The sequence below is a fragment of the Mauremys mutica genome, chromosome 1 (assembly GCF_020497125.1).
Source record: "Mauremys mutica isolate MM-2020 ecotype Southern chromosome 1, ASM2049712v1, whole genome shotgun sequence".
Lineage (NCBI taxonomy): Eukaryota > Metazoa > Chordata > Testudines > Geoemydidae > Mauremys > Mauremys mutica.
In genome coordinates, this window is record NC_059072.1 from 25,162,599 (window position 1) to 26,060,675 (window position 898,077).

At 43.2% G+C, this 898,077-nt stretch overlaps 13 protein-coding genes and 3 long non-coding RNA genes across 31 annotated transcripts; 7 read left to right on the forward strand and 9 right to left on the reverse strand.

Moving 5' to 3' along the window:
- Positions 1–361: 361 nt before the first annotated feature.
- On the reverse strand, positions 362–164,645 carry PTPN12 (protein tyrosine phosphatase non-receptor type 12). Of its 2 annotated transcripts, XM_044995073.1 has the most exons (18): positions 164,536–164,645; positions 97,747–97,855; positions 77,656–77,732; positions 75,512–75,607; positions 74,186–74,224; positions 73,173–73,244; positions 71,782–71,841; positions 62,394–62,536; positions 58,202–58,268; positions 56,308–56,385; positions 56,113–56,211; positions 40,778–40,863; positions 22,405–23,363; positions 14,971–15,048; positions 10,134–10,225; positions 5,735–5,765; positions 4,601–4,717; positions 362–1,672 (listed from the first exon to the last, which is right to left on the reverse strand). In XM_044995073.1, exons 1-18 carry the CDS (start codon positions 164,632–164,634, stop codon positions 1,611–1,613), a joined length of 2,364 nt encoding a protein of 787 aa, XP_044851008.1. In that variant the 5' UTR covers positions 164,635–164,645; the 3' UTR covers positions 362–1,610. The 2 variants fall into 2 exon arrangements, with proteins under 2 accessions (XP_044851008.1, XP_044851017.1); XM_044995082.1 differs by lacking the exons at positions 362–1,672; positions 4,601–4,717; positions 5,735–5,765; positions 10,134–10,225; positions 14,971–15,048 and adding an exon at positions 17,118–17,689.
- A 493-nt stretch (positions 164,646–165,138) lies between these two features.
- Positions 165,139–183,654, reverse strand: LOC123362213. Its single transcript, XR_006576370.1, has 3 exons — positions 183,518–183,654; positions 170,975–171,306; positions 165,139–165,561 (listed from the first exon to the last, which is right to left on the reverse strand). It is a non-coding gene; the product is annotated as an uncharacterized LOC123362213 (long non-coding RNA).
- A 26,559-nt stretch (positions 183,655–210,213) lies between these two features.
- On the reverse strand, positions 210,214–217,478 carry LOC123346109. The gene is made up of 3 exons (XR_006572928.1): positions 217,188–217,478; positions 211,266–211,342; positions 210,214–211,032 (listed from the first exon to the last, which is right to left on the reverse strand). It is a non-coding gene; the product is annotated as an uncharacterized LOC123346109 (long non-coding RNA).
- Positions 217,479–217,650: 172 nt separating this feature from the next.
- On the forward strand, positions 217,651–286,446 carry LOC123377155 (gamma-secretase activating protein). The gene is made up of 31 exons (XM_045029678.1): positions 217,651–217,894; positions 227,082–227,158; positions 232,976–233,029; positions 234,066–234,135; positions 234,502–234,558; positions 234,710–234,798; positions 235,186–235,255; positions 236,006–236,055; positions 237,978–238,082; positions 239,034–239,093; positions 240,138–240,181; positions 241,613–241,698; positions 247,611–247,688; positions 249,123–249,200; positions 249,694–249,786; positions 251,674–251,891; positions 252,247–252,316; positions 253,089–253,171; positions 254,577–254,630; positions 265,983–266,111; positions 266,526–266,584; positions 267,025–267,056; positions 269,003–269,064; positions 270,629–270,724; positions 273,946–274,016; positions 274,589–274,683; positions 277,487–277,606; positions 279,317–279,378; positions 282,390–282,494; positions 282,661–282,754; positions 286,312–286,446. Exons 1-31 carry the CDS (start codon positions 217,810–217,812, stop codon positions 286,401–286,403), a joined length of 2,538 nt encoding a protein of 845 aa, XP_044885613.1. The 5' UTR covers positions 217,651–217,809; the 3' UTR covers positions 286,404–286,446.
- A 66-nt stretch (positions 286,447–286,512) lies between these two features.
- CCDC146 (coiled-coil domain containing 146) lies at positions 286,513–407,020 on the reverse strand. The gene is made up of 19 exons (XM_045029664.1): positions 406,863–407,020; positions 391,905–392,073; positions 342,406–342,488; positions 337,230–337,439; positions 325,562–325,619; positions 322,927–323,103; positions 321,774–321,847; positions 320,060–320,287; positions 318,159–318,345; positions 314,643–314,738; positions 313,079–313,249; positions 310,484–310,572; positions 310,198–310,362; positions 307,443–307,667; positions 305,447–305,675; positions 293,003–293,131; positions 292,037–292,174; positions 289,500–289,748; positions 286,513–288,409 (listed from the first exon to the last, which is right to left on the reverse strand). The coding sequence occupies exons 2-19, from the start codon at positions 392,058–392,060 to the stop codon at positions 288,206–288,208; spliced, it is 2,868 nt and encodes a 955-aa protein (XP_044885599.1). The 5' UTR covers positions 392,061–392,073; positions 406,863–407,020; the 3' UTR covers positions 286,513–288,205.
- FGL2 (fibrinogen like 2) lies at positions 360,119–371,622 on the forward strand. Its single transcript, XM_045029687.1, has 2 exons — positions 360,119–360,765; positions 368,052–371,622. The coding sequence occupies exons 1-2, from the start codon at positions 360,147–360,149 to the stop codon at positions 368,756–368,758; spliced, it is 1,326 nt and encodes a 441-aa protein (XP_044885622.1). The 5' UTR covers positions 360,119–360,146; the 3' UTR covers positions 368,759–371,622.
- Positions 407,021–407,171: 151 nt separating the features above from the next.
- FAM185A (family with sequence similarity 185 member A) lies at positions 407,172–483,565 on the forward strand. Of its 2 annotated transcripts, XM_045029701.1 has the most exons (8): positions 407,181–408,009; positions 409,978–410,087; positions 422,421–422,513; positions 433,752–433,890; positions 441,201–441,242; positions 466,758–466,853; positions 469,558–469,692; positions 481,868–483,565. In XM_045029701.1, exons 1-8 carry the CDS (start codon positions 407,538–407,540, stop codon positions 481,981–481,983), a joined length of 1,203 nt encoding a protein of 400 aa, XP_044885636.1. In that variant the 5' UTR covers positions 407,181–407,537; the 3' UTR covers positions 481,984–483,565. The 2 variants fall into 2 exon arrangements, with proteins under 2 accessions (XP_044885645.1, XP_044885636.1); XM_045029710.1 differs by lacking the exon at positions 422,421–422,513 and having other exon boundaries at positions 407,172–408,009.
- Positions 483,566–493,594: 10,029 nt separating this feature from the next.
- On the reverse strand, positions 493,595–658,238 carry FBXL13 (F-box and leucine rich repeat protein 13). Of its 4 annotated transcripts, none has more exons than XM_045029732.1 (21): positions 658,051–658,197; positions 649,083–649,186; positions 643,441–643,534; positions 642,269–642,336; positions 633,224–633,378; positions 631,375–631,484; positions 629,046–629,165; positions 606,519–606,614; positions 594,807–594,942; positions 565,324–565,376; positions 560,137–560,237; positions 552,048–552,177; positions 537,299–537,355; positions 536,348–536,465; positions 536,018–536,180; positions 530,804–530,923; positions 528,716–528,842; positions 512,717–512,800; positions 505,740–505,874; positions 498,943–499,106; positions 493,595–493,868 (listed from the first exon to the last, which is right to left on the reverse strand). In XM_045029732.1, exons 1-21 carry the CDS (start codon positions 658,123–658,125, stop codon positions 493,691–493,693), a joined length of 2,388 nt encoding a protein of 795 aa, XP_044885667.1. In that variant the 5' UTR covers positions 658,126–658,197; the 3' UTR covers positions 493,595–493,690. The 4 variants fall into 4 exon arrangements, 3 of the variants coding, with proteins under 3 accessions (XP_044885667.1, XP_044885659.1, XP_044885676.1); XM_045029724.1 differs by having other exon boundaries at positions 537,257–537,355; XM_045029741.1 differs by lacking the exon at positions 512,717–512,800 and having other exon boundaries at positions 537,257–537,355.
- Positions 514,371–582,115, forward strand: LRRC17 (leucine rich repeat containing 17). 4 transcript variants are annotated; one of them, XM_045029756.1, is made up of 5 exons: positions 514,371–514,506; positions 520,740–520,826; positions 572,280–573,170; positions 577,290–577,445; positions 579,287–582,115. In XM_045029756.1, the coding sequence occupies exons 3-5, from the start codon at positions 572,405–572,407 to the stop codon at positions 579,688–579,690; spliced, it is 1,326 nt and encodes a 441-aa protein (XP_044885691.1). In that variant the 5' UTR covers positions 514,371–514,506; positions 520,740–520,826; positions 572,280–572,404; the 3' UTR covers positions 579,691–582,115. The 4 variants fall into 4 exon arrangements, 3 of the variants coding, with proteins under 3 accessions (XP_044885691.1, XP_044885698.1, XP_044885708.1); XR_006582130.1 differs by lacking the exons at positions 572,280–573,170; positions 577,290–577,445; positions 579,287–582,115 and adding exons at positions 534,443–534,508; positions 565,794–569,465; XM_045029763.1 differs by lacking the exons at positions 514,371–514,506; positions 520,740–520,826 and adding an exon at positions 551,902–552,107.
- Positions 658,239–662,082: 3,844 nt separating the features above from the next.
- ARMC10 (armadillo repeat containing 10) lies at positions 662,083–682,139 on the forward strand. Its single transcript, XM_044988880.1, has 6 exons — positions 662,083–662,281; positions 664,763–664,908; positions 666,415–666,549; positions 669,998–670,174; positions 675,871–675,942; positions 679,671–682,139. Exons 1-6 carry the CDS (start codon positions 662,083–662,085, stop codon positions 679,965–679,967), a joined length of 1,026 nt encoding a protein of 341 aa, XP_044844815.1. The 3' UTR covers positions 679,968–682,139.
- Positions 682,140–683,432: 1,293 nt separating this feature from the next.
- On the reverse strand, positions 683,433–736,749 carry NAPEPLD (N-acyl phosphatidylethanolamine phospholipase D). Of its 6 annotated transcripts, none has more exons than XM_045029820.1 (5): positions 736,654–736,749; positions 696,323–696,635; positions 690,773–691,419; positions 687,408–687,522; positions 683,433–684,418 (listed from the first exon to the last, which is right to left on the reverse strand). In XM_045029820.1, exons 2-5 carry the CDS (start codon positions 696,617–696,619, stop codon positions 684,290–684,292), a joined length of 1,188 nt encoding a protein of 395 aa, XP_044885755.1. In that variant the 5' UTR covers positions 696,620–696,635; positions 736,654–736,749; the 3' UTR covers positions 683,433–684,289. The 6 variants fall into 6 exon arrangements, with proteins under 6 accessions (XP_044885755.1, XP_044885747.1, XP_044885726.1 ...); XM_045029812.1 differs by lacking the exon at positions 736,654–736,749 and adding an exon at positions 715,500–715,647; XM_045029791.1 differs by lacking the exon at positions 736,654–736,749 and adding an exon at positions 711,294–711,544.
- Positions 736,750–750,759: 14,010 nt separating this feature from the next.
- On the forward strand, positions 750,760–784,140 carry PMPCB (peptidase, mitochondrial processing subunit beta). Of its 3 annotated transcripts, XM_045029862.1 has the most exons (15): positions 750,760–750,897; positions 765,027–765,136; positions 772,016–772,100; positions 774,026–774,166; positions 774,664–774,750; positions 775,586–775,715; positions 777,333–777,531; positions 777,843–777,922; positions 778,747–778,859; positions 779,388–779,531; positions 780,155–780,315; positions 782,733–782,818; positions 782,892–782,980; positions 783,610–783,685; positions 783,771–784,140. In XM_045029862.1, exons 2-15 carry the CDS (start codon positions 765,072–765,074, stop codon positions 783,833–783,835), a joined length of 1,521 nt encoding a protein of 506 aa, XP_044885797.1. In that variant the 5' UTR covers positions 750,760–750,897; positions 765,027–765,071; the 3' UTR covers positions 783,836–784,140. The 3 variants fall into 3 exon arrangements, with proteins under 3 accessions (XP_044885797.1, XP_044885807.1, XP_044885815.1); XM_045029872.1 differs by lacking the exons at positions 750,760–750,897; positions 765,027–765,136; positions 772,016–772,100 and adding an exon at positions 772,210–772,361; XM_045029880.1 differs by lacking the exons at positions 750,760–750,897; positions 765,027–765,136; positions 772,016–772,100 and having other exon boundaries at positions 774,043–774,170.
- Positions 766,404–771,600, reverse strand: LOC123377241. The gene is made up of 3 exons (XR_006582142.1): positions 771,439–771,600; positions 769,534–769,576; positions 766,404–766,882 (listed from the first exon to the last, which is right to left on the reverse strand). It is a non-coding gene; the product is annotated as an uncharacterized LOC123377241 (long non-coding RNA).
- On the reverse strand, positions 784,099–807,326 carry DNAJC2 (DnaJ heat shock protein family (Hsp40) member C2). Its single transcript, XM_045029851.1, has 17 exons — positions 807,206–807,326; positions 805,333–805,523; positions 804,001–804,076; positions 801,454–801,552; positions 798,887–799,028; positions 797,081–797,161; positions 795,709–795,774; positions 791,568–791,659; positions 791,343–791,464; positions 789,747–789,896; positions 789,179–789,267; positions 789,024–789,093; positions 788,073–788,257; positions 787,553–787,653; positions 786,536–786,643; positions 785,568–785,722; positions 784,099–784,234 (listed from the first exon to the last, which is right to left on the reverse strand). The coding sequence occupies exons 1-17, from the start codon at positions 807,261–807,263 to the stop codon at positions 784,160–784,162; spliced, it is 1,860 nt and encodes a 619-aa protein (XP_044885786.1). The 5' UTR covers positions 807,264–807,326; the 3' UTR covers positions 784,099–784,159.
- A 12,000-nt stretch (positions 807,327–819,326) lies between these two features.
- Positions 819,327–832,445, forward strand: PSMC2 (proteasome 26S subunit, ATPase 2). The gene is made up of 12 exons (XM_044983796.1): positions 819,327–819,529; positions 821,967–822,004; positions 822,650–822,731; positions 826,234–826,333; positions 827,146–827,277; positions 828,048–828,120; positions 828,230–828,325; positions 828,549–828,713; positions 829,998–830,085; positions 831,221–831,423; positions 831,970–832,066; positions 832,159–832,445. Exons 1-12 carry the CDS (start codon positions 819,460–819,462, stop codon positions 832,314–832,316), a joined length of 1,302 nt encoding a protein of 433 aa, XP_044839731.1. The 5' UTR covers positions 819,327–819,459; the 3' UTR covers positions 832,317–832,445.
- A 6,369-nt stretch (positions 832,446–838,814) lies between these two features.
- SLC26A5 (solute carrier family 26 member 5) lies at positions 838,815–875,879 on the reverse strand. The gene is made up of 19 exons (XM_044980248.1): positions 875,753–875,879; positions 864,265–864,476; positions 863,918–864,057; positions 861,318–861,428; positions 860,315–860,499; positions 859,555–859,719; positions 858,078–858,230; positions 853,935–854,017; positions 853,686–853,833; positions 853,489–853,602; positions 853,066–853,143; positions 852,248–852,343; positions 850,344–850,450; positions 848,573–848,642; positions 844,188–844,280; positions 843,353–843,463; positions 841,000–841,206; positions 840,548–840,602; positions 838,815–839,829 (listed from the first exon to the last, which is right to left on the reverse strand). The coding sequence occupies exons 2-19, from the start codon at positions 864,417–864,419 to the stop codon at positions 839,654–839,656; spliced, it is 2,247 nt and encodes a 748-aa protein (XP_044836183.1). The 5' UTR covers positions 864,420–864,476; positions 875,753–875,879; the 3' UTR covers positions 838,815–839,653.
- Between the last annotated feature and the right edge of the window lie 22,198 nt (positions 875,880–898,077).

An 898,077-nucleotide genomic window follows, 5' to 3' on the forward strand; every position in this document is an offset into this window, starting at 1 on the left:
GACTAAACTGCCCCCCACTGTGGTAGAAAAGACACTGTCAAATCCATGACTAGTGTCCAGAACAGCAGATACTCATGTATGAAGGTTTCAGTAATAAAAACAGGTTATAAAAAAATCTTCATATGTTTTACTACTAAGCTCATTTCTACTGTTTTTTTGCATTGTAATTAGGCAGAATCTCTAAGAAAGTTGACAGAAAATATATATATTTTAGCATCCATTAGGTTCAGTTTCATTTTTACAGTAATGAGCACTGAAGAACTACTAACTTAAACAGCTGAATATGACCTGGCCCACCCCAATGTACTCTAGTTCACTTTTGAATAATATACATGTTCCTTATAAGTAAAAACACTCAATGAAATTTTGAGGTACTTTCTTTAATTTAAAGAGTCTATCATTATTACAGAAACAAAGTTTATAAGTAGAGAATCCTTATAAGGATTAATCCTTGGCATGGTATGCTGCCAAGATACAGTGTAGCTGCAAGGGCTCTATGTGAATCTTCGTATGATAAGTTGCTTTCACACATACACACACTTGCTGAATGATCAAAATACTATTTTTACCAGCACAATGGAAAATAATGGCTCTCAAATAGTCCCTTTACCAGTGTGTCCTGAAATGTTTGTACAAAAGTAGAAATACACACCATATTATACTGTAGCATTAAACCAGTTATGTAGGAAGTTTAGGAAATTCATCTCTATAAATTGAAACTTATGAAATATTAAAATGAAAACTAACGAATGTTGGTTACTTAGAATGAGTTCTATTTTACTGGCAGGTCAGATACATTTTTTTTGTTTTTATAAATTTCTAAACCCAGATGAACTCAAACACTGAAGCAACATACATAGGCTAAGAGAATTCAATATTGTTCCAAGGCACTTACTGAATCTCCATGACTAGATGAAAACCAGAACAAATTAGGTCTGACCAACAGTATATAATATAAAAATAACCTTTTGCTTACAATTTACAAAACGTATTACAATCTTTATCTCTGCAAACCTGCAATTCTGGCTGTATGTCCAGAATTTTTTTGTTTTTAAATCAGAAACTGTTTTCTAAAATTTCAGGGCAAATAATTTACAAATAAGATACACACAAATTTAGAACATGCAGAGATTTCTTACATCTTCTGTTAATATTTTATGATTGCAACTTTATCAAATTATATTCCTACTTGCCCTGTACATATACAAAATAATGCATACATGGTAATCAAAAGTTAGCAAAAAGTAGTCCATAAACTCAATTTGTCAAAAGTATCACTATATTAACAAATGTCTACAAGCAGCGTGTAACAGGGTTAAAAGACATTAAGGCAATAATACTTGGAAGTCAAAAATAAACCATATGTAATACTTTCTTCTAGGTGTAATAAGGCAGGTAGATGGCCCCAGCAAAAAGTTAGGTTGTAATACTGGAATCCACTGTTGTGAATAATATTTAAGGTTTTATGTGGGATGTAAAGTAAAAAGTGTACCATTCTGTAGTTATAACTACACTGTTGTGTGTTAGTCCCCAAAAAGAAAAGAGTGGAATACTATTTATTTAGTTTTCAGTGGCACTTGACTTTTCCAGAGTGACCATTTTCTTTTTCATCATGTCCATTCTGAGGGTGGCTCTCTTGGTCCTCTTGGCTTTCCACAACGGTTACCAAAACCTAAAAACAGAAAACATTTAAATTCTGTCAACTTTGAAAAAAGCAAATTCAGAAATATTAGCATTGAGAAGAATTGCTATTGTTAAAGCTGTTTCAGCATCTCCCACTTAAGATATTCCTATTTTCAGGGACTTACAAAACTTCATGTAGTCTCAATACAAGAGTTATAAACACAAGATGCTTGTAATAACGACAAACATGAACCAGATACTTTTATATTTCACTATTTAAACTCAAATTTGGAAGGTACTTAATCCACAACGCCAAATTACAGTCTTTTATAATTTGCTTATTTTATTCCCCCAAATACAATGATTTTGGAAAATTGTTTATTTCCTCAGGTTTTCATAACTATACAGTGAAAATGTGTTGTAATCATTAAAGCATAATTTTGCAGACTCTATAAACATGCAAGTGAGGATCGATTACGTAATTCGAAACCCAAATTGTATGAGTAAAATATGACAATACATGGACAGTTTCAAAAAGGAAATTCAAATAAAAGTACATTACAGTATGCTCAATTTCTGAAAGGAATATACTAAGAAATTCATATTTACAGTAGCTACTCTACTTTATTGCAACTAGGAGATTAAAATTTACAGCACTAATTGTCAAAATCTTTAAGCGAGGTCTAGTGCCTAGTATAGCTAGGCTGGCAAACCCTTCTGTTGCAGATGTAGCTAATACTGTTAAAGTGCGTTTGCATTTTAGTAATATTTGGAAAGTAACCCATAATAGCTTAATACCAAATCTGTTTGTGTGTGTACTTTTAGAGTTTTATGCTCCTAAAGAATATAAGAACAGCCGTACTGGGTTAGACCATAGGTCCATATAGACCAGTATCCTGTTTTCCAACAGTGGCCAATGCCAGGTGCTTCAGAGGGAATTAACAGAACAGGTAATTATCAAGTGATCGATTCCCTGTCGCCCAGCTTCCGGCAAACAAATGCTAGGGACACCGTCTCTGCCCATCCTGGCTAATAGCCATTGATGGACCTATCCTCCATTAATTTATCTAGTTCTTTTTTGAACCCTATTATAGTCTTGGCCTTCACAACATCCTCTGGCTAATTGTTCCACAGGTTTACTGTGCGTTGTGTGAAGAAATACTTTCTCATGTTTGTGTTAAACTTGCTGCCTATTAATTTCATTTGGCGATGCCTAGTTCTTGTGTTATGTGAAGGAATAAATAACACTTCCTTATTTATTTTCTCCATACCTATTATGATTTTATAGATCTCTTCAATATCCCCTCTTAGTGCCTCTTTTCTAAGCTGAAAAGTTCCAGTCCCAGTCTTATTAATCTCTCCTCATATGGAAGCTATTCCATACCCTGAACCTTTTCCAATTCCAATTTTTTTTTTTTTGAGATGGGGCGACCATATCTGCACGTAGTATTGAAGATGTGGGTGTACCATGGATTTATATAGAGGCAATATAGTATTTTCTGTCTTATTATCTATCCCTTTCTTAATTATTCCCAATATTCTGTTAGCTGTTTTGACTGTCGCTGCACACTGAGTGGATGTTTTTTAAGAGAACTATCCACAATAACTCCAAGATCTCTTTCTTGAGTGGTAAGAGCTAATTTAGACCCCAACATTTTATATGTATAGTTGGTATTATGTTTTCCAATGTGCATTACTTTGCATTTATCAACATTGAATTTCATCTGCCATTTTGTTGCCCAGTCACTCAGTTTGGTGAGATCCCTTTGTAACTCTTCTCAGTCTGCTTTGGACTTAACTATTTAAGTAATTTTGTATCACCTGCAAGTTTTGCCACCTCACTGTTCAACCCTTTTCCCAGATCATTTATGAATGTGTTGAACAGCACAAGTCCCATTACATATCCTTGGCGGGACTCCTCTATTTACATCTCTCCATTATGAAAACTGACCATTTATTCCTACCCTTTGTTTCGTATCTTTTAACCAGTTACCAGTCCATGAGAGAACCTTCCCTCTTATCCCATGACAGCTTACTTTGCTTAAGAGCCTTTGGTGAGGGACCTTGTCAAAGGCTTTCTGAAAAGTTTAAGTACATTATGTCCACTGGATCCCTCTTGTCCACATGCTTGTTGACTCCCTCCGAATTCTAGTAGATCGGTGAGGCATGATTTTCTTTACAAAAGCAATGTTGACTCCTCCCCAACAAATCATGTTCTTCTATGTGTCTGATAATTCTGTTCTTTATTATAGTTTCAACCAATTTGCCCGGTGCTGAAGTAAGGCTATAATTGCTGGGATCGCCTCTGGCGCCCTTTTTAAAAATTGGTGTCACATTAGCTATCCTCCAGTCATCTACTACAGAAGCTGATTTATGACAGTTTACATACCACAGTTGTTAGTTCTGCAATTTCACATTTGAGTTTCTTCAGAACTTTTGGGTAAATACCATCTGGCCCTGGTGACTTATTATGGTTTAGTTTATCAATTTGTTCCAAAGCCTCCTCTACTGACACCCCAATCTGGGGCAGTTCCTCAGATTTGTCACCTAAAGAGAATAGCCCTCACATCATCAGCCGTGAAGACTGATGCAAAGAATTCATTTAGTTTCTCCGCAATGGCGTTATCTTTGAGTGCTCCTTTAGCATCTTAATTATCCATTGGCCGCACTGGTTATTTAGCAGGCTTCCTGCTTCTGATGCACTTAAAACACTTCTTGCAATTACTTTGAGTCTTTGGCTAGCTGTTCTTCAAATTCTCTTTTGGCTTCCTAATTATATTTTTACACTTGATTTTCCAGAGTTTATGCTTCTTTCTATTTTCCTCAATAGAATTTAACTTCCATGTTTTAAAGGATGCTACTTTTTAAAAGTGCTACTAAATGGAATGTATACACTGAATGAGTAAACATTTATATATTTATGTACTAAATTTAAACAAATACATAAAAGGGTCAGTTTTGAATGAACGGCAATTACCAATATCTGTGATTTCTACTGGAATTTCTGTAATTTGACCTCTTATATCAGAGGAACTGGAAAGAGGAATCTGAGGTATAGGATCAGCTGGTGTTTTGTTGTCCATTTCAAGATTATCTGGAAAACAAGAGATTTTAATATAAATATGTTAGGCAAGCACTTTTTGTGGTATTCTTAATTTCAAAATGATGCTTTCAAGTCGAACTTGATTCAAATTTTACCCTCTGTAGAAAACAGCCTTTATAAAATCCATGACTAACAGAAATGTTTTTATTCCAGTAGAAACAGTTTTTTCTTTCAACACTTCCCTGAAGTGCTTGTAACCCAGGCACTGCAGCACTGAGAACTGAAAGTATTTATAGTAAAGTTTCAGCAGCTGAACTAATACCATTGGTCTTCACTGGCCAAACTTAGAGAAATCCACATATTAAAGTTTCACTTATTTCAATATGAAGTAAAGAAGATTTAAAAATTCCTTTCCGTTTTTATCTCCTAACCAACTAGTGTCAAAGGTAACTATGTAAAATATTATTTAAATTCACAGTATCTGTAATATATTCATATAAGTAGCTGTATTCATGCTTTCCTTTCAGCTTGTATTTGGTGCTTCTGAGCAACAGAACAGAATTCATTGTAAATACTTCAGGCTTACACCAATTTATTTTGGAGCTTCATTAATGAGGTTAGAGTGTTTGTGAAAATTAGCTCATACTGTAAAATAAAATGAAAATTAACTCAATATTTATATAGTACATATAGAAGTAAAAGAGTAGTTTGGAAATGAAGGTGAAAAGATAAGACTTCGTTTGTACATTAGTATAACAGCTACAATTGGGTAGGAATAATTTTTAAGTCAGGTTGTTGTAAACCAAACTATTATTGTGATGAAGTGCAACAGGCTATAGGCTACAAAAACTATGGTAGTTTTAAAAAAGGATAAAGAATTTAAGATGTTTGGTGACTATGCAATGCACATCCCCTGCAGCTAGATCAATTCAGTAGCTAGTGCAAACAGGGTAACTAACTCCTTTTGGCCTCCCACCATTACTTCAAGGTAATTCACAGACTAGTAACAAGGCAAGTTGTTAGTTTGAAAGTTTCATTTATATTCAAGAACTAAAATCAATCACTTACCAAGCTTTACACATCCAGCTGTTTTCAAGCCCTGTTAATATGAAATATTGTATTTTAAATGTCTGTAGGATACCTCAAAATAATTTGTTAAAGAATGTCTGAGATTCAAGATAAAAGCAAACATTTTTGGAAGGAGATACCATAAGCAGAATTGGAAAATTTTACACTTCCTACCAGTGGTGTAGTCAGGATGGGACACTTGGGTGGGCGGGCAATGACAGGAGGGTGGGGGGCCCACCTCCCCCTATCCCTTCCAGCAGGCCTTGCGTAGGGTGATGGAGGTTCTGGCCAGGGTCCCCCTGGGGCCCTGGATGCGCACCCAGCTCCGGGAGGAGATGCAGCTCTCCAGCATGCATGAGTCCCAGCACCTGTTCTCGTCCCACAGCCCCACGCCAGGCCTGGCTCCCTGAGGAGGCAGGCCTACCTTTTTTGAGGAGCTCCTCTGCCGCCAAGCCGCACACTCGCTTGCCTGCCCCTCCCAGTGGTGGATTACCACTGGGTCATGCCTAGGGGGCCCAGCCAATTGGGGTGCCACCATCCCCCAATCCGCTCCGCCCGGGGCTTCTGCCAGAGAGCAGGGTTAGGTGTGGGGGCTTGCCCCGCTTCGCTCACCTAGGGCTTCTGTTGGGGAATGAGGCCAGGGCATGGGGGCTTGTGGGCACCAGAGCAGGGGCAAGCCCTGGTGCCTTGACCCCACTCCCTGGCTGGAGCACCAGGCAAGCAGGCGGAGCCGGGCAAGCGCTGGGGCCGGAGGCTACAGAAGACTCAATGTAAAAGTATGATAGACTCATGGTAACAAGAGCTGATAGTTAATACATGAATTACTGTTAAAATCATTGTTTCCATTCTGGAATGCTGGCAAAATAATGCAAGTTCTGATGCATTAAAGATGACCTGGAAAGCTTTTAAAGTTTGTTCACTTTTTCATTTAGTGGTTAGGGCCCTACTAAATTCATGGTCCATTTTGGTCAATTTCACAGTCACAGGATTTTAAAAATTGTCATTTCATGATTTCCGATATGTAAATCTGAAATTTCACAATGGTAAAACTGTAGGGGTCCTTACCCAAAAGGTGATTGTGTGCATGTGTGGGTGGTGTCACAAGGTTATTGTAGGGGGCTCGCGGTACTGCCTGCCTTACTTCTGCGCTGCTGCTCATGGTGGCGCTCCCTTCAGAGTTGAGTGGACAAAGAGCGGCAGCTGCTGACCTGGAGCCCAGCTCTGATGCCAGCACTGCTGCCAGGAGCAGCTCAGAAGGAAGGATGACAGGGTATAGTATTGCCACCCTTACTTCTGTGCTGCTGCTTGTGGGGCACTGCCCTTAGAGCTGGATGTCTGGCCAGCAGCCTCTGCTCTCTGGCCACCCAACTCTGAAGGCAGCACAGAAGTAAGGATGGCACTACTGCGATCCCCTACAATAACCTTGCGACCCCCCCCCACAACCTCCTTTTGGGTTGGGACCCCCAGTCTGAGAAATGGTGGTCTCCCCCCGTAAAGTCTGTACAGTATAGGGTTCTCAATCTTTCCAGACTCCTGTACCCCTCTCAGGACTCTGATCTGTCTTGTGTACCCCAAGTTTCACCTCACTTAAAAACTATTTGTTTACAAAAATCAGACAAAATACAAAAAAAAGTGTCACAGGACACTATTACTGAAAAATTGCTGACTCATTTTTACCATACAATTAGAAAATAAATCAATTGGAATATAAATATTGTACTTACATTTCAGTATATACTATGTAGAGCAATATAAACAAGCCATTGTGTGTATGAAATTTTAGTCTATACTGACTTCCTAGTGCTTTTTATGTAGCCTCTTGCAAAACTAGGCAAATATCTAGATGAGTTGATGTACCCCTTGGAAGACCTCTGCATATTCCCAGGGGTACGTGTACTCCTGGTTGAGAACCACTGGTATAAGGTAAAAGTACACAGAAGACCACATTTCACAGGGGAGACCAGGTTTCATGGTCCGTGATGTGTTTTTCACGGTCATGGATTTGGTAGGGCCCTATTCATTGTCCATGAAGATACATTTCTACTTTATTTTTGTCAAAATCCACAATTTCTTGCTTTTTATAAAAGTAAAAAATAGCTATTCTGATCTTTCCAAGAGTAGTTCGGGGGACTTCAGGTTTGCCTCCAGCTGACACTTCTATTGCATATCTAACAGAGGCAAGCATACCACTTTCTATACCCTCTGTACTTGTACAGTGCTAAATTGATTTAAAGTTATAGTATTTTTATTGAAGATGCTACATTGTTGCTTCCCAGCAGAGTATGGGAAGCGGGAAACAGTCAGTAGCAGGAGCTCAGATGACAGCTCAATGATTAATGTGATCATGGGGTTTGTGAGCTGCTGAGGGCAAATGAGTGTCCCCAAAATGGCAACATTCAAGGAGGAAAGAGAGGGAAGTTGTATTTAAAACATTAGGACTTCAAACATACATATTAATATGAGGCCTGTTACAAAAATGTTACCGACAAAATTAATTCATGTCACTATTAAATTTGCATTCAGGTTGTTCCTTTCCCTTATCATCTTTCATATTCCGCTATCTCAGCACAGCAGCCATCTAACACAGAGGAGGGCAAACTACGACCCTCGGGCCACATCCATCCCACAGGACCATCCTGCTTGGCCCCCGAGCTCCTGACCCCTCCCCCACTGTCCCCCTCCCCTGGAGCCTCAACTCGCCGTGCCACCAGTGCTCTGGGCTGCGCGGCTAGCTACAGCTGGGCTGTGCAGCTGCAAGCTCCTGCCACTCTGAGTGGCATTGGGGGGGGGGGTGTTGGATAAGGGGCAGGAGGTTCTGGGGTGCAGTCAGGGGACAGGGAGCGGAGGGGCTGGATAGAGGGTGGGGTCCCGGGGCAGTCAGGGGACAAAGAGCGGGGGGGGGGGAGGAGAGGGGGGCTGGAGGTTCTGAAGGGGGCAGTTGGGGTGCATAGGGGGCGGGGGCCAGGCTGTTTGGGGAGGCACAGCTTTCCCGACCCGGCCCGCCATACAGTTTCACAACCCTGATGTGGCCCTCAGTCCAAGAAGTTTGCCACCCCTGATATAGCATATTAGTAATGACTGCAATAATGAATAGAATTAAAGTGGAATTGACTAACCAGTTAAGTAGCTGCATGATTTGGTCACCACTAGCACAAGATCATTCTAAATCTCTAGCATAGTTAGGACAGTTTATTACATAGGCTGAGAATTTAGTCTTCCATCCTACAGGTTTGGAAGTTTTTTTGGACATTTTAATACTCTCACAAGTTTTCAATTTATTTAATCAACTTTCTATCTTGTGGTTGAAGTCAAGGCCACTTCTATTATAATGTGGAGGAGCTCTTAATGGGGACCTGCAAAGAAATACACTGGGCTGTGCGCCATGTTTCTTGCCTTCTCTTTTTTTGAGCTTCTTAATGATATGAAGAAAGCCTGTAAGGCTGAGTTTTTTGGTTTGTTTTATTTTTTTCCACATTAAAAATACAAGCCTTGGGCAAAAGCTTCCAAAGTGCTTAAGTATCTTGGGAGCCTATGTCCCATTTTCAAAAGACTTCTAAGTGCCTAAATCACTAAATCATTTTGAAAATGTGAGTTAGGTGTTCTTGGAAATTTTACCCATAGTCTACCCTGACAGACAATGGACAACTGGAAATTTGTCATCATATTTCACTTAGCGTATTTGAGACATTAAAAAATGATTTTTATTTTACCTGTTTTTGTTAACCCCTTTAACTAAAATCACTTGGATGGCAAAAAGCTCCCAACCCACATTTCTCAATCATGTAAGACCTCCTCTAACAGTAAAACCTTCATATTCTTTGTATTTTTAAGAAAAACACCTTTTGGAAAATATCTTCTCAAGATCCTTATACATCAAAGGATAGTCATAATCCTAATTTACACAGTAATAATTTTTTTCTTCATTGCAGGTCACCTTTAACATGTCTACAATTTTGTATGGGGCAAGGATTGGTGAAATGTAATTGGTTGCAATGGAAAGGAAAGAGGGATTGTTCCTAGCAATGTAGCTTCAGAAGGCAAAGGAGAGTCGTTTGAGTGTAGGTAGCATTTAACTCATTTCATAGAACGTTCAGTTTCTGATTTTAATTTTCACGCCTGTTTAAAGTTAGAAGATCTCTGTGCTACCACTTCATGTGAAGTACTGGTGACAAAAAATGCAGAATGTTAACACTCAAAAATCAGAACAACAGCGTAGAAAAGCAGCTCAGGTTTAATTTTAAAAATTAAATTGATATAGGTCACCAGTTAAAGCAAAGGGGGGAGTTAACTTGGTCAGTTGAAGTTTATCAACAATTATAACATTATTCTTTTGGCTGTATATTCAAAAAGGTTAGTTCCAGAAGCTAAAAATTAACCTGTACTTGTCACTCATACTTACTGTAGATTCTGTTTGTTCAGGAAGATTCTGATCTTGCAGTATACGCCTTTCAGCAGATTGTGAAAATGTAACAGGCTTGGTCAAAGGTGCATCTAATAAAAACGAAATTTTAAAATCAAAATATATTTCAGAAATGTATACACTGTGGTCTCCTGAGTTTCAATACCACACCAAGGACCTTCTTAACAAAACTTTAGAGATAAGTTACATTAACAAACTTTTCTAAGAGGTCTTTAAAACAAACAGTATTCACAATATTTCTAAGCAACATTTTGTTCAAGACACTTAATGAAGAACTTCCAAAATTACAAAGTGCCACCAATCAAAATGCAAAATCACAAAATTCCCTTTTTTGCTTAAAATTGGATAGAATTTCCTACAATCAGGGAATTCCAGTTGGTAGGCAACTGGGTTAGTTTTTAGGTAAAATTTAAAAAATGCAATACACCAACTGCAAAAAAATTTATACCCTGAATATATACAACATGCAAAACTTGGATATGCATTGATAGAGTCCACTAAATTCTATTTTGACATCTCAGGCTAGAATACAACATTATATGCAAAAGAAATATCTTAGAGGGAGATTAATAGATATTTATAAAGTCACAGTTACAGACGGTACAAAGCCAAGAATTACAAACCCAAAAATTCAGAGCTAGGATTAGATCTGAAATATCAAAACATGTCAAGCTAAGGAAATGCACAAATAACCATAATTCTTCCCTGTAGTGACACCATACAAAAATATGATTCAGATTATGGCATTTTAGCACTTTTTGTCTGAATTAAATGTTTAAAGACAGAATTTTCTTCTCACGTCTCTACAGGACAGAAATAAGATTGTTTAGGTACTGCAACTGTACATTTTTATATCTTAAGGTGCCTTGATTTCTTTCAGGTTTAACCTTCAGTCCGAATTTCCTGGGTAACACTTTCTTTTGAGATAATTACAGCATCCCTGATTTTTTTTTTTTTAAAAAGCTTTAGTACTCAACCTTAATTCCATTTTAAACAATTTGTCTGCAAATTTCCTTTTAAAAATGGTTCTTACATGGGCACTAGACAAATTCCAACAATGTTACGATGTGATAATTTTAATGATTTGAAAATATGAAGCAAAAACCTTATTTTTTATTTTAAATGTTAACTTTTATGACCAGATTCACCAGTATGCTTAGACGTGCCAAGCAGTAAGAATGTACACACACCTCCTCCTTTATTAAGTTTTTCCTGTCCTCCAAACTCTGTGTACAAACATGCCACCTAGTTCTCTCAACTGCCTGGATCCTGCATATTTCCTTGTGCACCCCGTTTTCTCCTCCCTTTCTGCTCTCTCTTGAATAGATCTGGTTCAACAGGTAGCTTTTGTGGAGACATATTTAGGATTAATGGTAATTTTTTGCCATTATTTTTCATAACAAAAATTTGCCAGGGTTTAGTGCATTAAATCTTCAGAGAAATAGAAGAATTCACCCTCATTCAAAATGGCCTTCATCTCCCATTGTCCTCAATGAGAGATACCAAGTCGCACTCAAAATGGTGGCCTCCTATGCTGCCAGGAGGTAGAAGAGAACACTCCAGGAGAGATGCTCCTCTCAAGATGGTCACCAAGTGGTTTCAGTCTGTGTCATGTTTCATTGTTCTCCATCATTTTGAAAGAGGGCTGTTCTTTGTGGATTTTCTGTGGACCATTATTTACTATTTGCTGAATGAGAAACTTTTAGTTACAAAAAGTAATTGGGGAATTTTTAATTTTTTTTTTTATTCTTTAAATGTAGCCTGGACAAGATTTCAGTGAGTTTTAACTATGTGAGAAGCGTGAAGGGTCTGCATTATTCCATTACAGAGATCATTCAGGACAAAAAAATTGTTTGAATAGGATGCTAACTTGCTTAAGGAGCCCATTTTAATTAATTTTGATTTAGACAAAACTGATTTATTTATGAATTCTCAGAAAATAAATACTATGCTCCAGGAGTAAGTGCTCTAAAAGATGTGTGGAAAATCCAGTTCATCCTTAACTATGGATTCACAAATGGCACTTTCACAACTCAGGTAATTTCTATAAGAATTTTTAATGAATCAGTAAAATCAGGGGTTGTACTGTACGACTGGAGAATTGCTAACATAGTTCCTATTTTTAAGAAAGGGAAAAAAAGTGATCTGAGTAACTATAGGCCTGTAGTTTGACATCTGTACTATGTAAGGTCTTGGAAAAAAATTTGAAGGAGAAAGTAGTTAAGGACATTGAGGTCAATGGTAATTGGGACAAAATACAACATGGTTTTACAAAAGGTAGATCATGCCAAAGCAACCTGATCTCCTTCTTTGAGAAGGAAACAGATTTTTTTGACAAAGGAAACACAGTGGATCTAATTTACCTCGATTTCATTAAGGCATTTGATATGGTTCCACATGGGGAATTATTAGTTAAATTGGAAAAGATGGGGATAAATATGAAAATTGAAAGGTGGATAAGGAACTGGTTAAAGGGGAGACTACAACGGGTTGTACTGAAAGGTGACCTGTCAGGCTGGAAGGAGGTTACTAGTGGAGTTCCTCAGGGATCAGTTTTGGGACCAATCTTATTTAACCTTTTTATTACTGACCTTGGCACAAAAAGCGGGAATGGTGCTAATAAAGTTTGCGGATGACACAAAGCTGGGAGGTATTGCTAACACAGAGAAGGACCGGGATATTATACAGGAAGATCTGGATGACCTTGTAAACTGGAGTAATAGTAATAGGATGAAATTTAATAGTGAAAAGTGCAAAGTCATGCATTTAGGGATTAACAACAAGAATTTTTGTTATAAGCTGGGGACTCATGAGTTGGAAGTAACAGTGGACGAGAAGCACCTAGGAGTATTGGTTAACCACAGGATGACTATGAGCCGCCAATGTGATATGGCCGTTAAAAAAGCTAATGCGGTTTTAGGATGCATCAGGCGAGGTATTTCCAGCAAAGATAAGGAGGTGTTAGTACCGTTATATAAGGCACTGGTGAGACCTCATCTGGAATACTGTGTGCAGTTCTGTCTCCCATGTTTAAGAAGGATGAATTCAAACTGGAACAGGTACAGAGAAGGGCTACTAGGATGATCCGAGGAATGGAAAACCTATCTTATGAAAGGAGACTCAAAGAGCTTGGCTTTTTTAGCCTAACCAAAAGAAGGTTGAGGGGGGATATGATTGCTCTTTATAAATTTATCCGAGGGATAAATATTAGGGAGGGAGAGGAATTATTTAAGCTTAGTACCAATGTGGACACAAGAACAAATGGATATAAACTGGACACTAGGAAGTTTAGACTTGAAATTAGACGAAGGTTTCTAAGCATTAGAGGAGTGAAATTATGGAACAGCCTTCCAAGTGGAGTAGCGGGGGCAAAAGGCATATCTGGCTTTAAGACTAAGCTTGATAAGTTTATGGAGGGGATGGTATGATGGGATAGTCTAATTTTGGCAATTAATTTGGCAACTGATCTTTGATTACCAGCAGGTAAGTATGCCCAGTGGTCTGTGATGAGATGTTAGATGGGGTGGGATCTGAGTTACTACAGAGAATTCTTTCCTGGGTGCTGGCTGGTGAGCCTTGCCCACATGTTCAGGGTTTAACTGATCGCCATATTTGGGGTTGGGAAAGAATTTTCCTCCAGGGCAGATTGGCAGAGGCCCTGGAGGTTTTTCACCTTCCTCTGCAGCATGGGGCACGGGTCACTTGCTGGAGGATTCTCTGCAGCTTGAGGTCTTCAAACCACAATTTGAGGACTTCAATAAGTCAGACATAGGTTAGGGGTTTGTTACAGGAGTGGGTGGATGAGATTCTGTGGCCCGCATTGTGCAGGAGATCAGACTAGATGATCGTGGTGGTCCCTTCTGACCTTGAAGGGTATGAGTCTTATCAAAATTCTCTAGAGCATTACCAATCTGCTCAGACCTGATTTACATTAATTCCTTTTATTTATTTACTAATTAAAGCCATTGCTGGTTTTATAAGTGAAGTATACTGATACAGACCCAGTGACTGATTTATTAGAGTTGGAAGTGTTATCTGTTTCAATATGTTACAGTAGCACTGTGCTAAATAAACAGCTCCCTTATTCTCTGCACAACCCTAGACATTGCTTAGAGCAGCCTAATGCTATTCTATGATAGGGACTGTTGCCAGCTGATTTGAAGGACCATCTATCAGCTAAGGAGAGAGTACTACAGCATACACCAGCCACACTCCCACCCCAACCCCTGCGTTGGAGGTTACAAGTATACTGAAGAAGCAGACAAGTAAATCTTTAGTGGAGAGGGGGAAATAGAGCCACACTTCTATCCCTGCACCATTCTCTTCAAACTATCCTTAACACAGTGTTACAAGCTTTTAGAATACTGTATTTTAAGAACATATCCTTTTTTCAGGAAATGTTGACAAGCCATAAACTCAATTTTTATCAGCACTCCCACCAGCTGTATCCAGGTGCATGTATTAATGTATTACTATGCTAAATGGATGTAGGTATAGAGAGCATACCGATCGAGTTTGCAGATGACACAAAGCTGGAGAGGGGGTGCCCATACTTTGGAGAATAGAGCTAAAATTCAGAGGGATCTTGATAAATTGGAGAACTGGGCTATAGACAACCAAATGAAATTCAACAGAAACAAATGTAAGGTGCTACACTTAGGGGGGAAAAAGGCCTGGGTGGGGAAACTGGCTTGATACCTTTTTAATTCTTTAAAACAAACAAAAAGCAGCAGCACTCAGAACTACTGTATTGGATTGGTATTATTCAGAATTATTTTATTCCCCAAACCTGTAAAACATAACAGAAGAGACTCACTCTGTTCACTTGCTAATACAAATGATTCTGGTGTTCTTTCTGGTAGTGGGGGAGAGGAGTCTTCACTCACATCAGCATCTAAAATCAAATATATTACTGTAGTTAGACAAACTGAGAATGATGTAGCTTTGTTTAAACAAACAGAATTTTTAACAACGCTTAATAGGTCAATTTTTACAAGTCCACAGTATAAGGCATTGTATAAAGAAAAGTTTAAAACCAAATACAGATGCAACAACAGGTTTATACAGCAAATGAAACCATTTCCTCTATCATTCTCATATTTTAGTGTGCAAACTCTTTGGGGAAAGGGCAGTGTCTCTGTATTGTTCAGTAATTAGTTCACTGACAGTGTTCAGCAAATCAAATATCAGATGAAAAACTACTTTCTGTTCAGATGCCTAATGTTCTTCAATTTGTGCTTGGAGGGGGAAGAGTATCTCCTTAGTGGTGTTTGAGAAGTTTTTAGTAATAAGCTCAAAACAGTAATACAAATAAAGAAAAAACTTACTGTGCCTGTTTAGAGCAATGAAGCAAAAACAATGTTTTGTGCTACCCACTCTGAATTTAAAGAGAATTAGGATGTCTCTGTACTGGAGAGCTCTGCTATTGCTTCTTGAACCTTGAGGGTTGTGTCAGTGCCAAAAGCAATAGTCCAGTGTATCCCCAGTAGCCATTTCGTTTTACTTACAGTTCTGCCCTGTGATAAATGAAGGGGAGGGGGGCAGCTCCCTTTTATGGACACCCAGCCAGCCAGTTAGCTACAAAATCCCTGTTAGTAGCTGTTCTCTACTTGCTTTACCTGTAAAGGGTTAAAAATCCCATAGGTAAAAGGGAGGGAGTGGGCACCTGACCAAAGAGCCAATGGGAGGGCTAGAACTTTTTAAAATTGGGAAAAAAAAATCCCTTTGTGTCTGTCTGTTCTCTGGAGAGAGGAGACACAGAGCAGCAATGCTGTAAGAAGCTTTAAACCAGTTATGAAAAATCATCAAATCATACCTAGGAATTACTTATCTGAACCCCAGATAAGCAAGTACATCAGGGAATGTCTAGGAAGATGTGATTAGGTTTAGCTCTTATTTCTTTATGGCTTGTGGACGACTCTGTGCTAACCCCAAAATGCTTTTGTTTTGCTTGTAACCATTAAGCTGGACCTCAAGAAAACTATCTTGATGCTTAATTATTATATTTGCTCTTTTAAAATCTAGCAATAGCCTAAGTTCCAAATGTATTTTCTTTTTGTTTTTAATAAAATTTACCTTTAAGAACAGGATTGGGTTTGTGTGTCCTAAGGTTTGTGCATGTTTAATTAGCTGGTTTCCTTTGTTATCTTTCTCAGCTCTTCCCCAGGGATGGGGGAGGGAGTGTAAGGGCTCGCGGGTACCCACAGGGAGGAATTCTCATGTGCGCCTTGCCTTCCTGGGTCCGAAGGTTTTTTTTTGTTTTGTTTTTTTTTGGGCGCACTTGGGTGGTGGCAGCATCTACCCATCCAAGGTCAGAGAGAAGCTGTAATCTTGGGAGTTTAATACAAGCCTGGAGTGGCCAGTATTAATTTTTAGAATCCTTGCGAGCCCCTACCTTCTGCATTCAAAGTGCCAGAGTGGGGAATCAGCCTTGACATGTCTCATGTCTATACACAGCACACTAATCAACCTTTGTAGGCACACTCCCTCGCAAGTTTTTAAGCCCACAATTTCAGGTTTCCTGAAACAATGGCTTGCTAGAGATTTGAAAAATGTTTCTGCAAGCCCATGGAAATTATGAGAGAAGAGGGGTCAAAATCCCAACTCCTTTAGAAACATAACCATTCATATCCATGGCCTGTTTGCAAAACGGAAACAAAACAAGACAATTTTCTACTGGAGGTAAGAGAAGACTACTATTTGTTATTAAATATTGTTTTCTTTGCTGGTGATGGGTTTAACTTTATGCGACAGCTGTTGCTGATCCCATTTTGTAAATGTGTATGATTTTGATTAAAGATATTATAGAAAATGAGGTAGTCTGGTGTCCAGTGAGATTTAATGATACTATGAAGGATAAAATTTCATTAAGCAGAATAATTTAACAGATATACTGAAAACCATCTTTATTTAACACCACATACAGGCCAGCTGAAGTAAGCAATGCAAAAACGCATAATAGAACAAACAGCTTGTAACTAGATACTATAGGGACAGGAATTGCATCTTCTGTGGATTCTCATTGTCTTTTTGTTAGTTCTGATGAGGGGCAGAGTTGCACAGGAATGCCCAGGAAGAAGCAGGTAAGAATGGACAGTCCAATATGTAGTGCTCATGTCTAATGGCATGGTACTGAAGAGCTGGAACAGAATGCACGTGCAGGGAGCCAGAGGGGAACAAACTGCAATTTGCCTCTTGCTCTGCATTTATTTCCCGTGAAGAGCTCCCTGTGGTACTCTTTTCCCAGTAGGCTCATTTCCCTGTCACAACAGATGTATTCCATCATGGCTTCTCTGTCCTCTTCCCTGAATGTACACAAAAAAGGTTGACTGTCCTCAAAACTTCTATTTCTTGTCCTCCACCTCAAATTCTATTGCTGTATATTTTCACACCCCTATGATGGTCACCATTTCATCTCTTGCTCTGCCTTAGCAGAAGACAGGTCAAGCATCTGCTCCTTGTGGTGCTGCCTGTTCACTATCTTGGTGTAACTAACATTTCCAAATTGTGGCCTTGATGCAGTAGTGGTTTCTAAACTGAGAAATAAGGAGAGAGTCAACAGGCATATTAATGTATTGACCACCCTTGAAGTATCAAGGAATGTCATAAAAGTAGCATTCATTTCCCTTTTAAATTCAAAGTCTAAAGATAATCTGTAAAAGATTTATTTTAGAAAACTGAATATGAGCCCTTTTTGCTTCATTATGATTTAGAAAACTTTTGGGTTCGTATTTTTACCTGTTGCCTTTGAAATATCAGGAATACGAATTTATGTCTTTCCCAGTTTTGATGGAAGACTTACTGGATATTTCCAGAGAACATATAGTCAGCTCTCACATCTTAACAGAAAGTTAGGGTATGTTGAATTTTTAACAAAGGTTTCCTTTTTCCAAAATGTTAGTGACAGAACAAAAAGTGGCTACAAATACCTTCCTCTTTCCATTGTTAAGCTTTTACTCTAAGCTCTTATGACATTAATTTCAGAGGAGTAAACTAACAGCAATATATCTTGTTTAGAGGACCTTTCATCTCCCAAGTCCTCATTCGAAACTTGCTTATCAGCTTATGTCCAGAAAGAGACACTGCAAAGAGATCTTTCAGCACCCAGAACAGTTCTGGATAAGCCTTTATCCACATCAGTTCTGGATTTGGACCCATATGTCCTTTCCACCTTTCCTTGTTCCTCAACAGCACATTGACAGCTTTTTTGATGCTGTCCAAAATGAACTCAGACTAGGATAATATTCTCAGCACATCATCATCTAATGTGTCATAAATAGATGTCTTCCACGCTGCTGTGGAGCAACTGTCAACATTCCAGGCCTTGTTGCACTGGACCTTCAGACCCTCTATCTTCTCCCAGAATTAATGATACTTTGGTTGGCGAGACATTTGGAACCCAGCTGTAAAACATGGTATTATGAATCAGTTCAGCTGGGAATAATCTGCTGGTTGCTCCAGGTTCTCATGAACACCCAAACACTTCCAAGCCAGCTGGACGCACATTTAAATGATGGTTTCTTCTGACATACTACAAAAGTGGCCTGGTAACTCAAGAGATTGTGAAAACACATGTACTGACATCCCAAGCATGTGCAATCCAATTTGAATGGGTGAAAGGCTTCTAGCAAATTTGACCCTTGTACAATACAGAAGCACCTAAACAACGATCACTGCACTGTAATGCACACTAATCGCACTTTTGCAGCTGTTATGCCAGTACTGTTCTCTACCCTGGTGATGCAATGGCGGAGATGAACAGATGTCACAATTAACTCAAACGACATCGACAAAGTCCATGAGCACTGGTGCACTGTTGAAAGTCTGGCATGTGGACTTGCTGGCATGCCTGTAACAGTGGTTAGCATGCCAAATTTTTCTAGTATAGACAAGAAAAGTTCACACACATGTATACGGTCTCTTCTTTAGGGCTTTTAACTAATTATTAGCACTTTCATCTCAAAGTACTTTACAACCAAGCATCACAAATAGCCTTCATGCGGTTTACACAGGGTGGCTGGCCTCTTAAATGAAGTGGGTCCAGCTTCTCTGGAGCACCCAGTTGGGAGTCTAATGAAGGGGCAGCTGGCACCTGATTGGGAGTATAATTAGAGAGAAGACAAGACAGGAGAGCTTGAAAAGGATTGGGGAAGGACTCTATGAAAGGAAAAACTGCATGATAGCTCCTTAGAATCTAGGCTCAGGGAGGGCAGGAATAAACTATCTAGCTATGAAGAACAGCAAATCCCATCAGAAAGAAGACAGGCCCAAGATGTGAGGAGTAGCAGAAAGACTTCAGGAAGCGGTATGTCTGGGGAGGGAATAAACCGGGACGAACTGCAAGCAGCAGCATAAAACCTTAAGAGGAAGGTGCAAAGTCTGAAGAATCTGGTATAATAGGCTGAGACTGAGAAAAATAAAACCCCAATGAAAAAGCTGTTTGAAAAATAAGTGTCTGCATGGTAATCTTTAAAAGACAACATGGTGCATAGTCCTAGTGTGACATTGTGGATGATGACTCCTGTTCACCTGTACATGGTTGTGTTTAATGGAGAGTCCCACGAAATACAAAGAAACCCATCCGTTTAGGGGTGGTGCTCCGCTGAGGCCTGCTCCATTTGAATCTTTTGTCAGAAAGGCCGAACTGCTACTGCAGCACTGAAAATCTTTATCATATAACCAAAGTATAAAGCCTAAACAGCCGTTCAAGGGCATTAAACACAATTTATAATCCTCATTTTAAGACCAGCCCTTGAATGTTTTTGCACCAGCATATTCTCTAATACAACACAACTGGTTACCTGGAAGAACTGCATTGGACCATTAGTTGGGGATTGGTCCTGGTTTGAGCAGGGGGTTGGACTAGATGACCTCCTGAGGTCCCTTCCAACCCTGATATTCTATGATTAAACATGGTTCAATCAGCATAATACAAGGGAGACAGGTGAACCCACAATGACCAGGCAGCACATATATGACAAACTAGAATCTACCACAATTTAAAACCTTAAAGGGGAGAGTCCTCTGCCTAAAATGTTTTATCAAGTCTTCTAGAAACCACAGTTCAGACTTCATTTTTAAGTTCTCTCACACACACTTCTGATGCAGCATTTCCATTGATCAAGCCTCTGGGTGCTGTGTTCTTCTTAGTCTATCATCCCCTTTATACCACACCTTGCATTCCCACCTTATTTACTTTTATGTCCTCACAGTATCCATGCCAGGAGAACATGGCTAACATGTTCAGACATGAGGAGATAGACTTGATCATCATCATCATCATCATATCTTGGGACTGACAGTAGCAAAATAGACAAAGCAACAGCCATGGGTGAGAGCACCAAAAGTCTGAGTAGAAATATATTGAAATTGTTGATTTTCAATAATATGAATTTACCTGTTTTTTACTAGTCTCAAGAAAGACCTTTTTGGCAGATATGCTAAACAGGGGATGGAAACAAAGGGTATTTGCTTTTTGGTACGTGTCTGATGATTTTAAAAAACCTTAAAATAGGAATTAGCTACTTTTAACCCTTAGACTATGTGCAAGCTATACTTCTGCTTGTAAAAAGAATTTAATTCTGAAGTACCTGTAAAAATAGTGGTTTTTTAGATTTGTCAAAAGGTAATATTCTTTTGAATATGTGTCGTATTTTTGACAGAAGCATAGCCTAGGAAAAAATATGAAAACTTTCAAAACGCTTCTCTGAAGCAGCAGCAAGGCATCATCTTTGTTTAAGAAAGTTGACTTCAACATCTCATATCACTGATAACCTTCCCCTCATTTTGGGACATTCAACACACACACACACACACTCTCTCTCTCCCTCCCTCTCCCTCTCCCCCTCTCTCTCTCTCTCCCCCCTCCCCCCAACAGTGGCTGGGGCAGATGCTTCAGAGGGAATGACCAGAACAGGGCAATTATTGAGTGAGCCATCCCTGTCATCAATTCCCATCTTCTGGCAGTCAGAGGTGTAGATACACCCAGAGCTTGAGGACAGCTCTCTGACTATCTTGGTAATAGCTATTCATGGACCTATCCTCTGAACATTTCTAATTCTTTTTTTAACCCAGTTATGCTTTTGGTCTTCACAACACTTTCTGGCAAGAGTTCCATAGGTTGACTGTGTTGTGTGAGAAAGTACTTCCTTTGTTTTAAACCTACTGCATATTAATTTCATTGAGTTATGTGAAGGGATAAATAACACTCCCTTTTCCACTTTCTTCACACCATTCATGATTTTATAAACTGTATTACATCACCACTTAGTTGTTTCTTTTCTAAAATGAACAGTCCTCTCTTTTTAATCTCTCCTCATATAGAAGCTGTTCCTTACTCCTTATCATTTTTGTTTCCCGTCTCTGTAGTTTCCCCCCCAATATACATATATATTTTTTGAGATGGGGCAACCAGAACTGCATGCAGTACTCAAGTTGTGAGTGTACCATTGATTTATATAGTGGCATGATGATTTTCTGTCTGATCTATCGCTTCCCTAATGATTCCTAACATTCTGTTAGCTTTTGGACTGTTGCTGCACATTAGTGTTTGATGTCACCTGCTCAATTATGTTTAACGTCTTTCTTTTGAATGGAGCTGGGGTGTAAGCCTGTCTTCCTCACCCCATTCTGATGCAGCGAACTGCAAAAACCATAGAGCCCAACAGTAGTATTAGAAATGCATCATCTGTTCACAGTGTAACACATTTCTCAAAGAGCGATAAAGCAAAGATTACTGTTTTTCACAAATATACTTTAACCAATGGTGACAGCAGCCAGATAAATTACTCAGAAAGGTGTATTGCTGCTATGTTTTCTACTGTGAATGTAGTTATGCAAACTAACTGTATATCCAACATTTAACAGGCTGTGATATTTGTTAAGTACACAAAAAATTTACACTAATTTCCAAGTAGCCAAAGTGGTGGAACGAAGGGGCAACCTAACTTCAGATGAGACGAATGAGACTGTTGAAAAGGTAGAAACAGGCTATTCATGGAGTAAATGTTTCTCAATACAGCACTTGAGGCAGTTTATCAAGGTTTCTAGTAATAATACAACAGGGTTAACTCACAGGAGAAAAGAAGATTGGGAAACTAAATTAGATTGTTGCAGAAGCAGCCATACTGTCAATTTAAAGTTTAAGATTTATAATTAAATATTTCTTTGCAATACTGTCTTAAAATTATGAAGTATTTTCCCACTCTACAGCTTAAATGTGACAAATATAGCTGAAATACAAAAAACCTACCTTTTTCCTCTTCAAAATGTCTTACGCTTGGAACATCTTGTCTAGCAATGGACATTGATAATACTTTTCTAGAAGAAATGTTTTCAGTACTAGTGGAAGCAGAAACTGTGGCACTTGCGGTTGAAATATTAGACATACTTTTGGTCATGGCTCCATCAACGTTCCTCTCATCTGTGTCAGAATCATCGGAATGAAGAGGATTAGTAAAACAGAGGGGTGCTCTAACTAAAAGCATACTGCTCTGATGATCAATTGTTTCACTGGAAGAGCATTCCACTTGAGATGTGGGGTTTGGTACCAGAGAGGCAGTTTTAATACCATGACTTAAGACATCTGAAGACATATCCTCAGACGCGGATGTAGGCAGTGCATTTTCAGGCCCGTGTAGTGACCACATGGCATGCCCCTTCTCTTTGAGAAGCAGACGGTCTGGTCTTGGTGGAGCATCAGAATCCTTCTGGCTCTGCAGCCCTTCCAGTGAAGCTACTAAGGCTTTGTTTTCCATACTAGAGTTTTGAAAAGAGTCTACAAGTGAATCCTCTGAACTATGATCCAGTGGCTTAGAGTTCTTATCCATTACACAAGATGAAACAGACTTCATTTTAATTGCATGTCCTCGGTTCAAAAGAGTATTCCCATCAAAGCTTCGTGGACCCTCCTGAAGAGGTACTTTCTTAATTTCAAAACTTAAGTTACGCTCAAGCTTTTTCTCCACACGTTCATTGGGTTCATTTTTCCCTGAATGTTCTGTTGATTTATTATAGTTTTCATTGAGGTCTGTTGAATGGTCTGATGAAACCATGTGCAAAACTGGCTTTGGATGGTATCTATCATTGTCCTGCCACACAGTAGTGACTGTCGGATAAGCTGAAGGAGGAGATGGTGTTAAGATGGGTGGTACTGGGTGAGGCTCTGGAGGCTGCAAGATTTCTTCCTTAACATCTCCTTCTACAAGACAACTGCAAAAAAATAATTATGTAAATTCTCTGTATTTCAGCAATATCACATCTGATATAGTTCAAAAAAATTCTGAAACATCCAACATACATTAATCTTAAAGTCTGGGCAACACTTCTACTGCTTGCCAAAAATGGTTGTATAATATGGCTGACAGAGCAGATATGAACCAAGCACAACAGTATAAATGGCAAGGAAATAGTTAATAAGTCTTCCAAAGTATAACTTGGAAAGGATTCTTGATAATGCCACAAATATAACTTTTAAGGCCAGATCTTACAAACCTTAACCCATAAAAATAACTTCAAAGCAGATTTTCCCTCACTTTCCTCCCCACAGCTGACTCTACAGAGAATTTGTAGGACGGTCAGACCTTAAGAACATAAGAATGGCCATACTGGGTCAGACCAAAGGCCTATCTAGCCCAGTATTCTGTCTTCCAACAATGGCCAATGCCAGGTGCTTCAGAGAGGATGAACAGAACAGGGAATCATCAAGTGATCCATTCCCAGCTTCTGGCAAACAGAGGCTAGGGGACACCATACCTGCCCATCCTGGCTAATAGCCATTGTGGCGATACTCCCTGAAAGATTTTGAGGAAAAAAAAACAATTGATTCATAGGAGCATAAGCACCCTCTAAAAGCATTGCTTTTAGTCAAGCTAGGAAAAATTCCCTATATTTAAACAAAAATAGAAATCTTTGGAAAGATATCTTAAGATACAGACTCTTTTTGGTACTCAATCCCTCTCAACTTCTAGCTCAGTTTGTTGCCCTCCTCCTCCCCAAATAAAAGTCTATTAGCTATTTAGAGACATTTTAAACAAAACACATTTTCTCCATAGATTTAATGATGGCAGTATTGTGAATATAGATTCAATTTTTGTTACTCTGAAGGTTAGTTTATACACCAACATGTTGATGGCATAGCTTCAGTGAGTTACATACAGTATATAAGAACAGATTCATCTATTGGAGTATCTGATTTGTTGACAAGGAATTTCAATATTACTTTTTTTGGGAGAGAAAAGCGACAGGGGTAAGGTCAAAGACACCTCTGCAAATTTGTTTTAGTGAAATTTGTAGAGTGGATTTTGACACGAGTTTACAATTTATACTATTTATACTAAGTTTTGGTAGAAAGTTTGCAGTTTTTGAGAAAGGGAGAAATATTTTAGGTAGGAGTGTATAAGATATACAAAATAGGTATCTAATAAATTTTACTGTAAGGTGAAACTGAAGTAACAGGTCTTCTTGATAAAATAATTAAAATGACTCAAGATTTGTTTAAAAAGTCTACACACAGGAATTGCTTGTTATATAGAGGTAGTTTTTCTTCAGAGCCATTAAAATTGGTGGTAGGGGTTGGGGTGGGGGGTCTTTTCCACTATGAGAAAAAGAATCAATTTTCCCTACAGTAAAATTAAGAAAAATGCATTAAGACACTTTCATTCAGCAGATGGTATTACTACAAGGGGAAAATGGCTCAAGCACAGGATTATATGCAAGAACAATTATGTGGTTTATACAATTAATTGCCCTTGTGATGTCATACCTATATGAAAGAGGGGAGGAGGGGGGCAATTTTACCCAGAAGGATGAACTCAAACCTGTGGGTAAGGCTTTTAAAGAGTATGGAACATCTGTTATCTAGGCTTCATGCCAAATTCCATAAGAAACATATGAGGACATTTTGATGCAAGAAAAAATATTGGAATTTTGACAGACTTTGAATACTGTTTTTCTACATAAGTGAATCCAAATAATGGAATTTCAATGTTTTTTGGCCTAACAGCTGGGTTCACTATACATGAATTTAACTTATGATATCTAATAATATCCCTTCTAGCTGGTTAAAAATAGCTTGGCAAAAAATCTCTTGCAGACATCTTATTGTGATTCAGAGAAGTGTGGTTAACTGGAGCCATTCTCTAGAAAAATGTTGTTCAGTTCTCAGAGTGTAAACCCGAGATGTGCTGAGCACCTGCAACATCCATTGATTCTGCAAAATGGATGATCAACACCTCTCAGGAACAGGTTCCTATTGTCTTCTTAAGTAATATGCCATTGCTTTAAGATGTTATAGTTTGTCAAACAGTAGTAACATAGCTATGTGAATTCCAATATTGGAGATGTAATATATTTGAATAATTTCTTTGTTTTCATCCTCAGGAAGACTTTGCCTAAAATGTCAATGTGATATGCCTGTCACTTTTACAGGAAGGCTGCACCACTCTTGAATATTATGTAAATGAATTTCTGAAACATTCAACAAGCCACTAAAGAACAAGGTTTTAAAATATGCTATTTCGTGTTCTGAAGACTGTCTACTTGTCCCTGGATTTATAGATGAAGTTTATCTAAAAAACAATGAAATACTATTTCAGATTATGACACCTTTCAAAAACAAAACAGAGGTGAGACAGTGAACCAAAAGAGCACAAGAAAAACTCCTTATGACTTAGGTCTGCTCCTTCCAGCAGAGTAGGTGAGACATTTCCAGGATACTAAAAACTGCTTAGTTATCTTCATAACTTGAATAAAGGTTCAGAATAGTTTTATGTAGCAACATAGATTTCACAGAAAAAAATACTTGTCACAGTAAGCCCTGGAGAGAAAAGCTTTTAGATCTTCATCACCTTATTACTCCTCATAGCATTTAAATGAAATTCAATGTAAAGATGTACTACATTTTCATAATCATTACACAGCTTTCATTATAAAATCTGAATATGCCCTGATTTGGAAGTTAACAGTTTGTTACTTTTTAAAAATAATTTTAACGCAAGCTAATTTATTTTATAGTGTCCTAAAGCATACTGGGTGTTTCAGAGAAGGAAGATAATCTACATCCAACAAAGTTTACAATCTAAAATGTATAAACACAATAAGTGAGATGACAAACAATAGGAAGAGGATGGGTAATGCAAATAGGGACAAGTATTTCTATAGTACACCCATCCTCCAACCATGCGCCAAAGGATTAATAAAATAGACAATTTAAATTTTAAATCACTCTGTGCTTAGTGGAAAATTGCAACTGTATTAAAAAGGGGCAAAATGCAGTTTGGATTTAAATGAGAACTGGCTAGTGTCCAAATGAAAAATCCTCAATCCATGGTTACTCTGTTTAACACACTGTGGAGTTTTAGCATCAAATAAAAGAGAGTGATGTCAAGGTCATGGAATGCAGCTGCTATGATCAACCAAAAATAGATACTGAGCTCTGCATTCTTCTGGATAATTAAAATAGGAACATTAAACCCTACGTAAGTGGGCTGAAGCCAGACACCATATTATTCTACTTTATTTAAGCATCAGATCTTATTCAGTCATAAGGGAGAAACGCTACAATTTGCTCAACTTGTCAGAAACTGAATTATAGGTTATAACATATACCCATGCATCAGGAATGATCAAAAATAGCCCTTTGGTGATTTTCTAGTAAAAAAATAGTTAAATGAAAAACATTTTTAAAATCATCACTAACAAATTTAAACCAATGGCTGCTAACAGGGCTATTAGCAGCCAACAGATTATTGAACTGTTTTTAATTTTAGCCTAACTGAATATGCATTAAAAGGTTCTTCAGAGTTTGAAATGTGGCAGAGGAATTACTTGCCATTACAGCATGCAGCCTCATTCACAGTAAGTGGCAATTTGACTTGTATCATCAACATTCTAATCTCTTCTCTCTCAAAGAACTATAGAAATAGAAACGAAATCAGGATGACGTAGAAACATTGTCTCATGTTTCCTTTACCACCAATTTCCTTCTCTCACGCCTTCTATTTTCCCACTTTCAGCATTGCCTTACCTTTGTATGTTTGTGAAGTATTTTGGCTGTAATCAGTTTCATCATTTAAATGTTGGGTCTAAAGGATACTTTCAGTTTGAAAAAAAAAAAGTTACCATTTTTCCCTACTGAACACCAATTCCCATTATCCTTTTCCTTTACAGGTGTCTTACTTATTCTCTAGCGAACAAAGCTATCAAGTAATTAGATAAGAGAGCTTCAAGGACTTGGCTCACTGAAAAGTACTTGTGTAATCAAAACACCCCCTCCGGATCCTAAAGAACCAGCACATTATTGCTGGAGTTGAAGTAATTGAGTTCTACTGTACGGAAATAAGTCTAAATTGCAAATTAATCAAAGCTCTGGCTTTGCATCTAACACTAGGAATAGTCTAATGTACTCAGATAAAAAAATCAGATGTGGCAATTGTATCAACAGGCACTAATATTGTAATACTAGAGTCTGAGATTTACTGAGGCAGTTAGCATGAGCACTAGTTACAGAACTTCCAGACTCAATGGCTCCCAGAATTAACTATACTGTGTTGTTGCCAGATGAAATCGGGCCAGCATGAAATGTTCATATACACAAGTTAGTGGCAGTACTCAGAATTTTTTTTTTAAAATATTTAACATTTTGCTAATATCAAGTTCAAACACAATCTACCCAAAGATGATTACGTTCAATAAGGAATTACTATTTGCTCATATTATAGAAAAATTTTAAATGTTTTGTACTGTGTTATCATAAATTGTTATAATTCCAAAACCATTAAGGAATGTTACTGGAAGATTCTTTTGGGAAGTAAAACAAGCCAAAAAGTGTACTTAAGACATCCTTTTCATGTGATTAAAAATTAAAAATGTCAAGAAACAAGAATCTACTAGAATTCTTTGAGGGGGTCAACAAACGTGGACAAGGGATCAAGTGGATATAGTGTATTTAGATTTTCAGAAAGCCTTCAGACAAGGTCCCTCACCAAAGGCTCTTACGCAAAGTAAGCTGTCATGTGATAAGAGGGAAGGTTCTCTCATGGACTGGTAACTGGTTAAAAAGATACAAAACAAAGTGTAGGAATAAATGGTCAGTTTTCAGACTGGAGAGAGGTAAATAGTAGTGTCCCCCAGGGGTCTGTACTGGGTCCAGTCCTATTCAACATATTCATAAATGATCTGGAAAAAGGAGTAAACAGTGAGGTGGCAAAATTTGCAGACGATACAAAACTACTCAAGATAGTTAAGTCCCAGGCAGACTGCGAAGAGCTACAAAAGGATCTCTCAAAATGAGGTGACTGGGCAACAAAATGGCAGATGAAATTCAATGTTGATAAATGCAAAGTAATGCACATTGGAAAACATAATCCCAACTATACACATAAAATGATGGGGTCTAAATTGACTGTTACCACTCAAGAAAGCTGTTGGAGTCATTGTGGACAGTTCTCTGAAAACATCCACTCAATGTGCAGCGGCAGTCAAAAAAGTGAACAGAACGTTGGTAATCATTAAGAAAGGGATAGATAATAAGACAGAAAATATATTTCCTCTATATAAATCCATCTTGAATACTGTGTGGAGATGTGGTCGTCCCTTCTCAAAGAACATACATTGGACTTGAAAAAGGTTCAAAAAAGGGCAACAAATATGATTAGAGGTATGGAATGGCTGCTGTATGAGGAGACATAAGACTGGGACTTTTCAACTTGGAAAAGAGACGACTAAGGGGGGCTACGATAGAGATCTATAAAATCATGACTGGTGTGCCAAAATTAAATAAGGATATGTTATTTACTCCGTCTCATAACACAAGAACTAGGGGCCACCAAATGAAATTAATAGGCAGTAGGTTTAAAACAAACTCAAGGAATTATTTGTGAAGGCCAAGATTATAACAGGGTTCAAAAAAGAACTAGATAAATTCATGGAGGATAGGTCCATCAATGGCTATTAGCCAGGATGGGCAGGTATGGTGTCCCCTAGCCTCCGTTTGCCAGAAGCTGGGAATGGATCACTTGATTACCTGTTCTGCTCATTCCCCCTGGGGCACCTGGCATTGGCCACTGTTGGAAGATCAGATACTGGGCTAGATGGACCTTTGGTCTGACCCAGTATGGCCATTCTTATGTAAGCATCTGAAACCTGTGAAAACCTTTATTTGCAGGCAGACACACAAGCAGCAAATTAAAGTTCAGCTGGAAAGCTACACATCTGTAAGATACCTTCGTCTCTAATGGTATGTCTATACTGCAAGGTAAGCCCAGGGTTAGCAAGACTCATGTCAGGGGACCCTGGGTTTGAGAATCCATGATTGCCAACGCTAGGTTAAAATTTTGGACCTGGACCCGAACCCGGGGCTCTGGCGTCCACGGACCCAAGTCCAACCAACTGTATCCCAGACTTCCTAGTGCCCTCTCAAAATGTGGCGACTCTAGCTCTTCGTTCGTGGTGTAGTGTAGGAAAACTTGATTGTCCATGCTACACATTACATGAAGTTTGAACACTCCCCCCAACAAACCCTGCTGAGCAGTCATTTTGGTCTGCAGGCTTCCACCAACTGGAGTCAACAAAATGGAGGCGTTGCCATTTCCAGAACTTCTATTTGAGCTTTTGCTCCTGTTTCAAGATGCAGGCAGAGCTTCCATGAGATGCTGGTGGGCAGTTTGGTGGCTTTTTATGACCCACAGAAGGCACCTGACAGAGCTAATGACCAAGCAGGACGACGACGACGACGACAACAACAACTGACATGGCAGACTCAAATCAGCTGATGCTGCTCATGACATTCTGTATAGCCACTGATACCTGCTACATACACTGGTGCTTCTGGAGCAGGGCCACAAGCACAGACTCGTGGGATCATATCACCATGCAGATGGGACAACCAGCACTGAGTCCATAACTTTTGCAGGGCACAGAACTTTTGCTATATTTCTGAAGCTTTGGGAGCAGTTTGCCCCGAACCCTCCTGCGTAAGATCATATGCGTGAGGGTGGGCTTGTAAGTCCAGAAGCAGATTGCTATAACTGTTTAGAAGCTGGCTGTCCCAGACTGTTACAGGACCATTGCCATCCATTTGGTGCTGGAAAGTCGACTATGGGTAAAATGGTGACAGATTTCTGAGACAAGCAGCTGTGTGGTTTAACCCAAGATGACAGGCATTAAAGAATATTCCTTAAGTAACCGCTGGCTTTGGGAGAATGGCGTGATGCCAGTAAACCAAGTGCCAGCTCTAGTCAAGGCCATAGGTGTTATAACTGGACTGGAAACCAAACCAGCTCACCTTTATGTTAGGTTTGTTCAGAATAGGTATTCTTTTTATAAGAATATATTTAGTGTTTAGACTATGAAATGCTTGTAAATTGCTGCATGCATTAATCTCACTTGTAATGTCTGTATTCCATGTTGCAAGATAAGATACAAGTTTGTTTTATAAAACTGTAAAAATGCCTGCTCTGAACTTGTGAACAGAGACAGGAAGAGTGGTTCTCACCACCCATCAAGACAAACTATCAAGACTTGATGGGCCCTCTAGGACAAAGCCTTCTTGATTGCCCCATCCACCCATGAAGAATTTACATGCAGGAGCACTCATCCCATTGGTTTGTGCTCTGGTGAAAGGCCTTATAAAGGTGCTCACAAGAAGAAATAGTTCTCTCTTTGCTGTTTGAACTCTCACAGGGTCAGAAACACTAAACCAAAGCACAGATCCCCAGAGTCAACCTGGGTCCACCCTGTAAGACATTTTGAACAGCAAAATGTGACAAAGTGGGTATTCTCCCACGAAAGCTCATGCTCCAATACGTCTGTTAGCCTATAAGGTGCCACAGGACTCTCTGTTGCATTTTGAACAGAGATTACATTTCTGTCACCTTTAGAAACCATAGATGGTAACTCGTTTGTGTATATATGTTTGCTTGCTTTAACCGGTAAATAACTCATTTTTCCCCCTAGTTAATAAACTTTAGGTAGTTTATTACAGGAGTAGCTATAGGTGTTGTCTTTGGCGTAAGTTCTATGGTACCAACTGATCTGGGGTAAGTGACTGGTCTCTCGGGACTAGAAACAACCTGAATATTTTGTGATTTCTGGTGACAAGATAGTCCCCTTGGGCTCTCCAATCTGTCTGTGACACCATGCAAGACTACTACAGTGAACCAGGAGTTCATATTTGTTACTAGGCTGGTGAAATCGAATTATAGAACATACATCAGTTTGTATCTGCCCTGTTTTTGACTGACTGTCCTGAGGTACACACTCACAGTTATGAGCCACTCCAAACAGTGTGACAAATGGGGTTTCCAAACTGCAGTTGACTCATGCTCATCATGTGCCCACCTCAAGGAGCACATAAATTCATAAGCCACAAAGAGTCTTACTCCCTAGTTATGAAGGACCTTGTGGACAACAGAGGCCAAATTATGAACCTCAAAAGTTCATGATACCAGGGTTTTCCACCAACTGGGAGTCTACATTTTTGGACAGGCTGGGACACGATTCCCACCACATGACTGTCATAAACAGAGTTACTATCCTCACTGTTATTCTCAGGGACCCAGCATATCCCTTTTTGCTTCGTGAAACCATACCCTGATCTTAGAGGCCCTGGCAAAAGAAGGTTTAATTACAGTCTCAGCAGGTGCAGAGTGGTGATGGAATGTGCGTTTGGCCTACTGAAATCCTGCTGGCAATATTTACAGACCTGTTTGGATTCCAGTGTCACCAATGCTGTCCACATTACTGTGGCTTGCTGTGCTCTTCATAATCTTTGTGAAGCCAAAGGTGAGCCATTTCTCCAAATGGAAATATGACAGAGGTGCACTTTGTGGCTAAGTGTCTAACACAGCTGCAGCTGGATATACCCAGGCAATAGAAATTAGGAATGCTTTGTGTTCTCACATTATGGACTGGCATGGGCCAGTGGCAGAGGGAGAATAGTATGTTTATGAATGTGCTTGTTGCGGGGCGGTGGGAGGGATTTGATCACCATGTACTGTACTTTTGAATGACATGACTGCTTATTATGAAATGCGGGAGGGGGGAAAAACAGATGGATTGATGTTTATAGCTGTATTGAGACATGGGTTTTGCATGCAACAGGAGTGGGGAACCTACCTCTTGCTCATTTTCATCCGGCCCACAGACCAGACACATTCAACTCACCCGCTGGGGATGGGGAGACTTGGGGCTCCCCCCCAACCCCACGGTGGGGTGAGCCGGCACTCGTGGGGGGTGGGGGGAGAAGGGCTGGAGCCTTGAGCGCCGGCTCACCCTGCTGTGGGTGGAAGCCCCAAACCTCCATGCAAGTGAGCTGAACTTGTGTGGCCCACCACTGATTTTTTTGGTGGGTCAACATCCCGACACAGAAAAGGTTCCCCACTTCTGGCATACAATCTCACAGTTGTCTCTGATCATGCGTTTACTTTTAGTATATGATGTGTTGCCATGACAATAAAATTTCTTTACAAAATGAAAACCTTTATTTTCAGACATGTATTGGAAAAGTAAAATATTAAACCGTTGCCTGGCAGGCCAGCTGCCTTTAGCACACCAAATCAGCAGCAACACCAAAAGCTTTAAAAATAACCAAGAGCAAAGTGGATAAACAAGTGCACATAGCTGAACTATATACACAGGACACTCTCCAGGTTTTCCACACACTTGCAGCCAGGACAGGGGTGTCCACGGGGGAAGAGGTTCAGCACTGAGGACCGCATGAGACACATTTGCCCTGTCCTGTCACTCATAGGGCCCCACTGAATGGGCCACCCTGTTCCTGGAATGCAGGCCAAGGTACCATGGATGGGGACACAGGCCATGGTGCAGGTGCAGCAGGAGCCTGCACTTTTGCAGCCATTAGAGGTAGCAGCCACTCAAACAATTCTCTCTGTTGTGCTCTCTCCTCCTCCCTTAGCTGCCATTCCTGTTCCAGGAACTGTGAGGAGTGCCTGCTTCCATGCTGCTACCCTGTCAAGCTGCAAAGCCAGCCTGAGCCTGTCCGCTTGCCTCTCAGCATGTCTTTCTTCTTGCCGCAAGTCCCTTTGCCTTTGGTACTCACGCTACCTATTGGCCCAGTCCAGAACTTCAATCAAATTCATCATGCTTCCTCCTGGAACCGTCTGTGAGGGTACGAGGAGTCAGGCTTCTGCAATGTGGGCAAGCTAAGAAGGTATTGCAACATGTAGAGTTCGAGAGGTCTGGAACAGGACAAGACACAGAAGGTTACTGTCTTGAATATCACTCAATGTCAATATATTGGCAGAGGGCTGCTCCAGACTACAGAAGCTCCTTGGACACAGCCAGGTTAAATTGCAGTGAGAGAAAAAGTGTATGCCACCAAAGTATTCATACATATGGTGACTGAACAACACATCCATAAATGGAGTGGGCTGGTGAACTATTGAGGTGGCCCTGAAAACATGCACCTTTCCTCAAAATGTGACTAACTATCTGGAGTTCTTGTTATGTGTTTGGGTCAGAATTCATGGGGGAAAAAAAATCAACAGGATGCTGCATTTGGGCTTCCACATTGCTTCAGACTTCCCTTATGACTTCTGACACAGTCTTTTAGGACTGCATGAAAAGAGACAACTAGTCCCTCCCTCCCCTGGCAAATTTATGGACTGAATTCAACCTTCCCAGTCATATTTGGAACTAGCGGTTTCATCACCAATGGAATCACCTCTTCCCCCACCATAGAGTTCAGTCCTTTCAGGCATGTTGTTACCAGCTCAATAGTGTATTGAGCTACATACAGACAGGGAAAGTAATACTAGTGTATTATTTTAACAAACTGGAATTTATTAGAAAAAATGTGCACCCTCCCAGTAAAAATTCTCTTTTTATATGCTTGTTTTACTGTTTGTGGTTCCTGGCCTCTACTTTGAATTTCCTGTGGTGGGGAGGGTGGCATTGTGATGCCATGGCACTGGTATACAATCCGCCATTAATGGATACACGCTTCTATCTAGGGCTTCTCCTCTTTTATATTGGTTCTTACAGTAGAAATTGCTCCGATTCTTATATTAACAAACATGAAAATAGATCCAGAAACTTACTCGGCTCTGGGGCAGCTTCTCCCTCTTCTGCTTCGGCAGCCAGTTCTGCAGTGGGGTGTTCCTCCAAGGGGACATAAAAAAAGCTCTTCTGAGTACATCCTCAAGATGTGCTGCAGCTGCTCCTGCAGCAAAGCCTCCTCCTAGGACCAGTTTCACCAACAGAGTTACTTCATTTCATATTTGCCTCATTTGGCACCTGCTACTGGCTACTATTTATTTCGTTGCTGGCTTCTGGATGCCATCCCAGCTTACCAGGTCATCGTACACAGTTGATGGCTCAAGTGCAGTCACCAGCACCCGGTCAGACTCATCATAAAATGGGCATGATGTTGGTGAGCAGCCAGAGATGCGTTTGTGGTCCCTGGTTTTCTGGTAGTCTTGAGCTGCTTAATCTGTTTTCTGCACTGATCGCTGGTCTGATAAGTTTCCAGTGCCACCATCTTCTTTCCTAGTAGCTGGTATTCATGGTCACTCCTAGAACTCTTACTAAAATCCAGTTTTTCTGGCCTTGCACCAGAGATTAGCCAAAATCTGGCTATGCTCACATGACCATGAAGGAGCACACTTTGTAAAGGGACATCTGGTCAGTATCCATTGCAAACACTGAAGAGTTTCCTAGGGTGTGTTTGCAGCTTGGCAATCAGAATAAAATGAAGGGGTTAAACACAAAGCTGCTGCACTGGAACAAGGAGAGTGCTTCCATTTCCATGGAGTCGACTGCTGATTCTTGGGAGATAGAGGACAAAGGAAGTTGTCCCATAGCATTGTGGGAGATTATTGGTGGACTCCAAGGACCAGAGTCCAGGAAAGCAGGGGTGCTGCAGAACACCCCTACACTATAGTACAAAACAATAAGGCTTGAACCCTGGGTCCCATCTTGACTTGGGTTCAGACAGACCCTCCATGCTCACAGGGTCCTGGGACCCTGGGTCAGAGCACAAGTTCAAGAGATTTGCATGTAGACTGAAGGGGAAGGGTTAAGGCTTTAGCTTGAGTCCGAGCCCAGGCTTATATTACAGTGTAGACATATCCCAAGATCACCCAATCCAATGAAGCATTAAAGGATTTTCTTTTCATTTCCTATATAAGCCTGTTTTCTTTTACAAAAAAAATCCTCTTGGCAGCATCTCACCCCTATTAATATGTACATGAAAGTTTATGATAATTTTATCAATATACACCAATGGTTGCTGTGGCAAAATACGTAATGCGCAATTATACTTTTATGCTTTGCAGATAAAACTCAGGCTAACAGTTATATGAAGTTAAAATAACGTGCCCTCTTCAATTTATCTTCTGAGAAGCCATATTCACAAATCCCTCCCAAGTGGATCAAACCTCTTCACCTTCAAGAGAAGAACTGTCAGTCAGGAAGAGCTAAGATAAAAAGGACCCAATCCAGGAACTTTATTCAAACTTTTTCCATAGCTACTGTAACTGTTAACATTAATAAAAACTATGTATGTGAGGGGAAATTCAGGAACAGTAACAGTTGGATACAGTGAACAGAAGAAAATATATACATAAGCCAACTGAATTAAAGAATAAAAAACTGTTTAAACATATTCCTGCAATAATGGAAAGAAAAAGGTTAGAATCAGAAACCGGTAAGTAGTATTACCACTGACCACACGTAAGTGGGGAGTGAAGTGCAGAGAAAAGGAATGATTGGGGGTCATATGGGAATATGAGCCAAGATCAAGAAAAGAGCATTTGAGTGGGATGCCATAGTAAGAAAACCTCTTGAAAAAAATGCATCTGCAGATTTTTGGGACATGAAATCCAGGTAATTTGTGGTCGAAGGAGGAGTTCTATAGCTCTAGAGCAGAAGCAAAAACTGATAGGGATTTGATGTGCTGGCCCAGTTCCTTACTCCACTCTGACATCTCTATCTTTCTCCATGCCACTACTCTTGCGGGGGGGGGGGGGGGGGGGGGGGGGGGGGGGGGGGAAGAAGAGAAGGAAAAGGAGAGGCAGTTTTAGGACCAGATTTTTGAAGAGTAATCTTGTTTCTTTGCGTCAATAAAGCTGGCATGGAGTTTACTTTTTATCATAGTATTTAACACAGAAAGATAAGAATTTTTTAAAAAGATAAATAGATTTATAAAAAAAGATTCTCTGGAACCTGGACTGATGGACCATTCAGGAATTTTTGGGGGTTTCTGAAATCGCTCAAGCTTTGTGCTTCATAACATGTGAAATATATTCCATGGCCTATTCATTCATGCGCTAACAAATTTTGTTGCTTAATTGAGTATATCATACATGTAGACAACAGTTACTTAGGTGCATGCACACAGTTAGTGAAGTTTTCCATTCAGTTTGTTTAAAAGCAAAGCTATAAATAATTTATAAAACCTACAGCTTGCAGATTAGTGTTAAAGACATGAGCAATTTTTGATTGCTTGTTTTCTAAAGTCATCTCAAAGAGCATTATGTAAAGAAAATAAAAGGTCGTATTGTTTTTCCCCTTTTAAGTTACTACCTTGGGTAAGAACGATTGCTTGCTTTTAACTCCTTTAGAAACTGAACATATATTCTCTTAAGTACCCATTTGACTGGAAGTCTTAAAAACATTAATCTAAAGAAGATTAAATATTTTCCACTAATATTTCTGAAGGAAGTTAAATACTTTAACAAGCAATTTGTTCAGATAGACTAGGAACATGGAACACCCTCCCTGAACTGGTCAGTAAAGCCACTGTACCCTATTTAAATCCCACCTAAAAACCATTTCTACAAGGAGATATCCAAGAAACAAGATGTCTGTAACCCACTTAGCTATTCTGTTTATATTATTAATATATTTAGTCTCGCCCATAAGGAGGAAGGAAACAGAGTATTGAAAAGAAGGGGCATAGTGGCACTGGAATTAGAATTTGGAATTGTTGTGGGAGAAAGACAGGGAGGATAGCAGTGTGCAAGAGAACAGTGTGTTTAACAAGACAGGCATGAGGCTGTCATCAATAGGACTGTTACAAACAAGTAAAGTTTACTAATTTGTGTTTTTAAATTCTAGGTTCTCCAGGGCAGGGACTATATCTTCATCTATGTTTGGGATGCATCTTGCACACCATGAGCATTATTACAATAACTGTCTCCACCATAAGAAACTACGAAGTGGCAGAAGTTAGTCCCACCTCCAAAAGTGATGGTACAGTAGTTGTGGTCAGAAAAGACCACACAGATTATTAGCTGAATGCCACACCTTTTTCAGGACTATTTTACCCACTAAATATCTTGCATAATATTCTCCCAAACATAACCACCACTTCTGAGAACAGTTCCAATGCCCAAACTACTGATGGGGAGAGGGGGGTAAGAGAAGGGGAATAGGAGAGAAGTAGGGTAGCTTTAGGGAAAAGGGCCTTAAAATTATTGCCCCTTTCCATGTCATCTTGCAATAATGTGAACATTTTTTCCCACTTCTATTTTCTTGAAGGTATTTGTTTAGACTGATCACATTCCTGTAAGACATCCTTTCCAGACTCTAAATTTAGCTTACTCAGGATCTCATTTTATTCTCTAATCCTGATGAGATTTCCTTGCCACTCATGTGATTTCCTCTGCTTTTTTTTGGTACCCTCAAGTAGACCCCAAAACTGCATGCAATGTTCTACTCCTGGAACAATCATTTATAAACAGAGTCAAAGTGGACCACCACATCTCTAGTTTTAAATTAAATCACTATTTCTGAGAACAGCATTAACTTCTCTCTAACAATACTGCAATGTGATCTCAGATGCATTTTACATGTTCTCTCCACTCATTCTGACTCACTAGTTTCTAGACAGCTTTTATCTCCAGTTTGTACACATGCTATTTTTCTCTCCAACCAAAATGACTTCAGTCTTAAATCTCATTTTACTGTATACAATTCACAGTTCTAATCGCCCCAAGCCACTTAGTGTGGATACAGCATCCTGTATGTTTAATGTTCCTCCAATTCAGAGGCTGGCAAGTATGATTAATGCTGATCTTCAGCCTTCTTCTAGATCATTAAAGTATATGCCCCCAATACTAACTTGACCCTGTGGTACTCCATTTGGAAGAGATTAATTTTTAATGGTAAAAACTGTAACATCTGTCATACAACTTTTAATCTGTGCTATGGTATTTAATCAACTGAAAACATTTTTATACTGTACTATATAAAATATGTTATAAAGGCCAAATGTATGCTGCAACTACCAAAATAGCAAATGTTTCAAAAAATTCTATCAATATTACTTTATAAATGAGTTGGTTGATTGAAAAGCTTTATTTCCTCACAAGTGCAGTCACTAATTCCATTATATGTCTAAATATTTTGCAAAGAAAATATTAATTGACTGGCTATTTCCTGTATCTTCCTTTATGCCCTTACTAAATTTGCTGGTCCATCATCAGGTACCTCTGTTTTTTCACTTTAAAAAAAAAACCCACAAGAAACTGCATATTATGTCACAAAAATGTTTATGACCTTAAGAAAACAAACAAACAAAAAAAATCTCAGAACCCTTCAATTTAAACTAGTTTAAAAGAAACAAGTATGAGATAAATAAAAAGCAAAACAAGGGGGTTTAAGCAATTCAACATGCAGATAATTGAGAGATGGAGATTGATTATATTGTTTATATATTGTTGAAAATAAGGAAACATTAAAAGAAGCACTAGAGAAAGTTACCTGGTATCTTACATTATATATAACAAGGGACATATCTAACATGTGCACCAAAAATTAGGCTATTCAGAAGTCTTAGCTGCTCCCACACTCCCCGCCTCACCAAAAAAGAGAGGGGGGGGAGTGGTGCCTCTCATGTAGATCTGATTCTCTCCTTCCCCCCGACAAAAAATAAGGTATTCCTTCACCATCTTTTCTTCATGCTGTCTCCTAACTATTATCTGCTTTAACGTTCCAATTGCTTGTGTTTATCTTTCTAGAAAGGGAGCAAAACTAACCATTTAGAGTCACTCCATATTTCATATTTTCCTTTCACTCTCTTTTTTCTGGAGGTATCTTTAGACCCTTGTGTGCCTGTCTCTGCAAGCTATTTTACATCTGTACATCCAGTCCCCAACTTCTCAGTTTTAAGTTTTTTCTCTTTGAATAAATAAAAGGTCAGTTGGTAAAACTATTGCTCTTAATTATTAAAGCATTCTTCCTTTTTACCTTTAAAAATATAAGCTTTAAATATCAATGTACGTTTGTATAACAGATAACATTATATGTAAGTTTGTGCATATACTGTACACACAACCAAAAATAGCATTATAATAGCTTTTGTGTGCATTAGATATTACAGGATCAGGGGGAAATATGACAAGGTAAATGTCTGTGTTAGTTTTGTAAACAAACAATTTAGGGGAAGCTCTTAAACATCCTCCCTTCAACATGCTTCTATTGCTACGACTATGCAGTCATAACATTAGCTGCAGCCTGAAAGTCTTCATAATATTGAAGATTTAGGGCTTGTCTACGTTACCCTCTGGATCGACAGGCAGTGATCGATCCAGCAGGGGTCGATTTATCGCTTCTACCGCGAGTGCTCTCCCGTTGACTCTGGTACTCCACCGGAGCGAGAGGCGCAGGTGGAGCTGACAGGAGAGCATCAGCCATCTATTTACTGCAGTGAAGACACCGCGATAAGCAGATCTAAGTTTGTTGACTTCAGTTGCGTAACTTAGATCGATTCCCCCCACCCACCCCCAGTGTAGACCAGACCTTAGACTCCTAAGTGCCTAAATCCCACATGATGCATAGGCTCCTAAGTCAGTTAGGTGTTGTGACACTGAGTGCAACAACACTTAAATAGCTTTAAAAATCTGAGCCATGGTGATTTTAAAAAGTTTACTATTAGCTGTCTGAAGGCTTTCCTTACTTTTTCTGGGACATCTTTAAAAGGTTTGGCTTCCATATTCCAAAGTTATTTTGTTTTGCCAAAAAGGCTTTGCTGAGAAGTTTATTTTGGTTATGTGGTTGTTTTTTTGAGGGGGTGGAAAAACAAATATATAATCTGAAGAGCTTCTAATACGCCATACTAAAGGAAGCATGGAAGAAGTTAACTATATGCTCACTATAAAAACACTATGAAAAGGTGGCACACTCTTCACAGCCCAAACAGGAAAGAAGCAGCACTTGATTTACAACACTCAAACCACAAATTCACCCCCTAAAGTTTGCAAAAATACATTCAAAGGTCAAAATAGACCCCATTAAAACATACTTTCAACATTAAGTTAATTATGTGTGTGTCTGTGAATCTCCGAAGTGTATTATCTTGAGATCATGCAACAGTTGACTAGGTTAGGATTTCTATTAAATACCACATGTGGTGTTGCTGTGATGCAAGACTTTTATTCAGTGTCCTAAGACAAATTGCTAGAACGAGGCGAAACAATTGCTGCATAAATTACATTTTAACTTGCCTTTGGAATTATGTAAATTAATACTGGTTACACTTTCACAAAATCCATTTGTTCGTACAAAATATGGGCTATTAGCAATATCAAATGAGACAGGATTGGTCATTTAAGTATAAACTTTGTAACTCTCTTTAAGCTCAAAACTGAGAAGATGAACAGTACCTGCGGGTCCGTGGAGGCTTTGGTGGAGGAGAGTCTTGTTTCTCAAGATCTACAGAATTGAGAGTTTTCTCTGTAATAGTTTCATTCTGCCAAAAAAAATAAATCAAACTATATTTTATTCAAAGTTGAAAGAATCATGATCACTAGAATTTAATACATTTCTACATGTCCCTGAAACAGAATGAGGACCCAAACCAAACTTTAAAAAAGCATGGGGTGACAACAGCAAGTCACTAAGCCACCATACACTTGCTTCAGCTTCCAATTTAAGCACAGATTACGTTCTATACATATATTTATAAAGCACCTCTCCCAAAAAAAGCACCGAGGGAATTGAGACAAGGATCGTAAAAGGACACTAACTTTAGAACCCACTTCTGAACAATTTTTTTTTTACTTACCGTTATTCAGTGTTGCGTATAACAAATCTCAGATTCATCTGTCACTTTAGTAACAAAGTATTTTTATATTGTTTACTTTAAGTATTTGACAGCACTGTGTGTACAATGAGTCTCACTGTTTCCTTTGTACAATCAGTTTCCCATCTTGGGGGAAATGTATCTTTCAAACCACAAAAGGAAAACACAAATTGGAAAAGGGATTCAATAGGAGGGAGTAGTATACAAGATAATGCATTTTCCCTAAAATGACTAGTTTTCAAGTTGACAGTACCCCTTTGTATTTAAAAATAAAGTTGAAGAGAGATTCTCCTGCCTTACACAGCAAGCCACTGCAGAAGGAAAATGTCCATCCATGTCTGGCCCCCCCACCACCCTGACACTTTTTTTTTTTTTTAAAAGAAATTTCATATTCAGGTTAACTAACTAGAACTGCACCAGGTACAGACAAAGCCAATATTAGTTTTCATGCACACAGTTACCTTAAACGTGTATAACAATTCTGAAGGCAAGTTCAGAAGATAGTACTATTAAAAATGGAATACACAATATTTTTGAAAAAGATATCTTCTTGGAGCTAACTTTGAAATATCTTTAAAAAGACAATTTGCAAAACAGGCATTGCCAGGATCTCAGAAACAAGTAATTTATTCCCAGAAACATGGCATTAATTTCAACTGACATGCCTATCACTCCTAGCTTATCAGTCAGATGTGATCCAGGGCACATGTGACTTACTGTTGCCTTCTGACAGCGTTTGGCCTATTTACACTAAGTAGTTGACAGTCTTTTATAATGTGGTTGCCTGTCAACTAGAATACCTGACTTCTAAGCAGTACCTTTGGTATCAACCCCAGAAGAGAGCACAAGGACTGACACCTGATTGAGCCCCTACCTCCACCCCCAGCAAGAGACAGCCCTACTGGTGAGAATGTTGGGAAGCTTGCATTTCCAAATTAAAGCTAAATCTAAATTAAACCTAGTTCCATTAACTTCATCCTCCAAAGAGCAGCACAGATGGAGGTATTAAGAGAAAACCCTAGCCTTCCTAATCACAGATTATTGGCCTCAACCAACCACTTGCCTGCTTCCCTAGACAGATGTTATTGCACTGTCCAGCAGCAGACAAGTTTAAAGAAGAGAATCTGCCTCAAAACAAGAAGGACAAAGAATATTAGCCCACCAGCCTCTAGTCTAGCAATTGATTTAAAAACCAATAATATATTCATGAACCAGTATGCTGGTTATTGAATGAGACAAAGATCTCAAAGATTAACAGGTGTGTCTTCCGCTCTACTCTGCGCTGGTCAGGCCTCACCTGAAGTATTGTGTCCAGTTCTGGGCACCGCATTTCAAGAAATATGTGGAGAAATTGGAGAGGGTCCAGAGAAGAGCAACAAGAATGATTAAAGGTCTAGAGAACATGATCTATGAAGGAAGGCTGAAAGAATTGGGTTTGTTTAGTTTGGAAAAGAGAAGACTGAGAGGGGACACGATAGCAGTTTTCAGGTATCTAAAAGGGTGTCATAAGGAGGTGGGAGAAAACTTGTTCATCTTAGCCTCTAAGGATAGAACAAGAAGCAAAGGATTTAAACTGCAGCAAGGGAGGTTTAGGTTGGACATTAGGAAAAAGTTCCTACCAGTCAGGGTGGTTAAACATTGGAATAAACTGCCTAGAGAGGTTGTGGAATCTCCATCTCTGGAGATATTTAAGAGTAGGTTAGATAAATGTCTATCAGGGATGGTCTAGACAGTATTTGGTCCTGCCATGAGGGCAGGGGACTGGACTCAATGACCTCTCAAGGTCCCGTCCAGTCCTAGAGTCTATGAATCTATGAATCTGGCCCAATGGCAACCCACTGCTATTTTGAAGATACTCCTCACTCTCTCCTATTGTGGTAGGGCTCTTGCCTACCAGAAGATAGTTATCAGCACTGCAGTGGTAAAACACCAGGTGGTTTTCACATGAGATGTGTGCCCCATTCTGGATCTAAGGAACAGCCTAAATCGGAATTCTGAAGGGAATGCAGAATCTACCGTCCTGATCAAAGAGATTTGCTACAGCAACAAGTATTCAGATTAAATCTAAATGGTGATAATTCAGAATTATTGGATGCTTTGTTAAAGTATTTTCATACTGACGTTCAGGGAACAGATCTTTTCAGATCTCAGCCTAGGAACTGTAGTCAAGACACAAACCGTATAAATTTCCTTTGGGAAATGTATCCAAACACCAGTGTTTTATCTAGAGAAAATGAGCACTAAATGTAAACAAACCATTATTTAATGGGTAACTTATTTAGCTAAACATCTAACAGAAGTCAGCTAGGATGAAGATTTGAGACTGACAGTGAAGACATGTTATATGATCTTTGCTCTAGTCTAAGTAGACTGTAGCCATGTATTTGTTGCTATATTTTAACTACATACAAAAAGCTATGTTAAAAATGTTAAGGCTGCAAACTCAAGCACACAAAAAGGTTAGGAAATGCAAGAACTAAGATTGCCTGTGCAAACTTAATTCAGATCCCTTTTACAGACGCAGGATATATGTCTAATTACATGATGACATACTATTTCCACAGGACCTCTACCTTATTTTGCAAGACCTCTTCATAATTCAGCTGTAACCCACACTTACAGTGTGGTTCTCTGCTCCTCCCCAGTGTCTGTACCACAGAGGTCTATGAATGTGCGCGTGGCTTTGAGCTAGCAAACTTGTGTCTTTTAGCTCAAGCAGCAGAGTTTCACGATTTTACAGCAAGAATTCCTAGGAGCACTGCATTACAAGTAAACAATTTAAAGCTTCCTGACCAGGAATATAAAACACAAGTTTCTTTTGAACCCAACAGTTCAAATATATAGTTTGAGTCAGAAGCTGCATGTGTTTGTTAAGGATTACTGAGTTTATTCAGTCTTCCCCAGTAGTCACTCTTTCATGGACCCTGTTGTAAGTAACAGATATTTCTTTTGTACTCATCATAAAGCACAACAGGAGCCACAGAACATCCTACAAGTTTGACATGCTTCCCTTAAGTAGCAATTTATCTTTTAAACCAAAAGGTTAAAAAAGAAACAAAAAGATACCAATATAACCAATAAGGTAAAGCCTCTGAAGAGCAATAAGCTTTACACAGTGCCCCACATGTCAAAAAATTATATCTGTCCAAACAGAAGAAAATTCCAGAGGTGAGGCCTCTTACTGAGAATTGCCAAACATTAAAGAGGTGCAGTATCAGGTACCCAGGACTCAACAACACATAGTTTAAGTTTCTGTAGCACTTTGAACATGTAAGTTATTACATAATTGTATTATATAATTTTCACAGGAAGACATGCAAGAGAAACCTGAAGAGGAAATGGTAGGATCATGTTATGCAACAGGAACCAATCTACTTAGTAGAACAGACCTTGCATTAGTGGCTAATGTTGATAAAACATGACAAAGGATTAAGTCCCATGAAATATGGGAGACTTTATAATATTGCTGATACCAATATTCTAAAATTGCAAGAAATCTGACCAGATATGCCATGTGAAAATGTTATAAATTGCCAAGTATGATAATCTTGTTTATAGGTTTGTATCATACCTTTGTGTTATGAGTTATTGATATGTATGGTATATCTGTATTTCAAAACTTCTGCTGTGTTTCTGGGTGACACTCCCATGCAGACTGGCATCAGCACTGCCTAGCCTGTTTGATGGCCCATCAAGGTCACCATTGAAAGGAGTCAGGGGACATACCTTATGACTCAACAGGATTTGCAGGGGCATGCTTGTGGACAGAACTTTAAGGCTTTTCCATGCCCATGTACTGTGAAGCTTGTGTTTGGGACACAGGAAGTACAAGCCACATGGCAAAAGGAACATAAAGGGCTGCTGCATCATCTCCATTTTGTCTTCAGTCCTGCTTCTTACCTCAGTTTTCTACAAACTGAAGCTCTGAACAGAAGGACTGAATGAATGACCCATCGAAGCAATGGATGTGTTTCAGAAGGACTTTCAAGCCAAGCCAACAAACTCACCAATACCGCTAAGCACCTGAAATATGGACTTTGAAGTCTGTATGTACTTGATTGCTTTACCATTTAACAAATCTCTTATTTTTTCTTTTATTATAAACCTTTAGTTCTAGACACTAAAGGACTGGCTGGCAGCATGATATTTTGGGTAATATCTAACCTAATACCCACCTGGCAACGTGGCGGGACCTTTGGGGTGCAGAAGAACATTTTGTATATGTGAGCAGAGCTTTTTAAATAACTTCTCACTGCACTGGACCTATATGCTGATTGGGAGCCAGAGAACTGGAATGCAATAAAGGGGGCTGTGTGATTTCCTTTTTAGCTTCTTGATAACCAGTGTGGGGGATCAGGAGCACAGTTTGTGACTGGTTGAAGAGTTTAACTTCAGTGTTAACCACCAGTTTTGGGAGTGTCTGCTCTCCCTTTCGCATCCTGCCCTGCCCTTTGCATTTCCAGTGAGGGCTGCCCTAGGGACACTGGATCACATTGAGTTATACCTTTAAACATTTTTAATGCACAGTACTTAAAAAAAAAAGAAAGTAAAAGGACACTGTCAAATGGATTTTTAAAAATTGATTACATTTAAAATAAATCAAGTTTCTAACTGAACATTAAAAGGCACATGCATATATATTAAAAAATGTATTCACCTTCTGTTTATCATAAAATCATAGGACTGGAAGGGACCTCGAGAGATCATCTAGTCCAGTGGTTTTCCAACTTTTTTTCTGGCGACCCAGTTGAAGAAAATTGTTGATGCCCGTGACCCAACAGAGCTGGGGATGAGAGGTTTGGGGTGTGGGAGGGGCTCAGGGCTGGGGCAGAGGATTGAGGCGTGGGGGTGAGGGCTGCAGGGTGGAGGTCGGGAATGAGGGGTTCAGGGTGTGGGAGGGGGCTCTGGGCTGGGGTGCAGGAGGGGGTCAGGGCTCTGGGTTGGGGGGTGCAGGCTCTGGGCTGGGGCCGGGGATGAGGAGTTTGGGGTGCAGGAAGGGGTTCTGGGTTTGGAGGGCTAAGAGCTGGGGCAGGGGATTGGGGCACAGGCTTACCTCGGGCGGCTCCCGGTGAGCAGTGCAGCAGGAGTGTTAAGGTAGGCTTCCTGCCTATCCCAGCACCGTGGACCACACTGTACCCTGGAAGTCGCCAGCAGCAGGTCCGGCTTCTAGGTGGAGGCGTGCAAGTGGCTCCACATGGCTCTTGCCCACAGGCACCGTCCCACTTGGCTTCCATTGGCCAGGAACCAGCCAATGGGAGTGTGGAGCCAGTACTCAAGGCAGGGGCAGTGTGCAGAGCCCCATAGCTCTCCCGCCTGCTGGCAGCTTCTGGGGCGCAGCGCGGTGTCAGAATAGGTAGGGACTAGCCTCTTTAGCTGGGCAGCACCACCGCCACGATCCAATGCCTTACATTCCACGACCCAGTACTGGGTCACAACCTGCAGTTTGAAAACCACTGATCTAGTCCAGTCCCCTGCACTCATGGCAGGACTAATGAAGGATTTATGAAGAGTCTTTCCAGCAGAGTGGCGTTGGTAGGTCCCAAGGAACACCAAACACATTTAGGTCTACCCCCCAACCCTTTTTTCTCACCTCCCTGCTGCAGGGAGCTGCTGAATGAGAGCTGTAGGAGATCTCTGAAGAAGCTGGCCAGCCAGGCTGATTCTGTTGAACAGATCGACGACACTATATTGACGTGATATTTAAGATCCCAAAGAAAAGAAAACACTGAACCAACGGCTGCAACAGGATTTCAACTCAAAAAACAAATGTTTTCATTTTTGAAAATATATTAATTCTGATGGGGGCTTATGAAAAAGACTCCCAGAGAGTATTTTAATATAAAAAAAATATATACCAGCACACCTCAAACCTCCCTGCTGCCATTTCCAGTTTAATTTTTACTGCTCATGTTTCTGGTTAACACTTTTCCATAGCCTAGGAAGGACATGCACACATGCTACTGTCCAATAAAACAGTCTTGTCTAATGAAAAAGTGAACTATGGGGGGAAAAAAATGTCCTCTTAGTAACAGTAATCTTAGATGTTAAAAGTAGGTACAATTTTATTCAGATAAATGTAATTTCTATTGAACAGCTCTTAATTAGGAAGACTTAGACCCTATCTATGTGTGCAGTACCCCGAATGTGTTACAGATGCAACTGTAATATAAATCAATCTAGGAGTCTTCAGTTTAATCAGATCCTTTAAGTACTGGTATTCAAAATGAATGGAATGCCATTGTCGGAACAATACGACAATTGTCTCCTTAGCAGGTGAAAGAAAGTGACACTTGACTGGCACAAAAGTTTTTGTAATACAATTAGAGCTTTTCTTCTATACTGTATGTTTATCTGGTTATCTTCCCTAAAATCTCATTTAAATATTCTCTCTAGGATGACTATTCATTTCCCTGGCTGAACTGGTAGATTCAGAATTATCCACAGACACAAATTTCTTATTGCTATGTCAGCATGATTCTCAGACAGTAACTCATCTCACAATCCGAATGTAATGAATCAAGGAATTTAGCCCAATTGACTAAACATCAGAACATTCACCCACCCCTTTGCTTACGTCTCCTGCTTCTATGCACATTCACACAACATGCAAATACTACAGTGACCCCTGTGTATGAGAAGGCAAGAAACGTCTACGGCTGCCTTGCATTTCTATACTCCAGCTGCTGGGACTACAAGAGGTAGAATTTCCATCAGATGCTGAGAATATTGTTTCCACGACACTGCTAGGTATCCTCTCAGTTTCATCTGAAGCATCTCAAATCTGCACAGGAATATACTGACACACCAGAAGTACCTATCCTTGACTGTAGGTACTTTTATATTAAGAGACAATTTAGGTACAATTAAGAACAATGAACCCTAACCAAAACAGCTCAAAGCCCATATTGCAAGACAATAAACTAGTAAAAACATTTTAAAAAAAGGAACAAATTTCTATTACCTGCCAATTTTCCTTAGACATAGCCAGAGCAGACCGGGTTGTTTCTCCTTAAGATGTCACTCCAGCAGTAGACACCCATAACACCCCAAACCCATCCTTGCTAGGGCACTGGATCCCCAAGTAATGCATTCTAAAAAATGGTCATCTTATCCTACCCTTTTTCCTACACTATAACAGGTGGTACCTGATTGGATGGATGTACTGTGCTGGAAAATAAGTATAAGATATGAAATTTATTTTTCAAGATTGTTCCCACAAACAGTGCAGATCCAAGATCGTCCCAAGAGGGGCCAGCTATGATCAGGTAGATATGACAAAAAGTAGACTGGGAAAGAAGGTGGGGAAGATTTACAGAACTATGCAGTACAAACATTCAAATTAACATCAAGTTGACTGAGTCTCCTGTTGAAAAAAAGAATCCAACTACATAATATTTTCTTATTTACCTTCTTATCTTTAAGGCTTTAGGGTTCACATGGGGAGGGGTGAGACACACCCCCTTACCTCCTCACACACTCACACTCGGCAGGGGGTGACCAACCTACCTGACCCTCCCTGCCCAGCACTCTCTGCCCTTCATGCCTGGCTGGGCACCCAGGACTGACCTGCCTCTCCTGGCACCATCTCTTCCGGAGGCAACACGTGGAGGGCACGCAGGGTCACATTCCCCCCCTCCCCAGATTTCTGCCAGGGTTCACACCAGAATGTGGCCAGCAGCAGCCTTTTGGCAGTGTGTGGGAGGAAAGGGATGGGAGCTGCTTCCGGCTGCAGGGGAGCAGGGCGGGGGAAGGGATGACCTGGCCCCCCGTGTTTGCAGAGCTCATCTCTTCCCCCCTCCACACCCCAAGCCGTGTGGCTGGAAGTAGCTTGCTCCTTCCTGGCCGCTGTTGGCCAACTACATAACCTAGCCACATCCAGGTACAGTGCAGGCAGGAAGGGGCAGGGCCACCAAAGGCGGGTTCGGGCCCCGTGAAAAAAAAAATTCAGGCCCCCCAGTAAGGGCGGACTAGCTAAACAGGGCCGACGGAGCTGGGCCCCTTTCCAGACCACCAGGCCCCGGTAATTTGTACCAGCTTCCCCCCCAAATTGGCCTTGGGAAGGGGTTAAACCCTAAGGCTGCACTGTGCATCGAAGCCCAGGGAACCTGACTGCAGGAGCTTTAGCAAACCCGACCAGAGCGGTGGCTCAGCAGAGAAGGGTGCCTAGGAGATAGAGCAGCCCCGCACTCCCTGGGGGCAGGATCCAGGGTGAGGTAGGTGGGGCACAGGGGAAGAGGGTGCTAAGCCCCTGCTCCAGGGCTGCTGTGGAGCCTACAGGTTTGGGGCGGAACTGGCTGGAAATCCTTCCCTCCCCCTGCCTCCAGAGCTTAACCGAGGGGTGCAGAGGCTTCCCCATGCCAGCGCTGTGTGGGGCTTTGGCACATGCAGGGCTTGGCTCCTCCTGGCCAGCGCCCAGCCTGGAGGGTCTTGGGCTTTCCCAGGGAACCAGCCCAGCCAGAGACAGTGAGGAAGGAAGAAGCCTGCCAGCCAGGCTGTTGGTGAGCTGAGCACTCTGACCAGGGGCTGGTTCTCCCCATAGCACAGGGAGTGGAATGCACCCCACCGGAGGGGCAGGGGGAGGTACGGAGGAGCAGTGGGGCTCGGTGGGCGAAGGGGCAAAGCAGAGAGAGGACAGTGAAAGAGGGAGCATGTAAAGGGCCGATGGGTGGGCAGCAGAGGTAACACCTAACTGGCTGCTGCCTGTTACCTGCCCGCACTCACTAGCCACCACAACGTGCAGCCAGTGCCAGCTGGAAATGGGACGGGGCCCTGCTGGCCAAGAGCCGGCATGCAGCGGGGGCTGCACTGATGCAGCAGCAGAGGGAGCAGCCAGTCCCGCACATTGCATCTTTGCCCCACCACCAGCCTTGCACACTCTCCCCCATTGTCAGCCACTGTATGCCCTCCCCCCTCACTGCTGGTGGATGGGTGGCAAGCAGGGATCCAGCCAGCAGCAGGACCCACCAGTACTGGTGCGGGGGAGACAGAAAATACGGGACAATTTGCCCATTTTAAAGAAAAAGTCAGGACACCTGCGGGAGGGCTAAAATACGGGACTGTCCCTTTAGAAACGGGACAGCTGGTCACCCTACATCAGTGGTTCCCAAACTTTAACAACCTGTGAACCTCTTTCACTAAAATGTCAAGTCTCGCGAACCCCCTCCTAAGAATTAGTAGTTCCAGGGATTTTCTCCTTTACCCGAGTATAAATTATAAAAGCATTCATCTTGGAAATATAAAATTTGTTTTTGACATGCTTATTACACACTATTATTAATTTTTATCATTACAGTATTTTTATTACATTATGAAAACGGCAACACTCTTCCAAGATCTTACTTTCGTAGCTTGTATCACTTTGAATAAGCCTGTTATAAGACAAGGCTCCTATGTTTCATCAAGGAGTATCAGATGTGAAACAGCATGAAGGTATTTAAGAAGCCAACTCAAATCGTTCCTACTACACAAGCATTCAGGTCTTGAGCAGTCCAGGCAAACAATGTATGTTACAATAAAGCTTAAATTTTTTATAATAATTTAAAAAACAAATACTAGCTGCCTATTTAATTTTAAAAACAGCAAAAAATATCCACCTGCCTTTTCACTTCTTATAAGGAGTCCTGAAGTTTAAAATCTCCTCAGTATGATAGATATGCTTGCTTTGATCTGCTTATTCTTGGAAGTCCAGGGGCTCCGGGCTGCTGGTCCTGAGCTGCTTGGGGTCCCTAGGGACAGCTCTGTCCGCCATTAGGGAATTCCCCCCTGAGAACCCCCTGTAACATTTCACGAATCCCAGTTTGGAAACCACTTTCCTGGGAAATACTGCAGGATGTCAATCTGCCCCATGTTAGGACAGAGGTTAGGGAGGGAGAGCTCCTGGTTAAGGTAAAAAAAGTGACCAACTTTGGGAGAAAACCAAGACAATTACTATATCCTTGTGGAAAATGAATAGCAGTTCTAATCTGACTCCCTAACGGCCATGGGAAAAGAAACTTCAAAAAACAAGATGTAAAGAAGAATGAATTTTAGTGACTCAAGGGAGTCAGAGGGTTATAGACTAGGTACAGGCTACAGGGAGAGACTGTTGATTTAAGTGGATGAGGCAGAAGACTGCCTTAAAGAAACTTATCAGCAAAGGCTGAGCCCATACTGGCTACTCGTTGAGCACACTAAGAGCAAATGCCTGAACCCAAAGGGCATTAAATTATAAGAACCTTCTCAAAACCCTCCTGAAGAAACTCGAACTGCAGTATGCTTTGAGACCTGTTTGGTTCTGCACCAGCAAGAAAACACTGACCTAGACAGATGGGACTGCAGAGGTGTACTTTGTTTTTTTCATGATTAACAACTTTATGTGATTCAGAACTGGATTGTACATAGCTTATGTAACCATATATTCCCACCACTATTATCCTCATCCCTCACTATTCCATCCTATTTATTATGACAACTTTATTGAATCTTATCCAATTAGACCAAGCTCTAAGGTCAGAAACCATAACTTCTGATTAATTTGTACAGCACCTAACAGACACGCACACACTCTCTGATAAATAGGTGCTACTAAGTTTTATAATATACAAGTATATGTATATAAATAGTAAGTTAACAACAGAATGACACAAGTCCTTTTTCCAGGAAGGAAGAACGTTGGGGAGACTTTCAAGAAGGCCCAACCTTAAAAAGCCAGATCCTTAAGCCTGAACATGGCTGGGATACTGTCGTGCAACAGGTCCAAACTCTGAGATAATTTCATGTTGATACCTGAGAACCAAGTCCTCTGGAGTAATAAGGATCAAATACAACCTTTGCTCTCTACACCTTCTACTCATTGGGAATTTATTGAAGAGATGGGAACACATAAGCCTCAGTTTTTTCCATCTGAATGAGAAGTCATCTAAGGTCTGGTATCTGATGTGTACCCCATCACTGTGCAGCAATCCACTCTCCAGTATGGATTTAAGTTCTTCTCAATTAGTCTGTGTGCTAATCCAGCTCAGAACATGTACAGGATTTGATGCACTCCCCTCAACAAGGCTTAAATGGATGACCCTCTGGTGCTTTGTACTATAGTTGTTTTACTTGACTTTATGATTATTTGTGAAAGTACACATGCAGCAAGCTAAGTAAGACCAGGAAGACTGCCTGAGCTCCAAAATACTTTTGTGCAATCCTCTTTCTGGCTGGCCAGCTCTGCTGGACCTATTTCCTGAAAATGTGGGCTCCCCAGCTTATAAGGCTGGCATCCATGTGTATGTATTTATAGGGTGAGTGTATAAATTCTGAGTGTGGTGTTCCTGTTCATTCACCAGAGGAGGATTTGACTGATAAGTGGCTCAAGGGACTTTTTCAAGTCCTCCCTTGTAGACAGTATGAACTGTAAGAGTTGCTACTTTAAGTTTCAGGAACGAAAACTGCACACACTACCAGGTCTTGGCATAACATTGGCATGCTCAGAAATGACATACACAGCCAGCTGGGGAAGACTCACCAACTCAGGAAGAGAGCAAATGTTTCCAGTTTCTGAATCCTTTCCTGAGATGGGGAGTCTCTGCCATTTCAAGTGTCTATGTCAGTCCCCAAGTTGGCAATTTTCTGAGATGGGAATCAGGGAACTATGAACTCCAAGTGAGCCAAATATTTTCAGGCATATTTCCATCAGAGCAGAGGTTTTCAAAATGTGGCGAAGAGGTTATCAGGGAGGTGTGAGAACCTGAATGGTACTAGGAAGAAACTGGTGTTAAACAAACAAACAAAAAAAATCTGGTGTGTAGGGTCGCAGCACCATTCGGGTTTGGCCCATTTGCTCCTCTGTCATCACGGCCCAGCCCTGCGGGATACAGGAGCTGCTGCTGCCTGAGGTGAGCTCACTCTCCAGTCCCGCCCATCCTGACTTCCCCTCCTCACTGGGCCAGGGCTTGTTCTCCAGGCCCACACCTGGATGATACAAGCATATCCAAACAAAAATGTCTGACACTGGTGAGAATTGCTAAGATACGTAGAAAATACTATAATCTAACTCAGCACTCTGATCTCCACATTTAACTGGTTTAAACAATAAACTCTTAACATTGCCATATTTTAAGATAAGATAAGATAGATAGATAGATACAGGGGCTCGGGGGAAATGGAAAGTTGGTTTGTCCATTCAAGAGTTTTGAAAATTACTGAAGTGTTACTCCATTCCCACCTTTATTTGTAATTATTAAACTAGTCAGAGGACAAATTATTGCACTTTAAGTTTTTCCTTGGACAGAGCTTTGATTTAAAATTTAATTTGCTCCTTAACTGTTTTATTCACCACATCATTTTACTGTTCATTTCTAGTAGGCCAGGCCTTGTTTCCTACTGATGTTACCACCAGTAGCAGCCAAAGAAAGAATTAAGCCTGGTCTACACTACGCGTTTAAACCGGTTTTAGGAGCGTAAAACCGATTTAACGCCACACCCGTCCACACTAAGAGGCCCTTTATATCGGTATAAAGGGCTCTTTAAACCGGTTTCTGTACTCCTCCCTAACGAGAGGAGTAGCGCTAATATCGGTATTACCATATCGGATTGGGGTTAGTGTGGCCGCAGATCGACGGTATTGGCCTCCGGGCGGTATCCCACAGTGCACCACTGACCGCTCTGGACAGCAATCTGAACTCGGATGCAGTGGCCAGGTAGACAGGAAAAGCCCCGCAAACTTTTGAATATTTCCTGTTTGCCCAGCGTGGAGCTCCGATCAGCACGGGTGGTGATGCAGTTAAAAATCAAAAGAAAGAAAGAGCTCCCGCATGGACGATGCGGACGTGATCGCTGTAAGGGCAGGCAAAGGGCAGTTCTATCAGTACTCCGTTACAGAAGACGAAATTCAAAATCATTTTTTAAATATCTCCCGACAGATGCCATAGCAGGGACTCAGCGCACTGCTGCGTGACAAGCGTAACGGAAAGCCAAAGAATCAAATGGACGCTCATGGAGGACTCAAGCTATCCCACAGTTCCTGCAGTCGCTGAAAAGCATTTGCATTCTTGGCTGAGCTCCAAATGCTTCTAGGGTCAAAAACAGTGTCCGCGGTGGGTCAGGGCATAGCTAGGCAATTTACGCACCCCCCCACCCACCCCCAGAAGTGAAAGGGAAAACAATCCTCTCTTGACTCTTTTACATGTCACCCTATCTTTACTGAATGCTGCAGATAGACGCGATGGTGCAGCACTCAACACCAACATCCTTGCTCCCCCCACGCTATGGATGGCTGATGGTACAAAATGACTGGTATCCGTCCTCATCATCAGCCTATTGGCACATGGGGCAGTGCAAAAGGACTGGTAACCATGCTGACTAGCATCTGTTAGGTCGATCAAGGGCGCCTGGTCCTAATTTTTCCTGGTAGATGGTACAGTATGGCTGATAACCATCGTCATCATAGCAACAGGGGGCTGAGCTCCATCAGCCCCCACCCTTCATGTGTAAAGAAAAGATTCAATTGCCCCTGAACTAGCAGAGGGATGCTGGGCTCCTCTCCTACACACTCCTTACTGTCCTGTCTGGACTATCATAGCAGCTGGAGGCTGCCTTCCACTCATATCTCACTAACAAGTCACTGTGTCTTATTCCTGCATTCTTTATTACTTCATCACACAAGTGGGGGGACAATGCTACGGTAGCCCAGGAAGGCTGAGGGAAGAATGGAATCAACAGGTGGGGTTGTTGCAGGAGCACCCCCTGTGAATAGAATACAGCTCATAATTTCTGCAGGATCTGACACAGAGCAGCTGTGCTCTCTGGTTCTCTGATACAGTGGTTCTCTAGTACACTTGCCCATATTCTAGGCAGGACTGATTCTATTTTTAGATACCAAAAAGGAGGGATTGACTCAGGGAGTCATTCCCAATTTTGGCTTTTGCGCCCCTGGCTAAGAGCAGCCAGGGGCACTTATGACAGCAGCAAATGGAACAGTGCAAAAGGACTGGTAGCCATGATCATCTTATTACCAATTTATGGTATGGTAGATGGTACAATATGGCTGATAACCATCTCTGCTATCATGCAAAAGCAAAAGCATGCTGCTGTGTAGCGCTGCTGAATCGCCTCTGTGAGCGGCATCTAGTACACATACGGTGACAGTCACAAAAGGCGAAACAGGCTCCATGATTGCCATGCTATGGCATCTTCCAGGGCAATCCAGGGAAAAAAGGCATGAAATGCTTGTCTGCCGTTGCTTTCCCAGCGGAAGGAGTGACTGACGACATTTACCCAGAACCACCCGCGACAATGATTTTTGCCGCATCAGGCACTAGGATCTCAACCCGGAAATTCAAAGGGGCGGGGGAGGCTGCGGGAACTATGGGATAGCTACGGAATAGCTACCCACAGTGCAATGCTCCAGAAATCGACGCTAGCCTCGGACCGTGGACGCACACCACCGATTTAATGTGTTTAGTGTGGCCGCGCACACTCGATTTTATACAATCTGTTTTGTTAAACCGGTTTATGTAAATTCGGAATAATCCCGTAGTGTAGACGTACCCTTAGTGTAAACTGGCCACTGGAGTTTTACCCACTTAACTAACCATGCTAAGAGCAAGTTTCTCAGACTGGCTGTTTAAAATGCCAAGAGTTCCCTGTCTACACTAGAGCTCCTACCTTTGCTAGTAATGCTGAAGTTGCACTGGTGGTAAGCAGTAAAAAAAAATTCCTTTTAAATGTCTAGCATAGATAAGTGGCTTTTTGCTTCCAAAATCAATTTGCCATAGCAGGCAGAGCACAAGTTAACTGCTGAGAGACATATACATAGCCCAACTGTCCACAATCACCACAAAAATATTTAAAAGACAAACAAGATCAAGGACTGAATGCACAGTAAAACTTAAAACTGCAGGTAAAAGCTATAACTTTAATTGAAAACCCATATCTCTAAGAAAAACATACCACTCCATCAGCAATCTTCCAGTCTTTGCAACTTTCATATTTCTGTAGTTGCTTTTCAAACAGTTGTGCTATGGCTCGATGGACAAGTTCATACTGCTCCTGTTGTATGCATGTTAGAGATTATGATTAATGTACAAGATCCTTTTAAAAGAGGACATACCATAAAGTCCAAGTCTACACTACAGAAGAATATACCTTGGTCTGAACTGCGGAATGCCTTTGTGTCCTCATATCTTGTATTAAATTAAATACATTGAACTCTTCTGGTATTTTCTGAAATACAGGGCAAAGTAGTGTTATTTTTCTATAAAAATCAATACAGTATATTGTCAGCATAGTGATTTAAAATGTGTCAGACCAATTTTTAAAGTTACCACTACAGGATGCCTTACTGCTTTTTATAGAAAGCTGACCCATTCCCTCCATGTAAGTGAATCTTATGAAAGTAATTTAGAGCAACAGTTCTCTCAGAACTGGTATTTATAACGGTTTCACTGGTAGTGCAGATCACACAAATATTTTTAAGATTAATTCCGAAAGTGAGACAGACTTGGTAGAAGCAATAATGTCTGACACACTGACATTATGGCAACCCATCAGCATGTCTCTTTGCTTCATGATGAATCTAAAAACCACAAAGTGAAATATAAGAGCAGATTGCATTTGAAATTTCAAATGCAGAAAGTCTAAGATGCTATAAGAAATCCTCTCAGAAGAAACAATGAGTTTGCAGTATATTTATAGATGTTGAAAAATTGACCTTTGGAAATCATTTGAAAATCAGCACTTCAGATCAGCATTCAGGTCAATATACTCAGAACTATGTACTACTTAAATTTACAGTTTGATGTTTTACCTTGAGATGCTTCCATTCTGAGACTGGGTAGGTTTTGTTTTGTTTTGTTGATATAGGAAAGTGCTTCCGTAAGTAACTTAAAGCCAATTTTTAGTATACAGTAACTCCTAGCTTAACATTGTAGTTATGTTCCTGAAAAATGCTACTTTAAGCAAAACGATGCTAAGTGAATCCAATTTCCCCATAAGAATTAATTGGGGGGGGGGGGAGGAGGAGGAGAGAGAGAAGAGGTTAGGTTCCAGGGACATTTTTTGTCACCAGACAAAAGACAATCGATCAATAGAATAAGTTTTAAACAAACAATTTAATACTGTACACAGCAATGACAATTGTGAAGCTTGCTTGAGGTGGTGAAGCCAGAGGGTGGAAGAGGGTGGGGTATTTCCCAGGGAATGCCTTACTGCTAAATGATGAACTAGCACTGGCTGAGCCCTCAAGGATTAACACATTGTGCGGCTACGTTGACAACACTCTACAAGGCAGCATGAATGGAGGGAGGGAAGACAGCATGGCAGAAAGAGAAAGAGACACACGTATGTGAGAGAGAAAGAAACACACATTGCCCCTTTAAGTACGCTGACCCCACTCTAAGTACACTGCCTTTTAAAGTAGATCAGCAAGTTGAGACAGAAGCTGCTGTGAGCAAGCTCCCTCCATCTTAAGCCCAGTCATGTCCCCTCCCAGCTCTATGGAGATGGGGTAAAGGAGCGGGGGGCAAGAAGGACATGCTGACATTATCACTCTTCCCCCTCCGGCACAGCAAGCAGGAGGTTCCCAGGAGCAGCTCCAAGGCATAGGGCAGGAGCAGCACACAGCAGTGGGGGGAGGGAACTGCCCAGCAAATGATAGCCTGCTGGGAGGCTGCCGCACAGGGAACTTAGGGAAGCTGAGAGGGGGCTGCCACCTGTCCACCCGAGTTCCAAACCCTCACCAGCTAGCTCTAATGGGCTGCTGTTTCTGCAAGCAGTGGACAAAGCAGGTGGCTGCCAAACAACATTATAAAGGGAGCATTGCGCAACTTTAAACGAGCATGTTCTCTAATTGATCAGCAACGTAACAACGCAACAACGTTAATCAGGACAACTTTAAGTGAGGAGTTACTGTACTTTAAAAATTTTAACATTTAATATTTCTGAATTTGTTACTCCTCAGCAAGTTAGAAGCTTAATTTTAATCACTGGTATAAAGTGACTTAATTCTACAATAAGTTATATTCCTATAAATCTTCCTTACCCCAGCTTTTAGCAAATTCCATGTATAATCTATGGCACAGATGGCTCCCGTTCTTCCACACCCTGCACTAGGGACATAAGCAACAGTTACTCGATAGTTCTTTTGACAATGATTTAAATTAACTCGTGTAAGTTCTAGAGACGTAATATTTTCATATTTACAGAATCAAGATAAAAATATCACTACCTACTTAAAAATATATCAGTCCTCAAATACCTTTTGTCAGCCAGCTCTTAATGTATTTAATGTAAAGTATATGTGTTTTCATAGCCAACAGGCATCAGCATTTCAGAGGTGAAGAAATGCTTTATTAAAGTGTGTTGAAGCATTTTTGCCTATTCTATATACTACAGAGGAAGAGACAATAGAAGTGTAAAATGTAAAGTTTTCATTTTCTTGACAACCTGGTAAAACACAATATGGGTTGCTCCTCAATTTATATAAATGACCATCTTTAAAGTGTAGTTCTCCTTTTAAAAGTGATGAAAAATGGAATCAGATTTCCACATTTATTCTGTCTCAAATGATTTCTGAAGCAAATGTGTCCAGTTTACAAGTAAAGAGACTTACTTTACACTATCAGCTCAAAACCTAATCTTTGATAACTTTCTTCCCATAACTAATAAGTTTCTGCAGGATAACCTATCCCTCAGTGCCTGTGAATCTCCATTATCTTCTATAAGTGTACATAGGTGCAACTGGTTGAAACTAAGGGCAGGTGTTCACTACCCGCCGGATTGGCAGGTAGTGATCGATCTATCGAGGACTGATTTATCGCGTCTAGTGTAGATGCGATAAATCGATCCCCAATCGCTGTGCCGTCGACTCTAGAACTCCACCACTGCCGAGAGGCAGAAGCAGAGTCGACGGGGGGAGCAGCGGCAGTTGACCCTGCACCGTGAGAACGCGAGGTAAGTCAATCTAAGATACGTCGACTTCAGCTACACTATTCTCGTAACTGAAGTTGCTTATATTAGATCGATTCCTCTCCCCTTCCCCCCCCCCCAAGGTAGGCCCGGGCTTAGTTAACAATTCTGTTGATGCTCAAGTAGTAAAATCCATTTAACTTTTCTTAGCACTAAATAGGACTAAAAAACAGTAAAAACTCTGTCACTAATGTCAGCTGATACGACTGAATACACAAAAATAGCACATCTGTTGAGTAAAAGGATATGTTCTTTCCATAGTCAACTTTTCAGAGTAGAACCACACTTTAAAACCACAAAGCATCCCTAAAAGATTTACAGACTTAACCTTTCCTATATAATTTTTGATGTATAATCACTCATTAACACTGATCACAACCAAAGGCATGTTCAAATAGTTACTTGCAGAAATAGTTACATTTATAGTGAAGTTATTAGTGTTGACTAATCAAAGGTCATATCTATATTCAGGGTCAATTCTCTTCCAACCTATGAAAAAGGTGATTGGAATTCATATTTGAGAGAGAAAAAAAAGCATACACAAATTTATTATAGGGTAATGACCACTGACAGAAGTTTTAAAGTAAAAAAGTAGTAGAGCTTGTTACTGTGGCTTTTAGTAGCTTTTTCATTAAAATGAATACAGTATTAAAAGGGAAATCCAAATCGTATAGGTTTAATATAATCATAACTTGGTAGCTATTTAAACACACGTTGCAAGAATAGTTTAAATTTTGTGGGTCAACAAAATAGATGCTCAAGTCCCCCTGGAGGTTCTGCAACAGCAGCTAGAGTGCTGCTCTGGGCTATGATGAAAGGCTACAGTTTTGTTCTGGGTTTTTTTTTTTCCAGGGGAAAGGAAATTTCCACACCCTTTTGGGACGTTCAAATGTTTGGAAAGTTGATTTTATCTTTGCTTTTTCTAGTATAGTCATTGCTACTTTGGCATTAAGGCTTTTAAGGAAAAAAGAGACAATTGCATAAGCCTCAATTTTTTATTATACTTAATCCTGCTATAGATTCAGACATCATTCGTCAGAGCAGCCTAGAAATATTAGAATTAATAGATGTTCTAAATGGAGAATACAGTAGGCTCATCAACAAGGAAAGAAACCCTCTGGAATTTAAGAACAGTAAATCTTATTTAATATACAAACAGATTTGACATTTGCATTGGGTGTTTATTTTATATATTAATGCAGTGGCTAAGCAAATAAATAATTTGAGAATTAACGGCACAGCAGTGTTTGTTGGTCCTAATCTATAGCGTGTTATGAAAATACACCGCTACCTCAATATAACACCGTCGTGGGGAGCCAAAAATCCCTACCGTGTTATAAGTGAAACGCCGTTATATCAGGGTACCGGTGGCAGGGCTGCAGCGGTGATTTAAAGAGCCTGGGGCACTGGCCACGGGGAGACTCAGGCCCTTTAAATCGCCGGCGGAGCCCCGCTGCTACTGTGCTATATGTGAAGCTGTGTTATATCGGGTCGCGTTATAGCAGGGTAGCAGTGTGTATAGGCACATTCTAAATATGGTTTTTGTACTCAGCTAATATTTCTATCATTTTCATGACTATACTGCTATATATTTCTCTCTTTGGCTGTATTTTTGTTTTTGCAATGCTATCATGAAGCAAAATTCAGTCTATAACAAGTTCTGTGGTTTAGTCTAAATTGGAAATGTAGTTTTAGCCCTTATTTCATTAAAACAATTGCCAAGGTGCGTGCTTTTGTGAGACTTTTGATGTCTGCACTAGTAGCTTGCCAGAAATCCAATGACTGCACTTGATTTGCATATGGATGTATATAAGTTAACAAATGCATACAGGCCTGTTATTTCTTAGCACTTTCATCTTCCTTGATATAGGAACAGAAGTTGTATATTTGTTAAGTATACCGGTAATGAAAACCTGCAGATCAATTTCCCATATTTATAGAATTTAGTGATGAAAGACCCATTAGGCATCTTGTGCATAAGACAATCTAATACTTCACCCTTCTAGCTCTGAAATGTCCTTAGAAACAGATTCCTCTGCTTTGTCCTCAGTCCTTCACCTGAAGAGGAGAGGGCAGCCCTGGGCTGCATTTTAAGACATTACAAGTGTACAGTTAGCCTTTGGGCCACATGTTAAAGTACACATAATCCATGAAGCTGTGTAGAAAAAAAAAACGGTTACCTACCTTTCGTAACTATTGTTCAAGATGCATTGCTTGTGTCCATTCCGTTCTAGGTGTGCGCGCACCCATATGCGCGGCCGAAGATTTTTGCTTTAGCGGTATCCGTAGGGTAGGCTACGGCGCCCTCTTGAGTGCTGTGCCTATGGGTCAGTATATTAGGCGCCGCTTGCCCAACGCCCTCTCAGTTCCTTCTTGCTGGCAACTCCAACAGAGGCAGGAGGGTGGGTAATGGAATGGACATGAGCAACACATCTCAAACAACAAGAGTTATGAAAGATAGGTAACCGTTTTTTCTTCTTCGAGTGCTTGCTCGTGTCTATTTAATTCTAGGCGACTCACAAGCAGTATCCCTGGTGGCGGGCTCAGAGTTCACGATCATACGTCTTGCAACACTGCTCTGCCAAAGCCAACATTGTCTCAGGTTTGCTCAGTGAACGCATAATGAGACAAAAGTGTATGGATAGATGACCAGGTAGCGGCCCTACAGATATCCTGAATTGGCACCTGGGCCAGGAAGGCTGCCGATGAAGCCTGAGCTCTAGTCGAATGTGCAGTCATGGTCGCCAGTGGAGCCACCTTTGCCAGGTCATAGCAGTAATGGATGCAGGCCGTGATCTAGGACGAAATCCTCTGTGCTGACACTGGGCAACCTTTCATCCTGTCTGCCACCGCAACGAACAATTGTGTTGACTTACGAAACGGCTTTAAGGCTCAAAGACTGAAGTAGAAGAATCATTGGCTCTTGAGAGGCAAGGGATAGGCACTCTGACTAACCACTATGGGCGGTAAGAAGGAACCAAGAAGGCGTAGGGCCGGCGGCACCTAATATACCAACGCATGGGCACGACACTCAAGATGGCGCTATAGCTGACCCTACGGATAACACCAAGGCAAAAATCTCCAACGGCCATGCACATGGGCACATGTGCGCACTTAGAATGGAATCAACGTGAGCAAGCACTTCAAGAAGAAAGGTTCTTTCTGACAATGAGCTAGAAAAGTAACTTTTCAAAATTAAATTAATACATGTAAGTCTTGTACTGAACATACTACTTTAAAAAAATATTAAGAAATATATTTGGTACCTGCAGTGTATACAAATAGGCACATCTTCATGCTCCTGGTATTCTCTCATTAAGCTGATCATGTCCAGAATAGAATCAAAAGATGAAGGTACATCGTGGTCAGGCCAGTTCACGTAATGAAACTGATATACCCTACGAGTTTCCTACGAAAATTTTTTTAAATGAAACACACATTGAAGAATTTTGTATAAATGTATGATCATTGTCTGCATGATTTATTTTCCAGATCAAAAGACTTCCACTGCAAAGACAACAGATTCTGCATTTAGCCAAAGTGAAGTAAGATTGAGCAAGGACAGCACAAGTGGGTGAAACAGATTTTGCATTGGGGTTGATATGGAAATCAAGATATTCAATTTTATTACAACCACCATGGACCCCAGTATTTTTTGTATAAAGTAAAACTTGTAATCTTAAATTATATTAAGTAAAAAGTAAGTGTTCACTAACAAGCTTGTTTAAGCCAGTGGTTTTCAACCTTTTTTTTCATTTGAAACCCCCTAAAAAATTATGAAGGGAGGTGCAGTCTGCAGTATCCCAGGGGTCTGTGGACTTCAGGTTGAAAACCACTGATTTAAGCCCATAGAGGAGGTTGAAAAAGGGGGGCTTCAGGAAAAGACAGACAACTCAGATGTGCAGACTTCATATTTTTACTTTGGTTGGACCTACAAAAGGAACATAGCTGAGAGAGAGAGAGAGAGATTCTGTCTTGTACATCATTAACTGAACATATTAAATTCTAATTGTTTACACCTGTGTAACCCCACTGAAGACAACATGCTTGCATATATGTCAATAAGGACCTAATTCGGTCTGCAAAACCTTTATGAACTGTGTAGATGTGCAAAGAACGCTAGATCCAGAGTGACATTCAGATCCCAGGAAGAGTTTGCAGGACTGGCAGAAAAATAACTTGTAAACGTATGCTTTTGATAAGAACTTTTTAGAACAGAACCAAACTAGTGGACTTCAGGAAAAATTGCAAAAAGGTAGTGCATAGGATGTTCCAATGAGCATTTCACAGAAGTAGATGAGAAAGAAGTTTTCATATCATTTGTTCAAGCTCATCTACAGACTGCAGATACCAATTTTCATCCTTTGCTGAACTGTATGTACCATCATGAGATAAAAAGGAAAGTTTATATCTAATAATGAAGAGTGCTTAATTAGTGTAACTAATTGATTTTTTGAAAAAGAGGAATTAGATGCTCATGACTAGGAAAAAAACCCTTTATTGACAGAGCAGGTTAAGTACAGCTATCAAGCTTCCTCAAAATAACCTGTCAATGTGTCTCAATTATTTTGTTCTAGAGGGACCAACTCTATGGATGAGGAGTCGATTCAATTTTTAAACCTATTATCTTTGGCTTTACTGCCCAGATGGTAAACAAAGTGCAAATTGTGACTGTTTTTGTTACTAGTGTTGTTTTTGTTATTGTAATATAGTGGAGAGTTGTCCTATAGGAACTTAACTGGGATTTTGACCTATGAAGTCTGCACGGTTGGATGCTAACCTGGACACAAGCTAAAAATTATCAGCAATAAACCTGAATTATCCAGTCCCCATAAGATTTAATTGTTAACGATAGCCTGCTCTTCGTTTCTTTAAAAATTCCTCAAATGTAGCAATGCACTGTGTGCACCCAAAACAATCGTAAGGAACAATTCATCACACATATAACACAATAGGTTCAGAGGGACTCTGAATATATTTAGTGCAGGTAGTCAAAAGATATCACTAAAATCAGAGAATTTAGGATGTTTTGTAGATTGTCATGGCTTCCTGTAGCTTGAAGAACAAAATTAATTGATACAACTGTACACTATTCTGTGTAAGTTGTTATTCAGAAAAAAAAAACCTATCTGAAATGGTTGAGATCTGAGTTATTTTTAGGGACAGGAAATGCCTCTTCAAGTGAGAAAATCTGACCAAACACAAGACGGTAGCTTGTAACAGTCATTTAGTAACTGTGGTGGCCACTACAAACCCCAGGCTGGAATTACCTACCTTAACAACATTGTTTTAGGCTAGTTATCATTATGTTTATGAAATTTGCATTGTTGCCAGTCACCTGACAGGACTATAAATGGCCCTCCCCCAACTCTTTATTCTGAGCTACAAATTAGCCCTCTTTTTAAGAGGTATAACTCTGCAGAAAGGATCAACTCCTGCATTTTTTTAAACAGTTACTTTGGAAGTGAGCTGGATTTCCTTTAGCAAAAAAAGACAAACAACTTCCAATACTTGTTACCATGACGAGTTCTGAATTCTGAACATTATTTAATCCTTTGTTTTTCATAGAATTACTGTGAGTGTGTACAAGAATTCTCAAACTATTTCTGGAAATTTAACATTTTACAATAATTAAATTCTCTTCCTGTCAGACATTTTGTTCAAGAGAAGGTTACTCACCCTGTGCATTAACGGAGTTTCTTTGAAATGTTTGTTCCTATGGGTGCTCCACTTGTTAGGTGCAGCATCGCCTCCTGCACCTGGGATTGGATATCTTCATCAGCAGTGACAGTGAGACCACACATGCGTATCTGCCCCCTCTCCCAGGGCTATGTGTGGGACATATATATAGTGTGTTGCAGTCCAACCACCCCCAGGTTCCTTCTCTGCCACAGAGCTGGTGGATTTTTCTTGGGGGGGGGGGGTCCCTGAAGCCAAGGGGAGGAGGGTGGATAGTGAAGCACCCATAGGGACGCACATCTTGAAGAGCCTCACTTACTGCACATTGTGAGTAACTGTCTCTTCTTCGAGTGATGTCCATACGAGTGTGCCACTTGTAGGTGACTAGAAAGCAATGCCCCTAATTGGAAGGCTGGGGCTATGGAGTGACGTTTACTGTCGATGATAGGATGGTATGTCCTAGGAGAGCATTTGCTGCGGCATCATGAATAATAGTGTAGTGACAGACAAAAGTGTCTGTTGGTGCCCACATGGCTGCTCTGCAAATTTCAGCAACAGGGAGATTATTGAGAAATGGTATTGAGGTGGATAATAAACGTTTGGAACATTCTCTGATTGTAGTAGGAGGTTGTCTATTGTGGAGTTCATATGAAAATGTATACACTTCAACATCCACTTTGAAAGATGTTCATATAAGGCTGTGCCTCTAGATCTTTTGGTGGTGGAGAGGAATAATTGTGGTGATTTTCAGAAAGGTTTAGTCCTGTACAAGTAAAACGCCAATGCTCATCTCACATCCAGGGTGTGGAAAGCGGCTTCCTGTTGGTTACTGTGAGGCTGTGCAAAGAAGTAAGGAAGGTGCATATATTGGTTGACATAGAAAGATGTTGGAACCTAAGGTAGAAATGGGTGTGAGCATAGTGTAACTTTGTTCTTGTGGAAAAAGAATGTATGGTAGATATGCCATAAGGGCTGCAATTTTGCCGACTCATCGGGTTGAAGTGATGGCTGCAAGGAAGGCAGTTTTCATTCACAGATGCACGTAAGAATATGTTGCCATTGGTTCAAATAGGGGTCTAGCCAGAGAACATAGGATGAGGACGAGGTCCCAGGTCTCATGGGGATAAAGATTTTGGTGATCAGTCAGAAAATATTTTGTGAGCAGATGTGTGAAGACAGAGTGATCGTCTATGTGGCAGTGAAAAATAGTGACTGCTGCCAAGGATACTCAGATGGAACTGGTGGATAACTCTGTTTAAGGTGTAGCATGTAATCCACGATAAGTTGAAGCACAGCATATGCTGCGTCGACTTGGTGCGAGGCACACCAGTATTGAAATCTTGTCCATTTGTAAATGTAAGTGCATTTAGTTGTGTCATGCCTGCTATTTAAACATATCAGTTTGACTGTGTCTGAACCATGGAGGAGCCAGGCTTTGAGATGGAGCATCTGTGTTTGGGATGGAGGATGTGTCCTGTGTCCTGCAAAAGGAGCCGTGGCATTGGATGGAGAAAGAGATCAATTGGCACACCATCATGTAGAAGAGCTAAGTATACCAGACCTGTTGTGGCCATGTTGGAGCTATAAGTATGACATGAGCATGATCCTCCCATATCTTGCAAAATACTCCGAATAGGAGGGGAAAGGAGGGAAAGGCATAAAAGGAGCAGTATGTCCTATATTATGAGGAATGCACATCCTATAGATCCATTTCCCAGTCCTCCTCTGGAACAGAATTGAGGGAAGCAGGCATGGTGCTGTGTGGCAAAGAGGTCTATGATGGGGTTTCCCCATCGATTGAAGATGGGCTGAAGTGCTTGCATATTCAGTTTCCGCTTGTGAGCATGGGAGAACCTACTGCTCAGTGCATCCATGCTGGTGTTTTGGTGTCCAGGGAAGTACGCTGCTGAAATGGTGATGCGTTGGATACACCAGTTCCACAGTTTGAGTGCCTCTGATCAAAAAGAGTGGAACCTCACTCCACCCTGCCGGTTGATGTAATATACACAGGTGAGATTGTCAGTCATCACTTACAGTATGATGTTTGAGAAGAAGAGGTAGGAAATGTTGGCAGGCATTGCAGAATGCTCATAGTTCTAGGAGATTGATGTGTAGGGTGTTTTCGGTTAATGACCCTCTGCCCTGCGCTGTGTGATTAGGGAGGCATCGGTTGTTAGGATCATGGTTGGTGGTGATTGGAGGAAAGGAACTCTGACACAAACATTGTTGGGCTGTGTCCACCAAAATAGTGAGCCCTCTACTCTCATTGGCATGGATAAGAGGATGTGGAGGCTGTGTTTGTGGGGGAGATACACTGTACAGAGCCAAGGCTGAAGACATCACATGTGTAGATTTGCATGCCTGACCACGAAAGTGGAATTGCCATGTGGCCTAGAAGTTGGAGGCAGAGAACGGGGAGCAGACTCGTACGTTCGATACCAGATCTACTACGCTTGAGAATCCGTGAGAAGGTAGAAAGGCTCTGGCTTGTATGGCATCCAACTGTGTGCCAATGAATCCCACTTGTGTACCAGCATTAAAGTGGACTTTTCTAGGTTCACAAGGAGACCTAACTTCGTGAACAGGTCCATTGTTATGTGGAGGCTCAGAGAGCATCAGTCTCAGATGTGGCCTTGGAGACAATCATCCAAGTATGGAAAGATGACGACACCTTGCTTCCTCAGATAGGCAGCGGTTACCGCAAGGACCTTGGAGAACACCCGAGGTGTTGAGTACAGTCTGAAAGGCAGTACTTTGTGTTAGTAGTGGCTGTCTCCCAAGACAAATTGGAGAAATTGCCTGTGGGCAGGGTGTATTGTAATATGAAAGTATGTGTCTTTGTGGATAAGGGCCAAGAACCAGTTCCCCTGTACCAGTGCTGTGATAATATTGGAGAGAGTAACCATTTTGAAGCATTGCAGTTTGATGAACTTGTTTAGATTGCGATGGTCCACGATGGCTCGCCAGTCTCCAGATTTCTTCTGGATCAGGAAATGGTGGGAGTAGAAATCCTGTCCCATGTGCCAGGAAGGGACGAGTTCTATGGCTCCCAATTGCAGAACATGATTTATTTCTCCCCATATAATGGAATTGTGAGACGGGTCCCTGAAGGACAAGGAGGGAGTGGGTGGCGTATCCTTCTTTGATTATCTCTAGAACCCACTTGTGTGAGGTGATGATTCTTCAAGAGGGGGAAAAATAGAGCTAGTTGTTCACCAAACTAGTGGAACATCAAAGACAGTGGGGATGACTGGAATAGTGGGAGGCTTCTTGGGGCCTTGACCACACCTTCAAAATTGTTGCTGTTGGTGGGGGCACGTGAGAGATAGCCCCTTGATGAGCAGGCTGTCTACTTTTGGTAGGAGGCCTTTGTCTTTGGCGCTGGGTGTCAAAGTGCTGTTGAGGGGTGTACTGCTGTGGTTGGGATTGCAGGGGGCGATGATATTTCCCTGGCTGTCTCTTTGGTGCTGATGTGTAAATGCCAAGATCAGAGTGTAGCTTGGGAGTCTAATAGGGAATGAGGAGAATTGTCCGCGCATTCCAAAAATAGTTTCTGGCCCTCAAAAGGTAAGTCCTCTACCGTGGTATGTACCTCCTTAGGAAAACCTGAGAGGTAGAGCCATGGATGCATGCCTCATCCATCACGACTGCTGTGGTCGTCAGGCAGTGGTGTCGGCACAGTCTAACATGGCTTGCAAGGCTATACGAGCTAGGTGGTGTCCTTCCAATATTAAGGACTGGAACTGCTCTTTCTTGGCCTCTGACAGGTCATGGCAGAGTTCCTCCAATTTAGAGGAATTTAGGTGATTATACTTAGCCACAAGAGCTTCGTAGCTGGAGATTCTAAATTGGAGCATGGATTATTAATACACTTTGTGCCCAAATAAGTCCGGGCATTTCCAATCTGTCTGGATTGGATTGGTATTGACGGCCCTCTCATTCTACATCCTTCTCTGGAACTTTTTTTGGCATGTTTGCAGGTCAGAGGGATAGAAGCCAGGGTCTGCCAGATCAGCTTTGCATGGTTGAGAGCCTCATGGATCGTAAGTGCAACCTTGGAGGAGGAGGGGAAGGAGGAGGTGTGGAGGGTATCAAGCAGCTTATGCTGCTGGTACTTGACCTTCTCCAAAGGAATCTGCCAGGAGTCTTCAAGTCTGCAGAATAAGTCCTGAAAACGTCTGAAGTCGTCGGCAGATGTAGGAGGTGGAGGCATGATTGCCTTGTCAGGGGAGGAGGAGGAGGATCAGGAGGAGGAAAATGATGGCGCCCCCTCCTCCTGTTCCTCCTTTTCAATTGGTACTGGCGGGGGTTCAACCTCCAGAGGAGTGATGGAGAAGGAAGAGGTGTAGGTCTCCAGCTTTGCTCCCTGGGAGAGTTCCTGACTGTTCCCTGTACATGGCCCAAGTGTCCCAATATGGCCAGTGTGGAGCAAGTGAAATGTGGCTGTATCCACAGTGGTCCATGCCAAGACTGTTGACCAGATGTGGATTGTGGATAGTGAGGATGAAGAGGTATGATTTGCCTGGTAAATGAGGGAGTAATGGAACACTCCTCTTCTTCCTCCTCCTCATTGCTGGGGGAGGTAGGTGCCATCCTCAGAGGAGAAAGGAAGGAGTGACGTTGAGTCCAGAGAGGGTAGGTCACATCAAAAGAGCAGAGACCCAGGAGTGTCAGATACCAGCAGGTCTTTAGGGAATCTAAATTGTGGAGGGTGGAAAAGCATCATCAGTGCCAGTGTATAACTTGATGTCGAAGTAAGGGTGTATTCCCCTGAAGTGTCCGTAGATTGCTCAAGAGACTTGGCCAGTGCCAACGATTTTGATGGTGCCGATGATTTTGATGGTGCGATGGGCTTGCTCAGGGCCAACGGTTTAATCACTGTTGGAAAGAGCACTGGTGACGAAATTCCTTAAGTTGGCCTGTTTCATTCCCCAGAGCTGTGAAATGGTGCTGTAGGTCTGGCCTGGTTAGGATCCTAAGACTGTTTCTTCAAGTTGGTACCAGAGGTACTTGGATGGGCCCTGGAGCTGTGTCCCATCAGATGTGCTGAGGCAACAGACCTCGCAGGCGACGATATTCTGGTGGGCTATGCCTCAAAGTGTGAGAAGGGAGCCCAATTCTTTTCATCCAAGAGAGAAAGAGAAGGCTCTCTCTTCAGGGGATGTGGGGACCGAGGATTGGCAAACAACCTGGAAGAACGTGAGGGCCTCTCTGGGGAAGAGTCCAGGCCAGAGTCCGATGCTGGTCACAGAGAAGTTTTAATCTAATGTCCGGTCTTTTCTGGCTCTGGGTTTCAGGCCAAGGCAGTGGGAACACTTCTGTGGGATGTGTCCCTCTCCCAGACAGCGAATGCACTATGGGTGGCTGTCTGTTACTGGGAAGAAATGTACCTTTTAAACCTGGAGTATCTGGGCATAAGGGTGAAGGAAAAAGCTTCCCAGTTGGGAAGGGTGGGAAGAAGTGGGGAAACGGAAACCTAAGCTATGAAATAACTGAAGGTAAAATTAAAACACAAAAAAATTAAGAAAGAAGAAAGTAACTACACTAATGGGTAAGGCACTATCTAGTAAGGGAATAGGAAAAGCAGACTCTGCTGAGGATTCCGTCACAGATCGAAGGCAGTACAGAAGGAACTGTGGGCAGTAGAACTGCACAGCACTACATATACACATCCTGTGCAGAGTGCAAGGGGGGCCAGGTACACGTGTGGTCTGAAGGGCACTGCTGATGAAGATCTCTGATCCTAGGCCCAAGGTGCGCAGCTGCACCTACACGTGGAGCATTCAGAGGGACATCACTGAAAGAAGAACTTAGTTTTATTTCAGAAAAAAGTGACCGCAATTCTTAAGGATTAACATTCATAACTTCCAAATTAACATGAAAAATCAGTATTAATTGGTATTATCACAGATCATTCATCATAAGTAAATATCAGAGAATGTTACTCGTAAGGTTCTTATTCTAACCAATGAACTATATCTTGAAAGTGCAATTTTAGTAACACCACCTTTGTTAGTAATTTTGATGGCAGAAAAAGTGTGTTTCAAGCACAGATTGTTTGTTTGTTTTGTTTCTAACATTTATTTCCATTTTGAGCCTTGACTGCATCCTCCAAATCCCTATGGACTTCAACTGACAAAAACAAAGTGACAAGCAGAATCAGGAAGGTCAGCACCCATTAACCTAAAGCTAAAAGCATCTATTAGATGAAGCAAAAAAACCCAAACATTCAGAGGCCATGTCAGCAAGATATTGAAGCCTAGATGAAAATTTTATGTATCAAAGCTAGACTGAAAAACATCATTTTTACATTAAAACAGAGATAGTAAGGCAAGTGGGTATAACTGGGCATTAAAAGAAAATTTCAAACAAAAACCAGGAAGCACTTTCTCAGGCTAATAAGTAATAATCTGTAGAGTGGGCAGTCAGACACGTCTGTCAGACACAAAGTTATAGTCAAGGAAACAGTCAGATCGCATACTAAGAGGCATTAAAAAGATTGGCTGGATCAAAAAAGCTTCTTTGGCCCTTCAGATTAAAATTTGTGGATCAGATATTCAGCTGGTGTAAATAGTAGCGCTTCATGGACCTCAACAAATTATACCAGCTGAAGATCTGGCCCTGTATTGTTAATAAACGCTACAGAAAAACGTAACACAGATTTGGTTAACCACAAAAGCACTACCATAAAAACAGATAGTATATTAAGACATTTCATGAGCCTTTTGTTTCTTGTAACTGAACTATTTATATCCCTTACAAAATCTTGGTAATGTACATACGCAGAGAACCAAGCTTTCGCTCCTTTAATATTAGCGACTTGATTTTTTTTGCAAGTTTCCTTGATTATATACCATCTGAGATCTTTGAACAGATGTTGAATCATATCAGATTAAGACCAAAAATGTAAAACACCAATAGTCTATTTGAGCAACTGTCCTGAGTGGGGAAACCTTTCATGTTTTAACTACTTACATTTTGAAATTCAAGTAATAGCGTTCTAATATAGTAGTCTGTTCTTGCTTGTTCAGCTTCCTAAATAAGAGGAAACATCTGTGAATGGATAGGAATTTAATATACAACAAATTAGATATAAACCCCAACTTTATTCTCTATAGTGTCATGTGAACAAAAATAATTCACTTTTTGGCAATTTAAGACTTACCTGAAGAGTCAGTGTAAAAGCTATTCATCTGTCATGAAGCTAGACAGGTAAACATGTTTTACCATGTTTTTTAAAAAATGAAAAGATTTTGGGTTTAAAAAAAATCAGTTAAGATCTTGGCCAGAGGCTACCCTATTTAGAAATGAAATTTCCCCATAAAACTAAACTGTCACCAAATTCTGTCACTTCTTTCTCTAGGATATTTCAAAATGCTTCCTTGTACCTCTAATGCTTCTCCATGCCTTAGTTAACTTTCTCTGGCCTTCTTATTTTCTAACTTGCTTCCTTCAATTTATCCTTCCTTGCCATGCACTCAGATCATGTTTCTCCCCCATCTGAATCTCTCTATTAATCGCCATCATTTACTGAATGAAATTTAAGGTTATTTTCCTTTCCAAGATGGGGGACAATTCAGTCCCTGCTTATATTGTTGCGTCTCTCCTTACCCTTTTCACTCCCTCTGTGATGGCAGCCTCACCTCCTTTTATTTTCTTCCTTTTCCTGATGCCTTATACGGCAGCCAACCCATGCCACAAATGCCACCTTTATCCCAGTATGCACTCTGATTTCCCTATAAAAAGGTATTTCAAGCGAGTTTGCAGTTGAAGGGCCCTTGAACATACTACTATGCCCACACCTTTTTTAGTAAACAAAAAGTGTTACCATTTTCTGGTCTCCCAGTATACGAATATCCATTTTTTAATTTTAAATGACAAGCTCAGGCCAGGGACCATTTGTGCCTTGTGCAGTGTCAAACAAACAATGCTGGCACTCAAACAAATATTTTAATGTTAAGGTGGACAGCTATAAAAGTTATTCACCTCTCTGCAGTGATTTGCTAAATATGAAAGATGAGTTTTCCACGACATACAATAAGTAAGTATACATTTTACTAAATAGAATAGAATAAAGTGAGACACTAAAGTCCTCCAGGCAAGACAGTGTCTTATGTCACTAAGGATGCTCAATAAAGAACTGAGAATTAGTAGCCACAGTGAAACCACCTAGAGCCTGTTCTGCCCACAACGAGAAAGGTGCATTTTTAAAACATGTTACATGTTTAGAATTAAAATTTACACATGATTACAAAAAAGCATTCAGAGTCTGTACTACTGAGTACATCTGATAATAGGAAGAGCTCTTTAAAATGTACAGCAATAAGTCCATTAAAAATATTAGTTCACAAAAACTTTATACTTACACAAGAAATCTGAAATGGTCCAAAAGTTACACTTTCTTCTCCATGCAAAGGCCAGTACCGCTCACATTTTTTCTATTAAAAAAAAAAAGTGTAGCCCTAATTTAATCCAGAGTTGGTACTTTAAGAAAGTCACTGACAGTAAAAGTGTTGCCAATTTTTGCAATTTTATCGCATGTCTCATATTTGATGTTTCTTAAAACTCCAGCTTCTGGAGTCCTGTGATTGAGAAAGAATCTCAGCTTTCATTTAAAACAAAAAAAAAATAAGTTTAGTCTTCATGATTGTAGAGAAAAGTTTGAAAACAAACCTTAAGGGCTTGAAAAAACAGAAGACCAACAAATGTAAGCAAGAGATTTGTAAAAGTGAGATTTATTTATTTAAAGCCTCATGAACTTTTGGAGCCGGATTCAAATTTTTTGTGAATGCACAGGGTTAGCAATAGTGGTTGCACAGAGTTTCCCTGTGGCACTGGAAAATACTCACTAAGCTAGGGAGCATGACAGAGCAAAATCAGCCCTTCCTGTTTCCTCATCTGACAAGGGATTCTTATGGACTCAAAATCAAGATTCCTTATTTGATGAATGGGCCTTTTTATGCCTAAAACTGCACTAGGCAGTAATCTCCACAGTGAGAAGACCAGCAGTACAGCTACCATTAGTTTATTTTAATTCATAGGGATCCTTTTATAACTGAAAATAAATATTAGCTTGGAGTCTATTCAGGTTGTACCTGGCTAGCACTGTGGTATAGTTACCAGAAAACAGCTGCTTTCTAGAATGATAAAGTGGCCAAATTCACTGATTTTCTCTGCATATTGACACAACTCAGCTCATTGAAGTAGGTTTGTGAACTCTCTCCATAAAAAATGACAAGAATAAACGGCTCTTTTACTCAGTGCAATTGAGCTATATTTGTAGTTACTGACTTTACGTAAAAAGTCTCAATAATTAAAATATTGTCCTAGCAAGTGGGGCTGCAATATTTATTCATATTTCTCTTTTTAGCATACATACCCGTCCCATTTCAAACTCTCGACAGGCCATTACAATTATCTGAAAAAGGAAGAAATATAACTACAGGAAGTTAACATTTTAACATCTTTCACAAAAGTTCAGAACTTTGCCATCTGAGAAAGTGCTCAGACTCTGACTGCCTATTACTGGAGTGTTTAAACCTCTGTTAAAATCTAAAATACAAGTTATGCATATTAAGAATTGCACACATGCAGATGTACTTTTAATATTAACAATTTAAATACTAAACAGTGTCTGAATTTTTATCACTTACAGCTAATCTACTCAAATAGCAATAGTAATTTCTTACGTCCATCAGTTATTTGTATTCATTGCCATCACAATGTTTTTAAATTAACGAGAGAAGTCAGTCTATAAAAGTTATATACTTAAGTTCTTACATAGATTGACAAGTTGTGATTGACCTTGCCATTTATACACAATGTATGTGGTTATATGCTTTGCAAGCAACCACAGCCATAGTTGGCTTAATTAAATTGCCTGGAAAGAACCAGGACAGATTTTTACACTGATCATACATAATTAAAGAAATATTCAAAATTTTAAAATGTAACTTACTGCTATTTTTCATGGAGTTGTGTGTATTACCTTAAACCTCTAGATAGGAAATCTTTAAATGTTAAACTATTCATTGTACTATGGAGTAATATCAAGTTTCCCCAGTCACTAAATCACTGTTTTAATTGGTAAACATTAAAATAGAATATTTTAAATTTCCTTGTGTTATGAAAATTTATGAATGATAAAGTTGTACCCTTCTGAAAGACTCGTGAATTAGTAGAAAATAGATGAGTTTCATAGTACTAAAACTTCCACTTAATTCATTACAACAGTGCAAAACTATATCACTACATGAACTCTAAGAGAAAGACTACTTCTAAGCACACTCTCTCTCTCTGTCTCTCTCTCTCTCTCTCTCTTTAAATGTTTGAACTATTATTTCTGAAACCGATTAGTTAGTCTAGTATGGACTGACAAGTGGTAAACCCTATTCCAGGAAAATGATTAATGATGCATTTGAGCTATTTGTATACAATAATATAATTTTATTGGCAATATTTAAATGTAATGTTTTCCCACAATTTTCATTCATACTATAAAAAACAAGTTCTGTTTTAACACTGTAGGACATTACGATTTTAGCCAGTCTGTAGAATTTTTGGCAGAAGTCCAAGTTGCTCAATTTTTGTAAATATTCCTTTGTGCCAACAGCTTCAATAGACTCTGAAAATGCATTCACAGTTGCTCAATATTTATCACCATGTATGTATGTAACAAGTTTAAAAAGAGAAGTAGGGTACTTACTGCAACATTGTACTCCCATATCATTCTCCAGAAATCTATTACTGTATTTGCTAATGGTCCCTGGGTAGCAACATATGCTTGTGGCCCATGTACTCCCTAAAATTGCAAAAAAGAGAGAAACAGCTGAATGTTCACAAGGAAGTCTGGTTGTATTGGATAAAAAAAAATCTCTTTCATAATTTAAATGTAAATCTAGAATCTCTTTTCTGTGTCCTCCTTTCGCAAACTCATTTTGTTCCATATCCAAAAGATGGCAAAAATAGCCTCCACCACACTTCCAAACTGCTAACTTGATGTAAAAGAAGAGAGTAAGACAATGGGAATTTTACAAGGGTATGTCTACACTGCAGCTGGGAGCTGCCTTCCGGCCAGAGTAGATGGATATGCGCTCATGCCACAGACACACAAACTAGCAGAGTGGATACTCCAGCACAGGCTAGCCACCCAATAACAAGCCCACCTAACTCAACACGTCTGAGTTCAGGTGGCTCTCTTGTGCTGCAACATCCACCCTGCTATTTTTAATGTGCTAGCTCAAGGAGGAGAGCTAGAACATGTCCATCTACTCAGGCTGGGTGAGATGCTCCCAGCTACAGTGTAGATGGACCCCTATTGGCTTCAAATGGACCAGGATTTCACAGTTGTTAAGTTCTTATATTATTATCCCAGCATAAAAAAAATTAAGACCAAGGAGTCTATTTTTTTTTTAAAAAGGAAAGTTTGTATGGAAATTCCAATTCTGCAATATTTCCCTTGCTTTATAAGATTTGTTAAAAAATGAAGGAAAAAAACCTTTATATTTAAATCTGTAAGTATGCTTCATATTAAATTTGCCACCAAAAAAAGTTCTAGGAAAACATGCACAATTATTTACATAAGAATGGCCATGCTGAGTCAGACCAAAGGTCGATTTAGCCTAATATCCTCACTTCCAATAGCAGCCAACGCCAGATACTTCAGAATCAATTAAAAGAAAAGGGCAATTTTCAAGTGATCTAGCATCCTCTGTGGTCCAGTCCCAGCATCTGGCACTGAGTCTTAGGGACACCCAGAGAATGGGGTTGCATGCCTGACCGTCTCGGCTAGTAACCATTGATGGATCTATCTCCATGAATTTATCCAATTCATTTTGCAACCCAATTATAATTTTTTGATTGCTACTACTAGTGTTTACATTTCTTCTTTTAACTAGTGTTACATTTCAAAGCTCAATTTTTCAATTTAGAAGTTATACAAGACGGTTTTAGTCAGAATATTTTTATTTTTAAGTCAAAAGCAAATATTCCCAGACAATGAACATAAAAATTTGACTGAACTTTGAAATATGTTAAAAATTTCTCAAATCAAATTTATGTCTAAGTGGTGAAACTTTTTTTTTTTATTTTAAAAGGAAGAATTAGAGATTAAAAGCATGCCCACTGAAGAAAAGTGGATCAGAGTTCCAGGAAAACTTAAGAATTGTCACTTCAGATCATACAGGCAAAAGGCAAAGCGTAACAGCATCCTACCATGACTCTACTACCTGAAAAGTAGGTCTTCAAAAAGAATGCTACTTTTATAGTATTAAAATAAGCCCCCTTCCTCCAATAGTGATCAAATATTTGCTAAACATCAGAAGATCCGTATATAAATATTCTATACCTACCATCTCCATGCAGCGGTGAGTCTTTGCAAAGGCTCACCACTGGATGGAGATGTAGAGATATGTTGATATGTGCTTGGATATTCTATAATAAATACGCAAATTAAAAAATAAGATGTATATACATAATCTTAAAATATCCTATCATTTTCCTGTGAGAAGTTTTTCTTATAAATGTTACCTGGAACTATATCTCAACAGAATGACAGATCTGCAGTTTTACTGCACTGAAATAGTGATAGGTTAGCCAATTCCGAACTAAATTTACTTTTTAAAATAAAAGTACAATGTATAGTATAAAGTAACATTAGACATTAACTCATTTAAAGTACACACCAACATGTTCGAAAATTAAATAAAATTATGCCAACTGGAAATGTTCTATAGTAAGATTTGAGTTCTTATTTCATAAGGTTTGTAAAATATTAGAGAGATTAAAATTGCATTTCTATGAAATCAAAGCTCCAAAGGTATTTTAATGTAGTCAGATGTTAATACATACCTTAATAAAATTTGCATTGATATAGTCTGAATCTTGCGGGAGTGTTTTTAAAGTCAGTTTAACTCGGCTGTGGTCAACTAAAAGAAGATAGTTTTTTAGTGAAAAACAGCATGTGTTAAGATATATCTATTACATAAATAAAAGTGTTGCTTGATGCAGCAAATTAACCATTAAACAAAACGTTTCTTCAGATGCATAATAGTTTCTAGCAGATACTAGTCAGTCAATGAAATTAGCAATATCTGAATAAGCTAATTTAGGTGGGAAAGGGCAGGAAGGACCTACTGCCTAATACACCTCTAGAACGTGGTTTCACATACAACACGGTAAAGCTCTGACACGCTGCTCTGCTTTGATAAGGGGCAGAGAGTCTCAGGGGCAGTCAGGGGCCCCCCACACAGGGTCTGGGGGGCAGGAGCTGTGGGAGGGCACTTTTGGGGGCCCTGCAGTGCCAGAGTGGCCTGGGGGATTAGCGAGGGGCTGGGAGCAGCCCACTCTGATTCCCTCGCCCCGGCCCCGGCTGTGTCGCTCCGAGGAGGGGGCTTGGGGGAAGGGATTCCCTCCGTACTCACCAGCAGCAGCGGAAGTGGAGCAGCCCAGCCCCAGCCCATTCCACTCTGCCAGCTCCCAGCCACAGCGCTCTGCTTCCCATCACATGTGAGTACGGGGGGGCATCCTTTCCCCAACCTCCCTGCACTCACCTGTGGCAGGAAGCAGAGTGCCGCGGCTGGGAGGTAGCAGAGTGGAGCAGGCTGGGGCCGCGTCGCTCCGCTTCCCGCCGCTGGTGAGTGTGGAGGGCGTCCTTTCCCCAACCTCCCTGCACTCACCAGCAGTGGGAAGCGGAGCAGCCCAGCCCCAGCCAGCTCTACTCTGCCAGCTCCCAGCCGAGGCGCTCCGCTTCCCACTGCAGGTGAGTGCAGGACCTTTCCCCAGCCGCTCTTCAGCAACACGGGGCTGGAGCAAGGAAAGCGGAGCAGGCTGGGGCTGCGTCGCTCCGCTTCCCGCCGCAGGTGAGTGCGGGGGGCATCCTTTCCCCAACCTCTCCGCACTCACCGACAGTGGGAAGCGGAGCACCGTCGCTGGGAGCTGGTAGGGTGGAGCAGACTGGGGCCAGGCTGCTCCGCTTCCCGCCGCTGCTGGTGAGTGCCTGTCAGGGGGCGGGGAAGGGTGGATAGGGGTCAGAGCAGTCAAGGGACAGGGGGGTTGGGTAGGGGGTCTCTGGAGGGGGTGGTCAGGGAACAAGGAATGGGGACGGGGGCAAAGCAAGTTTGATATAACGCAGTCTCATCTATAACGCAGTGAGATTTTTGGTCTCCCGAGGACCGCGTTATATCGGAATAGAGGTGTAACTCCAATTTGTCAACATTAAGCAAAAATGTACTACAATATTAAATATAACAATACTTATATCTATACAAGCTTTTATATAGAACTTTTCCTCTGTAGATCTCAAAGCATCATTAACCCAGTTTTACAGATGGGAAACTGAGGAAGAAATAGCTAGAGTGACCAAGGTCATCCAGTAGATCAATGGCACAGCTGGGAATAGAACCCATGTCTCCTGAGTCCTGTCCAATACTCTATTCTTAAAGTCTCACATAGTCTAGGTTAGATTTAAAGGACTTTTGCAGTCACAGTTAAGGGCAACTATATTTACATTCCCCCTCTATATTCCACCAAGGGCACCTACTCTAGGTTCCCAGCTAATTAGCCATCACGTTTCTTGGGAAGGTTTCAGAGTAGCAGCCGTGTTAGTCTGTATCCGCAAAAAGAAGGGGAGTACTTGTGGCACCTTAGAGACTAACACATTTATTTGAGCACATCTCCCTCCTGACTAGGGTTTTTCCCTGCCTCATACAGTGATATTCCCAGCAAGCCAGACTGCCTAAATAGGCCAGCATTTTCACTTTGCTTTCTCGTCAAAGGCTACAAGCAACTGTAATTGCCAGCAGTTATAAGTTACCACACAGCCCTTTATAAGCAAGCACATTTATTTTTAAGGTGAAAACATTACACAGAAAATGTATTAAAAACAATGGAAGAACCACATACATCCTAATAAGCTTACCAGAGATCACGCCCCAGCTACAGCAGGGGCTCTGGTAGGAGTCAGTCCTTCAAACCCCACAAAAAGTGTTTTCTTCTGTGATTACAAGTTAATAACAGCTTTAGTTCAGAACTATCCCACCCTCCTCCAAAATAAATTACCATATGTACTCGTCATAAGCCGAATATTTTTTGGTAATAAATAACGCAACAAAGAGCGGGGGTTGGCTTATAAACAGGTCTACACCAAAATTTGATGATTTTAAACTCTGTGGAATCATTGAATATTTAATACATTGTCATTTTGTTTACCTGGAGCATCTGCAGGCACGGAGCGCCTCAGCTCCCTGTGGCCACAGTTTGCTGTTCCCAGCCAATGGGAGCTGCGGGAAGTGGTGCCACTTCCCGCAGCTCCCATTGGCTGGGAACGGTGAACCGCGGCCACAGGGAGCTGAGGGGCTCCATGCCTGTCAATGCTCCAGGTCAGGGGTCGGCAACTTTTCAGAAGCGGTGTGCCGAGTCTTCATTTATTCACTTTAATTTAAGGTTTCGCGTGCCGGTAATACATTTTAATGTTTTTTACAAGGTCTCTCTCTATAAGTCTATATATTATATAACTAAACTAGTGTTGTATTGTAAAATAAACAAGGTTTTCAAAATGTTTAAAAAGCTTCTTTTAAAATTAAATTAAAATGTTTATCTTACACTGCCGGCCTGCTCAGCCCGCTGCTGGTCTGGGGTTATGTTCACCTGGGCCGGCAGTGGGCTGAGTGGGGCCTGCGGCCGGGATCCCGGCTGGCAAGGGTCCGGCAGCCAGAACCCCAGACTGGCAGTGGGCTGTGCAGGGCCGGCGGCTGGGACCCCAGACTGGCAGTGGGCTGAGCGGCTCAGCCCACTGCCACTCAGGGGTTCCATCCGCCGGCTCCTGCCAGCCGGGATCCTGGCTGCCGGACCCGCTCACCCCGCTGCCGGTCTGGGGTCCTGGCCCTGCCCACATTCAGTGGGTACCTACCTTCTCCCTGGTTCTGGCCCATTCTCTTCCTCTCTCTGCAGTGAGCTAAGGGTGGGAGTGGACCGAGCACAGGGCTGGGGGAGAAGGGTCTGGCCAGGAGCTAGAATGAGAGAGGGGGCTCAGGGTTGAGGCAGGAGGTTTGGGTGTGGGGCACTTACCTGGGCAGCTCCCATCTGTTGTGAGGGGTGCAGGTGGGAATGGGGAGAGGGGTGCAGGAGCTCCCATTTGGTGCTCAGGGTGGGGATGTGGGGGGTGCAAGAGTCAGGATGTGGGAGGTGCATGGGGGTGGGGAGGCTGGGTATGTGAGGGGGGGTGCAAGAGTCAGGGCGGGGGGCTAAGGGCATGTGTGGGGGTGCCAGAGTCAGGAGTGTGTGTGTGTGTGTGTGTGTAGTGGGCCCCTCCCCCCACTCCTGTGGCCCCCAGCCCGCTCACCCACTCGGGGCCCTGCGGCGCACCGCACAAGCACAACTAGCGCTCCCCAGCAAGAGAGTCTCCTCTGGCTGTGCCTGGAAGAGCCACCCCAGGCGGCGCATAACCCCACGGTATGTGAGCTCCTTGCCCCAGGGCTCCCTGGCCACCACCGATTCCTGCTCACCCGCACCTGCTACGCACTCAGCGCCGCGGGGCTCTCCACTCCTCCCAGCTCAAGAACAGCAGGTACCGATCCATGGCTGTGGCCGGGTGCCTCCTCCCGGGAACGCTCAGCAGCCGGCGCTGCTGCCGCCACCAGCCTCTCCCGCCTCCGCCTCCACCACCCCTGCTTGCTGCTGCTGGAAGTCGGGACTGGGTCCTGCAGCGAACCCGCTCCCGCGGCGCGCCACCAATCCACCATGGCCAGCTATACCAAGGCAGCCCAGGTGAGCGGCCCCTCCACGCCCCTGGGCAGGGCTCCTCACCGGGTGAGGGGACGCGGGAGCCCACGGGGCGGTCGCTGAGGTGGCTTCTCTCTCGGGGGGCATGGGCTCTGCCCCTCACTGGCTGTGTGTCCTCGAGACTCTGTCAGGCAGCAGTGTGTCATTAAAAATTGGCTCGCATGTCATCTTTAGCACATGTGCCATAAATTGCCGACCCCTGCTCCAGGTAAACAAAACGTCCCAACCTGCCAGTGGCTTACTCTGATACCGGGAGCCAAAAGTTTTCCAAGCCCTGAAATATAGGTTCGGCTTATGAAAGGGTCATACCGTTTTTGCTATTTTTACCTATCCATTTTGGGGGGGTTGACATAAAAAAATGGGCTAATGAATGAGTATATACGGTCATTTTTCCTTTATACAGCTTGGGCCTTTGATTTTGAGACTCCAATAACAGGTAATCAGTAGACAACGGCTCACTCCTCAGGACATAGCTTCAAAAGGCTGGGTTTTTGCATTACTGGACGTGGGGAATTTACATTCATCTTGAGATTTCTCCAAATCAAACCTCTTGACACTTGTTCCAGACAACAACTTCTGGGACAAACATGGTTCACTACAGTCCTTTGAATTTCTTAATACTTCCAAGGGTTCACCTCACATTTCTCCCCTAGAGAGATTACATAGAATCCTGGCCCACAATAACCTTTGCATGTAATACAATGGACTCCAAAGATACTTAAACTTAATTCAAAAAGGGTTTTCGTGGATATAGCAGGAAATTGCCATATCTGTCACAACTGACATTGGCTGTTAGGAAACTAGGAGTAACAAAGTTATTATTTGCCTCTTAAAGGAATATATGGCAACACATTCCCAACACAGAGTGCTAAACACGGACAAGGAAATGCAGCTGGTTGAGAAGACCAGATGCTGATCATGTGAACTATAGTAGGAGGTACTGAGTGTGGCCTGGGAGAACAGTATGCAACAGAAACTAGATGAGACAGCATTTAGGCAGTTTCTTAGCATATTTTGTCTTCAGAAAAAGCATATACTAAGAGGTAGGAGGAAAAAGTCTTTGCAAGCAAACTCTGGGATAAATACCCAAGGGCTCAGGTTCCCTCTTCCTACCCAGTTTCCAATAGAGCATTCCAACTGACTTCCAGATTGCTACAACCTATTTAAAAATTGCTAGCCGTGGGCATTTCAACCAGAAACACCAATAATATAGTAGATGCTCGGTGGAGTACCAAACTAGCATGCAATATATCAGAAGTAGAATTCCCACATAAGCTTTTAAAGCAAAAAATTCAACCAACGTTGTTTCTATCCAAAACAAAAAATTGGCAAAGGGAAACAATGGAAACATTTTAATTAACACTAAATCTCTGGCTTACACCTAAAACAGAATATTTTTTCAGCTTGTCTTGCCTTTTATATTTAGCAGGCATCTACTCAGATGTTCCTGTATTTGAACGGTTTAGTATTTGTTGTATGAACCATAAGCAACTGAGCCTTCAGCATAAAGTAATTCAGTCACAAAGCTTTGGTGGCCAGAAAGTGCTGTGAATGAACAATTGTGCAAGATTAGTATAACAGCCAGGTATTTTGTTTTAAGTACTCTAGGTTACTGAACAATTTTAAAGCACACATTCGGCTCTGCTTAGGGACTGAGGATATGCTGATATTGCTCCATAAGAACCATCATATTCAAGTGGTTTATTTATAAGTACACAACTATAAATGCTTACATTTTAAGCTAAGAATTTCAACTGTGAAGCTTCTTTCTCTAGAGACAGATACACTAATGAAAGTTTGCCCAGGGATGTAGCAGCTCTCTCCATCTACTGAGAAACCGTAGTAATCTTTCTAGTTTGTTGCTTGGATATTTTATGATTCAGGAAAGCTATAGGTCTTGAAGTACAGTCGAAGTTAGTGAATTCTATTGCAGTGTCATTACTGTGATTATTAAGGGGATACCAGGAAGTTAATTCTTTTTAGGTGCTATGGAAAAAAATAAGCTAATCCTGCTCAGTAACAGTTAGTACACTTCGTTGACACTTTCAATATAACACAAGTAAAGAGACAAACATATTAACATTCTTCAACTGAATGTAGCAAATACATCTGTAGGTAACCCATGTTATTTGCCAATTGTTCATTCCATTTGATTGTGATGCTTCATTATTATTTGGCATTCCCACTAATACAATATTGAATAATAAATCCTGTTTTAGGTTGTTTCAAACTTACTCTAAATCAAAAACCATGTTCTAGAGTGGAGATTGTCCTTGGAGTCTAAACTCAGGCAACATTGTTACTGACTTTCAGTTTGGCTGCGGCCTGAGATTAGCATTAGGTCATTTGCAAATTAAAAAAAAATAAATAGGCTTGTGCCTTCCCCCCACCCCTCCTTCAGAATATAGAAAGGAGACTTGAAACTTTTAAAACAAGCCTTTTTTAAAAATACACATTAGAAATTCATATCTTTTCTACCCTATTTTCCCCAAAGACACCATGGATGGCTGGAGATTTAGGAGGTTTTTTTTGTATCTTCTAGGGTATTTTTAAATTAGAGGACTTGCATGAAAAGTGGATCTTGGTTTCTGCTCTTGTGGCTCACTCCCCAGCAAAAAAGGGGAGATTGTGCTCTCCATAGCAATTAACTGTGAGGTCAAAAGAAAGTATTAAGTCTTCAGGTGGAGAATAAGCATCAGTAGCAAGACAACCCCTAAGGAAGGAAGGCGCTGTTTTCAGCCAAATGTTGTTAAACAGGAATGGAAATATAGGAAGTAGGCCATAAGAATTACTTCTGAACAGCATGCTTCCCAAAGTGTTTAATTAGATATCAGCAACAAAGTAGCACTTTTATGTGTTGCTACAATAATTTACTTCAAGCAAACATATTTGGCAGGTTAATATGTAAAGCTCCTCATAAAGCACCAGATTTACTCCTGGACAAATTCTGCACCATTGTGCATGCGCAGAATTCACTCCCTTCACAGATTTCTTTGCTTCCCCGCAGAAAAATGACTTTCTGACAGAGAAGCAAAGAGAAGCTACAAGAGCACTCATGCACCACTCCCTAGCAGTGCAGGCACATCGTTTCAGGAGCAGCTGGCAGAGAGGCAAATCACCGCAGGGCTGAGGACACCCCAACCAGTGGCTCCTACTCTGAGGTGAGATCAAGTGCTAGTCCCAGCTGGACTGGAGGCAGGAGAAAACGGGACTTCTTTTTCCCTTGCAAGGAGTTCCTGGGGCTGTGTCAGACGCACCCCCAGCTTCTGGAAACTCAGCATCCTCCCCTGCTTCCTGCCCCCATCGCTCCTCAGCTGTGGAAGGAGGGGTCACTGTATGGGGAGCTGATCCCCCATCTCCCCATAGCTGCTCCCCTATGCATCTGGACCTCCCATACCCAGACAACCCTGCAAAGCCTCACTTGATACATCCAGAACACCCCTAGCCCTCCATACCCAAACCAACCCCACTGAACCTCAACCCCTTTATTTGGAGCCCCCCTGCATCCAGACCACCCCCACTGAGCTCAAGCCCCCACCCTGATGCCCCCACATCCAGACCCCCATGCAATTGACCCCTAACTAGCTGCACCCAGACCCCCACCCCACCAAGCCCCACTTCCCCAAACACTCCTCCCACCCACTGAGACCCCAACACCCAGACTACTCCGCTGAGCCCCACCCATCTTTACCTGGAAGCTCCTGCAGAGTCTCATTGCCCCTGCACCTGGAACCCCCACAATAAACCTCAGTGCATCCAGAGCCTCCCACACCTAGACTTCCCACTCAGGAGCTTGCACCGAGATTGTCCCATACAAAATCCTCTCACCCCACCCCTGGATCCCCCCACACTGAGCCCCTTCACACTTGGATCCTGCCTGGTTGAGTTTGCCTGCTCCACGCCTGGCGCAGAAGGGCAGGGTCCCAGGGTGTTTCTGGGACCCAGGCCTTGTACTATGTCAGGGTCAGCTGCAGCCTCACAGCTGAGCGTGTCCCGGGGGTAGGAGGGCTGTGGTGTGATCTCCCACCTTCGTGCAACCAGCGCCCTGTACTCCCCACTGCTATGCTGGAGCCTCTGCATTTATTTATTAACAAATAAAGCTTGCAGAATTTTAAAATATTGTGCGCAAAATTTTAAATCTTTTGGCACAGAATGCCCTCAAGAGTACAGTTTATAGAACTACAAGAAGAGCTGCAACCCTCACTAGTTTTAAGAGACAGGACACTTAAAAAAAATAAAGATATGGAGAATCCCTTTGAGTGTATGTTATATTGCTATTATAGTAACATAATTATTGCCATGTTATACTCTTTAATCCTATTCCACCCAAACACAGTTCAGCTGCAAAAATTCATTTATGAAAATTGTTGAAAATATTCAGAGATGGGCTTATCATGCAGCCTGGCTCCACTCCCTGGGTCTCAACTAAATCACCTACCTACACTTCTGGTTCCCCACTTTTCAAGCTGAACTCAAATCCTGGTTCACCAGCGCCCTGCTGCCAAGCTCCATAGAACATTACAGAAAGTATGCACGGTTATCAAATTAACCCCACCTTGTTGGGAAAGTTGGAGAGCACGAAGCAGCGGCAGACAGGTCCACTACGGCAGGGAGACAAACCAAGATGTCAGGTATCTGGCTACAGCAAAATAGCTTCACAGTCCATTATGCTGCGGGGGCCGTTGTCTGGTGTGTAGAAAAAGGTGCATGGCCCCTTTAGGGGGTAGATAGCCAGAGAGTGACTTGCTGTAGCAGCCTCAGACATGGTCAGCATAGGGATGCTGACTCATTCCCTCCCACACCAGATGACTAGAAGAGAGGGGAGACTATTTAGGTCCACAATGGTGCAGGAAAAGCCCTCTCTCACCTGGACTAGGCAGAGCAGCAGGAACTAAAGCACTTTGTTCTCTCATGATGCCATGTACACATACAAAAACGGGAAACGACTGCCTAGGAAGGAGTACCATGGAAAAGGATCTGAGGGTCATAGTGGACCACAAGCTAAATATGAGTCAGTGTAACACTGTTGGGGGGGGGGGGGGAGCTAACCGTTCTGGGATGTATTAGCAGGAGTGTTGTAAGCAAGACACGAGAAGTAGTTCTTCCGCTCTACTCCGCACTGATTAGGTCTCAGTATTGTGTCCAGTTCTGGGTGCCACATTTCCAGGAAAGATGTGGACAAATTGGAGAAAGTCCAGAGAAGAGCAACAAAAATGATTAAAAGGTCTAGAAAATATTACTAGGAAAAAAACTGGATTTGTTTGGTCTGGAAAAAAGAAGACTGAGAGGGGATATAACAGTTTTCAAGTACATAAAAGGTTGTTACAAGGAGGAGGGAGAAGAATTGTTGTTCTTCACCTCTGAGGATAGGACAAGATGCAATGGGCATAAATTGTGGCAAGAGAGGTTTAGGTTGGACATTAGGAAAAACTTCCTAACTGTCAGGGTGGTTAAGCACTGGAATAAATTGCCTAGGGAGGCTGTGGAATTTCCATCACTGGAGATTTTTAAGAGCAGGTTAGACAAACACCTGTCAGGAATGGTCTAGATAGTACTTAGTCCTGCCTTCAGTGCGTGACTGGACTAGATGACCTCTCAAGGTCCCTTCCAGTCCTATGATTCTATGAAGTAGCAGATTGGTGAGAACAGCAAAAGGGGGGGAAAAAGAGACCCCCCTCCTGAGCAGCAGAAGCAGAAAAGGAGAGTTTCAGCTCATTGGTGCAGGGCTGTAACAAACAGGAAGGGGGGTGTCCCCCCCAACCTTCCTGCTGGTCATAGCAGGCATGTTAGAGTCTATGAGGTAGGGAGTTCCACACCCAGCTCATGGGGGACCAAGAGGCGCTCGAGGGGCCACAGAAAACCAGGGGGTACGATCCTTGCCACATGGGCAAGGGATTGGACACAGGACCACAGCTGGCAGATCCCAGGGTGGTCTGCATCTACCAAATGGATACCCCTTTACTGGGAAGTACAGATCTGAAAGGAAGCAAACACATCCTGTGGTGAACTAGCTGGGTATGTGGGCAGGGATGCCAACAGAGAATTGATTCAAGTTGTCTGGGCGGTTGCTTCCAAAGTTGTTTCTGCAGTACTACAAGGCTTACAAGGTGTAATGGGTTGCTCAGAGCCAGGACACTTGAACAAACAGATGGCAAGAGGAGAGCGACATGACTGGTTGTGGTGAGTCTTATCAGCACCAAATACAGGTTGCAGGGTCAGGGTGTTAAAGTGAGTCCCTTCCATCCAATGATGCAATAGGTGTCTGTAAAGGGGACTTCAGTGCGGTTCAAGGAACTTGCTCCCACCTAGGCCACCTGAGAGGAAAAGTGAGCAAGATGCGAGGGTGGTCTCTTACCCCTCCCTCCAAGAGGGCAGGAGACACTGAACTTAGTGGATAGCAGAACAAGCAAACAGACTATGTGGGGGATCTGGTCTCCTATGAGCTGTGTTGGAGATGTCTGGGGTACACACACCTTCTACAGAAGTTATGGCATTACACAGCCTTCAGTAGTTGCAGCAGCTGGGAGCTTCCACAGGTGAGGGAGGTCTGGAAATGGTTTTAATGGAAACCCAAGCTCCAGCTTGGGAGACAGGTGATCATCACATGAGGCAGACTGCTTACCAGGGGGCAGAAACCCTTACCGGGGGGTGGGGGAGTGTTGATTGATGAGAACCCTACAACTCATCCACTGATTGGGAATGTGAATTCCCAGGATGGAATTGCTTTCCCAGGGGCAACTGGTGAGGAACAGGGCACTGAGGGTGCCAGTCACAAGAATGGTTATGCTGGGGTGGCTGACTCAATGGGAGTTCACTTTCTCAGCACAACTAAAGATAAAATGTTGAGAGGTGACTTTGTAGACATCTCACTGTTGCACAGGGAGGTGCTGACGGAGAGTAAGTTGGGGCAAAGCAAGTAGGGCAATGAAATGACCAAGCAGCCAAAGGTGACTAGAACATGGAAAAACTGGGAAGCTGCCTTCCTGATCTATGTGGGCTTTATCGCAGAGGGTTACCTAAATAGCACTGTTCAAATATATGGCTATAATCAGGTGCGCATATCATATGTTATGGGGCATGTCTTGGTTTATCTATGAGGAACAGTTTAGATTGTGAGCAGCAACACAAACCAGTGGCACACACCACATCATACACTGTGGTTATAGTAGATGACACCACAGGCCGGTTTCCATACTGACAGTTCATTCTGTAGCAAGTCCACCAGAGGCCTGAGGCTCATAATGACATTTGCTGGGCATTTAATGAAAGTAGTTTTCGTAGCATCTGAAAATGTAGGCATGCTTGCAAAATGTGCTTTAGAGCCGCAAAGCCTGCAATTACCACAGCAGCCGTGAAAGGCTGCAGTAGTGAAACAGAATGGATGGGTAAGTCAGGTGCTGCCCACAGACCCCTGGGGGCCAGAGTAAGGTATGGGGGCCAAGGCATAGGAAGGGTGGGGTGAGCTGAAAATGTGGGGCTGGACAAAAAGTGTCATCTCCAATTAAGCTGGAGGAGTTAAAGGTGTCCCTTTGGATTATGCTAACAAGATAGATGGGACATATTTGTTGGATAGGTTTACTGAGGGGTTTAGGATCCCCTTTACAGGGGAAAGAAGTCATTATGTCCAATATGTCCAAAAATTTGAAATCCTTAGTGATAATGGGTCATATTGTAGAGAAAAAGATTACAGAAGAATTAAAGAATAGGGTAACAGGGCCATGCAATCATCTACCGATACAGAACATGTGGGTTTCTCCCCTGAACTTGGTCCCTAAGGAAGTTCCAAGTGAATATCATTTAATTCACCACCTGAGATACTCATGGGGTAGCTCTGATAACAATGGTATAGACCCAGACTTGTGGTCTGTGCACACGGTTAGGTCTTATGGCCCCAGGTCACTGATGGCCAAGTGTGATATCAAGTCTGCTTGTGGACCGCTACCCAGTGCATCCTTCCAACTTTGAAACAGAAACCCAAAATGTTATAGGATAATATTGTTTTGATAAAGTTATGTCCATGGGATGGGCAATATCCTGTTTGGCATTTGAGAAATTTAGTACAATGCCACACAGGGCTATGATGCTGGTTTATGGCAGGTAGTGCACAACTTAGGTGATTTTATACATGGGCAGGGTAAATTTGGATGAGTGTGTTAGCCTGATGGACAACTTTCAGGCACTAGCTAAAAAAGTAGGGGTACCCCTAGCGGAGAAAAAAAAAAAAGAGGGCCTTCCACAACACTGACCTATGTAGGTATAAAACAGTGGGTATATAAAGTCCCTTAGGATAAGCTTCTGGAGCTATTGGGCTTGATCAGGAAAGATAGGAGGCCATAAAAGTTACACTCCACCAGCTACAATCTCTTAATTGGGCATCTTAACTTTGCCTGCCAGGTGGCAGTCCTGGGTCTGGATGCTGCAAGCAAGGCACAGAATGCCTCTGCAAGCACAGACAGACCTCACCATTTTCTAAGCGTTACTAGAGAGATGGAGGAGGATTTGGGGGTTTGGGAACAGTTTCCAAGCCATTTTAATGGAGTGTCATTGTAGAGGGAGGAATGCTAGCAGATGGTTTAAAGATACCCCAAAACCTGTACCTCCCAAATCATCTGAGTGTGTTTCACCAAGACAGGTCATGTACCCCAAAATGACCCTTCATATGAATACAAAAAGGGATACCACAGAATAAAACATTTTTGGAACATTTTCTCATTTGGTTGCAGTGGTCATTTGGGGACCAGAGTTTGCTAATAAAACCATCTATTTCTGGTGTGACAACATGGTGGTGATACATGTTATCAGTTACTAGTCCTCCAGATCACAGAGTTATGAGGTATGTAAAGGCATTTGTACTACATTTACGTTTTAATATTGGTTTCTTGTCCAGTCAAGTGCCCAGGGTTGATAACGTCATATCAGATGCATTGTCTCATTTTCAGATGGACAGATTCTGGTTGCCAGCAAGGAGCCAGAATGGATGCTGCTAGCACTACGGAACCTTGGTGTATGACAACTATCATTGTAGTGCAGAGATAGGTGGCTCTGTGAACATTGCAGAGCTACAAAAGAAGTCTTAATGATTTTGTTCAATTTCAGGAGCGAGAGGGCATGTCACTCATATGGCCATAATGGAAGAATGAGTGCTGCAGTACATGGTGTAATTAGCAACCCGGCAACCGGCATCATCAACCTTCTTCACTCACCTACTGGTCCTTATGTTGGTCAATAGGCTGATGCAATAGGTTACTCAGATGCTTGTAGTGTGTTTTTAGTTTTGAGACCATCCTGCTAGAAACTTCCAGGCACTAGCCCTAAGGAAGATACATGCCGTCCCATCACTGTTACTGTGCTTAAGGATCTGGTGTGAAACGTAAACCCCACACATCATTGTGGACAAGAGGTAGGTTTATTAAGGGTGGCATTTCTGTTAGCACATTTTGGAACTTTTAGGATCAATGAACTAGTACCTGGGTTCTATAGGGACTCTTCTGGAAGGGCTATGGAATTGAGGAATATACACTGGGAGGGACGATTGACTCCCTCAAAGTTAATTTGACCAAAGATAGTTTCAGTAGGTGAAAGATAGATCAAGGAGGTGGGTTGAATCCATTATTCTACAGGAGGGTGATGAGCTGGGAACTGCCCTTTGGAGACTGAGGGCATATGTGGCAATAAAGCCAGGGAGGGATGGGGCCACTCATAATGCATGGTGATGGGAGTCCCCTCACAACATACCAGTTTTAAGGTGGGGGTCTGATGAAGTTGGGGCTTCCAGCACTCATTCAGGATTGGGGCAGCAACAGCAGGAGCCCAGCTGGGTCTGAGAGCTAATGCAACTCAGGCAATTAGGTGTTGACACTCTGAGCATACAGAATATACGTGAGACCCCAGGTGGGAAATCAGTGTTAATTTTCCTTTGTGTTTGTATTCCAGATGTTGGCAAATGAGCCACACAGACATTGGTGTGGATCTGCGGGCACAATATTGTTTACTGGGCGCATAGACAGGCTTCCAAGTTGCCTGGAGGTTGCAGCTAGGCCTCAGTGGTGAAGCAGCCCTAAGCTGGCATGGGAGGAGGGGGCATAAGAACATAATAGCCATACTGGGTCAGACCAATGGTCCATCTAGCCCCGTATCCTGTCTTCTGACAGTGGCCAATTCCAGGTGCTTTATTCGGACCAGCTGTTATCCCTTCTGTACACTGTGGTGGCCCATGAGCAGGCATCAGATATGATTTTTCCCTAAAGTGAACCACAATGATTTGGGAATGTGTAAAGGGGTTGACTTAATGATCAGAGAAAAGAGGGACTTGGGGCAGATCCTGGAACTTTTCCAGGAGTAAAAATTATTTGGTCAGACATGTTGCAATACAGGGTGTGGCAGGAAACTGTGAAGCCCCCTTGGGCTGACAAGGCTAGGAGCTATGTGAATAGGGAGGGGGTCAAATTCACAGATGGCATGGGGGATTGGTAATTTCTCATCCAGACAGTCTAAGAGGCACCAGAATTATTCAGGGAGACTAGGGTCCACTTGTCAGCCTTAAGGTATATGTAATTGATTATGGAATTACCCGCACTGTACACTTGTCTGTCAGGTTCTACCTGACATTTAGTAATGAGGTTGTAGTCTAGTCAAACCCCATCCAGTTTCATCATAGCCAGACAATGGCAAAGTCTCTGGGAGAAATGCTGAAATGTAGCATTTTGGGGAAAATGGCAAACATCACAGCTGCAGAATTGCTGAATTAATGGAGCATCGCTCAAATGAGTGGGGCAATTCACACCTCTTTGAGCTACTGTTTCAGGCTGTCTGGAACTCCAGAAGGAACACACTGCACTGGTTTATTTATTTATTCCCTTCCCCCCCCCCCCCGATTCTCTGTAACCCTTACACTTCCACAAGGATTTTTTTTTTTTTAAATGAGAGCTGAGATTCTGGAGTACAATTCTGTAGGAAAGGGTGAATTCTGTGGCAAATTCTATGATTACAGAATACACCAAACCCTGGATATATTAATACACATTTATGGTTCCAGTTTAGAGTTTAAAAATTGGTCCCTCTGGATAATTCATGTTCAACATTTTAAATTAAAACAGAATTTAAGGTAGAGTATTAAAAGCTGTGTAAGCAGCCTAAAATAAAACATGCACTGATTTGTTTAGGTTGGAACTAGAATGGAATATAGTAACAAGTATGTCATACATATACTTCTCTCTGGTGGCAAAAGCAGTTTCTGCAGAATTTAAAGACTGGCAAATGCTTTATAAAAATCTATTGTGTCTTTTATTCTCCTTTATGACAAAAAGGATCCATAAGAGTTTTTCCCAAAAAAGTTTTCTGGTTTTCACTTTGATACCAACATAAAATCTTTTTTTCCCTAGTTCACTGGAGGACCTCCTGAATATCTGAAAATATTCTCAGACCTCAACTGAGCACGAATTGTACTTCTAGACTTCTGATTTTCCTGGATGCCACCAAATTCACCTGAGGTCTGCCGCGCTTTTCATACAGCTGTTGAACACTTAATTCAGTTCTCAACTCCCCTGCATACAGCTGTGTTCCGCAGAACTAATATGGGTATTTTTTCTAGTACATTTATATTTAAATAACTAAAAAGACAAACAAAGGCTCTAAGTGCCCAAGCACACCATTACCACCAAAATTAAATCTAAGCGATGTTAAAATGATCATTCAACGGTGCACCAACTGACCAACCAGACATCTAACAAGACTTCTTTCCACCCCTTTATTGTTATGGGAAGCATATGTTTAGCCTTCTCCCTAAGTTCCTATCAAAGATGTCTTTTCAGCCATGTCTGGAAGTTCATCAAATTTTGGACTATGTCAGACCCAGGTGGGGAGCTGCAGACTCTTGGAGCCCTCACTATCTGCCAGCCACTGACAGACTGGTATGATTTCTTTCTGCCCATGACATCAAGAGGTCAGGGTCTCAGAAACTTCTTGTGCCTCCCTGGTGGTTAATCTATGTCATCATCTATCAATCATGGCACTACTCCAACTGAAACTCTTCTAGACAACTGTTGCTTGTTCTGAAAATTCAATACAAAGAACCTCACTGCATTGGTCTCTGGCCTGTTTATAAATCACTTTCATTCATTCTCTATTCATTAGCCCTGGACTATTGCTTTCCCTAAATGAGCATCCTAACCCTGTAGTTTGGCATCTGTGTTCAACACCTTCCACTCCAGAAGTGGTCAGAGAGTTGCTATCCTCAAAGGAATGACTGTTTCAGATAATGCCACACCTTCTTAGATATCTTCAGATATAAAATCATCTGTGGTATCCCAACTTTCTACTGCACCAGAAAGATTTCAAATGGACTACTGGGGAAGTAGGCTAAGGGCACTACAGCTCGACTTTCCACCACTGACCCTAGTGCCTGCAGCAACTCCACACTGTTCTTCTGATGAAGAATCAAAGCTTTGCCCTAGCTCTGAAGTTTGTCATTTTATCTTGTAGAGGCTACCAGGGGTGGCTCCAGGCCCCAGCACGCCAGGCGCGTGCTTGGGGCGGCACGCCGCGGGGGGCGCTCTGCCGGTCGCCGGGAGGGCGGCAGGCCGCTCGGGTGGACCTCCCGCAGGCGTGCCTGCGGAGGGTCCGTTGGTCCTACGGCTCCGGTGGACCAGCAGACCCTCCGCAGGCACGCCTGCGGGAGGTCCACCGGAGCTGCGGGACCGGCGACCGGCAGAGCGCCCCCCGCGGCGTGCTGCCGTGCTTGGGGCGGTGAAATTGCTAGAGCTGCCCCTGGAGGCTGCTTATTAGGGCTTTTAATCTTGCTCCATGACCTACCAGCTCCTGCTAGACACTGACAGAACTCTTCTGGTTTATTACCTACTCGCTGCTTATTGGGAAACTGCAAGCCTCTGACACTGCCGGCCTAGCTGTTGTTTACAAATTAGCTCCAACCAGTCAGTCATCCAGGTAAGGCTGGACACCTGCCTTTTCTTTCAGTGCTGCAGCCAACACTATCATAATCTTGGTAATTGTACTTGTGGATGTAGCCAGTTCAAAAGGCAGGGCTTGTTGCTGACAGTTCTGCCCCAGGATGGCAAACTGTAGGGATGAAGCATGAAAGTATACAACAGGGGTCGGCAACCTATGGGACGCGTGCCAAAGACGGCATGCAAGCGGATTTTTAATGGCACGCTGGAGCCTGCCGGGACTCCAGCATGCCATTAAAATCCTGCCCAGCCCGGCCTGCTCTCCTCTGCCCTCCGCTCGGGCAGGGAGCAGAAGCATAGCCATGCGCATGGGGTGGGCAAATGGCCCCACTCCCAGGCCAGAGTGCTGGGCTTAGCACAGCAAGCTGCCCTCCCCCACCTTCTCCCCTCCCCTGGAGCCCTGCTGCTGCGTGCGCAGCGCTCTGGGGGTTGGGGCTGCATGCTCCCGCAGGGCAGTGTTTGGCTCTGTGGGGAGGCAGAAACGCTCCCCTCTCCCCTGGAGCCATGCTGCCCTGCACGCAGCGCTCTGAGGGGCAGGGCTGTGTGCTCCTGCGGGGCAGCGTGGAGCCTCATGGTAAGGGGTCCAGGGCTGTGGGGGTTGGGGGCAGTCAGGGGATAGGGAGCAGGGTGGGTTGGATGGGGGGTAGGATCCCGGGGTGGGGGTCTCTGGAGGGAGGGGTGTTGGATAGGGGGCAGGGCAGTCAGGGGACAGGGAGCAAGGAGAGTCCTAGGGGGGAGTTAGGGTGTGTGGGTGTGGGTGTGGTCAGGGAACAAGGAGCTGGGAGGGGTTGGATGGGTCGGGAGTTCTGGGGGTCCTGTCAAGGGGCGGGGAGTGGTTGGATAGGCATGGGAGTCCCGGGGGTCTGGCTAGGGGCAGGATGTGGTTAAGGGGTAGGGCAGTCAGGGGACAAGGAACAGGAAGGCTTAGATATGGGGTGGGGTCCTGGGGGACAGGGGTCCCAGGAGGGGGTAGTCAGGGGACAAGGAGCAGGGGGGTTGGGAGTTGTTAGGGGGGCAGTCACCCAGCCCTCTCCCCAGAGCCCTGACCCACCCACACACACACCCCGCCCTCTGCCCTGAGCCCTGCACCCCCCCACACACACACACCGCCCTCTGCCCTAAGCCCTGCACCCCCCCACACACACACCCCGCCCTCTGCCCTGAGCCCTGCACCCCCACACCCCCCAGACCCCTGCCCTGAGTCCTGTACCTCCCTCATACACACCCAGCCCTCTGCTTGACTCCTTCATCCCCGCCCCCCCCCCCACAATCCTAGCCCTGACTCTGGCATCCACACACATACCCAGCCCCCCCTCTGCCCTGACACCTGCACCCCCCCCACATACCCAGCCCCCAGCCCTGACTCCAGCCCTCTGCCCCCAGCCCCCCCCCGACTCTTGCACCCCCACACATCCTCAGCCCCTCCCCATGCACCCACCCACATCCCCACCCCCACCCGGAGCACCAAACGGGAGCTCCTGCAAACCCCCCCCCCCACATTTCCACCTGCACCCCTCGCATCAAATGGGAGCTGCCCAGGTAAGTGCCCCACACCCCTCCCTCATTTTAGCTTCCGGCCCAACCCTTCACCCCCAGCCCTGTGCTCAGTGCACGCCCACCCTCAGCTCAGTGCAGAGAGAGGAAGAGAATGGCCAGAACCAGGGAGAAGGTAGGTACCCACTGTATGTGGGCAGGGCTGGGACCCCAGACTGGCAGCAGGCTGAGCGGATCCAGCAGCTGGGATCCCGGCTGCCAGGAGCCGGCAGATGGAACCCCTGAGCAGCAGTGAGCTGAGCCACTCAGTTCACTGCTGGTCTGGGGTCCTGGCCACTGGCCCCGCACAGCTCGCTGCTGGTCTGGGGTCCTGGCTGCCGGACCCTTGCCAGCCGGGGTCCCGGCCGCAGGCCTCGCTCAGCCCGCTGCCGGCCTAGGTGAACAGAACCCCAGACCAGCAGCGGGCTGGCGGCGTAAGATCAACATTTTAATTTAATTTTAAATAAAGCTTAAACGTTTTGAACACCTGGTTTATTTTACAATAAAACACTAGTTTAGTTATATAATATATAGACTTATAGAGAGACCTTCTAAAAAACATTAAAATGTATTACTGGCATGCAAAATCTTAAATTAGAGTGAATAAATGAAGACTCGGCACACCGCTTCTGAAAGGTTGCCGACCCCTGGTATACAAGATTCAGAGAACATAAAATGTACTCAGGTGCACTGATTGAATAATGGACTTTAACGATTCCATGCTTAAAGCTGAGACTGAAGATGACAACTTTTTTTAAATTCAGAACTGGTTGCAGACCTAGCATCATTTCTGGAACAGCAAAGTATGAAATAAATCCCTGCACTTCTCTAACCTCCTGAGACTGGATTAATGGCCACTCTGTTCTCAAAATATGGTTTTTGTATCTGAGCTCTTTGCCACTTGCTTATGTTAGAGCAACAAATGAATGAATTGCTGAAAGCGTTTACACTGAACCTATGTAAAAGTATGATTTTATGATACCTTTGTCATTCCATCCCATAAGCTCTTCTGCCAGGAACCAGGTCTTCCTATATGTTTATATAGTGTCCAATACAATGGGTTACCAATCCTAACTGGGCGCTACCAATATACAAAAGACTCACCAGGGATTGAAAATTTCCCCCAAAATCTTTGTCAAGGGTTTAAATTTAGCCTGTGTATAAGTAGTATGTGTCATACCACAAACAAAGCCATATCCACAGTTTACATTGGTATGCCTTCACTTCCCACCCCAAATAAGTAATTTCTGATCCCCTTAAAGGAAGGGAGGGGGAATCAATATTAGACTCCCAAAACTTGAATTAAATTTCAAGACTGAATTAATTTTGAGTAATTGAATGAATTTGGTGCTTGTGATGTGAAACGTGTTGGTTTGACAGGCCTAGAGACCAAAGTCCACTATTCACCGCAAGTTTGTTTTGCAAAGTAAAGTAATTTTAAAATAGAAACTAGGAGGCTGAAATAACCATATACACCAGGGCAACATTTCACTTTAAAGGCCGATTAAGAGAGTCTCGACAGCAAACCTTTATGCAGAGAATAATTTCCATTTAATTTAACTGTTCAACAGAATGCGAATAGTAAAACTGGGAAGGTACATTAACAAGGATAATTAACATTTTTCTTTGTTCTGTAGTAGAAGAATAAAAAAAAAAAAAAACTTACATGGCAATATGTCCTTATATCTGTTCTTTTTAACATTTTCTTCTCTCTCTCCAGTGACTGTTGGATAGATTTTTTCAGTTCTATATTTGGTTGATAATCTTCTTAACCTCTGAAATAAAGATGTTAAAATTTAAGCAACATTAACATCTCAACATAATGAAAGCTTTGAGCAAATGAAGCACATCACTATTGTACTTGCATCACATTGTACTTCAAAAACAAATCTATTCATAATTAAGGCTGCAAGTGTGTCACGGAAGTCATGGATTCTGTAACTTTCTGGGACCTCCAGGACTTCTGCAGTGGCTGGCCTGGAGCTTGGGCAGCCCTGGGCCAGCCGCACCAACTGCGGGTGGGACAGTCTCAGACCACGACCCCTCCCCCCACCCCCAGCAGCAGCAGCAGGAGTTCAGGTGTGGGAGGGAGATCAGGGCTGGGGCGCAGAAGGGGGTGAGGGCTCTAGGCGGTGCTTACCTTGGAAGGCTCCCTGGAAGCGGTGACATGTCCCTCCCTCTCAGCTCCTAGCTCTGCGCACTGCCTCCAGCCACAGGCACCGCTCCTGCAGCTCCCAGCCAGTGGGAGCTGCGGAGCCGGCACTTGGGGCGGGGGCAGCACGCAGAGCTAGGAGCTAAGAGAGGGACATGTCACCACTTCCGGGGAGTCTGCCAGGCCCACCAACCCCATCCAGCACCAGCAGGAGTCCTGGACCACATGTTGCTTGCCCCCCCGCGAGCACCCGTGGCAAAATTTAGTCAGGGTTATATAGTACAAGTCATGGACCGGTCATGGGCTGTGAATTTCTGTTTACTGCTTGTGACCTGTCCATGACTGACTAAAATTACCCGTGACTAAAATGTAGTCTTATTCATAACTCACCCTTCCTCTTTCAATCTCTCCTGAGTAACAACTGTACTCAAACAATTAAAATATCTGGAACATTAAATGCTGCAAACAAAGTTCTACTTTACACCCCTTAAAAATGAGATGCTAGGGCAAGGAAGAAAAGGCAATGGACTACAGTTTCTCTTAAGAGGAAAAAACCCTACAACAATATTGCTTCACAAGGGATTGATCAGAGATCAAGATTTAAAAAGCACTTTAAGTAGAATAGAGGAAAGCTAACAAAAATAAATCAGTTAAGATTTCCAGGTAAGAGCATGGTGGCAAATACAACCAAGTCAGTGTTAACCCAGGGAAACAAAGAGATTACATACATATATCCAGAGGAAAATCTAGTTGAGAGAAAGTTGAACCATTAATGCAAGGAGATTAATTGGCCCGAAACCAGATATTTAACTTATCCCCCCTAAACGTAACCTGCAAAGGATAAGAGTTGAACACGTGCTGGGATTTTGTGCTTCTCTATGATGTGTAAAGAAGACCTGAAGTATTAGAGGGTTTTCTGTGTTTTTTTTTTTTTTTTAAAAACCCTTGGAAATTCAAGTCTCCAGAAAGAACAGGAGTACTTGTGGCACCTTAGAGACGAAGATTATCAACTGCAAAACTGGTAGAATGACTTCACAAGTACCAAGCAAGTAGAACCTGACTAAAGGGCAAGCAATTTTTATTCAGACTGCTTAAAACTCAATAGTTTTTATTAATATTTGATTAAGAAATGACTAAAACACAAAGAGTTAGTTTAGATTCAATGATCTGCCCCTTCAATTATAAGTCTGAGAAAGACTACAAACAGCATTTGAGAACTACAAGTCTTCCAGCAAAACCCTGGAAAACCTGACTTGATATTCCTGCTATTTCAAAGACCAAAAAATGGAGAAAATGTTTTGACAAACTTTTTATGTCTTCTTTATACATCATGAAGTAGTAAAATGAAGCAATGATCTATCAGCTGGTTTTGATCAAACACTCTATGGCAGGAATACTTAGACTGAGGCTCAGAAGCCGAAAGTGGCTCTTTAAATGTGTCTCCTGCGACTCTTTGCAGCACATATTAAAAACATCATGTGATTTAATTATTAATCTAAGTTATTAACCAATCAGGATGCTTTTACGACATTATTAAACAACTGTAGAATACTTGGCCAGTTATTACTATGAGAAAATTACAAAGTTAATGGATGAAGAGAAAGCAAAAGATAACATAAATGGACTTTAATAGATAAGTTTTGCCCTAGAGTGAAGGAAAAGGAGACTTAAGTTTAAGTTAACCTTGTGTCCCATCTACATACAGTTTTCACTACTGGTAAACACAAGTTTTCCTCATGTAAATGAACCTTCAGACAGCTAGGTAGACATGAGTTTGCAATCATTTCAGATAAAGTAATAATCCCTTCAGTACAGCTATAGTGAAGTTGCAACTAGAATACTGTGTTTGGTTCTGAACACTAGAAGTAGAAGGACCAACATATAAAAGGAAAGCTTAAAAGAGCAAGATAGATACACATACAACTTGACTACTACTAATCAACTTATAATGGCTAGGTTAAGGGTTAGTTGGAGATATGCTTAGGCTCTGTAGACTAAAAACTACACAAAAGCAGAGTAGTTAAACATGAAAATTTTCAAACTGTGGCCAACACTTGCATCTTTGTGATTTTTGGAGGGCAGGGACCATGCCTTTTTATATTTGCACCTAAAACATTAAAAGATCTTCCAGAAAGAATAGTTAATATTAATAAAAAGTGCCAAATAAAGGACAATATAAATATGTAAATATTTAAATTATTTAAACACTTAAGCAAAAACTTACTTGGCATAAGGAAGTCATATACTTTAGGAATAATACCATTAAGAGAGATGTATTAGACTAGGGAACAGTTTCCCAAAGAAAGTGGGGGAATCATCTTTGTTTTGCTTATATAAAGCTAGACAAGATAAAACCACTAGTATATGTACAACATGGAATAATCTTGGATTGGCAAAGTGGACTGCATGGTTTAGTATAGTGGTTTTCAACCTTTTTTCATCTGTGGACCCCTACAAGTTTTTGAATGAAGGTGCAGACCTGTTTGGAAATCTTTGACAGTCTGTGGACACACAGGGATCTGCGGCCACAGATTAGTACAGTGGTTTTCATAGTTTCATTTTCCAGAAACTGATACTATGGGGGAAAAAAAAATCAACCGCCCCCTTCCTCCAATGGCAAAATTGTTGCATAACCAACTATAAAACTAGGGAGAAAATAAGCTCTCTGTCAGTATAGCCCAATGACAGAAGCAGTAAACTGAACCCTATGAACCATTGGCCTTGCTTAACAATACCTGTGTTCCTAACAACCTCCATTCCTCAGTAAGTTTTCAAATACTGTTTTTTGGTGATAAGTCAAATGTGTTATGCATCTATTCTTAATACAATCTGCAGAAAAACCACATATTTAAATTGCCAGCTGATGGAAAAGTACTAGTACTACGCAGCAGGTCAGTGCACACCCCTTTAGCAACTTGGATTCACGGATATGATTTAATTAATTCAAAAGTGGAATTAATTTGTATAGTAACACAGACAATGTACTAGGCACTGTCCAAATGTATGAAGACTGTCCCTGCCCCAAAGAACTCTCAGTCTAAGACACGCAAGGGTAAGGATGGTACAAATAAAAAAGAGTCAAAAATATATACTTGTTACATTTCAAAAATAGTCCCAAATGCTGTCCCACTTCTGAAGTGATCAAGTTAGCTAGTGATGAAGTGAGTCTGAGGAAGTATTTGAGGGAGGAAAGGATATTGAAAAAATGGTTACTCACCTTCTCGTAACTGTTGTTCTTCGAAATGTGTTGCTCATACCCATCCAATTAGGTGTGTGCAGGCCTCCTGCACAGTCATCAGAAAGTTTTCCCCCCAAGTAGCACCCGTCAGGTCAGCTGTGAAGCGCCCTGGAGTGAAGCCTTCACGGCGCTCAATATATGACCCTGCCGCCCCGGCGCCTCCTCAGTTCCTTCTTGCCAGTTACTCTGACGGGGGGGAAGGCGGGTTTGGAATGGATATAAACATCTCAAAGAACAACAGTTACGAGAAGGTGAGTAACCGTTTTATCATCATCCTTTCCTCCCTCAAACTTACTTCATCACTAGCTAACTTGATCACTTCAGAAGTGGGACAAATGATTGCTCCTATTGATTCCAATTAGGTGACACCCAAGCCTTACCTAGGCGGTGGGGTCAGAGTTATGGAATCGCTGATTGGAGCACCCCTCTGCCGAAAGCTGCATCATCTCTGGCATGCCGGATGATGATGTAATGAGAGGTGAACATATATACCGAGGACCAAGTTGCTGCTCTGCACATTTCTTGTATCAGGACCTGGGCCGGGAATGCCGCTGATGAGGCCTGAGCCTCGTGGAGTTCATAAAAAGATCCAGGGCTGGTATTCTGACCAGCTCGTAGCACGTGTGGATGCATGACGGGATCCAGGAAGATATTCTTTGAGATGAGACCGGGAGACCTTTCATCCAGTCTGCCACCACTATGAATAACTGGTTCGACTTCCTGAATGGCTTAGTGTGCTCGATGTAAAAGGCTAGTGCTTGCTGAACATACAGGGAGTGCAGCCTCTGCTCACGGCTACTGGCATGAAGCTTAGGATAAAAAACAGACAGGAAAGTGTCCTTAGTGTGGAAGTGTGACACAATCTTAGGAAGAAAGGCCAGGTGAGGTCTGAGTTGCACTTGATCCCTGTGGAAAACCATATAAGGTGGGTCTGAAGTAAGGGCCTTTACCTCAGACACCCTCCCTGCTGATGTAATGGCGACCAGAAAGGCTACCTTCCACGACAGAGAAGGGAGCAAGTTGCCAGCCGTTCAAATGGGGGCCCCCCATTAGCCTGGAGAGGACCAGGTTACAGTCCCACATGGGGACAGGCTGTCTGATCTGGGAATGCAGGCGTTCGACCCTTGAGGAACCGACCAGCCATAGAGTTGGCGAAGATGGAGCATCCAGACGCTCCTGGGTGGAAGGCCGAAATAGCAGCAAGGTGTACCTTTATGGAGGACATGGCCAGGCCTTGCTGTTTCAGGTGCAGAAGGTACTCTAAGATGAGAGGTACAGGTGTCTGAAGAGGGGGTGTATGATGCTAGTCACATGAACACGTAAATCTTTTCCACTTTGCCAGACGTGTGGCTTTAGTGGAGGGGTTCCTGCTGCTGAGTAGGACCACCCTTACTTGTTCTGAGCACAGAAGCTCCTTGGGGTTCAACCATGAAGCTTCCAAGCCATGAGGTGGAGGGACTGCAGGTCAGGGGATGAGGACGATCGTGATCCTGAGTGATCAGGTCAGGGAGGAGAGGCAACATGACCGGGGCGTCCAATGATAGTTCTAGGAGTGTGGTGAACCAATGTTGTTGAGGCCACGCTGGTGCTACCAGAGACTTCTCTGCCCTATCCCTGCAGACCGTGAGTAGGACCTTGTGCATGAGAGGGAACAGGGGAAAGCCGTAGAGCAGGCAGCCTCCCCAGGGTAGCAGGAATGCGTCCATGATTGAGTCCGGGCTGAGTCTCTGGAAGGAGCAGAACACTGGAAACTTTCTGCTGCTCTGAGTGGCGAACAGATCGACCTGGGGAAACTGCCACCTTTGGAAGATGAGGTGTATGACATCTGTCTGGATGGACCACTTGTGATTGCGGAAGGACCTGCTGAGGTGGTCCATCAGTGCATTCAGAACTCCTGGTAGATGGGATGCCTCCAGGTGAATGGAGTGGGCTATGCAGAACTCCCACAGAGGGAGGGCTTCCCGACATAGGGGAGAGGACTGGGCTCCATCCTGCTTGTTGATGTACACCATGGCAGTGGTGTTAGCAGTTCTAACTGATACACACTGACATTGTAGTTGGGACTGAAAGGTCTGGCATGCTAGTCGCACAGCCCTCAGCTCCTTGATGTTGATATGGAGAGAGAGAGCTCATCCTGCAACCAAAGAACCTTTGTTTGGAGGTCTCCCAACTGCGCACCCACTCCCAGAGCTGATGCATCCATTACTAGGGACAAGGAAGGCTGAGGGCTGTTGTAGGGGACTCCTTTGCACACTGTCCCAGGTTCGAGTCACCACTGAAGGGACTTGAGCACCTTCCCTGGCACAGTGACCACTAAATTCAGGCTGTTGCATCCTGGGAGATAGGCCAAAGTGAGCCATGCCTGTAGAGGCCGGAGCCTCAGTCTGGCATACCGGGTCATGTAAGTGCAGGCTGCCATGTGGCCGAGGAGACTCAGGCATTCCTTTGCTGTAGTGGTCGGGTATTGCCTGAGGCCCTGAATGATGTCCGTCATGGCTTGGAATCGGGACTCTGGCAAAAGTGCTCTTGCCTGAACAGAGTCTAACACCACCCCAATGAATTTTATGCTTTGGGTTGGTGCCAAGGTTGACTTCAAGTTGAGGAGCCCCAGTCTCTTGAATATGGATCTGACCAATCGGACTTGAGACTCTACCTGCCCCTGGTGTGGCCTCTGAGCAGCCAGTGGTCGAAACAGGGGTATACTTGCACCAGCCTCCAACGGAGGAAAGAAGCCACGACCGACATACACTTGGTGAATGCTTGGGGGCAGTTGAGATGCTGAATGGAAAGACCATGAATTGATAATGTTTGTGGTCGACCACGAAGCGCAGGAATTGCCTTTGTGCAGGCCGAATAGCTATATGGAAGTATGAGTCTTTCATGTTGAGGGCGGTGTACCAGTCTCCCAGATCTACAGAGGGAATAATGGTTCCCAGGGAGACCATGCGGAACTTCAACTTTACCATGAACTTGTTGAGTCCTCGTAGATCTAGAATGGGTCTGAGATCCCCCTTGGCTTTGGGTTTAGGAAGTATCGGGAATAGAATCCCTTTCCCCCTTAGCTCTTGAGGAACCTCCTCCACCACTCCCATGGCGAGGAGTGCCTGCACCTCCTGGATAAGGAGATACTTGTGAGAAGGGCCCCTGAAGACGGACGGGGAAATGGGGGTGGGAGGGAGGGTAGGAGCAGAATTGGAGAGAATATCCCACTTCTACTGTATGAAGAACCCAGCGGTCCGAAGTAATTTGGGACCAAGCACAGTAGAAGTGGGGCAGACGATTCATGAAAGATGGGGAAGGATCCGGAATTGAGGCTGGTGCGCCATCCTCAGGCGCACCTTCAAAAGGTCTGCTTTGAACCCAACGATGGCTTAGTCGGGCCCTGGCCCTGCCCAGGAGCGTTTTTTAAAGTCTTTAATCTGCCATTGCTGCTCCTTCTCCTATAAAAATCCTGCCTCAGTCCAGGAGGATAGGAGTGCTGCTGCTGCGGCTTGAAATGTTTACGTTGGGTTGCCGGGGTGTACATACTCAAGGATTTCATGGCAGTCCTGGAGTTCTTTAGGCTATGCAGCCTAGAGTCAGTCTGCTCTGCAAACAGAACTGCCCCATTAAAGGCAAGTCCTGCATGGTCTGCTGAACCTCGGGCAGGAGTCCAGAGGCCTGCAGCCATGAACTACACCTCATGGCAATACTGGAGGACAAAGTGCGTGCTGCTGAGTCTGCAGTGTACAGTGACGCCTGTAAAGAAGTCCATGCCACCACCTTGCCCTCCTCCGCTATCGCTCCAAACTCCTCCCTGGACTCTGTTGGCACTAGCTCCTTAAACTTGAGCATCAAGTTCCAGGTGTTGAAGTTGTCTCCACTCAGAATTGCCTGCTGGTTGGCAATCCTGAGTTGCACTCTCCCCGTAGAATATACTTTGCGCCCAAATAAATCTAGGCGCTTGGCATCTTGGACTTAGGCTCTGGGGCCTGTTGTCCCCGCTGCTCCTTTTAGTTTACAGCAGCCACCACCAATGAGCAAGGCTGCAGGTGTGTGAAGAGGTATTCATACCCCTTAGATGGGACGCAATACTTCCTCTCCACACCCTTCATGGTGGGAAGGATGGAGGCTGGGGTCTGCCAAATGGTCTTAGCATTGGCCTGTATGGTCTTGATGACAAGTAAAGCCACGCTCAGTGGGCCTTCCGGGGCCAGGATGTCGATCATCTGGTCCTCCGATTCTACCACCTCCTTGGCCTGCAAGCCCATATTTCGTGCCAACCTGTGAAGGAGGTCCTGGGGGGCACAGCTGTCTATGGGGGGGCGGTCCAGAGACTGAGGTGCCTGCAACCACCGTGATCGGGGAGGATGACAAGGAGGCTAATCGGGGAACAGAGTCCTCCTGACCTCTTCGTCTCCAGGGGCCTCTTGTCCTGCCTCCCAGTAGGGGCCAAGCTCACCTGGGTCAGGCTCAGGAACTGAGGTTGGTTCCAGGGGAGGTAGAGGGACCAGCACCGCCTCAGCACCCCTAGAGCTGGGGCTACTGGCTGGTGCCTCCCGCACCCGCAATTCAGAGGTTGCCGAACGGGAACCCTTGGAGTGGGTGCCCTGGGCCTGGTGGTACGCCCACAGGGTCAAAAATGGCCACTGCCCTGGTCCCTACCACTGTGCAGGCCTTGGCCCTGCCCCCGCCTCAGGCTTTCCATGGCCCAACCAGTGCCAGACCTGCTCTTGAGTATCTAGACCCTGTCTGCACGAGGCTGGGGAGCGGCGCTGCGATTAGGATCTGTGGGGGAATGCTGACCGGTGCCAGGATGACCGGTGCCGGGAGCAGCACTTGCTGCGCAACAGGGATCAGCGTGAGGATCAGCGCCGCGATTGCAAGTGGCATCGCTGAGGTATGGTGCATCACCAGTTTGCCTCGAGACAGTACCACATGTTGTGGTACCGCAGTCTTGGCTCAAAGGACTGGGGACCGCAGTGTCGTCACGCCAATGAGGTCCCTCATGGCCTCAAAAGGTGTCCGGTGTGGATGGCAATTCCATGTCCTCGATGACCTGGCCTGGGGAGTCCAATGGCACCGGACTAAACAGTCCCCCTTGTGGGGCCAAAGTTGACGGTGCTGGCTCCGAAGTATCCAGCCCTGAGTGCTCCTCTCTGGGATGTGGCCGGCTCCAAAGGGGTGGGTCTCTGAGTTGGAGATCCACTCCTCCCCTGCTGCCGGTGTTGCTTCTGTGCTGGTGCTGCGGGTCTCTCCCAGAGTTCTTCTGCAGTGCTGCTTTTACCACTGCCACTGGGGCGCTGTGCACCAATGAGCTTGGTGCTGGGTCTTGCTGTGCCGATGTAGATTGCAGTTTAAGTGCTGCCTCCATAAGGAGCTGCTTGAGGCGAAAGGCTCGCTCTTTTTTGTTCTGGGGCGAAACCCTTTACAAATCCTGCACTTGTCTGCTTGGTGTGCTTCCCCAGACACTAAGTAACATTGGCATAGGCTTGTTGTAGGACTTTCAGGGCTTGAACCCCTGAGACGTAAGCATGTATGTCCCCCAAGGAGAACGCAGTTGGTGTGGAGGGTAAACCCTTCAGCCCAACAGTTAACTAACTACTATAACTAAGAACTAACTAAAAACTAATCAACTACAAAATACAAACAGTCCGAATCAGAAGCTAGGGGAATGTGGAGAGCTTGCAAAGCAAGATGCCACAGTTCCAATCACCGTCACTGGTGGTAAGAAGGACCTGAAGAGTCACTGGGTTGGCAGAGTCGTATATTGAGTGCCATGAAGACACCACTCCAGGAAGCTCCACAGCCGACCTGACAGATGCTGCTAGGGGAAAAACTTTCCGATGACTGTGCATGCGGCGCACGCACACTTAATTGGAAACAATATGAGCAATCACTTGAAGAAGAAAGGCCTTCAGTGTGTATGGGGCAGCCTGGTAGAGAGTGCAAAGACATGAGAAGTGAACTAATGGAGTAGTCCCAAGATGGACTTCTGTGATGTGGATGAATACACATAAGAACCAACAACAGATAAACAAGGAGGGGCAGAGTTATGAAAGCCTTTGAAGGCAAAAAAAGAAACTTCTATTTAATGCTTTGGAAAAGAAGGATCCAGTGGAGGGACTCAAATATGGGGTAACAGTCAGAAAAGCAGGGTTAGAAGAGGATCTTAGCTGCTGAGTTTTGAATGGACTATAAAGGGGAAGATTAAGGTGTCTGAGACCAAAGAGGAGGATGTTGCAGTAGTCAAGATAGGAGATAGAACCTGCACTAAAGATTTAGCTGTAGAGCCAGAAAGAAAACGTAACATCTTGGAAAAGCTTTGTCAGAACATAAAAAAATTAGGATATAGCCTGAACGTGTTATGTAAGGGAGGTGGGAGTTGGATGATTTCCAGATTACAGGCCAGAGGAAACAAAGAGGAGGATGTGGGCAGTGAGAGGAAAGAGAATTCAGTTTGGACCAAGTTTAAGTTGATGGCAAGACATTCAGGAAGAGCTATCAGAGGAATAGGCTTTATGCTAATTAAAACAACTGTTCACAACACACAGCAGCATGTATTTTTGGGACAAATTAGTGAAACTGCCAAATTACTTCCCTGAAAATTTCAGAGATGTTAGAGCTCAAAAGTCTGTGCTTTCACAGACAGCATGCACCTTGCACAGCACTCACGTGCACTCTACTGGCAGTTCTGGTGTTACAAGCCCTTCATTTATATGCATTATACAACTCACAATTTTTGACAAGTATATTTTTAAAAGGCAGTTGGAAGTTAGCATGCAGTTCTTTAAAATTAAGACAAATCATTCTAAAGGGTCTGTAAAACTAAATTCCATTCTAGTTAGAAATGCTGCATAGACTAATTTTGCTTATTCACTGTATCACAGAAGTGGTTTGCGGGATAGTGACAAACCCTTACCACATATGGCAGTGGGGGGGATGTTCTTTTGACTGGAACAATTGAGTGTTAGAAATACACTTCCTGCTTTCATAATGGCTGAAACTCAGCATTGTGAATTGTTGAAATTCTACTCAACTGCATCCTTCAAAGCTGCTTCAGAAAAACCTTGAGGTCTGTGTTTGGCTTTTTTTATTATTATTATTAAAGTCTTAAGTTAATATATGGACTGCCACTACAGTAAGTCAACAATTCAGTCAGTTTGAGAGAGCAGATTCTGTCACTTTTGCAGCCATCTTATTTTATTTATTGGTTATCCAATTCACACTAAAAACCTGCAATAGAGGCACATTGCTCAATACCACACAAGATACATATTCATACAAACTTCTCTTTTGCAGTGTATGTGCAGAAATATTTTAGCATGTTTTCCATATGCTGCCTATCTAGGCTTAAAGAACATCATTTAAAAAACTGAATATTTACTTAGAATCAACTGACCCCTCCTTCCTGACCCTCCATCATAAGGGCAAGTATTCAGCAGATGCTTACATAAGCAATAGTAACATGTCACTAGGGCCTTGTCTACACTAGCAGTTTGCAGCAAGTATTCCCCTGTTGCTTAACCACCTGTGAAGTTCTAGGGGTGACCAAAATGCTGGGAGAGTTAATAGACAGGGTTCAAGCATTTACCATTGTTTTGACTAGACTTGCTTTGAGCAGCATTTGATAACATGGTGGTAAAATACCAGCTCTTAGTCTATGCTATGGATCCCACCATTTTGTCACACACAGATATATACTGTTGTAGTGCAACAAAAGGAGATTTTAAGAAGTTCGGTGTAGATGCACAGTGCAAGATAATGTGACTTTTCTAACAACCATGCAGAAAAACCAATATGGAAATCAAAGTTTGCTTCCATCTATCAGGTTGCCTTCATCAAGAATCTAAAACTATGTCAGTGTCCTACCTTTGCAAAAGTTATTTCTTTACAATCTACCCAAAGCATCAGAACACACATACTTTTTTAGGTATCGCTGTGTGTATCTCTCTACCAGCATAAGCTTCATAAGACTGCTTTTCCCACCATAAGCTTTACTTTGTACTGCTATTTCAAATATGCAAAAAGGACCCAGTGTACTGTATTCAACTACCCCTTTACCGCCAGTATTTAAAAAAAACCCACAAAATCTCACTCTGCCTTCAGGCAGCATGTTTACCACTTTTTCAAAGATGGAGGAAACAAACTTTAAAGCACAGTATCAACCAAAATCTAGCAGGGGTGAGCTGGAGCCGGTTCACACTGGTTCGCAGGAACCGGTTTTTAAATTTAGAAGCGGTTTTAGAACTGCTTGTTAACTGGCTTCCCTGCAAGGGAAGCTTTGATGGGCTCTGGCTGGGAAGGGTGTAATTCCTCCTCCCGGCCACCAGGGGGCGCCGTGCTGCGCTGCGGGAGGCATGTGAGCTGCCTCCTGGCCCTGTTGCTGCTGCTGCTCCTCGGACCTCTGGCCCTGGGGCTCCTGCTGCCTGGTGGGTCCCCGGCTGCCTCCTGCTGCTCGGGCTGCTCCCAGCCACTATCCCCGTATCTGCACCCCTCCCCCGCACCCTCTGCCTGCAACCCCCGCCGCAGCCAGCCCGTCACCCTGCCCGCAGCCGTCCGCCCTGCCACCCACCCCTGCCTGCAGCCAGCCCATCTGCACCCCCTGCCCTGCCACCCCCCACTGCACCCCCTGCCTGCAGCCAGCCCCTGCCACACCTCCTGCCCACAGCCACCCCCCATTGCACCCCCTGCCCCCAGCCCCTGCCTGCAGCCACCTCCTGCTCCCAGCCCCTCTCCCTGTGTGAGTGTCTGCACCCCCCCCGCTCCCTCCCTGCCCACAGCTGCCCCCTGACACCCTCCCCCACCCACAGCCTCTGCCCCCCCTGCCCCCAGCCAGCCCCTGTCTGCACCCCGTGGCCAGAGCCAGCCCCTGCCATCCGTCCTGCCACAGCCCCTGCCAGCCCCTGCCACCCTCCCCCGCCCGCAGCCAGCCCTTGCCACCCCCCTGCCCACAGCCAGCCCCTCCCTGTCCTCCCCCGCCAGAGCCAGCCCCTGCCCAGAGCCAGCCCCTGCCCAGAGCCAGCCCCTGCCCAGAGGGCAGGGGGTGCAATGGGGGGTAGCTGTGGGCAGGGGGGTGGCAGGGCAGGAGGTGCAGCAGGGGCTGGCTGCAGGCAGGGGGTGCAATGGGGGGTGGCAGGGCAGGGGGTGCAGACAGAGCCCATCAATGCTTCTCTCGCAGGGAAGCCAGTTAACAAGCTGTTCTAAAACCACTTCTAAAATTTAACAACCGATTCATGCGAACCAGCTCCAGCTCACCCCTGCTCCTGCCCCCTGCCACAGCCCCTGCCACCCCTCCCTTGCCCCCTGCCACATTCCCTGCCTGCAGCCAGCCCCTGCCCTCCGCCCCTGCCACCCCCCGACCCCTGCCACGGCCCCTTTCCCCGCCACTGCCCGTCTGCACCACCTGCCCACAGCCAGCTCCTGTCACAGCCAGCCCGTGTCACACTCCCTGCCTCCAGCTAACCCTGCCCCACGCCCCTGTCTGCAGCCAGCCCCATGTCCACTGGTGCCCTGCAGTTCTCAGGGCACTAACCCTGCACACCTGCTTCAATGAGGGGGGGGCAGGGAGCAGCTGGGACCCACACATGTGCACACCCTAGGGTGACCAGACAGCAAGTGTGAAAAATCGGGACAGGAGTGAGGGGTAATAGGAGCCTATATAAGACCCAAAAATTGAGACTGTCCCTATAAAATTGGGACATCTGGTCACCCTAGCACACCAAGGGAGTGGCGGGGACCCACACGTGAAAAGGAGCTCATTTCTAGTTCAGGCCCATCTTTTTAAAAAAGAACTTTAGGTAGGGTTAACATACATCAGTATTTTCCCAGAGATGTCAGGCTTTTCGGTTCTTAAATCGCTGTCTGGGTGGTAAATTTTAAAAATTCCTCCCGGGAAAATACGGACGTATGGTAACCCTATTGGTACAAAAAATCCATACTGTGGCACATCCAATCAGAACTTTTTATAGGGATCCGGTTGTTAAGATTTTAGCAGCTCATCACTGAAATCTAGTCAATTAAAAAAAAATTCAAGGTAGTTTCAGGCATCATATTTGAACCTAAATGCCCTATCAATTTTTATGGTTTCCAAAGTTATATTTTCTTATGAAGCACTTTTCATCTTTTGCTTTGGGAAAATACTAGAAGTCTTGTCAAAATTCGTGGCACAGGTAAAGAGATATAGACAAAACTGTAATTTTGAAATTGGCTGTGTCATATTAACACTAGCTCCTGGCAGTGCTTGAAAATGCTCCTACTTGGGGCAAACAGGAATCTTTCCCAGCTAGGGCTATTAGCCGCTGAATAATTCAAGCTTTCATTGCAAAACAATACTTCTAGCCTTCATGGCTAAAGGAAATGCAAAGCCCAATACAACCAATGCAGTGACATCTCCCTAAATCAGCAAAAGAAACAGCTCCAATGTTACTGCAGCCCCTGGCGGTAATGTGGTGACTTCTGTTGTTGGGAGTAGACTGGCTGGGGAAGAGTCTGTACACATGGCGACTGTCATTTCCCTACTGGAATTGAGGGGACCCCCTCCCAGGGGCGGCTCTAGGAATTGCGCCGCCCCAAGCAGGGCGGCATGCCGCGGGGCGCGCTCTGGCGGTCGCCGGTCCCGTGGCCCTCTTGCAGACGTTCCTGCGGAGGGTCCGCTGGTCCTGCGGCTCCGGTGGACCTCCCGCAGGCAGGCCTGCGGATGCTCCACCGAAGCCGCGGGACCAACGGACCCTCCGCAGGAACGTCTGCAAGAGGTCCACCGGAGCCGTAGGACCAACGGACCCTCCGCAGGCACGCCTGTGGGAGGTCCACTGGAGCCGCCTGCCGCCCTCCCGCGGCACGCCGCCCCAAGTGCACGCTTGGCGCGCTGGGGTCTGGAGCCAGCCCTGCCCCCTCCACATAAGCAGAGGTGGTGTATGTGTGTATTGGGGCCTTCTGTCACTCAGCAAAAGATTCAGGAGGGAGGGGCTGTTGCTGTCACAACTCCAGCAGTGAGTCATTGCTAGGGTGGCGGTACCCATAATCCACACACCAGAGTCCCCTGCTAGAGTGACAGATGGGTGTGAACACCACTCTTAGTCTTCAAATTAGTCAGGTCCTCCCTGCTCCTCAGCCTGCTGCTCCTTATTGTGAGGAGGCCAGAGTCCAGTCCAGGAAAGCAGAGCTTTAGCCTCCACCACCACAGTAGACAGCATAGTGTGAGGACCAGCATAAATGATTTTAGGGGCTGTCCATCATTAATATATTGGAGGCAATGTCATTTCACTAGGGCAGCCTAATATTAGAGGATTTAATCTGTGCTATGGCTAATCAGCATAAACTGATTTGGCGTTTTGGGGGAAGCAGGATTAATGAGGGACTCAGAATTCAAACAGCAGTAGACTATGGGTTTTTGCATCCAAACAGTGGTATCACACAACCAGCAGGTGTTCAGGCAAGGGTGCAGGCAGGACATGGAACACCACTTTAATTCAGGTTGGCATGTAGGCCTGATTCTTGGACAAATTCTTCAAGTCCTGCCCCCAAAACAGAAAATAAATGGGGCATATCTGATTGACGAGCACACTGTTGCTTTTTACTATTTATATAGGCAAAGAGTCCTGTGGCACCTTATAGACCAGGGGGAGGCAACCTACGGCACGCGTGCCAAAGGTGGCACGCAAGCCGATTTTGCCGGCCGGGTCCCGGAGGCCTGCCTCACTCAGCGTCCTGCCAGCCTGGGGTTCCGTTCAATCAGCCGGCAGGAGGCTGAGTGGGGCCGGCGGCCGGAACCTCAGACTAGCAGCAGGCGCGTCCCCCGGCTCCCACCTCACCATGCTCAGGTTCTGCGGCTCCCGGGAGTGTGAGCCTCCAGGGCGCAGGGCCCTGAGCCTGCTGTGGGAGGGGCGGCAGCAGCAGCTCACACTCCTGGGAGCTGCAGAGCCTGAGTGCAGCGAAGGGAGGGAGCTGAGGGGTGCACGGGGATCGCCGCTTGCATGCATCCACTGCAGGAGCCCCCCCCCACCCCAGGGGGAGGGCACCGGGCCGCAGCCCAGGAAGGCGCGCCCCCCGGATCCCTTCTCACCACGCTCGGGTTCTGCGGTTCCCGGAAGTGAGAGCCACCGCCGTTACCCCTCCAGCAGTTCCCCCCCTCCCTCTGCCTCAGCACTCCACATGGAGTTTTGCCTCCACATGGAGCCAGCATCTGACCGGCATGGGCATGGTAAGTGGAGTCCCGAGGGGCAGTCAGGGAGCAGGGGGAGGATTGGCTGGGTTGGGAGTTCTGGGGGGGTCCTGTCAGGGGGCGGGGAGTGGTTGGATAGGGCGTGAGAGTCCCGGGGGGGTCTGTCTGAGGGCAGGGGTGTGGATAAGGGTTGGGGCAGTTAGGGTGGGGTGGGGGGTTCAGGAGGGGGCAGTCAGGGGACAAGGAGCAGGAGGTTGGGGGTTCTGACAAGGGCAGTTGGGGTGGGAAGTGGGAGGAAGTGGATGGAGGGCTAGGGCAGGGCTCTCCCCTGTTTTTGATTGTTGAAATATGGTAACCCTAGGCAAGGGAGGGAGCCGGGGGGGGGGGCGCATGGGGGCTGGCACCCACATACATCCACTGCAGCAGCCCCCTTGGGGGTGCCGGGCTGCAGCCTGGGCAGGAGGGGCAGGGGGGGGTCATGGCTGCCCCCCTGCACCGCACCGGCTCCTCCATGGCTGGGGCTCGCTGCTGCTGCAAGCGGGATGCTCTGGCTCTCCGGAAGGCGGATCCTCCTTGCTGAGCTGCTGCCAGGCTTGGACTGCTGCAAAGCCAGTAAGTGGACTTGGGGCGGGGGCCGGTGGGGTGGGGTGGGGTGGGGAAGGCTCGCAGGGGGGCTGTGCACCATCCAGCGGTGTTCAGGGGGCGGGGAGGGGCCTAGGGCGCAAAACATCCTTGCACCGGCCCTGCCCCAGGGGGTGCATGCACGCCAGGTTAAGAATCACTGCACTCAACTGATAAGATCAGCATTTTAAATGAAGCTTCTTGAACATTTTAAAAAACTTGTTTACTTTACATACAACAATAGTTTTAGAAGGTCTCTCTCTATAAGTCTATAAAATGTTAAATTATATTACCGGCACGCGAAACCTTAAATTAGAGTGAATAAATGAAGACTCGGCACACCACTTCTGAAAGGTTGCCGACCCCTGTTATAGGCTAACAAACGTACTGGAGCATAAGCTTCTGTGGGTGAATACCCACTTTGTCAAACAGTAAAAGTACTATGTAATCTCCTCATTTCCAACCTAAGTAGCATAAGGCATGGCTAACTCAAAAACAAAGAAAATCCACCTCATATTGGTTATGGTCCTGAAGTTGCCTAGCACTATTCCTTTCTGAAAAGGTGTGCCACCTCTTACTATGAAGAGTTACAATTACAGCACAGGCTATTTTTTTTTTAAAAATAAAGTAGGAGCCTACTTTGTGGTACTGTGGGAAAAGCATTGAGGGAAGCCAATTAAGAGGTAAACCCCTTGCTTTGTTGGGTCCCAAGTTCATTTTTCCAAACCTTCTCAAACTTTTTTTTCCGCAGACCATTTGAAAATTGCTGAGGGTCTCAGCAAACCACTTAATGATCTTTCCAAATGTTGTTTGTACTGTTAGCTAACTATTGTAAAGCACTTTGGATAAAAACGCTATATAAAAATAACTTAATTTTTTTTGTTCTACAAATAAAAAAGCACACAACTCATATTTTAATATCAATAGCTTTACCTTTCTAATATGATGGATATGCCTTCTCTCCCCCACTGCGGCAGCCCCCGAGCTGGGACTGGGAAGGAGGGAGTCTCTCCAGGTGCCACCCAAGCGTGCACCTTAGAAGGAACTATCCGCGGACCACCTGAATGGAACTCGCAAACCACTGGTGATCCACGGACCACAGTCTGAGAACCTCTGTTCTAGGAGGAACAGGTAAAATATAGGTGCTTGCCAGGACAGCAGAGAAAGTATTAAATGAAAAACACATTGGAGACAATTATTTCCCACTGCTCATAGCCTGACCCTTCTCTCCAAAAGAAACAATTCACTAGATAACGAAAGTTTAACAGATCTGCGTAGCTCTAACAGGACAGGATTCAGTCATACCAAAGGGCAGTTTTACATATGGTAGTGCTATCAAGAACTGGACTACTTAAGTCACCCTTCTTTATGTGTTCTGCAGCCCTTTTTCCTGTGACTATTTCTCTAGGCTACTTGCATATGGTCCTGTAAACAGAAGCATCATTTTTCCAACAGCAGCATCACTCAACTGACAAATGCAATGCCAGTGAAAACCTGTATAAAAAAAAAGGCTAATGTAGATGAACATAGTCAGGATATGGTATTCCAGTAGAATCCCGCTGACCAGCATTTTTGCCAGGAAGACATACTAGCATATCTACAGCTAGCAACATTGCCATGATTTCTGAAGCACTGCTGAACATGGTTTGACCTCACTACAACTGTAGTTAAATCAAGTTCAGCACTGCTTCAAATTTACCCTTTGCAGACACCCAATACCAACAACGAATAATTATACTGGTGTAGACAAGGCCACGGTAGGTTACAGAATTCTGTGAATTAGCAAATAAGTTTTAAGAATAAAGCAACATCACAAAAATCAGTTTGCTGAATTTGACAACTGTAGTTTAGTTTTAATCCTGAAAATATGTGGCATTATACAAGTAATGAAGCCTCAGCTATATATAAATGTATGCATGTATAACACAGGGGGGGAGTGGGGGAAATCACACTTGTATAATCTGATTTCAACTTCCTGACCACAGCTCATACTATTATTGCAGCAAGGTAATTTTTATTGCATTGTAATAAATACAGCCGACACTATGATATAAGTCAATTAGCACAGTAATTTCAGTTAAGTCACTTGAGAGTACTCTAGCACAGTTACACAGTGTACTAGGTAAGGATAACAGCATTTCCATTATGTCAACTATTTTCAAACCGTTTACACTATGTTGCTCTGGGTTAAAGGACGGCAAAGAAGGTCTCAGGGCAACAGCAAAAAAAGCATTTTAAAATTAACAAACCAAATTATAGGTTCCCCAACAGACTAGCTGCTTTGAAGGAATTTTGCAATAGTTTGTTTAAAATTTAGTTACAGAAATAAGCCTGAAAAGGTATGCTTTGTTGCTGTGCAAATTAAAGAAAGATCACATTTTCAGATCCCTACAATACATTAGCACCCAAAGCAAGGCAAGAATGAGGCAAGCTTCAACCTACATCTTTGCTTGGACCATAAACTTAAAATTTACTACATATGTTCTTTCCCTCCCATGGCACGATCCATTAGCAGCACCGAAAACTGCTTTTGCACATATGTTTGAAGACAATTTGCTGTCTAATGCTTTGTAAAATAACTAATATTTAGAGACTTGAAATGTAGTTACTTTCCTCTGAAGCATGCATGGTAAAGGCAAAGGTCTTATTAGTCACACCTTTACTAAAGTAGTGTGGTTATCAAAAGAGGGTAACCCTTTAACAAAAAAAAGTCTTAAAGCCTTTTGCAACAGCCTCTAATTTTTGACATATTATATTTACTATTCTGAAAATGAATGCTTTTTATTTTAAAAGTAGCAGGTGCCTTATGGAAAAGTATTCAAGTGCACTTGTTGATTCAGGTTTTATGTATCTCCATTTTTATCAAAGAGGAATTGTGTAGAAACAGGACCTTTGTTTTTATATATTTGTTTCAAGTACTAACAATTTAATTTATTCTCTTCATATACAACTTTATCAATACAAAATGTTAAATAATTACTGATACATATTACTCACCTGAGTAATCCAAACAATTGGATACTTTGGAAACATAAGGTATGTTACAACTTAATTTCCCATTATATACCCTTAATAATAAATAATAAATAATAATAGGAGATATACCTATCTCCTAGAACTGGAAGGGACCTCGAAAGGTCATCAAGTCCACCCCCCTGCCTTCACTAGCAGGACCAAGTACTGATTTTTGCCCCAGATCCTTAAGTGCCCCCCTCAAGGATTGAACTCAAAACCCTGGGTTTAGTAGGCCAATGCTCAAACCACTGAGCTATACTTTGCCAATTTTCCTGAGTAATAATGAAAGATACTGTAGTATTATACTTAAAACGGTTTTAAAAGTTTGCTATTAACTTATTTATAAATTGCTTAGGCATTTAAAAAAAGCCAAGGGGCTGAAATGCTCAACAAACAGGAACGTATGGAGTCTCACTTCTATCTGGCTTCAAATTCACTGCAAATTCAGCTCCAGTCAGTAATTTAAGTTCTTTCCATGTGATGGCTGTTGGTAGCTCGTGAAAGGGGTTGGTGACCTAGTCCAGTTCTCAGCGGACAAGCATTAACATCAAGTGCACACAACTGCATACTTTGTTAGCAGTCTTCAGTAGGGGTACAAAGGACTGAATGGCCATGAAAACGGATCAACTTTCTCAGCCCTTTTCTGCAGGGTTGATGCGTGCTAGCAAGACAGTATGGGAAAGGTGTATAGCCACTACAGAACAGGTATAGTTCAGACAAATAGATGCCCTCAGTCTCCAAGGCTATCAATCCAGCATCTTTCAATCATGTCACCTTTGGTGAGTAATTGCACATTTTATTACTGTGACCGCTGTCTTTCCCCTTCCCAATCTCCGTCACTCTTTTGCTCTTCATTTCATCATATATGAAATTAGGCAGTAAAGTTCTTTCAGAAAAAAAACTTGTGTCATTAATATGTACTCTCAGGCACCTATTACCATTTTGTTTAATGCAAGATAAATCCTGTGTCTTAAATTCTCTCTTATCAATAGAAATTCCAAATGCTCTTCCTGCTTTCTTATGCCCTGGAACAGGCTGTTTCACGCTTTTAACCCCATTTATACTGAAAAGCTTCGTAACAAATGAAAAGGCTTAACAAATTGTTAGAATGCCTCTGGATGCTCAGTAGTGACATGGTAATATGACTGACTGCATGTTAGATATAATTATGCTCATATTAGACACTAAAGGGATTTTATTAAAGAATGGCTCATTTGATTTCACAGCGCATGTCAGAGGATACATATTTGTTATTCCAAAAGTGGGCTTGAATGCTCTATAAAATGCTTTACCAATTCTATTTTAGAGCTCGGATTTACTAACCACTCCTGAAATAGTGTAAACAACCAATACTAGCACTGCCCCATTCCCAGCTGATTTTATGAACATTCTGTGGTGTCTGAATAATGCTCAGTTACCCCTTACAAAATTCCAACAGTGTCACACTTTGACCTCTCCAGACTTCAGTGCAGCAAGAATAATTTTGATACTGTCAAATGAATTTCAGTAAAAGTACTTCTATGCAACACCACACACACACACGAGTCATATAGAAATTAGACTTATACAGTAGGGAATATAATCTGAAAAACAATGAAGGGGTAAGAGACGGTCTCACATAGAAAATATAGCTTTTTATCTTAACTGGACAAAACATGCTTAAAATTATTTTTACCCCTTCCTTGAAACTCTGCCTGGAAGCCAAGGAATGTGCTTGTTATAAATGGCCCTTTATAACTGAGCTCAATAGCATTTTAGATCCAGAGAGAAGTAGCCTCATTAAAACGAGAAACTTGTACCGAGACTTCAACTGTAATAACCCCAACAAATATTGTGCTGATTATTAAGGGACTGGCAGAGGAAATTTTCATGTTGTAATTCTTCACATTTAGAATATTTGTCAATTCTTGGCCAACAACTGTATTCTTGTCAGTCCAACTGTGCCTGCATTTCAACTAGATGCCAATTCTGTTTTCAGAAGAGACAGAAAGAAAGAGCAGAACAGGAAACAAAGCTTTCTGAACTATTTCAGGAAGAGAGGAGTTACACAGCAGACATTCAAATATAATTACAGCAGCTGTTGCTCACATAGAAACAGCCAACCTAGAACCATGTTTTCAGTTGGTCACCTATACAAAAGTGTGAAGGTAATATAGACAAATGTATTAAATTAAGAGTTCATTATGTTTCCACAGTTGAGCACTCAAGGTCACAAAACGTCAAAGTTGAATACACAAAGCAACTTTAATTCTGCCCTTCTGTGCACACATAATACTAAATACAGGGCAATACACTTTTTCGAATACACAACTTTTTTTTCCCTACAACTTAGATACATGAAGCATCTTTTACTACTCTGTACACCCAAAACAAGAGTCCATGAAAGATCTCACCACATTCACTGTGCTCCTTTCCACGTTGCAAATTGTATACGTTTTGTCTGAGAAACAGGATCTAATCATGTAGTTAGTGAGGTACTGAGCAAATACTTAAAGTTGCAACTGCATCCTTACTATGGACATTTTCATACCTGAATGCTTAACTATACAACCTTAAAGATGACTAAAAAGATTGGGCCATGTGTTCTATTTTGCTTTTTTATGATGCATAAAAAAAGGTCTGAAAGATTATTTCTTTTGAATCCTCTCCTCACCCCACATCCCACCCTCCTATTTGCATTAGGAACTCAAGTTCTGTCCAAGCTGAAATATTGATGACAGGAGAACTAGCGAAATGGTGATATTACAAGAGTTAAGTGCGAAAGTTGAGCGACTAAGGCCATGTCTACACTACAAACTTTGGTAAATGCAAGACACATCAGCATAAAACTGCTGCAATTAGTGTATCACTTGTGTGCATGCATACATGGCTCTTTGCATTAGTGCTGCATACTCTCACCAGGACTGTATGTGTCGATGCCCAGTGCATCATCAGTAGTACCCCAATGTGCAACTCATCATCCAGCAGACTGTCTTGGGAAATTTTGGCAGTGCATAGTGGGACAGAAAGAAGACCCATAATTTTCTCACCTTTTTTAAAAAATCCCACAAAAACCATGCGAGACTTCTTACGGTCTGCCATCTTTGACAGAAGCATGGAGTCCTTCAGCTCTGCACTATGGTCATGAATGTTGCAAACACAAGACGAATGATCCACCAGCATGTGCAGAGGCACAGGACGAACTGCAACAATGGGGACGTGATGGTTTAATGGGAGGATAGACTACTGGTGGACACGACAAAAACAATTCAAGATGCTGGTAGCATTCATGGAGCAGCTTAGTACAATGCCACTTCTGGGCCAGAGAAATGAGCACTGACTGGTGGGATTGCATCGTAACATATTTGGGATGATGAGTAGTGGTCGCAGAACTTTCTGATGTGAAAGGCCACATTCTTGGGTATGTGCGCTGAGCTTTCCCTAGCCCTCCAGTGCAGGGACACCAGAATTAGAGCTGCACTGACAGTTGAGAAGTGAGTGATGATGACCCTGTGAAAGCTTGCAATGCCAGATCACTACCCATAAGCGGAAAATTGTTTTGCAGTTGGAAAATCCATAGTGGGGGATGCAAATGGGCAGAGCCATTGTCTCTTGCTATGCAGGACTGCGACTCTCAGTAGTGCGCAGGACATAGTGGGTGGATTTGCATCAACTGGCTTCCCAAACTGTGGTGGGACAATAGACTGCATGCATGCATGCATGCATGCATATCCCTTTTTGGCAGTAGCCCACTTTGCCACAGAGTATATCAACTGAAAGGGCTATTCGTCTATGATTATGCAACCACTGGTGAATTACCAGGGATGCTTCATTGACAGTGTTGGCTGATCAGGGAAGTTGCATGATGCATTTTTAAGAACATAAGGTTGTTCAAAAAGTTGCAAGCAGGGACATTCTTTCTTGACCAGCAGATTAACACTGACGATATTGAAATGCCAATAGTGATCTTGGGGAAGCCAACCTACCCCTTCCTACTCTGGCTCATGAAGCCGTATACTGCTCACCTTGACATCACCAAGGAAAGATTCAACTAAGTCTCAGTAGGTGATCGTGATCTGCGGCAGCTCTACCGCCGCCACTTAAGTCTTCGGCGGCTGGTCCTTCCCTCACTGAGGGACCCGCCACCGAAGAGCCGGACGTGTCCCCCTCTCCGTTGGCCGCTCCATTTGCCTGCAGATGCAGTGCCCCCACACAGCTGGCCCACAGCTCCCTTGGCAGAAATAGGAACAGCGTGGGGCAGGGACCCATCCACCATCCAGATTTACGGTTGGCCTCCCTGGCCTTCAGGTATGCCTGCCACAGTTCCTTCACTTTCACATGGCACTACTGATCCTTATATCCCATTGACTGTATTTGCCTCTTGCTTGTAGATGTTCCTGGTTCTTCGACTGCTCTGTAGCTGTGCCTGCTCAGCCTCTTCTCTCAACAGGCACAAGAGATCCAATATACCTCCTGTCTACTCCAGGCAGGAAAGCCTCTGAGGCATGTAGCCAGCATGGTCAGTTGAGCAGTTTCACACAAAGGAGAGCTGCAAAGAGTGCTCACCAAGCTGAACAAACAGGAAAAGGTATTTAAAAAATACATGGGGCATGGCTCAGACTCCATGATCCCTGGGCTGTGATGTTCACATCTTTGATCAGACCAGTGTCAGGCATTGCAGTACAGCTGCTAGAAGACTGTTGGGGTTGACAGAGGTCATGTAGCATCTATAATTGCACTGTGTCAACCACAGTAGATCAAGCATGAGTTGATGCCGTTCAGGGAGGTTGTGTTACTGCATCACTGTAACAGGGTGCTTACATCGGCAGGAGATAAATTTAAGTAGACACAGGCACAACTAGGTCGATGGGATAGCTCAGTGGTTTGAGCATTGGCCTGCTAAACCCAGGATTGTGAATTCAATCCTTCAGGGGGCCATTAAGGGATTGGTCCTGCTTCGAGCAGGGGTTGGACTAGATGATCTCTTGAGGTCCCTTCCAACCCTAATAATCTATGAAGGCAATTTATGTTAATCTAACTTTGCAGTGTAGACAAGGCATAGGACAGGAAAGGATTTTAGTCAGACTGCTGAAAAACTAAAATTTATCAGTGACTAACACTGTAAGAGGCAGAAACAAATACCATTATCCTTTCAATTCTGGTGTTGACAGACAAAATAACTTCCATTTCCCAGAAGTCCTCTTACAAAACCAGACCTGACATTCCTGGTATTTCCAAAGGTAAAAATCAAAGCTCTTTAAATCTGACTTTTATACATCATAAAGCAGCAAAATGGGCTCAAGTCTGATTTTTTAAAGATATCCTTTGCAGGATATCTTTAATGTTCTCTTAATGTAGACTTTTTAAAGCGGAGCATCTTAAAAAAAAAAAGAGAGCTTGGAATTTTTCTGTGTGGGTAGACATCACAGGAATACCCTGTCCCATGTAAGGACCATACTCAACCAAGTAAGGATCTTGTATTGGCCTGCCTCCATCACTGTTCGCCTAGCAGAATCCACACGTATTATGCAGAGAAGTTACCACACCACCCTCTCTTACAGACACTGCTTTAGAACCATTAAACATTTAATAATAATTTAACAATTATGTGATTTTCATAAATCTAAACCAGGGGTTGGCAACCTTTCAGAAGCGGTGTGCCGAGTTTTCATTTATTCACTCTAATTTAAGGTTTCGCGTGCCGGCAATACATTTTAATGTTTTTAGAAGGTCTCTCTCTATAAGTCTATATTATCTAAATAAATTATTGTATATAAAGTAAATAAGGTTTTTAAAATATTTAAGAAGCTTCATTTAAAATAAAATTAAAATGCCAATCTGTTTAGTGTGATCCTTTTCCTTGCTGAGTTTTCTAATGTGCGCCACAGCAGGGAGTGGCTGAGGCCAGGAGCAGAGCCCTGGGCTGGCTGCCGGTACCCCAGGCCAGCAGTGGGCTGAGCGGGGCTGGAAGTCTGGATACCGGCTGGCAGGGGGGCTGGTGGCCGGAACCCCAGACCGGCAGCGGGCTGAGCCTCTCAGCCTGCCACTGGCCCCGCTCAGTCCACTGCTGGTCTGGGGTTCCAGCAGAGGTAAAAGTAACTTAAATTTCTTACAGGTACTGTTGTATTACAACCCCCCTCGGGGGGGAGGAGCTCAGGGGCTGGGATGTGTGTGGGGGAGCACTCAGAGCAAGGGGTTGGGGTGCGGGGGGGGAATCAGGGCAGGGGGTGGCGATGTGGATGGTGCAAGAGCCAGGGCTGGGAGCATGGGGGTGTAGGAGTCAGGGTTGGGTGGCATGAGGGGTTCAGGGCAGGAGGTTGGGGGGGTGTAGGGGGAAGTTCCAGGGGGACGGGGACTTGGGGCTGGCCTGGGACAGTCCCGGTTGCGGCCAGGTTTCCTGGATGGTGGATGGGTCCCTGCCCCACGCTGTTCCTATTTCTGCCAAGGGAGCTGTGGGCCAGCTGTGTGGGGGCACTGCATCTGCAGACAAATGGAGCGGCCAACGGAGTGGGGGACATGTCCGGCTTTTTGGTGGCGGGTCCCTCACTGAGGGAAGGACCAGCCGCCGCAGATCACGATTGCGGCTTTTTTTTTTCACCCCCCCCTCTGCGCTCTGGGCGGCAAAAACGCCGGAGCCGGCCGTGCAGAAGACCCTCTGGCCTGCCACTCCCTTCCCCCAGGGGCCACAGGGACGGCACATGCCTGCAGTGCCCTGGTGTCCAGCCACAGTGGCAAGAGAGGGGCAGCAGGACAGGCTAGGACGCAAGCACCTCCATCACACCTCCCGCCGGCCCTTTCACTTGCCTGACTGCCTGCTGCTTCGGCCACCAGCGCCAGCATGCAAGAGAGTTCCGGCAGCCAGCAGCTCCCCCACCCCGCCCCCACCTGGGAGTGCGCTGCGCCCCAGCATCGGCCGGTTCTGGGTTCCAGCTGGGTTTCGGTTCTGGCGGCTGGCCCCTTGCCAGCCAGGTTCTCACCCGCCGGCCTGCTCAGCCCACTACCAGCCTGTGGTTCCGTTCTCCCAGGCTGGTGGCGGGCTGAGTGGGGCCAGCGGCTGGGACCTCGGCGTGCCATTAAAAAAAAAAAAAAAAAAAAAAAAAAAAAAAATCGGCTTGCGTGCCACCGTCGGCATGCGTGCCGTAGGTTGCTGACCCCTGATCTAAACTATTGGCAGATCAAAGTCAATTTTTCACTAGAACATTTAACACAATTATCAGAGACTAGCTCCCTGTTCAATTTAGTCTGTTCAAGCTGCCACTCTGGCTTGTAGTAAGGCCTTTTAAGATTTTGCAACAGGTTCTTCTTTTATTAAATTTAATTAAGAGGGTAAAAAACTTTCATTTTTGTCTGAACTTTCCAAAGAAGTTCATTCTTATGTATCCTTAACTATGACAGTCATTCACACTGCAGCTATAACAAACACACAGTTAAGCACGATCATTGCTGACACAGATGTCAACAACCCACAATACCAGGGATACAAACCAAGCAGTAACCAAGCACAAGTCTTCTTAACCTCTTAGTTTTCTATAAAATGAGGCATATGCAAACTATTAAGGCCATCTCGCTTCTGATCAGTCAGTGCCTATTCAATTAGAGTTCTTCAAAGTAAAAGAAAAAGGCACTAGTCATCATTCAGTTGTAAAATATTAAAACTAAAGCAAAGCATTTGAGTTATTGAAGAACAAAATACTTCTGAAAACAAGTAGTCTTTGCCTCTACATTTTGTAAAAACATCCACCCATTTCTGCAAAAACACACTCCTGGAAGGCGGCCATGCATAGGAAGTTCCAGTCCTCAAAAGGTAACTAAAAACTAACTTAAAAATAGGAGTTTAGAGCAAAGGTGGAGATTATATTTACTAAGTGCCACAAAAGCAATGCTATGAACTTAAGTATAAACTTCTAAAGTATAATGCAGTGATTCCTAAACAAAATATATATTTGTGTTATTGCCACTTTAAGGAAATTCGACTCTGGGGTTTGTAGTATAGTGTGTGCAGGTTTGTCATCTTGAGACTACAAAGATGAGACAGACAACATTAGAGGGCTTGATTGTTCAGCAGCTGAAGAGGTGCATTAAACCATAGACCAATCAGAACACTGAGATTGTTAAATTATAAATTACTTTTTTTTTTTTTTTGCCTGTCAGAAACACAGGTAGGGGCGGTGCTGGAAGAGGCTTGAGGGGGCTATAGCCACCCCAAAATTTGCTTTAGCCCCCATGTAGCCTTCCCTCCCAGCACAAAGGTCAAACATTACACCGAAGTAAGGGTGGCATGGTATGGCATTGCCACCTTTACTTCTGCAGTTCTGAGCTGCTGCTGGTGGCAGCATTGCCTTCAGAGCTAGGAGGCTGTGAAAAGTGATATTAACAAACATACAACTATCACTTTTCACAGCAGACTTAGCCCCCCATGCCACCCTTACTTCTGTATTGCTGCTGGCAGGGACACTGCTTTCCGAGCCTCTCCCTCTGAAGGCAGTGTCACTGCCAGCAACAGTGCAGAAGTAAGGGTGGCAAAGAGACAGTAAGTCTGCAGTGAAAAGTGGTATTCACAAAGTTTCTTCCTGGCCCTGCAATACTAAATAGTAACTATTTTTTAAAAAGTAACTTTTCTGCTTATAACAATTTGATAAATGTATTTTAATCTTAGTTTAAAAGCAGTGTGAAAAGGTAAATTCATTTTAATAGGGTTATAAATTTAGCATTTAAAATAGTGTTATACATAAAATGTGTTTAATTTAGATGGGGGGAAGTCATACTCAGAGGCTTGCTGTCTGAGGGGCTGCCAATACAAAAAGTTTGAGAACCACTGTTCCAGCCCTTTCTTTAGGCAGCAGAGACTCGTATTCCTCTGCCAAAAAAGTCTTACCAGTGCTTCACTGAAGAAAGACACTGGATCATTTTACACAAATACATACAAGGCTTGTCTACTTTGGAATATATATTCTTTTGCATTGTGTGGCTGCACCAGCATAAGAAGAGTGACTCTGTGGTGTCTTTCCTCAGTTTCAGACTGGAATAAGCTGCACCAGGGTAGCTAGTCTACTCCATAGGTAAGCACCAGTTCACATATGCATCATGTTAATTACACTGGTGCAAACAAACAAAACAGCATAGACAAGCTCCCAGCAAAGACCTTCCTCTAGTTCAGGGATAGGCAACCTATGGCATGTGTGCCGAAGGCAGCACACGAGCTGATTTTCAGTGGCACTCACACTGCCCAGGTCCTGGCCACTGCTCTGGGGCTCTGCATTTTAATTTAATTTTAAATGAAACTTCTTAAACATTTTGAAACCTTATTTACTTTACATACAACAATAGTTTAGTTATATATTATAGACTTATAGAAAGAGACCTTTTAAAAAGGTCTAAATGTATTACTTGCACACAAAACCATAAATTAGAGTGAATAAATGAAAACTTGGCACATCACTTTTGAAAGGCTGCCGACCCCTGCTCTAGGTCCTCTGAATTCAAGTGTGGTTATCAACAAGACCACTAAAGCATGTATCAATTATCCAGACAGCATGTAAAAGGGACAAAGGGGTCTGAGATAGCCAGAACTTAAGTCATTTACAGCTTTGTAGATCAAAATCAGAACTCTGAATCACACCTGAAACAAGTTAGCTAGTGCAATCTGTGGAACACACTGGATTGATCAAGCAATCCAGCAAACACATTCTGCTTTAGCTGACAGAGGAGTTTTCCACAAGAATAGTACTACATGAAGCATATTATATGCAGAAATCTATTTTAGATGTAAAGGAACTGCAAATGCAGACAACTGTAGTTGGCTACTACTGCTGCCTGGGAATTAAGCAACACTAAGGATCCACAATGAAACCCAGTGAGAGCCTTAACAAAACAAAAGACTCATTCCATAGAGGGAGCAACTTTGAGTCAATTTTCATTAGAATATCCCTGCAGTGTCAAATTATTTAAATTGGTAGATGGCCTGAAAAGCCATAGCTTGAGTATATATCAATACACATTTCCCCCCCTCTCCCCAGGCTGCAAAGCTAATTGCACCAGTGAAAATAGTAATGGTGCTGTGCATTCGTAGCAGCTACCCTGTTCCAACCACAGTGCTCTAGTTAAGTATTCCAGTCACTGTCCTCTGTGTATTTATAACAGTTCCAGGAACAGCCACCTGAACCAGTAGCTTACGGGATATTTGGAAAGTGTTTCTAAGGAAAGGAGTTATACTTCCATAACTCTCATCCTCAGTTATGCTGCTTGGAGTCCAGCTGAACTCCAAGATCCGGCCCAAGAATTCCAGGTTTCTACCTCAGTCAAATGTGTTAAGCTTCCTCATTGTGTCTGAACAGCACGAGGAAGCTGCAGCAGCAAACTTGGCTTTTTGTATGTTTTGTGCTGCTGGTGAAAAAGTTGTGACATAAAGGGGGTGGCAAAAGTAGTGTTCATCTACACATCAGCCTTTGTAAGATGAAGCTTTAAGATCTTCCTCATGTAATACCATGGAAGTTGAGATCAAATATGCTCTAGTTTGCACAGAGCCGGCTCTAGGTTTTTTGCCGCCCCAAGCAAAAAAAAAAAAAAAAAAAATTTGTCTGCCTCCCGTCCTAGCCCTGGGCTCCTCGCCGCACCCACCTGCTGCCCCAGCCCTGGGCTCCGCCCCCCCTCCACAGACACACCCTTCCGCCCCAGCTCTGGGCTCCACCCCCCCCCACCATTCCCCTCCACACACCCCTCCTGCCGCCCCAGCCCTGAGCTCTCTCCCCCCCCTCCCCCACACCCTCCTTCTGCCGCAGCCCTGGGTCACTGGTAACTTGCTCCCAGGGCAGGTCATTCAGCAGGAATTTTGGATGTGCACAGAACACAGACGGGATTGGTTCCCATATGGTTACAGAACTGCAGTAAAGTGGAACAATTTTCAGCTTGTGTGATTGGAGGATATCTGGATGCATATTATAAGACTGTCCTCCATAAATGAGGAAAAGTTGAGGTGCCTTTATTATTCTTTTGTTCCACTTTCTTTCTTTCTTTGGGGAATTTGCCAATGCAATATCACTGTCTTCCTTTTAAACAAACAAACAAACAAGGCAATGGCTGTTGAAAATAGCAATTCCAGTCTTAATAACCACTGGGAAGCATTTCTTGCTCAATTTTATCCTACTTTTTCTACAGCAAGTTACAGTGGATCAGTATATTTGATTTGGGAGAAATGAAGTAACAGCTGCCCAAACTGAGCTTGAGCACTCCTGAATTTTGAGGTGTTCAAATCTGGAAGGCAGGCACTGGGTGCGTGTGTGAGGGCTGTGGGCTCCACGGCGGAGCACGGCAGCATGTATGCAGCAGCGTGTCTGGCGCTGCGCGGAGCCAGATATGCTGGTCTGAGTAGCACGGTAAGGGGGCTGGGGAGTTGGAGAAGGGGTAGGGAGTTCCAGGGGGGGCAGTCAAGAGACAGGGAGCAGGGGGGGTTGGATGGGGTGGAGGTTTGGGGGAGCAGTCAGGGGCAGGGAGAAGGGCAGGGTTAGATGGGTCGGGGTTTGGGAGGGCAGTCAGGGGACAGGCAGCAGTTGGATAGGCATAGGAGTCCCAGGGGTTTGTCAGGGGATAAGTAGGGAGTGGAGTCCTATGGAGGCAGTTGGGGGGGGGTCTCAGGAGGGGGCAGTTGGGGACAAGGAGAAGAGAGGCTTAGATAGGGGGTAGGGTCCCAAAGGGCAGGAGGGGTTGGGGTTTCTGTTGGGGGCAGTCAGAGAGAGTGGATGGTGGCAGGCTGGGGCTACCCTCCCTCCCCATGGAGTGTCCTGTTTTTTGCATGTTAAAATATGGTATCCCTACCCTTCCCAGTGCAACTCTCCACTCACAGCACGCTGCAGCATGAGGTCCCCCTCCTTCCTTTCCAATTGGTAGTGGCCAAGGGAATGCTGGGAAATGTAGTTCTCTCTCTGCTCCAGGGCTGGCTCTGTAGGCAGGGAGCTAACCAAGGAACTACAGCTCCCAGGGCCCCCTGTTGGTTCTCAGCTCCCATGCTGGATCCCTGCCGCCCCTGCAAATGGGCTGCCCCAAGCAAGTGCTTGCTTTGCTGGTGCCTAGAGCCGCCCCTGAGTTTGCAGTCCACCAGTATAGCAGGCAAGGCTTTTTGAGTGAAGGGCCCAGATGCTGGAACACTTTCCCCTTGATCTGACAAAGCTAGAGCCTATTGAGTTTCTCAGCACACTGCTAAGGAAACTCTTCCAGGTTTCAATAGGGTAAAAGTAGGGAGGTGGGGAATTTGTTTTTGTTAACTATGACAGGTAGAAAAGGTATTAGAGTTCATTCCTTTAATCTATTTTATAGTTTACATACATGAACCTAGGGTGAAGGGACAAGTTCTCCTATATGACGCCAGATCTGTCACTAACTGGAACTTTGCCAATTATTTAAATGGACACAGAATCTGGACCTGGAAAAGTAACTTCCTTTAAATTTCTTAATTTCCTGTTTTGAGAGGAAAATAGGCAAAAACTACTCAAAGATATCGAAGTGATGGAGCTGCATGCCCCTGCTTATTGTGAAAGAAGGAATAAGCTGTTATAGGATAAGAGGGAAGGTTCTCTCGTGAATCGGTAACTGGTTAAAAGATAGGAAGCAAAGAGTAGAAATAAATGGTAAATTTTCAGAACAGAGAGAGGTAAATAGTGGTGTCCCCCAAGGGTCTGTACTGGAGGAATTACTATTCAACTGCTTCATAAATAAGGCTATGTTTTAGTCATGGGTATTTTTACTAAAAATTCATGGACAGGTCATGGGTAGTAAACAAAAATTCATGGCCCATGACCTGTCCATGACTTTTACTAAAAATACCTATGACTAAAACTTGGGCAGGGGTCCACTGGTGCTCTGGGGGGTAGGGGGGAGAAGACCATGGTCCGGGGGCCCCGGGGGAGATGGCCCAGGACCCCTGCTGGTGCTGTGGGTGGGGGAGGGTTGGCGGGGCTGGCAGGGCCTACCTACCCAGCTCTGCATCCCTGCTGCTCCTAGGCAGCAGAGGGGCACAAGTGCCAGCTGCTGTAGCTCCAACTGACTGGGAACTGCAGCCAATGCGGACATGGGTGGGGCACCCCCCACCTGGGAGCTACAGGGCCATGCCAGTGGGAGTCCCCCCACCTCCCAACCCCTAGCCCTGAGCCCCCTCCCACACACCCAAACTGCTGCTAGTGGTCCAGGGGCAGCCCCTGAGCCAGCACCAGCCGCTGCAGAAGTTACAGAAAGTCACAGAATCTGACACTTCTGTGACAGACTCGCAGCCTTATTGATAAATGATCTGCAAAAAAGGGTAGACAATGAGGTGGCAAAATTTATAGATGATACAAAACTACTCAAGATAGTTAAGTCCCAGGCAGATTCCGAAGAGCTACAAAGGGATCTCACAAAACTGGGTGACTGGGTAACAAAATGGCAGATGAAATTCAATGTTGATAAATGCAAAGTAATGCACACTGGAAAACATAATCCCAACTATATATACACTAAATGATGGAGTCTAAATGAGCTGTTATCACTCAAGAAAGAACTTTGAGTCATTGTGGATAGTTCTCTGAAATCATCCACTCAATATGCAGTGGCAGTCAAAACAAAAAACTAACAATGTTGGGAATTATTAAGAAAGGGACAGATAAGACAGAAAATATATTGCCTCTATATAAATCCATGATACACCCACATCTTGAATACTGCGTGCATAAGGGGTCGCCCCATCTCAAAAAAGAGATGTATTAGAATTGGAAAAGGTTCAGAAAAGTGTAACAAAAATAAGGGGTATGGAACGGCTTTTGTATGAGGAGAGATTAATAAGACTGGGACTATTCAGCTTGGAAAAGAGATGACTAAGGAGGGATAGGATAAAGGTCAATAAAATCATGACTGGTGTGGAGAAAGTAAATATGAGAAGGATTAAAGAACAGTTCCTTAACACAAGAACTAGAGGTCAACAAATGAAATAGGCAGCAGGTTTAAAACAAACAAAATAAAGTCTTTCTTCACCCAACGCACAATCAACCTGTGGAACTCTTTGCCAGAGGAGGTTGTGAAGGCCAAGACTAAAACAGGGTTAAAAAAGAACTAGATAAATTCATGGAGAATAGGTCCATCAGTGGCTATTTGCCAGGATGGGCAGGGATAGTGTCCCTAGCTTCTGTTTGCCAGAAGCTGGGAATGGGTGACAGGAGATAGATCACTTGATGATTACTTGTTCTGTTCATTCCCTCTGTGGCACCTGGCATTGGTCACTGTTGGAAGAGAGGATACTGGGCTAGATGAAGCTTTGGTCTGATCCATTATGGCCATTCTTATGTTCTTGTATTCTTATCAAACAGATGAACTTGTGCTTGCCAAGAGTCAATTCTTTTTCCTATTGATTGCTGTCAGTCAGGTAAGTGGTAATCAGCCTAATTTATGTAAAGGCTATCAATCTGCATTAGTGGCAACAAAATCAAAGGATACGTATTGGGATAATGGTGAATCTCGAGTTTTGAAACACCAATACAAATTCTCAAGCTTCAATCAAAATGTTCACAAAATGGATTTTCATTCTTTCCGTTTAGCAAATTGGCTGGATAGTTCAACTATTCATATGATCAGTTAGGAAATGAACTGATCATAAGCTTTTACTACTTATAAAAGGTGTGATTTTAAAAGTACAACAAACTCTTGAATAATTATCTTTCTTTTCTTGTTCTGCGGCAGCATGCTTTCTGCTTGCAACAAGGAAATCGGTCCTCGTTTTGAACATCTGTCACTAAAAGTTTAACTGCTAGAGCTGTTGCCAAGTCTAATTGTGCACACTTCCATTATGTGTCTGTCTTTGCTACCAATAGCTTAGGCAAGCAATAAAAATATTGCAACTTGCCCCAAAGGCTTCTTTTGATTAGCAATCAAAAACTGTAAATATTATCAAGTGGAATCTTATTTTAGCCTCAGTTTATAAGTTATTGTATTATTAACAACAAACCCTTAGACAATAAGTTATTGTCTAAATAAGTAATAGTGCAGAACTAATTACTTAGAGCCTTTGTGAGATCGAACAATAATCTGCATAAGTGTTGACTGCTTACTGACACATTGATCTAGGCAGCTCACTTCATAGGTCCCTAAAGTCTAGTAAGTAATAAGGGTCTCCTCAGGCTTAACTATCAAGTTTTATGCAATATTTTGCCAGTTTTCCTGACACTTCTACAAAATTCAGATACAGGATTTAAACTAAAAGATTAAAATTTCAGATTTTACATTTACAGGAACATTTGAATTTTGTATATTGATTGTTTTCAGAAAGTTTTCTGACTGAATTCCCTTTTCAATGGTATGTCCTGAGTTTAAAAAAAAACAAAAAAAAAATACAATTAAAGAAAGGTGTTTCTGTTCCCATTTACAGTTTAAGAAAAAAAAAGTCTTTGGACAAGCTCAATAGTCACACTACCAAATTGATTCAGGCTTGGAAATTTATTCAGACCACCCTGACATATTAATATGCTTTGTTATTGTTTCCAGCTAACTTACTTTAAAAAAATTCACTACTTTATACAGAAGTTACATTTGAAGTAGCAATTAGCCACTGGGCAAATGGGGCCAATTGGGGGGCCCTGGAAAAATGGGCACCCCCACACCCTGACCCACTCTGCCCACCCAGCACTCCTGCTGGGGAGCAGGGTGAAGGGCTTGCCCTACTCCACGCTCCTGCTGGGGAGCGACGTCAGGGCACCGGGGTATGTCCTGCTCTGCCCACCCGGTGCTCCTGCCGGGGAAATGGGGGAAGCTCCCGTGCCCCAACCCTGATCCTGGCAGGAGGGCAGGGCAAGAGCATGGGGGGCTGGGGGGGGGGGAACTGCAGACAGAAGGGGTAGGGAGGGCCCCACAAAGGTGAAAGCTAAATAGATAAATAAAGCTATTTAGCTTTCACCTTTCCATCTCATAGGCTTCTCTTTATGCTGTGGATACATAGGTGGTCTCAACAACATGGCTAGATTGAATCAATAACTGGTGAGACTTTCAGGAAGTGATGCTGATAATTCAGTAATAAATCAGTCAATAGTGTTTAATGACTTTACCTTGTCTGGATAACTCAAACTACCTTTTAAAAACCATCTTGGCATGTGGTAGCCCTGAATGAGGATTAGTGTCTTCTTGCATAGAAAATGTATTAAATCAGAAACAAGATTTTCAAGTACAGAAGTGATCAAAACAATAAGATAGTGATATAGCAATGGCCTAACTAAAGGAGATCTTGACATCAGGGCTCTTTTTTGAGATTCTCCCTTCTACGATATTAGTGATAAGGACACAGTTAAATTTTTTAAAAAATAAAAGAAAAGCTCGGGTTTTTGTCCTTCAACAGAACACAATTCAAAGCAACAATTTAAAGCTGAAGTTCAGCCTAAGTATTTCGTTTTCTCTTTCAAGTTTTTTATATTTTCAACTTATCTGCATCTAGGGAATCTGATCAGGATTCTAGTCAGATTTCCATCACCTCTCTCCATATTATCTTGCAAAAGCCTATTCGGAATGAATACGAGGGGCTCTAGCAGTTCTGGCTCTTTAATCATTGTGTAGATATGATCAGAAAGTTAAAAGCTACTGAAATAAGGTGTCTAGCCATTTAGAAGCTCACCACAAGTTCTGTACTGAGCAGTGAGCCAAGAACCCTCTCCTGGTCCTGCTGTTATTATCAGCACAACATCAGGAGTAGGATTGTGTGCCCTGCACCTATGACAAAGTAACCAGGCCCTTGTAATTCTGTAGTACATCCCATTCTAGAACAATTTGCATACTGAGCACTACAAAAGTTCTGCAGCAAATGTAAGTGCTTTTACACACTACAAATGTATAGTTTAAGGTTACAAACTGAACCGCAAAATTCTAGGATACATGTGTGTTCAAAATTCCACATCAATGAAATTTTTCACTGCCCATAAGACTCCTTTTAGTACAGAAGAGCTTATGCTGAGAAACAAAGCAACCAGGCTTTTAAATCTGGTATCATTAGGAAAACAAGTTGCGCATCAAACAATTATAACCCATACTTGATGGGGACAACATCCTGACAGATCTTTCCCAAACCCTCTTTTCTGATCTTCAAAAAAAAAAAAAAAACCCTCAACCTCACCAAGCACATGTGTTATAGGAGTGCTTATATGTTAGCAGCCATTCTAATATTCAATAAAAGTACTGATGCTAATGAACCCAGAAGAGACTATATGTATCTTGTCCTAAATAGATTAAAAGGACATGACATGCAATAAAAGAAGTGGAGCCCTTCAGTTTGAAACAAAATGTGCATTTTGTACTTTGCATTCCAACATCAGTCTATAGTCAGTCAAGTAAAATGAATCTATTCATAGGAGTGATCATAGTACCATAATAGTACATCAAAATGCAATTATTCAAATACAAAAAGACAACTTTTCTACCTTCTGTCACAGGACCTTCTAAACTAGTCAGAAGACTAGTCACTTACTAAAAGAAAGGGACACAGTTACAAGGCTAGCTGCAGCTCTGTCCCCTGAGCACAGACTCTCTCCCCCCCTAGTCCTCATGCCTTTACCTCTTCCAGGATGGAATTCTTCCACTCAGACTGGGCCTTGAGAAGCAATACCCTGTGTATCGACTACATTTACACAGCAGATCCGAGTGGGTTCAGCACCCATGGTTCTTCCCTTTGGGAGACTGAGAAGCAGTGAATGTAGAGACCAAATAGCCGTCTTAAACAAAATTATTGTTTGACCTTTATTGGAAGAAGGCATAACATAAGAGAAAAAGGATTTTAAAAAACAAACAGTCTCTGTGCATTGTTCTCTTGCCTAGAGGCTTACCATCCCCTGATGGAAGCCTAGGAAGGCCTAACTTCTTCAGACATGTCAGTGGGCAGCTAAATATCTCCCCAACAACTGCCTCCTCCCTTACAGTCTCTCTTTATACAGGCTAAGTTCCTTCACCTTTCCTGGCATTTTTGGCCCTGTTGTCCAAAAAAATCTGGTGGGCTCTGTCTCACCACCAGCCTGGGCTCCCTTTTACATTGTACTGATGTAACAAGCTGCAAAGCCCTTTCGCTAGCCTGCACTTTCACCGGCTTACCTACAGGTAAGGACACATTCAGCTCCAGTTACCAGCAGACAGGCTCTCTGACCAGCCTCTGCCTCGGAAGGCTTCAGCTAGGGTACCTCCCAGCACCTCAGGCACGCACCCCCTCTGGAGTGTAAACCCAAAATTATACCATCTTGCGCTGCATAGGAAACTACAGCATAAACTCATAAAATTCGCCCCCTCCCACAATGTGGAGAGGAATATACACAACAGCCTTTTGCCCCAAGTTATGATTCTCTCACACTGGTTTAGAATAAAGCAAAAATAAGTTTATTAACTACAAAAGATAGATTTTATATAATAAGGGAAAGCAAACAGATCAAAGCAGATTACCTAGCAAATATACAAAAAAACCACAAACTAAGCTTAATATACTAAATAGATTAGATATGAATAGCACAGTCTCACCCTAGGTGATGATACAAGCAGGCTGCAGATTCTTAAAGGGCAAGCTGCACTTGCTTACAGCTTGGAATCCCCAGGTATTCCTTTCACAGGCTAAAAATCCCTTTAGCCTAAGTCCAGCACTTCCCCCAATTCAGTCTTTGTTCCTCAGGTGTTTCCAGGAGTCTTCTTGGGCGGGGAATCAGTGAAGAACCTAGATACGTCACTCCCCGGCCTTATATAGCTTTTGCATATGTCGGGAACCCTTTGTTTCAAAGCTTGGTTCCCACACCAGTCACTGAAAAAATACTGACATCCCAAGATGGAGTACAGTACAGCACCAGGTGACCTTGTCACATGTCCCTGTAGAGTCACTGCAGCCATCCCCCACAGATTGATTGTAGCATTCATAGGAAGGCTCACCAGGTGGGAGATGCGTGTCTCCTAAGGCCTGTTTCTTCCTAATGGTTCATTAACCTGAATGGGCCCTTCCCAGCCAGCCATCTAGACTGAGAGCATTTTGCCTAGTGGGTGTTGCCCAGGAATAGCTATATGTGTAATAGATATAGTCAATATTCATAATTTTAATACACAAGTATAATTAATAAATACATGCATACCAACAGGATAATCATATTCAGCAAATTATAACCTTTCCAATGACATCTCACATGGCTTATTTTGCATAAAATACATAACTGTCATAATCATATCATAATATCACTGAAGAATATGGGGTGCAGTGTCACAGGCTCAATGGGGGAATCAAGCCTCTCCCCTCAGGGCCAAAGGCTCTCCCATTGTCCTGTAACAACCCCCAAGCATTTGCTAAAAGTGTCTTATTGAAAGTCGTTTCATCTTCCTATATTTCCCAACAGTCTGTTGATTTAACCATTATAGTTATACAGTAAATATCCCAATAACCACACCTACACAGTGTATTAATAAATTACTACGTAACAGCCCCATGTCCAACACAGAAAATTTAACTAGAATCTAGCCAAAATGCATCAACTATATAGGAAGACTGAAAATAACGTTCCAGCTTTACTAATGAGATCTACATTTCCAACATAAAAGTATTTCAAGCGCTGTTTTCCAAGTGTTCTCAGTTGAAATAAGTATCACAAAAACTTTATTTTCAAGTCTTAAGTCGTATGTTTGCCACATTTACTATGAAGTATTAGCAGAAACACTAAAGATAAAATTGCATTTGATTTCAGTTAAAGCCAAATTTAATTTTCTTAATTAGGTATGAAAGTTTATCAGATCCAAATTACACCACTTGGAGTAGATACTTACCTTTTTGTAAATATCTAACTCCTTTCTGAAGTTTTAGAGCTGGTATCTAATATTTCCTTCAATTCCTAATCTATATGGCTTCCTTAATACTTGAAGCTTTTAGATGTAGGTGTAAAAATAGAGTGACCAGACAGCAAGTGTGAAAAAAAATCAGGACAGGAGGTGGGGGGGAGGTAAAAGGAGCCTATATAAGAAAAAGACTCAAACATCAGGACTGTCCCTATAAAATCGGGACATCTGGTCACTCTATGTAAAAACCTCATGCACATATGGAGCAGGGTGGTCCCCTGCTCCTGCCTTGAAGGACTTAAAACTGCCCAGTAGAGGGCTGGGGCTGGAGCAAGAAGCCTGGGTTGATTGGGGAAAGTAGGCTCAGCTGTGGCCATGCTCCAATCAGGCCCAGCTGGCCCCTATAAGAGGCTGTGAGCCAGAAGCCTAAACGCTCCCCCTCTGCCTGTAGAGGGAGAAGGGCCTGGCTGCAGGGAGCTAAAGACAGTACCTGAGTGAAGCAGGGCTGAGGAGCTGGGGAGCTCTAGCCTAGAAAGCCCCAGGCTGCGGCCTAGCAGAAGGCCAAGGGGTACTAGGTGTTGCAGAGGGCAGCCCAGGGGTAGGCCAAGGCAGCAGGTCCTAACCCAACCTTGCCAGTGATGAGTAGACTGATACTGAAGTCTGCCCCAGGGCATGGGGGCTAGACGATGACTGGCAGTAGCCTTACTCTGAGGCGAGGTGGGGATAGTGGGTGGGGGTTCCCCAGGGAGGTAAGACCCTAAGACTGAGGGGTTACTGCCAGGGGGCAGCACCCCAGATAAAGGCACGGGATCCAGGGAGGGACATGGGGGGCCAGAGGACAGGCGGATCAACAGCCTGCAGAGGGCGCTCCGGAGTTGGAACAAGTTAATTCCCAGGAGTCACCATCAGGAGGCGCCGCAGGGGTGAGTCTGCTCATCTACAACATACTTTTGGTGTTAATCTCTGCCCTGAAGGACCAAAAGTTGGGACCCACCTCTATCCATCAAGTAACAAATCTTCTGGCCAACATGGAGAAAATGACTACATTTAGTTCCATTTCTATCAACAGAAATAATTGCTCAATCCTTCAGAATTTTGTTGCCAATAATTGAGAAGATGTTTTAAATTCCAAGTCTACATTAGCTATAACAGACTTTAGTCAATCATGAAGATGACATTAAGCATGCAACATAGTACCGCCTCCTGTTTGTGATATGTTTTGATGGCCAAACCCAAAATGAAAATACAAACTAGTGGCCATCAATTAGTAATTTATTCATTAAAACTGAATCCAACTCTAAACTGTGGTGAGGATAAAGCATTACAATGACATGTAAGACCTAAGGACAATGAGATAAAGTGCTAGAATAAGAGGATCTAGCCCATTTTAATATTACTTTGATCCAGTCCCAGGTGATCTACAAGAATCTTGCAGGATATATATAGGCAAAGTTTATCAGCCTGACAAATTCTGGTAGACGTATCTTGCAGCTAACCTGTTCGTCCATATGCAGCTCTACTTCTCCACAAATAAATTTTTTTATTGCCTCATCATACCTTGGAACAATCTCCTTTTCACCACTGATGGCTGTACTCTAACCTGCCCTCCTGGAACTATCCTCCAAAGACTTCGCACTGCATTGGTTTAACCCAGGGGTAGGCAACCTGCGGCACGCGTGCCGATTTTTCAGTGGCACTCTCACTGCCCTGGTCCTGGCCACTGGTCCGGGGCCTCTGCAATTTAATTTTAAATGAAGGTTCTTAAACATTTAAAACCTTATTTACTTTACATACAACAATAGTTTAGTTATATATTATAGACTTATAGAAAGACCTTCTAAAAATGTTAAAATGTATTACTGGCACGCGAAACCTTAAATTAGAGTGAATAAATGAAGACTCGGCACACCACTTCTGAAAGTTTGCCGACCCCTGGTTTAACCTTAGTTTGTGTTTGGAAAGTATCTTCACAATCCTAAGTACTAAAAAATATTTTTTTTAAATGAAAACTTACATTCTGCAAAGATAACTGCACTTGCCCAGGAATCTACTCACCTTGGGCAAGTGATTTTTTTTCCAGATCTGTCTATGTGATCTACTGTCAGTAGTCTACTGGATGTCAATGCTTTGCTGTGAACAGAACTGAAATTCTGCTGTGCATACTGAAAGACTATGCATACCTGAAGCCAGCAGTAGACATATGTCTGTATTACCAGAGTGTTAGAAAAATGAGTTTATCACTTGTTAAAATGCTAGGCTAGAACACATTACCAGAGGTCCAAGCTGTAGAGGTTGTTTGTTTTTTTGAGGTGGTGAGGGAGGGGGAAGGAGAGAGATGACAAAAAATGCTACAGTGCTTAGTATCATTTATATGGAGGTGAGTAAATGCAAGTCCTCCCTGAAGAGATTGTGTTATAGAATTAGCCACCAATGAGTTTGATTAATATTAATCTACAGCATCAGTGAAATATTCAGCCTGGCAAGATGATTTATAGGATTCAGGATACACTAATTTTGATGTAAGCATCACTGCCCATTTTAGTAACCCATTTCATTTACATTTACTGAAAACATCACTTTTCAATAATTATTCAAAAAATTCAACTAGCCTCCCTCCCTTACGATATCAATCAAGGTTTTAGGCTTTCCAGGAGAACTGGGGACTGCAGTTCCTAAGCTGCTTGTTTTGATACAGAAGAATTTACAGACTATCAATGTAAGTATATAAATCTGCATGGCTGGAGAGGAGCAGAGATGAAAGCTTTGAAGTACTTAGTTTCTTGGTTAACATGAATGATAATATGGAGAAGATATGAGGATTTCAATTACTCTCTAGGGCTCTAGTCTAAAGTTAAATATTCATCTTAACTTTAATATTCTGATTGCAATAAATCACATCTAACATTTTTTGTAAAATCACTTACTTATAACTATAGGTTGAAATACATTGGCTGTAACAAATGGTAACTATAACATTAAAGAGTTTCTCTTTCAGTTTTACTTTGTACATTTCACAGGACCTTGTATTTGGTTTTTCTAATCTGAATGGGTATTTCATAGAGGAACAAATAAAGTGAAAAACCATTAACATTAAAATACATGTCCATTAGACATCTACACACTGATTAAGTGTACGATGTTGATATTTTTCTCATACAGAAGTTTTATCATACCATGATCATGAGGAACATTGTGTGCATACTGAGTTGTTACATATGTTGGTGATGTGTGCGACTTAGAATGGAAGAGTCTTTAGTCAAAGAACATATTAAAATTAAAATGTATTAAAAAGATACTTTAACTGGGTATTTCCTTGCTTTAAATGGTTTGTGTGGAAGTGTTGTCCTTTAAAAAGTTGAACACTAAACTCCCTTCTCTGGGAATTTCCTTGTTTTTCCAAGTTGTGCATAGAGGTTAAGTGGAAACAATACAGTCCATTCCCTCCCCCATAGTAATATTTATGCACTTATCCATAGGGCACAAGACAACAAGAAGGACATAGATAGGGTCAAATTGAGGTTTTTATTTATTTACTGAAGAGAAGAAACTATTATTTTCTTGAGAAAAATGTAAAAATATTTAGTACCACAGATCAACCTCTAAAAGATTAACTGTGGCAGGAACCTCAAAGATGGGTAGCATGGGACTAACAGTAAATTTGTTTAATCACACATAGAATCAGACTTTTTAAGGTCAGAAGGGACCATTATGATCTAGTCTGACCTCCTGCACAATGCAGGCCACAGAATCTCACCCACCCACTCCTGTACCAAACCTGCAAGAATTAACTGTCCAAATGCTAAATTCTGTGTAAACTGTGATCCATTTAGTTGAAATGTTTAAAAAGCAAACTTTACTTTGCAAAACAAGATTACAAAGGACTATAAATCAGTGGTCAAATATGAAAGGTGTGGTTTAATTACTTGCTTATCATATTGGATGCTTGTGGCAGAAGCAGGGAGAGAACCCATTTCTCTTGGTTACCAGTCCATCATCATAACCACACCCTCAAATAGGTTATGTAGTTAAAGGTACTCTGATTCATCTGCATGTTTCATTGTTGTGAAGAGTTATGTATGCAAGAATGCTCCATTTTACAGAAGATTGCCAGTGACAGATTAGGCATAATGTATCTGAGAGGCACCATGGCTAAGGCTATGTCTACACTATGGGGCTTCAAGCAACACAGCTGTACTTCTGCAGCTGTGCCACTGGAAGGTCTCCCATGTTGCCACTCTATGTCAGCAGGAGAGAGCTCTCATGCCAATATAATTAAACCACAACTAATGAGCAACAGTATTTATGTCAGCAGGAGAGCGTCTCCCACTTCACAGTGCTTTTGTCAGGCAGGGGTGTGAAAAAAAGATACCTCCCTGACTAAGAAAAGTGCTAGTGTAGACATAGCCTTAGTAGATGACATTTGCTTTTGGCATACTAGCGACATAGGATAAAAATTTCAAAAGTGCCTAACTGATTTAAGAACCTACGTCCCATTGACTTGCAATTAAACTTATGCTACGTGTACACTATAGACTAGCATATGCTGGCAAAACCATGTCAGCATAGCACCCTAGTGTAGAAGCAGCAAACATCAACAGAAGGCATTATTCTGCCAGTGTCAGAACACCACCTCACTGAACATTAGCTATGCTAAAAGAATGCTTCTGTCAGTGTAACTGCATCTACATTGCGAGGTTGTGTCAGGATAGCCCTATGTCAGGGGTTTTTCCATACCCCTGACCAACATTGCTATGCAGGTGTAAGTTTTAAGTGTAGACCAAGCCCCCTCAATGTATAATTCATTTTTGAAATTGTGATTTGGGCTCCTATCTCAATAAGGCACATCTGAAATGTTTACCCAGAGTTCTACTCCCAGCTCTGCCAAAACTGACTTATTTTGCCCCTGTAGCTCTGTTACTTTACCTGTAAACAGGGAAGAGTGAAACCCCTAGAGCAGCTGCATGAGGCCTTGCTCAATAAGGGTTGTGAAGTGCGAATAATTAAAACTACATTTTAGTCATGGGTATCTTTAGTAAAAGTAACGGTCAGGAAAAAAAAAAAATTCACGGTCCGTGACCTGTCCATGACTTTTACTAAAAATACCAGAGACTATAACTTGGGGGGGGGGGGGGGGGGGGGGGGGGGGGGAGGGGGGGGGTGGGGGGGGGGGGGGGGGGGGGGGGGGGGGGGGGGGGGGGGGGGGGGGGGGGGGGGGGGGGGGGGGGTGGCAGCAGCTGCCCAGAGGCTCCACAGGTCCTGGGGATGGCGGGCTCCCTACCAGGCTCTGCACCTCCCCACCCTAGAAGCAGAATGAGTGTGGGAGGGAGCAGGGGATTGGGGCACAGGATGGGGTGAAGCAGACTCTGGGCAGCACTTACCTGTGGGGCTCCCTGGAAGCGGTGACATCCCCTTCACCTCAGCTGCTAGGCGGAGGCGTGGCCAGGCAGCAAGGCGGATAAAAATCAATGATTTTTTTAAAAATGGTTTAATTTAAATCAAATGTTTTTGATAAAGACAGTTATAATTAAGATACATTATAGCTCAAAGATATCATCATGGAATAGGAATTATAAATTCTAATTCTATAGTATGAGACAATATATTCATGTCATGTTTAAGAAAAGTTGTGTTAATGAGTTCCAATAGTTCATGGATTAGGGACCCAATCTTATGGGGTTCCAGGGGCTTCTGCTCCCTGTCCCCAGACTGCCCCAACCCCTATCCACACTCCTACCCGGGACTCCCACCCCCTATCCACCCGTCCTCTGCTCCTTGTCCCCTGACCACCCCCTCCCGGGACCACCTTCCCCTAACCCAACCCCCCCCCCCCCGCTCCCCGACTGCCCTCCTGACCCATATCCACATCCCCGCCCCCAACAGGCCCCCCGGGACTCCCACCCCTCCCTGTTCCCCATCCCCTGTCCTCTCCATTCAACCGCCCCCTCCTCCCTGACTGCCCCCCAGGACCCCCTGTTCCCTTACCCAACCACCTCCCCCCCGCTCCCTGCCCCCCCTTACTAGCAGCAGGAGCTCCCAGCCATGGCACCTGGCCAGAGCCAGCTGCGCTTGCCACGCTGCCCAGCGGGAGCATTGGCACACGGTGGCATGGCTGCGGGGGAGGGGGGACAGCAGGGGAGGGGCTGGGAACTAGGCTCCCCGCCCGGGCAGGACGGTCCCACAGGCCGGGTGTGGCCCATGGGCTGTAGTTTGCCCACGTCTGTTCTAGACTGAGCACGATCAGAGATGCTTAGTTTTGCAGTTCTCAAACTGTGGATTTGTGTCTCGAGATAACATGTTTAATAGCAAAAAAAAGTGTTTTAAAATAAATAAATATATAGAGGTGAGACCTCTATATATCAGACCTGAAAAAGCAGAAAAGCTTGTTTTTCTTTTCCAGATTATGAACAAACCAGAAAATGAAGGTGCAGATGACTGAGTTAGCTGCAGAAGCCAATATTTTAAGTTTCTCATGTTGACCTGGCAGACAGTGTCAATTTTTTTTGTAGTTTTTTTAATATTTAATTTAACTATTTTGATTAAAAACAATTTTAACAAAGACAAATCTGATTTTAAAAAACTTGAATGTTTAACTAAATTCATATGCTTGTTTTGTTAAAATATTATATGTTTGCTGCTGAAGAAAAAACTCCACAATACACAACGTTGTTGTTTTAGTTAAATAAAACAATTTAAATATCTGTCTGGTGATGTTCTCCTCCTAATACAGCATGGCAAGAAAATCCTCCAAATAGTAATGATTAACCTGTTGAATTGGAGATATTTATGAAGTCATTGGGAGGTGAACTATCTGCTTCAATTACCTTTGGTAAATGAAATAACCAATCATTCATTTTCTGATGTAGCTGTAAAACTAATCTGAAAAGTTTTCAAAATAAAGCACTTTAAAAATGTATTGTGTGTATCTTCTAAAAATGAAACCTACATCTATCTCTGAGTTGTGAAGAATATGTATTAAGGGTATAACCACCAATAAGAATGCACTTTTATGTAGAAATCCATGATTAAATCGAGTCTTGCTAACTAGTGATTTAAATCAATTTTGATTTAAATCAAATCAATGCTGCCCCCGCCCAAGGCACCGCCCCCACAGCTCCCATTGGCTGGGAGGAGTAGAATGGAAGGCTCCCAGTCCAGTGCACCTAGGTCAAATACTATTTTGAATGCAAATATAACACTGCTGGTATGTGTTGTGTTCCCTCCCAGCCCAGTGGCTGGTCCACATAGCAGGATAAGAGCCTATTACTGCTACCAACTAGGAGTTACTCCTTTAGCTCAAGCAGTAGAGGGCTGCTCTATGGCCCAAATCCTATTCCAACAAGCACCAATTTTTTACCTAAAAGCCATAGAGAGCTTGTACCTGAGATAAAACTGGCAGTTTTTCCTGGTCAGCCACTTTCCTAGCTAGGGAAACATGTCCAGACAGCTGAAAAATTGGCATCTTGGTTTTCACTGAGCAAAAGATAAAAAGTTGAAACTACCAAGTTTTGAAAAACTAGCTAAAAAGTTTTCTGAAATCCAAAGTCCTTTTCAGAGCAAGGGTATACAGACATCCATGCAATTTCTGAAGTTTTTTTTTTTTTTTTTTGCGGGGGGGGGGGGGTGAGAAGAGTACTATAATTTTTGTAGCAAATGGGTATGACATTTGGTGATTCTTTGCTGCTACAACCATACAAAGTTTCTGAAGTAGTATTTGGCAGCTTACTTCTTCCCACTCCTGAGAGGGCTTGCCAGTGATCAATACACGTTCAAAAAACTTTGCATACCTCTCCAAGTGTACTTTCTATAGCCCCTTTATTTAAGCAAACATACACATCAGCTCCAGAGAGGCTTTAAGGTCTTGTCAGAGGTTAAAAAAACCCACCTATGATACACCTTGACTATGGGTCACTATCCATGTCTCCATAACAGAGTAAAAACCAGTTTTGTCAGTTTTCTCTTCTGACTTTTGGGAAACCTACAAGCAACCGTAAAACAGGTTTACTTACCTTGCTGCAGCTTTGGGAAGCCTCTGAGCAACATCAGATGCAGGTAATGCTGGTATTCACTAGGGAGGATGGATTACCCAAAACACAGATCGAAGAAGTGCTAGGTTAGCAGGCACCCAAATACAACAACCCCCATATAGCAGCCAGGAGGGCTCCGGGTAGAAGGAAAGCAACAGGAGGAATAATATTCATTTCCTTTCTAGTAGCCAGAGAGCTTAGGAGACTTCAAATTTGGCACCTATGACACCTGCCAGAGGTTGTGAAACTTATTGCTCTGAGCAGGGTTCAGGGACAGCACTCTAGTACAAATCCCAGCAGTTTCACTTTCCCAGCATTTTGGGTTTAGTTCTGCCCCCCTTTTTGGGGGGGAGGGGGGGAAAGAGTCTCTCTTTGGAGCTCATTCCACTTTAGTCTTCCAGCTATTAGTTGCCTGGTAAAATTTTCAAGTCTTATATATGAAAGGGTGATAGAGATTAAATGGGATAGTGAGAAAAGAGAAGTAGAATATTCAGGTAGGAGAGACAACATTCAAATAATTACACAGAAAATAAGAAATAAAAACCTTTAACACCATATGTGAGACATAAAACACATCAAATGGACTTATATAAGCTATACATTATGAAGTTGCACACAAAGACAAATAGATAAAATAATGTTCCAGCACTATACATGGATCACTAATGTTTTTCTGCCACCAATTTCACTCAAAATATTAAACACACCAGGTCAAGTCAATCACAATGTGTCCAAATGATTTAGTCAACTTACAGAAAGTATGAAGCCGTGACCACAGTCACACAGAAAAACAAGCACAAACCCTTCACAACCTGCCAATTTCTCTCCCATTATGAGATTTCAGAACTGCTAATTTGCTCTACATATAAAAATAAAAATTTTAACTGGGTTAGAGCAAATATATCAAAATAAATAAAAGTTGGACAACAAAGGAACAGGCTATGTCCAAGCATTATACCTTGTTGCCCTGTTTGGGGGGGAGGGGGGAAGAGAAGGGGAGAACCATACCCCAAAACATGGAAAAGCCAGGGGAGTGGAAAAATTCAAATGAGGGCAAATTAAAAGTGAAACATATACAAAGCAGAAGACAGAAGGGGGTACTGCCCAGACAGACAATGTGGTTCCCAAAATGATTCGTCACTACAATGCCACACAAAAATCTACTATGGAAGTCACTTGAGTGCCTAGGGAGAAAAGGCTGTATAGTGTCCCCCAAGCCAGGAGCACACAGCCTTCAATGGATAAATGAGTCCTCCAGTAAGCATCAGGGAGATCTGTGATCGAAGGATTATGCAGCACTTTGACACAAACACCAGGAAATGGTCTGTACTCATGGTCAGAAAGGAATGTCTACTAAACGTCTCCAGTACAGCCACCTGCCTGTTTGCACAGTAATCGCACCCACAGAATAAAAATAAGGGGGGGGGTGGAATTCACTTCTGGCACAACAGTCCTCATGAAAGTACTCTGCAGATACCAAGTGGCATGCGGAGAAAGTGACTGCCAGAAATACGGAGGGGGCCTGTCCAACAACTGCAGAGAGAGGATGTCAGTTTCAGTAGCAAAAGCAGCTGCAGACTTCCAGTAGGACTGGGGGGGGAAAATCACTGAAGTGAAACAGCTTGGTCAACCTGATGTGAGTAAACAAACAAAACGACAGAAACTCCCTAAGAAGAGGACATCAGATTTGGGGGGCCAAGGGGGGAGGGAGAGAAAGATGAAAAACAATGGCTCCTCTAGAAGTCAGGGACTGGAGAGTGCTTTCTCTGGCCAAGCACACCTCAATGGTCACCAAGCATTAAAAAAAGACAGTTATGAAACCAAGGCAAGCCCTATCCTCTCCAATCTATCTTTTTAGCAAAACCCAGTGAGAATCAAGCCCCTTGCACCCATGACAAAGGCTCTTAAGCAAAGTAAACAGCCGTGGGCTAAAAGGGGAGGTCCCGGATCAATAACTGGTTAAAAAGATAGGAAACAAAGAGAAGGAATAAATGGTCAGTTTTCACAATGGGGAGACACTGCTGTTTACATCTTTCAAGGATCTGTACTAGGACCTGAGCTGCTCAACACATTCATAAATGATCTGGAAAAGCGGTGAATAACGAGGTGGCAAAGTTAACAGATGATACTAAGGGCTAGTCTACACTAGCAATGCTAAAGTGCTGCTGTGGCAGCGCTTTAACATGGCTTATGTGGTCACGGTACAGCTAGGGTGACCAGATATTCCAATTTTATAGGGACAGTCCCGATTTTTGGATCTTTTTCTTATATAGGCTCCTATTATCCCCCACCCTCTGTCCTGATTTTTCACATTTGCTGTCTGGTCACCCTAGGTACAGCACTGGGAGAGAGCTCTTCCAGTACTCTTTGAAGAAAAAAAGACAACAAAAAAAACGAAAACCACCACCTTCACAAGGGGCATAGCTACCAGCGCTAGTGCACCGTCTACACTGGTGCTTTACAGCGCTGAAACTTGCTGAGCTCAGGGGGGTGTTTTTTCATACCCGAGTGAGAAAGTTGCAGCACTGTAAATAGCCAGTGTAGACAAGCCCTAAGTCACTCAGGATAGTTAAATCCAAAGCTGACTGAGAAGAGTTAAAGAAGGGATTTCACAAAACTGGGTGACTGGGCAACAAAACAGCAGATGGAATTTAATGTTGATAAGTACAAAGTAACTATATATACAAAATGATGGGCTCTAAATTAGCTATTATCATTCAAGAATCTTGGAATCATCATGGATAGCTCTCCAAAAACATCTGGTCAACATGCAATGACAGTCAAAAAGGCTAACAGAATGCTAAGAACCAGTAGGAAAGGGATAATAAGAAGATGGAAAATATAATGCGACTATATAAATCAGGGGTTGGCAACCTATGGCATGCATGCCAAACATGGCATGCGAGCCGATTTTGTGCAGCACGCAGCTGCCTGCCGCAGTCTCGGCCCCCAGCCTAACTCAGCCCCGCTGCTCACCGCTCTCCCTTGCGGGGGCAGGAGGCAGAAGCTTGGTTCTGTGGCAGCCAAGCTTCCCCGTCCCCTGCTTCTTCCCCCAGTGTGGTGCTTTCCTGCCCCGCCCCCTCTCCTTCCCTGCGCCAATCAGCTGATGGCCCTAGCAAGGGGGAGGGGGAAGAGCGGCAGCATGTACACAGTTCCATAGAGGACTCAGAGAGAAGTAGGGACGGAGCCTTGAGGAAGGGGGTGGAACAGGGCATATCCCTTCCAGCCCCCTGCCTTGAGCCACTCAGGGCAGGGGGCTGGAAGCACCCCCACGAGCCGAGCACCCCAGCCCTCTGCCCTGACCCCCCACACACACACACTCAGTATTCTGCCCGGCACCCCCCATGCTCCCAGCCCTCTGCCCTGACCCTTGAACCCCCCCCTACACCCAGCCTTCTGCCCTGCACCTCCCCACAACCCCAGCCCTGACCCTTAACCCCCCCACACACACACCCAGCCTTCTGCCCTACACCCCCCCCCCCACACACACACACACCGCAGCCCTCTGCCCTGAAACCCCCCCCCCCCAGTCTGGGGTCCCGGCCGCAGGCCCTGCTCAGCCCGCTGCCGAGCTAGGTGAACAGAACCCCAGGCTGGCAGCAAGCTGAGCAGGCTGGCGGCATAAGATCAGCATTTTAATTTAATTTTAAATGACGCTTCTTAAACATTTTGGAAACCTTGTTTACTTTACATACAATAGTTTAGTTATATAATATAGACTTATAGAAAGAGACCTTCTAAAAACGTTAAAATGTATTACCAGCACGCGAAATCTTAAATTAGAGGAAATAAATGAAGACTCGGCACACCACTTCTGAAAGGTTGCCGACCCCTGATATAAATCCACCGTATACCCATACCTTGAACACCGCATGCAATTCTGGTTGTCCTGTCTCAAATAGGACATTAGAATTGTTAGAAGTACAGAGAAGAGCAACAAAAAATTATTAGGAGTATGGAACAGCTTCCAAATTAGGTGAGACTAAAGACTGGGACTGTTCAACTTAGAAAAGCAGCAAAGGAGGGATATGACTAAGGTCTATAAAATCACAAATCGGTGTGGAGAAAGTGAATATGGAAGTGTTATTTACCCCTTCACAAAACACCCAATAATATTAATAGGCAGCAGGTTTCAAACATACATAAGTAAACACTTCGTCACACAACACACAGTCAACTTGTGGAACTCATTGCTAGGGGATGTTCTGAAGGCCAGAAGTATAACTGGGTTCACAAAATCAATTAGATAAATTCATGGAGGATAGGTCCATCAATGGCTATTAACCAAGATGGTCAGGGACACAAACCAATGCTCTGCCCCTCTGACTGCCAGAAAATGAGACTGGACTACAAGGGATGGATCACTCGGTAATTGCCCTGTTCTTTTCACTTCCTCTGAAGCATCTGGCACTGGCCATTGTTGGAAGACAGAATACTGGACTAGATAGCTACTGGTCAGCAGTGCCATTCTTATGACTTCCAGGCCATAGAGAAGTCAGACTACAGCAGCAACTGAACAGACAGATGGCAATACCACCCTATTAACCAGGCCAATCAGCCCCAGATCCTACTCATCTAAATGCAAATATATCAGAGTAAAGCTAGTAACTCCAGAAAAAGTGACCAATGAGCCTCTGAATCTCACTTCAACTAGTGCCACAACATCAAGGCTATTCAATTATTGGCTAACAAAGTCCATCACCAATGGGAAAGCACATGAACAAGCAAATGCCATTTATGCAGGCAGCTCTTTGCTTTCTCCTCAGCCTATCAGTTCTTCTAAATGAATTATTCAGAACAACAACAGAAGTCCCTGCATCTTAATCCCAGAAGGTGCTCCATGGCAACTGAGGGGATGGAGGGGGGTACTGCACTGCCAAGAGGCAAGGTAAAAGAACTGCTCTTGGTCCAATCATCCCAAGCAGATGGGGTTTTCATATGTCTGCGGACAGACAAGTAAAGAGCAGCTACACATCACCCTCATGTGTGACAAATAGATGTCACTGCATGAAACAAACACTGAAAGCATCAGCACATGCAAGGAAAGACCTCTCACAACTGACTTAGGAGATGCAAAAATGGTTTGCAACTCAAAGCATACAATATATGAGATAAATGGTACCTCTAATAGATACCTTTTTTCACTTCATTCTTTTTCTGCCTTCTTTCCTGTGATAAACCATGGCCTGAGTGTGTGTATTCCCTTTCTCTCCCTCACATTTTATTCTTCCTTTTAGGAGGTAACAGATGAAGACCTACATCCGTTTTTAAATACAATTAAATATAAATCAACTTGTAACAGTACTTAAAGATCTGTACTGTTTTGTTCTTTCAAACTGGGTGTGGAAGCAGAGGTTATTTCCCCGATAGACAAGGTTTTAGTGTTAGGGATAGTAAGAGCTCGGTACATTTTTAGGCAGCCCAACTGCTTGTCAAGTTCTTTCCTGATAATCGTATCATAAGCATTTTTTTTTTTAATATATATATTTGTAAAAAGAATCAGTGCCTCACTGTGCTAGAAACTGAACAAAAATAAAAGAAAATAGCCCCTGCCTGAGAGGGCTTATAAATTACGTGGTCAAGTTCAATTTCTACCAACTGGTCTCCTCATTCTTCAGCTCATCCAGATCAAGCACTTTTCAGGATTATCAGAGCCACTGCTAATGAAGGCACTAAATTCAATTCCCTACACTGAACAAGAACATTTCAGAAGCCCGAGTTTAACAATGAGCTAGCCAGGGATGCAGCAACAGGCAGTATCTGCAACCTTCCCCCCACCCCTGCCCTTTTTTAAAAAAACACTATGTCCAATCTCTGCTTTTTCTGGCATCTTTTGAAATTTTAAATCAAATGAATACTGATTAGGATAGTGAACAAGAGGATGCAACAAAAAAAATGTCCTGTTTGATAAGGGTAAGATCATCTAGCATCCAGATTCTGTCCCACACTAGTAAAAAATACACATTAACAGTACATCCTTGTATCAGTTACAAGGGCCTTTCCACAAGTACCCCCAGGTTTCAGGTACAAATTTAAAAACTGAGCATTAAATTTGAATTAGATACCCTGTTTCAGTATTTTCTGGTGTATTTTATGTGATCTGGCATTTTATGTGAACAACATCCGTTGAGACTGAGGTCCTGCTTGTTCACAAAGACAGCACAGGAAGTAGCAATGCAAGCTTCCTACACTGTCTTCTTCCATGCCCCATTCCCAACATGGAAGAAACCCAGGGGCTGTTCCAGATCCCAGCATGTCAAGACCTCCTGTGGCATGCCTGCGGAGGGTCCGCTGGTCCCGCGGCTTTGGTGGAGCTCCGGGACCAGCGGACCCTCTGCAGGCACGCCTGCGGGAGGTCCACTGGAGCCGCAGGACCGGCGACCGGCAGAGCGCCTCCCGCAGCATGCCCTCCTGCTTGGGGCAGCGAAATGTCTGGAGCCGCCCCTGAAGAAACCCATCTAACCTGTTCTTCCTATTCTTGTGTTTGTTCTAGAAAAAACCAGTATCAATGCAGTTGATGTTTACTGTCTAATCCATGCAGCCCAAACAATCAGGGGAAATACAGCAAAGAAATTTTGAAAGAACTATAATATAACCTTCCTTCCCTAGAGGCAGTTCTGAATACCAGTAAAACCCCTTCGAAAATACTGACTCCTGATTTGGGGGGGGGTAAATCAGAAGCAGCAGAATTTGGCCCTACAACCAGCGAGTTTTGCCAATCACTCTTTTTTTTTCCCTTCCAAAAAGACATATGCCTACTAGCCCAGCATACCTAAAAGTTTCCTCTTGGATGAAAGAAGCACACATATTTCTGTGCCTTTCTGTCCCATTTGGCACTCCTCAGGGTGGATAAAAATCAAAGTAAAAGATTTTTGGATAAAATGCTTTTTAAGGAAAAAACCTATCTTAATTAAAACTATTCCATGATGAGATGTATTTGAGCTATGGGGATTATAAAATATAATTCTATAGTATGAGACAATATATTCCTGTAACGTTTAAGAAAAGTTTTGTAAATGAGTTCCAGTAGTTCATGGATTAGGCAACAATCTTATGGCATTCTAGGGTCTTATGTATAGATTATTTAGGTTAATCTTTCTATCTACCCAATGGGACTCAGTGCTCAGGCTAGAAGATACCATCAGAGATACTTAGTTTTGCAGTTCTCAAACTGTGGGTTTGTGTCTCCAGAGATGACATACTTGTTAATAGCAAAAATGTTTTCAAATAAATAATATTTCTCACCTCTATAATAAACTTCAACTCCATTGTCCCTCTGCAAATTTGTGTACACAGAGTCAATCCCTTACCCTTTGCTAAGGGTGCAAATTTTCAAAAAGTTCAATGTGTAGGAGATTGTTGGGGGCGGAATAGATCTGGACTAGGAGAAGTCTGGAGATAAATGTGAGAAGGGAGGGACAGGCAGTAGAAACAAAAATAAAACTGTTTGAGCAGCATATTCCATAAGTCTTGAGGTCTTTCCGAGTGTAGCCTTCATTGATTTGAGATCTACCATATCATTCTCTTACTAGTAGGGAAAACCTATAATGGCAGCAGGCATTAAAAGAAACCCAGTTTGGGAGTAAGAACCGTTCAAGAAATGTTTGCTGCTGATGTTTTAAAGAAAGTCAAACCAGTGAACTGGTGGAAGTCACTTAGCACTTGGATTCAGAGAAACTGAGAAATCGTTTGGGACCTGAAAAAGCAGGAAAGCTTGTTTTTCTTTTCCAGGTTATGAACAAACAGGAAAACGAAGGTGAAGATGACCGAGTTAGCTGCAAAGATGCCAATATTTTAAGTTTCTCATGCTGGCCTGGCTGACAGTCGATTTTTTTTATTTTTTTTTAATATTTCATTTAACTATTTTAGTTAATTTTAAGAAACCTGATTTTTTAAAAACTTGAATGTTTAACTAAATTCAAAAATTCATATGCTTGTTTTGTTAAATTATATGTTTGCTGCTGAAGAAAAAGCTCCACAATACGCAACGTTGTTGTTTTAGTTAACTAAAACAATTTAAATATCTGTCTGGTGATGTTCTCCTCCTAATACAGCATGGGAAGAAAATCCTCCAAATAGTAATGATTAACCAGTTGAACTGGAGATATTTATGAAGTCACTGGGAGGTGAACTATCTGCTTCATTTACCTTTGGCAAATGAAATAACCAAACAAACATACATTCATTTTCTTATATACCCCTCTACACCGCTATAACGCAACCCGATATAACACAGGTTCACATAAAGTGTGGTAGCAGCAGGGCTCTGGTGGTGCTTTAAAGGGTCCAGCGCTCCAGCTGCTACAGGGAGCCCAGGGCCTTTTAAATCACCGCCAGAGGCCTGCCGCCGCTACCCTGGGGCTCCGGCAGTGGGGCTGGGCTGGTGATTTAAAGGGCCCAGGCTCCCCACAGCGGCCGGAGCCCAGAGCTCTTTAAATCACCACTGGAGCCCTGCTGCTGCTACCCCGGGGCTGCGGAAGAAGGGCTCGCCGGCGATTTAAAGGGTCTGGGGCTCCCAGTGGCCGGAGCCCCAGGCTCTTTAAATCACCGCTGCAGCTCTGCCACCGCCACCCCGATATAACGGCGTTTCACTTATAACGCTGTAGGGATTTTTGGCTCCCCACAACCACGTTATATCGGGGCAAAGGTGTAGCTGTAAAACTAATCTGAAGTTTTCAAAATAACTCATTTAAAAAATGTATAGTGTATACCTTCTAAAAAATGAAGGTTACACCTATCTCTGAGTTGTGAAGAATATGTATTAAGGGTATAACAACCAACAAGAATGCAATTTTATGTAGAAATCCATGATTAAAATAGAGTCTTCCTCACTAGGGATTTAAATCAATTGATTTAAATCAAATCCACCCTGGCACTCCTACTCCTAGGTTATGTCATTTCATATTGTTCTCCACTCTTCTTATATATTCAGCTGTTGACCACATTGGGTCCCTTCATTTTATAACTGATGACTCAACTCATTTGGGGTTTACTTTCAGCGAGAGTTTTCCCCATCACAATAATTTGTCCTATAAGCCATGCCATACTTCCCTCCACCTCATAACTTGCTTACCACAAATAAAATTATCTTTAAGGAAGTAATGAGATCAATTCATAGCACAAACAGGGTAGAGAGTCGGGGCAACAAGTCTCCCAAGCCAGATCACCATCTGTCCCTTCCCCTGCTTAACAAAGCTTGTTGCTATTGAAAAGTTTGGTGGTTTAGTTTGTCTTTTTGCCTGTTTAAACATACTTTCTCTTTCTACTAACAGTACTGGCTAACTTCCAGCTCAAAAATTCCCTCAAAGACAAAAGTGGCAATTACCATACACAAATCCCAGAGACATTCAGCATGCCAGGCTACTTCAGGAGAAAACCAAGAAGAACATGAGTTGAAATCAAATTATAGTGGAGTTCTGCAAACATGTACTCAGGCTACTGCTGCCATTTTGCCTTTCCCTTACATTCACTTTTTCCTTATCTGAACAACCTAGAACAGGGGCTCTCAAACCGGGGGTCGGGAACCCTCAGGGGGTCACGAGGTTATTACATGGGGGGTCGTGAGCTGTCAGCCTCCACCCCAAACCCTGCTTTGCCTCCAGCATTTAAAAAATATATTCAACACTATTATAAAAGTGTTTTAAATGTATGGGGGCGGGGGTCGTCGCACTCAGAGGCTTGCTGTGTGAAAGGATTCATCAGTACAAAAGTCTGAGAACCCCGACCTAGAATGACTGCACCAAGTCAGGCATTACTACTATTTTTTCCTCAGTATCATGATTCCCCATCCACATAACATGTGAAGCACAAACTGAAGCAGTACAATCTCCACCGCTTTGCACCTCAGCACCCATCAATCCTAGATGAAAAGAAGATACCAAGAAGCGAAAAAATAAGTTCAACAAGAGTTCCGTTAGTGACATATTAATGGACCTATTACTTTTTTTTATTACTGTGTGCTTAGTTTGTCGCTTACCTTGTTAACTATGAGGTACATTTATTTCCCCCCCCCAACATTAGCACAGCTATAAGCACTACTCAAAAGTAGGTTAAATTGTACATATTTCACAAATTAATGTTCAGATTAAGTAATCCTCAATTATACAGTTTGCCAGGATTATGACTTGACATTTATTGCAAGAAAAATAAGGTCTACAAACTGATCCTGATAGTTTATTTCTGCGACAATGTGGTAAAGCTATATAAAAGTTGCTGAATTGTAGCCACTGACATTACTCACCATAGGCTGCAATCCAGCAAGACACTTAGCATGTGATTAAAATTAAGCATATGCTAAAGCACCTTGCTTGACTGGGGCCACAGGGAATATTGTATATTTCTCTTACATCTGAGATGATCTACTTAAATCTGCTGGTATGTCACTTACTGCCAGATCATTCTACATGTTGTCATTGATGCAGCAAAATTAGTAATATCACAAAACTTGTTCACCAAGAGCAAAACCTTAGTATGGGGGGTGTGTGTGTTAGACTTTCCCACTTTCTTTAAAGATTTAAAACACAGAGAATATATTCTTGTATCATTTGTGTAATAAAAACCTTTAAGTACCGTGAGATCTGCTGCTGTTTTTCTTCTTGCCTTAAATAGCTATTACACAGTTTTGACCAGCGATCACAAGATTTCACATGGTAACATCATGTTAAATTAAATCTTGCTTAATGATTTTATGCAGTATAAAACACAAAAGATAAGTGGGGTCCACCACAGCAGCTTTCTGGCTGCTTGTCACCCAGCCCCCCCTCAAAAGTCACATCTGCACACATTTGAAACAATAGTCACAGCAATGATTTCCTTCTAATTTGACTGAAACTGAAAGCTGTCCACTGATTATTATATTTTTATAGCCAACATTTAAAAAAATACCATTCCACAAAGCTTCTGATGCCCCTAACATAAGAGTTATTGAAGCTATTATTCAATCATATTGTTCCAGACAGAAGTAAAAGTTTATTAACATTTCTAATAAAGAGACCCTTACAACTGCTCATGTTATGACTGGCCTTTCCTATTAAAAAAATTTCATAATGGAACTTTAGCTGAATTACAACCAAAAGGCAGGTCAGACTGGAAAGAGTTTTGACAGAAATGTTATTTAAAAAAAAAATTAGTAACAGAAGTCATGTTTAAATACTAAAATGCAATTCATAGAAGTATCCAACCTATCTCAACAGGACACTTCTCTCTTTTATGAGACATACTAAGCCTAGTAAGATTACATGGGATGGCGTATTTACATAGTCTTAGGAAAGGCCCGAAATAGACACTTTGCCTAACCGCCAAACAGGAATATGTATGTGAGGAAATGTTGAAGGCAAGTCCTTCAATATGGGTCAAAGTAGGTCCATTTTTGGCCCTCCAAGTTTAGACACACTTGATGTACACTTACAAATAATAAAACTGCATGTGGCTTACTAGAAGAACTGTAAGAGTGAAGTTTTGTTAAAATGATCAGTTATGTATTATAATTATGGGTCAGTTCCTGCAAGGTAATGAATGCCTTCAATTTTCATTGAACTCAGAGGGAGATGAAAGTGCTCAGCACCTTACAAGTTTGAATCCTTTGTTAGTATCAAGACAGTTACAATGTTTGGTCACATCTGATTTTGACATATCACTAGATATAGAAAATGTGTTAACCATTCTTAGGTAAAGCACAAAGGATAAAAGTCATGAATCTGTTTTTTAGCATCTTCTCTCTGCTAAAGCCTTCTAAACAGGTTAAAGTTAATTCTGTTGAAAATTCAATATGTTGCTTATGCAAGTCCACTTGAGAAAAACAGAGAAGCAGCTTTGTGTATTTATATTTAACCCTAAGTGTTATTAATGTGAAACCTGCTCAGAAGGAATTGAATGAATCCTTGAATTTGTCATTTCTCATATTCTTAAGGAAAGAATTAAAAAAAAATAGTCAACTACTTCTTTGTTTAAACAGAACAGTTATGAGTAGTTTGTGTCCAAAAGATAAACTTCTAACTCTTTTCTGGTACGCTTCCAAACTACATAACTGCATGCTTAATTTGAAAAACACAGTTGAGAGGATCATCAGTTGTATCTGGTACCAAAAAGTTCACAATAGATGCAAATTAATATTGAGACAGTCTTTCCAGAAAAGTGTTGCCATACTGTTATTTATAGCAGATCACTTGCATTATTTTCTTCTGTTATGGAACTTACACAGTACAGTAGAACCTCAATTTCACAAACACCAATCTTACAGACAAACATTATATGAATCATTTCTCCCTGACAGGGTGGAAGTGGGATGGAGATCACATAACTAAAGTGATATTGATGAAGGACAAGTTAACATCCCTTCACATTCCAATGCCTTCAGTACACTGGAAATCAGTGTGCAATGGGTTGAAGGCCAAGAAGAAAGTGATGCAGTGCAACATGCTGAAACTTATAAATCATACCTTCTGCAATTATTTTCAGTTTTATAACTTCTTTATTTTATGAACTCCTTATTCCCCAGTTTGTAAAATAAGGATTCTACTATATTTAAACTGAATTAGTTTATCAATGCACATAATCTTTATTAATGTATTTGAGTATTCTTTCATTGTGACTTGTTAGGACATCAAAATATTACTTCTGTCTAACAATGTTTTGTCTACTTTTCTAAAGAGTAATATCTAAAGTTGGAAGAAAGTCTTTCAATTCTAGGTGGAGATCTGTATATAGCCTATTTCACTGTTACCCTAGATAGTCAGTAACTTTCTCCTTTTGTTTATATGGTATTTCACAAAGCAATAGGGAAGAAAAAGACATTTAAGAATAGGAACAGATGATTGTGAACACAGAAAATGGCAAGGCGACTAAGAGGCCGGTGTAGCACCAGAAGCTAAAAAATGTTTTATTGTCTTGATTTCAAATCAACAGTCCATTTAATACTTCTTTCTTAAGATAACATGCCAAATTTTTCATTAACTTGCAATCTGAGCAATCTCGTAATCAACTGGGTTGCACAAGCTGCTAGGAAGTCCTGAATTTGACCCTACATTGAAGATAAGCTATTTCTATTAGTTGTAGTATTGATCTAATTTCACAGTACAAAAAATATGAAACTGCATGGGATGTATAATTTATCTTGTAACTACATACAGATCCCTGTATTAAGGGAAAATTTTGTACAAGTTTGATTATTTAGACAGTCTGTTTCACTTGCGCTTATTTTCATAAATTCAGAGAATCAAAACTAGGGTGATTTTTCTACCGTGAATCTACAAACGAATGTTCACTGCAAGGAACTCTGTGCATATAAGTGGGCCTACCTGCGCAGAACTCATTGCCGAATCAGGGCCTAAAAGTAAAACATCTGTCATGTGTAAGTGCTGTTTTATCCAGATAATCATAACTGTTATTTTTGTACATCCGACACCTTTAACAATTCTGCTAGAGTACTGTAACAATAGATTAGCAAAAAGAACAGGCGTATTTGTGGCACCTTAGAGACTAACAAATGTATTTGAGCATAAGCTTTCGTGGGCTACAGCCCACTTCATCAGATGCATAGAATGGAACATACAGTAAGAAGAGAGATGTGTGTGTGTGTGTGTGTGTGTGTGTGTTCGTACACACACAAACATGAAAAGGTGGAAGTTGCCATACCAACTCTAAGAGGCTAATTAATTAAGATGAGCTATTATCAGCAGGAAAAAAAAAATATATGTTTGTAGTGATAATCAAGATGACCCATTTCAGACAGTTGACAAAAAGGTGAGGATACTTAACATGGGGAAATAGTTTCAATTTGTGTAATGACCCAGCCACTCCCAGTCTCTATTCAAGCCCAGATTAATGGTATCTAGTTTGCATATTAATTCAAGTTCAGCAGTTTCTCATTGGCATCTGTTTTTGAAGCTTTTCTGTTGCAAAATTGCCCACCTTTAAATCTGTTCCATTCTATGCATCTGATGAAGTGGGCTGTAGCCCACAAAACCTTATGCTCAAATAAGGGGGAGGGAGAGCTGAGTGGTTTGAGCATAGACCTGCTAAACCCAGGGTTGTGAGTTCAATCCTTGATGGGGCCATTTAGGTATCTGGGGCAAAAATCTGTCTGGGGATTGGTCCTGCTTTGAGCAGGGGGTTGGACTAGATGACCTCCTGAGGTCCCTTCCAACCCTGATATTCTATGATTCTACCAGAGATAAAAATTTGTTAGTCTCTAAGGTGCCACAAATACTCCTGTTCTTTTTGCAGATAGAGACTAACACGGCTGCTACTCTGAAATCTGTCAATAAATTAGCAAGAGACTTACTCAAATGCCTGAGTGCTAACTGCCACACATCATTCATATTTCATCCGTTATTTTGAGTCAGACTGAATGATCCTACAGTTATAGTAATCTAAGTTGATGGCATGAATGATACGCTAAACAAACGCACTCTTTGCCAAGTGCACTACATAAGGAATCAATAGAAAATCTGTTTACACTGCTGCCATAACTGAAAAAAAAAAAAAGTACAAAAACCAATCAAAATTCTTATTTCCTGAGGTCTTTCAATGTTAACCCACAAAATATTGTTCACACCACTGCCATAGAAAGCTTTGACCTTCAACCTTATATATATATATATATATATACACACACACTATACACACACACTTTGTAGAATCCATACTTTCTATGTTTGTACAGTAGCAAGCACACTTACTCTTTTCAACAAACAATGCTGAGTAACCTGTTCATTTACAGCTAGACTGTACACACGCAACACTTCACAAGCAATCTCCTAATAAAGTACTGGGACTTTTTGTACTTGGAAGTATGATTATCAAAATCAAATTTACTGCTGTTCAAGTGGATTTGGTTCTCTTTGTGGAAGACTAGCCAACGATGCCTGAATTATATCATACCTTGTAAGTATTCCTTGCATTCCTACACCTAGAAGATAATAAGGTGAAAAATAACAGTCAGCATGGATTTGTCAAGAACAAATCATGTCAAACCAAACTGATAGCTTTCTTTGACAGGGTAACAAGCCGGGGGGGAAGAGTGGTAGATGCAGTATATCTTGACTTTAATAAGGCTTTTGATACTGTTTTGCATGACTTTCTCATAAAACAGACTAAGGAACTACAACCTAGATGGAGCTAGATGGGCAGGGAGGGATAGCTCAGTGGTTTGAGCATTGGCCTGCTAAACCCAGGGTTGTGAGCTCAATCCTTGAGGGAGCCACTAGGGATCTGGGGCAAAAATCAGTACTTGGTCCTGTTAGTGAAGGCAGGGGGCTGGACTTGATGACCTTTCAAGGTCCCTTCCAGCTCTAGGAGATAGGATATCTCCATTAATTTATTTATAAATTTAATTTATACTATAAGGTGGTTGCATAACTGGTTGGAAAATCGTTCCCAGAGAGTAATCATCAGTGGTTCACAGTCATGCTGGAAGGGCATAACAAGTGGGGTCCTACCATGATCAGTTCTGGGTCCGGTTCTGTTCAATATCTTCACCAATGATTTAGATAATGGCATAGAGAATACACTTAGAAAGTTTGCAGACAATACCAAGCTGGGAGGGGTTGCACATGCTTTGGAGGATAGGATTAAAATTCAAAATGATCTGGACAAACTGGAGAAATGGTCTGAAGTAAATAGGATGAAATTCAATAAGGACAAATGCAAAGTACTCTACTTAGGAAGGAACAATCAGTTGCACACATACAAAATGGGAAATGACTGCCTAGGAAGGAGTACTGCGGAAAGGGATCTGAGGGTCTTAGTGGATCACAAGCTAAATATGAGTCAACAGTGTAACACTGTTGGAAAAAAAAAGCAAACATCATTCTGGGATGTATTAGTAGGAGTATTGTAAGCAAGACACGAGAACTAATTCTTCCGCACTACTCCACGCTGATTAGGCCTCAATTAGAGTATTGTGTCTAGTTCTGGGCGCCACATTTCAGGAAAGATGTGGACAAATTGGAGAAAGTCCAGAGAAAAGCAACAAAAATTATTAAAGATCTAGAAAACATGACCTATGAGGGAAGATTGAGAAAATTGGGTTTTAGTCTGGAGAGGAGAAGACAGAGGGGACATGATAACAGTTTTTAAGTACATAAAGGCTGTAACGAGGAGGGAGAAAAATTGTTCTTGTCCTATCCTTGGAGATTAAGAAGCAATGGGCTTAAATTGCAGCAAGGGCAGTTAAGGTTGGACATTAGGAAAAACTTCTTAACTGTCAGAGTGGTTAAACACTGGAATAAATTGCCTAGGAAGGTTGTGGAATCTCCGTCATTGGAGATTTTTAAGAGCAGGTTGGACAACACCTATCAGGGATGGTCTAGATAATACTTAGTCCTGCCTTGAGTGCAGGGGACTGGACTAGATGACCTCTTGAGGTCTCTTCCAGTTCTATATTGCACCTATCTGTTCCATTAGTCATACTACATTCTAGTTTCATCCTTCCAAAGTGGGATATGTTTTCAGTTGTATCAGCAGCAGCATTATTAGGCTGTCAAATTTATTAACATTTTTGCCTTTTAACGTCTATATACATGCAGGATGATTAGTAGGTTATTAGTTAAATCTACCATATATCCACATCATCTTCCTTAACTTCTCTTCCCAACAAATCCCAGACACCTATCTATAAAGTAGCGAGTCTTTTTAACCTTGATTGAATAAACTAATATAGGCCACTTTTATTTCTTCCCTTAGATTGTGATAGACATGAAAAGAACGAACTGTTTTCAATTGCATTCATCCACCACTCCACTTCTATTTTTAGACTCTGCTTTGGCTTGGAAGAGGAGTGATGAGTAACAGCAATTCCTTTTCCATCAACTTGCCACTGCTTAGCAGCAACAGTACTTCCTGTCCATAACTGTGAAGACACTGCCTTCCCCCCACCCCACCCCAAAAAAATAAATCACTCCTTCAGTTTTAAAGATAAGGAGAGAAGATGCAGAGGAGGAGAGACTATTTCTCCCGTTAGTTTCTCTTACCACCTCCTCTTCACCCTTCTCCATTCCCTCAAAATCTCAAAGACAGAAGCTTTAATATGGCTACATAAAATAGGTGTGGCAAAAAAACGCAGTTGCCATACAATGACAAACTATTTACAGAGAGAGAGTTTGCATTCTTGTGGTCAGACCCCTCTACATCTGCTTGTGTAACATACAGATAAACATTAAAGAAAAAAAGAACAGGAGTACTTGTGGCACCTTAGAGACTAACAAACAAGTACTCTAAGGTGCCACAAGTACTCCTGTTCTTTTTACAGATACAGACTAACACGGCTGCTACTCTGAAACCTGTCATTAAAGAAAAGTCCTTCCGTATAGTACTATAATACTTTAACCACAATATTCTGGCTCCCCAACTCTCCTTTAACACATTATTCAAAGTTCTTTTTTTCCTCAGAAATAGAAACATGCAGTTGAGTTATGAACAGAAAATGCTAAAAAGAACATCAAGGACTTTGAATCTAGCCTCTCCCACGCCCCACTCTCCTGAAGTCCTGAGAGTTCTTTCAGGTAGTACACCTGCCCTTCAGTTCTCAGCAAATTTGTGGTTTTACAATAATATTTTCCTGTTTTGTTGGTTTTTTTTTATAAATGTTTTCCATGCTTGCTGCTATGTGTAACTTCCATAAAAACAGAGGAAGATCACCAATTACACAGCTGAAAATAGCAACATTAATTATACAGAGTGCTGTCAAATGCACAACACAAAAGTTTTCAAATCTCTTATTATTACAAGTAACATTTAGGTTATTAAGTAAAAACATTACTACATATGTATTTTAAAGTTGGTATCTTAGTATACTGCAACTTTAATTCTGGGCTGCCAGATCAAATATAAAATACAGTAGTTCTTATATGGTCACATATTTGCTCTGTAAAAAGGCTAATTCCAATCTTGTTTACAGCATTCAGTTTACATATATTTTTTCATTTCTGTTATAGACATACATACATACACACACTCTTCCTTTACTTAGAACAATGGTCAGCCTTACCAGCATAATGTAACTGGATGTCAGTCTGTGTGTTAAACAGGAGTTCCTTTACTCACATTTTCAAGATTAAATTAAACAGATTAAAAGGACTGTAGTCCAACAGATTTAAGGCAACATCTTAATATAATTTTCAAGGAAAGAAAAGCAAATTAAGAATTTACACCTCTTAAATCAATGGCGATTTTACCATGTGGTTTCCTCCTTCCTTCCCTATTTGTATGGCTATTTCAGTGGCCCAGGATCAGTAAAATGGTATTCTTGTTTCCCACCCCAGCCCTGCCCACTCTGTATAAAATAGTTACTTCCCAGAGTCCACTTCCTCTTCCATTCCTCAGACCTGAAAGTGCTCCCAATGCCCCTGAGGCTTGCACAATATCCGCAGCCTCCTCCACACATTTCAGACAATTCTGATGTGACATTTACGTCAAGATTTTTTTGTTCCCAGACCATTATCGAAACGAGATCTAAAAAGACTAAGAATACATCTTTATTCTAAATCCCACCGGGTAATACAAGAGGCTACAGCAGCGTATTGTACATGTGGTCTGCTAACCCACCACCCCAAAAGCTGGTTAAAATTATATTTCTATATTAAATGTTTAAATAACATTTAAAGTCACACTGACATAGCCACCTAATCAGGACTACTGTTCCCAGCTCAGAGCACCCACTCAGTAGATCAAATCATTTCAAGCATTTTAATAGTCAGAATAAGGAAAACCAGATAAAAAAAACGAATAAACCTGGTTCTAGATTATATCCCCTCTCCCCCTGCATGCACACACCCAGAGGCTACAGGAAGGCTGTTGGTGAAGTGATCTCAAAGGGAGAGAGGATGAGGGATACAGCCTGGGGTTGCAGCGCGAGGGGGAGTTGAGGGAAAGATGCTAGCCTCCAAGAACACACCTACCATATTTTCTCAGAAAGGATCAAACGAGGGTTACAACGACAAATACCTGAGGGCAGAAGATGCCAGACTATCCAAAGTTGCCATTATGACCCCCACTATCGCCGACAGAAGAGGCCACAAAGACATATCATGGAACGGAACAAGACAGCACCCCCACCTAGAGTACGCAGGACCCTCCTTATCGCCTCAGGAAAGGGGCTGGGTTCGGGAGAGGAGGTCCTAGGCTGCAGCTACAATAGCAGACTGACGTGGTTAGCGAGAAGGCACTCAAGGGGATCCACTCTCCGATCTCCTCCCAAAGAAGGGCTCGGGCTGGGGATCGCCAGAGCAGCCCTTGCACGAGGGACATGCTCCTGCAGGCCAGCGCCCGCTCCCCCAAACCGGGGCCGGTGGAACGTCCCGGCTCCGGGTTACACAACAGGAGAGCTTAGGACACGGGCTGGGGGGCTACAATGGCAGCTCACGCAGGGGGATGTTACACCTTCCCCCCGCCCCATACACACCCCACCCGTCTCCTCTCCAGCCGCTTCTCCTGCCCAGCGCACACGGGACCCTCTCCCCTGCCCCCGGGCACAGACGGGAGCTGAGCGCTCCCACCCCCCTCACCATGAAGTCGCTGGCGAAGTTGTCGTCCCCATTGTGGTCTGTGTCCTTCATGGCCTGGACGCGCTGGATGAATTTCCTCAGGATCTCCTCTTGCTCCATCCTGCCTGCCTCCCTGCGGAGCCGGAGCCCGAGCCCCGGCCGCCCCCACACGATCCCCGCCGCCGCCTCGGCTCTCTCAGGCCGCCTGCCTCCCCCAATGCCGAAGCCTCCCCTCACACAACTTCCCTCCGGCTCAGCGCCGCCCGGCCGCCTTCTCCATCCTGGCCCCAGCCTCTCGCCCCTCCCCACGGCGGTCGCTGCAGCCACCGCCACCGACACGCTCAGGGAAGGGACACGACGATAGCGCCCACCCGCCTCTCCTCTCACGCAGGCGCAGTACCAGCCACTCAGCCTTTTCTAATCCCGCACAGCTAAGAGCCCAACCCCGCCCCCGCCTCCCTCCATTGGCTATTTTTTCAATAGCTTCTCTGTGGTTGGTTGTATAGAACATCAGTCACCGGCCTTCCCACCCCTTATTCTCCTCCCCCAGTTTCCCGTGGATGGGACCTTCCCGAAGCGCTCTGCATGGAACTTTGGGAGGGACCACTAAAGCTAGCAGGGGGAAGAACGTAGGGGAAGTCGGTGGAGAGAAGCCGAGCTCAGGGTGAAGAGGGGTGCGGCTCGCTGTGGTGACTACAGGTCCCAGGGTGTAATGCCTGATGAGCGGTGCACGCTGGGAGCTGTAGTCCGCCCGGGGCTACGTCCCAGGCTGATGAGAGCCCGTGAATGCGGGAGATTCTTTAAACGTCTCATTTGAAACGCACAAAGCAAAACCCTCCTGCCCCGAGGGTGCGTGAGACTGGGCAGCTGCGACCAGTCGTCTCAGACGCCACCGCTGAGGCTGCTCGTCCCCACTGCTGCACGATGACACTGGTCTAAACGTGTGAGGGGATCTCTGCCGCCCACGAGTGAGGCTTGGACTAGGTCTGAGTGACGGAGTCTTTCTTTTGCGTCCAGCGAAGCGGAGTTTGCCAGTCCACGACAACACTGTATATAATATTCGGAGACAGGAACTGCATTAAACTGAGAACATGTACCAGTAATTTAAGAATACAGCACTATTTAAAGCTGTTGTAATTATTCCCAAAGCAGGCGTTATAAACCCAAGAACTTCAGAGTCAAGGTTAAATTTAAAGAAACCCAGACTCGTTAAAGTATGGAAATAAACAGTTGAAGCACCAAAACATCCTTAATTCTGCTCTATATGGCCTTATCTTAAATTCTTAACTCCAGATCAACATACATTTTTGTCTGGGATTTTTTAAATTTAAAAATATAATGCATGAAGATAAAACCAGAAAGCCATTAAAAGCTACCCATCTAGTGAGCTGCAGATATGAAATATCAATCTGTTGCTGACTTTTAGGGCCACAGCCACTGACTAGCATGCTCTGGCTACTTTGCAGAACGCTAGAGCTATGCAAAACAGCTGGAGCATACTGACCAGTTAAATAAAGCTTGCAGGTGCAGCAGCTACTTTGCATCGCCAGAGGAGCACAAAGCACCCAGAGCATACTAGTGAATCTGGTCCTTAATTGATTACTATTATTTTCGGTATGAAAGGAAATGTAGATTGTAGGCAGAGCTTAGTGATAATATCAGGAGTATTGTGAGGAGTCTAGGGTTGAGCTGGCTGAAAAATTCCTGACAGAATAGTTTTCTGTTGAAAAATGCAGTTTAAACAAAATCAAAACATTTTATGGGGATGTGTCAATTTCAATTACATTTTTTATGTGAAAAAGTCAAAATGATTGGTTTTGACTTTCTAATTTTTTGATATCAAAATGTTTAATTATGATTTTATCATGTCATTTAAACTTTCATATTATATTGTTGCAGCATTATCAAAATGATTCTGCATTATCAAATATAATTTTTGACATTGTATAAATTAATTTATTCAACACTATCAAAATGAAATGTTTCAATGGTCCTGAAATGATTTTTTTTTAACTTTTTGTGCTGCAGGACATTTCATAAGTTTGGCTTTTTGTTCTAATTTGGAATGGAAAAAAATCAAAATGCAAGAATTTCTTCCAACATGGAAATTCCATTTTCTGAGCAGCTCTAGTCCAGGAATTCATAGATTTTAAGATCAGAAGGGACTGTTAACTGGTGTCATCATCAGATCTGACCTCCTGCATAACACAGGCCAGAGAATTTCACTCAATAATTCCTTCATCAAGTTCCATAACTTGGGGTTGAACAACAGCAAATATTTTAGAAAGACAACCAGTCTTGATTTAAAATTGTCAAGTGATCGAGACTCTACCATATTTCTTGGTAAATTGTTCCAATGGTTAATTACCCATTAAAAACAGGGCCGCCCAGAGTGGGGGGCAAGTGGGACAATTTGCCCCGAGCCCCGCAGGGGCCCTGCGAGCCGTTCCGGGTTTTCGGCGGGCCCTTCACTCGCTCCGGGTCTTCGGCAGCGGGTCCTTCAGTGCAGCGGAAGACTCAGAGCAAGTGAAGGACCCGCTGCTGAAGTGCTGCCAAAGCCTCAGAGAGCTGCCCAATGAGTACAAGCGGCGGGAGAAAGAAAAAAAAAAAGTCGCGATCGGCGGCAGTTAGGCTGCTCTACTGCCGCCTCTTCATTCTTCAGCAGCAATTCAGCGGTGGGTCCTTCCCCCCGAGCAGGGGCGGCTCTATGTTTTTTGCCACCCCAAACACGGCAGGCAGGTGGCTTTCGGTGGCATGCCTGGGGGAGGTCTGCCAGTGCTGCGCCATCAGTATCCCTGCCACCAAATTGCCGCCGAAGCCACGGGACCAGCGGACCTCCCGCAGGCGCACCACTGAAAGCCGCCTGCCTGCCACCCACACAGCGACAAGCAGGCCGCCCCCTGCAGCTTGCTGCCCCAGGTATGCCCCTGCTGCGCTGGTGCCTAGAACCGTCCCTGTCTCCAAGAGGGACCCGCCACTGAATTGCCGCCGAAGATCCGGCCCTGCCCCAGGCCCCCTGAATCCTCTGGGTGGCCCTGCCCATGGGTATGTCTGCATTGCAGCTGGGAGCAAGCCTCCCAATCTGGGTAGTCAGCTTTGTGCCAGCAGGGCTCAAGCTAGTGTGCTAAAAATAGCAGCATGGAAGTTGCTGCACTGGCAAAGGTGTGGTCTAACCACCTGAACTCAGTTCCAGGGGTTTGGTAGGTCCCAGTGTAACACACACACCTCCTGGGTGTGGTGCTCGGTCCCCTCTAGTGGCACCAAGACCACGTAGAGATTAATGAGTCTGCTCTACAGCCTTAGCTAAAGGCCAAATGGCTTTTAGCTCATGCAGTAGCAGCTCCAGAGGTCCCAGGTTCAATCCCGATGATGACTGGGGTTTGTCAGTGTTACATCCGCTCAGGTGGTTAGCTATAGCTTCTGGTGGTGCAGCAATTTCCATAGTGCTATTTTTATTTTAGCATGCTGACTCAAGCCCTGCTACGCGGTCTGTGAGGCTTGCTCACAATTGCAGTGTAGCTATACCTGTCATCTACTAGAATGAAGAGACTTTCAGATATCTTCTCGTATTGCAGGTTCTAAGATACTGTGAACAAGTCACCTTTTAACCTCTTTCTCTTTCCCAATCTCAATTGTTGAAGCCTATTAAGGCCTTGTCTATACTTAAAAGGTTTGCTTCTTTAATTATGCCCATAGCTTATTCGGGTTCACACATTTGCTATCTGGTCATCCTACCTCAGACCTTCTTTGTCCTAATCTAAGCCAGGACAGACAGACCCAGATAACATTGGGATACTGCCACAGCTGGTAGAGGTGGCAATTATCTCCTCAGATCAAATGGGATTGGGCTTCAACAGCAGGCACAACAACAACTCCAGCTCATTTCAACCTACTCTTCTTTTCCACAGAGCAACGGTTATTACCATCTTTAATACCATCTAACAGACTGTCAAACCAGAGGGACCTTCTAAAAGATCTCTCCAGACAAAGGGAAAGGGAACAAGAAGTATTGTTAAAATGAAAGCCTTACTTAATGGTTTACATTTCAGATGCTTTAACCATTTCCCCTTCTTTTTTGTATCTTTAATAAAAGGTTAAAAGGACTTTTAATTGTGTTTGCCATGGTACTAAGTGACTGCATTATCTACATACCAAGCCCCAAACCTTTGTTAACAATGTTTAAGGCTGGATGGTGACTGAGTTATGTTAACACAATTTATTCCATCTAAATTAATACAACAGTGAGGAGGGCATACAGTGGTGATGAAGAAGGAGGTGGGGGGCCCTGGAAGGGCCAATGGAGATGTAGTGAGCCGGGATATGGGAGGAGCAATCAGGGCCGCCCAGAGGATTCCGGGGGCCCGGGGTCTTCGGCGGCGGGGGGCCCCTTCCGTTCCGGGACCCGCCGCCAAAGTGCCCCGAAGACCCGCGGCGGGGACCCCCCCCCCGCGGGCCTGGGGGGCACTTCGGCGGCGGGTCCCGGAACAGAAGGGGCCCCCCGCTGCCGAAGACCGGGCTGCGCTTCCGCGGCGGCGGCGGCAGGTCCCGCTTCCCCCCCCCCCCGGCCTCGGCCTCGGCCCCTTACCCCCCTCCCCGCCCCGCCCCGGCCCGCTCTTCTCTTGGGGGCCCCTGCGGAGCCCGGGGCCCGGGGCAAATTGCCCCCTTTGCCCCCCCCTCTGGGCGGCCCTGGGAGCAATAGAGATAAGAGGAGATGAAGAGAGTGTGGGAGGGCTGTCTGTATCCCCCGTTCATGCCAGCTGCAATTGATTTTTTTCTGCTCCAGAAGAGGTCTTTACTTTGGTCAGGAGGAATCTTTTCATGGCAAACCTGATCCCAGGAGCTAGCATGCAGGTATGGGATCTTTAAAGAGCAGTGACAGTTGGGGCTAAGTAGTCTACCAATGAGAAATCTTGAAACCTGTGTACAGTCCCCCTCACACACATACACACCACACTGGCTCATTTCAAACAACAGAATTATAGCACCTGAATTAAGTGGGAAGGAAAGGTAATGCATTGATTATGATATTACAATGACATCACTTAAGAGGGCCCTAAGCTATTGATCTGGCCTTGTTCATAGTCAAAACAATTAGATACAATTGTTAATAATTTAGCTTAATTATAATGTAATCATGTAAAATGAAGCCTGCTCATGAGATTTTAAATGAGTTTTAAATATAATGACATTCTGAAAAGTATATGTAATTCTGTTAAGATAATTTAAGGGGAAAAAACTGGCCACACAGAGTCTCTACATTTCATAAAGGAGCCATTTTAAAAAGAGCTGACTGGGAATTTTTGTCAAAATGTTTTCTCAATGGAAAATGTGGTTTCAGTCAAACTGAAATTCCCCATGGGAATATTTTGATTTTGCGAAAATGTTTCTTATTTTCCATCAGGAAAATCAAAACAAAATATTTCATTTGCAGTCAGGTCGACCTCAATATAAATATTGCAATTTGTCAAACTGAATCAAAACATTTGGTGTAGAGTCAGTTCAACATTAATCAGGGACTGCATGAGCTGCCACAGTGCCTCATGCCCCCTTTCTCCTCTATGGGCTGGGGTCCCTGAGTGGACTACATTTCCCATTGTGCATCACAGTCTCTTTCCTCTGGTTGAACTACTATAGTTAGGGCTCCATGTCTGTCACAGAGGTTGTGGAAGTCATGGATTCCGTTACTTTCCGTGACCTCCATGACTTCTGCAGTGGCTAGTATGGCTGACCCTAGGGCCACCCAAGCAGCTGGCTCTAGGGTGGCCAGGGAGGATGGCCATGAATTTTTGTTTATTGTCCGTGACCTGTCCATGACTTTTACTAAAAATACCCATGACTAAATCATAGCCTTAACTGTAGTGCATCATAAGGTATGTAGTCAGGCCATGGAGCAGAGACCATAGATAGAATGGGAGCATGAGGCACCCAAACTACAACCTCCTTCAGGGACCACAGCAGGTCAGAGGGACGCACATTAATGTCGAACCAAGCCAAAACAAAATATTTAATTTGGTTCAACAAACGGAAACATTTCAATTCGGGAATCTCAAAATGTTTCATTTTGATCAAAAATAGCTAAAGAAATGTTTTGACAGTTCCACATAAACATTTTTGGAACTTTCTGATCCTCAACATTTTTTAGTATTTCAAAAATAAATCTCAGAATTTCCCACAGGACAGAAATTCAAGGCTTTGACCAGCTATACTCTACAATAAACTAATTAACAGATGTATTTCTACATTCTCATAGAATTCTTTCAGTACTCATAGACTAAGGCCATCTCGATATTACAAATTTATGTCAACCTAAATTATACCTATAAAACTGCTGCAGTTATTACATTGTTTATGCGTGTACGTATTTGGCTCTTTGTGTCGCTGGTGTATGTCCTCACCAGGAGCCTTTGTATCAATGCAGAGTGCAGTGTACCAGGGGTAGGTATCCCACTATGCAGCTCACCATCATCAAGTGCAGGGTCATTTGGGAAGTTTTTCCAGTGCCTGATGGGAACAAAATGAGTCACGCAAGGGTGAATGGGATCACCTTCCCGTAATGTAGAGTTCTCCATCCCATAATTTCATCTTCATCCCATCATTTTTGTGCCTTCTTTTCAAAATCTCACAAACCCATGCATTCTTCCTTGCTGTCCGCCATCTCTGACAAAGCATGGCACTTGCACAGCTTTGCAGTATTGTCATGAGCATTGAAAGTACTGACACATGATCCTGCAGTATTTTCAGAGCTGCAAGAGGAGCCGTGGGGAACATGATGATTCCTTGGAGGCTAAATTTCTGTGGGACATAAAAAGAAACAATTCAAGGTTGTTGGTGGCATTCATGAAACAGCTGGAGATGTTGTAGCACCGTTTCTGGGCCAAAGAAACAAGCACTGAATGGTGGGATCACATCGTCATGCAGGTTTGGGATGATGAGCAGTGGCTGCAGAACTTTTGGATACGCAAGGCCACATTTCTGGATCTGTGTACTGAACTTGCCACAGCCACCCAGCATAGGGACACCAAAATGAGAGCTGCACTGACAGCTGAGGAACAAGGGCAATTGTATTGTGGAAATTTGCAATGTTAGATTGCTACTGGTCAATCAGGAGTCAATTTGGAGTCAGGAAATCCACTGGAGGGGCCATTGTTGTCATAGATACCAACTCCATGGGTGCTCCAGGGCTGTGCAATGCCATTAATAGCCTCCTGCTATTAAGGACTGTGACTCTTGGCAATGTGCAGGACATAGTGGGTGGTTTTGCAGCAGTGGAGTTCCCCAAGTGTGGTGGAGTGATAGATGGCATGCATATCCTTTTTTGGCACCTTAGCACCAGACCACCAGAGTACACCAACAGAAAGGGCCACTTCTCTTTGGTAATGCAAGCACTGGTGGATCACTGGGGACACTTCACTGACATCAGTGTGGGCTGGTCAAGGAAGGTGCAAGACACGAGCTTCTATAAGAACACAGGACTGTTCAGAATGCTGCAAGTGGGGACTTTCTTTCCTGACCAGCGGATTACCATTGGGAACGTGGAAATGCCAATAGTGGTCCTGGGCAACCCAGCCTACCCCTTGCTTCCATGGCACAATATCCCCCTCAACAGCACCAAATAGTGTTTCAACTAAGCTCAGCAGGTGCAGGATGACAGTTAAATGTGCCTTTGGTCATCTGAAGGGTCACTGACATTGTTTATTTACAAGATTGGACCTCAGTGAGAAAAATATCCCAATGGATATAGCTGCTTGCTGTGTCCTGCATAATATCTGTGAAGGACTACAACAGGGACCAGCAGCAGTGCTGGGTGAAAGCCAGGGAGCTGCAGCAGGCATACCAGAAGACCAGGGAGGCCAGCAATCGATCAGGTGCTGAGCCGCAAATCTTCTGCTTTTACGAAGAGCTGCGTACCAACCTCAGCAGAGAACCTCCTGGCCCAGCAGCACTTTGCATCATGCATAAAGTTTATCTTTTACTTGTCATTCTCAAGAACAAGGTAATTAAACTGTTCATTGTGTGGTTCTTATCCATAACCACAATGCAGTTTGCTATTATGTTTAAATAACCCTCAGAGCTGCATTTTCTTCTATTTTTAAAGTAATGGAAATATTTCAGTTCATATCAGCTTCTGTAAAACGACTTTTTTCTAAAACTAAAAGCTAAACTTTGGGCCTAAATGATCTGATAGTGTCCCTTTAACTTGCACTGACACTCTTATTTGACACCATATAATTGAATTGCATTTGGAAGATTATACCATATATGGGCTTTAAATTTATAATAAAATCATGGTAAGAGGGACTAGAACTAGTAATATAATGCATAAGACATGTTGATGAGACTCAAGAAAGTTAAGCTATATCCTCTGAATTCCCCATGACCTCCTGATGTGAAAAGCCTGTTATTATGGCAGTTATAGTAACTCCTCGCTTAACTTTGTAGTTATGTTCTTGAAAAATGCTACTTAAGCAAATCCAGTTTCCCCATAAGAATTAATGTAAATAGGGGGGGTTAGGTTCCAGTGAAATTTTTTTCGCCAGTTTTGCCATTGACAGTGTAAGTTTTAAACAAAAAAATTAATTTGATACTGTACACAGCAATGATGATTGTGAAGCTTGGTTGAGGTGGTAGAGTCATAGGGTAGAAGAGGGTTGGATATTTCCCAGGTAATGCCTCACTGCTAAATGATGAACTGGCACTCAGCTGAGCCCTCAAGGGTTAACACGTTGTTAAACACATCAAAAACACACAGCACCATCTGAAGACCTGATATGTCTGGAGCAGCGGTCCCCAACCTTTTCGTGTGGTGGGCGCCGGACGACTAGCCGCCGAGTAGCGTGGTCACCAGACAAGCAGCCGCCAAAATGCTGCCAAAATGCTGCTAGAAGGCAGCACGAGTAGAGGGAGGGGAGACAGCATGGCAAAGAGAGACAGAGACACACACTGTGTGTGAGAGAGAGATGCGCATTGCCCCTTTAAGTATGCTGACTGCACTCTAAGTACATTGCTCTTTTAAGTAGATCAGCAAGTTGAGACAGCAGCTGCTGCCAGCAAGCTCCCTTCGTCCTGAGCCCTGTCGTGTCCCCCCACCCCCTGCTCTATGGAGATGGGGTAAGCAGAGCACAGTAGCAAGGATGGGGACACCCTCACATTAGCACCCTTCTTCCCCCCGACCCCCTGCACAGCAAGCAGCTCCAAGCAGGGGCGGCTCTAGCAATTTCGCCGCCCCAAGCACGGCGGCACGCCGCGGGGGGCGCTCTGGTGGTCGCCGGTCCCGCGGCTCCGGTGGACCTCCCGCAGACGTGCCTGTGGAGGGTCCGCTGGTCCCGTGGCTCCGGTGGAGCATCCGCAGGCACGTCTGCGGGAGGTCCACCGGAGCCGCCCGCCGCCCTCCTGGCGACCGGCAGACGTCCCCCCGTGGCATGCCGCCCCAAGCACGCGCTTGGCGTGCTGGGGCCTGGAGCCGGCCCTGGTTCCAACGCAGAGGGCAGGAGCAGCACATGGCAGTGGGAGGAGGGACAGCTGAACTGCCCGGCAACTGATAGCCTGCTGGGCAGCTGCCACACAGGGAACTTAGGGGAGTGGTGAACTGAGAGGGGGTCTGCCGGTCCACCATGGTTACAAGCCCCTATCACTAGCTCCAACAGGCTGCTCTTTCTGCAAGCAGTGGACAAAGCAGGTAGCTGCCAAACAATCTTATAACGGAGCATTGTGCAGCTTTAAACGAGCATGTTCTCTAATTGATCAGCAACGTAACAACGTTAACCCGGATGACTTTAAGTGAGGAGTTACTGTACTAATGAAAGCCACTTTATGGGCCAAATTCATTCTCTGTATCAGTGGGTGCAACTCCTTTGATTTTAATTGTTTCTTAAGGGAAGTGGTGGTGTTTGCCTCTCACTTGGCAAACAAAACTAGACATCACAAAACTCTGGAAAATGTATTACAGGGAGCAATTCTACATTAAAATAGGTCTTTTCTATCTAACTTCATACATTCCATGGGTAAAACCCTGGCTCCACTGAAGCCAGTGGAAGTTTTGCCATTGACATCAATGGACCAGGGTTTCACTTTATATCTGTATTAACACTCACTTCATTTAATATTACATAACAATAAGTTCATTAATATTCCTATCTGTTTATCTGAAAATACATCAATAGTTCTGTTGTGTAATGCTGCTCATTTCAGAAGTGGAAGGAAGGCTGCACACTGGCTTCCAGAGTGGTCCAAGAATATGATGGTGACACCAGGCTCGTTCATGTAAACAGGAAATAGAACCAGGATGTAAACTGGACTGCTTCCATGTTCAGTAACATTAGCTAAAAATAAGCTTGTGAATAATGGTAGGAAGGCCAATTCTGTTTGCAAACTGTTTTTCAGATTGAAGCTTGTAGCGTCTTATTAGTAACAACGCTGAAATAAAAAGATTCAAATAAACAGCACTGATTTGATAGTATCCCTTTAATGCCACAGTTAAGGTTGAGATTTTAACACAAAATTCATTAAATTTAATCAAGGTGAACTACATAAATAAACAAAATTGCATGAATATCCATATAAACGTAATGTCCCCAGTACTCATGCTCAGAACTATAGTCAGTACATTAACAACTCAAAACTAGCTTCTCTTTTTAGGTCTGAAATTCCACTAGCCAGCTCTGCTCTAGAGTGATGTTATAGAATGTGTTGTGACATCAACCTTATCAGAAAATTCCAGGGGAGCATGGAAAAGTCAATAGGGAACTCAGATAAAATCCCAAGTTTTAAAACGTATGCCCAGTTTCAATTTAAAAAACTCTAGAGAAAGAGGTATGGTACAGTCATTAAAATATCTTTTTCTAGAAATAAAAAATATTGCAAAAAATGAAACTGGAATCTGCTTAAACTGAAATTTTACACGAGTAAAGGCTGAATACAGAACTGGGAGCTAGGAACTCCTAGTTGAGAATTCTAATCCCAGCTCTGAACCTGACACTGTCTTTGATCTTGACAGTCACTTAAGGATACATTTTCAAAGTTATCTACTAATTATGTGTCTCTGTTTCTGGCTGCCCAACTTTAGGCATCAAGAGGCTAAAACTGCACATCCCAAACTAGTAATCAACATTTTCAAAAGTGTCCTTATCCTCCATGTTCCCCAATTCCCTCAGTTGTAAAATGGGTGTGACAGAATGCAGAAACAATACTTAATCACTGGGCCCTTCCCTCTGCATAGATGTTTTGGGGAAAATAATGGACAATTTAGCCCCTTGAGTCATATAGTGTGATAATAATCTGTGTGTAGGAGGTTTGAAGTCATGAGATCAAAATACACATGCTCTAAAATATTTCTTTAAAAATGCAGCCTGTCACAGTCCCTGGAAGAGTTTATGGTCAAGTGCTGCTTGTGATGCTGCAGTTATTATTAACTAAAGGGCAAACATTTTTCAGATTCAATGAATATGTAAAAAGTTGCCAAATGTGATGATTGTGGTTTTGGGGAGGACTTGTGGCAGTGGTCGTCATAACTGATATCTTTCCCTTCTGATCTGCGCATGTGGGACCTGAATATAAATAGATACTTGTTATAAACAGTGGAATCTTTCACTTGGACAGATATGATGAAACAAATTAAATGCAGATCATGCTGAAGATTGCAATGGAGCATGCCTCTGATATTTGACCAAGCTCAGCTCAAAAGGTAAGTCTTTCAAAGAGAAAATTATTGGCCAATAGAATTAATTCAATGTTGTGTGCAAAATTTGAATAAAGGTTTCCTCCATCTATAGAAATCCATTTGCAATACTCTTCCAACTGCTACATTTCAATGCATATAAAAGGCAAACAGTACCCATCTGAAATATGAGAAAGTCAGGTTCAAATCCCTTCTCCAATGAATATCTAAGTATTTTATGCAAAGTGGAAGAGCTTCAGCTGGCCCCAGATTCCATCTTATCAACACAACACACCATCAAACTCATTTCAGGCAAGCCATCTGACAGCCTAAGATACACTCACTAGGAACCTGAGTGTCTCCTGATCTTTCCTGATAAGCTTTGCCATTCAAACTCATCTTTTATAGTATATGGAAGTCACACAATACAAACAATATTAATAACTCTGAGGTTGTCAGACAGTCTGCCAAATGCAAAGAAATTAAGTTAATGATTAAGCATAATAGAATATTTTACATTTTAGTGGGGATGGAGTGAAGAGAGTGGAGCAGGGGAATTGGAATCTGTATGCCACCCAAACTCTTGCTGCAGCGGGGCACATTTCATAAGTGCAATATATTGTATGTACTTGCTGGAATAAACAGTGTACATGATGCACTGCCAGATGCGTAGGCAATGGGAAGCTGTCTGTCTACATGTGATTTTTTAAAAAATCCATCCGTCAGCCACCTCAAGGATCAAAATGCAAAATCCAACACTTAGTGCCATCTGGATATCTAGTACTCTCCAGGGGCCTTGGTGTCTATGAACTGATGAATAAACTATACTCATCTATAAATGTAGTTTGTCGATCTGTGACAGATATTAAATGAAATATCCTATATTCTAAGCAAGCAAAGTATAATTCAGCACAGAAGTACAGTAATATGTTCATTTTACTAGACTCTTTCAGTACACCATGTAAGAGAAATTATACAAAAAACGGAGAGAGAGAGTGCACTGCAGCACACTAATATCTGTCAGACCTCTCAAGGAAGCTAAAGGTACATTGCACACTGTTTTTGCAATGGAGGACAAACACCTAAGATAAGTTATATCTTTCACTCCACTGAGAGTCATGCCACATGTCAAGACATACTGCAGTGAGAATTGGTGAAGTGCATAGCAGTACTGGAGTACTGGTACTTTGTGACTGCAACAGTCACAAAAGGATATGAGAAATAAGAAGCAAATAGGTTTTACTTTTATTTCCTGTAGCACAGTACATATCCTATGTTAGATATGCTGTTTAGACAGTTAATTTCACACAAGCAACTATTATATTAGTGTATTGTATGGTAAATAGGCACTGAAGAAATGGTTAGGAAGCCTGTCAGAATAAGACAGTTAGTAGATAAAATGTCACAAGTAGAAACTCATATTTGGCTATAGGTAAGGACAGCCCTCCGGGAAATTCCAGCAGAATCTACTAGAATCCTTCTGCTGGATTTTTTTGGTTTTTTTTACTGAGCACCAAGGTCCCAGGAACCAGTAGCTCAATAACCCTGTTACTCTTTCACCTAAACCTAGTTGACAACAGGAATCAGTCAGGGCCGCCCAGAGGATTCAGGGGGCCTGGGGTCTTTGGCAGTGGGGGGCCGCCCACTTCGGCAGTAATTCGGTGGCGGGGGTTCCTTCCGCTCCGTGACCCGCCACCGAATTACCGCTGAAGACCTGGCACTTCGGCGGCGGGTCCTGCTTCGGCGGTAATTCGGCGGCGGGGGGTCCTTCCGCCCCAGAGCGGAAGGACCCCTCGCCACCAAAGACCCGGAGCGGAAGAAGCTCCGGGGGCCCGGGCCCCACGAGAGTTTTCCGGGGCCCCCAGAGCGAGTGAAGGACTCCGCTCCAGGGGCCCCGAAAAACTCTCATGGGGGCTCCTGCGGTGCCCAGGGCCTGGGGCAAATTGCCCCTCTTGCCCCCCCCCTCCCCGGGCGGCCCTGGAATCAGTAGGCGCTACTATAGACGAATATTTTGAACTACAATTTTTACCAGAGAACACTACATGTAATTGGTAGCAGAAATATGGAAAATGTGACTACGTCCAGATCCACACAAACAGATACTAAAACAAACAGAGCATTACTACAAAGTAATTGTCACCTCATCGTTTGATCTTGCTCCTATTGAAGTCAATGGTAATTTTGCCATTGATTCCAATGGGAGCAGGTTCAAGCCCTGAACATGTGCCAAGATATACTTACAGACTGTATTAAGTGAAGTCAACAAAGTTACACTGATGAAAAACTGGCATAATAGAGTAAAGAATCAGGTCTTCTGTCTCTTTAATCTACTGAGCCAAAATCCCAGATCCCAATTCCTTGAATGTTAAGGAGCTTAATCTAGGTGGGATCTAGGTTCAGGCCCATTTTAACTACAACCATATATGAAACTGAGAATTTCACATGACTGGGCTGAGCAAACCTGGCTCCAGGTTTGCTTGAAAGGGTTGCACTTCTTAATGAAGGTGTTTATATGTCTTAGAATATGGTTTGAGTTTTGAGTCTATAAAATTTTTAAAATCTGGTGGTTTTCACACAGTTTGAAGTTTTCCTTTGAGCATTTTGTCCAGTTCTGTTAAATTCAAAGTACTGTGCTCCAAATGTAAGATTCTAACAATTAATTGTAAAGAACATTAAAGTTTGACTTAACCACTTCCGAGTGCCATGGGTGGTTCATACGTAGCATAGCTATGGACAGAAGTCTTACATGCAACAAAAATGATTACAGGTCTAGAAAATGTAAAAAGCGACAGAGTCCTGTGGCACCTTATAGACTAACAGACATATGAGAGCATAAGCTTTCATGGGTGGCATCCACGAAAGCTTATGCTCCCAAACGTCTATTAGTCTATAAGGTGCCACAGGACTCTTTGTCACTTTTTACAGATCCAGACTAACATGCAGGTTTTCTGCCTCCCCAAGCGGCCAAAAAAATTGTTCTCCTTTACCTCTGAGGATTTTTAAGAGCAGGTTAGACAAATACCTGTCAAGGATGGTCTAGATCAGAGATTCTCAAACTGTGGGTCTGGACTCCAAAGTTGGGCACAACCCCATTTTAATGGGGTTGCCCGGGCTGGCTTAGACTTGCTGGGGCCCGGGGCTGAAGCCTGAGCCCCACTGCCCAGGGCCGAAACTGAAGCTTGAGAGCTTCAGCCCTGGGCGATGGGGCTCAGGTTACAGGCCCCCTCCCTGGGGCTGAAGCCCTTGGGTTTCAACTTTGGCCCCCCTGTCTGGAGTGGTACGGCTTGAGCTCTGGCCCCTACACCCAGGAGAGCAGGGCTCAGCTGGAGGTCAGGCTTCGGTCTCCTCTCCTGGGGTTGTGTAGTAATTTTTGTTGTCAGAGGTGGGTCCTGGTGCAATGAAGTTTGAGAAAGCCTGGTCTAGACAATACTTAGTCCTGTCATGAGTGCAGGGGATTGGACTAGATGACGTCTCAAGGTTGCTTCTAGTCCTACGATTCTATGATTCTATGATTTTGGTGTTCAATTGAAAGTAAGTGCAGGGCAATAAGGCTAATGTCCCATGAATACAAACAACACATCAGTGTTCAGCATGTCAATACTAAACTAACAAAAGCAGAGAAACTTGAAGTCTACCACTATATATTTTTAACATTTGTAAAGAGCAATTGTCATAATAATAATTGTAACTAATAGATGTGCCCAACCAGCAAAATCCCAATCCGGATCTAACTTTTCCAAAGTTTAGGTGCACCTGCGTCTTGGACTTGATTTTAGACCTATCTCCAACAATAATAAAGAAGTATAATAATTTGCATTTCTGGTTGCAGAATTTAGGTTGAGCTTGCTGTAGAAAACAGGGCCTTGCTTATATTGCACCTTCCATCTGAGAATCTCAAAACATTTTACATACATTAATTAATCTGAATATTCCTATGGGATGGGTATTATATCCAATTTACAGATGGGAATACTGAGCCACAAAGACATTTTTTTTACTTTGTCAAGGCACAAAGAGAATTAGAAGTAGAGCCAAGAACAGAACATAAGAATCAACATACTGCTCTTGCATACTGCTGCATGGACTGAAGTAGTGGTTGTCTTTTTCTTTGTAAAACTCCTCTTGACTTTATTTCAGTGGGAGCTTGCCTGGGTAAAGACTGCAGGATTTGTCCCAAGGAGAATACCATACAATGACACTATAGTTCAAAATGATTATAAGAGTATATTATCCATACCTATACAGAAATGAATGGTATATATTGTAACTTATAAAGCTGTTCCTGCATTAATATGTCAAGTCCTACTACTGTCACTTAATGCATTAATGCAAGGGCTCCAAAATACACAATAAATGCTAAAAAATTTTTTTTAAATGCATCATTATTAATGAAAGAATATTTTACTGACCATTTTTACAGATGAATATTTCATCTGTTTAAAAATTTGAGAGAAAAAACCTAGTTTACACACCTCTGTGTATCATTATCCTACCAAATTTAATTTTAAAAGTTAGGTTAAAGGAGTGCAAATTATTTGAAGCCAGTCAAAATACTATTTTTGGCCATTGCTATCTCAAAACACAACCCAGTTGCTTCACATTGTATAATGGAAATGCTTATATAAACAGTTACTACAGTTCAGCTGGATACCAGCAACTTTAAAATTACAGCCAGGGTATTCTGCTTTTTCCAACAGGAGATGCTCACATTGTTGTTTTTCAAACTCCCATAAGGCACCAAAAATAGATTCTTTATACAAAGAGGATGAATTAGAAGTGCTGCTATATAGAGGAGCTCATAGCAGTTACTGTCTAGAGATCACTTTGGTTAAATTATAGTCCAATACAGATTTCCAGTACATGTTCTAGAAATGCTTGCAGGCCAGTCGATGCATGACTGATAAATCCTGTGATACAGTGAGATTCTCACAGGGCAGCAAACCTCAGCTTTGCAATAGAAAAGGCAATTAAATTAGTTTTATTTGTTCCATTTCATACTGAACAGATATCCCGGCGGGGATGAGACTTAGGGCAAGTCTACAGTAGAAGCGCTACAGCAGCACATCTGGTGAATATGCTCTATGCCAACAGGAGAGAGCTCTCCCATCAGCATAATAAATCCACCTCTGGTAGTTGTGTCGGCAGGAGAAGCTCTCCCACTGACAGCGCTGTCCACACTGGCACTTAGATTGGTGTAACTTACATCACTCAGAGTATGTCTACACTACGAAATTAGGTCGAATTTATAGTTGTTGGTTTTTTAGAAATAGTTTTTATACAGTCGATTGTGTGTGTCCCCACACAAAATGCTCTAAGTGCATTAAGTCGGCGGACTGCGTCCACAGTACCGAGGCTAGCGTCGACTTCTGGAGCGTTGCACTATGGGTAGCTGTGAGTAGCTATCCCCCAGTTCCTGCAGTCTCCGCTGCCCATTGGGATTCTGGGTTGAGATCCCAATGCCTGATGGGGCAAAAACAGTGTCACGGGTGGTTCTGGTACATGTCATCAGCCGCCCCTCCCCCCCCCCCATGAAAGCAACGGCAGACAATCATTTTGAGCCTTTTTTCCTGGGTTACCTGAGCAGATGCCATACCACGGCAAGCATGGAGCCCGCTCAGCTCACTGTCACCATACGTCTCCTGGGTGCTGGCAGACATAGGACTGCATTGCTACACAGCAGCAGCTCATTGCCTTTTGGCAGCAGACGGTGCATTACGATTGGTAGCCATCGTCATCATATTCCTGGGTTCCTTGGTGAGATCGGTCAGGGGCACCTGAGCAGACATGGGAGTTACTCAGCCAGGTCATTCCCATCTTCTGCCGAGCACCCAGGAGATGACGATGGCTAGCAGTCCTACTGCACCGTCTTCTGGCGAGCAGCCAGGAGATGATGATGGCTAGCAATCGTAATGCAACATCTTCTGCTGAGCACCCAGGAAATGACGATGGCTTGCAGTCATACTGCACCGTCCGCTGCCAGCCTAAGATATAAAAGATAGATCGATCAAAACAAGAAATTGGCCCAATTTGTTTTGTGAAATCAACGGCCTGCTAAACCCAGGGTTTTGAGTTCAATCCTTGAAGGGGCCATTCTGTGTGACATTTGTTTTTCTCCTTGATGCAAAGCCACCCCTTTTGTTGATTTTAATTCCCTGTAAGCCATGTTGACAGTTGTGCCTCCCTCCGTCAGAGCAACGGCAGACAATTGTTTCACGCAAAACCAGACGAGGAGGCCACGGCAGCACGGTGACGAGAGGGACATGGTCATAGACTTCTCACAAAGTACAGGCCAGGCAATGTGCCCCGGCAATGTGCACATCATGCTGATGAGCTCTGCAAACACACTGGCCAAACAGGAAATGAAATTCAAAAGTTCACAGGCCTTTTCCTGTCTACCTGGCCAATGCATCTGAGTTGAGAGCGCTGTCCAGAGTGGTCACAACAGAGCACTCTGGGATAGCTCCCGGTGGCCAATACCGTCAAATTGTGTCCACGCTATCCCAAATTCGACCCGGCTAATCCCCTCATCGGAGGTGGAATAAAGAAATCGATTTAAAGAGTCCTTTAAGTCGAAAAAAAGGGCTTAGTTGTGTGAATGGGTCCAGGGTTAAATCGAGGTAATGCTGCTAAATTCGACCTAAAGTCGTAGTGTAGACCAGGCCTCAGGGGGTGGCTTATCCACACCCCTGAGCAACATAAGTTATACCTATATAAGGGGTAGTGTGTACAGGCACTTAGAGTTACTATTCATCCAGCAAGGATGGGCAGACAAAGAGGTTTACAAAAAACATTGTTCAAACATAAGCAGTGGTCTGTGGAGGAAGAATATCATAGAAGTGGTTGTCTAAGTTCCATTTGCACAAGCTTAGGTGTTGGACCTAACAGTTTTCTATGGAGGAGATGAGATCCTAAAGGCAATGGGGCCTGATTTTCAGAAGTGCTGAGCAGATACAGCTTCCATTGACTTCATTAGGAGTTCTGTGAACTCATCACTTCTGAAAATGAGGACTTTAGTAATCTAGCATAGGCACACTAATTCGCAACAGTGACCTGGCTCAATCTCTCATTTTTTTTATTGTGTTTGGTTTTTTCCCTGCATGCCCTGCCAAAGGGTTTTAGTGGATCTTGGGGTTCTCTGCGACCTTAAAGTTGCCCATTCCTGGGTTAAACAAACACCTGTCAGGATGGTCTAGGTATATTGGGTCATGGCTAATGGACTAGATGACTTCTCAAGTTCCCTCTATGTCCAGTTATAACTATAGGTACTGAAATTATAGATAGGGCCCAGAGTTCTCTATGTCAACTGCAAGCATATTTCTGTAAAAAAATTCTATCTAACCTACTGCCTACCATCACAATGAGGGAGCAGACATCTCTTGGTCCTAGAATCCACTGCTGCTTTCAGAAGAAGCAAGCAGGCCATGATCAGCCTTCTTTCTGGATCCACTACATGAGATAGCTGCTATTTGTACTCAGTCAGGCCCTACAAGAGAAGGGGAGTGGGACATCATTGATTGTTGCCTGGAGATTCTAGTCTGAACAAAAATTCTGTAAGCTGGATCCAGATTCTGTGATTGTTTCTATAGCTACCAAATGCTGCCAGTCCCGGTAGTAGTGCAGTCATGGGAAAATAAAGACTGAATGATCCTGGGTCCATCAAAACTTTGATATTCTAGATGTTGTTTTTGGCTAATTCATGGTGGTAGGATTGTGTTCAGTTTTCATTTATGAGGATGGTGCAAAATTCTGAAGCAATGATTTGCACAGGCAGAGACACAAACAATCTTGCAAAAATCCCACATCACCTTTGCAAATAATATGCATGGAAAATCCCAGTTTCAACATTGTGGAAACACTTGTAACTGCTGCATTCCAGGATGAGTCCTTCAGAAAGGATGAAAGTGCTGGGGGAAGAGCCTATATATACAGAAAATCAAATATGTAGCCAAAACAGATTGTAGAGGCTAACAAACTCCAAATTCATTTTCCCTTTTGAATTTGTTTTCTTTCTTTTGTTTGTTTAATCTCTGCAGGAAGAGAGTTCTAATCTGCCTACCTGCACTTTGTAGGCAGACAGGGGCGGCTCTAGGGATTTTGCTGCCCCAAGCACGGCAGGCAAGTTGCCTCCGGCGGTTTGCCTGCGGAGGGTCCACTGCTCCCGCGGCTTCGGCAGACCTCCGAAGCCGTGGGACCAGTGGACCCTCCACAGGCAAGCTGCCGGAGGCAGCCTGCCTGCTGCTCTCGCGGCACCGGCAGAGCGCCCCCGCCCCCCGCTCTTGGTGTGCTGGGGCCTGGAGCCACCCCTGTAGGCAGAACAGAAACTAGGGTTGCCAACTTTCTAATTGCAGAAAACCAAACACTCCTGCCCCGTCCCTTTCCCAAGGCCCTGCCCCTGCCCCGCCCCTTCTCCAAGGCCCTGGCCCCTGCTTACTCCATCCCCCCTCCCTCCATCGTTCACCCTCCCCAACCCTCGCTCATTCGCTCATTTTCACAGGTCTGGGGCAGGGGGTTGGAGTGTGGGAGAGGATGAGGGCTCCAGCTGGGGGTGCAGGCTCTGGGGTGGGACTGGGAATGAGGGGTTTGGGGTACAGGAGGGGGCTTTAGGCTGGGGCCAAGGGGTTTGGAGTGTGGGAGGGGGCTCAGAGATGGGGGAGGGAGTTGGCCTGTTGGAGGGGGTTTGGGGTGCAGATTCTGGGCAGTGCTGACCTCAGGTGACCCCATCATTTCCCAAGGATGGAGGAAGTCCACTTGACTCTCAGGAAGCAGCCAGCATGTCCCTCCGGCTCCTAGGTAGGCCGGAAGCCAATGGGAGCTGCGGGGGTGGCACCTGTGTGGGCAGGAGGGAAAGTGCACAGAGCTACCTAGTCGCCCCTCCACTTAGGAGCTGGAGGGACATGCCAGCCACTTCCCAGGAGCCACTTCCCAGGAGCCGTGTGGAGCCAGGCATGGACCTGCCTGCCCTGCTGGCGCCGTGGCCAAGCGTCCCCTTTCGTCTGGGTCCCTTTTCGACTGGGCGTTCCTGTCAAAAACTGGATGCCTGGCAACCCTAACAGAAACTGGAAGTCTATTTAAATAAGCTTGGTTAGCCTTACCCAGCCTTTGGTGGGCTGATGTTGGTCTGCCTCTCTTTGGATGTAGATCAGCTCTCAATGGGCATCTGCTCTATTCTCTTGTGTATTAAAAAGTTAGATATGTAAGAAGCCTCATCCTAGCTCTGAAAGGTTAGTGCCTCTCTAAACCTCTTACCTGATACATTTATAAACAACCAATTTTTGGACAGACAGCATAGCAGGATTGCTCCCTAAGTACCATCAAAGTCAATAAAAAACCGAGTTTTGCCATTGATGTCATTGTGAATAGGATCAGGCCCTAAGAAATTATTAGGAATTAAGTAAAAATTAGTTAGTTAAATTTCATAATGTGCATGACACCATATTAACACATACAAATCTCTTCACTCCATAGAACTCAATACAATGCCAGTACTACAGATAATGATCTCAGCATTTTCACAATAAATTATATTGTTTAGGATTTTTACAGTCTTCTGCCTTTTTCAATTTTGTTTTGTGCTAAAACATAGCATAGCTATATTTTGATCCGGGGTGACTTTTAACAACATTATATTAAACTGAATTTGAAGCAGTTAAACTGTCTTTTTAAAATGTCAACAAAGCAAAATTTTTCATTTGTTCACAAGGCTATTTTGATATGCTCACCCCTTTTTACTTTTAAAACATCAACATTTGGAAGGCTTAAGTTCCCTACCTTCTGGTAATTAGAAAAGTAAACAAGGAAATTATTAACTCTTAATTAGCTTCCAAGCACATATAGTTACTTTAACTTATTATCTTTTCATTTTGTATTGTATGCATAGTAACACTGTAATGGTCAACAGAACACAATAAATCAATCAATATATTTTCATAGCTCCTCCCCCTCCCCAAGAAGCACTTGTTATATGTAGAGAGAGGTCTAAAAACTATTAGGACTTAATCCAGGACTCATTGAAGTAAATGGGAGTCTTTCCTTCTATTTCAGTGGGCTTTATCAGGCACTTTCTCCATTCAGGACTCTTCAATACATACATGATTCATACAAAGAGATGTTTAAAATCTAGGGGTCTGACCCTGCAAACACTTATTACTGGACACCGTACTTATGATGGGTCTGCTCTTCTTCTATTAAAGTCAATAGGAGCCATGCCATTGACTTCAATGGTCATATCTCTGGCTGATTGCTGATGGGTTTATTCCATTTTCTTTTATGATCAAGTTGCACAACTCGGTGATGTGTTAGGACTTATGTTGTCGTGTGGATGGTTTCGGTTGAGATGGTTGTAACAACATCTTCCTTATAACTGTATATTCATTTTGATAACTCTTTTCTAACACAACTGTAGCTAGCTTGCCCTGATGTTCCAGCCATTCACAACTTGAATGTGACTTACACTCCAAATAGAATGATCATAAAAACCCCACAAACTATGGAAAACTTTAAGGGTTAATGACCTCTGTGTTAGAACTAGTCCTATGTAGGTCAGAAGATGAATAAAACAAAGATGAAAACGTCTGTCGTGACTAAACCCATTTTGAAACAGGGAATGTGGGGGAAAGAGAAATGGTTAGTGATGAGGTCTAGAACATTAAGGAAGTTCAGAAGTCTCTTCTGTGGGCCAAATAATTAAGTTCTTACTCAGGCAAAACTGTCTGAAATCAGTGGGTATTTTGCCCAAGATAGGACTGAGACTGACCTAAATAGAAGGTTTCAGAATTTGGTTTTATGGGGAAAAAAAAGTTGCCATTTCTCTGTTAGGGAATAATTTTCTAGTTAAGCCAATTTAAACTGCTGATTCAAAATAAGGTAATCCCAATCAATAGGCTGATCAGAAAAAAAAATCTGAATTTTCAGGCATTTTACTGAAATTATATTAGACTCCACCAGAAGAAATAATTTAAAGGGATGTTGACAAAACTGATAGGATCACAATTTCATCTCCCTTTCCTCCCGATCTTACATATGTTTTCAAATGCCACATAATTCTTTGTAGGTTAAATTTTTCTAAGAATTAATTTTAAATGCCTAATTTTGGATTGCATCCAATTTTATTCCCACAAACTTTAGTGCATGCCCTATAATTTGCATATACAAATAAAATTTTAATGCAAAATTTCATCCTACCCTTTGCATGCAATATTGGACCCACAAATTGCAAGAAAAATTGTGTGTATATTTAAAAAAAACTGAGGGCACACTTGACAATGTGACCCTAAGCATGCAATAACTTGCTATTGCATATTCAAAAGGAATAGTGAAACAATCTCACAAGTCACATCAAAGGTCATGCCAGTATTCTAAGCAACAATTTGTTAGTATGAAAGTTAGCAGGAACAGCACTGAAAAGTTGCACGTGCAGGGAAACAAAATAATGAAGATTTTTCTATTACAGCATTATCATAGAATCATAGAAAATTAGTGTTGGAAGAGACCTCAGGAGATCATCTAGTCCAAACCTATGCTCAAAGCAGGACCAACCCCAACTAAATCATCCTAGCCAGATCTTTGTCAAACTGGTCCTTAAAAACCTCTAAGACTGGAGATTCCAACATTTCAGTCTCTAGGTAACCCATTTCAGTGCTTCACCACTCTCCTAGTGAAATAGTTTTTCCTAATATCCAACCTATACCTCCCCCACTGCAACTTGAGACCATTGCTTCTTGTTCTGTCATCTGCCACCATTGAGAACAGCCTAGCTCCATCCTCTTTGGAATCCCTCTTCAGGTAGTTGAATGCTGCTATCAAATTCCTCCTCACTCTCCTCTTCTGAAGACTAAATAAGTACAGTTCTCTCAGCCTCTCCTCATAAGTCATGTGCCCCAGCCCCCTAATCATTTTTGTTGCCCTCCGCTAGACTCTCTCCTATTTGTCCACATCCTTTCTCTAGTGGGGCCCAAAACTGGACACAATACTCCAGATGTGGTCTCACCAGTGTTGAATAGAGGGGAATAATCACTTCCCTCGATCTGCTGGCAGTTCTTCTACTAATGCAGCCCAATATGCCGTTAGCCTTCTTGGCAACGAGGACACACTCATACCCAGCTTCTCATCCACTGTAATCCCCAGGTCCTTTTCTGCAGAACTGCCACTTAGCCAGTTGGTCCCCAGCCTGTAGCAGTGTATGAGATTCTTCTGTCCTAAGTACAGGACTCTGCACTTGTCCTTGTTGAACCTGAGATTTCATTTGGCCCAAACCTCCAATTTGTCTAGGTCACTCTGGACCCTATCCCTACCCTCCAGCGTATCTACCTCTCCCCCCAGTTTAGTGTCATCTGTGAAATTGCTGAGGGTGTAATCCATCCCATCATCCAGATCATTAATGAAGATGTTGAACAAAACCGGCCCAGAACAGACCCCTAGGGCACTCTGCTTGATACCAGCTGCCAGCTAGACATTGAGCCGTTGATCACTACCCGTTGAGCCAGGGCCGCCCAGAAGGGGGGGCAAGAGGGGCAATTTGCCCCAGGCCCCGAGCCCCACAGGGGCCCCCACGAGAGTTTTTCGGGGCCCCTGGAGCGGGGTCCCTCACTCGCTCCGGGGGGCCCGGAAAACTCTTGCGGGGCCGGGCGCAGGAGCTTCTTCGCTCCCGGTCTTCGCCGGCAGGAGGTCCTTCCGTTCCGGGGCGGAAGGACCCCCCGCCGGCGAATTACCGCCGAAGACGGAGCGGGACCCGCCGCCGAAGTTCAGCTCGGTCTTCGGCGGTAATTCGGCGGCGGGGGGCCCTTCCGTTCCGGGACCCGCCGCTGAAGTGCCCCGAAGACCCGCGGCGGGGACCCCCCCGCCGCCGAATTACCGCCGAAGACCGGGCTGCGCTTCGGCAGCAGGTCCTGCTCAGGCGGTAATTCTGCGGCGGGGGGGCCCCCGCCGCGGGTCTTCGGGCACTTCGGCGGCGGGTCCCGGAACGGAAGGGCCCCCCGCCGCCGAAGACCGCGGGCCCCCGGAATCCTCTGGGCGGCCCTGCATTGAGCCCAATAATCTGGCCAGCCCTCTATCCTCCTTATAGTCCATTCATCCAATCCATGCTTCTTTAACCTGCTGGCAAGAATACTGTGGGAGACGGTATCAACAGCTTTGCTAAAGTTAAGGTATATCACATCCACTGCTTTCCCTATATCCACAGAGCCAGTTATTTCATCATGAAGTCAGTAAAGTTGGTCAGGCATGACTTGCCCTTGGTGAATCCATGTTGACTGTTTCTGATCTCCTTCCTTTCCTCCAAGTGCTTCAAAATGGATTCCTTGAGGACCTGCTCCATGATTTTTCCAGGGACTGAGGTGAGGATGACTGGTTTGTAGTTCCCTGGATTCTCCTTCTTCCCTTTTTTAAAGATGGGCACTATATTTGCCTTTTTCCAATCATCCGGGACCACCCCAATCACCACGAATTTTCAAAGATAATGGGCAATGGCTCTGCAATCACATCAGCCAGCTCCCTCAGCACCCTTGGATGCATTGCATCTGGCCCCATGGACTTGTGCATGTCTAACTTTTCTAAATAGTCCTTAACCTATTACTTCATCACTGAGGGCTGGTCACCTCCTCCCCATACTATGCTGCCCGGTGCAACACTCTGGGAGTTTACCTTGTCTGTGAAGACTGAGGCAAAAAGAGCATTGAGTACTTCAGCTTTTCCCACATCATCTGTCACTAGGTTGCCTCCCCCATTCAGTAAGGGTCTCACACTTTCCCTGACCTTCTTCTTGTTGCTAACATACCTGTAGAAACCCTTCTTGTTACCCTTCACATCCCTTGCTAGCTGCAACTCCAATTGTGCTTTGGCCTTCCTGATTACACCCCTGCATGCTCAAGCAATATTTTTATTTACTGAATTAACTGCAAGACATGTACTTTGTTCTTCCTGCCATTCAGAAAGATTAAATTTACTTGGAAATTACCTTCTGGAAAAATCCCATGGAATTTAAGATGGAATGATAGCACTGATATAGAATTTTAAAACCAACCTATAGAATTCTATAGTAGGAATATTATTCTCTATTAAATTCTAGAAGGTTTATAAGTAACTTCTACAGAGGAAATTAAATTTTGTAAGGGTACATACATATCTTTGTATTTAAGATAATCTAACCATACTGTTGCTGAGAAAATGTTGTTAATTAAAAATTAGCTCTAAATCCAAATCTGACTCTTCAAAGATATAGTTTGTCACACCTATACTTCTCAAGGACCCGTTTCCTTTTTCCTCTGAAAAAGTTAAAGAGACTCCATTGGCTGCATATTCTATTATCACCATCAAAAATAGCTTCTAACTTCTCTCTCATTTTATCCAATATATTATTATTAAAATACAAGAAGACAATGGGATTTACATCATCAATGTTTGGAAATATTGCCATATTTACTTGGAATATAAGATTAGCATATTTTAATTTAGATCTCAAAGGAGAAAAAGCTATTTTGTCCAAATAGATACAAGACAGTAGATCAGAACTGGATACAGTGTGTTTATTTTAGTTGGAGTGACAGCAATTTCTATGGTCAAGGTTATATAAAAGTTTCCATTATAACCTTCATTTTCAATTATTCATAACTTTCTGAAACGTTTACCTTTAGGGCTGAAACATTCCATGCTTGGTTTCTCCATGAAAGTGAATTTTCCTTTGACATTTGGAAGTGTCTTTTGCTTGTTGCAGAGACAATTGGTTTTGATTTCAGAGTTATCAACCTTTGGAAGTTCTAGGCTGGATGTTCAGACTAGATTCTTTCTGCTAAGCTTGTAAGTTTACCTAAGAGACGACAGGATCTGCTGTGCATGCATGGGTGGCTAACTTCTCTGTGGAGTGAAAAGTGAGCAGTACATTGCTGCGTAGGGATACCTGGAGCTGGTGGAAGAGCTGAGGGAAGGTAGGAGTTTCAAACTTTTTCTATGTTAAAGGATTCATTCAATTTTTAATAATGATCAATGGTCAGGGGTATACATTTATGACTACATACTACCCTCCATCCACATCAGAACTCTTACAAATGTCAATGGGAGTGTGATGGTTGTCTCTCATTAGGAGTGTTGCCTAGTGGTCAGGGGGTTAGACCCTTCAACATGGGTGGGGTGTGAGGGCGACCAAAGGGTTTGACACCCAGAATCACCTTAAGGCTGCCCTCCCTGGGCCTCTTCCTACCACCCCTGTAGTGTCCAAAGTTCCTAGTTGTAACAGGACATGCAAAGGGGGGTCAGCTCACCATTTGGCACCTCTTTGTGGCCAGGTTGGCACGGCAGCTCTCTCTCACTTGAGGCAACAGCTGCTTCCTGTGGTTAGCCCTCCAGTCAGGTCAGTTCCAAGCCTCTCCCCTTTCAGGCTATCCATAAATAAAACACGGGGAATTGACACAAACAAACTGGGTTAGTATGTGAGAGTGGGAAATGTCTCCCTTTAAGGGTGTATCGGAAGCAGGCCCTCCCTTCCCTCAGGAAGGGACCTTCAGGACACTGAGAGAGAGAGAGAGAGAGAGAGCGCAAGACCCTGCCTTCCTTCAGACCTTTCCTCAGGAACTGTAAGTGAAAAGTCCTCTCCCTTCTCTGGCCTGCCCCCAAGTGAGCTGTCCTGCTTCCATTTAATGCCTCTTCCAGTCTGTGCACCTCTTGCAGGTGGTGTAGGGTGGGTCTGGCTTTGCCCAGAGCAGCTCCTTGACCTCTTATTGCCAAGTGTGGGGTTTGTATACCACATCACAGGAAGATTTGCACAAAGATTCAGGGGAGAATCTGGCCTTTATGTAGTAACTAAACTTTTTGTTATTTATTATTGTGTATTTGTTCAGTACCTTATCGTCACAATTAATATGGTTCAGTTGTGGGCTATACCTACTTCTATCTGTTCTTCCTTTACCATCTTCCTCTTCTTGCTTCTCTCCCTCTTTCCTCTCTTTGTAAGTCTCTTTTGTCCCTCTCACTGCATTTCCTTCCTTCAACAACTTCCAGTTCCCACTTTCTGTTGGACTTCACTGCTACCCACCTTCCCATTTCAGCCATTAAAATGTTCAGCAATAAAACAGTTAATGTTGACACTGAAGCACATAGGCTTTGACTCCGTGGGTTCTCAGCACCCACTGGTGGCCCCCGCCGATCATCTCCTCTCCTTCCCTCTCTGCCCGCCGGTGGTCCTGCCAATCAGCTCTTCCCCCTCCCTCCCTCCCAGTGCCTCCTGCCCACCGTGGATCAGCTATTCAGCAGCGTGCAGGAGGTGCTGGAGTGGAGGGGGCAGGAGTGGAGGTCAAGCACTCCGGGGAAATGAGGAAGCCAGAGCCTGTGCTGAAGCATCATCACTGGACTTCAAAGTTGACATTTTCATGAGACTGCTAAAGGACAGAATTGTTCACACATCTGAGACGTTTGAAGCTTTCTGCAGATTCAGTAAGACATCAATGCTTCAGTTACTCAGTTCACATCAGAAAGCTTTTTTTTTTTTTTTGGTGCTACCATGTGACTAAGAACTCACCTATTTTTAATGAACAGTGGGATTCTCGACCACATAAATGCAGATGCATCAAGCAAGCCAAACTCATTCTGCAGCCTGAATGTTTGACATCCCGTTCTAAATTATGCAGGGACTGAGGTAAGGGAACCTGCTGAATCACAGAATCATAGAAATATAGGACTAGAGAGGGCCTAAATAGGTTATCTACTCTAGTCCCCTGCACTGAGGCAGGACTAAATATTATTTAGAACATCCTTCACACGTGTTTGTCTAAGTTGTTCTTAAAAGCCTCTAATGATGGAAATTCCAACACCTCCCTAGGTAATTTGTTCCAGTACTTAACTACACTTAAAGTTAGGACATTTTTCTAATGTCTAACCTAAATCTCCCTTGCTGCAACTTAAGCCCATTACTTTTTGTCCTGTCATCAGTGGCTAAGGAGAACAATTTATCACCCTCCTCTTTATAGCAACCTTTTATGTACTTGAAGACTGTTATCATGTCCCCTCTCAGTCTCCTCTTCTCCAGACTAAACAAATCCTTTTTTTTCAATCTTTCCTCATAAGTCATGTTTTCTAGACCTTTAATTATTCTGGTTGCTCTCTTCTGGACTTTCTCCAATTTGTCCACATCTTTCCCAAATTTTGGTTCCCAGGAATGGACACACTACTCCAGCTGAGGCCTCATCTGTGCTGAGTAGTGAAAGAATTATTTCTCATATCTTGCTTACATCACTCCTGCAACAGGATTATACCTGTATTGACTCATATTTAGTTTGTGATCCACTATAATTCCTAGATCTTTTTCTTCAGTACTCCTTCCTAGGCAGTCATTTTCCATTTTGTATTTGTGAAATTGATTATTCCTTCCTAAGTGTGATACTCTGCATTTGTCCTTATTGAGTTTCATCCTATTTATTTCAGAACATTTATCAAGTTTGTTAACATCATTTTGAATTGTAATCTAGTCCTCCAAAGCGCTTGCAACCCCTCTCAGCTTGGTATCATCTGCAAACTTTATAAGTGTACTCTCTTTATGTCATTATACAAATCATATATGAAGATATCAAAATGACTTTGTTACTTACTACTGTTCTTATTTCTGCTGAGTCACTCCCACCAGCTAACACAGGTGTAGTACTTACTACCATGAACTGCACTGAGGTAAGACTTTCCATCCAGTATTTAGTGTTGCATGGTCAGATACATAGTGACCATACTCAATTTTCTATAGTTTACTACTTATGGTAAAATAAGAATGCTAGCAAATACTGGTGACTGTGAGGTAAATTTTGCAAGATTTTGGACATACCAGGTAGACCTAGTATGTATAATTCACTGCTCAGATTATGAGCATCTGGCTCTTATTGAACAATAATTATTACTTATACTGAATTTTATAACTCTGAGGGTAACTAGATAGGTCAAAGCTAACTCAGGTATGTCTATATAGGGTGACCAGATGTCCCGATTGTTGGGTCTTTTTCTTATATAGATTCCTATTAACCTTTCCATCCCCATCCCAATTTTTCATACTTGCTGTCTGGTCACCCTATGTCTATATGTGTTACAATCACACATCCCAATTGCTGTGTATACTTACCCTGAAGCACTGTAGAAATGCTAACCAATTAATCTTCACATCACTCCTAGCGCCAAATCATGCTCTGATTTACAGCAGCATTTATACAGACTAGCCCAGTTCCTCTGGATTTACACCAGTGTAAAAAAGGTGAGAATTTGGCCTTGAGAGTTAACAAAGGTTTTAGAAGGTTTAAAACTGTTTACCAAATTCTGCCCTGAGTTACACCAGTGCAATTCCACTGAATTCATTGGGGTTGCACAGTTTTAAATGAAGGCAGAATCCGGGACTGTTCCTCATCGTGATGTCTGTCCTGTAGAGTGTTTGAATATACTGGATTAAAGAATGTGTTTTTAAATTTGACTCATATTCACAAAAGCAGATACATCTTCAAACATTCAGCTCCGTAATTCACTCCACGTAAGGATTCCAGAAGTTCAGAACAGTGCATGATATTACATAGACTACGTGTTGCTATACCAACAAAATGGGATCAGCTAATTATAGTATCAGTTCTGAGTTTGAACTTTAATTTTGGATATTTTTGTAGGTTAAACAGACAAATAGAGCCAAATTCAGAGCTGGTGAAGTAGGCGCAACATTGACTTCAAAGGAATTACACCTACTTTTATTCTTTGTTATTTAATAACATTATGGACCCATTGTGCTACATGCTGTACAAACCTATAGTGAATGACAGTCCTAGCCGCAAAGAGCTAAAAGACAAGTTATGTCAGTGGGCAGGGGTTCATGAGATAGGCAAACAAAAGTAATAGAATTTGTTCAAATTTTTGTCTGCTTACACCATGTCAGAATTTAGCCTATGGTGTTCTTTAACACTGATATAAATGGTTTAGTATGCTTTGCTTTTTATGACAGTATTTACGACAGAGTAAAAAACCTCCTAATAGAAGCATGAGAGTTGACGTAACAAGCTGCATGTTATACAAATATATGTTGGAGCAATTTCTAAAACTGAGGTTAATTTAGGGTCTGATCCTGCACCTTTGAAGTCAATAGGAGGTATATCGCTGACTTCAGTGACTGCAGGAGCAGGCACATAAAGCTTTTGAAATAACTAATAATACTAACTAGATATGGACTTCAGATCACATTCTTCTTTCTGACTGAAATGCATGCGTGCGCACACACACACACACACACACACACACAAATGGTGGCATTTTTATGCTTTTATTCTGAGTGGCACCAAACTCCTGTACAGCTCATTCCTGCTCATATTGATGGCAGGAGGCTAAAACCTATAGCTAGATTGAGGGCATACATCAAAAATAGGTTGGCCATGGCCTCAGAACACCCTACTATAGTCCTGTCATGAAGTGTCTACAGTGTCTCATCTCCATTGGTTTTGAGAGAGAGAGAGAAATCAGAGTGACTTTTTTCCTCCCAAGGTTCCCCCCTTCTGCCCATGGGATTTCAGGCATGCAACTACATGTATCAGGCATCCAGAATTTGACTCAAGCACAGACTGATACTCTGTAAACTTTTTTCAAACAGCTCTGTTAATATATTCAGTTTTAATCTGCAGAACTTTTACTTTCAGAGCTCTCCTGAATAAAGACTGTTCACCATGCTGAGGTTTTGTGATGTGGATATTTCCCTAAGGAAGTCTACAATCAAGCCACCAAATTCATTTCCACTTACGTCATAAGCAAGATTTAAGTTTCTCTTCTAGATTAACAGTTTGTGCCACAACACCACTTAGCCCTCTTATAATATACAAACACCATTTTAAAAACACTTAGGGATGAATTCTCCACTCCTTTTAACCTGTGGATCACAGAAAGCAGAATCTGCATGTTGCAGAATTTAGCCTATACAGAATGAAATCTTGGTCCCATTGAACTCAATGAAAATTTTGCTATTGACTTTGATGGAGCCAAGATTTCACCGTAGGACTCAGAGCAGTACACTAAGTGGATGCCTAGTTGTATATTTTAACATTATACAATGGACAGACATATTACCCCACTTGTTTGTTTAACCCAGTGCGGGGGTGAGGAGGGGGGGGGGAATACTAAACTATAAATTAGCATGAAGTTTCACTATGTGCTCTGGCCACTATTGGAGGCAGGATGGCAGACTTCATGGACTGTCCAGTACAGCAAATTTTATCTGAGCAAAAGTCATTATAGTTTCTCATGCAAATATATATTTAAACAATTGTAAATACACCTCTACCTCGATATAACACGACTAGATATAACACAAATTCAAATATTACGCGGTAGAGCAGTGCTCTGGGGGGGTGCAGGGCTGCGCACTCCGGCGGATCAAAGCAAGTTCGCTATAACATGTTTTCACCTATAACGTGGTAAGATTTTTTGGCTCCTGAGGACAGCATTATATCGAGGTAGAGGTTTATTTATCTTGTACATTTTTAGTTCCTCCAAGTTGCTAGGCTCTGTTATATTAAATACTTTGAAAATTAAAAAAGCACATTATTTTCTACTTAGACTGTAATGACTAAGACATAGGTGTCTATTTCAAAAAGTAGCTGTCCTGGCTTGGGTTAAATCAGCAAGGTTTAGGATTCCTGTGGTAATGAAAACAGTGGGGGTATTAATACATTTATTTTAAATTGTTTTTTAAAAATAATTTGGAAAGAAATAAGGAAAGTATCTAAAGCTTAGATTTTGCTGTTTTCACCGTCAAGGGAATATTGATCTGCAATGTATTTTTCATTTGATAAAGAAATTCCATACACTGCAGAATTTTTGTCCAACTGCAACTGTTGCACAAAATAAGTGTATATTTCTTTTAAAAGTCTTTCATATACAGACTTTTATGGTGCAGTGTCTCCTTAGATGAACTGGCCACTTTAAAAAAAAAACATGATTTTTGCTGTCAGTTCAGAAATGAATGCAGGGCAAGCTTTGCTTGGCAGTCTTGTGCTGCCACAGTAAAGCATTCCTAAAAGTTAATGTCTAACTTGATACAATGGAGTTCAATAAACTTAAATGAAAGGAAATGTCTTTACTGTCTCTTTACTACTTTTTAGCCAAATGTGGCATATTATATTGGATCAGTGGAATAAGCAAATTCCATTCTAATTAAATCCAATCCTGTCTGTTACCCACCTCACTGTTTTCTCTCCCCCCCCCACCCCCACTTGATTACAGATCGGAGAAGTACAGGCTTAAGTTTGAAATTTCAGAAAGAGATCATTTGAATCATTATGATTATCACAAAGATTGCATGTCTTCAGATTAATTTCCAGGTACATTTCATTGTATCTTTGCCCTACCTAGCACTAAATTCAGATTAATCAAGCCTCTTGCTTCAGTTCCATGCTAATTTCATATTACCTTATATTTGCCAGAGTTTGGGATAGTTGAGCATGTATTACAAAAGCGTTTTGGATAGTTGACCTTTTTAAAGTATACATGAAGGAATTAAGATTAGTGTGGTGAAACCAGTACAGTTGTTTGCTGCCTGCTCTTCTGGGTATCTGGTTTTAGTTGCTGATACCAGGAATGTGGAGGAACAAGTTCAAATTAACTGCTAAATAAAACAAATACTCCAGATGCACTGCAATCATTTTGTCTCTGTTACACTAATTTATATAGGGTCAAATCTTCAAAGCAGGCTCAGTCCAGCCTCTGGGCCAGATTTTTTGCTGAGGGTAACTCCCTCTAACATTATAGGTCTAAAACTGTATAGCAAGGTTTTGTGCTCTTTTGCTTGGATAGACATGTAACTCCTCAGTTTGTACAAATTACATTTGCTTGTAAAAATCCAAAATCTGAACTGCATAAAATCTTGGCTACCTAAAGCTGCAAGCACAAAACTAGAGAGTGCATATTTAGAGGCCACTTTTATGATTCATTCAGTTTAGAAAACAATTTTTTTTTCAGTTTGCATAGAGGGGGAAAAGCAGAATTTGGCTACTTTTCTCCTCAGTGCCTTTGACCTTATTTGCACCAGTAAAATCAACATTCTAGCTAGTCTCTCGACCTTTAAGAGCAGATTTTCAAAAGTACATGTATACCTTTGCACAAGCCCAATTTGCAAATAGGTAAACCCCAATGAAAAATTTACAAATCATGAGGCCAGATCCTCAGCTAAACTCAATGGAACCATACCAATTTATACCAGCTGAGGGTCTGGCCTATAGTCCTTACACCAGCATAACCCCACTATAGTCCATGTGGAAAAAATTTGATCGCAACAAAGGCTCTGTTACACCAGCCACAGTACAGTCAACAATAAAAATACTAGCACAGACTAATAGCGGAAAGCAAGCTACACTTATTCTCTAAATAGCAGACAAAATAACTGTAGAGCAGTGGTTCTCAAACTTTTGTACTGATGACCCCTTTCACATAGTAAGCCTCCGAGTGTGATCCCCCTCCCCCAGTAAATTAAAAACACTTTTTTACATATTTAACACTATTATAAATGTGGAGGCAAAGCAGTGTTTGGGGTGGAAGATGACAGCTCGCAACCCTCCCATGTAATAACCCTGAGGGGTCCCGACTCCCATTTTGAGAACCCCTGCTGTAGAGTATATATGGTTTTCAAATACTTCAGAAGATTGCAGATTATTTAGTGGAAAGCTTTGAAAATTACCAACAAAATTGATGGACATCTTATTTATACTTGTTATACTGAAATTGGATCTTACTATATTTAAATGAGCCTTTGTTGCAGTTTTTCACAGTTTTAGTCTAAACCGAACAGACTTTATTGAAATCGTAACATTTTTCAGTCAGACTCATCTGCAATCAAACCTATAGTTATTATTATTCTGGAATTGTTTCAAATGAAAAATCAAGTACGAAGATGCTTCACTGATTGTGTTCATTGATTTTTATGTTGAGTGGAGTCAGTTTTAAAAAGTTTTCTCTACTAGTTTTATTTTTTTTCTAAGTCCAATACCTATCTGCCCCACACTTTTCTGTGGGCTTGTTCTAGCCGGGGTAGCAAAATATAAGTATACCCAGAGATCTGATTACAGTGTTTAAAAAGTACACCACAGGATTTAACTCATGGTAGTTTTGACCATGTTCTTGTGATATAGAAGTAGCTTAAATATGCATCTAGCATCTGGAACAATACAACAACTCTAAGCCAACTCTGTTACTAGGACATATGTGGTTTAATGCCAGTGCTGTCACTGGCATTGGACAAGTATAAATAGATGATATATCATCATGTGGTAAATTACAGGTCTAGCATAATTTTGTGTTTACATTTTTACTCTTCAAAGAAAACCTCTGTATTTCACTCTGTATTTACACATTTTCACTAATATGCAGCTTTATCTTCCATTCCTTGTAGCAATCCCTACACTGTTGTGCTTTATTGACACTTTTTCCCCATCAAGCCCAATCACGTCAATGGTTTCTCTTTCAAGAATAAGATGTCAATTTCCCCCTCCTTCATAATGGCCCAAGACAATACCACCTTGGCAGGCTATAACAACAAATTAATTACAGATAAACATGGCCATCTGTTTGTTGCAGTCACATTGCAAATTCAGTTATTTCTTAAGATTACACACAGGTATCCTGATCCTATTCTCAGGATATGTCCACAAGGCAAACATGTTAACACTCTAAGAGCATGTCTATAGTACGCGCTGGATCAACGGGCAGCAATCGATCCAGCGGGGGTCAATTTATCGTGTTTAGTCTAGATGCGATAAATTGACCACCGAGCACTCTCCTGTCGACTCTGGTACTCCACCGGGGCGAGAGGCATAGGCGAAGTCGACAGGAGAGCATCAGCCATCAACTTACCACAGTGAAGACAGCATGGTAAGTAGATCTAAGTACGTTATTCACATAGCTGAAGTTGTGTAACTTAGACACCCCCAGTGTAGACCAGGCCTCAATGACTTATCTCCCAGAAAAAAAGAAGAATAAAAGTGAAGGGGGACAGAGGGTGTGCACACATACCCTAGCATGGAGGAGAGCATGGGGAATCCTGATATGGGGGAAGGGTGAATGGGGTGAGGGGGATGGGGACACATAGAACTGTTTTGGGGGATGGGGAGCCTGGTATGGGCAGAGGGAGGAATGAGGGACACACAGAATACCTGGCAGGAGGGAGATTGGGGGACTCTGGCATGCGGCAGAGGAGGGAATTGAGTGGCACAGAGCTATGGCCATAGTCCCATGCATGGGTGTGGGGGGGTTGCAGGGAGTCCCTGAAATAGAGGAGAATTGGCAGGTGGCACCCATGGAGCTTGTGGGGTGGAATAGAGGGATGAACTGAGACCCAGGTGCGTACAATAAACTTGGCCTACACAAGCTATGAAGTGTGAACCGCCCCAACCCTTGTATCAATAGATGGAGCTGTACTCCACCAGTATGTTACTGCCTAAGGTGGACACTGGTGGTGCAATCATATGTATCGGCTACAGTAGAACCTCAGAGATATGAACACATCTGGAATAGAGGTTGTTTGTAACTCTGAACAAAACATTGTGGTTGTTTTCAAAAGTTTACAGTTGAACATTGACTTAATACAGCTTTGAAACTTTACTGTGCAGAAGAAAAATGCTGCTTTTAACCATCTTATTATAAATGAAACAAGCACAGAAACAGTTTCCTTACCTTGTCAAATCTTTTTTTTAAACTTTCCCTTTATTTTTTTAGTAGTTGACGTTTAACACTGTACTGTTTTTGCTTTTTTGTTTGTTTTTTATTTTTGGTCTCTTGCTGTCTGATTGCATACTTACAGTTCGCAGTGAGGTGTATGGTTGACCATCAATTTGTAACTCTGAGGTTCAACTGTACAAATTAAACCTGATAAAGCACACATAAGTGGTCTATTTGTGTATGCAACAATAATTGAGTATACAAAGATTTGCACAGAATTACAGATTTATCTTTCTGTAAATCAGTTATTAAAAAAGGATCTTCACAGCCAATCACTTTGTTTTCCTCTGCAGATCCTAACCCTAGATAGAAAGATCCAGTTGACAAGAATGTACTGCTCATGTTAAGAACCATAGCTGCTAAATCATCACAGTTAAAAAGGCTACAGTCTAAAATTATTTTGAGAGATGAGATGTTGCATGCTGTGCATTCCAACAGAACTCCTCAGATCATTTCTCAACAGTATGAACAATGCATGATTAGTGGGTTGGAACTGTGACTCTGCAGGCTGCTGCTAGCCTTTCTCTGGAATACGGTGACTCTGCCGATTGCATCAGCAAGTTGTTTGGTTGGAGACAAGGAACAACATTTTCTAAATTCAGCTGGATTATAAGAAATGTTACTGCTCTGCAAAATTCCCATTGGTTGAGCTGTTCTAAAACCTTTCCACAAATGTGCAATAGCACGTCGGTTGTGGGTTCTATAAATGTCTACCTTTTCCATTGACACAGACTTCATTTCACCACATTTCAGACAACTTGAGATATGTCTACATTTAAATGATTTAGCATGCTGACCTCCGGGCACCTTTGCATTAAGAACTAATTGTGTTATCTCAGGGTTTTAAGGAAAGGCAAATTTAAGACTATCAAACAAATTTGTACCTCAGCACGTGATTTATACTTTCCACCAAGTCTAAAATATCTAGCCCTCATGAAAGGGAAAGGAAGGCTTTTGCTTGAGCCACATCTATACTCTCAGCCAAAACCTGTAGCAGTACACATCAGTAATTTAAGAATAAAACTACAATACAGTGATGTTGTAATTTTTACAAAACTAAACATTATAAAATCCAGGAAATTCAGAATTCAGGTCAAACTCAACAGAAATCCAAACAAATTAAGGTCTGACAATGTATAGTTAGGGCATCCAGACAACCTTAACTCTACCTCATTGTGACATCATGCAATAACCATATTATTATAATTAAGACATTTTAGTGTGGGGGTGGCCAATCTGAGCCTGAGAAGGAGCCAGAATTTACCAATGTATGTTGCCAAAGAGCCACAGTAATAGGTCAGCAGCACCCTATAAGCTCTCGTCTCCCATGACCAGTGCCTCCTACCCACCGGCAGCTCCGCCAATCAGTGCCTCCCCACACCTCCCAATCAGCTGTTTCGTGCCATGCAGGAGGCTCGGAGTGGGAGTGGGAGGAGCGAGGGCATGATAGCTCAAAGGAGGGGGCAGGAAGGGGTGGAGTGGGGGGCAGGGCCTGTGGCATAGCCAGGGGTTGAGCAATGGACACTCCCCGGCACATTGGAAAGTTGGTGCCTGTAGCTCCAGCCCCGGAGTCAGTGCCTATACAAGGAGTTGCATATTAACTTCTGAAGAGCCACATGTGGTTCCGGAGCCACAGGCTGGCCACACCTGTTTTAGTGTTTTTAGTCCCAATGTAGGTGATAGTGATTTTTAAACACACATTTACTTTTTTTTTTTTTTTTTTTTGCTCCTCTCCACAGGATATTGCTATGGGCAATACTTCATGGAATTCTCTGAAACTGATTATGTGCCAAACTCTCATTGGTCAACCAATAATTGGTCAACCAATAATCAAGATTTCAACAAGATTTCAGCTTTAGCTATACAGAAAAGTTTTAGCTATACAGAAAAGTTGAAAAGTCTGTTATTGTTATTAAAATTCCTCAGGACAAATAACAGAGGTCTAACGCAGGGTGCTAAATTTCTTAAAGGATCCATTTTTCAATTAATTTTAACCCATAACTTATTTAATGGATTTACCCTTGGAATATCTGTAAATTTCCAAACGAATTATTCGGCACGTCCTATCAGAGGCACTGACTTTCTGAGTTCCCTGGGGGGGGGGTGCTTGACCCCCCCTTCTGCCACAGGCCCCACCCCCACTCTACCCTTTCCCCCAAGTCCCCACCCTGCCTCTTCCTACCCTGTTGTGCCCCCTCCTCCATCTCTTCCTGCCCCTGATCTCCCACCCAGTGCCTCCTGCACACCACTGAACAGCTAATCTGCTGATCTATTCATGATTCTATAGACCTCTATCATATCCTTTCTTAGTCATCTCTTTTCTAAAATGAGCAGTACCAGTCTTTTTAATCTCTCCTCATATGGAAGCTGTTCCATTCCTCTAATAATTTCTGTTGCCCTTCTTTGTACCTTCACCTATTCTAATATATCTTTTTTTAGATGACGCGGTATTTGAGGTGTAGGCATACCACAGATTTATATCGTGGCATTATGATATTTTCTGTCTTATTATCTATCCCTTTCTTAAGTGTTCCTAACATTCTGTTAGCTTCAACTGCCACTTCACATGAAGCAGATGTTTTCAGAAAACTATTCATGATGGCTCCAAGATCTTTCTTGAGTGGTAACAGATAATTCAGACCCCATAATTTTGTATGTATACTAGGGATTATGTTTTCCAATGTACATTACTTTGCACTTACCAACATTGAATTTCATCTGCCATTCTGTTGCTCAGTCACGCAGTTTAGTGAGATCCCTTTGTCACTCTTTGCAGTCAGCTTTGGACCCAACTATCTTGAGTAATTTTGTATTGTATGCCAGTTTTGCCACCTCACTGTTCACCCCATTTTCCAATCATTTCTGAATATGTTGAACAGCATGGGCCCAGTACAGGTCCTTGTGGGACCCTGCTATTTACCTCTTTCCATTGTGAAAACTGTGGGGGAGGGATAGCTCAGCAGGACCACCCAGAGGATTCAGGGGGCCTGGGGCAAAGCGGGGGAGCTGCGGCGCTTGTGCTCACCTGGCAGCAGTCTGGGTCTTCGGCGGCATTTCGGTGGTGGGGGCCCTTCAGTCACTCTGCGTCTTTGGCAGCATTGAAGGGCCCCCCACCGCCGAAATGCCGCCGAAGACCCGGAGTGACTGAAGGGCCCCCCCTCCGCTGAAATGCCGCCGAAGACCCGGAGCGACTGAAGGGCCCCCCGCTGCTGAAATGCCGCCGAAGACCCGGAGCGACTGAAGGGCCCCCCGCTGCTGAAATGCCGCTGAAGACCTGGACTGCCGCCGGGCTAGGGCTCGGGGGGCATTTCGGTGGCAGGGGGCCCTTCAGTCACTCCACGTCTTCGGCAGCACTGAAGGGCCCCCTGCCACCGAAATGCCGGTCGAAGACCTGGATTGCCACTGGGCCAGGGCTCATGGGGGCCCTGTGGGGCCCGGGACCTGGGGCAAATTGCCCCACTTGTGTCCCCCCTCTCCCCCCGCCCCAGGCGGCCCTGTAACTCAGTGGTTTGAGCATTGGCCTGCTAAACCCAGGGCTGAGTTCAATCCTTAAGGGGGCCATTTAGGAATCTGGGGAAAAAACAAACAAACAAAAAAAACCACAACAACAACTGTCAGGGACAGTGCTTGGTCCTGCTAGTGAAGACAGGGGACTGGACTCAATGACCTTTTAAGGTCCCTTCCAGTTCTATGAGATAAGTCCATTTATTCTTAACTTTTCTTTCCTATCTTTTATCCAGTTACTGATCCATGAGAAACCCTTCCCTCTTACCCCATGATTGCTTATTTTCCTTAGGAGGCTTTGGTGAGGGACCTTGTCAAAGGCTTTCTGAATGTCCAAGTACACTATATCCACTGGATCAACCTTGTCCACATGTTTGCTGACACCTTGAAAGAACTCTAATAGATTGGTGAGGCATGATTTCCCTTTACAATAGCTGTGTTGATTCTTCCCCAACAGACCTATCTATGTGTCTGATAATTCTGTTTTTTCTATGGTTTCAACCAATTTGCCTAATACTGAAGTTGGGCTTACCTGCCTGGAATTGTCAGGATCGTTTCTGGAGCTTTTTTTTAAAAATTAGCATTACATTAGCTATCCTCCAGTCATCTGGCACAGGGACTGATTTAAGTGCTAGGTTATATGCCACAGTTTGTAGTTCTCCAATTTAATATTTGAGTTCCTTCAGAACTCTTAGATGAATACCATCTGTTCTGGTGACTGATTACGCTTTAATTTATCAATTTGTTCCAAAACCTCCTCTATTGACACCTCAATCTGGTACAGTTTCTCAGATTTGTTACCTAAAGAGATCTCACAGTGAAGGGAGAAGCAAATAATTCATTTTCTGCAATGGCCATGTCCTCCTTAAGTGCTTCTTTAGCACCTCAATTGTCCAGTAGCCCCACTGCCTGTTTGCAGTCTTCTTGGATCTGATGTTCTTTAAAAAATGTTTTGTTATTAGCTTTTGTATCTTTAGCTAATTGTTCCTCAGTTTTTTTCTTGGGCTGCTTAATTATACTTTTACACTTGAATTGCTTCTTCCTATTTTCCTCAGTAGGATTTGACTTCCAGTCAGGGGCGGCTCCAGGCCCCAGCACGCCAAGCGCGTGCTTGGGGCGGCAAGCCATGAGGGGTGCTCCTCCGGTGCCACAAGGGCGGCAGGCAGGCTGCCTTCGGCGGCTTGCCTGTGGAGGGTCTGCTGGTCCCGCGGCTTCGGAGGACCTCCCTTGCTTGGGGTGGCAAAATCCCTAGAGCCGCTTCTGCTTCCAGTTTTTAAAGGATGCCTCTAACTGCCTCTTTTACTCTGCTGGTTAGCCATGGTGGCATTTTTTTAGTTCTCTTACTTTTTTATTATTATTATTTGGGGTATAAATTTAGTTTGAACGTTTATTATAGTTTTTAAATAGTATCCATGCAGTTTGTAGGCATTTTACCCTTGTGCCTGTTCATTTTAATTTCTGTTATGGAGCTCATTGCTACAAGATACCATTGAGGAAAATAGATGAGTAGGATTCTAAAACACATTAGACATATATACAGATAATAAAAAACATTCACAATTATAGATAGGATAAAAGACATCAACACTCACTAATGGATGGAAGTTAGGAAGAAATTTCCCCTACAGGCAGGTTATTCCAGTATGGATTTCTTGTGCCTTCCTCTGGAGCATCTGTTACTGTCTACTGTCAAGCTATTAAGCTAGATGGATAATTGATCTTCCCCTGTATGGCAATTCCTATGTTTCTACAGTAGCACTTACCTCATGGGGGTGTAGTAGTGGTTAATTGATTAATGATTGTACAGTGCTTTGAAGATGTTAAGTGCTATGTGCTATTATTTCAACCTGCCATACATAATGAAAAATTGTTTAACCTTTTTCAATAGGTTCTGTATAGTTAAGCTGCTAATAGGCTGAGATGATTCCACTAATTATCATATCAAACAATGTAATCATTTATTATTGCAATGGTATACTACTATTAAAAACATTAGAATAATAACTTATTAAAACACATTTAAATTTCTTTGCTAATATTTCTGTTATGTTTTAGAAACATTTTACATTTTACACCCAATCTCTTCCGTAATAAGGCAAATGCAAATGTAAAAACTTTGGTCTGAATTCTTCTCTCATTCTCAGCAATATAAACCTAATGGTGTTAGTCTTGATTTACAACAGTGCAACTGCATTTTGAACAGAATTTTGTTCTGTATCTGATCTTTCTTTGTACATTCATGGCACTGTACAGCACTGTATAAATAATACGTACATAACTAGGGCTTGATCCTACAGTGCTTACAAGTCCTCACTGACTTGGGGACCAATCCTACAAGCAAGTGGGCTCATTGAAGGCAGGTATCATAGAATCATAGAATCTCAGGGTTGGAAGGGACCTCAGGAGGTCATCTAGTCCAACCCCCTGCTCAAAGCAGGACCAAACCCAACTAAATCATCCTAGCCAGGGCTTTGTCAAGCCTGACCTTAAAAACCTCTAAGGAAGGAGATTCCTCTACCTCCCTAGGTAACCCATTCCAGTTCTTCACCACCCTACTAGTGAAAAAGTTTTTCCTAATATCCAACCTAAACCTCCCCCTCTGCAACTTGAGACCATTACTCCTTGTTCTGTCATCTTCTACCACTGAGAACAGTCTAGATCCATCCTCTTTGGAACCCCCTTTCAGGTAGTTGAAAGCAGCTATCAAATCCCCCCTCATTCTTCTCTTCTGCAGACTAAACAATCCCAGTTCCCTCAGCCTCTCCTCATAAGTCATGTGCTCCAGCCCCCTAATCATTTTTGTTGCCCTCCGCTGGACTCTCTCCAATTTATCCACATCCTTCTTGTAGTGTGGGGCCCAAAACTGGACACAGTACTCCAAATGAGGCCTCACCAGTGCTGAGTAGAGGGGAATGATCACATCCCTTGATCTGCTGGAAATGCCCCTACTTATACAACCCAAAATGCCATTAGCCTTCTTGGCAACAAGGGCACACTGTTGACTCATATTCAGCTTTTCGTCCACCGTAACCCCTAGGTCCTTTTCTGCAGAACTGCTGCCCAGCCATTCGGACCCTAGTCTGTAGCAGTGCATGGGATTCTTCCGTCCTAAGTGCAGGACTCTGCACTTGTCCTTGTTGAACCTCATCATATTTCTTTTGGCCCAATCCTCTAATTTGTCTAGGTCCCTCTGTATCCTATCCCTACCCTCCAGCGTATCAACCACTCCTCCCAGTTTAGTGTCATCTGCAAACTTGCTAAGGGTGCAGTCCACACCATCCTCCAGATCGTTAATGAAGATATTGAATAAAACCGGCCCCAGCACCGACCCTTGGGGCACTCCATTTGATACCGGCTGCCAACTAGACATGGAACCATTGATCACTACCCGTTGAGCCCGACCATCTAGCCAGTTTTTTATCCACCTTACTGTCCATTCATCCAGCCCATACTTCTTTAACTTGCTGGCAAGAATACTGTGGGAGACTGTATCAAAAGCTTTGCTAAAGTCCAGAAATAGCACATCCCCTGCTTTCCCCTCATCCACAGAGCCAGTTATCTCATCATATAAGGCAATTAGGTTAGTCAGGCATGACTTGCCCTTGGTGAAGCCATGCTGACTGTTCCTGATCACTTTCCCTTCCTTTAAGTGGTTCAGGATTGATTCCTTGAGGACCTGTTCCATGATTTTTCCAGGGACTGAGGTGAGACTGACTGGCCTGTAGTTCCCTGGATCTTCCTTCTTCCCTTTTTTAAAGATGGGCACTACATTAGCTTTTTTCCAGTCATCCGGGACCTCCCCCGATCGCCATGATTTTTCAAAGATAATGGCCAATGGCTCTGCAATCTCATCAGCCAACTCCTTTAGCACCCTCGGATGCAGCGCATCCGGCCCCATGGACTTGTGCTCGTCCAGTTTTCCTAAATAGCCTGAACTACTTCTTTCTCCACAGAGAGCTGGTCACCTCCTCCCCATACCGTGCTGCAGAGTGCAGCTGTCTGGGAGCTGACCTTGTCTGTGAAGACAGAGGCAAAAAAAGCATTGAGTACACTAGCTTTCTCCACATCCTCTGTCACTAGGTTCCCTCCCTCATTCAGCAAGGGGCCCACACTTTCCTTGACTTTCTTCCTGTTGCTAACATACCTAAAGAAACCCTTCTTGTTACTCCTAACATCTCCGGCTAGCTGCAACTCCAAGTGTGATTTGGCCTTCCTGATTTCACACCTGCATGCCTGAACAATACTTTTATACTCCTCCCTGGTTATTTGTCCAATCTTCCACTTCTTGTAAGCTATTCTTTTGTGTTTAAGACGAGCAAGGATTTCACTGTTAAGCCAAGCTGGTTGCCTGCCATATTTACTTTTCTTCCTACACATCGGGATGGTTTGTTCCTGCAACCTCAATAAGGTCTCTTTGAAAGCAAGTAAAGGCTCCTCATGTGAGTAAGAGTTTGCAGGATGAAGTCCCTAGAAGACAGTGTTAATGGGGAATTTTGGCTGAGTAAGGAAGGGCTGGAGGATAAGGCTTTTAGTTGAACCCTATAAATAGTTCATTGTTAAAAATAGTCAGACTGTATTCTGCAAGTATTTTGGAAAAAGAAACAGCTGCGTAGCAAATCAGCACACCTACACACTCCTCCCTGTTTATCAATGTGTCATTTGTTTGAAGCCAATGTGTATGACAAATAAAAGGTATTTTTAGGACCTATTAGGGAAATGTTTTCAAAGCTTTGGATGGAGAATTTGAATTTATTTAAAGTGCTGGGTTTTATCAAAAGGGCAAGTAGTGTAACGTACAGATGAGGTATTGTTAAAAATAAAACGGTAACTAGAAATCACCTTTTTGTTGGCCAATAATAAATACAACAGGAAGCTGGAGAGGGGAAAGATCAAACAATCATCTGAAGATGTGTGTATAAAGGGCCTGATGCAAAGGCCAAGTATGTCAATTGGAGGTTTTCTGTTGATTGCAGCGAGCACAGGATCCAACCCTATAGCACAGGGGTGGGCAAACTACGGCCTGGGGGCCTCATCCGGCCCTTCACATGTTTTAATCCAGCGCTCAAGCTCCTCTGGGGAGTGGGGTCCAGGGCTTGCCCTGCTCTGTGCTGTGGCTTTGTGCGGCTCCCGGAAGCAGCAGCGTGTCCCTCCTCTGGCTCCTATATGTAGGGGCAGCCAGAGGCCCTGCATGCTGCCCCAAGCACCACCCCCACAGTTCCTCTTGGCCAGGAACCACGGCCAATGGGAGCTGCAGGGGCAGCGCCTGCAGACGGGGCAGCGTGCGGAGCCCCCTGGCTGCCCCTACACATAGGGGCTGGAGGAGGGACATGCTATTGCTTTGGGGAGCTGCTTGAGGTAAATGCTGCCCGGAGCCTGCACCCCTGACCCCCTCCTGTGCCCCAACCCCCTGGCCTAGCCTTGATCCCCCTCCTGCCCTCTGAGCCCCTCAGTCCCAGCTCAGAGCACCCTCCTGCACCCCCAACCACTCATTCCCAGCCCCATCCCAGAGCCCACACCCCCAGCTGGAGCCCTAACCCCCCCCCCCATACCCCAACCCCCTACCCCAGTCCGGAGCCCCTTCCCACACTCTGAACTCCTAATTTCTGGCCCCACCCCAGGACCCGCACCCCATCCCGCATCCCAATCCCCAATTTCATGAGCATTCATGGCCCTCCATACAATTGCCATACCCAGATGTGGTCCTTGGGCCAAAAAGTTTGTCCACCCCTGCTATACCAGGAGGATAACAAAGTGTTAGTACTATGTGGTCACTGTCTGTAGTTTGCTGTAGTCCATGCTGAAGTCTTAAATTCCTGGTAGCAACATTTGAGTGAAACATTTTTTTTGTCTTTTAAATTGTTGTATTTTATTATTTTAAAATAAAACATAAAATTATAATGAAATCAACATTAATGTAAACAAAAATAAAAAAACATGGAGCAAACTAAAATTAACGTGCTAATCAAATGCAGTGTTGTATCAATCCATGTTATCAGTATTTACTAAACCTGCCACTGAGTATCAATAGCACCCTCTTGAATTAAAGTGAAAAACGAGATAAAAAATAACAGACCAGAAAGACAATAGCAAGTATCTAAGTTCTAAACTATACTGATGGTCTTAATGAGGCTCCCTCTGAGGGAACAAACCCAGAGCAAGTAGTTCCTTAAACAGCCATTGAGTCAGTGTGTATTCAGAGCTTTGATTAATGCTCACAGGGATTATTTTGTGAAAAGAACAAAGGAGCCTAAGAGATGGGACCTCGGAGAGAGAACTGAAGGAAGAGAACAGGCCACAGTCACAGATCTCTCTGGGCTCCATTCTGCTTCCCTCCCTCCCACTGTTGTACCTTATTTCATTAGCAGTCCCACTGACTTCAGTGAGCTTTGCATCAGGCCTGTGGTGTTGATATCAGTGAGCCTATTTGCAGAGTAAAGTACTACTCAACATATGAGTATCAAAACAGGGTCCTTCATTCGTAATTAAACGGAGAAATTAAATATTTCCAAGCATTGATTATAACAAAGCATGGGAACACATATCCACAAAGCAATGAAATCCGTATGAGAACGCTGATGTCTTGCAAGATCAGTACTCGGTTGATTTCCAGGGAACTATTCTGATTTTCGCCACTGTTTTTATAGTGTCTGAAAATGTGATACAAAAGTCTGTAAAAGAAAGGGAAGTTCTGTGTTTAAAGAGATTTTGTTATTTCCATAGTTTGCAGTAAAACTATCCTGATAAACTGCCCTTGAATTTTCACCTTTATGTTTACTACTGAAATGTTTATTGTAATTTGCATACAATTTGTATTTCCTAGGGACACTGACAAGAACACAATGACCAACCTTTGTGTATAGAGTAATTTATTTACATATTTTTTGTTTATTTAAGAACTTACTTTGGCTGACAAAGTTCTTCAAGGAATCCCCTCTGCAGGAGAGATCACAATTAATCCTGTGTTGCTAGAGTCACCATCTGGAAAAGAGCTTGGCTTCAGTAAGTGGTACTTTCAAAAGAAGCTATGAGATGTTTGCCACGCTGCTAAGATTTTACTGAATTGCTTCAGATACCCTTTTTTTGTGGTTTCCACTATGGTCAGAAGTCTTAAGTGGAGGTTCTTTATAAAGAACACATGGAAGTTTCATGGCCTAATGTTTCATACTCTTCTTTATTTATAGGTCTATTTAACTGTGTAAAATTTATTTTAAACAAGTGATTCTGTAATTCCAGCTACATGAATTATCTGTAAAGAAACAATGATGAGAATAAATAAGTGTGCAATAAGTATACCTCTACCCCGATATAACGCTGTCCTCGGGAGCCAAAAAATCTTACCACATTATAGATGAAACCGCGTTATATCAAACTTGCTTTGATCCGCCGGAGCGCGCAGCCCCACCACCCCTGGAGCGCTGCTTTACCACGTTATATCCGAATTCATGTTATATCAGGTCGTGTTATATCGCGGTAGAGGTGTATACGAATTTTTAAACTGTTGTGCAGAATCCTATTTCTGGTCATCACATGATCAAAAGCACTTTTGATGATATAGCCACCAACCTTGACTGGGTCAAGGTCCAATCCTGTGATATGTTGAAAACTTACTATGAGTTATTGTCCTTAATAAAGGACCCTTTTTAAAAAAACAAACAAAAAAGCAAGAAACAAATAACTAAATCTGCCTTTTTTTCACAACAGATTGTGATTTAGACTCCATTCTGCAAAGCTGCTCGATGAGGACAGACTCCCACGTCTGCATGGAGTTCCACTGACTTCAAAGGGGTTCTATAGAGCAGATACAGGGGTTCACCTGCATAGAGTAACTTGCAGGATTAGGGACACAGAGTGTATGTTTTATCACAAAGGATTTAACAAAAACTTATATGAGTAGAAGTATTATATTAAAACATATTGGTTTATTTTATTTTTAATTTTTACATTTAAATATTCCGTGCAGTGCTGGAAACCCAAACCAACACTAACAATGTGGTAGTGCATGCAGGGGTGGCTCTAGGCATATTGCTGCCCCAAGGACGCAGCGACCGGCAGAGCGCCCCCAGTGGCTTGCCGCCCCAAGCACGTGCTTGGCGTGCTGATGCCTGGAGCCGCCCCTGAGTGCATGAGAACCAGGAAGTGAATCTGACTAGAAACAGAAAGTGAAGCTCCCAGTTGGGTTCACTGTGCAAGCTGACAGAAATGCAAAAAGTAAACAAACAGCATAAATGATTAGCAGTAAATTGAATTTTAACTATAATTTTCCTTAACAAAAATTAGAACATGTAAATAAATATATAATTTTGTAAATTCAGAGTATTTCTTTAACCAGCTTATTTTCCACCATAAGGCACACCTGATATATCCTTATTTATAGAGCCCTGCAAATCTGCGGATATCTGCTTTATATCTACGGATATCCGTGGACCATATTTGTGGCTTGGATGTGTATACAACTTTTGTATCTATGCAGGCCTCTACTTATCTACCTAAAATAGCTTGGGGAGGTAGGGCTTGATTCAAAGCACACTGAAGTCAATGGAAGGTTTTCTATTGATATTACTGGATTCTGGATCAAGCCCCTAAGTTTTAAATACCTGTGTGCTGAACTTGTATTATATACCGTACAGAGTTTCTTATTCTTACTTAGAGAATGGTTTAAAAAATCTAAGTGCAAGTCAGTTTTGTGGTTTGTGAGGCACGCACTGTGCTGCTAAGAGTTAACCTGGCCTTGGGCCTATAGAGATCGCCATCAGTCTCCCAAAGGAGAGAATCACTTTGTGTAGTAATCGCCAATCTATCCAGACATATTTGCTTCAGTCTTGGAGGAAATGGGTCTCAGCATTGAACATTAAAAGGGGAAGTGAGAAAATAAAAACAGGACAAAACAATGGCAGAGCAGGAAGGGAGGGGCAGCAACCCCACCTCAGCTAAATATTAGTCACTGTTCAGGTGATAGCTGCTGTAGTAGACACCCAACCAATACTGTCAGGAGGAGACAGTAGGAATGAACTAGGTCTCTTTCGTGACACCACAAAGCAATAATACTGGTATGGGATAGCTTTCTGATTAACAGGGCTCCAAGCAAAACCCAGTACCCTCTCTTGGGGATCCTGCTTCTAAAGGAAGATCTCAGGCAGTGATTCCCCTTTTGCTCCCACTGATTGGAAGGTGTGAAAACGACTGGGTTGGCCATAAGCTGCAAGGGTCTGCATGCTAGATGGGGTCCCAAGCAGTTGCTGAGGTTGCTTATATCAGTAAATGGCCACTCTGAGTTTCATTTAAATTTGACAGTATATTCTGCTTCTCTCTCCTACTTTCATTCAAAAGAAGTCTGCCTCCAAATGCTAAGTTAAGAATCATTCATAAATTTCAATGGCTTTTAATATTTGTTTTCACTGACTTATTTCCTATTGGATCTAAGTTTTCCTTGTACTTTATATAGCTGTTTGCCTTCTCTCAAATGAATGCTGGGAAATGAGTGTCAGTGTGCTATACACCCACATACAGGCGCTGGCTTCCTCCTTTCCCTGGGGGTGCTCAAGCCCTGCTCAGCCCTAGGTCTCGCCCCTACTCCACACCTTCCCATCCAGTTCTGCCCCCTCCCCCCCAGCACCTCCTGCACACCACAGAACAGCTGATTGCGGCGGGCGGGAGGCCCTGGGAGGGAAGAGGAAGGAGTTGATCAGCAGGAGGCACTGGATGGTGGGGCAGCTGGCTGCCGGTGGGTGCTAAGCACCAACTAATTTTTTTCCTTGGGTGCTCCAGCCCTGGAGCATCCACAGAGTCAGCACCTATGCACACACACATATAACATGCATACAACTATGTTAAAAGAATAGTAAGGTTGCAACGTCAAGCACTAAAAAATTAGGAAATCCTAGAATTAAGGTTGTCTGTGCAACCTTCATTCACCCTCTTTGTGCACACACTTTATGATACAGTCTTTAATGACGTGTTCACATACTTTTTTTCCCCAAAGAACTCCTGTTTAAGTCAGTGCACACCATGGATCATGACCTGGATATGAAACAGGATGGATCGTGTCCTGAACATTTTACAATTTTGTGGGTAATTTCCTAGACCTTTTAAAAAAAATAACATTGACAAAACAAAACAAAAAAACAGAAATTCTATCTCTGAACCCATATTGACCTCCCACAAGGGTCATCATGCGGATGCAACCTTTAAATCCATAGCAGGAGGACAGCGGAGGAATAATATGAGACAGGAATCCTGGGTTCAGTTCCCTCTTCTGTAGACGAGTGTGCTGTAGTGGTTATAAACCCTTCTTCCTTTGTCTCTCCATTGGCCCGTTATTCCTGCTTCCTCTTTCCACTTGCTTCTCTTCACCTTCCCCACTCGGCCCCTGCCCTTGTGCTCCTTCCTGTTCTCCCCCTCCCCACAGCTCTGGCTCCTGACACTTGTCTTTCACGCCTCCCCATTCCCATTGTTGACTCACCCCTCTCTCTCTCCCTCTGCTCCTCAAATCTCTGCATTCATCAGTGCTATTCAGGTTTGGATTGGCCACCCTCGGTCATGGTGGAGGGGCAGCCAGGCAATATTTGAGTGAGTGGTGTTGCAACATGACACGTGGGGTCACACTACCATATGACTCCATGCACCAGGTCACAATGCCCAAAGTTGGAAGCTTGGCCCAGCCCGGCGGGACAGTAGTCGTATCTGCCAGATGAGTGCGGGGCCAGCTTACTCTCCAGCTCCTTGTGAAAATTCTTGTGCAATTTTGTCAATTGCATCATCTTCTTGAAAAGGCGCTGCCAATACACGGAAAGGCTGCCAGGGGGATAGTCACCTCTCACCCCAGATTAGCTCTGCCACTGACACAAAGATGAATTGTGCTGGCGAGCTCCACGTTAGCTCTGTATAGTTCTTACTTTGTGGAAGCTGGTTTCCTTTCTCGCATTGTGTAAGATATAGATCTTATCAAAAGACGGTATCATATGATTCTCATACTACACATGGTACATTCATTGTTCATTCACCATTCATGTTTTCTCTTTTTGATGCTTTGGCATTTCTGATCCTGGCCCAGACTGTGACCCCTGGATCTAGATGCTGGGAGTGTGCTCCTCCAAGTGTGGCTGTCCTGGGCCTGCACCTCTGTGGCACTGTCCCCCTACACACACACACTCACTCACTCTGTCTCTCTATCTCCCCTCCGCTGCAATCCGTGGAGCTAAACGTGAAGCTGTGCTGGTTTTTCAGTGGAACCTTCCTACCCCCATGGCTTGTGTGGGCTATGAGGGGCAAGGGAACCACTGGAGCCACACTGGAGCCAGCATTTGCAGTCAACATGGGGAAGGGAGGCAGTAAGACACTGGGCCTCTAGACACTTGGCTCTTACCTCCCCTTGGTCCAACCTCAGGGACAGCCAAGCTGGGGTGGGAGGCAGCCCCTCCAAACTGATTGTAAAAGGGGGTTCAATCTCCCTGATGGAACAGTTGGGGAAGGAGCTTTTGGGGGAGGAAGTGTCTTTCTGTTTTTTGGTCATTGCTTAGCACTTTCTGGATAGTAAATGACTCTAATGATAAACGACAACATAAGATCTGGGCTTTCCATGCCCCAGTGACTAAGGTGGCACAACAAAAGCAGATTTGACCTTTTTTTGATCTCACAAATGACTTCCTAATGCATTCACAAGCTAAATATGAGTCAACAGTGTAACGCTGTTGCAAAAAAAGCGAACATCATTCTGGGATGTATTAGCAGGAGTATTGTAGGGAAGACATGAGAACTAATTCTTCTGATCTACTCCGCGCTGATTAGGCCTCAACTGGAGTATTGTGTTCAGTTCTGGGTGCCACATTTCAAGAAAGATGTGGGCAATTGGAGAAAGTCCAGAGAAGAACAACAAAAATGATTAAAGGTCTAGAAAACATGACTTATGCGGGAAGATTGAAGAAACTGGGTTTGTTTAATCTGGAAAAGAGGAGACTGAGGCCTGGTCTGGGGGGCGGGAGGGAATCGATCTAATAACGTGAATAATGTAGCTGAAGTCAACGTACTTAGATCGACTTACCATGGTGTCTTCACCACGGTGAGTCGACTGCTGCCGCTCCCCCGTTGACTCCACCTGTGCCTCTAGCGGAGGTGGAGTACAGGAATCAATGGGAGAGCGCTCGGGGGTCGATTAATTGCATCTAGACTAGACACAATAAATCGAACCCTGCTGGATCAATCGCTGCTTACCGATCTGGTGGGTAGTGTAGACATACCCTGAGTGGGGACAAGATAACAGTTTTCAAGTACATAAAAGGTTGTTCAAGGAGGAGGGAAAAAATTGTTCTTAACCCTTGAGGATAGGACAAGAAGCAATGGGCTTAAATTGCAGCAAGGGTGGTTTAGGTTGGACATTAGGAAAAACTTCCTGTCAGGGTGGTTAAGCACTGGAATAAATTGCTTAGGGGGGTTGTGGAAGCTCCATCATTGGGGATCTTTAAGAGCAGGTTGGGATGATCTAGATCAGGGATGATCTAGATAATACTTAGTCCTGCCTTGAGTGCCGGGGACTGGACTAGATGACCTCTCGAGGTCCCTCCCAGTTCTATGATTCTATAAGTTATTACTGTACTGGGCGGCTCATCATTAGTGCTGGATTTCAGCTGCGCTTATCCAGTTACAAGACTGTGGCCTGAATCTGAAATCTCTCTTGTGTTGGCATGGGGAACTCTGTGCCTGTAAACTGCCCAGCACAAAGGGGCCATGATTCTGATCAGGGCCTCTGGGTGCTATTGTAATAATATAAGAATGAATAATAATACAATCCCCCCCACCACCTACTGCTGACACCATTATCTTGCGGTACCTTCATTACAGGCTCCTGGAGGGCTTTAGAGCCAGGAAGGGCAGCAGATCTGGACCAGAATCCGACATTCCCCTGAGTTTGGAGGTGTTGGATTTGGGGGTTGGTTTTGTGCCAACCTCTAGCGTTTGTCTTATCACCAATTACTTATCATCAGCAGGCTTGGCCCATTTCTCAGCACTCTGCGTAAGCACCACCACCAAAGACATCCCAGCCCGGGGAGGTGAAAGCTCAGGCCCACTGAAAATCACGCGCCGGCCTGCTGCAGAGCGTGCCACGGCGGGCGTTTGCTCAGCGCAGGCTTCCCTCCTGCTGCAGCCTGGGGGAGCCGCGCGCCCAGCCACTCCGAGCCGCCCGGCGCTGAATGACATCCCCGGCACCCAGTAGGCTGCCGCTTGCAGCGGCTCCCGGCCGGGCTGGGCTGGTCCCGGCGCCGCCGCTCTGGAGCAGAAGCGAAAGCCGCGGCCCGAATGAGGAGGGCGGCGGAAGCGCCGCGCAGCGCCCCCACCCCCGGCTGCACGGGAGCGGAGAGGCTGGTGCGCCGGCCCCTCCAGGACCCGGGCTCCTGCGAGTCTGCCCCGCGCCTCCCCCCGCAGACGGGGGCCAGGCGGGTGGCACCGGCGGGATGCTGCTCCAGCTGAGCGCCGAGTTTGATCTGCAGAGCGATGTGGTCCCGTGGCTCTTGGCGCAAGGTCCGGCAGCGGCTCTAGGTAACGCTGATGCTCGGGGAGGCGCTTTCCGTCCTGGCCAAGCAGGCTGGGTTTCTGTAGGGTCGCCCCCACCCCCGCTAGCCATGTCTGGCTTGTGCTCGGCTCACCTGTCAGGAAAGTGTCCTCGCCCTCCGCCTGCCCGGTCCCAGATGTGGCCCTGGCTTCTGAAGTGTGTGCACATATGTATGAACAGCAAAGAATCCTGTGGCACCTTATAGACTAACAGACGTTTTGTTATCTGGCCCTTTAAACATCCCCACAACTCCCTCTCCCCTCCGCTTCTTGAAATGGGACACAACACAAAGGGAGAGGGAAGAAGTTTGACATGATGTGATATTAATGCCCTCTTGCTGGGTCAAAAGGAAGCTGGCTGGAATCTAATGTTTTATGAATCCGCACCTTAGTTTAGTTTATGGCAGTAAAAACAACAACATACTATTTATGTGCTGAGTGGTTACAGTGTCAAAAGAGCCCAGGGAGGTGTGTTTGAACTTGGGCCTAAATGAGCTTATTTGGGCATGGTTTAGTCAGGTGCTGGGAGCATGATATGTGAACCATTGCCAAAACATATCTAGAAATACCTGTCTGCCTTGATGTGGTTATGGTTTTCCCATTTGTATGCTCCTCGGCTGCCAGTTACAAAGATTGCTGGGCCTAATATTCGACTGATTTACACCACGTTCAAATACCATTAAAGTCATGTGCAGAATCCAGTCCACTCATTATTTATGTAAGTACAATGTCCAAATGTTCACTTAAAAATTGCAAATTGCAAAATTATTCTGTATGGTATGAGTTTAAATTTTAGATGGTGACATTTTATTTATTTTTTTAAAATGGAGAATCAGGGAGTTTCATCTATTATGGCAGGGAAGTGAAAATAGTTTGGTTACACATGAGATGCAGACTGCACTTGCGGAGTTCACAGCTCTTGGCATGTCACCTTGAGTAAATATCAGAGAGTCTAAAAACTAATATAACATTAAACAGGTTAGTCTAAAGTATGTATATTTAAAAGTAACTTCCTTGAAATGTGAGCCAAATTCATCCTTGGTATAGCTCTCCACTCAATTCACTCATGCATCAGAGATGAATTTGGCAAAGAATGCTCAAAGTGAAACAATTGTTTATGACAACAGGAAATAACCTATGTAGATTTAACTTCCTACTAACAGACTACTATCATATATGCTAGATGTTATCCCTTTTTTTCACAAAACTTTTCTCTCTCACTCCCCGTTTTCCCAAAAATTTGGTTGGAATACTTTCCCCAAGTAACTTCCCCTTTAAAAAAAACAAAAATCTTGCATCCATTTTGTAAGTGAATGTTAATAAAAATTAAATTAACTGGTAGATGCCACAACAATATGTGATTGCTAAATTATTTTGTTGGGTAGCGTGGGAGTTGAGAAGCAATGAATAAACCCAGTGGACTTTTGGCACAATGGTTCCCCTCTGCCCCACCTGTGAAGTAACTGTTTCAGTTCTGTTTTTTAAAAACTGCAGAAGACTCAGTTTAGAAAAGCAGAGGGAAATAGCATAAAGATCATTATCTTTAGGGTCCTACCAAATTCACTGTCCATTTTGGTCAATTTCATGGTCATAGGATTTTTAAAATAGTAAATGTCGTGATTTCAGATATTTAAATCTGAAATGTCATGGTGTTATAATTGTAGGGGTCCTAACCCAAAAAGGACTTGTGGGGGCTTGCAAGGTTATGGGGGGGGGGGTTGCGGTACTGCTACCCTTACTTCTGCGCTGCCGCTGGTGCTTTCTTCAGAGCTGGGCAGCTGGAGACCGGGGGCTGCTGTCTGGGAGCCCAGCTCTGAAGGCAGAGCCATCACCACCAGCAGCACAGAAATAAGGATGGCATGGTATGGTATTGCCCCCTTACTTCTGCACTGCTGCCTGCAGAGCTGGGCCCTCAGTCAACAGCCGCCGCTCTCCAGCTGCCCAGCTCTGAAGGCAGCAGTGCAGAAGTAAGGATGGCATGGCATGGTATTGCCACTCTTACTTCTCTGCTACTGCTGGCAGGGCACTGCCTTCAGAGCTGGGTGCCCAACCAACAGCTTCCACTTTCCAGCTGCCCAGCTCTAAAATGACCCCCTCTCCCCCCGTACACATACACACAGTCAGGACTCCCAATTTGAGAAACACTGATCTCTCTTATGAAATCTGTATAGTATAGGGTAAAAGCACACAAAAGACCAGAATTCACAGGGGGAAGACCAGATTTCACAGTCTGTGATGGATTTTTCATGGCCGGGAATTCGTTAGGGCCCTAATCATGGTAGAGACAGATGCTAGTATCGGTACTAAATTCTGAATGTCTAATTGGAGACCTTTTGGCAAGATACATAATTTGAAAAAATCAACCATCTATGTATTGTTGCTCTATGAAAGGGTATGTCAGATTGCTTTATCCCCAAACAAGTTTATACAAAACCAAAGGTAAATAGGAAAGTTTCCATTATTTTAAAAATAAATTCCTTACCTTTCCTTCTACCCCAAAGTCTGTAGTTGAAAAGTATTCCATGTATGTTAGGTATTATTATTATCTACCATTATATACTGGAGTGATTTACTATGATATGAATATGTCCTATAGTGTGGACATGGCAGTGGCACTGACCATCTTGTTTAAGACTGATAAAGGCCGTGCACAGCCTTTTTAAAAACCAAAAGACCAGTCTTTTTTAGAATAAGCCCATCTGATGTTACTAGTGTTACTGTCTAGCATTTCAACTTCTGTTCATGTGGCGACTTTTCTACCTTTTAAAAATAAATGATTTTTGTGTCTAGGCACCCAGGGCGTTGTAGCCTATTAGTTAAACTACTATTAAACTACCATGGGTTCAGCTCCTGTTGCTACAGTTTCAGGCTCAACAGAATTATCTTGTAAAGTCTCACATGCATGTTTAACTTTATTCTCATTGGACAACTCATATGAACAACATTAAGCATCCACATAAATTTTGTCAGTATTGGGGCTCAAATCACTGGATTTTGGACAAAAATATCTTGTATGATGCTCAACTTAGCAATCACATATGTTGTACTCACAAACTGGCATATCTCCAATTATAGGGCCTACCTAGTAGAAGCATTATGTTTGTAAAACATTGGTCAGAACTGAAGAAATTAGACTTTTTAAAATAAACACATGAAAATATTTTTCAACTGTTCTTAAAGGAAATCTGGGCTTATTTTTGTTTAGCCCAATCATGTGAGTGTTCAGAAGACAAGCAGCACTTCTTGCTATGAATTAAAACTGTGCAATATTTGAACAAAGTCTTCCTGGCTATTTTGAATCTGGTGGTGGTGGTAACCTGCTGGAGAGTCACAAACGACCATCGGTATACAGGAGACTTCAAGCAAGTTTCAGAATTGCTTGAAAGCTGATTTAATTGTCTTTAAAAGGATTTTAATTTCTAGATGTTAAAGCATTTTTGCACCTAGCGCTAAATGTTACTAAGTATAACATTAAAAATGAATGTTTTCTCCCTTGAGGATTTGAGAGTGTTATGCAGCCTCTCTTGGAATTTCCAGTGATGTACTCACTGGGCATAGGTAGGATCAAGGAAGGAACTATAAACTGAGAGAAGATGGGTCTCGATAGGCCCTGATCTAAACACTTCCATTGAGTTCTGTGGATTCTGGATCAGGGGCCTACTCTGTGCTTGGAGGTCAAATTCAACCTTCCTTATACATAGTAGAAAGGGGGTTGATGGGACAGTATTCACCCTCGGCATGCAGGCAGGCCGTGTGGTTGCTCGCAGTCTGTCCCTACCTGCTATTCTAGCCTGTGGACTGGGATATTGGCTGTTGTTCTTTGTGCCCTTTACATTGGGTTTTTGGCCACTGGATCTTTCAAGTGCAGATTTAATTATCACGTCCCCAGTCCACTCCAAATGCTCAGTCTGCGCTGGCTTAGTAAGGATGGCAGGAAAATCACCTTTGTGACACCAGCGTGTCCTCCCTCCTCTCCATCCTGGACTGATGAGGAGGGCCTGTGGTACAGAGGGTATTGTGTGGGCCCTCTATATTGGAGTGAATTCTGCCTTGAGGGAGTTTACTATGTGGAAAAGGATTTGTTTGGAGACTGTTCCCTAAACTTTCAGGATTAGTATAAGTGGCTGAATCCAATGAAATTTCCATTAATATCAGTGTAGGGTGTAGTGTCATTCAAAGGGATAATGACCATAGGCGTGCGCAGCACATTTCATTAGGGTGTTCACCCAGGGAATGTTTTTTTTTAAAGGCGAACATTTATTGACTACTCAATCATAAAGGACATTATTTTTATTCATCAAACAAACTAGAGAAACTAAAACTTAACTAAACTTTTTTTTTTAAATTAACAACTAAACTTTACTTAAAAAATGAGACACAAAATACCAAATTTTTGCTGTAGTGATAACCAGGTGTATACAAAGATACAGTCAATTTTCATGATCTTTATCTTTAACCAGATAATGAGCTAACCAAAATTGACCAAAACAGATTAAAGTTTCTTCATCTTCCTGTCCTAGAGAATGAGATGTTGCTCACCAGGTGTTATGGACTTAAATTCCTCAATCGTGTCATTGTAATTAACTGATGAAGCCAATTCTTGTTCAATGTACAAATGATGAGTGAGTTGAGGCGCTGTTGGGACATTGTATTTTTTAGTTTATTTTTTACATATGTTAGTTTCGAAAAGGCTCTTTCACATGAACAGCTTGTCTGCTCCTTTTCTTATCTTATCAATGAACCGATCCATATTTTAAAATTTAAAGGGGGTATCATACGATTGAATTAAAATGTAAAGCCATGGGCTTGTTATGCTATTCCAGTAGAGTACACATGACAAAGATTACAAACACTGTAGACACTGCGCTGGGCACGCCTGACACGGCCGCTTATATAGGTCAAAGAATTTTCTAGAATAGTAGTCGGAGGGGAGGGCCAATGGTAATGTGGCACCGCAGTAATGGGGACGCATGCTGCGAGCGAACGCGGACTTTGTATATTGAGATTAAATTAAAACGCAAAGCCACTCTTTTTTTGAGACATTAGGGCAGGCATGAGTAAACTTTTTGGCCCAAGGGCTACGTTGAGGTTCCAAAACTGTATGAAGGGCCAGGTAGGGAAGGCTGTGCCTCCCCAAATAGCCTGGCCCTGCCCCCATCCGACCCCCACCCACTTCCTGCCCCCCCGACTACTCCCCTCAGAATCCCCAATCTATCCTGCTTCTTATCCCCTGACTGCCCCCCCAACCACCACCCCAGGACCCCACCCCCCCACTAACACCCCCCTGCTCCCTGTCCCCTGACTGCCCCGACCCCTATCCACCCCCTGCCTCCTGACAGACCCCCAGAACTCCCACGATCCAACCCCCCGTTCCCGGTCCCCTGACCACCACCCCCAGAACCTCTGCCCCATCCAACCCTCCCCGTTCCCTGACCATCCCCGGGACTCCCTGCCCCTTATCCAACCCCTCTGGCCCCTTTATCATGCCACTTAGCCCCACCTCCCCCCTCTCCCGGATCCTCAGCGTGCCGCGTCCAGAAGCGGTCCTGGACAGCGCTGCAGCAGGGTGGCTCCATCGTTCAAAAAGACAATGCACATTTTTATGTGTAACTGATTTGGGATGCATGGAATCCAGTGTGCAGTCAAGGTGGCATGTGTGCACCTAGATAATTAGTCGCTACCGGTGCTAAAACTTATATGCTATATGCTGTTGGGGTAACTTGTTTTTGTTTAGGACAGCAGGAATAGCAGTAAACCTTACTTAGCTAATAACAAATTCCACTAGAAGCAAAATGGGACAGTTGCAACTGCAGTTTTCTAGCATTCACATTCTGCAGAATTTAAGCTTTCACCTAAAAGGTGGTGGGGAGGGATAGCTCAGTGGTTTGAGCATTGGCCTGCTAAACCCAGGGTTGTGAGTTCAATCCTTGAGGGGGCCATTTAGGGATTTGGGAATTGGTCCTGCTTTGAGCAGGGGGTTGGACTAGATGATCTCCTGAGGTCCCTTCCAACCCTAATAATCTATGATTCTATGACCTAAGCTCCCGCCACTCGGCTGCAGCTCGCAGCCCCGCCCCCTTACCACACGGCTCTGAGCGAGAGGAGCTCATGCCCCACTGCAGCCACGCCGCTTTAGCTCTGTCCAGGGCTGCTCCTGGATGTGGCATGCTCAGGCGCTTGGGAATAGGGGAAGGCGGGGCCGGGGGGGGAGCCTCCCTGGCTGGGAGATCAGGCGGGCCGGGCAGGACGAGCTTGCCCACCCCTGCATTAGGGTGTGCCTGGGCCTATGATAATGACAGATCTTCTGGGCTATTATTGGGTGGTCATCTCTGGTGTAATGCTGTTGTAATGGACTTTGAGTGATCTGACAGCTGTGGAAAGTGGTGAATCTAGTAGTGTAAAGAAAGCCAGGATTTCCCCCTTGTTTCCCAACAACAAAATGCCAGTGTTCTGAATTTAATTGATCCTAACAGTAATAAATAAAACAAAGGAGGTGTTCTTTTTGTTACTAATTGTATTAGCGCAAGCCAGTTTATAGTATAAAAATACCTGACCATATGGAGGAAGCACACTCTCTACCAACTTTAGGTGATAACTGCGAAGTTATTAGTGTCAAACCCAGCTAATAACCTAACAGAAATCTTGAAGAATTTTTCCATTCACACTTTCTGAACACTATTGCTATTGCAAACTACCATACAGTGGTTAAAATGCAGCCATCAAATGTTCTTTTTATGGACTATATTTTCTCTCCCAGTCAAGATCCCATTTGTGAGGCAACAACCCTTTGGCGACCACAGCTGCTAGAAAAGTGACATAAAGAAAGCATATCATTTTATTGTCTTTAATGTGATATGAGATTTGTCCTTTCTGACATACACTAATCACTTTTGTTTTGGGCTTCCCTGCTGCCTGGTCCTTCTCTTTCCCCTTCATGTCCATCGTGGCTTTCTGATGATTCTCTCCCTCATCTACCCCCACTCTCTTATCTATGCTTCCCTGACACATGGGATCCTTGCACATGCCCCTGTGCTGCTTAGTTTCCAGGTACCTCAGTGCAGCAGTTCTTAAACTGGGATGTGTGGAATGTATTCTGGGTATGGGGACATTAAAAGATTTAGGAAAAAAACCACTTACTGCACTCGTTCAGAGCTGGGTGGCCAGACAGCAGCAGCACCACAGAAATAAGAGTGGCAGTACCAAATCACGCCACCCTTATTTCTTCGCTGCTGCTGACGGCAATGCTGCCTTCAAAGCTGGGTGGCTGGAGAGCAGTGGCTGCTAGCCACGTGCCCCAACTCGGGCAAAACTACTACAGACAGAAAGAAGGGGGTGTGATCAAATAAGTTTGAAAACCACTGCCCCAGTGAATACTGCTAGGCTGCATGGCTCCCTGGTGGCTCTGGTCATTAAGGGAAAATTCTGTTTTTTATTCTGCTCTTTATGCAGAAGTGGCTCTGGAGGAGGCACCTAGGCTCCTGCACTGCCTCATTTCCAGGTATTTCTCTGAGTTGCCTGGAGAGGCAGCTGGAAACAAGGTGACAGGTGTTGTGGTGCTGGTTCCACCTCTCCGTTGACCACCAGCCGGTGCTCTGAGGACTGCAGTTTCAGAACTTGCAATGCATAGCCATTACTTAACTTCTGAAGTCCTGTATGCATGTAATAGGATGGGTTGAAACTGATCTGCTGTAAACAGCATACAGCGATCTGGAGAAAGGGGTAAAAAGTGAGGTGGCAAAGTTTGCAGATGATACTAAACTGCTCAAGATAGTTAGGACCAAAGCAGACTGTGAAGAACTTCAAAAAGATCTCACAAAACTAAGTGATTGGGCAATAAAATGGCAAATGAAATTTAGTGTGGATAAATGTAAAGTAATGCACTTTGGGAAAAATAACCCCAACTATACATACAATATGATGGGGGCTAATTTAGCTACAATCAGGAAGCTAAATCAGGAAAAAGATCTTGGAGTCATCGCTTATAGTTCTATGAAGACGTCCACGCAGTATACAGAGGCGATCAAAAAAGCAAACAGGATGTTAGGAATCATTAAAAAGGAGATAGAGAATAAGACGGAGAATATATTATTGCCCTTATATAAATCGATGGTACGCCCATATCTTGAATACAGCATACAGATGTGGTCTCCTCATCTCAAAAAGATATACTGGCACTAGAAAAGGTTCAGAGAAGGGCAACTAAAATGATTAGGGGTTTGGAATGGGTCCCATATGGGGAGAGATTAAAGAGGCTAGGACTTTTCAGCTTGGAAAAGAGGAGACTAAGGGGAGATATGATAGAGGTATATAAAATCATGAGTGATGTGGAGAAAGTAGATAAGGAAAAGTTATTTACTTATTCCCATAATACAAGAACTAGGGGCCACCAAATGAAATTAATAGGCAGCAGGTTTAAAACAAATAAAAGGAAGTTCTTCACAGAGCGCACAGTCAACTTGTGGAACTCCTTGCCTGAGGAGGTTGTGAAGGCTAGGACTATAACAGGGTTTAAAAGAAAACTGGATAAATTCATGGAGGTTAAGTCCATTAATGGCTATTAGCCAGGACGGGTAAGAAATGGTGTCCCTAGCCTCTGTTTGTCAGAGGGTGGAGATGCATGGCAGGAGAGAGATCACTTGATCATTACCTGTTAGGTTCACTCCTTTTGGGGCACCTGGCATTGGCCACTGTCTGTAGGCAGGATACTGGGCTAGATGGACCTTTGGTCTGACCCATTATGGCCATTCTTATGTTCTTATGAATCCAAACCTCTTATTTAGAATTCTAACGGAAAATAGGAGTTGATCCTGAAATTTTGCAAGGAGATGGTTAATTCCATTACTATGGCAATTAGAATTGTTAATTTAAACATGGTTTCCATGTTATTGGGTGGGTGAGTGCGGAATGTTTAGAAGCTAAGCTCCTTTTCTATAAATTTTAAAACTCATTACATCTCATTTGAAGTTTCAGTCAGGATTAAATAGAAGCCTGCGTACTACACTATCTTCCTCAAGAAGAGAGGAATATTTTCATGCACACAATATGCTCTAGAAAGGCCTCCATTTAAGTGTTTTTGCAGATGTAAGACTAATGCTGATTTGTTTTAAACCTATGTAAGTTCTACAATGAATTAATCCAAATGCGTGTCTTATGCCTTTAATACTTCTCATTTCAGACACTTTTGAGAAGAGTGCAGCAACACCGTATGTAGTAAATGTTGAAAGAAATGGAAAAATTATTTATACCTGGAAGGTAAGTCTACAACATAGAAGTCTGTTCAGATATACTGGAAAGTAAGAATTTGTCTAATTTAATCTAATACTTGCATTTTACATTTCTTTTCATTGGGATTTAAAATCTGTAATTTGATGGATTACAAGTTTTGGATGCCTTTTAGGTTACTTACAAAACTGTTTTTTCCTTGGGGCAAGGCTGGAGGGACAGAGAGTGAAATCCTGGCTCCATTAAAGTCCGTTGGAGTTCTGCCATTGACTTCACTGTGGCCAGGATTTCATCCTGAACGAACAGCCATTACTTACACAAATTATTCATAAACAGCACATTCTTCCTCCCTGAGAGCTGAGTTGCTTAAAAAAGGCAGAATCTACTGAATTCAAGTGGAGCTATTTCACTTAAACTTGGTTCTGTATAAGTGACATCTTTAAACTTTTTTAATGGTAAAAAAACCCCTCCTCTTATGCTGTGCTTTGTGTAATTTTAAACCGTGCCTGTAGTTGTAGATGTCACAAACTTTGAAGTATCTCTAACTTGTTTAGTATCCTTCAGAGCTACATAGGGTGACCAGATGTCCTGATTTTATAGGGACAGTCCGGATTTTTGGGTCTTTTTCTTATATAGGCTCATGTTATCCCCCACCCCCTGTCCCGATTTTTCACATTTGCTATCTGGTCACCCTAGAGCTACAGTCACTTTTACTGCAAAAGCCTGCATTTAGGGCCCGGTTCTCCCTAAACATGTAGTGCATGTAAAGAAGTAACACTCAGTATTAAATCTTGTGGCAGTGCAAGAATTCTCCAATTGCTTTAGGGATGATTCCCCCTCTTTGGAAGAAGTTGGGGTTCAGGTAGCAAAATCTACTAGTACCCACCCAGATTCATGTGGATTTTAGGGGATCTGCTTGGGGCACAGGCTGCAGGGCAATGCACTTCCAATGGAACTGCGTTGCCAGGGATGCCTCTTATTCTTTGACCTGCCCCCGCCAAACAGCAGAGCATCCAGCAGGGCTTCCACAAGGATAAGGGAAGGAAGAGGCTGCAGCAGAGCAGAATTCCCTTTTCTTCTGGATGCAGGCTTTCCTTTGCATGAAGACAGCAAGGGGAGTTATGGGGCCTTTACACATCACCTGGCAGTATTAACAAACCTCCCTTTGTTTTTTGTTTGTTTGTTTTTAATATTTTAGTTTAATGAAATATCAGATTTTTGTATTACACAAAACTGTATTCATATTTTACTCTGATCCATGCAAAGTTCATCTGTGCAGCTGTTGACAGGAAATCCTCTGGGCACTACAGACTTGAGGAGGCCAATTTTTGTTCATAAGGGGAAAGTGCCTTCTTTCTAGCATGTATGGAATGTTGCATTAAGCATTCCAGGGCTGCAGACTGGCAAGTCCAATCACTTCATATGGCAGTCAGGCTCTTGGGAAAAACAGCAAGATTCACTGAGCTTGCTCAGCGTGTTTGCCTTCCCATCCCCAGCTAGTTACATTTCCTAGGGCTGAAGTAAACTCTGTGTGGTGCCAGGTGGTGGTAGCGGGGCACAAGGGAGATCCTGAAAACTGGGTGTAGCAGAGTGGAGAACACATTCGCATGAGGCTTCCACCTGCCAAACTGCTCTGAACTCTGTCCTGAAGAACATGTTTTTTGTTAATTCCCCAGTCTTCCTGTCTCGCCAAAGTAGGCTGACTTTTCCCTGGGTAGATCAGTCTACTACAGAACCAAACCAGCATCTGGAGCCTTGCTCCCTTGGGAAGGCCACAGATATGTTTTGTTTGGGTTTTAAGATTTAAAACCTGTTACTGGACTGGAGAGTACTCCTTGGAGTATTTTCACCACTGGGCAAATTTGAGGGCTGGTCATATGTTGTATGGTTTTTTTTTTTTTTTTTTTTTAAAAAGCGTGCATCCTTCTCCTAGAGAGAGGAGTGTTGTCTGTGTGAGACAGACAAATAAGGTGTCTAACCTGCTGTGGGATCCGTGCTGGCCTTAATGCCCAGATAGATTCCTACTGAAGTTAGTGAGACTCCATGCAGGATTGAGTTCATCCATGCTGATGCAGTTGCATGATGGGGGTCTGAATTATCCCAGACCTTTGGGTATGCTAACTTTTTTCTCTAGAAGTTGGAAGATTTACAAAAATTATAAATTTCATCCTGTACATACGATGCTTTTTGCATCAAATTGCCAAAGCTTGGAAAATGGACCATTTTTAAGCCGTAAGGGTGAAATGCTGGCTCCACTGATAGGCAACTGGAATTTTGCCATTAACCTTAATGGAGGCAGGATTCCACTTAAGGTGATTTTTGTTCTGTTTGGTTGACTGATAGCAAATGTACTGATTTATCTACTTTGTTCTCTTGTGTATGGCAAAACTTTTCCATCTGCTGATCTTTTTATGACTTTCTTCTTTTTGTGCAGGAATGGACAGGTCTTGAATTTATCTAGCTACTTATCAGTTCCCACACATACAGTAAAGTTTAAAGTCCCATTTTTGACCTACCTTAAAACTTGCAAACTGGTTTAGAACGTCTTCTGAATGATGAGTATTTTTTTCATGTTGCTACTCTGTTGTTAGTATACAGAAATTATATCGAAAAGCTTTCTCATTTTATTCAAGATCAATAGATATGGTTACCGTAGTACCTGCAGATTTCCTTGTTCTTCCCTATATTCACTATGGGGAAATAACTTCATTACTGCACATACTGGTGTTGGTTAACTGCAGATCTTATTGTGTTGTCCAACGCAATTTAGTCTTGAGATTTATTTTAAATAACCATTGTAAACTATATTAATCAATGAGCCACCATTTTTGTGAGAGACACTTCAACATGTGTCCTTCCTGCTGGTTCTCTAGCAGCAGTTAACTCTAACACTTGTCAGAGCACTTCATGTTCATACTGACATCATCAGCAAGGCTGGGGCACAGACAAGGGTGTAAACTAAACAGCTATTTTGGTTTCTGTCCCATTAAACACAATTGGAAAACAATCTGTATCTCAAGTGTATCTGAAAAAAGACCATATGTGTTGTGTGTAGGATCAGTGGAAGGAGGAGGATGGACGTTATTTCCAAGCTTTTAAAAAAATTACAAAATAATGTTGAGATTAGAAAAAACGTGGCCTTTGTCTTTCATGGCATATACAGTTGTCACATACCTGTTTAAAAAAAACAGCTTATTAGTCACAAGGTAAGCCCTTCTCCCCTGAAAAGCAATGTAGGAATCCTGTGTGTGCCCTTGGTAACAATATGCTAGCACATGCATAGTCTTGATGTGGAACTTTGATTGATTATTACAGCTTTGAGTCCAGTTTTTATGAAATACACTTGTCTTAGCAAAGTACAGAAAATGCCAGATTATAGGGGCCTGCTCCTGCTCCCACTGAAGTCAGTAAGGTCTCAATTTGGTCCTGTTCAGGAATGCACTTGATTAATTTTAAGTCAGTGGAACTTAAGCACATGCTTTTTTTTTTCTTTTTCTATTCTGAAATAGGAGCTTAGAAGAGTTTTGTTGTTGAGAGCTTAGCTACTGTGGTAGCAGGTATAAAAACCTAAGAGAATGCATGACCAGGCCCTTATATATACTTAAGCCCCTTCATTTTCAGTTTAGACCGTTCTTTACCAAAATATCCCTGAGTTTCACAACGGTTTCATTTTTCTTCTGATTTTCACCCTACTTTTGTATCATTCAAATATATAAAAATAACTTGTTTTATTAGGAAAATACAATACATTGCATAAGCTGTCTGTATTTGGATAATACGTTAGTCTGTGTGTATATGCAAAGCTGCCTGTTGAAGTAAGGCTATGTATTAGTCTAGAAGATACACACAATAAACAAATAGGCACGCACGCAAACTCTGAAGTGTATGCACATCTGAACTTACTGATGAATCTCACGCCCACCACATATACGTTTCAAGCTGTTAGCAGATAACTGTTTAAAGATTTTACACACTAAAATGGGAAATAAGCAAAAATCTGTATCAGAATACGTTTCAGAACACAAGGAAGTATTCAAAAGTTTAAAAAAAAAAAAGAGAAAAGGATGAAGTTAAGTGTATGCCCAGCAAATGGTGTGGCCCAATTATTTATAGGCTAATAGTTCTAGGTCTACAACAGTAAACTGTTTATTCAAATGAAAAGTTTTATTTGGGGATTAGAGAGATTGTTTTCTTAAACTCAGAGGTGGCACTGTATTTTGTGTTCTGTTTTTGTTCTGCAGCAAACCAAACCACGGAATTCAAAGCATTAATCTACTGAATACTTCCCCCCCCACCCGTCTTTCTGTTCACCAAAATAAACCTGTGTTTACCCAAAAAAATTATTAATAGTTTTTTGCACTGATTTTCACCTGTTTTTGTTGTTGTGGTAATAAACACTGATAAATTCCTGGGAAAAATTAAATGAAATAAAAGTTGAAAATGAAGGGCCCTATGTCTACTTCACAAAACAAGGTGCAGTAATTTTGCAAACCACTACAGGTCCATTTTTGCATGCTCTGTTGTTAAAAACAGTGGTGTTATTGTATCAAGCAGACTCAATGATTGTAGTCTGATGAGTGCAAGGTTACATAGCTGGATGTAGCCTCATTAACCTGGTATCTTTATGCACACTTTGAGAGTGGTAGTAGCTTCCAACTGAAAATGGTAATGCACCAATTTGCTGCCAGTCAGATGCCAAAAATGGAGATAGATCTGGAAAACCTAAAGCATGGAAAACCATAAAGAGTCTTGTCTATTAAAAAAAACCAGTTTAATCTGTTTGTCTTCAGAAGTATTGTAAACAATAACCAGCACATCATTATATAAATCAGCTGTAGATGGTGTTTGTTTTTTATAAGGCAGTAGACTGTCAATAATTGTGTTGACAATCTGGAGCTATAAACAGCTTGTGAAATCTATTTAGCGTTTGTCTTGATAGTTCCCAGGGTAGGGGCTACATTCTTCCTCCAACTGCAGGTAGGCCTCTGGCCTATGTGGCAGCCTCTCTGCACCCGGATGTGAAGTTTTTAGCCACTGGATCCATATAATCGCAGATCACCCAGATCTGGTGCATCCCACCCCAAAATATCCTACAGAGCGTCAGCACAGAATCCCCTTTCCATGGTGCACAAAGGGTGCCAAGATATTGCTTCATTGCCACCCTGCCCTTGTGTAGGTTGAGTGGGGAGCCTACATAGGGCTTCACTGAGGTAGAGAAGTGAATTTCAGCTTATATGGGGAGGCAGGTTCAGTTGTGGTGGTGGGTGGATCAGTTGTCACATGTAACTGTTCTAAAAACCAAAACAACAACAACAAAACACAAAACACAGCAACCCCTCATCCCCTATTTCAGGGGTTGGCAACCTTTCAGAAGTGCTGTGCCGAGTCTTCATTTATTCACTCTAATTTAAGGTTTCGCGTGCCAGTAATACATTTTAACGTTTTTAGAAGGTCTCTTTCTATAAGTCTATAATATCTAACTAAACTATTGTTGTATGTAAAGTAAATAAGGTTTTTAAAATGTTCAAGAAGGTTTATTTAAAATTAAATTAAAATGCAGAGCCCCCCAGACTGGTGGCCAGGACCTGGGCAGTGTGAGTGCCACTGAAAATCAACTTGTGTGCTGCCTTCTGCACGCGTGCTATAGGTTACCTACCCCTGCCCTATTTTCTCACTCCCCTCTTTTGGAATTAAAGTAATAGAGCAATACATATGAAACCAAAGGCCAGAAAATGGACAGGAGTGATAGGAGAGAAGAGGGGAGTAACACTGGAAAGGAGAAAACAATGTTTAACAAATGTCTATGTAAATCTAGATAAATTGACAGTTATTTCATTTAATTTACAGGGAAGTGGCAGTACCTGCATTGGATTATATGATCCTCTTAATAAACAAAATGAGGTAAGGCTAATGCCACATGTAGATCTAGAAAGGAGAATATCTCTGCTTTCTAGGTTTTGATGCCCTAAAAAATGACATTCTTGTGTCTGTCTGAAGTGTTTGTTTTGAAATAAAAGTTGCTGTTGTGACCTTTCCACACCCCAGCGTAAAGCATTCAAGTAAAGTTTTGTAGCAACCTGTCTGCATAGCAATCTGACTTATTTTATAGTGCTCCGGGCAAATACGAACACTAATGAGTCTTAAAAAACAGCCGAATTGAACATGTTTTCTAAAAAGTGGGGCTGTCAAGCAATTAAAAAATTAATTGCTATTAAAAAAAATAATTGTGATTAATCGCGCGATTAAACAATAATAGAATACCATTTATTTAAATATTTTTGGATGTTTTCTACGTTTTCAAACATGTTAATTTCTATTACAACACAGAATACAAAGTGTACAGTGCTCACTTTTTATTATGATTTTTTATTCCAAATATTTGCACTGTAAAAATGATAAACAAAAGAAATAGAATTTTCATACAAGTACCGTAGTGCAATCTCTTTATCATGGAAGTGGAACTTCCAAATGTAGATTTGTTTGTTTGTTTGTTTGTTTGTTTGTTACATACCGGCATGCAGAAATAAAACAATGTAAAACTGTGCTGTGCTGTGTGCTGCCACATGTATATGAAGACATGATCCTAGAAAAGAAGATTGTACAGTCCTGCATTTGGATCCATGTGGATGGCCTGTGCAGAGCTGTGTTGATATCATTGGGGTTTCATGCTGACTTAAGGGTTTGCCTATGTAGATCTAGTGGCAGATTGGGGGCCTAAGGAAAAAAGCAAGGCACAAAGGGTGGAGGAGAGTGCTAAAACATGGGGTCAGAATATAGTTCTTCTGCCCTTTGGAATGTTTGTTTAAAGAAACACTTTGAAGAAATACTGATCAGTGTTGTTTTCCTAAGGAGTAGAGATTTTAAAAATAGTTTGTATTAAGTGAGTGAAACAAACAAGCCGCGCTATGTATTTAACTCAAAATTTATTTCTCAATAGCATCTGTATACCTTTGAAAAAGATCTACACATAATCAGTTGTTCGATCAACAATGAAAAGACATTACTAGGTAAGTGTCGTCTTTATCTCATTAAAATTATACTGTGTCATGATATAGAAAAGTTTTTATTTTACTAATCTGGATAAATTTAAATATAGAAATAATAAGAAATATTTTACCCAGAAGCAGCTCTTGACAATCTCCTTCTCTGCATTTTTAATACATCTGTCACTAGAATATCTAGCTGACAATGTGATTACTGTGACTGCTTTTTTTCTTTTTAAACAAACTACTTAAGTTTCTGCATGTCTAGTACATCTGTAAAGTTTGGTTCAGTGATGAATTTTCTTACATTAGATTTTATGTGATTTGATATTTGGAAAAGTTCACTAAGATGAAATAGTGAATATACATATTTTGTTTTTTGTTACGTAGCAGTCAGTTTTCTTCAGTCAACAAAGGAAGAAAGAGTAAATCAACTACTGCAGCCAGGTACCAAAAGTGGCTTATTTTTAATTGTGAAGGTAAAACTAACACTGTTATAGGGATTTTGCAACACCACTTTTGCTTGTATCCCTTATTTTATAAAACAAAACTTTATAAAACAGATTAATATAGTTTGAAACTTGTGTTCTTTTTGCAGTATCTAAGTGTTTGACCTTGCTCATTGAAATTCACCCAGTTAATAATGTAAGAGTCCTAAAGGCTGTGGATACCTGTATCAGAGTACAGGTAAATGATTCAACTAATCTGACTGTAGCTTTTCATTTATTACTTTAAAGTGAAAAAGCAGGGGAATTTAAAAGTACCAATATTGCATTATGTAACTGAGATAGCTTATGCTTTTGTAATACTTAGTACAATATAAGTAGACTCTGCTTTTGATTTGAACTGTCTATTTTATCTATCTTGAATCTTTCTAAGATTATATTCATAGCAACTAATGATGATTTTCATCTGTAGTAATGCTGCTGTTGTTTATGGAGGATTATCAGTGTGGCAGTCTGTATACAAAAGTTATTCTGCTGTCAATAAATCTCTTAAAAATTATAAACAGCTTAGATTAGCTTTAGCAATAAAGTCTCTTGGCCATTATTTTTACATAATTTCCTTTTGCAGTTTCTCTATCCAGCTGCAAACAGAAATCCTTTTCCAGAAAGCCATCTCTTACTAATTTCAGAAGATAAATGTAAGTATTTGAGTTAATATTTTAAATATATATTGCTTTTCTGGTTAAATATGGACGTGCTATTATTTTGAAACACTGTAGACTACAGCTATATTGTTAATTTGGCTTCAATAGCTGTTTTTATTTACTTATTTCTCCCTTCCATAAAAGCCAATATAGAAATAAGAAAGATCTCAGCCAATAATAATATTACAAATGCTATTCCAACAAAGGTATACTTTAATAAGATTGGCCATTCCTCTAATATTGGAAACAATCTCGACTGTGTTCTTATTTTATTTTTGATTAGTTAATGCATTGCCCATAAGCAGCCTCCCCCCTTTTTTTTTAAAGAACTGAAGGTGAAATAATGCTTTCTCATGTATTGGTATAATTTCAGAGCAGTTCTGTTGACTTAAGTAGAGCTACTCTTATTTTACACCAGTATAAATAGGATAAGACTTTGGATATAAATTCCAGAAATTAAAACGGGTGCTATAAACTACAGCAATGCCCTTACAATATCCATTGGCCATATCTTGTAGTCCTTACTCAGGGAAAATCTCAATGATTTTGATGAGGGTTTTGCCTGAGTAAGGACTGTGTAAGATTTGGCTTATTATTCAGCTTAACTCTTATGCCCAGAGTTGATCTTTCTTGATACTAATATGGCAGCTCACAACTTTCCAGTGCTAGGTGGTTAAATTGTTTTGCTAACCATATTAACATATTTTTTAAAAAAATTGAATTTCAATATTTCTAATTTTAAAGATATTGAACAATTTCACATTCATGTTGTCACAGAAGATCACCACAAAGTGGTAAGAAACCAACTTTCTTTTGATGCTTTTATTGAAAAACTAGAGGAAGACTATTCTTATAACCAGTTTTCTACTGTTATTTTTCTGACCTTTCTAAATCATTGTTTTGGTAATGCTTTAAACTGTGGCAACAACTGTGAAAGCTATATTAATAAATGTACAGATAGTATAGTAGGTTATTCAACCAGATACTGTGTAACTTATGAGGAAAGTTAGTCATCTCATTGCCTTCTCCTTAAGTCTATGAACTTGACCTTATCAAAGGGTATGTTTAGACTGAGGTTCACAGCTTCCCCAAAACCTAAATATTTTGGGTGATAAGAATGGAGCTAAAGGGCTTTCACCCACCCTTGTGTTCTAGGACTCTGACATGGAGGAGAGTTTAGAAAGATGACCTGTATGGAGGATGCATGAAGTAGCAACAAAACTGAATGATGCATCTAAAATTCAGTTTGCAAGTGGCGATGTGAATGCTTTGAATGATTCATTCCCCTGTATTTATAACATATGATATGAATCCTTATTATAGTTGCTAGTAGTAACATTAATCAGTGGTGCCATTATTAGAAGACTATATACAAATCCACTAGTGTGTGTCCTATTTAAAATGAAATGCAATAATCAGTGTTAGTCTAATACAGCAAATACATGACAACTGCATCATGAAAACCACAATTCATTTAATTGTGGCAAACATAGGCGCCAACTTTCCCCGGCGCCGGTGGGTGCTCGCGCCGCCCCGCCCCAACTCCACCCTTTCCCTGCCCCTGTCCCGCCCCCATTCCAACCCCTTCCCCAGAGTCCCCACCCCAACTCCGCCCCCTCTCTGCCCCTACTGGACCCCTTCCCCAAATCCCCGTCCTGGCCCCGCCTCTTCCCCCGAGCGTGCTGCGTTCCCCCTCCTCCCCCTCCCTCCTAGCTGCGCAAAACAGCTGTTTCGCAGTGCAAGCGCTGGGAACTAGGGGGGGAAAGCGGGCACGTGGCGTGCTCAGGGGAGGAGGCGGAGGCGAGCTGGGCGGGGGCGGTAGGGAGCGGCTGGTGGGTGCTGAGCACCCACCAATTTTCCCCCGTGGGTGCTCCAGCCCCAGAGCACCCACGGAGTCGGCACCTATGGTGGCAAATAAACGTTTCCCCTCCAGACCTATGAGTCCTTATTCTCGGTTACTGTAAGGCCTTTCACACTGCTCTGGCGGTGAAAAGGTGTCTTAAGGTGGTTGCAATTTTTTAAAAAAACTGTAAGAGTAGGGAAAAGGGCTTTAGAGTAACTGAAAATCAGGCTCTTAGTCTACGCCAGTTTCTGTCAAATAAACTGTTTAACTGTTACTTGAAATGACGTCTTTCTGCATCTGCCAAGGGTAAACTTAGATGGTCCTAATCATTTCCCACTACTTTAGCCTCTTCCCTTCTCATTCATCATGTGTTTGGAAAGAGGGGACAAGACTCCCTTTGGAACTAACAACTTTCCTCCTTCATTGGCTAATAAAGATTGTTGCAGTCAGTTCAAAAGCATCTCGCATCCCATTTCTCTGCCTTTCCCTGGGGCTAAGCTTGCCATCTATTCTCCCTCCCCACCTTCAAGGGACTTGGGAGGGTAAGTTGTCCTTTGTGATTTCCCTTCCCCTCCCAACTCTGCCAAACTAGCCTTCCAATCTAGGAACTCCTAGATGCAACTTCCTTGGGAACTTGCAAATATTTCTCCTGAACTGAACATACTGCCTCTGCAATATGCCAGACCCGCTGGTTTACAGAGACTCCTGTGAAATGAGCAAATAGGACATTAAGCTACTTGGAAATATTAAAACGATCAGGCTGTTCTGTGTGCTGCTGGTTGTCTTTTGAAAGCCTGAGTTGTTCATCATCTTCATTACAGAAGAGTATTTGACCTATAGTGTTCAGCTCATTTTTTAAATCTTTCCCTTAAGGTGATTCAAAACTCAGGCCAGCTCCCAAGAGACAGAGTTGCAGAAGATCTCATTTGGGCACAATGGGATATGACAGAACAAAGACTCTTCTACATTGTTTCAAAGGTGGGAAAAAATTGAATCGGTGTGTGTTCTCATCTCTCTCTCATTTTTCCGATACGAAAGTTTGAGTTTAAAAGCCAGTAATAATGGTGTGAGTTGGATTATTTTGGGTAGTAAGAAGAGCAGGGTAATGAAAATTAGAGGCTTAAATTAGATTTTCCATGCTATTGTTTACATGTGAGTATTTGCAGTGAGATGTGGTGACAGTGCTTCCCAGGTAACAGAGGGATTTTTTTTAAAGGTAGTGCTGATGTATGTGATTATCTAAACCTATTATAGCTAGCACATGCGCCCTAGGAATATGGACGTGCCAATTTATGAGAGAATATCATTTGCAAACCAGGGCATATAGATATAAGAAAGCATAGCCCATGTGCACCAACTGAGGAAAGTTTCAAACTGCTTTTCATTCTGACTAATGGGAATAGCCAAACTTAGCCTAAGTTATGCATGAACAAAAATGGACTTTCAGAGCTAGTTCGTTTGGGTTCTTTTGATGCACTGAAATTAACTGGAGTATTTCAGAAAGGATGGGAAGTGTAATATATAACAAAGAGCTCATCTCTATTCTACTTTTTGCAAGAGGCCTTTTGGAGATGTGCAAAATAAGATACTGTTCTTAATAGCTTTAGTCTCTATGGAGCAAAAGGTTACTGAAAGCTGTTCTGTAACCTTCTAGTGGCTTTCGGTGTGTGAAAGAGGCGTATGATTGGGTATTGCACAACACCGTAACCAATTATAGACAGAAGATAGACAACTGATCTGGGACAGGAAGGAAGCATGTTTGCTGAGAAGTGCTATTTGAGGGTGTAGTGTGTGGTTTTGGCCTTTTTTCTCATCCACTCGTTGCCTTATGCATGTTAGCAAACGGGTGAATGATGGACTTTCCAGCCATCTCTCAGTCTGCGTGATGTGGCTCGATTATTATAATAAAAGTGTCTCTCTTAATTTTAGGAATCAAGGAATATCTTAAAATGTATCCAGTTTTACCCTGATGAAAACTTTAATTTAATAGTAAGTCATAGATATAAACTTGTCATATAGCTAGTCTGAGGGGGGGATTTAGTTATATATTTTGAGGGATGATAATTAAGTTTATAAACAAATATTTGCATTTGATATTTTTATTAGCATGAATTATTATATAAAACCAAAAACCTTGGAAATGTTCTTCAAAATGTAATGACCAGATTCTAATCTAAATACGTTAGAGTTACTCCACTGATTTTGGATCAATATAATCGTAGGACTGGAAGGGACCTTGAGAGGTCATCTAGTCCAGTCCCGTGCGCTCCTGGCAGGATTAAGTCCTATTTAAACCATCTAGAACATCTGTGCAATCCCACTGAAGTTCATGGAATTACTCTAATTTTAGACCAATGGAATTAACAGCACTTGCAAATCAATTTTGATGGAGAAATGAAGGCCTGCTCCTGCTCCCATTGACTTCAGTGGAAACAAAATTGAGTCTATATGTCATTGAGTGTTGAGGGCACTCTGTAGTTATCTGGACTGGATTCTTTGTGACAAAGTCTGAAATTCATGTTAGTGCTTGGGGCCTGCATGGATGCCCCTGACACAGGGAAGTGGATGCATCCCAGCTAAAGGTTTGGTTAAGTGGTCTCTAGGGGATCTTATCCGAGGCTTCTGTGTGGGAGTGAATTTTGCTTACAGTGCACTGTAAATTAAAAAGCAGACTGAGGGGTCCAGACCATGACTCTCTGCTCCTCCTGCCCCCCTGTACTTGAAATCCCTGTAGTATTGCTGCCTTGAAGCTCAGCTGTTTTGATATACTTCTCATATAAAGACAGTATGGCATTCCCAGTGACACAAATTTTAAGTTGTTTAAAATATGAAACTCGCCTTAGTTAGGTTTACAAAGGTTTATTTTCTGAGTTCTTGAATGCTTAAAAGGATCGAGTGGTGGTCGATGAATCCATGTTTTCTTTGTGAAATTGGTGAGTTGGAGTGAATGAGCCCGATATATCCTTTACTGGACTGCAAGACCAACCTTAAATACTGAATAATGTAGGTGTGTTCTGATTTTTGGGTTAACAGCTTGAAGCATCCCTGGACATCTCTTTAAGAGACATAGGATTAAAGTAAGTGGATCATAGAGTATTTTTTGTCTCATTTGTCAACATGTGTGTCTAAAATTTGGTTTATTAACACATTAACTTCATTTGGCATTGCATGCATCTTTGCACCGTATGACCTGAATCCATGTACTTGTTGTTGTGACCTGACTTATGTGGAGGTAAAGGGGAGGAAACAGTGTCACATATGACCTTCCCCTTCTTTGTCTCCTTCCATGGTATGGTGAAGCCAGATGAGAAGTTTAACATGGTCACAGGTCCCTTCCCATTGGGAGCAGTTTTGCTGGAGAAACAAATATAGACTAAACCACCCTTCCTGGGGGATACAGTGTCCTCATGGAAATAAAACCAACTTTCCTTAGTTTCCTTCTGAGGTCACAGCCTCTCTACAGCTGGCCTGTGGTAGTGTCACCAAAACTTCCATTCCATTTCTGGGATTCCTTTTCCAGCTACCGGGCTCAGCCCCAGGCTGGTAATTGGGCAGACCAACAGCTCATCTTTTGTCTCCATCTCTTCCTGTTATGAGGGATGATAGCTATTTATATACCCTTTCTCTTTCCCAGCATGCCTTGCAGTGGTATCTTACAGTTCCAAACTGTACCCCACAGTAGCACTTCCAGCATGCTTCAGTACTAAGCAGAAAGCTGGAGCTTGGTAGTGGTGGACATGGAGTCTACCTTAAAGAACCAGTACAGCCTGTTAGAGTTATGATATAGTACTGAAGAAAACCAACTTCACAATTGCTAAAGCTCATCCAAATCTTTGTGGAAAGATCGAGAAATATGTCTGGAGGAGGACCATTTTTTAAAAAACAATTTAGTGCCTAATTTACTATTGATAGATTGTAGCTAATAATTAACACTTATGCTATGTTAGATTTTTCCAAGATCTGTGAAAACTACAGACAACATTAGAATCTGAAAAAGAACCAAAATATAGAACTGGTAATACCATAGAAATTAGCCCAATTCTGCTGCCCCCTTCCCTTATTTTGTGACTATTCCCATTGAAATCAGTGTGACTACTCACAGAGTAAGGTGCTACTTGGCATGAGTAAGGGTGGTAGATTTGGGCTCCAAACCTTTTGACCACTCAGATATGGTTAGTGAATAAATTTGAGACCCTCCAGCATAATTTTCCTTCACCTTGATTCAGCTAGTGTGAGATTAAGCAGTATGGTGCAATGAAGAAATAACTTGCAGGCATATGGGATGTCTCCTTTTAAAATATGGTTATGAAGCAATTGTTGCATTTTGACTGCAATCCCAACCCTAAGAGAGTAAACTAACAGAAACATACCGATCAGTTGTTTCCTATGGAATGTTTAATAATAATCTAATTCTTATATTTCCCTTGTGACCTTTCATGGGTTCAGTGTACTCTTTAAAAATCATTGTGGACAAAGAAATGCATTTAATGGTCTCTATTTACTTCTAGATTTGTGAATTTTGGATATGATTACTCTCAAGACCAAGAGATGGAACCTAGATCTCCGAATCTGCAAGTTTTTACCAGTAAAACAGGTAATTGATAATGAAAAACTGTCTTGTGATGATCATATGTTACAGATTACTACACTGATATGTAGTTGTATAACTAATTACTAAGAAGTCTTAGGAGCTCATTGTTATGTTTATGGCTAAACTTTTCCTGATGTATAGTACTCATAGCAGATCTTGGGGGAAATTGAGCTGAGGAAAGTAGTGGATCGCCTTTTTTTTGTAGCTGTCATGATTTGTAATCTAAGGACTATGGAAGGTCTGGAGTAACTAAACTATCTTGAGCCAGGCACATAGTGCTCGATCCAAAGCTTATCAAGGTCAGTGGGAATCTTTCTATTTACTTCACTGGTCTTTGACTCAGACTTCCAGTGCAGATTTCTTCAGATCTGTCAGGCCTGAGAGTCTCTTGAGCCGAGCCTACCAATTATGCTGATCTGTGGAGTGCACAGCTGAGAACTAGGGTGAAGTCCTCATACTTATGTTCACTGCTGCTTTCAGTCATTATGTGAAACCTGTCTTCAAGGGTAAAAAAACCAAAAATAAGCGCACTAATACCTTGTGAGAGACTTACATTTCTTTAGATTTATAAAATCCTCTAGATGCCCATTGTATACTCTGGGCACATCCTATACATTTAAAAGGATTGGTCATAAGTATCCATTAAGTCCCTCAAAGTCTTAGCTTTCCCCATCAACCCCCAAAGCCTAAAAAAAGTGGTGGGTTTCTCAGTGTGCCTGGCCCTACCAGACTCCAAGTCAAGCTTCCTGCTATTCAATCTGAGGTGGTGCCCGCTCAGGAATCTCTGCCGATCTCACCTCCTGCTGTAGGATGCAGAGAGACAAGTTCTCTCTGAAGTAACCAAGTCCCAAACCATCTAGGTTTATATAATAGCACTGACACCTCTGACTGCCCACAGAAACTTAGTGGCAGCTAGAGCAGGTCCCCAGGCAGTGATGTAATGCACTTCCAAGGTGAAACTTCTCTTAATAAGCAGACGGGAGCATTCTGCACAACTTTCAGTCTCCAAGTGGTCTCAAGGTGTAGCCCCAGGTAAGTACATTACAGCAAGCTAATATGAAGCTGACAAAGGCCTCGTTGCAAAATCTGCATCAGAGAGAATGGTCATACCTTCTTCACCAGATGTGCACAGAAAAATGCTCTTGGCTGTAGATACTACCTGGGCATCCCCAGGAGCAGCCCAGGATCTAACAACACATCTGAAGTGTACACCTGTGCTACAACTGCCTGGTCTACACTATAGCGTTAGGTTGATGTGAGCTGCCTTACATCGACCTAATCATGTCAGTGTGCGCACTGCAGCCTTGCTCCCACCTATGTAAGTGCCCTGCTACACCAACATAATAACTCCACCTCCACGAGAGGCATAGGGCTTGTCAGTGTAGTTCGGGCGACGCAGCGTCCCTGTAGACACTGTCTTACCTACAGCTATTGGCTGTCATTCTTGTCCAGCGGAGCTGTGAAACTGACAAGAAAGCTGGCTCCCCAGATGGGCTGCTGCCTGGTCTCTGCTCCAACCCAGGTGCTACCCAGGCTCCCAGCTCAGGCTGCTGCCTGGGCTCCCCTTTGCCTGCAGGGAGCCTGAAGGGCCGTAATCCATTTAATGTGGATGTAAGATCTTAACTACAGTTTCTGTTCAAAACTTTTCATATAGGCCCAGAGTCCACAGCTTGGCCTGGGGCATGAGAGCTAATCAACTCCACACAGTGTCCATTTCTGTTCCTTCAGAGCCCTGCTCCCCCTGGGGTTCTGGCTCCCCACTCTGACCGATCTGGGCTGCCACCCAGGCTCTCGGCTCCCTACTGGGAGCACCGCAGCCGACCAGACTCCAGGCGCTGATCTCCCTACTGGGAGCCGGCTGCCCCCCCGGCTCCCCACTGCCCACCAGGAATGGGGCAGCTGCACTGGGCTTCTTGGCTTCCTGCTGGGAACAGGGCAGCTGACCGGACTCCAGGCGCAGAGCTCCCCACTGGGTGCAGCTGTGCTCCCAGTGCGGAGCCAAGAGCCTGTGGGGGAGGGCAGCGGGGCTCCGGGTGGGGTACTTCGCGTCTGAGGTCCGGTTGGCTGCCTCGCTCCCTGCAGCTGCCCTGTTCCTGGCGGGGAGTGGGGAGCCGAGATGGGGGGAGGCAGCCCAACTCCCAGAGGGGAGCCGGGCTCCTGGCGGGGAGCTGCACGCGGAGCTGGGAGTCCTGGCTCTCAGGCCCCCTCCACGCCCTTTTTAAGTCGGTGGAAGCGCTCTTGGTGAGGACACGCACCATCGACAGAAGAAAGGCTGTGCGGACGTGAACCACTGCAGTAATTACTGTGGTGGCTGTAAGTCGACCTAACGTAGGTTGACTTAAGCTTATAGTGTAGACATGTCCTACATGCACGTGCATAAACTGAGTACTGCAAGATCCTATTGCTGTAACCTCATTTTTTTATCACCCCACCTCCTCCCTGCTGTTTGTCTCTCATTCATCTAAAATTTATTTTGTAAACTCTTTGAGGAAGGGAATGTGTCTTCTGTGAAGTGCTTAGCATACTTCAGAGGCTACAAAACATTAATACTAGCGTTCTTATTCGTTCCGTTTTAAACTGTTTCCAGTAAAGAATTGGCACAATTTCAAATGGAATATTCTATGCAATTTCCAATTTAATAAAAACCTGTTAGTGACCATAGCCTGTCTCAACTCTGAATGAAGCCGCTTTTTCTCTCTCAAACTTCTGTAGCAGAAGAAAAGTAGCCCTGTTGCTCATAGCCAGCGCTAACAAGATAGCATGTCACTAGACCCCAAAAAGCCCTGCTCACAAATTAGCTGAGATCAAACAAGTCTGAGAATTAACTTTCTATTTTCTGAACAGCGTTAATGATTATTTAACCATTGGTATGGTCTCATGAACTTTGTGATTAGGGTTTTTTTTTAAACTTGGAGATTTTTATTTTAATTTTAGTTTATTGATCTTTCCGAAACATAGACAATAAGGTGGAATAAAAGACCCATCTCCTCCTCCTGTTTCACCATTTGTTAGCTAGCATATCGATGACTCTCCTTTTGGTTGTGTTGTGCATTGAGTCTGGACACAGGATATATGCAAGACATTTATGTACAGTGACACATTGTATTTGAATTAGATGTTCTGATGCTGCAGGAGGTATCTTAATGCAACATTATGGTTGAGATTCTACATGAACAAAAGGCAAAAAATTAAAGTTTGTTTCCTAGGGAAATGTAACTTTATGCATATATGGAATTGCATGATACCTTCTATTGTAATTTCAATGTCTCAATGTATAGTTGCCAAGTCACAGAATTTATAGTTGCTATTTCCTGACCCTTGTATGTCCTAAAATCTTATCATGGAGTTGCATGAGCAGAACTATATTTTTAAACTCTTCCTTTTTTTGTTTTTTGTTTTGTTTCTGGCTTTCCATCTTCCCTGCCCTCCACCCCGTTTTCTCCTCTTTTCCCTCTTTGTTTTTGAAGAAGAAAGAGGAGAGTTTATCAAATATCTGAATGTACAACCTGCTGATCACACTTCAAAAACAATTGGACCAAACTCTCCAGTGTAATGACTGCACTTCCACTGACTTCAGTGGAGCTGTGGTCATTTATGCCATTACTTTCTGCAGAGAATTTGGCCCAGTGTTTTGTGTGAGACTTACTGCTTGTGAACAGTGCTGGAGTGTAAACTCTGTGTTCTGTGGATAAACAGAAAAACTACAGTACCGTTTACAACTTGACCCCTAGCAACGTGTGTCAGTCGTGCAGGGACCACCAGCTGGGGCAAGAAAATAGTTCAGTTTATGTGGGCTGGTCTACACTAAGGGGGAAAATCGATATAAGATACGCAACTTCAGCTACGTGAATAACGTAGCTGAAGTCGAAGTATCTTATATCGATCACTTACCCGTCCTCACGGCGCGGGATCGATGTCCGGGGCTCTCCATGTCGACTCCGCCACCGCCGTTCGCGGTGGTGGAGTTCCGGAATCGATAGGAGCGCGTTCAGGGATCGATATATCGCGTCTAGATGAGACACGATATATCGATCCCTGAAAAATCGATCGCTACCCGCCGATACGGCGGGTAGTGAAGACGTAGCCTGTGTCACTTTATATTCTGTCTTTGGTCTCTCTACTGAGATTGCTAACATGGTGTCAGATGTGGTGGCTCTTGTGAAATGTGTACCTGTCTACTTGCAACTGGACTGAGACCAATCTCCCTTTAGCTAAGTCACTGAAAAGCATTGGATGGCAGCTCCTCTTGTTCACTACCAACCTCTGAGAGATGAAAGCACGTGTATCCCATTAGCAGTCTACTGAGCCATCCAGTTCTCTGATCACATTTGCATACATATGCACCAATGCATTAATCTGAATACAAGATCATTAGTTTGCACATTCAATTCAAATTGTGCAGTTTATAGGGCAGTGTACTCCACAGCACACTATGTCCTTCCCAGCATGTGAAAATGAAATTGGCGGTGTGGAAGGGGAGACTATGGCAAGAAAACAGCACTTGGAAGAGGCCCAGAAAAGCCACAACCGTCCTGCTGTGGCCTTATGCTGCTGCTTTAAAGATTCTGCATGTTCCTTAAGGCCCCAAATGATCAGGGACACCCCATCTATTTATGTTTCAGTACCTCAAATATCCAAGCAAAATTCTATCAAACTTACCAAAACTATTCAGCACTCTGGAAACAAACATGAATTTTAGTCAGAGGAAATTCTCTCTCTTGCCCCCTCCTGAAAGTTAAATGCCTCAGCCAAATATGGAGCATTACTAGTGCAATGCTATAGTACAGCTTTGTGCTCAGAAGTTCTAGGCACTTTTAATAAAGTGAAATCTCTTGAGGTTGGATACTTGTGCTTTTGATCAGTGTACTGTGCATCCATTTGCATTATAAAAGTGTGTGTCTATGTGTACATTTATCTGTGTCTTTTGACAGCAATATCTTTGTTAGCAATACATTTTTTTTAGGCACTAAATTATTGGCAAAGGTAACAGTTGTATATACGGTCTTAGTTCTCTCTTCTGCTCTCCCAACTGAATTGGGCCAGCATGGATTTGGGGCTGCTTGTAGCATAAATTTCAAAAGTAACTGGCTAAAGTAAGAGGACCAAGGTGTTTAATTTGTTTCCTATTTTATCCGATCTGGAGGGCAGGCTACTATTACATGGGGTCAAAATGGTCAATCATTCTGAATGGGGGTTGGGTGGGGGAATAAGGTTGAGACAAACAGTAATTTACCATGGCTGAACTGTGCTTATGATAAGGACAAATTTCTCTTCTAACAAGGAAATAACACTCTGCTTAAGGAAGAAAAGTCAGGATTTCTCTGAAGCATGAGAAGGTACTAGCAAATATCCTTTAGGCCAGGGTTAATTCTGCACTTGCAGCAGGATGGTGAGATAACTAGACCTTTACTTTGTGTTGTTCTGTTTTGCACACTGAATTACAGCTTTGCATCTTGGCAGCTTTTAATAGATAATCTCCAGAAATTTGGGCTTCCTGTAGGTACAGTGGTTCAGATGGTGTTTTCTACAGCAAAGAGCCGAAAAATGCAGTTTCTCTGAATTAGAAGGATTTGCTGAGCCTTCAGAATCCAGAATTGCATTACAGTGTATTTTCTCCTGCACTTCCCTATCTTATTATTCATACTCAACCTTTTTGCCTTCTTCCTCTTTAGCTAAGAGGAAGCTATTACCTTGATGTATGTATATTTCTATAGTCTTGAAAGTTGTTTAAGAATGTTTTAGACTAAAGATAACAAAGATGCTTTTTCTTAGTTTTTAGGATTAGGTTCTGCAGCCGATATCCATCTTTTGAAAATTAGAAAGTGGATCGGTGAAGGCAGACATAACTTATTGAATGAACAAGTATGATAACAAAACCAACCTCCGTTTCAATCGCTTTATTTTTATTTTTTTAGGAAGTTTTTGTCTGTGTTGTAGTCAGGCTCCTGATATTCTGAAGGAGGTCACGTACTCAGTTTCTTTTTTACATAAAGGTACAGTTAATCTGTTTTGTTCTATTGTTCTTTCTTACTTTATTTTAGTGTGTCATTTTGTACCAAGTGTCACAGAATAGCTTACAAAATAAACAGCTACGTAAAGCTGTAGACTGTAAAATACTCTGGCTAAAACTTGTAAGCCTGGGTACCTGCAGTTAGGCTGCTAAGTATATATCCCTGTCATAGACTTCCTATGGGATTCTGGGCAAAACACTTAAACCACAGTTTTCCATAGGTGGCCATAAGTTGCATGTTCCTCATTTCGGGGTGTCCACTTTGAAACATATGCAGCCAGACTCTGAGCAGTGCTGAGCACTTACAGCCGCAACTGAAGTCAGTGGGAGCTGCACAGAGCCCTGTGCAGATGCAAAATTTATATCCGTGGATGTGGATATCCGCAGATATAAATCAGTATCTGCAGAGCTGCAGGGCTCTACTGGGAACCGCAGCAGCGAAAGCAGCAGCCTGGCGGGCCGCTGCTCCCAAGAGCCAGCACCCCACACCAGCAGATCCTCTGGTGTGGTTGTACCGCTCCCCCTCTCGCACCCAACCGCGCCCACTAGGGCAGGCACCAGGCTCATCGGTAGCTGTCCCTGGTCCCGTGGTGCAGTGGGCAGAGCTGGGGGCGGTACACCCATGCTGGAGGAGCTGCATCCATGGATATAAATTTTGTATCTGCACAGGGCTCTGGAGCTGCAGATGCTCTGTACCTGTGACAATAAGGCACCGTGTGTGGGAAATGGAACTGGTAGTTCCTAGCTTGAGTGTCTAGGGGCGCAGGCCAGCCCTTATTTTCACAGGCATAGGTGCAGCTCTCACTGACTTCATTGAAAACTAGCTGTATAAGCGAAGCTAGCAAGAAGGTTAAGAGGTGACTTGATCACTGTCTGTGGGCAGCTACATGAACAAAAATTTGATAATGGACTTTAGTCACAGGTATAACAAAAGCCAATGGCTGGAAGTTGAAGCTACACAAATTTAGACTGGAAATAAGGCACAATTTTTTAACAGTAAAGGTAATTAACCATTGGAACAATTTACCAAGAGTTGTGATGGATTTTCTCTCACTGGGAATTAAATCTAGATTAGTTGTTTTGCTAAAAAGTTATTCTCCAGTTCAAACACGAATTACTTCAGGGAAGTCCTGTGATTTGTGTTATACAACAGGTCAGCCTAGATGATCACAGTGGCTCCTTCTGGCTTTATAATCTCTGAAAAATTAACCCATTAGTTCTAAGCCCTTCTTGGTAAGAATAGAGACTAGCGTTTCAGTCCAGGCAGAGGAAGATTTGTTATATCCCATGAGAAATATAACATGGTATAGACAAAGAATCTCAGAAGTTCTGTGGTTTGAATAGACTTGCACTGCTCCGATTCTCTCTCTATAGTTATAATTTGCATATAACAGATGTTTCATGTGTGTCTTTCCAGGTTACAGCAAAACCTTTACTGTTGCTCTACAAAGAACAGATTACCCACAAGTGAAGGAAGTAGCTTTTTTGAATCTTGGTAGGTTGCTAATGTAGCTTCTCTTGTTTCCTCTCCCCACTTTGAGAAGGGAGAGAAATTGTTAATCTCCAGCCTTTTGGTGGTCTCTCTCGTCTTCATAAGAGGGACATAAAGTCCCCCCCCCATCCCTTCATAAGTTATGTTATATGCTACATTTTGCAACTTAATTGACTTCCTTTTTTGGCAGTTGATATTGCAATACCTCGTATTGTCAGTGAGCAACTTCCTCTGAAGTTGACTGTACTTCTCTGGAGACCAACTAGTATAGCTCTCTTGAGTGGCTTGAGCCTCTCACATCCTCCCCTGGAAACCTGAATGTATAACTTGTATTTCCTGTGTTAACACTGCAACTGCTATTAACTAACCCTGTTCTATCTCCTAGACATAACCTGTTCCAATAAAGAGAGTTGAGCTGAGAATTCACAAGTCCCAGCCTCCCAAAGTAAATATTTTAACAGTTGCTCAAATTGATGGCTCTTTTTATTTTGAACAGACTATTACGTGGCTGTTTATTTGCCTGGCCACTTTCTACACCTCCTCAATACTCAACATCCTGACCTGATGTGCTATAATTTGTTTCTGACAGGTACAGTAAAACTTTAGTACTTTGAAGTCTTTAGCATCTCTTGTATTGTTGGCTTTGGTGGAGACTCTTGAAAATGTTCCGCTCCCTTTGGAGGAGAATTCAGTTCATTTTATTGGCCTCACATCTGCATTACTGTACATTGTTCTCTGAAAAGCCTAGAAGATAGGGATCAGGCAGAATAAGACATGCATTTCTGGCGCACTCAATTTTAAAAAGAAATGATGAACTTTCTTATTTCATCCATGACTCACTGTTAGCGTGTTATGAAATGAAAGAAGACCATTCAGTGAATTGCATTCTCTGCCTCAGTTTAATAATTTCCCATCCCCCTATGCGTGTTTATGGATGCTCCAGTATTCTCAAATTTCACATGGAGATGCAAATTTGATTTTACAAAAACTCAATTGGAGGAAGGAAATGTATGTATGTGCGAGTGGAGTGGGGAGAGGAAATCTGCATTTCCTTCACCTGATCAGAGTAATGTAATTTGTTTTGAAGTCTCATCTGAAAGGCACATTATTTCACTACCACATAACAGTACTTTATAGGAAATGGGTTATTTTTGGAAACAGAAGGCCTTTGTTTGAAAACAGAAGGCCATTTTTCTGATTGGGTGAAAGAAAGGTAGGCTGCTAGGACTGGTGCAGCTCCGACATATGCAGCAATGTCAAAAAGAAGCTAATAGCTGGGTGGAGGTGGCAATATAAATAAATATTTTCCTGCAGAAATACCTGAGGTAGGTAGGAAGCATTATTTTATTTTCTGCATGGTGGGTGTGATTTCTGATGCAGCGGGCCTGGAATTACACTGGAGAAAACTGGAGTAACTCAGTGGTGAATCAGTTCCAGTGTATGCAAAGTGGTTTTGGTTTTGGGTTATGTTTAAATTTAGTACTACAAAGCAGAATCTCCCTGTTGTTACAGTTTGGCGCATGCTGCTGTTTGGGTGGCTCAGTACAGTGTGAGCATGTTGTTCTGGGTGGCACAGACTTACTGCATCATAATTAGTACAGAGTAACTCACTCTACTCTGTTATTAAAATGGTGGCCATCTAAAGTAGTGATTCCAATTCAGGCAAGAGTTAGATACTTTGTCTCTCCCTCCCCCAAACAGAAGGGATTTGGTGTGCTACTGAGGTCCTGGGCAGTAGAGGTAGTTGCTTACACTACTAAATGGATGCTTCTACCGGCAGTTAAGGAATGTCATTAAATGACTCCCATCCAGTCATTTTAAGCTTCAAGAACAATGGCCAAGAAGCAGTGAAGACTGAGGGCAGATCTGCACTAGAAGCGCTATTTTGGCACAGATGCACCAGTGCAGCTACGCTGCTGTATCGCGTCTGGTGAAGACGCCGCATGCCGACGGGAGAGCGCTCTCCTGTCGGCTAATTACTTCACCTCCATGAGAGGTGGAAACTATGTTGACGGGAGAGCATCTCCTGCTGACATAGTACCAGTGTGGACAGTGCTTATGTTGCTGTAACTTGCGTCACTCAGGGGTGTGTGTCTTTTTCACACCTCTAAGCGACGTAAGTTACATTGGCGTAAGCGATAGTGTAGACCTGCCCTGAGTGCAAAGACACAATGGTGATCTGTGCTAGGGAAAAATCTAAGACAGGTAGGGTCTGATTTTCAGAAGTTTTGAGCACTTGCATCTCTCACGGTTTTCAAAGGGACCTGTGGGTGCTTAGCACTTGTGAAAACAGCAGGCCCATAGGGTGGGGTGGGAAGTTAAAGCATGTGAGGGGGGAGAAAATGAAGGAGGGGTGGATTATTTCTCACCATTGGAGACCATGAGATCATGGGACATGGCAGAGGGGAGAAATCTGTGGTAAATGGAGCTTATGCACACTCAAAGACTTTCTTCCTTTAAACCCGCCTCCCTTCAGGTGAGGATGCGAGAATCAGCATGCTGCACAAAAGTTCCATCCAGTCCCCGTTCAAGTCAGCCATCTGGGACTGCTGCTCAGGAAGAATGTTTACTGTAAGAATAAATGAGTGCTCCTTGATGCAGTTCCTCTGGAACAGCAAACTGGACAGTGATAGACTGGCAGCGCTGCACTGTGCTCTTCTACATGTCAGAAATACAACAGATTTGGAAATACAGGTAGGAATATAACTTAATTCCATAAGTTTCTTGGTATTTACTTATTCAGTGCTAAAAAGAGTGTGCTGGGTGCCTTACAGGACAAATATAAAGACATGGTCACCATTATCATCAAATGTTTGTATTGTGGTAGCACCTAGAAGCTGACCAGGTTGGCCCCAACATGCTTCCAGTCTGATGGGTATAATGGTTCTTTTTCTGAAAATATTGTTTGACTTAGCTCTGTGTCACTATTTTAGGCACTGAACTGCAGGCAAAAGGTGTTCATTGCTTTGGACTGTTCCAGAGTCTTTCATTTGAACACAAGCTTTAAATACGGAACTGTAACGAACTCTCCATCTTTTGACTTTCACAGATTATTCAGTGGATTTCTGAGAACCTGTCAGCATGTTCTACATTTGACCCCTTACAGGAATTTCTCATTGGTAGGTGGTTTTTTGCATTGCATGTTAAACTACACACTGCACATTTGTGCTTAAAGGGAGACCTCAGAAGATAAAGCCACACAACTGCAAACTGACTCTCCTGCTGCTGCCTCATCTTTTTAATTGTACTCACGGTTGGTTGATTCAGCTGTTGTACTGCTGTACTCGGTTGCTAATTGAGAAGACAAGTACATTGCAATTCTGGTTTTATCGCAATTTGTACAACTTTACAAATGTGATTAGCTACCTAGTTGTGCAGGAAGAGAGATCCATTACCATTTTGCCCTTTCATGCGCCAAATTCTCTGCCTAGCAGGTGGTTCGAATAGCTGGGATGTGTACCAGACAGATGAATAGAAGGGGAAGGAGTAATTCTCCTTTAGCCGCAGCCAGGTCACAGAGCCATTCCAGGAAGGTTGCTTCAGCATAATGGCTGGTGTATCCTGTGACATTTTCACATATCAGCAGACCCCCTGGCCCAGCCAATCTGAGTCCTGCCTCCTGTGTGTCTGTTCAGGGGACCCCGGCTAAGCAGCTGACACACCCCTGCATGGCTATCTGCAATTCCTTTCCTCCCTTTGTGCAGTGGAGTCATATCAGGTTCCACTGCTAAGGAAGCTGCTGCAGTGGCAACATCAGGATTTGTTCCTAAACAATTAATTGACAGATTAGTGAGGGAAAGGGCGAGTAAAAAGGAAGACTATAAAGCTTATAACTTTACACAGCCCTTGTCTCTGTAAATCTCTCTCTCTTTTTTTATTTAATGCTTTCAGCTTCCTTATACTGGGCAATGTGTCCAGAGACTAGCAAGCTGGATAAACTTTTGCCATATACGTCACTGCTGTACTGGAATGGGGTAAGGAATCTGTGGCTACGAGCACTAATAACTTTGGGAGAGGGTTTTTATTCTTTCTAACATTTGTCACAAGACTTGTTTGCTTTTGGAAGCAAATGTATTCTTTTTGGAAGATGATCTAGTGCGGGGGTGGGCAAACTTTTTGGCCTGAGGGCCACATTGGGGTTCCAAAACTGTATGGAGGGCCAGGTAGGGAAGGCTGTGCCTCCCCAAACAGCCTGCCCCTGCCCCCTATCTGCTTCCTGACTGTCCCCCTCAGAACCTCCCATCCATCCAACCCCCAGCCCTGTCCCCTAACCGCCCACCCCGAATCTCCGCCCCATCCAACCGCCCCCTGCCCCTTATCCAACCTGTCTGCCTCCTTACCATGCCACTCAGAGCAGCAGGACTGTCAGCCATGCCACCGCGCAATCTAGAGCACCGGGGCAGGCCGGCGGCTCTCCCAGCTGTGCTGCCCGAAAGGAGCTCACAGCCCCATCGCCCCGAGTGCTGGTGGCATGGCGAGCTGAGGCTGCGGGGGAGGGGCCGGGGGCTAGCCTCGCCGGCTGGGAGCTCAAGGACCGGACAGGACAGTCCCATGGGCTGGATGTGGGCCACGGGCCGTAGTTTGCCCACCTCTGATTTAGTGGCTTGTTTGTCTATTTTATACCCGTTTTATCTTACCTAGACTTAATGTGTCATGGTTTTCAGGAGTCTTTATTTTTGGTAAATGCATTTATGAAATGTCAATGACAACAGCTGCGATTGCATTTATGTAACTGTTATGAATGATTACACTGGTTATGTTTTTTATGTAATAATATACCAGTTATTGTGTGCCCGTGTGGTATTTATAATGGATGCAGAGTAACTTTAGTCACCAGGATCCTGCAGTTCTTTCCAATAAGTAAACAATCTGGAGAGTATTTATTACCATTATGAAAGTTTTATAGAGAAAACAGCATTGGGCAGGTCTACACATGGGTAACACAATCACCTGCCGATCAAAAGTTTTCCAGTCTTCAGCCTTCTTCAGTAAGGCCTACTGTCTGATTTTCCTCATTAACACTAATCATTACAAAAGTTCTGGTGAGCTGGCAGCTTATAAAATGGTAGTTACTTAAAACTTCAAACACCACACACACATTTACTCTACGCTGTGTCGGCTGGAGACTGTCTATGTTGTATACTGGATCTATCAAGCTACTTTAATCCTGACAGAGAAGACCACTTTTCATCCTAGCACAGAGAGAAAATAGTTTCCATACTTCTTTTGTGCAAAGATGAATGCGCTGTCTTGGGTAGCTAGATTACTGCCCCGAGGAAAGTGATCTGAAATCTTCACATTTTTATGTTATAATCTGTTATATCTGTTTGTATCTTTTAGACTCAATTAATGTTTTAATTTCCTACTATTTGTTTATAGATTATCCCTGGAGTAACATGCATAACAGACATTATTTCTTTACCTGAATTAAAGGTAAGTCCCTACATATGAAGGTGTTGCTATTGTGTGGGTTGTCACTTACCGTATAAACGTTACTGTAATCCACTTGTTACCTGAAAATAAGGATGAAGAAAGAATTGCTCTAGTTTAAGTAGCGTTTATGGTTGCTAGAAACATGAATTTTCCAGACAGATTTTGCTGGCTCAGAAATGCACTGTAGTTTCTCAGGTCTTTGCCGTTTTCTTTTGGAAGGACATTGGCTTCTGCCCTGGGTGCCTTCGTGTTTGTTTGAAGCCTCTTCATTCTGTGACCGAAGTTAACATGGGGGAAGTTTCTTTGCACTGGGGACATGGGCATGGGCGCTGACTTACATGGGGCTCTGGGGCTTTAGCCCCATGAATAAATCCCAAGCAGGGGCTCTGCCCCACCAATGTCCGCCGCCGCCGCCAGGGAGAGAGAGCTTAACTGCCTGAACGCAGGCAGCTGCGTCTGCCTGTCTCAGTCTCTTCCTTGCCGCTCAGCAGTCAGCAGTGAGTGCAAGCTGCTGCTGACTGTACCATCTCCGAGGGAGGGGGAGGGGGGCCCGCCGTGTTGGTGGCAGCCCTCTCCTCTGCCCCACCCTGGAGGCTGGAGGCTTAAACGCAGGCATGTCTCTCTCCCTTGCCTTGCCTGTTGCCTCTGCTGCTGTTGCTTGCTGGAGCACTGGCCGGGGGAGCGGAGGGGGCTGTGCCATGCTTGGCAGCCCTCCCCTCCCCCCCTACCTGCAGGAGATGCAAAGGGCACTTCCGGCCAGGACTCGGAGACTGACCTCACCCACCTGAGCAGGTCCTGGGCTTCCGTGAGTGTTTGACCCTATGATTCCCCCCCAGCCCCCACTCCTGCCCAACGCTGGGGAAGGGGCAGCCCCATGCCATCCCCTCCCACCGTTCGTCCCCCCCCCCCACTGAAGCTACGGTGAGGGGCTGCAGGCTGCAGCAGGGGTCAGGGAGGCAGGAAGCCATATGTGAAGGCAGTGCCCCTCCCCTCCAGCATCCACCCACCACAGGGCAGATGGGGGAGGGGGATTCATAGACCTACCTGAGCAGCTGGGGCTTAGGTGAATTTTATGACACCCTGCTCCCCTGCCCCATAGCCATCACCGTACAGACCCCACTTCTGCCCCATGCTGGGCAAGGGGCAGCCCCATCCACAGTGAAGTTATGGTGAGGGGCAGCAACATGGAAGGCTACCTGTGATGGCAACCCCCACCCCCTAGTACCCATCACAGGGGAGGTGAGTGGGCTTTCTGGACCTGAGGGGCCCTAGGAAGGAACATAAGCAGTGACTGTGGTGCAGAGTGAGTGTGCTGTGGGGGGCAGGGGGGAGAGGAGGGGTCCCTCCCCTGGAGCTTGCTGCTGCCAGTGGTGGTGATGGGGAGTCCTCTCTGGCCCTAGCCCTGGGGCAGCCTGTCTGCACCCCAAGTTCCTCATCCTCAGCCCTGCCTCACCCCAAAGCCTGCACCCCCAGCACCGAGCACGCTCCTGCACTGTGAACCCCTCATCCCCAGCCCCACCCCAGAACCCTCACCTGAGGGGAAAAACATGCAACTTAAATTTGGTGGTCAGTTTGGAGTATCATTGTATTTAGCACAATATTTGATTATTTTACACCCTTCAAAGTATGTAACTGGTCGTATACAGGTGTTTTCTCTGAATACTGTCTGTGTGCCTCAGTTTCCCCAATGTATTTCTTAAGGCTCTAGATGGTGGGATAAAGGGGTGTGATTGTTGTAAAGCCCTAGAGGGCCAGTGTGATGGTGTCTGCACAGAGAAGGGCTGCAACCCTGCCTCCAGGCAACTGATGGCCTGGGCCACTCTCCTGCAAGGTGCCAACTGAAGGTGTTGGAGAACAAAGAGATCAGGTGGCCTCCTAATGCCTGGAAAAAAGACAAAGGCCAGAGAGGAGGGAGAGTCAGTGCCCTGTGCAGACTTTCGGGAAGCGCATGGTGTAGAAGAGGATGCTGGGATGCTCTAGAACAGGGGTTGGCCGCAAGCTGATTTTTCATGGCATGTGGTGCAGGCTGAGCTGCTCAGCCCAACCTCGTTCTGGGGTTCCCTCTGCTGGCCCTTACTAGCCAGAGTTCCCGCAACCCCACTCACCTTGCTTCCAGTTGGAGTTTCAGCGCAGGCCCCCTGCCCTGCTCAGCCCTACCAGCCACCAACTCCACTCACCGCAGCTGCCAATCTGGGGTTCCAGCCTCTGACCTCCTGCCAGCCAGTTATCAAATTATAACTCAGAAGCCTGTGTGCAACTTAAAGTATCTAAATAGGTGCCACCAGACATTGGAAAACTCAACAAGGAAAAGCAAAGGCAAGGATCACAGTAAACTAATAAGATCTGCATTTTAATTTAATTTTAAATATAGCTTCTGAAACATTTTGAAAGCCTTGTTTACTTTACATACAACAGTAGTTGTTATATATTATAGACTTATAGAGATACCTTCTAAAAACAGTCAAATGTATTGGGGGGATGGTTGGGGTCGTAGTTTAGTGGTTTGATCATTAGCCTGCTAAACGGAGGGTTGTGAGTTCAATCCTTGAGGGGGCCATTGGGGGATTGGTCCTGCCATAAGCAGGGAATTGGACTAGATAACCTCCTGAGATCCCTTTGAACCCTAATAATCTATGATTACTGGCACATGAAACCTTAAATTAAAGCATATGCATGAAAACTCAGCACACCACTGCTGAAAGGTTGGTGACCCCTGCTCTAGAACTACTCCATACAAAGACAGTCAGGACTCTGGGGGAGCCTCCTCTCTCTGAGCATACTGTCTCCAGGGCAAGAAACTTACACCTTCCTGGGTCTGACCTCGGAGCATTCAGCATGCGCTGTCCGCACAGGTGGGGCTCCTAGGTAAGCTAGAGGGTCCTGCACCCCAACTCCACAGTCAGACGTGACTCTCAGTCAGTTGGTAATACAGGAGGCTTATTAGATGACAGGAACACAGTCTAAAACAGAGCTTGTAGGTACAGAAAACAGGACCCTTCAGTCAGATCCACTTCTGGGGCTGGGTTCCCCAGCCCCAAGTTCTGGGTGCCTCTCTCTTTCCCCAGCCAGCTCCAAACTGACAGTCCCTCTAGCCCCTCCTCTGGCCTTTGTGTCTCTTCCAGACCAGGAGGCCACCTGATTTCTTTATCCCAACACCTTCAGTTGGCACCTTGCAGGGGAAACTGAGGCACTCACACAGTATTCAGAGAAAACATTAAGAACATTCCCACTTCATCACAACAGGTACAACAAAGTATAATATATTGAAGCAGGCAAGTGCTGCTTCTGACTTTCCACTTTTAATTGACCCTTGTAATCTTGTGGCACCGACGTGTTGTAGCTTCATTTTATCCCAACAACAAATCCTTGATTTGTAGGACCATTAATGATCAACAATGGATAAATTCTTAATAAAGTTACCCAGAGAAAAAGAAGAAAAGGGTAATTCATCAAGTGATGGCCTGAGTTCAACACCCAGCTTTGAAACTGAAGTTATACAAAAGAAAGAAGTGGCAAATCCACAAGATGATAAGAAAAGGAGTTTTCAGCAATCTTGGCTATCAAGATTTAAGTGGTTGGAGTACAATATCAAATTAAACAGAGCTTTTTGCTCAGTCTGCAAAAACTGTTCTGAAAAGAAGATCTTAATATTTTCTACGAAGGCTGAACCAACATTTATTTCATCTGGATTTCAAAATTGGAAACATGCATTGCGTGGTTTTAAATCACACGAAAAATCCTCCTGTCACAAGGAAGCAGTAATGAAATATGCTGCTCTGCAATCACAGGTAAATGTTTCTGCACTAGTGTCAGCCAGTTACAGAAAAGAATCGCAGTCAGCTAGGATTGCACTGCACAACATTTTTACCAGTGTTCAGTACCTAGCTCAACAAGGAATAGCACTACGTGGACATAATGACAGTGATTCAAATTTGATGCAGCTCTTGTTGCTACGCAGTACAGATTCTGAGGAACTGAGACAGTGGCTCAATCGCACAAAATACAAGTGGATATCACATGAGGTTATTAATGAAATAATCGAAATGATGGCAATGACGGCGCTAAGAAAAATTGTGCAAAAGATAAAGGCTTCTAAGTTTTATGCCATTGTAATGGATGAGACTACCGATTTGTCAAGAAAAGAACAAGTAAGTTTTTCTTTAAGGTTCTTTTCTAGTGAAGACTGGGAGATTTATGAGGAGTTTATTGGGTTTTACCAAACTGACACAATGGATGCTGCTTCTCTTTTCAAAATTGTGGAAGATACACTTCTCAGGTGTGATTTGCCCTTTTCTGATTGCCGGGGGCAGTGTTACGACGGAGCCAGTAATGTGTCTGGCAAATTTACTGGGGTCCAAGCCAGAGTGAAGGAACGAGAGCCGAGAGCAGAATTTGTGCATTGTGCTGCACATTCTCTTAACCTTGCCATGCAGGATGCCCTGCATAATATTCAAGAGTGTCGTTATATGTTTTTTATGGTGAAAGATCTCATCAATGCCTTCAGGGAGTCACCAAAACGTATGGCAGCATTCAGAGAGTTTCAGAGTGAAGGAGAACCTTCTTTACGACCATTGTGCCCAACAAGATGGACACTAAGGATTAGTAGCATTAAATCACTGCTCCAAAACTACAAGGCCATGATGAACTGCCTAGATGAACTTAGTTACTCTTCTGATGAATTTGGCTTAAAATGTAGTGGATTCTCAAAGCAACTTCAATCTTTTTCAACATACTTTATACTAACAGTTCTTGTGAAAGCCATGGGTCCGGTAGAAGAAGCTAATGCACAAATTCAAAGCCCAAATGTATCATTGACAAGCGTTATGAAGAAAGTTGGCCTATTGCAAGAGGTGTTGAGTGGGATGCGTACTGACTCATCATACAATCGCTTTTGGGAAACAACGGTAGAGAAGGCAAGAAATCTTTATTTAGATGAGCCTACACTCCCAAGAAAACGCAAACCTCCAAGATGGCTCGACCATGGAAGCCTTCCTCACACCTTCAGTGACCCTAAAGATTATTTTCATAAAAAATATGTTGATCATTGATGCTTGCAAAGTTGCAATTGAACAGAGGTTTTCAACAGAAAGCTTTACATTCGCAGTAAAATTGGAGAAGCTTATAACTGAGGCAGCAAATGGCTCAAAACAGGACATTGTCCAAATAAGTGAAGCATTCCATGGTGACATCAACATGGAGAAACTATTTCTTCATTTAGAAATGTTGAGTGATATTTGCAGATTGAGAAATTGCCAGCTCACTTCAGTGAGTGAAGTGAAGCAATTTCTAAAACAAAATGAAGGCTTAAGTGACCTGTTGTCAGAAGTTACAATTCTCCTGAAATTATTCTACACAATTCCGACTACAACCTGCACCGCTGAGCGATCATTCAGTTGCTTGCGCCGACTGAAAAATTATTTGCGAACAACAATGAGCCAAGAACGTCTAAATCACTTGACATTTCTGCACGTTCATAAAAACTTTACCTCTGAATTGGACATTGCAAGTCTCCTGGATGACTTCATTTCAAGAACCAAACAACGACAAAAAGTGTTTGCTGCCTCCTAAAGCACATCACAAAAGAAGGGGCTATATTTGTTGCAATTTTAGAAAGTATTTGTTTTGAGGATTATTGAATAAACAGTGTATGGTCGTTTCCATATTCAAAAGAGTATTAATTACTGATATTCTTAGTTAAATAATTTTTTATTGTGATATTATGCAATAAAAAGAAACTTAAACGCTTATGGCTTCCAATCCATTTTTACACTATTTAATAAAATATATATATCATCTTACAGGGCGGGGGGGGGGGGAGAGGGAGATTACACCCATTCTGGGCCCCACCAAAAATTATACAAACCTGCCGCCTATGGACATGGGGAATTTCTAATGCCTCTCACTGGGGCCATTGGAGGTGTGACTATATTTTCATTAGGGATGTAAATACCATTTAAACTATTAAAAATATTTTGTTTAAACGGTTAACCAATTAAGTGGCTGGGTCTTCTCTGGCCAGGCAGCCAGCAGGCCGGGGTGTTAATGGTTAAAGCAGGTTAAATGGTAAGACTAATGTTTACTGGTTAACATTTTACATCCCTAATGTTCATCAGCACCAGCAGTTCAGGATTTTTCCTTTAATTTTGGCCATGGTGCCCTGTGCTTGCATTGTTGTGATCACTCGGGCCATGCTGATCAGAAGAAGTGTCTGTTTCACCTAAACAACCCAATTGTATGGGTACAGGTGGGTATGGAAAAGGAGCTGAACCTGGTGAACATAAGAATGGCTGTACTGGGTCAGACCAATGGTCCATCTAGGCCAGTATCCTATCTTCCAACAGTGGCCAATGCCAGGTGCCCCAAAGGGAATGAACAGAACAGGCAATTATCGAGTGATCCATTTCCTGTTGTCCAATACCAGCTTCTGGCAATCAGAGGCTAAAAACACCCAGCGATGGGGTTGCATCTCTGACCTTCTTGCTCAAGAGCCACTGATGGACTTATCCTCCATTAATTTATCTAATTCTTTTTTGAACCCCATTATAGTTTTGGCCTTCACATCACCCCCTGGCAATGAGTTCCACAGGTTGACTGTGTCTGTGAAGAAATACTTTGTTTGTTTTTAAACCTGCTGCCTATTAATTTCATTGGGTGACCCCTGGTTCTCACGTTATTTGAAGGGGTAAATAACACTTCCTTATTCACTTCCTTCTCCCCATCATTCATGATTTTACCATATCCCGTCTTAGTCATCTTTTTTCCAAGCTTAACAGTCCCAGTCTTTTTAATCTCTCCTCATACAGAAGCTGAACAGGGTATAGTCTTTGGCAGAGTGAAAGGGGGAAATCTGTCTGTAGTTCCTATATTTGCTATGAAAGCTGGATTGATGATTCCTTCATCTTCCCTGCCCCCCTACCCACAATTGCCTTCAACTGAAGTCTTCACTTTGTATGAAGGTTAAGAGCACTTGGCAGTTGGGAGAACATGGCTGTAAGGACACTGGCAAATAAAGTTGTAAGATCTGTGCTGAATGTTCGGAGAATCACTCTGACAAATAACATAGGAGTGATGTTCAGAGTGCTGGGAACCCAGCATGTGAGCAAAGGTCTCTTGTGGGAGTTGTATTCTGGACATAGCTTGCTCTGGAACTTGAGAATATTGTCAAATGGAATAACTTAAGTCAGACGTGCTCTTACTCCCCACATGCCCAGAACTAGTTTAAAATTTCAGTTTTAACTGGCTCTAAGGGCCCAATTTTCCTGGCATCAGTGGGATTGCTCCTGATTTACACCAGGGTGAGTGCAGAATTGGGCCTAGCTGCTTACCATTGATTTCACTGGGAGTTGATGACACTTGGGAGATCAGGTCTTGAGATGGATCTTTGGTCACCATATGCTGCATGTGCTCACTGAGGTCAAAATTAGCAGGCTGCTCAGTTTGTCTGAGATTTAACCTCAAGCCTCTGGGAGCAAAGGTCTTTAGCAGCTGCACTTCTCGAATGTGAAACTCCTTTCCTACTTGTGTCTAAAAACCTAAACAGACTGAGAAGGATAAAGTTAAACTAAAGACACTTATTTGCTGTTGCTTTTGACTGCGAAGTGCTCTGATTCTTATGTGACACTAAGATACAAATGCTCTGGGTCAAATTCAGTGCTCTGTTCTGGCTTGTTTACACTGCTTCAATGATACAAAACCACCATAAACCCAGTTTCACTGACCAGTTAATGGGGTTCTAGGTGGTTCTTGTTGCCCAAGAGTGAAAAAGCAACCAGAACATAGACTTGAATCTGGCCCTTTAGTTATTATTTCTGCAGTCTCTCAGGTGCATGAGGCATTTCACGGACACGATGACATCTCCCGACCCTGATGAACTTTCTATTTAAGGGCCCCATGCCCTTTGTGAACTTCTGAGTGCTCCCAGGGAATTCCTTCCCATTTGAGGGTGCGCCACATGTAGTAGGAAAATGGATCCTAAATTCAACAGCCTACTAAGGGATAACAAACACAAGGCTTGGGAACAAGGGGTTGTGAGAGAGGCCAGGCTCACCACTGTAAGCTCATGGAATATGTTTGTTTGTGTTGCATAGAAATCTGATCAGTTTCTTTGAACAAGTTAATATATTTATGCTCACTCATGTTTTAATTTGTCAGGAAGAGTGGGATAAAAGTCTGTGTTGGAAGGCTAACTCGAAGGAAGAGTCTTGAAGAATTTGAAAGAAAAGAGTGAGGCACACAGAATCGGCAAGGGGGTGGGCATCGGAAAAGGCCGTCTCATGGCACGGGGGAGCAGGCAGGGAGTAAGCATTGAGCTTTGTTGCATATTTACCTAGTGCCTCTCATCGCAGTTAGTTATACATCCACCACCACCAGTTAGATGGTAGCACAAAGATACGTACAATAGGCGGTGAAGAGGACCGTGGTAGCCATTCAAAACTGCAAGAGGAGTTCAGGCAAATAGTCCTCACTGTGTTGGATAAATATAGTCTGACACGACTGCTCTTGTGAAAAGGGCCATGGGTTTTTTAAACCCTCACAAGCGGAGAGAACCTTTGGCTTGACATCTCTGAAAAATGACGCCATCGGTAATACAGTTTCAGGCTGGGCCACTAATCCTGTACTGTCCGGTGGTACAGGGCAGCCTGCAGAATGAACGCCACTTCCACCTGCATTATGGAGATCTCTCCTCCAGTTCTTACCCAGCCTGACCCTGTTTCTTTCTTTGGACAGGCCAAAGAAAACCAAGACTCTAGGCAACAAACAATCCTTTATTTTAACCTGGTGACATCTTAAATGAAACCAAAAGATGCTGCGGGTTTTAGTTTTCAGTGGCATCAAATTTTAATCTTAAAACCTGCCACTTTGTTATGGACTCACTAGACAAAAGCAGCTTTTCATCATGTCAAACAAGGGTTTGTATGGCTTGAAAACAATGCAAGAGGGGACTGTCAGGAGATCCATAGGGTTGTGCAACTGCAACTATCTAAACTGGTCACTAGATGTCACCCTTGTTGTATATTCTGGCTGTTGTTAACCTAACAGTAACACAACGCCAAAAAAATACCATAGTAATATGTTGTAGAGTTAGTTATTTTGCTTATTTACTACCAAAAATCTCAGTCAATTGTGTTAACCTCAAGTGTTTAACCTAATTAAACTATGTTAAAACCCAGACTGACCCTTGTCAGCTAAGGCCACACAAAAGTTGGGGAGTGTAGTTAAACCATACTATACACTTTAAAAGTTAGCCTGGGTCTCCTCATAATTATGTGGGAGTGTGTCGTAATTCGCTGTGATGGATTATAGGTTGTCTTTCAAAGTCATGCCTGATCTCGAGTGCAACTGGAGAAATAGGAAATTAAGTGAATAGTCACATATGCCTGTACTTTTTAAAATTATTTTTGGTACTGGTTGCTCAGCACTTTCTGAAAATTAGTCTCCTTTAAAGTATCTCAGTTTGGCACCAAAATCACTAGTCCCTTTTTAAAAATCTTTAGACATTATATTTAAGGCTGTGATTGATGGAGAATAGGTTTGTGTCAGAGACTTCTGGGGGAGAAATAGCCAGTAGCTTCTAGAAAGATAGGACTGCTCAAGGGCAAGTGAACTTTGGGTGCTGTGCAAAGAAAGGGTCCACGTGATGGATTTTCCAATAGCCAGCTAGTCAGGTTCAAAAGCAGATGTGAAATAATGTTAAGGGGCAAAGGACAGAAAACAGCTTGTTTGCTCAGGGCAGCAGTTCCATGCAATATTGAATGAAGATGCAACATACAAGGGGAAATGGGCTATAATGTTTGTTTAAAAATTAGAGCAATTAAGGATGGTCACGCCTGCCCTTGGAGAAACCTGGAGGAATAACGGACTGGTCTCCAGGGAGGTAGGTCCCTGACTCTGAGGGCACATTAACTCAGGTGGGCCTCGTGGATGCTGCAGGGCTGAAAGGAGGAAAGCATCTGATGGTCTAACACAAACCCTGCAGTGCTAGGATAGATGAATTCTTGTTTGACCCACTGAAAGTGCAGGATTTTACTTTCACTGACTATGCAGCTATCCCAACCTAGACCAAATAGGACATTTAGAACATTTACTCTTGGTTTTTCTCTTCATCTTCCATTGAGTGCTGTTTTATTCAAAATATTTTGAGTCTTAGACCAGAGATTTGATACTGTGGGCAACGGGTGGTCTCCAGCTCAGGATGGGCAAGATGCTGGTTCCTCTCTTTGCTTTCCCACTGCTAAACTGCATTAAACTGCAGCTAAAAATACATCATTTCCCTGAAGTTATTTTCCTGATGTTCCTTTTCTGTGTAAGCCATCGCTGTAGTTGCCACAGGATTTTTGTGTGACTGACAGTGGAAGGGAAGTGGTCCATATGAGTATGAATTAAAGTGCAGGGAAGGAGGCCAGGTTTTCATGTGTCACTTTCTCCAGTAAGATGTGCTCCATGCTATGAAACAGTGTCAATTCACTGTGGCAATTATTAAAGGTAAGAAAACTGGCAAGGGGCAGAGGCAGCCAAAAGCCTGCTGGTGCCCCCAAAGTGTTGCTAAGATGATGGCAGTGGTTGGAAAGGTATGCCAGGAAAGGCAGATGAATAGAGGAGTAAAGCTTAAAAATGTGGGTTTTTTTCAACCATCTTCCAAAAATTAGTGTCTTAATCTTCTATATCCTGTCCAGTACAGTGCATGCTGCTGAGCCTTAATAATGGCTTCAAATTTCCATTTAAAATAAATAAATTAAAGTCAGACCCAGTGTGGAATTCTAGATGCAAAAACAGGCGCAGGAAACCAGAATTGTACGTGTTTGGTTTTTCCTGTTACCCTCCTAGGTTTTAAGTCAATTTCAATGTTAAAATCAAAGGTTTAAAAAATGCTGTAGAAAAGCGCTTTTTTTTTTTCTGGGCTGAGTTTGTTATATCAACTTCTCAAATAGGACTCTATAACAAAAGTGCTAATGCAATTCTGTAATGGTACAAACCTTGGCGTGCCAGTATGATGCAGTGCTATGGCTGAGGAGGAGAAAGCCACTGCCAAACAAAGGAAAGAAATATCAAATGGGAGAAGTTTTGAAAGAACAAAGTGTCTGCATTGTTCGGCTAACATTCCCTGGGTGCAAAACGGACAGGTTATTCACCCGCTATGCTGAAAGAGAACCTTTGTGTAAGAGGTTTCATAGCTTTCTTATATAGTAGTAATAATTTCTCAGTAGAAGAATGGCTTAAAAAACAATAACCCAAGACTGATTTCCAACCCTGCATTTATCATAGTTCTCTCATGTCGTCATTTGAGCGATAAACTCAATAGATAGTTTTACAACTGTGCAGTTTGTATTCATGCTTTTGTTTACATATTTGTAGGTTCAAAATTGTAAAGGCTTCTGGGAAAAGCTAAACTTAAACCTGGAGTGTGCGAAGTATGCCGAGCCACACTTGCATTACAACAACAATGTGCTCAGGAGAGAATGGTATAAGCTACTTTCGGAAGAGGTAAATGAACAGATCGGATAAGCATCCATCGTTATGTTTCCGTGATGTGAGCATTGTTTTAAAGCTGAATACAGAAGTAAAGAATTAATTTGTTGGAACTCATCTCATTAGACATTTGATGAGGAAATTGGGTAGCGCTTATGGGAGGGCAGTCAGTGATTGTAATTCTTACCTATAGGTTCGGATAGGATCTGAATTCCACAATTCCCCCACCAGGTTGGGGGCTTGGATTTCTGCTACACTAGCTTTCTGTGGGTTTCTTGAGTTCTACCAGCTGCAGGTTGTGCTTTTCAAAGTGATTGAGAGGCACTACTGTAGCATTATCCCCGTTAGAAGGGAAAGCTAGCACTGTTTCTCATCGGTCTTTTATGTGGCAGGATTCTAATAGTTCTGCAACTGTTTTTTTCAATGTAGAAAGCAGAGGAAAGAAGAACCACAACATATCTGAGGAATATTTTTGAGAATGCAAAAAAGTAGGTAAAATATTGGTGATTTTACCCTTCCTTATTCTGGTTAAATGAATGCTGTGTTTTAAGTGGACCATTCTGGACTTAAAAGTGCTGTGAAGCTGGGTGCATCTCACGGTTATTACATACCTGGCCAATTCACCTCACCTATGGGAGGTCACCCAGGTGTCAGTCAACCCAGGTCATCGGGGACTCCTGATGATGGTCACAAAACTGTCCAGGGAATCCAGCATTCTGGGCTTTAAGACTGAATATTAGAAATGAAGATTTCTTCCTTTAAAAACACGTTTAAGTTAATTTTATGCCACTATCCTTAATATACTGAGCTAGTTTAACATGGCCAATACATGCAATTTAAAATCTGATTAGCTGCGTGTAGATAAGTAACTTTTCAGTGTGTGTCTAGCCTTTTGAAGCAGTATTTAAATTCAGTTTTCCCTCCCTAGGGTGCTTTCCAATCTTGCTGCATGGAACTTGGGTAAGGAAAACATGCACTGATGCAGTCTGTGGCTAGGTGGGATGCTAAAATGGTTACAGTCTACATACCATGGCCTGAAACATTCATTTTCAAATATGTTTTGAACCTGTTTGCCATTGAAGGGTCTGAGGGATGAGGCAGGTAAAGTTGGGTAACTAAAATGCAGGAAAAGGGTCTCTCTGTGATGTATAGTTACAGCATCAGGAGACCTGGGTGAGATTGAAGAGCAGGTTTGAAAATGATCTAGACAAATACAGTCATCTAGGTTTTATCTACACAAGGAGTTTTCCTTAAGGAAGGGATAGATGATTGTTAAATCAGCTTTCTACAGTGCTACCGCTACAGAGCTGCAACCACTGGGAGATTATGGTAGAAAAATCGTAGAGGAGACAAGGCACTAGACTCAATCAGTTGCTGAGCAGAGCTGATGAGTAGCATCTTGGAATCATTTCAGAAATGCTAGAATGACCTTCAAGACCCCTACTTATTAGTTTAAAAATTAGTTAAAACTTAGTTTCCATAAATTCATTGACAAATCATAAGTTGCTATTCTTGTTTCCGTTGCTAGGCATTTGAGTCTTTCAGGACCTCTCTTATTCTTTGTGTCACTTCTATCATGTGATTCAGGTTTCCATTCACAAGCTGATCAAGATTTCCAGATTGCAGTCCCACCTCATTTACATCACTGTGCTAGTCGAAGTATTGGTCACTCAGTTAAAAGCTTTAAACAAGTCCAGACATGTCTAGAATATACAGGCAACATTAACTTCCAGTAGCCAACATTATGATCACCTCCCCTATTCAACCATGATCACCTCCCCACCTTCAACCATTGCTTTGGATTCTGACTTTTAGGACCCCATGTGGCCTTAGCTAAACTTCTGTAGCCTTACGCTGCAACCACTGCCCTGTCTTCTAAAGATGCTGGTTTAAAAACCATACACTTGTCTGAATAGTTCATTCATGTCAGACCCTCAACTGTGCCTACAGACTTTCTAGTTAGTAATAGTAATAGTGAGCATTTACCTAGTTCATTTTATCCATAGATCTCCAGGCATTTTAAAATGGGGCTAGCCAGACCCATCTTTGTACAGATAGGGAAAGTGAGGTAGAGGGGGGTAGGTGGCTTGCCCAAGGAGTAGCTAAATACATATACTTCAAGGCAGGCAAAAGATAGTTAAAGGGAAATGCTTAAAAAATTAGGGGCCCGTTTTTGCAAGATGTCAAGTGAAGCCCTCTAATCCCAGTCCGTGACAGTGGAGCTGCTCTGCATCTTGCAGGGTCAGGCTGTTAGTTTGATCTCATAGGACAGGAAGAACTCGTAAGGAGTCAGAAGATGCCAGGTTCTGTTGTGTTCTGTACCTGTTCTTTTATTTTGTAATCTCTTTCTTCCATGCAGTTAAAGGGAGTGCTGTCGGATATTTAGATTCACCGTACTCAGCAATTTGTAACTGAAATAGCCAGGCCAAAGAGTTCTGTTGTGAGAGTAGGAGGTGCATTCTGTGCAAAGGCTACTTTGCTCTAACCAGTTGTATAGCAAACCCGCCCAGATGTTTGCCCGTGGTGAGAGTTGTAAATGTCAAGATCAGAACAGTGTGCATTTTGTATTCTTGTTACCACTGGATTTTCTGGACCTGCCGGCTCTAAAGGGCTAATGGTGATGGCATCATTTCTCTTAGAGATTGAAAGAGCTATAGAAGCAAAGTGCGATGCTATTGTATAAGAGAACTGAGGGGAAGAGAATAAGTTTTTTTCACAAATGCCTCCATATTAGAGCAGCTGAGGAAGACTGCCTGGTGACAATTTTCTGTTCCGTCACTGTTCTCTGAATCTGTCTAGGAATGGGAACGCTCTGCCTCCTGTTTGTTTCTCCTCAGAGTCCCTGAAGTCTCTCACTAATTCTGCAGAATCACGTATTTGAATGATATTAATTCTGTTTATTTCAGAGGAAAGGCTAGTTCCTCTTTTTCAAGAGGAAGACTACCAGCAGCGATTATTAATCGGACTAGTAAGTGTTTTTTTTACATCCTGTGCAGTAGAAGACACGCAACCTTGATCAATGTAAAGAATAAGTTCGATAGTATTTACTTGTAGTTTTTCTTGCAAAGTCTTTTATTCAGTGGTTCACTAGAAGATCACGTAGGCCAGTGGTGGGCAGCCTGCGGCCCGCGGGATGCACACAGCCCCTCAGGGTGATCCGCTGGCAGGCCACGAGACAGTTTGTTTACATAGAATGTCGGCAGGCACGGACACCCGCAGCTCCCATTGGCTGGGAACAGTGAACCACGGCCACTGGGTGGCCCTGCCTGCGGATGGTCAATGTAAACAAACTGTCTCACGGCCCACCAGTGGATTACCCTCATGGGCCGCAGGTTGCCCACCACTGGCTTAGGCTAATCAGCGTTGGGACTAGAAATGGGACCGAACACACTGCCATGCAGGACTTGGTTTGGTTCCCTTCTCCCAGGTCAAGACACTAAACCCTAAAAATGAAAATTAGGAGGCAAATCATAGCTAAAAGCTAATTTGTCAAAACCTGACTTCCTCCAGTACAAGCTTGCTCTTTTTCTTATATGCTGCTGTACTCCTTGCCTAAACACTGACTTTCCATCCTCACCGGGCATCACCCCAAGCCCCTGTCACTTACTTTCAGTTTTTAACTCCCTTCTAATCCCTCTCCCATGTCCTCCTCCCTCTTTGCAAGAGCAGGCTAACTTTCAAAAAGAAGATCAACGAGATCCCGCATGATCCTTTTTCTGCTCCCCACTTAACACCCTTTCCACATTCTCCTTTGTTTCTCACCTGCCCTCTACTTCACTTGTAACCCCATTACATCTATGGGCCACCTCCTCCTTTACACCATTTTCCCTGGGTGATCTCACATGGCTTCATCTACTGACTGCATGTTGATGACTCTCAAATTTAGATCTCCACTCCTGAGCTGTCCCCCTCCATCCAGTCCCAAATCTTAGCCAATCTGTTGGACATCTACTCCTGCAGATTTCGTGACCTGTTCAAACTCAGCACGGCTAGAACTGAACTCCTCATCTTGCCTCTGAAACCCTCAGCACCTCTCCTGTTCTCTGCCACTCAAAATCTAGGGCTCATTATGGACTCCTCTCTCAGTCTGGTCCTCTCATCCAAATCCTAGTAATTCTTTCTCCATGACCTAAAGTTGAATGCTGAGAACTGGAATATTTAAGAATCTTCTTTTTTCAGGTGAAGGACTGCGTAGAAGTTGTAGCCGTGTGTTGTGATATATGCAGCCACTGTAACTTAGTAGCGTTTATAGAGATTTAGATTTGCAGGCTTTCTCCTGTTAGGCAGAGAAGCGTGGTCCAGGGATAACTGAAGGCCTCGTGTTATGTTAATTGGTCCATTGAGCTGGATCTATACTAAGTTATAATTTTGGCTGTTTAAAATCACTTTTTTCTTTGGCGAGAATGTGTGATAGGCTGTGATCTCAGTGCAAATCATGTTTGTTTGCCACAGACAGAAGATTGTTGTGCTAGTTCATGTGAATTGGCACTTGCACCTGCTTGAACACCTAAATGGCTGTTTTCCTTTTCCAGATGGTTGCTCAGTTGAAAGATCATCTTATGAGGCATCTACAATATGTTGGGAAAATGAAGATTGACCAGATAGTTCTGGAATATGTTTCAAAACTGGTTAGTTTGAAATTTCCCCCCTTATTTTCCAAATTTAAGTTACTGTTGGAACTTTGGTTTTTTAGATCATTTTCTCTGGGTAGGGACTGTCTTTCTCTGTGTCTTGTGCATGGCTCATTGCTCAGTAACCAGTATCTATTTTCTAGATCTGTGTGTCTGTAATAAGAAAGATTGGAGAAGAAAACTAGTCACTGATAAAATAAGAACTGTAAGATTCCTTGCAGCATGAATGCTTGATGTTTAAAGTAGAACTGGGATGCATTTTCTCTTTTGCTACGGTTTTCTCATTTTCATGTGTTCCCTCTTAATCTAAACAAAGACAAGAACTCCTTGGTGTCAGAATGCTTATTTAGCCCTGTTCTGCCAAAGTTTCTGGCAAAACAAATCAATTTAGATTGAGCCTTTAAAATAACCCCCACTATTTAATAACAAAACCTGTGATGAATTTTGCTCTTTAACATCACCTAAAGCAAGAATTCTCTTAATATGCAATTTATAGGCTTCCATTCCTGTAGGTGCCTTAACAGAAACTAAACAAAGTTGTTATAAACACAGGCAAAATGCCCATAAAAATTACTCCAGCCATTTGGCAGGCACACTTTGCAAGATTCTTTTAGAAGTCCATCACTAGACCTGGATCTCCCCTCATCCTGGTTGGGAGTTCTCACTGCATTCATAACATCTTTACATTTCCCATACCCCATTTATCGGTCAGGTGGCCTGAATGTGATTCTCTTTCCAGCATTCTTTAATGTAATCTCAGCAGTGTATGGCAGGGCAGGAACCAGCAAAGCAGGAAGTAACGAAAAATGGGTTTAGTTTTGTTCTTGGCATTCATAGATCATCACTAAGCTATGTTTTAGTAACGGGTATTTTTAGTAAAAGTCATGGATGGGTCATGGGCAGTGAACAAAAATTCACAGCCAGTGACCCATTCATTACTATAGACCCCTGACTAAAACTTGGTCCGGGGGTCTGCTGTGGGGGGGGCAGTCCAGGGATGCCGTGGGTGCTGGGGGGGTGGCCCGGGACCCCTGCTGTGCTTGGGGAGAGGCGAGCAGCAGCATGCAGTCCGGGACCCCAGCTGGCACTGGGGAGGGAGAGGGTGGGTGGTGGCGCGCAGCCCGGGATCTGTACTGAGGGGGCAGGCAGCGGCAGCGTGCGACCCAGGACCCCTGCTGGTGCTGGGGGGTAGGAGGGTTGGTGGGGCTGGCAGGTTCCCTACCTGGCTCCCACCAGCATGTCCCTGCAGTTCCTAGGGGGAGGGAAGGCCAGGGAGACTCCTCACACCTGCTCCCGTCACAAGTGCCACCTCAGCAGCTCCCATTGGCTGGGAACTGCAGCCAATGGGAGCTGCGGGGGCAGCACCTGCAGGCATGGGCAGTGTGCGAAGCCCCTGGCCCCCTCCGCCTAGGAGCTGCAGGGACATGCTGGTGGGAGCCGGGAAGCGCCACCCTAGATAAGTGCCACCCTGTACCCCAACTCCCTGCCCCAGCCCTAGCCCTGAGTCCCCTGCCACACACCCAAACTGCTGGCTGCTGCAGAAGTCACGGAAAGTCACAGAATCCGTGACTTCTGTGATGTCCGTGACAAACATGCAGCCTTAATCATCACAGAAGTACCTTAGAAAAGCCAGAGTGGCTGAACACTGCAGTGGAACCTCAGCATCTCAGAAAGTAAGGCATAAAAATTCAAACGTGGCATAGGCACTCTAGAAAATATTAACCCTGTCACTGCAGTATTGGCTGGTCTAGTCCATTTTGCTACTGATGTTTTTTTATCTGGATTTTCTCCAGTTCAGTTTTAAGTGTACCAAGAGGTGAGGCTTATACTGCTCTACCAGTTTCTACTCCATGTTCACTCTTACTGAGATGGAGGATGTTCTGGTGGTTAATGCACTGGATTAATGTTCATGTCCTGTTCTACCGCAGACTCACTAGGTGACCGTGGGCAAGTCACTTACTGTCCCCCATCTGGAAAGCAACAACAATGCTTCCTTTTCCCCACACTTTGTCTTGTGTATTTGATTGCAGGAACTGTGGGGCAGGGATTGTCTTTGTACAGCTAGCACAGTGGGGACTCTGAAGTGCTATCAGAATACAAACAACATAAAATGACTTGCATGCACTCAAAACTTGGTTACATCATTATAGCCGAACCAAATGACACCTGTAAGCTGCAATTTTCTGAACTGGGTAGAAGCTGGATCAGTATGTGCTTACTCAAACTCTACCAAGTCCCCGCAGACATCCAGTTTTGTCATGCAAGTAATAGCATAGCCAGTGACTGTGGCATAACTTTTGGGAACTCCTTTAGAAACTTCTACTATGTGCTGATCTTCACATATAGCTAAAACTCCAGATGTAGCCAGAGTGTAGTTAGACTAAGGGCTCTGTTGCTTGCGGGACCAGAAATGAACGCCTTTCCAGACAGGAGGTGTGGTTTTTCTGGCTTGTGCCTGAAAATTGGAAGTCATTGTCATTTCCTGGAAATGAAAGAGAAACTGCTGAACTCTAGAGTATTTCAACTGGAATTTCCCATCACGTCCAAAAAGTTTTGAACTTGGAAAATATGGGAATGTTAGTCAGAGTTGTCTGGCTTGTGCTAGGAGTTCATCACTGTACCGTGGGGAAGTAAACTTTAACCTCTCTGTGCCTTCGTATACCCCCAGGAATATGGGGATGATACTTACCTTAGGAGTGTTCAGTTAATCCCTCCAAACTAGTGTTTCTAAAGAATTTTGAGCCCCCAGATGAACGGTGTTAGAGACATGCCAGATGTTTGCGATGGTGTTGAGCTACAAAAACACTTCTCATTTAACATTAATGGGATTATTCCAAACAGCCCTATGTGGCAGTTGAGGTTTTGGGAATGAGGCTGGATCTGCACGCTGCACGGAGCATGGTTATGGAATCCTTTCAACATTCGCATACAAGGGCAGGTTCTCTGTTGGCTGCAGAAGCTTAGAGGGGCCAGAGGTGAGTGGGGCTAGGAGCTGGCACTGGCCAATAGTTCTGAACTGGAGGTCAGCCAGGGAGCACAAGAAAGAGACTGTGTGGGCTGAACACTTGTTTGTGGGTGTTGGAAATCAGCTAAGAAGAGATTGGAATAATCAGAGGAGAACTAAAATCCACACGATGTTATCACGTGAACTGGTGTTGGAAGTGCTAGCAGAGGCCAACGGCCACACAAGAACTCATCCACGTCCCTTTTTGTTCTAGCTGGATCTGATCTGTCGGATAATGGAAGCTGTTTGGAGGAAATACAGTCTTCAGTCCGGCGTTCTCTGCTTGTAAGCAAGAGTTTTCCATTAATCTACAGCAAGTTTTATAGAATGTGGCAAAATGGTTTTGCCAAGTCCACATTGCCATGAGTGGGTTTTGGTAATATTTATATTGCTAACACCTGACTGAAAACCGAGCACCAGGTAGGCGGCAGAGGACAGCTTCAACTAGTTGGGGGCAGAGGTACATAAAGAAAAGCCACACTGAACTCCCATTGGTTTGAGTCTGGGTTGTGGGTGCTGAAAAATCAGCCCACTTACATCCCTATGTAGATACCTATCGACAGGAAGTGTCTAACTTTAGGTACTCTACTTAGAAAGTTGTGGCTCCTTGTTTAATGGCAGACTTGTAGGTATGCTGTGAGCAGAAGGCTCCACGTAGATTATGTACAGCCACGTTTCAAATTGTTAACAAGAACTAGAATCCAGTAACTTTAACTCTTAAATAAACCAAGATGGTATCTTAGGACCGTGAATTCCTTCTGTTTAAAATGAGTTCATTTAACTGTGACACAAAGTGACTAAGCCATGAGGGGAGTTTGATGTCTTTGGCTGCTAACAGGCTGTTTTATTAAATGCAGGGACGAGCGAGGAAGTGCTGCAGAGTGTGCAGCTTTCCACATCATGAGTCGGATTCTAGAAGCTGCCAATGGAATGTGTATGCCCCTGCCTCCTGGTAAGCCCTGTGACACTGGATCTCTGCGTTTCATTGTTTTATTCCACCCTTGAGAATAAGAGCATCGCTTTGAATGTCTTCCAGACAAATAGCATTTGCAGTAAGTGCAAGCTGTATTAACTTTGGCAGGCCTGAAATGTACTCAGTACAGCTGTGTGGGGAAGAGCTCTCCATAAACACCTGCAGTGAAATAAAACAAATGTCAATAGTTACAACAAAGATGGCAAATCGTGTAGTTTTTGAAAAGTTTCACTTCCGAGCACCATTTCAATTCTGTGGGAAAGCATCACCCAGAGTTAGGGTTTTTTTCCTTCCCCTTTTTAATGAATTTTTAGTTCAGAAAGTAGCTGGGTTGGACTTTCAGTTTTAAGGGCTACCAACGTAAATGACATCCAGTGGTAAGACTTTTTTTCATGCTGCCCTGCTAATGTATTTCAGCCCTGAACTTCCAGCTGTGAGGATGGAGCAGGGGCCCTGATCCTGCAGCTGCCCCCAAGGGTGAGCCCTGTGCCCATGTAGATGTCCATTGACTGCAGCTTAAGAGTCTGCTCACGTGAAGCAGCTTGCGCTATCGACGCCTTCATTTCCGTGTCTGTGCAGTCTTTGGAGACTGGAGAGATTGAAAGGCTTCAGTTAGTGCCAGTTTTCAGAAGGGCCACCAACCAACTGTGACACAGTAACTGCTCTTGGACACAGACTTGAACCAGTAACATGAAGGCTCTGTATCTCATTACCAGAAAACAACCCCTGAATCTACAATTTTAGATGCTGGACTGTTCATTAGATGCTTCATGTCCCGCTTTTGGGAGTAGCCACCAATTCTTCAGTCTGAAATACTTTAACAGAAATCTACTTGAGTAGAATGACTCTCTTGTTTTGCTTAGTCAGAAACTTTGGCCTGGAAATATTGTGACTTTGGCTTTTTAGGCTACTGGAGTACAAACATCATGTTAATGTGGTCTTGATCTGTTGGGAAAGATGATCATAAGCAGGGGTGAAAGTAACTTAAAGGACTTACCGGTACGGAGTCCCGAGCGGGGGTGTGGCCTCAACCAGAAGAGGTGGGGCCTTTCAAAATTTCAAGGCTCCGGCCATGAGCTCCAGGGCCTTTAAATCACCCCAGAGCTACCAGCTGCAGAGGTGGCTGGGAGCACTGGGGCTCAGGGGCAAATTAAAGGGCCTGGGCCTCCGGCTGCCGCGGAGCTCTGGGCCCTTTAAATCCCACAGGAGCTCTGCTGCCACTAACCCGGGACAGCAGGGCTCCAGCGGGGATTTAAAGGGCCCGGTGCTCCTGCCACTGAGGGGAGCCCCGGGCCCTTTAAAGCACCGCCAGAGCTCTGGCATCGGGGCTTGGGTGGTGCTTTAAATGGCCCGGGGCTCCTCACAGCGACCGGATCCCTGGGCTCTTTAAATCACCGCTGAAGCCCTGCTGCTGCTCCCCTGGGGTAGCGGTGGAAGGGCTCTGGTGGTGATTTAAAGGGCCCGGGGCTCCCCGCAGGGGCTGGACAGCCGGAGAAGCCAGTCCAGTCCCGCACGGCTTACCGTACCGTACCAGCTTGCTTTCATCTCTGATCATAAGTGACCCTTACCCCCATCCAGATGAACTGATGTCTCAGTTGGGGACACAAGCAAGAAGGGAAAGAGAAGATGGAAAAATGTTGACTTAATTTAAAATGAAGAGTGAGAATGCTACAAGGCACTTTAAATTGCTATTCAATCTGTTACAGATACAGGGACTATATAAAGGGACCCACAGGGATAAATTAGAAAGGAGTTTGTCTCAAGAAATCCATGGGACAAAAGGTGTAATGAAAATGTACCAGTTTTTCTTTTGATGGTGCTAGACTACCATTACCAAGAGCTTCTGATAATCCCCATACAATTTTCAAAGCACTTTCTTTTTAAATTTTAGGAAGAATTTCTGAACACTAATGTTTCACATTTTTGTAAATCGCATGTTGTTGTTTAATTTGCCAAAGCAGTAAGGGGCTTACAGACACCTGATAGATTTTGTCTGGATTTTAATCCAGTTAAGAATGTTTTTGCAAAAGGATTTGGCTTATTATCATACTGTTAGTTATGGGACCAAAGTATGTGTGTAACCACATGCTGGGGGGATAGATCTGAGTCTATTAGATCAGAAACATGAATCTCAAAACTCCTTCAGCATTGATGCCATTTTTGTGCTGGTTCATGCTATACTGTAGCATGGATAGTAACCACATATAATGCATGTTGAGGTTTATTTCTTAATTAATTGAGTGGGAGGGACTAAAAGACACATGCATAAGAAATTTTAAATGCAGACAAACAATTTATAGATTATTTAGCACTCTTTTGTGAAGTAAAATATTTTAAAAAAAAGTAACTACTTTATGGCATGTCTCCAGACTCCTCCGTTTCATTTCCTGTGCCTTGCAGAGTGCGTTAAGATAACGGGAACTCAGCAGTTTCACATTATAAGTAGAAAATCTTTTGGGGAAGAAGGGTTTTTACCATATTGTAACAAAGTATTAGTTTGAACTGATTGCTCTAGCTTAATCTTCAAATTGACGTATTCAACTGTAACTTAATACTGTTGCAGAGAATGAAGGTGTTTAAATAACATGAAGACTAACATAGTTGTATGGCAAGTGTTGATAAACTTTTCCTCTCCTCCCACAAATGGAAGTATATGTGTTAGTAAAGAAAGTACTGTTCTCAACTAAGCTTTAATGCTGTGGATGGCACGGCTGTAATTTAGAGGCTTTGCACAAAACTGTTTGTATTTCTGTTGCACAGACAAGTGGTGCTTTCTTTGCAGGTTTTCATACTTTGCACATGGGGCTTGGAGTTAGATGTCTGCCTTTACATACCCTGCTGCATTACATCGATAATGGGGTGTTACAGCTGACTGAAACATGCGCTATAAAACTTTTGAAAGGTATGGTGGATTTAACAATAGACACTTAGATTACATTCCTTTGTAACAAGTCTGCTTTGGAAATGGATACCCTTTATATATTTCGAAGGGACACCCATGGCTCTTTGCACAACTGGCTGCTGCTTTTTAAAAATGTTGAGGTTTTTTTCTCTTACAGTACATAGAGGAAAAATACAAGGGCCGAAGGTTCAATTCTGCACTTAGAATTGAAAGTTATTGTTGAAAGTTATTCCTGTGGAGCTGCTTTGAAGTCAGTGTGATTGCACAGCTGTTCCAGAGGACAAAATTGGGCATGAGCCTACATAACGCTATCCCTGATGTGATAGAACATGAAATAACCGTTGTGATAGTTTCAGCAGATCACCACATGGATCCCAGTTTCGTTTTTAAACTAGGAAATTTATAGAAACATTAACCTTAATGATTTTCATAGGATTTATGTATAGCTTAAAAAAAGACCCCAGCCCTCAAAATAACTGGATTAGTTTGCCTCAGCAAATTTCCTCAGATTGATACAACACACAAAATGCTTTTGGTGCTGGCATTAGTGGAATGTCCAGAAATTCTGCACAAGGCAATAAAGTCTTTTTAAAAGAAAAAAACCCAGGAGTTTAAGACAGTCATGCTTTAAAGAACTTTTAAAATATGCTATTACGCCTCCAGAGTGGTTATTTTCATTAGGCTTTCTTGTAAGTAGACTAAGAAACTCACCCCTGTTCTTTCAGCTATGTTTTGTGAACATTTAAAAAGAAGAAATAGTGTACAAAGCAGCATATGAAAATCATGTTTTGCACAATCACTTCTCATATACGCCAATCACTATGTTCTTGAATTATTGCCCAAATTTACAGCCAGATTATCCTACTTTGTGTTTCTTGGCATAGGACCAACTTTATGCAGTCATCATAAAGCCAACATCTTCATAAAACCAGCTTGTGGCTTCATAAACCATAGAATGACCACAGCGATATTCATTGCCCGTTTAGCTCAAAGGGAGCAGTTAGCATAACTCAGTTGATTTGAATCAGTTATTGGAATACAGCAATACAGTAGAACTTCAGAGTTGCAGACACTTTGGGAATGGAGGCTGTTCATAATTCTGAAATGTTTGCAACTCTGAACAAAACGCTATGGTGGTTCTTTCAAAAATTTACAACTGAACATTGACTTAATACAGTTTTGAAACTTTACTATGCAGAAGAAAAATGCTGCGTTCTCTTTATTTTGTAATAGTTTACATTTAACGCAGTACTGTACTGTATTTGCTTTCTTTTTTTCTCTGCTGCTGCTGCCTGATTGTGTACGTCCAGTTCCAAATGAGGTGTGTGGTTGACTGGTCAGTTTGAAACTCTGCTGTACCATACTATAACCTAACTAAAGCAGTTATGCTACTGTAATCAAACCTGTAACACAATACTTACACAGTGGATAAAAGAAAATAGGTACAGATTTGTACAGTACACCATTTCTTGTTATTGCCAGGGTTGTGAAACAATTGTTATGCTTTTGGAAGGTGATGCTTCAAATTCTAATTGTTCCCAATAGGTCTGAATAATTACATTCAAATCTGTTATCTCAAAGGGTGAGGGGTGTTTGTGTGTGAGTGTGTGTGTGTAATATAAGTTAATGTGTATTTTGCTATTGAGTTCATTTAAGAAGTCATAGCCCTGAAGTCATGGTCAGTTATTTATTTCTCTCTCTAATTTGTAGATCTGGACAACACTGAGAAGAATGAAAAGCTAAAATTTAGTATCTTTACAAGGCTTCCTGAGGTAACTGCATGGGGTGCTTCTGAAGTTTTGGACCCAGTTGTTATGAAATTGATCTGAGCTCAAGACTTAAGTCCCATGTAAATTATCATAAGATGGCTTACCAGGGAATTAAATAGTGCATGCTGGTCCACTGAACAGGGATGAAGTTCACCTTGTGCATCTTCAAGGCCTTAGCTACATATACATTTTCTTTAAGTTTAACAGTGATTGGGAGGGGGTGATTATTACATTGAGGAAGGAGGGCTTTTTTAGCTCTCTTTATATTTCATATTGGTGATCCATGTTAAAACTGGGATTAATAAGCATTTCCGTTTAATTCATGAAGTTTCCTACTCCTGTCCAACTTCACTACTTGTTAAAAATATATATGGTGCAGGGCAGTACAAGCTATTCTGATGTCACGTTATAATGCATACTGTGGTTAGGTTTTGCATGTATAATTACCATTTCAATCTAAGTCCGTAGGTCTGGTTTTACCCAATTATTAATTGATGAGGTTTCTTACCACACTAGATTCTTGTTGTTACAGGAAGCAAAACGAACACTCATCTTTCTTAGTGTGGTGCCCAAAACTGGACACAGTACTCCATCTGAAGTCTCACCAGTATCTAGTAGAGTAGAACAGTTACCGCTAATCTCTTATCTATGACACTCCTGTTAATATGTCCCATAATGACGTTTGCCTTTTTTGCCACAGCATCACACTGTTGACATGTATTCAGTTTGTGATCCAATATAAACCTCACTATTTTCAGCAGTAATGCTGCTTACCCAGTTATTCCCCATTTTGTATTTGTGCACTGGTTTTTCCTTTCTAAGGGTAGTCCTTCGCACTTGTCCTAATTGATTTTCGTCTTTTGTTTCTGACCAATTATCCAGTTTATCAAGATCATTCTGAATTCAAATCCTGTCCTCAAAAGTGCTTGCACCTCTCCCTGCTTAGTGTTGTCCCCAAATTTATAAGTATATTCTTCACTCTATCATGCAAGTCATCAATGAAAATACTGAATAGTATCAGACCCCAGACAGACCCCTGCAGGACACTGCTTGATATATCCTCCCAGTTTGACAGTGAACCATAGATAACTACTTTTTGAGTATGATCTTTCAACCAGTTGTGCCCCCACCTTATAGTAATATGATCTAGACCATATTTTCCTAGTTTGCTCACAAGAATGTCATGTGGGACAGTGTCAAAAGCCTTACTAGAGTCCAGATATATGATGTCTACTGCCAGTGATGAGCTGCCAAAATATTAACAACCGGTTCCCTCCTCCTCACCCCACGAGGGGGTCATGCCCCCTCCCGCCCTGGGAATCCTCCCCTATCCAACCCCCCACGTTCCTTGACAGCCCCCCACTGGGACCCCTGCCCCATCCAACCCCCTTCCCTGTCCCCTGACTTCCCCCTGCCACCCATCCAACAACTCCTCTCATTCCTGATGGCACCCTGGGACCTCTGCCCCATCCAACCACCCCTTCTCTCTGTCCTCTGATTGGCCCTGGAATCCCTACCCCTGACTGCCCCCCCACCACCCCATCCAACCACTGCTTCTTCCTGACTGCCCCCCCGGGACCCTTGCCCCATTCAATCCCCCTGTTCCCTGCCCTCTGACTGCCCCGACACTAATCTACCCTCCCAACTACCCTGCCCTCTATCCAACACCCCTTCCCTGCCCCCTTACCACGCTACGTGGAGGTGAGGGCCGGGCTGGGCTGGCTCGACTGGGACTGGGACCGGAGCCGCTCAGCTGGAGCCAGGGCGCTTGACTGGGGCTGGGCCCAGGGGCGGGAGCCCGGGAGCCCGGAGCCGCGCCACCCGGCTGGCTGGGCCCAGGGGCCGGAGCCTGGGCCCCCAGAGCCGCGCCGGCTGGCTGAGGTCGGGGCTGGGGCCGGACACGCACTGGTCAGGGTCGGGGTTGGGGTCGGGGGCCAGGCCGGAGCCTTGCAGCACCTGGAGCCCTTCTCCACTCACGCCCCTGCCCCCCTGCCCCAGCTCACCTGCAGGAAGCCGCTGCTTCCTTCTCAGCCCTCCCAGGCTTCCTGCGCGAACAGCTGATTCGCGGGAAGCCAGGGAGGGGGAGGAGAAGCTGGGGGAGCGTTCAGGAGAGGAGGCAGAGGCGGAGTGAGGTGAGCTGGGGCCGGGGGAAGGGCAGGGAGCTGCTGGAGCTTTTGTTAAATTTAAAAGCCCTTTTCGAACCAGTTGTCCCTTGCAGGACGACCGGTTCTAAAAGGGCTTCTAAATTTAATAACCGGTTCCCGTGAACCGGTGGGAACCGGCTCCAGCTCACCACTGTCTACTGCTTCCTCCCTGTCCATTAGCCTGGTTACCGTGTCAAATTAGCTGGATTTGTCAAGAAAAAATCATGCCAAACCAATGTTAGCTATCACCTTGTTATCCTCCAGGTTTGAACAAATTGATTATTTTATAGTTTGTTCCAGTATCTTTCTGAGTATCAAAATGAGGCTGACTGGTCTGATTCTGTGGGACTTCCTTTCCCTCCCTTTTTGGAAATGATACTATGCTTATTCTTCTCCAGCTTCTGCGACCTCACTTGTCCTTGAGTTCTCGAAGATAATCGTTAATGATTCAGAGATTGCTTTGGCTAGTTCCTTACATCCTCTAGGGTGAACTTCATCTGTCCTACCGACTTGAATATGTGGACTGTTGTGTGTTTCCAATCACTGAAAGTACCAATAGAATTTTTCTGTAAAAAGAGTTTCTTTACTTGTCTGCATTTAAAAAAAAAGTGTCAAAGCTTTCTTTGTCTTCTGTATTTTGTTCTAGGAATGGTTTAGTCGGTTGAGGCACAGCTCTCAGTCTGAAATCTATAATGAGCTGTTAGCCATTGGGCACTGTTGGGAAGGAGAATGGAATGATTCTAAGTGTACTCTGACTCTGGTGCTGAGTCATTAAGTAGTGAGACCTATTGTGACAGAAACTGCCACGTAAAGGCAATAGATTCACTATTGCATTGCATCTATTTTATATTTGTTTGTTTTGCTTAATAGGCAATTGGTCACAAGGTCAGTCAGCTGTGGAATCATCCTGTCAACTCTAATTTTATTGCAAGGAACTCCGTTAAAGTTTTGCTTGATAAACTTAGGAACAGACAGGTAAGAGTTTGGTGGTGGCAATTGCTTGTTTTTTAATCTTTTAGCTTTGATGGTCTTGAGCCCAATGTATACTCTACCATTTGGACTGTTAGCCACTTTTAACTCAGTATTTAAGTAGCTACTTTACCACTTTTGTGAAGTAATATAAAGTGTTTTTCCTTTACAGCATAACAGACCAGTGGTGGACAGACTGTCCGTCCATGTAGAGTTTCTGCCACTTAACTACTTAGTTGATATGCTGGCAGAGGTAGAGGATCAAGGTAACATTATTATTATTAATTATTATTATTCAGCATGTTTATAACAGTAGTGCCTAAGGACCAAAGAGAAGTGGGTTCCTTCTGTATGTTGTTCCTTTAATGAGCTGTCTCCGTGCCTCTGGATGTGCACATAGGGTTTTATACTGTCCCTATGGAAGACTGCGGCCAAACACCATTGATTTCCATAGGTGCAGGATTGGGCCTGTAGCTCCCATTTCCACTAATGGAAGCCGTGTGCACGCAGTGAAATGGAGTTTGGGGTTTATGTGTAGAACAGGCTTACAAAAAGCAGTAGTGTAGAGCTGGGGTTCCCACCATGGCTGTGAACATCCTCAGCCCCTCAAAGTGTTCCTGCCCGAATTTCTCTCAAAAGGGCGCCAGTGGGTATAGTGGAAAGCCAGGGTGCTATGGCTGAAGTAAACCAAAAGAGTGAGGCTGGAATGACTTCTTCCTGTTTCAGGTATAACTGCAACCTCAGTTATTGTTCAAAGGCTAAGAGCTTTACATAAAAACAAAGTGACAAACCCAACTGGGGCATGTGGGTTAGCAATGCATTATTAAAAACCACACATGCAAGCTTTGGGTTTAGAAGGGATGTATACAGAATACTACTGAGAGACTGTCAGGCAGTTACCCATCTATGGGTATATTAACCTTTCCATAAGAATTACATGTGTGTGTAATGGGCTTCTTACCTTTCTGATATCACTACTCTGTTTCCCCTTATTCAGCCAGTGGTGGGTAGTTTCTCCCTAACAAATGGGCAATTTGGAGTTTAGCTCTCTGGCCAAACCTCAGTAAGAGTTCTCTCCTTTTGGGGGCAACCAAAACATTTTAAAAACCACATGGTCCTAAATGGCCGTCCATGGGCTAAATAGTTTATTCACCTCCCCAGGCTGCAGCTTTCTGTTTATCTTCTTGGCAAGCTAAAATGCAATAATTTGCCTTCTCCAGGCTCAATCAAGGGCCCTTTCTCCACAGGCATCAGCTATGGTGTTCCAGTTGATAGGGGACTTCCTCCAACTTAGTATTTTTTAAAGAGTGGTACCAACACTGAGCCTCCAGCCTACACCAATTCTGTATTGTCATAGCGTTTTTCCTTCTTTTCACTGTCTCTTCAGACCTTGAACCACTTCCCTCTTTCCAGAGTGCCTACCTGTCCGTTGGCCCCTCCTTGGCTCACTGCTTCCGTAGCTTTCTTGGTGAAAACCCTTCTCCACATCTCACCACCTACTCCCTTGAAGGTCTCTCCATTTCTGAGCCAGCTTCTTATATAGTTCTGGCATTTCTGTCTCATGGTTCCTGTCTGGAAATCATAACCATCCTAAATCCCTGGCCTTAAAGGGTTTAGGCCCAGATTTTTGAAGGTATTCAGGCATTGCTGCACTCAGTGTTGCAATGTCTAGCTGATTTAGGATCCTAAATATAATTTCAAAAAGAGATTTAGGCACTTAGGAGATTAAATCCCATTGACTGTTTAATCTATTTTAAGGTTTTTTACTGGTGCCCATCTGTATTGTCAACTGAGTGCCTCTAACATAAAATTAATAGAAAAGTCTTCAGTGCATCTTGTAGAGTCTGTGAGTCTCCTCCCTGTGGGATATGTTCTGTTTATGTCCCAGTAAAAAGCAGACTGGTGCTGACAGCTTTGAAAGGGGTCAGCACAGTCTGCTACAATCTGGAAAGCAGCCAAGGTTAAATGTTAATCAAATCCACAATTACTGTGACAGTTTCCCCCCTAAATTACATTGCTTGCGATTTCATGTAACAGTATTATCAAACTGACAATACCAGGGCCACTTTCTATAAATCCTTCTTCAATTTACACTGAAGCAAAACTTCCATTGATTTCAGAGTTTTGGTCTGTGTAAAATCTTCAGGATTTGACCCGGCGTCCTGAGATAAAAGTGGCTGACAGATTCAATCTTATAACCTGATACTATATTGATACAGACTTTAAAGGTTTTATGAGTCTGTTTAAAAAAAACAAACCCATAGAAGTCAATAGTAAGGCTCCCATTAGCTTCAGTGGACTCTGGATCAGACCTTATGGGCTAGATTCACAAAGGTACTTGGGCATCTAGAGAGGTAGTTAGTCACTTAAGCCCAACATTTTGGCTCCATTCACACGTGCAAAATCACGTCTCAGCTGTCACCTAACCCTGTCGGTGATTAAATCCCCATAGGTACCTAAATTCTATGCGTGGGCGTGCTCAAAGCCACCGAAGTTCTGATGCTGCCCAACAGCCAATGAGCTGCTTGAAGCCCATGCTCAAACCAAAGCCCCAGCAGGATTCTCAAACAAGGTGTTTTCCTGCCTACCTCTCCGGTGCAGCCCAATGCTCAGAGTGCACCTCTAGGGTCAGGCCCACACAAAAGACAGCCAGGGGCAAGCAGGTTGGGAATTTTTCAGGGGTGTTCCAGATTCAGATTCTTGCTCTGTTAGATTTAGAAGCTGGGATCTGAACCCAGTTTTCCTACATGCCAGGTAAGTCCCAACCACCAGGTTATAAGGGATTCTGGGATGGGTCTCTCTCAGTCTCTTATTTGGAGCTGTTTCATTTTCGTATAAATAAATATTATTGCAGCAGGGACTTTAACCTAACTCTCCCACATCCTAGGCAAGTGCCCTAATCACCAGGCTGTAGAGTCACTCTTTCTCTCTCTGCCCAGTGAATATTTAAATATTTATACCAAGTGGACTACCTCTCAGAGGAGAGAGGTCCACCCCAGAATGCCCAATAACCTAGTGATTGGGGCACTTATCTGGGATGTGGGGGACCCTGCTTTGCCTGCTTTGGAGCAGGAAGTTGAACCCAGGTCTCCTACATCCTAGGTGAATACCCTAAGCACTGGGTATAATGAGGCGGGTGGGTGTGTCTGTGTCTGCCTTTTTGCAAGAAAGGGCTGACCTGACTTAGGCACCTAATTCCAAGAAAGGGTTTGCAGCTGAGATACCTAAATGGAGGGAAACCTCTCCCTCCGGCTCATCAGTCAGGTGTGTACAGCCGAAATCAATGGGAGTCAGGTGCCAAAGTGCCTTTGTGGATTTGGGCCCTAAGCCCCCACCTCTTTTTCTCTGCATTTCTCTCCCTGCTTCCTTAGGTGGCTCCCTACTCCGCGTGCTGGATTCTGAGAATCTCTTTCTTTGGCATTGAACTCTTTCCATGTACTGAATGAGGAGCTGGGGCACCGAACCTGGAGCGGAGAATTCCAGTAGTCGGCAGCGTGCCTAATACTGAGGCATTATAACGCTTAAGAACCTTGGTGAATCTAGCCCGGGGTCCTTACAAGAAATATTTTTGTCTTTATAAAAAAAAAAAACTAGGGGCCAAAACTTTTAAAAACCGAGGGCTTGAATTTCAGAGATGCTGAGCATCCAAGTGAAAGCAATGAAAGCTGCAGGAGGAGGGCTCCACATCTGTGAAAATACATTTTAATCCTAACTTTGGGTACCCCAGATTGAAAACGTTGGTCATGGCGTCCTGGGGATTGAAGTATTGGTGCAGAAGAACATTCATTGTGTAAATGCTGATGTTCTCAATGTACTTTTCCAGGTCTGAATCCATTTGAGGAAGAAGACAATGTGAATGCAAAATTTGTAGAGGAAACAGCACTGAAACACACCATGATGCTTTTAGGCCTGTAGTACTGCTAAAATATATTGGGTTACTTCAAAAAGCATGTCAGTCTTGCTACATATATCACCATTTCAACAAGCATATTTGCAACTAAAATTCCAGGGTTTAATACTTCTCAAAAATTGTTAATGTTTATAAAACAAATGTCATATTAAAGGCTCCCAGTTTTCAGTTGCAACCATTAACTAGTAAAAGGCTGCCCAAAATAATATATGCTCCACTCTACTCATGCATGTACTGAGGAGGACTAGACTGAAATTGCAGACTTGCTAGTAAATACAAGGAAGATGAAGAAGGATTGGAGCTGATACAGACCCTGCTCTTCAGCTAAATGTTTTTATTATTCAGTTTTACACCGTGGAATGGCCGAACAGGAGTACGTGTAGAAAGTTTCAGAATATGGTGGGAAAAGTTTGTTTAGAATTTTATTTTTATTCTAATACTACTTTTACAGGCAAGAGACATTCTTAAAAAAGAACAGTCTAATTACATTGTGAAAAAATGAGAAATTGGCAGCTGTCATTGCACTGATGTATAAAAGATTTCTTTGAGATTACGTAGTATAGGCTAGAGGTAACAAATGCGGAGTAACTGTTTGTATATAATGTATTAATAAAGATGTATAAATTCCTCATACAGACGGTACATCTCTTTACAGTACTGCCCCTATGCCTTTGGAGTTGGGTTTTAATATATTTGCTCTCTGTAATGTGTATAAGAACCTTTCCTGATGTTGATGATGTACTGTACAATACAGCAGGAGAAGAAAGCTTCTTTGGAAGCTTATCTTTACAGTGGCTTTGATGAATTGTATTTAATTCTGCCCCTATGACTTTTAATGTTTTTTAGATCAAGTGTTAGATTTTTTTTAAATTGCTACAGATTTTTTTCCTTCAGTTCCCAGCTATATTTATACAGAACTGACCTAACCCATTTATTTTTTTAGCTATGAGCTATAAAAAGTAGTGCTTTGGTACCAAACAGGGAAAATTTGTGAACTTCAGACATGCTGAATTAGCATGGAACAGATGTACTTCCATTTACTGGGTAAGGAAGTGTGCCAATGTTTCAGAAGTAGTAAACTAGAATGAATTTGATGTTACTGGAATTAAAAAGAAAAAAAAAGTGTGTTCCTCAAGCTCTCTGTATAACTACCTCTGTTATCCTTTCTCAGCATAGTTTCAAAGAGGGGAGTATGGTCCCAAGCTTGTGTACCCATTTTGCGGTGTTGAATGAGAGCGATTCAGCTCCCAGAAACCGGGCCCTTCTTACACTTTACTTCTCAGTATGCAAGAGCATTCACCCTTTCTTCCCCTCTTGCTCCTTCTCAATAATGGGACTTGTTCCCTCTACTACGGTTGCCATCAGTGATAAAGGAGGATTAGCTTGCTGACTGGCTGGAGTGTGAGACATGCCTGGCAATTATCTTCAGTCCAAACTGCTCCCCATTTGTATAATGAATAAGGTCATAGTTCAATTATGTTAATATTAAAAAAAGCTACAAAATCTTCTCTTGTTTATTTTACCTGTTTGTACTTTAAGTATTTATTAACAAGTTAAAAACCAATTTTGATTATTGTTCACTCCTCTTAACATTTCAAAACACTGCTATGTTTTGCATACTGAACCCCCATTAGCTGCAGGGACTATTTAGCTATACTGTCTGCTTTAAAAATATTTTGTTTACAGTGTGAATATTTTGGCAAACTGCTAGCAAACATTTAAAAACATTTACAATATTGAGCTGTTGGCTTTGCATATTCAACTGCTACTACTGGACTTATGATTTAGATGGAACAGGATCACTTGTTCAGATTTCAATTGGCTTTACAATCGGTTTTCTTATGTGTCTCATATTTGAACCAGGTTCAGTTGGTTTGAAAGGAGCCAAAGCACCATAGGGACGTGGCAAAGGGAGAACATTTTCATCGTCTGGGATGTATGCATTGGGGCGCTGCTCCGCTGTTGTATAGATACTGTTTGGCGAGGCATACTGTTCCTCTTCTGCAGCACGCTGTGAAGAAACACATTTTTAATCTGCTAGAACACTGACAGACCGTTGCACAAGTCATGGTGAAGACAGTACTTAGAACTCCATTTACCACTTCTCAGCCATAGATCAAAGCACTTTACAAAGAATACTACTGTACTAATATCCCCATTTTTACAAACGAGGAAACTGAAGTACAGAATATTGAAGTGGCTGTCATAACATGGGGGAAACTGCTAACTCCCCAGAAGTGTCTAATTCCAAAGCAGTTTTGTTGGGGAAACCTTCCTTGGCCTCAAGGCAGCATATTCTTTAAATGGGTGCACTGTACACTCTCCTCCATGTTCAGGAAGCTTTTGCCAGAGAGAGGTGGAAAGCCCATGGCCTGCCTTCATCCAGCCCTTAGGGAGGCTAGTGCTGTCAGGAGTGCTGTAAATACTCTACTGAAATTGTACTCTAGCCCTGCCTGGTGAGCCAGAGGTTGAGGGAACCTCATACAAACAGGACATCTTTTTATAATACTGCCCCTACTTAGTGTAAACTCTTCCTCTACAGATCACTGGTTGTCCCAATTGGTTTTAAGGAGGCAAGCTGCCCATTAAGGAACTTGCAACATTTTCCCATGTGCTCTTCCGGCCCACTGCCATCTAGCAATCTAATCTCCCTTTCTCTCTGCCAGTCTAGCATCTACAAGCTCCTAAGAAAAAAGGCTGGGTTAGCTTCTTCCTTTGTGCTATTATCCTGAAACTGAATCCTCAGTATATTATCTGAAATGATCCGGGCTCCTCTATCTTGCCACCATCAAAATAATTAGTGTTTAATCTGACATGCACAGCTTCCTTTTAGCACTAGACACCAGCTAACCAATTGGTGAATCTTCATTATATACAGTATGTAGGACTTCTGTTGTGACTCTCCACAAAGCAGCTTGGCAATAAGCTCTTCTATGACCATAGGTCAGTCTTGCCCTATTCTTCAAGAAGACTCCCCTCCCCCAAATTATGGAGGGTGGAAGATGGCCAATCAGAAGCCACACAGCAAAGCCCTTTAAAAAAATAAACAAACTGGAACAATGTGAATTAATCTCAAATTGCACCATATGACAAAAGCCTACCTTTTCTCTGGCTTCAGCTGCCGCTTTATGCATCTCCTCATTGCGCAATACCTTCAGCCACTCAATCTCTGTTTCTTTAGGAGGAGGGAGACCTTTCTCTATCCTTGATGAGACAGTCAGCAAAAATTGTTCTTTGTCCCTCATTTCCTGTTGCAGTTTAATGGTAATTGCTTGCTTCATGGATAACTCTGCAATAAGAGCCATCATCTTTTGGGTTTTATCTTTTATTTTCTGCTGTAGTTCATTCATCTGGAATCAATAACATTAATTCAACTTTAACCAGGTCTTCTCTTTACATACACACTTGAGAACCAATCTTGCTTTCAGGATCTGTATTTTCAGAGAATTAATGGAAAACTTTTTCATCAAAGCAGCATATAGTAAGAAATACAGAAAATCTATTTGACTTTCTGGATGATGATATAGTGCTTTTATTTGTACAATACATATTAATCATTTCAAAAGCCAGTAAAGTAAGATAAATATAATACATGAGCTAATGCACATGTTGTTCATCCTCTTCCTTTCCAATTCAACAGAAAAAGAAATAAACTATCTCCATTAACCCTATTAGTTATCACTTTTAGTGTTAGTACTGCTAAGCCATACTGTTATTTTGGCCTAGTCTTTAAAAAACTAATGTTCACATTTGTGTGTGTACAAATAATGACCCACTTATTTGTGAATTTACATGCACATTGTGTTCAGTTACACATGCATTTAAAAGTCTAATATTTATTTGTTGTTTACACATTTGCAAATACAATATACAGAAGTGTGGGGGGCAGAAAAAGTCTCGGAAAAGTTTTCACATAAGGGGCCCATGGAATCCCCCCAAAAATTTGTGTGTCCAGCTGATGAGCCAAGAAGATAATGTAGAATTTTTGTGAAACTGTCATTGTCCCCAGGGAGCATAAAATATAGGCTAGGGGTTCGGTACTGGATGGAGAAAAAGTTCACCTTAACTGTCTATTTTTAAAAGCATGGTTCTACATTTAAAAATAAATGTCACATTCCTAGTCACCCAATCTGCTCCTTGTGTCCATTCAGAGCCATACCAACTGGCTTTCAGTAGAAAACATTGTACTCACTGTTTTACTCCTGCTGGCATGGCAGAACCAACCCAGCTATTAAAAAGGCAGGCCTGGGATGAAATCCTGGCCCCACTGAAGTCAATAGCAAAACCTTTAACGTCATAGTGCAGGATTTCATCCTGGAAGCTATTCCATATTGTGCAGAGTGAACAGCATTGTATACCAAATTGTATTCACTTATGCCTGCATGAGCCCAGTGAAGGAAACTGGAGGTATAATGTCAAGACAATGGGGTTGTACAAAGGTAACATTTCTGCAAGTCAGTTAGGCTCTTGCTGGTGATGATGCACAAGAACAAACCCCAACTTGACTCCCAGCAGGTATGGTGGTTAGAAACAGCATCTGTTCACTTTTAAGTGACCATATGTGACAGAGAATTACTGAAAGAGGAAAAAACTCGATGCCGTTTTTATCCACAATATCCTTTTCTACAATCACTTCTCAGAGTGGAACCACACTTTAAACAAACATAGGTTAGCAGCAGCCATGTTAAATGTCCCTGTAGAAAACAACTTAAACATGTTTGTTGCTGTAATGGTCTGTTCTTATTTATCTGGATCTGTTCAAGCTCCAACCCTAATACCTGGAAAGAAAACAAGACTGGGCCATATTTTCTTCATTCACTTCAGTTTTCTTCTGTCTTTGGTTGTGTCTTTTCACCTCACTTGTTATCAGTGTCTCTCTTCTGACAGTTCTTTTTCATTAACAAACCTCTTAACTTGGGTTTTCTTTTCTAAAAGCCTCCTTTATCTTTTCAAAATATTAGCTCGATGAGGCAGGCGGAAATAAATGTGATAAACATAAGAAGAAATGATTGATTTGAGAATTTTCTTTTATGCACAGGTGTGTGGTTATCTCAGCCTAAGTGTGTAAGAAAAACTTGGCTCAATGTACCGGTATCTCCTTTCAGATTGCAGAGTATGGAGCCTGCCTGTGTTTTTCCTGTTATTGAGCAGGTCCATATAGTTGTTTGAAATGATTGGTTGGAGCATTCATTCAAAAAGGAAACTACCTTCAACATTTTGCTTAGCTATTAAGCTCCTAACCTCAGAAAGAACAGGAGTACTTGTGGCACCTTAAGGTGCCACAAGTACTCCTGTTCTTTTTGCGGATACAGACTAACACGGCTGCTACTCTGAAACCTAACCTCAGAAATAATTCATTGTACACATAAATAAAAGGTAAAGAAAATGATCACAGCACAGCTTTCAGAGATTTCAAGTAAATACACAGTATTTCACTTATTTACAACTATAGCTGTCATCTGCAGACAGCTAGATGCAGCAACTGTAAATAGTTGCCTGTAATGTCCCATGAATCATTGTAAGTATAGTAAAAGTTTGTATAAAAGTCATCCTAGTTCTCACTTCCACAAATAAAATACATCAGCAGTTTAGTTACATAAGGGATTCCTGAACACAAAGAGTTTGATCTGATACTTACCCGTTTTGCTAATAGCAGCGTGTCTTCCTTCCCATTCTCTGTCTTGGTACAGAGTCTATCTGTTAGCCGGGAAACTTGCTCATAAATAAAGTCCTTCTCCAACAATTTCTCCTCCTTTTGTACCAGCTGTATTTCTAACTATAATGAGAACAAACCCATACACAATGGTGCTCACAATCACTTTGCAATAGATGCATTTTTACAGACTTGACAGCTTTTTCAAATTGTGTAAATAAATAGTAACAGCATAAATAACCACTTCAAAATGAATCTTTTCCTGAATGACCAAGACTACAGCTCAAGCTCTGCGCTGAGACTTGGAGTTAATTTAGTTTCTGTATTATTGCTTTTATTTAAAACAAAAGGAACTTTCTATCTCCTTGTGGTTGTACAGAGAAATCTGAAAAATGTAAGTTCTGAAGGCTCAAAAACCAGAAAGCAACTAAAAAGAATTCAAAATATACATTTTTATAAAAAAGTCTCATGCGTTTTAAGCCACTTTTTTTTTTTTTTTTTTTTTTTTTTTGTTTTTGGAGACCTGACTTAGGATTTAGAGTGTTTGGGGTTGGCCATACTGGACACATGTGGACTCACATTAATGCCACTGTGTTCTGCCCTGACTGTGCTCCTATGCAGAGCAGCTCCTCACAGCTTTCACATCTGTGTGCTGTACTGTGCTGCAGCGCCCACAAGCCCAGCTCAAAGATTTTTTTTAACTCTTCATGTAGAAGTTTTATAAGAAATGAAAGAAAAGATTGTTTGCATTGTCAAGGGCAATGGTTCTCAATTTATTCACCATTCTGGGCTGCATATCCAGCTCTCTCTGTTATATGTGGGCTGCATCTACACAATATATATACTATCTATATGGCCCAGATGATGTCACATGGGCTGCGGGTTGAGAACCACAGTTCTAGGGTAATCCAGCCATGTACTGTGATAAATTCTATCAGACATGTGTGGTACCTCTTCAATCTTTTTGAACAATTCAGGTAGTGATGGGTCCTTCCCTTCCAGGACTCGCTTTCTGTTCTTCCCCTCAGGATCAGCGAAGTGTTTCTCCAGACTTTTAATTCTGTCCTTGCACTGAGAATACTACCAAACAAGAAAATATAACTGCCAGGTTTGAGGTGGTTTAAAACAACCAGTTTGGTGAGTAGACAAGTAAGTCATTATTGATACATGATAAACGAAATAGCCAATCACAGATGAGAAAGATTAAATGGTCTCATCTCATGAATTACACTGAGTGATGCTTTGGTCCAATTTTGGCTGATTTATACACTAAGAACCCTACTGAAGTTAATGAGTGGGTATAGTATAGATCAGGGGTCTCAAACTCAAATGACCCCGAGGGCCGCATGAGGACTAGTGCATTGGCCCAAGGGCCGCATCACTGACACACCCCCTTGCTGCCCCTGGCCCCACCCCCAATCCACCCCTTCCATGAGGCCCCGCCCCTGCCCTGTCTCTTCTCCACCTCCTCACCTAAGCGCGCGGCTCCCCGCTCCTCCCCCCTCCCTCCTGGAAAGTGCTAAGCGCCACCAACAGCTGTTTGGCGGCGGGAAGCGCCTGGAGGTAGGCAGAAAAAAAAATGAAGAGTAATATAGTAGTATAGTATTAAAATATAGTATGCTATTAAAAGTCAATTTATTAACTTTTTTATTAACTTCTTTAACTGTAATGTGAAACGTCAGTGCTAATTTTGACAGTCATTTCATTTTTGGCCACTTAGCTGGCAGCATTTTGCATCAACCAGAGCATCAATATTAGGTTTGATATCCTGAGACGAAACCAATCTCAGTGTTGCTTGCAAATGTTCATCAGTGAGCCTTGACCTTAACACAGATTTGTTAATCTTCATGGAAGAGAAAAATTGTTCACATATATATGTACTTCCAAACATTGCCATTATCCTTGCAGAAGCAGAGAATAACATGGGAAATCTTTCTTGTGAAAGAAACCTGTAGAATTCTGGAATTCAAACATCTGTATACTTCTGCTTCAAAATCGTGTCACACTGAAGCTCCACTAACTCCATCTGCATTTCCTCTGCAACATTGTCAATTTCAACAGCAAATGGTGTGGAAAAAAGTTGAAAATGTGGTTCAAGTGCCTTGAAATCTTTAAACTGCACATCAAACTGTTTGTGTAAGTTGGAAATGATCTCTGCATATTCTTTCAAGGATTTGGGTTCAACTTTTCCTAAGGAATTCAGAGTTGAGAAATGGACCAAATTGCCAGCAATCAGCTGTTTCCCCCATAAAGTAAGCTTGACTTTGAATGATTTAATACTGTCATACATCTGTGTTATCACCTGTTTTCTACCCTGAAGTTTCAAGTTCAGTGCATTCAGGTGATCAGTTACATCTGTTAGAAAAGCAAGGTTGCAGATAAAAGTGGAATCAGCAAGCGGTGGAACCTCCTTGTTTTTCATTTTCATGAAGGAATCAATCTCCTCTTTAAGTGCAAAAAAAACGCTTCAAAACATTTCCACGACTCAGCCATCTAACTTGAGTGTGATACAGAAGTTCCCCATATTCACTCTCCATACTTGCTAGAAAAGAAGTGAACTGTCTGTGATTCAGCCCTTGTGCACGTATAAAATTAACAGTTTTAACAACTACATCCATAACTTCTTTCATTTGTAGACTTTTACTACACAGGGCTTCTTGGTGCAAAATACAATGTATACTGGTGAAGCTAATTCCTGGTATATTGAGGCTGTTCAGTTTGGTCTTCAATAATCCAACCACACCAATGTTTTCAGAGCACATTGATGGCGCACCGTCCATAGCCAAAGATACGAGTTTGTTCCATGGCAGCGCAGCTTTTTCAATGCACTCTTCCAATCCTTGAAATATGTCACGTCCCGTTGTGGTACCCTTCAGTGGCATTAAGTCTAGCAATTCTTCAGTTATATTCAAATTGCAGTCCACACCTCTAATGAACACTGCACACTGTGCGGTATCTGATACATCTGTACGCTCATCAAGAGCAATTGAAAATACTTCAAAGTCTTTTGCCATTTGAATCAATTATTTTTGCACATTATCAGCTAAATCCGTTATCCTGCAGGCAACTGTATTTGCAGACAAGCTTATGCCTTCAAAAACTTTCTTCCTATCAGGACATAAAATTTCACTGGCCTTCATAAGACATTCTTTTATGAATAAGCCTTCTGTAAAAGGTCGCGATGATTTAGCTATCATTTCGCTTATCACAAAACTTGCTCTTACTGAATCTTCGCTAGACTTGTTAATCCCTGAAAATAAATTTCTTTGCTTGGCAAATGCTGCTTTAAGTTGCTGAACTTTTTCCTCTCGGATTTTTCTGGTGAATGCATCATATTTTTCACGGTGCATCGTGTCATAGTGCCGACGCACGTTATACTCCTTGGGAACAGCAATCGTTTGCTGACAAATAAGGCATTGAATTTTATCTTTTACCTCTGTGAAAAAATATAAATTCTCCCATTTGTCTTGGAAAACTCTCTTTTCTTCCATGAGTGTTCTTTTTTTTGACAAAGTCATTTCCAAGCAGTTTTAATAAATATATACACTCAGTAATGCACCTCACTCAAAGGACAAAACACGCACTTAGATTTACTGCCTAAGGCTCTGGGAGGGAGTTTGGGTGGGGGAGGGGGTCTGGAGTACAGGCCCTGGGCTGGAGTTTGGGTGGGGGAGGGGGGCTGGAGTGCAGGCTCTGTGCTCGGTGCAGGCTCCAGGCTGCGGCAGGGGGTGGGGGTGCAGGCTTTGGGACGGAGTTTGGGGATAGGAGGGGGTGCAGGGGTGAGGGCTGTGGGGCTGAGGGTGAGGGGTTTGAGGCATTGGAGAGGCTCGGGGCATTGGAGAGTCTCAGGACTAGGGCAGAAGGGCAGGGGAAGGGCAGCCTGCCCTGGCCCTAGTGCAGGGGGGCGCTAGGACCCTGCGGCAGCAGGTGATGCCGGAAGCCGGCATAGCGGAGGAGTGGAGTCAGCCTGAGCTCCCGGGCAGGCTCCCGGGCGGTGAGGGGGCAGCAAGTGGGGGCCGGGAGACACTGGGGGGAGGCGCGTGGGGGCGGCAGGTGGGGCCAGGGGAGAGACCCGGCCCCAAACATTGGGGAGCAGCGCGCGGGGAGCTTAGGCACAGAAAATAACTCGGGGAGGGGGGCGGGGGTGAGGGGAGTTTGGCGGCGACAGGAAGTAACTGGGGGAGCTCCGCGGGCCGCAGGGAAGAGCTCCGAGGGCCGTATGCGGGCCGCGGGCCGCATGTTTGAGACCCCTGGTATAGATTGGTAGGGCACTATTAGCCTTATTTGTGTTTTATCACAGATTAACACAGGCCACCCCAACAGCTATTCCCATTTCAAACCCATCTTCAAACACTTGTTCATCTGAGGCCTTCCTCACACACAACAAAGTGACCTGGGATTTTTCTATTGGTAAAGCATGCCTCTGGAATGTCAGAGTGCCATTTGAGTGATGAGATACTCCTGCATCTCTAGTGTACTCATCGGGAGGGTTGGAAAAAGGCTGCCTCCTTTGACACCAAGTCCAGCTAGCTAGGGAGGTTGGAGGAAAGGCAAGTTTTCCTGCTTGGAGTGGCCGAGGGCTCGATAACACATCCCTTGAGAGCACAGAGGATGGAAAGAAGGTACAAGGGGAGGCTGCTGTGGGATTACTAGAGTGAGAATTTTCTTTAGGAGAGGACACTATGGCTCTCAGGCAAACCCTGGAAAGATGGAAACTCTCATCCCTCATCCCTAGAAAGTGGGGGTTTCATTTCCCTTTATATCCCCAGACCATTTTTCGAATCATGCGAATACACCGTATTTTCAGTGCATTAGTCACTCTGTACCCAGCAGATGAGGACTAGCTCAACATTCCTGTGTCTGAGACCAACTACCTTGTTCTCCATTGCCTATGCCAGGAGTGAGACTAGGGACTAGTCATAGACAATACAAAATATAACAAAGCAAGTATATGTGCCACTGCTGAGGCCAAGGATTCACAGCCATGTTGCTGAGACCAGCTTCTTCTTCTGGCCCCTGCTGCTTGTTGTCTGCTACTGGCACCTGCATTACTCAGAGCAGAGAGGGAAAATGCCTGAGAGGCTGTACTTGTGGAAACCCAGTAACAGAAATTACCCAGAAAGCAACGAGGCAAAAAAAAGTTGAAGGAGCAAAAATAAAAATGAGACACTGATGCTAGTGATGTTGTTATTAATGCTGACAAGTTGTACAGCAAGTCACATTTTTAGCTCCTTGAACATTGTCGGGCTCCTGGCCAAGAGGGACAACAGACTCCGACTTCTCATTTCTTCGGCTTAGCTTTCCCAGTCAATAAGTTACACACACACACGCACGCACGCACACAAAGAAACAAAACCCTGTAAACTCACCAAGCTAGTGCTTCTAAAGGCTGAACAGAGCCCCTGTGAGCTCAATTTTTGAATATTGGAAGGCATTCAGATTCTATGGTAATGGAAGGCAATAAAAGTAGCTAGCTGAAACACAGGCCAGGACAAGTGACACAGGCCGGGGCTGGGTGTTGACAGGGGACACAAGACAGTGACAAGGGACAAAGAGGGGACCCGGATGCAGGGACATATGATTAGGGAACAGGAGTAAAGTCCAGCAGAAGGTAGAGTTCAGTGTAGGGGAAAAGCTGAAAGAAATAGGAAGGGATCTGTGGGAGCTGAGGAGTCTGCCCAAAGAGATTTCTGTGGGATTATGAGAGGAGGCTGCTGGGGAGAACACATCCCTCATACAAATTCAGAGACAATAGGTAGATGGTAGCATGCCAATTTTTGTGTGCATTTTGTGTACACGTCAGGTTAACTTTTCCATCTGGCATGCACATGCATATGGGGGGAGGCGGGGGGGGGGGCTCCTGATGAGAGTTTTAAAAAAGCAGATCACAGACAAAAAAGACAGGTGATTAATTTTTGTAAATCTCATGATTTTTAAGCCAATCTCTTGATTCTTTTTAGTCTACCTCCTCATGTTTGAACTTGCAGGATTGGCAATACAGTCTTAGTCCATTTTTTGCAACATGACATATTTGGTATATCTACAGTAATCTATCACAGGTTAATCTGTTGGGCTATTAATCTTTCAGCACTAACATAAACATGATTCAAATAATTAGGTCTAAGGACGATCCACATACTCTCAGGTGAAAAATTACTAGGGAGATAGCTGTCTTTGGCTCTTTCAGCCACAATGGTTTACCATAAATGAAGAAATATTTAGGCCTAACCCACAGGGATAGGTTCACTGGAGGTTCAGTGTTGGCCATGTGTTTTTTGATGTGTAGAAATGTAAACTGTGAGAGCTGATAGATGTGATGCTATGATAATGATACCAAGTATCAGAGGGGTAGCTGTGTTAGTGTGTATCCACAAACACAACGAGGTGTATGGTGGCACCTTAAAGACTGACACATTTATTTGAGCATAAGCTTTCATGGGTAAAAAAACCCCACTTCTTCAGATGCATAAATGTGTAAAGTCTTTAAGGTGCCACCAGACTCCTCGTTGTTTTTTTGCTCTGATAATGGAAAGTCACCAGAACATTCAGTTTAAGCCCTTTTTTCTTGCAAAAAGTCAGCATCCATCTCTTCCTGTTCCAAGAAGTAGCATCACAGAAAAGAACCTTAAAAAGGCTTGAAAACTTTTAAAAAAGGGAACTAGCCATTAGACAAACAAGTCAAAATGTAAGATTGCTGTCCCTCCATTTGTCCAATCATGTTTTGGTTTCAAACATGTGTCACTTGGGTTGGACCACAGGGGGATTGAGAAATAGTTTTTGATGACAGTTAACTAGAAACATGAGCACAACAATACACTGAGTTTTGCAAAACAGAAGAATTTAAAAACAAGTCTATGATAAATAACAGGATGTAGGTACAGTTCCAGTTGTATTTCACATCTGGGTCTCAACCCTATAAACCTACTCTTCTACGCAATCCTTATTGATATTGATGAGACTAGTCATGTGAGTAGAGAGTGCCCACTCAAGAAAGAGTTTGCAGGATTGGGTCTCTACTTTATAAATTATGTTTTTGTCACAGGACACACCTACCAACTCAGAACAGACACATTTAGAAAGTTTCCCACTAAACTTAAATATAGACTTACAGGTGTTTTTGAAGTGCAAACATCCCAGATTCTTAAGTATGCATTTAAATGTAATGAGAAAAAGGTTTTATAATGTATTCAAAATAAAAATAATAAGCAGCTTAAACAGTATCAATGCAAAGTTTTAATTTTCACAGGTGAAAGAGAATACATATAGCTATATATGAAGGTACTCAACCCAAGGGTACAAAAAATAAATGGCATGCATGTAAATAACCATGCTAATGTATTTGCATAACTGTTTGACTATAATCTTTATTTATTTATTTTCTTCACTCGCCTTATACGTCAGTGTCAGCTGTGGGTAAAACTGTTTCTTGTTTCATAGATTTTACATTTTAAGACCAGAAAGGACCATTCTGATGATCTGTTCTGGCCTCCTGCATAAAACAGGCCATAGATTTTCACCCCATCAGGACACTGGATAAATTCTGAGGTTAACACCTTTACCTCTCACTGGTTAGTCCCTCTTTGCTGGCTTAGGAGTGAAGCTGTCTCCTTAAGCACTAAGTGACAGGTTTCAGAGTACATTGGCCAAACCGGACAGTCTCTACGCAAAAGAATAAATGGACACAAATCTGACATCAAGAATTATAACATTCAAAAGCCAGTAGAACAACACTTCAGTCTCCCTGGACACTCAGTAACAGGCTTAAAACTGGCAATTCTTCAATAAAAATCCTTCAAAAACAGACTTCAGTGAGAAACTGCAGAACTGGAATTAATTTGCAAACTGGACACCATCAAATTAGGCCTGAATAAAGACTAGGATTAAATGGGTCACTACAAAAACTAATTTCCCCCTGCTGATACTCACACCTTCTTATCAACTCTTTGAAATGGGCCACCTTGATTACATTGAACTCATTAGCACTACAAAAGTGATTTTTCCTCCCTTCTTGTCAACCGTTGAGAATAGCCCACTTCCACCTTAATTGAATTGGCTCATTAGCACTGACCCCCCCTCCAGTTGGTAAGGCAACTCCCATCTTTTCATATGCTGTGTACTGATACCTCTCTACTGTATTTTCCACTCCATGCATCTGATGAAGTGGGTTCTAGCCCACGAAAGCTTATTCCCAAATAAATTTGTTAGTCTCTAAGGCCTGGTCTACACTACGCGTTTAAACCGGTTTTAGGAGCATTAAACCGATTTAACGCCACACCCGTCCACACTAAGAGGCCCTTTATATCGATATAAAGGGCTCTTTAAACCGGTTTCTGTACTCCTCCCTAACGAGAGGAGTAGCGCTAGTATCGGTATTACCATATCGGATTAGGGTTAGTGTGGCCGCAGATCGACGGTATTGGCCTCCGGGCGGTATCCCACAGTGCACCACTGACCGCTCTGGACAGCAATCTGAACTCGGATGCAGTGGCCAGGTAGACAGGAAAAGCCCCGCGAACTTTTGAATATTTCCTGTTTGCCCAGCGTGGAGCTCCGATCAGCACGGGTGGCGAGGCAGTTAAAAATCAAAATAAAGAAAGAGCTCCCGCATGGACGATGCGGACGTGATCGCTGTAAGGGCAGGCAAATCTGTTCTATCAGCGCTCCGTTACAGAAGACGAAATTCAAAATCATTTTTTAAATATCTCCAGACAGATGCCATAGCAGGGACTCAGCTCACTGCTGCGTGACAAGCGTAACGGAAAGCCAAAGAATCAAATGGACGCTCATGGCCTGGAGGACTCAAGCTATCCCACAGTTCTTGCAGTCTCCGAAAAGTATTTGCATTCTTGGCTGAGCTCCAAATGCTTCTAGGGTCAAACACAGTGTCCGCGGTGGGTCAGGGCATAGCTCGGCAATTTACGCACCCCCCCACCCACCCCCAGAAGTGAAAGGGAAAACAATCCTCTCTTGACTCTTTTACATGTCACCCTATCTTTACTGAATGCTGCAGATAGACACGATGCTGCAGCACTCAACACCAACATCCTTGCTCCCCCCCTGCCATGGGTGGCTGATGGTACAATAAGATTGATACCCATCGTCATCATCAGCCTATTGGCACATGGGGCAGTGCAAAAGGACTGGTAACCATGCCGACTAGCATCAGTTAGGTTGATCAAGGGTGCCTGCCCCTAATTTTTCCTGGTAGATGGTGCAATATGGCTGGTAACCGTCTTCATCATAGCAACAGGGGGCTGAGCTCCATCAGCCCCCACCCTTCATGTGTAAAGAAAAGATTCAGTTGCCCCTAGACTAGCAGTGGGATGCTGGGCTCCTCTCCTACACACTGCTTAATGTCCTGTCTGGACTATCATAGCAGATGGAGGCTGCCTTCCACTCATTTCTCACTAACAAGTCACTGTGTCATCACACAAGTGGGGGGACAATGCTATGGTAGCCCAGGAAGGCTGGGGGAAGAACAGAATGAACAGGTGGGGTTGTTGCAGGAGCACCCCCTGTGAATAGCATACAGCTCATAATTTCTGCAGGATCTGACACAGAGCAGCTGTGCTCTCTGGTTATGATATACAGTGGTTCTCTAGTACACTTGCCCATATTCTAGGCAGGACTGATTCTATTTTTAGATACCAAAAAGGAGGGATTGACTCAGGGAGTCATTCCCAATTTTGGCTTTTGCGCCCCTGGCTAAGAGCAGCCAGGGGCACTTATGACAGCAACAGATGGTGCAGTGCAAAAGGACTGGTAGCCACGATCATCTTATTACCAATTTATGGTATGGTAGATGGTGCAATATGGCTGGTAACCATCTCTGCTGTCATGCAAAAGCAAAAGCATGCTGCTGTGTAGCGCTGCTGAATCGCCTCTGTGAGCGGCATCTAGTACACATACAGTGACAGTCACAAAAGGAAAAACAGGCTCCATGATTGCCATGCTATGGCATCTGCCAGGGCAATCCAGGGAAAAAAGGCACAAAATGCTTGTCTGCCGTTGCTTTCCCAGCGGAAGGAGTGACTGACGACATTTACCCAGAACCATCCGCGACAATGATTTTTGCCCCATCAGGCACTGGGATCTCAACCCGGAAATTCCAAGGGGCGGGGGAGGCTGCGGGAACTATGGGATAGCTACGGAATAGCTACCCACAGTGCAATGCTCCAGAAATTGACGCTAGCCTCGGACCATGGACGCACACCACCGATTTAATGTGTTTAGTGTGGCCGCGCACACTCGATTTTATACAATCTGTTTTGCTAAACCGGTTTATGTAAATTCGGAATAATCCCGTAGTGTAGACGTACCTAAGGTGCCACAAGGACGTCTCATTGTTTTTGTTTAAGCACTAAGTGGCTCAACAGGTCTGCACTTTGGACCAATTACCATTTAATGCCAAATATTTCTCATTGATGCATGAAGATGAATTAGTGCTCATGGCTCACTTCAGCCTGCAGAACCAGGCCCTGGATATGCAGTTCCAATATGCATATCCAGGGGCAGCCTGGGGTGGAGTTTCACTAGTACCAGAGTTTTTTGTGTCTGACACATGAACTTCTAAGCATTTCTAGCATTAGATGCCCAACACTTGACATGCTACTAGTTTCTGATCTCTATTGCTAGTAGCTCATCTGGCATTAGACATTAGAACCTACTGAATTCTAATGCTAGAGATCCATGTGGCAAGAGTGGCGGGGTGAGGTGAGCTGGGGCGGCTCTAGCAATTGCGCCACCCCAAGCAGGGCGGCACGCTGCGGGGGGCGCTCTGCCGGTCGCCGGTCCCGTGGCTCCGGTGGACCTCCTGCAGACGTGCCTGCGGAGGGTCCGCTGGTCCCGCGGCTCCGGTGGAGCATCCGCAGGCACACCTGCAGGAGGTCCACCCGAGCCGCGGGACCAGCAGACCCTCCGCAGGCATGCCTGCGGGAGGTCCACCGGAGCCGCCTGCCGCCCTCCCGGCGGCATGCCGCCCCAAGCACGCGCTTGGCGTGCTGGGGTCTAGAGCCGGCCCTGGAGGAGAGAAGGAAAAGATGGCAGTCAAGCCTAGGAGAATAGTAAAGAGTTGGAATAAAAAGTGGGTAGCAAAGGTTGAGAAGTAGAAAGAAGGGAAAAGAGGAAGTAGAAAGGGGGAAGAGAAGATCACAGGCAACAGAAGAAAGAAAAAACAGAGAAATGAACACAGAAAAGAGATACTTAATATTATTTGTATTATAGAAGCATTTAGCCCCCACCAGAAATCAGGGTCTTGTGCTTGTGAAAGATGGAGCCTATCTCGAAAAATTTACAGTTTAAACAGACAAGACAGACAAAGTCTGGGAGAAAGGACATGTTGCTATTCCTATCTTACAGATAGGGCAGTGAGGCACAGAGAGATTAAGGCTAAGATCTTCAATGGTATTTAGGCTCCTAACTTCCATTGAAATAAATAAATAAATACCTTGGAGGATCTGGGCCTAAGTGATTTGTCCAAAGTCACATAGGAAGTCTGTGGCAGAGCTCCTAAAGCCTAGTCCAGTGCTTTAACCATAAAACCATTTTTCCTAGAGACAAGGGACTGGCTCAGGGACTGAATTTGGTTTGGTGTCACTGATTGGATTCAAGGCTGAATCAGTATTAAGGGTCAGATTTGGATCCACTACATTGGGTCAATATCTTGTGCAAATGACTGTTCTTGAAAGACACTTGGTACATCTGAACTGGAAGCACATACTAGAACATTTATGAGTTTGAACCCAACCAGGGACCAAAGCCCCAGGAACAGATTCAAATCAAGTCCAGAGATTCAAATTCAGCAACCCACCCCAAAATTCTGAGTTTGGATTACAGGTTATAGTTTTCATCCATATCTAGGAGGTACAACAAAACAAACAGAATGTGTCTCACCAGAGACAGTGCCTGTTGTCCATCTCAGATGAGGAGTGTTGACTCCAGAAGAGCTAATTGGGACATCAGAAAGTGGCAGAAGTAATGAGAGAGTTGGATCAACTGCCCTACAGTAAGAACAAAATTGAGGCATGACCTCTTGCTTTTAAAATTCTGATGACTCATTATTTGCCATTGGTCACTGGAACAATCTCCCACTTGGGAAATTTTCTGAAATGTACCCTGTCATTAATATCATGCTCACTATGCTTCACGGCTTTCTGATTTTATTTTACACGAGAAACTAACACCCCCCCCCAAAATAGCAATAGTCTCCCTTTACATAAACCTTTATGCTTGATAAGAATCACCATGAAGGAGAAGCTACAGGATGTTTACAATTTCTGCTACAGTATCAACCCAAAGTTTCACAACTGACTTTGCTTCAGTTCAGGAAACAACACCTCTGTTTTGTCACTGCACATGCCTGACTGACTCACCATATCATTTCAAATCTCAGCTGAAAAATCTTTATTTCCTCTGGCTCATTTCCATAGTTTCTCACTCCCTTTATTCATTATGTAACTCTATAACTCAATTAATTACAGTACCCCTATAAAGTTCTTTGGGGTACAGTTTTATGAAAAACTCTGTACAAAACTGTATTCTCTTAGCTATACAAGCAATTTTCCTGAAAGAGCAGAGGTAATAGAATAGTGCAGTGCTATCTTACAATGAGTCACAATCTCTAGTCTATGCAACTACTAGCAGCACTGATGCACCATAAATTACAATTCTGTACAGAAGCAAACAGAATACGTATGGAAAAGATTACCATCTGGAGATAAGGTCAGAAGTAAATGAGCCATTTCAGAAAGCAAAGGAAGAATGTCCACAACAATGACGAACACTACAGCTTGTTAATTGTTCAATGTCATTTTGTAATGAGAGCTAAAACGCTCACTGTTTTTTATATGGAGGAACATGTACATGGATTATATCATAGTAGGCAGCATAGTCTCCAGAGTAGGTTTAAGGTCAAGTATTTTCAGTGAATTGAGCTACTATTTTGCAAAGTGGAAAGGCTGAAGAAAGACACAGCCAATACATTTTTGACTAATTTCAGATGGTGCCTGTTTTTACATGATGCCTTATGCCTATCCTACAGTATAACCATGCTGATGTTTAAAGCAACATTATTTTTATCTTAGGCCCCAACCACTTCAGCAAGTGTGTAAGTTTAATCATGTGAGTTGACTGAAGTCAATAGGACTACTCACTTTCTTAAAGTTACGCACATGCTTAAGTGCTTCACTGGATTGGTACCTTAATGTTTTGTCAGTTTGTGTCAATCATACTGTTCACATTGTAACTTTTTGTATGGAATACATTTAAATTCCCACAACTGTGATTTAATTTCTTTTATCAGAACACAGAGTAGCACAAACTGAAACAATGTATGTATTAAAAAAAATGAAAATAAAACCAACCTCTCCCAGAAATTAGTTCTCTAATTCTACCTACCTGAATCTGAAGTACCACCAGATCTGCATCCAAGGCATTCTTCATTGGCAGTATTTTCAGGGACAACTCAATCTGTCTCTTTTTCTCAGCTAGCTTCAGGTTCAGAAATCTGATCTTTTCATCCATGACTTGTATCTCGATATCGCCATTTCTACTCATCATTTCCTGAATGTTTATTTTTTCATAGAAAATACATACTTCTTCCTCTCGCTCTATGAGCAAAACACCACTGCAATAGACCCAAAATGAAAAGTTAAAGTCAGGTTGTAAAATTTTCCATTCACATTCAGTGTTAGTTCCATTCAAGAATGCAAGTGGCAGATTTTAGCACTAGCAATAATCTCTGGAAATGTGCACAGATTTCACAAAATCCTTATTTAATCCCTTGCGGTATTATTAACCAGTGACAAAAATGTTCATCTCTGTGAGAATTAGTGGACATAGAACTGCAAACATAAACTATGTGCTGGTCTCCCAGCATACTTTTTTTACAATTCTATTGCCTTCCATGGAAGTTATTTAAAGAACAGGTTATCTGGTCAGTGATATTCATCTCTTGTGCCTTCTCATACCATAGGGGTGGGAAAACTTTTTTGGCCCAAGGGCCGGATCTGGGTATGGAAATTGTATGGCAGGCCATGAATGCTCATGAAATTGGGGGTTGGGGTGAGGGCTCTAGGGTGGGGCCAGAAATTAGGAGTTCAGGGTGTGGGAAGGGGCAGTAGGTTGGGGTACGAGGGGGTGAGGACTCCAGCTGGGGGTGTGGGCTCTGGGGTGAGGCTGGGAATGAGGGGTTGGGGGTGCAGGAGGGTGCTCTGGGCTGGGACCAAGGGGCTCACAGGGCAGGAGGAGGATCAGGGCTAGGGCAGGGGGTTGGGGCACAGGAGGGAGTCAGGGGTGTGGGCTCCAGGCGGTGCTTACCTCAAGCAGCTTCCTGAAGCAGCAGCATGTCCCTCCTCCAGCTCCTACACGTAGAGGCAGCCAGGGGGTTCCGCACACTGCCCCGTCTGCAGAGGCTGCCCCTGCAGCTCCCATTGGCCACGGTTCCTGTCCAATGGGAGCTGCGGGGGCGGTGCTTGGGGCAGGGGCAGCGTGCTGAGCCCCTGGCTGCCCCTACACATAGGAGCTGGAGGGGAGACATGTTGCTGCTTCTGGGAGCCATGTGGAGCCACGGCATGGAGCAGGGCAAGCACTGGACCCAGCTCTCCAGCAGGAGCTTGAGGGCCAGATTAAAACATCTGAAAGGCCGGATGTGGCCCCCGGGCTGAAGTTTTACCACCCCTGTCATACCACATCTGTGCACTTATAAACAAACAGGGCAGGATGATATTAAGCTCTCAGGGGATTCAACAGCCAATGCAGTTGTTATTATAGATATTATTCTGTGGGTTGTACAATGTAACCAATGAAGAAATGCCAAAGAACTGTATAATGTAATGCACAGGTTTCTCACCCGCAATGCAGATATTGCCATTCTAGTGAGGCCAAATTCCGGGTATCTAGCATTCCTGGTTAGAAGGTTTCCTCCTTTTAAAAATATTATTGATACAAGGAAACAAACAAAAATAACTTTGGCTAATGGTAGGCCTATTCCAGGACTATTTTTCATTTCAAAATTTAATCATAAAACTATGGCCAGTTTATATTTATAGGCAAAATACAACAGTATCTTCAGCTGAAACACCTGGTCGAAAAGGGACCCTCCCCAACCCAGTGAAAATGAGTAAGTGAATGAGGGTGGGGGACAGTGAGTTACGGAGGGAGGGGGGATGGAGTGGGGTGGGGCCTTGGAGAAGGGGTGGGGCATGGGTGTTTGGTTTTGTGTGAGTAGAAAATCGGTAACCCTATCTATAACAATAAACTGCAGAGGGACACCAGAACTAGATCCTATGAATAAATGGTGTCTTTCATCAATTGCTGGTTACCATTTAAAATAAGTGAAATGTCGTGGAAGTGACGCAAGGTGTTTTAGGTGTCAAATTACCCTTTTTCTTACCTCTCATTTCGACGCAAAACAGCCCTTTCATATTTTTTGCGTAGCTGCACCATTTCCTCTTCAATGTGGGTGAGCATATTGGTGAGTCTGTCGACATCCAGTAACTGTTGCTCTCTCTTTTCCTTCATCTCTTGCAGAGTTGCAATAACTTTGCAGACATCATTTTGGATGCTGTCTTTAATTGCAATATTATTTGAATGCTTCAGAAGGTTTTTCTGCAGTTTTCTTTAATAAAAGTGACAGAGAAAAGGGAAAGATTTTTGTAATTTCAATTCACTTAATATAACAGAACTTGACCTTTATCCTCAGTTTTACTAAAGCCCTTTACACCTCTCTGGCAGTACACAGGAGCATTAAAAGGGGTGGAAACAACCCTCTGAGAATGGCCTTTATGCAGAGTGCCTCTCATCTCTGTATGGAACTGGATAAGGTCTCTACAATTCTTTCATCCCCAGCCCCTCAGACTAAGAGGTGTGTCAGGTACAGAGAAGGGCTATGCACTATGGCTATTGTGATAAACTCAGGACAGACAGCAGCAAGGGGGGGAGAGGTAGAAAATAGTCCCAGAAGCTTAAAAGGCCCTCCCCTCCCTATCAACTGAGGAGGGGTAACTACAGGTCAATCAGGTTCAGCTGGGAAGGGGTTACCACAGAATCAATTAGGATCAGCTGAGAGGGAATTACCTGAGGTCAATTAGGATCAGCTGATTCCAACTAAGGGCTGCCTAAGACCTTTTTAAACCCTCCCCTGTTGGGAGAAGGGGAGAGAGAGAAGGAATCCTGCTGCCAGTAGGTTAGGAGCAGTGAGCATCACCAGGAGGAGAGGCTGCATTCCCTCCCATAAGGGAGAAAAACAAGCTAAATAGACTGGTGGAAAGAAGGAATGGACTTCCACTGTGAAACCAAGAGGGACTGTTTTACCTCAGCCTGTCTCACCAAGGCTAAAAGCAGCAAAGGCTGGTGAGACTGAGAAGGTGCCTTGCCACACTATTCTCTGCCTCCTAGGGTGCCACAGGAGATAAAGTCATAGGAAATAACACTTAGCAAAATTTTCTAAATATACATAAAGTCTATCTCTATCTCTATTTAAATAATAATACTGAAATGATATCTTGCACTGTTCTAGTGCCTTTAATTCAAAGATCTCCACATGTTTTACAAACATTAATCATTCCTCACCTCACTCTCATGAGGGAGAAAAGTATTAACACCCCCATTTTATAGATGAATAAACTAATGTAAAGAGAGGTTAAGTGGCTAAAGTAAGATCAAATAGTGAATCAGAGGCAGAGTGAGAATAAAAACTAGAACTCATAATTCCTAGAGATCTGTATTCTCTAACCACTGGATGATGCTCCCTCACTGATAAGGTGGATTTCAGTTGCCACATGGTCCATTCTTCTAAATTGCTAATGAGATTTAGTTTACTCCATCTAGAGTGAGTATCACTGCTAGTTCAAATACCTATTTATCTCTGCTATAAAGAAATTAATCTTAACAGACACAAGAGGCTTTACAGGAGGAAGTGTGATCTCATGGTTAGGTCTCCTGGATTCTATTCTTCACTTTGCCATTGAGTAGCTCTGTGACATAGGATGTCACTAAGCCTCTCTGCCTTAGTTTCCCCTCATCGAAGTAGGGATAATAAGACTTCTCTGCTTCCAGGGGTGGCTCTAGCCATTTCGCCGCCCCAAGCACGGTGGCACGCTGCGGGGGGCGCTTTGCCGGTCGCCGGTCCCGCGGCTCCGGTGGACCTCCCACAGACATGCCTGCGGATGCTCCACCAGAGCCGCGGGACGAGCGGACCCTCCGCAGGCACGCCTGTGGGAGGTCCACCGGAGCCGCCTGCCGCCCTCCCGGCGACCAGCACAGCGCCCCCCGCAGCATGCCGCCCAAAGCACGCGCTTGGCGTGCTGTGGCCTGGAGCCGCCCCTGTCTGCTTCACAAGGTGCTATGAGATTTATTTAAATATTTGTGAAGAAAATTGAGGTAGATGCTGTTACAGAAGTACAAAGTATTAAATATTTTGTGGATGAACTATTTGCTTGGTGGACACATTCAATACATTCGTTCCCTAAACTACGTAGACTGCAGCAGGTCAATGACAGTATGGTGTTAAATCCTGTTTCCCATGCAAAGACCAAGTAAATAAGCCTGGCACCAGGCAGGTCCATATAAGAACGAATCTTGTTCCCAGGGGGTGGAACCCCTGTGCAGCTACTAAAGCATCAGTAGCTCTGGCTCTATGGAGTGCAAGGGCCATTGATTATGTACAGAGGCATATCCAATGTCCTTATTCCACTCCTCTCCTGACCTGCTTGGTTCTCAAACCCAGCTATATAGAGTTGCAAATACAATATCTCCTGTCTGTGTGTTCCATTCTATGCATCCGAAGAAGTGAGCTTTAGCTCACGAAAGCTCATGCCAAAATAAATTTGTTAGTCTTTAAGGTGCCACAAGTACTCCTGTTTTTTTTGCGGATACAGACTAACATGGCTGCTACTCTGAAAACAGTTCTCAGTGAGTGTAGACTCCCTGAATGGGCTCTTGAGATCCTGCCTCCTGCCCACACACAATGGAATCACACCAGCATCTGGGGATCCCTGTGACTGAGGAGAATGGGCCAAGTTTTGCCTCATAATGAACAAGTCCCACTTTACAACACCATCCATTGATAAATAATGATATCCTAAGCCTTCAGAGGTTGAAGAAATTCAGGACTGTTATTCAAAGGAATTATTTACTTTGCCACTCACCTTTCTTTAATTATAACATTGCTCCTTAAAATTTCCATCTCATTCTCTAGCATTTTTACTTTCTCTTTAATTTCAGTTGTTTTCTGGCGAGCAGTGTGCACCAGGTTTACACATTTGTTTCTCTCATTTCGAATAATGTCATACATTTTAGCAAATCCTTTGAGTCTGGAAAAATGCAAGTATTTAAGGAAATGGTTATTATAATGCTTATACATAAATCATTTAAATGAGTTATTGCTTTAGAAAAAGTGTTATTTCATCTAGTGTATTGTTATAATTCTCTTACTGTCTTTGGATTTCTTTCTTGTTCTTCTTATATTCCCTTATTTCAAGTTCCTTTGTTTTTATCTCTTTAATAATGTTGTGGAGCCTTATCTGAAACATAAATAGCATTAAACATTTTTGATAGTTCAGGGTTTGCAAAGAAATTCCAAATATGAAGTTGCATTGAAGAAACTTGTTTATGTCATCTTAAATGGCACAGGACTGTTACAAAAACTTAATTTTCATAGGTATGAAGGAAGCAGTGAGGAAAATTATTCTGAAGACTCATATTTTGTTCTAACTACAGTAAAATCAGAGATGTCTTTTAGTCGTTTGATTATTAGTGGAAGAGTAACCATGAAGGACAAAAATAACCTTCCTTTCAAAGATTGCTAACAATTTCAGGAAACACTGTTGACTTACATAAAGTCATTCAACAACATTAACTATTATTACTGTAGTTGAGATAATAGTTTGATGCTGCATCTTAAAATGTATCAGTCTTTCTTTGAGAAAGCTTACAGCTTGCAAAGTGTTGATTGACACCTCAGAGTTGCTGAATATCCTCTATTTCTACTAGCTTCAATGAGAGTTGATGGTACACAACACCTTTCAGGGGAAGCTGAATACCTTGCAGGATTGGTTAATAATGAGAATATGTAAATCACTGGACAAAATTAATCCTTTCATTGAGGTCAGTAGGGTTGTACTATAGGAATGAACATGCCCCATTTGATCTTATCCAAATTAGGTCTTTAACTCCCATTTCAGTAGGATTCCTGATACTGCATCATTACAGGTCTGCCTGTGAGGAAGCAAGGAGGCAAAAGAGCTCTGTATTCTTTAGCTATTTAGTGCCCTAAATCTCTCAATCTTTTTGCCTCTATTTGTCTGAGCATGAAGTTACTTCCATCTCTCAGCATTCTCTCTTTTCCTTGAAGTCATCTTGGGACACATTCTTAAAGGTAGTTAGCCACTCGAAGATGCAGATAGGCACCCATTGGGATTTTCTAAAGCACCTTGGCAACTAAATTTCCTTCATCGTCTTTTCAGAAAAAGGATGAGAAATAAGAGATAGCAAAGCAGCAATGAAGACAGCACAAGAAAGAACTAGAGGAAGGAGGTGGAGAAAGAAACTCTATTGCTCTCTCTTCCATTTCTCACAAGAATTGGCCAGGGCAACCAGTTCACAATTCTTCTGTCTTGAGGCCTGCTGCTTCCATTCCCCAGCCTATCATTTCCTTTATGATGTGATTGTCTGGTAAAGACATGTCTGAAGTTGAGTCCTGGACTCCTGGCAGGAAGTAAATTGCAGTTCTCTAGCTTCCCCCGACAGAAAAGCTTCTTTACTCTGGGTTTGTATCGGTCACTACTCTTTCCTGGCTTTCAAACAATCATGGACAATTGCTTGGAATGGTACATTTCTAGGTTCTTCATTAGAGCCCTGGGCCTTCTGAACTTAGTTACTTCCAGAACCATAATCGCCTGAGTTTATTAACCTTTAAGGTGCACTGCAAGGCCTTTCTTTTCTTCCTTGTCCATGATGAGATGGAAATTGGGTGGACTGGCTGGATGTAGTGTGGGACTTTGGGTATTGTTTGTGTGGTGCAGGCCCATTGACAGCAATTCCAGGCCCCAGGGCCATCCCTAGGGGGGTATGAGGCCCAAGGCATAAGTGATGAATCTGTCACTTCCAGGACCGACCCATCATTTCCAGGACCGACCGTGCTGGCCAATCGCGCCAGCCCGCAGGGCCTTGCAAAGCACGAGGCCTGGAGTGGTCCACCCCATGCACACTTAGGAGCCCTGAGACCCATCCGGGCGATTTAAAAGTGCCCTGGGCTCCCAACCGCTGCCACCACTACCACAGGGTTAAAAAAAGAACTAGATAAGTTCAAGGAGGATAGGTCCATCAATGGCTATGAGCCAGGATGGGCAGGGATTCAAAACCATGCTCTGAAGTGTCCGAAGCCTCACTTTGCCAGAAGCTGGGAATGGGCGATGTGGGATGGATCACTTGATGATTATCTGTACTGTTCATTCCTTCTGAAGCACCTGGCATTGACCACTATTGGAAGAAAGGATACTGGGCTAGATGGACCATTGGTCTGACCCAGTATGGCTGTTCTTATGCTCCGTTCTAGTTTGCTCTTTTATACCAGAAGTAACATCAGGAATTACATTCTAAAATATGTCAGGAAAAATTGGACTGTCCTCTGCATTTGGAATGAGGGACGATCCTAGTCTTCTTTGGATACTTATGTCTTTGTGGAATATGATATGCAACTTCTGTGATCTGATTTTCTAGACTGAGGTATCTAGATTCTGGCCCATTATTTTATAACTTGTTCTTGTTTTGAAGGCCATTTGTGACGCCTGAAATCAGGTGGCATCACATTGCATTGTGACATGATGACATTTTGATGTACTGTTATTACATTGTATCATAAAGTGACAATAAAACAACATAATGTCATGATATAAACCTCATGTTATGACAGAATTCTCAAGGGATGTGGAAGCAGGAGATTATGCTTGGTGATTATTTCATTGATAAGTAATATAATCTAATATACTCAAGAACAGTTTTCCAGTGAGATGAACCATGAGTTTTTACCTGTGCTTTTAAGAAGTCCTTAGATTTCTGTTCCCTCTCATCAGCCTTGACCTGAGTCAGGCGTGCAAGACGGGCTAACTCATCTCTGCAGCGTTCCTGCTCCTTAAAAAGCTGATCTTCTTCAGCAATACATTGTTCTAACATATGGGCCTCAACATCTGTTGTCATTTTCTAAAGTAAAACCAAACTTCACTTTAATATTAATTATTTATGAACTATAATATCAATGCTCATGGGCCCACAATCTGAGATGCTCTTTTTGCTTATATATTCAAAGTCCATGAAAGGGTTTTGGTCTACATGGGTGTTAAAAAAAATTACTACTAGCAGAACCTCAACATGAAGCCCTACAATAATACAGCAAAATGCTCTGCCACAGTGCAACATTACTGGCCTATCCACCCAGGGCCAGCTTTAGGAAGTGCAGGGCCCAATTCGAACAGTTTCGATGGGGCCCCGGCAGGGATGACTAAAAAAAACCAAAAAACCCACATGTAAAAAAACACGTGGGGCTTGTACTTACCGGGCGGTGCTCCGAGTCTTCGGTGGTACTTCGGCGGCGGATCCTTCACTCGCTCCAGGTCTTCGGTTGAACTGAAGGACCCGCCGCCAAAGTGCTGCTGAAGACCTGGAGCGAGCAAAGGACCTGCCGCCGAAGTGCCGCTGAAGACCCGGAGCGCAGCCAGGTGAGTAAAAATTAAAAAGGCGCCTCTAGCCAGGGAAGGGATTCTCACTGGGAGTGGGGCCCTCTTAGGCGTGGGGCCCAATTCGGGGGAATTGGTGGAATAGGCCTAAAGCCAGCCCTGTATCCACCATTAGATTACTGAGCATGAAAATAAGAAAGCCAGAACATGCAGCAGCTTGAACAACCAAGCTTGTCAACAGATCTTAAAATGCCCATAATAAGCAGTGATGCTAATGAATTTTGGGACTGGCATAAAAAGAAAGAATCCTATGTGGACAAGAGAAGGGCATTGTGAGATCTCTATCTGAAAAACACCATCTATCACTTCTAGTGAGCTCATCATCATAGTGCTTAGCACACCAATACTTTCAGACTGAACCAGCAACTGAGGTATTATAAAACAGCCACCTAGATTTTCCCAGAATGCACTAATACTGTTGACAGTGTGGCAGTTGGTGGCAAGCACACACAATTTACAAGACTGTGGAGGGAGAAAAATCTATATTGTGGACATGCTGAACTGTGTTTGCTTTAATAAGGTCACGCTGCCATATCCAAACCCAATTACACCCACCACAGTTCCAGCTGTAGTGTAGATGGGACCCTATAATGGAGAGAACATTTTAATTAGGAAGCATATTTCTCTCTCATACTTCCAATAGGTGACCAATTGTAGTGAAAGCAAAATATGTTTTAAAAAACCCAACAAATACCTTGACAGTCTTTTAAAATAAAACAGATTCCATTTCCATTGCACATTATCTCACCGGACACCTACAACTAGAAACAGTTGGCAAATTTTCTGCAAACAGTGCTTTTATCGTCTAGTTTGAAAGCTAGTTGCTGTAGTAAGAAATATAAGGAAGGAGAGCTGTTCACCTCCTGGGCCAGATTTCTCTTATTCATTTCCACTTCTTTTTGAAGTTCTCTTCTTCTTTCCACCAATGTCCCATCATCTTTAGGGATAGCATCTACCTACAAAGACAAATCAAGCAAGCAAAATGATGTGAGAGAAGGACATGAAAAGATGTAAACATAGATAATATCTTTCAAGCAGCTTGTTAGATTGTAAGCTCTTTGGGACAGGGACCATCTTTTAGTTCTGTCTTTGTACAATGCCTAGCACAATGGGGTCCTGATCCATCGCCATGGCTCCTCGACACTATGGTAATACAAATAATAAATAAATAATAGCATTAAAAGTAATTTTCTCAAATTTTCAAACTTCACAACAACATACCTGGGTCAGTACTGCCATTCCTGAGAGTCAGGGTTTTACTGCAGCATAAAGCATAGTTTTATTCTGATAAGTGACTGTAAAAATATCACCTTCTAGCTTCATAGATAGCTTTTTGAGTGAAATCCTGTCCCCACTGAAGACAATGGGAATTTTGCCATTGACTTAATGGGGTCAGTATTTAACCCTTGTGTATGATAAAAGGCATACCTGCTGCTTTTAGTGATTTTAATGCAATGTTAGGGCTTCTTACTCCTGTTAGCCTTGAAGAAGCCAAAACAAATAATAGAATGAGCTGTATATACTCCATCTTGTTCATCATCATCAGAATTGTTTAGTGAGTCAAATATTATAATAAAGCCTAGACTGATTAGATATAATTTAATTGGAACTTAATTTCTGTGTAATTCCATTAAAAACATTTGTATTGCAAAGTTTCACTGGGGTATAATTTGGAAACAATGGGATAACACTGGTGCAACAGAGGAACTAATGTGTCTTGAAGAACCTCTGCTAGTAGTAGTATGTGAGAGGGACAGTTTGTGTTGAGTTTGCAATGCTGGCAGTTAGAAATAGTATTTTTTTCACTTGCAAACTGAGAACACTGGATCTGGAAGTCACATAGCCAAAATAAATACTGAACTCCAAGATGTCATTTTCAAAGTACAACCAGATATTAAGATTGAAAATTCTATACACTAACATAGATAATAACAAATATTATTTTGCACTTACACAGCACTCTTCATTTGTGGTTCTTAAATAGTATTACAAAGGTGGATATTATCACCATTTTATGGACGGGAAAATTAAAACACAGTAAAATGAAGGCCAACATTTTCAAATGTGGCATCTGATTTTGGCATCCTTAGTTTTCGGATGCCCAATCTGAGACAACTTTGGTCTGACTGAGATTTGTTGAGCACCCACAATTCCAATTCAATTCAAAGGGAGCTGAAAAATCAGGCTCAAGGTGTCTCAAGTTGGATACCCCAAAACAGAGACACAATCAGATGCCACTTTTGAAAATTTGACCAAAGTGACTTGCCCAGAGTCACATGATTTGATGGTTTTGGGGAGTTGACATGATTTTTGAGCTGTTGAGAGGATCTTACTCATACTTTTTGATCTCTTGAGGTTAGCAATATTGTGCACTCCTGATCCTGGACTGTTCTGTGGGCTGTTCTGTGGGCTGGAGAAACTGAGACAGCTTTCAGGGCCTGTCAAAATTACAGCTGTCTCTTGGGACTGGCCTGCAGGCCAGGCTGTCCAGAATCTCAGCAACACTCTCTATGCTAGAGCTTGGAAGAGGGGCCTTGGGAGGCATCCTTATGGCTGACTTCCACTGCAACTGAACTTTCAGAGCACCTTTATGCTGCTTGAGCCTTGTTACCTGACACAAAGGGGAAGGAGCAGGAGTGAGGATCTCACTGGATATGGTGAATTTTAACTCTGAATGTCCCTGATTTTTGTCAGTTTGAGTTTGACATTGAACCATAGTGGCCAGTTATAGGTCTTTCTTCAGAAAAATTTGTCTACAGCAACACAGAAGAGGTCCCTTTCCTTGGACTTACTAAGAGGCAGCTGGTTAACGCCTTTATCATCACTGGAGGGAGACTCATCAGCCCATTAAGCAATATTTCAAATAAGCTGAGTCTGAAACTTGTTGTTTTCCAATCAAGGATTATGCAAGACACAACAACTTTTCTTGCATTTTTTTTCCCACTTGGATTGTGTCACGGGGTGAGTAATAAGCAGTGAGGTGAAATCAGCAGGAAATTCCTTTTAGTTTTTGCAATGGTGAGTGGGATAGAGGAAGTAAAATTACTTAGTTACAGCTTTATACATTTAAACAGCGCTTTATAAACATATAGTAAAAATTTTCTGCCCCAAAGAGCTTACAACAACCATGCAAAATTGTAATGAAATTGTACCAGGCCTGGCATATCTGCTCACTAGCCTTTTACTAAGATGATATTTTACTATCCTGTCAAAAATAATTACTTGCCAAGGGAGAATTAGAATTTTGAAAGACGAGTTTACAATCTTCAACAGACTAGAAAAACAAAGCCAACACAAGGCACAGAACAATAGTTCAGGAAATGGAGGGTTGGGGAACAATTAGTGAGGAGAGAATCAGGAGGATTCCTGGGAACAGTGGAATTCCTTAAGGAAGGATTTGGAGGAGGAGAAGGAGGTGCTTAGAAGACAAGGCTAATTAAACTGTTCTTATTATAAGGGGCAGAGTGACAGAAGGCATGAGTGTGAAAAGAAGACAAAGACAGACATATGGACAGTGGATTGGGGAAATGCAGAAAGAGGGCGGAAATAAACAAACATGTAATTGGAGTGGGAATGAAGGAAACAGAGGAAAGTACTTTATTTGTAATACCAAACATCAAATGGTATCAATTCCCTGGAATCAGGTTAAAACAAAGAAAGAAAGAATCTGATTTACATATAAGAAACCTGCACAATATAAAGGGAAGTGTGCTTTAGTGATTTAAGTAAAGAACTGGGAGCCATGTAATCCTGGGTTCTAGTCATGTCTGTCACTAATTTCTTCTGTGGTCTTGAGCAAACCACTGTTATTTTGCCCTCTCCTAAGTGGGGATAACAATACTATAGCACCTCACAGGTGGCATGCCTTTAAACCCCTGACTCAATTTGCTAGGCCTCCATCCTCCTAAAATCCACCTCTTCAAACAGCCTACAAATCCCATTTACTCCTCAGCGAAGATTACAATAAAATGGTGGAACTACCAGATGTGTGTAATAGTCTGTTGTTTGTTCACACTGCTTCATGTTGCTCCTTAACCTTTCCCTGTATTGTATTTGTATGTTGTCTATCTAGTTAGTAAGGTCCTCCAGGTAAAGGGACTATATTTGTTTCATGGCTATAAAGTGCCTTGCATGTTGTGGGTGCCTTGCAGATAAATACTCACATACACAGATACAGCCAAACAGATGTAGTACTTATGAGAGCCATAAAAGCAAGAACTCTGAATACAAATGTTAGCAACACCCTGTATTCTGTACATAGAAATTTAAAATGTTGCCTTATTTTTATTTCTGTGCAACCATTTAAAAAGTATTTCTTAATTTGATTTTCTATAGCAATATTTTTAATTCTTGTCATCAGTGTTTTGCATACAGACCTCTAATGTGAGCCTCTCATGCAGTAATTTAATTTGCTCCAAGGAATCATAAGCGATTTTCAATTGCATCTCCATCTTTTTTAAATTTCTCAAATCTCTATCTTTCTCTCTTTGTTTATAAATCAGATTATCATGCTGCTTTTGCTTCTCCAAGAGACAGTTACGTAAACCAATTTCCAGAACAGCCCTACATAGATATATAGAATATTTCAGAAAGAGAAAACCTATCCAATAGATGTATGCAAACAAACATGACCACTTTACATTGAGTTTGGAAAAGCATTATGGCAGCTGAGCAGCAAAATAAAACAGAAAAAACTGTCTTGTCACAAATTAATGGCCATTCTCTAAAACATAATGGGTGAAATCCTGACTCCATTGAAGCCAATGGCAACACTCTCATGCATTGTTTCATGCTTTGTTTCAACAATGCTAAAAAATTACTCATAGTATAAGAGAGAAATTATTTCCATTTCTTAAAGTGAGAATTAAAATGTATTTTTATTATCTAAGGAAGTCTAAATTTTGTTCATTTGTAAAGTTCCATTTATCAGTTCCTCCAACCTTCTTTAATGCGAGACACAAACAGAAAGGGCGGAAGGATTACTGCTAAAGGTAAGGCTATTATTACAGGTATACATCCTTCCCCACAAATAAAGGAGAAACTTGAAGCTGGGTAGAGTCAGGCATAATAACTCCAAGATCTGAGATTTGAAGCATTATAGCAGTTTATATTGGTTACCAGATGTGGAGAGGCTGGGATTTATAAGGGAGTCTAAAGGAGCTGGCTGCCCAAATCCAGTTGGATTTCAATGGGAGGTGGGTGTCTACCACCCTTATGTTCCTTTGAAAATCCCTAGGCTAGGTTCTCTGATCTGCAAAATTCACTTTGCATTGCTTACTCATTTAAATCACCCGAAGAAATCCCCTAGGGAATTCTCCCTGTGTAGGGGAAATCCATTGTTCCCATGATATTATTACAGTTCTCATGATTTTTGGTGTTCTTCTTCAAGTCACAGCTCTCAGAGCCCAGTGATTATATGAGAATCTCAGCATTCACTTAAAAACAGTAAGTAGGTTGCTAGCCCTCCTGGTTCCAGAGAAATGCTTGAAAGCATGATCAGCATGAGCCTTAATGGGTCAGAAAGCAAATTTAAAAAATCCCAAATGTACTATTTTTAAATAACATCATGATTAGGGGAGGCATGAATTGAACACTTCTCTTTGGTGATACTGGGAATCTCTGGCTGTTGTAAAGCTGGTAGAGGTGGCTCTGCCCCCCACTCCCGTGCCAGCTTTGCCAGCTGCTGTTGCCGCCTCTTCCACCAAAGCTGTGCTGCCCAGTATAAGTCGGGAGGGAGGATGTCAGGGGTCAGGAGGAGGTGAGTCAGGTGGTGATCATGTCAGCAGAGGTGAATTGAGGAGAGGAGGTGTGGCAGAGCAAGGCTTGGCTATACCCAATTCTTTGCTGGAGGACACAGAAGAATCAGGGAGCCACAAGCGGGCCTTTGTCAGCACCCCTCTCCTCCAAAACCAATCTTTGCTCAGGCACAGTGGAAGATTGAGTCATCAGCCTCAGTTTTGTGGATTCTCATTTAGGGCCTGATCCAATGTCCACTGAATCAATGAGCCGCCCCATGCAGTTCAGTGGGCTTTCGATCAGACCCTTACTGCATTTCTCTCTTGTATGGTAACATCAGGTTTTGATCACCAACGTAACTCAATAAACAGAAATTATATAAATCCATGATGAAATTAGGGTAATGTTAAATAGTGTGATTTTATGAAGTCAATAATAAAACTATTTAAAGCAATAACCAAGAAAAGAATAATTCATTTAGAATAGATGAGTGCTCACTCATACCATTTCTGAATACATGGCTCATGCCTTCTATTCTAACCTGTCTGCCAGGGCTGTTGCTTCATTCTCTTTGCTCATTTCTAGTAACTTTGTCAAATGGTTGAATTCTCGCTCTTTGCTTTCAAGCAAAGCTCGTTTTCCATCCAATTCCTTCATTACATCTTTCTTTTCTTCCAATACTTCTTCACTCTTTTTTTCCATTTTTTTAAGGGCATCATTTAACTCCTGAACATGGTCAACGAGAATTTTTTTCTTCTTCTCTGCATCTCTGAGAACACATTTTTAAACAGTATAATATCACATCTGTAAAAATGGATCCAGCTCTAGAAATAGAGACCAAAGCCCAAATGCTGTCATTCCTGCTATAGTGAGCAGAAGCAGAACTATTGCTCAGCATCAATTCTGCTACAACTGTTCTGTTGGCCTGGACAGGAGTCCTCATGGCTATGGAGATAGTATTCTGAAGTACATTTTGCTGCCCCTCTGAACTAGGGCATCATGTATTCTTAGCTAATGCTTGTTGGTGACAGCATGCCAAGTGACTGGAGGATTGATTTAGATCACATGCTCCTGATGACTTGTTACAGTGGGCAGTTCTCCCTTTTGGGCTCTATCCACTCTCTTCTTTCACCTGAGCACCAGTACAGCACAAGTTAGAGTTTAGGTTCAAATGTGTATTTTTGCAGTAAGCCATTCCCAAATCTATAGCTCTGCCACAGTACAGCTTGGCAATATGCATGTGAAATCAGCTTTTGTTCAAAGAAATTAGATAACTGGACACAGAAAAATAGGTAAAGAAGGAAGAAAAAGAAAAGGGATGTATAGTTTTTTTAAATTAAATTGAGCAGAGGCAAGGAATTATTTACAAAAATGTAACATCCAGAAAAATAATTCATGGTAGAGAATGCAGTCAGGAAATAGAATAAACTTCAGTGTAATATAATAAGGTTAATAAGGTACAAAGAAAGCTCACTTAAGACAGCAATTTTGCCACTAGGTGTTTTAAGAAAAGGTTGGCTGCATTTCACACAAGTATGCTTTTCCTTGACCAGTATATCTCATTATTTACTGTACCAATTAGCCAATGTAGAAACAGAGAAACCTGCCATTGGCTGCAAAAAGAAGTCTATAAGGAATCAGGAGGAAAATGTAACAGATGACGAGTGGATATTATCTAACCAATTTAAAGCATTAGACCAAATAATTTGTATAGGAAGACTAGGATCAGAGCACTGTAACTAAATACTTGCTCCCAGAAAATCTAGATGCTAGGATAATTTCACAACATGATCCTCAGCTGGTGAAAACTGATGTAGTTCTATTGTAGCCAATGGTCCTATGCTAATGTTCAGCAGCTGAGGACTGGCATGTGTTTAAAAGTGCTAGGTGCTAGATTACACCATCAACTTAGATCTTTAGTATTGTTCCACATTTGAAAAAAAAAATCTATGGGATATCAGGTAAGATCTGTGTAGTATCTGATATCAACCATCTTAATATGCAGTATCAATAGATGTTTTAATGGTTTGTTGTTTTCAAGTCTAAAATGTTTCCCTGCTGATGCTATATCTTTTAATTCAGTTTCATGAATATTGCTCATTAAGTACATTATGGATACACTGTATCTGTATTGATCAGAACTTTGTATCAAGAACTTAAACTTTGTTAATTGTCTATATACCGAGATATTACTGAGAAAACAAATAATAAAAATAAAATGAAAATATTGTAGTTAGGTACATTTAAAAACATACAATGTTTTGCGTTTTATCTTGTCCATTTCTTTTCCAAGCTGGACAGGAATAGCATGAAGGCGGACTAGCTCATCCTAGTAATAAAACAAGAATGTTAGACCAACAGGCTCTAAATTTCACGTAATTTCAGAGAACTAACATTTTCTTTGAACTACTAATATGACCCAGAACCGAAATGTGTGTTTTTCAATAACACAAGTTTGTCCCAAAAAAGAACACAGCTGCTATTACTGACTAGTGCAACGATATGCAAAATTATATTTGCAAAACTCACAAATAATGTACATATGCTATAAATATACAGGCCTAGATTTTCTGTGACAAGGAGCACCAGAAAATCTAGCTCCAATTCTTAGGGCAAAACTGTGCTAACAGGGTCCCAGCATAGCTGCAGAGCTCAGAGAAAGCCACAAAACACTCTAAAATGACCTAAAATACCTTTTCTATACATACAAATTTCATATTGTTAAGGTCCAATATTTCAAGATCTGACACGTCTGGAAGGAAGTGCTATGTATCCTTCTGAAAGACTGGAAGCCCTGCTTTTCCAATGCTATTAAGCTCGTATTTCCAGCCATCCTGGTTCATGAAATATCTGACCTCAAACCTTTCACCGATCCACGTCTTCTGAATTGTACCTATCTTAGGTCTCAAGCATGTGTGTGTGTGTGTGTGTGTGTGTGTGTGTGTGTTTATTGAAAGTTACTGATTTCATTTTCATATTTTCCTGATGGAAAAATCAAAAAGTTTCAGCAAAATTGAAAATGTCCTGTAGAAAATTTTGCAGAAACTACATTTTCAATCAAAAAAGACTGACTGAAAATTCCTGACCTGCTCTAATTATAATTCACAGAATACTGTGTTCTGTCTTTTCCATTAATATCTATATACCTGAAATTAGCCTAAGAGTTCTAACCATTATGAAAGCTACTTGTTGTCAGCCTTATGCCTATAATTTCCCAGATAGCTACTTGTGGGAATGGTATAGCAGCATGATACATGGTTATTGACTAATACTGTGTTTTGTGATGTCATGCCTATGTCATGACAGTACATATTCGAATGACAGCAGAAGTATTCAAAATATTCAATATGTTTCCCTGAGTGTGTGCATGCACACACACACACACTTATATTCGCATTCTCATGTTACTTTTAAGTCATTCTGCTGCTCAAGAAGTTCCTCTACTTCTTTCTGTTCTCTTAACATCAGCCTTTGCTTGGATGCCACATCTTCCTTCAATGCCTTAATTTCCATTCTCCTTTGGATTGTTTCTTTACGGAGCTCTTCACAGTTTTCTTTCACCACTTTCATTTTCTTTTCTGTCTCCTTTAAAAGTAAAGTCAAAGATCAGGTATCTCAAATTTGTATTGGTTTGGGGGGAAAGTGCATTTCTTGCTTACAATTGTTTAAAAATATTGTATTGTTTGTTTAATAATTTATGGATTGTCATTAGAGAAGTGCACCTTTTCTTTAAAAGACTGAGAAGCCTGAATGGACTGTGTATTACTTTGGTATTTTTGCATATTCACATGAGTTTAGTTTTCCTATTTCACGATTACAAAAACTCCTAAAATTCTTTGGTTCCATCATATTTCCACCAAATTTTCTTTTATATTTTGTTGTAAGTTAAATTTAAATTTTAAAATAAATATTACTCAAAGATATTTTCTCATATACATACATACCATCTTAGGTCTTCCTATTGTTCTGATAATTTACTTCTTTTATAAGGCTTGGCTTGATAGCCCATAAGACCTCTATTCACCCATAGAACAGATTCAAACAAGCAGCAGCAGTGCTAACTACCCTACATTGCTCCAGCATCATGTCTCAACTCTGACGTGGAAGGATAACCCTATTAGTGAGAGCAGAAGTTCAATTTCCATGTCTGTCCAGACTTTGGGCTTTGTGCCAATAGTCAATTTAACATCAACTGTAATTCTCATTTCAGAAGGCCACTGAATAGCCAGTAGATGCTAAATTTTGGCCACTACCAACCTGGGCTGGATTCAAAGTGGCAAACTAAAAGTAAAAGTCTAGAAAATTCCAGTAAAATTATTACAATCTTTCAGCTGGCTCTTGTTGCTTACTATATCATGCTCCCCATCAGTACCTGGCTTAGGCAGAGGAAGCTAATGATCCAGCCTGCCGACCAAATTCGGTGATGAAGCCTGGTTATGTGCCACCTGCATCACGTTGCACATACGCTAAGACTATCGGTTTTAACTGAAGAACCAGAAGCTCCAATAATCTGCAGTGCCAGGAACCTCTAAGTGAATAGATCCGCTGCTCTTAACCTGGTCAGCCAGCTGGAACCAGAAGGAACCATCGGCAATGTTCATCTGGATTTTTCACCAGAAAAAGCTGTACATCCCTCTATCCCAAATACTGATCTTGAATTTGTAGTCTGTCACATGCTGAATGTTATTTCCCTTTTGTTACAATTATTAACTATTGAGTGTTTTTTTACTCAAAATGTGCAAGAATTGCAGAATCAGGCTTTTAATGAGATGATGGGCAATTTCATGAAACAAACACCACTGGTCTTGTTTGAATGGAAGAAAAATAAATTCTGAGCACAGTGGGAGGATTAAGATGATCAGAAAAGCAAGTAGGATATATAGACCTCTTTTATATTTTTGGGAAAGGGAATAATATTGTAAGAAAAGATTAAGATTAGTTATTCTGAATGATATATGTATTATAGAATAGAATATGAACTATAATTTGTTACTACTTTACTCCTTGAAGAATTCTGCACCAAAAAAATTAAAATTATGTTCACAGTATTTTAAAATTCTGCAAAATTCTGGGAATTTATTTAACCTACAATACAATGGATGGAGAATGAGAGTGGGGAGCACTGGAGGATATTCTCAACCCCCCCCCCCCGCCCCTTTGTCTAATAATAATGTAGCTAAGTTTGATCTTTATTTCTAGTTATTAGTCAACAAATACATGCAGCCATATGCTCAGTATTACAATCATAGACAACTGAAGAGCAAATGAGGGTGGAGGTATCAAACTCACAATTTGTATTGGCTACTGACAGTCTCCAGAAAGGTCAGAAGTAAACAGTTCATGGGGCACATTTTGAAAGGAAAATTTTTCAGTCTGAAAATTTAAACCAGTTCTAATCACTAAAGCACTTAAGCATTTATAAGGCTGTAGTGTCATTTACAATAAGGCCCGTTTACACCACCCTCGTTTGCTCACCTGTACACATGCATTCATGCCCAGCCCTGCCCCCCAGCAGTGAGTGACGTCTCCCCTGCACATATGCACAATCCCTCCTTCCATGCACTGATTTATGTCTTCACCAGCTGCTCCAGGCTGCTGGGGAGAGGTGAGTGACTGCTCTTGCAGCTTCCTTTTGCTTCCTCTCAGAAGTCATTTTTCTGCGGGGAAGCAAAGCAATCTGTGGATGACATGAATTCTGTGACCACGCAGTGGCGTAGAATTCCTCCAGAAGTACTACTTCAGTATTTGCCCTATGAATTAGTAGAATTGTGATTTGTACAGTTTCTCTTGGGACATCTATCCATAAATGTCTTTATAAGTTAAATATTTAGTGTTTGTCCTAAGGTTCTCAAAAGTGAATGACACAACACAGCCTTTCCTTTGAATTCCATCTCTTGATTTTTCCACATATTCCAGATGTTACAAAAATCTACTATTTTAGCTTTTACAATAGTATCTTCAGCTGCATAGTTTTCTTATTTTACATGCTATCCAACAGGACACAAAACATGACTTTTTTTAGTGAGGTGTATTTCATACTTACTCCTTGCTTGGGGATTCTCTCATATTCTCTTTGCAGGAGTCTTTTGTCTTCTTGTAAACTACAGAAAAATCATCATAGAGATCAGCACACTGGCAATATGCAAAGCAATAAAAAGAGACCGTTAACAGTCCATGCTATCCAACATTAAAAAGTGAAGTGAAATAACATCTGTGACAATTTGGATACCATTTGAAAACTGAATTTAGGTCAGTCTTACCATAACATTGATCTAGATGTTACAAGTGTACAAAACCCAAATTTCATTATATAGGTATAAGTTTCACTGCAAAATCTGGTGCATAAAGAATAATTCAAATATCAACACAGAATTAGAGCACAGATACTTAAAAAGACCTCAGAGATGTTTTTCATATCTCAGGGCACTTTCTGAACTCTTTAATAAAACTGAAATAAAAACCGTGGTTTTAAAAAAACAGATATTGAAGGAGATAAACTGTAGAAGAGCATTTACTAACAAGTGCATGCAAAAAAACTGTACACTCTAGCATAAAGACTATCTTCACCATCAGCATGCTTATCATCATCTTTTTCCAACACCAAGGATGGGTAGGGCCAAGATTATAAACAGATTCCAACCACATCTATTTTGAGCCACCATTTAACCCAGTTGGGGTGTTGCCTGGATGGTTTTATATACTGTTATACGATTGCCTCCTTGAACATCCACGTCCTCTCTGTCCAGGCATACTTTTGATGATTGTACTCACACAATGTACTTTCAGTCTTCTACAGATATCATAATTTCTTAGTCTATTTAGTCTTGTCATGCCTCGGATATGGTGCAATCAGCTCCTTTCAAATGTTTGCAGCTTTTGCTCCAGATGCTTTTTGAGTACTCATGTTTCACAGCCATAAAGTAATGTGGGTACAATGAGTGTTGTATTTAATCTGGTCAGGGGTGAAAGCAGGCCGGTACAGGCCAATACAGCGTACCAGTAAGTGGTGGCCGCCAGTACCAGCCCGTACCAGCTGACGTTAAAGCGCTACCATGGCAGCGCTTAAAGGACCCTCCTTAAAGCACTGCTGTGGCAGCACTTTAATGTCGTTTCCCCTGTTGCCCCCCCCCCAGCCACCTACAGGGTGGGAGCAAAACGGGCAGTTGTCCTGGGGCCAGCAATTTAAAAGGGCCTGGAGCTCCCAGCCACTGCTGCTGCTACCATGGCAGCAGCCAGAGCCCCAAGCCCTTTAAATTGCTGCTGGAGCCCTGGGCGGCACGGGCCAGGCAACGCAGATGGGCTGGCTGGGGGAGGCCGACTCCTCAGCCCCATCCCTTCCACCTGAGGCCCCACCCCTTCCAGGGGCCTGAAGCCGGGCCCCCATACCGGTAAGTGCTTAATGTTACTTTCACCCTTGAATCTGGTTTTAGCTATCATGGACACTGATTTAAGGTTCCAGTCATTTTTATTCAGCCATGTGACTGTTCTACTGTTGAGGTCATCTTCATAATGGTTGTCCTATGTTATGATTGAAGGCTGCAGGTTTGTCACAGTGGAAAAAAATGTCACTGATACCATGATTTTTCTTTGTGTCCAAGGCTTTTTTAGTGTCTGGGATTTTTCTGTGTGTTCAGGATTTTAACAAAGTGCATTGAACTTGACTACTTGAAAAATGTGGTTTTAACAGTAGCATGCATTACATGAAATTATGTTACATAATTTATGTAACTATTAAAAACACATTATATATTTATGTTTGACGAGCTCGGATGCCTTCCTTAGCAACATTACAAACATGGTGCTATGTTGCAAACACAGAGGTCTACAGCTATGATGATGATGATGATGAGTAAAATATCAAGCATAAGTACAAGGGAGTGATCTGCACAATATCCCAAAAATATCTTCCACGAAAGTGGAGGTTTATTATTTTGTTCAACATGCAACATACCAAGAGATAACAGTCATAAGGTAAGTTGAGATAAAACATTTGGAGACAGCATCCCACAAACGTAAAGCAAAGGCTTGGAAATCTGAAAAGAGCAGCAAACAAAACGTGCAAAAACATGGTGTCTAGATGTTTGAGGTGAACACACTGTGTGGATGTCTTCAGAGAACTATCCACGATGACTCCAATGACTCCAAGATCTTTTTCCTGATTAGTTGTACCTAAATTAGCCCCCATCATATTGTATGTATAGTTGGGGTTATTTTTCCCCAGTGTGTATTACTTTACATTTATCCACATTAAATTTCATTTCAATATGGAAAACATTGGATAAACATGAGGTTTCCTTTGATTGGATCACTGTTCTTGTATCAGACAATGAAACATATATGAAAAAGGTGTGGGAGTGGAGCATTAAGTGCTTATTTCTGAATGCTGTCCATGTGACCTGTGTTACCTGTTAAATTTAGTTGGAGACATATGGCATAAAACCTTGAAAAAGGAAATGACCTGGTTGTCATTATGAAATGAACATTTAAAGCCTGCCCTGCATGTAAAGCTCTCTTTCATATGCACTTGGAGGATAAAAGAAAGTCTGTATATTACTCTTGTTCCAGTTATAATGCTCAGAAACAGCTGGTTTAATGCTGCTTTGTTTCACTAAGCCCACACAGAGGACTACGTGTAATTTTTCAAAAGTCTAGAAATCATGACCTACGAGGAAAGACTGAAATAAATGGGTTTGTTTAGTCTGGAGAAGAGAAGATTGAGCCGGGACATGATAAGTTTTCAAATACATAACAGGTTGTTATAAAGAAAAAGGTGGCAGCTTTAGCTGCTGGCTTTGTAAGAGAAAAAATAACTTTTATTGTAACTATTTTTCTTACCAATTAGTGCAGATACATACTCTGCAATTGCTCCCTAAGAGTGGTCAACAAGTACAGCAATGGTCTGTCAGCCAATGGCAGCTTGGCAATTGGCACGGCCAAGGGGTGGGGTTGGGGAGAGGTGGAGGTGATCTTGGAAGGAGAGTCACTCAGTGAGGCTGTTTAAGATCCACAAGTTCTGAGGAACAGATACCCATGATTCTCTAACATCTGTAGCATTTTTTGTCCCAGGACTTTGGGGACAGAATTCACAGGTGCTGTAGCTCTTGAACTTATTCCCCTCCATGCACTTTTGCAGAAGAGGGAATTTATGGGTCAGAGAGATCAAAATCAGGAATAACTTTCAGTCTAAACATGTAGAATTATGTGTTCCAGTTGGTGCCTGCTGAATTTCCACCATCTGCTTAATTTGCTCTATTTATAATGCATCTTATGTTACTTGAGAAGCTAGAATTCTTCTTGGTACTGCTGTCTGGACATGGAATCAGTTATGTATTCTTAAAGTTTCTTATGGGATATTCATATGCAGCAACTGATTGCTCTTCAGATATGGAAGTAATGGAAACATATGGTTATGGCTATAACATTCTATTGCACTAGTGAGTCAGAACATCCTGATGAATTAGCAGGACTGTGTTAGTATATACAAATCCAGATGTAAGATTATTTAATAAAAGAAAGGAAGAGAAATTGGGGCCAAAAGCACAAGATTTCAGATGGCATCTTTCATTGATTGCTTTGTAATAGAAAAAATTACAACTCTTACTATAATTATTTTCTTACCAGTTAGTACAGGATACAGACCTTAAGAAAATAAATTAATAATATGTATTTAAATCCTGAGTCTTCAGCCGTTGCTCCTGTTATTACGAGTGAAGCTTGAAGAACTAGGACCTAATTTAGTATTACTTTAACAAGTCATTATGGGTCAGACTATACTTGGCCCATGCACAGTGTGTGTGTAGTGAAAACAATGCAAAAAGCCTTTGCCACTACCCCTTGTGTGGCACAGGGACTTTTCCTTCTGTATTCCCCTGGAATGCACAGCACCCCAAAGGGGGGTAGGAAGAATGTAAGACTTGCCCCTTGTAGACAGGTGTAGCAGCCAGTGTGTTCCCCCCACGTTCTGTGGTGGGGCTCTGTACTGCTCCTCCTACTATGCAATGTGCCCAAATGCCACAACCGAACCCTATAATTTTCCCTTGGGGGTACTTTGCTATTTGAACACAAATGAATGAATATTTTCATGTACACAGCTAGGGAGTTATTGGAGTTGTCTAAATACGTAACTAATAAGGGGAATTTACAAACCTGAGGCACTTTAGGTGGATACCTACTAGAATTGCTTGGGCTTGCATAATCACACCAGCATTACTGAAATCCCCATTCTGAAAATGTACCCATACCTATATTTAGCTGCCACCAAAACTAATTAAATGGGTATTGCAGTGTTTGTAAGAAGTCTAGGCCAGGGAGTGTCTTCTTTAAAATCGCCCCAGGAGGATCACAAGGACAATCTTAAAACTGTAGGGGAGAAAGAAGTTGGCACCATTTCCCTTTCTCATCACAGTCTTCTCTCATGAGGACAGATTCCTGTGGTACCATTGCAAGTTCACAACAAAAACTTTGTCATCTTAAGGTTAAAGGATTTTAATGCCTCACATTCTGTGGCAACAGAGGGTTGCAAACACAAAAGTTATAATTCCCTTGAGTACACCCACTGCTTTCACAAAAAGCAAGTCCAGGGGCAAGAGAAAGAATAAGAGAAGAGATATTTAATTTAATTTAAAATATTAAATTAAAAAAATTAAAATCCAAAGATGAAGTGGAGTCAAACTTAAAATACTTCATTTACAATATTAATTTCATATACACATTACATGTGTACTCATGATTTAGCTGTTTATTTCAAGTTGCATAAATCTAAGATTTCTCTCTGGCTTCATTATTCTCAAACTATTGCTTTACTTTTCTAAAAGTTATTGTTTGGCCTTACCCTCTAGCCTTTGTAATGTTAGCCTTCTTATTTAGCATTAGCCTCTGTATATTGTAATTTGTTTGAGTCAGATCCTAATTTTCATAACTGTTTGTAAAACACGTAGCATACTGTTGGTGCTACACAAATTAATAATATACAAAGGAATTAGGCATCAGTCTCTCTAATTCTGTTTTCTATAATGTCCTTTGGTGAATCTGTTCTTCATTTTTACACACCATAACTCTTATCATTTTGGCAACTGGAACAACTCATACACAATCAAAAAAGAACAGAACCCTTAAGCCTAAGCACTTGTGTTTGAGAATGCAGACACTTGTTTTTCATGCTCCTTTATTCATTTTGATGCCAATGAATACAAATGCATGCAAAACTAATGTAGATATAGTTTGTTTAAACACACACACACACACACACACACACACACTTAACTGAAATAAGTTCCAGACTTTCCCCTGAGAGATGACTACAGCTGCAAACTGCCATAAAAATACAAAAATAAAGTCAAGAGTGGTTAGGAAATATAAATGGTAGTTGTCAACAGAGATCTGTTTTAGTTAATCAATAAACACAATAACCAGAACAAAACATTTTAAATCATTGAATTCAATCCTGCAAGGTGCTGAGCACTTCAATTGCCATTGACTTTAGCTGAGAGTGTTTAACAGTCCACAGAAGGTGTTCAGCATCTCCCTGGATCAGGCCCTATGTCCATAACTTGAATGTATTAGAGATGACAAGACACCAGCATGAGATTTCTGGAAGGCTTTCAAAATATGCTTAGCTTGCACATGCTGAAGAACGCAGTCAAGGGACTAGTTGTTCAGGCTTGCTTACTTGCTGTCTTTAACAACCTTACCTTGAACTCCACCAGATGAAAAGTTTGTAGTAGGAAAGTACAGAGAAAAGCTTACCTCTTTGCCTTTAAATCAGTTATACTAAACTGAATGGCTAATCCTTAAATAATTGCCAGAGGTTAAAGAATTTTCCAGACTTGTACAAAATGTCAGGTCTGATTCTGCATCCCTGTCTCACATGGAGTAGTACTTCTGTGAGTAGCCCTGCTGTCTCCAGTGGCACTGTTTGTGTGACTAAGAAGTTACTCAGTGTAAGAGTTGTAGAATTAGCCCCTATGCTTGAAATGGAAATTATTTTCAAAAGGAAATATAGTCACATAAATCTTGTATATTTCATACACTTCCCTTTTTCAATTCAATTACTATTTAAAATACAATTTGTATCATATGAGTTTCATTTCTTATTTCTGTCATGGTCTAGGAAAGAAGAGAGACTTTTTCTCATTTTTCACCCCAGAAAAGTGGAACTCTTAACCTCATACCAAGACGGAAAAGTTACATTAGATTAGGGCTGACCTTTGCTGAATGTTTCCCTGATCCTTTATTCATCTGGTATTTTTTCTGTACTGTTTATTGGGCCATATCAGCCCTGGCTGTAAACAGAAGCAACTCCATTGACTTGCATGGAATTGTGCCAAGACAGAAACCACACATGGTACCTAGGCATTCACACCCTGAGGAATGTGGTATAAGAAGTTAGGCAGACAGACAGAACAAAGAGCCTTTTCCACTCCTGCACCTCTGCTTAGAGGCTAGGCACAATCTCAGCCCTTGTGCTCTGGGAGAGGAACAGAGCTGGAGTACTGTGTTAGCGTGGGAAGCTCAGATTGCCCCCTAGAAAAAGGTTTAGCTGACACTGATGTGTATACTCCCTCACTGAGGTATGATGCCTCCAGGAGCTTGTATCAGTGCAGACTCTTCATTCCCATCCCATAATGCACTTTAGACCCCACTCTAGCCCCATATACTGAATAAACAAATAATAAGCTTCTGATTAACATTTACAGAGTACATTTCTCAGAGAGTAACTGATCCAGAAAAGTGTATTTCTAATCAAGCAAGATACTGTATATAATTCACACAAAAAGAAAGTGTGAAAGAGATAGCAGAAACAAAAAATACACAAGATCTGTTTCTGTAGGACATGGAAAAATGTTTTTCTGTAAAGGGGGAAGATATGTAGGAGAAAAATATCACCCAGAGACACAAATTTAAAATACACCATCATTGTAAAAGTGATATGAAATTGATGAAAAATACATAGAAGATATTGGGGAAAAGAGGTCAAAACCCAAATATTTTGAACAGCTCTGTTGTGAATTATTAGTGAGTTTTGATAAATATTGAATTTAACAATTATTTCTGGAAAATACAAGTGGTTTGGTTATCTCCTAACAAATATTTTTTCCAGATGCTTCCCAGGAGGTTCCCTCATTTCTCCCCACATCCATTTGCTTCTTTTCCCAGGTGTCTTTTCCTCTTAGCGCAAAACTGACTAAAAAGAAAGTAATTAAGATACAGAATCGGCAGAAAAATCTGTTCTATGCAATACATACAGTATCCCCTGCTATGCTTGTGGAAATGTACTTACTAGTGGGTGGCTTTCTATTATTCAGCAGAGCATTGTGAACTTCAGCTGAGCAGTTGAGTTCTAAGCCATCCAGCAGCCAGGCCTTGAAATATAGGTGAGAGAGGTTAAGGTGCTTCAGTTTTCTGGATTCCTGCATCAGGTTTCATGGTCTCTCCACCCAGTCGGTTGGTAGCAAGCAGACATCAGTCAACTGGGAACCCCAGGAATCCATGTTTGAGATCTGCAGGCTCATGACAAAAAGGGCTGCTTTGTAGAAAAGGTTGGTGGGGTGATAAGAGGGATTTTTCCTCTGGTACCTAAGCTTCTTCCTAGGTGATTTTTGCAGGTTTTTTTATATGTATGGTATTGAGCTGGACAAGATCTCTGGGCTGGCTGTGATTGGCTATATTTCATTTGGGTCAGGCGCATCAATGCCCAAGGAGCAGAGGGTTGCTCTCAAATCTTTCAGTGAGTGGGGGGGACTCATCAGTGATGTGAATGAAGAGCTTATGGCCAATAAAAGGAAGATGATCTTCAGCCATGTTCTGGATCACTCTGTGAAGCCCAGAGGATTGCAACCAAGAAGCATGGTGCATCTCTACAGCATCTGACACAGAGAAAGAGGCTGTATCATCTGGGTCCAACAAGGCCTGCACGGAGGCCTGAAGGTCACCAAGAAATAATGATTTGGAACTGTTCTTTCAGGTCCTCTAGCAAATAATAAATAAAATTAATGAAGTTCCAGTCATTATATTTATTCATTAATGCATGCTATATAATTATCTGAAGCTGAAATGCAGCAGAGGAGTAACTTTTGTAACCTAACAGGTACAGACTGTTGAGCTTCTTGTCATGAGGGGTAGACTTGGAGTGATATTGTCTGTGTTCTTTCATTTACTGCATCTCCCACCACAGAGTTTGATGTGGGATGGAAGATAAAGCAGTCTGAGTCTCTCAAGGGGACATAATAAATTTTGTCATCCCTCTTGCTGGTGAGGGAATGGTGGCAGATGTCTGCCAAATTGTTTTGGCCACTGTTACCAGGACATCGTTTATTAGCAAGGCAACCCTGCCTTCAGGAGAGGAGTGAAGGATACCCGCAAGGCTGTGTTGGGGTTCTTGCACTTCCTTTAAGGGGATTTGTAAGGACTCTGCTATCCTCTTCATAAGGTCCTAAAAGACCTTGAAGTCATCTGTGCAGAACAGGGAAGGAGGCATCACTGCCTCATCCAGAGGGAAGGAGGACTTATTATATGTTGGTACCTCTTCCTCAGCTCCCAGATCATGTTCCTCAGAGTGTTGTCATGTGAGGAGAGCAGGAGGATACTCCTCTGTACCAGAGGATACTCCTCTGAGTGGGGCCTCCTGCTGGAGGGAGCTCTATAATACAGGTCACCATATCTGGCCCCAGGGCCGCCCAGAGGATTCTGGGGGCCCGGGGTCTTCAGCGGCGGGGGGTCCTTCCGTTCTGGGACCCGCCGCCAAAGTGCCCCAAAGACCCGCGGCGGGGACCCCCCGCCGCCGAATTACCGCCGAAGCGGGACCCGCCGCCGAAGTGCAGCCCCCACCGCGGGTCTTTGGGGCACTTTGGCGGCGGGTCCCAGAACGGAAGGACTCCCCCCGCTGCCGAATTACCGCCGAAGACCCGGCTGCACTCCGGCGGCGGGTCCCGCTTCGGCGGTAATTCGGCGGCGGGGGGTCCTTCTGTTCCGGAGAGGAAGGACCCCCGGCCAGCGAAGACCAGAAGCGAAGAAGCTCCGGGGGCCCGGGCCCTGCGAGAGTTTTCCGGGGCCCCTGGAGCGAGTGAAGGACCCCGTTCCAGGGGCCCCGAAAAACTCTCGTGGGGGCCCCTGCTGGGCCCGGGGCAAATTGCCCCACTTGCCCCCCCCTCTGGGCAGCCCTGTCTGGCCCAAGGATTTAAAAAAGCCCACTGTGAGGGAGGATGGGGTATAGATTGTGGGCCATGGGTTCATCACTGCTAGTTTCTGGAAGCTCCTCTTCCAAGTAGATTTCAAGGGAGGGAGGTCTCAATGGGAGATTGGTGGTACACTAAACAGAAACCTCAGAATCTGAAGAAGTATCCTCCCCCATTTCTCGAGGTGGGGGAGCTGCAGTGGTACCAGAGGTCACGTCAGTACTGAAGGTGTCACTGGAACCAGAGGTTGGGTCCGTACAGGAGGACATGCATGTGCATGAGGCACGAAGGTATCGGCTGGGCTAATGGTACTGTCAGGAAATGCCTCTTGGTACCTGCTTGGAGAGGACAGTCAGGTTCTTGAAGGACTAGGAGGTCCTTTGAGAACAGGAATGTGCTCGGTACCTGTGAGGTGGGCTGTTGAACAGTCTGTTGTGATGTAGCTACCAGTCTTGGTGATTGTGTAGCTGGGTGATCCACAGGCTTTCTAAGCTCCTGGCCTGCTAGCATACAGAGTACTGGAGGAGCTGGTGCTTGCTTCTTCATGGAGTCCTTATGTCTAGAGGGATCCAAATTGGATACCAATGCTGGTATCAAGCAGCTCTTCTTGACATGGGAAGCAGGAGAAGCCTTTTTTTGAAGTAGGTGAGACTTGGTACTGGAAGGGGTTAGGAGCCTCTGCTGTATCCACATCTGGACATGAGATCTCTTTGCTGACCCACCTAACTTCCCTTCCCTCTTTGACTCTCTATCACAGGACTTGTGCCTTCTCTTCTTGGAATGCTTCAGGGGTATCAATGCTGACCCTTGGGACTTGGTCATCAGAGTTGGTGATGTGGAGGTTGACAGGGCATTTGGATCTAGGGTGACCAGACAGCAAATGTGAAAAAGCGGGATGGGGTGGTGGGTAATAGGAGCCTATATAAGAAAAAGACCCAAAAATCGGGACTGTCCCTATGAAATCAGGACATCTGGTCACCCTATTTGGATCTCCCATGGCTGATGTGGGAGGGAGGGGCAGGAGTAGTGCAAGAGGAGTTGGGCTGTGAAATGGTAGCAGGCCCCAAGAAATGCTTGAACCGGTCTTCCCTCAGCTTTCTAGATTTGCTCTTGAAGCCAGAGAAGACCTTACAGTTTGATGGAGTGTGTGCTCCCTGAGGCAGCAGAGGCAGCAAGAACATCCATTACTGAACGGAAAAGACCTTTTACAGGTCTGGTATGGTTTGAACCCTGTGGTTTGGGGCAGAGTGGAGGGCCCCAAACAAAGGGATCCAAGGTGGGCAAGAAACCCCTGCTACTGGGAAAAAAATACTAGAGGGGTATCCCCCCCAAATGCACAGAGTGCAAAGAAAACAAATGAAAAATAAAATAGATGAAATACAATTGAGTAAGGAAAAAAAGAGTTAGCAAGCTAACTAAGGGACACCACAAGGCTGTGTCTCAGGCCACAGGCAGTTGAGAAGGAACTTGAGCAGCAGGGGTCCACCCTGCCGTATATACCCTTGGACCAGAGCATGAGGATGTGCAGGGCACAGGTGTGGACCTACAGACACTGCAGCCAAAAATCTCCAATCAAAAGCGCATAGGCGGGCATGCACACCTGAAGTGAAGTGCCCATAGGGACAACTACTCAAAGAAGAAATATGGGTTGTATTCCATTAGCGCATATATATATATATATATATATATATATACACATACACACACACATATACACACACACACACACACACATACACACACACTTTTTTTTGGAATGAGATAGCATTCACTTGTAATTGTACTATAAAAGTTTCAGGTATACTACATGACAATTATACTTCATTTCTCTACGGCATGGAAGTGGAAAGATAATTTGAACACAGACAGTATTTTTTGCAGCCAAATCCAGCTATTTAAAATATCAAGCTGTACTTACAAGACTCAACCTTTCATGAGAATGTCAAGCATTTACTTTTTCCACAACAAAGGACTATATTTAGTCTCTTCTTTTGCAGAAAATATAGACACAGCTTACATTTTCTTTTTATTACTTTAATAGAGAAGGCTGAATATGTATCAACTTTGGGGTTTAAAAAAGTTAGTTCTGAAGGCAAACATATTTATGACATAATTTCAACACAAACCCAGTTGCTGAGTCTGAGACATTTTGCTTCATTTGTACTAAAAACAGCCCAAAAAATAGAAGGCTCCCAGTGAAACCTAATAATGGTGCCAGTTTGGTTAACAGAATGATGGGACAATACGCTCCACTAATAGTCTTTACCAAAGGCTGTAGAACACAGTGAAACCAATTATTATTTTAATCTCATATTTATACAGTACCTCAAAGGACTCCAAGTACCCTATACATTTAAAATGACATACAGGAGTCATTACATCCACCACTGGGGAAAATCATGGCAACTGTTTAATAGGCAACACTATAACTGTTTAGAGGGAAAATAATGCAGGGAGAAATGGGGTTATATTGCTTATTATCTCTTTAGTGTTGAGTTATTTAAAAATTGCACAGAAGTGAACCTGAACATCACCTACCTGTTCAATTTGTACTGAAGTTCATACTCTCTTTCTTTAATAGCAGTATATTCATTCTGATATTTAAGAAGTTGCTGTCTCATCCTGGAGACTTCACTGGTAAATCCTTCTGGGAACTGATCAGCTTTTTCCAGTGCCTGTTGCTGCTGTTCTATTTCTACAGTGAAACGTTTGGCATCCTGCAACAGCTGGATCTCTGACTCCTGTAAACTGTGTTAAATAAAAGCACTTAGGATCATACATTAAAAAGGCACCAGGAAGAGATTTTGTAATTATATTACTGTATCTTACATGCTGACCTATAACTTTAATATAAAATGGGACACCGCCCCTTCTCCCACCAGGAACATCAGGATCTCTGTGTCTAGGCTCAGTTACAGTGGGCTTGGTGTATATTCATGGTCCATGTGATAGACAACTCTAGGTGAATGGAATACTACAGGATGGGACTAGCGTTTTAAAATAGAATAGGCTGCCTTACTCTGTGGTGGAATAGTGGTGGAATAGGAGTGGGAGTGATTTTTGTGGGAGCATTTAAGCAACTAGTGGTTTGTTTCATAGAATCATAGAAGATTATGGTTGGAAGAGACCTCAGGAGGTCATCAAGTCCAACCTCCTGCTCAAAGCAGGACCAACACCAACTAAATCATCCCAGCCAGGGCTTTGTCAAGCCGGGCCTTTAAAACCTCTAAGGACGGAGATTCCACCACCTCCCTGAGTAACCCATTCTAGTGTCACACCACCCTACTAGTGAAATAGTGTTTCCTAATATCCAACCTAGACCTCCCCCACTGCAACTTGAGACCACTGCTCTTTGTTCTATCATCTGCCACCACTGAGAACAGCCAAGCTTCATCCTCTTTGAATCCCACTTCAGGTAGTTGAAGGCTGCTATCAAATCCCCCCTCACTCTTCTCTTCTGCAGACTAAACAAGCCCAGTTCCCTCAGCCTCTCCTTGTAAGTCATGTGCCCCAGCCCCCTGATAATTTTCATTGCGCTCTGCTTGACTCTCTCAAATTTGTCCACATCCTTTCTGTGTGTGTGAGGCCCAAAACTAGATGCAATACTCCAGATGTGGCCTCACCAATGCCAAATAGAGAGGAATAATCACTTCCATCAATCTGCTGGCAGTGCTTCTACTAATGCAGCCCAATATGCCGTTAGCCTTCTTGGCAACAAGAGCACACTGCTGACTCATATCCAGCTTCTCATTCACTGTAATCCCCAGGTCCTTTTCGGCGGAACTGCTGCTTAGCCAGTCAGCCCCCAGCCAATAGCGGGAACTCTGCACTTGTCCTTGTTGAGCCTCATCACAGTTCTTTTGGCCCAATCCTCCAATTTGTCTAGGTCACTCTGGACACTATCCCTACCCTCCAGCATATCTACCTCTCTCCCCATCTTAGTGTCATCTGTGAACTTGCTGAGGGTGCAATCCATCCCATCATCCAGGTCATTAATAAAAATGTTGACCAAAACCGTTCCCAGGATCAACCTCTGGGGCACTCCGCTTGATACCAGCTGCAAACTAGACATCAAGCCATTGATCACTACCCGCTGAGCCCAACAATCTAGCCAGCTTTCTATCCACCTTATAGTCCATTCATCCAATTCATATTTTTTTAACTTGCTGGCAAGAATATTATGGGAGACCATATCAAAAGCTTTGCTAAAGTCAAGATATATCACATCCACTGCTTTCCCCATACCCACAGAGCCAGTTACCTCATCACAGAAGGCAGTCAGGTTCATCAAGCATGACTTGCCCTTGGTGAATCCATGCTGACTGTTCCTGATCACCTTCCTCTCCTCCAAGTGCTTTAAAATTGTTTCCTTAAGGACCTGCTCTGTGATTTTTCCAGGGACTGAGGTGAGGCTGACTGGTCTGTAGTTCCCCGGGTTCTTCGTCTTCCCTTTCTTAAAGATAGGCACTATATTTGCCTTTTCCCAATCATCTGGGACCTCCCCCGAGTGCCACGAGTTTTCAAAGATAATGGCCAATGGCTATGCAATCACATCAGCCAATTCCCTCAGCACCCTTGGATGCATTAGATCTGGACCCATGGACTTGTGCATGTCCAGCTTTTCTAAATAGTTCTTAACCTATTCTTTCACCATTTTGGGCTACTCGCCTCCTCCCCATACTGCATTGCCCAGGACAGCAGTGTGGGAGCAGTGTGGGAGCTTGTTTGTGAAGACCGAGGCACAAAAAGCATTGAGTATTTCAGCTTTTTCCACATCATCTGTCACTATGTTGCCTCCCCCATTCAGTAAGGGTCCCACACTTTCCCTGACCTTTTTCTTGTTACTAACATACCTGTAGAAACCCTTCCTGCTACCCTTCACATCCCTTGCTAGCTGCAACTCCAGTTGTGTTTTGGCCTTTTGATTACACCCCTGCATGCTCGAGCAATATCTTTATACCCCTCCCTAGTCATCTGTCCAAGTTTCCATTTCTTGTAAGCTTCCTTTTTGTGTTTAAGCTCACCGAAGATTTCACTGTTAAGCCAAACTGGTTTCGTTACTTGAGGTCTCAACTTCAGCGGCTATGATCCTATGTGCAACCCACAGTTAAGTGAAGTGGCATAGAATCTCAGGGTTGGAAGGGACCTCATGTTACTGGAGCTTTTGCAAGCCAGGAAAGGGATTTGGCTCTTAGGAGAGAGATTCTTTCATTTATCCATTCCCTGTTAGAGAGGTGACAGGCATGAGGCAAAAAGATCACTAACAGAAAGATACAGGACAGATATCAGGGTGAAATCCTAGCCCATTATAGTCATCAGAAAAACTCCAATTTATCTAAGGTGAAATCCTGGCCCCACTATTTATTGCCTGTCCTTCAGCCTAATCTTCTTCTAGGAGGCCAGTGCAATGATGGACAGTGATCCTAATCTGCAGGTTTATTATGCTGTTCAGTGTGCACCACCCTCCCTGACTTCATTACTGATGAATTGCACAACTTTGCTTGTATTGCCAACGTCTGGCTGTATATAGTGACAAGGGGTCTTGTTATAAATCCAACAACTTTGCTTGTTGTAATAGTTTAATAGTTGATGTTTAAGAGTAAGACTATTATTAACATGCATTGCTTATTATGGAATAGTTACAATGATAAATGAATCATGAGACCTTCATGTTATGCAATTTACAGCACTGAAATCTTTGTTACATGAATTATTGTTCATGCTTTCTGAATATGATTAGATTTACCAAATTAATTTTACATTATACTAAAAGCAGTTCAGCCACATTTGACTAACAGCATAGAAAATTTCAAATTCAAAAGTCAAAGTTGGTTTTGAGGTTCACAAAAGATCTGAAACAATCAAAGCACTACTATTTGCCCATTGCTAATTAAAAAGAAGTTAATGCTGCCTCCTGCCTCCCCGCACCCGGCAAAAAAAAAACCCCAAAAGCAAAAAGAATTTGGAATCTCCCAGATGGAGAATTTATACACCAAATTTTAGCTCAGACAATTTTGATATACTAAAATGAAGCTTACCAAACAACTGGATACATAATAGAAATATTAAAACAACCAAAACATAGGAATTCAAATTACACACACAATAGTATAAAAGCAAAACATTAAACTGGCCATATAGCACAAACAGCTGAAATGGCACAGGGGAAAAATTCAATTTATTCACTGCACGGCAAGGTAGATAACCACTTCCTATTCTAAAAAGAAAATATGAAAACCACATACTTCAACAGGAACTAAGAATGTGCTCTGTAACAGGAACTAAATCCATAGTATGCGGATGAGATATATTTTAGCTTTTAAAAGGTGAAATTCAGTGTAGTGGAAAGGGCTTGTGCAAGGCCCTATATAGCAACCTGAATCCTATTTAACCTCTTCTAAGAAGATTTTTCTGTTTTGAGAAGAAATATTTTTGGTTCCTGGGGTAATCCCCATTTTAAGAACAGGGAGTCTCTCTCAAGTTAAGGGACTCTTTCAAAGAGAAACAACTTTTAAAATAGTAAGATAGGAATTGTAGTGTGGAATCAAAGGTGAATCTAGTGGAATATGTTGTTCCTAACAGCAGATTGTACCCTCTGCTTCAAGGGAAGCTGCAAGAAATCCCGTAGTGGACAATTATGGAATAACCTTGGCTTATACTTTGAAGCTCAATTTGTTTATAATCCTATCTAATGTAACTGAGAATGTTCCCACTGGGTAAAATTCACTCCTATGCAGAGGGTCAACACAAGGCCCAGACATCATTTAAGTCCTGCATAAGCCCTCAAATACGGTGAAAATAGGTGAAAACTGATACAAAGACACTATTTAGAGAAGTGGTCCCCAACCTTTTTGTCTGACCGCGTTGGGGATCCCTGATTTAGAGTCTCAATGTCCTTATCTTCCTTAATTGTGCCCTTTAAACCCTATTAGTTCAGGTTTCCTACTTCTGATAAACCAAAATAATTTCTTATTCTGTGTTTTTCATATATTTGGCTATTTGCTCTACACATTTGCTCTCAGTCCTTTTAATTTTTACCTTACATATTACCCACTGTAGCTTATGCTCTTCCATTGCCATCACTAGGTTTAGATTTCCATTTTCTGAAAGATATTTGCTTAGCTAAAAATTACCTCTTAAATCCTGCCATTTAACCATATTAGGTTTTTTCTTGCCTTCCTGCTTTCTTTTTTAAGTCCAGTCACTGTAAGCAGGTCTTGAACGATGTATATGACCTTGTGCAGAGCCTCTGCACTGGGGGATTTTTACTTTAAGCATGTAATGCAGGGGTAGGCAACCTATGGCACATGTGCCGAAGGCGGCACGCAATCTGATTTTCAGTGGCACTCACACTGCCTGGGTCCTGGCTACTGCCGAGAGGCTCTGCATTTTAATTTAATTTTAAATGAAGCTTCTTAAACATTTTAAAAACCTTATTTACTTTACATACAATAATAGTTTAGTTATATATTATAGACTTATAGAAAGAGACCTTCTAAAAATGTTAAAATGTATTACTGGCATGCAAAACCTGAAATTAAAGTGAAAAAATGAAGACTCGGCACACCACTTCTGAAAGGTTGCTGACCCCTGATGTAATGCTTTGGCTAATGAAACAATTCCAAAAAAGGAATTATGGCCATGGCTAATCTCTATAATCAAGTATTCACAATGAAACAAGAACTGATATACTGAAAATCTTCAAGTATTGTACCTTATCACAGTTTCATGCAGAGCGGTGTACTTCGCCTTCAGCTCAGCAACTCTGGTGCCTGGGAGCTTTCCAGCAGAAAATAACTAGAAAAGGGGAATAGACAATTATTAAATCCATGAGACATTAACATTTTTATGTATACTTAGACATTTATAATTAGTGTTGGTGGACTTTTCTTCAGTTCTTGGTAACATCAAATAAAGATATACACACAAAAGATGCTGGTTTATTTAATAGTTTGTAGTATAAATACAAGTATAAAGAACACATCACAATTACGGAGTTGATTAGACCTCTGTTCCCATTCTGCTCTCCCTGAGTGCGCCCCCTAAGCTGTTAGGTCTGCTGCCCTTACCTGTCTGGAGGTGGAAGTACACAATTCTCCCTCTCTTAGACCATGACCTGGAAATGCCACTCTGTACCTGCTCACTGCTTATTACTGTGCAGGTCTGACTGAACCTGTGTTTCAGGAGCCTCTCACTAATGCTATACAGTGGCAAACAGCCTTCTTAAAACAAGTAGGTTTATTTAGGAAATGGAGCAAAGCATTAGAGAAAGGGATTTAAAACAAGCAGCCTACACACATCTGAACTCATCTAACCTTACACTTCACGACGAGTTAAGGTAGATGGGCTCCCCTCTTGAGTTACAGGAACAGAACATGCCCTTTACATTCTTCTAGTAAGCCCAGAAAGTGTTTCTCTTAGGGCTTGTCTACACTTGCAAGTTTTGTCACCAAAAACTGCTTTTTGGCGACAAAACAGCAAGAGTGTACACACTACAATGAAATTTTTGTCACGAAAAACACCCAGTTTTGGCGACAAAACTTCCACCCCTATGAGAGACTTTTGTCTTTTCCCCTCCCTTTATTGTCGACAAAGAGCCTGTGTAGACACTGCTGATTGTTGTGTCAACAGAACTGGCTTCTGCCAGTATCCCACAATGCCTGCCCTGATCGCTCTGCTCAGTGTTTTGATCTCTGCTGCCCTGCAAGCATGCACCCCTCCCCTTTCAAAGCTCCGGGAAGTATCTCTGTGCTGCTCCATTTGGGGAACAAATGAAGAGCAAATCATTGGAATGTTCCTGTTCTGTGCTGCACTAGGAACACAGCTGCAGGCAGACTGCTGTGCTGCTTTGTCATTCCTCAACACGGAGAGCTCCCAGAGCTACTCATGATGCTGCTCTCCGCAGCTGAGGGGGCTGTGGGAGAACTCGGAGACAATCCCAAGATGTGCAGCAATCATCTCTTCCTTTCCACAATACTGAACTCTGGGGTACATACCCATGGTGCATTGCTCACCTGTCGATGATGGTGTCCCCAATGTGGACATGATCTGTCAGAGGGACCAAGTGTGAACACCCTTTGGCAATTTTTGTTTTGTCGACTTTTGGCTGCTGACATAAGTTTTGTCAACAAAACTTGGTAGTGTAGACAAGCCCTTAGACACTTCCCCCACCTCAGGGAAACTCTCTTTTTTCAAAGCCCTACTCTTCCTGTGAGAGCCTGAGCCCAGTTACTATATATCTTAATGGCTTTTGTTAGAGAGCCTAGGGATGGAGTCTTCGTTTTGCCAAAGTATGTCTACACTACAGAGACTATACTGGCATAGCTGCATCACAGTAGCAATGCTGGCATAAACCCATAATGTAGACACAACCTAAACTTATGGAAGGGTTTTTTCCATTGATGTAGGAACACCATCTCCCCAAGCAGTGGTAGCTAAGTTGAGGGAAGCATTCTTCTATCAACCTAGCTGTCTACACAGGTTATTAGGTTGGCATAACTACATCACTCAGGGGTTGTGGGTTTTTTACACCACTGATTGACAGCTCTGTCAAGCTAAATTTTAAGTACAGACCAGACCTCAGCCTGTTTTCTAATATTAAAGCAGGGTGTGAATTTAAAGTGCAACAGCAATTCTAGAATAGCTATTGCAGAATAACGATCCCACAATAGTAATTCTAGTTAATTTCCTAGTGTAGAAAAGCCGTATGTTTTCACTGCAGACAGGCTAGCCTTGCTGGGTGGGGTGTCCCCACAGCAAAGCCTTACCCATGCCAGACCCATGTAACTACATCCACAACAGGGCTGTACTAGCCCTCGAGCTGGAATGGATTTCTGGTGGGATATCCTGTGGTTCTTAGCAGTGCATTACATAGGGCCACTCTACAAATTCATTCACAGGGTGAAAACTCACCCACTCTCACCTAGAATGAAGCTGCTGTCTGTGGCCATGACATGAGAACACTATGTAAACAACTTCCAAGTGGAGTTATTCACTATTAATCCAGGCAGACCGCAGGTGAAAGCAAACAGCATTTGGCAAGAACTTTTAAAGAGAATGTTATTAAGGAATTCAGTCTACAAACTACAAAGTGATTCATAGCACACCCAACTGACTTCTTTGCCTCTCCATTTTCCATTTCTTTCCTGCCTAGTAAACATAAAAATCTCACGTTGGGTACATTTCTCCAAATTATGGTTCTTATTGATACTACCCCACAACTTTAGCAGGAGACAGGTGTCAGCTTCTGGCAAACTGCCAGAACAGGAGGATTTCTTGGATGGTGTCACAGATGCTAGCAAGTGCTCCCTCATGGCCACTGACTAGGACTGCTGTGAAGGGAATCCATGCTGTGACCCTTGCTCCCCCAGCTATTTTAAGCCTACAGAGCATGAATGCAGTCCAGCCACTGCCCCAATCTCAGGATCCTTAGGCACACTCTTGGAGTACAGACCTGCAGCCTAACACTCCCTCCTGAGAGTTGGAGCCCTGCACAGTTGCCTAGCCCCTCTGCATACAATGGTGACCTTAAGTCCAAGGGCATCCTAAAACACACTCTCTCCTGGAACTTAACCCCAAAGGTGTGAAACTTTTTGTTACAGTTTGACTATCTCAGGGCACACAGTAGTTAATACACACACTTTGCAGAGTCTAACACATTTATGTTCTTTACTTCATACAAAGCACAGGACAGTACAGATCATACAAAACAACAAACATTGCACATATTTCCCTTTCTAGCTCAGCCTTCCCTTGGGTGTCCTTAGGGACCACAGATGTCCAGGCAAGCTGTCCCATTCCTGAGGCTGTTCCATGATGGGTGGTCTCTCCCTTTTACCTAGCTTCTGTTGCTTTCTTCTGCCCCACGTGTCCTCTTCCTGTCTGGCTCCCTCTATTCCTGTGAGTTCCCTTATTTAAGCTCCTCTTGGTCACCTGGTTGCCTTTGTTCTGCTCCTGGTAAGTTTTCATTGCTTCTATCTCCCCCTCTCCTTTCAGAAGAGGAAGCTAAACTGGATTTCCAAGGCTTAAGCTCACCCGCTGTTGCCAGTTGTTTGCACCTGAATAGTATAATTGAATCCTAAGCACCACTAGCCCCTTGTATTTGTCAGCTGTGAACCTGCTACAGGACCTGGTAGATCTTTCATACATATAGACTCTCAGGATACAGCTGCTTTTCATAAACCATCTTCACAATATTAACCAAAATTCATAAACTGTATAAATATAGTCCCAGTTTGTCACAGATGACATCTCTGTTCAAATGCTGTGGAAGTGCAGCAGAAATGGAGCAGACAAACATGGGGTTAATATGCACAGCAGAAGAAGGGAGGCGTTCCACAAGAAAGTACAGCCCAGGTAGAATTGTGGGATGGGACTGGAGGACTAACAGCACCTGGAATTGAGTAGTCTGCATTCTCACTGCAAAGTAGGCAGTTTGCCTGTCTGGGCTGAAGCAAATTCCAATCTCAAGTCCATATCCTCAGCCATGCTAGCTAGCCGAGACTTAGAGCATACTCAAATCCATGTTAAAGGTTCTTCTGTGTGGTGGAAGGAGGATATGACGACTCCAGAGCACCCCCTTGCAACAGGGCATGATGCTGCAGACAATCTTCATCTCCAGCCCTTCCTGCAGTCCATCTGCACCTGTTCATACTTCAGCTGAAAGCGTCTAAGTCAGATCCCTTTCAGGGCAACAAAAGCTCAAACCAACATCCCAAAGTTTCTCAACAATCGGTCCTGCCTTTGGGCTCTGTCTTCAATCTCCTTTCTCAGCCACTCCAGAGTCATCTTCCACAGACTAGCATAGCTATTATAATTAGCATTCGGGGAGAGGGAATCATAAAAATTGTGGGTGACACTGTAGGTTCTGAACTTCTTAGCCAATGTATGTATGACTAAGAAATACAAGGTAGGCCAAATTAAGCTCTGTGATACCTATATAAATCCAGAATAATTGTATTGAAGCCAACAGACATTATGGCCTCAGTCTCCACTCTTTTGCACCCTGTGTATATATTTGCACCTGTGCCAACTGTGTGTAAAATGCTACCATTTTGACTTGTTAGCGCTTTACAGGTACTGTGCACAAGTGTTAATGACTATACAAGGTGCAAGACAACAGAAAAAAATCTCAGACATGTAAGTCAATGAGAGTTGTGCTTGAGTAAAGACTGCAGAATCAGGCCCTTAGTCAAGACATCTATCCGAACAATACGCATTGCAACACTTTGCAGCAAGGTTGCAATAGTTACTGGCAGGCCATTTTTTAATTAAATGAAAACATGTCTCAGACTATTTAGGTTTTGTAAAGTTTACCCAAAATGTTGCTGTGTGCTCTCCTCAGAAAGTATGCCTTGCAGTGCTGCAACCCTTCTCTCATTTTGTACAAACAGTTTCCATTCCACTACACTCCCAGGCTCAACGTATTCCGAAATCAGTAAAGTGAGTAATATTAACAATGTCTCCTTTTGTGTACAACAGTACTAACTTTTGAAATCAGTACAATAATACTGATTTAAAATTATTGATGTGAGATAAGAATCAGGCCCATTAAACATTTTAATAAAAGAAGACGTACAGGAATCAGCATCTTCCATTTATTGGGTTTCTGGACCCCAGATCCATCAGGAAGAGTCATAAATACACGACATCTCTAAACTGTAGCTTTTGCACTTAGCTCTCAGATTCAGCTGATAAATATATGCACCCTTTTAACCAGGCTTCTTATAAAATATTCATAAATCTTTATTCCTGAAGTATAGCATTAGATTTCTTTTTTTAAATACGGCAAGCTAAATTGGAATTATGATTTATAAATATTTGCATTTCACCTCTGTTTCTAAAAGTTTGTGAAAGATGAATCACACTGAAGTCATATTTTCCTATGAGATGCTGTGGAATTTTGTTTAGCTTCAGCTTTGTCTTCATTGTCAAATAAAGGTGTGTTTTAATGTGAGATTACTAACGTGAGTTTTTAAGCTCTCTCATTGTTAAATTCTAGTGGAGTCAAGGCACTGTAGCTTCACAGCTAGGTGATATGAACCACAGGCAAGGGTAGTGTTGACCTCCCCTATCTACCTAGTGGTAAAAATAACAGTACTTTGTCTCCACTAGGATTTTATAGTGAGATAGCTAATATGCGTTAGTCATTCCACTATCAAATATATTTATTTATTTGCAGGGAAGACATAGCCTTTATTTCCAGTACTCTGCATCTGGGACCAAATTCTGATATCTTTATTCCATCTTCCTTGAGTAAGAAATGAGGCCTGGATCTATAAAGAGACTTAGGTGTTGTGATGTTAAGCACTGCGGCACCTAAAAATTAGGCTCCTAAAAAAAAAAAAAATCACAAGACCATCACTGCAATCCACAAAGCTCAAGTTAAGTCCCTATGCTCCCTGTACAACGAATAGGGAGAGACAGGCACCTTAGAATGTGATTCTAAAAGCCAGCATGCTAGGTGGGAAGCCATGTAAGATAGCCAATGGGTCGATGCTGATCAGAGGGGTATGTCCTAAATCCAACCTCTCTTATGGAGACCTAAGTCTGGGGTGCCGGGAGTCACCTATATCTGCTAGCAATACAGAACAGGAACCCTTCTCCTGGAGTCAGGCAGCTTAAGCACCTAAGTCGTTTCTTGTAAGAATGAGTGAGGTGCCTGTCTCATTCCACACAAAATAGCTGAAAGAGGAGGTGGTTGCTGCTGCCATCTACCTTAAAATTTTAGTGCGGTGGTTAGTGCACTCATCCAGGATGTGGGAGACCCAGTTTCAATTGCCCCCTCTGCCTCAGGTGCAGAAAGAATCTGAACAGGGGTCTCTGACCTCTCAGGAGCACAGAGCAATGGGACAGTCTGACACAGGGCTCCCTCACTCTCCTGCCTAAACTGTTCCCATGTAGAAAAATAATTAAAAAGTCACTGCAGCAACAGGACTGTATCCTGCATCTCCTAGATGGATGCCATAACCACTGGACTACAGAGTCAGTCTCACACATATACTCTCTCTCTGGCCTAATGGCTCTTTATTATTTAATCAACTTTTACAGGAGAGATTAAAGGAGCTCCACATCAGAACAACCCATAGGTCACTGGTTACTGCCCACCTCCTGAGAGGTGGGAGACCCCCCCATGCAAAACCTTTCTCCCCCAGAGCGGTAGGGTCCTTAAAGTGCTGCTGTGGCAGTGCTTTAGCATCGCTGCCTCTTTTGCTCCCTCCCAGGGCCACCGGGGCGGGGAGGGGGGTGCAAAAGGGGCAGCTGCCCCAGGTCCTGGCAATTTAAAAAGGCCAGGACTCCCAACCGTCACTGCAGTAGCGGTCAAAGCCCCTGGCCCTTTAAATCGCCATCGGAGCCCCGGGTGGCACGGGCCAGGCAGCACTGAACCGCTGGCTGTGGGAGGCTGACTCCCCAGCCCTGCCCCTTCCACCCCAGGCCTGACCCCTTCTGCCTGAGGCCCCTGTACCGGTAAAACTTTTCAGTTACTTTCACCCCTGCCCACATGAGTGCTGTAACTACTGGGCTAAACGTTATAAGGTGGATGGCAGCAGCCCCACCACTATTTTGAATGGGCCAAGTCTGGTAGGCAGTCTCCGAGCATGCTGACCATCTTGGGTCCATATGTGAGTTAGGTGAACAAATACCTATCTTCCCCTGGCTCATGGATTCCTCTGGGGCTTAGGTTAGAGATAGGCATCCTGGCACCGAGAGGGAGGCCGCAGTGTGCATGCTCAGAGAAATAAACTTAGATGCAGATGGAACTTTTACCCTGAAAATTAAGTCACTGAGTGACCTGCAGGGTTTGGCAGTTTTGTGGATTGCAGTGGAGCCTAAAACCTGGAACTTCGGCACCTAAGTAGCTCTGTGGGTCTGAGCCTGAAAGCCAGATTCTGATCTTGATAACATCAGTGTAAATGTAGAGTAACTCCATCAATGGCATTTGAGTTTCTCCGGCTTTAAACCAGTGTAATTAAAATCAGGATCTGGCTCAGCATAAGAACTTCAAATATTGGCCCTGGATTTGTAAACTATGATTTCTGTTGTACAGAAAATATGTAGTGTTGTTTCTCCATCTAGACTGTGCCAGAGAGGAAGTAAAATCTGTACCATTTCCATAACGTCCATCACAGGTATGTACCGTACTATAGTGCTGTCATGCTTTAGAAATACATTGCGAATGCTGCACAACCCAAGACAATTACAGAAAGTCCCACTGAAATGGTTCAGAGTGGATACAATTTAGGTAAAATTATTTTAAAACATTAAAATGACAGATTACAATAGATAATTCTGATCTAATCAAGAAATGGTTCAATCAAGAATTAATTAGCACTTGGAGATAAACTTGGAGTATACAATATTAAACAAAATACAGAGCTCTTGGAACTCAGAGTGTCACCGCTAAAGAAGAGCTCTGTGTAGTTCAAAAGCTTGTCTCTTTCACCAACAGAAGTTGGTCCAATAAAAGATATTACCGTGCCCGCCTTGTCTCTCTAATTACACAATACTGTTTATTTTCTGGACTGAAATGTGTTCTAGCCCCATTGCAAGGCAAATGCAGTATCCATCAAGGAACTGCACTGTACAATAATATTTTTAGAAAGATCATACCATATGTAGTGAGGCCGAGTAGCCTCCCTCCAAGCGGGAGAGTGAGGGTCCACTACACTCCCCTTGGTAGGCGGAGCCTAGCCTGCCCTGCCCCCCTCACCGGAAGTGCCGGGGCGGGGCCGGAAGTATAAGAGGAAGGCCCTGCAGCTCAGTTGTGGTGGAATTCCCGGAAGAGAAGGATGCGCTGGACATATTGCCGGGCCCAGGAGGAGAACCTACTCCTGGCTGTCTGATAGCAGCAGAAGCGGGAGACCCTGACGAGGAGTGGCCCAGACTACCGGCTGCAGCGTACCCAAAGGAGCCTGACGATCCCTGGAAGTGAGAGGTACCAAACCCCAGGGAGGCACGAAGTAACCGTTCCAGGGGCAGCCACAGAGCAGCTGGCTGCAGAGCCAGGGATAGCTCAGTTGGCGTTTTGTGGCTGGATCCCCGCCGATGCAGGGGCAGCCAATCCTGCCCCTGCCAGGGCCCTGGGCTGGGAACGCAGTGGAGTAGGGTGGGCCTGCGTCCTCCTGCCACCCCATCCTGGGGTGGCTGACTCCCTACACTGTGCAGGGAAGCTTCCGCTCTGAAGAAGGAGCCTCCCTTACCAGCTCCCTTATAGACTGTTTGCTTGCTGGCAGCCTGAGCCTCCTCAAGCCCAGGCCCGAACCAGCTCCATAGATTGTGATATCCTTGCTGGCAGGCGGAAGCCCGCCCTGGCCGAAGCCAGCCCCCTGTAGCCAGTGTTTAATTGGTGGCAGCTTGAGCTTCCCCAAGCTCAGGATAAAGCCTGGCCATGACTGTCTGGCGCCCAGCCCTATTGTGGGGCTAGAAACTAGAGGACCTGGGGGGCCTTGCTCCACCTCGGGTGGAGGCAAGAGCCCTAGATTGTTATGCAGCTTTGTGCCTTGGCCAGACAAGCCCGAAGGCAACTGGAATGAGAGGCCTCCTTCCGAGCCAAAGAGCGAGCATCCAATACACTATGCTTAAGCTATTGTAGGCGCTGTAGCAACAATTTGCAATGTAGCTCTTTATTTCTGTTTCTGAACCCTAGATTCACTTTATAAATTATAATACCCACTTGACAGCAATTAGGAGCCACACTGCTAAAGGTATTTGCCTAAAGATACAGATAAATGCTTTTTGAAAATCCCACTAGGCACTAAAATACTTTTAAAAACTTTGCACCAAGGGCCAGAATCTCAGACATACTAGGACTCCTTTGCATTGCTCTGGCCCTCTGAGAATTCCCTTTTTGTAAAGGGAAATTTCTGGAGAACATAGAGCTAGCATTACAGCTCTACTCCTCCCTTCTGGCTGCAAGGGCAGGTGGTATGTCCATGGGACAGAACATGAGGGTGCAGTGTTCCTCTGATCCCCAGAAACTCTAATGGCCCTGTGGCATTGGGTAGTCTGACCAGGTAGTACTTTGTAATTCCTAACAATGGTAATGTGGAAAGTTAAGTTACTTTACATTTGGTAAGAATTCCAGTGTTTAAACAAAACATGTATGGCTAAATCCTGGCACTACATCAGAAAGCGGCAAGCCAGGACAGTTTGGGTAGCAGTGAGTGTAATGGAAGTTGTAGCGGCTTGGAACTTTATGTCAGAGCCTAGATACATATCCAGAGGACTGTTTTGGCATCCAGGTTTGAAAATATTGGCCTTCATTATATCAGTATGTTTTGAAAAAAATAGAAAAATAACCCGAATAAAGATACAATACTCTAGTTTACATATATTTAAAAATTCTAAAACAAGGGTGGGAGCTGTTTTAAACAATTTTTCATTAGGTTTCTCAGACTTGCTAGTGTCACATTCCTGTAAAATGGATGCCTCCAAGAAGAGGCTATCCGATAGAGCAAATGGCAGTTTCCTTCTAATTATTCTAGCAATCTGTAATTAACTGAGATCACTTCATTGTATTGGGCGTAGATGTCAGGTCTGGAGTGTGGAATATAGTCAGGTCACCTCTATTAAATTCTTGGGCCTTTCAAAACCTTTAAGTTTCAACTGTACTAATATACATTTTGCTTCTCTTCGTTTTGGTATATACACACACAACACTTTTCTTTGATTCCCATACTCATTAAACAACAAGACTCTGTCCCATAATTTTTAAAAAATAACCCAAAAATGATACCCCGGTTGGGCAAAATAAAATAAATTGTACTTATCCAAATCAAGAATTCTTAGAAAATTGGATTAAAGATTTGGCTGCTAATTCTGGTTGCTTGGCAGTTTCTTCTCTTTGCTTTCTATATTCCTACACTTCCATAAATGTAACTGACGTTGCAGTCTATATGATTTTATAAAAATATGCCAATGAGTGAATATAGTGTAACTGGAATATGCTTCATGCAAAAGGTGTCATTACAAAGCTTATAATCTACTGAGTGTGATCTTCCTATTTGTATAAATGTACCACTCTTGTATCTGAAACTAGAAATATGAACTATAACTGAGAGGGCCTATTGTAATTATGCAAAGTGTGGGCCATTAATGGTGGTTTGGAATCCTGATGACTCCCATTAACCAGAACAATTGACTGCAGATGGCTCTGTTTTACCTGTAAGTCTTCCTGTGTGCTGGCAAGAGGGTAATGAAGTCTTGCAGTGACATGTGATCATGTCACCTGAACTGGAAACCATCTTTAACCTGGTGTCTTTCCATTGAGAGGGAGGAGGTGGGAACCAAGAGAGGGACAAAGGATTCCTGCCTTATGCAAAAGATATATAAAGGGGTGGGACAGAACAAAGCAGGAGAGGAGCCATCATGAAGAACCCCCTAGCTACCACCTGAGCTGGAACAAGAACTGTACCAGGGGAAAGAATTGTGCCCAGGCCTGGAAGGTGTCCAGTCTGAAGAAAAAACTCACTGAAGCATCTCTGAGGGTGAGATTATCTGTATTCAGTTTGATTAGCCATAGATTTGTGTGTTTTATTTTATTTTGCTTGGTAACTTATTTTGTTCTGTCTGTTACTACTTGCAACCACTTAAATCTGGGGGGAGGGATAGCTCAGAGTTTGAGCATTGGCCTGCTAAACCCAGGGTTGTGAGTTCAATCCTTGAGGGGGCCACTTGGGGATCCGGGGCAAAAATTGGTCCTACTAGTGAAGGCAGGGGGCTGGATTCAATGACCTTTCAAGGTCCCTTCCAGTTCTAGGAGATGGGTATATCTCCTATTATATTATTATAAATCCTACTTTCTGTATTTAATAAAATCACTTTTTACTTATTAATTAACTCAGAGTACATATTAATACCTGGGGGAGCAAACAACTGTGCATCTCTCTCTGTCAGTGTTATAGAGGGCGAACAATTTGTGAATTTAACCTGTATAAGCTTTATACAGGGTAAAACAGCTTTATTTGGGTTTAGACCCCATTGGGAGTTGGGCATCTGAGTGTTAAAGATAAGAACACTTCTGTGAGCTGCTTTCAGGTAAACCTGCAGCTTTGGGGCAAGTAATTCAGACCATGGATCTGTGTTGGAGCAGATGGGAGTGTCTGGCTCAGCAAGACAGGGTGCTGAGGCCCCAAGCTGGCAGGGAAGGCAGGGGTAGAAGTAGTCTTGGAACATTGGGTGGCAGATCCCAGGGGGTTTCTGTGATCCAACCCGTCACAGTAACTACACAATAAAAGTATGTATCTTAGAACAACGCTTCCTCAGCTCTTGTCCCCTAACGCCCCTACTCTACTTGTGCTACATTGATGACATCATCATCTGGACCCATGGGAAGGAGGCCCTTGAGAAATTCCATCAGGATTTCAACAATTTCCACCCCACCATCAACCTCAGCCTGGACCAGTCCACACAAGAGATCCACTTCCTAGACACTACAGTGCAAATAAGTGATGGTCACATAAACACCACCCTATACCAGAAACCTACTGACCACTGTACTTACCTACATGCCTCCAGCTGTTATCCAGACCACATCACACGATCCATTGTCTACAGCCAAGCTCTAAGATACAACTGCATTTGCTCCAATCCCTCAGACAGAGACAAGTACCTACAGGATCTCTATCAAGTGTTCTTAACTACAATACCCACCTGGTGAAGTGAAGAAACAGATTGACAGAGCCAGAAGGGCACCCAGAAGTCACCTACTCCAGGACAGGCCCAACAAAGAAAGTAACAGAATACCACCAGCTGTCACCTACAGCCCCCAACTAAAACCTCTCCAGCGCATCATCAAGAATCTACAACCTATCCTGAAGGACGATCGCTCACTCTCACAGAACTTGGGAGACAGGCCAGTCCTCACTTACGGACAGCCCCCCCACCTGAAGCAAATACTCACCAGCAAGTACACACAACACAACAAAAACACTAACCCAGGAACCGAACCCTGCAACAAACCCCGGTGCCAACTCTGTCCACATATCTATTCAAAGGACACCATCATAGGACCTAATCACATCAATCACACCATCAGGGGCTCATTCCCCTGCACATCTACCAATGTGATATATGCCATCATGTGCTAGCAATGCCCTTCTGCCATGTACATTGGCCAAACCGGATAGTTTCTATGCAAAAGAATAAATGGACACAAATCTGACATCAAGAATTAAAACATGAAAAAACCAGTAAGAGAACACTTAAATCTCCCTGGACACTCAATAACAGACTTAAAAGTGGTAATTCTTCAACAAAAAACCTTCAAAAACAGACTCTAGCGAGAAACTGCAGAACTGGAATTAATTTGAAAACTAGACACCATCAAATTAGGCCTGAATAAAGACTGGGAGTGGATGGGTCACTACAAAAACTAATTTCCCCCTGCTGATACTCACACCTTCTTGTTAACTGTTTGAAATGGGCCCCCTTGATTACATTGGCTTCATTAGCACTTCAAAAGTGATTTCCACTCCTTCTTGTCAACTGTTGAGAATAGCCCACTTCCACCTTAATTGAATTGGCTCATTAGCACTGACCACTCCCACCCCTGCTTGGCAAGTCAACTCCCATCTTTTCATATGCTGTGTATTTATATCTCTCAACTGTATTTTCCAAAAGGTCTTCTTCGAACACGATGGACGAACATCCATCCATACTGTATTTTCCACTTCCATCTAATGAAGTGGGTTATATCCCATGAAAGCTTATACCCAAATAAATTTGTTAGTTTCTAAGGTGCCACAAGGACTCCTTGTCGTTCTTATCTTACTACTGTATTTACATGTATTTTTACTTTCCTATTTATTCTTACCCTATTTTACCTTCTTTTATTTAATTCTTATTTAATTGATTATTAACTTGTATTAACTTTTGTATGTAACTCTCATTTTGTTACATTTTTATATTATCTCACTTTCTCTCTGAAGTCTTGCTCTTCTACAAGAGAAGATGAACTCACCCAATAGAATTATTTACAGAGTGAAGTACACCTCTGCCCCGATATAACACTGTCCTCGGGAGCAAAAAAAAAATAAAAAAAATCTTACATTATAGGTGAAACTGCGTTATATCAAACTTGCTTTGATCTGCTGGAGTGTGCAGCCCCAACCCCCAGAGCACTCCTTTACCGCATTATATCCAAATTTGTGTTATATCGGCGTAGAGGTGTATTATTTCATGTGAACAAAAGTGGCAGAATCTGGTCCTCACTGCATCAGAAGTTAACAGACCCTAACATCTCCTCCAAAACTTTTAAAAGTTTTTCACATCTTCTGTTTTATTGGAAAGAGATTCACTCCTATGAATCACAGAATCATAGAATATCAGGGTTGGAAGAGACCTCAGGAGGTCATCTAGTCCAACCCCCTACTCAAAGCAGGACCAATTCCCAACTACATCATCCCAGCCAGGGCTTTGTCAAGCCTGACCTTAAAAACCTCTAAGGAAGGAGATTCCACCACCTCCTTAGGTAACCCATTCCAGTGCTTCACCACCCTCCTAGTGAAAAAGTTTTTCCTAATATCCAACCTAAACCTCCCCCACTGCAACTTGAGACCATTACTCCTTGTTCTGTCATCTGGTACCACTAAGAACAGTCTAGATCCATCCTCTTTCAGGTAGTTGAAAGCAGCTATCAAATCCCCCCTCATTCTTCTCTTCTGCAGACTACACAATCCCAGTTCCCTCAGCTCTCCTCATAAGTCATGTGCTCCAGCCCCCTAATAATTTTTCTTGCCCTCCATTGGACTCTTTCCAATTTTTCCACATCCTTCTTGTAGTATAGGGCCCACAACTGGACACAGTACTCCAGATAAGGCCTTACCAACGTTGAAAAGAAGGGAATGATCACATCCCTCGATCTGCTGGCAATGCTCCTACTTATACAGCCCAAAATGCTGTTAGCCTTCTTGGCAACAAGGGCACACTGACTCATAGACTTTAAGGTCAGAAGGGACCATTATGATCATCTAGTCTGACCTCCTGCACAACACAGGCCACAGAATCTCACCCACCCCCTCCTGTCACAAACCTGTGTCTGAGCCATTGAAGTCCTCAAATCGCGGTTTAAAGACCTCAAGCTGCAGAGAATCTTCCAGCAGGTGACCCGTGCCCCACACTGCAGAGGAAGGAGAAAAAACCCCAGGCCCTCTGCCAATCTGCCCTGGAGGAAAATTCCTTCCCGACCCCAAATATGGCGATCAGCTAAACCCTGAGCATGTGGGCAAGACTCACCCACCAGACACCCAGGAAAGAATTCTCTGTAGTAACTCAGATCCCACCCCATCTAACATCCCATCATAGACCACTGGGCATACTTACCTGCTGATAATCAAAGATCAATTGCCAAATTAATTGCCAAGATTAGGCTATCCCATCATACCATCCCCTCCATAAACTTATCAAGCTTAGTCTTGAAGCGAGATATGTCTTTTGCCCCCACTGCTCCCCTTGGAAGGCTGTTCCAGAACTTCACTCCTCTGATGGTTAGAAACCTTCATCTAATTTCAAGTCTAAACTTCCTGATGGCCAGTTTATATCCATTTGTTCTTGTGTCCACATTGGTACTAAGCTTAAATAATTTCTCTCCCTCCTTGGTATTTATTCTTCTGATATATTTATGAAGAGCAATCATATCTCCCCTTAGCCTTCTTTTGGTTAGGCTAAACAAGCCAAGCTCTTTGAGTCTGGCCAGCACAAGGCATAAAACCATAAGCAGGGACAGATGTAGCCTTGTGATTCAACGGATGCACTATATTAAATTGCTGAGAGGGCACCGACCACCTGCAGCAGCATCTTCCATCCTGGCACCAGAACCCTAATCCTGGCCTCATGTGGTGGGAAGACCCCAGGATGGAGGAGGAGTTAGAAACTTTGCCCACCCCACTCTTACCCTGCATTGGCGGCTCCTGTTCTGCAGGGCTGAACCCTGCTCCTGCCATTGTGACCCGGCATTTGGGGCTACAGCACCAAGCAGGTTTGGTGGATGGGCAGCCCTGGGGTGGCATGGACAAGGGCAAGGGGGGGGGAGTGCAAGGTAAAAAGTTTTGGGACCACTTCTCTAAGAAAATATTTTGGGGCTTCCCCCCGCCCCCAACCAGGGCCAGCTCCAGGCACCAGCGAAGGAAGCAGGTGCCTGGGGTGGCCAATACAAAGGGGCGGCACTCCGTTCGTTATTGGGGGGGCATGTCCGGGTCTTCAGCGGCAATTCAGTGGGGGTCCTTCACTACCTCTCTTCCTCTTCAGCAGCACCTTGGTGGCAGCTCAATTGTTTTTTTCTTTTTCTTTTTAATTTTTTCCCCCTTCGCTGCTTGGGGCAGCAAAAAAGCTGGAGCCAGCCCTGCCCACAACACACACTAATAATTAATAGGGGGCCTCCTTGAGCTGCTTAATCCTTCACAATAGGGCTTCTGTGACTCAATTATGGTATAACTGACAAGTCTAAGGACTTTGACTTACTCAGTTTTGAGTTTCAGTAGTTTTGACTAGCTTCCTCGTATTTTCTTTAGTTTCTTTTTTCTGAACTACCCAACCAGTATGGGCCGCTAGAAACCCTTAATTCAGCCCATCTTCAATTCCATTAACATCAAGTACCTTGAATACAGAGGGTCTAATCATCCTGTGCCATGTGCACCAGCATCCTGCATGCATGTGAAGCAAAAGATTGAAGTTAAATATAGTATCCGACATAGACAATGATAACAGATATTAACCATGATCATTATCAAAATAAAATATGTGAGGGCTTCCTAGGGAAGGTTCAAGTTGAACATTATAAAAATGCCAGTGTTCCAGCAAAATAGTGTAGCTAACACATTTCTACTTACTAAGGCAATTAGGGCAGGGGACTGGACTCGATGACCTCTCTAGGTCCCTTCCAGTCCTAGAATCTATGAATTATAAAATATTTGACGTAAGTTCTGCAACCTCAACAGAAATAATCAGTTTCTATCTTTCATTTCTATGCTGCATTTCCTGTAATTCATATTTTAATAACCAACGTTTTGACCATTTTTGTAGTTATTTTAAAACATAAAGTGATAGTCATAATTTTAACTTGAAGTTAACCTTGTTTATTCTTCCATTTCAAACACCTAAAAAGTCACTTCCAACTACAGTCCTTTGTCTCAATATAGGGCACAAGGGCAAAATCCCAAATTATTAACATATTTTACAATTTTTCTGTGCTTGGGATTTCAATATATTATTTTTTGAGTAGTAAGTAACTCCCCCTGTCAATCAGCTGCGTGAAGTTTAGACTAAATCGCATTCATTGTTCTTAGCTAATAAGCATATAGTTAGTTTACTATAGAATTGGCTGCAAACATTGTCTTTGGTGTAAGATCATAGGATCATAGAACTGGAAGGGAGCTCAAGGGATCATCTGGTCCGCTCCCCTGCATTCAAGGCAGGACTAAGAATTATCTAGATCATCCCTGATAGGTGTTTGTCCAACCTGCTCTTAAAAATCCCCAATTATGGAGATTCTACAACCTCCGTAGGCAATTTATTCCAGTGCTTAACCACTCTGACAGGTTTTTCCTAATGTCCAACCTAAACCGCCCTTGTTGTAATTTAAGCCCATTGCTTCTTGTCCTATCCTCAAAGGTTAAGAACAATTTTTCTCCCTCCTCCTTGTAACAACCTTTTATGTACTTGACAACTGTTATTATTTCCCCTCTCAGTCTTCTCTTCTCCAGATCTGGAGTACCAATTGATCTGGGGTAAGTGGCTGGTCTCTTGGGACTGGGAGCAACCTGATATGGTGTGATTTTTGGTTTAGTGACCATTTTTATCACAAAGTTCAGTTTGTCTGAGTGGCAAGATAGACTGGAGAGTCTGAGGGGACTGTCTGTCACTTCATGATAAGACTGGTATAGTGATCCAGGAGTTCACATTTGTTACTGGCTTGGTGAAATCTAATTATAGAATACACCACCAGTTTGGGGTATCTGCCCTGTTTTCTGTCAGTCTGTCCTGAGGTAGGCATTCACATTTGTGAACCACTCCAGACAGTATGACATTCTCCACCTTTCAAGGTAGAGGAGATGACATGGTCCACAATGTCCATTTTTAAGTATAATTTTATGATATTCAAATGTTGTGAATCAGGAATTTTATAGAATATCATAAAATATTTTCTTGCTTTAGATCTGTTGTTTTCAAAAGAAAAATCAAAGTAAAATAAATAAGACCTCAAAATAAACTTCATACTCTATCTGTGCACATGAATATTATCATTTTGCTTGTGGTACTATGCATAAGCTACTTTTGCCAAGGACTACCTACTTTGCTCTGCTATTAATATCACTAAAACTTGTTGTGATGCAAGAACTCCCACCCATTTCTGAGAACAGTGAAGGCAGTTTATCTGTTAACACACAGGCTGCTGCCTGCCTTTATAAAAAGTTCTTCCAGTTTTACATACTTCCTCATTGAGCTAGTTTCACTGCAAAGATGAAGAGGCTCATTTACTTAGTCTTGTTTAAGACAGCTCTGCTTGCTTTTACAAATGTTTCTGCACTTGCAGATGAACATACAGAAGGTTTTAAAGAAGGAAAAGCTATTGATGCTTGTCCTATAAAGCTCAAAACCAATGGGAAATGTGAAGAAGGAGAGGAATGTCCATATCAGATAAACCTGCCTCCGATGACCATCCAGCTACCTAAGCAGTTCAGATTGATTGAGAAGACTCTCAAAGAAGTACAAAATCTTAAAGATGAAGTAAACAAATTGAAGAAATCTTGCCAAGATTGCAAGTTGCAGGCAGACGACAACCAAGAAAGAGACAGTACTGAATTCCTGGCACCTAATAGAGAAGTCCCCACAGAGAACAGTAAGATACAAGACAACAGAGTAACGGAATTACAGAGCAAAGTTAAGAAAATGTCAGCCAGTTTGAAGAATGCAAAGAATCAGATCCAGTCACTGCAGGGTAATGTGGAAGAAAGAAGCCTCATAAACATGGACAACGTACAAAATTACGTCGACAGCAAAGTAGCAAATCTGACATCTTTTTTGAAAAATTTGGATGACAGATGTTCTTCTAAGTGTCCAGTCATACAATCAAGTCCTGGTATGTAAAGCTATATTTATAAATTTTCTGTAGAATTATTTAATAGAACAATTTAAACATTTTACCACAAATACCTTTGCTTTCATCTTCACAAATTAAAAAGTATTATAAAATTCACTCTTATTGTGGCCAGGAAGGACTTGCTGGAAGATACTAAGTGCTTTCAACTTCCATGGGAGTTGCAAGTACTCAGTACTTCTCAGGATTTGGCTCTAACATAGTACTTAAAATGTAGCCCTCCAAAGGGAACATTTATTTTAACATTTGTTCAGCAAATATGCATACTGTATTTACTCATTCGCATACTGCTGTCATAGCAATTCAGAGCCCAAACATTAAGATGGAAATGAAATTCCTATATTTAAATTTTATTTTACACTGTACTCAAAAGGAAAATATCCACTTTAATTCTACATTACATTGAAAACTGAACAACTGTTTTTGGCTTGAATGTTTTTTCACATTTTTGAGGGATTAGGGGAAGGGAATGAGAAAGATCTGGCCCTAAAAGATTTCAATAGTTTTACTATCTGACTTTGATAATGAAAGACTGAAAAAATAAACATCTCAAAATATCCTGGAATTGTTTTTAAATGGTCTGGAAAGTGTTAGCTAACAACAAAGGAATCTAATGAAAGGTGTAAGTTGTATAGATGGATAACAAAATCATTATTTACCATAGCTACACATACATGTAAGGCTTGGCTAAAAATCTAATCGGTATTAATGCTTCTCAAATGGAAGGCACACACAGCATTCTTTTAGCAATAGTGGAATATTGGCAAGAATCTAATATATAAACAATGTAAAATGAGACACTAATGTGGGAGCTTGGGGATTTATTTCCTTTTAAATACCATGTTGTGAGGGACTTGTTACTTTTTAAAAAATCCTGTTATGATTATTAAAAGAAAAAATAAATGGAATTGGTAGATTATATCATGTTAATCTTTACTTTTGCCAAATTAATGATTAACATTTTAATATTTACGTTGTCTGTATGTAACTAAAATTTTGATATTACATTGAAGGATCTTTAGAAGTAAGAGGCATTAACAAAAAGTTGCCAGTGTATTCTGCCATCCAGATACCATACATAATAAAAGAGTTCTCTAGTGATTAAAACAATGACAGGTCACTGCACTAAATTTTTGAGCACCAAACTGCTTGCCAATCCTCCAAGCTAAAAAAAAGTATGACGTATTAAATTAGACAGCTCTTTTGTCTACCAGAAGTCATGCCTGCAGGACCTGCCCTCCTTGACTCCCATCTGCAATACTAGTCTATTTAAAGAATATCAGAGAAAACTGCAGATAGTACAATGAATGCACTGCTATGTTTTGAAATTCTGAAACACAAGATCAGCAAAAACACAAACAGGACACATGAACAACTTTATGTTATAGCAATGTCTTCATTAGATACCAGTAATCAAATGTCATGCTTCAGGTATAAGATAGTCAGAGGTCAGGAAGGAATTTTTCCTACCCATCATGTACAACTCTCCATGATTGGGTAGGTGCATTCTAAATTCTCCTCATCACCATCTTTTTCTGAAATATCAGTTTTTGGTCACTAGCACAAGCCAGTCTAGTCTTGATAGATCTATATTCTTGTGTTACTATAACACATGCAGAAAGGGTAACTGATGCTAAGTAATGTTCAACCTACAGTCTTAATCCAGGCAGGTAAAAATACTACTACAGTAACTCCTCGCTTCATGTTGTAGTTATGTTCCTGGAAAATGCTACTTTAAGCTAAACGATGTTAAGTGAATCCAATTTCCCCATAAAAATTAATGTAAATGGGAAGGGGTAGGTTCCAGGGGAAAAAAAATTTCACCAGACAAAAGACTATACATATACAGTTGAACCCTGTTATCTCGCCGGCCTAGGGGTTTGCCAAAAATAGTCCAGATAACCGATGATCGAGATAAACCCCTATCCACCCCCCCCACCCCTGAACTCCCCTGCCCTCTCTCCAACACCCCCTCCCTGCCCCCTTACCGCGGTGCCTGCACGTGGCTGGATCCGGCGAAGCGGGACGGGGACCCGGAGCCGGGCAGCCAAAGAAGCGGGACCCGGTAAGCGGGCCGGGCGGCAGGCGAAGCGGGGACCGGGTAAGCGGGGCCGGGCAGGGACCGGGTATGCGGGGCCGGGCGGGCGGGGACAGGCAGGGACCGGGTATGCGGGGCCGGGCGGGCGGGCGGCGAAGCGAAGCCGGGCGGAGGGGCGGGCGGCAAAGCGGGGACCGGCGAAGCGGAGCCGGGCGGGCAGGTGGGGACGGGCAGGGACCGGGTATGCGGGGACGGGCTGGCGGGGACGGGCAGGGACCGGGTATGCGGGGACGGGCTGGCGGGCGGCGAAGCGAAGCCGGGCGGAGGGGCGGGCGGCAAAGCGGGGACCGGCGAAGCGGAGCCGGGCGGGCAGGCGGCAGGCAAAGCGGGGACCAGGTATGCGGGGCCGGGCAGGCGGGGACGGGCAGGGACCGGGTATGCGGGGACGGGCTGGCGGGGACGGGCAGGGACCGGGTATGCGGGGACGGGCTGGCGGCGAAGCGAAGCCGGGCGGAGGGGCGGGCGGCAAAGCGGGGACCGGGTATGCGGGGCCGGGCTGGCGGGGACGGGCAGGGACCGGGTATGCGGGGCCGGGCTGGCGGGCGGCGAAGCGAAGCCGGGCGGAGGGGCGGGTGGCAAAGCGGGGACCGGCGAAGCGGAGCCGGGCGGGCAGGCGGCAGGCAAAGCGGGGACCAGGTATGCGGGGCCGGGCTGGCGGGGACGGGCAGGGACCGGGTATGCGGGGCCGGGCTGGCGACGCGGGGAGCGGGCGGCTGGGGAACCGCGCGGCTGTAGAGCCAGGGAGCGGGCGGCTGGGGACGCGGGGAGCCGGGCTTGAGATATTAGGGTTGGGCAAATCGACATAACGGATGAGAAGCCCATAAGATAAAGAGGGAGTTTGGCGGTTCCACTTGTAAAACCTCGAGTTAATAGGATTGGCAAGTTAACTGAGGTCGACATAAATGGGTTCGACTGTATATATATATATATATATATATATATATATATATATATATATATATATATATACACACATACACACACACACACACACACACCGTATATGTTTTTTTAAAACAAACAATTTAATATTGTACACAGCAATGATGATTGTGAAGTTTGGTTGAGGTGGTGAAGTCAGAGGGTGCAAGAGGATGGGATATTTCCCAGGGAATGCCTTACTGCTAAATGATGAACTAGCACTTGGCTGAGCCCTCAATGGTTACCACATTGTTGTTAATGTAGCCTCACACTCTACAAGGCAGCACGAATGGAGGAAGGGGAGACAGCATGGCAGAGAGAAATAGAGACACACAGTGTGTGTGTGTGTGTGTGTGAGAGAGAGACAGACAGACATGCATTGCCCCTTTAAGTATGCTGATCCCCACTCTAAGTACATTGCCTTTTTAAGTAGATCAGCAAGTTGAGACAGCATCTGCTGCCAGCAAGCTCCCTCCGTCCTGAGCCCTGTTGTGTCCCTCCCCTTCCCCTCCCCCATGGAAATGGAGTAAAGGAATGGGGGGGAGGGGGACACCCTGACATTAGCACCCCTCTTCCGCCCACCCTCTTGCACTGCAACCAGAAGGCTCCTGGGAGCAGCTCCAAGGCAGAGGGCAGGAGCAGCACATTGCAGTGGTGGTGGTGGGGAAGGACAGCTGAACTGCCCGGCAGGGCTGTGCTGCTGCACAGGGAACTTAGGGGAGCGGGATGCTGATGGGGTGCTGCTGGACCACCCTGGTTCCAAACCCCCACCAGCTAGCTCCAACGGGCTGCTCTTTCTGCAAGCAGTGGACAAAGCAGGCACAACTTTAAACGAGCATGTTCTATAATTGATCAGCAACATAACGAACAATGTTAACCGGGATTACTAAGTGAGGAGTTACTGTACATAGCATTTATATATAACAAACAGTCCAACAGTGATAGTGAAAATGTAATGGTAATACGTGCATTATGAAACTAGAAAGGATGACAATAATTAGTTTTCGCTCATAGGAACAAATCCTGATTTCAGTGAAGTCAATGGCAAAACTATTATTGACTTAAATAGGAGTAGGGTTGGATCCATAGAAGGTGTCTAATCAGGAGCGGCACCAGAGTTTCTGGCGCCCTAGGCAGAATTCGGGAGGCGGCATTTTGTGCGCTCCCCACGGGGCGCGTGGGAGCTTCTGGCTCCGCTCCTGTCGCGCCGCCGAAGAAGGACCCTCAGCCGAAATGCCGTAGGCGAAAGCGGCAGTCATTGAGCTGCTCAATTGCCTGCTGCTGTTTTCTGCGGCACGTCGGCAGAAGGTCCTTCTTCGGCGGCGCAACGGGAGCGGAACCGGAAGCTCCCATGCGCCCCGTGGGGAGTGCACAAAATGCCGCCCCCCAAATCCTGGCGCCCTAGGCCACCGCCTAGGGTCGCCTAATGGAAGCGCCGGCCCTGTGTCTAATTGAGACAGGCCTTCTTTGTTCACATCTATTCTGAAACTTAGGCTACTTAACATCTTATCCACGGAAATAAACGGGAGTCTTCCCATTGGCTTCAACAGGCCTTGGATGAGGCCCTAGTTCAGGGCCTACATATGGCTTTAGATGCTTAACTTTAGGTACCCAAGTTTGAAATTGTTGTCTCTAGTCTCTGGATGTTAACAAGACAGTTTTATCTATCAAATCTTCTTCCACAACTCCAGTTTATATGTGGATGAAAGTAAAACAAAGAAAACAATTTATTATTATTTTCATGAGTTAGGGTTGACCACAAAACTCAAGAGTGGAGGAGAATAAATAAGTCACTTATGTAATCCAAGACTATCCTTGAGTAACATATTTTGTATCCCTATTCTATGTAATTAACTCCATGTTACATTCTCTCTCATATACAAAATATGTGCATTCCATGGCAGAATTAGTATCAACCACAAAGTTAAGGTTACACTGAGATTTGAACATAATGAAAGAATAAGATTTCTCTTTCACACTTTAAAGATGGAATATACTCTCTTAATTTGACAAAATAACTCTTCAAAATAACCTATTGAGTATTGTGTCCAGTCCTAGGTGCCACCATTTCAGGAAAGATGTGGACAAATTAGAGAAAGTCCAGAGAAGAGCAACAAAAATGATTAAAGGTGTAGAAAATATGACTTATAAGGAAAAATTGGGTTTGTTTAGTCTGGAGAAGACTGAAGGGGGACATGATAATTTTCAAGTACATCAAAGATTGTTACAAGGGGGAGGGTGAAAAATTATTCTCTTTAACTTCTGAGGATAGGACAAGAAGCAATGGGCTTAAAACTGCAGCAAGGGAGATTTAGGTTGGATATTAGGAAAGACTTCCTAACTGTCAGGGTGGTTAAGCACTGCAACAAATTGCCTAGGGAGGTTGTGGAATCTCTGTCATCACAGATTTTTAAGAACAGGTTAGATGAACCCATGAGGGATGGTCTAGTTATCACTTAGTCCTACCTTGAGTGCAGGGGACTGAACTAGATGACCCTTCCAGTCCTATGGTTCTATGATTCTATAGGACAATTTATTCTTTATGTAATTTCTTAAATAAAATATTTACTAACTTGCAGAGAAAATAATTTTAAAATGCTCCCTTTCTGAAGTTTTTCCTCACATTTCTTAAATAACCCAGGAATCCTAACTCCCAGTCCCCTACTGTAGCCTGAGAACAGCACTTCCTCTTAACAAGCAGTTCTTTTATTAATATTTGTATTTTTCCAGTGGTGATATACAATTAAAACATGTAATCAAACACTCCCATACATTTAAATTATTTTGTAGTAGGAATATACATTCTCAAAATAGTTTCCAACACTTAAAACACTTCCTCTGAAAGACATAAATGAAATATTGTTGTGTTAATGAACATATTGTGTTGTAAAAGCAGCAAAGAATCCTGTGGCATCTTTGCTGCTTTTACAGAACCAGACTAACACGGCTACCTCTCTGATATTGTGTTGTGGAACATGAAGTTCTAAGAATGTGTCATTTGCAGCATATCCTGTAAAAACTCTTGAGCACACCATCAGTACTAGTAAGTGGTTATAGATGGATTTATAATCCTCAGGAAACATCTGGAAAATATGTTTGTATAAAATAAATTGATAGGAAGATGAGTTACGTAAATGGATCAACATACTGACTATTTCTTTATTACGAAGCCAGCAATTCTACATGCACAGGAAAGCACTGTCACTTTTCTAGCTACATCTTTTTAGGAATCATAGAATCGGCATAAGACAACATTACTAGTTTCCTCCTATTTCCTAAAGTATTGTAAATAACTGACCACTGACATATGAAAAATTCCCATTGTCTAGACTAACAGCCAATAATGAGCCATCTTTAAGTCATCCTGATATGAAATAAACTTCTCATATGACATACTATAGCATGAAAGGTACTGAAGTATAGACATTAATATGACAAAGTACAATGAATCCATTCCACAAGAGGAGCAAATTCTATAATACATAAGAGAAAATTAAGGTATCATTGAATACATGAGTTAAAAAGCATTTGAAATAATAGAATGGAAATAGTAGGCCAAGTTCACTACTGAAATATGCCAGCATTAGCTCATGGAAAAGAGTTCCAATAATGGAAAGTGTACAGAGGGGGCCAGATTTTGGCTGTAAATAGCCAACAACTTCACTGGGTGAAAAGGGAAGAGGGGAAGAGGCCAGCCCAGTGAAAAGTGGGCAATTTTAGCCAAAAATGCAGTGTCACCAGGGTGGCTGCATAGCCATCAGATGCATCAGGCTCCTGGTGGTGGACACCTATGGAGTAGCCCTGATGGGAATAAAAAATGCCCATACTTACCAGAACTCTGACTGCAGAAACACTTCTTGACCTCTGGAGAGATAAGTCACCCCCACAAGATGCAACCCTCAGGGTATGTGTTTTGCACCTCCTTGAACCAGCTTTGTGGAATTTAACTCATTATTCTTTATGGATATACATGCAAGAAATAAGCAGCAAGGCAATTTTATGGAGCTATGTAGCATTTTTTAGAGTAACGTTAATCATTTGTATTGTTTTTGCATTTATTAATAAATAATAAAAATAGGAGAGAGAACCTCCAGGCAAGATACCGCTAAAAGTGCTGAAGAGTATACACTGTGGGTTTAAAATGTAATTTTTTACATTAACATAGTCTGGAATGCTTGATGTGGTTTACTAGATACTAAAAAAAATTAAATAAGACTGTCCATACTAATACTATCTATTTTCCCCCTAGTTATACAACTAATGCAGAGAGACTGTGCTGATCATTACACAGCAGGTAGAAGGCGTAATGGAATCTACAGAGTTATTCCAGATCCAAAAAATAGCAGCTTTGAGGTTTACTGTGACATGGAATCAATGGGAGGTGGCTGGACAGTGCTACAGATGCGTCAAGATGGTAGCATTAACTTCAACAGAACATGGAATGACTACAAAAATGGCTTTGGAAATCTCAGCAGGGAGTTTTGGCTGGGGAATGATAAAATTCATCTCCTGACCAAAAGCAAGGATATGCAGCTGAGAATTGAGCTTGAAGATTTCAATGGTATTCGAGAATATGCTAAATATGAACAGTTCTATGTAGCCAATGAATATCTCAAGTACCGTCTAAGTGTCAGTGGCTATAGTGGTACAGCCGGAGATGCCCTGCACTTCAGTAAACATTACAACCATGATCAAAAATTCTTCACTACTCCGGACAAAGACAATGATAAGTATCTATCAGGAAATTGTGGGGCTTACTACAGTTCTGGCTGGTGGTTTGATAAATGTTTGTCTGCCAACCTAAATGGCAAATACTATCACCAAAAATACAAAGGTGTTCGCAATGGGATTTTCTGGGGCACCTGGCATGATGTTTCTAATGGTATTCCAGATGGTTATAGGCAAGCTTTTAAACAGGTAAAAATGATGATCAGACCCAAAGTCTTTGTGCCATAAATCAGCACCCTCTGCTGTAACCAGTTTATATTAGGTCATACTAAAAACATCATGCTTACTCAGTATCATATTCAAAATACAAATATTGGAATATTTTAATATTCAGTCCTAATATAATCCTTCCAAGATGAAAGAAAGTGTCTCAACATAAAATGTTTATTGATTCCTTCCTCATGCCTTATAAAGACAGTTTTAATGCTTCAGAGTAGCTGTTGCTAAAACTTCAGCATTGCTAAATTCTGAATTTGAAGGCATTGATTTTAATGTTTCAGTTGTACTTTTACTATCTGCAGCATACCAGGTTTCTGCAATCTACAACTTTTTAAGGCTTCTACAAAGGTAGCTGAATGAAAATCCATATTTTTGCCTGAAAATATCTCAAACATTTCTGATTACATATAACCACTTTAGATACTGAGTTTCATCCTCTTATATGGATCTCATTATATCATCTGTGTCTTCATAAACATTAAAGATAGATCATCCCAACACCACCACGAACTAAGAAAGTGGTATCCCATTTTTAAATGACTGAGGCAGAGATCACCTAATTTGCTCAAAGTCACAAAGCAACATTTGACAGAGTCTCTGTCCAGCCCCTTGACCAAGGGATCATCCAACCAAGTATTGTGGCAGAGTTGAACAAAAGCAAATGGAAAGGGTGTGTAGACTAAGTATGGAGTGAAACAGCACCTCCACAGCATGTTTTCCCCCACAAGCTGTTTGCTTTGAAACCATGCTTTTTGCTTCTTTGATGAAGGAAAGTCAACAGCTACACAGCTTGTCAGAGAGCTATGCTAGCAGGGCTGGAGCAGGAAGCATCAGAAAGGATTGAGTTCTTGTACTACTGCCTCCAGATCCAAAGAGAGAGAGTGTGGTTCCCTTAGAGCCTAAAACCCTGTGGTTTCACACCCAAATCTCCCTTCTTCTGCATCCTCTATTCGAGGTGAACTTTATGAGGTTGCAGGGATTCAAACAATTTTTTTAACTTGTCAGAACTTTTTGGGTATCATCAGGAAAAAGATTATGTAGAAAAACACACATACATATATAAAATCAAAGTAGGGTTTCCCCCCCCCCAATTTGATGTGTTTGCCTTTTTCCCCTTAAAAGCAAAGAAAAACTAACATCCAATGAATGACTTTTATACAATGAACATAAGGGAAGCAGAGATTTTCTTGTTGTTGTTGCTCTGAAGTGTAAAATAAAATGCAACAGACGTTCAGACATTTCATGAATTACAAACCAAAGAGACATTCCAGATCATAATGAATACTGTACATAGTGAATTTAAATTTGATAAGATTAAGGCCTTGTCTGTACTTAGACTGTGTTTGCCAGAATAGCTATACTGACAAACCCTCCTTGTGCAGACACAGGTTATACTAGCTCTCAGAATGAAATAAGTTATAGCGGGACAAAGACTTTTTGCTGGTGTAACTGCATCTACAGTAGGGCTTTTCCTGGCATAGCTATATCAGTCATGGGTATGATTTTTTCCACACCTAACCGACATAGCTATTCCAGCAAAACTTTTAAGTGTAGTCTGGTCCAATACTTACAAACATGACATTTACTACTTTTCGATATACCAAATTGAAGTGTGCATTAGTGATTTATGTACAATGATCTATAGTGACAATGACCAAATTATAAGATATTAATATATTTTAAAGGAATTATAAATATTTTGAAGGATATTTTGATGTGAAATGTCATTTGCTTTATTATGTTTTCATTTTAAAAGATGGATGGAAGATTTTAATACTATCAGATGTATACTCTTTACTCGAACACATTTTGAAGTTCCTTTTTATCCTGAAATAGAATGTAATTGTTTAAACAAAAAAAAGTTTTTGATGCACTGGCTAGAAGAGCGATTTTTAGTAGAGTATTATTATATTTAATCATTTGGTATAAAGTGAACTAACTGTTCCTAAACAATAATAAGTTTCCAAATAAATTTCTTCTTCACTCAGCTAATTTGTTACAAGTGAAACTGACCTTTGTTTCTTGTTTAAAGATCTTTTCTTTTTAAAATATAGACATTTTAAACTCAGAATACACAACTGTAATGTATATTATTTACATGTTAAAGGGGAAAAAATCAGTCTAATGTTGATATTTTCAAAGCTGGATACTCCCTTTCTACTATTGGGCTGGATTCTCCAATTATTCAGATTAATGAAGTTACACTTGTATAAAACTAATTTCAGTGGCGTTACTCTCAATTTACACTGGTGTGAATAAAGTCTAATTCACACCCATTATGTCCACATGGCAGTTATAGTACTTGTTTTAAAGGTTCCTTGATCTGAATCCTCAAAAACAGTATCTCACCAATTATTCCTTTGATGTTCTATAACAATTCAATCACTGATGAAACAGACTACAGTAAGCCAACTCAGAATGGCCAACTGTTGACAAAAGGGCTGTGGAATTTTACGCAGCTGACTATGGGTACCTTCCAGCTATAGAGGCGCAGTCCATGGACACTACCGGTGAGCACACGATACCAGTGGCTGAATTCTCAGACATCAATGACTGGTTACTCATCTACTACTACAGAACAATTGGATCCCTGTAGTTTTCATAGGCTGCATCTCCATATTAAAGATAAGGCAGCTGTTAACTTATCTATTTTTAAATTATGTGAAACTTTTGGGCTCATGTACAGCTGTCAATATGATCCTTGATGGGACAAAGTTTAGCATCCCTGAACTAAAAAAAAAAACAACCAAAAAAACAAACAAACCCACCTTACACAACCTAAACACACTCTCTCTCTATACATGGGCTTAATAATGCAAAGTATGTCTTTCAATTTACAAAAAACACATGTGATAATAAAATTTTTAACCTAATAAATGAACTTGTCTTTTTTTACCTGGATACAGTTAAACGTTGGATTCTTAGTAATGAGGATTATTAGTATCAGGTTTTCAAGCAAAGGGCCTATGGGACACTTTTTCCACAGAATATGAAACAAAACTCATCTGTTCAAAATGATCAGCCAAGCATGCTATAATTTCCTGGCATTCCATGGGGTTGTTTAAACAAAGAAAACTACCAAGAAGGAAAAACAAAGAATATCTTTAGAACTGAAAGCCATGTTAAACAGCACTGATTTGCTATTTTTCATGCAATTAACAGTAGGGATAACTCTATTCATCTCAGTTAAAATGCCATGTTCAATGGTCTTTTGACAGACACAGGGGTCTCTCAAAACTTCACATAGAAGATCGAGCACTCACCGTTGCAGCGCCTCCTGCTAGTGATCCAGGAATTAGCTCTTTTCCATCCTTGGAGCGCCTCCTGCTGGCCAGGATCTCACCTGCTTCAGGCCCCCTGTGTTCCTCCCAGATCCCAGTGCCCTTTATCTTGTGGTTCTGCCCTATGGCAGTCCCCACTCTCTGGGTCTCCCCTCCCAGGGGAACCCCCAACCCTCTATACGCACCTTGCATCAGTGGCTACTGCCAGTCATCATCTAGCCCCCATTCTCTGGGGCAGACTGCAGTCTGTAATGGCCACTCATCACTGGCAAGGGGGTAGGACCAGCTGCCTTTTCCTGCAGCCCCAGTACCTCCTTAGGCCTTCCTACCAGGCCTCAGCCTGGGTGGTAGTCAGGCCTAAGCTCCCCAGCTCAGCCTGCCCCTTCCCCAGCACTGTTCTGTCAAAGGTATCCTGTCTTCCCCAGGCAGCTAGGTCTTCCTCACTCCAGGGCTGGAGTGAGGCTGTGACCTAGTTCCTCCATTAGCCCTTTTAATCAAGGCCTGCTGTAGCCTGATTAGGTGTGACTCCAGCTGTGGCAACTTCCCCAATCAGCGTACCTTTTCTCTCAGGAGCTGGGTAACTGCCCTGCTAAACTTCAGAAAAGACCAACTTAAGATGTTGAGTTAAAAATATTTCTTTCTCTAAGAAGTTTTTCATGCAGGTGTCAGACCACAACTATCTTTAAATTTATCTGACATTTTCAAAGGAAGTTAAGATGGGATAAGATGAGACCACACCTGGAACATTGTGTTTATAATTTAACTACTGCAGCACATTATTATTTTTCTGCCGAATAAAAAAATAATAAAAAAAACTTACTGGACATAGAAATGACGGAAAAGGTTAAGAAAGAAAGAAAGAAAAGTATTACCTAAAAGTATAAACTTTCTCAGTGTAATGAGGATCCAAATATTGACTTGCCAAAGAGATAGGTCTGAAGTATAAATTCACAACTGTGTTTTGGCTTCATTTCTTCAGGGGTTAAAAAGATGAATATCACACTTCATATAAGACTAATGAAATTGAGATAGTTTGCAAAGAAACACAGCTAAGTGGTATATTATACTCAAATATGAAATTGCTGAGCTACTAACTGGGGTCTGTAACCTATCATTTAAATCAGCTTCTATACCACATGACTGGAGGACAGCTAATCTGATGCCAATTTTTAAAAAAGACTCCAGAGGTGATCCTGGCAATTACAGACTGGTAAGCCTAACTTCAGTACCGGGCAAAATGTTTGAAAGTATACTAAAGAACAGAATTATCAGACACATAGATGTACATGATTTGTTGGGGAAGAGTCAAGATGGCTTTTGTAAAGGGAAATCATGCCTCACCAATCAACTAGAATTCTTTGAGGGGGTCAACAAGCATGTGTACAAGGGGGATTCAGTGTATCCAGTGTACTTAGATTTTCCGAAAGCCTTTGACAAGGTCCCTTACCAAAGGCTCTTATGCAAAGTAAGCTGTCATGGGATAAGAGGGAAGGTTCTCATGGATCGGTAACTGATTAAAAGATAGGAAACAAAGGGTAGGAATAAATGGTCAGTTTCAGAATGGAGAGGGGTAAACAGTAGTGTCCCCCAGAGGTCTGTACTGGGACCAGTACTATTCAGCATATTCACAAATGATCTGGGAAAAGGGGTAAACAGTGAGGTGGCTACACTCAATTTGCAGGTGATACAAAACTACTCAAGATAGTTACGTCCAAATCAGACTGCAAAGAGTTACAAAGTGATCTCACAAAACTGGGTGAATGGGCTACAAAATGACAGATGAAATTCAGCATTGATAAATGTGCAAGTAGAGTCTGGATGAGCTCTCCCTTGACATCTAGTGGTGAGCTGTGGAAAAAGACTTCAGAAACTGATCTCGTTTGCATGGACACACCCACCCTGCCTAGGTGCTCAGCATGATGGGATTGCTTGCCCAAATGATCATTTGTGGCAGGTGTTGGATCCCCAGTCTCCTTGTTATTCAGGCTGGAGTAATAAAAGGTTGTTATCCTTGTTGTGTGAACTGAAAGCAGCAAAACTGTATCTGGCATACCCCAACAGAGAGACTCACCCTCAGCTGAACAGCACTCACTAGGGAGGGGACATGGGTTCCAAAGTCCAATGATCTGAGTGATTGGGGGAACAGGTAATTTGTACTTGGTGGTGTGGGTCCTGTTTAAGGATCCTAGACACCATTTGATCCTTCCTCTCTCCATGGTATAATAAAAGAGCTAATTGAGAGTCTTGTTACATGTTGCAGAGCTGCAATCACTGATACCTAGGTCTAAGTATTAGACTTACTTTGGGATGGTGTCTCTATTGCAAGAGACTGCCCCATATGCACCAGCAGTGTGGCTTCCTGACTAACAGCTGAAATCACTGAGAGCTATGTTAAGTGTGAGGGGTTGGGCCCTGAAAACATCTTGGCAAGCGAGCAGCTGGCAGGAAGGCTGGCAGAGAGGTGTGACCAGCAGTGTGGCTGGTGGAGGGGCATGGCAAGCAGCCATTGGGATGATGAGTGAGTGCTTGAGCAGTGCAGCATGTAAGGTGTCTGCTTACCTCCCCTCTCCCCTGTCTTCCACACAATCTGTGGATGAACCTCTGATCTCTGGGGCTGCACTGGCCAAGGATAGCAACTGTGAATGAGGTACAGAGAAGGGACAGGCATGTTAAAGGGACTTTTGGGTTGCTGGACTTAAGACCCACGGAGAAAACTTACTGCCCAACTTACTTGGGGGTGGGTTTTTTGATCAGGGTTTGTGTTTATGAACTCTAGTTGCAGTGTTTTCTCAAATTAATGCTGAGTTAATTCCCTCCTTTTATTAAAAGTTTTTGCTACACTCAAACTCTGTGCTTGCGAGAGGGGAAATATTTCCTCTTAGAGGTGCCCAGGGGGTGCTGTGTAATTGTCCCAGGTCACTGGGTCGGTGTTTGAGCCAGTTTTGTGTTGTATTGTTGAAAAGGAACCATTAGATACTGAACCCGGCCCTTGTTGCTGCTGCCTCCACCCGGCAGAAGGGTTACAAATGCAAAGTAATGCACACTGGAAAACATAATTCCAACCATACATATAAAATGGTGGGGTCTAAATTAGCTGTTACTACTCAAGAGAGATCTTGGAGTCATTGTGCATAGTTCTCTGAAAACATTCACACAATGTACAGCAGCAGTCAAAAAAATTAACAGAATGTTGGGAATCATTAAGAAAGGGATAGATAAGACAGAAAATATACTGCCTCTATATAAATCTATGGTACACCCACATCTTGAATACTATGTGAAGATGTGGTTGCCCCATTTCAAAAAAAGATATATTGGAACTGGAAAAGGTTCAGAAAAGGGCAACAAAAATGATTAGTGGTATGGAACAGCTTCCATACACGGAGAGATTAATAAGATTAGGACTTTTCAGCTTGAAAAAGAGATAAATGAGGGGGGATATGATAGAGGTCTATAAAATCATGACTGGTGTGGAGAATGTAAATAAGAAAGAATAAATAACACTTTCTTATAACACAAGAACTAGGGGTTACCAAATGAAATTAATAGGCAGCAGGTTTAAAACAAACATAAGGAAGTATTTTTGCACACAACACACAGAGGGTGTTGTATTTTTTCACACATTGCCAGAGGATGTTGTGAAGGCCAAGACTATAACAGGGTTCAAAAAAGAACTAGGTAAGTTCATGGAGGATAGGTCCACCAATGTCTATTAGCTAGAATGGGCAGGGATAGTGTCCCCAGCCTCTGTTTGCCAGAAGCCGGGAATGGGTGACAGGGGATGGAACTCTTGACGATTACCTGTTCTCAGTGATGAGCTGCGAAAATCTTGGGAACCGGTTCCCTACTGGTTCTTCGGCGGCACTTTAGTGGCAAGTACTTCACTTGCTCCGGGTCTTTGGCAGCATGTTGGTGGAGGGTCCTTCAGTGCTGCCGAAGACCCGGAGCGAGTGAAGGACCCACCGCTGAAGTGCCGCCAAAGAACTGGTAGGGAACCGCCCGGGGAGTACAAGCCCGACATGCCTCCCAAAACAGCCTATTTGCCCCCCATCTGACCCCCATGTCCTGCCCCCGACTGCCCCCCTCAGAACCTGCAACCCATCAACCCCCCCGCTCCTTGTCTCCTGACCACCCCCTCCTGAGACCCCCACCCTAACTACCCCCCAGGACCCCACCCCCACCCAACTCGCTCCACTGTCTCCTGACTACCCTGACCCCATCCACCACCACCCCGACAGACCCCCGGGACTCCCATGCCTATCCAACCCCCCCCATTCCCCATCCCCTTACTGCCCTCCCAGAACCTCCGCCCCCTCCAACCGCTCCCTGCCCGTTATCCAACCCCTCCTCCCAGCCTGGCCCCCTTACCATGCTGCTCAGGGCAGGGTGTATGGATGCTGCGCGGCCCGCTGGAGCTCACAGCCCCAGCCCCTTACCATACCACTCAAAGCGGCAGAAGCTGCAGAGCTGCCCAGGAGCGGTCCAGAGCACTGGCACCGGTGGTGTGGCATGCTGAGGCTCTGCGAGAGGGGGGAAGGTTGGGGAGGGGCTAGGGAAGCCTCCCCAACCGGGAGCTCAGGCAGGCCGGACAGGACAGTCCCACGGGCCGGAGTCATGACAGAAAAACCTCCCTCTTCCAATTGCCCACCCCTTTAACAACCGGTTCTAACCCGGCTTCTAAATTTAACAACCGGTTTGTGCGAACCAGTGCGAACCGGCTCCAGCTCACCACTGCCTGTTCTGTTCATTCCCCCTGAAGTACCTGGCATTGGCCACTGTCCGAAGACAGGATATTGGGCTAGATGGACCTTTGGTCTGACCCAGTATAGCTGTTCTTATGTTCTTATATTCATATACAATCCCTGGAATGTGCAAAGAATTCCCCTTGCGCAATGTCGTGTTCCAGTCAGATGGACGTTTTAGGTAAAGTTTACCACTAATGTAGAATCATAGAATTCAAGATCAGAAGGGACCATTATGATCATCTAGTCTGACCTCCTGCAAGATGCAGGCCACATAAACCGATCTACCCACTCCTTTAGCAAGCGACCCCTGCCCCATGCTTCGGAGGAAGGCGAAAAACCTCCAGGGCCACTGCCAATCTGCCCTGGAGGAAAATTCCTTCCCGACCCCAAATATGGCGGTCAGCTGAACCCCGAGCATGCGGGCAAGACTCTCCAGCCATACCCTCTGGAAAAAGGTTAAGAATATCATATCATTGACCCATTGTACTATTTACCAGTGTGGCACTTAATTGACCTATTGACTAAGCCCGTTATCCTATTATACCATCTCCTCCATAAACTTATCTAGCTTAATCTTAAAGTCATGGAGGTCCTTCGTCCCCACTGTTTCCCTCGGTAGGCTGTTCCAGTATTGCACTCCCCTGATGGTTAGAAACCTTCGTCTAATTTCAAGCCTAAATTTCCTGACTGACAATTTATATCCGTTTGTCCTCGTGTCCACATTAGCACTGAGCTGAAATAATTCCTCTCCTTCCCTGGTATTTATCCCTCTGATATATTTAAAGAGTGCAATCATATCTCCTCTTATCCTTCTTTTGGTTAAGGAAAACAAACCGAGCTCCTCAAGTCTCCTTTCATACGACAGGCCTTCCATTCCTCGGATCATTCTAGTGGCCCTTCTTTGTACCCGTTCCAGTTTGAATTCATCCTTCTTAAACATGGGAGACCAAAACTGCACACAATACTCCAAATGAGGTCTCACCAACGCCTTATATAACGGGACTAGCACTTCCTTATCCCTACTAGAAATACCTCGCCTAATGCATCCCAAGACCGCATTAGCTTTTTTAACGGCCACATCACATTGCCTACTCATAGTCATCCTACGATCAACCAGGACTCCTAGGTCCTTCTCCTCCTCCGTTACTTCCAACTGGTGCGTCCCTAGCTTATAACTAAAATTCTTGTTAGTCATCCCTAAATGCATAACCTTACACTTCTCACTATTGAATTTCATCCTGTTACTAATACTCCAGTTTACAAGGTCATCCAAATCTCCCTGGAGGATATCCCGATCCTTTTCCGAATTGGCAATACCTCCCAACTTGGTGTCATCCGCAAACTTTATCAGCCCACTCCTACTCTTGGTTCCCAGGTCAGCAATAAATAGATTGAATAAAATCGGACCCAAAACCGATCCTTGAGGAACTCCACTGGTAACCCCCCTCCAACCCGACAGTTCCCCCTTCAGTACTACCCTCTGCAGTCTCCCCTTTAACCAGCTCCTTATCCACCTCTGGATTTTCATTTCGATCCCCATCTTTTCCAATTTAACCAATAATTCCTCATGCGGTACCGTATCAAACGCCTTACTGAAATCCAGATATATTAGATCCACCGCATTTCCCTTGTCTAAAAAATCTGTTACTTTCTCAAAGAAGGAGATCAGATTGGTTTGGCACGATCTACCTTTCGTAAATCCATGCTGTAATCTATCCCAGTTGCCATCGGCCTCATGCTCCGTAACCACTCTCTCTTTTAAAATTTTTTCCATTACTTTGCATACTACAGATGTTAAATTAACAGGCCTGTAGTTACCCGGGTCACTTTTTTTCCCCTTCTTGAATATAGGAACTACATTAGCTAATCTCCAGTCAAACGGTACAATCCCCGAATTTAGAGATTTATTAAAAATCATCGCTAACAGGCTAGCAATATCACTCGCCAATTCCCTTAATATTCTAGGATGAAGATTATCCGGGCCCCCTGATTTACTTCCGTTAAGCTGTTCAAGTTTGGCTTCCACCTCAGATACCGTAATGTCTACCCCCATATCTTCATTCCCATCGGTCCCTCTATCACTATTCCTTAGCCCTTCATTAGCCTCATTAAAGACCGAGGCAAAATATTCGTTCAGATATTGTGCCATTCCAAGATTATCCCTAATCTCCACTCCGTTTAAAGTTTTAAGCGGTCCCACTTCTTCTTTCTTGGTTTTCTTCCTATTTATATGGCTAAAAAACCTTTTGCTATTGGTTTTAATCCCCTTCGCTAGGTCCATCTCCACCCATCGCTTTGCCTTTCTCACTGCATCCCTACACCCTCTGACCTCAATAAGGTAGGTTTCTTTGCTGATCCCTCCCATTTTCCACTCCTGGTACGCTTTCTGTTTTTTCTTAATGACCCCTCTAAGACGCTTGCTCATCCAGCTCAGTCTAAAACTGCTACCTACGAGCCGTTTTCCCTTTCTCGGGATACATGCCTCTGACAACTCCTGCAACTTCAACCTGAAGTAACCCCAGGCGTCATCTGCCTTTAGATCCCTAAATATGTTAGTCCAGTCCACTTCCCTAACTAGTCGCCTTAATTTAGTAAAGTTAGCCCTTTTGAAATCGTAAACCCTAGTCTCAGATGCAATATTGATTATCCTCTCATTAATTTTGAAACGAATTAGCTCATGATCACTCGAGCCAAGGTTGTCCCCTACAACTATTTCCTCAACAAGGTCCTCGTTACTCACCAAAATCAGATCTAAAATGGCATCCCCCCTCGTCGGTTCAGCAACCACTTGATGGAGGAATTCATCAGCTATCACGTCTAGGAAAAGCTGAGCCCTATTATTATTACTAGCATTTGTTTCCCAATCTATATCCGGGAAGTTAAAGTCTCCCATGATCAAGCAGTTCCTATTAGTGTTTACCTCCTTAAAAACATTAAAGAGCTCTCTATCCGTCTCCAAGCTAGATCCTGGTGGTCTATAACACACCCCAATCACTATCCCGGGTGAGGCTCTGGTAGTTTTCTTCCCCAATGTGACCATTGCCCACACAGACTCCGTATTATCCATTGCATTGCTAGTTATTTCATTACATTTCACCTCATTATTGATATACAATGCTACTCCCCCACCTTTACCTTTGCATCGGTCTTTCCTAAACAGCACATACCCTTCCATACCTGTACTCCAGTCATGGCTATCGTTCCACCATGTTTCGGTTATTCCTACGATATCCGGTTTCAATTCTCGGACCAGGAGCTCCAGTTCCTCCATTTTATTACCTAAGCTTCTCGCATTGGTGAACAAACATCCTAACTTTTGCTGTTGGGCTCCTCTCACTCTTTTCACCCAACTCGGTAGGGACACAGTACTACCAGTATGACCTGTCGATCTAGTATCCGTCCCCCCCCCTCTTCCTTACACCTAACCGTCCCCCTCTGGCTATATCTGTTGTTATCTTGTTGTTCTCACTCCCAATGTATAAATTTGGCGTGGAGAGCACCAGGACCTCTCCCAACCGTCTCCCCCCAGTGTCTAGTTTAAAGCTCTTTTAATCAGATGAGCCAGCCTCCCTCCTAGAAGTCTACTTCCTTCCCTACTTAGGTGGAGCCCATCCCGTGAGAACAGTTGTTTGTCCCCAAAAGCCTCCCAGTGCCCATACATCCCAGTGCCCATACATGTAAGTGGACACAACTCCCTCAACTTTAACTACTTCTGCCAGAGGTGAATTTGGCCACAATCTTCAATATTAAATCCCACAGAAAACTGTTTTAAGACAATAGATGAGATTCTACTTCCCTTGCTCAAGTCCTCACATCAGATATCTATGACATATGTCAAGGTCAGATGAATTAACAGTTTTAGTACAAAATTGTAAATCACAAATTCAGATACAGCAAACTGTCACAGCTCCCCTTATTTAGATTGGAGAAGGGAGCGATAGGCATCTGGAATGTAGAGAAGGCAGAGAGCATGTGAGGCCTCCAAACCTCATGCATTTCAAGAATCTGCAAAATCAAAGAAAACTCCAATCAGAGTGAAGTTATGCATCCTATTGTCACTCCCGCTCCTAGCTTTATGGCTTCTCTAGGAGCTGTACTGCCACTAGCTGGCCCCACCAAACTTGCACCGCACTTTACATCTGTGTGAAGGTGATAGTGTAGACCACAAATTAAGGTTGCTTCTAAAAGTATTAATATATCTCTCTGAAAATTCAAGAGAAATACTGCCTGTTTTGCAGGGATCACATCATGCAGATAACCTGTTGCTCAGTCTCTAGGACTGAGCAACAAAAATCCCACAAAATCAGAACTCCAGCCATACAATGGCCAAATCAAAGGATTTTGTGGGGTCCTGGTATTGGCTCTACTCCCTACTTCTGTGAGTTCAAAGGCCGTTCTACCTCTACCCTGACCCATGCTTCAAAGTGGAGGGGAATGTAGCACACTTAATAGTAAGGCCATGACCTTTCAGAACCTCCAGCTTTCTATAGCAACAAATATAGAACCAGAGCTGCATCACTTAAAATTCTTCAGTAAATAAAAGCACTAACTGCTTTACTGAGCCTCTGTAGCACAATCCCCATCAAGATTCATTTGTGCTAGTCTTCAATTGATGCCTCAAATGCTTGACTAGATGAACCCACACTATGCTTGTCATATATTATGCATATACATATCTGGAAACTTAACTTGCCCTTTTCTTTGTATATTATCCAAGTATTTCACCTGCTAAGAGAAGTGAATGCCATGTCCATCACCAGTGTATCGTGACTGAAGATGATTTTGTGAAATGAACAGGTTTGCTCAATCTTCCTTCATGCTCACTAGCACTATCCAGAGTACACCAAGCTGAAGCTTCCTACTCCTTCCCACTGAGCAGTTGAACTAGTAGCTCCTATACAGTGCTGTCAGTGTTAGTATATGTGACATTTCACAGGTTCATCAGATGCCTTTTAGAAGCAAGAAAACATCTATTGACAATGTTTATCTTTCTTGGGCAAGACTGTAGCCATATTCAATCTGAAGTTCTTACTGCATTTCCCAACATCCATGCTTAATTTTGGGCACCCGCAAAAAGGTTTTACAATAAATGTCAGCTCACATTATCACCACTGTGCTGGCTCCCCAGTGACCATTTTAACTGGGCAGAAAATGTTTATTTAATTAGTAGTTAGATTCCTGTGGGTGGAGGTGAAGGCAACATCTGTCTTTCCTATCTGTGCTAACATAGTTATATGACTTTATTGTTGTTCCAGAAGTCTTTCAAGCATATAATATGTACAATGTGCCAGGACAAGCTGATGTTTTGAAAATTCTTCCTGCAGCTGTGTCAGGTTTTTAGATAGAAAAGGCACAGATTTTACATTCTATTGAAACATGTTGTCACTACCATGGTTACCATGCAAAAAGACATTGATGAGCACATTTCAGCAAGTACATGCACACAGATCAACAGCAAGAAGAATTTTTTATTCTAAATACTTTCACTCAGTATCATATACAAGACAGAAAAAATATTTTTCTCCTATAATACTGTTAATGCAAATGGCACTTTTTCTAGGCATTTTGCCCTTTTTTATATCGTTTGGTAACAAGTACTTTTAGAATTATCCCCTTACCCAGACGGTTTAAAATATGGTTATTTACAATATATTGGTTTTAACCCACTATTATTTAGATTAAAAATATTTTGGTTTATGAAAGCTTAAAGATTTTTGTAGTTACAAAGTATCTTTTGAATTATACTGGGCAGTGTGACGCTTGGGCAGTGCAAAGAGGCCAGATAGTGGCTGTATATAGCCAGATGAGGATTCCCTAGGGAGAGGTGAGCTTTCAGTTGGTGTAAAGCTGACGTAGAATCATAGAATCATAGAAGATTAGGGTTGGAAGAGATCTCAGGAGGTCATCTAGTCCGACCCCCTGCTCAAAGCAGGACTAACCCCAACTAAATCATCCCAGCCAGGGCTTTGCAAGCTGGGCCTTAAAAACCTCTAAGGATGGAGATTCCACCACCTCCCTAGGTAACCCATTCCAGTGTTTCACCACCCTTCTAATGAAACAGTTTTTCCTAATATCCAACCTAGACCTCCCTGTGACAGGGTGTGCATACCCTGCACTCGAAAAGACAGGGTTAACCCCACACTATGGGTGGCAGAAGTCCCGTCCCCCAGGCTGTGTTGGGCATGCTTCAACTGCTGCCTCAGTATAAAAGGGAGCAGCCCAGCTCATTCTGGGCTGGCTGCTGGAGGGGAAGGACCTTTGGCTGGAGCTCCAGCAGAAGAGCCGCCAAAGCCCTTGCCTGTAAGAGCCAGAGACCCAGTGAGTCGGATTGGAGGCCTGGTGCCCAAGGAGCACTGGAGAACCATCCATACTGATGAGCTCAGAGACCCATACGCCACACAGACAGCAGCATCTGGAACTATGGTTGGAAGTGACCCAGGGAGGCTGAGCGAGTGGTATCTCCTGCCCGGGTGAGGTCAGCGTGTTTCGGTGGGATTCTCCGCTAACCCAGTGATGGACCACTCCGTCGCTATTAGTGTCCTGGGTCGGGGCCTGGTGGAGTTGGGCGGGCCTGGTCCCCCCTACCTGGGCTGTCACCAACCTGGTGGTGGCCCCCACCTTTCCCTGCCATAATGACTCCAGCCATTAGGCTGTGCTGCCCTGTGTCCAAGGGCTGCCATAGTGACTCTGCGGTCACCCAAGGGCTGCCAGGGAGATTAACTGTGGTGATATCACCACTCTTCCCTGCCCCAAGGGGGACGGGGTGTGCATACACTGTGACCAGGGGCGGCTCCAGGCACCAGCATGACAAGCGCGTGCCTGGGGCGGCAAGCCACGGGGGGCACTCTGCTGGTCACCGCGAGGGTGGCAGGCAGGTTGCCTTTGGTGGCATGCCTGCGGAGGGTCCGCTGGTCCCGCGGCTTCGGCGGACCTCCCGCAGGCATGCCGCCAAATCCGCGGGACCTCCCGCAGGCAAGCCGCCGTGCCTGCCATGCTTGGGGTGGCAAAATACCTAGAGCCGCCCCTGACTGTGACACTCCCCCACTGTAACTTGAGACCATTGCTCCTTGTTCTGTCATCTGCCATCACTGAGAACAGCCTAGCACCATCCTCTTTGGAACTCCCCTTCAGGTAGTTGAAGGCTGCTATCAAATCCCCCCTCACTCTTCTCTTCTGCACACTAAATAAGCCCAGTTCCTTCAGTCTTTCCTCATAAGTTATGTGCCCCAGCCTCCTAATCATTTTCGTTGCCCTCCACTGGACTCTCTCCAATTTCTCCACATCCTTTCTGTAGTGGGGGCCCCAAAACTGGACGCAATCCTCCAGATGTGGCCTCATCAGTGCTGAATAGAGGGGAATAATCACTTCCCTCGGTCTGCTGGCAATGCTCCTACTAATACAGCCCAATACGCCGTTAGCCTTCTTGGCAACAAGAGCACACTGTTAACTCATATCCAACTTTTCATCCACTGTAATCCCCAGGTCCTTTTCTGCAGAATTACTACTTAGCAAGTTGGTCCCCAGCCTACAGCAGTGCATGGGATTCTTCCATCCTAAGTGCAAGATTCTGTACTTGTCCTTCTTGAACCTCATCACAGTTCTTTTGGCCCAATCCTCCAATTTGTCTAGGTCACTCTGGACCCTATCCGCACCCTCCAGCATATCTACCTCTCCCCCAGCTTAGTGTCATCTGCGAACTTGCTGAGGGTGCAATCCATCCCATCATCCAGATCATTAATGAAGATGTTGAACAAAACTGGCCCCAGGACTGATCCCTTGGGCACTCTGCTTGATATCGGCTGCCAACTAGACACTGAGCCATTGATCACTACCCATTGAGCCTGACGATCTAGCCAGCTTTCTATCCACCTTATAGTCCATTCATCCAGCCCATACTTCTTTAACTTGCTGGCAAGAATACTGTGGGAGACGGTATCAAAAGCTTTGCTAAAGTCAAAGTATATCACGTCCACCACTTTCCCCATATCCACGAGCCAGTTATCTCATCATAGAAGGCAATCAGGTTGGTCAGGCATGTAGCCACCTTCTATGTCACTCCACCCTACCCAGTGCAGGGAGCTTGCCCAATGTACCATTGGACTCTGCCAATTCTCAGTGGGTGGATGGTCCTTTGGGGACTACACTGTCAGCTGGTGTAGTTTAAAGTAGTTCTTAGGCAGCTCTAACACATGCCAGGGCCAGGTCTAAATCTTTGCAGGGCAGAGAAAGAAGGGTTACTATGGGATGTTTTGTCTGTGTTGTACTCGCATATGCACACGAACAGTGGGATCCACGCAAATATTTGAAGAACTAGAAATATGTAACCAACTCCTTGATGACTTGCCCTTTCCTCCTGCACTGAATGGAGGAAAAAAAATAAGGAAAATCTATTCAAAGTAAGACAAATTTACATTTATCCCTAGTCTATGCACCATGGAAAAGTTCTTCCATCTGAAGAATCCTTGTCAGACAACTTTTCCCATGCTGCACAGATCCAAAGCAGCAGAAACAGGATTTCTCTGACAGTGTGAAAGCCACAATATTGCCCTTAATTAATAAACACAAGCCCCATCTATCATTTTGAGCTTGAGCTGACACTGGAAAGGGTAAAACACCCATAAAGCTTCATGGAAATTTTGTCGCTTTCTGCCTTATCTTTCAATTGGATGAGGATAAAGGGAGTGTGATAATTACACCTGTATTGGCAAATCACCATTTACTGAAGACTAAAGTCAGAATCAAAGTCCTTCTTGAGTGGAGGATCTCTTCTATCAGGTCCATCAATCTCTGAGGATGGAGCAGTAGAGATTCAAACTCTGAGGGAAAACATTGCTTAGCCACTGGCCTGCCGAGAGGGAAGTGCCTTCTGCCTCCTTCTGGCTGTCAAATCCACAGGCATTAGTACGTATGAATGGAAGGGAATAGTGACAATGCACCAGTAGAAGCAGGTTGGAGGCAGCATTTGGCAAGATGGAAAAGACAGAACTGGGAAAGAAGAAAAAGGGTGGAAGTAGGTAGGAACTGGAAAGCTGGAAGGGGGTGGGGGAAGCACCAGTGGATGGGAACAGGATGGGGACAGGCACTTGGAAGGAAGTAGGAGTCAACAAGGTGGGAAAGGGTCAAACATTTGGGAAAAGATGCAGATGGGAGTAGGCATGGAGACTGGGTTCCCAAGGAGGTGGAGTTCACATAGGCTGCAAGGGGTATGTTCCAGCTTTTACCTTGAAAGATATGGAGGGTCACCAGCCTGCAGTAGCGTGGTCATAGAAGCTTTCTTGGGGATTTCCTTTTTCTACAGATTCAGGACCTAAGTGGACCACGTTAACTGAAAACAGTCGGAATTCCCTCTTCAGAGTAAGGAAGAGTCAGGCAGAAGACAGCTGAAGCCTGCCCAATGAAAAAAGTTAGGTGGCATGGCAGACAGGAAGGCAGCTGGATTTCCAGAAAAACAGGATTTGTGTCTGAGAGAAAGATTTTGTGGCAGTTGCCACATAAGGTACATTCTGTAGATAATGCAGTAGAAGTTGTGGCACCTTCCCCCCATTCCATCTTTTTCTTCAAGATGAGTCAGAATGGTGTATTTTTTAAAAAAATCCTCCAGAACTTGCAGAAGTACCATAGGTAACAGCTTCTAATTTTACCTCTGCATCCCTGGGTCTACAAAATGCCATCCCACTAGAGCTCACAAGGGTCACATGCATTCAGTTCGTTTTAAGAGAACAGAGGAATTTTATATTCAAACTTCAATTTTGGCATGAAAAAGTGATGTAGTTTTTGCTTTTCATGTGATTTTGTCTGAACCTGTTGCATGTTTTAATGTAATTTGTAAGTTGGTTAAAATGCTACAGAAAACAAGCATCATAAACATGAAATTATTGGTCTCCTCATACATAGCAATTCTATGTTTGTAATGAGATGACAGAGAGTCAAGGCCAGTTTGGAGTGGCAGTAGATAGAGCACAGGTACCAAAATACTAAATCCAAAGGGCCGAGCTCAGGTCTTCAAATATCCATGTGGTCAACCCAAATATGGGTAGGCCTTACTATAGTATTTCCTTTATCATCTTTCATTTTCCATGTCTGAATTCATATTTTCATAAGCCTTTGCTACTCATTTTTTTACCAACTGATTTACTTTCATCATCCATGGAATTGCACCATTAATCACATGTAACAAAATATTTCTAGAAAAATGTGATCTAACTTTATTTTGCATAAACAGGCCTGTTTACAGAGTCTTAGAAGCTGGAAAAAACAACCTCTTGCAAAACTGTACTTGTCAAAACTCCAATATGTCTGACGGGCACAGAAATTGACAGCGTGAGAGTAGCTTTAAATTGTGATTTACAGAGGAAATTAGCTACTTATTCATATATTTCGAAGAAGCAATAATACAATGAAATAAAAATGATAGTTAAGGAAAATAGGGTTCTCTATTAATCAAACAACAGGCTGTAACAGACAAATTATTTAAAAAACATGAATATTGGCTATTGATTTGTGAGCAGGGCCGGTGCAACCATTTAGGATTTGGGGGATGGCATTTTCTTCAGCAGCGACCGCGGCTGCCGGATCTTTGGCTGCCCCGGTCGCCGCCGGCATTTAGGCAGAGGGAGCTGGGGCAGGGGAGCGTGGGCAGGGCCACCTGCAGCAAGTGGGGGGGGCGGCATGCAGAGGAATTCCCCACCCCAGCTCACCCCGCCCTGCCTCCTCCCCGAGCACGTCGTGGCTGCTTCACTTCTCCCGCCTCCCAGGCTTGTGGTGCCTAAGCTGATTGGTGCCGCAAGCCTGGGAGGCGGGAGAAGTGAAGCAGCGACAGCGTGCTCGGGGAGGAGGCGGAGCAGGGGTGAGCTGGGGTGGGGGTGCCTCAGGGCGAAGGGCTGCCGCGGGGGGGGACACCTCAGGGCGGAGGGGGGGAGCTGCCGCGGGGGGGCGCCTTAGGGCGGGGGCTCGGGGACGGGGGAGGGCGCAATGTGGAAGTTTCGCCTAAGGCATGAAACATCCTTGCACCGGCCCTGCTTGTGAGTTTAAGTCCAAAGAATCATGAATGATCCCAAAGACCTGAAAATAGAAAAGCTAAAGCAACTACTCATATATTGTCTGAAAACCAAAGTCCAAGTCACTTTGGAGATTCTCAGATGAACTTATATTTCATTTTCAATTTGAAGTAAAAGTGAAATCAAAACAAAATATTGGTAGGATGGAAGAAATAACCAGAAAAGATGGTGGAGCTTATATCTGACCCTAAGATTAAGGACTTTCAATTGCCATTAGCTCTGCAAATGTAGAACCTGAAGAGTACAGCTAGATCAAAAATTACATTTGAAGATCAAGTAGCAGCAGTGGATTAAGAAGGCAGTTTACTATCTACACCTAGATGGAAGGCTATATTTTGTACCTTTTGTACTCAGATGTTGCAACTATCATCCATTCCCAAACTAGAACTGGTGCAAAAGACAGCTATCAACTTCTTAAGCGAGTGTCTCATAGATAGAACACTTGAAATCTGTTCCCAGGACTTAGACTGGATATCTGTGAGCTTCCAGATAAATTTTAAGATCTTGGTTTTGACCTAAGAAGACCTAAATGGTCTGGGACTACTCTACCCAAGAGACAGACTCTTTTTCCAGGATAGACTGACACAGTTATAATCAGCAGATTGCTGATTCTAGGTCCCCTTTGATATAAGAGAGAGGAGGCAACTGGGCTGGCAGGGACCAAGGACTGGAATGCCCTTCCACACCTGATCCAAAATATTTACTGACTTTCAGGGCATGTTGCAGAGCCCATTTATTTCACCTGGCATTTGGAGAAAGGTAGGAGGATTTGCAAATGAATGGAGACAATGTCATTATCAGGGGGTACATATTTGCCCTATAAATAGATCTTAAAGTGATAAGCTATGATATACAAAAGAGATTCTAATTAAAGTAATCCACAGAGAGTAGATTCTGGGGATTTATTTCTATTGGCTTACACAGGAGGAAAATGGGATTTCGGGAAATGTTCACAGGATATGAAAATTAACTACAAAAACATTTCAATAATAAATGGTAGAAACATAAAGCAATCAGTCATTTTAACTCAACACCAGTAAAAAAAAATAAAATAGAACACCACTTGGATGTTCATTTCCATGCATACTGCAAATTCAAATGCATGAAACAGCCCCCCTTCCCCACCTCCCAGCAACACTGCTAATGGAAAAAGCACTGGAACTATTTAGTCAACTTGATGTAATCTTAGTAGTAAATAACTTGCTGAAAAGGAACACATCTTGATGGACTAAGTGGCTTTTATTCATCCCTTTAACCATTTTAAATGTTTTTACCCATTGCAAGCAGGCTACATAATGTCACAATGTGTTACGAAATAATAAGAAGAGATACTTTGTGCAGCAAGAGTCAAACATGCAATCTGCTATTTACATGTGAAAAGCAAAACTGAGTTGAACAGGAGGTTCACTGCCAAAAGGACTATATATTCTAAAATAAATGTTAAAATACTGAAAGGTGTCTCTATTGATACAGTATTTGCTACTAAATAGGCATAAATGACTAACCAGTAAACCAGAGACAATCTGCTTCCGTTCAAGTGGAAAACTTTGAAAGCTATTAATAGAAATTGAATTCAGCATCTATGCACAGACCTCTTTGTGACTAAAGTCATACATTTTATCTCTGAGTACTCCATAAGTTCATTGAACAAAACCAAATGCATGTTATTGGAAGAAAAGAAATGTGACTAAGAAATGAAAAGCCTGACTGAAACAGAAAGTACAAATAGTAATTGTTGAAAATTACACTGAGAATAAAGTAGTCTATTAGCGTCTTTTAAAAAATCACAGCAAAAGCTCTTTCACAACTGCCTTATGCACTTTATAAACTTGTATACAGAAAATGAGTGTAATATTATAAGTGCACCACCTACTAAAGTTGTCCAACACTTCCCATAAGACCCCGTTTTCACTTGCTTATAACTTTCCCAAACTTCCTATGCAGTGTTGTTGTAGCTGTGTTGGTCCCAGGATATTAGCGAGACAAGGTGGGTGAAGTAATATCTTTTATTGGACCAACTTCTGTTGGTGAGAAAAACAAGCTTTCCAGCTTACACAGAGCTCTTCTTCAGGTCTGGGAAACATCCTCTGTGTGTCACAGCTAAATACAAGGTGAAACAGATTGTTTAGCACAAGTGGTTAATAACATTGTCCAGTCCCCGCTTTTGGCAGTGAGATGCTTAGGGACACCCAGAGCTTGGGACTGCATCCTTGGCCATCTTGGCTAATAGCCACTGATGGACCTATCATATCTCTCCCCCCACCCCCAGTCATCTCTTTTCTAACCTGAACAGTTTGAATCTTTTTAATCTCTCCTGTTATGGCAGCTGTTCCATACCCTAATCATTTTTGTTGCCCTTCTCTGTACTTCTAGCAATTCTAATATGCAGAAATTTCCTTAAAATCTTTCCTATAATTTTACCATCACATAAAAGTCTATACTGTGAATATATGTTAATATTTAATGTTACAGGCCTCTACCACAGGGAAGGGGCTGGACTGAGCCCTTAGTAAATTCTAAATCAAGAGATTAATTTCCTAATTCTGTTTCCTGCCAAGCTTTTTCTGACCATTTCATTCAAAGAAGTAGAATCATTAGGACCAGTTATAGGTAAATCCATAATTTTTTACCTTTCATCATGAGTTGTATTCTCCATGTAAATCTGAGCACAAGTTGAAATAACTGAGAATTTTTGGAATTACTGTCCTATTTCTAATTTGCAAGTGCATTTATCTCTCCCAGCAGCTCTGTACCTCATCCCCCAAAAGGACAGTTACCTATGTTACAGTTTTAGTTTCATCTTCATCATCAATATGGATCTATATGATTTGAGCTTTAGGCAGGTTCATAATACTGAGAAGGCACTTGTGAAGCTCATTCTGGAGCTGTTACTTCAGGTTGTCACTTTAAAGAAATACCAGATATTAAGGGATCCCTTTGAATTGAACTGAGTATCTAGAAGATTGTCATGTACTGTGCTACCTTGAGTTTATTATGATAGCTTTGAGTGTGCTTCCTGTTTATAAAGTAACTACTTTATCTTGGGCTCATTAAACTCAGAAGATGTTGTATTTATATTTATAGTAAATAAATGCTGAGGTTGAAGACCAAAGGGGTTTATTAATCCAAGATATGATGATTACCAAATTAACAAAGCACTTTCAAGTTATTACTCTAAACATTTTAATTAAATAGTCTCTAACAGTTCCTTTAATGCAGGCAGCCCTGCAAAGCTGCTTTGCTCCAAATGGCTTCTGCTACCACTAGCAGCTCACAGTGCCTGCGATGCTTTTTAACTATAGCTTTCCTCTCGCCCCTGCAGCCTTTATGAAAATTATCATTTTAGCTGCAAAAATAATTACATAGCATAAAAATAAAACAGCACCATTCACAGCCTCCTCAGACCATGTCCATGGTCTCTCTACCTATGGAGAAATACTATTGCGTGTGCATTCCATCCTGCAAGATATATGCCCCCTATGCATGCTCTAATTTTGTAAGATAGCCAGACAGCAATGTGGTCCCTGTCCTCCAATGGCTAGGGAAGAAAGAAGGCATACTACTGATGGGGCTGTCAGCTGCATCATCTGTAAAAGTAAAATTAATGCTTTGTGATTTATTGTATGGTTATTTCACCTTATTGAAGAATATTCCAAGTTTAATAATTTCTTCCCTAAGGTGAAAATAATTATTGTAAAAGTACTAGATTTGCAGCGCTGGAGAATGAAGTCCTCTTTCAACTCACAGAAGAAGTTCAGCATGGACAACAGCAGTGCAAGCTTTCTCCAGCGCAAACGACTCTGACCGTGAGACACACCTTTATTATGGAGGGCAAATCTGTCTCCATCTCCCATTAATCCTTGACATCTCTGCCAAAACTGCCTACACCAGATCTTCTTGTTGTGGTTGTTTTTGTGATGTGGGTCCCTATCCATTAGAAAACTGAGAAGACCATCAACTCATTTCATATAGGCCAAACAGCAAAAAATGGTAACAACTTTCAGTTGCTACCAACAGTTGCTGGATTTCAGACTATTAACACTTGTATTATAGAAAGTTAGGTATACAGTACCTCATCTAGGTACTGAAATGCAGGACTTGCAGCTACATCAATGGATCCCTCATCTTGGATATTAATTGATGGAGCTATGGCATAAATAGGCTCCTCTTTCTCTGTTTCTGGTTCTGAGTCACTGGAACTGGAACTTTCTTCACCAGCATCACTCATTTTTTTCAAAATTCTGTAAAGTAATAAAAATACCAGTATTCAGCATTTATAGATCTTTAGAAACACACATGCTATGCAAGTAGGGTTGCCAATTTTGGTTGGGTTTATTCCTGGAGGTTTCATCACATAACATAATGTTTAATTAAAGGTTAATCTTTAATTCCTGGAGGGTTGGTAACCCTATATGCAAGAGATGAAGAAAACAAAGATATAATGTGAGTTGGAATGAGACCTGTGTTCAAATAAAGAAAACCACACAATGATCGCTTTCAGAGGTTTGCCTTAATGAAAGCTATAAAGAGACAGTGTCCCACTCTATTGTATAAATGCTATAAAACCCTTCTAATGGTTTAGTTATACTATAATTCTGTAGATAGAAAGATAGAAGACAATCCTCCTTATAGCACAGTCAAATGTTTTGAGAGCTATACCTGCACCTCTTTATTGGCATCATCCTATAAAGTGCAGAGAGCCCTCACCTCCAAGTGATTTGAGGCGGTGGAGAGGCATTTGTAGGTCAGATTTACAATTTTTGCCAGCATAGCTATGTTGGCTACGAGTGGAGAGGGAGACAAAAATCACACCCCAATCAATACAGCTATGCAAGCAAAACACCTGTGTAAATAAAATGTATAGTGGCAAAGAGTCCTTTTAATGGTATAGATCAGGGGTAGGCAACCTATAGCACACGTGCCAAAGGTGGCATGCAAGCTGATTTTCAGTGGCACTCACACTGCCCGGGTCCTGGCCACCTGTCTGGGGGGGCTGCATTTTAACTTAATTTTAAATGAAGCTTCTTAAACATTTTAAAAACCTTATTGACTTTACATTCAACAAAAGTTTAGCTATATATTATAGACTTATAGAAAGAGACTTTCTAAAAATGTTAAAATGTATTGCTGGCACACGAAATCTTAAATTAGAGTGAATAAATGAAGACTCGGCACAGCACTTCTGAAAGGTTGCTGATCCCTGGTATAGATTGTTGTCTGAGGAGATGGTTTAGGTCCTTTTACTGGTATATGCCGTGCAGCTTTGCTGCTGTAGTTATACCAGCAAAGTCTTTATAGTATAGACTAGCACTTTGATTCAAATTGTTATAATTCAAGAAGTTTTTCAGAAGTTTGTTTCCTCTTGACCTGTAGATTTTATTGGTTTGAGTCACAAATTAGGCTCTATCTGGCTGATGGTGTATACTGGGAGGAGTTTAACTCCAGTGAGTCAGATAACTGAGAAAAAAATTATCATTGAGATTTTTGTCAAGACTCAATTAATTATATTTATTTTTCTGTAGTGAAGGAATTAGTATGTGTTAAAAAGGAGTCTCTCACTAAATACACTTTATAATCACATCTTACTATTTTGCGACATGTTCATATTTTTTCCATGTTAGATTTTAATTGTTTTTCTGTAATGTACATAGATTCAGCAGAATAAAGTCAGATTATTTTTTGTACTAAAGTAGCTCCTTTGGGGGCCCAATATAGGTACCATACAAACACAATATAAGAAGGCAATCTTGCCCCAGAGAGCTTACTGTTTAGGGCTCAAAATATGACACACATCCATGGAGCTTTAGTATCACCCTCAAGTCAATATAAACAGATCTTCCCTCACAGGGTCATAAAATTTACAAACAGGACACAAATACTAAAAACATTACATTATCTCAGCCCCAGCCCATGATTTAGTTGGTGTGGGTCCTGCTTTGAGCAGGGGATTGGACTAGATGACCTCCTGAGGGCTCTTCCAACCCTAATATTCTATGATTCTATGATCTTGTCCATACAGGAATTCTTATGTAGTAACAACTCAAATAGCAACAATTAATCATGATAATTAAGGGACCAGCAAAAACACCACCACCAAATACATAAACTGAATTACAGTGATCATGTAACCACAGTTAAACACGTTCCCTGTCTGAATAGTTTACAACCTAAGGGACTTGTTTCAAAACCACTTGCTTGTGCAAGCAATTCCACTGAATTCAATGGGCTGGGACGGCCTCTCCCTCAGTAAAACTTCTAGTAGAATGCTAAGAAAGAGGAAAAATTGGAAGATTTCTTGAAGTTTCCCCTCACATTTTTCTGCTGGAGAGGTGCAGGATCATCCCTAAACCAAACAAATCTTACATAATCTACAAAAATCCAGGGCCGCCCTAGGGTGACCAGGTGTCCGGTTTTCAATGGGAACACCTGTCAAAAAGGGATCCTGGCGGCTTCGGTCAGCATTGCTGACCGGGCCATTGACTGTCCAGTTGGTGGCGCTGTGCAGCAGGGCTGACAGGCTCCCTGCTAGCCTCTGCTCCGCGGGCTCCTAAGAAGCAGCCGGTATGTCCCTCCTGGCTCCTACGCGTAAGCAGGGTTTGGGGAACCTAGGGCATGTGAGCCAGATCTGGCAGCGGCCCCATAGTTAATTTCATCTGGCCAGTGGCGCTCCCTGCGGGTCGGGAGCCATGAGCGCCAGCTCGCCCCGTTGTTGGGGGGAAGCCCTGAGTCTCAGCGCCTCCTCGCGGGGCTGGAGCCACTGGGCCTGCTCATCTCACTGTGGGGGGAAGCTCCGAGCCTCTGCACCTCCCTGGGTGGGTTTCTGGTAGGGCTTTGGAGCTGTGCTCTGGCTCTGCTCTAGCTCCAGGCAAAACCTGCAGCTCCACTGCTCCAGAGCTGCTCTGCACTCCAGCTCCGGGCTCCACTCCAAAGCCCTGGTTTCTGGGGGTCAATGGCCCATGACAGAAAAAAAATTCCCCGCTCCAGAGCCCACACCCCCAGCCAGAGCCCTCACTCCCCACGCCGCGGTGACCCAACCCTCTGTCCCAGCCCTGATCCCCCTCCCACCCTCTGAACCCCTCAGTCCCAGCCCAGAGCACCCTCCTGCATCTCAAACCCCTCATCCCCAGCCCCACCCTAGAGTCTGCACTGCTATCCAGAGCCCTCACCCCCACCCCTGCACCCTAACCCCCTGCCCCAGCGCACAGCCCCCTCCTGCCCTCTGAACCCCTCAGTCCCAGCCCAGAGCACCCTCTCCACCCAAAATCCATCAGCCCCAGCCCCACATCAGAGCCCTCACTCCCCCCACCCCTGCACCCCAACCCCCTGCCTCAGCCTGGAGCCTCCTCCCATACTCCAAACCCCTCGGCTGAACCCTCCAGTCTGGAGCCCCCTCCTACACCCCAAAACCCTCATTTCTGGCCACACCCCGGAGCCTGCACCCGCTGCCAGAGTCCTCACGTCCTCCTGCGCCAGCCCAGTGAAAATGAGTGAGTGAGGGTGGGGAGAGCAAGTAACAGGTGAGGGGGTGGGATGGAGTGAGCGGGGGTGGGGCCTCGGAGAAGGGGTTGGACATGGGCGGGACCTCAGAGGAGGGGCAGGGCAAGGGTGTTTGGTTTTGTGTGAGTAGAAAGCTGGCAACCCTACTGCCTGGCCCCACAGAGACAGTGTGCCTTTACACTGTCCCTTTATTTCTGGTGGCACGCCTGTTTGGTAGTGTATCTCCAAACAGTTGTTAAACCAGGGCCTTTCCCTAGTTATGGCTACCCAAGGATACCCCTAAAGGGAAGAATCTCTACTATGGATAGGCCCCTACAGCCAACATTACCTTTTATCTGAACTTCCTTAGGGCTAGTCAAGGGATAAGATGTGTGTTCCCCTCTCCTCCCATCCAGCATGAAATTGCCCATCTCTACTCCTGGCCTTCCCAAACCTCTTACATTAGAAGGAGACATATGCACAGAAAAGGGACCCTACATAGGTGGATCTAGGGGGCATGATCTGGTCTAATGGTATCACTCATGTGAGTTAAAGTTATTCATGTTCATAAGTGTTTGCAAGATCAGGCCCCAAATTACAAAACATGAAAACACAAGAGAAAACAGCACCATTGCTGAGAAAAGGGAGAAAGTTGGCGAATTACTGAAGAAAAGAAGGGGGTAGGAAAGATTTCTGGAAGAAGTGGCTTTTAAGGAGGTTGTTGTAAGTAATATCAAAAAGTTGCTATATCTGTGACATTGTCTAATTAAAATATAACCATGCAAATCATTATTGTTACCACTGTTATATAATTGCAACAAATCTTATACAAAGTGTGACACATGGCCAGAAAGGGTTAAACAGCTGGCAGGCTAAATAACCCAGAGCCAACCTTTAAAGTCATGTTAGAAAGGTATGTGAATGGTAATTAGGGCCATTCGATGCTAGATAGGCTAGAACTCTGAAATGAAAACCTATGTTGTTAGAAGTGATACTAATTCTGTGTGTTTACTTATATATGCTAGCCATGTAAACAGACAGTTGCTGTCTGTCACTACAGCTATTGATTCAGAGATCAAAAGGGAATATTAACATTTAGATGAATTTTGGTTGCAATGATGTCATTGTCTATGAGTCTCTTATCCATTAAGCAGTCTATCACAAACTTAAAAATTATTTCATGTTAATCACCAGTGAGGTTTAGGAAACAGAAGGTTATTGTTTACCCAGGATTGTATGGACAAGTGGATGCTAGAAAACTGCATAAAAGACCATTGGGTCCTGATCCCTTTTATTTCAAAGCTGCTTGAGGTTTCATGCAGGGGAACCTAAGCCATAAGGACTGAGACCTATTTCTGACTGAACTACCCTGAATACAAACATTGGACTATAAACTAGAAACTATTTCTGGAAGATCTCTTTGCATCTACAAAGCTCACCATCTTTGCTATGAATTGGAACCTCAGGAATTGAACTCATGTCTGTATGTATATTGATCTTTTAACTTATATTCTCTCTTTTCTTTTTTAATAAATGTTAGTTTAGTTAATAAGAATTGGCTGTATGTATGTATGTATTTGGCTAAGATCTGGAATATTCATTAACTGGGAGGTAAGGTGTCTGATCCTTTGGGATTGGGAGAACCTTTTTTATATGATGAGTAAGATTTTCATCAATCCTCATCATATTTGACTTGGGTGTCTAGGTGGAGGCCTGAGGCTGGGTTACTTTAAGGGAACTGTGCTGTTGGCTTCTGAGTAATCAGTGAGATATAATAGGAGCTGTTTTGTGCTGGCTTGGTAAATCTAAGTATTGGAATATCCACCAGCTTTAGGGATTGCCTGCCATGTTCTTTGCAGTTCACCCTACTTGAGTGACCTCAGTTGGCTTCCCCGGGACACCAGTCACACACACTCTATCCTAAAACACTGTGAAGAGTTCAATAATAGTTACAAATAGTGATAAAATAAAAAGGTATTTAGCACAAGTCAGGAGTGAATAAAGATTTGAGAATTTGGCTGTATTACATTCCTCCTCTTGAGTTTGGCAAAATCCCATCTTTATAAATATTGTTTTATGCATGGAGGTCACCAAGTTTCTGGCATTAGTGGGAGCCAGCTCTACAATACTCTAGGTAACTAGAGGCCCCAACCAAGACTATAGAGACCATCCTGCTTGGTTCTATACCACAGATAGTATGAGACAGTGTTTGCCCCTAAAAGCTTACAATCTAAATAGACAAGACAGACACAAAGTACTATTACCTCCATTGTATAGATGGGGAATAGAGGCACAGAGAGATTAAGCAATTTACCCAAGGTTATATAGAAAAACTATGGCAGAACTGAGAAATGAACCCAGATCTATGGAACCTGAGTCTAGTGCCTTAACCACAGAGTTACCCTGCCTCTCAATTTTACTTTAATTTACAATTTTAAATTATTACATGACACAGTAAGGCTCATATTTGTACCACATTTGCAAAGCACCCACAAGTGTCATTTTTTGCCATTATGTAAAGGATCTCCTATATAGAGAGCATGCAGCTGCTCCAAAGCCACTGGGCTGATCTAGGCTCAGGTTCATGGACATATGCAAGAGGGACTCAAAAACTTTCAACATTGACAGCACAGTCTGGAAAGATTCTACTAGCAACAGGCTATACTGGAGGACTGTGCTGCACCAGGGAGTCAAAGAAGTTGAAGAGAGGTGGATGAGAGAGGAAAAAAAGAGAAGAGAGCACAGAGGAAAAGGCAGCAGGTCTCAAGAGCTAGTAGTAATTTGGCTTCAACCTCTGGCCCTGCACTTTACATGTGCATTATCTATGGCAAGGACTGTCACTTGGGTACTGGACTTTTTAGACACTCATGATGCTGTAGCATGACACACAGTAACTGAACTGCTTTGGTGCTTACACCATCATATTTTGAAATGAACAGTTGGCATTCAATGTAAGTGATCTTTTGTAACACAGTCAAACTTTATATATAAGGTATAATTTCATGTTTTGGATTGTAACTAGCTACAAAATGAGGCTTTAGGATGCAGCTGCTGTTCTCCACACTCCCAATGACATAGCATATAATCTCAGTTGACCCACTGATTGCCAGCCTGCTGTAGTTTTACCACCATTTTATCTTTTATAGCTCCAAACATTCTCAAGGACAGATTGTGGCCTTCTGTAAAGGTTCACTTTGTGCTCTGTCCTCTTACACATCTTTCTGTGTTTTGTCAACAACAGAAGTAAATTCAGGTAAGACTATATTTTCATCTGCTTCACAATGGCAGTAACTGTCTGCTATGCAGAGAACTTGACATTGTGTTGCAGCACTGAGTACTAGCACAGGCCAAATTCATTGTGCTAGGTGGAACCCACCCACAAATTAGTCTAGCTTGCCATCCCTTCAAACTTATAATGTAGTATGTAATGAATTGGTTTTTTCCTAACCTAAAATTGTTTATAATAAAATGATAGAAGTCAGGATTAAATTGAAGTAAAATAGATAAACATACTTTTCTTTCTGAGTGGGTTCCAAATCAGTATTTGAAATAGCACAATTTAGATCTCTCAGATAAAAATTCCAGTATCTTCCAACTCAAAAACCAGAGTGCCAAGTCTTGAGAAAATAGCTCCCGCCCTTTTTTTGAGAACCGTTGTCGGGGGGAAAAAAACAAACACAAAAGTGTTGTATCATTTACATTTGGCTAATGAAAGGTACGGTGGTCTCTTAGGGCAGTGAAATCTTTGAATGGTAAAATTTAAGCCTGCTTTTAGTGCTGTTTGGAATTCCTTCAAGGATGTTTTGACTTTTACCGATAGATTTAAGCAACTATATTTGCTAATGGAAAAAATCAATTTGATTGCCTCCTGGAGGAGTCAAAACATTGTGAAACCAAATGTAAACAGCACAGATGCCAAGACTGAATCCAGGAAATATTGTACATAAACATGTACACATATTGATAAATAAAATAATTTTCATCAACAAACTGTTAAAATTGCTAAATATGTTTATTATCTCAATGTTGCTGCTGTTTTGTTCAGGTCTCTAAGCCATGCTGAAAGATTTTAAGAAAAAGAAACAAAGGCTACAGGGAAGAAATTCTAAACAGAGATGAAGAATCCATGTGTTTGGGAGTGAGTGTTGATATATGGCATTCACACTGTAGGTTGCAGTTACACTATCTAAATTGGGGGTTCTCAACCTTTTTCTTTTTGAGGCCCCCTGAATATGCTATAAAAACTCCACAGCCCACCTATGCCACAACAACTGTTTTTCTACATATAAAAGCCAGGGTCAGTGTTAGGGGGTAGCAAGCAGGGCAGTCCCCTGGGGCCCCAGGCCTGTGAAGCTAAGCGGCTCAGACTTCAGCTTCAGCCCTGGGTGACAGGGCTCGGGGCAGCGGGGCTTCAGGTTTCTGCCCTGGACCCCAGTGAGTCTAATGCTGGCCCTGCTTGGTGGATCCCCTGAAACCTGCTTGCAGCCCCCCAGGGGGCCTCGGACCCCTGGTTGAGAACTGCTGATCTAAACTATTCGGGGGGAAGAACTAACAAAGCTATGTTGTTCTTAAAATGGAAGCAGTTTGTACTGTAGTAAAGGCATATGCCATTCCCCATGGACCTAATATAAATGTATAATTAATACATCAATTGCCTCCCAAATACTGGAATTAAAAAGTACCTTGGGAGATACTAGACTTTAAAGGTCACAAAGCAAAGCAGAGAAGTTGCATTGTATTCCAATATCTAAAAAGTGAAATGTCTAATTCAAATATAAATGAAACTTGGAACGAGTTATAAACTTACACAATGGTTCTATAGTTTTGGAATGTCTTCAGAATACAGATGTGCACTGCAGATGCAGGTTTGCCTCCCAGCCTGGGTAGAGAGCCTTGTACTAGCTGGGCTCAAGCTATTGTGCTAAAAATAGCAATATGGGCATGGAGACTTGAGCTCGCAAGTCTAGCTCCAGCCTAGGCTGCAATGTCCATACTGCAATTGTTAGCCTGATAGCTGGAGCGCCACTAGCACTAGCTCAAGCCCTGCTAGCGTCAGCCTGTCTACCCAAGCCGGGAGGTTTGCTCCCAGTTGCAGTGTAGACTTACCCAAAGAGGCCAACGCCTTGATCTTGCACTGAGAACTGCAAGACAGACAAATTTTTGATCTCCAATGAAGTCACACAGAGGTCCAGCCAATGGAGCAGTTTGCAGTATTGAGTCATAAGTGACTTACCCAAGGCCACATAGAAAGGTCTGTAGCAGTCAAGAACTGAACCCAGATCCTGAGTCCAAGTCCAGTGCCTTAACCATAAGACCCCTTTAGTAAAGGGTTCTGTGGATGAACCAGAATAGAATCAAGCTCTTTCTTTCCTAGCTGTGTTAATTTTTGCAGGAGTGAAAAACAGTATAATCTTATTGCACATACTCAAATAAGATAAGACCCAGTGTATGCAGATGGAGTAGATCTGCTGCTTAAGAAGGTACCATATTTATACACTCTCTCTTCATAGAAGAATTGCCAAATTAAATAGAATTGACAATCCCTTTAAACTTTCATTCTTCAAATTTATAAACTGAATTACAGAAAGATGTATGTTGAGAAACACCTTTTATTGAATTATTAATAACTGCCAGTCACCTAGTCTTAGCATTCAAAGACTCCCCGAGTTCAGCTTTTCAACTTTACACATGAAAGATACAGAAAGCACTACAATTGCTCTTCTCTGCATTTGTTGTCTCAAAGTAGTAGCAACACAGATTCTTTGCCAGAGTAATACCACATTGTAAATTTTTAGTACTGAAGTAGCACACTAAAGAGGTGTCCTCTTTTACTAACTTAAGCTTGTTTAACAATTATGCATTCAGGTTAACTTATATTTGCGTAAATTAAGACCACAGAGCCAGATGGTGGAACCTTACTCATAATGGTAAGCAGTTACCATGCAAGCAATCCAATGGCCTTAAATGGGACTACTCATGCAAATCACTAATTACCCATCAGTATGAGTAAGCAGAGGTACCAACCTCCCAGGGGTGCTTGACTCCCTGCTCCGCCTCAGGCCCCGCCTCCACTCCATCCCTTGCCCCAAGCTTGCCTCTTCTCAACCCCACCCCTTCTCGCTCCTCCCCCTGCCTCTTCCTGCCCTCGTTCTCCCCTCTCCCCCCAGTGCATCCTGCATGCCGCTGAACAGCTGATTGTGATGGGCGGGAGGCACTGGGGGTGGGGGGAACTGATTGGCAAGGCCCATGGGCAGAGGGGGAGGGGGAGGAACTGATCTGCGGGTCTGCCAGTGGGTGCTGAACATCCACTATTTTTTTTCTATGGGTGCTAGAGCCCCAGAGCACCCACGGAGTCAGTGCCTATGTGGTTCACATAGAGATTTATAACTGGGATCATAGCTGGTGCTCTCGTAATAGATGTAGCTAAGGCTATGATTTAATCATGGGTATTTTTAGTGAAAGTCATGGACAGGTCACTGGCAATAACCAAAAAGTGAAAGACCTGTCCGTGACTTTCACTAAAAATACCCATAACTAAATCTTAGGTGCTTGAGGGAGGGCGGGGAGAGACGCTGCTGCTCCTGGGGGTGGGGAGTGGCCCGGGGCCCTGCCACCACTGCTGCTCCTGTGTGGGAGGCGTGGCCCGGAGGGCCGCTGCTGCTACTGCTGCTCTGGCCAGGGGGCAGCCCATGGCCTAGCAGCTACCACTCTGGGTCAGGAGGCGGCCCCCCTGCCACCACTGCTCCTCTGGGCCGCCGCCACTGCTCCACTGCTGCCACTGCAGAAGTCACGGAGGTCCCAGAAAGTCATGGAATCTGTGACCTCTGTGACAGACTCGCAGCCTTAGTTATAGCATGTATGTGTAACATGCATGTCTTCTTGATGGAAATGGTCCATTTGAATAAGCTTCTTCTAGAGATTAGTTCCTTGTCAACACACAATCTTGCACCAGTTCAATTAAACCCCCCTCAACCCTCTAGGGGTGTGTGTGAAGGAATGTTCGGTTGGTGAGTAGCGACGCCAGGTATTCTGTGCATCCAAATTCATTTCCCCACATGGGCTACCTAAGGGGAGGGTAGGAGAACAGCTCCTGACCCTCAAAGCAGAGCTCCAGCCTGGGGCTGTTTCAATTTTACTAGCCTATAAAATATGAGATTTGTCACAGAAACACAGGCATCTAGATATAGGGGTGCATTCTAATCAGCACCAGTAACATTGTAGCTAATGAACATAAGAGCTTAGCTGCTTCCCAAGCTTCTGTGCAGTGTGCAGCAAGGAATCCATTGGCCTTGCTACCTGCCATCATCAGGACTGGTTTGACAACAACAACACTGAGATTACAGCCCTTTTGGACCAGAAAAGAAAAGCTTTCTGTGACTGGCAAAACGAACCACTACTCAGTCAGAAGTAAAGCTTTTTCCATCAGCTCAAAGCTGAAGCTTAAAGAAGGATCCGAGAAATCAAAAACAAATGGTGGGAGGTCAAAGCAAAAGAAATCCAAACATTCGCTGCCAGACATGATATGCGGAGCTTTTTTTGTGAGACAAAGACCCTATACAGACCAAGCTCATGTGGCCTCACGCCTCTGAGATCCAAAGATGGTAGTACTTGTCTTAAAGATAACGAATCCATCAAAGAGCACTGGAAGGAACACTACCAAAAGCTTCTAAATCCAGAATCGACTGTGACTGACGACACCATTGACTCCATCCCTCAGCACTCAATCTGGGAAACTCTTGCCAACCCCCCAACACCTGAGGAGGTCTGCAAAGCAATTAAACAAATGAACAATAAAGCAGGTCCTGATGGCATACCAGCTGAAATACTGAAAGTGGGGGGAGAAACACTAACTAACAAGCTTCACTTGCTGCTCTTCAAAATCTGGCGCACCGAAGAAATCCCTGCTGACTTATGTAATGCTAACATCATCACCATTTTCAAAAAAGGAGACAGGGCTGACTGCGGCAACTATGGAGGCATTGCCCTCCTCTCCATCGCTGGGAAGATTCTTGCTAGAATCTTACTGAATCGCCTGCTCCCTCTTGCAGAGGAAGTACTTCCAGAGTCCCAGTGCAGCTTCAGACCATCACGAGGCACAACCGACATGATTTTCACAGCAATGCAGATCCAGGAAAAATGTGAACACCACCACCGGAGGTGTATATGGCATTTATCAATTTGACCAAAGCCTTTGACTCTGCCAACCATGAGGCCCTGTGGAAAATTATGTCAAAGTTTGGCTGCCCAAGCAAATTTATCACCATTGTAAGTCTCCTCTATGACCAGATAACTGCCTCCATCCTGTGCAGTGGCTCTACCACTGAGCCCGTTGTCGTCCAAACTGGCGTAAAACAAGGTTGTGTACTGGCACCCACCCTTTTCTCAAGTTTCTTAGCAGCTCTGAAAACATTAACCCAAGACCATCTATCACAGGGCATTGGCCTCCAACGTCAGATTGACTTTGCCTATCTTGGCAGCCATCTCTCAAGGAGGGCAGACATAGAAGTCAAGATTCAGCACAGAATTCTCTGTGCCAGCCTTGCCTTTGGCAGATTGTCTTGCTGGGTGTTCAACAATCACAACATCAGAACACTAGACTTTGTTTATAAAGTGGTGATAATCCCAACTCTCCTCTATGGCTTTGAGACTTGGGTGACCTACAGAAAACACCTGAAAAACCGGAAACGCCAGCACCAGCACTTTCTTTGGAAGATACTCAACATAAAGTGGAAGGATCATTGCACTAATGTCAGTGTCTCACAGAGGACAACATCTTCAATGTTGAGGCCCTGATTATCCAGCACCAGCTGAGGTGGAGCAGGCACTGTGTGGGCGTGCCTGATGTATGCTTACCAAAAACAACTGCTGTACTCCCAACTCACCAAAGAAGAAAGGAAATGGGAAGGCCAAAAGAAATGCTTTAAAGACAACCTCAAGATAAACATCAAGAGATGTGGCATCAACACCACACACTGGGAGACAGCAGCCCAGGATAGGGATAACTGGCAAAGACTTGTCAGAGAGGGAACATCCACTTTTGAGGAAAACTGCCTTCCCCTTGTCTCAGAAAAATGCCAGAAAAGAAAGGAAAAACAACTGTTATGCAGCAATCGTGGCCCAAACCTGTCTTCTAACACCACCTGCAATGTCTGCCAACAAGCCTGTGGCTCAAGAATCAGACTCCTCAATCACCAAAGGACCCATGAAAAATAAAAGCTGTGAAAGAGATCATCCTCGATCTCGAGGGATTGCCTACGAATTAAGTATCACTAACAATTGGTAAATCCAGAAGTTACACCTATACCTGTTATTAATAGTATTAAGGTCCTTACTCCCCCAAAATAGAAGTCAAATGTGCCTCTGCTCCTGGCTGACTGATGGCTTGTCTCTCCACCGCAACTCCAGCTCTGCCCTCTGATTCCGCTACGGCCACTAGGATGGACTCCTGCTCTGACCACTAGGTGTCACTGTAACCCACACACCTTCTCCGTGTGAAAGCAGCAAAGAATCCTGTGGCACCTTATAGACTAACAGACGTTTTGCAGCATGAGCTTTCGTGGGTGAATACCCACTTCTTCGGATGCAAGCAGTGGAAATTTCCAGGGGCAGGTGTATATATAAGCAAGCAAGAAGCAAGCTAGAGATAACGAGGTTAGATCAATCAGGGAGGATGAGGCCCTGTTCCAGCAGCTGAGGTGTGAAAACCAAGGGAGGAGAAACTGGTTCTGTAATTGGCAAGCCACACTTTCACAGGCCTTGGGTGGCAGGCCAGTCCTCGCCCACAGACAACCTGCCAACCTGAAGCATATTCTCACCAGCAACTGCACACCGCACCATAGTAACTCTAGCTCAGGAACCAACCCATGCAACAAACCTCGATGCCAACTCTGCCCACATATCTACACCAGCAACACCATCACAGGACCCAACCAGATCAGCCACACCATCACCGGTTCATTCACCTGCACGTCCACCAATGTAATATATGCCAGCAATGCCCCTCTGCTATGTACATCGGCCAAACTGGACAGTCTCTAAGGAAAAGGATAAATGGACACAAATCAGACATTAGGAATGGCAATATACAAAAACCTGTAGGAGAACACTTCAACCTCCCTGGCCACACAATAGCAGATTTTAAGGTGGCCATCCTACAGCAAAAAAACTTTAGGACCAGACTTCAAAGAGAAACTGCTGAGCTCCAGGTCATCTGCAAATTTAACACCATCAGCTCAGGACTAAACAAAGACTGTGAATGGCGTGCCAATTACAGAACCAGTTTCTCCTCCCTTGGTTTTCACACCTCAGCTGCTGGAACAGGGCCTCATCCTCCCTGAGTGATCTAACCTCGTTATCTCTAGCTTGCTTCTTGCTTGCTTATATATACACCTGCCCCTGGAAATTTCCACTGCTTGCATCCGAAGAAGTGGGTATTCACCCACGAAAGCTCATGCTGCAAAACGTCTGTTAGTCTATAAGGTGCCACAGGATTCTTTGCTGCTTCTACAGAACCAGACTAACACGGCTACCCCTCTGATACTTCTCCGTGTGGTGTTCTGTCCCATCTAGTGGTATCAAGACCACTTACAGAGATAAAATGAGTCTGCTATCAGACAGTTGGCTTTTAGCTGATGCAGTAGAGGCTCATGCTTTAAACTCCAGAGGCACCAGGTTCAATCCCACCTGCTGACAACCAGAGGTCTGTCGGCATTACAAGTGGGGGCTCATCCAGATTCTAACTGGGAAATCTCTGAAGCTTGGGACACGCTTCCTCAGCTAGTGGAAGTATGTAACCTGCACACCTTCTGGGTGTGGTGTTCTGTCCCATCTAGTGGCACCAAGACCAATCAGAGAAGGAAATTAAAATGAGTCTGCTACCAGCCACTTAGCTTTTTAGCTCATGCAGTAGAGGCTTATGCTTTAAGCTCCAGGTTTGAGCCCACCCACCGATGACCGGGGTCTGTCAGCATTACATCACCGCCAACACTTTGGCGTGTAACACCACCTATGGTGCCCCACCTCAGGAAATTCGTGCCCTCCTCATGCCCCCCACCCAGGGCTGGCTCCAGCTTTTTTTGCCGCCCCAAGCAGCAAAGAGGAAAAAAAAAAAGGATAAACTCAATTGAGCTGCTACTGCAGAGCAAGTGAGGGATTGAAGGACCTGCCGCCCCAACAACGGATGGAGTGCCGCCCCTTTCTATTGGCCAGCCCAGGCACCTGTGTCCTTCGCTGGTGCCTAGAGCAGGCCCTGCCCTCACCGAGCTACCCAGGGTGCCCACCCCATGCCTCTCACCACACGGCCAGGGTGTGCGTCCCCCTGCAGCGTGGACCCCTCCACGTGTGCCCCACACCCTGCAGAGTGCGATCCCCTCCCCCAAATACCTCACGGCTCCCCCACCCTTTAGCACCCCAGCCCCTCCTTCTTTTCAGCCAGCGTCTCTCCCCCTCAAGGGACCAGCCGCTGCGCCGAGGCGTCTGTGCCACCCTGCGCTCTCCTCTGCCCTCCACTTCCCCCGCGGTGGCAGGGAGCAGAAGCGTCTGTGGCTCCTCTTACCTGATGTTTCCTACCCAGTCAGGTTCATCCTCCGGGGCGTTTTGTTCCCTCCGGGGGCCCCTAGCAGCTGCCTGGCAGCCGCGAGCCGCATGTTTACCAGCCCCAGAGCGTCTCGGGTTGTCATGGAGACACAGCCAACTCCGTCACCCCCATCCGCCGCACCACCCTCTTTCCCCCTCACTTCTGATTGGTGGCAGCGTCCCCCCCGCCCCGTCCAATGGGAGCAGAACAGGAAAGACCCCACCCTCTCCCGTGGCTCGTGGACGGAGGACTTAGGGGCCGCTGAGGGGTCAGGGTGTAGCCCGCTGGGATTTGTAGTTCATTCTGCGTCCTTTCTCTATGAAGTTGCTGTGGCTCAGAACTACAACTCCCAGCAGCCACCTCGCCTCGTGGGGGTGGGGAGCGCCTGGCGGCGGCACCCACCAATTTGCTAGTCTAGACTCTAGCAAGCGACTTGTTCCCTGTTCGCCCTCCCTCCCCCCCGAGTTATGTGAGGGAACTGCAGGCGGGGGGCTCCTATGAGCTGTGCGCCCCAGCCCTCGGGCAGGGCGGGCCCCATAACCCGCCCCTGTGGTGCCCGCCGGTGCGGGGCAGACCCCACCCTCGCCCGCGGCGCCCGGTTCCCATAAGCCGCGCCCTGCGCGGAGGAGGGCGCCGGGATCAACGCTGGGCAGTATGCGGGCCCCCTGCTCGGGCTGGTGGCACCTGGGGGTGAGGGTGGCAGGGGTCCGGCGGGGGCTGTTGAGCTGCGGCGGCCCCTGGCGAGGGACGAGTGGCGGCAGCTGGTCACGCTCTGCCCTGTTCGTGACGGACCCCTCCGGCGGCTGCGGGAGCCCGGCGGGCCCCGAGGAGGGCAGGACGCGGGGCAATAAGCCCCTCAAGGAGTGGACGCTGATTGTCAGCCCCTTCGGCCAGCTGAAGGTGCGGCTGCCCTGCCACGTTACCGTGCGCCCGCTGGACCCGCTCCGCTACCCGGACGCGGACAGAGCGCTGGTCACTGTCAGCGGGGTGGACAGCAGCCTCCCCCAGGGGGTGGATCTGGATCGCCTACAGGTGAAGTACGACGAGGCGCTGAAGGAGATGACGATTGTCTCGGACCACATGGACAGCAAGGCCGCTGTTGTTGTGAAGACACCCATGAAGTTTGGTATGTGAGGTGTAGCTGGTTCAGGTGTAGTAGAGGTTTGAATATGCGCCCTGTGTGTCCAATTCCGGTTCTCCCACACACTGAGACATACACCTGGGCCAGTTCCTGGGTCCCCCTTGTCCCTGGGCTTAGGCCTCTCCTGCCAGCCCTTTTTGTAAGACTGACAGTGCTGTTGCAATAGTGCCAACCTCAGGCCCTCCCTCCACAAAATCATGAAACTTTTTTTTTAAATGGTTCCTTTTCTTTTCTTGTTGGTTTTGTAGAGTCATAGAATCATAGCTGATTAGGGTTGGAAGGAGAGGCTTTAGGGTACACTGACTTCATATTTTCAAACTTTTCTGTGCAACCATAGGGGCTAGAAATGTACTTTTTTATTTGAATGAAAGCTGAGATATACATGCCATCTTTTGATTCCAGCAGCTGAAGCTTTAAGAAAAACACCAGGTATTATGAGAGTTGGCAAAACATCAGTGGGGCTGATATTGTTTTCCAGTTGAACTGATGATACTGACAGTTGGCTGTTCACACTTGCAGTTCACAGATTTTCCCTACCAGGTTTGTTACATGCAGCCAGTCCTCCAACACAACCTCCAATTGAGTCAGAGTCACGAGCTGTACTAGCTTGTGTGCTTTTGGATGTCTCATCTTACCAGTTACAAAAACTGGAAGACAATAGTGTTTGCAGTCATAGAGACAGGGATGCCAGGGGAGAGGCCTCTTCTTTTCCGGTACAATTCCTATGTCATCCCTTAACAGTGAGAAACTCCCTCTGAATCCAGACAGTGCTGTGAGTACAAATCCTACAAACAGCTCAGCTGTACTGCCGAGTGGCACTGGAACATTTTTAATGGTGGTGGTGCTGAAAGCCACATCCCTTACCTCCAGTCTGCACCCCCTCCCACAGAGCTGGGCCTGGGAGCAGGGCCGTGTCTCTGGGAAGGGGGGACCCGGACAGGGGCAAGGGGGCCAAGGCTGTGGTCATAGCTGGGGGTGGGGCTGGCAGCCGCATGCAGGGCCAAGTGGAGGTGCGGGGCAATGGGGGACCAGAAGCGGAGGCGTGGGGCCAGCGGCCAGGACCCTCAGGCACGGGACCAGAAGCGGAGGTGTGGGGCCGGTGGCCAGGACCTCCAGGCATGGGGCCAGGAGCAGAGCTCCATGTAAAACCTGGTGGGTGCTGCAGCACCTCCCCCTGCAACCCTAGTTCCAGTGCCTATGGTACTGCACCAAACATTGGTAGTTGCTAACCAGGCTTGGGCCAATAGCTATATTACTCCTTAACTGCTTTGCACCAGAGATGAACCCCAAATTTTCAGCTAGGCCCAAGGGCTGTTGTTTGGCTAAATTCATAAATGTTTGAGGCACTCATACTACTGAACTAAGTACCATAAATGTCTGTTAAACAATATGTACAGATATATGCAAACATCTTTTTCATAGGCTCATACCTTCTCCCTATACTTACTCTGCAGGTACGTTAGTCAATGTAGTGATTTCCCTGTGCCCCTTCTGCCACCCCTGTAGAAGCACGTATGCACACTGTATATATAGACAATATTTGTTATCTCAGTTTTGAAGTGTACTTTTGAGATCATAGGAATGGCATATTTTGAGATGACTGAAAATTTCAGATGGAGGCATACTCTGTGGATTATTCCCTCCAGGAGCCTATAATCCTCATTGACTATACTGCATCTTTTAACAATCTCAGAAGTTGGAGGGTATTTAGGTTTGCAGTATTATTAGTTTATCAAGGAAAATCGTGTTGTAAAATAACACTAGGCCAACAGTAAAATAGAAGATGACCGAGCTTTGGAAGAAGATGTGGTTGTAGAGTATTTTCAGTGACTGCTCTGTTTTTCTTCTATGTGTAATTACTATAGATTGAGACCAGATATTACAGTGTTTTAGAACTGTTGTATGTTTCTCTTTAGCACTAAGAGAGCCCCGTTTTTGCTTTCACTATTCTAGATTTGGATATCAAGACATCAGGGACTGGCTGTGTGAAGATTCAGAAAATAGACTGTGATAGCTGCAGAATAGAAACTGAGAAGGGGACTAGCATCTTACAGTCAATAAAGGTACAAAGAGGTCTTCTTCCTCTATACTCATTATTTTAAAAGCAACTGTGTATTATGGAATACAGTATTATAAGGCCAGAATCTAGTCTTGAAGATATGGTATGCAGTGCACATGCAAGAACACTTGCAGATGGTACAATAGCTGATTTCATTGTTTTTTAGTGCACTGATTACAATATGCAAGTTAATAATCATAGATGACTTGAGACAATGAAGAGCTGAGCGCCCTCAACAACAACTGAAGCCAGTAGCCAAAATCTGTTCTCACTAAAGTCAGTGGCAAAATTGGCCTTGACTTCAGTGAGTGAAGGCTAAAGCCCGTTGTGAGTTAAGGGTGTGCAGCATCTTCCAGGAGGAGCTTAGTACCTCCTAGGATCAGCCTATGATGTTTTTGTTTAATTTAGTAACAAGGAGAGTTTTCTTTTGGATGCTTGGTTTTTGTTGTTGTTGAGATCATGATATTTCTCTTGCCTTCTCAAGTTAATTCAGTTCATCACTGTCACACACATGCCCTCTGGATGATTTTTCAGCCATAGATTTGAATACAATTTTCCGGCTAAATTGCCGACAATATTACCATTAAATACCATACATTGTGTTGACATGACCCCTTTTTACCCCGAAGATTTCAGACTTCTCTGCATAGTATGCTTTTGTAGAAATACTCACAGTGGGTTCCAACTCTGCTGTAAATCAGGATTAATTTCACTTAAATCAATTGAATTATACTAGTATTAAAATTAATGTAATTCAAGAGAGAACTGGTCGCAGAATGTGTTTTCAGGCACATTCACTTATACGTATTTTTGGTAGCCAAAAAAGGGGGAGTTACTTTAACTTCAGAGGTAGACGGTCAGGCCCTTAATGGGAGATTTGTCATCAGCTTCAAACGGGATCAGGTTTGAACACTGACCAAGCCTTTTATAAGCCATGTACCATTTTCCCTCCAGATTCTGTACTGTCAATACTGCACCAGAACCCCATTGTGGTAGGTGCTATACAAACACAGAAAAAAGAGAAGGCTCCTGCCCCAAAGAGCTTACAATCTAACTATAAGACTGAGATCGGCAACCTTTGGCATCGGCTCGCCAGGGTAAGCACCCTGGCGGGCCGGGCCGGGTTGTTTACCTGCCGCGTCCACAGGTTCGGCCAATTGCGGCTCCCACTGGCCGCAGTTCACCGTCCTGGGCCAGTGGGGGCTGTGGGAAGCAGCACAGGCCAAGGGATGTGCTGGCTGCCGCTTCCCACTGCCCCCATTGGGCTGGAGCGGCGAACAGTGGCCAGTGGGAGCCATGATCGGCTGAACCTGCGGAAGTGGCAGGTAAACAAACTGGCCTGGCCTGCCAGGGTGCTTACCCTGGCGGGCTGTGGGGCAAAGATTGCTGATCCCTGCTATAAGACAAGAGATAACAGATGGATACAGACAGAGAGGGAACTACATGGAAACAACAGTATTGGTCAGCATGATAGGCAACAGTCTCAGCATGCCAGCAGCCTAACAGTTGTGAAGATTTCTGTAGGCATCATGGAAAAGGAGAGTTTTAAAGAAGGATAATGAGTTAGTTTTGCGGATGTTTACAGGGAGCTTCTCCCAAGTGTGAGAGACAGTATATGTCTAAAACAAACATTTCAGTTTACTAGAACATAGGAAAACTATAAAGCACTAAATAATATATGAAGCAGGATCTGAATGAGTTCTCCCTTGATATCTAGTGATGCACTGGGGGAAAGACTTTAGGAGCAGACCGTGTTTGCATAGATATGCCTACTCTGCCTAAGGGCACAGCATGATGGAGCTGCTTTGCCAGAATGATCAATTTTGGCTGGTCTTGGGATGCAAATCACTGAAGTATTTGAATGCAGGGTAATGAAATGTTGTAATCCTTATTGTATGAGTAAAGGGCAGCAGAACTGTCCTTAGCATGCCCTGATTGAGAGTTTCCCCTAAACTGAACCTCACTTGCTAAGCGGAGGGTAAGGATGCCAAATCCCAGTGAAGAAAAGTATGGATGGGGACAGATGTTCCTACTTGATGATGTGGATGCTGCTCAAAGAGTGCTAATGACAGAGCTGATTGGACTCAAGAGAGAGTTCTTGTTTCTGATTGGTGATTCCTAGAGCTGTCAGGTCTAGGAGCTAAGCTTGAGGGCAGATCTACACTACAGCCTGGGTCCATGCTCTGAGATCGATCCACCAGCGATCAATTTAGCAGGTCTAGTGAAGACCTGCCAAATCGACAGCAGATCGCTCTCCAGTCGACACCTGTACTCTATCCCTGACGAGTAGAGCTGGGTTAAGTGACAGAACCTCAGAACGTTATGTTGTGGGAGCAGTGACCAGTGATGGCAGAGAAGCAGCAGTAGCCATGGCAGTGGCAGAGAAGCAGTAGTGGCCAGTGATGGCAGAGAGATGGTGGCCAGTGGTTGTGGTGGCAGATAGTGGCAGCGGCAGCAAAGAAACAGTTGTAGCTGCAAGTGAGTTGCAGAGGCATTACTCAATGCCCCTCCCCCAGGCCCTGGGGTGGGAGATGAGCCCTGTGAACACGTCTCTGAACTCTGGATCTTCACTAACTATTGACAGCTAACTGTGAGTGGGGTGCAGTGGAGGGAGAGGGAGTGATGTGTTAGAGACATTTGTTTGTCAGACTTTCCCACCACAAGGTAGGAAACTGAGGCAAAGGACACTGGCCCAATGCACTGTGGGGTCGGGTTTGTTTATGGTTGCATGCTTTTGAAGATGGTTTTGATGTTTTCCCAAATTAATGCTTGGTTCCCTTTCCCTTTTAATAAAAGTTCTCGTTTGCTATACACAGACTCTGTGCTTGTGAGTGGGGAAGTATTGCCTCTTAGAGGTGCCCAGGATGGTGGTAGGTTTTCCCAGATTGCTGGTTAGGAGCTCGAGCCTGTTCTGTTTTGTATTGAAATCGGCTCCTGTTACTGCCAGCTCCACTTGGGAGAAGGGGTACATATGTAAGATTTAGTCATACTTTTTCTAGTAACCGCAAGTGATTAAGGGCCAGAATCTCTGTTGTATCTTGCATCTACTGGGTGCAGTGAGGAGAAGGCTTCAAAAAGCCAGTTGAAATTCCGTGATCCTGAGGCTATTTTCACTCTTTGCCCCATCATAGTTTGTGCCTTGTGATTTCTCTAATCTGTACTGGCTGACTGAACTCCCCTTGCCGTCCCCCCAGAGGCCAGATGACAATCACTGGAGTATAACACAGGATCCCTCCCCTCTAGACATACTCCCGGAATGTCCCCTGTGCCAGGGCCTCACTGGAAGAACCTTCAGCTAGGGAGATCTGGCTCCTTCATACCGCCGTAGCACAGATGGGCCACAGTAGGGGAGAGAACTTGGCCTGGAATGTTTTTTTTTTACTTAATTTAGTAAGAACATAAGAAATCACAGGACTGGATTCAAACATTTACTAAAATGAAATGTCACTAGATATTTTTAGACTAAAGGTTTCTTTCTTGTACCAAAACCTCTGTTTTTCTGAAACATTTTTATATGGCTTTCCTTTTTAAAAAAAAACTTTGCACTAGTTGCATTTACTCTTGCACTACTATGTGTCAACATGGGCACACTCATGCAGATGCTAAAGTCCATGGGGCTACTCATGTGAATAAAATTACTCGTAAACATATGCAGGATCAGGGCTTATGACACTAGTAAAATTACAACATCTCATTACTTAGTCAAACCACAAAATGTGACAGGCTTTGCCAATTTTTTTAAGTAGTATTCTGGTGATTAGAAAAACTTACAAAGTTATGTATGTCTAGTGTATTTATGCCACTGGTTTAGAAAATGTCCTATAATAGCAGTGGGTAGAAAGATGATTAGAAGAGTGATAAAGTGATCTTAACTACTTAGAAGTGCATAGTCTACAAGTAATTGAAGTTTAAATTACATTCTAAGACCCCAGCCCTGCAAAATGATCTGCAGCGCCTGAGCCTTATTCCTGCATAGTGTTCTTTTGACTTACATGGATGCAAAGTCCCACGTTCTATTGCCCTCTACTGGATAGAATCAAGAAGTGCTTGATTGTGCATTATAGAAATCTTCTGTCTTACTTCAGTTGTCAGAGGCTATCCCCACCCACCATTGTGATCTGGGAGTGTCACGTTCCTGTTCTAGAAATGGATTGGTTACAGAGCTTGTTTATACACACATGTTCATCATAAGTTCTTTTAATGCTTGGCGAGGTATGGCTGCAGTTTGTTTAAAAAAGATATTTTACACAAAATGTCACCTAGTAGCTAAATAGTATAATACAGTTTAGCATTCCAGTTCAGGGAGGAAGGAGGCCCCTTCCCACTAGATGAGAACAAAATATGATGCAGTCATCCCAAACCATTGATAGAGCAAATGATTGTGTAGTCATTCAGGAACACCAACGAAAGCAGATTTTCACAGTCACAAGTTCTCAGATTCTTAGTATAGGTCTAGGCAAGTTATGCATTGTTCTTTTTAATCTTCTTCAGAAGATGAGTTGCTGCTATCACATCTGAAATATTTAATGTCTTTAGAGCTCGTTCTACATTCAGCAAGAAATAAGGGCTATTCTGATTTCTTCCTCTCTGTTTTTCTTTGGTCAGCACAGAGTCCTTCCTGCATTGAGAAATAGGGCTTAAATCAGGAAAGATTAGACTTTTGAATTTTTTTGGAGTACTGTAACACTCTCAATGCGCTGCTCAGATACAGTGAGATTATACAAAGGTTGCTAACCCCTCTTGTCAAGTGCACAGCCATATCTCAGGGTACTCTGCAGACTAATTGAACAAGAATTCTAAAATACAATCTCTCCTCCTGGGGTATGGTTTATCAATATATGTTATAGCCCAGTATGTGCTAAGAAAGCCATCTACATTTGTCAGTTTTCCACAGGTCTCCCTGTCAGTTTCTCACTAGGTTCTGCAAATAGTCCTTCATCCCTTGTTGCAGGGTTCACAACAGTCCTTTCCACTCCTCAACTGCAGAGATTCTCCATTGCCCCTAGGTTTGCAACAGCCCTTCACAAGCTCCTCCTGTGGTTTACACAAACCTTTTCCAGGCCCCTTGCCTGAGGAGACCTACAGCCATTACTGTTCCTTTAGGTCTCTTCCTCCCAACTCGTTGCCACTTGTTATGTCCAGGTTTCCCTCTTCACTGACAGAGTGGCTGGGCAATTTACCGGTATATCCTGCTTCCTGTCCCAACAGGCCTTGGTCTCAGTCACATGCCCCCACTGGGGACTAACCCAGAATGCCTTCCCTTTAAGGGGCAGAGACTCCATAATTGGAGTGCTGGGCAAGGCCCTTAATTGGGTGCTGACCCTTAATACGGAGGTTCTCACGACCAAAATACCTCACAGTCTGAAAACACAAGTAAAAGGGATGTGAGAGGAATAAAATGTATACTCAGTAGGTTTTTTTTGTAATTAAACATCAACCATTGTACTTGACCCTTGACTTAAGCCATTAGTAGTTGGTTAATTTCTTTTAGGTGTCATAACACCAAATTCCTAAGATTTCTTTGACTTGTCCCCTGAAGGATTTGCTGTTTGGCCCTGATGCTGATCTCACTTACTCCAGTTTGAAAATGTCAGAGAAGAATTGGGCATATACTCCCAGCAAAAGCATCTGACCCTGGTCTACCCTGAGTAGGATCTCTGATATCTTATTACTGTATATAGAATGGATCATTTTCCATATGGAAGCAGAGGAATAGTTTAATAGCTAAGTTAACCGCAACATTAAAATGGGTTTAGGACTTTATTCTCACATTAGGAGTTCTTACTCTTGCTTTAGTCTTTGAGTTTTCTTTACTGTTTTAATTCAGTTTCTAACCTTCTTTTCTGCTTGCATGAGCTGGCACTCAGTTCCATTTACTCTCCCATTCAATCAAAGTGATTAACATGAGAAGTTATTGCCTCAAATTTTCCTTCAGTTGATGTCATTGGGGCTAGTGAGACATCAGATTTTAGTAAGGCTTGCTCAATCATTTTTATTGCTGGCTAACTGTGCTCCATGGGAGTTACTTTCAAGTGCAGGTCAGCCTGTCCTGCTTCACTGGAGGCTATGGTTTTAAAAGTATCAGGTGTCCACTGGCTTGGATTTAGATTGTTGGCATCCTCCAGAGTTCACCAATTCAGCCCTGACCTAATAAAATAAAAGCCTATAGAACTTCTTGTCCTCCTGGTTTGCATGTATTGTTGGAAGCTCTTGGAGCAGTATTAAAACAGATCCTTCATATTGGAAACTAGGTTCCATCCATCCAAAATGCCCTCTTATCTTAATGTAAGTGCTGTCATCTGGCATGAATCATTTAAAATTTCATTTGCTTATTTCCATGTATGAAAGTACTTATTACTAAATAACTCCCCATATTATTTAGATGTCCTAAAATTTTCAGACCTGCCTGCTTGCATTGCATTAGGAAGTTTACAATTGGGGGTGGGGGAAGCCCCTCAGGAATGATCCCCTCTTTTAATGTACTCTTAAAAATGTATTTTTACCTGAGTAACATCTGTCACAGGATATATACATAGTAATTCACCGAAGGGTGGCATGTGAGCTCTCTACCGCGCGTCAGTAGCCCACTGGTCATCATAGTCATTGCAAAATATATGTACAGATAATATTTAAGGAGTTATGTATCTGTGCTGAAAATTATGTTCTTAAGGTCTTGGAGTTAGGGCAGGTTTCCAGGAGGTGACAGACCTTGGAAATATTCCTTTCAGCAGGAGTTAACAGACACTTATCTCCCTCTCTGGCCTTTTGGATATTGTGTGTTGTATGCAAATAGGCATACTATGCCAGTTGAAAAATGAGAGATTGTGAAATGTATGAGAGAGGAAATCTACAAGATTAAACAAACAGCAGGGGGTGTCCTGTTTATGAATAAAGACAAAGAATGGGACCAGTATATCTTGGAGTGGAGGGAATGACAAAGAAACACAGTGACAGGAGGGGCACAGCCAACCTGTTTGTGAAGCTCTGCAAGGATTTTGGGTAACCAACACTTGGTTAGATATGAGAGTTTCTTGTTAATTAAGTCTAGGCCAAAGGTCGGCAACCTTTCAGAAGCGGTGTGCCGAGTCTTCATTTATTCACTCTAATTTAAGGTTTTGCGTGCCGGTAATACATTTTAATGTTTTTAGAAGGTCTCTTTCTAGATGTCTATAATATATAACTAAACTATTTTTGTATGTAAAGTAAATAAGGTTTTTAAAATGTTTAAGAAGCTTCATTTAAAATTAAATTAAAATGCAGAGCCCCCCAGACCGGTGGCCAGGACTCGGGCAGTGTGAGTGCCACTGAAAATCAGCTCGCGTACTGCCTTTGGCACCCGTGCCATAGGTTGCCTACCCCTGGTCTAGGTTTTAGAGGTGAGGGTTCATAGAATCATAGAATATCAGGGTTAGAAGAGACCTCAGAAGGTCATCTAGTCAAAGCAGGACCAATCTCCAACTAAATAAGATTTTATTTTGCAGGTAACCTTTTGTTTCCAATACTTCTACTTGTTACTACTTGAATCTCTAAGCTTGTTAAATAAACTTGCACTTGATTTCAATATAAACCTGTCTACATGCTGTGTGCTAAGTAGAGAGGTGCTCTGAGGTAGAACTGGTAAGCTGGAGTATATTGTTTCTTTGGTTATTTCTTTGGAAGCAGCAAATCTGTGAATAATGCGAGTGTCCAGTTGGGCAGGAGCTGAATACTCCAGGAAGACACTTGGAGAGCTGGAATGTGCCAGTCGCTAACCTGTAAAGCAGGCCTGCACAACTCGTAAAGCAGTGAGGGCCATATTACTCCAAAGAAAACAGCTGAGGGACGAACCCCCCTCCCAGCCCCCCCAAAACACAACACGCACCCCCAGTGCTGCCTGCCCACTCGGTTCGTCATCCCCCCATGAAATAAGGGGAGGGGGAAAGAGGGACAGTTTGAAGGGATTTTCTGGGGCTATGAACTAAGCCGGGAACGGGAAAGGGGGGCAGTGTGAAGGGATTGGATATGACTGTCCAACACACACAGGGGCCGCAGGGAGCCCTGGGGGAGGGGGCAGCAGTTGGGGCAGGGCAGGCGCTGCACACGCACCCCCCCCCCCCCACCTCTCCCCTGGGGATTTCCTGGCTGCCCACAGACAGTTCAACGCCCCCCATCACTACGGAGGCCGCCTTGGAAGCAACCAGTGCAGTAGCCTCACCTCGCCCCTAATGAAGTGGGGGGTCTTGGCCCTGTCTCCCCCGCCCCCCCTCCCCGAGCTGTGCCTTGAGCCCAGGCCGGGCACCCCTCCCCTCGCTCGGCACTTACCAGCTCTGCCTCATGCCCAGCGCTTAGGGTGACCAGATGTTCCAATTTTATAGGGACAGTCCTGATTCTTGGGTCTCTTTCTTATATAGGCTCCTATTATCCCCCATCCCCTGTCCTGATTTTTCACATTTGCTCTCTGGTCACCCTACCAGCACTTCCCGCCTCAGCAGGCACTGGAAGTGACACACCCGCTGTATGCCGAGCGGGAGATGGAGACACATAGACACGTGCACTTCTGGCTGTTAGGGCAGTTGGAGCGTGGCACGCGCATGCGGGGCTGTGAGGTTCCCCCCTCCCAGGCAGGGGTTGAACCCAGGGCCGGTGCAAGGATATTTTGCGCCCTAGGTGAAACTTCCACCTTGCGTGCCCCCCTCTCCCTCCCGGCACATCGGTTCATTGAGGGGCAAATCCTAACAAGCCTTTATAGATCCCAGAGGCCAGCCGTGGCCAGGGGCTGCTCCCCAGACCAGGTTCCCCCCCAACCCCCTGAACTCCCCTGGAGGGTGCAAAGCCCCCCCACACACGATCCTTCCCCACCCCATCCCGGCAGCTCCGACCCCAAGTCCACTCACTGGCTTTGGGCCACTGCAGCTGCCCTGCAAAGGTGGCGGCGTGGCCAGTGGGGAGCAGCCACGCCCCCTGCCCCTCTTGCCCAGGCTGCAGCCCACCCCCCCGGGGGGTGCTCTTGCAAGCTGCAGCGGATGCATGTGGGCGCCAGCCTGCCACCGCCGCCCCTCCCGGAGCAGGCTCAGGGCCCTGCGCCCCAGTGGCTCACATGCCCGGGAGCTGCAAAGCCCGAGCATGGTGAGGGGCGAGCTGGGGGGCGCATGGGGGCCGCCGACCTCATGCATCTGCTACAGCCTGCAGGAGCCCCCGGGGGAGGCACCGGGCCGCAGCCTGGGCAGGAGGGGCGAGTGGCGTGGCTGCTCCCTGCTAGCGGTGCCACCGCCTTTGCAGGGCTGCTGCCCCCTTGTGCCGCGCCAGCAAACTGGGGCTTGCCGCCCCTGCAAGCCAATGCTCTGGCTCTCCGGTGCTTCCGGAAGGCAGCTCCTCCGCGCCGAGCCAGGTCACCGCTTTTTTAGGCTTACCATATTTCAACAATCAAAAAAGAGGATGGGGGAGATCCCCACCCGAGCCCCGCCCCCATCCCACCCCTCTCAGAACCCCCAACCCTCCCCCCGCTCCTTTTCCCCTGACTGCCCCCTCTTGAGACCCCACCCACCCTAACTGCCTCCCTAGGACCCTACCCCCACCTGTCCCCTGGCTGCCCCAACCCTTATCCCCACCCCCTGACCGCCCCCCCAGAACTCCCGACCCATCCAACCCTCCCCCTGCTCCCTGACTGCCCCCCGGGACTCCCCTTACCACCATGCCGCTCCAGCCGCTGACTCCATGTGGAGCGAAACTAAACAAGCTGCCGAGCACCCTGCCCCTCCCCTGCAGACTGCTATGATGTGATGCTGAGGCAGGGGAGGGACTCTGCCTGCTGGAGGCCAATGGGAGCAGCTAAATCAGACCGAGGTGCCCAATCAGCCGTGATGCACTCTGCATGAGGGGAAGGGAGGGGAGGGAGGAAAAATCCCAGACGATTGCACCGCCCCTGAGCAAACCCGACAGCCCCACCCCGCCGCTTGCCCGCAGGCCGCACACTGAGCCCACGAGGGCCGCGTGTTGTGCAGGCCTGCTGTAACGTAACAGTGAGGCCTGCAAAGCCTAGAGAGGAATGCTTGTGTTGCCCATGGCTGGTAGAGTTGGGGAGCTGACCCATGGTAGTCATAGAGAAGGCTTCCTCATGCAATGGGCAGGTGGTAGTGAGGTGCCTCACAACCCTGGGTGCCCCAGGAAGCATCACAAATACCAATTCCAATTTAAAAAAAATCTCAAGTTAGACCCTAGTGGTGGGAGTTTGTTGCTTTTTTTGGAGTGCTATTGTTAAAAACAATTCTAGGTCTCAATCTAACAAAGCACACGAATAAAGTTAAGCACCTGTTTAAGTGCTTTGCTGGTTGAAGCCCCCAGATTTTTTACTCAGATTTGTTGCAGAAACGTTCAATACAATTAGTCCTTGAAATAATACTGTCATACATTATTATTTTAATGTCTTGGTGTAAAACAATTAAAAGTACTTAGAGAACAGCTTAAGCTTTTCTGTAGTTCCTGACTGAGACAGTCTTTGTAAACATCCTTGCTCTTCAGTCCCTCAAGACCTCACTTTTGTGCATCTTTGAGACATCTTCCTCTTTAAACTTCATTAGTTTGGTGACTTCTGCAGTAGATTTCCTGTTTGTCAGAAGTTAATTTACTTTATCTTCCCTTCTTTCTGACATTATTCCTGAATCACTGTCCTCTGTTTCATGTTGGTTCTGTGCTGCAGCCAAATAGCTCCAATTATTTCTGAAAAGGGGATACAAGCACCAGATGTTAATGTAATCTTATTTGAATGGCTGAACTTTTATTTTAAGTTAGTTTATTTTAGGAAAATAGAAATGTGAAATACATTGTTTTGTTTAATTACAGAGTATTGGCACTGTTCCTCTTTGCTCTAAATTGTTTTGTTTCTAATATGCAGGAGAGTTTGGTCTGAGTAAAAACTGCAGTATATAGTCCCCATATAATAATCTGCACATCCAGGTTAAAGTCCTACTTCATCTAGGTCCCAGGATGCAATGCAAATAAACCCCAAAGCCCATCCTCTTTAAATATTACCTTTGTGTATTCAGATTTCATATTTTCTGCAGGTGATTGTTTCAACCATCCATTGGTTCTACCGTAAAGAATGAAATAAACATGGTATAATAGCCTGAATTTGTTAACCAAACATCTTTACTTTCCTTTGCACATCTTTAGTATGTGTTTCATAAACTGTTAACAAAAAGCTACCTTTTGGATATGCTTTCTGGTCAGGTTGGTAGCCAAAAATGCATGATTTGTAGAGAGGAGGGTAAGAAGTCTTGGTGGGTCTTTCACATGCCCTAGTAAGATATTACATAGTGACACTTCCATCTCAGGAGAAGCTGTGTGTCCTTAAAGCTGCTGAGTAAGTGGAGTGATCATATCAATTTCTGAGGAAGGGGTGAGAGAAAAGAGGGTCACAAATATGAAAGATATTTACACCCACTTTTGCTGAAGACTTATTTGTTCTCAAGCTTTAGACCCTCAGCTGCCTCCCCCTAATACACTGAGCATTTTACTAGAAAAGCAGCAAAGAGTCTTGTGGCACCTTATAGACTAACAGACGTTTTGGAGCATGAGCTTTCGTCGGTGAATACCCACTTCGTCGGATGCAGGACGAAGTGGGTATTCACCGACGAAAGCTCATGCTCCAAAACGTCTGTTAGTCTATAAGGTGCCATAAGACTCTTAGTCTGGATCTGTAAAAGCAGCAAACACGGCTACCCCTCTGATACTTGAGCATTTTACTGGTCTCACTCTCCTGGCTAGTATTTACCAATAGAAAATGAAACGGGTAAAACTCAGTAGTGGTAGGTTTTAGGACTTGGGGCAAAAATTACCCAATTTCTGTCAATTAAAATTACCAAGTGACTTTCTAATGCTTGATATCTGTACAACAACATAACATTTTAGCACAAGCTTGGTATTATTGGAAACCTCGCATTACAGGATTTCAAGTGGGATGAACCACAAAATATTGTGAAATTATTGGCATTAAAATGGTATTTTTTATTTCAAAAAAGTAAAATCATGTTGCCTTATGTTATTATTTCCACATTTAAGTTACTGTGACCATTTGGCTTCAAAATAGTTGCTTTCACAAAAAGAGAACTGGGCAGAGTGAATCCACTTGTGTATATTTTGAATCATAAACAAAAATAAATTTGGTTTTAGCCACAGTGGAAAGATGTCTTCACTACTTCAAAATTACTTAGTGCACTTGGCAGTTTTCCAGAAGAAGCTCAATACGTGGAATTGCTGAGGTATGCAGATCTAGAGTGATTTGAACAATGGAGTTTGAGAGAACAAAGATAAACGGAATCTGAAATTAAACTATTTTGATACATATATAATTATTTTTCAGAGTCATAAAATCCATGTACGAACTAAAGGAGGCAAAGTGATCTGTCTGGGAACTCTTCATGGAAATGCAGATATTCATGCAGCAGAGAAAAGTGTAAGCAAAAAGTGAAGTCTTCACTTTTGGGGATTGTTATATTTATAATTCAAGTTGTCTGATGTAAAGTAGGTAAATGCTGAGAAATGTTTATGTACCGCAACTTGATTCTGATCAGCTAATCTTCATCTAATTCTTACCTTGTCTACTCTCTATCTGGTTGTTGTCTTTTTCATATACTTATGGCTAGTCCACACAATGCATTAGTCCACACCATAGGGATGTAAATTCTAATGCACACTAACATATTGCGCACTAACTGGCCTGTATGTACCCAGCTGATGTGCGCTAAAAGTTCCCTAGTGCATGTTAACGTACTGTAGTCTGTTTGAAACAGGATTACATTCAAACATACTAGGGAACTTTGACTGACTGCTAGTAGTGTCCACATGGGCCTGATAGTGCATAATATGCTAGTCCAGTGGTTCTCAACCAGGGGCACATGTACCCCTGGGGGGTGCACAGAGGGGGTACATAAACTGTTTACCTAGTTTTACAACAGGCCACATAAAAAGCACTAGCGAAGTCAGTATGAAGTAAAATTTCATACAGTGACTGTTTATACTGCTCTATATACTGTACACTGAAATGTAAGTACAATATTCATATTCCACTTGATTTATTTTATAATTATATGGTAAGAATGAGAAAGTAAGCAATTTTTCAGTAATAGTGTCCTGTGACACTTTTTTGTATTTTTATGTCTGATTTTGTAAGCAAGTAGTTTTTAAGTGAGGTGTAACTTGGGTGTACACAAGACACATCAGACTCCTAAAAGGGGTACAGTAGTCTGGAAAGGTTGAGAGCCACTGTGCTAGTGCACATTAGAATTTATACCCCTCCTCTGGTGTGGACTAATGCACTGTGTAGACAAGCCCTTAGACTGTTAGCTCTTCAGGGCAAGGATGGTCTTTTTCTTATATAGGTACATTGTCTAGCATAGTGGAGCCCCAGTCCTGATGGGGGCTGTAGTCACTACACCAGTACCAATAATAATAGTGAATAAAGCCTCTCCCACTTGTGGAGAGATCAGAGGCTGGAACTCAACATTTCTTATTTTGTCTTTTATAAAGTATGTCAGTTAAATTACTAAACTAAGATTCAAATCTGGTATCTTGCAGCCAAGACTACTTTTTATATCTTTGACTGTTTAACTTGCTTCATTTTAAATTTTGCATGTGAGGGCAAGCTATAAATATGAATTCTACCATAGTAGATGTAAATGCTAATTTTTGTTAATATTAAATAAAAATAAAAATCAATCTCCTTTTATTCTACCATAGGAACAAATTAGCTATGGAATAAGTAGATGCAACTCTATCAGTTCCAGCTTAGTTGTGACTCCTTACATTAGGATTAAATTGTCCAAAATTTTTAAATATGGGTGCCTGAAATAGTCATCTAAATCCATATTTAAGTACCAAATTAAGAGTGGCTTGATATTCAAAAGTACTGAACACCAACAGCTTTCACAGAAGTTAATGAGAGTTAAGCATCTCTGAATCGGTTGATTTATTTACGTTCTTAAATATGGATTTAGCTACCTAACTCTAGGCAACCAAGTTTAAACACGTTGGCCATAACGTTTTAACAAAAATTGTGTACAAGATAGTTACGATGGATCTTAATCACATCTAATAATTTCAGGACTGTACGGTCAACAAAACTAAAGCAGAAAATGGTTTGTGTATATCTGGGTAGTTTAGGTAAAATACCGGTGCTGAATGAGAGTATGTAATACTAATTATACAATGGTAATACTAATCATACAATGTAAACTGAAGAGTGTGGTTAATACAAACCAGTTTTAAACTAGAAATAGTTCATATTTTCCAGCAGGTGGCATCATAAGGCAAGTTTCATGCCACTGTGCTTCATTTGCCTTTCTTAATGGTAAGAGAGATAAGAGTATTCTCTACAGCTACCATTCCTTGGACCAGATCTGGGCCCCTGCTTCGGTGGTGCAAAGAGACTCTAAAGCTGTCCTAACTAGACAGCTCAGAATTCCTCTGGCTATGCTAGCACTATGCTACCCCAGCCTGGCCTTTTAGCATGCAGTCATCTGGAGGAAGTGTGACGTGACCTTGGCCTGATCTGAGGGGCCCTTGCTTTTTCATGTTAAGTAAGATTCAGAGTAGTGTAAGGGACCATATGTCAAAGCAGATTCACTTGTTTACAACATACTAGCTTTGGCTCTTTTCTCATGTATGTTGGTGTAAATTAGGATTAACATAAGTAAGTCATTCGTCATAATCTACTCTCATTTACATCCATGAATTGGGCGGAGTTACTCCAAATTTACACTGGTTTTACCGAGACTAGAATTCAGCTATGGAGTTGCAACAGTGTAAAGCCAGTGTCAGAGCAGAATCAGACACGTAAGTAATTCATGTGTTAGAATGTAATGTAATGGATGCATTTTAACCTTAGAAATATTACTGGTTTTTTACATAAATGTTCTGCTAAAAATGTGATTTTTGTAGCAGTAAAACATTCAAATAAATTTCATACAGCTTTTAATATTTGGAAAGGTACTTTCCTAAAAGCCCATAATAATTTACATAATATAGTTAAGGACTACTCTGCTTTCAGTAACACCTTTGTAAATCCACAGTATCTTTATATAGGTCATTGGAGTAACTTTGAGTTTACAGCCGTGGCACTGGGAGCAGAATTTGGCCCATCATGTTTATCTACAGAGTAAAATTTCTTAATGCAGTATTTGGGCAGTCAGTTTTTAGAGTGTGATATTCGGCTTTTCTCAAATAGCAGTTTCTGTTAGTAATCAGGCTGCATTATATCTGCAATGTGTGCTGTTGTTACACTTTTGTTCCATTAGTGGTAGTCGTCATTATGTAGTTATGGGTTTGTCAGCATTTCCATTATAAACCCGGAATGTGTGGGGTTTCTAGCTATGCTCTATAATTTCTTCTGGGCTGAAATTGGACACCCAAGATTTCAGCCACAAAGGGAGTTGTTTTCTAAAACACTAGACAAAATGAAGAGATGGTCAAGGTGCTTATAAAACAAAGAATGAGAGCAAAAATAAATAAATAAGAAAGAAAGAATGTATGGTTTGCTTCTTACTTCAAGTATTTTTTATTGAGACTTGGAAATTAATGCCGTCTTGCAAACTTGTCATGAAAACTTACCCAGTCACAAAATCTACTCACTCCCATTTACTATATTGATGAATGAACTAATGATATTTTACTTGCCCACCTAAAGAAAACTAATGACCCTGTGCATTTAGGCAAAATGAGTTTTGCGAGGCTGAAGTAATGCATCTAAAAAGTATAACTGAGTTTAAAAAAGACTTAGATGTGTGCATGGAGGATAAGTGCATCAGTGGCTACTAGCCAAGATGGAAAGGGACACAACCCCATCAGGGGCGGCTCTACACATTTCGCCGCCCCAAGCATGGCGACATGCCGCGGGGGGGCGCTCTGCCGGTCCCGCTGCTCCGGTGGTCCTCCCGCAGGCGTGCCTGCAGAGGGTCTTCTGGTCTCGCGGCTCCACCGAAGCCGCGGGGCCAGCGGACCCTCCGCAGGCATGCCGCCGAAGGCTGCCTGCCTGCTGCCCTCCCCCTCCCCCCGGCGGCTGGTAGAGCGCCCACCACGGCATGCCGCCCCAAGCACGCGCTTGGCGTGCTGGGACCTGGAGCCGCCCCTGAACCCCATGCTCTAGGTGTCCCTATACCTCTGACTCCCAGAAGCTGGAAATGGACGACAGCGGATGGATCACTTGATAATTGCACTGTTCTGTTCATTCCCTCTGAAGAAAGTGGTACTGGCCACTGTCAGAAGACAAGGAGTACTTGTGGCACCTTAGAGACTAACAAATTTATTTCAGCATGAGCTTTCGTGAGCTACAGCTCACTTCTTTGGACAGGATACTAGGCTAGATGGACCATTGGTTCAGTATGACCATTCTTATGTTCTGATCTTCCCCAAAAGGAATGGAATTCCCCAAGAATTTCTGGCGGATTGATTGGTGAAAACACTTATTTCGGTGGGAAGTCATTGGCTAGTCTACACTTGCAGGATCTTATATAACACTTAACAAAACCAAACCATTCAGATTCTGCCAAAAATCCATAAAAGATAAACAATTCAGCATTAAAAATAGTCACAGTGAGGAGCCACCCTGTTTTACCCATCTTCCTCTGTTTACAGTATGTGTCTTAACTGTGTGTCCTGCTTTTATGGGCATGCACTTGTGGGCGAGATCTGAGGTGACTTTAGAATTTTGAGGTGCCTTGAAATGCTCATTCTTCACCTCAGTAACTTTCAATAGTAACTAGCTGCCTCATTGCACTTCACCTCAATATCAACCATTGCATCCAGTAACAAGTAAGCACATTAGCTGTCTATCACTGATAAAAATGTTAAGAGGTGAAATTGTTAATAATGTTAATATTTAAATTGTCATCAGCAGGAGCCAGAGTCAATACCCCATGAGGATAAATGGGGAATTTCACACCTCTCAGAACTATTGTTTCTTTGCATAGTCAGGAAAGCAGCTCTGCAGCTTTACACTTAGGCTTTATCTACACTAGATGTGTTTTTGCTAGATTTTTGCTGCCTATATTTCCGTTCCACTGAGAGTAACAATGATGGCTTCACTAATGTAGATGGCGCTCCAGTGGGTCACCAACATTTTAAACAACATGACATCTAATTCTTGCAGCTGTACAGCGCTGGGAGTTAAAGCTGTCTTCGTACAGCTGTGTAGGGAAAGCGCTGCAGTGTGGCCACACTGACAGCTACCAGCGCTGCAGTGTGGCCGCATTTGCAGCGGTGTTGGGAGTGGTGCATTATGGGCAGCAGCCCCCCCGCGGCGTGCCGCCGTGCTTGGGGCGGCAAAATTCCTAGAGCCGCCCCTGCTTGCCAGTGTGGACGGTGAGTAAGTTACAGCGCTGTAAAGCCACCACCAGTTCTGTAACTCAAGTGTAGCCAAGCCCTAGGTCTTGATGACCTGATGCTTAAAATGCCAAAAGCCACCAGTGCCTTGGCTACACTAGCACTGCAACAAGAAGAAACTAAGGCCACGTCTACTCTACAGAGTTAAGTTGACTTAAGTTAGATCAATGATCATAAGGTGCTTTAATTACATCAGTTGTGCACGTCCACACAATTTTCTTTGCGTTGGCAGAGCATGTCCACAGTCAATGCTCTTGCATTGACACAGAGAGCATTGCATCGTGGGAAGCTATCCCACTGTGCAACTCACCGAGCTCTGGGAATAGATTGCAATGCATCATGGGGGGTGTGCTTACCATCCCATGATGCAGTTTGTTTTGTCCCATCATTTCATGGGCTTCCAACTTAGTTTCGTGCCGTTTTTTAACAGCCCTTGTAAACTGTGCGCCTGCCATCACCTCTGCCTGAAAGCATGGATCCTGCACTGCTGATCAGTCTGGTGATGAGCATTATGAACACAACGTGACTAGTCCTGCTGTATTTCATAAGCTATGAAACAGAAAATGAATCAGTGGTGCCTGCCCTGCTGTGTGCCATGTAAAGAAAGAAATCAAGATTGCTGCTGACATTCAGGGGGCAGCTGCACATGGTGGACTGTCAGTACTGGGCTCGGGAAACAAGCACCGCGTGGTGGGATTGCATCGTGATGAATGTAGGGGATGACGAGCAGTGGCTGCAGAACTTTTGGATGCGCAAATCCACCTTCCTGGAACTGTGTGCGGAGCTCGCCCCAGCACTGCAGCACAAGGACACCAGAATGGAGAAGCAAGTGGCAATTGCTGTGTGGAAACTGTCGACTCCAGACTGCTCCCTGTCAGTCGCAAATCAGTTTGGAGGTGGAAAATCCACCGTGGGGGTTGTGGTGATGCAAGTGTGCAGGGCCGTTAAGCGCCGCCTCCTACAAAGAACTGACTCTTGGTAACGTTCAGGAAATACTTGATGGCTTCAAGGCTTTGGGATTCCCTAACTGCAGCAGGGCAATAGATGGAAGACATATCCTTCTTTTGACCGCAGACCATCTTGAGAAGGAGAACATCAACTGAAAGGGCTACTTCGACATGATCTTGCAGGCACTGGTAGATCACTGGGGCTGTTTCACTGACATCAATATGGGGTGGTCAGGGAAGGTGCATGATGCACACATCTTTAGAAGCACTGGATTGTGTAGAAAGCTGCAAGCTGGGACTTTCTTTCCAGACCAGAAGCTTCCAGCGGGGGATGTGGAAATGCCCATAGTGATCCTGGGGGACCTGCTTACCCCTTGCTCCCATGGCTCATGAAGCCTTACACCGGGAACCTAAACAGCAGCAAGTAGTGCTTCAACAACTGGCTCAGCAGGTGCCGAATAACCGTTGGATGTGCCTTTGGCAGATTAAAAGGTTGTTGGACTGACAGCCTTTTTGGCAGGTTAGACCTCGGTGAGGAAAATATTCCTATGGTCATTGCAGCCTGCTGTATTCTGTACAATATTTGCAAAGCGAAGGGAGAAAAGTTTCCCCAGAGGTGGAGGGTTGAGGTTGATTGGCCGGCTGCTGAGTTTGAGCAGCCAGATACAGGGCAATTAGAAGGGCACAGCAGGGTGCTATTTGAATCAGGGAGGCTTTGAAGGAACATTTTGACAATGATTCCTAGGAATGTGTCTTTATGTGAAGCCAGGCAATGTTTATTTGGCTCCCTGAAGGACCCCTGTAGTGCTTGCTTCCTGAGCGTTAATTGTACTGAGCAAATATTCCTGACAATAGCCACTGTGTTTGAATGTTAGCACCAACTAATGTGTGTGTGACACAAATACAAGAAAAGTTGTAAGAAAGTTTCCTAGAGATCTCTATGGAGGTTTCCTGGGACCTCCCCGTCTCCATTAACAAACTTTTCTGCCGGGCCCCCGCTGTGTATCTGTATATGCTCTGTTGTTAATTTCTTTCCCTTATCCGTCCTTTACCATATAACAAAATACATGAGAGCTCAATCTCCTCTCACCATGAAGTATCAAAGCAAAATGCGTGCTTACCCATGCTCGTGTCCCCTGCTTCAGGTATGCCAGAGTGCTGGGACTGGCTATACCCCTCTGGAGTCAAAAAGAGGCCCTGACTCACCATGCTACCAGATCACCCTATTGTGTGTTCCACCACCTCCTTCAACTCCATTTCCTCATCTACACTTCATCCTCAGAGTTGACTGCACTGGCCACTGCCTCTAGTCCACTTGAAGTATCCACGGGGCTATTGGCGGTAGAGGTGAGGTTGCCACCAAGGATGGCGTGCAGTTCCTTGTAGAAGCGGCATGTCTCCAGTGCTGCACCAGAGCAATGGCTGGCCTTTCTTGCCTTCTGGCACGCCTGCCTCAGCTCCTTGATTTTAGCATGGCCCTTTCGTGCCCCTTCTCCTGCATGCCGCTAGCAATCATCCCATAGGAATCAAAGTTCCTAAGTCTAGAGCGAAGCTGCAACTGTACAGCCTCCTCTCCCCACAGACCCAGTGTGATCCAACAGCTCCAGTGTATTCCATGGGGAAGCACGTCTGTTGCAGAAAGCCAGCATGATCAGCTGGGAAGATGCTGTATGAACTGTCCAGGCCGAGCAAACAGGAAGAGGAATTTCAAAAATTCCTAGGCCCTTAAAAGGCAGAGGGGTACATACATATGTACCTTCAGGGCAAAGGAGTTCACACTGTTGACCAGACCGGTCAGGATGGTCATTGTGGGACACCTCCTGGAGGCCAGTTAGGGTGACATACAAAAGCACAGTGTCTACATTGAAGCTGTGTCACTCTAACTATGTAACAAAAAACCCTACCTTTTCTCGAGGTGGTTTTATTATGTCAGCATAGCAGGGGAATTACATCGGTGGGAGGTGCATTTCAGTGTGTACACTCCACTGTTTTGTCAATGAAAGCTGATTTTTGTTGACAAAACTGTGTAGCAGGGACAAGGCCTTAGAGGGAGAGTTTTCGGAGGCATAAAGAGCAGTTAGGCACCGAACTTCCATTCACTTTCCATCGGAGTTGGGCCCCTAACTGCCAGTTGTGCCTTTGAAAATCTCTCCCTCAACCTTGTTAAAAATGAAAGCTTAAATTCTGGAACATAATTTTGAGGGACATGTTGGTTTGTGTGGCAACTGCCACAGCTGTGGAATTGCTGAATACATGGAATCTTGATTGCAATCGAGCAGTTTAGTTGTAAATAAAATGATATTTAAATGACTTTTCAGAAGTTGGCAGCAATCCATGAACAATATTGAATTATATGAGGTATGAGACCAAATATCACTCTAGCTGTGCACTGTATATGAAATATAAGGTTAGAGTCTGGGCTGTGCCTCTAAAGCCTAAGCTATAAACCATCTTTGTGCCCTCCTAATCCTAGGCTGTCTGGGGGTTGGAGAGGCCCCTTGCATAACTTAATTTAGGTCCCAGGGCTAAGGCAGCCTCCCCATTGCCCTGTGGGTTCCAATGTGGCCCAAAATCTCTGCAGTGCTGTGACCCTACCTCCATCATGCCTCTTCTTCCTTACATCGTCCCTGCTCCCAGCATGCCCCTATGCCAGGGCTTGTAAAGATGTCCTCAAGAGCGGTCTTCCACTGTGCGTGCACCATTGCAGTACCCCCAGTGAGGTACAGGGTTCTTAAGACCCCTTTATGCTGCTTTGGCTGATTTATGTGGCATAAAGGGGCTGTAATGAGAGTGTGGATTTCACTCCCAAACTTAGTTGTCTGTAAACTCACATAGCAGGGGTGAAGAGAGAGAACCTTAGACAGAAGAGTTTGATGACACCTCCTTATATTTGTAAGAACTTTTCTACATCACATCCTTTTCAGAGGATTGTATGGGATGGGAGATTGGTTTTTCTCATGAATTTGTTCATCTTATAAGGCGAAGATAGCATTAAAATGCCAAAGTGGATTTTAAGATGAGCCGATGTATACCACAAGGCTGTAAATCATTTCATAGGATGGATAATGATTTTGCACAATACATTTCATTAAGGAAAAAGGCAAAGCTGGCAAATTTAAAACATGCTGAACAGCCGTGTAACTTGAATTATTATATAATGACAAAACAAATCATGCTGAACTTGTAAGTATTGGATTGCTTGGTAAATTGGGCCCAAGTAAACAATATGCATTTTAATATGGCCAAATGTAAACTTATATTTCTAGGAACAAAACGGGTAGGCTATACTTACAGGATGGAGGACTCTTTCCTGGGAAGCAGCGACTTTATAAAGTCTTGGGGGTCATGGTGGATAATCAGCTGAATGTGAGCTCCCAGTCTGATGCTGTGGCCAAAAAATCGAATGTGATCCTTGGATGTATAAAAACAGAGGGATATGTAGTAGGAGTAGGGAGGTTATATTACTTTTGTATTTAGCACTCGTGTGACTACTGGAATACTGTGTCCAGTTCTGATGTCAACAATACAGGAAGGATGCTGATAAATTGGAGATGGTTCAGAGAAGAGCCATGATAATGATTAAAGGATAGGAAAACACGTTTTATAGTGAAAGCCTTAAAGAAGCTCAATCTATTTAGAATAGAACCTCAGAATTATGAATACCAGCGTGATGAACTGACCAGTCAACCACACACCTCATTTGGAACTGGAAGTACACAATTAGGCAACAGCAGAGACCAAAAAAAAAAGAAACGAAAAAGCAAATACAGTACAGTACTATGTTAAACGTAAACTAGTAAAAAAAAAAAAAAAAAAGGGAAAACAGCATTTTTCTTCTGCATAGTAAAGTTTCAAAGCGGTATTACGTCAATGTTCAGTTGTAAACTTTTGAAAGACCCACCATAATGTTTTGTTCAGAGTTACGAACATTTCAGAATTATGAACAACCTCCATTCCTGAGGTGTTCGTAACTCTGAGGTTCTACTGTAGTTTAACAAAGAGCAGGTTAAAAGGAGACTTGATCACAGTCTATAAGCACCCAGATCTGGAACAAAAATTTGATAATGGACACTTCAGTCTAGCAGAGAAAAGTATAACATGAGCCAGTGACTGGAGGTTGGAGTTAGAGACATTCAGACTGGAAATAAGGTGCAAATTTTTAACAGTGAAGTAACCATTGGAACAATTTACCAAGGATTGTGGTGGATTTCCATCACTGGCAATTTTAAAATCAAAATTGGATGTGTTTCTAAAAGTTGTGCTCTAGTTCAAACAGGAATTAATTTAGGGAATCTTGTGGTCTGTTTCATACAGGAGGTCAGTCTAGATGATCTTAGTGGTCCTTCTGACATTATAATCTATGAATCTATAAGAATTTAATTATTTTCTTTGTAATCACCTGAGAATGCATCTCCTACTATGTATGTCCAAATAGTTACAAGTCTGACTATTAGCACAAAGGCCAAGTTCTACTTACTCCCACTCTGTACCCCTCCAGTCTGTCCAAGATGATACCTTCAAATTCCAGCCATGTTGGATTTAAACCCCATGCCTTCACCTTTAAGGCTCTGCTTAGCTTGGGGTCTTGGTCTATGGATTAGGGCTCGCACGACAGTAATACAACTACTAATAATGATATTACTTTGCTCTGCTCTGCCTGTCTTTTATCAGTTTTTCATGTGTCATGTTCACAAAGTGAGCCAATGAAAAGTCTGAGTAAACAGCAGAACAGAACCTTCAAACCCACATGGGGCAAGAGGAACAATGTTCATATTGTTTTATGTATAGTGTTGGTATGGTGTTGTTCACAGTAAACTACTTCCTATGAAAGCACGTCATTTTAACTTCATCTCTTAAATATCTGCAAAAGTCTGTCTCAAGATCACTAACCCTCAGTTATTAATTTTGATCATATTCTGTAACTTATTTTTGAAACAGATTAAACTTACTTCATTTTGGAAGTTCTGGCTGAGATCTTTAACTCCCCTTGTTTGGAGTCATGTGAGTAAAACACAGGACTGGAACCTTATTGTTGGTTGTGCCGCAGACTCTTTTATGTTGCCTTTAAAAATCCTTTAAACCTCTTTGTGCCTCAGGTTCTCCACCTGTAAAGTGGGTATAATAATATTTCCTTCCACATAGAGATGTTGTAAAGATTAATTCAGTTTATACTTATAAAGTGCTTTAAAGTCCTTGAATGGAAGTGCAAAATATGATGATTTATTTTGTGTGTTGCGTAGCTTCTAGCTGAGATCTGACACTCTACTTGTGTTTTGTATCTGGGTAAATGCATGTCATGTAGTTCTGTTGCCTCTCAAAGAGAGTTGGCATATTTCCATGATGCTTATTTCAGCTCGTTTCTCTTACAGAGTGTGAATATAGAGAAACTACAGGGGACATCCATCAAAATTTCTACTGAAGATGGTTTGTTGAAAACCAAATATCTTTATGCAGAATCTTCATTTCTGTCTTCAGCAGCTGGTGATATTCTACTGGGAAGTATTCATGGTAAGACAGAAAAGGCAAAATACAGTCTGGAATTTAGCAGACGTGCGGGTATCTGTAGTGTTAATTATAAAAACAAAATGACTGCTCCCATGAGGCTAGGGCCCTAAAATAATCAACTGCAGACACAGCAGCTGAGCGAACCAGACTCAAACAGTTCAACACAGGCAAATGCTAAAATGATGAGATCACCATATATAAGACAAATTAATTAATTCTTCCTCTGCTGTAAATAATATTGTATTTTAAAGATACTTCCATAAGTAAGCTTGTTATAGTAAGGAAAAAGCATATAAGGAAGAAACATACAACATTTTTAGGGATATAAATTAACAATTTACCATAGAGTTAAATAGTGAAAAATACCACAAATAAAAGGAGCATCAGTGGTAAAACTATACTTTGTTTTTAAATATCTGTTTTTATCTCTTAACAGAAATCAAAGGGATTAACCTGTTTAACAAGACTCCTGGGTAGAATTTTGTTACGATGACTTAAAGTGATACTATTTTTATTAGAAGTATTTTCTCTGTGTTTGTGTTGGCGCCCTGTATAGCTAGTACACTGCCAATTTACAATTTTCTAGGTCAAATGTCATATTTTTCCCCAAATGTTTTTCATCCAGAATTGGAAGGATGGCTAACATGGGTCTCTTTCATATTAGTAATAGTGGTGGTTGGAACCTGGTCCCCAGTAATAATTCACCAGAGTTCCCATTGAGCACTTCCTCTCTGTTCTTGATATGTTTACAGTGATTTTGAAGCTAAGTTAGACAAACTGGAGCATGTACCAACAGTGAAAATTACTCACGTTGGCACAAGTTCCAATCTTTAACTATAGGCCACCAAAACAACTTGCTGCAATTTCATGAAGGCTGCAGATTTTTACCTCACTCCAGAAATGCTGCTTCTCCCTCTGATTCGTATATTTAAAAAAAAACCATACCTGAAGGTAAATAACTTTCACAATCCACATATCTAAAGCTGTGTTGTAATTTCAGTCAGGAACAGCATGAATGCAAATAGAGCTGTATCCAGATTAAACAAATAGTTCTTACCTTACTTCATGTTTATTTTCATAAAGCGCTACATTAAATGGTTCTGGAACTCTTAACACTTGCTCTTTTAACACACAATTCTTTTAAAATGTTGCTTTTAAAAACAAAAGCAAAAGTAGATCTAAGTATTTATTTAATACTTTGCCTTTTTATGGAACAGTAATTCTTTGTAAACACAGCAGACAAGTATAAGTATCTATTCATGATTATATAGTGCACATGTTATAACACGTGTTTTTAACCTGATGGTGAAACTTTAAGACAAATCTTATTTTAAAATAATATATTTCTCTATTTTAGTAATAATACCATAGATTATTAAAAATGACAATTTTTACATTTGAATTTACTCTTTTGCCATTTGTTTACTTTTGCATTTCCCTTAGCTTGAAAATTGTAATTAGTTATTTTTATTTTTCGTTCTAGTATATTTTGCTTCCTGGGTCTCCTGAATGAGCACAAAGCTGTAACATTTAGATTGCAAACCCATCAGGAGAGTGTTTATTTGTTAATTAAACCCACTGATACCTTGTAACTAACATATCTGGCTAGGGCCCTACCAAATTCACAGCCCTGAAAAACGCGTCATGGACCATGAAATCTGGTCTTTGGTGTGCTTTTACCCTATACTATACAGATTTCATGGGGGAGACCGGTGTTTCTCAAATTGGGGGTCCTGACCCAAAAGGGAGTTGCAGGGGGGTCACAAGATTATTTTAGGGGGTCTCAGTATTGCTACCCTTACTTCTGCACTGCCTTCAGAGCTGGGCAGCCAGAGGGCATTGGCTGTTGGCCAGGCACCCAGTTCTGAAGGCAGCGCCCTGCCAGCAGCAGCGCAGAAGTAAAGATGGCAATACCATACCATGTCACCCTTACTTCTGCACTGCTGCCTTCAGAGCTGGGCGGCCAGAGAGTGGTGGCTGGTGACTGAGGGCCTAGCTCTGCAGGTAGCAGCGCAGAAGTAAGGGTGGCAATACTATACCAGGCCAATCCTTATTCTGTGCTGCTGCTGGCAGTGGCTCTGCCTTCAGAGCTGGGCTCCTGGCCAGCAGCCACCACTCTCCAGCTGTCCAGCTCTGAAGGCAGCGCCGCAGCTGCGCAGAAGTGAGGGTAGCAGTACCACAACCCCCCCTACAGTAACCTTGCAACCCCCACACAACTCCTTTTTAGGTCAAGACCCCTACAGTTACAACACTATGAAATTTCAGATTTAAATAGCTGAAATCATGAAATTTACAATTTTTAAAATCCTAGGACTATGAAATTGACCAAAATGGACTGTGAATTTGCTAGGGCCCTATATATAGCAAATACCTCTGGCTGGGCTCCAGCTAAGATGGCAAAGTTTACTCTTTCCAGGCAAAAGGGATGCTTAAACCTTAAAATTGCTGGCCTAGAGAAGAAGGGGGGCAGTGAGGGGTTTGAGTGAGTAGCCAGAGGCTCCCCAGGGAGTGTCAGTGAGCATTGATGGGGATTCAGAGAGAGAGACGGAGAGTACATTGCAGCAGGTCACACTGTTTCTCCCAACACAGAGATGGAGGTAACTAGCTTGCAAGGAAAGATAAGGTTTTGGTAAGGGGAAATGTAGATAGGCCTTCTTTTGTTATAAACATTTGCTCTGCTTACTGTGTAGCTAGAGTGAATAAATAAGGCTTTGTTTTGAAGAAGTTGTTTTTGAGACATTTAATCAGCTGCTGTCATAGGCTCCTGGAGGTAAAGAGCTTACAGGTGCTAAATGCAGTTGAGCCTGTTTGGTTAATACAGATGGTAAAGAGGGGGCCTGCACCCAGAAATCCAGTCTAGAACCACATCGTTGCTCCCAGAGAAGGAGGGGTGATAGTGGCAAAACCTGTCCCCAGAAGGGTGCACTTGAGAGAGATTAAAAGGGATCTAAGTGCAGCTTGCCTTGTAACTATCACACAAAGCCTCAACCTGATTTAACTAAATTATTTTTAAATCGAGTGATTTTAAATTAATTATTTAAATTCCCTGAATTTAAACCACAATGCCTTAGCCTGTTGTTGTTTACTTTATCTGATAGACTTACTTACGTGACCACAATGCATTAAAAAGTAACCAGTATTAAATAATGTAAGACTTACTACACTTGGTAGGAGTTAGCATGCAGAATAGACTCATAGACTTTAAGTCCAGAAGGGACCGTCATGATTATCTAGTTTGACCTCCTGCATATTGCAGGCCACAGAAACTTCACACACCCATTCCTGTAATAGATCCCTAACCTCTGACTGAATTACATGATTTAAAGACTTCAAGTTACAGAGGATCCACCATTTACACTAGTCTAACCCCACAAGTCACCTCTGCAGAGGAAGGCCACCCCCCCCCCCCAGGGTCTCTGCAATCTGACCAAAGGGAAAGTTCCTTCCCAACCCCAAATATGGCAGTAAGTTAGACCTGGGATAGCTCAGTGGTTTGAGCATTGGCCTGCTAAACCCAGGCTTGTGAGTTCAGTCCTTGAGGGCCCCATTGGGGGATTAGTCCTGTGTTGAGCAGGGGGTTGGACTAGATGATCTCCTGAGGTCCCTTCCAACCCTAATGATCTATGATTCTATGTGGGCAAGACCCACTAGCCAGACACCTAGGAAAGAATTCTCTGTAGTAACTCGGAGCCCTCCCCATCTAACGTCCCATCACTGGATAGAGGAGATATTTGCTGCTAGCAGTCACAGATCAGCTATATGCCACTGTAGGCAGTCTCATCATACCATCCCCTCCATAAAATTATTAGGCTCAGTCTTGAAGCCAGTTGGGTTTTTTGTCCCCACTGCTCCCCTTGTAAGACTGTTCCAAAACTTCACTTCTCTGATGGTTAGAAACTGTTGTCTAATTTCAAGCCTACATTTGTTCATGCCTATTTTATATCTGTTTGTTCTTGTGTCCATATTGGTGCTTACTTAAATAACTCCTCTCCCTCCCTGGTATTTATAGAGAGCAATCATATCTCCCCTCAGCCTTCTTTCGGTTAGGCTAAACAAGCCAAGCTCTTTGAGTTGCCTCTCATAAGGTAGATTTTCCATTCCTAGGATCATCTTAGAAGCCCTTTTCTGTACCTGTTCCAGTTTGAATTCATCTTTCTTAAACATGGGAGACCAGAATCTCACACAGTATTCCAGCTGAGGTCTCACGAGTGCCTTGTATAATGGTAACAGATATTTCCTGTCTCTACTGGAAATACCTCACCTGTGCCTGCCTAGGACTGCATTAGCCTTTTTCACATCTGCATCACGTTGGTGGCTCATAGTCATTCTGTGATAAACCAATACACCCAGACCTTTCTCCTCCTCTGTCATATAAGCTTTTGAAATGAACTTTTGATTCAAAAGATCTGGGCTATGTGCAGCGTGAAGGAAGGTTAAAATGGGAACTCTCTTATGCTATCATTAACTTATCACCCAGATATTATAAAGAAGCTATGACACGTGGAAAGGCTTGTTATTCCTTGAGCTTGGCACTGTAAAAGCACACGAAAATATGATCCCTGCACAAAAATGAGTCTTATACATTTTTAATTACAGATTATGGAATTACTATGTGTTAAGTGACTTCATTTCAAAATTCTACGTATTGTAGCCGTCTGGTGTTAGCTCCTTCATGGGCATAGGTCTGAATAGCATCAACTTCACAGTAGAAAACCAAAGCTAAGAAGGAGTGCTAGGATATGAACTCTATCCCTTCCCATGCAACCTAACATGCCTTGTCCCCTTATGGGCCTAAGTCAGGAATTCACAATACAAGAGAAATATGATGCCACTCTTCACATCCCAGGAGCCACATCTTGAGTTTGGCCTCAAGCTGACCTTGATGCTGAGACTTACAATATCTATAGATAAACAAAACGTAGGAATGCAGGAAAAGGTTCTAATTAATATTCAGAAAGAACAGAAATCATTGAACCATTAACCCACCACCATCAGTGATTTATTAAAGCAGCTAGAGTGCAGTATTTACAGTATTTCACCACAACATCACATCCAGTAGTGCAGAATAAACCAACTAATTATTTAAATATAGTCTGATCTCCTCTGCTCCACCCCAGATATATTTAGACTCAAGGATTAGTTAGCTGAAAAATTTTAAGTTTAACTAAATATTGATATTAATGGAATAATTAAATGACTTAAAAGTCAGTTTTGTATATACTCTATGGACATTTCACAACTCAGCACAGAAAGAAATTCCTCTCTGGCTTCCAAACAACCTGTCAAATTGGCTGAGTTAATGTGATTTATGAGAATTCACTGATCTCCAAATGTTTAATGTTCTTCTGGGATCTCTTTAATAATTTATAAACTAGGGGCTAATTTCAAGTAAGTGGCTGCAGGTCCGTTTGAGTCACCTGATTACAACAGGTCTGAATCTGGCCCTATGTCTCTTTATGTTGTGTAGAAATAAGTATTAATAACCAAAAGGAGGAAAAGAGGAGACCTATACATGGGCTGTATACCTGAGGCTGGAAAGGGCAAGGGAGGGGAAACCCCTTTCAAGTTGTCAGAACGTATAAAAACGGTCTTATTCCGTCCTTAGTTATGCCTCTTGTCTTCTATGACTGCCCAGTTTGACCTCTGATGTGAAAATTTTCAGTCTTGTTCTGAGGGGCTTGAAAATTATAAATTTCTTTCATCATATTGTTGTCAATTTCTGAATCATGGAAATCATTTTTAAACTGTATTTTGCAGTATACTACTTTCCTGTGCAGTTCTGCTTGGCATTTTGAATGTATTTTGTGTGTGAATGTTGCTCCATAAATATGAGTATGTGTATAATACCTTCTACCAGCTATTGAGAGACCACTAACTACATGATTTTTTTTTTAAATGAGGTAGATCGTAAGCCTTAGGCACTGGCCTTGCAAGCACTGTTGTTGAACAGGAAGAGTACAGTACATGGATTTTACTATGTCTGAAGACATCTGCATATAACACGATGTGGTACTGTCTGATCAGAAATTGACAAGTACAACGAGATGATTTTACATGCTTCAGCTTCAGATCTCTTGCACTATTCTACGCTTGTTCTCTTTAATCTCTTGGGGCCAGATTGTGTTAGGTGCTTAGAACTATTGAATCCCAATAAAGTCTGTGAAAATTGAGGATGCTTGATATCTCCAGTGGGACCCTCCACACCACTGGTTCTCAACCATTTTTCATTTGTGGACCCCTAAAAAATTTCTAATGGAAGTGCAGACCCCTTTGGAAATCTTAGAGACAGTCTGAGGATCCCCAGGGGTTTGTGGACCCTGGGTTGAGAACCACTGCTCTACACCTTGCAACACCAGCCCTTTCTTTGTCAAATAGATTGCCCTGGTGTCCATAAGAAACAAATATAATACTGTAGTACGGCTGAACAGAATCATGTTTTGCTAAACAAATTCAAAACTGATAAATTATTTACTACTTTCCACGATCTTGATATGTGCTTGCTCAAAAATTACATAAGTCAGTTTACAATAAACTGATTCCTTTAGCAGATTTATGACTTTGTCGGCTCCTCATTTCATTGAATTCTTTCAAAACAGGGCTGCAGATACTAATGTGATTACTTGCACAGATTGACATTGGAGTCTGACATGAAGAGAGGTTTGAAGGGAATAGCATGGTAATGTGCAATGACTCCACAGGAATTTTTTAAGAAGAAGCCCTGCAGTATGAAACAGAAAAACCCCTCCTGGAAAAAAAATATTATTGCAATCCCCCATGCTCAGCTTGGAAAATATATCCCTGTTGGAAGATGGAAACTTTTTTTGGTTAGCTGTCTGTATGCTATTTTTGTTACACATACAATTAAACCAATTTAGTCAGCCATATGGCCTATGTAGTTAACTGTACAATTTAAAAAACAAAACAAAACCTGGCACAAAAAAATAATAATAAAAAAGTATTGGTTGATGCCCATGAAATGCTTTTGGCTTTTTTTTTTTGGTCTATATGTTCATAAAGTTTTACACAAATTATTTTCCATATCTTCATATTTTTAAACTTTATTTCCACATTTGTTAAGAATTTTCATAGAATGCAACTCTGTGAATATAAAATAATATATTTTGTATTGATTTATTTTGTTAATTTTTATGTGCAACCCAAATAAAAATATGTAGACTAGCAGTTGCATTATGGTCATTGGAGCAGGACTCCCAGATATGCAGATAATGTGTGCAGTCTCCGAATGGACTGTATAAAATAATAAAATAAGTTTCTCTTATCATTAAAACATCGACTCTGTTTTTCTCTTATAGGTGACACAACCCTTCAAACTAAAACAGGGAACATCACAGTAGGTAGGTTCTACTTTCTCTTTAAATAGGACAGCATTTGTGTATTTTTTTCCAGATAGTATTTAGGTGAAATACATAGATTATTTGTATCTTCAGTAACATTTTGTTGGTTTTACTGATGTGATTAAAATGTTTTCTAGGATTTTTAATAAAGAGTTGGTTCAGTACAGGATTGTTTCATTTTGGTTTTGCAAACTGCAAGGAAATACTATAATGCTGGGAAAGATAAAGCTATACATTTAGAAAGACCTCCATTCTTATTTTAAAAATTCCCAAGTAAGGAAAATTTACCACAGCACTTGGTAATCTGTTCCAATGCTGAATTACGCTTACTATGAAAAATTTACCTCTCTTTTCCAGTCTGAATTTTACTGACCTCAGCTTTCAGCCTTTGGATATTGTTATGCCTTTATCTGCTAGACAAAAGAGCTCTGAAGTATCTGATATCATCTTTCTCTGTAGATAATTATAGAACATGATCAAGTGTCTTCTTAACCTTTTATTTTGTCTTATGTTTGATGATTAAAACTGAATGGCTGGGATTTTGTCACTCACAAGTAATATTAAATCATTGTTTTATTATTTTATGTCATCCACAAAGATGCTAGGAGCGTCTTTAGAAAATAAAGACAAAATGTTTACAATCTAAGTGCCGCTTTAATCAGTGTGCTCTTTAATTTAAGAAAAAAGACTGGGGTTAGTCTCGTCTCTGTTTCAACAAAGTGATTTTTGTTTGTGAATGGTAAAACGCTGCTGAATTATCTCAATGTTCTCTTGTGATTTTGTACTGTACGTATGAGTTTAGGGGTTGTTGTGACTCCCTCTTTTTGATTTCAAATCAAAATTTACTGGGCCTGATTCATCACTGAGTTACTCCAGTTTTGTGCCAATGTAATTCTAGTGATTTCAGTGAGTAAAACTGGAGTAACGCAGTGGTGAATCAGGTGGACTGTCTCTTTTGGATCTACAATGTGAGCACTCAAGGAATTACATTTTTGTAAATGAATACAATTATGGAGCTAATTCTGAAAGGTTCTGAGTGTTTTCTGGTAGCACCAACTGAGCTCAGTGACCCCACCACAGCAAGCTCCTTGTAGGAGTGAGGCCTTTTAGAAATATCAAAACCTGAAAACAATAGTAATTAAAAAACCAACATCAACATTTCTTAAAAATAAATGCAACAAATCTCCTCTCAAAAGTCAGTCATGGAAACCACAAACCTAAACTCAACTTTCCAGACTCTGCTTTTCCTTCTGTCAAATGAACTGTTTGATGATGAGGGTGTTAGAAGACTACAGTTTCTTAACACGGGAGGTATCACTGTCTACTAACAGATGACGAATAGTTTCCATAGTTAACTGAGCTCAGTTCTAAATATTAAGAAGTGTCTGACAGTTGAGAGTCATTTTATCTTTCAGATTTACGTGCCTTAGTGATTAGTAACATTTCCCTTTTTCTTTAGGAGATCACAAAGCTATTTGTATTCATTTTCAGGCTTTTTTATGGAGATTTTCAAAGGGAAAAAATAACTTTTTAAAGAATCATATACACTTAGGGGATACTGGGTGAGATATGATAATACCTTTCACTTACGTGGTGTCACCTCAAACTCTTAAAGTGATTTACACAAGTGGATAAGTATTTTCTGTTTTATAGATGAGGAAACTGAAGCACAAAGTGGTTAAATGGATTGCTAGAGCTCACACAGCGACTCTGGTGTTCTAGTGCTTAGTGCCTTCCTATAACCACTGCGCTATGTTACCTGCCTGCAGGTACATATATTTCCAAATTTTAGCAAATGAATGTTATTCCTGTTTGTATAAAGTTAGTAATACAGTAAATAATATGATTTTGCTCAAACAGGAATGCCATTCATTAGGTAAAACTAGTTAATTGAATAATATACCCATTATGTCTCTCAATGATTCTATAGTATCTTGCTACTTAGTGTGTCCTTAGTATATATATCAATCTCGTAGAAGACCAACTAACACAGAGGTTAGGCGTTGAACTTATTTTCAGGGTATTAATCTGTGAGACAACAGGAAATCATGCTAATCAGCTATTCCTTATCCTTGCAAAATTCTGCTTTAATAGTCAGTAGGAATCAAGCAACACTTCTGTATTCTATACTTGGTGATCCAATCATAAATTCAACAGGAATTGAGGGTGTTCAACTACGTTCCCTGTAAGCTGCCTGACCTGCTCTCCAGGGATGCACAGGCAGGCGGGGAGAGACGCCTATTCCCTGGCCCAGCCCAGGCCCTCCGGAGGGAGAGGAGCCCCTTGCCCAGTCCGGCCCAGGCCCGCAGGAGAGGAGCCCCTCCCTCAGCCTGGCCCAGAGCTGCCAGGGAGAGGAGCCCCTCCCTCAGCCTGGCCCAGAGCTGCCAGAGCTGCCACTGCTGGGGAGAAGCACCTGTCACCCAGTCCCAAGCTGCTGTGGGGAAAGAGGGCTGTGGGGGGAGTCCTTTCTCCCCACTGCAGCCCCAGGGCAGTATGCACCCCTCATCCCTGGCCCCACAGCAGAGCCCACTCCCCCAGCCAGAGCCCTCACCCACGCCGCACCCCAACCCTCTGCCCCAGCCCTGAGCCCATTCCCACACTCCGAACCCCTCGGTCCCACCCTATGAATTTTGTATGTGCACCAATGTGAAGGTGATGTGTCACACATCACCTCCATATTAATGTACATATCAAAAGTCATTCCGCACATGGATGTAAAAAATTAGAGGGATCTCTGGTGTTCAACTTCTTGCAGGATTGGGCCTTTAAAATAAGCATAGTGAAGCAGGAAGCATGCTTTTCTCTACATCATGTGTTTATGCAGTGCTAAGTACACTCTTAGTGATTAACAAATGTGAAATAATTTTGATGTGTTTTGAAAGTACTGTACTGGAAACTTCTCTATTTGGACCAAATAATATGCAGCTTTTAAATGACTTGTTAATTTAAATCAACCCAACCTTGTTTTATTTCTGATTTGATTAAATCACTGCTGAAAATGGTCCTTAAGATATTACCAGAATTCTTAACAGTTTCACAAAGGACAACAAAGAAGGCTTTGTGTTCAGCACCAATCCCATCTTTCCGATTTATAGTTGGCACAGTCCTGCTTGTAATCACTCATTCCTTGCTGTTATGCCTTGTTCCCTTGAGGTGTTCTCTGCTGCCAGGACAAATTTCTTTCTACCATCCTACAGCTGTATTAAAAATAACGTTCAAGTCCTGCTTCCCTGCATGGTAATATTTACATTTCAGCTCCAAAATGTTCTGAGATAGCAAATCTTTACTTTGAGTTTGGTCTGTTGGAAATGTGAGAAAAATGGGGAGTTCTGTGCCAGCCATGCTATTTCAAATAGGAGGGAATGACCCCAGGTTTTTTGTGGATTGAAGGCAGAGTTTATTTTCAACTGCCAGCCTTATGGATTGTATTTACAGGAAGTAGGGTCCTGCTTTTGAAAGCAAGATTTGGCACACAGACGCAAGGAAACTCAGGAAAGAACAAATTTGTCAGGCTCATTTGCTTACACGTTTCAGTGCCAACTTTTTCACCATCCTTCAAATATTGGAAGATATGAAGTGATTCTGTCCCACTTCCTCACATCATGACCCTCTGTCTGTACAGGACCTGGAGTCACTCGTTGCCTTGGATTTGTTGTACTTGAAATTTTAATTTCCAGTTAAGTGTTAAATATTTGTCAAAACACAGATATCTGATACTTGAAATTGGGGTTCAGTACTAAAGTGAAAACTGAGGAATCTGCAGGTGTCCACAGTGATGTGAGAAGGTTGCTATATGTGACCATTGCTTGGAGGTTACCCAAGACAATACCAAGAATTTGGTTGCAAATTCTCTCTCCTATGAAGTAGTATTGTTTGTGGAAGACAGAAAGGATGCTCAAAATATCTGCAGCATAATTGTGTGAGGAAACACCCCAAATATAAGTTGTGTAGCTTCAAGAACATGCTCAGAACTGTGGGCTGATTTTTATCTCAAACCCTAACACCAGGTATGACATGCTGCAGGCTTTCGATGCCTACTTGAAAACTGGGCTGTGTCAGGATGCCCATTTCACTTCTGGGGGTTCAGATCAACATTTGAGTGCTTATGCACTGATATGAGTACCCAGGTGTAGAACTAGATGCCTATCTTAAGCATTCAGGTGTTTAAAATTACACCCAAGATTTTTAATTTGGTATTTTCCCCCTAATAAGGGTGGAAGCTCCTCCTCAGAAACTGTTCTTAAGTATTTTTATATTATTCATGTCTACGCCTTCACTTCATCCAAATACACAGGGGCGGCTCCAGGCATTAGTGCACCAAGCACGTGCCTGGGGCGGCAAGCCGCAGGGGGCGGCCTGCCGGTCACCGTGAGAGCGGCAGTCAGGCTACCTTCGGCATGCCTGCGGGAGATCTGCCGGTCCCGCAGCTTTGGCAGCAATTTGGCAGCGGGCATGCCAAAGGCACGGGACCGGTGGACCGCCTGCAGGCATGCCGCCAAATCCGCGTTACCAGCAGACCTCCCACAGGCATGCTGCCAAAAGCCGCCTGACTTCCGTGCTTGGGGCGGCAAAATACATAGAGCCACCCCTGCAAATACAGCTACCAAAATAATCGTTATCACCTTCCTCTTCCCTCCTTTGTCAGATACCCTCCCTTGTTGCATCACGTTGAATTTAGACTGTGTGGTCTGGGCACAGCAATACTAAAAACAAGTGTATCTGAAAACAAAAGCACAGCCTCTGCCCTAGGAAAAAAAAAAAAAGCACATAAGAATGGCCATACTGAGTCAGACCAGTGGTCCATCTAGCTCACTATCCTGTCCTTGACAGTGGCCGGTGCCAGATGCTTCAGGGGGAATGAACAAAACAGGGCACTTTTGAGTGATCCATCCCCTGTTGTCTAGTCCTAGTTTCTGGCAGCCAGAGGCAATCTAGCAATATGAGTGGAGCATGGGCATGGGTGCCAACTTTCTCTGGCGCCGGTGGGTGCCCACGCCCCCCCCACCCCTTTTCCCGCCCCGACTCCACCCCATCTCTGCCCCTGCTCCCATTCCAACCCCCTCCCTAAAGTCCCCGCCCTAACTCCGCTCCCTCCCTGCTCCTATTGGATCCCTTCCCCAAATCCCCGCCCCAGCCCCGCCTCTTCCCCCAGTGCACTGCGTTCCCCCTCCCCCCCGTCCCGCAAATCAGCTGTTTTGCGGCGCAAGCGCTGGGAGGGAGGGGGGAGAAGCAGGCCACGGCGGCGTGATCGCAGAGGAGGCAGAGGTGAGCTGGAGCGAGGGGGGCCATGGGGAGCTGCTGGTGGGTGCTGAGCACCCACCAATTTTTTTCTATGAGTGCTCCAGCCCCAGAGCACCCACAGAGTTGGCACCTATGAGCATGGGGTTGTGTCCCTAACCATCTTGGCTAACAGCCATTGATAGATGAGTTCATAGAGGATAGGTCTAATTCTTTTTTGAACCCAGTTATACACCTCTGTGCCACTATAATGCAACCCGATATAACACGGGTTTGCATATAGCGCAGTAGCAGCGGGGCTCTGGCGGCGCTTTAAAGGGTCCGGGGCTCCAGCTGCTGCGGGGAGTCCCAGGCCCTTTAATCACTGCTGGAGCCCTGCTGCTGCTACCTCGGGGCTGTGGCAGCGGGGCTCCGCCAGCGATTTTTTTTTCCCCTGATCATTTATGAATATGTTGAACAGCACAGGTCCCATTACAGATCCTTGGGAAATCCTGTTATTTACCTCTGTTTTGTGAAAATTGGCTGTTTAGTCCTACTCTGTTTCCTGTCTTTCAACCAGTTACTGATCCATGAGAGGACCTTTCCTCTTATCCCATGACTCTATAGTTTGCTTAAGAGTCTTTGGTGTGGAACGTCATCAAAGGCTTTTTGAAAGTCCAGGTGTTCTGTATCTACTGGATCACCCTCGTCACATGCTTGTTGACACCCTCAAAGAATTCTAACAGATTGGTGAGGCATGATTGCCATTTACAAAGGCAGTGTTGAATCTTCCCCAACACACCATGTTTACCTATGTATCTGATTTTGTTCTTTACTATAGTTTTAAACAATTTGTCTGGTACTGAAGTTAGGCTTAATGGCCTGTACTTGACAGGATCACCTCTGGAGCTTTTTACATTACATTAGCTATCCTCCAGTCATTTGATACAGAGGCTGATTTAAGCAATAGATTACATAGCCCAGTTAGAAGTTCTGCAGTTTCCTATTTGATTTCTGTCAGAACTCTGGGGTGAGTACCATCTGATCCTGGGGATTTATTGCTATTTAATTTTATCAATTTGTTCAGAAACCTCCTCTAATGACACCTCAATCTGAGACAGTTCCTCAGATTTGTCACCTAAAAAGAATGGCACAGGTGCCAGAATCTATCCCTTATTGTCTGCAGTGAAGAGGGATGCAAATTATTTGTGTAGCTTCTTCGCAATGGCCTTGTCTTTCTTGAGTGCTCCTTAAGCACTTCAACCATCCAGTGGCCCTGCTGACTTTTTGGCAGGCTTCCAGCTTCTGATCTACCAAAACATTTTTTGCTGTTTATGTTTGTGTCCTTGGCTAGTTGCAAATTCTGTCTTGGCCTGCCTTGTTATACTTTACTTGCCAGAGTTTATGCTTCTTTCTGTTTTCCTCAGGATTGATTTCCAATTTTTAAAGGATGCTTTTTGCCTCCAGTTGCCTCTTTAATTCTGCTGTTTAGTCATGGTGGTATTTTTTTGGTCCTCTTACTGTCTTTTTTTTTTAATTGGGATATACATTTAGTTTAAACCTCTATTATGGAGGATTCTCTGCAGTTTGAGGTCTTCAAACCACAATTTGAGGACTTCAATAACTCAAACATAGGTTAGGGGTTTGTTACAGGAGTGGGTGGGTGAGATTCTGTGGTCTGCATTGTGCAGGAGGTCAGACTGGATGATCATAATGGTCACTTCTGACCTTAATCTTAATCACACCTTTCATTTGTGTGACTGTTCTTTTTAATTTCCATTTAACTAACTTCCTCATTTGTGTGTAGTTCCCCTTTTTGAAGTTAGATGCTACTGTGGTGGGTTTATTTGGCACTTTCCCCCTACAAGGATGTTAAATTTAATTACATTATGTGCTATTACTGAGTGGTTCAGCTATATTCACCTCTTGGACCAGATCCTGTGCTCCTAAGAATTGTCTCTTCCTTTGTGGGTTCTAAGACATGCTGCTCCAAGACGCAGTCATTAATGGTGTCTAGAAATTTTCTCTCTGCATTCCTTCCTGAGGTGACATATACCCTGTAAATATGAGGATAGTTGAAATCCTCCATCATCATTGCATTTTTCTGCCTTTGTAACCTCTCTAATCTCCCTGAGCATTTCACAGTCACCATCCTAATGAGGTAGTTGGTAATATATTCCTACTGCTATACTCCTATTGTTCAAGCATGGATTTTCTACCCATAGAGATTCGGTGGTACAGTATAAGTCATTTAAGATATTTAGTCTATTTGACTCTGTGCTTTCTTTCACATACAGTGCCACTTCACCAGCGTGACCTACTTTATCATTCCTGTGTATTTTTTACCCTGATATTACTGTGTCCTATTGACTATCCTCTTCCTGCCAAGTGTCCATGATGCCTGTTATAGTCATATCCTCATTTAATACCAGGCACTCTAGTTCATCCTTCACTTGTACGTTTTGTCAATATTCAGTTGCTTGCCTTCACATGTTTATATTTAAATGGAACTCTCTTACATTTCACCATTCCTTAGTAGCACCTCCTTGTACTTTACCACTTCTTTCCTGTCCTCTTTACTAGGCTATAGAGTTCTCCTTTGATAAATTTGTCCCTAAGGGATGTCTCTGGCCAAACCATGTGGTTCTTCATACCTGTCAGCTTTCCCCTAGCTCTTAGTCACAACATGAGTTTTCTTGCAGCTTAAAAGGATAAATTGTTTTTTCTTCTGTACATAATCTCATTATTTTTATAGTACACATCTGTCCACTGTAAAGTTATAATCTTATACAGTATGTGTTTTATAGTGCTTCGCATGATGGAGCCACTGTCCTGACTGAGACCTCTGCACATTACTGTAATACAGCTATTAAGTAACAGTAATCATTTAAAAAACTTTCATCTCTCGAAGTTTTTAATAGTTCTGTTCCTGTCCTAGAGACTTATAGACCTTTAATAAACTGCCAACAGCCATTTTATGAGAAAGCAACAAATGCATGTAGATGAACATTTAATCCACAGACAGACCCTTCAGTTCTTCAGATCCAAAAAGTGAGAAATTACTCCCACATAATATACATTTCAGACAGTGGATATGTAATGAGACACTCAAGTATATTCCTATCCAACTTACCTCCACCAGGCAATATTCCCATTCAAAGATGGTATATGAAAATGTTTTATAATACATGCTGCCTGAATCAAAAAATGTATTGTGGTTTCCATGTCTAGCGTAGTGGCTTGGATGAACTGATACCTGATGATAAAAGAGCATTTGGATTAATTGATGGTTCCTTAAAAACCAACATTTAAACTACTGTTAAGCTCTACAGCTGATGTGCTGTATTCAGAAAGCATGTTCATTATGTTTCAAATATAGAGACAAATTTTGCATTCCATTACATCAGTGTAAAGCCAGAGTACTACTGTTGTGAACTAAACTACTTTCAGAGAAGAATTTGATTCATGGAGTTGATCCAGATTAATTAATTCATCCTTCCTAGAAGGAAGAATCTATGAAGTAAGAGAGAGCTGCATTTGTTCATTGTAAATACATGATAAAATGCAGGCTCACCTATAACTCTGTAAAGGATTAATTTCCTTTAAAAATATGCTATTGAGTTGTAAATAAAGATTACAGTTGTAAAGATGAAGTTAAGTCCTGAAATGTTCAAAAATTTAAAAAGAATTACCAGAAGACTGTTGTAATGCAGTGGACTCCTTTATGCGTCATCGTCTTATCTTTTAAAACTTCCCTTGAATTAAAGAACACGTCATAGTATTTAATGGTAATGTTCAGACTGCACAGACAAACCCTCTCACGTAACTTTACCAGGGAGTCTTACATAACTCTTTACTTGCATTTAACTACTGACAGTAGCATCCCTGACAGAATGCTGTATCTCTTCATAAGAATCTGTCCCATGGTTAAGAAAAAAATGAGCCAGAAGTCTCTTTCTTCCCATTAATCTTCAGGGCTGGCAACCTCCCATGTTTTAAGCAAGTTTATAGTATTAAACTGCTTGGGTCAGATGACTGGCTAAAGTGAAAAAGATTATAAAAGTCTGGACATCTAATAGCACCAGGACAGTATTAGGTGAACATCTGTGGATAGCTGCTATGGGCGAGTTTCATCTTATGTGGGGGTTCCGTTCCGCGGTTAGCACGTAAAGCGAAAACCGCATATAGTCAAAATTACATTGGGTTGAATGGTGGGCGGAATCGCCCACACTACAGAAACAGTATTTAAATTGTTATTTTTCTCTTTTTTTGTTTTTGTTTTTGCCGACCGCGTAAAACTGAAATTGCGCATGTTAAATGCGCGTAAGATGCGACAGACCTGTGTAGGTATATGAGGCAACCCCTACAACCCTTTCTTGAGTCCAGATCCTCCTGACTGATTGAGCTGTGACTGGCACACAGCCAGGGAGAGGGCAAATGCAGCCTCATTCTTGACCTGATACCAGCAGATACCAGCCTGGTCCCTGGCATAAGGTCGAGCAGTTTTAGTGCTTCTCTGTGTTATGATGGCTGTTCTGACAAGGCTGTTCTGGAAAACGGGCACTCTGGCCGTGCTCTCTCTCTTCCCTGGTCACCATCCTCCATTTGGGTTCAGCAGAATGGGTGGCATAAAAACTGCTACAGAGGCCCTATGCCACTGTAGGATTCCCTTACACCAAGGGAGTCTTCCACTGGCCAGTTAAGAAGGGCTTAAATCATCTGCTTTGCACCTCCGGAGTCATGAGATCTGATTAATTTCCTTTCATCAGTGCTGTGTCTCCTTAACCAAATCTTAATCAAAGTCTGATCTTCCTTTCATTGAAATCATAGGGAGTTTTGCCATTCATTTTAATGGGAACAGAATCCATTAGTGCTCTTGGGAAAACTAAAGAAGTTTTGCGGGAAATATTCAGATTTAAGCTAAGGACAATTTGTCAACATTATTCTTTATTATTTCCACTTATTAAGTGTCAGTATGAAGGGAAATAATTGATTGTCAAGCTATGAAACTGTTCTACCCTATGCTGATGTACTGAATGTTTTACTGGGATGTATCAAGTTCCACTTTTTTTGTAAATTTATTATTGTAACTTATCTTGGTATTTACTTGTCTGTTTCCTGTAGGTGTGTGATTTATATGGGTCACTATTTTATACAGTACTTTGCAAGTAGGAGATAGCGTGAATTGTTTTGGAAAAAATCTGGTTGCTAGATCTCGGAGGTCATTTCTGTACAATCAGTGGCTTTTCTTTTTCTGGAATCTTAAGATAAATCTTTGTGTGATGTCTGTTAATTTCTTTCATGTTTTTCAATTTTCTGTGATACCTTCTGTTCCTCACCTGATTCAAAAATAGGAAAAAATGCTACGCAACACCAACAAAAGTGCAGCTGTATTTTGGTTGTGATTGTCCTCCATTTTAGCCTTATTTCCTTTTGACCCTTACAAAGAACACCTTTTAAGACTCCCCCTCCCTGCAGCTACGTTAGGCCTGGTCTACACTTAAAATTTAGGTTGACAGAGTTACGGCACTCTGGAGTGTCAAAGTCCACAAGCCTGAGCGCATTGCTGTGCTGACTTAACCCTGTGTATATGCAGTTAGATCAACGGAAGAATTTTTCCTTCAACCTAGTTCTGTCGCTTGGGGAGGTGGAGTTCCTACAGCAACAGATAAATCCCTTCCATCTCTGTAGCCTGCATCAACATTACAGGGTTACAGGAGAATAGCTCCAGCACCATAGCTATGCCTCCATAGTGCACACAGTGTAGACATGACCTAGGCATCTCTAGTGTACCCATTAACATAGTATCTCTGCACCAATTGATTTGTACATCAACCCTATTTCATTTTCCCAGTCACTCTTTCAGTCTGACATTCCCTCTTGCTGATACTTAATATCTCTGGGGGTTCTCCTCCTTCTTGATATGTAAACTCCAATTTGATCCTGATCAGTGGATTCCAGGTTTCACCATCTTAATATCCCCATCTTTCCATCTTCATTTCTGGTGAAGTATAAACTCTAACCAAGCTGGTCTCCCTACTGATTGCCTTTATTTCCATAAAACAAAGAATGTATCAAGGACATTTTGCTTCACTGCATTTTTGTATGAGTAAATACCTAGATCAGGGGTAGGCAACCTATGGTACGGGTGCCAATGGTGGCACACGAGCTGATTTTCAGTGGCACTCACACTGCCTGGATCCTAGCCACCGGTCCAGGGGGCTCTGCATTTTAATTTAATTTTAAATGAAGCTTCTTAAACATTTTAAAAACCTTATTTACTTTACATACAACAATAGTTGAGTTATATATTATAGACTTATAGAAAGAAACCTTCTAAAAACGTTAAAATGCATTACCGGCACGCGAAACCTTAAATCAGAGTCAATAAATGAAGATTCGGCATCCCACTTCTGAAAGGTTGCCAATCCCTGACCTAGATCATTGAAGTTGTTTGAGAATACCAAGTAATTTGACCTAGCCATCTGTTCCATTTCCTTTAGAATGATTCATCCTTATATTTCCCTTTCAGTTGTCTGTTCATAACAGATTCTGAATGTAAAATATCATATACTTTCTCTCTAGCTTTTAACCTCAATAGTTCATTCATATTAGCACCCTCTAGAACTAGGTATGTATTTATATATAAAATAACCCCCCTCCCATTTCATCTCCTTTTTCTATTTTCTGTATGTATCTTCTCCATTAACATTTCAGTTGTGTACTTTGTCCTACCAAGCTTCATTAACTGTTGCAAGACCATACTTTTCCTGCAGCATTATTCATTTAAATTTCAGACTGTTTTGTTATCCAAGCTTCTCCAGCCTCTGTTTTTTAACCCGTTGTTATATTTCCTTCTCTAACTTGTTTAAGAGAGAGAAGACAAAAGAAGATTTAAACACAAATATCAACTTCATCAGCCTTTTCAAAAAGAAAGATGTTGACTTTTAAGTATTAACATAGTACTGTTCTACCATCTAGGCATTTGTATCTCGTTCATTACCTAACATAAGAGAGATATTCTAATAATTATCATAATATCATTTCCAAAAGCCCACTTCCACGGTTAAACATGGATTGTAGTGTTGTATTATTGTTTGTTTAAATCCGACAGAGTGCTCAGTGTTTTCCAAACATAGATATAATCTCATCCCAAGGAGCACTTAGTGCCTGCCCTAACTCGAGAAAGGTGTACCGTGGGTAGGAAAGTGTGGAGAGGTAGAGGTCATGCAGAGGGTATAAAGGGGGAGGCCAACATGCATTGACCAGTATCTCACTGATCACAGCATGCACAGAGGAGGCTGGGGCCTGACCCTTTCAGTTAGAGGTATGGTACATTTTCAGCATCGTAGATGTCAAGAAAACACTAAATTCACACGTTGGTCCAATAAAAGATACTATCTCACCCACCTTGTCTCTCTAGAGCCACAAAGGTATTTTGGCACTTAACTGCCATCTTAGGTGCCTCAGTTCAAAATTTAGATCCTCAAACTAGGGCTGTCAAGCAATTAAAAAAAATTTTAATTGTGCAATTAAAAAAATTAATTGCATGATTAAATGCACGATAAAAAAATTAATTGCACAATTATTCACGCTGTTAAACAATAATAGAATACAATTTATTTAAATATTTTTGGATGTTTTATACATTTTCAAATATATTGGTTTCAATTACAACACAGAATACAAAGTGTACAGTGCTCACTTTATATTAATTACAAATATTAATACAAGTGCTGTAGTGCAATCTCTCTATCATTAAGGTTGAACTTACAAATGTAGAATGATGTACAAAAAAACCTACATTAAAAACCAAAACCAAAACAATGTAAAACTTTAGAGCCTACAAGTCCACTCAGTCCTACTTCTTGTTCAGCCAATTGCTCAGACAAACAAGTTTGTTTACATTTACAGGAGACACTGCTGCATGCTTCTTATTTATAATGTCACCTAAAAGTGAGAACTGGCATTCGCATGGCACTTTTGTAGCCAGCGTTGCAAGGTATTTAAGTGCCAGATATGATAATCATTCGTATGTCCCTTCATGCTTCAGCCACCAATCCAGAGGACCTGCTTCCATGCCGATGATGCTTGTTAAAAAAATAATGCGTTAATTAAATTTGTGACTGAACTCCTTGGGGGACAGTTGTATATCTCCTATTCTGTTTTACCCGCATTCTGCCATATATTTCATGTTACAGCAGTCTCGTATGATGATCCAGTACATGTTTGTTTTAAGAACACTTTCACTGCAGATTTGATAAAACGCAAAGAAGGTACCAATGTGAGATTTCTAAAAAAAGCTACAGCACTCAACCCAAGGTTTATGAATCTGAAGTGCCTTCCAAAATCTGAGAGGGATGAGGTGTGGAGCATGGTTTCAGAAGTCTTAAAAGAGCAACACTCAAATACAGAACCGGAACCACCGAAAAAGAAAATCAACCTTCTGCTAGTGGCATCTGACTCAGATTATGAAAATGAACATGAGTCAGTCCGCTCTGCTTTGGATCATTATCAAGCAAAACCCGTCATCAGCATGGACGCATGTCCTCTGGAATGATGGTTGAAGCATGAAGGGACATATGAATCTTTAGCGCATCTGGCACATAAATATCTTGCGACGCCAGATACAACAGTGCCCTGCGAACACCTGTTTTTCCTTTCAGGTGACATCATAAACAAGAAGTAGGCAGCATTATCTCCTGAAAATTGTAACCAAACTTGTTTGTCTGAGTGATTGACTGAAGTAAGAATGGGTGGACTTGTAGGCTCTAAAGTTTTACACTGTTTTGTTTTTGAGTACAGTTATGTAACAAAGAAAATCTACATTTGTAAGTTACAATTTCAGAATAGAGGTTGCACTACAGTACTTGTATGAGGTGAATTGAAAAATACTATTTCTTTTGTTTATCACTTTTACAGTGCAAATATTTGTAATAAAAATAATTTAAAGTGAGCACTGTACACTTTGCATTCTGTGTTGTAATGGAAATCAATATATTTGAAAATGTAGATAGCCAAAAATATTTAATAAATGTCAGTTGGTATTCTATTAACTGCGATTAATTGACAGCCCTACCTCAAACCCATGCTTACCTGTTGCCTAAATTCCCCAGGTGCCTACATTTCTGCTAGTAAAATTCCCTAGGTACCTAAATTTCTCTCAGTGGGCATGTACAAAGCTGCCTAAGTCCTGACACCCTGATCAGCTCAGTTTCAAACTTACAGTGGTCTCCTCAAACTAGGTATTCCCCCACCTATTGTCCATGATCTGATAGGCATTATCATAAGCCTCCCTAGAGCATGCCTACTGGATTGGGTCCTGCATGAAACAACCACAATGATGATAGCAACTGTGGAGCTGCCATTATACCAAGTAGACCAGTGGTTAGAGCACTCATCCAGGACATGGGAGACCCATGTTGTTGTGTATTTGGTTGTCATGGTTTTTGTTGCTATGGCAACTGAGTTAGATTATTATGGGTTAGCTCAGCCAGCTTCAGCCGGCTGAGTGAGCTCTCTGTCTCTGTAAATAAAATGGTGGTTTTGTTAGCTGTCAGCTCTCTGGCCTCAACTGATTTCTTCCTAAACCGGCTCCCCCCAAGGATATAACAAGTGGCGACGAAGATGGGATTCCGGTGCTGCTCCAGTAACAGAAGGAAGTAGAAGTCAAGGTAAAGAACAAACAAACAAAAAAGCTGCTTGTTTGCACTGACTGTGAAAGTGAAACTAAAATCATGGCTACTCTGACCAGGCCACTGGAACCTTTTGATGAGAATCTGGAGCAGTGGCATGTGTATACTGAGCGTTTTGAGCTTTTTTTATTGCAAATGACATTACAGAAGCGAAGAAGGTACCAATATTCTTAAGTGTTGTAGGGGCTAAAACCTACTCCCTGCTACGCAGCTTACTACACCATGTTAAGCCAGCAACTAAATCTTACAGTGACATTGTGGAAATCCTGGGGTCCCATTTTTCCCCAAAACCACTAGTAATTGCTGAAAGATATAGGTTCCACAAAAGAGACCAAAAGGAAGATGAAACAGTTGTACAATTTGTAGCCATTTTAAAAAAGCTAGCAGAACACTGTGAATTTAAAGAAATGTTAAATGATGCCCTGCGTGACAGGTTAGTGTGTGGCCTCTACAGTGAAGCTATACGGAAGCGCCTACTGACAGAGGCTCAGCTTACCTTACAGAAGGCTGTTGATATTGCTGTCTCCATGGAACTGGCTACAAGGGAGGCGCAATACATCGGTGCATCCCCTAGGGTGCAAAAAGTGTCACAAGAACCGACCCACAAAACTGTGCAGAGTCAAGAATGTTACCGCTCTGGTAAGCCGGATCACCAGGCATCGGAATGCTGGTGTAAGGACCTGGTGTGTCGACACTGTGGCAAAAAGGGACACATTGAGTGTGCCTGTAAACAAAAGAAAAAGAGGCCTGTGGTCTGGCCGACAAAAAGAGGAACCCTGCATACCCTAGAGCAGACCCAGGATGATCAAGGTGACACCTCATCGCAAGAGGAAGTGCTACTGCATGTTTTGTCTTTGGCAATGGGCTCACATGAATACTGGGTAACCCCGTTATTGGATGGCAAACCTATACGCATGGAACTGGACACCGGTGTAGCCGTCTCGCTGGTCTCAGAGACTGTGTATAAGGAAAAGCTACAGCATCTTCCGCTTAAGGCAACAAAAACTGTTCTGAAGACGTATACGGGAGAAGCTGTGCCCATGTTGGGCACTATTGATGTTAAGGTGGAGCTCAATGGACAGGCTGCTAAATTGCCACTGTTTGTGGTGAGAGGTAACTACCCAGCCCTAATGGGTAGGTCTTGGCTTGGGAAGATTCAACTGAACTGGGCAGAAGTGCACCGGATGACTAAAGAAGAAACCAGTCTAACCCCTATACTAAGGAAACATGCTGCTGTTTTTGGAGATGATTTGGGAAGTATGAAGGGAATCACTGTGACATTGAACATTAAACCTGACAGTCCACCAAAATATCTGAAAGCCCGAACTGTGCCATATGCCATCAGGCCAAAAGTTGAAGCAGACCTGGAGCGCCTGGTCACCAATGGAGTCCTAATACCAATTACCCATAGCTCATGGGCCACTCCTATCGTTCCAATCGTGAAGAAAGATGGCTCTCTCCGGATTTGCGGTGATTTTAAAGTCACTGTCAACCCAGTGTTGTGTGCAGAGCAATACCCGCTTCCCCGCATCGATGACCTCTTCGCAGGCCTGGCTGGGGGACAAAAGTTCAGTAAGATTGATCTGAGTCAAGCATATTTACAGATGCACGTCGATGAAAAGTCCCAAGAGCTGTTGACTATTGCGACTCATAAGGGGCTTTATCGATACTGTCGCCTACCCTTCGGAATAACATCTGCTCCCGCCCTGTTCCAGAGGGCTATGGACCAGATCTTGTGTGGCTTGTCAGGAGTTCAGTGCTATCTGGATGATATCCTGGTCACTGGAAGAAATGAAGAGGATCACTTAAAGAATTTAGAGGCTACCCTACAAAGACTGGAAGAGTATGGCCTACGAGTTCGCAAAGACAAGTGTGAATTCTTCAAGCCCTCTGTTGAATATTTGGGACACATAATTGATTCTGCAGGTCTTCATAAGGCCCCTGCAAAAGTTAAAGCTATTGTGGAGGCTCCCCCACCTCGAAATGTAAGCCAGCTGCGCTCGTTTCTAGGACTCCTGAACTATTATGGAAAGTTCATCTCACAGTTAGCCACACTGCTAAAACCACTTCATGAGCTCCTTGGGCAGAAAAAGGCCTGGAAGTGGACTGAAGCCTGTGATGTTGCATTTAACAAAGCTAAGGATGCATTGCTAAATTCTGAAGTTCTAACGCACTTTGATCCATCCTTACCACTGCAATTGGCCTGCGACGCCTCCCCTTATGGAGTGGGAGCAGTCGTGTCACATATTATGCCTTCAGGAGAAGAGAGACCTATTGCTTTTGCTTCACGCACTCTAAGCAAAGCAGAAACTAACTACGCCCAAATCGAACGTGAGGCATTAGGAATTGTTTTTGGAATTCGGAAGTTTCATCAGTACCTGTTTGGGCGAAAGTTTACTCTTCTCACAGACCATCGACCTCTGACATCAATTTTTGGACCCTACACAGGCATTCCCCCATTAGCTGCTAGTCGTATGCAACGTTGGGCATTGTTACTTTCAGCACACACATATGAAATCAAATATCGGAAATCCACTCTGCACGGCAATGCAGATGGCCTCTCAAGGTTGCCTTTGCCGGTTAAACACCAAGATAGTGCCCAAAAGGAAATCTTCTACTTTGAACAGGTAGAGAATACACCCATCACTGCTACTCAGATAAAGAAGGCAACTCGCGTTGACCCAGTATTGTCCCAAGTTATGGACCTGGTGATGCATGGAAAATCTCGACAAACCTCTCCGGTCTCATCCGACCTTGTTCCCTACATGTCCAAGCGGACGGAGTTATCGGTCCAATCTGGTTGTTTGTTGTGGGGGAGACGTGTCATTATTCCACCACCACTGAGATCACAGATGTTAGAACAGCTACATTCCGGTCACTGTGGAATAGTGCGCATGAAGGAAATTGCACGAAGCTATTTTTGGTGGCCTGGATTGGACAGCGCTATTGAAGAGAAGGCAAAAGCTTGTATGTCATGTCAGGGTGTGAGGAATGCACCCCAGTGGGCACCCCTACACCCATGGGACTGGCCTGAAAACCCGTGGCAACGTATTCACGTTGACTTTGCTGGCCCCCTTGAAGGAAGCATGTTCTTGGTGGCAATAGATGCCCATTCTAAATGGCCAGAAGTCTCTATAATGCAGTCCACTTCTGCAGAGAGTACTATCCAAAAACTACGAGGACTCTTTAGTCGTTTTGGTCTGCCAGAACAACTTGTGAGCGACAACGGACCGCAGTTCGTTTCTCAGGAGTTTCAAAATTTTATGAAGGCAAATGGGATACACCACATCACGTCAGCACCATATCATCTGACCACCAACGGATTAGCTGAAAGATTTGTGCAGACAATGAAAAACGCTTTGAAATCAGCAAGGGGACAACACTCCATTCAAAAGCGTCTGGATACCTTTTTACTTTCCTACAGAAACACACCTCATGCTACGACCCACGCATCTCCGGCCTTTCTAATGATGGGACGACAGCTGCGCACTTGCTTTGATCTGCTGAAACCTCCTGAACCCCGACAAATTGTGCAACATCAGCAGCAATATCAAGTCATCAGACGGGCACCCAGAGCAAAAGACCGAACCTTTAGCCCGGGACAGCCAGTTTTGGCTCGGAATTATACTTCCAGAGCTAAATGGGTCCCGGCCACAGTCATCACTCAAACAGGACCTGTTTCCTACACAGTCCGGACTGCAGAGAATCTTACCTGGCGGCGACATGTAGATCAGCTGTTGCCAGGTCATGCCAGTCCTCAGGACCCATCTGCAGTTGAGGGGTCTGACTTCACCTCTTCTGGTGAGGCACCGAATCACGAGTCACCTGTTCCTGACTGTTCTCCTCCATTACTGCCGGTGGCTGAGATACCCCTTTGCCCAGCACGAGCTGATACCACCTCCTCACCCGTTCGTGCTGCGGACCCTGAGCCCCTAGTGCTTTCGGGTGCAATAACACCAGAAGTTCGCCGTAATCCGCCTAGAGACAGAAGGCCTCCTCATCGGCTGGATCTTTAGCTAGGGCGAACCCACGGTTATGGGGCAAAATAATCCCCAGGGTTTAGCCGGGAATGGAGGCAGTCTACCCTCCTTCTCTAGTATAGTGTGTGTTTTATTTAGGGGATGCTCTTATTAGGGGGGGAGGAATATGTTGTGTATTTGGTTGTCATGGTTTTTGTTGCTATGGCAACTGAGTTAGATTATTATGGGTTAGCTCAGCCAGCTTCAGCCGGCTGAGTGAGCTCTCTGTCTCTGTAAATAAAATGGTGGTTTTGTTAGCTGTCAGCTCTCTGGCCTCAACTGATTTCTTCCTAAACCGGCTCCCCCCGAGGATATAACACATGTTAACTTCCCTACTCTTCCTGATTCAGAGCAGCAACTTGAACCCAGGTCTCCCACTCCCAGGTGAATGCCCTAACCACCAGGCTATGGGCTATTCTGGGGTGGATCTCACTCTCTCTTCTATTGAAGCTGTTCCACTTTGTATGAAACACTGAAGTATTCACTGGAGCAGAGAGACTGCGAGAATCTATAGCCCAATCGTTAGGTCACTTACCTGAGAGACCCATGTTACAGTCTGCTCCACTGAATATTTAAGTATTTTAGGCAAAGTGGAACATCTCTGAGTGCACTTGCATCACACAGGGTTTTGCCTCAAATATAGAATTTATTTTTTAAATGGAGTCTCTTTAGTTGAATTGGAAGTCTGGCAAATTTCTAACTGTCAGCCTTTGAAAAATTTATTAAAGCTAATGTTAAGAAAATTATATAATACATAGGTTGAGAAAAGAGTGTCTGTACATCTGGGTATAGTGCTTAGATTATGCACAAATACAAAGTTTGTTTTTAAAGTCATATGATACATAGAGTACGTAATCAGCAATAACCTAAATGTAGGTGAATAGATTTGACAATACAGTTTAGAATCTGAATACTTGGATACATCACTCATGATAAGTTGTACAGAGATTTGGTTGTGGAAAGCAAAATATAACAATGAGTGGAGATTGTCTCTCAGTAATTGAGAATTAAGTAGGTTGTCCATTTAGAAAATACAATCCACAAGGAACGTATTTCAGTTACTGTTGCTCTGATGTTAGGAAGAAGCAGCCTCCCTTGGTGGAGAATCCCAGAAGAGCTTTATTTCAGGAGAGTTTCTCTGAAGAATTGGCCATAGAAACACAGTATTTGAAGACTGGGAACAGATAAGGGCAGGGCCGGTGCAAGGATGTTTCGCGCCTTAGGCGAAACTTCCACCTTGCGCCCTCCCTTGTCCCTGAGCCTCCGCCCTGAGGGCCCCCCCCCGCGGCAGCCCTGCGCCCTGAGGCACCCCCACCCCAGCTCACCCCTGCTCCGCCTCCTCCCCGAGCATGCCATCGCTGCTTCACTTCTCCCGCCTCCCAGGCTTGCGGCACCAATCAGCTTAGGCACCACAAGCCTGGGAGGCAGGAGAAGTGAAGCAGCCACGGCGTGCTTGGGGAGGAGGCGGGGCAGGGGGTGAGCTGGGGCGGGGAATTCCTCTGCGTACCGCCCCCCCCCCTTACTTGCTGCAGACGGCCCTCCCCGCGCTCCCCTGCCCCAGCTCCCTCCGCCTAAATGCTGGCGGCGACCGGGGCGGCCGAAGATCCGGCCGCCGCGGTCGCTGCTGAAGAAAATGCCATCCCCCAAATCTTAGCACCCTAGGAGACCGCCTAGGTCACCTAAATGGTTGCACCGGCCCTGGATAAGGGTTGGTTCAATAATCTCTGATCTCAGCTGAATGTGACTTACTGTACTATACAGACCGCTAGTGGCAGTTCTCCTGAGCAATCTGGTTAGTGTGTCACTCTCCCATGAAGCATCTAGGCAGGTAAAAATGGACTTGTACTGAGCCAATTGTTTGGTTATGGTCCAGTTTCAGCAAAATCCCTTTCAGAGTTCTGTGGAGGCTACTCTGTTACTGCTGTTTTAAATGAGCCAAAAGATGCTGCCAGTTTCCCAGCTGACTAGAGCTGGATTGGCCACACTTATTTTCTTCTTAATATTTTCCCCTCTAAGAAAGCAGCTTTAGCTTTGGGAAAACATTCCCTTCCCATGTTGTTACTCTTATAATTGGTGTGTTGGTCTGTTACAACTGTGGGTTGAGAGCTCAGTTAAAACAAAAAACTGCAGACCAGTTCAGTGATTGCTTATTGCTAAAGAAAACAGAAAAGCTTAGAGCGTTATGCTTGGATTCTTCTTTTCTTCCCCACAACTAATCAACCATGTTGTTCTCCAGAAATCTTCCCTATGTCAAATTGCCAAATCAGCTCTAATTAGCTTCAGTCAGACTCATGTATGTAGTTTTAGCAATTTCTGGCAGATTATCTCTTTTATGCACACACAAAACATCAGAAAAATGGAATGGTTTCTATCAACCTTTCACATTCCTTGCCAATACATCCTTTGGATAAAAGAAATTCACAGTGGAAAGATTTGTTCATTCCAACTGCTGTCTGGACAAAAGATTTTTAGTTCACTTACCATTGATCATGCTGCACGGCTTGATATTTTTTCAGATTTTTACAAATCTCTGGAGTTTCTGTATACTTCTTAAATTAAGATTGGGATTTAGAATCTTTATCTACAGGAAAAAAATATTCCTTAGTTTGTTCAAAAGTTAATTCTTCAGACTTTGAGTATAACATTGTTGAAACTTGTTTACCTGAAGCCTGAATGAATTGCAAGTACAATGACAGGAAATGGAGACAATTACAGAATTGTCTCCAACTCTGGTTTGCCCTTTTTGAAGCATTGTATGTGTGTAGTCATTCCTTTAGAGAGTCTTCAGTTGTCATAGATGAAAACTGATAATATATGAAGGAAAACATATGTATGCTGCTTTCTGAGAGAGTAGTGAGATATCAGACCATTATCTGTATGTGCTAGTTTTCTATGAATATCAAAATTCAGTAATTTTCTCTCCAATTCAGTAAAATTAAAATGTGGGGAGAATATCCTGTCCCCATATACTCTATAACAGTGTTTCCCAACCCATTGGGTTGTACCAAAATTGGAGTGCCAGATTGTTTCAAAGGGTCATGTTGTGGCTCCTGTCCCATGGGTTTGCTTGGCTCACCTCCCTGTTCCAGGCACTGCAGCCTCTGGGGTCCCAGCGCCACTCACGATTGGCCCAGCCGACAAGATGACGGGAGTCTGGAAAGGTCAAATTTGAGTGAATGGCATTGCAACCCCATGAGCCAGGTCACAACTCCACTCACACAAATTTGTTCAGGTCTCAGGTGTGGGGCCAAGCCTGAGCGGTGCTGCAACCCCGGAGGTTGCAACACTCAGAGTGGAGAACAGGGTTACCACTTTTGAAATGCAAAAAAATGGCACCTCCGCTCCTCAAGGCAAGCCTGCCACAACCCCAACCACACGGCAACTCTGCAACCAGGGCCAACCACTAGGCAAACTAGGCAGCCAGCTAGGGCGCCAAGATTTGAGGGCGCCAAAAAGCAGTGTCCAAAATGTCTGGGATGCTCACCCAGTGCCAGCTAAACGTGTAACCCTCTTCCCGCTGCTGTGCGAGGGGGCGCTGTGGCTTTGATCAGCTCCGGCTGGCGGGGAAGTGATGTCATTCCTCCTCCCGCTGCCGGGGGCACTGCGCTACTCCGGCTCTTCCCCAGGGCCCCCGCCTCTGCTCAGCCCCGCCCCACCTCCACTCCCCTGAGCTCTGCAGCAGGGCCGGGCCTGCACTTACCTGCGGGGGGAAGTGCAAAGACGCGGTCCCAGCTGCGCCACCGGTGAGTGCTGGGGGGTGGTTTCCCCCTGCCCTCCAAGCCAGCCCCCCCCCCGGAGGCCTGTCCCCCCTCCCCCCCCGGAAGCCTGGGGCGTTCCCCCCCCCCCCCAGGAGGCTGGGGCACCACACCCCCACCCCCACGGGTGGGGCTGCTTAGGACCCCTAGAATATCTAGGGATGGCCCTGGTACCCACCGCCCTGCCCGCAGCCAGCCCTTGCTGCACCCCCTGCCCTGCCTCCAGCCAGCCTCACACCCCGTCTCCAGCCAGCCCCTGCCACACACCCTGTCCTGCCTCCAGCCAGCCCCGCACCCCGAGCCCTGCCCGCAGCCAGCCCCACACCCCCTGCTCTGCCCGCAGCCAGCCCTGCACCCCGAGCCCTGCCCGCAGCCCCTGCGGTGCCTGCAGCCAGCCCCACGCCCCGTCTCCAGCCAGCCCCCCACCCCCTGCGGTGCCTGCAGCCAGCCCCACGCCCCATCTCCAGCCAACCCCTGCTGCACCCCCCTGCCTGAAGCCAGCCAGCCCGCCCCACGCCCCCAGCTCGCAGCCAGCGCCACACTCCCCTGTCTCCAGCCAACCCTGCACCTCATCTCCAAGCAGCTTCGCATCCCCTGCCCTGCCCAAAGCCAGCCAGCCCCACACCCACCTGTCTCCAGCCAATCCCTGTCGCACCCCCCTGCCTGAAGCCAGCCAGCCCCACACCCTGTCAGGTTATTCATTTATTTTCATTAAATATGTTGTCTAAATAATGAAATGAATAAATTTTCAAGCCGAATGTGTATTAATTCTAATGAACAATGCCACATTATGCAGTATTCATTTTTGAAAGTTTGTAATAAGTGATGCTCTGGGGGGAGAGGCCAGAGTGGGGGGCGCAAGGTGGAAGTTTCACCTAGGGTGCAAAATATCCTTGCACCGGTCCTGTCCGCAACCCTCCCCTTAACAGCCACTTATAATATCTAGAGAGAGAACACATATAGATAAGACTGATAACATCATTTTCTTACTTAACCTTTGGAAGTGGGAACACTGCAGCATCTTTAGCTGGACACAGAAACTTTTAACATTAGATATCCCAGTGTATTGTGACGATAATGCAAATCTTTAGACCCGCATACAAAAAAAAAATACCCGGCAGTTTAAATTATTTTTCTGGCAACTGGTAAATCCATTTAAAAAAACCAGCCGGGCTGGTCAAATACCAGCCAGGCAGTAACCCTAGTGGAGAGCCAAGCCCAGCCATCCTCATAGGAGCTGTGGGAGCTGACACTGTGGGGTCAGTGCCAGGCAGGACCCATCTAAACCCATCCCAGGGCCTCCAGCCGCAGACTATTACTGGGTCATGATAGTTCATAAACATTTACAAATGGGTTCTGAGCCACAAAAGGTTGAGAAACACTGTTCTGCAAGGCCTAAAATTAGTTAAATCAGCTCAATTGTGCTGTGTAGGGGATGGGAGGTTGTTATGCTAAACTCCATACTGCCTATGTATGTAGGGTTGCCAACTTTCTAATCACACAAAACCAAACACCCCGCCCCGCCCCATCACTGAAGCCCCACCCATGCCCTGCCCCTTCTCCAAGGTCCTGCCCCACTCATTCCATCCCCCTCCCTCTGTGGCTTGCTCTTCCCCACCCTCACTCACTTTCACCTGGCTGGGGCAGGGGGTTGGGATGCGGGAAGGGGTATGGGCTCTGGGCTGGGGATGAGGGGTCTGGGGTGCAGAAGGGAACTCCGGGCTGGGGCTGAGGGGTTCGGCGTGTGGGAGGGGGGTATGGGCTCCGGCGGGGGGGGGGGTGAGTTCTAGGGTGGGGCCGGGGATCAGAGGTTTGGGGTGTGGGAGAGGACTCTGGGCTGGGGCAGGGGTTGGAGTGCAGGGGGTGAAAGTGGGGGTGGGGCTGGGATTAGGGGTTTGGGGTGCAGGAGGGGACTCTGGGCTGGGGCAGGGGATTGGAATGCAGGGGAGGGAGGTGCGGGGTCCCGGCAGCACTTACCGCAGCTCTGAGGAAGCAGCCGCCGGGTCCCTACGGCCTCTAGGCTCTGTGTGCTTCCTTTGTGCCGGCAGGCAGTGCCCCCGCAGCTCCCATTGGGTGCAGTTCCTGGCCAATGGGAGCTGCGGAACTGGCACTGAGGCAGGGGCAGCGTTCGGAGCCTTCCAGTCCCTGTCCGCCCCAGCGCCTGGAGACCACAGAGACCTGGCGTCCACTTATGGGAGCTACGCTGAGCTAAGGCAGGTAGGGAGCCTGTTTAGCCCTGGCCCCCCACTGTACTGCCAACTGGACATTTAACAGCTCGGTCGGCAGTGCCAACCGGAGCCGCCAGGGTCCATTTTCGACCAGACATTCCAGTCGAAAACCAGACACCTGGCAAACTTATATGTATAGTGGCTTTCTCTGAGTGAAATCTATCTACCCCACAGAGAGGTTCAGTGCAGGCCTCATTTGAAGGCTTAAGTGATGCTTAGGCCTTGTGCTGGCTGTCTGCACAGGGATGAAGTTCCCCCTCTGTAGCAAGCTAGAGATGCCATGATTGGGCCAGTGGCGCAGAATGGTAAAACTTCCACCCTGGGAGGATGGAGTAGGCCATGGCAGCTTCCACAAACCCAGAAACAACAAGATGGCTGCTCTGTGCCCAGGTCAGAGAGGAAGGTTTATGCAAACCTTTGACGTTGCACGTCGGACGGGAGTCTGATCCTAGCTAGATGAGGGAAAGCTATATCACAAAAAATACCAGTTCATTATCCCAGTGGCTGAATCCAGCTCAGAGTTTAATATTTTGAAAATTACTTCAAAAATCCTAGAATAAACGTTGTTCCGACTTAATCCTTCTATTCTCTTGTTTTTCAGAGTCATCAGATGGATGTCTAAAAGCTTCTACACATCGGGGGGCAATAGATGTTTATGTTAGTCAAGTGAGAAACGTGGATCTGAAAAGCCAGAAAGGTGAGCAAATTGGAACATTTTATGGCAGCCTTTGATATAAAGGAAAGTTTTATGAGATGGTAAAACTACCCGCTCTCTATATTTAAATAATTACAGTAAAATAGTAATTCTTACCTAATTCATCATTAGAAAATGTATATTGGCTCTTAGCAAAGTAAGCACTGCAGGTGACAATGGTATTTAAAATAGACCCCCCAAAATCACCTGGAGCTTTCATTTCAGTGGGAATCTTACACTTTCTACCTTTCTTCCAGCAATCTTCCCCACCAAACCAGTAGAATCCTGCAGAACTGACTAGGATTGTAATCCCCCTTTGCCTCATCAGTGCCATTTACTCCATGCTGTTGGCAGGTGTGTGGAACTGATGAGGCTCATATTTCAATTCTCCATGCCTTTTTCCCCATGAAAAAATGACTTTGTGTGGAGACCATGAAATTAAAATGGCAAAGCAGCAATGCAAGGGAAGGCAGAGCCAGAGAGATGACACATGCCTGAGCACCTGGACATGTTGTTAAATGAGCTAATTACTCCCCTAATTTCTGCTATCTACTTACTTACCTATCACAACTTTACTTGTTAAAACATCACCCTTCAAAAGCTGGATTTACCGCTTTGCCATTTGAAAGAGCACAGACCTGAAGGTCCCGTTATAGTAAAAACACTCATGCCTTGCAGGTGTTTTGTGTTACAATGTTGAGTAATGCATTTGCAAAAGCCATTATACAGTACTCTTTGTTCTCATTTCTGTTATGCCTTTGCACTCTCCCAGTGTTTCTGTGTGGTCATTTGTCTTTGGATAACCCTCCCCTGTTATCCCTGAAATGGGGAATAGGTCCTGTAGGAATGCAGTGTTCAGCAAGAGAGGAAAGAAAGATACTGAATTAATTCCTGTGTGCTATCTTTTGTTGTCCTGCACTAGCCACTCCATCTCCTGTGATGGGAAGAACTATATTCACATTACTACCTAACCAGGTGTGGAATTACTTCCAGTAACTCACATTAATGTTTAACCATCGAGAGAGGGAAATGTGTTTCATAAGTGTTATAACAAAAAAAAAAATATTAAACTGATTTGCAAAACATGCTCTGACATCTGTTCCAGTGAAGACAAAGACAGAATAGGCCAAATTCGGCTCTCAATTACACCAATGTAAATCCAGAATAACTGTTGACATCAGTGGAGTAGAACCTGGCCTATAATGTCAAAATAACTGAGTGTTTGTCAGGTTTTATGGGCTAGCCCAGGGATTGGTAACCTTTGGCACGTGGCACATGAGGGAAATCCACTGGCGGGCCGGGACGGTTTGTTTACCTGCAGCATCTGCAGGTTTGGCCGATCGCAGCTCCCACTGGCCGCAGTTCGCCGTTCCAGGTCAATGGGGGCTGTGGGAAGCGTTGTGGGCCGAGGGATGTGCTGGCCACTGCTTCCCGCAGCCCCCATTGGCCTAGAATGGCAAACCGCGGCCAGTGGGAGCTGCAATCAGCCAAACCTGCAGACGTTGCAGGTAAACAAACCGTACCGGCCCGCCAGCAGATTTCCCTGATGGGCCGCGTGCCAAAGGTTGCCGATCCCTGGGCTAGACCATTGAATTTGACCAAGCAGCACATGAGGATAGAGAAAAAGTGTCTGTGAGCCATCTTTCCATTCCCCTGATCTGGCTGGTTCTTCTGTGCCCATCATAATTTATGGCAGCCTGAATTATGCTGACAGTTGTCCTCTAGGGAGGGTCAGGAACCAATGACATAGAGCTGAGGATATACCACCCTGGGAGTCCCATACACAAGGGGAATCCCCAGCTGCCTTATCAGGGTAGCTCTCTGACTGCCTTGTGCTGTGTGGAGTAGGGATAGGATCAGGCCCTATATGTCTGTTGTTTGCATTTTCTTGTACAGGTAGCATCATGGATATTACTTTGGAGGACTGATATATAAATAGTGTATCAAAGTACTAATTATGTTCTGAGTTGGGCCTACAGTATTTATGTAGCTATATAAAAATGAAAATTTTTGCCAAGTGAAAGCAGGAATCAGACTGAAAATAAAAAACCTTTATTCAGAAAATGTGGTTGAGTTTTTTTGTTTTTTGCCTTCATGCACAGAGCACAGCTACTGAAGATGCTCGATCTAACTATTCCAAATATGTCTCAGACTGGTAACTGGATGGCTCAGCTATTAGCTTCAACCCAACAGGAGGCCCACATTTAGGGAAGTACTTCAGGATTGCTGTTCCAATAGAGGCCAGACTTCCAGTTTTTAATCTCAAAGTTGTGGTAGAGCAGATTACTGAAGCTGTTGTAATGTTGCTAACAGATCATCTGTAAAATGTAATTGGCAATAGCTGTGGAGTAGACAGCAATTTATTCCCCAAGCTAGAATCAGCTGTGAGGCTGCAACTTCTCAATGGATGTGAAGTGCTAGCTCTATGCTATAAGGGGAAGATATCTCAGAAAATAGCTGTTTGTACTGCTGCACAATCTTCTGTTTGCAGTAAGTGAGCATACGTGTGTCCACAGGAGTGCCTTTTATCCTCCTGGAGGCAAGAAAAGAAACCAGCATCTCTGAAGATGCTTGAGCAAAAATAGGACTCTTTCTCTCTCTCTCCCATGTAAGCTCAGAAAAGAGCAGAATAGTGGGGGCCCTCTCTCTGTTTGCATGCTTTGTCTTGGATATTAACATTCATCTCTTTCATTTTAATTTATAACAGGCTGTATTACAGTCAAGGTACCTGCCTCTCTTAAAGCTTATTTACAGTTATCTGGAAGCAAGGTTGATGTGAGCTCAGAGATCCAGTTACAGGAAACCCAGTGTGCCCCTAAAGAGGGTCACATAACTATTACTGGTAAGACTTGTTTTTAATAAATCTATCTGGCCTAAATAAAACATAGATATGTTTGATTATGGTTTTATTGCTCTTGGCTTCTTCCTGTTTTGTCTGTTTCAACTTCTGATGTTTTCTTGTGCCAATGGCCTCCACATCTGTTATTAGATGCCTTTTTTATTTCATGCCTTCGTAAATTACATGTGAATACTGATCACCTGTTTCACTAATTAGAGTTGTAGGGCCAAATTCGTCCCCAACGTAACTTCATTGACTTCTGTGGAGCTACACTGGGCAAGAATTTGGCCCACTGATTTTTAGAGAGAGAAAGAGTATGTTGTTGGTTTAGACAGCTGAGTATAATTAAATAGGTGACAAGCAAATGTGTATTAAAATATAACACAAGAATCTTTACAAATGTGTTCTTCTGAGTGCCTCTGATAACCAGGGTAAAAGGGGCATGCAGCATATTTTAGAATAATACATTTATATATTTTATACCTGATGCTTCCTCTGTTGGGAGGGGAGCCCCTGACTTCCCCCAGTAAGAAAGAGAAGGACAGAGCAGGCACACTGGAATTCAGAGGGGTGAAAAATGGGGGAAGGGGGATGAAAGGATGTTGCAGGAGCCCAAGGAGAACAGGAACCAGGGTGGGCAGGAGCTGGGGGATAGTGGATAAGAACAGAAAGGGACAGTGTCAGGAGCCAGGGAGCAGGGCTTCCTGTAGGAGGGGGGATAGGACTATGTGGGGAGGGGCTGGAGCTGGGATGAGGGAGTTGATAGGAGCAGAGGCGACAAAGACAGGCTAGAAGCACAAAGAAGCATCTGTAACCACTAGAGCACATGCCTGTGCAGAACCTAGAACTGAACCTAGGAGTTCTGAGTCTCTGTGTTCCTCTGCTGTCTGTGAGCTATCTATAGCTGTGAAATCCACTGGCAAAACATGTGTCTCATCCCCCTCTAGTGACTGGTCCACATAGAGGATAACAGTCTACCATTGCTACCAGTCACTCCATTTAGCTTAGGTCTGTGTGATGGAACTGAAGGTTCCCTACCCTGCTAATGACCCATGATGGAATTTATTTTTTTTTATTTTGCTTTTTTAAAACTGTAAGAAAACACACACACAAATCTATATTAAAAGAATATTAAGGTTGCAAAGTCAAGCACTCAAAATGCAAGGAATTAAGGGTGCCTGTATAATCTTAATTTGGCCACTTTGTGCATATGCATTATGAAGCCATCTTTAATTACATGACCACCACCTACTATTTTCCCCTCCCTCATTCAATGCACAGTGTGTAATATAGAGAGGATATGACATTAGAATTTTTAAAAATCAATGTTAAAGGTCCTCAGAGTGACATAATCCCTGCAGGCAGACTCACTTTCCAGATTAAATTAAACAACATGTCACAATGAGTGGGGAGCTGGTGATTGGCCAGTGGTTTGGATCTCATGGACTTAAAAAAACAAACACCTATACCCTTGCAGTATAAAATGTACATGTGAGCTGAGTGGCCCCTCTTCTATCTTTGGGGTTGATCCTTCTGATACCCGGATCAGGCCCATGGGTGTTTTTTTGTTTGTTTTAGGGGGAGGTGGTCAGCATCTACTTCTAACATTCTCTGATTTTTGAGGGGGAGGGATGGGGGCGAATCATCTTTGAAACAGAAATGACCCACAAACCTACCATTCTGCATACAAACAGTTCAGCAGTTTAGACTGACAGTGTCTCCTGATTAGTCAGCCCTCAAATGTACACATCCAAAGGCCACTGGAGTTAATGAGAGTTACATGCTGAAGACAGCATTTGGCCACTAGTTTTCACTTCCCTTAAAGAGCCCATGGCATTCCAATAAGGCACCCGATGACTATGGATATTAAATTCAGTAAGAGATTTTAGGATGATCTGTCCTTGCATCATATGTTGCTTTATTTCTATCTGTGTCACATTTAAATCATTTTAATATTGATTGACTTCAATAATCCTAATGCAGATAGTTTAGAGGAAATAATAGTTCATGTTTACAGGCAGGGTGACCATCTCTACCGTATTTTAATGGGACATTGTAACTGTATTTAGTGCCTAATGTCCCACATTCTAGGAACAAATCAATATACACCTCTACCCCGATATAACGCGGTCCTCGGGAGACAAAAAATCTCACCGTGTTATAGGTGAGACCGCGTTATATCAAACTTGCTTTGCCCCATCACTCCTCTGTTCCTTGTTCCCTGACCGCCCCCTCCAGAGACCCCCATCCCTAATCACTCGCAGGACCCCAACCCCTACCCAAGCCCCGTGGGCCCTGACTTCTCCAACCCCCATCCAACCTCCCCCCCACCCGCCCTCTGACAGGCACTCACCGGCAGCGGCGGGAAGCGGAGCAGCCCGGCCCCAGTCCGCTCCACTCCGCCAGCTCCCAGCAGGGCCGCCCAGAGGATTCCGGAGGCCCGGGGTCTTCGGCGGCGGGGGGCCCTTCCGTTCCGGGACCCGCCGCTGAGGTGCCCCGAAGACCCGCGGCGGGAGCCCCCCGCCGCCGAATTACCGCCGAAGCGGGACCCGCTGCCGAAGTGCGGCGGGGGGGGTCCCCGCCGCGAGTCTTCGGGGCACTTCGGCGGCGGGTCCCGGAACGGAAGGGCCCCCCGCCGCCGAAGACCGGGCTGCGCTTCGGCAGCGGGTCCCGCTTCCCCCCGGCCCCGGCCTCTTACTCCCGGCTCCCTCCTCACCCGGAGTCTCAGCGCCTCGCCGGAACAGCCGCAGCGTGTGGCCGGCGGGGCCTGAGCTCCGTCCCGCTCAGAGCCGCGTGGTGAGGGGGCGGGGCTGGGAGCTCCACGCCAAGCGGAGGGAGCTGAGCTCCCAGCCCCGCCCCCTCACCACACGGCTCTGAGCGGGGCGGGGCTCAGGGGCTCCGCCGGAGACATCAAGCGCTGAGGCTCCAGGAGAGGGGCGGAGGCGGGAGCCTCTGCTGTTCTCTTGGGGGCCCCTGCGGAGCCCGGGGCCCGGGGCAAATTGCCCCCTTTGCCCCCCCCCTCTGGGCGGCCCTGGCTCCCAGCCGCGGCACTCCACTTCCCACCATCGATAAGCGCGGGGAGGTTGGGGAAAGGATGCCCCTCCCCCCCGCACTCACCTGCGGCGGGAAGTGGAGCGACGCGGCTCCAGCCTGCTCCGCTTTCCTTGCCCTGGCCCCAGCCGTGTTGCTGAAGAGCGGCTGGGGAAAGGTCCTGCACTCACCTGCGGTGGGAAGTGGAGCACCACGGCTGGGAGCTGGCGGAGTAGAGCTGGCTGGGACTGGGCTGCTCCGCTTCCCGCTGCCGATGAGTGCAGGGAGGTTGGGGAAAGGACGGTCTCCACACTCACCAGCGGCGGGAAGCGGAGCGACGCGGCCCCAGCCTGCTCCACTCTGCTACCTCCCAGCCGCGGCACTCTGCTTCCTGCCACAGGTGAGTGCAGGGAGGTTGGGGAAAGGATGCCCCCCTGTACTCACTGTGGCGGGAAGCGGAGCGCTGCTCCTGGGAGCTGGCAGGGTGGAGGGGGCTGAGGCCAGGCTGCTCTGCTTCCGCTGCTGCTGGTGAGTGCAGGGGGAATCCCTTCCCCCAAGCCCCCTCACCCGAGCGACATGGCTGGGGCTGGGGCGAGGGAAGCAGAGCGGGCTGCTCCCGGCCCCCCGCTAATCCCCCAGGCCACAAAAGTGCCCTCCCACAGCTCCTGCCCCCCAGACCCTGTGTGGGGGAGCCCCTGATTGCCCCCAAGACCCTCTTCCCCTTATCGAACCCCTCTGGCCTGGCCCGGCACCTTTAACACGCTGCTCAGAGCAGCGTGTCAGAGCTTTACCACATTTTATGCGAACCTGCGTTGTATTGGGTTGCATTATGTCGGGGTAGAGGTGTATTTTGTCCTGTATTTCAGCAGTATTTGGGTAAAGGATTATACCCTGGGATTCTGTACAAATGTATGATTCATACAGTGGATGAATCATACAGTGTATGACTTCATAGTCTGAATATAACATTTTGGGGAGCTGTGCTTTAACAATAAACCTTGTCCAATTCTGTATTTTTTTATACAGTTTTCCTTTGTTTCCTTTAAATGTAGGCTGGCTTCTTTTCACATCCTGCCTTCAACTAATTTAACAATGTCTTATATTAAATGTCAAGATTCCCTTTGTAACATAAAGTATTATTTTTCCAGTAAGATCATCATCTGATACAAGTAGACTCTTTAATAATTACAAATAATTTAATAAAATAACAGATAGGATCCATGGTGAAAAATGTTCCTCCCCTTGGGAACTTTAGGGACAGCATGGCAGCAATTTCATTTGAGTTTTAGCTGCAGAACATATAAAACAGATGAAAAAAATCCGTGTTTGCCAAACCATAAAAAAACCCACATCACAAGGGGATATCAATTTAGACTTTTAAGTCTCTAAGCTAAGAGGTTAGTACAAAAATAGTTAACCCTTCAGAAGCTGGCTGGTTTCCAGGTTGTTAATGCTGGGAACTGGCTGTTTTAAATGGATTTTACATATTTCTTGGGAATTCTAGTGTGAGAGGTAAGTGAAGAGTTCTTCCAGGGGAGAATTGATGTGTGTGACGTTCTGTACCTTGGGGGAACACCCAGCACCCCCATGTTCATCCTTATAATATGATTGTGTGGTATCCAATGCAAAGTTTGTCATGTCTGGTGTCTTTGGAAGGCTTATGATGCACTGAGCATTGTTGTTATAGTAATCATTGTTATAGTAATGTTATTGGTTGTAATTTCATGTATATAGTTATGAGGCTGAAAATGTGTCCTCATGGCTAAAAGCAAGGCCAGGCAAAAACTCTCTAAGAGCTGAGGGGCAGTTCACACCTCGTCAGGGCATGTATGGGACAAACCCAGCCCAGCCTCACGGGAACAAAGGACACTGGCCTAGGCAACAACAAAGGATCTGTTGGACTCTCGAGTGAGTCACCCCCCCTTTCTTTGGTCAGTGTCGGACTGCGATGAGGTAATGCTCACCTGACTCTGAAAGGCAGGGGGCAAAGCCAAGAGAGAAGAAAGAACACGATCAAAGGGAGAGATGTTTGCCATGCTCTTCCTCTCTCTTCCAATTCCATCTACAGACGTCACCACCAAGCGACTGAAGCGCTGATCAAAGGGGAGAGCCTGGCTGAAGGGCAACCAGCCAGCCTGTGGTGAGACGCATCTAAGTTTGTAAGGGCACTGAAAGTGTTAAGATCAGTTTAGAATGCGTTTTGCTTTTATTTCATTTTACCAAATCCGACTTGTGTGTTGACTTATAATTACTTAAAATCTATCTTTGTACTTAATAACTCTGTTTATTCTACTGAAGCTGTGTGTTTGGTTTGAAGCATGACAGAGACTCCCCTTGGGATAACAAGCCTGGTACATAGCAATTTCTTTGTTAAATTGACAAACTCATATAAGCTTGCAGCGGCCAGCGGGCATAACTGGACACTGCAAGACGGAGGTTCCTAGAGTTGTGTCTGGGACCGGAGATATTGGCTAGTGTCATTCAGTTGCACAATCCAAGCAGCGGCTGGTCAAAAGGGCCCACTCATGTAGCTGGAGCAGCTTATGTGCCAGAGGCTGTGCATGAACATCCCAGGAGAGGGGCTTCTCACAGCAGAGCAGGGTAAGGCTGGCTCCCAGAGCCGAGGATTGGAGTGGCCCCGCAGATCACCAGTCCAGATAACACCAGAGGAATGTCACAGGGTAGAATTCTTGCATCAAGTGAGTTCTGATCCAGTCCACCTCCAGCTATAGGAAACCCTCACTGAACCCTGGAGTTTGGTGTAATACTCATGCAACTAGTCCTCTCTCTGCTACTAGGTACAATATTGGTCAAGGCAGTAGCAGGATTGCGAGTTCCTTGGTGGTGCATATCCAGGGGAGCTGGGAGCCTACCAAAGAATGGAGCTGAATTCGACCATAGTATGAAGACAAGAGGGAAACAGCCTAGGGTGAGTAGTAGGTGGAGAATGCTGGGAGGAGAGGTGATGGGAAAGTTAGAGAAGTGGGAAGGCATTTGTTCTCTCTGGAGACGGAGGATCAGTTCAGAGGAGTTGGGGCATTTGCTGTAGGAGGGAGACATGGAAGGAGTAATTAACAAGGATGAGCCCTCAGTTCTCTAAGGAGTCAGTGGGTACTCTAAGGAAATCTAAAAATAGGTTTTAAGAGTTGGTTTGAAAACTCTATGGCCCAATTTCCTTCTTAGCATTGTCGGGCTGCATAGGTGGACAGTGATAGTATAACTCCTTTCCTGGTGCTGATACTAGGCAGACACTCCTATCTTTTTCTTTGGCAATAAGGAAGAAGTGCCTGTGGCCTAACCCCTGGTCCATGCCCACTCACTCAAGATCAGAAGGTATCTACAAACTATGAACTCTGTGTGTGGAACTTCATGGGCAATGGGAGGGGCACAAGACATACAGCAAGGACCTTGTAATTAAAGTGAAGGATGCATGGCAGAATTGACTGGCCAAGAGCTTACCTGGCCACCTGCTCCTACCTGCTATGAGGTGACTGAAAGGAAGATCATGAAGGTACAGGCAGGAATCATTCAGGAGCAAGACAGCCAATGGACAGGTTCCCCCACACTTGCATTGCCTGCTCATGTGCCAAAGAACACAGATTCACTGAGAATAGAGGCTTGCTGTTGTGGAGAGATCTTCAAAGGGAAAGGGGGCTGGTCTCAGGGAACTGGCAGTCAGCCCAGCTATTTCCCAACACCCCTGCCATGAATTTTCTTTTGCTCATCTGGTCAGTTTTAGTGAAATTATCAGTAAGTGGTTTCTGTGGCCTTTCCAACCCAACACCACTTTGGGTCTTCACTCAAGCTAGAGGATCCTGGGACATGAGAATAGCTCTTTCTAATCCATTTGATCTATTTCCAGCATGCCCATCACTGCAATACCTAGCAGATAGCTAGTAAACAACCTTGAAGTTTAAGTCCTTCGGAAAGAATACATCTTTAAGAGTTAGCAAGGAAGCATCATCTCTCTCACCAGCAGAATATCTGGGGAAAGTGAGGATACTCAGTTTCCTATATATCAGCAAAGAGAAACAGCCCCTGAGTTTTTGATTTGGAAAATAAAAGAAGCAAACTAGACAATAAACCTTTTGCAAGAGAAAATCCCAGTGACTGAAGTTTCTCAGGCGTAGAGAGAAGAAATTAACCAGGCATACTATATTCTGTTTCCCAGCAGATCTCGGGCAGAGATACTGCATATGAACATGGAGACAGGCTGAGTAAATTGCATGCTTGGCAGCTTAGTTTGGAATGGGCAGAGAAAGCAATTTGCAGCAGTTTTTATGGAGTCTTATAAACCATGGTGCCTTGTTTTAATCTCAAATAAAAAAAAAGACTAATCTTTTGAGAAGCATCCTGCTCACCCATCCCAGAAGGCAGGGAAAGTTTCACCTAAGCAATCCATTTTCTGGAAGGTCAGAGTTATTGCTCACGTCCAAGAGGCGAGTAAAGTATTGGGGAATAATGAGAAGACTTTTATAAAATCATTGAGCATATGGCTCTCACTTTATTCACCAAATTGAATTATATGGTGTTTTGGCTGGTGTGTGTCAGATGCTTTTAACTTTGCACATAATGTTTTCAGTACGTACTGCACCAGCTAATAGATCATATAACTCTCATATTTTGGGGTCAAAATGGGCCCTTCTTTAGGTGTTGTTTTGGGGGTTGCCTTTATCCCTGTTAAAGAGCAAGGGGTCAATGTATCATTCCTAGTCCCCAGGGCCATCCAGCCTCTAATTTAGTGGTGAGGTTTATAGGGAGGAAAAAAAGTATAGTAGCCTTTTTTATAACTCCAAGGAAAACAAGTCACTGGAGAAACAAGTGATCAGACTGCCATCCCTGGTGGAGTTTGGCCCAATACCACAGATTATGGTTCTGAAGACTGTTGGGGAAGCCACTTCTAAGACTTTCCACTGGTGGAACTTGGCACTGGTGATCCTGCCAGCTTCCATCCTGTCGCCAACCTCTCCTTCCATGGCAAAAATCATTGAGAGTGGAATGGATGAGGTGGCCAGTAACACCCGACATCCTTCAGTATCCTGGATATTTTCCAGCCAGGTTTCAGGCTCCCTTTTGGTGCAGAGACAGCCTTGGTAGCTTTTGGAGCCTGCTTCCTACTGGCCACATATAGTGGTGGACCCGCCATGATAATACTGCTTAACCTGTCAGTGATAGTGACATGATTGACCATGAGATGCTGCTGACTCACCTTCAAGAAATTTGCAAGGGTCAAAGCAATCTGTATGCGCTCCGCTTTTCTCTCGCCAGTGGGTCCCAGAGAGTCAGGGCTCATCTTAGAGGACTTTCTCTTCTGGTATCCCTCATTGTCACTTCTTCCCCACACCTTGAAGGCAATTGAAAAGCCTCTGCTGCATTTTAAGTTTGAGCCCTGATCCCAGCAAAGGAGATCACCCCGATCATTTTCTATATTTTCAAGGTACTTCAAGAATTTCCTTCTTTCCTAGAATCAAATGCTGCTAAAACCCTTGTCACCCAAACTGAGTGGGAAGAGACTTTCTTACAGTTTCACAATGTCCGTATGCACATCTTGGTGAAGCTTTGTTCCTTTAAGCAAGAAGTTAAAAAAAAATCTGCAAAAGATTAAATTCCTTGGAGTTAAATAGAAAGTTAATCCAGCTTCTAACACATTAGATCATCTTGTATCCAACAGATCGATTTTTGATTGGTTTCAGCTTGCATTTAACTCAAGAAAGTCAAAAACTTGTAAGACTTGTCAAGGTTCATTTAAACTAGAGCCTTGTACTGGCAGCCAACCTTTGGTCATGTTCTACTCACAAGGTGAGAATAAAAAGCCACCATTGGCATGGCATTTCTCCATCTGTTTTTGCCTTAACAGAGAGAAATCCAAGGTCTGGACTCCAATTCCAGAGATTGATTTCCTAATTTTCCACATCATCATGTGAAAATGGTTTGGGTAGGGTGGCCATATTTCCCTAACTGAAAAAAGGACACCAGGCCTGAGCCACCTGGTGTCACTCGGGGAGATTCTCCCCAAGCCCTGCCAGGCATTGCGACTGGCTGTCCGAGCCTTGCCATGCAGGGCTGCCACCCGAGCTGCTTGGTGTCAAGCCTGAGCCGTCTAGTGTCATCACTTGCCTGAGCTTCCTGGCGTCGCTGCTCACCCCCCTCAACATTCCTCCATGTGCCCTAGGGGGCGTGCCCCACAATTTGAAAACTTGGCATTTGTCCCTAATGATCAGTTGGCAAGAGCAAACAGGACAAATGGCAAGGTTTCCAAAAATGTCATGATATCCGGGACAGAGCTTAAAAAGGGGGACTGTCCTGGCCAAAATGGGTCGTATGGTTACCCTAGGTTTGGGTTTTAATGTGAATCACAGCTCTCATTTTTATCCCTAGCTTGTAGATGCCATGCATATGATTTTTTGTAGATTTTTAGGTTTGGAGTGGTTATTCTCCTATTAATTCACATTAAAATAAATAAGAAAATTCTGTATCTTGTAATTTAGGAAGGGACCATTTTAGCTTCTCCATTCTTCACGAAAGCCTGTGCATACTTGCCTTTGTCTAGAGAACAATTGTTTTGACTATCAAAACACGTGGAAAGATACTGTTTTCTAGGCATTAAGTTGAAAGGGATGCCTAATGCAGTATGTTTGGTGCATAGCACAGATAGCATGAATGGTGTGCTTTGAAAGTAAAGCCCTGTCCACACTGACAAAAACCTAAATGGCTTTTGCTATCATAGTTTAAATGTGTTGGCAAGCAGTCTTCAAAACCTACGTAGAGCCTCCTTATTCAGAGCACAAGCACTGAAAAGTGTTAAGACAAAACTGTGCTCAAGAACTACTCTGGCAAGACTCCAACACAGTTTTATAAAATGTATTGTAGCTTAGTTGGACAGTTTTCATGTGCATTAAACTATGTTACGCTCCTGAGCCTGATTTAAACTGCTAATGGGGATGGGCTCAGGGATCTGTCCCCCCGGGAGCTCTTGGTGCCATGTCGCAGGGAAGTGGAACTTCAGACACTGGGCTCTGGTTACAGGGAAGTTGGTCTTGTGTTCCCCACCAGGGTGGCCAAGACAAAACTCCAAAGGAAGCAAAAGGAATTAATCATTTTTATTAAAACAGCAAATACAAAACTGGAGGCTGAGTCCAGACAACTTTAGAACTTTGAAACATCTCGGATATTTTTTCTGTTAGTTTTGTTACAAGGTTTTCTCCAGCTCTGTAGCAATAATTTAATAAGAGGTAAATGATGCATGAAATATCATCAGTGCATATGCTGTGGTGCTTGCTGGAGTCTATGAAAACACACCAGAGAGATTCACACTTGGCATAAAATGCTTATTACAGCCAGGCATCTTCAACTCCCACTTCCATCTCCTGGCATATATTTCTGTGCTCCACCTATTTGCTCTGTCACCTCTTCTTACAGCCTAGAAAAATGGCTGCATTCTAGATACCATACAACATTACTAAGGGAACAGCTGAAAATTGATTTCCTTCATATTTTTGTCAGCTTGTTTTTTTGACACTTGGAGGTTATTTCCGGTTTAAAATTCAGTCCAATTTCATGTTTTAAGGGCTGTCTCTACTTAGAAGGCAGATTCCCTTTTCATTTCTATTCTTCATTCTCCTACAGAGAGCTATGGCAAATGAAAAGTAATAGAGATTAAGATAAAATTTCTGAGGAACTTAAAATTTCAGCAATGGCAAATATTCTGCACACCCCATCTGCCCTACATTGTCATGAACTCCACTTTTGTTTTAAAATGTTTTTCAAAGACAGACATTTGGAGTGTTTGGGCAGATGGCGTTGAGAAACCTGGGATTTGGCCCAAATGCAGGAAGGGAACCAATAGGAGCAAAGCTTCAATGGGATCCAGGTTGCCATGGGGACTGAGGAGAAAGCACTGGAGCATCCACATGGAGATCCCCAAAGCACTTGCACCATCTGTACGTTAGGAAACTGACATCCCTGCCTGCTCTGTGGGAGAGCTGGGTAAACAAACTGTCTTCTCAGTTGCTTTGAAATAGTTTCCTTGTAGGTTGACATGATTTTGTCCAGAGTCTCACAGTAGCCACCACTTATCGACGCCGTAGAACCGCAGTAGTAGCGGCAGTCTCTTCTCAAGAAGAAGACTTGGATTCTGGGGATGAAAACTGGCCAATTGAAGTCATGGCGGGAACACAAAAAAAACTTTTGTAGTGATAATCAAGATGGCCCATTTAAGACAATTTGACAAGAAGCTGTGAGGATACTTAACATGGGGGAAATAGATTCAGTGTGTGTAATGGCTCAGTTATTTTTCTCCTGCTGACAACAGTTCATCTTAATTAATTAGCCTCTTAGAGTTGGTTGGGCAACTCTCACCTTTTCATGTTCTCTGTATGTATATATATCTCCTCACTATATGTTCCATTCTATGCGTCCGATGAAGTGGGCTGTAGCCCACCGAAGCTTATGCTCAAATAAATTTGTTAGTCTCTAAGGTGCCACAAGTACTCCTGTTCTTTATGCAGATACAGACTAACATGGCTGCTACTCTGAAACCTGTAAAATGATACTGACTTTCTCCCTTATTGTGTCCATTTAGACTGCAAGCTTTTCAGGGTAAGGACTGCTGCTTACCGCGTGAATGTAAAGCACCTAACATAACAGAGCCCCAATCTCAGTCACTGCTGTAATAAGAATAACATTTCCACAAGTGGCAAACTGGTCCCAGTAAATCAGCACTATAGTACATGGCCTTCACCATGTTTCTTAGACTAGGGTGCAGCTGAAATGAAAGCTTCTTGCTTCCATGACGGTGTGTTTCCAAAACTTCTCTCTTTCGCTAACGGAAGTTGGTCCAGTGAAAGATATTACCTCATCCACCTTCTCTCTTTTCGCACTGCAATTCTAATCTACATGTTTTTATGGAATAGAAAATATTATGAGTCTCCAGATTCATTCCACTGGCATATTACTGAAAGAATGCAGAGAACAAATGGTATCATGTGAACAAGGAAACACAAATCTTAATCCCATATCTTAAGAAATGTACCAAATTTTGCCAATAAAATCCTCTTGCAGAATGTTTCCAGAAAGCTCTGAATAAGCTTATACTGAAGAAACTGTTAATGTGTCAGAATAGCAAACTGAATGCAGTTTTGTTTTTCAGGTCATATGAATCAAATGAATGAAAGAGACAAATGGATTAAGGCTGACACACAGGATGGCACAGTGCATCTTAAAAGCCAGAGCTGGTTCCAATCGATCAAGCTGCAGGTTTCTTGAGGATGTAATAGGCCAAAAGTATTCAAAATCAAGGAACGGTGAAGAAAGGTTACTGTACAGTGATGGTGAATGCTACTTATTAAAATACAGTAAACAATATATTGTGAGGACTTTTTACCCAACCTTTGTATATGTTAAATGACTGTTATTTGGCTCCTGTATGAAACGAGTTTTACTGTTAGTGCCTTCTACAGTTGCACAATCGTGTGTATTCAGGATTTGTGTAAAACTCGACCCGCACACCCCGCCTATTCTGAAAGCTAGTGAATTTCAAGTAAAAGTATAAAGCCACTGCAAAGAACATTTTCAACACAGGTTGATGCCTGAAAATACAAGAATTTGATTTAAGCTTTGTGATGGTGCCATATTCTGTATGCTGCTTTTAAATGAATTCTTATCATTTGAAATTTGTGGTTTGTGCATAATGCTGAGCATTTCCTTTTACTGAGTTATTTATATAATGTGTGGGATAAAACCACTTTTAGGGTTGCAGTTCACATTTGATCATAAGTAGGCGTTTTGGCTCCTAAGAAATCAGTCTACAAGTCTATGACTTACTATACTGCGCTGTGTGTAAAACTGGTGGTCAAGCTCCTGCACATCGAAAGTGTGAGAGCTTATTTTATGCCCTCATGAACCTCTCTCATCTGTGGCTCCACTGACGGAAGGGCCAGAGAACCCCTTCTTTATTATACTACTGGGGATGGTAGCAGGGTGCAGTCCCAGAACATGCCCCCTTCAGTCCCCTCCTGGTTCTCCCACTAATTCACAGCCCAGAGAACTTAAAATAACATTCCTGCTCTTGGGGGTCTGGGTTATTAAGTCCTACAGAATATGGTCTCCTTGGGCCCTTCAGCCTCAAATCTTCTTGAGGCGTCTAATTCACTTTTGTCCAGGACTTCAAGTCCCAGCTCTCCCTTAGTTCCCTCTGACCCATGGAGCTCTGCCAATCCCTGGTCTCTCTGGAGAATTTTTTTCCGGGTCTCCTTTTGCCCTGGTCTCAAGCTTCTCAAACTTATTCCTTTTGGTTTCAGGAGCTCCACAGCCTCCTTGCAATTCATGGCAGGCTTCCTCAGTTCAGCAGCATCCAGGGTCTGATCCCAGTCCAAGGAGCCTCCCTTGGTCCCTGCACTGCTACGTCTCTTCGGGACTGTGGTGTAATTCATAATAAACTTCCTCAGCTCACCAAAGCCAGGTTTTGTTCCAGGCTACAGAGTCTCCCCCTGTCTCTGTGCTCCCTTCAGTTCTCACTCTCCAGACTACCTGCCTTGGAGCCACCTAACCACTGCACACCTTCTCTCTGCAGTTATAACTCATCTGAGCTCTCCCTGGCTTTTATGAAGGCCGTGTGTTCTTCACATTCTCACCTGAACCTGAGCCCCACAGCCTCAGGTGGTTGACAGAGGGTCAGTCACAGGTAGGGACTGGATCCATCTCCCCTTAAAGGGCCAATCACCCATTTTGATTACCACTACAAAAAGTTTTTTTTTCTCTCTTGCTGGTAATAGCTCACCTTAACTGATCACTCTAATTAGAGTGCGTATGGTAACACCCATTGTTTCATGTTCTCTGTGTACATATATATCTTCCTACTGTATTTTCCACTGCATGCATCTGATGAAGTGGGCTGTAGCCCACGAAAGCTCATGCTCAAATAAATTTGTTAGTCTCTAAGGTGCCACAAGTACTCCTGTTCTTTTTGCGGATACAGACTAACACGGCTGCTACTCTGCACCCTGTGATAGGCACTTTAGGACTAGTTCTCTCTACTTGTTCTCTTTTGCTGCCATAGCAGTTTAAATTCTTTCATCTTCCAGGATGCCGTCAGCACCACGTTAACAGCCAGCTCTGAGTTATACCTGCAGTTGAACAAAATATTGTTTGTTTAAGAAAGAGTGAAGAAACACACACTCAGAAAAGCATCTGAACTTCACTTTACATAGCCCACACCTAGAAGAGTTTCTGAGACTTACTTGCATAAAAGTTGGGAATTATGGATCTTACATATCCGTATAGAGTGTCCTGTTCTCTCCAGCTGGAGCTCTAGCCTGTCAATGACAGAATCCCAGGCATACTAAGTGTCACAATTCAGGACAACTGCCTCTGTATTCCCCTCCATGGTCAAGCAAGAGTCCCCATTCTTAGGCTCTCGGCTCCTTGACCATCACCTCTCTTGGGCAGACACCCACATCTCTCCCTTCTGACCGGGGGTTTTCCAGGCTGCAGAGTTCCCTGCCTATACTTCGTTATTCCCAGTGAGCCAGACTGCCTAAACAGGCCAGTGTCTGCACTTCGCTCTCTCTTAGAGGCTATAAACAGCAAGATTGTGCACAGCTATACATCACCACACGGCCATTTCTAAACAAGCACATTTATTCTTAAGATGAAAGCATTACAGAGAAAACGTGTTAAAAACAGTAAAAGAATCTACACGCATGCTAATAAGCTTACCAGAGATCAGACACACACACCCTCCACCTGGGGCTCTGGTAGGAGTCACTCCTTGAGACTCTTCCCACAGAGGGTTTTTCTGTGGTAACAAGTTCATAACAGCTTTAGCTGAGAAGAAGCCCTCCCTATGATAGGTTAGCTTTTCCTTCATACAGCTTGGGCCTTTGATCGTCAGTTTCCAGGTTCAGGTAATCAGCATGTCAGAGTCTAGCTTTAAAAGGCTGGGTTTTTGCATAACTAGAGGTGGGAAATTTACATTCACCTCCCACTAGAGATTCCTGAGGAAATACATAACACTTTTTGTCCAAAAGTCCATTCTTGTCTGATCCGTTGTTCAATACAGTCCTTTGGCGTTCATAACTTTTGCATTTAATACAATGGGCTCCAAAGCTACTTAAACTTAGTTCAGTAAGGTTTGTTTTCCCAAAAATATTGCAAGAAATTGCCATATCTGTCACTGTAAGCCCACACAATCCGTCTATTCCTTGGCTTCCTGAAAGACATCTTTTCTGGACCCCCTTTTCTGGCCTTCAAACAATCCCCTAATCTCTCCAAACTCATCATCAGAAGCAAGCTCCCTATAGACCAAGGGTTGCCTACACTACAATATTATGTCAATCTAAGTTACGTGGATGTTCAACCACCGCAGTAATTAAATCACTTTTGCATGTCCACACCATGCTCCTTGTGGCGGTGCGCTTCCTCACCAGGAGTGCTGGCACTGATTTAACTGTCAGTGTGGGGCATTATGGGATGGCTTCTGACTGACACTCCACTACATCGAGCTAAGCACTATGCCTCTTGTGGAGGTGGAGTTATTAAGTTGGTGTAGCAGGTGAGTTATGTTGTCAGGAGTGACATTTTTGTGTCGATGCTTACAGAGTTAGGGCGATGTAAGCTGCCTTGCATTGACCTTACTCTGTGGTGTAGACCAGAGCCAAGACAGCAACTCAGACCAGCACCAAACCCTGCCAGAACAACAGATGCAAAACCTGCAGACATATCTCCACTGTTACAATGATCAGCACTCCCCACAACACAGCTTTCGAGATTGATGGGTCCTACACATGCTTATCATATGTAGTGTACCTCATCCAGTGCACTAAATGCCCCGATGGCAACTATCTGGGTGAAACCAGACACTCACTACGCTCTAGAATAAACTCACACAGGAAAATTATAAAAGACAAACTCACTATATCCCCTGAGGGTGAACACTGTTCACAAAACGATCACTCCTCAGCCTCAAAGGAAAGTTGCACAACGCTTTCAAAAGATGAGCCTGGGAGCTTAAATTCATAACTTTGACAGACTCTAAAAATCATGGACTGAACAGAGACGCTGGATTTATGGCTTATTACCACAGTCTGTAACTCACTAACTCCCCACCCCCGCTTCCTTTTTTCCATATGACTGGAGTGGTGTTAACTGGCCACTTCACCTTGAATGGTCTCTTGAAATATGTGTTAACTACTTATGCTAAACAGTCTGTTCCATCTTGTACTGAACTATGACACTCTGGCTCTGGGTGTGTTTCCCAGACCTGAAGAAGAGCTCTATGTAAGCTCAAAAGCTTGTCTCTGGGCAAGTCTACACTACAAAATTAAGTTGACTTAAGTTATGTCAATGTACAGCTGCTACAGAAATTAAATCGCTTTTGCATGTGCACACTATGCTCCTTGTGTCTGCGGTATGCATCCTCACTAGCAGCGCTTGCATTGATTCAGAGAGCAGTGCATCGTGGGTAGCTATCCCACTGTGCAACTCGCCACCATCTAGCTCAGGGTCTTTGGCAAGGGTTTCCAATGCCTCAGGGGGCAAACGAGTCATGCAGAGGCAACTGGGAACGTGGGTTCAATGTCCCAACACGCAGTTTTCTCCATCCCTTAATTTTATCTGCATCCCATAATGTTTCATGCCTCTTTTCAAAAGCCCCACAAAGCCATGCAGCCACCATCTGTGTGAAAAGCATGGATCCTACACAGCTCTGCACTGTGGTGATGAGCGTTGTGAGCACGGCAAGCCTGACCCTGCAGTATTTGCAGAGCAACCAGAGAAGCCTCGGAGAACATGATGATTCCTTGGAGGCTAGTTTGCTGTGGGACATAAAAAGAAACAATTCAAGGTTGTTGTTGGCGTTCACGGAGCAGCTGCAGGTAGCGGAACGCTGGTTCTGAGCCCAAGAAACAAGCACTGACTGGTGGGATTTCATCGTTATGTAGGTACGGGATGACGAGCAGTGGCTGCAGGACTTTTGGCTGTGCAAGGCCACATTCCTGGATGAATGTGCAGAGCTTGCTCCAGAGCAGTGACACCACAATGAGAGCTGCACTGACAGTGGGGAAGCAACTGGCGATCGTGTGGAAGCTTGGAACGCCAGAGCACTACTGGTCAGTGCGGAATCAATTTGGAGTTGGAAAGTCCACGGTGGGGATTGCTGTGATGCAAGTGAGCAGGGCCATTAATCGCCTCCTGCTACGCAGGGCTGTGACTCTGGGCAATCTGCAGGACATACTGGATAGTTTTGCAGCAAAGGGTTCCTGAACTGCCTAGGGGCAATAGATGGCTCACACATCCCTATTTTGGTACCAGACCACCTTGCCGCAGAGTACATCAACAGAACGAGCTACTTTTCTATGGTATATTGCAAGTGCTTGTGGATCACCAAAGATGTTTTACCCACATCAGTGTGGGCTGGTCAGGGAAGGTGCAAGACACAAGCATCTATAAGAACACAGGACTGTTCAGAAGGCTGCAAGCAGGGACTTTCTTTCCAGACTAGCGGATTACCATTGGGGGTATTGAAATGCCAGTAATGATCTGGGGTGACCCAGCCTGGCCCTTACTCCCGTGGCTAATGAAGCCATACACTGGCCACCTCAACAACTGCAAAGAACACTCGGGAGTGAAAGTAATTTAAGGGACTTACCGGTACATAGGGCCGGGGTCCTGAGCAAGGTGGTGGGCAGGGCCTTTAAATCCCCAGGCCCTTTAAATCACCACTGGAGTGCCAGGGCTCCTGGCTGCCACTGCTACCCCAAGGGGCAGCTTCCCCAGGCCAGCAATTTAAAAGGGCCCTGGGCTCCTGGCAATGAAAAAATATCCCAATGGTTATAGCTGCCTGCTGTGCTCTTCAGAATAGCTGTGAAGCAAAGGCGAGGGGGGGGGGGGGGAGTTTCCACTGTGTGGAGGTTCAGAGGTGGAATGGCTGTCCACTGATTTTTGAGCAGCCAGATACCAGAGCTATAAGAAGAGCTCAGTGGGAAGCGATAAGTCTCAGGGAGGCTTTGAAAGGCCATTTTAATAGTGAGTAATGTGTGTTGCTGTATTGCACTTTGCCTGGCATTGGCTTTTTGCACCCCGGTACGAACCTTGTAATGAGTGCTGTGTGTGTAGTAATATAACATTGCAAATACACCTCTTGCTGTTATCTCTGAATGGTGTCAGCCCCAGCCTGCATATGTTGTGAACTAATAAAGATGAATTAAGCTTCCATAAATAGACTTTTATCCAAATCCAGGCAAACAGATGTATTAATGAAACTTTATAAATGCCGTGACAAGAACCTTTGAAGGGGAAAGAACAGTCATTTTCGTTTCACAAACACATACACCAACCATGTCTCTCACAGGTCAGTGTATGTGCAGCTGTGATTGTCTATGATTGTCTGCCCTGGGGTGGAGTGGTAATGGGAGTGCAACGGCCCTGGACACCATGTGCAATGGCGGGAGTGTGTGTAGAGAGGTCCCGGAATGCAGTTCTCTATGGGCTATAGAGGGAGGCGAGCGTGGGTCTTCTGAACCTGAAGGTGAACAAGAGTCTCCAGCATGTCTGTTTGCCACTTGAGAAGCACTAGCATCTTGCACTGCACATCTCTCTCCTTTCCCTGTGCTTTTCTCCTCTCCGCTCTGTCTCTGTCCATGAGTGTGATCCACCAAGCCCTGTGCTCGGTATGCGAAGCACCAGAGGTTGCAGGATCTCTTGGAACATGTCATCCTGCGTCCTCTTCCTTATCCTCCTCATCTGGCTGAGCCGCTCCGCTGGTGTGGATAAAGAGATCCTCAAAGCCACATTTCCAGCTGCAAAAGATACAATGTAGAGAGGTGCTATTGTGAGTGTATTCACAAGATAAATGGAAAGTTTGTATACTGAACTCACTCCCCTGGATCCACACAAGGGACAAGCACTACATTCTCACTTCTCCTTGGGATTCAGAGAGCACGGTGGCAGTCCCAGCCATGGCGAGTATGACCTGGGGGAGGGGGTGACTTGGGAAAAGAATGGTGGGTAGCTCATGGGCATGTGTATATGTGGATGGGGCAATTGAACTGAATACTGGCACCATTTTCCACAGGCGGTGGTGATTGTCGCTGATATCTCACTTCTGAGGGTAATGGAGGCTGAAAGGGACAGCTCCTGCCTGCATCCAGCTGCAGACCGGGTCCACACGTTGCAAGCCTGTGTGCTGCAATGGTGCTTGCTGAAGTAATTGCTGACCGGCGTGGGAAAGTGTTCTACTGCAGCGGAAGAAACAAGGCAGCCCTCCCCAGAGACTTTCGGCAGACAATTGCAGAGGACCTCCTGGAACGTTTTCTCAAGATCTGTATGGAGGATTCACAGGACATCCTGGTGTACATAAACAAGCTGCTCCACATGTCTCCTTCTGCCTAACTGTACAGGAGAATGAGAAGCAGATAGCAAGTCTACCTCTATTGGTTATTTCACTACCTCTTCTACCATGATTCAAAAAGAGTAAATGTACAGATCTGTCCCTGTTATATCAAAGCAAACTGCCTACTTCCCAGAGGTCCCTTCCCCTGCACCAGGCTCGCCTGTGCTGGACTGTCGGGACTGCCTTGACTGCTCTAGAGTCAAAAACAGGTCTTGGCTCACTGCATCACTGCATCCCCTATTCTCGTGGCCCCAGACTCATCCTCCTCTTCCTTGTCCAAAACCTCCTCCCCACTGTTCACTCTCAGTGCCGGTGACTCTGGCTCCTCCTAAGCATCCACGGATAGCATGTAGCTCTTTGTAAAAGCAACATGTCTGCAGTTTTGCACCAGAGCGACTGTTAGCCTCCCTTGCCTTCTGGTACACCTGCTGCAGCTCCTTGGCTTTCACGCGTCACTGCTGCAGGTCCCTCTTGTAGCCCTTCTCCCCCAGGCCACAAGTGATCTGCTCGTAGATATTGACGTTTCTATGGCTGGATTGGAGCTGCGCCTGCCCAGCGTCTTCTCCCCACAGACCCAGGAGATCTACCACCTCCTGTGTACTCCAGGCAGGAGTGCGTCTGCAGGGTGAAGCAGGCATGGTCAGCAGGGCAGTTGCTAGGTGAGCTCTCCATGCCGAGCAAACAGGAAATGGAATTTCAAAAATTTGTGGGGATTTAGAGGGGAGGGGCGTATACCTGTGTATCTTGCTGCCGGGCAGTGGAGTTCAAAATCGTGACCAGAGTGGTCACAGTAGGGCATTGTGGGATACCTCCTGGTGGCCACTAAAGTTGACATAAGTAAGGCAGGGTTTACACTGACACGGCGTCAACCTGACTATGTCGACTCAGCGCTACACCTCTCGTGGCAGTGGAGTTATTAAGTCTGTGTATTTGGTGAGTTACATCACCAGGTGCAACATTTTAGTGTAGACACTTACAGAGCTAGGTTCATGTAAGCTGAGCTGCCTTATGTCAATCTAACTCTGTAGTGTAGACCTGGTCTCTCTCATCAACAGCAGTTGGTCCAGTAAAAGATGTGATCTCACTCACCTTGTCTCTCTAATACCCTGGACTGATGTGGCTACACCAACACTGCATATGTGTTCCTTGGCTTGTCCTTGCTCTCCTTCTCACTCTCTTTTAGTTCAGGGTCCTGATGTGTAAAGACAGGACTTCCTTTGTTCTTCGCAGAGGCAAGTGTTCAAAGTTTCATTAGCATTAGGAAACATGACTTCCCATTATGCCATTTCCACCAATATATAATCTTCAAATTTCCTTCATATTAGCCTGGTTGTCTGTGACCAACTTTAAAGAGTTATTTCCTACCAGGGTGTGGTTAGATACCTGGTGAAAGGAAATGCCTTCCTTGCTGTAACCGAGGCAAAAGGCCCTTCTTTGGAAAGAGTCTTTTCAAGTGTAAATTGCCTTACACCTCAGGAGGCATTAGTCAGAGCCGAGGTGGGCTTGCAGGTTCAGGCTGGCTTATCTTGTAGGCAGTTATAGTTTGATTGCAGATGGACTAAAACCACACAGAGGTAAACCTCCGTGAACAGGCAGGCACTTGCCATGTCACCATTAATGTGACACTGTACCTTCCTTTCTGTTGTTTCTAGTAGCCTAGTAGGAGGCAATGATGATGTGGCTTCTCCTTGGAGCCCTCCCCAGGGCAGGGAACAGCAAGAGGAACTCTTCACTACGTGGGGCGCAGCGTGGCGAGGCAGCAGCGTACCTGGGAGCGGGTGCTGCTGTAAAACAGAGGTAGGCAGAGGCATGCCAGGTAGAGAGGGGAGACTTGGCCCTCAGCACGTCTCTTCATGGTGCTTTCGGGCCTGCATGTGCTGCCTTGCTTATGTGCCCTACACAGCAGCAGCGGCGGAACAGAAAAAAAGCTTTAAAAATTGACTAAAGAATTTCCCACGTCTTTGCTTCTGTAGGTGGAGCTGGACACCCGGCAAAAGAGCAGTGGCTGAAGCTGCTGCCTGGGGTATGTGTAGGCGGCACAAGGGGATGCCAGAGATTCCTCTGCCTTCAGCAATTTGGTGGGGAAAGTGGCTGTACAGGGAATGGGGGAGGGGTAACAGGGACCAGAAGTGGGGAGAAATGGGGATACCCCCAGTGCCTGCACTCAGAGCTGTTTAGTCCTTTACCCCCTGCCCCGTTACTTGTTAACTTGCCCCCATCCCCTTCCCACCTGACCTCAGAAGTTCACCCCCCCCCGCAAAAAACCTTCCTTTACCCCTTCAAGCCTTGGCTGGGAATCACTCCCCCACCCCCACCAGGCCCTGCTCCTTCTAGAGTCAATAGTTGCAGAGGTGGCGCTGATAAAGTCAAGGTTGGTTACAGTCCCTGCTCCCTCCACCCCATCTCTGCTCCCTCCACCTCATCTCTACTCCCCTGCCACATCCCTGCTTCCACATCATCCTCCCACTTCCCTCATCAACAGGATGCCCCCAGCCCCATGGATCCCTGCTTCCTCCCCAGCACTACAACTTTTCCTTTCTACCTTCCAAGTCTCTGCTTCCAGTCCCCGCCATGCCTGCCCCTTGGGGTCCCTGCTTATTGCAACTATGGGTGCCTCTAGGAGCCCTAGTTATGGCTCAGGACCCCAAAGCCAATCCTTGGCCTGAATAACAAAAAGGAGGTGGTAGCCTCTAACTGGCCGGTCAGAAACTAATTTCAAAAATCTATGTTGTCAGCATCCCTTTAACAAGTAACTGTTCCCCTGCAGCGTATGCTCCTCAGGTACTGCAGTGTTGAGCTAGTGCATGGGAAACTTTATTCTGGTTGCATTGTTAAGCGTGAGGGACATGAGTCATGTAAACAAAGACCAAAATGAATAAATAATGTACAGTCCACCATGGCTGTTTAGACTGTGAGCTCCTTGGGGCAGGAATTCGTTCATACTGTTTATCTAGCACCTAGCGCAACAGGGCTCCGATTTTGGTTGAGGCCTCTATATGTTGCCACAATACAAATGCATAATAATAAATTAAGCTTTTAAAAGCCTTTGTCTGCCTGCAGTACAGTGGTATTTGTACGGGAGGTACACAAGTTTGGTTCTCAAAACTGAAATTTAATCTGAGGCCATCAACCCTCTTAGTGAGTGCAGCTGGCGGAGAAAGGAAAAGGAGAGGTCACAGCCCCACTGCTGGTCATAATTCCCCATGGGCTCTGTCTCTGTGTGTGCACTTGCACGCTAAATCACCAGGCTACGTTGTAAAGCCAGCCCATTCTACTGTTTCACAGTGTAAGTGCCATTGTCAAGGCACAACAGGGAGAAAATAGAGGGCACCATTATTACCCTTCATAGCACTTAATTAAAACTACATCAGTCATTGCTTTCCCCTTAGTCTATGTAGTTTTTGGTCTGGGGACAAGGGGTCTTGAGGTGGAGCAACACTGATAGTTTGAAATGGCAGATGTAAAAAATTAATGAAAGCATCTGATGGGTTTTAATTTCCTGAAGACATTTTCAAACCCAAGGCTTCTGTTAACTGTTTTAGTCAAAGGGGACACCTATTGTTTTGTGTCCCACTGTTTTGTTCCTTGATTGGTACCGTTCTAGGATCAGTCTTAGAATTAGCTCCACACAGCTCTATACTACCACATGGATGTGCACTCACTTAAATGGAACACCAAGCAGCAGCAAAAGTGTATGGATACATTTTACAGAATCGGCACCATAGGTTTTTCTGCTAATTTTTCAAAGTCCCTTTGGTCCCTCTGTCTTCCACTGTGCTGACTCTCTCAACTCGGTAATTTCATATCACCGAAGGTAAAAATCTAATGCTTCATGTTTAAAGTTATTTAGATGCCTAAAGATCCAGCTAGGTGTCCAGAAGGATTTTCAAAAATGCCTGTGCACCTAGCGCCCATCAGTGGCAGTTAGGCACCAAGGAGCCTAATAGGATTTTCAAAAGCCCCAAGCTGTAGCTTTAACAATCTGGCCTTAAGTAACGCGGAGAACCACATTTTTAGAATGAGAGGCCTGAATGTGCAATTACTGCAATGTATGTGCAAGTGACCATCTGAAGGCACAAATATGATATTTGCATATGTAGTGGGGTGGGGGATGGTCATATTGATATATGTCCTTGATATGAACTAATTCTGTGGGGTGCTGAATTTCCAGATTTTTGTGAGAGCTCAGGGTTCTTGTTCCCTCACGGGGGCAAGCCCTAGTCAGACCCTCTTGATAAATAAGAACACCACACACATAGCTTTTTATTAGTTACATATCGTGAAAGTATAAATACTGCTTTGCAAGCTGTATAAATGCTGCTCACGCCTGGAAGATGAACACATCTGAAATTTCACTAGATTGAGTCAGCATCTGAAAGCTCACTAAAAAATTAAGCTAGCAATTTCATTTCTTTGCACAGTAATTGTGAATGCGGGCAGCAGTACTGCTGCTAAGAAGATTTGGAATAAACGCTTCACAATTCAACTAGAAAATCCACTTTATTAAATGACTATTTTGGAAACAGGAACTTGCTGTTTCATTTTTACACTCTCTGCTGAAGAAAACTTGAAGCACAGAAGATGTTATGCAGCTTCTTTGTTTTCATTCTGGTACAAGGCTTTAGCTTTTTCAGGTCCTGTTTTGGGTTTCTTGTTGAGGGAGAGTACACCGCCGCCGCTATCATACCCAAGCCATGCAGGAGGGTCGGCATCATTATATTCCTGCTTCTCTAGCTTGGCTGAATATTTCAAAACAGCTTGTCTGAAACAAAAATGAAAATTAATATTAGTGCACAAGAAATTTCTACCAAGAACATTTGTAAAAAATATGACCCCTCAGGGCCAGATTCTCAGAGTGACCATATTTCCTACCCCACTATGCCTTTTGAGAAGCAGCAGGTGATACAATAATGGTCTTAGCTTCAAATTCTATCCTGGTCAAAGTAATTATTTCATGCTGTATGAAACATGCAGTACTGTGGGTGGCTCTATGGGTCATGCTGTTATTTGGGCATCTCCAGATGAGTTGGGGGTGTTACTGTGAAGTCACATTCTCAGCTGCTAGTGGGGAGCAAACATTCTGTAGTGCTGTCAAGTGACAGCTCTAGCTGATGCTGAGCTAGCATGCATGGGTCCAGCCACAGCTCTGGCCTAGCTTTCCTTGGCCACTGTGGAAGTTCCAAGGACACAGCCTTTGGTTTGGGGTTAGGGAAGGGGGCGGGGCTATGACATACCCCAGTACATTTTTCAGTTTGTATAGAAGGGTTGGCCAAACTTACTGACCCTCCAACCAGCGTATGACAGTCTTCAGAAGTTTGAGAGCCAGGGCACACCTGCCAGGGTCAGGGCTTCAGCCCCGCAGGAGGCGCGTGCTGGGGCTCAGGGCTTCAGCCCTGCTCCCGCTGAAGCCCCGAGCCCTGGCAGGTGCACCCTGCTGGGCAGAAGCCCCAAGACACACACACACACGCCCGCCCGCTGGGCAGAAGCCGCTATCCCACCACCCCGCTGCAAGGCAGAGGTCCCAAGCAGGGACTGTCTCCTTGTAGAGCGCCTTGCACAATGGGGCCCTCAGTATGATTGGGGTCTCTGAGTGCTCTCCCTATATTAAGATGTTTAGATTATGCTAGTGCCCAAAGTGTGCAAGGCACTTTATAAACACAGAAGGAGGCACCATCTATGCCCAAAAGAGCATCGAATCTAACGGGACAAACACGGAGAAATGTTTACGCCCGACAGGCAGAGCTCAGGGGTAGGTGGATCACATTATCTTGTTTGGTTTTCAGTTGAATACAGTAACTTCTCCTCTAACCAACATCCAACCCTCTCACCTACTCCATTCCTCACAACCACCTCCAGCTTTACGTCCAGGATCCTTATGCATTCACCCAGCATTTACATTTCTTCCCTCCAGTATAAAAGCTGTTCACTCATACAACAAACAAGTATAAGAAATAAGATGGTGATGTAGGTGCATGTTTTTGTGTTAGGTATTGGCCTCAGGCAGGATTTGAATGTGGAGAGGGCCAGTGGGTTTCTTCACCAGCTCAGGGAATGAAGCCCGTACATAGGGGGCAACATGGAAGGAAGTGGGAAGATGGCTGTGGGAGAAACAGGCAAATGCAGCATTGTGAGTGGCATCATTAGCAGCAACAAAGGGAACGGGTGGCTGATGCAATAAGAGACAAGGTTGGCTAAGCAGGAAGAATTCCTTTCTGACCACAAAAGCACATTTTAAAGCTCCAACATTACATCATTTAGTTGTTAACACATTCCTGTTAACAAGATGAACACAATAGTATACAAGTGTTTTTATACAAGCAAACCTATGATACGGATTAACCCATGTGCAGATGTATATGGTGGGAGAGAGACTATCGCTATCTAGTACAAATGCCACTTGTCCAGGTCCACTTTCCCTTTGCTTATGGAAAATTGCTTTCAATGGATGATGGCTAAAGGGTGGATCTTACTGCACTATAGTAGCTATTACTACTTTTTTGGAGGCTTATGCTGCTCCGTCGCTGGAGCCAAAATCGACCAGCTTTCCAGAAGTGGCCATTATTTATCTGTCAGCATGTAACAAAATACATGGGTTAAGGAACATTGCATTTATAGATCTAGAGCCTTGGCGCCAACACTTTGGGGAGGGGTAAGAGGACACTGCCATAAAACAAATAATAATCAGCATTAATGCCAACAACTGGTGGTCCTGAGTCAGAACAAAACTTTTGGCCTTAAGAAATGGGTGTGCGCAGCAAGGAGAGAAGGGGCTGGCTGGGAGCAAAAGGGAAAGGTAAGAAGGAACCTAACGCAGCACACTGCAAACCTCCATTATGTAAGAGCACTTGGGTTATATAAGCGCTCATCTTTTCTGAGCCTTGTCAGCTGCAAAGCTGTATTATTTTATGACTTTACAGCTCCTGCAAACACACTCCCTGGGGGCTCAAACTTGGTGTTCAAGGAGCCTGAGTCCAGAAATAAGTTTCTGTGTGTGTCACATTTGAAAAACAGCAGTGTACAGTGGCTAGAAACAGATTTTTATGTTGTTAGCCATGTTTAATTGCTTCTGAAAGTGCAAACTTCTGCTTAATCCTTAATCCAGTTTATAGGCTCACTTTGTGCTGCCTTGATTTTTGAGCCTCAGGAATGTGTGGGAGGCCCAGGCCTCCCCATCCTGTCACTAATGTACTAAACACATGGAAAATATTAATGAATGTTTCCTTTTTACAAAACAGCATTAGTCCTAAGTGAATCACAGCTAATATCCTTATGCTGCCTGTGCTGCCATACACTGAGGGCTATTCTGCCTCTTTCACATCCAGTAGTTGAAGCAGGCTGTACCAGTGTCACACCTACATGACGATGCTCTGGGGCACTCAGATGTGATGAGTTAACTGGTCATTAAGCTCTAGATATGGACCTATGCAGCAGGCCATATTTATTCCAAATTATGTTTTTTTTTATTTTAATATTTGCAGAAACCTGCACCATGTTATTAGATTGCAAATGTCAGCTCTAACAGTTTCTGAGATTGGAAAGGATGGACCCTCGCTTTGCTTGTAACTGCTTCCTAGAGAGCTCTACGGGTTTGCAGCTGACAAGATTTCATGATTTGGGGTGTTTTTTTTTAATCTAACAATAAAAATAAAATTGTAAAAAGGATGTAACATAGTGTCATGAGATGTGCCTGAATGTTTATATGGCTGGGTCTGTCTGCTAAGTGAAGTCTGTTAGGCCCAGGCAGTGTTTAATAAATAACTGAGGAATTCTTCTAGCAGCATGAAGTGCACATGGCTTATAGATGTCCTGGGGCATCTTTAAATTAAAACCATATTTCTTCTATTATTTATTTAATATTTGTAGAGTGTGCAGGAATAGCATGTTTTGTTCTGTAGACTAATCTCACTTTACACAGACTCCATCCTCTCAAACGCTCGTAATGGTCTCTGAGATGTGAACACATCTAGGAAATGTAGCACACAGACATCGCACACTTCGAAAAACAGCCAGGCTTTGGCCCTGTTTTTGTAAACATTGGGGTTGAATAAGATCCTTAATGATAACAGTTGATTAGTATGGAAAAAGAGAATTTGGGGCTATTGGTGAGTGGTATATTATCTATGACAAGTCTTTGCTTATTATTCCTTAGCTGAAATTATGGAAGTGGTGAATCAAGTGCATGGAACGTTAAAAATAGTCCATGAAATTCAATAATAACACTATCATTCTTCCTACTGTCACTGCTAAAAATCTAAATCACGATTAATAAATGTAGAATCATGGTTATATTGTAACTTGAACCCTGATGAAGCTTGGAAAGCCGAATTGAGTTCACAAGAAGTCATAAACAAACGCCTTGTGAAAGATCCGACTCAGAAGATCTCTGGTTTCAATCTTCTGCAAAGCTTATGTGCAACCCTAAACCATATTGGCACACACCATGGCAGATGCGGATACTTACTGCAAAAATGGAAAAATTAAAACTCTCCAGTGTGTGACGGTGGTCACCCAGAACAGATCAGGGAACATGTAACAACTCAATGCCCAATTCCCAAATACGAAGGAGGCATCATAGCAATACACTCTGCTACTCCAGATGCAATTATCTGGCTTAACCATCTAAATGTAAAATTATAGTAGTTGCCCTACATCTACATCAGCCATAGAAAGAAGAAGAATTGTTGTACTGTGATGATGATTTTGCAGTGATTATTGCCTGGAAAGTGAATGTAGCTTTTTGTCAACTTCCCAGTACAGGTATTGAGATACAACATTAAGTTTTTTTTAAATGTGGAACTATATTGTGACAGAGTGGGATATGTGTGTACCAAACTGTGAACTCAGTTTTGTTTCATTACTTCCATTTTTGTACCCTGGCCTCTATCCATTTTGTGTTCTGTGTTCTGTGTTGAATAAATAAAACAACCTGCACTGGACAAGGCCATTCTCTTCCAGACACTATCTTGCTTTGGGGTGTGTGGGACACCTCAGAGAGGACTATCAAAATATGTCACAAGGGCCATCAATTTGAGTGACTCTCAATGACTGGCCAATCTCAGGGGACAATAGTTATCTTCACGTAGGGCTTGCATGATGGGGGTTAAAATTTCCCAGCCTGCATATGGCAAAACAGGGTCAAAGACTAGAATAAAAGAGGGGCTTATCTGAGAAGGGAGGCCATCCACCACCACAAGCCAGAAGACCAGGCTGAAGAGAGAAAGCAGGAAAGTCTATCTTGCCTGAAACGCTGACCAGACCTCCGAGTCACTGATGGGGTAAAATCAGACTGAGGATGGAGCAGCAAAGAACTAACTCTCTAGTGGGTTCTTCAGCATAAAAATGACTGTGGTTAAGAAATTCCTTGGCTAAGCCTGTATTCCCTGCTAGGCTGTCATGTTGCCCCTGAAAGTGTTAAACAAGAAGTTCAGATTGCCCACAGGAGCAATGTATAAAGGAACCTGTATAAACATCTGGAGGCTAGGGAGGTCTGAATCACTGGTTTCAGGGTGAAGGTGGCCGGGTTGTGGAGCCCCATGTTCCAAGGAAGGGTGGCAGACATGGGATCTGGATCTGGGATTGTGCTTCTGAGGCCTCAGAGCTAGGAACAATGACATGGCTCTGCCCACCAGTGGTTGGGGCCACTCACACCAAACCGGTCTCCATCTAGAGGGGGAGTCGACTAGGTTGTGACATAGATCACGTTACATTTCAATTCCAATTTCATAAAAAATCCCATGTTTTGGCCTACTCTTAATGAAACTAGTAATGACGATATTTGTACTCATTCAAATTTTACACTGATCTCTCAAGTTTTGGCCCAGGAAGCAACATCTTACTTGGTAATATTTCTGCAGTACAGCATCTTAAGAATCCGGAGTTGCGTACAACCTTTCCAAAGGTACTTTAGTGTTTTGTCAGTAAGATGTACACAGCCTGAGATATCCAAGAAGTGGAGATAATGGCAGACTCCAGACAAATACTGAACACACAAATCCGTCATCTGTAAATCAAGCAAAAGAAATACACATACAGAAGTTAGAAGATTGCTGGAGATTCCAAAGAAAAAACAAAACACAACAGCCAACTCAAAATTTTGAAGTGTATCATTTCTGGAAGATTATACTGAAAGTGCCACATAGGACATGAAATGTATGGAACAGATGAATTCTGACTATCAGATATAGGAGATGAAAAAGACTATATGTAACAGTTAAATGTTGGGAGTATATTTGGTGTCCGTTAAATATGATTCCAGTACATTCCAAAGCATGTAGGGATATTTCAGCTAATCAGAAGTCTGAAATGGCTCAATACTCCCAACCCCATAATTTTGCATATAGCATATCTCATTTGGTAGGATTAACTGTTCTCAGATTATTCCATTTAAACTGTTAGACTGATCCATTTTAGAGTTAACTACAGGGAGAAAGAATTTTAATTTTAATAACACCTATTTCATATTTCAGTACTGTATCATACATGTGTGTTGTCTTTCTACTGCTTTTGTTTATAGCCTAGGGTGCCTTTCAGTTTGTCCAAGACAGAACTATTCAGTTTCACTTCACAGTTCCATAGTCTGATCTGGAACTGATCACCAGTAATGCAAACTGAAGTTTGCTTTGGGCACCATATAAGGCCTCATTTCTGCCAAGTACTTAAGCATGTGTGTAACTTTAAATATGTGAGTAGCCCCACTGACTTCAAAGGGAATACTTATGCCTAAAGTTATGCATGTGGCTAAGCACCTTGTTTAATTGGGGCCTACAATCTAAAGGAAACTTGATGAATGCAAAAAAAATCCTCTAATAGGTATTCAATCAAGCCCAGATTATCCATGGCTCGAATGGAGTGGAATGAGGAGTAGCCTTTCTCACCCTTGTACTTCCTGTGAAAGGGCCAGGAACAATCTCAGTCCCTGTGATCATGGGAGTCTAACAGGGACAAGGAGGAGATGCGGTCTCCCCTTCCCATCCACAGTAGCCCACAAAGATGGACAGCCAGTGCACTATCCCTTCACGCAGTCCCTCCTGGAGCTCCACCTGGGGAGATGCAGTTCTGTAACACCTTTCCTCAGGGCTGTCATCAAGTCCTGCAATTGACTCAGAATAGGCCTGCTTCTGTACTGAAGTAAACAGAAGTTTGGCTGCCGACCTAAATAGACGCAAGACCAGGCCCTATTCAGGGAAATCTATTTTAGTCACATACACCAATCCTGTTCATGTCAGAGGTCATCTTTCATAGAATCATAGAATCTCAGTGTTGGAAGGGACCTCAGGAGGTCATCTAGTCCAACCCCCTGCTCAAACAGGACCAAACCCAACTAAATCATCCCAGCCAGGGCTTTCTCAAGCCTGACCTTAAAAACCTCTAAGGAAGGAGATTCCACTACCTCCCTAGGTAACCCATTCCAGTTCTTCACCACCCTACTAGTGAAAAAGTTTTTCCTAATATCCAACCTAAACCTCCCCATCTGCAACTTGAGACCATTACTCCTTGTTCTGTCATCTTCTACCACTGAGAACAGTCTAGATCCATCCTCTTTGGAACCCCCTTTCAGGTAGTTGAAAGCAGCTATCAAATCCCCCCTCATTCTTCTCTTCTGCAGACTAAACAATCCCAGTTCCCTCAGCCTCTCCTCATAAGTCATGTGCTCCAGCCCCCTAATCATTTTTGTTGCCCTCCGCTGGACTCTCTCCAATTTATCCACATCCTTCTTGTAGTGTGGGGCCCAAAACTGGACACAGTACTCCAAATGAGGCCTCACCAGTGCTGAGTAGAGGGGAATGATCACATCCCTTGATCTGCTGGAAATGCCCCTACTTATACAACCCAAAATGCCATTAGCCTTCTTGGCAACAAGGGCACACTGTTGACTCATAATTTGATTTTTTTTCCATTGAACTGTATTTCTAGATAGTCATTATTTAATTGGCTTATTCATTCAACCAGGGATTCATTTTCAGCCCTCACTATTTTTTCTCATTCATGTGGTTTGCTGCCCACAACAATCTTTCTTTCTTTCTTATAAAACTATTTAACAATTATTCCTTGAATTGGCTTTATGAACTCACAGATTACACAGGAGGTGTGACTGTGCTATATGCAAACTGCATGCTGAGTTTTTTGTGTGAAAGGAGCAATGTTTGGAAGATGATTGTTCTACATGGCCTAGAAATGTATGTATGGAGATATAGATGACAGGGAGCCCAACTGTGCTCTCGCTAAAGTCTATGTTTTTTCAGTATGAAAAGTTTTCTGGGAATGTCCCAGTTTCCAGAGCACATCCCACAACACTCTTACTGGGAAGTGAAGTTCCTAAATTACAGTTCCTATGTTTTCTCTTTATGACCTTTTTGTTTATTCAGTTATTTTTATATAGCTGATATTGCAGGCCAAGACTCTGCCAGGCATACTAACTTGTCCCTCTTAGAACAGGAGATTAGATCTTGCTTTAGTCTTTTTCTGATCATTTTTAAATAGTGTCTGAGTGGAAAATATTTCCTACGTGGCAGCTAGATACTCTGTACTTATGCTGGAGATTGCCAAAGGCCCCCCATTTGATAGTACTTTATAGAGTTTCTAACTGGGTTAAAGCCAACAGAAGGCTTGCAAGATCTAGTATGGGTTTGTCTGAACGATTCTTGATGTTGGAGACCAAATATCTTAGACTGTGAACAGGTACCAGATTTACTTCATAATCTTTTTAAGGAGAAGATATATGGACACAGGGTGGGGAGAGGAGAAATGTGGTGGGATGCAAGTGTCTATCTTCACTTAGTATGGGACGATCTCTCTGCCTGCAGATTGCCATGTATAGCAATATTGTTTATTATTATTATTGAAAAGTTAATTGAACATTTAAAAGCAGGGAAGGAACGTGAGGTACCTCTGGAGCTGACATTTTGGCCATTGCATTTAATTGCTAATGGCTGAGGGTAGCTTTTAAAAGGATTCAACATCAACCATTGACTTCAGTGGGAGCAAAATTAGGCCAACATGCGCACTTTTAAAAACCTCCCCCATGGAAGCAGGACTCTTTCTGCAGAGGGAAATATTTGCTGACACAAACTTTTTTTTAAACTTACATTCGGATGGCTATTGCTAGAATGCAGTAAATACCTACTGTTATTACTCAAGCAAGCAAGTATATATGATTGAATACACACAGGGAGCAGATGTGCTGAGTAAGTACTGGGACTAATGAAAATGACCTAGGTATTTATGTTAGCAGTAAAATGCAAATGGAACCCACCATGTTCAGTTGGGGCAAAACAGAGCACTGCAATCCTAGGGTCTAGCTAAAGAGGTACCATAAAAGATATGGAAAACTGTCACATCACTGTACAAGATAATGGCAGTGGTGAGCTTGAGCCGGTTCACACCGGTTCGCGCGATCCGGTTGTTAAATTTAGCAGCCCCTTTTAGAACCGGTTGTTCCAGGACAACCAGTTCTATTAGGGCTTTAGTTAACAAAAGCTCCTGCCCAAGCTCACTTCCCCCTCCTCTCCTGCTCCGCCCCCTTCTCCTCCCCCTCCCCTGCTTCCCGCGAATCAGATGTTCGCGGGAAGCCTGAACAAGCAGCAGGCAGGCAGGCAGGTAAGCTGGGGCCCGGGGGGGAGGGGAGGTGCGGCTGGTTCAACAGCTCCCGGTCCCAGAGCGCGGCTCCCTCCAGCCTGGTCCCACCCCCCGCCGAGCGCCCCCAGCTTCGGCTCCAGAGCTCCAGCCCGGCCCCCGCAGAGCCGGTGCTGGTCCCGGCCCCCGCGGTTGCAGCTCGGGCCCCGCGGCGCCGGTCCCGGCCCCCGCGGTTGCAGCTCCGGCCCAGCTTGGGACCCGCAGCTCCGGCCCGGCCCGGGGAGTCGGGCCCCGCGGCTCCGGCCCGGCCCGGCCAGGGAGTCGGGCCCCGCGGTTCCGGTCCCGGTGCCGGCCGAGTGGCTCCTGCGTAGCCCGGCCCGGCCCGGGAAGTCGGGCCCCGGTGCCGGCCGAGCGGCTCCAGCGCAGCCCGGCCCGGGCCAGCGCGGGGAGTCGGGCCCCGGTGCCGGCCGAGCGGCTCCGGCTCCAGCCCGGCCCGGCCCAGGGAGTCGGGCCCCGGTGCTGGCCGAGTGGCTCCGGCTCCAGCCCGGCCCGGCAAGTCGGGCCCCGGTGCCGGCCGAGCGGCTTCGGCTCCAGCCCGGCCCGGCCCGGGGAGTCGGGCCCCGGTGCTGGCCGAGCGGCTCGGCCCCGGTGCCGGCCTGGGGAGTCGGGCCCCGCGGTTCCGGCCGAGCGGTGCCTGCTCTGGTCCAGCCGGGCTCGGGGAGTTGGGCCCCGCGGCGCCAGTCGTGGTCCTGGCGGAGTGGACCCGGTCCCGGCTCCAGGCAGTGTGGTAAGGGGGCAGGGAGGGGGTGGGTTGTGGGGGGTTGGATAGGGGTCAGGGCGGTCAGAGGGCAGGGAACAGGGTGAATGAATGGGGGCAAGGGTCCCGGGGAGCAGTCAGGAAAGAGCAGGGTTGGATGAGGTGGTGGGGTCACTCAGGGACAGAGAGAAGGGGTGGTTGGATGGGGTAGGGGTCCTGGGGGGCCATCGAGAATGAGAGGAGGGGTTGGGTGGGGCGGCAAGGGGCAGTCAGGGGACAGAGAAGGGGGGGATGGGTCAGGGGTCCCCAGGGGTGTGTGTCAAGGAACATGAGGGGTTGGATGGGGCACGACCCCCCCGAGGTGGGGAGGAGGGAACCGGTTGTTAATATTTTGGCAGCTCATCACTGGATAATGGTGAGGATGAATGGCGTTACATCAGTGATGAGTCTTATTAAAATAAATTAGTAACTGGAAATTATTTTAATTAAAATGTGTAAATAACTAGAAATACAGAATAAAAGTAATTCAGCAACTTCACTGAAGCAAACTTCAGTATCTGAGTATGTATAATAATACACAAAATCCATTGTCAATACACCAAATACAACAGAGCCCACAACTGTAACACATATTACTCTTGGGTGGATTCTGCAGGACTGTGTGCTTGCAGAAAACGGCTCCCCACAGATTTCCTGGGTTTCCCTGCAGAAAACAGCGGGGGCAAAGGGAAGCCGTGTGTGGGGTGAGGGAGGGCCAGGGGTGACCATGGACACAGGGGGGATTGCCTCCCTCCAAAGAGAGGTGAGGTATGGGGAGGGGGCACAAGGGGTTACATGCCACTGCCCCCCCCATTCTGCAAGCACACAGCTGCCCAGCTGAAGGAGGCTGTGTCTCCACTCCGCTGACTTTGCAATTGAACACCACCTCCTTGGTCCTAGTGCTAGAGTTGTGCTCCCGTTCTGTGTGCTGGGAGCTGTCCAGTTTTCTATTCTGTGCAACGCACAGTGGAGCTGGGTAAGGAGGGGGGAATGAAGGAAGGGGGATGAGGGCGGAAGAGGCAGTGGGGAAGGAAAGGGGTAGAATAGGATGGGGGAGGGGAATGTGGGAGTGAGGGGAGGGGGATGAAGAAGAAAGGGGATAGTGAAATTGCAGGGGGAAGCAGGAGCCAGGCATATGACTCCGCCTTGGCAGCAGCTGGGGCTCCCCCGTTAAGCAAGCCCATCAAACACTCACCCTGACAAGCCCTACTCCCCTACACCTGGACCCCTCTGATGAGCCTCCCACACCCAGACCCCCCCCCCGATCCCCAACCAGCTGCACCTGGCCCCCACCCCATCAAGCTCCACCCCCCAGCACCTGTACCCCCCACACCCAGACCCCCCCCGCTGAGCCCCATCTCCCCACATCTAGCCCCCCCCGAACCCCAACCACCTTCACCTACATCCTCTGCAGAGTCCCATTGTCCCTGCATCAGGAATACCCCAATGAGCCTCTGTGCATCCAGATCTCCCACTAAGCCACCCGCACCCAGATTGCCCCACTGAGAAACCTCTCACCCCACACCTGGATCCCCCCACACTAAGCCCCTCCATACTTGGATCCTTCTGGGCTGAGCCTGCCCACCCACACCTGGTGCACCTGCTGCAGAGGGACGGGGCCCTGGGGCATTTCTGGGGCAGGCCCAGCCCTTGCACTGTGTCAGGTGCAGCCTCACTGCCGAGTCTCTGTACCGGGGGATGTGGGGGCTTCAGGGTGATCTCCCACCTCAATGCAGCCAGTGGCCTGTGCTCCCCACTGCCAAGCTGGAGCCACATTTATTTATTGACAAATAAAATTTGCAGAATTTTGCAGAATTTTAAAATATTGTGTGCATAATTTTAATTTTTGGGGCACAGAATTCCCTCCGGAGTAACATATGCACACACAGATTATAATATACTAACTATGTGTAACATTTTCAAAATATTTAAGTGACTTAGGTGCCTATGTCCCATTTTCAAATGTGACTTGGGCACTTGGGAGCTTAATTCTTATGGAAAATCAATGGGACCATGGCTCCTAAATCATTTAGGTGCATTTGAAAATTTGTGACCAGATCATATTCAGAAAGTCAATGTTAGTTCATTGGTTTTAATTTTTGGTGATTATTATATATAACATAATTCACTTTTTTTAATGTTGAAGAATAAGCTATAGGATGGGTGCAAAATGTGGACATCAGCAAGTCAAATGTCTGAATGCTACATTATTTCATTTTATGTAATAGCATTTCTGGAACTACCCTTCCCAGCTCTTGTACATACCTTGTGGCAACCAGCTATGTTGAGGGATGTAAGTTGGTGGCAGTTAAATGCCAAAGCTTTGACAGTTTCATTTGTCAGTTGAAAGCAGTAAGAGACATCACAGTATTCTAGATCTTTTGCACCCTGGCAGAACTTCTGAAACACAGTTACAAACACCCAAATCAATCCCATGTACCTTTTTGGATGCTTGCAGTTTTATAATACATTCAGACTAATCTTCTGATTTACTGCAATCACTGTAACTGATTCATTTATTCTTTTTCTCATATTGAACATGTGGAATAAAATATATATTATCAATGAGATTACTCAGTTGCATTCCATAACGCCCAGCAAAAAAGGAAGAAATGCACCAGGTGGCTATTTTTCATTTCTGACACTGGTAGATCACAAAGTGTGTTCTTCAGATCACACCTAGACGCTTTCATTTACGTTTCACTGCACTTACTAAGATAGATAAAAGCCTGAGTTTGTGTCTTTTGCAATGAACATATCCAAACATTAAGGGCTACATTTCCAAATAGGCCACAAGAATATTCTGTTCTCTATTGTGCCTTCAGCTATCCTAGCTGTACATATTAAAAGGCATTTGGCAAGCAAAATAGGCAACTTATGTCTGGGCAGAGAATATGGTCCAGGTGTTAGATCTCAAAACTGAAACTAAGGAGGTCTAACTTCTTGCCCCTATTCTGCCACTAACCTGCTGTGTGACCTTGGGCAAGGACTGTTCAGCCTGGGCCTACGGCTAGTGTAAGTTAGCATGGGATAGAGTGGCAATTCCACCTCTGTGAGGGAAAGGAGAAAACATTTGTGTGTCAGACTGAGTTAAAAAATGGTGGCTGCTTGAAGCTCCTCCAAGGTTTCTAATATTAGAAATAGTCCTGAGGTAGAGGGATTAGTGAGAAGAGTGGCAGGTAAAGGTGCATGATGAATGCAGTTAATCACAGAGATATCACCTCCATATATGAGAATCATACTATCAGTAATAAAATATATCACATACACAGGTGTCACCCTAAAAACAGTATTTACCAATAATTACCTGATTATTGTATCTGAAACACAGCAGTATTTCCCTTAACTTCGAATATGAATTCACTGCGGTATCTCGGATGCTTTTATGTGGTAATTGCTAGTAAATGCTCACTTTTGGATGACCGATGTATGTAAGTGTGAACTGCATGTGTGTGGGGGTATATATACACCCACACCCGCACTCACTTTATAATTTCAACGTTATTTAATTAACCAGTTTTTAAATCTTACCATCTGTGTCTAGTGCTGCAGTTTGCTTTTTGGACCAGTACGGTTATGACAGGTCATCAACTGCCGTTTTTAAGTACAGTATATGTCTGGTTGTGAATGTTTTACTTTAAGACTGCAGAGAGTGGAAATACAGAAATTATAAATGTTAGCTACTATGGCTTTCATATTTTAATGCCAGTTTTGCAGGGTGTTAACTGCAGTGTAGAAAACTTCTAAACCCCCAGTGACTGAATTTTTTTCTCCTCATGTAAGAGAAGCCTAATTATCATCAGCATTAGATCCCCACATGTGATTAAGTCATCACTACATTCCCAGCTAGGGTATGTAGTACAGGCTGCAGCCAGGATTTCAGTGTATGTGTGATATGCTTAAATCATTTTTATCATATTTGTCAAGCTGCTACAGTCTGTCACGAGTACAGATTTAAAATATCCATAAACAAATAGGTACTGAAGCTGCTCCGACCTTTAAAACTCTCCACTAATTGTGATACCACCATTAGCCCAAACTTAGCTTTTTACAAGTTATCAGCTTAAGTCCTGAAAAATCATACTCCAAAGTATTTTTTTAACCTGCTGAGAGTGCTGGGGAACTTAGTGCTGCCAAGAATTATTTTCTTTAATGAAAACAATAACAACTGGCATATACAGTAACATGAAAAATAGTTACAGAACATTGGAATATTTTGTTATGCTGTATCCTTTCTGTAAATTACATTTTATTTGAATAGACTGAATCTTTTTGGGAGATAATCTATACAGGGCCTCCAAGTCAACAAAAAAGGCAAAGCAACTTTGCCAGCATGCAGTTCCCATTGAATTTCATGCTCAGTGACAGGACAAAACTAATTGATAATGATTATAGCAAATTAGAGGTGAGCTTGAAAGGTGATATTGTGACCAAAAAATGCAGTTTTGGGCTGTTTACACAGAGTTTTCATGCCACAAACAAGGACGGGGACAGTCCCATTTTAAAAAGCACTGGTTGGACTGAAACTTGACTGAATTTATTCTGGGCACTTCAGTGCAAACAATGTGTTAATTCTAGAGCTGTACAAATCATCAATTTTTCTGTTTGCTGGCTGAACTGAAAAAAAAATTTGCTTCACATCAATCTGAAATGAAAACTTTTTGGGTTTCTTAATGAAAGAAAAAATGATTTGGGTACAATAAAATATTTTGTTTTCAGTTGCGGATTTTAGCTGCTTTTTTATTAAAATAAAAGGAAATGTGGAATGCCAGTCACAAAAACCACCGGAAGAGGAGGTGGTAGTGCCCGCCCCTGTGGTTAGAGCACTTTCATGGGATAGGGGACGAGTCCTCACTCTGCCTAATTTGGAGCAGGATTTTGAACATAGGTCTCCCATACTGCAAATGACTGCCCTGGCTATAGGGTATCCTTTCAGTCTTGCCTCTTGAAGCTATTCCTCTTTGTATAAATAATTAAATAGTCACTGCACCACAGAGAGCCTGGGGTTAGGACACTTGCCAAGGTGGGGGTGCCAGTCTCTGTGTCAATGAATATTTAATTATTTATACGGAGTGGAACAGCTTCAACAGGAAAGACTGAGAGAGAGCCACCCCACAACACCACATAATCCAAAAATGCAGCTTTCAGCAAATAAACTATTATTCTGAAAACATTTGCCCAGCTCTAGTCAGCACATTGGAGGGAATTCAGAGAAGAGGGATGGTCTTAGGTGGAAAAGTACTATATATATATATAGTTTATACAAATTAGCACTAAGGCGGGGTTTCTTTGCCACCATGAGTGGGTGTCTTGTGGGTGCAACTAGACCCCACCTTCCCTGGTGGGGTGGGGCCTCTACTGTCTGCCTTGGAGAGGGGGGGTTCCATGATGTCATAGCCCCTGGGGGAGGGGTTTGAATCATGACTCTGAAGTGGGAGAGCAACTTCCCCAGCTCCTGCTCAGTCTCCACTAGAAAAAAGGGGGGAAGGGATAGCTCAGTGGTTTGAGCATTGGCCTGCTAAACTCAGGGCTATGAGCTCAATCCTTGAGGGAGCCACTTAGGGATCTGGGACAAAAATCTGTCTGGGGATTGGTCCTGCTTTGAGCAGGGCGTTGGACTAGATGACCTCCTGAGGACCCTTCCAACCATGATATTCTATGAATGAGTAGGAAGGGGGGAATAGAATAACTATCTAAAAGTATTTCATAATATGATAGGCCTAGGTAGGAAAATCCTCTAAAGGGGGCAGGAAATTTCAATCTTTGCCATAATTCCTAGCCTCTCCATTTCACAATCATTCCTTTTTTCTTACAACTCCAGCTTTCCTGGGAACATGGCTCCTGTAGTTGCTATGTACCCAGGAGCTCCCTACTGGCAGCTGACTTACAGGGGAGTTTCTCATGGCAAAATTGCAGAGATAGTGAGAAAGTTTATGTATTGAGACAAGCAGCTGATTTATCTTGTGAGCCATGTACAATTTTAGGGAGCTGACTTTATATGGATGAGAAACTCAATATTTTGCACTGAAGACAAGCTTTGCGTCTAAATATCATGTGACATTCCTCTTGATCCTGATATATAAACCCAGATGGCTATATACTGGCTTTCATAAATTAGAGGAGATATTTCTATTCTGACATTGTTTATGTTTCAATTACATGGAACATACAAGAAAGTCCAATCAGAATTGTTCTCTAAGGCATCAGTTCTGCCAGTGGCTTGTCTGTAGATCTTTGTATGTATGCAGAGTAAAAGAATTAAATCCAGATGCATCTCTTGGGGTGCAGTAGGAACTGACTCATTCCTATAATATAAGGCTTTAGAGTGATGGATGTGGAGTCCTATAATGGAAAAAGCTGTGGGAGTCAAAGACTGGGGTTACACAATAGCAATGCCAACACCTGCAGCCATGGGGTTCCCTCTGCTTATGGCATGAGTGTGATGGCCAGTGAATAGGAGATCTCAGCATTTCTCTGTCACATGTAGTCAGGAGTGTTTGTCAGGTGCAATTTAAAGTATAAACTGCAGCTGCTGTTTATATCCTATTCCAACTGTTGTTCTCATTTGAAGTATGATATAAATCCCATCTCATTGCCCACTGGTAAGGTTAACAGTCTTAAGTTCCTGATTAGCGTTGATTTATGTCATTGTGATATGCAAAGCAGGAAATGTATGTCTCCATGCTGATTTTTAGAAAATGTGGAGAAGGTAAATAATATGACATCTTTATAGTGTCAGCAAATAAAATATTATAGTAATCACATCACCTGCTTTATGATACATGAATTAAACACAGGCCATTTTCTCTCCAATACAGATGTTTGCTGGTTAATTAAATTTGGGATAGAGGTCAGCATGGGAGTTTGTCTTATTAAGAATTAAGGTCAATTTCAGAAGATCTCTATTTTCAAGCATCTCAATCCTGACACTCACCTCATCCGCACACCCAATGGCCAAAATTCTGTTGCAAATCCTGACACTTTCCCCCTATTGTCGCCTTCATCAAATTCAAGCTCCTTCAAGACTTTCCACAAACAAGCTTCTTCCTACCTCTCTGGCCTTGTCACCTTTTACCTCCCAAAACTCCCTCTTAGATGAGCATGAAGCAAACTAACCTCTTTATTTCCTTCTCCCACACTCACATCAATACTACCGCTGGTCAAAAAAAATGGATTCCAACTATTTTTTTGTAGAAAAATGCAGTCATTGAAATAGAAATGTTTCAGAAAATGTTTGATTTCAATGAAATTTGATTTTTCAATAAATTTTTTAAACAAAACAAAAATTTCAGTTCAAACACATTATAATTTCATTTCAATTTTTTTTATAGGAAAACCAACATTTTCTGTGAAAAATTTCAAATGAAATCATTTTATTGGCAATTTTTCACACAGGTAAAACTTGATTTTTCAACCAGTCATACTAGATACCTTCTTTTATGCCTATCTGACCTTGTTTGCCACACCGCTCCCCATCCTTCTTTAAATCCCTTCTCAAAATCATTTCTTCAAGGAAGCTTATCATCTTTAGATAGTTATACTGATAAATCAATACAGCAACTCCATGATCTTTTTGTCTTTTCCATTGTTCTCTCTGAATTTGTCATTTCCTCCTGTTTCTCTTGTCTTAATTTAGGCCCCAATTCAGCACATGATTACCGTAACTTTAAGAACGGTAATCCCATTCTACTCAGAAAAGCACGTAAGCATGTGCTTGAAGTAAATAACATTTACTCATGTAATTAAAAGTATTTTGCAGAATTAGAGTGTTAGAGTCTACAGGCAGGGACTTAGGTGGAAACGTTTAAAGGTCTTTGTGGAAAAGTGTGATGCACTTTTGCAAGTGCAAAATGCTCAGTGTGCACATGTAAATCATGCTTGAACACGTATAAAGATATTTGCTTGCACAAGTTATCCTCTATTTGTAATCATACTTTAGGCACTCTTCATGCACAACTTGTGAATGCATAAAAGTGTATGTACACATATAAAGTTCGAGGCCTTAGTTGTGTATTGTTTCCAGAAGCACCATGACTATCTACAATGCTATATTAATAAAAATTACAACAATAAAGAGCAATTTTATAACAGAAACAAAATGATAAATCAGAATTTCAATATGCAAGTAACCTTTACAATCAAAATGTAAATGTGACAAATGTTCAGATGGGAAATAACATCACTGACAATAATTAAAAACAGATGCTGCATGCGTCAGTAAATCCAAAACTTTAAACAATTCATCAAATGTGCTGTTCCAGTGAAATCCTCAGCTGAAATAATGTATTAGTATTATTATTTTTATGACAACTGCTAGACACTATGAAGTAAAAATGAAGTATAACTTCATTTAGAGGTCATAGTTTCCAATGAATGCAAATACTTCCCTCTTTAGTAACTTCAAACTGAGGGTGGCTACAAAACAAAGGTTGTTTCTATACCATGTAATTACTTTCCCTTTCTGTTTGCATTGTAAAGCTATAGCTGTGGTTAGAGTAGCTGTTAATTGAGAACACCTTCTAAACAAGGATACTGGATATGTTTTATTTCTAGACTACCACTACTTAGAAAAATATAAAGCAATACTTTAAAGAACACATCTCATGGTCAAACTGTAACCAAACAGCATCTTTATGTTGTATAGAGCCCAAGATTAAAATTTCAAAAGTGCAGCCTAAATCAATCATTTTAGAAAGGAAAATACTTATGACATAAAAATGTTTATGATGAAACTCACTAAGGTCTGATTGAAATGGAGAATAGGTGGAAAAGAGACAAGCTATAAGCAGGAGTAGAGTTGTGAAGGTTTTTGCAAGTGAGGCTAATGAATTTAAGACTGATACATAAGAAGCCAGTGAAGGGACTCCATGGGTGGAGGAGAGTCACAGTTAATGCAATATTACAGGAAGATATTTAGCTGCTGTATTTTGGATTGACAGAAGAGGAGAGTGGGGAGGCTAGAAAGGAGAAGGTTAGAATAATTGATATTTAGGAAGGTGAGTATTTTAGAGATTATATATAGAGAGAAAATTTAAAATTCACTGATGGCCATAATATGCTGGGAAAAGGAAAGAGAAAGATCAGTGATATCACCAAGGCTGCAGGATTGGGTGTCGGATAGTGATTGAGATGGTTTTAAAGGAAAATAAGCTCTGTTTTTGACATGGTTAATTTGAGAAAGCAGAAGGACTTCTAGGAGGACATCTGTCTATATCCCTATAAAAGAGTCTGGTTTATCTTACCTGAATTCCCATATCAGTGATCTTCCTACATTCAGATACAGAAAGTTCCTTCATTCTTCTAGTATGGCCCAGAGCTGCCAAGCTCTGAAAACATGCCAAATAAATTTCAACTTTATATTATAAAAACACATCTGTGAAATAACATTTCGTTAAGATAGATGATAATGATGTCCTAAATTTACAGCATCTAGCACCTTCCATCTGAGGATTGTACCTTTTAAAGACATTAACTAACTTACCCAAACAATACCTCTGTGAGATAGTATCTCAGTTCTACAGAGGAAAGTGAAGCCAGAGACCTTGAATTAGTGAGCTGCCTGAAGTCATATAAAGAGTTCAAGACAGAGTGAGGTCTCCTTCCTCTGTTCTGTCCTCCAGAAAATGATCCCTTTATGTAGCCATCCTCACATGGTCCAAAACTGAACATCATATTGATCTGCACTCTTTTCTTTAGAGCTAGAAATAATGTTCATTACATACTAGCTCCTTAAATTATTTTAATTAAATTAAATTAATACTTCTAAGAGTTCATTAGGGAGAACTGTCATCTGATCTGGATTTCCTGTCTGTATACACTCATGTTTGGAAATCAACAAATTTATGGCTTTTGTGCAGATCGCTTCACTCCAGCCAAGTTAGATAAAAATTGCTGTGTGGTCTTTTAAGAAAGTATTTGTTAGAAAAACAACAATGAACTTTTTCATATAAGTGAGAAAAGGAAGTAGAGAAAGCAGAGATGCATGAAATGTTTTCACTTCCAGTAAACAAATTAGCCTTTTCATAAAGTGAACCATTTTACCGATTTGCTTCAAAATTTTGGACTGAAACAAGAGCTTTTCACAAACAAGTCTACATTAACTATGTGGGCAAAAAACAAATACTAGTTGCAGTTCTTCAACCAAGCTTTATATTCAGTTATTTTACATTTAAATTATGCCTCAAATCAAGGGCCAGATGGTTCCTGTTAGGCACAAGCCAGAGGTAGTGTACAGTCAGACTACCCTAGCAGGAGCTCCAGGGGACATTATGTCTGCAGGGAGCAGTTCCTGTGTTCAGGACTGCAACTACGGCAAGTTCCAGTGCTGGGAAGGGAAGATAGTCTGAATTTTCTTTTCCTTGTACACTGGGGGCAAGGGCCAGCACAAACTGGCTATTGTTCTCAAACACTAAGGCGAATGAGAGTTTTGGTGTTTAAAAATTTATACTGATGCCAAATGTCCAGGGACCTGTGTGCTTTACAGTAGTAAAACCAAAACAAAGTATAAAGTGAGCCTCCAGAAAACAAATTTTTCATTTTCTTCTATATGAGTGGTGTGTGAATATTTTGACCAGCAAATTATCTGCTAGCTTTCAGAACAGCCATGCTGAACAAGAAAGAAACGTGATAAAGAAAAATAAGAGTGTGTAAATCCAGTCTGGGATCCAGATGTGGATACTATTGTGATGATGACAGAAGTGTGGATTTTGCCAATTCTGGAAACCTAGACCACTGAAAAAAAATAGACTTGGCAGAATTCATTTTTTTTTTTGTAAATTTGACAATTAATATTGATGATTATTTTGAATCTTTTTTCTGATTTTGATTGTTTAAATTTTTTTTTTCAGAGTTTCACAATGGGAGTGTGGGGCCAGTGACACTGGATCCCTTCAGGTACAAGATGCGGCAAAGGATGCGATCCTGGCAGGGCACGGCAGACACCTCTAGCCAGAAGCGCAAAGAGGAGGACTAGGCCTGGCCGCTCTGCTGCTGAAAAGTTCCTAGCTGGAGGCAGCCCCTGCACTCCCAACTGGTGAGTGAGCGAGTCGGGCTGCAGAGGGCTCCCTACACTGCCACGGAGCCAGTGACACTGGATCCCTGCAGGCACAAGATGCAGGCAGGGCCGCGCTTGCCGACTGTTACCGATGTCTTTTTTTCTGTCGATTTCAGTGTGTCAGGTGAAATCAACATTTACTGACTAACTATTTAAATCGAATCCTGCCACACCTAAAAATAGTAACGAAAAAAGTAAGATCCTTCATCCTAACCCTGGCTGAAACTAAAGAAGATTTTAAAAAAGCAAAAGGAAGTATTTATTCACACAATGCACAGTCAACCTGTGGAACTCTTTGCCAGAGGATGTTGTGAAGGCCAAGACTGTAACAGGGTTCAAAAAAGAACTGGATAAAGTTCATAAAGGATAGGTCCATCAGTGACTATTTGCCAGGATGAGCAGGGATGCACAACCATGCTCTGAAGTGTCCCTCGCCTCTGTTTTCTGGGAATGGGTGACAGGGGATGAATCACTTGATGACTCCCTGTTCTGTTCATTCTTTCTGAAGCATTTGCCACTGTAGGAAGACAGAATACCGGGCTAGATGGACTATTAGTCTGATCCAGTATGGCCATTCTTATGTTATGTAAAGAAACTGAATTTTTTCCCAGTGGATATGTCTATCTTTGAGGGTCAATCATTACTTTTAAGGTTTCAGAGTAGCAGCCGTGATAGTCTGTATCCGCAAAAAGAACAGGAGTACTTGTGGCACCTTAGAGACTAACAAATTTATTTCAGCATAAGCTTTCGTGAGCTACAGCTGTACTTTACTTTTAAGGGAGTCACAAACAGCTAGAGGTTTCTCATTTTTGCTCACCAAAGCATCCCTATTCAGGTCAGCACATAAGCATGTGCTTAAGGCCCAAGTGGACTTAAGCTTGTGCTTGAAGTTAAGGATGTGTTAAGTGTTCTCCTGAAAAGGAGTGGCTTTAGGCATGTGCTTAAATGCTATCCTGAATCAGAGCCCAGCCATTTAGTGGTAGGTTTAGACTTGTGGAGCAACCTTTTTTTTTAGTACCATTTCTATATTGCCATTTAGAACCAACATTAATTTACTTTACCCAGTAGTGAATTACTAACGTTCATTAAAGATTTTTTACTAAACTATAACTAAAACTGGCATTACTTCATATCTAACCTACAACTATTTTGTACAACTACAGTAATATTGGGTCCTGGTATACAAACCACGTATTTGCAAAATGAACACCAAAGTCTCAGTTACTATTCCTTATTGTTTTTTTTTAAATCTGAAAACTTTATAATCCCTTCTAAAATGTTACAAGTACCCATTAATCTAGAAGAGATCACTCAAGATGCTCTGGATCTAAAATCTGATGAACACATCAGAGTCCACTGTGTAAGAACTACTATAAATTATTATTTTCACTACAATAGAGCCTAGGGATTGCTCAGGAATGAAGCCCCACTGTGCTAGGCACTTCATTAATAATATGTTTGGCAAAACAAGGAGTGTAGGATATTTAGGGGGAAAGAATTTTGAGAGGTGCAAAATCTCATAGTTACATAGCAAGACTATTAAGCCTTCAGTTTGTAAGAAACAAGACTGTACAGCCAAGTTCCACTAGAGTAGCATTGCAGAAAGTCTAATCCACCTGAAGTGGTTCAAGAAGTCATTGTGAGTCACATTGTTGTTACCAAATTGTATAAAGGAGCCTATACTCATTGGCATTTTTACATCTATCAGTAGGTTTTGATTTTGTGGATGATTTGATTCTATAATATTACCTGGTGAGCAACTTGGAATAACTGGGAATGTGATGAACTGGCTCCAGTCACACATGACAGAATGGTCTGTTAGTATCACTTGGTGAATCTTTATTGGTATATTCTGGAATCATATATGGTGCTGTGCTCCCCAGAATTCTCTCCTGGCTCTGAATCGCCTCATTCTCTATATCATGGCCCCAGAGATTTGTGGAAAATATGGCCTAAGCTATCATTGTCATGATGACAAAATCTACTCATCCACTTGTTTATATTTATCACAGTTCATAGAATCATAGAATGTCAGGGTTGGAAGGGACCTCAGGACAATGCCTTGCTGCCATATGCATTTGAAAGAAATGCTATTCTACATTGAAGTTGCTGCTTAGCATCTGCTTATCTTTCAATGGTGCCCACCATCCAACATGCTTATCTCATTCATAACTCTGAAGGGGATAGGTGGTTTCACAGCACCTTACTAAAAATACCTAACATGAAGCTGGCTGAGATTAAACCTCAGTAAAACCAAAGCTGTGTTGATTGTGTCAGGTAGGAGGTGTGAAGAGAACAATATATACTTTCACCTCCTAATCAATACTAAGTAGCTCCTTAAGAGAGCTGCATTAGCCTGCTTTTCCTGCACCTCTATTCTACAAGGGGCAACAGTCTATGCATCTGTACTGGTGGATCCCCCAGTTTTCCCTTCCCCCAAACTCCACTGTGGAAGTCCAAGCAAGAATCTGCTGCAAAGTAGTGCTAGGCAGCATGCAGAGCATGTGCACCTGCTGTGAAGGCTCTCAAAATCTTATCTGTCTTCTTACACTGTGAAATCACATCAGTTCCATTGTGTCTGGGAACCCCAATAGCCACAGAGAAGGGGGAGAATGTGTCCTCAAGCCTTTGGCACAGCATACATATTAGTTAGCTCCCTTAGAGTTCATCTTAAAAACCTTCTTATTCTGTTCCAGTCTATCACTGTGACCTAGATTTATTTTTTTAACCAATTTATTTTAGAAGGTTTTAAAAGAGTGTTTTATTTACTTTATTATTTGGGATGGACAAGCATCTATTGAACACAGTTTATTATTATTGTTTTGCACAGGCTTCTTGCAGAGTAGAAAGTGACCATTTACTCTGATTATCTATGGAGGGTCTTCACTTGCTAGAGCTAAAAGTCATCTGAGGCTATGGCACGAGGCAATACCAAAGGACAACTTTTTATTATGTATGCCCACACACTGGAAGGCTATGCCCTCAAAGCCTTCAAATACAGACTGATATGAGTTTACTGTTTCTCACTAATAATAACCATGTGCCACTTTATTTTCAACTTGTGCTGAGACTTTCATCCACATGTCTCTTTATACCCTTAAAGGTCAACAGCTATAATGTATGTTGGTTTGCCTTTGTTCAAATAAGATCTCTCATTTAGAATTTTGCTTTCCTAAATTTTCTGATGTGCTTTAAAATAAGTCAAAATATGTTCTGATTAGTCCAGAATTTCTACTGTTGCACAAAGGATTACTGTTAAAGTACTAGAGCTTGATCTTGCAAATCCTCACTCCTAAGACTAACCCCATCAAAATCACACATGCTGCTTGTGTGACTCTGAACAAACCACTTAGACCAAAGTTTCAAACTTAATTCAAATACCAAATTCCATATTTAAATAGTGACATGGCTTTTCAGAGATGCTGAAGTCAATGGAAATTGCAGGGGCTCAGCAATTCTAAAAGGCAGGCCGCATGTAATGCCTAAACATCGATTCAGGTGCCTAACAATAGGCAATGAAGTTCAAAATTTTTGGCCATTGTGTGATTAGCCTGAGGTCACAAAAACCATCTATTCTTTTATGTAGGTATAAACAATAAGTGTCGGAGCTGTTTTCCTCTAGTCGAAACCAGTCTTACAAGTATGTCAAGTCTGTGATAGGATAAATTACTAAATTACTTTCCTGCTCTTGATGTTTTTTCTTTAGACTACCTACGGAAAGTTATATTTTTTGCCTTAAATTATTATAGAAAATTTATACATTTAACTTACATTGTACAATTTTCATGGTAATTGCTGCATTACAAAATCTCTGCTAATAATGAATCTGTTTAGAGATGGTTGCAGTATAACTATCTGCATATGATGCCAGAAACTAATCCTATCAATAGAGCCTCAATCTGAACCATTATTAAATCACTCTCTCTTTCATACATTATCTAAATAAAAAATAATGATTAAACAACACATACAGGATTCAGTCAGTTATTACAGAGTGGTTGTTTATAATTATTTTTTTAAAGTAAAGGTTGTGTCACCTTTTCTATTCTCAGCTCCTTTTTTAACAGATTTAAACTTCATCTGCAATAGTTTGCTCTGGACAGAAAATTGGAAAACTAGGATGAATCAGAAATGTATATATATTACGGTCAACAGGGACTGTAATGATTAGCTAGTCTTCCCTCCTATATATCACAGGGTAGAGACCTTCTCTCAATAATACCAGCACCTAACCCAATAAGTTACGGTTGGACTAAGCACAACTTGAGAAGTACATCTATTCTTGATGGCTAGTTGAGACAGCACAGTGTCTGTTGTAACAAAAATTTCTTGAAAAAACAAAACAAAAAACTGGGCCTGACTTTCCAAGTTACTGAGTAACTGCAATGCCCATTGACTTCAGTTGGAATTGTAGGTATTCAGCACTTCTGGAAATAGTAAAAAAAAGTTATGCACCTTTTCATAACTCTTGTTCTTCAAGATGTGTTATATATGTCCATTACATAGTTGGGGTGTGTGTGCGGCCTGTGCATCAATGCCAAAGAGTTTTCCCTAGTGGTACCTGTAGGGGTGGCCCTGATCACCTCCTAGCTCTTCATGCTTCAAACATAGGGCTTAAAGGATAAAGCTGCCCTGCCCCTCCTTCAGCTCCTTTGCACCAGAAGATGATGATGATAGACTATGATGCATTGGGTCATGTAGTGGACATATGCAATACATCTCAAAGAACAATACTTATGAGAAGATAAGATTAAGATATCCTATCTCCTGGAGCTGGAAGGGACCTTGAAAGGTCATTGAGTCCAGCCCCCTGCCTTTGCTAGCAGGACCAAGTACTGATTTTGCCCTAGATCCCTGAGTGGCCCCCTCAAGGATTGAACTCACAACCCTAGGTTTAGCAGGCCAGTGCTCAAACCACTGAGCTATCCCTCCCACAACCATTTTTCTTCTTCAAGTGCTTGCATACATCCAAGCTATTACCCTAGGCAGTGGGGCTCAGAGTTCACCAGAAGAGTGACTGCAGTACTGCTTTTCCTGCATTTGCATCCTCCCTTGGTTCTGCAATCAGTGTATACTGTCTGGCGAATGTGTCAACTGAAGACTATGTCACTGCCCTGAATATGTCCACAATAGGGACATGTGCCACAAACACTGCCTAGGCTTAAAGTGCTCTGGTCAAGTGCACTATCAGCTTGTCTAGAGGCTTTACCCCTTTGGCAGCATAACTCATAGTGATGAAGCTGGAGATCCATTTTGAGAGTCTCTGCCCTGGTCTATACCTAAAACTTAGCTACATCGCTCAGGTATGTGAAATGAGTTAAGTTAATCCAAAGCCCTGGTATAGATAGTGCTAGGTTTTCAGAAGAATAATTATGTTGATCTACCTACCACCTCTCGAGGGGGTGGATTTACTGCAGCGACAGAACAACCCCTTCTGAGTGTCTACACTGCTGTCCTCTCATACACTCTGCAAGTGAAACAAAAAGAAACCCAAATGTCCTGTGCAAGTGAAAAGCCAAAGCTAGGGTGTGGAGCCTTTGCTCATACATGTGAGCATGCAGCTTCAGAAGGAAAATTGGTAAGCATATAGACTGATTCAGGTGAAAAATCAGACATCCCATTTGAAAGACAAATTTGGACTGGAAATAAGGTGTAACTTTTTAATGATGACAATAAACTATCGGAACCATTTACCAAGGGTTGTAGTAGACTCCATCACTGATAATTTTTAAACCATGAATGGATGTTTTCCTAACATATGCCTTGAGAATTATTTTGGGGAAGTTCTATGGCCCATGTCATACAGGAGGTCAGACTAGATGATCACAATGGTCTCTTCTGGGGTTGGACTCTATAAATCTATGACTCATCCACCAGCTCAGAGATGATAACACTCCATCTAGGATACACACAAACTTGTTCAGATGGTAAATGTGAGAATGACATACTGATTTCAGCCACATCTGCAGATGCAGTACTCTGAGGTGCAGCCTGGCATGAGGGCTCTTGTGCAGCCATGTGTGACCTAAGTGCCTCAGGCAATTCCTCACAGTGGTTTGTGGGTGATCCTTGAAGGACACACAGAGGTCTTGTATAGCCTGGAACTTGTAAAGAGGCAGAAAGGTTCTGGCAGAGGTTGAATGCAGGTCTGCCCCAATGAACTCTACTCTTAGTAGAGGTGATAACATTGACTTTTCTTTGTTCATTTTCAGGGCCAGGAAGCTGTGCAGATGGAGAGTTTGATGGACAGCAGCCTCCATCTGATGTCTGGATTGACCCTGAACCAGCCAGTCATCCAGGTAAGGATACATGTGGACACCTCTTTGGCGGAGGTAGGCTACCACCACCACCATATACTTGGCAAAAACGCTTGATGCAAATGAAAAACCTAAGGGCAGAACTGTGAATTGATAACAATATTTTCCAATCATGAACCTTAGAAACTTCCTGTGATCAGGATGGATCTCCACATGGACGTATGTGTCCTGTAAGATGAGGGCAGCATACCAGTCCCCCAGCCCTAGGGCAGGGATGACCACAGCAAGGGGCACCATATGGAACTTTATCTTCTTGATGTACTTGTTCAGGTTCCAACAGTCTTGGATGAGCTCTAATCTGAGACCACTTCTGGCTTTGGGTATCTGGTAGTATCAGGAATAAAAACCTGTTTTGATGAAGAGATGGCACCTCTTCTATAGCTTGTAAATAATGTAGAGTCTACACTTCTCGTCTTAGTGCAGACTCATGAGAGAGGTCCTTGAAGAGAAACTGAGTAGAGAAGTGGAAGGGGGTGAGGCAGAAAATGCAGGATATACTATACTCCAGCTACAAAGAGAACAAAATATCGCCCTCATTACCAGACTAGGCAGCAATATTAGCCCTTCTGGCAGGCAGACCAGTATATGAGAAAGTAGAGATCACAGAGCGGGAGGTCTATACCTTGTACTTCCTCAGGCCCTTCATCTAGGTATCTCCAGGCTTTGAAGCAGTCAGTTTGACTGTTATGTCAAGGACAGCATGCAGTCCAACCATGATCTCATTGGCCTTTTCACCCTTTTTGGGACAAGTAATCCCATTTCCTACATGTGTGGCAGTCCATTACTTTGGACAAATGGGTGCGTAGCATGGTGGAATCAGGATATATCCTGCATTTTCTGCTTCACCCCCTTCCACTTCTCTACTCAGTTCCTCTTCAAGGACCTCTCTCATGAGTCTGCACTAAGATGAGAAGTGTAGTCTCTACATTACTTACAAACTGTAGAAGAGGTGCCATCTCTTCATCAAGACAGGTTTTTATTCCTGATACTACCAGATACCCAAAGCCAGAGGTGGTCTCAGACTAGTGCTTATCCCAGACTGTTGGAACCTGAACAAGTACATCAAGAAGATAAAGTTCCATATGGTGCCCCTTGCCCTAGTGAGGGCATATCCATGTAACACTATAAAGAGAACTAATTTTTAAACTAAGTACTAACTACAAAGGTACTATTTACTAACTTTACAGACAGTCTCACTGTTGTCATCAGAAACCGTGAGGTAAAATCTGTACAGGAAGCTTGGACCCAAGCTGCAGGCAGTGAGAAGGAATGCAGGGGAGTCAGGGCAGCACCGCCCTTATACAGACCAGTCTGGCACTTATATAGCCATGGGAAGGGCTTTGAGAGCCAGAGGGCACAAGCGCCGCCCTGATGGGTACTGGTCAGCATTGTTCTCCAGCTTCAGCCCACACACACCTGAGTGGAATACATGTCTGCAAACACTCAAAGAAGAACATTCCAAAACTTTAATCTTTAGGCTGAAATTTCTCAGACTTGCTTGCAGCCCGAAACTACTTTTTGGAGAAATTTTGAGCAACCATTTTGGAGTATGAGGGGAAGAACAACAATATCTTTGTCACAAAAACATTCTTGTGACTTTTTAATACATGTGTTATTTATCAAAATCATTTTGATTATTAATAAATAAAGAAATGTATTCTGAAATGTAAAACTGAAAAGAGAAAGATTCCCTTCATTAAAATACATTTGAGAGGTATTAGAATATAGGCTATGTCCTTGCTCATATTCCATTATTTTCAGAAGATTGTACTGTATGTCTTTGGGCTGAGATATGTCTGAAACTTGCTTGTTCCTAGACAGATCAAAAATCCTTGTATCCTTTTTAATGAAAACAGTAGACACAAGAATGTTAGGCTATAGCTTATGTTTCCATTAATTGTAGTTATGACCTGTGTATCAAGGCAATAAAAGGGTAGCATAGACATAATACTGGATCCCCTCTTCCATGGAGGGAAGGCAGAAGTAACAGAAATGAAGGCATTTATATTTTTTAAGTACTGCAGATGTACTTTGGAAATACTGCAGACAGGAAATTGCTTGAAAATGTGTGTATCAGGTACTTCCTTGCTACTATCATAGCACGTTTTAAGTCTTGTAAAAGGGGAAAAAAACAATTTCCCAAAAGTAACATACACTGTAACTGAATGGAAAGTGTCTTAAACATTATTAACCTTGATGGTCTTCTATTAAATGAAAATAAGTGAATACATTCACATTTTCCTTTGACGTTAACAATATTTTTTGATGTTACTGGTTTGGTGCCTGATCCTGCAAACCTTCATTCCTGCACTCAGTCCCACTGAAGTCAATGGCTCTATGGGGAAGAGTAAACATTATGGGCCTGATCCAATGTCCACTGAAGTCAATGGAAAGACTCCTATTGACTTAACTGAGCATTGGATTAGGCCCCATGAGAAAGCAAGGGCTTGCAGGATCAAGCTCACAAAAATACAATATGTACAGGGACTAGAAATTCCTCCTATCTGCTTTTTAGAATCAAAACTGTAGTAACCCATCAGGAAATCTCAATTTTTTCCGTTAAGTTTTTAATCACAAAATTATCTGGGGCCAGGTTCTGTCATTCTGTCTCAGGCTAACTAGAACTTCAAAAGTAGTCCTATTGATTTCAATGGACTCAACTGTGCTGTCCTTATTCGTGTTAGTGAGTACTTACTCATGCAGGTGGTCCCAACTGGACTACTCTCGTAAGTGCTAACATTGTGACCAAGAGTAACACAGTTGGGCCTCAGGTGAGTGAGAGCAACAGTCTGAAACCTAATGAGCAAATTAAGATAAGTTCCATAGTAATGGTGCCACAACATCATTATGAAATATAACAAAGCAAGAACAGAAAAAGGCATCATATCAGCTTCTTACATTGTTAATCACGAATCTTGGGCCCTGATTCAACACATGCTTACATTGGGCCCTGATTCAACACACGCCCTATTGATGCGTTTACTTGCTGAAATATCTAATAAATTAAGTATTTTTTCCCTGCATACAATACAAATACATTTGCTAAGGATAATAATACTGCTGCTTGAATATTAATTTTTGTTGTATTTCCATTGGCACTCTTGTTTTGTTTTGACGAACTGGCCTAACATCTGGAAAGAAAAGCTTAGAAAAGAAGCTTAGCCTCTTCAAGCACTACATGGCAATGATTCTAAAACTGTCACAGGCATGGGACAGAGTGGAAATGGATTTGCTAAGAGCACTACAATATTCATTACAGTGAGTCCAATGGGGCTCCTGAAATTTTCTTCTATAAAAAACTGTCTTTTGTTAAATCTAATTCCAAGTGTCAACAAATTTCTACATACAAGCAACAGGTCAAGTGTCCTCTTTATCCAGAATGGCAATTTTTTCTCTCTCAAAATTATGCTCCTAGATCTATAGTTAGGCAATGGAAGCTGTTGGGTGTTGCCAGTTTTGAAAACCAGTCAGATCGCTAAATATGGCAGTAGGAATTTGAATGTAGGCTCCTATTTATGGTATCTCAGCCCAGTAATCCAATCAAAACATTTTCAGAGATTGCATATGATTTTTGACCACTATACAAAATATATTATGTATGTATGCAGTGCAGCAATTCTAACCTCCATCATTAGGACAGAATACTTGAAGAATATGCAATAGAGATTCGCTTTACAGACTGCAGAAAAGAATTTGGCCCTCATGGTTTCTCCTAAGTAGCACCATTTAATGGTGTTGGATCCACTGGGCTTGAAACCTGATGTTCTTTACTTCAGTATTCAAAACTAACTTCTGCACAGTACTTACAAAGTTTAAATTAAAAGTATAAATATCTATCTTTGTTTGAACTTCATTTATATTACTATAAAAAGTGTATAAAATAAATTTAAATTAATCCCTCTTTCATCAAAAGCTCAAAGCACACACAAATTAAACAAAAAGTTGTTAGATGACTTTTCATAGCATGTCTCAAGATGTAAAGATATGATGTATACTCTGGGTACAGTATATAGCACAGAGAATGACAGTGTAATGGCCACTGCTAGCAGTTAGTTCAGAAATTATTACAATGATGAATGACAAGATGGGTGAGGTAATATATTTTATTAGCCCAACTTCTGTTGGTGAGTCAGACAAACTTTCAAGCTTACACACAGCTCTTCTTCAGGTCTGGGAAAAGTACTCAATGTCACAGCTAAATACAAGGTGGAACAGAATGTTTAGCATAATTAATACATAGTTCAAGGGACCATTCAAGGTGAAATGGCCCATTGCCGCCTCTCCAGTCATAGGAGGGAAAGGGGGAGAGTTAAGTAGAGTGCTGTAATAAGCCATAAATCCAGTGTCTCTATTCAGTCCGTGATTTTTAGTATCGAGGAAAGTTATGAATTTAAGCTCCCAGGCTCATCTTTTGAAGGTGGTGTGCAGGTTTCTTTTGAGGATGAGGACTAAGACGTCAGATATAGGGTAAACACTTCGTGAAAAGTGTTCACCTACAGATGATATCCATCCTAAACATATTGCCAAACTCATCCACTTCATTCTCAGCCATAACAATCTTAAATCCAATAACAAAAATGTTGTCCAAACCATGGGAACAGCCAATGGCTCCCCAATATGGCAACCTCTTCATTGGCCACTATGAAGAAGAACTTCTGGACAAATGCACCACAAAACTAATGATATACCTGATATACATTGTTGTTATTTTCATCCTCTGGACAGATGACTTAAACTCCCAGAAAGATTACCACCACAACTTCACCAACCACCGCCCATCCATTGAACTCTCTCTAGAACATTCCCACATTAGCATCCACTAGCATCCACTTCCACGATGATCAACATTCTCCCACACCACACCTTTCAAGATCTATGGATCCTACACATGCCTATCATATAATGTGATGTACCTCATCCATGGCACTAAATGCCCCAAAAGCAACTATCTGGGTGAAATCAGACAATCACTACGCTTTAGAATAAACTCACACAGAAAAATGATAAAAGACAAAAATACTGTATCACCTGTGGGTGAACACTTTTCACAAAGAGATCACTCTATAGCAGACCTCTCAGTCCACATCCTCCAATGAAACCTGCACAACACCTTCAAAAGACAAGCTTGGGAGCTTAAATTCAAAACTTTGCTAGATACTAAAAATCATGGCCTGAATAGAGACACTGGATTTATGGCTTATTACAACAATCTGTAACTCATTTCAATCCTCCCCTACCCCTCCCCATGACTGGAGAGGTGTTAACGGGCCACTGCATCTTGAATGGTCCCTTGAAATATGGGTTAACTACTTATGCTAAACATTCTGTTCCACCTTATATTTAGCCACGACACTCTGAGGGCATGTCTTCACTAGCAATGCTATATGGCTGTGTAGTCGTGGCACCAGTGCTGGGAGAGAGCTCTCCTGGCGCTGTAAAAAAACCCACCCCATGAGGTGAGCACTCCCTGGCTCCCAGTGCTGGTGCACTGTCTACACTGCCACTTTACAGCACTGAAACTTGCATTGCTCGGGGCGGGGGGGAGGTTTCACACCCCTGAGTGAGAAAATTTCAGTACTGCAAAGTGGCAGTGTAGACAAGGCCTGAGTACATTTTCTACACCTAAGGAAGAGGCCTGTGTAAGCTCAAAAGCTTATGTCTCATCAACAGAAGTTGGTCTAATAAAAGATATTACATCACCCACTTTGTTTCTCTAATATCCTGGGACCAATGCAGCTACAATAACACTGTATACTACAATGATAAATGCTAAATTTCAGGGTTAACTTATCTGTCTTGTGGGAGGAGGGAAAACTGAATGTCTGAAAAATGTAGTGTCAGCAACAGAGTTTGGATGATTGCCTGCAGCATGGGGCTCTGCTGCATGTAAATCAGAATAAGAAGCAACATACAGTATCTTAACTGGCTGACTGCGGTCAAAAAAGAGGAGAAAATCAAAAGAATATTCTTACATGATAAAACTTTACAGTTTACAGTTCCAAGAATTCCAAATCTCACATAAAATATACTATAAAAATACCAACATTGGCTAAGTTATATTTAAATTAAATGAAAATCCCTTGTTTTTCCCCCTACTCTTGTTATTTGGGTTACTCTTTCCTTTTCTAGGCCTCCATCAAGGATAAGGAGTTTTTAATTGCTTTTGAACAAATACTGCTTTAGAGCCAAACACTGATTTTCTTGCTCACAGGTTTGCATAAACAGGGTCTGAGTCAACACTGAAGAGCATATTCTCCTGTACTAAAACACACAGTAAGGAGTCCAGGGGGAAAAAATTGCTGCAGAGTTTTCTCTCTCAGTTTCTTCCAGACTTCTCTATCAGGAGAGTAGGGTTTGGACTCCTATTGAAGAAGCAAATGACCTGGCTCCTAGCACTGTGGATCTTGGAGGATCTGCCAAGAGCCATGAACATCTGTGTGGAAGCCCCACGTGTCTAACTTGGCTCCAAGGCCCTCTATGGTTGTTTCCTGCTCCCGGCAACTTGACATCTTTGAAACTACCTTGCCAGAGCTTCTTTCACTAGCAGCTATACCTTGGAGCACAATATAAGGGGGCCTCTCTATTAGAGCTGTTACAAATTTTCTATCTAAATGTGTTTTCGATGGAAAATGCAGTTTTCACACATTCAAAATTTCCTTTGGAAATGTTTTACTCTAATTTTTTCAATTTTCCCTCAAGCTTAATCAACCTGAGTCAAAACATTTCCATTTGCCAAACCATATTGAAACATTTTGTTTTGGATCAGATCAACATAAATCCGTGAATGTTTGAGCTGCAGCCAAGCCTCATGGGAGTTGTAGTTTGCGTGCCTCATGTCTCCATTCTCCTTCATGGGCTGGGCTCCCTGACTGGACTACATCTCCCATGATGCACCATAGTTTTCCCCACTGGTTGAACAACCATAGTGCACCACAGAAGTCATCTGATCATGTGTGTCTTGGGAAACACCCCACTCTGGCTGGGAAGCCTAGCAACTTAAGACAAAACATTTTAAGTCAGTTCAACCATCAAAAATGAAATATTTTGATTTGGGAATATCAAAACTTTTCATTGCAATATGCAATGTCAAAATGAAATGTTCCAAATTGAATTTTTTTGGCAACTTTCCATTCCATGAAAAATTTCAATATTTCAATTTTTTGTCTTAATTCAGGATGAAAAGAATTTTTACAACATTAGAATTTCCCACAAGATGAAAATTTTGATTTGCAACCAGCTTAATTCTCTCTGGAAAAGGGCTATAGAATGAGAAATTCAACCCTGGTCTGTATTACATTTACAGCAGAATTCCCTCCAGACCCTGGGCAATGTGTATATCCTTCATCCAGCTCCTGGCCTTCCCCTGGATGATCCAGGATCTGAGTCAAAGAGGGATGGGCTGAAGGGAGAAGGTCACTGCACACAGCCCCTTAGAAAGGCAGTATGTAAGGCAGTTTGGGGGCAGGGCCACTGAGTTCACAATTATGTGGATCCAGTGGCCCAGAAATCCTGCATAGCAGCTGCAAAGAGGCATGGCGTGGAACAATGAATGTGGAGGGTCTGAATTGCAACTCCATGGCTTGTCTGTAAGTTGGGGGGTTGAATTCCAAACGCCCACAGAGATCCCTTTACAAAGCCCAGTTACTACACTGCCCTTTCTTAAGCTAAAACACTACTGCAGTTATGAAACTGTTTTTTAAATGTATCAAATTCATCCGTACAAAATAGTCTACAAAACTTTACAGAATATTTTAAAGATACGGTAACTTCACTACTTACTATCTGTGTGATTTTTTTAAATGGGGGTGTGGGTTACTAAGGAAAAATATCTAGGTAAGAAACATATTGATTTTCTTTTGTGGGGTTTTTACCATATCTGAGACAGTGGTTCCAGAAATATCAATAGATATCAATGAGGTCATGTTTCCCAGTGCTTCAATCCCAGTATCAGTCACGCTTTCACAGTAACGCATATTCAGGTAGGCCAGATTATGGCACCTAAATTAAAACACAGAAATGTGAGCTTTCCACTTCATTATGGAAATGTGTTATGTTATGTACATTTTTTGTAATATCTTTGGCTGGGATTTTCAAAGTAGCCTAAGAAATCAGGCACCCAGCTCCCACTGAGTTTCAGTAAGATTTGGGGGGGGGTACATGACTTACTGAAAAATACAAAATTATGTATGAGCTACAAAAATTAGAAACCAACAAATACAACTTTTAGATAATGTTTTCACCTCTTAGCTCAGAGAGCTACAACAACCAAAATATGAAGAACAAACAGCAATCAAACACTACCCAAAATCAGAAACTTGGATTGCAATTTATCCGCTTGTAGGACATTGTTTACACGTCCAAGTAAGAAATAGGGCCCTGTTCTGCAAACACTTACTGCCAGGAATAGTGCTCAGTACTGTAAGTAGCTATTTTGTCCAATGGGGCTACTCACAGTTCTAAACATTACACAGAGAGTATATCTGAAGGTGAAATCTAATTATAGAACACACTGCCAATTTGGGGCATCTGCCCTGTTTCTGACAGTCTGCCCTGAGGTAGGCATACAAGGTTATGAGCCACTCCAGCCAGTGGCAATAAGATCATATAATCAAGACATAAGATTATGTAATAATAGCCTCAAAATATCCAAACTCTACAGAATATTTACTGTTCTACATAGTGTAGGTATTTAATAAAAACACTGATCGAATGAAAAGCTTAAACTACCGACAATATCTGTTTCAAAACATATATTCTTAAATAACACTGTAGCCAAGTTTTCCTTATATTTTGAACATCAGAACTACATGTCAGTTCTTTTGGGCCTAGGTCATCTTGATTCTACACTATGGATGAAATCTACTATTTCATGCATGGGTTTTTTTGGAAAAATAATTCTGTACATTTTAAACACATTAAATGACAATAATCCAACAAATCTCTTTTTGAATAAACTATGTTGTGCTAGATCCCCTCTTTGCTGGGTAGGTGCATTACAAGAGGGAAAAGTATTAAGAGCTTCTTCCTCGTATACAGTCAGCAGATAGGAACCCTTCTAGTGCTCAAAAGAGCAGTAGGGGTACACCCAGCTAGTGCCCTAGCCCACACTCCATGGCCTCAAAGGAGTCTTGTCTGCCAGCTAAAAGACACAGGCATCCCCCAGCATGCTAACATGCCTGCTACTGTTAGCAGCAAACACTGGCAAATCAAGAATGTTGCTCCTGCTCAGAGGAGTAACTAACAGTGGCCTAAAGGTAATATACCAATCTCCTAGAACTGGAAGGGACCTTGAAAGGTCATTGAGTCCAGCCCCCTGCCTTCACTAGCAGGACCAATTTTTTGCCCCAGATCCCTAAGTGGCCTCCTCAAGGATTGAACTTACAACCCTGGGTTTAGCAGGCCAATGCTCAAACCACTGAGCTATCCCTCCCTCCACTATGCATTATGCCATCTTGTCCTGCAATTGCAAGATGACGTTTTGGCAGATATGCAGCCAGCACTCCTCCAGTCCTCCTCCCAGCGTTCCTATTGAAGGTTATATTTATAACCTGATGTGGAGGGGGTTTGCCATGCAGTTCTCATTAGTTTGTGCAACCACGGTTATGCATATTTATTGAGTTTAAAAAAATGTAGCTTTGAAATGCTAACAGTTAAAGACAGCTCTGCCACCTGGCAACAAGCTTTTAAGAAGTTTTACTTTACTGAACTTCACTTTCCAGTTTTTTGAATTAGTAGAGATGAACTCTCAATCACAGCAATCATTTTCATAGATTCTGAAGGCCAGAAGATTCCAATAGATCAGTCTGAACTCCTGAATAATACAGGCTACAGAATTTCACCCAGTTACCCTTGTGTTGAGCCTTATAACTTGCCAAATTTAATTTTCTAAAAAATAATATTTTAAGAGAATAATTGCTAATTACCACCAGATCAACACTGGTGGCACAATAATGCAGTACCTTTGGGCTATTTTCATGAGGGAGGTATCAGTGACATGGATGCAGTTAGTCAAGTTCAGTTCTCTTAGCTTTGTCCCTGAAGATCCTTCTAAAAATGATCGTAAACCTGCATCACTGATTCTAAAATATAAATACAAAAACATATTCACACATACACATTTTCATAATCCACATGATTTAATATATAATTTGCATCTGATGACCAGCATTACAGATAAACAGTGACTGAAACTGGTAGTTGCCCAAAAACTTGCACCCCAGCAGCCATTGCAATGCTTGGACAATTGTAGGGTTCCAGGGCCTGCCTCATAGGACCGCCCCCCAGTCTCCCAGCATAGTGTGTTGCACTATCCCTTCCACTCAACCCCAGTGAGTGAACCTACTCGGATAAGTGATTCATACAGGAAAGCTCAGCACTTTTTTTTTAAAAAATGGCTTTAAGTGGAGTTTTGTATAAGTGTTATGGTTTATACTTGTTCAGTAAAGTTTGGTTTGTGAAAATCAAGATTTATGTTGTCTTATAGGACCCCCATATGACCCCCAAACCAATATCCTCTCTCCAGATTCAAACAGTATATTAACATAAGAACGGCCATACTGGGTCAGAACAAAGGTCCATCTAGCCCAGTATCCTGTCTACTGACGGTGGCCAATGCCAGGTGCCCCAGAGGGAGTGAACCCAACAGGCAATGATCAAGTGATCTCTCTCCTGCCATCCATCTCCACCCTCTGACAAACAGAGGCTAGGGACACCCTTCCTTACCCATCCTGGCTAATAGCCATTAATGGACTTAACCTCCATGAATTTATCTAGTTCTCTTTTAAACGCTGTTATAGTCCTAGCCTTCACGACCTCCTCAGGCAAGGAGTTCCACAAGTTGACTGTGCACTGTGTGAAGAAGAACTTCCTTTTATTTGTTTTAAACCTGCTGCCCAATAATTTCATTTGGTGGTCCCTAGTTCTTGTATTATGGGAACAAGTAAATAACTTTTCCTTATTTACTTTCTCTACATCACTGATGATTTTATATACCTCTATCATATCCCCCCTTAGTCTCCTCTTTTCCAAGCTGAAAAGTCCTAGCCTCTTTAATCTCTCCTCATATGGGACCCGTCCCAAACCCCTAATCATTTTAGTTGCCCTTCTCTAAATCTTTTCTAATGCCAGTATATCTTTTTGAGATGAGGAGACCATATCTATACGCAATACTCAAGATGTGGGCATACCATGGATTGTAGCAAACTACAATTTAATCGCAAAGTGACACAAATAAACACAAAGCAACATCCTGGCTTACTAAAGAACACTATCTAAAATGTGCTCTTAAAGCCTCCTTCAACTTTACAGCACTTTGGTGTGCTCTTGTAATTGCCCCTGGGTTTGGATGTTCAAAATCAGACAGATTTTCCAGTTCCCCTCCTCCATCTTGTTGGTAACGTTTCCCCATTTGCCTCACAAATATGATGTGAGTCACACATCATGCATCAATGACAGGAATATTTGGCTCACTGAGATCCAGTATAGTCATGAGGCAACTCCACCATCCTTTCAATCTACCGGATGCACATTCAACAATCATCTTGCACCCAGCTCAGAGGATAGTTATATCTTTTATTACTGTTGTCCAGGAGCCCAACATGTGGTTTCATAAGCCAGGGATGCAAAGGGTAGATTGGGACCCCCAAAGAATCACAATTGGGATTGCAATCACACCACTGTGAATGCGCTGGTCCAGGAAAATCTCTGTGAATGCAACTTGTCATCAAAGTCATGTGTTCCTGAAAATGCAAGTATCGTGCACCTTGCCAGACAGCCCAGTGTTAATGTCAGTGAAACATCCTCAGGGATCCACCATAACCTGGCATAACCTGAAGAAGTATTCCTTTCTGTTTGTATATTCAGAAGCAAGACAGACTCAGGATATGTCTCTCATATTGCAGTTTGGGAAGCTCATAACATTGAATCCATCTATTATTTACTGCATATTGCCCAGAGTCACAATCATGTGTAGCAGGACATGTTTAATGGTATTCCACACCTGGATGACAACAGCCCCTACCGCAGACTTCCCAACATGGAATTGATTGTCTATAAACAGATAGCAATCCAGTATCGTTAGCTTCCACAGCATGATTGCCACCTGTTTCCTCACTATCAAAACAGCTCTCATTTTGGAGTCTCTGTGCTGGAGGACTGGGACAAGTTCTGCACACAATTCCAAAAATGTGGCCTTCTGCATTACAGACTTCCACTGGTATCCCAGATTTGCATCACAATGTGATCCCTCAATTCAATGCTCATTTCACAGGCCCGGAAGCACTACTCCACCATGTGCAGCTGGTGAATGTCTGCTGTACCTGGCGATTTTCATTCCCTGTCTGCAGCATCCACTCCTGCTTAAATTTCTCATTTTCACTACTGCATGTCCGGCCACTGTAGTAGCTCTGAGGTGCTGCAAATACAGAAGAATCAGGCCCAGATGCCCTATCACTACAACAGAAACAAGAACTCCAGCATTCTGTTCACCATCTATGCTTCTGCCAGTGAGATGGCAGAGAGATCGAAAACCAGTGCAAATAATTGTTGGAATTTTAAAAAATACAGCACAAAAATATGAGATTATGGGATGGAGACTGGAGTAGAGCAAATCGTGGGAACTTGAATCTAAGCTCCCATACAATTTCTTGACAGGAATGCTGACATCCCACAATGCACTTCCTAAATGTTGCACAAGGCAGAGTGCTAGATCATGCAGTGCGCACTGGGAAACCTACCCACAGCAATGTGTGTCTTGCCAATACAACTTCTCACAGTGCAGACAGGCAGCACCAGCAAAGTGTGCACACACAGCAGCAACGTTACAATATCAACAGCTCTATGTAGGTAAAAATGTTACTGGTAAATCCTTCTAGTATAGATGTGGTCTAAGTGTTAAAGCAAATTCATGCAGCTGTCTCCACCATCATAATGTCATGCCACTTCTGTGGTACATCTCAACACAACATAAATTATATTTACATGCATTGTTATCACATTGTGATGCAGCATCAACAAGCCCCAAAGTGATTTAATTGCTTGTGAATCATCATCATCATCATCATGTTCCCATTACGCCTCTGGCGTTTAGGGCAGCAGTGAAGCTCCTCCACTTCTGACTGTTTCTGGCAAGTCTTTCAATGGTTCCTTAGCTGTGCCCCAGGTTTTTCAGCTCGGTTTCCACAGCTGTTTGCCATGTTGTTTTCAGGTGGCTTCATTTTCGCTTGCCTTCAGGTGTCCATCTTATTGCTATTCTGTTGATGGAATCAGTTTCCATCTGAAGCACATAGCCAATCCATCTCCAATGCCTCCTGGCAATGATGGTGCTCGGATCCTTTTGGCTGCACTGTGTCAATAGATCTTGGTCTGAGATTGTTCTGGGCCAAAAGATACGGAGGATTTTTCTGAGGCAGGTTGTATGGAATAAAGACAGTTTGGACATGTCATACTTTCTCATTCCCCAGCATTCTTCACTATAAAGCATTGTTGAAAGTACGCAGCTCTGATAAATCTTGAGTTTGGTTTTGGCATTGTACTTTGATGATTTCCAGACTGTATTTAAGCTCCTGAAGGTGTTCCTGGTTTTACTGATTCTGTTCCAGATGTCCTGGCTTATTCCACCGCCCTGGCTGATGGTGCTGCCCAAGTATGTGAACGTTTCTACATTGGTGAGAACATAATCCTCTATCCGTATTGGTGATGGTGAGGCAATATTAAAGGTCATGATATCTGTCTTATTGTGGTTGATTTTGTACTCTGGTGTCCGTACCTTGTCATGGCAGGACAGCTTGCATGCTCTAACAATCCCCCGAGTCTGTGTCGGCAGACACCCCCCCCCCGCCAACAGAGGGCTACTGCGGCAGCACCGGACAGAGCCCCGGGCCCTTTAATCGCCACTGGAGCTCCGGGCAGCATGGGCCAGGGAACTCAGATGGACTGGGTGGGGGACGCTGACCCCCAACCCTGCCCCTTCCACCTGAGGCCCTGCCCATTTCGGGGGAGGGGGGAGACAGAGAAGCACCATACCGGAAAGAGCTCCATTTTACTTTCACCCCGCCTTCAGGAGTCAATGACCCGTATAATTGCCAGTGGTGAAAGCTGAAAGGAAGCCACTGGCATGAAGACTGACATGCTCAACACCAAGACAAAAACTAAACTTGTTTTTTAGAACGTACGAACAATGTACAAAATAGAAAAGTTAGCTCAGGTCACAGCAGAGATGAGATGCTACAGCTTACACATCCTGGGTGTCAGCGAGAGCAGATGGACGGGATCAGGAAGATTAACAACAGCCTCAGGAGAAACCTTACTGTATTCTGGATGGGATGATGGACAACACCATGAGAGTGTTGCCATCCTTTTGCTTGTGACTGTAGCCCCCTTAAAATGAGGATGACCCTAGAAATCTCAAGATAAGCAGCAACCCAATTGCATGGCACTATTTAATGTGCCACTGCCAAGATTTAAATAATTTTTTGTGCTCATTCCTCCTGACACATCCACTACACCACAAAACCTAGAATGGGGACAGTTTTAGGGTTCTTTTGTGCTGTTCTGGAGCCTGGGCCAGGATCTGGCCCATAATCTATTTGTTATTTGGCTTTGTTTCTAACAACATAATACAAACTTAAATTTGAAAACAGATTTTACATCAAATCTATATTTCTGCAGTAATGCAACTTGTTGCTTTTATGCTGATAGCTGTGAAAAAGAAGGTAGTTTTGTTTATGTCCTAGTACTTCCTAGTCCGAATACATTACCTCCATCTTCAAGAAGCTAATAAAACACCCTTAAACTCTAATTGTCCTGTCCCACAGTACATTCTATTCTGTTTCATACTATCCTCACTATAGCCTGAATCCAGCAAAGCACTTAAGTACATGCCTGGAACTACTCATGTGCTTAGAGTTACATGCATGCTTAAGTGCTTTGCTAGATTTGGGTATTAAGAAGTATTTATATCCAATGTATTTTTCAAAACATGCTACAGGAACAAAATGTATTTGTATTTGGTACACATTTGGTATATTTGGAACAAAAATATATTTAAAATAAATTAATCATATATTTATGAGCACAGTCGGAGCATTTAAATCTGAAAGCAATTCACCTTAAGAGGAATATAAATCATTTAACTAAAATAAATAGATCACAGAAAACTGGATGTAATTTATTACCTTACACAGTCTGCTAAATTCAATACAAGAATATACTTCAGTGGAGAAATTGTCTTAAGACTGACATCTGTAATCTTCTGGCAATCAGCCATATAAATGTGCTTGATTTGTGGGCAAGATTTGCTCATCAACTTGAAACTTAAATCAGTAATCCGGTTATTTCCTGTTGAAATACATGAAGGCATAAATCACATATTAGCCATGCATTAAGGGCTTGATCCAAATCCCCACTGAAATTAATTGAAATGCTCCTGCTGTTTCCAAATGAGCCAAATCAGACTCTAAAAGCATAAATTAATAATTCTGCTGAAATACTGTAACGTCACTGACCTTCAATTCTGACCTTGACAAGTTTACATTCAGCAAGGGCTTTAAAAGCTACATCAGAAAGATGTGGAGAGTCCAGAAAGACAACAGACATAATCTGTTGGCATTTTTCAACTAAAGCCTTTGAAGAAAACAAAAAAGGATGATTAAACAGAACAACCACATCTGTGGTATGTTACATAGCCAAAAGCTAACTAATATTATGTTCATTTATCTAATAATAACAATTGTATTTTCTTCCATTATAGTTATAACCCAATTTTAATACTAAACTTTTAAACTGTGACCAATGGTACAGATAATCAACTTAAAATCTTGTATTTTTTTTATTATAATTTGAAACATAAGCGGGGAAAAAATCAGTGACCTGAGGTATGCTGAGGAGCAGATATGCAAGGGTATGCATCTAGTATAACAATTAGATTTGCAGAAGCTTGAAATTGTTTTACCATATCTGTGGCCCTGTTGTGCCTTCGATTTTAATGCAGAACTCTTCATTGAAGTCAACAGGAAGTTCTCTGCAAAAAATCAGTGGCACAATATTGGCCTGATATTCTATACTAATGGCCAGCTAAACTTTGATTTAATACAAAATAAAGCCAAATAAGTCTTATTTATATGTTAGGAGATTATGCTTTGATTGTGCCAATACACAGCTGGGAAAAGATGGAACTGTTGAAAGTTTCTGAGAGGAATCAAGAGTTAAAAGGACTTGTAAATCTGGTCTGGAATAAAATGATCAATTTGTTTGGTGATGTTTTAAAAAATATATTCTTGTTAAAAGTGCTTAAAGGGTGAAATTCTCCTATTAGATTGCATGTGCACAACTCCCTTTGAAGTCAATGTGAAAGGTACACACATATTCAATGGCAGAAATTTCCCCTAAATGCAAGGTTGTTTTCAATTTCTTACTTGAATACATTTGTCTGTAAGAGTTGGCATATCATTGATTACCAAATGCTTAATCCCACTGCAGCTGTTAGCAATATATCTGAAGCCATCAACAGAGATCTGATTTTAAAAAAAAGAAATCAGGTTTTATAAAGCATTTACATCTTGCAGGAAAGAGAACAAAGAAAAAATGGTTACTAACCTTTCTGTAACTGTTGTTCTTCAAGATGTGTTGTACATGTCCATTCCAACATAGGTGTATGCATGCCCTAAGCACATCTGCTGGAATTTTTTCCCTAGTGGTATCCATCGAGTTGGCTCCGACACCCTCTGTTGCTGCACTCATAGCGCCGGTATAAGGGGCCCTGCCAATCCCATTCCTCTTCAGTTTCTTCTTACCGATTGACTCAAATAAAAAGGGATAGAGGGTGGGTTTTGGCATGGACATGTGCAACACATCTCTAAGAACAGCTGAAGAAAGGTTAGTAACTGTTTTTTCTTCCTCGAGTGGTTGCACATGTCCATTCCAATGTAGGTGACTCACAAGCAGTTGTACAGGAGGTGGGCTTGGAGTTCAAAGACAGGCTGGCTATAAGACTGTGTGCCTGAAATTGGCATCATCTCTAGCTTGCTGGGTGATGGCATAGTCCAGGGGTGGCAAAACTTATTGACCTTCCAAGCCGCATATGACAATCTTCAGAAGTTCGAGAGCTGGGTGCACCTTCCAGAGCTTGGGGCTTCTGCCCTGCAGCAGGGTGGTGGGGCTAGGGGCTTCAGCTGGCACCTCCCCTGAGGCTGAAGCCCTCAGACCCAGCAGGCACCTCCCGTGGGGCTGAAGCCCTTAGACCAGGTGTCGGCAAACTTTTTGGCCTGAGGGCCACATCTGGGTGGGGAAATGTTATGCAGGGCCATGAATGTAGGGCTGGGGCAGGGGGTTGGGGTGCAGGAGGGAGTATGGGGTGTGGAAGGGGGTGCAGTGTGCAGGAAGGGGCTCAGGGCAAGGGGTAGAGGTGCAGGAGGGGGCTCAGGGCAGGGGTGCACGAGGGGTGTGGAGTGCAGCAGGGGGCTCAGGGCAGGGGGTTGGGGTGCAGGAGGGGTGCAGGGTGCAGCAGGGGGCTCAGGGCAGGGGGTTGGAGGCTCAGGGCAGGGGGTTTGGGTACAGGAGGGGGTGCAGAGTGCAGGAGGGGGCTTTGGGCAGGGGGTTGGGGTGCAGCAGGGGGCTCAAGGCAGGGGGTTAGGGGACTCAGGGCAGGGGGTTGGGGTGCAGGGTGCAGGAGGGGTTTGGGATGCGGGCTCCGGCCTGGTGCCGCTTACTTCGAGTGGCTTTGGGGTGGCAGCAGTGCACAGCAGGACTAAGGCAGGCTCCTGGCCTGCCCCGGCCCTGCGCTGCTCTCAGAAGTGGCCAGCACGTCCGGTAGTGGCTCCTGGGGGTGGGGTGGGGCAGAGGACTCCACTGCGCACTGCCCTCACCTGTGGATACCATCCCCGAAGCTCCCATTGGCTGCGGTTCCCCATTCCCGGCCAATGGGAGCTGCAGGGGGTGGTGCCTGCAGGCGGGGGCAGCGCACAGAGCCCTCTGCTCCTCCCTCCCCCAGGGGCTGCAGGGACGTGGTGCCGGATTGAAAGCCCTGACGGGCCGGATCTGGCTCGCGGGCCATAGTTTGCCCTCCCCTGCCCTAGACCCCTCTCCCTGCTGGAAGTCCCTAGCCACTCCATCCTGCTGCAAGGCAGAAGCCCCGAGTTCTCCCGCACCTCCGCCACAATCTGGTAGTGGAGAATGGAGAGGCCTGGGGAGTTCCACAAGCCACACTTTAACTGTAAAAAAGCCGCATTTGGCTTGCGAGCTGCCGTTTGGCCACCCTGGCATAGTGCATTGAGAATGTGTGCACCGATGACCAGGTCGCTGCTCTGCAGATGTCCAGAATAGGGACTTGCACTAGGAAGGTGGCCGAGGAGGCCTGCAATCTTGTGGAATGAGCAGTCAGGTTAGCTGGAGGCAGGACACCTGCGAGTTCATAACACACCCGAATGCATGAAGTAATCCAGGATGAAATTCTCTGGGTGAAGATGAGAAGGCCCTTCATCCTTTCTGCTATCGCTATGAACAGCTGAATCGATCTGCAGAATGGTTTGGTCCTTTTACATAGAAAGCTAGAGCCCATGTAACATCCAACGAGTGTAGGCGCTGTTCCTCTCTGTTTGCATGTGGTTTAGGGTAGAATACCAGCAGGAAGATTGCTTCCACTGCAGTGGAATTGTGAAACCACCTTAGGGAGGAACGATGGGTGTGGACGCAGCTGTATATTATCCTAGAAGATCATATATGGGCGTTCCGACATAGGGGACTGGATCTCTGAAACCCTTCTGGCTGAAGTGATGGCCACTTTCCAGGAGAGGTTCAACAATGACCACATTGAAATGGCTCAAATGGTGGACCTGTGAGCTTCTACAGGATAAGGTTTAGATCCTAGGGAGGAATAGGTTCTCTTACCCATGGGTATACCCTCTCCAGGCCTTTAACAAAATGCATAAACATCTTGTGCAAAAAAATAGATCAGTTGTTAACCTTGGGATGGAAGGCTGAGATGGCTGCAAGGTGAACCTTGACTGAAGAGAGGGCCAAACCTTGCTTCAGAAGCAAACGGTACTCTAAAATGAACTGTAGTGAGGACTGCATAAGTGAAATTCCCCATTGGGAGAACCAGATGGAGAATCGTTTTCATTTTGCAAGGTAGATGGCCTTGTAGGAGGGTTTTCTACTGCCTTGTAGGACTCTATGGACTTGCTCCAAGCAAGCTTGCTCTCAGGATTCAGCCATGGAGATTTCAGGCTGTCAGATGGAGGGAGCTGAGGTTTGGTTGGGGCAGTCAACCGTAGTCTAGGGAGATCAGGTCCAGGTGTAGCGGAAGCAGTAGCGGGGCCTCCACTGAAAGGCCTAAGAGGGTGGTGAACCACTGTTGTCTGGGCCATGCCAGGGCATGAGAATGAGCTGTGTTCAGTCCCGCTTGATCTTCATCAGAACCTTGTGTATCAACAGGGTAGGAGGGAATGCATAATATAAGTGATAATAGACAGGAATGTGTCTATTAGAGACCCTGGGCTGTAGTCTTACGGGGAGCAAAACTGGTGTCATTTCCTGTTGTTTCAGTAGCAAACAGGTCTATAAGGGGAGTCCCCACCATTGGAAGATGTCCCTTGTGATGTCCGATTGGAGGGACCATTTGTGGTGAGAGGAGAAAGACTTGCTGAGTTGATTCACCAGCTGGTTCTGCATTCCCAGAAGGTAGGACGCTTTTAGACTGTGCAATGCAGAGCTCCCACAGCTGGATTGCTTCCTGACATAGGGGTAAGAGAGTGCTCCACCCTGTCTGTTGATGTAGAACATGGCTGTTGTGTTGTCTGTGAGAACCAAAATGATCTTGTTTGTAATGTGAAGTAGGAATGCCTGACAGGCTGGGCTAACTGCCCTGAGCTCCCTGACATTGATATGGAGGGAAAGCTCTTCTTGAGACTAGAGGCCCTGAGTCCAGAGGGACCCTAGGTAGGCTCCCCAACCTAGGGCTGATGTGTTGGATACTAGTGACATTGATGGTTAAGTCTGCGAAAAGAGAACCCCTGCACATACTATGCAGGGGTTGAGCCACCACGTAAGTCAATCAAGGACCTGAGTGGGAACAGTGAGCACCAAGTTCAGGAGATGACTCAAGGGAAAGTATTCCATGGTCAGCCAAGCTTGCAGAGGTCTGAGACGTAGCCTCGCATGTTGCCCTATGTATCTGCATGAAGCTTTGTGGCCCAGAAGGCTCAGACACTTTTGTGCTGTTGTGATTGAGTGAGCCTGGAGGGACCTAATCTGAGCCGTAATTGACCAAAAATGATCTTCCAGAAAGTAGGGCCCTCGCCTGCATGGAGTCAAGAACTGCACCAATGAACTCTAGCCTTTGGACATGGACAAGGGTGGATTTCTGGTCGATTATCAGTAGGCAGGTCAATTGGATGAGATGGATGTCGGATTCCACCTGAGCTCTCAACCAACCTCTGACTAGCCAGTCGTCAAGGTATGGGAATACATGAACTCCCTTTTTTCTGAGGAAAGCCACCGCCACCACCATGCATTTGGTGAAGATCTGTGGGGCGGCTGACTGGCTGAACAGAAGAACCACAAATCAGAGGGAGCAGGTTTGTATAATTTTTGGTGGTGCCCAGAACGGGTCCAAGTCCCCCCCCCCCACACCTGCCTAAGGCTCTGGGAGGAAGTTTGGGTGCAGGAGGGATTTGAGGTGCAGGCTCTGGGTTGGGACAGAGGGTTAGGGTGTGGGGTGGGGGGCTGGGGATGAGGAGTTTGAGGTGCAGCAGGCAGGCTGCCCTGGGGCAGGGGGTCAGAGAAGAGGACTCCCCACAGCCCTCTCCCCACTGGCAGCAGCGAGCTCTGGGGGGGCGAGGGAGCCCTTCTTCCCCAGCTGACACTCACCCAAGCCCCTCCCAAGCTGCTGCTCAGGAGGTCCAGCCAGGATAAGCCCCACCCCACAGTCGACTCAGAGTCGCCTGCTGGGGCGGGGGACTGCCATGGGCCTCCTCCCTCTGCAGGTGCAGCAGCTGCCTCAGCGTACCTCCAGCACCGCTCCCTTGTAGCCGTCCGCGGTCTCTGGTCACTGCAAATGCCTCCATAGTCAATGGTACTGTGAACTGATCTGTACACTGTCTGCCTGAAAAAGATGCCTCCTGTGCTGGCATCAGCAGAACTTGAGGAGGTACTCTGTTGTTGAAGTGCCAGGGAGGAAGAGTGGCCCAGTGCAGGTCTCACTCTATCATGGTCCCCATGCCTACTTGTCTTTGGCACCAGAGATTGACTCTTCTGCTGCTGGTTTCTTTTTTTTTTTAAATAAGTGGAGATATACCAATCTCCTAGAACTGGAAGGGACCTTGGAAGGTCATTTGAGTCCAGCCCCCTGCCTTCACTAGCAGGACCAATTTTTGCCCCAGATCCCTAAGTGGCCTCCTCAAGGATTGAACTCACAACCCTAGGTTTAGCAGGCCAATGCTCAAACCACTGAGCTATCCCTCCCCCCCTTCTTGGCCCTGGAGATAAAGATCAGTGCCAGGACTCACAACTGGTAGGAGGAGAACTCCGCACCAAAGCTGAGGTGGTTGATGCCAAGTCCAAGAAGCACGGTTCTGAAGCGGGACTTAGGGCTGCCTCCATGAGAAGGACCTTCAACCTTGCTTCCCTGTCCTTCTTGGTGCAGGGTTTGAAGTCCCTGCAAATCTGGCAGCAGTCTTTCCTGTGAGATTCCCCTAAGCATTTGAGACAACTTGAGAGCAAGTCACTCAATGGCATTGACTTGCCACAGGAAGTGCAAGGCTTGATGCCCGATGACTGAGGCATGCCCTGGCTCTGGGAAGGCGGACAACCTTGCTAACGAAGAGTGGAGGCATCCAAAACGATCCATTAAAACTATTCAACTATTTGAACTAACTACTAACTACCAAACTACAGTAACTATTTACACTAAAGAAATAGGAAAATCCACTAGGAGGAATTGCCTGAGCAATGAAAGGAGTTCCAGCCACTGTCCTGGGCAGTAAGAAGGAAATGAAGGGGAACGGGGTGAGCAGGGCCCTTTATACCAGTGTTATGAATGCATGGCACCATACAGCACTGGAGCCGACCTGACAGATACCATTAGAGTAGAAAATTCCAACGACTGTGCTTGGGGCATGCACAAACCTATATTGGAATGGACATGTGCAAGCACTCGAAGAACAGTACGGTAAGAGCCAGAGGTATGTTCCAGTATTGCAGAATTGCTTGTACCTCCATAGTGAGTGAACCATAAAATGTATCAATTCAAACTATTAAACAAGTAAAGAACCTGTATATAGTATTAGTGTAACACATTACTTATAATTGTAGAGGCTTGAGATGTTTGACTTGGCACTTTAAAGAACTAAATAGTGGTTCATCTAGCACTTCAGAGGAGGGAGTATTTCAAAATCTAAATCCTAGTATGAATTTTACAGTCTTTTCTTATCTCTACAATGGACTTAACCCAAGCCCTGGGATGCTTGGAATCCAGATCAGAATTTTATGGCTCAAGCCCATTTTTAAAATACTGATAAATATTTTTGTACAACATAAAACATAATAAACATGTTTTCAGTTTCTTCTGAATTTAAGTGCTGTCTTCTGAGAACTGATTCATCTAACATTATAAATTAGAGAACTTCAAAAGAATTTGTAGTAGTGATGATAATAATACCTAGGTCTTATATAGTGCTTTTACATCAGTAGATCTCAAAGTGCTTCACATTCTTCTTAATATATTAATCTGCACAACACCCGTGAGGCAGGGCAATGCTATTATCACCATTTTCACACAAGGGGAACTCCGGCATGGAGAGGCTAAGTGACTTGCCCAAAATCACACAGGAAGTCAGTGGTGGAGCAGGGAATTGAACCGTACTTTATTAGTCCATGTAATTTCCAATTATGCTGGTTTTTCAGCCTGATGAGATTCTATAAAGGTAAAGTTTATAATGAATAAATCATGCCTTCCATGGGTACATCTACACAGCAAAGAAAAACCTGTGATCACCCTCTCACTCACGATTCCATAAGGGCAATGAAGAGTCTGGGTGATTGCCTAAAGTATTTTGCTTTCTGAGGCCTGGTCTACACTATGAAGTTAGGTTGAATTTAGCCGCATTAGGTCGATTTTATAATGAATGCATCTACACAACCAACCCCGTTCCACCGACCTAAAGGGCTCTTAAAATCGACTGCTGTACTCCTTCCCGACGAGGGGAGTAGCGCTAAAGTCGACCTTGCTGGGTTGAATATGGGGTAGTGTAGACGCAGCGCTGTGCAATTCGATGGTATTGGCCTCCAGGAGCTATCCCAAAGTGCTCCAGTGTGACCGCTCTGGACAGCACTTTCAACTCGGATGCACTAGCCAGGTACACAGAAAAAGCACCGGGAACTTTTGACTTTCATTTCCTGTTTGGTCAGCGTGGCGAGCTCAGCAGAACAGGTGACCATGCAGTCTCAAATGAGCTTCAGCATGGAGCGAACAGGAGACACTGGATCTGATTGGTGTATGGGGAGAAGAATCTGTGCAGGCAGAACTCCAGTCTAGCAGAAGAAATGCTAATATATATGCCAAAATCGCACAGGGCATGGTGAACAGAGGTTACACCAGGGATGCACAGCAGTGCCGCGTGAAAATTAAGAAGCTCAGGCAAACCTACCCAAAGACAAAGGAGGCAAATGGTCGCTCCAGGTCAGAGCCCCAGACATCCCACTTCTATGATGAGCTGCATGCCATTCTAGAGGAGGACCCTACCAACACTCTCCGTGGACACCTACAAGGTGGCAGCCTCACGCAACACGGATGAGGATTCTGTGGATGAGGAAGAGGAGGAGGAGGAGGAGAATGCTCAGCAGACAAGCGGGAAATCCATTTTCCCCGGCAGTCAGGACCTTTTCCTCACTCTGGAGCCAATACCCTCCCAGGGCCTATTGTTCCCAGAACCTGAAGGCGGAGAAGGAACCCCTGGTGAGTGTACATTTGTAATGACACTACAGGGGTTAAAAGCAATTGTGTTTAATGTTTGATTTACCCTGAACAATTGGGATGCATTCGCAGCCAGGACAGCTAATGGAAAAGTCTATTAACGTGTCTGGGGATGGAGCAGGAATCCTCCAGGGACATCTTCATGAAGCTCTCCTGGAGGTACTTTGAAAGCATTTGCAGAAGGTTTCTGGGGAGGGCTGCCTTATTTCGTCCTCCATGGTAGGACACTTTACCATGCCAAGCCAATAGCAAGTGGTCTGGAATCATTTGCAGCACAAAGCCTGGCAGCGAATGGTCCTGGGTTTTGGTTGCATTCATGCAACATTCAGTCTTTATCTTTCTGTGTCAGCCTCAGGAGAGTCATATCATTCATGGTCACCTGGCTGAAATAAGGGAAGTTTTGTAAGGGAACAGCAATCCCCTCTGTTTGCTGATCCCCGACATATTAGACCCCAGGCATGTTGGGCTGTTTGCTCTTGGCTAAAAGGGATCATCCTGGAGAATAACCATGCAGGGGGGTAAGGGTGTGCTGCACATCCACCCCAAAATTGCAGCCCCTCCTTTTAAATGGCAAACACAACTGGCATTGGTTGCTATGGGAAAGGAGGGTGCTGCAGTTTGAAACCATTCCCACATGTTATGAACGTGGAAGATGCCAACTGCACGTACCCTTTGGCTTACCATGGCTGCCTGGAAACCAAATTCTGTTGCCCAGCCGTGTGTGATATGTCACCATACCAGCAGGCGCTCAGTATAAAAGGCAAAATGCGATCTTGTACCTAAAACACATGTGCTGCCTGCTGTGAATTGCTTGATTCACTGTGAAAGAGTCTCCATTTTGTTCTCAGAAATGTATCATCTTTAAAGTCTACTGTCCCTCCCACCCCCCGCAGCTGCAAATGCTTCTATGCTCCCCACAGCAACTCCCATCCCTGAGGTTATCACAGATTAGAAGGCGAAAAAAACGCACTCGCGATGACATGTTTTCCGAGTTCATGCAGTCCTCCCGCACTGATAGGGCACAGCTGAATGCACGGAGGCATTCAGTGGCAGAGGCCAGGAAAGCATACAGTGAGCGTGATCGGAACACACAGAAGGAGATGCTGAGGCTAATGGGGGAGCAAATGGACATGATGAGGCATCTGGTGGAGCTGCAGGAAAGGCAACTAGACTATAGACCACCGCTGCAGCCATTGTGTAACTGCCTGCCCTCCTCGCCAAGTTCCATATCCTCCTCACTCAGACACCCAAGAGCGCCGGGGGGAGGGGGCCCCCCTCCGGACACCCTGCCACTCAACTCCAGGGGATGGCCCAAGCAACAGAAGGCTGTCATTCACAGCTTTGATTTGTGGCTGTGGGGGCCAGCAGCAGTTCGCTGGCTGCTCAATGCTAACATCCACCTCTGTGCCTATTTCTGTGCTACCTTGTTCCAGCTGCCCTTGCCTTGCTCCCAGACTTGCCTCTGTCCTGCCCCCAGACTTGCCTCTGTCCTGCCCTTACTTTGAATCCCTCCTTAGCTTCAGCTTCTGACTACCGATTCCAGCTCTGACCCTACTTGTCAATTCCTGATGCCCGCTCTGACTATTAGGCTAGACTGCCTTCAGCCAGATCAGCTGACACCCCCACATTAAAAGAGAGATGGAATTTTCCCCAGTTACTGCCCTTCAACAAAGAACTTCCACCTGCATGGAAGATATGAGCAGTGAAGGAAAGGGCTGGTCTCTGCCTTCATCCATCACTGGTGGGAAGGGGGAAAGAGGACATTAGGAGAGGTGAACCTTTTGCAGAGAAGTCAGAAATTCAGCTGGGCAATGAAGGTTTGGTAAGGGCAGCAAAGGCTGGTTTGGGGAGGAGCTGGAAAAGTGGTATGCTGACAAACAGTCTCCATTAAGAATGAAGAGAGGCTACAGATGATGGACGTAAAGACTGGAAACTCATATAGTACTGATGAAAACAGCAAGTGGAGAGGGTTGTAGCAACCAGGGATGTGCAGCAGCTGGGAAGGGACTGTGATTCAGAACAGGGTATGGAGGAGTGGAGAAAGTGCTGAACTGAGAATTGGACACTAACGGTAAAGAGACACAAAAAGGGATGCAGAAATTAGATATAGTAGTCAGGAGCATTCAAATTTAGCTGTGCAGATGGGTCAGAGCAGCATGGGTGTAGCCCACAAGTTTCTAGAGTTCAATAAACTTTTCACTAAATTAGACGATTACTGAAAAGACTTTTAATCTCTTTCTCTGGAAAAACATTGTTTTCTGAACAAGGGCAAGCTGATACCACAAATAGCAGCAGCTGAGTTTATTACTCAATATAAAGCCAAAAACAATTATACTGAGCCAGCCAATAAGATCACTGTCCAGAACTTTTTTTTTGGGTGGGGGGGGGAGGAGGGTAGGGAACTCTGACAAAGTATTTTTTTAACTGTGGAATAACGGCTCTAAGGCATAAAGCTGAGGAAATTCAGCTGTGAAAACTGGCTTTAAAAGGAGATTAGAATAATTTAGTTAGTCCTCATTTAGGGCCTGCTGCAATATCATACATATTTACACCTTTTGCCTTATTCTCATAAATAAATATATCAGAAAAATCTTATTTTTGGACAGTATCTGCCAACTACATATTGAAAAGGTACTTTTTATTACAGAAGAACCAACATCTGGTGGTCACTCTTAAGAGACAGAACACTATGTGTGGGAAATGTATAATGAATCACAAAACCACAGCATAGTCAATTTATTTTGAATTTCAATGTCTTTAATAGACCCCCCTTATGTTTGAGATTCTTCAAGAGCCTGTAACTGGAACTTAATACTGCATTTCTTAGCTGCAGCTGCCATGCTGAGAATTCCCTTGTGGAAATGGTGGGGGTAGTAGAGGGGGAAGTCATAGAGGTCATAAAACTGGTGCAGCCAACTCCTAAGCCAACACGCTCACCCCCACCTCAGTGTACAGCACAGCATGCTAGGGAAGGAAAGAGTGATGTTGACCAATTCTCAGCTGGCATATGATCTCTTAGGAACTACAGCCAACCACTATAAGTTAAAACAACCCCTAGGCTGTTTTAACTTTCACTGTGGATAAGGTAGTTGCAGTTTGAGAATCAGTGAGTTATTCCTTGACATGCCACCTTCTTTCCCCCACATGCTGACAAGATCTTGGCACAGGAGAAAATCTGGTCTCAAATTTCTTGAAAATCTTCTTGCCTCTTATTTAACTGAAAATACTTTTTCTGAGTTGGCTAGGTAAATCAATCTAATATGACAATTAATGACCTTCAATTCTTTTGTGCATTGCCATTTCTGCAATACTGAGCCTGATAGTGAAACATCTTCCCACCAAAAAAACACCAGTTGGTCTGTGGCAGCAGCAGGGAGAAGAAATCTTTAGCTTCATGGACTCCTCATTTCTTGCTGTCTAAGCTCCAAAATACAGCTGTCGGCCACATGGAAGTCTTTGGACTGTGCCAAAACTATCCCAGGGTGACTGATCATCAGTCAGCCAGGGAAGACACGCATCCAGTGTTGCTCTGAGACTCAGTGAGTTTTCTGACAGCTTTTTCCATGATTTTATATACGACAACTGGCCTACATGGAACATGTAATTTTGCGTGTGGAACAGGAGTAGTTTTGGTCAATCACACAGTGCCTAAACCAGCATTACAATACACTGCCAAGGGCACGTATCCCTAAGGAATGGGTGTATAATCCACAACTGCATAGCCAGGAGGCCCCCAAATGTTTTATAGGCTAGCAGCCATTGAGGATGCTTTCTGTTGGCTCTCCCTTTTCTTAAGCAACAAATGTACTGTATTGTAGCAAGAATTTGCCCTGTGATTTTTATGAAAGTGTTAAGATCCTCTGACAAAGATTTTTGTATTATTTTGGATAGCTATTCAGAAACAATACATAGTCTACTTATTATTCCCTCCCCAAAATAATTTGCTATAGGGTATTTCCGTATCTTGTACAACAGAGTTCCATTCTCTTCTCTATTTTTTTTTCATTTACAGTACTGCTGCTTTTTCATTCTAACAGGTATCCAGTATGCTGTACATGCCATTTTGTAATGAATGAGTTTAACTTTTAGGTCAGAGGTAGATCTATTGGTGTTCTGCACAACTTGTTCGACAGTTTAAAAGTAAAGTAATAATTGGAGATCTACCAATCTCCTAGAACTGGAAGGGACCTCGAAAGGTCATCGAGTCCAGCCCCCTGCCTTCACTAGCAGGACCAATTTTTGCCCCAGATCCCTAAGTGGCCTCCTCAAGGATTGAACTCACAACCCTGGGTTTAGCAGGCCAATGCTCAAACCACTGAGCTGTTAGCAAGGCAGTTTTACTCTTTACTCCACGCTTCCCTTAATTTGCTTGGTGGACATTAGCTGATATAAGGAGAAAGCTACAGATTGTTATCTTTGTCAATGTAGCAACATATACCATTAACAAAGTTTGGTTGGGACTGTCAGTTCATTAATTAGTGACAATCTGTTCTATTATTTGCCTTACTTGCAGATATTATTCCGGCTTCTTTCCCAACTGTCTCTCTTTTTGAACTTTGAAAATGAAAGAAAGCTTATTCTATGGAATAGTTGGTTTGTATACTTCATTCCTTTTATTCAATTATTCAGTTGAGTGACAAGATTTTTCTCTAAAGAACATCAATTATATTTTATATTTTATATATCTGAGGTCTATAGCCACAACCTTCACATTTTTTCTAAGAAAGCAGGCTTTATATAGAATTATACTATCCCCTCACCAAATTTTCTTATAGTATAACAGCAATCCACTTGCAGTTTTTCCTAAAAACAAACCACAATTTCCAATATGTCTAATCCGTTATGTCTTCATTTAGGGCTGTATCAGAAAGATCTCTTCTCAGGTTAAACATAATACACATTTGGGTTGATGCCACATATAGCAGGACTACCTCACACCAACCTCAGGAGGCCCATTTTACACTGCAAATGAGAAGGCCTATTTACGCCTCCAAATGAGGAGAAGAAAGAGAGAACATGCCATACTCGTACATGCTCACATAGGGAAGGTAGTTAGCACTCCTGTTTTCTTAAACAAAAAAACCCCAAATCCTTATAGTAATATGACTTTCCAGCTACCCTAGGGGTGGGAGAGAAAAGCAGGTCTTCCACCTCCTCCTATCCTTCTCCAGGATTCCACTTTCAGGGATTCACCAACACCACCACAGTTCGCAAGTACAAAGTATACCAAAGCGCAGTCCACAGATTCAATTCAAATGTCCCTAAAAGTAAACTTCTGCTCCATCTCTTATCCCATAATCAGATAACAGTTGTGAGTGAGAGGAATTTATCCCTTCAGATTTGGAACCTATGCATTTCAAACCTGTTGTTTAGACTGCCCTGCAGTTCTAAAGATACTGAGTTCACAGTTTTCCCTAAAATGTTAAGGAAGGTGGAGGCAAGCCAATAAATAGTTTCTATAGGCACCCTGAGCATAGATAAAATCTGGAATTATTAAATTATTACTTTTGGTGTTAATCTGGATGAAGTTAAGGTGAGTAGATGCTTTCAGAGAAGGGAATACATAGGTGCAGAAATACAAAATGTACACCATTCTTTTTAAAGTAATCCTGGAATTATCCCTAGTTGTGGTATTCCCAAGAAGAAATGAGTTAATTAGTTCTTCAGAAAGTGCTTTCCAAGTTTTCATAGTGCTTTTGATTAGGGTTGCCAGGCGTCCGGTTTTCTACCAGAACACCCGGTCGAAAATGGACCCTGGTGGCTCCAGTCAGCACCGCCGACCAGGCCATTAAAAGTCCAGTCAGCAGTGCTGCAGGTCGAAGGCAGGCTAGTCCCTACCTGTCCTGGCACCGCACTGCACCCCGGAAGCGGGCAGCAGGTCCAGTTCCTAGGCAGGGGGGGCCAAGAGGATCCGCACACTGCCCCTGCCCTGAGCACCGGCTCTGCACTCCCATTGGCTGGGAAATGAGGCCAACGGGAGCTGGGGGGTGTGTGCCTGAGGGCAAGAGCAGCACATGGAAATTTAAAATGCATTGCTGGATCAGGGTCTATGGTCTTTGGCACATTAAAAGTTTCAATCTGATAAATACAATCTATAGCAATATTTTGATATTGGTATTAATTCTGATTCAATGTAAGAATTTTACATTTTCTAAATCTAACTTTTTAAAATAATGCCTACTGCTTTCAGGTATATCATCTCCATACCTACCTTTTTAATTACTTTTTCCGAGCCTATAACTCCTTTGATATTACTATCTTGCCTTAAAGCTATGCCTAATGAGAGAACAGACAGTCAGGTTGTTATGGCAGTAGACTGGAAGATGTGGGTTCAATTCCTGGCACAAGCATCCTGTGTAACCTTGGACAAGTTACTTTCTGTCCCTTAGTTCTCCATTTGTAAAATGGGGATAATAATCCCCTGATTCACAAGCACATTATTTCTTAGATGATACAGTGATGACGGCAATTTAAGTATGCAGATGGATAGATAGAATGGTTCTACTAAAATATCAAGCCATGAAGGAAAGAGGAGGCAAACATATCACATAGGGGACAATTCATGTGGAGGCGGTATATTTGTTAAAATATTGGTGGTATATTACTGCTCCATAGTCTAGCATTTTACAGTGCTTTAAGAAAAGATATATCAGGATATAGCATATATCTGAAAGTCTTGGAAATACTCAGCACTTAGTACTAAAAATTTTAGTAGGAAAATAAAATAAACTCCCCAAGTTATTAGCTAATTTTAGATTGCAGAATTACACATTATTTTAGTTTTCAATTGAAACTTACTTTGTAGTAGTATTAGAAAGCTCACGGGTAGATTGATTTCCTTTTCAGGAAATGTGGTGCAAGCTCTCCCATAAAGATTTTTGTTTGTTGATATCTTGGTATAAACTGTATTTTCAAGGCTCTGGATTTTAAATTTCACATTGTATACATAGTAACACAACACAAAATTAGTCTATTTTAAGTCTGCGTAAAATAATGCTTGTTTTTATTATGCAATTAAGTACTTTTTGTTTATAGACATGACACTATGCTGGACATGAGCCAAAGCCTATAGTGCTAGTCCTCAGTAAAAATGTAAGCAGCTGTGGTCATGTAATTTAAAACCTCTGAAAAGTTTGCTGCAGTGCTTGTACTACTTTAGTATACCATGAGTGCTGGATGCAGCCAGTCATCGAAAGGATTCCTTTCCTCACAGCATGAAAGAGAAATGAAATGCAAACCTGAATGCAACCTGAAAGGTCTAAATAGATGAGCTTGTGACATCCTTTCCCAGATCCCAGGTACTGTAAACCTTTGTCTGTGAATTTTCTGCAGTAAGCTAAACTCAGATATTGTAAATTGGAGAAGCTCCTTTACAAAAGAGGGAGAAAAAACAGTTACTACAACAGTAGGCTACAGAACATAGATGCAATCACATTCCATAGCTAACATCTTTCTAAAAATTCTGTAAAAAAGGGATGCTAGATTTTAACTGAGATTCTTTCCTTGTTGAAATTTAAAATAATTTAGTTTTCCTTGTTTCAAGTATTGTAACTTGTTTGGAAACAGTACTATGGTACAGTATATCATATCATCCTTAACTATAGTCAAATAAACATTAATTTACAGATAATTTACTTAATTGCAAAAGCACACATTTTTGTAATAAGTTGGGAATGAATGTGTATATTTTGGAAGCCAATAGACCTTTGAGGGCAAGGTTACAGGATTTACTTTGCCATTGATTTTACAAGCTGTGTCTGTTGGAAATGAAAACCAGAACTCTATCAAAGGATGATAAAAGCATACAGGGATTAAACATACTGTTAAACCTTCTGTGGTCATGTAATTGTTTCCATTAACATTTTAAAAGCATGCTATTAAAACAAATTTAAAGTGGAAAGAGATACAAAACTAATGCATACACATATCAAAGAATTCAGTTTTCTCTAAATGAAGTTTAAATCAATTATTTTTAGAAAATACTTGATTATTTACACCAAATATTAGATAAAAGAACAGTGGGAAACTATGTACATGGAAAATTGTAAGTGTATTGTATGAATATGTACTCTCTAAATCTATTCAAGTTTTTATTATGCAAATTTAGGCATATAATATATCGAAGATTCTAAATTATACTGAACTAAATTTCTAACTGAAATAAACAAGTATTGCAATATCATAATTACCAGAAATGAAAGCTTACAGAAAAAATCAAAACATATAATTAGGATTAGGGCATACTGCTCTGTAAGAGATTTAGATTTAGGGATATGCTCAGGCTAGTTATGCAAGTCAGCAAAAACTAGGCATTTTGAAGAGAGGCAGGAATACCCACTCTGGAAGTGATTACTTAAGGAGCGGTTCACAGCATTGTTGTGGGAATTCACTTTATGCCTTGAGAGTATACTGAGAAAACATACTGTTAAATCAAACTGGGCAGAAAAAGGGGGATAGGAAGTTGGAAAGCAACAGGAAAAATTGCTCAAAAACATTAAATACATGCTAAAATTAAATTTCATATTAAGAAAAAAAGGCAAATAAAACAATCAAACAGAGACAATAGATAATAAATTCAGGGATCTTTTTAAATGGAAGATGTTTCTTTCTATATTTAATAAAGAAATGTAAGTACTGCCAAGTTACTTTCTAGAAGCACAAGCCTTTCTCCATTATATTGGAGTAATCTGCATCAGGAAGTAGAGTAGATATGCTCAGCATTGTTGATCAGCTTTTCAGAGGATACACCTCTAGGCATAGTCTCTATGAAACACACTGCAATAAGAGAATGTTTTTGAAGTTTTCTGACAGTTTTGCTTCGATCCATCTATAGTGTTGGTTGCCCAAGGCAGAATGAGTTCAGTCAGGTACAGAGAAAGCTTCTGCTCCATTGTATTGAAGACTGGGAACAAATATCTTCTACTAGCAGGTAGCAGCTCAACACTTCTTGTAGGCACCCTAACTTTCTTTACAGATTGCTATGTAACTCTTTCTCTGCCCTCTATTTTTATGATCTGTGTGTTTCCTGCTTTCTTCTGACATTTTCAAGTGACAACTTTCTCAGTAATACAAAACTAAATCGCAGATCTTTAACTTAGAGCAGGGATTTACAGTTGCCTGTGTGCTGGATCCTATTTTATAGCTGAATCTGACATGGATCCTAAAATCTTGGCTTTTGTGACTTTGAGTCTATCATTTGGCATCAAGATCTTAACATAGTGACGTTTTAAAACAATTTGCCAGAATAATCCTCCATAGTTATTCTGGATAGACAGGCTTCATGTATATTGCAAGGTCTGTAACATAACTTCATTGGAGGAGAAATACAAAGCAGACTTCCATCTTGTCACAATATCTTAAATCAACTGTGTAACTCAGAGGCTCAATTCTCCTGATAGAATGAAAGAGTGGAAGAGGAACATGTGAAATGGCCAACCAGTTTCCAGCTCATTAAGAATACAGTTCCTTTTGATGGTTTTTCCAATAATGGATACTTGATATGGAGCAGTAAGATGTATGGGAAGAATTGCAAGATGCATATATTTCCACAGCTAAAAGCGTTTATGTTAGCTACATTGTCTCAGAGAACTACAAAGGAAGTATCTGTCGTGAGCTGCCAGTTTTTGAGCATCCCTAGAAACACTACTGAAATTTGAGTGCTATCAAAAGCCTCATACTGTTAATCTCAGAAAGAACTATAGTATTGCTTTACGTCCATATGTCTTCAGCAAAGAAGTGTTGCATTTGGCAGTTTTCATTCAGAATTATAATTTGCTACTGACATTTTTCACACATTTTAGGAAAAAACACTGTAAACAAGGCAAGAGAAATCCATTAATGAAACTCTAGTATTTTATTGACTCGACCAAAGAGGAAATTTTACCTTATTTGTACATTTTGTTTCTCATATTGGAGACATCCACCAATCTGGTTAACCCACTCCTGGGTGGGTCTTGCCCATACATAAACAGAAGCAGCTGGCTCTAATTTTTTGGTGGTAATAGGAAGCTTGGGTAGCCGGGATAACATAGAGTGGCAGGTATTCCAGAAAAAACATTCCAAATTTAAACATGAAGAAATTGAAACTAGACGAAGGCAAAAATTATGCCAATATGGAGAAAAAAAACATTGGCTTTTCCATAGATGATAGAAAGAATAAAACTGGTGCAGAGACGGAGGGTGATAGGCTGTCTGAAGCAAGACTAGACTCTGGCACTGGATTGGTACATTCTCAAGACATCATTCCACTGCAGGCAAATCCAAAAGTCAAAAATATACTATGCAAACAACAGAGAAAAACACACTCCAGGAATATGTGGAGCTGCTGTGAAAAGTCAAATTTTGTTTTCTCAAGGGGGAAGAAGTAGTGCACAACTACCATCAAAGAAGGAGACAACTCCGTTGGAATAACTCAGCTTTCTTCTACTGCTTCTTTTGATAAGTGGACTGGACCTTCCCAACAGTAGGTCCTCCAGCCCTCCAGTTTGGTGGATGAACACACATCTCCCACAATAGGAATGGATGTTTATCTATAACTATTACAACATAGTTCACCTGGATAGTTGAATTCTTTGCATTTGCTTTTTTTTTTTTTGTAGTTCTCCAAGAAATATTTGATTCAAGAAATATGGCTGCTTTAAATACACAATTCTCTGTGTTTTTTTGCATATTGTTTTGCCACATCTCAGACAAAGTGCCTTATTTCTACATGTGCCTGCGTGACTGTTGTAGACTAATAAGACCCAGCGTATGCTCAAGAGCTCAATGGAAATTTGCACACTTTGCTGGATTCAAGTCACAGACTGAAAAAAATCTCCCTCTGAACTTCTTTAAACCCACTACTATGCCATAAAGAAAATCAAAACGGATAGCTTCAAGCAAAGCCAAGCCTTACTGACCGTTTTGAAGAAATAAGGGACAAAACAGGAACTTGGTAGAGTAGGCAGGACATATAATCACAACATTGCTTGACTGCCTATCTACTTTTAAAAAATCACTATCCAAGCAATTCTGAATACATCTCATTCAATAGATATGCATACAGAACACATCTAAACATCCTCTGCCAAATTATAACTATCAACACTAGACTACAATGCTACTGAGTTATCTGAAACTTTACCGCCAAAAAATCTGTAAAAAAAAAATCTCTCCTTGGTGAATAGATAATTATAAAGGAAATGGTAGTCAGTATAAGAAACTCACTTATAGTTCCTTCTTCTCTCTGGGAGTCAGTCATACATATTCAGAGCAGATAATCACCCCCTTTTAAATCCAGACACCCAAGACCTTACATCACAGCCATTAACCTTCCTGCTGAAGTGACAGGGCTGCTTTCAGAACCTGTCAACATCATAGTCATCCAAAATGGCCAGTGATATGCCTCATGAAGGCTGAGTGCCCTTTTTCAGGAGGTGTGCTTCTAACGCATTCATATTTGGCCAGGGAGGTAACAGTCCAAGATAAAAGCTTAAACTTTGCTCTTCTACTTGCAATGCACCACCACTAAGCCATTGAGATGGGTAAAAAAACCTGACCCCACGCGGCGTAATGACAAATTCCTCTTTCGTACGCTGTCGGCAGCTTTACCAGTTACTAGAATGCAAAGAACAAATCGGGATGGCAATTCCTTATACTTTAGCTCAAAACTGCACATTCATGTGCCCTTTGTTTGTGAGTTTTCCTCTCCATCCAAAGAAAGCAAAGGCTTATTGTACTTTATAATCCAGAAAATTGCTGCTTTTCTGATTAATGATCTACATAGGGTGACCATATTTCCCCATGCTGAATGTGGGATACCTGGTAAAATTACTCATATTCAAGCAAGTTTAACAGAAATTCATCAGAACGATGCAGTACAAATGTTAAAATTAACATCAAGTTGACTGAGCCCCTGTTAAAAAGAAATACTGTGTAGCTGAATTATTTTTATTTACCTTCTTATCTTTAAGGTTTTAGGGTTCACACAGGGAGCAGTGACACACACATACACACACTCCCGTACACCTCTCTCAAACGGGGTGGGAGGGGGGGACCGACTGACTTGACTGTCCCTGCCCGGTGCTCTCTGCCCTCCATGCCTGGCTGGGCCCCCAGGATGGACCCACCTTTCCTGGTACCTGGCGCTGCATCTTCCCGAGGCAACACGTAGGGGGGCACACAGGGTCACATGCCCCCCCTCCCCAGATTTCTGCCAGGGTTCACACCAGAATGTGGCCTGCAGCAGCCTTTTGGCAGTGTGCAGGAGGGGAGAGATGGGAGCTGCTTCTAGTCATGGGGTGGGAGTGCGGGGGCGGAGGGATGACCTGGCCCATATCTTTGCAGAGCTCATCTCTTCTCCCCTACACCCCAGTGGCTGGAAGCAGCTTGTCCCTTCCTGCCCACACAGTGTCGAAAGGCAGCTAACACCTCCAAGCTGTTGCTGGCCACTGACATAACCCAGCCGCCTCCTGTCCCCCAGCTACAGCGCAGGCTGGAAGGGGTTAAGCTCTAAGGATGCATTGTGCCAGGGAATCTGACTTCAGGGGCTTCAGCAAACCGGGCCAGAGAGGTGGCTCAGCAGGGGAGGGTGCCTAGGGGACGGAGAAGCCCTGCGCTCCCTGGGGGCAGGACCCGGGGAGGTGGGCGGGTGAAGAGGGTGCTAAGTACCTGCCCGGGGGGGGCTGCTGTGGAGCCTGCAGGGTTGGGATGCAAAGCGGCTGGAAATCGCTTCCCCCTGCCACCACCCCAGAGCTTAGCTGAGGGGCAGAGAGGCTTCCCCATGCCAGCGCTGTGCGGGGCTTTGGCACATGCCGGGCTCGGCTCCTCCCAGCTAGCGCACCAGGCCAAAGGATCTTGGCCTTTCCTAGGGCGTCGGCCCAGCCAGAGGCAGTGAGGGAAGGAAGGAGCCTTCCACCCAGGCTCTTGGTGAGCTGAGCACTCTGACCAGGGGCTGGTTCTCCGCACAGCGCTGTGAGTGGGACGCGCCCTGACAGGGGAGATATGGAGAAGCAGTAGGGCTGAGGGGATGGGATGAAGGGGCAAAGGAGGGAGAGGACACTGAGAGGGGGAGCACATAAAGAGCCGATGGGTGGGCAGCAGAGGCGACATCAGTGGTGAGCTTGAGCCAGTTTGCACCGGTTCGCGCGATCCAGTTGTTAAATTTAGCAGCCCTTTTAGAACCGGTTGTTCCAGCAGTTCTATAAGGGCTGCTAAATTTAACAAAAGCTCCGGCCCAAGCTCACTTCCCCCTCCTCTCCTGCTCCGCCCCTTTCTCCTCCCCCGCCCCTGCTTCCCGCGAATCAGATGTTCGCGGGAAGCCTGAACAGGCAGGCAGGCAGGTAAGCTGGGCCGGGGGGGGAGGGGAGGTCCGGCTGGGCTCCTGCTCCGGGTCTGGGTCCGGCCGGGCAGCACGGCGGGGGCTGGGCTCCTGCCGCCCCGGGGTCCAGGCGGCGCGGCGGGGGCTGGGCTCCTGCCGCCCCGGGATCCGGGTGGCGCGGTGGGGCGCGGCGGGGGCTGGGCTCCTGCCGCCCCGGGGTCGGGGCGGCGCGGCGGGTGCTAGGCTCCTGCCGCCCCGGGGTCCGGGCGGCGCGGCGGGTGCTAGGCTCCTGCCGCCCCGGGGTCCGGGTGGCGTGGCGGGGGCTGGGCTCCTGCCGCCCCAGGGTCCTGGCGGTGCGGCGGGGGCTGGGCGGGGGCTGGGCTCCTGCTGCCCCGGGGTCTGGGCGGCGCGGCGGGGGCTCGGCTCCTGCTGCCCCGGGGTCCGCGTCCGGGTCCGGCCCAGCGGCGCGGCTCAGCTCCAGCCCCAGCCCAGCTGGGCCCCCATCTCCAGGCAGCAAGGTAAGGGGAGCAGGGAGGGGGTGTTGGAAGAGGGCAGGGGAGTTGAGGGTGGTGGACTAGTGTTGGAGCAGTCAGAGGGCAGGGAACAGGGGCAAGGGTCGGGGAGGCAGTCAGAAAGGAGCAGGGGTTGGATGGGGTGGGGGCAGTCAGGGGTAGGGATTCCAGGGACAGTCAGGGGACAGAGAGAAGGGGTGGTTGGATGGGGTAGGGGTCCCGGGGTGCCATCAGGAATGAGAGAAGGGGTTGGATGGGGTAGCAAGGGGCAGTCAGGGGACAGGGAAGGGGGGTGGATAGGGCATGGGTAGCGGGGGGGGGCTGTCAAGGAACATGAGGGGGTTGGATGGGACAGGAGTCGGGGGGGGCATGACCCCTCATGGGGTGAGGAGGAGGGAACCGGTTGTTAATATTTTGGCAGCTCATCACTGGGCGACATGTAACCGGCCACTGCCTGGCGCCTGTTCGTACACACTGGCCGCCACAGCTCACAATGCGCAGCCAGTGCTGGCCGGAAATGGGACGGGGGGAGCTGCAGGGGAGGCTCTAGCCATTTCGCCGCCCCAAGCATGGCGGCACGCCGCGGGGGGCGCTCTGCCAGTCGCCGGTCCCGCGGCTCCGGTGGACCTCCCGCAGACGTGCCTGCGGTCGGAGGGTCCGCTGGTCCCGCGGCTCCGGTGGACCTCCCGCAGACGTGCCTGCGGATGCTCCACCAAAGCCGCGGGACCAGCGGCACGCCTGCGGGAGGTCTGCCGGAGCTGCCTGCCGCCCTCCCGGCGACCGGCAGAGCGCCCCCCACGGAATGCCGCCCCAGCACGCCGGAACCGCCCCTGGAGAGCTGGGCCCTGCTGGCTGAGAGCCAGCACACAGCAGGGGCTGCGCTGATGCACCAGCACAGGGAACGGCCGGTCCCACACGCTGCATCTTCACCCCGCCACTAGCCTTGCACACCCACCCCCATTGTCAGCCACTGGACCCCCCCACTCACTGCTGGTGAGCAGGCGGCTGGCGAGCAGGGATCTGGTCAGCAGCAGGACCTGCTGGGGATGCCGGGGAGACAGAAAATATGGGACAATTTGCCCGTTTTAAAGAAAAAGTCGGGACACCTGCAGGAGGGCTTAAATATGGGACTGTTCCTTTAAATACAGGACATCTGGTCACCCTAGATTTACATAATCATCTCAAACTTGCAAGCTAGTTGCACAACAATGAGCAACAGTGTTGCTTGTCCAAAGGAACTTTGTTTGACTAGCAAACTCACAAGTTTCTGTAAAACTTAGCAAGACCTATAAACTAACCCAGTGTAAATGTTTTACTACACTAAAAACAAACAAAAGAGAAAAATCCTAAGAACAATATATACGGCATTTTTCAGTTCTTTACAAAATAAAAGGAAACCTGTTAAATACTCAGATAAAGTTATATTTTTTTTGCAATGATAACTAAAACTTATATTTTCGTAGAGTACATACGACTTTTGTTTTGTACTAATCTAAATGTAGGAGGAGATATTTTTACCTTGATAACAGTCTTAGTGTCCCATTAGTAATATCTGTGTATGACAGATTTAAATAGAGAAGAGCTGGACAACCTTCTGATATAAGTCTCATTGATTCATCCTGAATAATAATAAAAAAATCACTTGTCAAAGTATGTCAAATTAGAATTTGTTTGTATTTTAGTGTATCTAAAGTCTCTTCTTTACTGTAGCAGAAAAACTGAATTAATTTCATAAAAGTCTTAAATGCAACAGTACCGATCAAAAACATTTTCTCTTTAAAATGCTCTAAAGAAAATACTATATTATAATGTTTATGGAACTATTTTTGTTGATTGTAAAAAGGACTATTTCTATGCCCCCAATTCAGGAAGGCACCTAAGAACCAAGTAGTCCAAATGAAGTCAATGGGACTATTCACATGCTTAAGTGCTTTGCTGAATCAAAACCTAAGTTAGCAGGTCTATAGACAATAATTTAAGACAACTCTCTAAAATCCAGGGAGTGTGCTTTATTAACTATTCACACCAGTCCATCAATTATAGAATGCTCAACGTCCACAAAATTTCTTTTTAATTTGAGTCAGTTCCTTTCTTTAATATTCTTTGAAAGTGGCACCATCTATCTTGTTCTATGTATCAATATGATCACTACATTAGAATACAGACATACAGAGGCAAATCTTGAAACACTGGTGCAGGGGGCTGTTCCCAAAAAAGTGTATGTGAATCCATTAGAGAGGCAAAAACCCATGTATGCAAATCAGATAACCTTGTGTATGCAAATCAAATAACTATTATAACTATTGCAGACACCAGGCTATCAAAATATTGATATTAATTGACATTTAAATCCAACAACAGTGAAAGTGAGAGAAGTCTGTAAAACTTATCACGTGCTTTTAAAATACATGATTACACCATATAATTTGAAAAATGGTAACAACAACAGTCCAGCCAGAGACTGTTCTGCTACTGGATTCAATATTAGAGGGCTAGAAATGTTATCAAGTGTAATCAAGCGGTTCAACTAGCTGAATATTCCTTCATTGATCTTATTGTTTTATTATTCTATTCGTGTCTCTGCTATTCAGCTCACTTAAGAAATAGCTAGAATAAAATCAATATTTGCTATTCCATCTCAAAGTATGTCTTAATGCAGCTGCGAGGTAACTATATAGTGTGCGCATATCTGAACTACTAGACTACACTGGTTTTCACCATTCTCAGATCCTCATTTTTCAGTGGAAATCTTTTAAAAAGCTATTAAAGAGTAAAAAGATAAAAGGACGCATCTTTACAGCTCATGTCTTTAAAAAAGGTAAAATCAGAGCCACAGAAATTTTAAACCCTGAATCCTAAAAAAAAGTAATTTTAATTGTTCTCTCAAGGTATTATACCTCATAGATTCACACTAATATGTTTCATATGCATGGACTCAAGAGTAAGTACTTTCTCAAAGTTTCCAGAAATTTCTCCTTGTTGGAGTCAGGATTTCTCATAAAGTATAAATATTGTTCGTTACAAAATATCTGATGCTTTTGATCTTAGCCATCAGGAGGTACTCTAACTTTATAGCCACAGTAAAAACAGACCTATTGAGAGAAAACAGGTAGGTGAGTAAACATGGAACTAAAATGTTTTTACCATAGGCTGCTCCTTTTGAAGAACACCAATTATACATTTCATACTAGTTTTCCAAAGGTAAATAATCCTGCATAAAAACCCTTCTCCTGAGTCTAATATTCCAAAACCAGAAAGATAATTCAATCGGACAAGATGTCAGGTTAGGTAAGGACCTGAATGTGTAACTGCATATGAAAGATAATGGTGTCAGCATGATTCTCTTACATGCAGCATGATCAGATATGCTACTGTCACAGGAAACTAAACCTAAGTGATATTTTTATGCTCCAACCAGTCAGTGTAACAAGACCTCCGCAGGATATTCTTGAAAGCAGGAGGAAGAGACTGGCAGGTCAGTAAGATGGTTATGACAGACTTCTCATATCACGTCAGAGAGGAATTTTGGAAGAATATACAAAATTAACATCTTATAAAATTAAGAATCGAGGGATTAAATTGCAAGAGCTCACATTTAATTCGATAAATTAAGATTATTGATAGAAGAATAGGACCTTTTCAATGACAGACATTGCACCACTGGTGATGATCAGTGAAGGATATTTTATAGTTGCAATCAGACCACTTCTAAGTGGTTCTTGTTTACAAATAAGACCAGGTCCTCAGCTGCTGTACACAGGCATAGTTCCATGGAAGTCAACTGAGCTATACCAATTCACACCATCTGTGGATGATGTGGCCCACAGATTACTTTATCCAGTGCAAATGAAGTACTATAAGAAAACTTCTCCTACACATACTATAATATCTGTTTAATACAGTATTAATAAACTATGCAATATACAGAAAATATTGGCCTTGTTTTCAAGATAAAAAAATAGAAACTGGCATAAAAATAATCTTGTTTCAAACTCAACCTTATGCAGAAAATATTTTTCATCAGAAAGGGGGTACTGAAAACATCTAACAGGAGCCAATTAGATTGGAAAATGATTTAGGAAAACTAAAAGACAAAATGTATTTCCCATGAACCACAAGGAATGCTTCTCCTCCAGAGAACAGGAAAAAGAAGGGATTGCCTAGAGGCTACGTAGTGTTGATATAATACACACCTTTCATAGAATCACGGAATCATAGAATATTAGGATTGGAAGAGACCTCAGGAGGTCATCTAGTCCAATCCCCTGCTCAAAGCAGGGCCAACACCAACTAAACCATCCCAGCAAGGGCTTTGTCAAGATGGGCCTTAAAAACCTCTAAGGATGGAGATTCCACCACCTGTCTAGGTAACCCATTCCAGTGCTTCACCCCCCTCCTAGTGAAACGGTGTTTCCTAATATCCAACCTAGACCTCCCTCACTGCAACTTTAGACCATTGTTTCTTGTTCTGTCATCTGCCACTACTGAGAACAGCCTAGCTCCATCCTCTCTGGAACCCCCTTCAGGTAGTTGAAGGCTGCTATCAAATCCCCCCTCACTCTTCTCTTCTGCACACTAAATAAGCCCAGTTCCCTCAGCCTCTCCTCGTAAGTAATGTGCCCCAGCCCCCTAATCATTTCCATTGCCCTCCACTGGACTCTCTCCAATTTGTCCACATCCCTTCTGTATTGGGGGGACCAAAACTGGACACAATACTCCAGGTGTGGCCTCACCAGTTCTGAATAGAGGGGAATAATCACTTCCTTTGATCTGCTGGCACTTCTACTACTAATGCAGCCCAATATGCGGTTAGCCTTCTTGGCAACAAGGGCACACTGCTGACTCATATCCCGCTTCTCATCCACTGTAATCCCCAGGTCCTTTTCTACAGAACTGCTGCTTAGCCAGTCAGTCCCCAGCCTGTAGCGGTACATGGGATTCTTCCTTCCTAAGTGCAGGACTCTGCACTTGGTCTTGTTAAACCTCATCAGATTTCTTTTGGTCCAATCCTCCAATTTGTTTAGGTAACTCTGGACCCTATCCCTGCCCTCCAGTGTATCTACCTTTTCCTCCAACTTAGTGTCATCTGCGAACTTGCTGAGGGTGCAATTCATCCCATCATCTAGATCATTAATAAAGATGTTGAACAAAACCAGCCCCAGGACCGACCCCTGGGCCTCTCCACTTGATACCGGCTGTCAACTAGACATGCAGCCATTGATCACTACCCATTGAGCCCAATAATCTAGCCAGCTTTCTATCCACCTTATAGTCGATTCATCCAATCCATACTTCTTTAACTTGCTAGCAAGAATACTGTGGGAGACCATATCAAAAGCTTTGCTAAAGTCAAGATATAGCACATCTACCGCTTTTCCCATATCCACAGAGCCAGTTATCTCATGATAGAAGGCAATCAGGTTGGTCAGGCATGACTTGCCCTTGGTGAATCCATATTGACTGTTCCTGACCACCTTCCTCTCCTCCAAGTGCTTCAAAATAGATTCCTTGAGGACCTGCTCCATGATTTTGCCAGGGACTGAAGTGATGCTCACCGGTCTGTAGCTCCCCAGGTTCTCTTTCTTCCTTTTTAAATATGGGCACTATATTTGCTTTTTTCCAATTGTCCAGGACCTCCCCGGATCACCACAAATTTTCAGAGATAATGGCCAATGGCTCTGCAATCACATCAGCCAACTCCCTCAGCACCCTTAGATGCATTAGATCTGGACCCAGGGACTTGTGCATGTCCAGCTTTTCTAAACAGTCCTTAACCTGTTCTTTCACCACTGAGGGCTGCTCACCTCCTCCCCATACTGTGTTGCCCAGTGCAGCAGTCTAGGAGCTAACCTTGTCTTTGAAGACCGAAGTAAAAAAGGCATTGAGTACTTCAGCTTTTTCCACATCATCTGTCACTATGTTGCCTCCCCCATTCAGTAAGGGTCCCACACTTTCCCTGACCTTCTTCTTGTTGCTAACATACCTGTAGAAACCCTTCTTGTTACCCTTCACATTCCTTGCTAGCTGCAACTCCAGTCATGCCTTGGCCTTCCTGATTACACCCCTGCATGCTCTAGCAATATTTTTATTCTTCTCCCTAGTCATCTGTCTTTCCACTCCTCCCTAGTCATCTGTCATCACCTTTCCACTGGAGGGTTCCAGAAATGTTTAGAAACTTTAAGAGGACACTTCCAACTCCATGCAATAATGGAATAAGAATCTTGGAGAGAGTATCTATTCAGGATTACTTAACTTTGAAGAATATTAACTGTAATTATCTTGTCAATTTAGGCAAAAAAATTACAAAAAATATCCACATGTATTATCTAGTAAATTATTAGAAAGCGTAGTTGTAAGTAAATATTTGGATGCTACAAAATGGCTTGGAATTTCTTGCCAACTTTAAACACATAGTAAACCATGAACCTTTCCCATAACTGGTAAAGATTTAAAAGCCATTTGTTAAAAAGAATCCATGTCTCGTATACCATTTTTTCTGGCACTGTATAAAACAAAATTAGAACCCTAATTTAGTATCTCTGACTATTATTAAAGTCCACAGTTACAGTTTCAAATGCACCTAAGTGAATTAGGAGCATAAGTCCCACAAAACTTGTGTTCCTAATTCATATAGGCACTTTTTTGAAAATCCCATCCCCACCTATATATAATTTGAATGTTGTGAAGAAAATTGGTAGTACTTACATTTAATCCCTGGCATTCAGAGACATTCAAATCTTGCAAATTTTTACATTCACCTAAAATAAAAGATAAACTTAATATTAGAGTTAAAGATTAACAGTTGGAATTCCCTGGCTCAAACCAGCAGTCCATCTACCTCAGTGTCTTGTCCCTGACAATGGCCAGTACCAGATGATTCAGTGGAAAGTCCAAGAAACCAGGCAGAAGACAATTATGGAATAACTTACTCATCAGAAAAGTTGTTTTCAGCCCCCATCACTTAGTGGCTGGCTTATGTCCTGAGGCATGATGATTCACGTCCCATACTACATTAAAAATTATGTTAAAATAATGATAAACTTATAAAGTCAAGGACTCGAAAGTTAGGAAATGCCAGAATTAAGGTTGCCCATCCAATCTTAATTCATCTCTCTTGTGCGTATGCATTATGATACAATATTTAACTACACGATTATATACTATGTTTTCTACAGGAAATTGAGAGCACATGGAAATAGTCTCCCTGCTCTCAGATCCTCAGACCACAGCAACCCCTGGCAGCCAGAAGGAGCAACTGCAGAGAAAGTCCTCCTCATCCCCTAAGCCATGGAATCTTCAGAGAATTTAGCCGCCAAACTCTAACAAGTCTCTACTAAGAATGTGTGAACTATGATTTTTTAAGAGGCTTATAATTTGGCCAAAATCAGGTTGATTTTCACAGGAGCAGCAAAAGGCACATATCTGATACCAAGACAACTCTCCTGCCAAATTTCAAGTCCCCGCTCCAAAGCATGGAGTTGCTAGAGCTTCTCAATTAAATAATTGTCAGATTTTTTTTCAACAAGGGCAAACGATGTATTTTTCCTTGTTCTCATTCTCAGAAATGGCTGATCTGATTCTGATTTTTTAAAAAACATAAATAAATAAATTCAGCCTGAGGCAGACACTTGATGTGGGAGATTCAATATGAGATGTTTATATTGATAACAAGAAATATTTTGAAAATCTTTTAAATAATTATTCTCACATAACACATCTGAAAAAGGGGCCGCCAAACATATGCTTTTACCTGCAGTCAAAAATTAATCCAACATTGCGTCTCTACATTCCTCTCTATGAAAACAATGACCTCAACTAAAGCCTTGGTATACTATCTTACTAAAAGCCCTTTGAAAGAAAAAAACATAATGCTGTTAAGAGAGACCTGCCAACTCAAAAGATTCCATCCAGTTAAAATAAGCTCCATGATTGGTAGGCTACAGGAATGTCATGCCACCTCTATGCCTCCCTATATCCCCATCCTAAAACCACAATACGCCTCGCCTCTACAGATAGCAGAGGGGAAAACAGAACCTGAACTAAGGTATGCTGATACTTCATACTAGTTGCCATCGTTGGCTACAGAATTTAAGCCTTTATTTTAAAAATTAAATCTCTAGCCTTTATGGTTGCAAAGAATCTTCTAAATGGGAACTGAATGTAAATGATGCAGTGACATCTCCTTGAGTCTGCAGACAGTCTGAAAAAAATATCTCTGAGCAGTGTGAACTGCTCCACTTCATCTAAATGAACTGTTAACTCCAGAGCCTAATTAAAACAATTAAAATGCCAACATTTGATATACAGGACAAGAAAGAGAGAACATCATGTCAGGAAGAGCTGCACAATCTATTGAGAATAGTATCTCATGTTGGTGCCACGACAGAGTAAAACTTAGTATGTGGGCAGAGTTTAGATTTAAAAATTTTATTAAAGTAAATGTTTAAAATGAAATATACACAGGTTGAGAGGGAAGGTACTGTACATCTGGGGTCAGGCTTGGGTTATGGGGGTTACAGATATCGTTTGCAAGGATGAAAAGATACATACATATCGCATAACCGGCATAGACCCAGATTGGGGTGCAAGGGTTTTTAAAGTGTCAGTGAATAAGTGGGCTCGGGTTCGCCACCCATGGTATGAATAAGGAGTCCAAGTCAGTATCGGTGGAGCGGATAGGTACATGGGTGGGGTGCGTCCCTTGGTCTCTCAGGGAAGGAAGTGGGTTATTTCCCTGGTCGGCTGTCTCAATTACTCAGTGTGGTATTGGCGGTGTCCGGTGATGTGTTCGGTATAAATGTCTCTGGACCACCTGATGGTGTCGGACACCATGAGCTGTCTCATGAGCCAGGCGTAGCATCGACCGACCCCACACGCTCTCAGAACCGGCTCGTTGCGGGGGTCCCATGAGCCCAAGGCTCCCACGATCAGGGCGTGTACCTGGACTTCGTAGCCCTGGGCTCTCTGGGTCTCGGCCAGCGGGGCATACTTCGACTCCTTCCATGCTCGGGCCTCGTGGAAGGCAGGTGACCGGTTTTCGAAAGGCACCGTGACATCTACCAGGAGGACCTTCTTCTTTTCTGTGTCCATCACCACGATGTCGGGTCACAGTCGGCTGTCTGTCCCAGGGATGGCGGAGTCGACGGTGATCTTCCCCAGGGACGGTGGGATGGCTTTCACTAGTCGGTTCTGGATGGCGTTGTGGCGGTGCCGCCAGGCTCCGGAGTGCTGCTTGCATCAACACAGGACGTGCGTACTACTGTTTTTTCCCCAATTCAGTCCTAGGGGACTGGAGGGAAATAGACAGAGTACTTAGATAAATCACATTTCTTAGCTATCTTCCCCCAGATTCCTCTTTTGTCCATTTAGGACTTCCCTTGGATTTGCCAGTATCAGAGACCTTCTGGAGCTTGTGTAGCTCAGTTCCAAATAATACAGAGCATCCCAGTCTTAATGGCCATGATTAGAACAATCAGTCAGAGTTAGGGTTGCCAATATTGTATTTAAAAATACAGGACAGACTTCAGATGTCCCCAGTCTTGACTTGAACCTCTGGGGACAAGTTCCTTTCCTTCCATCCCCATGCTTCCTAGGGTTTTTCTCTCTCCAGCTCTGGATACAGCAGAGAACCCAGGGCCTCAGATGCTGAGCCAGCAGCTGCTGTGATTCCTGTTCAGGTTCTGCTTGGGTGCCAGTAGCTGAGTTGGAGGCTGCAATTCCTTGTCTTTGCCTGCTACAGTGCTGTGCACCCTGTTGGGGATGTTGGCAGAGACTCTGCACACTAGGAGGCTACACCTGGAAGTACAGACCCCCTGCCCCCCGCCAGACAGAACCCCTTCCTGATCCTGGCCCTTCAGTACAGGTCCAGGACACATATCCCCACATATGCCCTGCCAGATGGAGCTTGCGCAGGGAAAACAGATGGGGCTGCGCGCAAGAGCTGGAGTCGGTAGAGGAACGCTTTTTATCCCATATTTCAACAGCAGTGGGCCAGTACTCATGGGTGCATCTTTCCACTTTCCTCCCTGGCCCTTCAGTGCTGCATGGGGAAAGCAGATGGGGCCACGCTCAAGGGCCAGGATTGGGAGGGGAGGGGAAAGATACAGCCGTGAGTACTGCCCCACTGCTGTTGAATATGGGATAAAAAGCATTCTACACTGATTTAGTATGGGACAGGCAATTTTCTATTTAAATTAGGGACGTAGCTTGTAATATGGGACTGCTGGCAACCCTAGTCAGAGTGAACAACATCTGATTTCCAAAAACTAATAAATAAAATTCCTTTTATTTTTCACAGAATGTAATGGTCAAAATCAGTAATTATAATTAGAACCCTATGTATTTCGCAAATGCAAAATAAAGAAATAAAACAAAAATGAACATAAAAATGAAATAACATGAAACTCAGCCTGCAGCGGCAGCTCCTGCCCTATGGGGTTGGGCCCAGCTCCGTACTCCAGGTGCTGTGACCTGGCACACGGGGTCACAATGCTGCTCAGCTTTGGCCTGGCCACCCCTCCATCATAATGGGAGGGCAGGTTGCTCAAATTTGGAATTTCAGTGCCACTCACTCAAATTTGGCCCAGTTGCCCCCTCTCATCAAGACAGAGGAGCCAAACCTGAGCGTACTGTAACCTCAAGGGCCAGCTGGAGTGGGGAGCCGGGTCCTGCCCTGCAGGACAGGAGCTGCTGTTCCAGTGTGAATATGGGGCTGGCTTACTCTATAGCTTCCCCCGCAAGGCCTCCCACCCCTCCGGGGAAAGACCCTGATTTTCTCATGGAAGAGAGGCTAATGGGGGGAGGAGGATAGGAGAAGTGTGTACAAGGGGCCCAATGAGGGAGGAGGATAGGAGAGGTGTCCCTGGGACTAATGGGGGATGGGGTTATGGTGCACAATGGGGGAGGGGGAATATTTAAGAGGTGATGGGGAGGGGTTTCTGGGGCTTGGGGAGATTGAGGTTCAATGTGAGAGAGGGAATATATAAGGGGGCATAGAGAAACCTGGGGATACAGAGGGAGACTGGGGTGGGGGGACTGGTGAAGGAAGTCATAGGGGTTGGGAAGATCCGGGGTGTTCCATGAGGTTTGTGTCACTGAGTGGGCACAGAGAAGTGTATGTAATTTGGAAGCTGTAGTACTAGGTAAATTTCAAGGGGGGAACCCTAAGGAGCTGTCTGGAGTATTTTGGGTTGGCTAACTCTCGTGGGGGTTGGTGAGTGTCTCAAGGCATAGAATAATGAGTAACGTTAATAAATGATGTTGTATAGATAAACTGGGATTTATACATTGTTTTGATTTATATATGGTCATGTGACATTTTATTAATGTACATGTAATAAAAAGAAATAAAACAACATTTTATTGGATAAAACAAAACAAGAAATTCACAAAAAATAATAAAACATAAAAAGAATTTCACAGGGCTCTAGTTATAATGTTCATTTTTAAAAGATGTTTATGTGTTTTACTAGAATGTTGATATAAGAAGAGAGCTGGCAGGTGCAGAAATAAAACGGAGGAGCAATTCAGATGCTTTGCCAACAAAATAATTATATCCAGGAGCAGCATAAATCTTTTTTTTATTTTAGCAAGAAACAACTAAATTATACTTTTAAAGACAACCTTTTTCATTTTCTGTTATAAAATTAAGTGTCAAACTTTGGATTTCTGATCCAAATAAAGAAATATTACAAATAGGTCAGTGATAACGAGACAGCGACTTATTCTACCCTTTAAAGACCGTACTTTTTGGGTGCATCCTCATTAGCAAAAAAGGAGAGTTCTTCACTCGAGTTAACTAGCACAAAGTAAAATCTTATTGAAGACCAGGCAGTTTGTAGTTCTCACATGAGTTAACAGGTCAAGGTAAATTACAGGCTTTCCCATAGCTTCATCTTCACCCGCTCAGTGGCGTAGCCAGGTTCTAAGAGCAGGGGGACCAAACATCAAAAAGGCGCCCCCCCTTGGCTCCTCCTCTGGCCATGCCCCCTTGGCTCTTCCTCCGGCCGCTCCGCACCCCACCCCCCATTGGCTGGCTCCTCCGGCCGTGCCACACCCCACCCCATGGCTCCTCTGGCCATGTTGTGCCACCCCCGCAGCTCCCCCCCATGGCTCCTCCAGCTGCGCTGCGGGCTGCCATGCTGCGCCCCCCCTCACTCCTCCGGCTGCGCCGCCCCCCCCCCATGGCTCCTCCGGTCGCGCTGCGGGCTGCCATGCTGCGCCCCTCCTCGCTCTTCTGGCCACCCCACCCCCCCTTGCCTGCAGGAGCCCAGTGCCAGGGTAACGACACAAACAGTTCCTGCTCCCAATTCCCTACTTTGGGTGTACTGAGCATGCTCACCCAAACTGAGCATGCCCAGTAACCTTCGCTGTTGCCACTGCCCTCTCTCTGCCGGCCCGGCAGGCCAAGCTTCAGAGCAGAGCGTGGGCCCCGCCCGCTGGCGCCATGGTAACCCCTAACTAAGGTGCCACTTTTGGGAAAATGTGCTGAGGGGAAACGGCTGCGTCCCCTGCACCTAGGGTGACCAGATAGCAAGTGTGAAAAATCGGGACGGGGGTGGGGGGTAATAGGATCTTATATAAGAAAAAGACCCAAAAATCGGGACTGTCCCTATAAAATCAGAACATCTGGTCACCCTACCTGCACCCCACTAGCTACGCGATTGCACCCGCTAACTCATGTATAAACTAAAACTGCCTTCAATATAATTTTACCTCATGTTAGTTAACTTGAGTTAAGAACACACCTTTTTCCTAGTGAAGACAAGGCCTTTGAGACCACAGTGATGGTATAGTGGTACACAAAACTACCATATAATGGTATGTGTTGAAAACTGGGATTTGTTCAAAGTTCTCAGACCAACAAGGACTCTGCATCCTGCAGAGACATCGTGCACAGGCCAAGGGAATCATGCATTACCCTGCAGCTGACTCATAAACAATACTGAACAGGATCCAGAGGGAGTCACATCCGGCCCTCTTTGGCCAGCAAACAGCTGGAATCATGCAAGAGGAGTAAACGGCAGATAATGAGAGAACCTCAGGGTTTAACACGTCCCTGCCAACATACAATTTTATGACCACATTGTATACTCGGTACACAGCCCTGAGTAGGGACATATAAAGCTGCATCACCCCAAAGGGAACTCCAGGAGGGATTATGCCTCCACAGAACACAGGAGGAATGCACATGCTTTACCATCCCTTAAGAATGAGGGCATTCTCCACTCTCCCCAGCTGGCCAGTTCCTCTGGGATGATTTTCACTCCTTGTGTGCTAGGAGGGGACAGTCCTTGCACGCCCATGGTACCAGGGACTGGCACTGTGCTTGATTCTTCTGCAGAGGGCACAATGGGGCAAAGGAATCCTTGTGCCCTTCCCCTGAATCTGTATGTGCACCTAAACGAAAGCCAGCTAGAATCTAGCCCTGTATTTTGACAGCTTGCTAAATTTAATCAAAGTGAATGAAAGCGGATCACAGAGAGCGTGAAAACAACTAAACAATAAGAAGGGACCTTAATGTCCTTGTCCGAGAAATTTTCAAGTTTTGAGTGAATCTAGTGTGCTGGCTGAACCATTTTGTAATGGTTCATTTTAAATACCAGTCTCTGTGAAAATGTCTATTTTACACCTTCTAATATTCCACTTTTCTTCCTACACAGGGATTCCACATCCACCAGCTGTACTTCCTCAATCCGGAACAATATTAGCTCCAAACTTATATTGCAAAGGAATACTTTGACTGTTCCAGCTGTCACAGAAAGTAGGGGGCCAGCTGGATGTCATAATGAAAGTGGTTACTATTATAATACTACTTTTCTTTTGTAAAGCAGCCTACTTTAGGAAGACAAGGAATGGGAGTTTGAGAAACAAAGCAAATAATGGAAGGACAAACAGTTTAAGAAAAGCATCTAGTACTGTTAAGCGTTATGCCCCAGGCCTCCCCTGTGATGTGTATACCTACCTTCATGAGAAATACTTAGATTGCCAAGAAAGAAAACTGACTTTTGTGTCTCCTGATTGGCCTGAGGATTTAAGACACATGCTGCTAGCAAGAAATAGGATTCGCAAACTGAAGAATAATATGTTTTCCAAGTATAAAACATTAAAAAGTCTGGATTTACAACAGAATGAAATATCAAAAATTGAAAGTGAGGCTTTTTTTGGTTTAAACAAACTTACCACACTCTTACTTCAGCATAACCAGATTAAGATTTTATCAGAGGAAGTTTTTATTTATATGCCCCTTCTAAACTACCTGCGTCTTTATGATAATCCTTGGCATTGCACCTGTGAGATGGAAACTCTTATTACGATGTTGCAGGTTCCAACAAACAGGAACTTGGGAAATTATGCCAAGTGTGTACACCCAATAGAACTGAAAGATCAAAAGCTAAAGCAGATCAAAGCTGAACGTCTATGTACTGAAGAGGAAAGACTGGACCCCAAAAATCTAGCAGCAACAAAGCCTAAAGTTGTCAAACCAGAATTTGATTCCTCTCTTTGTCATATTTATGTATTTCCCATACAAACATTGGATTGCAAAAGAAAAGGTTTGTTTACTTATTTTTAATTCAGTGACAAAGTTTAATGTTCTTGCTTCTTTGCTGTTATATTTCTTCTCTAGTTAAGTAGGTTATAGAAAATCAGTATGGTTCTAGACATTTTTTGCTTTATTTTTTTAAAATGGTACTACCAAATTCTTTGTTCTTGTGATTATAAAGAGTGTAACTGGAATTCTTGCAGTATTTCATTTCCATTTTAGAGCCAAATTCTGCAAAAATTCCTGCATGTATTTAATTTTGTTAGCAGAATATTAGTATTCAGTTGAATACTCCAACTGAAATCAATAAGAGTGCTCCCAATAACAAAGTTAAGCACATACTTACATTATTATAGCAGCAGAGCCAATTTTGACTGTTTTTACTCCAGTAAAGCTACTTTTACATATGCCAATAAATTTATAAACAAAATTATAGTTGTTTCAAAGTGACTGCATTGACAGAGGGAAGTGCACAGAGAGCTCTTCCCCCTCTTCTAGTGCACAAGGGTAGCCATAATTTGATAGTAAGGAGCTGCCAGCAGCACTCAGAGGCCCCAGAAAGGGCCCGACTCAATGGAAAGACATTGTCGTCCCACCCTCTGTGTACCAGGTTTCCTGCATAGTTCCATCCTTTTGAACAGCTGTAGCCTCTCCCTGTTCTTCCTCCCAGTGCCCATGAGGCATTTCAAAGTCATATGCCTCCAGGTACTGCTACTAGGAAGAGTGCTTCCTCCCTTCCCTAAATGCATCTCAGGGTCTTAGGAGCCATAACTGAACCCAAAGAGTAAACAGTTTTGCCCATCTGGGAGATGTAAACATACAAGTCCAGGTTTGTCTATGCTTTTTATTTCCCATATTTTATCCCATGAGAACCACCAAAGAAAAACAAAACAAAATTCTGATGAGAACTGTTCTCTAGTTACCCCATTGCAAACTGCATTCAGTTCATGCTTCAACTTTACAAAACATAAAATAAAAACCAGTACAAAGATGTGGAAGTAATCTACTTAGGGAGGATTTTGCCCAATTTTTGCAAATTACAACCTGTAGTGCCTGACCGTTGTACTGTTAGCTATTTTTATCTTGTAACTGCTTGCCAAACTGCTGTACTATTTTCTTCCATTTATATAACTGTGTTTATTGTAAAATGAACGAGGAGTACTTGTGGCATCCTAGAGACTAACAAATTTATTTGGGCATAAGCTTTCGTGGGCTAAAACCCATCGGATGAAGTGGGTTTTAGCCCATGAAAGCTTATGCCCAAATAAATGTGTTAGTTTCTAAGGTGCCACAAGTACTCCTCGTTCATTTTGCCGATACAGAGTAACACGGCTACCACTCTGAAACCTGCTTTTATTGTGTTCCTGTCCCCTACCCTGGATTCCAGGGAGGCTCTGTCTTTGCTGCTCTCTGTGTCAGCTAGAAGAAGGATAGACAAGCTCAGAAGTCAGTATGAGGAGACAAGAAATGTACATAAATTAAAGGCTTCAGCCTGTGACCACATGGTGTACACAATCTGTATGTCATGTGAGAAATCTTCTGTCCTCCTACCTCCTTTTCCCCAGTGCTCATTCCTGTTCTTCTTCCTCCTCCCTCCCCCACTCTTTCCCTATAAGGCTACTTCCTCCTTTTGATTTTCCCTGTTACCCTTTCCTCCTGGCTCACTTTTATTCATTTCTTACTTACAATGCTGTTAGGGCTTTGTTTTTGTTTTTCACTCTCTTTATCTCACTGATTAGTGCAGTTGAACTCAGACACAAACTGGTCCAGTGTCAAAGTATGATAAGAAAACATTTTTCCATGTAGATGATCAAATCTCAGTGGAAATTTTGAAGAAATTACAAAATCCACTATAATTTGGATCTTAAAATGTTATTAGAAATAATGATGCTACAGTATCTCAATGGAACTAGATGAATAAGTCTGATATGATACAGTTCTTCCATTAAACACTCTTAAACAGTCTCTGGGAAACCATAAGAAGTAAGCTGAACCTCTGGGTTGATAAACCATTAAGAAAAGTAGTGACACTGGGGCAGATCCTTAGCTAGTTATACTGTCAGAGCTCCAAAGTCAATGGAACTCTAACAGTTTACATCTGCTGAGGATCTGTCCCTAGGCATGCACAGTGGCTACTTCTTAAACATCATCATGTCAGCCAAAATACAATGTTTTTTTCCCAAAAATAGATACAGAACTAGCTCTTGATAAAAAAATCAAAGTGCCTGCCAACAAAATTATACATTTTAAAAATGCATCCTCTAGCACTACTAGCTTTCTATGCCTCAAAGGCACATTGCTAAATCTTTTCTTGGGACACATGATTTCCTTCTCACTCTATGTGGTGCATCAGGTGTTAAAGCCATAACTTTGGATCTTGCTTGCACAGCCTCCCCATAACTTTTGGGGTACCATGTAGCCAGCCTGTGCTCCTTTGAGAGCAGGATTTGAAATTCCACCTGCTGCTTATGTGGGCTATGCAACGGACTTTAAAAGAAGTCAGGGAGTAAGAAGCCTGTCTAAGCAGAATTTAGATCATTGAAGGAAGGACACTCTAGTGCTTAGGGCACTAGCCCTGGAATTGGTAAATCCAAGTCCAATGTCCTTTTCTGACACAGACTTCCTATGTGACCTTGGGTACGTCACTTAGACTCTTTGTTACTTAGTTCCCAATCTGTAAAACAAGATTAATAGTACTTCCCTACTTCATAGTGGTGTTGTGAGGATAAATATATTAAAGATTGTGAGGTGCTCAGGTAACATAGTAATGGTGAGCCATATACACCTCTACCTTGCTATAACACGGTCGTGGGGAGCCAAAAATCCCTACTGCGTTATAGCTGAAACCTCGTTATATCGGGGTAGCAGTGGCAGGGCTCCAGCAGTGATTTGATAACTCTGAGCTCCGGGCGCTGTGGGGAGCCCGGGCCCTTTAAATCGCCGGCGAGCCCCGCTGCCGCAGCCCCGGGGTAGTGGCGGCAGGGCACCAGCAGGATTTAAAGGGCCCCGGGTTCCCGCAGCAGCCGGAGTCCCAGACCCTTTAAAGCGCCGCCCGAGCTCCGCTGCCACAGCCCCAGAGTAGCAGCAGCAGGGCTCCAGCGGTGATTTAAAGGGCCCGGGGCTCCCCGCAGCAGCTGGAGCCCCAGACCCTTTAAAGCGCCGCCAGAGCCCCGCTGCTACCGCGCTATACGCGAACCCATGTTATATTGGGTCGTGTGATAGCGGGGTAGAGGTGTATATGGCATAGATATAGATAAAAAGCCTAGAAATGCCTCAGTACTTTACATAACGGTAGTAACTATGGTATTTTCACTGCTGTTAATACTTAGAACACATCAACTTTTGGTAGTGTGAAACAAATGGTACAATACAGTATACTAGGGTCTGATTCTGGAACACTTTCTCACAGTGATGAACACCTACTCACACAAGTAGCCGCACTAGTTTCATTTAGGTGAGAAAGTGCACTACAATCAAGCCCTTCATTTGTATAGCACTTTTGTAACTGCATTAATTAGCTGTATACAAGTTAAAATAAAAATTTAAAGTATAGGAAGAGATATTACTATGTACTAGCATAAAGAAGAGAAATTATTTCAGATGAAACGTAAAAACAGACAGTCATGTTAGGCTGTTCCAGTCAACAGGAGCTGCATGAGAAATAACTTTCACATTAACAGTGTGAAAAGACTGAGAATGGACCAGGGATGGTCCATGCTAGATGAACAGAAGGAGCAGGAAGGGAATTAGAAAGATGCAAGATATATGAGGTATTTCTGTTTTTCTCCCAGATGCTTAGTAAGCATGGGGGGGATAGTTCTAGGGGTTTGAGCAATGGCCTGCTTAAACCCAGGGTTGAGAGTTCAATCCTTGAGGGGGCCATTTAGGAATCTGGGGCAAAAATCTGTCAGGGGGGTAGACTATATAACCTCCTGAGGTCCCTTCCAACCCTGACATTCTATGATACTTTCAAAATTGTATTTTTCTGAAAGTTACACCCCTATCTATCTCTAAATGCAAGGAACACAGGTCATCTTTATACCCTAGCACAAATTGCTCTTACAGCGACATGCAAGCAGTAGAGATAATCTACAGACAATATAACATCCATCTTTTCATTTTTTTTAAGAGTTAAAGCAAGTTCCTGGTAACATACCTCCAGATATTGTTAAACTCGATTTATCTAACAACAAAATCAAACAACTACGAGCCAAGGAGTTTGAAGATGTTAATGAACTGAAGATATTAAACCTTAGCAGTAATGGAATAGTTTACATAGATCCTGGTAAGAACAACTCTATATATTTATACAAATAGTAAACTGTGTGCTTTATTAATTATTAGCATTGGCTATGTCTTTATCATATATATTCTAAATGAGAAAAATCTAGAAGATCAGAAAACTTAACAGCTTGGACCAAATTCTGCCCTCAGATGCATTGATTTTATAGAGCCAAACTGTGCGGACATGCATCTTGGGCAACCCCACTGAAGTCAATGTAGCAAGCATGGATTTTGGGGTACTCTTAATTTCAAGCAGAAAAGGAGCAAAAATGGAATTTTTGGGACTGAAGACTAATCAATACCCAAATGCTATGTAATTAAATATATCTTTAAACACTACTTGCCAAATCTGACAAAATTTGGCTTAAGTTTATATGGCTGCTTTTAACTTATAGGAGTCACTATAATATAGAGACTGAAAAAGTTAATGAAATTTGATATTTTTGAGATACTTTGTTATATTACTAGATCTCAAAATAGCTTTGATTTAGTGCAAAATATTGTAGGCTATTTGTTCAGTATGTGTGTATATTTTTATATGATGAAAACAGTCAGAGACAGGAAGGAGACAGAACTAAGGAACATAAACAAAGAGTAGACTGCTTTCAGCTGTAGCATTCTAGAAGTTTAGTAACAGTGGACAATAGTGACATCAATAAAATAGCGTTTAAGAGGTCAAAAATAATACATTGCTAGACTCCTTAAACTAAGTCCTGTGCTATATAATGACCACAAAGTGGGTTTATTTAAAAGGTGGGTTTTTCTCTGAAATGTGACTTTATAAAAATGCCATTGTTTAATTCCATGTTTATTGTCTCTCATTGGCTCCCTATCAAATATATTCAGTTAGTAAGTAGGATTTGTTTTTTTATAACTAGCAGCCCAGCAAACTTAACCTGGGTGGGAATTAACAGTGAAATTAGATTAACACTTTCTCATCATTATTACCAGTAATAGATAGATAGGCCAAATCAGGAATTTACTCATATCTCCGCAACTCTGTTGTCTTGCCTTGCCTATCTGCAAAAGTTGTACAGCTTTACTGGTATAGTTAAAGTGGTACAACTCCCCCTAGTGTGGACATAGTTTTACTAGTATACAAGTGTTTTGCTTATTCCCATATGAAAAGGGGCATAAATTATACCAGCATAAAGCACCTTTATACCAGTACAACTGTGTCCACATTAGGCATGCATACCAGTATAGCTATTTCAGCCCAAAAAAACATCATACCCCTAACCAAAATAGTTATACCAGAACAAAATTTGTGTACAGACCAGTCTTCATTTCACTTGGGCAGCCCCATTGCCAGTATAGTTAAAGCTGTACAACCCTGTGTCTAGTCAAGGCCTGAGTACAATTTGAAGACAGTGGAGCTGCAGAGATGTCAATGAATTTCTGATTTGGCCTGCAAAACCTATATTACTGGTAAGTGGCACCGATATAACTGATTACTGGAACAATTCTCTCATGATGCACAATTAGATTCCAAATCACCTGCTCTTTGCTGTGTTATCTCTACTGTGCTAACAGGAGTAAACAAGCAGAGGAAATTTATATTTCTCAGTAAATTAAGTGCAAGTGACTCTGAATACACCAGATCTGTTGTGAAGGTTTACATGCCACTTCTCAGAGTAGATCCACACTTTTATGTTTCAATTTACAAGAAGCCTTTATTGTAGCCTTTTAATAAAAAATACAAACCAGTGATTTTTGACCAATGTATATAAGAATACTGTTTAATCCATATTAATATGAGAATGTTTCCCCTGTTACAAGGATATTTTTCTATTTTATTCTATCAATTCTACATTTCAATAACTTTTTCTTTTAATTGACCAGCTGCTTTTTCAGGACTCATTAACTTAGAGGAGCTTGATTTATCAAACAACACACTGCAAAATTTTGAATACGGAGTATTAGAAGACCTCTACTTTTTGAAAATATTATGGCTGAGAGAGAACCCTTGGAGATGTGATTACAACATTCATTACCTTTTCTACTGGTTAGAGCATCACTACAACGTTCACTACGCTGGCCTAGAATGCGAAACGCCTGAGGAATACAAAGGGTGGTATGTTGGAAAATATGTCCGAAGTTATTATGAGGAGTGCCCAAAAGACAAGCTGCCAGTTTATCCAGAAACATTTGAGCAGGACAAAGAAGATGAGGAATGGGAACGACACAAAGAACAATCAGTTCAAACAGTAAAGAAGCATGGTGTAATTGTCACTGTAATAGGATAATTTGGGAATTTTTTTATTACTAGATTCAAATTTTTCATATTTTTATGTCAGAAAAAATCCTGTTTACATTTTTGTTACTTGTGTTGTTTGTCCATAAGGAAATATCTGCCTACATAGATTTTTTTAATTGAAGTTACTAACGACATGACGGTATTAGTTACACATCATCTTTTTTTAAAAATTGACTGTTTCTGACCATTTGTTTTCGGTCACCCTTGCTATGTGTTTGAGTAACTATTTGAACCTACACAATATAAATGGATAGATATAGATATAGATCTATAGTGGAAACAAGTCATCTTATGTATAGCCAGGCATGATCCTGCAGTTTGCTCTGCATGGGCAGACGCTGCATTTTCATGGAACTCAATGCGGGACTGGGCCCAAAGCTCCTCTGTGTTGAACGTATTGCAATTTCTTTATATTTATTGGCTCCTTGAATTGTTCCCAGGAAAAGTTCTGTACATTTTATGCAGCAGTTCTCTTGTGTGTGATATTTATACCAAATAATCAAATTGCAAACTGAACTAGAACAGGGTACAAAATCAATGGGAATTGCACATGGAGTAGAGAGAAAGGACACTCCAGTGATCAGGGTGCTAGCCTGGGCCTTAGGAGACCCAAGTCCAATATCCTGTTCTGACACAGACTTCTTCTGTGACATTGGACAAGCCACTTAGTCTCTCTGTGCCTCAGTTCCCCATCTGTAATGGGAATAATAGCACTTCCCTACCTCACATGGATGTTATGAGGATAAATATATTAAAGGCTGTGAGGTGTTCACATACATATATGAACATCAGATAGATGGTCAGTACCCCTCAGGGCAAGGACCCTTACTGCCCAATATTCCCAAGAAAGGGAATGATCCAACACTCATTTACCAAGCAATACTTCCACTGACTGATAACATTTAGCATCTATAAAGTATTTTCTTTTTTAAAGTTTGCATCAGTTAATATTAACCAGTCTGAACACTTCCTCTTTGAGGTAGGCATTAGCATCCCTTCCGGGGAAATGATGACAAAGAAGGGTTAAGTGAGTTGCCCAAGACCACACACCAGATTGGTGGCAGATCTGAGATCAGACTCAGAGGTATCAGCTCAAACTCCAGATCACGCCTCCTCTCACACATCACTGACAGTTATGCAGGAGTGTAGGAAGCAGAATCAGGCTCTGCATTTGAAATGTCTGACAATACATGCAAGCGACTGATCATGGGAGGAGATCTGAAAGGCTGTATGGAGGGGAAAAATGTAGCTTTCAAACTCTATACTGCATTCTAATGGCCATGGATCCATCCCTCCTGCCCAAAACCTCACATATGTTGTTTTGCATTAAAAATATAATCCAGAGTATTTGGTAACAGTTTTTTCTAACATAAAACATTAAACCAGAGAGAAATTCAGGACATGGTAAGAGTGTGAAGGAGTGCCAAAGAATCCTTTAGCAGAAAATGTGCTGTGATCTGAGGCATTCTTTCACACCCTTTATTCTTGTAATAAGTAAATCACTTACAGCTGCTATGTTGCCAAATTGAAGAACTTAGACAGTTTTGCATACCCTCTGAAGAGTTGTGTAGCTAACCTACCATTGCATTACTCATCACTGTCCCCAGCCCCAGAATTATCTTAAACATTAAAGGTTAGCTTGGGAGGTTGGAAGACCTTCCCACTTGGCCAACAAAATTTATTTTATCAGGTGGTACCTCTTGGAACATTTAAAAGCTCCAGGAAGAAAAAATCTTGTGCAGACAGTAGCTAGCATCAACTGAACTACCCCCTCTTCTCCAAATCTTGGGGCTTTTACTGGCACAGAGATCCTCAGGATGGTAGGGAAGAGGACAACCAAGAACAGCAGAACTACTGAGAAGGGATGAAAAGGACAGATAGTGGACTCATAAGAGAACAGCTGTTTTTGGCAGTACAGCTAGTGAAGAAAAGCTGAGGAGGAAAAAGTGAGTTTATAAACCACTCCGTGTCAACTGTTATGGACAAAAAGCCAGCACTGCACCTAGAGAGCCGGTGTTTTAAAAAGACTAGCCAGAGGAAAGCCAGGATCAGGTCCAGAAGAGACAACTTACCAGCCAGGTGCAGAGCACAGGTGGGAGGCTGTGTGGAAGGTCTGTAACCACTAAGAGTTAGCAACTCAAGGAGCTGAGTGTATGAGGTTAAAGCTGAGATGTGGCTGAGTTGCTGCAAGTGACAAATCTAAAGGTTACAGTGATACTGAATCTTATGTTCTTATGTAGTCCCACCAGGGCCAACGCCCTTGGGAGTAGCAGTGATACCTGGAAAACAACTGATTAAGAGGCATTAATGGTTAGGTGGACCAGCCCTTCATGCTCTTCAAAGAAATAGTGGCATGAGAGTATGCTGCTGCTACAGAAGAGTTCCAAAGACTGGAAACTATCATAGAAGACAATCAAGGCTTTGGCTACACTTGCACTTCAAAGCGCTGCCGCGGCAGCGCTTTGAAGCACTAAGTGTAGTCAAAGCGCCAGCGCTGGGAGAGAGCTCTCCCAGCGCTGTCTGTACTCCACCTCCCTGTGGGGAATAACGTACAGCGCTGGGAGTGCGGCTCCCAGCGCTGGGGGTTTGACCACACTGGCGCTTTGCAGTGCCGCAATTTGCAGCGCTGGAGAGGGTGTGTTTTCACACCCTGCTGCAGCGCTGCAAATTTGTAAGTGTAGCCAAGGCCCAAGAGTAAGAACTTCTTAAAGAGACAAAGCTGAATACACCGCCTATCATTTAACACAGGGAGTAGAGCCCAGTAAAAAGAGGACATACTGGTATCAAATTAGAGGCTCAGAGGGATTATGTTTTGATAATTGCCCTGCAGGAGGAGTCTGTGAGAACAGACACCACTACATTGAAGGAGATAACCAAGAAAGACTCCTGAAACAGTACCAAAAGAAAGAAAGGAAACTTGAGGTGAAATCTACCCAGATCTTTGATACTGAAGGCGGGAGAAAAAGACTTTGCCCTCAAAAGAGGGATGGACTGGAAGGTGCACCCCAGGCCTGAAGAGTTTCTAAAAACAGCATTAACTGTGCACCTTTTCTTGTACTGCTTCAAGGGGTTTAAACTAGTAATTACAGCATGTATAACTAACTACAGTCAGCTTTCAGAGTAGCAGCCGTGTTAGTCTGTATCCGGAAAAAGAACAGGAGTACTTGTGGCACCTTAAAGACTAACAAATTAACAGTCAGCTGTAATCCTTCATGCCTAGGGTTACCGCATTATTTCCCTTAGGCCAATGGCACTAAAAAACCTTTATATAATAGACATGTGTGCAAGTGGTTATTGTGAACCCACAAAATTCTAGAACTCTGGGAAAACTGACAATCTACCTGGAACATGTCAGTGTTTGATGTACGTTAATGTTTGTAGTGACCCAAAAAGGGGAGGTGGTGGGGAAAAAAGGTTAGTTACAATAGTAAGAACAGAAATGGGTCTGGAGCAAAAAGGATCACAACAGCGTGGAACCAAACAACAGAAGAGGACAGCCGAATTAAAAAGCGAGAGAAAGAAATGTATAGAAAAGAGAAAGGGATGCACAAAAATGGAAGAGGAGAAATAGCAGATCAGGAAAAAAAGAAAAACTGTAGAATTATAGGGGTGTGGTTTATTATTAAAAGAGCTGATCTGCCATTTGCTATAAATCAGAACATGTCCTCCATTGAAGCACCACAACTACAAATCACACTTGCATCTTGAAATTTCTTCTTCTGTACCATTTAATTACAAATGCCCCTGAGAGTATTTCTGAATCCAAATGATGTTAGAAAATCTTGGGCCAACCCTCCTAACTCCTACAGCCCCCTTATTTTCTTTTTTTCCTGTAACCCCTCTCTCTCTCTTTATTACATTCCTTTCTCCTCCAACTCCAATAAACAGCTGTATCTGGGAGCTTTTCTCTTTCTCTTAATGAGTGTAGTGTTTGGGGGTCCCTAAAAACTGTAATTCTTATTAAAAACAAAACTATCACAAAATGTAGATGCCTTCTAGAATGCATTGACCTCGGGAATCAGCAGAGCATTCCTTGCCAAATCTTCAGTTCCTGTGCTGTGAATACTAATAGTAGCAAGCTCTGAATGCAACTCCCAGGCACATTTGGAGGTCAAATAGTTCCCCAGGATCTCTCCCCTGTTACAGATCACTGGGTGGGTGGAGTAATACCACAAACAATTAGTTGTATTTTATCCCTCCAATATGCTTATTTTCCTTTTGGCACAAAGTCAGTTTGAGTTTGTCAGTTTTGGAAGAGTATTATAACTGCAGAAACAAAACAAACTGCTACAATATACATATCATGCACATACCTTACCCACCAAAGTAGTAATACATGAATGCATAAAAACAATTAAAACCCCAACATTTTGCAACTGATTCATTCAGGGTAGCAAATACAAAACTTGTTTAGCCAGCCAACCAGCCCTAAAAACCAGCCAAGGTCAGTGCTGTTCTATCATTAACAATAAAAAAAAAGGTTGCCAAAAAGCTATGTAATCTTGGATTCATCTAGAATGAGATCAGAACTGTGGTTCATGGCAGTTAGAGTGGAAAGCTCATGACATCTTTAGACCAGTGGTTTTCAAACTGAGGGTCACAACCCAGTACTGGGTCGCGGAATGTAAGGCACTGGGACACGGTGGCTCTGATCAGCAAATAATCAAATTGCAAACTGGTTATTGCTGGGAACTGGCCAATGGGAGCTTGGGGGGTGGTGCCTGCAGACGAGAGCCACATGGAGCCCCTTGTGTACCTCTGCTTAGGAGCCAAACCTGCTGCTGGCTGCTTCCGGGGCTTAGCATGGTCCACAGTGCCAGGACAGGCAGGAAGCCTGCCTCAGCACCTCCGCTGTGCCACTGACCAGGAGCCACCCGAGGTAAGCCCACACCCTAACCCCATGTCCCAATCCCCTGTCCCAGCCCTGAGCCCCCCCAAACCCAGAGCCCCCTCCTGCACACCAAACCCCACATCCCCGGCCCCACCCCAGAGCCTGCACCCCCACCCCAGTCCCTGACCCCCTCCTGCACCCCAAACCCCTCATCCCCAGCTCCAACTACAGCCCTCACCCCCACATCCCAACCCTCTGCCCCAGCCCTGAGCCCCTCCCACACCCCAAACCCGTCTGCCCCAGTTTTGTTGGGTCACGGGCATCAACAATTTTCTTCAACTAGGTCGCCAGAAAAAAAGTTTGAAAATCACTGCTTTAGACTATACTTGAACAGACAACTCAATTTAGTTTGTTAGCAAGAAAAACCTCTGAGGAGTGGCACTCTGATACGATCTTCAGCAATCTGAAAACAGCAGGATGGAAAATAGGCCTGCAGCAATTTTAAAAGCATCATATCTTACTCTCTGCTTCAATCAAGCTTCCATAGCAGTTCAAAAGACATGCACAAGCAGGCTGCAGGCCCAATATCAGTGGATTTGTAACAGAATAAATTGTTGATACTAATCTGAATAGCAAAAAACACTGATTGAAATGTCTTTCACTCTTAAAGTGGATCACTGAATATCCATAATAATTAGAACAAGCTGTTTCAAATATACACTTCTTTTAGATTCTTTGCAGACAATCACACAGACAGTACTACCATGAATCACTTTTAACAAATGAGAGTGAACAGTTAAAAATGGTTATAATCTTTGATTTTGAGCCTGCTGAAGATACAGAATTTCAGCAATCATAGAAAGATATATAGTTTGTAGATATAATGTTCAGTCATATAGAATAAAATTTAGTGTCTTTGATGTGCAGGTTTAAGATAAGCAAAAGTGCATTTTAACTTACTAGTTAAAAGTGCATTGATCTAGTTCTAGGTAATCAATACTATATATTAGTGAAAAATAGTCTTTTTACAGAGTAGGCAGGGGCGGGGCACATCTCTGCCAAAGGGAGGGGCAGTAACTGTGTGCAAGTGGAGGGGAAGAGGTGAGAACAGGACTCAGAAGGGCTAGAGCAGCTGCCGTGGTGCCCAGGACAGAGCACTCCTATCCCTCTGCCCTCATATTCAAGGTGTACCTTTGCTGAGACCACACATTTTAAAACTGTACCAAAATTAGAGAAATTTATATTAAAAGCTATGCACAGATAAAGACCCACAAAATATAGAAGTTACTACTGTGCTATGATTAACTGTAGGGGTACGGCCACACTACCCGCGGGATCGGCAGGTTGCGATCGATCTATTGGGGATCAATTTATCGCATCTCGTCTAGACACGATAAATCGATCCCCAAATGCGCTCCCTGTCAACTCCAGAACTCCACCAGGGCGAGAGGCAGAAGCGGAGTTGACGGGGGAGCCATAGCCATCGATCCCGCGCCGTGAGGACAGGACGTAAGTCAAACTAAGATATGTCAACTTCAGCTACGCTATTCTCGTAGCTGAAGTTGCGTATCTTACATAGCCCCCACCCCCAATTGTCACTATTTATTATGAAGGTTCTCCACGCTTCCCATTATCAGACCCTGTTTTCACTTGCTTATAACTTTGACAGACTAACCATTTAGGCTGAAATTCTCCATGCCAGGTGTCTGTTTCAGTCTGATTATTTATTTATTTTTTAAATTTAAGTCAAAATGGTTCAGCTGATTCCGAGAACAAAACAAGAGGAAAACATGGCTTGCCTATATTAAACAATTCTGGCAACCTAGTCTTTAAGAAGCTCTAACACCCTCATACTTTAGAGCTGAGATTTGAAAGTTGGCACAGTTTTAATCGCACTGTTAAACAATGGAATACCAATTGAAATGTATTAAGTATTTTGGATTTTTTTTCTACATTTTCATATATATTGTAGTCAGTGTTGTAATTGAAATCAAAGTGTATATTATTTTTGTTTAGAAGTGTTTGCACTGTAAAAACGATAAACAAAAGAAACAGTATTTTTCAGTTCACCTCATACAAGTACTGTAGTGCAATCTCCTTGTCGTGAAAGTGCAACTTACAAATGTAGATTCTTTTTTTGTTACATAACTGCACTCAAAAGCAAAATAATGTAAAACTTTAGCGCCTGCAAGTCCATTCAGTCCTACTTCTTGTTCAGCCAATCTCTAAGACAAACAATTTTTTTTATATTTACAGGAGATAATGCTGCCCTCTTCTTTTTTACAATGTCACCAGAGAGTGAGAACATAGATTTGCATGGCACTTTTGTAGCTGGCATTGGAAGGTATTTACGTGCCAGATATGCTAAACATTCGTATGCTCCTTCATGTTTCGGCCACCATTCCAGAGGACATGCTTCCATGCTGATGAAGCTCATTAAAAAAAAATGCGTTAATTATATTTGTGATTGAACTCCTTGGGAGAGAATTGTATGTCCCCTTCTCTGTTTTAGCCACATTCTGCCACATATTTCATGTTAAAGCAGTCTTGGATGATTACCCACAACATGTTGTTCATTTTAAGAACACTTTCACAAAACATAAAGAAGGTACCAATGTGAGATTTCTAAAAATAGCTACAGCACTTGAACCAAGGTTTAAGAATTTGAAATGCCTTCCAAAATTTGAGAGGGACGAGGTGTGGAGCATGCTTTCAGAAGTTTTAAAAGAGCAACACTCGGATGCAGAAACTACAGAACCTGAACCACCAAAAAAGAAAATCAACCTTCTGCTGGTGGCATCTGACTCAGATAATGAAAATGAACATGCGTCGGTCTGCACTGCTTTGGATTGTTATCGAGCAGAACCTGTCATCAGCATGGACGCATGTCCCCTGGAATGGTGATTGAAACATGAAGGGACATATGAATCTTTAGCGCATCGGGTACATAAATATCTTGTGACACTGGCTACAACAATGCCATGAGAACGCCTGCTCTCACTTTCAGGTGACATTGTAAACAAGAAACCGACAATATTATCTCCTGCAAATGTAAACCAACTGGTTTGTCTGAGCAATTGGCTGAACAAGAAGTAGGACTGGGAGAACTTGCAGGCTCTAAAATTTTACATGGTTTTATTTTTGAATACAGGTTTTTTAGTACATAATTCTACATGTGTAAGTTCAATTTTCATGATAAAGAGATTGCACTACAGTACTTGTATTAGGAACATTGTGAAAAATACTATTTCTTTTGCTCTTTTACAGTGAAAATACTTGTAATCAAAAATAAAGTGAGCACTGCACACTTCGTATTCTGTGTTGTAACTGAAATCAATATATTTGAAAGTGTAGAAAACATCCAAAAATATTTAAATGAATGGTATTCTATCATTGTTTAACAGTGCGATTAATCACAATTAATTTTTTTAATCTCTTGACAGCTCTAATTATTATCATTATTGTTACTGAGAAGTGAAAAATATTTCTCTGCAGTCTGGACCTTGACTATACCTTTACCAAGAAATTTGGACCTTGACAAAAAATAATTGACTACCCCTGATCTAAAGGTTCCAACCCTGCAGTTGACTCATGTAGGTGTCAATATGATGTCACATACAGGAATTTCTGTTTTTTCAGTTTGCTTTTTTTAAAAAACCTAAAAATTACACACAAAAGTTAGGAAATGCCAGAATTCAGGTTGCCCATGCAACCTTAATTCAGCCCCCTTGTGTGTTTTTTAATTACATGATCACCTATTATTCTGACATTCCCTTTCAGAGGATGTCATGGGGTATCAGGCCATCAGGAGGAGGAAAGTGGGGATCACCCCTTTTCAGTGACAGTGGCTCCTCATCTTGGGGCCCGTGAGGTCTAGCAACCAGAGTCTATAGTGGCCCAAATCTGTGGGGCTGCCCTTATCTTCACGGCAGCGCAGCCTAGTGGCCAGAGTCTGTGGGGCTGCCCTTATCTTCAAGGCAGTGTAGCCTTAGTCATATCTTTTCTAAACTGAACAGTCCCAGTATTGTTAATCTCTCCTTGTATGAAAGCTGTTCCATATCCCTAATCATTTTTGATGCCCTTCTCTGCACCTTTTCCAATTATAATATATGGTATTTTTTTTAAAATGGGGTGACTAGAACTGCATGCAGTATTCAAGGTATGGGCATACTATACGGATTTATATGGTGGCATTATGATATTTTCTGTCTTATTATCTATCCCTTTCCAAATGGTTCCTAACATTGTTAGCTTTTTTGCCTGCTGCTGTACACTGAGCAGATGTTTTCAGAGAACTATCCATGATGACTCCAAGATCTTTCTTGAGTGGTAACAACTAAATTAAAACTCCATTGTTTTGTACGTATAGTTGGGATTAAGTTTTCCAATGTGCAATTCTTTGCATTTATCAACAATGAATTTCATCTGCCATTTTGTTGCCTAATCAACTGATTGTGTGAGATCCCTTTGTAACTCTTAGCAGTCAGCTTTGGACTTAACTTTTTATGTAGGGTTATCTAGGGAGGTGGTGGCATCTCCTTCCTTAGAGGTTTTTAAGGGCAGGCTTGACAAAGCCCTGGGTGGGATGATTTAGTTGGGGATTGGTCCTGCTTTTAGCAAGGGGTTGGACTAGATGACCTCCTGAGGTCCCTTACAACCCTGATATTCTATGATTCTATGATAATTTTGTATCATCTGCAAATTTTGCCACCTCATTGTTCACCCCTTTTTCCAGACCGTTTATGAATAAGTAAAACTGCACAAGTCCCAGTACATATCTTTGAGGAACCCTGCTATTTACTTTTCTCCATTGTGAAAACTGACAATTTATTCCTACCCTTGGTTTTCCATCTTTTAACCAGTTACTAATCCATGCAAGGACCTTCCCTCTTGTGCCATGACTCCTTACTTTGCTTAAGAGCCTTTGGTATAAGACCTTGTCAAAGGCTTTTAAGTCCAAGTACACTATTTCAACTGGATCACCATTGACCACATGCTTGTTAACACACCTGAAAAATGCTAATCTATTGGAGAGGCATGGTTTCCCTCTACAAAAGCCATGCTGACTCTCCATCCTATCATGTTCATCCTATGTACCCGATAATTCTATTCTTTACTACAGTTTCAACCAATTTGCTTTGTACTGAAGTTAGGCTTACTGGCCTGTAACTGCCAGGACTGCCTCTGGAACTTTTTTTTTAAAAATCAGCATCACATTAGCTATTCACCAATCATCTGATACAGAAGATGATTTAAGCAACAGTTTACATACCACAGTTAGCTGTGCAATTTCATATTAGAGTTCCTTCAGAACTCTTGGGTAAATATCATCTGGTTCTGGGATCTTATTACTGTTTCATTTTTCAATTTGTTCCAAAACATCCTCTACTGACACCTCAATCTAGGACAGTTTCTTAGATCTGTCACCTAAAAAGAATGGCTCAGATGTACGAATCTCCCTCACATCCTCTGTAGAATTTACTGAGCTTCTCTGCAACAGATTTTTCTTCCTTGAGTGCTCCTTTAGCACCTTGATCACTCAGTGGAACCACTGATTTCTTGGCAGTCTTTCTGCTTCTGATGTATTTAAAAAGAATTGCTGTTAGTTTTTGTGCCTTTTGCTATTTGCTCTTCAAATTCTTTTTTGGCATTCCTAATTATACTTTTACACTTGACTAGCCAGAGTTTATGCTTCTTTCTATTTTCCTCACTAGGATCTGACTTCCAATTTTTAAAGGATGCCTTTTTACCTCTGTCTCTTTTACTCTGTTATTTAGACATAATGGCACTTTTTTAGTCCTCTTTTTTATTTGGGGTATACATTTAGTTTGAGCCTTTATTATGGTGTTTTTAAATAGTTTCCATGCAGCTTGCAAGCATTCCACTCTTGCGACTGTTCCTTTTAATTTCTGTTTAACTAGCTTCCTCAATTTTGTTCTCCTTTTTTAAGTTAAATGCTACTGTAGAGGGTTTCTTTGGTATTTCCCCCCCTATAGGATGTTAAATTTAATTACATGATGGTTGCTATTACTGAGCAGTTCAGCTATATTCCCCTCTTGGACCACATCCTGTGATCCACTTAGAACTAAATCAGCAACTGCCCCTCCCCTTGTGGGTTCCAGGACTAGCTGCTCCAAGAAGCAGTCTTTAATGGTATTTAGAAATTTTAACTCTGCATCCCTTCCTAAGGTGACATATACCCAGTCAATATGGGGCTGGCTGAAATTCCACATTGATATTGGGTTTTTTGGTTTTTAGCCTCTTTAATCTCCCTGAGCATTTCACAATCACCATCGCCATCCTGGTCAGGTGGTCAGCAGTATATTCCTACTACTATATTCTTATTATTCAAGCATGGAATTTCTATCCCCAGAGATTCTATGGTACAATTTGATTCATTTAAGATTTTTACTGTATTTGACTATATACTTTCTTTAAAATGCCACACACCCATGAACGCAACCTACTCTGTCATTCCTATATATTTTGTAGTACTATGTCCATTGATTATCATCATTCCAAGTTTCAGAGATACCTATTATATCAAAATTCCTTGCTCAATATTCTTACTCTTTTTCCAGCCACTACTCTACCCAAAAAGTTCTCTGTCTTGTAGCTTTCTCTCAGGGTCATGCTACAAGTGCTTCTCTGAGGGCTTATCTTCACTGTAACAGTAGCTTAAGTTAGTACACTCGAGTTACAGAATGTCTACACTAGACATCTTACAGTGGCACAGTTGTACCACTGCAGATGCACCACGGTAAGGACACCGGCACTTCTGTCAGTGTAACTTACGTCGGTCAGGGGGGTGGTTTTTTTCACACCCCTTATCGACAAAAGTTTTACAGACAAAAGTGCTAGTGATTACTTCACTCGAAATAGCCTGGCATGCATGAGAGCAACCGCATGTCAAAACAACACTGGATTTACACAGACTGATTTGATTAGCAATGCAGAGTGATTGGATTAATTATTGATGGGTTGTAACATGAGCTGCTGTATGTACAAGAAAAAGATATATTATTTAAGATTTTGTTGTTCTTTTAAGGACATTGATGTAAAAGGAAAGATTCAGCTAATGTTCCTAATGCAAGTGCTGACTACTAAGTTCAGGAGTTACTTACATCAGTCTACTCCCAGACGCTTTAGGACACCCCCAAGCACTTATACTCTATGAGCTTCTAAAGACAAAGTAATCTTCATTGTCAATACTAAGTTTCATTATTATATCTCAGGCAGCACCCTCATTCACTTTTTTTTATTGAGGCCATACAGTATCCTTTATTTCCTTTCAGATAGAAAAACTATAAATATAAAATGACCCAAAAGGCTTGAGAGGCTCAAAGGTTCCTCCCAAGTTGAGCCAAGTTGGTTTGGGCTCTATAGCATTTCACAGTCCCTTAATCATAGCAACAATACCTGGACATATAGCTGTGACTCTGACTTCAGTTACTGATGGGCTCTAAGATACCATCTGATCATCGGACAGGTAATTTATATTGCAGTAATGTCCCAGTCAGCAATTGGTTACTCATTGTTTGTGCCAGGCACTATATACAGAGATCCAATAAATAAATAAAGGATGTGAAAAGAACATTAAGATTGCCAAGTCAAGTACTCAAAAGTTAGGAAATGCAAAACTTAAGGGTGCCTGTCCATTTCCATCATGAGTAAGCCTACGTTGTATGCATGGGTATTTTTAGTAAGAGTCATGGATAGGTTATGGGCAGTAAACAAAAACTCACGACCCATGACCTGTCCATGACTTGTACTATATACCTCTGATTAAATCTTGGGGTGAGAAAGGGGTGGCCTGGGGGTGCCACAGGTACTCAAGCATGGGGGGCGGCCCAGGGGGCACTGTGGGTGCTGGGGGGGGGGATGGGCAGTGGCATGCGGCATGGGACCCCCGCTGGTACGGAGGGGAGATGGCGGTGCACAGGTTGGGACCCCCGCTGGTGCACAGGGTGCGGGTTGGCGGGGATGGCAGGCTCCCTACCTGGCTCCAGCTCTGCGTGCTGCCTCTGCCTCAAGCGCTGGCTCTGCAGCTCCCATTGGCCGGGTACTGCAGCCAATGGGAGCCGCGGGGGTGGTGCCTGCAGTCTGAGGCAGTGCGCAAAGCTGCCTGGACACACCTCCAGAGCTGAGGGAGGGGGATGTTGCTGCTTCCAGGGAGCCCCCAAAGGTAAGAGCCACCCAGAACCCTTACCCCATCCTGTGCCCCAAACCCCAGCCCTGGGCCCCCTCCCACACCCAAACTCCTACTGCTGCTGAGGGAGGTGGGCGGGGTGGCCCAAGACTGCCCCAGCAGTGTCCGGTGTGGCTGGCCCAGGGGTTCCCTGAGCTGCTCAGGCAGCCCCCAGGCCAACTGCACTGGCCACTGCGGAAGTCACGGAGGTCCCAGAAAGTCATGGAATCCGTGATCTCCGTGACAAACCCACAGCCTTAATCACAATACAATCTTTAATTACAAGATCACATACTCATTTTTCCACAGTGCATGGATATTTATTCAATACTCACTGTGACCTTAGACGATACGCCATCCAAACCCTACACTGAATACAGAACTAATAATTTCCTTCTGGGCATTTCTATGGTGCTGTCACCATAGTATCCAAGTACTTCACAAACATACATTTATTAATGTTCACAATACCCCCGTGAGTATAAGTAGCATTTTTATCCCTGTTTTACAGATGTAGAGCTGATTAAAGCCCAAATTGTCAAAAATGTCCACTAATTTTGTTGGGTGTCCAACTCAAGTCACCTAGGACCTCATTTTTCAGAGTACCTAGCACTTTAAAGAGTAGCTCCACTTGACTTCCATTGCAGTTGTGAGTGCTCAGCACTTCCGCAAATCAAAAGAACATGCAATTAGTGGCCAGCACTAAAAATACTGGTTTAAGCAACTTGCCCAGCATCACACAGGAACTCTGATGTAGAGGAAGAAATAGAATCCGTTTTCCAGGCTGGCATTCAACTTCCTTAAACAGAAGATCATCCTTTCTCTTTCTGTAATCCCCTCCTTAATTGATTACACACCTTCCAAATTCCTCAACAAGTGAGACCAAGGTGCTATGGACAACAGCTTAATTTACTACACAGTCCTGATTTCTCGCTCTTCACAATAGACAAAAGCACATTCAATTTCCAATTCTCTAACTGAAGCTCCTCAGTCTGGGTGGGGACTGTGTGCTCAATTTTATTTTGATCCCCCAGTAGAAGCTCCTGCAACAGAGGCCAAAATTACTTTACTCACTATAAATTTGAAAGATGGCAACTAAGTGTCATACAGACATAGGTGGGCAAGGGGAATTCAAAAATCAAAAGAAAGACCAAGAAACAAAATTTTATATTTTTATCATCATGATTTTTGAGGATCACTCATGATTTTTGCACTTTCGCAGTTAGGAATATTATACATGGCCAGATTCAATTTTTAAAAATCCGTTCAGTTAGTTTTTGTTCTGCTGAAGCCCACCTTAGCCTCAAAACGTTGTTTTCATGGTCTTTTGTGGGTTTCCATATATAACAGACATGGCAGTTTCCTGCTTATCCTTGGAAGACTTTACTGAATTAAGTTTAAGTATCTTGGTGGGCCATGAGGGGGAATGCAGGTGCAGTTGCCCTGCACTGTGGCACCACAGAGCACCATAGCAAGAAATATTTAAACAGGCACTAAGGAAGTTACTGTTTTATTTTGCATTATTGGCAGGTGTGTATGGTTATAATTTTTCTTACAGTGTCCTAAACATAAAAAACTGGACAAGTCTTCATTAGTGTGTTCTCCACCTCCATTTTTAACCCTTTGATGCTGGAAATCAAGATTTCCCAGACATTGAATATTGTGACTTCAACTTTAAATGAGAATACATCATCACAGTATTGTGTACATCTGACTGTTGTTATAATTACCTCAGTGCAGTTGGGTTCTGGCTTGTACATTTAAGCACAAGTTTGCATTCCACCCTCATTTGTCAAACTATATTCACAGTATCTCCAACACAATAAAAGTTATTCTATACAACTCTAATACTGCTAAGCTAAAAGGCTATTATAGTGCCTAGAAACTGGGAGTAGTGGAGAAAAGCAATTTAAAGGAGCCTACTGATCCCATATTCATTATGCTTTGCCATGGCTGGAGTTGTAGGGAAGCTCATATGCTGCAAAGCAGAAAAAAACTAGTGATTGAGTGAGGCATCTGATATAAGAAAAAGATGCAAGTGAGAGGGAAATGAAGAGACAGAACTAAAAAATATTAAAATACTTACTAATATTTTTAAAGCTTGGCCAGTGAAGAGAAGAACAACCACGAAGATTCAAACGTACCACATAAGGACGCCACTTCTTCAGAATATTTATTAGTGTTTTGTCCTGCATCTTGTGCTTTACTGAAGAAAAATCAATCTAAACAAATTAAACAATTCAGATATCAAAGAATGTTATACATACAAAATAGACAAAATTATTAAAAGTACTAAGTGTTAGAAATTTGCTGTACAATCTCAGACTTTGACCATGCAAATGCTGAAACACATTCTCAGATTTACATACAAGTAGTCTAGTACAGTTTATTAAGAATACTCACATGCATGAAGTTAAATATGTGCATAAGTGTTTGCAGGATTGAGGCCTAAACTTTATTATGACCAGGCTGGCATACTGACCAATCCACAAGGAGGACATAAACGTAAGTGACCAACAAAGAAAAAATTAACTATTGGCTTTTCCCATTTTTGATTTTTCCTTTATGTTGTCTAAAGACCTAAATTATTGTAAATGATTTTTTTAAGATTAACTTTTAACCTTAGATATATCAGGAATATAAAGTTTTGTCTTCCCTCTTTTGCTGAATGATTAGAGACCTGGATTCAGGGGTGAAAGTAACTTAAAGGACTTACCGGTACGCCGGAGTCCTGAACAGGGGGCGGGGCCTCAACCCGAAGGGGTGGGGTCCCAACCAGAAGAGCAGGGGCTTTAAAACCCCAGGCCCTTTAAATCGAGATTTAAAGGGCCTGGGGCTCCGGCAGGAGCAGTAGGTGCAGCAGCGGCCAGGAGCCCCAAGGCTCCAGCAGCAGGGTTCTGGCGGCAATTTAAAGGGCCCAGGGCTCCAGGTGTCGCTACTGCAGTGGAGCCCCTGGCCCTTTAAATCATGGTCAGAGCCCCACTGCCAGAGCCCCAGGGCTACGGCAGCGAGGCCCTGCAGCGATTTAAAGGGCCTGGGGCTCTGGCTGCTACCAGGAGCCCCAAGCCCTTTAAATTGCCAACCTGGGGAAGCTGCCCCTTGCCAGTGCGATCGGCAGTGTACCGGCTCTTGCCAGTACGCTGTACTGGACCATACCAGCTTACTTTCACCTCTGCCTGGACCCAAGATAAGCTGAAGAACTAGGCATGGGTGGATCTTTAATCTTCCTTCCCACCCACTCCCTGGAGAGTTAAAACTCCGAGTTAAATATGTGTTAACAAAAAAAATGAGAAAATAGTTTCAAACAGTCTGACTAAGGAGTCTTGTAGGAAACACGGGAAAGTCAAGACCAGATATTTCTAACAACAAAAAACATCTAAAAATCCCTCCTTTTTTAAGATAAAAAAATGAATATTTAAGCCTTCTTTAAACTTGTTCTTCATAAAAAAACAAGAAAGATCACGAACACATCTTTCCTTTGTAGGTCACCTTTAAAAGGGTAACTCATGTTACATCCACCATACTAAATCTATCCATTTTACATTTTATGCCAGAGGTCTCAAACTCAAATGACCCCGAGGGCCGCATGAGGACTAGTGCATTGGCCCGAGGGCCGCATCACTGACACGCCCCCTTGCTGCCCCTGGCCCCACCCCCAATCCACCCCTTCCATGAGGCCCCGCCCCTGCCCTGTCTCTTCTCCACCTCCTCCCCTAAGCGCGCGGCTCCCCGCTCCTCCCTCCTGGAAAGTGCTAAGCGCCACCAACAGCTTTTTCAATGCACTCTTCCAATCCTTGAAATATGTCACGTCCCGTTGTGATACCCTTCAGTGGCATTAAGTCTAGCAATTCTTCAGTTATATTCAAATTGCAGTCCACACCTCTAATGAACACTGCACACTGTGCGGTATCTGATACATCTGTACTCTCATCAAGAGCAATTGAAAATACTTCAGTCTTTTGCCATTTGAATCAATTGTTTTTGCACATTATCAGCTAAATCCGTTATCCTGCAGGCAACTGTATTTGCAGACAAGCTTATGCCTTCAAAAACTTTCTTCCTATCAGGACATAAAATTTCACTGGCCTTCATAAGACATTCTTTTATGAATAAGCCTTCTGTAAAAGGTCGCGATGATTTAGCTATCATTTCGCTTATCACAAAACTTGCTCTTACTGAATCTTCGCTAGACTTGTTAATCCCTGAAAATAAATTTCTTTGCTTGGCAAATGCTGCTTTAAGTTGCTGAACTTTTTCCTCTCGGATTTTTCTGGTGAATGCATCATATTTTTCACGGTGCATCGTGTCATAGTGCCGACACACGTTATACTCCTTGGGAACAGCAATCGTTTGCTGACAAATAAGGCATTGAATTTTATCTTTTACCTCTATGAAAAAATATAAATTCTCCCATTTGTCTTGGAAAACTCTCTTTTCTTCCATGAGTGTTCTTTTTTTTGACGAAGTCATTTCCAAGCAGTTTTAATAAATATATACACTCAGTAATGCACCTCACTCAAAGGACAAAACACGCACTTAGATTTACTGCCTAAGGCTCTGGGAGGGAGTTTGGGTGGGGGAGGGGGTCTGGAGTGCAGGCTCTGTGCTCGGTGCAGGCTCCAGGCTGCGGCAGGGGGTGGGGGTGCAGGCTTTGGGACGGAGTTTGGGGATAGGAGGGGGTGCAGGGGTGAGGGCTGTGGGGCTGAGGGTGAGGGGTTTGAGGCATTGGAGAGGCTCGGGGCATTGGAGAGTCTCAGGACTAGGGGAAGGGCAGCCTGCCCTGGCCCTAGTGCAGGGGGGGCGCTAGGACCCTGCGGCAGCAGGTGATGCCGGAAGCCGGCATAGCGGAGGAGGAGTGGAGTCAGCGTGAGCTCCTGGGCAGGCTACCGGCGGTGAGGGGGCAGCAAGTGGGGGCTGGTAGACACTGGGGGGAGGCGCGTGGGGGCGGCAGGTGGGGCCAGGGGAGAGACCCGGCCCCAAACATTGGGGAGCAGCGCGCGGGGAGCTTAGGCACAGAAAATAACTCGGGGAGGGGGGCGGGGGTGAGGGGAGTTTGGCGGCGACAGGAAGTAACTGGGGGAGCTCCGCGGGCCGCAGGGAAGAGCTCCGAGGGCCGCATGCGGCCCGCGGGCCGCATGTTTGAGACCCCTGTTTTATGCCATATGTGCTCTACTTCAATCATTATGAAGAGCAATCACCGTTATTTTAATTCAGAAGGAGGGCGAGAGTAGGTTAGTGGATAGAGCACAGGATTGGGAGTCTCATGGAGGGCCTAGTAGTTCTTATACTGAAGTCGACGAAGTTTTGCCACTGTCTTCATTAAGAGCAGGATTTCACCCTAAGCAATCATGCTCAAGTCACTTAATTTTCCTGTGCTTCATTATAAAGATAAAAGCTACCATGTACATGGCAGAGGGGTGTTGCTGGCACATGATGGCATATATCACATTGGTAGATGCCCCTCTGCCATGTACATTGGCCAAACCGGACAGTCTCTGCGCAAAAGAATAAATGAATACAAATCTGACATCAGGAATCATAACATTCAAAAACCAATAGGAGAACACTTCAGCCTCTCTGGTCACTCAGTAACAGACTTAAAGGTGGCAATTTTGCAACAGAAAAGCTTCAAAAACAGACTCCAACGAGAAACTGCTGAACTAGAATTAATTTGCAAACTAGATACCATTAACTTGGGCTTGAATATAGACTGGCAGTAGCTGGGTCATTACACAAATTGAAACTATTTCCCCTTGTTAAGTATCCTCACCCCTTCTTGTCAACTGTCCGAAATGGGCCATCTTGATTATCACTACAAACGTTTTTTTTCCGCCTGCTGATAATGGCTCATCTTAATTAATTAGCCTCTTAGAGTTGGTATGGCAACGTACACCTTTTCATGTTCTCTGTATGTATATATATCTTCTTACCAAATGTTCCATTCTATGAATCTGATGAAGTGAGCTGTAGCCCACGAAAGCTTATATTCAGGGGTGAGCTGCAGACGGTTCGCAACGGTTCGCGCGAACCGTTTGCTAAAATTAGACGCCGGACAGAGAACCGGATGCTAAAGTTCTCTGTCCGGCGTCTAATTTTAGCAAACGGTTGGCGCGAACTGTTGCGAATTCTACCTCCACCTCCTGCCATGAAGCTCCTCCTTGCTTCTCCTCCCCCACGGCTTCCCGCGAATCAGCTGTTCGCGCGGGAAGCCTGGGAGGGCTGAGAAGCAAGCAGGCTTCCCCGGCCCAGGAAGACGACCCTAAGGTAGGAAACTAGGGGGGCGTGTGCCCCAGCCGGTCCCTGGCCGCGGCCCGTCCCCGCCTCCCCGGCCGCGACCCTGCCCGGCCCCGCGTCCCCGACTCCCCCCGAACCCCTCCCCGGCCGCCCGGCTCTGGCCGCACCCCCCCCCGGCCCTGCCATGCCCCCACCTACCGTCCCCGGGTCCCCGCCCGACCCTCCCTGGCCGCATCCCCCCACCCCGCGTTCCCGGCCCCGCGTTCCCGGCCGCGACCCTGCCCGCCCCCCCCCGCCCCCGGGTCCCCGCCTGCCCGCCCCCCCCGTCCCCGGGTCCCCGCCCGACCCTCTCTGGCCGCGTCCCCCCCCCCGCGTTCCCGGCCGGGACCCTGCCCGGCCACCCGGCCCCCCCCCGTCCCCGGGTCCCCGCCCGACCCTCACCGGCTGCGGCACGGCCCCGCGCCCCCCCCCCCCCCCCGAACCCCTCCCCGGCCCCGGCCGCACCCCCCCCCGGCCCTGCCGTGCCCCCACCTACCGGGATGCTCGGCTCTGGACACGGCCCCCCACCTCCAGCCCGGCCTGGCCCCGTGGCTCCAGCCACCCCTGCTGTTTTGCCAGGGGGCCGGGCTCCGGCAGTGCGGGTCTGGGCGTGGCGGCGGCCCCGGCTGCCCGGCTCCAGCTCTGGCCGCAGCCCTCCCTGGCTCCACCCGGCCAGCCACCTGGCTCCGGCCGCTGGGCTCCCGCCGCATCCTCCGGCTCCGGCCGCGCGACTCCTGTCCTGGCCCAGCCACGTCCAGGCAGCGCGGTAAGGGGGCAGGGAGGGGGTGTTGGAGAGAGGGTAGGGGAGTTTGGGGGTGGGGGGGTCAGAGGGCAGGGAACAGGGGGATTGAATGGGGGCAAGGGTCCGGGAGAGCAGTCAGGAAAGAGCAGGGTTGGATGAGGTGGTGGGGGCACTCAGGGACAGAGAGAAGGGGTAGTTGTATTGGGTAGGGGTTCTGGGGGGCCATTGAGAATGAGAGGAGGGGTTGGGTGGGGCGGCAAGGGGCAGTCAGGGGACAGGGAAGCGGGGGATGGGTCAGGGGTCTCGGAGTGTGTGTGTCAAGGAACATGAGGGGTTGGATGGGGCACGACCCCCGCCCCCAGAGGGGGGGAAGGAGGGAACCCATTGTTAAAATTTTGGAGGGAGGAGGGAACCCGTTGTTAAAAATTTGGCAGCTCATCACTGCTTATATTCAAATAATTTTAGTCTCTATGGTCCACAAGTACACCTGCTCTTTTTGTGGATACAGACTAACACGGCTGCTACTCTGAAATCCATTACTACAGAAGTGCTTACTGCTCTTATGTTGAGAAGGGATCTCATAGACTCATAGACTTTAAGGTCAGAAGGGACCATTATGATCATCTAGTCTGACCTCCTGCACAACGCAGGCCACAGAATCTCACCCACCCACTCCTGTAACAAACCCCTAACCTATGTCTGAGTTACTGAAGTCCTCAAATCATGGTTTCAAGACCTCAAGGTGCAGAGAATCCTCCAGCAAGTGACCCGTGTCCCACGCTGCAGAGGAAGGCGAAAAACCTCCAGGGCCTCTGCCAATCTGCCCTGGAGACCTCCTAATATTTCCAATACTTAGGGTACGTCTACACTACAAGACTATTTCAAATCTACTTAATTCGAATTTGTGGAATCGACCTTATGAAGTCGAATTTGTGTATCCACACTAAATACACTAATTCGACTGTCTGAGTCCACAGTAACGGGGCCAGCGTCGACTTTGGAAGTGGTGCACTGTGGGAAGCTATCCCACAGTTCCCACACTCCCCGCTGCCCATTGGAATGCTGGGTAGAGCCCCCAATGCCTGCTGGGGGAAAAAATGTGTCGAGGGTGGTTTTGGGTAACTGTCATCATTGAACTGTCAATCACGCCCTCCCTCCCTCCCTCCCTGAAAGTGCCTGCGGGCAATCTGTTCGTGCACTTTTCTGCTCAGTGACAGCGCGGGCGCCACAGCACTTTGAGCACGGATCCCGCTGCAGTTATGGCCGTTGTCAACTCCTCGCACCTTATCGTCCACCTCTTCCACAGTCAGCTGCTGAGAAATAGGGCTACTTTTCAATGGTGCTGCGAGCACTGGTGGACCATGGGGGACGTTTTACCAACATCAACGTCGGGTGGCCAGGCAAAGTTCATGACGTGCTTGTTTTCAGGAACTCTGGTCTGTTTAGATGCCTGCAGGAAGGTAGTTTCTTCCCGGACCACAAAATAAGTTTTGGGGATGTGCAGATGCCTATAGTGATCCTCGGGGACCCAGCCTACCCGCTAATGCCCTGGCTCGTGAAGCTCTGTGCAGGCGCCTTGCACAGCGACAAGGAACTCTTCAAGTACCAGCGAGCAGTGAGCAGCGTGACCTGTGACTGTTCAGTTTCTTTACAGAGAAGCTGAACCTGCCCCTGTTTCTTTAAAAAGTTACTGTTGACTAGCATCTGCAGTTACATACCCCGCCCACCCCGCTTCCCCAACTTCCAACACACGTATAAAAATAAAATACATGTTCCACTGTAAGTTTACAAAGGTTTCTTTATTGATGACTTTGCGTTACAGGGTTGAAACTGGGACACGGACTGTGCTGGGTAGGGTGTGCGGTGATGTAAAGACCGCCTGTAAACTCGAGGAATGACAGGCTCCTGCTCCCAGAGTGGTCTGCAGTGCCGGACTGGATGTTTCAACGGAGCCTGCCATCCCTCCTTTTTGGGACTCTGTGTGCGTGGGCTATGTGGCCTTTTGGCGGGGGAGGACGGATACAGATTCCTCTGCTGCGTGGCTCTGTGGTCCAGGACAGGGACCGTTGCATGAGATCTGTAACCCCCCTCCCCCGCTACAAAGTCACGTACCCCCCCCACCCACACAGAACCTGCAAACCACCTCCCATACCGACCAGGGTGCGTACTGACTGCAGTGTGTGTGTGACCTGCTGCTGATCCTGCCCCCATGTCTGTACCCTGGTAAAGGTGATTGTCCTGTCAAATTACCAACCCCCTTCCCCCCCTTCAAACACAGTCTCCTCTAAAAGAACATGACGGAAAAAGTAATTAACAGAAAAGTATTTTTTATTATCAACTAGACAGTTAGGGGATGAAACTGGGATGCGGGCTTGGGTGAGGCGGGAAGGAAAGGACTTCTCAAAAATTAGGCTATGAGAGCTTTTCGGTACTTGAGCACTCTGCTGGGGTGCAGTGACAGTTTACACGGCCTCTGGCGCCCCTCCTTCTGGTTATTTTGGGTGAGGGGGGTATGGGACTTTGTGGCGGGGGAGGGCGGTTGCAGATACACTGCAGGGGGGCTCTGTCCTCCTGCCTGAGGTCCTGCAGAACATGCACAAGGCGCAGGAGCATGTCCGTTTGCTCCCTCATTAGTCCAAGCAGCGTTTGAGTCGACTGCTTGTCTTCCTCACGCCACCTCTCCTCCCGTTCGCTGTGTGAGCGGTGGTACAGAGAGAGGGTCTCCCTCCACTGGCTCTGCTGGTCCGCCTCGTCTCGGGAGCACCCCCTAACTTCAGCGAACATCTCGTCCCCTGTCTTTTTCTTTCGCCGCCTAATCTTTGCCAGCCTCTGTGAGGGGGATGCTGTGGCAGGTCTGGAGACAGTCGAAGCTGTGTGATGGGAAAAAGGGAGTGAATTCCTTGCAAAGATAAATTTTGGCGAACAATGAACACAGTGTAGTCTGTCTCTGTGAATTCTGGGTTGAGATCCCAGTGCCTGATGGGGCAAAAACCATTTTCACGGGTGGTTCTGGGTAAATGTCGTCAGTCATCCCTTCCTCCGGGAAAGCTACAGCAGACAATCATTTCAAGACCGTTTTCCCTGGATTGCCCTGGCAGACGCCACAGCGTGGAAACCATGGAGCCTATTTTGCCTTTTGTGCCTGTCACCGTATGTGTACTAGATGCCGCTGACAGAGGCGGTCCAGCAGCGCTACACAGCAGCATGCTTTTGCTTTTGCATGATAGCAGAGATGGTTACCAGCCATACTGTACCATCTACCATACCATAAATTGGTAATAAGATGGGCATGGTTACCAGTCCTTTTGCACTGCGCCATTTGCTGCTGTCATAAGTGCCCCTGGCTGCTCTTAGCCAGGGGCGCAAAAGCCAAAATTGGGAATGACTCCCTGAGTCAATCCCTCCTTTTTGGTATGTAAAAATTTAATCAGTCCTGCCTAGAATATGGGCAAGTGTACTAGAGAAACACTGTATCAGAGAACCAGAGAGCACAGCTGCTCTGTGTCAGATCCTGAATAGATTATGAGCTGAATGCTATTCACAGGGGGTGCTCCTGCAACAACCCCACCTGTTCATTCCATTCTTCCCCAGCCTTCCTGGGCTACCATAGCATTGTCCCCCCACTTGTGTGATGAAGTAATAAAGAATGCAGGAATAAGACACAGTGACTTGTTAGTGAGAAATGAGTGGAAGGCAGCCTCCAGTTGCTATGATAGTCCAAATAGGACATTAAGGAGTGTGGAGGAGAGGAGCCCAGCATCCTGCTGCTAGTCCAGGGGCAATTGAATCTTTTCTTTACACATGAAGGGTGGGGGCTGATGAAGCTCGGCCCCCTGTTGCTATAATGAGGACGGTTACCAGCCATACTGCACCATCTACCAGGAAAAATTAGGGCCAGGCGCCCTTGATCGACCTCACAGATGCTAGTACGCATGGTTACCAGTCCTTTTGCACTGCCCCATGTGCCAATAGGCTGATGATGACGATGGATATCAGTCTTATTGTACCATCAGCCATCCATAGCGTGGGGGGAGCAAGGATGTTGGTGTTGAGTGCTGCACCATCGCGTCTATCTTCAGCATTCAGTAAAGATAGGGTGACATGTAAAAGAGTCAACAGAGGATTGTTTTCCCTTTCACTTCTGGGGGTGGGGGGGGTGCGTAAATTGCCGAGCTATGCTCTGACCCACCGCGGACACTGTGTTTGACCCTAGAAGCATTTGGAGCTCAGCCAAGAATGCAAATGCTTTTCGGAGACAGCAGGAACTGTGGGATACCTTGCGTCCTCAGTCCCCCCTCCCTCCATGAGCGTCCATTTGATTCTTTGGCTTTCCGTTACGCTTGTCACGCAGCAGCGTGCTGAGTCTGTGCTATGCCGTCTGTCCGGAGTTTTTTGAAAAATACTCTGGACCAGGCGTAACATTACAGTAATTCCCCTAATTAGATGCAGGAGTCTCCGAGCGAGATCACCCTGAGGACGGTCACTGAAGGAGATAGAGAGCGCATGCTGTGTGAAAGCCAGCACAAACCAGGGCCCTATGCAGCCGTGCTCGGGGAGGCAATGCTCCCTGAGTACCTCATGAAAGCCTGGCGCGGAAAAGTGTGCTGCCACGGAGCACCCAATAAGGCAGCTCTCCCCAGGAACCTCCTGCGGAGGCTTTTCGATTACCTCCAGGAGAGCTTCGTGGAGATCTCCCAGGAGGATTTCTGTTCTATCCCCATATATAGAGAGACCTCCTTTTCACATACTTCAGATTCCTGTTATATTAAGAATAAAAGTTTACATGGTTAAAGCACTTACCGACTGCTCCTTCCCCTGATTCAGGGTCCGGGTTAATGGCCGGGGACGGTTGGTAAGGGATCTCCGTGACGGTGATGAAGAGATCCTGGCTGTTGGGGAAACCAGCGTTGTAAGCGCTGTCGCCTGCCTCGTCCTCCACAAACCCTTCCTCATCTTCCCCGTCCGCGAACATCGCCGAGGAACTGGCCGTTGACACTGTCCCATCGTCAGAGTCCATGGTCGCTGGTGGGGCAGTGGTGGCAGGCTCCGTAGCGTCCGTTTGCCGGTTTGATTTTTTGGTAGCTTTGTCTGAGGTCCTTGATTTTCACGCGGCACTGCGTTGCATCCCGGCTGTATCCTCTGTCTCTCATGGCTTTGGAGACCTTCTCGTAGGTCTTTCCATTCCGTTTTTTGGAGCGCAGCTCCGAAAGCACAGACTCCTCGCCCCACACACCGATCAGATCCCAGAGTTCCCGGTCAGTCTATGCTGGGTCCCTCTTTGTATTCAGAGATTACATGAACTCCTCTGCTGGAGAGCCCTGCATCACTGCCGGTGCTGCTGAGCTCGCCCCAATGTCCAACCACGAAATGAGATTCTAACTGTCCAGACAGGAAAAGGAATTCAAATTTTCCCGGGACTTTTCCTGTGTGGCTGGTCAGAGCATCCAAGATCGGACTGCTGTCCAGAGCGTCAACAGAGTGGTGCAGTGTGGGATAGCTCCCGGAGCTAGTAAGTTCGATTTGCATCCACACCTAGCCTAATTCGAGATAGCCATGTCGAATTTAGCGCTACTCCCCTCGTCGGGGTGGAGTACCGAATTCGAACTAAAGAGCCCTCTAGGTCGAATTAAACGGCTTCCTAGTGTGGACGGTTGAGCGGTTAATTCGAATTAACGCTGCTAAATTCGATTTAAAGTCCTAGTGTAGACCAGGCCTTAGAAATGGTTTCACTAAAATTAATTCTCTTCTTCCTACAGTACTTATTATCTTGCACAAAGAAGAGATGTTAACCATGACTGCTTCTTTCTTAACTTTTTGATGGTTTGATAAGATTAGACAAAATGATATATACACATTACAAACAGATTATCCACATGTATGTATTTTTTCAGACAATGACACTGAATACCATTTGAAATAAATAACCTGATGTTCCTGAAATAACCAGAAGGTTCAGAATTTTGAGAGACAGAGTACACGTGACTTTAGAGTTTGTTACAAATACTCTCTTTTGCAGTTTCCAGAATGGAGTAAGTGTTGTTTTTATTGAAGAATAATAAAATCTATCTTCAGAGTTTCTGTTATTACTGTCAGTGTTCTAGTGGCAGACAAGCAAAACTTTAAATTGTAATTTTCATCTAATGTTCAATAACAATAAACAAAACATTCTACACCATGTTCATAACTTGACCATTCTTTTAGTTATGATAGCAAAATACTTGATATATTTTATTATTATTATTTGGATTTTAGCCTTCAGTTTCTGGATTATTATTTTGGATTTCAGTGTTTAGTTTCCTTAAATCATACTTAATTATATTTTGATAATCAGTAGTAGTTGACTATTCCTGATTTTAAAATGACAAATGTATAGATCATGTCCTCACAAACTCACTGAATGAATACAAATTGTATAAGTATAAGGATTTGATATTTTGATTTGATATTTTTATACCTACAATGAATTCAAGTTGTAAATATATACATACTGTCTGATTCTCCTTTCACTTACACCAGTTTTATAGTGATGTAACATAATTGTTTTCACTGGATTTACTCCTAATTTATATTTATATAATTGAGAAGAGAGGTGAAATCCTGGGTACATTGAAATGAAAAGGAATTTTGCCATTTACTTCAGTGGGATCAGGATTTCACCCCAGGTCCTTATAATTTTTTAAAAAGTAACTTACTAGCTTGGTTTATCCTCATTTTTTTTTAAATAAAGTTGAAGTAAAACATTAAACCTCTTATTATATCATAGTTGCAAGTAGTCTTACTTACATCAGTCCATATTGAACTAGCCTGTGTTAGCAACATCCAGGTTCGGCTAACTTGAGCACATCTTGCCAGATCAATTAAGTTGATATAATGGAAGATCTAGGATAGAAAAACAGAATGTATGAAAATAGAAAATATTGCTTAAGAAATACCATTAGACTTAAAAAAAAAAAAAGACAATATTCATTTACCAACCCAAAACAACAGACTTAAAATGCTTCTGTCAGCTATTTTATATGACTGAAGTATGTTATGCTGAAGTAGGATCTACTTTCCCCTCTAGAGCCATGTGAAGTCAGATAAGACATTATACAGCCACTTATGAGCAAGTGCCTGATATAGCAATCAAGGGATCAGTTTTCTCAGCTAACCGAGTCCTGAGAGGAAGATTTTTAAAGGAGTCACAGGAACGAGGAAATCAGATCTCCTTGTCTATAGCACCTTTCACAGGCCTAGCCAAAGTTTGCTATGAAATTTACCCCACAGATCTCTGTAAAGAGCCTGATATTGCTCGATGCGCTATGTTAGTAGGCTCCAAAAGATAACTGATTTGGTCACAATCTGTATCCTAGAGATATCATTGTGAATTTTCTTTTCCACATCCCTCTTACATTATTGCTTCCCAAAAATTTCATCTCCACAAACATTTTGAGAGTAGCAACTTAGAATAATCTCTTTCAAGAAGCAGCTTGTCCTCTGCCTGCAGTTAGTTACTTCTCCTAGAACATAAGGGAGATGTGATTAAACTGAATATAGATTTCAGCACTAGCATATTCTATTTTTAAATATGAAATGACATACTAGAACTGAAAACTTAAAAAGAGTCCATATATACATGGATGGATTCATTACATTTCCCAGATCAGTACAGAGCTTTTTTTTTTTCCTTTACATTTTAAAATCCATCTCTAGGCACCCATTGTAGCCAATTAGTTTATTTTATCATCTATTTATTCATGTACTGCGTGATGTTATGATTAACTCATATGCTATGTCATATATAATCAATGTATGCTAAACAGATTTAAGTTGTAGGATTATAGAAGTATAATATTAATAAGTATTTAGGATTGGTAAGTGTGCATTAGGTTATATAAGTAAAGCAGGGCTGAAACACAAGGCCTACAGACTGAGGCCTATAAGATTTCAAGCTTAGCCATACTAGGCCATAGGCTTAAGAAAGCTTGACATAAGTAAGCGACTGAAGAGTAACCCTATGCCAGTAAAGGTCACAAGACTACTGTAAAGATGTGCCATAGATGATGTTGTGGAAAACCAACCGCAATGTATTGTTCAAGATCACAAGACACTTTATTGCAGCGGTTCTCAAACTGGGGGTCACCAGGGCTGGTGTTAGACTTGCTGGGGCCTGGTGCCAAAGCCAGAGCCTCACTGCCCGCGGCCAAAGATGAAGACCTAGGGCGTCAGCCCTGGGTGGCGGGGCTCTGGTTACAGGCCTCCTGCCTGGAGCTTTGCCCCCCCACCTGGAGCGGCAGGGCTCAGGTAGGCTCAGTCCCCCCTCCTGGGGTTGTGTTGTAATTTTTGTTGTCAGAGGGGGTCGCGATGCAATGAAGTTTGAGAACCCCTGCTTTACTGTAACATCTTTTCAAATGTCTGTCCTGACCACTGGGTACATGTTGTGCATAAATGCTAATAAGTACAAGAGGAATGACAGACAACCTATGAAAAATGGGGCACCCCAATCTTCATGGGGTCTGGAAATACAGATAAGGGAAAAGAGAGTTGATATTTTCATGAACATATGTAGAATGTTAAGTGTAGTCAGAATCACAAAATAAAAGAGGGCTCCTTGGTTAGGTAAAAATGGAATGCCTAGGGGCAAAACCCCAACAGGAATCACCCCTTTATTGATGATCAATTGGTGAGGAATCCATCAGGAACTAAGAATATCTTCGAGAATGTGAGTATGACTATATTTATAACTTGTGCATTGGTATTTGTAGGATTTATGTGTGCTTAGGTAATCATAATCTTGCTTGTGATTAATAAAACTTGTAAAACAGACTAGATGCACTTGTGAATGTATGTGTGGTCACTATTGTTGGTCTTCATGTGTTCCTAGAGTCTCTAAATCTGAGACAAGTAACAGAGGCGACTTTCACTCTGTTGATCCTGAAACTGTAGCCACCAGAGCCACAATGGTGTAAGATAACATAACTAAATCTATTCCTAATAAAATAAAAGGCTACACTATTCAGTGCTCCTGGTGCCTAGCCCACAAAATTTAATTTACAGTCTAAACATAGACAAAGGACTGCCCATAAATATATCCATCTCAATTCACACTCTCCTTAACAGCATTAACAAAAGAGGGGAAAAGATGGGTTTTGCAACATGCTCAGAAGATTCACAAATCCAGACTCTGGTGGACCCAGGTGGGAGCAAGTTCCAACCAGCACTGCTCACAGACAGTGCCCTGCCAGATGTTCCCTATCGTTAATACTGAGGGAACTCCTCCTTGAGCACCTCTGCTGATTTTTTCTGTGGCAGTAAATCATGGAGAAAGAGGTGATCCCTCAGGTAACCCTGGCCCAAACCATTAAGGTCTCCATAGGTAAAGCAAACACCTCGAATCCTACTTTGAATTACCTTTATAGCAGTTTTTCAATTATTTCTTTATAATCCCTTGAATTTAACGAGTTAGAAATCAAATCCTATTGTATTAAGGGCCTGATCCTGAGCACTTCCAACTCCCATTGACATTAAGTGGGAGTTGAAAGTGGTCAGCGTCTAGGAGAATCTAAAAACCTATTAAAACCCTAAAGAGTTAACATTTCAAAAGAGCAAACATAAGCAAACCCAGACAAGCAGTTCTATATCTGAGACAATCATTAGTGAACCATAGACTGCAGGCATTTATCTTCCCAGCCCACCAAGTTTGCCCACAGTCCACTTGGAGCCAGACCTATCAAGCTTCAATTCAGGAAAACACTTAAGCGTGTACTTAAGTCTATCCCCTATTCCGGACAGCACTTATACGCACACTTCACTTTAGGAAAATGCTTAAATCTGTCCTGAATATGGCTGCTTTCCTGAATCAGGATCTTTATATGGATATTAATTTTTAAATGAGAACATGCTGCATGAGATTTGTTCTTCTGAGGATGCAACTCTTATTTATCAGTTCTGCATCTATTAATTAAACATAATCTCAGTACTAAAGAAGAATGCTGTCCAACCTAACTGATTAGTTGATTTGGGTAGCTGCATGATGGATCTCCAGCAGCAAATGCTGTAATTAAGATTAGGCATGGAGTTTTATTACAACCTTGTTTTCATTTACAACATTCTGAACATTCCTCCTTCATGACTTAAACTTGCTATGCTGGCTATTAACCCAGAAGTGATTTAAAAAAAAAGAAAAAAGAAAATCTCTTCAGCAGTTTTCGAATTATTGGACAGTGAAAAATGGACTATTCTGTAGCGGGGTTTTTTGTGTGGTTTTATTTTTGTTTTTTAGTTTGTTTGTTTGAATGATTTGCTCACCAGTAACTCAAAAAACAGCTAAACAAAACAGACTTTAAACATAGCGTATTGGCTTCTTTCTAGGGGGCAGAGTCTAACAGAAGGCAAAAAATAGCATCAACAGCATTAATGCTCATGCATATTTCCTCTGGCATATCTACCAGTTTCCTAAGAAGCATACTGTATAGTGAGTTCTGTAGCTGATCCTCAGATCTGTCATCCCATTCTTCTAAAGTCTACACAGTTCCAACTGCTGCATATTATGTGTGAAGGAGCTTCACAGATTCAGAGACAAGGGGAGTACACTGTGAAGGCTCTAGCTCTCCCTTCCATGAACTATGGGCCCTCAGGACTTGTTTGTATCTGACCCCAGGTGTCTTTTTTAAAATTTATTTAGCTAAGGTATAGCAATCACAATATAAAGTAAAGTGTAGCTGCCCTGTTGCCCCAGGCTTACAGAAAACTGTCTCCAGATGGAGAATAGCACCAGCAAAGATTTGAACTCACCTCTCTCCCAGCCCATGCAGAGAAGTGCAAATTGTGGGTTATTTAAATACTTGTATTATTGTGCATGAGCTATTTCTTAAGCAAAGTAAGGAGGGCCCTCTCGTGGATCAGTAACAGTTAAAAGATAGGAAAGAAAGGGTAGGAATAAATGGCCAGTTTTCACAATGGAGAGAGATAAACAGTGGGATCCCACAAAGATTTGTACGGGGACCCATGCTGTTCAACATATTCAGAAATGATCTGGAAAAGGAGTGACAATGTGGGGTGGAAAAATTTGTGGATAATACAAAATTACTAAAATAGCTAAATCCAAAGCTGACTGCAAAGAGTTATCAGGGTATCTCACTAAACTGGGTGACTGGGCAAAAAATGGCAGATGAAATTCAATGTTGATAAGTTCAAAGTAATGCACATTGGAAAACACAACCCCAACTCTACAGACAAAATGATGGGATCTAAATTAGCAGTTACCACTAAAGAAAGAGATCTTGGAATCATTGTGGATAGTTCTCTGAAAGCATGAGCTCAATAGGCAGCAGCAGTCAAAAAAGCTACAAGAATGGTAGGAACCACTGGGAAAGGGATAGATAATAAAACAGAAAATATCATAATGTTATATACAGATCCATAGGACACCCACACCTTGAATGTTGTGTGCAGCTCTGGTCAGCTCATCTCAGAAAAAATATTAGAATTGGAAAAGGGCATCAAAAATTATTAGGGGTATGGAACAGCTTCCATGTAAGGAGAGATTAACAAGGCTGGGACTGTTCACCTTAGAAAAGAGATGACTAAGGGGAGATAGGACAGAGGACTACAAAATCAAGAACAGAATGGAGAAAGTGAATAGGGAAGTGTTATTTACCACTTCACATAACACAAGAACTAAGGATTACCCAATGAAATTAATAGGCAGCATATTTAAAACAAATATAAGGAAGTATTTCTTCACACAGTCAACCTGTGGAGGCCAAAAGTATAACTGGGTTAAAAAAGAATTAGATAAGTTCATGGAGGATAGGACCATGATGGCAATTAGTCAAAATGGTCAGGGACACAACCCTATGCTCCAGGTGTCCCTAAACCTCCAAATTATAGAAGCTGGGACTGTATGGCAAGGGATGGATGACTCAAAATTGCCTTGTTCTGTGCATTCTTTCTGAAGTATCTGGCACTGGCTACTGTCAGAAGACAGGGTACTGGGTTAGATGGACCATTGGTCTGACTCAGTATGGCCATTCTTATGTTATGATTGTCTTTGTAGGTGATGCAGGCATGATAAGAACCCCTACATAAAGTTTCTCTCTTAGTCCTAACAGATAAGTGATGTCAGGACATTCTAGGGAAACAACACCCATTTGTCCTGAGAGTCCCTGCTTGGAGAGTAGACCTTCCACAACTAGGCTTGCAGGCACTGCAAGAGAAGCCTTGCAAATGGGTTATATAGGTACATGTGGTCATATGATCTAGCAGTACCAGGTAGGACCAGGACATCATCTGAGGGCTGAGTCAAACCTGGGTGATAAGGTCACTCATTGCAAGGAACCTGATTTAATGAAAGTAAGCTCTTACCTTCACTGAGTTCAGATTCACTCCAATAAATTCCATAATTTGTGTGTGGGTTAAAGTGAACTTTTCTGAATTTACCTGAAGTCCCAAAGCATGAAATAGGTCAAGTGAGGAGATGATCAAATCTTGTACTTCCTGATACTACCATCCCGTGACCAGCCAATCATCTAGATAGATAAATATGGGGCTGCCATGTCTGCAGAGGTATGCTGCTATCATGGACAATATGCTCATAAAAACCCTCTGGGCCATCAAGAGGCTGACAGGGAGCACTTTGTATTGAAAATGCTCTGGGCCCACCATAAATTGTGGAAATCTCCTGTACACTGAATGAACATCTATATGAAAATAGTCATACTTCAAATTGAGGGATGTAAACCAGTCACCTTCTTTCAGGGAAGGGATTTTTGAGACAAAGCCCAAGGGTGGTCATCTTTGTGGCATTACACCCCATATTCTTCATAGTAATATTATTATGATATATGATTATGTTTATGGCATAATTATGATGTATTTTGTGCAAAATAAGGCATGTGAGATATCATTGGAAAGGTTATGATTTACTGAATATGATTATCTTACCTTAAGCATGTATCATTTTGGTATCTGAAGTTAGGAATATTGTCCATGCATCTATTACAAGTGTGTTTACACCTGGGGAACGCCCACTAGACAGAATTCAATTAGTCCAGATGGCTGGCTGGCTGGGAAGGGCAATTAGGGAAAACAATAGGTCTTTGAAGATGCTAATCTCTCACCAGGGAGCCCTCCCGGGGAAGCTGCAAACAGCCTCTGAGTCATGGTTGCGGTGGCCCTACAGGGACATGCGACCAACTCACCTGGATAATACTAGTGTTCCTCCACTGACCGAGCCTGGGAATCAAACTGGGAGACAAAGGGTTCCCGCCATATGCAAAAACTATTTAAGGCAGGGAGTGACATCTCGAAGAGTTGTGCAGGTTTCCTTTGAGGATAAAGACTGATAGATCACTCTATATCTGATCTCTTCGTGAAAAATGAACGAGGAGTACTTGTGGCACAGGTGATATGGTGTTTTTGTCTTTTATCATTTTCCTGTGTGAGTTCATTTGAGAGCATAGTGATTGTCTGGTTTCACTCACTTACTGTAGTTGTTATCGGGGCATTTAGTGCACTGGATGAGGTACACCATATGTTGTGATGGGCATGTGTAGGACCCATGGATCTTGAAATGTGTATTGTGTGGGGTATTGATCATTGTACCAGTGGAGATACATCTGCAGGTTTTGCATCTGTTGTTCTGGCAGAGTCTGGTGCTGCTTGGAGTTGGTGTGTCCTGGTCTGTGGGGAGCTTGCTTCTGATGCTTGGAGATGCTTCTGAGCTTGGTGATCACTCTATATCTGACCAATCAGTGCTCATCCTCAAAGGAAAGTTGCACAAAACTTTCAAAAGTCAAGCCTGGCTGTTTAAAATCATAACTTCGCAAGACACTAAAAATCATGGACTGAATTGAGACACTGGATTTATGGCTTTTTATAACAATTTATTACTCACTAATAACCCAGCCAGCTGCCTTTTCCCCTCACTTCCTTTTCCCTCCTATGACTGAACGGGTATTAATGGGCCACTTCACCATAAATGGTCCCATTAAATATTTGTTAACTACTTATGGCAAACAATCTGTTCCACCTTGTATTTAGCTGTGACACTCTGAGTACGTTTCCCAGACCTGAAGAAAAGCTCTGTGTAAACTCAAAAGCTTGTCTTTCTCAGGGCTGGTCTACACTGGGGGAGTGGAGGGGGGGAGATCGAACTAAGATACGCAACTTCAGCTATGCTATTCACGTAGCTGAAGTCGAAGTATCTTAGTTCGACTTACCTGGCCGTCCTCACGGCGGCGAGTCGACTGCCGCGGCTCCCCCGTCGACGCTGCTTACTCCTCCTGCCAAGGTGGAGTACAGGCATCGATTTGCGGATTGATTTATCGCATCAGATGAGACGCGATAAATCTGTCCCCGATAGATTGATTACTACCCACCGATCCGGCGGGTAGTATAGATGTACCCTCAGCAACAGAAGTAGGTCCAATAAAAGATATTACTTCACCCACCTTGTCTCTCTAATATCCTGGGACAGACATAACTACAACATTGCATTAAGTATGTCATTATATGAAGTATGATTTCAGTTTGATATTAAGTATGTTCCAACATGAGGAATTATGCACCTCCACGTATTATAATTACATCTAGTAAGGCAAGCATTCATAGAAGATATTTAACAAACATATTAACATAATTTTTAAACTTGTGCCCCATTTTGATGTGACCACAGAGTGAACCCTACACAGGTTCTAATTCTGTCTTATTTTAAGAAAGATTTTTGACCTATTATATCCAAATGAAATTGACATAAAATATGCATAAAGATTAACAAGTGCTTGCTAGAGTCACTATTCCAAAAGTTCTCAATGCTGATTTGTGTGTTACCACCTACTAGATACAACTATTTAAAATTACTTCATCAGAAAATAAAATACATACCTTAAATCAGTGATCCCCAAACTGTGGGGCGTGCCTACGTAGGGGGGTATGGAGGAACATTCATGGATGGGTGCATGGCAGGGCCCAGGTCAGCCCCCACGGAGGGCAGGGAGGGAGCACCACCCAGCTCCACTCAGCCCCCAGCCACAACTCCACTCCACCCCCTGCTCTGCCCCCAGCCAAGCTCCAGCCCTTGCTCCACTCCACCCCACAGACAAAGCTCCACTCCTCCCTCAGCTCAGCCCTCATTCCCTCTCCACACCCAGGCCAGCTCCACCTCTATCCCAGCTCCATTATAGATTCCATTACCGGCTAGGCAGGGCATGACAGGAAAAGTTTGTGCACCAATGCCTTAAATTGAATCTTGATAACTTGTTCATCAACAACTCCAGTGTTCGACACGTCTTTATCATTTTAGTTATTGATAATACAATATAATAGAGAAAAGATCTTTAATACATTTTGCCAAAGAAACTAATATCAAAGTGCATTCAAACTCTGTTGTCAAACGTTTGATCAGAGGTGTACAGAGAATACCTCACTTTGTGAGAATAGGAAGTGTGTGGATTAGCAAAATGCAGATTAGCCAGGCTCCACTGTACTTTGTTTTATGGCAAAAGTAATAGAAGTCTAACAACAACAAAATAGAGAACTAGAATCAACTAGGCATGATTTAGCAATATGAGCTAGTTGTACAGAAGATTGTTTTCCTTCCTTAAAAAAAAGCTGTCCTGATTTATAACCTCAGTGTAACCTTAGTGAAATCAACAGATTGAAGAAGGTGGTCAGTTGGGGCAGAATTTGGCCTCTACTGATTACAGATGAAGACATATACATAAAAATGTTAATAAAATAGTCTCATCAGGATTTTAAATAATTTGTATTTCAATATTGGGCAAAATCCATCCACTAAACTATAATTTTGCTTATACAGCATAGGAAATTATAGATGTAGTTAGTGGCTGTGGAGTTTTTCACTTCAGAAAAATTTATGTAACATTATTATTTAATACTTTAGGGAATAAAGAAGTGATATTCCTATTAAAGAGTAACATTGTACTTCCTACGGTATTAAACAATGCAGCTGTATTTTTCATCCAGAAGAGAGAGCATGCTTGCCAAATTCATCAATACATGATTTCCTTCTGTTTTATTTCCTGCCAGACTACATGGAACAAAATCAATATTTTCAAGTTATCTGGCAGGGAACTTGAGTACTGCACTTATTGCAAAGACATTTGTCTGTGACTGATAAACTGATTATCTGTACCAGCTGGTAACTAAGAAGGCTTTGAAATTTACATATTACTTAACAGATACAATATACCCATTTAATTAGCCTGTTAAACAATGCCCTAATGCTTTGTTTTCACAAGCTGAGGTAACAATCTAAAAATGCAGTAAATACAAACTTATAATTTATATGTATTTATCTAGTAAGTTCTGCCTAACATAAAATTGTCTCAATTTCAAAACTGCTGTTTCTAATTACCAGTATATGTCTTGAAAACATTAGTCTGATGAATTGTATACATTTCAACATATTGCAAAGTAATTATTTCCAGGGATCAAAAAATGTTGAAAAGTTAATCTAGCATTTGCCTTTCTTTATAAAAATCAGTAAATTCAGAAAAATAGTTAGACAGGAAATACAGAAGTAACCTATCTGATGCATGATTTAATTGCATAAAATATGCTATTAGCCATTTGAGTCAATTAACAAACATTCATATTTCAGAGTAATATGTTTCCATGTCATACAAATAATTTAACATTTTACCTAGTGAATAATACAGGGCTTTGGGGGAGGTGTAACTGGATTATGCTTAGGGACCAAGGTAGTGTTGTGCACATTTTTATACATTACTCCTGAAGGAATTCTGTGCCAAAAAATTAAAAATTCTGCACCAAAAAAATAAAAATTCTATGCACAACATTTTAAAATTCTGCAAATTTTATTTGTCAATAAATACACGTGGAGGCTCCAGCATGGCAATGGGGAGCACAGGCCACTAGCTATGTGGAGGTGGAAGATCACCTTGTAGTCACCTCCTCCCCCCAGGACAGGGACTCAGTGGTGAGGCTACACCCCACCCTGACAAAGCGCAAGGGCTGGGCTTGCCCAGAAACACCCTGGTGCCCTGCCCGTTTGTGCCAGGCACACCAGGTGTGGGCAGGCAGGCTCAGGCTAGCAGGATCCAAGTGTGAAGGGACTTAGTGTGGGGGATTCAGGTGTGGGGCAATCTGGGTGCCAGTAGATTGGGGATCTGGATGCGCAAAGGCTCATTGGGTGGGGGGGTTCTGGAAGCAGGGGCAATGGGACTCCGCAGGGGGTTAAGGTGAAGGTGGCTGGGGCTCAGCAGGAGGGTCTGGGTGTGAGGGGCTCAGTGGGGAGGTTCAGGTGCTGGGGGAGTGGGACTTGGTGGGGTTGGGATCCAGGTGCATCTGGTTGTGGCTCAGTGGAGTGGGGGGCTCATTGGGATGGTCCAGGTATAGGGGAAGTGGGCTCATTGGGGTGGGGGTTCAATGGGCCTGCTTAACAGGGGAGCTCCAGCTGCTGCTGACACCAAAGGGACAACATATGCCAGGCTCCTGCTTCCACCCGTGATTCCCCTATACGCTTTTCTTCCCCATCCTATCCCTCTTCCTCACTCCAATATCCCCCTTCCCCTGCCTTATCCCACTCTCTTCCTTCCCCACTGCCTCTTCCCCTGCTTCTCCCATTTCTCCCACTCCCCTTACCCTGCCCACCACAGCTACTCACTGTTATACAGAAAACAGGATGGCTCCCAGTACATAGAAGGGGAGCACAACCCGCAATAGGACCCAGGAGGTCTTTTAACTCCCTACTATATACCATCAACTTTTAAATAAAAAAAATAAAGGCAGGAAGGTCAATTATTTTAACTATTTTAGGATTCAAGATGTTGCCTAGGGCCAGATTTTTAAGGTATTCAGGCGCCTAAAGATGCACATAGGTGCCTACTGAACTTTTTAAAATCTCACTGCGTGCCTAAATAGCTTTAAAAATCTGGATCATAGTATTTCAGATCTTAACTGTGTTGTTCATAAAGGTATGGTGCTCTTTGATCTGAAATCTCATTGTTCACTAGACACTGAAAAATAATTCCAGGAGACATGGCAAACTAGGCAAAAACCTGCTAATAGTGTTTCTCAAAAAGAGTTGTAATGTGTTCTGCAATTTAAATAGGACAGCTCATATTTATAACACATGTACTGAATGAAGTGGAAGTCCAATTTCCTGAAGACCTGTGATCTGCCCAAGTAATATTGGAAGCACCATCCAATAATAAGAGAGAGCTGCTGAAACTCCCTGCATCATCTCTGTTTAGAGCAAACAGAAGGAAGCAAAATGTCCTCATTCAGAAGGAAAGATCTTGAGTGCTGACAAGATAATCACCAGAATTGCTAGCTAAGGACCTGTTCTGATTCCTTATGAGTAGTAGGAAGTGGAGGTAGGCATTGCAGAGGGCACAGAGTTCTAGCAGGCTTATGTGTAGTCTTGTCTCAGCTGCGGACCATAACCCCGGAATTGTGTGATGTTGCATGTGTGCTCCTCACCCTATGAGGGAGGCATTCGTTGTGATAATCTGTGATGGAGGATCCTGTGTAAATGGGATCCCCAAACACACATTATGTGGTTGAGTCCACTAGGCTAGTGATTCCTTGACTTTGGGAGGCATAGTTAATTGTCAGTTTAATCTGAGTTTATTTGGTCTGTAGATGGTTCCCAGACATCCTTGCAGGCAGCGCATATGTAAACGCATATGTTTCACCACAAACGTGCATGCTGCCATGTGGCACAGAAGTTGGAGGCATGTGTGGGCTGTAATCTGTGGGCTTTTCCACACTGTGGATATGGGTGTCTTTATCGTGTAGAATCTGTCTCGTGGAAGTGACATTTTTGCTGCCACTGAGTCTCAGTGAGCACCTATGAATTATAAATGTTGAACTGGTTCTATTGTTGGATTTCTTTTCATTTATTTGTAGACCCAGACTCTGGAAAAAATCTATCATCATCTGGGTAGTCCGAATGGCATCTATTTGAGTGTCAAGTATCAAGGGGTAGCCGTGTTAGTCTGCATCTGTAAAAGCGGCAAAGAGTTCTGTGGCACCTTATAGACTAACAACCCTATTGGAGCATGAGCTTTCGTGGGTGAATACCCACTTCATCGGATGCATGTCTATTTGAGTGTGTGACTTCAGAAGACAGCCATCCAGGTAAGGGATTATTATTATTCCTTGTTTTCTCAGATGTGCTGCTACTACTGCAAGGATCTTTAAGGTAACGTGAGGTGCTTTTGAAATCTAGAAAGGTAGAACCTTGTATTGATAGTGGTCTTTGCCCAAGGTAAATCTCAGAAACTGCTTGTGGGCAGGGTATATCGTAACAGGTATACCCTGCAGGTATACCTCCTGCAGGTCAAGGGCTGAAAAACAGTCCCCAGTTCCAGCGCTGGTATTATTGTTGTTATCCTGACCATTTTGAACTGTTGTTTTCTCACGAACTTGTTCAGTCGCCTGAGATTCAGGACAGATCTGTTAAAAAACAGTGGGAATAGACACCCTTCCCCCTGTGCTGCATGGGAACAGTTTCCGCTGCCCCTAGTTGGAGGAGATGATCTATCTCTTGTCGCAGCAGATGTTCATAAGAGGGGTCCCTGAAGAGGGGTTGGTGAGGGGTATAGAAAGAAAAGGGATTATATAGCATGTACAGATTACTTCTAGGGGCCATTTATCCATGGTGATGGCAGCCTATTTCAAGTAGAATGGGTGCAAACTGTCAGAGCCATCCCTAGGGTACGGCCAATCAGGGCAACCACCCTGGACCCCATGCTTTGGGGGGCCCCGCACTTTGTGAGGAGGCAGGTGGGGAGGCGAGGTGGGGCAGGTGGGCAGGGGCCATCTGACACAGGCATTGCCTCTCTGCATGTTGTGCATCTTTTATATCCTGGTGAACCAGGCATTTCTCTAACTTAATCCTAACTGTACTAAAGAAGAGGGAGGAAGAAATACAAATTTTTCTGAAAGGGACATAAATATCTGAGAACTAAAACTTAGCCTATCTAAACTACCCTAACTCTCTAACTTATAGAAGAAAAACAAAGGTTTATAATGGGACTGCTGAACTCCATCTCAGGCTGGGGATAGTTAAAAAGGAATTGAAGGGTCTGGATTGCACACAAGATGAAGTGCAAATGGCACACAAGGCCGGCACCGCGCATGTGCGACCCATATGAGCACTGCTGCTAAAACTCTCTGACCAAAGGTGCAGGAACGCACCATCACCTGGAGTGGAGCACTCACAGGGACATCACTCGAAGAAGAACTTTGTGCTTTCTGTCAGCAGCACGATACTGGAGTGTTTTGGTGCCATCTAATTGTTTTGTTTTGTTTTTAAATAGAGAAACTGCATCATGGTGGGGGTGGGGGGAGAATCTACACAGCAAAACTGCTTCCTGCTCACCCTGAGAGGCAAATCTCACCCCAAGCCCAGATGTGAATCCAGACTAGCAGACATTTTTTGCATGGGAACAGGGTAGAGAGCAGCAACAGCTAATAACTTTATTAACAATCACATGTACTAAAACAAATGCTACCTTTAAAATAGGCCCATGATACTGTGAGGGTCCACTGCCAAACCTCCTCTGAGGTGCTAGTGACAAAAAAAATTCTCAGCATCTAAAATCTGAAAGCTGTAGGAAGTCCAAGCAGCCCTTAAGCCCTGTCCAATAGATGTTCTAGGAAACCCCATGAAAAATTGAAAAGGATCCCTTTTTACTTCCCACAAGCTGTGAATGTTCATAATATTGTATGAGTCCTACAGACAGAATGCTAACCAAACCACCAATACTTTATTTAATTAGTTAATTAATTTATTAAATAAAAACAGAGAGCCCATCTTCTTGGCTTTGGATTAAGAAGGTGTGACACCCTGTACCCAGGCTCATTTTTCTCACTATGGTATGATATTTGATAAGGTTATGATATTTTGTACAAACTATGCCTTGTGAGGTAGCATTAAAAATGCATAGTATGCTGATTATTATCCTGTTGAAATGTGTGTAGCAACACTATGTGTAAAGTTATAAGATTCCACTATAAGATTGTTTCTGAAATATGTTGTAATTCTAGGTAATACCCACAAACTAGTTTATCAGAGACAAAGACTCACTGGCATGCCAGCAAGGTGTTAAAAAGTTACGACTTGCTTAAACAGCCGTTCTCCAACAGGGGAGAAAGTGTAAACAAGAATTTACATTTCACCTCACAGATGGTTCAAACATACATTAGAGACTGTCTGTCTGCACCCCAGCTGGGGGTAACCCTCAAAGAGGGGAGAGGGGTATAAGTATGCAAAATAGTAGCCCAAAGCTCATCTCTCCTCCTCCCATCTCTCTGCTTGTGGCATCAATGAATTCCTGTAGTTAATAAACATATTTTATTGTTTTACATAAACCAGTGTATGCTTGGATTGAAGTGTTTGGGAGTCTCTACTTGAGATAAGAAGGCTGGTGCAGAATCATTTTCCTTTGATAGAATGATGGACTTTCTATGACATTGTACTGTCCAGGAGGGTACTGAGCAGCACAAGACGCACATTTCTGGAGAGCAAGGCTGGGACTAAGAATATGATGGTGTTACCCTGTATGTAATTCATGAGTGGCTAGTGAGGAGCACTCATAATGCATATCTGGGAACAAGTTACATACTAGAGGCTGTGTGTGGACAGGACCTGGAGGGGTGTTGTTCACCATCAAAGCTGTGTAAAAGGCATCCCAGACTGGAGAGCTGAGGGGACACAGCTGTTCAACAGTCCAGATGGTACCTTGGGGAATATCACAGGGGGACATGAAAATCTTAGTTCCACTGATGACAATATAAGAAATCACTCAGACACGAGCCTCCTTCAAGCAGGCATAGATGCTATATTGTATGTTCAATGTTCTTTATCTTACAAATAGCCTGGGAAAAGAGAAAGCCACAGCTCTCTACTACAGGAAAACAAGACTGTTTATGGATGGTACTGTATTTTCAGTTAATTGCACAGATCACTGAGAAAGGGAAGGGGAAATAAAGATTCAGTTTACTAAGTAGATGTGAATGTTTTAAAAGATCAAATTCCAAAAAACGGAATTGAAAGAACTGTAACATCCTAGGAAAATCTTGCTTGCAAATTGTGATCACAATCTTATAAGGCTGACTTTAGGTTGTATGTGATAAAAAGATGTAACCATATAAAATAAGGATAAATATATGAAACTGGTCATTTTTCTCACTATGGTATGATATTTGTATGTACTATGTTTCAGCAATAGGACCTGAAAGTTGCATGAATCACCCAAGTTTCTACTGTTTTAGTTCACCAGTCTATTGACTCCAACCCAGCAACAAAATCCTCACTTTGGACTCCATTCTTTCCATAAAAAGACAAAATTTACAACGTGATGTAAGCAGTCTCTGTGCCAAGCCATCTCATGTGCCAGTTCCAGACCTCAGAGTTGGTATTTCTCTATAAATGGAAGGCATTCAGTAGCTGCTAAGTGTAAACTGTATTGGTGATTTATATATGCTATAAAATCAACGTAAACTGAATAAAGAAAAAAATTATACAATGGCTTTGTTTTATAACCAATGTACAATGAGATCTAAAACAAAAAGAACAATTACTTACCTTAAAGTAACTGTGGTTCTTTGAGAGGTGTTGTCCACATGGATTCTGCTCTTGATGTGCATGCATACCATTCTCAGATCTTTTGGCCAGCAATATCCATTGGAGCCATGCCTGAACTCTAAACATCCTCCCCAGCCCCACCACATACACACACCTGATGGTATAAAAGGCAGACTGACCCAAGTCTCCCACAGTTCCTTCACCAATACAGAATTCCAGAGAAGCAAGACTCCAGAGTATGGGGAAGAAGAGTGGGTCCTGGAATCCATGTGGACAACACCTCTCAAAGAACCTCAGTGACTGTAAGGTAAGTGTCCATACTCTCTTCAAGACATGGGTGCCACTCTTGGGACAGGGCTGACAAGAGAGAAGGAAAGTGGGGATAGTTGCACTGGAATACCAAGCTCAGAGGGCTCACCAAAATGTCTAACATCTCTATAAATAAAGTGAAATGGGGGGAGGGTGCAGAGCCACTGGTGTGCTTTGATCTGGAATGGACACTTCCAGAGCCAGATGACATCCTGACAAAGTGGAGATCATCTTGTTGACACAATATATAGCTTTGGTGTTCTGTTGTCACTTATGCTGTGAACCCATGGAGAAGATGTAGAATGCTTTGCATGTCAAGCAGATGGCTATGTGCTCTAGGATGTTTATGTGACAACAAGCTTCCATCATTCCTGAATCTGGAGGTGACCTAAAGTAGCCCCCATTCTGAGTGGAGGCATCTCTCACCCAAATTTTGGTAGGAAGAAGTGAACAGAATGGTACTCTGTTGCATACCTGAAGAGTCTTTACAGCAGGAGAAGACTTCTAATGGGCAACATGTCCATGCACTGTCTGCTGCATAGATGCATATTTCAATACATTTGCTGTAATGTGCTCTTTGTGCACAGTATGTTACAGGGATACCCTAAGGAAGTCCAGGCAAATCAATTGTTCCTCCATAAGTTACTCTTGATGTTCCTTTGGTAACTTGTTCACAAACTGAGACAACTTATCCCCCTGTTTAAGTAATCATGGAGACGTTGGCCTACGAATTAGTCACATGCATTTAGAGAGTGGCCAAGGAGGACACCTTACAGGCAAAGATATCTAACTTCTTTGAGTCCTTCTCTCTGGTTAAGGATTTGGGAGTTCCTTGTTGTTTTGACCTTTCCTGAACAGAAGCCACTAAAATCAAACAAGAGGGAATGAAGGTATTAAAATCTCCTGGAGGGGACCTGGTACATCCTGTCAACTTGCTTGGATGTGGCTGGTATACATGTTGGTGTGTACCATGGGTCTTTCACAGGCTCTGACAGTCTCTCATTTATAAGCAAAGCAAATTGGCCAGGTATGAAAGGATACAAGATGTGCAGGAGTTTATGGGTTCTTCTTCCAGTCATATATTCAGGGTCTCTGCCATGTGCTTGACTAGGTCCTTCCTGGGACACCTTAATCCACTGAGGCAGGAATGGAAAGGTTCATGGAAAGGTATCTTCTGGGGAAGATAAGGAGATTGCACCAGGGACAAGATGTTCTTCCCCCTGCAGCAGTTGGATCTTTTCTGCCTTTCCAGGATCTGAGGCTGCATCAGCTGACACAGCTGCAATGGCCTATACTGCCTCTTTGGGGAAAGGCACCTAGCTCTGGGGGCAGTTGATTATTCAGTATATTTCATCCAAGGGTGGGGCCATTTTATCTGGAGTGTGCTGCCTCTGAGTGGGAGAGGATAGTACTAGAGATACCCCCTTAACTTCTTGTACTGACAGTTCAGAAATTAGTAGCTTGGATATTACCACTTTCAGCCTCGCTAGGATAAATGACTCCAGTACTAGGCCCACAATTATAGTCATTTGGTACCATAAATCATTTGGGTACTATCATAGCCAGTGCAGAGTTTACTGGATATGAAGGAACATGGGTCTGAGATGTCCAGTATACAGATGGTAGATACCAAGAACTGAGACACTTAGTATCAAGGCTCTAGGTACTGAGGCACCTGGTGCCAAGTTCAGTACCAAGATATGTGTTGGCCGTAGATTTTAGTGGGTCCACTGGCATTTTTACTAATTGATACCAGGTACTTGAGGGGGCCTTGTCAGTCTTTTGACCCTTAAGAGACTAAGCCCAAGATGAGCCAAAAGTCTGACTCATGTCTTGACTTACTAAACACTGGAGAAAGTGACCTATGCCTTGGCCCATCCCTGGAGTAGTGGTCCTTTTCCCCCCCATCACATGTCATTGACATTGGAATACAGATAGACAACTGAAGCCTCTTAGGGTATGTCTACACTACCAGATTAGTTCGATTTAACTTAATTCAAATTTGTGGAATCGACCTTACAAAGTCGAATTTGTGTGTCCACACTAAGGACACTAATTCGACTTTGTGAGTCCACACTAACGGGGCAAGCGTCGACATTGGAAGCGGTGCACTGTGGGAAGCTATCCCACAGTTCCCGCAGTCCCCGCTGCCCATTTGAATTCTGGGATTTCCCCACAATGCATGCTGGGGGGGAAAATGTGTCGAGGGTGGTCTTGGGTAACTGTCATCATTCAACGTGCTTTCGGACGTCTCAAGGGGAGATGGAGGAGCTTACTGACTCGCTCGGATCTCAGCGAAACCAATATTCCCATTGTTATTGCAGCTTGCTGTGTGCTCCACAATATCTGAGAGAGCAAGGGGGAGACCTTTATGGCGGGATGGGAGGTTGAGGCAAATCGCTTGGCTGCTGATTATGCTCAGCCAGACAGCCGTGCAATTAGAAGAGCCCAGCGGGAAGCGCTGTGCATCCGGGAGGCTTTGAAAGCTAGGTTCCTCAGGGAGCAGGGTAACCTGTGACTGTTCAGTTTCTTTACAGAGAAGCTGAACCTGCCCCTGCTTCAGTTACTGTTGACTTTCTTCTGCGGTTACATACCCCGTTCACCACGTTTCCCACCTTCCAACACACATTTAAAAACAAAGTTAATGGAACATTGTTAATTAACAACGTTTTCTTTATTAATGAATTCGCGTTAAAGGGTTGAAACAGGGACGCAGACTGTGGTGGGTAGGGTGTGCAGTGATGTTAACACTGCTTCTACACTCGAGGAATGATAGGCTCCTGCTCCTAGAGCGGTCTGCAGTGCTGGACTGGTTGTTTCAACGGAGCCTGCCATCCCTCCTTTTCGGGACTCTGTGTGCGGGGGCTATGTGACCTTGTGGCGGGGGAGGACGGTTACAGATTCCCCTGCTGCGTGGCTCTGTGGTCCGGGACAAGGACCGCTGCAGAAGTTCTGTAACCGCCCTCCCATGCCACAAAGTCACGTACCCCCCACCCACACAGAACATGGAAAACACCTCCCAGACCGACCAGGGTGCCTACTGACTGCACTGTGTGTGTGACCTGCTGTTGATCCTGCCCCCATGTCTGTACCCTGGTAAAGGTGACTGTCCTATGCAATTAACAGCCCCCTTCCCCCCCCCCCGCCCCTTCACAGACAGTCTTCTGTAGAAAAACTTGACGGAAATAGTAATTAACAGCAAACTACTTTTAATAATCAACTACACAGTTAGGGGATGAAACTGGGATTGGGGCTTCGGTGAGCCAGGAAGGGAAGGACTTCTCAACATTTAGGGAATGAGAGCCTTCTTGTATTTGTGCACTCTGCAGGGGTGCAGTGACAGTTTTCACGGCCCCTGTCGCCCCTCCTTCTTGTTACTTTGGGTGAGGGGGGTTTGGGACTTTGTGGCGGGGGAGGGTGGTTGCAGATACAGTGCAGGGGGGCTCCGTCCTTCTGCCTGCGGTCCTGCAGAACATCCACAAGGTGCCGGAGCGTGTCAAATTTTCCCTGGGCATTTCCTGTGTGGCTGGTCAGAACATGCAAGCTCGGACTGCTGTCCAGAGCGTCAACAGAGTGGTGCACTGTGGGATAGCTCCCAGAGCTACTAAGGTCGATTTCCGTCCACACACAGCCTAATTCGACATAGCCATGTCGAATTTAGCGCTACTCCCCTCGTCGGGGAGGAGTACAGAATTCGAACTAAAGAGCCCTCTAGGTCGAACTAATTAGCTTCCTGGTGTGGACGAGTGCACGGTTAAGTCGAATTAACGCTGCTAAATTCGACAAACTCCTAGTGTAGACCAGGCCTTAGGAGGAGGGGTCTGGCTGCTCAGGCTGAAATCTTGGCTCACTGGAGAACTAACTTAGAGGGACCGACCAGTGACGTGGCCTAGCTCTGACCTTCCTCTCAATGTCTGAGGAGGCAAGCATTGAATCTTTGAGGAGGACCGGTTTCATGCAGGCTCCTCTAGCTCACAAGTGCACTTAGAGAAGGAACAATACACGGAGCATTGCTCAGAAATGTGTCCCTCTCCTAGGCTGGGCAAGCACTGGAAGTGCTGCTCACAGGCATCAATCCTTCATCTGAGGGTCAGGTCTTGAATCCTGGAGATTTAGCTTCTGCCATGTTGCTAGCACACCTATACAGGAGCGGGAGTCTAGCTTAAACTGCCACTAAATATTTATTTTTTTAGCCAATGGGGAATAAGTATCTAACTATATGAAATAATAATAACTACCAAGTACTAAGACTACTAACTACACTAGCACAGTATGCAGAGAAAGCAAACATAGTAAACATTCCATTTCACTGCCTTGGGCAGTAAGAAGGAACTGGACCTCCTCTGCTCTTTATGCCCTCGAGCGGGGAAGGAGGGCACAAGGATATCTAGGGTTCAGGCATGGCCCTAACAGACAGTGCAGGCCAAGAGAATCCAGTCTCCCATGCAGGGGGACCAAGAGTGAAATCCATGTGGACAGTCGCAAAGAGGAACCAAATGTTTGTTGTAGTTTTGATGGACAGGATCTAGAAATTAAGACCAGATGTAGCAAAGGCTTGCAGATGTGACTTCAGTGGGACTACTGCATAAGTCTTTACAGGATCAGATGTTAAAATTGAAAACATGGTTACACTGTGAACTGTATTTATGTTTAAATGAGTGGACAAATGCATGCAAGAAAGAAAACAAGGTGTCCTATAAAAATACATATGTTTATATTTTTGTTGTATATAATTAGTGGATTCTGTACAGCAAAGCCAAACTAAAACTTGCAAATGTGTCAGAGAAGGTCAAAACATTTTCAGCACCAGTTCAAGGGGATCCCTTGATGATAACAGTTTTTAGCAGTGGGTCAATTTCTTACTGTAAAATGGGTGTGTGACAGATAGGGTTGCCAGATGTTCAGTTTTAGACCAGAAAGTCCAGTTGAAAAGGGGATTTGGAAGTGTCCAGTCAGCACAGCCAGTCTGCCCCCCATCCTCTGCCTCAATTTTCCTGCTCCAGCCCCTTACTCCAGGGACTGACCCCCCTCCCCACCCCATTATGCCCCCACCCCAGCCTCCTACTCTGGGGACTAACCCCCTCCACCCTGCTGTGCCCTGATTGCCCCCACCCTGGCCCCTCACTCTGGGGACCGATTCCCCCCTTCCACCCCACTGTGCTCCCATTACTCCTCCCCATCCCCTTGCTGCAGGGACCAATGCCCCTCTCTGCTCCACTGTGTCCCAATGAGAGGAAAGTGCAAAGAAAAAAAAATCACATTGCTCTTATGGGGTTCCCAAGTAGGGGCAACAGTTAGAGGTTGACTCATGCCCCAAACTATGAAGGTTCATAGCCTTTTAGATATCCCCTCCACCAGGCTCTCAGAGACATACAATTTCTTGCCATTCCACCAAGATGAACAGAGTAAAATTGTCACTCATCTCCAACATGGCCATATCCCCACATGATGCAAGAGAGTGGAGCATGCTTTGAAGATGCAACTGAGAATGTCATTACAGCAATAAACCTAAGAAACTAAAAAATCCAAAAAAATAACCCCCACAATGCATTTCTCTTACTAATCAGATCAGGAACATTTAACACAAGTTTGACTTTTCAGACAATGCGCAACTGCATTTTATTAATCCACCTGATTTTTTTAACCAATTTAAAACCAGCTATCCTTCTAGAGAACATCACTAGAAATATGTAGAATTGTATTTGTACTACTGTGGAAAATGTACTCGCTCTTTTTATAAAGAGTGTTTTATAAATGAATTATGCATCTTGGTGCTCACGTTGTGCCAGATGAATACAGAGACTGAGCACGGGGCAGGGTGTTGGAGAAAGAGGCGGACCAGGAGCAGGGCCTCAGGGGGAAGAGGTGGGGCAAGGGGCAGGGCAGGATGTCCAGTTTTCAGCTATTAGAAAGTTGACCACCCTAGATCGCTCCTGGGCCCATAGCCAACATCTGCTGGGTTCCCAGTTATGTACACAAGACAAAGGGTTTTCATTTGGCTGTCACCTGCTTCAGGTGGGGCACCACCTGCAGCAGTCTTACCCAGCAACAACAAGCAAGGCCCTGGTAGCAAATCATCACAGTCATCTTGCATACGGCCTACCTTTCCTCAGGGAGGCCCTGACAGGCATCAGTCTCTCAAGCAGGCTTCTGCCATGAAGTGAGAGCTAGAGTTCTGCTCTCCTTCCCTGACAGCTGAGCTGGGCTCTCCATCTTTAACCCCTCCCTCCAATCCTGATACCTCTTGCAGATGCAGCAGGGTAAGACTGACTCAGCCCACAGCAGTTCATTAACCCTTTTCTAGTCAGTGTGAGGTTTGTATCCGCATCACACTGGGTTTTACTGGCAAAAAGTGCCACAATCACTATCAGATAATTCAGTCCTTTTCTTTAAACACTGTATCAAATAAAACTCCATCAGTTACACAAATTTTTACCAACCTGTAATACTGCTCTTTCTGGTATATTTGATATTTCATCTTTGACTGTTTCTGAGGTAGAAGAATATTGTACATCATCCTGTTTATCAAAATATTCTTCCTGGTCTCCCTTTACCAAACGCTGAAAAAAATAACACAACAGAAGTATAACTATCCTTATCCAAATTAAAGTGTCATCTTTTCTTGTAAATTGAATACGTTCTGAGATATTATAAAAAAAGACCTAATTAATATATCAACATTTCTAAATTAAATTAGGTTTTTTAATTCACATAGATTTAAAAATCTACTTAATAAAATAAGTACAATGAATATTACTCCAACAATATCATGATGAAGTTCATGAGGTATTTTACAAATACATGTACTGTGCATTTTAGAACACCTGTTTTATACTAGTTTGTACATACAGTACAGCAGAAATATAGCTATTTGCTGTGTAAAAGAGAAGTAGAAGGGAAGATGAAAGCAAGAGAAAGAGAAGGAAAATGGGGAAGGGAGATTAGGAAGAAGGGAAGAACAGGTGGGGGAAAATGGCAGTTTTAGATTGTGTCTTTCCCCCATGAGCACAGTTATCCTTCAGACAACAGTTTGTATCTCTCCGTCTTTTTAAAATTATTTCCTGTTATAATAATGAAGAGCCTGTCCCTGCAACATGGAAGTGAAGGAGAGCATTGTTGTTGACTTCAAGGGCTAAAGGATCAGGGCCTAAATTGAGCTTTTCCAGTCATTTAGGGCCCCATCCTGCAAAGGCTCCATCCCTGTGCATTCATTCCCCAAATCCATTGAAGGATTAAGGCCACAATGTTTTCAACAGAAAATGATAACTGAAGTGGCAGATTGGCCAAAAATTGCAGCTGAAAGGGTAACCATGGGCATGGAAGAAGGAGAAGGAGCCTAAATAGTCCAGGTAACCTTAGTAAAAGAAACCAAAAAATGAATGCATCAATACATTCAAAATAATCGAGAAAGGAGTGTTTATAATCTTTTCTCTAACATGTTATTTTACCCTTCTAAGAGGAACTACTTTTCATATGGGAAGGATACATTGCTGGATTATTTTTTTTAAAGAAAAAAAAGGAGCTATATTCTAATAAGAATCCATAAGCAGCTGTGCATTAGTAGGTTATTTGTGCACTCCTCAATGATAAAAATACAAGGTTTCCAGCCTCACAATGCAAATGAGACAGTATCCTATGAATGCAAATCCAACTGTGATCTACTGGGATACTGGTCCTAAGTATTCCAGATACTTGTTTACATATACCAAAACAGACCCAATTCACTGTGGGCTGAGGTAAACAGCGACAGAATACATGGGTAGCAAAGTATGTGAAGAGGGTAAAAAGGTTGTTAGCATAAAGTACCTGCAGTTCCTCTTAATGGGGCAGGAGGCTTTAAGGAGCCCAGACTAACCAAAAGTGCTGTCTGAAAAAGGCTCCTGGCTAGGGCAACCAAGAAGTCAGTTAATGGAGTATCTCACTCCAGGGATTCGCATCAGTGGAGCTCCAATGGAAATTAAAGCTGCCCACAAAGGATTCATACCTTCTATCAATATTAACTAAAGTTGAACAAGACTGTCAAGAATCGAGTTAGCTGACATGACGGTGACCACAACTTAGCAGTCAGTGAAGACTGGGACAAATCATGTTCAGCATTGTATCCTGGCTTAATTATGGTTAGCTGATACAATGTCTGAGCATGATTTGTCCTGGTCTACAATGACTGCTAAGTCATGGTCAGCATCATGTCAGTTCACTTGTATCTTCAGAATCGTGTTAAAACACAATAAAATATTGTAATGCAGACAAACATACTAAAACAGAGACAGAAACACTGTCTATCCCTCTTGAGCTAATGGGTTTTGCTGGCATAGAGGGGAGTACTTACACCTCCTTGATTCAGCTTTGCTTAAATTGGCCTATATTTTTTAAAAAAATATTAAGTTACCTTTTAATTGCAGTTGAAAAGTATCCTGTTGATGGAAAATTTCCCTTATGTTTACAATATCACAAACAATGGAAGCACTCAGAATATATTTTTAGAGCGGTGAAAGTCTGAGAAGATAATTTTTAAGAACTATAAAAACTGCAACCCTGCAAAGCAACTCCAGCATTAACAGGATTTCATGTTTAACAAATTGTTTGCACAGTGCTTTGAAAATGCAGTGTTACCTAAGTACTAAGTAAGCACAATGGTAGTAGTAGTATAGTAGAATGGCTCATTTTAATTTTATGTACCAAGGATTGCTTTTCCACAGCAGCTCCAGTTCATGGAGATATATTGTTTAATCTTTCAGCATGTTATATTTAAAATTCTATGTAATGTACCTCAAAATATGCTTTTGTTTTTGCGGAACTCTGAGCCTCTGCATGCCACGCCCTTAGGATAATTTTGTGCAAACTGTCATTAAAGACCTTTTGTATCCTCATTGCTGCCACTGGAAAAAATGTATTTGATTACAAAAGTTATGAAAGCAAGGACCTCATTTCTGAATAAATGTTTCAGTTAAATGTCTTTGATGAAATGCAGTTCTGTATACAACCATCTCTACGGATTTATAACTGTCCACAGCTTTGTTCTTTATAATGAAACAAGCAGCAACAACACTCTCACAGCATATGTACTGGTTCATACAAATACACGACATTTCCAGGCAAAGCGAAAAAGTGTTATATGATCTTATTTTAATAGCTATCTATAGAGGCATGATTGATCTGCAAGTTGGATCTGCCAAAAAACAGTAAGTTCACCAATTCTTAAATTCCAGAACAAGTAGCAAGTTTGAAGAGTGCCGTCAGAGCGGAGGGAAAAAATGTACGCTGTCCTCAGTGAAATGGAACAGGACATAAGTCACTCACTCACTTTACATGTAACATTTTGAGAGCGTGCAGGTTCAAGAATAATAAAGGCATATTAGTGTTTTCAATATAATTAAAAAATGTAGTCTTAACGTAATCGCTATGAAAGTTTTGTTTTATATTTCCTGTTTTAAATGCTATAGTTCCTTGTCCAGTATGTCTGGTCTGAATTTTCAATTTAAAAGATCTGATTCTTAATAAACTTGACCTAGTTTCAGAATGGAAATGGTTTAAAAAGGACTGTAGAACTACATGTTACTATAAAACTGGTAGATTCTATCTTGTATCATCGTGATTACCCTCCAAATAATTTTCTTAAAAGCTGTCACTTTCATTTCCAACAAAAATTCTTGTATCTTTTAAACTGGGTTTATATGCAGCTTTTTATTTGGTGTCTTTTTCCTTTAAAATTACATATTTTTCAACAGATTTTAAATAATTTTTATCCTTCACATACAGAAGACACTGTTCAAATATATGAGCCAAATTCTGTTCTCCAGTTTGAATGGGTACCAACATAAGTTCCACCTGTATCTGAGAGCAGAATTTGGCATTTTATTCCCAACCTTGCAAACTTTAACTCACCCCAGTAGTTCTTGCTCACATGAGTAGTCACATTTAACTCAATGGAACTATTTGTTTTAAGTAAAGACTGCAAGAAGAATTCTCAATTGTACATTTTGATATTTTAACTATATCCTAAAAACGTTCACACTAAATTTATGTCACTGTTTTTACACACACAAACTAAATTATCTTGAAAGTGAAAATGAATAAACTGAACAATTTAAAAAACCTTTAAACTATTTACCTGGTCTTTGGGTCACAAGAACTCTTACAAATTAAATGTTTATAAATAATTCAATGACCTTTTAAAAGTCATGCAGATGTCACACAGCAGAGTTTGACATGGATTTAAAGTATACCAGCTCTGCAACCAGGATTTTGATGTTACTGTTTAAAAACAGATCCTCTATTAAAGCAGTCCTGACACTAGACCTTAGAATTATATCCCTAAAAATAACAATTTCATGTCTTATTTTTCATCAAACTCAAAACCCCAAAAATAATTTTATACAAGAAAAAAAATTATTTTATCTGCAGTGAGACATACAAGATCTATTTTTGTCCTATGAGAACACTGCACAAATACTTACAATAATCTAAAACTCTGTGAATAACTTAGTATGCAAAGTTATTAATAAGCTGCATGCACAAAAGAGTTCAAAGACTCACAGCTTCTGTGTTGCTCAAATATTATTAAGCTTATAGTATATAAATTGTATTTTGTTTATGCAAAGCAGCTTGTAAGACTTACATGCTATTTGTTCCTTGCGAAACTGTACCCAAGCTCTCCACTTCTGTACTACTACTCTGGTTATTCTGGTGTCATAATGGGCTGCTGCAACAGCCATCTTCCGCTTTACAAGTGCTCTACTGTTTTTTTGCAACAGACAATATTGCATCCATTCTCTGCAATGTTAAGGCACAGTTAATAATTTTATTAATGTTTCTGACTTGGATGGAATAAAATGCATAAAACTCTGCAACTTAATACAAAGCATTTGGAAGATAAGCTGATGAACATAAACTTAATGGCTCAAACCAAGGCACATGATGGTGGTCATTTTTTCCAATACAATTCTTATGGCTGATATATTTCAATAATAGTTCCTCCGAGCCATACCGTTTTTAATAAAGTTTCTGCCTTCGATTAATATGTTACATCATCAGTTTGTAAAATATCTGACTGATTCTATTCATTTCTTGGTCCAGCTAGTATGTGATTATTGAGACCCTGATTCAAGAAAGTATCCATATTCAAGAAAGGCACTTAAGCACATGAAAGCAACGGAACTTAAACACATGCTTAATGTTAAGCCTGTGTATAAGCAATTTCTCAAATAGTGATGGATTTAAGAAGGGACGGCCCTAGACTAGCTGCCAGCAACTGGCTCCCTAGGCGAACCATGCAATCAGCGCTCCCCCACCCCCAAGCCCCAAGGGCAGATATAGGCTGAGGTTTTTGGTAAACTGGGAAACATTTTGCCCCTTTTCTCCTTTGAATGTTTTTTACACGTTTTTTTTTAAAACAGAGGCTTAATTATTCAGTTTGTCCATCCCTCTGTCCAACCAATGTTTCTGAGATCAGATAAAATAGAGACACAAAATTTTCAGAATAGATTTGTAGATGACAGCTAGATGATATTTCAGTCCGATTTCAAATAAAAATGCATTACAAATGTTAATTATAGATTTTATTATTACAAATCCAAAATCATCCATTGTGCTATCCTGCTTTAACTTCCATTACCACCACATCCAATATAGAAAAAAAACAAAAAACTCTTCAATGAACTTTAACCTGTATTTACTAAACACTCCAAATAAAAAACTCTGTGCTCTTAAAACATGACTTTTCTTGCTTTAAGTTTTGAAAATTCAGTCACTAGTTCTTTTAGATCCAATTTTCCAGCTATTTCACGCTCTATTGACATTGTGGCAAGTCCAACAAGTCTCTTTTGCACCATTGTTGAACGCAGATATGTTTTTATCAATTTTAACTTTGAGAAGCTATATTCCTCACTAGCTACAGAAACTGGAAAGGTTAAAAGAATGCATAGAGCTATCAAAATGTTTGGAAAACTGTCTGTGAGTTTATTTTCACAAACAAACTTCAGTACTTCTTCAGGAGCGGAAGGTTTCTTAAATCGTCTTGAAAAAGCCTGAAGCTCACTACACAAATCTGTAGCATCAATGTCTTTTGAATTTACATGAGTCAATGCTGACTCCAGTTTTATACAAAATTATCTTATCTGTTTTGCTGTTTTCTTTTGCAAGCTGTGGATATCATACAGAGAGCCAAATACTGACTCTAGCTGCTGCATCTGTTGAAATCTTTCATCAACCAAGTGAATAGCAGTATCAAGGACTGTGAAGCAGAAATTCACTTTGAACCTTTGTTTTGGGTTCTGAATGGGTGTGTCTCGTCCTTCATATGAAAACTGCTATTTCTTTTGCCGAATGCGAACTGGCTCTGGTTCAAATTCTGTTGGAAAGTCTATTGCTTCAGCAAGCTTGAGAGAATCTACCAGTGTTCTTTCGAACCCTTCATCACTTCTGAATTCCTCCAGAATATTTTTAGTTTGCTGCAGTTTTTGAATAGCAGAATGTATATTCAAGTTCTTTTCCAGAAGTTGCTTACTAGTGAGGTTAATCTCGAAAAGGCTATTATACCACAAAATGAGTGAAGTCACAAATTTGAACTTGGAAAGGCCATTCGCAAGAGCTTCTGCATCTGAATGTGCCGTATTGCCAGATGATCCAGTAAAGGTAGTATCATCAGAAATTTCAATTAGGGTATCATAAATGTTTCCAAGTTCATAGTGAAGAGGCTTCAAGACATCAGTGAGACTCTCCTGTCTTGTCTGACTAAGTGGTTTCACAGTTAGAGAATTTACATGGCGAGTCAGAATCTCCCAACGGCATGTTGAGCCTGAGAAAAACACAAACACGTTGCACCAGGTCAAAGAAACTGCTTGCCTCCAAACAGCATCTAGCAGCATCACTGACAACCAAATTCAGAGAATGCGCACTGCAAGGAACGAAAAAGGCCCTACGATTAATTTCCATCATTCTCCTTTGCACACCATTGCCTTTACCCTTCATACTACTCCGATTATCATAGCCTTGGCCATTGTTTCAAGCTCTTGTAGAATAGTTTCAGTCATAAATGTTCCAGTCATCTCCTTCAGTGGTATGAAACCCCCAAAATGTTCCTTTATGAGCATTTCAACATTATCTTCATCTGCAGACTTTTCCATAACCAGAAAATGAATGATCATTTGTTCAACATGACTCACATCTGGTGTACAGTCCAGTATTATTGAAAAGTATTTTGCAGAATGGGCAACTTCTACAATTTTGTTTTTAATGGCATTTGCTAGGATTTAAATCAGTTCATCCTGCATATTTTTTCCTAAGTAATGAACCTGTGTTTCATAACACTGCTCTACAGCCAAAATGCTTCTGAAATAAATGTAGTCAAACTTTACTAATTCTGGGTCACTGAGAACGAAAATGATGCTTAAAATTGTTGATTGGTTCTAGTTTTCAAGTTATGCTATTGGGTCAGTATATACGACCCTTGACTTGGGAATAGCGGAGGATAAGTGAGTTATAAAGGGAAGGGATCTCAATTTAAACCAGAAATGACTAAAATACATCTTTGACTGGATCTATGAATAAATCTATGACTGGGTTTGGACAGTACTTGCTTTTTAGGCAAAACAATGAATAATGCAATCTGAAGCTGGTATTGCGTCATACATGATATGAATTGCATCATGTTATTCCTAGAAGTCATGGATGATGCAATCATAACGAAGCTTACATCACTCTGCTGAACAAATTGCCCTATATCAGCTCTAGAAATCATACAGTGTCGTGCTCTCTTATTTGTAAGTGTTTGATTTTGCAAAGAGACACATTTCTGTTTAGCCAAAGTGAGCAGAGATGCCTCGTACTTGTGTGAACAGTGCAGATAACTTCTGCTATGTTTGTGGTGAAGTGACTTTTGCATCACAAAAGCGCAGTATAACCACTATGGTTAAGAAAGCCTATCACCTTTATTTTGGCTGCAAAACTGGAGATCAGGACAAGAGGTGGGCCCCACACATATGCTGCAACACTTGTGCAACAAATCTTCGCCAGTGGTTGAACAGGAAAAGGAAATCTATGCCTTTTGCAGTGCCAATGATTTGGAGAGAGCCAACAGATCATACCAGCAATTGTTACTTCTGCATGGTGCCTCCAGTTGGGAAAGGTGTGCCAAGGAAGAAAAAGTGGACTGTGCATTATCCAAACATTCATCAGCTATACGCCCAGTACCCCACGGAGAAGGACTGCCGGTTCCTGATGCACCAGAATCATTCTCACTTGAGTCAGACGAGGAAGAGGATGAAACTTCTGGTCCTGAACCATCAATGTCACAGGACCCACATTTTCTCCCATCCTCCTCCTCTGAACCACACCTCATAACACAAGGTGAACTGAATGACCTTATCAGGGATTTGGAACTACCCAAGAGTAAGGCAGAGCTGTTGGGCTCCAGACTACAGCAGTGGAATCTCCTGGCAGGTGATGTTAGGGTTTCCATGTTCCGTGACCGTCAAAAGGATCTTGTCCCATTCTTCTTCATGGAAGGTGATCTTGTAGCCTGCAACAACATCGATGGTGTGATGGCAGCCCTCAACATCGTTCACGATCCAGATGAGTGGAGACTGTTCATTGATTCATCGAAGACGAGTCTTAAAGCTGTTTTACTGCATAATGGCAATGTTTTGCCATCAATTCCAGTTGGTCATGCAGTCCATATGAAGGAAACCTATGACAACATGAAACAATTTTTGAGGTGCATAAACTATGACCAACATCAGTGGCAGCTTTGTGGCGATTTGAAGGTTGTTGCTCTCTTGCTTGGTCTGCAGACTGGATACACAAAGTACTGCTGTTTTCTCTGCAAATGGGATAGTCGTGCAAGAGATTCCCACTACATCAAGAAAGATTGGCCACTCCGACAGTCATTGGAGCCTGGGAGGAAAAGTGTTCAGCATCCACCACTTGTTGAATCAAGGAAGATTTTGTTACCACCCTTACACATCAAGCTGGGTCTGATGAAGAACTTTGTCAAGGCCATTGACAAAACACAAGCAGCTTTCAAGTGCCTCCGTGGAATACAAGAGACAAGCCAAGAAGCGCCGAGTAGACACTGAATAGGACTAAACTATGTACATAATAGTTTTTTGCCTTTTGTTTCATAATAAATTTTATTTATATAACCTGATTTATATAAAATCACTTTTGCTGATTTTTAAAGTGTTACATAAACAGGACAGGTGAAATATTATCATGTAAAGCAACCATAAACACATGAAAAGATCTAGGTTTACAATTTATGATTAAAACTCTACTATCTACACAATATACATAGATATAAAATGTAAAAACTTAAATATCTTAGAAACAGTAGCCAATCAGTTGTTTTAATTGTCATATTTGAATTCAGCACATTAAAATACATAATAAATATCAAATTTTATCTCTGAAGCAGACGACTTCTCAAAAATTGTAGACCAGTGTAATCAGTTATTTTATGTAGATGCTCCTTCATGACTGGATCAAACAAAGCTAGGTATTCAACAAATTTTTAAAAGTTTCCATTACCTGGAGTGTAAAATTTTTCATCTCTACCACGGCCACAGAATGCTAAATTTTGCCCCCTGAGAACTCTCACTAAAGCAATCAGATGCTCTAATATTTGTTGCCAATATTTTTCTCTTTCCTTGATCACACGTAAATTTTCTTCAACAGTTTTTCCTTTTTCAATCATAATTCAAGTTCTTTCCAATTTTGAAAACATTCCAAATGTTCTGTACTTTTCATGTGAAGAGAGAATTGAAGATATGTTTTTCCAGTCCTTCAAACCATTTTCAGTAAGTGATGTACCAATTGCTTGATTTCTAAACAACTTGCAGCAAAAGCAAAACACAGAGTCCTTTGACAGTGAATACTCTAACCAGTTTCGATGAATTTCTTTCCCATTAATGAGTTTCCTCTTGTAATGCTGAGCAGAGACTTTTCTTTTACTTCCATCCTTAGAGAAGGGAAATTCATTAACTTGTTTGGGTCCATGTTCCACGAGAATTTGCCGCACACTGTCATCACATCTGGGCCATGAAGTTGGGTCCCCATACTGTAACTTGTTTGTAACTTCCTCATCCTTTCTTCCTTCTACTTCATTTACTTCAATTTCTGCATGTGTCTCTGAAGGTGAATACATTTTCTCCACTTCCATATCAGTCTGATGCTGTGAGCTGCCTTCATCTAGAAGTAAGTTTTCATCATCTGGAGTTTCCAAACTGCTTTTTTGTGGATGTGAGCTACCCTCATCTCGAAATAATATACCTTCATCTTGATGTTCCAACCTGCTTCCATGCAGATGTGAGCTAACCTCCTCTCCAAGTAAAATTCCTTCATCTGGATGCTGTGAACTGCTTCCATGTTTATTTGGATTAAAGAGAAGATATTTCACGAAGGATCCCTGCTGTTTTGCTTGGTCCTTTTCCTTCTCAGCCTTTCGTTTATGATACTTAGCTCCTGAGGATTTTCTTTTTCCTCTTTCTGCCAAGGGGCATTTGAATATTGTTATGTACTGTGCTCCCGACTGCAAGCATTTTACAGCCTTAAGGATGGCTGACACACCACATGACTGGCGATTTAAACCACATTGCAGCCATCCCAACACATCTTTTCACTGCTTAAAGGTTCAGATTAGTAACATACACTCACTTATCTATTAAAATAGTTACTTACAGCGTTTACACGGAAACAAAATGACCTTTTTCGATGTTATAACACGACACTGGTTGTTTGGAAAGAAATCCCCTTCCTCACGGTTACCCATTTGGAGTGTGACGTCATCACTTTCATAGTCTATTAAGCGTTAATGCTGTTACTTTTCTTTTATGGACCTTATTTATTACATGTGAACCAGTTATAACACAGAAAAGTTCATAATTATAAAGCCCGATAATAATGCTAAGGTTTAATAACGCTTAAAGATACCCACATTTTGGATTTATAATACTGAAAGACGTTATTCTTTATTCTTTGGCACGAAGAAACACAATTTTCCACAGTATTCACTTGATTCTTAATCATCTACCTGTGACGTGTGTTAAAATGACCATTTGACCTGTATCAGCTCGCAGTCTCTCTGCTCTACATGAATTTCCGGCTATGCCACACCTTGATGTATGTTTGAATTAGGTGTCACTAGCATTGCAGCTCTTGCCACTGGCGGATGTGTTTCATTGTGGCTGAGTTACTGCTTATCAAAATTGCAGAGTGGGTCACCTTGACCCTACGTTGCAAATTGAAAAAAAAAATCACTAAAATATTATTTATTTGTGCATTACATAAAAGATTTGACATATTAATAAATTCTCAGAAATGTAGAGAAATTAATTATAATTAATATTCCCTCCATACGCACACAGGAGTTGAAATGATGACATCTTCATTATTTTATTTGTATTTTTTTCATCTTTTTCAATTTTTTTTCTTTTTTTTAATATGATTTTTTTCGTCAAATTTGGCGCCCCATTTAACTTGGCACCCTGGCGACCGCCTAGTTGGCCTATATAGACAGGCTGCCCCTGGATTTAAGAACATGCTTAAGTGCTTTCCTGAACTGGGGTTTAAAAATGTTATTTAAGTTTCTTTGGCAATGTGAATAAAAACTAAAATGAAAGAAGAATATAAATCAACATTTAAATCTAAACCATTTTATCCTTCCACAAAAATACATTAAATATTGTTCTTGCTCTCTTAAGTGACGCAGAAGTATTCAGAGCCCAAAGAGAAATATTTTCTCAAAGAATCACACATTGTTTATTAATTATAGTACAGTATTTTTCTTTGAAAGAGTAATACGAAAGATAGCCACTGAAATGAGGCTTTATGACAGCACTTTTATTTGCCAACAAATCTCCAATTTGGAAGCAAAATGTAATTTAATTGAATATAGCTGAGAGCTACTGTAAATGTAACATATTATGGTTCTAATCCAACTCCCATTGTAAAGTCAATAACAGTGAAACCTGAAATAATGGAGGAGTCTTATGATTTTTACTAAGATTTTTAACCATTTTGACTATCATGGTTATATATCAGACACGTGCACTATTCTCCGCTCAAGAAGTAATAGCTTTTTCTGGACCTCTAGCCTTATCTCCCCTAAATGTTAGTTCCAATGGAAAACTGTTGGATCTTTGAAATTCATGGCCACAATGAAGTGATTTTTGATTAACGATTAATTCATTCAGAATGCATGTAAGTATTTCTATATAGAGAGAAACACTGAAGCACAGAGAGAATGAGTGAATTGCCCAAAGTCACAAAGTTAATCTGAGTAAGAGCCAGAAAGAGAACCCAGATCCTTGACTCTCAGTCCTGTACTTTAACCCTACCCCAAAATATCCTTTCTCCATTGGGATTTTAGTACTCTGGCAAGATTAATCTGTATGAGAGGCAGTACAGGGAAGGCCTGGTCCAAAACCCACTGAAGTCAAAAGACTTCCACTGATTTCAATAAACTTTGGATTGGGCCTGGAATTTACAGGCACTCTGAGCTCACTACATTTTGAATACAAAATAACATTGCTAAAAGAAAGCAAAACCGAATAATCTAATTTGGTCATCTATCTTTATTCTGTTTGTGATTCTGGCAGTCCAGGTGCCAGATCATGCCAAGGCCCCAGGCCTCACTGATCATTGACAAATGCATAACTGGAAACCAGTCTGGTTTACCTGTGGGTTACTATAGTTAAAACAGATGTTAGTGTTATAAAAATGCGTTTAATGCTCAGACTTTATGGAATGCTTATAGAATGCTGCATGCATGAATCCTACTTATATCTGCTAAAAGGTAATACTGAAGTGTTTGCTCTATAACTGTAAAATGCTTGTTCTAAAACTATGTAACTCACCAACCAGGAAAAAAATTTCAAATAATGCAAAATCCTGGATTCCTGCAGAAGATGTTCTCTCCCACCCATCAGCAAGGACTATGGAATCCATATGAGTCAGTGCGGAACAAAAACTTTGTTGATTGCTCCTCCCACCTAACCATGAAGAGGTTATGTGCAGAAGCGCTCGGCCCATCAGCCTGCACTCTAGAGAAGTGGGGATAAAAATCCCTGACCAGAAGGCATTAGGGTCTCTTTATGCTGTCTGGTCTCTGAGGGACAAAGATTCCTAAACATAAACAAGAGATCCCCAGGCTGCTTGGCTTGAGTTAGCCCCAAAGGACATAAAATCTTGCGTATTATAGAAGCTTCTATTCCCTTTTGAATTTAAGATTGTATCCCACATGTGCGTGCATGCTTAAATGCTTTAGCCTTTTAAATAACTCTCATTTCTTTTTCCTAGTTAATAAACTTCTAGTTAGTTTTTTACAGGACTGCCTACAAGTATTATCTCTGGCATGAGATCTAAGGTGCAAATTGACCTGGAATAAGTGACTGGTCCTTTGGGACTGGGAGTAATCTGAATATTTTGTGATCTTTGATGTAAAGTGACCATCTGTCACAGAGACAAGCTTGTCTGGGTGGCAAGGTAGATCAGAATGCCCAAGGGGTCTGTGATTCTATGTTAAGGCTGTATAGTGCCTAAGGAGTTTACAATTGTTTCTTGGTTGGTGAAATCTAAGTATAGAACTCGCAATAACACTAAATATTCTAGACAAAGCGGATTTTTTCCTAAAAATTCAGTATTCTTCATGTACAGTACATATACTTACTGAAAGTACACTTTCTTTAAGTTTTTGCTGTAAAAGTTCCATGCTTTGCCACATAACTCGTCAGTCATCTAAACAAATAATGTATTATATTAATACACAAATTAAAAAATGGTGTTGCATAGTGAATGCTTAAAAAGTAGCCAAAAATACTGGCAGTTTTATTTTCCACATTGATCAATGCAAATTAAATGGTACAGTTCAAAGAAATTCATGTTCAGATACAATTTTCTGTCTATGACATTTTTCTATGTATCTTTCTTCCCCTGTCAACTTCTTTCAATATAAACCTGCTTTTACAGGCATAAAATCTGAAGGCAAAAACTAAATATAGAACTGAACTGTACATATGAAGAAGGCATTAATCTAGCTCAATGTCAGCATTTCTTCCCCAAAATTCACTGTTTTACTGATAAAATATATTTAATTGCTAGAAACATTCTATCTTTTCTTTTAAATTCTTCTCTTTTACTTTGTGGTTTGCTAGAATTTAATAACCTTATTAGGGCTGTCAAGTAAGTAAAAAAAATAATCATGATTAATTATGATGTTAATACCATTTATTTAATTTTTTTGATGTTTTCTACATTTTCAAATATATAGATTTAAATTACAACACAGAAGGCAAAGTATACAGTGCTCACTTTATATTTATTATTGATATTTACATGGATCTATTTAAAATGCACTCTTCCAAAATCTTGGGTACTTGTAAAGATTTTTTCTGTAATTTCATAAATTATACAGGACCACTGCCCAATTCTAAGAAACCTTCTTCATTTCCTTTGCCAATTACCTTAATGTTCTTATTTAGTAGAATCAATCAAACCAAATAATACACAGAACATCATGAAACTGAAACTGGGTCCAGATGCACTTGGAAAGATTGTACCATAGAAGTTCATTACATTGGTAATTCTGTCCAATTTTGATAAAGACGCTACTATTTTTGGCAATCTACCATATGTGTAGACAACATGCCAATATGAAGATGTACATTTTGGAAGATCATAAAACTAACAATAGAAACAAATGGAAGGTACCACCATTCCTTCACATAAACTACAACAGAAATGGCAGAATCATGAAATAAACTTGATGGAAAAATTAAACCCTTCTGTATTGAAAGATTTTTTTAAAGTATAGATTCAGTGCAATTGCTCAATGATTGTTACCAGCTGTTCATCATTTAGTCCAAAAAGGATGTGCAAATAAGTTTCTGAAATCCTCTTTAATTTTGGCCTTAAGGATGAATCAATACATGTATCCCTGCAAAACAAACAAACAAAAAAGTAAATCATGGAAGCCACATTAGTAACACTGAAGGAAAATTAATTTCTCTACAGCTAACTGATTATTTAATACCCTTACTACCTTCATTCCAACTCTGTTAATGTGCCAAAGCTTTAAAATTATGTTCGTCTACTATATAAAAACAGATTAAGTTCGGTGCTATGTTCATAGACTCATAGACTTTAAGGTCAGAAGGGACCATTATGATCATCTAGTCTGACCTCCTGCACAATGCAGGCCACACAATCTCACCCATCCACTTCTATAACAAACCCCTAACCTACGTCTGAGTTATTGAAGTCCTCAGAGATACACTTGGGTCATTTGGGGTCAAAATTTAACCTACCTTTAAAAAGATATAACCTAATGGAAAATGCTCAAGTTACAAAATATTTTTCCATTCTTAATGCTGATTTTTTTTCAAACAGTAACTATTTATGTATGACTTATAGACCTTCATGCAATGTTTTCTGCTGATGCAGAGTAATCTGTGAGCATGCATAGGAAGTAAAAGTAATTTAAAAAAACTTAATCCCATAACCAAATGAATAAAACACAGCCATGTTGATTTATACTTCCAGGAGAAACACGGGAAAAAAATGTTTGTCAGAGGATAAAAACAATAGAAAAAGAAATTCTATTTTCAACCTTTTAAGAAGATGTTAAAAATAATGGAAAGTAAACACAGAAGACCCCATTATTATGGACCAAACTGTTACATTTAGCTTCCAGTGAACACTTGGGGTATGCAGAGTCCTATAACCCCATAAAGCAGTGGTCCCCAAACTGTGGGGGGTGCCCCCCAGGGGAGAATGGAGGAACATTTGGGAGGGTGCGGTGGGGCCTGGGCCAATCCACACATGGAGTGGGGAGAAAGCGCCATCCAGCCCCACTCTGCCACCTGCTCCACTCTGACCCTGCCTTCAGCCCCAGCCCCAGGTCTGGCACCGGCCTCGGCCACTGGCTCCTGACCCTATTCCCGGTTGTGGCTCCACACCTGGCCGCGACCCCAGCTGCAGTTCTGGCCCCAAACACAGGCCCACTCTCGGACGCAGCCCCTGGCCCTTACCATGGTCAGGTAAGGGGGGGCATGAACCAGGTAAGTGGGAGGGCAGACAAAAAAGTTAGGGGACCACTGTCATAGAGAGCTCCAGGAGAGGGTTTAGTATGCAGAGAGACTGCACAAACTGCACCATACCAATGGATGGCACTATCTGCTCTATAGGTCAACTGGTCCATTCCATGGACTGGTACAGAGGGAGGTAGGGACATGGCCCCATCTCCTCCTCACCTCTCATCCCTTCAGAGTAAGGTGGGACCCTGAAGGCATAGGGAAGCAGCAACTATTCCATGTGCTACTCCTGAGGGCATTCTGTGCCAAAATATTAAAAATTCTACACATAATATTTTAAAATTCTGCAAGTTCTATTCGTCAATAAATAAATGCAGAGGCTCCAGCATGGCAGTGGGGACAACAGGCCACTGGCTGCATCCTGCAGTCCCCCCAGCCCCCACCCCAGGACACGGACTCAGCGGTGAGGCTGCACCAGACCCTGACACAGCACAAGGCCTGGTCCTGCCCCAAAAACACCCTGGGGCCCTGCCCCTCTGTGCCAGGTGCACTAGATGTGGGGCAGCCAGGCTCAACCAGGCAGGATCCAAGTGTGAAGGGGCTCAATGTGGGAGGATCCAAGTGTGAGGTTAGAGGGTTCTGCGTGGGACAATCTGGGTGCAGGCAGCTCAACGTGGGGTCTAGGTGTGGGGGGATCTGGATGCACAGAGGCTGGTTGGGGGGCGGGGTCCAGATGCAGGGGCAATGGGATTCTGCAGGGGCTTCCAGGTGAAGGTGGTTGGAGTTCAACGGAGGGGTCTGGGTGTGGGGGGTCTCAGCTGGGGGAGTGGGGGTTGGTGGGGTGGGGTCTGGGTGCAGCTAGTTGGGGGTCAGAGGTGTGGGTGTCTGGATGTGGGGGCCCAGGGTGATGCAGGGGGTGTGGCTTGCCAGGGTTGGGGGTTGAGTGCAGGGAGCTCAGTGGGTATGGAGGCAGGGAGTCTGGATGCCAGGGGCTCCAGATGATCGGGTTAAGGTTCAGCAGGGTGGGGTTCAGGTATGGAGTGCTGGGGGCTCTGGGTGTATGGGGTATGAGGCTTGGCAGGGGTGTCTGGGTATGGAAGGTCCGGATGCATGGGGGTTGGGAAGATGGGGGAGCAGCTCCCCATACAGTGACCCCTCCCCCCCACAACTGAGGAGTGATGAGGGCAGGAAGCAGGGGAGGATGCTGAGCTTCCTGCAGCTAGGGGAGGTTTCTTGGGGTGGGTCTGACACAGCTCCAGCCATTCCTTGCAGGAGAAGAGGAAGTCCCGTCCTCTCCTGTCTCCAGCCCAGCTGGGACTAGCAGCCGATCCTGGCCCAGGGTAGGAGCCACTGGCTGGGGTATCTCCAGCCCCGCAGTGATTTACCTCTCTGCCAGCTGTCTGAAATGATGTACCTGTGCTGCTAGGGAGTGGTGTGTGACTGCTCTTGCAGTTTCCCTTTGCTTCCCTGTCAGAAAGTCTTTTGCTACGGGGAAACAAAGAAATCTGCAGGGGACATGAATTCTGCGCACACACAGTGGTGCAGAATTCCCCCAGGAGTAATATGCAAAGACTACAATTGTGTGTGACCCTTGCGTAGGGTATGTAAGGGAGAGAGGTTCCATTAATATTTCCCCTCCCACCTGTGCACCTGCACATGGGCCAGCACAGACTGGCCCTATGAAATCCAAGCCACTTTTCTCCATTATCTTTTGCTCCCCCTCTACTTTTGCCATCTTTAGTCCCCTAACTTCTCTAGCTGCTGTCTAACTATGAGCTCCAACTATGCCTTTTTGGGCCTGATCCAGCAAGGTGCTGAATACCTTCATTTCCCACTGACGTCACTGGGTGTTAGCATGCTCAGCACTTCACAGGAACAGCCCCTTAGTAAATAGGATGCATCAGTGATGGCAGATGCATTGAAGCAGAAACATGAGAAACTGCATGTTATATAGTCATCCAACCTGTCTACATAATATAAACTTTAATACAAATTGATTTAAAACCAATCCAGCTCTCCTTCTTTGATAAAATTCCCACTGGCCTCCAGAATGTCAGCCTTTGTAGAGAGTGTGTTACTAACATCTTAGTCAACAAAAATGCTCATTACCTCTTTTTTTCTTATATCTGTTCTTTCTTTACACTGAGGAGAGGGATACAATACAGATTATTTTATATCTCAATTTAATCATTATGATAGTTTAACATTCCAGGTTTCATTATTGCACTCATTATCTCTAGGAATAAAGCTGTACACCTGGAAAAGCTCTACTTGGTATAAAACACAGCAGCCCAGCTGCTCAGGAACACAGCTCACCAAGAGCACATCAGACTGATTCTCTGCTCTCTGAACTGGCGCCCCCTCAAAAAAGAGTCCAGTTCAAGATCTCTGTTCTAATATTCAAAGCCCATATAGACTGGGATCACCACAGAGATCACCTCTTCAGAAGCATGACCTCACATGAATTATACTGGAGCTATGAAACTATTCACCTATAAGTGAAGTATCTTGAATGAGAAGACAGGACTTTCATAGGAGCTGGACCTACATTACTGAATTTATTCTCACAAAAGGTAAGTACAGCCCTGGGGCCTCACCATGTTCAAAACTGAATACAAAACTCATCTTGTCGACTTGGCTTTCCCACAACAAGCTAATCAGACACACATACACTCTCTGTCTCTCTCACACCACAAACTATAAACTAATCAAGATATTTTTCCTACACACTGGGAAGGAGAAAAGTAAGAGAGCAAGTCCGACTGTTATTGTGATTTCCATTTTGAAGTACTTGGAAGGCATTCAGATACTATAGTGACAGCTCCAATGTCTATTTAGATAGTTAGTTAGTTATTAGGGCCCAATCCCACCTCCAGCAAAATCAGTAGAAATATTCCCTTTGACTGCAGTGTGAATGAGGTTAGCCCCTGAGCCTGTAGTTTCTTTTCCCTTACTGTGATGCCTAAGTTTCAAAAAGAGAGAGAGGTGAGAAATAAAAAATGGAAAATAAGTCTATGAGTAATTCAATACATTTAGAGCCACATCCTTAGGTGGTGTATATCAGCACTGACTTCAATTAAGCTATGTCAATTTACACCAGCTGGGGATATAGCGCATAATAACAATGAGGTGGCACCTTAAAGACTGACAGATTTATTTGGGCATAAGCTTTCATGGGTAAAAAACCCACTTCTTCAGATGCATGGACTGAAAATTACAGATATAGGCATAAATATACTGGCACATGAAGAGAAGGGAGTTACCTTACAAGTGGAGAACCAGTATTGACAAGGCCAATTCAGTCAGGGTCGATGTGGTCCACTCCCAAGAACTGATGAGGAGGTGTCAATACCAAGAGAGGGAAAATTGCTTTTGTAGTGACCCAGCCACTCCCAGGCCCTATTCAAGCCCAAATTAATGGTATTAAGTTTGCAAATGAATTGTAGCTTGGCAGTTTCTCTTTGAAGTCTGTTTCTGAAGGGTTTTTATTTTTGAAGGATGGCTACTTTTAAATCTGTTATTGAATGTCCAGAGAGACTGAAGTGTTCTCCTACTGGCTTTTGTATGTTACCATTCCTGATGTCTGATTTGTGTTCATTTATTCTTTTACGTAGAGACTGTCCAGTTTAGCCAATGTACATGGCAGAGGGGCATTGCTGACACATGATGGCATAAATCACATCAGTAGATGTGCAAGTGAATGAGCCCGATGGTGTGGCTGATGTGGTTGGGTCCTATGATGGTGTCGCTAGAGTAGATATGCGGACAGAGTAGGCAACAGAGTTTGTTACAGGGATTGGTTCCTGGGTTAGTGTTTCTGTGGTGTGGTGTGTAGTTGCTGGTGAGTATTTGCTTCAGGTTAGGGGGCTGTCTGTAAGCAAGGACTGGCCTGCCACCCAAGGTCTTTGAGAGTGAGGGATCATTTTCCAGGATAGGTTGTAGATTGTTGATGATGTGCTACAGAGGTTTTAGCTGGGGGCCTGTATGTGATGGCTAGTGGTGTTCTGTTACTTTCCTTGTTGGGCCCAACAAGAGGGGTTTTTTACCCACAAAAGCTTATGCCCAAATAAATCTGTTAGACTTTAAGGTGTCACCGGTTTCCTCGTTGTTTTTGTGGATACAGACTAACACGGCTATCCCGATACATAGCCCGTAACGTTTATCTCAAAATAAAGAGCTCAATAAATATGTTATAACAGAAATATAATATTAAATACATTTAGTAAATACTCTGTGGACAATTCAAATAAAAATAGACAAAGGAAACATATCTTGTATGTTTTTAGTACAAAATCTCAATATTAATCAGTCTATTTGTAACGTGCTATTAATCTCTGAGCATGAGGGATATTTATTTTGCAGATGACAGTAAATGCAACATTAGTGCTGTTTTAAAATTGACATTTCAATATTTTACACCACATAGAACACACAAAAACATTTGATAAGTACCATAAAATACCATCTAGTCCATTCTCCATTATTTCTCTGATCTTTTCTTCTAAAAACTTAAGTGGATCCTCTGGACACATAATAAATACACCACATAGTAGAGTCTGTAAAAAAGAACAGATTAACACCTTTCACATGTCTGAAACTGTTAAGCTAAACACAGCTACCAAATGAATTTTAAATAGTATAACACTTATACAATTCTTCTCTATCATTTTATCATTCTGTTTCTTTTATTTAATTCTTATTTTAAATGCCATAATGTATATATCAGTATATTTCAACTGGTAGCCTTCATGCCTCTGGTCATATCATAACAACAAAACAGTACTATAGTACTTTACACCCAAGGATCTCAAATTTCTATAAAAGCATTACTAAATTATATCTCACAATAACCTTGTGAGGTAGAGAAGATGTGGAATTGGGTCCTATATCAAATAGTTATAATGTTGCATTGCACTGGGGGGATGGGGGCAGTTGCTTTTCAGCAGTGAGTTATAGGACTAGCTAATTCATTTCTCACTTATGAATAATAAACAATCTTCTTCTTTTTCATATCGCTGATGCAAATGTAGAACAACAACCATAATTTTACATTTAGATGGTTAGGCCAAATAATTGCATCTGCAGTAGCAGAGTGTATTGCTGTGATGCCTCCTTCGTATTTGTGAATGGGGCATTGAGTTACTTATGTTCTCTGGTCTGTTCTGGGTGACCACAGTTGCACACTGGAGAGTCTTTAATTCTCCATTTGTGCAGCAAGCATCTGCATCTGCCATGGTTTGTGTGGATGCAGTTGGAGATCGAAGCCAGGGACCTTCTGCATTGGATCTTTCACAGAGTGTTTATTTGTGACTTCTTGTGAGTTCCGTTCAGCTTTCCAACCTTCATCAGGGTTGAAGCTGCATTGTTGAATGTTAAATGCATGGGTCCAAAAGGGCTTCCATGATTTCAAGTGATGGTGAGAGACGTTGTTAAGCTCCTGGTAGATGGGAAGATGTTCATTTCCATGATCTTCTGGAATTCTCAAAGGAACTAATTCATTATTCATTTTTTCACAGATTAAAAATGAAAAAGGTTTTCTCAGTAGCACAGCTAAACAAGTACCTGGTGAGGCAATGTATAGTTATCTGCCAAAATAAAGACATATTAGAGGATATGCTAATGGCCTCTCTGTTTAAGTACACCTCTACCCCGATATAACGCTGTCCTCGGGAGCCAAAAAAATCTTACTGTGTTATAGGTGAAACCACGTTATATCGAACTTGCTTTGATCCATTGGAGTGAGCAGCCACGCCCCCCTGGAGTGCTGCTTTATCACGTTATAGCCTAATTCATTTATATTGGGTCGTGTTATATCGGGGTAGAGGTGTGAGGCAAGAAAGATTAAATCAAACTCTATGAACTGGTTACATTATGCACATGAGGACAAATTATGGCTATATGCACACAGGAATATCCCAGAAAACCCATGAATTTCTACCCAGGAACACAGGGTAGAAATTTTCCATCATAACTGCACTGCTAAAACTGGAGGAAAGACCACTCTTCTGCAGATGACTATCCTAAAGCACAGTCTGCTGTTTATACAAATACTTCCCCATCCCTAGCAGTGGAAAATATAGTGCTTACCATTAAGAGGACAGCATTTGTCAACAGGCATCACACAGCAATAGCTGAGACACCAGATTTTCTTTGCTGAAAAATGGATACCCAGCTTTCCTAAGCTCTCCTCCTATTTCCACTTGCTCCACCACTGTGGACAACAGCACCATTCTCCACGTTATACAGGACTGTAATATGGATGTCATCTTTGCCTCAACCCTGTCTCCATGTATAAATCTTGCAGCTTTGTCCTACATAACATCTCTAAGAACTGACCTACCACCAAAATTCTCACTCAGGCTCTCCTAGTTTTGCATCCTGACTATTGCAGATCTCTGGCCTTGACCCCTGCAATCTCAGCTCCTTCAAGTCCATTCAAAATGCTATTGTTCAAATCATCTTCCTGGCTTGTCATTCTGATACCTCAAACTCTTCTCTAGTCCCCTCTACTTACTTTCACTTAATCAGCACATCAAATACACATTTCTTGTCTTTACCTTTAAGGACCTTCACCTTACATAGCTTCTCTGGTAACTTATCACAATGCCAGACACTGAAATTCTCTACCAATAATCCCAACCTTTACTGCCCACCAGCCAGCTTCTTTCTCAAAGTTTCCTTCAAACATTTTCTTCTATGCCACCCCTTGTGCATGGGGAAAACTCAAAACAGCAAGCTGCCAGCTGACCAAAGATAGGCAGGTCATAAGCTGTGATTCTCTCTTTACTTTACTTTCATTTCCTACTTTCTTCTTATAACTCATTCCTACCATTCCTCTTACCCCAAAATAAAGAATAATAAAAACCCAACAAAACATGTAACTAACATGTCAATCATCACTATGTTCACTTGCCTATATGCTATACCCAAAATCCTCATTATTTTGTCTGCTGGATTCTAAACTCTCCTGGCCAGGGACTGTCTCCATCTGCCAGCACCCAGCACAATGGAGCCCTGATCCTGAGTGCAGCCTTTTGGCCACTATCATAATACAAATGATTAAAAATAAAATATCAATAATATTTAAATCAGGAAATAACTATGGCAACTGTGATATTTGCTGACCAATGTCAATACACAAACACACTATTTATTCATTCTCAAAATAATCTTTACCAGGGGGGAGCAGGGTTGTATACAGGGTCATTGCCAGTCAGAATATGGGTGTGCAATTAGACTGTTTTGTCAGCACAGATATAATCTGCTTTTTAAGACATTTCCATAGGGAAGCAGAACTAAGGAATACAAGAAACAAAAGATAAGTAACGAAATCTCTTTTTCTTTAGTGTATGAAACAACAAACAATGAACAACTTAAATTTACACTGTTTGAATATTTTCATAAAATAAATGATAAATTGATTCTAACTTTAGCTTCTACTGAACCTCACTAGTAAAAAGACAATCTCCAAGATGTATCCAGATGACAATAACTGGGTGCATACAGCAATATCAACAAGTATTATAAATCCATCATTTATTATAATAATTACAATATAAATAATACGCTGTTAAGCAGAGTACTAGATATGTGGACAATACAGTGATTTTCTTCATGTGTGTTTTCACCTTAATACATTTTCCAAAAAGGATTTAAGGCTGTTCAAATACTCCCTCTGCTGGACTGAGCCAGCACCTGTCTGCTAAACTTACTGCATTTTACATAGATTTGGAGCTCTTTTATTGCTTTTCTTTTTAATTGAATGCGCACTCCTTTTATTTCAATGGATCTTCTAAGCATAGTATATGTACAAAAATTTGACCAAAGAAAATGCAAAATATCTCACCAAAAATTTAGACCTCGGAATTCTTTTTAAAAAAATTGTACAAGAAATGGTGTCTTACGGCCTGATCCTGCAACCTATACTCATGTCAGCAATCCTTAATGATGACAATGCCCAACACAGAAGTGAGAAAAACTGGGCCTAAACAGTACAAAGGTTGTCTGGTTCTCGTTAATTTCCCCAAGGTTCCAAGTAATTCAGGGGAGACCCATTACGTAACCAAAAGAAATAAGATTTTAGATATTAATAAAGTTTATAAATTAGGAAAGTTATCCCTAACATTCAACAACTCAAATGAAAGCACAATCACACATCATAAAATAGCTACCTCTCACTTAACATAACATTACTTAGCTAACAACAAAACAATCCAAAAGAATTCAAATTATCAAATTAAAATCAAGATAATGTCAAATAATCAGGCTAATTCTTATATGAACTCTGTCTATTCAATAATCTAGAAAGGTGCCCATCTGTTGTTTAACTTACAGTTGCACAAATTAAAGCTCTTTATTAATACCATCTAAACCTAAGTTTTGTACACAGGGAAAAAGCCAGGAAAGAACAAATCAATCCCAAGCCTGGCCTATGCTTAAAATTCAGACTGATATAACTATAAAAAGAACAGGAGTACTTGTGGCACTTTAGAGACTAACAAATTTATTTCAGCATAAGCTTTCGTGGGCTACAGCTCACTTCTTTGGATGCATAGAATGGAACACACAGACAGGAGATATTTATACATATAGAGAACATGAAAAGGTGGAAGTAGCCATGCCAACTGTAAGAGGCCAATCAATTGAGATGAGCTATCATCAGAAGCAGGGCCGGCTCCAGACCCCAGCGCGCCAAGCGCGCACTTGGGGCGGCATTTTGCCAGCAGGGCGGCAGGCGGCTCCGGCAGACCTTCCGCAGTCATGCCTGCGGGAGGTCCACCGGAGCCGTGAGACTAGCGGACCTCCCGCAGGCATGACTGAGGAGGGTTCGCTGGTCCCGCGGCTCGGGTGGACCTCCCGCAGGCATGCCAGCGGATGCTCCACCAGAGCCGGGGGACCAGCGCAACCTCCGCAGGCACATCTGCAAGAGGTCCCCCGGAGCCGCGGGACCGGCGATCTCCAGAGTGCGCCCCGCGGCGCGCCGCCCTGCTTGGGGCGGCGGGATTCCTAGAGCCGCCCCTGATCAGAAGGAGAAAAAAAACCTTTGAAGTGGTAATCGAGATGACCCATAGAAGGTGTGAGAACTTAACATGGGGAAATATTTTCAATTAGTGTAATGACCCAACCATTCCCAGTCTCTGTTTAAACCTAAGCTAACTGTATCTAATTTGCATATTAATTTGAGTTCAGCAGTCTCTCTTTGGAGTCTGTTTTTGAAGTGTTTTTGTAGCAAAATTGCCACCTTCAAGTCTGTCACTGAGTGGTTAGAGAGGTTGAAGTGTTCTCCCACTGGTTTTTGAATGTTATGATTCCTGATGTCAGATTTGTGTCCATTTATTCTTTTGCGTAGAGACTGTCCGGTTTGGCCAATGTACATGGCAGAGGGGCATTGCTGGCACATGATGGCATATATCACGTTGGTAGATGTGCAGGTGAACGAGCCCCTGATGGCGTGGCTGATGTGGTTAGGTGTTTTGAGAGTTCAGTCTTAATCTTTTCCTGTTTGCTGGTTTTGAGAGTTCAGTCTTAAGCCCTCTACACCAACATTCCACACAAAGATGGACTGCAAGCCATCAGGAATAGTATCCCCGATAATTGAAAATTTTCAAGTGGTCCACAAAAAAAAAAGTTTGAGAACATTTGTTAAATAGAATGATATTATTAATCAGCCAGGTCACCATCTGAACTGATAAAAAAAAATAAAGATTTTATACTTATGACCAGGTGGTTTGCTTGCAAACTCTTCAGCTCTAACAGTCTTCCAGATCATTGGGAAGATTAGTACTACAGACAATTTTCTAACGCACAAAAAGACTAGTGCCTAACTCTCATTTTACTTTCCAGGGGAATTTGAGGGCCTAACTTCCATTTTAGCCTTTGAAATTCTCTCTCTGCTAGCAGGTTCTGGCCAATAGGAAACCAATTGTGTGCTTGCTTAGCCAGACAAGTCTTTTGTTCTCCATTCCAGGGGCGGCTCTAGGCATTTTACCGCCCCAAGCATGGCAGGCAGGCTGCCTTCGGCAGCTTGCCTGCGGAGGGTCCGCTGGTCCCACGGCTTCGGCGAACCTGAAGCCGCAGGACCAGTGAACCCTCCGCAGGTGTGCCAGCGGGAGGTCCGCCAAAGCCACGGGACCAGCAGACCCTCCGCAGGCAAGCCACCGAAGGCAGCCTGCCTGCCACCCTCGCAGTGACCGGCAGAGCGCCCCCAGTGGCTTGCCGCCCCAAGCACACGCTTGGCGTGCTGGGGCCTGGAGCCGCCCCTGCTCCATTCTCCAAGGTAATGGATCTCAGGGGTCTGGAACTTCAGTCTGTCCTTCAGATATCAGGTAGTTCAAAACCAAAGTTAACAGTTGCATGTCTCCATCATTCCACCCAATGGAATCGTTTGACACAGTTCTAATGAGATTTGAATTCAGTAATAGTCCCAAACATCATGAGCATTCCAGAATTAATATGTGCCATCTGGGGACCGTGTTAGTGATGCCTAGTCTCACAATTGTAGTCTTGTGATAGTTGGTGTTTTACTTGAAGCCCCAGCTGCTGGAATCAAGAGATCATTTTTAAATAATGGAAGCTGAGATTCTAATGCATGTTTCTGGCTCTCAGGGCTACAGAGAAAAGCTTGAAAACGTGAATCAATTGTACCCTAAAATGCGTGTGTTTAAGAAACCAAGAGTATCATCAAATATAGCAGTCATATTAGGTCATTGCATACAACCTGCCTCAGAAAAATCCTCCGTATCTTTTGACCCAGAACAATCTCAAACCAAGATCTATTAACACAGTGCAGCCAAGATGATCTGAGCACCATCATTGCCGGAGGCACTGGAGATGGATCGGTCATGTGCTTTGGATGGAAACTGATTCCATCACCAGAGTAGCCAGTGGCGGCTCCAGGCACCAGTGCTCCAAGCACGTGCCTGGGGCAGCAAGCCGCAGGGTGCACCTTGCAGGTCCCTGTAAAGGCAGCAGTAAGGCAGCCTTCGGCGGCTGGCCTGTGGGAGGTCCGCCGATCACGCGGATTCGGCGGCAATTCGGCGGTGGGTACGCTGAATCCGCAGGACCAGGGACCTCCCGCAGGCAAGCTGCTGAAGGCAGCCTGCCTGCTGTGCTTGGGGCGGCAAAAAAACTAGAGCCGCCCCTGAGAGTAGCAATAAGATGGACATCTGAAGGCAAGCAAAAAAAGGCCATCCGAAAACAACATGGCGAAGAGCTGTGGAAGCCGACCTGAAAAACCTGGGGCACATTGGAAGACTTGCCAAAAACAGACAGGAGTGGAGGAGCATCATCACTGCCCTAAATGCCAGAGGTGTAATAGGAAAATGATGATGATGATGATGATGATGATGATTAGAAGATACCAAAGTTAACGGGCTAGGGGAGTGGCTGCTCTACAGTTATTCTGATTGGTTGAAACCTCTTTACTAAAGTTTCCATGGCAATCCTGGCTACAAGTTTGGTCTGTTTGCAGAAGATTATGAATACCCAGAAAAAGTGTCCTTCACTTTTATAATACATACATGGTGTCTTTATTTTGTTTCTATTAAGGAAATTGAAATATGTCTTCTGTATAGTTTCAAATGATTTTCATAGGGAAGAAACTAACAAAAATTAAAAGGGTAGGAGAGAATCAGGTAACAATGCTAAGGCTAAAATTATATATTAATTTGACTATCCTTACAACATTCAAGACTTCAGATAAGTTTTCTCTCCCTTGCAATTCTTAGCACTATTATATGCAATTTCATTCACTATCACTAGGGATAGTGTCCCTAGCCTCTGTTTGCCAGAAGCTGGGAATGGGTGACAGGGGATGGATCACTTGATGATACCTGTTCTGTTCATTCTCTCTGGGGCACCTGGCATTGGCCACTGTTGGAAGACAGGATACTCGGTTAGATGGACCTTTGGTCTGACCCAGTATGGCCATTCTTATGTTTTTATCTCACCAGTTTAATAAAAGATCTCAAGTCCCTGTTTACTTTTGGGATGTCCAACACATGGACCACCAAATTCTAACATGTTCAGTGGCTACCATCATCTTTGATATAACTATGTATGTGCCACACAAATATTACAGGACACAGCGTGCATTGCCCCAACTAGAGATAGCTGCCCTGCATGCTGTAATCTTACACCTCAAGTCTTTAACATCTGCATTTCTATATTACAGATGTAGGAGCCTGCAATCTTCTCCATTTTATGCAAATTAGGGAAGGTGCCAATGCAGTCTACAACAGAGTAAATTTTGGACACCATTGGGTTTAGTCTAAATACAGATCATGTAATTCAATTATATTTTATTTTTCTTTGAAGTATTAAATGCACAAACTGTTTTAAGTTTGTTACTTTAGTGCAGCGGTTCTCAGCCTAGGGTTCGGGGGGTCCACCAAGCCGGGTCAGTGGTAGACTCACTGGGGCCCAGGGCAGAAAGCCGAAGCCCTATCATGCGGGGATGAAGCCCGGGGCCCTGAACCTGCCACTCAGAGCTAAAGCCGAATCATGGACTTTGTGGGGGCCCCTGTGGCGTGGGGCCCCAGGCAATCGCCCTGCTTGTTACCCCCTAATGCTGGTCGACCCTGGATTTTATATGCAGAAAAACAGTTGTTGTGGCACTGGTGGGCTGTGGAGTTTTTATAGCATGTTGGCAGCTGGGGGGAGGGAGAGGAGGCTGAGAAAGAAAAAGGTTGAGAACGCCTGCTTTAGTGGACACAGCAGAAATCCTTATGGCTTTCCATAAATGCAGCCACAGCACAACAAGAGGCCACAAATACCCTCCAATACTGGACAGAAAAACAAGATAGTCAAATGCAAGACACTTAGGCCTAGTCCACACACGGATTTTGGAGTGGTATAAGAATTGCTGTTCAGGGTATGTTTTCCAACCGGTGTAGTTATAATGGTACAATCCCTAAGGCGGATGTGATTACAGGTAAGCACCCTCAAATTCCACTGAAGTCAGTGGGTGAAACCTAGGCCCCACTGGTGAACAGCAAAGTTCCCATCCCACTGATTTCAGTGGGCCCAGAAGGGTAGCCTCGGTGAGCTAAAGTGGGCCAGCCCCGCCCAGGCTTGCGGTCGTGGCGGGACGTTACTGCTCCAAGGCCGGCGAGTTCATCTTCTCCCGTCTCACACGGCAAGCGGCCAACGCTGGGGGCTGCTGCAAGCCCAGCCGCTGCTAACACGGGCTCAGCCCCACGCGGGTCTCGGCCCCAGCGCCGCCGTGGACCCGGCCCCACGCGGGCCTAGGCCCCTCATCACATTTAGCCACACCGCTGCAAACCCCAGAGCCTGTTTGCAGGGCGGGGCGGGGCCAGAAGGCGGGGGGGGGGGCAGCTCCGCCCTCCCCAACTCAGCCCGCAGCGGGAGTCCCTTGCTCGCGCCCAGCCCCGCCGGCACCTGCGCGGCGCGGCCCCTTTACCTCGTAGACATCGAGGAGACTGTGGCGCTTGAAGTAGGCCCTGAGCGCGGGGTCCGCGTTGCGCAGGGAGGACATGGTCGAGCCGGGCCCCTCCGGGACCTCGCGGCCTCCTACGGCTGAGGCAGCGGCGCTCCCGGTCGCCTAGCAACCCGCTGCCACAGGTCCAGCCACTCACCGCGCGCCCTCTTTGGGCGCCTCAGCTCAGAGTACGGTGGGGCCCTGCAGCGAGGGGAGGGGCGTGTCTTGCCCCCCACTCGCCCCCATCCCGACTCTGTACCCCCTCCCCGGTCACCCCTATCCCGACTCCTACCCAGCCCATCCGGACTCTATAGCCCATGACCCGCACCACCTCCCCCCAAGTCCCACTCAGCCCATCCCAACTCTGTACCGCCCTGCCTAGCATCCCATTCACCCATCCCAATTCCATTCATCCCTGCTGCTCTACACCCCCACTCACCCATCCCAACTCTATATCCCCCGGCCTGCCCCAAACCCCATTCATCCCCATCCCAACTCCATTCATCCCTCCCAACCCCCCATCCCAATTCCATTCCTACCCACTGCTCCGAGCCCCCCTCACCTATCCCAACTCTATATCCCCTGGCCTGCCCCAAATCCCATTCATCCCCATTCCAACTCCATTCCTACCCGCTGCTCCGAGCCCCCATTCACCCATCCCAGATCTATACTCACTGCCTAGCCCCAAACCCAACCCATTCCCACCTCAACTCCATTCATCTTCCCTGCCCCAGGCTGCTCCACACCAAGCCCCCACTCGTTCAACCCCCATCCCAACTCCATTCATAGCACCTGCCCTCCCCTCACACCAAGCCCTAAATTCATAGCCCATTCTAACTTTTTTCATGCCCCTTGTCCATACTAACCCCTCAAATTTTCCCAATTACAACTCCATTCGTACACCCAGTTTTGCACTACACCACACCCACCACTCACCCTTCCATCCCTACTCCCATCTATACCCCCAGCCCCACACCACACTAAGCCCCCCACTCAGACCCTCCCAGACACCATTCATACACCCAGTCTTGCGCCTACACTGAGCCCCCCTACCTCACCACCCAGGCACGATTCATACTTCCTAAACAAGCCAAGCTCCTATCCATACTTCCATCACTACCCCCCAGTTGAGCCCCATCATTCCTCCATCTGTTCCCCCATGAGTAAGGCTACGTTTTAGTCACAGGTATTTTTAGTAAAAGTCCTGGACAGGTCACGGGCAATAAACAAAAAGTCATGGTCCAGTGTCCTGTCCACGGCTTTTACTAAAAATACCTGTGACTAAATCTTATCTGCACTGCTGCTGGGGGCGGGGGGAGGCAGCGCAGAGCGACGCTTCTGCTGGCGGGGTGCAGACCACGGCCTTGCTGCAGCTGGGGGCGTCCCAAGGACCCCTGCCACTGAAGGGAAAGCAGCCCGGGCCCCCCTGCCGCTGCTGAGGGGGCAGTGGCCTGTGGTCCCACCACCACGGGTCTGGGCAGGGGGCAGCCCATGGCCCTGCTGCCACTGCCACTTCAGTGTGACTTCCATGAATGATTCGCAGCCTTACCCATGAGCCTCCATACAGCTCCCATCCATACAGATCATTGCTATGCACCACTGAATTCCTCATCCATACCACATTGCTAGGGCCCTACCAAATTCTCAGCAATGAAAAAGGCATTATGGACCTTGAAATATAGTCTCCTCCCATGAAATCTGGTCTTTTGTGTGCATTTACCCTATATTATACAGATTTCATGGGGGGGAGACCGGCATTTCTCAAATTAGAGATTCTGACCTAAAAGGAAGGTTGCGGTATTGCCACCCTTACTTCTGCACTGCCTTCAGATCTGATGGTTTTAAATTTTCTGAAAGCAGACATGTCTAACCATTTTTTGAAAAGCTATGGACAGAATTTTAATAAAAATACTCATAAAATTACATCAGGTGTGTGTGTAACTGTTGCCCACATCCTTGCCTTGGCTCTGATTTCAACTTATCTTTACTTATTAATTAATTACTATGGCTGTAAAAAAGTTGTGATTTTTTGGTTCAAAAGTTATGACCATAGTTTATTAAAGTTGCAGTTTTTTCTGTGCAAACACCAGAAAAAAACAAACACCCCAAAAATAGAAACAGGATCTAAACTCTTATTTTGTAACTGACTAGATCAGTGGTTCTCAAACTTTTTTTTTCGTGGACCACTTGAAAATTGCTGAGGGTCTTGGCGGACCACTTAATGATCTTTCCAAATGTTGTTTGTACAATTAGCTAACTATCATAAAGCGCTTTGGATAAAAGCGCTAAATAAAAAAAACTTAATAATTAACTTTTTTTGTTCTACAAATAAAAGCACACAACTCATATTTTAATATCAGTAGTCATATCTTTCTAATGTGATGGATGTGCCCTCTCTCCTTGGCCGTGGCAGCCCCCAAGCTGGGGCTGGGAAGAAGGGGGGTGACTCTTCTTCTCTCCCCCGCTGCCGCAGCCCCTGAGCTGGAGCTGGGAAGGAGGAGTGCCTCTCCCCCGCCACAGCAGCCACAGAGCTGAGGCAGGGAAGGAGGGCTGTCTCTCCATAGCTGCCGCAGCCCTGGAGCTGGGGAAAGTCGCCTTTTTCTTTGGCTGCTTCAGCCCTGCACATCCCAAATTTCCCCCACCCCCTCTTATCCCACTGTCCCCTCCCATCTACTCCCTATTCCCTCCAAGGCCACCACCTCACCTTACAAACATGTGCTTCTTCTCCAAGGTCTAAGCACCTAATTAGTGAAGCCATGCCTGTGCAGCTCCACTAATTAGGTGGGTGGCCCATCATTCTCTTGTGTGCAGCCACCCAGGCATACACTTTAGAGGAATCTATCTGCGGACCACCTGAATGGACCTCACGGACCACAGTTTGAGAACCTCTGGCCTAGCTCACAAGGCTATAGTGCAGATTAATTAATATTTGTGAAGTACTAGGGGATTCTTAGCCAGAAGGTGTTAGTGTGGCCTACTGGATCCAGCATAGGATTGAGACTGAAAGTTAGTATTCTAGTCCCAGTTTGGCTCCTGGGCGACGTAGGACAAGTCCCATTTCCCCATCTATAAAATGTGAATAATGATGCTGCCCTCCTTTGTAAAGTGCTTTGAGATCTGTCAAAAATTACTGTTCAGGAACTGGTTATTACTGTATAGTAGTAGTTTTGTTCATGAACTTTAAAAACCTGTAATAGTATCTGCTTAGCTTCAGCTAGTTTTCATGTTTTGAAGAATAGCTGAGTGAAAAATGAAGAGGCGATAGTGGAGTTGTTGCTACCATTTTTCTCTCTTATAGCTGATTGCAGTCTCTCTCATTTGGAGATTATCTCTCGCCCTCTTGTTTTGTGGCAATGATTATTGCTGGAGTTTTTAAGTAAGAGCTACCTTGAAAATGTTATTTGTATTGTGGTAGCACATAGGAGCCCCAGTCACTGATCAGGATCTCATTGTGCTGTGTAAACAAAATAAAAAGAAGGTCCATGCCCCCAAGAGTTTATAATCTGTGATGGGGGGACTGCACATGACTAGGCTTGAAATTAAATCAAATCAGATGCCCTCATGAGATTTTTGGGTGGCTGGTTTTAGTTTCCAATCATGGCCACATTTTTGTTATAATTTAAGTATAATGGATCATGTCCACATCTGAGGACCTTCTCCTGGTGTGATTAGGCTGGGGGTGGCGGACCATCCCTTGGGGTGTGGGCAGTGGCCCCTTCGCGCGCTCGCCAGGCGCTCCTGCGGGGGGACCGCGAGCAGCCCCAGCTCCCCGACCCCGCTCCCCGTCAGGAGCGCCGGGGGAGGGGCCCCACAAACCCCAACCCCCTCCTGGGTGTGGGCAGGTCGCACAGCGCCTGGCTGCCCTGCTGGGGCGGCGGGCCCCGCCTGCGCAGTGCGAGCTGGCGGAGCGGCACGTCAGCGTAGGTCAGAGGGGAGGGGGAACGAAGTGTCCCGTTTCCGCCGGGCTGAGCTGAGCTGAGGCACGTCCCGCGGGGGGACGCGCACCGGAGCGGCATGGGGGAGGCCAGGGTGGCGGCGGGGCTCGTGCTGGGAGCTGGCGCGTGTTACTGTGTTTACAGGCTGACCAGGAGCAGGCGGGCGGGAGCCGCAGCCGGGACAGAAGGAGCCGCTAGCGCTAGGCACGGGTCAGCCCCAGCGGGCGGTTTGGTGCCTCAGGTGTCCGGGCTTTCCGTCCTTTCCAGCCTCCAGTCAGGTGAGCTGCAGAGGGGCTTAGCCCGGCGGACTGTTAGCAGCTAGGCGGTGCACCCCCGACCTCCCGCCCACTAGCAGGGGCTTTCCCCAGCACACGGCTAGTTATGCACGCGCACCAGGGGAGTATTGAAACATTTGTATTGCCGAGCAAAGCTGGGCTTTGTACCAACACCGCATGACGCGTTAGCTGATGTGACCTTTGTAGCATTCATTTTTACAGATCATAGTCTTCTTCAGACTATTTGAATAGGTCAGTTTGATTAGAGCTGGATTTACTATCTGAAACGTTAGGCCCCTAAATACTTTTGTAAATCTGGCCCTAATGGATGTGAAACTTCAAAAAGACTCTTATTGATGTATTTTTAAAAGCTGACTAGACTCCCTTGAAATCATGAATCTTACCAGTTGCCTTATTGAAAGTGCTTTATCGGGTATCTTGCTTGCCCACTGTTTCGTTGTTAATGATTTATGTAGCCCTGTAGCTGATAAAAGCACAGATGGGCATAGTAAGGAAAACATTAGTGTTTTTGCATGCTAGCTTTTGGATGTCATGTTATCTTCAACTTTTGTTTCAAATGAAAGAACGTTGAAGCACTTGTTATGAGGGAGTGGAAGAATGCATGCCAGGGTTTTGCAACCAATAATAGAAAGAAGTTAACCAACTCTTGGATCTTCACAGTCTAACGGTCTTTAAGGGATTCATAATGATGAAAGAAACAGACTGGGACTGCATTGGACACCTGTAGAAAATGTTTTGCCATTTCTAATGCGAGTCTAGATTTGTCCAGCTTCTGTCCAATAGGATTGCAGTGGTTCAGTTTCCTGAGCACTGTTTTTCGTAAGAATTTCAGGTTACACTTTGGTCACAGTCTCAATTGAAATGCTAAACTACCTTGCCATTTTTGTAGTTTGATGCTCTTGAGCCACTATTTGCAGATAGCATAATTGATGTTGGTAAAAATCTAGGAGAATAGGGTTCAGAATAATTGCAACCTAGTGAGAGTGCAACAAGGCAGTATTTGTTGTGAACCTTTTTTTATGCATGACTGAGTTTACACTGCCACCAGTCTGGCAAAAGTCAGTAGGATCTGTAGGTACTCAGTACTGAAAATCAGTGTCCCCTTTTTTTTTCCCCCCTTTTATTTATTTATTTTTAAAGTAGCTAAGGCCCTGATTCTGATACTGAATCTACTTGGGCAGACACCTGCCCTTGTGTGGAATCATTCAAGTCAATGGAGGTCCACAAATGCACAGGAATCCTCCATGGAGATCTCATTGCATGATCAGGACCTATATCTGGAGTTAGATGCCTAACTTCAGGCACTTAAGTTTGGAAATTTTAGAATTGTCCAGGACCTTTAAAAAACCCCAACCTTTGTTATATTCAATGGCTAACCATTGTGCGTAAGGACTCAATAATGAGGAATGCTAATAAATCAAAAGAGAATCTCTGGAAGAATAGGATCCGCTTCTGAGCAAGCTAGTCAGTTTCACAAAATTTTAGTATTTATTAGAGTAGCCCTTCCTTTGTCACAAATCCTGGTGTTCATAAAACCGTTTAGCCAGCTCAAGAGCTTCACTGCTGATCTGGCTGATCATGAACTTTGACATTAGTAGTGTTTGCTTTCATGAAGACCAGGTACTGTATGACTTGTGTTTAGCTGACTTAAAAGCAGAGCTCTTCAGTTGGCTGAGTGTCTTCATGAAGAACAGTAATCTTAACACAGCAGCTGTTCCTTTATCAAAGATCTTCAGTTCAGATGCCCCTGGACTAGCATATTCTTCGTTCACCAAGTTAGCCCCCAATTCTGGGAGGAATATTACTGGAGATAAGTCAAAATTTCTACTCTTCTCCTAAATTGTCCAAAAAAGTTGCCACATTCCATGTCAGAAATGGAAGTAGCAGACATTAAAAAAAAAATTCCATTGGATAACTGCAATGAATAAGGATCCAGTTATGATGAATAATGCTAATAGAATTATTCCTTTGTGAATTAGCAAAATAATTACATAACCACACATTCTCACAATTTTTTTTACTTTCTACACTTTGTAGTTTTGAAACTAGAGGGGCTCAAAGTCATGCAACTCAGAAAGTTAACTTTTTTAAAAGATTTTTTTTAACTGACTAGAAATCAGAAACTACTTAACATTTACTTGAAAATCCTCAAAAAAAATAATAATCAGGCTTTACTCAGATTACATGCTGAAAAATTGGGGCAAACACATACTTTTAAAATATGTATATTTAAATCCTGCTTTAAATGCAAAATAGAACCCAGCCTTAACTGGTATTGCAGTGACTCTGCCATAATATCATAGTGGATCAGTGAATCCTAGGATTGTGTGGCCTACAACTGACATGCTATCCATAAGTATGTGGCTATAACACAGCTCTGTAAAAAGGGTTATGTACTTTGGTTCAGTGAAACGTTTCAAAGTTTATTTGAAATAATTTGTTTTAATTTTTAAACCTTGGCAGACACGGATCTTCCAAAATCACCCAGTAACCTGGATGCCCATCATCTACAGAAACTTCTTCATTTGCTTGAGTTCACAGATGATCCGTTAATTCAAGAACAAGCCTTGGTCACTCTGAGCAACAGTGCTGCCTTCTCTGTAAATCAAGTAAGTCATGTTCTAAAGAAAGCAATTATATTCAAAAGTGAGCCAGTATAGAAAATGAGACTTCATTTTGCAGAGGAGTAAGCATGAGATCAAGAGTTAGAAGCTCCTGTGTTCTAATCCTAATTTAGTGACTATCACCCAGATCCTCAAAGGTATTTAGGATTTAAAAGGGAGTTAGGCACTTAAATAACTTTGAGGATCTGGGCCAACATGACTTTAAGTCATTTAATCTCTCTGCCTTAATTTCCCCATCATTACAATAGATATAAGAATAACTACTTTACTGGGTTGTTATTAGCATAATTAATGTTGGTACAGAGCTTGATATTTTCAAAGTGCTATTATATATGTGCATTATCACTAACAATTTTATAGTGTCAACTGAAGAGTTTGTTCTGAGAGGTGCTGAGCACCTGCAACTCCCATTATCAGCCCTGAAATTTGCTAAATCTAACCCCTCTACTGTCAGGGTATTCCTTTGACTGGGAATTCAATATGACAAATTTCTTTGGGAGATGCATGTTTTCCTGTATCCATAAAGGGTTAATTTTCAAACATCCACACTTCTCTTGTTGAGGTATTTATCATAATTGTAACCATAGTTTCTCAATTATTCTCTGGCTTCTAATGAGAAACTAAAAATATTATTTCTTACTAAAAATCTTTATTCCCTCCCCCCAGACCTCTACTAATGTGACTGGGATGTCATGAGGTCCTGAGATATTTTTCATAAGGAGAATTAAAACAATGTTGTTGAGTTCAGTTTTGGGGAGGAGGAGTAGGGTTGTGGCAGGAGGAGTAATATATTTTTAAGAGCATTTGAACTTTGTAAATATATGAAAAATAAGCTAAATTTTAGAACCTGCTAACTATAATAGTCAACCTGGTTCGGCAAACCTGCATGCTGAAATCCTACTGAATTCAAAGGGGAATTCTGACACAGAGGGCTTGAATAATAGAGATTTTTCCTCTTTTCAGATATTAGGCCATATTCTAGCCTCAAATGTTTAAGCAGGGCTCCCACTGATTTAAATGGAAATAGTGAATCCAAGGCCAAAATATGGCCTGTTGATGGCATATTTTATTACACTAAATGAAAAATATCAAGTAATTGTTTAAGTTGGATTAAACAAAACGTAACTGATGCTTCTTTCCAATTCTAGACGTGAGCAAAGCTTTCTTAATTCGGATAATTTTACAAGATTTGAGAATTTTGGGAGTGACCCTGCAGAAACATGCATCTATCCTGTTTGTTCTCATTTTAACTGTGAAAAAAATTATTTGGAGATAAAGTAACTGGGTACTCTAAATTGGCACCAAAGTTTCACAATGAATGTTGTGCATATTTATTTTGTATAGACTGGTATGTAAAGAAATAATATTGAACTGCTGATATTCTCTGCTTAAATATCAGAGACCAGATCCTAAAGGCTTTAGTGAGGCAGAACTCCCATTTGGTTTAAGATTAGCAGTAATATCTTATATATTTATCTGTTTATCTTTTAGGATATAATTCGAAAATTGGATGGCCTTTCTGTTATTGGAAAGATGCTCTCAAATTCCATTCCCAAAGTTAAAGAAAAAGCACTAAATGCACTTAATAATTTGAGTATGAATGTTGAAAATCAAGAGGAGATAAAGGTAAGTACTAAAAGGCACCATACCTGAGGCAAAATCGAACAACAAAATGAAGTGCGTACAGCTAGGAAGTAATAAAGACCTTTCAATATAGCTGTTAATTAAAAGGATCATGCAGCAACTTTTGGAGAACATGAATATATACAAATCAGCAGATCCAAATGATCTTTAAACCCTAAGGCCAAGAGAAATAGCTAACAAATTTATTGAACCACTAGCAATTAGTTTAAAGCATTTCAGAGAACCAGGAAGGTTCTGGAGGACTAGAAAAATAATTAACTTGATACCAGTATTCAAGGGGGGGGCGGAAATCAGATGGTGTCAGGATTATTATTCTAAATTCAATCTCAAATATATATTATAAAATCCATTCAAAAATACAGAAATAGTTCTGTTTTTTAAATACAAATGCAAAAATGTAGAGGGATAAAGTCAGTTTGAGACTCACATTTTCTTCTGAAAATGTTATACCTACTATGGTTAAAAGTAATAAGTGGGACTATTATAACTGAAAGAGATGAGTCAGAAGATTTCAGTTTTATTTTGTGCACTTTACAACACTTTGCATAGAGACAGTGTCACTCCTTTGTTGATACTCAGTTGCACACTTGTCTCTTGCACTAGCATGCATGCCCTTCCCCAGGAATAAATCCAGGAATTCTCTTTCAACAAGGGGTTAAAAATGAAGAGACAGCAAGTAGGCATCTGCACAGAGAGGCGGAGGATGACAGTGGGTGGGCCCAAAAATGTAGTCCCTGGCCTCTACACACACAGCTGTCCATTCTCTAGATTGGATCCTCAGGCATAAGAAACACAGCTACTCCTATATCTTGATCAGACCACTTCCTGAAAAATAACTATTCCTTTCGTAAGACAGGAGGAAAGCACTGCTCTGGTCCACTTAAGAAACTCTTGTACCCTCCCAAATTCCAGAGCTTACTTAAAGAAAACTTTACCCAGCGAAGAGGTCAATAAAAGTATGTGACTTAGTAAAGCAATTCAACCATTCCTTGACTACTGCTATAGACACACCATCACCAACACACATTCTCCCAGCTGGCCATCTACATATTATCGGAGTTCAACCTGTAATAAAAAGAGCAGGAAGGAGAAAAAACTCCAAATATCGGGGGTGGAGATAATGGTTTGATGGAGACACTCAGAAACAAGGAATTTTTACAAATCTGTGCTATTGGCATGAAGGAGGCAAAGAGATTCTCTCTTCTGCCATGGAGGTAGCAAAGTCATGCCTGGCATAACTTTTTTGGACCATAAATTGCTCTCTAAGACCAGATTGCCTCCATTCAATCTTCGAACACAGCATCTCTTACTGCAAGAAATAATTTCAGAGAGATCGCATACAGTAAGTGATGGGCACTTAGAACAAGCAGAGAGCAACATCCTTCAATCAGTCTTCCAAGAATTTGGCCCATTGATGCAAGTGGCCTCAGTTATCATCAGTGCTTTTGACTAACACCTGTGACTGATGCCTGCCCTTTCTGGGTGGTAAGAGCAGAAAACACTTTGAGCCTCTAACTAACCAAGATTGTTAATTCCTCCTTTTGGAATTTATCACCCACATTACCACATGCAGTAGTCCAACCATACTAAAAAAAGATTGCTCAGTGCTAGAGACTGTGCAAACGATCTCCTAGTGTCTAACACAGACACACATACCTCGTGTTTTATCCAGTCAAGAAGCTAGCAAAACGTCTCCAAAGCCATCTGTCAGCTCACTGAAAATGGGATCCCTCTGTCAGGCTTGAGGAGGTCAGGACAATGACAGAACTCGCTGCTCCTTTGATGGCTAACATCCTCCTGCCTGTACTATCGTGCTGGACCTATTTACAGCATTTGATGTAATTGATTACCATATACTACAGTCCTGTTTTTAAGAAGCTGAATAGAAACAGCTGGAAACAGTTAGTCTCAATCCACATGCAGATGGTCATTACTAGACTCTATCTCCAAATTCCTCCCCTACTGAATCACACAAGGCACAGTCCACTCCCTATACTGTTCAATATCGCAGTTGAGCCTCTGTTGTCTTGCCAACTTCCAAGTCCCAGCAACACTCACACATCAGCCTGCTCTATATCTCCTTTACGTCAAATCTTAACAGCACAATCTCTCTGCTTTCTGATGTTTATCTGAAATCAGCAGCTGGCTAAAGTTGAACTCTGGCAAGACTGAAGAAATGCTGACAGGAAGAGGGGTGTTACTTTAACTTCCCCATTATTAGAGTTGGTTGGAAAATTATTTCATGAACACTTTAATTTTTTTTCCATTTAAACATTTTTGTCTACATTTTCTGATCGTTCTGATTAAGTCAGTTTATAGACTTTGGGTTGTTTATGATTCTTCAGTGCTATTGGATGCCCAAATAGCCATGGTAGCAAGAACAGTCTCTTCTGCTTCTAACAGGCCAGAAGATTGTGTCAGATCCATTCAGACTCAGACCTGACCAGAGTGATCCAGGTTTAATTATTGCAACTCTTCTCTTTGAACAAATCCCACATCCTGAATAAGCTCCCATTGGTACAAAATATAGCAGCCTATTTGCTTAGCAATGCAGGTTGCTGTTAACAAATCACCTCAGTACTCCACTCTGCACTGGCTCCCCACTAAATATAGAGTCCAGTACAAGTCCTCATTCACACCTATCCCTCTGCAGCTGTGAACCCTTACAAAAGTTACGTTCCAATGTAAATGAAAACTATTGATCAGTAAGTGGAGATGGAGGACTTTCTCAGAAGCTGGACCTGGACTGTGGAATTCACTGCTACAAGAGATAAGAATGACCATGTAACTAACCACTTTGCAACTAACTGCAAAACTCATTTCTTCTGCCTAGCTTTGCCTCCATAAATGTATCACATATACAAATAAACAAAACCCTGTAAGCAATTCAATTACAGGTACCTATTTCTTGTGGGGTGGGAAGGAAGAGACATTTTAGTTCCAGTTTTTAAATACTGGCGTAGGGGGTGTGTTCAGATACTATGGAGTGGGAATCATAAATGCATAGTCTGACAGAGCCATTCAGTGATGTTACTTTGGACCTGTCCAAAAGGCCCTTGTAAATTTATGTAGAGGAGCAAGGTTTTTTTGGTTTAAATCAGAACATATTGTCTAAAGGTAGCTCTATCAGAAAACTGATTTTTAAAAAAAAACCCTAGTCTTTACAAAAAATTCACATTGATAGTGTTCCTTTAATTATAGTTTCTGCTAAAACTTAACATAGCTTATTTAGCTGCTAGTGCCGTATTTACATGTTCTTGATCAAAGATGAGACTGATTATACATTGTTTTATTTATTTATTTATCCTCTTGCTGCTGGGAATCATGATTTTGAGCCATCGTGACTACTGACACTGGGATGTTAACTGTGAACTTCTTTGGCTGGATCAACAAATTGTACATTTAACCATTTCTTTTTCTGTTCTTTAAGGTATACATTTTACAGGTCTGTAAGGAGATTGAGTTATCACCTTTGAACTCTGATCTGCAGCTAGCTGAACTTAGATTATTAACAAATATGTCTGTTACCAATGACTACCACCATATGATGACAAATGCAATTCCGTGCTTTCTTCATTTGCTTTCAGAAGGAAATGAAAGGACACAGGTACTGTTTACTGTACTGTCATAACCAGATAGTAACCAAGCTGCTTAACTTTGACTGAGATGTCTTCCAATTTAGATTTGCCTTTTTTTTTTAAACCATCAGTTTCTAAGGTACTCTGTGGTGTATTTTTTTTTTTTTAAAGAAAAATAATTTTACAATTCAGTAGCTATAACTATTGGAGAAAGTGTAAAGGACTTGCAAACATTGCCCGATTGTCCTCTCCAATGGAAATTCCCACAGGAGGGAAGAGTACTTCACAAGGATCTTCTTGCAGAGTTTCTCACCCCAAATCATTCCTAGGGTGGGATATTCCCCTTCTCTGGAGATGGAGCCTTGTTTTTGCCCCCGCATTGCTGGATGCTATAGGAGACCAGAGCCATCCCCACAGCAGTCCTGTGCCTTTGCACTGGCTCTAGAAACCCCACCAGCCCCTTCAACTATATGACCTATCGGGGGAAAATGGAGTCATGCTACCAGTGCTTCTCATAGTTTCAACTGCCCCATGGACCCCATTATAAAGGATGTTGCCCCTGCACAGAGATGGGGAACAGATAACACCACAAGCTTTATTACCTTTCCTAGCTAATCTCTGTGGTGCTGCTGTGGAAAATAAAACTCCATTCATCCCTTCTCTGTGTGTGGAATGCACCATCCCAAAACAAATGAGAGCCCTCTATAGGATCCCAGTAAGTACATAGTGCCATGGAGGTAGGAGATCACCACCACTCCAGCACAGGGCAAAGGAGATCTGCATGTGGAGGGCTCCACTTTTGCATGGGTCACTTGCAGGAGGATTCTTTGCAGCTTGAGGTCTTCAAACCACAATTTGAGGACTTCAGTAACTCAGACATAGGTTAGGGGTTTGTTATTGAAGTGGATGGGTGAGATTGTGTGGCCTGCATTGTGCAGGAGGTCAGACTAGATGATCATAATGGTCCCTTCTGACCTTAAAGTCTATGAGTCTATGAATCTCTCTGGGGACAGTGAGCAAAGGTTTGCTCTCAGAATCCATGGTGATATTAACTCTGGTGTTCTTTATCTATCTAATATATCTGTTTATAATATGGCTCTCCTGGAAGTTGTGTATACAGGAAAAGTAGGTCATCACAGTCAACAGCCATCTTGTGGATCTGACTTACAGAAGACTTTTATTAGGTTGGGTATGTCTGTGACCATAATTACTATGAGTATAGGCTCATCTGAATTTTTGTCATAGTCCCAATGCTAATAGAAGCATGTGCACATGTGTGTACACATGTGAAGATACTGCTTCTTAGTGGTATTTGAAAAAAGGAAAATTGTATATTTATTTGTAAATTACTACCAGGAATAATGTGAATCTTTTCTTCTCCTTGTGATGCTTCCCGGGGGTACCCAGGGTTGTGAGGCACCTTGCTACCAACTGCCCTTAGCATAAGGAAGCCTTGACTGTGCCTGCTGTGTCCCCAAAACCATCAGCCATGGGCAACATAAATACTGCCCCCTTCCCCTCTCCCCCGCCCCCGGCCTATGCAAGCCTCACTGTCTCTCTACAGGTTAGTGATGGGCACACTTCAGCCTCTGAGTATCTCCCTAGAGTGTCCAGCCCCTGTTCTGCTAGACCCTTGCAGTATTCCCAGGTTCACTGCTTCCAAAGAAGCAGTACAGCCCAGCTTACCAGTTTCACTCAGATCGCTATTCTGCTTCACATGCAGCATGTAGATATATTTATATTGAAAACAAGTAAAAGTTTATTTAACAAAGTATAACAGTTCAAGTGACAGTAAGTAAAAGTATTGGAAACAAATGTCCAGATATAAAATCATAACATGCACTCTAGAACCTAGATTTAATTAACTCAACATTTTCATGTCTTACAGCGCAATGCTCACCTAAAATCCTTCCAGTATTTTACAGCCGGACTTGGCTGTGACCCTCCAGTTATAAGACAAACACACTGTTTGCCTCCTCAGTTAAAGGATTCAGGGTATAACTTTGCATCCCCAGATATACCCCAAGAATCCATTCTCTTTACTCATAAATGATTCTCTCCTGTTATTTATTTCTTACTGCAATTTTCCTCTTGAAGATTTTGCAATGTCTTGATTGTCATTTGGCTCAGTATGCAAACAGGCATCCATTGTGAGACATATAATGCCCAATATACTCATGACCAGAGAGAGAGATCTGTTACCTCCTGTCTGAACGGAATCTGTCCAAAACATGTCACCTGCTAGTTACCTGCCCTAAGAACATAATTTTCTGTACAAACGTGTAATTCCTTAAATATTATTCATACATACATTTTGCAATGGTTATGATGACAAGTGGGCTCTGGGCTCTTGACTCTTGGTATAAACATCACATGACACCCTTTAGTGAATTATTATGCATATATCTCATCCAGTGGATCCCAGGAAAACTCTATGCACCCCCTCTGCCAGTTGACACTATGAGGTTCCTGGGTCACACTCCTTCATTAGGACAAAATTCAGAGCTGAGCTAATCTAAGTTGGAGCAATTCCATTGACATCTGTACATCCACTCACACCAACATTTAAATCTTGCTTACTCTTCATCCATAAATAGTTCCATTGATTGATCAGGGCTACTTACGTAAGTTAAACAATCTGCATTTGTCCCTTAATCTAGTAGTACATGCTTTAAAGTACATGCCACGAGATGGCGATTCAAGAATATTAGACTCTCGGAAATAAAAGGATAGAAATGTGCTTCATGTGTTCAATCGGAATTGAAAATGCAGTATTTAAAAAAACTATAGTTATGACTAACACAAATCCAGCTTGCTGTATTCATTGCAAGCAGTCTCCCAGAGCCCCGTGGGACTCCTTGCATAGTAAGGCAAGTAGGATTTGGCCCTAAATATCTGACATCCCTTGTATTTATCAAGGCAACAGCTGACTTTAAAGGTAGGGTCCTTTGATGCAGAAGCTACTGTCAAGTGTTCTGCAAAAGCTAAAGGGAGTTGCTGCCATGCCTCCAGTTATGGTGCTTACTGTAAATCACTGGATTAAATATCTTCCCAAATCTTTTCCCCTCTGTGACTTCACTCCCAGAAACCTGTTGTTGGTCACCAGTCAAATTTCCTTGTTCACATATCCAGCACACAACAAGAATCATAAACTGTTTTAGCTCTGTCTCCCCACATAATCAGAGTTCACTAATATTAAAAACTAAACCTCCTTCCTAAAAATAGCCTGTTTTATTTGTATCTCTGATGCTCCTCCTTTGCCTGTTACTATAGATGTTGGCTTAGTGAAATGTTGCACAGCATCTCCCTGCAGGTACACATGCCTCTAATTTAATGAATTTATCTCCTTCATCCAAAATTCTGGGGATTTCATGAACCCCCATCTTGTAATACCAAGTACTCTCAAATCCGCCATTCCACAAAGTGTATCACTGATGTAATAACTCAATCCTTTCCTGTATAGCTCCTGATAATAGCTCAGATACTGCACCTTAAGAAATGTAGCATACCTGCATCTTCCGCCAAAAACCACACTGTAAAATAATTACTTTTATATCTCCACGTAAATCATAGGCATGGACTTGGAAGGATTATATTTTATTGGGAAATGTCATTAAATGTAGATTTTTTTTATTTTATTTTATTTTTTTTTACCGTACATACACAAACAGATGTAAAAATATTTTCAACAATGATACTTGAAATTTACTGATAGGCGAAGTAAGAAAAATGCTGCTTGAGGATTAATCTGAGGATATTTATTTTGTATATTTTGACGTGATATTGATAATTTGCGTTTTAACAGTTATGAAGCTTTAACTTTTTTGAATCTTAACATTTATTGTCATTAATGATAGCTAAGGTTGCAAGTCTGTCTCAGAGGTAATGGAAGTCATTGATTCCATGACTTCTGCTGTGGCTGGTGCTTGGGCGGCCCCGGGGCCAGCTGCACCGGCTGCTGCTCGGCCACCGGAGCAGCAGCAGCAGTGCCCCAAGCCACCTCCCCCCGCCCCCATCCCAAGCACCTAAAATTTAGTCAGGGGTATTTATAGTACAAATCATGGATAGGTCACGGGTCATTCATTTTTGTTTATTGCCCGTGACCTGTCCATAACTTTTACTAAAAATACTCATGACTAAATCTTAGCCTTAATTATTGTCTGCCACCCACCATAATTTCACAACTGAATTAATAAAAATAAACATGAACACTGTCTGAATTATTTAAAAACAATAAAAATAAAAAATTCTGCCAAGCCAAGCCTAGTTATGTGATGGGAAAGGAGAAGAGATCAGCGTTAAGCCTTACTCAGCATTTCCAGACACCTGTTTAGTTTTGTTTGTTTTAATACTGCAACATTGTGAAAAGACTGTAAATACATACCAATTGCTGAAGAAAAAGTTTTAAACTGGGCATTATTTGTTATGCTCACTTCAGCATTAACTGCAGGGCAGTTCAGAACTGTACTGAAGGGGGTAGAGAAGCACAAATGAGTAAGTACATCCTAAGGCCTCCTGAAAATGCAGTTCTACAAAGCATATTGATTCCTGTCTCAGCTGCCTTTCACTGCGTGTGAGAGAGATAATTTTAAAATATGGAATTAGGAGATATGCGCTGAACATCACTTAGTCACTTTTGTTGCATCCCATTTTTTATCTGCTCGTTGTCTACTTAGATTGTAAACAGAAGTTGGAGTTACTCCCCCTCTCGTCACCCCCCCAGTCCAATTTGCATGGTTGCAATTTTAAAATACTAAAATAGCTAAAGTCCTATATTTGACACGCTAATACATCCGTTTGCTCTAGGACTACATAAGTACAAGGTAATACATGATGTAATGAGATAGCAATCAACAGGTTTATAGATAAGTGAAGACATTGCCATTAACATTACACTAATTTTCATGAATTTAGAGTAAATGTAATTACCAGGGCATATGCCATGTAACCGTAACGTGATAACATCCGCCTTTGTTCTCTTCTAGCAAGTGAATTGACCTGAACACACTATGACCTTCTAGCATTTCTTTGATATAAACACACCAGTCAATTGCTTTATTGCTTTAATCTGAGCCGGTTGGACAGCATCAGAGAGCTAGTAACCTGTTAGCATCACAGCCGGTTTACTAAACCGTGGATTTATTTAATGCATAATCCTGCACTACTAAAATCAATGGAAGCTGCATCATTGATTTCAGTGAGTGGAGGATCAAGCCCTTAGAGATGAAAGGCCAAGTTCTCCTCTGTTTCATTGTGTAAAAACCAGAGTAGCTCTACTGAAGTTAGTAGAGAGAGCACACTGGAGTTACTACAGATTGACACCAGTGTAAATAAGAGCAGAATTTGCTCCTGCAGTATTTTTCCTCCTCTGTTGCTTTAGCTACAATGAATTAATTGTTAAAGGCTGACACTTTGCTTCTCTCTGTTCAAAAACAGTAAATGAAGATAGTCCCAGTACCAAAGAGCTTACAGATGCAAAGAAAGCAAGGACACACTGAGAAGCTTAGACGTGGGGTGGAGGGTGGCTCTTTTCTTGTGGACATCACTGAAGACGTAAATCTTTATGTGGAATTAGAGAGTGATCGTGTGGCAAATTCTGGTAGGGAGACTGTTGCATGCAAAGTTGCGGGGAGGAGGGAAGGCAAGGGCGAAGGAGACAGTATTCAGATTCTCCTCCCCTCACTTTAAGAGTTTTTCCATGTGAACTATTATGTTCTCATTTCAGATTCAAGTTCTGAAAGTACTTGTGAACTTATCTGCAAACCCAGCCATGACAAGACATCTTTTCAGTGCTCAAGTAAGACTTTTGCCATTTTCAAACTGCTTCACTGCTGAACATTTTAGTACAAAAGTTCATGATGTTCTTATTTAATCTACACTTCAAATTGTATGATTCTTAAATAGCTGTATGTTTTTAATGCTGGAATTTTACTTTACATAGCCAAAGCAGGCTGAAACCAGGAACAGTAGCTAAAAGCATTCTAAGCCTCTTCCAGGTCATGCTATATGAGAGAGATCATATTCACATATGAAGATTCACCCTTGTGCATGGTTAACATGTTCACCATATGGCCACTGTTGGTCATGCTTCCTGTATATAATGCAGAATGATAAGGCTTCTGCAAACTGCCACTCTCTCTCCATCCCTTCCAACAAAACAAGGGCATTGGTTGCTGCTCATACATGAGAGACACAAAATAATATACCCAGTTGTCACTTTTCACCTATTCATCTACCTAAGGAACATGTGGCCTGAGGATGTGCTGCAAATCATTTCAAACGCATCCAACATTGCAAATTATCCTCACTTTCTCAACAACTGTTGTCTCAACTGTCATAACTTTTGCAGCTGAGAAAGATAGAAAATGCAATATACACAAAACATCTCTATCCACAGATGTACTGTTTTGATAAGACATCTTTATGAACACAGTACCCCTCCCAGTGCAGCTCCCAAGGCAAAGGCGGATTTGTGGGGCCCTGGGCCAGAGCAAGTGGGGGGCCCCTTCCCACTCCTTCCGCCTGCAGTCTTCCACCCTCCCACCCCCGGCCCTCCTGCTGGCACTTCTGCCAGGGAAATGGGGCTGAAGTGCGGGGGCTTGCTCCGCTCTGCCTACCCGGCACTCCTGCACGAGCGCCAGGCGGATGGATAGAGCAGGTTGGGGCATGGGGGGAACCCCAATTGGCCAGGGCCCCTGGGCACAGGCCCAGTGGCTAAACTGTCACTGTCCCAAGGTCTTTAGTACATGAAGTACTTTACCTTTCAGCACCGTGGTTGCATCCATTTCAGCTATATGTGAAAGAATGTTGATATGGTAACAAATGAAATCTAAACCACTTCAAGTTGCCTTCTAGCTGTACTGTTTTTTACTCTCAAATGAGCTTCCCAAAACAAAATCAGACATCACAATATTTGGTTTCAGTACTCCCATTTTAAAACTGCTTTGTGGGAGTCGCAAGCACAAACAGCCAATCTGCTGCTCTACAGATACCATGTCTTACCACAGCTCCATTATTAGGATATAAGCAGTAGGTCAAAGTTTAAAAAAAAAAAAAAAGTGGACTTTCGTTCTTGATGAACTTCCACTTCATCTGACTATGGACTGCAGTCTTTTCAAGGGACATTGTAAGGTCAAATATGAGCCAAAAATGAAGCAGATGTATAAACAAGCTTGTATAAAACCTGAGCCCAATAAAAATGTTTCCATTAACTAAAAACAATGTTTACTTCCTTCCAACAAATAAATATTTGTATTCAGTGTTTGCAGCCCAAATGTTGTAACATGATGCTAATACCTTAGAACCTTAAAGAGAAAATGACTGTTCTTTTCATCCAGAATGAAAAGGGCAAATAAGTGTAACACATGCTTCACTTTTAAAATAATCAGTTTAAATAATGTAAAGCATTCTTAACAACATAAGTAAGAATTTAAAAAAAAATTAAGCTGACCACTTAAGAACATCAGTACAATATTTCATAGAATATCAGGATTGGAAAGGACCTCAGGAGGTCATCTAGTCCAACCCCTTGCTCAAAGCAGGACCAATTCCCAATTAAATCATCCCAGCCAGGGCTTTGTCAAGCCTGACCTTAAAAACCTCGAAGGAAGGAGATTCCACCACCTCCTTAGGTAACCCATTCCAGTGCTTCACCACCCTCCTAGTGAAAAAGTTTTTCCTAATAGCCAACCTAAACCTCCCCCACTGCAACTTGAGACCATTACTCCTTGTTCTGCCATTAAGTACCACTGAGAACAGTCTAGATCCATCCTCTTTGGAACCCCCTTTCAGGTAGTTGAAAGCAGCTATCAAATCCCCCCTCATTCTTCTCTTCTGCAGACTAAACAATCCCAGTTCCCTCAGCCTCTCCTCATAAGTCATGTGCTCCAGCCCCCTAATCATTTTTGTTGCCCTCCCCTGGACTCTTTCCAATTTTTCCACATCCTCATAGTAGTATGGGGCCCCAAACTGGACACAGTACTCCAGATGAGGCCTCACCAATGTCGAATAGAGGGGAATGATCACGTCCCTCGATCTGCCGGCAATGCCCCTACTTATACAGCCCAAAATGCTGTTAGCCTTCTTGGCAACAAGGGCACACTGTTGACTCATATCCAGCTTCTCGTCCACTGTAACCCGTAGGTCCTGTTCTGCAGAACTGCTTCCTAGCCATCCCTAGACTGTAACAGTGAATGGGATTCTTCCGTCCTAAGTGCAGGACTCTGCACTTGTCCTTGTTGAATGTATGTGAAATGAGTTTATCCATCTCTATCCAGTCCCAGTGGACATGCTCCATAAATCAACATAAACTAGCAACCTTGGTGACAGTCACAGAGGTTATAGACACCGACTTTCTAATGTGCCAGGGGGTGCTCCTCCCCCTGGCTCTGTCCCGGGTCCCACCCCCCACTCCACCCCTTCCCCCAAGGCCCCTGCCTCTTCCTGACCCACCTCTTCCCACCCTGTTCCGCCACCTCCCCTGAGCATACCCAGCCCTCGCTCCTCTCCCCAGCACCTCCTGTCCACCGCAGAACAGGTGCTGGAGGGAATGGGGAGGCACTGATCGGCAGGGCCTCCGGTGGACAGGAGGTGCTAGGGGGAGGGAAAGGCACTGATAGGGGAGCTGCCGGTAGGTGCTGAGCACCCGCTGTTTTGGAGTACCCAGGAGATTCATGGACTGTTCCTGTGATCCTCCAAATACATACCCCTCTGATACCAAATACATATGTGCCTAACTTTTTAAGCATGTTAGTAGACCCACTGAACTCAATGTGCATGTTTGCAGGATCAGAGCCTCAATGTCTAGATGACATCTCATTGGCAGGGGCAGGATGGAGAAACTGGCACTGTCACTGCCCATTTTGTGTCAGATCTGTTGATAAGCACATAGCAGTGCAGAGTTGTCAATCCAGTACCTTTTGATAGCCCTGCAAATTAGGATAGTAGTATGTAGTTGTAATTACATGCTTAGGCTAAGTTTTTGAAAACTAAATTAAAAAGTTAATTGTATTTGGTCTTGTCCCTGATTTTTACCTGAACCAATATTTGAGTAACCAAGGTCAGTCTTTTGTATACCAAAATTGTATCTGTCTGCACTTTAAAACACTTTCTAAATACTTGACATTCAGGCACTGTTCAAGGCAACTGAAATACCATTCAGAATGAAAACAATATTCCTGCTCTTATAAATGAAAATGGGAATTTTCCAGACAGCCACATTCTAAAGATTCAGACTACAAAGCATATGTCAGGTTGCAAAACACAAGCCAATTTTTTCCAAAAAGAAAAATGTGCAGTCCTTGCAATTCTTTGACATGCTTTTATAGCACATGGTAACTGTAATGAATATATATGAACGGTTCTATTTTAGTGAGTTTTAGCTGGAAGCTGTCTGGTTTGTGGATCAGTATTTTTTATTTTTTAAGAAATCATTGGTGTTGGGGGGGCGGTTTACAACAGGAATTCTTCACACATTTACTTCTCAATTGATGATTAAGCATTACTTTTATGTATTTAATGTCACAGGCACCATCATTGCTTTCACTCTTTGACAACTGCATAAACAAAGAGATTCTACTTAGAGCCCTGATGTTTGTTGCAAATTTGAATGAGAATATGAAAAATGAAGAGGGCATCATTACCCAGGATCAATACAGTGAAGATACAGTTTTTTCTCTGCTCTGTGGGCATTCTACCCAAAATACTAAGAAACTGGTATGTTTATTGCATCACCATGATACGGAAGTGAAAGAACAAGTTGCCAAAATAATAACACAACTAAGAGGAGATACTAAAACCAGATACTCTGTTAAATTACAGTAATAGAAAATGTTTATATTGAATGCTAAAATGAATGTCATTTCATGAAAGTGAAGTTTAACCCACTGCTCTTATTTTGCTGAGCACCATTACATTACTGTAAGCAAGACAGCTTACAATGCATTTAATACTCTTTCAGAGTAATGTAAAACAATGGTCTGTTTAGTACTGACAGTCTCCTACACAAAACTAGTGTGTGTACATGATGGAGGAAAGACTTTGGGCCATGGAAATATTTCCATTTCAAACTTACAGTAAGTTATGAAACAACAAGCTCAACTTTTAAAAAGTGAACCTTAAATTTTAGTTAGGTAATTCTATTAACTTTACTATACACGTGCAGGGAAATACTGGAACATCTATTAAGTAAAATTAATCCCCACATTATTACTTGGCTGAAAGCATAATGAGATTAGTCAGATTATATAAACATATTTTGAAGGGAACTAGAAACAAATTTAACAAGTAGCTTATAAGCATTATATTACCCTCTTAATTGCAAAGTGTATCAACTCAAAAAACAAATGCAAACACTTTGAATATAGAATGTAGAACATGTAGTACATCTTGTACTGAAACAAGGCCACTAAAAATCCCTGAACAAAGAATTATAGTGGCACAGTTGTGTCACTATAGTTAAGGTTGCATCTTGACTTTTGTTTAAAGGTCAGCCTTTCTAAATCCTTTAAAATCAACATGCTTAGTTGGATTCCTCTGAAATTTGGTGTGCCTTGGGCAGTAAAGGGCATGGTTATTGATGTGGAGATATAAGCCCCAGAAAAAGTTACCATTTTTCAAAATGGTATTTTTGTTTTTTTGCACAGAGCTAGGGCTCAAACTGTTGATGTGGGTCAAAATAGTCTGTCTGAGTTTTACACAAGCTAGTGCATAGCACCCACTAAGTCTTAAGGGAGCCCAAAATGAGTGGTATTTAAGAATGTATATTTACAGTGCAAATGCACCAACACAGAAAAACATTTCTGCCACTTTATATGCTTTATAGCTCAATTTTTGAAAGTGCTCTAAAATTAGAAATGTTATTTGAATGGCTCTGAAATTTGGTGTGCTCATGGGGGCACAGGGTAGTGTTAGTGACCATAACTTGGAGTCATTTGACCAAGGGGTTCTTGAGTTACAGACCACCCTCACCTTCCCCCAAAATAACTGTTTCCTTTTGCTGTTAAACTGAGTGGTACTAACAGCTGGATAACTCACAGACCTCATTAAGATTGATGGCTGTGCACTCACCCTTCAATTAACACAGCCAAGGATAAGTAAATCACAACCCCTATCTAAGACAAAAGGTTGCTACAATTTGAGTCATGGATGGCAGATTTTTTTGGGGGGAGGGGGGAATGTAATCAGTCTTTGGGGGGGGGGGGAGTAGACATGTGAATGCTTCCTGGGAGAGGAGAGGTATTAGGTGGCAGTGGAATAGGGGGAGGGAGTTATATGGGGATGACAGCAAGGTTGGGAGGCTCCAGTGAGGTAAGTGCAGCACCCCTGAACTCTGCCAGTACACCCCAATTTCACTCCACACCTCTGTCAGTGTATCCCAATGTATACACAAACTGCACACATCCACCATTTCAATTAGTCTGTGAGCTTTTTGGTGCAGGAACTGTCAGTGGTGTGGGAGCACCACTGTAGTTTAGGTTGTGTCATAACTTTTGTTTAAAGGTCAAACTTTAAGTCCTCTAAAATTGACATGCTTAGTCAGATTCCTCTGAAATCTGGTGTGCCCCAGAAGACTGCAAAGTAGGGTTAGTGACCCAAATGCGGGGCCATTTGAGCTAGAGGATGGAGAGAGAGAGGCCTGAAAATAGCTATTTTTCAAAATTTTTAGATGGTTTTTTGTGTGTTTTGGACAGAGCTAGAGCCTGAATTATTGATGTGATGCAGATCAAAATCTGTCTTGAGTTTTACCCACAGTAGTGCATGGCACCCACTAAATCTTTGAGGGACCCAAATTGAGAATGCTATTTAAGAACATGTTCACCTCTTCACTTGTGTAGATGTGGTCTGGAAGGATTGCAGTGAGCATGCACCAAAAAAGAAAAATGGGAGGGGGTTTCTATGCATCTACTTCATGTTTGCCTCCTTGGGGAGCTACCCACCACTGGTGGTTCCAGACCAAACCTTTGTACACTTGTATAATAAAGATTTAACAATGCATGTTGCTTGCTGCAAGTTGCTGTTTTTTATTTTATGGGGAGGTTTACTTTGAACACAGCAGAATAGTCAGCAGGGAGCCTAGGCAAAAGTTTTGTTATATCAGGTGGGGAGGAACTGAAAACCAAGGACTTCAGGGGGAGCAGGTATAGGGGTTGTGGCTGCAGAGGGGGCAGGAAATGAGGCAATAGCTCTGGTGTGGTGGGAGGGCAGATTTATGTGGTGTCCCCAAAACCACACAGCATGGAGGTTTGGAACTGACAGCACAAATACCTTGATTGCTGAAGGAAGAGAAACTTGCATGTTGCCAGCATGTGGATTCTAGCCAATTACTGGCTCACAAGGGTGCAGGAGAGCACAGAGTACATGTTCACATGGGCTTGCTGACAGCAGACTGACTTGAGTGGAGAGATGTGGTCTGTGCTGGCAGATTTTTCCTACTCTGCAGCATCTGACTGCTGACTGTAGGGCTTGTGAAGTGGTTCTTCAGTTGTCCATGTGGTATTCTTTCTGGGGCATTGGCAAAGTGAGCGTACACAAGGATCTAGAACATCCTGAATGTTATACTGCCTGGGAAAAATGAGAGTATGTGCATATGGAGGCTCTTCACAGGGAGGGAAGAGAAGGTGGCAGGGATTATCTACATTGATGGAAAACTCACTTCTGTTAATGTAGGACGTATCAGCACTATGCTGCTGCAGCTGTGCTGCCCACAGCACAGGCCTGCCCTTGCTCTCCCTTATGATTTCCACAGCCTTCAAATCTCTCTTCTGCTCTACATTTCCCAAAATATATTTTAGACAATTGAAAAGTTCAGCAGCTGCAGATACAATGTTAGTATTAAACCACTAACAAGAAAAAAAGTGGGGGAAGTCCCCCATGAGAGAGTCAACCTGTGGAACAATTTGCCTGAGGATGTTGTGAAGGCCAAGACTATAACAGAGTTCAAAAAGGAACCAGGTAAGTTCATGGAGGATATGTCCATCTATTAGCCAGAATGGGCAAGGATGGTGTCCCTAGCCTCTGTGTGCCAGAGGCTAGGAATGGGTGATGGGATGGATCACTTGATGATTACCTGTTCTGTTCACTCCCTCTGGGGCACCTGGCACTGGCCACTGTCAGAAGACAGGATCCTGGGCTAGATGGACCTTTGGTCTGACTCACTATGACTGTTCTTATGAATTTAATGTGCAATGCATTCCCAGAACAAAAAATATCCATACCCTGCAGTCAGACTTACGTTTTGGTATAACTAACAATCCTGTAAATAGTAAAGCAACTTTTTACAATGAAATCTGAAGGAAAATTACAATTTTCCTGACAATAGACTTTATTTTGTAAATCAGTATGGCAATTAATACAGATGCATTTTGCCAAGTTTTACAATACTGCACAAATTTTATAATCCCACAGCATGCTTAGTAAAACCATATGGAAGCTGTGAAAAGTCTTCTATAGCCCGTATTTGAGACAATGCCATCAGTGCCTCTGCTTATTTGGAAAAAAAAATACAGAAATAAAAGGCTGAATCATGACTTCAGATAGGAGCCAAATGAGTTTATGTACTGTATTTGACAAGGAAAACCAATTTCAAAACAATAGAAATATTTAGATTTATGATAGAGTAATTTTAAAACAATGAAATAATACAGATAATCTGGCCAGCAGTAATTATGCATTAATGATGCAAATCTTAAGTAATCTCTCTCTTTAAAAAGGCACATTTCTTTAGATCATTTTTAGTTTCTCATGAAATGCAAACATACACGCATTCAGTAAAATCAGTATTTTACTTTAAACAGGCTTTCACAACAGGTGGAAGACTCCACCCCATAAAACCATATATGAAAAAATTAAAATAAAGCATTTTTTGGGGTGGACATACATAGTTGAAATTACAAGGCATTTCTAGACAATTAATGCTTTGTACATTGAGTAGTGTTTAAATCATCTCTCAATATGCCATTCAGTTTATAAGCAATTGTGTGATCAAGCAGGCATACAATTTTTACCTCTGAAATTAACAAACCTGGAGTCTAAAAATCCAGTACAAATTTTTAGAAAATTTGATTAGAGGGTTATGAAGCTATCAATCTTTTCATTTCCTAGTACAAATCAAAACAAGGCTCAAAGAATTTCCAGATTTTTTAAAATTATTCAAATCCATCATCATTTATATTCAAGTCTCGTGATTCTCCATGGTGCAAGACAAAGAAATCCTCAGGTTTCAAGCCATATCTTTCAAGGGCTTCATTCAATTTAACTGGAGGATCCAAGTAATACTGGGGATGGAGGGGAGAAAGAGATACAATGCCAGCATTAGATAAAAAACGGCTTTCAAGCTCTAAACCCGTGGTTCTCAACATATTTACCATTGTGGGCCACATCCAACACTACTACTATGGGCCTGAGGATGTCATGTGGGCTGCAGCTCAGTGTTGACTGCGCCACAGGTTGAGAACCACTGCTCTACACAAACTGGTTCACCTTTTAGATATAATAGGCAATGTGTACCAGGTGTACATTTTCTGAGATTAAGTGAACATGAAAGTTTGGGGGGGCGGGGATTGGAGGTTTTTATTATTATTTAAAACACCCCACTGAAATTATACAATTATTAACAGACAGATGACCTATAATCTTTACAATACTAGCTAAATATGCATCTAAATCCATACTACCTCACACCCCATTGGATAAGAGTTCTTAAATAAACCACGACCAGTTCACTCCTGGGTTGGGAACCATGGGGAAAAGTTAAGTACTGGAGGAAGTGGGGTTGGTGATTCAGTAGATGGCACTTTCTTTCCCAGTTTTAGAAAAATGCATTCCCTGTCACGATCAACAAAAAATAAAGACTTCCCTCTCCCACATTTAAAGGTTATTCAGTTTAATTGTTCAAGCAAACAAATTGTCATTTCAATGCTGTCTCCTTGCTGCGTTACATTTTTAAAAATAAATTTAGATAATATGAACTCTTCATCTGAAGAAGGTATACTATGCACACAGCATTTCTAGGCAATGCTATCTTGAATGCAAAGCAAAGCATATTAAAAAAAGGCTTAAGGGAGTTTTCAACTTGTATTCAGAATAATGAAAAAAGCACTCCTTGTATCTTGGATACTAAAGGCACAGACTATTCAAGGTAGCCTGGATGTGAAACACTGTATCAAAGGTACTGTGTTTACATATGTTGCTGCCTTAATAACTCAGTATCCAGGCTACTAGTTACAAGATAAAATGCATATAGATGTTTTAACAAGAATTTCCCCTAAACTACAATTTTACAAACAGTGGCAAATATTACCTATATTAGAAACTTGTTTATGAAGGTAAAAATTGAGCAATAGAACAGGATATGAAATTGTCAATAAAGTGTACCTCAAATTAACTATAAAAGGAACTGTTAATTATGCAGGATTAGACAGTATATAACACTTTACTAAACATGTAAAATGTGATTTACACCTATAATATTCTAACTTCTGCCGGTCTGCAAATGATATAGCAATAAAAGCAAACTTAGCAGTACACGTGCATCTGAAGAAGTGGGGTTTTTCACCCACGAAAGTTTATGCCCAAATAAATCTATTAATCTTTAAAGTGCCACCGGACTCCTCGTTTTTGCAGATATAGACTAATCCGGCTACCCCTATGATACTTAACAGTTACATATTGTGATAAAGTTCCTCCTCTACCTTGGTGGGTCCTGCGCTTATTGGTGGATTTTGCTAGCCTCAGAGATCTTCCTGTGTTGGATCAGAAGTTGAGAGGTTTTGGGGGGAACCCGGGCCCGCCCTCTACCCCGGGTTCCAGCCCAGGGCCCTGTGAACTGCAGCGCTCTAGAGTGCCTTCTGGAATAGCTGCACGACAGCTACAATTCCCTGGGCTACTTCCCCCTGGCCTCCTCCCAACACCTTCTTTGTCCTCATCACAGGACCTTCCTCCTGGTGTCTGTTAACGCTTGTACTCCTCCAGCAGCACATCCTCTCACTCCCAGCTCCTTACGCACACCTCACTAACTGGAGTGAGACCCTTTTTATACCAGGTGTCCTGATTAGCCTTAATTAATTCTAGTAACTTCCCAATTGACTACAGGTGTCCTAACTAACCTGCCTGCCTTAATTAATTCTAGAAAGTTCCTGAGTGTTCTGGAATAGTCCCTGTTATCTAACTCAGGGAAAAGGGACCTGCTTAACCTGGAGCTAACGTATCTACCTTTGACCACTCTCTTGTAGCCATCTGGCCTGACCCTGTCACAATATTTATTCACATTTCTGCTGTCCCTGATTTTTGTATACCTAAATTACTATCCATACAACAGAACACTCCCATCCTCCATTCCAGAAAGTTTTGTCACCCTGTGACTCATTAATAATTTTATCTATAATAGTAATAAAACCCGTGATTGTCTGTTTTAGTCTTGCTATCCAGCACATTTCTATAATACCTGCTGATGTACTATTGTAAATATTTTCTTCCCAATTTGGGGCATTCTAATCTGAAGATCAATTGCAGAATTATTTATCTTCTGTGTCAATTTCTCTTTCTGGGTTTCTGACACAAGCTCTTCTTTGTCCCGTCATCTGATCTAGATTTGTGTCCCAAGTGTCTGATGATTCAAGGCATGGATGCACAATTTCAAATGCTGAACTAGAATTATAGTCTCTCTTTCTGGGTTTCTTCTCTTATTCTCTCCCTCAACTCATCTGTCATGAATTCTATTACCTGTATGACTTATCTGTGGTCATTTACTACATAAGCAGTCTCATGTCAGGTTGATGCTAACCCAGTACCACAAATCTGATGACAAGACCTGCTCTTTTAACATGCAACATTGATCTCTCCTTATCAAGCGTATTATGCCTTCCCCTTTTTCAGTGCACCAGTTCCTCTGCCAATAGAGCTAGTATTTCAAATCTGCCTGCATAACAAAAGCTCCCAATGTGCTGATATATTTTCACTGCCTTTTTATCTTGGAAGTATTTGACATTCACAAGAAATTCAGCTTTATTGAGAGCATTTTATACCTTGAGCTAAAATTGTTAAGAAAACTGAACTAGTTTTTGTATTAAAAATTGTAGAATTTAGTCTTAACTAAATACATACAATATGTAGTCGGTTATGTAAGGATAAAGACAAAATAAGCTTATAATTCTGAGCTATTGATAATCCATTTATAGATGTTTGTTATAATATGAAATGATTAAGCTTAATTACTGTTTCCATACTTAGAAAATTTGAATGTATTCATGATTAGCCCAAACTCACCTCATTTGCTAAAGCAAAGGTTCCCCAATGAATCGCTACAGACTTCTTTGACTGAACATCAATATGAATTCTTACAGCTTCTTCAGGATTCACATGCTGGTATTTCATAAACCACCTAACAAACACAAAATAACTTACATATTTAGTGTAACCTTTTACATTCAAGATGTCTATTCTTTATTAGGGTTTTTAAATAGGCAAGAGGTGTTAAGATATTCTCATTTAATCAAAAAGGAAGGTCTATAACTGTGACCAAGTTACAGAGACTGTAGAAATCCATTTGCTAGTAATGACTAGCATTCCTTCAACTAATTACAATAGAGGTATACAACAGCACGCACATCCACAGAATTTGGAGGGCTATTCTGTTTTTTAATCAGTATTCTTTATAGAGGTGGGAAGTTTTCCCAATGTATTCAGCTTAAGGATTTATGGGCCATCTGCTCTGAAGCAAGTTCATGCTAACATCACCATAATCAATATGTATGAAGAATCATACGATACAACAAAAGAAACATGCTTAAGTAGATAGCATTCTTCTCTCTGAGTCGGTATTGAATGAACACTTTGCTTGCTAGTGGAGGTGCAGTGTTTTGAGTGAGATGTCAAGTCCCAAGGTATAAGGCACAGGATTAAAATTACATTGGTTCAACTTCTAGAATTTGCTATAATGATTGTGGGCCAGTGACAAAGGGGAGGATAGAAGCAGATTTTGCACACCAATGAGAATGCTAGCATTTATTTCTGAACTGGGTAGTTCATCAGAAATATTGGACTTTAATCTCACCATTCTGATTTCTGGTTTGCTTCCCCAACCTACCCAAACTTCATTTCTGACATTTTAGCAACTGTTATCTTGAGAACTGCTAAAGCTAAAAACTAGGACTGCCAAGCGATTAAACAAATTAATTGTGATTAAACGCACGATTAAACGAAATTAATCATGCTTAAACAAAAGAATACCATTTATTTAAATATTTTTGGATGTTTTCTACATTTTCAAATATATTGATTTGAATTACAACACAGAATACAAAGTGTACAGTGCTCACTTTATTTTTATTACAAATATTTCCACTGTAAAAAACCAAAAGAAATAGTATATTTCACCCAATACACATACTGTAGTGCAATCTCTTTATAATGAAAGTTGACCTTATGAATGTAGAATTATGTACAAAAAATAACTGCATTCAAAAATAAAAATATAAAACTTTAAAACCTACAAGTCCACTCAGTCCTACTTCAGCCAATCGCTCAGACAAACAAGTTTGGTTACACTTGCAGGAGATAATGCTACCCACGTCTTGTTTACGTCACCCAAAAGTGAGAACAGGTATTCACATGGCACTGTTGTAGCCGGCATTACAAGATATTTATGTGCCAGATGCACTAAAGATTCATATGTCCCTTCATGCTTCAACCACCATTCCAGAAGACATGCGTCCATGCTGATAACGGGTTCTGCTCGATAACAATCCAAAGCAGAGATTGATGCATGTTCATTTTCATCATCTGAGTCAGATGCCACTAGGAGAAGGTTGATTTTCCTTTTTGATGGTTTGGGTTCTGTAGTTTCCACATCGGAGTGTTGCTCTTTTAAGACATCTGAAAGCATTCTCCACACCTCGTCCCTCTCAGATTTTGGAAGGCACTTCAGATTCTTAAACCTTGGGTCGAGTGCTGTATCTATCCTTAGAAATCTCACATTGGTACCTTCTTTGCATTTTGTCAAATCTGCTGTGAAAGTGTTCTTAAAACAAACATGTGTTGGGTCATCATCCAAGACTGCTATAACATGAAATATATGGCAGAACGTAGGCAAAACAGAACAGGAGACATATAGTTCTCCCCCAAGGAGTTCAGTCACAAATTTAATTAACATATTTTTTTTTAAATGAGCATCATCAGCATGGAAGCATGTCCTCTGGAATGGTGGCTGAAGCATAAAGGGGCATATGAATGTTTAGCATATCTGGCACATAAATACCATGCAATGCCTACAAAAGTGCCATGTGAACACCTGTTCTTACTTTCAGGTGACATTGTAAATAAGAAGAGGGCAGCATTATCTCCTGTAAATATAAACAAACTTGTTTATCTGAGCGATTGGCTGAACAAGAAGTAGGACTGAGTGGACTTGTAGACTCTGAAGTTTTACATTGTTTTGTTTTTGAGTGCAGTTATGTAAGAAAAAAAATCTACATTTGTAAGTTACACTTTCACGATAAAGAGATTGCACTACAGTACTTGTATGAGGTGAACTGACAAATACTATTTCTTTTATCATTTTACAGTGCAAATATTTGTAATAAAAATAATATAAAGTGAGCACTGTACACTTTGCATTCTGTGTTGTAATAGAAATCAATATATTTGAAAACAGAAAAACATGCAAAAATATGTAATACATTTCAATTGGTAGTCTATTATTTAACAGCGCGATTAATCGCAATTAATTTTTTTAATCACAGTTAATTTTTTGAGTTAACTGCATGAGTTAACTGCAATTAATCGACAGCCCTACTAAGAACCAATGCTTTATCCCATCTGAAAGCTTAGATACGATGTGCTAAGGAGGAAATAGATGCCCAGGCAAACACATCTTTCAAATGCTATAAAGCATTCAGAATCATGTGAGAACTGAAATTGGGGAAAGTAATGTGGTAATTAGAATAATATAGTAGCACTGTAAATTGTGTTAATGTATGAAAATGGATTTCAGACTGGGTGATCCCAGTGGCCTTTCCTATTCCTAATTTCTTTTCACATTAAAATAATGCCAGGCTGTGTGTGTTTTTCACTAGTTTTTGGAGTAATGTCTGATAAAAAAACCCACCACATTTCAGCTTCTTTCCCTCTCTTTCTACGTCTGGGCTCTGGTGTACACTTAAAATTTAGATTGACTTAGGTACATCACTCATGGGTATGAAAAATTCACATCCTAGAGTACCGTAATTAAGCTGACCTAACGCTCAGTGTAGACACAACTAGATCAACAGAAGAATTCTTCTGTCAACCTAGCTTCCGCCCATTCAGGGAGGTGGATTATGTACATTGATGGAAAAACCACTTCTGTTGATGTAGGAAGCGTCTGCACTATGCTGCGACAACAACATAACTGCAGCTGTGCCGCCCACAGCACAGACATGCCCTTGCTCTCCCTTACTATTTCTACAGCCTTCAAATCGCTCTTCTGCTCTACATTTCCCAAAATGTATTTTAGACAAGTGAAAAGTTCAGAAGCTGCAGATACAATGTTAGTATTAAACCACTAACAAGAAAAAAGGTGGTTTGAAGTCAGTATACCGTTTCACTGATATAGTTTACATATCTTTTGGTCAAACCCTTTGAAATTTGCATACCTTGGTTCATAAGCTCCAATGGGAATAGCTGCAAGATCAAAAGGTCCAAATCTTTTGCCTATCTCTTTAAAAGCAACACAGTAACCAGTATCTCCTGCAAAGAAAAACCTATTCCAGGGCCCCAAGACAGACCAGCTGCCCCAAAGAATCTTGTTGTCATCTGTTGCAGTCCTCTTGCACCAGTGTTGAGATGGGGTAAAGACAAAAGTAACTGCGTCATGACCGGGGACACAGTTCTCTTCCCACCAGTCCAGTTCAATCACATTTTCACAGCCACATTTCTGCATCCATTCTAAAAGACCCAGAGGCACAAACCATCTCAACTCAGTGCCAAAACGCTTGTTTAAACTCTCTACAGTATTATAGTCCAAATGGTCATAGTGGGTGTGGCTGATCATTACTGCATCTATTTTTGGGAGCTGATCTACTGTGCATGGAGGTCCTCGGAAACGTTTTGGACCCACAAACTGTGCTGGGGAAGCCCGCTGGCTGAAGATGGGGTCAGTAAGAATTACAAGTCCATCCATTTCCACCATAACTGAGGCATGTCCTAACCATGTGACTCGCATGCCATTTCCAGTCTTGCCAACTAGTTCAGGGTTTGGAATGAAGTAAGGGTTTAACACAGGAAGCTCTTTATCAAGTTCCTAGCAAAACAACAACAAAAAGAGAGTTAGAAAGCAAAGCATACATACAACAAAAAGCCCACAAAGCACCAATCACAAAACACGGCTTGTTCTTAGTGTACATCTTTAATTTCTAGGAAACCTGCAAGTAGGTGCACAGAGATACCATTGCCAGTGACTTCAATAGCTTCCTATTAAAAATTAAAATCATTAACCTTATTTTTAATAATCATTTAATCTTTCTAGGCCTTAGAACATGCTTTTGAGAGCAGGAGAATTAGGCCTGCGGCTCTACAAAGGAAACAATTCAAAGATGTGCTGAAAACAACTTGCAGACTTTTACTGGAACGAAATAGCATTGCTCAAAATTAGCAACAAATTCTGATATCTTGCCCCTATTGCCCTGGAAGAGGATTTTAGTGGTGCTGCTGCTCCTGCTGCTGCTACTACTACTACTACTATCTCTTGGAGTTTGGCCGTTAGCTTAAATATTGGAGCTATAGCTTGTGGATCTGAGCAATATCCTTCCAGAGTCCCAGCAGGGATAGATTTATTACAAGTTACTTATTAGATTGAAGAGACTTTAATCTGCTAGGAGGACCACTAATATGCTACCGGCAGAGTCAATAATTCAATGAACACTGCTGATAAATTTTTAAGAAACTGCCAAGTAGAGAGGTATAATGCAGCACCACTGCTGCTACATTACTTATGGAGGGTTATCTTAAATGTGAAGTCCCATGGAAGCTTAATTAAAAATTGAAATATGAATTTCAGTTCTACTGAAACTGTATTGAAAGGTAATGATTAAGTGTAGTTCCCTTTAGATCAGTATTTCAGTCTGGGACTTCATTGGAGCTGTAGTTGGAATAAAGAATTCCGTTAAAAAGTGTGTTACAGAAACACCCTGAATGTATTTTTTTTAGAAGGGAGGTGATACAAATTGCACTATTTGCAGTTAGACATTTATCTCCCTTTCACAATAACTATGGCAATGCTCTCTGAAAAGAGGATAAAGCCATATTTGATCCACTTGACCACTTCCAACTGGTGAGGGTGCAGAAGAGAGCCACAAAAATAATTTGAGAGATGGAGAAAATGCCTTACAATGAGAGACTCAAAGAACAAAATGTGTTCAGTTTATCAAAAAGAAGAGAGAGAGATGACTTGATTACCTTCACGGTATTATAGTGTTCTTTGATCTAGCAAAGAGAGGACAACAAGAACCAATAGCTGGACATTGAATCCAGATAAATTCAAATTAGAAATAAGGCACAATTTTCTTTTTCTCTACCAAGGGAACTGATATTATCTCCATCATTGATATTTTCAGATCAAGACTGAATGTCTTTCTGGGAGATATGCTTTAGCCAAATACAAGTTGTTGGGTTAGGTGCAGGAATAACTCACTGAAATTCTGTGACCTCTATTATATAAGTCCCTTCCGGTCTTAAAATCTATGAATTAAAACAAAATTATGGAAAGGAGTTGGGGCAAAGCATTTTCAGGTCTTCTTCATAAAATAGATTTTTGTTTTTTGATGTGTTGAAAAAATTTCTTCATGACTGTCTTTTTTAAATGTTCAAATTTTGGATTAAAAAAAATAGGTTTTTCCAAGTCATCATTTCATTATTCAAATTACAAGTACTTAAAAAAAGGGTGTACAACTTCTACTGCAATATATTCCATACTAAATCATTTGAATTGCACAACGAGGTAAACAATGAGGTGGATAAAATAGTAAATCCGGATAAGATTGTGTATTAGCATACTAGTATTACTGTGGTGACACAGTTGCACTATAGATGTTTGGTTTTGTTCCAAGAGCAATGGCAGATGTTTGAAATATGACATTAATGACAAATTGGCTGTGGACAAAGATATCTAGAGAAAAATATTTACTACTCACTTCTTTTCATTTCTGAATTAGTGTGAAATCCCCACATCCCCACCCCAAATGCAAAGCAAGAAGAAATGCATGACTGGCTTTAGTAAGATTGGTTAATTAGCTTAGGACTTTGGAGCTCAGTACATACTGACGCACCATCTGATTTTATTTTAACTGAGATTTGTGGAGCAACACAAATCAACAATTTATGTTTACAATGCATGGTGAGTAAAGCCATCTCAATGCCATTTAGAAAAGTCATTAACAAAGCCAGTAACATACAGAAAGTCTGTGGTCTAGATTCCCAGTTAAAAATGGAGGCTTGTAATAATTTAGCAATAGTCTGTAGTTCAATGAAGTACATCATGGGTGTCATACAATTCCATATGCAAAATACTGACTGATAACATGAACCAGTTAAGGGTGTCAGCTACTTAGCATGTTCTTAAAATCACGGAGTTGCTAACTAGAATGCAGAGGAAGCAGTAGTTTGTAGTAAAGACGCGCTACAGCTAAACAGTGTCAAGGGAAGCATGGAACCCTCAGCTTTAATTTTAAATAGGCTCAGAAATACTTTACGATTTAATTCAGAGGTGATGCAGACAATGGTGAAGCAAGCAGTGAAGTGGCTTGGGAGCTGAGAAGTCCAAATAATAATGCTTCATCTATCTTTTTGCTGCTTCTGACTTTGACTTTTTCTGACTTCACTTTAGTGACGCTCCTACTGTCTGCTAGTTCTTACTTCACCATCTGAAGTGCAAACTAGGAAATCAGAGTTGGAGAGTTGGGTCAGTTAGCTCTGCACCAGGCATGGTATAAATTCCTTCTTGACCTTCCCTTAAGCCAGAGATAGTTATCCTGCAGCTCAAATGAAACAATATTACAGCTCTCCATTGCACACACAACACACCAAAGCACTGACCCATGTCGTCAGTCATTAACCAGACTCTCAGGCTGGTGGTCACATACATCTGTTTGTCACAGGTGGGGTTGCTCCATAGCGTCTTTTGCAGGGCCACGTGTGGTGCTGTGGGAGCTCCCTGCCTTAGTCCACAAGTTGTGGCCATCTGCTCAGAGCATTGTGGTCTAAGCTGTGAACTTGGCATGAAACAGTTAACTAAGGATAACAAAACTCAGAATTTGACTGGCTGTGCTTTTAAAGGCAAGTGCTTAGTTGTTGTGCTTGAGGCCAAAGCCCTGACCTGGTCCTAAAGATCTGGGCTAGCAGTGACCAGTTCCTGCTCTGTCCAAGTGTCACCCAGACAGCTCTTAAGAAGAAGCAGGCAAACCTTTTTACTGGTCTGCTTGCTCCAGTCAGTGTCTTCTCCTGGCCCTTCTAGGCCTCTGAAGGACTAAATCTTCTTGGTAACCTGGTCTGAGTGGTTTTTTCCTCGAGCAGCCAGGTGTCAATGCAAGCCAGGATGTAAACTCCACACAAGATAATGTGGCAAGCCAGAAGAAACAGCTTGCAGTGGTGGTAGGGGCTGCAAATAATTGGTGCACACATACTGGCTAAATGGCCAGAGAGTACATGTTGGATGTTGTGGGACTACAAATTTAAAATGGGTTAATTAATCCTGGAGAATAGTGCTCAAAATGCTGTCAGACCAACTGTATACAGATTTAATCTATTCCTTAAATAGATTCCCTACCCCTCTGAAATCAAACAACTCTGAGCCACTGTCACCAAAAATGCAATATATAGACTTATTTTCTCATCAGAAGAGCTGTCAATTAGCTGTTTCATTCATAGGTCAACCAATGAAACTCTGCCACATACTTCAGATTGTGAAGCATAAACTCTTATGATTGCCTCCTGGCTGCTGAAAAGTACTAGCTCAGAAGTGCATCTCCACAAAGTGCATCTCCAAACTGAGGCACTGAAGACCAATATCCAGTCCTCTTTGTGGCGGGAACTGTATTTTCTTTCTTTTGTTGTGGGGGAGGGTTTGTAGTTTTTATTTTTAGGGTTTTGGTTTTTTTACATTATGATTGTATACAGTACTAGCACAATGAAGCCCTGGAACTGACTGAGACCTACAGGCACTGATGCAAGACAAATAAATAATAGTGTGTTTTCCCAATAACCTGACAGTGTCTTAGTATAAATGTTGGCTCAAATTAGCCTCAATATAAAAACTTACTCTCTCTGAGAGAATCTAACCTATGGATTGTGGCTGGCAAAAAGAGGAAATCATCATTACAATTTAGTAGTTGTTTTATACCATCCCAAAGCTATATAAAGTTTTCACCACCATTCAAATCATACAGTAACATTTTTGTAATTAAATGTCCCATAAGTAATAACTGCAGCTTGACTAATGTAGTAGATATCCTACAAATTGTAGACATGTCCAATATCTATTGAAAGAGAAACATGCAATAACCTGTAACCATGTGAGTTCAGACAAATGCTGTTCGGGTATTTCCTGAAGTTTCTCTCAACATATAACCTGAACTGGATAATCTATTCCAAGTTTATAGGCCTAACACACAGAATTGAAGATTTCACATTAAAACGGTAGAAATGGATAGCTTTTGAAAGAAATGATAAAAAAAATTAAAAGATACGTAAAAAAAAAGTGAAACTGGTGAGTCTCCAAAAACAGTCTAGAACAGTGGTGGGCAACCTGCGGCCCACGGGGGTAACCTGCTGGCGGGCAGCGAGATGGTTTGTTTACATTGACCATCTGCAGGCACAGCCGCCCACAGCTCCCAGTGGCTGCGGTTTGCAGGAAGCGGCACGGGCCACAGGGACATTCTAGCCGCTGGTTCCCACAGCTCCCATTAGATGGAAACAGCAAAATGTGGCCACTGGGAGCTGCAGGCGGGCAATGTAAACAAATTGTCTCGCAGCCCACCAGTGGACTACCTTGGCAGGCCGCAGGTTGCCCACCACTGGCCTAGAGTCTCCAAAAGAGGCCTAAGAAGTCTTATTTGAAAACCCTCTTATTTTAAAAGATAGGAATTGAGAGCTCTCAGTGCCTCACAGGATTAGGACCTACATCTTGGAATAGTAAACATGCAAATAGTTACCTGTTTTGAAGATGGGATGTTGCTGTTATTTTTTTCCACAAGGGCCCATTTCAAAATATTTGGCAAGGATGGAGATTTCCATGTTGGCCAAGGGTTGACAAACTTTCCATCTTTATCTCTCTTTGATTTAGTTACATCTTCCTCTAATCGGTAATCCAATCTGAAGCTTTTTCTGGACGTCCTGGAGGAGTCACTACCTCTGGAACCTCGACTTGAATTTTGTCGTTTCCTTACTGCCTCCTTAGGGTACTGGTTACATGCAGTTGAAGGTTGCTCTTCATCTGCCTTCTCATCCATGTCTTTTGATGAAGAACTAAAATATTTTTTTTAAATGAATAAATCTTTTCTTTCACTAACATTAACATTCATAACATTGAAAGCTTTCCACACCACCATAAAAATAAAGCTGCCCTTTCCATTTTGCAATTTAACTTATTTTTCCATACAACTTTACTTTTTAAAACAGTTACTATTACTTAAAGCTTAAAGCTTAAAAAACATGTCTTAGCAAGTAGCGTAGTTCAGGCAGAAACTTCCTTCCTGGTATGCATAACTTTAGAACCCAGCCCTATGACATACTAAATATAAAAGAGGGGAATGTTCTTTACTTTCTCTTTTTGGAAGAGTACCAAACTCCTCCTAAAGTTCATTTAACACCTGATGTAATTTGATCTTGCAAGCACATACTTGATTTTCTTGAACTATGAAATATTTTATACTTGACATAGGACCTTTGTTCTGTAATAAAAACTGCAGTATTATGTAGCAATAAAGATACTTCTGTTTGAAAGACACATCAACAAATAATGCATCTCTATATAATATGAACAAGATGTATGAACCACAAGAGGTATTTGATGCCTCAAGATAGCTGTATTTTAGACAATATAGATAACTGAATTTTCAGCTTAAGCTTAACTGATATAATTAAAGTCAAATTTCTGAAGGACAATCCAAGTCCCATAAAACTAGTCATCCCAGGGATGAGCTGCAGAAGTCTGGTATCCATTAAGTAGGCTGGTTCCTGGACCTGGAGTCTACAATAGGTCCAGTGTTTATGTTTTATTTGCAACATTTAGTATTTTATATCTTCAAAGTGTTCTACAAACAGTACCTTAATTTCAGCACTACTGTGAAGTTAATAAATATCCTTATTTTGCAACTGGAGAAACAAATTAATTTACCCACAACTCCAGTTTAAGTCCATTTCATAGAAGCAATTAGAATATGGGAGCCAAGAGCTCCTAACCCATGCTGCATTCACAAAATTGTTATGCTGAACATGCATCCTTAGGAATTTAGATAAAACAATCCAAACTCAACAGGATTCCAAGGTGGGGAAAAAAACCCTCGCAAAGTGATAAATGAGTGACTTAACAACTTTAGTTTAAGAAACTCTGGAATACACTTATTTTGAATTAAATTTTCAATCCTCTACCAATGTTAAGACAAATGTTGGTTTGGTGTCCAGTTATTTAAAACAGAAAAGTATTAGATTTCAGACCTTTACATGATTAAAAACAATAAATGACCAGAGGCAGACAAGTGGCATTGTACATTGTTTAGAATCAGTGGAACACTGTTTAAATAGATATGCAAACAAGACAAAATTAAATGACTGGATGGAAACAGCATCTGTATTGGTCTCCAGTAAGTTTGGAAACATTCTTATAGGGTAATGTCTTGATTAGATACTTCAAAACAATGCGGAGGGAATTTTAGCATTCATGAATTAAGACTGATGGTACTAACTAGAAGCAAAAATAGAGGTACCAGTATCCAGCATGCAAACCTCCCTTTATAGTTCCAGAGTTACTATACCTTTTATCACAGTCGAGAACCATTCCTACACACAGGCTGGGAATTGGGCTGTTTACTGATATGGAACAAGCCCTCTACACATTCTGGACTACATAAACTTTTCACCCAATAATCAAGCTTGACCTCAGATATCCCTTTGAGATGTACTTGTACATTAACGGAGTGACTTCCAAACTGTGTGTGCTAAAGGATCACTTTCTAAAGGAAGGGTTTAAATAGGCCAGTCACTTACAAGCAATTTAAAAGAAAAATGTCTCCATTGTACTTAGCACGGTTTTAGTCAAATTAGTTAAGAGACGTGTTGTTCCTTTGACAAAATAATCTTCAAGTACCCGAGTGGCTAGAATTCACTCTGCCCTTGTACAATTAAATACAAAAATCTATGTTAGTGTACCATTACAGCTGAGATTTTATACACAGACAAAATCAGTTTAATGTTACTACAACCGATCAAAAATTTATGTATTGGTGGAGCTCTGACTTTAGAGGTAGATCCCTCTTTTTCTGCTATAGGAACAGCCATTTGCAAATTAGCGAGATTGCTTACCTGTGACATGACATAGATGACATAGCTGATGAAGGTTGGAGATACACAGATGGTTCCCACATCAATCATTACTCTGCCATATTGCACAGACACAGACTGTTAAGGTTTTAAAGACAACACCATATGGTAACAGAAATATCTCCATACATCCGCAGCAGGGCAGGGTTACTGCCATTGGCCTTGAACTGTGTAAAATCTCAACCGTAATGGTGGATTAAATTAAGTTTCTTTGCATTAATTTTCTTGTGGTTTTAGAGAGATCACCCAGTTTGTACATTTGCTAATTAACAATCACATATTCCAGTAAATGCATTTATGTATTACATCACTATATAACATTTAATTCAAATTGTGTGCATTCTGAAACTGTGCACGCCACTCTAGAAAGTATGCAGGACTGTGGTACATAGAAGAAGCACAAAGGAGGATTAAGGGTTGTGTGCAGATATATGCATCACACAATATGTCTTTCCAGGTACTGAACTATGCAGTGTACCTACATGCTGCTGTTTGCACTCAGGGATAACCATTTTTTTTCTTTTTAATTCCTAGGACTATATGCCAAGTCAGAAGTTTTAATTACATATCATTTTTTAATTAAAGCATGCAAACAAACAGCATAAAACCACATCGGAAAAATTACTAAAAGATGATATGCAAAGGTAAAGTATCAAATTCTAGTAATTTAGGTTCTTAATTTCAATAAATTAATCAGTTCCCATTTCAGCAGACCACCCATTTCAATTTTCTTATTCAAATACTGTATCTGACGACTGTGGTCCACAGTATAAGCTACTGTGAAGCTGACATACTACCATGTTACTCCAAGCTAAGGGACGACTTGGTCACAGTCTGTAAGTACCTACAAGGGGAACAGAAATTTGATAACAGGGCTTTTCAATCTAGGTATAACAAAGGTATAACAAGATGCCATGCGTGGAAGTTGAAGCTAGACAAATTCAGACTAGAAATAAGGAGCAAATTTTTAAAGGTGACGATAATTAACCATTAGAACAATTTACTAAGGGTTGTAGTGGATTCTCCATCACTACAAATTTTTAAGTCAAGATTGGATTTAAAAAAAAAAAAACGCTCTAATTCAAACAGGAGTTAATTCAGGGAAGTCCTATGGTCTGTTATACAGCAGGAAAGACTAGATTATCACAAAGGTCCCATCTGGCTTTGGAATCTATGAAGTAATTTTACATTAAAAGAGCTCCAAAAGTGTCTCAGGCATTTTTTAAAGTTTTAATTTATCTATTACATTCATCTCTCAAATGGGTGAGTTTGATTTTTGCTTAAATGCACATTTGATCCTGCTCTGAAATTTTGATACTGAACCAAATTATCAGTGTAAGGGAAGAGGGAATGGTTGTACTGACAACAAAATGGGTGCCAAGGCAGTTAAGGCACTGCAGGTATCCATCTGCCAATATGTTTTCTATGTGATGCACGTACGTGGCTTTCATTAGCATTCCATAAGCATTTGAGGGGAGCACAGATCTGATCAGCCAGAACTGATTGAATACTTAACCTTTTTACATGTGTAAAGAAAATTACAAATTTAGAAACAGTTAATTTAGTCAAGTATTCTCTGAACTGTATATTCCTTGAAAGTCTCTCTCTTGCCTCTTAATTTATGTTTCTCTTGGAAATATGTGGTGGCTATAACCCAATGTGTCTGAAATGCAGCAATTTTGCTCTGTACATCAGTTTTGATTCTGCTTAGGGTACAGCAAACTAAAGCTAATTATTTCCTTAAGGCGAAGAGGAACATTTTGAGAAAAATCCAGCATGCTTCAACTTTTGGCTTAAAATAAAACCTGGCAAGTTGTTTGTCTACAGAGGTTCTTGCTATTCTAAACAAGAAAGCGTCTAAATCTGAGATTTGGTATCTATATCTTGAATATTACACACAGCAAAGAGTCCTGTGGCACCTTATAGACTAACAGAAGTTTTGGAGCATGAGCTTTCATGAGTGAATACCCACACATCCGACGATGTGGGTATTCATCCACGAAAGCTCATGCTCCAAAACTTAAGTCTATAAGGTGCCACAGGACTCTTTGCTGCTTTTACAGATCCAGACTAACACAGCTACCCCTCTGATACTTGAATATTACAAAGTACTCAATCAGGGATGAGTCAACACTTCCTCCCACCCTCTTGAGTTCACCTCAGAGGCAATTTTATTTTTCTAGCACCAAACAATCCCTTATTATTATTTTAAGCCACTGGATTGTCTATCAATATGTATAAGTGAGCAAGACGTTGCAACCAACCAGCCTTCTGTTAAATCCTATCTGTGTGGGAGGTAGCAATAAACAGACTTGTTAAAAAAAAATCCCATGTAGACATCCTGCAATTGTAGACTTGCACAGGTACGCTCAACCCTTGTAAACAAAAGGGAAGAATCCGCACTTATATATGCAAAATATTAATCAAATCCTGGATGCTTTACTCACACAAGTTATCTTACATCCAAAACCACTTTCCAGTAGGCAAACGTGATATATTTCAAACGCACAAATGGGATGCAAATACTTTTTGACTGCTATGAACATTTAAAACAGAGCAGGAGGACTTTTTTTAAATTAAGAAATATTTTAATAGCCAGATGCATTTAAGCATAAGAAAATTAATAATCAGTTTGTGGAAAAGTGACCTATAATTAAATCCTTTCTAAGGTCTGGTGAAAAGCTTTCTTTAGGAAAGAAATATGTTAGATGCAGAGTTTGAAAAATCCACTAACATAGGTGAGCAGAAATCGCTCAGGCAAGTGCCAACAGCTTCTGCAGAAGTAAAGATTCTGTTTTAAAAAATTAAGTTCCTAGCCTTTATGACTGCAAAGAAAACATTCACTGTAAACCAAGTGTAATCAATGAAGTGATGTCTTCCTGAGTCTATAGAAAGAACTCCAGTTCTGACACTGCAGGGGGTGTAGAGAGTAGGAAGCTGCCACTGCTGTTATACAGGGGAGCCCTAGCCTCCAGGACATCTTAAGATGAGGAATGCTCTGGAGTAATTGCCAACCTCTTCCCTAGAACAGCGAATACTGGAGAGAGGACAGTCCCTAACCAACCCAGCAGAGAAAAATCTGTGTGTGGAGGAGCTCTACTTACACTATGCCAGAAGAGGATTCTAGGGATATGTCTATACAGCAATTAAACACCCACAACTGGCCCAGGTCAGCTGACTCAGGTTCAGGCTGCAGGGCTGAAAATTTGCTATGTAGGACATTTGGGCTTACACTCCAGCCCAAGCTCTGAGACCCTGTGAGGATGGAGGTCCCAGAACCTGGGCCTCAGCCCAAGCCTAAGCGTCTATACAGAAATATTTAGCCCTGTGGCCCAAACCCTACAAACCCGATTCACCTGACCCCCAGCCAGCTGCGGACATGCCACAGGTCTTTTATTCCAGTGTAGACATACCCTCAGGGGGAAGACAGAGCAATATTAATTGATAAATATGTTGTGGTGGCCCAGCATTCATTTGGGACTCCGTTCATCCAGCAATATACCAAAGTTTTCTGGCCAAAGCAGTACGGGGGGTGGAAGGGACATACCAGGCAAGAGGGGTTGTGGCTCAGGAGGGACATGGCTTGGAGAACCTGTGTATTTTGGCCTCACATTTAGGCTTAGTCCTTGAGCTAGTAGATGTTGGATCAATTTTGTAAGCCAAGCTAAAATCTGATAAACAGCTGAAAATACATATGGTGTAGTTTCATATTGGCATTAACCATTAACTTTTAGGAAAACAACAGTGAAGTGTTCAGTGAAATGTTAAAATGGATTTTACCTCACACCTTTTTCAAGTGGACCTTGGAAATATAGAAGTGAAAAATTACAAATACACATTGTCATCAGTATTTCTCCTTGAAAATGCAATTTTAAACATTACAAAGTTTCAAGAGTGAAAGTGGGTTTTTTAACTTCAGTCAGGAGAATACAGACAACAGAACATGGACTCTCTCTTACTAATGCTCGCATTCTTCCATGTAGATAAAAACCTACTCCCATCCTATCTACCATCCACTACCCAGTACCACCATCCACTACCATACCGCATTCAGGTATAACTCACCACCACACACACACTTCCTATGGACGTGCTCACATCTGAAGGAGTGGAGTCTTAATTTGTTGCGCCCCATAAGATTTAATTTCAGAACCGGGCTCCCATTCTCTGGCTCTTATGCACCAATCCAATTTAAACTTTTGACTATAACAGGGTTCAAAAAAGGACTAGATAAATTAATGGAGGATAGGTCCATCAATGGCTATTAGCCAGGATGGGCAGGGATGGTGTCCCTAGCCCAGGGGTGGGCAAACTACAGCCCATGGGACCATCCTGTCTGGCCCCCAAGCCTCCGGCCCGGGAGGCTAGCCCCCGGCCCCTCCCCTGCTGTCTCCCCTTCCCCTCAGCCTCAGCTCGCTCGCTCCACTGCCAGCGCAAAGCTCTGTGAGCTCCTGGGGCAGCACAGCTGCAGAGCCTGGCCTGACCTGGTGCTCTGAGCTGCGTGGTGGCAGTGGCAGCGTGGCCCGGCTCCAGCCAGGCGGTGCGGCTGTAGTGCCGCCAGCCACCGGTGCTCCAGGCAGCACGGTAAGGGGGCAGGGAGGGTTGGACAGAGGACAGGGGAGTTCAGGGTGGTGGTCAGGGGGCGGGGGTGTGGATGGTGGTTGGGGGGAACAGGGAGTAGAATGGGGGCAGGAGTCCCAGGGGGGCAGTCAGGAAGGAAGACGGGTTGGATGGGGCAGCAGAGGTTTCGGGGGCAGTCAAGAGACAGGGAGCGGGGATGGTTGGATGGGGCAGGGGTTCCGGGGGGGGCAATCAGGAATGAGAGGAGGGGTTGGATGGGGCGGCGGAGGTCTGGGGGCAGTCAGGGGACAGGGAGCGGTGGATGGGGCAGGGGTTCCAGAGGGGCTATCAGGGAACAGGGGGGCTGGATGGGACAGGAGTCCTGGGGGGGGGGGCAGATAGGAGGTGAGGGCTGAGCAACGACCCCCTCCCCTAACCAGCCCTCCATACAATTTAGGAAACCCAATGTGGCACTCAGGCCAAAAAGTTTGCCCGCCCCTGCCCTAGCCTCTGTTTGCCAGAAGCTGGGAAGGGGCGATAGAGGAAGGATCACTTAAGGATTACCTGTTCTGTTCATTCCCTCTGTGGCACCTGGCATTACATATAAACTGAGAGAGATGGCACACAATAGCCAGTAAGGGGCCTGCTTGTTCTCTACCCCACTACCTAAGGCTTTGGAGCTGTGCTCTGGTTCCGCTCCAGCTCCAGGCAAAAACCTGCAGCTCCACTGCTCTGGAGGTGCTCCACGCTCCAGCTCGGGGCTCCGCTCCAAAGCCCTGCCACTACCACTGCCCTAGTGGGCCCAAAATATCCGAGCTGAGGGAGTTCTACCACCTTTGTGCCAGGAAGCATATAATTCAGCATCTTTCCTTCAAGTATTCCACAAACACAAAAAAACAAAACAAAACATACCTTTGGGCTGAGCCTAAGAATGAACATTTTCAACTGAAAAGGAACTTATTTGCAAACATGACGGGGTGTGGAAATAAATGCCCCCTGCAATCGTAACTATCGATAGTCACTGCCAGCTAGATTTTACTCACAGTGTTCTTTTCTTTCATTGTTCTTTAGCACTGAAATTGCTTAGGGCAACTAATGGACAGTTTGAGATTAGATGATTATGAATGCTGTTAAACTTTCGTTATAAAGCACTTGAGGCTGTTCAAACCAATCAGAACTGCAGATTGGCTGAACACTCCTTCCTATCCTTATGATTTTGCCTCAAGCTGTGGAACTAACCGGTCTTCAAAGGATTCTTGCAGTGTGTTGGACTGTTCCATTTTAAAACTGCACAGAAGGGGAGAAAAAACATTACAAAATTATTTACTTAAGTTATTTCATATTTTAGTGACTAGTGATAAAATGTGTGTGGTGCCCTTATGTCCGTATCACAATGTCTGAAGAAACTACCACACAATTTTCTGCCATATTTAGAAGCATACATTTTATATCATGCTGGTTTCCTACTAGTGTGGACAGGAAAGACAGTACCTATAAGTGTTTTGAGTTTAAAATAATTGTTATTCCACTATGAACACTGTAAAACAGGAGTAACTGAGTTGATGTCAGGAAATTTTATAAGTACTGAATATACATCTTTAAAGCATGCAAAGGAAGATGCTAGTTGTTTACATCTACATCTGTTTCATTAATATGAATACAGGTCTGTCGCAACTTATGCGCATTTAACATGCGCGATTTCAACTTTATGCGTACGGTCGGAGTCGGGGGGCATGGCCTCAAGCAGGGGGCGTGGCCTCAAGATTTAAAGGTCCTGGGGCACCAGCTGTGGCTGGGAGTCCCAGGGCCTTTAAATCACCCAGGGGGCTCCCAGCTGCAGAGGTGGCTGGTAGCCCCTGTGGCGAACTAAAGGGCCCGAGACTCCAGCCATCGTGGAGCTCCGGGCCCTTTAATTGCCAGCCCCAGCCCAGCTGCCAAAGCTGTGGGCGGGATTTAAAGGGCTCCTCCGGGCTCCCCACCACGGCGGGGAGCCCGGAGGAGCCCTTTAAATGCTCCCCCAGCCCGGCCACCGGAGCTGCGGGCGGGGTTTAAAGGGCTTGGGGATATAATTTTGAGTATACACGGTTTTCGCTTTACGTGATAACCACGGAACCCCCACGTAAGATAAGACTTGCCTGTGACATGAATTCCTGATGTTTATTGTCAAAATAAATGTGCACCAGAAAACATATTGGCCAGAAGCTATTTTCTCCTTTACTTTGTTATTATATACAGGTAACATTAAGTTACTGTACTAGGAATTTAAAATATGTTAATTTTAAAGTCTAATTGGGACCGTTTAAATGCTAACACTATTAAGCACTGGCCATTTAGTTTTTAATAAAAACAAAATATTAATGAATGCTAAAGTAACATTTAAAAGTCACAAAAAGTCAGGAAATTCAGATTTAAGGTTCCTATACCCTTAGGTTCCTATTTTTCTGCCTAAGACCTAGGTTATCACTATGATCTACTCATTGTAAAAGACAGAATAATGATTATGACTCAATCTGCCTCCTGATCTCCCCCTTGCTCTAAAAAGGAGCAGTATCCAACACAGCATACTTCCCCCACTGCAGCTATGCTGGGTGGCATGCTGGGGGTGAGAGTTGCAGAGCCAGGGCTATACCAATTCCCTGCTCACTCTTGCCCACCAGCACATAGAGGAGGGGGTGCAGCAGTTCAGGTTCCCTTCCCTGAGTCTGCTTCCTTATGCTCACTGTGTAGTTTGCACAAGGGAGTACAGTCCTTTACACCCTGATGCAGCCAGGCCAAAGTTCAGCCCAAAATATGTAGATTAATGTGTTTTACAATGTAAATGATTTACATTTAACCAGAAAAATACAAATAGAAAACAGTACACATGAGCAACACAGACCAGCTAAGCTATCATTGCTGTTGGAACTGACCTGCAACTGGATTCGCATACATGAACCCTTGTACCTGCATGGAGTCCCAATAAAATCAATAGTGCTCTATGTGAGCATAAAAGTCGGTCCATACAGATCAAATGTTAGGATCTGGCCCTGAATTTTTCAATTTCCTGTCTCTGGCCCCAGGCCTACAGAGCTTTGCGCATACGAGCAGTCCCACTGAAGTCAACAGAATTACTCATGTGAATATAGTTAAGTACAAACATAAATCTTTCCAGGACTGCAGATTTTGGTACTTTTAACTTTCAAACTTTAATGGTGCATGAACATACATTAAATGCCTACTTGTACTATTTGATTACCCAACTCACATGGTTTTATTTTTATTTTAATGATTATTATATAATATGTATTATTAATGATGTTAGGGTGCCAAGAGCTTTTACTTAATTAGGCTTTATCTAATTAAAAATCTAAATAAATACAAAAAGTTGTGAATTTACATGATGTCATGAAAGTACTAAGTTAACTGAAGGTACCTCAGTTTGTATTAATGGTTGCTTGATTAACTTTTTAGGTTAATTAGATGAGATTAAAAGATAATTGGTTCTATCCCAGATGAAATGGGACTAAGTGCTCCATCTATAGTATAAAATGAACGAGGGTAGTGTACAGCTTTCTGCCACATTCTACCTTTTTTTCTTATCACTGTGACCAGAAAACATTGTTAGAAAACAGTGTCTTGGAAAGGTGCTGCAGCCTAGGTTTACAGGTATAGTTATACAGCAATATAGGAGCAGGAAGCAGTCCATTTATGTTTAACTTTAGATCTTTTACGCCCAACTCTGCAACTGCCATCTCTAATTTATATTTTTATGCCTTAAAAAATCATTTTTGTGCCAGATGAGGACAAACACTCTAGCATGCAAACCTCTCCCATAGATATCTGAGGAAGAAAAAGCTCTTTACCTATCAGAGTTTGTAAGAGCAGTTAGTTTTATGCCTGGGAATAGCTAATACTCCTTCAATTTATTAAATGTATGTTGTTATTCAATTGTTGCTTATATACATTCATATTTAGATCTAGATGACTCCACCACTTCAGTTTGAAGTCCAATCCCACCTCTTCACTTCTCTCTGTAATATACCTCCTTAAATTTTTCTGACATGTTCTCTCTTAATTTAAACCTGTCCCCTGACTCTGGTTTGTCCAACTAACTCAAATAGGTCATAGTTAATTTTATAAAAACCATTAGCTACTTTACATACTTCTACCATATAACCTCTTAATCACATTTGTATCCAAGTACAACTAGTTTTGCCTTTCTCCCCAGAAGAAATCCATCCATTTCTTTTATCATTTTAGTTTTACTATGCTGTCTCTTCTCCAATATAACCATTCAAAAAAAATCAAATACAAATTTTTCTTTGAGAGTTACACTAGCAGATGCTCAACAGTGCTCTGTACTCCTCATGCTCTTCGTGAACATGACAGTTTAATTTCTGAAACTCAGTGAAAAGCCAATAAATGCAGAGATACGGCTCCCCTACTTCTCCCTTATAGCAGCATCACAGTTAAAACAAGTCACAATGATAAAAAACCAAGAAATGTAGACTTTAAATGACATTTCACACACAACACAACTGTAACTCTGCTCCCCAAAAGATACCAATAGGAACTGGGAACACCTTGCCCCTTCCTAACCAAACCTGCCATTTTCACTGTGTCCATCACTCCAAATCAGGACCGTTCTTCATACACTCCAGTGGGACCCTCAGTATGGTTGGGTAACATCACTGATCTGAGGAATAATTGCTGCTGACTGTAATGTTAAAGTAGCACTTTTTCCATAGGGACAACAAAGGTACATCGCTAACACCACAGTGAACGACAATGAAACCAATTATTTATTTCACATGGTCAAACAATGTATTTTTCCATAATCTCATTCTTGGAAATGGCGGACGCATTTAGGCTGAATCAATCACACCCCCAGCATGGGACATAAGCAACTGAAAACAGGGAAGCGTCAGGCAACTTTAAATATCGATGGCGCTACCAGCTCCAGCTATAATAATTTACCCCTAATAACACAAATCTTTTCATACACACCAACATCTTACTATTATTCTTTAATACAGTACACTGTGTGACTTCTTAAATGTACTGTAGCCTATCAGCCTATTCTCTAGGCAGGGAAATGATGGCACATGTTGCCCTAATACTGTATCTATCTGGATAGCCCCTTCACCATTTTTTTTATTTTTTTTTAATCCAAATCTTTCTGTATCCTCTGTAGTGTCGGTCTATTTCTATTGTGTAGCTTTGTCCTTTTATTATTATATGCTATTCATGGCCAAGACTATGCCTTCCTATATATTTGTAGAGCACCTAGCATATTTTATGTGCTTCTGTAGCACAAAAAAGCAGTAAATAATATTTGCTTGTTATTCCTGTAATTTATTTCTCCAAGAAAATTCAGATCAAATGCAACATATGTTTTTTAGTGAAATCCTTCTTTTTTCCCCACAATGCCTGCAACTACACTTAGGCACGCACACCCAGACCCACAAAGCTATTTCCTAATGGAAGTTAGGAATCTAAACAGCTTTGTGGATCTGGGCCAAGATGGCCAAGTGATTTACCAAGGTCATACTGTGAGCTGTGGGGATTAGAACTGGGACCCTGCTAGAATTCAGTGGTACTCTAACCATACTACAGGGCTTCTCACTAACATTTGTTAACAAAAACAAAATAATGAAAACACAAGACCAAGAATGATTTTACAGAAGACCAAAACAAAACAGAAAACACTGTCACAGCAGATGTTATGCATGAAGGTACTAATTGTTATTGCAGCACCTAGTGCTTATTAATCCCAGCCAAAACAATCTCCTAACCAGTTGCAGATAAGGGAAAGAATCTAAAAGTGATTCCGGGATGGAGGGAGAAGAAAATTAGTGGTGCTGGCTCAGTCACTTAGCTTATTATGTATGGAGAAGTGCTAGAGCACTAGATTTCTCTCTAGGCAATTCCCGAAAGTCTAGCTAGCTACCAATATTCAACAGTTGCATTAGGATATCAAAAGTTTTGTGAAGGCTGTTGCTTAATCGTCTGCAGTACATGCCTTTTGCTTTAAGGTAGGTTGAAATCCATCAGACAAAGCCCATAGCACATTTAACTGTTATTTCCCTTTCTGCAGTTCTACTCCATCCTACCTCCTTACATTCTTATGTCTCTGACCTTCCCTTCCACTTTTTCATACTCTGGCAGAGGTTCTGAATGTAGAGATTATATTCCAGGGAGAGTCAAATTAGGCTTTTACACCTTCAGGCACTAAGATTAATATCAGGTGTCTGGATTTCAGACAATTTCAGTACATATGCATATCGGGTATTTCAGTTATGGCTCATTTCTGATACAAGACTTTTTACTGAGCATCTCATCTGTTCAATAAATCAATCTCCAAACTTTACCCTTAATTTATGATCTATTAGACAAAAAAAAGTTAAGACAGCACTCAGAAGTCTATTAGGGAAAAGACGCTAAAGGCCAGTCATTTCCTTATCCCAACATGAAATTTTTGGTGGCACCATAGTCAGTCTTGTTTAGAACAAAATAAAACATATGAACAGAGAGCACTTTCTTGGCTGTGCTACTGTGTCTGCTAGCCCATTTAAAAAAAATAGATTTTCTGTTTGCTGATGGGCAGAGTACATCACATGAAAACGTATTTCCTGATATTGTTTAAAAAGAGTTTAGTAGCATATAGTTAATCACATTTGAAAAATACTTTGCTTAAATCTGTACTTTAGATAGTTACTGATCATCCAGATTATTTGGTTAAACAGACTATATTTTTCTACTTCACATTTGAATTCTACAAAAGAAAAAATGTTTGTCACTAATATCTGTTTACAGTGTTTCTTTTTAATAGGGAAAATGTTGAACAAGATAACAATGCTGTGAGGCATACAAATGTTTGTAGGAGATTATATAACATGTTTTTCTGAATGAGGCTGCAGCATATTACCATGTCAATGAAAAAGGAGAATAAAACTATAGCAACTGAGAAAACAGGACCTGCTCTTCCAGGATTTCATTCACCAGCCATAGATAAGACTCTTGGTCCCAATTTTTTTTCTTAAAAAAATATTACACTAATAGGTGGTCTAATCAGGATTTTTCCACTTACACAGACAACCTGCACCATCTTTTTTAGATGCAATCCATATCAGTTTCTCTTAAGGAGCTGGCTTTCTGTGCTAAACAGAACTAACAGCAAAATCAGATACAAAACTAGAATGGACAAATCACTTGAAAACAGATTGTAGTAAACCATGCGCTGGCAAGGAGATGGATTTAAGTGACTCAGTGAGTCTTAAACATGTCTTTTTTTCCCCTTTTTTGGGGGGGAAGGAGGGGAACATCAACAGGAAACAACTCATTTACTCATTGACACAGCTGCCAGTGGCAAATCCTATAGATCACCCATCGTCATCTTCTCCAGTGGTACAAGGTTCGCCCACACAAGCAGCAAGAACTAATACATTATTTTGAACAGGTTTTTTTAAACCAACCAACCAAATAAATTAAAAAACCCTCTAAAAACACCATACGCTGACTCTTCCGCCTTCTTCCCTCGAGCCCGCTAACCCGGATTTCTAACTTTTGGGGTAGCACGAGAGAGCGACCAAGATGATTTGCAGGTGCCAAGATGCTGTCTATGCCGGGCCCACGATAAAGGTGATTCGGGAAAGTGAGAGGTGGGTGAGATAATCTCTCTCATTGGACTAACTTCTGCTGGTGGGAGAGACAAGCTCGGCCAGTCAGTGCTTCGTGGTTACAGGTTTTAAAAACCTCTCCCCGCACTCCTGGAGCAAGCGCCTGACCTCAAACACTGCAGCTAGCAGGGGAGGTAGAAAGCCGGGTGGGGAGGCGGGCCACCTAATGCACTTCGCTGCCTTTCCAAGGCGCAGGGTTTGCCCTGGGTACTTCAGTGACAGAAGCCAGCCCTGGAGCCGGGGGGCGAGTCGCCACCAATCCCTCCCCACCCCAATGTCGGTCCCACGCCCCCTCGCCCAGCAGCTGAGCCCATTTGAGCTGGGGCCCGCAGCGCAACAGTGAGACCCCGGCGAGGGCTCGCCTCACCGCTCGGGCTGCGGCTGGGCGCTCTCGTCCTCCTCCTCATCCTCCATGTCGCGGCGGCGGCGGCTCCTCTCACCCGGCTGCGCCGCGACTCCCCGGCAGGAGCCGTTACGCTGCTGCCTCCTACCTGACAAACCACCAGCCGCTGAAGGCAGCGCCAGGAGCTCCAGGCAGCAGCTCCACAGCGCCCTGCTCCTCACCATGGTGGCGCCTGCGCGGCGCCGACGGCCCGGCTCCCCCTCCCGGGAGCCATCACCCCGCCGAACCCCCGCCGAGCTCAGGGAGCTCGCAGGACTCGCTACCGCCGCCTCCCTGCGCCACAGGGAATATGGAGCCGCTTTGCTGCCGCTACCACTTGCCTTGACCATAAGGTGACCATTTTTTTCAAATTTAAAACCAGGACATTTAAAATAGCTCAGCCAGCATGAGTAATAGTCACTGTCGTAGAATATAAGTTGAAAAAATATTGCGGAGTATCCTTATCTTTTCTTTTCTTTAAGTGAAAGAATACAATAAAATGTACTTCTTTTATTTATATTATATATTATGAAAGTAATTTTGCGAAAAAAAAACAAATATTCGATATGGGTAGATTAGTACATAATTGTATACTTAGGATTTTGGGATCCAAGTAATAAAGAAACAAGTGTAGCAGTAAAACAAAATGGTTTTAATAAAAAATGGTACAAAAGTACTTAATCTACATTCCTAATTTTGCTTCTTATGTTTTTGTGAAGAGTGGATTGATTTTAATAATAATTCGTTTTCCTGGATGTTTTTATAAAATTCCATGCAAGTTTGGTTAAAATTATATTTAGTAATTAGCAAACATTTCAAAGTTTCAACATGTAATTGAGTTTTATCACTGGACCAGATATTATTCATCAAAGAAAAAAGACGTTCGGCAGGTGCATTGGTTCCTGGTAAACAGAGACAATATTCTACCAATTTGCCAATATTTTTGTAGGAAACATCATTTTCACTGAAGGCTTTGAATATTTCAATCCATCTGTTCGATACTGGTATAGAATTTTGTCTCCAGTGAGTAATTTTTTCATCTGTAATGTAGCGCAGGACAAAGCAGGTTTCATCAAACAGTTCATCTTCTACTAAATTGATTTCAGAAAAATACTGAAGAATGTAATAACTGCAAACTTGAATGTTGTCCTGGGTGAGTTTAGTGTTTAACAAAACCCAATTGAATTTTTCGGTATGCTTAATAGGTCCTTCCTATTCCTCTAGATATTGAATACGTGTCATAAAATTCTACCACTTTTTCTTTGAAAATAGCAGGTTTTAATATGCCTTCTTCCTCAAGCTGCTTCAAATTTTGCCGCACCTGTAACGGCAAGAAAACGTTTGCTTTTCTGTCAGCTAATTTTGTTTTTAAGTCACTGTAAATATTGCTAGTTTCTATAATAGAAATCTCCTGTCCTTCTATTTTCAAAATAGCATTGTGGAACATTGATGACACGTTATGCAAAAAGTAAAGCCAAGACTCTGTCTCTGAATTATCAAAATAATTTGTGATAATTGTGGGGCTCTTCTCGTTTGAGGCAAAATATGATTTTAAGGCAGGATATATTTGTAGGACGCACTCAATCGCGGGTCGTAACGCCAACCATCGTGTGGCACTGTATCCCAAGACTTTCTTATATTCGATGTCCACGAATTCACAAAATTCTTTCAATTCATTAACGCGCACTGTATATATATAAAAGTATGAATAAATCTTGGTGATGAAAGTTTGCACATCAATTGGTACACAGTCGGCTGCAGTTTGTATAGCATTGTTCAAAATATGAGCGGCACAACCAATTCCCACAAGCTCTCTTCCACCCAAATTTGATTTCAGCTTGGTAATAATGTTATTTTTCCCACTTCTTCGCATTCCTCCAAAGTTAGTATTGGTGTTGTCAGCACAAAATCCAAGTACCTTGGTATCTAAACGATACTTTTTTAACACTTCCAAAATATAATCAGTAACTATGTCAGATGTTTCGCCTGGCAAATCTCTTACTTCCAAAATTTTGACGTGTATTCCAGACTGGTATGAAAAATATCTTAATATTATGGGAATCAACTTTACTTCCTTGTGGTTTGATGCATCCGAATAAATAGAAATAAAATTTGCAGCATCTAAATCCTCTTCCAATAACTGTTTCGCATAAGGCACCAGCACATCGATAACTATTGCCTCGCATTTTGTTCTAGAACATGTAAACCTGGCATCAAAACATGTTTTAATCAGTTTGCAGGTACAATCCATTGATCGGAATGAGTGATTATGCATTACTGTGTGGTACGCCCATAAACCTTCAGCTGCAGCTAGTTTTCTTTCAGCATCTTCAAATAGTTTTTCTTAAAATACGTCATCACACTCGTACTTGCAATTGCTGCAGACACAGCCCGTTTATGTTTGACTGTTTGTATGTGGTTTTCAATGTCGGTTTTTCCACTGTTTGCAATAGAAAATACACTTCTGTATTTTACACATTCCACCTCACTATTGTCATTATTAGTACTTGCTTTGATGAATGTATATTTCGATTTTAACTCGTCATTGAAGACGCACTTTCATCGTTTTGGCGCCATGGGTGTCCAAAAATAAACAATTATTACAAACTTTGTCAGATGTCGGTCTTGGTCCGAGGGGGCGAAGTCACCGGTCCAGGATCGAGGGGGGCGAAGACACCGGTCTTGGTCCAAAGGGGCGAAGGCATCGATCCTGGTCCAAAGGGGCGAAGTCATTGGGTCCTGGCGAAGCAACGAGGTGCGCCGTGAAAACGGTGGAGCGAAAAGCTCGAGTAACCGAGAGAGCGCGGAGCTCTGAGGGCCAGTGTCACGGTCCGAAGATGCCAGATCACTGGTGCCTGTCCTGTGCTGTGGAGGACCTTTTATAGTCCGAAGCTAACACCGAATTGGTCGATTTTGGCGGGCTCTGTGTGATGATGTCATCATCGAGTTCCCACGGTCGGGCTGTATGTAATGCGCGGGAGTATTATCGAAGAGTCGCCGCGGCCACAATATAGTGAGAGTGCGTGTGCTGAATGCTGAGTATTGCCGAGATCCAACGATGAGAACCGTCGTGTAAAATAAAACTAAAACTAGGATAAATTAATAAAATTGATTTAGGCTGGTTTATCAAGGATTGATTTGATGTACTCAATCTTTTGATAAATTAATAATTTTTGATTTTGTAGTCCTAAACTGTACTGGTTACATCTCATGACTAACCAGACCAATGTCCAAAAAAACCAGTACTGTACTGGTAAAACCAGTACGTATGGTCACTTTACTTGACCAGGACGGCTCCCCGGAGGGTAGTGGGCGCCGCGGCCATCTTGGTAAAGGCCGCTGGCCGTGCGTGAGCGGCGCCGCTGGAGCAGCGGCCAGTGAGAGGGGGGAGGCTGTGCGCTGTGTCAGGGCCGCTCTGACATCGCCCGGGGCACCCCTGGCCTGCTCCGGGAACTCGGAACCAGGAGCCCTTCCTTGGGCAGGCCCTGGGACAAGGCCGGTTTCCAGCGAGGGGCCCTTGGGAATCAGAGTGCGGGGAGGCGCAGTCTGGCCCAGGGCGGTCCCTAGGAAGTGCCCTTGGCGAGGAGGAAAGCAGCCGGCCTGCGCTCCAGCCCCGGGCCCGGAATGGAGTCCAGTCCGGCAGCAAATCGCCAAGTAGGCAAAGGCCGCTGCTGCTGGGTGGTGACAGGCGTGCAGGCCCCGGGGAACAGGTGCAGTGCACTCGAAAGTCCCCTCGTGATACCGGGGCCGGATTAACTCTCCTGTGGGCCCAGGGCTGGTAGATTTTGCGGAGCCCCTGGGGGTTTGGAGTGGGGGAGCGGACTCAGGGCTGGGGCCAGGGCTGCCCGGGGGGGGGGGGAATTGAGGCAATAGGCCCTGGGCCCCACAGGGGCCCCCACGAGAATATAGCATTGTAACTTTTTTTTATGAATGGGGCCCCCAAAATTGCGTTGCCCCAGGCCCCCTGAATCCTCTGGGCAGCCCTGGTTGGGGCAGAGGGTTGGGGTGTGGGAGGGGATGCAGCTCCAGTGGGGAGGGTGGACGGGGGGAGGCAGGGATGAGACAGGGGGTTGGGGTGCAGGTGTGGGGTCTGGGAGGGAGTTTGGGTGCAGGAGGTGGCTCCAGGTTGGGGTAGGGGTTTGGGGTGCAGGAAGGAGTGCAGGGTGCAGGCGCCAGCTGGAAGGCACTTACTTCAGGTGGCTTTATGGACACTGAAACCATTAGATCCTTTTGAGGAAAAACACTTCACAAAGAACACAAAAAAGGAAGTAGTATTGCTTAGGAGAGACCTGTAGAGACAACTCCTGTAGTCAGGTTTCAGAGTGGTAGCCGTGTTAGTCTGTATCAGCAAAAAAAAAAATGGAAATGAGCCATCCTGATTATCACTTCAAAAGTTTTTATTCCTCCTGCTGACAATAGCCCCTCTTAACTGATTAGTTATAGTTGGTATGGCAACACCCATTTTTTCATGTTCTCTGTGTGTATATTTATATCTTCCTACTGTATTTTCCACTGAATGCATCCGATGAAATGGGTTTTAGCCTACGAAAGCTTATGCTTAAATAAATTTGTTAGTCGCTAAGGTGCCACAAGTACTCCTCGTTCTTTTAATTCCTGTAGTGTGATTACTCATTCATCAGAAGGTCAAGGTCTGAATAGAGCCCTGAAGAAAGCAGGTCTGCAACTGAAGTTACAGCCTGACTACATCACCCTGAAAAGTCATTGCTGATTAATGTAGGTCTAGAAAGGAAGCCTCACAATATTTCCTAGTCACTAGAAAGAAAGGGGTGTCAAGAATGATAAAAAAAACTAGCACTTGAAAAAGTTGTCATGAATAACCTGCCTCTGTTTGAATCATAGCATCAAACATCCTGAGCAACAAAGCTGATCTATGTGGAAAGCTGTAAACCCACTGCTTGCCAGTACAAACCAGACTCTTACATTAGAGGCATGATGCAACACTGCTTAATTTTGCAAACTCAATCTGGGGCTCTGGGCCAGGCTAAAAAAATTGTTCCTTTAAAAATAATGAGTAATACTGATTTTGATGCAGTTTTTCCATATAGGCTGGGGGAACCATTGATGCACCATAAAAATTGTTTTAGTCTAGACCAGAGGTCGGCAACCTTTCAGAAGTGGTGTGCCGAGTCTTCATTTATTCACGCGTGCCAGTAATACATTTTAACATTTTTAGAAGGTCTCTTTCTATAAGTCTATAACATATAACTAAACTATTGTTGTATGTAAAGTAAATAAGATTTTTAAAATGTTTAAGAAACTTCATTTAAAATTAAATTAAAACGCAGAGCCCCCTGGACCAGTGGCCAGGACTTGGGCAGTGTGAGTGCCACTGAAAATCAGGTCACATGCTGCCTTCGGCACACGTGCCATAGGTTGCCTACCCCGATCTAGACTAAGACCAAGACCATTACAATGTTGTACTATGCTGACAATGCTATATCATGATATGAGATTGCCGCAGTATGTTGATGTTATATCATGACATAGACCATTTGTGGCATTATAATGCTTCTGCCAGTCAGAGTTGGCAGTAACAAGGGTTGGGTTCAGTATCTAGGGGTTCCTTTTCAACAATGCAACACAAAACTGGTTTGAGCCCCCACCCAGTGACCTGGGACAATTATACACCACCCCCTGGGCACCTCTAAGAGGCGATACTTTCCCTCTCCCAAGCACAGAGTCTGAGTGAAGCAAAAAACTTGTAATAAAAGGAGGGAAATAATGTGGCATTAATTTGGGGAAACACTGCAAACAGGGTTTGTAAACATAAACCATGATCAAAAGACCCACCACCAAGTAAGTTGGACAGTGTCCTTTTCCCCTCAGGTTTGTAAGTCCAGCAACCTTAAAGTCCCTTTAATATGCCCATCCCTTCTCTGCACCCCACTAATTGGTGCTGTCCTTGGACAGTGCAGATCTAGAGTTAAGAGGTGCATCTGCAGAGTTTGCCTCCCACCCTGGTGGAGGGGATAATGAGGCACCTTACTCACTTGGCTGCTCAGGCACTCACCACCTCTCCCTATGGGGCTCTGCTCTGGCACTCCCCACCAGCACCAAGATGTTTTCAGAGCTCCCTACTTTAAAACAAAAAAAAATATGGAGATATACCTACCTCAGAGAACTGGAAGGGACCCTGAAAGGTCACTTGAGTCCAGCCCCCTGCTTTCACTAGCAGGACCAAGTATTGATTTTGCCCTAGATCCCTAAGTGGCCCCCTCAAGGATTGAACTCACAACCCTGGGTGGAACAGGCCAATGCTCAAACCACTGAGCTATCTCTCCCCAAACACAGCTCTCAATGATTTCAGTTGTTAGTGGGGGAGCCTCACTGCTAGCAGAGACTGGGCAGTCTCATTGTCAAGGTTCATTCCCCACTCTGAACTTTAGGGTACAGATGTAGGGACCTGCATGGACACTTCTAATTACAAGCTTAGATCCGGTAACACTGCCACCAGCCAGAATTCCAGTGTCTGGCACACTCCCTGTCCCCCCAAAACTTTCCCCTCCCTAGATAGCCTTGAGGCTTTTCCACCAAGTCCCTGGTGATACCGATCCAACCCCTTGGATCTTAACACAAGGAGAAATTAACCATTCCCCCCTCCTTTCCCACACCAACTCCTGGTGAGTCCAGACCCAATTCCCTGGGATCTTAAAACAAGAAAGAAAAAAAATCAATCAAGTTCTTAAAAAGAAAAATTTTAATTAAAGAAAAAGAAACATAAAAATCATCTCTGTAAAATCAGGATGGAAAATATTTTACAGGGTAATTAGATTCTTATGACCCAGAGGAACCCCCCGCCCCTCTAGCCTTAAGTTCAAAGTTACAGCAAACAGGTAAAATCCTCTCAGCAAAAAGGAACATTTACAAGTTGAGAAAACAAAAATAAGACTAACATGCCTTGCCTGGCTATACTTACAAGTTTGAAACATGAAAGACTGATTCAGAAAGATTTGGAGAGCCTGGATTGATGTCTGGTTCCTCTCAGTCCCGAGACCGAACAACCCCCAAACAAAGAGCACAATCAAAAGACTTCCCTCCACCAAGATTTGAAAGTATTTTGTCCCCTTATTGGTTCTCTGGTCAGGTGTCAGCCAGGTTTACTGAGCTTCTTAACCCTTTACAGGTAAAAGAGACATTAACCCTTAACTATCTGTTTATGACACTCATGCATCAGATACTATCCCAAAGCAGGTCTAATATTCAGACCTAGGTATCAGTGATTCTACAGCATGTAGTAAGACTTTCAGTTGAGTCTAAATTAGCTCTGTTATTACCCATAGGAGAGATGATGGGTCAGGTGGCATCTATTGCCCTTTCTCACCTCAGTGGTCTTTGGAACCCATGTTCCCTGCCTAGAGAGTGTCCTTTAGTTGAGGATGAGTCCCTCAATCGGGAAATGCCAACTACAGTTCTGCTGCCCTTGGTTCACAAAACAAAGTTAACAACGCTTTATTACTCCTGCCCCAATAATAAGGATACTGGGGATTCCACACCAGCCAAAAGTGACCATTTGGGCAAGCAATCCCATTATGCTGAGCACCTAGGCAGGGTGGGTGTGCCCATGCAAACGAGATCAGCTCCTGAAGTCCTTTTCCACAGCTCTCCACTAGATGTCAGGGGAGAGCTCATTCAGACTCTGCTTACAGCATGTTAAATTAATTTAAAAAATAATTGCCTATTAGATTACAATAGTCTCTACAAGATTCAGTCAAGTTTAGAGCCCCATTATGTACTGCATACTGTACAAACCCTACCCTTTGCACTTCAGCTTATAATTAAAGACAAGATACAACAGGTATAACAAACAGTAGGAAGAAGCAGAGGAGGTAGGATATGGGAAACAGCAATAAGAACATGTATTAATATAGACCGGCTATTTGCACAGCTAGGTTGTTATGAATGTTTTAATTATGAGATATAAATCATTCAACATTATACTGCTTTAACTGGGGGAAAGAGATGACGAGAATTAAACTGCTTTGCTTCTGTCAGTGTATTACTGGAAGATGTCTCCCTTAGAAATGTTATAAGCAAAACCTTAAGTTAATTGTGCTTACAATAATCACATTTATTTAAGAGAGTATTTCTTGAGGATTGTGTGAATGCTTGACTGAGATGGTTTGTAACTATTATGATCTTAAATACATCCTCAAGGTTGGTATCCATACCCCCCTTATGGCCAAAGACCCAGACACAGATGGAAGCCAAAATATTCCTGATTTAGAGTCAGGAACCAGGCACCTGTTCTGCCCTGACAAAGAGACAAGGGGCTGGAGATCAAGTTCACTAACTGCTATGCAGCATGGCTCTCTGAGCACCATATCAAAGTTTGACCTTAGGCTCTGATTCTGAAAGTATGGAGGGACATGTTTTATGCATTGAGCAATCCCATTACAGTTCTAGATCATAGAGGTGAAATCCTGGCTCCATTTATGTCAATGGGATTTTTGCAACTGACTTCAGTGAAGCCAGAATTTCACCCTAGAAATCAATGGGATAGACTCATAGACTTTAAGGTCAGAAGGGACCATTGTGAAGGTTGAGGGGGGATATGATTGCTCTTTATAAATATATCAGAGGGATTAATATTAGGGAGGGAGAGGAATTATTTAAGCTTAGTACCAATGTGGACACAAGAACAACTGGATATAAACTGGACACTAGGAAGTTTAGACTTGAAATTAGACGAAAGGTTTCTAACCATTAGAGGAGTGAAGTTCTGGAACAGCCTTCCAAGGGAAGTAGTGGGGGCAAAAGACATATCTGGCTTTAAGACTAAGCTTTATAAGTTTATGGAAGGGATGATATGATGGGATAGCCTAATTTTGGCAATTAATTTGGCAACTGATCTTTGATTATCAGCAGGTAAGTATACCCAGTGGTCTGTGATGCGATGGGATCTGAGTTACTACAGAGAATTCTTTCCTGGGTGCTGGCCGGTGAGTCTTGCCCACATGCTCAGGGTTTAACTGATCGCCATATTTGGGGTCGGGAAGGAATTTTCCTCCAGGGCAGATTGTAGGTGACAAATCTGAGGAACTGTCACAGATTGAAGTGTCACTAGAGGAGGTTTTGGAATTAATTGATAAACTCAACATTAACAAGTCACCGGGACCAGATGGCATTCACCCAAGAGTTCTGAAAGAACTCAAATGTGAAGTTGCGGAACTATTAACTAAGGTTTGTAACCTGTCCTTTAAATCGGCTTCGGTACCCAATGACTGGAAGTTAGCTAATGTAACGCCAATATTTAAAAAGGGCTCTAGGGGTGATCCCGGCAATTACAGACCGGTAAGTCTAACGTCGGTACCGGGCAAATTAGTTGAAACAATAGTAAAGAATAAAATTGTCAGACACATAGAAAAACATAAACTCTTGATCAATAGTCAACATGGTTTCTGTAAAGGGAAATCGTGTTTTACTAATCTATTAGAGTTCTTTGAAGGGGTCAACAAACATGTGGACAAGGGGGATCCGGTGGACATAGTGTACTTAGATTTCCAGAAAGCCTTTGACAAGGTCCCTCACCAAAGGCTCTTACGTAAATTAAGCTGTCATGGGATAAAAGGAAAGGTCCTTTCATGGATTGAGAACTGGTTAATGGACAGGGAACAAAGGGTAGGAATTAATGGTAAATTCTCAGAATGGAGAGGGGTAACTAGTGGTGTTCCCCAAGGGTCAGTCCTAGGACCAATCCTATTCAATTTATTCATAAATGATCTGGAGAAAGGGGTAAACAGTGAGGTGGCAAAGTTTGCAGATGATACTAAACTACTCAAGATAGTTAAGACCAAAGCAGATTGTGAAGAACTTCAAAAAGATCTCACAAAACTAAGTGATTGGGCAACAAAATGGCAAATGAAATTTAATGTGGATAAATGTAAAGAAATGCACATTGGAAAAAATAACCCCAACTATACATACAACATGATGGGGGCTAATTTAGCTACAACGAGTCAGGAAAAAGATCTTGGAGTTATCGTGGATAGTTCTCTGAAGATGTCCACGCAGTGTGCAGAGGCGGTCAAAAAAGCAAACAGGATGTTAGGAATCATTAAAAAGGGGATAGAGAATAAGACTGAGAATATATTATTGCCCTTATATAAATCCATGGTACGCCCATATCTCGAATACTGTGTACAGATGTGATCTCCTCACCTCAAAAAAGATATTCTAGCACTAGAAAAGGTTCAGAAAAGAGCAACTAAAATGATTAGGGGTTTAGAGAGGGTCCCATATGAGGAAAGATTAAAGAGGCTAGGACTCTTCAGTTTGGAAAAGAGAAGACTAAGGGGGGACATGATAGAGGTATATAAAATCATGAGTGATGTTGAGAAAGTGGATAAGGAAAAGTTATTTACTTATTCCCATAATACAAGAACTAGGGGTCACCAAATGAAATTAATAGGCAGCAGGTTTAAAACAAATAAAAGGAAGTTCTTCTTCACGCAGCGCACAGTCAACTTGTGGAACTCCTTACCTGAGGAGGTTGTGAAGGCTAGGACTATAACAATGTTTAAAAGGGGACTGGATAAATTCATGGTGGCTAAGTCCATAAATGGCTATTAGTCAAGATGGGTAAGAATGGTGTCCCTAGCCTCTGTTCGTCAGAGGATGGAGATGGATGGCAGGAGAGAGATCACTTGATCGTTGCCTTTTAGGTTCACTCCCTCAGGGGCACCTGGCATTGGCCACTGTCGGTAGACAGATACTGGGCTAGATGGACCTTTGGTCTGACCCGGTACGGCCTTTCTTATGTTCTTATGTTCTTATTGGCAGAGGCCCTGGAGGTTTTTCGCCTTCCTCTGCAGCGTGGGGCACGGGTCACTTGCTGGAGGATTCTCTGCAGCTTGAGGTCTTCAAACCACAATTTGAGGACTTTCATAACTCAGACATAGGCTAAGGGTTTGTTATAGAAGTGGATAACTCACCTGTCTAAAGTTAATCATGTTTGTAATTGTTTTCAGGATCAGACCTGTCACAGTTATGGGGCTGATTGCACCTCTGTCCCCTTTCTAGTCTCTCTGAGAGACACCCCCCCTCAATTGGTAGGCCTTCTGGTGTCTACCTATCTTGGGGTGGATTTTTGCAATTCCCTCTTTTAGACCAGGAACTGGGTATAACACACTGTCCATGTCCACCATGTATTACCATGCCAATCCGACTGGACACCTTTCTTCCTTTCAGGACTGTGTCTCTGTATAGTACTAGTCAGAATCTCCTTAAAACAGGTGGCTTTATTTAGCAAATGGAACTGAGCATTAGAGAAAATGATTTTAAAACAAAACAGCCCATATACCTGTTTGGAGTCATTTGTTCTTATGCGTCACTACAAGCTAAGTTAGATGGGCTTTCCCCTTGAGTTGCAGGAACAGAACAGAGTCAGATTTTAGCAAGTACAGGAACCCTTGGGACCCAGCCTGAACTAAAGAGTTTGTCTTCTAGAGAGTTCTCTAGTCTGTTTCCCCCCTTTCAGGGAAACTCTCCTTTCTCAAAGAGCCACTCTCTGTATGAGCCTAAGCCTCATTTCCATTTTGCTCAAAGGCCTTTGTTACAGATCCTAGGTGTGAAGTCTTCTCTTTGACTCCATATGTCTTCACTGCACAGTTAACCTGACCAGTGTTGCTTACCCATCTGTGGGTGTAGGTTAGAAATCTGGCTCCACTTTCACTCAGGATGCAACCTGTCCACTTTGCAGTGAGGACACAGGCAAAAGAAAAAAATCACTAGTATGCTGATAGCCCACCAATGACTTCCCACAATTTACCCTTAAGGACAGACCAGTTTTTCCTAGTCAAATGTGCCAAGTGCAGAAGAAGAATCCAAAAGCATCTCAGCACAAAAATGTAGTGTATGCCCCCACACATACACTGCATGAATACAGAAAGCATGAGGACCCTGTAATTCAGGTCTCTGCAGTGGGGATGCTCACACTCAGGTGAAGCTAAGCCAGGTGCTCGGTGCCAATCACTTGGGTTAACTGTGCAGCATAGGCACACCCTTAAATTATTTTTTTTCCCCAGTTGACCAGCCACCTCAGTCTCGGGCTACTGCCAGTCACTATCTAGCCCCCATTCAGTGGGGCAGACTGCAGTATAATTGCCATTCATCATTGGCAAGGAGGGTTTGGACCTGCTGTCTCTGCCCACCCTTGGGCTGCCCCTCTGCAACCCCAGTACCCTTTTTGGCCTTTAACAAGGCCTGCAGCCTAGGGGTTTTCCAGGCCAGAGCTCCCCATCTCCTCTGGCCTTTCCCCAGCCCTGCTCCACTTTAGGTACCCTACTCAGTTCCTAGAAGCCAGGTCCATCCCTCTCAACAGTTAGAGAGAGACTGTCTTTTTGGTTTCTATCCCACAGCCCTCTTATAAGGGCCAGCTGGGCCCACATTAAACCAGCCACAGCTGTAGTCAGCTACCCACTCAGCTTCCCCAGCTGTTCTTAATCCCTCTTACTCTGCTGCAGCCCTCTCCAGGGCTGCTTTCACCCTTCTGGGGCTGGAACAGGGTGATTACCTCGCTACATTCTTATATCAATGTAAATCAAGGGTAATATCCTTGAAGTCAATAGAATTACACCAACAACGTAAAACCAGTGGAAGTGTGAATAGAATGAGGTTCTTTGTTTTATATGCTTATAAAGCACCATGTAAAATCAATAATAATACTCCATGGACTTGGTCTTGCTTTATGATAGGTGGGTACATACTGGCACATATAAAAAAGATCAGCTACTGTAGGCAGGATTAAGTGCTAATTTTCATGTTTTTTTAATACTATAGCTTTTGGATTGTAGTAAACGGCATGTTGCTAAATTAAAAAGTAGGAAAAATTAGTCACTGAAAACTTACTGTAAAGGAGCCATTGTGAAAAAGAAATAGGGTGCTTGATAGTCTTAGGGAAAATATGACTGAGCTCACTATGTGTAAATATTCAGGTGAATCAAGAACCATTCTTCACCTCTCCCTCTGTCCCAACCCTACAAACTAAAATTTTTCTGGTTCAGTTATATCAAAAGAGGCTAATTTACATTGGGAAATCTGGAGGCTTCTCTATTTTAATCCTGTCTGAGCTACTGACATGCTGCATGACCTTGGGCAATTCTCTGAGCTCCTTGGGTCAAATTAATCCATGGTGTAATTGTATTGACTACAATAAAGTAACTCCAGGGATGAATTTGACCCAAGGAGCTCAGTCAACACAGCTGGGATATTGAGTAAGTGAAAGAAAAGAAAGAAAGAAAGAAAGTTCATCACTGAAAAAAAGATGCTGCATCTTAACTGAGCCTTTCAGGGTAATGACATTTCAGAAAAAGTAGAGAAGAACCCCACACTTATTTGAAATGTATGAAGAAACCTTAATACAGTTTAATGTCAAGGTAAATACAAAGTGTATCCCAAAATGCTTCGCAGGAGTTAGATAATGAAATGACTAAGTTAAATAAGAAAAGATAATAGCAGCAGGCAAGAGTAATTAAGAAGGATAGGCAAGGGAGAAAAATTTAAATAAAACAGAGAAATTGCAGGAAGGTTTCCAGACAGATGGAGCTTTAAAGGCGCAATTACACTAAAAGTCAGATTGCATTCATAGAGAAGAATTCAGTGCAGTATAAATTAAGGGAGCAGAATGTGGTGTAGAGATTTGGTACCAGATTCTGGTTCACAAGGTTTATGAAGTAATCTGGGAGCTTTTAGAAACCAGGAAGGCAATTTTAAACTGGATTCTGAAGTGAATGGAGAGCCAGTGACCTGCAAACAAGTTTGTGCCATTTTTGGTTCTTCCTGATGTGTACAAGTAATAGAGGGTGTTCTTTAAAATAAAATAAATAATAATAAAAACTGTGTTTCATCTTGGAAATATCAGGAATTTCAAGTGTGGTTTCCTTTAGTTTTGCTGGAGAACTTATTGAAGGCACAGAAATGTAGATTATGAGCATTCTCAGAGTTTAATTGAAGGAAGTGGGGAGTTGAATTTAAAAAAAAACAAGCAAACGAAGTTCCTATTTGCACAAGTGTTATTCAGCTGTTTAAGTTAAATGTGTTGACAAAAACAACATAATCCAAATAAAAATAACTTCCATCTTCAATTATGTTTCATTTTCTCTTTACCTGAGACACCATCATCTTGCTACCTCTCAAGTCATCACAACTGATTCTGGGGAAAACAAGACCTGAATTTCAAATGTAAAAACAAGCAGGAAAAAAAATAAACCCCTTAGACTGTTTATACAACATAAAGAGGACAAAAGGGCACAAACCCCAGTTTTCCTTCTTCGTATGGCACTTTTAAGGATGGGGTATTTTGGTTACATCTCTGTACACATGGGAAGGCAAGCAGTAGGATTGTGTATAAATTGGAGTCTGCAGAACTGGGATTGGAGAAGCTATAAAGAGGAGAGTGCAGTAGGTAAGGTGAGGGATGAGATCATGGATGAGGGTTTCAGCAGAAGTGGAGCTGAAGCATATCTGGGAAATGTTGTGAAGGTAGCAATAGGCATTTTGCAGATATACAGCAGAAGTACGAGAAGTTAGAAGAGTTCAGGGTGTGAGGACACACCAAGAATGTTATTACAGTATTTTTACATGTGAATTGTTATAGATATTCATGACGTTTTTTAAAATACTGAAAAAGAGACAGTTCTTGCCGTAAGAGGATAAAATACATTTAGTCACCATCACACATTTGGGGCAACACACGATCTCCTCTTCTAAGGGTGCTCAGGAAGAGACTAGGTGCCTCGGGTGCCTCATCAATAATCCCTTGCTGAGGTCTGCAGTATGCAGATTGCTTGCATCATCCTTTAGGGTGGGGCAGCCTGCTCTCTCTAGATGCATCTGGACCACCATGAGTCTGCGGGGGAGGCAGGTGAAGGGTCCTGAATCTACCTGTCCAACCCTCCCTGCCCTGTTGGACAACATGCACTCTTGGGAAGCAGAAAGAGCAGCCCTTGTTCACCATCAAATGCAGGGTCTGCAGCTGTCCCCGGCCCTTGCACAGAGTGTGCAATTTAGCAAGGATGAAGGGGATTTTCCATCACTTGGACTCTTAAAATAAGATTGGGTGTCTCTTTCTAAAAGATATGCTCTAGGTCAGCCAGAAGTTATGGGCTTGATACAGGAAGTATCAGCCTGTGTTATGCAGGAGGTCAGACTAGATCAGTGGTTCTTAATCTGGGGTCAGCACCCCAAAGTGGGTCATGACACTGTTTTAATGGGGTCTCCAGGACTGGCTTAGACTTGCTGGAGCCCAGGGCCAAAGCCCAAGCCCGAGGGCTTCAGCCCTGGGTGGCAGGGCTCAGGTTACAGGCCCCCTGCCTGGGGCTGAAGCCTTTGGGCTTCGGCTTTGGCCCTCTGGCCTGGGGAGGTGGGGCTTTGGCTTTGCCCCATCGCGGGGTGGCGGGGCTTGGGTGCACTAGGGCTTGGGTCCCCACTCCTGGTGTCTGGTAGTAATTTTTGTTGTCAGAAGGGGTGCAATGAAGTTTGAGAACCCCTGGACTAGATTATCATAGTTGTCTATTCTGACCTTAAAATCTAATTTAATAGTGGAGGAAGTTAGCATAGTTGCAGGACTTTCACCATTGACACTCACGGTATGAGTGCAGGAACTGAAAGCAGATGGTAGGGATGAGCCCAGGCTGCTGTTTCTACCAAAACAATCACATACTTGAAAATGGAATGAATTGTAATACTCTAATTTACTTTACAGGGCACTGTGATCCAGTGTATTAAACAGCTGACTCAGAGACAGAAAACTTTATTCCATTTCTGACTCTGCCCACCCTCACCTTGTGCACGTCACTTAGTCTCTCTAGAGGCCTGAGCCAAAACCATTGAAGTAAACAGGAGGGGTTTTTTTCTTCATTGACTTCTGTGGGATTTGGATCAAGCCCTATGTCTCACTATCCTTGTGTGTAAAATGTGGATAAGAATTCCTACCTGCGGGTGTAAATCACGTAGGCCCCTGAGCCAGCACTACAAACTGTGTGGGAGGACATCTTCATCCATGCAGCTCTCCCTTGACATGAGTGGGGTTTTATGTAGATGGGATCTACCCGTACAATTTTCAGCAAAGGATCAGGGCCTTAGAGAACTATAGACAAAAAAACTGGATGCAAGTGCCAAGTATTATTTTCTTCATTCAGTCAGGGACTGCTATAATCCTTGTAATATAATTGAAAAGAACAGTTTATAAAACTCGTGGGAGTTTAGAGGTGATTAATAAACCCTCGGTGATTATACATCTACAATTATAGTAAATACTTGCCTCTAGGGCTCAAATTGTAATTGAAAAACAAAAGACGAGGTATAAATGGTGTGACTGGTAGAAAGCCAAGAACGGAAACAATGGCATATTCTTGCAGAAAATTGTGGGAAAGTCACAAAGCAAAGCTGAGATTTGGCATAGCATACATCTGGCAGGAAGTTCTAAAAGTGTTCTGGTTTAATTATTATCCCTGACTGGCACAAAATGTTGCAAAATAAAATAAATACATTACATAATGTAAAGGGTAGCCATGTCAAGATAAACAGACTATCAGTGTGATTGATAGCCATATATGGGTTAATATAATCACATGCAGCACTGCAATCATTGTCTGTGTGGTAACTGAAGTCAGTCAGAAAGTAGGAACCAATAATCTGAATTTGCTGAACCTACTTAATGGATTACATGGATTCCTAACCCTCTCCATTTGTTTGGCACACATTGTAGCTTATCAGATACAAAAAAAAGGCAAAGTAGGAGCATGGCTACCCTTGCAGATGTAGAGCGCTTTGAGTTAAACCAGCCTTCGGAGAGTGCAGTAGGGAAAGCGCTGCAGTCTGTCCACACTGACAGCTGCAAGCGCACCGGCATGGCCACAATTTGCGGCACTTATAACGGCATTGGGAGTGGTGAATTATGGGCAGCTATCCCACAGAGCACCTCTTCCCATTCTGGCCACTGGCGCTCTCTGTATGGGAAGCTGGACCTGGCTGAAGACAGCATCGCTGCAGTTATATCTGTGTGCTGTACCCTCCATAACATTTGTGAAGGGAAGGGTGAAAGATTCCCCCAGACATGGACCTTGGAGGTTCAACAGCTGGAGGCTGAATTTGAGCAGCCAGAGAGCAGGGCTATTAGAGGGGCCCAGTGCGGGGCTGCAAGGATTAGGCATGTTTTGAGGGAGCAGTTTGAGGCTGAAAGCCACCAGTAATGTCTGATGCCCTGCACAGGAGTGAAGTGCAGTGGTTCTAATGTTAGTAGGAATCTGTGTTTGCTACGCTGACTTGCAGTGCCTGTTGTTCTCCTGGGCTAAGGTATTTTTTACTTTATGCACTAATAAAGAATGTTTTCAAAGCCAAAAAAATCCATTTATTGAAAAGAAACACAACTGCTTGGGAAACAGAAAGGCAAGGGCGGCTCCAGGCCCCAGCACGCCAAGTGCGTGCTTGGGGCGGCAAACCGCGGGGGGCGCTCTGCTGGTGCCGCGAGGGCGGCAGGCAGGCTGCCTTCAGCGGCTTGCCTGCGGAGGGTCCGAAAGCAGCCTGCCTGCCGTGCTTGGGGAGGCAAAATGCCTAGAGCTGCCCCTGCAGAAAGGGCAAGGAGGTGAGGTGGGGACGGTACAATCACAGATTTGCATATGTCCTGTTATACTCAGCCTTCCTGTCTGGAGTGCTGTGCAATGAGTGCTGCACTTCAGGATGGCTATACTGCATGGTGATGGGGGTTGAGTGCAGTGGGTAAGGGTTGTAGTTTTCAGGGCTGAGTGGTGAAGCTACAGGTGTTGAAGGCACCTGGTTGCGATAAGTACCCAGATGTTGAGGAAAGTGGGTTGGAGGCGACATGGGGGCACAAGGGAAAAAGAGTTTTGGGACAAGGGCTGCGGGGGGCGGGGGGGGGCTTGGTAGTGCTCCACCTGCATGCCTATGAGCACCTGGATTGACTCCGCTTGGCACTCCATGATGCTTATCAGCCGATCCGTGCTTTGCTGCCAGAGCTCTGCGCTTTTCTGCCGGCGATCTGAATTCTGCTGGTGGATCCTCCTTTTACTCTCCCTCCACTCCTGCACTTTTAGATTCTCGTTAAGTGACTGCTGCATTACTTCATGCAGCATGTCGTCTTTGCTTCTACATGGCCTCTTTCTGAGTCTTTGCAGTCTCTCGGCCGGTGATAATCCATCAGAAGGAGATTTATGAGAGCCAGACTGAAGGGGAAACATAATAATATCACCCTGATTCAGTGCTATACTCTGATAAGACAGTGATGAAGTAAAGGACAAATTCTACCTTACACTACAGGCAGGGTTAGAGAGAGTACCACTCCACGACCTAACTGTCATCATGGGAGACCTGAATGCCAAGGTTGGTAAGGATAACACACAACAACAGAGCAATGGGAAGACATGGGTGTGGCACTATGAATGAAAATGGAGAAAGGTTTGTTGATTTCTGTAATGTGAATGACCTAATCATTGGCGGAACCCTATTTGAACACCGTGAAATTCACAGGCTGACATGGTGTTCTCCAAATGGCAGAGATAAGAACCAGATTTGCCATTGATCATGATATGGTCAATGGCGACTTTCACTGACAGATGTGAAAGTCAGAAGGGGTGCAGATGTTCGCAGCAACCACCACCTTATGACAGCCTCCATCAAGCTAAAACTGGGAAGTGTGGGTCCACCAAACAAGGGACATAGACCGTATGATATTGACAAGCTAAAGTCCCTTGAAACAGAAAGCCTTCATTCTGCAGTTAAATAACAGGTTTCATGCACTTGCAGACCTGGATGAAGAGGAGGGGAATGCAGATGAGGAGATCAACAAGAAGTGGAACAAAATAACAGCAATTTATAAACAGAGCAATGAAGTCTGTCTAGGCTACAGGTAGAAGAGAAGGAAGGAGTGGGTTACACACAGCACGTGAAACACCATAGAAACCAGATGAGCCCGGAAGAAAAAAGTTTTAGACACAGAATTCCAGAAGCTAAAGGACAAATACCATGAGCAGTATAGCAAGGCACACCGAGAGGTCAAATGCCTTGTGAGAGCGGACAAACGGCATTATATTGATAATCTGGCAACACAAGCAGAGGATGCAGCTGCTTGCGGTGAACAAGGGACTCTCTACAAAATCACGTGGCTTATCAGTGGTTAACGGCAGACAACAACAAACACTCATCAAGAACAAACAAGGACACCTACTAACAACTGAAAAAGAACAAGAAATGCACTGGATAGAGCATTTAAAAGAATTGCTGACCAGGGAACCACCTAAAGAGGAAGCAAACATCTAGGAGTCAGAAGATCTTGATATCAACACAGACACCCCAACTAAGGAAGAGATCATTCAAGCCATCAAATCCTTAAAAAATGGGAAAGCTCCTGGCTAGAGTAACTTGAATGCAGAATTGTTCAAGGTAAATCCTAAATTAGCAGCATCTATCCTGGCCCCTCCGTTTACATCAGTTTGGTAAAGGGGAAAAGTGCTAGATGAGTGGACCAATGGGGTTATAGTGAAGATACCATAGAAAGGAACTCTCAGTGATTGTAATAACTGGCGTGGCATCACACTTTTATCTGTGCCAAGCAAAGTATTGTGTAAGATCATAGTCCAGTGTACATCAGAGGCAGTTGATAGCGTTCTCAGAAAAGAGCAAGCTGGTTTTTAGAAAGGACATGGATGCACAGACCAGATCTTCACTCTACGAAACATAATAGAACAGTGCTTAGAATGGCAACGGCAACTCTACATGAATTTTATAGACTTTGAAAGGTTTTCACAGGACCAGCCTATGGCACGTTCTGTGGGCATATGGAATTCCTTTCTGTATAATCAACATCATCAAAAGCTTCTATTTCAACTTTACATGCAGTGTTGATCACAATGAGCTCAGTTTTGAAGTCAAAACAGGACTATGTCAGGGGTGTGTCATGTCTGCAGTCCTCTTCAACATTGCCATTGACTGGGCAATGTGGCGTACAACAGAAGACATGCCAAGAGGTATTAAATGAACACTCTTCTCATCCCTTGAAGACCTGAACTTTGCAGATGATGTCACTCTCCTATCATATACCCAACACCATATACAAGAAAAAACAACTCGACTCAACGAATTCAGCCAGCAAATTGGATTGAAAATCAACCACAATAAGACAGCTATCATGACCTTTAATATTGCCTCACCATCACCAGTGCAGATAGAGGATTATGTTCTCACCAATGTAGAAACATTCACATACTTGGGCAGCACCATCAGCCAGGATGCTGGAACAAGCCAGGACATCCAGAACAAAATCAATAAAGCCAGGAACACCTTCAGGAGCTTAAATACAGTCTGGAAATCATCAAAATACACCACCAAAACCAAACTCAAGATTTATCAGAGTTGAGTACTTTATAGTGCAGAATACTGAGAAAGTATGACATGTCCAAACTGTCTTCATTCCATACAACCTGCCTCAGAAAAATCCCCTGTATCTTTTGGCCCAGAACTATCTCAAACCAAGATCTGTTGACACAGTGCAGCCAAGAGGATCTGAGCACCATCATTGCCAGGAGGCACTGGAGATGGACTGGTCATGTGCTTCGGATGGAAACTGATTCCATCAGCAGAGTAGCAATAAGATGGACACCTGAAGGCAAGCGAAAATGAGACTGCCCGAAAATAACATGGCGAAGAGCTGTGGAAGCCGAGCTGAAAAACCTGGGGCACAGCTGGGGAACCATTGAAAGACTTGCCAGAAACAGACAGGAGTGGAGGAGCCTCGTCACTGCCCTAAATGCCAGAGGCATAATAGGAACATGACTATGATGATGATTCCTTTTAATCCTATTGTGGGGGCTGTAAATCCCATCACATCATCTATTACCTATAGGATACAACTAATGTTATAAGTAGACTACCAGGACTGCTATAGCTAAGTATTGGCTAACCACTTGGATCAAAAAAGGGTAACATTATTAACAAAAGCCCAGGGCTGCCCAGAGGATTCAGGGGGCCTGGGGCTAAGCAATTTTGGGGGCCCCTTCCATAAAAAAAATTGCAATACTATACAATACTATATTCTCATGTGGGCCCCTGCGGGGCCCGGGGCAAATTGCCCCACTTGCTCCCCCCCACGGGCGGCCTTGGGAAAAATAAACCTTCCGCATCTCAGCACAAACCCAGTTTTGAGAAAACTTCTTTACAAAGTATCACAAGTTCTCAGCATCAGCTAGTGCTAAAAGGCACTAAAGCTCATTAAAAGAGTTGGACAAATATTTTCCATCAAAACTTTTTTTGGATCGAAAACTAGGGGTTTTTAAAAAGCAGAAAAAAATCACGGACAATGTCTGCTTTCCTTCAAAATTTGTTGTGGGTTTTTTAATTGAAAAGCTGAAATTAGTCTGCCAAAACCTGAATATGGTTTGGGGTTTCAGAAGTGTGGGGCCAAATATTTGCTGCTTGCTGTGTTTGATTATTTAAAGAAACAATAAAAAAATTCTGCTTAAAAAAAATCCAAAACTTTTGGACCACCTCAGCTTGTGACCAAATGCCTGAGCCCATCCAGTCAGAGATTTTTCCAGGTTTCTGATACTCTGCTGGCTTCCTTGACTCATATCTGTCTCCATAACTTTGGGTTAATTTAGCTTAGAACATAAGAACAGCCATGCTGGGTCAAACCAAAGGTCCATCCAGCCCAGTATCCTGTCTACCGACAATCCTGGCTAATAGTCATTAATGGACTTAACCTCCATGCATTTATCTGTTTCCTAGGGACTGGCTCCATGGGGTCCCTCACAAACTGGAGGCGGTTACTGTGGGTTTGTCTTTAGTATAGCTTATGTACATACTCCACGAACTGAGCATTTGAGCTTGTCCAGAATCTGGGATGAGCCTATGTTGTGAAAACTGAAATGCTCAAAATAGCACATTCATGTGAATGGACACAGGGTGCTAAAATTAAATTAACCCAGGGGTTCTCAAACTGGGGGTCGGGACCCCTCAGGGGGTCACGAGGTTATTACTGGGGGTCGTGAGCTGTCAGCCTCCACCTCAAACCCCGCTTTGCCTCCAGCATTTATAATAGTGTTAAATATATAAAAAAGTGTTTTCAATTTATAAGGGGGGGGTCACACTCAGAGGTTTGCTATGTGAAAGGGGTGGCCAGTACAAAAGTTTGAGAACCACTGAATTAACCCCTCTGAAGCCTCAGGAAATGCAGAGGAGGGGGGTCTCCCTTGGTAGGGTTGGGAAGGAGGTAGGTGGTGTAGAATATTGCTCGTCTCATGTGATCCCTCCCCCAGTGGCTAATTTTAAATGAAGCTACCCGCCCCTGACCTGAATCTCCCTATGGCACTGAAATTAAATATACACTATAATTTGGCATTTGAGAAGTGAAAGGGATGGTAGCCCTAATGGAAAAGCTAACAGCTTGGCTCTTCTGCAAGCCTCAAACTGCTGAATGAGCTTTAGGGTAGGGAAGGCTGTGCCTCCCAAACAGCCTGGCCCTGCCCCCATCCGATCCCCACCCACTTCCTGCCCCTTGACTGCCCGCCCCCCTCAGAATCCCCGACCCATCCTGATCCTAGTTCCCTCACCGTCCCCCAGAGACCCCCCCAAACCACCACCCTGGGACCCCACCCCTGCTCCCTGTCCCCTGACTTCCCTGACCCCTATCCACCAGCCCCCGCTGAGTCCTGACAGACCCCCAGAATGCCCACAATCCAACCCCCTCCCATTCCCTGTCCTCTGCCCCCGCCCCCCAACCTCTGCCCCCTCCCTGTCCCCTGATTGTCCCCAGGACTCCCTGCCCCTTATCCAACCCCCCTGTCCCCGGCCCCTTGCCCACAGTGCCCCCCTCACCCAGAGCTTCAGTGCACTGCATCCAGGAGTGTCCCTGAACAGCAGTGCAGTGTGGCTCTGGCGGGGCTCCTGAGCTCCTCCCCGCTCAGAGCCACGTGGTAAGGGGGCGGGGCTACGAGCTCTAGTGGGGCCTGAACTCCCTCCGCTCAGCATGGAGCTCGCAGCCCCGCCCCCTTAGCACATGGCTCTGAACGGGGAGGAGCTCAAGAGCCCCGCTGGAGCCACTCTGCAGCTCTTCAGGGATGCCCCTGCATGCCCCTGAGGCTCTGGGAGAGGGCAGAGGCGGGGTCGGGCTGGGAAGGGAGCCTTGGCTGTTCTCGTGGGGGCCCCTGCGGAGCCCGGGGCCTGGGGCAAATTGCCCCACTTGCTCCCCAATCTGGGCGGCCCTGCAAACCCTGTTGGCTGCAGTTCACACTTCAACAATCCACCGAAAGGCAAATGAGGAGAAATGGAGATTGGGCTCTGAGACTGAGAATGCAGAGCTTAAGAAATGGGATAGAGAGATAAGATTTTAAGAGAAGCGACAAGACCTTGCCGAAATGTCTTGTTTGTCTGGATATAGGACTAGTACTGTACTATACATTTACTCAACTGGGAGGTTGTTATAACTGGCATTAACAGCCTTTACATCCAAGGGAAGTCCTGTCTTCATTATAGAATCTTTCAGGAAAGGATGCTGACTGCACTGCTGTTGAGCATCCTTTACTGGCTGAACAGAGGAAAAAAAGAATAATGTCTGTCTTGAGGAAGACTGTGGTCCAAATTCTGATCTCATATTAGTGTAAATCATGAGTAACTTGATTGGAGATACTACTAGGGACAATGTGTTTCTTTTCTGGAGGGAAACGTTCCTGTAAAGGGATTAGTGATCGGCTCCTAAAAATGCTGCTTTGCATGTGCTTGGAAGGATCGACATCAACTCTCAAAATTAGAATAACCACACAGAATTATGCACCAAAATGTTACTCCAGATAGAAAAGAGCACTTTACAAGGACACCCCCTTGAAGAAAGCTCATTTTACAGGGATTGTTTTACAGCAAGCCCTGAAAATACCATGGGGAAATCTATTTGTTTTTATGAAACATATGAATTTCCTCATGGTGATTTCTTATTCAGCTACTGCATCAACATGAGTCTTTTCATTTCCCTCTTTTTTTCTTAGGAAAGGAACTACTTCTATTTATAAGCCTGATTAAAGCCCTAGCATCTCAGGTACTGAGTTGTTTGGTGCTTAATATGACAGGTCTCTTTTTATTATGTGGCTTGCTAATATCCATGAGAAAAAAAAAGGAGGGTGAAGACAGTGCAGTTTAATACTCCCTAAAGGAAATTCCTAATCACCAACTTCAAAAGAGAAAGCTCTGTTAATGAGTAACAGAAATGGCATTATAGGCTGAGTCAACAGTCTTCATCTTTTACTTAACCAGACTTTCTTATAACACAAGAGTACAATGGATCAGTGTCAATGGCCTATAAGCCTATGCAGTTGCTGCCCTGTGATTAACCATGGGAAAGAAAAACTATTTGCAATTTAATTATCTGGAGGACAACCTATAAATAGAAAATTGAATTAACTGGAGGCTAATGAACAGCTGTGCAAAGAAATGTAAAGTTATACAACACAATTTCCATAAAGCATAAATGATTTATACATTCAGTAGACCACTTTATTCACATACAACTCTTCTGCAAGAAACTCTCATTTGTTCAACCTGTGTTTTTTAGACTCATTTGAACATTGCTTGCTTTGCTCAGTTCAAGGCAATTCAGGTAGAGGTATTTCACCATACTTATTAAGTACAATGTAGGTGGGATGGCTCAGTGGTTTGAGCATTCACCTGCTAAATCCTGGGTTGTAAATTCAGTCCTCAAGGGGGCCACTTAAGAATCTGGGGCAAAATCAGTACTTGGTACTGCTAGTGAAGGCAGGGGGATGGACTTGATGACCTTTTTAAGGTCCCCTCCAGTTCTAGGAGATAGAATATGCATCTGGCGAAGTGGGTATTCACCCACGAAAGCTCATGCTCCAATACATCTGTTAGTCTATAAGGTGCCACAGGTTCTTTGCTGCTTTTACAGATCAGACTAACACGGCTACCCCTCTGATACTATCTCCATTATATTTATTTATTATTTATATCATTTGTGGCAAATTACCAGCACTACTATGATTGGTCCCGCACTTTCTCTTCTTGTGGGGATGTTCAGTGTGCCATTTCTCACCCCTGATCTGGGGGTATTAACTGTCCCACTAGTATCCCAGAGAAAGGGGTTGGAGAGGGAGGGACCTGGGCCCACCCTCTACTCCAGGTCCTAGCCCAGGGGCCCTAGGGATAGGAGCAAACCACTTGAACCTGTGATTCCTTCCCCTGGGCTACTTCCCTCTCCGGCCCTTCAGCTTGTGGGGCTTCCTGCCCTCTCTCTGCTTGGGCAAGGTTTCTCCCAACGCTTTGTGTCTGTGGAGTCCCTCAGCTCTGTACAAGCCAGGTTTCCCTTTACCTAGGGTCTTGGTCTTCTGGCCCGCCACAGCACTTTTCCAAACTCTCCTCTGCATCCTTCCAAACTGCTCTCTGCTCCAACACCAAACCACTTTGCTTCAACTCTTCCAACTGTCTGATTGAAGCAGGGGGGCGTTTATCAGGTGACTGGCTTCAGGTGCTCTAATTGGCTTAATTGGCTTCAGGTGGTCTAATTAAACTGTAGTAGCCTCTCTTCCCTCTACAGGGAATAAGGCTTTCATCATCCTGGAGCTTACATATCTCCCATCTATCACTCTCCTGCTGCCCTCTGGCCATGCTGTATCACACATTGCTTTAATAATATATAGCAGATTGCTGTGTTATTGTAACTGTATTGGTCCTATGATATGAGAGAGACACGGTGGGTGAGGTAGTATCTTTTACTGGAGCAACTTCTGTTGGTGAAAAAGCCTCTTTCACCAATGACAGTTGATCCAATAAAATATATTATCTCATCCACCTTGTCTCTCTCATATCCTGGGTTGTAAGTAAACATCCATCATGGTGACCATATAAAAAGCAAAGATACAAAGAGATTAAAAATTTTTATAAAGTAATGTTAAAATTATATAATACACAGGTTAAGGAACGCATGTCTGTACATCTGGGTATAGTGCTTAGATTATCCAAAGTACAAAATTAATAAACAGTAGTTTAGCCAAAGGGAATTTAAATCTTTAGTGCATTTACTGGGTGCGGTCTTCAGCATTTTTCTGTTCTTTTTGGCTGACCAGTGCTGTTTTGATTCAGTGCTGCACTCTGGGGTGATATTAACCTGTCACCCCCACAGGATTAAATCTCTGGCTTTACTGTGGGGCAGTATGTCTTGCTGATAAGAACTTTATTTTTATTTTGGAAGAAACTTCTTTAGATAGTTACAAAATTTAAAGAAAAATCCTCTGTATTTGATCATAATTTGCCAATATCGAGACTGCTGTTCTAGTTTACAGTTAATGTATTTATAGCAGTTCTAGTCTGTGAGCCAATCCCCAGATTTGAACGTTTGGGTATGCATGTTTGTGTTCTCTGGTATGCTTTGCAAGAGCTAATTTTGATTCTATTAGGAGTCTTGTTACATACTGAAGAGCTGAAATCACTGATACCTAGGTCTAAGCATTAGACCTACTTTGGGCTAGCGGTTCTGATGCACCAGCACTGATGCTCTCCTACTAATGGCTGAAATCACTGAGAGCTGTGTTAAGTGGGGGAGGGGGAGTGGGATGGCTGGCAGAGAGGAGTGGAACATAAGAACGGCCGTTCTGGGTCTGACCAAAGGTCCATCTAGCCCAGTATCCTGTCTACTGACAGTGGCCAGTGCCAGGTGCCCCAGAGGGAGTGAACTTAACAGGTAATGATCAAGTGATCTCTCCCCTGCCATCCATCTCCACCCTCTGACAAACAGAGGCTAGGGACACCCATTCCTTACCCATCTTGGCCAATAGCCATTAATGGACTTAACCTCCATGAATTTATCCAGTTCTCTTTTTAACGCTGTTATAGTCCTAGCCTTCAAAACCTCCTCAGGCACAGAGTTCCACAAGTTGACTGTGCGCTGTGTGAAGAACTTCTTTTTATTTGTTTTAAACCTACTGCCCATTAATTTCATTTGGTGGCTCCTAGTTCTTGTATTATGGGAACAAGTAAATAACTTTTCCTTATTTACTTTCTCCACATCACTCATGATTTTATATACCTCTATCATATCCCCCCTTAGTCTCCTCTTTTTCAAGCTAAAAAGTCCTAGCCTCTTTAATCTCTCCTCATATGGGACCCGTTCCAAACCTCTAATCATTTTAGTTGCCCTTCTCTGAACCTTTTCCAATGCCAGTATATCCTTTTTGAGATGAGGAGACCACATCTGTACGCAGTATTCAAGATGTGGGTGTACCATCGATTTATATAAGGGCAATAAGATACTCTCCATCTTATTCTCTATCCCCTAACATCCTATTTGCTTTTTGACCACCGCTGCACACTGCGTGGACGTCTTTGGAGAACTATCCACGATGACTCCAAGATCTTTTTCCTGATTCATTTTAGCTAATTAGCCCCCATCATATTGTATGTATAGTTGGGATTATTTTTCCCAGTGTGCATTACTTTACATTTATCCACATTAAATTTCATTTGCCATTTTGTTGCCCAATCACTTAGTTTTGTGAGATCTTTTTGAAGTTCTTCACAGTCTGCTTTGGTCTTAACTATCTTGAGCCATTTAGTATAATCTGCAAACTTTGCCACCTCACTTTTTACCCCTTTCTCCAGATCATTTATGAATAAGTTGAATAGGATTGGTCCTAGACTGACTGTTGGGGAACACCACTAGTTACCCCTCTCCATTCTGAGAATTTACCATTTATTCCTACACAGGGAACCTTCTCCAGGGTTTTGGCCGCCCTAAGCGGCGGAAAAAAAGAAAAAAGAAAAAAGCCGCAATCTTCGGCGGCAATTTGGCGGCAGGTCCTTCCCTCCGAGAGAGACCGAGGCAGGGGTGAGCTGGAGCCAGTTCACACCGGATCGCACGAACCAGTTGTTAAATTTAGAAGCGGTTTTAGAACCGCTTGTTAACTGGCTTCCCCCCAAGGGAAGCTTTGATGGGCTCTGGCTGGGAAGGGTGTAATTCCTCCTCCCGGCCGCCCAGGAGCGCTGCGCTGAGCTGCGGGAGCCATGTGAGCTGCCTCCTGGCCCTGTTGCTGCTGCTGCTGCTCCTTGGCCCTCTGGCCGTGGGGCTTCTGCCTGCATCTCCCGCCCACAGCCCCTGCCACAGCCACAGCTCCTGCCCCCCCCAGTCACCCCCTGGCACAGCCGCCCGCAGCCACCCTCTGCCAAGCCCCTGCCCCAGCCAGCCCCTGCCCCCTGGGACAGCCAGCCCCTGCCCATGCTCCAGCCAGCCCCTGCCCACAGCCGCCCCCAGCTAGCCCCTGTCTGCATCACTTGCCCACAGCCAGCCCGTGCCACACTCCCTGCCTCCAGCTAGCCCTGCCCCACGTCCCTGTCTGCAGCCAGCCCCATGTCCACTGGTGCCCTGCAGTTCTCAGGGCACTAACCCTGCACACCTGCTTCAATGAGGGGGGCAGGGAGCAGCTGGGACCCACACATGTGCACATCCTAGGGTGACCAGACAGCAAGTGTGAAAAATCGGGACAGAGGGTGAGGGGTAATAGGAGCCTATATAAGAAAAAGACCCAAAAATTGAGACTGTCCCTGTAAAATAGGGACATCTGGTCACCCTAGCACACCCCGAGGGAGTGGCGGGGACCCACACATGTGAAAAGGAGCTCATTTCTAGTTCAGGCCCATCCTTTTAAAAAAGAACTTTAGGTAGGGTTAACATACATCTGTATTTTCCTGGACATGTCAGGCTTTTCGGTTCTTAAATCGGTGTCTGGGCACTGTATCTGAGACGGCTCCATGGTTTGGTGCTTATGAATGCAATATAAAGACTAGGGAAGTATATAGAACTCCCAAGTGTTAATCCCAGTCCTTCCATAGCATTCCTGTGTGACACTGGGTGAGTAAAAATCTCTTTGACTCAGTTTCCTCATCTGTAAATTGCAGATATTATTTACCTAGTTTAAAGGGATTAAGTGAACATTCATTGTTTTCAGTCTTTTAAGACTATAAAGTTTCTGAAATAATCTTTTAGAAAAATAGTGTTACATAGGTAAATACCTGTTCACAAGCAAATACTCCCTCTTATTATATCTTCAGTTTTTATTGTTACAGCACAAGTATTCCTTTCATTTTATTGCACTTTTTGCTGGATAACTACATATCTTGACTTAAACTTGCATCTAATTTTTCTTAAGACTTGTGCTGCAAGCTACGTCTGAGAATATATTTACATACGAGTCACTGCTGTTTTGTTAAGTAGAAGACAAGTGATGAGGATAAAGTGATGAGCTTTAACGCTGTGTCTAGCAAGCATTCAAATTTCTGGGCTGGTTGATGGCTTAGTGGAATCTGGTAATATGCCTTTGGGATAAATCCCAGTATAATGAAATAGTTTAGACCCACCAGTACAAAAAAAAGATTTACTTAGGTTTCATTTTAAAATTCTACCTTGCATAGTTCAGATGTGCTTTTCTACTTTTTGGTTATGTCCGCAGAAATATATTTAAATTAGGACATGCTAGAACATGAATGGCTCTTTTCAATTTGCTTTCATAAACTGTAAAGAAAGAAAAATAGCTTCATATGAGGCTATATTTGTATTGCATCTACATTATTTTATAGGAATTAATTTTCTTAGATTGTAAGGTCTTTGTAGCAGGGATTGTGTCTGCACACTACCTAGCATACTGGATGTCTGGCGATAATAGCAACAATAATTCCATTTCAACCTATGAAATCCATATATAGCAACAATTAAAGGGTCATCAACAAACTGAAAATTAAGTATCAGTCTTTTTTGATTGTATCTTAAAGCTATAAGGTTTGCAGTCCACTTTTGAAATGTATGCAATTTCTCATGCATTTGCTTATATTGCGTTATTTTCATGTGAATGTAGTGTGTGTGTGTGTGTGTGTGTGTGTGTGTGTGTGTGTGTGTGTGTGTGTGTGAAAGATGCTGGATTAGAAGCTCTGGAGTATGAAAAACTCTTTTTCATCCACAAAGCAAGTGCAGCACATGCAGCAGCAGTGCAAATTTCTCCATGTGGACAGCCAATAAACTTCCACCCTGAGCAGAAAAAAAACACCTTTACGGTTAAGGGCTTGTCTATACATTAAAGTTATTCTCCAGAACAAGGTAGAGTGTGAATTTAAAGCAGAATAACTATTCCTGAATAACTTCATGTGGGGACATTCTTATTCCAGATTAAATTTAGAGAAATGCACTAAGGGTCCAATCCAACTCCTATTAACATCAATGTAAAGACTTCCATGAATTTTAATGGGAACTGAAATAGTGAGAACGGAGTCTCTTGAACCAAGACACTTAGGGCTTGGCTACACTTGCAGATGTGCAGCGCTGGGAGTTACAGCTGTCTTTGTACAGCTGTGTAGGGAAAGCGCTGGAGTGTGGCCACACTAACAGCTACCAGCGCTGCAGTGTGGCCACATTTGCAGCATTTGCAGCGCTGTTGGGAGTGGTGCATTATAGGCAGCCATCCCAGCATTCAAGTGGCTGCAACGTGCTTTTCAAAAGAGGCGGGTGGGGTGGAGTGTGACAGGGAGCGTGGGGGAGAGAGAGAGAGAGTGGGATTTTGGAGCCGACACTGTGTCAGCTCCCTGCCTTGCAAATTCTGACCATTTCCCTGACCCCTCATTCACTCTTAAATGCAAATAGCCTTCAGACCAGATAAGCAGCTGCTCCGACAGACTCCCTTTCCCCCCTCCCCCCCACCCTGCTGTTTCTCTCCTCAAGCAAACACTAGGCTGTAGACATTCATCCCCCTGCCTGCCTCATTCACAGCAAACAGGAGCTGTGTTTGTTTTTTAGATAAGCAGCTCGGGGAGCCCCGAGTTAACAACAAAACAAAGAGAGGCATCATAACAAAACAAAGAGAGTTCTTTAGTTAAAAGCATTATGGGAAAATTCTGGAGGCCAATTACAGTGCTTTTGGTGGCCACACTGGTGGAGCAGCGCTGCATCACCAGCGCTGCAATAGTTATACCTGAGGCAGAGCAGGAATACAGCCAGCGCTGCAGCCAGGGAGATGCAGTGCTGTATGTGCCTTGCAAGTGTGGACGGTGAGAAAGTTGCAGCGGTGTAAACCCACCACCAGCGTTGCAGCTCTCCAGTGTAGCCGAGCCCTTAGATACTACAGTGATGGGCATGGCATAAAACCTAAATAGGCCAATATAGAAATAGTCACATAAATCCTGAAATTATTGAAGGGAAAATTGCCAGTATAATTTCACATTTTGCCCATAAATGCTTATCAGCCTAAATGACTTGCCAGTTTGAGTTTTCTCAAAGCTTCAGCCTATAAATAAGATTCACAGGGACCTTTGAAAACAAGACAAATAGAAGACTAATACAGTGAAAGACATTCCCACGAAGTAATGTGGTACTGCCATTCCTCAGACAAAGGGTTCTGCCAGACAGTGTCATCTGTTCAAACCACAAAATCATTACACATCCCTGTTTGTCATGCTTTTCTGAATTACTTTTACAGTAGTCTTCTTTTCTGTGTCTCTGTTCACATTCTTTAAATCAACTAAGCATTGATGTTTCATTCCAAACTACAGAAAGGGCATAAAAGGACTGAACTAAAGGGGTTACACATGGTTGAAATCACTACTTAATATATTTTTTTAAATGTTCATAATACATGGAAAAAAATAAATAAGTATTTTTATAATAGTACAATATCTTAACTGTTTTATAATATAGACTGAAGCCCAAGTCAGCCATGCCTTGGTCTAATGACTAGGACACCAGAGTGGGAGTCAGGAGTCCTGGTCCTTTTACTGGCTTTGCTACTGACCTACTGTGTGACCTAGGGCAAGTCACTTCACATTTCTGTGCCTCTGTTTTCTCTCTGATTCTTTGTTTGTCTGGTCTATTTAAGTGCTAGGCTCTTCAAGGCAGGGACTGTCTTTCAGTATGCATCTGTAGAGTGCCCAGCACAATGGGGCCTCACTCTGAGCTGGTCTTCTGGGTGCTACTAAATCACAAATATTAAAATAAATATAATACAAATTTGGGGCTTCTGGTAGGTGCCAGGTCATGTCTGTGTAGATCTGATTGTAGGAGTGGGACCTATGTAATTAAGTTCCCTAATCAGGGCCATATCCTAAGAGGACCAGTGAAGCCTCAGCTCACATTGAAATCAGCGGACATTGAGAGGACTCAGTCTCTTGTGGCCAAAAGAGACTCCCCAGTTTATGTGCTCTGAGAGGCTCTCTGATAATTTAGGACCATTGCAGGAATTCCAATATTTAGTTGAAAACATGCTTTCAATTACTTTAAATACCTTTACATTCCATTTTCTGTTTCTCCTTCATAACTACGTCACTAAAGATATTTGAATCTGCACCCTCCATTCAAATGTATGTGACCTTTCTCCTTAATTGGTCCTAGTTTCTTATCCACACATTTACATCATTTAGATTTTGCTCCTATCAATTTCACTGTCACAAAAATATGTAGCCTTTATCGTAAGATTCAATCTACGTTCTACAGGATCAATGTTTTTGTAACTTCCTTGTATGTAATGATGCCTTCTCCTTACATGTGGTATCCATCAGGAGAGTCCATTGCCCTGTTTGGGGTTTCAAATATTCCCCTTTCCTTTCATTTTTTTAATATTTGTGTGTGGGGGGGTGTCCTTTCAATTGTGAAGATTTGATGTGTGTTTGAGTGTTTTTACTGTTATATGGTGCAATATCCATGTATTTTAAGAGACTGTCCAATTAGAGTGACCAGATAGGAAGTGTGAAAAATTGGGACTTTTTTTCCTTGGGAGGTTGAGGGGGGTATAGTTGTGTATATAAGACAAAGCCCCTAATACTGGGATGGTTCTGATAATATTGGCATATCTGGTCATCCTATGTTCAATATAGGTGTAAGCTCTACAAACTAGGAAGGTGTTGTGGTAATAAAAAATGTCACGGTGAAAGGAGATGGGAGACTATGAAAAACTCAAAAGGACAGGGTCAAAGAAACACCCTCCTGTATTAAAAACCTCCATATGATACCTGCGTTATAATCATTTGGAACCGCATGGCCTTGATATGGATAGAAAAATGGATTCCAATGAACCTAAAGAACCTACTGGACTTGCTAGTTCTGTCAACACCCGTGAAAGCTGCCCCCTAGATCACTGTCCAAAAAGAAAAAGGAACTCAACTGATATCCAGAGGGGAGTCCACCTAGCTGTTCTTGTCCAATCTAAGATATTACCTCACCCACCTTGTCTCTCTAATATCCTGGGACCAACATGTCTACAACAATACTGCATATAAGTCTATCATGTACACATATACCCTGAATATAGCACTCCCATAATAGTAAATGGCTCAAATGAGCACTAATTCATTTGTGAGTGCTTATGTCAGTAAAAGTCACCATCTAGCAATTGTTACTGCACAATTACCCCAAATACATTCTATTAAATATTGGGGATAGTCGGAGGATATGTTAACTCTTGGCAAAATATGTTTTTTTGATGGCAACTTTTGTGCTTGTATTTTCAATCTCACTTAACAAGTAAAAGACTCGTGATTTTAACACAGAGTTTTTCAAACGGTGGGGTGTGCCATATTTGGGGGGCATGGAGGAATGTTTGGGGGGGGCGTGATGCTCAAGGAATTTTTTACCTTTTTTAAATTATTATTACATAACAGGGACATGACATTGACAATTACACACATTGAAATAGTATGAGTAAATATTTTGTGACTGATTTACTCAGAATGGACTTTTTTGGCCAATACAAGGCTGCTGGCACATTACACAGGAGTGTGTTAAAATGTATTTCATTATCAGTCAATCATCATTTCTATAGTAACAACTACCTTTCTTGCCTTCTGGTTTAGTAAATCATATTTTGCCAATACAACAAGCAGTTCTGAAGTGCTTATTCCGCTGGTGAGTTTGATATTTTTTGCAAAAAATGGATCAGTACTTATTGCCAAAAGGTGGTAGTGTTCTGAAACAAAAGGCAGTAGCTGAAATGGCTAAAGTAAAAAAATCTGCAAAATCAAGAAAATATGATGATACATATTTGAATTTTGGTTTCACTTCCATTGCAGTTAAGGAAGAAGAAATTAGGCCTCAATGTGTAATGTGTGCAGTAACTTTAGCAAACGTTTAGCCAACAAAATTAAGATGACATTTAGAAACAAAACATGGTGATCTGGTAGGAAAAAAAAGAGATTTTTTTTCAAACAAAAGCTACAAGAAATTAACTAACAAAAAGAACCCAATGAGAAATGTGGTATCCACTCCTGCAAGTGCTTTAAAAGCATCATATCAAGTTGCGTACCACATTGCTAAAAATAAAAAGCCATACACAACTGGAGAAAAACTGATTCTCTCAGCAGCAAGTGACATTTGCAGGACAATGGTTGGTGACAGTGCAGCAGAAAAGTTTTAAATGTCCCTGCTGTCAGACAACATGGTAAGCCGCCGAATCTCTGACATGTCAGAAAATATCAATGCACAGCTGAGCTCTCAATTGCTATCCAGTTTATTTGCAATCCAGTTGGATGAAGCAATGGATATCTTGAAAGAAGCTCATTTAATTGCTTACCTTCAGTACTCTCATGAAACATCAGTATTGGAAGATTTTTTTTGCTCTGCAAGCCAGTTAAGATGCATGAAACTGGATCTGAAATGGTTAACATTTTAAATGACTTCCTTACTTCTCACAAGTTGAAGTGGGAAGCCTGCATCAGAATCAGCACGGAGGGAGCCCCTTCTATGTCTAATGGGTTTGAAATTACTCCACATATATCGTGGACTTGTATGATACACCGCGAAGCCTTTGCAATTGGAAATATGGATCAGGATGTTCTGAGTTCTGCTATTAAAATTGTAAACTTTATCAAGACACAGCCTACAAAGGCTCTTTGCAATGCGTTGTGCGGAAATGGGAGCAGAGCACGATATTTTGTTGTTTCACATGGAAGTCAGGTGGCTATCAGGGGGAAAGTGTTGCAACACGTTATGAACTGAGAAACAAAGCTTGATTTTTTTCTAATGGATTTGAATTTCAGCAACGCAGAGACACTTTGTGATCCTTACTGATTGTGCTTCTGGCTTATCTTGCTGATATTTTTGACAAACTGAATTCTCTAAATGTCCCATTGCAAGAAGCGGAAAGTACTATTTTTGTCCTGTACAAGAAGATAGTGTCATTCAAGAGAAAGTTGGATCTCTGGAAAATAAAGATCGAAACTGGTTTAAGCATTCCATTCCCGTTGTTAACCTGTGCTATTGACAAAACAGAATCTGAACTCTTGAGTGTTGTAGAGCCAATCAAGAATCACTTGACTTCTAGAGTGCTTCACAGCACATTTTTGTAAACTGCTTATTCCATGTTTATTGGCCTCACTGCAGGGATTACAGAAGACCACACTATTGGGTTGATCATTTTTCTTCACGTTATCAGACTGAGTTTAGAATGGCAGCAGCTAACCTTAAGGGAACCCAGGCTAGTGAATGATGCTTCATGGAAAACTTTTCAACATTAAAGCAGATTCTTATTTATGGAGGGTACTTTAGAAGTTGAGGACCCAAAGTCCCATTGAAAGTCAATGGAATTTGTTCTCCTAAATCCCTGAGATGTTTTTCAAAATCTCCCCCATAGCCCCAATGTCTTTCCTCAAGGCACAACCTGTGTCAACAAGCTATGCACTTGGGTGTCCCATGGAGAGAGAATTCTCTCTCCCGACTGGAGACTATGGAGCCAATAAAATAGAGCATCTCCATAGCCTCTGTACGCTTCCTGTGCAGTAGTGGCAGATCATTTCCCCGGCCCCACTTGTAGCAGAGTTAGGGACATATGCATATTAGGGCAAGTGAGTTACTGTGGAGTACAGCTCCACTGCCAGATAAGGAGAGTAGACTTTCACAGACACTTGTAGAACTTCAGAGACTTCTGTAGCCTCCACATGCGTGAGAGGATTTGGCCTATTGATGCACATATGTGAAGTGGTTTTGTTCCCTCTTTCTTTGTTATCTGAAATATTTGGGAAAAGCTGATCTTTGTTTTGAAGAGCTTATTTTTTGTTTACTGCTTACATCACCACATGGTATAGAATTCTAGTACACTGTTAGAAAAGGAAAAGACCCACTGTTCCATCAGCAAATGGTTGGGTTGAGTAGGCTTCATCCTAGACTACAAAGAACTAAAAAGTAGAACTGGTCAAAAAAAAATTGATGGGACAGTTTTCCTTTGGAATATGGTGTTTTGACAAAATCAAAATGGTTCACAGGAACGTGTCAATTTCCGCATAGTTTCCAGTGGAAAAGTTTTTAAACTATTCAAAATTAAAAATTGAGTATTTTGTTTTGTTCTGACTTTTTCATTTCATCTTGTCTTTTATAATATATTAATTTTAATATTAAATTTACTATGAATATATTTAGTATATATTTAATATTTTATATCAGTGTACTGACATTCTCAAATAAAAATGTTTTGAGATAGATGCTTTGATGTTTCTAATTAAAAATATCTCAGAATTTCCATTCTGCCAGGTATTTCAAGATTTTACCTGTTTGCAGGACAAAAAACTAAATTTCAAAATGCCAGAATGTCCCACAAGATGGAAATTCTGTATTCTGACCAACTCTAATCTTAAATTACAAATACCCTGGCACTAAAACTGATGTTGCCAGATGAATGGCAGTGTAGCTGTCCTGACCAGGCAATTATGATTTTTGGTTCATTACAATGGCTGTTTGTATCCATACCCACTGCTGTTTATTTTACTTTTTCCCCCTGGAGAACTGGATATTATGTTATATGTTAACTTCTGGAGCCCATTTTGTGGTAAATTTCTGAGGAGCTTAGCCTTTCCACACCTTTATTTTTCCTGGAAGGTTCATACAATATCAGGGTTGGAAGGGATCTCAGGAGGTCATCTAGTTCAACCCGCTGCTCAAAGAAGGACCAAGCCCCAGACAGATTTTTGCCTTAGATCCCTAAATGGCCCCCTCAAGGATTGAACTCAAAACGCTGGGTTTAGCAGGCCAATGCGCAAACCACTGAACTATCCCTGCCCCATACGGTGTATTGCTCCATATTCATGAAGCTGTGTGCATTCACAAAGACTGACTAATGGGGAAATCTCTTTCTACTAGTGCCATATTCTGTCCTCTTATAAGAAGGGATATTTCAGATCATGACCCGTTGTGGCACAGCAAGTTTCTGCAGGCATCATACCCTTAGCTCCCTCAGGATTCAGAAATAAACCACTTGCATCCAGAATCTCTGAACATTATTCCCTTTCTCTAGCGGCCTAACCAGGGCCGGTTCCAGCATTTTTGCTGCCCCAAGCAGCGCAAAAAAAAAAAAAAAGCTGCGATCGGCGGCACTTCGGTGGCAGCTCTACCGCCACTACTTCTTTCTTCAGCGGCAATTTGGCGGCAGGTCCTTCCTTCCGAGAGGGACTGAGGGACCCGCCGCCAAAGAGCCAGACGTGCCACCCCTCTCTGTTGGCCGCCCCAAGCACCTGCTTGCTGCACTGTTGCCTGGAGCTGGCCCTGGGTCTAACATAGTTTAATCAGATAAGAGCTCCCTCTTAGATTCTGGGTCTTCCCAGCCCTCCTTCTTGCAGCTGAGGAGATTTTAGTCCTGTTATTCCTGGCCTGTAGATTCTCCCTCAGGATCAGGGGATCTCTCAACCCTTCCTCCTTCTTGGAGCTGGCTTAAAATGCAAAGCCTCACTATCCTTGAACCAGGAGTCCACAGCCACCTTCCTCCACTGGGTTATTATGCAAATAAAACACGCTTTTCAGATAAGGAGCCCACAGCTCTCATAGACTTAAGGTCAGAAGGGACAATCATGATCATCTAATCCAGTGGTTTTTCAACCTTTCCAGACTACTGTTCTCATTTCAGGAATCTGATTTGTCTTGTGTATCCCCAAGTTTCACCTCACTTAAAATCTACTTGCTTACAAAATCAGACATAAAAATACCAAAGTGTCACAGCACATTTTTACTGAAAAATTGCTTACTTTCTCATTTCTACCATATAATTATAAAATAAATCAATTGGAATATAAATATTGTACTTACATTTCACTGTATAGTATATAGAGCAGTATAAACAAGTCATTGTATAAAATCTTAGTTTGTACTGACTTCACTAGTTCTTTTGATGTAGCCTCTTGTAAAACTAGGCAAATATCTAGATGAGTTGATTTACCCCCTGAAAGACCTCTTTGTGCTCGATTTCCACCCCCCGGGCCTGGCCCTCCGTTGCCTCTGGCCCCGCCCTGCATTGCCCTTGCCCCACTCCCATTCCAAATCTTTGAACTGGGAAATGGTTCCTGATTTTGATTGTATTTTTTGTGTATTATATTATTGAAGATCGCCTCATCCAGGGGGCAGAAAAGAACTGCCCTGGCTTTGGTCACCCTCCCCCCACCCCCCAACAACCATGAGTGAAATTAACAAGGATGCCAGAAATAGCCCCTAATCCCACGGTTCAGACCATGGAGTGAACAGCTAAGTTTAAACTGTTCTTATGCAGGCAGCAGGCTACGTGGGGAGGCTTCTCCCTTAGCCAGTCCCCCTGCTCCCTGCTACAAGCTAGAAGGGAGCCCCTGCAGCCCCTGCTGAATGCAGGGGTCAGAGGAACGTGGAGCCTGGCCACGTCGGGCAGCCTGGCTGGAGGAGGAGGAGGGATGACAAGGAGAAAAATGTGACAGTGAGTTTTCAGTTTTTCAGGCTTATTCCAATAGTAAAGTTTTATTACAGACAGTGCTGGTAGTAGTAATAGTAGCTTTATTTTCTATATCTAAGTCAGGCAATGGGAAGGATCCATGAAGTATATAGGAGAGGTGGGTTGCTTGTGTTTGGACTGAATGGGTAAGAAATGTAACTTACTTCCACCTTGGCCCCGCCTTTTCCATATGAGGCCCCGCCCCTTCCGGGGAGGAGGCAGGGGGCAGAGTGGGACCCAGTAGAGCTGTATTTTACTTTCACCCCTGTGTATATCCAATCTTTTGATGTTTACTAATGAAGACTAGATGTCCTTCTGGAGTGTGCTTTGGTCAAAAACTAGCTACTGTGGTATACATGAGGCCTGTGATACGCAGGGGGTCAGATTAGATGATCTAATGGTCTCTTCTGGCCCTAGAGTCTAGAAATCTCTGAAAAACTGAGTATAGAACATTGAGCAGCCTCTGATCTTTTCACATATAGCCTGCTTGATCCCCAGAACTAACACTGAGTGAGTGGTGTGATATGGGGGAGCAGCTCAAATATCCAAAGGGGCTGGCCCAGGGTAGGACATTAGCCCTGCAGGGCAGGGGTGAGTGGGGCAGTGATATCACAAGGGCCATTTGCAGGACCTCAGCTTATTGGTCAAAGGAGGTCGGAAGGTGGTGACCTCACAGAGAAACCCTGACAATGGCCAGACAGGCTGCAGAGCAGGGGCACTCTCAGAAACCGCTATGGCTTTGCTATAGCAAGTCTCTTCTCGAGGACTGAGAGAGAATTCAGGTTCCCATATGTGAACATGAGGAGGAGCCTCTTTCGAGTTTTCTCCTTTCCAAGTACTAATTTTGCTAGAAAACAGGTGTCCCTGTTGGGAAGGTAAGAGCCTCAGAGAGGTTTGGAACCTATTCAGCCTGATCCATCTGGTGCCGGCCAAATTCTAGGCACAGAAGTCACTAGGTTAAGGGGGCAGAATTTTTTCCCAGCTAGGCCTTTTTCTCCTTGAATCACTGGGGACATTGGGGTTTATCTTTTGGTTTCCCTTTTCCCTGCTTTCTTCCCTCCACCAGTGAGGAGGGGGTTGCTCTCCAGCCACAGGCTGCGGATGAAGCCCTGCTTTGGGGAGGCTAGCCTGCTGACCACGCCCCTTCCACCTGAGGCTCCGCCCCCACATGCCAGAGCCTCGAACCCCCCCTCCATAACAGGAGGAGCTCTGAGGGCCCCCCCCCCACGACTGGAGGAGTCCTGGTCTGCCCACCCCAGTCACAATGGCTGCTCCCCCGCCAAGTGCCAGTCCGGTCCCAGCCACACTGGGCCGAGCCAACACTACCCCCTGAGCCGCTGGGCTGGCCCCGGCCATGCTGGGCTGAGCCACCATCCGGGCCAAGCACCGGGCCAAGTCACTGGCCACCTGAAGTGCCAGGCTGGCCCCAGCCATGCCAGGCTGAGACGCTGGCCAACCCAAGTGCCAGACCAGCCCCAGCCATGCTGGGCCGAGCTGCTGGCCAGCCCCCTGCACCCGGCCAGCCCCCCGCCAGCCCCAGTGCACGGCTGAGCCGACTCAATCCTCCGCCAGACCCTCCTGCCCACCGCGGGCTTGCCGCATTCTCTCCCCACTCCCCTGCCTCCCAGGAGGAGGGATGCAGCGAGCAGCGGCAGGTGGGCAGCAGCAGCACAGGCAGTGGGGGTCTCAGGGAAGGGGCAGTGCCACCGCGGCCCAGGGGTCCGGCAGGTCTGCAGTAGCTGCGCCAGGGAAAGTTTGAGAGATAAGAATGGAAGAGTTCTCTGACAGTGATCCCCCCGGTATCCTGAGCCATTCTTTGGGCCATGTGGTGAGAACAGGAGGGAGACTCAGGACTTTGTTGTTTTCTTTTAAGACCAGGCAAATAAGCCATAATCAATCATATGCTTGATGAATTTTACTACTTCTCTCCATTAATTTTCTCTGAGCAGCTCATGATTCCCGCGAATGTTCTAGTTCTTCTCAAATACTTGCTGAATAATTACTATGAACAGTTGTTGGTCTGTAGCTTTTTTTAGATCAACTTTATTTTGATCATTCAGTGTATGAAATTCAAGATTGATGGTTAGTGTGAAAGTCTAGACTCCTGGGTCCTATTCTCAATTCTGCCACCGAGTAGCTGTCTGATGTAAGACAGGTCCCTTCTCCTTTCTCAGCCTTAGTTTCTCCCTCTGTCAATTAGGGATAACAATCCTCTCATACCTACCTCATGGTGGGTGGAGGTTGGGGAGCTTTGAAGATCTCTCAGAGCGTTTCACTAGTAGCAGTCTATAATATTAGGTGTCCTATTATGTTGAGTCATTGCAGATTGTGACGTAATGCAGTAGAACCCCATTTATCCAACCAGGAGCGGCAGGTTTGTATACATTTTGGTGGTGCCCAGAACAGTTCCATGTCCCGTCCTGCCACCCTCACCCCTCCGCCTTGTAAGCCAATATATATTTTTTAAAATAATGTAAAAATGGATGGAAAACAGTAAGTGTTTAACAGTTTCCCTATATTGAACAATGTGAAGGGGTGTGGTGGGATGAGGGCTCTGTAGTGTGGCTGGGGGTAGGGGTTGGGGTGTGGGAGGAGGCTCAGGACTAGAGTAGAAGGTTAGGGTGAGGGCTGCAGGTTGGGGCCAGGGATGAGGGGTTTATGGTGCAGGAGGGGGCTAGAGCTGGGGCAGAGGGTCGGAGTGCAAGGGGGTGAGGGCTCTGGCTGGGGCCGTGGGTTCTGGGGTGGGGCAGGTCTGGGGATGAGTTTGGGGTGCAGGCAGGCTGCCCCATCCCTTTCCCCTCCGGCACACACTCACCTGACACCGTCACTGCATGTGCTCCTAGGGGCCGGGTCCCTCTCAGGTGCAGGAAGCCCCCTCACCTCCCCTGTGGTGAGTGCCAGGAGTGGGGGAGGGGAAGGGCTGCCATCACATGTGTGCCTCCTCCCTCTACAGGTGATGGCTGTGCCGCCACTCCCGCCTGCTGCTGGCGCCACTCCCTTTTGTAGCCGGTGAGGGAGCACAGAGTGCAGCTGCAGGGGGGCAGCCGCCTGCTGCCCTGGCGAACATTGGTGGAGCTGGGCCCCCGGGCCCTGAATTTGCTGGAGCATGGGCATCATGGGCCCATATAACTCTCAACCTCTATGTCCACTCCAACCCTCTATTATCCAGCTGTCCATATTAACCAAACCACCAGCGCGCACAGGTCCAGAAGCAGGCAATTTCTACTGTGGCCGCTAGATGGCGCTGGAGCCTCACGCGTTCCCTTCTCTGGATTATCCGAATTTTTTATTATCCAATCTGGCCTGGTCCCAATTAGAGTCAACAAACAGGGTTCTGCTGTATAATAGCTGAAATATTCTATTTTATTTAAATTTTATGATTTTTAAATCATTAAGAGGAACAACTACTTAGCCCAGACTGAAGCATCTTGTCTAGTTTTCTAGATCAAAGTGTCTCCTCTTTGTGTGCAATGAGACAATTTAACAGTATGTGACAAACAGGAGATGCTTTTGTTTTGCAAAAAAGTATTTTTGCAAAGAATTTTCATCCAAATTGATTTATGATTTCAAAAAGCAAACTTGTTTAATCTTAATGGGATTTTCCAGCAGAAAACAGTTTCAATGAAAATTCTCCCACCATCTCAATTCCTGGGCTCTGTCCCTGCCTCTGAGAGGTTTGTTGTTTGTTGGTTAGAGCAAGTCCCTGTTTCTCCCACATCCCTGGTGAGTGCCCTTACCTCTGGCTTATTGGGTGGGCCTCCCTCCCCACACACCCCAAAATTCCACCCTGGACCTGAGGAAACCTTTCAGATGAAACTTTTGTCCAAACAGATCCTTTCCTATGAAATTTTTCAATTTGACACACTGGCATTTTGCAAATATGTTTTGTTGAAAAATTCCAGACCAGCTCTAGTTTGGAGTTTAAAAGCTGTTCGTGATTGTGACGTGCTTTGGTAATGATCGCCATGCAAGTACTTAGATACATCCCGGGAACAGCTATCTTCTTAACTGGGCTGTCTTGTTACAGCTCACTGTGCCCTGTTCAGCTGCCACAGCATAGCCCGAACGAAGCATGCTCCAGCAATGCCCCCTGCTTGCCGCACCCCCAACAGCAGAGGCTTTTAAGGGGCCAGGATAGAACTGTAACATTGGCTCTAAGCTAGGTGACAAAGTCCCATATGAAGGCGAGATTGCTGCCCCTTACTATCACTGGCGCATGGAACAGTCTGGCCCTTTATCTTTCATCATATTCATCTCTAGCTGAGAACTAATCTGTGACTTTTAATGTGGATACACTTCTTCCATCTCTGGACTCCGAGGGTGTCTTTTATTTTTTCCTCTATTGGCAATGGAAAATAGAAATAAATAAATAAAATACATTCCAGATTAGAGGTAGGCAGTGTTGTGTCCAGGTACAATAGTTAAAGAAAAATACTGTGGAGAACTTGGGTTTACGGCTGCAGTTGTGCTGTAACTCATCTATGCCCCAGACTTGACATATAGTTTTCACTCTCTGTCCCGATATTTATGATTTAAAGTGTGCAATAGTAACCCTTCAAATTGTATTATCCCTGATCTCTCAAGACTGAGATCTTAAATTGAATGAGTTCCAAACCAAATATTCAGGGGAGAGGTGGGATAAACGGATCACGGGGCAGGATATGATGTCAATTGTATACAAATATGAAAAAAGTTTGACTTTGAACTCTTTCCTTCCTTTTCCACCTTGGGCATAAATCACAAGCCACTGATCTTGTTTGGCTGTGTAGAAGGGATGGCTGGAATGTACTGTGGTCAAGATACCTAAGACATGTCTATGTCAAGCCTCTACCCAGGGCCGGCGCCTGCGTTTTTGCTGCCCCAAGCAGCAAAAGAAAAAAAAAAGGCACGATCGGCAGTGATTTGGCGGCGGGTCCTTCCTTCTGAGAGGGACTGAGGGACCCGCTGCCGAAGAGTCGGACATGCCACCCCTCTCCATTGGCCGCCCCAAGCACCTGCTTGCTGTGCTGGTGCCTGGAGCCGGCCCTGCTGCTACCCTGCCAAAATGAGGCTAATTACATCAGAAATTTACATATTCTGGGCAGCGGAGTCAACACACAAAGTCCAACAAGGTACTGATTTGGAAGACTCAGAGAATTCAAGGGTGAAGCAATGACTGCATAAGTATTGTTTTCAACATTTATATGCACGGCCTACTTCTTCCTTAAACACCAAAGCAGAAGTGAAGTCTGTTTGTGGTGTACCACTTCATTAAAGATCTATAGATGAAAATCCTGGCTCAGGGAATAATAGGGATAAGCCACCACAATGCAGAGAGTACTCCAAAGGCTTTAGGCACCACCACTTGTCCTTAAAAACCCTGCATTAAAGACTTATTTGGGAGGTTAGTGGTTTGCAGGTAGTTTTAAGTGTCCTCCACGCCGGGATGAATTTTGTTTTATGGAAGAGAGCAGATTTTCCAAAAATGACTATTGATTTTCATGTGCCCAATTTAAGACACATGAAAAGAGCCTGACTTGTAGAAAATGCTAAGCACCCTCCATGTGAAAATGAGGTCCTGTTAAGGTGCCCCAAATTGGGCACTCAAAAGTTGAGGCACCCAAAAGTCACTAGTAATTTTTTAAAATCTTTGGCCTGTGTAGGCACATACTGTATATGTGTTATCAATTATACCATTGCTTAGACATCTTAAAGGCAGCTGGCTTGAACCAATAATGAAACTGAAACAGACAATGACCCTGTTTGTTTTGGGGTTTTTAGCTTGTTAAGCATTATTTAGGTGGATTATATAGACATGTTTAAAATATACTGACACAAGACATGGTATCGACATCTTCTCCGAAGTTATGTTTGTTGCAATGCCAGTTTTATTGTAAAAGAGAAAAATCAATACAAAACATCATGAAAAGGAATTTGGTGTTGCAGAAGTTTGAAAGAAAAATGAAGTGAGGGCGGAGCTAAGAACTAATTTTGAATTGGTTTTAAAACAACAGCTTCTGGGAAAGAGGAGGCTTATTTTCCTTTGTCTTGTAGCAATCGGCAACCTTATTAACTTCTGCTGCTACCGCTAACTGTCCAGCTCTGTGCGCCTGCAATTTGTTCTTCACTGATTGACACAGAGAATTTATTCACCAGTACAGCTGCAAGACCAGGCTGGTGATGAAAAGCTATGAACCCTATAGAAGTTATGTAATCTACTCCCAGTTAGACAGAAATCCAAATTATTGTTGACTATCCCCTTTGAGGCTATTATTAATTATCCTAGAAAAATGGTTCTAGATAGATTCAAGATGTTATGATCCAGCTTTGCATTTAATCAAGCTGACCCTCCTCTGTGAAGGCCTCCTCTTTTTTATTAAGTGCCTGTACAAGCAGAGATTTTTTCTCTTGTATACTCCAGCCCCCTCGCCGCCAGGATGAATGAGAAGCAGAACATCACAAGGAACTTTACAGCTCTGCAACAAAACAGTGGGAGGATCATGGATTTGATTCAGAGCCTCTTGAGGCCCTGCAGTTTTGTCTAAGTTCAGCTTTCAGATTTTTGAGTTCAAACAAGAAAGTCAAACCAAAAACACAGAGTTGCCCAGTTGGAGGAAAACCAAAGAAAATGTTTGCAACCCACTGTGAAGCAAGGCCATGAATTTTATACAGATCTATAACCAAGCAGACTATTTTTAATGTACCTGTAGTAGTGTATAAAGTTTAATTTACCTGTATAAAGGTTTGGAGAACCCGTGAAAGATCATTTGAGGATGTCAGACATAATAGTGGCATATTAAGAAGTAAATGTCTGTTTTGTTGTTGATTTATTGTTTCAAAATAGATTACCTCTTAAGATTTCATACTTAAGCACACAATGTATATATGGGGTGAAACTGGATATTATTGCCCTTAAAATACTACAGTAATGGGCCACAACACAGCATTTTGAAATAGAGCTGTGCAAGCCTGTAAAACAAAGGTTCATTCCATTCTTGTGAAAGAACAGATTTATGTGGGTTATTAGTGTGAAACAGTTCAGGATCAAAACCTGTTTTCTCAGAGCTCCTAATTCTGTTGTGAACTCATTGGTAAACTGTGTGTTTGTGAACAATCATATGGCTATGCATGGAATTGGCTACTTCCCTGGAACTTCTACAGAAGTGAGACTTTTGGCTATAATGGAAGATGCTATGTTAATTTTCCCAGAGATGTTTTAAACTTGAAATTCACCATCAAACAGTAGCTTCACAAAATTATTGGATAGTCAAGCAAGAAAAAAAAAGTTAGTAAAAAAGCATCGGAGAGTTGGCAGATATAAGATTTCTAATAAACTACTGCTTGGTTTTTAATGCCAGTACATAGCTAATTTAATTCAAACCTTTAAACTGAACTCTACTGTGAGCTTTAGTGGTTTGGACCATTATTCTAGAAAACCACAGTATTGTGCCTGCATGTGTTGTAACTGTTTTAGCCAGGGGCTGTTCTTTGGTGGAACCTGAAGGCAATGTCTGGGCTTTAATAACACATGCTAACATTTTAAACTCCTGTATTAGACCTTTTATCGTGTTTATTAAGTTTGTCAGAAAAATTCTGTAAAGATGAAATAACAAAATTAAGAGAAAAATGTATTCTTTTAAACATATGTTTATCCTTTGATATGAAGAAAGGCTGAAAACAATGTACTTATACATTAAAGCTGGTCAAACATTTTTGACTAAATTTCTTTATGTAAAAAAATGCTGCTTCATCTAAACCAAAATGTTTTGTACATATCTGTGCCAACAAAAAACTTTGTAAGGAAATTTAGGTCCAGCATAGAATTACTTATCAGAAAGAGACTGACTCTAGCCCAGTGGCATTTTTCTGGGCTCTGAGACACGCAGGTTCAAGTCCCTACACTGCCTGATTCAGAGCAGGGACTTAAACCTGGTGTCCCACAACTCACATGAGCACTCTAGGCAATAGAGCCAACTTATCTTTCATGACAAATTTTGAAAGGTCTCATTTTCATTCTGATTCAGAAAAACAAATTTTGAAATCTTGAAATTTTCACATAATGAAATTGTTCTTTTCTGGCCACCCCTACTCTACATCTTAGCTAAACTCAAGGGGACATTTAGCAATGCTATTTGAACCAGGCTTTGTTTTATGATTTAGAATGTTCAGTCACTGTCTCTCTGTCTTCTTCCACACGACTTTTCCAGAGGCATTGCTGTTGTGTGTAGAGTCCATGAGTAATAAGGCTGAAGATGTGCTAAGGAAAAGCAAAAATCTTGCACCAAAATCACTGCTCTGCTATGGTACTGTAGTCTTAGAATCTCACCTGTCTGCAGAAAGAATATCTTTTGTACAAGGACTCATTTTTATTCAATGGAATTGACCTTGCAATGCAGGAAATGAAGCTCATAAGGAATTTTAAAGCTCCAGGGTAGCATGATTAAAAACCTGTTTACTGGTGTCTGCAAGGCAATTCATCCATAGCATATCTCTCATGTCCACTATTAAAAGGATGTGACCATAGCTGTCAGTACTATGGCTTATGTTTTGATTAGCAGCACTTTTGACTTTAGTAGAAGTTGTGGGTGCTCAGCACCCCTTGGAATCAGGCCATAAATCTGCAAATTAGATCAGGTTCCTTCCTTGTTGAAAGAGAAGAGGAAAATCAATACTCTGTATCTACTGAGGGTGACTATCTAAAAATCTGCAGAAAATAAAGTGTCAGTGGCAGGAGTATGGGATCAACTTCCTTTTTCATAGAAAATGCCACCAGGTTATACAAAGATACAAGGTGGATGCAGTAATATCTTTTATTGGACCAACATCTGAAGCTGTGATACCAGTCAGCTCTGTGTTCTTGGAGAACCAGGGTGCAGTATCCAGCCTGACTCATGAAAGACATCCCCCCCCCACTCCAGCCTCTACTTAAACCAAAACCCATCAGAGGAAAAAACTTGCAGAGAGCAGTGAAGGGTGTTGGGAGACACACCTAGACCCCTCCTGACAAGGGAAACAAGATTAAGACATCTCCATTAGCATACAGAATGAAGAACAGAGATAACTCCCCTAGCCTCATCTGCATGAGAAATGGGACAGGGAGACATCTCAATTTGTATACAGAATGGAGAACAGAGAACCGCACTGAACTCTGGGACCAGAAAAAGCAGGGAAGCACTGCATCATGGGAATCTCTGCTCCAGATGCTAATGAACCTAGGCCTGACCACACCCAGCTCAGCAGTTATCAGACCAATTCCAGTAATGAATCCTTGACTGATATCCAAAATACTGAAGCAGCCTAAGCAGCAATGAATCCTGTGGCACCTTATAGACTAACAGACGGCAGCATGAGCTTTCGTGGGTGAATACCCACTTTGTCGAAGCAGCCTAGTTGCATTGTGAGCTCCCTGGAAGAAAACACCACCCATAGCCAAGAGTGATCAGCTTCTATTGTCTAGCCTAAAGAAAACCCTTGAGTCATCAGCTTACCTATAAACAAAACTAGTGTTCTCCCTTGAACCATTGTCCTTTCTTTACAAAAATCCCTACTCATCCTCCACTAAGTGTTCTGATGCTTAGATCCAAACTATGCATCAGTTCCACTGGGACTCCATATTCTCCTGACTGATCGTGCTGGGGACTCTGCCTCTCTCCTGCCCTCACGACCCTCAGCTACCACCATTACCTGGGAACCCCGACCAGTTCAAGCTTCAGGGAGCAGTGAGATTCCCCTTCTTTCTCTCTCTCTGTTTTCCTCTCTACCTTAGGTATTAACCTTTAATAATGTAGGTTATGTTGGTTTAGCCTCCTTGTGTAGTTATCACTATTATTCAATAAATAACTTTTATGGTTAAGTTGGTTGCTTCTCTCTCTCTTGCTGAACTTTACTCTTTTGTGTTTTTAGCTTCCCCCATTCACTCTACAGCAACACTTCTTTTACCTAAGCTAAAGATCCCTGCAGCGCCCAAAATACTGTTGGGTTTGCTCATCAAGTAGGTTACTGCCAGGACAATTGTGATGTGAGAGTGGGGATAGGGACATGCTGAATCTGGGATGCATAAGGGTTAACAGCTTGAAAGTGCTGCTTGACCTAGTCCATGGAGCCCAGGGGCATATAAGGAGAGGCAGCTTGAAAATGCTGCTTACTCCAGCCCAGTGAGTCCAAAGACATATAAGGGGTCAGCTTGACAGTGCTGATTGACCCGGGCCGCTCAGACTTGCTCTGTTAATGTATGTGTGGATGTGTATGTGTGTGTTCATCTGGTTCTGGGGCTGAAGGAATCCAGCCCTAGGGAACCTAGGTCCTGCAGGATAGCTCCATTGGGAGGGGACTTGCAGAAGGGAGAAGTAGAGCTCCATATGAAAACACAAGTGACACGAGCAGTACATTGATAGAATTACAGAACACCCCGCCCTCCCCAGAAGAGTAACCCGAATAAATGAGCATACCGCAAAGTAACGGACAAATCTGGTAACAGCTGGTCCAATAAAACATATTACCTCACCCACCTTGTATCTTTAATATTCTGGAACCAACATGGCTACAACATTGCATACAACAATGGAAGATAGTGCATTTTGCCACCTGCAATGCAAACATGAAGAAAAAGGAAGCAAAACTTAACATCAACATCAACTTCCTTAGCAAATGCAATAAACACATCATCATCTCCAGAGGACTCAGACTATAACCATCTGACCACTATGTACAACTCCAAATGTGCAGAACAGCTCTGCAAAAGGACTTCAGAAAACCTGAGGAACCATTTACTGCAACTCACATACTCTATAAGGGATCAGCTCAAACAAGAAATCATCACACACTCCCACACACTGTAAAGAAGTTGGTCCCTCACTTACCTTGTATCTCTAATATCTTGGGACCAACACAGCTGAACACAACACTGCATACCAGGTTATTCAGTTATCCCCAACCTTCATCATCCTGCAGGTTGTCTCTAGTGCATATTTCATGTCATATTTTATATCTCCAATATCAGAACTTCCACAGCTAAACCATCAGCACCAGCCTTAACAATGAACTTCCTGAATCCTGTACATGTAAAATCTGAACTTTAACATCACTTTTTTCAATTTAATTTAACGTTTGCACTTAATGCAACATATTCCACAATAGTCTTCCATGTAACTAGCTACAGTGTTCTGTAACAAGCACTGCCACACAAACTGCAGGAGTCATCATGCCTGAATGCAAACAGGAACTAAAACCTTGACCTTTCTTCCAAGGTGAAGTGATAGGAGGGAATGGTCACTGCTCATTTGAGTTAAGCAGCAATTTGCATGAGTGAATTCGAAGGGCCTATTTACACAGCAAAATGTACCATGCCAGGACATCATGCTATTACATCACAATGCTCTAGCCATGTATTTTAACATCCTTTGCTCTTGCCTGTGTGAATGAGACAAACCCATGTTATAGACATGATATGGAACTTTGTTACAGCCCTGAAGCTAAATTCTAGTTTCAATTATCAGTTGAACTAATTAATATTAATGAAGTTACTCTGTATTTATATCAGTGTAAACAACAGCAGAATTTAGCCTCTGGTCTTTACAGGGCTATAACTCTGTGCTTTAACATAGCTATTCAACAAATGGCTTATTTGACCATTTTTCAATGTATAGATTGTTCCTGAGCAGCTGACTGTGACAACAAAGACGATTCCCTATTCATAATATGCTGTCTGGTTGGTCACCTTAGTCATTTGGTACTGTTCCCTGTGATTTTATATATATATGCTGTGTACATATATGTATGAATGTATGTAACAGCATCAGTGGACTTGGTGGATCAGTGCTGTAACTTGAACCTACCCCCTCAGGACCATAGACAAAACTGCTATAAAATTAATCATCTCTTGACAGACTTTGGATTTTAACCTCTCATCAGTATATTAATTGTACTGACATAGCCATAACTGGAATAACCCATGGAAATCACAGGGTTGAGATAGGAGAAAAGACTACAGCAATGGAGTCTCCACCTGCTTTGTGGGAGGTATGGAAGATGGACAGAGTTCAGCATCTAATGAGGAGCAAATTAAGCTGAGGCCTCTCATTGTTGTGAAATGATACTACAGTATGTACCTCAGTTGGAATGAAACAAATTGATTTCCAAATGCCGCGAAGTGGTCCTCCCTGGCTGCCTCCCCACAGCCCTAATACCTCTTCCAGCCCTGACAGCAAGGCCTCTGCCTGGAGCTCCCTCAGCTCCTCCTGCCCTTCTCCAGCACTGCGCTGTCCAAGGTACTCTGCTCTTTCAGGCAGGCAGGTCCATCTCTCTCCAAGGCTGGAGAATCTCCACCACTGTACTTCAGGACTTGCACCTTCCTGATCAGCTCTCAGCCCCAGCTCTCTCCAAGGGCTGGCTTTTAACCCTTTCTGAGCTGGAGCAGGGTGACCACCCTGCTATGGGGCCACATTGAGAGAGTTCTGGTAACTTAAGCTACTATGTTTTATAAACCACATTACCACCATACAGTGTTGGTCTTTGTCTCCCTTTAGCAGTCAGTCTACATAAGGCCACGTCTACACTACCAATTTTTGTCTACAAAAGTGATGTTGACACCCAAAAGTCGACATAATAAAAATCACAATTTTGTATTCACACTTGCTGTCTTTGTCAGCAGATCGTGTCCACGGTGGGGGCACCATCATCGACAATGTGAGCAACACACTGTGGTTACCTATCCCAGAGTCCTTCTGTCGCTAGGTGTTATGGGACGATGAAGCAGATTGCGGCGCATCTTGGGAAAGTGCTAAATGTCCCATGATGCATTGCTTTTGGTCCCAGCACTCCATGGGTTACAGCTTTCTTTCACGGCATTTTGTCAATGGCCCTTCTTTGCTGTGTACCCCAGCATCTTTGTGAGAAGGGATGGATCCCACACTACTCTCCTATGCTCTGATAACTGTCATGAAGACATCGCGGATGGCAGCGCAGTTAATCATGAAGTTCCTAACTGAAGAACACTCACAGGCACCTGACATTCTGCACAATATGGATAGAAGCAACTTTAGATTGCTTTTGGCATTCACATAGCAGGTGCATAGGGTAGACCGTTGCTTTTGGGCTCATGAAACAAGCACTGAATGGTGGGATCGTATCATCATGCAGGTGTAGGATGATGAACAGTGGCTACAGAACTTTTGGATGGGAAAGCCACCTTCCTGGAACTTTGCACGGAGCTCGCCCCAGACCTGCAGCACAAGGACACCAGAATGAGAACTGCCCTCTCAGTAGAGAAGCATGTGGCAATTGCTGTGTGGAAGATGACAACTCCAGACTGCTACCGGTCGGTCGCAAATCAATTTGGAGTGAGGAAGTTGACTGTTGGGGCTGCGTTAATGCAAGTGTGCAGGGCAATAAATCGCATCCTGCTACGAAGGACCATGACTCTGGGAAACGTGCATGAAATAGTGGAAGGCTTTGCAGAAATGGGCTTCCCTAACTGTGGAGGGGCAATAGATGGCGCACACATTCCAATTTTGGCACCAGACCACCTTGCAATGGAGTACATCAATAGGAAGGGGTATTTCTGCATGATGTTGCAGGCACTTGTGGATCACTGTGGGTGTTTCACTGACATCAACGTGGCATGCTCTGGGAAACTGCATAATGCACACATCTTCAGGATCACTGACCTCTACAGAAAGCTGCAAGCGGGGGTCTTTCTTTCCTAACCAGAAGATTACAGTGGGGGGTGTTGAAATGCCCATAGTCATCCTGGGGGATGCTGCATACCCCTTAGAGCTGTGGCTCATGAAACCTTACACGGGACACCTAGATAGCAGTAAGAAGCGGTTCAACAACAGGCTCAGTAGGTGCTGGATGACAGTTGAATGTGCCTTTGGCAGATTAAAGGTGCACTGGCAATGCCTTTATGGCAGATTGGACCTCACTGAGGATAATATTCCCATGGTCATAGCCTTATGCTGTATGTTGTATAATCTCTGTAAAGCTAAGGGTGAAAGATTTGCTCAGGGGTGGAGTGCTGAGGCAGACTGCTTGGCCACTGATTTTGAGCAGCCAGATATCAGGGCTGTCAAAGGACCCCAGAGGAGAGCTATTCGAATCAGGGAGGCTTTGAGGCACCATTTTGACAATGACCACCAGTAAGATATATCTCTGTCTGAGTTGCTTCAATGTCACATTACATGTAGTTTTCCTAGGTGGCAATGGTAACATTTGGGGCTTTATATTCCTGTAATAAAGTGATTAAAATGCCTGTGCATGTATTGGCAGTGCTTGCAATCTCACCGTGTAGAAAAAAAAATAAAGATGATTCACTGCTACAAAAGTTCCTGAAGGCCACATCTGGTGAAGCACAGGGGACAATGCACAGAAGTGGGATTGTTAAATTCGTGCACAGCGTTGAAATATTTATGTTAAATACACCTTTTGCAACATTGACATCACTTTCTCACTGATGCTAGCCAGGCACACATCTCAGAACACCCAAAGCATGGTGAGTGTTGACGGGGTGTGTGCTCCACATGGGTAAAAGAGCACACACTCTTTGCACGGGGCATGGTGCAGCAGAGCACACAACTAGTAAGACCATTTGCACACTGTGTCACTAATTTATACAATATAGATTCCACTGTGGCTAGTCATGTGTAGATGGCTTTTGTCCATGCGCCTCCAAAAACAACAGAATCAAATATATAGCTAGTTGAATACGTGTCTTTCATGTGCTTTACTTACTTCCTTTGCTACTCTTCAAATGCTTATCTCTTAATTAAACAAGGTAGCAAATTTTCTGTGATGGAAGGTGCAGGACTGACAGCTCTGGCTGAAGTGCTCTGTTTCTCCATAGAGCATATTTAGCATGGGTTATAATTGTGCAAGTTTCCATATGCTCCTCAGCCCTGACCTAGAGTGACCTAGTGGTGATAAGGGTAGTTCAGCATCCATGTGCACACAGCCCTTGAAACCTTCATAAAACAGCCAACAACAGTGCCAATTATTGCAATTTTTTCTGGATTTTGTTTTTGTTATACAGACGCTTGCTCATGAGGATCTAGACTGAGACTATCAATCCATTCACATGGGCAAACAACTGACCTGTTGTTCCTGGCCTGGTCTGACCAGTGTATATGGAAAAGTTTCCAGGTTTTCATATGCTACAGTTTATTTTCTTTTTTAAACAGTACAGTATAAACTAGAGCATATGCTATTTCATAGCTGGCATAGCTCCCAAGTCATGAAGGTCTAGTAGTGTCCTGGGCCCTTAGTTACCCCTCATTTCGAGCCTTTTTCACTTTTGCACAACTGTCATTGAAAGGGTAGGTGGAGAAAAGGGAAACATATGTATTATAGATAAGGCCCTACCAATTTCACAGTCAGTACTGCTACCCTTCTGCACCCCTGACCACGGCGCTGCCTTCAGAGCTGGAGAGCATTGGCTGCGATCCCAGCTCTGAAGGCAGAGCCACTGCCAGCAGCTACATAGAATAAGGATTGGCACAGTATAGTATTGCCACCAGGGATGAAAGTAACTTACAGCACCTACCGGTACTGCCAGAGTCCTGAGGGGGGCGTGGCCTCATCCAGAAGAGGCGTGGCCTCTCAAGATTTAAAGGCCCTGGGGCACTGGCTGTGGCTGGGAGACCCAGGGCCTTTAAATCAACCAGGGACTCCTAGTTGAAGAGATGGCTGGGAGCCCTCAGGGCAAATTAAAGGGCCTGGGGCTCTGGCTGCCGGGGGGAACCCCGGGCTTTGAGGGGCTGGGGCAGGGATTTAAAGGGCCCAGAGCTCCTGCCCCTGAGAGGAGCCCCGAGCCCTTTAAATCCTGGCCCCAGCCCAGCTGCCAGAGCCGTGGCCAGGATTCAAGGGCTCTGGGCTGCCCGCAGCCGCGGGGAGCTTTGAGCCCTTTAAATCCCAGCCCTGCCCGGCCACTGGAGCCGTGGGATTCAAAGGGCTCTTGCTTCATCACAAGCTTCAGATATTTTTCCAAGATTATTAAAAGGACATTGTCAACCACTTAGGCTCATTTAAATTTTGTAAAATAAAGTGCTGTCATGAGAGGGTTGGCGGTATGGGGTGTGTGTGAAATTTACAAAACCTGATCTGAATATAACTACAAAAGAAGCCAATGAAAGCAATTTTGTGTTGCTTATTTTAACCTATGTAATGAATTCCCTGAGCCTTAATGTTGGGATCAAGGAGACACGGAGTCAAGAGGTTTGTTAAGCAGGCGTCCCGAGCTCTCTTGAGCTGGGTTTTTATTAGTAATTAGAACAAAGAGCATGAGATCACAGTTACTTGTAACATATTGATTGGTTCACCCATAGCCATCTCCCTTTGTGCAATATATCATAATTGGTGAAGGGACTACGTAAGCTATTGGAGGGGCTACGTGCACTATTGCCTAGTCTGTGCTTAATCAATAACCTGAGCATTGCTTTACCTTAAGCCAGGAGTAAATGTAATAAACATGTGTGTGGTTTGCCAGCACAGCATGTTTCACTACATCTCCCCCTTTTTGTTTTTAAGCAATTTGCAGGCATAATGAATGCTCTGTTTTGTATTAAGTCGTTGCCAAGGGCAGCCTTGGACAAATAGGCTAATAAGTGAAGGAATACACTGTAATATGCAGCAACAAAGTATTAATCCTGCAACTATAACAATAACATATGCAAACATTTGCTTTAGCCAGGATAGGTCTGGCAGCCATCCTTGTATGGTCGAACGTATCGTGCAGGTACCCAGAGCGGGCCGCTTGGTGTTGATACAGCTGCGTAACCGCGCCCCCAGGTGATTAGTGGCACAGGTTCGCTCCACTCCGGGCCAGGTAGCTGACGATAGGTTACCTTTGGAGCAGGAAGAACTTCGGTCGTCTGATAATGCCGTTGTGCCCTGGTGAAAAATTGAGAATTGAAAGGTAATAGATTTAAATGATTGAGTGTAAACAGTACTTGAGCCAGCCATTCTTCCTTTTCTGTCAGGCTGCCGGGGACAATTCCCCCTTTTTGTTTTTGCCGCAGGAGGGCAGTTTTTAATGTGCGATTAGCTCGTTCTACAATGGCTTGTCCTTGGGAATTGTATGGGATGCCAAAGGTATGCGTGATTCCCCATCGCGTGCAGAACGCTGCCATCGCTGAAGAGCAATAGGCTGGGCCGTTGTCAGTTTTTAAAGCTGATGGCTTTCCCATCACTGCAAAGGAACGAATGAGGTGATTACAGACGTGTTTGGCTTTTTCCCCTTTTTGTGGCGTTGCCCATATATAGCCAGAATAAGTGTCTATGACTACATGCAAATAGGACCAGGGAGCTAATGGTGGGAACCGAGTGACGTCCATTTGCCACAATTGGTTTGCACCTAGCCCCCGAGGATTTACCCCGATAGCGGGTCCTGCGAGGTTTCCAGTACACTCAGGGCACTGCTGAATAATCGCTTGTGCATCAGATAGTGGTATGGAAAATTGCTTGGCCAATGCCCTAGCATTTTGGTGATGTAAGGAGTGACTTTCCATAGGAGAGCAGGGGAAAGCCTTTAAGGCGTTATCAGCATAGGCATTGCCTTGCGAGATTTCTCCGGGGAAAGGCTGATGACTTCTAACATGTGCGATAAAAAATAGATGTCGTCGGTGACGTAATATCAGTTGTAGGGAAAGAAATAAACCAAGCAAATTATTATCCAAAGATGCAGTAACACAACTAGAAGCAATATTACTAACAACATTGGCAGCATACAAACTGTCTGTTATGAGGTTAACTGGTTGATCAGAAAATGTGTTAAAGGCAAGAATTAACGCAGCTAGCTCCGCACGCTGAGGAGAGCGTTGCGGTAAGGTAAACTGGGATTTCCACTGGTCATTTTTCTTCCAAGCAACCACCCCTCTGGAGGGGCCACCATCGGTGAAAATGGTAAGAGCTTCTGTTATGGGAACGGGAGATACCAAGTAGAATACTTTCAGTGGAATATGCTGAGCAACTTGGAGACGAGGATCCTTGGGAGTATGGTAAGTTACGGACCCAACATAATTGGCTAGGGCTATTTGCACCTCCTCCGAGTGCATACATGCAACTTCCCAGGTGGCGATGGGGATGGGGATAATAATGTTTACTAAATCCATGGCAAACAAGTTTAGTGCTCGATTGCGTCCTTTAGTGATTAATTGAGCAAACATTCCAGACAATGGGACGAGTGTGTTTTTGTGTGTGTGTGGTAAATACATCCACTCGAGGATAAATTCTCTCTCACTTGTATGTTGAAGTAATGCCCCCATGAATTGCTTAGTGTCCCCAAGAATGATTAAGGACGGGGGCACGTCAGGTACTGCTCTATCTACCCACCTTTCTGCCATGGCTTCGTTGACCTTATGCACTACCTCCCGTTGTTCGTTTGTTAGTGATATTATGTCTCCCGGTTGCTTTCCTAATTTTAGGGCATTAAACAGTGGAGTTAGCATAGAAGTGGGAATCTTGTAATACGGTCTTATCCAATTTATGGATCCCAGAATTTGCTGTAGTACTACATATGTTAATTTGTTTGGCAAGGTAAGTTTTGGAAGTATGGGCATGGAGTATGCTGCAAGCATTTTATGACCTAAATATTGAAAAGGTTCAGATTCCTGTATTTTTTCCGGGGCTACTACTAGACCCGATTGACTTAAGATATCCGTTAACTCACTTTTCCATGTGGTGGGTAGGGGCCTACCGGCTATTAAGATATCATCCATATAATGGTATACAAGTAGCTGTTTGAACTGATTTCTGAAAGGTTGAAGAGCAGTGTTTACAAAATACTGACACATGGTAGGGCTATTTAACATGCCCTGGGGTAACACTTTCCAATGATAACGTGTTGTGGGTTGGGCATTGTTCAGGACTGGCACTGTGAATGCAAAATACTTTCTATCCTTTTCCTGTAACGGTATTGTAAAGAAACAATCCTTTAAATCAATTATTGCCACCTGGTAGTCATAAGGGATTAAATTTGGATTGGGGAGGCCACACTGCAGGGGGCCCATTGGTTCTAGTATTTTATTAATTTCCCTCAAATCGTGAAGGAGCCTCCATTTTCCTGATTTTTTCTTAATTACAAAAACAGGAGTATTGTACGGGCTTGTAGTATGCTCAATGTGTTCATCTTTCAATTGTTGCTCAACTAATTGCTGCAAAGCTTCTAATTTTTCTTTAGGTAATGGCCATTGTTCTACCCAGACTGGTTTATCAGTTTTCCACTGTAACGGAAGAGCCTGAGGCTTACTCATCTTCCAAAATCAGTTTCGCCCCTATCTGTTCTAACAAATCTCTTCCCCAAATGTTAAACTGTAAAGGCAATATGCAGGGTTGAACATATGCTATTATGGGACCTTGTTCCTGGGATTTTACCGGTAACCATTGAGAGCTCTTTTTAGATGCTTGGCTTCCTCCTACCCCGAATACCGCAGGGGCTATCTCAGAGGGCCATTTAGGTTCCCAATCCTTTTCAGCTATGACAGAAACATCCGCCCCTGTGTCCAACAAACCGGTCAGCCACTTACCTTGGAGGTTATACTTACGTTGAGGTTTGTGCAGGGATATTCGGTGTACCAACGCCGCCACCTGTGGGTGAAAGGAAGAGTCGCTGTCGCCTTCAGTACGGGTTGATCCAAAGCCTCCTGTACGTGTTACCTGTGATTTTTCTCCAGGGAGCTCATATGGCAACAGTATCATTTGTGCCCAGGAGTCCCCTCGTCTTAAAGTAAAAGGCAGGTGACTCCAATACTGAACATATATTTTTCCCTGATAATCAGCATCAATCACTCCTGGAACTACCATAATTCCTTGTTTGCTTGCTGATGACCGAGGGAGTATAATGCCCACCGTCCCTTCAGGAAGGGGCCCTTTTAATTGAGTAGGCATTAAAAGAACTTCCCCCGGTAAGAATGAGGATTTTTCTTCTTGATTATACAAATCTATTCCAGCACTGCCGGTCGTTGCCGGTTGCGCCCTAGTCAATTCTTCCGCCCCCATTGTTTTTCCGGGGCCCGGGGAGGGCCCGATTACTGGTTTCCCTGCCCCAGTCCTGATCGACATTGATTTGCCCAATGATACCCCTTGTTGCATTTAGGACATTTTTTGGAGGGCCTACCCCCTTCCTGGGGTCTTCCTTTATGTGCTCCCCCTCCGGGTGCCCTACACTGGCTTTTAAAGTGACCCGGTTTTTTGCAATTAAAACAATTTCCCGTGGGTTTATTACCTTGTCTTATAGCCCCCGCCAAAAGAGCCATAGCATGGGTTTGACTACCGACATCTGCGCAAGCCTGAATCATGTCCGCTAAAGTGTACGAGGGGCGATGTATTATAGATTGCAGTACCTTCTTGCAATCAGCATTAGCTTGCTCATAGGCCAGTCGCCGTAAAAGCTCTGTCTGTGCCTCCTCGTTATCGACCTGCCGCTGTACTGCTTCCTTGAGCCTATCTATGAACTGCGGATACGGCTCTGTAGGCTGCTGCCGGGTGGCTGTGAAAGACCTAGTCGGTTTCCCACTTACGGGAACCCTTCTGAAAGCTCTCATAACACTAAGTTTAGTACGAATATATGTATCTGGGTCTAACTCCAACTGTCCCTCTATAGTGCTAAATTGGCCTGCTCCATAAATCTGGTCAGGCGTGGCAGCTGGGGTTGAGTATCCCACAGCAGCTAACCTAAACTCACTGTCCCACACCATATACTGGGCGGGGGTCAGCACCATACGAAATAAGTCTTTCCAATCTTGTGGAGCCATAATGTAGCCATTTCCAATTCCTTCTAAGATGCCTGCCACGAAATTAGACCTGATGCCTGTCTCCGTGATAGCTTTTCTCACTTCCCTCAGTACTGTATACGGTAGCGCCGTCCACTCTCTGACGGCATTGCCCTGTGCATCGACTCCTGCCGCTATAGGCATTAACATGGGCAACTCTCCCTCCCACTGATGTTCTTCCTCCAAATTCAATTCCCCCGTCTCACGCGCCAACGCAACCGCCGCCCGGACGCAGCCCCCACGATTCCCCCGGAAACAAGGCTGATCAGTTCCTTTATTAATGGAGGGATCCGAGGGCCGCTGCCCCGTATCCGACACCGCAGGCGCTGGTGGTAGCACCCGCGGGTACGGAGGCGGTGTTGTCAGCGCGAGAAGCGGGGCGGCAGTGAGAGACGCCTGTGGCCCCAGTTTTCCCACTGCCTCAGTACAGCGCTGCCACATGAGCAGGTGCTGTACTGCTGCTCTCGGTGTCTCAAAGAGCTGTGTTCCTATCTTTTGCCAATCTGCTTGCTGCAGGGACCCCTCTTCGGGATACCAGGGGCATTGGCATTCTATTTCCTTAACAAAATCCTCTACATGCCGCAGCGTAACCGCTGGGCAACCGCTCCCCTCAATGAGCTTAAATAATTCCTTAGCATGAGCCTTTTGTGGCACTGATAAATCGCTCCCCATACTCACGAGTGGCTGTTTCCAGCGGGTGCACCTAGACTATTCCAGTCGGATGAGCAGGGGTCCTCGGGATCTGGTGTATCACGTCGGGGTCACCAGATGTTGGGATCAAGGAGACACGGAGTCAAGAGGTTTGTTAAGCAGGCGTCCCGAGCTCTCTTGAGCTGGGTTTTTATTAGTAATTAGAACAAAGAGCATGAGATCACAGTTACTTGTAACATATTGATTGGTTCACCCATAGCCATCTCCCTTTGTGCAATATATCATAATTGGTGAAGGGACTACGTAAGCTATTGGAGGGGCTACGTGCACTATTGCCTAGTCTGTGCTTAATCAATAACCTGAGCATTGCTTTACCTTAAGCCAGGAGTAAATGTAATAAACATGTGTGTGGTTTGCCAGCACAGCATGTTTCACTACACTTAAGATCTGTGCTGACAGCGGCTTTTATAAGGCTACAGAGAGAAGCAATATGCCTGGCCCACAACGTACGGACTCTAAATAGCAAAACAGAGACACTGAGGATCACGACACGGCGCTGCTGCTAAGAGCCAGATAGTCACAGAGAAGATTTTTAACTCAACAGGAAACTCATCCTGCTTCGCCCTTTTCATTCGGGACCGCGCAGAGCCTCGTTCTTCTGCCCACCAGAGACCTCCGCAGCCCAGCAGGTCAGGGCGCCTGGTCCCGCCAGCGCCGCGCACACCGCAGGCCTGCAGCCACCCGCCCCCGCGCCAGGCCCGGCCTTCGCCGCGCCCCCTCCTGTGCCCCCCCCGCCCTGTGACGCTCCCGCCGGAAGTCGAGACGCGCGGCCGCCCCGCCTCTTCTCTAAGATGGCGGCGGCGCTGAGTGCAGGTTGCCTGGCGGCCCGACGGCTCCTCTGGGCCGCGCCTGGCCGCCGCCTCGTGCGGGGCTCAGCCCCAGCGGCCCGGGTGAGTGACAGGGATCGGGGTGCTGGGGAGATGCCGCGTGGGCTGCCAGGCCTCTGGCCGGGCCACAGGCTGCCGGCAATCAAGGGGCAATGGGCTTCCTCCGGCGCGGTGCACCCTGGGAGCTGTAGTTTCCGGTTATTGTCACGGGGTCGCACTGAGTCCTGGGACCTGCACGCTCCCAGCCCACGGCCCGTAATCCTACTGGGGGCTGGGAAGTGGGCGGGCATGAGCCCGCCGGCAGCTAAGGGCCCCTCCCCCAGCCTGGGGAGGCGCTACTGAGCCCAGGAAGCAACTTTAAAGTCGGGGACAATGAAGAAAAAAACAGTAACGGGGGGTGGGGGGTCAAAGGACCAAAACTAGGGGACGCGGAGCAGAGAACCGTGCACAGCGCCCACAGCTCCTCAAAAGCCGCCAAGGAGCCAGTGGACAGCGCCCAGAGAAACTCTGCCGGGCTGCGTGAACGGATGAAAGAGCGAAAACAGGCCCCACAGTCACAGCCCCTTCCTTCCGTACCCCCTCCCGTCCCCCCCAGCCAACCTCCTCTCCCTGGTGTTATAAATGTCCACTTTGGCCATGGCTAGAAGGAGGTTGATGAGGTGGTCCCATGACTTTGTGGGGCCATGGATTGGGTGTGCATAGACAAAAAGGTGTGGGGAAAAGTGCAGCTAGAACCTCAACATGCTGTTGTTGGTGGGAGGGATAGCTCAGTGGTTTGAGCATTGGCCTGCTAAACCCAGGGTTGTGAGTTCAGTTCTTGAGGGGGCCATTTAGGGATTTGGGGCAAAAATCTGTCTGGGGAATGGTCCTGCTTTGAGCAGGGGGTTGGACTCAGTGACCTCCTGAGGTCCCTTCCAACCCTGATATTCTATGATTCTGTGCACCAGGGTCTCCCACACACCACAAAAAGGACAGGCATTGGGAAGAGGGGTGAACTGTGCCAGATACACACCTGTACTCATGGTTCCATGAAGGGGCCATCAACTAATGTCCCCAGCAGGCTGTGGAACTAAAGGAATACAGGCTGGCCCACTGGGGTCCCCCCAAGCTTTGTAGTTGCCTGCTGTCCTCATGGGGTTGTCTGGCTGTGTGGGATCTGTGCAAGCCACAGTGCATGTGGCTGTACAGTTTTTGGCTGAAGCTGGAGCAGCCTACTTAGTTCTACAGGCTACATGGGGTGGCATTGCAGGCTGAGTCCTGGACTCTGGGTTCCTTGAATAAAAACATGGATCTGTGCAGATTGAGGAGCTGTAGATGTTGGCCCTTCTGGGCCTAGTTCAGGTACTTATATGGCCCCTTACTGTAATATCTAAGCACCTCATAATCTTTAATGCTTTTACTACTATTTGCCATTTTACACATGGGGAACTGAGGCACAAAAAGACTAAGTGGCTTGTGCTGAACCCAGATTTCTCACAGCCCAGGCTAGTGCTCTAACCATTGCAATAAAAAGGGGTCAGCTGCAGACTGGTCCATTTTATGCCCCTTCATGCCTCCTTTCTGGGCAGAGTTGGTGCATTTCTGAGGAGAGGAGCAGTGGCCACCAAATCAGTGCTAATTTTACAAAACAAAAATAAATAATTCCTACTTCTAAGTTCAGGAACATGCTTTCCTGACAAGCATCAGGATGGTGCCTACAATTTGTAAGTAATGGCTTTTCTTTACAGTCCATACAACTTGGGACAAACAGATTAAGGGCCACCAAGGCAGCAACGCAAATAGTCTTAAATGTTCCTGAGACTAAAGTGTCTTCTCTGGAAAATGGCCTGAGAGTAGCTTCTGAAGATTCTGGACTCTCAACATGCACAGTAGGTAACTTGTGAATGAATTTTTTACTTAACTATAGGTTTCAGAGTAGCAGCCGTGTTAGTTTGTATCCGTGTTAATCTATATTTATGCTCAAATAAATTTGTTAGTCTCTAAGGTGCCACAAGTACTCCTGTTCTTTTTACTTAACTATGTACATGTATTTTCAAGAGTATTTAGAATAAGTGTTTAGCAACAGTTTGTAAATAATGACCACAAGTTTGTGTGAAGGTTAGGCTAAGCCTTTAAAAAGTGACTAGTGATTTTGGATGCCAAACTTGATACACTGTAAAGAGGTCTGATTTTTTCAGAGCGTGGATGCTCATCACTTTCTGAAAATTGTGCCCCTTTAACTGCAAATTAGTTTACCCCAAAATTGAGGCACCCAAATCACTAGCCACTTTTGAAAAGGTAAAATCTTAGCCGAAGTAAGAACCAGCAAAACAATGCCAATGCTATATTCTATTAGATAATAAATTTAATATTTGTTTTTAATGAGGTTGGTCTTTGGATTGATGCTGGAAGCAGGTATGAAAATGAGAAGAACAACGGAACAGCTCACTTTCTGGAACATATGGCTTTCAAGGTAAGTATTAAAACTAGTTTTCAAATGTTTTTAAAATTAAAATTGTTTACCGATCTTTAAGGATAACTATGGAGACTCCTTACAACTGATTTCAGTCTATCACTTTTCAAAATCACTAGGAAAACACAAGCAATTTGGATTTTTGTCCAGAATAAAAATCAAGGATGCAATCCTGGCCTCATTGAAGTTGATGGCAAAGTTGCTGTTGACTTCAGTGAAGCCAGGATTTCACCTCAGATCTGTATGGCTTCACCTGTACATTTGCATGTGCTGCTATAGTCTTGCCTGAAAGAAGAATTTCATGTTCGATCTATTTAAAACAAAAAACAAACAAAAATGGCTGACAGGAGGAATTCAAGAATGATAGATCTGTTAATTTCAGGAATTAGTTCTGCATGTTATTTCAGCATTTTAAAATTAACAATTTGAATGCTTTCTGAGGTACAGTCAAAACAACACTGGTCTGAGTCAGGTGTTGTGCAACCTTCCTTCCATATTTCTTCAACTGTTTAAATCCTGAACTGATCCACTCCTGCTGATACCTGAGATTGGTAGAGTTGAGTCATGCTGAATTTAACTAATCTTTGTAGGAGACAAATAGGCACTCTGTCCTCAGGTTAATTTTCACTTGGGATCTGTGCAGGCTTTAAACTTAGTTTTCCAGTGAAAGACTGACGTGCCAGCCTTCCCCCCTCCAACCAGTTGTTTCTCTTGTGCTCAAATCAGCTTTTTTTTTTAATTAAAAGAAACCTTTACTATTCCCCATGTGCAAAAGCTACTTTGTGGGTAGGTACCTTCTAGAGTGCAAGTAAACAATTTTTTTCTTTAATTTCAGGGGACAAAAAAGAGGTCTCAATTAGACCTGGAACTAGAGATTGAAAACATGGGAGCTCATCTTAATGCCTACACATCCAGAGAACAAACTGTGTATTATGCAAAGGCTTTCTCAAAGGACTTGCCAAGAGGTAACTGCTTCTGTTCTGCAGAATTTCTGAAGGAGCATCCTTTCTAAAGATTAAAGATTGTGAGGAGGGGAACAACAAGGAATTAAATGAGCTGACAACCCTCTAAAAAGCAGAAATGGGAGAACAGTGCCTCTGCAGTGTGCTTCCCACCTCCCTTCCTTGGCAGCCCCGCTCCTGAAACTCCATGGGGATGAGGCTTAGCAGGTTTGGAGAGGAGCATTTCAGCATTGTAGCCCATGCTTGGCATCTCTCCTAGGGACCAAGTGGCTCTCCTTTGGGGCTAAAGATGTGAAATTCTCATTCCCCTGCAGATCTCAGAGTTTGCAGACCATGTTCCCTGCCCCTACTTTGGCTCCCTTGTCCTTCTGAGGGAACTTTTTTTCAATCTCTAAAGTGAACCTCCCAGTGTATCTTGGGCACTCTGTGCCCCTCCAGTGTGTTTGACCTTCGGAAGGTATGATAGGGCCCTGGATATTTGTATTGTGGTTAACTTAAGCTATTTGTCTCTAAACATATTGTGAAAAAGAAGCTTCCAAGAAGAGAGAAACAGTGCTGCCAGTTGAAGAACAAGCTATATTTTTGTTTAGTTTTCTCTAATTGTTCATTCCTGGTATGTCTAAGTGAATTGTCTTACTCCATAGTGTTCATATGAAATAAAATAATTCATATTGACAATTCTTTGATGAGAATACTAAACTTCTCAAGATAGTTAAGACCAAAGCAGACTGTGAAGAACTTCAAAAAGATCTCACAAAACTAAGTGGTTGGGCAACAAAATAGCAAATGAAATTTCATGTGGATAAATGTAAAGTAATGCACATTGGGGGAAAAATAACCCCAACTATACATACAATATGTTGGAGGATAATTTAGCTACAACAAATCAGGAAAGAGATCTTGGAGTCATTGTGGATAGTTCTCTGAAGACATCCACACAGTGTGCAGCGGCGGTCAAAAAAGCAAACAGGATGTTAGAAATCATTAAAAAAGGGATAGAGAATAAGATGGAGAATATCTTATTGCCCTTATATAAATCCATGGTACGCCCACATCTTGAATACTGCGTACAGATGTGGTCTCCTCATCTCAAAAAATATATACTGGCATTAGAAAAGGTTCAGAGAAGGGCAACTAAAATGATTAGGGGTTTGGAATGGGTCCCATATACGAGTGATTAAAGAGGCTAGGACTTTTCAGCTTGGAAAAGAGGAGACTAATGGGGGATATGATAGAGGTATATAAAATCATGAGTGGTATGGAGAAAGTGAATAGGGAAAAGTTATTTACTTGTTCCCATAATATAAGAACTGGGGGCCACCAAATGAAATTAATGGGCAGCATTATGTTCTTAGAAGTTTTAGAAATCCCTGAAGAACACACATTCTCTCTGAGAAGGGCACTAAAGTTTTCCTAAAACAAATAGTGTAATTTTATTTTGTAATATGTAGAAGATTATTTTCAATTTCCTGTTAGATCTTTCTTTCTGTACTCTATGCTAACAGTTCTGCCCATTTATAATATGTATTTGAGCTGCTTATTTGATTACGATATAGTGAGCTGAAGGTTCCAGTGTTGCTGAAGCACACTTGTCCCCCATTCCTTTGTGTTTTCAACTAGCTGTGGAGATTCTTGCTGACATCATACAGAACAGTACACTGGGGGAAGCAGAGATCGAGCGGGAGCGAGGAGTTATCCTTCGAGAGATGCAGGAAGTTGAAACCAATTTGCAGGAAGTTGTCTTTGATTATCTTCATGCCACAGCCTATCAGAACACTACACTGGGACGGACAATATTAGGACCCACCGAAAACATCAAGTAAATCCAGCTTCTGTTTCTTCTTTGTCTTAATGTCATGGTTACTTTCCAGTATTCGAAAACCGCACTTAAAGATAAATGTAACAATTTCTGTTCTCTTTATGCCTTATGAAGTGTTTAGGGTTGCACAAGGTGGAATTGCAAGTGGAATTTTCCTTGAATGCCTTACACTCCGTCATACATGTTTGCTTTGGATGCGATTACAATGTGAAACTTCTGTTTCTTAGAACTTATCTACACTTAAATCGCTGCAGTGTAGACACTACCTATGCTGACAGGAGGTGTAGTCATTTTCTTCTTTACCACTACAGATCCATAAATCGCAATGACTTGGTGGAGTACATAACAACACATTATAAAGGACCCAGGATAGTGCTGGCTGCTGCTGGAGGTTAGTATGAGACATGCATCACAGCAAGCACTTGGAAATAAGTTTAAAAGTACAGCACTTTAACTTTGTTGAGATAGTATAAAGATCAGACACAGAAATATGACTTATCCACTACTTAATAGGTCATAGAAGTCCTATTGTTAGCCCTCAAAGTTCTGTGTATCTGCATGTCATCTGTTGTGTTTTTCCCCCCAGTAATTTTCCAGGGACACCCTTAAATTTATCTTTAGGCAAGGAGGGTGCTTCACTTTCAACGGAGAGGCTTTTGCAGGTGTAAGAGGACAGTGTGACAGAGCACAAAGCCACAAATGTAGGCAGGAGATGGTGTACAGAATGGGAGAGGGAATAAGAGAAAATAGAAAGGTGGGGTGAGATTATGTAGGGCCAGGGCTGTCCAGAGGATTCAGGGGGCCTGGGGCAAAGCAATTTCGGGGGCCACTTCCATTAAAAAAAGAGTTGCAATACCATAGAATACTATATTCTTGTGGGGACCCCTCCGGGACCTGGGGCAGATTGCCCCACTTGCCCCCCGGGCAGCCCTGTGTAGGGCCTTGAAGTTGAGAACAAGGAGCTTGTGTTTGGTGCTGTATAAGATAGAGGAGGCAAGAAAGGGGATGAAGATAATGATTTTAGCAATGGCATTTAATGAAGTGGAAAAGGTGGCTGGGAAATCAGAAATGTACAATAATCAAGTTGGGAGAGAACCAAAGGTCATGATGGATTGTTGTAACTCTGGCATCTTAGTTGAAGCTTTTTAACTTCTGTGAAAAATGATCTTCTTAGATGTTTTTTAAAACTGCTCTATATGAAACTCTCTTGTTCAGGAGTCTCTCATGATGAATTGCTTGATTTAGCAAATTATCATTTTGGTAACTTACCGTCTACTCAGGAAGGAGGAATGCCAGCCCTACCCCCTTGTAAATTCACAGGTAGTGAGGTAAGCACTGAGATTGCTTTTTGCCTTTTCAGGTTAATCAGATCAACAAGCAACACTGAGTAATGATTAATATTAATGAGTTGTCTGGTGTGATCTTGAGTTTCTAGTGTGACTTTCAAAGCTGCTAAGCACCCATCGCTCCCATCGAAGTTAATAGGAGCAGCTGATGCTCATCATCCTTGAAAATCATCTTGTTCACTTGATATATTTCTGGGCAGGGGTTTTTAAAGGTTACAGCAGAGGACTGGAACTTGGGACTCCTGTGTTCTGTTCCCAGCTCTGCCCCAACTCTGACAAATCACTTTGCCATCCTGTGTCTTCTTAATCATCTGCAAAACTACTATTATAATGACTTCCTTACACACAGCATTAGGCTTATGCAGACAGTTAAGGATATTATTGAGTAAAGCTTTTCACGCTTTGCAATAGATTTTATTTGAAAGTTCCTAGTTTCCTTCATTTGAATAAATGGACCCACTACAGTATGTTTGCTGCATTACATTTGAAATCAACATTTTTATGATTCAGATTCGTATACGAGATGACAAGATGCCTTTGGCACACATCGCAATAGCTGTCGAAGCAGTTGGCTGGTCTCACCCAGATACAATTCCCCTTATGGTAGCAAATACTCTGATAGGCAACTGGGATCGTTCCTTTGGAGGAGGTGTGGTGAGTAAACCTCAAGTTCAGTTATTTGCCAGCATCAGTACACTTCACAAATTCCACATTGTCTGGGATGGAATCGAGTTTCCTGGGTATTTCTATCGGCGTTCAAAAAAAAAATCAAAATCTAGCCCAATGGTCTCTGAATGCATTCTGTTGCCATGTGACATGAGAATTTGCGCACAGGTGCATTTGGGGAATGGCCCACCGAGTCACCAAAGTGGAGGAGCCCTCATACAGCCTAGCAACCTATAGTGAAAACAAGTTGGAAAAACTAAATAGGCTCCAAAGCTGTATGCAATGAATATCCCAGTGCCTGTTCCCTCTCTTGGAATCTTACTAGCTATTTTTTTTAGGGCTTTTTAAAAAAAAAACAAAAAACAACTTTTGCAGTTTAAAACTGACAAGTTCAGGCTGTCACTTGGAGAGTGAAAGATTATGTGCAGGAGAGGAAGCTGCCTGTTCTATACAAAAGCATCTGGTGCATACTCATAGCAGTATTGTTGGCGGTGGAGGAAGCTGCCAATCTGTCTCACTTGAAATAGCAATGGGTGAGCTTAGTGGTGGGAAAGAATATTTAAAAAACCGCAAACCCTGAAATGCTAAAACTTATCTTTTTGTGTAAACAGAATTTATCCAGCAAGCTTGCCCAGATCACTTGCCATGGCAACCTGTGTCATAGCTTCCAATCTTTCAACACCTGTTACACTGATACTGGACTGTGGGGGCTCTACATGGTTTGTGAACCATCCACTGTACAGGATATGATGCACTTCGTTCAGAGAGAGTGGTAAGAAAACGCATGTTTCTCCAAGCAGCTTGTTTTGGGTTGAGGACTGGCTATTTAAAAATAGCAGCTTCATCAAAAAAGTGTTCTGTGTTTGTGTTTATCACAGTCCAAATTTGTTGGGAAAGAACAAGTAGACTAAATTCAGAAGCTTGTGATGTTTATTCCCCAAAAGCCAGTTTGTCCCACTCTTGCTTCACCCTGACAGTACCTTACACTGGAAGTAGCTCCAACGAAAGCAGTGGGTTTACTTGAAGAGCAAGGTACTACTTGGAAGAGCAAGAGTGGTGAAATCTGGCCCAAAACATCAGAGATACACCTCTAACCCGATATAACACGAATTCGGATATAACACAGTAAAGCAGCGCTCTGGGGCAGTGGGGTGGGAGTGCGCACTCCAGTGGATCAAAGCAAGTTCGATATAACGCAGTTTCACCTATAATGCGGTAAGATTTTTTGGTTCCCGAGGACAGCGTTATATTGGGGTAGAGGTGTAGCAATTTGATTTACAAATTAAATGTTCTGGCAGGAGGAGGGATTGGAAGGGTTATGTAATCTTCTGTGGAGTAAGATGCAAGCTAAGTAAGGTTCTGTTACTACTTTATCTAACTTTATATACCCTCCAAACAACTGCAAACAGACTCCGTGGCATTTAGTTTACATTTTCAGAGCGGCACATTCAATTACCCTATATACTCATTCATTAGCCCATTCGTTTATAAGCCGGTCCCCCAAGATGGATAAGTAAAAATAGCAAAAACTGTATAACCCTTTCATAAGCCGACCCTATATTTCAGGGGTTGGAAAACTTTGGCTCCTGGCCTGTCAGGGTAAGCCGCTAGTGGGTCGGGATGTTTTGTTTACCTGGAGCGTCTGCAGGCATGGAGCCCCTCAGCCCCCGCCACTTCCTGCAGCCCCCATTGGCCTGGAGTGGCGAACTGTGGCCAGTGGGAGCCGCAATCAGCTGAACCTGCAGATGCGGCAGGTAAACAAACTGGCCAGGCCCTCCAGGGTGCTTACCCTAGTGAACCATATGCCAAAGGTTGCCAATCCCTGCCATAGAGTTTAAAATCATCAAGTTTTGGCGTAGACCCGTTTATAAGCCGACCCCCGCTCTTTGATGCGTCACTTTTTTACCAAAAATATTTGGCTTAAGAATGAGAGTACTTTTTACTGGACCCACTTCTGTTGATGAAATTATAGTAATTACATTTTGTAACTAAATGAAATTGTAGGTGTGCAAGGATTTCTCTGAAAATTAGGCCAGGGAATGGTGTAATTTAGGGCCTATTTTGAGTCATCTCGACACCAGAGTACCCACCTTCTGAACTGGCTGAGTACAGCTGGACTTGCATGAGCCACAAATAAAATTCAAGTCAGATGGGAACATTTCTAGGACATTTTGCAAGGGGATTTTTGTCCTTTCATAGGATGGGCTCCCATCTCCCTTCCTGATCCGCCCCAACCTAATTACATGTCTATGGTAACAACAACAGTTGATTAAATGGAACAGTAATATTGGGATCATAATGTAGGTTTTTATTTGCTTAATGGAATTGAGCATTGGGGGTGAGGAGAGGGGTGAGCTAGCCCCATGTGACCAGCCAGCATTGTGCAGGCCAGAGTTTGGAAACCTCTGTTTTAATACATCTCCCTGAACTTAGAGTGAGTTGTTCCCTAGTGCAGTGGCTCTCAACCTTTCCAGACTGCTGGACCACTTTTAGGAGTCTGATTTGTCTTGTGTACCCAAAAGGTTCACCTCACTTAAACTACTTGCTTACAAAATCAGACATAAAAACACAAGTTCTCAGCACACTACTACTGAAGAATGGTGTACTTTCTCGTTTTTTACCATGTAATAAAATAAATCAATTGGAATATAAACATTGTACTTACATTTCAATGTACAGTGTAGAGAGCAGTATAAACAAATCATTGTATGAAATTTAGTTAGTACTGACTTTGCTAGTCCTTTTTATGTAGCCTTTTGTAAAACTAGGCAAATATCTAGGGTTAGTTGATGTACCCCTGGTTGAGAACCAGTGCCCTAGTGTAATACTTTTTGTTTAGTTCTAAACATCTCAGTGATATGACTCTCCCAATCTTCCTGTGGAGACTATCAACTTTATGTAGCTCATTCCATTAGAAAGCTTCCTCAGATTCAACCTACATTTACCCTTTAATCTTACTACTCATATGGAAGAAGCTTGATACAGGGATAAATCTCTAATCCTCCACTTACATATGCTGAGAATACCACTAACTCTGCTCTCTAGAAATGACATTCTAGTATTGGTGTACTAATATGCCTGGTGTCTTAGCATTGTGCATAGGCAATATGGCACCCTACCTCAAGTAACTAGTGCCATTCTTGCTTGAATTAGTAAAATTTCCTACTAATGCTTCAAACTGTCTTTCAGGATACGACTCTGCACAAGTGTTACTGAAAGTGAAGTATCTCGAGCCACGAACCTTTTAAAAACAAATATGCTGTTACAGCTTGATGGTAAGGTTAAAATTGGGATTTTTATTCTTTTTACTCATATGTTGATAACTAGAGTATTTTTTGCCTTCATTAGGGTCCACCCCCATCTGCGAGGACATTGGGAGACAGATGTTGTGTTACAATCGCAGAATTCCAATTCCTGAACTTGAAGCAAGAATTGAAGTAAGTAATGCAGGTGTTGTGTATTTTTAAATGAAGAATGTTGTTAATGTAGCAGCTGGCAACTTAGTTGTATAGAGCAGGGTTGGCCAAACCACGGCTCGTGAGCCACATGTGGCTCTTTCACAATTGAAGTGTGGCTTGTGGAGCTTCCCCCATTCTCTGCCTATCAGACTGGGGGAGGAGGGGAAGCTCAGGGCTCCGCTCTGCAGCTGGGTGGTGGGGCTTAAACCCTGAGATTTTCCCCCTCCCCCCTTTTCCATGGGGCTGAAGTCCCTTTTGAAGATTATCATTTGCGGTTCTGAGCACCCTGGTATAGAGGATGAAAAGTTGTCTGAAACTTTGCTGGCTCTCTAGAACAATGGTTGTCAATCTATTTACTGATGGGGGCCATCTCCACACAGTATATATACACTATCTCTGTATGGCCCTGAGTATGTCACATAGGTCACAGCTGTGTGCTGATTGGGCCGCAAGCAGCTCATGAGTTGAAGTGCTGCTCTAGAAAGACATGGCAGCTAACTTACTAGTTGATTAGCTGTAGAACCATTTTATTATAATAATTCAACTCTGGGCTCTAATACACTTTGTCCAAGACAATATTAACTTACTTTTCTTAAAACACTTTTCAGGCTATTGATGCCCAGACCATAAGAGAGGTTTGCACAAAGTACATTTATGACAAGTACCCTGCCATCGCTGCTGTGGGTAAGCTTATTCTCCTTCACTGTTTCCTCACCATGCCAAGCTGCAGTTTAAATGGATGTCTTGACTAACTTTTTTTCATTTCCAGGTCCGATTGAACAACTTCCAGATTACAACAGAATCCAGAGTGGCATGTACTGGCTACGTGATTAGAAATCTGGTATCCTCATTAAAACATTTATTATGGGTTCCTAAAGTAGTTGTCACAAGGGATGAAGACAAACACATTTGATTCTTCTCCTCCCCACCCAAATTCAGTACCAAAAGCCCTCCCATGGGAAACAGTGTCCAGAAATTACTTATCACTTAGGGGGAAGTCACCTTGACAGTTATTCCTCTCCCTTTTGTATGTGGAGAAACTAATTTCAGAAAGTTAACATTTATTTATGTATGTGTAATTTGTCTAAAGAATAAAAACATGTACAGTATTTGCATTTTTATTATAAAACAGCACACAACAAAGATTGTCATTGAGTCTCATTTCTTTGCTTTAGCAGCATTCAACACTTGTTCTTGGGCAGCTTTCTTTGCTTTAACCATTTCAACAAGTTCCTGCAGAGTAAAAAAACAAAACAAATCTGTCTATTTAATCAAACAAACTGTCAACCGAAACAGGACTTTGGATAGCCAAGGGCCTGCCTTTGGAAAATACAAGTATTCATTTGAGGGGATAATTTTGAAAAAGCAGAGGCTGGATATCCAAAGCCAAGATGTGACATGACTAGTCACAGTTATGCTCCCTTTCCTACAACGATACAGCTTGGATGGCTAACTTCCTCCTTTCATTACTCTGTCATGCTTGTTAACCTTAATTTGTGAGACAAGATAGGTAATTTTTTATTTGGACCAACTTCTGTTGGTGGAAGGGATGAGTGTCAGAGCTCTTCAGAGGAAGGTAACCAGAGTGTCTAAGGCCAGTGGTGCAATAAAGTTAAGTCAACCCAGCTACATTGCTCAGGGGAGTGAAAAATCCACATTCCCCGAGTGATGTAGTTAAGTCACCCATACCCGCCATGTAGACAGTGCTAGGTCAGTGGGCGAGTTCTTCCATTTACTTAACTACTGCCTCTTGGAGAGGTGGCTTAATTACAGTGACAGGAGAACCCCTCTCCTTGCTGTAGTGTTAAAGTGTAGACATAGCTTAAGCTGAATATAAGATGCAGGAGACCACTTAAAATGAAGGCCAGTTAAGGGTTAGCAGTCAATAAGATGTTACAAATTGGTGTGTCATAATGGCTCATTTATAACAATTTGTAACATACCTTTATTGCTCACTTAATTTTAAGCAGTCTCCTTCAGCATGTATGAACCTCTTGTTTCACAACAACAACGAGGAGGCCGGTGGCACCTTAAAACATTTACTTGGGCATAAGGTTTCTTAGGTAAAAAACCCACTTCTTCAGATACATAGAGTGAAAATTACAGATGCAAGCAGCATTATACATGAAGAGAATGCCTGCATCTGTAATTTTCACTCCATGCATCTGAAGGGTTTTTTTTTTTACCCACAAAAGCTTGTGCCCAAATAAATGTTAGTCTGTATCCACAAAAACAAAAAGGAGGCTGGTGGCACCTTAAAGACTAACATAGCTACCCCCCAATACTTGTTTCACAATCTATTCCAAATTGTATTTAGCATAGACAGACTGGTTACTTTCCCCAGACCTGAATGAAAGCTCTGTGAAGCTCAAAAGTTTATCCCTCCCACAACGGAAGCTGGTCCAATGAAAGATTATTACCTCACCTACCTTGTATCTCTCATATCCTGGGACCAACTAATTTTTACCACTTGTTTTTCTTGAAGAATCAGCAGCTCTGGCAGTTGTGGAGACTGCAGCAGGCTAACCACATAATCATGGGATGAAGGCAAAACAGTATTTCCTACCTTATAGCGCTTCATGCAGTCTTTTTTTGACCTGCCTGGGACAGCAGCTGCTATTTTTTCCCATCTTTCAGGAGTATTTACTGGATACGTCTTCAAAGCCTGTTCTAAAAGTTTTTGCTCTTCTGTAGTCCAAGGGGCTGAATCTGTGACTAGTCCTGTTTTATAAAAAGCCATTGATAAATGAGACTAGTTATTGAAATATTAGATGTTTAGCCAGAAGTCCCCTAATTATATAAAACTTTGCCCCTGCCATGGGATGAGCTAGCGAGAATGCTGCTAAGAAATTGATATTCCTAGGAATCTTATGCTTTCTAAACCACTTAAGAAGCCTATAGCTGCTTCCCTTTGCATTTCAGTAAGGAAGTGATCATCCACTCCTACAGTATGGTGATCGATCTGTTAGGAATCGATTTATCGCATCTAGTGTAGACACGATAAAAATCGCTCGCTCTGCCATCGACTCCGGAACTCCACTGCGGCAAGAGGCGGAAGCGGAGTCGACGCGTAGCTGAAGTTGCGTATCTTAGGTCAATTCCCCACACTAGTGTAGACCTAGCCCTAGGAAAGCCCCTTAGGTACGGAAGTGTCCAGGGCAGATCTTGGGGTTCTATGCAAAGCCAAGCTCATCTAGGGAGAGAGCCCATACCATCTTTGCCCCTATAGTGGATCTCCTGAACCCCACCGTTCCTGACAGCGTGGCCCAGGTTGCTTCTGGGGAAATGAGAAGGATCTTTAGGAGAGACAAGAGAGCCCCCCCACAAAACTGCATTAAATCTGACAGCTGCCACAAATGGATAAGTGTCCTGGGCCAACACATTCTTTGGCCATATTCTGCACTCACTGAAGTAAGGTTCTTAATGTACCTGCAGACATCCAAAGAGGAATCTGGGCCACTATCTTTTATCAAGCATAACTATAGGCATAGAATTGTTTGTGAAGGACTGAAAACAGTTCTCTTACAGCCTTACCTTCAAATCGCTCTGAAGGTGCAGCACTCTCTGTCTGAGGTACCACTCCGTGCTCTTTTTTAAACTTATCAAAAGCCTTCTTGTTTATGTCGTCCTTTTGATGAGGGTCTGAGGACAATACAGATTCATTTAGTTGACAAGACCAGAGAGCACAATGGGAAGTTTAAAAAGCCATACATAATGCCTAACACGTCATCTAGCAGATTAGCCTAAAGCTAGCATTCAGATAATTTGAAGATGAATGTAATGTTTCATTTCAAAGGTTAGCAATAAGGGTTGTTAGATGAAAACTAGGTGAGATATTAATCCAAAAGTGACACATCCAACAGCTTCAATCTTATTCTAATGTTTACACTGTACCATAAAAGCTGTTTTCCAGGGCACCTGGAGTCTGATCCTGCAGCCCTAATCACATGCTTAGTCCCACTGTAGCCAACTGGGATTGTTCCCAGGAGTGACGACTACAGGATGAGGCTCTAAATCTGTTAAGCGTTAGTGTGGATAACTAGCTCTATCAGCAGGTACTCAGGATATTGTCCGTCATTTTAAGTCTCTTTCTTGTCTCAGCAAGTAGCTTGGTTCAAAGTGACTGAGAAACTCCTTTAAATAATGCACTGTCTCTAGTGGAATACTGAGCAGGAAGAAAGGAATGTCTTGGTGTTCTTCGAGTTTTTATTTTCAGTAATGATTAATACAGATAGCAACGTGATGGTTCAGTCTTAAACTGAACTGCATCTCAACAACACAGCATGGTGCTTTAGCCGTTGCACAAGGCCTGTTTGTATTTCATGGTAAAATCTCTTCATCACAGCAGCACTGATCTAAAAATTCATCTTGACAAAGATGATTTCCACTCAGAATGAGCTAAGGCAAGTGGTTGTGCTAATAATGGCATCTGCTTTCACTCAGTGAAGATGGAAACGGTTTCCATTAATGTTTTGTTTTGCATTTAAAGAAAAATAACTTATTAAGTAATATAGAAGCACGCAGACCATCTTACAAAGATAATAAAGATACCAAGTTTCTGGAGGCTCTTTGCTTTATTGATGACATCTTTTGCTGTTCGTTTTATTCCAGTAGTAGAATGCAAGTTCATATAATTGGCAATAACTTCCCACCTATACCAAGAATGGAAAACAAACAATGCAAAATAGCATACGGTAGAATAGCAGTGAGAGAGATGTTTAATTTCTTAGCTAATTATAGTGAGTTCCATGCTTGCAATAGCATATATATAATCCTTAGCACTCTCAGTTCTTTGGAAACTAAATATGCTACTTTACGTCCACAGTAAATGGAGTGCAGAACTTTTCTATTAAATTGCATTGAGGTTGGGTTGGCCTCTTACAAAGGTCTCTGCCCTGCACTGCGATAAAATGAAGGGATTCTCTAAAGCGTACATGGAGGGACATTGTAGGGGCTCTACAGCAAAATACTGTTTCAGATGCTCTGAAATCTCACGAGGAATGCCACCAGTTGGAAAATGGGTTTGTTTGTTTTTTAAATTGTCTTTTACATTTAAAACATGAAAAAGTACCTTGAGTTAGTTCCAGCGGGGAAGAGGTTCACAGCTTTAATCAATAACTGTAAGTCATCTTCTGACCAGTTTTTACTTCCACCTCCGCCACCGGTTGTTGATCTCTCTGAACTCTTCGTTGCTTGGCGCAAACGAGCCTCTGCTTCTTCTCTTTCTCGCTTGATCTGTTCATTTATTTCTTCTATCTAGGTGAATAAAAATGTGCATCAATTAATTTTAACATTTTCTTCCACAAATTCAAAATGAAAGTCCCTTCTACATTTTCAGCTACTAGAATTGCTTCAAGCCTTCAACCTTCCCTGGTTTTCTTATTCTTATACATCACACTTGTGGAAAGAGAGTCTACCTGTTCCACCATTATTTCCCCAACAGATGACATAGATATAGCTATGTGTAGACATACTCATGGGCACGCGAAAAAAACTGATGCATAATGAGTGCAAACTCATGAAATTAAACTAGACACTTTTCCAATATTTGAGCAACAATATTGTAGGGAAGTCTAGACTGACTGCTGACTCTGGGTCATTGGCACAGAGGCTAGATTTTGTTTGCATAATGAAGATAAGCAAAGATTGGGCCATTTTTCCCAGAGTAGTTCACTATTGCTGACGAATATGAACTTCCTTATCTAAAATTTTATGGGATATTACACCAGTTACTGACTGTGATGATTAGGTACTAATCTAAAATGCATAAACTCTTACTCTGCTGGCACCAGTGCATTAGACTAACCCTGAACTATGCTATTTATTGTGGAAGTAGTGGCAAAGTCTCGTTTCTTTGTGTTATGAAACAGGTCTTGGTGGCCATTCTTACCATGTAAAGAACCCAGTCTCAGATGCATATCTTAAGTTAATATTCAACATGTTTAGATGTTGTCAGAGAGTCAGGAAAGCTTAGTTAATCTACATATTTTCATTACATTGATTTGACACCATGTATAATTACCTGTTTTTCTACAGCAGCCTTTCCTCCTTCCCTTGTCGTGGTTGTAAGTGCTTCATTCAAGCATTGCAGACTAAAAATAAATTGTTAAGTTATATTGGAGATCTAGTAGAAAGATAGATATCAAAAAATAGAGTAAAGAGGGTCAGGAAAAGTACCTTGCTAGTTCAAGACGATCACAAAGCTTTTCCACCTCTTCCATCATTTTAACACACTCTGCCTCATTATCAGAAAAGTAATTCCAGTTCTGAAAGCAGAAATACATGTTTTCCATTGAAGATATAGGACAATGAAATTCAAAGAGCATCTCAAAACACACCCATTCCTCCAGTATTACTGTAACTGGGGCTGAATAGCCTTAAAATAAATTTGATGTTTTTCATGTAACTGAAATTGGACTATGGCTGTGTGCTTTTATATTTTGCTTTTTAGTTGATAGTCTTCATAAAGCTACATTGGTTTGCCTTTACAGACCAAAACATCTCTTCATGTTGTGATTCTGTATTAAATAAATCTATATTGACATTTACTTGTAAACAACAATACAAGTGTATCTGACACGTGGAGAAAAAACACTTTTACCTATGGACACAATTTCCACCGTCCACCTCCATTTATAAGGATAAACATACATGAGTGATTTGGCACAAAAGGAAAAGTTCTGGTCTAACCAGGTGTGACAAGTTCATTAATACGGTTTATATTCAGCTATAATGACATCTATACCTTGCATGTTGTTCTCAATTTTTGCCTTTCCTTCTTAATTGCTTTTTTCTGTATATCTTTTTCTTTTTTTGCCAGCAGTGCTTGTTGTCGAACTTCTTCCTCTTCCTTCTCCTTAGCCAACCGTGCTGCTTCTAATTCTGCTTGTCTTTGCTGCAATCAAAGGGAAAAAAATGTAGTAGGTCTTCTCGTGTAAGATGCACAAGATGTGCTACTTTAACAAGGTGAATAAAACTATCAATACTTAAACGCTTGGGAGATTGACCCTTTAAGAAATAAATAAAAGGTGAATGCGCAAGCACATAGGCGCACGCTGCCTGGCATTAATTAACAAATACCTCACTAGCACTAAAGATACCCAGTTTCTAAGGGCTGATCTACAATACATAGTTAAGCCGACATAAGGCAGCTTATGTTGACCTAATTATGTCAGTGTCTACACTACAGCCTTCCACCCACATAAGACCTATGTTGGTGTAGTTAGGGCGATGCATTGTCTGTGTGGACACAGTGTCTCTTACATCCACTGTTGGCAGTCTTGTCAATTTCTTGACAGGTGCTGTGAAATTGACAAGAAAGCCTGGCAGCTAGAACCCAGCTGCCCCCCGGTCCTCTGGAGAGCCAGGCAGCTTGAGAAGCCCTGGTGGCTCCCCCCTCACTGGGAGCCAGGGCTTCTGGGTGAGCAGTGAAAATGACAAGGCTCCTGCGGGGAGACGGGGGCGGGGAAGAAGAGGAAGGAGAGCCAAGGCAGCTGGACCCTGCTCCCTGGGGGCAAAAAGCCTTGGGTGCCTTCCCCAACTCCTGGCGGGGAATGGGGAGCAGAGGAGGGGGGAGCCCATTGGGAGCCTGTGGGGAAACCGGACTCTCAGCTCCACACACTGCCCTTATTAGGTTGGTGGAGGCGTTCCTGGTGGGAATCTGCACCACTGACCCAAGGAGGGTAGTGTGGACATGAACCACTGCAGATTTACATTTTAGAAGAAATCTTATTCCTGCTCCAGGACCAGTCCTTAGAAAAATCTAATGGTTCTGTAAGCATTTGTGCTGCTCTTCTGAAGTGCTATTGCTGGTGCACTGCAAAATATGATTTTTAAAATCAAACCATTTGGATTAGCATCTTTTACTTCCCAGCCTCTTCAATCACACTAAGATTTTAGCAGCAGCTATCTCAGATTGCTAGAAGTGCATGCTGCTGCTCATCTTCAGAGGGCTTTACAGATAATAACCAATCAGTCCATAGAGCACTCCCATAAAGTAAAAAATCACTTCAATTTACAGATGGGGCAACTAAGCCACAAATGTTAACGGGACTTGCTTGAGGCAGTAAAGGAAGTCTGCATTGAACAGGGATTTGATTTTAGAAGTTCCTGGCTGCCAGGGCTGTGTTCTGCCCACATCTCATTCTCAATCTTAAACGGGTCCCTGGTCCCTGAATATAGCAATGCCTTTTTGGCACTAGAACAAGACTGAAAATAGCAAGTCTCAGGCCTTGGTGTAATTTTCAGTGTGTGGCCTCTCAGATCAGGAAGCTGAAGCAGGCAATCAGGTACATTTAAGTCTCTGAGTTTCTCAACCCATATAAACAATTTACAAACTTACTCTTTCTTTTGCTTCCTGTTCTTTTCGTTTTGCTTCTACCTTTGCTTTCTTTTCCGCTTCTTTCTTTGCCTTTTCTTCTTCCTTGAATTTCTTTATTCTAGGATCACAGCTGTATGCATTGTCTAGCAGAGGAAACAAAGCATTGTGTCCATGAAAGGGGACAGTAAACATTTTCACTGCTAGTTACCAAACGCCTCTTCTTAAAAAGGCAGATTTTATACTTACCAACTAATGTCCTTATCCTGTTCATCTCTTCTTTTTTCCTCAGTGCTCTGGCTGCTCTGTTCTGTTTTTCTATCCACCTCCTCTCATCTCGACTACAAATTGGAAGGCATCATGTTAGTTCAGCTCTGCCAATCACCAGCATTGTTAATGGTCTGTCAGGAATTCCATTATAAGAACCAATTTGCAGATGCTACAAATTTCAACTGTAGTAAAAGCAGACTTAGGAGCATAAGCTGTTGGCCCACAAAGGACAAGTACAAACCCTGAACCCTTGCACAACAGCTCAACCACACTACACAGTCTAACATAAAAGACAGTTCAGTAATCATAGGCTCATAGAAGTGAAGGACTGGTAAGGACCTCAATAGGTCACCCAGTCCAGGCCCCTGCATTCAAGGTAGGACTAACTAGTCCATTCCTGACAGGTATTTGTCTAAGCTGTTCTTAAAAACCTCCACTGATGGAGATTCTACAGCCTCCCTAGGCAATTTATTCCAGTGCTTAACCACTCTGACAGTTAGGAAGTTTTTCCTAATGTCAAAGCTAAACCTCCCTTGCTACAATTTAAGTCCATTGCTTCTTGTCCTATCACCAGAGGTTAAGGAGAACCATTTTTCACCTCCTTGTAATAGCCTTTTATGTACTTGAAAACTATTATGTTCCCCCTCAGTCTTCTCTTCTCCAGACTAAACAAAAACAGTTTTTTCACTCTTTCCTCACAGGTCATGTTTTCTAGACCTTTAGTCTTTTTTTTTTGTCTCTCTTCTGGAAATTCTCCAATTTGTCCATCTCTTTCCTGAAACGTGGCACCTAGAACTGGATACATCTTATCAGATGGAGAACTTCTCATGTATTGCTTACAACACTCCTGCTAATATGTCCCAGAATGTTTGTTTGTTTTTTTAAAAAATGTTACACTGTTGACTCATATTTAACTTGTGAATCCACTATACCTTCAGATCCCTTTCCACAGTACTCCTTCCTAGGCAGTCATTTTCCATTTTGTATATGTGCAATTGATCGTTCCTTCCTAAACTTTGCATTTGTCCTTTATTGAATTTCATCCTATTTACTTCAGACCATTTCTCCAGTTTGTCCAGATCATTTTTAATTTTAATCCTATCCTCCACAGCACTTGCAACCCCTCCCAGCTTGGTATCGTCTGCAAACTATATACATGTATTCTCTATGCCATTATCTAAATCTTTTATGAAGCTACTGAACAGAACCAGGACCAGGACCGATCCCTGTGGGACCCCACTCGATATGCTTTCAACTTGACTGTGAACCACTGATAACTACTCTATGGGAACGGTTTTCCAATCAGTTATATATCTACATTATAGTTAGGGCTCTATATCTGTCACAGAGGTTGCGGAAGTAACAGATTCCGTGTCTTTCTGCAACCTCTGAGACATCTGCAGCGGCCCATGAGGCTGATCCCCGGACCAGCTGCTCAGGCGGCCCCAGGGACAGTTGCACCAGCGTTGCTGGAGCATCTCCACAGCCAGCTGCTCAGGCAGCCCCGCAGCCAGCTGCACCGGCCGCTGCTGGAGCTGCCCTGGGGCCAGCCGCACCGGCCACCACTTGGCTGGCCCCAGGGACCGCCTGGGCAGCGGCTGATGCGGCTGGCCCTGGGGACCGCCCAGGCAGCTGTTCCAGGGGCAGCGGAAGCAGCCACAGCTTGGCAGCCCCCGGCAGCCGGTGCCGCTGGCCCTGGTGCCTCTCCCCAGAGCTGTGGCCCTCCGAGGACAGTCCCAAGCAGTGGCTCCCCCCAGGGTCCCTCCAGCAGTGCCACCTCTCCCCTGGGCCTTCCAGAGCAGCGGCCCCTCCAGCTAAGATTGAGTCAGGGGTATTTATAGTACAAATCATGGACAGGTCACCAGCCATGAATTTTTGTTTATTGCCCGTGACCTGTCCACAACTTTTATTAAAAATACCCATGACTGAATACTTAATTATAGTAGCTCCATCTAGGCTCTCTTTCCTTAATTTGTTAATGAGAAGGTAATGTGAGGCGATATCAAAAACTAAAGTCAAGATATACCACATCTACTGTTTCCCCCATCCACAAGGCTTGTTACCCTGTCAAAGAAAGCGATTAGGTTAGTTTGACATGATTTGCTCTTGACAAATCCATGTTGACTGTTACTTATCACTAAGGCTACATTTTAGTCATGGGTATTTTTAGTAAAAGTCATGGACAGGTCATGGGTAGTAAACAAAAATTCACGGCCCGTGACCTGTCCATGACTTGTACTATACCCCTGGCTAAATCTTGGGAGTGCCACAGATGCTCATGGGGGGACCACGGCACAGGAGGTGCCGCGAGTGCAGGGTGTGTGCGCGTGGTCTTGGGGGCACCGCAGGTGCCAAGGTGGGAGCAGCCTGAGACCCCCGCTGGTGCTGGGGGGCAGGGAGAAGTTGGCAGGGCTGGCAGGCTCCCTACCCGGCTTCTCGGAAGCGGTGACATGTCCCTCCTAAACTCCTAGCACCGCACACTGCCAGTTCCACAGTTCCCATTGGCCGGGAACCGCGGTCAATGGGAGTTGCGGGGGCGGTGCCTGTGGGCAGAGCTAGGAGCTGAGGGAGAGACATGTTGCCACTTCCGGGGAGCCCCCCGCAGGTAAGCACCACCCAGAGCCCTCACCCTCTGTTGATACTCACACCTTCTTGTCAACTGTTGTGAATGGGCCATATCCACCATGATTGAATTGGCCTCGTTAGCACTGACCCCCAACTCGGCAAGGCAACTCCCATCTTTTCACGTGCTGCCTACTGTATTTTCCACTCCATACATCTGATGAAGTGGGCTGTAGCCCACAGAAGCTTATGCCAAAATAAATTTTAGTCTCTAAGGTGCAACAAGGACTCCTCTTTTTTTTTTTTTTTTTGCTGATACAGACTAACACAGCTACCCCTCTGAAACCTATTTCATTCTTTGACAAGCTTACAAGTTTGGTTGATAAAGGTGACTGTGTAAATGTAATAGAGACAAGGTGGGTAAGGTAATATACTTAGACTTTTGTAAGGCAACTGACTTAATACAGTACAGTGATCTGACTAAAAAATTAGCACTAAACAATATTAAAGCACCCTTTAAATGGATTAAGAACTGACTAACTCAGTGATCTCAAAAATTAGTAATCAATGAAGAATCATCATCGAATGGGGGTGCTTCTAGCGGGGTTCCGCAGGGATTAGTCCTAGGCCAGATACTATTCAACATTTTCATCAATGATCAGGAAGCAAATATAAAATCGGTGCTGATAAAATTTATGAATGACACAAAGATTGGTGGAATGGTTATTAAGGATTAGGGCAGGGCAGTCATATAGAATGATGCGAGTGCCTTCACATCAAGACTGGATGCCTTTCTGGAAGATATGCTTTAGCCAAACACAAATTACTGGGCTCAATACAAGAGTAAGCTGGTAAAATGTAATGGCCTGTGATATATAGGAGATCAAACTATATGATCTGAGAGTCCCTTCTAGCCTTAAATTCTGCAAATCTACGAATTACAACTACTGGAAGGTTAAAGTAGGTAGAATGTAATTAACAATTGGCACTTGGTCAGGACAATTCAGTAATATCACTACTCCTGAGTGTCATGGGAACTTTAGTGGCATCAAGATGCCAGCAACTTGCTATCTAAATACAAACAGTATCACTTCCATCCTCAGAGCAGAGTATCAAATCAGTGCTGATTCAGAGAGGAAAGTGATACCTACTGAATCACCAGTACCACCCTGGGCCAATTTTGCTTTTGAGCTCTATTGAGCTCATAGCCTGAAGTTACACAAATGTACAAGAAATATACACTTGGCACCTGTATAGTCTTGCCACCAGAGGATCTCAGAGCACTTCATAAACACACCTATGACATACGCAAGAATTATTCCCATTTTACCAATGAGGAAATAGAGGCACAGAGTGTGACTTGTCCAAGATCACACAGCAAGTTAGTGGCAGAGGTTGGAATAAAACTCAGAACTCTTCACTTCTAGTCCCAGACTCTAATAACTAGACTATCCTTCCTTCCTCCCTCCCTTCCCCTGATTTACAGCCTAACTACAAGGTGAAAAGTCTTGTTGTAATAATCAGTTAGCTCCTTATCAAAGACGTTTTACTTACATACCATTCGGCTTTTTCTTTTTCTTCTTCATCTAAATAAGAAAACTCTCTCCAAGAATCGAAATTATACCTATAGTAAATGGAAAATTGAAACAATGCAGGTGAGACACACAATTTCTGATAAAACAAAAAGATAAAGCCATTTTTAAAATGTCTGCATTTTTAATGTTAGGTTTTAGTATGCAGTTAGACCATTAGTGATCAGATCAACACTGTTGCAGTCAGTCAACTTGCCAAATTCAAGAAAAGCTATTTGTAAATATTATAGAAATAGATGCTGTCAGTCCATTTGCGAATCATTTTTAAATTCGTTTAAATGTATTTTATTTCTGTTTATTTAGATGCTAGAGACCCTCTGAGTTAACTAGCATCTGTGGTTTTCTTAAGTCTTCTTCCATTTATAGAACCTGCCTATCCACCCAGTCTTATGTCAATGTTTTAGCCTCTTTCTTTTATGAAGAAAACACCAGTTTGTAGCATTACTAACAACAACTACTCTGTCCCTCTACTGCGTCTTTCAATCAAAGATCTCAAGCACTTGGTAAGCAAACAATTATCATTATCCCGTTTTACAGAGGGGGAGTTCAAGGTCACACAGGGAGTCTTGGCAAAGCCAGAAATAGAAGCCAGGTCTCCTTACACTGAGGTCTGTGCTTTAGCAACAAGACATTCCTTCCCCGCTGAATTGTCATACACAAACTGACAAAGAGTAAAGATGAAAGTAACCTAGAAATGAAGTAGGAGATTTATTTCACCTAGAACAGAGGACAGAAGAAGAAACCATTGGATGTTCACATCAGGGGAACAGGCTAGGGGAAAGACAGAGTTGACTGTATAAATTGACTGGTACTGCAATTTGTTACTTTTTTTTTTTTTTTTAAGTGCCAGTCAACTTTGGCTCAAACTAGGTTACAGTGTGTATGTTGCAAATTGCTGTTAATTAATCCCTTCTACAAACCTGACTCAGCATTACTTCTTGAAATTGTTATTACAGAGCCAGTGTGTGTAAGCAGAGTGGCTCTCCCTCCAAGAGCACAGGGTGGAGTTGCCAGTAGTAATTCACACACTGGATTTTCTAGGGGTGGGAAAGTAGCCTCGTCACCACATTCATTCAAACCCTGGCTATTCTGGTCAGATTGCCAACAAGGGTGCCAACTGTGTGGTGGTTTTATGTGGAAGACGTATTAACTATGAACTAGAGTGAAACCAATTTGTTTCTTTATAAGGCACCAAAGAGCCACTGGGTCACTTCAGACCACTACCAGCCCAGAGGAGACTTCAACCAAGGATGTACAGTTCTGCAAACCTCTTAACATCCAGTATAGCACATTTTTAAAGTGACAGTACCTTATCTATAAACCGAAGCATTAACTTACCAGAATGAATAAAATGCATCCACATCTTCAAATGAAGAGTTCATGTCCCCCAGTTTAGGAACATTTTTCTTATTTGACCACCTGTAACAATGAATTGAACCTTGTTTAAAATGAAAGTTGTAAAGGGCATAAAACTGAGTCTTATAAAATAAAATTGAATTAAACTCAGTCTAGGTTCCTATTTGCTAGTTACCTGTTACATGGGGTTTTTTGGACTACACAGAGACAGTGTCAATGCAACAGCAACCTTGCAGAGAGAAGCAACTGATTAATAAGCCAATGAAGGAAATCAGCAGCTATGCTGAAATTCTGGGCAAAAGGGAAGCATGTCACTCTTCTGAGAGAATGAGGAGGTGCGACACCAGCTACAACAGTGCCATGCGAATGCCTATTCTCACTTTCAGGTGACATTGTAATTAAGAAGTGGACAGCATTATCTCCTGTAAATGTAAACAGACTTGTTTCTCTTAGCGGTTGGCTGAACAAGAAGTAGGACTGAGTGGACTTGTAGGCTCTGAAATTTTACATTGTTCTGTTTTTGAGTGGAGTTATGTAACAAAATCCCCTACATTTGTAAGTTGCACTTTCATAATAAAGAGATTGCACTACAGTATTTGTATGAGGTGAATTGAAAAATACTATTTCATTTATCAATTTTATAGTGCAAATATTTGTAATAAAAAATAAAGTGAGCACTGCATACTTTGTATTCTGTGTTGTAATTGAAATGGATATATTTGAAAATGTAGAAAAACATCAAAAAATATTTAATAAATTTCAATTGGTATTCTGTTTAACAGTGCAACTAATCACAATTAATTTTTTTAATTGCAATTAATTTTTTGAGTTAATCACATGAGTTAACTGCAATTAATCAATAGCCCTAAATGCAATATATTTGGGGACCACAATGTATTAAATTTATGTATTATTATGGGCCAGGGATTATATGCAATTTCAGGAGGGAGGCTTACCACAACTCCTCCAGGAACCAAAAATAGTGGGGGATGATTAAGGCAAATAATTCAGGTTGTAAACACTTCAAGAGAGATACAACCCCCCTGGGAGGATTGCACATACTGGTTCAAATTGAGTTTTTCAGATACCAACAGACAAAGAAAGGACTTCTGATAGAAAAAGGCTGGGTTTACACTGACTCAGGGCCTTCTTTCTTATCCAAACAGATAATACCTTATACCCAAAAGGGGCCCCAACCTTTGTGGAAGTGTTGGAAAGACTTTGGTCTATGAGGGCCCCATAAGACTGATGGGTGACTCTTGCTTTGTTTAGTCTGTATTTAAATCTGTTTATTGTTTTTTATATATTTTCTCTGTAATGCTTTTACCATAACAATAAATGTGCTTACTTAGAAAGAGCTCTATGGTATCTTGTAACTGCTGGCAATACACTGTTCATAGCACTCAGAAAGAGGAGAAAAGAAAAGCACAGGTGCTGGCTTTTAAGCAGACTGGTTTGCTGGGGATATTAGTATAAGGCAGGGAGCTGTTCAACCTTAAAACCCTGGTCAAGAGGGAGAGAGATGGGGGTCTCCCTCCCAAGAGGTGATGGCTGGGAGATGGAAACCTTAAGTTGGTGCTCTTAAGGAAACCACGGAGGAAGAATATAGGAGCCGTTACCCTGAGCCATAATTAAACTAAACTCTTGCTAAATCATTATGTTTCCTAGCCACACTTAAAATCTTGGGGAAAGAACCCACTAGTTACAATCATAATGCCATATGGAACTGCAAATGGCCGATTCCCATGCAATGGCGATGGAAGCCGGAATGACTGTGACATAGCTCACCTGGCATTCCTTTCAAAAACTGGTGAAAAAACTTCAAAGAAATTTTCCTTTGCTTCACTTTTAGAAGGTACAGAGTTATCAAAAGTAGGATCTATGCTGTTAAATGCTCGTCTCTTCACAGGATCAGACAAAATTTCATAAGCTGGAGAAAAAAGTTAAAGGCCATAAAACACCAGGTTGGAAATGAATGTAGATACAGGAGCTTCTTGGAGGAAATGTTATAGATAAATTTCTAAACACTTAAAAATAAAAATCCACCATATTTTAGACCTCTGTGGTTTTAACATTTTTGTTGTTGTGACTGCAAGAAATTTGCTGTCAACTCCTGAAAATGGTCAGTAACAAAAGCACTGAAGAGGAGGAAAAAGCTTATAAAAAACAGCCAACAAATTTAACCCTTAAAGTACAGCTATAAATGGCAAAGCAAATTATGTTAAACTAAGTGTGTAATGGTAAATTCAGTCCAGTGCACTGGGAGTTCGGGTGAAACTCCTTTAGGCCTCAATTCTGTAATCACACCTATGTAGACAGGTCCTTGTACCTGTGTGGTGTCCCATGGACTTCCCTAGGAATTGTCTGTGCAAGTCTGATTACAGGATCGGGGCAATAACAAGAGCTATCGACTGGAGTACTTATGTCTTCTGCTGCAAGTGTCACTGGAACTTCAAAATGGAGCATTAAGCAACATTCTAACATGGCCATTAACACCTAGGGGGTCATTCACTTTGCAGGTTATGTAGACAGGGGCTTGGCGCATCCCTCCATTCCACCCCACAGCCATCCTACATGCCACCTCTCCTCCCCCTCCATTTCAGGGATTTCCTGCAACTGCACCACCCCTTCCTTATGTCTGGGGCCATGTGTTCCCCTCTTGTCCCCTTCCCCCCATACCACTAACCCTCATTCCCCACCCCCATGTCTGGGTCTCTGTGTACCCCCCATTTCCCACATCCCTGCATTGTATTCCCTCCTGTCAGAGTCTGTGTGCCTCCCCTTTCTCTGTCCACTCATCTCCCTTCCCCATCTCCCAGCTTCTACACCCATCAGCCTGGCTCCCCTGCTCCATGTCCCTGCTTCCCTCATCACCATCTACCCCCACTCCTATTCCCTTTGGCTCCCTGCTTTGTCACCCCGTCACCACTACTCACCTCCAGGTCCCTGCTTCTTCCTTCATTCCCCCCTTCTGCACAGCCACTGCCCCATCCCTGTGGCCCCTGCTCCCCCCACACCCTTAGGTTCTGCTTCCGCTCTACAAACCCCCCCTCTCAGGCTTTGTTATTTCTACTAGACTGCAAGATACGGACAATCTCCCCACACAGCAGCACCAGGCAGTCTGGGACTCTAGTTTCCCCCTGAATCTGGCTTTTCCGGTATTCCAATTTGCACCAAAATCAGTAGGGTCATAGAGCTAGATGGGAAACAATGTTCCTATCCCACAAAAAAATTTGAGATGTCAGAAATTTCCCCCCATCTCAAACTGGGATAAGAAGTCAAAACTTCAATAAATTTTCACAATCAAATAAAAAACGTGAGGTCAATCAAAACATTTTGTTAGGTAATTTTGAAAGTTTCATTTTAATTTTGACATTTAACAAAAGTCTGTACAGTAATTAACTTAAATTTCAAAATGAAAGTTATTTTGAACCAGAAAAACAAGGTTTTTTTGTTTTCAAAATGGTATGTTCATGACATTTAAAAACTTTTTTCAAAATTTTCAAGTACAGAAATTTGTCGGGACTGATTCTTTCCCATGCAAAGTTTTAATTTCAGTGAATTGGCATTTTTTGACTAAAAACATTTTGTTGAAAAATTCCTGACCAGCTCTACAAGGTTATGCCCATTAATGCCTAGAACATTCCTGGAAGTTTAGAATTGATCAGATGCCGTATTCCAAAGTTATCTATCATGTTATAGACAGATAAATGCTATTGAGTTAAGCACAAGACCTTGCTTTGCTTGGCCAACTATGGGTAATAGATAACAGTGTCTGCTGTCTTGAGCTAGGGTATCAGCTTCTTTAGCTCAACTGGCAGAACAATTGCACAAGAAGTCAGGTCCTAGTACCGCTAGTGACTTCTCCCCCTTCAAATTAGACTATTACCTGGCATAGTAGCATGCCAGTTTATTTTAGGAGATACATAGCTACTTTTATTGGTTCATGTTAGCATATATTGCTATATATGCATCTGACGAAGTGGGTATTCACCCACGAAAGCTCATGCTCCAATACGTCTGTTAGTCTATAAGGTGCCACAGGACTCTTTGCTGCTTATAAAGAATCTACTTTAACTGCCTTCTCCTATCACTTGGCATGAAATGGGAAACCGATGTTCTGCAGGTCAGCTGTGAAATAAGAGGAGCTATTCTAGAATTGTTTCCAACAGAAGGAAAGCTATTTTAATTTGAGTCTACTTCTTGAAACAACTTGATAAAATGGTAGACTAAATTTTTTCTGGTTTTACAGCTATCGATCAAACTATGCAAAGAGTAAGAACTACAATTGAAGCACTGTAAAAATACTTATCAGATTAAACTAGCACTGTTATATTTTCCTCCAAATCTCTTACCTTTAGTTATACAGGTAAAATAGTCATTGTCACCTTCACCTATCTGCTCTCCTGCAGCTTTTCGCTTGTCTGGATGATGTTTCAAAACCATGGCTTTATCTAGCAACAAATAAGTTGAGTTTAGACACGTTACACCACCTACGTTTCACTTTGTAATTTGGAAAATAAACAAAACAGCACCATAATCATGATCTGCATTTCTTTATTCAGATTTTTTTTTTAGTATCAGGAAGGAAACCGAAATGAGTAAATAGACCCTCCTGAATATAATAATATCACTGAAAATTAGAATCCAGTGTTAGTTAAAAAATGTTTCCACCATATGCCAGGAAACAAAATAATCATAACTACAGACTATCTTTACCTCTCTTTCCAATCAACTGGAACCAGCACCACTTTCTCTGGGACTGCTAATATTCCAACCCCCTGGCATCTTCCAAATGACAGCAGCCCTAAACCTGCAATGAGCTCTGCTGGGGCACAGGGGTCTGCCTGGAGTAACTTGCAGGACTGGGGTCTTACTGACTACAGAGGAAAAACTATAAAACAAACTTTGTACAAAGTGCTGTCAAATGCAAATATTCAACAAACTGCTAAAATAAATACAAAAATTCTTTAATTTACAATATTAGGTGTTACTTGTAACTAGAGTAGGTAAAAATAATTTAGATAGAATGTGACTTTTATATCAACAGTGTCCCTTTATAGGAGTTTCATTGCAGATTCAGTTTTTAAGGAAAATAACTAAGGCCGCGATCCTGGAAAGATGTAGGTATATGCTTAATTTTATTCACAGTGCATGAAGTTGAGCATGTGTGCCAGTCTTTTCAGGATCAAGGCCTAAACCAAGAGAGTGCTAAATTCTAAGTTGTATCTTTCACATATGAAATCTTTACTGAAGCTGAAAACCACAGGACTGTAGTGGAGACTTCCAGGAGGAAACCATACTTAGTTATTTTAACCCCTCTGCTACAAGTTCTAGCTGCAGCCTCCCTTCAGTGGTAGAACTCTGCAGCATTCAAAGTTGTACTGGAACCAGCCCAGGAAATGCATTTTACCCCCCTTATCAGATATATGAAGCAGTACTGGAATGATTACATAAATCTACGGCTTGTGAAAGGAACCAGATTAAAGCCTCAAATTCGCAGAACAGGAACAGTGGATGAATCAAAAATGAAAGCTCTCTCATTTTCACTCCAATATGCCCTAACTCTGTATTGATAGGACCACCTCTGAGGAGAGGGTATTGCAGGCTCCTTGGACTATTTAGTCCTTGGCCCTTCTGTCAAAACAGTTAACAAATATGGTAATTAGCATTAATTGGGATGGTGATTCACGTAAAGTGAACATGACCATTGGGAACATAAACATTTACACTCAGGAGTAAACTGTCTTAACGCACACGAGACAATGGGTTAACCCTTTGGAGACAATGAGTTTATTCACATGCATAAGTGTTTGCAGGATCAACCCCTAAATCCATCAATTTATTTCACAAAGGTCATTAACTAGTTATCATAACAGTTTTAAATACTGTTCAGCTAAATATTTTACTATTTCTCCTACAAAGTTCTCTCTTTAATGTATTACTTTAAAGCACTAATTACAATTTTAGAATATGACAGATACTGCTTTTTAAATTTCTAAATGTATAAATGCCATAAAACATCCCAGAACACGGAACTGTACAGATTAATCACACTTCACGCCTTATGATAAACTTGTGTCATGTCACTAAGCAGTGTAACTGCATGAGCTTCCTTGTCTTATTGCTTAATTAACTGTAATATTAAGATGACTGTAACATTAGCTTAGCATATGAGAACTTAAAGGTTGTTAACTACATGCTCTATCCCAGACCTCAGGAACCAAGTACTTTTTCTGCTGACAACATAGTAAACATCCCTTTTATGTTCAAATCAGGGAAAAGCAAACTTCTCAATAATCTAAATTATCACAAAATCAAATTATATGTAACAAAACCTTTGATTACGTGCTAATTCAGTAGTTACAACCTTATTCCTATGTGACATTAATTTAAAAGACTGGAATAATAAGAGCAGTAACTAAATTTTTCTGATAACATTCAATAATTAAACAGTTAACCAATGTTACAATGTAGGTACTCATAAATAGGCTTCAAAGGTAACAACCCCCTTCAGCTGAAGGGGACCAGATCTTGTTTTTTTAAGTGCTATTCTCTCAGCTAGGCTGACTGCAAACTCAAGACGACAAAGAGTGGGTTGGATTATATTGTCAAGGTTGTCTCTGAAAAGCAAGGCTAGATCAGAAAGCTCAGAGTCTGAAGATTTCTGTCTGAGGTGTTTGGAATTCACTAAACTTTCAGACCTGCAGGTTTTAGATGTCTGAGATGAATGAAAAAGTTGGTAAGTGAAACAAATCCAGCTTTATAGTGAGCACTCTTAAGTGAAATGAATATACTCTTGGTCCATAAAATGTACATTTGTATTTACAATATGGAATTGTATACACAAGATAAAAAAATACTCTGTTCTAACACCACTAATAAGAAATGCAGTTACTTACGGGCTGCTTTGATTTGTTTCTGAGCGGCCCTGTATCTTATGTGTCCCAGTCCAAGAACTGCATAGTGATCTTGATTCTGATAAAGAAATATAAACATTAATAACCATAGCTACCTGTAATCTAGTAGAATTCTCTTATGGACTTTAAAAACAAGACCACATATGTAGACCAATTGAAAGGTTTCTTTACGTAGCTTCTTTTGTGAGGAGCAAAGAGAGGCAGCAATCTCCTCTCTGTGTGTAAAGATTAGAAAAAGGCAATTTGAACAATTCTCCCAGACTATAACAATGTCTAACTACAAATTGAGTAGTTACAAAATAAGCCATTGTTATAAAAATGCATTCAGTTTAACACAAATTCATATAGCTATAGGATTTTACAAAATACAGATGAGTGCGTACCTCAGTTTGTCAAGAAACGTTATGTTGAAAAGGTGCCTGGATTCCCCAGAAGAAGAAAAACAACATTTTCTTACTGAGCATCACTTGATTTTAGTGGGTTTAGGACTGGATCTCAGGCCAATCAGTTCACTAATTGCACCCCCAGTTAAGCAGGAAATGGAGCGTCAAGGCTAAGATCTCCTTCTGATGTGCATTTATTAGGGTATGTCTACATTAGAAATGTTACAGCAGCATAGTTGCGCCATGGTAGTGTAGACAGTTCTGTCGCTGTAGTATACCCACCTTTCTGATACGTGGTTGCTAGGTTGATGGAAGTCTTCCGTTGACCTAGGAGTGTCTACACTGGGGCTTAGGTCAGTTTATTTTCATTGCACAGGGCATGAAAGTTTTTATAGCTTTGAGCCATATAGCTAAGCCAACCTAATTTTGTACTGTGGACCAGCTCACAGTCTACTTAACAATAGGAAAGTTACTGACACTTTGTAAAACTATCTTCACTTAGGTTATGATTACACTTAAACTGTTGGATTTGCATTGCTGTAGTACTTCAATGTAGTCACTACCTACACCAACAGGAGGGGTTCTCCTGTCAGTGCAGGTAATCCACCTCCCTGAGAGGCCATAGCTAGGTCAACGGAAGAATTCTTCTGTCAACCCAGCACTGTCTAAACCAGTGGTTAGGTCAACATAGCTACATCTCTTAGTGGTTTGGATTGTTCACACCCCTGGGAGATATACCTATGCTGATGTAGGTTCCCAGTGTAGACCAGTCCTTAGTCACCCGACTACCTGTGGAATACAAAAAGGAAGCTATAGGGCTAAAGAACTTGGAAAATCCAGATGAGGAAAGGAAAAGGAACAAGTATTTAGATATATTTGCTGTGATGCTTCTAGCAAAATAACTAACTCAATGTTCACGTTAGTTGTATACCTTCCAGTCCTTTGGATCAAGTGTTTTTAACATAGGAAATTCCTCAAGCTGCAATTCTTCATCCCCTGACTCTTCGGAGAGCTCTTTCTCATCCTCCAGTTCTTGGAAAGAGGCAGAAACATTTATGCTTCTCCTCTTAATAAATGCTTCAAACCATCTTCCCACAGGTTCAACTTGACAAAGCACAGAAGCTGTAAACAAAAGTATAAGAGAAACTTAGCTTCATTTTCTGGTTTAGAATTTTCTTTCCATCCTGAACCCAGAAGTATTTCACCAAATGTCTAATCAGATACCACAGCCAGGAGACATTTTAATTCACATTTAATAAAACTTGTATCAAAGGTTGTATCAACTTGCAAAATAGTCCACTACTTTGTTTATGCCAAGTGCGTTATTGTATTTTCAAATGCTGAAATGTCATCAAATTAGAAGGACATGCCAAGTTAAATCTTATTTTTAAATAGCATTATTTCCTTTGTCATGAACATGGGAGGAAAGGGGAGGTTGCTAGCAGTAAAATATTGAAGTTAAGATTAACTCTTATCATTTATGTTAACTCTTTACACATCACTCCCTTGTGACAATGAAATCAGATTGGTTAATTTCACTCACTGGCATAATAATGCAATCTTTGCATTAAAACCACTAAAGGGTAATGTTCAAATACAACAAAACCAAATAAAATAGGGTACTTCATGAGCTAAATGCCTTTCTATTTATATAACATAGATTTGCAAAACCTGCATTTTAAGCCTCAACTATATAACAGTGACTTTTGAATCCTCTTCTTTCTTTTAGATATTAAATTGCTCCGAATTAAACAGAAAAAGGACCTGATTCAGAAAACACGTAAGCATGTGCTTAATTTTGGATTTCAATGGGATTATTTGCAGGAGTGAAGCTAAACGTGTGTAACTGCTTGCAGCAAGCAAACAAAAGCATTCCTCACCCCATAAAAAGTTCCTACACTGTTGACCCTATGCAACAGCTATGAGAAATGGAAGGGTTGCTTACTGAGCAGCATGCCCAAATTAAACTACCAGCTTAAATACTTGCTTTTGTCTATCTCGAAATACTGTATTAGACATTCTATGTACAGTACTTCAGTACTTATTCATTAACTCCCTAAAAATACCAATGGTTTGGCACTGACAGCACATATTTAAGTTTAGCAGTGTCTGGCTTCCTGTTAAAGGAGTGGCCTGGGCAATCATTGCTTAAAATCTAGCACAGTCAGTCTAACAGGACTTTGCCAAAAAAAGGAATTTGGAGAAACCTATGCAACAACGCTTGCTGCAAGTTTGTTACAGTTGTATGAACCCTATAAATCATCCTTGCCCCTTAAGGATCCTGCAATCCTTTACATGAAGTCAAAGGCAATAAAGTTAAGCACATGCCGAAGTGTCTTCAGGATGGTGGCCGTAGGTGGTAGCATATCGCAGGCTGTAGGAGGGGGCATGTGTCTGGCTGGCCCCAGGGGCATTTGAGTGCTGGGTTGTGCTTGGCGCTGTACAGGGGCACAGTCCTGTCCCAAGGATTTCACGTTGCGCGGAGGCCCGGGTGACCTGGCTCGGACAAGGGGAGCTCTGGGCTCTCTGGGAACAGCTGCTGGGCGCGGGGCGTGACCCAAGCAGCGGCGCGGTCACGCCCAGGGTCCCTCGGTGAGTTAGCGCGGACCCGGGGGGGGAGGGGGTGAGCCAGGAGCTGCCAGGGGAAGCCGGGGCGGCGCTGCACGGCCACGCCCCGGCCCGAGCCCCCTGCAGCGGGACCCGGCGCTCCCGAGGGGGCCGGGAACGCAGAAGATGACGCGGGGCGGGGGCGGAGCCGCGTGGCCCGGGGTGCCCGGGGGGAGCGGGGCAGGGAAGGCACCTACCCGCTGACAGGGCTCTGGTGACCGCGGTGACCTGCCCTTCCTCTGCCCCCCGCAGCATCGTGGCGGCCGGGGGCTGCTCCCCGCTGCGCCCGGGCCGGAGGCTCCGAGCTCGCTCGCTCGCTCGCTCCCTCCCTCTCGCCAGTTGCCAGGAGCCGGCGCATGGAGAGAGATACCCGGCAACCACTTCCGGGTCCCCGCGCGCGTCACGCGCTAACCGGCCCCCCGGGACCCAGCCCCGGAGCCGAACGGGCCCCGCTTGGCGACGTTCCTGCGCTGCAGCTCGGGCGGCCGCTTCCCCCGCTCGGTCACTGTCCTCCAGCGCCGGGCTGGGCGCTCGCTCTGCGCCCCGCCTCCCCCTGGCAGCTCAGGGCACAGCGCAGCGTGGGCGGCCCGCAGGAGCCATCCTAAATCGGGGGCCTGTGCGGCCTGCGAAGCGCCTGCCTCCTGTGGCGGGTCAAGCCAGGAGGGTGACCAGCGCAGCACCTTGTCACAATCTTCCCTCAGCCAGCGGGGAGACAGAGACACAACCTCCCCCCCCGAGCCAGGCCTGGCTGGGACACTCCTGAGTAGGGTGACCAGAAAAATCGAGACGGAGGTGGGGGTAATAGGAGTGTATATAAGAAAAAGACCCAAAAATCAGGACTGTCCCTATCAAATCGGGACATCTGGTCACCCTACTCCTGAGGGAATTCGGCGCCGAACAATGAAAAATTCTGTGCCAACAAAATAACCATTTTGTGCATAATATTTTAAAATTCTACATATTTTTCTTAATAAATAAATGTGGAGGCTGCAGCATGGCAGTGGGGAGCACAGGTCACTGGCTGCAGGGAGGTGGCAGATAACCTTGCAGCTCCCCCACCCCAGCCCACAGATGCTAAGGCTGCACTGGACATAGCACAAGGGCCGAGGTCTGCCCCAGAAACAGTCCTGGGCCCGGCCCCTCTGTGCCAGGCACAAAAAGATAACAAGCGAGAGGGATGGAGTCTGGCTCACATGCCCAGCCCAGTCCCCCAGACAAGATCCAAGTGTAGAAGAGCTTAGTGTGTGTGTGTGGCGGGAGGGGGGGTTCAGGTGTGGGATGAGAGGGTTCTGTGTGGGGCAATCTGGGTGCAAGCATCTTGGTGGGTGGTCTGAGTGCAGGGGGCATCTGGATGCACGGGCTGTTGCGGGGGGGTTGGGTGTAAGGGGAATAGGACTCGGCAGGGGGGTCCACGTGAAGGTGGGGATGGGGCTTGGTGAAGGAGGTCTGGATGCAGGGGGCTCAGCAGCTGTGGTGCTGGAACTAATGGTGCTGGGGGTAGGTCTGACCTGGCCACATCTGCTCCTTGCAGGGCAAGAGCAAATCCCGTCCTCACCCGCCCCCAGCCCAGCTGGGCCAGGACTAGCAGCTGAGCCTGGCACAGGCTACAAACCACCAGTCACGGCAGCCACAGCTCTACCCCCCTTGCTGCTCCAGATACCTGAAATGACATGCCCTCGTGTGTGACCACTCTTGCTGCTTCCCTTTGCTTCCCTGTCAGAAGTCATTTTTCTGCAGGGAAGCAAAGAAACCTGTGGGGGATATGAAATCTGCATGCATGCATGCATGGCACAGAATTCCCCCAGGAGTAGTGGGGGACATGGGGACAGAGCCAGTAATGGTGCTGGAAGAAACAAGCCAGGCATTTTCAGTGAGCCCAGTGGGGAAGCAGCTTAGCCGATGCAGAGTAGCTTGGGACACCTGTGCTCCAAGAAGCTGTCTTCTCTGCTCATGCAGTATTGTCAACTTCAAGTAGGGTGACCAGATGTCCCGATTTTATAGGGACAGTCCTGATATTTGGTTTTTGTTCTTATATAGGCTCCTATTACCCCCCACCACCTGCCCTGTTTATTCACATTTGCTGTCTGGTCACCCTAACTTCAAGAGGACAAAAATCATGAGTCAGGCCCCCAAAAAATCATGATTAAACCAAAAAATCATAAAATTTAAAAATAAATATCGCTTTAGGTCAGGCTCTTGATTTTTGAACTCCCCCTCCCACCCCCACCTCAAGGGTGTGCATGTGACAATTAGTAGAGCCCTGCACAAATACACAATGGTCCATGGATATAAAGCAGATATCCGTATGGACATAAGGCAGGTATCTGTGGATTTGCAGGGCTCTAACAATTAGTGGTGCCCACTCTCCCACGTGTACTGGATAAAGTGATATTGGCCCCTGTTGCAGGAGCTCTCTGCCCTCTCCTGCCCTGCCCAGCAATTAATCCTGTCCCCCAGTTCCCCCTCACTTCTAGCCTCATCCAGCTCCTCTCAATTTGGCTCCCCCTCAGTTCAGTCCCCCAGCCTCCATCTTCACTAACCCATCAGTTCAGCCCCCCTACTTCACTGACCTCCACTGCCCTCAGTTCACCCTCCTAGCATTCACCTCATCTGCTCAGAACCAACCATCATATAGCCCCCCACCCCATTAGCCCTCCCTCCTCACTTCAGCCCCCCTGCCATAGTTTGACCCTCTCAGCCTCACCTCTGCTCCTCTGCAGGTTCTTTGCCCTCTCCAGGCCTAGGGGCCCCCTCTCCCACTTCCCAGACTGACAGCAGGAGCCCCTGCTACCCTGGGGCTGACTGTGGAAGCCCCATGTGGCAGGGGCTCATGCTGTCAGCCCCAGGGTGACTGACAGAGGGGGGCCTGGCCACCTGGGGTGGACTGACAGCAGGAGCCTCTCCTCACAGGGGTCTCCCGTTAAACCCTAGACTCCCATTATGAGCTTTATTTTCAACCCTGATCCTGCTAATGTTTGATTAGTGCAAGTAGTTTGCAGGATTATATGTTCAAAATAGACCAGATGTAGATTTTTTTTAAAATAAATGTAAATTTTTTTCAACAGACTTTCGAATGTTTTATTGTTAGATTTTTAAATATCAAAAAAGACATGAGGCACATTCTTAGGATAGTAATAATTTTGAAACTTCATATTCCACAGACAAGCATTTTGTTCAAGCAGAGGCTACTTTTCTTACGCCTTGGCTACACTTGTGTGTTATAGTGCAATAAAGCCGCCAAGAGCGCTCTGCCTCACTCCCCGACCACACTGGCAAGGCACGTAGAGCGCTCTGACTCCGCGGCTGGAGCACTCCAGGTACTCCACCTCCTCGAGAGGAATAATGTTTGTTATGCTCTCGCTGGAGTGCCGCGGCGCCAGTGTGGACACCTAATGCTCTCTGATTGGCCTCTGGAGGTGTCCCACCATGCCTGTTCTAGCCACTGTGGCCATCACTTTTGAACTCTGCTGCCCTGTCCTCAGGTGACCATGTGTCAGGCCCGCCCTTTAAATTCTCTGGGAATTTTGAAAATCCCCTTCCTGTTTGCTCGGCCAGGCGTGGAGTGCTCACAGTGCATCTTTCCAGGTGGCCATGCCTCCACGAGCCAGACGATCCCCAGTATGGAGCAATGGTGAGGTGTTGGACCTCATCAGTGTTTGGGGGGAGGAAGCTGTGCAGTCCCAGGTGCGCTCCAGCCATAGGAATTACAATACCTTTGGGCACATATGAAGGGCCATGATGAACAGGGGCCATGAGCGGGATGTGGTGCAGTGTTGGGTTAAAGTAAAGGAGCTGCAGAATGCCTACCGCAAAGCCTGTGAGGCAAACGGTGCTGCCCCCACGACCTGCAAATTCTACAAAGAGCTGGATGTGATACTTGGGAGCGATCCCACCTCCACGGCAATGACCACCATGGACACTTCCGAGCCCAGCATAGCAAGGGGGGGGGGGAAGGAGGAGGAGGAAAGCGCGAGCGATGGTGCTGAGGGGGGGGAGACACCCCGTAATCCCTAGATGCATGCAGCCAAGAGCTCTTCTCAAGCCAGGAGGAGGGCAGCCAGTCGCGGCATCCGGTGCTTGGGGAAGGACAAACAACAGAGGAGGTTACTGGTAAGCGGCTTTCTTTTCGGGAAGGAAGTCTTTAGGTACAGGCTCTTTGGGCGAGGAGGGGGGACCATTGCTGCACATAGGCAAGCTGCGTATGGGCCTGGGCGGAAGCCGCATTGTAGGAGAAGACCCTCCCTTGCTTCCCAGGTCACCCTCGGCAGCGAGATATCTTCCAGGATGAACTCCTGTGGAGAATGTTGGGACAGTGTTCAGGGTAGGTGCCCCCTGCAGCTGTTGGCTCTCCCCAAGGCACAGAAACCCAGAGGACAGTACAGACATGAAACAATCAGTCCCCATGGACCCTGTGCTTACTCACCATTTCTGAGGCTCCCGTGGGTTATGTGCACTCGCTTTGGGACAGGCAAAGTATGGTTTTTGTGATTGCCCTCCTTAAGTGTGGGGGAATTATTGCTCTATCTGGCAGGGCCGTAGCAACAAAGAACGTGGCCCCCTCCGAACATATGTCCGGGTCCCCTTACAATGCAGAATCTGGAATGCGGTATTTATTTTATACAATATACAGGGTTCATATTATGTATACATAGGCCTACAGTGTACATGTATTCCGTATTTACGCAAAGCGCTTCTTTCGAGTCTTGTTCTCCGCAAATTGGTTAATCAATGCATCATAGTCCAGAGATCTGGCAATCTTGTTTTCGATTGAGATAACTGCAAGCGCAGAAAGCCTGTCATCTGTCATGGTTGAGCGCAGGATATTCTTGATCAGTTTCATTCTTCTAAAGCTCCTTTCAGCACCGGCAACAGTAACTGGTGTGGTCAGAAGAATTCTGATGCAAATGCAAAGATTCGGATCTATCTCCTGAAGGCTGTTCTTGTATATGTATGTTAAAAAATTGTTTGCCGTGACAAGTCCTCTCTCTTTCTCGATGACATAAATAAAACAATTCAATTCCATTATGAGCTCATTGGCATCAATGTCTCCCATTTTTCTTTCAAAATTTTTGCTGTGATTCTCCAGTTCATTTTCTCTGTGACACTGCTTCAGGCTGTTAGCGTTGTACAGAAATCCAAACAACTTATACCACTCCATGAGTTGGTCAAATCGCGACGAAACAGAAGATATGGCCTGATCAGTGAGAACAAGAAAGAACTGCAATTTGAATTTTTCTACGGCAGAAAGACGACTTGAATCATCAGCACATTCGTAAGCAAACATTATCTTCTTACGTCGCATCCTGGTTTCTGGAAACACCTGCTCAATACCCATATGCTCTGCTAGTTCACGTGCATTTGTGACCACAGAGTTATATCCTGTATTTCGATAGTCTTCCAAAAACTTCATTGTAGCACCGACTTCTGCCTGCAGTACGTCAATTGACACATCTGGTGACTGAATTAATTTGCTGGTTTTATTGACGTGAAATAGTATATCGTACCACGTGTACACAGTCAGAACAAAAGGCCACGTAGTAACATGGTCTAAAAGCGCACCGGCTTCTGTTGCTGTATTGCCATCTTTCTTTTCGAGCGCATATTCTCACAAAGATGACAAAGCATTGCACAATTCTTCAAGGTGATAACGCAATGGTTTCACAGCATCAATTCTCGACTCCCAACGAGTGTCCGATAACCCTTTAACAGATATTGGCATATGTTCTTGAAGTATATCCCAACGTGAAAGTGACGAAGAAAAGATAACGTATATTCTGTTAATTAGACCGAAAAAGTCAACGGCATATTTCGATGACTTTGCCGCGTCTGAGATCACAAGATTCCAAGTGTGAGCTCCACATGGTACATACAAGGCACGGTCATTTATTTCTAGCATGCGGGCTTGAACTCCTTTATTCTTTCCTCTCATATTTGCGCCATTATCATAAGCTTGGCCTCTCATGTCAGCAATGTCTATTCCTAAATTGTTTGCCTTTTCAAGAAACGCTTCCAATAAGCCCTCGCCAGTTGTATCATGAACATTAAGAAAACCAACAAACGCTTCATGAATATTGACACCATCTTCACTGTTGCATTCAACAAAGCGTAACACCACAGACATCTGTTCTTCATGTGACACATCGGGAGTACAGTCCAAAATAACTGAATAATATTTTGCTTTTTTAAGCTGTGCTATGTTGGCCTCTTGAATGTTACTGCCAACAAGTTGAATCAGCTCGTTTTGGATCTGTGGACTGAGGTACTGAACATGTGTCTCTGCCTTCTTAATCCTCTGTAAAAGTTCGCTGAGGACAGTATCATACTTTGCAAGCAATTCAAACAGTCCCAAAAAGTTGCCATTCGAAGGATCGCCGAGCTTTTCATTACTTCCTCGAAATGCCAAGTTTCTTTCGGACAAGAAAATAACGACATCAACCATGCGTTTGACAACATTTCTCCAGAAATCTCTTTCTTTCAGAAAAGCCTGCAATTCGAGTTGGTCAATAGATGTACGGTTTACTATGCCTGACCGAAGGTCAAACCATTTCACCATACAGTCTTGATGACCTTTGCCTGTTTCATGCTGCTGAAGTCTTTTTGACAGTGCTTTCCAAGCAGATGTTCCACGACGTAGCGGTATGTCGCCAGTGCCAAATAATTTACAACAAAAACAAAAAATGGCATCTTTCTGAACTGAGTACATTAACCATGAACGTCTTATTTTCTCGCCATTTCCCATAGTTCGATAGAAATGAGTATTTGTGAACCTCCGTCTTTCCTCGTTAAATGGAAATTCGTAACTTTCATTCTGCTGCGGTGGGCCACGTGCAACAATGTCACACACTTGCCTGTCCGATATTATAGACGGCCAATCTCCTGGATCATCAGTCAATGGTTCAGATTCAGATACTTCTTTCCCGGCAGCAGCTGGAATATCTGTCACAGTTTGTTTGGTAGAACAACTGGCTTCACCTTCGACCTCACTTGAAGCACTTCTGGATACTTCTGGATACGATTAGTCGCTGCTAGCGCTGTCCGTTTCATGTGCCTGTACCTGTATGTTGGATTGCAGCGCAAAATACGTTGACAACTTTGGAATTTTCTCAAGTTCCTTCTCGGCATCTTTTGCTGCCTTTCGTTTACTAGCTCCGCTCTTATACGTTCTCTTAGACATCACAAAGCACGCTTCTGCGTTGGAAACGAATCGTTTCAAACGATAAAAAATTAAATGACTAAATTAATAACATTTATCCGCCGACCGCCATTATGAATGCAAATACACATTCTTTGAATGGGTCCAACTAAAATTCGAAACTGACCGACAGACAACTGATGTAGCCAATAGCATTATGATGTATCATAATGACTTCACGGTTTTGTCAGTAAAACCGACATGGATTGTGCAATAGCGTCAATAAATGTCACTTACCTAGTTATACCTTACATTTTTTTTGCCACTTTTAGGGGCCCCCTTCCTTGCGGGGCCCCCTCCGGTTGGAGGGTACGGAGGGCGCTCGCTACACCTCTGCTATCTGGTGTGTACAATGCTGCATCTGTTAAGTGTTGCATTTTTCCTGTATAGGTGCAACCTTGAGATCGCAGCCGTCATTCTTATCACCAGCCGACAGACTGAGAAGACTCAGGAAGAGGCCGCGTAAAAGCAAAGACGACATGCTGCATGAAGTCATGCCGTAGTCTGTAAACAAGAATTGAAAGGCACAGAAGGGGAGGGAGAGCGAAAGGAGGATCCTCCAGGAAAACACGACGCACCGGCGGCAAAGCATGGAACGGCTGTTTAGCATAATGGAGCACCAAGCGGACTCTATCCAGGCGCTCGTCACCATGCAGGCAGAACACTACCTGCAGCCTTTGTCCCAAAACTCTTCCCCTTGTGCCCCTATGTCCCTTCCAACCCACTTTCCCCAACATCCGGGTTCTTACTGCCCCCAGCTGCCTCCTATATCCGTAGCTTCACTACCCACGAAAACTACGACTCTTATCCACTGTACTCAACCCCCCTCAACATACGTTATAGCCATCCTGAAGTGCAGCACAGCACTCCAGACAGGATTCACGAGTATGAAATCAGCACATACTATGAGTGAACCGTTCCCCACCCTACCCCCTTGCCCTTTTGGTATTTCTGTGTTACTTTGGGTTTTTTTTCTTCAGTAAATGGATTTTCTTTTCAATAAATGGAGTTTTTTACTTTGAAAACATTCTTTATTAGTGCATAAAGCAAAATGTACCTTAGCCCAGAAAAGCAACAAGCACTGCAAGTCAGTGTACCAAACACAGCCACTGCACTTAACTCCCATGCAGAGCACCAGACATTACTGGTGGCTTTCAGAGACAAACACCTACAAGATCTCTATCAAGCATTCTTAAAACTACAATAGCCACCTGCTGAAGTGAAGAAACAGATTGACAGAGCCAGAAGGGTACCCAGAAGTCACCTACTACAGGACAGGCCCCACAAAGAAAGTAACAGAACGCCACTACCCGTCACCTTCAGCCCCCAACTAAAACCTCTCCAGCACATCATCAAGGATCTACAACCTATCCTGAAGGACGATCCCTCACTCTCACAGACTTTGGAAGACAGGCCTGTCCTCACTTACAGACAGCCCCCCGAACTGAAGCAAATACTCACCAGCAACTACACACTACACAACAAAAACACTAACCCAGAAACCTACCCTTGCAACAAACCCTGTTGCCAACTCTGTCCACATATCTATTCAAGGGACACCATCATAGGACCTAACCACATCAGCCACACCATCAGGGGGTCATTCACCTACACATCTACCAGTGTGATATGTGCCAGCAATGCCCCTCTGCCATGTACATTGGCCAAACCGGACAGTCTCTACGCAAAAGAATAAATGGACACAAATCAGATGTCAAAAATTATAACATTGAAAAAACAGTCAGAGAACACTTCAACCTCCCTGGACACTCAACAACAGACTTAAAAGTGGCAATTCCTAAAAAAAAAAAAAAAAAAAAAGTTCAAAAACAGACTCCAATGAGAAACTGCAGAACTGGAATTAATTTGCAAACTGGACACCATCAAATTAGGCCTGAATAAAGACTGGGAGTGGATGGGTCACTACAAAAACTAAAAACTAATTTCCCCATGCTAATTTCCCCTACTGTTACTCGCACCTTCTTGTCAACTGTTTGAAATGGGCCACCCTGATTACCACTACAAAAGTGATTTTTCCTCCTGTTGATAATAGCCCACTTTAATTGAATTGTCTCGTTAAAACTGACCCCCCACTTGGTAAGGCAACTCCCATCTTTTAATGTACTGTGTATATATATTTTCCTACTGTATTTTCCACTCCATGCACCTGATGAAGTGGATTTTAGCCCACGAAAGCTTATGCCCAAATAAATTTGTTAGTCTCTAAGGTGCCACAAGTACTCCATGTTGTTTTTTTTAAAATAAGGTATGTTACACATGGGGCCATCTAGTGGTTGATCATAATATAGTTTAGCATTCCATTACACAAAATACTTTGTCAAGCTAGTAAAAATTGTTTATAAAACATCATGAAACATGTATTTTTTTAAAAAAAGCCCTCAAACCCCCACAAATACTAAAACACTGCAGTCACAAGCTAAAGTTGCATAAAATTGAAGCTAACTGTAACACAGCATTCAGCAGGAAGATTCTCAACCACCAGCAGAGAAACCTTAACTCTAGCCTCTAACAAAATCTGGTAACAACAAAGCCTAAGTGAACTCAGGTCCCAAATCTCTGTTGGGGCTTGTCTACGCTATGCAGCTTTTAGGGATAAGGCTGCGTCGACTCAGGCGTGTCGCTAAAAGTCAGCGTGTGTAAACACTCTGTCAGTATTTTGTCTGCACTTTTGCTGACAAAATACTTCCAGCCCTGTGAGTGGCATTAGCTTTGTCAGCAGGAGAGCGCTCCTGCCAATAAAGCGGCGTTCACACTGCTGCTTGCGTCGGCAAAACTTTTGTCTTTCTCGGGGAACCTTTTAGTTTTGTCAACAATGTCGCAGCGTAGACAAGCCCTTAGACTATGCATAAATCTGTAGGCTACCGTAGCCCATTTTTGAAAGGGCCTGTAGGAATTAATTTGGAGTGGAAAAATAGTGAACAGAACAGAGGTCACTGTGAAGGCAGCTCAGTGCTAAGTTGCTATCTGCCCCCATTTTTTTCCATAACAGGGCATACTATCTGCCAGCTCAGTAACGTGCTCTATTTCACAATTCTCCTTTATTTTATCTAGTACTTGTTTCACATTAGGAAGCAGGAAGATTGGCACCCAACAGGCTTTGAATGCACATTCTTTTGAAACAGCCAATTAGACTGAGTCAGCTCCCCGCCACCCGTCTGTCTACCTCACCAGCAAACTCCTCAAGGCTCTCCCAGCCCAAATATTGCCTAGCAGGTAACAATTAGTGAACTCCAACTCCCAAACTCCTTAAAGATGTTTCTCTTCAATGCACAGCCCCTATCACTGTGTCTGTTCACAGCACAGCAGATACTAATTTTGCTACTCTTTTAAAGAGTCAGTACATTACAGCTTACTAACTTAACTGGGGGAAAAGTACCCTTTCTTTCAAACACACTGCTGTACTGGTTTATAACAAAAGGACATAGGTTAAGTGATACCAACTATAAGGAATAAAGACAAATGGTAACAAACAAAAAGTAAAAACACACTTTCTAATGGCTAAGACCTAACTTTACAAGCTAGTCTTTGGTCAATGTAGTTTCCTCACCAGTCTTGCTTTCCCAGCAATAGCTGGCCCAACTCTAGCCAGGATCCCTACTGAGTCCAGAGCACTGGTTTTCCTTATCTCCTCGGATGACCTGTATGTCCTTATATTTCAAGGTCTGCCATTGTTTCAGAGGTTAAATTGATCCCCTGGGGTTCTGTCTCCTGTCTCTTTGTAGGGAGACCAACTGCATCTTGATTATGGTGTGTTACAATGATCTGCTTCCTGCTGCAATTTTACAATGTCAATATTTTCTTCCTGCAACCTCACATACAAGTTAATAGCCCATTGAATTTAGCCACACCTGATTTGAGGTGATGGCCTCTTTCCATTGCCTTGAGAAAACTTCTCTATCAACTCTCTCTGATATATGTGGTTTAAACACCTTTTAGTCACAGATTTTAAAGCATGACATCCACGAGAATCCATAATTCCACACACAGAATTGTCACATACATATCACATTGGTGTTATTGACAGTCTGTTATTAGGTTTTCAAATGATAACTTACAAGGCATATTTTGGACAAATACCATTGCTGTAGTGTGGCAATCTTACATGTACTTATGGACCTTTTTAAAGACTGTGCTAGTTCTCCTTTAAGCAAACCATTTTCACCAAATGCTGTCTCCGTGCAGTTTGAGGACCCTCAACAGCTGTAGTTACATGTGGTAGCCCCACAAATTTCCTAAAGATTCATAGTGGGTGATAGCCTAACCCCACTGAAGTTAATGGGTCAGTTTTGCACCCAGCATTCTCATAACATAATAATGCTGTGCTGCTTGTGACACAAACTGTGGGGATTGTGTGTGTGACCAATGCACGTTTCAGGGCTGAAAACCTTCTAGATGCAGAATTCAAAAACATCTTTGTCAAGTAGGAAACAGTTGAAGCTGGAATTGGTGGGAGACTGAATCAGAGCATATTCAGCATTGCCCACTACCGCATCTTACAATATTTGGTGTTGTGTTTAAAGACCCAGCTCCTGGAGTCAAGTGATTACAGGAGAATCTCAGCTTTCCCTACCAATAAATAAAAATTCTGATGTCCAGTGGCGCAGGGGGGTGGCACTTGAAAAGGCAAATGCTCCCTGCCCCCGAGTGCTCAGAGCAGAAGGCAAAGGAAAAAATCTCAATGTGCATTTTGAAAACGCTCATGGTTTTTAAGCCAAGCTCCGGCCGGGGTCCCTGAGGCTGAGGGGCCGCACCGGGAGCTGCACACCAGGGGCCCGGTGCAGGAATAATGCTGGCGCCTTGTTTGCCTGCCGCCCTGCTTCCCCTGAGGGGCCGGTGGCTGGGACCAGGGCACGAGGCGGGCAGGCGGACTGACGCGCTGCCTCCTCCGTGGCGTGGACACGCAGACGCAGGAACCCCACCGGCTGGCACTCGAGGGCGGGGGAAGAAAGCCCTGCAGCACCACTCCCTCCCAACCGGAAGCGATGCTGGGGGAACAGAACCCGCTTGCACAAGGCCAGCTTCCGTCTTCCGGCCGGTGGCCCCGAATACTGTCCCCCGCAGGGCTGCTTTCCAGGGCGTGGCGGAAGCGGAAGCGGAAGCGGCCTTCGCCCCCAGGTCAGCCCGGCCGGAGCGGAAGCTGGGTGAGGTGCTGTGTAATGCATCCGGGGGCGGGGCGGCGCCTGCGCAGTGTGTCGGGACCGGGAGGCGACGCTCGAAGGGCTCCGTGCGGCCGCCGGGATGCCGGACTATCTGGGCGCCGATCAGCGCAAAACCAAGGAGGAGGAGAAGGAGGATAAACCCATCCGCGGTGAGGGGCCGCCCGGGCCGCGGGGCGTCCGGGGCCTGTATCCTGCCCGGGCCCCGCTCCCCTCTGGGCTTCGCCGCGCCGGAGACACCCGCAGCCGCGCGGGGCCTCGATCTGCCTGGCCGCGCCTGGCCGCCTCTCGGGCCCGGCGAGCCGGGCAGGGAGCCGAGCCGCAGAGCGAGCCTGTGACGTCCTTCGGCTCGCGCAGGAAGCGCCCGGGACTCCGGGTCCCACTCGGCTTGTGTAGGGCCAGGAGCTGCCCAGCCTCCCCCGTGCGCCCGGGGGGCTTGGCAGCGACCCGGGGCAGGTCTCTCGGGGACGTCTGCGCTGCGGCTGGCCCGGGTCAGCTGACTCGGGCTCCGGGGCTGAGAAAAGGCGGCGTGTGAGCCCGACCGTCTACCCAGAAATGTTTAGACCCGCTTGAGCCCTGGGAGCCCGGGTCAGCTGATCTGTGCCGCAGGGCTTCTATCCCCGGGTCGACGTACCCTCGAGGCTGCGATCTTCAAAGGGAGTTGGGCATCACAGTGCCGAGAAAATCACTGAACTCTACAAAGCCTGAGTTTGGGTCCTCCTCTCCTTATACAAGGAGCAGGGGGAGAGAAATGCAAGCCACACACTCGCCGTGCTAGGCAGATTGCTGCCCAAGTCAATGGGAGACACTGACCAGAGAGCATAACCTAAACCCCACCACACTTAAATATAGGTGCTTAAGCCCAGGCTGGAGGGAAGTCTTAGCAAAGTGGACCCAGCAATGAGTTAGGGGTCTGTCTCCTTCCACAAGACAGGGAGCAGGGGGTTGTGTGCACCCCATAACTTTTAGCCCAATATCACCACTTTCCTGAACGGTGGGATACCCCTGTTCAAACTTATCTTTGTGGTGGGTGCGCTAACTGCTGAGCTACTGGATATTCTCATGTGCGGCTCCGTCAGTCTCTCCAGTTGAAGGAGTTTCAGTGTGGATAGAGGCATTGGTACGGGGGGGGCTCAACCCTAGAATTCCCATTTCTTGTGTGGGTGCCCTAACCACTGGACTCTAACCCAGTGACTGTATAATGATTTATCTATGTATTGATAAGGTGGGTGCAGCACTATCACCACCTCAAGGCAGATTTTGAGTGGGACCTGATACAGTATGTGTACTCAGCAGTCTCTTGGTGGATTGGGTCCCACATGCAAGATAAGGCCAAATACCTCTCATTCCCCCCGTTTGTGATTTGCTCTGAAGCTTAGGCGCATACAGGATTTGGTGGGAGTTCCTTGGATCACAGTAGAACCAAAACTGGGACTTAGGTGCTGAAGTATAGGGTTTAGGCACCTAAGTACCTTTGTAGACCTCACCCTTAATGGGTCTAGGCCTCCATAAAACAGGGGTAATAGCACTTCCCTACCTCCCAGGGGTATTGGGAGGTTAACTACATTAAAGGTGTCAAGTATCACGGAGCAGCTGTGATAGTCTGTATCCACAAAAACAAGGAGTCTGGTGGCACCTTAAAGACTAACAGATTTATTTGGGCATAAGCTGCCCCGGACTCCTTGTTACATTAAAAATTGTGAAGCACTTGGAGATCTACTGATGGAAAAAGCACTATATGAGTAAACATCAGCCCCCAGTGCTGTCTGCAGTGAGGATCGCTCAGAAATGTGAGTGTCGTGTAGCAAACATATTTGTGGCTGTGCTCACGTGCCAACACCGTCTCCCTTGCTGTCAAGCACTGAATAAACGGGGACCTCTGTACGTCACCTGCAAAACCTGTGTGTCACGTCCTGCCCTCTTACAATCAAATTATTGGATTGATGTAATGACTCCTACTCTTATTTGTTGGTAACTTCAGCACAAGTGTGTCTTAGATTTTGAAATAGGGTCCTGTTCTTCCCACCACCGAAATGCAGTGTTTGGCTGGTAATCAGGATGCTAGTATGCAGTGGTATGCTTGGTGTGCAGGTATGCATTTAGTTATGTACAGTTGTACAAGTATCTATGAGAGGTTAGTATCAGAACAAATGACATCTGGATTTTGGACAATTGTTGAGACTGTCAGGAAGCAGAACTTGATCACTTTGCTTATTTGTTATTTCCTTTTCTCCAGTCCCTTGTTTATATATAGACTCTTTAGCTCATAAGCTCTTTTGGACAGACTGCTTTCATGTTGGTCATTGAGATGCCTGGCTTAGTGTGGGTGCGTGTTAAATAACAGTGCAGCACTACTTCATCCCTGCAAGTAGCTGGAGAACTTGTCTAATTCTTGCTTGTCATGAGCATCTGGCTTTATTGCATGGTACTCTGGTTTTGTGTTTAAAAAAACCAAAAAAACACCAACCCTCTCCCCCCATATCATAGGGCTTCTGTGGGTGTCTGAATTCACATCTTTAGAAACAAAATCTAGACACATTTAATTTTGTTCTTACAACTGAAAGCTAATTGTTGTGTATCTTGTTTCAGCATTGGATGAAGGGGATATTGCCTTGCTGAAAACCTATGTAAGTATCCTACATAACTAGAATGGTAAAGAAAAACATGAAAATCTAATTAACTAACCAAATCAAGGCAAAACAGTATCTTCCAAACTGATCTTATTTGGAAATAACCAGAAAATCTGTTTCCCTGTTCCTCTTTAAAATGTACTCCATCTCTACAACCTCTCTCTCCTAAAGCATTCTCTCCCCACCCCAAAAACAACAAACCCCCTACAGATTTAAATATTACTCGTTTGTGAAGAAACTGACCAAATAACTTATGTTTGCAATTTCTTGTATTTCTGTTTTAAAATATCTGACTATCAATGGCCTGAATTTCATTTACCCTTTACACTTCTAGAGAATTTTATGTGCCTTAGTGTAAATGAAATGGGCCTGAATTTGAGAATAAATTATTAATATAATTTACGTCTATTTTGGTTCCTGTTTGTAACAATGGACATTTGAGTCTGTGTTTTAATATCAGGACTGGTTTTCAAGCCAATACTGACTTAAAAAACTACATATCAAGGTCAAGTTAATCTCTGAGGTTAACAAATAACTATATTGACCATCTCAACAGAAGTTAGTAACTGTCTAGCATGCATAAATATGTGTACATGTTTTTCTTAAGTTACTGAAGTGCACACAATTATTCTTCTGTTCTAGGGCCAGAGCACGTACTCAAGGCAGATTAAACAGGTAGAAGATGATATTCAGCAGCTACTTAAGAAAATTAATGAGCTCACTGGTATGTGCTTTTCTTAAAGTAAAATTTAATAGAAAGTTAATCAAAACCAGGTAGACAACTGTGATATTTGATTTCAAAAGAGCAGACTTTGGGAAACTAAGGGAGAGGGTTAAAGAAGTCACTGGACTGAATAGCTCAAGGACTTAAATGCGGAAGAAGCTTGGAGTTTCTTCAAATCAGCTAAACAAAAACTATCTAAAATTTGCATCCCAAGAAAGGGGAAAAGAAACTTGTATGGAAAGGTTCCAGACCCAGCTGGATTAATAACCATATCAAAAGGTTATTAGGAGTCAGCAGAGAGCCTATAGGGAATAGAAAAAGGAGTTGATTAGCAAAGAAAGCTACATCCTGGAGGCTAGTAAATGCAGGAGTAACGTGAGAATTGCTAAAAGCCAAGCTGAATTAGTTTTTGCCAAGGAAATTAAAAATAAATAAGAGGAGGTTTTTTTAGTTATATAAATAAAAAGTATAAGGAAGGATGAGATTGGGCCACTATGCACTGTGGGATAGGAGATTAAAGATAATCTATGTATGTCCCAAAAACTAAATGAATACTTTGCCTCGGTTTTCATATTAGCATTGTTATTGAAATGTGCATGAAGGCAATATGGCTGATGGAAATGAGTGTCTAGAAATGGAAATGTTCACATAGAGGTGGAAGAAGAATGTAAAGAGTTTAATGTGCTCAATGTGGGAAGAGCAGACAGTTTCCATCTCAGAATACTGAAAGAATTGGCACACGTTACTGCTTTCCAGTAGCAAGAATTTTTAATAAATCTATCTATGCGAGGATAATACTGGAGTATAATCAACACCATACATGTATTTAAGAAAGGGGGAAAAAAGTGATCTGGGAAATACAGACCTGTTAATCTGACCTCAGTGGTATTCAAAGTTTTAGAACAAATCATGAAGGAAAGAATAATTAAATTCATAGAGGTAATTGGTAAAGAGGAGATAATGCAACATGGTTTTACCAAAGGTAGCTCATGCCAGACTAAACTGATTTCCTTCTTTGAGAAAATAACTGATTTTTTTTAGATAAGGGAAGTGCATTTGACACAGCACCACATAGGAAATTATTAGTTAAATGAGGGAAGAGGGGATCAGTACAATATTGTAAGGTGGATAAGGAATTGGCTAGTTGGGAGTAGGCCGCAGGTTGTGTTGAAAGGTGAATTACTGAACTGGAGTTGTTACTAGTGGAGTTCCTCAGGGATCGGTCTTGGGACCAATCTTATTTAATACTTTTAGTAATGACCTCAGTCAGGACGCCGTGGTCCAGGTGCTGCTGGTGAGTAGAGCCCTGTGCGGTTATATCTGCATCCAATCCACCATCCACAAAAATGGTCCGCAGGTATCCGCGGATTGGCAGGGCTCTACTCATCAGTAGGAAGTGACAGAAGAGGAGGGAGACCTGGGTGTGTGGGTTAATCACAGGATGACTATGAGCCACCAATGTGATGCAGCTGTGAAAAAGGCAAATGCGATCCTAAGAAGTGTGATTAGGCAAGGCATTTCCAGGAGAGAGAGCAATATTAATGCCATGATAGAAGGCCATGGTAAGACTTCATTTGGAATGATGTGTACAATATTGGTCACCTATGTTCACGGAAGATGAATTTAAACTGGAACAGGTGCAGAGAATAGCTACTAGGATGATTGGGGAATGGAGGGCCTGCGTTATGAGAGGAGACTAGAAGAGCTTGGCTTGTGTAGTCTCACAAAAAGAAGGCTGAGTGGGGTAAGATTTTTCTCTATAAATGCATTAGGGGTAAATACCAGGAAGGATGGAGAGCTAGAAGAACAAATGGCTATAAACTGGCCATGAGCAAATTCAGGCTGGAAATTAGAAGGTTTCTGACCATCAGAGGGGTAAGGTTCTGGAACAGCCTCCTAAGAGGAGGTGTGGGGGCAAACAACTTAACTCGTTTTAAGAGACATCTGGACAAATTTATGAGTGCAGTTGTATGACAAGGTTGGTTGTGATAGTAGCAGGTAAGGCTCAACATCCCTGGGGCTCACTTCCAGTCCTAAAATTTGTGCTTCAGGGTTTCAGGCAATTACAGGCAGAAGAGGTCAGGAAGAAAATCCACCTCCCTCTCCAATGTGTTCTGTGAAGGTTGGGATGGCTCCAGCTGGAGATGAGACATTGAATGGGGTGGGCAAGGGGCTCGGAGGTGGCACCAACCATTCTCTCTCTCAGGTGCTTGGCTGGCTGGTTCTTGCTCACATGCTCAGGGTCCTATTGATGGCCAAGTGTGGTGTCAGGAAGGAATTTTCCTCAAGTCAGATTGTCAGTGACCATAGGTGTTTTTCTCCTTTGTCTGCAGCGTGTTGGTGCAGGTCAATTGCTGGGATTATTTGGGTATATCTCATGTAATCATTTCTCTGCCATTGCAAGGGCTCAGGCACTGGTACATCTCGGACCTTCCTAATTTCTGCCTTTGGCACAGGATAGTCCAGTCTCCTGTGGGCTGCAAGGCATTAGTTTAATTTTGGCTGTTGGTTTAGTGTGCAGGTGCTGGGCAGTGTTAATGGCCTATGATATACAGGAGGTCAGCCTTTAGTGGTCCCTTCTGGCCTTAAACTCTCTGAATGTATGTGCATTATAACTGTAAGTTCACTGTGTTATTCTTTCATTATGTCACATCTTCCATGAAGCAAAAACTAATATTCTGTGTCATGGATCTCTTACGTGTTAAGGGCCTCGTTCTGATTTCTTGATCGAATGTTCATCACCTGTAAAACTGGATACTGTGCTTGTGTTTCATATATACTTCGTATCTAAGCTCCAGAGTTGGCTTTAAGACTCTTAAAGGTGATCTGCAAAGGACAGGTGGAAAATCTGGATTTATGCCCTCTTCTGCTGCTTTATGATGTGTAGAGAAGCCAGAAAAGTCACAACCCCCCTCCCCCTTCAAACATTAAAAATACAGGGAATATTGACTTTTGTGTTCCCTGTTTTTGTGGGACGTGGCGGTGGGCTCAGATGTGTGTTTGTGAGCTCTCAGTTCTGACTTGACAGGCTGAGTGTTGAATCTTAAAAATGTTTCTTCTTCCAAGTACTTACTTACAAGATACTTGAATTATAATGTTTTACAATAATTTGAACAAAAATAACTTTCCCTCTAAATCATGATTAACTTCACTGGTATGTTTACTGTCACCCTACTAGTTCTCTAGTTGTCCATAAAGTCTGCTAAGCAAGAACAAGGTAGACAAGACCTGAGTTTCTAAAAAATAATAATAATAATATAAGGGTGGGGGGGAGAGAGAGCTTTTTAGACTGTTTCTGGAACATCATGAAATAAACTGGCATAAATCCCACAGTTTTCCCTTTGCAGGTCACATTTAAAGTACTTGTAAAAGCTTCCTCTCAGCATATGCCCTTTTCTCTGATGTGACTGGTGGGTAATTATTGTCGAACACCGAGTGTGAAATATCATTGATGTGATCAGTGAACTGGCTTTTCCTTCTAACTGTGCTATTTTCTATGTAGGGATCAAGGAGTCAGACACAGGCCTGGCCCCTCCTGCCCTCTGGGATCTGGCTGCAGATAAGCAAACTCTGCAAAGTGAGCAGCCACTACAGGTAGCCAGGTATGTATGTTCTGTGGATCCTGTCATATGAGCTATGTGGTATTATAAAATACATAGCATTTATAATTCTATTTGCAGCACCTGTCTTCTTCCCACATGACACCTGGTAAAAACTTAAATTGATTCTTATGTATTTCTAAGGAGCCACTCACTGTGGTATCTAAATGCTCACATGTTAACCTTTATGAAATATGAGAAATATGCCATAGTTGGAATAGTGATAGGATTATGAGTTACAGCACTACAACAATAAAATCACAAACATACCAGCTATATGTAAGGCTACAATTTGGTCACAGAGGTTGCGGAAGTTACGGAATCCGTGACTTCAGCCTGCAGCCGCTGGGAGCTACAGGGTACCCCTACCTACCGTGGTGGCTGCGGGGGGGAATCCCCCGGCAGCTCCCCAGTCCTGTGTGGGCGGCGGTGGGGGGGAAGATCTCCCGGCAGCTCCCTAGACCCTGTGGATGCTGGGGACGCCCGCAGCTCCTTGCCACTGAGCAGGGGCCACAGCTCCCAGCCCCACAGCAGGGTAGGGTGCTTGGGCCCTTCTCCTTTCCTGTTTTGTCATGAACATTTTTTACTAAAAGTCAGGGACAGGTCACGCTTCTGTGCATTTTTGTGACCTGTCTGTGACTTTTACTAAAAATATCCATGACAAAATCGTAGCCTTAGCTGTATGATTTCATAAAGGCACTTAAGAGTACAAACCAAGCATCTTTAATAATTGATTGTTTGATGCTTGTGGAAGTAACAAGAAGCTTCATTTGTCTAACTCATGGCCTGCATTAGTTAACTGTCTTTTCTGCTAGGTGTACAAAGATAATCAATGCAGATTCCGAGGATCCCAAGTACATTATCAATGTCAAACAATTTGCCAAATTTGTGGTGGACCTCAGTGATCAGGTAGCACCTACTGACATTGAAGAGGGGATGAGAGTTGGGTAAGTAAAGACGGACTTCTAAGACCAGTAAGTGTAACAATAGACAGAAGCTTCCTTTCCTTTAAGATGTAATGATTTAGTCTCACAGTTTAGTGTTATGCAGTCAGTCATATTCACTGGTTGAGTGTCATCTGGTATCACTGAAATGTAATTATATACACAGTAGCAGAGTTAGTGGGAAACTTTCTGATGTTTTCCATTGGAAAATGCTGATTTGTCAAAATTGAAATATTCTGCAGGATGAAATTCTGACTGAAACCAGGCAGGGTTCAGATGGAACCTTGCCTGACAGGCAGGTTTCAAAACTGTTGGTTTCCTGCCAGCTTGCCTGCCCACCTCCTTGGCAGCCCGGGCTTTCAGGCTCCAAGCACTTCAGCAGGCTGATAGAGAGCAGAGAACTCCAGGCTTGCGGCTTCTTGGTACCTGGGGTTCCAGGCTTGTGACTTCTCAGCAGCCTGGAAGCCATGGATGCCTAGGCTTCCCAGCTGCCCGCCTGGTGGACTGCTGTGGCTCTGGGCAACTCAGGGGTCTTGGAAATGTTTCCAGATGTCCAAAGTGCTGTTTCTACTTTTTCAAAACAGACTGGAATTCCTTTCCATGGGAATTCTCAATTTCTTAGGGATGGGCTCAGGCTGATGCTGGAGAAAAGAGAACTAGCAGGATTGTACCCCTTCACGTTACAGAGGGTTTTTCTTTAAATTACAGTTCAGTTGTGTTAGCGTGAGGAGTATTAAAATGAAAATAATGCTCTTCTTACACCTTCCCATCAGTGTGGACAGAAACAAGTATCAGATCCATATCCCCTTGCCTCCAAAGATTGACCCAACGGTTACTATGATGCAGGTGAGAACTCCCTTTGCTTATTATGCTTTTTCAAACTTCTCTGGCTGAATTCTGCTATTGCAAGTTGTAGCAAGTTGTTCAAATGTGCACTTATCTGTTTGTTATGCAGGTAGAGGAAAAACCTGATGTCACTTACAGCGATGTTGGTGGTTGCAAAGAACAGATTGAAAAGCTGAGAGAGGTGGTTGAAACCCCTCTGCTTCATGTAAGTAACTCATAGATTGTGACTCAATGTTTTGATAACATTTTCTTCATATGACTTGTCATGCCTTTCCAAGTACTGAGATGTCTGAACGGAAACACCCCAGCAAAGCTAAAAGTAGCTTTTCAGTGAAAATGGACTAGCTTATTTTTTATTTCATTAGCAAAGCTGATTTATCACCAATCTTCAAATAAAGATTCTAATCTCCTGTTTCTTCCCTTCGCAGCCTGAGAGGTTTGTTAACCTTGGGATTGAGCCCCCCAAAGGAGTACTTCTCTTTGGGCCACCTGGTACAGGCAAAACCCTCTGTGCCCGTGCTGTTGCTAACAGGACTGATGCCTGCTTCATCAGAGTGATTGGATCTGAATTGGTGCAGAAATATGTAGGAGAGGTAATACCAAATATTATGTAAAAGGTGGCAAACTGCAAACTCCAAGTGGTGGAGGCCAAGCATTTTAATAGACATTGCAACTAAATAAACTAAGTTTCGTAGACTCAAGGAGGCATAAAAACTACAAAGCATATAATTGCAGGTAATAGTCTGACAACCCTAAAAGAATTAAATCTTAAAATCTTGGTTACTCTACATCTGAAATTTTTAAAAGCATTCATTGGCATTAGGTCAGTGCTGAATGGTTTGAAAATCCCACCCTGAATTATCATTAAGCTTCTCAAGAAGTGACTCACACAGTTCTAGTGAATGGAGTAATCTTAAAGTGTGTGTGTGTGTGGTGTGTGTGGTCTTGACATATAACCAGGTTGTTGCTCCATACTCTCAAACTCTGCACCAGTTCATGGCAGCGCTGGATCAAGTAGGTGCATGCCACTGTGTAGACTGTACAAGGGGAACCAGATAGCTGAGAGGTTTGTGATGGCATATGATGCCTTTTGCCCCTAGGTCATGTTGGAAGCCAAAAGTGATCGTTTGATAGTTGGTCAGTAGCCTGTATGAAAGAGATGATCACCTCTGTTCAATTGTCAGTAGGACAATGTCCATATCAAAAACCACCATGATAGCTGGCTCGTAGTAGTATCTAGTAGTAGCAGCTAAGAGAGGGTAGATATAAAACTTGAACTATTTGCCACACCCACATAGGTGGTCTCTGTAGTTCAGGATTGAGTTGTATGTGGCATAATAGATAGAACACTGGCCTGGGACATGAAAGGACCTGGGTTCTGTTTCTACTTCTGCCACTGGCCTGCTGGATGACCTTGGGCAAATCATTTCACTTTCCTGTGCCTCCATTTAGCCATCTGTAAAATTGGCATAATGATACTTGACCACCTTTGCAAAGCACATTGAGATCTGTGGATGAAAAGTGCTGTATGAGAGTGAAAAATTATTGTTGGCAGCTTGTACTACTGGTGGTTGAAGTTCAAAAGTAGCGACCTTTATTTTACAGGCAGTTGGGTTGGAAGCTTCCATGAGCACTAAACTCATAAGAACTTAAAAAAAAATTAATCTGAAATAACTGTGTTGGTGCTTGTGTGTGAGCCCAGGATAAAGTATCCTGAGGGGCACGCAAACCTGCCAGAGCTGTACAAATATGTGCAAATCAAAAAGTAGGAGTTGTTTCATAATCATAAGTCTCCAATTATCACTTGGAAAGCTTCACTGTTTGCTTTAAAATCTTTACTTGAGCCAGCCTGTAACAAAATCTTATCCTCTTATTAGGGAGCTCGAATGGTTCGTGAACTCTTTGAAATGGCCAGAACTAAGAAAGCTTGTCTTATATTCTTTGATGAAATCGATGCCATTGGAGGTATGTTTGCAGCATGCATAGGCTTTTATTCTTTATATAGCGAACTTTAAAAAATATTACATGCCAATTCCTTGATTTTATAATTCTCTTTTCACATTGTAATTCCTCGTTATCAGGACTTGCATTCCATAAATCACAGCTTTGTAAATCATTAAAACTTAGGAAAACTGTCACTCTAACCTCAGCTCAGCTATATTTACTGCAGAGGGAACTATTAAGAAATAGTTAATAAAATCTGAACACATTTAATCCTGAACAGAAGTAATTTATTTCTATAATCAAAGTACAAAGTGACTAAACTTAAGGTAGGATCTCTTACAAATACGGTACAAGCAAGTTGCTGTACAATTTAATTCTTAAACATTTTTCTTAAATGTTTAACAAAAAAAAATAAACAATGTAAACTTAACATTTCTTCACACTTCTGAAACTGAGATCTGTTTTCCTCAATAAAATCTCTTCCCATTTATTTGCATGCTCAATGGCTGTTCACAAAAGCTGGTCTTTAATGGTGCCAATGTATTTTGCTTTGGGGACGGTTATATGGATTTTGTAAACCTAAGAAAAGTAGGTGTGTTCCTCACTGATGATAGCAATACCCATCTCTCTCAGGGCTTGTCTATATTACCCGCTGGATCGATGGGCAGTGATTGATCCAGTGAGGGTCGATTTATCGTGTCTAGTCTAGATGCAATAAATCAACCGCCGAGCACTCTCCCGTTGACTCCGGTACTCCACCAGGGTGAGGCGCGCAGGGGGGAGTCAATGAGTAAGGGTCAGCCGTCGACTTACCGCAGTGAAGACACCGCGATAAGATGATCTAAGTACGTCGACTTCAGCTACTCACGTAGCTGAGGTTGCATAACTTAGATGGATCCCCCCCGCAGTGTAGACCAGGCCTCAGACAAGGGATACAAATATTTTGCCTGCTTATCTTCCTCTTAGCTGAAGATGATGCATTCCAAATAAGAAGGGATAAACCATTTGGTTTTGGTAATTGTCATGCATTCATATACAGCTGTGACTGTTGATATAACATATCCTTCATTTGTTTCTTGGTAACGACAATGGGATTTATCCTCACTAGAAAAGTGCCTTTTCTACGTCTTGATGTGCAATGGTCGTCTCTCTGCAGGTGCTCGTTTTGATGATGGGGCTGGAGGAGACAATGAAGTGCAGCGTACTATGCTGGAGCTGATCAACCAGCTGGATGGATTTGATCCAAGAGGCAATATTAAAGTGCTGATGGCAACAAACAGACCTGATACTTTGGATCCAGCACTGATGAGGCCTGGAAGACTGGACAGGAAGATTGAATTTAGCTTACCTGATCTTGAGGTTAGAAGTGCTTGTTTTCAATGCTAAGCTAACAGAGAGCAAAGCAGTAGTTGTTTCAGACTTTAATATTCTGCTGCAGTTTAGAGAGAGAGAATACAAGCACCTGTCAAGGAGCTGTACACTTGAAGTTCAAATGTGCAGAAAAAGCATGAGAGTCCATCCCCGCAGGCAAAGCCCTGAACAGTAGCTGTGCTTTGCAGCGTACTCCCAACTCAACAAATTGAGACTCTGTTGGACCAAGTCAGGAAGTAGATTAGAAAGTTCTAGCCCCCTCCTCTCTTGATTTGCATTACAAGGAGAGAGGAGGTCTTTTGTGATGACTTGTCAGATCACTTCTAATTAGTATCTTTACTGTGTGCCATAAACTCTTTGCTTTCTATTACTCAAATAGGCCAGTTCAGAAATAGCATTATGGTTTCCTACCAGTAGGTGGAGTAGGAAACAAGACTGAAGCGGTGTTCCACAGGCTGAGTACTCCATTTCACTTCACTTCCTAGCTCCCTGCATCAATTCTTTTCTCTCACCCTCTAATTTCTGTTTTTTTAGGGACGAACTCATATATTCAAGATTCATGCTCGTTCAATGAGTGTTGAAAGAGACATAAGATTTGAGTTGTTGGCTCGACTGTGTCCTAATAGCACAGGTAAGTTGAATCCTATGACTTGTACGCTGTTTGTTTGTTGTGTAAGTGTGCAATGTGCAGGTGTTAAATCCATCTGTCCTCTTCTTTGAAAGGTGCTGAAATTCGCAGTGTCTGCACAGAGGCAGGCATGTTTGCCATCAGAGCACGTCGAAAAATTGCTACAGAGAAAGACTTCTTAGAAGCTGTGAACAAAGTCATTAAGTCGTATGCAAAATTCAGTGCTACGCCAAGATACATGACCTACAACTAACTTCTTGAAATTAAAGGAAAATATGTTCCTGTTAATCTTGCTATTAAACAAAAAGCCTGAGTAACTGTTCAGGGTGTGTTTGCTTTCTAATTTTGTTCTGAGTCTAGAAATAAAATATATAATTCCAAATGACAGGCTGGTAGGTAGTTATTTTTCTTTTAAGTGTGTTCAACACTAATTAATCAGTGCTGTAGTGGAAAATGATGCAAGACTCTGAGATTCAGTCAGGGATTGTTACAACCCTGCAAAACCAATTAGATTTTAAGTTTAATATATAAACCAAATCCACTGTTTTTAAAAATTTTTTACTGTCAAGTTTCTGGTGGTGTCCTCAGCATGCTAAGCATGGTACACAAAAATAAGGCACTATCCCTATCATCACAACTTAAAACAAACCAAGAAGCATGGCGGGTGTAACATAAAAATGTGGTGCTAGATTACTATTAAAAGTGAAACTTTACTTTTGTCTGTGTTCTTGGTTTAGCCAGTGTTAGCTTGGCTAATGAAAATCAAGGAGTCTGTTTCTAGTTTACTTTTAAGTTCTCAAGTACGGCACTGTGTGGCATTGTGCTAAAGAGAACTTTTAAGATTTTTTTCAAAAAATTTTATGGAGACACCTTTTGACCTTTTCCTTCCTATTTTTTTTTCTCATTGCGCTTACATTTTAGCAAGTTTTATCTCAAACTAAACTGACAACTTAATTTTTGTTGTTTCTCATCACCTGTCTTCCAGTTCCTGGTTGCAGGCAGGGGCTGGTGTCAGCAACCCAAAGCAGAGCGGTGTCCCAGCTTTTAGGTGAGGAGTAGGCTAGTTAAGTATACCCCAAGGAGCTAGTTTTGAGGCCTAAAGCGTGGTCAGAGAGCTCCCCCCCTCCCCCTTCTTAGCAGCTGTATTTTTAAAGGGAAAGTCTAAAGTCTGGCTGCTTGGAGCAATACAGTAGAAGAGGCTGCTTCAAGGGTACTGGAAGCATGTCATGTACCCAGCCTGGGCTTACTACTAACCCCGAATGCTGCTGTTGGGCTATAGCAGGCAAACTAAACTCAGTTGTTGAAAGGTGGGTAAAGGTTCAAAAAATGTCAGCTTCTAACCATAAATGTTGATGGGAAAGGTACTAAATGGTGACGGACAGAATTAGTCCAAACAAAAAGGCTCCTTCCATAACTCAAGGACACAGATCATGCCTGGCAAACAAAAGGAATGTGGGACTGAAAGTCAGTGGGCAAAATGAAGAGAGGGGTTAGTCTTCCCATCCCGCTTTTGGCATTCTTAAAGTTAACAATAACTGTCGGATACAGGTGGACGAGGAGGAGTGAGAGCGTCATGTTCTGAAGGATCTGCTGTTACACTGCTGGGCCTCTCTCCTCCTGGGATGCCCTAACCAAAGTGAGGGACCCAATGCCATCACCACCTCCTAAAGCTGGGACACCTTTGAGATCTTGCTGTCACACACTGTGTGCACTGCTGCTTTCCCACCTTATTTCTTCTTTCCTGTCCCTCTCCTTTTACCTTCTATTAAGCTCTTGGCTGAACTAATAAGACTAGTTTGAAACAGGATTCTCAAAATGGGAGGCATGAAATGTATCCTGAGAGAGTGAGAGAAGGCAGAGCAGAGAGCAGCAGCAGAGAAGTAAGGGTGGCAAGGTATGGTACTGCCACCCTTCTCTGCTGCTGCTGCTGCTGCCAGCGGCACTGCCTTCAGAACTTGGCAGCCAGAGCACTATATGCTTAAATGGCTCTGTCTGAATCAATGCCTTACTGTTTTTAATATTTAGTAAGTTGCATTTTTTGGCCAGTATATGTACTTGTGTCAGGGTGCGGGGCATAAACTGCTACAGACAAAGAAGGGTGGCATGAGCAAATGAGTTTGAGAACCAGATGTTTGAAACACTGCTTGTGAGCATGTGACCAAGGAGGCAGCTAAAAGCAGCACAGTAAGTAGCCTGACAATAGTACAAGTTTGGCAGGGCTTGGGGTTAATAAGACGGGCTGTGCTTGTGTTGCTCAAGCACTGAGGTTACAAATGAGTCAACCTCAGCCCCAGAAGCTGCATTTTCTAGTTCTGCTGCTTCTTTTGTGTCTCTACAAGAAAGCAGCATCAGTGCCACAGCAACAGCTCCAGCTTTCTGTAAATAACCTCCCCCCCCTCCAAAAAAAAACAACAACAAAAAAAGGCAAGTTATCCTTCATTGCCACTAAGAGGGTCAGACAGGGCCATTCGCCTAAAGACTATTGCAGCTGAAGCAAATCAGGGGTAGTGTTAAAGGAAAAAGTACTTAAAGCATGTGAAATATTAACTGTTTAAACATTTTTAAAGGGTGCTTTTGCCAGAGGATTTAGCAGACCATGGTCTCTGTATTTTTAAAACACTAAAGTGTTGTACAGCGATAAGGTAACTCATATCACTGTACAAAGTATGAGGGGGGGAGAGAGAGTTCAGTGGTTTGAGCACTGGCCTGCTAAACCCAGGGTTGTGAGTTCAATCCTTGAGGGGGCCACTTAAGGATCTGGGGTAAAATCAGTACTTGGTCCTGCTAGTGAGTGAAGGCTGAGGGCTGGACTCAATGACCTTTCAAGGTCCCTTCCAGTTCCAATTACTAAAATTAAATATCTTGTCTTCTGGGTCCATTCTTTCCCATGAAACTAACCCAACATACACTCTGGTTCTGGGAAGTTAGTTCCTGCCAGTTTTAGACTAAAGGCTGGTTTAAAAAAAAACAGCACAGCCTCTTCCTTGCTCTCCAGCAGTAATCTTGCCCACTACACTGTAGTCCTCCCTCATTATTCTTGCTGTAGAGCAGAAGCAGTGGTATCCTGATGCTTTCACATGGGGTTGGTTTCAATAACAATGCCTCTTGCTGCCTCCCTGCAGCTGCCCCCCACCAGGAGCAAATGTAGATAAAAGAAAATGCAGGGTTGGTTTGTTTTCCAGAGGGCTTGGCTACACTTGCAGATGTGCAGTGCTGGGAGTTACAGCTGTCTTCGTACAGCTGTGTAGGGAAAGCGCTGGAGTATGGCCACACTGACAGCTACCAGCACTGCAGTGTGGCCACATTTGCAATGGTGTTGGGAGTGGTGCATTATGGGCAGCTATCCCAGCATTCAAGTGGCTGCAACGTGCTTTTCAAAAGAGGGGGGTGGGGTAGAGTGTGACAGGGAGCATGGCAGGGGGGGAGAAGAGAGAGAGAGGGGGGATTTTTGGAGCAGACACTGTCAGCTCCCTGCCTTGCAAATTCTGACCATTTCCCCAACCCCTCATTCACTCTTAAATGCAAACAGCCTGCAGACCAGATAAGCAGCTGCTCCGACGGACTCCCTTTCCCCCGCTCCCCCTCGTGCTATTTCTCTCCTAAAGCAAACACTAGCTGTAGACATTCATTCCCCCTGCCTGCCTCATTCACAGCAAACAGGAGCTGTTTGTTTTTTAGATAAGCAGCTCCAGGAGCCCCCAGTTCACAACAAAACAAAGAGAGGCATCATAACAAAACAAAGAGTTCTTTAGTTAAAAGCATTATGGGAAAATTCTGCTGGAGGCCAATTACAACGCTTTTGGTGGCCACACTGGCGGAGCAGCGCTGCATCACCAGCGCTGCAATAGTTATACCCGAGGCAGAGCAGGAGTACAGCCAGCGCTGCAGCCAGGGAGATGCAGCGCTGTATGTGCCTTGCAAGTGTGGATGGTGTGCAAGTTGCAGCACTGTAAACCCACCACCAGCGCTGCAACTCTCGTGTAGCCAAGCCCTAAGTAACCCTCTTCCCCTGGACTTTGTTGTAAATCTCTCCCCTCTTGCTGTGTAAAAGCTGGTGGAAGGGAACAATGGTCTCCTGCCAAGCAGTCTCAGTACAGCATCAAACAGCAATTGCTTGATTTATGCTTTGTAGGGGCTGGCAGGGAATACGATTTGATGCTGCCTGAGAACCAATGACCACTGCTAGCCCACTACAGAAGCATAAGAGCAAAGTAGCAAAACTCTAAAGCCCATGGTCCACTTTGATGATCATCATGGTCAGTTCCAGCTAAAGTCTGTCAGTTTATCAATTTAATCTTGGTGGCAGCAGGAGGCATAAGCCTAAGAATAAAAATCATGGTTAGGTTTCTGCTTTTAAGTGATGTACTGACTCCAACACTGGATAGTGGACTCACCTACAGCCTTAACAAGGAATCCACGTGGTCTTGCTGTGTTAGCAGAGGCAGCTTCACTCTAAGGAATGCATGGCTTGGGGAAACTAAAGCCACCATTATCCCTTGCTCCTACCCCTAGGTGTGTCAGGACACTGCCTCAGAGCCAGGCTCTGGCAGATATATGGAGACTTTAAGCAGGGCAGCTCAGGAACTTTCTGGCACTAGAAGAAAAGTGAAGCTGTGGCCTGCACCTACCTTGTCCCTTCTTGCTTGAACCAGCACTCAAAAGGCAAGTTGACTAGAAGTGGGGGTTGGGGATATGGAGTGGGAAGGAGTCAGGGCTCCTGTGAGGGAGGGCATATCCTCACATAGCTGCTCTCCACAAGCAATTACAGCAAATCCTATTCCACACAGGAGGTTTCCCTCTTCAGGAAAGCTATAGGCTTTGCTTAAATAGTGACATGCAGGGAAAAGTTGTAACTGATCTTTCCCTACTGTCAAAGCCTATTTGAAGTAAGTGTTACTTATGCAAGGAGGATGTAAATGAATTGCTAAGGCCCTTGGAGGAGTTTTCTTTAAAAACATTCTTGGTTTGCTAGTAGAGTCAGCAAGGAGGATCCTTTTACAAGGACTCTAAAGGGCACCCCACCCCTCTGGCACTTCTCCCCTCCCCTTCCCAATTGCACATCAGCACTGTGGTAATCACTCACTTTAAAAAAAAGATGACTTTCTCAGTCCATTCTTTGGGACAGATGTTTTAGAAGAGTTTAGGTTATGTTCCTATTGTAATCTCTCATCCTTCCAAAAAAGCTTTATAGCTTCTTAAATTTCTGGTTCAGATTTTCCAACATGATTAGAGATTTGAACACCCAACCTGACACCTGTTAAAGGCAATTGATCTTCAGAAAGTGCTTGGGCTCCTGCCCATGGATAGCTGGACCCCTGTTAGAGAAAGCCAGTAGTCACTTTTGAAAACCATGGCCAGTAGCTGATACACAAAAAGAATCTGTCTCCGAACGCAATGCTGCAGGATTAAGAAAATCAAGTCATTGAACCCCTCTTTATTTGGGATGTTGAAGACAGACAATTTTGACATTAACTGAAGAAACTGTATGGCTAAAAATATATACTGCATGTTCATACAAAAGGATTTAGCTAGATTAAAATTACAAAATTTACCCTGGCACCGGAATAAAAATGCTCCCGAGCTACATTTAGTACATTCACTTAATCCTTTTAATTTCCAGTCATGGTTTCATTGCTGATGCCAAATTTTGCCCATCTGTGTTGCCAGCTGGAACAGAGGCACGGCACTTACCTACTCCTCCTCTGCACTGAGGAGCATAGCTCATATATAAAGCCAACTAAATACAGACCTAATTGTACTTCCAGAGAAGAGGAGGAAGTCCTTTGTATTGCCCTAAAGCACAGAACCTTTCTTATGATGGAACGATATGAAGAGTCATTTTATAGTTAAGGAACAATTGAAAGCTTGGCTAGCCTTAAAACAGGAACTTTGTGCAAGAGTTTCAACAATGCTTGAGTCCAGCTCTTAAAAAAAAAAAAAAATACTATAGCTGGGTCAAGACAGGTTCTATCAGCTACAGCAATTAAAATTAGAGTGAAAAGAGAGTAGGGAGTTTCACTTTAAGCACATCTGTGCCTTAGGAGGGTTGCCCTTGGTGTCAGGGAATATTTAAATTTGAACAAGTTTTCATCGATTTAAGTATACATATTAGGTTTTGCAAAACTTCATGCTACAAAGCATTTAAAGGCAGGATCAGAGACAAGCCTGCACTGGGAGCAGGATGATGTCGATGACTGAATAGGTCTCTTCTTCCACATCAAATTATGTTTGGCCCTTGACTACCTGCCTGTAGCAGTTTAAAAGGGACTGCAGAAGGTTCATCTGTCTCAGTCTGGTCCCACCCCATTTAACCAGATTATCCTCAATCATTTACTACTTGGTGGTAATTCGCTATTTTCTAGTAGGTGTGACTCAACTGTAGCACTGGAATTGTTTAGTAGGAATAGTAATATACTAATTATGTTTGATTTGAAATTCAGCCAAAACGGGGAGAATATTTTGAGAATGAGGTGGTCATTGTTGAGACAGGTTAAATATAAAAATAGGAACATGGTCTGTACCATCCAGCTTAAGAAAACAGCAGTTAATGACACCAGCATGAAATGTCACAAATCCAGCTAGTAGATAGGCATAGTTTTGAACAAGAATCTCCCCTATATACCAGGGGTCGGCAACCTTTGAGAAGCGGTGTGCCAAGTCTTCATTAATTTAAGGTTTCGCATGCCAGACCGGCAGTGGGCTGAGTTTGGGGTTCCGTCTGCCGGCCCCGCTCAGCCTGCTGCCAGCCTAAGTTCCGTCTATCCAGGCCGGCAGCAGGCTGACCGGGGTCGGTGGCCGGGACCCCGCTGGCAGCAGCGTGCCACCTTTGGCACGCCTACCACAGGTTGCTGACCCCTGCTATACACACACTGGCAGCACTTTTTGAATCTGACTAAGAAAACCCTTTAAGACAGTGGTACACCGCATTGCATTGGTAATTGCAGAAAAGATGTTTTTTGCAAGATCCCACTTTGCTGGAAACAGTGTGTGACATATCCATTTGTCCATTACCTGCACTCCAGATGTTTCACTATTTTATCCAAAGTGAACTAATATGCAGCTTAGTGCAATATCCTCCAATGCCATGTTTCTAAAAACTTAACCCATCCTCATCAGAATTTTCCAATATCCTGTCCGCAGCAAAATACACCTCTACCCCGATATAACACGGCCTGATATAACATGAATTTGGATAGAGCGTGGTAAAGCAGCGCTCTGGGGAGTGGGGGCGGGGCTGCGCACTCCGACGGATCACAGCAAGTTCGATATAATGCAGTTTCACCTATAACGTGGTAAGATTTTTTGGCTCCCAAGGACAGTGTTATATTGGGGTAGCGGTGTACATTATTTTCAACAACATACAAATAAAATGTTTGCATGTTGATTTAAGTTACACCCGGATTCAGGTAAGGAAGAGCACAGTTCAAAAGTATTAAGGCGGCAAACCGTTTGTTCATTATTCCTGTAGCAAATAAACTACCCCACCTCTGTAGAGAGTATACCCGTAGAGGTGGATAGTCTTACGCTCAGTTTATACTGTGCAAATTAAGTGTTGGTAGAGTCTCTCTTTCTCATGGAATTATGCAGATTTCAGTTCTCCATGTGCGATTCTGAATTACTAACAAAGAGGTCTGAGGCAGTTTGTGGAACAGACCCAACCTTCAGCTGGCAGGAGAGAACAGCATCGTGAACACTGTGAAACAGCAAATCTCTGGTGGTGGATTTTTCAAAAAAATGAAGTCGAGTCAGATCATCCATAACAGGGCCTGTAAAGCAAATATATTAAACTATAACCATGGCACACATGTATCTCGTGTCTTGTGTTTTTGTTTAGATTAACTAAGGGGGAGGGAGATAGCGTGTAGCTTTCCCAGTCTCAAGTTTTTCTGTTCAAAACAGATTTGAGACAAAAAAGATGCAAGCCAAATAATGCTATAGGTAAAATACACAAGATTTAAATGTACAGCTGAGTAGATTTCCAATTACAGATGTATGTGTGTGTGTGTGTGTGTGTGTGTGTGTACTAGCACATCTTCATCCAGCCATAATATACCGTTGATCAGTCTCAGGGGACAATGATAAACTTCCAAATGTCAGAAATCAGAAACATTATTGCACCTGATTCTCCTCACACAATGGTGACACCCCACTGACTAGAACAGAGTGAGTTAGGTCTGATTCAGCAAGGTACTTAAGCACGCTCCTAACTTGAAGCATATACAAGGTGTCCCATTGCAGTCACGTGTTTAGGGCTATTCAAGTCAGTCGGAGCAGGATCAAGCCTTTGAAGAACGTGCTAAATCAGCGTTTTACTCTGGCACCAGTCATGGCCTGGTGGACTAGGCCCTGATTCTCCTCTCAAACCAATATTTTTTTTCAAATGCGGAAGACACTCAGACCCTACAGTGATGGCTGGCAATACAAAAATCCATGGATGGATGGATGCCAACCCCACCTGAATCCCGCCAAAACTCTACAACTTACCACTGCAGCCGGCTATACACACAAAAACGCCAACTTCTTCATATTCTTTTATAACCTGCAGAAGTTTAAATGGAGGTTTAATCTATAGAAATACCTTTGTACATATCACAATTTCACTGGTATAAGACAAAATACAAAATGCATTTTTTAAAAAGCTGTTCAGCTGCTTAATGTTTATTTCTCTTTTAAAATGACTCTTGCACAGCATTATCTTCTGCCTCTTCCATCCCTCTAGCTTTTACATAGGCACTTTGTAGCTTAACTTGACTTGAGAGTTGCACAAGATGGTCACACGTTCCCCAGTATAGCAGCAAGAACTTAGCATCAAACGTGAAAGTTAAAACCTGTAGTAATTAGAGTTTGATGCAAGATCATCTGGATTGGCCCTCTTAGTGCCCTACAAAAGACATGACATGTATTTTGGTGGAGGGAATATGAAAGATACCACTTACTGATTTTAACATTTTTGCTCCAACTGAATCCACAAAGTTCACTGGTGTCAAGTCCAAAATTATACAGTGAACATTTGTCATTGGCTCCATAAAGTGTTCAAGTTCATCAGGAGATGTGCCTTGTGCATTAGCATCTGCAGATTTTCCATTTAGAGGTAGCTCATCATTAATTACCTCGTGTTTTACGCTTGTTTCCATGTCATTAGTCTATAAGAGAAGATAAAACTCAAGAGCTTAATGACAAGTAGATACATTTGCAATAACGATTTTTCCACAAGCTTCCTTCAGCCTCTGATAAGGTCTATGGCTTCAACCCACCCTCCCACATGTTTACGTTCACAGGATTTATACCTGAACTTAGACCTAGCCCTCCCCCACCTTCTCTATATATGCTAATGGTACGTAGCAAGTTCAAGTAGATCTAAGACATGACCTTACAGTGAGTTACAGTTTTCATTCAAAAACTTACATCAGCATTTTCTCCTCTCTGGCAATGGAAATAACCACACTGGCCCGGCAGTGCGATGAGCAGCTCATTCTGCTATAACACACACATTCAGGAATAAAAATCTCTAGGGCCAAAATCTTAAAAAATAAGAGCCTACATGTGACGTTGCAGTCTATATGGTTTTATAAAAATATGCTAATGAGTGAATATAATGAAACTGGAATATGCTTCATGCAAAAGGTCTCTTGTAAGGTATCATTACAAAGCTTATAATCTACTGAGTGTGATCATCCTATTTGTATAAATGTACCAATGTACTAGAAATATGAAATATAACTCTGAGGGCCTATTGTAATTATGCAAAGTGTGGGCCATTAATGGTGGTTTGAATCTTGATGACTCCCATTAACCAGGACAATTGTCTGCAGATGGGTGTGTGTTACCTGTAAGTCTTCCTGTATACGTGTGCGCTGCCAAGTGGGCAATGAAGTCTTGCAGTGACATGTGATCATGTCACCTGAACTGGAATCCATCTTTAACCTGTGTCTTTCCATTGAGAAAGAGGGGATGGGAACCCAGAGAGGGACAAAGGATTCATGCCTTATGCAAAAGATGTATAAAGGAGTGGAATAGAACACAGCAGGAGAGGAGCCATCATGAAGAATCCCCTAGCTACCACCAGGGGAAAGAATTGTGCCCAGGCCTGGAAGGTGTCCAGTCTGAGGAAAAAAACTTACTGAAGCATCTCTGAGGGTGAGATTATCTGTATTCAGTTTGATTAGACATAGATTTGCGCTTTTTATTTTATTTTGCTTGGTGACTTACTTTGTTCTGTCTGTTACTACTTGGAACCACTTAAATCCTACTTTCTGTATTTAATAAAATCACTTTTTACTTATTAACTCAGAGTATGTATTAATACCCGGGGGAGCAAACAACTGTGCATCTCTCTCTATCAGTGTTATAGAGGGCGAACAATTTATAAATTTACCCTGCATAAGCTTTATACAGGGTAAAACAGATTTCTTTGGGTTTAGACCCCATTGGGAGTTGGGCATCTGAGTGTTAAAGACAGGAACACTTCTGTGAGCTGTTTTCAGGTAAACCTGCAGCTTTGGGGCAAGTAATTCAGACCCTGGGTCTTTAATGGAGCAGACGGGAGTGTCTGGCTCAGCAAGACAGGGTGCTGGGGTCCCGAGCTGGCAGGGAAGGCAGGGGTAGCAGTAGTCTTGGCACATCAGGTGGCAGCTCCCAAGGGGGGTTCTGTGATCTAACCCATCACACTACAATTAGGCTCTTGATCCCATAGTTAGGCACCCGCCTGATTTTCAAAAGCACTGAGCATCTAACAGCTCCCACAGAGAATAAGCACATAAATGTGCAGAAGTTTCAGACAGTCCTTGTCATCACACTCTGCTTTTCATCAGATCCCCCTTTTTCTGTTAACCAAATCAATAAGTCGTTCTTGTGTGCAGAAATGGAAATATTTATATTTAACAGGTTATTACTTTGAGTTAATTTCAGATTAGCCCACATTAGCTCAGATAACCCCAAATCTGCCTACTGTGAAATTTCTACACCTTTCTCTAAAGCCTCTGGCCATTATCAGACAGGAGACTAGACTAGATGGATCTTAGGTCTGATCCAGGATGGCAGTTCCTCTGTTCCTAGATCACACTAAGCCCTGTTTTAGAGAATTCTCTAAAACAAGTCTGAGTGACATTCCCTTTTTTGATGTAGTTTTCTAACAAAAACAGTCTGTGCTGCACAACGCACATTTCTAAGCCTTCCTGTTTCAAATAACATTCTTGTATAAATGATGCATAAAGAGCCAATACAATAAGATGCCCCCCCCCCCCCCCCCCCCCCCAATCTAGCAAGTTAAGTATTTACTCTGGCACTCACAAGCTTCAAGACTGCTTTCTTCCTGTGTTCATTTGTCTGCTTTAGTTCCTTGGCATGCCTTTTCTGGGCTTTTTTCTTTGCTGCCAATACAGCACATGGATCAACTCCAGTCTACCACATAAGGAAAGGCATAATCAAATGAGGTTCAACTTGTTAGGACTATCATGTTACTTATTCAAAGGTCAAATTCATCACCTTAACATATTATAACATATGATTACATTATACAGCTTTCCTTAAAGGGGAAATGTATGAAGAAAGAAGCAGTAATCTTTGGAATCAGCATGTTAATACAATGATGAGGTGGAAATTTGAACCACAATCCTTTTCTAGATCAGATAGTGACAAGTTTCAACAGAACACTGATTGAGTGTGAGATTTATAGGGGGGAAATACTTTCGAATATAAATCGTCAAGGCCATTTGCTTCGTGAAAACAAGCACCACCCACCTCAACTGTACAAGATTCATCATGGAAGCTACAGAAAAATGTTTAAGAGATTAGTATGTGTGTCATTCCCTGCCAATGCAGTCTTATCCCTTAAATATACATGTTATTGGTGTTAAACCCCTCCCCACCAAATATGGCAGCATTTTGGTGGTGGGTGAAGTAATGTGTATATGTAGATAATTTGTGTGTAGTGCCCTTCACAGAATCAAACTACAAGTAAATTTCATATTCACCCTCCTAGGAAATCCCAGTTCATATAAGGGGGGAAGAGACTTTGCCAATGGAGCTGAAAGATGATGCACAAAAGGATTAACCTTAAAGCTTTTCAGAGACCAGTTCACTATTTCAAGAGGGGAGAGAATACTAAGGAATTGGTTTTACTCACCTTTTTCTTCAGCGCACTTGCATACAATTCACTATTGGCAAAATAGAGGGATGCATTGGCCTGGAATATTTTTATTCCAGGATATTCTTTCACCTAAGGAATGAAACGTTACAATACATGAAATTAAGTGCTATTTATTCTGGAAGGAAAGCACACATTTATTTTTCTCCCACATACACAGTCACAAGAATGATCACAAATATTCATTGCCCGAACCACAGAATACACAACATAAGCCAACTTCCCACTGCACATGTGGATGTCACTGAATGTAACCCATACCAATGGTACTGTTGTCTCTAGAACAGCCATGGAACAGCGTGAATGATGGGTAGCATGCTGCAAATAAAGGGAAATATACTCCCACCTAGGATGCTGTATGGAAAGTAAATTAGAAGGACCTTCTAATAGTTGTAATACAATAAAATACTGAGTGAGATCAATATCACATAATATTTGCATTTATATTTTTAACAATGAAAGAAAATAATTTAAAATCAAATTAAATCTAACGTTGCTATGAACACTAGGTATTATTTAATATCAGGAAATCATGCAGTTCTATAAATGCTTCTCTTCTCCTTCCTCCCCACTGATTTTATTGATACTTTTCCAATTATTTTTTATTTCTTTCTTTCTTGACCTACACTTCATGGTGTCCTCAGTGACAAAAATGGAAAACATAGTAACCTGATCTCAGATTTGTACGGTTTTAAAGTACTTCGTTTTTAAATGTTCCTAAGGAAAACCTCCCCTCCCCCCATTTGGTTACTGCTTTGATATTGTTAATAAAATCCCCTTGAAAGCAGATTCACAACTGTTTACACAGGCACCTGGAAATGAAGGTTACTCACTTGTAACCATCCTTTGAGGTGACGCTGCATATTCCCACTTATGGATAAAGTGCCGTTTGGTGCTACCTAATGGTAGAACCTTCTCCACACATTGCCTGCTGGAGCACATGTGTAGCCCCCACAATGTTGATTAATGTTCTGAGTGGAGGCTATATGAAGGGGTTCTCACACTGTGTGCTGCAACCCCAAATGTGGTAGCCCCATCATAAAATGGGGTCATGGGTTCAACGGGCCAGATTCGTCCCAGGAGACGATGCTGTCTGCCCCTGAACACATCTTGCCCTGCTCCACAAACAGGAGGCCACCATTTTGACCTACAAAATGGCAGCCTCCACACAGCATGACATCACATGTATGGTGAGTGTGATGTCACGCCGTGCGGAGGCCACCATTTGTGGAGCATGTCCAGATACGTTGGCTGTGCAGACGCCACTTTGCCATTTGGAACATCCAGCTGAGACCTGAATCCAGAAGATCCTTACTTGTAGGAAGCAACCTTATCAACAGAACATCCTGAGCTGGTAGGAGCTGTGCTAACCTTTTCTGAGATGGGAAGGGCCCAAAGCTTCTTTTATGCCACCCTGAGTACCCTGTTGACACTCAAGCATAAAGAATCATTTTAAGTCATTGTCCATGTGCTGCCCTATTATCACCCACAGGGCCTTCCTAAGTGCTGGTCTCATCAGCTTAACAGTGAAATCCTCTTTCTGGTCTGGGATAAGAGAAACAGAGTCATTTGTATGCAGAGTATCTGCTTAAGCCTACAGCAAAGGAGTGAGGAAACCCTGGCTGAACAGTCAAGAACGGTGATAAATCAGGTTTCTTAATTCTTCCTCTAGCCTCCTCTGAGGCTCTGACCTCGGATCCACTATGGATCTCACTGGAGAAAGCAACAGACCAGGAGGGTGAAGAGAAACAAGAGGTGAGAAAAATCTGCCTGGAGATCCTATAGGAGTCTTGGGAAGAAGATGCATACATGGATCTAGAGAAAGACTAACAACTTTCTCTGCTCTTTTCAGGTGAAGAAGGTGCAAATTCCCAACACTGACAAAGTCTTTCTCATCATCCTCACTCTGATCTGAAGAAAGCTCATAAACATCCACCACTACAGTAAAGGACAACTTTGGAACTGAGGAGGGTCCTGAAACAGGAAGAAGGAGCTGGCCCCACAGACCTGGGGAGTACTGGATTCAGAGAAATACTCGGCTCTGCACCTCTGGTCTTCAAAGGGGAAGACAGAACTGACTTGAATTTCAGAGACAGAACTGCAGAGGCCATGTCAGAATTGGACAGATCCAAATAGTCTGATATCTGGCACTGTTAACAGGGGCCGTCTTCTCCAGAAGAGATACATTTGGGGCCGACGTGGCTCTAAGTTTCTTAAGCAGCCTTTTTTTCCACGAACAGTGCCTCTGAAGCTTAACAGCTTTAATAGAAGGAGCCAGCACCGACAAAGATCCCAGTCTTGGAAACATTAGATCGCCTAGAAGTACCTGCAGTCTGTTCTGTTTCTCCTTGTAGGCTCTGGGCATGACAGAGCACTCTGGCAAATAGAACTCCCAGGAGTGTGGCCTTACCCCATGCACCTAAGGCATCTAAAATGGTTGTCTGATGCCAGGAAAACAGATGGGCACAAAGCACATCTCTGAAAACCCAGCCTCCTCTTTGGTTCTGCCAATACACAGAACCCACCTTACAAGCTAGACTGAACTCTCTAGATTTAAAAACTACCTTGTACTAAAAAGAATACTAAAGTCAGAATATTTGGAATCACTTGAGGGAGGAGTAGGAAGGGGTACACGTGCACTCTAATGGGCAATGCTAGGTAGCACCAGGTGACATGTTACCCATAAGTGTGACTATGCAGAGCCACTAATAGAAGAAGCTCTGACACTTTAAACTGAAATGCTCTGGCCCAAAGCAGAGGTCTGGCATGCCACACACAGCCCAAGCATGTTTACAACAGAGTTAGAAACCCTAGGGGAGGGAATACCCAATACATTTAGCACAGCAGTGATATGGGACTAGTCTGTGTGGATATCAGCATACCCACAGACATCTTCTTGTCACTCTGTTCAAAGCATAACAACTTCTGGTGGCAACAATGCTTTAGGATTCCAGCATCATTCTTTTCAATGCAGGCTTGTAGGAGACAGACACTTAGTGATGTGGGCATATGGACCTTTAAAAAAGCAGCTCCCCTTATGACAGCTGGGCAAAGATTTCAAAAATTCCTGGCCAATGTTTGAATACAAAACAGTGAATTTATATCCCCTTTTTGCCAACAAAATGGTGTTCCTAAAAATGTTCATGAAAAGGAAACAAAAAAGTGATGCAAGCACTCATGCAAATACATAAATACTGCACAAGTACTAGCTCCAGAAGTGTTTGTGCAGCCACCTTGAACAGGGGCGGCTCTATAAATTATGGCGCCCCAAGCAGGGCGGCGCGCTTCGCCGCCCTTCCCCGGTCCCGCGGCTGGGGCAGAAGTGTCTGCGGCGGGTGCGCTGGCTCGCGGCTCTGGTGGAGCATCCGCAGGCATGCCTGCGGGAGCTCCGTCCAAGCCGCGGGACCAGCGCGCCCGCTGCAGTCATGCCTGCGGGAGCTCAAGTGGAGCCGCGGGAAGAGGGGACCCTCCGCAGTCATGCCTGAAGCAGGTCCGCTCGTCCCGGGGTCCGGTGGACCTCCCGCAGGCATGACTGCGGAAGGTCCGCCGGAGCCAAATGCCGCCCTGCCCCGACAATGCCGCCCCACACGCCTGCTTGGCGCGCTGGGGTCTGGAGCCGGCCCTGACCTTGAAAGCTCCTTGTAAGTTTGGGAAACGTTCTCCAAGAGCAGAAGCAATACCATGCAATGTCGGTGACTTCATACAGCATAAACAGCAGATACAAAACAGCCTTGAGTGTAAGCCAGAGCGTGACATTATGCTCACAGAAATCATTCATCAAATAATAAATAGGTTTGTGAAAATAAGGCTGGTCATGGATAACTGGAAAACAGAGAGGTGGGGTTCATAGAATGAAGTTCTCCATTGGGACCCACTTGCCCGGCTCTACTAAAAACAGACTACATTAGGTCTTTGGTTCTGTAGGTTTTCATTAATATAGCTAAAGCGACTAGTGGAGCTCACCCTAGTGGAGCTCACATACAGCTCTGGTATTAGTAATGGTACTTATATAAACCCTAGAATCTTAAACTAGATCAAGTGCTGTACAAAGACCTCTATTATAGGTGGTCTTTGCACCAGAACTTGTCATGCAATACAAACCACAAGGGAACGTGCACATTTATTATAAAAGCACTAAAATCTGAAACAAAATGGTGCATATTATTAAAGCGAAGTAAGTTTGTTTCCCCACAGTGTAACCTTAGCATAGAAGAATGTAGGAGTGGCTAGTTTCACAGCAGGAGGCTCTCGCCGCTATGCATAAAATTACAGCGTTAAGACTGTTCAGCCATTCCAGGAATCTGACTATGCTCTATAACAGCAATTTAATAATAATAATTTAATACAGGAAAACACATTCCTACCTCTTCATACTCTTCCACGTCACAGTAAATGTCTGTGTTAGGAATTTGACCCAGGATTCTGTACTGTGGACTGGAGAGAAATGGATGCATACGGTCTCAATATTACAGTTCACAGATTAGAGAAGAACACACATTAAAATACAGCTTTAAACCTACCCCAGATATGGCTACTGTACTTTAGTGCAGTGTCTGTACGGACTAATCAAAACATGCTTTGAGGAAGTTTACAGCAAGAACATAATAAAGGTGCCATGTGGTGATTAAACCATGAATCAAACTAAGTCTTTTTTAATAAAAAGGGCATTTGGAAAATATCCCAGCCTGTCTGATGACCATCAACTGATGGACACCTGCTGGGTGGGCCAACTGCTGCAACTGGCCAGCAAAAGCTACAGGGCCAAATTCTCTTCTGGTGTAAATTGGCACAGCTTCATTGACTACAATGGAGCTATTCCAGCTCACACCAGCAGAGAACTTGGGCCACAGTTTCAAAGAAACATCCTGCTTCTCAGAGGGAAGGACCTGATTCTGTAAGATGCTGAACACTCAGCTGCCAGGGAATTAACTACTGTATATACTCAGTCATAAGCCAAATTTTTTTTAGTAAAAAAAAAGGGAAGCATCAGAGAAGGGGGTCGGCTTATGAACAGTATAGAGAGGGAGAGGTGGGACACAGCCCCTCCCCCCAACAGAGGGCGCAAGGAGAGGCAGCACAGCCAGAAGGGAAGAGGCGGGGCCAGAGTCTCTCTCCTTCTGGCCACGCTGCTCTCCCTCCAGCCTCCGAAGCAGCTGCAGCTCTGGGGCTGGCAGGCTGCAGCCACACCCGCCGGCGCAGCCTGCTGGAGCAGCGCCGGCTAGGCCAGAGACATCCTCCCCTAGCCCTCCTCAGATAAGGTGGGAAGGAATGGGATGGGGAGAGTGTGGGGGTCCAGGCTAGGGGTGGAGTCATGTGAGGTAGTCAAAGGGGTTACTCCGCTGACCCCCAGCTTCTCTCCCCTCCATCCCCAAAATTTCCCCACAGGTAAGCCGCTGGCGCGCCGGGACACTTTGTTTGCTTAGGTTTACCTCCATGCCTGCGGACGCTCGAGGTAAACAAACCGTCTGGGCCCACCGGCTTATCTTGATGGCCCGGGAGCCAAAGTTTGACGACCCCTGAATTACAGGGTCGGTTTATGAATGGGTTATAAAAAAATTCCATTTTTACTTATCCATCTTGGGGGGAATCGGCTTATAAATGAACCAGCTTATGATCGAGTATATATGGCATATATTATGTGGGTCCAAAACTGACCTAACATTGGACCAGAATTGACCCAACATTGCCCCCACTGGGACATCTCCCATCAAATGCTAACACATAACAGTGACTTCTGCTTAATTGGGCCAGTCTTGGCATAAATTCCATTTAACAGTAATGCACTTGACAAATGCCAGGCATTAAACAAGTCTGAAATTCTGAGCTCTAGGGCTTTAATAAAAAATGATCAAATACAGATTAAAAATGAAACAGAATCTGCATATTCCTGGGATTTCATTTAGAACAGTATTTGTGGACATTAACTGCTGTCTTTTATGTACATTCTGTGGTTGAAGCAACAGAACTGGGCCCTGAACTGGGACACCCTCTGGATGACCCAATTAAGCAGATTCTACTGTACTCATGAAATGGGACTTCTGTTTTATTTCATTCCTTTTTTAAAGGGAATGAAATAAAACAAACAAAAATCCACCACAAAGCCCTGATTCTGAGAAAGAGGGAAAAAAGTCTGACCTTTGTGTTCTGTAAATAACGGTTATCATTGCAAACGCCACAGCAGTAAGCAAGCCATAGTCTAGTCCCAGGAAAACCGAGGCCACAAAAGCAACAATCCAGATGGCCTAAACATCAAACAAAAGCTACGTATTAAAATGCACCTAGTTTTTTTGTTAACATGGCTCAGGCTCACACATACACCACCACAGTTCGAGGGGAGGTCACATTGCAACGTTTCTCCTTGATGTAATGCAAGGCAATACCCTCTGAGGAAGACATGTTGGAGTGTTTTATAATTTGACATGTGAGTTGTAAAAAGAGCATTAACTCATTTTCGCTGTAGAACATGTTTTACTATGTGCCAGACATTCACCCTCCTATGAAGCTGTCCCTGTAAAGACAAACAGTGCAAGGGGGATTACAAGTAGCCCGATCGGGTATCATTATTGTATTGAGCAGAAGACTCACCATACATTGATTACACAGCAAAATACCAGTAGTGCTGATGTTTAGTATCATCCAACACATCTAGCGGTACCAACTTTGGTTGGACAAATTCCTGGAGGTTTCATCACGACATTATCTTTAATTAAAGATTAATCTTTAATTCCAGGAGACTCCAGGACAATCCTGGAGGGTTGGCAACCCTAAACACACCCAAGCAGCAGAATGGGCACAAGAACTCAGTACAGGCATCTCAGTGAAGCCTTCAAGAGGTGATGAATTATGGTGCTGAGTAGGAGGGAATCAGGAAAGTGCAGAGGGACTGGGGTGATTAAACAAGGCACAGCGGGCTTGCAGCTTGTTATGGAAAAAGGGAGCTCCTGCTGTTTGGAGGATGGTAGTGCCTGTGCCAGCCAGCAGGATCAGGGCTCAGCGGTTTCTCGGGTCTCATGTGGCAGTGAAGGTCAGATGGTGGTTCCATGGGTGAAGGCCTTGTCCAGGAGTCCAACCCCAGGGTTACTAGGTATATACAATAGTGGTTGCTACCCAGAGTATGTCTTCACTACCAGCTGGATCGGCGGGCAGCGATTGATCCAGCGGGGATCGATTTATCGCGTCTAGTCTAGACACGATAAATCTATCCCCGAGCACTCTCCTGTTGACTCCTGTACTCCAACTTGGCGAGAGGTGCAGGCAGAGTCGACGAGGGAGCGGAAGCAGTCAACTCACTGTAGTGAAGACACCACGGTAAGTCAATCTAAGTACGTCGACTTCAGCTACATTATTAACGTAGCTGAAGTTGTGTGACTTATATCGATCCTCCCTTCTCTCCCCACCAGTGTAGACCAGGCCACAGTCTTGCAGCCCCAGTTCCTGCCCAGCAGGTAACCAGTGTCTATGGGTATTTCTATGGTTCGAAAGGTCTTGTACACATTTTCAGCTCCCTCTATAGACAAGTGGGGCATTACCCCAGCAGCCACTGCTGCAAGCCCCAACAGTGACCCAGGTAACAACTTAACCTGCTACCATGGAATCACAAAGAGTAAGTGACGCCTCCTGCATGTCACTCTTGACCTGAGCCCACTGTCAGGCTAACCATTCCTTGGCGGTAAAGGAGAAGAGAGCAAGGGGATTTGTTTTTCATGTTACTTAGGGACACCTGTAGAATCCAAAGGCTTTTGCATGTTCAGCCAGATCTCTACCATGTTTTCTGTAATAGTACTGAAAAACAGTCCTGCTTCCACCTGCACCAAACTACTTTCAACACTAGCTGAGCAGTAATCTGCTGTTCACAACTTCTTGTCAGGAACAGGTCATTTTCCTAGCATAGCCTGACCTTTGTACTGTCACTTCATCTGATACAATACACTTATAATTGCCAGGAAAGTTTCCACTCTTTTGTAGATTCTTGGGGAATGTTGAACTGTTGCTTAAAAAAGTAGGAATTAATGTACACTGTGATATGCATTTTCACTTACCAGTTCGATCTTACTGGTTCTCCAGAAATGTGTTATATCTCCAAACTGTTTAAACATTCCTTTCAGATTCACCATTACGATTGCAGCTAGCACAGTCTAGGAACAAATTTAATGACATTTTTATTTTACCCTGAAAACTATGTCACTCAGAAATAGCTTTCCAATGCATCATTAAAAGGGCCATGTTTATGCACTTTATACCATTGATGGGAACCAACCTGCAAGCCTGTTAAATGCACATTCCCTTTAAACAACTTTTCAGGCTACACGTTAAGATACTGTGCCAATTAAAACTTTAGGGATTGCACATTATCTTGCATACATTGCACCAAAAACAAATACATTTATCTAAGAATAAAATAAGCAAATACAGTATAAATTTGTATGCTAATTATCTCTTCCCTCCTCGCTGTTCTATTTCAATAGTCTCTTTCTCCCTTAACACCCCATTCAAGAATTCTCAGTTCCATACACAGTGCACGTATTTAGGGTGATCTTATTTTCATTCCTCAGGAGGAATAAAACGTCTAACATGGCTAGTATTAAACACAAGAGGAGTGCTCTGACTCCTTCACTATATTCTGCTTTCTAATTTAACCTAAAAAAACCCAAAAGCCCACCAACCAAGGGCCCAATCCTGGAAGGCGTCGAGTGCCCTCCTCAGTCCCACTGACCTTAGTGGGTGTTAAGGGCACTCAGCACTTTTCAGGTTTGGGCCCTAAGCTGTTAATTTATTTAGATACAGGTTTTGTGATAGTTAAGCAAAGCTAGTTGACTTCTGCTCAAACACACAATATCCAAAGGCAAAGTTCCCATACCTGTGGTAGTGGTTCAAAGAGGTAACCAATAGCCACAATGACTAACAGAACCATGATTGAGGACAGCGTACCTGCAATCTGAACAAAAAGATACAAGAAATGACATTTCTGAAGATTAAAAACTGCCCAAGGCAACAAGACAGAGTGCAAACATCACTGGTTGACCTGCATTGCACTTTCTGAAATACTGGAGGTTCAGTGATTTTCTGATCCCTCATTCCTGCTCCATTAGTTTCATATTGATACATCCTCTGTGCTTCCACTTTGGCCTCGGCTAGACTACAGTACCATGAGAAATGCTGTTCACTGGCCTCTGGTCGGTCCAGAGACAGAAGACCTGGACATCTTATCAAGCAACAGTCTCCAAAATCTGGAGTCCCAAAAAGTAAATGTTGCCTTGCCTGAACATCTGGATAGACACACCTGAGTTTTCCCTCCAGTGCTCTCCTGAACAAGACTCCGAGACATTGAGCAAGTGATCGAGAAGGTTTGGAAGAAAGATCCTGCAGAATTACATATTCCCAAGGCAATAAGTTCCTGTTTCAGATGAGAAAGCAAATCAGATCACGTTCTTGGGGTTAACATTTTCATAGTCCAGCATATAAAAAAAGGTAAGTTACCTGATTTCCATCAATAGTGTATCCATGTTTAAGTGCAAAGATTTTGGACATTGATACAGCCATGGAAAAGCCAACTATTGCTATTGCTAATGCGTCTACAAACACTGCTGGGATGAGATTTATATCAGGTACTTTTGGAGCCAGTAATCTAGAAGATGAAATGATAAAGAGTTACTACAACAATATACCCGCAACATTGAAACAAAGAGTATAGCCTGAATAAGGATATGCTTCGTTCACTGTCCTTACCCTTTAGGGATATCCCCAACAATATCCACTTCATACGTCTTGGACAGATTCATTCCAGATGAAACTCCAGTAGCTATTATTACCTAAAAACACACATGTAAACTTGTTTAGAAGAGTACCGATTATTTAGGCGCATGCACACATTTGAAAAAACAGGCCGAAAAGAGAGAGTGCGCAATCTGAGGGGCAAACATCGGTTAGAACCAATGCTAAGAATGGACATTAAGTGGATGTGATGGAAATTATTAGTCCATTAGCTTCCCAATGCTCACACAACCCAGGAGAATAAGGAAGTCTCCTCCTCTACCCCACACCCTCTTCATTAAGCTACTCTGTCTTTACACAGAATTGAAGTGGGGCATCTGGAAGTACAGTCTCACATCTCTCAGTCAGACTGCCACTGCTTACCCAAACCCTGGACATTAACATATTAGAGTTCATGAGCAAAGAAAAAAAATATCCAAGGAGACACTAACAAGATGCATACTAATACTAGCACTTATCATACAACTCAAAGCACCTTCTAAAAGGTAGCTAAGCAGTATTACCCCCTTTTTACAAATAAGGGCCCCAACATTAAACACAAGACTGTTCCTGAGATGTGAAACAACCTAATGAAAGAACGTGGCTGGAGCCAGTCCCATATGGGATTATCAGTCAAAAAGAGCAAGGCCTGATTGGTCCTCTTCCATAAAATGGATTTATTTCAGTGCTTTGGTACTGATGGAAATGGTGTTTTGAACCATTAATGTTGAACAATATAGTGTTTTTTCCTAAATCAAGACAGTAAGGGTGTGACGGGATCCCCAGGGTGCAGCCTGGAACTGTGGGACCGCTGTGCCCCCTTAACTCTCCAGCCTGGGCTCTCTCACACAATGCTTTGCTAGTGTCAAGCAGCAAACCCCTCCAGGCGCTGTTATCACTCAGCATAACCACATGTGGAGCCCCAAACCCAGCTAGATTGTGAGATTCTCTGGGAGCATTCATGCAGAGAAAGGCACCAGCCAAATCCCCACAGCTCCAAGCCTTGTACCTCAGGAATATATGGTCTTGCACTGCTCAAGACAACCAGTTATTAATTGGTTCACCACTTCATCAATGGAAAGTGGATATACACCAGCTTTTGTAAACCTGAGCATATTTACCAAACACTTCAGGCAAACTCACTGGTAAAGATAAACAGTAAAACAAGTTTACTGATTACAAAAGATAGATTTTAAGTGATTATAAGTATTAGGCAAAAAGTCAGAGTGGTTACCAAAATAAAAAGATATAAGCACGCAGTCAACTCTCAACCCTATTAGACTGGGCAACATATAGGGCTTGTCTACACTGGCACTCTACAGCACTGCAACTTTCTAGCTCAGGGGTGTAAAAAAAACAGCCCCCTGAGTGCAGGAAGTTTCAGCGCTGTAAAGTGCCAGTGCAGACAGTGCACTAGTGCTGGTAGCTCGTGGAGGTGGTTTTTTCAGAATACTGGAAGAGCTTACGCAGTTTCTCACCCCACTGAATAATGCAGTTCATAGTACACAGGTTTCACCCTTGAAACCTGGGCCAGTCTCCTCTGTTGGAGTTATCAGTCTTCTGAGCATTCTTGTTGCTTGCAATGTACGTGGGGGGAGGAGAAAAGGCCAAGCATGTGGCCCCTGTGTTCTGTTTTATACCCTTAGTCCATGTGCTTGGAGAACAAGTCCAGGCATGTCTGGTGGGCCTGGCTGTGTCACAAAGTGAAGCAATACTCCAGTGTGTCTCCTGTGAGTGAGTCATTGAATTGTAACTCCTCTGCTGGACAATGACTGGTGATGTCTATTCAGCACCCACTCGGGTGTTGGTTACCTCCCTTGTCATTGTCTCTGGAGAGCTAGTATCTGGGCACTTCCCAAACACACAGCATATTTTAGTGAAAATCATACAAACACAATTCGTATCATTTTATATGATGCACATATTTAGATGGAACAATGACTTTCAGCAGACCATAACCTTTCCCATGATGCCTCACATGGCATGCTTTATATGTAATATCACAATTATATGTAAATGAGGAATATGGGGGCTACAGGGTGCTTCCCCCAAGGTATAGAATGTAACAGAGGGGTACCTATGTAAAGTACACAAATTATTATAACATTGAAGTCAAGGTCAAATCCAAGACTTCATTGCAAATCTATGTTGTCAATATTACCCTTCCGATGACAGTCTAACATTCAACTCCTACTAACTCTAGGAAGAGTTTGTTCTGCATTGTTAATACATTGCTGCCTTCGGAATCCTGAGAGAGAACTTTATGCAAGAATCTTAGAGGATTTTAATAGGTATTAACTCAATAAGGTACTATAGAAATTACTCTCAATTAGGGCTGTCGATTAATTGCAGTTAACTCATGAGATTAACTCAAAAAAATTAATCGTGATTAATCACAGGTTTAATCAAACTGTTAAACAATAGAATACCAACTGAAATTTATTAAAATATAGAAAAACATCCAAAATATTTCAAATATATTAATTTCAATTACAACACAGAATACAAAGTGTACAGTGCTCACTTTATATTATTTTTATTACAAATAGTTGCTCTGTAAAAATGATAAAATAAATAGTATTTTTCAATTCACTTCATACAAGTACCATGATGCAATCTCTTTATCATGAAAGCACAACTTACAAATATAGATTTTTTGTTTGTTTGTTACATAACTGGCCTCAAAAACAAAACAATGTAAAACTTTAGAGCCTCCAAATCCACTCAGTCCTAATTCTTGTTCAGCCAATCACTCAGACAAAAACAAGTCTGTTTACATTTGCAGGAGATAATGCTGCCCACTTCTTATTTACAATGTTACCAGAACAGACGTTCGCATGGGACTTTTGTAGCCGGCATTGCAAGGTATTTACATGCCAGATGTGCTAAACATTTGTATGCCCTTTCATGCTTTGGCCACCATTCCAGAGGACATGCTTCCATGCATTAGTTAAATTTGTGACAGAACTCCTTGGGGGAAGAATTGTATGTCTGCTGCTCTATGTTTTACTCACATTCTACCATATATTTCATGCTATAGCAGTCTCAGATAATGACCCAGCATGTTGTTCGTTTGAAGAACACTTTCACTGCAAATTTGACAAAACGCAAAGAAGGTACCAATGTGAGATTTCTAAAGATAGCTACAGCACTCATCCCAAGATTTAAGAATCTGAAGAGCCTTCCAAAATCTGAGAGGGACGGTGTGTGGAGAATGCTTTCAGATGTCTTAAAAGAGCAACACTCCGTTGTGGAAATTACAGAACCTGAAACTTCAAAAAAGAAAATTAACCTTCTGCTGGTGACATCTGACTCAGATGATGAAAATGAACATGTGTTGGTCTGCATGGTTTTGGATCATTATCGAGCAGAACCCATCATCAGCATGAATGCATGTCCTCTGGAATGGCGGTTGAAGCATGAAGGGACACATGAATCTTTAGCGCCTCTGGCACATAAATATCTTGCAACACTGGCTACAACAGTGTCAGGCGAACACCTGTTCTCACTTTCAGGTGACAGTGTAAACAAGAAGCAGGCAGCATTATCTTCTGCAAATGTAAACAAATTTGTTTGTCTGAGCGATTGGCTAAACAAGAAGTAGGACTGAGTGGACTCTAATATTTTACATTGTTTTGTTTTTGAATGCAGTTACTTTTTGTACATAATTCTACATTTGTAAATTCAACTTCCGTGATAATACAAGTACTGTAGTGCAATCTGTTTAAGTGAATTGAAAAAAAAACAAACTTACAGTGCAAATATTTATAATAAATATAAAGTGAGCACTGCACACTTTGTATTCTGTGTTGTAACAGAAATCAATATATTTGAAAATGTGGAAAACATCCAAAAATATTTATATGAATATTTATATTCTATTATTAACAGCGCAATTAATCAAGATTATTTTTTTAAATCGCTTGACAGCCCCACTCTCAATACTTAAAGGATTTAATAAAGAATGAAATATTTTCTATAGGCCTTTTGAGAACCATCCTATAGAATAAATAGCAGGGATATATATCATTATTACATTTTACAGGACTTTTCCATGTATGCTTCACAGGTGAAATATTCTACATGCACAAAATATATAACTATTCACAACTGACTTACCACAATGATCTCCATAGGAATAGGAACTGGCAGTTTCTTCTTAAACCGGTCATTAATTTCTTTGCCACTCAGCAGCAAAACAATGCATGTTAATCCAACAACTAAGGTTGCAATGTTGGTTTTTGTGATATTTGAAAGTACAGCAATTAAACTCTGCAACATAATAAAATTCTGATAGTTATTCCATGATGATTTTATTTGTCCAAAGATATTTGTATTCAGTTGCTTAATAGCCTCTGTACAGTAAGCTGCCCCAGGAACCCAAGATATGTGTTGCTATCTGGGTTGTTGCTTATCTCCAGAGTATGAAAGCACCTCACAAACTGTAGAGGAAATACATAGGATCTCCTCCACCTAGATTATTTTTTACTCCTAACAGTAAATATCTGAGTAAGGAGAGTACGTTATTAGAGCAATTGCTGGCCCAAAACACAGGACGTATTAAACACCAAGGAACGCAAATCCCAAGCCTTGCTGCAGGCAGCCACGTAATTATAAAAGGGGATACACTGTGAAGGTTACATAAAAAAAAAAATTGGAGATATATCTATCTCCTAGAACTGGAAGGGACCTTGAAAGGTCATTGAGTCCAGCCCCCTGCCTTCACTAGCAGGACCAAGTACTGATTTTTGCCCCAGACCCCTAAGTGGGGGATTGAATTCACAACCCTGGGTTTAGCAGGCCAATGCTCAAACCACTGAGCTATCCCTCCCCCGCACTGAGCTATTATTCTTTTTCCTCCTAACTGCTTCAAGTGCTAATTCCCCTTGGGCTTTTTGATAGGTCACCTAAGCAGGAAAGCTAAAAAGTTATCAGTGTGGCAGCCCCCGTTTCTGGGAGGCTGGTTACATTTACACAAATAGATGATTAAATCTATATTAGGCTTTTTATAGCTCATTATACCATTGTAGCTTTTAAGTGCTGCAACTTTTCTACTGGTGTGTCATCAACCAGTCCAAAGGATTGGGTCTCCTAAGAGATCATAGGCCTCCAATATTCCTCTGCTCAGACTTCCTTGCTCTGGTCTTAAAGGCAGATACTGAATTTCAGCAAAATCTGGTTTTCCAAAATAGTGAGAGAGATGGATTCTAATATATTTCAACTATCTGCCTGTTTATGAGAACAGACAAAAGGGCAACATGATGTGCAACATGCACACAGAAACACAGCTGATAATGGGACATGCTCGTTTAGACTTACAATTTATAACTCAGTGGTGCACATAATATCTAATTTTTCAAAGCTCAACTGTGTCTGTTTTTCAGATCCATGCACAAAGGCTCAACATACATTTAAAGTTACAATAATTAAATCAGAGCTTCTGAATATTTTCTAAACTGGAGTGCTGTGTCTGAGAAACGTGGAGACTGGAGAAGCTGATCATGATATATTGTTCATGGGTAGTACAAAATGGGAAATGACTGCCTAGAAAGGAATCGGGGGGGGGGAGTCACATGACTTTAAGATGGTTACTTACATATAGAACTGAAAGGGCTCCACTGTAGCGTTTTGTCTTGATTCCAAGCAGATACTTTAACTGGGAGGTAAAAACATGAACTGCCGCGGCAGTAGTAAACCCTCGTACCAGTGGCTCCGTTAGATAGATGGCTACAAAACCAAACCGAAGGAGACCTAAAGACAACTATTGAAGAACGATAGGGTCAAATTATGCAACTCACCAGTGCACTCAATTGTAACGTCAAAGTCAGTACTGTAGAGAACACAGAGCAGACCAGTTTCCTGCCAACCCTGACATTAAGCAAACCAGAGACAGTCCAAGCAAATCTAGGCTTCCCCTCAAAACCAATTCTACTTCCCGCTTTCTGCAGGAATAAAGTTTCAGTGAGCAACCTTCTCACTGACCCAGGCCAGTCTGAGAGGGTTCAGTGCCATCAGTGCTAGGATGGAGTCAGGGTATAGGTCACACACATATAGTCCTGGTATCCTATGGTTTATGGAGGGTTTTAAAGAAATAGTGAAAAGAGGTCTCCTGTCAGACCAGAGGAAAAGGATCTCTCTGATGTGCCCCAGCCAAAGCTGAGATGTCAAGAGTTCTCCCTTAATCTTAGGTACTTAGTTAGCATGACGCAGCTCATATCCCCCAGAACTGTGTTGGGACATGAGAAGTAGCATTTTACTGTGGGGATTGGGCAGCCTCCGTAACCTGGGACCCCCTACCACTGCAAGTTTGAGAGAACTGCCCGAACTTGCCCTGCAGCAAGTTACAAGCCTGTTACCTGTATGATCCCTGAAAGCAAGGTGACGGCCACAGCTACCTTTACCCTCATGGCATCTCTGGCTTTATAGTTTTCAAGGAGATCAGTGCTATTGGTGGAATTAGATTCCATAATATTAAACATTTCATCAGGAGCTTCTCTGACAGCAACTCCACCAATCATCAGACTAATCACTGCAAACGTCCCTGAAATAAAAGACAGGAAAAATAGGTGCAAATTCTGCATGTCATTTAGGACAAACTTTTACTTGCTTGTTACTAGGGTTCCTTATACAATGGATTATCTCATGACTGTACACTTTTGTGGAATTAAACATTTCTCTCCAAACTATTTTAGGCTGTGGCTACAGTTAGCGCTTTGAAGCGCTAAGTGTAGTCAAAGCGCCAGCGCTGGGAGAGAGCTCTCTCAACGCTGTCCGTACTCCACCTCCCTGTGGGGAATAACGGACAGCGCTGGGAGCCGCGCTCCCAGCGCTGGGGCTTTGACCACACTGGCGCTTTGCAGCGCCGCAATTTGCAGCGCTGGAGAGGGTGTGTTTTCACACCCTGCTGCAGCGCTGCAAATTTGTAAGTGTAGCCAAGCCCTTAGAGAGTTTTCAATCAACAAAGCTGCATTTTTAGTAGCGAAATGTGCCCTTATATTCAGGACCAATATAGTGGTTTATACATTGAATAAACACTCCTGTGGCAGGTAAAAATAATTATTTTACAGATGCAGAGAAATTAAATGAGTTTGTCTAAGACCACATAGCTAGTTGGCAGCAAAGCTGGAGTTCCTGGTGCTCATGCCCACTCCACTAGCTGCTGTTGCTTCCATTCCTTCTTAAATATATTAGATAAGATGACAGCAAACACAACCTGCTGGCGTTGGAGACTATGAAAAGTACCTAAGAATTTCAAGTTTAATTAAGAAAAATAATAATCAGAAAGTCTGTTCTATTTATTCATTTTTACAAAGTATTATTTGAAAAGAAAACACTTCAATTGTACATAAAGAAAGATACCTATTGATATGTGTCTGGAGGTCCCAAAAAAGGTATATAGAAAAACAGGATAAAATGAAGAATATAGGCCAAATACCGGGGGAACAGCTGCCAGCAAAGCATAGGCTAACCCTAGAAAATACAATCAGAGAGAAAGGGAGCCATGTTAGGAAAAAACAGAAAGGGTCTGTTTCAAGATAAAAACCACATCATCCCCTTAATGATATAACAACTATTAAATACATATAGCAAACATTTCATGTCACATGTCCAAAGAGACATGAGGAAAGAATGTTCTTCAACTGCACATATAAATTTAGGGCCTGATCCCACAACCCAGAGTGATCCCATTGAGGAAACAAGAAGTCTGCAATGACAGGCTTTGGGCGGTGCATGTATTTTTTTTTAAATGGACCATGTCTTCAATCATCTCTCCCCAAGAAGCTTCGAAAAATAAAAGATGACAAAAAAGACTAGGACTTAACTGCTGAAGCATCCCACATTTGCTTTCCTTCCTTTGCCAAATACGTGTGCCAGTCTTTACTGATTTACACTCAACCAACCACACTGGGATCACTGGTGTTGCTCACTGGTGCAAGTCAACACAAATTTGGCTCAAATGTAAAATACAAGGGAAGGACCAAGCTGTAATCTCTTGACCTTATCACTGCCACTAGTAAACAAATGAAGAACAGAAGCTTCTGTTGTTGGTAAAGGAAAAGATCAGGAGCGGCTCCCAGGAGCACTTGCAAATGCCAAGAGAAAGAATCATTTTTTAAAAAAAGGAAGCCACAAAACAAAGAGCAAAGTTCACTGCTACTCACCTATAAATCATGTGGCAATGAGTACTATGAGATAAGGCTGCTGCAGTTTGTGTTTCCAACACATAACAGACATGTAATACCTTTGGCTAGAATATCTAAATGCTTTGTCCAGCTAGTATCTCATTTAAAGTATTTTGAACGTTTATCAATAAATTTGCAGTGCTAAAAATAAAAATAAGAAGGCTGCCCCCCAATATAAAAGTCCCTAAGTTAAACTGAGAAATGCACAAAACCAATAGATTGCACACCCAGAAAAGGAATAATAGCCTCTCTGACAGGCTAGGGTTTGAACCTTTTATTATGTAGAAGTGATGACACCTGTAAAAGCCTCAGACACAGTTGACTCTTTTTACTCATTCCTAGGTTTGTCTCTATTCAAAGAGGAGAGTGTGATCTCAAACCAAACCAAATATAAGGGAACTCACTTACACTTGCTAATAGTGGTGGTGGTGGTAATAGTAGTAGTATTGTAGAAGCGCCCAAAGCTCCAACCAGAATCAGGGTCCCATGGGCCTGGGCTCTACACACACAAAAAGCTGTGCCTGCACTACACTTCCCTGGGAAGCCTCCCACTGCAGCAATCCCATTGGTGGCAGCAATGACCTGCATACTAGTATAGACAGTATGTAAGTATTTTTACTTGTAAGTAGGTCTGAAAAACCTGGTGGTAAAATGCTGGTGGCCACCTGAGTCTAGGCTACATGAGTGTTCCCACTGATGTTGAAGTACCAGTGCTAGTGTAACAGCAAATATGGATCCCTTCCAAAATACACCTTCTACTAAAGTGGACAAGACATGGTTCCTGCCCTGAAGACTTTACTCCACTTGCAGGGAAGTGGAGTAAGACTTCCAAGTTGTTTCAGTGCATTTCAATGGATTTTCACTCCTATCATCAAGCTTCTCTCCACTAGTCTCCATGAAACACAGGAATCACCACCGACTACTCTGCACTGGCTGAGTAGGGGAGAAGAAAAGGAGTCACCACCACGTGATGAAGGAAAAGATAAGGACCAATCTCTGGCTCCTGATCTTGCTGAAGTTGCTCCAAGCAGAGGAGTCAAGCCAATCTTGCACCCCTCTGGCATTCCAGAGATGATCTAGCTGCCAGGGACCTATACAAGTGAAGAAGAGTAGACCTGCCACTACTCTTGGGATGAATAGGTGAGGAGGGAGTAATAATTCAGGTCTTTTATCAACATGGTATTTAAGCACATGCAGGTGAGTAGTTTCACTGACTTCAACAGGACTACTCATGCTGACACACTTTGCAAATATTTCATAATGGGCTCTTCAGTCTATGAGAAAAGTGTAACATGATCCAATGGCTGGAAGCTTAAGGTAGACAAATTCAGACTGGAAATGCAGTGTAAACTTTTAATTGTGAGGGTAATTAACCATTGACAATTCACCAAGGGTTTGTGGTGGATTCCCATCACTGGCAATTTTAAAATTAAGTCTGGCTGTTCTTCTAAGAAGATCTGCTCTAGAAATTATCCTGGGGAAGGTCTCTGGCCTGTGCTACACAGGAAAGCTGACTAGATGATCACAGTGGTCCCTTCCGGCCTTGGAAACTGTGAATTGGGGCCAAGTTCTTTGGGCTAGGTGCTCAGAGGGGAGGATTTAACTTGTTACCACTGGCTAACAAGATGTACAGCAGCACTTTAAATAACAGCCTTTTCAACTGGTTTTCAGCATGTTGTGAAGCACTACCACACAATCATCCAGGAGATCACTGCCACAACAAGACACACATGATTATCTAAGAAAGATAATAAAATTACAGACAGTTCTACTCACCTTGAGGAAGCTGCATAACCCCAGTGCTTATACCTGAGACTATGTCTCCTAACAAATATGCTTTCACTGGATAACGGGGCAGCCATTTTAAAATTGGTAAAAAACTGTAGAGATGAGACTTGGCTTTCTTGGAAGAACAACTGAAAATACAAAAAGGAAAAGAAGCGAGATCATAGCAGAGGGAAAATAAAAAGATTATAGAGCCCATCCCCTCGCTATCAAATTCTTGCAGACCATTGTTTTTGGTTTGCTTATTTGTTTTGTGAGAGAGAGAGAGAATAAATGACCAGTTTTGCAGATTAACTAAATAAGAATCCATAAGGTACTAGCAGATATAAAACCCATACCGACAAGAATGTGCTATCTTCTGGCTAAGAGGCTGAGGCGTCTTTTCCTTCTTGTGCAGCTGTCCTTGTAAGAACTCTTCGTTATATACCGGTCTCTCCACCCAGTACATCTGGGTTTGCACAAGGCACTCTTCATGTTCTTGAACATGTTCCATAGTACATTTCAATTATCAGGAACAGAAGAATCACTCCAAAGTCTCTACAAAAAAACCCTAGACACACACAAATATACAGTTTAGCTCATTACTATTATTTTTTAAACATCTAGTTTGTGGTTTCCTTCCAAGAAGCTATAAGGACCTCAGAGTTTGACTACTCAGATACTATAGTGAGCAGTGTGGTTACAAATGCATTGATCAGAAAGCTTGTATAGCAGCTGTAAAATCACAGTTGTTGTCTTTATTACACAGAAGTGAATATTTCTACATTTCTCTTTCAGGAAAAAATCTCCTGCATCAATTATTTTGCAAGTATGGAAACTCAAATTTAATACTGAGGGTTAAATTCACTTTCATCTGTTCTTCCTCTTTCCCTCACCACAGTCTTTCTAAAGAGGACTGCAACAGTTTAGGGAGATGTGTTATTTCCTGCTACTTCTCCTTATAAACAGTCACTGTTAACAGGACCAGGAGTTGAAACTCAAATACAAATATAGACTCCCCTTTAAAATTCAGAAATTCACTTCTCTTTACTCCAAGCAGTCAGTGACTTGATTTGCCTGTCCATCTCCCTCCTTCCCCCTAAAAATTTACACTCTCTTATTTCAGCTATGACAATACTATCTCTCAGGCAAGTAGGGGACAGAAGTAGGCACAATCCCCATTGCCTTCAAAAGGCTAGTCTCCCAATGCCTGTGCCAGGTATTATTTATTCCCAATCTTGTGCTCACGGAAATCAATGGGAGTTAATTTTGAATGACAAAAAGTGTCTACAACCAGCTAAAAATACTTGACTTCCAAGTTTCTTAACACCTTACAGGCATACAGTGCTTATCCTGTCTTGCTCTGCATAGCTTGTTTGTGCAAATATGGGTAAAAAGAAAATTTCCACTCTCATTTATGAGCAATGAGACAGGCCCATTAAACTATTAAGTAAATAGGACCTGGTTAATGTTAACATGTCAGATTGCAGAAAGGGAACTTGGATGGACAGGAGAAAGCCCCCCTCCCCCAAAAAAGCAGCACTTTTTTTCATATTGACTTTTAAAAGTAAACAGTATACATCTGCTTCACCTTAGTAACCTGAAAGTTGGAGATAGGATAGCACTGATTGCCATGAATGATGAAATGTTATAACATGTTAAGGTTAGATTCCCTGATCTGGCCAAGCTGTACCACGGGGGTGGGGAAAGGGTGGTTTTGAGCTGCCCTGGTCTCAGGGCTACCAGAGACCAGCATAGGCCCGCAAGAGCTAGTCCAGCAAACGGGGATGAGCTGGATACATTAGTTTCAGGATTTCCCTTTGGCTGGGCCATGCCCCAGACACCAGTGACCAGAAGAGACAGTAGTGTAGGAGTTGCTATGGAAGCCTCATGCAGGCACAAATTTTAAATTACAATTGGGCATTACTTTTCTTGTATGTCTAATGTTTTAGGGTGAATGTATTTTAACTGTACAAACTAAGGCCCCAATCTCCCCTTCCCATACACACGTAGCTTTCTCCACACCAGTACTCCCACTGGCTTCAATGGGACTTCTCATACATACAGAATGACACACGCGACTAACTATTTGCAGGATCATGGCCTAAGACTGTCAGCAAAAGAATCCACTGTTGAAGTACAGACAGACACATCATTAGAGAGAGTCACAGTGAGGGAGAAGGAATAATCATTTTAGTCATCAAATTACCTTCCTTCCTCACCAATTCCCCTGCTGAGGCACTTGATACAAACCACAAAAGAATATACTGGTGGTTATTTAACTTTATAAACCACTCTCTTTAAATTCAAAGAGACCCCAATCAAAGCAAAGATACAGCAGAGGTGGAGAGAAAAAGACTGATTGCAATGCGGAGGGAATTGTAACCACTACCAAGTACTAATCGAGGAAGATTATGAGTCACAGCTCATTACTGATGGTGGCCAGGTCCTGAGAAGATACATTGTTTCTGACAATCTAAGGGCTGGACTTGCATTGCGTTTACATTAGCGTAAGTCTGGAGCAAATCCACTGACATCAAGGATGTAAAAAAGTTTATATTTTACTTTAGTTCTGACTAAATCAGGGAGAAAAAACTAATTAAAGTGACATTTTGTATGCATCTTTATTAATATTTAACTTTTTTATAGCATGGAAACTGATTTACAACCTAATAAGCTAGGCTCAAAGACTGCTAGTGACATTCGTGTATAAAATTCTGTTCATTCATGCAGAAGACTTAGACCCCAAGAGGACATGTTACAATTACTTCCCTTGCTACTGAAATGTGAACATATGTGCTATATACTGCAGAGCAGGTTCAAACCGTAAGAAGCAAGTACACTGACAATGAGGGGACATGGAACAAATCTGTTAAATTCCAGCCTAAAATGTTCAGATGTGGATACAGAATCTCATTTAGTGTATAATCCAAAGCCCACTAGAGTCAGTGGAAAGGTACCCACTGACTTCAGTGAACTTTGGATCAGGCTCTCGGTCCCCAATACAGCAAAGTATTTAAGCACATGCTTATCTTTAAGCATAAGAGTAGTCCCACTGAAGTCAATGAATCTAATCATCACATGCTTACAGTTAAATTGCGTTTAAATGTTTTGCTGGATCAGGGCATAAATGAATAGACATTAAACAATTTACCAGCCAGACACACACACAAAGCTAAAAAGGATCTGATTCACTGAATACATGTTCTAACAGGATTTAACTATCCAGCACACACAAGCTCCACGGTTGTCTCCAGAGTTAACCGTTTTGAGTGCTAAGCAGTGCTTAACGTAATGGGGAGTGGAGTCCCTTAAATCAGTGGTTCTCAACCTTTCCAGACTACTGTACCTCTGTTTTGTTTTGTGTACTCCAAGTTTCACCTAATTTAAAAACTACTTTCTTACAAAATTGGACAAAAATATACAAAAAAGTGTCAGCACACTATTACTGAAAAATTGCTTACTTTCTCATTTTTAACCATACAATTATAAAATAAACCAACTGGAATATAAATATTGCACAGACAGTGTGTAGTATATAGAGCAGTATAAACAAGTAATTGTATGAAATTGTAATGTGTACTGACTTCACTAGTGCTTTTTATGTAAGCTGTTGTAAAACTAGGCAAATATCTAGATGAGTTGATGTTTGCGGGGAGGAATCATCTTTGGGATTTTGTGGGTCCATACTATACACAATGAAAGGCTGCTCTCAGATAATCTGTGCTTAACAACAAAGACTGAATTACTGAGCAATAAGAGTACCAGCAGTATTTCTTATCAGCCAGATAACCTGGGGTAATTGACAGGCTACATGCAGGAGACTTAAGAGGTAGTAGTTCTTTATCTGACTGATAAAGGCCTGCTCTGGATGCTATTATTAATCTGAAGGTGTCAAAAAAAGTGGGACTCATGCCACATTAACACATGGTGAGAATGTTCTAAGGCTACTGCGTACCTTAAAGCGGCTTGGCTGTGTGGCTACAGCCACAGAGTTGTAAGGCACACTGTGTAGCCGCTTTTTATTGCCAGGAGACAGTTCTCTTGGCGACAAAATAAAACCACCTCAAACGATGGGTGGTAGCTTCGTCACCGGAAGTGTGGCTCCTGCCGACGAAGTGCTGTCCACACTGGCGCCTTCGTCGTCAAAACTTTTGTCGTCCAGGGGGGTAGTTTTCACACCCTTGAGCTACAATAGTTTTAATGACGAAAGTGCCAGTGTAGACAAAGCTTAAGTCATTGACTCTCAACCATTCCAGACTACTGTACCCCTTTCAGGAGTCTGATTTGTCGTGTATCCCCAAATTTCACCTCACTTAAACTACTTGCTTACAAAATCAGACATAAAAATACAAAAGGGTCACAGCACAGCATTACGGAAACATTGCTTATTCATTTTTACCATATAATTATAAAATAAAATCAATCTGAATATATTGTACTTGCATTTCAATGTATATAGAGCAGTATAAACAAGTCATTGTATAAAATTCTAGTTTGTACTGACTTTGCTAGTGCTTTTTTATGTAGCATGTTATAGGGTTGATGCACCCCCGGGAAGACTTCTGCGTACCACCCTGGGTATGCGCTAAGTGCTCCATGTTTCAAATTTCAGATGCTTCACCAGGAAGCTTCAAACAATCTACACTGACTTCTGGAAACTGCATTACAGACCAAATTCTGGTCTGGTTGAAGTCCGTGAGAAAACTTCCATTGATTTCACAGGACCTGGATTGGCACTTGGGTGAATGTTTTTAACTGTATGGATATATTGGATGGACACAAGTGGTGAAGCAGCTCATCCCTCGGAGCCAAAACACAGCACACAATGAGGAGTAACAGAGGCAGAAGTGTGAAATTATGTAGATTTCAGATATTAAATAGGTACACTTAAAAAAAAAGTCCCACAATAGGACAGTTTTGTTTCTTTAAACTGCACATTCTGTCACCATCCAGTGGCACTGCTGGATTAGCCAACCTAAGAGCAGATCCCCTACAAATCTTCACACACCTTTTGACTGTGTTAAACACAGCAAACATATTAACTCTACCAACACAATACACCTTCTTATCTCCAAACATAGCCTTACAATACAGGTAGGTTTAATATGTTACACTAAATATACAGGAATGCTTTTCTGTTGGACAAATCCAAGTTAAACTCAGACTGCAACCCTTTGAAGTGTTACCTTTTAGTTTACAGGGGTGAAGGTCATGGCTATGGACTAGAGGAAACATGCTGTAGCTCAAGACAACACATGCCCCATGCATCCACATTTCAAACCATTCATGGTTAACAGAAGATTGCAAAGGCTATAAATCCCATATCTATTTAGGAAACAAAGTTATTTAAAGAAATACCTTAACTCTTACTATTTACTCTTTTTTCAACCCCCTTCTCTTCTCAGGCCTGATTCTCCCTTGCCCTACTCGTGCAGTTATCACACAGGCACACAGTGGCTGTAAAATGCTAAAAATCAGGATGGTAATGTTTTACATCACTGCAAAAAGGGTGTAAGTGCTCAGACAAGGTGCTGGTCACAGAGAATCAGGTCCCTTGCGTTCCTCAGGGTTCTCTCCGTGATCCCCTCCTTAACTCTCTCTGCACTTTAACGTGGGTCAGATTCATTTCCCAAATGGCTTCATTTATTCTCTGTGGATGACTCTCAAACCTACCTCTAACCACCTCACATCTCATCTTGGATGTCCCGCATCCCACTACAATACAGCAAAGCAAAAAGTCTTTCCTTTCTCCCATGCTTGGAATCATGTTTAGCTCCTTTCCCCAATTCCACATTTTAGGAACCAGTTGGTTCCTTCTTGGTTTCAAAAATCCATTCGTTCACTTACAGCCCCCCCAACTAAAGCACCCAGCTACACCTTTATCTCCCCCACTTTCCTCTCTTCCCCACGCACCAGTTCATCCAAAAAGTCACTTTCCTCACGCACTGCCCGGATCATATCACTCCCCTCTTTGAAACCATTTGTGATTTCTTAACCTCCCTATATAGTTCAAGCTTCTCACCCTCATATTTAAGGCTCTGCATAAATCTGCTCCTGAGTACAGTGCTGCCCTCATTTCATCCTACTCCCCTCACTCATTCCCTCTGTTCCACCCAAGTCTCCTGACTAAACACGGGTTCTTCCCCCCCACACACTATCTCCTCTGTACATTCTATTATGCTGCTCCCTCTTGCCAGAAACCTCTCCCCTTCCAGCTACCAACCAGCAGCCTCTCTTCATGCCAGTCTAACACACACACCTTCTGCACTGCCTGTCCATGTCAAATCCACCAAGGAGTGACCAGGGCTAGGAGGTGTGAAAAAAGTGGTGGTGGTGTCTATCACTCCCACATCTGCCCATCCCCCTGCCCAGCAATTACTTCTGCCCTAAGCTAATCTTCTGAACTCTCTCCAAGCTGTCCCCATGTTTCTTAAAGTGTGGTACCCAAAACTGGACACAATATTCAAGCTGAAACCTCACCAGTGCTGACTAGAGTGGAACAATGAACTCGGTGGATGAGTTCTGTAATGAACCAATGGGATCTGACCATGCAGAATTATTGCAAAGGCCCTGAATTTCAACTCAGCCCTTACTTAGGTAAAACTCCCACTGAAGGGACCCTATATGGACCTCAAGATTTGTTCCTATGTGTTTGTATTTCCTCTCTGAGGTCCAGATTGTGATACTACTTAGACTATCAGCCTACTCTACAAGAAGTCCCACTGGAGTCAATGACACTACCTGTGGTATAAGCTGCCCTTACTCAGACTAAGTAAGGGTATCATAATTTGACTATGTGAGCGATGCCCTAATTGTTTTGCTACATGTGGTGCTGTCCATTTGTATTGTACATCACAAACTGAAACTGCATGAAGAAAACATGCAAGAAAATCCCTGAGTGATTCAACATAAAATTTTTAACCTATGATCTCTTGGACGAGGGACAATAGTGATATTTACCTCAGAAAATACAACCACCTTTGATCTTTCTGCAGCCACTGCACTTTACTGCTTTTTAAAATAGCCTAGATCATATAATTGATGATTGATGTTTCATACCTCATTTCCCACGTCAAAGATTAAAATATTTTAGCTTCTAAACATTTGTTCCATCCCGTCAAATTCATTAGCCCTTTAATACGCTATGTTGTGTTCAATAGCTGCTGTTTGTTTTCTCCATGACAACCTATTATAGGTCACTAATACCCATTTTTGGAACATGTGATACTTATGCCATGTTGATAACACAGTTCAAATCACGGCTCACTTTAAACAGCAAACCAACCCAGGCCCTCCTCCACAAATTTCAGGTAAGAGGGGGCTCTTGTTTCCAGCATAACCGACCCTATCACAGCAAAAACAAAGGGAGATTTAATCGTTTGGCCATTTGTATTCCTCTCTTTTGCAGCTCTGGTGACTCTGGGCCTGATCTTGCCACCCTTACTTCATCACTGCCCTCTCATTAAACTCAGCGACAGCTTTGCCTCATGCAATAGGAGTAAAAGAGTTAAAAGTGTTCAATCAAATCTCATGATATTCAGGTGGGGGAAATCAGGGTCATAGTTTGACTTATGTCCACTTCATCATGCTGAAATGGGTTGGTCAGGATTTGGCAGGTGCATGAAACTATGGGCCAAGTTCATCTCTCCAGAGACAACAATCCCTGGGTTGATTGCATCAGTGGCCCAAACCCAAGGCCACTGATGCAATCATTCTGAAGTCAGACCCCTTGTCACTGACTAGGAGGGAGAGAACATAAATCTAGGCCTCACACTCCATAAACAAACCCACAATGCTTTTCCACAGTCCACCATGTGACATACAGACAAGTGAATTTACAATTTAAAGGGGCTGGAGTTTAGACATTTTAGCTCAGAATAGCCAGCCCTAGTATCTTTTATGCATTTTTTGGAGAGTGGAAAAACAACCAGATGCATGACTGCGTGTCTGAGGCTTTGTTTTAACAGGCTCTGACGTTAAGGACTATTATCAAGGAAAGTGCCACAAAAGAGACAGACTTATCAGTCTTTTTATGCATTGTGGATGGATAAAAAAAAAAAAGAGTCACAGCTGGACTTCCTAAGATCATCCTTTATTCTTCTGTCCATTACAGCATTTATTTAATCAATCAATATAACAAGTGAGAGGTCAGATGAGGTGCTCTCACCTCATGGTAAAACCTGAGAGGGGGGAAAATCTCTCCAAGGATTCCTTAGCATCATTTCTCCCTAATTGTTCTATTGGGGAGGTGGGCTTTCCCATGCAGCAGAACAGGCTGCATAGTCTGCCCCAAACCTCAGGTGTGGGGGATCCCTGAGAGATTCATTTCTGGCCTAGCTGATGAAAACTTTATTCTATGGAAGATTCTTTCTGGGAGAAGTAGTAGCAACTACTTCTACTGTGTGTGAACTGATTTTATTATTTATCCAATGGAGCCTCTCTCCCTTTTCAAAACCATTCAACCCTCCAGTCAGGGGAATAATCTACATTTACACTGAAAACAAAAGACAACATGGGCAATATTCAGCCCTTGCTTAATTTTTTTTTTACACTTCTAATGTAGATTTTTGTGCAATACACCTTGGATTAAATTCCAATTGCCCTACTCATATGAGTAATATCAACCTCAATGACTCCATGAGCGGGATTTGGTCCATGACCGGTTCTGCCCTCATGCATGCACTTGCTATTTATCTACGATTATGTTATCTAACTGATAGCGACTTCCCGTCTCCTGTTTGCTCAGGAGTGGACCCTGGGGTGTTCCTCATTTGGGAGAATCATCCAATGGAAATCAGCTTCCTCAATAATGCACTGTCAAGGTTACACAAGGAGGGGATGAGTTCAAAGTAAAACAGTTTGCATTCATTTCTCTAGAAGTATTGAGGATTCCTGCTTAATGGAACTAAGCAGCAGACTTGAAGCTCCCCAGGTAAGGCAACGAAGCTGATGTAAAATGTATTTAATTAGAGACTCACATTCTGGGTTCGGCATTTCCCCTCTTACAGCTGATGACATCACTAAGAAGGAAAGCAGTGCAAGGGCTGACACTCCTGAACTAGCTGTAAGTGTCACCTTAAGCGTCAGCTGTTGCAGGATAAAAACCATTGGCCAGAAGTAACTCTCAGGCCTTGCAAAAATGAAACCATAACTGAGCAACAGTACAACTACACCAGAGGTTGCTGCGAGTAGACAACACCGAGGGGTTACTTTGGATTTCCACCAGTTATTGGTTTAAACCGAAACCCAGAAACCCTAGACACATGCGAGGGTAAGACAGATTGCTGAAGCAACTTGCGGATTTCCTAACAGTCAACTCTTGTTACATTTAAAAAACTGTAATGAAATTGAAACATTAGAGAGTAGGAGCCTCAGTGCCTAAGCCACTTAGGCATTTTTGAAAGTTCCAGTCTTTAATATCACCAGTTACAACAAAAGCAAGGCAGCACATAAACCAACATATAAGCATAGCTAATGTTTGTATCAGCTATGCCCAAAGAGTTTTACACTTCCAAATTTAAACTGTCAAGTCCATGTATACAGGACAGCTTCCCAAAGTATGCTAGAAACAATGAGTGTGTCAACTGGGGTCTGTGACAATTAAAGGCCCGATCCTGAAAGATAGTGAGCACCCTTCTTGCAGGACATGTCGTTGCCGCTTGCAGGATCTGATAGTCTAACTTCTGAGGTCTGACAACTTCTTTGAGTTCCGGGCACATCAGCATTTGAGGGGAATTGTTAGCACCATCTAGTTGTGTCTGACTGCAACACACACTCCCAAAAAATTTACAGCTTTCCAAATTAGTTAAGTTGGAAAAGGAAGTGTAGCCTAGCAATTAGAGCCCAAGACTGGGAAGCAGTAGAGCTGTTTCTAACTCTCTCAAGGCTCATCGTTACTGCAAAGTTAACTCTGGTTATAACTCGAATGCTGTCCTTGACTCTACTCCTGTCCACACACAAAAACAGTTAACTTGAATGAAGTGGTGCTTTTAACCTGAGCTGGCTGGCCTGAGAGGGGATATAAGCTACAGCTCAAGCAGGCACAACCTGTTTGCTATGACATTCTGCAGTGTGGACTCAAACTATCTTCATTTGAGTATCAGTAGTCCTTCAATGCCTTCCCACAGTTCCCAAAAAGGACCAGGCAAATTCTCCCACAATATACCAAGAAAGAATTCATAGTGTGGCTCAGCTTATTGCAGCACTAAGAATGGCTGGATATGCCCCCATAAGTCCTACCACTACAGACAAGCAAGTGTTATTTTAGCATGGCTGCTCTCACACAGGCTAGGCTAACTCAAATGAAGATAACTTGAGCTAACTGCAGCAAAGACATACCCTCACTGACTTGTTGCATGAAGCTGGGCAAGTGATTGCCTTACTTTCTCATTTGTAAAATAGGGTTAGTAATACAGCAGAAATTTACTTAGCCAAATCCCACTGTTTACCTAAAACAGAACCCTGGTCCCTAGGGATTTCAGATAAGCAAGCCTTAGATACACTTATAGTAGACTATATTTGTACACAAGTATTTAAAAGGACCTTCTGACAATTTTTTCTCCCTCTTGTTGAAAACACTACCAAAAATCAAGCATCTGAAATGAAACCCCCTTCTTAAGAAAGCCAGCCAGCTTTCCCAGTGCAAGCTAGTTCACTCTAAACGTGATGAAGTCAAGCATCAGTGCACACAGGTGTGAATGCCTTTACATAGTGGGTGTGAAGAGTTATGATCAGCAGCCCTACTGAGTCAGAGCTATATTATAGCAGACATGACCAGGAAAATGTTTCCCTCACCAGTGGATTATATGAATGTCCATATCAAGGCCTGCTGCAAATGGCTCATTTGACTATCTAGAGCAGGAGTAGGCAACCTATGGCACGGGTGCCGAAGGCAGCATGTGAGCTGATTTTCACTGGCACTCACACTGCCCAGGTCCTGGCCACCGGTCCGGGGGGGCTCTGCCTATTAATTTAATTTTAAATAAAGCTTCTTACACATTTTAAAAACCTTATTTACTTTACATACAACAATAGTTTAGCTATATATTATAAGCTTATAGAAAGAGACCTTCAAAAAACATTAAAATGTATGACTGGCACATGAAACCTTAAATTAGAGTGAATAAATGAAGACTCGCACAGCACTTCTGAAAGGTTGCCGACCCCTGACCTAGAAGTTTTATATGTTCCTCCAAGCCTGGCATAGCCAGGGTCATAATGTACAAACGCACTGTTGGGAAACTTGACTGGTGAAAGTTTTTAAAGAGACTGAGATTCCTGGCTGGAAGTCACTTCTAAAGGGCAGAGTATTGGTAACAGTGCTCCCCAGGTTCCTCCCTTCAGCGCAGAAATATTGTATTCTTGCAGCGTGTAAAGTCACCAGATCCCATTGCCAGGAAATGACTGATCCTATGTCACAACAATCCCCCGGCTTCTCCTCTCACACGCAACCAGTCCCCAGCTAGGGGCTACTTGAAGCACAGTGATGGTTGGATGGTGTGTGAGCAGCTAGCGGGATGCACACACCGGCCCGCTCAGGCACTAGCGGGCAGCAGGCGCAGCCCGGGCCCAGGTCCGAACACCCCCCCGGGAGCCCGGCAGCGATAGCGGGCAGGGAGCTAAGGCTGGAGGGCGGCGATCCGCTAGGACAGAGCGGCGAGCGGCGCAGCAAGGCCGGGAGAGCCAGGAGCCGAGTCCCCCCCGGAGGCTTCCCGCTGCCCAGGGCGCAGCTCCCCGCCCGCTGGCCCGGCAGCGGAGCCCCGGGGACGCGAGCCCCCGCCCGGGACGCCCCGGACCCGCTGGCCGCCCCGCTCAGTGAGCCGAGACCGACCGGGCTGCACTCACCTCCCGCCGCCGCCTTCCCCAGCCAGGCTCCGCTTCCAACGCCGGCGCCGTGACAGCGTCACCCCGCCCCCAGCCCGCCCAGGCTGCGCCCTCCCCTGGGCGCCGGTAGCACCCGGCCGGCGCTGCCCCCAGCAGCGCACACGCCACCCGGCGGGCGCGATCCCGAGCGTGGCTGGGAGTCGTAGTCCCCCTTCCCATTGGCCCGCGGCTCCCCCTGCACCAATGAGCTGCCGCCGGACCCGGCTCGCGCGGGCTGGCGCGTTCCAGGTGAGAGCGGGGGGCGGCCCCCAGCAGCGCGGTGTCTCCGGGGGTGCCCGCGCCCCGCCTCCTGTCGGCCCCGCAGCCTGCGTGCGGCCGCGGGCTCCGCGAATGGCCGCGTGGGGGCCCCCAGCCGGGCAAAGCGGCGCACTGCAGCCTTGTGATGCTGGGACAGGGCCAGTCACAGCTTGGCAGACGCCTGACAGAAGTCACCTCTGAGGGTGACCAGATAGAAGTGTGAAAAAGCCCCAAATATCGGGACTGGCCCTATAAAATCAGAACATTTGGTCACAGGTGCCAACTTTCCTTGGCGCTGGTGGGTGCTCGGCCCCGCTCCGACTCCACCAATTTTTCCCCTTGGGTGCTCCGGGACCAGTGGTTTCCCCAGGAATTGAAATTAGGGGGGTGTTCGAATTTACAGGGGGGGTGTCAGGACCAATGAGATATATCAAAAAGATATGAATAAAGTAAATGTTTTGTTAAGATTATGCAAATTTAACATAAGAATAATGCAAGTTACACCAAAACACATAACAGGTCTAGATTTCTAAAAAAATATACATTTAAAAAAAAGTATTTAATTTAAATTGACTTTTGAAAAGTAAGCCATCATGGGGTAAGAGGAAAGTCCTCTCATGGATCAGTAACTGGTTAAAAGATGGGAAACAAAGGGTAGGAATAAATTATCAGTTTTCAGAATGGAGAGAGATAAATAGTGGTATCCCTGAGGGGTCGGTACTGGGACCAGTGCTGTTCAACATATTCATAAATGATCTGGAAAAATGGGTAAACAGTGAGGTGGCAAAATTTGCAGATGATACAAAACTATTCAAGATAGTTAAGTCCCAGGCAGACTGCGAAGAGCTACAAAGGGATCTCACAAAACTGGGTGACTGGGCAACAAAATGGCAAATTAAATTCAATGTTGATAAATGCAAAGTAATGCACATTGGAAAGCAATCTCAACTATACATACAAAATGATGGCATCTGAATTAGCTGTTAACACTCAAGGATGAGATCTTGGAGTCATTGTGGATAGTTCTCTGAAAACATCCACTCCATGTGCAGCAACAGTCACAAAAGCAAACAATGTTGGGAATCATTAAGAAAGGGATAGATAATAAGACAGAAAATATTATATTGCCTCTATATAAATCCATGGTACGTGCACACCTTGAATAGTGCGTGTAGATCTGGTCACCCATCCTAAAAATATATATTGGAATTGGAAAAGGTACAGAGATGGGCAACTAAAATGATGAGGGGTATGAAACAGGAGGAGAGATTAAAGTGACTGCGAATTTTCAGCTTAGAAAAGAGATGACTAATGGGGATATGATAGAGGTCTACAAAATCTTGACTGGTGCGAAGAAAGTGAATAAGGAAATTTTATTTAATCTTTCACATAACACAAGAACTAGCAGTCACCCAATGAAATTAATAGGCAGCAGATTTAAAAAAAACAAAAGGAAGTACTTCTTCACACAATATAAAGTCAACCCAAGGAACTCTTTGCCAGGAGATGCTGTGAAGACCAAAACTATAACAAGATTTTAAAAAGAACTAGATAAATTCCTGGAGAACAGGTCCATCTGTGGCTATTAGCCAGGATGAGAGGGATGCAACGCCATGCTCTGAGTGTCCCTAGCCTGTTTGCCAGAAGCTGGGAATGGGCAACAGGGGATGGATCACTTGATGATTCCCTGTTCTATTCATTCCCTCTGAAGCACCTGGCCTTGACCACTGTTGTAAGACAGGGTACTGGGCTATATGGACCATGGGTCTGACCCAGTATGACCACTCTTATGTAAAAATTAATTATAATAAAAATGTTTAGTACAGAAACTCCCCAACATAATGACCTCCCAAGATAGCAACAATGTGAGATAACAACCTTGGCAAATACTGCATTTTAAAAATCTTGGCCTACTGGGAAACATATTTATATAAGTTTCCATTCCCAGTCACAAATCTAGCATTCTGGAGCAAAGTGACAAAAATATAGTCCAACAAACAAATGTTTATTTAACATGCCCCTCACTTTTCCCTCCACCACACTCCACTCACCGGTGTTGTCCTTGGTCAGTGGAGACTCAGAGTTCAGAGGTGCTTTCACGTGAGTACACCTTCCAGGTGGGGGACAAAAAGGCACAGTTTGCTCTGGCCACGGCTGTTCATTGTGCTACCGTTCACTCCACCTCTCTGTTGCCAATGGCCCTGCACAGTCACATTCTGCTGTCACCTACCACTGTGACCTCTGCGAGTTGGTCTCTTGAGGTTCCACCAGCTCTCAGTGATTTCAGCTGAGCTCTCAGTGCGGGAACCCCGCTGCTAGTGCAGTCTGGGCTGTCTCTTACACAAAAACACTGTACCCACAGGAACACTGTCCCCACAACAGGACTAAGCACTTAGACCTGATTGTCAGTGATTTCAGCTGCAGTGATCACTTAACAGAACAAAAGACTATCTATGGAGCCTAATCAGCTCTGTCTTTAAACAGTGGAGAGGGACAGGTCCCCACCCTCTCTCTTGATGCCTTCAAATCATCACAGACTAAGTACAGTTCTACTGCCCTTTACTCATACAATAAGAACAACATTTCATCCCCCCTTCCCCCCACATTCAAGTGGTTTGTAACCCAACCCCAGCCAAAATCTATCACTTGGACAATACAGCTCTGTTTGCTGGATACCTAGGTAGATTAGGTGTGAATGTAAATATAATCTGGCCCTGAAGCCTTAGCCCCCAGCTCATCACTAGCTGTCAGGGAGAACTCATTTAGACTTTGCTTACAAATCGTCATTTGAAATTATTAGGTTGGCCAACATCACCGAAATGAATGCACTGACGTCATAAAAAACAGCTGTATAAGGAAGCAAGGAAGCTAGTCTATATTCATACTTTTAAAATCTATTATACTTTTTCAGATACACATATTTTATCATACACTGTATAAGCTTTAAAAGTGTGTATTAATGTTTCAGTTTAAATTCAGATTTCCAAACAGTCACTAAATTGGTATGTAACTAGCTCACAAAACTGGGGTGGGGGTGTTGGGAAAATTCAGGGGGGGTGTAGGGAAATCACTGTCCGGGACTATGGAGTCAGCGCCTATGGATCTGGTCACCCTACTTTAGGTTGATGTTTGCAAAGTGCTTTGGCCATCAAAGTGTGGTGTAAATATGCAGTGTGGTTGCCTTGAGTATTATTATTATTATTTTATTATTATTTTTTGCAGAGCTTAGTAGTAAAAATCTCTCGGAATAAATATTAGTGTGAATGAAAAAGGGTGGTTTTTTTTTCATAGATTCTAGGACTGGAAGGGACCTTGAGAGGTCATCGAGTCCAGTCCCCCTGAATCGTCTCCATCCCCCACCCTCCAAAAACCCCTTCTCAGTTCTTTACCTGTTCTGCTGCTGATCATGACTGGATACTATTGCCATTACTGAAATGAGCCAGGCGTTCAGGCTACTGCTGGGGGTAGCTCCAAAGCTCATCTCTCTCACCAACAGAGGTTGGCCCAATAAAAGATACCACCATACCCACTTGTCTCTCTAATATCCTGGGAGAGACACAGGGGTACAACAACACTGCACAGGCTGCTGAGGTCAACTATGTTCAGAAGGCAGGCAGGGGATGGGTTCACAGGCTGTTGGTCTTCATACAACCACCACCACAACAGTAAAACACTGGGGTTGCACACCTTTTACAAGTAATATATCTGCCAGTTCTAATGTGAATTCACCATAGGCCTCATCCAAGCCCACTGAAGTCCACTGGAGTCACTCCTTTCCCTTTAATGGGCTTTGTGTCAAGTCCTAAAGGCCTCCCTCGATTGTCTCATTACTCAGCTGTTAATGTTGTAAGCATGGCAAATGACTGTGTAATTTTCAGTTACAGTATGCTTATTTTTGTGGATATGATGCTCACATGTTGTGTTCCATAATTAAATTAACACTAAAGTTAAAAAAATACTCAAAAGTTCCTAAATTATTTACATCCTGTGTTCCACCACTGTGAGTTGCCACAGTCACAAAGCTACTTATCAGACTGCTGTTGTATGTGCCAGAGAAAGGCACCAGAAAAGGGAATAAACAGGAAATGAGCAGTAATGTACTGCAGAATGCATGAATGGCATATGAATTCTGTTGCTTTCCCTCTGCAATGGTGCAATGATGGGCCAATATTAGGTGGGCATTAAGAGGCAGGAGCAGTTCTTTGGGAGAATGTAGCAGGCTTAGCCCATATTCACTATCTTCCTGGGCTACCCTGATCCCTCCCATAGTCCCTAGTATGTGCTCATCCCCTCCTGTCCCACAACTGGCTTCAACTGTCCTTTAGAGATGCCTGTCCTTTCATATTCACTACCTCCCTATGCGGTCCTCAGGGCCATTCATACTCTGAACCACACCTATTACCTGCTCACTCCTCCCTGACCAATAACTGGCTGCAGCCCTCCTCTGCCCTAGGCTACAGACAGTGCATCTGATCATGGATTCCTATCTTAACCCCTCTCACAACACGGACAGTGTATCATACTCCAGGTCCATTGCAGGCAGTATGATAGTGTATCAATGTATCAGTGTCTGTGAGCCTGTGACTTTGAAAAAAAAATATGGCAGCTTCTGTGCCAAAAATAAAATAAATTCCAATGAAAAAGGCTCAAAACATCTTTTTTCATTGCATCAAATTTCTTTTTAACAGCAGGTCACAGTGCTTTCTCAGTGTATAAAATAGCATGCCAGATTTAATATATTTTTGTGTTACAGTTCAAGTAGAAGAGTGTAAAACAGCATTTGTGTCTTTCTGAAAATTTCAAGACTGGCTTTTAAAAGTCTTGTTTTTAAAAACAGCAAATTTTTACCACCTCTTCTTACTCTCAACAACTCTGTGATTAACTTCCTCTAAGAGTTGGGAACTTTTGAGCTTGATGAGACTCAGTGTTTGGTTTTTTTAAAAAGATTTATTTCCTGCTCTATGTGGAGTTCACAACATAATCTTCACTATTGCATTCAGGCTACATACAAACATCCAGCAGATCAGATCTGGCCTGTAGGTTAGGTGCTTGATGCTACTGTTTTATATGAATCTGGATAATTTAAGATCCTTTAACAGAAGAGGATCTTGTTTCCTGAAGACTTTTCCAAAGAACATACCCTTGCTGAGCCTAAAATCTAATGTTTTTTTCTGAACTGGAGTCTCCATGTTTTGTTTTGTTTTGTTTTTTGTTTAGCCTTTACTTGTTCAAATTTTTAATTTAGTTTCAAATCAAGTATCTAAGCACATGTACTGAGCAGGACACATAGTAAAACAAAGAAGAACAGGTGAGATTATGCCAGTGCTAGAATGTATAAGAGTTTACATTTGTTTATATAATTCAGTAAAGTGAGACCAAATATTATGAAAAGGATTTCAATTGCCCAGCATTTGGAAAGCTGATGCTTTCAACACAACAAGGCCTTTTAAATGCCACACTCCACTGGCACCCTGTGGAATAGATGGAAAAAAAATTCCACATGCTCCTAGCAATCAACCTGTTTGACTGTTGGTAATATCACAAAGGATTGATATATGATCTAAAGTTAAAAAGTCATGGGAACTGAATGTTCAGAGGACAGGGTATTTTCACTCATTCCTCCTTCCCCACCTCACAATTGGCTCAGTGCACTGGGGGAAAGTTTCTACTTCTCCCAGAGCAGTGGTTTTCAAACTTTTTTTTCTGGTGACTCAGTTGAAGAAAATTGTTGATGCCTGTGACCCAACGGAGCTGGGGATGAGGGGTTTGGGGTGTGGGAGGGGCTCAGGGCTGTGGCAGAGGGTTGGGGCACGGGAATGAGGACTGTGGGATGGGTCCAGGAATGAGGGGTTCAGGGTGTGGGAGGGGGCTCTAGGCTGGGGCAGGGGGCTGGGGTGTGGGAGGGGGTCAGGGCTCTGGGCTGGGGATGCAGGCTCTGGGGTGAGGCTGGGGATGAGGGGTTTGGGGTGCAGGAAGGGGGTCCAGGTTTGAGTGGGGCTCAGGGCTGGGGCAGGGGATTGGGGCGTGGGCTTACCTCAGGCGGCTCCCGGTCAGCGGCACAATGGGGGTGCTGAAGCAGGCACCGTGGACCGTGCTGCTCCCCGGAAGCAGCCAGCAGCAGGGCTGGCTCCTAATTGGAGGTGCGCAAGCGGCTCCATGTGGCTCTTGCCCACAGGCACCACCACCCCAGCTTGGCCAATGGGAGTGCGGCGCCGGTACGTGGGGCGGGGGCAGCACACAGAGCCCTGTGGCCCCCCCTCCTAGGAGCCGGACCTGCTGCTGGCTGCTTCCGGGGCACAGCGTGGTGTCAGAACGGGTAGGGACTAGCCTGCCTTCGCTGGGCAGCACCGCCGATGGGACTTTTAATGGCCTGGTCGGCGGTACTGACCAGAGCCCAGCGACCAGTACTGGGTCACAACCCGCCGTTTGAAAACCACTGTCCTAGAGCAGCAAGTATTGACACAGCTAGAGGCCACACATGATTAACTGGTCTCACCTGGTATCACGCTTTCTATGTTCTTTGTGTTGAGCCGGAATGTGTCTAGTGTGTGTAACTACTACAGAGGCCTAGAATAGTGTTCGGCTGCGAATCTAAATTTCCACAAAGTTCAGGGGATTTAGAAGGGCTTTTGGTCCAGTGGCTTATAGAGAGAGGCTCAAGCTATGAAGTTTGGAACTGGGTGTGAACTTCTTGACAAGAGACTTTGGATCCCGTGTTGCAGTTCAGGTCCATCTCTAACATCTACTGTAGTTTACATGGTTATCATGTTAGTTTTGACATATTAAAACCAAATTGCTTTGTGTGTTTTTGTTTGTTTGTTTTAACAGATAAGCACACAAAAAATAAGAATTTAGAGGATGGAAGTCTGGTACTAAAGAAACATGGAATAAACAACAACTGAACATCAGCTTAAAGATTTCTTGCCAGGAATTCCAATTCCTGATAGATATATTTCATTACAAATCAAATGTTACAGCTACCATATAAGAATTACTTAATAAACATTGGAGATTGCATTAAAATAATTGCGCCAACTGCTACACTGAATATATATGATCTGAAGCTGGGTTTAATTTTAATTATAAATGTTAGTTTGACCAGTGAGTTAATGTTGCTTTTTCATTGCTTCTTTCCAGCATTGTCTAAAGAGGCAAGAGATGCTGCAATAGTTCAATGGCGGGAAGGGCAGGGATACTGTGCTATTACTACAGTGCAGCACACATTTTAAGAAATCTGGTAAACAAAAACTGGGAGCGGAAGCTAATGAATAAACAATGTGGACGATGGGAGAAGATTGCCGAACATACATTGAAGATAATTGTGGTAAGTCATTTATGACACACGACACTTGGACTTGCATGATGACAATGGACCCACTGTAGGTTTTAAGGGGTTCCTCTGGTTCACATGGAAATGAAGCAGTGGGCGCCATTGTTTCTCAAGAGAGTAAGGAAATCTGTGAGACAAGTTCAAACAAGGGTAGATTCATCACCACTGCACTGACTAGAAGTTGAATAGTCATCCGATCCGTTGTCAATTTAATTTTACAGCCAAACCACTAGAAAAAGTGAAGATGGCCATTGGACCTGCCTGCGACTGAAGGGCTGGAAAGGCTGTGGATTTCTGATTGTTCTTGTTCCTTATTGGAATGCTGTTTGTGTGGTTCAGGCAGAATGCCTGTTCCAAAGTCACACACTGGGTAAAATTAGTCCCTTTGACTGTGTCACTCCGACAGTCTATATTTCACACCCTATTTGCCAGGGCAGTGTTTTCCCCAGGAATTGAAATTGTGTGTGTGTGGATGTGTTCAAAAACACAGGGGTGTGTGTGTGAGGACCGATGAGGGGTGAGACCATTGGGGCGAAGGTGGGCTGTATGGCACCATAGTAAAAACTGAATAATGTTTCATGACCATTTTATTAGATTTAACTCATGTTTTTAAATCATCACACAAATTAAAGCTGGCTACACAAGCCTACTAGGAAGCACCACATCTACATCCATGTTGGTTTCTTGTAATTATGTGCAACTCTGTTAATGAACTTCTTGAATGCAGTGCATTCATCTTTGGTGGCTTCTCATGTGTCTGGTACTTCCAGTCCTTCATTATATGCTCGTGATCAGGCAGAAGGCGACTTCTTTCAGCACACAAAATTCTATTCAATGAGGAAAAAGAACGCTCAGCTGTAGTTGTTGTGACTGGGACTAGAACAGGGTTTCTCAAACAGGGGTCACTGCTTGTGTAGGGAAAGCTCCTGGCGGGCCGGGCCGGTGTGTTTACCTGCCCCATCCGCAGGTCGGGCCGATTACGGCTCCCACTGGCTGCGGATCGCTGCCCCGGGCCAATGGGAGCTGCTGGAAGCAGCGGCCAGTAAGTCCCTCGGCCTGATACACAAGCGGTGACCCCTATTTGAGAAACCCTAGACTAGAAAGTGATTAATTCCTATGTCTTTCATTCCAGGAAACATGGCACAGAGATTGAGTTGAAACACTAGTGATGGTAAAGAAGAAGTTTAAGTCAAATCTTCATTTGTTCATCATGTGATATTCCATTCTGTGTCAAATTCTCTGTTCTGTCCTGATCACATTGCAGCCCCATTGCAGGTGGTGCCTCACTCCACTCAACTGTCAGTGTTTTATAAGACAGGCATCTGTAAAAGCTACATAGAGGTTGATAGAATCCAGAAGTTGCTGTTGTAGCGATGTAAGAATCACATCTGTGTGTTCTACTTTTTCTAGCAGGCTTAACAAACACTTCTTGTCCTCTTTACTTAAGGAATCAATATAAGTGCCCTAATTAGTCAACTTGTGAACTGAAGTCTTTGTTTCCTCCAGTACATTTTCAATGGATATCTCTCTGATTCATCCAAGTGTAGCTTCCATTGCTGGACAGCGATCTACTACTGTTGTAGCAGATGCCTGGATGGCATTCTTTAATGACCCAAGTGGTTTCAAAGGTAGACTTACAAGAGCGAATGGCGATTGTCTTCTCTGATCTTAGTAGCAAAAATAGTCCACCAGCCTTTGATCCGTCCTATCTCAGTAGATACTTTCCAAAGCCAATAATAATGGTTTTAGTAATTTTAAGACAACAGCCAAGGATTGCTCATGAGAAAGCCAGTGGGTTTTCCCAGGTTGGACTAATTTGAACTTCAGTCCCAGTGTATCTTCTATATTTTCCAAGACATTCAGTTCTTTTGGATACTTGCTGAAAAAAGAGTATAGCATAGGAAAGTTTAGAGTTACACTTTTTTCTGGGCAAAGCTCATATTCCACTATGTCTTTCAGAGAAGTTTGCAGCTCCATCAGATGCACAAGTAGCCATCTCTTTGGAGTTCAGTTTACAAGCATTTATCTCTTCTAAGATGTGGGTTGTCAGAGATGCAGCCGATGTGTTTTCTATAACCTGAACTGTGATGTTGCACTCCATATGCTTTATGAAAATATGGTTATGAATGTGACTATGATGTAACTGGAATATGCTTTATGCAAAAGGTCTCTTGTACAGTATCATTACAAAGCTTATAATCTACTGAGTGTGATCATCCTATTTGTTTGCATGTATTATTTCTATGTCTGAAGTTAGGAGAATAAGATATAAACTTGTATTACTGATGTAAACATGTTAAGTGGAAGCCATTAAGGGTATTTCAGAATCAATGAACTGTAAATGGCTCTGTTTACTTGCAAACCTTCCTGTGTACATGTGGGCCAACCGAGGAAGAATGGACCCTGGGGTCTCACAGGACATGTGATCATGTCACCTGATATTGGAATCCATCTTAAAGCTGGTACGTTTCCATTTAGAAGGAGGGGTGGGGACCCAGAGAGACAAAAGATTCCCGCCTTGTGCCAAAGCTGTAAAAGGGGGGTGGAGCAAGACAAAGTGGCTGTCAGTCATGAGAAAACCCCCTAGTTACCACCTGAGATGGCTGCTGGAACTAACAAGGACTGTTCCAGGGGAAAAAACTGGGCCCAGACTAGGGAAGAACTCTAGTCTGTGAAAGAAGCTTATTGGGACATCTCTGAGAGTGAGCTATTACCTGTAATCAGTTTCTTAATGTATTAGGCTTAGACTTGCGTGTTTTTACTTTATTTTGCTTGGTAACTTACTTTGTTCTGTCTGTTATTACTTGAAACCATTTAAATCCTACTTAATAAAATCACTTTTGTTTATTAATGAACCCAGAGTAAGTGATTAATACTTGGGGGAGCAAACAGCTGTGCATATCTCTCTAACAGTGTTATAGAGGGTGGACAATTTATGAGTTTACCCTATATAAGCTTTATACAGAGTAAAATGGATTTATTTGGGGTCTGGATCCCATTGGGAACTGGGTGTCTGGGTCCTGGAGTCAGGTAACCTGCAGAGCTGTTTTTACTTAAAGCCTGCAGCTTTGGGGGCGTGGCCCGGACCCTGAGTCTGCGTTGCAGCAGGCTAGTGTGTCTGGCTCAACAAGGCAGGGTTCTGGAAGTCCCAAGCTGGCAGGGAAAACAGGCTCAGAGGTAATTCTGATATCAAGATAAGATACACAGTGTGACTTAATACTTGACACCCAGTTGCATCGGTTCATTCATCAGTCATGTCTGCACATTTTCTGAAGGCGGAGAGAGAGTTCTTCATTTTTTCAATTGCTGAGTCTTCCACTTTTGCACTGCATGCTTCTAACCTGTCACCTGAGTTTCTTGCAGAAAGATAGTAAGCATTTGCTGGTCTTGGTCGGAACCAGTGGCCAACTTCAGGATTAACAAATGACAATGCACTTAACATTGGCCTCCAGTTTGTAGTGTTTGGTGTCTCTTGCTTGAAGAGAAAGTGTGATGTGACAGCTATGTTTGTTTGAATAAACTGTGTCATGTCTCCAGCATTTTTAACAGCCTCGTTAAGTATTTCTAAAATTGGCTTTAACAATGACTGGCTTATAAGGCTTTCTGTATATCAATGCAGTCCAGAGGCTTGGTATTTTGCAGCCTTTTCACATAGTTTGCTGATCCATCTGGCCAGGGCTGGCTCTAGACCCCAGCGCGCCAAGCGCGTGCTTGGGGCGGCATTTTGCCGGGAGGGCGGCAGGCGGCTCCGGCGAACCTTCTGCAGTCATGCCTGCGGGAGGTCCACCGGAGCCGCGGGACGAGTGGACCTCCCGCAGGCATGACTGCGGATGCTCCACTGGAGCCGCGGGACCAGAGGACCCTCCGCAGGCACGTCTGCAAGAGGTCCCCCGGAGCCGCGGGCCCGGCGTGCTTGGGGCGGCCAAATTCCTAGAGCCGCCCCTGCATCTGGCAAACCAAGCTCCTCTACTTTTACTAGGGTGACCAGATGTCCCATTTTTAAAGGGGCAGTTCCCATATTTAAGCTGTCTTCACTTTTTCTTCAAAAAGGGGGAAAATGTTCCATATTTTCTGTCTCCCCCACATCATTACTGGCAGGTCCTGCTGCTGGCTGGATACCTGGTCTCCAGCCATCTGCCCACCAGCAGTGATTGGGGGTGGGGGTGTCCAGTGGCCGATGATGGGGGTGGGTGTGCAAGGCTGGTGGCAGGGCAAAGATTCAGCTCGCAGGGCTGCCCACGCCCCCCTTCTGGTCCGTCAGCACAGCCTTCGCTGCGTGCCAGTTCTCAGCGAGCACGGGCCCCGCCCCGTTTCTGGCTGACACTTGCTGCGAGCTGCGGTGGTTGGTGACTGTGGGCAGGCATCAGGTGGCGGCTGGTTACGTGTTGCCTCTGCTGCCCACCCATCAGCCCTTTACATGGTTCCCCTCTTGCTGTTCTTTCCTGCTTTGCCCCACTGCCACCCCAGCCCCGCTGCTCCTCCATATCCCCCCACTGGGGCACGTCCCACTCCCAGCTCTGTGCAGAGAACCAGCCCCTGGTCGGAGCACTCAGCTCACCAGCAGCCTGGCCGGCAGGTGTCTTCCTTCCCCCACTGCCTCTGGCTGGGCTGGTGGCCCAGGAAAGCCCAAGACCTTCTGGCCCCAGGGCGCTGGCCAGGAGGAGCCAAGCCCTGTATATGCCAAAGCCCCGCACAGCACTGGCACAGGGATGCCCCTCCGCCCCTCGGCTAAGCTCTGGAGTGGCAGGAGGAAGCAGGGGTGGCTCTAGTAATTTCGCCACCCCAAGCATGACGGCACGCTGCGGGGGGCGCTCTGGCGGTCGCCGGTCCCGCGGCTCCAGTGGACCTCCTGCAGACGTGCCTGCGGAGGGTCCGCTGGTCCCGCGGCTCTGGTAGACCTCCCACAGGCATGACTGCGGAAGGTCCCCTGGAGCCGCCTGCCGCCCTGCTGGCAAAATGCCGCCCCAAGCGCGCGCTTGGCTCGCTGGGGTCTGGAGCCGGCCCTGGGAGGAAGTGCTTTCCAGCCTGTTCATGCCCTGGCCCTGCAGGCTCCACATCAGCCCCCCGCCCCCAGGCAGGGGCTTAGCACCCGCTTCCCCACTCCAGCCCTGAGTCCTGCCCACAGGGAGTGTGGGGCAGCTCCATCCCCTAGGCACCCTCCCCTGCTGAGCCACCTCTCTGGCCAGTTCACTGAAGCCCCTGCAGTCAGGTTCCCTGGGCCCTGGTGCACAATGCAGCCTTAGGGCTTAACCCCTTCCTGCCTGTGCTGTAGCCAGGGGGCTGGAGGCAGCTGGGTTATGTCAGTGGCCAGGAGAAGCCTGAAGGTGTTAGCTGCCTTTTCTTTCAACACTGTGTGGGCAAGAAGGGACAAGCTGCTTCCAGCCACATGGGAGTGGGGGCGTGGAGGGGTGGGGGAAGAGATGAGCTCTGCAAAGACAGGCCAGGTCATTCCTCTCCTGCAGCTGGAAGCAGCTCCCATCCCTCCCCTCCCACACACTGCCAAAAGGCTGCTGCTGGCCACATTCTGGTGTGAACCCTGGCAGAAATCTCATGGGGGGGACATGTGTCCCTGCATGCCCTCCCCCCCACATATTGCCTTGGGAAGACGCGGTGCCAGATACCAGGAGAGGGCGGGGAGAGGGGGTACGTCCTGGGGCCCAGCCAGGAATGGAGGGCAGATAGCGATGGGCTGGGAGGGTTGGGTTGGTCAGTCACCCCCGCCTTCCCCCATGTGAGAGAGGTGTATGGGAGTGTTTGTGTGTCACCCCTTCCCATGGGGGGGCAGGAGGGAGTAGGGGTCTGTGTGTGTCACCCCTCCCCGTGTGAACCCTAAAGCCTTAAAGATAAGAAGGTAAATAAAAAGAATCCAACTATACAGTGTTTATTTTTAACAGGGGCTTAGTCAACGTGATGTTAATTTGAATGTTTGTATGATCGATAGCTGTTGAACTCACTTGAATATGAGTAATTTTACCAGGTGTTTCATATTCAGCATAGGGAAATGTGGTCACCCTACACTTACCAAAACAAACGGCTGTCTATGGAGACTAATAAGCTCTATCTTTGAATAGGGGAGCGGGGCAAGTCAAATAATGCCTGTGACTGCGGTACAGCCCACACCACCAAGCAAAACCCCTCCCCCCCTCCACTGGGATCTGCCGCCCAAACCCCTTGCTCAGCAAGTGCTGTTCAGTTGAGAGTGACCAGTGCTTAATTTGTAATAAAAGCGGGGCTGGGGCTCAAGCAAGTTGTTTACTTTTATAACTGATGTGACAAGCCCAGAGGTCCTGGAGCTATGAACTGCCAAGCCTAGAAGAGCCGGGGCTATGAACTGCCAAGCTTAGAGGTGCCGGGGCTCAGCCCTGGCAAAAATTAAGCACTGAGGGTGACCCCCCCTCAATCAGGACAGGCTAAGTACAGTTCTGCTGCCCTTTACTCAGACAATAAGGATAACAACATTTCATGACCCCCACATTCACTACTAAAGTGATTTGTAACCCAACGCCAGCCAAAACTGATCACTTGGGCAACACAGCTCAGTGGGCTGGATACCTAGGCAGAGTAGATGAATTCATGTCAATACAGTCTGGTCCTGAAGCCTTACCCCACTCTCCCCCCAGCTCATCACTAGCTGTCAGGGGGGCGCTCATTCAGCCCTTGCTTACAAATCATATTTTGAAATCATAAGGTTGGCCAACATTGCCAAAATGAATGTGCCAACATTGTCAGAAAAAACAACAGCTGTGTGGAGAAGCTAGTCTTTGTTCATACTGTACTTTTCAAACCTATTTTACTTTTTCAGGTACAAGTATTTTAATAATACACTGTATATGCTTTAAAAATGTGTATTAATGTTTCAATTTCAATTCAAATTTCCAACCAACGACTAAATTGGCAACACTGCATGTAACTAGTTGACCATTAGGGGGTGTTGGGGCAATTCAGGGGGATGGGGGGGTGTTGTAGGAAAATCCCTAGGCCACCTCCTTCACTACATTCAGAGCCCTTCTAAAAACTCACTTCTGCCATTTCAGTGAGGGGCAAATAACAACTCAGGAAATTGAACCATTCAGATATGTCCACGCTGTAGTGAATAGCTGTGTGATCATCTTCTTGCCAGTATATTCTGCCCTCCCCCCTTCCTTGTCTGTTTATGACCCTCATTGTTGTAGTGCTATGTTACGTTTAGATAGGACACTCACTCTTCAGGATAGGAGTCTTGTATTTACCTGTTTTTTAGGTACCTACCTAGGTACAGCTCTAGGTGCTAAAACCATAACCAATGGGATCTCCCCAAAATTCAAACACCAGCCTTTCCCTACTGTGGCTAACATAATTCTTCAGTCAAATTATGTAGGACCAATTTTCCCTAGTCTCTGTAGTGAGAGAGAAGGACAGGGAGCACTAATCCAGTAATACCCATCATTATGCATCTTTGAAATACAGCAATTTCTATGCTGTGAGACTAAATGCTCTTTTTGGTTTCTTTAAGCCCTTTCCCCATTTATTTGATGTCTTAAATCAAGCATGCTATTTTAAATCAGGATCTAATATTAGAACATTTATATTATATTCAATATTTAACAAATCTCTTTCCCTGAAAAGCAAGTTGTGCAGTTCCTGTCACGTTTTCACTGGCTAGGTCTATTTCATGTCTCTGAGGTCTTTTGGAAAATGAAAATAAAATGTTTAATTTTTTTCTTTCTTTTTTACAAAGGAAAAGTGAAAGTCTGGTCTAATCAGCCTCTGAATGGATGCGAGGGCAGATGCCAGAAACACAAAAGCTCTAGCCCTGGGGTAGGCAACCTATGGCACGGGTGCAGAAGGCAGCACGTGAGCTGATTCTCAGTGGCACTCACATTGCCTGGGTCCTGGCCACCAGGCCAGGGGGCTCTGCATTTTAATTTAATTTTAAATGAAGCTTCTTAAACATTTTAAAAACCTTATTTACTTTACATGCAACAATAGTTTAGTTATATATTATAGACATATAGAAAGAGACCTTCTAAAAACATTAAAATGTATTACTGGCACGCGAAACCTTAAATTAGAGTGAATAAATGATTCGGCACACCACTTCTGAAAGGTTGCCGACTCCTGCTCTAGTCTCTGACCCTGAAATATTTTGTAAATCCTAGCACAGATCATAACAATCGAGTGCATTTTAGATAGTAATGTGGAGCCTGAGCCAAAGACCTTAGCAGTCAAAGGAGTTTTTTTCTTATCAATTTCAATGAATTTTGGATGTTGCCCTTAATGTTTCCTGCTAACTGGTTGCTTCCCGTATCTTTCACAAGTATATTATTTTCAGTAAGTCTTGAAAAAGATCCCATAACAATACTGTAAGGATTCTTGTAGTGAAAGACTGAGCATTATAAAGTTTCCCTTCTCATTGCAAACAGTTTCTTGGAAACAGGTGTACCTGTAAATCCTTTAAGTTGTCCATTAGGGAGGATTTCATTTTTGTGAGCTGTTTTAATTTGCATGCTTATAGGAATTATACTCTTAGACTATCTATAATCATTTGAGGGGCTTTGCCAATGTGATATAGTACAGCTTGAGCTTTTCTATGCAGGGCGGGTGCAAGGATGTTTTGCGCCCTAGGCGAAACTTCCACCTTGCGCCCCCACCCTGCAAGCCCTGTGGCAGCTCTCTGCCCTGAGGCCCCCCACGGCAGCTCCCCCCGGCCTGGGGAGCCGTGTGGCAGCTCCCCGCCCCAGCTCGCCTCTGCTCCGCCTCCTCCCCTGAGCATGCTGCCCTGTTCTGCTTCTCTCCCTCCCAGGCTTGAGAGCTGAGCTGGGGCAGGGATCGGTTCCCCTGCATGCCGTGCCCACCCTTACTTGCTGCAGGCAGCCCTCCCCGCACCCCCCTGCCCCAGGTCCCTCCACCTAAATGCCAACGACGACCGGGGGTGGCCGAAGATCCGGCTGCTGCGGTCACCGCCGAAGGACCCGAAATGCTAGTGCCCTAGGCGACCGCCTAATGGGTTGCACCCGCCCTGTTTCTATGGCAGCATAAAGGTGAACTACATGCATGTAGTCACTCATTTCTACTGTATACAGAAAGCTGTTCTTTCTTAAAGTCTCCTCCATTAAATTCTATTGGGTTAAGTGGAATTGTGCCCACTGATATTAACTCTGTGGCCCTCTCCTTCCAATTCAGCCCTGTGCTACATCCCTGGTGAAAAGAGGCAGTAAGATTGGTGGGTAAGGCAATAAGATCAGTGGATAAGGCAGTAAGATCGGTGGGTAAGGCAATAAGATCGGTGGGTAAGGCAATAAGATCAGTGGATAAGGCAATAAGATCAGTGGATAAGGCAGTAAGATCAGTGGCTAAGGCAATAAGATCAGTGGCTAAGGCAATAAGATCAGTGGATAAGGCAGTAAGATCAGTGGATAAGGCAATAAGATCAGTGGATAAGGCAGTAAGATCAGTGGTCTCTCTCAGGAATTCTCTTGCTATAGGAGTCTTTCCTGGCTGGCATGTCAGTCCAGACAGGAGCCCCTGGTACATGGAGATGTGCTGGGGGCAGCTGTATTGTGTTCCAGCCATTCTTGGCTGCTGCAATCACCCTTTGGGGCCACAAAGAGCTGGGCTCAAGTTAAGGCAGCACTCAGGCTGGTCTACCTTACAAATGAGGTCAAAGGGCCCCCAAGCTGGCCCAGGACGTGGAAAGTACAAAATTTGTACATAGCCACTTTGCCCCCACCTTGAGCCCTATGCTGAGTTCAGCTCTGACACAGGGATGAATTGGCCCTTGTGATGGTCTTCGCTCAGGGTGGTTGGTAGGGGAGCACCGCCTATTGCTCGGGGATTAGGCCTTTGACCTACAGGGGGGATTGTTGATAGGGGAGCCCAGGTCCTTCCCTCCACTGGGCTCTGACCCAGGGTCCCTGGAGGGCTATCAGTGGTCTGACAGTCAGGGCTGCTTAAGGCTGACTCAGTGACACCCAACCAGGTAGCCAGACACCTACTTAAAGTGGCCAGAGCATCTTTGGAGAAACAGGTGTGAAGACAAGTGCGTTAATGAATGGCATATGTTTAAACATGTACACCAGATCAGAAGCTGCCCAGAACCATTCACTGTAACAGAGCTGGAAAAGACACTGGGTAGCATCAAGTGTGGAACAGCTGCAGGCTATGACAACATATCTCCAGCATTCCTGAAAAACGTTGGTTCCCAGTGCTTGGCTTTGGCTTGTGAAATTATTCACCAGGGTCATCAGTGAAGGTAGGCTACCGAAGATACGGCGCACCACAAAAGTCATTGGCCTCCAAAAGCCTGGAAATGACCCAAGTCAAGCATCAAGCTATTGTCCCATATCATTATTGTCGGTGTGCTTCAGGGCACTAGAGCGCTTGGTCCTATAGCGCATACTACCCGACGTGGAGAGAATTTTGAGCCCTGACCAAGCTGGCTTTCGCTGAGGCCGTAGCACATGCGACGTAGCACATACTCATACTGACTACATTTGTTGAAAATGGCTTCCAGAGAAACTTGAAAACAGGTACTGTTTTCATCGATCTAACAATGGCATACAATATGGTATCACACACTGGCCTACTCATGAAGGTATCACGGGTCCTGCTACCTTGGGTCACAGGCGTTGTTGAACTGTTCCTCTGCAATAGGCAGTTCAGAGTCCATATGGGGGAGAAGACAAGTGATTGGATATGACAGAGCAATGGGTTACCCCAGGGCTCTGTGCTTTCTCCAACCCTGTTCAACCTTGACATCAATGAATCAATGCCATCAACGGAATCACGAAAGTTAGTTTACGCAGACAACATCTGTTGCGGTATCCAGGCCCAGACGTTTCACAAGCTTGATGCCACCTTAAACTGGGACATGATAAAGTAAGACTTGGCGCCTCCAGCCAAGCATCATAAAAACAGTCTACAGTTTGTTCCATCTTCATCACGCCAGCGCAACCCGAGAACTGAATGTTTATCTGAATGGTTAGAAGGTGAAGTATGAAGTAGAACCGGTCTACCTTGGTGTGACCTTAGACTGCACACTGAGTTGCCATACCCACCTGAAGAAGACAGCAGCTAAAGTGAAGACGCACAATAATCTTCTTAGCAAACTGGCAGGTTCATCATGGGGTGCTCGTGCTCCAACTTCGCGGATGTCAGCTCTTGCCACCTCGTATTCGGTGGCGGAGTACTGCGCACCAGTTTGGAGTCGATCATCACACACCAAACCGTGTAGCAAGGTTGCTCTCTTTCTCTCAACTGCAACTGCCTCCTCCTGCCTCAGTCCTCGGGCTGCCCCCTCTCCTCTCCCCCCTCCCATCCCCCGCAGGTAGTCCAAACAAAGTAAAGGAGATTCACCGAGTCTGGAGTTCGTATGAGAGAGAGAGAGAGAGAGAGAGAGAGGGGAATACTTCCCTCTCAGGCTGTCTCCGCAGCAGGTCCTTCCTTCCTCCAGGGAGGGGCCTTTGGGCAGTTGTAGCGGGAGAGATTCTGCCTTCCCTCAGCTCTTCTCTCCTGGAATTGCAGGTCTGCTCTCTTCCCTGGTCTGCCTTTTAACCCCTCCTCCAGTTGGCACATATGCTACAGGCGTGGTGGTGTGGGGCTGGCTGGGCCCAGAGTAGTTCCTTAGCCCCTTGTTGCCCAGTCTAGGAGGTTGTATATTCCATCACAGACTCAGTTTCGCTAACACCATTTCTGTCACCTCCTGAATTTGGCCCATTGTGTTGTTTAATCTGATGTTACAGTGAGATACTTTAGTGAGTCTCATATTGCTCTGTCGTGTGGGTAGTTTCTAGCCTAATGTGGTGGTTCTTTCAGAACATTATTGCAGCTTCCTTCTTGTGCCAAGGTCAGAGCAACAGACGATGGTATCAGAATATGAATCATGCACTAATGGAGAAATAATAAATTGAAATTATGACAGCATTGTAATTCAGTGGTTTTATTTGTATCATACTAAAGGATTAACAAGAAAATAAAATATCATCAACAAACAGATACATTTTCTCCTATCACTATATCAGTTGAGTGATAATTCACTGTGTCACTGTCCTGAGTGTAAGCAGGGGAATAGTCTCGCTGTTGTGGGGAACTTCCCTGACTTCTGTATTAATCTGGTGCAATCGGATGGCGAAAGGATCTGAGTCCTCGCCCCCAACTCCCTTTACCCGGATGCCTCCCTGATCTCAAGGACTCCTCTTCCACTCTCCCGTATGGCAGAGTCCTCGTAACCCTGATTAAGGCTGGGCCCAGGATCCTGTGGGGGCTTAATGCCTAGTCTCACCCTGGGTCACCCAGGACAGGGGCTAAGATGTTCCCACTCAGGGGTTCTCTCTCCTCACCTGTCACTTCCTAACCCACTAATCATTACATTGCATTTAAACCAAATACAATTGATTAAATAACAAGTGTAAGGAAATCAGGGAAAAACTGAGCCATTAAAGTCTCCAGAAACCCCACACTCTGGGCAGGGGACTTCATCAACAATGGTCTCTGGCATGACCCAGGCCTTCTGCCCCAGGCTCTGGCTGTGCTATGGTGATACTGCAGGTAAGACACCTGCTGTGGTGGCAGCTACACGCGGCGGAGGGGAGCAATTGGGTCTGCAAATCTCAGCTACAATCTGGTCATTCAAAGGCAGTGATTTTTTACCAGAAAGATGAGCAACAGTTTAATTGTCCACATAAGGCTCTGGGCTGCATAATATAATAGTAAACATAATAAGAAACATGCCTCTAAAGCTCATGTGCATTGGCAAGTACCTAAATGAGGCCTCTTGTGCCTTGCACAGTCTTTTCTGCCTCTGCAATCCAAGCAATCATGCCCTTCATTGACCAAAAGCATAGCACTGCAAATTAGGACTGTCCTAAGAAGCTACCATTTGGACATGATTAGGCTGGTCTGGAGGATCACGTTACACTATTCTTGAATAATGCTAACTGCTCTCTCTGATTCAGGGGCACTGGAGTACGTTTAATGGTAGAATATACTGATCTGCTAATTTTCAGCATAAAAAAAGGTTGAGCTCTCTTTTCCTGTAGAAGAGTATCTTATAAAGACAACATGACTGCTTCATTATCAGTGCTGTATTGTATCATTTCATGGTTGTAAGTGAGGGCTGCTGACTAAGTCGTTGCTTCTTAAAAGCGAAAGCAAGTTGGGGAACAAGCATATATGCAAAATAGAATAACAGATTTTACTTGGACTGTTGAATCCAAGCTGGCTAGATCGTCGGGCTCAACGGGTAGTGATCAATGGCTCGATGTTTAGTTGGCAGCTGGTATCAAGCAGAGTGCCCAAGGGGTCAGTCCTGGGACTGGTTTTGTTCAACATCTTCATTAATGAGCTGGATGATTGGATGGATTGTACCCTCAGCAAATTCATGGATGACACTAAGCTGGGGAGAGAGGTAGATATGCTGGAGGGTAGGGTTAGGGTCCAGAGTGACCTAGATAAATTGGAGGATTGGGCCAAAAGAAATCTGATGAGATTCAACAAGGACAAGTGCAGAGTCCTGCACTTAGGATGGAAGAATCCCATGCACTGCTGAAGGCTGGGGACCGACTGGCTAAGCGGCAGTTCTGCAGAAAAGGACCTGGGGATTACAGTGGACAAGAAGCTAGATATGAGTCAACAGTGTGCCCTTGTTGCCAAGAAGGCTAACGGCATATTACACTGCATTAGAAGGAGCAGATTGAGGGAAGTGATTATTTGCCTCTATTCGGCACTGGTGAGGCCACATCTGGAGTATTGAATCCAGTTTTGGGACCCCCACTACAGAAAGGATGTGGACAAATTGGAGAAAGTCCAGCAGAGGGCAATGAAAATGATTAGGGGGCTAGGGCACATCACTTATGGGGGGAAGCTGAGGGAACTGGTCTTATTTAGTTTGCAGAAAAGAAGATTAAGGGGGGATTTGATAGCAGCCTTCAACTATCTGGGGGGTTCCAAAGAGGATGGAGTGAGGCTGTTCTCAGTGGTGGCAGATGACAGAACAAGGAGCAATGGTCTCAAGTTGCAGTGGGGGAGGTCTAGGTTGGATATTAGGAAAAACTATTTCACTAGGAGGGTGGTGAAGCACTGGAATGGGTTACCTAGAGAGGTGGTGGAATCTCCATCCTTAGAGATTTTTAAGGACCCGGCTTGACAAAGTCCTGGCTGGGATGATTTAGTTAGGATTGGTCCTGCTTTGAGCAGGGGTTGGACCAGACGACCTTCTGAGGTCTCTTCCAACCCTAATCTTCTATGATTCTATGTTAAGAACTCTAGCAGGCAGGAGTTTTGCTTCTTTTCATATTTTTAAATTCAAATTTTGTTGGACTTACATTCTTCTTATTCCATTGCAATGTGGGTTAGTGATGACCAGCAAGAACAATAAACTCTGCCAACTTCAGAGCTATCCCTGCCAAGGTGTAATATCAATAGATAAGATTAGCCCATTTTATAGCATTGCTGCTATTATACTCCTCTTGATAATGTACTATATCACTCTTGCTACTCCGGTGGCCATTAGTGTCAATTGATACCAGTGTTTCACCAGTCATGTGGGAGAAAAAAAGACAGAAAATACACTGAACACACAGTGCATACAAGCTTCTTTGTGTGTTATATTAATAAAAACACAAACTTAAGAAAGAGCTTCCTTGAACCTGGGAAGGGCAAAAGGGCAGAATTCACTGTGGAGTCCCCTGTGAACTTTGGCATGCAGAAACGACATATTATCTTTAGATATTATAGTGCTGGG

Coding starts and splice junctions, on each gene's coding strand:
- FBXL13 (XM_045029724.1), bottom strand. CDS start 658,125: ATGTCCTCCCTGCGCAACGCGGACCCCGCGCTCAGGGCCTACTTCAAG. Junction 512,801..528,715: donor GAACCACTGTCTCAGATATG/GTAAAAACCCCA, acceptor GCATGTTTTCAG/AGCTTGGCAGCTCTGGGCCA. Junction 499,107..505,739: donor ACATAGCTGGTTGCCACAAG/GTATGTACAAGA, acceptor CTTGATTTACAG/ATGACGGATTTGTGTGTTCA.
- FGL2 (XM_045029687.1), top strand. CDS start 360,147: ATGAAGAGGCTCATTTACTTAGTCTTGTTTAAGACAGCTCTGCTTGCT. Junction 360,766..368,051: donor AGTCATACAATCAAGTCCTG/GTATGTAAAGCT, acceptor TTTTCCCCCTAG/TTATACAACTAATGCAGAGA.
- FAM185A (XM_045029701.1), top strand. CDS start 407,538: ATGCGGGCCCCCTGCTCGGGCTGGTGGCACCTGGGGGTGAGGGTGGCA. Junction 422,514..433,751: donor TTCATGCAGCAGAGAAAAGT/GTAAGCAAAAAG, acceptor TTTCTCTTACAG/AGTGTGAATATAGAGAAACT. Junction 466,854..469,557: donor GGATCTGAAAAGCCAGAAAG/GTGAGCAAATTG, acceptor AATTTATAACAG/GCTGTATTACAGTCAAGGTA.
- NAPEPLD (XM_045029791.1), bottom strand. CDS start 711,493: ATGGTGAGGAGCAGGGCGCTGTGGAGCTGCTGCCTGGAGCTCCTGGCG. Junction 691,420..696,322: donor ACATCCCATCTTCAAAACAG/GTAACTATTTGC, acceptor TTGTTTTGCTAG/GAACTTGATAAAGAGCTTCC. Junction 687,523..690,772: donor ATTGGAGCTTATGAACCAAG/GTATGCAAATTT, acceptor TGTGTTTGTTAG/GTGGTTTATGAAATACCAGC.
- PTPN12 (XM_044995073.1), bottom strand. CDS start 164,634: ATGGAGCAAGAGGAGATCCTGAGGAAATTCATCCAGCGCGTCCAGGCC. Junction 23,364..40,777: donor AAGCCTCCACGGACCCGCAG/GTACTGTTCATC, acceptor ATTTTTTTGCAG/TTGTCTTGTAGAAGGAGATG. Junction 1,673..4,600: donor AGTAGAAATCACAGATATTG/GTAATTGCCGTT, acceptor TTCTGTTTTTAG/GTTTTGGTAACCGTTGTGGA.
- SLC26A5 (XM_044980248.1), bottom strand. CDS start 864,419: ATGGAACATGTTCAAGAACATGAAGAGTGCCTTGTGCAAACCCAGATG. Junction 853,834..853,934: donor GTTGGGGATATCCCTAAAGG/GTAAGGACAGTG, acceptor TTCATCTTCTAG/ATTACTGGCTCCAAAAGTAC. Junction 853,144..853,488: donor GCACTGGAGGGAAAACTCAG/GTGTGTCTATCC, acceptor CTTTTTGTTCAG/ATTGCAGGTACGCTGTCCTC.
- CCDC146 (XM_045029664.1), bottom strand. CDS start 392,060: ATGAGTGATGCTGGTGAAGAAAGTTCCAGTTCCAGTGACTCAGAACCA. Junction 342,489..391,904: donor CATTTCAGTACCTAGATGAG/GTACTGTATACC, acceptor CCCCTTTTCTAG/TTATTTTCTGCTGGAAAGCT. Junction 321,848..322,926: donor AGCAGCAGAATGACTTAAAA/GTAACATGAGAA, acceptor TTTTATTACTAG/GATGAGCTAGTCCGCCTTCA.
- PSMC2 (XM_044983796.1), top strand. CDS start 819,460: ATGCCGGACTATCTGGGCGCCGATCAGCGCAAAACCAAGGAGGAGGAG. Junction 827,278..828,047: donor GAAGAGGGGATGAGAGTTGG/GTAAGTAAAGAC, acceptor CCTTCCCATCAG/TGTGGACAGAAACAAGTATC. Junction 830,086..831,220: donor TGAAATCGATGCCATTGGAG/GTATGTTTGCAG, acceptor GTCTCTCTGCAG/GTGCTCGTTTTGATGATGGG.
- LRRC17 (XM_045029756.1), top strand. CDS start 572,405: ATGAAAGTGGTTACTATTATAATACTACTTTTCTTTTGTAAAGCAGCC. Junction 573,171..577,289: donor ATTGGATTGCAAAAGAAAAG/GTTTGTTTACTT, acceptor ATTTTTTTTAAG/AGTTAAAGCAAGTTCCTGGT. Junction 577,446..579,286: donor AATAGTTTACATAGATCCTG/GTAAGAACAACT, acceptor TTAATTGACCAG/CTGCTTTTTCAGGACTCATT.
- DNAJC2 (XM_045029851.1), bottom strand. CDS start 807,263: ATGCTGCGGGGGGCAGAGGAAGGGCAGGTCACCGCGGTCACCAGAGCC. Junction 797,162..798,886: donor GTTTTTGAAAGGAATGCCAG/GTGAGCTATGTC, acceptor TCATTGTTACAG/GTGGTCAAATAAGAAAAATG. Junction 787,654..788,072: donor CCCGCTGGAACTAACTCAAG/GTACTTTTTCAT, acceptor TTCTTGGTATAG/GTGGGAAGTTATTGCCAATT.
- LOC123377155 (XM_045029678.1), top strand. CDS start 217,810: ATGCTGCTCCAGCTGAGCGCCGAGTTTGATCTGCAGAGCGATGTGGTC. Junction 240,182..241,612: donor TTAAGAGACATAGGATTAAA/GTAAGTGGATCA, acceptor ATTTACTTCTAG/ATTTGTGAATTTTGGATATG. Junction 253,172..254,576: donor CACTGCTGTACTGGAATGGG/GTAAGGAATCTG, acceptor ATTTGTTTATAG/ATTATCCCTGGAGTAACATG.
- PMPCB (XM_045029862.1), top strand. CDS start 765,072: ATGGGCAAACAACTGACCTGTTGTTCCTGGCCTGGTCTGACCAGTGTA. Junction 772,101..774,025: donor AGACCTCCGCAGCCCAGCAG/GTCAGGGCGCCT, acceptor TTTTCTTTACAG/TCCATACAACTTGGGACAAA. Junction 780,316..782,732: donor CACTTCGTTCAGAGAGAGTG/GTAAGAAAACGC, acceptor ACTGTCTTTCAG/GATACGACTCTGCACAAGTG.
- ARMC10 (XM_044988880.1), top strand. CDS start 662,083: ATGGGGGAGGCCAGGGTGGCGGCGGGGCTCGTGCTGGGAGCTGGCGCG. Junction 662,282..664,762: donor CCTTTCCAGCCTCCAGTCAG/GTGAGCTGCAGA, acceptor AAACCTTGGCAG/ACACGGATCTTCCAAAATCA. Junction 675,943..679,670: donor GACATCTTTTCAGTGCTCAA/GTAAGACTTTTG, acceptor TTAATGTCACAG/GCACCATCATTGCTTTCACT.